The sequence below is a fragment of the Tamandua tetradactyla genome, chromosome 1, assembly GCF_023851605.1.
Source record: "Tamandua tetradactyla isolate mTamTet1 chromosome 1, mTamTet1.pri, whole genome shotgun sequence".
Taxonomy (NCBI): Eukaryota; Metazoa; Chordata; class Mammalia; order Pilosa; family Myrmecophagidae; genus Tamandua; species Tamandua tetradactyla.
In genome coordinates, this window is record NC_135327.1 from 94,627,275 (window position 1) to 95,740,854 (window position 1,113,580).

The 1,113,580-nt window shown below is 38.3% G+C and overlaps 3 protein-coding genes, 3 long non-coding RNA genes, 1 other non-coding gene and 4 pseudogenes across 17 annotated transcripts; 3 read left to right on the forward strand and 8 right to left on the reverse strand.

Annotated features, from left to right (window-relative positions):
* Positions 1-45,812: 45,812 nt before the first annotated feature.
* Positions 45,813-49,971, reverse strand: LOC143685229 (uncharacterized). The gene is made up of 3 exons (XR_013176482.1): positions 49,771-49,971; positions 47,664-47,857; positions 45,813-46,362 (listed from the first exon to the last, which is right to left on the reverse strand). It is a non-coding gene; the product is annotated as an uncharacterized LOC143685229 (long non-coding RNA).
* Positions 49,972-150,689: 100,718 nt separating this feature from the next.
* On the reverse strand, positions 150,690-173,901 carry LOC143685240 (uncharacterized). Its single transcript, XR_013176493.1, has 3 exons — positions 173,754-173,901; positions 171,068-171,123; positions 150,690-150,880 (listed from the first exon to the last, which is right to left on the reverse strand). It is a non-coding gene; the product is annotated as an uncharacterized LOC143685240 (long non-coding RNA).
* Positions 150,917-151,052, forward strand: LOC143653720 (small nucleolar RNA SNORA21). The gene has a single exon (XR_013161496.1). It is a non-coding gene; the product is annotated as a small nucleolar RNA SNORA21 (small nucleolar RNA).
* An 8,502-nt stretch (positions 173,902-182,403) lies between the features above and the next one.
* On the reverse strand, positions 182,404-201,085 carry LOC143685251 (uncharacterized). Of its 2 annotated transcripts, XR_013176503.1 has the most exons (4): positions 201,041-201,077; positions 185,050-185,117; positions 182,817-183,003; positions 182,404-182,628 (listed from the first exon to the last, which is right to left on the reverse strand). It is a non-coding gene; the product is annotated as an uncharacterized LOC143685251 (long non-coding RNA). The 2 variants fall into 2 exon arrangements; XR_013176509.1 differs by lacking the exon at positions 185,050-185,117 and having other exon boundaries at positions 201,041-201,085.
* Positions 201,086-246,268: 45,183 nt separating this feature from the next.
* JAZF1 (JAZF zinc finger 1) lies at positions 246,269-636,949 on the forward strand. Its single transcript, XM_077120999.1, has 5 exons — positions 246,269-246,601; positions 454,332-454,404; positions 554,188-554,384; positions 626,438-626,607; positions 634,559-636,949. Exons 1-5 carry the CDS (start codon positions 246,487-246,489, stop codon positions 634,733-634,735), a joined length of 732 nt encoding a protein of 243 aa, XP_076977114.1. The 5' UTR covers positions 246,269-246,486; the 3' UTR covers positions 634,736-636,949.
* On the reverse strand, positions 273,665-274,882 carry LOC143678743 (phosphoglycerate kinase 1 pseudogene; annotated as a pseudogene).
* Positions 337,556-338,451, reverse strand: LOC143650338 (transmembrane protein 14A pseudogene; annotated as a pseudogene).
* LOC143685267 (golgin subfamily A member 7 pseudogene) lies at positions 609,531-609,938 on the reverse strand (annotated as a pseudogene).
* Positions 636,950-637,821: 872 nt separating the features above from the next.
* Positions 637,822-758,276, reverse strand: TAX1BP1 (Tax1 binding protein 1). 3 transcript variants are annotated; one of them, XM_077120979.1, is made up of 18 exons: positions 758,126-758,276; positions 751,900-752,068; positions 734,283-734,385; positions 727,655-727,842; positions 722,278-722,436; positions 704,909-705,057; positions 704,712-704,802; positions 702,285-702,470; positions 696,145-696,369; positions 695,065-695,211; positions 692,990-693,107; positions 691,685-691,788; positions 689,841-689,966; positions 672,095-672,166; positions 655,359-655,512; positions 654,814-654,962; positions 639,641-639,723; positions 637,822-638,957 (listed from the first exon to the last, which is right to left on the reverse strand). In XM_077120979.1, the coding sequence occupies exons 2-18, from the start codon at positions 752,059-752,061 to the stop codon at positions 638,756-638,758; spliced, it is 2,418 nt and encodes an 805-aa protein (XP_076977094.1). In that variant the 5' UTR covers positions 752,062-752,068; positions 758,126-758,276; the 3' UTR covers positions 637,822-638,755. The 3 variants fall into 3 exon arrangements, with proteins under 3 accessions (XP_076977094.1, XP_076977084.1, XP_076977103.1); XM_077120969.1 differs by having other exon boundaries at positions 655,329-655,512; XM_077120988.1 differs by lacking the exons at positions 654,814-654,962; positions 655,359-655,512 and having other exon boundaries at positions 758,126-758,275.
* A 22,164-nt stretch (positions 758,277-780,440) lies between these two features.
* Positions 780,441-1,005,966, forward strand: HIBADH (3-hydroxyisobutyrate dehydrogenase). Of its 8 annotated transcripts, none has more exons than XM_077121036.1 (8): positions 780,441-780,549; positions 879,762-879,912; positions 886,561-886,670; positions 888,890-889,011; positions 990,838-990,971; positions 992,527-992,603; positions 999,620-999,776; positions 1,005,033-1,005,966. In XM_077121036.1, exons 1-8 carry the CDS (start codon positions 780,488-780,490, stop codon positions 1,005,189-1,005,191), a joined length of 972 nt encoding a protein of 323 aa, XP_076977151.1. In that variant the 5' UTR covers positions 780,441-780,487; the 3' UTR covers positions 1,005,192-1,005,966. The 8 variants fall into 8 exon arrangements, with proteins under 8 accessions (XP_076977151.1, XP_076977169.1, XP_076977160.1 ...); XM_077121054.1 differs by lacking the exon at positions 780,441-780,549 and adding an exon at positions 821,527-821,635 and having other exon boundaries at positions 879,752-879,912; XM_077121045.1 differs by lacking the exons at positions 780,441-780,549; positions 1,005,033-1,005,966 and adding exons at positions 857,804-858,078; positions 1,003,207-1,003,317 and having other exon boundaries at positions 879,752-879,912.
* Positions 854,075-854,524, reverse strand: LOC143678754 (putative ribosome biogenesis protein RLP24 pseudogene; annotated as a pseudogene).
* Positions 1,005,967-1,113,580: the final 107,614 nt, after the last annotated feature.

Here is a 1,113,580-nt window from a genome sequence, read left to right on the forward strand (position 1 = left end):
GTTTGTTTTTTACATGGGCTGGGGCCGGGAATCGAACCGAGGTCCTCCGGCATGGCAGGCAAGCACTTTGCCCGCTGAGCCACCGCGGCCCGCCCTCCTTTCTAACTTTTGATGTGCCCCTGTGCTGGCCGACTAGTTATGTTGAAAATGGCGACGTCCAAGAAAAGGAAAAGGTTGGACAAACCTCAGTTGTTTTTCCTTTCAGTCCTCCTTTACTTAGCAGTAAGCCCTAGGTTAGAGAATGTTGGTAGAATATGTTCGTATCAAGAAGTGAAATAAAAACAGTTGTGTTCTTTTGGTGCAGCATTTCCACTGGTCTGGTAAGAACAAAATACGTACGCACGTAGAGTTGTGAAAAATAAAAATTGTGTAATTTCAGTGATTCAGCATAGAAGTTATGCTCACGATTATTTATGTTATATTTATGTTTAAAATTGGCATTGCACAATATAAAGGTGGATGGTAGTTTTAATGCTAACAATTTAAAATTTTTAATTTTTTGTTACTTAGAATGCCATTAAATAGCAAATTTAGAAACGTGACAAATCAAGAGACTGCAGAAGAAAGAAAAAACTTTTATGTTTAATAACTTTATTGACACTTTTCCCCTACTTTTTAATCAAGGGACCCCTCAAGTTATGTACCTGGCCCTTAATACAGATGTATGCTAGATGGAATCCCCATGCCTTTAGCTACTCAACATGCAGGGAGGAGAGGCAGCAGAGCAGGAGTTTTCACATCCTGAGCTCTGCCACTTATTAGCTGTGTGACCAGGGCCAGTTTTTTAACCTCTCTGAACTGAAGTTTCTTCATTTGTGAAATGATAATACTAGCCTCAACCTGCCAGAACGCTGTAAGGATACAATGAGACAATATATGTAAAATGCTTAAGAGAATGCCTGACACATAATAATTACTTTTAAAAGTGTTAGAAACTATTATTCCTCATAAGGTTTTGTAAGGATTTAATGAAAGAATTCACATCAAGCATAGTATTTAGAATGTGCTCAATAAATGTTAGGTATATAAAATTGCATGTCAGCTGTAATGTTGAAGTACTGTGCATTAGGATGGATGAATCTATCCAGTTATCGTAATCTATCTAATTAGACCTCAAATTAAAGGTCTTAGTATAAATCAATTGTGTTTGAAGGAGAAAGTATAGTTAGATTAGCAAATCTACCCTGAGTATTTGGGAAACAGAGCAATTTCATACAAGCCAGTGTTTGAGTTGAAATCATCAGTTTTCTCTTCTAGGCATTTTTGCACCAATGATTGTATAATTATTACCTCTTGTATGATTTAGAGTTCCTAGAATCCCTCCTTGAAATCCTAGCAGGTATAACTCAGAAATGTCATACTTTTACAGACAGAGGTGTTTGTCTGAAATGTTGTTTAACAGGGGACAGGCTGGTCACTTGGCTCAAGCTAGAGGGATTTCATTGGGAAGGCTATCAGTGGCTGTTGTCTTGACCCATATCTACAGGGTATTATCGTACTCTCCACCCTATAAAATTTAATGCTTTTTTTTTCCTTGAATCTGGCTGGAAATCAAAAGCCTCCCCTTTATCAAAGGGAATTAGAGTGTCAACATCTCTATAAAAGTTATACTTATCTTAATGTGTTCCTTTTTAATTTTTTTAAAGAGAGACTTGATTAAACGAAAAACTACTTGGTCACTTTTTTTCCTCCCCCTGCTTTGGGATTAAGTGAAAGAGATTGACACCTGCTCTGAATAATGACCCAGAATAATAGTGCTGTATCAGCATGCTCCAAAACTTTTAGTCATTTCCTTACGATCAATGGTAAGTGGAAAGTAAAGGTTTAACAATAATTATGAGTGTTTTATATAGGGAAGGTTCATTTAGACTAAAACATTATTGATATCACATAAATTAATATTGAATATCACCTCACATGGACTGATATTTCACATACCACCTCTTTTTATATCATCATTAACCACATGTTTAACTCATGTCCGGCTGATGTGGAAGGTTATTCTCATCTCTTTAGGGGCATTTATAAGTACCTTATTTAAATTATTCTCCAGAATTTCAGTAGCTTTTAAATCTAATTGATCAGCAATTCTTCCTGGGTCTTATCTGATACAGAATATCTAAAACCTGGAAAGTTATTCTCAATTTCATTTGAATCATGACAATTACCCCCTGAGGGAGCCAGAAAAATATATGGCTTCCCCATCCCCCTCTTTTCCTCACTGATCATGATTTAAAAATATCCTGTGCATAGCTTTCATGACAGTGTCTTCGCTTGGCACTTAAAGAAACTGTGCAGCTCAAACAGAATGCTGGGACATTGTGCTTTTTATCAAAACCATTTATTCTCAGGATTGCTATGACTAATGCTTTGCCACAATCTGAGGGGAAGGAAAGAACATTTTTATTTTATCAGTACCAACTCTGGGACAAGTGCATTATATATTTTATCTCATTTAATTCATACACTAATACTGTGAAAGGTATTATTATCCCTGTTTTACTAATGGGAAAACTGAAGCTCAAAGAGGCTAACTAACTCGATCAAGGTCACACAGCTAATAAGTAACACACTTGGGTTTTACACCTAGTTCTGCCTCCAGAACCCCCATTGCCCATCACACCCTGCCCGCAATTTTACTTAAAGGCATTGCATCTCTCCTTTCATTCTCCTGCATAGCATTTTCTTTTGTTGAGCATCCCACCCAAACAAACATACCCGCAAAAGGTTGAAAAATGCTGTCTCACTCAGTGATCTTTGTTAGGAGTCTTATCCCTTTCATAGGCTGGTCCATATGTTTGTACAGGGGAGCAGGAGATATGTTTGGTTAAGATCAGAGGACTCTGAAGATCAAGTTCCCCGCCATCTTGAGTGACTCTGACATATCTTAAGCTCCATCTGCATTGGGGGCACTGAGATCCACCAGCTGCCCTGAGCTCTGCTTATGAGGGTGCTGCTGAACATGACTCTGAGCTCATTACCCCAAAAGAGAACACAGATCAGCCAAGGCAGAGATGGCAAGATTTCTGGGGCAGAGGCTGAAGGGGTATTCTAAACATTGAATATGCCTGAGGAAGACATATGCAAAGGTATTTAAATTAAGGGTCATCTTCAGATCGCTGGACCCCAATATATCTCCCATTGCAATAATCAGCTCATCCATTTTCCTTTTATGAACCCAGATCTGGGGTGGCTACATAAAAAGGTTTAGATAAGAATAATACCTTGAGATAAATAAGGGCTTGTTCTTCCTGTCCATTGCCAGAGGCCCTTTACCATCTCCCTTTCTTCTTTTTTTAATGAGAAGATCTTTATTGTTTCTGCAGATTATAAATGTGATCCATGCTTGTAAAAACTTCAGATAACACAGAAATACATAAAATAGAAAGTAAACTCCTCCCTATAATCCTATCCAGAGATAACCATTATTAGCAATTTGTTGAATATCCTTCCAGAAATTATAGTGCACATATAAACATAAATTCCATGAATCTAATCAGACTACCCGTTCTGCTGTCAAACTGCCTTTTTTTCACTTTACAATTTACTGATGACATCTGTCTGTGAAAATACTATAGCATGACATCTTCCTTTTTCGTACTATGTAGGATTCTGTTGTTTGGATTTAGTTAATTCTCAATTGAGAACATTCTGGTAGTTTCTGAACTTTTGCTCTTATAATCAGTGCTACAATTAACAGTTGTTCATGCGCTTGTACATGCATATGTGACTCTTTTTCATAGAAACACTATGTAGTGTGTGCTATGTACATTTTAAATTGTGATACATCTTGCTTGATAGCCCTCCAGAATGCCAATTGACAGTGAAAAAGGTGGCCCCTATCCCCACACCCTTATCAACTGGGGGCAACACCAAACTTAATACATGCAGAAATAATAAGCAAAAAGAAATATCTATTTTAATTTACGCTTCATAGATTACTAGTTATATTGAGCATCTTTCCATGTCTATCATCCATTTGCATTGCTCCAGTCCAGATATTTAACTTTTGTTTAATTTGTAAGAGCTCTTTGTATAGTAAAGATGTGAAGCCTTTTCCCTGTCAATTATTTTGTAGATAATTTTCCAGTTGGTCTTTTGACTCTCAATTTTGCTTATGGTACCTTTTGCTGCACAGGAGTTTTTCATTTTATCCAGCCAGGTTTTTGTTGCAGTGTCAGGGCTTGGGTCATGATTAGAAAGGCCTTCCCCACGATGTCTGTCAGATTTTTCCAGTCACTTTGATTCTTCTGAGCTTAGCAACTACAAAATAATCATGAGATAATAGTAAAACAGAACAGTAGGTGGGAAGGAAAATATTAATTGTACCATCTCCCCAAATAATACGGCTGCATGATTTTTACTGTATTATCAAGAGAAAACTTTTCAGTACTTAGGCATAAACTAGAATTTAAAAGGCACTGCCAAGTCAAATCTGCTATTTAATATAAGTTAGTATATATTCTCTTTTTTAGCTATGAAAATAGTATTATATGAGACTGAGTAATTTCTAAACTTGAAGTCTGTGATGATTCTGTTGATACGGGTTAGAAATGGTTGGCATTTTTTTCTTTTTATCTGGTTTGTCAGCCAACCAAAAAACCTTGGCCTTCATGTTTAGTTGTTAGAACTACCACACAAAAGTTCAGTTAGTAATGCTAAGGCCTGATTTGTACTCTAACCTCGGCCACAAAGACTCCCGAAATTCTTCAAGTAGTCAATGGCTTCTACTCCTCCACTCACAAGGACCAACACACACACAAAAAGAAAACACTAAAACTTGAAGTTAATTCAAATGCGCAACCAAGGAAAGTGGTGATAACCCTGGAGGCAGTAGAGCCTGGCACTTAAGCTTTGGACTTTATCTTCAGGTTTCGTATGTTCTAATCCCAGTCTCACCTCTTATCAGCAATATGGGCAATTTATTTCAACTCTGTACCTCAGAGTCCTCATCTGTAAGATGGAAGAAATAGTATGGTAATAATGATATTTCACAGGGTTCTTGCAATTGAAATCCGTGGAAAAGACTTACATTGTTACATAGTAATCAAGGTTAGCTGTTGTTATAATGATTTATGAGTATGAATTTTGTTCTTAAAAATCTCTTGCGTTTGTGGTGTAGTCCCCCATTTGTAGGAGTCTAAGTAGAAACTACCAACTTCAGTTTTGCTTATAAGATATCTATTTGATATCTTATATAAGAATTTAATTACTCTTAAAAGATTTAAAGATTTCCTAGTCTAAATAAAACTGAGAGGGGTCAGCTGTAGCACGTATGGGTCTCCCCAAACCTCAAGACCTGGCAATATAGAAGTAGAAGACAACTCTATGTCCTCCAAAAGCTGGCTTCAACTCAAGAGGCCCTGACAGATGGGATCCTTACATCCTCTTATCTTTTTATGTTGCTCCCACCCAATCCAAAGTTTTGTTTCCCCAAATAGATCCTTCTGGAATACAGCTGCCCTCACTCATTCCGTTGTCAAAGAATACATGGCTGCCTTTTGGAGAGGAATACTATTCTGTAAATCAGCCTACTGATAGACATCACATATTCACACATATGGAACCTAAACCAAAGCTTTGGTGATTTACTTATTGCACAGCTGTTTTAAAATAAATCTTGAGAAATCAGTTTCCACATATCAATTAACCCTCTAATCTAAGACCCTGTCATGAACAAGAAAGAGCCTCAAGAAAATATCTGTATATCCTTGTAGGGCATTTAACATGCATTACAGAGTAATCTGTTTTCATAAAAAGAGACTCGGCTTCTTTTCTTCCTTTAATACTCAAAATTCAGTACAGTGAATAAAGGCTAAATAATCTAGATCATAAGGAGGAGAAGGGAAAGGGAGACAGAAATACAAATAGAAACAGGGACAAAGAAGAATACAGAAGTTGTGGCTTCATTATTTTCAATGTTACCTGATGCTCTTTAATTTGCCAGAATGAAAAAGAAATAATCAGAGCCAAGAGTTATAGTCCTATTTTAAGAATAAAAAGAAATTGCAATTAAAATGATTAAACTAAGTAAAACAGACAAAGGAAACAGAAAAAATATATATTTCCTGTGCATTAAGCCTCTGATCCCATTAAGTCCTTAAATAATATCTCCCTGACATCATGACTATATAAATAACACATTACTTTCATATTTATGACATCAAGAGATTATATTACTAGTTTATGAAAAATATGTTTAATTTGCACTTTTTAAGTGACACTGATATAGATTAGTATATCTTACAGAATTAAATACATATGCTATACCAGCTAGTTTTATATTTTATTGTAAACATCCCTAGCAGGTGTAAAAATACTACCTAAAGTAAAGCAAAAGATAATGTATCCTATAATAATAAAAGCATATCTGCCTTGCATCCAAAGAGAGGGAGAAGTATATGTATATTCCCATCCAACATCCTCCTTTCTTGAGCTTTATCTAACTCTTTCTCAGGCACAGTGCCTTGTATCTATAAGCCTTTGTATCTTCTGATTAAAAGAAAATAAGTGTAGATTCATGTTTGCGACAGTCTGCTGCCAAAAGCCCATGTCAATAATCCATCATTAAAATGTGACAGTGTATGGCTGCAAAGAAAGAAAAATCTCAGTCGTCATGCTCATTTGCAAATGTTTCAGGGGCTGGAGCTTGTTTGGCAATCCTGCTGTTTCTAGGTTATTTGCAGAATAACCAGTTCAATTGAGCTGATGATTGCCTTGTGTCTGCATTGCGCTTCTCACTTAGATCTTTATTTTCTGCATTTGGCAATGATTCGTGCTACGTGGCAAGAGAATGGCATGCATTCAGCAAGCCCAAATTCCAGGGTTCCAGCCCACCCCTTTTCTGCCCTTGCCAATCTGATTCCTGAGAAATTTGCCTCTAGGTGCTACAGGAAAAAAAATGGAAAAGAAGCCCTTGCCCTATTTTACAAATCATAGAATACTTCTTTTGGTTTGGGATTCTTGGCCCCAGTCAGGTAAGAGGGTTTTATGCCTTTTTTAAGCCCATTTCGGATGTTCTCTGTAATTGGTGCACACCCACCTCATGTGGTACACAATGTAAACCAACCTGTTGCAACCTGGAAAATAGTGCAAGTCAGATATTTGCTCACCAATGGAGCTAGTTAGAAAAAGAAGTTGGGGGGGGGGCGGGACTGGGTTATCCCCAACCTTGTCCTGACATGCACCATGGCTGTAGCAGGAAGGAAAATTGAAAACAGAAAAGTCAGGAAGATCAGGGAGGAGGAAGGGCTGCTCTTTCTTCCTTTACTTTGTTCTTAACAAATATTCATCTTTACCCACTCTAAATCATGTCACTGGAAGGAAGACTGTATAAAATGGAAGTCGATATTGCGAAGCCAGTGTGGTAAGAAACTGCCCTTGACCACTTATGGAAATGGTTATATTCTACTTTGCAATGGGCTCGTTCCCCTGGAGAGTGAATAAGAACCCAGAAGCTCGTTTAATCCTGGAATCTGAGAATATAATGAGGTCAACGGACGTGATTTAAAAGAGTTCGTGTTTTTCTTCCACAGGAAGAACCTAAAACAGGCCCTTTTTCAAGGAAAATTTAGACAGTGTTCTCGGGTACATAATGAATTTTATCTAAAAAACACATATTTTACTCCTGAAGCTCCCCCAAAAAAGATACTGTGGTCTTCCCACACACATAGTCCCCCCCATTTCCCATGCCACATTCCAGCTTCAAGGAAGAGAGATAGACTATATCCTATCAAAGGAGGAAGGAAGATCACTCACAGGAGCATTTCTAAATACGTAAAAGTCACTCCAGCCTACAGATGGTATAAAGCCACAGATGGACTGAATAAAGTAAAACAGAAAAATATGATAGTTTTTTAATTAACTACAAAAATAAATTAAATGTGAGGGCTAGAAGATACATGTCCAAACAGGTTTCTTTCATGGCATGAACTTTGATTAATATTGCTCCGTCCTTGGTGAAATCAAGTCAGAAAGCACTCAACAGGTACGGCATGTCACTGAATTGCAGTGGGCAGATTACCACATGTGGGTGAAGTTAATGCTTAATATTGAAAGATGGGGGACTCTTGTCACATGAATGCTATGAGGAGAAAGCAAAGGCTTCTTAGGAACCCTGGCCCTCCACAGGACTGTTACTCCTTTTAAGGACTAGTCTGCATAGCAATAAAACTAGGAGAAAATGGAGAAAGGTTAGTTAAGATCTAAGAGAAACAGTAATGAGCCCAGAATCCATGATCAGTCATCAGAATATAAAACTAACCAAGAAGAATTGAAATGAATAGTGAAGTGGATGGAAATACAGCAGAGAAGGAAAGGATTGGAGGAGAGATGTTTGACTATCTAAAGCTTTGGGCTTCTTACTTTATAACATGTAGTCTGAGAAAATAAGGATTATGAGAGGAGTAGTTAGTTCCAGTAGAAATTTTTGAAGTGCCTTGGCTAGAAATGCTGCTACTTTGCAAGGCTGAGAGATTTCTATCCTTAAAAAGGACAAATGAGTAAATAAAGAGGATCTGAGGCAGCATTAAGCCTGACGTCACTAAAGCTGAAATTGTGTCACGAGACAAAGTCAGAGTCAAGGGAGGGAAGTGTCACTTTTCCCTAGCAAGTCTCTCTACCTCGTCCAGCCTTGTTCTCCTCACCTATAAAATGGGAATGTAGGCTAGATGAGCGACAAGATTGCTCTGTTCTAAAATTCTGAGATTCTCTGAAGGGTATTACACAGTGGAAATATTGATCTACCTTTGATCAAGGGGAAAAGTGAATTAAAAAGACCCAAAGATGAAATGCTAACGGAGAAATATTGCATGCCCCACAAGGTGTAATCCCACATGAGTCTTGACTGCCAGAAGCAAGGATTTGGCATGTGAATGATCGTGCTGACTGAGGAAAATCAGCAAAGAGGCAATGGCAGTGTGACCAGGATCTTGTGAGGTTTGCTGCATCCCTCTGATGGAGATTGGGGAGAAAGAGTGGAATTCCAGTTAGATCCACATTAGGACAGGAAGGGCATCCTCCTGACAGATGTTTGCCAGGAATGCCGTGATTCCTGGGAAACAGGCCTCAATACATAAAAAATAAGATTGTTCCTCAGAACGGGGAAGGTGAAGGGTCAAGAACACTGGGGAAGAGAAAGAAAAGTAAAGAAAGGAGACAAAGTGGAAGAATTAGTTTGTCATTCTGATATTTGGAGAGAGGAACCACATCCGGGTCACTTCTGGAGGCCGCAGGAATATCTAGGATGGTTTGAAAAGAGGCCTTAAAGGCAGCTGCCACAAAAGGGGCCCTCAGGCTTGCTGACTGATTGGCCATCAGACATAGAAGGATGGCTTGGATTCTTCACCAAGCAATTCTTCAATGGCCGGTTGATTTGACTTCAATTTTTTCATGTTGTTATTATACTGGGAAGCATGAAAATATTTTGAATACATGTTTTATTTGCTCACATGATTATTTTCCAAAGGAGTCATTCTACAGGATATACTAACTTTATGTACCCATACATGAAGTCCAAATAAATGACCAGGGAGAGGAGAGGGAGGGAAAAAATAACATTTGTGGAGAATAACATTTGTTGAGTGATATGTGCCACACACTGTGCTAGGCTACTTACCTGTGCTCATTTAACCCTCATATCACCCTTTGAAGGAGGTGTTATTACCCTCTTCTTGACAATGAGGACATTGCTGAATTCCCGAGGGTATGCATAAAATATCTTACCTATATCTACAAGAGGTCTGAAGACCATGACAGCACAGAAAAAAAAATGTTTTTAACAAAAGTATGATATAACCTTAAATTTAAAATGACTAGAAAACAGAGCAATGATGCAAATATAATTGTTTTATCATAGGAATAATTTTTAACTGAAAAAATGTAACAGCAGATGGGTTAAACTGATAAGACTCTGAATGGATTATTTTATTCTTTTCTCTAAAAAAATCTGCAAAATAAAGTTTTCAACAAAGATTTTTTTTTAATTCAGTCAACAATAAAACAAATGCAGCAGGAGGAATGTACCACATGTTACAGTCAACCCGTCTTTCAAAGAGTTAAAAATGCATATAAAAGTCTGAGTTTGAGTCCAAATCATAAACTTAACTTGAACTCTGTTGTCAATTGCCAGGGAAAGCATTCCGGACTCTAAGAAACTGTTTGATTTTTTTTCCCTCCAGAACATCATGAAAATGCTGGAGGACTTACAGGGCTCCTGGCATATAAACTGTAGTCAACAAGAGAAAAACCCACTGTACTAACAAGTGATGCTTTCGAAGCCATTTTCTTACTGTCCTTTCTAATGCTGCCACACGCAACAGAGACAGGGTAAAGAGATTTTTTAGTTTGAAACCAGTGATGCAAAGGAAAACGAAGCCCCAAGATTAAAAGTAGTAAAGAGTAGGGTCTGTCAACATCTAGTAAAGTTTTGTAGACAATAGATGCGAAACCTCAGAGCCTCCAAAAGGAAACATTTCTTTTCGGTGTCCCCTTTGAAGAGTGATCAATGACATATTTCATTTCTGACTAAATAAGATTATTAACAGCTTCTTTAAAAAGAGCAAAATAATGATTTCTGTGAAGGTTTGCTAATAAGCATTAATGTGTTAAAGAATTGCGTGCCTTTTTATGAACACGCTGTACAGTGGAATAAAACACTATATGAGCTTTCACATAGCAGAGCAATTAATTAGCTTATCTGAGTGAACACTGTTCTTCCTGAAACTTATTAAAAGTCTGATTCATCAGCAAAGCCCCAGGCAATCATCAATTGCCTAATAATAATACAAAAGAAAAATAAACTATGGTTATGTTCTCATTTAATATCCTAAGAAGATCCTCTTTGCCCTCTGTCTTTGTTTGAAAATATCTCTATTAAGAGTGGTTGGAAAAAAAAAAAAAAAAAGAAACCTCCCACTTGACATGAAATATGTTATGGCAAGGAACTGTGGGAGTAAATTACAGAGCCTCCAGGATAACAGATTAAGAGGAGAAGCTGGACTTTCTCAAAGACACACAAATCATTCAACATGTAGAACAACAGGGCATACAGTGTGTTATCGATGCCGAGTTCCAAGCACCATTGTTAGTACAGACCAGAAGAGGAATTGTTCATTAAGTAATAAAAGGGGGAGGGGAGCGAATGCTCACACTTCAGTGTTAAAGAAGCAATCACAAGGGTCACAGGTATTAAACAGCTTGATGGTTATCAGTCTGTTTAGGGTTTTGGTTTAAAATTCAACTCCCAAATACTAACCTACTGATTTCTAACAGAGACTAAAGTTTATGAAACATATATATTTTTTTAATGCTTAGTATGGTTGATAATATCAATAGCGCCCTCTACAGGATTCAAACCCAAATTATTTGTTTCTCTTAAATTAAAAGACCAAGTAAGGTTGATACTACTTCAGAACGTGATTAAACTAAAAAAGTGGAATGCTGACATGTCTTCATTCCACAGGGAAATTCTGGAATTTGGAATAAAGCAAAACAGCATTTGGTAGCCTAGTTATTGTGTTTATGTGTGTGTATGTAGCTGTTTTTTTTTTTGTGGTAATGGTGGTAATTTGTTAATACCAGAGTCATTTGAGAGAGGAAGATTGAAATGCCTGATATGTATTTTTTCCTTTATATAAAATCTAAAAAAAAAAGTATTAGCTTTCCCTGTTCTGAGCTTTGCTATTGCAATATTACACAGCATTAGATCCTTTTAACATGCACACAGAGTTTACTTTCTATAGCATACATATACATAACATTCAAATTATGTTTCTAATATGCATTAAATGTGCTTAACTTGAGGCTTTTGTGAGGAAGTCCTGTCACTAATTTATGCCTTTATGAATACTAAAGGTAGCTGTTTTATAACTACAGTTAGTTCTTCTGCATAATCAGTGGTTTCAAGTCCAGACGCAGGAAACAATCTGCTTGAAGAAATAGTTAACAACGAAATTTTCAACTCATCTCAGTATAGCCTTGAAAATCAGAAATACAGGCTTGTCTTGCAGCTGTAATATACTGACTGACCTTGTGACAGTGATTTAATCTCATCTTATTTTAGCAAGTTATCCCAATTTGGGAGAAATTTACTTCTGATTTCAGAGATATTTCAAGAGTTATTAGAAGTGGCATGACAAATGCCGTCTCTCAGAGTGATCTGTGAAGAAGTAAGCAAGGAGCTAGGAAGCTTGGTTTTAGTTTCCACTTTACTGCATCTTTCTAAAGTCAATCAACTTCTCTGGGTATTAGTTTCCTTGTCAGAAAAAATAGTGAAAAGTTTTATTTGGCGAAATATTTGGAATGGGTATCTAGAAATGCTGGATGATATCTAATCTAATAAACATCTTTTTAATAGTTAAGTTTTTAAGAAAGGAAGGGTAAACAAAGACTTGAACACATAAGAGCTTGAAGACAGGTGTTATTAATCTCTGGCTGCCCTGTAGCATTTGTGAATCTTGATAAACAAGAGGTTTGGATTGTAATGGTCACACTGGGGACTAGTAGGTGCGAGATGGAGAATTGGACCTGAGACATTCTAACATAAAGTCAGAATAATGAAGGGCTGAGCCTTACACATAAACTACATGAAGGGAAACAACAAAGAAATCTTCCATCTCAGCCTGGGCAATGGGTGGGAATATTACACTTCCCTTGAAAATATATAACCACAGGCCCATCCTCTCTGAGGTTTGGGGTTAAATTGATTCTTCCTGGATGGTCTAGGAAACCCCAAGCCAAAAAGTTAACCAAACAGGGATCCAAGTGTGTAGTGACCTGTGGGGCCTGGCAGAAGTAAACACAGATCCTCTCTGAGAGACTCACTCCCAATCCAGATCTTGCATGATTCCTACAGAAAAAAGTGGAATAGGAGCTTAAAATCCAAAATGATGAAGTTTATGTAGAAACAGTCTCCATGAGTGAGAGTCAGCAGAAACAGTAACAGCTGAAATACCCAAGAATTTTAAAATTTGAAATTGAAGATACATAATGCAAAGTAACTAGGCATAAAATGTTAATGGAATAAATACAGAATAAAAACCTGAGAAAGTAAGATACTTTAAAAAATGCGGGCATATTTGAAAAAAATATATTAAAAAACTAAAACTGAAATTTTTAACAACAATGTAAATATAGTGGAAGAGAGAATTGGTGAACTGGAAGATAACACTCCAGAAATGAACCAAAGCTCAGGAAAGAGAAACAAAGAAATGGTAACTGTGAAAGAATATTTAAGAGAAACAGAAGCTAGACTGAGACACTTGATGGATGTCTGATTGGAATTCAGTGAAATGATAATAGAAAAAATGCAGTGATAATAGCATAGAATTTTTAAGAACAGATGAAAGACTTAAGTTTTCAGATTCAAAAAGCCAAAATCCTGAGGAGAATAAATAATAAGAAACCCATACTTAAACCTAGCACAGTAAACTTACAAATCACGAATGCCATGAAAACAATATTAAAGCATCCAGAGGAAAAAAAATACAGACTATACAGAAAAGAATAACAGCTAAACTGATAGATTCTCAACAGCAGCAATAAGTTCAGACTGTAGTAGAATAAAGTCTATAAAATATTTAGAGAAACTGTCAACCTAGAATTTCATGTATTGCAGAAATACAAGGGTGAAATGAAGACATTTCACACCAGTGCAAACTGAGGGGTTTAACTACCAGAAACCCTCAGTGAAGGAACTTTGAAGATACACCTAGCAAAGCACGATAATGATCATGAAAGTATGATCTGAGATGCCAGAAAAAGAGACAAAGACAATGCAAATAAATGGGTAGATATAAACAAGCATCGATAGAATAAAACAGTAATACCAATATCTAAATTGGGGGGTGGTGGAAAAAAGGTGACCCCCAAATAATGAACGACAACAATATTTTATACGATGGAGGGAGAGAGAACCGAGTGGGCAAATACATATTTAAATTTACTTATATAAATATATAAATCAGATAAAAATGGAGTCATTCTGTCGAAGAGAGAGCAGGAGCCTATAATCCCTGCCACCTGGGGTTCATGCATGAGGCATGCCCATGAAATCACAAGGCCCCAAGGACATAGCTAGAAACTTACTGGACTGAATTATCTGAGGAGCCTTGCAAAGCTAACAATCTGTGTTTGTTGTTTTGTTTTTGTAATATTTATGTTTTTATTCTAAAAGCTAAGAATAAAAATTCATATACATTTTACCTTGTTTTTCACTCCAATGCACATAATTTCTTTTATTAACTTAAAAAGGAGATCCATTTGGTCAGGGAAGGTGCATGGGGATCATCTCTAAGGTTACTGGGTTAACTAGCAAAGGTGACATTCCATGAGCAAGGTTCTTTTTTTTTGAACCTGGGTCCTCTGGCATGGCAGGCAAGCATTCTTGCCTGCTGAGCCTCCGTGGCCGGCCCATGAGCAAGGTTCTTGATTCATTTTTAAGAAAACTAACTTAAAATACAATTCTGGTGCTAAATAAGAATCACTTTGAGAGAACATCAGTATTCTTTATCTTTCAAATATTTAATGCATACTCCTCAATTTAACACTGAACTAAATGTGTGTGTATGTTGTAGTGCTATGTTATCTTTATTTCTTCTAAAATGTGTTATATATGCCTATTGTAAAAATAATCAAATAATATTGATGTATATAAATAATCATTGAAAGAGCCTTCTCCCCAAAGATAACTAATGCTAATACTTTGTGTGGTTTTTTAAGAGAAATATCCATTATATAAACACCAATTTGGTATTTTTCATGAATTTGAAAAAAGATCTCTGGATCAAGACGAAGAGAGCTACAATTTGAAACTTTCATATATAATTAATTTAACAAGGAAATGTTTACAAATTTGTGTTTAAATTTATTGCAGCCTTCAATGGATTTGAAGATTTCCAGGAACTTAGATTTAACTATCCTTTTAATTTATTTCAGTAGGAAAAATTAAAACTGGAAAGTACTTCCTCAGATCCTTGGTTTAATGTTCCATTTTTCTGTTTGCAGCTAGTAGGCTGTTAGCTCTCTGTTTATTACTATACTGTGTTAAATTTATCTTCTTGACAAAGTACAGCTAGTAGACAGTCAACATATGTTGATTTACATATTCCGAAGGTATTAATTAAACAAGTAATCCAGCTTTTGTTTTTTAGGTAAGGAGAGATAACTACTCTGATAGTTAAGATTCTTTTTTTAGATGAAAGTATCTGTTTTCAAGTATTAAGAGCTTAGTGCTTGTTCATCCCTGGATATTTGATTGCTAAGAATAGAAATTTAATGCTGCAATAATGGAGTAAGTGGAATAATTTTAAGCTACTAAATTTGTGATAATTTGTTAGAGTAGCAATAGAAAACTAATGCAGATACCATTCAAAAGATACAATAGTATATTAATTAATTGTAATTAATAGCACTGAATTGTACACTTGAAAGTGGTTAAAATGGGAAATTTTGAGTTGTATATATATTACTACAATAAAACATTGAAAAAAGATCATTGTAAAGCTGTCACGCTGTAGGCTTTGAAGGCAAATTTCCTATTTTTACTTATTCTGTTTACAATATCACACACTCATTTTCCACCAGCAGTAATGTGCGCTGGGATTGTCATTGTTAATCTTGGAATTGTACTTTTCCAGTTAAAGACGCTCGACCTTTGGCCTCTTTTTCATTCCCAGGGTATCCAGTGGGTGGCCTGTGGTGTCTCACTGCTAACCAGAGACAATGTTTCATCCGTTGTAACAAGCACTCCACTCAGCTGGTTGTCTGTGCAAATGCCACAAAGAACAGCTCCCAAGGGACCCAGAAGAATATTCATTTTTCCAAAGAGAATGAAAGCCTACATTGATAGCCTATAATATAAGGACTCCTTTAAGTGTAAAGAGGAATGAGGTTATTTCACCCTTTACTTAGGCTTTTACAAAAAGGCAAATTTTAAATCTTAAGGGATCTATGTGCCCACTTTGACATTTCAAAGAAATAGAAATCCAACTAATTAAATTTATTTGAACTTTTCCCCCCAGCTTCTGTGTTACCAAAATTGGTTATGCTTTTCCAATTTTTTCCCTTTTTCTGCTAGTTTTTTTCAGCCATGTATCTTCTCTCTCTGATCTGTCTCTTAGAAGAGTCTCATTTTCTCTGTGCCCTCTTTCTCACTAATAACCACCCATGATACCTAATACAATTCACATCTTCCTGTGTCTGAATTTAGTGGCAAGCTCTCTGGTCTCTGCCTCCAGATTCTCCCACTTGAATGCACCTGCATTCCTCATCCTGCCTCATCCCAACACCCCCAATACAAGAACCTACACTAGCTCTCTGCTGATTCAACCTTAAGTATAGCTCTTTTCCTTGACTTTCAAGGTTTGACCCTATCTGTTCAGCTTTGTTCCCCCTCTCCTCAATATACCTTCCTTCTTGCAGATAGGCAGGCAATTTCAGTTGATTCATTAATTTTGTTTTTCTCTCTCTTATTGATAACTCAAGAGAAAGGGACCAAGCTGAATAGGACACTGACTCCTTTCTTTGACAAGTATAGACTATAACTTGGGGAAGAGATGGGAGAAACAGATAAGTAAGCTAATCAGTGTTTTAGGTGCTATTGTAAATAGGTAGTGTGAGAGCACCAAGAAGGGCTTCAGGATCGAGGCTTCAGGTGATCCCAAATGCTCCCCTACAAGATGCCGAAGGGTTTGGAAAGGAGATGCTTATAAAATGACATCATTTTGAGAACTGACTTTTCCAGACCATTCTTCAGTGAACAGTTGACTCTTTATTAATGCTCATGCAGATAATCTAGTAAGAGATAAGCAAAACTCAACCACTACCAATTTCCTTCCGAGGAGAAAATGTCCACTTTGCTACGGTTATGCTTTGTACTTAGGTGTGCTTATTATCGCAAATGAGTTAAGAAAAAGTCGATTATGTCTCATTCTCCTATATTGGTTTTATTTAAACATGAGGCTTTATTCAACCATGTTTTGCGCACTATTTCCAATAGTTTTACAACACCCTGCAACTTGACAGAGATAGAACATGGATCTGTAAATAAATTTTTTCTACATGTTTCTCCCAATAATTTAGCTTACCCTTATGGGAGTCAGAGTCTAAAACCTACGTGGTATTTTGAGGGGCCCTGGGAAGAACACTCCATTTACCAACAGCCTACCTAGGATCTCTTAAATTCCACCATCATCAATATTCTTATCTTTAAATGGGGGATAAATAGTAGCACCTCTTAGGAGGATTGAGTAGTGAATATGAAATCAAACTGATAAGTTATGAAGACAGTTACTCTGTGTTGGTTCCTTTCCTCCTTCAAGTTGAGAGCCCCTGTTGATTAATTGCATACAGCACTGAGAATGCCAAAGCATAAAGTAGTTCTAAGTCGTGCTCACCCTAATCTTGATTAGTGCATTAGCTGTCTTCCAACAGACTGATAAGTGAGAGTGAGTTTTGGAAGAGTCTGGAGAGGCAAGGCCTCAATAGAGGGGGAACGAAAGATGCCATGAGGAAAAAAGAAAGTTTTTGGAGCCAGGATTTGATGAGGCTCTACAGTCTATTCCGTGGTTTTGTTAAGGTCTAGTTCTGAAATACTTGGTAAAGAAAAGCAACACTGTACTATGGGGGTTGAAGGGAGGCTTATTGAATTAACTACCACTTACTTGTGCTGTGTTGGGCACTTACCCATATTAATCTGCACAACCTCATTAGGTATAGGCGTCAATGTCCCTATTTTATATATAAGGTAACTGGACTTTAAAGAAATTATGTGAACGACACAAAGTCACACTTCCAGAAAGGAATAGAGCCAAAATCACTGCAGGGTCCTTCAAAGCTATCTCCAGTGCCTCAGCCACCTTCCTCTGCTTATACAGAGCTCTACCTGCCACAGACAGTACTGGGCTTGGCCGAAGTTTCTTCCAGCCATGCTCATACACAGTTGGTCTATCACACCAGGCATGATGCCAAAGATCTTCCACCAATTTCTAATTGCCTGCTGATGTTTACTTTTTGTTTCCTTAAAGTGCCTCAAATTGCTATAAAATTTGTATTTTAGCGTGCAGAGTGGTATTCTTCATTTCTTTGCTGCAATGTAGCTCTGTCACAAGCAGACCTTGTATTAGCCATTATGGATCAAAACAAAATAAGCAGGAAGGGAAGGACCAGTGAGTGATCACTAAGTGCTGGCCGGCACCTGCTGAGGATGACATAGTAATGTGCAGGCCCAAGATGAAGATATTGTAACACTTTGTGCAGGGCCAGCTCACCGGCTAAGAGCACTAAAGTGCTCAAAGCTTCCTGCTTAACTTACCTGGCAACTCCTGTGGCTTTACAAGACTTTGATGGTCTCAGATCATCGTAGATGCTTAAGTGTCAATCGCATTTGATAGGACATCTTTTCCCAGGAGAAAGGAAAGCCTAGAACAGTGGTTTTCAGATCCTTTGCATGTATCAGAATCATCTGGAAGGCATGGTAAAACACAGATTCCAGGGCCCTATCTTGAGAGTTTCTGATTCAGTAGATCTGACATAGGGGTTGGAGAATTTTCATTTTTAACAAGTTCCATATGATGCTGATGCTGCTGGACTGGGACACCCTTGAGAACCACTGGCCTATAGCCTTGGTCCTCAGTCTTGGCAGCACATTAGAATCCATTGGAAATCTTTTCACCACACCTAGACCAATTAAATCTGAATCTCTGGGCATATAACCGAGGCACTAGAGTTTTAAAGCATCCAGATAACTCTAGTGTGCATCCAAGACTAGGAACCACCAGCCCAGGATCTTTGAGAGCCAAGCCTTGTTCTTCTGCTTAACTGCTGAGAGTAAAATACAGGAAGCATCCTGACATCTATGTTTTTTGATAGAAGAGAAAATGTTGTGACTTAGTGGAAAGCATTTAGCTGTTGTAGATTTTAAAACAAAATAAACTGTGGATAAACAATAATAGCTTCCAGAACCTTAAACAGCATTGCATCAAAGAGACAACAAATTATGATAAACAATTTAATTCCCTTTGGGGAGAAAATGGTGGGTAGAACATTTTAGAGCAGTAGATAGTGTCTGCATTCAAGGTTCTGGTATCATGCAACTTTCTCCTTTGATTTCATGCATCATTATTCATCATCACCTTTTTTATTAATGTCTTAGCTAATTTAAAAACCTGCTATTCCACACTTTCAAATTTTCTTAGTCCATCGTGAATTTAATTTTTGAACCAAGCCTTTATCAAGATGATTGCTGTAATTTTCAGAAAGATGTTAGCAAATGGGGGAAGTAGGTTCCAGAAACTACAACTCAGTGAACTTGATATCGAACCTCTGCTAACATCCTGACTTTAAAAGCAGTGAGCAGTGATTGCTGGGAGCTTGGATGGGTTCTCTAAATCAGTTTTTCACCAAACCAGTCACATTTCCTTTTTTGACAGGCATATATGTCAGGAATATCAAGGGAGTGTCATAGACAAAAAATATATCTTGATTTTAGCAAAGAATTTGACATGCTTGTGGATAAGTTGAAGACATGAATCACAGCATAGTTGGGTAGATTTGTAGCTGGTTAAACAACTCTACCCAAGGAATGTTGACTGCTTGATGAATCACTGCCTACCTGAAGGGCAATCACTAGTGACAGACTCCCAAGTACTATCCATTCCAAAATTTCAATTAATGATGGATGAAGATAGAAAAGACATGCTTATCAAAATTGCAAATGTGACAAAGCTGGGAGAGAAACCTGACTAATTAGATGTCAGATGAGCCTAGAGAGGCAATGGGTCTCAATAAACTAAAAGAAAAGGTTGACAAGGGAAAAAATGAACTTAATAGGGATAAATGTAAAAATCATCCATTCACACAAATTTAATGTGAAGCTGTAGGAGTATGAGAGGCTGAGATTAAAAGTGGTTTTGTGGGAAAAAATATCCCAAGAGTTTTAAGTAAATAGCTTCAATATAACCCAGTATATAGCAGGTGTTATAAACTTATATATAGACTTATAAAAGGTCTCAGATCTCTATGAAAAGCTTATGAACACTAAAGACTATCTTCTAGAGAAATGTCCATAGTCATAAAATTTTGTTTACAATTTCAGGTGGATCATGAACCCCCTTGGAGCCCATTCATGGCCACCCATCAGTCACAGACCCCAAGTTAAGAACCCTAAAATAAAGTAATCAGAATGCTATAAGATCTATAGCAAATTAGCTACTGTAACAAAATGTAATATCAAAACAAGGGAGATAATAGCCGCAGTGAACTTGTTACATTTTAATTATGGTTTTTGGCTTATGGCATTCAGCTAAATGTACAGATTGAAAAGCTGTAACATATTCATGGTGAGAGCTAAAATTATGTTAAATAAATAATATTTGAAAGAACTTAGGAAGTTTACTTAAAAAAAAAATTATGGGAAGCATGATAGCAGTCTTCCAAATCTGAAAGCTGCCATTTGAAAGAGGATACTGATTTATACTCTGTATCCAAAAGAAATATAATGCTAGTTATGTATGTAATTTTAAATGTTCTCCTCATAGGTGGAGTTAATTTTATTTATATTAACATGTTAAAAACATTATCAGCATCAAAGGACTGAGAAAAACCCTAGAATGAGCTAAGAATTAACATCAAGGGATTGAGAGAACCTTCTCGACCAAAAGGGGTAAGAGTAAAATGAGACTAAGTGTCAATGGCCGAGAGATTCCAAACAGAGTCGAGAGGTTATCCTGGAGGTTATTCTTACGCATTAAGTAGATATCACCTTGTTGTTCAAGATGTAGTGGAGAGGCTGGAGGGAATTGCCTGAAAATGTAGAGCTGTGTTCCAGTAGCCATGTTTCTTGATGATGATTGAACAATGATATAGCTTTCACGGTGAGACTCTGTGAATGTGAAAAACTTATGTCTGATGCTCCTTTTAGCTACTATATCAACAGAAGAGTAGAACATATGGAATAAAAATAAATAATAGGGGGAACAAATGTTAAAATAAATTCAGTTTGAAGTAGTGGTAAATGAAAGCGAGGGGTAAGGGGTATGGTACGTATAGTTTTTTTGTTGTTTTTTCTCTATTATCATTTTATTTCTTTTTCTGTTGTCTTTTTATTTCTTTTTCTAAATTGATGCAAATGTACTAAGAAATGATGAATATGCAACTATGTGTTCTAGTTTGCTAGCTGCTGGAATGCAATATACCAGAAATGGAATGGCTTTTAACAAGGGGAATTTAATGAGTTGCTAGTTTACAGTTCTAAGGCCGAGAATTAAAACAAGTCTATAGAAATAAAGTCCAATCAAAGGCATCCAGGGAAAGATACCTTGGTTCAAGAAGGCTGATGAAGTTCAGGGTTTCTCTCTCATCTGGAAAGGCACATGGCGAACACAGTCAGGGCTTCTCTCTCAGCTGGAAGGGCACATGGCAAATATGGCATCATCTGCTAGCTTACTCTCCTGGCTTCTGGTTTCATGAAGCTCCCCAGGAGGCATTTCCCTTCTTCATCTCCAATGGACTCTCCACTTCGTGGTGCTGCAGCATTCTCTGCTCTCTCTGAATCTCCAAAATGTTTCCTCTTTTATAGGACTTCAGAAACTAATCAAAACCCACTCAAATGGGTGGAGACATGTCATCCCCTAATCCAGTTTAACAACCATTCTTGACTAAATCACATCAACCAGGGAGATGATCTCATTACAGTTTCAAATATACAGTATTCAATAGGGATTATTCTACCTTTATGAAATGGGATTTATATTAAAACATGGCTTTTCTTAGGGGGCATATATCCTTTCAAACCAGCACACTATGTGATGATATTAAGAATAACTGATTATATATGTAGAATGGAATGATTTCTAAATGTTTTGTTTGTTAAATTTTTTTAATTAATAAAAAACAGTTAAAAAAGTCAAAAAAAAACACCAGTAAAAAAAATTTAAAAAAACATTATCATTTCAACATTTAATCAGTAAAAATGTTTTATACTAAATTTGTTTTTGAAATCTGGTGTGTATTTTACACTTATAGCACATATCGGCGAGGACTAGGCACGTTTTAAGTGTTGATAGTCCCATGTGACCAGTGGCTACCATAAAGGATCATGCAGCTCCATAGCCTCCCAGGGCAGAAGAGCACCAGTTAATAGATGTTAGAGAGGGAGAGCTTTCTAACAGAGCTGTCCAAATAGAACCAGTCCCCTTATGCAGTGGTGGGCTCTCTTTGATTGAATATATTCCAGTTGAGACTAGATTATCACCTGTCAAGGGTTGTTTAGACATTCTGCATAGGATGTGAGCTGGAGTGGATAATTCTGATGTCCCCTCTGAGCTGGAATGAATAATTCTGATGTCTCCTCTCACCCTGAGGCTATAATTCTATGACTGGCTTGGGAATCGAGGTAGTTTTGAACAGCCAACATCGACTCTCACCCCAGCTGTGGCAATCACTAACTCTATGGTTAAGGCCTTTTCTAGAAATTTAATACAATATGTAGTCTTATATGTAGTCTTATATGTAGTCTCACTTCCTTCATTTATCCAATATTTGTGAGGTTCATACATGTCATACCAGCAGTTTGTTCCTTTTTTATTGCTGAGGTATTCCTTTGTATGGCTATACCACATTTTGTTTATCTGCTCACCCGTTGATGATATTTGCTTTGTTTTCTGTTGGGGTCTGTTATGAATAACACTTTTATGAACATTTGCATACCACTTTTATATGGAAATATGTCTGGAGTGAAATTGCTGGGTCATACGATAAGTGTGTTTAATTTTTTCAAGACTGCCAAACTCTTTTCCAAAACTTGTACCATTTTACATTCCCAAGAGCAGTGTGAGAGGGCTCACTCTTCTGCATCCTCTCCAGCAGGATAAAACTCTCCAGTTTTTTTTTTTTATTTAACCATTCTAGAGTGTGTGTCTCAGTATCTTCTGGTTTTAATTTGCATTTCCCATTAGAGTAACGACGCTGAGCATTTTTTCATGTGCTTATTTGCCATTCACATATATCCTTTAATAAAGTGTCTATTCAAATCTATTGAGGCTGCAGACTTTTAAGAGCAAATCTCAACCTGCAGAAACCTTGGAACTCTAATTTACTCTTCTCAACTGAGGTACTGATCTGTCTCTACCTGTTATTTTAGTGTCTGCTAAAACTAAAAAGTCATATACAGAAAGAGAAGTAAGTCCTAGGTAAAGTTAGCTTCACTGAGGACACTTTATAAACATTACTGACATTTAAAAAGCATGCCTTCATTTTGCCTGATGCACATTCATTATAGAACATTTGGAAAATAAATAAAGGTATTAATAAAAAGTTAAATGACTGTTAGCCTGCCACCTAGAACAAACCACTTCTTAACATTTTGTCACCTCTGTACATTTATTTAACATAAAGAACGTCATTTTAAAACAACACCAATGTTAGTACATTTCTAAGTTCCACATTAACAAAGAGCAACTTTCTTATTGAAGTCTCTCCCGCTGTGCCTTCTCCCTACTTTCCAGACTGTGGCAGTTTCATTCAACAGGGGCATCATTATTCCATGAGGGGAGAAAGGAGCAGGTTTCTAGGCCAGGACTTAGTACCAGAAAAAAAGACTGTTAGAGCTCGAGTCCAAATCCCGTATTTGATAGGTGATAAAACCAAGGCCTAGAGGAACAAAGTGACTTTCCTGTGACCACCCAGCAAAGCAGGAACTAGTCCTGTATGTCCGTACCCCAACCTGCTACCACCCAGTTTGCTTGGTACAGCACAATTAAACCTTACACATCCTAACTCATTTGGAGCCCTTTCTCCCACCCCGCATCCCCACTTTTTGTTAGCCATCTCTGTTTTAAAATGAAAATTGTTTGAATATAATTTTTTAAATGGTCACATGTTACAGAGTTTAATAATGGGAAAGTCATTTGTTCCACACAAGACATTTTATAATTCTGATTTTCTAATTTGCAAAGAAAAAGCTCAGAAGAATTCTCTTTGCCATGTGCAAACTATTCACTTGATTAACATGAACGCTCATATTACTAGGCAATTAAAGTGATTTATTCCAAGAGCTTTACAGTCATGCCTTAATACCCATCTGTAATAAACAGGAAAAATAAGAGCAACAATACCGGCTATCATTCTAGTTAAATATAAGCATCATAAATAATATTTACACCTTTATGCAATTCATATATCCTACCCAAATAATAAGATTGTAATATAGTGCTTCTGCTTTTCAGTGGGATAGAATATATTGCTGAGTTTTGTTTTTGGCAAGGTGAATATTCAAGGAAGAACTTTTCCTGGTCTATTTTAGACTCTGTCTCTTTGGGACATAAGTAACTTTGAAATTACAGGGACATTTCCATTATTACTTGGCCACTCCTCGGGAAATCCTCCCCCAACGCAGGGAAACAAATTTATTCACCCACATCCCTAACCCCTGGTTCCCATTTTTTATAGTACTTGCTATATTGGGTCACAATTTATTTGTTATTTATTGATAATATGTTTATCTGCCACCCTCATAAATCATAAGTCTGCCTTCCTTGAGGGCAGAGAGTTGCACTTAGCAGGGCTCCTAGCACAGACCAAGTGTGAACTGCAGTTACCTGTTATGATCATCACCTTTATTACTGCCTTTACGTGTTCACCACTACCCAAAACAGTGTGTGGCACATTCAGAAAGAGATGGAAATTTGAGTCCTTTGAATAATATCTTAACCATCTAACTATTGGGCCATTAAACTTTTGCATTTTGGGGTAAAACTTCTTGCCTACCTTCTGAAGCAGAATTTTACTAGCTATTATTTGGAGAATAGTTTATGCCAGGCCAAGTATCAACACTGAGCATGTGCAGACAAACCTGCCTACAGAGAGCTGTTAGAACAATTTGGGAGGGATACATGCAAGCACAGTCTTTTGGATGAGTGTGATGAGAGGCTTGCCTAACCGATGGAGAGGAAGGATAAATGCCTCTACATGAAAGACCAAAAAAGGTGCTTCAGAAGAAGAGCCTCTTAGGTTATAGATATATGTATGTTACTAGAATAAAAATTTTTAAATAAAGAAATATGTGGAAGTGCACAATACAAACAGTGAACCATAAGTTAAACCATGGACTATGTTAAAAATACAATTACAAAATTGTTCTTTCATCAGTTATAACAGTTGTACCACAACAGTGCAAGGTGATAATATTAGGGTAGTATATGGGAACCCTGTTTTTATGCATGGTTTTTCTGTAAACCCACGCTTCTCTAATAATAATTTTAAAAATTAGCAGCCCATGTCCTGAAAGTGGCATTTGGTGCCTGGCGAGGATGCACCAAGCTGAGGAAAGAGTGCACCTAGTCCCAGATGACCAAAAATAACGGTAAACCTTTCCCTTGCTCTCATAGTATGCGGCCATTTTCCTGCTGTAAGCACCTGAAGAGGGTGGCTGTTGAAGGATTCTTGGCCAGGCCCGGTTGTCATCAAGGGGTGCAAGAAGGCTGTGTGTCTCACCCTAAACTGATGACCTGTCCCAATTCAAGCCTGGCCTCACCATGCTAATTTGTTCTGCCTGAAGGCTTGCTGCCAGCCGACCCCATCCCCTCTCCTGGATTTCCCTAGATACTGCTGACTTCCACTTTCCTAGCCTCTCTGCTCCTGCTCTTCTTGCTCCTCTGAGGTCTTTTCTGGCTCCTATTTATTTTTCACTTCTTTACATGGTCCCAATCCCTTTGAAGTGCCTCTACTCTTCCCTCCAGGGGCAACTTAGCCCTAGACCTTTAAGTCACCTTCCAGTTATGAGTTCTTCAGAGATTTGGGTTCTTATTTGCATTGCTATTTCCTGCCTGAAATGTCCCTTTTTACTACCAGAAATGTGTTCATTTTTCTTCTTATTTGGCTGTGTTTGAGGTGCCAAAGTGCAGTCTTTGAATAATTAAAGCCTTATGATGACAGCTCTGGGGGACTTTTTACTGCTAATAAATCCTATGAAATACTGTTTATTTAACTCCCCCAAAAGTTCTCAGAAGTTGCTGGAGCTGCAATTGATATATATATATAATGTTTATCATTTATAAATTCCTTCTAATTTACTATGCTTTTATTTATATATGAAGATGTTTTGCAGAGAAAACATTTCTTAAAAACACATTGTGTGTATCCCTAACACAATTTCTCCTAGTTTTATATATGTAGAGGTTCATGACTTTGTATACCTTAATGCCTTTACTTTTCCTGAATTAATAAGAATGTCACTTTTATACCTCAAACACATCACCTTCATGATGGGCTTTATAATTATCAAGTTCTTTCATGTACAAGATTTCATTTACTTCTCTCAAAATTTGTAAAATTTTGACGTTTTACAAATAACAAAAATGAGACAGAGGGATTTTGAATATTTCTTCCCATGCCATGCACCTTGGCTGTGAGAGGCAGTGGCCTCTTAGACGCAAGCTTGCAGGCTTGCTGAGGCCGAGGTAGGGCGTGTCCTATCACAGCGTTATGTACCACTAGGAGACAGAAAAGCTTTAATGTTCAAGGGCCTTGCCCGTAACCCTCTAATGAGAAAATGGACTACTACTACTTTTCCATTCTTTCTTCTTTTAATAATAGGTGGCTTCGCCCATCATCCTGAAACTAATGCAAAGACAGTAAAATAATTCTTGCTTCTAAATGTGACTCTTACTATGACTAATAGGCTTGACATTTGTATAATAAAGTAGCTGCTAGGGGCTTTAAACCATATAATGTTTTCTTTCTTTTCTTTTTTTTTTTTAGTTTATATTAGCTGTATTTTCCCCCATATACCACCTAATTATTAACACCTTGTATTAGTGCCATACATTTGTTATATCTCATAAAAGAACATTCTTGTACTATTAACCACAGTCATCATCCAGGAAGAGGCTCACTGTGTTATACAGCTCCATGTTTTATCTCCTTTCATTTTACTAGTGTACACAGCCCAAACCTGTCCCTCTCAGTCACATCCACACGCATTATTACAACCACAACAATGTGCTACCATCACCATCAGTCATTTCCAAACCTTTATAGTTAAACTTAATAAAAGATCTGTTCAGATTAAATCAGCGACCCGTTCTCTACCCTAACCTAACTCCTGGTAATTGATAATTCTATATTCTAAGCCTGTAGGTTTATATATTATATAATTAGTTCATATCAGTGAGATCATACAATATTTGTCCTTTTGTGCCTGGCTTATTTCACTAAGCATAATGTCCCTTTTTATAGCTGAATAATATTCCATTGTATCTATATACCACATTTTGTTTAGCCATTCATCAGTTGATGGATGTTTTACTAAAGCTGGTGAAATGCAATATATTTATATATATATAAATATTTATATATAATTTATTTGTATATATAAATCCCTTTATATTGTATTATGTAAATGGTTTTATTAACTTACAAGCTTACAGTTCTTAGGCCATGAAAATATACAGATCAGGTCATCAACAGGATGGTACCTTCTCCCCAAGCACCGGCTACAGGTGATCCTCAGCTCCTCTGACACATGGGCAGGCATGTGGTGACATCTGCTGGTCTCTCCCTTCTCTTCCTTTCCTCCCAGGTTTTGTTGCTTCCGGCTTCTGGCTTCAGTGGCTTCCTCTCTGAGCTTCTGCTGTTTCTCTCTTTTAGCTTCTTTCTCTCTTAGCTTCCTGGGCTTTTATCTATGAGTTTCTCTATGTATTTTATACTCTTATAAAGGACTTCAATAAGAGGATTAAGACCCACCTGGGGCATGCAATAACTGAAATCTCCTAATCAAAATGTCTCACGTATAATAAGTGTACACCCACAGGAGTGAATTAAAAGAACGTGATATTTTCTGGGATGGGGTGAACATACAGCTTCAGACCATCACAATGGACACTTGGGTTGCCTCCCATCTCTTGGCAGTTGTGAATAATGCCACTATGAACATCAGTGTGCAAATATCTGTTCAGGCCCCTGCTTTCAGTTCTTCTGGTATATTTCTAGTAGCGGGATTGCTGGATCATATGGTAATTCTAAATTTAGCTTCCTGAGGAACTGAGAACAGTCTCCTACCAGCAGCTGCACCATTTTACATTCCCACCAACTATGAATGAGTGTTCCTATTTCTCCATATGCCCTAAAACACTTGTAATTTTGTTTTTTTTTCATAGTAGCCATTCTAGTGGGTATGAAATGATATCTCATTGAGGTTTTGATTTGCATTTCCCTAATAAGTAGTGATGTTGAGCATCTCTTCATGTTCTTTTTAGTCATTTGTGTATCCTGTTTGGAGAAATGTCTATTCAAGTCTTTTGCCGATTTTTAAATTCGGTTGTCTTTTGATTGTTGAGTTGTAGGATTTCTTTATATATTCTGGATATTACACCTATGCTGGTTTGAAACTGTTATGTACCCCAGAAACACCATGTTCTTTTAATTCTAATCCAATCCTGTGGGGAGCAGATCTGTTGGTGGGTGGGACCATTTGTTTAGGTTGTTTCCATAGAGATGTGACTCTGCTCATTCAAGGTGGGTCTTAATTAGTTTACTGGATTTAAAAGGGAGACATTTTGGAGAAGGCATGATGCTTAGAGAACCGACGCTGACACAAACATTTGGAGATGCTAAGCTAAGAAATGAAATCCAGAGTTTGCCCTGGAGAAGCTAACAAAGGACCCACAGATGCTTAGAGAAAGGAAGCCACTGGGACCAGGTAGTTGAAAATAACAAAACACAGAAACAAAGGACCAGCAGACATCACCATGTACCTTTCCATGTGACAGAAAAACCCTGGACATGATCAGCCTTTCTTGAGTGAAGGTATCCTCATGTTGGTACCATTTGGATATTTTCATTGCCTTAGAACTGTACATTTGTAACCTAATAAATCCCCTTTGTAAAAGCCAATCCATTTCTGGTATATTGCATTCCAGCAGCTTTAGCAAACCAGAACAAACCCTTATTGGATATGTGCTTTCTAAATATTTTCTCCCATTGAGTAGGTTGTATTTTCACTTTTGTGACAAAGTCTTTTGATGTGCAAAAGTTTCTGATTTTAAGGCAGTTTCATTTGTCTATTTTTTCTTTCATTGATTGTGCTTTGGATGTAAAGTCTAAGAAACGATTGCCTAAGACAAGATCCTGAAAATGCTTCCCTACATTTTTGTCTAGGAGTTTTACCATCCTGGATATTATATTTTGGTCTTCAATCCATTTTGAGTTCATTTTTTAGTGTAGTGTTGAGATGGGGTCTTCTCTCACTTTTTTGTGCATGAATATGGAATTTTCCCAGCACCATTTGTTTGAGAGATTATTCTTTCTCATTTGAGTAGACTTGACAGCCCTGCCAAATATCAGTTGGCCATAGGTGTAAGGTCTATTTCTGAACTCTCAATTTTATTCCATTGGTTGATATGTCTGTCCTTGTACCTTTATCATGCTGTTTTGACCACCATAGCTTTGTAATATGCTTTAATGTCAGGAAGTGTGAGTGCTCCAACTTCATTCTTCTTTTTCATGATATTTTTTGGCTATTTGGGTCCCCTTACCCCTCCAAATAAATTTGATAATTGGAATTTCCACTCCTGCAAAGTAGGCTGTTGGAATTTTTATTGGGATTGCATTGAATCTGTAAATCATTTTGGGCAGAATTAACATCTTAATGATATTTAGTCTTCTAATCCATGAGTATGGAATATCTTTCCGTTTATTTAAGTCTTCTTTGTTTTTTGTTTGTTTTTTCTTAGAAATACTTTGTAGTTTTCTATGTACAAGCCCTTTACATCCTTGGTTAAATTTATTTCTAGACATTTGATTCTTTTAGTTGCTATTGTAAAAGAAATATTTTTCTTGATTTTCTCTGAAAATAGTTCAATTCTAGTCTATAGAAACACTACTGATTTTGCATGTTGTTCTTGTACTCACTTTGCTGAATTTGTTTGCTCTAATAGCTTTATCTTATTTTTTTATTGTGAAAAATAACATATATACAAAAAGCAATAACTTTCGAAGCACACCATAACAATTAGTTATAGGACCAATTTCAGAGTTTGGTATGGGTTACAGTTCTACAATTTTAGGTTTCCTTCTGGCAGCTCCAAGACACTAGAAACTGAAAGAAACATCAATATAATGATTCACGAGTCATACTCATTTGTTAAACCCTACCTCCTCTGTATAATTCCACCATCACCTTTGATCTTTCTCCCACTCTTTAGGGCTATTTGGGCTATACTCATTCTAATTTTTTCATGTTGGAAGGGGCTATCAATAATATGGGACAGGGGGATAGAACTACTTGATGTTCTAGAGAGGCTGGCCCCTCTGCATTTCAGAACTTACCTGGTCTGGGAACCCATCTGGAGGTTGTAGGTTTCTGGAAAGTTGTCCTAGTGCATGGTGCTTTGTAGAATCTTATTTAATGCCCTAGGTGTTCTTTAGGATTGGCAGGAATGGGTTTGGTTGGGGATTGACAAGTTATGATAGGTATGTTTGCTCTAATAGCTTTTTGTCAATTTTTCAGGACTTTCTATATGTAGGGTCATGTCATCTACAGATAGTTAAAACTATACTTCTTCCTTCCCAATTTGGATGCCTTTTATTTCTTTTTCTTGACTAATTGCTCTGACTAAAACTTCCAATACAATGTGGAATAACAGTGGTGATGATGGGTATCCTGTCTTTTTTCTGATCTTAGAGGAAAAGCTTCTAGAATTCACCATTGAGTATGATGTTAGTTGTGAGTTTTTCATATATATCCTTTATCACACTGAGGAAGTTTCCTATTTTTTATCTAGAAAGGATGCTGAATTTTGTCGAGTGCCTTTTCTGCATCAATTGAGTTGATCATGTGTTTTTTCTCTTTGTTTTGTTGATATGATGTATTACATTAATTGATTTTCTTATTGTTCTAGTTTGCTAGCTTCTGGAATGCAATGTACCAGAAACAGAATGGCTTTTAAAAAGGGGAATTTAATAAGTTGCTAGTTTACAGTTCTAAGACTGTGGAAAAGTCCAAATTAAAGCAAGTGTATAAAAATATCCAAATTAAGGTACCAACAAGAGGTTACCTTCACTCAAAAAGGGCCGATGAAGTTCAAGGTTTCTCTCTTGACTAGAAAGGCACATGGCAAACATGGTGATGTCTGCTGTCTTTCTCTCCAGGCTTCTTGTTTGATGAAACTCCCCTGGGGACACATTCCTTCTTCATCTCCAAAGGTCACTGGTGGGGTTGGCTCTCTGCTTCGTGGTTCTCTCATCATTCTGAAGCTTTCTCCAAAGTACTTTCCTCTTTTAAAGGATCACAGTAGACTAATCAAGACCCACCTGGAACGTGTGGAGTCACATCTCCCTCTATTCAAAAGTTGTCACCCACAATTGAGGAAGTTACATCTCCACAGAGATAACCTAATCAAGTTTCCAACCTACATTATTGAATAGGGATTAAAAGAAATGATTGCCTCCACAAGATGGATCAAGATTAAAATGTGTTTTTTCTCAGGTACGCGAATCCTTCCAAACCGGCGCATTTATGTTGAACCACCCTTGCATACCTGAATAAAACCCATTGGATCGTGGTGTATGATTCTTGTGATGTGCTGTTGGATTCGATTTGCAGGTATTTTGTTGAGCATTTTTTCATCTATGTTCATAAGAAAAATTGGTTCGCAATTTTCTTTTCTTGTAGTCTCTTTATCTGGTTTTGATATTGGGGTCACATTGGCCTCATAGAATGAGTTTGATAGTGTTTCCTCCTCTTCAGTTTTCTGAGAGTTTGAGCAAGATTGGTATGAATTCTTCTTGGAATGATTGGTAACATTCACCTTTGAAGACTTCTGGTCCTGGGCTTTTCTTTGTTGGTTTTTTTATTTTCCACTCTTTTTTTTAAGGTTTTAAGAAGGTTTAGTGATATAAATATTTGTCACTTTCAATATAAAATACTCAATATGTCATATTTAAAACATTCAATAATTACACGTGTTAATTATCTACTATATTTCAGACCGATTTAATGTGCTCTCAGAGAGGTAAGCCCTGTAAACATGTTTCAAACACAGAATTTCTTAGAGTTAGAAATTAGTGATTTACCGAGAAGACAATGCAAAGGTATTTATTTTCCACTGACAACACATCCACTAGACCCCACATAGTGTAGGCAATATTTTCTCTTTTTTCTCATCACATAGTTGTATATTCTTCACGATGATCATTTTTAGAACATTTGCATCACTCTAGAAAAAGAAAAAAAAAGAACTCATGTATCCCATACCGCTTACCCCTGCCTCTCATTGACCAACACTATTTCAATCTACCCAGTTTTTACCCTTTATCACTGCTGGGATGCTTTTGATGACTTATTCTATCTCTGTTTGTAATTGGTCTGTTGAAGTCTTCTGTTTCTTGTAGAGTCAGTGTAGGTTGTTCATGTCTTTCTAAGAACTTTTTCATTTCCTCTGGGTTGTCTAATTTGTTGGCATTCAGTGGTTCACAGTATCCTCTTATTATCCTTTTTTATTTCTGTGGGGGTCAATAGTGAGGTCCCCCCTCTCATTTATTATTTTGTTTATTTGCATCTTCTCTCTTTTTTTCTTTGTCAGTCTAGCTAAGGGCTTATCAAATTTATTGATCTTTTCAATGAACCAACTTTTAGTTTTGTTAGTTTTTTCTATTTATTGTTATTCTCAATCTCATTTATTTATGCTCTAGTCTTTATTATTCCTTTCTATATGCTTGGTGTGGGGTTAGTTTGCTGTTCTTTTTCTAGTCCTTCCAGGTGAGTAGTTAAGTCTTTGATTTTAGATCTTCTTTTTTAATGTAAGCATTTTGGGCTATAAATTTCCTTCTCAGCACTGCCTTCTCTGTATCCTATAAGTTTCGATATGTTGTGTTCTCTTTTTCATTTGTCTCAAGATATGTACTGATTTCCCTTGCAATTTTTTTTTGACCTGCTAATTGTTTTCCATCCTTTCACTTTCAACCTATTTGTATCTCTGGGTCTAAGATGAGTCTTTCGTAAACAGCGTATAGCTGGTTCATGCTTTTTTATCCATTCTGCCAACTGTTTCTTTTGATTGGGGAATTTAATCCATCAGCATTCATTGTTATTACTGTAAAGTCAAAAGTACTTCAGCCATTTTTCTGTTTGTTTTTATATGTCTCTTTTCCTTCATTGCACCCTCCTTTTTCTGTATCATTGTTCTTTTGTGGTGTATTTCATTGATCCCTTTCTCATTTCTGTTTCTGTATTTTTTAAATACTTTCTTAATGGTTATCTGGGGTTTATATTACACAACCTACATCCTTAACTTACTAATTGGAAAAAATACCAGTTTAGTTTAAATAGCATGTACAATCTCTACTCCCATATCCTTGTTTTCCCTGTTTATGTTGTATTTATCCCACTTTATTTTTTCCATGTTTTTTATCCAGAAATATGCTTTTATCTTGCTCTATTATATTTTTATTCTTACATGAATTAAAAAGTAGAGTTGTATACTGAGGATACCTTACTTTTGAGTTTTGTATTTACCCTTTTTGTTACCCTTACTGATGATCTTCATTTCTTCGTACTACTCCAAGCCACTCTCTCCTGCCTTTTCCTTTCGACCTGCAGAACTCCTTTTAGTAATTCTTGTAGGGCAGGTCTCTTGCTGACAAACTCTCTCAGTTTCTGTTTAATTGTTAATATGTTTAATTCTCTCTCATTTTTGAAAGATGATTTTGCCAGATAAATAATTTTTGGCTGGCAATTTTTCTCTTTCAGTACCTTAAATATATACCAGTGCCTTCTTGCCTTCATGGTTCCTTATGAGAAATAGACAGCCTTATTGAGGATCCCTTGTATGTGATGAGTCACTTTTACTTGCTACTTTCAGAATTCTCTTTATCTTTGGCTTTTGGCATTCTGATTTGTACATGTCTTGTTGTACGTTTACTAGGATTTATTATGTTTGGAATACGTTGAAGTTCTTGGACATGTATATTTGCATCTTTCATAAGAATTGGGACATTTCCAGTCATTACTACCTCAGATATTCTTTCTGCACCTTTTCCCTTCTCTTTTCCTTCTGGTGCACCCAAGACACATATGTTTGTGTCCTCTGTGCTATCACTGAAATCTCTGAGACCTTGCTCAACTTTTGCTATTCTTTTCTCAGTCTTCTTCTGGATGTATGAGTTTGATTTTCTGGTATTCTGGTTTACTGATTCTTTCTTCTGCCTATTCAAATCTGCTGTTGTATGCCTGTAGCATATTATTAATCTCTACTAATATGCCTTTCATACCCATCATTTCTGTTATTTCTCAATACTTTCAAATTCTTCTTTATGCTTATACATTGTCTTCCTAATATCCTTTATCTCTTTTTTCATATTTTCCCTCATCTTCTTGAATTGATTTAGAAGACTTTGAACATCTTTGATTAGTTTTTACAACTTTTGTGTCTCCTCTGAAGTTTTAATTTGTTTCCTTGACTGAGCCATTTCTTCCTATTTGTCAGTATGGCTTGTTATTTTTCCTGATGTCTAGGCATCTGATTATCTTGATGAGTTAATTCTGAAGGTCCATTTTTCCCTCTTGTCTAGGGTTTTATTGTTGATTAGCTTTGTGTTAAGGCTCTTCTTTGACACTTGGTCTAACTTATTCTATACCTTTAGAATATCCCATTTGTAACTGTTCATAATTTCTCAGCTCTTTTTCATCTTATTCTTACACTGGATATGCAGTGCAGTTTTTAGGATTACACTTTTTATGTAATTGTTTTACCTCCAGGAGAGAGCTTCCTTTCTTTTTCTTCTCCAGGAAATCTTGATCTGTTCTGTTTGCTTTTGTGCAGACTTTTCTCCCTACCTCCTATGATTTCTTTAAATTCTCTCCCTCACTCATGCCCCATTTTGCTTAAACTTTTCAGCTCTGGGATCCATCCTATTATATATAAGTTCAGTTTAACACACACACATACACCCTTTATTTTTTCTGTGAGGCTTTTCTGCCTCTGATTTCATCCTATTTAGGGTATCCTGTCCTGAGAGACAAATAGAATCAACCAGAAAAGTGGGTCACTTCAGAAAAGTCCGTTTTGCCTTTAGGTAGTCCAGCAGACTGAAACTGGATTGGGTGAGGGCAAAACAGTTCTTGCCAGTGTTTTTATATTGGTCTCGCACAAGTGTGCTCTCTCTGTCTCTTTTTTTTGCCCATGGGAGCCCTTTTGTATACAGCACTCCTCAGTGGTTGTGTTTGACTCTGGGTCTCTACAGACTTAGGTCCCTGTGCCTGGATATGTATGGAGTTCTGACTCGTTGCTATGAGTTATTTTAGAGTCTCTGTCCTTAGTGGGAGGGACCCAGGCCGTGCTTCTTCTGTGTGACTTCTAAGCTGCATAGAATTGAGTGGGGGGCAAAGGGGGATATGGGACTCACCTGGCAGTCAGGGCATTGTTGTCCTACCTGAGACTTTTTTGTCTCTTCAGTTCAGCATTTGTAGAGTCCTTCTCCAGTCTCTTCTGTCCTCCAGAGTTCTAAGCAAGTGTTCTTTTATTTGCTGTCCTTTTTCAATTATCCCTTTCTTTGCTAAATCTCTGGGGAGTATTTTTCAGGGCATGTCTTACATCACCATGTTGATAATGTCACTCCCATAGATGTTTCCTAGTAGAGCAAAAGCTAATAACTATTGCCTTAGTCAGGTTCCATAGAAGCAGAGTCTGAGACAGGGAGTGATGTACCCATGGTTTATTGAGGCATTGCACCCATGAGAAACTGATAAAGGACCGGAGGAATCAGAACAGAGAAGGGGAAGGAACTATGCAAGGAGATGTTGTCAGTGAAGCCTAACTTTACCCTGAACTGGGAGGGAGATTTGGGCATATAGAAGTAGCAGTACTGTTCTAGTGTTTCAGGGTTCCACAGGACTTCCTCTGCCTTGAGGCAAGGGAAGTGGATTTTTGTAACCCCACTACAGCCTGTCACTGGCAAAGTTAAGGCCAGTAAAAGAATTTCAAAGAGTCTGGTCAGCACCAACAGCATCAGCTACAACTGTCATTAGTTGAATATCCACTATATGCCAGCCACTTAATTTGTTATTTCCAATTCTTACAGCAATCCTACAAGTTATCTCCATTTTCTTTATGAAGCACCTGAAGTATAAAGAATGATGTCACTTGCTCAAGTGCATACAGCTGGAAACTAGCAGTACTGGGTTTAAATCCTTGTACTCTTTGTCTCCACAGCCTGTGACTTTCCCTTGTCCCACACTGCAAGCTTCAGTTCCATGCCAGTGTCCAGGAGAGTGCAGCCTATTTTACTTACTTGTTCTTTTCTGGGAACACCACTGAAACATGTTCCTATGCTGAAATAAGACACAGCAAGCACAGTGGAAATCTCTGCATCCATTCAGTAAAAATATATTGTGCACCTACTATGTGTCTGACACTTTTCTGGCATTGGGGATATAGAAGTTAACAAGATGGGAAAGAGTTATGCTTTCATGGAGCTTGGGTTCTAGCAGTAGAACCAGACAATAACCATATAGAGTGGAACCACACAATTGCCAGATAGCTCAACACAACAGAAATAATTCCTGGTACAATGTGTGCCATGAAAAATAAAACAAAATAGAATAATGGGATGGAGCAGAAGGTGGCCAGAAAAGGTCTCTAAAAGGCAATGCTACATAAGCTGAGGCTGAGGAAACAAAATAAGACTGCAGTGGAACAATCTGGAGCAGAGAAGTCTAAGCTAAGAAAACAGCAAGTGTTAGGGCCCTGAGACAAAACAAGCCTGACATGTTTAGGAACAGGAAGAGGACGCGTGCAAGTGTAACACAGTGAGCAAGAGAAAGACGGACATGAAACTGGAGTCAGAAAGGTAAGAAGAGTCTAGATCACACAAGCCCTTGTAGACCCTGATAAGGAATTGGAATTATTTTTCTTGTGGTTCTAGGCAATGTAGTGGCATGATCTGATTTACATTTTCAAAAGACACTATAGCTGAATTGTGGAGAAAGGATCACTTGTGTGGGGTGACATAGTGAAAGCAAGCAGACCATGCAGGAGGTATCCACATAGCCTTCAGATGAGACACAGAGAGAGAATGAATCTAAGTTTTCTTTTAGACGTAAGTTTGGGGTATCAATTAAGTATGTTAGAGATAGCATGTTGGAAGTTGGATGTATACAAATGAGCCCAGGAGAGAGATCATGGTGGGAGATAAAAGTTAGAGGGCTTCAGTTTATCCCCAGTATTTGAAGCATTGGGACTGACTAAGATCACCTAGGGAAAAGACAGCCAAAAAAGAGAAGAGAAGGGAGCCCAGGAATGATCTAGAGCTAACGTGAGGAAAGAGAGCCACCAGAGGAAATGGGAAGGAAAGGCTATTAAGTTAGAAGGACAACCAGGCAAGTGTGAGCACATCTTAACCAGAGGTCTTTAACTTGGGCAAAGATTTTTCAAGGGTAATATAGGCATAGGTAGTTTCAAGAAAAGTGATTTCCAGATCCTCAACTTGCTATATACTCTCTCTGAAAACTTGCATACTTGAGAATGTGCCTAATAGAGTCAGAAATTCTCTATTCTGGTCCCCTTTCATAATCACCTTTCTCCAATTTTCACCTTTACCTACCAAATCTTACTTGAGGGCAGTGCCAAGCTGGTAAAAATTTTCTAGGCAAAAAAAAAAAAGGACGATTAGAAATAATATTGTTCACAAAGTTAGTACTTGTGATATTCTTGTGCAAGTCAGTTTGGGGTTTTTTGGGGTTTTGGGGTTTTTTTTTTTTTTTTTTTTTTTGTTTTTTTTTTGGCATTGGCAGGCTCCGGGAAGTGAATCCAGGTCTACAGCATGGCAGGAGAGAATTCTGCCACTGAGCCACTGTTGCACCTCCCTGTGCAAGTAAAATTTTATGTTTAATTCTTTGCTTTCCACAAAATTGGAGGAGATCCTAATTGAATTGACAGATGATTGCTCATTACAAAATATTTTTGAGATAGGTCACTGTTCTTGTTTGCTACCTGCTGGAATGCAATATACCAGAGATGGAATGGCTTTTTTAAAAAGGGGCATTTAATGTGTTGCTTGTTTACAGTTCTAAGGCTGAGAAAATGTCCCAATTAAAACAAATCTATAGAAATGTCCAATTTAAAGCATCTGGAAAAAGATACCTTGGTTCAAAAAGGCCTGTGTGTGATGTTCAGGGTTTCTCTCTCAGCTGGAAGGCCACATGGTGAAGTCTGCTAGCTTTCTCTTCCGGCTTCTTGTTTCATGAAGCTCCCTGGGAGACATTTTCCTTCTTCATCTCCAAAAGTCACTGACTGGTGGACTCGCTACTTCGTGGCTCTGCGGCGTTCTCTCTGCTCTCTCAGAATCTCCAAAGGTCGCTGGCCAGTGGACTCTGTGGTTCTCTCAGCCTTGTGGCTCGGCTCTGCACTGCTGTGGCTTTCTCGGCGTTCTCAAAAAGGCACTCTCTGCTTTGTGGTTCTGAAGTGTTCTCGTGGCTATGAAGCTTTTCCAAAACGTTTCCTCTTTTAAAGGATTCCGATAAACTAATCAAGACCCACCTGGTGGAGTCACATCTCCCTCTAATCAATTTATTGCATCACATCTCTGTGGGGATAATCTAACCAAGTTTCCAACCTACAGTGCTGGATAGGGATTGAAAGAAAAGCCTGCCTCCACAAGAGGGATCAGGATTAAAACATGGCTTTTCTAGGGTACATAATCCTTTAAAACCAGCAGTGTTACTGGTTTTTACTGCAAAAATATATATATATATTATTTTTTGCATATAACTCAGAAGGAATTCCAAGAAATGAATAGCTGTGTTATAAATTTTTGTAACAAAATTTCTGTCTGCTTACTTATATAAATAGCTTTCTTGGGATTTAAATTTTTTAAAAAGAAGAACAGGGAGAGAATTGATGCTGCGCTCTTGTGTCATTATAATAACAAATAGTAGTGTCCATGAACTAATGAGCAAAAAGAAAAGCCCTAGCCAAGCAATAAGAATTTAAGTGTGTTATAAGTATTTTCCTTTAGGTTAAAATTTTCATCAAAATTTGTAGTATACAACATTTACACTATTTTAATCAAAGGTATAATTAAATAATCATAATGATAACTGAAACTGGAAGAAATGTTTTAATTTGTAGAGACTTACAGTAATAGAAAATATTTAAAGTTTGAATTTCAAATTATATACATACTTTAGTTGCAGAGAAGTTGGTAGAGTGCTAAAATATATTACATTGGGAAAATTTCTGTGAGGAAAGTAACGTGGAATTATAGGTTTAAGGGAAAAGGGGAACAATGTAAAATTTATTAACCTGGTCTGTGTTTGTTCTAAATGGATGATGATGAATATCAAATTGCTATGAAGCTTAGATTCCACTGGGTACATTTTAAAAGAGCAATATCACAGTTTTATTTTAAAACGTCAATGTTTATAATGAGTTGGAAATTCTACCGTGAGCAACCATTTAAACTTACTTTGAAAAATACAGTTGTCAGTTCTAAAAATGAATAAAATTCGTTTATGGCCTATGCGAGCAGTAATGTTTGAAAACAAATGTAAGCCAAGAGGAAAAGTCTTTCAAATAGGAAGTCGTCCACTGTGTTGAACACTGCTGAGAGATGAAACCGATTGGATTGTCAACGCGGAGGCCATTGATAAAAACATTTTTGTTAGTGTGAAGGGGCCAGAAACTTAACTGGAATAGGTCAAAGAAAGAATGGGAAGTGAAGAAGTAGAGACAACTTTCAGTAAATGCAGCTGTGAAGAGGAGCAGAAAAAGGTCCAGTAACTGGAAGGATAGGTGGAATGGAGAAAAGGTAGCTCGAGGAAGGAAAAAACAAAGCAGGTTTGTACGTTGATGCCAAGAATCCAGCAGAGGGAAAATTTGTTAATGCAGAAGAAAAGAGGGATAATTCCAGGAGCAAAGGGTAGGAAGTGGGACCCAGGGCACAAGTGAAACATGCGCATGACACCCATATGGCATGAAAGAAGACATAGATTGTGAAGGTAGAGATCCAAACTCTCATGTTTTAGATGAGGAGGGTAATGGATGGTGGAAAATGTTGTAGGGTCAAGGGATTGATAGCCTTGAATTGGTTAAAAAAAATAACTAGAGTGAAGATAATAGAGTAAATGGACTAGAAGAATAGAAAGTACCAGAGAGAAGGATGTTTGAGATTGACATTTCCGAGAAGGTACAATTATTGGTTTGACCAAGTGAATGGGTAGTGATGTGGAATGGGGGAAAAGGTAATGGGGGGGGGGGGCAGGAATTAAAGAGCTGAGAGCCCATACCCATATGGATGTTGAGTTCATTAAGAATAATAATTGGAGTATAATGAAAAAGTAGACAGTGAACCAGGTACTAACCTTATAAATAAAGGGGTATAACTGGGAAGCTAGAAGAAGAAGGCTATAAGGGCATGTTGGATAAAATAGTTAATGGCATGAGCTTTAAAAGAGTTGGGGATTCTGAAAAATGAAGTCAAATAGTTTGTAGGCAGTCATAGGTAGCTACAAGGACATCTGTCCTGTCTCGATGCAGTGAGGTGTATTGGGCATGAGAGAAAAAGCAGTCACCACTTGAGACAAATGTAGGGAAGTCAGGTGCAGGTGGAGCAAGAGGGTTATCGGCAGTTCAGAAAAGGGATTGAGGCTATGAAGGCATTTGCTGATGACAGACTGAGAGTTACAGCATGCACAATGGAAGGGTACGGGAGGGAATCTAGATGATCGCAATGATCCAGGAGGTTTGTGTTTTGGTGGAAATGTCAATAATGATGAAATTGTCCCTCTAGGCCTCTTTTAGGAAGATACACCATCAGTACATTCTAAAATCCAACGAATTTAGCTAGAAGATACATGAGCAAGTATTCTTGACATTCAGCCTCTTCATACTTCACTAAAGGAAAAAACAATGAATGTGTAGTGTTGGTGAAACAGAAACTATACTTGTGAATTATTTCTTCATAACTCATATTCCAAGGACTATTTTATTTTCCCTTACTTTGGATATGCCACCACCAGGTAGCAGTGATGCCACAATAATATGATCTTACAGCTGGCATTTTCTCTTTTATTACAGGCATCTTTCTTTCTGCTCAGGCTTCTGCAGATTTCCAACAGAAAGCTTAAACACCTTATTGAGGAAACATAAATTCTGATGAGATAAGCTGAAAATATCGAACATTAAACCATTCACAGATAAGATTTAAGAGCAAATTTTAGAGAAAGAAGCAATTAGGTTGATTTTCCTTTCCAATTTAACTAACTGAAACTTTAATTCTAAGCCTAATTTGATTCATAGTTTTAATTTGAATGTGCCTTTACTACAAACCCTACTTCTCCAAAGTATGAAGTCAAAACCTTTTCATGCATGTGAATTCAATCAGAAATACATAGATTGAGCAAATATATTGAAACCTTCAGTAATCCTTACCTCAAATCTTGCTAGATATGAATTAATCCCTCCATTTCATAGATGAGAAAAAGATTTCAGAGAGATTAAGTAGCGTTCTAAGATTACTTGGCTAGGTAGTAGAAAGCCAGGATCTAAGCCCAGCTCAGTTGGACTCCAAGCCTCTCTGTTCTTCCTTTGACACAACATGCTACTCTTTAAGGGGCACTGTATTGAGCATAGAGAGCATACAGAAGTAAGTTTGATGTGGTTCTCACCCTCAAAGTATATATAACGTAGTAAGGGATTAAGATCTATAATACATTCCGTAAGAGAAGTTCAAACCCATTCTTAAACGGATGAGATCACATCTAATTGAAGACTTAGAAAAGACTATACGAAAGAGAGGCCACTTGGAACGAGTTTGAAAGATGAACAGAAATTCAACAGTGAGAAGATAAAATTCATAGCCAGGAGGCTTGGTTTCCAGGCATCAGTCACAGTCTTTCAGGGGTCAGTAGCCCAAACTTAGCTCACTCTAGGCACTTTCCTTTGACTGCATCCAAGATGATCAAAAGAAAATTATGGCTTTGCCTTCTTCATGTCCTAGAACCAAGAACACCTATTTTATGGTGCCATTTTGGGGAGAGAGAAGGAGTGGGGAAGAGAAATAGAGTTAGATGTCCTCATGCTGTCAATGAGAATGTGAAAGATCAGGCTCACAATACTGTGAATACAGTTAGCAGCACTGAAATGTCTATCTGAGTGAAATGTTAGATGGTCTATAGGATAAGAATAAATTTTTTTAAAAAACCATGAAACTATACAGTACACAAACAGTGAACCCTAAGTTAAACCATGGACTTTAATTAACAATACAATTATAAAAATGTTCTCCCATCAGTTGAAACAAATGTTCCATGTAAGCTGTTGGTGGTTGGGTGTTATATGGAAATTCTGCATTTTATGTAGGATTGTTTTGTAAACTCTAATAAAGGAGAAACAAAAAGATCAGGATGGGTGAACCATTAGCTAAGGAGGTTGAACTCTAGTATAAGGGAATAGATAGGAGCAAAGGTGATTCTCTAGTGGGTCTAGAAGTAATACTACCATATTGAAGATGAACAAGATTAACAAGGGTTGTATAGATCTATGTGTCCCACTGACTTAAACTAGAAATGTGAATGACTTCTCATAAGAATTACTTCAAAGACATGATTCTTGTATAAAGAGTGTTTATGTCCAGGGTACAGGGGGACACTGCTATTGCATGCTGTGGGCTATGTTCAAAAGGAAACCATCAGCACTACCACAGCAACAACAGCGGCAAATGATGGGGTGAGGGACAAGAGTTACGAAGTTTAGATTTCCTGTTTGGCGAGGGTGTATTTATTGGTTTTCTGTCTCTTGGAAACAATGAAATTATCTAAAATTGAGAATGTTGATGGACTGTGGACTTTGTGCCCAATAAATGTTGGTGGCTGAAGGATGCACTGACAGAGAAGTAGATTTGCGAATGATGGTGTATACTTATGAACAAATGTTGTGCTACTACGAAAAGGAACAATGTTGTGAGGCATGCAACGATATGAATGAACATGTGGAACACTTGGTAAGACAAAATAAACCAGAAACAAAAAAACAACAATGGTATAGTCACCTTTAGAAAATGCTTAAAAGAAAACAGGGGCCTAGATTGTAAGCTTTTAGAGCAGCCACATTAAGTCAAAAGTGGTGATTATTATTTCTGGGTTTTGAGAGGCTGTTTTATATATATAACCTGATATTTAGAGATAAGAATGAAGCTGAACAGGTTGGGGTTAAAGTAATTCAGAACATAGGGGTAAGGAAGACAGTGTCTATATTTTAGAACCACAAGTACTCTTTGAGACCAAATGGAAGAAAGGTTTATTTGACCTGGAACCGAAATTTTCTGTAGTGCATAATCTAATTCAACCTATCTGTGTAGCTCGTTTGAACAATTGAAGCATAGGAAGCACAGAATAAGAGAGAGGTACTTTAATCCTGTGTAGATTGTTGTAATGCCTGGAAACATCCTAGAGTATATTAAGCAGATAATTAAAAAGTATTGGCAAAGTCCCCTGAGGGAGGGGAGAAAAATATGGAACTATTACACCTTACCATCACGGAATCCCCTGATACTGTGTCAAATTTTAGGGATAACCATATCAATAGGCTATGCCCTCGATCACAAGTCTTGCTCTCATGAAGCTTAAACTTCTAAAGGACCTCTTTTGTTGCTCAGATGTGGCCTCAGTCTCTTTAAGCCCGACTCTGCAAGTGAAATCATTGCCCTCACCTTACATGGGACATGACAGGGTGACAGTGTCCCCGGCGACATGGGAGATGACTCCCAGGGAAGAATCTAGACCTGGCACCATGGGATCAGCAATTTCATCCTGACCAAAAGGAGGAAAAGAAGTGTAATTAATAAAGTATCAGTGGCAGAGAGAGTTCAAATAGAGTCAAGAAGCTACTCTGGAGGTTGCTTTTATGCAAGCTTCGGGTAGACCTTGCTACCTATCATGACCTGTCAACTTCCAACCAGGACCATTCCAGCCAATCCTAAAGAACACCTAGGGCAATATATAAGATTCTAGGCACTAGAGCAACTTTCCAGAAACCTACAACCTCCAGATGGATCCCTGGTCCAGATAAGTCCTGAAACCTAGTCCAGCCTCTCCAGAACATCAGATAGTTCCATCTCCCTGCCCCATATTAGTGACAGACCCTTCAGTATCAAAAATTTAGAATTGCCACAGCCCAAACAACCCCAAAGAGAGGTACGGAAAGATCAATGGTGATGGTGAAATTATACATAGAAGATAGGACTTAACAAATGAATATGAATGCTGAATCAGTAAATTGATATCTCTTTGGAGCAGCTAGAAGTAAAAACCCTTAATTGTGGAATTATAACCCATGTCAAAGTCTGAAATATGTTCTATGACTAATTGTGGTGCTGTCTTTGAAATTTATAGCTTTTTTGTATATGTGTTACTGCTCACAAAAAAAGGAGGAAAAAAAAGTTGGTTGTAATGATAAAAAAATATTTAAGCCCTCTAGCCTCCTATATTCTGGAGCAGCTAAAAGGGAAAAGATGAGAGGATCATACGGTAGCCCATGACAAACTCTGATATCTGTCCTGTAACCACTTGTTGAAGAGTGCTTTGAAAACTCTTGCTTTTTTATTTCTTTGCTTTGTATATATGCTATATATACAACAGAAAAAAGTTTTTAAAAAAAGATCAGGCTCTCTCCAGTCCTAGATTTCCCTGTGAAATATGTGGCTGCTCTAGAGATGTCATCCATGTTACTTTCCCTCTTTTATGGACTCAACATGAATGACAGTGGCTGTTTCTACTGTTCAGCTGAGTTGATGTTGGCAAAGAGTCTTAATTGACAAAACGTTTTCTCCCCTACCATTAGAAATTATAAAATTCTTGTCTATAACAGTACCCTTTAAATAAAATTTAAACTCTGTACTCACATAGTCTCATTTAATCATCAAAACAACCAACTGAAATAATTACTATTATCTCCACTTAAGAAATGAGAAAACTGAGCCTCTGAGATATTGAAGGTTTAACTGGCTTTACTGGAAACTTAATGATTTTATTTAAAACATTAGCAAAGCTTGTTTATCCAGTTTTCCTTTTTTTATGCCTTTATTCAAGGATCATGGGCATGATACCTACTGCCAAGAGCATGTATAAATACAGAATTTGCCTTTATAAATATATATTTTGAATCCAATGTGATATCCAGTATGAATGTGGAATAACTGCTTGCATTGTCTATTGAGGATAATTGTCAAATTCAAAAAGTGTGATATTGCATTTCTGTTCCCAATATTGCCTTTTAATCCTTAGAAAATAAGAAGTGCTTAAATTTCTCATGCACTTGAATATCCTAGGTTGTATTTACAATGAGAGAAAGTGCATCTGCACAATAATCTTTGTGAACTTAAAAGTGCAAACTCGAAACCAGTGAAAGAATGTGATTTGTTATTGAGCTATTTTAAAACAGAAAATGAAACTCATTGGAGTCTTCTGGTACAGAGAAACAAACTAAATTTAAAACAGTTAATGGATTTGTTAATTGGTCTACCCTATGCTTAGTATAAGCCACTATCATTGCTTTGCTAGATTATTCTAAAATGGACATAAAATTTAAGTTTCCATTCTGTATAGATATTAAAATAGGGACTGGCAAACAGTAAAGATACAGTGGGGGAAAAATGACAACTTCAAATGTGTATCTTGCAATAAATATACCATGTACTTCTGAGAATTTGCTTAAACCACTATTTTAATTTTTACTCATTATTGCCCAATTTTATTAGTCAACTGTACAGGATTTACCACAGGACAAAGCTAAAACAACTTTGCTAATTTATGTTTATTGATAAGGAGTTGGCTGGAAGAGGAAGATTCAGCTTTTAATTCAGTAAAGAATATGGTTTTAGAACTTGAAACTAAATAATGCTTCAGTGCAACTGGGGAAAATACAGTTAGAAGCTCTTCCCTGTTGCTACCATCTAGGCTGCAAATCCATTCCCCCATCCCCATCTCCTTTTCCAACAGACATAATATATGCAACACTGAGGTTTTGTCATTGATGGGTAAGTGATCCAGTTGACAGTTTTGGTTGCAAGTAACAGAACCAGCTCTGGAACTGGAAAGGTACAGGAGCTCTACTGAATCCACAGGAGGCTGGAGAACAGGAACTAAAAACAACAGGAACCACGGGGATTTGTAGGGTTGGGAAGTCTAGTTCTAGAGCAATAGACCTGTAGCAGGAACCCTTAGGCTACCATGCTGCTACATGTTTTCATCATTTCTTCATGCATTAAAAAGTCCACGTCCTGGCAGAGATTGTTTGATTGGCCAAGGTTGGGTCACATACCCTCTCTCTGACTGTGCTGGGGAAGAGAGAGGAAACATGCAGCCCCTTTGGCTTCCTAAGAGAGAGGAGAGGAACATAAAGATTTCTGTTTCCATCATGACCACATATAATTGGGGAAAAGAAATTATCTAAAAGGAACTTGGTTTGCTATTGAAGAGGGGAAATAGGTGCTGTACTGAGCACCCAAACTTATATAAATGTTTGCTAATGTATGTTTAGCAAAGGTTAATAATCAAGAATTACAAAGTAGGAAGGATTCAAGAGGAGAGGCGCTATGGTAACAGCATGGAATAGGCTTTGATGAGCACTTAGACTATATGCTAGGCCCCAGGCTCTGACTTATATGTAGTATCCTGCACGGTTCTAAGAGATAAGTACTATTGCTTTATTTCAGTCTTATGGTCAGATGGAAAAATCTGAGGTTTATTAAGAAAAAGGAGGGTTTTTCACCTCAGCTCTATCAAGATTTTGAGCTGGATAATCCTTTGTTATGGAGCCCATCCTGTTCATCACAGGATGATTAGCAGCATCCTTGGCCTCTGCACCCTAGATGTGAGTAGTATCTTTCGCCCCCACCCCCACACAGTTGTGGCAACCAAAAATATCTCTGGACATTGCCAAAACTTCAGGGGTGGAGTGGGGGCAAAACCATTCTCAGTTGAGAACCACTGAGATTTAATCAAGTCACACTGTTAGAAAGAACCACTCACAGACCTGTCTGAAATAAAGACTCAAACTGCTAACCACGTTTTTAACATGGTTTATACTTTACAAGGCACTTTCACACAGATCAGTTCATTAGTGCCTGACAACCTTGTGGATGAAGTTTTCATATTTCAGTTGAGGAAATGGAGCTTCATAGAGTTTGAGTGTTGCCTAAGATCTCCCAGTTCTCAATTTGTCAAATCAGAACTCAAGAACTGTATTTGCTCTGAGCCCAGTATTTTTTTTTTAACCCCACAACAGTTTTACTAAACAAGAGAATTAAAATCAGGACTAAATTCCTCTATCAAAATATCAAGGAGAAACATAAAGTCTCCTTGAACAACTAGGTTCTACTATGTTAAAAAGAAGTAAAAATTTAGAGAGGAGAAAGGAGAGAGACCAAGAGATTAGGGGGAAAAGGAAAGAATGAAAAATGACTATGTCTGGCTGCCCTGAGGTTTTCTCCTCCTCATTCTCTCCAACAGCTATCCCCCTCCATATACACCACAAGTCAGTTTACACCCCAGACAAACCAAGAGAGCAGAATCATTTGTGTTTCTTCACAGGATGGTCCCATACTCCCTTCCAATATGCTAAAGCATTGTTTATTTCTGACTCAGAGGGAGGACTGACTCACAAATACCACTTTACCACTTAGTCTTTCATCGAAGGCCTCTTGGCCAAAACCAGGTCAAATGCGAGGCAGCTTGGAGTAAGAGATCAGATGAGCTCATGGCCCAAGGCAGAATGGCTGCAGATGCTTGGGAAAGAAAGACTGACAGCTGGGATGTTCGTGACTTGAAAACAAAACAAAGCTGCTGGCTAATCTGGAACCATGACAATGCCTAAAAAGAAAACAACATGCCTTGGTTAACCACTAAAGCTCCCCATCTTTTCCAGTCTGCTAGTAAGTGGTGACCGATAACAAAATCCAAGAACCATTCATGAACCCAGTGATGAACGAGCACCCTAATCACTGACCTGTGCAACCACTAGGGGTCATGTTAAGTCCTGGAGACACAGCCTTAGTGGATGTGTTAATGTTGAGAAATGCGAGTGGAGAAGTGGAGGATGTGGGGGTTGTGTAAGCAGGAGCCAGGTTAAATCAGCTTCCCAGCTCTTCTCCTTTTCTGTCTCCCTTATGTTAAAACCCAGCATAGTATGGCAGACAGCCTCTGAAATCAGGCAGACCTGTACTCAAGCCCCAGCTCCAGCTTTCATTGGCTGTTGACATTGGCCAAGGTCTTTAATTTCCTTTAACCTTGTTTCTTCATCTATAAAATAGGGATAACTGCACTTGTTTACCAGGGTTCTTGTAAGGACTAAATGAAGATGTGCATGCAAAACATCTAGGAAAGTGCATGACATACAGTAGGTGCTCAGTAAAGGCTTTTCAGCTTTTCATTATCGAACTTGAAAGCCCAGGCTCTCAAGGTCTGCACTAGGCTCCTCTGCTGTAAGCACATACTGATCACAGTGGTGTGAGTTTAAATTCTGCTCCCTTACCTTGCATAGGCCATAACTCCCTAAAATGCCCTCTCTTTTTACTTTAGGGATCTTTCCTTCCTTTCCTGAGCTGCAGCCACTTCCAAGAATACTTTAATGAAAGCTCTACCATGGCCGAGTGGCACTAAATGCTGTGCTGAGCTATTTCTTCCACAGTGAGCTCCTGGCACAATATTTTATTTGCTTAGTTCTTTTTGTACTCAGAATAATTTGAATGCATACTTTCAATGCTTTCCAAGAGCATATTTCAAGTAGTATAATATACATTCATGCACATGAAATCATACCTCTCTAAACTAGAGAAAGAGCTTTGTAGGAAAAGAAAAGGATTTGTGGTCATTCTTCTTTTCCTTAGATTTAAAAAAAAAAAAGCCCATGAAAAAGTCCTTCTATTTTTAAATCCAGGTTAATAGAATTCTTAACCAATAGCTATAAATAGCAAAACCTTAAATAAGGCACACAAATACTTAAATAACTAATTTACTGTATTTCCCTTTGTCTCTAAGTAGATATGTGAGCAAGCCCAACCTCATTTTCTCATAGTAAAGATTTTTGCTCTCATGAAAAGATAAGAAACTTAGAAATTCATTCAAATTAAAGTGTAAAAAAAAGTTGATGGACATTGAAAGTTATTCCTAGAGGAAGTTGCTTTTTTTTGAACAAACATGTTAACTCATGCTGAAGATGTGCTGTGGAATTTGGATATCAGTAAGGCAAGACTTAGGAAAAAGAAACTGGCAGAGCAACCTTCCTATTACCTCTCCCTGGAGAATAAGAAATATTTTTCAATTTAGATTATGCTTCTTGACCCATACCTATTATCCCTTTCTGTGACTTTAGTGAGGGATTTAGAAAAAGAAGAATGAAGAAATGGGAATTTTCCAGAGTCCCAGGTGTTCTTATTTTATTGCATGCTGCAGAACAGTTTCTTTCTCTATAAAACACATATATGGAGGGGCTTGCTAGGAGTTCCCTTTCTTAGATTTCTAGGGCTGCTATAACGAAGTACCAGAAACAGGATGGCTCAGAGGAACAGAAATTTATTGCCTAACAGTACTGGAGGCTAGCACTTTGAAATCTGAAAGGAAGTATCCTTCCTTGCTTCATCCTAGCCTCAGGTAACTTTGCCGGTAATCCTTGAACCTCTCTGCCTCAGTTGCCACATGACCTTCTCCCCTTCTTATAAGGACACCAGTGAAGTTGGATTAAGGTCCTGCCCTACTCCTACCAGGATGACCCTATTTTAACGTACCTAATTCCATCTGTAATGACCCTGTTTCCAAATAAGGTCACAATGAGGTACTGGGGATTGGGACTTCGACATATCTTTTGGGGGGGACACAGTTCAGCCCTTAACATTTATCCAGTATCCATTCTCCCTTTAGGTGATGAAATACATTATCTCCCACAGCGGACACACACTGTCAGTTCCCTTGCAGCGGAACATTGCCATGTGACCTAGCTCTGGCCAATGAGAGGAAGGCAGAAGGGCCACGTGACCAGTGTGCCTTGTGACGATTCTTCTCCATCCGCTTCTCCATCCTGCAGCTGAAACACAGCAGCCACTGCGGACCACACCAGGCACAGCCACACAGCAGAAATAGTCTGGTTCTCTGCCTTGTGAGGACCAAACTAGCTCTGGACCCCCTGCCTGTGATTTTACACAGACAGAGATGAACTTTCATAGTGACCAAGCTGTTGTTTTGGGGTTTCTCTCACAGCTGAATGAGTTCTTAACAAATAGAACAGTTGAGTGTGTGGGTTTTCAAAAATAAAACGAGATTTTTCGGTAAAGGGATCCCCCACACCAACACCTGTACATCCACTCCTATCTGTGTTATTTGTGCACTTTTCGTTGAGATAGCAGCCATACAGGTGGAAAACCTTCTTTCCAGCATGCCACATCTGGGTCAACTCAAAGAGCCAATTCCTTTTTTTTCACTTTGTCAAGGAGTAGAAAATGACTCATTGTATCTAAAATGGGCTTCAGTGCCCCTTGATTTATTTACCTATCTGCATTCAATTAGAAAAATGCCGTTATTTTCTATTTATTTATACACGTCATTCTGGTTATGCCAGTGCTCTACTGTAAATTGTTCACTTCCCCCTGAACAGAGAGGCGTGTTTACAAACCCCTTACCCATAATTAGTGTCACTTGATCGAACAAGGCACCTCTGTTTTATACCTGCCACAGCTGTCATGCTCTGTTCAGACGAATTGCATTGACAGACGACGTGAGTCACTAGTTTCTTAAGAAAGTAGCATTAAAAGTGTTACTGCGGGGGACCTGGTGCTCAGGGAAGCCAGATCAGGTGTTCTGCTCTACGGCAGCCCCGTTCCAAGAGAGCTTCCCCTATTACTTTTCCAGTTAATTATTGCTGGACTTTTCAATAGCTCCATGTCATAAAAATGCGGCATTTAGTCGTTTCAGATTAGTTTTATCCTGTCAGGTGATGGCAGACCTCAGAAGACACATTAATCAGTGGCCATTGGCTCGGGTCCCCTATCCATGTAAATTCTCAGCCATGTTTAAGAGATGGTGGGAATGGGGGAAAGCATTTTTTGGAATATAATTCACTAGAAATTTTTATCCCTTCTACCAAAGGGAACAGAAACTTCACAGAGCTTTCAGCCTGCCAATTTAATATATTTGTGATAGTAGCATCCTTCTCTTCCTTGAGAATTCAAGCAGTATATACACATTAATAATGAAATTGAAAATTGCAAAAATCTCTTGTATGGGATATCTTGTGTTTGCTCTGTATTTATGGATTTGCCTATTCTAGACATTTTGTATAAACGGAATCATACAACATGTGACCTTTTGTGTCTGGCTTCTCTCACTTAACAACTTTTTCAAGGTTTAACCATGCAGTTAACATGTATAGTATTTCAGTCCTTTTTATGGATAAATAGCATGCCATTGTATGGATAAGCTGCAATTTTTTTTCACCCATTAATCAGTTGATGGACATTTAAGTTGCTTCCACCTTTTGGTTATTAAAAATAATGCTGCTGTGAACATTTGCATACAAGTTTTTGTTTGAAAACCTGTTTTCAGTTATTTGAGGTATATACCTGGGAGTGAAATTTCTGGACATACAATAATTTTTTGAGGACCCACCAAACTGTTTTCACAGTGGCTGCACCATTTTACATTCCTACCAGCGATTAATTTTTAAGGGTTCCAATTTCTCCACATCCTTGCCTGTACTTGTTATTTTCTGGTGTTTGTGTGTGTGTGTGTGTGTGTGTGTGTGTGTGTGTGTGTGTGTGTTTCATCATAGTGAGTATGAAGTGGCATCTCACTGTGGTTTTTATTTGTATTTCTATAATGATGAATGATGATGAGCATCTTATCATGTGCTTATTGGCCATTTGTATACCTTCTTTGGAGAAATGTCTATTCAAGTCCTCTGCACATTTTTTAATTGGGTTGTTTGTCTTTTTGTGTTGAATTGGTGTTCTTTATGTATATTAAACCATCATCGGATATATGATTTCCAAGTATTTTCTCCCATTCTGTAGATTGTCCTTTCACTTTCTTGGTCGTGTCCTTTGATGTATAAAGGTTCTCGCAGTCCAAATTATCTATTTTTTCTTTTGCTGCATTGGTGTCCTATCTAAGAAATCATTGCCAAATTCAAGTCATAAAGAGTTACTCCTATTCCTACACTTAATTTTGTACATTGTAATTTAAGCACAGCCTTAAAGCTATAGGAATCCACTCTACCATGCAGTCAGGATTTTCTTAAAAATTTTACTCTGATCAAATTCTTTTTCTGCTAAAAATTACTAATGGCTCCCAACTGATCCCAGGATATAATCCAAACACCTTAATATGCTTAGTAATGTCTTTAATGATACATTTCTTTTTGCCTCTATCCTTATCTCTCAACTGTACCACGTTTTGTGATCACATGCTGGTTATTCTGAACTACTTTTTGTTACCCAACTGCCCCCTATTCTTCCATCTTTGTACACTGCTCCCTCTGAATGAAATACTTTATCCTGCATACATGCGCGCACACACACACACACACACACACACACACACACACACACACACACACACACACACACACACACACACTGTCCCACCTGGCTAATTCTTTCTCAAACCTCAGTTCTCAGTGAAAAATAATGTAACCCTCATCTTTCCCAGAAACTGTCCCCAGTGTAAGGCCAAGTTCACTGCCTTTCCCATAGACCCTACAAAATGCTGTACTTCTCTATCAGGGTGTGGAATCCAAAACAGGACCATGGGAAGGAAAAGAGACACTTCTAAAGGAAAGAATAAAGATAAAAAAAATCAAAGACACATTTTACCTATTTCTTTCACTTGACCTGATTCCTGGGCCCTGATCAGAGTTAGGAATGTCTGCCACTAACAAGCAGTTTAGTCAGTGGATAAAAACGTGTGGTAGAGTCAACTGCCTTGATTCTAACCCCAGCTTCAGCACTTAGTGGCTGAGAAACACTGTGTAAGTTACTCAATCTTTCCTTATCTATAAAATGCAGATAATGGTTGCATCTACCTACTGTAGATGTGCTTGGTTGTCTACTCAACATTTATTCTGAAACCATCTTGAGAGGCTCCTGCAAAAGCCTTCCTTGCTCTAAAGCAAAGGAAACACAAGGAAAAGTTAGTCCCCTTTGTTTCCTCCGGGCGTTGATATGATGAATGGGGCTCTGAAATTGTGGCGGCCATCTTGTGAGACAGTAAGAATGCATGCCCCTAAAGGTGACAAACTGATAAATTCACTAACCCCTTGGAACTGTACTACCTTTAGAGAGACAATTCATTTATCATTAAGTCATTTTAATTAGTTTCTCTAATAACTTACAACTGAAAAAAAAACTTAGTTGATAGCACTATCTCTGAGGACTGTGAGAATTAAAAGAATTCGTGCATGTAAAGTGATGAATGCAAGACTGGCTCAGAGAATGCCCTTGATACATGACATCAGTCATTACCATCACTGAAGGACTTCCAGGTCAGTGAAGAAAGACAGTTGTCAATAAGGCTCAAGCCAGTGCATATAGTTATGGAGGATAAATTCCTTCAAAGAAATTACCTCGTCTGGGTAAAAATCCCTAAGTTCCGTTATTATCTAACCCAGTGCCAAATACTCTCTAAGCAGCTGTATTTCTGATTATAATATGACAGGCTCAGCATCTCTATACCTGTCAAATGATACCAGACTATGAAGCCTCAAATCAAATCATGCCTACTTGTTTTAAAAAAATTTTTTAAGGAAACTAAAATCAGACACTTCAGAATTGGCGATTATAACTAGTTGCACGTGGTTGCCATGAATGGCCCAGTTTTCTAAACTGCTTGATTTATTTGGGGGATGTTAATTTACATTTGTCCCTTTCACTCATCACTATCCTTTTATTACCAAACTTTATGGCTGTGGATTATAAATTCCTCCTTAACATATGGACCACATAACTTTCTTGGATACCTAATTAACAAGGGTTTTTTTCTAAACTGTAATTATAACAAAATATGGTACATTTAGTTTAACTTTCAATTTAATGCTTGAAGGTGCATAGGAAATTTAGCTCCATGGCTCAGAAATGGGGAAAGCTGCCATATATACACTCAATCCTAAAGAGTAGGTCTGGAAAACAGATGTTCACAGGGGCGAAAGAGAGATGAGGATAATGAAATGTGTATATGAAACGATATCAATGATTAAAGGCCAGGATGTAGTTCATGCTCATTAATAGATGGAGAGAAAGGAATAAGAAAGGGAAATCTCGAACTTATCAAAGAACATCAAAGACACTCCATTCCTGGCACTGGCAACCTGTCTTCCTCCTGACTCCTTCACAAGCATAGCTCTCCCTCCTTTATGCAGCCTTGTAACTGCTGAATGGGGGTCCTGAATTTCCTGCTCCTAGGGATGGAAAATAGCATGGAGCAGTTTGGAAATGTATGATCTTAGGATTGCTTTATAGGAGATGTCTTTCATGGAACTATCTGGGAAGTTGGCAGCTATTCCAGTAAATCATATATTATGAAAAAATAAAAAATGCCTTTCGCACTCACGTATAGGTTCGGTTCCTGCTTCTGCCATCCCAGCCACACGTTACAATCAGCCATTAATTGTTTGAGCAGAATTGTATAGAATCCACCTTTAAAATGCATTCTACTTCTGTCATTACATGAAGGTTCCTGATGGAAATTCATGACACTCTTATAAATGGTACTCAGGAAGAATGCACAAACCTTGGTACCTGTTGGGGGGGGGGTGTATTTATGTCACAACTGACACAAAGTTTGACTCAAAGTGCTTCAAGCAAAAAAAACCTGAGAACATATTGGCTCATATGTATCGGAAGTCCAGAGATAAGACTGTCTTCAGATAAGGCTTGACCTCACAGCTCAAATAGTATCATCCATGATCTGATTTCTCTCTGTCTCTGCTCTTCTTTTTGTAGTGCTGGTTCCATACCAAGGTCCTTTTCCCCTGCCTTTGCCCTGAAGCTCAAGGACCACCCTAGTATTACAAAAGAAATGTCTGGTCTCCATCCTTTTCCCAACACCATCAATCTACCAGATTCCATGGAAGAGAGATTGAATGCTCTGTTTTCCATATTCTAGCAAAGGTTTTCTCCCATCTTGAAGGCTGTTATTGGCTTGAGTGCCTCTCCCTGAACCAATCTCTGGAATTAGAGGAAACAGGTAGTGATTGCTGGTGAGGTTTTAAGGTGGCTAAACTTCCACCCATACCACATGATCAGAACAGAGAAACGAGGCTTACCCGAAGGACATTTGAAGTACTGCTAACCAGAATAAGAAGTACCATGTGCTGGGCAGTAAACAATAACACCACCTCTGCTCAGATAGCAAAGGTGGCCACCCTTCTCCATCTCAGAGACATCGTGGAATGGAACACTTTAGAGAATGTCAGATGAGTAAACAATATCATTAAAAGAGAGAGAGAGATGGAGATAGAAATGAATGTAAAAAGATTTCCTTAGTATACTCCTTAGTTCCTTTTAAGGTTGACCTTTCCCTTTCTGATTCTGTAGAACAAAATTACACACTTTGGCATGCATCCCACATATGATGATTAAACGCCTGTACACATTGGGAAATTCATGGTTTGAATGTTCCTCTCTAAAAGCCCTTTGCGTGATACACATTCCATGACTTAAAAGGCCTTGACTGGAATCTACAACAATAATTTGATCAAGTAATCTACCTGCAAATAAAATAAGAACTAGGTATTTTTGATAGGTATAATGGCTCCTTTCCCCCAGAGCTATCACACAAGGAACAAAATTCATGACTGCCTCTCCCATGTCTAGCATGGCTTATTTCACATAGTAGGCACTGTATAAATATTTGATTGAATGAATGATTGAACAAGGTACCTTCATTCATTGCAGAAGTAACAAAATGTAAAAAGGAACAATCATCATTATCACCTCTCCGAGTGGCACTGACCGTCTGAGGTCCCTCCATCGTGGGCACCAGGGAATTATGCCGATGACTATATTCACACCGACACGGGCTCTTAAAAGAAGATGTGGTTGAAGTCCCACTGCGCCAACACACAGGGCCTAAGGGCTAGGAGCAAAAGCAAAATTTAGAAATTATAAAAGTCCATGCCTCTCCCATTGGCCCTTTCTCCTAAAATCAATGTGAAGGCTTGCAACCCCTTTTTCCCTTTTCCCACTACAAAAGAGCACCACTAGATTGAATAAGGATGGGAGAATTTGGAACAGAAAATCTGCAAAACCCGTTCAATTTTAAGCATAAGTTCCAATCTGTTGCTCATTTGACTTGAAAATTAGGGAAAGCAGGTAATGAAAGACTGTTCCTCTCTATCTAAACTTCTTCAGATGAAGGATATAAATTAAGAGGCAGAAAATGAGAATAGTCATAGGTACCCTTTATTATGTTTTATCTTAGTTTTATTTTTAAGATTATAACCATTGTCATAATACCCTGATGAGAGCTCTCGCAACTTCAGATTTGCAGAAAAATCAAACCGTTCCTCTCTGCCCAGCCATTGCTGATGAGTGGTGGACTGTCTTCACTTAGGGATAGTTATTGCCACCCCAGAGCCTGAAATTACAGAGCCATCAACAAATGCAAGATCCTGTGCAATGGCCTTGGTAAGCCTGCACCTGGCAACATTCATCTGTGGAATTCAGTTTCCTACATCACTTGTCTTTCCCCAGCACTAATACTATCATTTAAGAAATTAGAACAAGAGCTAGGCCAAAGTCATGGTTGCTTATGCCATAAATAACCTCATATTTGAAGCAGTTTATGCAGCTGCCCCAGTGAGTGGGTCTGGGAGGCTGGCATACAAGCCACCATACATGTGGCCTGTTTGGGGAGTGTTCTGTGCATGGAATGTGGCTATTGGCACAACTTTGGTCTGTACCTAGACCAGCTTGCATTGCTGTCTCATTGCCAGGAAACCAGCAAACCTTTGGGAACCCTTTAGGGAAAAGACCATATATTTCATGTGATTTGTGAATGAAAAGGTAGATTCTGTTAGCATGCTGTCTTTGCTGCCAGACTGGGCATAAGATGAGCAAAATGGGAATTTAGATTACATAGAAAGACCCTTTTCATTGAATTTTATTGAGGACCTACTATGTGCCAGTTAGTATTCTGGGAATTTTAGATATGCTACCTCTAATTCCCACCACTACAGTGCACAGAATGTATATATTTGTATATGTGTCTGTGTATGCCTGTGTGTGCTCGTGTATGTGTGTGCACGTCCATGCATGTGTGCGTGTGTGCGTGCATGCATGTGTTTGTTTATTCTCATTTTATAAATGAGGAGGCTGAGGGTCAGAGAAGTTAAGTGACCTGCTTAAGGCTGGTAACATGCCAGCAGTGAGACACTGAAGCAATTTTCTTCCACTCATGCACACATTTTTGCCTCATGTCATGCTGTCTCCTGCCATGCTTGCTTCCATCCTGTGGAATAAGAAGTTGGTGGTCCTATGCTCTCTAGGCCTCTGGATTGCCATGGAATTGTTTAGATGAGTAACATACAGGGTCTCAGCAAATGGACACAGTTTCTGCATCCAGTCTCGGGGCTGTAGTTCATCACCCTACCCTAGAAAGTCCCTCTTCATATAGCTTCCCAGGACAAAGCACCAAGTCCAGGATGAGCCTTCATTACCAGGAAAGTTCGGAAAACAATGATCCTTCAAAGATAGCAGTGTTCCCAGCTCAGGATGGAAGCCTTCACTAACAAATGGTTTGAATTACAGGGAATTTGAATGGGTTCTTTTTCTTGGACAGAGTAGATCCAATTATGGAATAACCCCATTTTTAAAGTGTGTTGTCCATATGCTCCTACAGCTGAGACTTTTCACGAACAACAGACACCAATTGCCTGATCATTTCATGCAGTCACACACCCACATGGGAAGTGGACATACGTAATCTGTGAAAGGATTGCAAAGTGAAATGGAAGCTGTTGAATTGAAATTTCAAGCTATTGAAATCCAGACAGTCTGGGGTGGGGAAGGGGGTAGAGAGTTAGCATTATTTGGAAAAGAAACAACTGCTGTTTAGTGATACTTCAGGAATCATAAAAATCTCATAATTTGCCAAGATGAACTGAATGTTGTGACACATTGAAGACTGACAGGAAAGCATGCTCTGGTGTGACTTCTCCACTGCTTACTTCATTATTTAAAGGGGAAAGTTTTCTGGTATAAGAATGTTCTATTCCTGGACTCAGTCTAAATATTTTTTCCTCATTCCTGTCCCCCAAGTAGTAAATCAAAGACCACTTTAAAAGATGTGCAGAGAGGGGATGATTCTCTCTAAAAAAAAAAATAATGAAACGAGGAGAGAGGGAGGGAGAGATGGAGGATCTGTTCTGGTCTCAGAATATAAAATGGCTGGAATAACATACTAGAAAGCTCATAATAAAAGGATGCTAACTTAGGTATAAGGGACAAACATTGCATCAAGGCCTTGAGAAATGCTTCTTAAAATTGCACGTTTGTACGTGATGAGATTTGATAGTTCAAGCATTTTAATGATATTGTAAGCCCCACAGCCATGATATCCAGCTTCTGCTTTAAAGGACAGGGAGATCTGCTCCACACATTTCCATGGAGGTCTTCTGCCTCACTGTCTCTGACTTCTTCAGTTTCTCACACCTGGGTTTACTGATCACCCGGTCCATGTAGACACAGCTCCCACTGCTTTCCCCCATCCTCCATCTCACCTCAGGGTCCAGAGCAATTGGGTTCCTAGAAGGTAAATATACACATAGTCTTGGTCACTTCTTCCCCACTCTTTCGTACTACCTCCTCGCTCTTGGTCTCTCCTCCCACCTGTCCCCCTCACCTCTCTAACTCAGAGGTTCTCTTGAGTTTCCCCATGAGGCTAAAGCCTCTGATGGGACTTCATCTCGGCTAATTTCTCCCTCTGTTCAATCCTGTAGCCCATCTCTCCCTTGCACAGGTGTTGATCCCAAGAGCATTTCCAAATAAACCTCCTGCGCACTGATTTGCATCTCAAATTCTGCTTACGGGGAAACCCAACCTGTGACATTTATCCATCCCTAAACTGCCCTCTGTGGAAATAAAGAATACATGAATGAGAATATACAAAGGCTATTCACTCAGAGATTATTGTAGCAAGGAAGTCAGTCACTTGTGTTTGGCAGAGACTCAAAGGCAGGCAGAGGAGTGGAAAAAAGGGAAGACTCCAGGTATGCACTGATTGGAGACTACTGGCATGGGAAAGCTGGAAAAGGGCTAACTAGAAGAGGGGCATCCTATATGATTGGTTAGGGGAACATACTTGGCTTTTTCCAGACAATCCTAAATTGGAAGAGGGAACAAAAATTAGGGAAGCAGTCAGTTATCAACAAGTCCTGACAATTTTGAATCCATTGTTTCAGGGATTGTGGTTTGACTTCCTGGGATGGTTGCTGTGGATAATGGCCAGCTTCCTGGACCACTTGTTGCAGGTAGTTGCCCAGGCTTTCCTGGTCATTGCTGATAGAGGTCGGAATTTCCTGGTCATTGTCCATTAGGACGTGCAGTCTGTCACCCCTTCTGGTAATATGGGGTCATATCTGAATCTTGAGTGTGAACAGAGGCTCTGCCTTATTCCATTCCTCTCCCTGCAATTTGTAGGATTTGGGTTTCGCTTGGGCCACCATGCTAAAAGGGCCTGTCTCCAGCAGTACCCCTTACCACCACTCCCTGGGGGAGTGGGGTGTTATCCCTGAACCCCATAACAACTGTTCAAGCCACACCACATACCACCTCTGTGCAGACCCTGGATGTAGCTGAGGCTCTGTATGGGCTCCTTCCTCCAGCTGTGTGCATCTGCCATCAGTAAGTTCCCACCTTCCTTTAGGAGATCCCATTACTTCCCCACTGGCACCAGGGCTGACCATTTTCCAGAACCAGGGCAGGAGATTGCTAACTCCTGACCCTCTTCAAAAGTTTGCCATCTTCGCCCACTGGGCTGCGCCTCTGACACAGAGCCCCATTCCTCAGCACCTCCCAGCTCTCAGGGTCTGCTCTGCCCCACAGGGTCAGTGGGGACGAAGCTGGCTCGTCCCACCATCACTGGCCTACCACCACAACCAATTCTGTCACACAACAAAAGTAACATTGGTACCTCAGTGGAATCTCAAAAGTGAGAGCTGAAATGCAGACGTGCTTTTGTTCCTTAGGTAACCTGTGATTTTTAAGGCCTCACCAGCCTGGCAAAAGGTGGGCAGTGGGAAAGGTTGCAGATACAGATGGAGTGACAGTTAGCAATAATAAAGAGCTCTTTTATGGTCGTTAGAACTTTATAGAAGTTTTAAACTGAAGAATCTCAAATTTTTTTGTGACCTTAACTTTCTAACTGTGCAGTCAGTATGCTGCTTTCTAACAAACATTGCGTATGCAAGCATTTGTTGTTAGTTTGATTTACTGAACACTTACAGATGCCCTTTCATTTATTTTAAGTATTCAGTAATCTAGGCTTTCCACTCTACTTATATTTCTACTAATAAATTAGAATTCATGGGGCTTGTATCTATATAGTTACTTTCTTATTTAGCCCAAGCCATGACAGAAATGGACTCTGTACCACTTTGGTCTGTCTGCTCCTCCACCTATCACTGTGCATGCTTCGGTGGCTGAGGCTAGAGCCACATCTAGGCAGCAAATGGGGAGATGAGAACAGTGATGATAAATATATTTTTATATATTTGAGCTTTTAAATTTAAGGATCTTGGCTGTCAAAAGGACATAAATATAGAAGAGACAGAAGGAGAGAGGCCATTGTCTGTTTTCTGATACTATATCCCCTTTTTTGAAGGTTATCCTGGTGCTCACTTAACCAAGATTTACTTACATAAAACTGTTTGCTTTGAACCATTTTGTCTTCCAAGCACATTTACTACAGATTCTGGTTTCCAAATGGCCTTTTCCTTTCCTTCCCTCTATTTAAATCAAGCCTGCCCATCAAGGCTAATCTGAAGTCTTTAGATACTTCCAACTTCCATGTAGTAGAGAAGTTCCTACTGTGCAAACATAAATTGAGCACGAACTATATGTCAGGCATGAGCTACATACGAAGAATATATGGATGAATCAGATGCTGTGAATTTAGGAGAGCAGAGTAGAGTGGAGAAGAGAGACAGCTAAACAAATATTTTAAATGAAGCATAATACAGTCTTACTACAAGTATGTGCAAGGTGAAGGAGCAGGAGAGCAGAGAAGGGAGCAGAAGAGAGAGTATTCTGGTTTATATGCTGGGCTTTAGCTGTTTGCCCAAGTATCTGCATTTCCCACTAGACCATGCATTCTCAGCAGAAGTGATATCGCCCCAAAGGGGGCAGAAAATGGTCCTTATGGGGAAAAAATGTGTTTGTTGTTTTGTTTTGTTTTTTAATGTAAAAGCACAGATGTACTTATATATACAAACAGGTAAACAGTAAAGCTGTGGAATTAAAACTTCACATGCTGGGGGTGGGGAGGGATGAGGAAAAAATGTCTGAAATAGCTCCTTGGGGAGCAATCATGAGAAAAGGGTTGAGGATCTCTAAACTAGGCCGTGAACCCCACAAAGCCAAGGTCCAATCCATAGTCCTCAGTGTCCCAGGCAAAGTGCTCAGTAACTATTTATTCAAAAACGAATAACTGGATGAAGCTTCAGGGAGACAAATCAGGCTTTGCTATTGAAGAGAAGCATTCTAGCAAGTGCAGCTGATTCATCCTGAACTTGTCCGCTCCACGAGGTATCAAGCACCCTGCCTTTGGAAGTATGCAAGTAAAGTCTAAAGAGTGATTTTCATTCGGCAAACATCAGGACTAGTACTGAAATATTCATCAGTACAGGACACACAGATGTCACAATATCATGCACCCCTTGAATATTTGTTCAGCTGCTTTGGCTTTTAGACAAGCCATGTTCAATTACTGCAAGTTTGAATGTTTGCTCTCTCTGACCATATGTAAGCCCTAGCAGTCACTTTAGAATTTCTATCCAGAAGGAAAATGCAACGACCTAAAGAAAATCGGCACTGCTGTTCTCTACCTGCCCTTCATCTGGGGAGATCTAACTCATAGACTGTGGTTATTTCTTTTCTTTTGCTACTGCCTGTTTGCTATTCCTCTTGCAAAGACCCTATAGATAGTAAAAATCAAGTGAATTAGTAAAGAGTGAGACTCTTAGTTAAGTCACACTATTCATTACAATCTGTCATTGATAATATTTCCCGTTTACCCTAGCTGCAAAGTGCTAGGATTTAATATCATCAAAGAGAAAGGACCCCACTGTTAAAGCAAATTCAACATGGAAAACGAAGGCAAGGCTCAGCCTACGGTACTCACTAAAAGACGAGTTTTTTAAATGAAGTTTTATATTTACATAAGGGAAAAGTTTAACCCATCTCTCAATTATCTAGAAATTGGGTAACATGACCAGATAATTGATCAAAGGGTCTGTAAATTCCAGTCACTTAGAGCAGCTGGGTGTTTTGCAGCCGATGTGCTAGATACCAAGGAAACCTTCAAAACAGGAAATATCAGACTCAACTCGAAAGAGTGGAGCTGTGGTAAATTTGTACTTTTCTGTTTTGCACAATGATTTGCAGATGTCCTCAAAACCTGTGGCCAAGTGAGGGTGGCTTGAGCCATGTTTGCCCTTCGGTGGACCTAACCTTGCAGGCACGGAGAGCAGAAGAGGCCCCTTAGTGCTGCTTAGCTCCTACCAGAGCAGATGAACGGGTTCTAAAGGTGTTTCAAATTATTCTGTCCTTAAGAGAAAACAGCGCCACGAAAACCATCATTTAAAACATACTTAAGCATCTGCTCTTACTGAATGTGTTTGGTTTGGTTTGGTTTTTGCGACCAAAGCCACATGTGATGGCACAGCCAAACTGTGAAGGCGTCTCTTGAGCATTTATTGAGAATTTATGCCCTTCAGCCCTATTAACCTTGTATGGCACCGAGGACATAAACCCTTACATTATGAGAGAAGAATTGGCAGTTTTATCATAGATACAGAGCTACCCTTTCATGTATAAAACTTGATACAAAATTTCTCACTCTGGGGAGCTTTCCTCTAAGAGGGAGAGAAAAAATGTTGGCTCTAATACACACCATATTCCAGCAATTTGACGAAAGGAAGGAAGGGAAAGGGGGGAAAGAAGGAAAGGAGAGGGAGAGGGGAAGAGGGAAAGAGACGGAGAGAGGAGAGAGGGAGAGAAAGAAAGGAGGAAGGAAAAGAAAGAATCAAGTTGACGGCAGGTAAAGAATACCACCATTCTGATTTTTATGAGTGTTTAGAATTCAAATCAGCATTTATTTCTGAGTGCAGAGGCCTTGGGTAAAGAGCCCAGGACCAAGAGCCATCAGCCCCAATTCAAAGACCCTTCCCACTTTCCCCCTGCTGGTAGCTGAAAGGCCAATGTGAGGGTAAACTCCTCACAGACCAAGGGTTCTGGAAACTCAATCATAAACAGCCTCCACCCCAGCCTATGATCCACTAACAGCATAATTATAACCGTACCTCTATTGAAGAACAGAAAGTAAGGTAGAGAAAGAGAGCACAGGTGATTTGAACTAGTAAATTTAGCAATTGTCTTGGCTCCATGAGACAAGAGTAGTTGTTCCCTTTCTGTGAGGAATCTCTGCATATGATAATCCATTTGAATGTATTAGAGGAACATTAGTCACACAAGAAATGGATTCTTGGCTTTACAAATGAACCACCAAGATTTCCCTTTTAACAGAGAGCTTCCCTGGTTACATTCAAGGGCTCTTTACAGATGCTTGTTATTACTTGACACAACAGAAGTCCAAATCAGAAATGCCTCTCAGAAATGATAGCGCACGTAATGGAAAAAAATGGACTGGCTTTACCAGAAGTATATTTGCATATAGCTTTCCAGAAATATTGTCTATCACATAAAGATGTGTATGATGGCAGCTGAGAGTCAAAAATACTATACAATGGGTTGACTTAACAACAGGAATATATTGGCTCATGGTTTCAGAGGCTAGAAGGCTTTCTTTTTCCTGGGTGGGTATCTTCTGGCTGGCAGTCTTTGGGATTCTTTGGCTGTTCCTTCAGAAGGCAGTGCACAAAGGGGCATCTTCTCCTTTCTCCTATGGGTTCTGTTGACTTCCAGCTTCTGTCTGTTTCCCATGGCTTCTCCTTCCTTCTGCCTTTCACTCTGCTTATGGATTAAAGCACAACCTGATTCATTTTGGGCCACACTTTAACTAAAGTAATGTCTTCAAGATATCCTATTTACAATAGGCCCACTCCCTCAGGACCAGGGGTTGGGACCTTAACATGCCTTTTGTGGGGGATATGATTCAATCCTCAACACCCCTCAATACTCAAAACAATGTCTTTAAAAGTGAGGTCCACCACAGCAGAATTATACCAGGAGTTTGTGAGAATTTCAAATTCCTGAGCCTCATCCTAAACATACAAATGGATTCTCTGGTGGTGAAGCCTTGATCAGCACTTTTTTTTTTTTTGCATGGGCAGGCACTGGGAATCAAACCCAGGTCTCCTGCATCACAGGCAAGAACTCTGCCTGCTGAGCCACTGTGGCCCACCCTTGATCAGCATTTTTAACACTCTCCTCCAGGTGATCCATTTTGATCAAGTTTGTAAATCACTTTCCAAGAGCAGAGGGCCTGTTGGTAGTGTTTGACTATATATGTAGATGGACTCAACCCAAAGAGTCTGTGTCCATAATAAGTGCCCAGCAAATATTATTCGGATGAGCATTTAAAAACCTTTGACAGTTAGTACGTGCTCATGGGAAAGGAGAAAAGCCAGGTGGAAACCTGGCTGCACCATGAAAGTTCACAGCACTTAGGCATTCACAAACCTTGTTTGATGGCTTTTACTTTGCCAAAAAACAATTTGAAAGTGAGGTCCGTAACTCACCGAAAATGACAGTTGAGACACAGTCATCACCTTTTGTGTTTGGGTCTGTCTCAGTTTCTCTAATTCTCAGTTCCTTTCTTGTGGCTAACCATAAGGCATGATATTCAGAAAACAAAGTTTATATACTAAGAAGAAAGGGAAGCTAAAACCAAATGAAGACTTGGGGCTTAGATTGAATACAGTTATGGAAAGTTGCTGTCCAAAAAAAGTGACTTGTTCTCGTCCATTATTCAGAGTTCACTTGATTCAGCGGATAACTGACAATGGTTCGCAGTAAATCATGGAAGCAAATAAAAGATATGACCACGTGTTTGAGGAGTGTTGCAGTTATTTAAGCAGTGTGCTTCAAAACAGAAAACTTATTTTATTTTTTGATCTTTCAGCTAGTAGTTTTGATGGATTATGAGAACAGAAGCTAAATGTAATAAGAGGTCTGAAGAAAACCAGACTTGCTTTTTTGAAAAAGAAAATGGAATATAAAGTAACTCATTTATCCCCATAAATCAAGTCACATAAACAATTTCTAATACTGTGTTAGAATTTTCTCTCTCAGGGAAAGGTGTAATAATTATTCCAGTGAAGTTCTGGGAACGTATATTTAGAGATGTTAGAAGTTGGAACAACATTTTTGCCAAGACTATTCAGCTGGACATGTACATACAGTAAATAGAAAATAGGAGGAAGAAAATTAAGAGCTCTACAGGGGTTGAATTGCAAAGACAACAGAAATGACCAACTGTGAGAGAAGAGAAAAACAAGAACTGCTATTAATAACTGTCTTAACACATACTACAGAAATATATAAATTATATATATGATGAACGTTTAATTTCAAATAACCAACTTGTATAAAACATTTACTGTGTGCACAGAACACGGAACACTGCTAACATGCAGATGACTATTAGACCTGTATTTGAATCTCATTTCTTATATAGCAGCCCATTGTGCTTTACTACAATTTATAAATCAGTTCATTAAGTCACTCTGAGATAAATGATGAAATGCATATTTGTAGGTTTGAAGTGTTACTCAGAGCCAAAATGTATAACTCTTTCTTAGGTATGGTTAATATACACCAGTGAGAAATAAGCCTTGTTTTACTTGGTTATGCCTACTTTGAGTTTGAAAATCAGAGTCAGCTAAAAGTATACCAAATAAAATATCTATATGTTTATCCACGTATATCTACTTGGAACATTCTTTACTTTGGGTCTGCCTAGAACTGCAAAAAAGTATATTAAGAAGCACTGAGCCCTATTTCTAGAATAAGAATTATATATAATATATCATAGCTACTTATGTATGACAAACTTTAAAGTTTGCTAAAGATAAATATGTCTTTAGCAGAGATACATAGTCTAGGATAATAGCCAGAGGGCAGGGAATCTGCCTCTCTTCTTCACTGGTATATCCCCAACATTTACCATGTGCCTGAAATAAACTAGATGCTTAGTAAGTTTCTGATGGATGAATGAATGAATGAATACCTACTAGAAAGTTATAAGTGGTTAATTTTGAATAGCACTAGGTCTAGGAGCTTGGATTCTTAACCAGTGTGGTTATGCACAGAGGGATTCAGCAAATAAATATATTAAAAATAATTGCAACCAAATCTTTCACTGTTGGAAAAGGCAGCTATAAATATAAAGGATTTGGTTAGAATAATATATATAGTATTAGATTCTAACAGGATGTATCAGTATGAACTCATGGTTTTTAAGGTAGATAAATATATACATATGAAATATAGGGAGAGATATATAGGTGTATAGAGATGTGTGTGTGTATAAATATATAAAAACATCTTTTTTCCTAGTTCTGTCTGCTGAGATAGTCCTACAAGCAATGGCACTCCAGTAACAATGAGTACATCTAGCACCCATATCTTGGTTACTAAAAACCATTCTCTATTAAAAGAAAAGTGACGGATTCCAGAGACAGTATAAAATAAACCTGATTTTTTTTCACCAGAATGTAAGAAAGTACTTAACAATGACAGAAGCATATCAAAAGGACACAGAAGCCAATTCAAAGGGACTCCTAATGGCCATATCTGGGACAATTTGAGATTCAAAATGAATAATGATAGTAATTGATTATAACTCATTGAATAAAATAAGAATTCATGAGCCCATAGTGATATAAATAACGAGGATGATATTTAAGCCAAGATATGAATGAGGAGAAGAAACAGTAATGAGGAGATGAGACTGAGCATCCAGGCAATGGGAACAACTAGTGTAAGGATCCCTCAGTTAATATGACCTTGGCATGTGTTCTAGTTTGCTAGCTGCCAGAATGCAACACACCAGAGACAGATTGGCTTTTAATAAAAGGGGATTTATTTTTTTAGTTCTTCAGAGGAAAGGCAGCTAGCTTTCATCTGAGTTTCTTTATTACGTGGGAAGGCTCAGGGTAATCTCTGCTGGCCTTCTCTCCAGGCCTCTGGGTTCTAACAACTTTCCCCAGGGTGATTCCTTTCTGCATCTCCAAAGGCCTGGGCTGACCCACGAGTGCTGAGATGAAGTATACCGAGCTGCTTGGGCTGTGCTACATTGTGCTCTCTCATTTAAACACCAGCCAATTAAGTCAAACGTTACTCATTGCAGCAGACACGCCTCCTAGCCAACGGCAGATGTAATCAGCAACAGATGAGGTTCACGTACCATTGACTCATGTCTGCAGCAACAGAACTAGGTGCCTTCACCTGGCCAAGTTGACAGCTGAACCTAACTACCACAGCATGTTTCAGGGACTTGGAGAAGGCCAATGTGGCTGACACAAATGTAGTAAGCATAGAAAGAATCATCTGAATAAATGGAGAATTGACAAGGTAGGGCTTATGACCAGGGCAAGAGGGTTGAGTTTTATTCCCAGTGTTATGGGATATGCATTTATAAAACATCTTTCTGGCCACTGTATAGTAAAAAAAATTGTAGGAATGTGAGAGTGGAAGCAAGGAGACCAGTTGTGAAGTTATTACAGTTGTTTGTTCAGTCTAGAGAGGAAGGTGGTATGTGCGAGAGCAGTGTCATTGTTGGCAGAGGAAATGGACAGTTTAGGGATGTTTTCTGAAGGAAGTGTTGGCAGACCTTGCTGTTGGATCAGACATAGAGGGGTAAAGAAAATGGAAAATCACAATTCTGAGATGTGTGGCTTAAGCTGATGGCTGCTTACTGAGATTGGGATGAATGCTAGAGGAGTAGGTTTTTTGAGAAAGGGAAATATCAACAGTTCTGTTTTATAGTAAGTTCGAGCTCCCTGTTAAATATTATGTGAAGATATCAGGTACGCAATTAGATATAGAAAATCTGAAATTCCAAGGAAAGTCAAATCTAGACATATAAATGTGAGAACTGATTTTATTTAAGGCATTAAGGTTCTCTGACCTCACCCATAGGAAAAGAATAGACAGCTCAGGATTAGAAAAGGACTCAGGAATGTGCCCCCAGAGTCCTCCAGAATTTAGAGATCTAGTGGAAAGGAGGGGCCAGCAAAGAGGACAGAAAAGAGAGTGCCCATTTGGGGTTGAGTCCAAGAGTTTAAGTGAGAACAGTCAGCACATTTGTGAATTTTTCTCCAGCCAAGTATGGGCAACGAGTTGGCAGTTGTGGGTTTTAACCAGGATGGGGGCTGGTTCAGCCAAGTTCAATGGGGAGGAGTGTGAAATCATCGAGGGTGTTAACAATGTCCACAGTGGTGAGCGTAACATTTAAAGTGGAGGTGGAGGAAAGTGATGGCTCAAGAGAAGGTAATTGTTGGTGATGGCCAGTGGGTTGGAGAACCCAACAAATTCGATGAATTTCTAGTGAATCTATAGTAGGTGAGCTCATGTATAGAAGGAAGGGGCAGAAAGACACTGCTTGAAAGTGAAACTTAAATCATTTCACTTGCAAAGTTGTTGGCGAGACAAGGTCAGGAATGTGGTCTTGGGAGTGACTAGCCATAGATGCTGAAAGAACAAATCATTATATATGAGATAGTTGAAGAACTGAGAGTCCACATTGATTATAAGATTATAAATTCATTTTGAAAGTTGATAATATCTCAGTTTGCTAAATGGACTCTCTTCTTCCATTTTCCCTCCTTCCACAGTTTAAGATGAATAATCATAACAGAAGGTGTAAGTAGATAGGCATAAGGTAAATAAAATAATCAGAGAAAATTTGGTAGTCCTACTAGGGGAGCAACATTTATAGAAAGGATATAAATTATGAAATGTGTCATTTGCCAGGATATTATTAGTTTCAAATCAGTTTTTTATTCTGTATAGATTTTTTGCAATATCTGAAATCTGCAAGATATTTCATCTGATGCAACATTTAGAGTTGCCACAGGAAACATTAAATCCATCTGATTCTCCATGAAAAAAATCCCATGTTCAAAAATTTTTAAGAAATGCTGTACCTTATACCTCTCTTGGAGATACGCAATGTGCATTTAAAAACTCTGAGAAAGGGTATACGGGTGGTTCCGTGGCAGAATGCTCACCTTTCATGTGGGAGACCTAGGTTCAATTCCTGGACCATGTATCCCCCCCCAAAAAAAAAAAACCTCTGAGAAGATCTGAATTTAAAAATTCAGTCAATTTTGTTTTACTCGGTGACATGATTTTTCCCAACGAATGGTTTTCTCAAGCAACACACTTTGGAAAATGCTAATCTAATGCTTTTGTTTGGAAGAGCTCAAAGATTTCTGTAAAGGTTACTTTATAATAATACCTCTGGGGTAGACCAATAGGTAAAAACTTACATTTTTTTCTGAGTTTAACAAGTAGATAAAATGATTTACCTAGTTTGTACTGGCCTCACCAAAGTTGAGAATGAAATCCAGTTTCTACACTTCAAACCAAAGAACCACTTGATATTCAAAATGGGGTTTTATTTGTTCTAACTTCACATTTATTCCACTATTTTCAGGGCTCACTTCATTGTCACGCAGCTACTTGAGGTTTAACACTCTGTGGGCAGGGCACTCTCTGGAATTTCTGACTCCTGTCTGTGAAAGTGTTTTTTGTAAGTGGAGTTCGATGGCATAATGTAGCGAGGGCCAGGGGTTTGGAACCTCTGCACGTGTTCGGTTCTGCGGCTCACCACCTCTGCCCACACGGGCTGGGTTCTCTGCCGCCACGGTCCTCCATCCCTGCCCGTGATCTCTGCCACCACCCTTCCCTGGCAGGGGGCGAGGCACAGGCACACACATCCCGTGCTCCAAGTCGCCGGCATTTGTGAAGGTCTGCACTTGCCCCAGGAATACCCCTGTGCCCTAGAGGGAGTGTGCCATTAACTCCAAATAAGAAACACCTGCTGAGGCTCTAGCGCCAATCAGCACAGCCTGTGTACATGACAATGAGTTAAATTGTTCCACTATCACATTCAGAGTTTCACATATTCTGAGGATAATCCAGTCCATATATTCAATAGTTAATTAGACAAATGAACTTTTCCTTTCCCTTTCCTTCCGTTCCCTATTTTTAGGAAAAGAAGGAGGGAAGAAGGGGAGAGATAAACGAGGAGAGACAGATAGAAAAAGAGAGAAGTAAAAATAGAGAAACTGAGAAAGGAGAAAGGAAGGAGAGAAGGGGGAAGGAGGCGGGGTAACATGGGCAAGAGACCACGACATTCCCTACCTGTCCCCAGATTCTTCATCCAGATAATACTAAAGCAAGAGATCAGAGGAATTTGCATTGACTTTGTGTCTGAGAGCGGATCACTTCTTGGCCTATTATTGAGAGCAATTTATTCTGCTCGCCTGAGCCTTAACATTGCCTTCTTTACCAGAGTCATAATATCGAGATTATACAGTGTCTGTCCTTTAGTGTCTGACTTACTTCACTGAGGATTATGTGAATTTATTTGTTTTAATTTGTTTTTGTTTTCATTAGTCATTCATACTTATAGTCCCTAACTTAAGAACATGAGAAACCTCAAGTACTAGTTCTGCAGCCAAATTGGTCTTTCTTTTCTTCTTCATTCTCATTCACAGACTGAGGAAGTGAGGTGTTAGACTGGAGAATAACATTAAGTTTCTTAGATTCTTTATGAAAAGAAAAACACTACTTGTGGCTCTCTTCGTTATATAGCCTATTACAGAATGCTATCTGAAAATGAGAAGTTATGACCATACATTTTCCACAAAGTAGTCCAATTAATAATGGCCTAGAGGAGGCTCCTGGAAAAATTATTCCCATTCATTTTTAGTGAAAATATTCATTTTTTAAACATTAGAAATTTTCAGGCACTCCCATAAAGTGTGCATGTGCACATAGCAATTGTGTTTAATATCAGCTGATCGGTGGAAATGATGAAGCACTGGGTAACATGTTTAAGCATGTTTGTATCATATCCAATACAATAATAACTACATACATTTTAAAAATAATTGCAAGGATAAGTTGAGGTTTATTCAGACTACATTTATATCTAGTCTCTTCACCTGGATGGGATAACGTCTTACAGTAACTCTGTGGGACCACAGCTGTTCACAGGCGGTGGGGTAGGCACATGGGCAGGGGTGAGGGTCTCAGTTGTGTAATGTGTGGATCCTGATCAAGAAAAAGTGTGATTTAGATCCCTGGAATTGACTTAATTTTTTTGTGTTGTACATATGCAACATAACAATCATGTTAAACATGTGAGAAAAAAAAAGAAAAAAAAATCTGTTGAGAAAGAGACTGCCAAAGAAGGAAAAAGCTTTTTCCTGGATTTTGAATGAGGAACCCTGCAATTTCATTTTGTACTAAGCCCTGCAAATTCTGTGGCCAGCCCTGCTCACTTCGTATGTCTGATAATGATAATGATAACGAAAAGAAGGAAAAGATTGTTTTTATTAAGAAGTTAATACTTTTATAGCGCTTACTAGGTGCCAGTGTTCCAAGTGCTTCACGTGTTTTAAGTCGGTTAATCCTCACAAAAATCCTTTGAGAAAAGTACTGTTCTTGCCCACATTTTACAGGTGAGGAGAGTGAGGCCAGGAAAGGCTAAATAACTTGCCCACAGTCTCACAGATGGTAAGTGATAGTGCTAGGATGCACACCCACGTAGTCACGCTTGAGTCTGTTTCCCCATGCCCGTCCCATTCTGCCCTACTATATTATATATCAATTATATATATCCTTGTGCCTGCATCTTTATTAATCTTAAAAGACATTATCATATAAAATGTTCAAAATATGAATTCATTTTGCTTACGTTTACCCTCCCACTTATGAAATTTAGGAAAGAATTTCATGTACTCTTATTCATTTTTGAAAAACCCTTTGGGCTCTAATGGATATTTCTAGAACATCTGCATCTTATTTGCTTAGGCATCATTATTGCTGCCTGTTCATAGAAACCAATAAATTGCTGTTTGGCTACATCAATAATATAACATTCATGGATCAATCGAACATCTCTCTGTGGTAATTTGAACTGAGAGAATGAGCTTAATATCAGAGGACTTAATATCAGAGGACTTGATATCAGAGGACTTAATATCAGAGGACTTGACATCAGAGGACTCACAGACAGAAACACAGACTGTAGTAGACCAGAATGTCAGAATCTTTCCAAACTTTAACATCTGAATTGCTAAGGATAAATATTAGGATTGTCTGGCGGCTTTCAAAACTGGATAACTTCATATATTTCGAAAATGTTGGCTAGAGTACCTGAATTTATTGGAAAATTTGGGACATAGTATGCATTGCTGCAGCATTACTAGCAGGTAACAGAAATGATTTGAGATATCTAAAAACTAGCTTGAAGAGTCTTCAGCAGATTCTAGGTCCAGTCTTTTTCTGCTGATGGTTGACTTTGCCTTGTCACAACAGACCAATGTTTCAAATATCAAATGACCATCTGGTGTGTGTTCAATCAGTGCAGCGGTGACCCCCATGTGGGACTCAAGAAATATGAGACCCAGCCCCCTCCTTACGGTACTCAGAACTGAAATGAAGAGATTAGCCTGGGATGGAGCAACAGCATAGAACACATGCTATATTTTATGTGTATATATTATATTGCATAGTATATAGTATATATGTTACGTGTACATATTATACACTCTTGAAGGATCACTAATGTGCAAAGCACTAGGCTAGATACTTTACACCCGTCACCGAATTTAGTCCTCACAGCACAGTGAAGCAGGAGGAGGAGGGAACTAGAAGTGTGAAAAGTAAACCACGTGCCTAGAGCCACACAGTTGTGGATTGTGATGCAAAGCTTCAAAATATGTCCATCTGAATCATTAACAAAGCCATTACTTGCTGAAAGCAAAGCTGTATTCATCCGTCTCCTAAAGCACGTGGCATAGCATCAGCTATTCCTGCTTAAGGAATTGAGAGAATGGGAAAGTCAAGGATGATATCACGAAGATGCTTCTTCTCCTTGCCCAGCCAGGCGTCTCCTGATGTGTGAAGTTGTGTGTTTTTAATATTGAAGTTTATGGTTGCCCCAGGTAGAAATAAGGGAGAGACCAATTGTTTGCTTTTTGGAAAAAAACAACCAGAATTCATCTCTGATTCAATGGGTGCCACCCACTTGTACCCACTCTGTTTTCTGCATGTGGGGATTTCTCTGTACTACAACATTGTAGGGTAATCTGGACCCTATGGACAGCATCTCTCAACATTCAACAACCTTGCAAGACAGCATTATTATCGCCATTCTAAAGATTGGAAATTGAGGCTTGAAAAAGTCCCAGGAACCCAGCTGCCCTGTACCATCTACACTATGTTCTATCTACACTGTGAATCAAAAGTAAATTTTAAAAGTATTTAAAATGTAACCACAGTACCAGCAATTTAATTAACTGTGCTGTAGTAAGCAGCAGAAATAGCTACTATAAAATAGTATGTAACTCTGCTAGTTAGGTGCTAAGAAAGAAATACCCTAAGTTTAGTAAATCTCTGAAACCACATCCTGGGAACTTCCCAGGCTTTGTTCCTTGGCTAAAGCTAGCCTGGTGGCCCAAGTGACATGAGAAACCCAACGTGCCAGCTGACTCTGCCAGAGCTGGCAATGTGTTTCTGTTGCACTCATTAACTCCCCACAAAAAAAGAAAAAAATATTGAGTTCCCAAGCTCCCGATCTTGATTGATATTCCCCCCCTCCTTTTTTTATTCTGCCTCTCTTTTTAGTTCCAAATTTAAATTGGAAGCTATTTATTACTGACAGATACTTTTGCCCCTGGCCCAGCAGTCTCCTAGGCGATCTTCTCAGCTCAGGCTTTCTCAGGCATTGTCAGGCATAGCCCTGGCTCCAAGGACTCCTGTGTTTGTCAGTGATTTCTCCAGGCAGATGTCTGAAAATCACCTGCTGACAGATTTATGTTCATCCACCTCTGAAATACCCTCCGCCCCCACCCCAAAGCCACCTCATACTTGTGGGTGAAAGCTTTTTGAGGCCAGGTTCACCAAGAATGCTCAAGACATGCAAAGCAGAGACCAGGAATCGCAGTGGCATCCTGCCGGCCTTCCTCCTTCTGCTGCATTTTCTTACAAAGTCCCGGTTCCTCAGCAACTCACATTTCCCTGGCCTGTTTGCTTCCCAAGATCTGGAACAACTTGCATCTCCAGGTTTTTGAAACAAGATTAAAAGGCCTCTTTTACAGCACTTGCTGAAAAACTCTTCAGAGGAAACATGGTTGGCAGGTAGAAAAACCAGGACCTGTCTCCTTGAAAATAACAGCCGTGTTATCTTTTTCCTCCCCTGATCGCTTCCAGATTATCATTCAGGGCAGCTGGCCAATTAGCCAGTCTTCAGTATCCCAGAGCCAGTCTCAGGCAATAGCTCATTTATCCACAGAAGGGAACGTGTTTGAAAATGTGTAATTGGGCGATCTGCAGAGCCTGGGGAGGGAAACTTGTAAATGACTGTGCCCCTGCCACAGCAAGTCAGCACAGGAAGGGGCATTCATAGCTGGTCCGGGCAGGGAGTTTACCGAAGTGTCAGAACTAGATCAAACACAAAAGATGCCTTTCTGAGAGGACAGAGGATTGAAACTGCAAAAAATAAAAATACCCCGTGCAAACCTCCCAGTGATGAAATCTATTGTTAGAAAACAGAATCCTTATTCTATTCAGGTCTCTTGCCTGCCTTTGGTGAGCAAGTTCTCTGCACAGCCTAGCTGGAAGCATCTTCCCCAGGATTCTGTGGCGCCCGCCCATCACTCTGACCTGAACATGGGTAGAAACAGAGGCGCTGCCTCTGCCTTAGACAACCGGTACAGACAGAGGCATCACTGTGACTTCCCCAGAAAGACTAGCCAGACCATCGCCAGACTAAATCTATTCAGTGAAGCTATTTAACTGGCAACATGGTAGGAATAAAAGTTTATAGGGGAAAGATTTGTGCAATATTCCCCATTTGGGGTGACAATGCAGTTACGCTGACAGGAAGTCAATGTTTGGGCTAGGATCATCAGGAAATTGTCATACGCATTGAGCAATTTGTTTCTCTTATGTGCATTCCGTACCTCCTATGGACTGGGGGCCACACTAAGCACCAAGGACAAAGTATCTCCTACTGATTTAAAGGCTTAAGTCCGCTCCCAGGCTGTGCCAGTTTCCCACAGGCTGTTGATAGTATTGCCATGAAAATAGCATCCTATCATTTGGATAAAGTTAGGAAATGCAGCGTTAAACAACGTTGAACAGGTTTCTTTACCACAGGACTCTTCACAGCCTTTAGTATGATAATTTGCCAGACATATTTGACTATTGAGTACTTTTTTTTCACAACATACTTCTGAAGTCTGATTGGACACCAGGAGTCCAGGGAACACAGTTTGAGAATAACTGCTATAGGTCCTCAGTAAAGAGATGGTAGGGACCTAAGACAATATTTGCCTTCAGGAAGTAAAGTTCTGGTTTTCTTTCCCTCAGGGTGGGTATGTGGCTATTCTCTGACCTTCGCCTCAAAGAGCCCAAACTATTACAAAGGTATTTGTTGGTGGGCAGACATCACACAGAGCATGTCATATATATTATCACATTATCTCTGACAGGAATCTGCAGTGCAGGTATTCCACTCCCATTTTTGAGAGACAATGGAAATACGGCTCAGAGATATTAAGAACACAGGTGCGTGGTGCTTTGAGTCTCTGCACAAAGAGGCACTAGGGATCACGCCCTACAGTCAACAGTAAGACACCAGACATCGTAGCTCAGACCGAGCAGTGAATTTTGGTAATGAGGATAGTGCTAATCCCAAGGGAAAAGCACCAAGTTCGCTAATACTCCTACTTAAAGTTCTGTCTTTCAAAAGCTGAAGATCACTGTCATTTCACCTTGAAGTGTTTTCCCAAAACGCATGTTGATTTTATATAGCGACTGTCTCTAATTATTAATTAGTGTTTTTCACCAGATGTACACAAAACAACATTGGTGTTCTCTCATCCCAGAGCTACAAAAATCAGCAGGATAGCCTCTCTTCTAAGGCAGCAGATGCCAGCTTTTCCTTGGAAACATAGATATGTTTCCTTAAAAATGAGGCCCTGGCTGAAACGCCACTAAAAAAATCAGTCCCTAATAATTCTCTGATTCTTTTCTGAAACATTCTGCAAACTTTTATGGAGGTTACTTTGGCATGAACAGTATTTTTTTTAGTGGTGTCAAGGTTTTGTGCTTACCTATTCCTGTTAAAATTATATATTTTTGCAGGTCCCAATAAAACTCATTGTATGGCCTGCTAGAATAAATCTCAAAATCTCCCTGCAGTGCCAGAAACTTTCAGATATATGTTTATTAAATTTTTATTTCTTCAGCAAGTGGTGAGCGTGCCAAAATATGCATTTCATCACTGGAATGGTCACAAATCCACAGAGCTATGGTAACACTGTGGAGGAGGATTTAGTTGGTCCATCACTCTCAGCAGTACTAAAAATCCATATCCATTGAGTTAGAAGTGGCTATTTCAACCTTCCATAGGAATTTTCGAAGCGTACTGTTTTGTGTGTGTATGTATCTCACCCAAAACACACTAAGTTTTCAAAATACATTTGCTCGATTGAAGTTGCTATAGCAGGAATAGAAGATCAGACTTTTCCTCCACAGAATGGTTTGTGTTTTTGTCATATTTTCAGAGTACCGATACAGTTGGGTTCTTTTTTACCCGTAGAATAGTAAATCACAAACCCAAACTAATAAAAATGTTTTTTATTAGAACTAGGGTGAATAATAATTTTTCGCATACCAACTAATGGGCAAGATAAAGAGCCTATGGATAAAAGGTGCAAAGAAACATATTTGAGATTACTATGAAAACTGCCTAGCAGAATAAGCATGTTAGTGCTTTAGGCTATCAGAAGATGTGTTGAGCAGGCTCATAAGGTAGGAAATTCTCTAACTCTGGAGATACTCAAGCATCATCTAGATTAGTGTCTCTCAAAGTGTGGCGTCCAAACCATCAGCATCACCATCATTTGGGGACATGTTACAAATGAAAATTCTCAGGACCCACCTCTGACCTGCTGAATCAGAAACTGTAGGGCAGAGACTTAGCAATCTGTGTTTTAATAAACCCTTGAGGTGATTCTGATGCACACTAAAATTTGAGAAATACTGACCTAAATACCACTTGGCAAGAATATTGCAAACAGGATTCAACTAACAAATGAGTGGTTGGGCTGGGTGACTGTGACTGTTCAACCCTGTTATTCCATGGGTTTAATAAGGTTCTTTGCTCTGCATTATTTCCTTTTTGGAGATGAGGAACCAATGCCCTAACCAAACTCAGGACTGACCCCTTGACAATGCTATCAGTTATGAAAAGAGAGGTAAAAGATGTTGTCACAGCTGTTTTAAACCCAGACATTAGAATCACCTGAGGGACTTTTAAAAACAATACCAGTACCCCACCTGGAGATGAGCCTGGGCATCAGAAGTTTTCCAAACACCTCACGTGATGTATCAGGTTCCAGAGCTATTGATATGCTTTTTACCAGTTGCTTTTACATTATCTCATTGAGTGTCCACAATAGTCTCATGAGATAGGTATCATTACCATTTCCATTTTTACAGATGAAAACCTGAAGCTTAATGTGATTAAGTGATTTGCCCAAGTCTATATTTCCAGTAAATACCCAAACTAGGATTGGAACCCAAGTCTGTTCAGACCTATGTACTTTCCCCTGTACCTACTTTCTAACAACTTCCTATATCAGCAGTCCCCAAGCCACTGTGCTGTCCTCTGGCTGCAAAGGACACTGCAACCCCCTACTTCTACCACTTCCTACTTCTCTACCACTCTGTAACTAACCCTGCTAAATCCTGGTAGTGAGTTTCACTCTCTCACAAAGATGCTTTTGGTTGGCTCCCCTCAAAACTCACCTACTTAACGCGGAATAAGTGCTGCCTTTTGGTTTTGGCAATGTAAGAGCAACCAGGTGGGTCCTTAGAAGTTGGCTGGGCACTAGTAGCTAAAATTTCACTGTTTTTTTCCAATTAGCTAAGCATTTTCATTCACTAAAATGAAAATGACCTTCAAAGAGGAGCACATTAAGTTGGTAACCACTAATTACATCTTAGAGTGTAAATTCACTAATTAGATCTTTTCCAGTTCAAAAGAGAGTTTCTGCATGAGCCACAGGAACAGCAGGATGCAAAGCCCAGGTCTCTATCCAAGGAGGGTTGACTTGGAAAGAGGTGGAAGGAGGGAGGTGGGAGTGGCCCTCACAGCCAAGGACATATGGGAGGCACCGAGGGCCTGTGGGAAGGAGCCACACAAGTAGAGACATTGTCATTGAAAAGGGAAGAACGAGGGTGGCAGACCCAGTGCTGACCATGTGACAATTTCACTAAGGGAAAGGTTCTGCTTGTTTTAGTCAGTGTCGTTAATTGCAAGCAACAGAAACCCAGAGAGATGATGTAACCTGCTCAAAGTCTCACTAGCCAGCTATCTGCAGACCAGAATCAGCTCCAGGCTGCTGATTTCCTGTTTCTCAAAAGAATGTGTCTTAATATGGAACTAAATCAGTCAGTGGACAACTGAGGGAACGAAAAAGAAAGAGACTATGCACATAAGTGGCTATACTCATTTGCTGGGGATGAATTTGGAACTACAACCACAATAAAAAAGAGTAGTCAGAGCTCTGTTTCTGGTCACGGGGCCGCGGGGAGAGTAACAGGACAATGAGGGGGTATAATGGCTCAGTACCCAGTGTTTTTTTTCCTTTAAAAATTTTATTTTGAAATAATTTTAAACTTACATGACAGTTGCAAAAATAATACAAAACCAGTATAGAGAACTCCCACAATGCTCCCTGGAGATACAGAGATTCAACACTGTTGCCATTTTGTTCATTCTTTGTAGCATTCTATCTATCTAGCTGTCTATTTTCTGAACCTAGGAAAATATGTGGCATACATAGTGTTTCTTGACACTAACACTTAGACATACATTTCCTTAAAAGGTGGTTATTCTGTAACCACCATAAGTACATTTATCAAGTTCAAGAAATTGTACATTGATATAAAGCTTACAGTCTCTACTATGATTTTTTACATGGCTCTATAATGTCCTTTTTTAAAAAAAAATTGATATTGTCAAATCTTCACATGGTGTACAATCAGTGGCTCACAATATCATCACATAGTAGTGTATTCATCACCATGATCGTTTTTTAGAACATTTGTCTCACTCCAGAAAAAGAAAAAAAGAAAATAACTCATACATCCCATACCCCTTTCCCTTCCTCTCATTGACCACTAGTATTTCCATCTACCATATTTATTTTATTGAGTACCCAGTGTTTTTTAATGTGTGTCATTAAAGGCTAGGCTGTGGCCATAGCCTAAACTCTGCATATTTTTTTTCAAATATGTACTAAGAGCCCAAGAGGCTATGAAAATGAAACTTCAAAACAGAAATAGTACCTGCCTTCATTAGCTGGAAAGTCAACCAACGGGAACCCTGTCACAGAGACGTGCTATTGTGATGTCTCTTTAAATACTTTATTTAGGCCTACTCTTGTTGGTTCCACAAAAATACTTTTTTTCTGCATTTTAAAATAGTTAATAGTATAATTATAATAATATTCGTTCATTAATTCTAACAAATGAACAACCCTAATGCACACAAATGTATAATACTAATAATAGGGGTATATATAGGGATTCTATATTTTCTGCATGTAAACCTACAACTTCTCTAACAGAAAAAATTAGAGACATAACAACCAAATGTCATATATGGGTTTTGCTTGGAACCTGATTCAAATAAAGTAACCATAAATACATTTTTGGGACAATTGGGGAAATTTGATTATGGTCTTAATATTAGATAAGACCAAGCTTCTTTTGTGAATAATTAGAATAGCTTTGTATTTTTTTTAACGTCCATATTTTTTAGAATACTGAAGTGTATAGAGATGAAATGACAGGATGACAATGCTTTAAAATAATTCAACCAAAAAGAGAGGGTGAGAGAAGGAACAGATGAAGTAAATGTGGCAAGATCTTAACAATTGAGTATGTATGCATGTGTTTGTATGTAGGAGATTTTATAATGAAAAAAATGCGTAACTATAAACCTACTCTTGTAAGTACTCCTAAGAGTAAGGTTTGTGTCAAACTTTTAAAGTTTCATAGCTGCAAAGACTGTTAGCCATTATCCAGCCCACTCCACCCATCCCTGCTTTCCATATGAGGGCTCTGAAATAACCGCTACTCCCTGCAGCACTGCCCCCAAGTCCTTTCAACTCATTAGTGGCACAGCCAGGACTTGAATCTGCTTGTCCAGACTCTCAAGCCAGAGCTCCTATACCAAACAGTTACCACTAAATTATTAAAATGTTGTTTTCTAATCCTTATGTTATAACCTTCAGGCAAGGTGGTACACCGTGATTATTTTTTAGAAGCACATCCAGTCAAGGGACAAAGTAACACCTCCTTTGCTCATTCTGAATAAATATTTTCATTAAATGATTATCTCCCACCCCATCCTGACTTATGCCCACTACTCTTCTCCCCATTCCTTTCCCCATCTCCAGGACACCCCATTCTCAAGCGTCTTTCTCATTCGCGGCTCTTGAGCTCATGCCTTGAGACACCTGTGTCCTCCTTCCACAGTTTACCTCTTCCACTTTAAATGATGCTTAGCCTTAAAGCCAAACACCATGCAACCACCTCCATGAAGCCTTTCTCCTTCCTCCAGTGGAAAGAATTCTCTTCCTTCTCTGGATACTTACAGCCCATGATGCCTCTTGTATTTTGTAGTTATAGCCTTCCTACTGTATGCCTTCCATGAATTCCTACCCCTTTAGGTGGACTCATGTCAAGTATTCTGAGTCTGCAGTGGCAAGAATAAAAAGGGAAAGGAAGGAGGAAGCCAGGACCAAAAAGACTCACATAGAGCCAGGAGATAATACCAGGAATGTAGCTGGCCTTGGAAAAGCAAAAGAGGTAGAAGCTGTTGGCCAAAATCCAAAAGTGATTTACAAAGGGTGTGTAGAAAGGGTGTGTACCTACCTGGGAGCATCAGTATCCCAAGAGGAGCCAGTCCTGGAGTCTTAGGTGGGATCTTCTTACATCAGCAAAGTCAAATCAGGCAGCTCAGTGGCTGGAAGCAAGGCAGTACCAACCAAGCCTTCAAATTGGTAGGCTGGTGAGGGTTGCACAGGATGTCAGTCAAGAGGGCTGGGTTCAGGGTAAGTCCCTTATCCTAGTAGAGGAAAGTGGCACAAATCAGAAGCACAAGCCAGAAATCCAGGCAGATCATTTTGGCCCATATGGTGGGATGGGGGAAAGGAAGAACGCAGAACAAGAAGGCTTTGCGTAAAGGTGCCCAAGGCTTGTCAATTCTGCTCACATTTACTGGGCACATTTTCTGAACCAAATGTTGAGGATACGGGGAGAACATAAAAGGCCTCAATTCACCACAGGAACTGCAAGCTTAATGATAGGTCTTATAACTAAAAACCAACTCCTGATATGATACAATGGTCAGAAGATAATTGGATGAGGAGTTACACATAAGGGATACAAGGTTTCTTTGGGTGGACATGGGGGGAGTCTATAAATGGATGTGAATATGAGTAATCCCATTGATTGGTATGCTTGGGAGCAGTTGTGATGAGAAAATTCATTTTGTGCATGTTTCCACAATTTAGAAAAATGAAAGAGGAGCAACTAAAGAGTTAAAGTCAATGACAGTAAAATGCAATATGTGATCATGAACGGGATCAAATAATGGAAAAGAAAAGGCTCAAAAGGACTTCATTGGGGGAACCCCACCCTGATCAAGATGGCCATGTGAAATACTTAGGATTCTGTCCCCCCAAAAGAAGTTTTAGCAACCAGCAAGAACTGGCAGAAATGTTTCTTTCTAAAAGCTTTAGAAAATAGTGAAAGGACTACAGTGAAGAGGGTGAACAGTAAATCAAGAAAAAGCCCTATTTAAAAGCAGTAGAAAAGAATCAAATATATAGGAATAAATCCAACCGAGGATGTAAAGGACTCATAGACAGAAAACTACAAAGCATTGCTAAAAGAAACCAAAGAGTTAAGTAAATGGAAGGATGTTCTGTGTTCATGGATTAGAAGACAAAATATTATTAAGAAGCCAATCCTACTCACAGCCATTTTCAAATTCAATGTAATTCCATTAAAGAAATCCCAACAACCATCTTTGCAGAAGTGGAAAAAGCAATTGTCAAACTTATATGGAAGGGAAGGGACCCAGAATAGTCAAAGTCATCTTGAAAAAAGAAAATGAAGATGGAGGACTCACACTTCCCAATCTTAAAACTTGCTACATAGGCACAGTAATCAAAACAGCATGGTACTAGCACAAGAAAAGACATATAGACCAGTGGAATAAATTGAAAGCTCAGAATTCAACCCTCTCACATCTCTGGCCAACTGATTTTTGACAAGACAGCAATTACTTCTCAATTGGGAAAGAATAGTCTCTTCAACAAATGGTGCTCAGAGAACTGGATCTCCATTTGAAAAAAAAAAAAGAGGATCCCTCCCTCACACCATATACAAAAATCAACTCAAAATGGATAAATTAAAAAAAAAACTAAATGTAAGTGTCAGAACTATCAAACTCTTAGAAGAAAACATGGGAAAGCATCTTCAGGACCTTGTGTTAGGCAATGATTTCTTAGACTTTAGATCCAAAGCACAAGCAACAAAAGAAAATTTAAGTACATGAAAGCATTAGAGTTCAAGTAACACAATGTACAATTTACTGTCAAATATTCAGAATATAGATAGATACATAGGTAGGTAGAAAGAGAAATTGATTGATGAATGGATAGCTAGAATGTTAGGGCAAAAGTGGTGAAATGTTAGAATTGGTAGATCTGGGCATTTGTGGGAATAAGGGTATGTTGGAGTTCTCTGTATGGGGTCTGTATTATTTTTACAATTGTCTTGTAAGTTTGAAATTACTTTAAAATAAGTTCAAGGAAGAAGAAGAGAATTAACCCAAGAACTGGTGGAGCTGAACTTGAAGGGGCAGTTCTGGGTGGCCAGCAAGGAACAGATAGCTCTGAAAAGGCACAGGATGGGGGAAGCAAGTTGCCCATCATTAGGAGCTGGTTAGAGTCCAACTGCTTGGGTTTGAATCCAGGTCCATCACTTACCAGCTTGGATAAGTTACTCTGTCTGCCTGCACCTCGGGTTTCTCCTCTTTAAAATGAGAATCATAGAATTATCTAAATCACATAAGGCAATGCCTAAATTAAATGAGTTAAATATTTGTAACAACAAAAAGCATTGCAAAGCCTGACAGTTTGTAAGTGTTGTAGAACTGTTTGCTGGTTATATTTATAAGCACTAGAGCAACATTTACATTGTACACTCAGGAAACTTGGAATTAAAATTTTCTTTAAATGGTGCAAAATGAGAAGGGATCAAGCCATGCAAAAACTTACAATTCAGTCCCATGTTTTAAAAATCTATTTAAATGTCATCTCATTAAAACTCCAAGGCTTCCTGTTTCCTTAGGAAACAAATCCAAATCCCTACCACACAGCCTCTAGGGTCTTCCTGACTCACTTTTTCCCTCTCTCCTCCATCATCCCCAGGCTCCAGCCACACCAGGTTTCTCTACATCCCCTGGAAGGCGTTGTCCAGGACCTCTTCAGGGCTATTCCCTGCACCTGGAGCTGCTATCCTCCAGCGCCGCAAACTCACACCCCCATCCTTGCCTGTCCAACTACCACTCGTCATTTGGGGCTCCGTTGAAGGAAAGTTCCCCCAAGACCAAGATACTGACCTCTACTGTGGGCTCCTAGAGTCCCTACTCCTCTACCATCATAGTTGATATACTTGGAATTTGATATTCAATCACTCTCTGTCTTCCTCCTTATTCTGTAAGTGTCGTGAGATAAGGGACCAAGTTTGTGTCATTCACAGCTGAACCCTTGAGATGGAATATAGTACCAGGCACACAGTGCTCAGTAAGTAGGTGTGGAGGACTTTGATAGATCTAGATACAACAGAGGAGTTTCAGCTCACAGCCAAGTCCAGTTGCTGTGTCATGGCTGGGATGAGAGGGTTCTGCTGTTACATCAGATTGCGGCTGAATGTGAAAATGTCATAATCCTGAGCACTGGCTACCCTGGCTGAGGGACACAGGGAGAAGAATGAGGGCATCTGACATCTGTCTCTTTCTCTGCTAAGCATTAACATCTCCTGTAACACGCTTACGTTTAATGGCAAACAATAATATTTACATAAGAAATAAGAGGGTAGCTCTTATCTGAATAGGTAAAATCTACTGGAGCTGTACTTCTACTGAAAAAACAAGTAAGCCAAAATTCTGACTTTTACTTGCTACCTATTGCAGTTATCATTCTCAATCTCTTACGTATTCATGAGTACCTTTTTATAACTATACATTTTATCTACATGTAATAAACCCAATTTTTTTAAAACCTCCCTCTTGGAATCCTGTGCCTCCATGAACATTAAATGTTTTTAATGTGGGGGTTGCCCTGAAGGAAGCCTGCCCATTTAAGAATGGGCTGAAGACTTCCGGAGAAAATGGTGGCTTAGTAAGACGAGCGGGTCTTAGTTCCTCCTCCAGAACAGCTACTAGGGGAGTAGAAACGACACAGAACAGCTCCCGGAGCCACAACAGAGATCAAGAAGACAGCGTACAGCATTCTGGAATGGATGACTGGATGGGAGAACCCGCTCCGGAGAGATCGCCGAGGGGTGCGGGCTTCCCCGGGTCGGGGCGGCAAGCGGCCGGAGTCCCTCCCTTCCTCCTTCCCGGGCCAGCTGGGAGAATTGGGCAGGTGTTCCCTCAAGCTGTGGCGGCTGGCACCCCCCCAAGTGCGGCCCCCCCGACCAAGTGGGAGAATTGGATCGGAGATCCCCAGGCCGCGGAGAACGGTGACCGGGGTCCCTTCCAAACACATGGCTTCCTGGTCCGGCTGGAAACAGTGCACTCTTCCGGGCCGCTGCGGCTGGCGCCCTCCCGCCATGCTTGGTGCCCCGGGCTGGCTAGGAGATTCGAATGGGCGCTCTACCAGGCTGCGGCGACCAGCGACCCTCCCCGTGTTCGGATCCCCGGGCCGGCTGGCACTCTTCCAAGCTGCTTCAGCTGGCGAACCTCCCCCACGGCGAGAGTTTTCTAAAGTTAAAGGACCCACAGCACCTTTTACTGGTGGGACCCGCAGACAAACGAGTGCCACGAGTGCCACCTACTGGGCAGGATAAGAAAAACAGAACCCAGAGATTGCACAGAAAAATCTTTCAACCTGTTGGGTCCAACACCCAGGGAAATCTGATTAAATGCCCAGATGCCAGCAGAAGATAACGGATCATGCTCAGAAAATTGAAAATATGGCCCAGTCAAAGGAACAAACCAATAGTTCAAATGAGATACAGGAGCTGAGACAACTAATGCTGAATATACAAACAAAAATTGAAAACCTCTTCAAAAATGAAATCGATAAATTGAGGGAGGACATGAAGAAGACATGGGCTGAACAAAAAGAAGAAATAGAAAAACTGAAAAAACAAATCACAGAACTTATGGAAGTGAAGGATAAAGTAGAAAAGATGGAAAAAACAATGGATAGCTACAATGATAGATTTAAAGAGACAAAAGATTGATTTAGTGATCTGGAGGATGGAACATCTGAATTCCAAAAAGAAACAGAAGCTATAGGGAAAAGAATGGAAAAATTTGAACAGGGGATCAGGGAACTGAAGGACAATATGAAGCGCACAAATATACGTGTTGTGGGTGTCCCAGAAGGAGAAGAGAAGGGAAAAGGAGGAGAAAAACTAATGGAAGAAATTATCACTGAAAATTTCCCAACTCTTATGAAAGACCTAAAATTACAGATCCAAGAAGTGCAGCGCACCCCAAAGAGAATAGACCCAAATAGGTGTTCTCCAAGACACTTACTAGTTAGAATGTCAGAGGTCAAAGAGAAAGAGAGGATCTGGAAAGCAGCGAGAGAAAAACAATCCATCACATACAAGGGAAACCCAATAAGACTATGTGTAGATTTCTCAGCAGAAACCATGGAAGCTAGAAGACAGTGGGATGATATATTTAAATTACTAAAAGAGAAAAGCTGCCAAGCAAGTCATTGAGAGAATTTGTGACCAAGAGAACACCTCTGCAAGAAATACTAAAGGGAGCACTAGAGTCAGATACGAAAAGACAGAAGAGAGAGGTATGGAGAAGAGTGTAGAAAGAAGGAAAATCAGATATGATGTACATAATATAAAAGAAAAAATGGTAGAGGAAAATATTATCCAAACAGTAATAACACTAAATGTTAATGGACTGAATTCCCCAATCAAAAGACATAGACTGGCAGAATGGATTAAAAAACAGGATCCTTCTATATGCTGTCTACAGGAAACACATCTTAGACCCAAAGATAAACATAGGTTGAAAGTGAAAGGTTGGGAAAAGATATTTCATGCAAATAACAACCAGAAAAGAGCAGGAGTAGCTATACTAATATCCAACAAATTAGACTTCAAATGTAAAACAGTTAAAAGAGACAAAGAAGGACACTATCTACTAATAAAAGAAACAATTAAACAAGAAGACATAATAATCATAAATATTTATGCACTGAACCGGAATGCCCCTAAATACGTGAGGAATACACTGCAAACACTGAAAAGGGAAATAGACACATATACCATAATAGTTGGAGACTTCAATTCACCACTCTCATCAATGGACAGAACATCTAGACAGAGGATCAATAAAGAAATAGAGAATCTGAATATTAATATAAATGAGCTAGACTTAACAGACATTTATAGGACATTACATCCCACAACAGCAGGATACACCTTTTTCTCAAGTGCTCATGGATCATTCTCAAAGATAGACCATATGCTGGGTCACAAAGTAAGTCTTAACAAATTTGAAAAGATTGAAATCATACACAACACTTTCTCGGATCATAAAGGAATGAAGTTGGAAATCAATAATAGGCAGAGTGCCAAAAAATTCACAAATATGTGGAGGCTCAACAACACACTCCTAAACAACGAGTGGGTCAAAGAAGAAATTGCTAGAGAAATTAGCAAATACCTCGAGGCGAATGAAAATGAAAACACAACATATCAAAACTTATGGGATGCAGCAAAGGCAGTGCTAAGAGGGAAATTTATTGCCCTAAATGCCTATATCAGAAAAGAAGAAAAGGCAAAAATGGGCCCCCGCAGCAGCCGACCCGCCCGCCCTCCTTCTCCCCTCTCTTTCTCCGCTGGCCCGTAGCAGCCGACCCGCCCGCCCTCCTTCTCCCCTCTCTTTCTCCGCCGGCCCGCAGCAGCCGACCCGCCCGCCCTCCTTCTCCCCCCTCCTCCCCCTCCTGCTCCGGCCGCTCTCCAACCACCACGGTGCCCTCTTCACCCACCTTCACCGGCTCCTCCACCACCAGCCTCTACAGCCTTGCCGCCTTCACCTTTCCTCCTCCAGAACAGCTACTGGGGGAGTGGAGATAATACAGAGCAGCTCCCGGAGCCACGAGGGAGAGCAAAGGGACGACGTACCCCATCCTGGAACGGCTGACTATCTGGGAGAACCAGCTCCGGTGAGATCACCAAGGGGCACGGGCTTTCCTGGGTGGGACGGCAAGCGACCGGAGTCCCTCCCTTCCACCTTCCCAGGCCAGCTGGTAGAATTGGACAGGCGGTCCCCTTAGGCCGCAGCGGCTGGTGCACCCACCACACGAGGCCCCCCGGAACAACTGAGATAATTGGGTCGGAAATTCCCAGACTGCGGAGAACAGTGACCGGGGGATCCCTTCCAAACACGTGACTCCCCCGTCGGCTGGGAATAGTGCACTCTCCCGGGCTGCGACAGCTGGAGCCCTCCCGCCACGCTTGGTGCCCCGGGCTGACTAGCTAATTCGGCCGGACGCTCTCCCGTGCTGCGGCGGCCGGCGACCCTCCCCGCATTCGGAACCCCAGGCCGGCTGGCATTCTTCCAAGACGCTTCAGCTGCCGAACCTCCCCTACGGCGAGAATTTTCCAGAGTTAAAGGACCCACAGCAACTTTCACTGGTGGAACCCGTAGACAAACGTGTGCCACGAGCGCCACCTACTGGGCAGGATAAGAAAAACAGAACCCAGAGATTGCACAGAAAAATCTTTCAACCTGTGGGGTCGAACACCCAGGGAAATCTGACTAAATGCCCAGACGCCAGCAGAAGATAACGGATCACGCTCAGAAAATTGAACATATGGCCCAGTCAAACGAAGAAACCAATAGTTCAAATGAGATACAGGAGCTGAAACAACTAATGCTGAATATACGAACAGAAATGGAAAACCTCTTCAAAAACGAAATCGATAAATTGAGGGAGGACATGAAGCAGACATGGGCTGAACAAAAAGAAGAAATAGAAGGTCTGAAAACACAAATCACAGAACTTATGGAAGTGAAAGATAAAGTAGAAAAGATGGAAAAAAACAATGGATACCTACAACGACAGATTTAAAGAAACAGAAGATAGAATTAGTGATTTGGAGGATGAAACATCTGAATTCCAAAAAGAAACAGAAACTATCCGGAAAAGAATGGAAAAATTTGAACAAGGTATCAGGGAACTCAAGGACAATGTGAACCGTACAAATATACGTGTAGTGGGTATCCCAGAAGGAGAAGAGAAGGGAAAAGGAGGAGAAAAACTAATGGAAGAAATTATCACTGAAAATTTCCCAACTCTTATGAAAGACCTAAAATTACAGATCCAAGAAGTGCAGCGCACCCCAAAGAGATTAGACACAAATAGGCGTTCCCCAAGACACTTACTAGTTAGAATGTCAGAGGTCAAAGAGAAAGAGAGGATCTTGAAAGCAGCGAGAGAAAAACAATCCATCACATACAAGGGAAACCCAATAAGACTATGTGTAGATTTCTCAGCAGAAACCATGGAAGCTAGAAGACAGTGGGATGATATATTTAAGTTACTAAAAGAGAAAAACTGCCAGCCAAGACTCCTATATCTAGCAAAATTGTCCTTCAAAAATGAGGGAGAAATTAAAACATTCTCAGACAAAAAGTCACTAAGAGAATTTGTGACCAAGAGACCAGCTCTGCAAGAAATACTAAAGGAAGCACTAGAGTCAGAACCGAAAAGACAGAAGAGAGAGACATGGAGGAAAGTGTAGAAAGAAGGAAAGTCAGATATGATATATATAATACAAAAGGCAAAATGGTAGAGGAAAATATTATCCAAACAGTAATAACTCTAAATGTCAATGGACTGAATTCCCCAATTAAAAGACATAGACTGGCAGAATGGATTAAAAAACAGGATCCTTCTATATGCTGTCTACAGGAAACACATCTTGGACCCAAAGATAAATATAGGTTGAAAGTGAAAGGTTGGGAAAAGATATTTCATGCAAATACGACCAGAAAAGAGCAGGAGTGGCTATACTAATATCCAACAAGTTAGACTTCAAATGTAAAACAGTTAAAAGAGACAAAGAAAGACACTATATACTATTAAAAGGAACAATTAAACAAGAAGACATAACAATCATAAATATTTACGCACCGAACCAGAATGCCCCAAAATACGTGAGGAATACACTGCAAACACTGAAAAGGGAAATAGACACATATACCATAATAGTTGGAGACTTCAATTCACCACTCTCATCAATGGACAGAACATCTACACAGAGGATCAATAAAGAAATAGAGAACCTGAATATTACTATAAATGAACTTGACTTAACAGACATTTATAGGACATTACATCCCACAACAGCAGGATACACCTTTTTTTCAAGTGCTCATGGATCATTCTCAAAGATAGACCATATGCTGGGTCACAAAGCAAGTCTTAACAAATTTAAAAATATTGAAATCATACACAACTTTCTCGGATCATTAAGGAATGAAGTTGGAAATCAATAATAGGCGGAGTGCCAGAAAATTCATAAATACATGGAGGCTCAACAACACACTCTTAAACAACAAGTGGGTCAAAGAAGAAATGGCAAGAGAAATTAGCAAATACCTAGAGGCAAATGAAAATGAAGACACAACATATCAAAACTTATGGGACGCAGCAAAGGCAGTGCTAAGAGGGAAATTTATTGCCCTAAATGTCTTTATCAGAAAAGAAGAAAAGGCAAAAATGCAGGAATTAACTGTCCACTTGGAAGAACTGGAGAAAGAACAGCACACTAATCCCAAAGCAAGCAAAAGGAAAGAAATAACAAAGATTAGAGCAGAAATAAATGAAATTGAAAACATGAAAACAATAGAGAAAATCAATAAGACCAGAAGTTGGTTCTATGAGAAAATCAGTAAGATTGATGGGCCCTTAGCAAGATTGACAAAAAGAAGAAGAGAGAGGATGCAAATAAATAAGATTAGAAATGAAAGAGGAGACATAACTACTGACCTCACAGAAATAAAGGAGGTAATAACAGGATACTATGAACAACTTTACGCTAATAAATACAACAATTTAGAAGAAATGGACAGGTTCCTGGAAAGACATGAACAACCAACTTTGACTCAAGAAGAAATAGACGACCTCAACAAACCAATCACAAGTAAAGAGATTGAATTAGTTATTCAAAAGCTCCCTAAAAAGAAAAGTCCAGGACCAGACGGCTTCACATGTGAATTCTATCAAACATTCCAGAAAGAATTAGTACCTACTCTCCTCAAACTGTTCAACATAATCGAAGTGGAGGGAAAACTACCTAATTCATTCTATGAAGCCAACATCACCCTCATACCAAAACCAGGCAAAGATATTACAAAAAAAGAAAACTACAGACCAATCTCTCTAAAGAATACAGATGCAAAAATTCTCAATAAAATTCTAGCAAATCGTATCCAACAACACATTAAAAGAATTATACATCATGACCAAGTAGGATTCATCCCAGGTATGCAAGGATGGTTCAACATAAGAAAATCAATTAATGTAATACACCATATCAACAAATCAAAGCAGAAAAATCACATGATCATCTCAATTGATGCAGAGAAGGCATTTGACAAGATTCAACATCCTTTCCTGCTGAAAACACTTCAAAAGATAGGAATACAAGGGAATTTCCTTAAAATGATAGAGGGAATATATGAAAAACCCACAGCTAATATCATCCTCAATGGGGAAAAATTGAAAACTTTCCCCTAAGATCAGGAACAAGACAAGGATGTCCACTATCACCACTATTATTCAACATTGTGTTGGAAGTTCTAGCCAGAGCAATTAGGCAAGAAAAAGAAATACAAGGCATCAAAATTGGAAAGGAAGAAGTAAAACTATCACTGTTTGCAGACGATATGATACTATATGTAGAAAACCCAGAAAAATCCACAACAAAATTACTAGAGCTAATAAATGAGTACAGCAAAGTAGCAGGCTATAAGATCAACATTCAAAAATCTGTAGCTTTTCTATACACTAGTAATGAACAAGCTGAGGTGGAAATCAAGAAACGAATCCCATTTACAATCGCAACTAAAAGAATAAAATACCTAGGAATAAATTTAACCAAAGAGACAAAAAACCTATATAAACAAAACTACAAAAAACTGTTAAAAGAAATCACAGAAGACCTAAATAGATGGAAGGGCATACCGTGTTCATGGATTGGAAGACTAAATATAGTCAAGATGTCAATCCTACCTAAATTGATTTACAGATTCAATGCAATACCAATCAAAATCCCAACAACTTATTTTTCAGAAATAGAAAAACCAAGAAGCAAATTTATCTGGAAGGGCAGGGTGCCCCGAATTGCTAAAAACATCTTGAGGGAAATAAACGAAGCTGGAGGTCTCGCGCTGCCTGACTTTAAGGCATAGTATGAAGCCACAGTGGTCAAAACAGCATGGTATTGGCATAAAGATAGATATATCGACCAATGGAATCGAATAGAATGCTCAGATATAGACCCTCTCATCTATGGACATTTGATCTTTGATAAGGCAGTCAAGCCAACTCACCTGGGACAGAACAGTCTCTTCAATAAATGGTGCCTAGAGAACTGGATATCCATATGCAAAAGAATGAAAGAAGACCCATCTCTCACACCCTATACAAAAGTTAACTCAAAATGGATCAAAGATCTAAACATTAGGTCTAAGACCATAAAACAATTAGAGGAAAATGTTGGGAGATATCTTATGGATCTTACAACTGGAGGCGGTTTTATGGACCTCAAACCTAAAGCAAGAACACTGAAGAAGGAAATAAATAAATGGGAGCTCCTCAAAATTAAACACTTTTGTGCATCAAAGAACTTCATCAAGAAAGTAGAAAGACAGCCTACACAATGGGAGACAATATTTGGAAACGACATATCAGATAAAGGTCTAGTATCCAGAATTTATAAAGAGATTGTTCAACTCAACAACAAAAAGACAGCCAACCCAATTACAAAATGGGAAAAAGACTTAAACAGACACCTACCAGAAGAAGAAATACGGATGGCCAAGAGGCACATGAAGAGATGCTCAATGTCCCTGGCCATTAGAGAAATGCAAATCAAAACCACAATGAGATATCATCTCACACCCACCAGAATGGCCATTATCAACAAAACAGAAAATGACAAGTGCTGGAGAGGATGCGGAGAAAGAGGCACACTTATCCACTGTTGGTGGGAATGTCAAAGGGTGCAACCACTGTGGAAGGCAGTTTGGCGGTTCCTCAAAAAGCTGAATATAGAATTGCCATTGCTAGGTATCCACTCAAAGGACTTAAGGGCAAAGACACAAACAGACATTTGCACACCAATGTTTATAGCAGCATTATTTACAATTGCAAAGAGATGGAAACAGCCAAAATCTCCATCAACAGAAGAGTGGCTAAACAAACTGTGGTATATACATACGATGGAATATTATGCAGCTTAAGACAAGATAAACTTATGAACCATGTAATAACATGGATGGACCTAGAGAATATTATGCTGAGTGAATCCAGCCAAAAACTAAAGGACAAATACTGTATGGTCCCACTGATGTGAACGGACATTCGAGAATAAACTTGAAATATGTCATTGGTAACAGAGTTCAGCAGGAGTTAGAAACAGGGTAAGACAATGGGTAATTGAAGCTGAAGGGATACAAACTGTGCAACAGGACTAAATACAAAAACTCAAAAATGGACAGCACAATAATACCTAATTGTAAAGTAATCATGTTAAAATACTGAATGAAGCTGCATCTGAGCTATAGGGTTTTTTTTGTTTTTGTTTGCTTGTTGGTTTGTTTGTTGTTGTTGTTTTTTACTATTATTACTACTTTTATTTCTTTTCTTTATATTAACATTTTATATCTTTTTCTGTTGTATTGCTAGTTCCTCTAAACCGATGCAAATGTACTAAGAAACAATGATCATGCATCTATGTGATGATGTTAAGAATTACTGAGTGCATATGTAGAATGGTATGATTTCTAAATGTTGTGTTAATTTCTTTTTTTTTTTCTTTCCGTTAATAAAAAAAAAAAAAAAAGAAAAGGCAAAAATGCAGGAATTAACTGTCCACTTGGAAGAACTGGAGAAAGAACAGCAAACTAATCCCAAAGCAAGCAAAAGGAAAGAAATAACAAAGATTAGAGCAGAAACAAATGAAATTGAAAACATGAAAACAATAGAGAAAATCAATAAGACCAGAGGTTGGTTCTATAAGAAAATCAATAAGATTGATGGGCCCTTAGCAAGATTGACAAAAAGAAGAAGAGAGAGGATGCAAATAAATAAGATCAGAAATGGAAGAGGAGACATAACCACTGACCTCACAGAAATAAAGGAGGTAATAACAGGATACTATGAACAACTTTACGCTAATAAATACAACAATTTAGATGAAATGGACGGGTTCCTGGAAAGGCATGAACAACCAACTTTGACTCTAGAAGAAATAGATGACATCAACAAACCAATCACAAGTAAAGAAATTGAATCAGTCATTCAAAAGCTTCCTAAAAAGAAAAGTCCAGGACCAGACGGCTTCACATGTGAATTCTACCAAACGTTCCGGAAAGAATTAGTACCAACTCTCCTCAAACTCTTCAAAAAAATCGAAGTAGAGGGAAAGCTACCTAATTCATTCTGTGAAGCCAACATCCCCCCTCATACCAAAACCAGGCAAAGATATTACAAAAAAAGAAAACTACAGGCCAATCTCTCTAATGAATATAGATGCAAAAATCCTCAACAAAATTCTAGCAAATCGAATCCAACAACACATTAAAACAATTATACATCATGACCAAGTAGGATTCATCCCAGGTATGCAAGGATGGTTCAACATAAGAAAATCAATTAATGTAATACACCATATCAACAAATCAAAGCAGAAAAATCACATGATCATCTCAATTGATGCAGAGAAGGCATTTGACAAGATTCAACATCCTTTCCTGTTGAAAACACTTCAAAAGATAGGAATACAAGGGAATTTCCTTAAAATGATAGAGGGAATATATGAAAAACCCACAGCTAATATCATCCTCAATGGGGAAAAATTGAAAACTTTCCCCCTAAGATCAGGAACAAGACAAGGATGTCCATTATCACCACTATTATTCAACATCGTGTTGGAGGTTCTAGCCAGAGCAATTAGACAAGAAAAAGAAATACAAGGCATCAAAATTGGAAAGGAAGAAGTAAAACTATCACTGTTTGCAGACGATATGATACTATACGTCGAAAACCCAGAAAAATCCACAACAAAACTACTAGAGCTAATAAATGAGTACAGCAAAGTAGCAGGTTACAAGATCAACATTCAAAAATCTGTACCATTTCTATACATGAGCAATGAACAAGCTGAGGGGAAAATCAAGAAATGAATTCCATTTACAATTGCAACTAAAAGAATAAAATACCTAGGAATAAATTTAACTAAAGAGACAAAAAGCCTATACAAAGAAAACTACAAAAAACTGTTAAAAGAAATCACAGAAGACCTAAATAGATGGAAGGGCATACCATGTTCATGGATTGGAAGACTAAATATAGTTAAGATGTCAATCCTACCTAAATTGATTTACAGATTCAATGCAATACCAATCAAAATCCCAACAACTTATTTTTCAGAAATAGAAAAACCAAGAAGCAAATTTATCTGGAAGGGCAGGGTGCCCCGAATTGCTAAAAACATCTTGAGGGAAATAAACGAAGCTGGAGGTCTCGCGCTGCCTGACTTTAAGGCATATTATGAAGCCACAGTGGTCAAAACAGCATGGTATTGGCATAAAGATAGATATATCGACCAATGGAATCGAATAGAGTGCTCAGATATAGACCCTCTCATCTATGGACATTTGATCTTTGATAAGGCAGTCAAGCCAACTCACCTGGGACAGAACAGTCTCTTCAATAAATGGTGCCTAGAGAACTGGATATCCATATGCAAAAGAATGAAAGAAGACCCGTATCTCATACCCTATACAAAAGCTAACTCAAAATGGATCAAAGATCTAAACATTAGGTCTAAGACCATAAAACAGTTAGAGGAAAATATAGGGAGATATCTTATGAAACTTACAATTGGAGTCGGTTTTATGGACCTTAAACCTAAAGCAAGAGCACTGAAGAAGGAAATAAATAAATGGGAGCTCCTCAAAATTAAACACTTTTGTGCATCAAAGAACTTCATCAAGAAAGTAGAAAGACAGCCTACACAATGGGAGACAATATTTGGAAATGACATATCAGATAAAGGTCTAGTATCCAGAATTTATAGAGATTGTCCAACTCAATAACAAAAAGACAGCCAACCCAATTACAAAATGGGAAAAAGACTTGAAGAGACACCTATCAGAAGAGGAAATACAAATGGCCAAAAGGCACATGAAGAGATGCTCAATGTCTCTGGCCATTAGAGAAATGCAAATCAAAACCACAATGAGATATCATCTCACACCCACCAGAATGGCCATTATCAACAAAACAGAAAATGACAAGTGCTGGAGAGGATGCAGAGAAAGAGGCACACTTATCCACTGTTGGTGGGAATGTCAAATGAGGCAACCACTGTGGAAGGCAGTTTGGCGGTTCCTCAAAAAGCTGAATATAGAATTGCCATACGACCCAGCAATACCATTGCTAGGTATCTACTCAAAGGACTTAAGGGCAAAGACACAAACGGACATTTGCACACCAATGTTTATAGCAGCGTTATTTACAATTGCAAAGAGATGGAAACAGCCAAAATGTCCATCAACAGACGAGTGGCTAAACAAACTGTGGTATATACATACGATGGAATATTATGCAGCTTTAAGACAAAATAAACTTATGAAGCATGTAATAGCATGGATGGACCTAGAGAGCATTATGCTGAGTGAGTCTAGCCAAAAACTAAAGGACAAATACTGTATGGTCCCACTCATGTGAACGGACATTCGAGAATAAATTTGGAATATGTCATTGGTAACAGAGTCCAGCAGGAGGTAGAAACAGGGTAAGATGATGGGCAATTGGAGCTGAAGGGATACAGACTGTGCAACAGGACTAGATACAAAAACTCAAAAATGGACAGCACAATAATACCTAATTGTAAAGTAATCATGTTAAAACACTGAATGAAGCTGCATCTGAGCTATAGGTTTGTTTGTTTTTTTTTGTCTGTCTGTTTGTTTTTCTTTTTTTTTCTTTTTCCTTGTCTTTTTTTTACTATTATTATTATTTTTATTTTTTCTCTATATTAACATTCTATATCTTTTTCTGTTGTTTTGCCAGTTCTTTTCCTAATCGATGCAAATGTACTAAGAAATGATGATCATGCATCTATGTGATGATGTTAAGAATTACTGATTGCATATGTAGAATGGAATGATTTCTAAATGTTGGGTTAATTTCTTTTTTTTTCTTTAATTAATAAAAAAATTTAAAAAAAGAATGGGCTGAAGCTTCAGAGGAAAAATGGCAGCGTTTAAACTCGGGCACTTCAGAGTCATGTGATTGCACAGAAAGTAGTATCCCCTCTAAGCCTCAGTGTCCTCCTCTGTAAAATGGGGACATAGAAAAGAATAACACAACAGACACATTGAGCACACTTTGTAAGTGATAACTATTATTCAGTTGAGTCTGTCGTATGACAGTTTGTGGATTTCTGCTGACCACAGGCATGAACGACAACCATTTTAAATCCTGGCACTGTAGTTACCTGCAGCTAGAGCCCAGGAAGTTCTCAAAACAGGTGGCACAAAGATACTTATTCAGGGATGTTCACCACAACATTGCTTGTAATAATGAAAAACTAGAATTAACCTAAATTGCTAAATAATAGCAGTGGAAATGATTAAGTAAAGGCAAGTTGTAGAAAAGACTAGCGCCATTTTTACAGAACAATCTGTATGGATCTATTCACACATGCGCTGTTTTAGATATGTAGACAAATATCTGGATGGATTCACATCTAACTTTGCAGTAGTTATCACCTCTGGGTAACTTTATAGACTCTGCTGATTGGATTAGTTGACAGAATTTATTACTTCAGTCAGTCAATCAATAGTAAATAAATGAATGAATGAATAAAAATAGTCAAATAAAATAAAATGATAAAGTTTAAAAATAAATTAAGCAGACAGGTGATGTTCATCTTGAAGGCTAATACTGAGTTAGCCAGGAGAGGATGGGAAAGTTGCTGTTGGGAGATATGAATGAATGAGTCACCATCAATTCAATGGAGTCACTCCAGAAGGCTGCCAAGTATGCACAAGTTCCTTCCAGTTCTTACACACTTCACTGTCAGACCGAGAGTTCTCAAAGGGAAAACAGCTTCAGGTTAAGTACCTACTCCTTCTCAAAAGTGCTGCATCAATGCTTCTGCGCTCCGGAGATAAAATTCCCAGGGGGAAGCTAATGCGGCTCTAAAATCTACACTGATGTTGAAAGAAATAAAGGATTGTGCCCCAGCCTTGTTCAGAAAGGGGCCACAGATTTTTCTTGGATGTTCTCTGAGGAGACTCAGAGAAGATAAAACAAAAGGTTGAAGACAAACCAAAAAGATTGGAGATGAGAAAGCTGAGATGTAGATTCAGAATTATGTTCTGACATGAAGGTTATTGTAAGGAAGATGGTTTTCCTTCTCAGGAAGTGCGAAAGGGGAGCGGCTATTAATGCGAATTGTAAGAGAAGTGAACCACAAGAACTCATTGAAAGATAGTCCTAGGATGTGTTTTAGGAAACGATTGGTAAATTTGTGGTTGTAGAATAGGAAGCTGGAAAAGATGAACTAAAAATTTTTAATTTTTCTAATTATAAAATTTGGCAAGCATATTGGTACAAATATGTGAAATATGAAAAGGCACAATGAAGAAAATCACACATAAATATACTACTGCCCAGAGATAATCACTGAGCACTCTTTCAGCCTTTCATTAATGTAAAATGTGTACTAATTTTTTGGAGGTGGTGGGGGGAGTGAAGTGCAGGGTTCAGGAATACGTACTGTTTTTATCAAAATTGGTGACATGGTATTTATTGTCTTATAATCTTCCCCATTTGGAAATATATCATGAAAATGTTTCCATTCCATTGAACTTTCCACAATGGGAGTTTTAATAACTACATAATATTTTGTGGTATAGGTATACTATAATTAATCTACTAGTCCCAGTATTTGGTATTTTATGTTGCTTTATTTTTTAACTAATAAATAAAATTAATCTTTATGCATGTCTCTCATTGTTTTGTCAGAGATTTCCTAGGTGAAAGTATAAGAACAAGTTTTAGGTTTTCAATACTTATTGCCCAAATGCTCCCCAAAAGAAATAACAGACACGTACCAGCAGGGTGAGGAAGTACCTTTCTTCCATCCTTCCACTCTCATCAAAGTTGGGTATTAGCATTTGTGGGGTGGTTGTGAAGAGAACCAATTTAAACAGGGAAAAAAAAGCAATATCTTGCCTGAATGGTAATTTCTTTGCTTCCTTATGAAGTGGAGCATTTTCCACCTGCTGGACGTAAGATGGATTTCTACATACTTTCTAATGCTCTGATTGGGACAGAGTCAAATAAATCCATTCATTTTCTTTTCTCATAAAACTAGATTTATTTAAATAGTGATGCATGATTAAACTATGATCGTCTTCTGTGTTCTGGTCATAGACACACACAAATAATTAGGAGGACCCTCAGTTTTACCCCCCTAAGACTGTGCTCATCTTTGATAAAAGACTTTTTAGATAAATCTGAATGAAGCTTTTTATTTATTCTTGCTATCAGGTACTCTAATAACACTTTAATTTGTACATTTCAGCTGTATTACAGAATTGTGAATGCCAGGATTGGGAACATAAAAAAGCATCTGCTCTTTTGAGCTATTTGAATTTCCTTATTAACAAGATTGCCTGATTTTTTTTCTAAAACTATATTTATTTTATTTCCCTTTTATTGCCAATGTAAATTAAATGGGTATTTTTTCTTTGCATATATTTACATTTTATTTTTGAACATTTGTGCATAAAATATTATAAAATCCAGTTAACATTAATCAGATCCACATTTCTCAAATTCTTACTTGCAATAGCATTAAATACATATGTATTTGTGTGCATTTTGGATCATTTCCACAAGGTTTTAGAAAGCCAGAAATTGGCCATAGTGAGGCAAAACTAGGTATTTATATCAATCATATTCTTTTACTGCTCATGGAAGTTCAGTGCCATATACAATCCCAGCTCATCTTCAACAACCATGCAAATATTTGTTTCAAACAACCTAATCAGAAAGTACATATATATCTTTATTAGGTGTATATGTATTTTTCACATGGCAAAGTTAGAACACCAAAGAGAAAGTCTCTCTACGTTAAAATGCTTGAGCATTAACTACGTAAAGTATAAATAACTCCTCTTCCTTGATTTATCGTTATAGTATTTTAAAAGACTTTTATTGCTTTCTTGTAGTAAAATGAAACTGTAACATACATTACTTTTTTTTTCCTATGGGGTTTTATTTAACTGTGCCAACATGTAGCTGAGGGCCCAAATTTTCAACTGACCTCAAAAATTATGCCTATGAATTTGGGCCAGTCAACCATTATATTTCAATAGCCAATATCACATAGATAAATAAGGTTCCTTATAGACCTGCTTTGTAAAAATATACTGTACAAACATTTAAAATTAGACAAGCTGAAGATAATTCAAAGATTAGGACTAGAAAATTAGACCTACGTTCTGAATTTTTTAAAAACTTGGTCGGGGGGAGTGGGGAAGTAGCTCTCCATCCTGCCATTATATTGTGAAAGAGCATTCCCTTTCTTTCAAGTTTGAGTTTTATGGTAATTTAATCACCATAATTGGTGGGCAGAGAGAAGGTGATTTCTGTAATTCTTGTGGGTCCAAGCCAAACAGATGTGGTTTTCTGTTCTCCTAAAGTGATTTTCCACATTGGTCTTAAACGGAGGTGCTTTAGACACTGCTTTCTGTGCTGGAGAGAGGGCTGGCTTTTCATGGAACACACGAGTTGGCACCCAAGGGGCCTGACAAACTACTTAGCAGGATGCTTAAGGCCCTTCCTGTCTATCCTGGCCCACTATATTCTAATCCCAGCTCCGTGAAACCTTGGAAAAGGCACAAAAACTTCTTGACTCTCAGTTTCCTCATCAGTAGATCTGAAATCTAAGATCCCTTCCAGCTTTCAATTCCATGAACCTGTGGTACTAAAATCCCACGACTTAAATAATTATATTCTATGTAGTTTGATTTTTTTTAAATTAAGCATAACAAAATCACATCAAGTCCATTGTAGATTTTGGCTTTAATATTTATGAATTGCGCACACTAAGACAGATTTTTAAATGTGTGACAGTCACTAAAGAGAATCATATAAATATTTGCTTTTTTTAACAACTTGACATTGGTATTTCTTCTCAATAGAAACTAAAATGCATTCCTCTCCCCCCTCCCAGATCCCTCAAATGATTAGTCAAATACCAAATATAATTTGAAACAAACAGCAATTCTATTTGCTACTTACAAACTAGAGAACTAATATTTTAATGTGGTATATAGAGATACTGAAATTTCACACTTTATTATTCTTAGGTTAAGCATTATAACACATTTTTATAAAAGAAATTAAATTTACTAATGATGCATAGTTTATTCAAATACTCTCTCAGTTTATTTTTAAAAATTCCCAACCCAATTTCCTGTTATTTTCTGAAGCAGCTTCGATTAAAAACTCCCTATCAATTTATCAAGGATCTAATTCCACTCACTTAGCAAACCTCCAGGGATTTGCCTCAAGATGAATTAAAAAAAAAATCACCAAATGCAAAGGAATAGTTTTTTAAATGCCTGTCACATTAGATAATAACCTCAAGAACCCAGTCAGGTCACTTACACCATATGCCTCCTCTTTTCTGAGATATACAAAAAAACCTACGCATGCAAAAATTCATATCAAATGGTAGTTTCTAGGGACTAGAATGTTTTCTTTTTTTCTAGAGTACTGAATATCTCTAGACAGTAGGGATCTTATTAAAATGTAGATTCTAATTCACTAGGTCTGGGGCTGGGCCTGCGTCTTAATTTCTAACTTACTACGCAAAACGTGACCTCACACTAGTAGCATCTGCCTCACCCCGGAACTTGTTGAAAATGCAGAATCTCAGGCCCACTCCAGACCTTGTGACTCAGAATCTGCGCTCAACAAGATCCCCAGGGGACATGTATGAACTTTAGAGTATCAGGTGTGATTTCCCAATGGTTTGGGGCAGTTCTGAATTTTGCTCCTATATCCTAGTCTAGAGTGAGTAGATTCTTCTCTTTAGGCTCTATTAAAGCATGAACATCCCTTTCAGACAACTTGACCACAATCCAAGGACAGCTGAAACAACTGGCTTTCTGATGTCATACCATCCGGAATCGTTCTCAATCAGAAACGAAGCTTGAGCCAGTTTTCTCCTAGAGCAATGGCTCGCCACCTGTCTACACATAAGGATCACACGGAGATCTCTTCTAAAGGACTAAGATTTAGACCATCCCCCGACCAATTAAGTCAGAATCTCTGGAGCAGTGGTTCTCAAATTGTGCGTGTGTCTGCATCACTGAAGGACTTGTTAAAATATAGACTGTTAGGCCCCAAACCCAGTCTCTGATTCAGTAGGCCTGAGTGGGATCTAAGAATCATTATTTGTAACAAGTTCCCAAGTGAAGCTAATGTTTATTCTTTGCCCAGGGACCACACTTTGAGACTGCTACTCAAGGAGATGGCCCTGAGTATAGTATTTAAAAAATCTTTTTAAGAAACTCTACTATCCCAGGGAAAGATGAAATGAGTCTCTAAAAAAAATTAGATGAGTTTCCCATATGTCTTGTGAAATCTGTTTCATCACCTTACATCACACACACTAACACTCAATTTCAGCACAGGCTATCCCCGGTTCCAAAATTTCTTGGCAAAATGAAATGTTCAGTGGTTTTTTAAAAAAATGAGTTCTTACACTACTAGTATGTGACCCCTCAAGAGCGGGAACTTTGTTTGAATAACATCTTTTTGCAAAGGGTCTGGCACACAAGAAATATTCAATAGATGTTGATAGAATTGAATCTATCTATTGTCCACCCAGCACCAGTCCCCAGAGATGAACATAGACTCTATTGAGAAGAAACGTACAATTGCCTGAAGTTTTCATTTTCACCAAGCTGCCTTGACAGCATATAAACGTGATTAAAACTTCTGAAAGAGAACAATCAAATTATGTTCTCCCGGCCCATTTGGTCAGTGTGTGAATATCAGATCCTCAGGTGGAGCCTAAGCTTGAGAATTGGCCTCATGGGTAGAGGCGGGGGCATAGCTCCTGTCAGTCCCTGGAAAGCGAATGGAGAGGCTCTTGTAGGAAGGTGAACATTGTTCCCTGCATCACTGAAATGAAGCACCTGACATGAAAAACAATATCAAGAAAGAAATGGATAGCAGATATGACAGGGATCAAAATGACAACACATTACATAAAAACAGATTTTGGAGAGGATGGGAATCACTGAACATTTACTTTATCAAAAATCTTCGTATCATCAGTAGTAACAAACGTTCCACCCCAGTGCACGGTGTTAATAATAGGGTGGGATATGGGGGTCTGTAATTGATATATGATTGTTGTGTAAACCCACAACTTCTCTAATAAAGGGGGAAATCATCATGATATAGATATGAAACTGATTCTTATTAGTTATGTACAATATGCAAATTCGATTTTAGGATAACTTTGAGGTCTGTGAAACATAGAATCCAGTGCATACATGAATCGTCTCTATCTCCTAAACTTTAGTAACACAGAATTGCAGGTTTAAAATATATATGTTTATATTCAACATAGGGTAAATGTTAAACGAATGTTTGTTCGTTTGAATTGTATGACCAAAACTAGTGAATAACACACCCCAAGGTCTTTAGATAGCATGAGTGAGAAACATCCAGTATTTCTCTGTTCTTTTGAGGACAATAAAAGGATTATCAGTAGCCCTGTCAAATAGGACTTTCTGCAACAATGGAAATGGTCCATATTTACATTACACCATATAGTAGGTATTGGCCAATAGCCTTTTGAGCATCTGAAATGTGGCTAGTATGAATAAAGAACTTAATTTTTAATTTATTTAATCTTAAGTTACATAGCTACGTATAGCAGAGAAGAACAGTGCCAGAGCATAAATGCTGCAGATACCTTCTCTGTCCACAAGCCCATAACCATGTTCAAAATCTGCTTCTTGCATCCACCAGATTAAAAAGAAGGCAAACCTAAAAAATACGCCAGTTAATTTCATATAGCCTGATGGCACAAAGACTTCCAATGTGAAATCTACACTCCTTGAAAGGCCACAGAGCTCCTTGCCTTTTTTAAACAGTCCCAAAAAAAAGCAAGCACAATGGGCTGCAGTTCGCATGTTTAGAAATCCCCAGTCCTTAGGAGGGAGGGTAAAAGGGCCCTTTTAAAGCCGAGACCTTCTTTACAGACTTCCAAGTGTGCCACCCAGTGGCAATATGCTTGGTTGAATTTCGACTCCAAAGAGATTTTTTGCTGGTGAGAAGAATCCTGCACTTTAGGCTACTGCTGAGCAATGCCTAGTAAGCCGGGGGTGGGCTGGGGAGGTAGAGATGGATGGGTGCACAAACCACTTGGCTACTCCCACAGTGATTTTTGACCCACTTATTTCCATCTTAAGTCATATAATGCTTAGTTCTGTAGCCTATCTTAAAAGAAATACAGGATAGCAGTAACCATTTTGGTGAGCTATTAATCACCTTTAAGATTCAAGAAAATTCTCTCTGAATTCCCTCAGCCTGAAATATCTTCATTACAAGAATATTACCTCCCACTCATCAAATTTTATATAACAGTGTTGGATCAGTCTACCTTTGATTAAGAATTTTTAAAACTGAAACTTCTAGCTAGGCTGAATCATTTGGTAAACATCTTTTTCAGAAGATTTAAGAGCTCTTCAACATAAAATTAAACACAGATGTATATTTTGAGAGTTCATGAATCATCAACTTATGTTCATTTATAATTACACTAAATCTAAGTCCTCCAAAAGCCACTAGTCTCTGGCTATTGTAACTAATCCTCTGGCAAATAATTTAAATGGCATTCCAATACTTCATTTTACCTAGAATACATTGTTACAGAATTGTACCTGGGATTAGTTGAATTTTCAATTAATACTGAATATGAAATGGATAAAGTGCTCAATATGAAATATTAGGTAGGAAGGTTCCGTGTAGGTACAGATTCCAAGAAGCAAATGTCTGAAGAGCAAAACATTAAAGTAACTGAATATAATCAGCACCATATAGCATTCATTGTCATTCTAAAGTAGGCAGATGGTGCACCCTCCATTTCTGTGACTCAAGAGAGCTCAAATTTGAACCAAATTTGGCAGAGAATCTTGCGGGAGCCTAAGATCTCACAAAGCATAACTCCAGGGGACCATTTTAAAGCGACAGATGCAGCATTTTTCCCCAGAACAAATCCAGAGCGAGAATGAGCATAAACACAAGAAAGTAACATGAATTTAACATTGGCCCAGTTAGCATGAGTTGACACTTTTGTTAGCAGTTCCAGCAAAAAAAACTGAGACTGAATGAACACCAAGTCTTTAAGGATTTCCAGCATGGTGAAAAAAGAGCCACATTTGGGTACTCAGGTTAGCGGTACATAAGTAATGCAAAAAACATTGGTTACCTCCTAAGCAAGCCTGCTATGAGCCAGCCCCTGTTCTAGGCTACCAGGAAAGAGTGTGATCGAAGCAATGTCTTTACTCTCACAGAATTTACAGTCTAATGGAGAAGATAGATAATAAACAAGTAAACCTATACTAAATAGGCTGTTGTAAAAACTATGACTAACATAAAACAATCCAGGAAAATAAAAGAGACAGGGTCTCTGTCTTAGTTTCACAGACTATTGTGACAAATACCACAGGATAGGTTGGCTTAATCAGTGAGAATTTATTAGCTCATGGTTTTAAGGTGAGGAAAAGTTCAAGACTGAGAGGTCAGCAAGGCTATGCTTTCTCTGCAAAGTTGCTACCTTCCCATCCTGGCTTGTTGTTATCCTCAGGGTCCCTTGGTTTACATCTCTGCCTTATGTCACATGTCAGCGTTCTCTCCATCCTTTCAGCGTTCCTTTGACTTCTGGTTTCTGGTTCCTCCCTCCAGCTCTCTCTGACAAGGCCTGAATTTCTTCTTACTGAAATTAAGTAAGTCTTACTGAAATTAATTTCAGTAAATCCTACTTACCGAAGGACTCCAATAATCCCGATTATGACTCAGTCTCATTCCCTTGGGCCACCTGTAGTTAAAATAACACCTTCAAGAGATCCTATTTATAATGAGGATTAGGAACATGTCTAAACCGGGGTTTAGACAATCGACCACAGCCTCTTTGAGGAGGTGATGCTTGAAGAAAGAGTTGAAGGAAGGAAGGGAGCAAATCAACTAAATGTATAGAGTAAGAACATTCCAGGAAGAGAGGATAGCAAGCATCAAGGTCTTATGGTGGGAAGAAGTGTGATATGTTTTGAAGAGAGAAAGATAGCCGGTGTTTCCAGATACACGATGAGGTTGGAGGGGAAGGCAGGGACCTGGTCTCACAAGGCCTTGAGAACAGTGTTTGGGAGTTGTTACAAGTACAGTCAGTTTCCATAGGTCTGGAAACCACCCACCCCAGATTTTCCTGAATGATTTCTATTTCAGAGGTATTTAACCTGTTGTCCCCATTTGAGGCTCAGACGATATGATCACACATATCCAGGTGTAGATACAGACAACAAGCTGTAGCCAACTTGTGGGGCACAGAGGGTTAACAACAATATCTTCACATTTATTATTGAGGCTAAATATTTTAAATTCCTTTAGTCTTTCAAGTTCAGCAACAAAGTCATTCATACACTTATACAAAGCCTACCCAGTGCCAAAACGGTGATGAATGTCACGTGCTGCGTAGGACTGGGCTAAAGGCCATAGGAGTAAAAGTAATATTTAAACTTTTTGAATGGTAAATGGGCCCCCCTTTTCATGATAGAACCTATTTTTTAATGAATTTTTGCCATTTTGTGATTTGTCAATTTAATTAATTAGCTGTTGACCAGATCCTGGTGGGGCAAAAGAGAGTTAAATGGGGTCACTGAAATCATCAAGGGGAACCCTGGCCATTTTACAATGTACAGAAACTATTTTATGTTAAAGAATCTTCTTTGGCTGCCAGGAGCAGGGGATGGGTGTAATAGTGAGAAGAGCAAATGAATACTCAAAGAAAAAAAAATTTCTACAGCAGAAACAGTGCTGTGTAATAGCCTTTTGTTCTTCTTTTCAAAGCATTGATTTCCTCTTCTTTGTGGTTATTCTGACTCCCTGAGTTAGCTGTTCCATTTTCCCTTTTAAAAGGTTGGACACCTGAAATATTGCAGTTTTTACTGTAATGGGGTGTGTGTGTGTGTGTATGTATTTGTGTGCAGTTGTATAAGGGAACTCTTGTATGTGGAAGGTCTGTAGCTTTCATCAGATTATATAAGTAGTTTGTTTACTGCAAAGAAAGTACAAACTATCATAAAAAGTTCTATGGATCCTGGGACAATACTGGAATAAGTAGATTTTGTAAGAATGAGAGGCAACATGCCAATTCTGAGTTTAGGTAAAGAAGCATATATCATAATAAATAAGAATTGAGGAAAACAATTCAAAAGTGAAGACTTTGCTGAGACCCCCACGTGCCCCTCACTGTACACCTTGGCACACTTCTTTCAATACACTTATTTTACAGCCCAGCAATTGTTTATTTACTCCTTTGTCTCCACCAAACAAAAGTCTTGCCTGGTCATATTTTTATCCCTTAAGTCTGAGTAGTCCCTGGCACGTAGAGAGTGATCAACAAATGATCACTGAATGCATTAATATTATAGAAACCTGTCATCTGGATTCCCAAATAGAGGCATCATTTGAAAAGCTCACTATCTCCTCCTTAGGACATGGTCTTTATATAAAATAGTTTAGGAGTAATTTCTAAACAGGATAAAACATTCAGAATTTTGTGACTAAATTGAAATAGAGTTGGATTATTCTGGTATGTTAGTATGGCTGATTCAGAGGAGAGGAAATACAGCTATTAGGAGAATTCATAAGTAAAGCATACAGAACCTAGAACAAAGGAGGGAAAGAAAGAAGGGAGGGAGAGAAGGAAGGGAAGAAACAAAGTCAGAACAATCTATTTACACACTTCAATTTTTTTCTAATTCCTGAATATAATATTAATGAACATAATCCAACAGCAAGGACTTTAAAATAATTTCACCAAGATCTAGTGTGGAATTTGAAGACTGCAATAATTATTCAATATTAGGGGATCTATTAATTTAATTCATCATATTTTTAGAACAAAAAGGGAAAATTATATGGTCTTTTCTTTATAGATGCTGAAAAGATTTTTGGTAAAACTCAATGTTGAATCTTGATTTAAAAAAAACCTTAATAAAAAGAGAGCAAGGGTTGGTGCAGCAGTGGCTCAGTGGCAGAATTCTCACCTGCCATGCCAGAGACCTGGGTGTGATTCCCAGAGCCTGCCCAGGCCAAAAAAAAAAGAGAGAGAGAGAACAACTGCACATAAAAATAAATGGCTTCAAAATGTTAAAAAAAAGAAAAGATGGATGGATACTTACTTCCTTAATATGACAAAATATTTCATCTTAACTCAGAAGCCAGCATTATGCTTAATGAGGAAAATAAAAATTTTTATATCAAAGCCAGGAATAAAAATATTTATATCAAAGCCAGGAATATGACCAGAATATCCACTATAACTACATCATACAATATTTTTGGAGCTACTGGCCAACACAATTAGACAAAAGAGAGGCATAAGAGGTATGAACTTTGGAAAGAAAGGGATAACATTGTTATTTGCAGATACATGATTGTGTGCCTGAAAAGCCCAAGAAGAATCAACTAAAAAACTATCAGAAACAATGAAAGAATTCTATTCACTAAGTTAGCAGGGTAAAGATATCAATAGCTTTCACATATACAAACACTCCCAGTTTTAAAATATAATTGCACAAGTTATAAATAGCAAGAAAAAGATATATAAACGGCTCTTAAAACATAAAAAACATTAAAGCACACTTAGGAAGTTGTGAATTCAAATGACACTAAACCATTCCATCTTTATCAAGTTGTCCATCCATCTGTCCATGCATCTGTCTCTCCATTTATCCAATAAACACATATTGCATGCCTACTATATGTTGTTTGTTTACTCTGTTAGGCTCAAGAGGAAAGAGTTCTTGATTGTAAGATACAACTAATAATACCTTGTCCTCATCCTCTCTCCTCCTCAGTGAGATGCAATTTTCCCTTCTCAAATTGACAAAAATAAAGACTGATATAACAGCACATTATGTTGGAAAAGATATAGAGAAATGGGCATTCTCAGATGTTGTTGATGTCAAAGTAAATTGATACAGTCCCCACAGAGGGCAACTTGGTAAAGTTTATTAAAATTCATGTACTTTTTGACTCAGTGGTTCCGCTTTTTTTTTTAACTTTTTTTATTAATTAAAAAAAATTAACAAACAAAACATTTAGATATCATTCCATTCTACATATACAATCAGTAATTCTTAATATCATCACATAGTTGCATATTCATCATTTCTTAGTACATTTGCATCGATTTAGAAAAAGAAATACAAAGACAACAGAAAAAGAAATAAAATGATAATAGAGAAAAAAAAGACTATACATACCATACCCCTTACCCCTCGCTTTCATTTAAGTGGTTCCGCTTTTAAGATTTATTCCTATAAATATGTTATCACACAAGCAAGTTGCCATTTATGCAAAGTTATTCATTGCGCATTGTTCATCTTAACAAAGGCAGGGAAAAAAATCATTAATAAGAAACTGGTTATGGTACAGCTATATAATGGAATACTTGGGGGTTATTAAAAAGAACAGGGGCATTCCTCTTTCTTCTGATATGCATGAATCTCCAAGATATATTTCATATTCAATGAAAAACATTCAGAACAATGTATATAGTGTGCACCACATATATCCTTTTTTAAAAGCAAGTAATATATATGTTTTTGCTTTTATGTGTATGGAATCTCTCTGAAAGGACATCCAGGATACTGAGGACAGTGGATGCTTTTGGGGACTGGAACTTGTGCCTGAGAGACTGGGGTGGAAGGGAGAAATTTTACTGTGTACCCTTTATACCTCCCTAGGTTTTGTAACATGATTTTATTGCTAATTTTAAAAATTATTTTGCTTTTTTTTAAAAAGGAGGCACCTAATCAGATACTGACCTAAAAAGAAAAGACTCATAGCCATATTTAATCGCTAAGTCTGCAGTGTTAGCTTTAATAAATTCTTCTAGTTGCCTTTTTCCAAACTGTTGTCAAGACAACCTTCCCTTTCCCCACAACATGGAGTGAATTAGGGGTAGACCTGGCATCTGGACAGAAATAGCTGCGTAATTCCAAACATGGATGGGTTAGGTAAAAGCATAAAGTTATTGTTCTTATAGATTCATGTAACACCTTGTAAATACTTCTTGCCCGGTGGGGGCTCAATAAATGTTGCTGATTCATCCATCACAGAGATGTAATATTAATTCAGAAGGCCCAACCAAAGTCATTTAATCAGAAAATCAATTACATTTTTCTGTCATGGGGAAAATATTCCCGCTAAGTCGAGAAAAATGCAGAGGCAATTATATTGTGCCTAGGATTCAGATGGGAAGCCAGGAGTTAAAATGGTGTGAACAAACAAATGCAAATCAATTTGCTTTGCATTATATTTGGCAGTGTTGGGCACACTGAGCCACATATGGAAGTCATGTTTACTATTTCAAGAATACGGTATCACTTTACAGTGCTTAGTATTTGAAGTCCCACATTATATTGCTTTTTTGTAATATTTGAGCAATTTCTGGGCCAACATTTGGCATTAGGATTACTAGAATCCCAGAATAATTGAGAACTTGCTTCCTTCCCCCTGCATTTTACTTCTTGTAGTCCTAAGACCTTGATTCTATCAGATATTAATCTCCAACTCAGCCACCAAATGTATTTTATTGAAGATGCTGTAATTCCACTGCCGGAAAACATAACAAATAGCCAACATGTCTCTGAAGATTTATGCTTGGTTTTGAAGCCCATTATCTTTTAGGAAATATTGCATAGTATGATTCACTGAGTGGTAGCAGTCTCATATAAACCAAGGTTTTTCAGTATTGATTTCACAGAGCCATTATTACAAACCTGAGTGTCTGTACTTTGCTAGGCTCACACAGTTAAAACCAAAATCAGCTGCAGGGACCACAAGCAAGGAATAAATGTACCCTGCAAGACTAAAGATCTCAGTTCGGACTTCCACATGCTGGGAATAATACAACCTACATTTCTCCCTCTGTTTAAGGCAAATTCAAGATGGGGAAATGTGTTGCTGTGACTTATTTGGCTAAACAACTGATCAGCATGCTATTTGTTACTGTTAAATGAAATGGAACCATTTCAAATCTATAGGATTTTGGAGAGTGATGGGGCCCAAAACTCTCACTGAAGAGATAGAAGATCAAGGCTTAGAGAAGTTAACTGATGAGTTCAAAGGACTCGACAGCAACACTCTGTGCCTCGGCCACGTCAAACAGCTCTGCTCATGTTAAGGGCATGTTGAAGAAAAGAGGCCACTTGAGAGACCATGAGCAACAGATAAATGGAGACCATGGTCCCGCCATCTTTCTGTTTCACCTGAGAGCATCCTCTGAATTAGGGCAGAGTATCAACCACTCGATAATAGAAACATCAGGACTCTATAATTTGGGATGAGATGGGGAGGGAAATAGAGGAAGATGGCAGTGGCAGGAGCTATTCAAATTATCTTTAGGCACCATTTAAACAACTTAATACTAATCTATATACCACAGCTGGGTGAAAACCATTAGCACCACTTAGACAGAGATCCTAGTATCATGTTTTTTTGTTTGTTTAAACTGAGTTTTGAAATCTAACTTCTACTCTCTGTCCTCATCTTACTCTCATCAACATTAAACATGGCTAACGAGCCCTTCCTTCTTCAAAGACATTCCCCTCTATGCTTTCTTGACCCTCCAATCTACTAACTTTCCTTCATCTCAAGGTTTTGTCTCCTTTGAGCTCTGGACTCTGATCTACTTTTTCCACTTAATGGTTAACAGGTATCTTTTCCTTAATATATCTAAAAGATAACTCCTTATTTATCCCCTCCCACCACAGAATTTACCTCCACTTCATACCTTGTTCCTTCCCCCATCTCAGTAAATGCATTATCTTCTACCCAGTTCCTCACACCAAAAACCTAGAAATCATCCATGGTTTTCCCTTCCCCTCACAACCCCCTTCCTGCCTTCCATCCAAACCATCAGTAAGTCCGATTAGATTTGCCCAACATATATCTCAAGATGATTTCACCTCACTTTTACCACCTTGTCCCTCCAGCTTTTCCTCACTCTGGATCGTAGGCTTTTACTCTCACCAACCCACCATCCATTTTCCACCAAACAGCTAGAGACTTCTTCTTAAAAGGCAAATCAGATCACATCACTCCCCTGGTTAAAATCCTCCAGTGTTTCCCATAGCCCTTAGAATAAAATTTAAGTTCCTTGCCTGACCCAAAAGGCCCCCTGTAATGTTTCTTCTCCCCTTCATTCCCTGGGCTATAGCCATACATGCCCCCTTTCTGCTCCTAAAGAACTGAAAAAACCAGCTCATCATAGGGATCTAAGGCCTTGATGTGGTGTCTCTTCTGCATGAAGAGTATCTCCCTTCACTTCTAAACATGGTCACATCTTTGCCATTGAGATCGTGACTCAAAGCCACCTCCACAAAGATGTCTTCTCACATTATCACATTACAATATTTTATTTTCTACAGAACACTATTCATATCTGAAATTATCTCATCTGTTATTTCATAATGTGCTTATTTAGCACCCTCAACCAGAATTAAAGCTCTAGGTAGGCAGGAAACCTTTTAATCTTGTTTGGGACCAACTCTCTAGTACCAGAATGTAGGATATATATCCTGATTCTTACTCATATGCTTGGTCTGCAACCCCAGCTACTCTCTAGAGTTAGTGGAGGACACATTGCAATGGATAACTGTCTTTTGTTTGAGGCTAAGAACAAGTCATCACTGGTTCTCTGGTACAGACACTAAGGCCAAAAAGGGAAAGTCCTACCCTTGAGGTAGGGTTTAGGTTTGAACATTTTATATGCAGCAAAAGTGAGGCTGAACAATAAGTGGGAATTTACAGTAATTTAGAGAATAGAGTAGCTGAAATGTGAACTCCTGGAGGATCCAATATGGAGAGGAGCAACAAACACTGGAGTTGGTGTCAGAAATCGTGGATTTGAGTACTGACTGTTGTATTTAGTTGCTATGACAACTGAGGCAGATCACTTTACCTCCCTGAGCCTCAATTTGTGGAGGAACATCTGTTTCACATTTTCTAATCCTAAATATTGGCCAGTACTAATAATTCCCTCAAAAGCCTAGAACAGATTCCAAAGTGTGTAGAAGTCTCAGCTAGGTGACTGGTGATTAAAAAAGTAGTTATTATTTTTCATTTGGCTGTTTCCCTGTTATCATCAAAGATCCTTCTAGGACAGGTGTTGGGATGGTGGAGAATATATATATTAGACAATATCTACCTCCTGTTAGGATTATAGAATGAATTTCTAACAGCATTGTAGGATCATTTTAGCTTTGTTTCCAATGTCTCCATGGACTGTTTGTTGGAACCTGGCTTGGAAATGAAAACTCTCACATTTTTAACTTGGGAAAACCATCCATAGTGAGCATTACTTTTGAATGAACACTTCAGGAACACTGCTGTAAGCCCCCAGTGCAGCCCATTTCCCACCAAATGTTGGGAGGTGTAGAGAAGTCACCATCTGGCTGGCTGCAAGTGAGATGGGGGCAAAGGCATATTCGGCAGTGTCAACTATGTGCTGAACATGGCACATTTGTAACAAAAATTCAGCTTGTCCTGATTTGGGTCAGAGGCTCACTCTAGTTCAGGAAAGCCTGAGCCCTCCCAGCACAGAGTAAAGGAGCAAGTAAGTGAGTTCTTAGTTAAGGAAAGATTCCTTCCCAAACAACATTAGTAAAGTTTTTATGGGTGTTGAAAGCAGAAGGGGGAAAAAAAAAAACAGAGAAAGGCTAGGAGAGCCTCTTTTAAGAAACGCTATTAATGAGAAGTGCTGCTTGGTGATTCAGACGTTGTTAGCAGTAACTGAGCACAGAGGTAGTTGTTTGTACTTCACCATGCAGGGTATTTTCAGGGTGTCCAGAGTCAGTAGGCACAAAGGAAGAAGAAATGAAGTTGGGTGAAGGAAACTGGGGCCCACGGTAATGGGTTTTCTTCTGACCTTAAGTACTATTTGATGATCTGAATTAACACCTCATCTCCATCATCGTTCTTAATTGTTCATTGAAATAAAAAACTGTGCTCAAAATACCTCTAAAGCAATACTGTTCATTGTATTGCTTCATCCTGCCACTATTGGTATTTGTGGTGGGATCATTCCTTTTTGGGGGCCTGTCTTGTGCACTGTAGGATGGTTAGCAGCATACCTGGCATCTGGATGCCAGTAGCACACACCCTCTCCCACCCTTGTTGTAACAACCAAAAATATCTTCAGACATTGCCAAATGTCCCCGGGAGTGGGGGTGGAAGGGTAGGTACAAAATCATCCCTAAGTTGAGAACCACTGCTCTAAGGTTATTGAGGCTCTTGGAAGATATTCCTAGAGAAGGGTTTTAGGTCAGGTTCCCAATGCAGAAGGCTCACAGGAAGTGCTCTTGGAAACCATCGAGAGTGAAGGAAGCAGGTCTGGCAGGGGGAAACGCTGGCCAGAGATGCTGTTGTAATAAAGGCCTCAACAGATCCCTCGGGAGCTCTGGACCCCTTCCTGGTTGTCCCAAACCCAGGCAAGGGAGCCTAGCCCTACCCCATCCTAGCCATCTGCTGGGGAGTGGCCTAGTGAAAGCAGCACCCTCCCACAAAGGGCAGCTCCCTAAGAGGCACTGCCCCTGCTCCTGCTCCTGCCTGCCCTTCTCCTGGCAGTGGGGGGCAGTGGCATGGGGCATGGGTAGGATGAGCCCCTCGGACCTGAAGCGGGAGCTGAGCAGTGCACCCAGGGTCTGCTGTCGGAAGGCAAGAGCTTCTCCCACTTCCAGTCTGTGGTTTACAAATCAAGCATGGCTGCTTTTAGAGTAAACTTCTAGGAGGCCCCAATTTCACAATCACAATTTGCTTTCGTAATCCAGTGCTGTGATGGTCTAAGGAAAGTAGAAGAGCTACTTCTCACCTCAGTCATTTTTGTACTGTATCTAGTTTGAATGTAGTTTTCATACAGTCATAAATCAACTTTTATAGAATGCAGATAAGATATGTATAAAGCTGCCTAAAGCTTTGACAAGCAAGACTTTTTTCAGAAAGTGCTTAAAAAGCCTCTTAGAAACACCCGATGGCTACTGATTATTAATTTGTTTTCCGAAGGAGTGAAGTTAGGAAATTCCCTCTGACTCTCTGAGCCAAATTGAGTGTTCCACAAGGTGACAGGATTATTCCAGATAATTCCAGGAAAATCCTTGCCGGGCTGGTCACAACGGGCTCTACCTTGCCCCTGTCATTGCCATTTAGTCTCTTCTGCTCAAAACATGTTTCGCAAACAGCAAGGACTTTGCTTTGGATTAGCTCATCTCACTCTAAAATAACACCCCTCTGACCATCCAGGGCACTGTTGTTTGTCCCATTTGACAGAGGGAAAAACTGAGGCTTAGAGAGTTTATCACACAATTTACACATATAAGTTATGGCATTTTATAACTAAGGATAACTTATAAATAAATAAATAACATAACAATCTACAACAGAGAGTAGAGACATTTACTTTTGGCTTTACTCTCCACTAATAGTATAAATTGTGCAGTGGAGAGAAAGCTGAGAAGTCCTTTGTTTGAGGCCACACAAACCAGGTAATGAAGCAAGAAAGAGAAAACAGGATGACACCTCTTATGTAGCCCTTAGCATGCATGTCCCCAACAGCTAAGTGTTCTGACAGCAAGATGCAGGCAAAAGCAGAGCATTTGATTTTTACATGAGTGTAAATTATGAAGATTTACTCATTTAAAATTCAGCAGAAGCAGGATAACTCTTAAGAGAACTGCAATACACATGCAGAAACTGTTTCAGTAAATGAAAGAAGGGATAAGGGAAATGGTGGAGCCTTAAACCCAAAGATGTGAATGCTACTCCACCAGGAAAAATGTCTGCAGATATATACTAAATGTGTGTGTGGATATATATACATACATATATATATATATATGTATATATATGAGGCTAATATTTATTGAGCACATACCATGTCAGGTGTTATTCAAAGCATTTTAAATGTGTTCACTCATTTAATGCTCGTGGCAACCTGTAAATTTGGTGCTATTATTTTCCCCACTGTACAGGTGAGGAAATTGCAGACCAGAGAAAATAAATAACTTGTCCAAGTTCTCTCAGCTAGGACAAAGCAAAGCAGGGATTCAAACCCAGGTCGCCGGGCTCTGAAATCTGCTAACCAGCAGGTAGGCTACACAAAGACAGTTCCCCTGGTAGGTTGGCTTCATAGCCACATAACCTGTGAGGTACAACAGGACCCCACACCTGTCTTGAAATGCTTAATAATTTTTTTCCTTCTTTCTTTTTTTTTTTTAATTCTTAATAATTTTTTAACAAGGGAACCCATATTTTCATTTTGCACTGGGCTTCAGAAATTATGTAGCTGATCCTGGATAGGAAATATTGATAAACAAAATTATTCCTTAAGGACTTCACTTAATTCCCTTGATTTTAGATCATCCTTCTTAGTCATTTGATATTCTTAAAAACTGAGTTTTTCTACCTTTGTAACTGTCATTGGTACCCTTTGGATGTGCTTAAATTTCCACAAGTACCTTAGAATTCCACAGCCTTAATTTAAACTTAAAAATATTTGTCTATCCCAAAAATCTGAATTCTGTTTCTCTAATTTGGTAATGGTTTCCCCATCCCAGTAACTAACTTCTATTCAACCATAAACAAGGACACATAATAATTCACATGTCCAGAGGCAGGGACCACACAACTTCTGCAGGTTCCAGTCAAAGGTTTGGTAAGGACTGGAGAGGAAGGAACAGAGTGGCGTTCAGAGAACAGCTGGCCCAGGCTGTCAAAATGTAGGAGTAATTTAGCAGTGAGGAGGGCATTTAGAGCTGACCACTCACTAGGAGACCAATGCTATGAGCAATGTTTGCCTTCTCAGTATCACTGGGTATGTTCCGTGTGTGCGTGTGTGAATGGCTGAGGTCGTGCCCCATTATGTATGGGCTGAAAGAAGTTACATACCTGCCTAAAGATGGAAGTTACTCTCAGAGAAAGCGATCATGGGCTGACTAAGATTACGGTTTCAAGGAAAAGGTTAGTGGGAGTCAGTGATTTTTTTCCAAAAGAATTATTTTAGAGTGTATTTATTGATTGACTTAAGAAACTAGGAACAAAGTTTTGCTGTGAAAAAAATTACGAGGTGCTCAAAAATCCAAACCGGCTAGCTCTTTATTGTTATTTTCAAATAGGTAATATACACATAATGTACTAAATTCAAAAGACCAAAAGGGGTATATAAAGAAAACTAAGTCTCCCTCCTATCCTGTTCCCCTCCTCCAATCCAGCTCCTTTCTCTATACAGTGACCTGTCCCCCAGGAATATCTAGGACTAGCAGTATCTTTGTTAAAAAAACAAAAAACAAAAAAAATCCAAGAAGATCATTACCATGAACAAAATTAAGTAGATAGAAACTAAAGCCTTAAAAACAGAAAATGAAAGCATAACTGGTATTACCTAAATGAGTAGAATCTGCATCTAACAATTAAAGAGATGCATAAGTAGTGAATGTGTAAAGTCAAAATGCACAAAAAGAAAATTTTTTTCTTTATTTAAATGGAATGAAAATGATATAATCAATCACATAAAAAAAAAAAGGATGTTATTTTCTCATTCACTCATATCCCAAGGAAAAGTTAATTGAGAATTAAGAAACTGTTGAACTTCCAGTAGAGTTAGCCTGAATTAGAGCACTTGATTAGAGAGCTTGATGCATTTCATTTCAATTGTACAGATATGCATTGAGCATCTATGATGTTTTGGGTGCTTTACAGGGTATACAGGAGGATGCAAAAGAATAGACATGGGGCTGGTCTGTGAATACAGACATAGAAAGTCAAAGGAGTAAGTTGTCGATATCACCTAAGAAGTGGAAGGGACCTGTGCTCTGGTCCAATTGGCCATTCCATTCACCCTGGCATTTGAAAAGGAGGAGGAGGTTCTACCCAAGGAAGAAGGAAGAAAGGAAGCTTACTTTGTTCCTTTGATGATCGAGTTTATTTAGGCACTATAAGGGTGCCAGGGGAATTCCCAGGTGAGTTTAAGGCTAGAAATCAAGTAGCTGCAAGATTTGAGTATTAATCAGCAAAGATTTATCAATTACACTACAGCTGCAGTTAAGGGAATAGCAGAACAGTGGGAGGCCACTAGCCAAATGACATGGGAGAATAGGATGGCCCTAAACATGATGTTAACTGAAAAGGGAGATATTTGTGTTATGGTCAGGAGTAGTTATTGTACATTTAATCCGAATAATAAAGCCCCAGATGAAACTATCGCCAAAGCTACACAAGGCCCAATGGCCTTATCTGAAGAACTGGCAAAAAATTCAAGCATTGATAACCCCCTCATGGGATGGTTAGAAAACTGGTCTAGGAAATGAAAAGGGGTGGCTCTGTCCATGCTAACTTATTTAATTATTGTAGCTGGGGTACTCATCCTTGGATGCTGCAATATCCCATGTACCCGAGGGTTAGTTCAGAGACCCCGTGAGGCTGCCTTAACCAAACAGATGCCTATTCAGTACAGACCAAACTATTTGTACCCCCTTAAAAAGGGAGACCCCTATGATGAAAAGTATGAAAAGGCTCTTAGCAAGTTTGAAGAAAGACTAAAATGTGAAAACCAAAAGAGTTCAAAAAGAGGAGGGATTTGTAAGAAAATTAAGTTTAGTTTTCACACAAGATGGCATGGGAAAGGGCTGCAGGACAGCTCAAACTGTGCCTGCAGGCAGGAAGGAGAGCACCTCTGACATAAGCCTAGAATTGGCACCAAATAGGTAGAAACAAAGTTTAAACAAGTTATGGCCAGGGTCTTTGAGATGTAAAGCATAGTCGAAAGTGGGAACCTTCCACAGGAAATTTGAATTAGACTATCCGGAAAGGCTGTAACCTATGGAGTATCCAATCAGCGGAGAAACGGGGGAAGCGCCTGCATGCTAGGCTCAGGGTATAAATACCTGTGGTATTCTCTTGTTTGGTGTGTCAGCCACCGTTTTGGGGCTAGGCTCTCGTTCTTGCAAGATTGTGAATGAATTCTTTTCTACTCCAAAAAAGAAGTAAGTTATGAATATCTAGTATATTATGAATATCTATTAGCCACGAGGCCAAGCACTTTATACCTCACCTCATTTATCTCTCACAAAAGCTTTAACGAGGACATTGAAGCCTCAAAGCCACACAGGTAGTAAGTGCTGGAGGTGTGATCTCACACAACAAGGCCAGCTGTGGCGCCTCCCCACAGAGGCCATTTCAGCTGGGGGAGAGGTAATTATTTTCTTGATTTGGTTGGTTATTTTGAACTTGGAGCTATGGGTAAGAATTTTCTTATCTTCTCATTCCCATACCTTTCCTCATCTCCCCTAAACTAAAACCTCTCTCTTCATTCCTCCACATCCCCAAAATAATAATTTCCAGACTCCTAGGAAGGAGAAAGAGATGTGTGTGCCCAGGTACTAATGGAGGCTAGCTTTAGGTTGTGTTTAAGTTTCCTAGGCTGATGAAAAATGAAAACAGATATCATGAAATAAATTGGCTTTACAATGGAAATGTATTAGCTTATAGTTTTGAGGCTGAGAAAAATGTCCAAATCAAGGCATCATCAAGGCAGTGCTTTCCCAAAGACTGGCTGCCAGTGATCCTTGTCTCTTTTGGCATAAAGGCACATGGCAGCATCTGCTGATCGCTCCCTGCTCTGCTGAATTTTGTTGCTTTCAAATTCTTGCTTCCATGACTTCATCTCCCTCTCCCTCTATCCCTCTATCCCTTTCTCCTTCTCTTCCTCTCTCCCTCACTCTCTTTAAGAACATGCTTTTCTGAGGTACATAGAGCTCCCAACCACCATACTCCACCCTCTGGAACCCAAAAGGATACATTATTTCCATATGCAAATACATTCATTCCATCACAATATCCCAAAAGCCATAAGTCATTTCAGTAACAATACTAAGTACAAAGACTCATAAAAATCAGTTATATACCTGGATACATTCCAGAATGTGTTGGGCATATAATTTTAAAGTACTGGCAAAGTCTCTTGAGTGACTGAAGAAAAAATACAGAATTATCAAACTTTCCCAAGGGGAAAACCCCTGGTGCTGTATCAAACATTAGGGACTCCCAGTCAATAGGCCAAGCCCTTGATCTTGAGGCTTGCTCGTATGAAACTTATTTCTGTAGTGGAGAAGCTAAACCTGCCTATAGTTATGCCTAAGAGTTACTTCCAGAAAACCTCTTTCGTTGCTCAGATGTGGCCTCTTTTAGCCCAACTCTGCAAGTAAAATCATTACCCTCCTTCCCTACATGGGACATGACATCCAGCAGTGAAACTCCCTGGCAGTGTAGGACTTGACTACCAAGGATGAATCTGGCCCTAGTACCGTGGGATTGACAATGACTTCCTGACCAAAAGGGGAAAAAGGAATGTAACAAAATAAGGTATCAGTGGCTAAGAGAGTTCAGATAGAGTCAAGAGGCTATTCTGGAGGCTACTGTCACGCAAGCCTCAGCTAGATATTACTAATGACTACACTTTGCCAAACCCCATTCCTGTTAACCCTAAAGAATACCTGGGGCTCTATTTGAGATTCTAAGAAAGTTTCATGCACTAATATTACCTTCAAGAAACCTACAGCCTCCAGATGGATCCTAGGCCTGGTTAAGTCCTGACACCCAGTGGTGCCCGCCTGCCCATGAACATCCCACCCCCCTATCCCATATTGTCACCACCCCTTTCCAACACGAAAAAGTCAGAATGGGCAGAGCCCAAATACCCCTAAAGATTGGGGGAAAGATCAAAGGAGAAGGAGGAGTTCTAACAAATAAAATAGGATTTTTAAAAATGAGTATGACTGCCGAATCATTATATTGGTATTTCTTTTAGTCTCCAGTGTCTTGGAGCAGCTAGAAGTAAAACATGAAATTGTGGAACTGTAACCCATACCAATCTGTTCTATAACTACATGTTACAATGCACTTTGAAATTTATTGCTTTTTTGTAAATGTGTTGTATTTCACAATAAAAATGTTTTAAAAAAATAAATTATAGATATGGTCTGTCCTAAGGCACAGACCCCTAGTCTGTAGACCTGTGAAAGCTAGAGAACAAGCTATCTGCTTTCAATATACAATGTAGGGACAGTCATAGCATAAATATTCCATTCCCATAGGGAGAAACTGAAAGGAAAACTGGGGTCACAGGTCCCAAACAATTCCAAAAACTTGTAGAGCATACTCCATTAAGTTTCAAGGTCTTAGAGTAATCTATGGAATGTTGTTTTGTCTTCTGGACCTGATGAAGCAACAGCCCCACCCTTTCCATGTGCTTGTGCAGTGGCCATGCTCTCCCCAAATGCTGGAGTGCTACTTTCCCCAAATACTGGGGTGAAGGTTCCACCCTCCTCAAGCATCAGGTTGGCAGCCAGACTCTCCACAAGCATGTGAGAGAATTGGGGTGGTAACACTCTTCCTGAACAATGGTACAGAGGGTCTACCCTCTTCCAGTGCCCTTCCACACACTTAGATGGGTTTGCTCTCTTGGCCTGAGAAGATATATTCTTTCCAGACCTCAGCTTCCATATTTCTGCCTTTGATGCCATTTTTCCTTCAATCTGCCCCTTTTAGTCCAGACTGGCAGTGATCCCATTCATACAGATCTCACACACACACACACACACACACACACACACACACACACACACACACACACAAAATGTCAGTTTCACAGGTAGTATACAAGGATACAAACCATCAGACATGAGAACTTTCCATAGATCCTTTCTGAGTAGCTGAATTTCCCATCCTGACTTGCACTGAAATGGCTGACTGGATCCATGCTCAGTTAAACCCTCACCTGGAGCTCTGTTCTCTGGGGAACTGCTTTCCAGAAGCTAAGAATTTTCCAAAGCATCAGTTTCTGCTTTCTTTGTGCCAAAAAGTTCAGTTCTCAGTTCATCCCTTTCCTCTCACATTTTATAAGCCACTAGGAGAAACCAGACTGTATTTTAAGATAGTTTGGAAATCTCAGCTAAATATCTAAGTTCATCACTTTCAAATTCTGCCTTCATACAACATCAGGACTCAATTTTGCCAAATTTTCTGCCAATTTTCTGACAAAGGTCACCTTTCTTCCAGTTTGCAATGACACATTCATCATTTCTGTGTAAGACCTCACTGGAAGTTAAACTTTAGCGTCCATATTTCTACCAACAATCTCTTCAGGGCAGTCTAGGCCTTTTCCATCAAACTCCTCACAATTCTTCCAGCCTCAACCCATTACCCAATTACAAAGCCATTTCTACATTTTTGGTGTCTGCAACACCCTATACCTGGTATCAAAATCTGTTTTAGTTTCCTAGCTTGATGAAAGCAGATATCATGAAATAGGTTGGTGTTCTAGTTTGCTAGCTGCTGGAATGCAACACACCAGAGACTGATTGGCTTTTAATAAAAGCGATTTATTTTGTTGGTTCTTCAGAGGAAAGGCAGCTAACTTTCCACTGAGGTTCTTTCTTATGTGGAAGGCACAGGATGGTCTCTGCTGGTCTTCTCTCCAGGCCCCTAGGTTCCAACAACTTTCCCCCGGGTGACTTACTTCTGCATCTCCAAAGGCCTGGGCTGAGCTGCGAGTGCCGAGATGAGGAATGCTGAGCTGCTTAGCTGTGCTACGTTGCGATCTGTCATTTAAGCACCAGCCAATTAAGTCAAACGTCACTCATTGCAGCAGACACGCCTCCTAGCCGACTGCAGATGTAATTAGCAACAGATGAGGTTCCCGTACCATTGGCTTATGTCCGCAGCAACAAGACTGGGTATGCTCACCTGGCCAAGTTGACAACTGAATCTAACTAACACAGTTGGTTTAACAATGGAAATATATTAGCTTACAGTTTGGGGACTGAGAAAAGTGTCCAAATAAGGCATCATCAAGGCAATGCTTTCTTCCCAAAGACAGGCTGCTGGGAATCCTTGGTTCTTCTGCCATGGCAAGACACATGGCAGTGTCTGCTGGTCTCCCCCTTCTTTTCAAAGTTTCATTGTTTTCGGCTTCCTCTCTCTATATATGTGTGTGTATATGTATGTATTAATTCATTTATTTATGGGAAATACATATAATGGAGTCCCATTATAAAGGACTTCAGTAAGAGGATTAAAACCCACCCTGGGCCATACCTTAACTGAAGTAGCCTCATCAAAAGATTCTACTTACAATAGGTTTGTATCCAGGAATGGATTAGCTTCAAGAACATGATTTTCTGAAGTAAATACAGTTCCAAACCACCACAGTTTCTGAACACCTTTTGTTATGGTTGTTATTGTTTTACAACTTCATTATCTTCAGGACATTCATTAAAAATTATCCAGTATTCTATTATTATTTTCTCATTATTAATATTTAAATTTGCATGTGCATGTGTTTATACTTATGTATATAAATACACAAATTAATGTATTACTATAACTTGTTCTTTCTGGTGAAAAACAGTGTTACACAGTTAAATCTAGAGATTCTTGAGTAACATAAAATTGGAAACAAACCAACATTATTTTTCATACATGGATATGAAAGAGACAGCCTGAACCTAAGAAAGGAGCCAAATGGAAAAATAATGGAGCGACACAACTCATCTCTTCCAGATTAAAACAAGTCTCCAGAGGACCTAAGGAGGTTGTTAAGTTCTTGGTGGAAAGATATTTCAGGAGATAAAGTTCTAAGATTAGGTGTAATTGTATCTCTGAAATTTTTCAAATGATAAAACTCATTCATATGTTTTCATCAATTTGATCTAGAGCCCATTTTTCTATGTAATATTTGGTCTACATGGTAGAATTTGTTCTTTGGATCCCTACCAAGGTATTAAAATTCCTTTGACAAAAGGAACTGCAGATTTCTGCATTCAATTCTTACCCAAAACCAAAGATGAAAAAAAATACCCTCCTTATAAAAATAGAGTTTATGTAACAAAAGATATGATATAACCTTTCAATCATGAAAAATAGCAAATGTCTAGGACTTAAATACAGATGGGACACCTTCCCTTCACAACCCAGGCTGGTATGTAAGTAATGAACAATGTCTGAGACCTAAATAATATCTTTTAATACCACTGTTTCTGATTTATACCAATCATTTATTATTTTTGGAACTAAAGTTGGAAATTCAAACCACACATTCCAGGTAATTGTCACTCATTCATAAAAATTTGTGTTACTTTTATTTTAATCATACAAGAAATATGCTTATTATAGAATGTTTTTAAAACACATATAATAATTTTTTAGGGTAGGCTACGGTGGCTCAGCAAGCTGAGTTCTCACCTGCAATGACAGAGACCTGGGTTCAATTCCCAGTGCCTGCCCATGCAAAAAAAAAAAAGAAACACATATAAGAATTTTTAATAAATAAAAATATTTGAAAAAGGATCCAAGATTAACATTTTGACATATATCTTTGCTAATATTCTTCTATGCATTAGAGAATGATATAAAGTATATATCATAGGTATTTTATTTTTATAAAAATGTATGATCACAGAAGTTATACATCAGTGAATATACCTGCATAATATTACTTTGAATGAACAAACTATAATTTATGAAGCCCACCAATTTTTAAACATTTGTTTTTTCTCAATTTATTACTATTATTGAAGTTTCAATATAACTAATTTTGGCATGTATCCCTAAATATTTTCTTAAAACATGTTTCTAGAAATGGGATTGCTGATTGAAAAGATATGTACATTTTTGAGACCTGTGAACAATTTTGCCTAATGAATTCACATTTATTCAGTCAGCAAATATATATTGAGTGCCTGCTGTGTGTTCAGTACCACTCCAGTCTGGTTTGCAGTGGGAGTCAAGTATAGTACTTGCCTTTATGGAATTTACAATCTAGATGGAGAAAGACATTAAGCAAACACCCATCTAGAAAAATCATGAAGGAAAAAGACAGAGCAGGTGGGAGAATATGATGTAGGCAGGACCAGAGAGGACATGCCAAGGAAGGCCTCAGATAATAACACTGAAACATTGATCCTGAGACCTGCAGGTTCACAGTGGAGGGGCAAGCCTTTTGAGAGAGGGGCTAGCAAAGTGTGCAGGCCTCATGGGGAGTAACGCCCCAAAGAACTAGAAGAAGCCATGAGACTGGAAAGCAGGGACTGGGAGGGAGGAGGCCTTAGACAGAGCCATATCAATTGCAATGGAAGTTATTATTGAAGAGCTTTAAGCAAGCAAAATTACATAATCAATTTCTGTGTTTTTAAAAAAATTCCCTCTGACTGCTGTAAGTAGACGTAAGCAGCAAGACCATCAGAGATTTATTCAGTTGCCCAGAAGGTGGATGATGGGGTCTTGGAAGGAATCAGTGGCAGAGACAGAGAATGAAGTAGAAAAATAAAAATTTTAGGGGTCAAATCGACAGGCAACACTGGTTCAAGCCCAGAAGAGAATCAGTTTTGCTTAACCCTCACAACACTAAATACTGTTTTCTCATTTGCCAGTTGAAAACAGCATTTCAATGTTGTTTCCATTTGTATTGCTTTGATTATTAGCCCTTGAACATTTTTATTTGTTTATGGGCCATTTGCATGTATTCTTTTGAACACTGTCTCTGGGGTTCTTTGCTCCATTTGCTGCTAAAATGTTCTTTTTTCTTGTTGACTTGTAGGAGATCTTTATTAGAAAGGAGCCTACAAGCCTTGCAAACTTTTAAACTCTTCCTATGCATTATGTCAAGATGCAGATTAGTTCCTCAAATGAGCAGCCCTCACCAAATAGCTTCATAATCCATGGGAAAAGAGATGGAGTTTGCACATTTCAGGGTAATCTCAGTGGAAGCCAAGGGGATGATTTGATCTAGGGATGACCCTGGCATGACCCTGTGATTCAGACTGAAGATAAGCCTCCAAATCCATGCCCTGGATCAGTTGTTCAGAGGGGATTTGTCTGCTCGCTTATAATTGGCCTCCTGCTTGTATTTTGAGCAGGTGGTCTGGGGGAAAGGGAAACTTTGTTTTATTTGTTTAAGCGGTTGAATAAAGGAAGCTTCTCTTTGGGAAAGGCCATGTGGTAATTGGGTATGGAAAGCTGGAGGAGCTGGGGGAGAGGAGAAAAAGATGGGGAGAGAAAAGGGAAACAGGAATGGGAGAGAGAGGAAAACTCCCTCACCAAAATATAACAGCTGCTGGGTCACTCACAAATGGATTTTGTTTACTTGAAAGCCAAGTTCAAGTGTAGTAGATGAAAAGGAATGACCACAAGTTAAACACAAAGTGGATGACGAGGGACTCAGGTGCCAGACACCACAGCGCCCAGATATAACACCCTCCTTAGGAAACACTGCAGCGTGAATTAAGTCGGCACCTACAGGCACCCTGCAGGGCCTGCACTCCCAGCCCACACAGCCTCTTCCCTGGGTTAACACAGTAGTGGGTTTTAATAGAACTAAAGAGCTGGATTCTTTTATTTTCTTTCAGTTTAAACAGTTTTATTCACACATCATACAATCCAACCTAAGTGAAAAATCAATGGTTCCCAGTATAATCACATAGCCATGGCTTCACCATCATAGTCTACATGAGGACATTTCCATTTCTTCTGCAAAGAATCCAATATCCCTTCCTCACATTCCCCATTATTGACATCTAACTTTGGCTTATTGCCTTTGTTACATTCAATGGAAGCATATTAAGTGTTACTGTTAATTGTAGACCCTATAAATCTAAGCATTGATTGTATTTTTCCCATATATCATCCATTTTCAAAACCTTGCTATATTGGCATTCATTTGTTCTCCTCCTGCAAAAATATTCTTATGTTTGTACATTTAATCACCATCATTGTTAATCATTGTTATACCATCACAGTCCTTATCCTCTATCTTTCCTTCTGGTGTATACATGCCCCCAGCTCACCTCCTTCAACCATACTCATACTTGGCTTCATGCAGGGTACATACAATATTGTGCTCCCATAAGATAGTATTGTGCTATCCATTTCTAGATCTTTGCAATCAGTCCTGTTGAATACTCTATACTCCTTCAACATCAAATGCTCCATCTCTACCCTCTTTCTATCTCCTGATAGTCTGTGTTCTCAACTTTAACTCTCAAAATTCACTTATTAATGTCAGTTCATATTAGTGAAACCATACAGTATTTCTTCTTTTGTTTCTGGCTTATTTCATTCAGCAAAATGTCCTCAAGTTTCATCCATGTTTTAGATGCTTCGTGACTTTATTCTGTCTTACAGCTGTGTAATGCTCCATTGTATATATATACCAATTGTTTATCCATTTATCCATTGATGGACATTTTGATTGTGTCCATCTCTTTGCAATTGTAAATAATACCACCATAAAGATCAGTGTGAAAATATCTGTTTGTGTCCTTGCCTTTAGTTCCTCCAAATACATACCTAGCAGTGGGATTGCTGGATCTTATGGCAATTCTGTACTTAGCTTCCTGAGGAAACTCCAAACTGCCTTCCAGAGTGCTTGTACCATTCTACATTCCCACCAACAGTGAATGTGTGTCTCTTTCTCCACATCCTCTCCAGCACTTGTTGTTTTCCTTTTTTTTTTTTTTTTTTTTGATAATCATCTTCAGTAGGTCTGAGATGATATCTCATTGTGGTTTTGATTGGTGACATTGAGCATCTTTTTATATGTTTTTGAGCCATTTGTATTTCCTCTTCAGAAAAGTGTCTGTCCATGTCTTTTGCCCATTTTTCAATTGGGTTGTCTTTTTTGTTGTTGAGTTGTAGGAGTTCTTTATAATTCTGGATAGTAAACCCTTATCTGATATGTGGTTTTCAAATATTGTCTCCCATTGTGTAGGCTGCTTTTTTACTTTCCTGACAAAGTCCTTTGATGCACAGATGTTCAGTTTTGAAAAGAAACTTTTTATCTAGTTCTTTCATTGCTCACACTTTGGATGTAAGGTCTAAGAAAACACTGCCTATCACAAGAGCCCTAAGATATTTTCCTACATTTTATTCTGACTGTTTATGGTTTAGCTGTAATGTCTAGGTTTGATCCATTTTGAGTTAATTTTTATATAAGGTGTGTGATACAGTCCTCTGTCACTCTTTTGGATATAGAAATCCAGTTCTCCAAGCACCATTTGTTGAAGAGGCTGCTCTGTCCAAGTTGAGTTGACTTACTGCCTTCTCAAAGATCAGTAGGCCATAGATGTGAGGATTCACCTCTGAACATGCGATTAGATTCCACTGGTCAGTACACCTATCTTTATGCCAGCATACTTGTCTTTATGCCATGCTGTTTTGACCATTTAGCTCTATAATATGCTTTAAAGGCAGGTAATGTGAGACCTCCCACTTCATTTTTCTTCCTCAATATATTTTTAGCTATTTGGCTCACCCTACTCTTCCAAATAAATTTGATTACTGGTTTTTCTATTTCTGCAAAGTAAGTTGTTGAGATTTTAATCCATATTGCTTTGAATCTATAAAGCAATTTTAGCAGAATTGACATCTTAATTATATTTAATCTTCCAATCCATGAACATAGTATGTCCTTCCATTTGTTTAGGTCTTCCTTGATTTCTTTTTGCAAAGTTTAGTAGTTTTCTACGTATAGGTCTTTTATGTCACTAGGTTAAATTTATTCCTAGATATTTGATTCTTTGGTTGCTATTGTAAATGGAAATTTTTTCTTAATTTCCTCCTAAGATTGCTCATTGCTGATGTATAGAAATCTACTTATTTTTGCATGTTGAACTTGTATCCTGCCACTTCACTGTACTTGTTTATTAACTCTAAGCCTTACTGTAGAGTTTTCAGGATTTTCTAGATACAGGATCATGTCATCTGCGAACAGTGAATGCCTTGCTTCTCCCTTTCCAATTTGGGTGACTTTTATTTCTTTTTCTTGCCTGATTGCTCTAACTAGACCTTCCAGCACAGTGTTGAATAACAGTGGTGACAATGGGCATCCTTATCTTGTTCCTGATCTTAGAGGGAAAGTTTTTAGTCTTTCCACATTGAGGATGATGTTAGCTGTGGGTTTTTCATATATTCCCTTTATCATGTTGAGGAAGTTCTCTTCTATTCCTATTCTTTGAAGCATTTTCAACAAGAAAGGTTGCTGAATTTTGTCAAATGCCTTTTCTGCATCAATCAAGATGATGATGTGAATTTTTCCTCTTTAATTTTGATGTGATGTATTATATTAATTGTTTTCTTGTGTTGAACTACCTTTGCATGATTGGACTAAAACTCATTTAGTCATACTGTAAAATTCTTTTAGTATGCTGTTGGATTCAATTTGCAAGTTTGTTGAGGATTTTTGCATCTATATTCATTAAAGAGATTGGTCTGAAATTTTATTTTCTTGTAGTATCTTTATCTGGCTTTGGTATTAGGGTGATGTTGGCTTCATAGAATGAATTAGCTAGCTTTCCCTCCTCTTCAGTTGTCTTGAAAAGTTTGAGCAGGATTGGTACCCATTCTTTCTTGAATGTCTGGTAAAATTCACATGTGAACCCATCTGGTCTTAGATATTTCTTTCTGGGGAGTTTTTTGATGACTGTTTCAATCTCTTTACTTGTGATTGGTTTGTTGAGGTTTTCTATTTCTTCTCGAATCAATGTTGGTTGGTCTTTCTTTTCTAGGAGGTTGTCAATTTCATCTAAGTTGTCTAGTTTGTTAGCATATAGTTGTTCATAGTACCCTCTTATTATCTCCTTATTTGCTCAGGGTCAGTAGTTACGTCCCCCTCCCATTTCTGATTTTATTTATTTTCATCCTCTCTTTCTGTTTCTTTGATAGCCTAGCCAAGGGGCCATCTATTTTATTGACTCTCAGCACTGACTTTGTTGCATCCCATAACTTTTGATATGTTGTGTTCTCATTTTCATTTGCCATAAGATATTTACTGATTTCTCTTGTAATTTCTTCCTTGACCCACTGGTTGTTTATGAGTGTGTTGTTAGCCTTCATAAATTTGTTAATTTTCCAGGATTTCACCTGTTATTGATTTCCAGCTTCATTCCATTATGATCTGAGAAAGTACTATGTACAATTTGGTGTTCTTAAATTTACTGAGACCTACTTTGTGCCCCAACATAGGATCTATTTTGGAGAATGATCCATGAGCACTTGAGAAGAATATATATACTGCTGTTACTGGGTGCAATGTTCTGTAAATGTCTGTTAAGTCTAGTTCATTTATTGAATTATTCAAGAGCTCTGTTTTCTTATTGGTCCTCTGTCTAGATGTTCTATCCATTGATGAAAGTGGTGTATTGAAGTCTCCAACTACTATTGCAGAAGTTTCTCCTTCTCCCTTCAGTGTTGTCAGTGTTTGCCTTATGTATTTTGGGGTGCTCTGGTTTGGTGCATTGGTATTTATGATTGCTATATCTTCCTGATGAATCATGCCTTTTATTAATACATAGTGTCCTTCTTTATCTCTTTTAATTGTTGTACATTGAAGTCTAATTTGCCTGATATAGCTACCCCCACTCTATTCTGGTTGTTGTTTGTGTGGAATATCTTTTTCCAAACTTTCACTTTCAACCTGTTTTTATCCTTGGGTCCTGAGTCTTTTATGGACAGCATATAGATGGATCCTCCTTTTTTATCCATTCTGCCAATCTGTATCTTTTTATTGGGGTGTTTAACCCATTAACATTTAATGTTATTACCATAAAGGCTGTACTTTCTTCAACCATTTTTACTTTTAGATCATATCTGTCATATCTTAATTAATTTTCTCTTTTTTAACTTTATTAGTTACCCTTCCTGCTAATCTTCATTTCTGTACTCTTCTCCAAACTTCTCTCTCCTGTCTTTTCCTATCTGCCTGGAGTGCTCCCTTTAATATTTCTTGCAGAGCAGGTCTGTTATTCACAAACTCCCTCACTGCCTGCTTGTCTGGAAATATTTTAAACTCTGCCTCATTTTTGAAGGACAGTTTTGCCCTATATAGAATTCTTGGTTGGCAGTTTTTATCTTTCAATATTTTAAATATATTATCCCACTGCCTTCTCACCTCTATAGTTTCTCCTGAAAGATCTGCATCCTTAATCTTATCAAGCTTCCTATATATATGATGGATCACTTTTCTCTTGCTGCTTTCAGAATGTCGTTGTCTTTGATATTTGAAAATCTGATCAGTAAGTGTCTTGGCATAGGCCTATTTGGATCTGTCCTATTTGAGATATGCTTTAATTCTTGGACCTGTCATTTTATGTCTTTCATAAGTGTTGGGAAATTTTCATTGATTGCTTCCTCCATTATTCTTTCTGCCCCTTTCCCCTTCTCTTGTCCTTCTTGGACACCAGTAACACATATATCTGTGCACTTCATGCTGTCATTCAGTTCCCTGAGACTCTGCTCAAACGTTTCCATTTTTTTCTTTCTCTCTTCTTTTGTGTATAGAATTTCAGCTGTTCTGTCTTCTAGTTCACTGATCCTTTCTTCTGCCCCTTCAGATCTGCTGTTGTATGTCTCCATTTTATTTTTTATCACTTCTGCTGTGCTTTTCATTCCCAAAAGTTCTGCCATTTGATTTTTCAAGCATTTGATTTCTTCTGTATGGACATCCTGTGTCTTCTTTATATCCTTCATGTCTTTCTCCATATTTCACTTCAACTCATTGAATCGATTTAGGAGATCTATTTTAACATCATTTATTAGTTGTTTTAATTCCTGTGTATCAGTTGAGGTGCTAGTTTGTTCCTTTGGTTGGGCTATAACTTTGTTCTTCCTGGTAGGAGTCATGATTTTCTCCTGGTGTCAAGGCATTTGATTTTTTTCATTAGTTTATTCTAAAGGTCATTTTATCTCTTTTGTGGGTTTTCCTTTTGGATGGATTTGTTCTCTATCTATTCATCTCTCTCATCAGCCAATTGTCAGATTGTTCTTCCCCCACAGTCTCCGCCAAAATCAGGCACCTATAGTGGCCTGCCTCAGGGATGGGACTAGGCACTGGGCATACAACAGTGTCTCTGTTTGTAGGTGAAACAAGTCTGTTGTCTCCCGGTGGTGCTCTCCTTTTTAGCATCCTGCAAGACCTGGGTTCAAAGGGCACTGCTTTAACAGTTGGATTGTACATATTTCTCAGCCAAAACAGGAGCAGGTTCCCATTCAGGGTGTATAAACCCACTCCAGTCAGCCTGAAATAATTTTCTGGGTAGTCTCTGAACAAGACGTTCAATTCCCTTGCATTATCTGTTCTGCCGAGCAGATGGCAATGTTCATTAACTTAATTGCCCTCAGAGCACTGGTTGCTTCCCTCCAGATCTGGCTGAAAAACAGGCTTCCTGGTCCCTCTTTTTGCTAGTGAAAACCTGGCTCAATATGAGTCTGTGTCCCCCACTTCATTTGTGGCAGAGTATACTCCCAGCTGTCCCAGTCTTTAGTCTTCTCCCAGGCAGGGATCAGGTCTCTCAGTGCCATTTCTCAGAGGGGTTGGGGGAGGACTTTAGGGTCCAGGGCTGGAAACACAGCTTCTGTCCACATTTTCTCAGACTCTCTCTCACTGACCTGCGCCTTGAAATGCTCTCCCCTGCCCCCATGTCTCCAAAAGGTGAGGGTATTTCCCACTGCTGTGAGAAAATATGTATTCTGTGTCCCTGTTGGGAGGGGTTCTTACTTGTGTTCTCTACCCATTCCATGCTATGAGACCAAGTGAGGGGGAGGGGAGAGTTCCAGTCCACGACGGGAATTTCCTACCTGATATTCCTCTCCTTCTTCAATTCGGGATCAGTAGGGTCACTCTCCAGTCCGTACCTTCCTCCAGGTGTCTGAAAATTCATAATTGTTCATTTTGAATGCTGACTCTCCAAGGAGAGATTTTCAGTAGCTGTTTCTGTTGCCATGTGGATGATGTCACTAGCTTCACTTTTAATGTATGCTGAAAGATCTAACAGAGGCATTAAACGCAAACATTTATCTGACCCAGTTTTTACTGCCAGCCCCATCATGCATCTGTTCACCAAAAACCTGCCATTGATTTTAGAGGGAACCTATGGGAATTCATGACAAACCAGCATATAATTACTGTGTCTTGCCACATACAATTCATTTTGCTGGCCAGGGCTACCATGTACAGTTGAACAGATTGTTCACGGCTCAACTCTAGGCACTCGCTAGAGCTGTGCACTTTACTGTCTACAAGCACACACGGCAGCCCTGGGGACTAGAAAAATAAAAATAAAGACGATTAAGAGAAGATGCCTTTATTAAAGAACACAATAGAGAAAAAAGTAGTTAGAAAAATATATCTAGGAGAAACCCTCAAATTTCTTGTTACCCCTTAAAATTGGACCTAGAAAATTTTAAATCCATCAGTTTAAAGTTATTTTGGGATTTGTGGGTCATTTTATAATATATTTTTGGTTGGGTACTTCAAAATCCTGTTGTTTGAGAGGAAGTCAGGTTTAACAAATGAGTATGAGTGATGAATCATTATACTGATATTTTTTTTTAGCCTCTAGTACTTGAGCAGCTAGAAATAAAAACCAAAAATTGTGGAATTGAAACCATACCTATTCTAGTTTGCTAGCTGCTGGAATGCAATACACCATAAATAGAATGGCTTTTAAAAGGGGGATTTAATAAGTTGCTAGTTTTCAGTTCTAAGGCCAAGAAAATGTCCCAATTAAAACAAGTCTATAGAAATGTCCAATCAAAGGCATCCATCCAGGGAAAGACACCTTGGTTCAAGAAGGCTGATGAAGTTCAGGGTTTCTCTCTCAAGTGCAAGGGTACATGGCAAAACACATGTACCCATGTGCCAAGGGTACATGGCAAAACACAGTCAGAGTTTCTCTCTCATCTGGAAAGGCACATGATGAACATGGTCAGGGTTCCTCTCTCATCTGGAAGGGCACATGGTGAACACAGTGGCATCTGCTAGCTTCTTCTCCTGGCTTCCTATTTCATGAAGCTCCTGGGGAGGCATTTTCCTTCTTTATCTCCAAAGGTCGCTGGCTGGTGGACCCTGCTTCTCGTGGCTATGTTGTTCTGCTCTGCTCTCTCTGAATCTCCTTCATTCTCCTAAATGTTTCCTCTTTTATAGGACTCCAGAAACTTATCAAGACCCACCCAAATGGGTGGAGACGTGTTGTCACCTGATCCAGCTTAACAACCACTCTCAATTACATCACATCTCCAGGGAAATGATCTGATTACAGTTTCAAACATACAGTATTGAATAGGGATTATTCTGCCTTTACAAAATGGGATTTTGATTAAAACATGGCTTTTCTAGGGGACATACATCCTTTCAAACCTGCACAGAACCAAACTCTGAAATCTGGTCTATAACTAATTGTTGTGATATACTTTGAAATTTATTGCTTATATATATGTTTGTGCTGTTTTGAAAGAATTTATGTACCCTAGAAAAGTCAAATTTTAATCCTAATCAATCTTGTGGGAGCAACGATTCCTTCTAATCCTTATTCAGCACTATAGGTTGGAAACTTGATTAGGTTATCTATACAGAGAGATGACTCAATCAGTTGTGGGTATTACACTTGATTAGATGGAGATGTGTCTCCACCCATTCTCTAAGTCCATTTTAAAAATAGAACAGAATGGGAAAAAATCTTTACCAAAAATCCTAACACACAGAAATCTCACTGTAATATTTGGGGTATAAACCTTACTGTATTAGCTAAGGTTCTCTAGAGAAACAGAATCAGCAGGAGATATCTGTAGATATAAAATTTACAAAAGTGTCTCACATAACCAGTGAATGTAGAGTCCAAGGTCTGTAAGGCAGGTTGCAAGCTGGTAACTCCAGTGAAGTTCCTCAGTGAACTCTCAGGAGAGGCTGGCTGGGAAACCATGGGAATGTAATGATCCAATGTCTGTAGGGCAGGGCACAAGCTGGTAACTCCAGTGAAGTTCCTCAGTGAACTCTCAAAAGAGGCTGGCTGGGAAACCATGGGAATGTAATGATCCAATGTCTGTAGGGCAGGGCACAAGCTAGTAACTCCAGTGAAGTTCCTCAGTGAACTCTCAGAAGAGGCTGGCTGGACAACCACGGAAATGGAAGAGCCCAAAATCTGTAGGGCAGGCTGTGAAGTTGGTGACCCTGATGAAGGGTCTGGACAAATTCCACAAGAGAGGCTCACCGGCTGAAGCAGGAAGAGTGACTGTCTCTACTGAATCCTCCTTAAAAGCCTTCTGGTGATTAGATTAAGTGTCAGTCATTGCAGAAGACACTCCCCTTAGCTGATTACAAACACAATCAGCTGCGGATACAGTCAGCATAATCGTGATTTAAGTCCATGAAATGTCCTCATAGCAACAGACAGGCCAGTGCTTGCCCCACCAGTCAACCAGGCACTACCACCTGGCCAAGTTGACACATGAAACTGACCATGACACTTACATTTTTAAATATTTCTTTTAGGAAAAGAAGAGAAGAATGTATAATTTGTCAACTTACAGTTCAAAAATAATCAGATAACTCCACAAATTCACGCAAGTGAATTTCTTGTAGAAATGATATTGTATCTAGTGAGACTAAGGCTTTTGCTGGAGGCTCCAATAGGCACTCTAAATGCACACAAGATAGTGTGCATACACATGGAAAGATTTAGGGGTAAGGAGCCAGGATTTCTTCAATTTACTCTCAAATTATTCAGTAATAAGTAAATGTATCTAGAGAGAGATAAAGGAGAGATAAAGCAAACATGGCAATATTAATGGGTGAATCTAGGTGAAGAATATACAGGAGTTCTTTGTTTCACTAGTGCAACTTTTCTCTAAATTTAAGTTTTGTTTTCAAAATTAAAAATTAAAAAATAAGAAGCTAGAATATGTAGAGTGACTTTCATGGTGGGGTGGGGGCCCCTAATACAAAGTCCCCACAGTTGTGAATTCACTTGTTACCTGAAAAGTTAAGAGGGGGGTGGCACAGGCCAGTTAAGAAAGTGCTCCATCCACACCACACCCCTCTCTTGGTTTCTGGGGCATGTCTCTTGGTAATAGGTAGGGCTTCAAGAAGATGACATACCCTACCTTAACTAATAATGTAAGTCCTCACTCTTAGTTAGGCAAACTTTAGAGTGCTGTCAGGTACTCTTTCATTTGGATTTCTTCACCCATTTCTTTGTTCCAAAATTAATTTTTAAGTGGTTAATGTAGGTTACAAAATTTTTATTTTATATACTTAGGATATCCACTAAACTAGCGAGAAGGGTATAAAGGGAAATCAGCAAGGGATTTACACTCTCTATCTCATGGAGTTACATACAGCTATATTGTTTTAATTTACTTTAATATTCATCTTGAGCATATACTACTTTTCTTTCTTTTCCTGTTTCCCTTTCTTGTGACTTACTATTTTTTTATTTTTATTGTAGTAAAATATATATAACATAAAATTTGCCATTACACTTTTAGGTGTAAATTCAGTGGCTTCAAGTACATTCACAGTGTTGTGCAACCATCACATCTATTTCCAAAACTTTTCATCACCACAAACAGAAACTCTGAACCCATTAAGTAATAACTTTCCATTCCCCCACCCTCCAGCCCCTAAGAACCTCTAATCTATTTTCTGTCTCTATGAATTTGCCTGTTCTGGACATTTTGTATAAAGAAACCATATAATATTTGTTCTTTTGTGTCTGGCTTATTTCACTTAGCATAATGTTTTCAAGGCTCATCCATGTTGTGACATGTAGCAGAACTTCATTCCTTTTTATGATTGAATAATATTCCTTTGTGTATATATCTGTATCTATCTATACCACATTTTGCTTATCCATTCATCAGTTGATGGACATTTGGAATATCTCCACCTTTTAACATTTTGAGGAATCACCAAATTGTTTTCCACTGTGACTCCACCATCTTACATTCCCACCCGCAGCACATGAGGGTTCTAACTTTTCTACATGCCCAACAACACATGGTGATTTTCCTTTCTTGATAATAGCCATACTACTACGTGTGAAGTGGTATCTCATTTCCCTGATGCCTAATGATGTTGAGATTCGTTAATGTCCCTATTGACCATTTATATATCTTCTTTGGAGAAATGTCTATTCAAGTACTTTGCCCATTTCTTAATTGGATTGTATGCGTGATTATTGATGTTTTAGGAATTTATTGTGGATATTACACTCTTATCAGATAGGTGCTTCACACATATTTTCTCCCATTTTGTAAGATGTCTTTTCACTTTCTTGTCTTTTGAAGTACAAAAGTTTTACATTTTGATGATGTCTATCTATTTTTTATTTTGTTGCTCATGCATTTAATATAATATATACGAATCCACTGCCAAATTCAAGGTAATGAAGATTTATGTTTTCTTCTGAAAGTTTTGTGGTCTGAACTCTTATAGTTAGTCATTGACCATTTTGAGTTCATTTTTGTATTTGGCGAGTTAGGGGTCCATCTTCACTCTTCCGCATGTGACAATCCAGTCATACAGCCCTAATGTACTACTTTTGTAATTAAAAAAGACTGCTGATCTTGGGCAGGCCACAGTGGTACAGTGGCAGAGTTCTTGCCTGCCATGCCGGAGACCTGGGTTCAATTCCCAGTGCCTGCCCATGCCCCCCCCCCAAAAAAAAAAAAAAAAAGACTGCTGAAGTATGGCATAAAATTATGTAATATAATTTGCTTTAAAAGTCTTCAACAATAATAAAAAGGGAAAAATAAAGCAAATGTGGCAAAATCTAGACACATACTGAAACTGAGTGATGAGTGTACTGAATTTGGGATAGTTTGCCCAAAATTCATGTATACTTGTATCCATCAAATGTGACCTTAGTGGGCAGTAGGGTCTTTACATTATGTATCAGTTAAGATGAGGGCGTACTGGGTTAGGGGGGCCCTAAATTTAATCACTGGTTTCCTTCTAAGAGACACAGAGACAGGGGGAGATCGGAGGGACGTGTCTACAGGCCAAGGAGCACTGATGAGTGCAGATACCTGCCAGCAGAGAGGCGGAACCTCGGAGCTTCCAGAAGGTACCAACCTCACCAACACCTTGATTTCAGACCTCTACGCTTCAGAACTGTGGGAGAATGGATTTCTGTTCTTATATGCCACCCGTTTGTGGTCATTTGTTATAGGAGCCCTCGATACAAATACAGTGGGATTATGCCAATATGGTTCTCTCTACTTTGGCATATATTTGAATTTTTTATATTTTTATGAAGATAGCTTTAAGAATAGGGGAGAAGGGAGAAGAAGAAAGTGGCTCCAATCCCACCAAGCTATAGGAACAAGAATTTTGCTGTCTTATTTTTGAAAAATATTTATGCAAAAATGCTTAATCTATACCAGGAGTCAGCAAATTTTTATTGCAGAAGGCCAAATAGCAAATATTTTTCCCTTTACGTGGCTGCAGCCCTGTGGCAACTCTTGTACCACAAGAAAGCAGCTATACGCAATATGTAAACAAAGGAGCATGGCTCTGATCCAATGAAATTCTATTTATGAACACTGAAAATACAATTTTATAAGATTTTTTGTGTTACAAAATATTGGTCTTTTAATTGTTTCAACGATTTAAAAATGTAAAACCACTCTTAGCCCTCAGGCCATTCAAAAACACACCATGGACCAGATTTGGCCCACAAGCCATATTTTGCCAGCTCCTGCTCTATACTATCTGAAAACTCTTTTCTATTATAAATACAATACAAAATTATGTATTTCATTTCTCTCTATCAAAAAGTACTAGAAGAGGCGGGCCACGGTGGCTCAGTGGCAGAGTTCTCACCTGCCATGCCAGAGACCGGGTTTGATTCCCAGTGCCTGCCCATGTTAAAAATTAATAAATATATATATAAATAAAAAAGTACTAGAAGGAGGTAAACCAAACTGCTAATAGTGACTATCTCAGGCTGATGGGGATATAGGTGATTTTTATTTTCTTCATTATGTTTCTCATCATTTTCCAAACTCCCTACCATAAACACATTGTATATTTCTAAGTAAAAAAAAAAAAAACCACATAAATAAATGATGTTTTTGGGAGAATAATTTCACTGCCCATGAGAAGAGAAAAACATGGAGATCTGAATTCCTGTCCATCTGTCCTGTGCGTCTTCTGAAGGCTTGGTTAGATTAAACAATTTATGGAATTTCCTTCCTGTCCTGTGATTCTGCCTTCTCACACAATCAAATGTCTGTAACATAATTCCCTCCTATTTAGAAAGCAGTCTTACCTTTGGCTTCACTCTGAAAGGAAATTTTGGGAATTATCTTGTGGGCTGAGGGGAGTCCCTCTCCCTTCCGGGCAAATGTGATTAGTAATCCGTCTGGCCTTCGGGAAACCTGGCAACCTCATTACTCTCACACCTGGTTGAAAATGTAAAAAAAAGTTTAAAACAACAACCAAAAAACACCCCAAGAGAGGCCACAAGGGGGCAGAGATTCTGCAACCCAAAGAATAAGCAGTTTTGGCCCCAGATAGAACATATTCTTTTTTGTAAATTGCCCCAATTACCTCAATTTATTTCAGAAATCAAATTAAGAATATTTTAAAGAGTTCATTTTACTCACGTGAAATGGTAACTCACTGAATTTGAGTCTACCTTTTTCTTGGAGCCTAGATAACTAGGGTCTTTCAGAAAGACCAAGGCAAATTCTTTTTTCCTCATGGTCCAGGGTAAAGGTTCTGGGAAAATTTATACATTTTCCCTCCCAAAACACGGAGATTTGTTTTTTAACTCACAAGCAGCCACTGCTTCGCAAAAATTGTCTTTTTTTGTTTTCCCATATAAAGCAAAACTCAGTAAAGTCAAAGTTAAGGGGGACAATTCTTATGCATTACAAGTCCCCCCCACAAAATCCAGAAATAAATGGAAAAGGACAATGGTCATGGCAGAGGGTTCACAACTAAATCTGTCTAACCAAAATTTTATTCTAATAAATAATCCTGATATTCTTCCCTGAGTAATTCACAAATTTGAAGGTCGGATAAAAGAAATTGGTAAATATAAATAATTTCCTATATATAATAAAAATTATTATTATAACATATAATTTATGGGGTTAACAAAAAAAGGACAGACTAAAATACTGGGCAAGTAGGGAAGAATTTGATCAAAGAATATTACATCGTTGAAGAGTGTTAAAAAATTAATAACTTTAGACTTCTTTAAATTAAGTATAAATGATAAAATTTCAAGAGAAACCACTAAAAGAATTGAAACTTCCCAACATGTAGGAGAAAGAACTTTGAAGAAGAAAACTACCAAGAGAAACTCAATCATAAGCACTCAGACTTCAATTTCTAAATGCCATTCTCAAATGATGAAACCTGATTGATTCCAAGGCTGGATGGAGCAGGGAGGGTACGAGATGAATCTGGAATGTCTTGTGGTGCCAAAAAATACAAAAGTGCTCAAAAAAAAATGACAGGACATGTCAAAAGGATAGCAGTCAACTCGAAGGGAGTTTGTTTTAAATATTTCACCTCGTTAATTAAGCAATACAAGTTAAGAATTGTTTTATTTTCCTGTAGTGACACTCTGTGCCATTAATGTATTTTTGTTTCTTTAAAGTCAATCTGTACAGCTTGTTTTAGTTCATATTTATCTTATATATAATTTTCCTCCTTACAGTTTCAACCCTTTGGGTCCTGTTTTAGCTATGCCTCAGTTGTAAACAGCTCTGTGCTGTTTTTCGGTTATTTGCTAATTTGTTTTTATGTGGGTTTTTTTTTTTGCCGGGGGGGAGGTTGGTTGGTTTTTATCTGTGATAAGTCCTTTCTTTATGGTAAGTTTATGTCTTCCACATATCTTGTAATTATTGATATATTTTTACTAGATTTTGCTATCTTATTTTATGTTTTCTATTTACCCTGTTGTTTGCCTCTGCTTTTTTCTTCCCTTTTTTTTATTAATAGAAACTCTATGGGTGAAAATAAGTCTGACCAAGCCAGACATGTACAAATATGAATCTATCTAGCATGTGACGTTGACATTGTGTTTATTTAAGGTTAATTTTCACACGAGTACTTACCAAAGGTATATTATGAGCTTAATACTTGCAAAAATGCAGAGAACGTGGGAAATAAAGTAACTGAGATCTGAGTGGGACAACAATCTCCAAAGAACTCTATTAGTTAATTCAATTATAGGTTTTCTTTAAACTGTTTTCATGCAAAAGTACAAATATCACCAGTGGGGGAACATTTTAATAGAAAATACAGTTAGGCTTTTAAGATTAAGCACTTTTCTTTGCCTATTTTTGCTCTAAAAGCGCCTGAAAATTTCTAAAACTATATATATTTTTTTCACTTGGAAATGTGATTCTTACCTATGCTTATTATTTTAGTGTGGGTGTCTCCTCAAATCAAAGCCAGTCTCCTAAAATCAACTTAATTGAAACACCTGAATGTTTTGAATTGTAATACCAATAAAAAATAGCCTGAATTCACTTTGCAGTTGTCAGTAGGGCATACTACTTTTCCCAGAAACAATGAAGATATTTAAGCAGCATAATGCATGTGAACTGAAGTGAGGATTTTAGGTTACTCAGATGGAGTCATTGAAATGGTTCAAGATTTAGGCTTTACTTTAACCTGGTGAATGAAAACCAGCAAACAAAAGAGTAGGTTGGACTCCCTAGAATATCTCTTTGATTTCATCCTAAATTTAATATATATCAGGGTTCAGTCTATAAAATTTAATTTATCTTTAATTTTCCAGAAAGATTACATGTATATAGTAGGTGTTTTATAAATGTTAAATGAATGACTATATTTAAATAATGTGAAATCTGCATCAAAGTTTTTAATAATCAGAAATTCCAAAGAGCCAGATATATTGCTTATGCATATGTATGCTATTCTTTTAATCTCATTGTTTAACAAGAAATATCTGTATCTTAAGGCAGTTACCTGTTTCTACAGCACTGCATTGAGTAATGAGGCTGTCTCTTACCAAATTGAGGCTCATGCCCAGTTACTAACACTGATGTCAGGGGCTTCCAATCTACTTATATTTTAAAACAACATATTATGACTTGGGAAAATAAATGCATCAAAAAGTGAATTATACTTACATTAAACTCTTTTGTAAAACTCTAAAGGCAACTCCAAATTCTTTATTAAAAGTTCTGTTTTCTTTTTAAGTCACTTCCCCCCCATCCAAACAAAACAGAAAAACAGGCTTTTTTTTTTTTTATAATCAAAACTAAGCAGGATGAACATTTACAAATTCAAGGCATATTCCATTACTACATTCACAGTCACACTTCTGATTGTATTCCCCAAGGACACTGCTTTTATGTTCAAACTATGTTTCAATAATTTTGATTTAGAAGTGTATGGTTTGTCTGTTGTAAGTCTTAAAATTGGGTAGATTGCAATACGAGTGGTCAATAAGAGGGAGGGGTAAAGGGGTATAGGATGTATGGGAGTTTTCTATTTTCTTTTTATTTATTTTTCTGGAATAATGCAAATGTTCTAAAAATGATCATGATGAATATACAACTATGTAACGATATTGTGAACCATTGTATAATTTGGATGGATTGTGTGGGGTGTGAAGATATCTCAATAAAACTACACACAAATTTTTTTTTAAGTATATGATTTGAACTTTCAGATGTGAATTCAATATTTAGATTTCAATAGAAAAGTGGCTTTTTTCTTCTCTTGCCCTCTCTAAGTCAGTGTCGTGGCCATTACTGTCTCTTCAGGTCCCTGGAACCCTCACTGAAGGCCACCAACAGACACAGGGCTTTTACATGTTGTTGGGTTTTTTAAATTTAAGTAAGGACTAAAAATTTTTTCAATAGGAACCCCAGGGCATGCAGATATTTCTCATTTTTCAGTAGTTGCTTGTTTTTAGCAGTGGTTAGAAACATTTCTGGATTTTTAAAAATATCTTCAAAATATTTTTCTTGAAAACTGAATTAATTTTATATCACCTCCCAGCATGTCAAATGTAAATGATTCTATCCCATGATTACATTTTTAACCTATAAATTTGTGGATTTAAATTTACCAAATAGTAGAGTTACCAAAGTTTGTGTGAAGAGAAAACATAAAAGATCACAGGATTCCCAGGCTACTTTGCAAAACCCATTTAACTTATTTAAAAAGATCACTACAATGCAAAGACTTAAACTTATGAAATATTTCCAGCATGCAAAAATGTATAAAGGATAATGTAATGAATGCTCATATACCAGCTAAAGAAATAAAACCTATATAACGCTTCCCCTCCCAACAACTGCTTCTCTGCAGAGGTAGCTGCAATGATATTGGTCATTCCGACTGCTTTATACTTTTATTACATGTGTTTGTGGCCATCAAAAATATTTAATATTGTTTTGCATGTTTTTAAACTTAATATAAAATGGTATACTGAGTGTATTATGCTGCTAGTTTTTGTTTCAACTTTGTGTGATGCATGTAAATTTCTAGTTCATTCATTTATATTCTATTATATACCATATATATATACTATTATATTTATGGTAGTCATTGTCCTTTTTGTTGTCTTTTTCCTTTTTCTGCAATAGCAAATAATACCGCTAGAAGCATTCTTATAAATGTCTCCTTGTGTGCATGTCTAACATGTCTCTGGAGTGTGCACCTTGGAGTGTTATTACTGAATCATCGAGCACACATTTTCAACTTCGCTAGCTTTGCTAAATTTCTCTGCAAAGTAGTTGACCAGTTTACACAGCCTCCAGCAGTATATATGTTCCTGTTTTTCCACTTTTGTTATTGATAGGCTTTTAATACTGTCCTCCAGACACATGTGAAATGGTGTCTCATTCTGGTTTTTAACTTACCTTTATCCTGTTACTCTTGAGCATCTTTTCATGTGTTTATCGGGCAATGAGCCTCTCTTCTCTGAATTGCCTGTCCATTTGCCTTGTCACTTTTTCTATTAAGTTTTTTGTTCTTTTTTTATTGATTTGTAGTTTTTATATATTCTGGCTACTAACAACTATTTTGACTACATGCTCTGCAAATATCCACTTCTGTACTGTGGATATTTTTATGATGTCTTTTTATGAACCAAACATTTTGTATTTAGTGCAGTGCAGCATATCCATTTTTTACCTTCATATTTATTACTTTTATATGTCGTGCTCAAGAACGTCTATCTGACCCCAAGATAATAAAGATATTCCATATTTTGTTCTAGAAGTTATAAATTTTTTTTAATATTTAGTTCTTTATCAGGAATTGATTTTGCATATAGTGTGAGACAGGAGTCCAGTTTTATTTTTTCATAGCAAATTAATTGTCACGGTACTATTTTTTGAATATGCATCAATCATTTCCCTATGCCTCTACAATGAGGTCTTCGTTATATAATCTTTGGGTGTGTTTCTTGCTCTCAATTCTGCTCCATTGTCTATTTCTCCATCCTTGCCGCCAATATTGCACTATGTTAATTACAATTGCTTTAAAATAAGTTTGAATATATGGTAGTTCTTACATTTTTCCTTGGCTATAATCAATTCTTTGCACCTACATGTCTATTTTAAAATCAGCTTTTCGGGTGCTGCAAAAAATCCTGTTGGGATTATGATTGGAATTGTATTGAATTTACAGATTAATTTAGAAAAATGTTTACATCTTTAAAATACTGACGCTTCCTCCTATCCATTTATTTAGATCTTCTCGAGTGTCACTCAAGAAAGCTTCATATTTCTATGTAAAAATAAAGATCTTACATTCCATTTGTCAAATTTATTCTTTAGTACCTTATACTTCAGTCAGGGTCAGGAAAAACTGGTCAGGTTTCCATTTTACAAGTTTCCAAAGCACCATGTGCTTTTGGTTTCTTAGTACTTGCCGTGGCTGTGATTTTAGTTTATTCAACTATTTACTTCATTAATATCAGGCTGTAAACTCCATGAGAGAGGCTTACAGGAGTAAGCCTGCTTTTCCCTCACCATTGTATCCCTGGTGCCTAGCTAGCCTCCCAATAATTATTTATTGGATATTGAAAACAGAGGAGCCACAAGGTAATATTAACATTGTAATAACTAACATTTACTGGGCAATATCTAAATGCTTTAGATTTATTTCCTCATTTCATCATTACCACAACTCTACCAGCTAATTACTATAAATTCTCCCCAAGGGTACCACAGGTAAGCAGTGGGGTTAATCTGTAACAATTTTTCATTTTCCTCTCTACCAACTTTTTTTTAAATTTTAATTGTATATAAAATTCAAATTTTCTCATTTTAAACACTTTCAAGGGTACAATTCAATGATATTATGTTCTCAATATTGTACTGCCATCACCAACATCCATTACCCCAGTTTCTCCTCACCTCCAATAGAAACTCTGTACCCATTAAACAATCACATCCTATTCCCTTACCCCCAGCCCCCTGGCCCTGCTGATCTGTGATCTACTGTCACTATGAATTTGCATATTTAGGTTTTTCATATAAGCAAGATCATACAGTGTCTGTCTTTGGGGGCTCATTTCATTCAACATAATGTCTTTGAGCATCTTCCATGTTGTGGCATATATAAGATCCTCAGTTCTTTTTATGACTGAATAATATTTCATCATGTGCATATACCACATTTTGTTTATCCATTCATCTATTGATGGACATTTAGGTTGCTCCTACCTTTTGGCTATTGTGAATATGCATTCTCATATGAATACTGGTTTGACCTCACAGATTTTCTATATTGGGGGTTCTATAAGGGTGGTCTTTGAACAGTAGCATCAGCATCACCTGGGAACTTGCTAGAAATGCACATTTTAAGGCCCTACCACAGAGCGACCAAATCAGAAATTAGGGCTGGAAGGGGTGCAGCCAATCAGGATTTCAGCAAACTTTCAGGTGATTCTGATACACTCTCAAGTTTGAGAACCACTGCCCTAAAGGTTCCAATTGGTTTTTTTTTGTTTCTTTTCTAGACTTTCCAAAAAACAAAACCCATGAGTGGAGATCTGATCATGAAAATATGAGGAGCCAGAACGGGTTAGTCATTTGATGTGTCATCTGAGAGTCAGTTGTCTGTGAACTATACACACATTTTAAATATTTAAGGTAAAACAGGAGAGGAAATAACTTGAGCTCATATTTTCTTGTAAGACCAGAAGTTATTATTTCACTCATTTTATTGACGATCCATGTTTTGGGTTGCCTCACTGTAAAAAAAAAGAAGGTCTTATAAAAGATTTCCTGCACAAAAGTTATATTTCTCAAAGTTCTCTTCCTTGTATGGAACCTCCTGCCCACAATAACTTTTAAAAATGTTTTGCAATAATACTAATGTCAACATTAGTAGCCTCTTCTGTTTATTACTAAAAGAAAGTTTTTGGAGACTTCTTTAAAACTGTAGTATACCTACTACAAAGATCCACTTTTCTGCAAAAAAATAGAAAGATAAATATGTATGTACAAAAAGTATGAACTTAATAATATCAGGCAAAATTGAGAGAGGAAATTTCTTCCAAATAACCCTAAACTGTTGCAAAAATGAATTCTCCTGTTGTGTTAACTCCTACCAGATTATGTTAAATTGTGATTTTCTGAAGTGTGGCTTGGAATGAATGCTCCAAGAAAATTAATTAATTGAAAGAGAAAGCATTGACTTCACAATGTGAAAAGATATAAATGGAGAGTTTCCTTTACCTGGAAGCTTTCTTTCTAAAAAGCACTGATAGAAGAGAAAGGTAGCAAAACTCTCTGACACGGTGGTAAATCCTAGCAAAAATTTTCGTCTCTCAAGTTGAAACAAGTTAAAACACTCTGGCAAATTGATTATAACTCATGCGTGATATTATTAGATGCTGGAGTGAAACAATGTGGGGACTTGGCTTCCTTGATCTGATCAAAATTAAAGTCCTCTTTAACTTCATCCCTTAAAAAATAACTGGCATTATTTACGTGTCTTTTTTAATTTTCAGTTACTTTGCTCTTTAGATCAGAGTCTCAACTTCATGTTTTATTTAGTGACTACTAATAGTTAACATTTATTGGGCCATTGCTCTGACTAGGCTTGCCTAAAGCCTTCACTTGAATGATTTCATTCAAGTCTCACAACAGCCCTTGTGAAATAAGCAGAGAGAGCACCAAGAAACTGGCCCAAGATCATACTGTGGTAAGTGGTATAATCATGACAAGGAAGCAAAAAGTGATTTATTTTATGCAAAGTTAATGTTCCTAGCCAAATTAAAAAGAAAGAAACAGAACAAAATCCCAGTTCTAGACTAGAGATGAACTATCTGTAAAGTACTTACAAAGATAAAGTGGTAAAAGTAAAGTGGTAAATGGAGACTTTAATTCAATTAAAGGGATCAACTTGTTTGTTAAGAAAACGATAATTCCTGGGAAACCACAGGAAGACTATGTTTCTCAAAAAAACAAGAGGAAGATTTTTCCTCTCTAAGATTACCATGACTCCCCCAATTCTTCAGTACAGTGGTTCTCAAATTCTGGACCCTGGTACGGCAGCATCGGTAACACCTGAGAATTCATTAGAAAGGAAAACTCTAAGGCTCCACTCCAGAGCTATTGGATCATCAACTCTTTGTATGGGCCCAGCAACCTGTGTCTTAGCAAGTTCTCCCAGCAATTCTGATGCATGCCCATGTTTGAGAACCACTGCTTTGTTATTTTGTGAACTACCAGGAAAGCTGATCAACATTTACATGTTTAAATGTTTAAATCTTGGACATGTTTTAAATGAACATCAATTTTAACTAATATTATACTGATTCAATTAGTTGAGTGAATGCCTAACTTATTGCTTTGACCCCCTCACTTTAAAATAACAATAGCCGACACATTTTAAGGACATCTTCCAGGTGCTCATCTAAGTGTTTTAAATTGATTGATTCCTTTAATCATCAAACAACCATATGAGAAAAGTTCTATTCTTAACAGACTTTTTTGAAACAGAGAAACTGAGGCTGAGAGAGGTTAAGTAACTGTTCAGGTCACAAAATGACTAAGTAACAGTTAAGATTTGAACCCAGTCTGTATGAATTCAGAGTGCCTGTTTCTAATTGCTAACCTATCTTGGGATCAAAATCTTTTTATTATTTATTTATTTATTTATTTTTGCATGGGCAGGCGGAACACAAACCCAGGTCTCTGGCATAAAACTTTTTATTTTTAAGAAAGCTACTGAAGGCAACAACAACAAAAACTACCCAATAAATTTGAATATTAAAGAATTTTTATCCTTTCTGTAAAACCAGTCAATATATTAAAGGTAAAAATCAGAGTTCTTCCAAATATGTTCTCATAATGCTTAGAGAGTCTGGAGAAATTTCCGTTAGTTAGTTCCTTGGGGCATTTGGTAGAGTTGTTAGGCTTAGGTGATTTTGTGCATCTACTGATTTTTTAAGTTTCTCTTAGGCTATTTCTGAAACAGTTTCTTTCTTCTATCCCCAAATCATACTATCACCTTTATGGTGTGGCAGTGCATTTATCCCCATGTATAAATCGGAACCACACCAGAAAGGAACTGGTAGATCAAATATCCACTATATATTGTCTTACTGCTTTCTTGCAGTGACATGAACATTTAATAATTTCAAATTTTATCCGTAGGACTTTTGGAACAATGCAAGGCATCTGGCACCTGTTAAACATTTTCTTTAAAGTTTGCAAATTCCAAGTTCTGAAGTTCAGAAAGAATCGGCATCCACAAATCGAACTTCTACAAAATATATATGTGTATGCATTTATATATATGTTTCTAAAAGTCAGTTAACAAGGAATTAAATATAAAATTGTTTATTGCAACAATTTTTAAGTAACACTAGTTATTATTAACATCTGAGATTTTAAGCATTAAGAAACTCATACAAACTATTTAATAGCTACTGGTCTGGAGCCTTCCTGTATCCCTGCCATTTATAGACACCCAGTGCTGTGTGGGCCAGTTACTAGGACATACTCAAGTTCATTCTACTTGTACCTACAGACCTGGAAGAATCTAATTTATCACAGATGATGTTATTAGGAAATCGGGGACTGCATAAAGGAATTCATCTAGACACACCCAGATATAAATCAACCAACAAAATTAAAAAGTATTTAACTAATCCCTTCTAGTTCTTTAAAAAAAATTTTAATTATGAAATATAACATATATACAAAAAAATCAATAAATTTCAAAGTACATTGTAGCAAGTAGTTATAGAACAGATTTCAGAGTTTGGTATGGGTTACAGTTCCGTAATTTCAGGGTTTTCCTTCTAGCTGCTGCAAGACACTGGAGACCAAAAGAAATACCAATATAATGATTCAGCAGTTATACTCATTTGTGAAATCCTGTATTCTCTGTAATGACTCCTCCTTCTCCTTTTTTTGACCCTTCTCCCACTCTTTAGGGGTATTTGGCCTATGTCCATTCTAACTTCTTCATGTTAGAAAGGGCTGTCAGTAATATGGGATGGGGGATGGAACTAGTTGATGTTCTTGGAGAAGTTGGCCCCTCTGGGTTTCAGTACTTATTTGGCTTAGGAACCTATCTGGGGTTTTTTTTTGGAAAGTAATCTTGGTACATGGAACTTTTGCAGAATCTTAGATAGAGCCCCAGGTGTTCTTTAGGGTTAACAGGAATGGTGTTAGTTGGGAGTTGGCAAAGTGTGGTATAATAAGCAATATCTAGCTGAAGTTGCCTCCAGAATAGCCTCTAAACTCCATTTGAACTCTCTTAACCACTGTTACTTTATTCTGTTACAGGTCGCTCCCCCTCTCTTGATCAGGAAGGTGTTATCTGTCCCATGATGCCAGGCCCAGGCTCATCACTGGGAGTCATGTCCCATGTTGCCAGTAAGACTTTCACTACTGGATGTCATGTCCCACACAGGGGGGGGCGAGTATGATGATTTTACTTGCACAGTTGGGCTTAGAGAGAAAAAGACCACATCTGAGCAACAAAAAGAAGTTACTCTTGGGCATGACAATAGGTAGGCTTAGTTTCTCTGCTACATAATAAGTATCACAAGAGCAAGCCTCAAGATCGAAGGCTTGGCCTATTAATTTGGGAGTCCCTAATGTTTGAGACAGTATCATGGGTTTCCCAGTTTAAACTTCCTTAAAGTTTAATAGTTCCATATTTTTTCTCCAGTCACTCAAAGGACTTTGCCAATACTTTTTAATTATCTGCCCAATATACTCCGGGTTGTAGTTGGGTATTACTGTAAGCCTTACAGAATTACAAGCCCTCACTCCCATTCTGGGCTCCATGTGTTTGGGTTGTTTAAATGAGCTATCCATAAAGGTTGGGTTACAGTATGTGCTACAGAAAATTTAGGTTTTGGACAAAATAAAGACCCTGCCTCTGGTTTCATACAGTAGGAGAAGTTCTAAAATACAGACAATATCATTCTTACCTCTGTATTCTGATTTACCTTAGTCCCGACCAGATTGGCTTCATTCTTATCTCTAATTGAAGGCTGATCTCTTTTTCAGTTTCTTTAACAGTTGTTGTATGTAGCAATGCTGACTTTTAGACCTGCAGAACTCCAACTCTTGAGTCTTAGGTGTCACACAGGTAGCCAAAGTTCCAGGGAGATACTGGGTCATACATCTATAGCACAGCATCTCAAAATCTACAAATAACATTTACAGCTCAAGATTAAATGTGTCCCCTTTTAAAAGCACTCAATGGGTCATTTGCTGATGACCCACTGAGCCATCAAGAAAGATCAGAATAAATACATTGCTTTTGGGTGAAGCAGCAACATCTTGTGTTGTTTTGTTTCAATCCGTGATCTGACAAGGTGTTACACTTGGGAGTGGGGGGTGGGGAGACTAAATGTGACTGCTGTTAGAGCTTACAATTTAGGCCCCAATTTTCTTATAAGTATTTTCTAAAAAAGACCATACAATATTTGTTCTTTTTTTCTGGCTTATTTTGCACCACATAATGTCCCCACGGTTCATTAACTATGTTGCCTGCCTCACGACTTCATTCCTTTCTGTAGCTGCACAATATTCCATTATATATATACAACACTGTTCTACTTCTCAGTGTATCTTTCAGTCACCTCCATCCATTGGGAATCATGGATAATGTTAAAAGTAAACAATCGATGTATTACATTATCCTTACTTAGTTGTACAATCATCAACACTTTCAATTTTAGATTATTTTCATTGCTCCAAAGAGAAAAATAACCAAGAAACACATCCTCACCAAATGGAAAATCCAAACCTCCCCTTAACTCTTGTCCTCCCCCACCCCCCCACCCCCATTTATTTACTGCTGGTTTTCCTGTGGAACTGTTGATGTCTTCCTGTTAAATAAAGAGCATAGCATGCAATAGTCATTTTTCCCCTATACCCATCTATTATTGACTCTTCATACAAGATTTATACCTTTGAAGTAATTCATGCAAGAACTTATTTATATTTGTAGTGATAATCAATGTGATACATGGCTCTATACAAACCCTTTCGATCATGTTCACCTTCAATTTGGCAATATTACTTTTAAACCTACTACTGAACCACCTTCACTTCTATCCATTTCCTTACATTTAAATTCAACTTTGTTAGCTAACTGTTCACCCATTTCTAGCTTCTTGTGTCTCTAGGTCCCCTGAATTCTACATTATAAGCCTCAGAGTTTACCTTTACCAGAATCATAATAGTAAAATCACACATTATCTAGTCTTTTGTGCCTAGACTAGCATTATTTCACTCAGCATTATGTCCTCAAGGTTCATCCATGTTTTCATGTGCTTCAGGACCTTATTTCATCTGTTGCTGCATAATATTCCATCATATGTATATACCACATTTTGTTTATCCACTCATCTGTTTATGGGTGTTTCCATCTTCTGGTAATTGTGAATAATACTGCTATAAACATCAATGTGCAAATGTCTGTTTGTGTCACTGCTTTCAGCTCTTTTAAGTATATAATGAGTAGTGTATTGCCAGGTTTTAGGGCAACTAGATATTTAGTTTTCTAAGGAACCACCAAATGTCTTCCACAGTAGCTATACCATTATACATTCCCACCAGGAGTGAACAAGTGGCCCAATATCTCCACATCCTCTCCAACATTTGTAGTTTCCTGTTTTTAAATAGCATTCTTATAGGGGTGAGGTGGTATCTTACTGTTGTCTTGATCTCCATTTTCCTTAGAGCTAATGAAAATGAGCATCTCTTCATGTGCTTTTTAGCCATCTGTATTTGCTTTTCAGAAAAATGTCTAGTCATATCTTTAGCCCATCTTATAATTGGGCTGTTTGTTCTTTTGTTGTTCAGTTGTACAATTTCTTTATGTATACAGGATATCAAAACTTGATCCAATACATGATTTCCACATATATTCTCCCATTGCATTGGCTGCCTCTTCACCTTTTTGACAAAGGCCTTTGAGGCATAGAAGCATTTGATTTTGAGGAGTTCCCATTTATCTATTTTTTTCTTTCATTGCTTGTGCTTTGGGTGTAAAGCTTAAGAAACTTCCATTACTAGGTCTTAAGGATGTTTCCCTATATTTTCTTCTATGAGTTTTATGATACTGGCTCTTATATTTAGGTGTTTGATCTACTTTGAGTTAATTTTTGTATAGGTGCATGGTAAGGGTCCTTTTTCATTATTTTGCTATTGATATCCAGTTCTCCCATGACCATTTATTGAAAAGACTATTCTGTCCCAATTCAGTGGATTTGGGGACCATGTCAAAGATCAATTGACCATAGATTTGGTAGTCTATTCCCACACTCTTGATTTGATTCCATAATTCTGTCTTTGTGCCAATACCATGCTATTTTGACCACCGTGGCTTTTTGATAAGCTTTAAAATCAGGAAGTGTTCATCCTCCTACTTTGTTCTCCTTTATTAGAATTTTTTAGCTATTCAAGGTCTCTTTCTCCTCCAAATGAATTTGATAATCAGCTTTTCCAAGTCTTCAAAGTAGATTGTTAGAATTCTGATTGGTACTATGTTGACTCTGTAGATCAAATTTGGGTAGAATTGACATCTGAACTACAGTCAACATTCCTATCCATGGGCAGGGAATGTTTCATCACCTATTTAGATCTTCTTTCGTTTCTTTTAGAATGTTTTGTAGTTTTCTGTGTACAGGTCCTTTACATCCCTGGTTCAGTTTATTCCTAGATACCTGATTCTTTTAGTTGCTATTTTGAGTGGAATTTTTTCCTTAATTTTCTCCTCAGTTGGGTCATTGTTAGTGTATACAAACATTACTGATTTTTACACATTAATCTTGTATCCTGCAAGTTTGCTGAATTTTTCAAGAAGCTTTATCCTAGATTTCTCAGGATTTTTCAAGTATAGTCTTATGTCATTTTCAAATAATGAATGTTTTACTTCTTTCTTTCCAATTTGGATGCCTTTTATATCTTTTCCTACCTAATTGCTCTAGCTAAAACTTCTAGTACAATGTTGAATAAAAGTGTGACAGAGGGCATCCGTGTCTCATTCCCAATCTTAGGGGGAAGACTTTCTGTCTCCCTGTTAAGTACGATGCTAGCCATGGATTTTTCATGTATGTTCTTTATCATGTTAAGGAAGTTTTCTTCCTTTTGAAGTATTTTTGTCAGAAAAGGATGCTGAATTTTGTTGAATTCTTTTTCAGCATCAATTGAGAGGATCATTTGATTTTTTCCCTTTTGATTTTTAAGGTACTATATTACATAGATTTATTTTCTTGTGTTGAACCCACTCTTGCATTCCTGGTATAAACTCCACATGGTCATGGTATATAATTCTTTTTAATGTTTCATTGGATTTAATTTGCTAGTATTTGTTGACAATTTTTGCATCTGTATTCATTAGGGAGTTTGGCATGTACTTTTCCTTTCTTGTAATACCTTTAACCGGATGTGATATTAGAGGGATGTTAGCTTCATAGAACGTGTTAGGTAGTGTTCCTTTTTCCTCACTTTTCAAACAAGATTTGTATTTGTTCTTTTTGGAATGTGTATTAGTTTGCAAGCTACTGGAATGTGATATACCAGAACTGGAATAGCTTTTGAAAAGGGGGAATTTAATAAGTTAAAGCTTAAAGTTCTAAGCCTACAACAATTTCCAAACTAAAGCATCCAGGGACAGATCCCTTAATTCAAGGAAGGCCAATAGTTTAGGAACCCCTCTGTCAGCTGGGTAGTCAAGTGGCTGGCATCTGCTGGTCCCTTGCTCCTGGGCTCCATTGCTTTCAGTCTCTGTTCCTGTGGGGGTTCCTCACTTTGCTTCTCTGAGGCAGGCCTTTTTCCTCTTGGCTTCCCTTGGCTCTCTCCACATTTTGGTTTGCTTAACATCTCATGGCAACGACTGCTGAGCTCCAAGCATCTCCAAACATCTGCGTCTCTGTTTTCCAGGTGTCACCATCTGTGTCAGCTCTGCTCTGAAGTTTCTGTTGGCTCTGTTGTTTCTACTCTCTCCAACATGTTTCCTCATTTAAAGGACTCCAGTAAACTAATCAAAACCCACCTTAAAAAGGTGGAATCACATCTCTATCTAATCAAAAGGTCACACCCACAATTGGGCATGTCATCTCTTTGTGGAGATAATCTAATCAAAATATTCTCCCCTACAATATTGATCAGGATTTTTAAAAAATGGCTGCTCCCACAAAATTGGATCAGGATTAAAACATGGCTTTTCGGAGTACATAATAGCTTCAAACCAACACCGAATGTTTGAGCAAATCCCCTTGTGAAGCCATCTGACCCTGGGCATTTCTTTGTAGGAAGATTTTTGATGACTGTTTGAATCTCTTTACTTATGATTGGTTTGTTGATATTATTTCAAGTCAGCATACATTGTTTTTGCGTTTCTAGGAATTTGTCCATTTCATCACAGTTGTTTAGTTTGTTGGCATACAGTTGTTCATAGTATCCACTTGTGATTTTTTTTTATTTCCTCAGTTATAAACTGAATATCTTTCATTATAAATGATATTTCTTTATCGTTTCTTCCATGATAATGAAGCTTCTCTCATTTCTGATTTTGTTTGTTTGCATCTCTCTCTTTTTTACTTTGTCAGCCTAACTAGGGGGCCATCAATTTAACTGATTTTCTCAAAGAACCAACTTTTAGTTTTATTGATTTTTTTTCTGTAGTTTTTTTGTTCCCCCACTGATTTATTTCTGCTTTAACTTTGTTATTTATCTTTCTTCTATTTGCTTTGGAATTAGTTTGCTGTTCTTTCTCTGCTTCCTCCAGGTGAGCAATTAAGTACTTGATTTTTTTTAATATAGACATTTAGGGCAATCAGTTTTCTCTCAGTTTTGCTTTTGCCACATTAGTTCTTATATGTTATATCCTCATCTTCATTCATCTGCAGATAGTTACAAATTTCTCTTAACAATTTCTTCATCGACCCATTGTTTGTTTAAGAGTGCGTTATTTAATCCCCATATATTTGTGGATATTCACATTCTTTTATGGTTATTGATTTCCAGCTTCATTCCGTTGTGATTAGAGAAAGCATTTCATATAATCTCAATCTTTTAATGTTATGAAGACCTGTTTTGTACCCCAGTATATGATCTATCCTGTAGAACCTTCCATGAGCACTAGAGAAGAATGTATGTCCTGGTGTTTTGGGGTGTAATGATCTGTATTTGTCTGTTAGGTTTAATTCATTTATCAAATTGTTTGAGTTCTTCATTTCCTTGTAGATCCTCTGTCTGGTTGTTCTATCTACAGAGGAGAGTGGTATATTTTTGTTGAAACATCTATTGCTTCCTAAAGTTTTGCCAACATTTGCCTCATGTACTTTGGAGCTCATTGATTGGGAGCATAAACATTTATGATTGTTATTTCTTCTTGGTGAATTGGCCCTTTTATTAATATATAGTGTCCTTCCTTGTCTCTTAAGATGTCTTTATATTTAAAGTCTATTTTATCTGATATTATTATAGCTACTTCTGCTTTCTTTTGGTTACAGCTTGCATGGGACATCTTATCCATCCTTTCACTTTCAATCTATTTGTATCCTTTGGTCTAATATGAGTCTCTTGTAAGCAGCATATAGATGGACCATATTTCTTAATCCATTCTGCCAGTCTGTATCTTTTAATTGGTGAGTTTAGTCCTTTAACATTCAAAGTTATTACTGTAAAGGCAGTTCTTTAATCTAGCATCTTATCCTTTGGTTTTTATTTGTCAGATCTGTATATTCTTTTACCTCTTTCTCTTTTTATCCTCTAAGTTACTCCTACTGGTAACAGTTGAATTCTTGCCCTCCTCCAGATCTCCTCTTCTGTCTCTTTGTTCAGCTGGCAGAACTCCTTTTAGAATTTCTTATAGGACCAGTTTCTTGTTGGCAAATTCCCTCAGCCTTTGTTCATCAGTGAAAACTTTAATCTCTCCCTCACTTTTGTTTTCTTTTTGTTTTCATGGGCAGGCACTGGGAATCGAACCCAGGTCTCCAGCATGGCAGGCGAGAACTCTGCCACTGAGCCACCATGGCCTGCCCCCTCTCCCTCACTTTTGAAGGACAATTTAACTGGATAAAGAATTCTTAGCTGGAAGTCTTTCTCTTTTAAGAACTTAAATGTATCATACCACTGTCTTCTCACCTCCTTGGTGCTTGTTGAATAGTCTGAACTCAGTCTTATGTGGTTTCCCTTGAAGGTGGTAAGTCACTTTTCTCTTGCCACTTGCAGGACTATCTGCTTCTTTTCAACATTTGACAAACTGATTAGTATGTGTCTTGGAGTAGGCATATTTGGATTTATTCTATTTGGGGCTCATTGGGATTCTTTGATTTGTATGTCTATGTCTTTTATAAGGGTTGGAAAGTTTTCCCCATTATCTCTTCAGTTAATCCTCCTAGTGCTTTACTCTTCTCTTCTCCTTCTGGGACACTGATATTCTTATATTTCTGTGCTTTGTGTTATCCATCCTTTCCCTGAGATCCAATTCAAGTTTGTCTCTCTCTTTTTGCCGTTTGTTCTTTTGTGCATTTGAATTCAATTCGAATTTTTTTTGTAGTTTGCTTATTCTTTCTTCTGCCTTTTCAAATTTGCTGTTGTGTGTCTCTAATATATTTTTAATTTGGTCTATAGTATCTTCCATCTCTGTGATATCAGATATTTTTCTATTTATTCTTTCAAATTCTTCTAACATCTTCTTGATATCCTTTAGTCATTAGCTAACCCATTGAATTTATTTAGAAGATTTATATGAACATCTTTGATTAGTTGTTCCAAAGTCTGTGTCTCCTTCTGTGTTTTAATTTGGTTATTTGGTTAGGCCGTATCTGCTTGTATCTTCATATGCTTTGTGATTGTTGGCTCTGAGGCAATTGATTATCTTGATAGGGTTATTTTGAAAGTTGATTTCCCTCAGTTGTCTTAAGGCTTTGTAATTGCTTGTGTTTACATTGAAGGCCTCCTTTTGCAATTGGTTTATCAGTCATTTCCCACCAGACCAAGGCCCATATTTCATACAGGGAATGCAGCTCTCCTTAAGGGTCTGTTGGAAGCTAGACAGATAGGCAGTTTGCCAGCTGCACTTTCTGTTTCTTTCCAGCAGATGGTGATCTTGGGCCTCATTTCCCCTCAGGCGGGGCTCTCCCAGACTGCAGCAGCAGTGTGAGCTGGATGGAGACCTGATGCAGTTCCAGCCAGGTCTGCTGGTCCAGGTGCAGTGAAAGCAGCCAAACCTAGTACTGGGGCATGGGCAGTGTATACCTTGGCAGAGATTCTACTTGTGGGCCCAGTGGGTCTGGTGACCCCCAGGCTCCTGCTTGGAATGACCTTGGGCATTGGGACTGGGTCATTCAGCTACCTCTGTCCACAGCCAACCTGGAAATGCCTGCCAGCTAGGCGTGGCATGGGATGCGGGAAATGGGGCAGAGCCTGGGGCAGGGTGCATGCTGGTATTGGGACACGGTGGTGCAGGTACAGGGCCGAGGCGCAGGGGCATGGAGTGGGAGTGTGGGGCACAGCACGTGGGGGTGTGGTGTGGTGTGCAGGGTGTGGCATAGTGTGGGGGCACAAGGTGTGGTGTGTTTGGTGCAGGGTGGGGGCCAGGGCATGGGACTGAGTGTGGCCTGGGGCAGGGTATGGCATAACAATGCAGGGGTGAAGGGGATGCAGTACAGGAGTGCAGGCCTCGGGGACTCAGAGTGCAACATGGGGGCACAGAGGTGGGACATGGCATGGGGCGCAGGAGTGTGGGATGTGGCATGAGGTTGCTGGGCAAGTGGTGCAGAGCTCAGGGGAGCGGGGCACAGGACACAGTGTGGCTTGCTTCTGTGTTCGTGCCTCCCCATTCATGCACTCCTGAGGTCTTTGGGCCTGTATATGGAAAGGGGAGCAGTAGGCTCTGTGCAGTAACTGGATGGTCTCTATGAGCAGGGAGGGCAAGTCTGCTGACTTCCAGGTTCCCCAAGGAAACTCGGGGTTGCAGAGCTGAGGGGGCTGATCTCCCAAACTAGCTGCGGGGCAGGCACTTTTCTGGATACAACCTCTTGTCCCTGGTGGAGTCCTGACGGAGCACATTCACTCCATTGTCTGCGTCACAATTCTGTGTCACAGAAGTCTCTGTCCCTTTCTAGTTATTTAATAGCAATTTTTAGTTTTGATGCATTAACTAAGTTTTACTTCTATGTAATTTTTCAAGGACATTAAGACCCTATTTATTCTTTTATCGGAAACCATATCATGGAATTTTAAAATGTGTCTTTTCTTTTCATCCTCTCCATAACTTCTAAGACACCAACAGCTCTAGCAGGCCCACACAGGTAGAAGTGAGCTATCAATGACCCCTGTTTTATCCTTTTCCCTTGTGAGTGTAAAAAGAAGATATGGTTTAAAGAGAGCTCGGCCCAGAGCCAAAATGCGATTATTTTGAGTCCCCTCCATATCAGCATTCCAGCCCATTTTGGCTTTTATCAGCTTTGAAAAGGAATTTGCTACATTGAGCAGACAATTTCTGCAGATAGCTTGCTGAGCATTCAGTAACAACCTTCTCTCTGTTCTATGTGTGACTTTGACACTATGCCCTTATTAAAATCAATATATACAGGATAGAAAATATCACTTTTTCATCAGACTGTTTACTTGTAGGATTATGCAAAGACTGTGTTGAGTGCTGCTTACCACCTGCAAGGGTCTATTATCATTTCAAACCATAAGTCACAGTGTACTTGGAAGAAACTTGCCAGAAAAAGCTAACCAGAGCTATAGCTAAATAGTGCTGAATGGACTTGCTGTTTGTGGACAAAAGCTTCAGGCCAACGGTGAGACCTAGAGTTTATATCATAAATAGCAAGAGACACATCAGATAGTAGCTTCTGCAACTGAACTCACTAATAATCAAAAAGCTGGCTCCCCAAGTGCATAAAATAGGAGAGACTTCTCTTTTCTATTGGATCTCCGCAGGCACACATATACTGGCACACACACACATATACAAACACCACAAAAAATGAGGGGTGATAGCAAAAGTTAAGGCACACATGCAGAATCTACTTTCTGTCAACCGACCTTGCCACCTACGATGGGCAGGCAGGTGTTAACTGGGGAGAAGCAATACCACAATAAATCTTATTATAAAATGCCTTTCTTGAGGGTTTATTGTTAAAGCAAATTCATTGAGTAAACAGGAATTTTAAGAAAAAGAAAATAATTAAAGCAATATTTCCATTGAAATTTTTTAAAAAGCAAATCTGTCATACTAAATAGATTTTTTGAGATGCATATTTTCAGCTCAGTACATCAAAATTTTCTTTATATTTAGAATTGAGATTTTCTTTGCACTTGGGAATAATGCTATCTGGTAATTTTCATGAAACCATTGAAAACATTGGCAAAAGGGTAGATTGTTAGATTTGGACTTTAACTTATATTCAGGTTGAAAAATAAAGTTCATAATGGTAAGCGGGTTGGGGATACCATCCATATTCTCTTTCGTCATTATTTAAGAAGTATAACTCAAGTAGCTGAAATATATCCTATGTAACTTGCAATAGAATATTTCAGAATGGTGATATTTTATTGTTAAAAAATAATTTGCTTGACCTATTATCAGATACAAAATTTAACTTGTAATGAATCATAGACCTAAGTTAAGAGCTAAGACTACAAAATTTCTGGAAGAAAACTTTGTGAACTTGGGTTAGACAAAAAAAATTTAGGACTCAAAAAAGCATGATTCTTAAAAGAAAAAAATAAATAAATTTGTCTTCATCATAAAACTACTCTTCAAATAATACTGTTAAGAAAATTAAAAGGCAAACCACGGACTGGGAGAAAGTGTTTGCAAGCCACTATCCTTAAAGGATTTCTATTAAGAAAACAAAGAACTCCTACAATTCAATAATAAGAATGCAGACAACCGAATTAAATAACATATGGCAGATATGAATGACAAACACAGGAAAAGATGCTCAACGTCATTAATCATAAGGGAAATGCTGATCAAAATTGCAATGAGATACCACCACATATCCAGAATGACTTTTAAAAATAACCTGATAATACCAAGTGCTGCTGAAGATGTGGAACAACTTGAACTCTCCTCTATTACTGGTGGGAATCACCAAAAACGAAATAACCCAACTGTCCTTCAGTGGAAGCATGGATAGGCAAACTACTGCACAAACGTACAATGGAATACTAGTAATACAAATGAATGAACCGCTGCTACATCCAGTAACCTGGGTCAATCTCAAATGAACTAAGTAGGAGAAGCCAGCCTTAAAATGATGCATACTCTATGATTCCATTTATGAAACATTCTAGAAAAGACAAAAAATAGATCAGTAGTTACCAGGGGCTGAGAATAGGGGAGGAGGTGATTACAGAGGAGCACAAGGAGACATCTGGGGGGTGAAGGAACTGTTACGGATGATGGTGGTGGTGGTAACAACTGCATATGTCAGAACTCATAGAACTGTACTCTAAAAAGGGTGAATTTGTACCATATACAAATTGTATCACAACTGAAAAATTGGATCCCTACTTCACACCCGATTAAAAGTCAATACCATGGGAGTGACACCATCAACATGGTGACATAAGACAGCATGCTGGTTTGAAGTTGTTGGTATCCAGGAAAGCAGTGTTCTTTTAATACAATCTTGTGGGGCAGACCTATTGTTAGGTGGAACCTCTTGATTAGGTTGTTTCCATGGAGATGTGACCTACCCAGTTGTGGGTGGGACCTTTTGATTAGATTGTTTCCATGGAGATATGACTTTGCCCATTCAAGGTCAGTCTTAATCCTTTCCTGGAACCCTTTATGAGAGGAAACTCACAGTCAATAAAGAGAGCAGAGAGATGAAACCAACACACAGACATTTGGAGATGCTAATCTAAGAGACTGTGATAGTTAGATTCAGTTGTCAGCTTGGCCAGGTGAAGGCACCTAGTTCTGTTGATGTGGACATGAGCCAATGGTACATGAACCTCATCTGTTGCTGATTACATCTGCAGTCGACTAGGAGGCATGCCTGCTATAATGAACAATGTTTGATTTAATTGGCTGGTGCTTAAATGAAAGAGCTCCACGTAGCACAGCCCAAGCAGCTCAGCATACCTCATCTCAGCACTCGCAGCTCAGCCCAGCCCATGCCTTTGGAGATGCAGAAAGGAATCATCCCACGGAAAGTTGTTGGAACCCAGAGGCCTGGAGAGAAGACCAGCAGAGATCGTCCTATGCCTTCCCATGTAAGAAAGAACCTCAGATGAAATCTAGCTGCCTTTCCTCTGAAGAAGGAAATAAATCCCCTTTTATTAAAAGCCAATCAGTCTCTGGTGTGTTGCATTCCAGCAGCTAGCAAACTAGAACAGAGATGAACTAGAGAAGTTTACCCTGGAGAAGCTAAGTGAGGACTCACGGATGCTTATAGAGAAAACCACTGGAATAACAAGTGAATGCACAAAGCTGGGAGCAAGGACCAGTAGATGCCAGCCCTGTGCCTTCCTGGTTCAAGGAGGTAGCCCAGATGCCAGAAACCTTTCTTCAAAGTCAAGATACCTTTTTCTGGATGCCTTAATTTGGACATTTTCATAGTCTTAGATATATACATTTGTAACCTAATAAATCCCCTTTGTAAAAGCCAGCCCATTTCTAGTATGTTGCATTCCAGCAGCATTAGCAAACCAAAACAGTTAGCTACTGGAAACTTCTCCCCAGAGATTCAGCAAAAAAAAAAAAAAAAAAGGACAACTCTCACTTGCTCAGAACACTGGAGGAAGGTAAAGACTGGAGAAGGATCCCACAAATGCTGAATCGAACAAAGAGAAAAATATCAGGTAGGAAACTTCAGTACCAGACCTGCCGGCCTCTCCCCGCCCCCTCACATGGTCCCATGTAGCTCAGGAAGTGCACAGAGGCAGCAGCCTGGACCCCTCCCACCTCCCACCAGGGACAGACTGCAAAATCTCTCAAAGCAGTGAGACAGATACCCACCAATATCCAGACAAAGAACCAAACCCACAGAGACCCACAGCAGGATGGAAGAGCACAGAATATAAAAGGGCAGCAAAGAAGAGCTTCAAAAATAGAGGAAAGAACCATAAAATATTCTTAAAAGCCATAAGTAGCCAGGCAGAAACTGTACAAATAAACCGTTTGGGGACCCAGGGGACAGGGGAAGACATTTCAAGGCCCAGGTCTGCAAAGAACGAAGAGTCTGAGAAAACATAGACAAAGACTGTTTCCGTACACAGGTCCTGATGCCCACCCCCACCCTTGAGGCACCTGGAGGCCCTGTCCTTGCCTGGGCGACCACTGCAGACGGCAACTGAAGGGCTCCTCCACTGCCAAGTACAGAGGGGGATACAGCCCCGCACGGAGCCAGGTCTTGGCCGGTGACGTACGGGCACAAGAACCCCACAAATTCAGCCCTGCCTGGTTCCAGGAAGTAAACAGCTTCTGAGGATGATTAAGTCACCGAACAGCACCATCCACTGGGCAAGCTAGAAAGTTCAGGGGAACTGCAGGGCTTTTCAGAGGCTCTCCAGACCCCATCCCAGGCCCATTGAAGCTGGCCTAGAACCCCTGGGTGGGTACCCAAATGTGTTTTGGCTGAGAAATACACATGAACTGTCAAAGCAGTGCCCTAATAGAAACCCAGGCAACAGCTAAATCCTAGATCAAAGAGAGAAATTGACTTTCCGAATAGACCCATCAATATAATCAGATACCAAATACCAGCAAAAAAAATCACAGGGCATACTAAAACTCAAGAAGAAATGGCCCAGTCAAAGGAACAGATCATAAAGTTGGAGGAGATACAGGAACAATTAATCAAAATGTACAAACAAATCTCCTGAATCAATTCAAAGTAATGAAGGAAAATGTATATTAAAAGATAAAGGATGTTAGAAGACACTAGAGAAAGACTTTCAGGAAAATGGCAGAGCAGAGTGCAATGAGTTCACTCCTGCTCCATGAAACAAAATAGGAGAAAATGCCCAGGACTGCAGGTAAGTAGTTTGGGGGAGGAGCGCATCAGCAGATCGGGGGAGAGCGAGTGGGTCGGGTGACCACAGTCCCCACCCGGCAGGCTGCAGTCCACCTGGGAGGTATGATAAGAGGGAACTGACCCTCTTCGGCTCCAGCCTGCACAGCTGCCAGCTGGAGGAACCTTCCCACGTGGTTGCAGTGGACAGCACCCATGGGGGAGCCCAAATGCTGGCGATCGTTCATTGGTGCCTTCTGGTGGGGGGAGTGATCACCCAATTGGGTGCAAGAATCGTGGTGTTTGGCAGGCCCACCAGTACTGAGGATCAGCTGATCCCACACACACTGATCAGCTCCCCAGTTTTCCCGCTCGCTGCTGCCCCTGGCAGAGCAGCCCATGTTGAACACTCCGACCTCAAGTAGCTCCTGCCAGGAGGGGGAGGGCTGAAGGAGGAAGAGACTCAAGCGTGCCACCTGTTGGCTGTATGTGGTAAGTGCAGGTCAGCAGCACCAGACAGGGAGGGGAGCGCTGGAGGGAGGAGGAGCCTCACAGTTGCCTCCAGCTGAGTAGATAGCTAACCCCTTATCTGCCTAGGTCTTTATTTTTATTTTTTTCTTATATTGTTTTTTTTATTTTCCCCCTTTTGAAACATATTCTTTCTATACATTTTTATTAGTAATATAATTGTCCTTTTTATTATTTTTTAAATTTTATAGATATTTTATGTATTATATTTTTATTTTTTATTTCACATCTTATTTTCTATTATTCCATGTCATTTATTTTTATTATTATTATTTTTTCTCTTAAATTTTCTCTCCCTCTGGTGGGCACCAACCTGACTTTCTTTCCAGTATATCTTGGGGTGTCTCCTTTTGATTCTGGGGTTTGCTACTGTGAGATGTATTTGGTTGTGGTCCTTGTCTTTGTGTTTCATGTTTTGTTATTATTTTGCTTTATTATTATTATCTCTTTTCTTCTTTTTTTTTCTTTTCTCATTCTTTGTGTGTATGTGTGTGTGCATGTGTGTGTGTACACAGGCTGGATGTTGAGCCTGGGTCTCCTGCATGGTGGGCAGCCATTCTGCCACAGGAGTACCCATGAACCCCTGCCTAGCTTCTAATAGACCCTGAAGTTGAATTGTATCCCCTACATGAGATCCTGACCTTGATTTTGCAGAGAATGACTGACAAAGTGCAAAAGGAAACATTCAGCAAAAAACTAAGTAAATACAAAACTTTAGAAGAGTGAAGAAAAACAACTTGCAAAATAACTATATCAAGATAATCAGATGCCCCAAACACAACAGAAAATCACAAGACACACAAAGATCATGAAGAAATGGCCCAGCCAAATGACCAAATCAAAATTCCAGAAGGGACACAGAATATGGAAAAACTACTCAAGGATATTTATAAAGAAATAAAGGATATCAAGAAGACACTAGAAAAGCATAAAGAAGAATTTATGAGGTTAAAAAATGGCAGTTCTCATAGAAATGAAAGGTACAGTAGACCAAATACAAAATATACTGGAGACACATGATAGCAGATTCGAAGAAACAGAAGGAAGAATAAGTGAACTAGGAGACAGAACAATAGAACTAGTATGCACAAAAGAACAAATGGCAAGAAAGATGAAAAAATGCAACTAGATCTTAGGGAAACGATGGACAACAAGAGGTGCACAAATATTAGAATTATTGTTGTCCCAAAAGGAGAAGAGAAGAGTAAAGAGTTGGGAAAGTTAGTTGAAGATATAATCAGAGAAAATTTCCCAACCTTTATAAAAGACATGAATATGCAAATCAAAGAGGCCCAGCGAACTCCAAATTAGAACAAATCCAAACAAGTCTACTCCAAGACACATACTAATCAGACTTTGTGTTGAAGAGAAACAAAAAGTCCTGAAAGCAGCACAAGAAAAGCAATCTACTATGTTCAAGGCAAAACACATAAGACTGACTTCAGACTACTCAGCAGGCACCATGGAAGCAAGAAGGCAGTGGTATGATATTTTTAAGATCCCATGAGAAAGACTTTCAACCGAGAATTCTTTATCCAGTCAAGTTATCCTTCAAAATTGAGGGAGAGATTAAAATTTACAAAGACATAGAAAGATTGAGATAGCCAGTCAACAAGAAACCAGCCCTCAAGAAATATTAATGGGAGCCCTGTCAGCTGATAAAAAAAAAAAAGACAGAAAAGGGAGGTCTGGAGGAGAACACAGGATTGAAGAATATAAGTAAAGATAATTTAATGGAAAAGAGAGAGGAAATGAAAGTAATATACAGATCTGACAAATAAAAACTAAAGGACAAGATGGTAAAGTCAAGAACTGCTTTTATAGTTATTACTTTAAATGTTAATGGACTAAACTCACCAAATAAAAGATACAGACTGACAGAATGAATCAAAAAACATAATCCTTCCTTATCCTGTTTACAAGAGACACATCTTAGACTCAAGGACACAGATTGAAAGTGAAAGATGGAAAATATCTTCTATGCAAGCTGTAACCAAAAGAAAGCAGGAGTAGCTATACTAACAGCAGACAAAATAGAGTTTAAATGTAAAGATGTCATAAGAGACAAAAGACGACACTACATATTAATAAAAGGGGCAATTCACCAGGAAGAAATAACAATCATAATGTGTATGCTCCCAATCAAGGAGCTCCAAAGTATGTGAGACACATATTGGAAAAACCGAAAGGAAGTACAGACATATCAACAGTAATTGTGGGAGACTTCAAAATTCCACTCTCTGAAGAAAATAAATGAATTAAATCTAATAGACATATAGGGATCATTACATCCCAAAACACCAGGATAAACATTCTTCTCTAGTGCATATGCAACATTCTCCAGCATAGATAACCATAGATAACTGAGTCATAAACTGAGTCTCTGTAAATTTAATAAGTTTGAAATTATCCAATCACCTTCTCTGATCACAATGGAATAAAATAGGAAATTAATAATCACCAAAGAACCAGAGCTTTCACAAATATGTGGAGATTAAACAACACTCTTAAATAATCAGTGGGTCAAGGAAGAAATTGCTAGAAAAATCAATAAATATCTGGAGACAAATGAGAATGGGAGTACAACTTATCAAAACTTATGGGATGTGGCAAAGGCAATGCTAAGACAGAAATTTATTGCCCTAAATGCCTATACTAAAAAACAAGAATGAGCAAAACTTGAAGATTTAACTCTTCACCTGGAGAATTTAGAGAAAGAATAGCAAACTATCCCCAGAGCAAATAAAAGAAGAGAAATAATAAAGACTAAAGCAGAAATAAACAAACTGGAGATAATAAAACAATAGAAGGACTCAGCAAAACTAAAAGTTGGTTCGGTGGGAAAATTAATAAAATTGATGGTCCCTGTTCTAGTTTGCTAGCTGCCAGAATGCAATATAACAGAATGGCCTTTAAAAAGGGGGATTTAATAAGTTTCTAATTTACAGTTCTAAGGCTGAGAAAATGTCCCATTTAAAGCAAGTCTGTAGATATGTCCAATCAAAGGCATCCATCCAGGGAAAGATACCTTGGTTCAAGAAGGCTGATGAAGTTCAGGGTTTCTCGCTCAAGTGAGAAGGCACATGGTGAACACAGTCATGCTTTCTCTCTCAGCTGGAAGGGCACATGGCAAGCATGGCATCATCTGCTAGCTTTCTCTCCTGGCTTCCTGTTTCATGAAGCTCCCTGGGAGGCGTTTTCCTTCTTCAACTCCAAAGCACTGGCTGATGGACTCTCTGCTTCATGGTGCTGCAGCATTCTCTGCTCTCTCTGAATCTCCCTCATTCTCTAAAATGTTTCCTCTTTTATAGGACTCCAGAAACTTATCAAGACCACCCAAATGGGTGGAGACATGTCATCACCTAATCCATCTTAACAACTGTTCTTGATTTAATCACATCTCCAGGGAGATGATCTGATTACAGTTTCAGACATACCGTACTGAATAGGGATTATTCTGCCTTTACGAAATGGAATTTAGATTAAAACATGGCTTTTCTAGGGGACATACATCCTTTCAAACCAGCACAGTCCCCTAGCTAGACTAACTTAAAAAGGAAAAGAGAGATGACACAAATAAGCAAAATCAGAAAAGAGAGGAGGATTGTTACCACAGATTATGGAGAAATCTAAAAAATCATAAGAGGATATTATGAACAACTATATGCCAACAAACTAGACAATTTAGATGAAATGGACAATTTCCTAGAAACACACGAATTATCTTTACTGACGCCAGAAGAAATAGATCTCCACAAACCAATCATAAATAAAGAGGTTGAATCGGTCATTAGAAATCTTTCCACAAAAAAAAAGCCCAGAACCAGATGGTTTCACAGAATTTTATCAAACATTTTAAAAAGAACTAATGCCAATCCTGCTCAAACTCTTGCAAAAATTTGAAGAAAAAGGAATGCTACCTAACTCATTTTCTGAAGCTAACATCACTATAAAACCAAAATTGGATAAAAATGATACAAGAAAAGAAAATTGCAGACCAATCTCCTTAATGAACATAGATGCAAAAATTCTCAACAAAATACTGGCAAATCATATCTAATGCCTCATTAAAAGAATTATACATCATGATCAAGTGGGATTCATACCAGGAATGCAAGGGTGCTTCAGCATAAGAAAATCAATCAGTGTAATACAGCACATTAACAAACCAAAAGGGCAAAAATGACATGATCATGTCAATTGATGCTGAAAAAGCATTCAACAAAATCCAGCATCCTTTCCTGATAAAAACACTTCAAAAGTTAGGTATCAAAAGAAACTTTCTCAATGTCGTAAGGGGCATATATGAAAAAACCCATAGCCAGCATCATACTTAATGTTGACAAATTAAAAGCATTCCCGTTGAGATCAGGGATGAGACAAGGATGCCCATTGTCACCACTATTATTCAACATTGTATTAGAAGTACTAAATGAAGCAATTAAACAGGAGAAAACAAAAAAGGCATCCAAGTAGAAAAGGAAAAAGTAAAACTTTCATTATTTACAGATGACATGATCCTATACTTAGAAAACCCTGAGAAATCTGCAGCAAAACTACTTGAGGTAATAAACAAATTCAGCAAAGTGGCAGGATACTATCTGATGCTATCTGAATTTATGGGTTTTTTTCCTTGTTGCCTTAATTTTAAATTGGTCTATGAAATTTGCTGTGCAAACACAGGCTTTACAATAATTATATGGATACTTTATTTAAATACGCCTATGGTTAAGCTAAATAAGATATCCATTTTTGATGGTTCTAAGTGTATTGCTTGTTCTCTTAAATTAAAGAAAGGCAGTAGAAGAACATAAAGAAGAATTTGAAAGAATACAGAGAAAAATAACAGATTATGGAATAAAAGATACTGTAGATGAAATTAAAAATATAATGGAGACACACAACAGCAGATTTGAAGAGGTAGAAGAAAGAATTAGCCAGCTAGAAGGCAATCGACTGAATTTGAACAGACAAAAGAACAAATGGAGAAAAAAATGGAAAATGTTGAGTTGGTTTTCAGGGAATTGAATGGCAGCACAAAGCACACAGATATATGCATTGTAGGTGTCCAGAAGGAGAAGACAAGGGAAAATGGCCAGGAAGAATATTTGAAGAAATAATGGCTGAAAATTTCCCAACCCTTATAAAAGACAAATATGCAAATCCAAGAAGCCCAATGTACTCCCAACAAAGTAAATTTAAACAGACCCACTCCAAGACACATAGAAATCAGACTGTCAAATGGCAAAGAGAAAGAAAAAATGCTGAGAACAGCAAAAGAAAAGTGATTCACTACATACAAGGGAAGCCAAATAAAACTAAGGACTGAATTTCCATCAGACATCATGGAGGCAGGAAGGCATGGTATGATATATTTGAGATACTGAAAAAGAAAAACTGCCAGCCAAGAATTCTCCATCCAGTAAAACTGTCCTTCAAAAATGAGGGACAATTTGAAATACTCACAGATAAGCAGAAGCTGCAAGAGTTTGTGAATAAGAGTCTGGCCCTACAAGAACTACTAAAGGGAGCCCTGCTGGCTGAAAAGAAAAGACAGGAGAGAACAATCTGGAGGAAGGTACTGAACTGAAGAATTTTAGTAAGGATAACTTAAAGAATAAAAAGAGAGAGACAAATAGGTCTGACAAAAACCAAAGGATAAGATAGTTGAATCAAGAACTGCCTTTACAGTAATAGCATTGAATATTAATGGATTAAACTCTCCCCAAATTACACACTGGCAGAATGGATTAGAAAATATGATCCCTCTATATGCTGTCTACAAGATACCCATCTTAGACCCAAAGATGCAAATAGATTGAAAGTGAAAGGGTGGAAAAAGATATTCTTCACTAGTAGTAACCAAAAGAAAGCTGAGGTTGCTGTACTAACATCCCAAAAGATGAAACAACCCAAGTGTCCATCAACAGATGAATTCATAAAAAAAAAAATGTGGGATATATTTATATATATATGATAGAATATTATTCAGCAGTAAGAAGGAATGAATGAAGAATGCAACAACATGGATGAACCTTGAGGACATTAAGTTAAGTGAAATAAGTTAGACACAAGAGGACAAGTATTTTATGATCTCACTGATATAAGCTAATTATATATTTTAATTCATAGACACAAAATATAGAACATATGTTACCAGGATATAGACTGAGGCTAAAGCATGGGGAATGGTTGCTTAATATGTGTGGAATGTTTAACTGGGGTGCACTTAAACATTTGGAAATGGACAAAAGTGACAGTAGCACATTATTATGATAATAATTAACAGTGCTGAATGGTGTGTGAATGTGGTGGAAAGGGGAAGTTTAGAGTCATGTGTGTTACCAGAAGGAAAGTTGGAGGTTAAAAATTGGGAATGTATAACACAGTGACTCTTGTGGCAGACAATGTCCATGATTAACTGTACCATTATTTAAATAGTTTCTCATGAACTAGAGCAGATGTGCAACACTCTTATAAAGAGTTCATAGGGGAGGTATATGGGGAAAATGTACCTATTGGAAACTATGGACTATATTAAAAATGGATGAACAAATGGATTTATCTGGAGGTAGCATCAGTGGGGCCTTTCACAATCTACTTGTATATTTCTATAATAAAGTTGTCCAGCAGGCATACATTACTTTTGTCAATTTTAAAATGAATCCTTCTCACCTTTCTGGGGTTGTCATGAAGATTAAACAAGGCAATGCATTTTAAGTACTTAGAACAATGGTTTATACTAATCAGTCAATAAATGCTGAATTTTGCTATTATCAATATCAACAATTAAAAGAAAGTTAATATCATGGATGAGGTATATGAAGGAACTCTCCAATATTAAAACAGGCCTAGGACACTTACCAATCAAATGCAGTGGATGAAGCTTGGTTCAATCCTGGTTCCAAAACCTAAAACATCTATAAAAGATGGGGGATAATTAGGGAAAGTTGAATGAGGATCCTGGCTATTAGATGATTTTATAGAATTATTATTAACGTTCTTGGTTGCAATAATCGCGTTGCGGTTAAGTTGGAGAATGTTCTTAATTTTTAGGAAGTATGTACTAAACTCGTTAGGGATAACATCAGAATGTTAACAACTTACCTTCAAATAGTTTGGCAAAATTTCTTAACTAAGAAGCTCGTAAACACCCATGCTGTAGTGCTGAAAGCAAGGCACTGGTTAGTTTACGTGGAAACTCTCCTTGGGAGAACACATAGGAAATTAATCACAAAGATTGCCCAGAAGGAGGAGAATTAGGTAGCTGGGGGATGAGGGTGAGAAGAAGGCTTTTCCCTGATGACCCTTTTATACTTTTGAACATAAATGCCTCATTTATGCAAAACATATTTTAAAACTACTGATAAAATTAAAAGGCAAACATCAACATGAATGTCAAAGGTTTAATAGCTATAGTATGTAAAACAATTTTATAGACCAATAAAAAAAAGACGAGGGTGGAAGCCATCAGCCACAGCTGGGGGTGGCACGGAGTATTTTATCACAGACAAATGAGTGATTTAGAATCACTGGTAGATGCTGACACTTTATGTTTTACTGAGTTGAAGTTCACACGACGTATCATCTGCCATTAGTGGTGTCCAGCACATTCTCAACACTGTGCAAGCATCTCCGTCTAGATTCAAAAGCTTCATCTGCCCTCCCCAAGAAGAGACCCTGTGCCCATTCAGCAGTTAATCCCTCACTGCCCCCTCTCCCCACCCACTCGAAACCACTAATCTGCTTTCGGTCTCTGGGGCTTGACCTGTTCTTGATATTATATATAAATAGAATCATATAATATGTGACCTTCTGTGTCTGGATTGTTTCACTTAGCCTAATATTTTTGAGGGTTCATCTACACTGTAATATTTATCAGTCCTTTATTCCTTTTTATGGCCAATTTGGAGCAACAAAATGTGCTGTATCCGTGCGATGGAATATCATGCAGCAGTAAGATGCAATGACATCCTGAGCCACAGGACGAGATGGACACCGCCATTGCCCTTTGTGCTGGTTTGAAAGGATGTATGCCCCCGAGAAAAGCCATGTTTTAATCAAAATCCCATTTCATAAAGGTAGAATAATCCCTATTCAATACTGTATGTTTGAAACTGTAATCAGATCATCTCCCTGGATGATGTGATTTAGTCACGAGTGGTTGTTAAGTTGGATTAGGTGATGACATGTCTCCACCCATTTGGGTGGGTCTTGATTGGTTTACTGGAGTCCTATAAAAGAGGAAACATTTTGGAGAAAAGAGATTCAGAGAGAGCAGAGGAGAACGACATAGCCGTGAGAGGGGAAAGCCCACCAGCCAGCGACATTTGGAGATGAAGGAGGAAAACGCCTCCCGGGGAGCTTCATGAAACAAGAAGTAGCAGATGATGCCTTGCTCGCCATGTGCCCTTCCAGCTGAGAGAGAAACTGTGACTGTGTTTGCCACGTACGTTTCCAGATGAGAGAGAAACCTCGAATATCATAAGCTATCTTGAACCAAGGTATCTTTCCCTGGATGCCTTTGATTGGACATATCTATAGACTTGTTTTAATTGGACATTTTCTTGGCCTTAGAACTGTAAACTAGCAACTTATTAAATTCCCCTTTTAAAAGCCATTCTGATTCTGGAATATTGCATTCTGGTAGCTGGCAAACTAGAACACCTGCCATTTTATAAACTGACTCAACAGAACACTACACTAGATAAATGTCCTGAGTTAGCAATTCACACTCAGAGAGAGAGAGAGAGAGAGAGAGAGAGAGAGAGAGAGAGAGAGAGAGAGAGAGAGAGAGAGAGAAGGAGGGAGGGAGGGAGGAAGGACATGAAAGGCCACATTAAAATATATTCAACCTTATTACTAATCTTCGAAATGCAAATTAAAAGCCCTATGGTGAAGCCAGGTAGACTAAGGATAAAGCATCCTTTCTTGTGACTGGGGCTGGGGGTGGGAATCAGGAATAACTGCAAATGGGCACCAGCCTCTTTTGCTCTGAAATTGGATTGTAGTTATGGTTGTTCAACTCTATAAATATGCTAAAAGCCTTGAATTATATACTTAAAATGGGTGAATTTTATGTAAACTACACCTCATTAAAAATTTATTTTAGAAAGCATTCTTCTTTTGTATGACAATTTAAAGAAAGCAGCATTAGTTCAAGAACTGGGACCACAGACGACTCCTCAAAATATATATACACATACTCTAACAATAACAACAATAAAACAAAATATTAATATACCAACTCTCATTGGAAAGGTAGAATAATTAAGAGGCAAACCTGAATGAGGATATGAAGGAAAGAGTCTTTGTGGGAGGGGGGAAATTGCTGTAACCCCAATTTAACAGGAATACCAAAATCTGGATATCTCCAGTGAAATAACTTTTCACTGAGCATTCCAGATAGAATGTGAGGGTCAGGTTTGGGAGAAAAGGGTTAGCAATGGGATTAATTATTGTTCTTAAAAGCTGGTATTAGTTAGGGTTCTCTAGAGAAACAGAATCAACAGGGAACACTTGAAATATAAAATTTATAAAGGTGTCTTACATGATCATGAGAACGCAGAGTACAAAATCCGCAGGACAGTCTGTGAAGTCAACGATTCCGATGGAGGGTCTGGAAGAACTCCACAGGAGAGGCTTGCCAGCCAAAGCAGGAGGAAGAGCCTGTCTCTTCTGAATCCTCCTTAAAAGGCTTCCTGTGATTAGATTGAGTATCACTCACTGATATTCCCTTGGCTGATTACAAATGGAATCAGCTGTGGATGCAGCTGACGTGCTCATGATTTAATTCTATGAAATGTCCTCATTGCAACAGACAGGCTAGCTCTTGCCCAACCAGACAAACAGGTACCACCACTTGGCCAAACTGACACATGAACCTGACCATGACAGCCAGCATAATCGAGCATGGGTTCAGAGATAGGTGGAGCAAAAACCCAGCAGTGCCCAGTTTGCTAACAACCTCAGCTGCAATACAACAGGCACATTTCATTCCCCCCATCCCCACACCACATCTTTGAGCCAGCTACTAGTTAAGACTGGAAGAATAGAATGTGATTAACAGGGGAAATTTTAAGTTGTATATATGTTACTAGAATTAAATTTAAAATAAATATAGGACTATACAGCATAAATGATGAACCCTAATGTAAATTATGGACTGGAGTTAATAGTAAAATTATAATAATATTCTTTCATCATTTGGAACAAATATACCACACTAATGCAAGGTATTAATATGGAAACTCTATTTAATGCATGATTTTTCTAAAAACCTACAACTTATCTAATTAAAAAAAAATTGAAGGATACAAATGAGTGAGTTTATTTCCATTAAGGGGCCTGGGATGTCACCAAATAAATACTCCGTAGTTGGTTCAGAGCTGAAACCTACTTGAACCAAAATGATTTACAAATTATGTAAACTAGTGTATAGTAAAAACCCTGTGTCTTAGCCTCATATGGTTGAAAAGGATTTATGTACCCCAGAAAAGCCATGTTTTTATCCTAATCAATCTTGTGGGAGCAACCGTTTCTTTTAATCCCTATTCAATAATGTAGGTTGGGAACTTGATTAGCTTATCTCCACAGAGATATGACTCGCCCAATTGTGAGTGTTAACCTTACATTAGAGGGAGATGTGACTCCACCCTTTCCAGGTGGGTCTTGATTAGTTTACTGGCATCCTTTAAAAGAGGAAGCATTTTGGAAAAGACTTGAGATTCTGAGAGAGCAGAGGATGACAACAGAATGATGAGCCGCTAAGCAAAGAGCCCACGCCACTGGAGACTTTTGGAGATGAAGAAGAAATACATCCCCAGGGAAGCTTCATGAAACGAGAAGCCTGGGAAGAAAGCTAGCAGACCTCACCATGTTCGCTATGTGCCTTTCCAGTTGAGAGAGAAACCCTGAACTTCATCGGCCTTTCTTGATTGAAGGTAACCTCTTATTGGTGCCTTAATTTAGATACTTTTATACACTTGCTTTAATTGGGACATTTTCTTGGCCTTAGAACTGTTAACTAGCAATTTATCAAACTCCCCTTTTAAAAAGCCATTCCTTTTCTGGTGTATTGCATTCTGGCAGCTAGCAAACTAGAACATAGCCCAAATGTCCTAAATCAACACCTCTGTCTGGAAGTCATCTGATTGTCAAACCTCTAGGCGAACATCTAGCTCCTGCAATATGAAAGTTGCCATGACAACTGAGGGGAAAGTTTTGGTCAACAGAATATTATCCAAAAATGATTTTTAAAAAAATTTATTTTGAGCAGTTTCTTTAGCCAAAACAGATTCGGACAAAGTACACCCAGAAAGTAAAATGTCTCACAGATTTATCTGGGGATCACAGGACAAAAACCAGAAAACTAGATGGCAGGGTCAAACCGACAAAGCCGGAAATGTGACCAGCCGAGCCACCTCACTTTACCATGAGTACCTGGCACATAAGATGCACCAGACGTGTTTGTTGATTTGATCTGATGGGCAGAGCTCCAAGTCCTTATTTCACATCTCAGAGAAGAACGAACTTGTCTTGTTTGAGCTGAGACCCAAACATGCTAAATGAATATGGATTTTCAGAAATCCTAGAACTTCAAATGATTGAGCCTTTATTGTTATGGTTCCTCGGCCACTCTAGAGTTAGTATATGATTTAACACCAAGTTCAAGGGAAAATGCTTTTTCAAAAATTAAATTCAATTACAAAAAACTAGAAAATAAAACCTTATAAACAACTTATTTTTAAAATGTATTCTGGGGGAAACGCTGTCTCCAAGTAGTCGGAATTTTCTTATCTTCCCAGGTATCATTATTCACACATCATCATTGAATCCCCCTGATTCCCTGACTCCCATATTCAGCCACGTGTTTCAGGGAAGCTGATTCCATTCCAAGTTTCAGGAGGGGACTGAGACTAGATCTGACCAGTCGCCCAGCTTTACATTCCCTGACCACAGAGATCGGTTCAAGGTTGTACACATGACCCTGTCAGAACCAACAGAATTAATTCTGCACCATCTGCAGAAGGAGCTAAAAGAGTCTTTATGATGTTATCAATTCCAGCTCTTGGGTAGTGAAGTGTTGTGGATGCTGCAGATTAATCTGTAGTGGCACTAAAAGGCCCTGAGTTGTCATGTTAGTTCCTGTTTCCTGCAACCTGTGTGGTCCCGGACAAATCCCTTAACCTCCCTCGGTCTTGTTTTCATCTGCAAAATTCTGGGGGGAGGGGAAGCAGGAAGAGATGCATAGGTGAAGGCACTTTGTATTTGTAATTGTAATTGTAAAGCCTCTAATGAAAGACCTTGCCTTTTACTTTTATAGCTGCTAAAACTAGAGTAAGCATGTAGGGATATTTGGACCCATTCAATGCACTGGAAAACAAAGAGTATTACCTCCCAAGAAGAAATTATGAAGCCACCAAATATTAAAGCCTAAAAGAACCCGGGAGGTTATCTGGTCTAAGTCCCTCATTTCATAGGAGAGCAAACTTGCGCTATCTACTCTTGAAAGGAAGGGATGAGATAAGAACAACTATTGCAACCATTCAGCCAGGTTACCCAAGCAAGGTTATATTAAAGCAATCAAATAAACTATGGCCTTTTAAGCCAGAGACTTCCTTATGTTTGAATAACATGGCTGTCTTCTCCTGTGATAACCAGCCTTACCTGCAGAGAAATACTAGCTATAGAATAAAACAGATTTACCAGACATTTCACTGCAGCTACACCTTTCAGCCCTCTAAGATGGAAGGAAAAGAACTTTGCATTGGAAAAAATTGCTGAGCCATGTGTCTGAAATACTTAACAAATCACAATGGAAATTTTACTGAATTTTTTTTTTCATTTTCCCTGTTGGTGAGAACCACTTCAGCCAGGAAAATATTTGCCAAATGGGGACCTCATTTATGATGCTCTCAGTGTTCTGTTTAACAGCTGACGTTTGACTACTTGTAAAACATCTGTCCTTAACTTCCATAGCAACAAAAGTGTTCCTCTCACCTTCTGCCCTAGTGTGTCTTTGTTGACCCCACGCATGAGACTCCAAGGGAACCTGCTTGGTGCCCAAGCATATGCAGCCCATGCAGGGCAGTGAGCCCCCCAAGTGTCAAAGCTTGGCCTGTTCTAGTTGCACTAACTTGAATCACCCTTTCTTTGGCTCATTTGCAAATGATGTAAATGAGTCCCTCTCTGCCCTTCAAATTAGATACGAAGGCCAATTTTCACCTTCCTATGAATTACTTTTTTAACATTTCTTGGAGATGAATTATTATCTTAATATAATTCTAAATAAGTAAATATTCTGGGCAAATTAGGAAAGGTGAAAATGTCCCAGATTTACACAGAAAAGAGAAAAAAAACACATAGTACTTTCAGAAAGTTTCTAAATTAGCACTTGAGGATTATATAGGAAAAGTTAACAGATGTACAGTTGGCCAATTCCAGATTTTAATTAAAACCCATCTTTTATTGGTCAAAACATGACTAGTATGGCAGCCAAGCCAAAAGAAAGAGCTGGATGAACACACACATGCTCTCATACATATATACACAAACACATACTTTTTAACATTCTGTTATTTTATACTATGTGAAAGCAGCAGGATGCGGATTCAAATGGATTTTTCATGTATTTCTCTTGGCATTACAGCCATATTTAATGTAATATCCAGTAAAGTAGAAATTTTAATTAAGTTTATGGCCTAACCATCTGTATTTGTTTGGAATTTCTGTCTCTTCAAAGCAAAAATGTGAGCCTGGCTTCAGACCTGGAAATATCTCAGGCTGCAACCAAATACATGATCAACAAACTGTGAATATGTGATGTAAAATCAACAGACATATAAAAAAAGATTACAAGAACCCATTACCTAAATATCACAAAATATCTGGGTTTTAATTATGCAGTCACTAATTTATTCTGGCATGCTTCAAGGGAGAGAAAAGGGGAATTGTATGTATTTTCAAATGAGGAAGTCTCAGCATTAATAAACTGCCAAAGAATCGGTGAAATATGCTTTACATATTTATGTGGGGTTTGATGCTATTTTGCTTTTAATCTTCACTTCTTGCATTTTACAAAAGGATAAAATGTGCATGCTATCTGTATTCATGTATTTTAGCTAGTCATGTAGGTTCCTTTTCTTTAAATCAGTATAAATTCACTAGTTTACACCAAATAAGAATAGGGGTTGGGGTCCATATAAATTTGTGAAAAGTTTGCATATATACTTGGAAGCAAGAACAAAACACTTCTTTTAAAATATTCTGTAGTATGGAATAACTAACTTAGACCTGCAGTCTTTTGCCTGCCTTTTGGGGGACTAAACGATCTGCTTATATTGCCTTGGTATTCTCTGTGAAGAGTTTGTTAAGGAAATTAAAAGTATACATAGATGTTCAGTTTAAAATGGCATCTGGATGGAAACCTTGAAACAGGATTGACAATTACTCACTAAAATTCTTATGAAGACGCAGAAGACAAAACTTCACAATCCTGGAAGCATGGATGGTCAACTCGCTGCCAGAATCCCACAGGTTTTCCCAGTTCTTGCCTCCAGAAAAAGGGTTTAAAAATCCATTCATCCATTCACTTGCTACACAAATGCAAGTATTAGTCCAGGCAGAACAAAAGAATGCAACCGTATTATACAACTGCTGTTTCTGTTTTTGGTTTTTGTTTTTTTGCATGGGCAGGCACCGGAACCCAGGTCTCCAGCATGGCAGGCAAGAACTCTGCCTGCTGAGCCACTGTGGCCCGCCCACAACTGCTGTTTTTTGAGGCAATCTAGACCTCATCTCTCCCACTAAGCATTTCCACCTTCCAATCTAACTTCATTCCCTCAACCTTGTCCGTTATACACATTCATATATTCACTCAACAAAGATTTCTTGTGTGTCTGTTATGTGTCAGGCACTGTTCTAGAAGCTAGGGATATAGTAGTTAAAAAACAAAAACGGCTTGCTCATATGAATTTTACATTCAAACTGGACATGTATCAGTTTTATATCCATTTAGAGTCTGACACTCTGAGAAAACTATTTGGCAGAAGGAAGGAGCAAGATTGGAATAGGACATTGCATTTTGGGAGGTATGAGCCCCTGCAAGTAAATGCTATACTTGTTACAGGAAAATCCTGAGGTTTTCTGTGTGCTCCATCTTTCAGAGTGACAAAGATCCAAGAATCGGGGTAGAAAAAAGGTCTCAATTCAGTCCAGCAAAGCAGAACTAGAAAAAACCTGCTCGACATGGGGAATTTGGTGGGAGCTGTGTGCATCGACCTACAGTTCAGCAATAGGTAAGAATGGACGCAATCAGCAGACAAGAAAAGCAAATGTAAGACCAAGGGAAATCTCCCCATCCCTGATGGCGGTAAGCTAGGGATCTAGATAGAGCTGTCCTTGTTAGAAGGTTGGTTAACAAAGAAAATTCAAAAATGAGAATAACCACCTGGAGTTTATGAAAAAATACTGCAGATCAAGGGAAAAGGAATATAATCCCAACTATTTGTAGCAAGAGAACTCCTCTGAGAATAATTTAATTTGTATGTTGGAGAATTTTTTGGAAAAATTGTTTAGATTAGAAATTGCTTTAAAACACGTCTATGAATTCTTCAATACTCCTCCCTCGAAAGGTGAAGCCTAATTCCCCACCCCTTGAATATGAGTTAGCCTCAGTGACTTGCTTCTAATTAATAGAATATGGCAGAAGTGACATGATGTGAATGCCAGAGCTGGGTTAGAAAAGCGATATAGCTGCTGTTTGGCTTTCACCCTTGGAACCCAGCCTCCAAGTTGTAAGATACTCCAGACAAAAACCTCAGCTAAGGTCCCAGCTGACAGCCATTATCAACTACCAGACATGTGAGTGACAAGTATTCCGTGACTCTAACCTTCAAGCCACCCTACTTGATTCTGAGTGGAGTGGAGATGAGCAATCCCCATTGAACCCTGCCCAAATCAGATTTATGAGCAAAAGAAATGTTTGTTTTAGGCACAAGGCTTGGGGGTGGCTTATTATGCAGCAATGGATAACAGTATCCTTAACAGAGTAAAAGAAGTCTAGACTCTAAGGGAAAACTATAAGGAGACACAAAGTTACAGCTAGATGGCATGAAAAAAAAGATGAATGAGACACAATCACAGGGAGAACAAAAATTTAACTGCATAGTTTAAAGCCATCATACATGAAGGGGGGAAAGAAATGATACTAAAAAAAAAAGTAGAATAATTTTGGTGAAGGGTAAGTTTGAGGTAAGCCCCAGAATCCAGCAGGGAAAGAACTAATGAAAAATCATAAAAGGAAATGTGACAGATACAGAGTACAGAAAATAGAGTTAAGGAAAAGATCTCAGGACTCATTATATTTCAGATAAAAACAAGGAAAGGAGGTCCACATGAATATGTATGTTCCAGGGTCCAAATTTTCCCAGTACAATGGTATGTACAGAAAAATGGTTTTTAAAACTCTTTTTTTACCTGTAACTGTTGAGCCACAGAATAAATAACACAGTATTGGATTGTAACCCAAAGTATAAAATGCATATATATGAGTCCATACTGATACAAATAAATGATTGTAAATAAATGGGGAAGAAAAGACAAGTCTTCCTTACAGAAGAATTCCAATTAATATAGGTAGATACTCCCCACTCCAGGAGGTGGTGCTTAGTTCCCCTCTCCCAGCTGGGTGTGGGCTGGGCATAGTGACTTGCCTCCAAAGAATAGAGCATAGAAAGAAACAATAGTAACTTTACAGTAAAGAAACCTGACACACTCTACCTGTATCAGGTGATCAGGTTAATAAGCATTGCCAATGATTTCCATGATATCGTGTACCCCATACGATGTGATGAGAAGGGCACTTCAGCTCTGTGGTCCATTTTCCAAAACCCATAACCACATCCAGTTATGAGAAAGCCATCAGATAATGCAATCCCTGACCACTATTTCTCAAAACTCGAGTTCATGAAAAACAAGGAAAGCCTGAGAAACTAAAGAGGCATAACAATTAAATGCAATATGGTATCTTGGATTGGATCTTGGAACAGAAAAAAAACATTGATGGAAAAACTGCTGAAATCCAAATAAATTCAGAATTTAGTTAATAGCAGTGTATCAATGTTGGTTTCTAGTTTCAACAAATGTACCACATAATGTAAGACGTTTAATGCTAGGAGAAGTGGGAACTCGGGGTGTGGTATACAGGAACTCTAATATCTTTACAACTTGTCTATATATCTAAAATTATTCCAAAATGAAAAGTTTATTAAAAGTGATATACATGCAATGAAATGCATATAATATATACCCATTTTTAAAAATAATAAACTACCATATACCTACCACCAACCTTAAGATATAAAACTATGCAATACAGGAACCACTAGTCATATGTGGTTATTAAGAGTTTGAAATGTGGCTGGTCTGAATTGAGATGTGCTGTGAGTGTAAAATACATACCAGATTTCAAAGTCTCAGCATGATAAAAAGAATGTAAAATATTTCACTAATAACTCTCATATTGATTTTGTGTTAAAATGATATATTGGGTTAAATAAAATATTAAAAGTTTAATATATATGGCCTAGCCTTATTTTATCTGTATATATGTGTATGTATGTGATCTCAGGTTGTTCTGAACCACCTGTTTCCATTTATGGCACAAAGCTTGTATTTGACCATTAAAGTCTCACCCGATTTAAAACGATCTCTTTTAGGGAAGTAATCAGTCAACTGAACATTCACATTCCTATGACGGTTTTCTCCCCTAACAAGGGGTTTCAACTCCCCTTTCATTCTACAATGAAGGAAGGTATTTTATGTCCTTCCGCTCTGGGAAGTAGGGCCACAGGTGCACATGGCATCGTCAGGATTCAGTACTTTGTCATTCATTCGTTCACTCAGTATAGAGTTATTAAAGACAGACGAGGTACCAGATGCTGCTCACTAGGAACATAGCAGCGAACTACACAAAGAGAACCCCTGCCCTTGTGGGGACGGCTTCCGGGAAGGGGCAGGCAGCACAGGAGTAAACCTGCAGTGCGTTACGTGGTCTAAGTCCTGTGGAGAAAACCAGAGCAGGGAGAGGGAAAGAGATAGGGAGTGTGGAGGTAGGGGTGGGAGTGGGGACGGGGTGGTGAGGGAGGGTCTCCCTGAGGAGGTGATGCTTGAGCAAAGTCCTGGGGAAGTAAGAAAGCGAGCTGTACAGATTTGGGGGAAGCACAGCCCAGGCCCGTGTGAGGCGTAGGCCCCCACTTCATAGCCCCTGCTCCTCAGGTAACCCCTGGTCTGTTCTGTCAGTTCAGCCAAGACCCGGTTGTGGCTGCCAGCAGCACTTGCACATTGTATTGTCTTCCTTTTGCCCTCCAGAACCTTCTTATACCGACCTCCCCGTCCCTGGCTCAGACTTCACGGTGGGAGGGCTGCAGGAGAAACATGAAATGAACTGTGTTACAAGAACAGACGTATCTGGGGTTAGGGGGATCAGAAAATAGTATCCCCGTTACCTAAACATTCTAGAGAAATTATTAAATTATCAACATAAAGGAAGATGAAAAAAGTAGAGGAAAAAAAAAAAGATTGCCCACAAAGCAATATAAATTAGACTTACCTCAGACTTTCCCTCTAAAATATTAAGTTCCAGAATGCAATGGAGCTATGTTTCCAGACGGTAGGACAAGAGTCTTGAGAATCTTGACACCAAAACTTAATGTGTGTGTGAAGGCAACAGCTAGTCATTCTCAATCATGGGAAGTCTCAGAAAGTTCATCATCTCAGTATCTTATTTGAGGAAATTTCTAAAAAATATATTCAAATGACCAAGACACAAATTAAAAATAAAACTCCAGAAAGAGGAAGTTGTAGTTAAAGGTCTAATGTCCTCCCTTATTGGGCTGGGACCTGATGTGCCTACTGGGGCAAAGCTTGACCCTGCCACCAGGTTCTCCTCTGCATCTCCCATTTCCATTTTCCAGTACCAGGATACACACTTGTTGGGCCCTGTTCTCCAACTCTCAGTGCAGGGGCAGTCTTTTATACATTTAATGGCCACTTCCAACAAGAATCCACAGTGTTCTCTTCCAGCCCTTGCTGGAGTGAAGTGTCTACACCCGTCACTCCACTGAGGAACTGAACCAGGAGGCTTGCTTTTTAAAAAGTACTTTTAAAAAAAATTACTTTTGAAAGTGGTGTTCCCTACATAAGAGCAGAACCGTATATTGTAACATAATGACCTGTTTTGTTTTATTTTCGGCCATGGAACACGGACAATGATTTTCCGTACCTTTAAAAGTTAAATTGAGAGTCCTGAGTCATTGAGGTTTAACTGGGAAAGACTAAAGAACCACCAAGTGACAGGCTCTGCCACTGAAGCCACCTTCATAGCCTCTTTCTTACAGGCTCTACAAATAGTCCTAGATTAACCAGTCTCTAAACCAACATAATCTCAGTTTTGTTTTTATTTTTTAAGTGAGGAATAGGACTTATAAAGAAACAAACTCAGATGTTAGAGGAAAGGATAGCTTTTCTGGGCAGTGACTTCTAAGTAATTTTTATTTCTCCTTTACATAGTTAGCAGATACTTAGAAAACTGATTTAAAGAAAAAACAGCATATACATTTTTGCATATACTGTGTAATTGTGGCAATGTAAAAAAATGTGCACATCAAAAGGAAGGAAATATATTACAAAGTATTTATAAGTTCGGCTATGGATAAATTTTTCCCTTCTATTTATCTTTATTTTCTAAATTTTCAGTGGGAACATGAATTACGATTATAATGTAAAACTGTTTTTTTCTTAAATTAAAATAAGATGGTGAGTGGTTTGAGTTTGCTTAACAATAGCAAGCAGACTGCTATTTGATGCCAAAAAAGTAATTGCTAATTACGAACAATTCTCATTTTTACCAAAACTGATCAGGCAGTTTTTACTTCTAGCAGAGGCCAATTTTTTTTTTTAGCTGGAGAGAGTTGAATTTCTTTTAAAATAGTTTCGAATTCCAACGCTCATGTAAACTGTTCAAGGGCATTAATACAAATTTATGCTGGATCCAAACTGAAAAGAATTTTTTATGGGGGGGTAGGAGGAACAGACCATCAGTTGTAGCCTCAAGAGGCATTAAATACCCAGATCTTTCTAGGGTCAAGGCACTTCCCACCAGGTAATCAGAAGGCATGTGGTCCTATTTTTTTTGTAGACCCCCTCATACAACCTCAGCACAATTTTGGACATCAGCTCTTTCCTTAATCCTCAGATCTCAGGATTTAAAGTAGAAAATAAACTCCATGGAGAATGATGCTCATCTCTCAAGCTCACTATTGTATTCTAGAACATGACAACAAATTCAACATTTGTTGAATTGCAAAATCTGCTGAAGTAAATACCATAACCCCCCTTTTGTAGTTGAAGAAATTGAGGCTTAGAAGAAAGTATTTGAATCTAAATGCTTTCACTCATCCAAAATCTGGGCTTTCTCTGCTGCATCCTGGTGCCTATCACTCAACCCCCCAGCAATTTTTGTTAACAAGTTTTTCTCTTTCGTTCTTGAATTATTTTGTATATAGACTTCTCTCCTGCCCAAATATATTCTATGTGTTCACCAAATACCTTAAATTGCCTGTAGTAATTTTGATTTAAAGCTTTATTTCCTGCTACAGTTCACATTTTATAACTCTTTGGACATTAATAATACAGATCAATTACTGAAAATCTTTTGATAAGGAAAGGGGGCAAAAGGACGAGGTGCTGGATGCAGAAGGAGAGAAGAAAGCTTCACAGCATGCCAGGGAGAGATAATCAGTGAACCTTCTCCAGGACAGCTTTCCCTGGAGACCTGTACTGACCTCTTAAGATCCATGTCACCAACAGCAAGCCTGTTTGCCAACAGCTGAGTTTTTCTGTGGATTTCCAGCTATTCAGTGGGCAAAAAAAGTTAATCATCTGAACAGAGACTAAGAATATGGTTGACCAATTGACGTCAGTTACAATTTGTATTTGTTAATCGTGATACCTTTTTGTGGTTTTCTGCTATAAAAATGAGATGCATTTGCAATTTCATGAGCTTTTCCTTACAAGGTAGGATGGTACCAGATATCACAGTTCAGAAATGAGATACTCACAAAGTGGTTGTTTAACATCTGAAAGGCAGCACAAGACTGGGCTATCTATCATTAGAAGTTTGATCATTTGCTTCCTTCTGTCCTTCCATGAGAGTATGGTTTTCATTTGCAAGCTCTACTATGGCACAGAAGATGTCTGGTTTTCTGGCCTTTCTCTGACACCTTGTACTACACTTAGAACAGAGAAGGTACTCAATAAACATTTATGTTTGTTAAACTTTGAGACCTTTCAGAAAACCCTCTGTTGGCTTTGTTACACTGTATTTAGTGTTGTGTTTTCCAGTGTCTTACAGAGCAATAGGTTGGAAAGCAGTAGCAATGCTTTAAGTTCAAAGTATCTTTTCTGTCATTAAATATCTCACAAAGAAAAATGGAATAAAATAGATTGAAAGCATGATAGACTAGAGCAATGTTGAAGAATCAAATACATACAAATTCAAAACTATTGTAACTGGGATTTAAGGGATGATTTTGATCACTAAATTCTTGTGTAGATGCTCCTTTTAACGTTCTGGTATATTAGAGCAGACAGAAGGATAAACCTGAAATCTTTGAATTGTAATCCGGCTACCTTGATCTCTGGTAATGATTGTATAGTCTTTACCTTGTGCCTTTGTGATTGTAAAATGCTCATGACTAACCCTCACTTGTACCCGTTTTATCCAGTTTTTCAGCTTTAGAGTTTGTGCTCACTAAAGACAGCCCCTGATGTTTATTAATGAAGGGTCTTGTGCCAGCCCAGAACTAACAAGTCCAAAGTTATCTTGATAATCAAAGCTCGATCTAACCAAAATGGGCCCACCTGACATGCACAGTAGCTTAGACTTTAACCTATAAGTTAGCTATGCCTCATTATAATACTAAAAATCACACCATCATCATCTTAAAGCTGCCATTTTCTTTCATATCTTCTGTGACTAAGCATGTAATCATTTTGTGCATGCTCAATAATTAAATCACCACTAATTACATCATCTTGGGCCATCATATTCATTATCCCAAAATGTGACCATCTTTTCATACTATAAAACTATTAGAATTATTGCAGTTTGGGAAGACAGATTTTAGGCTAACAGGCCATTTGATCTCCTGATTTGTGCCTGGTAATAAACTTTTTCTCTTTCTGAAACCACAGTGTCTCAGAAATTGGTCATTTTAGTGCATGGGCAAGAATCTACTCCCTATGTCCAGTAGCAATTTGGCAAGCCTCTGGAGGGACACAAGGTACCAAGAAGTAAGGAGGCTCTCTGCCTGAGGTTCTGGGGCCCTGGTGGAACAGATAATGGAAACAGCCTTCTGTGTCCACTAGATGTTTCTTAGTCTAGAGGCTCAACAACTGGGCTTTCTCTGTTCTACCCGTACTCCACACTCTTTGGCACCTTAAGAAGTTTCAAACTTCAGGTATTAATGGGATAGCCACGACTCAGAGTTAGAGCTCTGAAGCAATGAAAGTCAGCAGTACCCCTTTCAGCAGCTGTTTAAAAAGTGAAAAAGTGACCAAATTTCATTCAGAGATATGACTGAAGCTGATCTGGATAGAACCAAGTAAATCAGAGTACTGGGTAAACGATGATATGGCCCATATTTTCAAACTTCAACTTCTGTGCAAGAACAAAAGGAGAGATGTTTATTTGGTGAAAAATTTATATTTAGGGTAGTATGTAATCTAATTTAACTTGTAAGGTCAGTTTACTTGAACATCTTAATTCCATGGAATCTTGAATACAGCGTGAGATCTTGTTGATTTGTACAAGTTAGTGTGATGTCCTAATATATCCCAGACTAATTTGGGCAGAGAATAAAAAGTATTTACAAAGACCCCTTGTAAGACTGATGAGAATGGAGGAAATATTCAACTTCCCTATTTGGGGAATTTCTGATCTTGCAAGCAGTGGGGACTAACAAATCAATAGGCTGAGCCCTCGATCTTTGGGATTCACCCCTATGAAACTAATTCCTGAAAAGGACAGGCTAAGCCTACTTAAAATTAGGCCCAAAGTCACCCCCCAGAACACCTCTTGCTCAGATGTAGCCTCTCTCTAAGCCAATTTGGCAGGTGAACTCATTGTCTTCCCCTATGTGGGACATGACTCCCAGGGGTGTAAACCTCCCTGGCAATGTGGGACAGAAATCCCGGGATGAGCCAAGACCTGACATCAAGGATTTGAGAAAGCCTTCTTGACCAAAAGGGGAAGACAGAAATGAGACAAGATGAACCATCAGTGCCTGAGAGTTTTCAGAGTCGAGAGGTCATCCTGGTGGTTATTCCTAAGCATTATCCTGGTAGGTATTCCTAAGCATTATATTAGATATCCCTTTTTAGTTTATGGTGTATTGGAGTGGCTGGAAGGAAGTACCTGAAACTGTTGAGCTGTGTTCCAGTAGCCTTGATTCTTGAAGATGATTATATAAAGATATAACTTTTACAATGTGTGTGATTGTGAAAATCTTGTGTCTGGTGCTCCTTTTATCCAGGGTATGGACAGATGAGCAAAAAACTATGGATAAAATAAATAAATAAGGAGAGGACAAAGGGTAAAATAAATTGGGTAATGAAAATACTAGTGGTTAGTGAAAGGGAGGGGCAAAGGGTACGGTATATACAAGTTTTTTCTCTTTATTTCTTTTCCTGGAGTGATACAAATGTTCTAAAAAATAATCATGGTGATGAATACACAACTATGTGATGATATTGTGACTCATTGATTGTACACCAAGTTTGGAATGTATGTGTGTGAATATTTATCAATAAAAATATTTTTAAAAAAGAAAGAACTTTTGAGCTGTATTGAAAATTGAAAAAATTTTAGTTTTGAGTCTATGAGAAAAAGGTTTTTTTCTGTAACATAATCTGGCCTTAATATGATTTAAAATGAAAAAGAAAACCACTGCAGTTTAAGTTAAAGATATCCAGTTAAAATTGTTCTGCAAAAAGGCAGAAATGTGATTAAGATCATGTATATTCAATCCTTTATTTGTCCCTCTCAAAAATATTTCTGTGTTTCTGTTTCTTGTGTGATGAACGTCCTATTTGTGTCTGTCTGCCTGTTCAATGTGTGTTCTCATACCTTGGATCGTAATAACAAAGCAACAAAAATTCTAAAGAAAATCTCTATTGGAATTACTTAAGAAATAAATAGGTGGTTTTATATAAGTATATGAATTAATATTTCTGCAGTAAAAAGAAATGTAAAGCCTCTCAGAGCGGCAAGGTTCAAAACCCTTTGTTTTGTAGACAGATCTGACAGAAAGAAACCACCCTGGAATTCCCCCGAAGCCACACAAGGCTGCCAGACGACCGCCTTTAGGAAAAGCAAAGGCCTTTTCCAATTGCCCCAGTCACAGCTTTTAGTGAAATAGGTACAATAATTGGAAATATTTAAAAGAAGGACATAGGAGCTCTGAAAATTCCATGGCCCTCACTTTTGATAGGCCAGGCTTCACTCTAACTGTGCACCCTATCTCTGCCCTGGGGCGCCTAAACGCAGCAGCTGTAAGGAATGTCTGGGTATGGAAAGATGGGGCAGGTGAGGTCTTGAATTTTTTTCTTACTGGGCCTGGAGATTAGAAATGGCAAGCATAGAACACTGCGGAATAGGCCCTATTAGAATTGTTTTTTGCAACGGTAGCCATAGTCATCAAATCATTATTAAAATATGAATAGCCTTGGGTAATTGAATAAAATCTAATTACCAGGGCGGGCCACAGTGGCTCAGCTGGCAGACTTCTTGCCTGCCGTGCCGGAGACCCAGGTTCGATTCCTAGTGCCTGTCCAAGCAGAAAAAAAAAAGATCTAATTACCAAATTTCAGTAGGTAAAATGAAAGGTCTTTAAGAGCTACAACTTACGCTTAGGACAAATTAAGCAATTGCAGTATATTTTCCAGAACTTGATACTCAATATACTTTTTAAATTATTTTATGAAAACAAAGAGATTTTTTTCAACCTCCAATAAAAATAATTTTATGATAAATTTTTTAATTGAATAAATGAAATTTTAGTCTGCTTGGACAGATTCTCCCTAAATTTATACAAGCTTACTGATTAAGTAAGCTAGTATTTTAAATCTCAAAATTTCTTTAAAAAATAGCCTAACTGGGCAGGCCACGGTGGCTCAGCAGGCAGAGTTCTCACCTGCCATGCCAGAGACCCGGGTTAGATTCTGGGTGCCTGCCCATGCAAAAAAAAAAAAAAATTAAAAATAGCCTAACTAGACAGGTTAGGTTACATGAACTAAGCAATGTTTCCGGTAATGATGACACAAAATATAATAAAATAAGAATATGCTGATGTTTCAAATATATTCTATTTAAGAAATCAGCTAAGTTTAGTAAGAAATATAAATGAATTTTTTAATAACCTTAATCACCTGGATTTCAGAGAACCTCGCTTTTGGTTCCTTTGCCATTTATTGCCTCAGTATGTGGAAGAATGTGAATTTGTAGTGGCTTGTTAATGTTGATCAGTATATTTTTGTTAGTAAGTGCTGTCATGAGTAGGGAAGACCTAATTCTTAGCTTCGAAGAGCTTATATTCTAGTTCAAATGTACATGTATTAGGGCGCAGTGTACGACAGTAGTAATAAAGGAATAAAAATACTGGAAGAATATTTAAAAGCAGGTAAATAAAGAATGACCAAAAAGGCCTCATAAAGGATGACACTTACAAGACCTTTAAATAAGAAAGTAGCATCTGAAGAAATAAGACTCTGAACTAGTTTTTTTTTTTGTTTTTTTTTTTAAACATTTTCTTATTTTATTATATTTTGTTTGTTTGTTTGTTTTTTACATGGGCTGGGGCCAGGAATCGAACCGGGGTCCTCCGGCATGGCAGGCAAGCACTCTTGCCCGCTGAGCCACCACGGCCCGCCCTGAACTAGTTTTTTAAAAGCCATAATTTAATTTTGTAAACTAACATATTCCTGGTATTATTTAGCACTTGAGAATAATGTCGATAAAAAATTGAGTTTGTTTTTATATAAATCCCTTAAATATTGAAAAGCTGATTGTATTTGGGGCTTTTTGACCTTTGAAGGTAGTGCTGGATTGGACTGAGACATTTGAAGCATATTGTAAAGTAATCATTTGCATGTTGTGAGTATAAGGTATATAGGTACAATGCTATGTTCTACACCCAAGCATAAATTTCTTCCTCCTTCCTTTATTTTGTAGTATCTCTGTCTCTCTCCCCTTCGTGAATACTGTTATTGGAAAGAAGTATATATGTTCAAAAGCTTTGTGAATTTGTTATCAAATTTATTTTTGATTATGTGCAGTTTGATTAAATAAAAATTATAGGTAGGATAGATAGTATTTTTATTATTTCCCATACTAAGATGATCATATTATCTGATTAAAAGTGAATTTTGTTTGTATGCTGACTATAAGCCCTGAATGAATATAGAAAATTAGAGGTTTATAAAAGTGAATTCTGTCATAATCAATGCTGACCAAAAATTTAATAGGCTTGTTTATCATATATTTCAAAAAAGAAAGCTTTTGTGTCATAACTGATATTCATACAAAGCTAAAATTTAGTTTACTGCCTGTATAAAATAATGTGGATTATTCTTAATGTAAAGTTTTAAAAAGTTTTTCTTAATCATCCCAGTACTCTGTCTAGAAAACATTTACATCAGAATAATATCCTTGTTTCTGTTTAGTCTTATCATCTTTTATTTCAAAATACAAGTCTTCTCACTGTTAAGGGAAAAACTGTTACAAAAATTTGTTCTTTCACCCTGTAAAAGTAAGGTGCTAAAATAGTTCAACATATTGCATAGCAGATATTTGGGAAGTATTACAGTTATTAGAGTAGTTAAAAGGGATTTTCTATCCTGTTGATAGCTAAATTTGTATGAGTAAAATGTTATTCATATATTTAGAGAGTGTATAAAATTTCTAAAGACTTGACAATGTTGTTCTCACTGTTATATCCTGATACTAATTGGCATAATGTTAAACAATGGTATGATGTTGTTAATCGTGGTTTTATTATTCTTAGAAAAAGGCTACAGATCTTAGAAACAACCAAATTTACTTTGCACTGCTTTGCTCTAATGCTTCTCTAAAAGTATATGTGGTCAGCTACAAGTCAGAGCTTCATCTGTAACAAGAAGAGACTTTACGAGAGAGGCAGGACAAATATATAAAATGTATTTTATCTGTTAATTAACGTAACTCTGGTAATTGTATAAAGGTGAAACTGAACAAAACTTCTGCTGTGGTTTGTCAATATAAAACAACTGTCTAATGTTTTTGTTTCTGAAAGTAGCTTTTTAAAATGCTTATTAAAATTAGAGCTTAGGTTGTAAACTTTAACTGATATCTTTAAATTCTGAGATGCTTTACTCTTTGTATAACCAGGTAATTCCCTGGAACTTTAAGTGTGACCCTGAGACTCAGAGTTAGTTCTGCAGCTCTGAAAGTCAGCACTACTCCAAACAGCAACTATTAAAAACTGAAAGAAAAAAAATTCAGACTCCGACTAGAGATGTGACTGAAACGGATCTGGCTAAAGCTAAGGTAAATCAAAATGTAAAGTGAAAAAAAAATTATTGCCTTTATTTTAAAACTTTAACTTTGTGTGAGAACAAAAGAAAAAAATATTTGTTTGTCCAAAATTTAAATTTAACCTATCTGGCCAGTTTATTTAAACAACCCAATTCAGCTTCATTTGATATGGAACCTAGAATAAGGAATAAAATGTTGATGTTCTGGGCCTTGTGACAGTAGCTCAGTGGCAAGATTCTCCCCTCCATGCCAGAGACCCGGGTTCAATTCCTGGTGCCTGCCCATGCCAAAAAAAAAGGTTAATGTTCAGTACAGATTAATGTTATACCCTGAAACATTTCAGAGTATTTTAAGCAGAAAATAAGGACATATTTGCAAAGTCCCTTAAGGGACTAGAGAAAAAGTGCAACTATTAAACTTCCCCACCTAGAGAATTCCTGATATTTTCTTAAGCAATGGGGACTTCCAGTTTAATAAGTCAAGGACTCAATCACAAGGCTTGCCCTTATAAAACTTGTTTCTAAAATGGCAAAGCTGAGTCTACTTATGATCAATGCCTAAGAGTCACCTCCAGAGAACCTCTTTTGTTACTAAAATGTGCTCTTTCTCTCTAAGCTGAATTCTGACCTTCCCACTATGTGGAACATGATTTCTAGGGGTGTAAGCCTGGCCCTGGTATCATGAGACATGACTCTCAGGGATAAGCCTGGCCCTGGATTGTGGGGCATGACTGGCCCTGGCATCCGGGGATTAGTTGGCCAAAAGGGGGAAAAGAAATAGCATATCAATGGCTAAGAGATTTCAAATCAAGTTGAGAGGTCATTTTGGAGGTTTTTATCATGTAGGTTTCAGCCAGATATTGCAAACTGCCACAGTATGGCAAACCCCAAACAACAGTATTCCTAAAAACCCTGAAAAACTCCTGGACTCTATAAAAATTTTACTTACTAAGTTTGTTTTTCAGAGACTTAAAATCTCCAGATTATTCCAATGCCAGATAAGCTCTGGAATCTAGAAATACCTGACTCTTCAAGAAGGGAACAATCAGTTTCATCCCTTTGCCCTTTAATGACAAATCCCCTTTTCAGCCTTGAAGAAGTTAGAAATAGTCTTCACTCACATGTCCTTCAAGGTTGAGAGATAATTATCAAATGAGAGGGAGGAGTTGTAACTGAGAAATTGGAATTTAAGGGATGATTTTGGTCACTGAATTATTGTATAGATGCTCCTTTTTACTTTCTGGTATATTAGAGTAGACAGAGGGAAATATCTGAAATTTTTGAGCTGCAATTCAGCTACCTTGATCTCTGATAATGTTTGTAAAGCCTTTATCTTGTGCCCTTGTGATTGTAAAAACCTTGTGACTACCCTCACTTGTACCTGTTTTATCCGGTTTTTCAACTTTGGAATCTTGTGCTCACTGAAGAAAGCCCCCAGTGTTTGTTAATGAAGGGTCTTGTGTCAGCCCAGAACTAACTTGTCGGTGCAAGTCCAAAGTTATCTTGATAATCAAAGCTGGACCTAACAAAAATGGGCCTGCCTGACGTGCAGTAGCTTAGACTTTAACCTATAAGTCACCTACACCTCATTATAATACTTAAAATCACACCCACCATCATCTTAAGGCTGCCATTTTCTTTCATATCTTCTGTGACTAAGCTTGTAATCATTCTGTGCATGCTCAATAATTAAATCACCTCTAATTATATCATCTGGGGCCACTGTGCTCATTATCCTAAAACCTGCCCATCTTTTGATACTATAAAGCTATCAGAATTTCTGCAGTTCAGGGAAACAGATTTTGGGCTCATAGGCCATCTGATCTACTATTATGTGCTTAGTAGTAAACTTTTTCTGTCTTTGAAACGCTGTTGTCTCAGGAATTGATCATTTGAGCAAACGAGCCAGAATCCACTGCCTTTGTCCAGTAACATTATCACAACACTGTTTCTCACTATTTTTCTCTTTCCTTTTGTTCCAGAATGATATTACTTTGCTCCAGGAAAAATGAATCATTTGTCATCTGTATTTTGCTTTCTTCCAAATAAAATAGCTATGTAGGGTGGATTTATAGACAAAAGCCTTCTTGAATCTAATCACATGCTAGGATAATATATTTAATACTAGTGACTAAGAGCAGTTATAGGAATGCCTTATTTGAGTTTTAAAGTTTTTTTTTTAATAGCAATCTTTAGGGTGCTACAAGTTTGTTCCTTTGAATCATAATCATGAAAAATATATGGCTTCTTTTTTGGGGTAGGACTGCTAAAGTAAACTGGTTTTGTTTTGTTTTCAAAAGTGTATACTATTCAAGGCCATTTTGATTCATAAGCAATCAATCTATTTTTGCATTATGTTTTATGCTAATCCTACAAGACCAGTAGATACTTTCTTGTCAGAGAGACAGTTATAGAAAAGGAATGTTTGAAAAGCCTTCAGAAGATCATAAGCCTGGACTTTGTTGCTACACACATATGATGGGTTAGGCAAGATGTTAAGAAAAAAAAAAAAAAAGGCTTTCAAAATGTGCATGTCCTCTAAGCCAGTAATTCCACTTCAATGAATTTATCAGAGAGATATAAAGACATCTCTTCAAACATATATATCGGTCATGTTTATAATAGCATGAAATTGGGAAAAGCCTAGATTTGCAACAATAGAAGATTTGTAAAATACTTTCTGGTATATCTAATAATTTATAACTGCTGAAGTCATACTTATTGATATGGGGAAAATGTTCATTTTCTGTTGTCAAGTGCAGGGGGACGCAGAATACTAGATCGTATGTCTGGGAGGATGCCATTTTGGTAAGTTCGAAACTGTGTGCTTTTGTGTATGCACATGTGTATACATTCTCATGAGCAGAGAACTACGAAAACATTAACAGTGCTTGGTTTTGACACCTCTCACAGCTCACATCCCCTCAGCTGGCTTTTTCACTTCCGCCATTCCTGTGAAAACCAGCTGCACAGTTGTCTCCTGACAGCGCCTTCCTTCTGCTGCACAGAGCTTCTCTTAGCCTTACACGTTGCCACAGAATCCCTCTCAGCCTCCCAATATCTGCACAGGTTTGGAAGTACCACGGAGTTCATTCCCCTTGGAATGATCCTTGACCAATGAGGGATGCGAATCAGAGGATAAAAATTCCCATGTGGCATCCCGATAGATATTTAGCAATCAACTCTGGATAAAAATAGCCCTGATTTGTAGCATGCACCAATTTCCATGGTGAAAATACTCCCACCATGGCTGATTTCAAGTTACCAACCCGATGTCACTGAACACAAAGTTGGCAAAGGACGTGAGAAAGCTGATTTGAGCAGTGCAAGAGGGCTCCACATACACCACCAAATTATACTTGCCTCTTCCATCTTTTGAGTAGAAGACCTGAACCACATTCTCCTTAGAGGGTCCAGAGGGTATCTAGTGAGAGTGAGTCCTCGTTGTTCAGAGTGGTGAATCATACAGTTATTGGACAAAGGCGGTGAGTTCTGTGCCTGGTGAGCTAAATGACCAATTCTTGAGACACCGGGGTTTCAAGGACAGAAAGTTTATCATTAGGTGTAAAGCAGGAGATCAAATGGCCTATTGGCCCAAAATCTGTCTCCGCAAACTGCAGTAATTCTGATATTTTTATAGTATCAAAAGACAGGCAGGGTTTAGGATAATGAGCACAGTGGCTCCAAATGATGTAATTAGAGGTGATCTAATTATTAAACATACACAGATTGATTACATGCTTAGTCACAGTTCATGTGAAAGAAAATGGCAGCCTTAGTATGATGATGGGCATGATTTTTAGTATTATAATGAGGTATAGGTGACTTGTGTTTAAACTCTAAGCTACAGAGCATGTCAGGCAGGCTCATTTTTATCAGATCCAACTTTGATTATCAAGATAACTTTGGACTTGAACAGACAAGTTAGTTCTGGGCTAACACAAGACCCTTCATTAATAAACATTAGGCTTTCTTAAGTGATCACAAGATTCCAAAGTTGAAAAACCGGATAAAACGGGTACAAGTGTCGTCACAAAGTTTTTACAATCACAAGGGTACAAGTTAAAGGCTTTACAAACATCAGAGTTCAAGGCAGCTTATCATTACAGTTCAGAGATTTCAGGTATTTCCCTTTGTCTACTGTAATTTACCAGAAAGAAAAAATGAATATCTATGTGATGATTCGGTAATCATAATCATCCCTTCAATCCTAATTTCTTGGTTACAATTTGATCATACTTTTTTTTTTCTTTTTTGTATGCCGTATGGTGGGGGGTCATATTTCATTCTTGTTCCATATGAGTATCCCGCTGTTGCAGCACCATTTGTTAAATTTTTGTTTGTTGTTTGGTTTGGTTTTTGGGAAGTGCATGGGTGTGGAATCGAACCCAGGCCTCCCACGTGGCAGGTGAGAATTCTACCACTGCACTACCCTCACACCCCCTGGAATTTAATAATACTTTTGCATTGTCTTTCCTTCCTTTCCTTTTTCCCTCTCTCCAATCCTCCAGTCTTGTCTTTGGGATCACTTCCCAAAAGAAACAGCCTGCACACGAGTCCTTTTCCAAGGCTTTCTTTGGAGGGCACCCAAGATAACACAAGGTTATTTTGGGGTTTGATTATATAGGATAATTTGCTTTTCTAACTTGTGCTTTTTCCATTAGACATGCCACTTTTGTCATTTAAAGGAAAATAAGTATTATTTTAAATAGTAGATGAACTCTACATCCATATGCCATAATAGAGACCCTTTGTAAATTGGGAAACAATTACATTGGCACACATTTATTGCTAGTCGTTCCCTAGGGACACATTTATTGCTCTCCATGCCCACCGGTCCCACCCTCATATTGCAGATATAAGTTTGCTCCATAGTAAGTGGAAAGAAAGAAAGATGTGACCAGGAGAATAAGAATTAAAGGAAAAGATAAATTTTTCTTATTTTTCTGGTCAAGTTATTTTTTTCATTACCTCTACCAAAGGCCTCATGTAGGTATCTGTTAAAGAATAATGACAATAATAGCTCCAGATGAGAAAACCATGATTCAGAAGCTTCATGATCAGAAAAAGAATCCTGGCACATTATTCAAATTTAGAGAGATAATTGCTGTAAAGAGCTGAGTTTTCCAAATTTGAGCATTGACAAGGAGGCAACTACATTATTATTATTTTCATGAAATATTTTACACAGAAAACTTCCCATGGACAAAAATCTTATCACTAAAAGAGAATTTAAGCAGCCAGATTCAAAAGAAAGTACTAAAAATCTGTAGATATTAGAAATGGCCAACAAAATGCATATATTTTTGTTCACAACATAAAGAAACACTATATATAATAGTCATAACTCCAGCAGGAAATGCGGTGGACCCATATGCAGAAAATGAGGACATTTTACTCAGGGATATTCACGGCTTAGCTAGATGGAGGGGCTGCCCCATGAAGAAACTAGGGGTCCTTAATCTGCCATTCATGGATAAGGCTAAAGGGATTCTATTAAGACCCCTGCAGTGTAACTCAGAGAACCTTTTCAGCTGGCCCCTTTCTCCTTTCCTTTGTGTGGGATTTCCAGCCCCCTTTTTCTATATACAGTAGATTTGCAGTGACATTTATTTTCTTCCGTATGAATTTCTCCATTTCCTACAATACAAATGTATTGTGTATTGCTTTTTGCAATCAGAAAAGGGGTATTTAAAACAACATCCAAATAGGATAAAAATCCTTTCAGGCTTTCAGGTGTTTGTGCCTCAAGGTTTCCGATTAAGCCTGCATTACTCCCACCTGCTAGCAGTCATCAAAATGCAGTCGTTGAGTGTCAGGTGCTTCTGGGACCAGGAGTTATAAACCCAGCCTATTGCAGTGGCAGCGCTTGTCACAACAGGGGATCTTAAAAGCTACATCACTGAAATGGAAGTGTGACTTAGCAATTTATTGAAGTTCAGGGCAACATTAATACTCGGGTTCAGTGACAGAAAGCGCTGACCTTCTCTTGAGCAGTGCATTGCTTTAGCTTAGGGGTGCTGTGAACCAAGGGCTGGTTGTTTTTTTTTTTGGGTGGGGAATAATGAAAGATTTTATTTAGATCTACAGACCTGAATGGGAAAAAATTAACAGTATTGTTGGTTGATATCATTAACATAGATATTATTAACTTATTAATAAAGATCATAAAAGAGCCATAGCTTTTAATATATACACGAATTCTGTTGAGCTAACAGTAAGTTTCATTTGGATACCAGCAGCTAACATGTTCTGAAGTGTTGTAATTGGTTTTTTTAAATTTAATGTATTCTGTATTATCAAACCAAAACAACATACAAACATGAACATTCTTAACATACAAACATTCTGTGTGTATAATCAATGATTATAATCAATGTTCACAATATCATCACATAGTAGTATATTCATCACTATGATCTTTTTTTTAGAACATTTGCATCACTCCAGAAAATAGAAATTAAAAGAAAAAAGAAAAAACTCACACATACCATACCCCTACCCCTCCCTCTCATTGACCACTAGTATTTCCATCTACTCAATAGATTTTAATCTTTGTTCCCCCTATTTTTTTTCTATACCCCTTACCAGTCCCTTTTATTGTTCACTAGTATTTCAATCTTCTCAATTTATTTTAACATTTGTTCCCCTAATATTTATTTATTTTTTATCCATATTTTTTACTCATCTTTCAATATCGTAGCTAAAAGGAGCATCAGACGCAAGGTTTTCACAATCACACAGTCACATTGCAAAAGCTATAACATTATACAATCATCTTCAAGAAACATGGCTACTGGAACAGAGCTCTACAGTTTCAGGCATTTCCCTCTAGCTTCTCTAATACAATTTAAACTAAAAAGGGGATATCCATAAAATGTGTAAAATAACCTCCAGAATAACCTTTCTACTCTGTTTGAAATCTCTCAGCCATTGACACTTTATTTTGTCTCATTTCTCTCTTCCCCCTTTTAGTCGAGAAGGTTTTCTCAATCACTTGATGCTAACTCCCAGCTCATTCTAGGATTTCTGTCCCACATTGCCAGGAAGGTTTACATCCCTGGGAGTCATGTCCCATGTGGAGAGGGGAGGGCAGTGAGTTTGCTTGCTGTGTTCTCTTTTACAATCAGTCCCGTTGCACAATCTATATCCCTTCAGCCCCAATTACCCAATATCTACCCTATTTCTATCTCCTGATGGGCTCTGTTCTTAACTGAAATTCTCTGTGTTCATTCATTAATGTCAGTTCATATCAGTGAGACCATACAGTATTTGTCCTTTTGTTTCTGGCTAATCTCACTCAGCATAATGTCCTTAAGGTCCATCCATGTTGTTACATGCTTCATGACTTTCTTTTGTCTTACAGCTGCATAATATTCCATCGTATGTGTATTCCACATCAAGTGCTGGTTTTTATCTCCCCTTCCTCTGGTTCTTGAAGAAGCTCAGAGTCAAATTTGTGTCATATTCTTTTCCAACTCCATAAGACCTTACTTTTTTTTTAAAATTTTTTTGCTTGCTCATATTTTCTCTTTTACTTTATTGCCTTTTTTGAATTTTGTTTTATTCTACTGTATTTTGTGTCTCTAAATAACCTGCCTGAAACCGTTCTTGGAAAAGAAAGGACACAAAAATCAACAAACTAACCCAGAGCCAGGAACACACAGCATTCCCTCAGGGCCTTCCCAAGATTCTGTGAGCTTGGTGCAGTGGAGAGAAAAATTAAATGGAAAGGGGAAGACTCGGTTTCTAAACATCCTTCGCATAATCTGGGGCCTGGGTAAAATTACTTAACTTTTCTGGATCTCAGTCTATGAAAGATTTGCTTCTCCCCCCAACTTCTTTGGAACTTCTTTTGTTTGGTTTTCCTAACTTGTAAAAGCCATAAATATTGTATACCTTAAAGCGAGTATATATGATGAAGTTCAACAAACATTTACTGAGGGCCTACTATGGGTAAAGCAGTGTGCTACAAAATTAGAATCTTCATATTCTTTCCTTACAGAATTAAACTTCTGAGAGTTAATTCTAGGGATTTTTTTAAAAATTTGGTATCACAATATTTACAGCCATTTCATTCATATTGGGAGGGGGTCCCTATCTGATACAACAGGTCTTCAACTATAGGGAATCAAAATAATTCATTTCTCAGATGTAATCAGAAAATTATAAATTTAAGATGATGTAGAAATATGAAAAAGAATATGTATAGTTAAAACACAAATGGAATATAAATAACTTCACTTTGAAGTAGATTTATAAGCACATTTTGGGGGTATGACAGAAACAAATTTAATTATTATTACCAATATATCACTAGTTGCTTTGAATCAAGTTAAGATACACTTTAACTTAGGCAGGTGTCAGTCCCAAAAGTGTGTTCAAACCATAAATTCTTCATCAGTGGGTCTAATAGTTACTTGAAGAAAATTCAAATGTAAAAACTTCTCTTTTAGTTTTACAGTTTCAGTCTCATTTCTGCTTTAGCAGGCCAAGTTTTATTTTTTCCAGGAGTTTATTGGCTTTTTCTGCTTATTCTTTACTGAAAGTCACAATTCAATGTTTGTGACAAAATAATCATTTCTATAGCAACCAACTGGAATGTCCCAAGGAGAGGATTGTAACTTCAGGAAAGAGATCAACAACAAGAGCAGATGAATAATGAAAATAATCATCACTTTGTTCTCAAACTAATATTTTCAATGAGAATAGAAGAAATATTAGGATGAAAATGTGTGTTCTAAGTCTTTGAGATTATTTCAGCCTTCAGAAAACTACTTTGGTTCCGTTTTCAAGAAGACATGAGTTATTCTAAGAGGAGCTGGGGATGCCTAATAAAATCTCCATTAAACCCTAGCTTACTATTGTGCATTGGAAAAAACTGTATAGATGTGTGTAAGTTATACTCTGTTGAGCACTATAAGGGAGAGAGTCAAACTATTATTTTTTTCTAGAATGAAAGGCATTTCTGAGTATATTAGAAAAGAGTAAGCCATTTGATATTATTTAAATGTAGCAGAGATTAATAAAATAGTCTATACTCTTACTATTAATAAAAAATTCTGGATCAAAAAAGAGTAGATGGAATGTGCTTATATCATCCATATTTTAGAGCATATATTACATACCAAAGTGGTTATAGCATAACACACAGGCAACCCTAAATATACAGCATTTCGAACTCAGGGCAATTTGAATACCAACCTGCAGTTGGTCAGTTCCAAGGAAAGATAACCCAAAGGAAGAACAATAAACGCTTTTGAGGTTTTTTTTTTCCATTGTGACATCGTTTACGTAGAGTAAAATGCACATATCTGACTTGTACAACCCTAGGAGTTTTGACAAATGTGTATGTCCATGTGGCTGACACCCAAATCAAGATAGGCAATGTTTCCATTGCCTCCTGCTACAATCCTCCCCTCTCACCCTTACCAAGGCAACCACTGTTTGGATAATTTTCACCTTAGATAAGAGTTGTCTGTTCTAAAACATTTAAATGAAACCATACAGTATACATTCTTTTGTCTCTGGCAGCTTTTGTTCAACAGCTTTCTTAGATTCATTCCCTTTGTTGTATATACAAATAGTTCCTTCCTTTTTATTCCATTCTATAACCAGACCGTTTTAATTCAAGCATGTTAATATAAATTATAAATCACAAACCAGCATACCTATACTGCTTTTCTCATCTATTAATAGTTTGCATTTCTAATCATTAAAATAAAATTGAAACTCCACTGATATAAAAAGCTGAAATAAGAGAATTTTTAAAAAGCAGTGTTCCGTTACTTTTATATCTATACCCCAACTACCTGCTAGCCTCAGTGCACAGCAGACTCTTTCTCAGGAGTGCTTTAATGACTCTACAGGGATTTTCATTAGCACATCAGTTATTTCAGGGCTACCACAAAGCAATCTGGGAAGCGGGCACACTTTGATTTGGATAGTCTTCGTGTCCACCACCCTTTCATTGCTCCTTACTCCTTCTCAAAGTCTTTGCCTCATTCCCTCCCCCAGGATTGCTAGCCCAATTCCAGTCTCTCCTGTTTTGTTTGCAGCTGTCTATGACAGATGGAAATGGCTCTAATAAGTTAATTCTAGGGGTTAGATAATGAGGGCTTAATGTTTTTTCCCTGCCAAAGGGAATTTTCATGTTGAAAGGAAAGTCTTTGGAAAGCAACCAAAGCAACCTGGAAGGTAATCAATAAATGCTATCTTCATTCCCTGGAAGAACCAAAGTAAAATTAAAGGGTGAGAAAGGTATTTTCAGAAGAGGAAGGCCGTGATAGCATCATCTGAGCTCCACCAGGTAGGCTGGATAAGAGGGTTGTGGAACTGCCTCTGGCGTCTGATGGCTGCCTGAAGACAAGCAGAAGAGTAGAATGAGGCAGCAGCCTACTAAATCGTCTGAACCCCTAAATTCACCCATTTTTCTTCACTAAAGCCCCAGTAATAGCTAAATGTGGCCTTTTACAAATGGGGGACAGTATTTTGAAATATAAACCTTCTCCTTTCCCTGGTATTCCAAGATAACCCATCTTTCCCCCCATTCAGATACACACATGCATGTATGTTATTCATGCACCCTCAGAGTAAAATTGCTATAACAGAGATGCACAGAGACGCAAAAGAGAAAATGAATTTCAAAACGTACTTTGGAAACTAAAAACAATAGTCTGAGATAAAAGGTTTTTGAGTTTGAAATACCTGGATATTCAGAATCAAAATCAAGGTCCTTAAGAACTGAGGTATGAAGTTGACACTATTACCTACTAACGTCTGTGGAAAGCAACAGATTTTTCTTTCTTAGGAAATAAGGACCCCTCAAACTGAGCGAAGAGGAGGAAGAATGATACTCAGACAGCGATGAGTGTCCTAAAGAAGTCATGGCTGCATCTGGCCAATTCTGCGTAGGCAGAACCCTCTGATGAGTCTGGAGAGCTGAGAGCAATTGGGGGCTGTGTCTTACCCTTAGTTGGAGCTCACAAAAGTGGCGGATTTTGTAGAGATCTCCTCCACTTGCATGGTAGAACGGCAGCAGTTGAAAAATGGCACAGCATGTCTAGAAAGAAAAAAATCAATACAGTTTTGTGAAGTCGCCTCCTCCACCCCGAGCCACTCAGGAAATCATTGGAAAGTCTTCAGGCTTTTCTGTTTACCCCCAGTATCATCAGGGAAATTCCCTTGGTGTATCGGTAGCCTCTAAGTATATTATCAGGGAAGTTACCCTAGAGATGCTGGGACAGAAAGGCTCATAGACCAAATTCAGATGTTTAAATCACACAATTTACTAAGTCAATTTAAAATACACAACAAAAAAGAAGGGAAAAGAGATAGGTAGGGTAAAACACTTAAGAAGGTGTGAGCAAAGCTGGATGATGAAACGTTCATATGTTCCTGGCCCCATCCCAGCAGCCATCTCTGCCGATGGTGCGGTTACAAGGACAAAAGAGGAGGTTTGAAGAAAGAGACCCAGGTGACAGAAGATGGCTGGAATCAAAGCAGACTCTGGTTCTACAGGAGAGACACATGGGCAAGTGTCTCTACAGCCAGAAATATAGCTCACCAATTTGCCTGATAAGCGACTGCATTTTATCTGGCAGAGAATACTTGGGGCCAGAATGAGTGTCACCAATGTGAGGTCACCAATTTAAGAGCTCAGTGAAAATTGAGTGCCTCAAATGCTTTGTGTGTATTTAATGTATCACAAATATTCGTTACCTCTAATGCCCCATGTGCTTCTTGAAAATTAGATACCTCTTCCATTTCCTGCTGTCTGTGTTCTGTACATATAAGCTCTACTAACTTTATCTATGCTTAACATGTCTCACAAGTTACTTACTTATCTATATTTAGCACATTTTATGAGCATCACTATCCCATTTCTATTCTCCATAGCAGTATTCAGCATTCTCAAATATTTCAGCAAATACACATTCACCCAGTACATGCACCCCCTACACCACCACAAAAGTCTCAAATAATACCTGTGGGGGAGACCAGCAAACTAAAAGATACTGTCACCTGGGAGACCAATGACCAGAGACCTAATATAAATTTAGATATCTCAGCAGATGATGGCTAGAGGATTGAAGATCAGGGAGCATTGTAAAACCTCGATGCCACCCAGGGGATAAAGAGAGGAAGGGGACCTCCTGAGGTGACCGAGGAATTCTTGCTTTGACTGAGTTTGCCCTGCACTAATGATGTTTTCCACCAGTGCAGGGATGAGGCCCTGGCTCTGTGCTGTCCGATATGGTAGATGACTTTTTCATTTGGTCATGTGGATACAGAACATTTCCATCAGGTCAGAAAGTTCAATTGGTCAGTACCACTCTAGATGTAAAAATAAAAAGTCATATCCCTGAAACACCTGAATTTATAGGCTGACAGTGGTACTTGCTATACATGTAAACCTTTACCAACTGAGGCATCATCATTTCTACTTTTTTTTTTTAGCTTCGCTTTTATTTGTTTTTAACTGATAAAAGTTCTGTGATTCAGCCACTTGCTTCACTTAATTTTCTCTGTGTTCAGCAGTCCATGTTTTCAAGATAGCTAGCTGCAAGAAAAAGATTCACCCAGAACAGAATGAAATCCAGACTGATAAGGGAAAGGGAACACTGGTATCATTTGCTAGATAAAGGTAGGAATTCAGGGGATGTGTAAGGCCATTGGATTTTTCTCTGCAGGAGATGGGAACCATCGGAGGATTTAAGTAGGGGAGTGGCATGGTCAGATGCATGTTTTAAGAGACTTACTCAGGCTTCTCATGGAGAACAAATTACAGGGGGACAAGAGTAGACATGGAAAGACCATTTATTGCAATAATCCAAGCTGATATGATAGTTGCTTGGCCCAGGTGGTATTGGAGATGTTGAAAAGTGGTCAGTTTTGAATAAAACTGATAGGAGAGTGGCAGTATTGCTAACAGGTTGTAACTGGGTATGAGAGGAAGACAAGAACAAAGAATGAGTTCATGTGCTTTGGCCTTGGCAATTGGAAGTGAGTTTCTATTTTCTGATTTGGGAAAGCCTGCAAAAGAATAAGGGTTGGCAAGTGGAGTGTTTTGGAACATGTCAATTAAAAGAAAATGTATTCTGATAACATATCTACAAGATAAATTTTCCCATTTAAATACCTTTATGTGTACAATTCAGTGGTATTAATTACATTTGCAATATTGTGCTGCCATACCACCATCCATTATACAGATAGCCTGTACTCTTTCTGTCTCTATGTATTTGCTTATTTTAGGTATTTCATATAAATGAAATTGTACAATATCTGTCCTTTTGTGTCTGGCTTATTTCATTCAACATGATATCTTCAAAGTTCATCCATGTTGTAGAAGGAAAATATCAAATTTGAAATGACTATTTGTTATCCAAGTGGAGAAACTGAATAAGCAGTTGGAAGTACAAATCTGTAGGTGCTAGAGGTCAGGGCAGGAGACCTATAATTAGCCTATAGGTGGCATTTAAGGCCATGCAACTTGGATTAGATAATTTAGGGGGTGAGTGGGTCAGAAGCATAGCTAGAAGAGAGTGGAGGGCTGAAGACTGATCCCTGGGGCACATCAGTGTATAGAAGTAGAAAGGCCATGAAGAGGAAATAGCAAGGACTCTGAAAAGAAGCAAACAACAAAGTCTGAGAACCAAGGGAGTGATGTCCTAGAAGCCAAGTAAAGATAGTGGCTTAGTAAGTGATTAACTGTAATTGCCAGGTTACGTAAGATGTGTCCCCAGAATTGACCATGGGGTCCACGGAGGTCACTGGAGGCCTTCAGGGATATATTTGGGGGGAATGATATGTACCACAAAATGCTTGGTCATCTCTGTGAAGTAATAAGAATGCATAGAATCGTGTACATTGAAAGAACCAATAGATGCTGTCGATTTGGATGGACGTAAGAAATAAACTATGAGATAGATATGTTTCAGACCTGGGAGAGTGCAAGTCAAAGTTAGACAAGAAAAATAACTAGAAAAACAAGATTCTTGAGGTATTTACTCACACTGAAAATATATCACCTGTTGAGGCTTTGGAAATACCCAGGAATAATTGTGTACTGTTAAATGACATTATTCTCATGCTAAATTTAGTTATGTGACATTATGTCATAAAATTCTTGATTCTTCACATTTATTCATAAACTGCAGCTGATGCCTTAAGAAGGATAAAATCAGTAAGACTAATAGAAAATAGTATCTGCCTCACTAGAAGGTTATTTTGTCTTTTGTTGTTGTTGTTTTCAAATAAACCCTTTGTTTTGCACTTTATTATTTTTTAAATACAGAAGCACATTTAATTAAAAGCCCACTCTGACCATTTCATCAGAGGAAACCTCTTCTAACCATTTCTAGGTTTAGTTCTTCATTACATAACAAGTTTGCATTTCTTTTTTTATTATTTATCAATTTAAGAAATTATCAATTGACTTCTTGCCATAAAGGACAAAGACTTTTCACTTTCATTATTTTCTTCTCTCCTCCTCCAAAATATTGATGACTATCACAGGAATTCTTTTACAGATTACTTTCATAAAATATGTAAATATACCTCTAATTCTATTGCCATCAACTTTAGCCATTACCTCCTGACTCCCTTCTTTAATAGATAACTGTGTTAGAACCCTCTTAGAAGTGTTCTCAGAAACACCTAATAAGAAATAATCTTAAGAGCATGGTCATTCAAGGTGGGAGTGGTTGCTTTATTTGCTTCCCCTCATGCAGTCAGTCCTCATCCATCTCTCATCCCCCCTTCTGTTACCTTACTTCAAGCCACTGAGAAGTTCTGACCTGGAATGTGCGGTCCTTCCACAGTCTCTCATCCAGTGGCTCTCAAACTTGAACCCAGGATGAGAATCACTTTGAAATTTGTTAAAACACAGATTGCTGGGCCCACCCCCAGTATTTATGACTCAGTAGATGGAGGGTGAAGCCTGAGAATTTGCATTTCTAGCGAATTCCCAGGGAGGATAATGCTTCTGATCCAGGGCCACAGTTTAAGAACCACTTCTCTATGTATTCTCTCTGCATTAACACCAGAATCCTAAACATTTGCATACAGAACCCTTCATAATTTGACATGAGTTGTGTCTTACTGGTTTTTGTGCCCTTGCACTTGGCATAGCATGTGGCACACAGTATTCAACCTGTGTATGTTGATTGAACGCAAAAATGCAATCAGTGCAATTAACAGGCCATAGCTAAGATTCTACCATATAATAAAGAAGCATATTATATATTAGGCAAGGGTGCTAGTTACCTCCTGATATCCAGACTCCAATTTACATCTGGTACACTGCCATCCAGCATAAGACCACACTTCGCACTGTCCTTTGTAGCTAGGTTGGCCATGGGACAAAGTTCTGGCCAATAAAGTGGAAATTGAATTATTAGGTAGAACATCTGAAAAGTCTTCCCCAAAGTAAAGAGGCTCATCTTTTTTTTTACCCTTTCCTCCATCCTGCTGCCTGGAACTAGAATGTGATATCCAGAGCCCTAGCAACCATCTTAGATGATAAGGAAAGAGCTTGGGCCTGAGGACCAAGGAGTTTTAGATCACGCTTTACAGAAAGATTACTATACTTCTTTTTTTTTTCTTTTGCATGGGCAAGCACTGAGTATTGAACCTGGGTCTCCGGCATGTCAGGCAAGAGCTCTGCCTGCTGAGCCACCGTGGCCCACCCTACTATACTTCTATTTTTAAGCCACTACCTTTGGAATATCAATTTTCTGGAGATTAATCCTAGCCGATTTAGGAAAACCCATACTATTTCTATCATATCACAGAATTCAAGGCGCAAAGATGCCATCTATCTTTATTGTTGGATTTAGTACTCTGTTGTCACCTGACAGTATTTTCTTAGGTATCCCCTGGTCTTTGGGTCAATGCCAGAGTTTCTTATATCTTGGGAGTAGCACTGATTTATGGAAAGAGACTTATATCTGGAGTCAGAGACTCTTAGAGTCAACCCTTGCTCTGTCTCTTAATAAACCTTAATGAGCCTCCACAATTTCTTCCATCAAATGGTTATAATAAACCTTACTTGCAGGTTTGTTAAGAGAATAAAAGGAGATAAAGCTGTAAGCATCCAGAGAAGTGCTTGGTACATAGCATATAAATGCTTGTTCCTGCTCTTTTGAGGTTTTTCTATGGAGCTCAGGTTAAAAATGAATTAATTTGGGAAATCCTTGGTTATTGCATGGACTCTGCAAGAGATCTTGTGGACAAGTCTGACTTAGAAAAATATGCACCAGATTATAAACTCAATGAGGGCAGGGATTGGCTTCTTTACTGTTATACCTCTGCGGCCTAGAAATAGTAAGCTCTCAAGGACTGTTAGTTGAATGAAAGGACTATGGTAATATTCATGGCCCCAAAGACTATGAATCAATATCTCCTGAATATAATCCAGAGAAGATAGAGGCCAGAGCTACTTGTAAGGTGACCACTCAGGCCTACATTAGAGTCTCCTGAGGCCAATGCCAGAACAACCTCCAAAAAGCCCCCTATAGCTGTCCCAAAGTCCCTCAACTCTGCAACCTAAAAGAAGGAGCTTTATGCATAACCACCATTAATAAGCAGCAGAAAATGGGATGCAAGTAATATCACATCATAGCAAAAAAGTACCAACCTTCATAAAAATCTTCCTTAATCCCAGTTGCTTGGGGAAAGACTAAAGCTCCTTCCCCTCAATCCTTCCATGTTTTTCACTTCCTGGGGAGAGTATGACTGAATGGTAATTCTGTGCCCAAGCCCTGCTTTACGTGCTCTGTTAAGAAAAAGAACTCTTCTCACCCTCAGAGCTCTTATGAACTAATTACTGAAAATTGCTCTGAGACACCTCTCAAAATATAGCATCCCTATAGTGATGTGATGATGTGTGTGACTCGGGAGAGAAACAGCATTCCTGCGCCTCAGTATTCTTATACTTTAAAGGTTTAACTGAGCTCCATGCAATCCCCTAGGAAATTCCCTGCTAATGTCTGTGCAATAGCAGAAAACAAGTACACGCTTTCCTGACTTCAGATATTCATTTTGAGAAGCAGGTGCAAGCCCTGTGTTCCGTATCTAAGAGAACAGCATCCGTGGTGATTCCAGATAATTTTCAGGAAACAGATTTTGCAGAGGAGGTAAATGAATATCAAGCTTGAGGAATTTAGTATATGTAAAAAGATTTGGAGTCCAAACCATAGTAGATGGGGAAAAAGGAAAAGACTCTGGCATGCCTTCCCCTGCAAGGGTATTTTCTATCTTACACTGACAGGGGGGCACAGGATGCCTCCTCACCATGGCACCTTCGAGTAGAATGCCTGTGCTTCCCTGCCTGACAGCTCCCAACCCGCCTCTTCATTTAGTCCCTTACATCCCTGGTCTTCTGTTGACCTTCAAAACTTCATGGCTAAAGGAATGTTGTCCTGACAGCTGCTAAACATAGATAAAGCATGAAAACATTATGCTAAGTCAAAGAAGCCAAGCACAAAAGGCCGCATATTGTATGATTCCATTTATATGAAAAGTCCAGAATAGGCGAATCTAGAGATTCAGAAAGTAGATTAAGCCTAGGGCTGGGGTGTGTGTGTGTGTGGAGAGAATGGAGGAGGGCAAAGGTGGGAGGTCTCTTTTAGGGGTGATGAAAATGTTCTAAAACACATGGCGGTGATGGTTATGCAGCTGTGAATATACTAAAATCCATTGTATTGTACACTTTAAATGGGTAACATATGATATGTGAATTACATCTCAGTAAATGTGTTAACAAAAATGTTTTATGGCTAGTTTCTATTACATTATGATTTACATAAAATTTACATAATTCTGGGCGGGCCGCGGTGGCTCAGCGGGCAAGAGTGCTTGCCTGCCATGCCGGAGGACCCCGGTTCGATTCCCGGCCCCAGCCCATGTAAAAAACAAACAAACAAACAAAATATAATAAAACAAGAAAATGTTTAAAGATGTTTCCCTTTCTTCCTCCCTTCCTTCCTTCCATCCTTCCTTCCTTCTCTCTGTCTTTCCTTCCCTTCCTCCCTCTCTCTTTAAAAAAAAAAAAAAAAAAATTTACATAATTCTTATTGCAAATCCTTTTTAGAAAGGACATTATGTGGGTAAGCCTGGGGAAATGAATATATTTAATTGATGTATGTAATGTAGAGTTTCCCAATGGGTACTCTAGAAAACACTAACTTTTCAGCTGTTAATAGGTGTGACAATTTTTTTAAAAAGGTCCCACACTTATGAAAATTTGAGAGTCACAGAGTTAAACATCTGTCAACAGTCTCTGTATAATCAGAGAGCTTTAATAGGCATATACGCTTTGTAAATTTCCAAGGGGGGATAAGAGTTTGGTTTACCGAACTAGTTTAATCTTCAAACTTTCATCACAGAGCATCTTTTCAGATCAGTCTTTCATGCATGACATACTCTAAATACTGGTGTAAGTCTGCAATCTCAGTAGAAAACCCCAGAAACAAATATTATCAAGAAAAAATTAATATTGGCCTTTATACAGTTGAAATATTTTCATATACATGTCTGCATACAGTTTTTTTTAAACAATCATATAAGGTAGCATTTATTTGAGGTTTAGCATGAAATCATGTAAGTAGAATTTATATAACCACAAATCTATACCGAAGCATAACATGGATAGCAAAGGACAAAGAAAACTAAATGGCAGCTATATCCAGCTGGACAGTTGTGTCTTGTACACTGAAAGTCTTTTACAAAATAATCATCTTAGATCAACAGAAGACCAATCTTTGACATTGTCCTGCAAGATGGGTTACATTAGCATTTCCTCCTGTTTCTTCCAAGGTCCTCCTTTAGTATGGCTGGTAACTGCTTTGGCGATGGCCACCCCCTCGTGATGCCTTGCCATGTGTGCCCTGTTGGCCACCGTAGTCTGCATGTCCTGTCCATACCCACAGTTCCCATAGTTACACCCAGTGTAGTCATATCCACTGTAGCCACTACAGTTCTGATCGCCACCATGGCCATTATTGTAATTTCCATGTCCTTGATCATACTAGTTATTAAATCCTTGGTTCCAGTTTGGGCCCTGACCTCATCCACGACCCTAGAACCACCTTGTCCAGTAGCTGCAGCTCCTCTTCCTCCTTTCTGTCATTGTGTTGCTGCCTGCATACCTCTTTGGGTTAGGCAACCTTGATTTCACACCTCCCAGAACCAAGTTGATGATATCTGCTTTCCAATCATTTCTTTATTGGCTTTTCATCTGTACATGTGGTAAAACAAAATCCTCTTCTTCATTTGTTTTTGTATCCATTCAATATTTTCAATCCCTCCAAATACCCCAAAATATTCTCTTATTTGCTCTTCAGAAGTATCTGGGCTCAATGCATCCACAAAAACTTTTTTGTTGTCATTCTCTCCCTTTTAAAGCTTTCACCCTTTTGGGGTCTATCAATTTGCCACCCAGTTTTTGTTCTTTCAGTTCCAAAACTTTATCAACACTAGTAGCAGCTTTGAAAAGCACAAATCCAAATGCTCTTCATCTTCCAGTGACTGTTATCTGTTTTAATTGTGCAGTTTACAACCTGTCCACATTGAGACAAGCAGAACTTTCTTGCTTGTATCCCAGCTCAACCCTAAAATAAACATTCTACAATTATCCTGCTGATTCTTGCTCATGTTAATCTTGGAGCCTTCTGCAAATTCCTCTTTGTTGCTGTCCTCCTTCCTGGCCTCCATGGTGGCAGAATTGTTGGCAGGGGGGAACTGGTGTGCAGGGAGGAGCTGGTGTGCAGACCAAGTACCAGTAGCAGAGGCCTGCATGAGTTTTTAAAAGTTCAATTATAAACATTATTTTTGTGTTCTAATTCTTTTATTGTATGTTTAATATTTATGAACAGAACAATTTTGAATTAGAGTAGAAATTCACCTTTTTTACTGAGCACCGAGTAATTCTATGGTATATCTCTACTTGCTTCTGTGAAATGGAATTTGTATTGTTTTTTTCTCCTGAAACAGCACACTCTAAGAACATATAAAATTCCTCAATAATCCTTCTGCCCCTGGCCCACTGATCAAATCATTCTCTCAGAATTCTACTTATTACATTTCTCAGTGAAATGTATTGGCAGAGTGAACTGGAGAGGTTTCAAATTGCTCAGACTTTATTAATTTACAAAATATGCTTTGAAGTATTATATAAATAATTAAAAGTAAATGGCACATTTAAAATTAGTGAGCAAATACTTGGGGGCATTAATCTTTCCTTTCTACCCTGTTCTTCACTTGCTACACTACAGAAAATACAGTAATCCATGCTGCATCTTCCCTGTATGCCTTAGTCTGCCAGGCTGCTATGAGAAGCACCACGAAATGGGTTGGCTTAAGCAACAGAAATTTATTGTCTCAGTTCCAGAGCCTAGAAGGATTGCTTTCTTCTGCTGCTGCTGGCTTGCTAGCAATGCTTGGAATTCTTTGGCTTTTCTCAGTTTCCCATCACACAGCCATGTCTTCTCCTTTCCTCACCTCTGTGACTTCCCAATTCTCTTTGTGAGTGCTCCAATAATCCAGGTTACAACCCACACACACACATTCAGTTGGACACCTTAACTAAAAATAACGTATTTGCAATGGGTTTACACCCATAGGAATGCACATTAGGATTTAGAACATGTATTTTTCTGGGATACATAAATCAATCAACCACACTTTATCACTGCTTGGTTCTATTGCCCCAGTTTGTTCAGAAACAATTCAAGAGGCAAGGGAAGGGGACTTATAATTCCTGAACACAATAACTTTATCAATAGAGAAATGAAGAAAAAGAACTCTAGACTGAGAAGGTACCATTGGAGAAACTTTAGGTGAGTATATATCTGTCTAGACATCTTTTTGGCAACTAATAACAGGCAGCATTTGTTTAAGCCTTCCAGTTTATAAAGCACTGTCATGTGCAATATCTCCCTTAACTTTCAAAACAAATATGAGAAATGGGTCTTGTTAAGATTTTCATTTTATAGATGGGCCCAGAGAAACTAAGACACTGGCCCAGCTCTCTGCAAATCCCTGCTCGACAGACAGATGCATCTTTTCATGCAGTGCCAGTTGCATCTCTGAGACATGATAGTGAGGGTTGGGATAATTGGATTTGGCCAAATTGGGTGCCTGGTCACCAAAGCTGCTGTAAACTCTGGCAAAGTGCAGTTTGTTGCCATCAATGACCCCTTCACTGCCCTCAATTACATGGTCTATATGTTCTGGTATGATTCCACCCATGACAAGTTAAAAGACACTGTCAAGGCTGTGTATGGAAAGCTTATCATCAAGGGGAATCCCATTACTGTCTTCCAGGAGCAAGATCCTGCCAGCATCACATGGGGTGACACAGGTCCACTAGAGTCCACTGGTGTCTTCACAACCCTGGAGAAAGCTGAGGCTCACTTGAAGGGTGGTGCGAAAAGAGTCATCATCTCTGCCACTTCAACCGATGCCCCTATGTTTGTGATGGGCATAAACCACGAGAAGTATGACAACTCCCTCAAGATCAGCAGCAATTCTTCCTGCACTACCAACTGCCTGCCCTGCCCTTCTCCGGTCAAGGTCATCTGTGACAACTTGGGCATCGTGGTGGAACTCATAACTACAGTCCATGCCATCACTGCCACCCAGAAAGCTGTGGATGGCCCCTCCAGGAAAATGTGGTGTGACAGCCATGGGGCCACCCAGAACATCATCCCTGCATCTACCAGCACTGCCAGGGTGTTGGGCAAAGTCATCTTGGAGCTCAATGGGAAGTTCACTGGCATATCCTTCGTGTCCCGCCCCCAGTGTGTCTATCATGGATCTGACCTGCTGACTGGAGAAAGCAGCCAAATGTGATGATATCAAGAAGGTATCAGAGGGCTCCCTACAGGGCATTCTGGAAGTGAAGACCTGGGACTTTAACAGTAACACCCATTCTTCCACTTTTTTTTTCTCTATCATCTGGTTGGTTGTGGTTTTTTTATTATTAATTTTTAAATTTTTTAAAAAAAATTTAACAACAAACAAACACAAACATTCTTAACATATGATCATTCCATTCTACATGTATATCAGTAATTCACAATATCATCACATAGTTGCATATTCATCATCATGATCATTTCTTAGAACATTTGCATCAACTCAGAAAAAGAAATAAAAAGACAACAGAAAAAAATTCATGCATTCCATACTCCTTACCCCTCCCTTTCATTGATCACTAGCATTTCAATCTACTAAACTTATTTTAACATTTGTTCCCCCTATTATTTATTTTTATTCCATATGTTCTACACGTCTGTTGACAAGGTAGATAAAAGGAGCATCAGACACAAGGTTTTCACAATCACACAGTCACATTGTGAAAGCTATATCATTATACAATCATCTTCAAGAAACAAGGCTACTGGAACACAGCTCTACATTTTCAGGCAGTTCCCTCCAGCCTCTCCATTATGCTGGGACTGGAATCACCCTCAGCAACCATTTTGTCAAGCTCATTTTCTGGTATGTCAATGAGTTTGGCTACAGCAACAGGGTGGTGGACCTTATGGTCTCCGTGGCCTCCAAGGAGTAAGAGCCCACGTGCCACCAGCCCCAGCAATGTCATGAGAGGAAGAGAGAGGCTGTCAACTGCTGGGGAGTCCTGGCCTCAACTCGATCCAGCTCTGAGAATCACCCATCCTCCACAGCCTCCATCCCAGACCCCCTGGAGAAGGGGAGAGGTTGGGAGCCTACCTTATCATGCACCATCAGTAAAGATCCCCCAGCCAAAAGAAAAAAATTGGCCCAACATTCTCAAGTAGAATATTGTGGAGGATTGATTTGACTCTGCATCTTGTGGATCCCAAACCTACTGGACAGGGAGAAGTAAAAAGGCTGACTAGGGGAGAGACTGTGAAGGGTGAAGGTCCTTGAATGATTCTTATTCATTATCTTATCTAAATGCTATTGACACAGTATGCTTAGGCAAATGGATAAGCCATTTCTGATTCTCCTAAGAAAACTCCTTCAGTGTGTCTAACCCTCAAAAGAGTTTGAATAATCACAGGAAGAACCAAATGTTCATTGTGCAGTCAGGCCAGGATCTTTTGAAGAGCAATCAGTTATTCCCAAAGGACGTAAACAAACAATTCCCCAACACTGTATCTGTACTTGTGAGATTTACCCTGGAGTAGGAGGCAACATGATAGACAGTTCCAAGTTCAATTTTATGTATTAATTTACTAAAATATTCAGCACATTAGTTAAGTACATACTATGCATTAGGTATTATTTCAGTTTCTTAGGCTGCTAAAAGCAAATACCATGAAATGGTTTGGCTTGAACAACAGGAATTTATTAGCTTACAGTATTGAGGCCAAGAAAACATCAAATCAAGGCATCATTAAAGTGAGGTTTTCTTACAAAGACCGGCTGCCATTTAACCATGGCTTTTCTGGCACATGGCAAGGCACATGTGCTGGTCTCTCCCTTTTTTGGGGGAGGAGGAGCAAGTGGTTATGTTTCATAAAACTCCACAGGTGATTCTATCCTGTGGCCAAATTTGAGACTTGCTACTGAAATAGTTACTAAAAAGTATTTCAGAGTGGAAACTATGTGAACTGTCTCTAAATTCATGATTAAGTTCCACATAAATTAGGAAGTGAATACTTTTTAAATGATTGTTTTAAATCTCGGTAATATGACCTTTATCTTACTTAGCTTGGATCTCAAAAATATTTATAGCTACAGGGAGATAAATCTTCTTTACAAAAAAAAATAATACAGATGAATCTGAATAGCCTGAATATTGCTAACTTTAGAATTGCACTTCTGTGGTAATTATCTCTGCGATTAACAGCATTTCCCATCCCCTTCTAATGGGCACAAATGAGGATTATTTTTCCCTGCCCCTTTGAAGTTATATGTGATCACATGACTTTTAACCAGTTGAGCAGATTTGATGTGTGTGCCTTCTGCAAGGAAGTATTTAAGAGCTGGTCAGCGTTTGTTCTCTTGCCCTGCTTCACTGGTTCCTGAAGCCTTGTGTTGAGGTGGCAGCTTTATAAGATGGAGGGACAAGGAAGTCAAAGCAGCCTGCAGTGCTGAGTCACCACACAAGGAACGGTTACCTGGGGGAGCCTCTCACATCTGCAGTGGACTTTGTGCCCAAGAGAAAAACTTCTGTTGTTTTCAGCCACTGAGATTGAGGGTTATTGTTGCAATATAACCTAGCCTTCTCAGCCCTGGTCCACAGACTTTCTTCTCTCAGACGTGCCCATTGTGGTGGTTTGAAGCTGTTCGGTAGCCCAGAAAAAGCCGTATTCTTTAAAGCCACCACTGTGGGTGCAGACCCATTGTGGGTGGGACCTTATGATTGAGTTGCTTCAATTGAGATGTGACCCTCCTCTTTCAGGGTGTCTTAATCCTCTTGCTGGAGTGCTTTATAAGGATGAAATTTTAAGAGCCGCTCACAGAGAAAAGCCCCAGAGAAGCTAAGAGAAGACACGCAGAACTTCAGAGAGTAAGCCGCTGAAGCCAGAAGCGCAGAGTGATGAAACCCAGAGAGAAAGGCCAGCAGATGTAGGCCGTGGGAGAAACGTGTCCCAGATGCTGGCAGCCCGTCTTCAGGGTTCAGGTGTTGTTTTGTTGATGCCTTGAGTTGGACGTTTTCATGGCCTGTAAGAACTGTAAGTTGTAAGTTGATAAATCCCCATCATAGAAGCCAACCCATTTCTGGTATATTGCATTCCAGCAGCTTCAGCAAACCAAAATACCCATGATCAGGGTTGCTTTTAATGCCCTCAGTTCCTTCTTTTTTTTTAATCTTCCTTCTCTCCTTAAAGATTCATTTTAAAAGCCATTAGATGGGCAGGCCACTGTGAAATTATTTCAAAATCAAAAGTAAATATATAAATATTGTTACCATGTGCTATACTTCCATAAACTTCTTATTCAAGCTAATATTATAAGACTGAAAAGACCTGGAAAATTTGAGATAATTTTCAAGTTATTTGGTCTCAGCATTTTGTTGTTGTTGTTGTTGTATCTTCATTTACGGTGGCTTTTAAAAATGAAGTAACTGAGCTTAGGGATTTTTTTTTAAGTTTGCCCTTATTCAAGTTTGTTTTCTGTATTTAAATTCGCCCAATCACTAAATGCTTTCAAAACTGTGATGGATTCAAGCAGAATATGGGTATGGCAATCAAGCATGTGTACAATAATGAGTGATTTACCAAGTAGTTATTTTCATCCAGATCATCAGTAATTTGAATGGATATCCAGAACATATGCCAACAGAATGTACTCGGGAGGCCACTAAATCAAAATAGAAATGGAAAAAAGACCTAAGCATTGAGCTGTTTCCCCTGTACTTTACACAAGTAAATTCCTTTGGCCAGAAAAACGTCAAATGAAGGTTTTTAAAAATCCACCTCAAACATGCAAAATTCTGATTTTTTTCTTATCCTAAGCTTTCTGTAAAATAAACAATAGAAAAATGTACTAAGCAAATAAAAGTTATTTTTCTAGCTCAATAAGCATATATAAACAGCTTGCAAATTGTGCCAAAAAGGGCTGTTCTTCAGCATGCTAGTAAACAGGTATCCCGTAGACAATCCCTGCATGCACCTCCTGACACTGCCTTCTGGGCCAAATTCCACCCGCATCTACTGAAAAGGACACAATGGGAAGTTCAAAATCTTGGCTTAATAAGTCTTAAGGGTTGGTCTCTACGTGAGCCTCAAAGAAAGGATTTATGTCCCAGATTGCCTTTCTCCACAAAAACGTGTGCAGAGTCTCCCACTCAAAACGCCAGTCATACAGTGAGGCATTCATACTGAATATGTCTACCTGTGCCAGGGACAGAAGGCCAATCTGGACACCACATGACATCATGGGGGGCGGTACACAGGACACAGAAGACTGGAACTCCTTTCCCTATCTAACTTACGATTGTATTGAAGAAGTTCTGGTTACCAATGTATCTAGCATGCTGTTTAATACCATGCTGTTTTCGTAAAAAGCAAGAATAAGAAAATATCAAAGTTCTTAAAATTTCACAATTTTTTGTCATTTACCTCAAAAGTGAATGACTTTGTGGCCTCCTTAAAAAAGTGTATTAAGACAAATAGAGCAGAGACAGGCAAGTAAGTAAGTTATCAAATAAGTTTACACTCATCATATTTTCTTTATCTCAAAGCTTTAAGCAGTTTAAAATTGGATGTTATGAGTAATTCTTTGGCCATTCTTAGGTATTGCTTACGAATTGTTCTTGCTGCCTGGTCTACAACTTTTTTCAATAATACCCACACATTTACAAAAGAGACAGAGATCCTCCCATAATGAGAGTTCTCAGAAAAATTTTAGGGCTAGATTATCAACTTCAGGTCTGGAGAGGGAATATTTCCATTGCATTAGGTCAAATACTGCTCAGACCTCTCAGCAGATCTTTGAGAAATCAGCATTGTTACTAAATTTCAACTTGGTTTCTGTCCTCCATGAGCTTACTTTGTTTTTTCTTTGCAGTCAAGATAATATGGAACTTGAGGGTGTGACTGAGTGCTCAGTTAGTGCTCATTTATGAGGGCCATTCCTAGGCGCATCCCCACCATGACCATGAGCTTGTGGATGTTATTTCTAGAGCCAGGGCAGCACTGGGGAGTGCAACTTTAAAAGCTGCTTTCCCCAAATTCCAAAATCGGGATAACATTCTTTTAGGAAGACTAGTGAAACTCTCATGCATTACTAGTGCATTGGAGTTTAACTTAACAACCACTCAAAAACACAAATGTGTAAAACATTTTGACCCTGAAATCTAGTTCTCAGCATGTACCCTACAGAAAAATGTATATGTATCTGAGTGTATCTCCAAAAGATAGATGTAGAAATTCACTCAGTGAACTGAGATTTATAATAACACTTTATATTTATAGATCAATCATAATTATATTTATCAATAATTTGCAATATCAAAAGATTTGAAACAAATGTTCATCAAAAAAGAGCTCAAATAATTTTAGTTATGTGCATACAATGGAAAAATAGGCAGATTTTTTTTTGAATAGGTGATTGTCCTCCTATTTTGGGTAATGGGAAGCCAGGTTGTTCAGAAAAACTCTCTCATTGAAAACAACTAAAAATATTGTATAAAACATTTTAAGAAAACACAATTCTAGACAATGGTGGCTCAGTGGCAGAGTTCTCGCCTGCCATGCCAGAGACCCGGGTTCAGCTCCCGGTGCCAGCCATATTAAAAATAATAATAATTGTTCTAGTCTCTTAGCTGGTGGAATACAATATACCAGAAACAGAATGGCTTTTAAAAAAGGGAATTTAATAAGTTGCTAGTTTACAGTTCTAAGGCTGAGAAAATGTCCTAATTACAAGAAGTCATAGAAATGTTCAAAGGCATCCAGGGAAAGATACCTTGGTTCAAGAAGGCTGATAAGTTCAGGGTTTCTCTCTCAAGTGAGAAGGCACATGGTGAACACGGTCAGGGTTCCTCTCTCATCTGGAAGGGCACATGGCGAACAAGGTCATCTGCTGGCTTTCGCTCCTGGCTTCCTGTTTCATGAAGCTCCCCAGGAGGCATTTTCCTTCTTCATCTCCAAAGGTTGCTGGTTGGTGGACTCTGCTTCTCGTGGCTATGTCATTCTGCTCTGCTTTCTCTGAATCTCTCATTCTCCAAAATGTTTCCTCTTTTATAGGACTCCAGAAACTAATCAAGACCCACCCAAATGGGTGGAGACATGTCATCACCTAATCCAATTTAACAACCACTCTTGATTAAATCACACCTCCAGGGAGATGATCTGATTACAGTTTCAAACCGTATGGAATAGGGATTATTCTGCCTTTATGAAATGGGATTTTGATTAAAACATGGCTTTTCTAGGGTACATACATCCTTTCAAACCAGCTCAATAATAAATAATAATAATAATAATAATAAAACAATTCTTTCAAAATAAGGAAGATTTGACAAAAAATAAAAGAAATCCAAGCAAAATTTAAGCAAAAGGGTTACCCAAAGAGGTAAGTGTTATGCAGTTGTCATTTGTGCCCTGAGATTTCAAATCAATTTCAGTAAACTTAAGCTTCTGTCTCTTGCAGTGACAGGAAAGAATTCCAAGCCCTAGGTCCACCTCGAGTGGGGAATATAACAAAAGACTGCTACAATAAGAGAACCAGGGTAAGTGAACCAGAAATAAACCCAACGCAGTCACAACCCCAGAGGGAATGCAAAGAAAATTGCTCTCTTGTTGGGCTGAATACGGAGGAACTCCATCCTGAGATTTTTTTTTTTTAACTACAGGGTGGCCCCCAAAACATTTTTTTTCCTTAAATTGCATCATCTGGGTGATCCAAAAGCCTTCAAGTCATTAATTTAATTTAAAGCAATCCCAGACTCATACTACACTTATTTACATGGCAATGACAAAGATAAATTATCTCTAGAAGGTGCACTGTTATTCCTGGCTTCAAAAAATCCCTATGTATAAATTTTCAAAAGCATTGAGATGCAGTCAAAAATAATCAAGCACTCATGGAAACTAGGCATCATGCATGAGATCAGTAGAAACCATCAAAAGTAGAAATGGACCCACAAATGATCAGATATTGGAATTATCAGACACAAGCTTGAATGTGTCTGCAGATACAGAAAATATAGAAAGTGATCTAGAAGAACCAAACTAAAACCCAGAAATGAAGAAAGTAAGTGAAATTTAAAACTCAATAGATTAATTTAACAGTAGCATTAGACACAGAAGAAATATATACAATGCAGCAAGAGAAAAAGGGAAAATGGAAGAGATTAAGAGGCGAAAAATAAACATACATTTAATAGAATTGTACTTTAAGAAACATACTCTAAGAAAATAGCTGCCAATGTAAAATATTATGCCCTCTGAAAATAACTTTCAAAAATGAGAGCAATAAATTAAAAAAAGAAGAAAAAATAATAATAAAGAAAAAAATGAGAGTAATAAAGACACTTGTAAAGAAACAAAAACTGAGAAAATGTATTAACATCTGACCCTCATGAAAAGAAATTCTGAAGGAAGTACTCCAGTCAGGTAGTAAATGAACACAGATGGAGGTCTGAATCACAAGAAAGAATGAAAAGCTGGGAGAAAGAGGACGTAAGAATGTCAAGTACGGTGGTGCAAATGTGGCTCAGTGGCAGAATTCTCCCCTGCCATGCCGGAGACCCAGATTCGTTTCCTGGTGCCTTCCCATGCGAAAAAAAAAAGAGAGAGAGAGAATGCCAGGCAAAAGAGAGGGTGATGCCCCCAAGAGAACCTCTTTTGTTGCTCAGATGTGGCCTCTCTCTCCAGCCAACACAACAACTCACCACCCTCCCCCTGTCTACATGGGACATGACTCCCAGGGGTGTGGACCTTCCTGGCAATGTGGAACAGAAATCCTAGAATGAGCTGACTCGGCATTAAGGGATCGAGGAAACCTTCTTGACCAAAAGGGGGAAGAGTGAAATGAGACAAAATAAAGTGTCAGTGGTTGAGAGATTCCAAACAGAGTTGAGAGGTTATCCTGGGGGTTATTCTTACGCATTGAATAGATATCACCTTGTTAGTCACGGATGTAATGGAAAGGCTGGAGGGAACTGCCTGAAAATGTAGAGCTGTGTGCCAGTAGCCATGTTTCTTGAAGATGATTGCATAATGATATAGCTTTTGCAGTGTGACTGTGTGATTATGAAAACCTTGTGTCTGATGCTCCTTTTATCTACCTTATCAACAGACAAGTAAAACATACCAAATAAAAATAAATAACAGGGGGAACAAATGTTAAAATAAATTTAGATGGAAATGCTAGTGATCAATGAAAGGGAGGGTAAGGGGTATGGTATGTATGAATTTTTTTCAATTGTCTTTTTATTTCTTTTTCTGAATTGATGCAAATGTTCTAAGAAATGATCATGATGATGAATATGCAACTATGTGATGATATTGTGAATTACTGATTATATATATATATATGATCATATGTTAAGAATATTTGTGTTTGTTTGTTATTTTTAAAAAATAATAATAATAATAAAAAAGAGAGGGTGATGGCATTATGGGAGACAAAGATAGAAGTTTGGACAAAATGTTTGGATGAGCAATGCCATCTTTTGCCCCTGTCTTCCACCACTTTTGGAGCAGGATTGACAAGTACCTAAATGTAGATTTAGTCACAACAAAACCACCACCAGTTAAAAACCGAGATAACAGGCGGGAATGATGTTAACTTGTGACCATTGGTGGGGAGAGATATGTTAAATATCCTGAACTGAAAATATGACAAAGAGAACAAAATGAAATCAGTATCAACATATTTAAAATAGTGAGGTCAACTGACATAAAATGGTTATGACTCTTGACAATAAGTAAAAACTGCAGTCCTTATGAGGATAGTGAAGACATAAAGATGTCATCTAGGAAGGCTGGTGGACCACTAGGCTGGACCTTCAGCGGGGGCTGGGCCTTGATGTAGTCCCCATTTTTCAGGTTCTCATCCTCAATTCTCTGTGTCCCAATCCTTGATTTGTCAGTGGACTCAGAAGAGAACAGCTGTTTAGGGTTTGGCTCTTAGTTGTCCCTTTATTAAAATGTAGCCTTTCTAGTAACCAGAATACTTGCATCCACCTCGCATCCACCTGTAAGACCAACTGACGACAGCATCATGATCAAATAAGAATGTGTGTGTGTGTTGGTGTGTACTTTTTCATATGCACCTGAAGAAACTGAGAGGACGACATCTGGGTGTTGGGATCTGGCTGACTAGAGGACAGGAACAGAGGAAGACTTTTTCAGTGTATCTTCACAAAGGGAAGAGATTTCTACAGTGTGTAGAAAGAGGAACAAGGTCTGTATCCAGTTCCTGGATGAAAACCTCTATTTCATCATGGGGAAGAGGGATAGCATGTAATCTTTTGTATGGGCGCTTCTGACACTGAACCATACTTTGTCCTGGTCTTTTCCTCTGGGTTTTATCAGTAACTCCCTCCTATGCTGTCTTAAAATTGTATCAAACTAACTCAGAGCCTCATCCCCTGGGGTAGGCCTGGTATAGCTGTCATCATGAGGTGGCGGATGTTCCTCTGACCATCCCCGAGACATGCTAGCTTATTGTCTTCCACAGCCCTCCATTTTCCATAAGGTCCTTCTTATAAGGTAGTTACAGCAATCCCGTTTCTCTCCAACCATCGGCTCTTTTTTTCATTCCAGCTGTTCTAGCATTATTTTAGTTTATTTTTTGTAAGTGCATAATTAAGTGGTTTTTAGTATATTCACAAAGTTGTGCAACCATCACCACTAACTATTTCCAGAAAATTTCAACCCCAAAAAGAAACCTTATACTCATTAGAGTAATTTTCCATTCCTCTCTCCCTTTTACCCCTGCCTCTCCTAAGCCCCTGATACCCATTCTGTTTTTATCAACTTGCCTATTCTGGAGATTTCATTTTAATGGAATTACATTATATGTGACTTTTATTTCTGACTTCTTTCACTTAGCATAATGCTTCAAGATTCATCCATGCTGGAGCATGTATCAGTACTTCCTTTCCATGGCTGAATGATATTCCATTTACAGGTATTCCATATCTTGCTTATCTGTTCTTCAGCTGGTAGAGACTTGGTTATCTCCACTTCTTGGCTATTATGAGTAATGCTGCTGTGGACACTTGTATACGCATTTTGGATGGACATATATTTCAGTTCTCTTGGGTAAACACCTAGGAATGGAATTGCTGAGTCATATAGTAACTTTCTGTTTAAACTTTTGAGGAGGTGTCGCGTGGTTTTCCAAAGTTGCTGTACCATTTTACATACCCATCATCAATTTATGAAGATTCCAAATTCTCCACATCCTTGTCAACTCTTATTTCTGTTACTGTCCATATTTATTTATTTATTTATAGCAATCCTGGGGGTCGTGAAGTGGCTTCTCATTGTGGTTTTAATTTGTATTTTCCTAGTAACTAATGGTGACCAGCTTTTCATGTGCTTCCTGGCCATTTATGTATCTTCTTTGGAGAATGGTTGATGTAAATCATTTGCCCATTTTTAAATTGTGTTATTTGTCTTTTCATTGTTGAGCTGTAAAGAGTTATGTATTCTAGATACAAATCCCTTATCAGATATATGATTTGCAAATATTTTCTTCCATTTTATGGGTTGTCTTTTCACTTCCTTGATGGTGTCCTTTGAAGTACAGAATTTAAAAATTTTGATGAAGTCCAATTTGTGAGTTTTGTTTGTTTGTGCTTTTGGGGTCAAACATAAGAAACCATTACTGAATCAAAGATCATGAAGATTTTACCTTTATGTTTTCAGGGAGTTGTATAGTTTTAGCTTTTATATTTCAGTCTTTAATCCATTTAAGTTTTGTGTATGGTGAGAGGTAAGGGTCCAACTTCATTCTTTTGCATGTGAATATCTAGTTGTCCCAGCACCAATTTTTTGAAAAGTCTATTCTCTCTCCTGTTTAATTGTCCTGGCATCCTTGCCAATAGGCCATTAATATCAGAGCTTTTTCTGGACTCTCAGTTCTAGTTCATTGATCTGCCATCTATCCTATGACATTCTCATAGTGCAATGATAACTATAACTTGTAGTGAGTTTTGAAATAGGGAAGTGTGAGACCTCCACTTTTTCTTCTTTTTCAAGGTAGTTTTGGCTATTCTGGGTCCCTTGCATTTCACATAAATTTTAGGATCAGCTTGTCAATTCCACACACAAAAAAGCAACTGGCATTTTATTAGGGATTGAGCTAATAATTTCAGAGAATATTGCTGTAGATCGATTTGTGTCATCTTTCAATCCATTAACATCAGTATTTTCATTTGGTTAGGTTTTTCTTTAATTCTTTTCAATTATGTTTTATAGCTTTTAGTGCACAAGTCGTGCACTTCTTTTGCTAATTTTTTCCCATTTAATTCTTTCCCATGCTATTGTATATGAAATTTCTTTCTTAATTTTATTTTCAAGTATTCTTTGCTAGTGTATAGAAATGCAATTGATTTTATATCCTGCAATCTTGTTGAACTCATTCACTAGTTCTTATTGATTTCTTGTGTGTGTCTGTGGATGCCTTAGAATTTTTTATAAACAAAATCATGTCATCTGTGAATAAACAATTGGCTTTTGAATGATGAATTCACCAGTCAAAAATCCTGCCTGTATTGGAGTGGTGGGAATCTTACCTGGGAGCAGAAAGACTCCAGTCTGGGTAACTTATTAATCGGAAGGTGAGGGGGGTTTTCATGTTGGGTATTTGCTGGAATGTGGAACTCAACAGTGGCTGTCAACTTGGGGCAGCTTTGTAGCCTAGAGGACTTGATAATGTCTAGAGACATTTTTGTTTGTCACTGTGGGTGAGAATGATTCTGGCATCTCGCAGCCAGGAATGCTGCTAAACATCCTACAACACACAGGACAGCCCCAACCACAAATAATCATTTTGTCTCCAAAGAGCTGAGTTTGAGAAACCCAGGTTTAAAGGAATGGCTTCCAAAAAATATCCTCTTCCCTCATGGTGCCTGGGCCACAATTCTCATGTCTGCAAGATTCTGAAGAAGTTTAAAGTAAAGTTCAGGGAATGAGTTCCAGGCCCACAGGGCCTGCCTGCCTGAGGCAGAGCTGGACTGCCAGGCCCCCTGCACCTGCAAAGGTCAGCACAAGCACAAAACACACAGTACCAGTGCCGCTGCCTCAGTGCCCAGTGACCGTGGGATAATTACCATGATGGGTGTGTGTGTGTGTGTGTGTGTGTGTGTGAGCATATCAGGTTTTGTGGGGGTCTGATACTTATATAATTAGGGGACGGAGCTGTCTTTAAGAAAAAGAAAACAGAATTAGACACTGGGCCTTGGTAGGGACCCATGCAAGTAACCTGAAGCTGAAGTGTCATTAGCTTTCAGGTAAATGTGGGTACAGGGCGTGTTGCGAGCACCCATCGATTGCTTCACCCCTCCTGCTTTTCTGAAGAACACTTTGGCTAATTTGTATTAAGGAAAATATATGCAGTACGGTGTATTTTTAGCTTCTTTGTCAAAAACACTCTAAAGTTCATCAGTTTGGCTTTAAGATCTAAGCTGACAGTTGCAGAGAAATAAACAACAGTCCTAGACACTTAAAAGCAGGTTCTAAGTGGTTAGTCAGTACAACAAAAGGATTTTATAATATATATTTCCAAATGTTACATGTGGAATTTAGTACTTAAGGAGTAGATTTTGCAAATACAAATAGTCAGGCAACTCATATTGCAATAAAAGCAGTGAAATGTACATTTTTATAGTGCAAAGCATTATTATTTCACATTCATGTAGCACTTTGAATCTGCTGGAGTGTTTGCTAAGCATTAATTATTTCTTATAATGCACTTCTGAGGTCAGTCGCAGTGGGTATGATATCATTTCAAAGATGAGGAGAAAGGGGGAGAAGGTGCCTAAAATGATCCAGAAGGCAGGAAGAGATAGAAGGATATTCTCCAAACAGCAGGAATAATGGAGAAAGGACAAAAGGAAGATGTGTCAGAAATGGCTGCAACTGTGACCATCACAGATACCTGAAATTCCAGGCTATGGGGAGTATCTTTTCGAGTCTGAGAGGGAGAATGTCAGAATCAATTAAAGGACATATTAGTTTTTTCACTTGGAAATCAGCACATGGAACACAGGGAAGTAGTATTGGCAGGAAATATAAACTGATTTTAAAAGGACTTGGCCAAATTTACAAATGACCAGGGCATAACTAACTACCATGAGAGTGTCAAGTTCCTCAGTCAGGTCACAGCGGAAACCCAGTCCCTGGCTGCAAATTCCTTAGTGTGCCTGCCCCACGCAGAGTCCAGGCAGGACAGACAGTGACCCTAAAGCCAGGACAGCCATGCATGTGCCACGTCTCTCTCACTGACTGGCCAGACCTGAGCGGGTTCCTGCTAACCACTGAACTCTGCTACAGTCAATTCAGAACCAGCTCAGATGTTCAGACTCTCTGGGTGGCTGAAATTCCAGCATTATAGTTATCATGTTTTGATAATAATAATAACAGCTGGTATTTGTTCTCAGTAAGTGCCATGCTGTCCTAAGCTCTTACAGACATTAACTCAGTTAATCTTCACAGCAGATAGATGAGAAACTGAGGCCCAGAGAGGCTAAGTAACATACTCAAGGTCACACAGCTAATAAATAGCAGAGTCTGGACTGTACCCCATGCAATCTGGCTCTGGAGTCTGTGCCTTAACCTCTTTTCTACAAAGCCTTATTAACAGCTTTTAAAATGCTTTCCCATTTTAATATCTATAAATGACATATCAATGAACATTTCAATATGTCAACAGCATTAGAAAAATGAACAATGAGCAAGCAATTTTTAAAGATGGGAGAATGACTTATTCTTGTCTTCAGGATTACCCACATACTGCTTTGGAATTTATTATTATACTTATTATTTTCTGAGTTACAGTTAGTTGGCATTCCTGGGGCAAGTTCAGGAAACATTTCTGTTTTTCTCCATTGGTTTGCGACTTACCTGAGATAGGGAACTTTTAAAAAAATCCATCTTTGTATCCTCTACAATGTCTAGCACCAGTGCCTTGCGCATGGAGATATTTGATAAATGTCCATTGAATTAGTGGAACTGAGTTAAATACAGTCAAGGCAATGATTAAAAGATTAAAAATTGGGGATGTTTTAAGCCACTAAGTTACAGCAGCAATAGGAAACTGATAGAGGTACTTCCATGCACAATGAAATACTCTGCAGCCACTAAAAAGAATGAGGAGCACCTAGAATGTGCTCATATGGAAAGATCTCCAAGATATACCATTAAATGAGAACAAATCAAGGTCCAAAATGACGTCTATATTGTGGCATCTCTTGGTTACAAAGGATATCTGCACAAGCCTATATATTTTTGGAAGGTAAAACAAAAAATGAGTAATAATGGTTGCCTCTGGGAAGGGGACGTGGGGGAAAGAGGTGGTCAATGTCAGAAAGTAAATTTACTTTTCATAGTGTCCTTCTTAAAACGGTAATGCATTTCCACACTGAATTTTTTTGGGAGATAAGATAAAGAGACCATACCAAACCCTACTGGCACCTTACTTACAGTAATGTCACTGTGAAATTTCAGGGAGGAGTAGATAAATAACATTTCCTGGCATGATCAATTAGCTGCTGGGTGTGAAAACTGCTAATGTGTGTACCAGAGCAGCCAAACTACAAGGTCAGATGGAAGCTGAAAGAAAAAGCCCCAAGGTCATTGAGGAAAAAATAGCCACTAGTTCCACGTCCAGATTTAGACCATTCAGAAGGAAAAGAATGTGCTTCTTTTACAGAAGCATGCCAAGAAGAAAATGTCAGAGGAGATTTTAGTTTTGTCAACCAGGAACCTAGGGCAGGAAACCTAAGAAGGTGGTGAAGCGAGAGCTAATTATTAAATAGCGTGAACTGCAGAGGGGAGGCAACAGTCCACAGCTTGTCCAGCAAACTGCCTCCGTCCTCACCAAGGCAAGCAAAGTGTTGCCTCCGGTAAGAAGGCCTCGCTTTCAGCAGGGGCCACACTCCCCTCACTGTAATGAGGACCCCTCCCCACCCCTAAAAAAAAGTGGATTCATTTCTAAGGGAAATCTGGGGAGACCCAGACTGCTGTGACCAGGAAAGAGAGCTTAATTTTGAGGGGATGATATGCGCAGCTTTGGGGCGACAGAATTGATTTTCAGTTTAGGTTTGAAATAAGGAGAGAAACAGCTCATAAAGGCTGGCCCCAATTTGGAAAGCATGAATGATGATGACCGCTGGCCTGTGGGATCCAGGATTTCTCAAAGAGAAGAAAGAAACCTTGAGGTCTCCTAAAAGTACGAGTTACTTAACATCTGTAAATGTATCTGTAAGATGGGATGAAATGATGGTACCTATCATTATTTGCCCATGTGCAACACTTACATCCATGTGTGGCACTCATTATCTTACTGCTTGCTGTGGGCTTGACACTCCTCTGCTGGTCACTCACCATAGGCTACTCCACGTGATGCAGCACTGTTGGTTCCACCTGTCTTCGCGCCCACCTTGCATGAAGGCTTCCGTTGCTGTCCTAGTGCAGAATGAAACACATGGCTGGTCTTTGTCCCCAGATGCTGGGGAAGCCACTTCTGAAACTTCGGAGTTTTCCTGCGATAGGAGTGTCTTTTGTTCTCTATGGTGGGCCAAGGACCACACCTAATAATTTATATGCTAATAGATGATAGGGTGGAGCCAGCTGCACCTGTGAATTTAAGATTGTGGGGCTGGACACAACAGGAAGCCCAACGAGGTGATTAGGGGGTTGGGGCTTCGAGCCAGGTCTTATCAACCCACCTCCGCAACCTCCGGGAGGGGAGAGGTGTCTGCAGATTGAACTCAGTCATGTGGGCATTGTTTCTATCAGTCATCCCTATGTAATGAGATCTCATATAAATTCAGGACAGCTTCCATGGTGAGCGTCCATGACTGGGAAAGTACACCTCTGTACCGGGAGGGGGATACATTCTAACTGCACGTGGAGAGGACCCGGGCATGTGTTGAGACCTTCCAGACCTTGCGTCTTTGCTTTTGACATCCTATTTGTATCCTTTTACTATAATAAAACAAAGATTGTAAGTACAGAGCTTTCAGTGGGTTCTGTGAGTCATTTTAGTGAAATATTGAACCTAAGTTTGGTGAAAAACTCCCAGTTTGTAGTCAGTTGTTCAAAATGTAGGTGGTCTGGGCCTGAAGGCTTGTGACTGATATCTGGCCTCACTCCAGGTATTTAGAGTTAGAATGGAATTGACAGGGTTACTGCAATAATTGTAGTTGGTGTCAAAGGCCTTTGTGGAAACTGCAGAACTTTTGGCTAAACTTCACAGCCCACACTTTACAGATGGAGAAACTGAGTCACAGAGCACCCAAGCAGCTTGCCCACGGTTATCTAGGAATTCAGAAGCAGAGGCAGGACTTGAACCCAGGTAATTTGGCATCACAGATTATGTTCTTAACCATTAAGCCTCTTAGTGGGAGGTGTTGGGAAAAATGGTACTGTGGCTGTGATAATAGTGACTTCAGTGGTGGTGGTGACGTGATGGTGGTAAGGGGGTCAAGGGTCCCCGCCAGAGAGGACCAGATATCACTATTGCCACCTGCCCCAGCTCCTATATGGCCGTGGGGGGGGGCGGGATGTGATGGGAGCCATAGAAAAGGGACCACGTCTGGAGAGTTGACAGATCAGGGGACCCGAGGTGCCCTGTTCTGCCTAGGCCACTCCATACCAGTTCCCAGCTCAGGCTGGAGGAGGTCTGTGGAGGCCTGACGTGGCCCAGGGCGGCGGTGAGTGCAGAGTGGCCCCGTGAAGGCACCCGGACCCTACACAAGCCATAAAGACTCTCCAGGTGGGGGCTCCCTAGGATGAACCTTGACATTGGTGGGTAATGGAAGAAGCTGAAGGGCCCTCAGCAGTTCTCTCCTTGACTCAGTCAGAAGGAGGAGAGTGTGTGAGTCGGGACCCAGAATGTGAGCTTCCTTCCTCACGTGCCCTTGGACTACACACACGGCATGGGGTCTGGGGACACACCCGAGATGCCCCCTCACTGAGGTCTATGACACCTTAGAGTTAAGGTGGCTCTTTGAATTAAATGCAGTTTTACAGGCCGACTCTGGGTGCACAGGTAGTTAAGTGATTGAATTCTCACCTGCCATGTGGGAGACCTGCGTTTGATTCCCAGCCTATGCAAAGGAAAAAGCGAAACAAAACAAAAAAGTTGTGAACAAAATTCCCTATGATATACATATCACAAATCAGCCGCTGTGTGTGTATATGTCTGAATATAGAAATACATATATGTAGAGACACATTAAAAAAAAAAGATTAAAAAAATGCTGACTCTGGTTCAGTTTAAGAAACCACAGGAGAGTTAAAAGTTTGTAAATTACGCCATTACTAAAATGACTGTAGTATTAAAGGACATAACTCAGATAATTAATTTAATAACTGGTAGAGCATGGACAATGTTCTTGTTTTAGGAAATAGGTTCATTTATTTACCCAGCTGATATGTTAGATCTGCTTAAATTGAACCCACTTATTTTTTTCCTGCCTTAATCTTGAGTTTGTTCTAGTTTTGCACGCCTAAAAATTCCTTTTTGGAGGTGATACCTTGCTAAAATGTTCCAGTATGCAGTTGATGCATTTTTTTGTTTCTGTATACATTTTATATTGGCAAACACTTGATTTTTATTAATCAAAAGATGATTTGGGGAAACAAAATGAGAGTGGAAAGTGAAATGGGGGATAGAGATTTGGTGGGAATGATATCTGCCTCAGTGATAATTGTTGTTGCTCCTTTCACAGCTGCAATGATATTTCCACCAGAGATGGTGGTGCTAGATGAGGGTGGCAGTGGGGGCAGGCTGGAAAACTATCCCTACTCCAAAGCCAGATGGAGAAAGGCAGATGCAGTGAGAATATGCACCGATTATAGAATATTTTACATCTGCCCAAATATCTTGACATTTAGGTGCAGAGGGCCTGATTAAACACAGTGTAATGAAACACTTAGGCCTGAGACTCCAGTCTGAAAGGCAGGAGTAGGTCTCATATTTGTTCCAACATATTGCCATGGATGTCTCCTTGCTGCTATGGCAACAGCTGTGAGCTCTGGCTTATGACCTGCAGGCCTCAACCCTGATTCTACAGTGTGGATTTCCTGACACTACTGTAGAGGTTGAGTAGAAGGCCTTGCCCTGTCACCGAGTCCCCTGAATCCACAGTGGATAATTCAGCCTGTCAGAGCCTTTAAAGCTTAGTATTTCATTATCCCGGCCAGGGAAAAAGAACGTGTTGCACACATATCTGTTGTATAGGCCTCTTTTCAAAGATGATTGTAAAATGTTGAACATATCAAGTAGAGGATTATACTGAATGAATGTTTAGAATACCATAATTGCATTCTACTATGAGTAGCAGAAACCTGAGCAACAGTGGTTGAAATAAGACAGGGAGAATTCTAGAGGTAGGCAGTTCAGGGCTTATATGGAAGTTCCAGGAAATCATGCATATAGTGTGGTGTTCATCCTCATGTTCATAAGATAGCTGCTGGAGCTCCAGCTATCACATTATGCTCTTGTTAACAGAGAAGAAGGCCCAAATGCAATAGGGGCCTAGCAGTTGAGACAGAAGCCCCATCCAACCCAACAACTTTCACTTATATTTCAACACAAGAACAGAGTCATTTGATTACCTCTATCTGAAAGGCAGGCTTGGAAATGTTGGGTTTAATCTGGACACATTGCTTCCCCTAAAAAAATCTGTAACTAAGGAACGGGATGATAATACATAATGAATAGACACCTCAGAGTCTCTGCTACGAGATGTCTGTGAATGGAAGAAAATGTGAGTTGCTAAAAGTGAGTGAATATGACATGGCAAGAACAAGGCACAGAGGACACCAGCATCTCTTGAGATTTGTTCATTAGTGTGCAAGAGCTGACAGATAATACAGATAATGATACTACTAATTTAGCATGTATAACAAACCAACCCAATAGGAAGTGAGTGACACAGAAATAATGAACATAGGAGCCAAGTCATGGGATTATGGTTCTCTACCCCAAAGATGGAACTCATGAAAAATGACAAAGGAATATGTTGGGTACTACCTGATTGGGCATGCATAGTTTTGTGGGTTTGTCTGTTTACTGTTTAATAAATGCATATTTAAATGAGACTATTATGTCAGCTAAATTTATATCAACTCTCTCTCCACCATCTCTGAGTAATTCCTTCATATTTAACAATCTGGTGCCAAGTTAAATAAGTCATATAGAATAAATTTTCTAGATAACTGAAGCATTTGTGTAAGTAACAATGAACAAAAAATCAGTCAATATTAATAGAATCTTATTAAATCTCACTGCCTGTTTCATCAATCTATGTTGGACAATTTAATGTAATGGAGCATTTTTGGCTGGCTGCTTCTGATGTAGGAAACAATCTTTCCTATCACAGCAGTATTTCCAGTCCCTTCACCATCTGCCTCACACACATACGATCTCACTGCTATACGAGGGAGGGAAATTCTCACAGAGTGTTGAGGTCTTCCTATTTCATGGAGGCACCTGGGTTTAGAACCGGCAGGCACTTAGCTTATACTAGCTTTTTCTTTATAATTTAAGATAACCGAAATGTATTTACCTCTAAATCGTCACCCTGAATTGCCATGCCACTTGAGCTCTTATGCCTTTGTGTGTATGCACACCTTTCTGTATGTATGTCTTACTCTAGTGGAAACCTTTCAGTCTGCTGTTTGTAAACTGCTGTGCTCTGGTAAAACCAGAACATCTTGTTTATGAGCCTGTGGGCAAAGTAAAAATCCAGTGGGAACTGTCACACATTAATGTTGGGTTTGGAAATTGGGAAACCCACTTTGGAAAATGGTTTGGTAGCATCTACTAACAGTGAACATACACAGTTTCATGGACAGGATATCCTTCAACTTAAGTGACAAGGCTTTCTCCATACCTACCATGCTAGGACCCACCCTGGCCTGCCTTCCCCTGTGCCCACTTAGGCCTGCTTCTGACATCCCTCCCACATTATCCTTCCCCACCAGCTGATGCTGGGTTGCCTGCTCAGCCCATTAGTTGCATGCTCTCAACCTTTTTTTTTTAATTTAATTTAATCTAGTGTTTAACTGACAAACTAAAACAACATATAGGCACGAACATTCTTAACATACAAACATTCTGTATATGGTGTATAATCAATGGCTTACAATGTCATCACGTGGTTGTATATTCATCACCATGATCAATTTTTTAGAACATTTGCATCACTCCAGAAAAAGAAATAAAAAGAAAACCTCATACCTCCCATAGCCCTTACCCCTCCCTCTCCTTGACCACTAGTATTTCTTTCCATCTACCAATGTATTTTATATGCTCACAACCTTGAACCTCAGTGGGAAAGATCAGGAGACTTGAGCAGCTTTCTCTCAGGAAGGTCCCAGAACACTGTAAAGTTTCCCACTCCTTCTCTGGAAACCTTCAAATTCTGTGTACTATTTAGGACAGCTTCACCATTATTATCCAGTACTATAAAAACCCAGCATAAACTGGCTTATACAATAAAGGTGAGTTACTGGTTCATGTGACTGCAAAGCCCAGTGGAGTCAGCTGTAGTCACTTTCTGAGCTCCAGTTCGGTTTCTCCGTAACCTCAACTCTGTTCTGCCCTGTTGGCTTTGTCCTCAGGCAGATCCCTCATGGTCACAAGATAGCTGCCGGCAGCAAGTGAACCACACGCTTCCTTCTGCATGGAGGAAGAGGAATGAGCAGGCCTCTATCCAGATAACCACTGAAAAAAAGCTCTGCGCTTAACTCTGGACCTTCTGGCCATGTGCCCATCTCTTGAATCAATCCTTTTGGCTGTAAGACTCCATCTGTCTGCAGAACTGAAATCCCAAGCCTTAGCCAAGCAAAAACAAAAACAAAAGCAAAAACATACCAGACCAAACCAAACGAAACTCCTGTTGCTCCTTCTCTCAGAATAATAATGAGTGCCCACTCTTACTATGTCTACATATCAAAAGGACCCACTTAAACGGTTCCTTGGAATGTAGAAGTGACTTAACATCCTCTTGATGTCCTAGAAATAGTTATGGTTGCCAATTTTTAATGCTGACTTCCCTCCTATAACTTAAGTCCTGCCTTACTGCTGTTACAGACTGTAATGTCCATTCCCTTCTTTAAGAAATCTAATAAAATTTGGATACAAGGGATGACCATGTCAGAGCATTTAAGGCATTGGATTTAGGGATAATAATAATATTTGCTTCATCTTTGATTAGCATTTTACAGTTTCCGTGTGTTTTCACATGCAGTATCTTATTTCATCTCCAGGAACTGGGTAGGATCTGTACTGTCATATCCAGTTGGCAGATAATGAAATCTCACTGAGGTGGAATGACTTCCCAAGACTGAGCTCTTTGTGACAGAGCTGGTAATCTGATTTAGGTCTTTTTGATGCTAAACTTTTGTGGGGGGACCTGTCCTCTGATTTGTTTTGGACCAGGGTATAGAATAAGAGAGATAAGAAATACATAAATATGATTGTAGTTCAGAGATATGGGAGGTTGCATGGGGGTTGTTTAAAAGGAGGGATTGTTGTGCTGCAGAACCTTGGAACACAGCAAAGAACGGAAAAGATGTTCTCAACCTTTGCTTCTGCCTTTTTTTTTTTCCCTCTTTCCCAATTTCCTTTCTCTTAACTGTGTGTTTCTTTCTCAAATTCTTTTCTCTGGTGCAATTTTCTCAAACACAATAACAAACACTGTCCATGCCTAGGCCCCATTCAACAATTAGTTCTAAAAAGGCACCTGGAGCAGAGTGAGAAGGGGATGGTGAGGGGATGTGGTGGTGGGGGGGAAGGGAGGTGAAATGAGAATGGGGATGGTGGAAGAAAGAGAAAAGAATTAGAAGCTATAATTATGAATTGGTTCTGACACCACAGATTAACTGTAATCTCTTTAAAATATTAGATGTCTTTATATATTTTTAAAGAAAACTAATGCTTTCAAGGCAATGTGGTTTTCAACTGCGGACCCAGGGATGGGTGCACCCAAATATTTGGAAGCCCAAATCTACCAACTAAAGGATATTGCTAATTATTTTTAAAAATAGCTGGAGACCAGTCAGGAACTATAAAACACTATATTTATATAAAGCACTCATTTTAGATAAATTTGGAGTACTCACATTTGGAGTACTTAATTTTCTTATGATTTGACTTGCTTTGGGAAACACGGAAAGAAACTTGAGAACTGAGAAGTGTTAGAGCCTAGAAGATAGGTCTTACCAACTGTTTCTTCCCTCTGGATATGACTATTACCTGGCAGCTTTGACAGCATTTTAGAGATCTGTTTAAGGTACAAGGGGCCCTTTTGAATCGTTTGCACCAAGAATGAGATTGCATCCAATTTCATGGTGATAAGATATTCAGAAATAATCTAGATACTCTTGGGATGTTGTGACTATGAAAGTGATCTAATTTTTGCACTGGCATGAAAGGAAAAACAGAGGTTGCAAACTGGTGTACATGTGGGCCAAATGTGGCCTGTTTGGCCTCAAATGTCTTAAGAGCCCCGCACTCTGCAGTTCACTACTGGCTCCATTTCACACGGTACATCAATGTGTGCTCACACATTGCTCACTTCTCTCCAGTTTGAGACTCTGATATCAGAAAAGTCATTAAATAAATGAGGCACCAAAAAGAGAAAGACTCATTTATGTTGGCAAAAACATGATGAGACGAAAATTATAGAAAGGTAAATGTAGTTATAAAACCAAAGGGGGAAAAACCCTTCCTTGAGGAATTATGGAATTTGATCAGTTTTCTGAAGCAAATGTAGCCTCCACGTGGGTCTAGCACTGGAAAAGAAGGGATTACATTGCAGAGCCCTCTGCAATGGTGTTCAGTAGGGCTGTTTGTTCTGTGACTCTGGGAACTAAAACAGCAAGAGAAAATTTGATTATGCCAAACAGTTGGCTGAAAAGCAGGATGATTACAGTCATTACACAACAAGAGACAAGGAGCATGACACAGGCATAATAGATGACCTTTCCATATGATAGGTGATACCTGTGCTCCCTGTCCCCACTCTGAAATTAACAGAAGAAAGGCACAGGGTGAAGGCTAAACCAAGAAACATCTGAAGAGCAAAACAAGGGTATGTTTTTAAAATATAAAGTTTGGTTTAAAAGTAAGATATTTAAGGTCAGGAAACAAATTTGACGACAGCAATGAAAAGGAATGTCTAAAGGAGAAGGAAAAGGAAAAAGGACAGCCAAGAGCCTCAACATCTGATAAAGACCAGAGCCCTCACCTACTAATACCCCATTCTAACCATCTGTTCCCTCTGCTGAGTTCATCTTGCCCCTCTGTCTTAGAGCCTGTGATGTACGTGAACCCAGTCCTACCTAGGCCAACTTCTCCCCCAGATTCAAGGGAACAAAGGAAAAATGTTCTATCACATACAAACTCAAGAATATATATTATGTTAAGAGCCAGGGCTCTAGAGTGAGACCTGAGTTCAAATCCCTGTTCCAGCATTTATTAGCTTTATGGCCCTCAGTAAGTTACCGTATTTCTCTGGGTCTTGCTTTTTCTTGTCCATAATTTGGGCATCATAGCATCTGCCTACCTTACAGGGTTTACTAACTGACATATGTTAAGGCATCTAGTCCGAAGCCTGACACAATAGTAGGCATTCAAAGAATGGTGGTAATCATTATTTAAAATAACCATCAAAATGATTATTATAAACGTTTGTGAAAGGGAAAGGTATTGTAGTCAGTTGTCAAATAGAAGGGCTACTGTCATGGTGAACGCTTCCTGCTTATTTCTGTCCAGCTGAGCAGCTTTGTCTACATAGAAGAGCCTGGGGAACCACTGCTATCAATACCAATGAGACAAGCCTATTCTAAGTGCCCGTTAATGGAATAGCAGGGAACCCTGGGCTAGGCCTTCAAAGAGGTCTCACCCAAGGTTGGTCACAGTCATGGGAAGGTATAACTGCTATAATTTTTCCAAACTAAAAGATGATTGAAGAGTAACTTTCATTGATACCATTTAAGAGAGCAGAAACAAATAGTTAGAAATTGCTTGAACATTTAAACGGAATCCTTAGCACATTGCTTTACCACTATGCTGAGCTATACCCCTATGCAACAACTATTGAGCATTATGTGCAGGCACGATGAAAGATGGTCTCTTTTCTCAAGGAGACTACAATCAGGTGCAGCGACCTTCAAGGCAGAATGCATTCACCCAGGGTGAAACTATTCTCTGGAGGGATGGGATGAAGATATTAGAACTTCTGAACTTCTGTTTCCATTACAAAGTCACATCTTAAAATGTCTGATTTGTTTTGTAATATACATACTAAACCTGAGTAGTAGTGCCCATTTTATTTTCATTTATAAACTAAAATATATTCATGGACTTAGGGCTTACATTTTTTTATAGATGGGTTCTTGATTATAAAGGTTTGGGAACCATTGGTCTAAACAAGAAGGAAGACTAATATGCCCATAGTCAAAATCTAGTGTAGACCTCACAGCCAAGAGAAGCGAGGAGATGAAACAAGGATTTGGGAGAGAGGCAGTGCCTTAACAAGGCTGCACTGCCTCCTACATAGGGATGGTAACCTTCCTGCAGCACCAGGTCTTGGCCCTCTCTGCCTTCAGTCTATGATGCACACATATGTACGCACACACACACACACACACACACACACACACACAGCTGCCACACCTCTTGGGGGCTAAGAAATAGAGGCTAAATCCAAGAACTTGAATTGCCCATAAACATCCGGGATATTTGTATTCCTTTATAAGCAGGGTTACAGGATATATTTAAAAACACTTCCACATTATCCATGGGCCTGAACTTCTTAAAAACTTTCCAGGGTATTTGATGGAACTTGAGGATCCTGTCTCAGGGTGAAGAGTAAAGGTTTTGGCTTTGTGTGGATGCCAAAGTAATTCTGCATTCTCCTTGAATGTGTTGTCTAGCAGTTTCTGCGTGCTGCCAGAGCTATTATACGGAATATGAGGTGTTGTTGGACTGAGGCCTCTGATCCTAGATTTTTAGGTAAGAGGATGGTTCTGTATGTAAGAACTTTTACTGCCTTTAGGACCATACAGCTAAACTGCCAGAAAAAAACCACATTTTTTTCCAAAACACTGAGAGCAGAATCTTAGTATTTTCTCTTTATCTGCTTCCCTGAGGTTGGTAGCCGGGGGCAGTGTGGATTCAGTCTATTCTAGTCATGTGTGCAGGGCAGGGCTGCCATGTCCCCCAGGGCTTTGGTTGGGAGGGCAGATGTGGCAGAGCCCTTCTTTGTTTAGTCCTGCAGGGGTTGCTCTTTGGAACTCATGTGTGAATTTGAACTACACAGGGTTTGGAATTGTTCGGATATAAAGACATTTGTTCAAAATGAGCTCTGAACTTGGAACAGAGAATTCAGTGGCTCTGTTGCTCAGGGAGAAGTGCTCAGAAAGTCCCCTGCAGAGAAGCCAATCATTTCTCCCCTCTGTTCTTACCTCAGTGTTTTAGTTTGCTAAAGCTGCCAGAATACAATATACCAGAAATGGAACAGCTTTTAAAAAGGGAATTTAATTTATTAAGTTGCAAGTTTACAGTCCTAAGGCCTTGAAAATGTCCAAATTAAGGCACCAACAAGATGTTACCTTCACTCAGGAAATACTGATGCCATCTGGAACACCTCTGTCATTTGGGAAGGCACATGGCTGGTGTCTGCTGGGGTCTTTACTTCTGGACACCTCTCTCAGCTGGGCAGGCACAAGGCATCTTCTAGCTTTCCTTCCTCATTTCATATGGCTTCCCTGGGGCATTTTCCTCTGCATCTCCAAATGTCTCTGGCTGTGTAGGCTCTGAAGCTTTTTCCAAAATGGTCTCCTCTTTTAAAGGACTCCAGTAAGCAACCCCACCTTGAATGGATGGAGATACATCTCCATGGAAACCATCTAATCAAAAGGTCCCATCCACAATTGGGTGGGTCACATCTCCACGGAAACAACTTAATCAAAAGGTCCCATCCAGCAGTACTGAATCAGGATTTATCAGTTTCAAACCAGTACACTATTTGCCCCTCATGTTGCAGTGGTTGCTGAGTCATGATGCAATAGAAATTTTCCCTACCCACGGCAGCATTCTATGTCCCAGACACTTGTGTGAGCATATATGTTGAGTGAGGCTGGGGTTCCCCAGTGGCCATGAAGAATAGATTGGGGATATAATAGGTTTCAAGGCATGGAGCTCACCCTTTGACTGCAGAGAGCTGTGCTGAGCAGAGATGTGTTTTCTCAATCTGAGGACTTGTTAGGTATTGGTACTTGCCAGTTTCTCTGTGGAGTGTGTTCTGTGTTCTCTGAGGGATCTTGCACTCCTCAAGGAAAGTATGCTATGGCCAAAGTATGGGATCCCACAACAGTTCTCAAATGGCAAAGACTGTAAGTGGTCAGAGGGTATCCAGCCTGGCAACTGGCTTCTCCACACCCCAAAGCCTGTGGCAGCCATGGCATATGCTTTTAAACATTGGTTTTCTTTTCTTTTTTCTGGCTAATTAATCATCGTTTTTAAGGTGTGTTCATTCCATGTGAGGACTGTTTGATGGGTTTGCTTCTGATGTGTGGCTTTGAGGATGATTTAAGTTTTTGAAATAATCCTAAGTCATTCCTAGCTCAGTTGGATGACTAAAGATGGGCAATTAAGGTCAGTTGCACCATTTTAGTTGGTCAGATTTTTTTTAAATCCCTAAGATGTTCCTTGCAAAGAGTCTTCAGACTCGAAGAAACTCGCAAAGTGACCACTTCAAAAGAGGCCAGTATTCAGTAATACATGTAACTTCTAGTGGATTTGTTTTTTAAAATCTGTTTTTTGACATGCCTTGTATATGCTCAAGTCTCTGCGTACACTACAGCTGTGAATGTATATTCATAGTGTAAACATACAATAGGTATTCTGTAAAACCGTGTTATACTTCAGCGCATGTTATTGTCATGTTATGCTGTGACTGAGGTGTTTGTCATGCAATGTTGCTTATTCACAGACTTAAACTACTGTTCTCTATATAATATACAGCATTTTCTTGCATCAGCTCCCGAAGTGTTGATACCCGGTGTGTTTACATGTGATTTTGGCCAGAATTCTGTTCCCATATAGACCCCTGTAAGTATTTATTACAAAAACAGAATGTAAGCTGATGTATTCACAGTTGTTTTCTTAGAATCAAGGTGTATTCCCCCTTTGTAGGACAGTGGCACCTCCTTCTCAACAAGGCCCTTCTAGAATCTGTGTAAAATTCTGTGAAACGAGGGCAAGTGTGTGCATCTGTCACACCAGAAGTGTGACAGTCCTAGTGCCCAGGTCTCCACCTGCTTGGGGATAGCCTTCTGTGTATTTTTCTAGGGGATGCTGTTACCTGCTGTAACATTTTGGCATCTTCTTATTGCTGGTCTGTATTGAAAGGGGGTTAATGTACAGAGCTGGGCCAGGTGGGTCTGTATATAGAGTGGGGACTCCAGGAATATAGCATGCTCCCCACAGCAGATATTACTGCTGTTGGCCAGCCAAAGATTGTTCTATTCTTTGCTGCTTGAACTTGAGCCTTAATATTGTACATAATAAATGGATAAAATGGCAAATATATATATATATATATATAGTGCAGTGAAAGCTTAGTTGAAGTACAGAATACAAGCAACCGGTTTAGCAAGAGAGAGGAGGTACGATATAGGGAGGGCTTCCTGAAGGGATGACAGGCTGAGTTTTGTTACTGAAGTATGCTGGTAGGGGGAGAGAGAAGAGTGTTCCAGATGGGACACTATCTACCTTCAAATGCAAGGTGGCTTAAGGGGGCACAGGGCATTTTGAAAATCTAAAGTAATCTGCTACAGTTTGAACTGTCAGCTATATGTGGGGGTACTGCAATAGGTTAGTCTGGTAGACTTCTTCAGCAATCAGATTATGAAGGTTATTGAAGAGTAAATAGCTTATTCTGATGGTGAAAGGTTATTGCAGAGTGATTCTTCAGGAGAAGATAAGAACATGGAATAGTATTCCTAAATTGATCCTCTAGCCCAAACTCCTTTGACACTTGCCTGAGCCCTAGAGGAAAGAAATGCAATAATGGGAGAAAGAAAGAAAGGTGTGAGCAGCTTTTGCAGTAAGAGAGAGAAAACCCTCAACACTGGACAATGCTGGGTGGGCACTGATAATTCCTAAAGATACACTTCTGTGTAAGGGCTGTGCAGTCTTGGATATTACAGTTAATGACAGCAGGAGTTTCCATCCGAGTGAGGCAAAGCAGGAAAGAAGAAAAATGGCAGACACCAGAGTAGCCAAGAGGACAATATGTTTTGGAGTCCAACTCAATCACACCCTGCAGGCTCCTAGAACCGATTCAGGAGGGCCTGGCAAGGCATCTAGTGTTCCCTCGCGTAAGGAGGGACTGTTCTTGACTTATTCAAAAACGTATCCTTCCTATCTTGCAGTGGATCAGGAAGGCAGGGTTGCACAAATCCTGGAGGCACCATCTTGGCAGTTACCTATATAAATAACGCCTTCTGGAGTTATGCAACAGGAGCCTTGAGCCTTGCATAGATGTCCAGTCAAGATATGTTAAAAGAACAAATGACACAGTGGGTGCATGGCTGCTGTTCTGACCTTATTTTAAACCTCAGGCTGGACTGGCCTGAGAAGCAGATATGGGTTTGGAGCTATCATCCTGGTGGCAGTGTAGCACTTTAGAGCAGAGGAGTGGACCTGAGAAGCTTAGTTAGAACTGTAATCATTGGCTGGCTGTTTTGCTAATTTGGTTCTGGAGAAATCCTACAAGGAACTTGGAAATGAAATGGCTATATATATAGTCAGAGGGGCAGAAATAGCCATGTAGAGAGCTGAGGAATAACGCTTAGGGGAATTGGCTTACATTACCCATTCTAAGGCCAACCTTTAATTTTTGGTAAGATGAGGCTGGGGAACAAAATGAGAATTAATCCCTGTAACAGTCAGGGTTCTTCAGAGAAAAAGAACCAATAGGATATATATAAAGGAATTGGTTTGTGTAATTGTGGGGACTGGCAATGCCAAAATTTATAAACCAAGCAGGCTGTAATGTTCAGGCAACTGCTGATGCTGCGGCCTCAAGTTTGAAGTTTGTAGGGCAGGCTGGCAGGCTGGCAGGCTGGCAGGCTGGAAGTAGCTGTAGTCTTGAGGTAGAATTTCTTTTCTGGGAAAACTCAAGTTTTTGCTCTCAATGCCATCACCACTGGATTGGCCTACTTACAACTGATTGTGGGTGTGAATCCCATCTACAAAATACCACTGCAGCAAGGAGGCCAGTGTTTGACCAAACAACTAGGCACCATAGGCTAGCCAAGTTGATAACTAAAAGTAAACATCACAATTACCCAAGTACAGATAAAGTGGATTCCTTTCTGAGCTGCAGAAAAAATATAAAGAACTGTACCTCGTGGCATAAATATTAAACAAAATCTGAAATAGAGGTCATTCTCCTTGGAAGAAGTTGGGGGCCTAATGAAAAAGTCCCATTGAAGCAAAAGTGATGGAAGTAGTGCCCGTCTCTTCAAGAGCGCGGAAGCACCAGACTTTGTTAGAAGAAGTCATGAAGACTCACATCAGCTAAAGAAGACCTGTATCCACAAGCTTTTCGTTCTAGATAGTGGTGGCAGTAAACGAATGCCACAGGCCACTGAAGAGCCTATTTACATCTGGTCAACCTAAAAAGCAGGGACGCGGGAAACAACCCAGAAAACCTCAGAAAGCTAAACTGAAGGCAATATAGAGAGTTAAATTAAAAATAGAATTCGCTGTTCATATAGAACCTTTTGCAGCACTAAACAGATGTCCACATGGGGCACAGGAAGAGCAGGTTCTTGATTATGAGAGTTTCCCTAAATTAAATGAATCCTATAGGTGGAGGCCTGACTGCAGCAGATGGGCTTCAGTGGCCTCGATGGGCTCCAGCAGGCCTTTGCATGCAGACCTTCCTGTCTTGTCCCATTAAGTGGGCAGTGGACATGCTGGATTTGGGGAGACTACTACCAGATCCCAAATCATTTGTTACACTAAGTACTATGCTATATGTCCATATTTTGTCTGGACTTGCACACTGTAGTACAGTGCTCTGGGGAGAGGCAAATGGTTTCTGTGAGCAAAGGTCTTAAGCACAGGCAATACTTTTAGGCCATAGCCACTATCATAGCCTCTGATTCCATGATTTTCTCTTTCAGTCCCTTTCCTTTGAAATACTTTACTACCCAAATGAGACAGATGAATGTTTTTTGCAAGTACCAAGGTATATTAGTCATCACTTTCTCTTAAACGTAAACGGCAAAGATGTTTTATATATTTTGATAGCTTCAATGTTGACTTTATCTTTAGGGTCACCCCTGAAATAAACATTTTAAAATGTAAGTATACAAAGGTAAGCATGCCATTGTGAAGCATTTAAAAGTTTACTTGGGGTTAGTATGTCTTTGTACTTTTATTCTCTGAACATTTCTGAATGCGTAATTAATACAGAAAGGCAACTGGCTGCGTGTACCTGAATCACTTCTGCCTTTGGCCTCAGTTTACAAATCTACAAAACCAGGAGGTTTGACAGCCAGAGTATCTTCCAGGTCTAAGAGGCCATTATCACATATCTCATATAAAATGCTTGGAATGTGCACACTTTTTAAAATAGAATATGAGCAGAATGTCCCATAAACAAAGCTTTAGCGATATATAAAGAATTAGAAGGTGAGCTATTTCACTCAAAATAAACCAACTTTTTACAAAATATTAATAATTGTCCATGGTGAAAAAAATAATTTTGAGTCTTAAAATTCAAGTCTTGATTCATTCTATAAGTTATGTGGGCTCAATTCATTAAAAAAAAAGATGCTATTTATTAGATTTGGCCTATCAAGGCTTTGTTTTAGGAATAGTGAAAGTGACAGCAGGTGCATTAGTGAAACCCAGTTCACTCACTTCTTTCATCTTTCACCTGCACATTTCCTGTGCTTTCCACCTCTGAGTCCTTTTGCCTAAAACATTTCTCTTCTTCTCCACACTGCCCCTGTAGTTAAAATTTCCATATAAACAGTTTTTCCTCCAGAGGAGAGATGTACTACTTTTCCAAAGCACTTGGGTGCTTCCCAGATGCTATGGATTGGGGGTGCCTAATATTCATCTCTAGGGGGAGGCTGCTCAGCTGGCTTTGGCTGAAGCTTTTGCATTACATTTCCATGTCACTAGGTGTGGCATGTGCCTGCCAGCTCTCTGCTGAAGGCTTTCCCAGATTGGGCAGCTGAATGCAGCACAGCAGCCAAAATTCTAATTCAAGATCTAGAATTCTAACTCCTGCTCTTTAGACCCTTGTCTGGCCTTGGCCTCCTGACAACCAGGTTCCTAGCTCATTATCAGGCCCACCAGGGCCCTGCCCCCACCCTCCACTGGGCCCAAGAAACAATTCTTGGCACCAAACTGAATTTAACACAATTGCCCCAGCCCCACCCAACCCAACACTCATCTCAGCACGAACTGGTCACCTTGTGAGCTGAGAGACAGAAGGGATGGGTGAGAGGGCAAATGCCACTCCCAATCGCTGTGGCTGTCAGATTGCAAAACTTTTTGCACTAACAAATACTACATGGGTCTTTAAATACTCAGACGAAAAGCCTTAATAATCCTATTACTAGGAATAACACTAGAGATCAATATAGTTTGTGGAGGGAATAGGGAATACTATTTTTCTATGTACAAGAGGGTAAGTAAAATTTGCCCCAGGGAAAATGCTAAATTCAGAATACATGCATTAATAAAAAATGCATCGTTGGGATCATAACATAAACATATGTAATGTTCCTTAGGCACCAAGAAACATGCTATTGGAGAACACACACTTTACGGGTAAAAATATGAGTTCATTTGGGGATGGGAGTGGGGGACAGGTAGTAATTGAGTTTTAGTAAAATGTTGGTTTTCAAGACAGCTACCAAATAAAAGGTCAGTGCTTAACTGTTCAACATTATGGTTTAAATGCTCATGGGAAAGTGTAATCTTCATTGGCTGGAGGAATCTTTTGGCTTTTAAATGAAAAGTAAATAGGCCCCCCACTCTTTCTCTCCTTCTAGCTTTAACCAATGCCCCAGTCCTTTGGGCTGAGGCAGCCTTGCCCCCAGGGAGACCCATGAGGTAATTTCCAGACCTGAGATGGGATATTGGGTACATTGGGGGTAGGGTACTTTGGTGTAATAAAATGATTTCAGTTTTTGTTTTCCCAAAAGGAGCAGGGAGTATGTAAAACACAGGCAAATGCACTTGACAACCAAGCACTCTATTTTGAAATTTAAATAAAGCTTAGCTTTTCTTCTGGCCTAGAGGGAAGCTTCATTAAAATCAATTAGTAAAAACCTCCAGAGAATAAGGATTTTTTAAAAAAGAGGTTTAAAAAGTAAGGTGCACACAATTACCTTTTCTGGTTCCCCTGTGAATGTCAGTGTCATACCTAGACGGGTGGCCAAATGCAAACAAATGTTCCCGCGAGGCACCTGGGAAACTTCCAGAGTCCTAACGCTGCGTATATGTGTAATTAACATGTAATATATATCTATATTTTATATATCATACACATAACCAAGGAGGCTCCAAACAAATTACATGGACTCCTAACTGTGAAGGGCAGGCAGAGTGAGATAAAGTTGGTGGCAGGCGCTCCCAGGTGAGGCCTCGGTTGGGGGAGCGGAGGTTGGGGCCGCACAGCTGTTGCCGCGCGCCCTGGTCCCTCCTCCCAGCTGCGGTGGCCTCACCCCACCCCCTCCCCTCGCCGCTCCCGACGCCGCCGCCACCGCCGCCTCCCGGTTTGTGCTCGCTCTCCTTCCATCTCTCTCGCCCCCTCTCCCTCCGTCCCGTCCTCTCGGCTCCCCTCACCCCGCCTCTCTCCCCCTCCCCCAGCCCCTCCTCTCTTCACCCCACCCTGCCTCCCTCCCTCCCTCTGCCCGCTCGCCCAGCGCTCGCAGAGCCGACACCAGGGGGGCTCTCGATGTAGCACCATGACAGGCATCGCCGCCGCCTCCTTCTTCTCCAATACCTGCCGATTTGGGGGCTGCGGACTCCACTTCCCCACCCTGGCCGACCTCATCGAGCACATCGAGGACAACCACATCGGTAAATGGTCTGGGGGTGGGCGGGGGTGCCCGGCGCTGGGAAACTCCTGCCCAGGCGAGAAGCCCCGGAATGGTCGTGGGAGGGAGGGAGGCAGCGGCGGGGCGGGGAGGGTGTGTGCGAGCCCGGGGGGTAGGGGTGGCGGGATGCGGAGCCGCGAGGTGCCCGGAGGGGGCGGGGAGCGGGGCGTGTGTGGGGGAGGGGGAGGGCGCCCCGAGGTGCCGGGCTGGGGGATTCCGAGAGGCGTGCGCGCCGCCTGCGAAGTGGTGGGAGTGGGGGGTGCGCCGGGGCGGGGGCGCCGCCAGAGGGCGGGAGGAGGGACCGGCGGCGGGGAGATGCGGCGGCTGGGCCGGGCGCCGGGGAGGGGGGAGCGCTGGGCGGAGGGCGCGGCGGGCCCGGGCGCCGGACGCTGGGCAGGGGGCGCGGAGTTAGTTGGCCCTGGTGGTCCGAGCGGCCCGAGGCGCCGGGGGGCGGCGAGGGGCGGGCACTGCACGCCGCCTGCCGCTTCCGCCCCGGCTTGAGCTGTCAGGGCTCCGCGGCGGCTGCAGCCGCTGGGAGGTGGGGAGGGGGGGCGGGGGTGGCTCCACCGCGGCAGCCATTCCGCTTCCTCCTCCCGCCGCCGCCGCCACTGCGTCCTGTCAGCGCCGGTTGCTAGGTGTGGTGCGTCGGGAGGGGGCCAGCGCCGGCGGCCGCGGGCGGAGGATGGGGCGCTCGCCCTCTTGCCCAGCGGCCGCAGAGCTGGCCGAGGCGGGCCGTGGACGCGGGACCCGGGGCCCTTGGCCCGGGCTCCCTGCCCCGGCCTGGCGCGGACGCCGAGGAGCTGCGGGCTGAGGTTCCGGGTTCGCCCGCGGGCCGCGCCCAGAGTCCCGGGGCCGAGCTGCTCAGAAGGCCCCCGCGGCCGCCTCCGTCGGAGAGATGGCCCTCCGGGCCCACGACCCGGCAATTAAATGCTCCCTGGCTCTGCGAGGTGCCTTTCGAATGGTGCTAGGCCGGAGGTGCGCTGGCTGTGCCCTGGGATCCGCGGCGGCGGCCTGCGGGGCACCCCGGCAGCCAAGGACGCGGAGGAGGGGACACCCTTCGGGGCGGGTGGTTTCCCTTCACGCCCAGTACACCGGACTCTTTCAACAAGTCCTTTAATTCGCAGAAGTCCTTGCATATGTTTACACACGCTTGTTCGAAGCCCCTGGGAAGGGAGATGGGTCAGCTCACCTGTCCCAGGCGATCCAGCCGCTTGGGGAAGGTGAGGCAGACTCCCGCAAATTGCCCTATGTGGGCTGAAAAGCGAAGGGACCGCGAGATGCCCCAGTGGGCTCTCTAATCTTGAGAACCAATAAATTGCCCCAGAAAGTCGTATCTAAGTGAATGGATCCAGTCGTGTGGATGCAGCTCACATTTCAACAAAGTTGAGAGAATAAATCACGACTGCTGTATATTTATGCACGAATAAAATGAGGCAGAGTCTTAAGTTCCTTTTCCTAATATCCTGCTTTCTCTTTGTGCACAGTGGATGCTTGATAAGCGTTGAATGCTAGTTTAAAATGGGGTTTGATGACCCAGCCGGAAAGGGAGATAATATGAAAATGTCTGCGAAATGTCTAAATGTCTTTCAAAAGATGATCCTCCTGAGTAATTTGCTAGGTTTTGGAACAGTAAAGTTTTAGAACATCCATGGGACAGCTTCTTCCGTCTCTTCTGATAAAGGTATGACAGAAGATAGGTGAGCTTTGGTGGAGGAGCTTAATGGAGTAACAAGTTTGCTGATTCGTATCATGATTGAATAGTCATAAGTGAAAATGCTTGAAGGGATAAATCAGATTTTCATGATGGCTAGTTTAGAATAATGCTAAAACTCCAGTAATGCCAAGTCAGTACAAATTTGGTTAGTACAGGTTCCTCCCGTTACTTCCCATCAGCCAATAATAAGTAGAAAGTAATAAATATTTCCTGAGCTAGGAAAGGCCGTCACTGCATAACATATTCCACTCATTCTCCCTAACAGTTATTTCAGGATAAACTATAATTTATGTAAGATGAGTAATAATTTTGCCCCATTGCGTGTCTACCTGGGCTAGCTGGTTAAAAGAAAATCTAATTTACATTCACATTTATTAAAATGTGCTAAATACAGTTACCCTTCTTGAGAATTTAAATCTTAGATGACTTAATAATCAACTGTTGGTGAATCACGAGTTTTTTTAATGTTTTCAGAAATCATCTTTAGTATTGTTTGAACATGTTAAGCATTAAAAAATTAAGTTTTTGGCAATAACTATGGCTTAGGTGTATTGTAGGTATACTGTATGGCAGGGCTAAATTACTGTACTTTGGTGTAAAACAGTTTGAAACTGTCAAACTTGAAGGTATTAAAATGAGCAAACATCAACAGAAGAGTGGCTAAACAAACTGTGGTATATACATACGATGGAATACTATGCAGCTTTAAGACAGGATAAACTTATGAAGCATGTAATAACATGGATGGACCTAGAGAACATTATGCTGAGTGAGTCTAGCCAAAAACTAAAGGACAAATACTGTATGGTCCCACTGATGTGAACAGACATTCGAGAATAAATTTGGAATATGTCCTTGATAACAGAGTCCAGCAGGAGGTAGAAACAGGGTAAGATAATGGCCAATTGGAGTTGAAGGGATACAGACGGTGTAACAGGACTAGATACAAAAACTCAAAAATGGACAGCACAATAATACCTAATTGTAAAGTAATCATGTTAAAACACTGAATGAAGCTGCATCTGAGCTATAGGTTTTTGTTTTGTTTTGTTTTGTTTTGTTTTGATTTTACTATTATTACTTTTATTTTTTTCTCTATATTAACATTCTATATCTTTTTCGGTTATGTTGCTAGTTCTTCTAAACCAATGCAAATGTACTAAGAAATGATGATCATGCATCTATGTGAGGATGCTAAGAATTACTGATTGCATATGTAGAATGGTATGATTTCTAAATGTTGGGTTGATTTCTTTTTTTCCGTTAAGTAAAAAAAAAAAAAAAAAAAAGAGAAGGGGTAATTGGAGCTGAAGGGATACAGACTGTACAACGGGACTGGATATAAAAACTCAGAAATGGACAGCACAATACTACCCAATTGTAATGCAATTATGTTAAAACACTGAATGAAGCTGCATGTTGAGGTATAGGTTTTTTGTTTTTGTTTTTTTTTTTTTCTTTCTATTATTGTTTTAATTCTTATTCTGTTGTCTTTTTATTTCTTTTTCTAAATCGATGCAAATGTACTAAGGAATGATGAATATGCAACTATGTGATGTTATTAAGAATTACTGATTGTACATGTAGATTGGAATGATTTCTAATTGTTTTGTTAATTCTTTTTTTAATTAATAAAAAAAAAAGAAATTGGAACAGACAATAAAATAAATCAAAAGTAAAAAAAAAAAAAAAAAAAAATGAGCAAACACTTGATGGAATTCCCAGGGTAAACTGGCTGACTTCTTAAACTATTGTAAACCTATGCCGAGGCGAGGCGTCTTACCTTCAAAGGCAGTCCCATAGTCAGCAAGAAATAAGAATTAATCCTGAGAAAATTAAAAACAACCTAGTTTCATTTAGTAGTTTCATATAAATATACTTTTAATGCAGAGAGTTGAGTGAAAATTTAATATGAGCCGAAGCATTTAGTGAAAGTTCTATACATGTGTTGTCATGGGTATTTCTTGTTTGTGGTTCAGTCTGTAATTTTTGGAGACAGATTGTTGTTTTTAGTGAATGACATACTGATTGGGGGTCCTTGTTAGCTAGGGGCCACATTAAAAAGATGCATGAAGAGACTATTAAGAGATGGCTATTATTTTGCCTTTAATTTATTCAAGGATCTTGTTATTTAGCAATCATAAGAGTATTAGAGATATACTTTGGTGATAGTTCCATTTTGAGGACCTTTTTGGGCTATTACCAGTTAATAACTGGCCAAAATCTTTAAGCAGTAGTGAAGTAAAGGTTTATGGGAATGTGATATGTTTCTTGCTTGACAGATTTTTCAAAGCTTTTAGTTTTCGAGGCCTGTAGTTTTCACTATGACTATTGTTCCGTTAACTGCATTAAAGTTAGAGTAGCCATCTTGGTTATCTTGTACATGTACACTTAGCTCTTGTTTTAAATTATTTTTCTGTTACTAAATGGAGTGAAGATTTGGGACTTCGGAGTCAAAGAAGGAGAAATTTTCACCATCCTCTATTTTAGTGTGTTCTTTCCCCCTGGAAGAGTGCTATGCCTGTTTGCCTGTTGTTTTCCTTGTATTTCAGTGCTGGCGCATCTGTTTGAATCTGAGTATTCAACTACACCCTCCCCACATTTAAATTGCCTGGAAATCCCACACTGTGAAGTACCTCTCCATCAGTTCGCAATCAGTTATTTGTAGCCCTGGCTTTTTCCTGGAGATGAGAAAAACTGATCAGGATTTGCTTGCTTCCTATGGTGAATAGATATTTGAGGTTATAGGAACACTCTTGTCATGCACATCCTAGATTAAAGCAGTAGCTAGGAATCATAGAAACACCAAGGGCACTAAATTTAGCACTGCAGGTCATGTCACAGACTTCATGAAATGCCGGCTATGTCCCCACATCCCAGTGCTATGAAATCGTTTGACTTTTGGTCTCAGAAAGACAACTTATTTAATCATTTTTATCTAGTTTGATTATTTGGCACATTTGTAAAAGCACCTCTGCATGTTAAATTTACTTATTTAAGAGTATATATCGAGCACCTGGTTTTTGGCAAATCAGGTTTTGATTTGCCTTATCACTTATATTGAGTGATAGGCACTAGGCATTTATTGGCGAATAAAACAGACAAAGATTCCAGCTTTGGGGAAGCTTATATTCTAGTGGAGGTAGCTAGACAGTAACCAATAAGCATAAGAAGTATATGATATAGTATATTGGAGGGTGGTTAGTACTATGGAAAAGAATAGAGCAGGGTAAGATGGTTGAGAGGAGGGGATGTTGGAAGTTTAAATAGGTTGGTCAGGATAGTCCTCATTGAGAAGCTAATATATGAACCGAACCTTGATGAAGTGAAGAAGCTAGTCATGAGGTCATGTGGGGAGCTAGCACATGCCAGGCAGAGGGACCAGACAGTATAAAGGCCCCCAAACAAGACCTTGCCACTTGGTTTGAAATATAGGCCATGTTGCTCTCCAGAAATTGGACCCAATTCTGCTGTTCTCCTCCATTCTTGTGATAGTGCTGAACTGGGAGGTCCTTATAGAACTTTCCCCAGATTTGAGGAGCCTCAGCTCTGCTATTGTTGACTCAGATTTTCCACAAGGGACCCTGCTGAGGGATGGAAACTTATCCACTGCTAGTGGCTTGCGGAATCTAAAATTTAGTGGTTCTTGACCCCGGTTGTCAGCAGGTTCTTGTTACTCCCCACTTGTTAGTTTCATCATCTCCAAATCCCAGGTAGTAAATCCATGCTGCTTTATTTCGTAAGGCAGTTTTATAAACCATCTAATTAATAAAGTTGTAGGTTTCTGGAGAGAAAAATAAGGTAGTTGCTACCAATCATATTTACTCTTTAGACTTTGACTCCAATGATGATTTAGTAAATATCTGCTTTTCCTCCCAATTCATTTAGCATTTTTAGTATCTTCTCAGAGAGGCATCATAATATACTAAATAAATAGGTTATACAATATATAGTAGGTCTTTATTTCTATTGTACAGATCAGCAGTCAGGCACAGAGAGGTTAAGTAACTTCTCTCAGTTTCCGTGACTGGTAAGTGCAAGCTGGGATTTGAATTCCAGACAGGAATACAGAGTTTGGTCTGTGCCTAAAGTACCAAATAGGGGAAGAAATACGTAGTATCCTGCCCCCACATTTGGTCTGTGTATCTCATTTGGAAAGTAACTCTGAACTCTTGAGATAAAAGTCATCTGAGTGGCAGCCTAGTCGACCCAGCTTGCTTGGGTTTGAACATACCCCTGTCACTTGCCAGCTGTGTGACCATGGGCAAATTAGTTAACCACACTGTGCACCAGTTTCCTCTCCTGTATAATGAGGATAATAGCAACATCTGCCTCACTGAGTGGTTAATGAGAATTAAGTAAGCTGATGTTTGCTTTTCTCTACGATATTAAATTATCTATGTCATACAGTTTCTTGCCATTTTATGCATTAACTAAATAAGTATGTTTGTAATCTTACTATGAAAGTCCTCATTAGAGATAAACATAATATGGCTCGTATCCACTTATTTGTGCTGGGTAGGGCATTTTACAACCGTGTAAAATTATTAGGCCCTTCCTGGGACATTTTGAGAATAAGAGACAGAAGACCCCTTAAAAGCATAGCATTTTGGGGTTGCAGCCTCTAACCACTTTTTCTTCTGTGTGGCCAGAGACGCTTTAAATGCTGGCAGAGACTCTTGCCACTGTGGACTGGGAAAATGATGTCAAGGCCAGAGGTTTCCAACATGGACCTTCTTTGCCACTTCTATTTATTTGAAAAAACCCAGGACTTAAAAAAAAGCCACTGTGCCTTGGGTCTCTTAGCACCTTCCACTGAGGGTATTTCCTGTGGGCAGAAGGAATGACTGAATGAATGAATGAAAGGCTTGTCACTGCTAGCCCTTCTCTCTGCCTGCACACAGTGGCTTGGCGGCAAGATACTTCCTTCCACGGTTCATGAGAAGGTCCCAGGAACAGAGCCAGAGGAATTTTAAACACACATATATATATACGTATCTGCACACACATATACTACGCACACACACACACCACACCCCATACATACGTACACAGATAGGAGAACCCTAAATCTAAAATTTCACGGCACTCTGAAACATTGTCTTCAGTAGTTTTTTTCTGCCCGTTTCTCACTTGTAAACAGTCAGATCACTCTTTCTAAAATATTGGTGGTGAAGTCCCTCTCTCATAAGTTTCACAAGCTTCTGATTGTACACATTTTCTGATGCATGACTGAAATGCACATGCAGGAAAACTCTGCCTGCAACTGACTGGGTTGGAAAGTGGTTTCCTTAAGAACATGAATATTTTGGAGACATCTCCCACCTTGATAGTTATAGAAATGCAAACTGACAGCTGTTTTCAGAAAATCCATTGATGACAGGGAGGAAGCCTTAAGGCTGAAGCAGTCTGGTGACACTTGATGCAAGGGGCTTTCCTAGGACTGTTTTGAAGCCAAACGCCTAGCATTATAGAGGGAGGGCTGAGAGATGTAGGAAAATGCTTCCGAATCCCTTTAAAAATCCTCCTTTTTAAAATTTTTATTTTTAACTTTTGCCTCCATGACAAGACCTACACCTCACATTTCCTTACATTTCTCTTCCACTGCATCCTTAACAACTGCCCTTAGATCTTAGCAGTGCAAATATGTCCCGGGCACTTGCTGGATTGCATATGTACCTAATTGTTTCATGAGGAGGGTAATGAATTTATTCCATATTGACTTGGCTAAAGTGTCAGGTAGTAAATGTTGCTTCAGAATCTAAATATCAGAAACAACAAATGTCATAAATTTATTATATGTTTGTTTAAAAAATACCTTTCATTTAATATGTTATGTCAGTTTAAAGGAGACTTAGAATGCCAGTCATCTTATAGTTGTGCTCCCCATGCAATAAAAAACTGGAATGTTGAGGTAGTTTTCACTAATTTTTTTAAAGCCCAGCCACAAACAGGGACCAAATTAATGGTTATTCTTCTTATAGATGAAATCTTCCCAATGACTTTTTCTCCACTTTGGCAGGAATCAAAGTGACTCTTCTTGGGTCACTAACTACAACTCTGTGCCAGCACTATTGAACATTGATAGTACTCTCATGGCCAAGTGTTCCCTGCCTGGCTCAGCCGCTGGCTTCCCAAAGGAAGCATGTTCGCTGTTGGCCAGACCATACAGTGGCTTTCATCCTGAGATAGACCTCCTTGAAGGGACAAGTCTTGATACCATGTTATCGACACTGTGAACTTACTGTTTCTTTAGTTTTATAAGCATATACACATATATGTATATGTGTGTATGCAAGCATGCATGCATGTTTTGTGTATATAGGTAGTTGATTTTGGTCATTCATGGTAATTGTGTTCTATAAAGTTGCTGCAAGCACTGAAATAATAGTGAATATTGAAATACAGGGTTAGGTTTCTGTGAGCCTCTGGAGTCTGTGCAACTTTATCTGTTTCTGTTTAAAGACTTTATTTAATATATAGTTGATTCATTAACATTGAACACAGCGGTCAACAGCACCATAACTCATACCTAAATGAAGCTTATCTAACATACATATTTTCACCATAAGGCACATCACAGGCCTCTTGTGCTTAGACATACTAAAGAGCACTTCAGCACTATGCTTGGGGCCATTTTAACAGGGAAATCACCAAGAAAAAGCACAGAAATGCAAAACGCTTGACAGTAAGTATACCACAATAGTTGTAGTATGGGAGTTGAAAAAGAAGGCAGAGTATCACCGTATTTGATTTCAACTGAAAACATGCAAGTTGGGCAACTCAATTTTTTTGTCACTCCTGTGCATATTTGTGAATGACTGTGAAAGTATAGTGAGTATTGATTTGGGAGTTACAAATAAATTTTAGCAATAGGTGAATTTGCAAATATGGAATCCATGGATAATGAAGATCAACTATATCTATGTTTATATATGTATATGTGTCTGTGGTAGTTAGATTCAGTTGTCAACTTGGCCAGGTGAAGGCACCTAGTTCTTTTGCTGTGGATATGAGCCAATGGTATGTGAACCTCATCTGTTGCTGATTACATCTGCAGTTGGCTAGGAGGTGTGACTGCTGCAATGAATGATGTTTGACTTGCACAACGTAGCACAGCCCAAGCAGCTCAACATACCTCATCACAGCATTCGCAGCTCAGCCCAAGCCTTTGGACATGCAGAAAGGAATCACCCCGGGAAAGGTTGTTGGAACCCAGAGGCCTGGAGAGAAGGCCAGCAGAGACCACTCTGTGCCTTCCCATGTAAGAAAGAACCTCAGATGAAAGTTAGCTGCCTTTCCTCTGAAGAACTAATGAAATAAATCCCCTTTTCTTAAGAGCCAGTCCATGTCTGGTGTGATGCATATTGGCAGTTAGCAAACTAGAACAGATTTGGTACCAGAGAGTGGGGTGCTGTTGTGGTTTGCAAATACCAGATATGTTGGAATGGTTTTTTGAATGGTAAAGGGGAAGATTTTGAAGAAACTGTGAAGAGAATGATGGAGAAATCCTGGAGGGCTTGAAGAAACTGTTGGTGTGAACGGAACCACTGCCAATCTTGACAAAGGAGCACACAAAAGGGAAAAATTGGAGTTTGCAGAGTGAGAACCATGGAAGCTCGGGTTTAAAGCCAAGAAACCTCGGCCAGGAGAGTGGACCTACCCATATACATGGAGAGGGTAAATTTACCCTGAAGGGCGAGGAGGAGTCTCCAGCCTCATAGTGGTGGAAGAGTCGTGCAGCCTCAGGCCTTCGAGAAGGTACAGCACGCTCCTTGGGGGACAGGGGAGAGCCTGGCTGCCACCACATGGAGGGGTTGAGCGTGTGCCCCGGAAATGGCAGAGAGCCTAGGTATGGCCCTGATGATTGGAGAGGGTGGAGCCGAGAAAAAGGTGGTCTCCTCATTGTCTTCCGAGGTTGAATTGGAAAGAGGCAGGCCACTGCAGAGGCCCTCAGAAAGGGTGGGATTGCCACTTTCTAAAGCCGAAGGATGAATGACTTTCAGACTTTGAAATCCAATGGTGTTTGCCCTGCAGGTTTTATATTTGTGTTCCTTCTGATTTCTCCCTATGAATGTGAAAACCTGTATCTGTGAATACCTTCCTTTGCATATTGGCACCAGGCAGCTGGTTTTGAGATTCACAGAAGAGAATTTTTTTGCACCTTAATATTGTTTAAGATGATGCGTATAGTTGCCAAGTTGACAAGGGGTGGACATGTGGTAGTTAGATTCAGTTGTCAACTTCACCAGGTGAACGCAGCTAGTTCTGTTGCTGTGGACATGAGCCAATGGTACGTGAACCTCATCTGTTGTTGATTACATCTGCAGTCGGCTAGGAGGCATGCCTGCTTCAGTGAATGATGTTTGACTTAATTGGCTGGTGCTTAAATGAGAGAGCTCAACGTAGCACAGCCCAAGCAGCTCAGCATACCTCATCTCAGCACTCGCAGCTCAGCCCAGGCCTTTGGAGATGCAGAAGTAAGTCACCCCGGGGAAAGTTGTTGGAACCCAGAGGCCTGGAGAGAAGGCCAGCAGAGATCGTTCTGTGCCTTCCCATGTAAGAAAGAACCTCAGATGAAAGTTAGCTGCCTTTCCTCTGAAGAGCTAATGAAATAAATCCCTTTTTATTAAAAGCCAGTTCGTCTCTGGTGTGTTATATTCCGGCAGCTAGCAAACTAGAACACTGTCTATGTACACACATGCATATTTATATACATACATATATGCATATTTATATTATACATGTACACACACGGGCACACACACTTGGTCCAAATCTCATGAATGGTGTGGGCTACCACACGCATTTCTTTCTTTTCTTTTCTTTTTTCACCACATGCATTTTAGAGTTTTTTCTTATATACTATTCCTTAGGATACAGGTAGGTATAAGATATTCTGTTTCTAAGGAGTTTCATTGTGTTTGGTGAGACCAAACATGTGCAGACTGAGATAAATGATGAATAATTAATAGGGACCACAGATGCAGATTTATTGGGAAGGTAATGAAGTTCAAGCCTCAGGGCCCCTCACTTAACACAACACATTTTGTACCATTTTTCATGCATTGCTAGGGTCCTACCCAGCTCTTTCCAAGGCCCTAGAAGAGCCTTAACAGTGCCTTCACTGGACGGTTTGTTGTAAAATTTGCAAAAGTAGCATATGTTAACTGTGATCAGTTAACATTTTCATTTTCCACTCTGACTTTCCCTCTATAGCATACTTCCTTGAGTTTGCAAGCATTGACGTTGAGAGTATATTTGAAATATGGCTAAAGGGATGTTGAATTGGGGAGACATTTGGTTTGGGTTTAGTGGGATGTTGTTTTTATATGCTTCACAGTCATCTCTGTATAGAGTTAAGTTATTGCTAGCCATTTAGGAGGTTTCCCAGGAGCACGCCCACTGTGCCAGCTCACCTGGGCCCTTATACAAAGGTGCAGGGGCAGAAATAGTTTTACAGGAAGAATGTGCATTATGGCACTTACCAGTGGGTATATGCTTTGAAATGTACAGAGACAGAAGCTAGTCTGTGGAAAATTCTTTGATTTGTTGAATGTGTAAAATCGAAAGTGAGGGATTTCTTTCTTATGTATGTGTATTCAGTATGAAAGTTCTCTTCTATTAGGGATATTTTCAATAATGTAAATATACAATTATAAATGTACCATGCTTTTTTTTTTTGATGGGAATTCTGTGTTTAAGTTTCTTGCTGATTCATAAATGTCACTAACACCAAAAAATATTGACAACAAACTGGTTAATGAGTCTGTTCAATGCAAAGTATATTTAAGGTTAGTTAGCACACAAGGAAACTTGAACTGTCTTGAATTCTTAATGGTTAATATCGAAAACTGATAGGGGTATGTGTTTAAAAATTTGACAACAATCCTAGAAATTTATATGACATTACCAATAAGGAATTATGGGCTGAAAATAACTTTTCTGAATTATCAGTCATTAAAAATAAATTTTGATCATGCATTCGGAAAAAAGACTGATTTATATTTTTGCTCCATAGAAAATATATAAATCATTGTTATGAGGAGTGACCAAAAAGTGTATAGTGCCAAAGAAGTATTTATAACAATGTGTCAGGTAATTAATACACATACTGAATCTTTCTCTGGATTTTGTGATGTTTTGGTATTTTCAGCTTTTTAAATTTTGTTTTTTGTTGTGATTCTTCAATCTAAATAAATAATCATTTCTCTGGGCATTTTATATTTGTAATGTTGTGTTACTTTTTTTATAAAGAGGACCTCAAAGCTGTAGACCCCACAAACTTGGGTTCACTCTTCGATACCAGTTAAGGAACCATTACTATGTGTGGGAGATGTGCTAGTGAATTTTCTTATGGTATTTAACTCATCCTAACAGCAAACCTATGAATTAGGCATTACCTCCTTCCTAGAAGCACTGCTTTCAAATTTGAAATTAAATATGCTACCATATTGGTTAAGTGCCATTATTTAAGCAAATGTGAACCTGAATATTTGTTTATTTTAGTTCATAGCATAGAAATAATTTCCTCCAGGACCCAAAGCCCCTTTTACCTCAGTAAACATTATCATTATAATTGGTCCTTCCCTCCTTGTGTTGCCTGCCCTTGTCCCTGTGTGGGTGGGGCTGTGTCCCAGGCTTCGGACCTGTCTCCCTGAGACTCTGCTCATTCTTTGAGGGCAGGGTCTTGTCATCCTCCTGTCTGCTTTCTCAATCAGTGTTTTCAGAAATGAAATGAAAATAAAAATTAAAAAGTACTTTGGACTGTGAAAAGCACATCTTTGAAACTAATCTTCTCTGGAGGTGTGCACATATGGATATGAAAGGTAGATGTCTTTATGTACTTATATGTACATATTTATGGTGTACCCACAAATACCAGTCATGCACCAGTCATGCAGTAATCCCAGTTTTTATCAGAGAAGTTTGAAGAAGATGTTGGCTTCATCTTTTTTTTTCAACCTTTTTTTTTTGCACGGTCAGGCACCAGGAACCAAACTTTTAAAGCTTTTTTTTTAATCATATAATATGACATATATACAAAGCAAAGAAAGAAAAAGCAACAGTTTTCAAAGCACTCTTCAACAAGTAGTTACAGGACAGATCCCAGAGTTTGTCATGGGCTACCGTACCATCATCTCAGATTTTTCCTTCTAGCTGCTCCAGAACATAGGAGGCTAGAAAAGTAATATTTTTTTTTATCATCACAATCAACTTTTTTTTCTTTTTTGTGAAAAACAACATATATACAAAAAAAAATACATTTCAAAGCACAGCACAACAATTAGTTGTAGAACAAATTTCAGAGTTTGGTATGGGTTACAGTTCCACAATTTTACATTTGTACTTCTTACTGCTCTAAGATATGGAGACTAAAAGAAATATCAATTGAATGATTCAGCAATCATATTCATTTGTTAAACCCTACCTTCTCTGTATAACTCCACCATCACCTTTGATTTTCTTCCCACTCCTTAGGGATATTTAGGCAATGGCCATTCTAACTTTTTCATGTTGGAAGGGGCTGTCAATAATATGGAGTAGGGAGATGGAACTAGCTGATGTACTGGAGAGGCTGGCCCGTTAGGTTTCAAGACTTATCTGGTCCAGGGACCCATTTGGAGGTTGTAGGTTTCTGAAAAGTTACCTAATGCACTATGGTAACTTATATATTGCTCTAGGTGTTCTTGAGGGTTGAATGGAATGGTTTTGGTTGGGGGTTGGCAAGTTATGATAGATAGCAATATCTAACTAAAGCTTGCCTAAGAGTGACCTCCAGTACTCTGGAGCCTCTCAACTCTATTTGAACTCTCAGCCACTGATACTATATTAGTTAAACTTCTTTCCCCCCTTTTGCTTCAGATGGGATTGTTGATCCCACGGCGCCAGGGCTGGACTCATCCCTGGGAGTCATCTCCCACGCAACCAGGGAAACTTTCACCCCTGGATGTCGTGCCCCACATAGGTGGGAGGGCAGTGATTTCATTTGCAGAGTTGTGCTTAGAGAAAGTGAAGAGAATTTGCCATTTTTACCTTTTTTTGTGTTTTTTTTTTCTTGGGAGGGCAGTTAGGGGGTCATGGTCCGGGAATCAAATCCAGGTCTCCTGCATGAAAGGCAAGCATTCTACCACTGAACCACCTGCGTTGGCTTCTTTTTAAAGAGAATTGAAAAGGAAATTGGGGTGGGCCACGGTGGCTCAGCAGGCAGAGCTCTTGCCTGCCATGCCAGAGGACCCGGGTTCGATTCCTGGTGCCTGCCCATGTTAAAAATAAATAAAAAGGGAAATTGGTTTATTTATTTTCATGATTGGGAATAGAACTTTCTTAGTCCTGTTCCAAGCTGAGTACATTTTGAAGATTAGTTGAATCATTTTATGCCTTACCTACAATGCCTGGTTGCCTAAAACATTATAGGGTCTAAGCAATACTAGCGTAAATGTTTTTTTTGCTTCCTCCCATATCTTCTTTGCTAGGGGTGTTTGTATTAAGGGGCAATGTTTGAAGGGAGGGGGAAGCTTGGACTTGGAAACTAGACAGAACTGGATTTTGAATCCTGATATTTTAACAGTTTAAACTTGGACAGCTCTGACAGTCATTTTATTAGTATAAAATAGTAACAATAGCTACTATTTATTAAGCGCCTGTTTCTAACATGTCAGGCACTGGCTAGTTCTCTGTGCATTTGCATAACTCGAAGAGCACAGTATTAGTGCCATTTGTATAACCTGAAGTGCACAGTATTAGTGCCATTTAACGCAGGAGGAAACCAGGACACAGGCCAAATAACCGGCTCAAAGTACATAGCCAGTGTATTAGCTAGAGCTCTCTAGAGAAACAAAACCAGCAGGAAATATCTGTAGATATAAAATTTATAACAGTGTCTCATGTAACTGTGAGAATGTACAGTCCAGAAATCCATAAAGCAGGCTGATGACCCAGTGAAAGGTCTGGACAAATTCCACAGGAGAGGTTCACTGGCCAAAGCAGGAAGAGAAAGACTGTCTCCTGAATCTTCCTTATAAAGCTTCCAGTGATTAGATTAAATGTCACTCATTACAGAAGACACTCCCCTTGACTGATTACAAATGCAATCAGCTGTGGATGCATAGATGATTTAATTCTATGAAGTGTCCTCATAGTAACAGGCCAGCACTTGCCCAACCAGACAAATGGGCATCACCACCTGGCCAGGTTGACACATGAACCTGAATGTGACAGTCCACCCCTTGTTAACTTGGCAGCTATACATATCACCTTCAACCATACTTAATCTCTAAATAGAAAACAATAAAAGACACATTTTTTTTCCCTCACCTAACAATACTCAGCTGTCCAGTGAGCTGTACAACTGGAAATGCATTAAATCTCTGCAGAATAGGGTGCAAGTCCTTGGATAATATTCGTTCTTAAACTTGGTATGTTACAACTTAAATGCTATAACATTAACAAAAGAACATTACACTCCTCGTTTCTGCAACTGATCACGTGGTCATAGTTCATATTGATCACTGCCTTCTTCCACTACCCATTCCATGTTCCCTTTACCCTCAGCAAGCACTTCATCTGGCCGTAGTTCTTTGCCTGGTGGGGTGATCCTGACTGTCATTCCTGAAGTTTCAGAGCCATTGGTAGTCATACCTGGTTTGGGTTGTTGCACTTTTCCATTAATTTTAATCACAGGGCATGATACTACTAAAAGACACCCTAGGGGATCTCCTGTATTCCAGGAAAACTCTTCTTTACTTCCATTTCCATTGTGTAGTTGGAGTCCTATTTCCCCCAATAGTCAGGATTAGTCACCCCAGCCAGTAAAGTAATCCCCCTTCTTGGTTTGTTGATCCAGGGGCATGAGTAGCCCAAAGTGACCAAGTGGCAGCCTTAGATTCCAGTTGAATGGAATCATTGTTGTTTCTCCTGGTAGAAGCACTCCTTCTTCTGAAACTAAAACTTGTAGACGAGCAGAGCTCAAGGCTGCAGGCACAGGAAGCAAAAAATTTCCTAGTGATTCGCTAGGGGTAATAGTGAGTGGTGCCACTCCCATTTTCACCCCTTGGTTCCTGTACCCATGGATCCTGGCTGTGGGAGAAACAGCACCATACAATGGATGTTGATTCAGAGCATACACAACTTCCTTGAGAACATTACCCCAGCCCCTGCAAGGTATTGCCACCTAGTTGGCACTGTAATTGAGTTTTCAAAAGGCTATTCCACCGTTCTATTAATCCAGCTGCTTCTGAATGATGGGGAACATGGTAAGACCAGAGAATTCCATGGGCATGTGCCCATTCCCACACTTCATTTACTGTGAAGTGTGTTCCCTGATCAGAAGCAATGCTGTGTGGAATACCATGATGATGGATAAGGCATTCTGTAAGTCCACAGATAGTAGTTTTGGCAGAAGCATTGCATACAGGGAAAGCAAACCCATATCCAGAATATGTGTCTGTTCCAGTTAGAATAAATAACTGCCCCTTCCATGAAGGGAGTGATCCAACGTAGTCAACCTGCCACCAGGTAGCCGGCTGGTCACCTCAGGGATTGGTGAAATATCAGGAGCTGAGTGTGGATCTCTGTTGCTGGCAGATTGGGCACTTAGCAGTGGCTGTAGCTAGGTCATCCTTGGTGAGTAGAAGTCTATGTTGCTGAGCCCATGCATAACCTCCATCCCTACCACCATGACCATTTTGTTCACAAGCCCGTTGGGCAATGACAGGAGTTGCTGGGGAAAGAGGCTGACTGATATCCTCAGAACGGGTCATCTTATCCACTTGATTATTAAAACCTTACTCTGCTGAAGTCACCCTCTGTTGTGCATTCACATGGGACGCAAATATCTTAATGTTTTTAACCCACTCAGAAAGGTCTTTCACATACCTCTTCCCCAGACCTACTTCTCACCAGTTTTCCAATTATGGTCTTTCCAAGTTCCTGACCATTCAGCCAAATCGTTAGCAACAGCCCATGAGTCAGTATATAAACGCACCTCTGGCTAGTTTTCCTTCCAAGTCAAATGAACAGTCAGGTGCACTGCTCGAAGTTCTGCCCTCTGGGAGGATTTCCCCTCACCACTGTCCTTTGGGGACATCCTGGAAAGGGGTTGTAGTACTACAGCTGCTCACTTTTTGGTGGTACCTGCATATTGTGTAGAACCATCTGTAAACCAGGCCCGAATTTTCTCTTCCTCAGTCAATTCACTGTAAGGAATTCCCTAAGAGGCCATAGCTCTGGTCTGGGAAAGAGAAGGTAATGTGGCAGGAGTGGAGACAATGGGCATTTGGGCCACTTCCTCATGTAACTTACTTGTGCCTTCAGGACCTGCTCTGGCCCTATCTCATATGTACCATTTCCATTTTATGATGGAGTGCTGCTGTGCATGCCCAACTTTATGGTTTGGTGCATCAGACAACACCCAGCTCATTATAGGCAACTCAGGTCTCATGGTAACTTGGTGGCCCATGGTTAAGCATTCAGTCTCTCCTAAGGCCCAATAGCAGGTCAAAAGCTGTTTCTCAAAAGAAGAATAGTTATCTGCAGCAGACGGTAAGGCTTTGTTCCAAAATCTTAACAATCTGAGTTGCCATTCTCTTATAGGGGCCTGCCAAAGACTCCAGACAGCATCTCTATTTGCTACTGACACTTCCAGCGCCATTGGTTCTGCTGGATCATATGGTCCAAGTAGCAGCTTGTACAGCAGCCTGGACCTGTCATAGAGCCTCCTCTTGTTCAGATCCCCACTCAAAATTAGCAGCTTTTCTGGTCACTCGATAAATGGTCCAGAATAGCACACCCAAATGAGGAATATGCTGTCACCAAAATCCAAAGAGACCAACTAGGCATTGTCCCTCTTGTTTGGTCATAGGTGATGCCATGTACAGCAAATTATCTTTCACCTTAGAAGGGATATCTTGACATGCCCCACACCACTGGACACCTAGAAATTTCACTGGAGGTAGAAGGCCCTGATGTTTTTTTGGATTTATCTCCCATCCTCTGACACACAAATGCCTTACCAATAAGTCTAGAGTAGTTGCTACTTCTTGCTCACTAGGTCCAGTCAATATGATATCTTCAATATAATGGACCTGTGATACCTTGTGGGAGGGAGAAACAATCAACTTCCCTGTAGACAAGATTATGACATAGGACTGGAGAGTGTATATACCCCTGAGGTAGGACAGTGAAAGTATATTGCTGACCTTGCCAGCTGAAACCAAATTGTTTCTGGTGGTCCTTACTAATAGCGGTTGAATAAAAAGCATTTGGCAGATCTATAGCTGCATACCAGGTACCAGGGGATGAATTGATTTGCTCAAGCAATGATACCACATCTGGAACAGCAGCTGCAATTGGAGTTAGCACCTGGCTGAGTTTACGATAATCCAGTGTCATCCTCTAAGACCCGTCTGTTTTCTGCACAGGCCAAATAGGAGAGTTGAATGGGGATGTGGTGGGAATCACCACCCCTGCACCCTTCAAGTCCCTAGGAGTGGCACTAATCTCTGTAATCCCTCCAGGGATCTGGTATTGCTTCTGATTTACTATTTTACTATGTAGGGACAGCTCCAGTGGCTTCCACTTAGCCTTTCCTACCATAATAGCCCTCACTCCACAAGTTACAGAGCCAATGTGGGGATTCTGCCAGTTGCTCAGTATGTCTGTTCCAATTATGCACTGTGGGACTGGGAAATAACTACAGAATGGGTCTGAGGGCCCACTGCACCCACTGTGAGACAGATCTGAGCTAAAAACTCCATCAATCACCTGACCTCCATAAGCGTAGACTCTGAATGGTGAACCAGAGTGACATTTTGGATCCCCTGGAATTAATGTCTCTTCTGAACTAGTATCTAATAGTCCCTGAAATATCTGATCATTTCCTTTACCCCAATGCATAGTTACCCTGGTAAAAGACCATCTGTCTCCTTGGTGAAGGCTTGGAGGAAGATTAACAGTATAAATTTGTGGCATTGTAACAGGGTCCTCCCTCAAAGGGACCTGGCCTCTCCCTCATTCAAAGGGCTCTGGGTCTGTAAATTGTCTCAAGTCTGGAAATTGATTAAGGGGCCATGACTCTGTATTTTTGTAATTCAAGTTAGACTTCTGTTCACTTGACCTAGAACTCTTCTACTTACACAGCTCAAACAAGAATTTAGTAGACTGCCCATCTATTGTATTTCTAGGTACCCCTTGATTTACTAGCCAACACCACAAGTCTCTGCAAGTCAGATTATTTTAACTCACGCTTTGAGTCTGCTGTCTATTATGATACCCACGTCCACCTTGTCTTTGGCAATTAAGTGCTGCCACCTGGCTTCTGCCAACTTGGGATCCTGTCATCCCCACTGTGTTTAAGGATTCCACCTCAGTGATGCCTGTTCCCACAGTAATATCTGACTTACAGAGAAGTGCAACTACAGAGCTCTTCAGGGATGATGGTGCCAGTCTCACAAATTTATTTCTCACAGTTCTGGTAAAAGGTGCATCCTCTGCATATTCTTGAGGTATAAGAGCAGGCTTTCCATGATAAATCCACTCTAACATTCCAGTCTCTGTAAGCCTCTGGATCCCCTCATCTACATTATACCAGGGCAGTTCTGGCATTTCAACCTCAGGTAATGTTGGCCACCTTTTGATCCATATTTCAGCCAACCATCCAAACAGACTGTTATGCCTTTTTGAACGCCTTGAGCTATAACATTGAATCCAGAATCTCTACTTAGTGGGCCCATATCAATAAATTCAATCTGACCCAGGTTTATATTTCTCCCACCATTATCCTACCCCCTTAAAATCCATTGCCATACATATCCCCCTGATTTCTGTCTATATAAATTGGAAAACTCACACAGTTCTTTTGGAGTATAACGTACCTCCTCATGTGTGATACTTTGGACCTTACCTTTAGGGGCCTGTTGGGACTTTAGTCTAGTTATAAATCTGGAAGGAATGAGGGGTGGTGGGGGTGGGTAATAAAAGGAATTAGAAATATCTTCCAAGCCATTTGCTTCAGGGCACTCATTTGTAGTTTCATCTGGTGAAACAAGATTAATCACTCTAGGGCTAATCCCTTCAGGTGAGGTTGGGTGGCCAACTTCTCAGGGCAGACTGGAGGTGGGGTGGCTATGTCCTCAGGGCAGACTATTACAGGGTTATCTAGAGAAGGCTCAGCATGGTCTAGGGTTTCAACCTCACCCCCAACATCATTATCAATCCATATGTCACCATCCCATTTTTCAGGGTCCCATTCCTTTCCAATCAGTGCTCTCACTTTAACATCAGACACCATGCAAGACTGAGATTTCAGTTTCTGTTGTAAAGTTGCTACTCTGACAATAAAATTCTGAGTAATTTTTGGAGATCTCAAGTCTATGGCTACAGTAAATAAGATTTTCCTTCAGGACACTCATAGAAATGTTAACGCCTGTCAGATGGCGTGTAGATTTCTCATTTGAAGCCTTAAGCCCATCTCTTTTGCTCACTAATGTATACAGTGTATCTAACAACAAGCAGCCAACATCTCTATCCCCCTTATTTCCACAAAACTCCATAAAGGTGTCGAAAACATTATCCCCCAGAGGCTAGCTTCATACAAGCGAAGCATTAGAAGAATCAAATGGTGATATGTTGACTATCTTTTTTGCCAACTTACCCCATAGATTGGCAGTATCATTCTGATTACAGGAATCAGAGTCCTTAGGGCTTAGTGCCTTTGAGTCCAGTCAGAGTAGGAAACCAATCATCAAAATCCATTTTTAAGATTCTGTTTCTTAAGAAACACCCCACTCCCAGTACCAAACTGTATTAACTAGGGTTCTTTAGAGAAGCAGAATCAGCAGGAAATATCCATAGATATAAAATTTATAAAAGTGTCTCATGTAACTGTGGGAATGTAGAGTCCAAAATCCATAGGACAAGCTGTGAAGCTGGCGATGCTGATGAAGTGTCTGGACGAACTCCACAGGAGAGACTCGCCAGCCAGAGCAGGAGAACAAAGACTGTCTCTTCTGAATCCTCCTTAAAAGGCTTCCAGTGATTAGATTAAACATCACTTATTGCAGAAGGCACTCCCCTTGGCTAATTACAAATGTAATCAGCTGTGGATGCAGCCAATGTGATCATGTTTTAATTCTATGAAACGTCTTCATAGTAACAGACAGGCCAGCACTTGCCCAACCAGACAGATGGGTACCACCACCTGGCCAAGTTGACACATGAACCTGACCGTAACAGCCAGTAAGATGCTCAGAGGAAGGAGGGCAGGCTTTGCTCTTAGGTGTCCCCAAATACCTTAGCACTTGCTCCTGACAGCCTAAGGTGTGACCCTTTAAAATGTTCCTATTTTAATAAAGGGCTCTTGTGTACCTAAGTGTCTGAAATACCTAAAGGATGGATGTTCAATGTGAGCAATTTAGATGATTGGGAAATATTTTGAGGCCTTCCTCCTGATAGAAATAGAAATGTGTGAAGGCTTCTAAAGAAAACTTTTATGTAGGAAAGGAGGGTCTAAGAGTGTCCCCTTATCACAGTAATAACAATGAAACAATACTTCAGCAATTCTAAAATGGTTATAATTCCTGAATCGTCTAAAGTTGCCAATCAGTTTCTCTGCCTCACAGAGATTAATTTATTTGGGAGTTAGGGACTCTTGACAAAAGCAAACACTGCACACGTATAAGGTTATTTTTTACTTTAGAGTCTCAAAATAATCTCACTATGTTCCTGTACTTTATTTTCAAAATTGGTTTGACCGAAGATCCATAATGGGGCGTGGCAATGAACACTGAATTAGGTACTAAACTGTAGGTCGCTGTCAGCATATGTTGGAGCCCTCCCCGCCAGATTCTTCACTGGTGGCATGCATACAGAGAGAGGGCACACTTCTCGCCTTGTCACTCCATCAACAGAATGCAAATGGCTGGCACAGGAGCAGATCTGGGGTTGAGATCGAGGCACCCTTTTTCTTACCTAACTTATTCAGTGAAAGCCTCTCAAAGACTAATTTAGCTGTACGGTTCTTAACATAGGCATGATGACATAAGTAATGGCAAAAGTAAGGAACTTATACCATGGTAATAAGCAAAAGTAAATATAAATTATGTGATAACTTTCTCAGGTATTAGGCATCAAATGAAGAAAATGGATTTTTTGAAGTTTTTTATAGGCTCAAGTAAATTATATATTATGGAAAGTCTTTGCCTCAAAAGTTCCAGATTAACTTTCTTAGTCCTCTCTGGTTTCCTTGTTTTCTCTTGTTGTTGGTCTAGATTCACAAGGCTTGAACTAACATCACTTTATTTAGGAATCTGACAGGTTGGTACGCTGTGGACTAAAACACTTACTCAGAACTCATAGGAAGTGCTAACCGGTGGTTTCATAGGCCCCAAATAATCTATAGATAGTTTAGATTTTAGAGATATGCCGAGTAGATCTTTTGATGAGATGTTTCTGACACTAGACATCTGGAGTTTGGCACCAACTCAACCAAATGGTTGACAGTGTGTGACTTAAGCTAATGTTTCAATATTCTGCTTCAGTTGGAAACTCCCTTTTATATTTTGGCTTCACTACAGCACTTTAGGGGCTCACACCAAAATATTTGCTGTTAAAATGTACACTCATCAGACAAAAATTTGGTCAGGAGATGTTAGGTTATATGTATGCATCCCTTTAAATGTAAGACCAAGAAATAATATTTTGTCAGTCCCTGAGATGTTGGCATCTTAAGTGTTAATCTCGTAAATTTGTGAGAATGATTCTCCTCTCTGGCTTGTAGAAATCAGTCTTCTTGGTTTGCAAGTCACACCCTATATTTCAGTAGCATTTACACCAGTTGTAGTCAACACTGGTTGCCATCAGAATCACTTGGGTGAACCTGGAAAAATAAGGATGCCCAGACTCCACCACCAGAATTTCTGATGAAGAGCATCTGCTTTTTAAACATTACATAGTTGATTCTGATGTGTAGCCAGGATTGGTAAACCATTGGTTTACATTAATGAAATAACTAGGTCATTAGCTGCACATGGCCATTTGCAAAGTCATGTTTTTTGTTTTTTTTTTTAACATTTTTTATTGTGGAATATAGTGTATATATAAAAAGTGATAAATTTAAAGCTATATTTTAACAAGTAATTATAGAACAAATTTCAAAGTGTGGTATGGGTTACAGTTCCACCATTTCAGTATTTCCTTCTAGCTGCTCTAAGACAATAGGAGACTAAAAAAAATTATCAATATAATAATTCAATAGTCATACTCATTGTTAAATTCTATCTTCTCAATTGCAGCTCCTTCTTCTTTGATCCTTTTCCCAATCTTGAGGGGTATTTGGGCTATGCCCATTCTAACTTTTTCATGTTAGAAAGGGGTAGTGATAATATGGAATAAGAGGATGGAACTAGTTGATTTTTCAGAGATGCTGGCCCCTCTGGGTTTCAGGGCTTTTCTGACCTAGGAACCCATCTGGAGGTTATAGGTTTCTAGAAAGTAATCTTAGTGTGTGAAACTTTTGTTGAATCTCAAAACCCTAGGTGTTCTTTGGTATTGACAGGAATGGTTTAGGTTGGGGTTAAACAAACCATGGTAAATGGCAGTATCTAGCTGAAGCCTGCATATGAGTAGCCTCCAGAATAGCCTCTTGACTCTGTTTGAACTCTCTCAGCCGCAATACTTTATTTTGTTACATTTCTTTCCCCTTTTTGGTCAGAAAGGCGTTGTTGAGCCTGTGGTGCCTGGGCTAGGCTCATCCCGAAGATTCATGTCACACGCTGCCAAGACAACTTTCACCCCAGATGTAATGTCCCATATAGGGGGGAGGATAATGAATTTACTTGCAGAGTTAGGCTTAGAAAGAGAGAGGCCATATCTGAGCAACAAAAGAAGTTCTTTTGAAGTAACTCTTAGGCATAACTATAGGTACACTAATCTTCTCCATCACATAAATAAAGTTCACAGAGCAAGCCTCAAGATCAAGGGCTTGTTCTGTTGACTTGGGAGTCCCTAATGTTTGAAACAGTAACAGGGCTTTCCCTGGTGGGAGAGCTTAATAGTTCCATATTTTTTCTCCCATCCTCAAGGGGCTTTGCCAATACTTCTTAATTATCTGCCCAACATACTCTTGAATATGTGTGAGTATTACGTTAAGCTATACAGAATTGTAGGACTCATTCCCAATTCTAGGCTCTATGTGTTTAGGTTGTTTAAATGAACTTGGCAGACAGGTTAAGTTAGATTGTGTGCTGCAGAAAGTTTAGGTTTTGGACAAAATAAACCTCTCTTCTTTTGGTCTCATACAGTAGGTGAAGTTCTAAAATACAGACAATATCATATTTTACCCTGTATTCTGATTTACCTTATTCCCTACTAGATCAGCTTCATTCAGTTGCTGTATATAGGAATGCTGACTTTTGGAGCTGTGGGACTCCAGCTCTGAGCCTTAGGTGTCACATAGGTACCCAAAGTTCCAGGAAAACACCAGGTTATACACATATAGCACAACATCTCAGAATTTAGAAATCACACTTAAAGCTTAGGAATAAATGTGACTGCTATAAGAGCTTACAACCCAAGTCCCAATTTTCTTATAAGTATTTTCTTAAAGATACCATAAAATATTTGTCGTCTTGTTTCTGGCTTGTTTTGCTCAACATAACGTCCTCATGGTTCATTCACCTTGTTGCTTGCTCATGATTTCTTTCCTTTCTGTTGCTGCACAATATTCCATCATATGTATACACTGTAATTAGCCATTCTGCATCTCAGTTGATGTATCCTTTGGCTACCTTCATCCATTAGGTATCATGAATAATGTTGCCATAAACATCTGTCTGCAAATGTCTATTCAAGTCCCTGCTCTCAGTTCTTTCAAGTATATTCCCAGTGATGGGATTGCCTGTATGGCAACCCTCTTTTTAGCCTTCTGTGGATCCTCTACATTACCCTCGGGAGGGACTTCCCCATTCTGCTACCCTGCCAACACTGAGTAGATATACCTCCCTCTCCACATTTTCTCTGGCATTTGCATCTTTCTGTTTATTTATTTATTTTGAATCTGCAGATTTTGTTAAGCAATATTCATATAGAATATATTCTATCCAAAATAAACAGTGTTTCACAGTATCCTCATTTAGGTATACAATCATCACTCAACTTTAGACAATTTTCATTGCTCCAAAGAGAAAAATAAGAAATACACTCATACCAAAGAGAAAATCCAAAACTCCCTTTAACTCTTGTACTCTCCCCCCAACCAATTATTTACCCCTAGTATTGTTGTGGTACTAGTGATGTATTCATGTTAATTATAAACCATAGAATGCAAAAAGTAGTTTTTCCCATATACCTTTTTATTATTTACTTTGTACAACTGTAATACCTTTGAAGTAGTTCATGCAAGAACTTATATTCGTAGTGCTAATTGGTGAGGTACATGAATCTAAATAACCCCTTTCAATCTTATTCACCTTCAATATAGCACTGTTCCTTTAAAACCCACTAATGAACTACCATCACCTTTATCCATTCCCATGTTTTTAAGTTTAACCTTGTTATGTAGTCTGTATATATTAGGTAACCGTTCCGTCTTCTCTATCTTCTGTCTATCTCTAGATTCCCTATATTCTACATTTAATGACTCTTGAGTTTACATTTTCTAGGGGGTTCAGATAAGTGAAATCATACGTTATCTGTCCTTTTGTGCCTAACTTATTCTGCTCAGCATTATGTCTTTGAGGTTCATCCCTGTTGTCATATGCTTCAGGACCTCATTTCTTATTACTGTTGCATAATATTCCATCATATGTATATATCACATTTTGTTTGTCCACTTCTTTGTTGATGGACACTTGGATTGTTTCCATCTTTTGGCAATTGTGAATAGTACCACTATGAACATCGGTGTGCAAACGTCTGTTTGTGATACTGCTTTTGGCTCTTCTGGGTATATACCAAATAATGATATTGCCAGGTCATAGGGCAACTCGATAGTTTTTTGAGGCACTCCCAACTTGTCTTCCACAGCAACTGTATCATTATAAATTCCCACCGGAAGTGAGTAAGTATTCCAATTTCTCCACATCCTCTCCAGCATTTGAGTTTTCTGTATGTTTAATGGCAGCCATTTTTATAGGTGTGAGGTGATATCTCGTAGTTTTGACTTGCGTTTCCCTTATAGCTAATGAAGATGGACATCTCTTCACGTGCTTTTTAGCTATTTGTATTTCCTTTTTGGAAAAATGTCTATTCATATCTGTCATGGTCAGGTTCATGGGTCAAATTGTCCAAGTGGTGGTATCTGTTTCTCTGGTTGGGCAAGTGCTGGCCTATCTGTTGCAGTGAGGACATTTCATAGAGTTAGATCATGATCACGTCAGCTGCATCCACTGCTGATTCCATTTGTAACCAGCCAAGGGGAGTGTCTTCTGCAATGAGTGATGCTTAATCTAATCACTGGAAGCTTTTTAAGGAGGATTCAGAATAGACAAGCTCTCTTCCTGCTTTGGCTGGCGATCCTGTCCTGTTGAGTTCATCCAGACCCTCCATCAGAATCTTCAGCTTCACAGCCTGCCCTGCGGATTTTGGACTCTGCATTCCCGCGGTTACGTGAGACACTTTTATAAATTTTATATTTGCGCGTGTTCCCTGTTGTTTCTGTTTCTCTAGAGAACCCTAACTAATACACTATTTTGCCCATTTTATAACTGGGTTGTTTGTTCTTTTGTTGAGAGTTGTGTGATTTCTTTATATATACTAGATATCAAACCCTTATCAGATATATTGCTTTCTAATATTTTCTCCCATTGAGTTGACTGCCTCTTCACTTTTTTGACAAAGTACTTTTGTCTCCCAGTTTAAATGAATACATTTATTGTCTATTTATAGATCATCACCTTTGTCACCTTCCTGCCTGTAACTGGAATTTTATCTTGTTTCTATGCAGAGCCGTGAAACAGTGACAAAGCTGTTTGATAATATTCTGATAATATTATCAGAATAAACTACTTCAAAGAGAGAACTAAGCTAATATAACTCACTTTCTTTTAGCAGGCAAAATATAAATATACATACTCTAGAAAGCTACAATGGTTTATTTATACAATGGTTTATTCACTAAGAAATTCAAATAAGATTGTGAAGAATGTAGGCAAATCCAGGGTGCAGTAAAGATTAGCTGAGATGCTGTGCAGCTGTTTAAGGGTTCCTGATGCTGCATCTCTTGGCCACAAGCTGAACCTTGATGTTGGGGGAGATGTTAGCTTATGCCAAGTGGCAAAGCAGAAAGCACTAAATTGACTTAAGGAATATGCACAGGAAGCAAAAGGCAGGAAATCACTAATCACTGCTGAGAGCGTCCACCCCAGGAACTACTTTACTTTCCAAGAGCTCTAGACTGACACCACCCCCAGTGCTGACATGGCTGACTTTATCCTCTGTATTCCATTTGACACAGCTAGTGGTAGTGTCTCCACCACCTATGATGGTGATGCAACCCCTGGAAGTGGCTTACACCACCTCATCCATGAAGGCTTTGGTTCCTCGTGCAAAAGCTCCCCATTCAGATATCCCTTCAAGTCCATTCCACACAGTCTGCTTAGCCCTTGTGACTCTTGGCATACTTCTTGCTGCTCACAGGAAACAGTCCAAGCCCATCCAGCCAGCAGTCGCTTGGCCAGTCTTGGCATTCTCATCAGCAGTGACAGAGTCCACAGGCAAGGTAATCTTCGCACCATTCTTCTCAGCTTTGGACATTAGATCTTTGCAATCTTGGCTCCCTCTTCATCGAACAGGGAAGTGCCAGTCTCCATGTTGTTGAGCACCTTGAGGAAGTAAAAGCCATTCCACCACCAATAATCATCTCATTGACTTTTTCCAGCATATTATTGATCAGCTGAATCTTGTCTGCAACTTTAGCTCCCCAGGATGACCAGGAAGGGTCGCTCTTGACTCTCTAAGGCCTTGGCAAAGTAATTCAACTCCGTCATCAAGAAACCACCAGCTTTCTTTGCCAGATTCACTCCCATCATGGAGCTGTGGGTTTGGTGAGCAGTGCCAAAAGCATTGTTGACATAGACCTCTCCTAGCTTGGAAGGTGAAGCCCAGAAATCTTCTGTTTTGCCTGGTTCCGCTTTAACCTTACTGTCAGAAGTGTCTTTTTCCCTTCCCTTCTTCCTCCATATGAAAGCGGAGGTTCTCCAGTAGGATCATGGAACCAGCAGCTGGGTCAGCACAAACTTTCTCCACTTCTGGGCCCACGCAGCTCTTCAATAACAGAACATCCTTGTCCAGCAGAGATCTGAGTTCTATAGCACCTGACTCCAAATAGTAGTTGTCAGGCATGGGGACACCATCAGGCTGGCCCAGGTGGCTCATAAGAACAACTGACTTGGTTTCATAGTCCAAGCAGTACCTGAGGCTTGGGACAGCAGTTTTGATCCTTTGGTTGTTTGTTTTCTGTTTGTTCTTCGTAGGAATATAGAAGTCCACTCTCATGATGACCTGCTTCCCCTTCACGTCCAGTTTGTCCAGGGTCAGGTTGTTGGAAAGAAGCATCTTGATAATACAGTGGAGATGAGAGGCTCAGCACTTAGACGATGATAGCTGCTGTTGTATACTCACCATGTGCAGAGTGACAGAGTACTTTCAGGCACAGAAACATTATTTCATTTTGAGGAGTTTCCATTTATCTACTTTTTCTTTCATTGCTTGTGCTTTGGGTATAAGTCGAAGAAGCTACCTCCTAGGTCCTGAAGATGTTTTCCTATGTTCTCTTCTAGGAGTTTTATGTTATTGGCTCTTATATTTAGGTCTTTGATCCACTTTGAGTTTATTTTTGTATAGGGTGTGATGTAGAGGTCCTCTTTCATTCCTTTGGCTATGGGTATCCAGTTCTCCCATGTCCATTTATTGAAAATACTATTTTGTCCCAAGTTCAGTGGATTTGGAGGCCTTGTCGAAGGGTCCTGGCTTTTTAAAAAGGAATCAGGCGTGGACCACGGTGGATCAGCAGGCAGAGTTCTTGCCTGCCATGCTGGAGTTCAATTCCCAGTGCCTGCCTGTGCAAAAAAGAAAAAAAAATCAGGGTTTTAAAGGTGTGACCTTTTTGAGTTTCAGTCCTATAGGTGTCGTTTACTGGAGGCAGGTGCTTAATACAGAGGAAGTTTGAAGATGTGATACTGTTCCAGGTATATATAGTTAGAGCAGAAATGCTTAAACTGGGGAGCTTGTGGCCCAGGGGTCGTAAAACTCAAATGCTTTTGGACACAGTGTGTGAGTGAAGTGATCAAGTCCAATATGTAATTGGGAGTTGTGGGGGACTCTGGCAAACTGACTCTGGCAAAGCATTTGCTTTGATACCCAAGTAGGGTATCAGTGCTTGGCTCCTGCCAGTGTTGCCTTGTCAGCATGCAGGCCAGCCACTGGCTAATCCTTTATTGTTATTATTATTGTTTTTACTTCGATTATCATTATTTGAGAGAGGAAAGCTAGAAATTAAGATTTTTATGTGGAGTCTATTTTTAAATGTTGGCAACTGATACACATGCTTTTAAAACATCTGCAAGACAATTACTCCACCAACTGAATCACAGCATTTAATAAGAGATGTTCATGATAGTCCATGTGCTTCAGTGAAGCACATATGAATGGGGATGATGCAGAATAAACTTTAGACTATTGTTTTGAGCAAAGAAACTAAGGAAATGACACAAAGTGTAATAGAAAGAATAATAACTTATAGTTGTCTTTTTCATTTCCATCCCCCTTTATGAAATGTCTAACTTTTGTGATATGAAAACTTTGTAATTAAATTTTTTTTTTTGGCACCTCATCCTAAAAAGATGAGCCTTAGTCCTTAAAAGAGTATTAAAATCATTATCAGTCATATTTCCCTCTGGGAATAAAACAGGACTGCCTCAAAATTTCCATGTATATTTTCATCAGGGCAAGAAAAAAAACACATTTTGCTGATGAATTGAACATCTTATTTAAACACAAGAAGGGACTTCAGAGATGATCTTAATCCATTAGCTAATTCTGTAGATGAAGCAGCTGAGGTGATTTAAAGTCAAGGGTGAGCTTGGCCAGAAGGAAGTTGAGAGAACAGCAGTACAGCTTGTGGTTGCTGGAGCTGCTAGAGCCAGCTTGCCTCTCTGGGAATCCTGTCTAGTCTCCTTGTGCCAAGTTATATAACCTCTCTGTGCCTCATTTTCTTCATCTCTAAAATGGGGGTAATAGCACATACCTCAGGGTTATATGAGAGTCCACAAATGTGTTTGTATAGTATAAATGCTGGGCTGTGAAAAAGTGTTAGCTGCTGGAACTCTGGTGAATTCCGAAGAAAAGAAAGCTCTCCTAGGGCTCATTGCCTTGGTTGTTCCTTGCAGGAAGCTGTGCTAGGGGCTTCACTGTCCGGTGGTCGGGTATGCTGCCTCTGGAGTCACCCCAGCTGGGTGACCCTGGCCAGGTAACTTTTCCAAGACTCAACTTCTGTCAAAAATGGGGATAGTAATAGTACTTCTCTCAGAGTGTTGTTATGAGGGTCAAATGGAAACATGCATATAATGAACCTAGTAACCAGAAAACATTCAATAAATGTTAATACTGATATGTGCCATTTTTTGTATCTAACATGTTATTCCCAAAGCTGTACTCCTCAGATTCTTCTGTATTCTATATGTTTTCTTAATAAAATGAAAGTGAAGTAAACAAATATTCTTCTAATTTTTTGTCTTTTGTTAAGCAATTTTATTTCGAGATATTTGGTGAAATTCATTTTCTCTGGTAGAGTTTTGGTTTGTGTTTGTATAAGTCGCACTGAGTGGTGGTAGGAATCCATGAGCTGTTAAAACATTCCACACAGAAATTCTTGCTGTTTCAAAATATACCAGCCTTAATTTAGTATTGTTTATCCAGATTTAAGTTTTGGAGACATTAGATCATGTGATTAGAAAAACGACTTCCATATTTGATAAATACAACTTTCTATTTAGGAGAAAAGGTATTTCAAGCGTCACGAGAGGTTTACTGAACTATATATACACAAAACATAATTTTTCATCTTGCAACAACTAAGCAATGGGAAAGTGTAGATGGTTTTGTATGTATTGTTTGTAAAGGTTTATTGTGACTCATGAAAAACAGTTTGTAGAGCTTTTATGAAAAAATCCAAGAACATGACTATAGGACTCTAACAAAATACCATGCCTTCCTCTTTAAGTGGCTGTGCATCTTTTTAATAATAGTCCTTGAAATATCACGTATTCACATGAAGCTTCTCAGGAAAGCCCTGAGTTAGGCCTTGTTTTAGAAGCTTGAGTGGCAGTAGTTGAACTGTTTACTGATTTTGGACTATATTTAAAGTACTTTTTTCCAAAATGATATTTGACATCATCGCTTGAAATCATTTCAGTCCTAAAGTATATATTGTCATTGATTTTCCCTTTGAAAGAGTGTGCTGGGATCTGATACAATTGGAAGGAGCTGGCCCGGGCTTGTATGACTTACACTAGTTTAATAAGAAACTGGTTTCCAACTAAATAAGGACCCTGTTACTTATTTTCCTTCTCCTCCCTATGGATTCAGTGTCTTGAAAGATTTTGTCTGACAAATTTAATAAGTACTTAAATGCTTTGTTTTTCCTTTTTTCATATAGCAACATCTCAAACTTCTGATTTATATATTTAGTGAATATTTCCCAACTGCAGGCGTGGTTTAGGAGCTGGGAATATAGTGGTGAACTACACATTTAAAGTCTCTGTGCTCATGAGAGACACAGACAAAACACAAATACGTAAGATACGTTCAAATAGTCATAACACTGTGAAAAAAAAAATAGGCCATGTCAGGAGGTAGAGTTTGGGACCCGTCTGAGATAAGGTGGTCTGAAAGCCCTCTCTGTGAAGGAGGCCTCTGGAGTTGGAGGGACATGATTGAAGTAGGGAGTCAACGAGCCATTTGCCTGCGTGGAGGACGAGCAGTCCAGGCAGAGGGGCCAGCAAGGAGAAAGGTCCCGAGACAGCAAAGCATGTGGTGGTTTGAGAAGCATGAAGGAGGCCAGTGTGGCTGGAGAGAGGGAGTGTAGACAGTGGTAGGACTTGGGATAGGAGAGATGATCGGGGCCCACACAGGTAGACCCGTGTGTGAAACATGGAGGTAAGGCAGGTCCATGGTTGATTGTCACTGTGCTGTTTGAAGCATTCAAGTAGCTCACGGACTTCATTACCACCTTCAAAGCTCCCTAGGGATCTGGGAAAGCCTAATTGGCCCTTGAGATCTCTTTAAGTCTAGTTTACTTTAGTTTTTTTAAAAATCCTAAATGCCTTTTGTGTTTATTGAAATTTTATATTGAAACAAGAATCTCGACTAATATAACTCATCTTTATGTTTTCTTATTTTATTTTGGAGTGGGAGTGAGAAATAGGATTATCTATAACTTGATATAGTAAACAATACTGTTTGGTATAATTCCCAAACCCTGGGACCTATGGACCTCTTTAAAATTTTTCTTCATTATCTTTGTGAAGTCCTGCATAGATTTTAGTGGATATGTGTGTTGACAGAAATGTAATGGGGTAGAGGTGTGGATGAGAGTATAGTGGGAAGGAGAAAACCAGGGGACAGCAGTCTTGAACATAGTAACTTAAAACGTATTGATAGAGGGACAGAAAAATTATTGAGAGGGATTGTATGGGTCCTGAGCCTGCAGATGTTATTTCTCCATCACAGCACCTTTTTTTTTTTTTTAATTCTGAAAGATTGTATTTTATGTAGCTCTTCCATGAAAAAATACATACTGCTTTTCCTTCTACTTCTACATCTTAGGAGAAGCTGTTAGTATAAATATTTTACTGTCAAAATGGACCATTTTACTGAGAATATATGACCCTATTCTGTTTTCTAACCTAAGCTGTTAGTATAAATATTTTACTGTCAAAATGGACCGTTTTACTGAGAATATATGACCCTATTCTGTATTCTAACCTATCGGCATCTTTGTTCAGGTAATTGAGAAGTGGTATGTTTTAGCTGACATGATGTCTCTTCATCCAAATTTAAGGGGAAAATGACAGAATATGAGATATACAAAGATACATGTGTTTGTACAGGTAATTTAGCCTACAGGTAATTTAGCCTTTCCAAATGATTATAATATGATCGTGTTTTGGTCAGCTCTTGCTGCACTAATGCAGGATAACAAGATATCCCCAAACTCAGTGGCTTTCAACAGTGAGCACTTACTCTTGTACTCTCTGGACTGCAGGTTGACTGCGGTTTGGTTGATGAAGGCTTGGCTCTGCTGAGCACCTTTTCTTCAGACTGCTGGCCAGCTGACAGGTGGCAGGTTGGGCTTCCGTCTGTTCCACAGTGTGTTTATTCTGGGGCCCGCACTGAAGAGGGAGCTTCTGCTGGGGCCCATGCTCTTCTCTTGGTAGTCCATGAGCGTGCAAATGCCACCCTAAACCACAGAAGCTCACGGAAAGCCTGATAACATCATGTCTAACATTCCTTTGGACAAATTAAGTCACATAGTCAAGCTCAGACTTGTTAGTGCAAGGAAGTATATGCCTCCCTAAAGAGGAGGGGGCAAGACATAAGGGAACAGTAATCTAAATCTATCACACATGCCTTTTATCAGAGATAGAAAAAGTCTAAAAGGATTTTGATATTTAATATAGAGATAGAAATTTTCCTCTAAAATGATTGTGAGGTTGCTATTCCTACAACATCCTGGAGAGGTAGGGAAGCATTCACAGTGACTTCCTAGTGAGGAATGAATAAGCTTTTCAGATGGGGAAATTGAGACAAAGTAAAAAGAGCAGTGAAATGATTTCTTCTTAGCTGCAAGGAAACAAGAGAAACTGCTTCTCTGGTTAGGGATGCCTGCTTTTCTACACTGAGGTTACTTAAGAACATAAAGGTGTTGATTTGGGCTGCCCAGTACTCTGTGCTTGTATTCCAGGTCCCTAGACTGTTTGACGTAGCTTAGAAGGTTGGGGACCTTTCCAGTGAAGGTCCCCTCCCAGCATAGAGAGCTTCAGTATAGGTTCAGGACTGCTTTGCTAGGGCCAATTTCACCTTTTTAGAATCTTATATATTGCCCTAGGTGTTCTTGAGAATTGGCTGAAATGGTCCTGGTTGGGGTTAGGCAAGTGATGATAGGTAACAAGGTCTAACTGAAGCTTGTGTAAGAGTGACCTCCAGAGTAGCCTCTCAACTCTGTTTGAACTCTCAGCTGCTTATTAGTTACACTTCTTTTCCCGCTTTTGGGCAGGATGAAATTGTTGATCCCATGGTGCCAGGGCTGGGCTCATCCCTGGGAGTCATCTCCCACGCGACCAGGAACACTTTCACCCCTGGATGTCATGTCCCACCCACATACTGGGCAGGACAATGATTTCATTTACAGAGTTGGGCTTAGAGAGAGTGAGGCCACATCTGAGCAATGAAAGAGGTCCTCCAGAAGTAATTCTTAGGCATACCTGTAGGTAGGCTAAGCTTCTTTGCTATCTACATAAGCTTCACAAGAGTAAACCTCATGATCGAGAACATGGCCTATTGATTTGGGTGTCCCTAATGTTTGACACAGTATCAGGGGATTCCCTGGTAGTAAAGTTTAATAGTTCCATATTTTTTCTTCCATCCCTCGAGGAACTTTGGCAATACTTTTTGATTATCTGCTTAATATATTAATAGGATGTATTCAGGTATTACATTAAGCTATGGAGTATGCCTATTATTATTTCTGATTTACGAATGAAGAAGCTGAGGCACAGAGTAGTTAAATAACTTGCCCATTGTTATTCATTAGAAAATGAGTAGACTCAAAATTGGACTTCTAGATTCAGAGCTATACTCTGCTGCAAGAATAGAAGTTTTCTGAGTTTTCTCCCACATCTAAAAATGGTGTGTTTCTATATTTGCTGCTGTGTATAGGCTGCTCAAGGACTTTTCTCCTCAAAAAAAGACTCCTGTAGAATGCTTGCCTGCCGTGCGGAGGATCAGGGTTCAATTCCCAGCCCATGCACTTCCCCCCCACCAAAAAAAAAAAGACTCCTAAGCAATTCATTACCTCTCTCTCTTGACAGTTTGAAGCTGAGTATGAGTCATACAGGTTTATATCTTGCTGATAGTGTTAGAAGACCTGTAATTTTACCATTATCACCTGATGCAGTGAGTCTGAAGTTTCTGACCATGGTGCTGTTTTGGTAAATATATTGAAGCCTTCCCAAACACAGCTTGTCCTGCGGCGAGTTGGCCAGACACAGGGGCCCACCTGTTGATGAGATACTTCTGGCATGCAAGGAATGGCCTCCTAGCGTGGGATCTAAAACCATGCCTTGTGGTTAACACTACTATAAGGGCATCTTAGAATCATAGAACTTCACAGCTGGAAGGAACCTTTGGGAACATCTAATCCAATAGCCTTCTTTGACACAACAAACCTCACCTGCCATGTGCCAGGCACTGTTAAAAATGCTAGGGAGACAGCAGTGAACAGAGCCCCTTGTTCTCATACAGCCTACATTCTAATTGGGGGAAGTAGTATAAACAACAGCAGTAGCAAAAATATATCTATCATGTCAGGTAATAGTAAGTGCTAGAAAGGAAAGTAAAGCAGGCTGAGGGAATAGAGAGGGACTGAGTGTCCTGTGTTATGTTCTGTATGGGATATTTATATTTATCAGTGTTTCCTGACTCATTTTTAATTATCCTTACCTCCCCAAGGATCCTTTTAAAACATTTTTTTCCTATTTGCCCGCCCTCCCATAAAATTTTAATACCACAGATATACCATATATCTGTGTGTAATATATGTTCATCTATGCTTTATACCCAAGCAGGTGGATTCCCCACCCTGCTTCAGAAGTAATTTTCACACCTTTGGGAACCTGTTAAGTTCTGCCTTTTGCTATTGTGAACAAAACAGAATTCCTAGTAGCTGTTTTTAAAATATCACAATCTAACCTAAAAGAATCATTTAATTAAAAGCATGTTATTTCCCAAACATGTTTTCATTTATGACAAGTATTAGGACTTTGGGTGATAATATAATTGTTTGAGGCATTAGGAGTGAAGGCTGAGACTCCAGACTCGCAGTTTTTGTTTAGCATGGCTGTGTAGTAAGCTGTATGTGTACATTTGGAGCAGTGGGCTTCGTTAGGTGTAGTCGACCCTTACTGCAGTTAGTGAGGAAACCAACGTTCAAGCCGCTGTCCACTATCCACCATCCACCTCTGCAGCTTCCTAATGTCTCCCTGCCCCACCCCACTTTTCCATTCTTTAAAGCCTACCCTCCACAGCAGCAAGAGTGATCTTTTGAAAATGTAAATTTGATCAAGACATTCTGCTTAAAATCCTCCCATTCCAGCAAAAGAAAATCCAAGCACCTCACCATGGCTTACAAATCTCAACACCTCCAGCCCTCCCACCCCTAACCCCACCTCCCGCCTCTACTCACTCGCTGCCCTCCTGTCCCTTGAACATGACAATGTTGTTCATGTCTCAAGATCTTTGCTCTTGTTCTTTCTGCTTGGATTTCTCTTTTCTAGAATGTTTAGAACATAAGCTTTATTTTTTAGAAGTTTGATTTACAAAGAAATCATGAAGATAGTTTCCATAAACCCTGCATTCTCTTATTTTAGATTTTTCCCATGGCTGTCTTCGTATCATTCATTCAAGTCTCATCTTCTTAGAGGCTTTCTCCACCATAGCTCCGCCCACCCTCCTTACTCATTACCCTGTTAGCTCTTTTCCTAGGACTTGTCTCTCCTGAAATTACCCTATTTATGTATTGGTTTGTATGTTTATTGCTTGTGTCTCTCCTTCCCCCACCCTCCCCCATCAGAATGTGACCCCCTTGACCACATGAATTCATGGCCACTTGCACTGCTGTTTCTCAGTGCCCAGAACAGTGCCTGATACCTAGGGGTGTTTTCACCAACTGTCATCATCTGGGCAAAGGCTGGTTCAGGTTCACAGCTGTTGGAGAGCCAAAATGAAGAGCTACGTTTCTTTTTTTTTTTATTTTTTCATTTTTTTATTAATTAAAAAAAAGAATTAACAAAACAATTAGAAATCATTCCATTCTACATGTACAATCAGTAATTCTTAATAACATCACATAGTTGCATATTCATCATTTCTTAGTACATTTGCATCGATAGAAAAAGCAATAAAAAGACAACAGAATAAGAATTAAAACAATAATAGAAAGAAAAAAAAAAACAAAAAACCTATACCTCACATGCAGCTTCATTCAGTGTTTTAACATAATTGCATTACAATTGGGTAGTATTGTGCTGTCCATTTCTGAGTTTTTATATCCAGTCCCGTTGTACAGTCTGTATCCCTTCAGCTCCAATTACCCCTTCTCTTTTTTTTTTTTTTTTTAACTTAACGGAAAAAAAGAAATCAACCCAACATTTAGAAATCATACCATTCTACATATGCAATCAGTAATTCTTAGCATCCTCACATAGATGCATGATCATCATTTCTTAGTACATTTGCATTGGTTTAGAAGAACTAGCAACATAACTGAAAAAGATATAGAATGTTAATATAGAGAAAAAAATAAAAGTAATAATAGTAAAATCAAAACAAAACAAAACAAAACAAAACAAAAACCTATAGCTCAGATGCAGCTTCATTCAGTGTTTTAACATGATTACTTTACGATTAGGTATTATTGTGCTGTCCATTTTTGAGTTTTTGTATCTAGTCCTGTTACACCGTCTGTATCCCTTCAACTCCAATTGCCCATTATCTTACCCTGTTTCTACCTCCTGCTGGACTCTGTTACCAATGACATATTCCAAATTTATTCTCGAATGTCTGTTCACATCAGTGGGACCATACAGTATTTGTCCTTTAGTTTTTGGCTAGACTCACTCAGCATAATGTTCTCTAGGTCCATCCATGTTATTACATGCTTCATAAGTTTATCCTGTCTTAAAGCTGCATAGTATTCCATCGTATGTATATACCACAGTTTGTTTAGCCACTCTTCTGTTGATGGAGATTTCGGCTGTTTCCATCTCTTTGCAAGAGCTACGTTTCTTGACTAAACTCATTCTAATGCTTGACATCATTAAGTTCATGCCATTCTGAATTCTCAACTGCAGTCAATGATGGGACTGTGTCTACAGAGGACCAGGTGGGAACTACAGTAATATCACGATAGGCTGATGGTGAAACGAACTCAGGCAAAAAACTGGCCTCCTCAGAATCACCCTGCAAAGCTGTCATCTCAATCCCATGTATGGTTTCCCCTCTATAACTGAGAAATAGTTCAGTCTCTGGGTTGTGCACTATATGAGTGTTATCTTTACCCAGTTATGCAGATAGGATCTAATTTGGGGCCTATGTTAAAATTTTGTTGGCTGCTAGTGACAGACATTTGGCCACAGTACCTTAAGTAAGGAATTCTGGGGCTACCTGGTGTTTATCTTCTGTAGTGGCCCAGGGTATTGACACCAATGGAACTCTCTGCCATTCTCAAGGATTTACCTTATGGTTTTAAGAGCTCTAATTAAAACCCTTGATTTCCAGGCTTCCAGAAATAAGGGCAAGAAGGCCAAAAGGGCTTTGTAAGGTGCTCCACCTATGTGGTTTATATACATTAGCCACCACCTTCTGAATAGGAGGCCTGGTTGGGTCCTGTCAGTCCCTTGAGGCTGCGGTTTTAGGGAGAGGCTAGGGCAGCTTTAACCTCTGTCAGTTCTCTCAGGAAGGATGTGTGCACGCATGCATGTTTGGGCATGTATTATGTGTGCATGCATGTTTTCAATGTGGCCTTTTCTCTTCTGAAGCCTGGAGGGCCTGCACTTGACCAAGTTCAAGGAGGCTGAAAAGTGTGTTTCTGCTGCAGAACATATTGTCCAGGGTTCTATTATTAAGAAATAGGGGAAGAATAGGTATTAGGCTGTTTCTGATGCAGCAACCAAGATGGGGGTTATCCTTAGAAAGTTATGAGGAAACCATGTGGAGCTTAAACTTATGTCAGGAATATTTTTTTTAACTTCTTCCTTTAACTTTTTGTTTATTTTGAACAGCCCTAATGCCTCAGACCATCTCATGCCAAAATGTAATTGTAGTCATATATATATAGATGCATAGTTTGTACTTACATGCTAAGCTTCTTTAACAGGGACCCCAAAATATAATTGCTCAATGAAGATAGAAGCTAATTTCTGTTATCAATAGTGTAGAGGTAGCTTGTGGTCCAGGGTGGGTAGTACGTCTGCTTCATAAGGAGGTTGAGGACAGGTTTCTTCTCTCTAGTTGCTTCATCATCCCTGACGGCAGGGTTTGACAAACTATAACTCAAGGGCCAATTTGGCCGTCCCCTGTTTATGTATGGTCTATAGGTCTAATGGTAGTTTTTTTTATACTTTTAAAATGGTTGGGAAAAAAATCAAAATGAAGAATATTTTATAACATGAAAATTATATGAAATTCAAATCTTATGTTCATAAATAAAGCTTTATTGGAGCACAGCCATGCTCATTTGTTTATGTACTGTCTGTAGCTACTTTTGTACTACATTGGCAGAGTTGAGTAGTTATGACAGCCACCGTATAATCTGCAAAGCCAAAAATATTCACTATCTGGCCCTTTACAGAAAAGTTTGTCAGCCTCTGTTGAGGGGTGTAGCCCTAGTCTGCATGGTTGGAGCTGGCTGCCTCTCCCCATACCTATTCTGACTAAGGTGAGAGGTGCTTGTTATTGACCGTCCATAGCTGCAGGGCAGAGAGGAAATATAGTCTCTAGCTGGGTTGCCATTTGACCAGCCAAAACTTTGGAGGTTCTGTTATTAAAAGGAAAAAGGAGAGAATGACCTTGGGGATACTTTGGCTGGCCACAGGCACAGTTAAATGACCTACAGTCTTTTCCATTATAAAATCCTTTGTGTTGGTTGAAGAATATTGAAGTCCTTCTTGATTTATATGTTGTGTTCAGTAGCTCCTATATAAACAAATGTGGGAAATGTGGTATTGATGGAGGTAAGCTCTTTCATTTGCTCATTCATTGATGCGTTCCTTCAACAAATATCTAATGAGTGCCCCTTCTTTGCTAGGTAGTATGCTAGGTCCTAGGATCTAAACTTTCTCACAGCTAGTGAGTTATTCCTATTGTAGTCAGGATACAGAATCCAGAGATGTAGAATCAACAGGATATATGTGTATATATTGAGAGATTTATTATACGGAAGTGGTTCACTTGATTTTGAGGACTGTCAAGTCTGAATTCCGTAGGGCAGGTCAGAGGTTGGAAATTCTGGTAGGAGTGGTGTTGAAGTCTTTAGGCTGAGTCTGTACAGTCCAGGGAAGAATGGAAGATGTAGTCTCCAGGCCAACTTCCTTCCCCTTAAGACCCTCAGTTCTGGCTTTTAAGACCTCCGTTGGATGAGGCTCACCCATATTATGGATGGTAATCACCTTTATTTAACTTCAACTGATTATAGATGCTTGTCTTATCTGTAAAATACCTCCACAGAAACAACTACGTCAGTGTTTGACCAAACAGATGGACACTATAACCTAACCAAGTTGGCACATAAAATTCACCATCGTAGTCCACCCCTTGTCAACTTGGCACCCATACACATCTCTTTAAATCATAATTAATCTCCACCTAAGGGCAAAACCATAGCCATACTTCTGCCTAACATTTTATAGCTATACTACATGCAACTGAAAACACACTAACCCATTCCCCAGAAGAGAATGCAAGTTCTTAGGTGATATTCACTCTTTTCCTTGGTATGCTATAACATAAATAGCATGATAGTAGTTTATTATATCTATAGTCGCAATCCAGTTTTCCCCTTAGTAATCAGGGTCAATCACTCCAAGCGTACAATAAAACCCTCCTTTCCTGTTGATTCAGAGGTATAAGGAGCCTAGAGCAGCTGGGTGGCGGTCTTAATTTCCAGTTCATTGAAATCCTGGTGGAAGAACTCCTCCTTTGGAACTAAGACCTCTAGATCATCAGAAATATGATTGCAGGAAAAGGAAACAAAAATTCTGCTTGTAGCTCACTAAGGATAGTAGTGAGTATCCCTCCCATTTCTACACCTTGGTTTCTGGATAGGTGAATCCTGGCTCTGGGAGAAAGAGCACTGTAGAGTAGATGCTGATTTAGAATATATACAGCCTCCTAGAGACTATTGCCCCAGCCCTGCAAGGTATTGCTACCCAGCAGGCACCATAATTTGAGTCTTCAAAAGGCCATTTCTGCTGTTATCAATCTAACTGCTTCAAGATGACAGGGAACATGGTAAGACCAGTCAATTTCATGAGCATTGGTCTATTACTATACTTCATTTGCAGTGGAGAGAGTTTCTTGTTCAGAAGCAATACTGATGTGGAATACCATGCCAGTGGGTAAAGCATTCTGTAAGTCGTAATTTTGGCAGAGATATTAATTAGTTGCAGGGAAGGCAGTTAATCAGCCATCACACTTATCTATAGAGCAGTGGTTCTCAATGTGTGGCCCCTGGGTCATCAGTACTTCTTGGGATTATGTTAGAAATGCACATTCTCAGCACAGAATCCAGCTTCCTCAGACTTAATAGATCAGAAACTCTAAGGGGTGAGGCCCAGTATTTTGTACCTTCACAGCTCCCAGGAAATTCCATGCCCATCTGATGCACTGCTATAGAGGAAGTAGTGATAATCCCGAATTATAATGAGTGAGTGGTCAGCTCCCATCACTGAATGAACAGTTTGTGCTTTCAGGGGAAACAAACATTTTCTCTCCTTACCTAGAGTCCTTATCAATAGTCCCTTGTACTCAGTAAATGTACACAAGTCAAAGTACACAAATCATATTTTGGCTCTAGATTATTCCAGCAGACAGTGGCAAACTCTGCCAAAGGCACGAAAGTGACTCTCCCTGAAATTGGCCAGGCGACCCCCATCACTACCACAAAGACTACTCAGTCCTTGACTGATTCCTTTGTGAGCAGAGGGGCTTGACAGCCCTGACACAGTGATTTCCAGATTCTGAGGAAAACATTTGATGCCTGTCAGAGTTCCAAGAGAACTTTTCACAAACAAGGCTTGGTTAAGGAGAGATGGCTTCAGAGAACAATTTCGTGATTTGGTATTTAAAGATATTTTTGCACAGCTTTTGGCAGACACAAAACACCAGTCTGCCAGAATGAGCAGCCATTTGGAGTAAATGAATATTGTATTTATCAAGGGTTTGTTAAATACTAGGTACTATACTTCGGACATTACCTGTGTTAGCCTGGATAACTTCACAGTCATCTGATGAAGTAGGTACCCTTATTATCATTATTTTACATATCAAAAAGCTGAGGCAATGAAGAATTCCTGTGCTCAAAGGCTTCTATCCAGTAAGAAGAAGCAGGGCTAAAATTTGAACCCAGGGAGTTGTTAGCCTGCCACGCAGCACATCTCTAAAAGAACAGTGCTTGTGTGTGTGTGTGCGTCCTATGCTTACACAACATATACACGTGCATTCTGGGCTGTCACAACTTAGACATGGTTGTCTCTCTTGGTTTCCTTTGCAGTGACAATTCAAAATTTAGATGAAAGAGCTACTTGCTGCGTGACTGTGAGCAGCCAGGTCCTACTTTCTTTATTTACCACCTGTGCTGATTGACTTTGAAAGGGGAAGAAGGATTACAGGGGGCCAGAAAGCTATAAGAGGTTCCCAAATTGCTTGTTTCCCATCTGAATTTCTCTTGTCTCAAAACTGAAGTAAACGTTATCAGGGGACAATGAAGACAGTATGACTCTGTATTTACCACCTTTGCTGATTGACTCTGAAAGGGGAAGAAGGGATTACTGGGGACCAGGGAGCTGTAAGAGGTTCCCAAATTACTCATTTCCCATCTAAATTTCTCTTGCCTCAAAACTAAAGCATGCTTTATAGGGGAAGAATGAAGATGGTATAACTCTGTGGCAGCACATTTTGGTAGTTAATGAACTTGTGCCTCTATCACAAAAATGATGTATTGTTCCAGAGCCCTGTAGAATAAGTTAAAACAGGAGTGAATTAATTTGGCTTGACTGATGTATACAGTAACTGAAGACAGTTTATTACCGGGACGGGTTTTTTTAATCTTCTCTCAAAATGAGTTCTCATACTCTGCCCAACTGTCCAGTCCCTTTAATCCTAAAATTGAGTAAAAATGAGAAGGTGCTAAAATAGTTGAAACAAGAAGTGAAACCTTCTGTTTCATCATACATTCCAGAAATTATACAGTATATTTTTACTATAGTCCTCTTTCCAGCCCCCTCCCAACCTTTTTTTATTAGTGAGGGATATATGTGATTGCCAGAGTGGTTTGGTGGGAAAAGCACTTATAACCAAATTTAGTAAACCCCGGGCCAATTTTATTTTTAGTTTTAGTGAACAAGAAGAGATAGCCATTGCAGCAATAGATTGCTGTATCTGCTTCTAAGCTTTTTCTGTTTTTAATGGTTTGCCTTGTGCCCTCTCTGGTATGTTTTGTCTATTTTGAATATAGATATTTGGAGCAGATTCAGTATGTAGACTTCGTCTTAGGAGGAAATGAAATATATTTGTAGTCGTTGATATTATAGACATGAAACTGAAAACTAATAAATGATAGGTAGGAATGTGGAGCAACAGATAATGGTTTACTATCTTTGCCGTTAACATCCTGAAGTTGTACAATGATAGCATAATAGAGCATAAGAAGGATAATAAAGGATGTGATTGGATGGGGAATGTGAATGAAACTTGTCTCCCGTACAGCACAACGGTAAGTGTTCAGTAGACATTCGGTAAATGCAGTTTGCTTAGTTGGTTGTTGAATGAATCTGTGTGCCCTGAGCGCTAGAGCATTGGAAGTGAGGTTAAGTTTGCCCTGAGGATCTTGAAGGTGCAATAATTATTGAATCTTAAGTACTGGAAGGGTCATTAGAAGTTCCCCACCTACCCACCAACCCCATGTAGAGTCTTCTTTTGTAGAGTCTCTGACAAGTGGCCCTCTGCTGTGACTTGAACATTGTTATGACTGAAGGCGCACCAATTCTTTTTGGGCCATTCCGGCCCATTCTGTTGTTGTCAGCTCTGATTGTGGAATCCGTTTGTTCAGAGCAAAAATTCATTTGTGCTTTGCAGACTGTCTCTCATACTGACCAGTTACCTTTATGGGACCCATTTATTCTAATAAGTCTGCATGAGGTCAAGGAGGATAAAAGTCCTAAAAGCTGTAAAGAGGCTGTGTTAGGGGCTGTCATCCATACGCTTCCTGAATCGCATTATGAATAGAACTGTGGTGCTGAGTATTCTGGCATTTACAAGTATTCTTCCTGCATTTTTAATAGTGAGGTTATGATAGGGACTTCTTTTAGATTCTCAAAATAATTTACAAGGGGAATGATAGGGGCAGGTAGGTAAGGGGCAGAGAGGGATATATGGTTTGTAAAAAAGTTCTGGGCTTTTGGATTCTCAGAAACTCAGTATGAGTGTACATTGTTGTAGGCCTTCAGAATAGAGGCATGGCACCCCAACTGCAGGGTGCAAGAGCCCCACGTGGCTATCTCCAACCACATCAATTCTGGTTGCCACCTTTAAAGAAACAGGTTCCCAAAGAAGACCTTTCAAAAAATGAAGGCTCTGGAAACCATGAGTGAAGGAGAGATGAAGAGATTGGTGATGGTTAGCTTAGTGAAGAGAATGCAGTTCCTGCTAGGAGGAGGCCCATCAAGGAAGAGGGCGTACATTTGTTTAGCATGGCTGCAGGGGGTGAAGCCAGGGTCAGAATGGAGGTTATGGTGGGCCTAGTTTGCTCAGTATAGAATTTCCTGGTGTCTTCATGTAGAATCAATCAATCCCTCCTTTTTGTCTTTGCCTTTTTATTATAATTGGAGAAAAAGGAACTATGCATCTTGGTATTGGTTTGCTAAAGCTGCCAGAATGCAATATACCAGAAATGGAATGGTTTTTATAAAGAAAATTTATTAAGTTGCAAGTTTACAGTTCTAAGGCCGTGAAAAATGACCAAATTAAGGTACCAACAGGAGGTTACCTTCACTTAAGAAAGGCTGATGCTATCTGAAACCCTCTGTCAGCTGGGAAGACATGTGGCTGGCATCTGCTGGTCCTTATTCCTAGTTCCGTTGGTTCCATCTTGTGATGCCAGTGTTTCCCTCTCTAAACATCTTTGGACCTTTGCTTAGCTCCTCTGGGACACAACTCTGGGTTCTGGCTTGCTTAGCATCTCATGGGAAGGAACATGGTGATGTGTTCTGGCTCTGCCCACGTCTAGGCATCTGCTCTGTCAGCACTTGAAGCATCTCCAAACGTCCATGTCTCTGACAGCTCTGAAGTAGCTATTCTCCAAGTGTTTACATCTGAGATTTCTCTAAAATATTTTCCCTTTTAAAGGACTCTAGTAAACTAATCAAGACTCACCTTGAATGGGTGGAGTCACATCTCCATCTAATCAAAAGACCACACCCACAGCTGGGTGTGTCATATCTCCATGTAAGTAATCTAACCAAAAGTTCACACCCACAACTAGGTGTGCCATATCTCCATGGAAACAGTTCAATCAAAGTTTCCCATCCTAAACAATAGGTCTGGCCCCACAAGATTGGATCAGGATTAAAACATGGCTTTTCTGGTACATAATAGTTTTAAACTGGCACAATATTGAAGTTGAAAATTTCCCAAAACATTCATTCATTCATTCATTTATGAAAAGAAAAACAATGACCATTTTTAATAGTGTAAAAGCAATAATTGTCATATTAGTTTAATTTGCTTGAAAAAGACACAGATGCTTCAATTTAATTAATTTCAAGCAAACATTTTTTAAGAATCCACTCCTTGCCAAACAGTAGTGGGAATTGGAGACTCAAAGACGAGCACACCAAAATCTCCTTGGAGGGCACAGGTGGTGCTATACTGCTCACAGGCTGCCAGAGAGGAGGGTGTGAAGGATTTCGGGAACGTGAGTGAGGGTTGTTAGTGGAAGAAGGCCAAATGTAAGGGCAGCTTTGAGCGGGGTCTAGAAGGAACAGTGAGGTCAGAAGGTGGAGAAGGGCAGGCATTTCCAGCATGGTGACTTTGTGTGCAAAGTCATGGGGCTGTGGGAAGAGCAGACTGCATTTGGCCTCCAGAGACCAGGGCTTTGTGAGAGGGGTGTCCTTGGGAGAGGAAAGAGTGGGGGCCTGGCAGGTAGGAACAGCAAAGAGCAGGGTTGCTGAGGCTGTTCCTTCTCTTACGCTTTTCCTTCTCTTGTTACCACAGAGGGCTAGCCTGGGTAACCACAGACTGTACAGTCTGGGTGGAGGGAGACAGTGTTCTCTGCCTGAGTATTTTCTCCATTTTTGCTTCTGAATGAAAGGGAAGCTTATAATAAACTGGAAATTGGCTTCTGAAAATTGGAAATTAACTTGGCATACAAACCATTTATATGATTTTTAAGTTTTTTAAAGACATTTAGTCATGATACTCATAGGAGACATTTTTAAAATTCAAGTATATCTTTTTGTATCTGACTGTATTTCTTTATCTATGTATCTTTCTTTTTTATGCTGCTTTCTTTCTCTCTGTCATTTTTATCACTGTCTCCCCATTTCAAACCCACTACCTCCTGCTCTCCTTTTCCTACTACGTCTATGAAACCTTCAATCTGTACTCCCTCATCTGTTGTTCTTCATTAACTCTCCATGTTTACTTTTAGTATTTTATATTTCTGGAATAGAAGTTTTTACTTATTCTCTTTTACAAAGAAGCTCTAAATCAAGGTTCTTTCTTACTTATGTGGCCTTATGTTGATTTCCCCCCCCCACCCATCCCCTTTCTAGGTCAGTGGGAGAGGGAAAACTTAATATGATGCCTTGCATAGAGTAAGTATTTAAAAAATATTAGAAGAAATGCAATAAGACTTGAGAGGGAAAAGGATATGCTAACAGATGGCTGGAATTGTGGGGTAACTCGAGGCTGGGTCAGATGGCAGCCTCGATGGGTCAGGTGGGTCTGATGGCAGCTTGCTTGTACAGGAATGAAAGTCAAGGTTTCATGAGTAATAAATCAAACCAGTTTTCTGGTTGACACCTTTAGGATTTTATGTTAAATATAGAATACATAGGACTACATCATTGGATTGATGTGGTCAAATATGCGAAATTTCTATATAGAGGAGTTTTGGCAATTCTGCATGAAGCCACCAAACCCAATTCATTTTAAACCTATCTGTATTATTAGCTTTTTCTTTTTAAGAGCACATCTGATTCATCAGCAGATTTGGCTGGATTTCACCTATATATTATGAAAAAATTACATCAGATTGAAATTCCCATCTCATCATGTCAGGACAAAACTACATAAAACATGAACCTGCTGGTTTGTTTTGGGAAATCTTTAAATAAAATGATAATCTGATGGCCTAAAATAGAAAGAAAAAATTAGCAAGTAAACATCAACATGATTCCAATTATTATTATTTTATATAGCATATATTATAGAAATTCCTTCCTGAATTTTGGCAATTATATTTTTCAAAATGCAGAGTTTTTGTTTGTTTGTTTTAGATTTAACCCTCAAACTTATAAAAATAAAAAGATTTTATTCTTTGGTTAGAAGTATTTTAGAAGATGTAGAAAAATGTGAAAATAAATGATATAAACTTAGAAGTCATAGAAAAACATAAAGAAGGTACCTTTCATAATCCCACACCCCAGGGACTGATGCTATTAACATTTGGATGCATTTTTTTTGGTCTTTGCTTGCATTTTTTATTACATTAAAAGGGGTGCAAGGACAGTTAAGTGGTAGAATTCTTGCCTGCCATGTGGAGACCCAGGTTCGATTCCCAGTCCATGCACTTCTCAAAACAACATAAGCAAGCCAAACAAACAAAATCAACAAATGGTGCTGCAATAACGGGATACTTACATGGAAAAAATAACGAAATGTGACCCTACCATACAGTATACAGAGAAAAAATGTAATTTATTCTGTTTTTTTTTCCATTAACCTAGTAATGAACGTTTTACTTCTAGTACAACTTCTTTGTTCTTGGAGTGTTTCGTTTTTTTTAAGTTTGGTTTTAAGAAAAATCATGCATAAAACAACACCCTATTATTAACACCTTCCATTAGTGTGGTACATTGTACAATTCATGAAAGAGCATTATAGTCCATCATTTAGATTAGGGTTTACTGTTTGTGCTGTTTTTTGTGTTTTTTTTTCAATTTTTATTCTAGTGGCATTTATGCAAACAAAAATTCCCCCCTTTAAACCACATTAAATTTAATTCAGTGCTGTTATTGCATTCCCAATGTTGTTGTGCTACCATTACCACCATCCATTATCAAAACTTTTGTATGTGGAGTTTTTAATGGCTCCCTTATATTGAATCTACACACTGTAATATAAAATAGTTTAGAAGTTTTCTTCATATTCAGCCTGGAATTCCCAAAATGACTGAAAGAATTCCTGCCCTCCAGAGCTGGTCTCTTTCTGTTGTTAGGACTTTGCAGGGAACCTGGAGTCCTAGGAGGCCTGAGAAGCATGTGGATTTTGCAGCCACTTGGACTTCATCTGAGTACTTCCTAATCTCTCACCAGCTGTGACCCTTGGGCAAGTTGCTTCTCTTCTTCGGAGATGGAAAGCCCAATTCAAAATCTGCAGGCCAGTGCCAGCCTGTGACATCATTTCCACTGGTCTGCAGCAAAATGAGAAAAAAACAAAAGGGACAGTGTTGGGAATGTCTTCAAGTTAAATATGTCATTTATTCTGAGATGGTGCTCTTTGGGGAGTGTGTATGCTAACCCATTTTTTCTTTTATGAAATGGAAATGATGATAGTAGACAACTTTTTCCCCCATGATTCTTCCTTGGCATATTACTCTTCATTAATATCCTACTTTATAAAATCAAAAAGTCTAGGAACAACTCTTTTGCAGTCTAGCTGTGCCCAGTTATTGGCACTTCCCTAACTGTGCCCTGCGTATCTCTGCTCGCTGAATTCACCCTTCCTGGGGTGCCCTTCCCCACCCTTGGCCAAGATGGCCAAACTGTCAGGTTTCCCCGCGCCCCTCTAAGCCTTTCTGACCTGCCTCTCCATAATGATCTTTGTGTAACACTCATTCCACTTCTTGTTTTCCTGCTTGCCTCTCCTTAAAGAGTCTAGAAATTCCTGGAAGTGCAGTTTATTTAGAGCACCTTTCTCCATGTATGCCAGAGGACTCTCGCTGCTCATGGCGCTCCAGGCAACAGCACAGAGCACGGTTCCCGCTGTTTGCCTAGCCCTTCCTGCTGGCGGGACCGCCAGGAGGTGCTTTTCCAGTCAACTTGTAAGACTTTGACAAACAGTATGTTAATTTCATCAGAGGAAGAAAATGTGGGGGAGACAATGGAATAAGAAAAATGATGCAAAGAAAATGAGATGACTGTTAAAACAAGTGAATTATCTGGTAGTTATTTAGCTTAATGCCATATCAGATGTTTCAGCAGATGCATTCACTTTAAATAAACCTCAGGTTTAAAGGTAATTCAACCCTTTCTCCCCCCGAGATTCAAACTGAAGGAAAATGCATGTGTGTGTGTGAATCTATTTGGATTCATGGGTTCGGGCGTCCCTGAGGCATCTGTATTTCCACTCTCCTACCACGTAGTTTCTCCTCCCTGGGAAGTTCACCAGTGAGGGAGGCCTGTCAAAGGCAGGTGGGCAGCTCACGAAGGCTGAGAGGCTAGGGGAGCGGGGGGCTTAAACCTGAGTGTGGACCTTTGAGCTGGGTCCGGACCTTTCGTAGTCTGCCTCTGCCGGCCTGTTTACCCTTTGACGTCAGCAGAGAAAGATTAACTACCCTCTCTTTCTTTCTCCACGCCATCTTTCTTGCCCCTCTGGCAGTATTTCCAGTCTGATAGACATTAAGATAAAAACAGACTGCTCATACATTTGTTGACAGAGCGAGAAAGGGGATATCGTTGTCTGGTTCAGATCTCAGTTATCAGAGCTTGGGCTGCAGAGGGGCAGAGGCTGTTTAGGCAGCACAGCCCAGTTCGTAGGTGGGTGCTCCTGGTATCAGAGGAAGGGTAGTTTGTCACCCTTCATTCCCTAACCAAAAATGGCAGTGACACTTCCACATACAAGGAAAGGAAAATAACCATTTTTGCTATGCTTGACTTTGAGTTAGGAGAAAAGATTTGGTTACCATCTCTTTGTTAATATAAGAGTAGATGAAGCAAATCTAAGTGATGGGACAAACCTTACCTATCCTTAAAGGCTCCTCATCTCTGACGGCATAAGCATGTTTTGTTCCCCAAACTCTGATTTGTATGTATCATCAAGGCAACAGGGTTGAGCAGTGGATCAGTGAATCACACCATTTCTTAATTGCATTCTGATTGTGACACGTGCTGTGATTTTTGTCTCTACAGTTGGTTTGTGAGCTTAGTAAGGAAAGGGACCATATCTTAGTCATTTATTTGTTTTATTTAAAAGATTTCTAACACCAAGTAGGAGCTTGATAAATGTGTTTTTTGGATGAATAGATAGATAGATGAATGAGTGAGTGAAACTGCTTCTTAGAACTAACTCTGAAGGTAACAAGCCAAATAATAGTTGGATTTGCCTTCTGAGTAGATTAGAGTCAGGAAAGTAGACCATAAATGCATACTGGATCATTGAAGTCACGTAAAAGAGCAAGGAACTGGAAATACCCTAAATGAGTGGTGTTGTGAGGGGACTGATTGATTAGATCACTAGTACATTTGCTTGCTATACTATGCAGTCTCTAACAATGATGGTTTATGTAGGAACCTAAAGAGCGTATGATAAAATGGTAAATTAGCAAAGGGGCACGCCAATGTTTTTATCCCAAAATGTTTGGGAAACCCAGCTCCTTGGGGGAAAAAAATGTGGTTGTTAAGATGGTAGATTATGAGTGATTTTTTTTCCTCCATTTTCCAAAAGTCTTGAAGATAGTTTAACTATTTTCATATTTTTTACTAGTTAGGAAAAAATTTCTGAAACATATATGCAAATGTGAACAGTTGCTAAATCTGATGGTCATTAGTTGGATACTCACTTTTTTGGAATTTTTTATATGATGGAAATATTTCATCACAAATTTTTTTATGAAAGGTAAAATATAGTATATTAAAAGCAAGAAAATAGCAGTAGAGTAGTTTCATAAGGGACAGCCAATATGAAAAGATGATAGAAACTTTTGTTTAAAAGTTACAGTAGTCCAGGGCCATTTAGAATAGGGAGACTCAAGTCTGACAAATTCGGTAATTCCCGAGGACACCTCTGTTTAAGAGCTTAGCATGGTGTTTATATTGTTTATAATAGTGGTTCCGTGTCATCAAGTAAATGTTTGATTATGTTCAGTAGACTCTGTTTAAAAGGCATGGGATTAGCACCTTTTTAGTATATAATTAGCACTTAAAAATACTTAAGATAAATTTTGGTTATCTGGACGTTCACTTGTGAAACACCTGAAGATTCTGAATAAATGATATGCTTTGGGGTAGCTTATGTACCCCTCTCAGTGGACGACAGTTGGCAAACGACCAGGTATATCACTCTGTTGATCAATGGGGAAATGACTGTCTCTAACTTAGGGTACCGTGTAATCTTTTTTTGGAGAGATTGTGTGTCATCTGCTGGCTTCTTTTCCTCAGTATATCCAACCCTTTACTTAAATTCCTGTTGGCTTATCTAGCTTGGCCTTCCTGACAGGAGTTGTTTTTGTACCATTCCAAGTGACAAAAGCACACTGACATTTCTTTAGAGGAAGCATTCAATGAAAGTCAAGAAATAGTGTGTGATGATTTGCAATATTAGCACAGGACTAAAGATAAATTTTGGTTATCTGGAAGTTCACTTGTGAAACACCTGAAGATTCTGAATAAATCATGTGCTGTGGGGTAGCTCATGTGGACAGGTAGCAAATTTGTCTTAGGGCGTCTATAAAGAACAGAAAAGTTGATGTGGAGAAATGGACTATTACTCAGTCATAAAAAGAAACAAATCCTCTGATCCACACAGCAACATGCATGAATCTCAAAACCATCATACTAAGTGAAAGAAGCAAAACACAAAAAGCTACATCCTGTAGAATTCTATTTATGTGAAATTCTAGAAAAGGCAAAACTGAAGGGACAGAAAACAGATCACTGGTTGCCAGAGGCTGAGGAGGAAGAAAGGGATTTAACGCAGAAAGACACAAAGGAGCTTTTTTGGGGTGTTGCAAGCGTTCTTTTTCTATTGTGGCGGTAATTACATGACTGCATATAATTGCCAAAACTCATCATACTGTGTACTTAAAAACGGATGAATTCTATAGAAAGTAAATTCTATCTCAGTGAAACTGTTTTAAAGAAAAGTCTATGTGGAGAGACCTTCAAATCACTTTTCATGGTCCTTTGAAGATGAATTATTACCAGACCATTTTCTGTCTTCTTATTGTTTTCTGAATGCCTACAAGAAACTACCCTGCTGTATGCTTAAAAATGTTCTGCCTGATTTCACTTAGGATTAAGTTTAAGAGACTGATAACTGAGCCATAGGGTCTGGGCATAATTTACCTTCGCCTTTGGATTCTCCTTGTCTCCATTTCACTATGTGCTCAGGCGTGTTTTTGTGTTTGTCGCTAGTATTTTGGGAGGCATGACCTCTTAGGTATTACTCTCTCAGAACCTGGGCAAGCAAGGATTTTACATTCATGCCATTTCCTCAGAGAACTTTCTGTGCCCTGGACATGTGTGTTACCTTTTCTTTAGTTCTTCCACTTGCTGGAAATGTGTGTCAGATTTAGAGGGGATCAAGGAAGGGGGCTTTTTATTCAGCAGTGCATCTCACTATGAGCTCTGTCCTTGAGCAATATGGAATGTGTTTTTATGTTTCAGGGGAAAATAATTTTTAAAACAGAAGAGAGGAGGTTGATCTCATTTCTCGAATTAAGTAAATTGATAAAGACTGACCAAAATTAATTTCTAAGTTTACAGTTTACTTTCTTTTCTTGGGACATGAGTAATATTTCTGGGAAATCAAGTGTAATTTTTCAGAAAATTTAATTTTGATCATTTTGGTCAAAAAGGCCCAAAATAGACAAACTAGACATCTTTATCTACTTTCTTTTTTTTCTTTTGGTGTAATTTGGAGTCCCATTTGTAATCAGAGCCTGTTTGCCATTTGTAATATGAACCTGTTTGCTGCTGGATGACTGCATTTTGATTAAACTATTGTTATATATATATATATTTTATGCCAGTCTGTTTTTATTTGATTTGACTCATTTTCCTTAATTCTCCTCTGTCTTTCCTCTCTGTCTATGCTGTTAAGAACCCGTGCAGAGCAAGCCCCAGCGACCTGGTGTCAGAGTGGTGTCACCACTGATTGGCAGGCTTGGCCTGAGAACGTGGAGTGCTGCAACTCCCATTGTTTCTGCAGGGCCTCTCAGTGCCTTGGAAATTGATGACTGAATAATGCAGTGTTCCATCATTGAGAACTTACAGTTCCAGACAGAACAGTCTGTTTTTCTTCTAATGCAGTGTGCTGAGAATATGTGCAAAACTTTCTTGATCCCTTGCCTTCAACTTTATTTCCTCTTATATTTCAACCTCCTAGAAATCAGCATTATCTTTAATCTTGTACTTATTACCAGCTAGGAACTAAGCATTGAACTTGAAGCTGATTTGCTGTGACTTTGGATTTGAGTTCCCTTAACTTAAAATTGAGAGGGTAGTAGGGTAGTACTACCTGCATCTGAGGTGATGTGGTTTGAAAAGCTTTTTGGTGATTGTAGAGCAATTTATAAACATTCTTAACAATGCATAATCTGTTCCAATGTCTTTGCCTTCTCTTAATCCCCCCCACCAGCAACTTCATTCTTCAAGGGCTCATTTGTTTGTTCATTCACTAGTGTTAATAGTATTAACAGAGAACCTCTTAGACTCTAGGCACTGCTTTAGGCACGGGGGATTCATCAGTGAATGAAGTTGACTCTTATCTTATGGAGTTTACATCAGTAGTGGTAAAGGCAGATAATAAACTCATTCCTATGACCTGCCTCCTATTTTTGAAGGATGACTCTGGCTGTATTGACAAGAATATATTATATGGGTTCCTTTTATGGATAATAATTATTTTCTCTTCCATTTAAAGGATCTATTTGTAGTTCCTTAGACTGGACATAAGTAATGCTCCTTCTCATTGGTGCAGAGGAGTATTTCAGTAACTCCTAGAGAGTAGAAGAAGCAGTTCTTCCATTTACTAATTCCTTCAATGAATTTTGAGCATGTACATATATTTAGTACTGTACAGTCACATAGTCTCCAAAGGATGTAGTAGTCTCCATTCCTACCTGGAATGGGGAGACAGACAGAAGAATTACAAATACAATGTGGCACATGGTCTAAGGAAGATGTGCATGTTATAGGTATGGTGGTTAGAAGCATTTCCTAGGGGAGTCAGGCTTAAGCAGAGAAATAAATGGCCTTGAACTGAAACTTGAGGATATGTACAAATTAGTAAGATAAACAAGTGGCAGGAAGGGCATTCCAGGGAACAGCACTGTCAAGACTGCGGGCATCACAGAGTAAAGTCAGAGTTCTGTAAATAGAAGTGATTCACTCAAGCTAGAGTATGGAGAAGGAGGTGTGCCGTGGTAGGATGGGAGGCTGGGCTCATGGGGTTAGATGCAGGGTTAGACGACACTCTTAGTTCTGTCTGTACTGTAAGTAGACTGTAGACGAGAGCGTCCCAGCAACCATGCTAGTCATGTAGCTGGTGGGAGGCAGGTTTGAGACTGACAGCCATCCTTTCTCCCAACACATGCTCTTTAGAGACTACTCCAACACAGTGCCTTCAGTTTTTATCCTTAGAACACAGAATGTGTCTTGGGCCAGCAGTGGTCAAAGCAATGAATTGGATTGCATCGGATGTGATTGTGTAGGTTGTTCACTGCACATGAACACCTGGGACGTGGTTAAGGGAGTCCTGAAATCAACCTGCACTCTGCTGGTTGCACCCTGTGTGCCATACTGGGTTATATTCCTACCCAGAAGGAGAAAGGGGACCTTTTTGAAGGCCCACAAAGGGCCATGTGGGTTATCAGTGTCCTGGGTGGCCTGCTGAGGCATGCTCCAGCTTTCAGGGCCAGATCCAGCAAGCCACTTCAGTTCAGCACCATGATTCTCTGTGCTTGGATCTAAACATGGGAGACAAAAGCAAAGATGCTTGTAATGGAAGGTCCTTGAGGACTGGAGAGTACATATGAAATCACCTCTTCCATTGCCTTTAGAAGTTATTTCTGACTCTGGGAGGGTTTTGCTCCCCAAATCTTCCTCTCAAATGAAGGCCCCTCAAGGAACCTCAGGGAATGTGTTTACTGCTCACCTGGCTGTTTGACTTTGGAGAGGAGTTTGGAGGTGTAGCTATTTCTATAAAAATTGTAGTTGTGATCTAGCACCTGCCACCAAGACTATAGGTGGTTCTCAGGTGTGGTGGTCCTCAGACCACCTGGGTTGCAACTATGGTGTATCTGTGTGTCCATGCGCATACATATGCAAACTATGTTTGCTGGGCCTCACTCCCATGTGCTGTGTCAGAAACTCTGGGAATGAGACCCAGAAATTCCACCCAGCTCCCAAGAAATGACATTGAGCCCAGTGACATTTGAGAAATTGTGCTTTTGTGATTTTTCATATCCTGTTGACTAAGAAAGGAGAGAAATGTTTGAGCATTGTTGGGCAGATAACCCTAATATTTTTAAATTAATTTTCTTCCATTAAGTAATCTGCCCTGGAAATCGTTTTGTATCAGTAAAAGTAGAGCTGCCTCATTGTTATTAATGACTAAATAGTAATTCATTCTGCAGATGCACTATAGTTTAGCTAACTAGTTTTTTCTGGCTGCAGTGTTTTTCTAGCCACAGACCCAGTAATGGGTTATGAAATCAATCTGTAGGCCTTGACCAGTATTTTTTAACTATTACTTTTATATATAGGAAGACAATAGAAAACAGTGTTTTGTGAAAACTTTTTTTCATATGTATGTTGTAGGGATACTGGTTAAGATATAATAACTGGTACTTTAGGCTGTGGTCAGAAAAGTCTGAAAGCCATAGATAAGAGAACTATAAATATTTAAAGTATCTGTCAAGCACCTCACATCAGAGCCTTGTGTTATCTTTCTATACTTATTTTATATTAACGTTTGTACAAAAACCCAAGATTTCATTTTTTTTTTTTTAATACTTTGGTCTATGCCTGATAATTATGAAGCCTTCCAGCTCTGAAAGCATGTTTTATTGAAAAAGTCAAGCTTGATGTTGGAGCTATAGATAATATTATAACATAAAAGTTGAATTGGGAGTCTTGTTGGAATCAACTTGACATGACTCTAAATACAGCCTTTTTACTGATGAAGCTGGCCTGGTTTGAGTTGTTGGCAACTTACCAACACCTTACAGGAATTTTCTGGCATTCACCACTGTGTACTTAAAGAACATAGGGCAAGTTCTTGGACTCTACCTCGCAGCTTAGAAAGCTGAGCTTTTGTAAAAAGCTTTTTCTTAAACCTTCTCTTCTGGTTGTCAGATTCTGATGTTTGTTCATTTTGTTTGTTAACTCAAACTTTCTGGAAGTCACATGTCTCTGAGTTGTGTCTAGAATCGACTTTCTATTTAATATTTTGCTTGGAATTTTCCTGTTGCAGGATACAGCCTGTGAATTATTGTTCTACCCCAAATTAAAAGCTAGGATAATATAACATAACAGAGCTTCCTAAACGATGGGCCACAAATCAGTTTCACATGTGCCACCAAATATTAATGGCTTAAAATTTCTTACTGTGCTAAAATATTGAACATTTCTTAGCAACCATTCAAAAGTTACAACAGTTCAAAGGATGTTTTAATATTACCTGTGTGGCATCCTTTGTAAAATTCTTGAATTCAGTGATTTCCAGATTATATTTGGAATATTTATTCATGTTTGTTATTTAATATGTTTCCTTATATTTTATGTTTCTTATCATAATAATAAATATAAAGTTATTTTTTTCACAAATCCCCACAGAGATATTACCTCTACTTTAATCCAGTGTATTGTACAAATATTATCATTTACTGCATGTAAAAAATGTTGGGAAGCACCAGCTGAATCCTTTGGGAGATGGACATTAAAACCACGCGCAGAACCATCTGACGCCATATATGTTGTCCCCACCAAAGAGCGACTGAATCCGAATCTCAGTGGGCTTTGGGGGAGGGGAGGGCAGGTAGGCATATGTTTCCTGGGATTGCAGCAAAAAATACCATAGTAAGTATTTTTGTCCGTGTTATTTCTCCTCGTACTTTTGACATCTCGTTCACTTTGCTCTCTCTGTCTATTTATTGGGCAACTAGGATTTCTAGTTCATTTGTTCAACCTTTGTAGGAGCTAGAGTCCCTCAAGACCACTCCTTTCTTCAACCTTTCCTGGTCGTTCTCCCTCACCTCCTTCCCTTCCTGGAAAGAACACCCTTGGATACCACTTTGTCAGTTTATCCATAGATATCGCCTCCTACTCAACTCGAAGCTCCTGGAGGACAGGTTGTTGTCTTTTTCATCTTTGTATCCAGGGCCTAGTCATACAGTGAACCCTCTGTAAATATTGTTGAATGAATGTGTTACTCAGTGTAACAGGAAAAGCAATTTCTGAGTATTCCCTGGCCCTCTAGTTGGTGCAGAGAAGAAGGAACAGGCCTTAGCAAAGAGTTTCCTTTGGTCTTTTCCTTGAAAGCTTTGACCACTTAGCAACAGGTGAATGGACTTCAGGTCCTCAGGCACTGATGGGAGCAGACAACATCAGGGTTTTCTGGAAGAATCTGAACCAGGATCAGGTGTCCTTAGAGGCCGTCGGGAAATTTGCTCTAATAGTAAGGTGAGAGTAGTAGGACAAGGCCTGTGAGAGGCCATCAGAGCTGGGCACAGAGCAGTAACTGGTGCTTCTGCGTTAGGTGTAGCCCACCTAATTAATTAGTCAGTTTACCACTTGAATCACATTTGTGTTGGGATTACAATTTCCAAACCACTTTCATGGATGTTTTCTCATAAAAGCCTTTAGCCAACTCTGGGATATAGTTGGTGTAGATGCCTCTGTTTTATAGATATGCAAACTGAGGCCAAATTTACACTGCTTATAAGTGGTAAGTCTTGAGTGTAGACCTTTGGACTCCTAATTCCGTTTCTCTTTCCCTACACTTGATTGTCATCGTTTCCTGCCAGGCTTCTTGCTTTTACAAGTATACATTCACATTCACAGTTCTTTGGAGAAGACTGGAGGCAGATATTCTCAGAGAATGCATTTGGATCAGAAGAATACTGGGATTTACAAATCAGATTTCCTTTTTCTCTTTCAATAGTGTCTTTAGCTTAATCTGAAAAGCTTGTCAGGCCTGTCAAAAGAAGCTAGCGACAGGTGAATGGCAAAGCATCTGAGAGTGAGAATAGAGGGTTTTTTATTAGGGAGGGAAGACATAGAAACTTAATAATTACTGTTGAAAAAGTCACAGCAATGCTGAAGCTTCTCCATAATTTAATACCGGCTGCCTCCTCCCTAGTGATAATTCATAAATTAATTAATAGTAGGTTGGATTTGAAGCTGTCTTTATATTTAGGCCATTATTAACTGCTTTTCTTGCTTGGCTGTGTCTTTATTCATAAAGTTGCAGAAATGAGGGTAGCACTAGCTTCTGTTTCCATTATGACTTTGACCAGCATCAGGATTTTGAAGAGGTATGCTATTGAATCTGTGTTTTACTCCCTCCTTGTAATAAACATGTCCTCCAGAGAGGTTGCACCTACTTAATTTGTAGCAGTTTGTAGGTATGGTTCTAGAGCATAGCTCTCTTCTCTTTAGATTTTCTCCTGAGGGGCAATTAGCAGAGGACAGTAATTAGTGATCCTAGCTCTGTGTGAGATTTCCTGGAATTGAAACCTGGCTCCAGCATTTACTAACTGGGTGCCCTTGGGCAAGAGCTTAACCTGCCTGTGCCTCAGTCTTCCCATCAAGAGAATGGATAATTATATCTCCCTTGTAAGATTGTTGTGAGAATTAAGTGAGTTAATACATGCAGTGTTCTTAGAAGAGTGTCCAGTACATTCTAGGTACTCAGTAAATGTCAATTAATAGTAATAGTATTAACTGTTGGGCCTTCTGTTGCTTTTCATTCCCAAGGTAATAACAAAATATTCCCTTGCTTTTCACCAAGTCACTCCCATCTGCCAGATGGCCAGCAGGCATCCAAATTGGCTGTCCCAGGTTCCTGGCAACACTGCAGACACCACCTATGCAGTAACTACTGGGAAACAGCATCGTGGAGAGGGGAGGAGTGCCCTTCAGGAAACATCATCATCTGTAACCTAGGGTTACACAAAGATGAATTATGTATAATCCCTGATGAGCAAGAGCTCACCATTTAGGGGGAGAGGAGGACTTGTAAGGAAGTACTTCTGATTTCTTGATTGAGTGCCATCCTGGCGCCAGAGGAGGAGTCAAAACGAGCCCTCCCTGAGGGAGAAGTGGGGAAGGGCATTCCTGTTTTCTGTAGATTACTTGTCCCAAATGGATTTCTCCCTTCTTATTTTATAATGCCACAGACTTGTGAGGGTGGTGTTGGGAGAGAGGAGCTATCAATGAGGTAGAAAAGGTTGGTTACAAAGAAGATGCAGTATTTCAGCAATTGGTTGTCCTTTGTGCCTCCAGTCCACCCCTTCCCTATTTTTTCAGGCAGTTGTGAGAGTGGCTTTTCTACGACACGAATTGAATCATATTTCCCTTTATGAATTGGTTTCTCTTGTCTGCAGAAATATAATGAGCCCAAGAGGCAGTACAGTGTGGTGGTTCACTGTGGGCTTTGGAATGAGGTGGTGCAGGCTGTGAATCCAACCCTCACCCCTTTAACTTTCTAGCAACTTCTTACAAGTTACTGCCCTTCTCTGCACCTCAGTTCCTCACCCTTAGGAAAGCATCAGAATGCCTAGCTCATTGCCTTGTTAGGCAGGAAAATGCTTTTGTACAAGTCCTTACACAAACTTAGCACACGGTTCTAGCCATTTTCTGGCCCTCCAGTCTCTTGTACCAGACTTCTCGTCTGCATGGCTCATCCCCGCTTTCCATCCCTCCATCTTGTCTGCTTTTCTAATTCCACTACCTCCCTCTCGGCTCTTCTTAAGATTCTGCCCCTCTGAAAAGCTTTCCAGCAGTCCCTCTGTCCTCACTTTAGGTTGGAACTGACAGCCTCTAGTGCCTGAATGGTCAGTACTTATGTCAGGATTGGGTCTTATCATACTTGGCTAACTGATCTCTCTCACTGACTGGATGAAAAACTCCATGAGGACAAGGACTCTGTGTTATTCAGCTTTGAAATTCTGGCTTTGGCTAAAGTGGCTTGCCTATAGCAGGTGCTTACTAAATGTTGGTGGATTTGAGCTGTCTGGTGACACCATGCATCCAGCTTGCAGCTTAAGGCAGCCTGGCACAGTCCCACCTCAGTTTAGCTCTTGTTTCTATCCAGATTCTAGACACGACTTGTTTCTAAACTCATCCTTTCTGGAGAGGTACAGAACATACCTCGTATGTACCTGGGCAATTGCTTATTTCTTCCTTCTCTAGGGAGCTGACTTCCCATTTAAGATAGCACAGTGGCAAGAAGGGTTTAAAAGTATGGGGCTCAGAGCTGGAAAAACTGGGTTTGATTCCCACTTCTACAATTTGTTTATTAGCTGTACTGTCTGAAACAAGTAACTTAAACTCACTGTCCCCAGTTTCTTCTGTAAAATAGGGAATATACCTTCTTCTCAGGGGCCTAAGGATTATGTGAGATAATAAATGTTTGAAAGCAACACAATGCCTGGCACATGGCAAACATTCAATAATTAGTACCCATGAAGAGTATAATCATTGCTGCTGCTACGTTTCTGGCTTCCTTTGCAGCATTGGGGATTGGCAGTGCCATCCGTACATTTCAGAAAACTGAATTTTTTTCCTGAGATGAAACAGGGAGAGTGGAAGAAGGTATCTGTACCCTTGCCAATCTCAGCAGCTCGCAGAAACTTCATTACATGGGTTGCTTAAAATACAAGAGCAGTACAATAGCACAAGATGTTAATACAGGAAGAGGACTGGAGATGAATCCATTGATAACCTCCTTCCACCTAGATACATAAACAGAATTTTATGTTTGTACCACCAACTTAGCTAGAATACCACCAACTTGTTTATAAGTATTTTGTTCCTGGTATTGCTGTAAATGTCACTTCACCTCATCCTGAAAAGCATTTTTAAGAGGCATTTTACAGTTCATGCTCTTTGCTATTGATCAGACTTAAAATAATTGCTTCTTTTGAAGCTCTCTTTTGCCCATGAAAACATCTCCTCCTTGTTCTTTCAAAACAATGCCTCAAAATGTCGTCCCCAGATGTCTATGTGTGGGGGTCGTTTATCAGATAAGATTTTGGCAGAAAGTCCTGAGTAAAGTTATTTTGCTATAAATCCAGGCCAGTTCTTATTAAAATAGCCCAAGAACATGTGGTTATGCGCATGTGGCAGAGTGCTATTTGCTCTTATAAGCAATTAACTGACATAAGAATGATTATAAAACTTGCAATGTGTGGCAATCCCTACATATTCAACAATGTATTTTCTGCTGCATGATGAAAGCTCTGTCTCATATTTGCGTTTTAATTAATGTTTGTAGTAGCAACACAACTCTGTTGTTAACTGTGTAGCCTGTTGAGAGGTCAGGGTTCTTTCTTCTGGAGGAACACGAAGTTTAGGACTATAACTTTTCATGTTTAATTTTCACCCAAGCCTGTGTCTCTGTGCTCATGCAATGTAACGTGTGTTCGTGTCCCAAATAGTCTGTGTTTCTCAAGAGTAATTATCTTACTATATAGAGAAAATATTTCTTCCCTTGAATTACCTAGTATGGCTTAGGAAAATCGCTACCTGCAGACAGGATAGCTCATAGTTTGCTTCCTTTTGGGTGATAGTGGAGTTATCCAGTATCATTTGATGTCTTAAAGCACCCAGCCATAAAATATAAAGCACAGTGCTAGGCATTTGGGGGGTAGAAGGAATCAGATGAATCCTACTCCTCAAAAGCTTACAATCCAGGACAGATTATATAGCTGCACATAATGCGCATACATTCATACTCTAATACAGGATAGAAGATGGTAAATGGTACTATAAAAAAAGGAGTGGGCAGAGTACTGTAGGAGTCACAAATATATATTTTAATCCTCTGTTCATATCCTTGGGAAATCCGCTACCATGAAGCTTGCATTACTACCATAAAGCCTTGTGTTATGTTTTGTTTTTTAACTTTTTTTTTTATTGTATAGTATAACATATATACAAACAAAGAAGTAAAAAAGCAATAGTTTTCAAAGCACTCTTCAAAAAGTGGTTACAGGATAGATCCCAGAGTTTGTCATGGGCTACCATATGATCCTCTCATATTTTTCCTTCTAGCTGCTCTAGAATATAGGAGGCTAGAGGGCTTAAATACTTTTTTATCATCACAATCGACTTTTTTTCCCTTTTTTTGTGAACAATAACATATATACAAAAAAGCTATAAATTTCAAAGCACAGCACCACAATTAGTTGTAGAACATATTTTAGACTTTGACATGGGTTACAGTTTCACAATTTTAGGTTTTTACTTCTAGCTGCTCTAAAATACTGAAGACTAAAAGAGATATCAATTTAATGATTTAGCATTCATATTCATTTGTTAAGCCCTATCTTCTATGTATAATTCCACCATCACTTTTGATCTTTCCATACCTCTCTTAGAGGTTGTTTGGGCTATGGCCATTCTACATTTTTTATATTGGATGGGTCTGTCACTAATATGGGGTAGGGAGATAGATCTATCTGATGTTCTGGAGAGACTGGGCTAGGTTTCAGGACTTATCTGGACCAGGGACCCATCTGGAGGTTGTAGGTTTCTGGAAAGTTACTCTAGTGCACGGAACCCTTGTGGAATCTTATTTATTGCCCTAGAGGTTCTTTAGGATTGGCTGAAATGGTCCTGGTTGGTGGTTAGGCCTTGTTTTTTAATGACCTAAGTTAGCTTATTTGAGTGTAAAAAATGAAACACTTTTAGACTGGGCCCTTACGGGCATTTCCTTGGAACCAGTGACATAAGCCAACAATATGGGTTTCTTCAGTAAAAGCCAAGTACTGGTCAATTTGAAAGAATAGTAGCTCTGGATGTGAGAACCACAGATGTTTAACTAGAGATTTAATATTACTGGCTGTGCCATTGAAGATTTTTACAGTGGAGAGGTCCCTATGTTTAAGAAAATTGGTGATATTCCACATGGTTCTTAAAAGTGGTTTTGGAACCACCAGTGTCCTTGGTGGCTGCACTCCATGCATGCCGTGTTCAGTGTGCAGGTTGACCTCAGTGAGCAAGAGAGACCCTGCCTCTGCTTTCACGGAACTGACGTGCCAGTAAGGGAGACAGAGGATATCCAAGTGAATGGACAAATGAACAAGGTCCCATTTCTGATAGGCCTACGCGCTCACAGGTAGGAGGTACAGAGACAGTGGGATGGATAGACACGGGATGTGGTGTACGAGCATTGTGGACTGGCAGGTGGGGCAGTGGGTATCTAAATTAGGGTATCTGAAGAGGTGAAATTTATTTTGATGTGAAGGACTCTTTGGAAGAAGATTGTTCTTAGCAAAGGCAGCCAGAAGCATAAAGGCCCCAGGTGGACACAAGTTAGCCTGTTCAAGGAACAGAAGGAAGCACTTGTGTGGCTGGAACATCATGAGTGAGGCCCATGGTGAGGTTGGAGGGTCAGGGGGTCCTGGGCGGGCACAGAAAGGAGTTTATCACACTGGATGAGTAGATCACCAAAGACCGTTTACTGCAAGTTGCAGTGAAGTCTACTGTGACTGCTGGATTGAATTCTGGGTCCTAGAAGCAAGTTGCTGCTAGGTAAAGAGGGAAGAGGAGTGAAGAAAATTTGTTTCTTCTCCTGTGTCCTTCCTCCTGGCAGATTTTAAAAAGTAAATATGATTTGCCTGTGCCACCACCTCCCTTGATCTATAACCCTTTCCACTTCTTGGTGCACCTTTAGGCAGCAGGTGTCCTCATGATTCTTGGATTTTCTTTCCCCACCCTGATGCTGCTTCTCTACAAAATCCCTGTAGCACTTCATTTTCTAAACTTATATTGCCTCTCTTCTCCTTTTAAATGCTGTCCATCAAAACTCTTGTTTCTTCAAGGCAGCCAATTATAACTAGTAGTTGGAATGCAAATCTGATTTATGATGTGAACAACTGATATGTTCTGGCCTGCTTATAGAATTATTTGCATTTTTAAAGGGATGTTTGTTAAGCCAGATGAATCTCCAGTTTTAATGAGTAAGATGGTAAAATAAAGACAAGTAAACCATTTGAGAATTTTGGAGGAGGATGTTTTTTTGGAAAGAGGAGACACAGCCTTTACTGGGAGTTTGCCCCTGTAACTAAAGCAGTGTCTGGTTTTTATGGAGTCTTCTTTTTCCTCCACTCACAGATTCTCTCAAAAGTTTGATGTATAGCCCTACAGATTCTTTTGCAGCAGCAGCAGCAGCAGCAGGGAGTTCTTTAGCTAGGAGCTAGTGTGGAAGTTCAGATATGGGTGGGGGGTAACGGTGGGTTAAGTGTAGCACTCTGAATTTATCAATTGTTTGTAAGTTCATTATCTATACACTGAGAGCTGACTATATTTAGGCATTTTATTTGGAAAATTTCACCTGGGGTTAGAGGATTTTAAAAAATGATTATAGTTGACTTTCTTCCATGCCTCTGTTTAGTTTCCAGTTCATGTTTATGCATGTGGATGCAGGATAATTCTGAATAATGGTAAAGATGAAGGGTCATCATTACACAGAAGATCATTCTGTGCTCCTAATTAAAATTATGGTTGGAAATTGCTTCCTTATGTGTAGTCCAAATTGCCTTTGCAATAATTTAACTTTATGAGTTTAGTTAATCCTCTCCTTACCACCCTTAAGAATCCTTCCCTTTCCTTGAAGTTGGTCACTTTGAAATCTTTATGGGCAGGCCTGGCTTCCGCTGAGCTATGAGTATCCTAATGCTTTGTTCCCACAAGTCTTGAAGTTTCTAAGCAAAGCAGTCTTTGCTCCCTTTTCTCCCACTGCACTTTTAATGAGTTCTGGCTCTGGAAGAACATGACTTGATTTCATGTTGCAGTCAATATTATAAATTAACTGAGCCTTGCTGATCCTCATTCTTCCTAATGAATTTGTTGCCAACTGTCTTTCAGACCAAGACCACCACATACTGTTTACCCTAATTAGTATTCTCTAATGGTAATCAAGTGACCAATAACCCACATGCTTTCAAAATGAGCACTTATTACATTCTATTTCATCAGTTATAGTAGGAAAATTATATATAATAAGACTCTCCGTGGGATTCCAACTAAGAAATGTTCTAGCCAGAGACATTGGATTATGAGGGCAATAAGAGTTTTTTTAACAGATCATTTCTTAATGTGGTAGTTTTCTGTCCCGTATGTTCCAGGTGAGGTTGCTTAGCAAAATAAATTTGAAGGTTTGTGCGTTGGCATTTTTTATTCCATTGAATTTCAAGAATCACATCTAATAGTATGTTGAGAGAACTATGCCATTGCTTTTCCCACAGCAGAGGAAACTTTTGTGAAAGAATGCACATGGCAAAGCAACAATCCAATTTTCCAACCTGGAGTTGAAAAAAGTCCGGCAATATATGACTCTCTGAAAGAGTGATAACAGAATGTTATGCAGTTATAGGAAATTGCTCTGTGATAAACTCTGCAGATTCTGTCTGGTAGTAAGAAAAGCTTATTTTGGTCATTTGTTGAATGAATAAAAGAATGTTGAATTCAGAGTTTTGTCATTATATTCAAAGAACAGGTTGTAGGGACCAAATTGTCCATTTTGGCCAAGGGAGGGGAGAAGGAGTGATACCTATAAGGCCAAGGAAAGGGAGAAGGAGTGGTACCTATGAGGACCCAACAATTGTCCTTAATTAATAATTCTAATCATCTAGTGCTTATTATGCTTTTATTATATAAGGAGGGGGAGGTGGTGAGGAAATAAAAAGTGTTTTGGAAAGGTATTGAGATTCTTTTGTCATTCCCCTAACCTTGGGAAAGTGGAAAAGTTCATTCAGACATTCAAGTAGACTCATTTAGATGGATGTTTTTGTTGAAGTTATGGACAACAGTTTTGAAGGCCTTTTTCATTGTGAATGTACAAGTTGCCAATGTGCATGCAGTTTAATTAGATTGCACTGTTGGTTCTCAGTCTTACAGAAACTAATCACTGATATTTTTTTCCCAAAAATCCATGTGATGAAACAATGAGAGCCCAGAGGAGATAACTAGATTTTCCCCCCATTCTCATTGTTGTTTATTCTAGTGCATGAATAAACTAAAATATATTTATCCACTGTACTGTAGATGAAATTTGGATAGTTTCTAGTTTGAGGCTCTTGTACATAGTGCAAGAACATTCTTGTAATTTATTTTGGGGAGCACTCCTGTTGGGAGTATGCCCAAGAGTATGGATGTAGCAGATACTGCCAAATAGTTTTCTAAAGTGGTCATACCATATTGCACCCCTACCAGCAACATGTAAGAGTTCCTGTTGCTCCATATCCTTGTCGACACTTTGTAATGTCAGGCTTCTTCACTGGAGACCTTCTCATGGATGTAGAAGTGGTGGACTTCGTTGGTTCAGCTGGCTTATACCTGGATCACTAATGAAAGGGTCACCTGTTCATCTGCTTCTTAACCATTGTTACTTCTGTGAAATGCCTGATCTTGTTTTTGGCCCACTTTTTTATTGGGTTGCCTGCCATTTTTTTAGTGATTTGTAGGAGCTCTTTATATATTTTGGATGTAGGTCCTTAGTCAGATTAAAAAAAATTTTTTTTCTTGTAAAATACAACATGCAAAGAAAGATAAAACAATAATTTTCAAAGTATACTTCAACAAGTAGCTACAGAAAAGATCCCAATGTTTGTCATGGGCTATCATTCCACCATCTCAGATTTTTCCTTCTAGCTGCTCCAAAACACTGGAGGCTAGAAGGAATATTAATATAGTGATTCAGTAGCCATACTTATTTGTTAAATCTCATTTTCTCTGTTATACCTCCCCCTTCTCCTCTAATCCCTCTCTCAGTCTATAGGGATCTTTAGGCAATGCCCATTCTGACTTTTTCATATTGAGAAGGGGTAGAGATGACCATTTTTAATGTTAAGAATAGTTTGGCCTAGAAACTACCTAAATAGATTAGGACATCTTAAAATTTCTTAGGCAATTGAGTTAAAAGTTTACCAGAATCTCTGAGGAAGGGCCTGGAAATTGTTATTTCTTTAAAAAAACTCACCAGGTAAGGATGACGATAAGCCTGATTTGGGACTTTGCCCCATAACTCATAGCATTGTTATTCATGGAAAGTTTCCCAGAACACCTGTTTTTAACTTTTCATGATGATAGTCAAGGATCCTTGGATCAGATTTGTAACTGACAAATTGGGATTGAAGGAATGATTTTGATTACTGTATTGTTATGTAAATATTCCTTTTTGCTTTCTAGTGTATTTGAGTAGACAGATGGAAATACTTGAAATCTTTACATTGTAATCCAGCTGCCATAATCTCTGATAACAATTGTTTAGCCTTTACCTTGTGCACTTGTGATTGTAAAATCCTTGTGACTAACCTTCATTTGTACCCATTTATCCAGTTTTTCGACTGTAGAGTCTTGTGATCACTAAAGGGAGCCCCTAAATGCTTATTAATGCAGGGTCCTAGGTCACCCCACCCACCCAAAGTCCAAAGTTATCTTGATAACCGAGAAGGGATCTAACCAAAATGGGCCTGCTTGACATACCCAGTAGGTTAGACTTTAACTTATAAGTCACCTAAACCTCATTATAATACTAAAAATCATGCCCATCATCATAATAAGGCTGTCATTTTCTTATGTACATTCTGTAACTGAGCACAGATGTAATCAATCTGTGCATGCTCAATAATTAATCACCTCTCATTACATCATCTGGGGCCACTGTGCTCATTATCCTAAAACTTGCCCATCTTTTTTTTTTAGTTTTTTTTTTCATTTACATGAGCAGGCACTGGAGATCAAACCTTCCCATCTTTTGATGCTACAAAACTATTAGAATTATTGCAGTTCAGAGAGACAGACTTTTGGGCTGATACGCCATCTGCTATCCTTCTACATGCCTACTAATAAACTTTTTCTCTCTTTGAAACCCCATGTCTCAGGTATTGGACATTTGAGCACATTGGGAAAAGAATCCACCAGCTTAAGGGTGGGCCACGGTGGCTCAGCAGGCAGGAATGCTTGCCTGCGATGCCAGAGGACCCGGGTTCGATTCCTGGTGCCTGCCCATGTAAAAAAAAAAAGAATCCACCAGCTTTGTCCTGTAACATACTCAATTTTAAAACAGTCTTCAGACCGGATCTTGAAAAGTTAGAATATACATGAAAGAATACTTGTACATTTTGTTTTCCACTCAATCTCTTGTTGTGTACAGGAAATTGAGGGGTACAGTGGTTGGACAGTAGACTAAGAAATGATGAGGAAACACCATTTCAGAGAACTACTTTGCTCACTTGCCTACCTATGACATGGGAGCAGTACTTTGGTGTACACACAGAACTTTCGCATATTTGATCCCATTTGATTCTTAGAGAGAAAATCAATAGCGCAGATTTAGATCAAATCCACATTTCCTGAACAGAACAAGGTGGATAGAATACAGAAGAGTAGAAGGGCTAAGTGACTGATTAAGTTCCCATGACTACGAAGTGTTGAAGACACAAGCTATCTGAAACTAGGTCTCACAGGGCAGTGTGGATGTGGACTAGTCATCATCACATGAACATGTCCTTTGTGTCTTTGTTTATAAAGTGTGCAAAAATTTCGCTCTCAGGTTATGATGAGTGTATTCTGTGAAATGCATTCATTTTTTGGCCATTTCCTGGTTGAACTAAATTAAAATTTATAGACTCTCAGAGCCTGGTATAATTTTTGCTTGTTTGTTTCAGTTTCATTCCATTAAGGTTGTCTTGCTTCCTTTGATTTTAATGGGGAAAACTTTGGTCTAATAGGTTTCATTAAAGTGCATAGTTGTTTTATCAATGCATTATATTTTACATGCCTAGAGGTCTTCAAGTAGTGTATATACATTCACTAAAATTAGCTAATGAACTAGTAAAAATCACTAATAAATTCTGTATCAATGCTAAATAACTCCAGTAAATGCAGGAATGAGATTTTTAGCACACTTATACAAATAACACAAATATTCTATTTATATATAATTTTATATACAATTTTAATTTCTTGATTTTTTTTTAGTACTTATCAGTGAAAGTTAATGCTCAGGCATTCTGTAATTTTATATCTAAAAGAGTCAAGGGCTGGTTTAAAGATTTTGACAATATTGTTAGGCGTAAAAAATACATTACATTAAATTACATATACTTTCATACCACTGTTTTTGTTTTTTTTTTAAGTAAATATGCATGTAGACAGAGCCAGCAAGTTGTCTGGAAGAATATAATGTATCCAGTTATGTCCAAACAGTGAAATTATGGGTATTTCATATTTTCTCCCTTTTGCTTTTCTACTTTTTTTACTATGAATATGTATAATTTTTATAAGAAAATACAGTAACATATATAAAAATTACTTTAATGAAGGATGCACACAACCTTGTCTTCAACTAGAGTTCTCAAAATATGTCATGCACATAGAGAAAAAGAAACTTGTAGTCATTTTGCCATAGTAATGTCTTATTTTGTGAATAAAAATTCTCCCTCATTACCCCTTAGTTGAAAATTGGAGAGGCAACCATGCTGGTAGTTTAAATACAAATCCCTGCATCAAAATTATCTGGACATACTTTTTAAAAAGACAGATTCCTGGAATCCATCTCAGACCACCTGAATCAAAATGTTTAGTGACAGGGCTCAGAAATCTATATTTTCATCAGACTCCACAAGTGATTCTGATATACATTAACTTGAGAGTCACCCTTCTGATTAAAGGTTTCCTCAAATATGTTTATATTGTAATGGTTAAGGCTTCTTTTAGATTCTTTTTCATCTGCAAAGTTTTTATAAATTTACTCCTGCGTAACACCGATTTTATTGTGAGAAACACTGAAAGATTAAATGGTTCTCTGTAAAATATGAGAAGTAGAGGGAATCATTCACGTATTCTCTGAGCATTTTGGGAGTATCTGTGGTGGTCCTCTGTCCCCGCCCAGGGACTCCTGTCATGGAGGATGGAGACCCAGTAGTGGTGGCCAAGATGGGTCAAGAAAGAGAGTCTAGATTAGAACAGGCAATTCACTGATTCCCAGAGCTTCTCAGAAGTCTACACCGAACTTGAGTTTCTTGAAGAGTAACTAGCTTTCTTCTTTCTCTCTTTGCTCTCTTAGCCAGAACAATTGGTTATCTTAAGAAATCAGTAAGTCAGCACCTTGTGTTCTGAATGGTGCATTCTTTTGAAAAAGCCACTATGTCAGGGAATTCACACAATCAGTGTGTTTATGTTGAGTGCTTGCCATCATGCTGAAGGTGCAGTGTAACTATCCTTGGTTTCCTGTTGCTTGAAACAATTTGTAGCAAGTCAGTGCTTAAGTACAAACTAGGTAAACGTACCTCTTGTTGTAACGGCCTAGAATAGTGGTTCTCAGACTATAGCTTGCAGCAGAATCACCTAGAGGACTCCATAAAGCCAATTCCCAGCCCATGGCCAGATTTCTGATTCGGCAGGTCTGGGGCCAGGCCTCAGAACTTAACTTCCTAACAAGTTCCCAGGTGCTGTTGATGCTGCTGGTTTGGGGGCCACTCTTTGAGAACCTCTAGCCTAAAAGAAATATCTCAGTGACTAGGACAATAGTCACACAGCATTTTTTGATTTTTAACTCAAAACAGTATGGCACCCTTGAACTCTGATTAGATGCTACAAATAGAGAGTTATCCTCTTTTTAATAAAGTGACAGGTCACATTTTTCTTTCTGAGGCTTGGGTAAATATTTTGACATTTACTTCAACTTTGATGAAAGTGAACTCTCTGACACCTTTTTTTGTTTGTTTTTAGACTCCTAGGTTAAATGAAGTGTCAGTGTTGTTTCTCCTTAAGGGCTAGTATGAATTAAGGAAAGCCTGTGCCATCCAGTCCGGAATTCCAACTTCTCTTGCAAACCACGCTCATGGTCACCATTGCCAAGTGGGTCTATTCTAGACGAGCCATTACCATCACACTTCTACATATTCCTCTGGACGTTAGTATGTCCCATTTCATGCAACCAAACTCATCTCCAACCCCATCCACCCCCAGATGGGTACCACCTACGGTTATACATGTTTCTTCTAAGGGCATTTGCATTTAATAATAACTCTTAAAGCCTTCAAAGTCTTAAAAAATGACTGTCAAAGGAGAAGGAAGAAACTGTCCATTTCACTCTGGCCCAACACTCAGGAAGTTAGTTGGGGCATCCTTGGTATGGAGCTGCCTGTAGACCCTTCCCTTTTCATTAGGAGGGATGAGGATAGGGCCTGCCCTATTTAACACTTTGCAAGAACAGGGACTTTTTCTTATTCTCTGCAGTGTTTCCAGCACCTAGATCATTGCTTGGCAGATAGCAGCTGTGCAATAAATATTTGTTGCATGAATGAGTGAATGAGTAGCAACCACATAGTTTTTACTTGGAGTGGTGTGTTAATAGGGTTGCTTTGGGAGCTCATGGAAATTATGAGGGGGCTACATCCTTCCTGCCCCTACCCACTTCTTGGCACCTCCATTGCCTGGGGAGCATGGTTGATCCAGAGCTACTCTTGAGCCGTAGGATGAGCCTAGGGTGAAGCTGGGGAAGACTGCCTTATTTGGCAGTCTTGAAGGGAATTTGTCTGCTTGGGCTCTGATGGAATTGCTTAAAGGTCTGTTTTTATCCGCAGAACCAGACTTGAGACCAGCCTTGGTCATAGGTTGGCAAGCCCTTGCATTATCTGATTGAACTCTAAGCTGAAAACAGCATACGTCCTTCATTTAGTATTGATGAGAAATAATTGTATTGCAATTCGGCACAGCCCAGCACTGTGTTAATAAGCAATATCATTTTGTTAGTCATTTCTAATGCTTGGATACAGGTGAGGGTTTTGGTAAGGTGGGCTGGGGAGGTCAGGTAAAGGAAGATGGCAGACAAGACCAATACTCCAGGCAGCTTGCAGTCCTTAACATTGGCGCTTTGAACCCAAGACTGATGTTAATCAGGGGATTTTTTGTATCAGCATTGTCAACATTTACATTCACTTTACACATCGAATTTGCATTTGAAAAGACCAACTGTAATCAACATTTAAGGGATAACACTCAAATTTGCATCTGATAGAGCAGACATGTTAAGTAATTTTAGCCAGGCTGTTGCTAGGAAACCAATTAGTAACATTCCACATTTCCTTAAAAACTGGATTCTATCTTTTCTTTCATTTAACTTCACAATTCAGCTGCTTGTGCTGCACTTTTTTTCCCCTCAGTGAATAGTGACAGATAAATTATCGTTTTACTAAATTTATTTCTGTGATTACAACTGTAAGTCATATCTGTCAATACAATGCTAAACCTTTTTTTCCTCCCCCTTTTAACTGCTGTGAGGGGTGGGGAGATGGAATTTTAACTGTTAACCATTTTTTCCCGTATAGCTTATGGGGATTTAAATCATATTTTTGTGATGGCTTTTAAAATCGTGGATTAACAAAAAAAATTTAAAGCTATTCTCCCTGTTCTGTAATTGCACAATGTAGTGACTAATAATTAGAATATTAGTTACTATTCAGAAAGTGACAGACAGCTGATTAAGAATTCAGCTGCATTTTGCTTTTCTCTGCTTTTCTGTGGTTTGTAGGCGAGGCCAGGTTTTCTCCTTTATGTGCAATTAAAATTGTCGTGCCTATTTTACATAATAGACCCCTGCTCTTATGAAGAGAAAATACATTTTTAGCCACTATAGTACCTCTTAGATCTAATCAACTGGGCAGTTACATTTAAACGTAATGACATTTCACAGTTTAGCATTTAGTAGTATTGATCTGATCAAAGTGTTCTTTAAAAAGCAAAATTAGTTCCTATTCACATCTGTTTCAGAGCATTTCAATCACTTTATTTGGGTGATGCATACAAATGCATCTGGCTGAAGAGCTTAGTTAAAATGGCCATCTCACTCATTCTCTGAGGGCTAAGAAAAGAAAAGTAGAATCTGTTCATATTTTATACCCTACTTCTGTCTTTTAGATCTAAAGGTAAAATGTAAAGGGTTTATAATTTGTGAATAGATTGCCCTGGAGTCAAATTCTGGCTCAGCCACCTGGGTGGCTCTGTGCCTCAATGTCCTGATTTGTAAAATAAAGAAGATAAGACCTCACTGAGGGGAAGGCAGCACCTGGGTTTGTAAAGTCTCAGTGACCATCCCTTCCCTTTCCCTCAAGAACTTCTGGGGTACTCACCAAAAAGCTACACATGGCACATTGCTGTCTTCAGTACACTTAGTTTTGATGCCTATACAGCTGGCATAACAATCCAAACATCAACTGAAAAGGAACTTCAGGAAATGGGGTTCCTTGGTTATGACTTTTCTGGTTAGGTCAGAGAAGATCAGAAACATCCAATAATGCTACCCTTTCCCCTTATTTTTGATTGTTCAACCTCTTTGCATATGTTTTAAGATTGCTTTTTCCTAGCCTTAATTATGCATGAGAGTCATCAATCTTAAGTTTTTATTTTTACCTCCATCATTATTAGATGTGGATACGCAAGATGTAGGTGATGGGGATATGAGTCCATTTCCTTTTCTTTTTTTTTTTTTGAATTGTTGAAAAGTGGGTCTGGTGCAACTGGCAGGAGCCAGACTTTGGGGCCAATAGACAAATGGGTGATTGGAATATAGTGACACAAGTACTGTAAAGAAGGTCATTCATTCATTCAGCTAATACTTACTGAGTGCCTATTATGTGCCATTATGCTAGTTACTGGGATAATGATTAAATATAGTCAGGATCCCTGTGCTTATGGAGCTAACAGTTTAGTGGAGAAATAGACTTTAATAAAATAATATCACAGTTCTAATAATAGAGCTCTGATAAGTATAGGGAAGGAGAGGCATGTGGTGCTATGAGGATGAATAGTGGTGGGGATAGGGAAGGCTTTTCCTGATGAACAGACATCTGAAGGGTGAGACTTACTCCAGGGAAATATTGAGCTGTAAGGACTGCAGGGCTGGGGGTGATTATGAATTGGTGCATGGGCGAAAACATTTTAGGCCCGTGGACTTCATGTGCAAAGGCCCTGTAGCAGAAGGGGACATAACATGGGAGCAATGAGAGAAAAGCAGCGTAGGTAGAGCAGAGAGTGAAGGAAGCCTAGGAGATTGGAAAAGCTTCCTAGGCAAGTGACATCTGTTATCTTGAAGGATAACTATAACTGGTTTCCTCTGGTAGAGAATAGGGAGAAGGCAATTTTAGATAGAATCTCAGTATGGCTAAAATGCCACTTATATGGAAGAACCTCTTCAAATCCAGTTCATTGAAGTTCATACTTCATTGGGTTCTAGCCAACTAGGAGTTTACCAGATGTGCCATACTGAGGTGTATTGCCTGTGTCTATGCATGGCCCAGTGAAATTACCATGCTTAGGCAACCAAAAAGCAGTATTGTTGGTTGGTACTCCAGGATTGGCCTTACCTTAGAAGCCATGATATGTTAGTGTTATATCTGTCCAGGTCTGGTAAACAAATGGAAGGAGACTGGATTGACATCTCAGGCCCAGTCTAATCTCAGCCTCTGGGTCCACCCCCTCTACAGATCTGGAGAGGGCTTCTTGAATCTTGTCCACTGGACCAGCCCCAACTCAAGTCAGGAGAGAACACAGCCTGGGCCAGAAGTTACTGTTAGGCTGACCCAGGTCACGGCGGCCCAGTTTTGGTCAGCAAGGCTCAGATAATCACATGCTGAGCTGCAGAGCGTGTTCCAGACAGGGTGTGCAGTCGAACTGGATGAGAGATGTCCTGTCTGCATGGGAGGCCTGGGAAGAAAAAGCTGGAATGGTACATTGGGAGCATAATAGAGAAGACTCTGGCAGCTGTATCCCTGATGGAAGAACTCATATGTCATTGGGTTTTGGCTCAGACATGAATCTTTATTTCTTTTCCCAGAGAAGCCGAAATCAGAAGATGATTATATGCATGAAATTCAGGCTTAGAATTTTTTTTTTTTTTTTTTTTTTTTGCTTCTAAAAATTCATCTAGTTAAACAGAAATAAATAAGGCCATTTCCTGGTTACTGTTAGGTAGAAAGTCTGAATTTTTCAAAGGTTTCATAAATGCAAGGGATGTACTTTGATATTGCGTACCAAGATTTCTTCCCTAGGTCTAAATTTAGCTTGGGGGAGAACTTTTGATGACTTTCAAAGTTGAGGGATTCAGACATACCAAAGGACATGACTTTGAAGAATTATTATAAATTGAGGGCACAGATTTACTTGTGAATAAAGGAGCAGCTGCCTACAATAACATCTGAAGGGCAATTACCTCCACTCTGATTTTGTGAATGGGATCTTCATAATCTGTGGCCAATTAAAGTGCTGTAGTTCTTTAGGGCCCACAGAGAAATGTTCAAATATGAGACATTCTTGTCTACACTGACCACATGTGCACGACTACGTTTCTGTTCGACTTTTTTTTCAGGTCAAACAAAGAGAAATTGGCCTTTCACCTTTAGGAGAGTCAGGAAACAATGAACACCTAGTGCCATTTTAGTAGGTACAGGTTTGGGATGAGGCCGTGATCACACATTATATTTCTCTTAGTTTGCAGTTTAGAGATTTTGTATTACATATCCATTTTACCCCTATTTGAGTACTCCTGCTATTACCAACTACGTCCTTCAGAATGTTCTCTGGCATCTAGCAGGGACAGCTGTTTGACCAGGGAAGAGGGTAAAGCATTGATATGGCAGGACAGGGGATAGGATAGGTTAAGGATTATATTGGTGTGGGGAAGGAGTGCAACTTGGTGTCTGGAGAATATATGGGCTTAGGATTTAGTTTAACATAAATTAGGCCTCAGACAGCCTGCAGAAGTGAGGAATTGGGCAAAACTCTAGGTTCTGCCTTGCTTAGCATCTCACTTGGGAATGGTAGGTGGCAGTAGAATGTAAAATAGATTGTAAATAGATTAGTGAGGAAACAAGAAAGCCATTTAAGAGTTTGTGAACCAGGCACAGGGTTATGAGGAGGATTGGGAATAGATGAGTGGCATTGGAAAAAGAAGGAAAAGGCAGGATGGGGAACCACACAAAGACTTGTCTAGTGGTTATCATAGATATGAAGGACATGTCAGGTCAGAAGATTTTGAGGAGTTCAGGTAAATTGGAAAAGACAATTATTCACATAGATAAGGGAAACCAGAGGGATATGTAGGGTTTTTCTTCATTGTAATTCTTTTGGATATCACACTGGTCATCATATAAAATGAATTTGAGCAACCAGAATTCTGTAACTGATGAGTTTTTGTTTGTGTTGTGTAGCTTGTCTTTTGAACATATTTATTGTGAAAAATAATTTAGGGATTCAAACTGTTGACTTTTGAATGGTAGTTTGAATCTGTTTATCTCATTAAGCCAAGCATCTGCTTAAAATCTATTAATGATAATGTGAGAGTAAAGGTATGACTGTGTGAGTTCAGTTTCAGGAACTTGGAAGTTCATAAAGAATCGAGTAATATAAATTGTATCTACCTCCACAGTGCCTAAAACAAGAGAATTAGAACCAAGAGTTTGTAAAAATTCAGGTTGCTATCTACTCAAATAGAAAAGTATTTAAAAATTGTGTTTGAAATGGGTTAATGATGAAATTTCTAATTTATGGTATTGGGACAAAGTGTGTAGCTTTCTGGAGAAAAGATGAGGTGGGTTACATATCTCATACCATTCAAATTAAGCTGCAAATTGATAAACTCATACTGTAAAATGACCTGTGTGATATTCAAAAGAGTTATAACAAAGAAAGAAAAGAGTGCAAATCAGGGAGGCCATTCAGAAAATGTGAAAAATGATATTTTTAACAGGAATTTCAAAATATGAGCGTATGTTCATAGCTTGAAATCATAAAAGGGCTAGATGAAAATATGGGTAAATTCCTTTAAAGCCATGAAGTAGAAAGTCCTTTTAACTGTGACTCAGAATCCAGAAACCCTACAAGAAAAGATCCATAAATTTGACTAAATTAAGTAAAAAATTTTACCTGAAAAGAAATACTGTAAAAAATTTCAAAAGACATATGATTGGGAAAAATGATTTGTAATGGGCAAAGGGCCAATCCTTCTCTATAAAGAGCTCCTACAAATGAATAATGAAAAGACCAATACAAAAATGGGCAAAGTACATGAAATGATTATTCAAAGAACAGGAAATACAAATGGTCTTTTAAACTTAAGAAAAAATCTTCAAGCTCACATATAAGAGAAAGGCAAATTTAAACCATGCTGAAGTACCACTTTTTACTTTATCAAATTGGCAGAAATCCTCCCACGTGATCATATACACCGTTGACTGGGTGGGGAAAAATTGTCCAAGTCTACCTGTCAGGGTGCAGAATACACAACCCTTAGGAAAACCAGGTTGGCTGCATCTATTGAGGTCACAAATGCAATTACCCTTGGAGCCCACAACCCCTCTTCTGGTAATTTTTCTTGCAGATATATCTGAATACAAATGAAGTGATATAAATAGGAGAGTTTTCATTAGAGCATTGTTTGTAATAGAAAAAAAATTGGAGATAATTCAAGTATCCATCAATAGGAGGCTGGTTAAATAAACTATGATCCATCCATACAATGGAATATTGTGTACCATTAAATGAGAACATGGAAACTCTTTATGTCCTTATATGGGAAGATCTCCAAGATATGTCATTAATTGAAAAAAGCAAGGTATATATCAGAAGTATGCTATATTCACTGTAAGAAAGAGAACAATAGTCTGTATTCATGCTTGTATCTGCATGAAGAAACATTGAAAGGATAAACAAACACAAGAAACTCAATAAAAATGTTTACCCCTAATGAGTGGGTGGAGGGTAAGAAAGACGGAGATGGATGGCCAAGGGTGGACAGAAATGGCATGGAAACAACATTCTTCATTGTATTTATTTTTGACCCATATGAATTATTACCTATTCAAAACCAAAAAGTAAGTTAAATATTTTAAACATTGCGTATCATTGGCAGTTTGGCCTATGTCCAAGGACTGGAACTATCTGCTTGGTTCAGTCCTTTATCATCTCTTGTTTGTGCTCTTGGCTTTAGCCTCCCAAGTCGGGTATTATATTTGGTTTATCTATAGCTGTGCTATCCAGTTTGGTAACCACTGGCCACAGTGGCTTTTGAGCACTTGGAATGTCAAAATTGAGATGTGCTGTAAGTGTGAAATACATACCAGATTTAGAAGACTTAGTACAAAAAAAAAGAAAAAATAATGTGAGCTATCTCCATTAATAATTTTAAAATATTGATTACATGTTGAATGATAATAGTCTGGAGTTATTTAGGCTAAAATATGTTACTAAATTAATTTCACTTGTTTCTTTTTACCTTTTCACAAACGTGGCTACCAGAAAATTTAAAATCACATGCCTCAGCTTTGTAATTCACCTACTTCTTTTGACAGCACTAGTATAGATTCCTGTCCATATTGGCATGTGTGCCAGAATTACTTTCTTTTAAAATCTCCTTTGATTTGTAGATACTTATAGAGACCCTTTGTAACAGTCTCTGAGATCCCTTTTGCACCCATTCTCACTTCCCCAACATACATACATTGCATCCACACAGCTTTCACTTCCTAGACTGCCGGCCATTTTATAAATGCCGGCCATTTCATACATTCATACTATCCTCTCTGCTTGTAATGTATCTAAACCTCCATTTCATTGTCTGGAAAGTCCCACTCATCTTATAAGACCCAGTTCATATGGCCCTTCTGTGTGGAACCTTCCCTATCTTTCCTGTCCCATTTTCTTAGAGCATCTAATATACTATGCTTTCTCACTTATCATCTAATACCTTGGTTATCTTTTGAAGGTTGTTTCTTATTAGACTATGAGCTCCTGGAGAGCAGAATCCTGTTGTATTTGTTTCTGTATTCACAGAACCTAAACCTGTGCCAGTAAATAAATTCTAAAAAGTCAGTAGGAAAATGACTTGGTGGTACGTTATTGAGAGGACTCCATATCTGGTTGGCCTGGCTGACCCATCTGTTTACCTCAACTATATGTTGAGGGAAAGTAGGCTCGAGCTCTACAGATCTTCCCCTGATTAAGAATAGCCTTCTTGGGCCGGCCACAGTGGCACAGTGGCAAGAATGCTTGCCTGCCATGCCAGAGGACCCGGGTTCGATTCCCGGTGGTTGCCCATGTTAAAAAATAAAAAGAAAAGAATAGCCCTCTTTAAATTCACCTTCCCCAAGTCAAATTCTTGATATTCTCAGAAGCAGTGTGGACAATCAAAGCGGTAGGCTGAGCCCCCAGTCTTGGGATTTAGTTCATATGAAATTTAACCCTGCAAAGTATAGGTCAAGCCTACTTAAAATTAGGCTTAAGAGTCACCCCCAAGAAAACCTCTTTTGATGCTCAGATGTGGCCTCTCTCTCCAGCCAACACAATAAGCAAACTCACCACCCTCCCCCTGTCTATGTGGGACATGACTTCCAGGGGTGTGGACCTTCCTGGCAATGTGGGACAGAGATCCAGGAATGAGCTGAGACTCAGCATTAAGGGATTGAGAAAACCCCTAGAATGAGCTGAGACTCAGCATCAGGGGATGGAAAAAACCTTCTTGACCAAAAGAAGGAAGAGTGAAATGAGACAATATAAAGTGTCAATGGCTTAGAAATTCCAAGCAAGAGTCGAGAGGTTGTCCTGGAGGTTATTCTTACGCATTCAATAGATAATCACCTTGTTAGTCAAGATGTAGTGGAGAGACTAGAGGAAACTGCCTGAAAATGTGGAGCTGTGTTCCAGTAGCTGTGTTTCTTGAAGATGATTGTATAATGATATAGCTTCCACAGTGTGACTGTGATTGTGTGATTGTGAAAACCTTGTATCTGATGCTCCTTTTATTTACCTTATCAATAGATGCGTAAGACATATGGAATAAAGATGAATAATAGGGGGAACAAATGTTAAAATAAATTTAGAGTGAAATGCTGGTGATCGGTGAGGGGGAGGGGTGGGGGGTAATGGTATGTATGAATTTTTTTCTGTTTTCTTTTTATTTCTTTTTCTGAATAGATGGCAAATGTTCCAAGAAATGATCATGATGATGAATATGCAACTATGTAATGATACTGTGAATTACTGATTATATATGTAGAATGGAATGATCAAAAATTACGAATGTTTGTGTTTGTTTGGTGTTTTTGGTATTTTAGAAAAATAAAAAATTAACAATAATAAAAAAAAGAATAGCCCTCTTTAGAATGCTGTAGCCTCAAACAGGCCAACCTCTCTGCAAGCAAAAGATCACAAACTGCAGAGATGTCAGAAGCATCAAACCCACAGTGAGTCATGGACTTCAGGGCTGTGTTCAGACCAGAAGATGGGTGTGTGTGTGTGTGTGCCTTCAGACAGCAGACTTCTCCAGGCTGGCTCTGTGCCTGGGATTTCAGAAGGTAAAGGTAGCAGGTGGTTGCCAGAAGGTGAAAGCACTGATGGAGGCTGACCAGCCACAAGAATGGAGTAATGAAGTTCACCATAGTCATGTCATGGGATTGTACTTTGGTGGACATATCTGTAGAAAGTTGTTCCTGCTTGTTAGTATTTCCATATCCCTTTTTTCTGTCTGTGGGGACTTACTCAAAAAAGAAAAGAAGAACAATAAACAGAGTATCCAGGATCTGTGAGGCAAAGTTTTTAGAAAGAAACTGGATTCTGTAAGAAATTTCCCTCCTTTGAACTAAGTAAATTGAAAGAGTCCTTGTGTATACCCAAACAGACCTTAGGATCATCATTTACATTATCAATGATCCATTTATTTCTTATATAATGATCCTGGTATTTTCACCAGGTGTAGCTTCTTGTGCAGTTCTCATAATCAATTGAATGAGGAACTCTTCCTTTGTAAACTTTTTTCTTTTTTTTAGGGTTTACTTTTTTTTTTTTATTAATTAACGGAAAAAAAGAAATTAACCCAACATCTAGAAATCGTACCATTCTACATATGCAATCAGTAATTCTTAACATCATCACATAGATGCATGATCATCGTTTCTTAGTACATTTGCATCGGTTTAGAAGAACTAGCAACACAACAGAAAAATATATAGAATGTTAATATAGAGAAAAGAAATAAAAGTAATAATAATAGTAAAAAAAAAAAAAACCTATAGCTCAGATGCAGCTTCATTCAGTGTTTTAACATGATTACTTTACAATTAGGTATTATTGTGCTGTCCATTTTTGAGTTTTTGTATCTAGTCCTGTTGCACAGTCTGTATCCCTTCAGCTCCAATTACCCATTATCTTACCCTGTTTCTAACTCCTGCTGAACTCTGTTACCAATGACATATTCCAAGTTTATTCTCGAATGTCGGTTCACATCAGTGGGACCATACAGTATTTGTCCTTTAGTTTTTGGCTAGACTCACTCGGCATAATGCTCTCTAGGTCCATCCATGTTATTACATGCTTCATAAGTTTATCCTGTCTTAAAGCTGCATAATATTCCATCGTATGTATATACCACAGTTTGTTTAGCCACTCTTCTGTTGATGGACATTTTGGCTGTTTCCATCTCTTTGCAATTGTAAATAACACTGCTATAAACATTGGTGTGCAAATGTCCGTTTGTGTCTTTGCCCTTAAGTCCTTTGAGTAGATACCCAGCAATGGTATTGCTGGTTCGTATGGCAATTCTATATTCAGCTTTTTGAGGAACCACCAAACTGCCTTCCACAGTGGTTGCACCCTTTGACATTCCCACCAACAGTGGATAAGTGTGCCTCTTTCTCCGCATCCTCTCCAGCACTTGTCATTTTCTGTTTTGTTGATAATGGCCATTCTGGTGGGTGTGAGATGATATCTCATTGTGGTTTTGATTTGCATTTCTCTAATGGCCAGGGACACTGAGCATCTCTTCATGTGCCTCTTGGCCATTTGTATTTCCTCTTCTGGTAGGTGTCTGTTCAAGTCTTTTTCCCATTTTGTAATTGGGTTGGCTGTCTTTTTATTGTTGAGTTGAACAATCTCTTTATAAGTTCTGGATACTAGACCTTTATCTGATATGTCATTTCCAAATATTGTCTCCCATTGTGTAGGCTGTCTTTCTACTTTCTTGATGAAGTTCTTTGATGCACAAAAGTGTTTAATTTTGAGGAGCTCCCATTTATTTGTTTCCTTCTTCAGTGCTCCCATTTATTTGTTTCCTTCTTTAAGGTCCATAAAACCGCCTCCAATTGTAAGTTTCATAAGATATCTCCCTACATTTTCCTCTAACTGTTTTATGGTCTTAGACCTAATGTTTAGATCTTTGATCCATTTTGAGTTAACTTTTGTATAAGGTGTGGGATATGGGTCTTCTTTCATTCTTTTGCGTATGGATATCCAGTTCTCTAGGCACCATTTATTGAAGAGACTGCTCTGTCCCAGGTGAGTTGGCTTGACTGCCTTATCAAAGATCAAATGTCCATAGATGAGAGGGTCTATATCTGAGCACTCTATTCGATTCCATTGGTCGATATATCTATCTTTATGCCAATACCATGCTGTTTTGACCACTGTGGCTTCATAATATGCCTTAAAGTCAGGCAGCGCGAGACCTCCAGCTTCATTTTTTTTCCTCAAGATGTTTTTAGCAATTCGGGGCACCCTGCCCTTCGAGATAAATTTGCTTATTGGTTTTTCTATTTCTGAAAAATAAGTTGTTGGGATTTTGATTGGTATTGCATTGAATCTGTAAATCAATTTAGGTAGGATTGACATCTTGACTATATTTAGTCTTCCAATCCATGAACACGGTATGCCCTTCCATCTATTTAGGTCTTCTGTGATTTCTTTTAACAGTTTTTTGTAGTTTTCTTTATATAGGTTTTTTGTCTCTTTAGTTAAATTTATTCCTAGGTATTTTATTCTTTTAGTTGCAATTGTAAGTGGGATTCGTTTCTTGATTTCCCCCTCAGCTTGTTCATTACTAGTGTATAGAAATGCTACAGATTTTTGAATGTTGATCTTGTAACCTGCTACTTTGCTGTACTCATTTATTAGCTCTAGTAGTTTTGTTGTGGATTTTTCTGGGTTTTCGACGTACAGTATCATATCGTCTGCAAACAGTGATAGTTTTACTTCTTCCTTTCCAATTTTGATGACTTGTATTTCTTTTTCTTGTCTAATTGCTCTGGCTAGAACCTCCAACACAATGTTGAATAATAGTGGTGATAGTGGACATCCTTGTGTTGTTCCTGATCTCAGGGGGAAAGTTTTCAATTTTTCCCCATTGAGGATGATATTACCTGTGGGTTTTTCATATATTCCCTCTATCATTTTAAGGAAGTTCCCTTGTATTCCTATCTTTTGAAGTGTTTTCAACAGGAAAGGATGTTGAATCTTGTCAAATGCCTTCTCTGCATCAGTTGAGATGATCATGTGATTTTTCTGCTTTGATTTGTTGATATGGTGTATTACATTAATTGATTTTCTTATGTTGAACCATCCTTGCATACCTGGGATGAATCCTACTTGGTCATGATGTATAATTCTTTAATGTGTTGTTGGATTCGATTTGCTAGAATTTTGTTGAGGATTTTTGCATCTATATTCATTAGAGAGATTGGCCTGTAGTTTTCTTTTTTTGTAATATCTTTGCCTGGTTTTGGTATGAGGGTGATGTTGGCTTTATAGAATGAATTAGGTAATTTTCCCTCCACTTCGATATTTTTGAAGAGTTTGAGGAGAGTTGGTACTAATTCTTTCTGGAATGTTTGATAGAATTCAGATGTGAAGCCGTCTTGTCCTGGACTTTTCTTTTTAGGAATCTTTTGAATGACTGATTCAATTTCTTTACTTGTGATTGGTTTGTTGAGGTCATCTATTTCTTCTTGAGTCAAAGTTGGTTGTTCATGCCTTTCCAGGAACCCGTCCATTTCATCTAAATTGTTGTATTTATTAGCGTAAAGTTGTTCATAGTATCCTGTTATTACCTCCTTTATTTCTATGAGGTCAGTAGTTATGTCTCCTCTTCCATTTCTGATCTTATTTATTTGCATCCTCTCTCTTCTTCTTTTTGTCAATCTTGCTAAGGGCCCATCAATCTTATTGATTTTCTCGTAGAACCAACTTCTGGCATTATTGATTTTCTCTATTGTTTTCATGTTTTCAATTTCATTTGTTTCTGCTCTAATCTTTGTTATTTCTTTCCTTTTGCTTGCTTTGGGATTAGTTTGCTGTTCTTTCTCCAGTTCTTCCAAGTGGACAGTTAATTCCTGCATTTTTGCCTTTTCTTCTTTTCTGATATAGGCATTTAGGGCAATAAATTTCCCTCTTAGCACTGCCTTTGCTGCATCCCATAAGTTTTGATATGTTGTGTTTTCATTTTCATTCGCCTTGAGGTATTTGCTAATTTCTCTAGCAATTTCTTCTTTGACCCACTCGTTGTTTAGGAGTGTGTTGTTGAGCCTCCACGTATTTGTGAATTTTCTGGCACTCTGCCTATTATTGATTTCCAACTTCATTCCTTTATGATCCGAGAAAGTGTTGTGTATGATTTCAATCTTCTTAAATTTGTTAAGACTTGCTTTGTGACCCAGCATATGGTCTATCTTTGAGAATGATCCATGAGCACTTGAGAAAAAGGTGTATCCTGCTGTTGTGGGATGTAATGTCCTATAAATGTCTGTTAAGTCTAGCTCATTTATAATAATATTCAGATTCTCTTTTTCTTTATTGATCCTCTGTCTAGATGTTCTGTCCTTTGATGAGAGTGGTGAATTGAAGTCTCCAACTATTATGGTATATGTGTCTATTTCCCTTTTCAGTGTTTGCAGTGTATTCCTCACGTATTTTGGGGCATTCTGGTTCGGTGCGTAAATATTTGTGATTGTTATGTCTTCTTGTTTAATTGTTCCTTTTATTAGTAGATAGTGTCCTTCTTTGTCTCTTTTAACTGTTTTACATTTGAAGTCTAATTTGTTGGATATTAGTATAGCCACTCCTGCTCTTTTCTGGTTGTTATTTGCATGAAATATCTTTTCCCAACCTTTCACTTTCAACCTATGTTTATCTTTGGGTCTAAGATGTGTTTCCTGTAGACAGCATATAGAAGGATCCTGTTTTTTAATCCATTTTGCCAGTCTATGTCTTTTGATTGGGGAATTTAGTCCATTAACATTTAGTGTTATTACTGTTTGGATAATATTTTCCTCTACCATTTTGCCTTTTGTATTATATATATCATATCTGACTTTCGTTCTTTCTACACTCTTCTCCATACCTCTCTCTTCTGTCTTTTCGTGTCTGACTCTAGTGCTCCCTTTAGTATTTCTTGCAGAGCTGGTCTCTTGGTCAGAAATTCTCTCAGTGACTTTTTGTCTGAGAATGTTTTAATTTCTCCCCCATTTTTGAAGGACAATTTTGCTGGGTATAGGAGTCTTGGTTGGCAGTTTTTCTCTTTTAGTAATTTAAATATATCATCCCACTGTCTTCTAGCCTCCATGGTTTCTGCTGAGAAATCTACACATAGTCTTATTGGGTTTCCCTTGTATGTGATGGATTGTTTTTCTCTTGCTGCTTTCCAGATCCTCTCTTTCTCTTTGACCTCTGACATTCTAACTAGTAAGTGTCTTGGAGAACGCCTATTTGGGTCTAATGTCTTTGGGGTATGCTGCATTTCTTGGATCTGTAATTTTAGGTCTTTCATAAGAGTTGGGAAATTTTCAGTGATAATTTCTTCCATTAGTTTTTCTGCTCCTTTTCTCTTCTCTTCTCCTTCTGGGACACCCACAACATGTATATTTGTGCGGTTCATATTGTCCTTGAGTTCCCTGATACCCTGTTCAAATTTTTCCATTCTTTTCCGGATAGTTTCTGTTTCTTTTTGGAATTCAGATGTTCCATCCTCCAAATCACTAATTCTATCTTCTGTCTCTTTAAATCTATCATTGTAGGTATCCATTGTTTTTTCCATCTTTTCTACTTTATCCTTCACTTCCATAAGCTCTGTGATTTGTTTTTTCAGTTTTTCTATTTCTTCTTTTTGTTCAGCCCATGTCTTCTTCATGTCCTCCCTCAATTTATTGATCTCGTTTTTGAAGAGGTTTTCCATTTCTGTTCGTATATTCAGCATTAGTTTTCTCAGCTCCTGTATCTCATTTGAACTATTGGTTTATTCCTTTGACTGGGCCATATTTTCAATTTTCTGACCGTGATCCGTTATCTTTTGCTGGCGTCTGGGTATTTAGTCAGATTTCCCTGGGTGTTGGACCCAACAGGTTGAAAGATTTTTCTGTGAAATCTCTGGGTTCTGTTTTTCTTATCCTGCCCAGTAGGTGACGCTCGTGGCACACGATTGTTTGTCTGCGGGTCCCACCAGTAAAAGGTGCTGTGGGTCCTTTAACTTTGGAAAACTCTCGCCGTGGGGGAGGTTCGCCAGCCGAAGCGGCTTGGAAGAGTGCCAGCCTGCCTGGGGGTCTGAACGCGGGGAGGGTCGCCGGCCGCCGCAGCCCGGGAGAGCGCCCGTCCGAATTTCCTAGTTGGCCCGAGGCGCCAAGCGTGGCGGGAGGGCGCCAGCCGCCGCAGCCCGGGAGAGTGCACCGTTCCCAGCCGGACCGGGCAGTCATGTGTTTGGAAGGGACCCCCCCCGGTCACCGTTCTCCGCGGTCTGGGGATTTCCGATCCAATTCTCTCAGTTGGTCCGGGGGGCTGTGAGTGGGGGGGGGTGCCAGCCGCCGCGGCTTGAGGGGTCCGCCTGCCCAATTCTCCCAGCTGGCCCGGGAGGGAGGAAGGGAGGGACTCCGGCCGCTTGCCGCCCCACCCGGGAAAGCCCGCACCCCTCGGTGATCTCACCGGAGCTGGTTCTCCCAGACAGTCAGCCATTCCAGGATGGGGTACGCTGTCTTTTTGATCTCTGTCGTGGCTCTGGGAGCTGTTCTGTATTGTTTCTACTCCCCTAGTAGCTGTTTTGGAGGAGGAAATTTGAGGGTGGCAAGGCTGTCGAGGACGGTGGCGGAGGAGCCGGTGAAGGCGGAAGAGGGCACGGTGGTGGTTGGAGAGCTGCTGGAGTAGGAGGAGAAAGGGAAGGATAAGATGGCGGATGGAGCGCCGCCAGAGCAGAAGGGGAAAAAGCTGGGCAATATGATGGCGGGAGCACCGCCGGTGGAGAAAGAGGAAGAGGAGGGCTAGATGGCGGCGGGAGCACCGGCGGAGAAAAAGGAAGAGGAGGGCTGGATGGCGGCGGGAGCGCCGCTGGCGGACCCTTTGTAAACTTTTGAGGGCTGGTAATAAAGTAGAAAGCCCAGTATCTTCAGTGGATAGAAAAACTGGTTTGAACCCAGAACTGCCGCTTAATGAATAGCATGCGCTTAAGCAAGTTGTTCACCTCTCCTAGCCTCATTTTTCTTAGCAGCATGTGAGTATAAACATATCCTGGGTTGTGAGTATTAAACGAGATAAATGAATGCAAGTTGCCTGCACACACCTGGTTGATAGAAGGTTCTGTTAAATAGGATTTATAGGTACCCAACAAATATAGATTTTCTTGTGCAACTGTCTGGTGTTGAATCTCACCAGGTGAGCCCACCTGAGGCAGGAGGGGAGATTGCCCTTTTATGATTGCGGGCGGACTGCACTAACTGCTCTTCCATAGCAGTTGTTCCTGTTTTTCAGAGCCTCAGGTAAGGAACAGAGATAGGTGGGTGAGGAGTAGGAGAATGGGCTTTCCCAGTTCCAGGGGAATCCACTCACCTTCCTTGGTCGTGAGGCTCCTTGTTCGTAAAATGAAGGTGGTTATCAGTTCTGTCTCTAAAATGCTGTAGTTATGTCTCCTTACAGCCTCAGAGGTGAGATCCTGGCAGTTATAATTCATTGCTTGTGCACAGCAGTACATTGGATGGGACTGAGAACTGGAAACTGTAAAGCAAGGCTGTGCCACCTCCTCACAGCACAGAGTTCCAAGGAGTGTTTTCCATTTCTGTTTTGGGATCACGTTTGGAGGCCAAAGTCTTCTCTTTGGGTTCCCGTCCCTGTACTCTGCTTTAACCTTTTCCCAGATGCTTACTTTTTTTTCCTGGTGTTGAGATCTGCTCCTCATCATTCTTCTGACAAGAGATGGAAGAGAGAGATTATCAGCAGGATTTTTAGAAGTTTTGTGCTTGGTAAAATATTTTATGAACATATTGCTTTCACGTAGGCACTTGAGGTCTGTGTGGTCTGCCCTTCTCTGCTTCGTTTACTTTTCTTCCTTCCCCCACCTCCCCATTTTAACCTTTCTGCAAACGTTGAGGAGTCCATCCTTCATTCTTGTTTTGAGCTCCATGAACACAGTAATTTGTATGCCGTATGACCAGATAACTCAAACAGACAGTAATCAAGATTTGGGGGTAATTACCATTAAAGGGTAATTTCATCACTGCCCTTAATTGGTCTTGTCTTAAACCTGCTATTGCATTTCTTTTGTCACATGATGTGAAAAAAAAAAGCAAAATGTTTTTGACAATAAACTTTTGAAAACAGGTTTCCTGCCTTCAGTTCTTTTTAAACCATCTTTACAAACTTCAAATATGCCTTTATTTTAATGTGGTGGTTTGTCTGCTTGTATAATATTGCATATTCAAAATAAAGGAAAATTGATACAGTGCATCACTGAAGTGAATTTTACAAAATCAGCATCTGGTTTGAATAATGAGTTTTTTGGTCCAAGTTTTGCTTCATTGAAGGAAGCTAATAAAACTGCCCTCCATTGTTTTACATGAGAGACTTCCCTTTCACTGACTCTTGGTTCCTTTCATTCTCCAATTTGGAGACCAGTAGGGTTTCTTTCAGAGAGTTCTTTCTTAGTGGTACTTGTTTGGAGTAACTCTAGGACAGCCACTTTTCTGTCGCTCGCAGAAGGAAGTGAAACTGCCCAGCAACACAAAATCCTGAGTTTGGACATTTTTTCCCTATTGTCCTTTTAGTTCTTTTTTTCTCTCTAAATTGTGGAAAGTTATATACAATGTGAACTTTCCCCTCTCAATCACTCCCAAGCATACTATTCATTGAGATTAATCATTTTCACTGTGTTACGGTACCCTCACCCTCTTCCGTTGCTAAAACTTTCCCATTTCCCCAAATGGAAACCCTACACCCGTAATGCATTAACTCTCATCCCGTCCACCCCATCTCTGCAACTTAGAGTATGCTCTATGTCTCCATGAATTTGTGTATTCTAGCTATTTCATGTAAGTAGAATTATACAATAATTGTCCTTTTGTGTCCAGTTTAATTCACTCAAGACAATCTCATCAAGCTTCATCTATGTAGTAGCATTTATCAGAACTTCATTCCTTCCTAAGTCTGAATAATATCCCATTGAATGTACACACCACATTTTCTTTATCCATTCATCTGCTAAGGGACATTTGGATTGCTTCCATCTCTTGGCTGTTATGAGGAGTAATGCTGCTATGATTGGTATACAGATATCTGTCCAAGTCCCTGCTTTCAGTGCTTTGGGTATATACCTAGAAGTGGGATTGCTGGGTCATATGAAAGTCTGTATTTAACTTTCTGAGGAACTGCCAAACTGTTTCCACAGTGGCTGTACCATTTTCTATTCCCACAAACAGTGGGGAAACAGCTAAGGTTCCCCATCAGCACTTATTTTCTGCATTTTAAAGTAATAACCACTGTAGTAGATGAGAAGTGGTGTCTCATTGTGTTTTGATTTGCATTTCCCTTATGGTAATGATGCTAAACATATTTTCATGTACTTATTGGCCATTTGTATATCTTCTTTGAAGAAATGTCTTTTCAGGTTCTTTGCCCATTTTTAAAATTGGGTTGTTTGTTTTCTTGTTGACTTATTGGAGTTCTTTATATATTCTGCTTTCAAATAATTTCTTCTGTTCTTTTGGAAGTCTTCACTTTTCTCATAAACTCCTTTGGTACACAAAAGTTTTAATTTTGGTGAAGTCTAATTTATCTATTTTTTCTTTAGTTTGTGCTTTCAGTATAAAGAAGCACATTGCCAAATACAACATCCTGGAAATATTTCCCTATGTCTTCTTATAGGGGTTGTATGGTTTTAGTTCTTATATTTATGTTGTTGATTCATTTTGAGTGAATTTTTGTATATAGTTAGGGGTCCACTTTCATTCTTTTACATGTGAATATCCAGTTTCCCCAGCACCATTTATTGAAGGGACTATTCCTTCCTCATTGAGTGGACTTAGCACCGTTTTAAAGTCAGTGACCATAGATTTGTGGGGCTTATTTCTGCACTCTCAGTTCTAGTCTGTTGGTCTATATGCCTTTCCTTATGCCAGTATCATATTGTTTTGAACACTGTAGCTTTGCAAAAAGTTTTGCAATCAACAAATGTATGTCTTTCAACTTTGTTTTTCTTTTTTGATATGGTGTTGGCTATGCTGGTCCTTTACCCTCCGTGTAAATTTGATGATTAGCTTGTCCATTTCTGTGAAGAAGACTTGGAATTTTGAATGAGATTGTAGCTAAATCTGTAAATCACTCTGGATACTATTGCTGTCTTAATCCTCTTAATTGTTCCAATCCCTGAGCACAAAATATCTTTCCATTTATTTAGGTTTTCCTTACTTTCTTTCAGTAATGATTTGTGGTTTTCTGCACACAAATCCTTTACATCTTTGGTTAAATTTATTCCTACATATTATATTCTTTTAGGTGCTATTATAAATAGAATTGCTTTCTTGATTTCTTTTCCAAATTGTTCTTTGTTGGTATATAGAAACACCACTGATTGTTGTCTGTTCATCCACTTTGTTGAGTTTGTTAGTTCTAGTAGCTTTTTTGGTAGATTCTTTGGATCACATCATCTGTGAATAGGGATAGTTTTACTTGTTCCTGTCTAGTTTATTTTTTTCTTTTTTTTTTTGCAGGTTCAAAACTGAATGTCTTTTATTTAAACACTAAGTAAGATTCTGTTAGTACACAGAGTGTGCTGAGAATGGAATTTTCAAAGGAAAAAAATAATACTGGCAACAAATAACTAAAATAGAAAAAAATCTGATTTCTAGTAATTTCTAATATAATACAAATGACAAATAGATACCATAAATTAGCATTCTGTGATATCCATCAAGGCATTCCATTATCTGATAAACCGTAGTTTAGTGTAAACTTACTTGAGACATAGTATTTAGAATTGTCAAAAAAAAGTCACATATATAAAAATAGATCACAGATGAAAGGCAGTATATTATGACTCATTAAATACCTCTAATGGTAACAGTGCTTGATAATTAGAAAACAGTTTTTGTTTAAAAAACAATACCTCAAATTAGTGTTCATATTAGATGTATCAGTGTTACTTCTGTAACTAACAAAATAAAACAAGTGACATTCCATATTGAAAGTTATCTTTTAAATACAGAGTATGTTCTGCCGCTACAGTGGAATGGCATGAAATCAATTCTTTGTTCCTCTGGATTCTCAAATCAGCAATAAGACAAGTCTCAGAATCATCATGAGGCTTAAACCTGCAACTAGCCCAGCTGGCATAATTTTCTTGGACCTCTTAAACCTTACACCCATAATGGTGGCCAGAAAGAAAGCCACAAACAGTGACACTTTTATATCTCGTCTGTCATTGGAGACACGGTAAGCTCTATAGCCAGCCAAAAACCCAACAAAAAGACCAGCAATCAAAGATGGAACACCGCCTCTCCGCTTATATCCCCAAATACTTCCAAATGTCACAAGGGCTGCATAACCAAAACCAAGCAGGTCCATTGGCAAGTTTGCAATTCTGTAGCCCGGAAGCTCTGCCCCGCGGCGGCTTCTTGCGACTCTACCTGTCTAGTTTTGTGCCTTTTGTTTCTTTTACTTGCCTAATTATTCTGGCTAGAACTTCAAGTACAATGTTGAATAGCTGTGGTGATAGCAGACATCGTTATCTTGTTCCTGATCTTAGGGGGAAAGCTTTCAGTCTTGTAACATTGAGTATGATATTTGCTATGGGTTTTCATATATGCCCTTTGTCAGATTGAGGAAGTTTCCTTCTGTTTCTGGTTTTCTGAGTGCTTTTATACAGAAAGGGTGCTGTATTTTGGCAAATGCCTTTTCCACATCAATTGAGGTGATCATGTGTTTTTTTTCTTTTATTCTATTAATGTAATGGACACCATTTTTGGTGTCCTCCATTTGTCAAGTTCTCAGAACAAGAGCAAAGGGAAAAGAGAGCTCTAGAATTAGAATGATTGAAGATTAGGTGGCAGTATAGCACTATAATATCTACACAATTCAGGCTCAGGCATATAGGCAGTGTCTACCTATCCCAAGTTTTGTGTCTACTTTGAACTCTGATGTTTACCAAAATGTAGTTGCACCTGGGTAATGATAACACAATTACCTATTTCTCTTGCTAATAGCAAACATGCACCTGTATGCACCACCCCTAAGGAGTCCCTTGAAGGTAAAGGCACTGCTTTCCTACTTGTTTCCTGATCTATTGATATGCATATTAAGAATATGGAAGGATAGTCTAGTACTTTAAAGAGCACTTTCAGATTCATCATTTGATTCAGCTATCAAAAAAAGACTTTGAGGATGGCAAGGTAAATGTTATTATCCCTCTTTTATTCATGAAGAGCCTCCTCAAAGAAGTACTGTGACTTACTTGAGGACATAACTGTCATGTGGTAGGAAAAGTGATATTTTTTTAGAGGCCTAAGTTTTTCATTTTATCATAAAACCAAATCAAAGGGAAATATTGTTTTGAATGGTACACATCAATAAAATGCATACAGAATGGATGAAGAAACAAACAAACCAAAACAAGCCCCTCACAGACAAATGAAACAAAATCCTAAAGGGAAATGCCTTTCATAGTCAGAAAGTAGAAATGCAGCATTAAATTCGTATTTCCTGTTTGTTACTTCCATGCCAACAATCAGATTTGGCGAGAGTACAGGCAGGCCTGTCATTCACTCTCAAGAAATGTTTATTTAATTTAATTAACATTATTTTACCAAAATGAAAAATAACAAAGTATCTTTTTTTCTATGAATTCTTTTATACATGGATTATATCAAACACTAAATAGGTCGAGATTATTAATTTCTTACTTCTCTTCAAGCAAATGTAGTAACTGCAGCAGGACCCTCAGAAAGCTGTAGGCTAGAAAATCAGGGGGGTGGGGGAGATTGTCCATCTTATTCAGATCGCAAGCATCTCCTCACCCCACTTTTGTTTTCTTTTTACATTTTATTATGAATTGTGTTTTCTGCTACTCTCTTCACAAGAATAAGGAGAAAACAGAAAACTGGTGGGCTTGTCAGGCCCTCTCAGGGGAGGCCGGTGGTGAGAATGCGGGTTCAGACCGGAGAGCAGGCTGCTCTGTGCCGGGCCGTGGGCTCGAGGCCACGTCGTAGCCTTCTGGGCTGGTGCTGCGCGGAGCCCTGCTCCCTCCTCATTTCGGTAGGAGAGCTCCACCCGCAGGGTCCGAGAGTCCCGGAATGCTTGTTCTCTTAATGTTTGTTTGTTTTTTAAGTTTTAATGATAATTCTTTTCCTTTTAGTCATTTTTCTCCCCCTTGATTGTGCTCCTTTTAAAATTCTAACTCTTTAGGAGTCTGTTAAATGCTCTTCTCCTTTTTACTGATTAACGTGTGATGTGCAAATGTTCTTTATATGTTTAGAATAGTTTGTAATTTAATCTTTGCGGCTTTACTCCAGGTTCTTTTCTGATATCTCCTTGGATCCACTTAGGCCAGTTAAGATCACAAGACTCAAGTTCCTGTCCCTTTTGGTGTGGCTGCTTCTCTTTTCACTTTTTGGCACAGTTTGGCCTTCTGCAGATGAGCAAGGTGAGACCCAGCATCCTATGTTTTCCCTGGATAATCCTGAGTAGGGTTTGGCAGAGACTGAGCAGGGAGTGGAAGAACCCCTGTTTTAATGACCAGATGACAGGGTTTGAGTCCCAGTTTGGCCACACACTGGCTGTGTTATCTAGGGTTTTTATCTAGTATGTAAAATCCTTCGTTTCCGTACATGTAAAGCAAGTTAATATATCTTTCAGTTGTTGTTTGAGGATCCCTTGAGGTGGTGTAAGTGAAAGGTCTTTTTAAACTATTTACTATTCTTATTACTGCAGACAATCTTCATGGGGGTGTAGTGGTGATATATGTCGAGAGGGTACTTGGATATTTATCAGGAGAAATGAGACTAATACTAGGATAGGCGGGATAGCAGAGTTGCCTATATAAGGAAGGAGATAAGCCATTTTTAATCCAGGCACTTCATGGGATGAGCAGATCAATGAGATAATGAGTAAGCAAATGTTAGAGGAACAGAGGAAGTTGGCACAGAAGAACAAAGACAAAGAACTTGAGCATGTTTGATTCTGTAGAGCTGAGCTTGGAAATCAAGTGTGCCGGCTCTCCTGCCACCAAATATAAACAAAGGATGGCTAGAACGTCAGGAGGACGCTCCTAGTTTGAAATCAGAATGCTGGCAATCTTGGGGACTGAAGGAATTTTACATTGCTGGAAAAGTAATCGTGAAGAGAGAAATGGAAAGTTAATCCAGCCAAGAAATTAATTGGACCTGGATATATGCATTAGGGAAAAGAAGTGCCAAGCACAGTGCCTGGCGTGGCGTAAGTACTGAGCAAATAGTTGTTGAAGGAAAAAATGGGTGCAAATGAATATAGTGTAGGAAACCAGTTTAGAACTGAGGCCGTATTCAGGTTGACCATCACTCTGCCTTCTGAAAAAGCCTGTCTGCAGAAGAGCATCATAGTGTCCTCCTGCTTACCTGGTCCCTCAGTGGACTGCAACAAACTAGAGGGACAGTGTTGTCATTGTTTTATTTTACATACATTTGTATTTTTAAAAATATTTTTATTAACAAATCTTCACACACATACATTCCAGACATGGTATACAATCAATGGCTTACAAAATCATCACATAGTTGTGTATTCATCACCATGATCATTTCTTAGAACATTTGCATCACTCCAGAAAAAGAAATAAGAAAAAAGAAAAAACTCACCCATATCATATTCCTTATCCCTTCCTCTCATTGACCACTAATATTTCCATGTACCCATTTGTTTTATCCTTTGTCTGCCCTATTATTTATTTATTTATTATTCATATTTTTTACTCATCTGTCCATACCCTGGATAAAAGGAGCATCAGACACAGGTTTTCACAATCACACAGTCACATTGTAAAAGTTATATCTTTATACAATCGTCTTCAAGAATCAAGGCTACTGAAACACAGCTCAACAGTTTCAGGTACTTCCCTCCAGAAGGGACAGTTAACTTACCAAGTGCATGCTTTTCTGGCTTGGGATAGGAGATGTGCCTGGGTGAGATGCTGTAGAGAAACCTTTAGTTGTATGTCTCTGTTTTAATTTGCAGGACATTATTGGCTTAATAAGCCATCCCCATGAAAATGTTTTAGTTATATTTTAGGATCTGGAGCATTATTTGGGTTCTTTGATAGTAAATAAAGTTACACATGTGTATCCAGTAATGGTAATGGTGACTCTGGTTATTCATTCCTTTGAACTCCTATAGGATGGCATTTTGTTCTGATGATATTGTAGTATAAAAAGTCATCATTGCCTTTGCAAAGCTCCTTTCTGTTCATTCCACCTTCGTGTATGTACCTTGGGTTGACTGCGTTTTACCTAATCTGAAGAATGAGTATGGCATGCTAATATCCTATTGACTTATCTTGTCTTATCTTGGTTGACCTACTACTGTGGTCCCTGCTTTGGTCTGCTCTGGGGTCATTTTTTTATTTAGGAGACCGATTGATCCTCTTAGTCCCTATTACTGGTTGTTTACTGCTGTACATTATGAAACACATCTCCAGGTTATATTTCATTAAACTGGAGTGAAAAGCACAGGGATTACTGATACTAAGAACATTCTCCACCCTCCAAAGTACTTTTCCAGGAAAAGTCATCTGGCACAGACACCATTCCTGCTTCTGATCTCCACGCATGGCTCGGCTCAGCTACTCTGGTTTAACAATGTGTAGTGTGTGTGTGGATTTTAAATCACCCAAAAGTGCTTCAAGAGACTGGTGGTCAAACTGTACATGTGATGAGAAATTCCTCATGATACTTCACTCAGTTTGAGCTGGAAATGTACCCTTGTGGAGCTTTGAGGGTTGGGTGGTATTTGAGGGCCAAACTAAATAAAGCACACCTGTAAGACACAGATGATAGAGTAATTTGATTTTTGTCGCATGAGTCATTTGGAACTGCTCAAAGTGTAGATGGTTCTTTTGCAATTTGTAAATTTGTAATCACCTTTATTCCCTTTTCCAGAGAAAAAGGAACTGAGATATTATCGAAGTAACTTTCCCAAGCTCAAAATCTTTCAGGAGCTAAGGAATTACTGTAACCCTGCAGATTTCTCTAGGCCCAGTCTTATGTTGGCCCACTAGACCATGGGGCCTGTGTGGGAGCTGAAAGTGTAAACACAGTAACCTGGATTTACCAAGTCAGTGGAATCTTGTGTCTCTTGTTCATATATAGTACAGTATTTCATAAGAATATGCGTGGTGTTCAGAGCTGAAAGGAATATTTATATGCAGTGTGTCAGAGGTATGCTTGGTATGAAAACCTCGAGTTGCCTCACTGGTTTGTTTAAAATTCTCAATCATAATGCTGACTTTATAGCTTTTATTCACTGAATCTCCTTTACAGTGTGGGGTGGGAAATGACCATACAGTGAATGAAATAAATTTACTGGATTGATCCTCATAGCAAGAAAGGCTTGTTAAAAAACAAAAAATCTCATGCACCTTCTGCTTGGCATAAGGCCTGGATGTATAACGAGTTATTAATATGTGTCAGATCCTGTGTCTCCCCAAAGCTGGTGTTGTCCTTTATCACTTGAGTTCTCTTTATTGGAGTGATGACATACTGTGATGGGTATGTCGATGCACACCATGCCAGGTGCTCGTCTGTGTGAGAGGCTGTTGGAAGAGCAGTTATTGGAACATTAACTCCAGATTTCCAGATTTGTGATGAAAATATCAAACCCAATGTAGAGGTAAAGCAGTATCAAAAATAAGTGGAGGCTGCACGGGTGGTTCAGTGGTAGAATGCTCACCTTCCATGCCGGAGACCCAGGTTTGATTCCCAGACCATGCACACCAAAAAGAAAAAAAAAGTGGAAATAAGTCATTGCTTTTTGGAAGAAAAATGTCAAGTTAGCAATGCTGCAGAATTTCTTTAATCCATCTGTCTGATGTGGATACATTCATTTTCTCTAGGTTCTCTAAAATGAAGCATTTCATACACTGAAGTAAAATGTGAGACACCATTCACAGTCAAGATTCCTCTTGATGCCTGCTGATAACCTACACGTGTGCTTGGGTTGGGTTCTAGCACAATTGATCATGAGCTTGTCTTGTCTGTCATCCTTAGAACAGTGTCCCATTCCATCCAATCCTTCTTGGGAATACATTGTTACCTCTGGTAGAGAGTTCAGATGCAAAAAAATTTATTTTTAGTGTTTACTGAACAAAATAGCCAATGTTGATGAGGATGAATGTGGTATTACCTAATTAGTCTGTCACCTACATAAAATGAAAAATGAAATCTTTTTCCATAGAAATGTGTGTAATTCCTTTTTATTCACTTACTTCTTCCTCTCATTTCTTGGGTTATACAGTCTCAATGTAGTGTTGTGAGAGGAGCAAGTCAGGTTTGGTATGTTTTGCTGCAGACAAGCAAAATCTTGCAATTAAGTTGATTAAGTCTTAAATCAGCCACCTTTCTAACTTTGATGTTGGGGTCTTTAATAGGATATAATTTTGTAAGTTGTTTCTTTCTGAAGGAGCCTGAGGGCATGACGAAGGAAATCCTGTTGTGAAACTAAAAGGTGTGCTCTGTGCCACTGTCTTATTTTCAATTCTGCACACTCCTTAAATGGGGAAGGCATTGCTACTGGACTCACATGTCCAGGGATGCAGTTTTATCCACTTGAAAACCCTTATGTGTTCAGCTCAATTAGATTAATTACTTCCTCATCAGGATTCACAATGCTTTGCAGTTTATCTGCAGTAATTAAATGTTAGTTTTGCAAGCAGAGGTACTATCATTAGTCTCTCAAGGACTGTGGTTTATTTTGAACTCATGGAACGGATGTGAGGTTTTGGTTTTTTTTTCTGGGGGCGGGGCATGGTCTGAGAATCAAACCTGGGTCTCCCACATGGAAAGTGAGCATTCTACCACTGAACCACCCATGCACCCTGGAACAGAGTTTTAAACAGTCATTTCTAACCAAGATAGAATGTAGGTGGCAAATTTGTTTTCTAGCTGAGTTTTTGTATTGACTGAGAGTTCCTGTGTCCTCTGACTCTAATTAGATAATACTCTGACTCTATATTGTTTCTCTTGGGTGCCTCTAAACTTAACTCTGGGTGAGTCATAATGCTATAGCTATATACATGTCTATAACATGCTATTTTCTGTATCTCCTGGAATTAATAGCATATTTTGTATACTCATGGTTTGCAGATAGAGATCTGTGAACTGAACCTAGTTCATTAGGGCCAGCAAAAGTCAAGGACAGAGTCCTCTCCTCCAAGCTACATGTGCACACCGTTCCCCTCTGATAAGGTTAAGGGGTGTTTCTGATACAGAAGAGGAGATCAGACCCTCTTCATCTTTAGTGATGACATTTAGTCTTTTGAGCTCCCCCAGCCTCCTTCAAGAGGAAAGACAGAAAACCCAACGTGTAATAGCAAGATACCTGACTAAGAGAATAATTTCTAGGGTTAGACATTGAGTGGGTCTGTGAACCTGTTCCTTTCTAGAATCTTAATGCTTTGGGAATTCTCAGTTACCAACTTTTGTATGAAATAAAATAAAAGTAAGGTATGGAGTCATAGTTCAAGCTTGACAAGTTCAGGCCATATCTGGCAAGATTGGGACACAGCTTCAGTAAGATAGCAATGAAAATAACACTGGCCTTATATTTATCTATGTGGCAAATTACTTTCACATTCCTCATTTCATGTGTGGCTTACATAACTCTCAGAGAGGTAAGACCAAGTATGACTAAATCTTATTTACTTATTCAGTGCCTACTATGTTCTAGGTGCTAGGGGCTCAGTTGGGAACAAAACAGTAAAAAATTCCTTTCTTGGAGTTTCATATATCACAGGCTGTGGAAAGACAGACCATGCATAAATGAAGTAAGTGAAATACAAGTTATGTAGAGCAGTGAACCTGCTGTGGAGGAATGTACAACAAAGAAAGGGAGTGGGGAGTGTTGTGGGGCAGGTATCACTGTATTAAATAGAATGGTCATGGATAGGCTATGGGGAGAGACACTTGAGTCATGACTGGAGCATTTCAGGTAGTGGGAACAGCTGGTGCAGTGGCTGTGAAGTGGGAACCTGCCTGGTATATTTGAGGAACGGCAGGAGGCCCAGGGAGCTGGGGTGAGTGAGGAAGAGGGAAGTGGTAGAGGAGGTGGGGCTGGATGCAGATGTAGGCCAGCGTAAGGATTTGGCATGTACTGTGAGGGAGGTGCGGAGCCACTGGGGTTGGAGCAGAAGAGTGGCATAATGGATGGATGCTTTAATAGAATAATGGTATTGATCAGCTGCTGTGCATAGAATAGAGGAAGTGGGGCAAGGGTGGAAGCAGGCAGCCTAATTGGGAGTCTCCTGCAATAATCCAGGACAGAGATGATGGTCCTGGAACAGGGAGGTGGCTGTGAAGGTGGTGGGAAGTGGTAGGGTTCTGGGTATACTTTATAGAGGTCAGGTGGAGGTGTGGATTTGGAACACAAGAAAGGAAAAAAGTCCAGGATGGCTGTCAAGTTTTTTACCTGAACAACTAGAAGGATTTGGTTGTCATGAACTGTTACTGGCCCACTGGGAGGAGCAGGTTTTGGGGCAGATCAGGATCTCAGTGTTGACCATGTTGAATTTGAGAAGCTTGATAAACTGCCAAATGGTTATTTATATCCAGTGAGCAGTTTTTTCTGTTTGGTCTGGAGTTAGGGTGAGATGTCAGCACTGAAGACAGACCTGTGAGAAAGGTTAGGGTATATGGTGTTTAAGCCCTGTGACCAGATGGGATTCCCTCAGAGGTGAGTTTAATAGAGTGGGCTGCATCCTGAAGCTGGAAAATGTGCAGGGACCACTAAGTTAGGGCAATAGACATCAATGCTGAAAATGCAAACTTCTGTGCAAGTCATTATGGTGCTTTAAAATAAAATAAAATTATTTGGTTCTCTTTTCAGGTGCTCAGATTACAGAATCTCTAAATAACTGCTACCATGAACCCACTATTAAATTAAATAAAAGATTTATCTTTATCCAAAAAGTGGACAGGGCCTATTTAAGGTTGTATCTCATTATCACAGCCCACCCCCACCTCCGGAAAAAAAGTAGTCAAAATATTAGTTTATTTTAATTCACATTTACTTAAATATAATATTTTTTCTAAATAAATGAAAGACCTTATTAGCATACTTATAACATGGTAGACAAAAATATAATGAAATGTTTAAGTGTATAAGTATTTTAGGTGAAATTTAACAACTGTATTAGCCAAATCTACTGCATGCTTACATTTAGTTTAAGGTTACACCAGCACTGGTATTTGAGAAGGATGTGCTGTCACAAATACTGCTATAAAATGTTTACATTTGCACAAAACACAGTGCTTTCACATGAATAACCCAAATCTGTTTCTTGGTGGTTCTGTGATCACATTCCATAAGTTCAGCCTGGCCATTTTCCTGATTCTTCTCTTCCAGACACACCCTGGGTTCTCAGAATATCGACAGGAGATTTTAAAAGCAGTGGACATTGATGACAATCTTGAGATTCTGTTTTCTTTTCCATTCTCCTTTTCCTTTAGGTTTATGTCTGGAATGTTCAGAGAATAAAGATACTTCTGTTGTGATTTATCTAAAACTGAGTTCTTCTCTAGGGCAGTAATCATGCTGCTTATAGAAGGCATGCCTTACACGCTGTCTCTAAAATACGGGAAAGTAAGTTTAAAAAAGTAGACTCACGGAGTCAGCCCTTAGCGTGCAGATATTGGCTGAGATCTAACTTCTATGCCTCTGAAAGCACCCGTTCCTGCTCATAAGTTAGAAATCTCCTTGTTCAGTAGAAAGTGTATCTAGTTAGTTATGTGTATATAATTCTACCTGAACAATTAACAGTTTCAGAAATAAAACACTTATCAAGTGGATCTGGTGGGAGGATTACTTTACAGAAGTTTTAGTCAAACTCAGAGATGCTAATCTAAAACCCAGAGTTTGTAAAAATTGTGGTTTATAAAAGTACACTTTACGTGTTGTTTTATAAACCTTGGCTCATAGTTTATTTTGAACTTGATTTATAAACACAAGTATTACTCTCATTTATTAAAGCTGACGGGTTTCTCCTCTCATCCTGTCTTCAGGAGTTGTCTCTCTCCTTTTTAATAAATGTGGAGTATGGAACACACTGTCCATTTCTCTTCCTTCCAACTTTAGATTTCAGACTAATAGAATAAAGCAGGCATCTTTCAGCAACTTGACTTAAAGTACTTGGACATACATCATCGAGTCCACTACAAAGAACAGAATGTTTAGTGTGCCTCTCCTCTCTTAGAAAGCACAGAAACTTCTTTTGGCTGTTCCCAGTATTGAAGCAGGCCAAGAATATAGCTCCACATACCAAAATCTTGGGACTAAAAGGCCAAATCTCTTTGTCAGAAAGTGAGGACCCCTTCTTCTTGCTCATAAGTTCTGTTTTTGTCACTGGGTAGCTTTTTAAAATATGTTAAAAAGCTGTTCCATCTCAAATGCTCCCTCTATCCCATATTGGTGTGTTTACAATGTTTAGAGTATTTAACCTTTCTTAATTAGAATTTATTAGCAGCAGAAAAAAAAAAAAAAGAAAGCTTTTTAGCCTTTCTGGAAGTTGTGAAGAGAGAAAACTTCATAGAATTTTCTTTAGTCAGTCTGCACGAAAGTTTTTGTTGTTTTCTTTTTAATTCCACACCATTTAGTGTTGATATGTGAGGATGGGGATGGGATTCGGTGACCATAGGCTAAGAGACGAGATGTTGGACAGAGCACACTACAAAGAAGTAGTGTGCAAAGAAGATGGAAGTTTCAATTCCATTATACACATAATTCCAAGATTGTTTTGAGAAATATAGACCAGGGATGTCAGCAGTAACACAAAGTCAGGAGAAAGTGGGGCTGGCAGCCCTCGTCCTAACCCCAACTTTGCCCTGTTGCTTGATAAGAAAAGGAACAGTCACTCGTGGCACCAGGGTAGAGAGGACATTTAGTTAAGAACCTGTGGCTTCGTTCTGTGAACAATTTCAGAAGAGGAGTTAGGGCATGATTAGAGGCCTTTCCTTTAAGGACTTTCCCTGATGCACATAGAAATGATAATGGTACTCGTAAAGTTTTATAATGAAAATTAGATGTAGTAATGTGTGTGATGTACTTTGCACGGTGTCCAACACAGTGTAACTGTATATGTTAGCTTTTGCCATCATCATGATTATTATTAATCATCTCTTGCCGTCAAATACTTATTTCTGAATCCTACATTTGCTTTTGCCCAATGGGAGACATCACAGGCCATCCTAGAGTTCTAGAACTAGAATCTTGGGATGCTTTTGTTAAAGGATACTTAGGAAATAGAAAGTGAACACTGTTCCATTATAAAGAAGAATTTACATTCTATTAGGGAGTTAATGGCCGAGTAGGCTTATTTATTTATTTCATCTGGCTGTTACTGAGCACCTTACATGAGCCAGTTGCTTGGCTCGGGGCTAAGTATATAACGAAGTATTTGTGTTCAGGGAGCTTCCGTTTTCTTGGGACAGTTGCAATGCTGAATAACTGCACAGTACAGATTTTCTCCTCTCTTGCTTTTGGGGACAAACTTGGATGTCAAGGAGAGCTTGCTGGTGGAAGAGAGGTGGGAGAGCAAGTCGGGTAGGAGCATGCAAGCCTCGGTAAGGAGAAGGAAACATTGTAAGCAGGATAGTGAGTGATTGGGTTTTCATTTTAGAAAGATCACTCTGGCTACCCTGTAGAAGCTGGATTGGAGGGAGGCAGACTGGAGGCTGGGAGACTAGTTAGAAGGGGATTGAGGAGTTGAGGTGAGAGGTAAGGAGGGCTTGGACCAGGCTAGTGATGATGGGCACAGTAAGCCCAATCTAGCCACACATAGCACTCCCCAGCCAGGCACTGCTCTAACTGTTTTACAGATATTAACTCATTCAATCCTCAAAACTCACTTTAGAGTATGCACTCTTTTTATTTCCATTGTACAGATGAGGAATCTGAGTGTCAGGAATTTGCCCAGTCTCTCAGTTGGTGTGGCTAGGGGTGGGATTTGACCCCTGGCCAACACTGGATTTTAACCATCGTGCAGAAGTGGTAGGATTCAGGCTATTTTCATGAGGCAGAATGGACAGGATATGCTGACCTAGTGGGTGTGGGGGTTGAGGGTAAACCAAGGTTTCTGACTTGGGCATCCAGAAGACTTTGACTTAGATGAGGGATACATGAGGGGGAGCAAAATTATGGTTGAAGATGATGGGAGATCCATTCTGGATGTGCCGGATGAGTGACATTTCAGTGGAAATACACAAGATGGACTTACGTACAGATCCAGGTGGGATGCATTAGCACTGAGGTAGTAATTGAAATGATAGGAGCAGATAGGTTGCTCAAAGGGAGAATTGGCACTCTCAGAAGAGAGTCCAGAGGAGGGGAACACCAATATCTGAGAAATAACAGAAGAGAACCCTGCAGGAGGCTAAGCAAGAGTGGCAGAGACCTGGGAGGAAATGATTCTGGTGTCACAAAAAATAAAGGGAAAATGGGGTTTCAAGAAGGATTGACAGTCTCCCAATGCCCTCTACTTTGCCAGAAGGTTCAGAAAGTTTTGGGGATGGTCGATTGGATTTAGTAGTGGAGAGGTCATTTTGTGACTTTGGCCTGAATAGGGTCAGTGGACATGTGAGCCTAAAGTGAAAGGGTCATGGGGAGGGGCGGGAAGGAAGGTAAGGAGTGACAGGCAGCTGTGCATGCAGACCAGGCTTTCCAAATCGGGGCTGGGAAGGGGTGAAGTAGGAAAGGTCTTCTTTACGTAACGGTGGTCAAGTAGGCAGTTTAAATACTGATGGGAAGAGACTGGCTGCTGGAGCAAGTGAGACCCTTGATAAGGTAGAAGAGGTGAAAATCTAGAGGGCAGTTTTCTCTTCTCATCAGAGGAGGGCTACTTCTTTTTTAGCTGGAGGGAACAAAAAGACAAGGGTGGATGCTGGAAAATTTCAGATGTGGGGACCCAGAGCCAAGGAAATTGCCAGTCAGTGGCCTCCTTTTTATGGTAAATAGGAGTTTAGATCATGTGCTGAAAATGAGGACAGAGATCCGATTTTTGAGAGGGAGAGAGGTTAAAGATACTTACTACCTGGAATGGGAAGGAGGGTCAGCCAGAAAAAGGTTGAGGTATGTGGGCATGTTATTCGGAGGATGGCAAGCTGATGGAACCAGCATATATTAGAGTTGATTGAGTTGTCAAGCCTTTGAAATCCCATGGTTCTCAAACAGCCAATAAGATATTGTTGAACTTTTACTTTCTGTAGTTTGTATTATTCGAAGTATAACAGAGTGGTGCGATGATAACTCAGTGGCAGAATTCCTGCCTGCCATGCCAGAGACCTGAGTTTGATTCCCGGTGCCTGCCCATGAAAAAAAAAAGTATAACAAAATGAAAAAGTCCAGGTTTATTGAGGATACTTTTTTTTTTGCGTGGGCAGGCACTGGGAATTGAACCCGGGTCTCCGCCATGGCAGGTAAGAACTCTGCCACTGAGCCACCGTGGGGTGCCCGAGGATGCCTTTAAAAATTATGGCACCTCCTACAAGAAACTGTGTCTGCCATTCTGTCTGAATCTAAATGAATGTCACATTGTAAAAAGGAATTACTTTAGGCAGGGAACCTGGTACCCAACTAGAGAAGTATCTGTAGAAACAAGACTGCTGCATGTGCGTCCCTGAATTTTGCCTCCTTAGGGCAGCTTTCTCTTTACACAGGTCCTCCCTGTTCTCCCCACAGCTCATGGTTTTAAAAAAAGATCTCTCATCCCCGGTTTAACTCCTGATTCCAAATTCAAACCAGCGCTACCTCTTTAGTCTCACCTCCATAGCTCCCTACTATTTTTTTTCCTGTACCATAATCTTCTGGGATTTGGATTGTGACTTAAGGCTTGCCTGGACCCCTGGTCTTTGCTCAAGAGCACGACCCACAGGACCATTCTGGGTGGAACCCATTTAACCATTGCCTCCCTGTTACGTACAGGATAAAATTCCAAGCTCAGGGTCTCAAAGCCCTGCTGCTCTGACCCCTGGCTCTCTCTTCAGCCTTGGGACTGTCATGGAGGAGAAAAGTTAGAAGAAGTCAATACCACATTGTACTTCTCACCCCTTTCACAACTTATTTGCTCATTAAACCAGATTTTTACTTAAATGGCAGTGAAAAATAATGGCTGATGGCCCGTGCATCTTGTGCAAAGGCAATTAATAAAAAGATGTAGTCTTTTAAAAATATTTGGCAAATGAAAATACAGTCCAGATAAATATGTATTCTGTTTCATTAAACATGGTTGTGACCTGCTAACTTGATTTCATGACTCAATGTTTGAAAAATCATATCTTAACCTTATTAATTAACTTGTTAATTGGTATCATGGAAATTTTGCCTCTTTAGATGCAAGGAGATTTAAAATAGAAGAAAATAGGCTTTCCCTGTTCCCACCCGTGTAAAATCTAGGTTTACCAACGTTTGAATTCTGCCATGTCATATGTTGATTAACATTTATACTGCTGCCAGCATTTAACACTTTCATGTTTTTATTTAGGAATAGTCGTGTAATAGCGGAAGGAGCACAGAGCCAGCAATCAGGGTGACAGGTTAAAAGTCTCTGCTTGGTTCCAGACTAGGTGTGGGACTTTGAATAAGGAATCTTCACTTCTCTGTAACTCAAATTCTTCCTGTAAAATGCAGTACCCGAACAAGATTTTGGTTTACTTTTTTTTTCTTTAGAAAGGCTTAAGATTTTTTAATTTATAAAATATTGGAAGGACTGAAATTCAAAATGACTGGAAACCTATCACTGCTCAAATATAAATGCTTAATGAAAAATCTGAACCTTTCAGTGTGTTGTTTCCAAGTTGTTCTAGCTAAAATTGTAAATTTCACTTTCAACTTTCAGAAGTAAGCAGAAAAAAATTACTGTTCTCTGACAGTGCTTTTTTATTTTCTATTCAAGGGCCCAAAACTTTTTGTCAGTCAACAAAACTTTATATTGTGAAACTTTCATTTTCAGGCATATTTCACAGATAAATCACTCTAATGAAAATCAAAAAGGTTGGATTTTCGTCCCAACTCTATTATAAGAGGGAGCTAATGAGACAAGTTCATGGGTCCAGCCTCCATGTTGGCTTCTTCACCTCCCCAGCCACAGGCTTCACCTCTGAGTAGCACTCTGTTTAGAAATACACTCTGCACCAGCCAACCCCCCTCTCCTGCTCAGCCTGTTTGTCGTGGATGGGTCTGGACTTCTGTCAGGCTACCCCTTTGTTTCAAAAATGTAGTTCCTTCAAGATGCATATCACTTCTTGGATTGCTAACCTTTTCCCACCCTAGTGCTTTAGCTTTATTGAGTTAGCTTTTATTTGCCATTATTATCAAGTTTTTGCACATGTGTATGTGTGGTCTCCCCCTTACTGCACCCCAACTAGGTTGAAAAGTGCTACCTAATAAATGCTCATGCTTTTGTAATGGGTGAGTAAATGCATGAGTTAACCAGTGATAGAGTGATTCACTGGGTGCCTCATTGCACGTCCATTATGCAAGTGGAAAAACAACTTGACATATGAATACTCTTCAGTATTCATATACTCTTGATATTCATCAAGATGTGGGACAGTGATGTCATCTTGATTGCCTGAGATATCACATATCATTGTTATTCTCACTGTATGCTTTTGTGGGAGTTTTGAGGTGGTTTGCCCAGTATTCCTGTTTCAACCTCCTTCTGGGCCACATGGCAAATGTACCTTCCTAGCCCCTTTGCAGTTGGATGGGCCTGTATGATGTGGGTTCGAGTAGGAAATGAGGTGTGCCACTTTGGGGCCAGAGTAGCAATTGCTGATGCAAATCCCCCTTGTCCCTTTGCATCGTGACTGACAACTCTGGTAGCTGCTCTGTGAGCCTGGATCTCCAACTAATAACAATAAAGCACCCTGGCCCCACCAACCTTTGATGGACAAGAATGAGCCTCTGGGATTTGGGGGTTGCTTGTTTCCTCAGCATAACTTACTCTATCCTGACTATACACTATTCTGTTTTCAGTTTGGGGATTATAAAGTGTGTTATGTTATATGAGGCAGCATAGTGGTTAAGAGCCCAGACTTGGGGCCAGTTGCTTGGATTTGACTCCTGGCTCTGCCAGTTATACCTTGGGCAAGATGTTGACATCTATGTGCCTCAGTTTCCTCATATGTAATATTAGAAATTTAATAAGAGTACCTGTGTTATAGAATAGTTTTGAGCATTTCAATAGTTAATATTTGTAAAGTGCTTAGAACATGCCTGGGCACTGTACCAAAGAACTGTGGGGGAACGTTGGGCATTGGCCCTCCCCATGAAGGAAGGTTTCAGCCCTCAAATATGGTCTGCCAAGCAGATCAGTTCCTGCGGCAGGCTAGGACCCAGAGCTGACTTCCTGTCTACATCCGGAACTCTTCAAACGCCTACTGGTGGTACACTGGGAAGCCAGGCAACCTTTGAAGAGGCACAGAGTGCCCTAGGTTTGATTAAGGAAGGTTGTTATATGGGGAATGGGGAGTTGTGGAATTTCTCAGCTTATTTCCATCACAGCCTCATCCCACTCCTGTGTGTGAGCCACCCTGGAGAGGCCTTTAGCTGCCTTCTTGTTTCCAGCTCACCAAGCCTTTTCCTTCTTGAATCTACCTGGACTCTGCCCCCTCCCGTAGTCATTCATGCTCCATTGTTAGACAATTGTGGTTCCCTCTCCTGGCCTTAGGTAAACATCCAGCTCAGACAACCTCCCCCCCCAGTGTTTTAACTTCACGGCAAAATGTAGGTATATTCACATAAGTTTTGTGCCGGTGTTGTTCATTCCTTTGTGTCAGTGTGTTAATTCATCTATTTTAGCAGACAAGCTCTGAGGCGGGGATTGGGTTTAACTCATTTTATACAGGGCTTAGTGGTGTGGTCTTTGGAATTAGACTCTTAATAAAAGCTTAGGCTTTTGAATGATGTTGTAATCATTTTAATGGAGGTTGACGTGTGTATGTGTGTGTGTGTGTTTATACAAATAGCATGTTTTCCAGCAACATTCTGGCAAATTAGCAGCTTCTAAATTAAAAAAAAAATTCTATACTTAGAAAATAAATTTTGTAAATTGTGGTACCATGCGGTTCTCTTTGCTGAGGCGATTTAGGCAAAGACTGAAATGCAGTGGTGGAAGCCAAGATTTAATTTTTGCTATACTTGTTTGTTTTCTGAGAAGTTAGTTGGTGTGGCAGGGTTGGGTGGGAAAGAAGGCAATTTAAAGGCATTATTGCAAATTTAATGCATAAAGAGTTACTTAAAAATCCCCTATATTAAGTAAGCAGATGTGATTTGGCACCATCTCTTCCCGCACATGTGCCCTTTTCATTAGGAATGTGTGCCTGATGTGGTGCAGATGGTATTAAAAACACTTGGTAATTTTTTCCACAACCTCTTTTTACTAATTAGGCTTGAATTTGCTGGTTCAAAATACTGGAACGCCTGTTGGCAACTTTGTAAACTAAGGAACTTGAAATGTGGTCACTGTACCAGCAGAGGGCAGAGTAAGTCAATGTTTTACTCACAGTTATTTGCAGTTTGGCGTCCATGCTGGAGAGCCAGGATGTCCTGAGCAGTTCATCTGGGAGATCTGATTTAAGAATTTTAAAAATATTAATTGAAAATGATGATGCTTTATAGGACTTCTTTAACTGACTGTTTTCTAGTAAAAAAAATTGTTCAAAACAAATCTGAGCTGCAATTTTATTTTATGAATTTATTTTTTTCTTGACTCCTCCATCAGCAGATATGCATGACACTGTGTCAAAGGTATAGTCTTCATGTAAATCACTTTCATTCATACACATAGAAGACACAGTATTTAATTTGATAATAAAGGTTTTCCTTAGTTCAGTGGAGAGAAATGTTTTCAAAACTATGTCCGTGAGGGCATATGACAAAGAAGTAAAGTAGTCATTTTACTTGGTCCAGTCGAGTGCCTGTGATTTCGGAAAGTAACAGCAAGGACTTCTCATTATTTTCTGTTGTACTTCATAACCAGAACATACCTTTTACACATAACTTCCTCCCCACAAAATCTCTCAGCTAGCACTACCCCATGGCCCTCTCACTCCCGTCACTTCTATTTTCTCCACCTCCAAAAGCAGTCCCGGCCCCTGCCTCCCCTTCTCAGGTAGCGGCTTCACTGTAAGTTCTGCTCACTCTTATCCTTGTAAGAGTCCTACATCTCACTGTATTCTCTCTTACCGGAGATCTTACAGGGATGTGGGGTTCCGAGAAGGGAGGAGTCATTGCATGCTGGAAGGTAGTGAAGGCTCTTCTAGAAGGATGGGTAGTTGGAGAATTAGCCTGATGCAGAGGACTCCTTGAGGGTGGGCTGACCTAGGAGGGCTGGGAGAATGCACAAATGCAGGGAACCATGATTGTGTGCTTGGTGGAGAGGGAAGAGATGTTCTCAGGTGAGGCTGAAGAATTGTGAGGCTAAGATGGGGTAGGTTGTATGGAGCCTTGAGTAGTCTGAGTAGTTTAGACATGATTCCATGTGGGGGAGGGGAGCTTCTCGAACTGAGGGATGCCAACCCTTTGGGAACACATGGTAGAATACAGGGGCAAGCCAAACCACAGAATAAGGACTGTGTGTCTCTAAAGTGCCAATTTTTCCGGATGGGGCTTCTTTCTTCTTGGGCCTCTGGGTATATTTCTGAGTTAATTCGACTCACTTTATTCAGGGTACTTTGGTGGAAAGGTCAAGGATAGTGGAGGAAAGAGGTCTCCCTCAAAAGACTGTGAGCAGAAAAATGAAAAAAGTAGAGGCGGAGTTGGTGTCCCTGTGCAGGAGAGGCTTTGCCCAAATTTCCTTCTTCTGGGAATTTTCAAGTACTCTGCACCCAACAGTTCAGCCTTAGTCCTGGTATTCCTGTAAGGCGGGTGGCTGTTTTTCAGCAGATGGTGATCTAGAAACAGACTTTATTAACTTGTATAGGGTCACAAACAGGTTAGCCTTGTGCTTCTAAGACAGAAACCCAGGTGGTCCAGGTGCTGGCTGGGGCCTGGAAAGATGAGCTCTGACATTTGATGAGGCGTCCTTCCACTGCTGCCCTCCCACTTGCCAGTTGTTGGGACTTGAGGTTGGCGAAGGTAAGCTTTATTCTGGGTGATAACATACCCCACTGAACACTGGGGATTTGTAATAATGGAGGAAGGGGAGGATGATATTGGGTGGGCCAGCTATTTTGTTTTAGATCATTTCTTGATTAAAACAACAACATCTATTGCCACAGAATAACTAGAACTTGGCTTCTATTTCAAAGGACTACATTGCTGGTTTTTGTGTATTTTCATGCTTCATAGCCCTGCCACGTTTTGGACGTTTATACCTTTTCTCACCTCTGAGACCTGGGGACCTTTAGTGCTGTCTGAAATTATTTATTTATGTGTTTACCTGGTTTCTGTCCATTTCCTGCTGTCTCCTCACTGGAATATAAATTCTATTAGGACTGAGCCCTGGGTCTTCCTGGAGGGTGTATCCACATTTATATTATCCTTGTAGCACTTGATAAATATTTGTTTAAATGAATGTATGGTATACTGAAAAGGAAGGAGCAAGCTTTATTGAGCACTGAATTGATTCTTCCCTCCCCTTCTCCTCCTACCCACTCCCTTGCTAAAAGTCATCCATGTTTTGGCTTCTTGGCAGGCATTGCCACAGGGAGGCACTCTAGCACTTGAGAAGAAGCTGACCCCATCTGTAGGCTCGCCCCTGCTGCATGCACCAGGCTCAGCTGGGGTGGGTTCTGGGCTTGGTCAAAACACAGAGGAATGTGGGGCAGTACAATAGTGGCTCAGTGGCAGAATTCTTGCCTACCATGCCGGAGACCCAGGTTCAATTCCGGGTGCCTGCCCATGCAAAAAAAAAAACAACAACTGTAGAATATGGCCATTGAGCTCCTTCATGCTAACTTAGTAATACATCAGCAAAATAACCTAGAGACATGGGTGGGGTTTAGCCACGTGAAATGGCCGTATACCAGGAGATATTTTTAGCAAAATGAAAAGAAGATACCTAAGTAGTGACTGATCAGAAATCGGGTTTTTAAAGATAATTGAGTTTGAAGTTACTCAGTTAGCAGTTTGTTGTTTGCAATGGCAAATTCATTGATTCTAACTCATGATGAGAGGGAGGCAGGGGATGATAAGTCAGGTTGAAATATTGAAACATCAAAATTAAATAATGCCTTTTAAAAAGATGTGCCCCTTTATGTTTTTCTTCAAATGCAACTTCAAATGTAACTAGATTGAATAGAATATCTTAAAGAAATCTTTCAAGGAACATGTTTTAATAAAGAGATTGAAATTGTATGAAATAACACATCAATTATTCATTGATGAATGGAAATTTCTAAATAGAAATTTCTGAAAGCAGTTCTCTGAAATAGTTTAAACAGTCCCCTACTTTTCCCTTTATAATTTTTTCACACTGTTAAAATTGCTTATCATTTTCTGAATGGAAACTATAACAGCAAAGTTCATTCCAACCCTGTATTTTAACTAAGCAGAAGCCCAAATCAGGTTTTATTTCTCTGAATGAGAACTTCTTTTTCCCTTCTTCTACTTTAGTGTTGGTTGGTATGACTCTTTGCTTTCTTTTCCCTAAATGGGATATTAAAATTTAGGTAATTGCTGCCAGGTTTAAATCATAACTTGAAACTAAATAAAGTCTGTAGTTTAAATTTTAACTCCTATCCATTGGATGCCCTTTGTATATTTCAACAGAATGCTATAGTCTCCCAAATAAACCCTCATTGAGAGGAAAAAGAAAATATCCCAAAGTTCCCAAAATCTCAACCTCTTTTAACTGGAAACTGATTGTTGCTTATTGCTAAATTGATTTTATGAGGTTTTGATCTGTTAGGCAAGCTAAGAGAAAAGCTGTGAGTCCTTTAAGTTTTGTCAAATGGGTTTTAGGGACCAAACTTATAACTTAAAATGAACATTTTCCTGGTTGGACCACGCACACACTTACTACTCTGACAGAGATACGAATGTTGAATCTTATTTCTGATTTTTAAAACTAAAAAAACAAATTTTACCTTATAGATTTCCTTTTAGGATCTCATTATAATACATACTTAAATTTACATTGAGATCTTCATTCTGGATTCTTTTTTTTTTTTCAGGTTAGTATTAAGGTGATTTTAAGAGCATTCAAGGAAGTAAAACCTTATTCTTTTTTTCTCTAAAGGGGGATGTAATGGGAGTAATACCTAAATACAAAGGTCTAAACTATTTTAAGAATGTCCTTAGTGGTGAAAATTGTTACAGTAGAACATTAGAAAGCAAGGGAAAATGCCTCATTCTTGCTCACAAATGTCTTGTTTAACAACTGTGGTTTTTAAAAGCCATAAAAAAATAACATGACTTTTAGAGGAAAACATTAAATATTCATGGGAATATCAATTTCTGTTTGAGACAAGATGAAAAATTGAAGGTCAGGGTGATGGAATAAAGCACAACTCTCAAAAGTATGTAAAAATGTTAATAATATTCTTTTATCTGTAGAATTAGAAAAATAATAATTCTAATTGATTTTAAAATAAAGCAAACCATACCCCCAAAAGTGCATGGATTAGAATAAAAAATGGACTTGCATAGGAAAAGAGAAAGATGAATAAAAGATGAGGAGAATGGCTAAGACTCAAATAACTTGGTTCTAATCCATGTTCCACCAGTTACTAGCTTTCTGGCCTGGGTGAATTAAGCAGCTAAGCCTCATTCTCCTCCCTGATGATATGTGAACAGTAACACCTCTCTCAGAGGGTCTTGTGCTCAAAGTGTGACAATTCAAAGGCAGAGTGAGTTAGCTATTATTCTTCCTACAGATAGAATACAAAATGTTAAATGTTTAAAGATGGGTTTTAACCCTCAAGGAATCTCTCTTTTAGCTCATTGGCCCAGAATTTATGTTAAAAGTCAACTGTGGGCTTCCTGTACCTTGATTTAATAATGTTTAAAGTTGTGGAAAATAAAACGAAGAATGGACAAGTTAAGCAATTATAGAAGAAATTGAGGAACCTCAAACCAAAATGAAAACTGCACAGACTGGACATCTGCATCATTGATCAGCAGGAAGGCTTGTTGTTCACGATGAAGATGATGGCAATGACAGCTAACATTTACTGGGTCCATGACGTGTGCCAGGCTCTGCAGGTGCCATTGGGCCATGTCTGATGTCATCCTCACTCCATCCACCCGATGCCATAGGTCCTATCACTAAAGTTGCAGACATTGTACTTTTAAGAGGTTAAGTAACTTGCCCAATATACACAATGTTGGGTATTGGGGTCAAAGTCCTGTCAGACTGACTCCAGAGCCTCGACTGTCGACTAATGTTGGCATCATGACGGATTTGAGGGCTCCTGTGGTGGGGACTTGTGGGGATCCAAATCTAACATGGCTTTTGGGTCTGAATGCAATAACTGCTCGATTTTCTTGTTTCCCTTAACTCTCCTTTTTTAATGTCTTGTTTCTATAAGCAAGGTTTAGACAGAGTGGGTAGAATGTGCATAAGGGAGAGGCTATAGATGCTTTTTTTTTTTTTTCTTCTTACCTACTCTCGGGTACCATAAAGAACTCAAAGCACTGTGGAATCAAGCCTCTAGACAGGCATGTCCTTGTCATTATCATTTTTGGGTTCCACTGTACCCAGTAGGGTAAATTTTCAAATAGATGGCGTTGTAGACCTTTAAGACTTTTCTGTCAGGCTTAAAGGTATAGAAGTTGATGATTTGATTTGGCATTTACAGAGTTAGTATTCAGAGTTGCCAACTGTTCAAGTGTACTCTGAAAACCTCATGATAGTAATTTTGCTGTTTACAAAGTTGACTTGTCCTTGCCTAGAATTATAGTTGGTTAAATTAATTTTAAGTTTTTAAATATCCGGTACTATTATTGCTTTACCCTCTGTATGCACTTTTTCCCCTTTATTGCCCACTGGAGTATAATCTGATGACAAGTCATATCTAAATGGGGGCCTATGTCATTGGTAGCATTTTGTATTTGTTGAAAATGGGTGGTGGTTCACAATATGATTAATGTATGCAGTGCTGATAATTTGACCAGTGTCCTAGCTTGGAAATATTGATAAAATAAAATGACCAGGGAGGAAGGAATTAGCACAGAATAGAGCCCCTCAGTTTAAGAATGAATGTATACCAGAAGAGACTATCTAAGCTCACAGAAACATCCATTCCCATTTAAAGGAAAAGAAACACATGACGCAACGGAAAGCTAATAGAGATTTAGTGAAATAGCGATGGTTTGTCAGGTGAGAAGAACAGTATCATCTCAGCAGAAGAGTTTTCCCCAGAAACAAATGCAGGATGGCTCAGAGGCTTGAATCAGCTCCCCACCCTTTTGGGAGATGGTGTGGTAAGATTTGAAAAGGAGGCATTCCTTAAACAAAATTTGGCCAGACTACATCACCTTTGATTGTTGCAGTAGGAAGTACTATTTTGTTTGGGTCTTCTCATGCAATTAAGGAAAAGAAAGACATGTTCAACAATGGAGCCTGTACCCTCGTTGGGCCTCGATGGCAAAATGTGCGCCACCAATATCATTTATTAATGTATTTCAGTCTTTTAAATGATACAGGGAGGCTGTTGGGAAACTAGATCCTAATAACAAAATATCTCTGAATCATAAGCTGTTTAGCTAAATATGGTGGAGAGATCTGTAGAAGAATAAAAGTGGGCTTTTAAAAGTGATGAAATTTTTGGAACGGAACAACTAGTTAGAAAGCTCTCTGCCACCAGGTCCCACTTTCTTACTCCTTTCACGGTAAATTGTAGCCGCAAGGATGTAAACCCTAAATAGCCCTTAAGCTCTATTAAGAGATGTGTTTTCAGGACGCCCCCACCCCAGCCGCCAGCTTTTCAAGGCTCTGCCTGTCAAAGTTGGGCATCTAATCTGTGTGAGGCGCTACAGATGTAGTTCAAAAGCTGGCAGGAAGATAGTTACTGGGAAGCTGGGACTTGGGATAATTGCTCGAAAGAAAGAAAGACCCTTTGTCAAACCCCTCTCTTTGCCTCCTGCATTCCCACCAGGAAAAAATAATGGGGAGGGGGAAGAGAGTCTACAAGAATACTGATTGTGACTATTTTCCCTTTTAAAACTGACATTTTAAAAGTTTTCCTGAGGAGAACAGTCACTGATCCAGGAGAAGAAAAGAAAGGAAACATAAAGGAGAGATGAATAGATTTTCCTCTTGCTTGTTTCATATTGACGAATGGTCTCTTCCCTGCATTCTTCTTGCTTGGTAATTTTGAAAAACTATAGGTAAAATTATTACCTTTCCTTGTTTTAGAAGCAAGAGATGATTAACTTTTTGCAGAAAGCCTTCAATTTATGTAGCTTTTTCCTCAGAAAATGGGAAGTTTGGTTATTAATGCAAGTTACCAATGCATTTTTGATGCAGTACAGCATCACCCTGTTTTTATCCTATTCTAATAAATGTGTTGTTTCCTTAAAAGTAAAAGCAAGCAAAAAGGAAAATCTCCAAACAGCCAAGAAAGAAAATTGGGGATCACTTTTGACGTCTATTTTTGTTAAGATGTGACCATATCCATTTTGCCCTCTAAAAGGAAGTGAAACGCAGTTTTGTTTTTTCACTTTTGAAAGGGCTCTTGGACCAAGTTGCCCGTTCAAGCTTACTTCCGATGGTTGTTCTGGCTCATGTGTACTTGAAATCAATGGGACTGTCAGATTGCCAGGGCAGGAATTATACAGCTTTAAGGGATGCTGTTGGTCTTTGATTTAGCAGCTACTATGTAGATTTTTGTCTCTCTGATCATTAATACATAGATACGGAGTATTCATATCACTTGTTAAAAAACAAAACAAAAAACCTAGTTAAATCAGTCTTTTGGTATATAAAACTCTTTCTAACATTCAGCCAGCTTTTAAAAACTGAATTAATGTGAATGGATTTGTGTGAGTTACAGAGTAAGGAGAAGAAAAGCACATACAAGATGGGTAAAATCAGGGGATCATTTTCTGTTAGGAAAATCCTTTAGGAATCATTCTGTTAGGAAAATTTCCCAGGGCACATCACTCCTACTGCGAGTAGGTTTTCAACTCTTTAAAAATTCTTCTGCTAAGGATATTTGTCGTCATCAGAGATAAGCTTTTCTCTTGCTTCAGATGTGTTAAGTCTTTACACTCATTAATTCTTTTATGCAGTGTTTGTAGTCTGTAGAAGGAAATTGATTTTCTTGTTATGGGAAAGTCATCACTCCTATTATGACATAAAACTTTAATTTGATGTCTCCTCCACTGACTCAATCTAATTACAACAAAAACATGTTAACAAAGTGAGTGAAGTTCTTTCTTTCATGCATCGATTTTACTAGTCAGGGCTTCCCCAGAAAGTCTTAAATGAAGGTGCTGCTCTGTTGCCATGGGATTGAGTGTGTGTGTGTCTCCTAATGAGTGGAGTGACTGCTGTGACAGGCTGTGAAAGGTACATGCTTGTGGTGAAACCTTAACTCCTCAGACCATCAGCTTCTTAGGAGCAAAGAAATATTCAAGGGGGTTATCGGAAATGGTCGGAACACGCAACAGTTGAAAACATGGACATAGCTTCCTCTTTTATTTGGGCATATTGGACTGCACCCCCAAAATTCAAACGGAAATAGTAAAATTTGAAAACTTTTATGAGTGCCCAGCTCAGCTGCACCTGGCTGCTCTAATTGCCTTCAACCTAGTCATTACCGGGGAGGCAAGATGTTTAGCCACCAACAGCCCTTATTAATGCATAATAGGAATTTACTTGTAAAACAGACTTATTGGAATGGCGTGATGTCATAAAGACTGAGTGCTGACATTTTAGATTGCTTTATACAGGGATGTTGGATTACAATTTAAGAGTGGAATATTCTTTTGGTAATTAATCACAATTTGGTACAATCTCATTGTGGGTTAGACATAATAGATATATAGAATTCATCTTCATCATGCTCCTCTATTAAAGGCTGTCTGTGCAAATGCATGTAATTTTTATGTATTATCTATGGGAAAGAATGATCTTCTAGTATGTTAGCAGATGTGCAAAAACTGACCACAGCAGGTATAAATAAGTAAAATGTTTCAGCAAGTCTGCTTCCCTGATTCCTGGAAAAATGTTAAAGCCTACAATTATAAAAATACCTCCAAATTTTCATATCAGTGGTGCAATGCATTAATTTTGCTGGACTTCAAACTTAGAATCTGTCAATATGGTTCTGTGATTAATGGGTATAGACTTTTACCTGCCTCATAAATAAACGTGCCTTGATTACTGGGCTCAGTTTGTTAACGTGATGTCAGCACTTCCATTGTAAACTCCATTTTTGAGGGGTTTATAACTTGGTCATAAAAAATCACTTGAGGATGACACTTTGAATATGAGGTCTCAGTTTCAGAGAACAAATATTTTAAGGACCAAATTTAAGTGTTCCACTTACCTATTGTAGGTTTATGAAAACATAAGCTGCATTTTTTTTGAAAATGACTTTTATATACTTTATATTTTATAATATATATACTACATATTTTAAGAAATAGATTTTCTTATTGCTCATTTTGTTTTATTTTTCTAAGGAAATATTCTATACATAGGTCTTGGATCATTCATTTTAAACTAGGAATCATAACTATGGTTATGATACATATAAGGAGACATCTAAAAATTTCTCCAGCATTAACATCTTTGAGATTTTACACCAGTTGGCCACATAAAATCGTATGTTTTAAGTTAAAATCAACAAGAATTACAGGACAAAGCTTGAAATACACTCTCTTGGTTTTAGTAGTAGAATAGGAGCTTTATGTACTTACTAAAAAAATCAGTAACACCATTCTACAAATCGTCTAAAAATTAACATTGATAAGTAACTTCTAAATATTGAGATACTTTGAGCACCAATAATTTTCCTTGCATCGGTTTTCATTCTTCTGTAAAACAGTTTTATTTTTTACAGTGTCAGGTGTTTTATAATTTTATAACCCTTTTAATATGATTAACTATAGCTACTGCTCTGGTTTTACTCCACTGAATTATTTAAAAGGAATTTTTAAGACATATTTTTAAAAATGATAGAGTTGAAATGTTAGCTGTATGCATCACTATAAGATGCCAAAGGAATTGGGTCTCTGTCTCATGCATTTATGAATGCACCCATCACTGAGTGTCTTGGGGTACTATGATAACCCTTAACCATCACCTCCACCCCTATCTACCAACTCCCAACCCCCAGTGACCACTAATCTACTTTGTGTCTGACTATTTCATGTAAGTGGGATCTTGTGTTATGTGGCCTTTAGTGACTGATTTCTTTCACGTGGCATAACATTTTCAGGGGGCATCCATGTTGTAACCTGTATCAGAACTTCATTTTTATTGCTGAAGAATACTGCATTGTATGGATTTTATTTATCCATTCATCTGTTGATGGGCATTTGGGTTGTTTCCACTTTTCATCTATTATAAATAATCTGCTATGAACATTCATGATTCATGTACAAGTTTTTGTGTGGACATATTTCATTTCTCTTGGGTGTATACCTGGGAATAGAATTACTGGGTCATATGGTAACTATATGTTTAACCTTTTGAGGAATTGCTGAATTCCTCAAAAGGAGGAATTCCGTTTGAGGAATAACTATTTCCAAGAGTGGCAGCACCATTTTACATTCCCACCAGCGATCCAATGTCTCTACATCCTCGCCAGCACTGTTACTGTTAGTCTTTTTTATTATAGCCACCATAGTGGATGTGAAGTGGTATCTCAAGTGGTTTTGATTTGTATTTCCTGATGACTAATGAAGTTGGGCAGCTTTTCATTTGGGAACCCAGGCCTTTATGACATCGGTGCTGATGTTCTCTCTCTCTTTCTTTCTTTTTTTCTTTTTTTCTTACTTAATTATCTTTGATTTATTGATAAGGAACCTGAAGCTCAGAGAAGTTATTAACAAATGGTCACACAAATGGTAAGTGGTGGAGATAGGGTTTAAAGTCCAGAATGGTTGAACTCCAGAGCACATATTCTTTTTGTCTTTTTTCTTTTTTTGGCATGGGCAGGCTCTGAGAATTGAACCCAGGTCTCTGGCATGTCAGGCGAGAATTCTGCCACTGATCCACCATTGCACCACCCAGAGCACATATTCCTTTTTTTTTAAATGTTTAAAAATTCTCTTGTATTTTTTTTAATTCAACATAATAATATACAAACACAAACATTCTTACCACATGATCATTCCATTCTTGATATATAATCAGTAACTCACAATATCATTACAGTTGTATATTCATCATCATGATCATTTCTTAGAACATTTGCATCAATTCAGAAAAAGAAATAAAAAGAAAACAGAAAAAAGTTCATATGTACCATACCCCTTACCCCTCCCTTTCATTGATCATTAGTATTTCAATCTACTAAATTTATTTTAACATTTGTTCCCCCTATTATTTATTATTTTTAATCCATATGTTTTACTCATCTGTTGATAAGGTAGATAAAAGGAGCATCACACATGAGGTTTTCACAATCACACAGTCACGTTGTAAAAGCTATACCATTATACAATCATCTTCAAGAAACATGGCTACTGGGACACAGCCCTACAGTTTCAGGCAGTTCCCTTTAGCCTCTCCATTACATTTTGATTAACAAGGTAATATCTATTCAATGCGTAAGAATAACCTCCAGGATTACCTCTCAACTCTGTTCGGAATCTCTCAGCCATTGACCCTTTATTTTGTCTCATTTTGCTCTTCCCCCTTTTGGTCAAGAAGGTTTTCTCAGTCCCTTGATGCTGAGTCCTAGCTCATTCTGGGATTTCTGTCCCACGTTGCCAGGAGGGTCCATACCCCTGGAAGTCATGTCCCATGTAGACAGGGGGATAGCTGTGAGTTTGCTTGTTGTGTTGGCTGGAGAGAGAGGCCACATCTGAGCAACAAAAGAGGTTCTCTTGGGGGTGACTTTTAGGCCTAATTGTAAGTAGGCTTAGTCTATCCTTTGTGGGGTTAAATTTCATATGAACAAACCCCCAGAATGAGGGCTCAGCCTATTGTTTTTGTTGTCCCCACTGCTTCTGAGAATATCGAGAATTCTCCACTTGGGGAAGTTGAGTTTTCCCCCTTTTGCCATTCGTCCAAGGGGGCTTTGCAAATACTTTTCTATTCACTGTTCAAATCACTCTGGGATTTATTGGGGCATCACTCTGGACAAACTTACAAAATCTTATGCCCTACTCAAGGTTCCATGTACTTATGGTGTTCAATTAAGCTGTCCACATAAGTTATACTAGGAAATGCACTAGTCAAAATATTAATTTTGTACCAAATAAACATTTTTTGCTTTAGTGTCACACTTAAGTTAAAGTTTTAAAATGTTAATTACCATCTATTTTCAACACCCTGCAGTATTGACATTCCTTTGTTCTTCCTCATGCAAAACATTTTTAAATTTGTACAATTAGTCACTATCATTATATACTCTAGGCATTCCTAGATTATGCCATCTCAGTCTTTATCGTGTATCTTCCCTTCTGATTTCATTTTTAGAGCACATATTCTTCACCTCTAGGATAGACTTTTTCCTGTGGATCCCTGAAATCTGAAGGAAAGAAAAAAACCAAAACCTGTGAAAGCTAATATATGTAGTTTCCTTTTTTTTCATCACATAGTTGTGTTTTCTTCACCGTGATAATTTTTAGAACATTTGCATCACTCCAGAAAAAGAAATAAAAATTAAAAAACAGAACTCATACATCCCACACCCCTTACTCCTCCCCCTCATTGACCCACAGTATTTCAATCTACTCAATTTTTACCCTTTTTCTCCCCCTATTATTTATTTTTCCATTTATTTTAACTAATCTGTCCATACTATGGATAAAAGGAGTGTCAGATACAAGGTTTTCATAATCATATGGTCACATTATAGAAGTTGTATCTTTATACAGTTCTGTCTTCAAGAATCAAGGCTACTGGAACACAGTTCAACAGTTTCAGGTACTTCCCTCCAGTGACCCCAAAACACCATAAACTAAAAAGGGATACCTATATAATGTGTAAGAATAATCTCCAAGATAACCTCTCGATTTATTTGAGAAAGACTTTATTTTGTCTCCAGAGCTAATTTTACTTAATTCTTGTTTTACTGAATCTCCATGTGATATTTGGGGCGCAGGGTGTGGTAACCTTTAATTGGTACTTTTGGATTATGTTAACATTATTTTGACAACAAATGGTAGGATTTCCTGAAATTCATAGGCATGGCTGCCTTTGTCTTAAGTTTTCAGTACCATGGAAAGTATAACAGTAAGGTTGTGTCTTTGGGGAATAGAGAAAAGTGAGGGCTGAGGTAGGGGGGCTGGAATTGAAATTTTTGGGATCAGGCGTATTTCTAATTTCTGTGATTTAAAGTTTTTAAAGTTAAGCCTTCGAAAGTATAGTGCGAATTGGTTAAAACAGCAAGCACCTCTTTAAAAACAGAGCATAAATTGTCTCTTATTTTGAAGGAAGAGTCAGTCTCCAGCCCCTGCTCCCCCAGCCAGCTCCTTTTCATTTCCTACAGCATGGGACTGTGTGACAATGCTTACACACAGCGGTACGGGGAGGGAGGGGCACTCAGGAGTTTGGGATTTCTATGTTCCAGCCCTGACCATGTCGTAGAAGGACTGACAGGTCCTTATGATTTTTGATGGACAGTGCTTCTTGGGGTTTGTTAGAGCAAAAAGACCAGGCAGCTTGAATGAAGTCTGAGGGAATTTCAGAGGGGCTGGAAGACTGTGGTCAGAGCACAAACTTTTGAAGTGGGTGTTCAGTTGCCACAATTTACTTGGCCTGATGGGTAATTTAAGCGTTTTAATTTAAAAGTCATCTCACAGTGCTTTGTAATTGATTCTGCAGCCACTAATTGGCCTGACTGAAAAGGTTTTTTTTGCATGTATTTGTTTTTGTCCTTTTTGGGTGGGGAGGCTTGGTTCTACCATAAAATCAGAAAAGCAAGAGTCTGTTAAAGCCATGATGATACCGGGTGATTTTTGGATTTTCCTTCCACCTTTTTTACTATCTTCCTCTCTACCCTCTGTCTTCCATTCTTCTTTCCCTCTCTCCTTCATTTTTTCCTTGGAAGAAAAGGTCATTCATTCCTTTTAAGGCAACAGTGTCACACCATGAAGAGCGCCCCCTTTCTGGAGCCCTCAGCAGCAGCCGAGCAGGGAGTGCTGCGGTGTGGTGGTCAGAAGGCTCGCTTCTGCACTACTGAGGGTGGTGCCTGAAATAGTTATCACAAAATACCCATAACTGTTTTTCTGCTCTCATTCAATCATCCTGGGAAGGAACAAACTATTTTCTCTATATTATTAGACTTGTTACCATAAAATGTAAAACGTAGAAGCAGCACCTGTAATTCTTAGGTTGACAGACATTAGAGTTTTCAGTTTGCTTGAGTAGCAATGCAGAGCTCTGGATGAACTTGCTGGCTCAGTGGACAAGTTATTTCTTTGATTAACTGCGCACATAAAGAACTTTGAAAATGTTCCTGATGGCCCAATGATTAAGACCGCAGTAATGTTAGCTGGCACAGTGATCAACAACTCTGTAGCACTGAATTTTTTTTGTTTCATATTTTCATTTTTTGCTTACAAATATTTAAAATCTATCTATCAAAAATTAAAAACATGACTCATACAAATATAAAATACATATGCAGCAATGATTATTCAACCTACTCATGAGGGAACAAGCAGGCTAGCAAATCTGATCCTAAGAGCATTTGAAGAACTCATTATTTATGGACAGCAGGGGTGGGATGGGGGCACATTAAGTTCAAAGGGGCAACAACTAGACTGACAGCTTATGTGACTAGGTGTGGATTTCTTTTTATTTATTCCATTAGAGTTCATAAACTTCTTGAATCTGTGACTTTCATCAGTGTTGGGAAATTTTCAGACATTCTCAGTCAAACATTGCTCAGTAGGCCAGTTTTAAAGTGACAGAATTGTTAGATTTGAGATGATTGGAAAAATTGCATTACCAGAGGGGCTCTTGAAATGTTTCCATGAGTACTCCGCCTGGAGAATGAAGAGGAAAGCAACAATTGTCAAGGCTTATAAAAATAATTACCTGAAAGAACTATAGCCTTGAATTTTGAAAAATACAGAATAGTACAATGCACTGAACACTTCATAACTCATATGTATTTTAATCCTCACAGCAACCTTGCTATGAAGTGGATGGTTTTTTGCGCCCGCACAGCTTTGGAAACTGAGTCTTACGAAGTTTCCGTACTTTTTTAAAAATCACAGAGCTTTGAACTGTGGAGCTGCAACAGGAACCAAAGTCTGATTTATTCTAAACTGTTGTTTCCATTTCATATCAACCACTGACAGATCAAGTACCCATTGGTAAAATACTAATAATTATTAATTCATTCATTTAGTAAATATTTGTTGAGAGCCTATTGTGTACAGAGGTGAGCAATGACGGAGACGACCTTGAAGAACTTATCATCTAGTAGAGGTCCTGAGAAGTTCATCAGGAATGAAGTCTAGGCCTATGGGCTAAACCGAGAGCTGGGAAAGGTCCAGAGGGAGGGCATGGAATGGCTGCTTGAGATTTAGGAGTTCAGGCAGAACTTTTACTTAAGCTGAAAGCTGAAGAAGGGAATGCTGGGCGGAGGGATGGGGTTGGGTAAGGAGAAGCATTGTAATCGGGTAGTATAGCAAATACAAAGCAGGAGAGGGAAAGTCTTTAAGTCGGGTTGAAGCTGGAGCGCTGGGCAGCAACCTGGACCCGCCGGGCTTTGGGAATCGAGTTTAAGGAGTTTGTTAAGGGTTGTGGAATGCCATCAGAGGGCTCCGGGAAGGAGAGGATCAGCTGTGCATTTGAGAAGCTGGTCCTGATTGTGTTTTGGAGCTGGGAATAGTGGGGTCACTGGGGGCAAAAGCCCCAATTGCACTTGCCATGACTAGGAGGGGGAGTCACAGCCCTTGGCTATTGGTGGGATGTGTGGGATGGGGCAGGATTGGCAGCAGGGTGGACAGTGGTGCCTTTCACGCTGGAGAGGATCAAGAGGGAGGTAGCAGGTGATGCAGTCACGTTTGATATTCTGTAGCCTGGGGAGCCAGGGTTGGTTATATAAAAATAATCTGATAGTAATTTAATCCTAGATTCACAAAATAATTGATTTTGCCTTTTGAATAGCATTACAGCTTGCTCACCACAAGAGGGCAGTATAGGTGATTGAATGAAGGAGATAGTTTCTGCAGAAATAATAACACTGAATGTTAACGTATTTCCCGCTTACAAAGAGTATCATATTAATGCCTAATGGTTTTAGTGGTTCTCTGTGATAGGTTAAGCAGGCAACATTTTTCCCACTTTATAGATGGAGTTTTTAAAGCTAGAAAGGCTTAAAGATGACTTGCTTACAGTTTTGGAGTTGTATAGCCAATAAATGCCATCTAGTACTTGAATCCAGCCAGGCCTTCTTACCTGAACCCAGGTCTCTGTTCACTCTACTACCCTGTCCATAAATGGTGCATTATTGTCATTCCAGTGGCCTCCTTAATTAGAGGTAGAAAACTGTACAAAAGCTAGAAGCCATCTGTTCTATGGCAGTGGTTCTCAAAATTTTTCATCCAGCACAGCACCTTGTGAAAGCTATTGAGACCCCTATGTTTTGGTCTGGTTCCAGAAAGATGGGAAAAGCTGGGAATTGTTTGCCTCATACATCGCACCATGCACAGCCATCAGCAGACTCTCTTGTTTTCATCTAGATTGTATAGTGGGTCGTTGGAGAGGATGATGAGAGGGGTCAAAGTGAAGGAGAAACCAGGGACCTCTGATGTACAGTAATCCAAATGGTCACCCCTCCAGTGTCCTTGACATATTTGGAAATTCCCTATGGATTCCCACAGTTCCATCCTTCATTGAGTAGTTTTATAGGAAAAAGCTGAACATAGTAAGGCACAACAAGCTAAATCAGAATTTAAAGAAATGCCCAAGGTTATGAGTAATCAAAGATTTTTCTAAGCTCTGAGATTCTAGGGCCAAAAACTAGCGGTCTACACACAGCTAGACAAATGACCACCTTGCTGGGTGACTTACATACTGAATAAACTAAAGGGATTTTGCTACTTTTTTTTTAGTAGTCAAGATGATTCAATCAGGTAATTAATTTTAAGTGTTTTTATTCATTTGTTGAAGAAAAATATATAAAATGCTCAGGTAGTAGCCTGTGATGTACACGTTGCATGATGATTCATGAAAAAATGAGATTTAAAACTACAGTAGGTATAAATCATGAGTGAAAAATAGGTACTGCTTAATTGCCTTTTAAAATCAGTAAAATAATTAAAGCCTCTGTAGCTGGCCAATTAATGTACTGCACATCTGTATGGTTAGCTTAATAAGAAAAATGCTAGAGAAAGATAAAATTACAATACCAAAAGCAACTAATAGCTGAAAAATATTGCCAAGTGTAGTTGATTAATTATCCTCCTCTTTTTTTCTCTTATGAGCTAAACATTTAGTAAATCCTCGAGTCCATATAGTTCTAGTTTAGTCAGCATTCACATTGTAAGGTGCCAGTGTTATAATTTTTCATTTATCGTTTTCCTAGATTCCAATGTGTCATTGTTGTGCTTAGCAAAAGAATACAAATATTTATTTTAAATGTTTCTTTAGACAGATTCTTCCTGCAGTGTAGAAGCTCACTAATGCTCTGCAGCTGGTTGTGGGGCTTTAAAATTGGTTGTAGTCTGCATTCTAAGCCCTCTGCAAATACTCAGTCACAGAGAGCAAAATCCCACCTGACAAGATGTCTCTAGATATGGATTTATGCACTAGAATGTAATGTTTACATTGGATCTGCTATGATCTACCTAGGAAATTTTTCCTATTATTCATATATTGAAAATTCTAAATATATCTTTATACAGTGTTTTCTTATGGCAACATCTGTTTAAGGAATCATTAACGTGTTTATTTCCACAAGGGAATTTTTAAAAGAGAGAGGGACAGCAGTTGTGTAAGCAAATGAGAGAACAGGTATGGACATAATACATTTAGAATTAATACTCCAAATTCTGGTTGAATTTCTTTCATTCTTATATTGGGGTAGATAGACAACATAATTGTTATCCTAACCAGACTTCAGAACAGCATCTCATTCCAATTTCCATAAACATTTTTAGAATTTTGTCAAGAATTTTTTATCAAAGCTTCTCTTGGGCGGAGTTGTGTATTGGCCATTTTCTCCTTTTTCTCCTTTTTCTTTCAGGTTAGCCTGCATTGAACCTTTGGCCTTACCCCAAGTGTACGGGTGGTATATGTTTTAAAATTGATATACTAATGTTGAATTTTTATTGTCACAGTTTCTGTTCGTGCTCCTTTCAAACCTTTCATTTATTTGTTTCTGAACCTTGGATATCTCATAAAAATGTCACCATTGTGGTTGAACATTAAGCACCTTCCCATTTTGCTCTGGGCCGTTGAAATAAATTTGGACCAGGTGCTCTCCTCATAATGGAGCCCCTTGAATTGCTCTGATAATGAGCCGGGAGCGGAAGCTGTCAGCCTTCAGCTGGCTTGAAGAATGCAATTAGAGCAGTTTTAATACTGGGGAGGGACCCCATCCAATGAAGGCCATTTGAGTTAAACCAAGTCTAGAATCCCAAACATGTACTTTAGACTTGTCAGTTTTGTCTCTGCAGTAAGAATGTAGAAAAGGCATTCCTGTACAAGTGATCCATTTTGAGTCAAAGAGAAAAAAGTGCTCTGAATGGCAATGGGGGTGTTTTATTTCTTGCCTCTCCTGTTATGATGTCGTTATGACCTTATTTATGATCTGATGTCACTGTGGTCAAGATAACCAATGTCAAATTAAGTTTAAAATCAATCAAGGACTTAAGCCCACTTTTAGAAATTGATCCTACAGAAGTACCCATACAACTGTGTAAGGATACAGGAACAAGGTTGGTTAGGTGCAACTTTCTTTAATAGCAAAACCTGGATTCATGTAATATCTGTTAAGATAGGGATCCACGATAGGAAACACTGTGTGAATGTTAGAATAAGATATCATCTACTATATATTGTTTAGTAAAAGAAACCATTTATGAAACATAATGTACCAGCACCAGCCACCTCTTTGGGGAAAACCAGTTAACTACACTGCACACTTCCAGCTGCCTAGAAAAGTTTGGAAGAACACATGCCAAACTGTAAATGGTAAAAATAAAGTAAATGGGGATGGGAGGAGGTATGTTTTTGACCAAATATATATCTATTAAAGTGATTTTCATATGTGCAAATATAATCTTCTATTTATTTGTCCAATAATTTTTATATTCGCAGAGCAGGTCAGCTCACTTTCAGACAAATGGCTTACTGTACATTAACAAAAGAACTTCTGTAGACTAAGAGGAGTGAGAGAGAAGCCTCTGCTTCAGTTGGAGATGCTACTGAGTTATAGTAGTGATGAGAGGAGTTATTTATTGAATGAAAATGTTATATTTCAGATAATGCTGAAAACAGATTCACTAGATAGATACTGTGCCACTCCTTTTACAGGTGAGGATGCACAGGTTCGTAGAGACCGAGTGATTTGCCAGGTCGCAGGTGTGAAGTAAGGTGTCTGGATTTGAAGCAAGGTCAGCCTGGCTCTCAAGGCTATGCTCTAACCCACTCCCTTCTCCTTGCTGTTACTTAGTTTCTGAGGAGAGTTGTTTAAAGCACATTTTTATTTGAAGGGTCATATTATCTTTTCATCCTTGATTTCTTTCCAGAAAATGAGGACATAATTCAAAAGTAGTTGTTATTGTTGTTAATGGTTGGCATTTCCTATAAACACTTGGACAAGTCATTAAAAAATTTCATTTCATGCCCATGGGGTGGTTAAACACAGTGCATTCTCCAGAGAGTGGAAGTCTTTGTCCTAAAATGAGACCATGTATAGTAATGTCAATTTTATTCCATTTGAAGTACAATTGAAAATAAATAATTTCATACAGTGGGCAAGGCAGGATGTCCTCATTAATGTGAAATAGTATGCAAAATTTAAAATCAGAATAATTATGAAAATTCTTTTATAAACTCCTGAATGCTAAACGGTAACATACTCAGCTGCCACCTTCTAACCCGTTCATTATTTAATAAGCTGCAAATCATTTTTATTCCAAGAGGCTTATCCCATAGGCTATGTTCTCTTTCCTATTTAAAAAAGGAAATATGACTCACTCTCTGTATATGTCTATATGTGCATATATACACATATAAATACACATACATATGTGTGTGGGGGGTTATATATATATATATTTATGTGTGTGTTTTTTTTAAGCCATACAAATTCCATTAGTTTCCCAGAGCATTTTTATCTTGGATTTCTACTTCATATGGTTCTACTTTTCTGTTGGCCTTTTAAGGTGGTATAAATAATATTAAAATCCCATTTCAAGTTTCAGCTCTATTCTAGGACTTAAACTTGGAAATTATTCCTGTGAAAGAAATAATTACAAAATTTAGTCTCAAGGGAGCTTCAGCTAGTGTCCTGGGCTAACGTTTCATGGCCCTTCTTCTGACATTGGGACACTGACTAGTCAGCTTATTTGGGACAAAGTAATGTAATTAGGCCAAATAATTTAAACATTGTCTGGTCTATCTCCCAGAGGCCTGAAAAAATAGCAATGAGTAGGTAAATGTGAGGCACTTTGAAAATTTGTGATCAGTGATTTATGGTTAATACTGTTGATTAAGTATATTTTTATAAAACTTAAGAGAGCAATAGAATACAATTGGAGGGGAAAAGCTTTACCTCTAACTTTACTTTGGAACTGAAAAACTGTTCTTTTTGAGCATATACTGCAACTTAAATGATTGAATTTATTTGGCCTTTATACAATTTCTTTCCACTCAATTATTTTATTTTACTATGTTTTGCATCTTACCCACCTCCTTTGTTCATGTCTTCGTGACGGTTTCGCTGAACCTTCTCTCCAGTCATTGCAATGAGGAGTTCACAAATCCAAGGGCTTCTGCATGTGGGAGGTTAGTTACTGTTAGTTACTGTGAAACCAGCAACAAAAGGCCAGCCAGCATTCCCTAGGCAGGGAGAATAATGCCCAGGTAAAGTCATGGACATAAACACGTATATTCATCGTGATTAGACATAAGGATTCGTTATTTCTCAAAAGGGAGAATGGTTCAGTGGTTTTAAGTACACTTTGTGAAATTGTCCGTGATGGGAGAGCACTTTGGGCCAAATCATTAAGAGAGTCAGGCCAGCTAACTGCTTTGATTTAAAATTAAAATAAAGCAGAATGCAAAGACTCAGGTACACAGAGTCAGGTTGTGAATAACGTGGTCATGACTTTGATTTGTGAACCGTGGAGTGTCTGCGTGTGTGTGTGTGTGTGTGTGTGTGTGTGTGTGTGTGTGTGTGTGTATGCAGTGGGGGGGTGGATTTGTTGGCTGGAGCTCTGCCTTATGCCTCGCTTACCCCTCAGCAAATCTGATGGTCCACTGGTTATCTCAGAAGTGAAGCTGTGGGCAGGAAAGAGCCCTAAAAATAACGGCCTTGGCTGGGCTAGGCGGGAAGTCAGAAGACCTGGGTTTCCAGCCAAAGCAAGACTGGCAATACTGCTCTTCTAACTCGGGTGTTATATAACTTTTCTAGGTACTGATAGCTAGCTTAAAAACTTACAGGATTGGACAGATTCCCAGGGCCCTCTCCAACTCTAAATAAGTAAAGTCTAGAAAACAACTATATTGTATTTTGTGTAAAAGAAAGACTGCTGGTCACAGCCTTCCAGGCCCACTACACCCCCAACTCACACCTGCATGTAGGCCTAATTATGAGTCATGCATCTTCCTACTGGGGGCAGACTGGGGGTGCCTTTTCCATGAGGTTCCAGGAGGAGGGAGAGCCAAGGGAAGAGAAAAGATCACCTTTGGGTTTTCTCAAATACATCTTTTTTTTTGTCATTCACACATAAGTTTTAAAAATTTGTGTCCAGAAGAACATCTGGAAGGTTTGTGCATGTTTATATAAAGTAATTTAAAAAAAAATTAAAATCGTAATATGCGCACATGATTGAAAAAGTTTAAATGGTGCTAAGTAAACTCATCTTCCCCTTGTCCCCTCTTCCCTTAGTCCTAACTTTTTGAAACAACTACTGATAAATGATAAATGTATCTTTACCTCTAAAATATTAACCAGGGATCATTTGAATTTTGGGGGTGGGGGAGGCTGAATTATGGATGATTTATATTTTCTTTTATTTTGGTTGTTTCTATTTTCTTTTTTTTTTCAGCTATTCCTAAAAATTTTTGGTTTTTAACATTTTGTATAAGAGTTTGTATATCTGGGGATATTCATCTAAAAGATGAAGCAGACAAGCCCATGAAAATCAACATTAAAGACCTGACTTGTTTTATGCACTTTAAGCATGGAGTTGCTTATAGTCATACCTAGAAATAAATATGGTAACAATTATGTTAATGAACTTTGTTCTTCAGCTTGAACAGATTAAATTCTATAGTTGGCTCATACCATTTCTTTAATTGCATTAATTATTATTGCACACTATTGTTTGTACATTTCAGTTAGGTTTAGGGAAATGCATTGTTTCAACTCAGGTTTACACCTTGGGTTGACAACATTATCACGTTTTCCCAATGAAATGAAATAGCTGGGATAATGGCTGAGGGCAGCTCATAGCAGATGCAGGGTGAACATGGGAACTGTGCCTAAAGCACATCTACCATGCTTGTAATGGAATCCAATTTATGTGAGCTATGCTCATTTCCTTCATTCATCCTCTCTGAAGTTCTTCACTGTGGTAGATGGGAAGATTTTGCTTAATGTGGATACCATGTTCTCTCCTAGACTTTAGACTGTAATGTTAAACTTACAGGTTCTCTCATTTTTAAAAAAAGTCTAACATTTCCTGCCTTCTAACAGAAAGCAAAGTTAAAATCGTCTTTTTGTCTTTAGAAGTTTTAGTTCATTATTTTTGGAATAACAGGTACCAAGAACATGCGGTATCTCAAAATCTCTTTCTCCCCCTCTAAACCCAGCATAGTTTACATGCAAATCAAAAGTGGTTTCCTCGGCAAATTTGTGCTTTTTGTCTGATCACAGATGTACCCTTCCATGCTGCATATTTTTGTCATCACCTCCAAACTCTTTAATCAACTGTGAGTGCCGTCCCTGGATGAAAGGTCAAATCTGTGGCTCTGTGTGTGGGTGGCAGTGGTCAGTTAAGGTGCAGCAGAAATCTTGGCAGGTTGGGAGTTGGGTTTAAAATACTTTTATGGAAAGTATTAACATTTGGGTTTTAATATACTTATTCAAAAACCAAAACCTTTCCAAATGGAAAAGAAGAAAGAAGCTACAGTTGAATTGAAAAAGTTTGGGAGAATGATAAAAGAATTTAGAGATGTTTAAAAGAGAATTTTCGGAAGAATTTGAATTTAGCTGTTAAATTGTAGACTCTTAATGGTGTGATGGTTGACAGAGGTGTTATCAGCTAACCATATTTTAACTCTTTTCTGGTGGGTAAAAGCTGAGGAGAAAATAGGCTGTGATCTGAACTCATAACATTTTGGGGCCTTTCCTACAACTTGTAACCAACCCTCTTAAAAGTTGATTTGGGTAGGAGGAAATGAATTATTTAATAGGAGCAGAGTTTCTGTTTGGGGTAAATAAAAAGTTTTAGTAATACTGGGTGGTGGTGATCGTTGCCCAACATTGGGAAGAGAATCAATACCACGGAATTTGTGCACTTACAATGTTTCAACACAACAGAGTAAAAAACTTGTGGAAGTCTGTTTTGGTGCCAAGCCTTTCCTATGCACTTGACTCTCGGTTGCATCTAGTTTGGAGCTTCGCTCCCACCATAGTTGTTGCTTGCTGACGTTTAGGGTGTCTCGCTACATTCACGGATGCTGGCTCTCCATATGGTGGGAAAACCAACTCAGTTCCATATTAGGCAGCTACATTTGCCATGGAGCAATACTGTGTTTATCTTGCTTTTACCTGGCAGCTAGTTCTAGTTAAGATGCCTGCTGGTCATGGCCCTATTCCCACGAAGGTATTTGTAGTTTTAATTCCAGTCAATCAAATTTATTGAGTGTCTGCTCTGTGTGTGCAATATGCAAGTGCTGGGAATACAAAGATGAATAAAAACAGTCACTGCCCTTGAGGAGCTCACGTTTTAATAGGGGATTTTAGACGACCTGAATGCTTCAGGACATAGTAAGAAGTAAGCCTTGTACTTGTGAATTTTAGGCTTTGTTGATGAATGTTGTGGAGAGAATTTAGTACCTTCCTGCTGCCCCCACACGTTACTCCTTGTCCTCCACGCTGTCCAGATGCCAGAGTTCTTCTCTCTTTGCGTCCTCTACCCTTGGAGCGGTGTAGAAAAAAGAGAGCTTGTTCCGCAGTGTAAGGATGGCTGCATGGTTTGGGGGGTGTTCTCCAGACCCACTGCCACTGACGGCCAACCAAGGAGCTGTTCCCTGGGCAGAAACACTCATGGGACTACAGTGACCGGATGGTGGAAAATTTTGCAAAAACATCTGTTCTATTTGGATGGTCCAACTATTTTCAAAAACATTTGCTTAGCCAAAGCTCATATTTCATGAAACCTTTGCAAATATCTCCAGTTTTTCTTTTTTTTCCATTGTGGACATGGAAGTAAATGAGAGGAAAATGTGGCCACACGAATGTTTTCAAAACTTATTTACAAGTATTTGGCTTTTCCAGGCATGAAAACCAACTGGGTCACTTTCATGAGGCATGGGTGTCTCTAGACTACTTTCTCTTTCGAACAGATATATGAAGTCTTAAATAGAAATAATTCCCTTAAACATAATATGGAACGATTACAGTAATGATATCAAGCTGTAGTTTTAATTGCTTGAAAATAAACGAGGAAAAAAGTTCACAGCTGTTTGAGGGTGAAGATCAATCAAGGGCAGGGCAACACAAAAACTCTCCTTTCCTGGGATTCCTGCCAAGACTCAGCTCTCCACATCTGAAGAGACTTTTTAAAAAGTGCGTTTCAGAGAGCAAGGAGGGAAAACAGCGTCCTGGAGCTGCAGCCGGCGCCAGCACCGGCACAGGGACGTCCATGAGAGCGGAGCTGGGCTCTGGCCTTGTTCCAGCGCGGCAGGCTTCGGGGTCAGGGGTGCAAAACCTGCTGGCCAGACACAGCCGGCCGGCCAGGGACTTCTCTGGAGCCTAGCGAGAGTTTGGAGGGGTGAGGTTTTGAGAAAACTGCTCGATGCTCAGCACTGTGAGTGCTGTGAACCGAGCATCTAGCTGTCCCCCAACAACTCCAAGGGAAAAAAAATGCACAAATTCTAACACTAAGGGCCACTGCACGTGATGATCTATGCACCAACTGGTTGAAAATAAGTTCATTTCCCCCTGTTTGTGTAAGCTATGTACAAAAGATGAAAACAATCACTAGAAAAGACCCTGGGAATTTTTTTTTTTTTTTTTGGTGTGTGGTCTGGGACTCGAACCCAGGTCTCCCACATGGAAGGCAGGCATTCCAACCACCTGCATATACCCATGCACCCGACCCTGGGAATTTAAATTAGAAATCAGTAGTGCATGGTTTTGGTTCCCATTGATCAATTTGAGTTTAGATGTGATCCAGGTGGCCAGGACTTTGGCCTTCTCCGTGGCAGCCTCATCAAAGACGGTTGGGATCATATGCAAGGTGGGGAGAGCTTCGGTGTTTCCATTCATTATAAACCCGAAGTCTGATTGGAGAATCCGAGGTAGAAGTTTTACTTCCTCTGTGATTCTTGGTATTTGAGTGTGGCCTCACTTGTGGTTCATGGTCCACTCTCTGAGCAAAACAGCTAATCTTTCCTTTGTTTCTTAAAACCAGTTAGCAGGCAGGGAGCTAGAGGACTAGGGAAGCTGGGACAGTTGTCCCAAGTCCTAAAGACAGTCTTTGATGAGGTGGAAAGGGGGGGATCTGCCATTTATCATGTCACCCTAAAGCAAGGGAAAATCTGGAGGAACAACTATCTAGTTGATATGAAGTTCTTACTTTGTAGATAAAAAAATAACTCAGTCATGAAACATGGATGTCCTTGTGAAACAGCCAAGTGGTGAGGAATTTTAGTTTTCAATAAAACTGAAAGGATTGGTCAGTGAGAAAAAGAGGAACGAATCCTGAGAAGTCCAGACAACCCGGTTCTATCCAGTCTCGTTCTAGCCCCAGCTCTGCCATTAACCATGATATTGATTAAGTAACAGGAGGTCCCTCCCCCTCCTCTCCTTCCCTTCCTTCCTCAGTAACCACGTTAGAGACTTAGCTCTCTCCTGCTCTGAGAATCACTGAACACAAGATGGTTACTTTACCACCCTGGGAAGATGTTAGAAACGGAGTAAATTCCACGCATTTCACAGTGGAGATCATGACCACATTTTGTGTGATGTTCATTTGTGTGCAGTTGCCACGATATCAGGCGGCATTTTGAAACTGTGCACGGGGATAACTCAGTCAGTAATTTGGGGCATCTTTTCAGCAATTCCAGGGGAAATATGGGTAACTGTTACTACTCCAAAAACTTTGTATGATTTTAAGTGAAGTTGTCACCAAATTGTTTGCCAGTGACTCATGTTTTCTTTTCCTTTCCTCCTCCTCTTTTTTTTTTTTTTTTTAATATGTCCTAGTCCTATCACCTCTTTATTCTACATTGCATATATGGAGAAGCGTCTTGAAACCTCAAATTTTAACCTCCACATTTTCTGTACGTGTCCTGCTCATGAGATTTTTGTGTGGACCTGGCTAAAATCTTAATTTATTAGTGAAATCAGATTTCATTAATGTTATTCCAATAGTGGGATCATTGACAGGGTCTGGTTTCAAGCTTGCCTTGCACAATTTAGGAAAGATTTTGTTAAGTAGATGAGTAGTATAATTAGTATGACAAAGGGAATGTTGAACTTAAAACTTAGCAATTCATTTTGTAAAGTTAGGAGCTTCTAGCTGATCATTTGCATGCAAATTAAAGATTCTTCTTGTATTTTAATAGATGAACATCTGATATCCTAGCCCAGTTTCTGGTACATTTGTAAATAATAGAAATAGTTTGCCTTTAAAAAATAACAACTTGGGAGAAGCAGAGTGAGGACGGAGAAAGGCACTAGACTGAGACACTGAGGTAGAAACTGGTGGCATCAGCACTGACCAGCAATGCCCCTAAGTCTGTTTCCAGTCCTCATCCGTGAAGTTTGGAGATTGAATAGAGCATTTACCGAAGTCTCCTTCCAACCTTTTTTGACACTGAGATTTCACTAATTCAAACAATTTGATCCCCCTTGGTTCAGATTGGTTTTATTTTTCTAAGTGGCCAAAAACCCATTATCCTCTGTATTTTATTTTATTTTTTTTCATTTTGATAAACTAGAACAAAAAACTAGAGAAGGTTTGCCCCAGAACTTCAGTGTCACCATCCTCCACGGTCTTCCATGTCTGGTCTCAGAATAGCCAATGCCCAGCGTGGCCTGGGCAGCCCCTGTGGGACGCCGACCAGTAGTCTCCAACCCTGCAGAGACCCAGGCCGTCCTCCCCTGGAAGCTTCACCAGATGACACGGATGGGCAGGGATGCGTTTCCAGTGAGGATTAACTTGATTCCAATTCAATTTTATTTGAATGTAAAAACAAGCAAACTCTGAACCTGGCTTTTCATACTTCCATTTGCTGTGAGCCTAATGAGTGATAAAGCACAGACTCCAGAATTCTCTCTGGGGAAGAATATCCAGGTGGTTTCATAGCCAAAGAGGGATGACAGCAGCTTGTCAGAGACACTGTGTTCATGGAAGGGGCGGGTATTAAGGGGTTAACTGGTAAGAGCATCTGTCTAGGGTGGGGATGGCCTTGTACCAAGATTCTACAGGGACTTTCTCATTCCCTTTGGCTGTGGATGGGTGGAGATTCTCTTTAGATCGGTTTTGTGGGGATTTGGGGTAAAGCCTTTCTTAAGAGGCCATTCATGTCTTCAGAAGTCATACAAGGAATCACAAACTGATTTCCCCAATTGGAGTCTTAAAATAGCAACAACAATAACAAAATCAGCAACACAGCTACCCCTGGAGAGTTGTTTGTTTGTACTGTTAGATAGTAACAGTGAGCCAGAAAGCCGCTCTGGCACCTCTCTGCCCCGCAGATCTCTCTCAGTACTTTGGTTAGCTTAATCTCGTGGTTTGATGGTTCTCATCATCTGTTGTGGATGTTTTCCAGCTTCCAGCCCTGACCTGGCCTGTGTCGGGCGGGGCCTTTCCAGTGTTCGCTTAGAAAGTTTCCAGCAATTTTAAAAGTGCCTCTGATGAAATTCTGGAACTTTCAAGATATGTTTCTATATTTCTGTTGTTTTTTATTTGGAATTCAGGGGCATCTATAAGTTGTCAAATGTCAGGTAATGTGCCAGGCAAAGAAGTGAGTCTGCCGGAGGATAATTTCCTCAGCATTTCTCAGCCCTGGGTACTAGGCAGAATGAAAACAAAAACAGAAAAAGAAGAGCTAGCAAGTTCCATGCTTACTTCAGTAGTCCTCCTGTGAACACTTGTGCTGTTGGCAAGGTTTTCAATCCAAATGGTCTGTGATTTTTCTCAGAATTTAAAATTTACTTGGTGGTACCCCACCCCTACCCTATCTCTTGTGTAAGATATCTTGTGTGTGGTATGTTGTTTGGGAAAGAAAAAGGAAAAAGTCCCAGACTGTATAGCTAATAAATATAACATGTAGTTTTTATTTTCTCTCCTTTCTCCTATTTAAAAAGAAGGACGAATATAGGGACAATATAACTTATTAGGTAGGAAAGAAACAAAAGTCGTGAGATGATTTGGTGATTTTTCTTTCTCCTCAACTATCAGATTAGCCCTTGTGACTTTATCACCTTGCTGGCAAGATTTTAGGTAGAAATTAAAACATATTTGGTAAATTTTCAAGATAGTTACAATATCTCTAAAGCCATCTTACAATGACTTAACAACATGTTAAGATAAGATAGTGACATTTGTGTTTGCTCATTGGCAGGGGAAGGTCTCTGAAACATGTATGATAAACCAAATGCATTTCTTCCATGGCCTTACCTCACCTTTGGAGCTTCCTTTGCCCTTTGCTCCCCCACTACTCTCCCCCTACCCCTGGGCTTTCACTCTGCTTACACTGTCAAGAACCCTATAAACCATGTGTCTCTGATGGAAGACTGGCTCCCTTCTAGCCTCTTGGCTTATTCAAAATTTACCTCTCCTGGGTCCCATTCCTAAAAGATACCATATCAGCACTTCAAGGAGAACATAATCTGACTGCTCTTTAGGCATCTTCACTAAAGCCACAATTGATTTGGAGTTTATTGTCTGCCAGGTTAGGGGACTATGGAGGTGAAGGAGACCCACTCATTTCCCTAAAAGAACTTAACCTATATGTAACTGAGATATGCTCCTTGATTGAGTTTGAACTAATCATCTATAAATACCCCTCCTATACACAGATTCTTTGATATAATAATGTAGTACGATATATCTCTAATGGTGGAATTTCAGATACCCTATTAAGCTGGCCAAGAAATTTTAAAGGCAGGGTGACCTCCCAGTGACTCTAAAATCATACCTTGTTTATTCCACCTGCTCATTAGGCCAGTAATAGAGCGATTTTTAGAGGAGAAAAAAAGACTTATTTGGTCCTCAGTTTCCTAATCTGTGAAAGGAGACTGAACTAGAAGATTTCTTCTGCTTTATCCTCCAATCATGGTATTTTGTTTGCTAAATCTGAAGAATGGCGAAGCTTTGTTTACCTACTTGAGTGCTTGAGTGTCATTGAAAGTTTTTTTCTCAACTGCCATTTTGTTAATTTGAAAATGTGTAGAATTTCTTTTGCAGCTACTTTTGGGGACACATTGCTTAGTTTTTCATTTTAAAAACTAGCTCTTTGCTGAGTGGGTGATGAATAGAGCATCTCTTTTCATTCTTTTTTAGTTAGTAGTCAATTTTCAGAAATATTGCTTTTTGCTCTCGTGGTAGAAAAGAATTGAGAAAGCATTTGCTTATATAATATTTTTACATAGTTTTCTTCTTTTAAAGTTTATGTTGGTTTCCTGTTAGCTGGTTAAAGTAGAAAATGCTGATGTTTGAACAGTATTCATATTTTTGTGGGGAATTAGCTTACTTAAAATAAAAAGACAGAAATAGGTAAATATATGCCTAGATTTTTCTGGTCATTGAGCGGTGTTAGTTCCATACCTTTGGTTTTCCTTGATGCACATACATTTTGCCTGACTCAGTCATTTCCATTTTTTAAAAGTATAATTTATACGATGGTTTTTGTTTTTCTTAATCTTGACAATTACTTATCACCATTAGACTGTGTGACCTTTCAGAATGATTTTTGGGGGAGAAAGAATTGAACATTTCTTGCAGTTCTTCTGAAGCTCTTTGCTTAGACATGAGATACAACTCATTCCATTTGAAATTCATATGATAACTTCCAAAAGGTTGGCATTTATTGCGGTCTGCCTCACATGTCAAAGAGATGCAGGTAGATTGGAAACTACTCAGGGAATCTCAAATGTTACTGAGAATAGAGTTGGAAAATGTCAAGTTATTTGCATGCTGGTGAAACTTGGATGTCCTAAAAAATTTTGTAATCCCAGGTATTTGTTTGTTTTTGTAACAAATTTATATAATAAGGGAAAATATTACAAGTGATGCACACAGCATATTCTTATTTTACAATTTTTGTCTAGTAACATATTGTAGGTAATTTTGTTTTTTAAAAATTCAATTCAGTTTCTTAATTTGAGAACCCCAATCTAAATTAATGTGATATTAAACATTTTATTTTTATTGTTGAAGATATCCAATCCTCTTTCCCCCCTGAACGTACGGCTGTACACTTAAAAGCTATTTAACAAATGCTGGACAATGATTATAAGGGTCGTTGTTTGGGGGAACTTTCTTTTATGTTTTGCTACCAAGTCTTCCCTATTTTATTTCACCTCTGTTCTGGGCCTGATCCGGTCAGGAAAAGGGGAGGGTACCTCATTCATCATTTTATGTCAAAGTACCTAGTCTAGGACCTGTCATATACCAGTCCTCAATGTTCACCTAATAAATGTACAAATAATCCGTATTTCAAAATGCACTTTAATTGTATGAGTTATATGTTATTATCCTGGAAGTAATTAGAATCTGCACAAATTCCTATCAAAATAAAAAAAAAATTCAGTCTCATTTCACAGATTAGGGAATCTCCTACTTGTTATTTGAAATTATGAGCAAAAGACCATCCCTCTAGATAGAAAGAAAAAATAGCAGTGTGTGAAAAGAGGATGAAATAGTTCATTTGACTTTAAATCCTTGAGTAATGATGGCTGCTGAACTTTGAATTCTTTCATGTGATATTAGAAAAAATAATAATAGTAAGCTTGGATGATACTCCCTGTCATTGTTCAAGAATTTTCAAAAAAATGTGAAGAGCATGGTAGTTGGCCAAAATTTCAGATGTAATGTACATAAAAAGCACAATTAAAAAAAAATCAATAGAGTGAGTTACGTATGATGAGGAACAAGTACATGGGATCTGAATTCTGAAATGCAATTAACCACTGTATCAGACTGGGTCTGATCAGGAGACAATAATTACACAAATAAATCAAACAGGAAAAGTTTAACATAAAGAATTATGAAGCTAAAGAGTATCTTTAGCTGAAGAAGAGTACCCAAGCAAGGACAAACTTGGAAGGGGGCCCCGTCACCAAGGCTGGGGTTCTGACTTTGTTGGAAAGGGTGTGGATGCAGCCCCCAGATGGCACAGAACTTCACTGGGCTGCCTGTCAGAGCTGGCTCACCGTTACTGGCTTAGAAGGAAGCAACTCTGTGACGCAGGCCAGCTGAACCTGGTGGGACAGAGTACCAGGTGAGGTGGGGCACCGCTGTGGGCACAAGGACTCTGAGGAGGGGACTACTGGGTCCAGGACAGGGCTGTGCAGTCACTGGGTGGCTGTGTGCTGGTTGTGTGGCTAGGACAGACCTCACCAGATGTCCTCTACACAGGCACCGCTGGAGGGACATGAAGCAGGCACAAGCAAATGCAGGAACACTAGAGTACTGGTTTATCAGTACCAGGAGGTAAAAACCCATTCCCCCTGCAGTGTCCTTGCAGCGCCCTCTACCGATAAAGTGTAACATCAAGTTCGCTGTAAAAGAAACAGTATTTAAAGTCCAGTCCCTTATGGCAGAGCAGCTATTAAAGGGTGAATTTAGGACTGAAAGACAATAAATTGGTAAGTGGCACAACCCCTAAATTTCCCGGTCAGCCAAAGACCTCCTGCACTGTTGTTGTTGTTAAGAGGAAATTATAAGGAAATCAACAAGAGCTCTTTTCTCTTTCAGGGCCCTCTCTGCTGTGTAATTGAAGAATCCACTAATGCTGGCAGTATAGACTGAGTACTCAATAAAAACTTGTGTTTTCATGATAATGCGATTGATTTTTACATCTTATTTAAATATTAAATATTAAAGCACATATTAAATTAAATAACTAACTTGTCTTACAAAAGCCCTATCTCTGTATCCATGCATAGTATACATCTTTTTACATTATTTGTAATATATTGGATTTTTTAACTCTCTGAGCTACTCTGAGCCTTAAAACTCTTATGCCTCTTATTTGTGTGTCTATGTCTCATAACACTTTGTAGGAACAAAGGCGAATCGCATTTAATAAACCCTAGTCCATCCTCCCATCAACATGCCAGGGAGTTGCTCACCTTCACACTTGATGGCAACTGCTGACTTCCTCCATTAGACATCATAAAAATTGCCCCTTTGGGTTTTTACATTTATGCCTTTTAATTTCATTGTGCTCCTGCTCCTAAATTACAAGAGTTGATACATAGGAATATTCAACGAATATGTCTGCCATTCATTGTTATGCACGTATTTATGTATTTTGCGTTTATTTTTAAATAGAAGGTTCATAAGAATGAATGCATTGGCAGAAAAGTTAATGTAAAATTACGTTTTCCAGAACTTTATTTTGTAGTTTGATGATATAGGAAGTATTATAATAGAGCAGAAAAGAAAGCCAGCATCTGCATTCTAAGGTCTCATCATGCACCACAATCTAAAATAATATTAATAATAACTAAAACAAGAACAGCAGAAGCATTTTAATTTTTTTTGTTTTTCAGTGCTAACTATGGCCAGGCATGGTGTAAGTGCTTTACATGTATTAACTCATTTAATCCCCACAAAAGCCCATCTATGAGGTTTGTACTATTCTTAGTCCCATTTTACAGAAAGGAAGATTGAGGCAGAGAGTTTAAATAATTTCTCAAGCTACCTAACTGGTACCTAACTGGTAAGATAGTTACTCTCAGTCTTAACCACTATAAACCATACTGTGCAAAAGAATGTTTGCACAACATCAAAAGGATCAAAAGAATGAATTCTTTTCAATGTTCTGACAATCTGGCAGGACAGGAATTAATGCTCAGATGCTAACTGCCAAGTGAAATTTAGAAACTCAGAGAGGTAAGCTGAGCACTGGAGTCTGGCTTTCACCCTGAACTTGCTCTTCATTGTTTACAACCTCTAGGTCTACAGAAAGCAAAACCCTGAGTGCACCCAAGTAGGGCACTTTAATAGGTGAAAGCTTCTTCCACCATGAAACTGAGACCCCCAAACTGCTTTCTCTGGGTAATGGTGAGGTAGGTAAAAACTGAAGCTCCTAAAAGGGAAGTTTTCGTCTTGAATCTTGGAGATGGCTGCAGGAACAAAGGATAAATTTCCCCCAGAAAATTTATAATCAAGGCAGCCCATGGATTTGCAGATAAAATATGTGCTAGCTGGGTGGTCAGAAAATATGAAGTAAGAATTTAAAGTGGCACCAGGTTGATAGTCCCTTCTGTTACCTTGCAGAAGCAAGTACAAATTATCTGTGAAGGACCCCACCTTAATGTGACCATGAAATCCCTCTACTGAGAATTTTTTAAAGAAATGAGCTTCCACTAAAAAATCTCAAAACGCAAGAAAATAGAACATCATGAAAGAGAGTTAGCAGCATTGAACCACAAGGACTTAAGATTCTGGGTTTATCTGACATTATATAAAATAAGTTTGTTTACTATATTTAAAAAATGGAAAGAGGAAATTAAACATATGGCTAAGGAGCAGGACTATTAAAATGACAAAGTAAATTTGAAAAAGAAGCAAATACAACAGAATAAATTAAAACCTGATCTTCAATCAGAGAGAAAAAAAGTACTTTAAAAGGAATAGTTCAGCTAATAACTAACTTCTCAAGAGCTATGACAGAAGCAGAAAATATAATAATGTCTTCAGCATACTAAGAAAATCGTGGTCAGCTCTAATTGTTTGGCCAGCTAAATCTGTCTTTCAAAAGCAATTTCAGAACAGAGAGAGGATTTGCCACCAGCAGATCCTCATTAAAGGGGATTCTAAAGTATATACTTGGGGAAGATGCAAAGAGATATCAAATAAGATGATGAGAGTTAAAAGAAGGAACTAGAAACAAAGAAAGTGGTAAATATGTGGATAAATCCAAACCAAGATGAACTGTTTTGTGAAGTTAAAAAAAACAGTCAAAATACATTGTTTGTAATAGCATATCAGTCAGGAAGTAATTAAACAAATCATATTATTTGGGAGAACGGTAAAGAAATTGACAAAATTTAGTCTTTGATAGATGGTGTACACATTTCAACAGCTCCAGATTCTACAATAACCACTAAATTATTAAAAATAGTATATAGCTTCTAAAATTTTAGGACAGAAAAAAAGATATAAAATATTCAGTCAATCCAAAATTAAAAGAAGCACAACAGGCAGATAAATAGCACAGAATAAGATAATAGAAACTAATCCAAATATGTAATACTTATATTAAATATAAACTGGCTAATTATTCCAGTTAAAAGACAAAGATTGTCTGAATGTGGTAAAAAGCCTAGCAATGTGCAGTTTACAAGAATCACAAATAAAACAAAGATATGGAAAGATTGAAAGTAAAATTATGTACATTATATGCCAGGCAGAATTCTACCAAAAGAAATCTCATATAGTAATAATGGTATTTAAGGCAGAAGGACTATTTGAGATTAAAGAGGGTCATTACGTAATAATGGGTTCAGTTGACCAGAAGCATAAAACAGTTCTAAACTTTTATACACAAAATACATTAGTACTATGACCTTGACATATAGAAAGCAAAAATTATTAGAATTATAGATATAAAATTATTGAAATTTCATTGGGGGAGATTTTAACATCTCCCTCTTTCCTCTTTCTATCTCCATCTCTGTCCCAGTCTCTCCTCTTTCCCCACTCAATAATTGGTAGATCTAGCAGGCAAACTGTAAGTGACATAATTAACAATCTTTCTGTAGGAGACATAAAGAACCCTGTGCCCAACATCTGAAGAATATATATATTTTTAAGGACACAAAATATTTAAGAAAATTGGTACATACCGCACCATGAAAAGCAATTTTCATCACATTTGAAAGGATTAGTATATAGGCTAAGCTCTTTATAATTAAATTAGAACTTAGTAACCAGAACTAGAAAAAATATATATGTCTAGAAATCATGAAGTATGCATTCAAATACATCATAGGACAGAGCAGACATTATTATGGAAATTATAAACTATTTAGAAATGAATATTAAAATATTACCTATAAAAACTTGTGAGATGCAGCTGACAGTATTTAGGAATTTATAGTCTTACATGCTTATTTTAGAATTGAAGAAAACCTAGAAAATTAATGAGATAAAAGCATCTGTGCAGATTGTTCTATTGCGAACTTGTAAAACTGAAAACTAGACTCTCTTTCCTTATACAGTTCTAGGTTGCAGTTGGTCCAAAGAGAAACTTGTATGACTGAGAGGTAGAAGTGAGTGAATGGATGGCCATCATTCTCCAAAGAACTTCAGGATGAAATACAGTAACTGACAGATGCAGTGAGAGGGTTTGGCAGTTAGAGACTTGTGTTCTTTTGCTTCCTGTCTGCACCCAGCTCTTCTTCCCTTGCCTGGCCACCCCCAGATCTTGGCTGCCAGCTCACGGGTGGGGCGGGGGGTGGCAGTGGTGGGTAGAGGTTGGACTTTGCACATGTGCCCCTCCAGGTGCCCTTAGGCACCCAGCGTCTCAGAGTTCCCACCATACCAACTGACTGATCCTCCTCACGGGGGCTTCAGGAGGAGTGAATGGCTGCCCTCCACCCCCGGGGCCTCCCCCTGCACTTTCCCCTCCTGCCATGTTGGTGATGTCTGATTCCTGCACTGTATTTCTTCTATCACTCCTAGTGGTTCTGCTTCCCTGATTAATACAACACCCAATTTACATCAGGAAAAGAACTACAGGAGAAACCCACAGAAAATAGAAGGAAGGAAATAATGAATAATAGCTGTAGTGAATAATAATAACTAGTGAAAAAATCAAGAAAATCTAAAGGTTAGTATATTGGAAAGTTGACAAACCTCTCCCAAAATTAATCGAGGAAAACAAAAGGAGAAAAGCCATAAATAAAGAAAATCTGCATCTCTACAGTTAGGACAGAGATTTAAATCTAATAAGAGAATATTATGGATAGATTTAAGACTGATATGTTTAAAAACTTAGATGAAATGGTCAAATCCCTAACTTACAAAACTGGCTTCAGATACTACAAAAACCCTGGATAACCTATAACCATTAAAGACAGTGAAGCAGGAGTCAAAAATCATTTCACAGATAAAGCACCAGGCCCACAGGTTTTTACTCTGTGGTGGTTAAGAGGATTAAGTGAAATAATGCACAGAATACTTAAATTGTACTAGGTACAATAGATTAAGTGCTCACCATTATTGTCATTCTTTGGGATCGATTGTCAGGTCTCTCTTTAACCTGTACTGAATTCTAAAGGTAGAGTTTAAGTGGTAAAATCTCTAAAAACCTCATAGACATATAGGTCAAGTTATGAAAACGTATTTTTCTTAGATGTGCCTTTATAGTAATTTGGCTGAAGTATCGCTTATACTGTCAATTAATTTATTTAGCAAACACCCTACCAAGACATAGGTCAAAGAAAAAATTCAGGTTAGCCTCTATAGGGGTAAACTCTATAGTGCCCAGTAATTTCTGTAAGTTAAAATTGAGGGTCACAGCATGGTAGTTAGTTGGAACTTGTTTTAATCGTACTTTCTATTATTGAGAAGTTGAGAAGAATTAAGTATGACCAAATTTGTATAACGTTTCAAGTATTCTAAAACAAACTTAGTGAATTAATAACAGCATGCTCTAGAAAGCAGCTCACATTCTTATCCCCAAAAGACACAAAGCATTTTTCTATGTTTATTCAAAAAGATTGCATAGAGATAGGTTGTGTTCCAAAATGTGAGTTAGTTATTGAGCCATGGAGATAAGAAGCTACAGAATTGGGAAAGGGTTTCAGGAATGGGGAACAAAACTGTGCAGTTGGAATTGTTAGGATAAGAGAAACAAAGGAAAGGGTAGTGCTCAGCTGCTTTGACTATTGCCAGGTAATCTGAGCCTCGTCTGAGTATAAAGTTTGGAGAACTATCCTGATTCTATAAAGCTGTGTTTGCTGTTAATTTAATCCACTAGTTTAACACTTATGATATGGTAGACATGATTCTTATGGAGAAAATGTTCAGAATGATTCTTTTCTTCTTTGAAATGTCATGCTCATATTCAGATAATAATACATTCAGTCCAATTAAACTAAGTTTTTTTTTTTTTTCAAAATAGTTCAAGATTTGAAGTTGCCTTCAATGTATCACTGCCCTTTGAGTCTTACGGTTAATTTTTATACATTCGAGACTTGCACTCCCAGGAGCCCCGTCTGACATGGGGCTATTCTCTACTGTACCTGTGGTGTGAACGGCCTCCTTTTGCTCAGTAGTGTAAATTTATGCATTAGTGTACTGCATACTCCAAGTTGTTCTTCTTTCCCCAAAAGATCCATTCTCTCTAAACCATATTATGTCCCTACCCCTTCAGCGCCTCACTAGATATTTTTAAGCCCCTACTTTACCCTCTAGTGACTCACTAGATATTTTTAAGCCCTTACTTTGTGAAGTTCTAAGCTGGGTGCTTCAGAGGGTATTATGATCAGTGAAGTGCTCACTGCTCAGAAAATGTGCAAACCAAAGAGACAGGACAGACTCGTACGTAACTGTAATATCAGGCAGAAGATATGCGTTGCAGGAGAGGTACATGTTTCCTGAGGGTTCAAAGGAAGACACTGAATCCTGAGTATTCTGAGCTGTGAGGCTCACATAACATCTGTGAGCTTCAGTTTCCTCTTCTGGAAAATGGGGATTATTTCATACATATTGCAGCGTGTTTTCAGGAATAGAGATGATACCTAGAAAGCACAGTGTGTGGGAAACGGACTCCCCTTCATGGTAAGTATTATTATCAAATCAAATAACTGTGCACCTATCATGTGTCAGGCCCTGTTCCAAGCCCATCAGTGACTAAAACAAAGAGCCCTGCCTTTACTTATCTTCTAGTGAATAAATAATATTAAAACATTGATTAACAAACTCATAGTAAATATTTGCTGTTGTTACTATTATATTAAGTATTTATAACAATTTGAGAAAGTTATAGATAGGATGGATGGGATTGTAACAGCCCAAGAAGGGAATTTGTGGAGAGGTGAAGGTAGAGGAGAGGAAATAACGTGCACAAAAAAAGGGTTGAGTGGGAAATCTGCGAAGGTGGGGCCAGCAGTGACCACTGGGGAGTTGGCTGGGCTAGAGCAGAGGGCTGGGGGGGCAGTTCCGGGGACATGCACTGCAGACGCCAAGAGAGCTGGGTTCGGAGTTTCCAGATAGTAATGAACTGTGAGGAGCCATCAGGGATTTCAAACATGGGATGTGACTTGGAAGTTTTAATGTTATTGATGTGTAAAGTGCAATGGAAAGGACAGAGACTGGAAGTTGGAGAGAACAATCAGGCCGTTACAAAAATTTAGTCATGAAAAATACTGAAGGGAATGAATTTGAGACATCCCCTCATGTTTATTGTTTGTCTACATTGGGGACTTTTAAAATTTAATTTTCCAATGTCTTATTGACATAAAGTTCATTCAACTAATTTTTAAATATATGTTTTATAAATATATATGTACCCCTGTGTAAACGCCACCAGGTTTGAGATACAGAACATTGCCCCCACCTACGCTGGGGACTTTTAACTCAGAATGCAATGTGAGCCGAGCTGTGGCCCATTTTAGGGACTGGTGGTGGACAAGTCAATGGGGTAAATCCCATCGCACAAGCCTTCTTTTCGATTGTCCGACCCATCTCCCTCCCCTTCCTTCCGGAGCAGCCAGTGCTACATTAACCAGACAGCAGGAAGCAAGGCAGACTGTGTCTAAAGAGTCTGCAGCTCTTCCTGCGTCAACTTTTTAAGTGGTATATATGAAGCACATTCACTCTAATGGCCTCAAGCTTGAGAGAATCACATTTTATACCAAGCCCTGGGTTTCCTAAAGGGAAATAGTAGAAATATTTGCAAGTAACTTTAGTGTGGCCAGAACATACCCAAGTAAACCGCAAAGAGAGATCCTGCCAGCAAGTGCACAAGGACGGGTTCTCTAGGATCAGAGGGCCCTGTCGTCAGTGCATTTGCTTTATAAATAGGAAGGGGCCCATTTTTGCTCCATTGCTGATAACTGATTTGCCATCTACTAGTTAAATATCTATATCAGTTGTTATAAAAGACAACTGGGATTGGTCAGATTTAAAAGGGCAGATTCTTTAAGTCTTATTTCTTCAACTTCTGGAACCACTGTGCAGTAAACTTTGCTCCAAAGCAAATGAATATATTCTAGATAAATAGTATTGGTTGAGCAAGACAAATGACTGGAAGTGATGTTTTGTATATTTAAGTACACATAGTAATATATACTCTGTGAAAAGACAGAATTTGAAGCTTTTGTTCTCTCGGACCTTGGGTCATGACACATTTAGTTTTCAAAATGGAGTAAAGGAGTATATATTTGGAGAGGAAGATATGCAAAATCACAGAAAAATACGTTGATCCCTACCCTAATTGAAGAAATTGAATTTTAGTGCTGGAAGGAATTAAAGACTAGTGGTTTTCCTTGTTCCTTTTTATTTTTGCATTTTGTTCAACAGTTATAAAAGCTCCGTGCTGCTGTGGTTGGGGTTAGGGTGAGAGTACTGAGGGTGGAAGGGTCCAGCAAAACCTTCTAGCTTCTGTTGTCTTCTCAGCTCACTGCAGTTCTCTTGATTTAAAGTCCACTGCTTGATTTAAAGCTCAGTGGTGTTATGAAAGTTGAAAAAGCTGTTTCATTTCAAAGTCTTATCTGTTAAAATCTGTCATTGGGTCACAACCTATTTTGTGTCTGTGGAATACTTGGTTGCCATTAAGAGATAGGACAATTCTTGTTTTATGTGCTGTTTTTTTTTTTGCTATCTAGCAGAATAAACTTAAATTGTTTCTTAAATGGATCCCTCAAAAAGGTTTCTTCTTCCTAACTGTGTAATTGTCAGAGTGTTGCCAAAATCAGTTCATTTAATTAAGGCACCTAAAGTTGAAAGGGTAATGAATGTCAGATGCAGGGAATTGATTTTCTTAGCAACATATTGATATCAGACAGGTAATTTTTGCAGCTTTTTGGTCTACTTTTAAAAATAGCCAACCTCCATACTTGTCACGTCTCCTTTGAGTGAAAATTATCCCTCAACTTTGTGAATGCCCTATATTTTAAAACTGGGATCCTTGGCATGGGTTTCAGAGGTTTTACTTTAACACCCTGGTTGATTGGCATTCCAGGTTAATCTTGAATACACTGAGATACAGGTCACTTTGCATGGCTTGTGAAACCAGAGAGGTGAAGAGCTTTTTGTTTGTGCTGTGTGTTTGCTTTTAATCTGCTCAGTACTTGTCCAATTCCTCTTGTGTCAAATGGCTTCGCCTATTTGAAACATGGCTGGAGAAACCACTTTTAGGTGAGGGCATGGAGAATGCATTACAAATCTGCATGCAACACTCACATCTTTGCACAGGTGTAAAGTGACAGGGTCAACAGGGATTGCTTTCTTTCAAAAGTTTGTATAGTAGATTTTTATGCTTGTATATCGACTATCAAGTTATCAAATTGACTCCAGAAACTCAAATAAAATGAAAAGGAAACAGACTGAAAGGTATGTAGTTCCTTGGTGCTATTCACCTTGGGCACAGGGTGGGGGTTGGGGGGGGCTCCCAATTTTTAATACGAGCCGTTTACAACCACTCATAGTTAAATGGTTTATAGGATTCTTAGTAACAAAAGGTGGCCTAATTACCAAGAAGGAGAGAACAATATAGCCAGGTTATTTACAACGTGTGACTTACTTAAATTATGATCCTGTTAACTATACAAAAATGACAGAAAGCAGAAACATCAGAGCAAATTAAACATTTTGGCTTTTCATTAATGATCTTGAATATAGGAGGTGTGCATAAGGTTAATTTTTTCCCTTTAAACATCACATGAGGCCTGCCCTCAGAGTGAACTTGCAATTTCAAAGCATCAGCTCCTAAACAGAAAAAATGACAGTATTTTTCTTTTCCACCAGGCCACACTAGGGTGGTTAGTTTCTGCCAGTAAATCACATGGGAGGGTTTCTAATGCCTGTCTAAATCAATTTTAGGTGTGATGTCTTCCCTTGTAATTTTTGTTTTCTTCTGAGTTACTAGTTGATTTTAATTGTTCTTATTTGCAGGCCTTAAATATTGATGGACTGTGTCATTTACAACACTCTTCTGTGGCATTGACTTTTGTAGGGAGTTTGCATATGAACCCAAGAACATTTTTTCAGTAGGGGTGGGGGGCTCTTTGGGGAGACATGAAACTGATGACAAGTATGCACATGGAGCTGGGAAAATTAGTATTCAGAAGCCAGTTTGCAGAAGAAAATTTTTCTTTTTTTTTTTTTTTAACTAGATTAGAGATATTATTTATAATAAATATAACATTCATTTAAAGTATAAGAATAGTCTTACAGTCATAACGGAGACTTTAACATGCCTCTCAGAAATTGACGGGTGAACCAATAACAAGAATAGTAACTCAATTAACAAGTTGGATTTAATATGAGAATTTTACGTTTTTTTTTTTTTGAGACTTTAAGATTATTTTTATACCCAACAAAAAGAGAATATATATTCCTTTCAGGTACTCATTTGACACTAAAAATGTTGATTATGGACCAGGTCACAAAGAAAACCTCAATATGTTTCAAAAAAACATCATACATAGGTTCTGCAAAGAAGGTTCAGTAATATTAGGTACTAGTAACAAGGATAACCAGCCCCTAGTCGTAACAACTTGGAAATTTTATAACCGTTTTGTTAAAGATATAATTCACATACCATAAAACTCCCCCGTTTAAATTGTATCCCTTTCAAGTGTACACTTTGGTGGTCTTTGGTGTCTAATTTCAAGACATTTTCGTTACCGGTCAAAAAGAAACCCTGGGCCCATTGACAATCCCCTCCATTCCCTCCCTTGCCCCCTGCAACCACTAGTCCACTTTCTTTTTTGATGGATTTGTCTATTGTGGATGCTTAATATGAATGGAATCATACAATATGTGGCCTTTTGTGACTGACTTCTTTCACTTAGCATAATATTTTTAAGGTTCATTCATGCTGTAGCACATTTCGGTCAGTATTTCATTACTTTTTATGGCCAAATAATATTCCATTCTATAACAATTCTATAGATATAGCACATTTTGTTTATTCTTTCATTAGTCAGTAGACATTTGGATTGCTTCCACCTTTTGTATATTGCAAATAATACTGCTATGATCATTTGTGTTCAAGATTTCTTAGAAACATATGCTTCTTCATAACTCAGATTAAAGAAGTCAAAATTAAAATGACATATTATTTAGAAGACAATGAAAATGAGAACACTCCATATAGAAACCCATCACTGCAACCAAAGCAGTTCTTAGAGAACAAATTGAAGTCATGAGACATTTATAAGAAATTTAGAATCACTGAGGATAAATGAACTAAGTATTCAAATCCAGTATTTGAGAAAAAAGAGCAACAAAGTAAACTAAAAAGCCAAATAATATAAATAAGTAATAACTATAACTCTGGTAGTTATAAAAAAAACAAGAAAAAATGGGTTTGGTTGATAAAATTATAAAATTTTTTCTTTGAAAGCATTGATAAAATAGGAAAACCTCCATAAAGCTTAATTTGGGGAAAAGAAGGAGATATAACTACGGATTCCCAGGAATTTTCTAAGTATCTATCTTTTAGCAGTGAATTGAAGAGTGTAAACAATTGTAAACTATCAAAATCCACTCAAGAAAAACACGAGTAGAAAATGACTTCAGAACAAAGTTAATGTTCTATTCATCCCTCTATCCAGCCATCTAATTCTTATTGAAAAGTAGCCAAATCTCCTCCCCACTAAATGGGACCAGTCATAGATTTTGTTTCAGGCAATTCTTCATATGCCTCCAAAACACAGATAGGAAGCTTCCTGCTTTATTCTACAAATCAGCTTAATATTGATATCTAAATTAGACAATAATATGATCAAGAAAATATGGAACCATCTCACTTATCAATAGAGGTGGCAAATAAATACAGCAAAATACCAAAAGAATAATACATCATGATATTGTAGGGTTAGTCTAGGAAGGCAAGGATGATTCAGTATTAGTAAATCAGTGTAGTTTATACTAAGATAATAGCATAAAAGGCTAAGAATCACATGATAATCTCTATCTTTGGTAAATATCTATCAGAAGCAAGAAACTTCAGTACAATTGATTTATAGTTAAAATAGGAATCATCAGGAATGAATATTTTTCCTATATAATAGTACCAATCAAATACCAAGTATTGTGGGAAAAAATGACTGCACCACAGTCTATAAAAATATAAAAATTAAATTAAAAAATTTTATGAGATAAATGATAAAACTGTACTGAAGTGTATAAAAAGAGATTAATAAATGCAGATGCATTTTACTCCTGGCTAGGAACTCAGTATTGTAAAGTCATTTCTCTCTAAATTAATCTAATACTTTGGTGCAATTCCAATAAAATCCTAATGCAGTTTCTTTTCAGAGCTTTACAGGTTGTTTCTAAAGTTCATATAGAGGTATAAATAAGCAAAAATGGCAAATAAAATATCTTTTTAAGAAAGTATTTTTTAAAGAGAAATAATACAAATTTACCTTCCCTGCCAACCTGCCATGGAAACTCCACACATAGATCCATATATACATGAGAATTTAATATTTAATAAAGGTAGCTTTCAGACTGGTAGGAAAGGATTGGCTATTTAACATACAGTGTTGAATGAACTGGCAATATCTTTGGGAAAATATATATATTTAGATCCCTAATTCATACCATATACCAAATTTCAAATCGATAAAATTCTAGAAGAAAATAAAACTATGTTTTTGTGGTTGTGGAGAAAGCCTTTAAAAGCATGACAAGAAACCCTGGAGTCTTAAAAAATGTTTAACAAAGTCAATTTCATGAATATTTCAGTGAAAGAAACTATTAACAAAATTAAAGTAGGAATAGCTAACTAGGAGAAAATATGTGAAATTTATGTAACAGATAAAGGATTAGTATTCCAAATCTATAGAGAACTCCCTAAATCAGTGAGGAAAAGACAATGGAATAGAAAAATGAACAGCAGATACGTATAATCACAGAAGAAAAACAAGTGGTTAGTACACATATTAAAATACCTCCAATTTTAACTGTCATCAGGGAAAATGACTATTAGATTTAATTTTTCACCAAACTGACAAAAATGAAAATTATTGAAAATGTCCATTGCTTGGAAAGGCATGGCAAAAAAGGGCACCCTCATGTGCACTTGCTGGAAATTTAGATTGGCATAGCCTGTTGAGAGAAGTAGCAACTATCTAGATTTAAAATAACATACTTTTGACCCCGAGTTCTACTGCTTTCCTACAGACATTCATCATTGCAGAATTTATGGTAGAGAAAAATTGGGCACAGTCTAAGTGTCCCTCAGTAAGTGAACAGGTTAAGTAAAATTTGAAGTATCCATTATACGTAATACATGCTGCCACTAAAAAAAACAAGCAGGTTTTGTATGATTTGACATGGAAGAATGCCATATGTCATCATCATGGTTAAGAGCTCAGATCTGGACTCAGACTGGTTACCTGCAAGCTGTGTTACCAGACAAAGGTGGTGGATTCTTTTGTGCAGTGTGTTCAAATAACCAATTCCTGAGACACCGGGTTTCAAAGAGAGAAGTTTATTACTAGGTGCGTAGCAGGAGAGCAGATGGCCTGTCGGCCCAAAATCTGACTCCCCGAACTGCAATATTCTGATAGTTTTATCAGAGAAAAACATGTTTAGGATAATGGATGAAAAACAGGGTTTAGGATAATGAGCGTAGGGGCCCCAGATGATGTAATTAGAGGTGCTCTAATTATTGGGTATGCATGGATTGGTTACATGCTTAGTCACAGAATGAAAGTAAGAAAATGGCAGGATGGGCATGGTTTTGAGCATTATATTGAGATATAGGTAACTTGCAGATATAACTCTAAGCTACTGCGCATGTCAGGTGGGCCCACATTGGTTAGATTCAGTCTCAGTCATCAAGATAACTTTGTACTTGGGGTGGGTTAGTTCTGGGCTAACCCAGGACCCTTCATCAATAAACATAAGGGGCTGTCTTTAGTGATTACAAGACTCTAAAGTTGCAAAACTAGATAAATGAGTACAAATGAAGGTTAGTTACAAGGTTTTTACAATCACTGGAGCAGAAGATAAAGGCTATACATATACTATAAGAGATCAAGGCAGCTGGATTACAATTTAGAGATTTCAGGTATTTCCCTCTGTCTACTCCAATATACCAGAAAGCCAAAGGAATATTTATGTAGCAATTCAGTTACAGCTGGGTGACCTTTAACAAGTTATTTAACTTTGCTAAGCCTCAGTTTGCCCATCTGTACAAATGGGACTATTTATAGTTCTTACCTCTTGGGGTTTTGTGGGAATTAAATGGAATAACTCATGCTTCCTGCTGGACACAGAAGTAAGCCCTCAGTAAAAAGCAGGTATAAAATGTCTCACAAACTTGTGTGTTGAAAAAGTTAAGAGAAGGTTGCTTATCACAATGCTTGTAAATTAACCTGGAGGCGGTAGTAGGAGTTTAGGGATACTCACATTTTTTACTTTGTTCTCCTGTATGGTTTAGTTAAATTGCTGCATGGTTTTCTACTTTTTAAAAATTACCAAATTATGAAACGCTATCATATAATTTTTAAGCTAGTAAAGTGCTTTAAAAACACCTTCTGTACAGTGTATCTAGGGCTCATCACAGTCCTTCCTACCCCTCATTCTGCTGTTAGCAGATCAGTCTACATGGTAGTAACTAAACTATCAGCCATTCCTTACGCAATATAATCATCCCCTAACCCTTTGTTTTGAATAATCCAGAATATAGGAAGAGTGGAGAAGGTTTTTCTTTTCCTGGCAGCTTTCCCTTCTTTTGTTTATGGATTGACTTGCATGAGGAAGAAGGGAAGCAGTACAGATATAGTTAGAAGAAAACGTATTTTGGATTTTCGGAAAAATGGGCTTCTAGGCACAGCCATTTAGTAGTGTTTCTGTAGACACACTCCTGCCTCCCCCATCCCCATCCTCACCTCCTGCTTCCCACCGTCTTTGAAGAAGCAAAACAAATGATTTTCTTTTATGCCTCTCTCATTTTCACCTTCCTCCTTTTTCCTTCCTTCCTTCCTGGCCCTTAGGCCAGGCAGTGGTCTCACCTCATTTGGCGTTTAAGAGACTGGTGACCCCTGGTGTCAAAATTTCATCTGTTTTAGGCAATTGAACTCTATCTGAATTGCTCTTGGTTCTGGAAGCGTTAAAGAAAAGCTAAGAATAAATTCCCAAGAGTACCCCACTCCAAATTGGCTTCAAATAAGGTGGCCTCATTGCATTATCTCTTAATGTGTATCCCCACCCCCCAACAATTAGGTGTTATGTAGAGACCTAAGAATTCTGTGATGATTATAACCTTTTTCACTGTACTGTCACATTGTTAGTATCTCTGGTAAATGACATCGTTTTTCATTACATAGCTGCCTCCAGCCATAGATTTGCAAAGGTCAATTTTAATTAAAAACTAAAGAAAAATACGTTTTGTGATTTTTTCCCCCCTTAGAAGAATAGGCTATTAGCTTTCTTTGTAACCTCTACTGTCTTGCTGAACTTGGAGAGGACAAGGACTTCTTAAAATTCTTTGGTGACCACGTTATTTCCTAGGATAGTGCAAACACTCTGGAGGAAATGGAGCGCTCATCATGCCCACGCTCTCCCAGGCAGTGTCCTCTGCAGAGGACCCGACTTGTCCCAGTAGGTCCTGCATAGAACGTTAGGACAGGAAGGAATGTGTGATCACCTTAGCCCAGCTCCCATTTTGCAGATGAAAGTGAGGACCTAAGGGTTTCTCGACTCTGGTGACTATCGAGCTGTTAATGGAAGGAAAGGAAAAGACGCATGCCGGAGGAAAGGGTAAAGGAAGGACAACTAGACATTCGGGTTAAGAAGATACATTTATTTGGGTCAATGAGATTAGATGTACAAAGATGTATATTATTTTTTATTATTTAGATAAAATTCACATATCATACAATTAACATTTTAAAGTATACAATTCAGTGGCTTTTAAGTACATTACAATGTTATACAATCATCACCACTAATTCTGGTACTTTTTCAGCACGCCAAAAAGAAACCCTATACCCAATAGCAAGCATTCCCTGTCCCATTCCACCAGCCTTGGCAACGATTAATTTATTTTCAGTCTCTATGGATTTGCCTATTCTGAACATTTCATATAAATTAAAATAATATAATGCATGGCCTTTTGTGTCTGGCTTCTTTCACTTGGCAGAAGGTTTGCAAGTTTATCCATGTAGTAGCATGTATCTGTTCTGTGTTCCTTTTTATGGCTAAATAATATTCCATTGTATGGATGTAGCACATTTTGTTTATCCATTCATCAGTTGATGGGCATTTGGGTTGCTTCCATTTCTTAGCTATTATGAATAATGCTGTTACCAATATTGATGTACAAAGTTTTGTTTCAATACCTGTTTTCAGTTCTCTTGGGTATTCACCTAGGAGTAGAATTGCTGGATCATATGGTAATTCAATATTTAACTTTTTGAAAAACTGCCAAACTGTTTTCCAAAGTGGCTATGTATTACCTTTAAAGAAACATTTAACTCACATTCTTTCTTAAAACAAATACTGAGTCACGTGCTAGACCTTCACCTAGTTCAGGAAGATGCAAAAAATGAATGAAAAGTAGCCCCTATAAACAGGCAAAGAAGACAAACAAATATTGGGCTGTACAAATGTGGAGGGGGGAGGGACAGGGCTTAAGGGAAAGAAGTTTAAGTTCTGGCTGTCAGAGGAGGTGGTACTTGAGGGCTGAGAGACAGAGGTGGTGGGTAACAAGGGAAGGGACCCAGCCTCAAAGCAGTTGGGATTCCTGTGTCCAAAGAGTACATGTTCTGGTGTAAAGAGTGCTAATGAGACGCCATTAGCAGGCAGCCATTTTTTATATAAGGCCATCTGCTAGCCAGATTGTTGGTTTCCTCATTCTACTGTTCATTGCCTTCATTACTAACTTAGCGTCATTTCTTAAAGCAAATCCTTATTCAGTATTCCTGTATACTGCCAAATGATACTCAGATCTTTGCAATAGTTTTGCATCCCTCTCATATTTTTAAGGTAGACAGACAAAACACACACACTTAGTAGAAAATATTACATGGTGTATGTAACAAGCAGGAAAGCAGTTTTAAAAACAAGCCTTCCATTTTTGTAGTATGGTCTGTAAGCCCCTTGCATTGTTGAATTTCTTGAGCTTGATGACTTGCCTTGGAGTGGTTACGCAGGTGGGTGTCCTTGTTCTTGGGAAATGACATGAAGGGAGCATGATGTGTGCAGCCTACTTTCAGATGTTTGGAGGGTAGACAGTTGGGTAGATGGACAGACAGACGAATGGATGGATGGATGGGATGGTACAGTAAATGTGGCACACTATTGGGATTGGTGGATCTGTGTATCTGGGGTTGGGGGTGTATTGGAATTCTCTGGGTTTTGTATTGTTTTTGCAACTGCCCTTTTAAGTTTGAGGCTTAATTTCAGAATAAAAAGCTTAAAGAAAAAAAAAAACCAACTATTCCCTTGTCCCCTAAGCAGTGGAGGTTGAGTTGGTTTTCTACCGAAACCAGTTTTTTATCTTTCTACTTTGGTTCCAGTTTTGCCACCTTACCCTAGTCTTATCCCAACCCATTCTCCTAGCTGCTGCCAGTGCTGTTTCTAAAATGCAAGCTTGATCCTGTCAGAACCCTGCCCCCACTTCTGCACTGGTCCCCCTACCTCTAAGATCAGAATTCTTCAGTGCTTCTCCATTTCCTTTAGGGTGATTTTCCTGCCCTTTAGCAGGACTTCCAAGGCGCTTCCGGACGGTACTGACAGCCTTCTTCTGTCTAGCGCATCTCTTTCCTCTCCCTCCCCCGTCCAGCCTGCGCTCTAGTCAGAGAGGGCTACTTGTTCCCCACATGTCACGCTCCTTCTTGCCTCCTTATTTTCACCCAGTCTGCTCCTTCTGTTTTGAAATGTTGTCCCTTAATCCTCTTACCCTAACTCCTATTCTTTCAGAGCCCGTCCTGGGTGCTCTCAAAGCACTTCTCCTCTTGGCTGTATTTGTGTACTTCTCTGCTTCCCGAAAGGAGCATCTCTTCCAGGCACCCAGGCCTTTCTTTTCCTGGGGTGAACCCTCCATCTCGGATTAGACTAGAGAAAAGTGTATGAGTGTCGTACTTCATAGGGTGATCCAGACTCTTATACCGAGTTAGAGAAACCGTCTCCCCTCCTATCAGATGAAAGAAGAGCCATTCCTTGAAAGCTGAATGATTGTTCAGATTACTCCTTACCAGTTTCTCAGAGAAATAGTCATTAATAGCATTTACAGGTACATGAGACACTAGCTCATGTTTCTGAGGTGCTCAAAATGAGCTGTTAGGCTTTATCTATTGCCGAACAGCTACATTGCAGGGGAATTCTCTCTGAAGATCTGATAATAAAGAGATGTTGGCAAATAGAATCAAAACTCTTGACCCTTATGTGTATTATAGTGATAATCTCTAAATCCAAATAATCTGAAATATGTAGGTCTTGCCCCTAAGATGATGAAGCTCAGACACAAAAATGTCTTGGAAAGTGAAGAAGCACGAGAAAGGGTGATGTTTTATTAACTTTTGGAGAACCGAGGCTTGGGAAGTAGATGCGCTCATGGAATCCTGTGCTGCATCATAATTTTGCATTTTAGTAAAATGTCTAGTTTCATTTTTCCCATGTCTGTGTCACCTTTTTTTTTTAGAATTTATACCAAATCCCTCTAAATTCAAGCCCAAAAAATCCCAAGTAAGGAAATGTAATCGTTTGTCTGGGACCATCTGACTTGGAAAGGAGTTAACTCTGCTTCTTCCCACCATCAGCCAGCACTGACTGTCCCTCACATGTCCATACTCATCTGCACGCACACGCACACACCCATGAGTACACACATTCATACACCCGTCCACACACGTATACAAACGTGCGCACAAACATACTCATATTCACCAAACAACAGTTTTCTGTATTGTAAGCCACAACTAAAGTCTTTTGCATGTAATTTCCGCAAATACCAACTTCTATTAAATATACTTTTTAAAAAAATTTTTTGCTACATACATCTAGGGCACCTGTGTATTTTCATTCTGTGAAAGAATTTACATCTTTGAGAGCACACTGTATACCTTCCTATACAATAGAATTAAGCTCTGTGTTTTCCAGAGCTTTTCAGAAGGATTTTCTTTCTTTAATAGAACATTTTCTTATATGCTTAATTATTATATTGTTTTACCATATTAATTTTAAAATTGAGTATTGCCTGGCTAAATTGAATAAAGTGACTCAGTGGAACAGTAAGGTCATTGAAGGACTACCATCTCTTACCCAGTGTGACTGCAGTTAGCAGCATTTGTTCCTGTATTTCTGTCTTGACTTTGAGTGATCATGTAATTGCTATAACTTATTGTTTTGCTTAAGCCCTTCTTTTAGGTGGGCATTGAAAACACCAAATGTCCAAAACAGAATTCTTGGTCTGCACCCCACCCCCTACTCCTCTCCCAGGCCCCAGTACATGCGGCCAGTAGATGAGGTCACCACCTGCCCTGTGCCTCAGCCGTGCAGGCCACCTCTTGCCCTTCAAGTCTGTCACCCTTATTCCCGCCTTACCGCTTGACATTGGCCAGTCTCTCTGTCTGAGAAGTTGACCTGAAGATCTTTGTGAAGCTGACCCTTAACATTTAAGACTTGATTCCAGTGCCTCCTCTTCAGAAAGGTTTTGTCAGTCACTTCTGATGGTAGAACTGTTTCATTTCTTTATTATACTTAATACTCTTGGGTATTTTCTTGTTTATTTGTTGTTTGTCATTTCCCCATCTAGATTGTAAATTATTATAAGAACAGACTTTTCTTGCCCCATTCAGAATAGTGCCTGTCTGGCATGTGCTTGGCACTCAGTCGATATTTCTTTTTTTCTTTCTCTTTTTCTTTCTCTCTCTCTCTCTTTCTCTCTGGCGGTCTCTCTCCTTCCTTCCTCCCTCCCTCCCTTCTTCTTTCTCTCTTTTTTTTCAATAGATATTTGAGTGATTGAATGAATGAATGAAAGAAATGAAACTGGCTTTAGGTAATGTTTCTTAGATGGTGTTGAAAGGCTCAGGTATATCTAATTAAAGACTTCCTAGCAATTGAATTTGTTTTTATTGAAATTAAGGTTTTTGTTTAATGTGAAAAAAAATACCCTTTAATAACACTTTCGATTTGCATTATCTGGACTCTCAGCAATTTTTAATGTGTTGGAGTCTTCAGTTCGAGGACCTTATGAAAGGCTAACTTTAATAACATCAGACCTGCCATTTCCACAGGGCTTAGAATAGATTCCAAAATGCCAGAGAAAATTAAATGCAAAAAAGCTCCAGTTAATTAATGCTTCAGAATAAATTAATGTTTGAGGTCTGACTTTAACTGACAAGAATGGTGAATTTCGAAGTTAAAGCTGTCACCTTCTTCTCATGTCTGTATTTTATGCTGCATTCAGTCTTTCAGTTATTTATCTCCTAGAGAAAATAAAAGGAAATGCAAGTGTGTTGAATTTTAAATTAAAATTAAAAACACAATTGCATTGATTATTCTCAGGGGATGGGCGTGTAGCATCCCTCCAAGGTCTCTTCAGTTGTGTGATATTTCCTGAGTTTTCAGAGTTAGGAGCAGATCCTAAATGTATTTGTCTCTCTCCAGTGCTGTGACGCGTATGAGATGGGAAAGAAGCTGACATGTATGTGTGGGGGCTGTTCCAGGAACTGGCCTGGCTTATTACATACCCCCCAGTACATTGATGATGGAATGTGGACGTGCCCCCAGGGGAGGAGGCACGTTTCAACTTGTTTGATTTAGTTCTTGTTTATCGTTAGATCTTAGACCACAGAAAATAATTAGCAAAAAGTTGGGATATAGCTTTCTATTTCTTCTTCCTCTTCTTCTCTACTTTATTTTCTGAGCCTCAGTTTCCCCTTATGCAAAAAGAATATGACTATCTAATAAGACGATAACAAAAGACCATTATTTGTGTGAAATAATTAGACGCTTATGTGTCTGTGCTTGTGTGTGTATGTCCAGTATGGTACCTGATGCCAAAGTATTTTTAAAAACACTTGAAATTTGAGATTCTATGTTTTTTTTTATTCCATGTAGTAACAATCATGAATCTTTTAAAATTTAGCATCTCCTGCCTCCAATTTATCATTAATTTGTTAACATAAATATCTTAGTATAAAAGTCTAATCGATGTGCTCAGCAGTAGAGTTTATAGGATAAAAGATTCCATCTCTATATATTTCCTGTTTTGACCACAGAAGGATATGAGGTACAGATAAAAGGTATCGACCTTATCTTCATCATGAACTTCTGTTCTTGTCCAGCACTATAAGTGTACAAGGCACAATCAGGCTGAATATATTGACTAGAATTGTATTCAAGAGGCTTTTTACTTTACACTAAATGCTCATCACATTTCATAGTTTCCCACTCTCTTATAAAAGTCATGTAGAGAAGTAAAGCTCCAGGTAATGAGAGAGTCTGGTCAGGCTCTGGCTTTCTGTTAATCACGGATTTACTGGAGTCTGAGTGGGCACATGTTTCTTTTTTTGGAATTTTAGTGAAGTGATGTTTACAAGTAATTCTTGGGAACAACAGTTCTAAACACTGAGTGTTCACAAGAAGTAACAATATTATAAAAAGCAGATGTTAGACAGTTTTGTTTGTTTTTTAAATATTTCTGTTATTTATAAATATTTGAAAGAACACAACAGATTCAATGGTAGAATTTTCATCTGTTCCTTTATCTTGTTCACTTTTGCAAACAAAACTATATGACTCACCTGCTAAACAGGTTTAAGTTTAAGAACCATGAAAGTAAGCTTATATCTGTTAGTTCTGCTGATTCAAGCATGGTAAGAAGCTGTTTGTAAGGCATTGTGTAGCTAGGGTTTGTGCTTAAATTATGCCAGCTACAAAACTCACTGGTGAGCCTGATTTTGGCCAGGTAGACGAAACCTGGACACAAGCCCTAGTGGAGTAATTCAGTTGAAAGAGAACATGCAATATATCAGCTTGGGAGAAGGGAGTGATTGTGGCCTTGAATTATTTAGTAGGACAGTCTCCACTGCCTGAAACATTGCTGTCCTCCCTCGTGTGTGCTGGTGAATGGGTGTGCCATTTTGTTTTCTTTCCTCCTTTGTTTGGAACCCTTTGGAAGAATTATCAGCTGATTTTCAAGTTTTTTCCACTGGAAGAAAAACATTGCTTTTTTTCTTATTTATAATTGTGATGTTGGCTCAGACATCTTAAGCAAGTGAGAATACCAAAATATCTTTGTCTACTCTGAGTAGAAGAATTGTGGTCTATGTGTGACTGGAAGAGAACAGTGAGGGATAGGTAGAAGCTGTGGGAGGCGTATCGTCAGGAGACGTCTGTAGTAATTAATCCTATCCAGAAATGGAGTGAACTACCTTTGGAGAAGGTTCTGCACTGCTGAGATGTCCCAGCCAGAGTCTTTTATAGAGTCGAAGCAAGTAACGCCTCTTTCCCATATAATTCTGGATACATATATATGATGCTGTGAATCAGGATTTAGAAAGAGGGTTCATTTCAACCAGTTATGCTAGATCTGGGTCCAGTTTTTGATATTAAAAAAAGATATGGGCATATGAAAATCAAACTGGAAAATTCCTTCCCCTTCTTTCAGTTAAGGAAACTAAAGTGCTGAGAAATGAAATGGCCCTTCCAAAGCCACAGAGCACGTCTCTAAATTTGGGATTAAAAGCTCAGATCTCATGACCCCCCTCTATTTTTTTCGTATGCTGTCTGATGGGGGTCAGTCACATTTCACTCTTTTTCTATGTGACTGTCCTGTTATTGCAGCACCATTTGTTGAATTTTGGGGGGAGGAGTGGGGCCATGGGGTAGGGGGGAACTGCATGAGCCGGGAATCCAACCCAGGTCCCCCACATGGCAGGTGAGAATTCTACCACTGAATTACACTTGCCTCCTCTACTTTTATCTCACTTTGTCTCCTCTCTTTTCCTGAATCACTTTCTGAATGTTTTATGTGCATCTTAGAACGCCATTGAAGTTAAAATCTGGCCTGCTAAACTCTTAGAATACGGCACAGACCAATCATTCAAGAACTGCATGAGACTTACATTAAAACAGGCTTAATTGGTCCTGTCAGGAAAAATAAAAAGCAAAACAAAGTAATTCTGAGTTTTCTGACTCTGTTGATCTCTGGGATGTTTTCTTTAAATTCCTCTGCTTCTATATCTTATTTCAGAGAGCACTTACAAGAAAACATAATATTTATTGTATACGAGTCCATCTAGTCTTACTGCTTTTTCTTTTTTTTATAGTCCTGATTGTCTGTTTTCAGCCAGAGGTGGTTAGAGGTTAAGCGAGGTCTGTAGGTACCCAGATGAACTTGGGACAGATAGATTCTCTCTGTGCCCCAGTAAGGATTTGCTCAGCGGTCTGCCCTTTTTCCAGAAGTCCAGAATCTTACTAAAGTAACCTGGGCCATCAAACTGTGCCCATTGGAGAGCTGAAAGTAGCCATTGTGTGTTTGTTCTGTACATGCAAAGAGTCTGCTGTGAGGGTTGCTGGCTTGTTCACTCTCTGCCATCTAGCTCTGGATAGTCTTTCCAGATGCTTCTCTCCATCCCTAACCATATTTCTCTACCCTCTCCAAGAACATAACCTCACTCTCATCATCCCATACCCCAGAAAGCCAAGGCAGAATTAGAAATCTCTAGGTGACTAATAAAGGGGGATAAAAGCCATTGGCCCATTGGCAGTTTTCCTCCCTTCCCTCTGTTTTGCACAAAAGCATTAGGGTATTTTGAGTAGACCCCACAGCAAACTGCGTACCAAGAGGGAACCAAAGGGCTGCCCTGAGATGATCCTACCTCCCCTAAACTGTGCAGACCATCATAAAATACTCCCTCTGTTCATAGCTGCCTGATGAACCACTTTTGTTTACATCTGGGTTGTTACAACAAAAGTGAGTAGACTGTGACACCAGATGAGGGATGAGCAAGAAAAAGAGCTCTGTGTTACTAATAGTCTTGAATAATATGAATGTACCCAATAGCAAATCTGAAACATAAGAAAAAATTCACTACAGAAGTAGATAGGTTTTAGTTTGTTCTGTTATTGCATCAGTGGCTTGTTAATAAATATTTATCAAGTTGGCTTTAACCTGAAGTTCATTCCAGGCAGTGCTGCTGTCCCAGTGGGCTTTAGTATATAACGGAATCGTAATTATTGCCAAGAGCCACATGTTAAAATGACTGGTTTGGGGAAGGTTTTATTAACTTTTATTTTTCCCTGCAGTTTTTACACACTAATGCGTCAAGACAAAGAGCATTTGTAATTTACTGAGTAAAGTTGCAGGGGCCCTTAGTGGTCTTCTCAGATACATTTACTTATAAAGAGGCTAGAGTGACTCCACACCCCGTTTTGGAAATGGGCTTAGTTGACTTTATATATGTTATATTGCTAGAGGAAAAAATGGTTTTCCTGCTGAATTGTCATATTTAATTTCCCCTCCCTTTGTTTTCGTGTGTTTATTCTCATACATAGTTATGGTTCATCTTCAGGGTTTCAGTTGCTGTTACTTTAGAATTGTGATTAAGAATGGCTCAGGACAATGGTTGAATGTTTTGGTGAGTTTTGAAAACCCGGAATGAAAATTTGTCAGGTGTGTATTTTTTGATTTACCTTTTGTCATTTTTCTGATGGGTACATGCTAGCAATTTCTAAGCAATCCATAACTTCTCTCTCTACACCTTATTGTCCAGTTTACTCTTCTCCTCCCAGCCTCCCTCCCTCCCCCCCCCCCCCAAAAAAAAACAGAAACAAAAATACCTGTCCTGAAATTAACTGTTAGGGAGGCTGAGTGGTTCATCTTAAGAGTTTGTTATTCTCTCAGAAAATATTTTCTGAAAAAGATATTTATGAGCATACCTTTTTTAATCCCTTACATTTCTTAAGTTCCTCTTTGTTTCTCCTTTTTTACCTTACTTGAGATGAATGCCACCCCCATCTTTCTCAACTGTTCAACAGGAAAATTGGACCTGTTTCTTTTCTTACATGTATAAAATATTGCCACTTAAGGACATAAGGTTTAGCCTTCCTGTCCTCTGCCTCATGTTGCAAATTCCCCTGTCCTGCCGGCTGTAATGATATTTCATTAATATACAGGCTAGTAAAAAAATCACACTTTGTTTGCAGAGGCCCTGGCATGTTTACCTTCTGTTCAGTAACAAATTCCTTTCTGAGAGAACATGGGCGAGCCAGGGTTTCTCTCTTGATCCTTCCTCCAGTTCTCTGTTTCTGTTAAGGGGATGTTGGCGTCATTTGTACATTGTTCTGGAAAGACCACGGCCCTTGAATTTAGGAATTTCGCCATGGCCACCAGGCTGGCTATGTGAGTGTGAGAAAGTCACTTGTGGGCTTTGACATCCATTTTCACACCTGTGAATTAAAAACTGCCCATCTCTCTTTTGTCAGTCCTTTTTGGAATGTGGCAGGTTGTTCCCTGATGAGAATATCTTCCATACAAAGATTTATGAATATTAAATGCTATATTAGATCATTGTATATTACAACACTATAAATGTTAGTTGTTCTCCTCTTTGAAATTTCATATTTCAGCTGTATCTGAGCACCCTTGAAAGCCAGCTACTAATACTCAAACCCACAGGTAGGAACATGATCTTATTTGTTCACAAAAGAAACTGAGAGGATTTCTTCATACTTCAGAATGTTCTTGTCCTGCTGGGTGACTTAATGGCAGTGGAGTCCTGACCCAGAGGAAAACAGCTCACCAGATCCTTGTAGGAACAACAAAATTATAGATTCTCAAAGTCATCAAAACAGTCAGTTTAAAAAGTTCTGTATAAAGTTCATGGGTATGTGTACGCATATGTATATATATTTTCAGTGAAACAATAGAGCACAAAATAATGTGAAATTTATATTTTTATGTTTGTGTTTCAGAAATTCAAGGAAAAGCATCTTTTTTTGGAGACGTCTTGGTTATTCTTTATGCACCAGAAATAGCTAGTGCTATTTAAAAGGGGGAAAAAAAGACCCCTATGAGCACCTTAATTATAAGTTCAGAAATCAGGGTAAATTCTGGCAGCACGGCATTTGAAAGAAAGAGGAGTTTTTGTTAAGCCCTCAAGATAGTGTTAACACATGTAGCTGGTGTGTTCCTGGATTTCTCAGCTGGGGTACCTTGTGGTCCCGTTACGCTAAGACCCCAGATCTCGAGGTTCTGAGCCTCTGGGTGCATTTGTGGAATGCCTGTTCTTTTCTGCTCCCTCTATAAATGCGAGTACCTGCAGAGGCTGACGTGCAACCTCTATAAATGCGAGTACCTGCAGAGGCTGACGTGCAACCCCACTGTCCTTGGCTGCTCTGCCAGTCTCAAGTCAGTCCACACCGCTCACCCAGCTCCGTACCTCTGGTCTCCTCTTCAACTCTTCAGAGTTCATGTCTGTGGACTTCTCATCCCATAATGGGTGTTCAGTGCCAACGTTGTTTCAACTAAATACCGAGCACTTTGCTATGTTCTAGGGGTCAGGGTAAAAAAGTAATTCATTGTGAAGTGTGCTTAAGTGATTGTAATATAATCCACACTTAGGTAGGTGCTGTGGCTAAATTCGAAGGGGCAACGGGAGCATCTCTAGAAAATAACGATGGAGAGGGCATCAAGGACCAAGTAAAAGTACTTGAGCAGACACCTTCGTCCTAGGATGCCTTAGCATCCTCTTGGGGAGCTGAAGAGGAATGCTAGACAGGGGGTAGGAGGACAGGGGATACAAAAACAGTGGAACGTGTATTAGGGGTACAGATTAGGGTAAAAATAGGTCCTTTAGGATAATGTACGTCCTTCCCTGGTAATGACGCCTGCCTTGCCGTGGCGTTTCTCCTTAGCCAGAGGTTCCCGGGCTCCGGGACTGGAAGCCTTTTTTCTTCTCGCCAAGTCTGAAATGTGAAGCCCAGAGGCAGTTATGTGGCTTCAGGGATGCCTTGCTTCATATTCTAAACATATTGGACAGACACTCTTTAAAAGGAAAATAATGTTTTATTTACTACAAACAGAAGAGGCACCCTGATCTAGTGGATGGGGTAGCGGGCTTAATTATTCCAAGCTTCTTTCACACTAGCAAAGTGAAATGTATGATTTATAAACATACCAAAGCAAAGATGCCTTTCCACAGAAAGCTTTTTTTTTCCTTTTTTTTTTTAAATTCCAACACTGGAAGATGTATTTGTTTTCTAACAGAAACAAATACAGAGCATTTACAGAAAATGCTCAGTAACTCTTTTTTTTTAATTTCAAAAATGCAAACCTTTCAGAGAGTATGCAGTGTCTGTTTTCTTTCTTTGGTTTGTATCCAAAATGCGGGGGTCTATTTATTGATTCTTATAGAGAATTCAGTGTCCATTTACAGTTTAAAGAGGAAAAGGAGAAGGTAAAAGTAGAAGCAAGTTGGAGATCATGTTGTAAGTGGTATATTTATATATTATTTTTACATAGCCAAGATAAACTCGTATAAGGATAAGCCATACCACTGAACTTACTTTTAGATTTGTTGTAAAGATGAGTAAGGGAAGGAGTTCCCCCGCAGCCCCGGGTCCTCACTTTTGGATATGTGAGAGTTCTTGGAAAAGCAAAGCCTCCCAAGTGCATGAAAGAGAAAATGCTTATTCCGCCCTACTGCACGCTCCCCTGCGTGACAGAACTTAGATGCCTGCCTCTCCCCATGGAGCTTTATCAGAGAAAATGATCCCGTTCTCTAAGTGAAAGCACATGGACACACGGACACACGCTAGCCGTGGGCTAGAGCACTTGTAACCAGGGTGAGGCTTTCACACATCACCAGCTGCTTTCATCCTGTCCTCGGTTTCCCATCCTTGGGAGTCTGGGGCTGAGGGCCGGGGAATTGGGCACAGGGTGTCTAAACAAAACTCTTTAATTTCTTCTCCCTGTCAGCCGCTCGGCATCCATCCTCCCCCACGTGCCCGCATTTGCTTTCTGTGAACTTTCATTGCATGAATGCCTAAGGCAGAAATGGCCACACAGATAACCCAGATCTTCTTCTGAGAACTCTTCTCTTATTTAAAGTCCGAGATGAGGATCTAAATGTGACCTCTTTTTCAGGATCTAATGAAAGAAGTTGTCATTAGAGGGAAGGCAGATGTGAGGTAGGCATCTTTATAGCTCTGGAGTGCTAAACTCCTTACCCCCTTAACTAGTTAGAGGGTTTTTAGGAAATGTATAGGGACTAAGGAGATGTAAATACGTTTCATTAGCCAACCAAGCTTTCCAGGGTGATGCGGTACCTGTGAACTCGGGTTGCTTTTTATGCTACCTGTGCCGTTCTTGGTATGAATCCTGACGGAAGAATGAAAATGACGGACTATTTATCTGAGTATATCACAAGAACATTCATAGCTCTTCATCACAGGGGCAGTCAGGTCCGGCTTGACAATTTTCTTATAAAATATTTATGAAATATTTTTTGGTCAATTAAAAAAGAATTTTATCCTCTTCCCCAGCCCCAGCTAAAAGAGAGAAGGACTTTTTTTTTTAATTAGAAAAGTTGTAGGTTTACAGAAAAATCGTGCATAAAATTTACAGTTCCTACATACCACCGTATTATCAACACCTTACATTAGTGTGGTACATTTATTACAGTTGATGAAAGAACATTTTAAAATTTGTACTATTAACCTAAGCCCGTGGTTTACATTAGGGTTTGTTGTTTGTGGTTTACAATCCTGGTTGTTGTTTTTTTTTTAATATTTAAATTTTTATTGCAGTAACATATCTACAACGTACAATCTACTCTTTAAAAACACACAAATACATAGTTCAGTACTGTTAATTACACTCACAATGCTGTGCTACCATCGCCATCATCTGTTATCAAAACTTTTCCATCAACCCAAATAGAAGCTTGGGATAATTTAAGAATTAACTATCTATTCCCTACCCCCACCCCAGTCCCTGGTAATCTGTATTCTAGTTTCCAACTCTGTGAATTTGCTTATTTTAATTATTTCATATCAGTGAGATCACACAATATTTATCTGGCTTATTTCACTCAATATGAGACCCTCGAGGTTTATCTATGTTGAAGCACGTATCTGAACGCCATTCCTCTTTATGGCTGAATAATATAGAAGTAAGTTTTCAAAGTTTAAGTTTTAAATCAACACAAAGATAAGTAAAAATCCTTTTAAAGTCAAGATGGTAACCAGTGACCTGTACTTTATAAGTAATAGAAAGATTCATAGTAACTCATGCACTCTTTTTAGTGGTCAAAGTCGATATCTGACAAATAGATAAAGAGAATTTCACAATATCTTCCCTACTCCCTTCCCAAAGACGTGAAAGGTGAAACTTAAAAATGTTCACAGCCCTTACGTACTCAGAGTTGGCTATAACAAGTCGTACTTACCTTGGAGGTTTACCTGCACATGCCATCATTGCTTTTCTCAGGAAGGCATTGCTGTATCTTGGGTGGTTTCATAAAGCCCTCTAATTGGAATAGGCAGACCAAAATTTTCCAAGTCTCCCCTCTTGGCAGCTAGCCTGACTGCAGAAACATTTTAGTTGTACAGGCATTTAAAACTGTTTATCTCTTACTCTGGTCCCCATTGATTTGTTTGTGTTCCACGCCTGCCTTCTGCAGGCCTATAAAATCTCGGCTGCGCTACAGTCGGCATGGAGGCTGAGTTCTCTGTTGTGTATTTAAACTGAACTCTCTCCTTTTCAATTCTTTAAGAACGTTCTCTGCCTGCCCCCACCCCTCAAAGGGCCCTTGCTTCTTTTAGTTTGCTCAGATCCAAAACTAGAGGTGCACCGCCCAGAGTCCTTGTCCATGCTCTCTACATGTCATCAGTTCACATGCTTTTTACACTCTGCTCAAGACAGTGTAGCCCAGCGAAAGCCAGGGTCAGTGCTTCAGCCTTTTAAGTACTCCGTTGACTGGCAAACGCCTGATTTTAAGGAATAAGTGTAGCCCGTTACTTTGTCCGCAACTTCCCCCTCATTGCTGTGGTTTCCTTTCCGCTTACAAAGAACTACAGTCAGTACCAGGGTTAAAATATAATTCTCCCCCTTGCCAGCAAACTTGGTTCTCATTAGCTCAAATTAAAATAACAAAATTAACATTGCTTTCTCTTTTTCTAAGCATCTTTATAATTAGCTTATAAAATGTAAATAAAGACCTGAATGCATTAAAAAATTTTTAATATCTTGAGTTGCCTCAAATATTTAGGTTCCTATCTTACAGTGTTTATATTCAGGAGAAAGACAGCTTTAGATACAGTCCTCTCTCCTGATCTTTTGACATTTTTCAGTGTTAGTTGTGCTATAGTATTTCCAGTCTGCTGTCATGTCTGTGTAATATGTATAAAAAATGTTAAATTATATAAAATGGAGCTCACTTTATATAGAAAATTATTGCTAAGGAATTCCACGGCTTTTCCTACTGTAGTCTTTCATTCTCTGCTTAGGTCTTACTAAGCAGCCGTTTTTTGTCTGAGGTACATCTATCTAGGATATAATGAACGTTAACAGTTGCCTTTCTAGTAGACTTCCCATATGATTCCAGTATGTTCTGTTGCATTGTTTGATAGCTGATTACTCAAGGTGGGATTTTTTAGGGGACTTCCTTTTCATCTCTTAGTGATTCCTCCAGCAAAGTGTAATATAGCAGATACTCTTGATTGCATTGTCTTATCCTCACTCTTTTTCTTTCATTCTTAAAGATATTGTGTAAGTTTCTGCCCAAGTTTTATGGATAAAACATTGCCATATTATTTAATGGTCCAGCACTAAAAATGAATTGTTGGTTTTCTATGAAGTAACCTTGACTTGAGAGGCCAGTGAGTTCTGTGCCGCAAACCATTTTCTTTCCTGGGGCTGTCCTCTAGGAAGGATTTTGTGTGGCCCTTTGAATTACTCCAATCCTAGAAGTGAAAAAAAAAAATGTAAAGAAACTATTTCAGGAGGGTGCCTAGTAACAAAAGATGTCCATGTGATTTTGCTTTGTCAAATACTTTAAGTCTTTTACAAAGTAATTTTTTTGTCCTGGTGTGAAGGAAAAAGAAATTAAGAAACTCGTGTGGGTTTCTATGCCCCATGAAAACTGCCCAAATGAAGTTATGCTTTTTAAATTTAAATTTTCCATTTTAACTTTAATTTGTAACTTTTTTTTTTACTGTTTATTATCAGTCTCCTCCCGAGTATGGACGAAAAGTCCATAATGGTGAGGATTTTTATCTTTTTTTTCCCCACTGCTATGTCCCCAGTGTTGAGAACACTGTCTGGCACTTAACAGACACTCAGTGCATATTTGTTGCATGAATAATGATTGCCTTATATTAGGGGATGCCTTGCTTTGCGTCCAAACGTTAGAATGAGACAGAGTGGAAAAGAATTTTACAACATCCTAAATACTACATTTAGGATATTAAATGGATACAAAAGAGGCTGGATTTAGTACTAAATGCTCTATGATTCAAAAAAATACAGCTTTAATTGGTTAGTTTATAACAACATGATTAAATGAAATCCGTAGATAACACTCAAATCAACTCTTTGATTCTGATATTTTCAAAATCTTCCCACTTTTCTAAAACTCTTTGATAGTTTTAATGAACAATTTTAGCATACCCTAACCCTTTTTGGAGGTTCCAGCAAACAATGCAATAGGCAAAGGCAAAGAAAAGGGGATTGATGACTACCTGGGTAATTTATGTTTGACTAAATAATGTTGCTTTGCAGAATATCATCTGAGGATAAGTTATTGTTTTGATGACGGTTGCTTCCAAGGCCTTTGTAATTCCAGAGACCAAAATTGCATATAAACCCGTTAGAAAATAGAAAGTAAACAAAATTCCATTATAATGTCTGCATGATCACCTGGGTTTTATAATGGGCTAGGCTCAATTTAGAAACAGGCCCGCCCACAACACAACTGGCTGATTAATTCCACAGCTTTGTTGCACTCATTCAGCAAAGGGCTGGTGCCCTTGCCTTCTAGCTCCATACTGCTCTTCAGGGACAGAAAACAGGTATTAGGCCGAATGCCAGTCTTCTGTCAACTATCTGTGTGACCTTGGGTGAGTCATTGCTCTATTGTACCTTTAAATCTATTTCACAAGAGAGTAGGGTTCATTGAGATAATGTATGAAATACATAGAGCCTCCTGCAGAGAAGATGCTGAGGACGTGCTTGCTGCCTTCCCCTGAATTTAGTAATTTAGTGTTCATGTTGCACTAAGCAGATTCCAAGTTCTGAGGCAACGACAGCTTTCTCCCCACTCCGCATCCACTTTGTTTCTCTGCTCTTCAGAAACCTGACGTGGAGTCTAAGGTAGTGTTTCCCAGACTTTTGCATTTCAAGGGCCAGTAAAATTTTACCCAAAACTTTTATTGACATTATTTTACTAATTTAAAGACTACAAAATTTACTATCTATAGTCAACATCATTTTATGAAAGAAACGACATTTTAACATAACTTGCGAACAAAGAACCATTCTTTTCCACATTTCACTTCTTGTCAGAGCTGCGTCCAGGGACCGGCATTTAGGAGCCACTCTCTCCTAATGCCTCAGACACAAGGAAAGATCGTGTCTTTCTTCACGGTGGAACCACACCACGCATCCCGGTAGTGAACCCCTTTTGGGCAGCCCCTGAGTCCAGCATGGGGATAGGCTCCATAGGCCTCTTCACTCAGACTATTCCCCTAGGGATGGGAGACAGGCATCACCCCCGCCTGACAAGTCAGCTCAGCTGTAACCATTTAGGGGCCTGAGTCTGTGGTAAGCCCAGGACTTGGAGACTTTCACCAGCCCTAATGCCCATAAATTAAAGAGGCTGTTTTTAAATATGGGTAATGGAAAAAAACACACTGGTGAATATGAAGGAAGGTGTGAAGTTCACTCGAGGCAGCAAATCAAATCGGTTTCCGACCTGATGCAGTGGAAAACCGGGGTATGGGGTGTAGTAAGTTTTGTTGCTTAAGACACTGCGGATGTCTCTTGTAACCACTCGGCATTAAGGAGCTGTTTGTTCCCGGGCCCAATGCTGCTGATTTGGAAAATACTTAATTTGGTTCTGTTCAGCTGAGAGAACTTTATTAAGTGGCTTCCAGGTGTAGGGTTCTGCATGGGGTCCCAAAGCATTGCCTTTCAACTCTCACCAGCATTGAGAAAAATACCGTTTGTCTGGTGCTTTAAATAGGTAAATGATGCCAACGCTGTGGGCCTGATTCCCCCGCATGGAGGAATTCTCATGACCAGCATTCTAGGGGAAATACATTATCCAGCATACATCTTGTGTGTATGCTAGAAGCATTCCAGTATTTAAAAGGAGTTTGGGGCTTGAAGGTAAACGGCCTGATATAGGTTCAAAATCAGGAATATTCCAGGATTGTCAGTTTGGTGCCCAAAAGGTTAAAAGTTCTCATGTCTTCATTGCAATTTCTTTCTCTTAATTTTCTATTCCTCTTTTGGGAAGGATATTTCCCTGGCCCTAGGCCTAGATATAGTAAGAGAAAAAAGACTGGCTTCCGTACAACCCACTCCCTCCAAGATTTAGGGCAGGGTCGTTTAAACTAGCTTTAGACTTGAGAGAAGAATGCTTTTTTTGTTTTTTGTCTTCTACTAGAGCAATTTTTCTTAGATTCATCTTTGGAAACCCTTTGTTGCCATTAGCAACAGGACGTGGTTGTGAGCCTGGGGGAGCAGACGCAGCAAGTCCTCCAGGCTCGCTGTGACGGAGACCTGAAGCTGCAGGGTGAAGGGGCTTGTTGTCGCAGGAAGAACGTAAATTCTCATTTGCCCTGACCAGGCCTGGTTTGCACACTTGTCCTGGTGTATTTCTTAATTGCTCCCCTTTCACTCTCAGAGGTGTTCTGGTTTGGATGAGAAATCATATGATCACCTTATTTATGAGTCACTTACACATAACCGCCTTGACTTCCCTAGCCACAGCAGAGTTGATGCCAAGGCCCTGAGGTCAACAAGGCGCATTTGTAGAGGGTCACCCCAGCCTACCCTTCTCTCAGCCAACCTCTAGCTACTATCGAAGGCTGGTCTAGAGTTCAGGGTTTCAGTAACCTGGCCAAAACTCTCTTCATTTCTCATCAGACCAACTCTGGTGCTGCAAAGGCCATTCACCACTGAACCAGAAAATGAAGGATTTGGAGTTGAAGGTTTAACTTCAAAGTAGAATCTTAGAGTCCCGACTGATCTCTTGAGCCCCATCTCCTCTCTAATTAATTAACACGTTTTCTTCAAACTTGAGAAAGGTGATATATTTTTGAATGATCCATTTTTCTTTCTGAATAATTAAATGACATAGTAGAATGATGTTGGACCTGGAGTCAAAATTGGATTAGAATCCTGCTGTGCCTCATTAGCTGTATAGACCAAGGCAAGCCAAGTTACCTTGTCCAGTTTTTCATCTGTTTTATAAGGACAAGCATGTACTTTTCTCTTGGTAATGTAAAGATTTAAATATGATGCTGCTCTATAGAGTGAGATACCCTGAAAGTTTCATTTCTCTTTCCTTAACTCAGAACTTTGAGGAAAAGGGAGTAAAGGGTTGATTGGATTACTGTTAAGAATGGGAATAAATGTCTTCAGAAAAACATTACCACAGGTAAGTGGCATTTCTTCTGAGATGAGGTGAAAAAGTGGCTGAACCCCCAGAGGTGAGGTGTGAGGTCGAGCCAGGAATAGCCCTGAAGGTTTGCTGTTCCTTGTGGCACAATGGTGGGAGAACAGGTCAGGTCGGTGGGGTTAGAGGAGGACATGAGGAGGTAACCATGTCGTCCCGAGGGTGGCAGACCTAGAGAAGTGACCTGGCAGTGGCTGTGGCCCCTCTGTCCCTGGGCTCTAGTCTTTCTCTTCCTGGGGGAATCTTGGCCCCCTGACAAAGGAGGAACCCCAACCTGTGATTCAGTTGGAGAAGGTTCTTTAGGAAATAGTTGACCTGTGGAATCTTGGCAAGGGCTTCAGAGAGTTTCTTGTGTTCCAAGATGTGTGTTGCTATGGGTGGATTATAGATACACAGACTCTGTTTTTTGTATCATGTTATCTCCCAAGTTGCAGACTCAGGGTCTTACACATCAGATGACAGAACACATCAGAGCCCTTTGGTCTCTCTAGGAAGCCTGATGAAGATTTTATAACAGCCATCTTGACCTCCACTCTGTTTCCCTCCAAAACATTCTCTATACTGCACTGATGAAAAACTCATGCTCTCCCTCCCCCTTTCAGGGTATTACCTACTTATTATCACCAGCTAGTATCTTCTCCTGCCTCAGTTTCCTCATCTGTAAAATGAACATAAGTGTTGTTTTGAGGTCTAAATGGGTTAATACACAAACACATAAAATGCTTAGAGAACACTGCTTGTCACATAATAAGCACATAAGTATTACATAATAAGCACATAAGTATTAGTGACAATGATTTTGAGATCATCAAAATCAGTGGGACATTGACAGTGGTAATGATGGCTTCCCCTTGCTTTTGGGTGAAGTCTGAGATCTTTTAACCCAGTCTAAGAGACCATGCAAGACCAGACACCTGGCATCCCCTCCAGACTTACCGCTCCTTACCGCTCCCTTTCCATTCTTTGACCCAGCCATTTTCAATATCTGCTTCTTTTCTTTGCATTTTTTTCTCTTCTGTAGAACTTCAATATATTATCCCCTCCTCCTTAGACATCTCTTTTACTGTCCTTACCTGACTGTCTGCCTTTCTTCCTGCAACTTAAATATTATCTCTTCTGAGAAGCCTTTCCAGTTCTCCAAGCCTAGGTGGGTCTGGCGCCCCTTCTAGGTGCTTGTTCCTTAACCACCCACGTTCCTCACTATCCAGAGCCCGCACCACGTTAGGTTATAACCGTCTGTTTGCCTGTCAGCCCCTCCGCAGCCAGCCTGTCGGCTCCGGGAGGACAGGAACAAGGTCCCACTGATCCCTGCCCCTATCTCCCTCAGCTAGTCCAGGGCCAAGCTCATTAAGAGACACTCCAGAATACATGGCAGCATGTGCCGAATGGGTGGATATAGGCCACCCGGGAAAGTCTGTCCTCAGGAACTAAGTTTGGTTGTTAAATGGTTCAGAACTTCAAGATCTAAGGAAGAATTGCGTTGTGTATGCCTAACAGACTTGCCAGCGTACCTCCGTGATCTCATGCATTAGGTATGATTTAGACACAAGGAAGCTGGAATTTTGAAATTCACTTCTAATTCTTGAGATAACTTTTCAGTTTTTCACTCAGAGTCTTGGTTTTCCTCATGAATAAAAACATAATTGGAAAATTGCTGTGAATTACCTTTAGGCTTATTTATGGTATTTGAAAAAAAACAAACAGTTTTTGCAGGAGCTCAGTTTTGTCCGTAGCATAGCAATGGAAATTTATTATTCTGTATATTGGGAAAAGAGGGGTAAATCAGTAGGATCATTAAGCAATTCAGAATTAATCTGTGGAATTATAATGTTTCATGGCCAGACTCATAACTTCCTTCATGAGACTTTCAAGCCATCCCGGGCCTTGGTAATCTTGTTTCAGTTTGGACCTCTTACAGACACTGCTGTTGGTACCACCCTTTCTCTGATCGTTACTGTATACCATTATTTTTTTTCCTGTTTGCCAGGTATCCTCAGCTGAAGTGCAGACTTCTTAAGAACAGGGACCTCATCTCACTTGTCTTTAAATACTCACTAGTTTCAAGTGTAGTTTTTGTACCAAATAGGGCTCAGTAATTATTTTTTTTATGAAAAATGAGTTGTTAAGCAAAATCTTAAGGCTATATTAAGTGAAAAGGTAAAACTGACTCCATTTTAAAGTATATTACATGCAAAGAAAACTAGAAGGAAATACAGGAAAATGTACAAGCTGGTTATTTTTGGATAATGGATTATGGATAACTTTTTCCAGATTTTCTAGAGTTCCCACTTTTTCTACAATTACATCTATTATTTCTTTATGAGCAAAAATCACAAATGTTATTTTTAAAAATAAAATAATTTTCTGTCCTTTTTTAATGTTAGACCACAGGACACCTTGTTGTCAGATAGAAGCAGCTGTTGAGGCGAAGCCATCTCATTGCAGTATAGTTTATACATTTGTTGGGATGCTCAGGATGGGATGATGCTAGCTGCATACTTTTGGTGGAAATTTGAAAAGGTTTTATCTGGAAAAGTAGTTAAGTGTAGTGCAGCCATGGCATATTTTTGGAAGCTGTGTTTAAGAACCTAGAAATTACATAATGCTGAGGAATTAAGTTGATAACCCAATTTTATGAACAAGTCCCAAACAAAAATATTTTTGTGGCAACATTAGACAATCCTCCAATAACTTACTCTAAGCCCATCCTAAGATCAGATATTTTCTGTGAATTTTGCCAACAAGGATATGAGCAAGTTCAGCTCTCAAAGAATTTATCCTTTATTGAAGCTTTCTCACATCCCTTGCATTGCCTCATTTAATCTTCACAGTGACCAAGGAAGGCTGATGTTGTTATTTATTTGTTTTACAGAGGAACCTGGGACTGAGAGAGGGAGGTCATTTAATCTGCCAAGTGGCTCTGCACAGCCAGGGCCAGCCCAAATTCTTGCTGCACACGTGGCGCCTGGCTGTGCCCTTTGTGAAAAGGTGTGGGTCCATGCTGCCAGGAGGCCAAAACAGCCTCCTCAGGGAGAGAGAGGACATGAAGAAATGAAAAAAAAAGAAAAACAAAAAAATGAAGGAGCGATATTCGGGTGACTGTCTGAGAGCACAGAGGAAGAAAGCTGGTCAGAGGCTAGCCTGGGGCTCAGGCCCGCTTCTATCACCTAGCCCCCATCCAGACCGCACCTCCACCGTCTCGCCTGCTCCTGGTGTCAGCAAGAGGCGGCAGCCTTCCCTACCCGTCTCTCAGCTCCTGTTGCTCCCTCTGGCTATTAATAATGATCATTTTTTGTGTACTTAGTGTGTGCTGAGTCATGCTTTGTAGGCATTATTTCATTCATTCCTTACAACAGCAGTACAAGGTAGGAATTTTCATCCAGTTTTACAGATGAAGAAAATGAGGTTTTGAGAGCCCCGGTAATGGGCTCAGATGTAGGGTTAGGATCTGAGGGTCTGGGGAATTAAACCCAGTTTTGTCTGACCTCTAAGGACCAGGTTCTTAACCACCTTTCTATAAATGCCTTCATGTCCATTTTTACTCGTCCAAAAGTTTTAGTCCTTAAGGATAAAATGCTGCTCTACCCTGGAAGCTTTTCCTGGCGTCTCTCACGCCTGACCTCCCTGAGTTCTGTTTTCTGATGGTGGCAGCACAGTCCGCTCCTGTTGGGCCACATGCCCCCGAGGGCAGGATCCCCCATCTCAGGTGTCGGTACCCCTCTCTCCTACTCCCCACCCCCAGTGCTTTGAATACAGTAGGCACTCAATACAGTATGTGATTCTGCAAGATGGAGGACTCCTGGCGTACCACCTCCTGGCGTACATTCATTATCAAGTAGTGACTAGTTACAGTTGTGAAAAGAAATTTATTTTTGAAATTCTAAAGAACTAGGTTATTTTCAATTTCATCTCTTCTGCTCTTAGACTTTGTAAGGGGGGATATTTGACTGATATTTGAAAGCTCCAGTTGCAGTTTTCATTTCACTTCTAAAACAACCAAAAGTTTCAGTAACTCTCCTACTTGAAGTCTCAGGTGCCAGATAAAAAGAAGTGCTCAGCCAAGAGTTGCAAAAGCTTGGAAACAGTGACATTTATTAGAGAAACTAGCACGAATGGAGTTGGAGTATAAAAGCCAATGTTACAATTAAACTGCTACCAGCAAACACGTTTCACTGATTCAGCAGCACCTACCTTTCCTTGCTTCTATTTCCATGGTGTGAAATTATGAGTGTATGGTTGAGAAAACATTTGACAATTTTTTAATGAAAATGGAAAAGATAGCAGTAATATTAAGATGCGTGTCCACATTTACTTTGGGGCAAGGTAAGTGTCATGATACCTTTGACCACAAGATGTCAGTATGGTATCAATCTTGGATGGCACAGACTTGAAATTGTGTTTCGCTCAGTTTATAAATCATAAGAGTAAGACACAGCCAAGGGCATTGGCTTGCCTCACCCATTTCCTTCTGGGGCAGTATTATCCCACATACTGCATTTCCTATTAATTTTTCCTATGCAGTTTTCCATTATTTCACACCTCATAAGGAGGCTTTTCTTAGTGCTGTCTCTAAATTTAAATACTTTCCTAACTGCTACTTATGTCACAAATAACCTCAGGAATTCCCCCCTTTGTGCTATCTCAGCACTCTACTTTAAAAAAAAAAATTACGAAAGGATATACGTAATGGCAGAGTTTTGTCTCTTACCTAAGGGAGGGTTTTAGGTAGATCAGGATGGGGAAAAAAACTAGTTTCTCTGGTAAGAATAGCACTAGAAGGGGTTTTTTTTTGTTTTGTTTTGTTTTGTTTTGATTTAATTTTGTAAAAAAAAAAGTAGGAAAATGAAGCAAAGCATGGAAAATGAGGACAAAGATAAATGTGTCAAGGACCTCATGTGTGACGTATATAAAGTTAACCCTCCTAGAGAGGTAGGTATCGTACCCATTTTTCTGACTGGAAGAAAGATGCAATACCTTTGCTAAGGTCAGATAATTAGTAACTAGTAAGCTAGTAGCAGATCCCGGATTTGGACCTGGGACTGTTTGTGTCCATCCAAAGCCTGGTAACATTACTCTTGTTCTGTATTTTAAAACAAGGAGAAGTTGTAAGAATCCATTCATGTTTGTGTTCAGCAAATATTTATTGAGTCCTGGCTACACGAATATACTATGTTATGAGTAATATACTATGTTATAAAGTAATACAAAGATCTTTTGAATATATTCTCTGCTCTTAAGAAGCTAAATAAAATCAAGTTTGGGAGAAGAAAAAGACATACGCAATCCAACCATGGTAGCAGAGATGTGCAAACCAGGGGGAGGCTCTTCTGGCTAGAATGAGTTCTGGCCCCATGATGGGCTAGTTCATTAGATCAGTCTCGAATAAACCTGCCAGATGACAAGGGTGTTGGTTTGGTCACTTCTACCCTGAAATTCTATGTTTCTAAGATGGAATATGAGAAGGGGATAGAATCCGAGTGATGGAGGCTGCCACCCATACTTTGCTTTGTAGCTCGGATGTGATAAGGTTACCCTTAATCCTCTCTTTCGGTGGTCTGGCCCCAGGAAGACAGGTGAAGCAGGGCAGGAGGTCGGGCATTGTGTGTCAGGACTGTTTCCAGTTTCTCAGTCCATGGCTTAGATGGTGAGGAGAACAGATTTGAAGCTTCTGGAAAGATTTGCTAGGGAAAACAACAGAAGGCTCCTTGGAATATAACTTTAAAAGCACTGTCTCAGTTAGAAGAATTTGGCAAGGATAAACAGAAGAGCCACAAAGATGACTGAACATTTGGAAAATAAGACCTGAGAGGAGAGGTTAGAGAAATAGGAGTTATGTAACCTGGAGCTCTTCAGAGGTGACTGGCAGGCATCCTCCATACAGAGCTCTCCGTGCAGGGAGCAATGACTGGCTCTTTCTGTCCATATCAAGGGAGGACAGACTCCAGCTGAACTATGACAATTTTAGATCTTATGCATGGAAAAGTATTCCCCCTACAGCAGCTATTAAACATGGAATACATCATGGAGAGAAGTTTATAGAATTTTCTCTTCTTCCTGTTTTTAATAAAATAGAGTATAGTAGAACCTTTCTATAATTGCAGTGCTGGAGAACAGGCTTGACTTGACACTATAGAATTGCTTGTATTCGGCTTTTGCTGTGTAAGTATTTGTTTGGTTTGGTGGGACGTGATCAGCTCAGAAAACATCAGATTTCATAATACAGTGAATCATATTAGTTATAATAATGGTCCTGGACTGGGTGACCATATAATTTTTCTTTCGAACTGTAGTACTTTGGAAAATGAAATGGATGTCATTATTTATTCTGGTCCAACAGACATAAAATGGCACTGTCCCCAACAAATAACAATGTGTAGTCATGCAGATTCTGGGCTATCTTGTTAAAATGATCTTTTAAAAATATGGATCTCATGTTTCCCTTTTGCTTAGTCTCTTCCGTGGCTTCCTGATGCACTTAGAATAAATCCCACTTTCCCTGTGGTGCCCCACGAGGGCCTGCGAGAGCCAGCACCCGCCCCTCGTCCCTAGACACTGCTGCAGTACCACAGGCTGGTTCTCAACCTTTGTGCCTTCCCTACCCCCTCTCCTGCCCTTTGCCACAGAGCCTCCTTCTCATCCTTCGAGTCTCCACAGAACCTTCACCTTCTCGCCAAAACGTACGCACCACGAGGGCAGGGTCCCTATCTGTGGGGGCGTCTCCCTGTGCTGTGCTCTGTGCCTGGACACGCATGGAAAGGTATACTCCCCGGGCATGGCTCCACCTAGACTGCATAGTCTCCTGACTCCACTTTGCATCCAGAAGTCTCCAAAATATGAATCAGCTGCATTATATAAATTCTTTAATTCACCAGAATTGGTCGGACATCTGTGTGCATAATTCACTGCTAAAAGAAGCCTGAAACAGACCCTTTCCTTAGCAAACTTAGCGTGTCTCACTGAAGAGGCAAGAAACATATATGACTGGAGTTGAATAACGGTACATGCTGAGTGCCGGGGACCAGGAGGATCCGCATTCTCTGTCTCCCCGTAGTTTGTTTTTCTTCCTAGAAGTTACCGCCTGACATCGTATACTTAGTGATATATATTTACTTATTTCTTTATTGGCCCTTTCCTCCTCCTAGAATGTAAAATCCATGACAAAAGAGACTTTCTCTTTTTTGTTCACTGCTGTATTTCCAGTGTCTAGAACAGTACCTGGCACATAATAGACATTCAGGAAATATTGTTGAATGAATGAATGAGGTAAAAGAAAGCAAAGAAACCCTGGGCTGCACTTAGGACTTCAGTGGACCCTTTAGGAATAGTTTGGAGGGATGGAGGGAGAAGCATCCAAAAGGAGGCAATGGCTCAAGTTTAAGAGCTAGGAGGACCCCCCCAGGTACATGGTATTGAAATGTTTGGGCTAGAAAACAAACCAGTATGCTTTGTGTTGTTTCATTAGCTCCTAAGTGATGTGTCCTACGGCCCCCTCCCCTCATCCTCACTTGTTTGGTCTGGGTGAGACCCAAGGCAGAGGCGTCAGGGGAGCTGGCCACCACACGCATTCCTTGGTATTGGTGTTGAAACAGCCCAAGAGAAAACAGCCAGCCTCGGGAACTGTGGGCAGCCGGGAACGCCCGCCATCCCGGAGGTTAGACTTCAGCCGTGGGCTGTCCAGGCCTCTTAGCCCTCTCTCCCCTGATCCCCATCCTGGCTACTTCACCACCCGTTTTTAACTCCTCTGGGGGTTGGAAAACCTACAAAAACAGAAAGTGAATTAATTTCTGCAACATGAAGAACTCTGGGCAGGGACTAGAAGACTGTTTCAGTCAGAGCAGTCGCTGAAGCAAGCGGAATGGGTTTTACCTCTGACCAAAGCCAGTCCAGTCTGAAGCAAGGTGGGGACACAGGTAAATGCCCAGGGCCTGGCCTGACACCCTCTCCCCACCCCCGGCTCCCCTCTACCCTGGCTGTCCTGGGGCCTTCCTTTTTCACCCCTCCTGTCATTTAAACACCATTGCTGTTTGGGGGTAAAGTGCCCTAATCACCTCCAGTGCACGTGTGAAGGGGTCCTGGTGGGAATGCCAGGACAGTGAGATGTCAAGAAGCTGTGGTGGATTTGAGGGGAGAGGCCAAGACCAGACCGAGGGCCTGGGGCCAAGTTCAGCTCCTTCACTGTTCCCTGGAGGGACAATCCTGAGAGCGGCAGGGTCTGACCCCTCGGGCCTGACCGTGGTGACAGTATGAGGAGGCCTTGGACAGAGGGGGGTCCGTGCCTGGGTAGCAGCTGGTTGGAAGAAGGTGTATTTGAAGCCTCTTCTGAGAACACAGCATCCTCCAACAGACCCCAGTGTGCTTCTGGGGGGGGGGGGTATATATCACTTTATAGTTTATTTTTCTAGTTTCAAATTATAGGATAGTGTATATTATGAAATATTTCAAAAATATTTTAAATATAGAAAAAACACTTATGTGTTTTCCATCTTGCTTAAGCAAGTGTCTCAGAGTATACGTTCCCTAATTTTTTTTTAAAGCGTCTTCTTTTAGTTTTACATTTACAGAAAAATTGCAAAGACTGCACAGAGAACTCCCATATACTCTTACACCCAGCTTCACCTTTAATTAGCATCTTACATTAGTATTGTATATCTGATACAATTCATGAACCAACTGGATACATTATGATTAAAGCCAACTCTTTAGGCACATTCCTTAGTTTTTCCCTAATGTCCCTTTTCTGTCCCAGGATACCACATTACATGTGGTTGTCATGTCTCCTTAGGCTCCTCTTGGCTATGACCATTCTAATTTTTGAAGTGGGGGTGGTGCTTTCCTCCCCACATGGGTGTTGGTACTGCCCAAGGAAACCTGTGCCAAGGTACTGCGAGGACTCAAAAGCTCAGGGCCAGTAGCTTGCAAACTTTAGCTGCATCAGAATTTGTTATAATATAGGAGTTGTTGAAACGTAGGTTTCAGTGTCCCTGCCCCAGCCCCAGAGTTTATGATCCTAGTAGGTCAGGGAGTGGTGGGCAGGGGGAGGCTGAGAATTTGAGTTCCTGACAAGTTCCCAGGGGTCCTAGACCATGCTTCAGAACCACGGATCCTTACTAAAGTAAGGTTTCATAGTTGCAATGTGGTGAGCCTCCATCTTGATGCCATTCTCTTCCTCAGAGCAGAGATTTCTTCAGAGGCCACGATTTCCTGTTTACTTTTGCTTCAGAAGCTCCTTGCAGAGTTAACTATTGCACAACCTAAACATATTCAGTTTTCCGACATCCAGATTTATTACTGCTGGCTAGAATCCCCAGGAATGATAACTAGAAATGAGAAAGAGACGCCCTGCCCGAATTACTGTCTGGATTCCATTTGCGTCACTATTCGATGGCTCCCATGTTGGGAAGGCAGGGGGAAGGGCAGGCAGCGAGAATTCTTTCCCTTTTCTGTGAACCAGGAACGCATGCCTACTTCAGAAAACCTAATGCACTTGGCGTTTTTCTTACTCTACCTTTGAAATCTCTCCACTGAGAGTAGCTGAAGAAAGCATGCATTCCACCCATCCCCTCCCATAAGTTTAACATAGTATCTATTTAGGTGGCTATTAGATGCTTGAATTTTAAGCCACTGTATTTTTACAGCTGTAGAACCTAGTTGATTAAATCAGCCTTGAGTTGATTTAACCAGCAGCCATGGGTTTGTTGTCTGGCCTCCATCTGCCACTGCTTGCTTTGGGAAAATGTGATCTTAGGTCTATTCTTGGAAAGTGCACTGTAATACTTATTTAAACATTTATGGCAGTCTGACCACACCCTAATTCTGAATGGCACTGAACCTGAGGGATGGCGTGCCTCATAAAGTATTTCTACCTGGGTGCTGACCCCAGGGATTCTGATTTAAGTCATCTGGGATGCAGATGCACTAAGTGAGGCATCAGGATGAGCGATGATTCAGATACACTACGAAAGTGAAAGGTTACTGATTGGAGTACTGTAAGGTGAGGTTTGGCCCTGGTCTCTCTGTGGCCAGCAATTTGGCCTTAGGATAAAGCGTTGTTGTCTTCCTGAAAATATTATTGTCCCCCTTGTTCACCCAGAGATGCCTGCAGCCCAGTGACCGCATGTTAACTAGGGTCACCTAACCTCCAAGCTGCTTTCATCGTTTCAGGGCAGTGGTTCGAGAAGTGTGGTTCCAGGACCAGCAGCAGCAGCAGCGCCTGGGAGCTTGTTAGAACTGCACATGGTCTGACCCCACCCCAGACCTGCTGAATCAGAACCTCAGGGGTTGGGGCCCAGCCTTCTGGGCTTTGGTAGGACCCCCAGGAGATGCTGGTGTGCTTTCAAGTTCGAGAAGTGCTGTTTTAGTATAGAGTCCATCTTGAATTTCCCTCCCATCTTTCCCCACTTTCTTCTGCAGTCATTGGACAGCATTCTTTTATTAATTTATAAATATTTAGTGAGCAGGCACTGTTCTAGGTGCTGGGGTGGGGAGTGGGGGCTGGAATCAGGGGTGAACCAGCCATAGTGCTTGTCCTCAGGGAACTTAAAGCAAGAGTTGTCAACCCTAGCTAAAAATTAGAATCACGTAGAGCTTTTAAAATCCTGATGCCTCACTTGGTGGGTCTTTCATTCCAGGTTAATTACATCAGAGTCCCTGGGGGTCACTGTCCAGGTGTAAACACGTGTGTGCTGCATCCCTCGTGTCTCCAGCAGCCTCAAACCTGCGGAGGCTGCAGCTGGCTAAAAGGGAAGAACAACAATCAGGCAGTTTCAAATCAACTTGATAAGATGAAGGTGGGGTAACTAGAGGCTGCAGTGGAAACATGTGGGAGGGTTGCTTGACCCAGGCTTGGGTTGGGAGTAGAGGAGAAATGTCTGGAAAAGCTACTCTCAAAAGTTTATTTAAAGGAAGACTGAAAGAAAGATAGAGAAATGGTTTAAATGTGGATCCACAAGTGATTTCAAAACAAGTCATGGGAGGAGAAAGTCAGGAGACATGGCTTCCTTCTAGTATGCCAGGAATTCATCCTCTCTGTATCTGTGTATGTCTCAACTTTCCATGTCATTGTGTAGCAAAGGGCGACCAGATGCCACGCGCGCAGTGGATGGCATGCCCTTTGATTCTGTTTTCCCTAGTTAGAAATCTCTACTCGGGCTTTGTTTGAAGGACCACCTTGAAGCCCAAAGCTCACTTTTCCCTTCTGTCTTTAAGAGGAGACTGCTCAGGGATGTAACCCACCACTCCAGTGGCCGTCCTCTCAGCAACAGATTCTCTTCCAGAGAATTTTGATTCTACTGTCTTGCAGTGAATTGACTAAGAGGGTTGTTTTGGTGGTTTTTCTAAGACAAAAAGGTAAATGTTTATATAATAACTAATTCCTTATTCACAAATCTCTCCACTAGTGATTCAGAAGGTCAGGTGGGGGAATTTAATGTGAAATATTAGCTGTCTTTGCCAGTTGCCATACCCTGTTACCATGCTGCAAGCCAGAAATAGAAGTGACCTGTTTTCAATGACATCAAAATTTAGTGCTATGTTGATGGTGCAGAATGAAGATTTTTTGACACAGCGAATGAAATACATACCATTGCATTTCTGGTTGTGATTTAGCTGACCAAGTAGTTCAGTTACAATTGTATTATTTTTATTCCTGGAGATCGTTACTCTGAATGAAAAATGCTTCAGTATCCACACTGTTGAGATGTGGATGGTGAACATTACTTAAAACAATTATTTTTTTTTCTTTCTCTGCTGTAAAAGAGCTTTATGAGCATGTAGAATTTAGAATATAGTTGGTAGCACTTAAGTAAGAAATTAAATGAAAACATGGAAATTTGGGGGGGGGGGTTGAAAAATAAACTCAACTGTCAGTGAATGTATGGTCCCTCCTGTGACCCGCATCCTACCCTTAAACCCCTTCTCATGTAATGGGGAGACCCGAATAGTAAATACATCCAGTGTACATAAATCTAAGGACAGGACTGTTTTAAAAGGGCATTGATGGGGAGGGTTGTGCTGGGGGCCTTTATCATCTTTTATGAGAGGGGCATATTCTTCAAAGTATCTTCTAATAGTAGGTGCTGGTTTGATTTGATTTCTAAATCACTATGTTGTTGTTCATTGGCATATTATTTCTCTTGGCTCTGATTACCAACGCATCAGAAGAGCTTAACACAGCCTCTCACCCTTAAGTTTGAAAGGCTGTGTGTTTGTGAAGGTGACGGTGATGTTGATAGCTATCAACCCAGTGTTCGCATTACGCCTTTCTCCTTCCCTGCCTTCATATGATAAGACAGAGGCTGACAGGCATGGTATTCGGAAACCCTTGAGTGAAAAAGCATTTTAAAGAGAACACATACGAGATTAACGTAGTTTAAACATTCTCATCACCTTTTAATGCAATGAAATGATTAGATAATTCTTTTGTGGAATATATTTTAAACCCAAAAGTTTAAACTTGAGCGCATTAGGAGTCATTGGACTAAATTTGAAATATAAACGTTCGTGAGTCCATAATTGAATAGATTTAACTGCTATCTGTGGAAAGAATATCTCTTCTTCTCCAAGGACCTTTCTTAAATTCTGCAGGTCTTTTGTCTGTTGTATTGAATAATGAATATTTTGCCCACTAAAATTGGCCATTAATTATTTCCTCAGGTTGCAGCAATAATTACATCTTTCAAGTAAAACCTAATTAGCAGAAAATACCTTGCCAGGTGATGTGGGATTGCGGGGAGTTAGTCACTGCCTAGAGATAGCATGTTCGCCATGCAGTAAGCAGGATTTGTCGTCTCTAGCTGATTTCCAGCAGTTATACTTAGGGAAAATAGACTGGACTACCTCAGGATGGGAATTTAGATAAAGTGGATCCGTAGACACCATTTTTATACTAACATCATGTAATCGTGATGTCATCTCATAATTAAGAATTCTATTACCTTTCATTCGTTCATTGATCCAGTCATTGCAATTTTAAAGTATAACATTTCAGATTTAGTCCACACCTAATGCAGTCCAGGTTTAAACTTTTGGGGTTAGAATGCATTTTTCAACGTAATTTTCTAATACTTTGATTGCACTAAAAATTAATGGTGATTTTGACACAATGTTAATCACTTATTTGGTCTCTTTAAAATGGTTTTTTTACTTGAGGATTTCTGCTAAGTGCTGGGGACGAAAGAGAGAAAAGGTATTGGCTTTTGGGAAAGCTCAGTCTGTTGGGAATGTAAATGCAAATGTTCTAAGAAATGATTATGATGATGAATATACAACTATGTGATGATATTGTGAGTTATTGATTATATAACAAGAATGGAATGATCATATGGTAAGAATGTTTGTGCCTGTATGTTATGTTGAATAAAACAAATTAATTAGTTAATTAAAAAAAAAATACTGGCTTTTGGGAAAGCTCAGTCTGTTGGGGATGTAAATGCTTTCAAGTATAATCTATCCTTTTAATAGATGTGTGTTCTAAGGTGGACCAATTGTACCATGTTAGTTCAGTGTTTTGAGAGGAGGTAATCTTTGTGGTGGACTTTGGCAGATGAATCTAAGAATGACTTCAGAGAAGTGGATGAAGAGAGGTGTTCTGGGTAGCAGAAACAGCATATATTACAGAGGCTTATCAGTCAGGGTCCTGCCAGTAAAGAGGGTAAAATGAAGGAGCTATTAGTTGGGGTGTGGCAGAGTTAAGGGTGTTGGGCACTCAGTCTTATCAACAGTGGGAGGCTGAATAGGCAGGAGAGGTGATGCTGTTGCCAGAACCTGGAAAGAGTGGCAGCCTTGAAAGAGGGAAGAAGTGTGGCCATTGGCAGAGCACTGCAGCCACCACCCAAACCGTGCCTGACTGGGAGGGAATGAGGAATGAACACCTGGCCCCTCTTTCCCTTAGCTTCTGACTTCCTATTGGTATCTCCCATTGGCCAAACCCAAGCAGAAACCAGAGGGCAGGAGAGCCCAGGTGAAGCAGCCTGTTCTCCGTTTCTCCGGGCAGGCAGTGGGTCTGGAGAGGCAAAGGTTATCCACCCAAAAGTGTGGGGTGTAAACTGGGTGTGTGAAGAGGACCAAAGAAGTTGGGAGCTGCTGGAGCATGTAGATAACCCCAGAGGTGAGTCTGGAGAATTCGGCTGATGGAACCAACTTGTAAATAAATGTTCTTCTATATTTTACCTAAGCCTTTTATCATATAAGCCATACTTGGGAGTGGGCTTGATGCCTGATGTTACTGGTTTATTATTTAGGGACATTAGAATTTTCACGTATTACCATTTGTGACTCCGTAGTGGGTCAAAGTCAATTAATGGGTCATCTCAACATTTTTTTAATGAAATAAAATTAGCTGAATCCATTGCATGTAGTAAAGTTGAATGATGTTTTGTGAAATTTTTGTGAGTGGTTTGTGTAATGTTTAGAATGTAAAGTGTATACCTGACTGAGTTGCAGTGAAAATTTTGAATAAATACTGAGCTAGAGTGTGAAGGTAGACTGAAGAGAGGGAAAAATTGACTGGCAGCGTGGTTGTCCAAGTTTAGCAACATAGCTTGCAGTAACTTTTTTTTAAGTATACTTTATTTCTGCATTTCTTTTTAAAGCCAAACTACAAAGAAATGAAGACTCAATGTCATTGTGATATTGAATCCATGTCTAGGGTATTAAACTTCATCTCAAGTAAGCTGAGAAAACCTGCCAGAGTCTCTGCCTTCCATTTTCTTGAAGTTGGCTGACAAGAACGTTTACCAAGTGCCCAAAGCCTCCTTAACCTCTGTGAGGAATCTGATGTCTTGTGATTACTTTGATAGTGCCTATTTTACTTAAACTTTTTAGTAAGTTTTATTTGTTAGGGATATGTGATAAAATCATTTAGATGTGCCTTGGTTTAGGGATGAAAGGCCTTCCTCTATAAAATCAATTTAGTTGGTCAGACTGTTCCTAGTTAGTCAGAATGACCTTTAATAAACCCAGCTGAAAGCTAGACAAAATGTTTTCTCTCTCCACTGAGAGGACGTGTGGCTCTTTGGAAGAATTATTCGAGAACTTTCTGATGAAAATACTTACTCTTCCTAAAGGAAAAACAGTAATCCAGGTAGACGTGCACGTTTTCTAAATTCCCTGGACAGCAGGGGGAAATTTTAATTTTTTTCTACAAATAGTTTAGATCTCTATGTTAGCATATAGTTTCAGCCTTCTCTTCCCTGCACATTGTTTGTCGGAGAGACTCAGAAGTGTGTGGCTGGATCTATATCGGGCTAGTCCTTTATAGTAGCTATAAAGGCCTCCTTGCACGTGGGGGGAGTATGTAGGCGGGGTGCTCGGAATTCACTCTAGGGTGTGCACGCCTCACCTCAGGCTTGTGAGGGAGATGGTACACTTTCACTTACCCCCTTTCACAGGTGAGGAAACTGATGTGTTAGAAACGAAGCAGAAGGTTCTAAATCTAGTGTTCTTTAAGGTCATTCACCGGAAGGTGAAATTTAATAGGACATAAGGTGTATAACCTATTTAATAGGAGATAAGGTCCTAGAACTCATTTCTGATGAAACAAACTAATTGTTCTTGCTCAGTACTATCAAATGTCAACAGGCTGTGAAGTCAGTCGGACCTGAATTGGAAGCCTCATCTCCTAGTTGTGGGATTTGGGCCTTTTCTGAGCCATACATTGCCCTTTAGGAAAATGGGGGGTATTTGCTCCTCTGCAGGGTTTTCATGAGGATTGCGTGTGCAAATGGCTCGTCCCCTGTTCCCTGAGTACCTGCCATAGTATGCACTCAGTAATGACAATGATATATATTTTTTAATTTTTAACATGTATACAAAGCAAAGAAAGAAAAAAAGCAATAGTTTTCAAAGCACTCATCAGCAAGTAGTTATAGGACAGATCCCAGAGTTTGTCATGGGCTACCATCCCATCATCTGAGGTTTTTCCTTCTAGCTGCTCCAGAATATAGGAGGCTTTTTTTTTTTAATCATCACAGTTGACTTTTTTTGTGTGAAAAATAACATATACAAAAAAACAATTTCAAAGCACAGCGCACAACAATTAGTTGTAGAACAGATTTCAGATTTGGTATGGGTTACAATTCCAGTTTTAAGTTTTTACTTCTAGCTGCTCTAAGAACTTGGAGACTAAAAGAAATACCAGTTTAATGATTCAGCAATCATATTTGTTTGTTAAACCCTACCTTCTCTGTATAACTCCACCATCAGCTTTGATCTTTCTATCCCACTCTTTAGGGGTATTTGGGCTATGGCCATTCTAATTTTTCATGTTGGAAGGGGCTGTCAATAATGACAATAATATTTTTATTATCAGTGTTGCTTCTTGAGAACAGTAGTTCGTAAATGCAATCCCACAATGGAAACACTAAATGCTTTCAGTCCTGACTGCTTGAAATAATATTAATAGCTAAGATTTATGTTATTTACCATGTACTAGTCGCTGTACTCTGTACGGTTTGTGACTTATCTCTTTTAATCCTCATAAGAACCTCTTGAGTCACTGTCTCCCATACCGGAAAACTGAGGCTTAGGCTGGGAAACTTGCTCAAGTCACATAGTAGGTAGCAGGGTGTGCTTATAACTACCACATTATGTTTCCTTTCTAAAGAAGTTTGAAAGGAACTAAAGCATCAGGATCGAGAGTTGCTTCCCAGAAATCCTTCCGTAGAGGCCAGATTGTCAGTCGCCATCTGCCAGGTGCCACATAACTGAGAAGCACCAGGAGCTTCCCACATGCCCAGAGAGCATCAGCAGAGTCAAGCTGAGCTGTGTCTCCACACAGAGCCAGGGGAGAGGAAGCCCTGACAGCTGCATGGGCCCGAGTGGTGTGTTACTGACTGTTATAGGGCGAGGGGGGTGCGAGGGTTTGCGTGCCGGTAGGACAGAGTTCCGTGGGTCGGACCCCGACCTGTGTGCACTCACATCTGGTGACTCTCAGTGGAACAGTCGGGTCGCCTTATTCCAGATGTGCAGCTCTTTCCCTCCATGGACTTCTTTTTAAAGGAATGAGTTGGCTTCCCTGAGAGAGGGGAGGTAATGAGGGTGATTCCTTTTGCCAAATCCATGACTAAACTGGCTTCCAAAATGCAAAACTAATATGTTTGGTCATGACCTGATTTATAACTGAGGTGAATAATAACAGCACAGGAAAACCACACTACTTCAGGCCAATCTGAATTACAGAAAAGTCCAAGCCACAGAGTATTTCAAGTGATACTGTCTTATATACTGTGAGGAAAAATTAAAGACCAAAAAAAAAAAAGGAGAGGGGTCAGAAGTCTTGTCACACCATCCTTATTGAATGGATGAGGATCGCTCACAATTCAAGGATTAGTGATAATCACTTGTTTGTGATTTGGTTTTTTAAAACGTGAAGACATTAACTTGCTTGCGTAATTACAAAAGCACTGAACACATTTGTGCCTAGAAAGTGAAATGGGACAAAAATAATCCTGAGCTCCAAGTGAAAAATCTGAATTAAAAAAGGTTTCATGGGATGTTGAATTTGTTTATAAAACCTTGGAATAACTTTCAGTAATTCATTTCCAGTTTCACAGTTGCCTTTTCAGCTTAGGAAAAATGCAAACTGGTTTAATGACTTTCCCAATTAAACTTCCGTCCCTCTTCTGGCTTCCAAGCCTTTTCTGAGCCTGTAAGAGTGATTATCAAACAGGGTTATATATAAAAATCTTTGGAGGTGGGTCTTGAGCATCAGAATTTTTTAAAAGCACTCGAAGACCATTTGGTTGAGCACCACTGATCTCTTGGTACATGATGGTTTAGAAATGACTGAAACCAAATGAGGCCAACTTGCTTATAGCCTTCAGTGGCATCAGGTCTTAGGACTGGAACACTGGGGCGTCTCAGCTTGGGAAGTGCTGTCCCAAGTGTCTCACAGGTGGTTCCCTTCGTGGCTGCCCCTGTCTTTTCTCTAAAGTCCCTTCATGTACTTAAATCGTGAAACCTATGCAGTGAGTAATTCCTGTGCTTTAGCAGAAAAGCAGATATTTCTGCACTAGATAGTTTTCTTACATAAGAAATAAAATTCTCTAAACTCTAGTCTACTTAAGAACTGGGACTTGGTTTTGTTTTTGTCTTTGTTGACTGGCACCCAGAGCCTGGCACATGTAATGGCCTGCTGTGAGTATCAATTATTATTGTTGGTTATTTTCATTTTTTTTTTATTTTTGCTATCTCAGTTAGAGTTTACTTCCTTACCAACCTCTTCTCCTCTGGGATCTAGGCTTGTCCTAAATATGTATGTTGGTCAAGGGGGAGGGAAAGAAGTTTCTTCAGGTGCAGATGGAAGTGATGTCACAAGTAACTGCCCTTTAAAGAGAAAAAAAAAACAAAACTTTTTTGGCAGGTGAGAGTGGGATACGTAAAGGGAAAAAAGAGGAACAAATGGGAACAGATCGGCATTCAGTATTCAAATTGAGTCCCACTCTCATGTCAGTGTTTGTAGGTGGTGTTATTACATGTAGTATTGGGTGATGGAAGTTGTGCAAGTTCTCATTTTTCACCTTAATTGCCTGCCTGAAAAGATCCTGACAGCTTCAAAGGTTACTGCTGTTTGCATTGTTCATAACTCAGAAGTAATATGCATGTGCAATTTGCTTCATTATGGCCCACTAATAACCAGTCCTGGAGAGTCTTAAAGGGACCAAAGGAGCCATAATTTGACATGATCATTTTTCCCTTCTCTTTCTCCCATCATTTACCATCCCAGTTTAGAGTTAGCCACAGATGCTGTTGTGATATGCATTGGCTTTAACCCTGATTTTCTTTCCATAAGCTTAGTATGATAGAAACACTCTTAAAGAGAGTTGTGTGTTTTTTTTCAAACTAGAAAAACAAGACAAGTAATATTTTATTTTTTGGATTTCGGCTTCAGGTGCAACAAATTAAGTTAGCATTGCGAATGTTTTATATTTTGGTTAAGATTTAGTCTGGCTATGTGTAACTGGAAACACAAAAATCAAACAAAACAAAATTCACACAACAGTGGCTTCAGTGAAAAAGAAGTTTATTTCTCTTTTACTTTCAAGAACTCAGGAGGCCAATGGTTAAAATTAATTGGGTAGATGGAAATACTAGTGGTCAATGAGAGGAAGGGGTGAGGGGTATGGTATGTATGAACTTTTTCTTTTTTCTTTTTTCTGGCATGACGCAAATGTTCAAAAAATGATCGTGATAATGAATACACAACTATGTAATGATATTGTGAGCCATTGATTGTATGCCATGTATGGAATGTTTGTATTTTAAGAATGTGTGTTTGTATGTTGTTTTTTAATAAAAATATTTTAAAATGTAAAAAAAGAATAATATTTAATACATTAAAAAAAAAACAAGTCTGGAAGTGGTCAGTCCATCCTAGTATGGTGCTTCACAGGGTCCAGAGATCCAGACGGCCATCGTGTTGCTCCGCCATGTAAGATTTCCATTCCCAAGATTATCTCAGCTCAGGAGTCCAGTCATTCTTACTGCAAACAAGGAGGAGAAATACTATAAAGGAAAAATCACATGCCCTAATTCTGTTGGCCAGAGCCTAGTCACATGGGTGTACGTAGCCCAAGCAATGCTGGGGGATGTAGTCTTTAGACCAGGCAGCTGTGTTTCTGAGCATTAGAAGGGAGAGGAGGAAAACAACTATTAGGCATAGCCACCAGTCTTTGCCGTTTTATGTGGATGATGTGCTTTAGATTATCTATGCATCTTTATGCCACAGACAACAAAATGGAGATATCCACAATAGCACAATGTACTTTAATTTGAAAACACTTTATGAACTAAAGAAGTGAGAAGTAATACACCTAACACGTTGCATATTTATTCCTCATTTCAACCCTAAAATGAAATTACTATCCTTATCAGTATTATGCAGATGAGAAAAACAGGCTTTAAGTGGTGACACAACTTGTGTTGAGTTGAGGCAGTTGAGCTTGGAAACTTGTGCAGAGTTGCCTTGTGATCCTTAAACCCCACCAAGATGTGGGAGCTGTGTCTCTAACTAGAGGGTGTTTACAGCTGTGGATCTCAGGTACTCGGGAACCAAATCTGTTAAAATAGTGAACTCAAAACCAATCCTGAACTCAGTTTGTTTGTGCTTGTTTTTCTTCCTATTGTTGATTAATCCTTTATACCCACTCCTTTATGAAATTTACCATTTACTAGAATTCAGATGCAATATAACCTGACTTTTCTTTAACCCTGTTGGGATTCTATGGGGCCTAGAAGGGCCTCAATCAATACTTATTGATTAATTAGCTAACTTAAATGTAACCAGGTTTTTAATCGGGGTAGTCAGATTTTTGCTATATATCATTGTTTTTGTTTTGAAAGGTGTGCTCTGCTTCAAGTGTCTTGGAATGTATAGTGTTTTTTTTTTTTTTTGAGAACTCAACTGCAACATTTATTTATCATAAAGAAACATTAAAAGTATAAGATTGCTTGATAAACACAAACATTTGAAGTCAGGAGTTAAATTGCAGTTGTATAATTTCACTTTTGTAATTTGTTTTGGTTACACAGTGGGAAGAATAATCTGATTCATGCAAATAAGTATTTGCAAATAGTAATAATTCATATTCCCTCATCCAACAGAATACTGTAGAAAAACAGGATGTTCTTTGATTTAACTGGATGGCAAGTGAAGGTTGACTTCTTCACAAACATGAAATCTACTGATCAGTTCAGGCTAATCCACTGTTAGTTTTCAATGCATTAAAATTTGACATATAATATTTTTTAATGAACACATTGCTCTAAGTTTCATTTTCTTTAGTAACAAATTTTAAGTTGTCTACAAATATTTTAAATTATATCAAGTTGGTTTTAGAACTCCTGAATCATTTCTGCCAAATCTTCAGAAGGAAGTGAAAGCGTTTACCTATATCAGTTTTTTTCCCAAGCACTAATTTGGGTACTAACTTTACTATTTTTATTATATCCATAACCACTTGTCCTACTATTCACTTAATATATTTCATCAAGTTGATCAGCTTTTAAAAAAATATAGCCTCATCCTAAACAATAATAATCTGGAGATTATGGGTTTGATATGGTAGTTATATTTTTATAATACATGTTGAAATAAATATATAAATACTTCTACATTTTCAAAATTAATTTTTTCATTTGCTGGTGATAATACACTTTCAGAAATTAATGACCACAATGCAAAGAAATATATTTTATGGTTTTTGTGTCATATAGTTACGTGATAATTTTTTAAAATACGGAATTATTATTATGATAACTAAGGTAACTTATTAAGGTAACTAAGGGTTCCCTATTGGGCTTCAAGCTACATACTTAAAGGAGATTTCACAGAATAGTGTGTGGTGGCAATAAAGGATTTAATCTAAGAAAATAAACATATCTGTAAGAATTTAAGCTGTAGTTTTTCCACACCAGTTACAAGGCAGGGATGCCATCTCTATATAGAATTGCACTGGTTCCTTGGGTTCTTAAGGTCAGTGGTATCAATTACTTTTGAAATAAATGATGTAAAGAATAGTGGGGGAAGCAAAAAGGTAAAGAGTACCTCCATTATAATTTTGTCTTAAATGATAGTAGCCACTGACCTTTCAAATATGTTTTTTTTCCCTGTTTTTTTTTGTTTTTTTTTTATTAATCAAAAAAAAGAAAAGAAATTAACACAACATTTAGAAATCATTCCATTCTACACATGCACTCAGTAATTCTTAGTATCATCACATAGATGTATGATCATCATTTCTTAGTACATTTGCATCGATTTAGGAAAAGAACTAGCAAAACAGCAGAAAAAGATACAGAATGTTAATACAGAGAAGAGAATTAAAATAATAATACTAATAAAAAAATATATATATATAAAAAAAGGAAAAAGAAAAAAACAAAAACAAAAGATACAAACAAACAAAAAACCATATTTCAGGTGCAGCTTCATTCAGTGTTCCAACATAGTTACATTACACTTAGGTATTATTGTGCTGTCCATTTTTGAGTTTTTGTATCTAGTCCTGTTGCACAGTCTGTATCCCTTCAGCTCCAATTACCCATTATCTTACCCTGTTTCTAACTCCTGCTGGTCTCTGTTACCAATGATATATTCCAAGCTGATTCTCAAATGTCGGTTCACATCAGTGGAACCATACAGTATTTGTCCTTTAGTTTTTGGCTAGACTCACTCAACATAATGTTCTCTAGGTCCATCCATGTTATTACATGCTTCATAAGTTTAGTCTGTCTTAAAGCTGCATAATATTCCATCGTAGGTATATGCCATAGTTTGTTTAGCCACTTGTCTGTTGATGGACATTTTGGCTATTTCCATCTCTTTGCAATTGTAGATAATGCTGCTATAAACACTGGTGTGCAAATGTCCGTCTGTGTCTTTGCCCTTAAGTCCTATGAGTAGATACCTAGCAGTGGTATTGCTGGGTCGTAATCCATTCTGCCATTCTATGTCTTTTGATTGGGAAATTCAGTCCATTAACTTTTAGTGTTATTACTGTTTGGATAATATTTTCCTCTACCATTTTGGCTTTTGTATTATATATATCATATCTGATTTTCCTTCTTTCTACGCTTTACTCCATACCTCTCTCTTCTGTCTTTTTGTATCTGACTCTAGTGCTCCCTTTAGTATTTCTTGCAGAGCTGGTCTCTTGGTCACAAATTCTCTCAGTGACTTTTTGTCTATAAATGTTTTAATTTCTCCTTCATTTTTGAAGGACAGTTTTGCTGGATATAGAAGTCTTGGTTGGCAGTTTTTCTCTTTTAGTAATTTAAATATATCATCCCACTGTCTTCTAGCTTCCATGGTTTCTGCTGAGAAATCTACACATAGTCTTATTGGGTTTCCCTTGTATGTGACAGATTGTTTTTCTCTTGCTGCTTTCAAGATCCTCTCTTTCTCTTTGACGTCTGACATTCTAACTAGTAAGTGTCTTGGAGAACGCCTATTTGGGTCTATTCTCTTTGGGGTGTGCTGCACTTCTTGGATCTGTAGATTTAGGTCTTTCATAAGAGTTGGGAAATTTTCAGTGATAATTTCTTCCATTAGTTTTTCTCCTCCTTTTCCCTTCTCTTCTCCTTCTGGGACACCCACAACACGTATATTTGTGCGCTTCATATTGTCATTCAGTTCCCTGATCCCCTGCTCAAGTTTTTCCATTCTTTTCCCTATAGTTTCTGTTTCTTTTTGGAATTCAGATGTTCCATCCTCCAGTTCACTAATTGTAGCTTCTGTCTCTTTAGATCTACCATTGTAGGTATCCATTGTTTTTTCCATTTTTTCTTCTTTGTCCTTCACTCCCATAAGTTCTGTGATTTGTTTTTTCAGATTTTCTATTTCTTCTTTTTGTTCAGCCCATGTCTTCTTCATGTCCTCCCTCAATTTATTGATTTGGTTTTTGAAGAGTTTTTCCATTTCTGTTCGTATATTTACCATTAGTTGTCTCAGCTCCTGTATCTCATTTGAACTGTTGGTTTGTTCCTTTGACTGGGCCATATCTTCAATTTTCTGAGCATCATCCATTATTTTCTGCTGGTGTCTGGGCATTTGATCAGATTTCCCTGGGTATGGGACCCGGCTGGTTGAAAGGTTTTTCTGTGAAATCTCTGGGCTCTGTTTTTCTTTTCCTGCCCAGTAGGTGGCGCTCGTCTGTCTGTGGGGCCCACCAGTAAAAGATGCTGTGGCTCCTTTAACTTGCCAATCCGAATCTCACAGTCGGCCCAGGAAACCGCGCGTGGGGGGGGGGGGGGTGTCACCGGCCGCCGCGGCTTGGGGGAGTGCCGGTCCAAATTGCCCAGCTGGCCCGAGACGCCAAGCGTGGCGGGAGGGCCCCGCTATCCAACGTTCCCAGTCAGACCGGGGAGCCACGTGCGTGGAGGGGACCCCAGTCGCCAGCCACCCCGGCCGGGAAAACGCGCGCCCCTCGGGTATCTCACCACAGCGGATTCTCCCTGCCCATTCAGCCGTTCCAGAATGGGATACGCTGTCTTTTTGGTCTCTGTCGTGGCTCCGGGAGCTGTTTCGTATTGTTTCTGTTTCTTTAGTTGCTTTTCTGGAGGAGGAACTAAGACCCGCACGTCTTACTAAGCCGCCATCTTCTCCGGAAGTCCCCTGCATCCTTTCTTTTCCCAGTAGTGGATCACTGTCTAGGCCAACTCTAACCCACCTGGGGCCTGGGCTTTGACCCTCATCTTCAGGATACTCTCTAAAAAAGTACCCTCTGTCTCTGGGGCTGGGTCCTGAGGCCGGCTCAGCGCCTACCTCTGTCCTTGGATGCTTCCCTCTGGGATCACTCCGGAATGTATAGTGTTTTGTTGGGGTTTCTACAGCACTTCACTTCCTATCTGTATCATGAAATCTTTATCTCTTTCTCTGAGGCACAGACTTCTAGGTTCTATGGATGGCTCATCACACATCTGCCTTAGACCTCATTTTTTTTGTCCCTCAAACCCTTTCACTATCTCATTACTAATTTACTCTTGATAACTCAGACTTATAAGAAAATCTTTATTTCCATTTCTTATTTTGGAAATCTTATATTTCTCAACTGAATCCCATTTCTCCCCCAAATCCCCCAAGTCCACTAATTCCTCTTCTAAAACACAGACCCTATCATTTTATTCCTTCAGTTGCTCCCTGTTGCCTGCACAATTTAGTCTGAATGCCTTGAGCATTTCAAGCCCTCTACAATGTGGTCCCAGTCTGCCTCCAAAGGCTCTTAGGGTGTCAGCCGCACTAAACTTCTTGCCAGTCCCTGCACGTTTCTACTTCTACACATTTGCTCAATTTTTGTTTTTGTTTTTGTTTTTTCTATTTTAATTCAGCATTTTCTCACCTTCCTGACCATGGAGATTTAGCCTAAGGTTTGTGTAAAATTTTCATGCCAGAAATTTCCCAGATTCTCACTGCTAGAAGGAGTCATGTTTTGTTTCAGGAGCAGTTAATGTATTCTTCTCTCTGTTGGCACACATCACAGTCTATCTTGGATGATTAACTGTGAATTGTGTTTGTTTCTGGTCAATTGTGAACCTGCTGGCCTTGATTTCCCCTAAGCAAGTAGCACATGGCAGGAATTCAGTAAGTCTTTTTTGAAATGATTTCAGTTTGTCTCCATTTAGAAAGTCAGAGCTCTTAATTAGGCCTGAACAACCTCTGAGTTCATCTTTTGTAACCTCCTGACAACTTCTGGCCTCTTAATACACACTACAGAAAATAATAGAAATGGTTATCTAGAAGGATCATTTGGAAGGATTACTATTCCATTTTTCATAATACTCATGTAGCTTTAAAGCAGGATGTTATAGTTTGATGCTGCCAGAAATTCAATATACCAGAAATGTGCTGGCCTTTTATAAAGGGAATTTATTAAGTTACAAGTTTATAGTTCCAAGACCATAAAAATGTCCAAATTAAGGCATCCAGAGAAAGATTCCTTGAGTCAAGAAAGGCTGATCTAGGAAGGCACATGGCTGACGTCTGCTGGTCCTTTGGCTTCTGGTTTCAAACAACCTTCTGGGAATGGTCTCTTTCTGCATCTCCATGTCTCTGTCTGTGTGGGCTCTGAGTTCTTTCCAAAACGGTTCCATCTTAAAGAACTCCAGTAAGTGACCCACCCTGAATGGATGGAGACAACTTAATGAAAAAAGGTCCTACCCTAAACAATATTGGGTCAGGATTAAAGAACAAGGCTTTTCTGGGGTGCGCTACAGTTTCAAACTGGCACATAGGGTTTCTCAACTTTGGCACTATGACATTTTGGACCAGATAATTCTTTGTTATGGGGAGTTCTGTGCAGTGTAGAAAATTTAGCAGCATCTCTAGGTTCTACTATGTAGATACCAGTGGCACCCCCTTATGTCACCCCCACCCCCCATTTGTGCCAATGGAAAATAGCTCCAGACATTGCCAAATGTCAGCTGAGGGCAAAATTACCCCCAGTTGAGAACCACTGGTTTAAAGTATCTCTATGAACATTCTGTAATTAATAATTATTGGCTCTTCTGTCCCTGTACCTTTCTATAGTATCCATAAATTTCTTCTCTGTGTCTTTGGTCTCGAACTCATTGTCATTCTTAGATTCCTTGTCCTTACCTAGCTAGGAATGATGCTCTATTCTCTACTCTTCCATTCAAAACCCTGCTGAATTTCCATTCATCAGTAAAGGGCCCTGTCTACCCACTCCCATTATTATGCATTTTGTGTCATTGTGTAGTCCTCTAAATAGCCTTAAACGTGTGTGCCTTTATTTATATGAGAGTATCTGTGTATACTGGCACAGTCATTCAGATATAAGTCTAGTTTCTGCCTGATTATAAACTCTGCTGGGCTGGATGCTTATCTTTATGCCCTTTGTCCAGGGCATTCATTCATTTATTCCACATACATACATCCTAATGATCACTGGTTATATACAGAACTCTGGGCAAGGATTTATGGCTCCTAAGTTCTGGTCCCTTAAGGAGCTTCTATATTACAACTATGTATAGTACAAAGCATGGATCAGAGTCTGAGAGGATGGGTAGGATTTCCTTGGGCAAACAATTCTAGGCAGAAGAAATGGAAGGTTCCATTTCCTTTTTTCTTGTTGCCTAGCCCCACCCACCAGCAGTCAAATACCTGTTCTTCTCTTCCAAATAAATGCTTAGAAGTTCTTTCCATGGGCAGGGTGACACCTAAGTCTTCCCTAAGCATTTCCTCATGGTCTTTTTTTTTTTTTTTTACTTTTTTTATTGTAAAGTATAACATTTATACAAAGAGATAACTTTCAAAGCACACTTCAGCAAGTATTTACAGAACAGGTCTTCCTCATGGCCTTTTGTACCACATGCTGCTTGGATCCGTCATCAGGTTCATTCTGGGGAAAGCAGGCATGTTTTTGCGTGTGTAGGATGAAATGGGACCAAGTTTTAGCTTTTCCCCTATTTGAAGCCATGTTGTTGTGATCGCCCCAGACTCTAGGCTTCTGTGTACAGATGTATAATTGTTCACAAGTATAGCTGGCAGCCACGACAGTCCCTGGCAGGCAACATGGTGGATGCTTGGGTGAATAATACCCTGTCACAACTGAAGAGTGTCGACAAATAGTGTCATTTCATATAGAAAGAGGTGCCCATTCTATATTTAGGGAAGAATAGCTACCATCCTCAAGCAAAGTCTTTGATGACCCTAGGGTTTTGGTAAGTTGGTAAAGAGAGGGTTTCCTAGTAAGAAGTGTCTATCTTTAATAACCTTGACCCTCTGGCTATGGCCATACCGGAAATCAAGAAGTTGCAACCTACTGTATTTGTTTATGAATCAGCCTCTTGGAGTGTTGGCCAAATGGTTCTTGGTTGAATCATGTTTATTCTTTCACTTGCAGCAGGAAAACTCAAACTACAAATGTGAACGTGAGTGCTTTTTTTTTTTTTTAATAGATGATGTGACTGTGCTGAACAGTGTCCCCGACTTTGAGATATTTCACTTATAAAGTTTACGGCAACACTTAACTGCATCTGGATTTCACATTGAATTTGGGACGGCAAGAATCTCACTGTAATTTGCACTGACTTCTCTGTAATGGAAATTATGGCTTGGGAAAAGTTTCAAATGACATGTCTTTAAACTAAGGAAAAGTTGATCCATTCAAAAGCTGGTTTTGTGCAATCGTAGGACTTTTTTTTTTGAAAGGGCCATTGCCAAAAAGAAGTATTTATTTCAGCAGCTGAAGTAAACTAGCCACGAATTAAAAGTTTGTATTTGTAATTAAGTGTTCAAGGAGCATGATGTAAACAATCTATACCCAAGTAATGATAGATAGGCAGACAGAAGGGTAGATATAAAGTTATAGAAAATGTGACAAATTGTTAAAATTGGTGGATCTGAGTCTTCAGTTTTCTCATCATAAAGTCAATGGATCATTATGGTCATTCATCAATTATTGCATGTCTCTTACCTGACAGTCACTGAACTGAGAGTTGGAGAGATGAAGAGGGGTGAGGATGTACACAGTGTCCCCACAGTGACATATTATGGGGACAGTGCTAGGTATGAAGTGCTGCAGAGAAAAGAGGAGGCCTCTGACTAACCTGGTCGTTGGTGTTATAGAAGGCTATGCTAAATAAGCTCTAAAATTCTGTGCCCTGTGAGTTGAGCCACTGGGCGAAGGCTGAGCACAGACTGCATTACTCCTGAGTGATTCCAAAGAAAAGTGATGTCCACCCCAGAGCTTCAGAAGCACTCTTCTGCCTCGGTGGAGCTTTGGCCTCCCCTGCAGGGTCTTCCAACTCTGCAAATGGCTCACCCCCTCCACACCCACATCCCCCCAGGCCTCCTGCTGTTGCTTTACACCCTTAGAAGAGATCCTGCTGTTTGGAGACATAGATTTGAAGAAGGCCTTCTCAGGGAGTGTGATGTCATACCTTCCCCTTGCTGCTACCATTCTGAGTCTGCAAATAGCTCCTCATTGCCAATGGAGGCCTTATTAGGTTTGTTGAAAGGTAATGCGGTTGATTTCTGACTTTCTTAAGTTATAAGTAATTCCAGGAATATAAAATTCCAGCAATGTAGACTAGCTAAAGCACAACCAAAGTCCATGAACTCATTAATTAGCCTCAGTTACCCCAGCAAACAACCCTGATAGAGTTTGTATTTATGCTTGAAGATAGCATTACAAAAGACTAGTAGAAATCTCACAAATATGAACACTCAGTTACTTTTGATTCCTAGCAGTAGGACTTATGAACTTGGATTTTACTGACTGAGCAAGATGATCTATAGTATTTGCCTTCCCTTGGTCATGTTACAATTCATGATCTATTGAGAAGGGTCTGAATTCTGTCCTTTCCTTTTTGCTATCTGCCTTGCTTTTCCCCTTGCCACTTGAGAAACAATGGGAGCTGGTACCATAGCATTGAGCCCTTTGCCATTTAATTGAACCTATAAAATCATGAGTCACTAGTACCACATGAGCTACAGACAGCTTCCACTTTGTACCTGTGTCTAGTGCTTTGTAACCCTGAACTTATAGAGGATTTGCTCTAAGATAGCAGAGAGAGAAGAGGCATATTTGAAGTCAGCAGATAGGTTTTTGCTTGGGTATTTTACAATAAATTTTAATATTTGCATTCTTTTAGCCTTCAATCAACTTGAGATCTGTGAGTGTGTAAGAGAAAGAGATGCATCAGGATGGCATGAGGCAGAAAACATTGTCATAATCACTGTCAGGTATTTGGCTACACCCTGCCCTGCTGAAAAATTTGTGGTTATCTTCCATCACTTCTTAGTGATATGAAACAGTTAGGTGTTGTTCTGTGTAGCTGTAGGCAGTCAAGGTATATACATCAGACTTTCTCACCCACTTGCCAGCTTAAGGAGTATCACATGGCTAAGAAAAATTCAAATGTTTCTATTTCACCGATCATTCGACCATTCGCTAAGGTAGATTGTTTCTCTCAGCAGTTGCAGCCAGTTTTCCCATTTCAGACTTTTATCAGCATCATAAACAAGCCAGAGTAGCATCTGGGAGATTACGTGCTATAGCCATTTCAATCTACATTGAATTTCTTATTGTAGCAGCTTATTTTATGAGGGAAATTTCTCAGTGCTGTGACACAGAGTGTAGGGAAGTTCTTTTTATCGAATGCAGTAATCACCAATGAATAGCGGTAATCTATTTCATTCTGATAATGATAGTTCTGTCTGCTTAATTGTCACTTGGAGTCCATCATTGTGCAGTGCCTGGGAACGGCGCTGCTGCGAAGCCCAGTCCCTTGTCCCTCTAGTTCCCTCCTGATTGGAATGATTTTCTAGTGCTCTCCTACAGAGAGTTTTTAGCAGTTTCTTTTCTGTCAGGTTGGGAGGAATAATGAAGGCAGCCATTATACTTTACTGAATGTGAAGTGCTTAACAGAGCAATTAAAGCCATGATGGTGAGTCCTGATCACACCAGCCAGTCAGCCAGGGAGCCGGTGAAGGAACTGACGTCTATCTGTGGCCGGCAGCCGACGCCATGCGTCTGGCGGTCGTTGTGCCAGCCTCCCCGGTGTCTGGGCGCCAAGCACCCAATTTTGTTTTAGTAACTCAAAGCTTTCATTGGTGTTCTGAAAGTTGTCAAGGGAAACGTTTGATCTGAAAATGTCTTAGTCTGGGGGCTGTCTGTCCAGAATCTCTACTTTCTTGTCTGTTGGAAGGGTCTGCTTTCTAGAAGAAGAGAAGCTTGGCTGAGGTGTTCCCAGATGGTCTTTTTGTAATGGAGAGGGTGGCTGGCATTCCGGAGCTGCCAGGAGCCCCTTTCACCACACATGGTTTAAGGACATGAGAGTCTAGTTTAGTTTATGGAAGGTGATGAAGCAAACTAGGAAAACAATTTCAAAACCTAGCTTTGCAAATAGTGCTGGGCATTCTTGATTCACCATGAAGCAAGATTACAAGATGCAGTTTGTCTGAGTGTCGAAGGCCCATACCATTTATTAGAGCATCAGGGAGCTGTAGAATTTTATGTTAGATACTTCCTTTCCCTTCCCTATTGTCTCCTTTCCCCAAGGAGGTACTTCTAGGTTGAGGAATAAAAGAATAATATAAATGTATGTGTGTGTGCAATACATCCTCTCTTACACACACAGACAATAAAAGATTAAAAATATTCAAGGAAACTTGGAGAAGTGATATTTAAAATGCTTTAGAAGTTGTGTGGAATCAAGAGAAAGCTTTAGAAGATGGTCTGTGGGACTGCTGTAAGTCGGAGATTAGTTACAGAATAAAGATAAAATCAAAAAGATATTATGAAAGTGTTTCTTGGCTCTTAACTCTTTACCCCTTTATGCGTAAAGTTTAGACTCAAAACAGTGCTATTTTCTTTCTAACCAATATACCTTATGTAATCAAGAACCTAAATATCTCTTTGAAGGAATGGTTTATAGTGAAGCAAGTGAATCAGAAGTTAGGCCCCCTCAGCCATCAATGTCTGAACTTGAATTGAAACTATTTTGTGAGTGTTTGAGAAATTTTCAACAAAGATATTTACAATCATTACCTTGTTTTCTCTTCCATTTCTTTCCATTTCTGCATTTTTTGCCTCCAATCTTTCTTTTTTTTTTTCCTTACTTTGTTAACCACCTAGAAAGACCTTGTGGGATTGGTACGTCAGTTACTGTTTGCACACATGGCTTGCACAGCATTCAAATGGGCCATTTTTTTTGACAAAACACCTTTTCCTATTGAGTATTGTTCTAACTGGCTCCTCTCTGGTCAAGTGCACAAAGCATTCCTCTCAGAAACTTGGATATGCTTTAGAATTACAGCAAATTTAGGTTAGTGCAAGTAAGTATTGTATTGAGAACATTTTGCTTCAGGAGTGGTGTCTATGTATAGAGAAAAACACATAGTATCTGTAGGCTAATGACCTAGGAACAGCCTCAGCTGAATATCCAGTCATCGTAGGAGGGAGGGGGAAATACTGTGTTACTGATCTGTTCTCATTGGCACTGCCAAAACCTTAAGACCGGACTTGATGGAGCCATTCAGAGAATCTTTGTCTCTTGTTTCAGAATTTGGCTTTCTCGGACCTGCAATGGCAGAGATCCAGGAAGCAGGATTTGTGAATAGAGTGTCCCTGAAATTCTTGGCATTGGAAAAACAATAAAAATAAATGAGATTCTTAACTCTAATACCAAGAATAAAATTGGCACTACTGTTCAGTTTTAGTCTGGGAGTTGAAAGCCTCCTAAATTGATTTTTATGCTATCATTTTTGTCACCGTGCTCCCTGCCACTGTGCCTGCCTCTCCCAGCCGGTCACGTGTTAGTTTGAAGTTTGTGTCTGTAGCTGCACAGCCACCAGGCGGGGTTGACACTTCCGGTGCAAAGGTGCTTGAAACAGCATCTGTCATTACATCAAAGAAGGTGCTATTCCAAATGCAGCTGGAAGATTTATAAGAACGAGATGGTTTTAAACAAGGTTATAATGAAAAGAAACCTGTGTTAAATGCCTCATCCTTTTTCTAAGAAAATACTAAATGTATTCACATTTCTCCCTTCATATTCTTATTATTTAAATATCATTTTTGCATATATTTATCACTATCACAATCATTTTTCCACATGAGAAGCTGTAAAACAAGTTTCTGTTTGTCGGAAGTGCATTTGTGTGTGTGTGCCATCCAGTAGAAGCATGGTAACAGAGAGTTGCTTTTAATGTTAAATTCTATCTTTTCAAGGGGAAGAAACCCTCTGGTGAATATGGTATTTGTTAACTCTGAACCTGTTTGAGAATTTCTGATTGAGAGTTTAGAAAGTTATAATAAACTCATTATGAATTTAAGAAGGAGAGAGCCTGCTCTCCAGAATAGGCATCCAAACCCAGGAAAGTGGTCAGTGAACAAGAACAATGCTCAGTAGGTTTTCAGATTGATGGCGCTTTCCACTGGCAACTAATTTGTTCCAGCATTGCAATGAGCATAATTAACAGAGACTTTCTTTCTTAGGCCGATTAAACACAGAAAACCATTCCAACATTGTAACTGTAAGCTGTGAAAACCAATATTTATGAGGAGGATTGTGCAAAAGTTTGTATGACAGATGGGCATTTTACCGTTGATGTTTGGAATTCCCTTAAAGTAATGCAATATCTTATTTGTGAATGAAGGAACAAATGATTGTGCTTTGCTGAGTTTTCTTTAAAAAGAAATACACTAAACCTTTTTCTCTGTTTAGCCTCTGTTTCTTTTTATTAGGTGGCCTCATATATTCTAATGCAAAAACTGAAAAGTATTAATTATGTTTTTATTACAGATACAGATCCACGTGTCTTAGAAAAACAAGAATTACAGCAACCAACTTATGTTGCCCTCAGTTACATTAATAGGTAAGCCATTTTCAGAATTTATGGCATATTTTTTATTTTTAAAATAAATTTATTTTTAAATATATCCCTCTAACAGCAGAAAAAATGTTTTCAGTCTTAAAATATTTACATGAGATTAATTTAAAAGCAACCTTTTTATGCTATTTTCTTATTTCTCTGTTGGGGACATGTAGAATTGTAGTTCTCTGTACATATGGCTGAAAACATGACTGATTTATAAGCTCATTCTGGAAACATTTTGTATGCAGAGTTAGAATATGCTCTTTTGATTTCATAGGGCTGTTTGGGGGGATTAATGGATTTATGTTTGAGCGAAACTTTTAAACCCAGGGGTGAAAAGGTACTTTATGAATTCAGAACATTGTTGAAATATCAGAATGTAACCAACTGAAATATTTGATCAGAAAGTTATTTAGTAGCGGCTCATCTTTTACTAAAAACGTTATTCTTGACAACTGACCTTGTCTTTGCCAAAAAACATGAGTTTTTACTGAATCTGAATGTGTGAGCCCAACTTTAGAGAATACTTTATAAATTGATATATCAGGTCTAAAAGAGGACTTAGTGTTTGCGCCAACTCAAATAATTAAGAAGACAAATTTTTGGAAAGAACCTGAAATCAAGTTAGGTTAAGAAAACACACACTTCCAAATAGAAAAAGGCAAAAGTAAAAGCAAAACTAGTTTTTACTGAGAATGTAAAACTCACTGCTCGTAATTCAGTGAATGAATTTCTATTGACTATCCCTTTATATAAGGTGAAGAGTGTTTCCAGTCTCTTGGTACCAAAGTGAGGTTCAAGGTCTGAAGCTGAAACTTGGGAATGAATCATCTTTACTGTTTCATTTTAATCCTCTTTAGAAAACTTCTTTATCTCTTGCCTAGATAGAACTTTGAATTACTCATCTGTGCGCAATTTCAAGTTTCTTTATGAGGCATGTTTTAAAAAAGGATTCATTAACATAAACATCAATTTGTATGTTTCCTTTGGATTTCCAATTTATCACCCTTCCAACGAAGTGAGATAAAATTTCTGTAGTTTTTCATCACCCATAATTTTTGTGATATTTAAGTAAACACATTCAAAATCACATCAGTTAAAAGTAAGGATATATATGCTTCTCTAGGAATCTCACAGAACCTGTGTTGTTTTCAGTGATTAGCCAGGGTTTTACTAAGTCTTGAATTATACGTTAGAATTATGTGAATTTAATGATATATTAACTAGCCTACTAATATTGGGGGAATAGACTGAATAGGCTAATAGAGTAATTGTGGTATTAAGTAGGATTTTTAATAATGTAGTTATTGTGTTTGGAGGCAAATACGTCACCTATTGTATGTACAAAGTCATGTAATTAAAGCCTTATAGAAATAAGAATCTGTAACATATATTCTCCCTATTTACATTGTCAGCCATGTCAGACAGCAAGTATACGATAATTACGCCTGTATCATTAGGTATTTAGGTACTCACCAAGGTAATAAATATTCTGCAGGTATGATTTGGAATTACAAAAGAAGACACAGAATAAGTACAAAGGCCACACACAGGAACCACCAGAGACTTTACTCCATTATGATAGCCCAGCATTAACTGTATATACTGTAATCCTTTTGCGTTAGGGTGTGATCAGTGGCTGTGATACTTCTTGGATAAGGCTTTTGAGGGAAAGTGAGTCATATTTTTAACTAACCTTTTATTATGACAGCTGTATTTGAGTATTGTAGAAAATTAGAAAATCAAGCAAAAATATAAAAAGCTAAAACATAACATTTTCACCCCCGATATCATTCCTCGTAACACTTTAACACGTTTTTTAGATCATTTTCTAGAAACAATGATCTAAATTTTCTAAAAACAATGGTTAGGTTTATGTGTCATCTTGACCAGGTAATGGTGCCTAGTTGTCTAGTCAAGCGAGCTCTGGCCCAACTGTTAGTGCACAGATGTTGCCTGGACTTAAATCATCAGTAAGCTGATTGCATATATGCCTGATTGCATCTCCAATCAGCTTTCAACAATGAGAGATACTTAATCCAATCAGTTGAAGGCTTTAAAAGGAGAAGTGATGATTTCAGCGGTCAGAAGGGAGAATTTTCATCTCTACCTCAGCCAGGAAGCTTCTGGTGAATTCATTGAAAACCTTCATTGGCATTGCCAGCTTGCAGCCTACCCTAAGGAATTTGGACTTGTGCATCCCCATAATTGTATGAGATACTTTTATAAAGTCTCTTATTTACAGTTATCTCTTATTGGTTCTGTTTTCCTGGAGAACTTTGACTAATACACTGTACATACTGTTTTGCAACCTGTTCTTTTTTTTTCTAATCAATGATTTCCACCTTCATTTTAATCTTATCTAATGTCCAGCTCATATTCATACTTCTCCAGGTGATCTAAGTATATCCTATATAGATGTTTTGTCTAATCCAGTGTCCAACAGAGAACATCATATTGTACCTGCCTGTTTTAACCCTCAAATCTTTTAATATGACGCAGTCCCTTTTATTGACAATGACTTATTGATGAGTGGGACCATTTGGTCCATTAAATGCTCCCACCTTCTGAATTTTCTTTTGGTTGTCCCTTCCTAATATCATTTGGCTTGTTCCTCTGTACCTTATATTTCCTCTAAGCTGGAAGTTAGTTCTAGAGAAGATGGGTCTTGAAGAGGACGCTTCATTATATTTAGAGACCTGAGAAAATAGTGAGGGGATTTTCCAGATGAAGTCCTGTCTGTTAGAGAAGTAGACAGATGTGGCAGATCAGTAAGTTTACTAGTGATCTTTGAGTGAAGAGAAATACTGTGTATGGAAAGTTGCCCAGGTTACTGACAACTCCTCTCACTCAGGATCTATTTGTAGACAGTGCCACATTCATAATGTAGTACTTAACACATAGTCAGCACTCAATGGCTATTTGTCTGTGGGTGGTAAATAACCAAGTAAATGAAAGAGAAGGCAGGACAAGTGACAACTGCATAGGAGTCTGGTGGGGGGGAGGGGGATTGGGGGAGGGCTTTGATAAGAGAAAGAAATACACAGTATTAAAATTCAGATGAAGCCTGCACAGATTCAGAAAGGGTATTATGAGTTAGTGATGTGAAGGAAAATCAGTTTGATAGCAATATCCTGAATATAGCAGAAAAGAGAACTATTAAAAAAAAAACACACAAAGTCAAACAAGTAAAAGGTTTTTTTCCCCCATAAACCTCAAGTAAAATGTTTTTTTTCCTGTAAACCTCAGAGGGAAATATACTGTAATTTTACTGAGCAGTGAAGACAAGAAATAAAATACTTTTTTCTCTGCTCATATATCTGTTTACACAACCCTTAAGTACGTTTGGCCTGTACAAATTGAAATGAGACTTTCTTTGGTAATTACACTGACTGATCAATCAATAGGGGATTAGGATCCTTAAAATGGAGCTAGCTCTTTGGATTATAAAAAGGAAAGAATATAGTTGAGTAGAAATTGGCACCTTTCTTTATACCTATTTTAAGTTATTCTACTTGAACATATGTGTTGAACATAAAAAGATTTTTACAGGAAGAAGTGAAAAAACCTTTGATTCCTTTAAAAGCAAATCTTTTGCAACACTTGAGCAGATTCAAAAATAGATGGCTCGATGGACCTAGAGAACATTATGCTGAGTGAGACTAGCCAAAAACTAAAGGACAAATACTGTATGGTCTCACTGATATCAACCAACATTAGTGAATAAACTTGGAATATGTAATTGGTAACAGAGACCATCAGGAGATAGAAATAGGGTAAGATAGTGGGTAATTGGAGCTGAAGGGATACGGACTGTGCAACAGGACTGGATACAAAAACTCAGAAATGGACAGCACAATACTACCTAACTGTAATGTAATTATGTTAAAACACTGAATGAAGCTGCATGTGAGAATGATAGAGGAAGGAGGGCTGGGGACATAAATGAAATCAGAAAGAAAGATAGATGTTAAAGATCGAGATGGTATAAACTAGGAATGCCTAGAGTGTATAATAATAGTGAAATGTGCAATGTACAAATTCTAAAAATGTTTTTGCATGAGGAAGAACAAAGGATTGTCATTATTGCAGGGTGCTGAAAATAAATGATAACTAATACTTCAAAATGTCACATTATGTGTAAGACTAAGGCAAAAAATGTTTATTTGTTACAAAATTTAGATTTTGACCAGAGCATTTCCTAATATAACTCATGTAGATAGTTTGATTGAATGTCATAAGTACTTGGAACCTCAGGTAGCACTTGAGATTTTGTTGGTTTGTCCAGAGTGATCCCCTGATGAATCCCAGAATGATTTGATCAGTGACTGGAAAAGTATTTGCAAGCCCCCTTCAGGGAATGGTGAGAGTGGGGAGAAATTCAACTTCCCCAAGTTGAATTCTTGATATTCTCACAAGCAGTGTGGACAACCAAAGCTATAGGCTGAGCCCCCAGTCTTGGGGTTTGTTCACATGAAACTTAACCCCACAAAGGATAGGTCAAGTCTACTTAAAATTTAGGCCTAAGAGTCACCCCCAAGAGAGCCTCTTTTGTTGCTCAGATGTGGCCTCTCTCTCCAGCCAATATGATGAGCAGTCTCACCACCCTCCCCCTCTCTACTTGGGACATGACTCCCAGGGGTGTGGACCTTCCTGGCAACATGGGACAAAGATCCTGGAATGAGCTGAGACTCAGCATCAAAGGACTGAGAAAAACCCTAGAATGAGCTGAGAATTAACATCAAGATACTGAGAGAACCTTCTCTACCTAAAGGAGGAAGAGTAAAATGAGACAAAGTGTCAATGGCTGAGAGATTCCAAATAAAGTCGAGAGGTTATCCTGGAGGTTATTCTTACGCATTAAGTAGATATCACCTTGTTGTTCAAGATGTAGTGGTGAGGCTGGAGGGAATTGCCTGAAAATGTAGTGCTGTGTTCCAGTAGCCATGATTCTTGATGATGATTGAACAATGATATAGCTTTCACAGTGAGACTCTGTGAATGTGAAAACCTTATGTCTGATGCTCCTTTTAGCTACTATATCAACAGAAGAGTAGAACATATGGAATAAAAATAAATAATAGGGGGAACAAATGTTAAAATGAATTCAGTTTGAAATAGTGGTAAATGAAAGCGAGGGGTAAGGGGTATGGTACGTATAGTTTTTTTTTTTCTCTATTATCATTTTATTTCTTTTTCCGTTGTCTTTTTATTTCTTTTTCTAAATCGATGCAAATGTACTCAGAAATGATAAATATGCAACTATGTGATGATATTAAGAATTACTGATTATATATGTAGAATGGAATGATTTCTAAATGTTTTGTTTGTTGATTTTTTTTTAATTAATAAAAAAACTAGACTGGGAATTACTTCATTTCTGTTTAGATATTTATTAACAATTTAATAATTTGTTTGCTTTGTATTTGTTTGCTTTATTTTAAATAGAAACATTGGTGAAAGGAATAAAAATGATGTGAATGAGCACAAAGAATTTGAGAAATTTATTGCACATGTTTTCACTTAATTTTTATCCATGTGTGCCTCAGCAAAATGACTTTTGAATAAACTATTTTAATTAAAAAAAAAATAGATGGCTCAATGAGAATGAGAGAGCCTGAATGAATTATTCAGAACTGTTGTGGGAACAGTTCTCAAAAAATGAATATGAATCTTAAGGATAGGAAGTTGTGTTTATTTTGTGGTATGAGGTCATACGATTAGCCAACAATGACAAGTCTACATAAGGGGAAATTTTTAATTGCTTATTCTGTATAACATGTATGCACCTGGAAAAAAAGTCTTCCGAGCAAAAAGTAAAAAACTGAAGATTTTGGATGAGAAAGAGAATGTAAGTGAGAGAATAGTAATAAGAGCTAACATTTGCAGAGCACTGTTTATGCCTGGACTCTGTGTTCAGCATTTTACATTACCTGTATGTCTCACTCTTCATGATAACCCTATGGATAAGGTGCTACAGTGACCTCCATTTAAAACATGAGGAAGTTGAAAAGTTAAATATCTAGGCCCCCCAACTAATAAACAGGGAAGCATTGGAGTTCAAGCCTACATAACTGGACTCTAGATCTGTGTTTGTAAATACTCTGCAACCTGATTTATTGGGATATCAGAGTTAAGTACTAGTTTGGAAAAGCAAAAAAGACAATTTGGAAGACCATCCAATGGTGGAAAAACAGGGTCAGACAGCTGGCCTGAGGGGTCATATAGAGCCACAAATAACACCAGATGAGAAGTAATTACTGTGCCCTAGATAATTGGAGGGTAGCGACCTAATAAAATGAGAGAATAGGAGACAGCAGAAGCTAAAAATGCAATGAGCGGTGACTCCTGTACAATATATTGCTACCTTGAAATTAGGTTGAGTACAAGGCAAATTCTAGCAAAACAGGCCTGTGGGAAAGGATACCCAGCATCTTACATCAATAGGAGAGTACCGTGAAGTGGAGGGCACAGTACAGTGAGCACACAGGAAATTATGTTCCACTGTGTGTCACCAACAAGACAGGTGGCGGGCTGCAGAGTGAAGGCAGGTGAGTCTCTGTAAAATGGTCAGTGAAAAGCACTGGGCTGCATCTGGGTGTTTCCCTCTGGTGATTTTTGTGTACAGTTCAGGTAACTGCCTTGGGGTGAAAGGTAGCTTAATTTTTTGACTTCCTGTACATGGGTGACTGAGGTAAGTTAAAGACCTGATAAAGTACGTGGTAAAGGCTCTTAATTATACTTTTTTTCTGTGAAATATATTTTATAAAAGTAATATAAACTGGAGTTTCCAAAATAACTAACTTTTTAAAAAATTATCGTTTGATATAAGATATGAAGAAATAAAAGAAATAACATGCCTAGTAATAAGTGGTACTTTTTTTCCCTCTCTCAATACTTGTCACTTAGTACTTAATAAAAACTTGATATTTTCTTATACTTAAACCACAAAGCTACTCTAATTTTCTTTATAAGGCTCTCTGCACTGCTTAACGTAGTAGTTTTAGTTTTCAACCCCCTCTATAATAGATTTTTATTTAGCTTGTTTCCTATAAACAGTAAGTTCTAAAATATGTTTCACAGACTGGTAATTCCAGGGTATTCATTGCCTGCTCGCGCTCTCTCTCGGGGTACATGTTTACGCACAGAAGGGTTCCGTGGTCAATTAAGTTTGGGAAATCCTGAGATAAATAAAATGGGTTTCTTTATTATAGGAACCTAAAGCCTTTTATTCAGGATTGTTTTCTGTTCTTTTTCTGATTCAAAACAGAACACTTCTGCCCTTCTTTTCATGGTCAACTAAGGAAAAAGGACATAATGTGGTGTGAGGGCTAACTCAACTTATACCCTGTGTTCTTCTTTTAATAATGACCCATCTACTTCTCACAGCGTGTTCATCCACTTATTCAGCTTCTTTTAAAATAACGATTTTATTTTTTTTGCTCAGGAACTAGCTCTTTTTGTTTTCACATTTGAAGTGTAGTTCTACTCCCTCTCTCTTTAAGCGGCCTGGCAGCATGGTGGTTAGGAGTATGAGAGCAGGAGTCAGAATGGTTAGCTTTGACTCCAGTCTGCTATTCACGAGTCGTGTGACCAAGCTGTCAAGTGACTGCCTCTGTTTCCTCATCTCTATGAATAATGCTTTCCCTGCTGTGTATTCAATTAACTAGGCATATGAAGCATTTTTAATAGTACCTGGCATATAGTCAGTTCTATGTAAGTAATAGGTCATTTTATTCTTTATTTTCTTCTCATGCTAAATCCCCCCTTTTCTCTGTCAAGTCAATAATTAAGAGGAACAACAGTAGAAGAAGCCTTGCTTTAGAGTGGGGCCAGCACAATTTCCACCAGGAAGTAAGTTCTATAAGGTCAGGGACCTTTTCTCTCTTCCCACTACTGTGTCCCTGGTAGCCAGAACTGTGTGTGGCACACAGTAGGTTCTGAATAGCTATTTAGTGAAAGAATGAATAAATTTATGTCTGAATGAGAGAGTGAATGAATGAATGGTTTTTTCTAAGAATATTTTGTGAGAGACCAGTAGCTTCTGCCCATGTGCATAGAAAGGGCTGTGTAATGGAAAATGGAGTGTTTCACTTTTATTCAACCTTCATATTGCATGTAACACAAAAACATACTAAATCAAGGCCATCACTAGTTCTTGTACTATAAATAACTGGACAAAATATATGAGATAATGGTTTTCAGGCTCTGGACTACAGTCAGTGCAAGACTTCAATTCTTGAGAGAAAGGAAACTTAGTAGGTATAGTCCATGATTACCTGGCTTACTGCCTGAGGTCAGTTTCCCAACTGCAGTGCAGTGAGCTAGAGTCCAAGCAGAACATGGTGATCCAACTGAGTTCAGGAGGCAGAGGTCAGAGTTGGGGCAGCTAAAGTCACTAGAATCTGCAGGGTGGGAAACTGGAGATGAGAAATCTGTGCAGAGAGGCCCAAAATTCTGTGTCAGGGTGCTTTGCAAGTCCATGGTTGAGGGTAGGCTGCTTGTGTTCAGAGAGGGACTCTTGCCACAGGGGTGAGAATGGAATAGAGACAACAGAGGTCAAGCAATGCTGAGAGGTGATGCATTCCAGCCCAGACAATGTATGTATAACACTCTGGGCTTTCTGCACATCTGCCCTGATGAATTGCAAATCTAGACCTACACAAATTTAGCATGATCACCCTGAAATTGAACTGCCTACTAGAATCAATAATCTTCAGAGGAATGTAACAGAATCCACAATGTCTAATATGCAATAAAAATTACTAGACTTGAAAAGAAACAGGAAAATGTTTTCCCTGGATGGGGGTGGGGTGGGGAGCAGTCAGGAGAAGCCTTTCCAGAGATGACCCAGATGTAGGATTTAAGGGACAAAGACTTGAAAGCAGCCACTAGAAATATGTTCAAGGACTTACAGGAAAAATGCACTAAAGAGGTTGTTTGGAATGAAAATAAAATCTGTCTGGATACTTTTTTTTAACCCCCCTACCAGAATAAACTGCCTAATGAAAGCTTTCTTCTTTTTTTCCCCACTCCAAAACCTCACCTAATCCCCTCAAACCCACACTCTTGCTGTTTCAGTTAGGCTCATTTTTTACCGGATTCCAGTCATAGCCTCATAAAAAAATGCTGTAACTAGCTGAATGTGTACTGGCCTTCTATTTATTTTATACCAACAAGCCTGAAGCATTTTATTTTATTTTTTTTACATCTAAATGCAGTGATTTTTTCATGAAACCACCTGTTTATGGTCTTCTGAGAGCCATCATATTTATTATAGTACCAAACAAGGCATGTTTTCCTTTTTCTCTCATTTGTCTACCAGATCTGATGTTCTGCTGTATGCCGCAGACTGAAGTTTGTCACGTAATGCATGCCATAAACGTGTTCCGTACTGTTAGGTCTCAAACACCAGGCATCATGCTGCCATATTCTTAGCCTATGTTTTTATGGCTATCAGTTGAAACAAAGCTAAGGTGGCTGCTTGCCAGGTTTTCCTTGTAATATACCTAACCTGATTGGGCCTGTTCATTGTGTCTTGCAAAGGCTGTGTACTCTCACGGGACTCTGAGAAGCTGGAAAGAGAGCCCTAATGTGACATTTCAACTTGTTCCCACAGAATTAGCTTGTGCTACTGGCATAAACACATAGAAGAGGTGAGTCTTGGCAGAGCTGGATGATAATAATTCACTTGTTAGGCACTGGGCCTCTCGGTGCAACTAAGCTCTTTACATTATATGGTATGTTCTTAGGGCATTTTAAAACCGATTGCTTGTACATTCAAATCACATCAGGCTGCTTTTGAGTCTTATATCTACCCATCAGAATTTGTGACTTCATCTTTTTATGCATTTTGGAGCCCTGTTCAAAGCTGCATAAGTTTTTTTTTTTTCTTCAAAAATTTCCAACTTGATACAGGTCAATAGAGATTCAGAAATATTTATACTATCTAGAAATATATTTTGGTTTCCACTTTCACCCTATGTAGAAACCTACTTCCTGACTATGTCTTAAGCAAGAGTTCCTATACTTCCAACATCTCAAACTGTGACCTTTCCCAGTGACTACAGTCTGCAGTGCTTACTCTGGTGCTGTGTTTACCTTGAGACCTCTTTGCTCTTGGCCTTGCCTGCCCTGACTTGCTTCTGCACTCAGGCTGGTTTTTGGATCTCAACTTTTAAATCTTCCAGTTAAGATTAATTCCCTTGTCCCCATAACCTGCTTGCTCATTATCTCCAATCCCAGCTTCAGGTAAATCTAACAGGCACCTCTTGATGCCACAGATCGTTGCTGAGAGTTGCTAAAGGAAAGCATGTAGCGATTGATGGATCCCGCTACAGATATTACCTTTCCAGCCTCAGCTAGACCCTCAGGACTACAATAATCCTTTCATCCCAAGTTAAAACCTTGCTAAATACATCATAGTTGAGTTTCAAGTGTTTCCCACTATATTCAAGTTCCTAAAGGAATTCCTGATCCCCTTATCAACAGATGCTCTCAGCCCCTGTACTGAGAAGATAGGAGCCATTTCTGTTCACCAGTTTAAACTTCCTTCTTTTTTATGTCAGATTCCACTCACTCTTTTTCCTTTGTTCAAAGCCAGCACCATTGCCTGCATTTTACGTCTGTTTCTCATCTCTAGGCCTCAAACCCCCTCTTTCCCTGACTTCCTTTAGTCACACTACACATATCTTAAAGTCTTGTCTATTCTGAGAACTCCCTTCCCGTTTCTGATTTCTCATCATGGCTAACCACAAATAACCTCTTTGAGACCTAACTCTATTTGAGTTACCTGCATCTGATGCTATTGGCCACTTTCTGTTTCTAAGGCCCTTTTAAACTGATGCCCTCCAATAACCCAGTATTTCAGACCCTACCCCTCCAAAAGGGCTTCTCCTTTTTGGATTCATAATGTCATCTGATGGTATCACTCAGTCATTAGTATGGGAAGGTTGGGCTTAATTATCTTCTAGCTGTTTTCCTCTCACCCTCGTCTCCCACTAACAAGTACCAGATCTATAACATCTGCATCCTTTTGCCTCTGAGATACTTCCTCTGCTACTGTCCTTACTTGATGCTCTGACTTCCCGCTTTGGATTGTCCCAAGAACCCACTAATCTCCCTGCCTGCCCCACGTGCCTACCAGCTGCCATCAAAAGATCTGTTGAAAGCAGATACCATGTACAGTAAAAACTTAACATGTTTTGTCCTCCACTTGCACTTTTCTTCCTTGTCTCCATTGTTCTTTGGCTGTGATAATTCTTGTGCCTGCTCCATGTTCTTATTCTGGCCATTCCCTCTGCTGGGATGCTCCCTCCAGCTGGAACGTCACATAGTCTACTTCCTCACCTCCTTCAGGCCTCTGATCAAATGTCACCTTCATAGCAGGTCTTCACTAACCACCAATGTCTGGCACCTAGTCCATCCCTCTCTTTGCCCTTACCCTGCTTTCTTTTTTTTTTTTTTCATAGCAGTTATCTCAGTCTGAGATCACTGTCCATTTAATTGTTTTGTTGTTGAGTGTGTCTCCCCCAGCTAGGATGTGAGCTTCAGGAAGTAGAGACTTTGTCTATCTTGGTCATCACTGTATCCTCAGCGCCTGGAACGATGCCTGGCACACAAGAGGTATCCAATGAGTGTGTTTTGAATAAATTCACAAAGAACAATCACAGGTTTATATGTGTGTGTATACTGTTTTGCCTTCCCATTAGGTATTTTATTTCTATTTCCTGCCTCTTCACAACAGTCAGCTTGGCAAGTACTTTGCATGTGGTATGAAATCGAATCAAGGAACTGTTGTACAAAGTGACAAATTAAAACATCTGTGATGACCTTGGAGATTCCCCCTCCATCCCCGGCGCGCACATTTACAAAATGACTCAAGGCGCTACACCTCTCTCATTTCATTTGGAAATTCAGATCGCTGGCAGTAATCTACTTGATTTATCGTTTTTCCCTTATGCACAGCACCTTGGAGTTAATTAAGAAGGCCGTGAATCTTCTGTCTGTAGCCTTAACACCCTCCCATTTGCAGGTACTCTCATATTGCTGAGACTGTTGATTTGGGACTCAAGTTGAAACATTACTTAATTTCCTCACATTGAGGTTCATTATGCTGAGCCTAAAGACTAGCCCCACCTTTAAAGGCCCCCTCACTGGCAAGCTTTAAAATAGTCTCATGTTCTCAGTCTCTAAATAACTTGCTCTCATTTCCTCCACTATGGCCAAGCCCTTGCCTGCTGGCTCAAAGCAGTACTGCTAGGCCAGCCATGTACTCCGAAAGACCTTCCTATCCTCTGCCCCAGAGTCTACTCCCTTCCCCGGAGCTGCTCGCTCTGGCCTGTGTATAGCTTGTTTCCAGGAGTAGCAGTCTGGACTTAGAGAGTACATCCATGTAGCCGAATTGTCCCAAACGACACCCAAGGCCATCCAGCCCTAACAAATGATGGCAGTCAGTCATAAGAAAGCCTTAATGTAAAAACCTTGAAAGACCAAAGATAAAACTTATCAAAATTATGTTAAGGAAGAATGAAATGTGTACTCAAGAAAATTACTTCTATTGTCTCGTCATTTTCCACACTAATTAGCTTCTGTCAGCTGAACATCTGCTTGCTGGGCACAGGGCAGCGCATTGGACTGTGTCATCTGTGGTCCCCACAGGGACCCTGGACCATAACTCTTTTCTCCCGTTTACACCCTAAGGAAGTGTATTCCCAGGAAAGTTGTGGGAGCTCTTAACCTTTATCAGTGCCTTTCACTCCCTCTGGCAAGCTGATGAAGCCTAGGGACTACTTCCCAAAATAATGTTCTTAAATTCATAAACTAAGATATATAGAAGTATAGAGAAAGCCAAGTATATTAAAACAGTTGTCAAAATATTAAAATAACAAATTTGTGATATATGTGCTTCTTTACTAAGGTCTTAAGGAAAATTTAGGCATTGGGTTAATAGCTTCCATAATTCTGAATGCATATAAATGATGTTTGAGATATGAGCAGCAATTGTACTGTGATATCAAAATATTTGTGATTTCTATGGTTGCCCAGTCACAGATACCACTAAAATACTCTGGCTAGTGGTCTATATTCATAGCAGAAAGAAATGTTGCACTTCAGTTAAAGGTTAAAGTAAAGATGTAAATTTTTACATCCAAATCCACCTATGGCCCCTGTGGGGACTGCGGACCCCAGGCTAAGAATGCCTGAATTAGGGATCTCAGTTACTGAGCGGTTGAAACTAGAGGTGGGTTCAAATCAAATATATATGACCCCAAAGTTTTTGCCGTTTCTTGCATGCCATAGCACCTCTCCACACTGATGCCTTGGCTTTTTGTAGGCTCTTCCACATAACTTTATGTCATCATACCTGCCCTATGAGGTAGGTTATAGCAGAAACAATAAGCAAACCTCAAATGTGTTCAACTTTTCCTATTTTACATAGAACTTTCACAGAGAGTTCTAGATATCCTAGTTGTGAATCACACATTTTCTCCCTTGAACCTGTCTTTTACTTTAAAATGTTGCTCTCCCTGTATTTTTTTTTTAAACAAGTATCAGAGAAGCACAGTGACTTGCCCAAGTTGGCACAAATAGTAAATGATGGACTTGGGATGTGAACCCCCTAATCTTTTCATTCTGTAACCCTGTTCTTAATATTATCCTGGATTGCACAGATACTCAGGAAAAAAAAAAAGGTTCAAACGATTTCTCTCAAAATCCTACTGGGAATTAAGACATAGCCAAGACAAGCCCCATATCTCCTAATTTCGAACTTCTTAGTCTTGCTTTGTACACATCACCTCTAAAGACCTATAACTTGGAATTACACACATAGAGTTCTCTAATTGAACACGCAGAACATGAGGAATTATTAGACACGAACAATTTAAGTGCTAGTTTATGTCGTCGTCTCCTGTTGCTGATAAAAGCAAACAAGTGAGCAGATTTTTCCTTCCACACCAAACAGGTGGTAATTTAGTCTCTGGTCATTGCACTCATGTCAGTCATATCCCAAGGGTTCTGTCCCCTTGGTTGATGCAAGTTAGTGTATTTTCCTTAACAGTCAGTTTACTCTGCACCATTGCTAAGGCTGTAAATGTGATGTACAGCAAGCAGGATTTGCCGAGAAGCCTCCCCAGCGGCTTCCTGAATGATCTCTGAAATTTCCCGGCAGATTTAGGTGCCAACATGGGTCCATGTAATTTACAGATGGTAGGGCCAGCATGCAAAGAATTCTTGCCAACTCCTCCTCTCCCCTAATGAGATATTATTTGACATGCCAAAATCAGAAATTGGATCTAGCTTCTAGAGTTTTCCCGTCCTTCTCAGCACTATCCTTGTACATCTTTTTTTTTTACTACATCAAGGTTAGCAGTCTCAAGCTTTCATTTCATGTTGAGATTGTGTAGCAACAGTTAATAGTTCTTCTCTGAAAGCAGAGCATCACCTTGGCAAAGTTAAGATTTGCCTCTTTAAATCAGATGTTGCCCAAGCTAGCCTTTTGCCCAAACTAAGGTTAGCAGAAAGGATAACTTATATCATCAGCTTTTCATCCACAGAAATCATGCTTTGGTATTCTCAGCCATTAACTATGTTCTAAGTGCACATGCTTAGGTGTGTTAGACTAAGGGGAAATAGAAGCTGTTGTTGATGCAAGCTTGATTTATTTTTTTCATTTTCATAATTGGCATGGATATCTAGACTGCAAGCAAATTAGCAGGGAAGTTGCTTTGATCTGTTCTTTGTTGTGCTCGTACAAACATTCCTTCTATCTTTTATTGCATATTTTGTTGTGTTCTGCATCAACCAGATTCAGTGATGAACAATTCTCTTGGGCCAAACAAGTATGATGAAAAGCTGGTTTCTATATGGCATTAATCTTTGCTAGATGGCAGCCATATTTTTTGAAAACCCAAAGCCAGAGTGCTTTTAATAATAAAAGCACATTCTGCTTTTTAGCTCATTTACCTTTTATAGCAATGCTTTCTGGTCTTTGGCATAGACTTATCTCAAGGGCTAAGGCATTGTGTTCTTATTTTCTGGGATTAAAGGGGTATATGCATATTTGTATGTAATATCCAAGTCAAAGGAATCTTAGTTCTTAAAAACCACTATTGTGAGCCCTTCCATTTCCAATTCCCCAGATTACTTTATAGCCCCTAAAAGAAGCTGAATGCAAAAAGACCCAGTATTGGTTCTGAAATTCTACCTGATACAAGCCTGGTTTTTTTCATCTTCAGAAAAACAGAGCTTCTCCATTGCTGCTGTCTCTCTCATCTGCTAATAAGCTTACTATATGAATTATGAATTGTGGGACTGATTATACAATGTATAGAATAATACTGTTTATGGCAGAGCAAACAAATTGATCAAGAATTTCAGATGGTCTTCCATTTAATTGTCTGGTTTCTTTAGCTCAACATATGTTTTTAAAATTTAGCTTTCCGTTTTGTTACATGTATTAGTACTTTTTTTGTTTTTGTTTGTTCTGTAATATCCCAGTATATGAATATAGCACAGTTTTAATCATCCATTCACCTGCTGATGATGGTCTTTGGGCATTATAAACAGAGATGCTGTAAACATTCTTGTAGCTGTCTTTGAAGGCATAACTCGTTTTTCTCTGGTGTATTCCGGGAAGCGGAATTGCTGGGCTGTGGTACAGGCATATTCTTAACTATTAGAATCAGCCAGCTTTTCACAATCGTTGACTATTTTACTCTCCATTAGCAATGTATAAGCATCCCAGTTCTACATTTTCACCAACACTTTGTATTGTTGGTCTTGTCAGGTTTAGTTATTCTGGTGGTCATGTACTGGTATGCAGAACAATATATTTTTTATCCATTCTTCCTCCTTCTTTTTACTATATAAAAATACTAAAATGACAATAATAGAAATAAAAGATAGAAGGGAATTATACCCATATTTCATCAACAAATATTTTTATGTTCCCTTTAAGTGTTTATCTGTCATATGTTAAACAATTGTAATATAGAAGTCATTTTTAAAAAAATAATCCTGTTCTTTCATTTAATTTATGCTTTTGTTGATTGCAGTAATAGTTTTTAAAAAATTCTGGCCAGTTTGAATCCACAGCAATGACTGATAAAATGTTACTTCTTTTTACAAATAAAAGTATCCATCTGTTAAAACCAGCTTCCCTTTACACCTTGAGAAGGAACAGTGGGTCAGAAAGCTGTGGGGTTTTCTCTTTTCTCCTGCTGAGTCCAAGCAGAGAAACCCACAGGCGTCTCGGAGCCACTCCTGTGTACATTTCAGGGAAACAGGGTGGCTTGAGCAGGGTGAAGGTGGTCCCATTAGAATCTGCCCCCCGCTCCCACTCTCCCGGATGCCATTTTATACATCCTCATCTACTCGGGACTTTGACCCACTGCCCGAAAACGTCATGAGGAGGGCATCACTCAGTCAGATTCCTTTTTTAAAAATGAGAAGTGCTTTATTAATACTTTTGTTGACAATAAAAATAACATGCCTAAGGATACATGTGAATATGTTAAAACTGTAAAGAGTACATGGAATGCAGAACTACCAAATCCAGGATCATAGTTACCCTCAGGGGCAGGGGTGCCGCGGGAAAGTGTGTGGAAGGGGCTGGACTGCCTTTGTGTTGGAGCATTTGATTTCTTAATTTGGTGGTGAATTTGCAAGTGTTTGTTGGCAGTATTCTTTTTTCTTTTTCGTTGTTACCCACTTTGTTTTAGGTTATTCAAATAGCACCAGTCTGTCAATTAAGTCGATAATTTGAAGGCACATGTAGGCTGTGGCTTATACACACAACCTCTTCACACTCCTGCGTTTCTTTGGAATTCCCGCTTCTCGACACTCTCCTAGCTAGGCCCAGAGTGTGAGATTACCCTGACCTCACCGAGGGATGGGCCATTTGTATATCATTGATGCCTGGATAGACAAGGGTCTTTGAAGGTGGGACAAAAGTTTATAGGCTGGACCATCATTCGGCGTTTGTCACATGCGTCACAATCTATCACAGCACCTGGCACTACTTTCAGAGTCACACCCTGAGATGGTGTGTGCTCACAGACAGGGTCACGGGTCAGATTGAGTCGGAGTTGGGGCTTATGAGGATGAGAGATTCAGGTCCCCACTAATGTCAGGTGGGGGGGTAGGTGGACCCGAGTTTTGGATACTGGACTTGGATTTCAGGAGAGACTACTTTGTGACGGCTTAACGAAGGATGCCACGGAAGGGTTTTGACTGGGGGTGCACTTTAGTACGCTGGGTGGGGAGTGCGCTAGATCAGATGCAGGAAGCTGGATTCCAGTTCCATCTGCCTCTTAAAGGCTGTGTGATCTGGGACAGCTGTTTATCCTCCATGCACTTCAGTAGCCTCTGACTAAAATGCATGATCATCCTCACTTGTTTACAGGGTTGCTGCAAAAATCATAACTGTTAAGTATGTGAAATCACTTGGTAGACTGTAGAGTATTATAAAATGTAAGAGCGAATTAGTTCTCCCATGACGCCAAATTGTCACAAATCAAATAGAAGTTTTAAAAGAATAACCAAACAGTATATCTTGGGCACATTCTTCCAAATCTGATACTTTTGCCTGCCTACCTTCCCTCTTTCCTTTGAAACTGCCAAGTATATGGGTGAAAGATGATACGTTACAGAATTCTTTAAATCTTTTTGTAAATCTTTGATATTGCGAACAATATGATCTCATTATTAATAATTCACATATCAATAAGAATGATAAAAGAGAAATTAAAATCACTCATATTTCCACCATCAGCAGAGGAAAGCTGTTAACATTTTAGTCTTTAGTCTTCCAGAATTTTGCAAATGCATTTTTTAAAAACCAAAAATGGACCATATTCTATATCCCATTTTTGGTTTTTTTGGTTTTGTTTTGTTTTGGGAGGGGTACCTGGTCTGGAAATCGAACCCAGAGGTCTCCCATATGGAGGGTGAGTATTCTACCACTGAACCACCTGTGCACACTATACCCCATTTTCATAAATAACTTCCACCCCCACCTTTTTATTACAAAGTTGATTATGGATCTGTTTCCATATCACTAACATAACTGTGTCATCGTTACCATGGGTCCATGTTAGCCTGCTGTGAGTTTACTAAATATTTATAAACCCTCAAATTAACATTAGGTAGCTTTAAATTTTTAAATTATTAATATATAAACAATATAACAATGAACAACCTTGTATTTACATCTGTTTGAACCCTAATTCAGTTATTTCCTTAGGCTAAATTTCCATCAAGGGAGTGTAAGAATATGCACGATCAAAATTTTAATACATTTTACCAAAGCATCTTCCAGAAACAGGTTCCATATTATAATGCGTGAATGTCTATTTCGCCCTTGCTTACTCATAGCCGGAATTAGAATTCTTTTAATCTTTGCTGTTTTGAAAGACTTTACCCACAACCAAAACACATATTACATTGTTGTAATTTTCATCTCTTTGATTCATTGTCTTATTAAATGAAAGGAGAATGGGGGCCCAGATGTAAGAGGGTAGAACGAGAGAGGAAAGCATGCTGCCTAATTTCTGTTTCTCTCTTTTTCCTATCGCCCTCACTCCAACATCCCCCCTTCCCTTTCCCTCCCACCCTCCCCAAATGAGCAAACAGTTTTTGGGAATTGGGCCTTTTCTAATCTCTCAGTTTAAAATTGAAGTAGACCCTAACTAAGCAGTTCTCAGACCTGTGAAATCTGCATGATCCTACCTGGTAACCTGGATACCCCATTTTGTTTTCTTTTCTTGTCCTGAACTTGAGCAACTGAAAGGTTATCATCCTTGCTGCATGTACTGCTTCTTTGTAAGTTACCAGGTCAGGATCTCAGATCTTTAAAGGAATTACAAAGGGCTGGAAGAAACTTTTCAGGAAGGCCACCAAGGGAAGGCCAGACAGCCAGGATCATCCCTTGAGCAATTCTTAAGAATTCTGGTTATTCAAAAGCTTCGACTAATATAAAAGCATGAAAATAAACCTGCCTTCCCCCCAGGGGAATTTGGTCATTATTAACAACTACCACAGGCTATCCTATCCTGCTTCTCTTCTGCACTTTCTGAGGCTCAGAAAAGGGGAATGAGTTTATGGACTCGGTGCTATGACAGTTGTGACCATATATCCATTCACCACTCTCCTCTCCAGGAGACCCCCGTGTAAAATTCCCGTATCCAGGATCACACTTGAATTGTGTTTTTCTCACTTGTGACAGGAATAGAATACATTTCACTCCCCACCTCTATCCACTACTAACCCTCCCCAGTTCCCTCATTACTGCTACAATCTACAGAACAGTGAGGTTTTATTACTATATTTGTAACAAAAATATTATAAATTGCTTAAGGATGGTTTAAGAAAGAATAGGTGGGGATAAAAGAAAAGAAGCACTCTCTTCTCAGGTTGAACTGAAATCTAGCACTTGTTCAGGGAGCCTTTTAGGAAGAACCTGGTGTTGTGATAGTGGGAAAGTCTTACCTTTCACTGTAGAATTGCTGAATGTTTTGTCTAGTGTTAATGTGCTGAATACTTTTTTCTTCTAGCAGATCTTTTAGAGCTGAAAAGTGATGCCAGCATGGCATTCATAAAGCATTAGCTTTTCCTGATTATATTACCATGTTTTGCAATATCAGGGAAAGTGGAATTCAGATACTTCCAGTAGCTTCCAGATTGAACATTCATGACAAAATACAGAAACATATGTGTCCAAGTGACATGTCACTTGACAGTTAATATTTTTCTGCCTCATCTTGTTTTTGTTTGTGCAGTGGCTGCATTGGTCATATGTTTTTATTCATGTAGTCATATCTTTATACCCTGCCGCCTGACTTGTTCTAGAGATGGAACAAGACAAACTTTAGAAGTTAAATTCAAACAAGATGTGTGCAAGTGAGTTTCTTTTAGGGGTAAGGGGAATGCCTTCTAGTCAGGAAGGATTTATGATTTTTGGCTTTGTTTTTCTCTTTCGTTTTTCATTAATCTTTAGACTTATCAAAATCTAATATGCTCAAGACATAAAATACAAGGATCTTTCATTTTTTTCTTCAGGAGGAAAGTTCAGGAAGGTTAATCAGCACTTTACCGAATATATTCGGATGTAGTCCAAAAAGATGTCACATAGAATTAGAACATTTTTTAAACAGGGAGACATTCACCAGTCTTCTTCAGGTAGTCAAATTTGCGGAATTTAAGGATATTGTGATCCACAGCCTTTATTCATCTCTGTAATTTGGGGAAGACTTGAGTTATAGATGTTTATAGATGTTTATGTGTGTTGGTATTAGTTATAAGGAAAAATATGTATCTATGCTACATGAGACAATTTGACTATGAAAATAAACATGTTCAGGTCTTCTTTTAATACTTGTCACTAGTTCACTAGACTTTGCATATGGAATTAATACATTTTTATTAGATGCCTGACTTTTTGTTTGCTTAGTTAAATTATTAAAAAAAAAAACATGGGAGAAAAGTTATATTGGGTGTACAACAACTTGCAAAAATAAGAAATGCAACATTTTGGTACTGTCAAGAATTATGATCCTTGCTTAGATTTGATGCTGCAGATCAATATGAATGTATTTTAACTTTTGTGTCTGATATGTCCTGAAATGTTGCAGTGTCAGTGTCTACAAATGAAACCCTGTAGCTGTCACAGCTGTCTTGACTTCTTCTGAAAAATCTACAGCACTTTTCTAGTCTTTTCTCATGCTGATAATATTAGGAAAAAGAAACATATGCAGATGTACTCACACACTCACAGTCACAGATAGCAAGATAAGTTCCAGACCACAAGATATTCTGGGAAAGTTTCTCTCTCTCATTCTCTCTCTCTCTTTTTTTTTTTTTTTTAACTTTTAAAAAAAATTTATATCAATAAAACCAATCAACAACATACAATTACAACATTCTTAACGTATGAACATTCTATACTTGGTGTGCAGTCAGTGGCTCACAATATCATCACTCAGTTGTATATTCATCACCATGATAATTTCTCAGAACATTTACATCACTCCAGAAAAAGAAATAAGAAGACAAAAAAAAAAGCTCATACATACCATACCCTTACCCCTCCCTCTCATTGATCACTAGTATTTCCTTCTACCCAATTTATCTTAACATTTGTTCCCCCTATTATATATTTATTTTTAATCCCTTTTTTTTTTTTTACTCATCTGTCCATACCACCGATAAAAGGAGCATCAGAACAAGGTTTTCACAATCGCAGTTACTTTGCGAAAGCTGTGTCATTATACGGTCATCTTAAAGAGCCATGACTATGGGAACACAGCTCTACAGTTTCAGGCACTTCCCTCTATCCTCTCTAATACATCTTACACTTTTTGGGGTTATTAATGTGTAAGAATAACCTCCAGAATAACCTCTTTGCTCTACTTGAAATTTCTCAGCCACTGACATTTTATTTTGTCTCATTTCTCACTTTCAGTCGAGAATCTCTCTTAAAAATGACTCTTCTTGAGATTAGCTTGATCATTTTAGTCAATATTTTAATGACTAATAGATTCGTGAGTTACCATCACTGTCGTCTGAGGTGACCCAATAGCCATCGGTAAGATTCATGACCGCCAGATAGGTTGGTTCCTTTTTCCTTAGGTTTCCTCAGTCATATCCTGCTTGGCTTCTTTTTAAAATTTAGCATATTGTGTAGATAACAATTTTTAAACTGTCTTTCTAAATTACTAAGAAAATAGTAAAGTAAAATTTGAAAATGGTAGAGTAAGGGTGTATTATTTTTACTCCACTATTCTAGCACACTATTTTGTGTGTTTTCTTTTCATTTTTTGAGTCCCATTCTGATTTTATAGGCATTTGTATAAGGTTATAAATCAAGTCATATATTTAACTTTGTGATTTCATGAGTATTTTTTATTGCCCACATAATATTCCATAGATAGAATTCACTGAAACATGCCCTTTGTTTTGTCCTGATGGCAGCTCACAAGTTTTTATTATAAATTACACTGAAGCAGACATCTTTCATTGTGCCAAAAGACTTTGTACTTTTAGGTTATTTTTCTAGGAACTTTTCTCAGAAATGGCTTGTAAGGAGGAAAGATAACACAAAATGTCTTAATGACATTTACCCAGTGTGTCTGCAACTTTTTCTGCCATATTGTGCATGTTGGATCATAATATCCATGACACATTCCCAAAGGCAAACTTAGATTTCTGCTAAATTCCAAAGCATTTGGACGAGAAGTCATAAATAAAGCACTAGAGAAATTCTCAGTTGTCCCATCACTATATTATGGTTACATCAGAAACAGTTCATATGTTGGCATTATTCTCTGCTTAAGAAATTATGTTAATTCTTAAAAAGAGAGAAATTGTTAGAATAAGAGAAAGCACTGCTCATGTACAGTTAAATCTACTGCAGTTTATTAAAACTGAGTCTTTTAGAAACATTGATCCATTTGTCTCATTTTTTGTGATTATTTGTGGCGTATCACAGTAGTGTGGAAGACCCTAGACTTCAGAGTTGCTCCCACCCTGCCATTTTAACTCAATATGAAGTGACCACAAAGGAACAGTTATGGGCAATTTGGAATCTGGAATGCAATAAGAAATAAGTTTTTTTTCTCATCCAAGAATTAACTCTGATCTTCTGAACAGCTGGAAAGACAGCCCAAAAGTTGTATCATTCAAATGTAGAGTTAACTGAAATTTAGCTGTGATACAGAGGAAGATGATTATTGTTATTTTCCTAAGGTTGTAGTTGACTTAACAAGTAGAAAATAAGTTTGCAGAATGCTCTATGCCAAACTGCACATCATATGTATGGAAATATATTCCTTAGGAAAAAAAATCCCAGTCTTCTTATCTGTTGTCACCTTGATTCATAGAAAAAATCAGTCCCAAATAATTCCACTTCATAGCACAATAAAATTTAGAAAATGGATTCCCTAATTCTGAAGACTTCGTGTGTTTTACAGTGTTGTTTGCTCAGTTTATTAAATTAAATAAGTGAATGCTGAACTATACAGTGAAATTTTAAAAGGAAAGATGGTGGTAGAATTATTTCTGTTCACTCTTGGAGATCTTTAGACTATTGATTTAAAGAAGACGAAAAAGATTAGCAGTTTATATGCCAAATAGGCATATGTAGGATTATTCCACAGCAAGGAGCAAAGGTCAAATTCCCTAGAATATCAGGGGGAGATTCTCTTTGTTTTAAAAACAACTGCCTTTCTGACCAGCTAAAAGCGATTTTAACTCTAATGCTAAATACCAAAATGAAAGCAGCAGATAGGGAGGAGTTCGCCTGTCTACTTGCTTCTACCCTAAGCCTAGCCATTAAAGATAATTAATTTATGGCCTGGCAAAGCCAGCTGCCTTTCTTCTGTGGATTTGTTAGTTGTACATTCAGTATGGGATTCCATATGTATAACTTGCATCCACCATTTCTGATCTGGTTGGGCTTTCCTTGTGCCTCGGAGACTCTGAGATTAGCATGAAAGCCTTCTGTTTTTAGGGGGAAAAATTGTTCACACTCAGATTGGAGAGGACTGAACTGCCCAATCATGTAATAACTGATGTACATGTACTGTGAGGCTTGGCCTTCCTAATGCTTAAGGCTAGCGACCTCACAATCATTTTCCAAATACCTTCATTTTTATCCTACTCCAACAAAAGGCCAACAAAGCTCAGCACTTGTACAGTCAGAAAATCTTGAAGAAAAATTATTTTATACTTCTTTTTTATGTGTATTGCCTTTGCTGTGTAACAAGTCGTGTGTCTGGTAAGTTTTCAGTGAAAGTTGAGTGAGAATATCCATTTCATGGTGAATCACGTTATTGATTAAATTAATATGGAAAAAAAGCAGGAGAAAGTTGATATGAAAATAATTATTTAAATAATCTCTTATGTAGCTGAGACATTTTTCATTTTATAGAAGAGGAAACTGAAGCTTAAAGCAATTATGGGTCAACAGTGGAGCTGGGATTTGAATCTGGCTCTTTCAGGTTCCAAAGCACCTCGACCAGTATCTCATTCTGCCTCTGGGTGATTACAGTAAACCTTCGGCATCCATGATGGAAAGATCCTGAGAGCGAGCTGAATCCCCAAATTCTGAGATACACACATGACTGAACAGTTTCCCCCATGAAATGTGCTGTTTCCCTGGCTGGAGCTCCCACTGAGACTGTTTTATCAATGACACTTCTTTGTTTATATACAGAGAGTTGTTCGTGGACAAGTCCACATCATAGAACTGAGTTAGCATCAAAGTCAGCATTCCATCCTTCATTTATCCAAAAATGAATTATGTAATCTGGCAAAACCTATCACTTTTTCCTTTTTTCCACTATCACTGGCTCTCACAGTCAGCTTTCTTTGGGGCAACATAGGCTCGAGACAGAATACTTGGATTCAATCTCATCTCTGTCTCTTATAAGCTGAGTGACCTTGGGCGAGTTACTTAACCTCTCTGTGCCTTAATTTTCCCATCTATAAAATGGAATAATAATAGCACTTAAAACACTAGCCAGCACATAGCACTATATGATTTAGCTATTATTATTCTCTAAGTTCTTTATAGAAATTTTAACAGTAAGTTCACAAATGCCAGATTTCCATTTTGATGAGATTTGCTTTACAGAGTTTGCTTCTCTATTGCCTTCTCTCACTTGCTCCTTTCATAACACTCCAGGTTTTTCCCTTACCGTCTATCGTGCGTCTTTGTGACTCTTGATCTCAGCTATGTCTGTCTTCTATTCTGTCTGCCTTTTGCCTTTGTAGTTTTTTACTTTTTTGCTTCCCTTCTACCAGTCCACCAGATCACAGCCAGGAGGCGCTGATCCAGGTGCCTCCTGAGTGCATGTTGAAAACCAAACTTTCTCCCACCAGATTTCCCCCTTACGCTGCTTTACTTTTTTACCAGAGTCTCAGAGTCTCATCTGCTAATATACCAAACCTGTAATTGTCTGGCAGCTACAGCCATCTCTGCTGGCCAGAGTATGTCCATAGCAGAGGCAGAGAGAGAAGTTCCACTTCAGGTTATAGTGTAATGTCCACAGAACACCCTGTTGTCCACTGAAGAATATTCTGTGAAAGACTGTCAGAAATTTTTAAAGCCAGGTGATCCTTGTCAGTTTTTTACACATCTGTTCTAAGTCTTTGTTAGGTTAATTTACCATGGTTGTCCCAAAAGAACAAGAATTTCCTAAAGAAATTTCATATGCATAAGTACTGTGCTGATTTGAAAGGATTTATGTGCCCTAGAACAGCCATGTTTTAATCCTAATCAATCTTGTGGGTGCGACTGTTTCTTCTAATCCCTATTCAGTACTATAGGTTGGAAACTTAATTAGGTTATCTCCATTAAGATGTGACTCAGTCAATTATGGGTATTAACCTTGATTAGATGAAGGTATGTCTTCACCCATTCTATGTGGGTCTTGATGAGTTTAGTGGAATTCTATAAAAGAGGGGACATTTTGGAGAGTTCCTTTTGAGAATGAGGAGAGGGCTGCAGAACCACGACAGAAGGACAAGAGAATCACAGAGTCCACCAGCCAGCTACCTTTGGAGATGAAGAAGGAAAATGCCCCTGGGGAAGCGTCATGAAGCAAGAAGCCGGGAGAGAAAGCTAGCAGACAGTCATCAGGTTTGCCACTTGCCTTCCCAGTTGAGAAACGCTGAACTCATCGGCCTTTCTTTAGTGAAGGTAACTTCTTAATGGTGCCTTGCTTTGGACATTTTTTTAGACTTGGTTTTATTTGGAAATTTTCATGGCCTTAGAACTATAAACTTGTAACTTATTAAATTCCTCTTTTTAAAAGCCATTCCGTATCTGGTATATTGCATTCTGGCAGCTAGCAAACTAGAACAAGTACAATACCTATAGAAGGAAAGATTAAAAGAAATAGTACTTGGAAACTAGAGGTTCCTCCCCAGAAGAGAGAATCCTTATTACCTGGTTTCCTTGGGTACTTTTTGTCACATGGTTTAAAAGAGACATATAGATTGGTTCACTATGTAAAATTTTCCATTGGAAAGGCTGTTCAGTTAAATAAAATCAATGATTATAATGAATCAGAAGATTTCTTGGATGAAGTTTGCATTTTTCTGCTAGAGAGTTGTTCACAGATATGTACCTTTTCCAAAGAGAAGAACTTAGGCAACTTAAATGCATTTTTATGCTGGGGAAATTAGGTGACGAGGTCGCAGTATTTCATCTTAATGTCACTTTGGACCTTTCTAACATTGCTTAATGATTGGTATTAACTTACCTTATCTAAACTCTGAAATAAAGACCATATCTGCCCACACATTTAAAAAAACTTCACTCATTTATATACTTGCAAGTGCTGGGTAGTTTAGGAGAGACAAAGAAATATAAAATGTGGTCCATACATTCCAGTAAGATGACACACGTGGAAATCTAAAGGACAATGCAACTTAACTCTTAAAGCTCTGTTACCCTCTTTCCACTTCACTTAGACCTGGTTTGCAACATTTTTATATGTTTCCTACTTGCTTTAGAAGGAATTCCTTCCCTTACGACATTTAAACTGCTCTTTCTTGGAAACTGTGCATCAGTAACCTTGATGTGTATTTTGAGCATTTTTTCGTAGAGAGATCCCAGCATCAAGGGCAACTTTAACAACAGGAAAAGAGCATTAAAATATACAAAATTGGTACGACTTTAAATATGCCTTTATGCTGTTTACAGAGAGATAAATCTAGGAGGGAGATAGGAATAGAAAATGTACAACTAAATTAATAAAGGTGACCCTGATTGTTTGCGCCTGCTCCCTCTGTGATAAATAAAGATAATTTTCAGTTCTCCCTCCTGATATATCAGACCACTCTCAAGGTTTATATATGATGACCTGTTCCCTTCTTATTTCACTTACCAAGGTCTTGTATTGCACTAATATGTAGAACTTGTCTGGTGGGCATGTTGGGTATGTATTTTATTGCTGTATCTAGAAGACTGGAATATTTTACATGCTATTCTTAGAATTTTCAATTAGCAAATTTTAATTAACTATCTTATTAAGGATCTCGTATGATTTGTCATCATAGCCTAGCTGTGTGTGCACCCTGTTCTGTTAAGAAGCCATTAAATCCTTAGAAACAGCCTGTGGATTCATTCATCTTACTGTATAATTGCAGTAGTCTGGGTAGAGGGCAGGGGCATTTGTAAGGTAGTGTCTTAAAATATGAGGATCTTCTAGATGATGGAATATTACAACAATGGAGATAGGCTAGGAAGGAAAATACAGGACTCCATATAACCTGAAGCACACCAATTGGATTTATGTCTAAGTCAGTTTTTATTCATCCCTTTTTTTGTGCCTCTGTATCTGGTTCTGGAAATTCACAGTGCTTCCTCCCAGCTACATAACTGGAAAGCTGCAGAAACATCCCCAGTAAGATGAACTCACTCAAGGTGCTTCTTCCTCCAAAACCACCTTGAACAACATCCTTTGTGTCACCATCCCTATAAGATAAAAGGCATAAAATAGGTTTTATTTACTTTATAAATAAAGCAGTGAAAACCACTTCCTAAGTGGAAGGTGAGGCCTAATATCTATGATAATTAGATATTAGAAATTTCAGGAATAAATAAGAGTAATCAGGGAGAGCACTTCTTTCTAGCCAGTGTTCCTGAAGGTCACCGAAGAGGGAGTGCTGTGAGGATGTAAGCCAGTTCACTGACCCGGGAGAGAGCCCAAGAAGATTGCTATGTCAAACGCAAATAGTAAAAATCCAAACTGCTACTTAAGGGGAAGGGGAGGAAAAATTACAGATTTGGGGCAGAACAGAACTGACTCAACAGCACAGATTTTCTATCGACAAATGACTGAGTTATCACATGTAATTTTTCTATTAAAACTTGAAAGCAAGATTTGCCATTATTTGTGCAGAGCATTGATTCTGCGTGATCTCAAATAGACAGACTCTTTGGTAGTAGAATTCTAATCCAGAGTTTACTGCCTCTCTGACCTTCCAGTCTCCAAGTGGTTGAAGTGACAGTTTGTAAGTGCTCTCCTCATGCTGGCCCTGTGCCCTGAGATATGGAAGTAGGTATCCACAACAGCCGGGCCTGGCCTTAGCAGAGATGGTGAGGTGGTTTCATCCCATCCTCCTATTTGGACATTGTATGACCTTCCTGGTGTCTCTGGCCTTGTACTCTTCCATATAGGGACCTCTCCTCCAGAAAAGCAGCCTCTGCCATTTCTGTGAAGAGAGCAAAGCATTCTCCTTTGTAGTTTTGAGAGTCCTAGGGGCGGATGGGAATAGAGGACAATAAATGAAGATTCCCAGTGGGAGTGATAAGGAGCTATTCATAGGGTTCGAGGGTATTACCCTCCCTGATAACATTCCCATCTTTAAATCATTTTTGAATGACTGGGTCACAGCCCCAAGAAGAATGACCTCAACAGGGGACTTTGGACACTTGGCAGAATCCGTGGGAAATCTAGTTGGGCCCGTTAGAGGAAGCCCTTGTCTTATGTAACTTCTAAGATGGTCACCTGCTCTCATGGGAATGTGGCCTCGACGAGAAGGGAAAGGGGGTAAATCCAAATTGAATATGTACCGGGTTAACCTTTATCACATCCTGCCCTGTACTTCTTCATTGTTGCTCTCCAAGCTGAATAAAGGTTCTGGTCCTTGCGAAATTTTTTAGGACCTGCTAGTATATATGTACACTGCTCAAGGACATTCTTGATCTCCTCCCACCAGTTATCCAAAAAAAACAAGTTCATCTGCTCATTCCTCCAGTGCTCTGTGAATTTGATAAAGGAAGTTAGCAGGTTCCAAGGTGGGTTCTTCAGAACACATACCATGAGATGCTGCTCAGAAGGATTCTGTGGTCAAAAAAGTTTAGGAAATGCTGTACATTGTAGGTTCCTATTAAAGATTTATTCATGGTGTAAAATTAAAACCTGAGATTTTTCTTTTTTCATTAAAGATGCCCAATTAACCTTGTTTAGCCTAGGACTCCAACACTTGTGTGACCACAGAACACTTTGGGAAGTCTGCACTAAGTTAAGGTCATGCCTGATTATGGCCTCTAGATGTTATTATCACTCTCAGCTGACATTTGTATGTAAAAGTATGCTTTTTAGTGACACCATTACAATCAGTTGTAAAATAAAAAAGTGCAATCAAACTACCAATTGGACTTGGGGATTGGAGTGAGAGGGTAGAGAAAGAAGCCTGTTCTACATAATTCCCAATAAGCAGTTGCACTCAAATTCTTGAAACAATCTGTTTTTGACTCACAGCCTGAAAATTGAAGACTCCAAGTTAACTCTTGTTTTTTTTTAGGAGCTAGGAAACTTACATGGTTTGGGGGAGGTGATATCCATCAGGAAAACACTCTCTAGAAAACTAATTAAAAGCCCTTGAGTACTTAAAGTATTTCAGGGAAACAAATCATTACAGTCTGATTGGAAAGACCTCTGTCAAAAACATTAACTTAGCACCATTATAAACGAAACGATATAAATTACACCTCTTTTTTTTAAAAAAACACACTGAATTGAAGGAACCCATGTTGGCATCATTTTCATATGAGTTATAAAGGATGTGTTTCACTTATTCCCCTTTATTTCTCTTCACAAATCCAGCAGAAACTGGTGTTGAATATGTAAAAGACTATATATTTTAAGAATCATATGCAGACCAAACCACAGGAATTTATTGGCCAGGCTCCTTAATTATCATTAAATTAGAAGAAGTAAATTTAAAATGTTCTGTTTGTAGCCTGGAAAGTCAGAAGTGTTACACAGATGGAACACGAGGCTACCCTTTTTTCCACGCATGGACCTCAAATTTCATACTGATTTTCACACTGTATGTACCTTTACACATTGCAAGTTTCCTTTACCTTGAGTTACAGGATTTAATCTTCATATTCATATATATGGATTGATCAGTAAATGATATTGGAAAAATTCCTAGAGTAAAAGTTAGATTTCCTCTTTTAGTATGGGAGTAGGACTGTGTTCTAGTTTGCTAGGTGCTGGAATGCAATACCAGACATGGAATGGGTTTTAAAAAGGAGAATTTAATAAGTTGCTAGTTTACAGTTCCAAAGCTGAGAAAATATCCTAATTAGAACAAGTCAATAGAAATGTCCAATCAAAGATATCCAGGGAAAGATTCCTTGGTTCAAGAAGGCCTATGAAATTCAGGGTTTCTTTCTCAAGTGAGAAGGCACTTGGCGAACACAGTCACAGTTTCTCTCTCATCTGGAAGGGCACATGGCGAGCATGGCGTCATCTGCTAGCTTTCTCTCCTGGCTTCCTGTTTCATGAAGCTCCCCGGAAGGTGTTTTTCTTCTTCATCTCCAAAGATCGCTGGCTGATGGACTCTCTGCTCCGTGGTGCTATAGCATTCTCTGTTCTCTCTGAATCTCCCATTCTCTAAAGTGTTTCCTCTTTTATAGGACTCCAGTAAACCAATCAAGACACACCCATATGGGTGGAGAAATGTCTCCCCTAATTCAACTTAACAGCCACTCTTGATTTGGTTGCATCTCCAGGGAGATGATCTACTTACATACAGTATTGAATAGGGATTATTCTGCTTTTACGAAATGGGATTTTGATTAAAACATGGCTTTTCAAGGGTACATACATCCTTTCAAACCAGCACAGACTGATGTTGCAGATGGACCAGGAGGCTCCCACAAAGTCCAGCATTCCCAATTCAGCTAAGTCGTGCTCATTTGCCCACCATGCCCTCTACCATAGTTGCCCTCTGCTTGTGGCAGCCTGGCCTTGAGCCTCTCAAGGTCCATTAAGGACCATTTTTATCAATCTTGCACAGCCACTGAGGCCAGTCCCCAACCAAGCTTGACAGGGTGGGTGGGGAGGAAATTCAGTGAAGGAAAGAGAGGCCTTATTGCACCCACTGACTGATGTATTGAGCTATAGGCAGCTATAACAAGTTGGATCCCCAATATGGGCCACCATAGAGGCCCAGATGATGTCCATCAGAGGTTTCTGGGGGCCTGCAGTTGGAAATGAGGAGGCTTATCCTCTTTGGTTCCTGGGCAGTCTGACTGGGAGGACCAGATGAGTGTTGAGTGTGCCTCTGAGGGAGGGGTGTGGCAGAACACCAGGGGGTTTGTGTCCAGCATCACCTCTGGGGTGTATTTATTTATCCGTTGTGCTGGGCAGTGTTAATCCTGTAATGGTGTCCTTTCTGATGAACCCTCCAGTGAGAGGCCTACTATATTGTGATTATCCAGGATTTTCCCTTGATCACTGGAGGACAATTCATTACCTTCTCAGAGGCTCACAGCACATAACTTCCAATGGAGATATATATATATATATATTTTTTTTTAACAGATTTTTAATGTAATCTGTAAAGGGTTTAAACCAGTGAATCAAGTTAAGTTCATCCATCTGCTCCTCCCTCCACCAAAATGTGGGTGGGTTGGGTGGGTGTGTGTGCCACCTAACTTGAAGCTTTAATTAGAAATTCCTAGGAGCTGGACCCTTCTGATTACTTCAGTCCTGAGGTCAGGTGCCCCAGCCAAACTACTGAACCTTTAAAGCCCCCTTGCCTCTCCACTTCTCAAAGCTGAGTTTGCAAAAATCTATAGGCACTTCAGCTAAGTGCCGCATCTAAAGACTGGATTTGCCATTTGTCTTGGTGATTGAAATGACATATTTTGAGTTCACCATTAAGTCTGAGAATTTTTTTAATATAAATTTTACTTTCAAATGTTACCCTCCAAATGAATGCCAGAATTGGGTCTAGATGGGTTTTTCATCCTGCTACTTGTAGTATTGCCGTGGCTTGAAAAATTGCTTGTTTGGCTTGAGAATATTTTTAGTACATAGGACTAGCTAGGCTTACGTGACTTCACTTTCCAGCCTGTGGTTTGTCAGCTGGAAAAATGTTAGTTTGGTAAGACTTTGAGGGATCATTAAATATATTTTAAAATAAAGTAAGCTCAGGACGGTGCTAATGCTGTAATTAATATCCCATGCTACTGCCTCCTGAACAACAAAAAGAAATCGCCCTTTTCTTTGTGTGCTAAAGATGATTTTGTTTAATATTACAAAGCTCCTTTTTAATCAGGATGTGGTTCCATTTGGTAACATTTAGGGGATCAAACAGGTAAGACCTTTTGTATTGAATATTGATAGCAGGTGCCTTCAAATCCCCACCATGCTTATACTCTCAAGAATAAAATTATCTTACTGTGTTTTCCCTGAACATGTTTTGAACATGTTTTCAATGCATTTCAATGTGCGTGCTTATAACAAGAAGAAAATAAAGTTGATAACATCTGATTTTAATTTAAAAAGGAACATGCTCGTTTAGCTTTCCCAGCCTTGTAGCTGGGTACAGTTTTTGTGACATCCCTTTCCCTCAGTAATTTGAGCTAAAGCTCAGCCACTTTGGGAGGCCTAAAGGGATTTGACTTCTTTGGCCAGATCTATATTTCAGCTGTTGGTTTACTTGTGGGACCTACAAAAGAGTAACAGAGAATCGGTGGATTAGGATTCAGTATTGTACTCGTGGGCTGTCTGGATTGGCAGAACCTCCCGTGGAAAGTAGGAAAAGGCCCCTATGGAATTGGTGACACAGGCAACATGTAGGAAGCATTTTACTGGATGCAGACTCAGTGCCATAATCATCCTTATCTACTTGGTAAATTCCAGTTCATCCCTCAAAGCCCACCTCCTTCCAAAAGGCTTCGATGATCCCTCCCTACCCCTTGTAGTTAATTGTTCCTTTTGTGCTAAGTGCTGCCTCCTTGTACAAAGTGGCTATTTCTAGGTCTGCCCGTGTTGCCTGATCCCCTATTGGATGATGGGCTTCTTGAAGGCAGGAGCTGTTTCTTACTCACACTTTCATCCCTGGAACTGAACACAGAAACTCTATTTGTTATAATGAATGGACTTGCTGGTAATGCAGCTTTTCTGAGCTCCCACCCCATCTGCATAAGCATTAACCCAGTGTTCTGTTCCTGATCTGTTCTCTCTGTTTTTTGGAGTAATTGTCAAGAGTAACAACATCAGGACCTAAATACTCTATTAACTTAGAAAGGGGTTCAGAATCCTGAATGTTTGTCACATGAACTAATTAGTGAATGACTCTGCATACCTAGATTCTTGCAGCTACAAAGCAGGTGAAGATCTGAAAAATAAGCAAAAGTCTTATGCTTTAACATCCAGAGTACATTCTTAGGCCTTTTATTTTTTGCATAGAGTATCACATAACCTAGAACCTGGTAAAATTGCCATTGTTAAATAATCAGAGACCTAAACATTTTATAACGGTAATAGTACTTACTCTTTTAGATTAAAAAAGCTAATGCATCAAGGATGCTAGAGTGAAGACCAATATAAGACATCAGAGAGGTTCTAAGTGTGACCTTGAATAATATTCCAAGAGGAAAGTTGTCATATCCATATTAACAGGGCAAATATGCTTAGAAATAACAATAACAACTACTGTTTATTAGGACTTTACCATGTGCGAAGGCTGAGCCAAGTCTTCTGAGTAAGATGAGGGAATAAAAGTAATTAAGTCCAGTTTAGGTGGATTCACCTATATAAAAGAATAAGTACAAAGTTATGAAATACATACAAACACAAGATGTTGTATTTGCAGAAAATTAGAAAAGAAAGGATAAATAATCTTGCATACAAGGGTCCTGTTTTGTAACTGAAATTCAGATTATTTGAGCCATCAGTGCATTTTGTTGTTGTTTTCCTTGTTCTGTATTTCTTCTCCAACCCTTGGGTTCAGGATTGACTTTCATAGATGGCACCAAGGGAGCTGCTCTGCTACAGTGAAACCCTGACCCAGAAGCAGGTGGTCTATGAATGTTTAGCACCAGATTCCCCACAGACTTGCAGATGAGGAGCAGCCCCCTTTCTGGAACCTCCCTCCCTGTTTCCAGGAACAAGAGGGGGTCTCTACACCCAACCGCTGCCTCAACACACAAATATAAACCTATCACACTGATTTTCAATTATTTTGTGTCCTATATTTGGCTAAACATTAGCTTTTAGATACTGTAACCAACCACTTGGTATAATCGTTAATGTAGTACATTGCAGCAAGGTATTGGATTAAATAAAATAGCAAGCTTTTGGCAAATAGTTGGTACTCAGGCCCTCGGACAATACAGATTCAAATTTGCCACTAAGTTTGGTTCAAAGTTAGAATGGTTTTATAAATTCCATCCCAATGTTTGTCCTATAGATTTTCAGTTACCATAGGTTTAAGATTATTGGAGCTATTGTCCTTAAAAGCTCTTCCCTCTTCCCTTTTTTTTTTTTTTAAAATAAAGTGTATTCCCACTTAGATTTGCAGTAAGATCCCATGGGCTGATCAAGAAGCCATTCTCAATAGGCTTTTAGGGTATGTTTTCATCACACTAGCTGAGGCCTCTGAATTCTTCCAGCTGCTCCCTGGAGAGATGGAATTTCAAGCAGATGACTGCAAATGTGCCAAAGGGGACACTGGACCTCTTGAGGAAGAAGCAGATGTAAACTTTGCATATTTAGACCCTCGAGTGCTTCACCATTACTCTGCAGGGTGGCAGCCAAGAGTGCTACTATGGAATTGAGACTGTACGGGCTCAAGAGCCCTGCAAAGATAAAAGAAAACCACACTTCCATAGTACTTTATAGACTCCAGAACATTTCAGTGTACATAATCTCATTTGATATGCTTGTGATAACACTACGGAGTTTCGAACCTTGAAAGTGTGAACAGACTTCTGTGCAGTTCATCTGGACACCTGTTTCTAACAGAATGGATGGAGTGTGAGGTGGAGTAGTGTCAGAATATTGTGAAGATCAGGGAACCTCTCTCTTGGAACAGGTCTGAAGCTGAATGTCCAAGAAAGAAGAAAGCCTGTAGGCAGGAATCCTGGGAGGTCCCTAGGCTGATGTTAGGAGTCACCACGGAAAGTAGTTTTGCCTGGAATCTGAGGGGTACACTTGAGACTCCTGATATGCATTCCATGGAGTTGGCAGAGCTATGAGATGCATTGACTAGGAGGTAGAATACTAAATGACCACAAGAGCCAGTTGTAGCGTCATCGACCCAAGTGGAAAAGGTGGGATCCCACACTGAACATGGTAGCATCCCCTCTGTGTGGTTTGGTGTAGTGGGTGTTGCAGGCTGAAAGCTGGCAGTGTGTGACTTCAGCTCCCAAAGATGAAAAGGAAATCCCTGTGCAGTGAGGGCTGAGGTTGTGGCCGTCAAGTGGGCCCTGAGAGGCAGCCAGACCAGCAGTGATGCTTCTATTGAAAATAGCCTTTTATCACAAACCCTTTCCTTCCCAACTCTTCCCTTTCTCTCTTCCAAACTCTCCCTGACTTCCCAAAATCCTGTCATGGAGTAATATGGTTCTATAGAATTTATTTTAATGACTGCTGAATTGGAGGATTCTAGAAAAAGAAAAGGAAAAAAATACCATTTAGCTAATGGTGAACCAGATATAATGAAAGGAGGGGGGAGCAGCTTTGATGGGAGATGTAGTTGGCTAGCAAAAGGGCCTGTTGAATGTGGCCTCTTCTACATCTTTTTAATTGGGGGGGCGGGTGCACATCTTAGCATATTTTTTAACCTCCTGAGTATTCAATTATGAGTACCTGGTAAGGGCAAGTAGAAAGCTGAAATTATTCCAGTAATTGCCAGGTCTTCTTACCACTGTCAGGATAGAGCACCTCCTCATTTGTTGTGTGGGTCTGGTGAGAAAGTTTCAAAAATACTGCTCCCAAACACTCCCACATTCTTATTTTAAATGAACCACTACTTTCAGGTATATTTTAAATATGGGGGTCATCATCATCTTCTTTTTTAAAAATCGTCCAAAAGGTAGGCTATAGCTTGCAGAGAAGAATTTGCTTGGTGGATCTTACTGTTGTGAGAAATGACGAATAAAACTAAGCTAGATTCCTCCGTATTTTCAAAGTTGTAGAATTCTATCTGCAAGCCCTTGTAGAATATCAGCATACACAGATTATCACTGTATTCCTGTTCAAGACCTTTAAATGCCTGAAGGTTATCTAAAGCGTCTGGGCTGTTGGAATTATTAGAATCCCCTGAAAGTGCAGCGGCATACAAATGCTAAGTCATCACTGGAAAGGTAACTAGAGACTATTTAAGGTTTTGATTTGGACTTTTTTTTCCCCATAGGCATTATGTGGTGAAAAAAAGTAATGGAGGAGAAATTAGTTCTTTATTTGGACTTTAAAGCCCATAATATTTATTGCCAGATTCGTTTGATTAGCTGAAAGTCATGGGGGGTAGGGGGAGATAAAACAGCTGCTCCTTTGTATAAATTTTACCAAATACCAGCATGTAGTTTTTATTTGACCGTCTTTGTGGCTAGAAGCTACAGCACCGTAGCATGAAGCAGTAAGTAAAAGGTTCAAAAATGAGCACAGATGTAAACACCCCTGGGTCTTATAAATCTCCCAGTTTAAAAGCCCCTCAGAGAATTTCTCTCTGCCCAACCTCTGACTTTCATCCTCCCGACCCCCTCGGTCACCGCTCAGGGGCTGAGCCACCTATTCACCTTGCTCAGGCCGCTGTCCCCTTGGTCCTCCCACAGGCTGCCTTCAAGCCACGTCCCGCCTAACCCTGCCGCCAGCCACGCCCACGCTAACCCTGCTGCAAGCCACGCCCTCCTCTTAGACCCTGCGTCCCATTAGGCTTTTTAAACTCCTTGATAGCCTCTGCTTCAAGTCGGCCAGAGACCCAAGGTGACCACAGAGAAATGGGAGGGCTGCCCTGGAGGAGGGAGGCAGAGTTGCTCAGCTGAGAAGTCCAGCTGTTAGTCATCAGAGACTCAGTCTCCAGCCAGCCCCAGGCAGCGCTGGAGGGTATTGTGAGCAGCCAGGTGGGAATCCAGTGGACAGGGGCCTAATAAATTTTCATCAAGCATCCTAAAGCTTTGATCCACAGTGAGGAGTGGATGGTGATGGCAATTTAGTACCATATGTCACTGGCAATGTAAATACCAAATAGAAGGAGAGGGGGGTAAAGCAGAGTAAATTCACTACATTTAGAATTTTTATAGTTTTTTTGGTTTGGTTGGTTGGTTTCCAGATCATCACAGATCTGTAAAAAATTAAGGAAAAATTTGAGTGTGGACTTGACTAAATTATGTGAAATGTCAAGACATAAATGCTATATAAATACAGATTCATATGAAGGAAATCACAGAAACGCTTTTGAGCCACAAATCTAAAAATAGAAAATAGAATGACTGAATGGGAGATTCTAAGTAAATTAATTGTTCCTTATTGTTCTTTATGGAAAACTACAATTATGTAGTAATTATATAGTCATGAAGGGTACGTTCAGTGATGAAATTGAATTGTCAACAGAGCAAAATAACACAAGACAGATATTTGAATCTTGGAAGCACTTGAGTACATTTAAAACTATTTTGCAAATATGACATAAACATTCTCAGGCATTGTAATTAAATAACCTACTCTACTAGAAAACAACAAAAGCTAAGACTGAAAATAATCAAAATGTATAATATCATCTATTTTTTTAAAGGTAACATGGCACACAGACATAAGGTTTTTATTTTCATTTCAGAGAGGAAAAGCAAATCGCTTCATGATTCCACTCTGAAATGATCAAGACAAGGTCTTTCCGTTCTAGACCAGTGCTCTCAGACTTATGTGTACCAGTTGCACAGCTCTGGAATGGCGCCTGGGATTCTTCATTTCTTGCAAGCTCCCAGGTGATGCGGCTGCTTCTGGTCCAGGAACACATAGCCAAGGGTAGGAGTGATAAACCAGACACTCACATGTGTGTTGGTTACTGGTCTGGGAAGAATTGAAGCTGGCAGGTATAACCAGAACCAGGGTTGGGGATGGAGTATTAGCTTTCATAAGGGAAGAAGACCTGTGAAAAGCTATGACCTTTAAGGACCCCTGAGGCCTGGAAATGACTGAGAGAGGCGGTGCAGAAGCCCTGCTGGTCTACCTTGAAGTGGGCAGTCGGCAAGTGCTACACAGAAGCTGAGTGGGGAAAATCAGGAGTACTTGTCATAATCCAGAAAATTCTATCAGGGGCATGGCTCACCTCAGTGGATGTTTGATACAGTAGCCCTGTCATAATTTTACATAAAGTCAATGCCCAGGCTCAGGTCTGTTTGAAATAAGGCATTTCGGTTTGACATTTTTCCTAACAGTGTGCCCAACAGCTGTCTGTTTTAGCCCTGGCCCTGGAACTGTATTTTTTAAAAGCCTTTGATTTCAATTCCTTATCCCCAGAACCATCAAAGTAGGCTTCTAAACATTTTCCCGAAGACCCTGGTGGGAAAGAGTGTTTTCCTGTTGGTCTTGTGATAGTTTAAAATGGTATCAAGCTAATGTATAGTGGGAAGAAATCAAAGAATATTTCTCGAAATCCAGAATGTTTTAACAGCCACATCACAGCTGGTGATAGAGTTCCAGAAAGGGTGTGGTTTAGAGGAACAGAGACTAGGCAAGGGATTTCCTGCAGAGCCAAGTGATCCACATTCTTTTTCTGCCCCACTGAAGGCCACTGTGGCCCCAAAATAGAAATGAAGCTCCCTGGGGCTGGTTTTCCTCATACCAGGGGAGTGCTAACTGCTGACATGTGTTTTTACGAATATCATTGCTAATGGAAACAGCTTCAGGCAAATGGCAGCACCCAAGGTTCTCATGTAACCTCTGCACGATTTGGGGGAGAATATAACTTTACCAAAAACAATAAATAAAATCCCACGCCCATATGTTTCAGTCAAGTTCAAGAAACTAGATTGTTGGCCTGAGACCAGGACTTTGGAATAAATAGCAGGCATAATTAATTTTTAAAATGTGGTCAACATTATAAAATGAAAAAAGTAGATGATAACCGCTCAAATCTGGTATCCACATATAAAACAAATTAAAGTCCATGACTTAAGTCACAATTTATATTTCAGATTATTTGGGTTTTTTTTTAGAAATTTGTGTCAACAGGCATATTCTTCGAACCAGGAAGCCAAATGGCAAACCATCGGATAACCAGAAAATTAAGGGATCAATCTACAATCAAGCAGAGACCCTTTAAAACCTAATCCATTGTGGATACAGCCTTTGAGCCACACTTTTTGATGAATTGGATGCATGAGTAGAACAATTTGGAGTACAGAGGATACAAGTATGAATCTTAAAAGCACACCAGACACATATATCATGTTCCTTATTGCTCAAGTGTTTGGAAAGATTTAGACCCCTTTGTAGTGTTCAGAGGGAGTTAAACAGTATCAGACCATTGGGCTTTACCCAGTGGGGCAATAACTTTCCCGCTAAACTTGTGTGTAGAGGATGTGTTTCCATAGTTCCTGTGAACTGTTATGTGGAATTTGAATGGATGTTTAAGAAGGAAGTGGTGCAAAATAATTTCTACATGAACACTGTATTGTGTCATAGGAATCAAAGGAAGTGTGAAAATCAGGAGAGGGTCTCAAACCCACAAAGTTTTATTCCCAACTGAAATCTGGGTATTACCTTGACAGAACAAGGTGATGAGAATCTTCAAGCTATTAAAAACCAGTTCACCCGATACCTCTAAGCAATACATTAACTCTTAGCTAATTCCCTAGAGAAAAGGCTTTGCAGTTCACCCCAAATGACAATTAGCAGCACTCATCAAAAACAACACAGGCACACTTACTTTATGGGGAAATAACGAATGCTCATGAGGGGAAGGCGTTTGATTTGAGTACCACTGAAAGAAAATTAGCCCATCCAGTGTTTATGAAACACTTGATTTACACCCTCGTAGCATTAACTTGGCATCACATTGAAGGGAAAGATTGGCTTCCTAATTTGAGATGGGATGTGAAGAAAGTAGTGATGTTGGCGCTAGGTGTCGGGGAGGGATGTGCGTGTTATTTCAGAAGGAAACCACGACGTTCCTTTCCTGCCCATTGCTCCAAATCTGTCACCGAGAGACCTTCCTCTGGGCCTCCCTAGCTCTCCAGCCACAGAGCCTCCTGCTCGCGGCGGAGGGGCTGTGACGCTGCCTCCTTTCCTCTGCCTTGTTTCCCACCACCTGGAGCCCTCGCTGCAGGTCCCCCTGGGTGTGCCACTGGGGAAGTGTAATTTTGCTGCTTGTGGAACAAGATGGAGTCTGTCCTCTGTACCTGATGCTGGAAACATGAGCATCTGTGTTTTAGTAGGGTTTCGCTTGCACAGTGCCCTTGATTTGGGAAACCAAGAACTGTATTTGAAGAAGTTGCCTCAAATTATGGTCACAACCCCTGTTCTCCTCTGTTCTTGTCAGGTCAGCCTGGGAAGGGGCGGGGCTGGCCAGGTAAGGTGGTGATGTCAGAGAATTAAACAATGATGGTGTTTCAACTTGAAAGAAAACCTTTCTGGGCCCAGAAATCCAGAGAAGAGGATGTTTGTGCCCAGAAAATTTTCACCTCAGGCTGGAAATGTATCTCTCCTTACCTCAGTTGCCAGCACTCTCTCCCCTAAGAAGAGACTAGGCTCGTGTTTCAGACTTGCTTCCTGCCCTGTTACATTGCAGTTTGTCATAGCAGAGAGCCAAAAAGTCACATATTATTTATAGTTTCTTATAATTAAAATGCCACAGAACAGTGTAGTATAACATTCTTCAGCCAGCATCACTTTCTAGTTTCCTTTCTAGTAAAGCTTTCATGGAGGTGGATAAAGTAGGGTGCTTTGGCTTTGCTCTCAACTTCAGCCTGGGTTCTGAAACTTCCTAGTTTGGGGACCACAAGCAAGTCATTTAACCTCTCTCAACTGAGACCAACCTCACAGAGATGTATGAATTTTAAAAAGTAAAGCACTCCACACAGTGCCTGGCACATAGTAAATGCTACTCGTTTTGCTATTTCCAAGAGAAGTTGCCTAAGATAATCCCTTGAGAAGAGGCATCTTTGGTTTTGAATAGTTTAGGCATGTGTACCTATGAGCAGGAGGCTGCACATGTGGGCATAGCTCTCAGCCTAGCTAGGCCCTTACTTTCTGATTGTGATGAAGGGAGGAAGATTGAATGAAAGGATACGTGTAAGACATGCAGAGCGCATAGCAAGGGTTTCAGAAATGTTTCTTTTGACTACCGTTATTACCATGACAACTAGAAGAGGAAAAGGACAAACAGGGAGAAAGAACAGATATTCAGTACCAACTGTGTTACAGCACCATGCTCAGTGTTTTTGTGCTCGCTACCTCTTAATTCTTAACCACAGACTTCCCTTCCTCCCCAGTGAAGTGGATGGTGTTGGCTCCATTCTTCAGGTGAAGTGCTTTATTCAGTCGCACACCAAGTAATGAAGCTGAAATTTGAACCCGGTTCATCTCATTCCCAAATGCCCTGAAAAAAAAAAAAAGTAAAATTGTGTAATTCCTTGCCCCAACCACCCACCCCCAGTTTCCAGTAGCTTCCCTCCTGTGGGCCATGCTTAAACTGGCATAAATTTCAAAAACAGCTAATTCTTCCTGCTGGACAGGCCATAAGTAAGATGCATCATAATTAGCTATGTCTGATTGACCTCCTGTTGTCCTAAGCTGTAGCCCCTAATTGTATGGTGGTGGGGGTTTTGCTACGGCCACTTTTATCATTTTGACAGTTTGCTAATAAAAGGTCACCACAGGTACAGAAGCACTCTGATTTACATATGGCAAGGGAAAGAGCATTATGGGAAGTCCAAATCTAAGGTAGGCCTGTGCATTTGTTGCTGTTGACACCCATGCTGAGATTCCATAATTGACAAGAAATGCTATTATTAAGCAGGTCTGTTGAGATAATTAGCACTCAGGGTTGCATTTTTAATCAGACTTGAGTCAGATAATTTATCACAGCAGTAGCAAGCTGTCAGGGTCACACAATAAATACTCATTAAGGCTGAATAAAGATTAACTGCAGGCTGAAAGAAAATTAGGTCAAGTAGTAACATTTGATTTCAATATTTACAGTGCTAATTTGGACTGATATTGGCAAAAAGATCAGATCCCCAAATTGAGCTCACTTATGAAGGAAGAAGAGCCGGATGCTATGTTGAGATGCTTGGCTGGGACTCTTTTTAAGGCTTGAGATCTTATTCCTAATTGATTGCCAAAATTATTAATTTTGAAAGGCTCATTTGGTGCCGCTATTCCAGTAGCCTTGGTATCTTTGCATTAATAAGATGACAACTCCAAACAGAAATTGTGCATCTTGAAGGCGTGCCTAATTTGTTAACATTAGTCAGAAGCTGCACTTTTAATTTAATGCAGCTCTCTTGTCTTTGGTTCATACATGGGCAGTTTATGGCACTTCTAGTTAATTAAAAACACCTACCATTAAAACATGCAACATCTTTAAAGGAAAAAGGAAGTCATTTCAGGCCACTATATTACCAGGGCAAGACATTTATGTACTTGCTTATAATTTACAATATACTAAAGATAGGAAACCAAATGAGAACATTAGTATTTATGAATACAGTAAATTTTGTTGACAAAACCAGTGTAAAAGGTCAGATACAGAATCCACAGCGAATGTGCAATTTGTTTATCAGACTGAGAGGTTTGGATTTTAATAGAAAACTAATTTCAAGGGCTGCTGCATTGGTGTCAAACCCCTGTGAAGTCCCAAGCCCACCCCCACCCGAGGTCCATCAGCCAGTGATTCCTTGTACTGTTGTCAGCATCTGTGTGTGCTGGCCTCAGACTTGAGGGATTTCATCCCCATCGCCACCGTCATCAGAGCGCTTTTGTTTAAAACTTAGTCATGGCTGAAGTCTTTTTCTGCAAAAAAGAGATAGACAACTCCTAAGAGAAGGCTTCTGGGTCTATTGTGCGCTGTATTGGAAATGCAAGCTGTAGTAATAAAATTAATTTTACCAAGGTAGAAGGATTCAGAGGTGGGTGTGGGTCACAGAATGGGCATGTAGAGGAGTGAGGGGACCAGGCTGGGAGTGCTTCAGATGGACGACGGTCAGGAGCAACTGGGAGGGAGGAGAGGCTGACCCAGAAGGAGGGCCAGGGGAGAGCTATCCCCTCCTCTGTGGCCCAGCCCTGTGAGAGGCGACAGAGCATTCCATAGCCACAAAAAGTGTTGCCTTTCTCACCAGCCTTTCCAAGGAACTTATCAAAAATTGAAACACTTAAAATTATGTTCCTTGGTTCACAGATGGGCACACTCAGGCTGTTGCAGTGTTCGATACAGAGCAGGGGAAAGGAATAGTGTTTTTTCAAGGGGCAGGTTGTTGCTGTTTGCCTTCCCACCAGGGCAGGTCCTCGCTCCAGGCAGACCCCACTGCCGGTGTGTTCAGGACCCTCCACATTGCACATGGTGGCCCTAGTGTAGCCTTACTGATAAAGTAGCAGAGTTGTTTACCTGCAAATGGAAAAACAGAGCCCCAAATTCCATTTTATGCGTGTCAACAGATAATGAGATCATCCCTACTACGCTGTAGCCCTGTGGGAACCCAGGATGAAAACAGAAGTGAATCCTCAAGGAGTCTCTAGTGAAGTTGGAGTTAGAACATTGCGTGAATTACTCTCAGACCTGCCTCACTAAGAGAAGGGTCAAATGTCAGGAAAGCATCACATTGGGGTTGCTGATGGCAAGCTGGTATTTAGCCTGTGGCCTTGTACACAGGGTCTTCGCAAATTTATTTCTTGCCTAAACCTGCTCAGTGCTGACAATTGCCCCAAGAGGAGTATGAAGGAGGAAGAGAGCTGTGGTTTTAATAGTGCAGGACAGGGCCAAGGCCTTCTCGCCCCACGGACACACAGGTCCTCCACTCTCCTCCACACCCAGGGCCTCTAAACCTGTCCTGGCCATCTCAGAGTGCTGGGGGCTAGGGTAGGGCCTGGGAACAGCACACCAGAAAGATAGGCTTTCTCCCTTTCATCTTGCTTTCTCCCCGGTTCTCAGTTCTTTCCCACCATCAACCCAATTATTTCAACTTATTTAGGCTTAGCTCCCTATGTCAGCTAGTCTTTGTTAAGCTCTGAGCTGATAACTTAAGGTTTCCCTCCTCCCAGGAATCATGGTATTTTAAACAGTGAATTGCTGATAACCAAATAGCTCTCAAGGCCCCCCCAAATGAATCTATAACTGCAAAATACATTTTGCTAATGTATTTTGGGGCATAAAGATCTGTGTGCTCCTCAAACCACATTGCATAGCCGGCTGCTCCTTTGCTGCATGACACTAGGTATGTTTTAGAGACATGGTCAAAGCCTCTGGTTTGTAGCAAAACAGTGATTGAGGTGAAAGAGCTAGAATGCAGTTATGGGGACATGAGTGGGAACCACTCTCCCTGTAAGGTGGAAGTCAGTCTCTTCAGGTGTTTAAAAATGAGTTATTAGAAACAACCACACAGCTATTAATAATAATGGTTACTGTTTTTTTGAACACTTGCTATTGTCAGCAAGTGACAATATTCAAAGCACTTGAATCGTATTAACTCATTGACTTTTCACAACATCCATATTATCCCCATTTTGCAAATGACATAACTGAGGTACAGAGATAATAAGTAACATGCCTAAGGCATTAAACCATCCAGTGGCAAAGCCTAACTTATTATGCTCTGGCGCTCCATGGAAATTGTTGCAGAGCAAAGATCTAGTAGAATAGATTGGAAGGACCAAAACATCAACAGGTTTTCAGAGGATTTTTAATATAAACATAGATCCTTTTGTTTGTTTTGGTTTTTCTGTTTTGTTTTTACTTTGAGGGTGGTTTAATGTTCTAAAGTTAAGAACAAAGGAAGCCATGCTCCTATATGTGATATAGCCTAAACTTTCTTTAAAAAGAAACAGATATAAAATAATAGGGAAACTTAGAAAACCCTTTCTTAAATACCTAGAGACAGGTTCAGACCATAACCTGTTAATAATTTGCCATGGAAGTGTCATTTGTGGTAGCAAACAAACTGAAAATAACCAAAACGCCCTTCAGTCTGAGACTGGTTAAATAAGTTGAATATATCCAGCCCTTTAGAACTCTGAGGGGCAGTCGGGCCGCTGGGCGGGCGCTCTACCCCTGCTGCTGACCGGGCAGTTCTAGAGATTGTGGTGCCCTCCGCAGGGGTGGGGAAGACCACTTAGAGGTGATTTATGATTTTGATATGACCTTGAACATGCTTGTATATAATGGAAAGCCATGTGAGGAGTGCCACAAGGAGGCGGGTTATTCCCCTGTGCTCAGACATGGTTCTGGTAGACTACCTCACATGGTTCCTGGTTAGGGCCAGAGACTCCAGGACAGAGACCTTAGGGGATTCATTTTTTTTTTATTATTGTTGATGATAAGCTCAGGTGGACCTAGTCTTAACACATCTGCACAGCTTTTCCTTATTGACCAAGAAGTATGGTGATTGATTTTAGAATATCTACTATCTTTTGAACATTATTCTTACTGTTCGCTATAGAGTTTATAAGAGACTTTAATGTTATTTTTTGACTATGTATTTTTTATTATAGTAAATCTATATAATATAGCATTTACCATTTTAACCATTTTTAAGTGTGTATATCAGTAGCATTAAGTACATTCACAATGTTCTATAAGCATCTGTCTATTTCCAGAAAATTTTCATCACCCCAAACAGAAACTGTAGCCATTAAACAATAACTCACCATTCCCCCTCCTCGCAGCCTCTGGTCTCTGGTAACCTCTAGTCTCCTTTCTGTCTGTATGAATTTGTCTAGTCTAGATACCTTATGTAAGTGGAATTGTGCAGTGTTTTTCCTTTTGTATCTGGCTTGTTTCACTTAGATTGACATTTTCGGGATTCATCCATGTTGTAGCATGTATCAGATCTTCATTCCTTTTTATGGCTGACTGCGGTTCCATTGTATGGATATATCCTACATTTTGTTTAGCTGTTTTTCTGTTGATGGATACTTTGGTTGTTTGCATGTTTTGTCTACCGTGAATAATACTTTGATGGACATATCTGTCAGTGGCACTACTTTTAGTTCTTTGGGTGTATGCCTAGGAGTGGAGTTGCTAGATCATATGGTAATGCTATGTTTAACTTTTTGAGGGGCCGCGGGACTGTTTTCCATGGCGGCTGCATCATTTTACACTCCCACCAGCAGTGCATGCATGTGTTAGTTTGCAGGCTGCCAGAACGTGTTACACCAGAACTAGTACAGCTTTTAAAAAGGGGAATTTAATAAACTTAATAAGCTTACAGTTTTAAGGAGTGAAAATGTCCAAATTAAGGCACCAGCAATAGGTTATCTTCACTCAAGAAAGGCCGATGGGTCAGGAACACCTCTGTCAGTTGGGAAGTCACATGGCTGGCATCTGCTGGTCCCTTGCTCCTGGGCTCTGTTGCTTTCAGCCTCTGTTCCTGTGGGAATTCCTCACTTTGCTTCTCCAGGACTTGCTTTCATCTCTTGGCTTCCCTTGATTCTCTCCAGGTTCTGGCTTGCTTAACTTCTCATGGCAGTTCTGCTGGGCTACAAGCATCTCCAAGCATCCATGTCTCTGTTCTCCGAATGTCAGCATCTGTGCCAGCTCTGCTGTCAAGTTTCTGTTGGCTCTGAGACTTCTGTCATTTCTAGCTCTCTCCAAAATGTTCCCTCTTTTAAAGGATTCCAGTAAACTAATCATGACCCTCCTGAAATAGGTAGAGTCACATCTCCATCTAATCAAAATCACACCCACAATTGGGTCTGTCACATCTCTGTGGAAATAATCTAATAAAAATATTCCAACCTACAGTATTGAATCAAGATTAAAAGAAACTCCACAAGTTTGAATTACGATTAAAGCATGACTTTTCTGGGTACACAATATCTTCAGACCAGTACAATGTAGTTTCCGGTTTCTTCACTTCTTCACCGGCATTTGTTATTTTCTCTGTTTTTTAATTATTTTTTTTATTTTAAAATGATAGCCATCCTATAAAGTGGGTGTGAGGTGGTGTCTCTGTGTGGCTTTGATTTGCATTTCCCTATGTTTAATGATATTGAGCATCTTATCATGTGCTGATTGGTTATTTGTGTATCTTCTGTGGAGAAATTTGTATTCATAGTCCTTTGCCATTTTTTAATTGAGTTGTCTTTTTGTTGTTGAGTTATAGGGGCTCTTTATATATTCTAAATATTAAACCCTTATTAGATATGTATTTCATTCTATGGATTGTCTTTTCATTTTCTTGGTAGTGTCCTTTGGTGTACAAAGGTTCTGTGTTTTGTTGGAGTCTAATTTGCCTTTGTTCCTTTTGTTGTTCATGTTTTCAGTGTCAAGAATCCATTGCCAGATACAAAGTCATGGGGATTTACCCTGTGTTTTCTTCTAGAAGTTTTATGATTTTAGGTTTTGTGTTTGGGTCATTAATCCATTTTGAGTTAATTTTTTTTCTATGGTGGGAGGTAGGAATCCAACATCATTCTTTTCCAAGTGGATATCTAGCTCTTCCTGCACTATTTGTTGAAGAGACTTCTTTTCCCATTAAGTGGACTTGGTACCTTTGTCAAAAGTCAGTTGACTTGTACGTGTGAGGATATTTCTCAATAAAAATATATTTTTAAAAATCAGTTGGCCAGGGTGGGCCACGGTGGCTCAGCAGGCAGAGTTCTAGCCTTCCATGCTGCAGACCCATGTTCAATTCCCAGTGCCTACCCAAGCAAACAAAAAACAATAAAATCAGTTGGCCATCTCTCTCTAAGCCAAGTTGACAGATAAACTCACTGCCCTCCCCTCTATGAGGGACCTGAATCCCAGGGTTATAAATCTCCCTGGCAATGTGGGACCTGACTACCAGGAATGAGCCAGGAACTGGCATGAGAATGAGAAAACCTTCTTGACCAAAAGTGGGAAGAGAAAAATGAGACAAAATAAAGTTTCGGTGGCTGAGAAATTTCAAACATAGTTGAGAGGTTATCCTGGAGGTTATTCTTGCAACATTATATAAATATCCCTTTTTAGTTTCTGGTGTAATGGAGTGGCTGGAGGGAAGTACATGAAACTGTTGAACTGTATTCCAGTAGCCTTGATTCTTGAAGAAGACTGTATAACTATATAGCTTTTATAATGTGACTGTGTGATTGTGAAAATCTTGAATCTGATACTTTTATCCAGAGTATGGACAGATAAGTAAAAGAAATAAGTAAGGATAAAAAATATATATATAATGGGGGGGATAGAGGGTGAAAATTGGGTAGGTTGAAATACTGTGGATCAATGAGAGGGAGGGTTGGTAAGGAGTATGGGATGTATGAGTTCTCTTTTTTTCTTTTTTATTTCTTTTTCTGGAGTGGTGCAAATGTTCTAAAAACGATCATGTTGAACAATATACAACTATGTGAAAAAAAATCAATTGGCCATTGATATATGGATTTATTTCTGGACTCTAAATTATATTCCATTGGTCTGTATGTCTGTTCTTATGTCAGTACCAGACTATTTTTTATATTATTATAACTTTGTAGCAAGTTTTTCTTAGTATTTTTTATTGTGAAATATAGCATATATATAAAAAAGCAATAAATTTCCAAGTACATTTTCACAGGTAGAAGTACATCGCAACAATTAATTGTAGAACAGATTTCAGAGTTTGGTATGGGCTACAATTCCATAATTTTAGGTATTTATTTCTAACTGCTCTAAGGTACTAGAGGCAAAAAGAAATATCTGTATAATGATTCAGCACACATGCTCAGTTGTTCTCTGTATAACTCCACCATCACCTTTGATCTTTCTCCTACTCTTTAGGGATATTTTGGCTATGTCCGTCCTAACTATTTCTAACTATGTGGGAGGGGCTGTCAATAATAGGGAATAGGAGGATGGAATTAATTGATGTTCTGGAGGGGCTGGCTTCTCTGTATTTCAGGGCTTATCTGATCCAGGGATCTGTCTGGAGGTTGTAGGTTTTGGAGAGTTACCCTAGGCATAGAAACTTTATAGAATCTTATATAATGTCTTAGGTATTTTTTTTTAAGTTTTTTTACTAATTAAAAAAAAATTAGCAAACAAAACATTAAGATATCATTCCATTCTACATATACAGAATATATATACAAAACGATAACAGAAAAAAAAGATTATACATGCCATACCTCTTACCCCTCGCTTTCATTTACCACTAGCACTTCAAACTAAATTTATTTTTAACATTTGTTCCCCCTATTATTTATTTTCTTATTTATTCATTTTTATTAATTAAAAAAAATTAACACAACATGTAGAAACCATTCCATTCTACATATGCAATCAGTAATTCTTCATATCATCACATAGATGTATGATCATCATTTCTTAGTACATTTGCATCGATTTAGGAAAAGAACTAGCAAAACAACAGAAAAAGATATAGAATGATAATATAGAGAAAAAAATAAAAATAATAATAATAATAAAAAAATAAAAATATATATATATAAAAAACACACAAACAAACAAACAAAAAAAACTATAGCTCAGATGCAGCTTCATTCAGTGTTTTAACATGATTACTTTACAATTAGGTATTATTGTGCTGTCCATTTTTGAGTTTTTGTATCTAGTCCTGTTGCACAGTCTGTATCCCTTCAGCTCCAATTACCCATTATCTTACCCTGTTTCTAACTCCTGCTGGATTCTGTTACCAATGACATATTCCAAGTTTATTCTCGAATGTCGGTTCACATCAGTGGGACCATACAGTATTTGTCCTTTAGTTTTTGGCTAGACTCACTCAGCATAATGTTCTCTAGGTCCATCCATGTTATTACATGCTTCATAAGTTTATCCTGTCTTAAACCTGCATAATATTCCATCGTATGTATATACCACAGTTTGTTTAGCCACTCATCTGTTGATGAACATTTTGGCTGTTTCCATCTCTTTGCAATTGTAAATAATGCTGCTATAAACATTGGTGTGCAAATTTCCGTCTCTGTCTTTGCCCTTAAGTCCTTTGAGTAGATACCAGGCAGTGGTATTGCTGGGTCGTATGGCAATTCTATATTCAGCTTTTTGAGGAACCACCAAGCTGCCTTCCACAGTGGTTGCACCATTTGACATTCCCACCAACAGTGGATAAGTGTGCCTCTTTCTCCGCATCCTCTCCAGCACTTGTCATTTTCTGTTTTGTTGATAATGGCCATTCTGGTGGGTGTGAGATGATATCTCATTGTGGTTTTGATTTGCATTTCTCTAATGGCCAGGGATATTGAGCATCTCTTCATGTGCCTTTTGGCCATTTGTATTTCCTCTTCTGAGAGGTGTCTGTTCAAGTCTTTTTCCCATTTTGTAATTGGGTTGGCTGTCTTTTTGTTGTTGAGTTGAACAATCTCTTTATAAATTCTGGATACTAGACCTTTATCTGATATGTCGTTTCCAAATATTGTCTCCCATTGTGTAGGCTGTCTTTCTACTTTCTTGATGAAGTTCTTTGATGCACAAAAGTGTTTAATTTTGAGGAGCTCCCATTTATTTCTTTCTTTCTTCAGTGCTCTTGCTTTAGGTGTAAGGTCCATAAAACGACCTCCAATTGTAAGTTTCATAAGATATCTCCCTACATTTTCCTCTAACTGTTTTATGGTCTTAGACCTAATGTTTAGATCTTTGATCCATTTTGAGTTAACTTTTGTATAGGGTGTGAGATACGGGTCCTCTTTCATTCTTTTGCATATGGATATCCAGTTCTCTAGGCACCATTTACTGAAGAGACTGTTCTGTCCCAGGTGAGTTGGCTTGACTGCCTTATCAAAGATCAAATGTCCATAGATGAGAGGGTCTATATCTGAGCACTCTATTCGATTCCATTGGTTGATATATCTATCTTTGTGCCAATACCATGCTGTTTTGATCACTGTGGCTTCATAATATGCCTTAAAGTCTGACAGCGTGAGACCTCCAGCTTCGTTTTTTTTCCTCAAGATACTTTTAGCAATTCGGGGCACCCTGCCCTTCCAGATAAATTTGCTTATTGATTTTTCTAATTCTGAAAAATAAGTGGTTGGGATTTTGATTGGTATTGCATTGAATCTGTAAATCAATTTAGGTAGGATTGACATCTTAACTATATTTAGTCTTCCAATCCATGAACACGGTATGCCCTTCCATCTATTTAGGTCTTCTGTGATTTCTTTTAGCAGTTTTTTGTAGTTTTCTTTATATAGGTTTTTTGTCTCTTTAGTTAAATTTATTCCTAGGTATTTTATTCTTTTAGTTGCAATTGTAAATGGAATTCGTTTCTTGATTTCCTCCTCAGCTTGTTCATTGCTTGTGTATAGAAATGCTACAGATTTTTGAATGTTGATCTTGTAACCTGCTACTTTGCTGTACTCATTTATTAGCTCTAGTAGTTTTGTTGTGGATTTTTCCGGGTTTTCGACGTATAGTATCATATCGTCTGCAAACAGTGATAGTTTTACTTCTTCCTTTCCAATTTTGATGACTTGTATTTCTTTTTCTTGTCTAATTGCTCTGGCTAGAACCTCCAACACGATGTTGAATAATAGTGGTGATAGTGGACATCCTTGTCTTGTTCCTGATCTTAGGGGGAAAGTTTTCAATTTTTCCCCATTGAGGATGATATTAGCTGTGGGTTTTTCATATATTCCCTCTATCATTTTAAGGAAGTTCCCTTGTATTCCTATCTTTTGAAGTGTTTTCAGCAGGAAAGGATGTTGAATCTTGTCAAATGCCTTCTCTGCATCAATTGAGATGATCATGTGATTTTTCTGCTTTGATTTGTTGATATGGTGTATTACATTAATTGATTTTCTTATGTTGAACCATCCTTGCATACCTGGGATGAATCCTGCTTGGTCATGATGTATAATTCTTTTAATGTGTTGTTGGATTCGATTTGCTAGAATTTTGTTGAGGATTTTTGCATCTATATTCATTAGAGAGATTGGTCTGTAGTTTTCTTTTTTTGTAATATCTTTGCCTGGTTTTGGTATGAGGGTGATGTTGGCTTCATAGAATGAATTAGGTAGCTTTCCCTCCACTTCGATTTTTTTGAAGAGTTTGAGGAGAATTGGTACTAATTCTTTCTGGAATGTTTGGTAGAATTCACATGTGAAGCCGTCTGGTCCCGGACTTTTCTTTTTGGGGAGCTTTTGAATGACTGATTCAATTTCTTTACTTGTGATTGGTTTGTTGAGGTCATCTATTTCTTCTTGAGTCAAAGTTGGTTGTTTATGCCTTTCCAGGAACCCATCCATTTCATCTAAATTGTTGTATTTATTAGCGTAAAGTTGTTCATAGTATCCTGTTATTACCTCCTTTATTTCTGTGAGGTCAGTGGTTATGTCTCCTCTTCCATTTCTGATCTTATTTATTTGCATCCTCTCTCTTCTTCTTTTTGTCAATCTTGCTAAGGGTCCATATCTTATTGATTTTCTCATAGAACCAACTTCTGGTCTTATTGATTTTCTCTATTGTTTTCATGTTTTCACTTTCATTTATTTCTGCTCTAATCTTTGTTATTTCTTTCCTTTTGCTTGCTTTGGGGTTAGTTTGCTGTTCTTTCTCCAGTTCTTCCAAGTGGATAGTTAATTCCTGAATTTTTGCCTTTTCTTCTTTTTTGATATAGGCATTTAGGGCAATAAATTTCCCTCTTAGCACTGCCTTTGCTGCGTCCCATAAGTTTTGATATGTTGTGTTTTCATTTTCATTCGCCTCGAGGTATTTACTAATTTCTCTTGCAATTTCTTCTTTGACCCACTTATTGTTTAAGAGTGTGTTGTTGAGCCTCCATGTATTTGTGAATTTTCTGGCACTCCGCCTATTATTGATTTCCAACTTCATTCCTTTATGATCCGAGAAAGTGTTGTGTATGATTTCAGTCTTTTTAAATTTGTTAAGACTTGCTTTGTGACCCAGCATATGGTCTATCTTTGAGAATGATCCATGAGCACTTGAGAAAAAGGTGTATCCTGCTGTTGTGGGATGTAATGTCCTATAAATGTCTATTAAGTCTAGCTCATTTATTGTAATATTCAAATTCTCTATTTCTTTATTGATCCTCTGTCTAGATGTTCTGTCCATTGATGAGAGTGGTGAATTGAAGTTTCCAACTATTATGGTATATGTGTCTATTTCCCTTTTCAGTGTTTGCAGTGTATTCCTCACGTATTTTGGGGCATTCTGGTTCGGTGCATAAATATTTATGATTGTTATGTCTTCTTGTTTAATTGTTCCTTTTATTAGTATATAGTGTCCTTCTTTGTCTCTTTTAACTGTTTTACATTTGAAGTCTAATTTGTTGGATATTAGTATAGCCACTCCTGCTCTTTTCTGGTTGTTATTTGCATGAAATATCTTTTCCAAGTCTTTCACTTTCAACCTATGTTTATCTTTGGGTCTAAGATGTGTTTCCTGTAGACAGCATATAGAAGGATCCTGTTTTTTAATCCATTCTGCCAGTCTATGTCTTTTGATTGGGAAATTCAGTCCATTAACATTTAGTGTCATTACTGTTTGGATAATATTTTCCTCTACCATTTTGCCTTTTGTATTATATATATCATATCTGATTTTCCTTCTTTCTACACTCTTCTCCATACCTCTCTCTTCTGTCTTTTTGTATCTGACTCTAGTGCTCCCTTTAGTATTTCTTGCAGAGCTGGTCTCTTGGTCACAAATTCTCTCAGTGACTTTATGTCTGAAAATGTTTTAATTTCTCCCTCATTTTTGAAGGACAATTTTGCTGGATATAGAAGTCTTGGTTGGCAGTTTTTCTGTTTTAGTAATTTAAATATATCATCCCACTGTCTTCTAGCTTCCATGGTTTCTGCTGAGAAATCTACACATAGTCTTATTGGGTTTCCCTTGTATGTGATGGATTGTTTTTCTCTTGCTGCTTTCAAGATCCTCTCTTTCTCTTTGACCTCTGACATTCTAACTAGTAAGTGTCTTGGAGAATGCCTGTTTGGGTCTATTCTCTTTGGGGTGCGCTGCACTTCTTGGATCTGTAAATTTAGGTCTTTCATAAGAGTTGGGAAATTTTCAGTGATAATTTCTTCCATTAGTTTTTCTCCTCCTTTTCCCTTCTCTTCTCCTTATGGGACACCCACCACACGTATATTTGTGCGCTTCATATTGTCCTTGAGTTCCCTGATACCCTGTTCAAATTTTTCCATTCTTTTCCCGATAGTTTCTGTTTCTTTTTGGAATTCAGATGTTCCATCCTCCAGTTCACTAATTCTATCTTCTGTCTCTTTAAATCTACCACTGTAGGTATCTATTGTTTTTTCCATCTTTTCTACTTTGTCCTTCAATCCCATAAGTTCTGTGATTTGTGTTTTCAGACCTTCTATTTCTTCTTTTTGTTCAGCCCATGTCTGCTTCATGTCCTCCTTCAATTTATTGATTTGGTTTTTGAAGAGGTTTTCCATTTCTGTTCGTATATTCAGAATTAGTTGTCTCAGCACCTGTATCTCATTTGAACTATTGGTTTGTTCCTTTGACTGGGCCATATCTTCAGTTTTCTTAGCGTGATCCGTTATTTTCTGCTGGCATCTGGGCATTTAACCAGATTTCCCTGGGTGTGGGACCCAGCAGGTTGAAATATTTTCCTGTGAAATCTCTGGGCTCTGTTTTTCTTATCCTGCCCAGTATGTGGCGCTCGTGGCGCTCGTCTGTCTGCGGGTCCCACCAGTAAAAGATGCTGTGGCTCCTTTAACTTTGGAAAACTCTCGCTGTGGGGGAGGGTCGCCAGCCAAAGCAGCTTGGGAGAGTTCCAATTCAAATCTCCCAGCCGGCTGGGGAGTCTGCGCGTGCTGGGGTGGGGGGGCACCGGCCTCTGCGGCTTGGGGGAGTGCCGGTCCAAATCTCCCAGCCAGCCCGGGATGCCAAGCGTGGCGGGGGGTGCCTGCCTCCGCGGCTTGGGGGACCTCCTATCCAATTCTCCCAGCTGGCCCGTGAGGCCGCGCGTGGGGAGCGGGCGCTGGCCGCCGCGGCTTGAGGGGACCGCCTGTCCAATTCTCCCAGCCGACCCGGGAAGGAGAGAGGGAGGGACTCAGGCCGCCAGCCACCCCGGCCCGGAAAAGCGCGCGCCCCTCGGGTATCTCACCGCAGCGGATTCTTCCTGCCGGTTCAGCCGTTCCAGATTGGGGTACGCTGTCTTCTTGGTCTCTGTCGTGGCTCCAGGAGCTGTTCTGTACCATTTCTATTTCTTTAGTAGCTGTTCTGGAGGAGGAACTAAGACCCGTGTGTCTTACTAAGCCGCTATCTTCTCCGGAAGTCATCAACACCACTACTTTTACCAATCAGAAAGTAGCTACAAGATGATAAATTCGCTGGCACTTTCATAGCTGCTCTCCGCGCTTCTTTTCTTCTTCCTTCTAGATACCCCCAGCCCTCATTCCTATCGACCTTGTTACACTAAGATTTTGCTTAAAAATCTCGTCTTGCAGTGCCTCAGAACAAACCGAGAAGAAAATATTCGATTAGCGCTTCTCTAAGCGTGGCATTTAAAACAGATTCTCTCTTCAACTCTTAAAACAACCTTCAGAGCAAAATTTAAATTAACAGAATTTAAAATAAAGAAACCGCTCCCCTTTTATAACCTTTTGCCCCGCCCACCGCCTCCCCTCTCAGGCTTCCATGTGAAACTGCCGTCTTAGGTATTCTTTAGGATTGGAAGGAATGGTTTTGGTTAGGATTTAGCAAGTTATGATATGTAACGATATCTAATGACCAAGCATGTGTAATAGTGACCTCCAGTGTAGCCTCTTAACTCTATTTGAACTCTCTCAGCCACTGATACCTTATTTGTTACAGCATTTTTCCTCCTTGTGGTCAGGATGGTATTGTTGATCCCACTGTGTCAGGGCCAGGCTCATTCCTCGGGGTCATCTCCCATGCTGTCAGGGCCTGGATGTCATGTCCCATGTAGAGGGGAGGGCAATGGTTTCACTTGCAGCGTTGGGCTTAGAGAGAGAAAAGCCACATCTGAGCAACAAAAGAAGTCCTCTGGTAGGTGACTCTTAGGCATACCTATACATAGGCTAAGCTTCTCTGCTACATACATAAGCTTCACAAGAGCAAGCTTCAAGATCAAGGGCTTGGGCTTTTTGATTTGAGTGTCCCTAATGGTTGGCACAGTATCCGGGGTTTCCCCGGTGGTAATGTTTAACAGTTCCATAATTTTTCTCCCTCCTTCAAGGGACTTTGACAATACTTTTTGATTATCTGGTTAATATATTCTGGGATGTATCCAGGCATTACATTAAGCTGTACAGGAGTAAAGGGTCTCATTCTTTTTCTGGGCTCCCTGTGTTTTGATTGTTTAAATGATCCAGACAGGTTGAGTTAGATTGTGTGCTACAGAAAACCTAGGTTCTGGACATAATAAAACTTTCTTCCTTTGATCTCAAGGAATAGGTGAAGTTCTAAAATACATGCAATGTCTTCCTTACCCCTGTATTCTGAATTACCTTAATCCCGACCTGTAGTAAGATTTTAAATCAGGAAGTATGAGTCCTCCAACTTTATTTTTTTTTCAAAATGGTTTGGGCTATTCAAGGGTTTTGGGATTTTGATCTAGATTGTGTTGAATCTGTACATCTCTTTGGGTTATGTTACATCTTGGCAATGTTGTTTTCGGATCTGTCAACATGGATGTCGTTCAATTTATTTGGGTCTTCTTTGATTTCTTTGGGCAACCTTTTGTCGTTTTCAGAATATAAATGTGGTGGATTGAATTGTGTACCATGGTTTGGACATGTTCTTCATCCACATTCTAGTGGGTGTGGATTCATTGTAAATAATTTCTCTTCAAGATGCTATTTCAGTTAAGGGGTATCCCAGGTGAATCAGGTTGTGCTTTTAATCCAGAATACTGGATCCTTTATAAAAGCAGAGTGAACGTCAGATGGAGCAGGAAGCCATAGAGAGCATCCAGAAGCTGGAAGTCAACAGCACCTGAAGGAGAAAGGAGACGATCCTGCCATGTGCATCTCCATGTGAGGAAAAGCCAAGGAAACAGAAAGTTTGCCGGTCAGTCAGAAGATAACAACTGCAGGAGGAAGCAAAACATGAGCCAATACATTCCTGTTGTTAGGCCAACCCATTGTATGGTATTTGTTTTGGCAGTTAGAAAACTAAATTTGTCACCTCCTTGGTTAAATTTGTTCCTACGTATTTTATTTTTTCAGAGGCTTATATAAATGAAATTGTTTTCTTTTTGAATTGTTCACTGCTGATGTAGAGAAACACAATTCATTTTTGTGTGTTGATCTTGTACTCTGCAACTTGGCTGAATTTGTTTATTAGCTTTGGTAGCTTTCTTATGAATTCTTTGGGATTTTCCGTATATACAGTCATGTCATCTGTGAATAAAGATGGTTCTATTTCTTCCTTTCAAAAAAACAAAACTCTAAGGTAGGTCTATATGTACTAACTTGAAAAAATGTCCAAGATATATTGCTGTGTTTAAAAGAAATTGAAGCAATTTGTAAAGTGCTGTGATTTTTTTTTTTAAAGAAAGTTGGTGAAGAAATGTTCCAGAAAGATGCAGTCCAGAGTATTCCCTTGTAATTGATGGTGATTGGAATGGGATTATAAAAACTTATAATTATAAAAAAATTATTAAAAAATCCATTTCGGCATTATATATACTTCTATGATCAGGTTTTTATGCCAAGACTGTGTTGCTTTTGAATTCCAAAGAAACAAAAAGATTAAAAACAAGTTTTGATAGACAATCCTATTTCATCAGGTATATGAGATTTCCTAATGGGATATAAAGCTTTTTCGTAGCATATTGATTCTATTGTTATACATCCATAAAAACAAGAGAGAACACTGATTGCTTAGTATTTTTTCCTGTTTGTGAGCACTAAACCTATTCTAGAGAATTCTGAGTGACTTTGAGTCAATAACATATTTATTTCCCAATTAGTACGTAAGCTCTTGGAGGAGAGGGATCATATTTTACCTACCACACACCTCATTTAATCTTCACAACAGCCTGGGAGTAGGTGGTATATTGGACCCCAGTTTTCAGATAAGGAAAGTAGACTGAGCGAGGTTAAAGAATTTGCACACGGCTAGCAAGTGGTAGAGTGGAGTTAAACACCTTGCTTGTGAGTGACCCTTCTGCTGGCCTTGTTAACCATTAGGCTTGGATTGAATTACTTGGGTCCAAGGGCTTTCTTTCTAAGAGAGATTCTCTCATTGCTCTCTAAGAGATGTATCCAGAAAGTAAAGTTGACAGTACTTCAACAACTTTACTGACACCAGGCACCCTAAGCGCTTGAGACAACCCACAGCTGGCAAAACCACAGATGAAGATTTAGGAATGAGTAAAATGCTTGTCTGAGGAAAGAAATAGAGCAAAGCTAAATGTTAGAACTGTAAAGCCTAAGCACCTATTGAACTTGCTCTGGAAGGGTATACTTAAACTTGGCGTTATCAAGAATATGTGTGATTTTCAAAATTAGATGTGATTGAAGCAGGAAATGATATGAAAAAAAATGTCCTAACTAAACTTAAACTAAGCTCATTCTGGAAGGGATGACAACAGCAAATAAATCTCCAGAACATCTAAATAGAAAGGCTGACCTTATGAGCCATTTTATACCATCGACAGGCAAAATAGGTAATCAGAATAGACACGGAAGAGCATTTTAACCTTTACTACCATCATCTGTTGTCAAAATTGTGGTAAACGTAAGCAAGTGGGTAAAATAAAGTGGAAAGCCTGTGTATTCTCCCAGAAATTCTTTCTTTGATTTATGTGTTGAGTATGTACCAAGCAACATGGAAAGTGTGTGTGCTGAGCTTACTTTAGGGAGACTGCATATATGTATAAATAATTGAGTAGCAATAATTCAGCATTGCGCTATCCACTGATAAGCTGTATTTTATTTTATGGAAACCTCATTTGGTATACTTGCTTGGTCATGTGCTCACAAGGAAACTCGACTTGTGGAAGTGAAGCATGTTGGAGGAATAGATTCAGAGGGTCTGCACACTGTTGGTTTAGCTGGCAGCTGTAGTGGACATTGTTGAAGGCATTGTTAAACGGTTAAAATAAGCAGTGTTGTTACTTCTGGTCACCAGAGAAAAACGTGTCCTCTTGGCAAGCATACATGTTTTCTCATTTGGTTTTCCTTGCAGGCTCTGCTTAACCTCTCATTCTTTGGACATCCCTCTTTTCCCTAAAGTAATAGGAAAGAAAAAACTTTTGTTTTTCTTTAATACTTTTAGGAAAAGCAAATGAGGAAAGATGGTTGAAGCTTTAACAGTAGTGTTCCTATTTACAGATGTTCTCGTTCTAAACTTCCCAGGGAGATAGTATGGAAAAAGTGTGCATGGAGCTAGAGCTGGGAGTAGGGTGATGCGAGCAGGGCGCCCAGGCAGCAGAACTTGCATGACCCCAAGAGGGAGCACCTCCTTAGATCTTGCACCCAGGTGCCTCACTTGTTTTCACCCTAGTCCCGGGCCTGCATGGAACTTGGGCAACCCAGTTTCTGGCCCACTTCTGCGGCTGCCAAGTATGTGACCTCACCAAGATGCTTGGAAACTACATGATCACAAAGGCTATAACTATTTTATTTTTAATTTTGCTATGTGTTCATAGTTGAAAGCTGTTCAACTGAACTTTTTTGCAGGTTTATTGAGATATAATTCACATATCATGCATTTCACCTATTTAAAGTGATATTTCAGTGGTTTTAATACATTTATACAGTCATTCAGCTGTCACCACAATCTAATTTTAGTCACCTCTAGAAGTAACCATGTACACATTAGCTGACATTCCCCACCCCCACTCCACACTCCCCAGCTCTTGCAACCACTAATCTACTTTCTGTCTCTATGGGATTTTTCAGTTCTGGACATTTCATATAAATGGAATCATACCTTATATGGCCCCTTGTGTCTAGCTGCTTTTATTTAGCATGGCATTTTCAAAGTTCATTCGTATTCTGGTCTATATCAGTACTTAACTCCTGTTTATAACTAAATAATATCCCATCCTATGGATGTACCACATTTTGTTTATTCATTCTTCAGCTGCAGGACATTTCCCTGTTGAGGAACTGCTGAACTGTTTTCCAAAATGACTGCCATTTTACATACTCACCAACAAGATACAAGGGTTCCAATTTCTCCACATCCTCTCCAACACTTATCATTTCTGCTTTTTTTTTTATTTAGCGAAGTTGTAGATTAACACAAAAATCATGCAGAAAGTGTGGAGTTCCCATTTATTATCTTTTTTTATTATAGCTTTCCAAGTGGGTGTGAGGTGTGGAATCTTGTTGTGGCTTTGGTTTGCATTTACCTGATGACTAATGATGTTGACGTTTTTTCGTGCTCTTATTGGCTTTTGTATATATTTGTTGGAGTTATGTTTATTCAGATTTGCCCAGTTTATAATTATCTTTTTATTGTTGAGTTGTAAGAGTTCTTTCTATGTTCTGAATACAGGTCTCTTATCAAATAGATGATTTGCAAATATTTCCTCCTGCTCTGTGGTTGGTCTTTTCACTTTCTTGATGGTGTTGTGTGCAGCACAAGTTTTTCATTTTTGTCTAATTTATCTATTTTTCCTTTTGTTAGTTTGCTTTTGGTGTCATATCTAAGAAATGATTGCAGAATCCAGGGTCATGAAGGTTTACTCCTGTGCTTTCTTCCAAGTTTTATATTTTAGCTCTCGCATTTAGGTCTATGATCCATTTTGAGTTTAGTACAACTGAGTTTTGAACTTTGCAAAATTACCCTCTCTTAGACTTGGGTTGATTGTGTCTGATTTTTCAGATGAGACTTTGGAGTCCCATTATAATTGCTCCAAAGACGACTCCACAATGTCCATCTGTCAAAATGCATTATCCTAACAACCTTATACATTCTACCTCCAGATAGAATGAAAAATTTTTACTGCTTTTTGCCTTTGTTTCATTTTTATTGCTGTTAAAAGCCCTTTAGGTGGTGCTATTGCATTTCTTCCTTTTTCTTTCTTTCGGCTTTGAAAATCAGAGGATTTACATTCTGCTTTGGTAAGCCACATAATTTGCTAGGAAAAAAACATTACACCAAAATAGAAAATGAAAACATGACATTTTAATGGCATTTACCTGATAACCCATATCTAGTTGAAACTCTTAAGCAATTCTTAAAGACATTACTCAGTGAATGTACTGCTCCAACTCAGTTATTTTGAATATTTGCGTTAACTATCAACTGGTTAAGAGCTCCATGTGGAATTAATGATGATTTCCAGCTCATACTTTTTCAACTTCCATGGGGCTAATTAAGAAGTAAAACTTTCAAGTGGTTGACTTCCTAAAGAGAAAAATGCATTCTTCATATAGGCTGTTTGCAGAATGCTTCTTCTGTTAGGGAACCTGTATACAGTTTTTACATCTCATTTCCTGGATTATCTTTCCTGTGCCAACTCACAGTGTGGGACATTAGGAAATGGTATGCTTTTTTTTTTTTAACCACTTTAAAAATTCCCAAGAAGGTTTTTTTCCACTCCAACTGCCTTCCCATTATGTTCTGCAGTCTGCCAAGCTTGCCAGAACTCAGCAGGTAGCCCACATGGTATGCATGTCTGTGTGAGAAAGCTCCCCTGATGTGGACAAGATGTTGGTTGTAAAATGAAGCCAACATCTTGTCCACAAGTGTGCAAAAATATAGTATATCAGCAAGCACCGAGGCCATAATGATATTTAATCAAGTATGGCTTGATAGAATGACTCTATTATTACAAATTTGATTAGGATCAAAACTTGTAAATCTAGAGAAGAAAATCTATAGCCAGGGTATCGTTGTTTCTTTATACTTTTTCCTAGACACAAAACATCATAATATTCACGTGGGTTTTTTGGTTTTGTTTTTCTTTTTTTTAATAAACTAGAGCATCCCAAAGGACAGTACAGAAAGGACTTAACTGCAGATTATTTCCTACTGTAGAAGCAGCACTGCTCGTTTTGCAGAGCTTACATTTCAGTCCGTCCTTACCATCTCAGCGCCTGAAGTACTGTTTTGGTAAAATATCCACTTAGTAATTATCGGTCATGTTGTGATTATTTCTTACTGTGCCTTTCTTCTTGTGCATTCAAAATTAGTATGCTGTGTGGCATGTCTATTTAGTAGATTGAATATTATTTTTGTTAAACCTTCAATCACTGGTTTTAGGGCATTATAAAAAGTATCTGGTCTTCTTTGACATGCTTTTACCAGGAACATTTTGAGCCATATTTAAAAGCAAATCATAAAAGAGAGGATTTGGGTGTGCCTACTAAAAAAAAAATTGAAATTTCAAAAATGAAAATGTTTAAAAGCGCATTTAAAAAAAAACAAAAAAAACAAAAAAAAGCGCATTTAATGGCCTTGCTCTATTTGTATTCGCCTTGAATATATGTTCAATTTTGTATATATTTCTCTCCCTCATTGGACTATAAACTCCTTGAGGTAAGAGACTCAAATTTGTTTACTCTCTAGCCTAGGATTACCCCAGGGTCAGTTTCCTAAGTAAAAACTTAGTGTCTGTAGAATTGCATTTGTATTCAGAGTTCCTGAAATAGATTCTATAGCCACGAACAAACAGACAAGATTATAATGACTTTTATTTTACTACATTATTTAGGAACTTATGTGATGAAATTTTTTTGGATGAAATTCTTTTTCAAACTAAGTATCTTCTTTGGAATTATGCAAAAAACTTTATGAAACAGCTGCTACTATCCAATCAAAATTAAGGTGTGTCATGAAAAAAGGAAGATGGAATTTTGAGGGATGGCGATGGTATTTTTTTTTTTAAGGTGCTTATTTAGCCTCTGTTCTGCCTCTGTATTCCTGCTCTTTACCAAGTTAAAATGGAGTGTGGATTTCTCTTGGCTGGTCTCACATTGGGAACTTATTTCTGTGCCTGTGAATCTACTTCCTGGCCCTGTTGTCCCCATGACCGGGAGGAGATCTGCATTAGACCATGAGAACCATACCAGGGTGGGACTCTGGACTGGCCACTGGCTTTGAAAGAAGTCTTTGAGTACGTAACCACAGAATGCTAAACCAATCAATACTGCAATCTTCTCCTTTATACACTTCCAATTTGCAGACAGCTGCTAACCTAAAAATGGGCTGATTTCCAAAGGTCCATTTATTTATGTACAAACATGTTATATATGATGACCAGCGTCCCATGTTAGCCCAAAAAGTTATTCTAACCTAACTATAACATAGCTGAAATTTTGTACGTGTGATAAACCAGTGAAGAAAACAATCACATGCTAATGAGTAAATGTGGTCTTGAATATAAGTAGTTCCTTATTTATGTTGAATGTTACTCATGGTCCAAAAATATTTTAGTTGGGGAAGATAGGGATGTAAGCAGAAATATTTATGGAGATTAAAAAAAAAAACTCTGGGATTTCTAATCTAAGGAAGGGAAGGGGAAGAGAGATTCTGAACAGTTCAACCTAGGAAGCAAAAGGGAAAAAGAGGAAAGGCGTAAACAAGAATATTAATCTAAGTATGAGAGGAAAAGAACTCCCAAAAGAAGTTATCTGGGCTTCGAGAAATAAAGAGACAATACAAGGAAGAATTTCTTCCCTATCCCTTGGTGGTAAGTGATGGGTAGGGTGGGACTGAACAGAGCACTACCATTATCTCAGGGCTGGTTTGCTCAACAGGTAGAAGACTTGGGTTCAGACTCTGAAAGGTTTGGGGAAGGGAAAACATACTACAGTATTTTAAACTAGAGGTTTTTGTACTTGATTTAACATGAGCAGTATTTCCTCATCAGTGACACGTTCTCTCTTGTTCAAGTGATTGGTTATCTACAGGAAAAACTCAAAGGGCCCAAATTTAAATATATGAGCACTGTTCCTGTCTGTAGGGAAATTTTTCATGTGAGCTAGAAAGCCCAAAGAGAAGCGGATAAAGTCTTTTCTTATTAAGATTTCAAAGTCCCCCACAGTGTTTTCTTTTAAAAAAAAAAACTTTTTATTGTAGTAGCAAATATACAACTTGAAATTTCCTATTTTAACTATGTCAAGTGTATGATTCAACAGTATTAGTTATGTCTATAATATTGTGCTACAATCACTGATATCCATTACCTCTACTTTTTCATCACCGCAAACTGAAACTCTCCACCCATTAAGCTATAACTCCCTCTTCCCGCCCCAGCCCCTGGCAACCTATAAATTACTGTGTCTCTATGAAGTTTGCTTCTTCTAGGTCTTTAATATAAGCAAGATCATGCAATATTTGTCTTTTTGTATCTGGCTTATTTCACTCAACATGATGTCTTCAAGGTTCATAATCTCATAGCATGCATCCACATTTCATTCCTTTTTATGGCTGAATATTCCATTGAGTGTTTATACCGTATTTCATTTATCCAGTCTGTTGATGGACACTTGGGTTGCTTCTGTCTTTTGGCAGTTATGAATAATGCTCTTATGTGTTCATGTATTCTTAAACCAGAATCAGTGTGGGAGTTTTTGAAGGTTTCTGTGTTTGAGGAGGATGCTGATATGAACTTAGAAAACAATAATTCTACTGAAATTCAGTTTGGATCTTTGTGGCATATGTTTATTTGGCTGTTACTCCCTCTAGAAAATGTTCTATTTGTAGTTGGAGGCAGTGTGGCTTAATGGATTTGGGAATTGACAGGCCTAGGTTTGAATCTCCGATGACTACACAGGACCTCTGTAACACCTTTAAGTCCACCTTTCATTACTGGAAAATGGAAATCATAGCACCCACGTTATAGAATTGTTGTGAATACCCATCGTGGTCACATTTGTAAAGTGTCTCCTGCCCTGCCTGGTAATAATGCTCAGTAAATGACAGTTATCATCACCTGATCTTATAGACAGGATTTGCACACCTCTGGTGTTCATAAGTATGTAGAATAATGAAAAGCTCTCGGAACAAAGAAGCGTAAGAATTTTTTAATGGTTAAGAAGCATGAATTTTTTATTGTGTAACAGTATGTAAACTTGGAAGCTAGAAGAAAACCAATGTTTTTCAGGAGCTCATCAGATCACCACACTTTTAAACAATTCTGAAATTATTCAGCTTTGAGGTTTCAGGAGAATAAGTGAGAAATCTTTGTTTAATCTATCATTACCAAGTTCATTTTCACATCTTGAAAGACTTCATTTTTCATCTTTGGCCTTGATTTAGTCTTAGCTATTGTTATTAAAAAAAAAAGAAAAGATGAGCTTGCAATAAATAGATACACATTAAAATGGTTTAAGATAAACCATGTGTGACTAAAACCTCCATTTTAAAGCCTTTCTTTAAAAATATATCTGTATTTCATGTTAGGAATCATAAGCTTTGTTCAGCTGAGAACCACTTTAGCGTTTCCAGCCTTATTTGGAAAGGGTACCTGAGAAAATATCACATACCCTCTTTCACACCTGCCTCTGGATTATAAGAGGACATATCTGTGATTTTACGTGGCAATGGACACCATGAAGTACTACATTATAATATGGGAATGCCAATCGAACACTAGTGTTTTTCTCAACCGTGACTGCCCACAGGTCCAAGGTTATACTAGTTCAAACAACATTCTAAGTACACATGGACTGACACAGCCCAGGCATCATTTCATCCAGGGTTGGACATGAGGACATTTGGGGACAATGCTTTAGTCCCCTCTAACTCCAAATGGCTTTCTCATACTTCAGATTTCTCTTTCACTCCTGTTTTCATGCTCCACAAAAATTAAAAATAAACAAACAAAAGCTCTTCAGTCATTTTCCACCTTTTCCTATGGCTCCTTTTAAAAAAGAAAGAAAGAAAGAAGCCCAGAAAGAAAGAAGGCATCAGGTGAGCTTGTGTTCATTCCTTTCTGATGGGCCATGGAGAATTCATCTGGACAAGTCACCCAAGCCTTATTTGTCACCCTCCTGTGCAGACATACATATGTTATACAAGAGTATCCCAGCCATCCTGCCTCACCCATAGTTGGCTCTGTAATGTGAGAGTCATGTGTTTTTCTATTTTAGAATACTGTTTTTAAAGAATGGTTTCATAATTTGGAAATTTTGTTTCTCTCCACCAGGGATAAACAAAGTATAGCTCTTGAGCCCAATCTTCCCCCTCCATCTATTTTTGTAAATAAAGTTTTATTAGAGCATAACCATGTCCTTTAGTTTAAGTATTGTCTATGGCTGCTTTCACAGTCAGTGCATCGATAAGTAATAGAAACAGACCAGGTGGCCCATAGAGCCTGTAATATTTGCCACCTGGCCCGTTACAGAGAAAATTTGCCAACCTGTGCTCGACATGTATTCACATTGTAGATGGCCTTCCAGAAGACAAAGATGGGAAATTCTCCTCCGCTACAAGCTTGTTGTAGGAACTTGGGCAAGTCATTTAATCTCATTATATCTGGTTTCACATTCTACAAAAAAGAAGAGACTGTTAATACCTGCTTTCTATTTCTGAGAGCAAAGAGATGGGAAAGCTTCAAATTAATGTTAATATAGTATTTGAGGATTCTATGATGCTGACATTGGCTCAGCCCCACTGCCTGGTTATGACTTGTTCATGTTAGCATATACTCTTCTCGACACTTAGCATTTCCTTCTTTTTAAATTGATATGACAATTAATAGGAGAAAATTAGTTGGATTAATTGCGTTATAGTGTTAATAGTGGTAAGATACAAATAAATTTTCTTGAAAGAATAAGCGAGCATAGATTATATTAACATTTTCTTGGTGGTAGAGTAAATATCTACAGTTTTGAGTTCTAATGAAAACATCTGGTGATAAGTATTAAACAATTTCTTTTTTCTTGAGGAAAAGTTTGGTGTTCCTTTTTCTTAAAATATATCCCCAAACCAAAAGAATTACCAAAAAGTGAACATATTTATGTTGTGTAGGCATTTTTATATACGTACCTTTTTTTCATTAAAATAGGTATGATCACTTGCAATGTGTTTTTCTTTGGAGAAATGCAGGTCAAGACTGGAATGTTCTAGGATGCTGCCTAGGAGGACAAATGGTCAGGGTTGCAACAGTGTTTTCTTATTTTATTCATCTTACAGCCATTTTCCTTGTTTTTTCATATAGGGCAAATTTAGTATTTTAATAATTTTGTTCTGATCAAGAAGTAATACATGTTCATTATAGAAATGCAGAATAAAGCAAAGCTGTTTTAGTTTCCCAGCTGCTAGAACAAATACTATACAATATGTTTAGTTTCCCTGTTAGTAAAACAAATACCATGCAATATATTGGCTTAGACAACAGGAAGTTACTGGCTCACAGTTTTGAGGCTAGGAGAAGTCCAAACCCAGGGCATCAGCAAAGCAATGCTTCCTCCCAGACTGTGGAATCATGGACTAGCTGTCTGCAATCTTCAGTCCTTGCCTTTTCTATCTCATGGACTCCACGTGGAGGCATATTCTCCTTTTCTGGGTTCCACTGACTTCTAGCTTCTTGCTTCCTGGGACTTCCTCTCTCTGCCTGAATTCATTCTGCTTATAAAGGATTCCAGTAACCTGGATTAAAGGCCAAAATGCTTCACTTGAACACATCTTAACTAAAAATAACATCTTCAAAAGGTACTATTTATCATGGGCTCACACCCAAAAGAATGAATTGAAGAATGTTTTTTTCCTTGGGTACATAGAGAAGAAAAAAAGTCTTCTACAGCCCCACCACCCAGAGAAAACAATGTTGATATTTAGGTATATATGTTTCCAGGCTTTTTTCCCCATGTATATGTTATGTGCATTTAAAAAATATTATACTGTCTTAGGAATAATAATATAATAATAGCATTCCAAATGGCCCTCACTTCGCTGTGAGCCTGGATCTCCTTCACAGGGCTGCCAGCCCCCAGGGCTTCCAGGGCTGCTGCCACTTCTGCCCCTACTTCTCTCCCTGCCCCTGCTAGCCACAGCACCCACAGTGCTTGCCACCCCACAGGTCACGGGGCAGTGCCTGACTGGCCATGGGAGCCAACCTTCCCTACCTCAAAGGGAAAGATTTTAACTGCTGGGTAAATAAATCATAAGACAGAATGTAGCAGCTCCTCTGAGTCAGCCCCTAGAAGACTGCTTCATTTGTATGGTTTCAAAAGGAGTCCAGTGGGAGAATAAGTTGCTTAGAAGAGAATATTTTCACTTGCAAGAAAACTGAATTGCCAGTTGAAATAAATCCCTGAACCCCACACTTAGCCCCTGGGCCTTCAGGCGGATGGACGTTCTCCCTGCCCTTCCTGTGGCTGAGTGCCATGTGCTCTGTTAAAGGCGGAAACTCAGAGATGTTTAAGGAAGGCAGTTGCACAAATAGAGAGGACGCTGGCAAGGAGAAAGGGGAAACGTTAGTTTATCTTAAAGCAGACTAAGTTAGAACTTAACAAAAGCAAGCTTTTAACAATTCAGGCTTCTTTGTTTGAAGGTGACTATAAGTGTGCCTGTGACGTTCTTGATGAGAGCCATAAAAGGCCAGCCACTGGCTTTCCATTGAGAAACCAATAAAATTGGCTAATGCATAGTGATTCAAAATTACTATGAAAGTTAAGAATAATAAAGCTGAACCTAAATAAGGTGCTATTAACTGTGTTTATATCTGCATTAGGCTTAGGCTGGGCTAGCAACGGCATGTTTTTACTTTTCGTTGTTCAACAGTTTCAAATGTACCAGAAAATGCTGGCCAAAGACTGTTGCCTGACTGAAACCAGATAGGTCCAGACTTCCAAAAGCTATGAGAAGAAAATAAATCCCTCTGTTCGAAATAATTCGAACACTTTAAGTATGGTAACCACATGCCATTTGGTGCAATTTGATACAAATCTGTGTTGCTTTTCAGTAAATATATGATTAACTAAATACAAATGAACTGGGCAAATAATATGCAAGCATGTTGACACAAAACCATATAACCTCATGTTGCATGTGGGCCTTGTAGATTCAATTATGACTTCATTTTATCAAGAGCATGTGATGAGTTTCAGTTGTAAGGGTCCCTGAAAATTGATTTAGGGGAGGAAACTCTTGCTTCCAGAATTGGTTCAGAACTTCCTGTAGAATAATAATTAGTGTTTGGGATGGTAAAGGGTGCTGAGAACCCCTTTCTCAAATACTGTCTTCTCAGTCCACCATTTTAAATAATTTCTTTTGTGACTCCTGTCAGTAGTATTTTTTTATTTAATGTAAATACTCTTGTGAGAGTGTTTTTCAGCCACAAAATATTTATTGATGAGTCTGTGTAAGGCACCATGGTCTCTGCCCTCACAGGGCTTATAGTTTAGTTTTAAAAAGTCATTAAAATTTCACTGTTTGTAGAAGGTGATATGTGGTGCTGTGATAATACTGTAGCACATTTTGAGCATTTATTATATATATGTGTGTGTGTGCCAGACATTTTTCTAGGCATGTTTTATCTATTATGTATTTAACACTTGCAACAACCATGTAAGAAAGGTACTGTTATCCCAGTACAGATGAGGACACTGAGACACAGAATGTTGCCCATTGTCACATACTGAGTAGATGGTAAAGGTGGGATCCAGAACATGGCAGAATGATTCTGAAGCCCCTGCTCTTAAAAAAGAAAAATGACCCTCCAAAATAGTGAAAGTGTCTTGATTCATTTCTGTAGTACGTATTATAAAATAGAAGTTTGGGGGAGAGCATCGGCCTAGGGGACACCACAGGGAATTCTCAGTAGAGCAGGAGAGAACTGTAGCCACTGCTTCTGGAATCTTAGGAAACTGAAGAAGGAGGTGGGGCAGCCTCTGGATTTCCTGGTGCATCCTCAGCTACTCACCACTGATTCTTACACTTTTGAGTTTGGTGCCAGACTCTTAGTTACTCCCTTCCCTCCCTCAAATTCTAGGTGACTTTGAGGATTATTTGAATTGGTTCACAGAAAAATCCACCCAAGTCTTTGAATCTGGCAAGACCATGAAGATAAAAGGGGGAAGTGTGTCTGTTATGAAATGAAGACATCCTGTCCTTTGAGCACCCACATGGTGAGGAATCATCGCCTAAAGAAGAGGACAAGGCAGAATCTCTGCTGGTCCCATGATATGAACGCTGTGCAGGAACACTGCTTCCTCTGCTAAGCCTGGATTCTGCTGATCTCCTGCCCCAGCATGCAGTGGACTAGGAAGGGCACCAGTCTGGGGGGATTCTTGAATTCCTTGTCCAAAAGCACTACCTCTTACCCATTCTGTGACCCACTGTCTCAGTCTCCTTGTCTGTGGATGGGTCTTGTAATATTTTCCCTATCTACAACCCTGACTTTGTTGTGAGGGTTATAAAATCTTCCTCTGTATTGACAAATATTTGTGGAATGACTAATATATACAAGGTAACAAATGAGAGATGACTATAAAATAGTAAGTGAGGCTGGCATGCTGGTAGGGTGACAACTCTCGGTTTTTCAAGTTAATTGGTAGAGTACCCACGGGTTCAGTTAGCAGAAAATGTGTTATCTTCTTCTTGACATACACAAATTATCCAAGAACCCAAGGATTTCTCAGTTCAAAGGATTTGCCTTCCCTTCCAGATGTCATGGGGAAAGAGTAAGCTAGGTTCTGAGCAGTTCTCTTCTGCTATCTTTCTTGCACAGTGTTGCTATTGAATGATGTGTTCTGCCAGTTCCAAGGACAAAACTTGTTGACTGCTGTCAGGGTGAGGTCCAGTTGTGGTCTCTACCCCCTCCTAAACCCCACTGCCATGGGACTGTGATCACAGCTCTGTTTCATAATTCTGTGTCCAGCTGTTGTTCCCTAAAAACCGAGTGCTAGGCCAGAAAGCTAGTGCAGAGGAACCCCTAACACAGTTATATGCTGCTCCCAAACCAACCCTCATGTCCATCTTCAAACTGGTCATCCAGCCGCTCTTTTCCTGCCCTAGTGGAAGAGAGCCCTTTTGGGACTCACCTGTAACACATACACACTGGTCCACTCCCTCCTCAGCCATCAGCTCAATGTACTATGGGGAATGTCTGCCTGGCCTTCATGAGGTTTCTGAAGTTTCTGGTTGAGGACTCTGATGGACACTCTACCTTAATAGGCAACGGACACATAATATACATACCAAAATTTATACATTCAAATGAGTATTGTCCTTTGACTGTATCACTGGGAGATGTTTACTCAAAATGTGTTTTAGGTGCTCTTTTGGCATTGCCTTAAAAGGTAATTTTCAATCCACATTAAAGGCTGAGATGCATATTGAGCCACACCTTATTTGTGTTGGATGTGCTTTGTCATGTACTTTTCACAGAGGGGCTTGTGGACTGCATTATTTCCCTCATTCTCCAGACCTAACTACAAAAGACAGTTGGCCCCACAGTGGTAAAGAGTTACCATCCTTAGTGACAGTACACAGAATTCCCGCATTTTCCTAAGTTGCTTTAAAGAAGAAGCCGACACAATTTTGAGTGATGAAATGGCAGCATAATGGAATAAGAACATATGGCCTCCTAAAATGGCAACGTTAAGGAGAACAGCCCTATTTTTAATATATTTTTTGACATTTGTTTTAAAATCAGTTTGATAGCTTTCTAGTTAGATATACTACAGTAAAGTAATTGTGTTTGTGGGCGATTCTAGGTATGCTTATTTGTAGCTGCTCTCTTTGTTGTCTTAGGGGAAACAAATTAAAGCAGCTTAAACAGATTTGCCCAGCAAATGCATCCAATACCTTATTGGATTCCTGCAAATATGAAGAAATTTATAATGGCATCCATTTTTCTAGATACCTTCTTATGACAGCAAGTGGAAGTAACTCTACCTCTCTTCTTGCTCCTTCATATTATCAGATGACACAACTGTCTAAATAACCATTAAAAAATCAGCTCTTCCTTGCTCTCCCAAAGAAAGCAAATATAAAAAAGATGAAAACATACTTCACAGGTGACAATGTATTATATTCTCATTCCCTTAACTTTTGTGAAATATTTTGAAATGTCTTTATGATCTTACTTATTACAATAGGGGAAAACTTCTATAAAATGTTCAGTTTCTGAAAATCCTAATTGTCAATGAACATTTTTAGATAAGCCTGGATGTAAGCTGGAGAGTTTCTTTCATCATATTTGGAGGCAAATTTGTACGTGATGTTTCTGAGTCCCAAACTTGGGACTGTTAAGGCTGTAAGAGAACGATAGAGATGTCTAGAGATAGTGATAATAACCCAGTGCAGTTATCCACCCCCCCACTACTACCATACAAGAATGAGATGAAGGTGGCATCTCTTGTGCCCAAGAAAAAAAAATCATTCATAATTTGTAGACACTTGGGCCTAAACAGATTCATGTGTTTTCACCATTAGGCCTAGACTTACCCATCCTACCAGATGTTTTGCATTTTACATGTCCCTCCCTCAGTCTCCTGGTGCTCAAAAATTGGTCTAAGGCTTTCTCGGGTTTAAGTTTTGCCACTAAATCATGTCACTATGGTGTTCATTTCCTTCCCAGTACTGATGATATGCAAATATACTCAGCTTAATCCTCATCACCTGTCCCCTCCAGTGGGGCCCGTCTGCAGGCAGTCCTTGGCAGGAGTTATGTTCCTCCCAACAGGACTGGGCTGGGCTGGGAGTGGGGGGCGGCAGGAGGAATGGCTAAACGCTGGTGGTGCCAGGCATGGCCCCACAACCATTCCAGCAGGCCAGCATCTGCCGAGAAGCCTGTGGTTCCCGCCAGTGGGAGGTAGGCCCAGTGAAGGAGGCCGAGCTTGGCCAGTTTACAGGCCTAGTAGAATCACATCTGATATTCCCCTCTGGAAGACGGGGATGGGCCGGAGGGATGATTCCACAGCAGTCAGCAGCTGCCCTTTTTTTCTTTTTTTAACGTTGGCTGTTGACAGTTCCTGCTGAGAGCACTTGTTTCTGAATTCAACAAATCTAGAAACACACAAAATTTTAATGTTTAGTTTTCATTCAAGAGAATTTATTGGAACCAAAACTTTTGCCGCCATCATCCTAAGGACGTAGTGGTCTTACCCATACCACTGAGTAGCGGAGACAAGTGAAACCACCAACGCTGCATGGCTGTCCTTGGGAAAAGCAGCGGTTAGATACGCTGGGCAACCACGGAATGCACGACTGGTTGGCCTGGATGTCCCCACTGCCCCCACGGAACTGTTGAGAAGTATCTCAAGATTGGCTGCAAGCTACTGCAGCTTTGGTCCTTGCCCCAGGACCATTGCCTCCTCTTAATTTCCTCTGCATCTTTGAAACAGACTTCATTAACTGATTGAAAGTGGTATAAAAGGAAATTAACATATACAGTTATGTGGTTCTTTTTCATCACCATATCACTTCCCATTTTTTCTATGTACCCCGGCTTCCAGGCAAGTGTTGGCTGTAACATTTTACTGTCAGGGTGAAGAGCTTTGAGGAGACAAGGCTGCACCTTTGCGAGTTGTTAGAAGCATGTATCTCTGGGAACTTTATGAGTTACCTGGCACAGATTACACTCAAAAAAAGGAACTACGGCGGGCCGCGGTGGCTCAGCGGGCAAAGTGCTTGCCTGCTATGCCGGAGGACCTCGGTTCGATTCCCGGCCCCAGCCCATGTAACAAAAACGGAGAAACAGAATACAATAAAACAAGAAAATGTTTAAAAATGTTTCCCTTTCTTCCTTCCTTCCTTCCTTCTATCCTTCCTTCCTTCTCTCTGTCTTTCCTTTAAAAAAAAAAAAAAAAAAGGAACTATTTTGGTCAAATGCTTCCTCCTTTTAAACGAATACCCTCTCAACTATTTTGGAAAAAAATCACACACTGTTACAAGTTGTCAGTACTTTTGATGACTTTAAAATATGAGGGAAAAGTTCCCCATTAAAAGTTGTTGGTTATTTTGCTGACTTTAGAAGTATTTTATAACCAACGTAAAATGTGGTTCGACAAGAACTGTCTAAATGAAAATGAGAGCTTGTTTTATTTTGTTCTGTGTGTCTTCCTGATTTTTATCTTTACATGTGGATTTCCTTCAGGAATTATCTGTACCCATTCCATCTAAAAAATTTAAGACACAAAATGAAATGCCCTGTAAAAATTTACACTTACGTTCCATAAACACTTGAGAAATTTACTGAATGTTGCTGGGGGAAACACGTCATACATTAAAATGAAAATCTGGCTGAGGAAACTATGGAGTTTGTCTTTATAACTAGCTTACAGTTTCTTCTTCCCTATACCTAGGCCTCTAAAGCCCAGATGTGTTAGAAATTGTTTTTTTAAGTGAACTATTCAGAGCCCCATTTTCTTCAGGGACAATCTCGGAGATTGTTATGGTGATGGTTTAGGTGATACAGCCCCCAGAGTGCATTTTGAAGAGTTCCTAGGGGCCGAAAAGAAATTGCTCCTCAAGGTGACATGCTCCAAGTGAGTTAACAAAGGTGTTATTTGTAGCAAGTCTTTGAAAGAGCCAAAGATGCTTTGCCCATACAACAACATCTTTCCAGGGAGCTCTGATTTGAGCAGTTTTGAGAGTATGATCGCCCCCTTCTTACTGGCCACTGTGAGTCATGCTGGTAAATTGTCACAAAACTTCTGACCTGCAGAGGGCTCTATAATACTGTGCTTTCACAGGCCACACTGGTTAAAAATCAAAACCGGTACTTGCTGGAAGGGAGGAGGGGAAACCCAAAGGCTTCCTAATGCTTCCAGCAGGCTGTCTGGTCGCAGTCTGGTAAACAGACTAGAATTGTGGGCAAAGTCCTTTTCCTTGAGTTTTGCACCAAGCGTGAGATCAGATGACTCTGTCCGGACTCATTACTTTAATAGCCTAGAGCTAGTTCACATAGCAGTGGGAGTCCACCAAAAAGGCATTTAATTGTTGAAACTGGAACTGGTACATTGTGACTGCCGATTAGTAGTAGTCAGATTTTGCTCAGTATTTCAAGTAATTTATAAAGCGCTTGCATGCATAAATAGAAAGTTTTAAATGCCGATATTCCATAAAAAGTAAATTAAAAAAAACTTCTGTGCATTAAGACTCAATTAAGACCATGATTTCATGTCACAAATTTAAAACGGGTGGGTGAGACTTGCCAACATTACTTACAGCTGTGTTTTACATTAGGAAATTAATTAAAATGGTCATTTATGCTTTTTTCCACTTACAGCCATTTAGACCTCTGTGTATTACACCATATATTTTCCCTTCAGTTATTATATTATGATAATCTATCTTAGTAGGCTGTATCTTATTCTGATGGTGGTAGATTCAGGGGTTGGGGGTGGGTGGCCTTGGTCTAATGGAAAAGCTGCCTGAGCTGCTGGGGTAGGTCACACAGCCACTTGGAGGCACTTCTGCTGGCTGCCAAAGGCGAGTCAGAGCGCCTTCGTATTTATTCACGTCTCCTCCTTTCCCCCCATCTTAGCAGAATTTCATCTTCTATTTCACTAGAACAGAGTTTTCTGGTGTCAGAAAGGGAAGCAGAGAAAGGCAGAAAAATATTTGACATGCCATGTGACACATCATCATTTAGACTCAACCGTTACCCGAGACTGATCTTCCTGAAGCAGATCTGCAAATATAGTTGAAATATGAAATGTACTAAGCCTAAAGCAAATTGAAACATGCCCAAGTGAATAGTTGACATACAGTTTTCAATACAAATAAATATCATCCTGGTCTTATGTATCAAAGCTGAATAATGACTCCCTTGAGATGTCAGGAACAAATCGATCACTCTGTACTTATTTACTATGGTTATTTATGTTAACAATTATAATAAAATTATTACTTGATGAAGTTTTAACGATGTAAGTAATTTTGCTCCCCCAGAGGCATCAGTTGCCAAATGAGGCTGAAGTTTTGCAAAAGGCTGAGGACTCCCTCTTTACTATGGGATGTAATTTGCAATAACATGAAATAGATGTTAGATTAGGGTTTTTGCTTCTTCAAGCATCAAAGGTACTTCCCTCAAGGCATTTACGCGTGTGAGATGGTCCCATTGCTTGATTTTAAAGGTGGCAGTCAAGGACCCAATGAATCTAATTACATAGTAAGTGGCATAGGTAAAATTGGACTGCTGGTAGCCTTGTACCTCCCTTGTCTCTCAGAGCCCATAGCTCTCCTATAGTACAGCAGCACATAAATTCCTCTCTTTTATGACCTTAGCTTCTCTTCTTCACCCAAACCTATTGTATGCTTTCCAGCAAGTTTGGCAATACTTTGGTTATTATAAAGCTTTTACTTGATGTTGTTATCTTACAGTGCATCCTCATGTTGAGGATTCTTTCTAGTTCTGCTACATGTTTTACAAGTTCTGCTACTAAAATATTTTAAGGCATTAGTGACATGCTTGCATTTTTCTACTTACTTTGAAAAATTAAATGATAGATTTTTTAAACTCTCATCATAGAATTCAGCTTATGATCTTTACTCCTTTATTTTTTCCTTATTTATCTGTACTTATTTATTCCCTTATCTTTATTCCTTATTGGTTTATTTCCCACCCCTACCCCCCCAAATCTTCCCATTTTAGTTTCTACTCACAACGTGGGACTGGGTCCAAAACAGTTCCCTCTCCTTAGAGCTCAGAAGTTGTAATACTGCAAAATATAATTTTATATCCTACCCTGATGTGATAGTCCACCCATCTATGTTGAATATTGAAAGTTGCCCCTTACTAGAACCTATATTTTAATACTACCTCCACCACTTCCTGACCAGATAGCCTTCAATCTCTTGTGGTTTTTAAAACTATAGCACGTTACATGCTTGAAAGCAAAATTTGAAAACAGAGTTCTGGGCAAGGTGCCTTCACAGAGCCAATGTTGATGTTATTGATTTAAGGAAAATTTGAAACATGCTTGAGCCTTCATTTTCAATAATCAATGTCATCACCCTCATTTAAGCAGCCATTTAATATGAGCAATAACAAATTTCGTTTTAAACCCCACCAATTGATTTCTGCCCCCTACTTTATCACTGCTATTTTCACTTCCACCCCTTAGTTCATCTTGGAAAGATATGTGTACGGGCCTTACATAGTCAAATTGTTTAGAGAAAGGGAAATGTGCATAGGTGGTAAAAATTGCAGCAATTAACGGAGCAATTCTAGGGCCACTTGCTTGGTTCTCTGCTCTTCTTGTTCCACTGTAACTCTGCAGGCAATCTGTTCTTGATAACTGTTTGTGTGTAAATCCTAAACAAAAAAATTCGACCTCTGTAAAATACTGACAACTCCATTTTCCCACAAGGTTCTATCTATCGACTGTCTCTCCTTTGCTCAAGAAGATACAAAGATACTGCACCATGATCTCTGCCCTCTAAAGATCTCTGATCTAACTGGTAAAGTGATATTACTGTATATGAACAGCTACAAAATAACCAAGTGCTGAACTTTGTGATTATATTATATTTGAAATCGGTGTTCACACAAGAAGATAAGCGTCAGCTGGAGTGAAGATAAATATATAACTTGAGCCAGGGCTTGAAGGTTCAGTAGGATTCTTTAGAAATGGGTATTTGAGCTAAAAGAAAAAAATAATTAAAATATACTGTATGAACTGTATATCCCTTGTAAGAATGGGCTAACCTTTACTGCAATGACAAGTAATCTCCAAATCTCAATGACCGAACGCAACAAATGTTTTTATGTTTCACTCGCTGTACATGTCCAGTGTGGCTATTTAGAGATACTTTCTGCTCATTCTAATCACTCAGGAACCTAGTCTGATAGAAACTTGCTTGACTCATGTGCTATATCTGCACAGCAGGATTAGGCGTCACTGTGACTCCTCACTGCCACACATATTTTGTTGGACAAATCAAGTCACATGGCCTCATTTGAACTTACTGAGAGCAAAACAGGCCAGTCCTCTCTTGTGCCCAGAAAGTAGAAAGCCAGAAATTCTTGGGGACAGCATCAATGACTGTCTCATCTTTTTGTGTAAACTTTTAAAAGAATATAAGGCTTGGCATACTCAGTAAGTAAACTCTTGTAAAAGCTGCTTATAGCTTGAAAACTGCTACTAGTGACTTTAAAAGAGTTTGATTGGCTGCATCTTTCATCTAGAATATTAGAAATACAAGTCTTCTTCAAGTTTTCCACTTGCGAGTACCCTGACCAATATCTTAAGAGATGCTAAATGTCTATAATGAATATGTGAAACAGCCACTGCTGGCTTCTACCTGGGGTCACCCGTCCCGTCCCGTTCTACTCTGCTGAAAGGGCTCTAAGCTTGTTCGGTGGTAAGTCTTGAATAGTCGAAGCTTAGTGATTCTCAAAATGTGTTTCCCAACTCAGCAGTATCAGGATCACCTGAGAACTTGTTACAAATGCACATTCCTAGGTGCTGTGCCCTGCCCCCAGACCTACTAAATCAGCAAGTCTGGTCTAAGCTAATAGTGGCATTTTCATTCTCCTCACCACTAATTGGTGTAAACATGATAATGTGAAGCAGTTCCAGCCAGTGAAACATAAGAAGCATGCTGGGGTGGGGGCTGAGGGGTGGCACTCCAGAAAAGGTCCTTATTTCTTTTAAAAAAAGATTATGCCTCCGTGAAAAGATTTGAGAAATGGAGATGCTGCAGCATTCTTGCAACCAGGAGGTGAGCATCCAACATGTTCAGGATGACAAAACAAGAAGATGAAGATATCTGAGTCCTTGAAACTACTGAATTAACCAACTATTCTGGAGCCACACTTTATTCAAAATTTTTGTAAGTGTTACATTCCTTAGTAATGAGGTTACTTGCCGCCAAAGCATCTCAACTATGGTACAAAAGTTCCACTATATCCCACAGTCGTATTGTCCCTGCTGTGCCACAATTCTCAGAAGACATCTTACTCTTTGGGCATCAGGAAGACCTGAATCACTGCCCCCCAAAAACCCCCTTTGGCTGTACAAGTTACCCTTTCTGTTAATTATTTGCTTCCCCAGCTATTTACAATTCATGTATCAAAACTCTTATTTGAAGACTGTCCTCTTTGGTACTCAACACAGTCTGTCAGTGTTAGGGAGAGCCCCAGATTCAAGAAGAATATTTAACAAGCTCAGATTTGTTGTCAGGGCTGTACTGTCTCAAGCCCAGTGCACCTGTGAATGGGTCACTGCCCACGCCCCTGCACAGCCAGGCCCTCCTTTAGAATAGGTTTAAGAATATGGAAAATAAGTTTTGATCCTCATTTAGTTCTGTCAACTGTGAAACCTAGAAGAATGACAGTCATTAGCTCATAAGTCAGCCCCTTTGCAGAAGACCCTTGAAGGTTAGGCCATTCAAAACCCATCACAAGATCTTTGTATATTTTAAAAGAAGGTGTGTAATAACAGAAAGGTTCCTATATCTTCCACTTAAAATAAATAGTACAAGAAAAAAACCTATCCAAAGTGAATCCAGTTCTTCTTATCCAGGTCAATAAAATGAAATTTTTGCAGCCAAACACATACTACAAATAAGTCTAATATCTGTGGTTCTGGACCTTTTGCCTGCCCCAACACACTTGGGTACATGTGCAATGTGCAGCATCTTCATGGGAGAGTCTTGATTTTTATTGCCCCTTGCTAATCAAACTCTTTTTTGTTTTTTATTTATTTTTGTTTTGTTTTTATTGTGGTAACATTTATGCAACATAACATTTTAGCCACTTTAAAGTATGTAATTCAGTGGCATGAATTACATTCATAATGTGGTACCATCACTACTGTCTAATGCCCAAACTTTTCCATCACCCCAAACAGAAACCCTGTGCCCAGTATGCATTACTTCCCATGCCCCACTCCTCCACCGCTGTAACCTCTAATCTTCTATCCATCTCTATGAATGTGCTTATTCCCGTTATTCCATATCAGTGAAATCATACAATATTTGTCCTTTTGTGTCTGGCTTATTTCACTGAACATGGTGTCTTCAAGATTAATCCTGTCATGACATGCATCAGAACTTCATTCCTTTTTCATAGTTGAATATGTATTCAATCATGTATATTATATATATATTCTTTATTTCTGTATTTCTCCATTCATCTGTTGATAGACACATAGGTGGTTTTCACCTTTTGGCAACTGTGAATAATGCTGCTATGAACATTGGTGTACAGATACCTAATTGAGTCCCCGCATTCAATTATTTTGGTTATATACCTGTAAGTGGGGTTCCTGGATCATATGGTTATTCTGTGCTTTCTAAGGAACCACCAAACTTTTCCACAACAGCTGCACCATATTACGTTACCACTGAGTATACAAGTTTCCTTTTTCTGCACCCCGGCCATCACTTGTTAATTTTTAATAATAGTGGGTATGATTTGCGTTGTGATTAGTGGTTTTGAGTTGCATTTGCCTCATGACTAATGATGTTGAGCATCCTTTCATGTGCTCATTTAACCAGTCTTTTTGACACATTTTAAAATCTTATCCCTTCCCTTCTCTAAATGGGCACCACTGATCTATTGATTGCTTTTTTTTTTTCCTACCTAGTTCAAGTTCTCCAAATTTGTTGGGGCTCATTTGGCTGTTCTCAGAGATGCCCATAGTAGGCATCTAATAAATGTTGATAAAGCATTCTTGAAGTTCGTATGTCTAGATAAGGAGTAGAAGATTCCAATGATTAGGAGCATGGGGCAAATGATGTAACTGAGTGGAACTGGCTGATAACTAGAAAAGGAGGGAGCAAATTTGACAGCTCATGCCTCTTATATGTGAGGCAGTCTTTTTCTCTTCTTTCAACTCAGTTTTTTGCTATGTAGGAATTTGGGCCCCGTTAATATGAGAGCTTCAGATTTTCAATTTGAAAGTCTGGCTTGTCATATGAAATTTCATTTTTTAAATTTGTGGTCATCATTCTTTGGGCCATCAATTTGTAATTTCTGTCCAGGTCCCTGTACAAAGCCACTAAAAACTTTAATTGAATTTTGCAGAATTACAGTGGATGTTTTAATAAGCAAATATAATACATGGCTAAATGAATAATAAAAGCCTATAGTATAAGGTGATTCCATTTAGGAGGTGGGGAAAACCCACAGCATTCCATTAGTCCCCTTTGCATTTAATGAGTTTTTTTGTGTTGTGTTCCTTTTTTCCCTCCTTTTCTTTGAACCACCACTAAAATGTATTGACACTTAAACTGCAGACCACCTTTTAGGTATAACCAATGTCCTTTTGGAATTTTATTATGAACTCCTTTTATCTAGATAGAGCCTAAAAATGAACAATGAATACCAATTCACCAGAGAATTCCAGTTTGCCAGGGTGCAGAGTGATGTGGTAAGCTTCTCTGTAAGTCCCACTTTCTCTCACACACATACACTTCAGGGAACATGTGAGGTTCAGGGATAAGATTTTGAGGTCAAATTGTTATAAACATGAATGGAAACTTCGGTTGAATTTCAGGATCAAATCTATTCTTCCAAGAGCTCTGGAATTTACTGGATAATATTTCACTGTTATCTTGAATAAGTCAATAAATCAAACCCATCATGTTTCAAATTTAATAGCTGCCTTATTAACCAAAATTGGGTATTAATAATAAAGTCAACATATTTACTGCCCTTCTCAGTGGGTTGGTTTTCATTATTCATTACTCAATTACTTTTGCTATAAAAAGAAATGAGTAATGATTTGTTTTGGATGAGCATGTTATTAAATTAATGGCTTGTTTCAAATGTTCTAACCTAAATGTTGTAGTTGGGAAACATCGGTAAAACTTTGCACTTTGCCTTATACAGGATACTAAACCTGTTCTAATCAAAACATTGAAACTCACTCACTCCATTTTGAATTACTCTACAATAATATGATACCTAGACTATGATTTTTTTAAGTGGTAGTGAACAACTTTTGCACCTCGATTAATTAGGCAATAACCCATGAAAGATCTATTGTTACCAGTAGGTGAACACACTAGTTTGCTATTTAATGACCCACACTGAAGTCAGGCTGAGCTAAGCTGAAATAAGGTACAGGAAGGATGAATTTCGAGAATCATAATTACCATATTAAATGGGAATTTGGTGGTTTATTATGGTGCCTTTTGAAACGTAGCATTATAAAGAATTCCTGCCCTCAGCAAGGCAGGAAGCTTGATATCCTCCCATGTTTATCGTATAATTACTCAATAAAATGCAGGCTAAATTAGTTGTTACCAGTAATTAATGACCAGTTTAATAAAAAAGAAGGGACTCTAGCAGATGGTGATTATTTTTTTTTAATAGGGCCTGCCTGAAGGGATCATTGCTGAGAGTAAAGTCTTAGCAGTAATTTGAGGCTGAAATGGCTGGCAGCTGCCATCTTCTGGGTTCCTGAGGCTGGGTCTAATCCTTGCTCCTCAGCCCTCACTTCTTCACCAGCTAAAATTCTTTACGTCAAGTAAATTGGTGCTCTGGTGACTGCCACAAATGAAATGGCTCCATTACTACGCCAAAAAGAGCGGCCTGATGTATGTCTTGGGAAATTCGGAGGCCACTTTCTCTAGGAACATGAAACATGAGGCGGAATCAAGGCTGAACAGTTATTTAAGATTCTAAAAGGACCCGGTGTGCAGCTAAAGTTAATTATAATCACCAGTTGATTTTAAGTCGCGGCACCTCTCTATGAGAGGCTGAGAAAGAATGGCAGGGTCACAGCTGAACTCACGCCCCTCTCATCCTGGCTGCTGAGCAGGATTTTCCATTTTTAGTAAGGGATGTGAGGAGAGTACTTTTCCGATAGTAGTGCCTAATACGTGAGTCAGAAATGCAGTCTGGAAACAAAAGGTACACAGAATTCATATGGACATGAGCATAGCAGAAGCCAAGGGTGACCAGTGCACACGCAGTTCTGAATATCCAGACCTGAAGTGCCCCCGGCCCAGCCATACAAGGCCTCTCTCCGCCTTGAGCGTCATTCCGTTCAGGACAACTCCCCCCGCTCTGCTCCAGGAGCCTTTGTGCCCTTCCTCGGACTCCCTGTACAGACTGCCAGCGGCGCTTGGAGAGCAGGGGCCTGTCTTATCTCCACACAACGCGTCCTCCAGCCCCCATAGAGCGAGTACTTCCCCAAATACTTGTTAAATTCCCATACGTGCCAGTCTTTCTGTGCTCAGTAGCTCCTCAGTAGCTGCTAAACACGTTAGGAGCCATTCCTTACATTTGTTCAATTTTCCGATTACTAGTGTTCTCAGGAGCAGTCCATCCATGTAGCAACTACAGAATGGGCGTTCTGACCCCACTTTATGTCAAACCCGTTCCTGGCTCAGTGTTACATCCCCACCCTAGCTTTTGTCTCACGACTTCTTTCTGTCTTATCACTCATGCCTTTGTATTACATTGTGTCCCTGAAAGCCATCCTACCTTCTTTCAGAACAGGTCGAAGTTGCGAATAAATAAATGAATAAATAAAGCTCTCATTTTACAGATAAGAACATGGAAGCCCAGTGTGGTTCTAAGTTTGATCACGGGCCCATACGAGTGTGTGGTAAAGCTGGACACAGGTCTTGCTTACTGGTCCCACCTTTCCTTCTCTGCATCCCGGTCCCTGCTCAGTGGCAATCTCCAGGAAAGGTAAAAAGAAGCAGATATTAATTATAGTAGAAGAGGGACAGTTAGAAGTGAAGTGACCAGAGTCTCTCTGTGCTTGAATGTAAGAGAAGTGAGGCTTCTGAAAGGATTCCCACAAAGGTGCTTGAGTTCTTTCTTCTGGAAATTTCAATCAGGTAAGAATTAAAGGGGGTGGGAAAATTTGAGCTGAGCTCTGACCCCACCTGAAGGAGAAGGAGAGCAAGTGGTTTCCATCATATTACAATAAGGTGGCAGATTGCCCTGCACCCTCTCTGCCCCAGGTGCCCAGACCCAGCTGCAGGGGTTCCTTGCCCCTTTTCTACCTGCTGGCAGAGAGCAGAGATAAGCTACATTAAAAAAGACCACTCTCTCATCACCTGTCCTTCTTGTCCAAAATACATTGCCACCTTCTATTTATTTTTCTCTTTTCTTAAAAATGCATTACATTGATGTTGTGGAAATTTTAGAATAAAAAAGACTAGAAAAAGTCAATTTGGTTACCAAAAAAAGCATAAAAGCTGTTCTGTAATGCCCTATGTTCTGTTCTCTTGGGGCTGTTGAGGTAGATTCTCAGGACCCTCCAGAGGTGAATTAACTCTTTCAGGGATGCTTGGTTCCATTCAGTAAATCACACCCTATTTGGCTCCCAGGTATCCTGAAAGATAAAATGTCTCCTTGCAAATTCCTCACGTTCTCCCACAGAGTGGTGCAGAGGCAGAGAAAGCATGAAAATTGCGCAAATGAAGCAAGAGCCCTGTGTCACTCGGCATGCAGATTAGAAACACGATCTGCATGAATCACACATGAGGACGAGAGGACCTTCATTTTGGCTTTCTCCAGTCTTTTCCCAGTTTTAGTAGGCAACACCGCATTCTCTTTGCACTCTTTGTGCATTTTAATTCCCAGGATTCCCCTTTTCCAAACCCTGCTTTGTGCACTTAAGGCCACATATGTGAGGAATATTCACCAGAGCCCCATTGTAAATGACATAGGAAAAAAAGGTGGAAGTGTTTTTAATTGGCTTTTCAGAATTCTGAATTTCAAGTTTTTTGTTTTAACTTTAAATTTAATCTCAGCAGCCTCATTTACCACCTTGCCAATGCCCTTGCTACTACCCCTCTTCCTTCCTCCTCTCCATTACCCATCTCCATTTACTGGGGTAAGTGAGATATTTCCTTTTGAAATCATTGTGAGTTCCAGACTCCTCTCACTCTGTAGGATACAGAGTACAGGGGGAGCTGGCTCAGGATTTACCTCACCCTCTCCAAGGGAAAAAAAGCGTCTGAACAGAGATAAGTCAGGACTTACCCAAGTAAAATTCCTTAGTGCAAAGGAATCCTGGGCTGACTTTTCTTTCCCAATAAGGAAAAGGACTAGACTTTTTCTCTGGATGGCTTTGGTTTTGCAATAAGAAATACAGGGTCAGATAATGTCATAAAGAATCCCCCAGGGGACTGAAAGGGATGTTTCAATGAAAAGCATCCTAAAGTACCCTTCATAGCAGGGACCTGTGGGAGAGCCTTTATTTTGGTGAGTTGTTGGGATGTCATTACTATGAGGACTTGTGGATAGTTTGTGAGGTTGAATTTGAACCACTTTCTGCAATTGCATCAAAGCCATGTGATAGTGTGTCCTAGGCTCACCTTTTCTGCACACAGTATAACCCAGCTGTGAACTGGAAGGTATAAATGCCATACCTTTCCAAGGGAGAAGCATCTTGCACAGAATAGGTGAATGACCAAGTAAATGGAATTTTTGTGCCATTTCATTGCCAAAGGCAAAGCTTCAATCTTAAACAATATATTTATTCCCCAAGTGCTCAGCTAAGAACATAACAGGGGAAATAAAATGGAGCCTCAAAAAAAAAAAAAGAGAGAGAACTCTATTCCTCAATAACTTTGAAGGCTCTTCTTCCTCCGGCCCTCTGAAATATAGGCATTCCCCCAAAGTTTCTCTTCTCAACCCTCCCCTCCCCTCTCTCCCTGCTCTCCTTGGTTTCATCCTTTGGGTCAATGACTCCCAAATCTAGATTGCTGACCCCACATTTTCCAACTGTTTAAATATTTAGATGTCTCACCATTTCAAACCAGTATATCCAGAACTGAACTTGTATTGGCTATGTCCAGTGTATCCAGTAGAACTGTCTGTGATGATGGAAATGTTATTTCTGTGCCGTCCCTAAATTTATTTATTTTTAATTAGAAATTCAGTTCCTCAGTCAAGCCTTCCATATTTCAAGTGCTCAGTAACCTCACATGACTGGTACTGATTGTACAAACAGCGCAGGTCTCTAGAAGTTTTGTTTGTATCTTTCCAGTGGCACTTTACTAGCCCTGAGTCCTTGGGCAAACTACTTAATGTCTCTGAAGTTCTTTTTTTCATCTATCAAATAGGACTGATAATACCCATTTACAGCATTGTTGTGAGGATTATAGATAACAGTTGCCAGGCATCTAGCACAGCACATACTGAAAAGGCTCTTTTATCTTAGATCCTTTTCCTTTCTCCCTTCTCTAATATTAACTCCCAAATATCATCTGAAACTTGGATAATGTGAACACTTGCCAGAGCTGTTTTAAGAATGGTCAGTTGCATTCTTGCAGGGAACACTTAAGACGACTGTGTGGATTTAAGCTGTGGACCTTTGGGGTTAGATTCTTGGAATAGTTCTGAGCTGTTCTCTGCAGCAACATTTATACAAGAGCGCTCTGCAGGATTTTACAGGGTCTTCTTGGGTTGCTCGGAATTATTTTACATTGGACGTTTGCCTTGTTTCCCAGGGCATAAAGACAGGAGAAAATCTCCATGAGGCTAGCATCTGTTGGAGTACTGAGAGGTGTCTCTCTAGACCCTTGGGAGGCTGCTTGGTCTGTTTGCATAAACCTGCATGAAGAGGCCCCCGGGCATCAGAAATTCCCTGGGTGCTGGGTGCAGAGGTGACCAGGGCCTACCGGAAGAGCATGGGCCATCCCTCGCCAGGAAGCACTGTGGCTGGACCATTCCTGCACACTCAACAAGGGACGAGTTTTAAAGACAGTTTGCACAATTTATATTCCGGCTGCAATCCATTAAAGCTTTAATTACACGAATTAAGGATTTGGGGTAATCAAGTTGGCTGGCCTAAAATGGGGCTCTGTATGCCTTGTGAAGAAAAGTTTTGCTGAATAAATCAGCAGGATGAAGAGGATCATGGGGCACATGTATTTCTGTGAATAACTGGTGCAAAGGATTAGTGTGTGCTTTGGCATGCAAATGAAGGCTGCCCCTTGTAAATCCGCAGAAGGACCAGGGGTACTCATTAGCAGTTAAGTACAGTGACATTCGTGAAAACTGAAAAAAAAAAAAGAGAGAGAGAAAGGGAGGAAGGGAGAGAAAGAGAGAAAGAAAGAAAACCTGAATTTTTTTTTTTCAAATAATCTGCCAATTCCCATTTGTGAGCTGTGTTTGAGGTGCAGTTTGGGGGTGAAGGAGAAAGCATGTGTGTGTTTGTTGGGGGAAGGGGAGTCTTGTAAAATTTCAAAGCAGTTTTGTCTCCTTCTTTTTTTCCCCACTAACACCAGAAGTACCACTATGACATGCAGAGCAGCACACATTTGACATTGTAAAGGAGTCCCCAAACCTGAAAGAACAGGGAACAATTGGTTCAGACTTTCCAAATTATTAACCCTTCAGTGTGTCATTTAACATTACATGCTTTGTATCCTGGTTCTCTGACTTGGCAAGTGTTATAGCTTAGCTGCCTGTATGTATGTTTGTTCGTAACCGTGCTTTTATGCTACTGTCTTAGTCAGTTTTGAGTCGGTTAGGTAGTTCGTGAGACTCTGTTGAAAATGTTCTGCTTTTTCCTCCCTTTGTTCTCCTTTCTCTCCTTTCTCCTCCTCCTCCTCCTTTCTTTTTTTTTTTTTTCTTCTTCTTATTCTTTTTAAATCCCTATTTATTTTTCAAATGATTATGTGAACACAGGATGGAAAAATATATGTGATCAATAATCATGACCCTAAAAAGGGAGAAGAGAAAGATTAAACAAGATTGCAAAATGTTGATAATATGTGGAGGTTCGTCATACTACTTTGTCTAGTTTTATGTGTTTTAAAATTATAATAAAAATTTAAATTATAACCATCATCAACACCCCCATACCCAACATTTAGATGCAGTTTGTAGTTTACTATTTTTAACCTTCACAAACTCATTGGGTTAACTCTTAAGCAAGAAGAGGAAGAGACATGGAAATTCACATTTCTTGGATTTTTTTAGAAAATGATCATTCACTCCTAAGGTGTATTTACTTACACTGATTAGCCAAATATCTGAATGCATTTATCAAGTGCCAGCTTCTTGGAAAATAGGAAGAACCAAACTCCTTGGTCTAGTACCAGCCTAACTGAACTCTTATAACAAAAGGGAAAAAAAATCAACCTGCTAAGACCCATGAAACCTGAGGTATTGAAGCTTGTGGTATCCATAGAAGTATACTTGGTAAAGGGACAGCACCCTGTATAGAGCTGACTTTGCCCCTAAAATAGTTTCACTGCCTAAATGGATTAATCTATTTACAAGAAAATTAAATAGTTTGGACTAAAAAAAGAGAAAATTATGTTGACTGTACCCGGTTCCCAAACAATGCTAACTTACTGACTGCTACTCTTGTCTGAGTGAGTCACATATACAAAAATAAATTTGAATGAGCGGTTGTCTTTACCACATTATGTTCTTGCATAGATGCAGTTATCAGAATTGTATGCTTAATCCAGTTGCTTCATTTTGGGAACCACTGTTTTCTTAGATATGCCCAGCCTTCTCTCTCAAATATTGTTTTTACAGTCTGCCATCTGTGCTTCCTGATTTGCTGAGAATGAGTAACATACATACCAACTGAATTAAGAGATGCCTGGACCAGGATATCTGTAGATGTTTACATAGATGGCACATTACTTTTAGCTCATGGGTCACTTTTATCAGTTAGAGATTCTAAGACTTGAATCCAAACGCACAGGCAAGAGTGCTATGAGCGATTAGCGATGCCTGTCATAGACAGAGTAGATTACAAGTGGTACTGGAGCCATTGTATGTGCCATACCTGCCATGAACTAAACCTGCCCATTTGACTTCCTCTTATATCAAGAGCTCTTTACCATCTCACTTGCTTCCCCTTCCCTTTCTCAATCCAATTGCATCATTAACCAGAGACTTCCAAAGCATCCATCCTCGGTGCTAGATTCACTGGAAGTCACTTGTTCTGAACCACATGTTGACTCTCACCCATACCACCTGGCCAAAAGAGTATCAAAGAAATGCTTTTCTTTAGAAACAAAGACTTTTGATCTCAGATTTAGATACCTATGCAAGCACATCCGTGGACTGCAGAGGATCCTCCTAAAAATGACCTCTTCTGTGGATATTATCCAGTCCAATGCCTTTTATTTTGAAACAGTGTCTCATAATTCCTACATGAAGGTCAGGAGCATGGGGCCAGTAACCGTGGAAAAATCATCAACTCCGAGTGGCTTCCTGGCTTACTAAGTAGTTTCAATATGGAGACAGTGGGCCTAGTGCTTTTAATGTATTTATGTGATGAGATCTTCACAGTAACCCCCATGAGGCAGGTGTTAGGATTACCTCTGTTTTATAAATGAGGAAGCCAGGACAAGAGAGGGTAAATAATTTGCCCAAACTTAAATACCTAGTAAATCAGATTAGGAGTTGCCTCCAGAACCTAGACTTTCCATCACCATTCTGTGTGCCCAGCCATTAATGATACAGGGACTAAAACGCTACAGACCCTAAATCTAGTTTTTTTTCTTCAATTTTAAAACTTCTCCCAGTTTATGAGAGAGAGTTGTGCATCTTCTCATTTAGCAGTTTACATTAAAACCTCAAATAACTCATTTAATTTACGTCTAGAGGAGGCGAGACAAAAAACTCAAAAGCTATTTGTAGTTTTGTGCCATAAAACCTAATAAAAATGCAGCTTCTTTGTTTTGTTCATTGACTTTTACACAAATATTAAATTAGCAATCAAAACCATGTGTAAGAAATAGCCATAGTTCTTCCCATTTTGATGAAAATAGAAGAGGAATGGAAAGGATGGTACAGAGTTGCCAAGAGAGGGATAGTCTAGTTGGCCTCCAAATCAAAGATCTGTGAGTGTGGTTTTCAGAAGTGGCTTTTATTCTTGGCATTGATGATGAAAAAGACCATGGATTAGTCAAGCTAAAGTAAATCAAAATTAATTGTGTCACTGATAATTTATGCTGGCCTGTGGCTTAAAAGAGCGGTTGTTGGACCCTGAACCAGAACTTTCTTCAAGGTAAATTGGCATATTATTCCTTAGTTAGAAAGAAAATACCCAATGTTTATTGGGAATGAATAAAGAAATGGGATTTTTACTTCGTTATTGTAGCTATTCAGCTTCAGTGCATGGATTTCATTTGAGGACTAAAATTCAGGGAAAAAAAAATAAAGTGGTTTGCAAGCACTGTCCACAGAAAGCTGCTAGTCTCGAACAAGGCTTTCTGTGGATGTTTACACCGTCTCTAGTCTCTGGGTCTCCTGGAGCATGTGAGGCCAAGAGGCAGGGAGCACCCAGCACCCCTCCCCTGCCCCTCTCTGTGTCCTACTGCTCATCTTTTTCCCAGCTTGTTGGAAAGAGAAGCAGCTGGATTTGTGTACCCTTGTTTTTGGCTTCTTTCAGTTCCCTCAGTGTATTCCAAACTGGATGAAATAAAATGTAAGAGTGCTCCATTTTGGTCAGTATTCGCTGAAACTAAATTTTTAGAAAGCAAAGTTGGATCATTTTACTAACGTAATCTAGAGAATAATTATAAGTGCATATTATAAACTATGTATGCTGTAATTGCAAAAAGAAAATGAAATTTCATGTTGTAGTTTCTCTGCATTTCAAAAAATTTAATTTTCTCCTGTGTTGCTGTTCTAACATTTGAATACAGAACAGTCTTTCTCAAGAAACGATTATTCTATCCTAGATTATGCCCCGTCTGTATTTTTTGCTAAAATGCCTTGTTTTTTTAAGGAGACTAGTGATGTTAGATGGCAGTTAGATACGATGTACTTGCCAATATAAAACTTGGCTACCCAATGTTATTAAATAAATATTTTTTTAAGTTTTAGATACCCATGTTATGTGCACAATATGGAACGTAAATAACTCACTCCCTTTAATAAAAAAAGAAGAAGAAAAAGGCTAAAGAAATGAAATTTTTCAAGAGAATATATAACGGAAACACCCTAACTTGCCCTTTTTTCCTTATCGGCTCTCTGTTCTCTCCTCCTTGTCCCTCAAAATAAAGTGAACATTTGTGAACAAAACCAGTTACAAGGTCTGAGATGAAATCGGCTTGATCCTAATTGATAATTTATTTTGTTAAATTGAAGACCAGGAACTATATCCTTTCAAATGTGTCACACATAAACTTAGTAAAGACAAGCAAAGAGAAAAAAGAACTATATCACTTAATGCAACAAATATATCAGCTTTGGTTTGGAACCTAAGTATGGCTTAGGGTACAAAATCGGATTCAGTGGCCAGGTACTTAACAAATTACAAGCCATGTGAATGTCAGGTGAAAACTCACTCCCCCTTCCAAGTCAAGTGCCAGATTGAATTGCTCAGTGGAGAGGGTTTTTCCTGGTGTTGCTTTTAGGTTTATTATTTTTGTATTAAAATTTTAATAGCAACATGTTAAAGGGAGCTCAAAGTTTTGGTGACACTGCAGAAAAGTTTATGAAGCTTCAGAATCTACCCCCGGGCTTCAAATCATGAAGTCAAAAATAGCTCTGGGATGATAAGTGAACTATGGGATTATTCAAAGCATTACTAGAAATTTTCTGAAATTTGTATTATTTGTGGGTTCAGATTTTTCTTTTATCTCCTTAAAAGAAGACTATTTATTAAGTTTCCACATCCCCAGACAAGGCCATTCTATTTATGAAGGGGTGTTGACAGTGACCACACCACTTGCTGCCTCCAGGTCCTATTTCACTGGCCAGCTGTTTTAACCAAATACTCCTTCAACTTTACCATGGATTTAAGTTGCTGCTAAAATGAGAGGACCTGCCTCATGAATTTATTAGCAGATGTGCAATCTGAAAGCCATCATTTCAGAAACTGAGAGCAGCCAGATTCTTTGACATGTGGGCCACACATGATCACATGCTGAAATGTACCCATCCACCCCATTGCCATTTCCCACGGCCTCTATCTGAATGTCCCACAGATTGTTTTGCTCACTCTCAAGGATGTCCCTCCTTGTCCTGGATTGCATACAGTAGCCAAAGAAAAGACAAGTCCACAGTCTCCAGGTTGGATTCTACATTGGAAGGTTTGATTGTGTGCTTGTCATGTCAGAAGTTCTGTTGTCTAAAGAGATGTATTACCAGATTTGGGAGTGCTAGGAATCTCATGGTATCTGCCAGCTCCCAGCAGCTTTCCTCAAAGGCTTTCTGGGTTTCACAAGCATGTTTTTGCTGAAAAATGGCAATGCCCAAAAGGCCCTTGAAAAGGCAGAACAAAGCCTTTGAACTTCAAATGAAGCATTGTTGGGCATGTTGCTGTGGAAAGGATTTGGATGCGGACAGCATCAGAGGCTTGTGCAACTCTGTGAATCTCCCAAGTGGAGAGCAGTCTGATGGAAGCAGGACTTGTTTCTACCAGTGACAGGGAAAGGAAGCATCGATCATCAACAGCAAGTCTTCTGCTCCCTGCACTGCAGGAAAACCATCTTCAGTTGGTTCTTTTCAAGAAATCAAGTCAGGGTAATAAAGGGGATGTGTGGGGGTCTATAGCTGACCTCCAGCACATTGACCCCAATGAGAGGAATCTCCTCTTTTATATCCTTGCAAACATAGAGTCATGTTTTTTAATTTGCCTTTGATTGCAGCAGGAGCTTAATAAACACCTACAGATCAGAAAAGTTGTATCTTTACACTCAGAGGCTGTCTTTCTATTATACTGGCTGTTTGCTTTCAGAATCAGCAGAGCTCATGATGGCAATACTTAACCTAAAAAACCAGTACCTCATGTCAGAAGTCACCAAACTTCTGGCATAGGTGTTAGATGAAAGATTTGAGAGTTAGGGTTTCTAGACTAAGTTCATATCTATTATTGATGGAATGAACCCGGAACCCAGCATTGGTCAAGCACAAAGTGCCAGGCACTGTTCTAAGTGTATTAATTCATTTACTCTTCACGACAACCCTGGTAAGGTAGGCATAATTACTGTCACCATTTACAGATGAGAAATCTGAGGCACAGAGAGGATAGGTAATTTGCCTAATGCCACACAGCTAGAGAACATAGAGTCTAGATGGTCTGTTTCCAAAGCTCAGGTTCTTTTTTTCTTTTTTTTTTTTTTTAACTTTGTTGGTTTTATTTACACACGCTGTCTATCCACCAAGCAAAACTCACTTTCTTAACTACTACACTGATGTTTTCAAACTTGGTGGTCATGGCCAGCATATTTTGTTGGAAAGAGAATAGAAAAATATCGAAATGTAAGCTGTTACATGAAACTTTTTTTTCATAAAAATGTTATTTTAGATGTTTACACAAAAATTCATAGGCCCACAGTTTCTTATCACGAAGCCTGGCATCTTTTAGAGTTTTAAAAGGTAAACAGTGCAAATATTGCAAAATACATAACACTTACAGCAAGGTCTGGGGTAGTACCCTATAATCAAATATATTAATATCTATGCAGTAAAGCATATGGATATTTAAGTGCAATTTAAAAAGTGTGTGAATACCCTTTCAGTAGTTCAGGTCAGGATTTGCTTCCCAATGGGTTTTGGTGCAAAACTTCTACAGAAAAGATTTCCAGTTTTTCAGGGCTTTGGGGATTTAAACCTTGCAGTTAAAGGAATGTGGATCTATTTATAGAAATGTGTGTACTGGGCTGCAATATGATATATTATTCTTATAATAGGTTGAGACAAAAAAAACAAAGAAAAACTGCACTGTAGTATTGTGGCGTCTTTCATTGTGAGAACTAAGAAAGCCACTTGGATTGATGTATTCCATATATCCATAAGACCAGAATTCCTCAATTTTAAAGACTAGAAAAACAAGGTCCAGAAAGGAGAGGGCTCTGACTTGCCCAGGTTCCTGCCCGTTGGCCCCTGAACAAGCCTCCAACCTCTGAACCCCTTGCCCTCTCCAAAGTCATATAACATCAACCAAACCACACCACACATCTCAGAGTTTGGGTTCTTTTCAAGATCTTTCCAAGAGAGACTAAAGTTTCAAGTGGTCACTTCCATTTCTAGTTTCTCCAGTGCCTGGGGAAGCAAGTGGTTTTTTCTCAGCAAGGGGTAAGGTGGCAGTGGGATCTCTGCCCAGTTCCAGCAAATACTGTAAATTTCCTGAGTTTGTGGTTAAAACTGGTCTCCCTGGACCAGCAGTTGACCTTTCCCCCTGTGGTGGTATGTTCATGTTTCCAAGTCTCACATGTCAGATGAATGAAGGTTGTGGTCTAAGGATTTAAAAGATTTATAAAGGAGTCTTGAAAATTTACTTAAGGAATATGTACTTCCCTCGCAATAACAAATATTATGACAAATGACCATATTAAATTAAAGCAACTTAGTCATTTCTGATCTGTAGGAAAGTTAAAATTAATCTTATAGCAGTTTCAGTTTTAAAATGAAAACATTGCTTTGCCTGACCGCAGATTTCCAGGTTGTTAGTCAACAGTGAATGAATCTTCAGGTGACTTTTTTTCTTTAAGAAATGTCCATTTTTCTCTAGGTGTGGAAAAATACTACTAAAAGGAAATACCCTGAAAAATTAAAAGTTGTTCTATCCAAGTATTATTTTTTTAGGGAATAAAAGTTTTTACCTGGGAACTTCAGTTCTGGTAGTATTTTTTCCCGATAAGCTGAGCAGTATGTTCACCAATCATCATTTAATTGTTATTCTTTAAACTGTAAATGTAAATATATGCATACATTTGTATATATAGTCCACAACCATAAAAAATATTTTAACACATTGTAAATCCATAAATTTTTTCCATAAATATTATTTGAGTTGTATTCCTTTTCATAATTTTTGAAAAAGAAAAGTAGCCTTTCTTACTCATTCTTTATCTTTTCCCCAATTGGCTTGTTTAGTGAGTAGTCTAGGAGTCTGGTTCAAATGCTTTTCTCTACATTAAAAAAAAAATTAATTACAGTGTATTGGTATTTGACAACTGACTCTGTAGGAGAAAAAAGTCCTCTTTTGTAGGACTTGCCAATTCCCATGGTGTAAATGCTCCCATTACTGCCAATTGCAAGCTACCAACGTGACCTCACTGAACACAGAGGTGGAAAGAGATGGTCAGTAGAACACCATTATATGGTATTTCCACCAAACAAATACAATATTAGTATAAATAACTCCAAGAACATAGATAATAGTAAAATGGAGTAAAATAATTAGGAAGTGATAACCTTTGAGTATTTATCTTTGTTAATATAATTTATTTTGCTAAGTTTATTTAATTTCAGTTTTGTTTCTATTTTGTTTTTCTTTATTTTATTTTGTAATCTCATTTTTAATGCTGACTGTGTCTAACAACCAGCATGAAATCCCTGAAATGTGGCAATCAGCTCTCAGCCCTCACAAGGCAGTGTTGAGCTGCCTCTAGCATCTAGTGCTACAAGGTCAGAGCAGTCACCAAAGCTGAAAGAATTCCGGGAAGCCAGCACAGCCAGCCTTCTCCAGATCACAGCCCAGCAGGGCTACAAATCTCGGGAGCCCCCAGGAACCAAGCAGCCACACACCGCAGGGCTTGGCTGATGTTTAGAGGATGAGGCCTTCCCCTTTCCTAACTGTCCCACTGCCCCACTTCTAGCACACAAAGCCCCAGAGAGATTCCCTCTACATTTTCCCTGGACCTGCGCTCAGCTCCTTACACCCTTACAACTTTGAAGGCTGTGACTCTGAAGCAAAAACAAGAAATCTCAGGGTTCTTTGATTATCCCTGGCAGCATGGCAGAGTAAGGGTATTTGATTTAGAGTCTGGAAGCTTGACTAGGCTCTGCTACCAGACAACTAAGTAACCCTGCACAAGTCCCTCCACCTCGTTCCAACTTACTGTGAGAAATGAGAATCATTTTCCTGTTTCGGTTTGCTGCAGCTGCTGGAATGCAGTATACCAGAAACAGGTTGGCTTTCTTAGTGGGAGTTTATTAGGTTACAAATTTACAGTTCTAAGTCCATGAAAATGTCCAAATTAAGACATTAAGAGGAAGATGCTGTGTCTGCCCATGCCAAAAAAAAAAAAAAAAAAAAAAAAAAAAAAAAGAGGAAGATGCTTCTTGGAGGAAAGGCTGCTGCCATTCAGGTTTCTCTGTCACATGAGAGGGCACCTGGTGACGCCTGCTGGTTCATCTCTCCTGCGTCCTGGTTTCAAAATGGCTCTCTCAGCTTCTGTGGGTCCTTCTTGCTTCTCCTGGGGTATTTTCTATTTCTTAGCTTCTTTCTCCTCCCTCCATAATGGCTCTGCCTTTTGTCGTCTCATAGAGAACTCCAGCAAGCAGGTTAAGACCCCCCTTAAATGCATGGGGTCACATCTCATGGAAACAGTTTAACCAAAGGACCCACCCACAGCAGGTCTGCACCCACAGGGGTGGGGTGGAAGAACATAGGCTTTTCTGGGGTACAGAACAGCTTCGAACAGCACACCCCATGTCAGCTGTCATTGCCAAGGCCTTCAGAAAAGATCCACAGTCGTGTCAACGTCCGTCGAGGGAAAATCACTAGACCACCGAGTGACACGGACCCTCGAGCCTGAAACCCCCTCAGCCTCTCTTACGGGACATTTCCAGCCCTGGCGGTGTAAAGGTCCGAGGTGCAGCCCTTCGCACATGTGTCAGAGTGCCCCTGCCTTTGAGATGGAAAAGGATTTTGTCTGGTTTTCTGGGCATAGCTGAGGTACTGAGTCTTCTCGGCTGAAATCACAGCCTTTACTCTGCCTCATTAGGTTCTTTGTAAATTCCTCTCCCAAAATGATTCCTTGCCAGTAGAAATCTGCCTTCTTTTTTGACAAGCAGCTGTATCAAAGGAACATTTTTTAAAAAAAAACCTTAGGGTTTAATAAGTCTCAAAAAAATAGATAAAGTCCTGTGAACAAGTGAAGGGGAAAGAGGAACAGTGAGCTAGTGTAGGGAAGAAACTGGCAAATTTTAACTAGCATTTCCAAAGTATCTGTATGCCCGTGCACATTGTATAGTCTCCGGGAATACATCGTGCAGCTGTGTATCTTGGTACAGAGACGGGGCTGTGATTTATGTGTCGCATCTCTGAGGTTGCAACCACCAATCCAAGAGAGAAGGAGGGAGGGAATGGCTGGCAGCGGTACTTTATGAGTGTGTTTCATGTTTAATGCTTTTAACATGGGGGCCTTATTCTTGCTTCTAGAAAATGCTTAGAAAATGTAAGCCAAAAATAGATCAGCATCTGCAGCAGACCAAACCCATGTGGGAGTGAAGGTGGGGGACGTGTGTGCGTGTGAATGTGGCTGCACTTATGGTGGTGGTGGTGGTTTTATGTCTGACCTGTCCGAGAGTATTCATTTACAATAAGAGGCATGAGCTATTGATACTTGTTATCAGAGTGGGAGCAAACATAGAGAAGCCTTGTTTGGAAAAAAAAATTAATTAATTTTAAAATTAAAAAAAAGCAACGAGTTTGTATCCGACACTGTGTGTGCTCTGGTGGACAGACTCGCGGTAAGCCATTCTACAAATGGAGCTTCTGCTGCTGCAGGGCCGTCAGCATGCCGCACATCCTCCAGAAACTCGAAGCGGATGAGGTGGACATAAGCACCTTTCAATACCTTATCTAATCCTAGCAGCATCGACATTTTGAACCACCTCCTATGTGACGCACACCATGACTCAGGAACGCCTCCCAGCTACTCCGTGCAGTAGGGACTGTTATTAGGTCCTAAACATTCAGATTCTCAGGACTGTAGGCCCTGCGTCTGTTAACCCTACATCTGTTCAGAGGGTTGTAGGGCAGGGCTGCAGCTAGCCAGCGGGGCAGCCGCAGGCCTTCGTATGCTGGAGTCCCTGCCTGCAGAGAGACGCCGCGCACCTCGGGCAGAGAGTGGCACTGCCTTGGTGTAAGGAACTCGGACCCCCCTGGAGTCAAGAGCTCTGTAACATTTTGGGGGCATCACTTCCAGGGTCCCCCTAAGGAAATGCCCAGGTACTAGATCACTGTGCCCAGGAAAGCCCAGCGCTCTGGCCGCCTATGAGGTGTGCCTAGATCATTGGTGGTTCCTCCCTGTCCAGACACAAGGAGGCCCCGACCAGTCTGCGTTAGTTTCATCATAAGTGGTGTTGCCTTATCATATATGTGGTATACATCTTAGCAGATAACCAGAGTTAACCAAAGGTCAGAGTCTCATTCAGAGAGGGGAAAGATTTCTGTTATTCCTTTACCTACAAGCATGTCCATTTTACAGAGAAGAGAGCTGATATTTTGAGTTTTAACAAACTTAACCTTAGATGTCAGTGTCACAGCCAGGATTTGGAGCTGGCCCGTCTGACCATGCTCCTAACTCAAATGCAAAGTGCGAATTTTCATTCTAATGCCCAAACTGTCTGTATTCATTTTACTGTTTGAAAACAAAAAATAGTTAGAATTACCTATCACTGAGAACGGATGACCTTCCTGGAAGAAGCAATGCGCTTATCTTGTGGTTTTGTCTATTCCCTGGCATAAGGCAAACCTGGTTTACAAAGCTCAACAAGATACCAGTCCCACTTAGAATAATCAAAGAAAGCACTGGTTCCTTACTTTTCTCTAAGAGACCACATTTTAAAGTATAGGTTTATGAGAAGGGAAAAAAAGAAGTTGTAAGAGCAGTAGAACCAACTTTGCATCTGAAAATAAATAAGTATCTGGCTACCAGGTGTATCAATTCTGTTTTGAACTATAGTTGCTTTCTTCTTTTTAAATCTCCATCTTGTGGCATAAAACTTTCATGCTCATGGCAAAGCGTCTAGCTTTATTACAATTCAGTTAAATATATAAAATCTAGTTTACACAAGTAGACTGCATTGCAAAAGCCATTCAAAAATGTGCCATCCATGTTCCAAGTATAAAAATAGAAATTTTAAGACATTATAACAATATTATTGTTGCTTCATTGAGAGTTTGACCAACTCTAAGCTTTCACCATGCTTCAGAACCAGCTGTTGACTTCCCAAACTTCTTCATAGTGTAGCAGAGAAAAATACAGAGGAATTTTGTAGGCAGAATGTAAAATGGGTTGGATAAAAGCCCATGTTTGAGTGCAATGGAATTAGTTTATGATGAATCGTGTTGAAATAGTCAGTCCAACTGATGGGGCACACAGAGAGGGCTGGGGCATGATGACGTTGTCTCTTAGCCCGGGTCAGTGAGCGCAGGTTTGTTTCATCACCTAAACACTCTTTATTCACTATGCTTTCCATCACAGTCTTCAAAAACGCAGTAGACAAAGTTTGCCTGCCAATAATAAATATATATACACATGCTCTTTAGGTAGGTAGATTGTTTTGAATCGTGGATCACATGAACTTATGAAGTGTTAGCTATACAGTAAGAAAGAACAAAGTTTTAATATTACTAATATAAGGGAAACTTTGGAGTTTCCAAAGTGAAACTATCAGGAAAAGTCGCCTTTCCTTTTATGAATCAAAAAGTCATAAAATAGCTAGGTCTTTGGCAGCAATCTTCCTCTCTCCTTGAATACTGTTCTTTTCCTCTCTCCTTGAATCTGCTGGGGCACATTTATTCAGTCATTTTCCAAATGTTTATTGAAGCGGACTTGGCAGGATGATAGGAACTATCATAGGAACTTTCCTTCAAGCTGAAGCCTAAAAGGAAAACCTAAGGAGGCAAGACCTTCAATCAGCAAAGAATTTTTAAAATCCAAATAGCAGTATGAGAATCTCAGCGTGATTAAAAATAAAATGTAGAGTTTTCACAAGGCCATATAAGTTAATTGACAGTTAAGCAGCATGAAAAATAAATGGTACCAGCACACATAGAAAGGCAGCTACTGAGGAGTCTTAGGGGAACTTTGAGGATTAAGGGCTGCTTATGGGTTGAAAGTAGCAAGAAGACCTTCTTGCAGACAGAAGAGTGGAAGTTGGCACACATGTATTCTGTGTGGATACTTTTCCAGGCAAGTAGGGTTTGCGAAGGGAAGAATGGGCCAGACTCTGAGGAACTTAAAGCAGCAAGCACAGGTCATTTCATCTTCAGGAAAACGGAGGCTCTGACATGTGAACAAGCTCCTTTCCTAGGGCCAAATCTCTCTCAGGCTTGGGTTGAGTGGTCCCGAGCCCTCGTGCTCTGTGAACGGCCCAGGTTACTAACCACCCCCCCCACCTTGTTGCTTCAGATTCATGACGGATGCTGCCCGCCGAGAGCAGGAGTCCCTGAAGAAGAAGATTCAGCCGAAGCTCTCGCTGACGCTGTCCAGCTCTGTGTCTCGAGGGAATGTGTCCACTCCGCCACGCCACAGCAGTGGAAGCCTTACTCCCCCCGTGACACCACCCATCACCCCCTCCTCTTCATTCCGCAGCAGCACTCCAACAGGTGAGTGCTTGGCACCTATCACGTTGGGAAGAGAGGAAGGGAGGGAAGGCATGTGCATGTGTGTGCACTTTATGTGCGCATTTTGTGTGTGTTTGTATGTGCATATGCGCATGTGTACATGTGTATGCGTATGCTGGGGGCAGAAGAGGGCTGGTCACAGACGATGATTCAAACCTTCTTTTACTATTTACTGGTCTCTATAGGGTTGACTTTTTTCCAACTACTTATTAATGCAAGAAATGTTTATAGATCATTGTTAATGTTTAGGTAATTTGCACTGACCATTTATTTTCTGTGGATGAAATGCCACAATGTCTTAGATTTGCCTAAGGTGAGAGAGTAGATGAAACAAGATTGGCTGTGCATTGATTACTGTTGAAGCGAGGTGATGGGTACATGGGGGCTCATTATTCCATTCTCTCTATTTTTGCAACTTTAAAAATTTTCCCATAAGAAAATGATTTTTAAAACATTCAGAATGCCTGCTATTGTTCAAGCACTAAGCCAAGCACTGAACTACACTAGTGAGAAAAAGAGACCCCTCCCTGGCGTCTGGGAGCTTACATCTAGTAGGGGACATTGACATTCTAGGGGTCCAATAACAAAACTCAATGTCTTTCTCTCCCCAATTTGGAGCCAGTTAAAAAATAGTAGAATCAAAGATGAAGACCCAATTTTATTACTACATAAAGCTAACCTACCAAATGGAACCTGGATCTGTAACAATTGGATTTTTTAGGATGTTTTCCCTGAATTTAACTTCTTTCCCAAACTGCCCTTGTAAGGGTAGAGAGCAACCAAAGCACACCCTTGGCCCTGAGCATGTTCAGTCTCTTCTCCCAAATCCTGCTGTCCATTAAGTTCTTGCTCCTCGGGGCAGCAGTGAGTGAAGAGGCTAGAGGGAGGCTGGGAAAGTCTTTCCTGTTCTTTTTCCCACGTGTGGAGTGGGGGAAATATTTCTCTTCCCTCCAGCAAGCGTATGGACAGGCAGTAACCAAATCCACAATAAATATAACATGGTGACCACAAATGCTATTTAGGAGAACTCAATGAATGAGACCATCCAAAAAGGGTGGCCCATATGGGAAAGGCTTCGCCTGGAGGACACAAGAGCCAAGTAGGTAAAGAGAGAAGAAAGGAGCCTTCCAGGCAGGGGGGACAGATTTGCAAAGGCTCCGTGGCATGGTCAAGCATGGTGGGCCCCAGGTCACTGGAGCAGGGCTGGTGACCAGGGCGGAAGATGAGGCTGAGCAAGAAGGCAGGGACCAGCCCCAGAGGAGGGCCTCCTGGTCCTACTAAACATTTTGGTCATCCTAGGAGCAAGGAGAAGTTGCTAATAATCAGGTTGCCCCTTTGGCTGCAAGTAAAACTCTTTATTTTCTCCTGCAATTTATCTCCTTCCTGCATTTCCCATCAAGGGGGGTGACTACAAGGCATGTCTCAAAAGTTTATTTTCAGAACATTCACAAAATATGAATTGGCGTTAAGAAGAAAAGGGACTCCCAAATAAGTTTGAGGATGTGGTGGATTAAAGAAAGTTAACTGGTTTCTTCAAAGCAAGGCTTCTCTCAACCTTTAATTTGATAATATGTTATCTTCCAAGGAGAAGATTTAGTAAATTTCCCAAATTTAGTTGCTCAGATTAGCAGCCCATGTTTTCTAGGGTCTACTCAGTCAGCAGCCACCTGTGCTCAGTCAGAGCTGGGCATCAGGAAGACAGGAAAGGTTTCCTGAGCAGAATAGTAGCAGTTCATCCCTGAATTCCGCTGTTTACAAATGGTATTACCTTGGGCAACTCACCAGTACTCCCCATTTGGTAGGGTTATTGTGGGAGAATTACGGATGTCAGCAGATTTATGTTCCCAACATTCAATAAATGTTCTGCTCTTGGGTTTGGGGGTTTCTTTTTTTTGATTGGAGAAGTTGTGGGTTTATAGAACAATCATGCATAAAATTCAGGATTCCTATATATCACCTCACCTACAGCAGCTTGCATTGGTGTAGATCATTTATTACAATTAATGATAGTACTTACTTATATTTGTACTGTTTTTAACAGTAGTTTCTTTTGTTAAAATTGACAGAAGATTATTAGAATAGTACTATTAACTATTCATAGTTTACATTAGGTGTATTTTTTGTTACATATTAACCTATACTTAACACCTTATACTAGTGCCATATATTTGCTGAAATTCATGAAAAACATTCTTATACTTGTATTATCAACTGTAGTCCATTTTCTATAATAGGATTCATTGTGTTATACAGTCCTATGTTTTATCTTTTAATTTTTATTCTAGTCACATATGCAACCTAGTTTCCCATTTTTAACCACATTCACCTATATAATTCAGCGCTGTTAATTACATTCATAATATTGTGCTACCATCACCACCATCCACTTCCAAACCTTTACAGTCAACCTAAAATAGAAATTCTGTGCAAATTAAACATCAGCTTCCCATTCTCCACCCCCCCATCTATTCCCTGGTAACCTATAATCTAGATTCTAACTCTATGAATTTTCATATTATGATTAGTTAATACCAGTGAGATCATACTGTATTTGTCCTTGTGTCTGGCTTATTTCACTTAGCATAATATCCTCAAAATTTATCCATATTGTCACATGCATCAGGACTTCATTCCTTTTTATGGCTGAATAATATTCCATAGTATATATTACATATTTTGTTTATCCACTGATTGGTGATGGACACTTGGGTTGCTTCTATCTCTTGGCAATTTTGAATAATGATGCTGTGAACTTCAATGTGCAAATACCTGTTCAAATTCCTACTTTCAATTCTGCTGGGCATACCTAGTAGCAGGATTGCTGGGTCATATGGTAACCCTGTACTTAGTTTCCTGAGGAGCTGCCAAACTGTCTTCCACAGCAGCTGCACCATTTTACTTTCCCAACAGCAATGAATGAGTGTTCCTGTTTCTCCACATCCTCTTAAACACTTGAATTTCCTGTTTTTTTAATAGTAGCCATTCTAGTGGGTATGAAATATCTCATATGGTGTTATTTGCATTTTCCTAATAGCTAGTGATGCTGAGTATCTTTTACTTTTTTTTTTTTTTTAGCCATTTTTAAATCCTTTCTAGAGAAATGCCTATTCAAGTCTTTTGCCCATTTTTAATTGGGTTGTTTGTCTTTCTGTTGTTGAGCTGTAGGATTTCTTTATATATTCTGGATATTAAACCTTTATCAGATACATAGTTTCCAAATGTTTTCTCCTGTTAAATAGGATGTCTTTTCATTTTTGTGACAAAGTCCTTTAAAGCACAAAAGTTTTTAATTTTGAGGAGGTCCCGTGTATCTATTTTTTCTTTCATTGCTAATGCTTTGGCTGTAAAATCTAAGAAACCATTGCCTAAGGCAAGAACTTGAAGATATTTCCCTACATTTTCTTCTAGGAGTTTTATAGTCCCAGTTCTTACTTTTAAGTCTTTAATGCATTTTGAGTTAATTTTTGTATATATTGTGAGATAAGGTTCTCTTCATTTTTTTCCAGATGGATATCCAATTCTACCTGTACCATTTGTTGAAGAGATTATTCTTTCCCAATGACTAGAATTGGCAGTCTTGTCAAAACCAGTTGGCCATAGATGTAAGGGGTCTTTTTCTGAACTCTCAATTCAATTCCACTGGTCAATATCTACCCTTCTATCAGTACTGTGCTGTTTTGACCTCTTCAGATTTGCAGTATGTTTTAAAGTCAGGAAATGAGTCTTCCAACTTCATTCTTCTCTTTTTCAAGATGCTTTTAGCTATTCAGGCCCCTCACCCTTGCAAATCAATTTGGTAATTGGCTTTCCCATTTCTGCAAACTGGGCTGTTAGAATTTTGATTGGGTGATTGCATTGAATCTGTAAATCATCTGGATAGAGTTGACATCTTAACAGTCTTGAGTCTCCCAATCCATGAAAATGGAATTCTTTCCATTTATTTAGGCCTTCTTTGATTTATCTTAGCAATGTTTTGTAGTTTTCTCTGTATAAGTCCTTTACATTCTTTGTTAAATTTATTTCTAGACATTTTATTCTTTAAGTTACTATTTTAAATGGAATTGTTTTCTTGATTTCCTCCTCAGATTGATTGTTATTAGTGATGAATACATTACTGATTTTGGATGTTGATCTTGGGTACTCTGCCACTTTGCTGAATTCATTTATTAGTTCTAGTTTTGTTGTTGATTTTTCAGGACTTTCTATATATATGGGATTATGTCATCTGCAAATAGTAAAAGTTTTACTTCTTTCTTTCCAATTTGGATGCCTTTTATTTGTTTATCTTGCCTAACTGCTCTGGCTAGAACTTCCAGTACAGTGGGTATCCTTGATTTATTCCAGCTCTTAGAGGGAAAGCTTTCAGTGTCTCACCATTGAGTATGATGTTAGCGGTGGGTTTTTTATTTATGCCTTTTATAATGTTGATGAAATTTCCATCTATTCCTACTTTTCTAAATGTTTTTATCAAGAAGGGATGCTGGGTTTTGTTAAATGTCTATTCTACATCAATTGAGATGATCATGTTGTTTTTTCCCCCCTTCATTTTGTTAATGTGTGTTATATTAATTGATTTGCATATGTTGAACCACTCTTGCATATCTGAGATAAAACCATTTGATACTGCTATATAATTTTTTTTTATTTTTTTATTAATTAGAAAAAAATTAACTAACACAACATTTAGAAATCATTACATTCTACATATGCAATCAGTAATTCTTAATATCATCACATAGATGTATGATCATCATTTCTTAGTACATTTGCATCAATTTAGAAAAAGAAATAGAAAGACAACAGAAAAAGAAATAAAATGATAATATAGAGAAAAAATAAAAATAAAAAATACAAAAAAATATATAAAAAAAAACTATAGCTCAGATGCAGCTTCATTCAGTGTTTTAACATAATTACATTACAATTAGGTAGTATTGTGCTGTCCATTTTTGAGTTTTTGTATCCAGTCCTGTTGCACAGTCTGTATCCCTTCAGCTCCAATTACCCATTATCTTACCCTATTTCTAACTCCTGATGGTCTCTGTTACCAATGACATATTCCAAGTTTATTCTCTAATGTCGGTTCACATCAGTGGGACCATACAGTGATACTGCTATATAATTTTTTATGTGCTGTTGGATTTGATTTACCATTGAGGAATTCTGCATTTATATTCATAAGAGAAATTGTTCTGTAATTTTCTGTTCTTGTAGTTGGTGTAGGTTGTTACTGGGTTTCGAGTAATTCATCCACTCCCTTTCGGTGTCTTATTTACTGGCATACAGTTGCTCATAGTATCCTCTTATGATCCTTTTGACTTCTGAGTGGTCATTTGTAATGTTGCCCCCCTCTCATTTGTAATTTTATTTATTTGCCTCTTTTCTCTTTCTCTTTTATCAGCCTAGCTAAGGGGGTTGTCAATTTTATTGATCTTTTCAAAGAACCAACTTATGATTTTGTTAATTCTTTTGTTTATTCTCAATTTCATTTATTTCTACTCTAATCTTTATCTCTTTCCTTCTACTTGCCTTAGGATTAGTTAGTTCTAGTTCTCCAGATGTGCAGTTAGGTCTTTGCTTTCAGCTCCTCTTTTTCATGTAAGCATTAAGAGTGATAAATATCCCCCTCAGTACTGACTTTTCTGCATCCCATAATTTTTTATATGTTGTGTTCTCATTTTCATTCATCTCAAGATATTTATTGATTTCTGTTCTAATTTCTTCTTTGACCCACTGATTGTTTAAGAGTGTGTTATTTAACTTCCATATATCTGTGGATTTTCCACTCCTGTGCCTGTTACTGATTTCCAGCTTCATTCCTTTATGGTTAGAAAAGATCCTTGGTATAATTTCAATCTTTTAAAATTTATTGGGACTTGTTTTGTCACCCAACATGCGGTCTATCCTGGTGAATGAGCCATGTGCACAGCAGTATATCCTACTGTTTTGGGGTACGATGTTGTGTATATGTCTATTAGTTCTAGTCCATTTGACATATTATTCAAGTTCTAGGTTTCCTTATTGACCTTCTGTCTAAATAGCCTATCTATTAACGAGAATGCTGTATGGAAGTCTTCAACTGTTTTTAAAGGTGTCTAATTCTCCCTTCAGTTTTGCCAGCATTTTCCTCATATATTTTGGGGCACAGTGGTTAGGTACATAAATACTTATGATTGTTATTTCTTCTTGATGGATTGCTTCTTCTATTAATATATAGTGTTCTTCTTTGTCTCAGCCTTTGACCTAAATCTATTTAATCCAGTGTTAGTATAGCAATGCCAACATTTTTTTGGTTGCTAGTTGCATGTAATATCTTTTTTGAACCTTTCACTTTCAACCTATTTGTTATCTTTGGGTGTAAAATGAGACTCCTGAAAACAACATTTGGTTGGATCCTGCTTCTTTATCCATTCTGCCAATCTGTCGTTTAAGTTTACTCCATTAACATCCAGTGTTATTAGTGTAAAGTCAGTCAGTACTTACTTGAACCATTTTGTTCTTTGGTTTTTATGTATCTTATCTTTTTTTTGGTCTCTGTTTTCCTTTATTGCAACCTCCTTTTCTGCATAGTTGATCTTTTTTGATAAATCTGACTGATCCCTGCTCATTTCTGTTTCTGTATATGTTTTAAATACTTTCTTTGAGGTTAAATTGTGCAACCTACATCTATAACCTACTGATTTGCAAAGATACCAGCTTAGCGTCATACATACTGTGAATCTTCATTTCTTCATACTACTCCAAATAACTCTCTCCTCTCTTCCTTTCAACCTGCAAAACTCCTTAGTAATTCTTGTAACACAGGCCTTTTGTTGACAAACTCTCTCAGTTTATGTTTATGTTTACCTATGAACATTTTGAGCTCTCCCTCCTTATTGAAGGATGGTTTTACCAGATAAAGAATTTGGGGCTGGCAGTTTTTCTCTATCAGTACTTAAATATATGATACCACTGCCTATCGCCTCTGTGGTTTCTAATGAGAAATCAACTCTTAGTGCTATTTAGTAGCCCTTGTTGTATGTAACAAATTGCTTTTCTCTTGCTGTTTTTAGAATTCTCTCTTTGGCACTTGACATTCTGATTAGTATGTCTCAAAGTAGTTCTATTAGGATTTACTCTGTTTGAAGTACATTGCATTTCTTGGATATGTACATTTATATCTTTCATAAGAGTTGGGAAATTTTTGGCCATTATTTCCTCAGCTATTCTTTCTTCCACTTTCCCTTCTCTTCTTCTGGAACACCCATGGCATGTATGTTTGTGTGCTTCATGTCATTCCCATCCTCAAAACACTGCTCAAATGTTTTTATTCTTTTTCTCTGTTCTTACTAGATGATCTCAATTGTCCTGTCTTCTAGTTTTTTCTTTTTCTGCCTGTTCAAATTTACTGTCACATGCCTCTAATTTAGTTTTAATCTCTACTATTGTACCGTTCATTCCCATAATTTCTGTTGTTTCTTTTTATAATTTCAAATTCTTTTTTTAATATCCTTTTATCTCTTTATGCATATTTTCCTTAATTTCCTTGACTTGATTTCAGAGATTTGTTTGAACTTCTTTGATTAGTTGTTCCAAATTCTTTGTTTCCTCTGAAGTTTTAATTTGTTCCTTGACTGAGCCATATCTTCCTGTTTCTCAGTATGGCTTGTAATTTTTTGCTGATGTCTAGGCATCTGATTATTATGATGAGTTAACTCTGAAGGTCAATTTCTCCCTCTTGTCTAGAGTTTCATTGTTGATTGATTGGCTTTGTGTTTAAGCTGCTCCTTGACACTTGGTCCAACTTATTTTAAACCTTTAGAATAGCCTGTAAATATCTGATCAGATTTTCTCAGCTCTTTTTCACTTGACTTCTTGTCCTGAATATACGGTACAGTTTTAAAGATTGCAGTTTTTGAGTAATTGTTTCATCTCCAAGAGAAAGCTTCCCTTCTTCTATTCCTTGATGTGTTCTGTTTGTTTTTGTGCAGTATTTTCTCCCCAGCTCCTATGATTTGTTTAAATTCTCTCCCTTACTCAGTGCCCCATTTTCCTTATGCTTTTCAATTCTGGGGCCTTCCTGTCTTATAGCAGTTCAGCTTAACCCCACACCCCCTTTTATTTTTCTCTGTGAGGTTTTTCTGCCTCTGGTTTCTTCTTCATTAGGTCATCACACCCCAGAGAGCCAGATGGGGTCAACCCAGATAGGGGGTGGGCGGGGACTCCAGAAATGTCCATTTCCCATTTAGGTGGTCCCACTGGAAGTAATTGGACTGAGTGAGTGCAACACGTGGCTACCACTGTTCCATGGCGTTTTTTCTCCTAACCCCACCCCACCTCCAGTGTTCCACCCTGGGTCTCTGGGGACTTGGGTCCCTGTACGGAGATGTATAGGGTTATAACTCGCTGCTGTGAGTTCCTCTGTTGTCTGTGCCCCTAGGGGAGGGACTCGGCCCCCGCCTCTGGAGAATTCCCGAACACAGGACTAAGACGAGGGGAGGGAGAGGACTGGCCAGTCCAGGAGCAGAGTCTCCCACCTGGTAGTAGTCTCTTTCTATGATTCAGCATTTGTGGGATCCTCTGCCAGTCTCTGCCATTTCTCCAGAGTTCTAAGGAAGTAGAATTTGTCCTTATATTCACTGAGTCTCTGGGGAGGTTTTTCCAGGAGATGCCGCCATACCGATGATGTCCAGGTTTGGAGTTTTCAGAATCCTGAGGCATTCTTCGGTAGAAGATGAGATGGTTCACTTGAGTTGGACATTTTTCCATTTCTTTGATTGGCCACCACGAGTCCCTTACAATTTATCCTATGAAGATTTGCTTTCTGGCACCTTTGTGTAACATTTACTGTGTAAATCTAAAGAACGAAACGGATCACTGCTGTGGGACTGTAGTGTAATTCTGTGGTCCTCTTTTTTAAGTATTTCTGTGAAAAATTGTTAATTAGGAAGGCAGTATCCATCTGAAGTGTCCCACCTGAGGTCATGTGGACAGCCTCATGGCCAACGCCAGATAACCATGACTGCCTCAATTAATAACAGGTGCTCTGGAACCTACAAAAATAAAGACAGATTAAAAGTGAGAGTTTATTAATTTCATAAGAATATGAAATTCTTCCATTTGGAAGAAATGGAATCATTTCCTTTCCTCCAGGCATAAAGAAATCTTTCTGACACCTTGCCTATTTTAGCAATTTCCCACTGAGAGAATTAATTTATGTTATGGTAAAGATGTATCATTTTCAGTCTGTCAAGATCATTGGTAAGTTATTTGCTGCTTGAAGTACATTCCATATAAACATCAAAATTTAGCAGGGGAAATGGTTTCTTAAACCCCTACCCTGCCCAAGTCTTGATTGTGTATATTTTTCAATGTTCAGAATGTTATTTTACCTGTAGTTAGAAAGATCAGCTTATTTTGCTTGACTAATGTGGTTTCAGTCATTTTTCATTGCCAGGTTATAAATAATATTCTATATTTCCATCCCCTAAATGCACTCTTCCAAATTCCATATTCAAAATGTGTTTCTGGTTCAGAATAGTCATCTAGTAGCACAATTAGTTTATAAAATATTATTTAAAATTTATCGTCTTGACGAGCCTGACTAGAGATTAGCTTTATCCTAGTGTTTCAAGTATTTTTTTCTTTTTTTCTTTGTTTCAGGTATTTCTTAAGTATTCTTGGAGTTAATATTTATTTTGCAGTTTCTGAATCCTGAGAGAATCTTCTTTTCTCATTCTCCATTCTTCTTTATTTTCTTTGAATATATAAAAAAGAGTGTTTTCTTAAGGAAAGCTTAGAATGGTTTAAATCATGGATTGGAAAACTTCTCCTGTAAAGGATCGGATAAATAGAAAAGCTTTGAAGGCATAAGGTCTCTGCCATTATAATGTGTGAAAGCTGCCGTAGAAATACATAAAAGAATGGGTATGGCTATGTCCCATTAAAACTTCGTTTACAAAAAACAGTGGCAAGCTGAATTTTGCCTACAGTAGTTTGCTGACCCCTCATTTAAATCATAGAGATACAGAATTTAAATCTAAATGTTATTTTTTTTCTGAAAATAAAGTATTAAAAGCAACTCATTCCCTTTCCTTTAAAAGTAATAATGTCTAGAATATAACTACTAAGGAGGAAAGGCAACTGGTATTTGTTGAATGCTTACTATGTACTTTGTGCCCAGTATTGCATTGAATCCTAATACCAGTCTTACTGAGTCAGACATGATTTTTTCCATACATAGATAAAGAAATAGAGGCTTCATGAGGCTAAATAACATGCACAAGGCCCCATGACTACTCAAAGAAATGGTCTTTCTGGTATACCATACTTTATCTCTACATTAATAGCTTTCACAAAATTCTTATTAGATCTTCCTCCATCTAGCTACCTAAATCACTGTTGACTTGACTACTCCACATTCAAAATGCAAAAATTGTTAAGGTTCTAGGACTGTGGACCACCTTTATTCATAGGGATTCCCACTTTTATCCCACTCTGCAATCAAATACACATCAGAACTGAAGGATTTCCCACTTTAGTTAAGCCAGGATTTTCTTTAAGGGTGAGCAGGGTCAGGCTTCAGAGAGACAACTGTTAAATATTCAAATATGCAAACCAGTTGTTAAACTGTTCTTGAAGTCAGAGGTGATGGTGTTATGTTCCCCACTGAGGCTGGCAAACACGGCATTTCAGGACTTCCTCCCTCATCCCCTAATCAGCCACATTACCATCATACACTGCTTTATCCTTTCCATATTTGCCAAATTAATCTTAGTTTGTAGTTTGAAGGAACTTGGTCTTAAACACCTCTGTGAATAAATCTAAAGCAAAAATCAACCACCAGTAAATAAATAACGTTCCTTTCTAACAGTGGATCATTTTGCTGCCATTCACAACGATGTTATATGTCACTATGTAATGACCTGTAAAAAAAAAACCTGTGAAAAAGGTTTCACATTATTTCTCTAAATGAAAGAATCAGGTTACAAACTATACATGCCATAGGATCCCAATTTTATTTTTTACCCCCAAAAAGTTAACTGTGGTTACTTTAATGTGATAGGAAGATGAGTGATATTTATTTTCTTCTGTTTATATTGTCTAAACTTTGTAAAATGAGCCTGTATTACTTTTGTAATGAAAACAATGTTTAATACATATAATCAGAAGATTCAGTTGAAATCACTGACCACAAAGAAAAGAGTTTAATTTCTTTCCATCAAATACAATTTAATTGACCTTTTTGGGGAGCCGGAGGAGGTCAACCTATAGGAAAAGATCCATCATTAACAAAGAGGTTATATTAGCTATCAGTAGCCTATAGCTTAGTTGAGAAAATAATTTTTTGTTCTGTCCCCATATCTGCCCATTGAACCTCTTAAAACAGTAGCTTTCAATAGGGCTGAGTGGGGGAAATCACCTGCAGATTTTAAAATGACCTTTGTCTGAGCTCTCCCCACAGAGAGACTGGTTGAGTTGGTGGGTGGGGCTTGAGCACTGGGAGATTTCAGAAGTTCTCTAGGGCTAGAAAGCTGTAACCTACAGCCAGAGTTGAGCAGACACTGTTTTAAACTGTGGCTCATCTAGTTGTCATATCTGACTTTTCTTGTTTGGGTTAATGTATGTCCACATTGCCTGGAGAAGGGTTACTGTGGTCTTTGCTTGGACCCCAGAGATGAGTCTGGTGGGTCTGGACAGAAGCATGTTCCTGTCTTAATGGAGAAGCCATGGAAAGAGTTGACTGAGCTTCAGATTGTACCGCCATTGCATGGTCTCTCCTGGAAAATATTTGTGTATATATTTTGGCCCAGTTAGGGGGAAAAATTCAACTATTAAACCAGAGAAAAGCACCCAAGGGTATTAAACCCATTTTTTTCATTTTATTGTTTAAGCTGACTACAACAAATGTTGTCATAGAGCATATCTATTAATGCCTAATTTGTTTGTACATTGTTTTGTTTTACTTCATATTCCTTTGTCTCCTGCTGTTTGCCCAAAACATTCTTTTATGGCTTTTACAATAAACTGTCCAAATTATAAAGATTTTTAAAATTTCAGTAGTTACTTATCTGCAGAAAGCCAGCTTTAAAATTAATAAAGTATGAACTTTTCTCTCAGGATGCAGAAGTTACTCTGCAATGCAGACTTATTGAACTAATGGAATTTCACTTGACATTTAGAAGTTCATATGAATGGAGGTGATGTGAACCCTTCCTCCATGCCTTTATTTTAAAAGACAAAACAAACTTAAAGTGGCTTAAAAAAGGCTGAAAATCTCAAAGAGAAAAAAGAGATAACTAAGGTAAGGTCTAAACCAACAGAGCACCCCTGCCCCCACCTCTCAAACACACACACACACACACACACACACACACACACACAAAACAAGAGCATGAAATCAGAAAGAAAACCTCAAAGAGATAAATGCTATCCTATTTAATGGTGGGAAATTACAGAAAACTGAAGTACTTCAGCCTGACTGAGTTTTGCTGCCTACTAGTGAATTCCCGGGGCCTGCTTTCATATTCCTAACGGGCTCTGCCCTAAGGAGTTGAATGTTCCGATGATGCTTAAAAAGCATTCCCTAAAATCTTCCTATTAAGAAAATGGTCTTGATTTATATTTCCCTTTCCACATAAATGCACTTTCCAGCTGAAGCATAAAGTATTCTCTATTATCAGGCATGCAGTGTGTTCGAGGTCACCTGTAGACCCTTTCCTAGCCTGTGGTTTGCTCGTGTTTGTTCACGCGCTGCTGTGTTCTCATCACGGTCCCTTTCTCCTCTGTTTGACTGACTTCTAATTGTAAACCTTTATTCTTCTGATTGATTTTCACAGTCCAGTCTCATGGCGAATTCTGCTTCCCCAGTGTCTTACATGGCTACTTCTTTTTAGTCTCCATGGAGTGAGATTAGCAGCAAGGAAATTGTGACTCAATTACTTTTCCACAACTCCATCACTTATAAGAGATCTTCACAGACAGAACATCTTCTTGACTTAAAAAAACTACAGCAATCAAATTAATGGTTAATCTGTAATCTGTTTGGTCTTTGTTAGCGCTCATGAGACAGGACAAGCATTAACACTGCTTTAAAGACAAAGAAATTGAGAGTCATTTAAATGATGACTTTTCCAAACTCAGATGATCCAAGGGGAGATATTTCTGTAGCACCAAGATTGGGTATCTATTCATTTGACATAATTTATTGGGCATCTGTTTTTTTGTATGCACCAAACCAGGTACTGGGAATACATAGAAGCAAAAAGCATAGTTCCTACCTTAAATCCCTTAGTCGAAGCAGGTTATAAGCATGTAGGACAGACAGTTAATGAACATGGCATATATACAAATGGGCTAAATTATCAGCCTGGATGATTAATGAGACAAGATGGAGGTTCACACAGGGTCATTCTCTCTCTGCTATTTTAATGTGGTTACATGCTATATATTCACACGCATAAAATATCTTCAATAAATTGTGAGGCAAATGTAAGATCGAGAGGAGTTGGAATAAGGTCAGGTCAGCAGTGAAGTGATTTGTGGCAAATAATTGTATAGCACAGGAGCTTTGTGGAGCATCTGCTTACAAAGAGGCTCCATCTTTTCTTTCAGGAGTACCCCTCTGTGAGCGGTGACTGCGTGGACCCACAGGGAATATTTCATGGCTGGCAGGGTGTTGTTCGTTGGGTGCCAGAAAGGGATGGAGAAAGCTAAGAGCATATCCGTTGCGGCAGTATATCCTGCTCCTTTGGAGGACAGGTTCAGAAATGCGGTTCCCTTCACAGTAGAGGCCAGGAGACCTGTACTGACCTCTTTAATCAGTTGTGTTTTTCTGCAAGTATGTGCAAAAGCACTTTGATTACCTACATTAAGATAATTATCTTCAGCTGGTCTTTTGAAAGTCCCTCCCTGCACTAGAAAGCACAGTTAAGTGTTCTGCTTGGATTCCCTTCCGTACCTGTCAGTTGAAATCTTGCCCCATGCTCAACAGCCTTAGCAAACGGTGTCCACACCTGAGCAAGATGTACAACTTAAATACAGGGTCTCGACTGAAGAATGGCCAGGGTTTTTCTGGTTTTCCTTTATTTTTTTAAAAAGTGTAAATTTTAAAACTTAATTTTTTAAATAATAAAATATATCTGGTTTTAGAGTTTGTCAAGAAAATCACAATATCTTTTTTTTTAATCTGATAATATAGATTCAATTCAAAAGCTATTCCTTTTTGCAGCCATTAGAAATTAGAAGCAGAGTGTTGTTCCATTATCTGATTCCCTCTTTGACCAGAACTTCTTAAGGTCTGAATTTCTACATTTTTTAAAGCAAGAGAGACTAAATTCTTTGGAGTTTGTTGGAAAAATTGATGAGTGTGGCTACTGGACATGAGCAGTCTTGAGCATGCATCCCACTTCCTCCTGTCTCTGATTTCTTCTGTCTGGTTTCCCCAGCTACCACTATGTGTGTCTCATTACCAGGTAGGTCCTCAGTTCCTTATTTGATACTGCTAAAGCTAGATGTGTTTTAGAATTATGATTCTTTTTTTTTTTTGGCATTAGAAAAGGAATGTGGGACTGATTCCAGATAGTACATAAACACCACCAGTGGGATCTGGGGCAGCCCACTGAATAAGCACAGTTATTTCTACTGTGAACCATATGACAAGTGGGTTCCACCCACTGAATAAGCACAGTTATTTCTACTGTGAACCATATGACAAGTGGGTTCATTGTGGTAAGTGCGGTAAATAAAGATTATAGACAGTCTCATTTATTCAGACTTCGCCAAACTTAAGAAAAAGAAATACTTTCTGACGTTAGAGCTTTTTGGATTGCAGACTTTTTTTGGGGGGGGGGCTAGGGAAAAGCCCCCCTTTCCCACTCCTCCTGCTCCCACCAGCCTCCAAAATAAAAGGCAGTTTACTTCTGTCTGAGTCAAGTGTGAGTCTGAGTAGTGAACAACAGAGGGCAGACTAGAGACAGCCAGACTTATTACAGGCATGGGTGTGTGGTCCAGTCCTGCTGTGGTCTCTTAACTTACAACGATGTTTCCAAAACTCGGAGATAACGTACATGCAGCCATGGAGACTTAAAAAGGGATTCAGTAGGCAGACCTGGATGTGCTGGCACAGGTGTATGTAAATCTGCCTTCTGGGTCCCCTTCCCAAACTCTGGAAGCATGGAGGTAAAGTGGGGAGAGCTTTGGTACCAGATAAATTTGATCTTGATTCTGTTCCTTGAAAGAAAGCCTTAAACCTCTCCAAGCTTCAGTTTCCTCACCTGTGTATTAGAGGGAATGCCTCCCACCCAGGGTGACTGTGAGGGTTATAGGAATAAGGAGAGGGCTGGGAACAACTGCTATGTTAACACTGTCTTTACAGAAAACTGCAGTTCAGAAAGGACATCAGCTTAGGGACTTCCCAGACCCTGTCCAAGTCCCCCCACATGAGTAAATAGACTTAGTGTGTTCAGGCCCAGTTGCTGGCCACGGTGGAAGTGGCTGGCATTGTCAGTTTAGTTAGGACTTCTTCAAGTAGCTACATAGCACATTCAAAACAAACAAACTGAAAAATATTTTTTTCATCTTAACTGAATCCTGCCCCTTTTGGGCAGATAGTGTTTCACCAGTCCTGGCCAGCCCTACTTATGTGTGTTTATTTTTTGGTCTGCACTAACCTCATTCCTGGTTTCAGGAATGTGCATTGCAAGTGGTATTTGCTACAGATCTGCTCTGGGCATGGGTGCATTTTCTAGGGGAAGGGGAGATGGAATCGCATCCCTTCCCTTCCCCAGTCCTATGGAAATCAGAGACTTAGGATGCTTTTGACACATACAGAACAAATAGACTTTAGGGGTTCTTCCTGTTCTCTTACTGGGCAAGTCTGGAGTTTAACCAGACAGGACTTTGTATCTGTGAAGATCTATTTAGAGCCCAAGTGGCTCTAAAATAAATCTCATCAATATATTACCTGAAAACAAAGATGATCATTACCACAGGAATAATTACCAAGACCATCTTAACACCAGAAGTATTAGAAGTAAATATTTACCAAGTTTGTAGAATTTTATATCCCACTTGTTGTTTTAGTAAAGGTAGCAGCAACAACCCTTCTAGCTGTAGAAATTCAAAGCACCAAGCAAATGGAATGTCTGCTATTTCTGTCACATGCACATACTTGTCATGGGCTCGGTGTCCCCGTGCTGAAAGGTGTGCCCACAGAAGCTCAGCCAGCACCACCTCTGCTGCCCCTCTGCTCCACCCAGTTTGAGGGCCTTTTACATGTTAGATGCCCTTCAAGAAATGGAAGAACCAAACATCTCGCCGGCAACATTTATATGGTGGTGGGGATGTGTGGAGGGAATCGTGAGGGGATCATAGGCCTTCAAAATCAAGGAGCAATGCCTATGGTGTCTCTGAAACCCCCTGCCCTCCTTCCTGGGAAGGGCTGTCTTGCTCCCAGCTGGGAGGAGGTGGCAGATGCCACCACCAGCTGAAGGGGGCGAGGCAGACAGAGCCCAAGTGGCTTCTTCAGGGCTGTTAAACTGAAGCAGTGCTGGCCCAGCACTTCCACTCTAGGTATTTACCCAACAAGAATGAAAACATGTCCACGAAAGACATGTGCAAGGGTGGTCGCAGCAGTGGATTCATAAGAGCCCCCAATTATTAAGTGGTCCATCAGCAGATAAGTGGATAAACCACTTGTGATAGATCCATACTGTGGAATAGTATTTGGCAATAAAAACGAACAAAGTACTGATACACCAAACAGCAAGGATGAAAATACCATGCTGAGTATATATGACATTCACAAACAGGGAGATTGATCTATGGTGATAGGAATCAGTGATTGGGGCAGGGTGTGGATTAGACGAGGGAACTTTTGGAGGTGATGGATATATTGTATATCTTGATTGGTTACACAAATGTATATGTTTATCAAACACATTGAATTATACATTTAAGATCTGTGCACTTCACCATAAATTTTTACCTCAACATTTTAAAAAAAAAGTGGTGTACCTGTCAGAAATGAATAATAGGAGCTCATAACTTCTTGAACTAACAAAGAGCAATTCCTCTTTATAAACAATTTACTTTAAGAACAGAGGAAGTAAATACATGCAGTACTTTGAGTATGAAAATCTCTGGAATTTCCTTTCCAGTGAAAAAAGCCAGTAGGTAGCATCCCTTATTCTGCTTTCTTAGCTTAGGAACACTAAGGCACCAAGAATGCGATCACATAAAACTGCAACATGTCTGAGAGAAGGAGAGAGAGAAAGAGAAGGAAAGGAAACGTTTGAAAGAAGGAAAGACTAAGAGGAGCTCATTGCCAAACTTTTGATCCTAGGATGCAGTTGAGAATCAGTTAATAGTGAATGTCTTTCTAACAGAAAATTGTAGCAGCTGGGTCTTCCAAAATCCAAAATATTTTGTTTTCAGTGAGTTAAAAAGTGCTCACTATGTTAAGAATTTTACAGGAAAAAAAAAAAAAACTAAAGCCGCGCAGTTTCAGCCCATGTGAGTACATCCTCTAAAATTCTAAATAAAACCAGTTTTGGTGATCAGCAGCCACTTCATAGCAGTTTATCCCCAGATGTATTATTTGCAATCACAGAAGGTGCCCATAATTTATCTAATAAAAATATTTTTGAAGCCTACCATTCTAGAATTACTATTTTATGTCTTTTTTAATGTTCATGCAAAGTGATCCTATACTATGCTTAAGCGTTTGCATTTCATAATAAATCTAAATTTCATTTCTGCTGTTAACTGTGTTATTATTTAATCAAACTCAAGAAAAATATATCCACTGTTAAGAATTCCCACTAGTGATCTTGAATGTTTTACTCAACAGCCATATTTCATCTAATGTTAGAAACATAATTAGTGGCAAGGCTTTGGCCCTAGAACCCTGTTGCTTTTTCTCTGTCCCAGCAGGGGTCTCTACAGTGGCCAAAAACACATCAAGAAAAATCACAAGATAAAGTTGTTTTAAAGGGCACACATTCAGACTGCTGTCACACCCTCTCCCCCAGAAAGAATGCAGTCTTTTTTAGCCAAGGTCCTCAGCTCATTCATATGCCAGCACTCATCAGTGCACACATCACAGTAATTTTCCTTTAGAACTAAGTACCAGAACAGAGATAGGAATGCTACAGCCTGGGAAAGGGTACAAATGCTGTTGAAGACACAACTAGACAGACAGACGCTCAGGATTCCCCTGCATCTCCAAAGTGAAGGCAACATAGATATAATACCTGATGGATTCTCGCAACAGCTAAGCATGTAGGTTCCCAAAGAGCCTTTCCTTTTTTTAATTCCCCAGCCTAAAACACAGCATATTAAATCAGAGCAGCCCTTTCATCTTCATGGGTATCACAGCAGCAAACTTATTTGTATGTCTTTCCCATGTGGGTCTAGTTTTAACAATCAAATGATCCCCAGGCACACCCAGCTGCACAGCATTAAAGAAAGAATCTGCAGAAAAATGAGAAAGCTTTGACTAGGCTAATTTGGTTTTGCCAAAAAAAAGACAGGAAAGGTACAGAATCTTATTGCTCCAATCCCAGAGTTCTTGGGAAAGCACCCAAAAGGAAGTGGCATTTGACAGGAGGGAGAAACTGGCTACTGGTTTTGAATTATAGTCATCAAACCAGCAAGTTGGTTGATCTTATCAGATCAACAATGCGTTTCATACCCATTGGACTGAATAAGTAATTTTCTAAAAACTTAGCAAATTCAGGTCCCACTTTACTACAGAAACAAACAAAATCACCCACGAGAAACGAGAGTTGGTTGGGGAACACTTGTGTGAATCCGACATTTTACAGTTCCTTAAAGTACTGTGCTTTCTGCCTAGGTACCTAATAATTAAATTTTATTAAAAAGATAAAAAGCCAAAACTGCAGTCAAGATGTTCTGGATGGTTAAAGGCCCAAGGACAGGTCACTCCATGGATTTTTAAAATAATTTTGAAAATAATTTTGAATGAAGTAGCTAGACAGTACCTGCCATTGTCTACCAGCTGAGAGATCTCTTGCAGCCTGGGTCTGGATGGGCTTTAATTTTTCAACAAATATATCTTCCAAAAATACTGTATTTTTTACATAATACATCTTTCAAAAATACTATATTTTTCCAATAATAAGAAAAAATGAGGAAAGCAGACTTCTCCAGCAGATTAGTGAAAACAGGGCTTTCTGTGGGAGATGTTTTGTGCTCTCTTAATTATGCTAAGCAACTGTATAGTTAAAATTCTAGTCTGAATGTTTGAATTGAAAACGGTCGCACAGAGTCATAAGTTCAGTGGGGGAAAGGCCCTGGACATGCTTTTCCGTTGGCTCGCCCTTGGGCGTCTCCCTCCAGGCAGGATTGTATGGCCCAGCTGAACTCTAGCACACTGACAGTTACGGGCCCAGTGTCTGGCAGTCAGTTCAGGGGATGTTTGCAGGGTGGGAGCATGATCTCATTTCTTGAGCAGGCCCCATCCCATCCCCTTAAATGGTCACCTTCTAATATTCCATAAAGTTCTAGACCGTTATTGTGTTAAATTCCCCTAAAACTCACCTTGATGAAGTTAGTTTTGGCTGAGCACTTAGATGCTATGAATTGTCTTTCACTGCCATTTAAAAGGAAAAAATCTTTTTGTAAAAAAATATAAATCTCTTTAATTGAAGCCACTTTGTTTCTGTAATATATATATGTATACAATTTTGAATATGCTATGTAGAACCTAAAGGAATATTATTAAGACCTACTAAAACTTGACAAAGAGTTAATATTTAAAAGCATAAAATTAGAATGTAAGAGTTCAGTTGTGAGTGAGCCGCCACGGGGATTCTGCATGGAGCTGATTATGGCGGGCTGAGCCAGACAGGCCCTGCCCACCTGCGACAGCACACCCCAACCTGAGGGTTTTTTCCCCTGGGAGATGAATAAGCCCTTTTTGGAAACTAAAGCTATAAAATTAAAATTATGATGTAACTGCAAATATAAAAATTGGATTTTTTTAAATCTATCAAGGAAATAAAAAAACAGTGTTTTGGACTGATATAATAAATACACATCCAGTAACTATTACACAGTATTTGGCAAGTAAATACTAAATTAAATTTTTGGTAGAATCTAGTTAACATATTTGTAAATGATCCATAATGTCCTGTTTCCTGAAAAAAATGTTCCAAATGGATTTTTCCTCCTTTTTTTTTTGCTTCTTAATTGTGATTTATTCCCTTGCATCATCTAAAGAGGAATCTTTGCCAAGACTAGAAAGCTTATCCTTTGCCATATGGGCGACCCTTACCTAAGGCTATTAATGTGGCATTCTGATGAACAACGTCATTTTAATTCTGTTAAGCAAAATGGTAAACTGGAAAAGGAATTATGCTATATGTAAACTTGAAAACAGCTCCATCTTCATGGTACTGTATCTCTTAAAAACAGCTGCTCGCAGCCTCCTAGAATCTCTGTTTCATTTGTCTACATTTTCTATCATATAATAGTATATTTTGGAAAAATGACAGGACTGGAACGTGGATTGATAGGTTCACAGATCATGCTCCTCTTTTGTCATCTTCCAGAAGGTGGCCATTTGTGGTTCCTTTAGAATGACTGCAGATTCTTGTCTGGAAATTGTTGAGTGGCCTGAATTTATTAAGTGAATAAACCATTTTGTTACTTAGATGCCCAGTGAATATTTCCTGATGATTCTTCTCATTTATGGGGAGAGATTATGCAGAGACAGCTGTGTATTCTGGTTCTTGGCAGTCTTGTGATAAGTCAGTTTCTCTCTGTTTGTGAGGCTCCCGGCAACGAGTCCAAGGCATGGGTTCCCCTGTGTGAGCTGGTTAACGTGGCTCCACCTTGGGGCCGTAGCTGTGCCCCTGGTGCTAGTTAAGTGCCACACAACAGGTGGTATGCTCCCTTGAGCTCTCCTAGGAAAGAGATGATGCCTGAGATGCTGAAAAAATGGTAAACACACGGAAGGCAAATCCACGTTCTCACAGATTGCCTTGATCTCTGCCTTGGATAAAAGGGGATCGCAGTCACTGTGAAAATATCATGCATTTGAAGAAAGCAAGCTCCAAGTCTTATTGTGTATGCTCTAGAAGCAAAGAATCGCAGGTTGTAGGGACTACTGAGTGCGTGTCTATTTCAGCTTCTGAGCAGCCTGTGCTTATTCCGTGACCAAGTGGTAGTGCGTGACATGTTTATCTTTATGGTCTTTTGTGTTCAGTACAGGTGTCTTTAGAAGATTCAAAAGAAGGAAGACTGACAAAGATGAAGTAAAAATAAATTTCTTGAATCTGAGAAGGTTTCAAACCAATTTGGGACTCGTTGCCTAGAAAGAGCAAGGATCTAGGAACATGGAAGGAAGGGGCTGCTTCCACTTACCAGACTCTTTCAGAAGGGTTAAGAGACCACACAGTGCCTCCCTCCTCTCCTCCACCCACTTGGGAGAATTCTTGGGATGGTAGATGATGCAGTGGCTTCATCATGTAAACTGCCATTCCATAATCCCTGAATTTACAAGGAATCATGTTGCTCTTCACAACTTTCCCCTTAAGCAAAAGAGGAAAAACAATATGGCATAAAATAGCTTCAGATCCTTACACACATGGAATTTTAGAACCAGAAATATATTTAGAGGCTGTCTTAGCCACTGTTTTCAAACCGAAGGTCACATCTCTTTGGTAGGTCATGATATTCATTAGTGAGTCAACTAGTATTTTAAAAAAGAAGAAGAAATAAAATAGGAAAGAGTGCTTCACACTTAATATAAGGGTACTATCTGGGGAAACTGTTTTAATTGCGTGCATGTGTTCTCTGAGTTGTGACACAAACTGCACTTTTCACTGTGAATCATATTGATAAGTGTGGAAGCCAGTGACCTAGGTTTACCGCCTTGAGACAAGCAGAGTGTTAAGGCCAAGGTGAGGTGGTTAATTCGAATGAAAACAGTACCAAAGTCCAAGCCTCCCACTTTCCACCTAAGTTTTTATTCTTCTCGGTCACACTACACAGCTACAAAGAAATACCCTGTGTTATTTTTTTATAATTGCATTGTGTCATATTCCTACTTCTTTATTCACAGGATCTCACTGAACTGGGGCCATACAGTTCTTTCTGGGCCTGCAGATCCTGGAATGCTCCCAGACTTGTTATTCCAAGAATGAATGCAATGTCCTGCTCTAGAGCTTAACTACAAATAGGAAGAAAAATGCTCTTTCTCTATAGTGCCTTTTTTTTTTAATAGAAATTTCACCCTTGTTTACTCAATTATCCCATCTTGGGCACTAACTAAGGACTTAGGTGCATCAGAGTGAAGTAAAATGGGAGAAAATGTAGTCCATACCCTATAAAAATCAAACCCACTGGGAAAAAGAAGAAACTATGTCACCACAAATAAGATGTCAGTGAGAAGACTGTGTCTGTGTCAGTGCAAGATAATGTGAGAGCACAGAAGGCAGCCCGAGGCAGGTGTGGGCAGAAAGGGCGACTGGGAGATGATTTCCTGTCAGGCCTTGTTTTGCACCTGAATGTGGAACTTGGGGTGCAATCTTTGAGTTCCCAGCGCAGAAGGCCATTTTTCTGTCCCCAAAAGTCAGCTGACCAGCATCCAAGGTTTTCTAGACAGGTGTTTTCTCTGGGCTCTCCCCTGGAGGAGGTGGAAATTATTTCTTCCAGGTATCGAAGGAGTGTGCACAGCCACCTGCCCCTGTTGGCCTGGTAAAATCTAGGTGAAAATAACTGCATGTTCCTCTAGGCTTTGGCACCATGACTTTGACATTATTGGGAGCATTTTACCTCCAAACCGGGTTCAGACCATTGTATCTTTACATACTCACTTTTGAGAAATCACTTGCTGAGAAATCTGAAAGAACTTATGTAAAAAATACAAACCAGAAAAAAAAAAATTGGTCTTTCTCTGTTCCTCAGAGAAGGCGCAATCCCGTCAGAGCCATAGGTGGGATTAATTTTTTGTTCTCCCTTTTACCTTGACCTGGGTTTTCTCTCTCCCATTCTTGCCCTTTCCTGCCCTTGCTTTGACAGGAAAGAAAAAAATGCAGTTGATGATGAAGCTGGGGGACTGCTGGCTTTCCAGCCACAGCCTCTGCTGAAGACTAGCATCCTCCTGGTAACCTGCCCTTCCACGTGGTAATTAGTTACCTGGGAATTTTCGCAGTCACCTCCCCACAGAGCAGTTTCACCAAAGAGTAACCCTCTTGTCCAGACCATGCAAACCCATAAAGTCATCACTAGCTGGGATTTCCAGGCTACAAAGCAGCAATAGAAAATACTGCCTCTAGTCTTTAAGTACTTTCAAGTATAGAACGCTTGCTGTGGAAACCAGTACACTCATCTCTCTCTTGGAAGAGTCATAGAAACTCCCACTGCATTCCATTACCCAAGGAAAGACCCTGCTCATGATTTCCGCTTTATTTGACTCTAAACAGCCTTAACCATTTCCTTGTATTTTAAGCTTAGTATGCTATCTGGGGTTTTATTTCTCCATTTTACTTTTGAGAAAGACCTATCTGTGCCTTTTATTTCTTGCTTGCCAAAAGTAATTAGTGTTAATTAGTGAAATAAAAGCAATTTAGTACTTGACATTTTAAGAAGCTAGGCTGGCAAAATTTACCCAGAGAGAGATTCAGAGGATCCCAGAATTCTGATCCAGTGCTCTTTCCACCTTCAGTACTCAGAGTGCTGACAATTGCAATGATGCTCATGCTCAGATGGGTGGGGAGGGGGAAAAATGCCCAGGCATCAGTTTGTATTTTTTACTAAAGGTAATGGGAACCCATTGGAGGATTTTAAACAGGGAAATGTCATGGTTTACTTCACATTGTTAAGCAATCATCCTGGCACTAAATGAATATGGAGAGGGGGTGACTGGCTAAAGAAGGGATCGGGAGGGGGTCCTAATGCAGCAGTCCCAAGGATAGGTTCTGTAATCATGCTGGAACTGGGTAATAGGCGAGGAGATGAGAGATGGACTCAGGAGATGTCTCAGGGTAGATGTACAAGAGTTGGATGAAGCTGGAACAGGAAAGAGGAATGGCTTGCTAGTTTTTTTCTGGAGCAGTTGAGTGTCTGGCAGTGCCATTTTCTGAGCAGCTTTGAGGGAGAAGCAAGTTTTCAGGGGTGGCATGCAATTAAGTACTCTCTCTCTCAGAATCACTGCAGGATCTTAAGTCACTGACCACTGCTGTCATGATATTTCAACAGTTCCCACACTTTTCCTAGTGACCTGAGAACATTTTAAAAATACAGATCCTTAGGACCCAGCCTAGATATAGTGCATCGCATTCCAGTGGGGAGAGGCTGGGAATTGGGTTCTTGAGGCAGCTCCCAGGTAAACCCTGAGCTGCCTGCCCAGGACCAGTCCATGAAGTGTTTGTCAGCTTCTTGCTTTCATGTTTGCTGAGGGCAGTTTGAAGACCCAGAGGCTCTTTGACCAATGTCGCTGTCCAGATGCATGGCCAGTGTTGCCACCCCCACCTTCTCTCCCATTTTACCATTGCCCGGTGAGCCACAGGCAGTTTTCCCTAATAAGTCATTTGGAAATTAAAGCTTTGCAGACTGGCCTGATACAGCCCGCATCTCTGTGATGTTTTCCCTTAAATGTGAGGCCTATCCTAGTAAGTGGGGAACCTCGAAAGAACAGCATTTTCCTAAGTGACAGGAATGTTCCCATATCTTATTTTTTCATAAGGACGTGAGGCTCAAATGTCTGTCTGAATGATCTGTTACTCATAAATTGGCGAATTGGTTCTGGGAATTCCATGAACCTGAAACTTTCTTGCTTTCTTGAGAGATTTATGGGATTTCCTCCTAGCACTAAGACCAAAAATAACATCACAGCTCCCTCAACACTTCTGGGTTTCGTTCCTGAGGGAGTGACAAGGATGAGGAGAGGTGTGCTAAGCCAGTATCACTTTGAAAACAAAACCTTCCAGACTTATTTTCCGAGACCTCTCAGAAAGAGCTTCATTTTCTCCTCAGGGTAGTAACAGTTTTCTGTCTGCCCCTCATCTCTTCTTGGGACTTTCCCAGCCCCAACTCCTTCAAACCAGTGGTGTGGGAACCCGGCTGGAGCTGGCTGGAGCTTGTGGACACTTTCCAAGGTCGATGAAAACTCTTCTGCCATGATCTTTGACCTTCAAAAGGCAAAGCCCTGTGTGAATCTTGGATAAACTCATTCACAGTGTGCTTTAAAATTCCCCCAAAACAATGTTAATGCATAGTAAATTAATCCTGATCAAGAAAAAGGACTAAGATGGCCATTCCAGTTACGCCTCTTGCCTGACAACCAAATTACACATTATATTGGTGGTACATATATGCCACGAGTGTGTTTGATTTTTCAGTCCACATATTAAGTGCATCACTGTATCTGTATCTTTTTTATCGGAAACATCAGATAAGAATTAGAAGATGTTACACCAACTCTCCTGAAAACTGAGCACCTGGATTTAATGACTATTCCCGGAAGATGGGGTACTGAGTGCTGTTGGGGATGGAGGATAAGTAGTGGAGAATCAGTGCTTTCAAGGAGACGGGGGTTTAGTTGCAGAAGACAGGGGTGTAAATGCTCCCATAGGACCCTGGGCCAAAAAGCATTCAAGTAAAAGCTACCCTGATAAAGGAAGGAAGAATCTCATCTACTTGGGAGAAATTCCATAACAACTTACTGGGGGAAGCAGTATTTGAGAAGGCCTTCAGGCTCAGGGCAGGTAGAGGTGGAGGGTGCAGGTGTTGTGATGGTCTTTTCCAAGCCAAAAGTCCAGCTGGACAAGCGCAGAGATGCATGGGGACCAGAGGCAGTGTATTCACTGGTTGGACTGGTGAATAGGATTTGTGATGTATGTAGGTCCATAGAAGATCGGAGAAGTAGCCTGAAACCTTAAATGCCAGGCTAAGGAATTTGTACCTGAGAGGGTTGGCAGTGGGGAGCCATTTTTAATAAGAAATGGTAACTAATGTGATCAGAAAAGCAAAGCAGTATTATGGATTGAAGCTGTTTGGCAGTCCAAGAAGGATGGATTGGAGGACAGTACTGGAGGCTGATCTCTCAGGACGTTATTTCAGTAGCCTGGATGAAAGTGTGAGGAGCTCGGAGGAAATAGATTTGATTGTCTTGATGAAATTTCTGCATGCTTGTCGGGAATGACTTGATTTGGAAGGCTTTTCAACACAGCTATCCTTAACACACAAATCCATCCATTTGATAGAAACCTGCCCAGTCACTCAACATAAGTAAACGGTGTAGATGTTGGAATGTTTATGTTTGGCCCAAAATGGCTCTGGTTTTTTACACAGCTGTAAAGTGTATTTAACTCCCAAATATAAAATACTTCGTGACTACTGTTTCATAGCTTCGTAAAACGAGGCTCAATTGTGTACAGGTTTTTTGTTGTCATCCCCTATCTTTTTACGTAAATCTGTTTCCTGATATTGTTAATCCAACGGAAAACCCCAACCCAGTGTAAGCTACCTTTTTTACAAGCAACCACAAGAAGAAAGTCTCAAAGACAATAAGGAGCCTCCACGTTTATATTTTTAACCCAAGATTATAGATCTAACTAGAGGGGAGGTAAAATCACTTTAATTATGAATGTTTTTCATTGTGGTTGGGAGTGTAAGTCAGTAACAGATGTTCATTTTCCCCTGCTCAACTGTTTTTAATTTTTCTTGAACATGGAGAGAGACATCTTTAAACATTTGCCAAAGTTCAATTAACATCCCCTGGCTAAAGGTGGAAAATGCCCTATTTTGTTTTTTCTCAGCCATATACCTGCGTTAGCTGCTCCATGCCACAGAGCACAGGAGAAAGCTTCCAGCTGGCACAGGTTTTATTACTACAAAGTTAATTTGCAGAAAAAGCCTTTGGCGGGACGGGTCTGTTTGACTTTTTTATATATTTATTTATTTACTCTTTTTCAGTTATAAATAAAATTGCACTATAAAACATTGTAGCTTAATTGCAGGAAGCCCAACACATTTTATTTTTATTTTATTTTTTTTCTGCAGGCGGTTAATAGCTTGTTTTCTGTTTATACCGAGTTGTAGAAATCTTGTGTAGGAATATGTTTAAAACTGAAGCTGTGTGTGACTTGGTTTATCATGTTTTTCCTGCACTGTGTGTAACAGACGGTTGTTCATTATTGAAAGGTCTTTTTTTGTGTGTGGAGAGTGGAGTTTGGGGGGGAAAGGGTTTATGTAAGAGTGCAGAATGACTTCCAGCAACTACAGGCACTCTGTGGCTATAAAACCTCAACGGCACCTTATGCAGTGACATTGTAACAATTTGCTTTAGCACCTCCAAAGTATTTTAGCTGCCTTTTCTGAAGTGAGTCCTGCAGAACAGAGCACATACTTTGGCGTCGGCCTCCTCCTCACCTTCCATCCCTGCAGTGCGGCTCTGTGTAACTGGTTCCTGTTGGACAGTCAGCTAAGGCAGAAAAAAGCACTGCCCGCCTAACCACATTCTTATCACACACTCTTGATTCTGGAACCCACTCCCAAAAGTTTGGGACCATCATTTAACTTACATTTCAGGTTTTGGCTTCCTAAACCTTCACTTTCTATTGTCATATGAAACATTTCTCTTAGATGTCAAAGCTCAAAAATTATGCCTCTTAAGTAGTTTGAAACGGCCATTTACAAGTGCATACTGTGCAACCTGCGTGGACTTTGATGACACTGCCCATTCCAGAGATTTGCTTGTGTCTCCCCAAAGGTTTGCTGACTATTCTGTTCATTAATCTTCATTTACGAAACTGGAAAAAGACTTCCTTTATAGTCTATGACACGTGGATTATCCCATTAGGAAATCTGTGAATAACATATGACTTATGGGACTTGCAAAGGGTCATTGGTTTGTCTTGAGATAAAAAGGAGCACAGAGCAAAACAAACGCAAGCAGAAATGCATTTAGGAGACCACAGCTGAAAAATGGAGGGTTGGCCAAGTGTGTTCTATTCGTGACAGAGCCAGCATCGTGTTCTATTCGTGACAGAGCCAGCATCGCGGACAGTGCACCCCTTTGGCACAAAGGCTGGCTTTGCTTCTCCAAGGTCAACTTTTATGCCCTTGGCTAGGGTTCATTTGTAAAGTAAACCGTTTGTATTTAGTACTGGCCACAAATCAAACTCCTACCCATCGTTGAGGAGGTGAATGGAGCAGTAAAGTTACTCAGTGATATGAGAAGTTAAATTGGAAAATCCTCCGCTTTATACTTCCTAGGGGACCCAAGTTCTACCTCAACACTGAAGTGGCAATTTCAAGTGAAACTGCATCTATCTACATGTACAAACCACAGACTGGAAGTGTGTGAACACAGTGAAAAGCCATCAAGGAAGCATTGCTCTGTAGTTTTCAAAAGGGCTCACTCTTAGAGTTCCATATCCAGAAAAGCAAATAAGCAGCTTGTTTGGAGTGACACCCTCTTACAGGACTGGGTATAGTCGCTGGACAAACACCTGAGAACAGCATGCTTTAAACAGCTTAGTACAAAGTACTGTGGAATGAGGGAAGTCTGCCACCTGCGTTTTCAGTGTATTTGACCTGAGAAACCACTGGGCATCAGAGGGGACCTCAGGGACCTGGGTGCTGGGCCTCTGCCCCTGCCTGAAGCACTGCTGTGTGTGACCAGGGACAGGTCGCCCCTCCGGGCCTCTGTCTTGTCCTCTCTAAGAGGCGAGATTGACACAGGCACTCGTGGTCCTTTCCAGCCTTGAAATCATATAATTTTATGACCCAATGTAAGGACATCCTCTAAAGAGCAAGTGAGGGTGTACTTAGGAAAGAATCTGTAACAGAGCCGAGGCCCTCTTGGAAATTAAAACCAGCAACCAACAAGGTCCCCAGAGGCAAGACAATGGGGGAGCGTTTGAAGTAAGGTGGGGCCAGATCAAGGAGAGTATGAAACATTTCAAAAATATATTCTTTCTTGACTTGGCACTGCGAATTAGACCCTGGTAGAAATACTAGTTCTTAACCCTGGAAGGGAAAGACATGACAAAAGGCACGTGAGATGGTGTGTTTTGTCGCTGTGTTTCTATTTTTGTTTCTTTTCCATGGACAAAGCCCACCTCATTCCACAGTGGAAACAGTGGAGAGGGCACCTTCCCGGGCAGGGCTCGGGAACAGGCGTGACGGCACAGACAAGGAAGTGACCCACAGGGAAGGGCCGCTTCAGTTTACTCTTTCTGGGAAACAGGGCGGGGCGGGGGGGAAGAAGGCAAAGCGGAGCTGATGCTCCGGATGTTTGCTGCTTCGAGTGGGTGCCACCGAGCCACAGCTGTCCAACGTCTCGGAAATGTCTGGTCAGTTCTCATCCATTATGATAAAAACTGCCATCCCAACCACTCACATCCGGCAGATTTTCCAGGCAGAACAGAATTTCAGCACCTGGTGATTCTGGAGTCCTATTTACAAATATGTCATCCATTATGTTTCCATATGAGGATTTGGGCAGATTGGCCAATCTCTACTTCTATTTTAGCTTGCTTGGGGCTAAAATAGGTGTGGGTTATTGGGCCATGACTATCCTGTTTTCAGTCTTCAATAGCTGTCTGATAATAAATACTTAGTCCTGTTTCTAAACCATGGGAAAACCTCTTGTTTATTACCATGTGGCATTTATATAGCATAGCTCTGCTTGGCGAGACATTTTGTAAACACACTGACAAGACGCGGCCTGCTAATGGAGGATTTCCATTTTAGCAATCCCAGTGTCTAGAGACCCTGAAGTTGAATAAATAAATGGAAGAGTGTGGAGGAAAGGAAGGAGTCCACCCATCCCTATTCTGGGGAAGAGAGACAGACATGAGGCTAATGGTATGTGACGGTCAGCCCAGGCCATAGGCTGCTCCTTGCTCTCTACCAAGCACCATAGAAAGCGTTTTCACTGTATTAACCCACTTAATCCTTACCATAAGGCTATGAGGTCGTTAACTGTTGCAGTTCTCCATATTCAGGTGGAGGAACGGAGACTGGAAGGAGATAAAGCAGTCGCCTAAGATCCACAAATGGGCTTAAACTCTGGGGCACACGCTCATCCTAGACAGCCTCTCCTAGCCAGAGTGGGTGCTGGCAAGTCAGGGCAACAGGGAAGGTTCAGAGCCACTGCTGAAATCAACTGTGTCTAACCTAAAGACGAATCCAGTCTTCAGAGGAAATGTCATATGCCTTCGTCCCAGAACATATGCCAGGACGGGCTGGGGCAGAGGGGTTGGCTGGCTGGCCAGGGACACAAATCCATGGCTTGTCTGGGGTTTACCCTATTGAGGTTGGCCAAGAACAGCACACAGGAGAAGGTGACTCTGGAGGCTTTGGCTCTATCTCCCGTAAAACCCCAGCAGACCAGAGGGAGCCAAAAGGAGGGGTGAGAGACCAGGGGGGAGTCATGCAACATGGAACATGGACACAGGTCATCAGAGCTCAGCACGAGGACTGGGTGCTTCAGGCACAGGAGAGGGCCAACTTCTATCTCCTGCTGCTCCTTGGGTCCTGTTACTGACCTTACATCTTCGAAAAGCCATGGAGCAACACCACTTGTCCGATGGACTCTTCTAATTGGTGAAATCACATGTGTCTGCTCAACCTATAAAAATAAAAGCAAACAATTACATAGTGCTAACTATGCAGTTGGCACTGTTTTAAGCATTCAGGTGTGTGTGTGTGTGTGTATATGTGTACATATACTTAATCCTCTGAAACACGTTCTGTGACAAGAAAAGAAAGTGGCAAAGAGAAATTGAGTGATTTGCCAAAAGTCATCTGGGGCCTTCACTTACCAAAGAGCTGGTAAATGAAGGCACCAGCATTTGAACCCCAACCACCTGGTTCCAGGGCTGCTCGTGACCATGTGGCATGCTGCCAAGAAAAACAGAAATAAAAGGAAAAGCATCATCGAGGTCACTGGCTGCCCATAGTAAGTCCTACGGCTTCTAGAGCCTGCCACGATGCATGGTACACAATTGAGGCTGGATAAGTAACCATGTGTGAAATGAATAGCACCACAACCTGGGACAGCCCACTGTCCCGCTCTCACTCAGGTCATTAGTATGACACCTAGAGTGGGAAAACTCTGACTCATTTTTTATTATAAAAAACAGAAAATTTGCCATTTTAACTATTAAATGTGTAGTTCATTGGCATTATTTATATTTAGGACGTTGTGCTACCTTTACCACTGAGCATCATAAAACTTTCTCATCAGCCTAGGCAGAAACTGCACACATTAAGCTGCAGCCCCACCCCACCCCCACCAGCCTGGTAGCCTCCACCCTAATCTCTGTCTCTGGGAATTTTTGCTTATTCCAGATTATTTTGTATAAATGGACTCATACTGTATTTGCCTTTTTTGTGTCTCTGACAATTCTTTTTTATGCTATGCTTAAAACAATCTCTTTGAGTGTGTAATTCTTGCTCCTGCAGTTTCTCCCAATTGCTTTTGTCAGAATTTGTCACACATGTAGCGTTTCATCAGATTTCCATGCAGTGCTGCTGCTGCTGAAGTCAGCCTGATAAACGCCATATGTAAAATGGACATTGCCGCAGCTTTTAAGAAGCTGCCCTCGTAGGAAGCCATATTGCCTTCCTAAAAATCAGAAGTACTCTCATAAAACTGTTTTTTCATGCACCACAGACCACAGTTCCCACATGGGGCAGAGTGAGAAAGGGAGCTGTGATGAGAGATTCTGAGATTGGTGTGAACTTTCAGTGACACTTGCATCATTCCCCAGAGAAGCAACTTATTTTCTGTCATGGTGCATTTTTATATCATATGTTATGTCTGGAAAGAGACAATTACTTTGATGCAGTAGGAACTAGTGTTTGCTTACAGACCCTAATTATTTCTCATCTTGATTATTGTAACATTTTTCTCGATATTCATCATTCCCCTATTTTTCCAACTCTGCTCTTTGCGATTTCTTTTGGCATAAATATATTCACCCTTCCTGCAGATGTGCCCTGAATAAACATAGCACATTCTATTTCATAGTTAGAAAGGAAAACGCCATACTGACAGCAAGTGCTGGCAAGTGCCTCCACACTGCAGGGAAAAAGTAAAGACCACGAGGCAGCCATACCAGCAGAGTTCTCTTCTCCTAAGGTTTTCAGGATTCAAATGGCTAAAGGCGGGTACTTGTGCTCTCTGGCCATGCATTCACCCCATATTTGATAGTTAATTGTCCGCGCTGGCCTGCCTGGAAGGCAAACTGATAGTCTTACATAGCTCTAGGTCTCCAGTCTCTTGAATTAGTAATTAAAATAAGTTCAGCAATATAATCTTAAATCAGCATCTTATTTTTCTCCAAAAACATTAGAAATCATTATCCTAACCCATTGTATTAGAAATGTAAAATGCAGTTGAGGCATTTTAATCCATACCTTTTAAGCAGATTATTCTAACCAGACTATTTCTTGTAAGGCCTTGTAGATCCCTCATCATTTCTTTCAAGGTCAGAGAATTATTAATTACTGACTAAATTAATTACCTTTGCTTATGTAGTACATTAACTATGTACCACATCAATTCATACTTATTAACCATATAATCACAATAGCCCTTTGAGGTTCTGGTATTATTTCAATTATACAAATAAGGAAACTAAGGTATAAAAAGGCAAAAGAACCAAATGTTCTGTGTGTTCTCACTGCTCTACCAACTGGCTGTTCCCCTATTTTTCTCCCTCTCCTGGGGCCTCCCTATTACCTGAGACACAACAACATTGAAATTAAGCCAGTTAATAATCCTACAATGGCCTCTGAGTGTCCAAGTGAAAGGAATAGCCATACAGCTTTCAGTTTAAATCAAAAGCTAGAAACGACTAAGCTTAGTGAGAAAGGAATGTCAAAAGCTGAGATAAGCCCAAAGCTAGGTCTCTTGTCCCACACAGTTAGCCATATGGTGAATGCAAAGGGAAAGTTCCCGAAGGAAATTAGAAGTGTTTCTCCATTAAAAAAAAAATAAAATTACTAAAAGTGTTCCTCCCGTGAACATACAAATGATAAGAAAGTAAAAAGCCTTATTTCTGAGATGGAGAAAGTTTTAGTGGACTGAATAGAAAATCAAGCCAGCCACAAATTTCCCTTAAGCCAAGTCCTAATCCAAGCAAGGCCCTAACGCTTCAGTTCTGTGAGGGCTGAGAGAGATAAGGAAGCTGCAGAAGAAAAGTTTGAAGATAGCAGAGGTTGGTTCATGTGGATTAAGGAAAGAAGCCATCTGTGTAGCATAAGCATGCAAGGTGAAGCTGCATGCGCCCGTGTAGAAGCTGTAGCAAGTTATTCAGAAGATCTAGCTGAGATAATTGATGAAGGTGGCTACACTAAACAACAGAGTTTCAATGTAGACAGAAAAGCCTACAGTTGAAAGATGTCATATAGGACTTACATAGCTAGAGAGAAGTTACTGCCTGGCATCAAAGCTTCAAAGGGCAGGCTGACTCTCTTGTCAGGGGCTAAGGTAGCTGGTGACTTTAAGCTGAAGTCAGTGCTCACTTACCATTCCACAAATCCTAGGGCCCTTAAGAATTATGCTACATCCATCTGCCTATGCTGTATGAATGGAACAACAAAGCCTGGATAACATCACATCTATACATGGTTTACTAAATATTTTAAACCCACGGTTAAGACCCACTGCTCAGAAAAAAAGATTTCCTTCAAAATTTGACTGCTTATTGACAATGCACCTAGTCACCCGAAAGCTGTGACGGAGATATGCAATGAGAGGAATGTTGTTTTCATGCCTGCTAACGCAGCATCCATTCTGTAGCCCATCAAAGAGCTATTTTGACTTTCAAGTTACATTAAGGAAATATATTTTGTAAGGCTACAGCTGCCTTAGATAGTGATTCTTCTGATGGATTTGGGTAAGATCAAATGAAAACCTTCTGGAAAGAATTCACCATTCTAGGTGCCATTAAGAACCTAGAGGAGGTCAAAATATCAACATTAACAAGGGTTTAGAAGAAGGTGATTCTAACCCTCATGAATGACTTTGAGGGGCTCTAGACTTCAGTGGAGGGAGTAACTGCAGATGTGGTAGAAATAGCAAGAGAACAGAATTAGAAGTGGAGCCTGGAGATCTGACTGAACTGCTGTATCTCACAATAAAACATTAATGGATGAGGAGGTGCTTCTGATGGATGAGCGAGTGGTTTTTTGAGATGGAATCTACTCCTGGTGAAGACGCTAGGAACATCGCTGAGATGACAACAAGTGATTTAGACTGTTGATCCACTTAGTCCATAAAGCAGTAGCAGGATTTGAGAGGATTGACTCCAGTTTTGAAAGAAGTTCTACCACAGGTAAAATGCCATCAAACATCATCACTATGCTACAGATAAATCTTTTGTGAAAGAAAAGTCCATTAATGTGGCAAACTTCATTGTCATACTTCAGGGAACTACCACAGCCATCCCAGCCTTCATCCCCATCACCCTGCCCAGTAAGCAGGCAGCGACATCACAGCATGACCCTCCACCAGCAGAAAAAAATGACAACTCTACTGAAGGCTCAGACAGTGGCTAGCATTTTTTTTAGCAATAAAAAATTTTTAAATTAAGGTTTGACCATTGTTTTTTAGGCAATGTTTTTACACACTTAATAGACTATAATGTAACCATAACTTTTATATCCCCTGGGAAACCAAAAAACTTCATGTGACTCGGCTTACTGCAGTATTCACTTTCACGTGGTAGTCTGGGCTGGGCCCACCATACCTCTGCGGTGTGCCTGTGCAAGCAGCCTGGCTTCTGAGCTCTGGCCCTTAGCTGCCTACCACATTGCCTTGGGCAGGGCTGGGTTGGGTGAGATCTTTGTCGTTGTGCGACCAGGCATAATGAAAGGAAGAAGTTGCTGTGCACGTGCATCTTTGCAGATCATGGTCCCCAGCATCGTCCCTACAGTTCTTTTCATTTTAATATCATTTTACATTTTACGTGGTAGTTTTCATGTGCACGGTCTCTCACCTATATTAAATAAGTGCAATTACTAGGTGAAAATGTCTGTTACATATGTGCTTTGTATCTGGTAGTCCCATCCTATTCCCAGCACGGAACTCCACCACTGATTTCCTCCATTCCGCAAATACTAGCCTGGGACCTGCTCAGGCCGGCGCCCTCCTGAGTATCTGTGATTTCGTGAGGAATGAGGAGAGCAAGCCCGCCAGTCGCAGAGCTTACCTTCTGACAGCAGTTCCCCGCGAGGATGTGAGGACAGTGGAAGAGAGCCATCTGCCAGCCACCCCTGGTGAACACACAGACCCCCTCCGAGCTCTACGCAGCTCTTTAGCAGTGCCGGGCAGGGATGACACCCTGGCCTGGCAGGGGCCCTGCTTAGCAGGCTTCCTTAGCTTGGCGGCAGGCTGGGCAGAGTTCAGAGTACGCCAGGTGTTCCTTCTTAAGACCGGGGATGGTTGTCTCATTTTCCCAGAAAATAAAGGTTGACCACTGCCCTATAAATGTAGTTGTGGGAACAAAAAGTAAATTTAGCACTTGAAAGCAAATCCTGTGGGGCTCTGGTTTGAATGCTCAGTGCAGCTTATTTGCTTACTTAACCTCAGGGAGCCAGTAACCAAGTCAAGGGCACATTTAAAGGTAACGGATAGTCTCAAAATTCAGTCGGCCTGTGGGTCAAAAGAAGGCTGGAGTCTATGGCGAGGCGTCTGCGGAGCCAGGTCCGACGGGCGTTGAGTGGAGGTCCCGGCGCGGCCCGCAGGAGGCGCTGGTGGGGTCGCGGCGCCGAGTCGCACCTAGCGCCCGTCTGTGGCCGCCGCCTGCCTCCTACTGACCGCGCCGAGTGGTGACCACGCCGAGCCGCGCTCTTTTCGAGTTCACCGAAGTGACCCTCTGCCTGGCATCAAGCCAGTCCGTAAATATCCCGCAAAAAACGTCTGGTTATCACTTGTTACAAAAACCTCTTTTTCTCCATTTGTTTTCATTTTCATTGTCAACGTGTTTACAAATTTTTGTTTTTTCGTCAATTTGTTTACATTCTAATTGCAGTCAACACATTTACAGCATTTGTGCTGTAAAAATATATATATATATATATAGTTTTTGTAATATCATTTCAGTTCATAACCCCCATGCTTGAAAACAGTCAAAACGAATGCGACCGGAGTTCTGCGGGCTGCTCGAGTAAATGGACTTTGCTCAGCCTCCCGGCCCGGCCAGTTCCCTGCAGCCGGCTCCCTCCCTGGTGGCCGTGCCTCTGTCTCCCCCCAGCGTGCGCGCGCTCGGAGCCGGAGCAGCGGGGAGGTGCCGGGAGGAGGCCCGTCACGTGACTCCGCGCCCTCCCAGCGGCTGATGCAACACCTGTGCCGGTCGCGAAAACCACCTTCCACTTTCGCCTTTTAACGTGTTTTACATCCTATATACATGTAAGATTAAAAAGTTAATTTTTTTCTGAAAGGAAGTGTTGATTCTTTCATAGAGAAGTTGTATGAACTGAGATTCCGATGGTCAAAATGGCTTTAAACTTTTTTAGTGTGTCGTATAGAACTGTATTTTGCATTGCGACGCTGTACACACACACCTGAAACGGGTTTCACAAGCACATCTTATACTCCGATACGTTCTATTCCGTTTCGTCCCTTTAGTTTGTTTTTTTAAGTCGGCCTCACTAAATTGATTTCGTGACCGTTTACAGGTCATCACAGTCCGTGGTTTCAAAACACCGCTTTAGAGACTACATTGGACTTAGGTTGGATTGCTTTTTTAATATTATTATACCGTATTGCCAAAATGTGTATATTAAATCTCTGAATCCTTAGCAGCAGCTTGAAAGCTCGGGGGGAAGGAGTCACTTTGATCTCCCCCGAAGGTGGACCCTCCCGGAACTTAGGAAAGGGGCGGGGTCGGTGGCGGGAGGGTGGCAGAGGTTCGCGCTGCCCCGAACGGGCACGGTCATTACTTGATGCTCAGTTTTCCTTCCATGTCGTCAAGATAATGGAACAATAAAGGAGACGCTATTTTCTTGTGCTTCTTCAGCATTTTCTTTCTTCTACTGAACAAGATGAAGAGCTGGGGAATTAGGTACCAAGAGGAGCCAGTGCCCAGCAGGAGCAAGCCAAGGGTTTTGACACCAGACGAGTCGGGAAGAGAAAAGCAGAGCTTCTTTGAGGTCTCCAAGAGAAAAGAAGAGAGGGATTAAGAGGCGCTGGATAAGCAGTTAATGAGAAAGGAAACAGTTTTTTCCTAGGTGTTTTTTCTTGTCATCTTTGTCTGAGATTGTGCCTATTTAAATACAGAATTCCTTGTTATTGCTTTGTGGGTTGCTTTAAAACCTGAATTCACAACCTTTAGAAGGAGCTGGTTTGAATAGCCTTGATCTTAACCTCAAATAAAATCCTGAGCCATGGATTAGGACTCTCCCTACCCGCCACCTTCCCTGATGGGGGAAGGAGGAGGGAAGGAATCCCCTCCTCCATGCAGACCTTAGCCCTTGGGCCCACAGTGGTCATGTCACCGCAGCCAGGCGGCCATCGGGACTGCATTCCCTGGCGGAGCCAGCGCTCTTTCCGGGTGGGGCTGGTCTGGGGGTGGCTGCCTCTGCATCCTGCCAGGGCCAGCTTTCTGCCATCTGTATCGCGGAGAGTGCTGCTGCCCTACAACCATGCCATCAACTCGTAATTTTCACTCCTCCGCCAAAAATCAGCACAGAGAAAGGTGGCAGAAGATTGGATTTATGCATCTTTGTTTACCCACTGGGTGGCAGAACCCAAATCTCAGATAGTTGAATGTTTTTGTTTCTTCACTCAGCCTTAATTGTTTATACTACAGCCTTATATTTGGATCTCTGTCCCCCCAAGGAACAGTGTCACGCAGTTGAAAGCAGTGGTGCCAGGAAGTCCGATTTCTGTATATTGCTTCTGCCTTTCATATTTGTTCAATAAATCCCATGTGCCTGGCACACTTTCTTCTTGAATTTTCATGTCCTTTTATCATTCTTTTCCTTCCCGATTTTACATAATTCATAGATTATCTTCTTATGAAAAGGGGTATATTTTTAATTTCTTGACATTTCCTTTAATCTTATGTCCTCTTTTTCTGTTTTATAGTTTTAGCTCTGATATTTGTATCATTGATCTGTTTTGAGGGAGAGGAGAGAGAAGAGTAAGGGAGGAGACCGGAATACGATGCGTTTAATGTGTCAGTCAGAGATTTACAGTTTGGGTGGTGAGTTTGGGATGAGTTAGAGGAAGAAATGGTAAGTGCGCTGGTCCAGAACGCAGGCCCTGGAGCCCGCAGGGATGCCGGCCGTGACTTTCTGAGCCTGCGTTTCATGTACAAGAAGATAATTGTAGGACCCACCACACAGGGCCGAGTGAGCAGGGGCGCAGCTCCTAGCACCTGCCTGCACAGTGAGCCCTCATACGTGTCAGCTGCGTTTATTACAGTGAGGAAGAGGATGAAGGTGAAAAATGACAGCGACAATATGAGGTTACTAAGCAAACGTGGAACCAGCGTTTATTAAGGCCAAGGAAAACAAGAACTTGAGCATAGGTCAGTGTGTGACCTGGTGTCCTAATAATGTAAACATCGAATAGTAAGGAGACCATATAGTATAATAAAATCCTTTTAGTAGCAAAACGTGGTGTTCAGAAATGGGGAAATAGCACATAAAGGAGTCGGGGAGCAGTTATCAGCATCATACAACTATTTGATTTTTTGCATGTAAAATAAATTTAAGGAAACAGTAATGGAGAAAGACTTGAAAGAGCAAAAAGAGGTGGCCCTACAGGGGCTTCTGCTGGCTGAGTTGTGGTCATTTGAGTGTCAAAGAATGTGGAAATGGTTGGTAATTAGGGCCTGTCTGTGGAGAGCCATGAGTCCAAAATTATACTCAAAACAGGGACATATTGTAAAATGTGCAGCATGGTAGAGAGCACTGGCATAGACAGACATAGTTCTTTACTGAAGTAGATATCTGTTTGTAAAACAGAGATGCTGTTTCTCCCCATCACCATTAGCAGATAGGGAACTGCGAGAAAGCCCAGTAGTTCCAGGAAAAGTAGGAACTGGGCAAGAACAGGGAGGAGTGAGGGGGACCCCACTGAGGGACCTGTCCTCCTGGGAGGAGCGATCTGGAATGGCCCTAGGAATTGCACGGAAGGCACCAAGCGGAAGAAGGACATGGGCTCCAGAAGTCCTGTGTCACAGAGCAAGCCAGCCTTGACTAAAAAAGCTCAGGCACCCAGGCCAGGAAATGCAGGCTTATGTTTTTCTTTTCTTTTAATGCAATTCTGTTGAGATACATTCACACACCATACCATTCCTCCCCAAGTATACAATCAGTGGCTCACAGTATCAGCACATAGTTGTGCATTCATCACTATAATCAGTTTTTGAAGATTTTCATTACTTCATGAAACAAATTCATTACTCTGGGGAGGGATGGAGAGAAGCAAAGGGGAGGGCCTAAAACATCCGAACCCCTTCCCCCCTTATCACTGACCCCAGTATTGGTGTGGTACGTTGTTACTGTTGAACAAATATTAAGATATTGCCGTTAACTGTAGTCCACAGATCACTTATTTCTTTTTAATAATTAACTCCTTGTAATAGTTTTATACGTTTGTTCTAGTTCATGGAGAAAGCTTATCATATTTGTACTGTTAGTCTCAGCATCATCCACCACAGGATTTACTGAGTTATACAGCCCCATGTTTTATTCTCCAGCTTTCCTTCTGGTGACACAGCACTGTAAACTTCCCCTTCCCACCACACTCACACACAGTCCAGCACTGCTGATCACATCCGCCATAATGTGCTGCTGTCACCTCCGTCCATTTCCACTCATTTAAATTCAACCGTGTTAAAAACCCTGCACATCTTAAGCATCCGCTCTCCACTCCCTAGCCTCAGTCTATCTCCTGGTAAGCCATATTCTAGATTCCATGTCCATGAGTTTACATGTTCTAGTTCATTTTAGTGAGATCATACGATACTCGCCCTTTTGTATCTGACTTATTTCAGTCAGCATTATGTCCTCAAAGTTCATCCATGTTGTCACATGCTTCAGGACTTCATCCCTTCTGACTGCCAAATAATATTCCACACATACCATATTTTTTTATCCATTCATCGATTGATGGGCCCTTGGATTGTTTCCATCTTTTGGCAATTGTGAATAATGCTGCTATGAACATCAGTGTTCAAATGTCTGTTTGTATCCCTGCTTTCAGTTCTGCTGAATATTTACTGAATAGTGGGATCGATGGATCGTACGGCAATTCTATACTTAGCTTTGTGAGAAACTGCCAAACTACCTTTCACAGCAGCTATATCATTTTTCTTGTCTTTATGTACTTTTTATTTATTTATTTATAATTTCTTTTGTTTAATCAAACCAAAACAAATACAAACATGAACATTCTTAACATACAAACATTCCATGTATGGTGCACAATCAGTGGTTCACAATATCATCACATAGTAATATATTCATCACCATGATCACTTTTTAGAACATTTGCATCACTCCAGAAAAAGGAATAAAAAGAAAAAAGAAAAACTCACACATACCATACCCCTTATCCCTCCCTCTCATTGACCACTAGTATTTCCATCTACTCAATAGATTTTAACGTTTGTTCCCCTATTTTTTTCTATATCCCTTAACACTCCCTTTCATTGTTCACTAGTATTTCAATCTACTCAATTTATTTTAACATTTATTCCCCCTATTATTTATTCTTAATTCATATTTCTTACTCATCTGTCAATATCATAGATAAAAGGAGCATCAGACACAAGGTTTTCACAATCACATAGTCACATTGCGAAAGCTGTATCATTCATTCATCTTCAAGAAACATGGCTACAGGAACACAGCTCTGCAGTTTCTGGCACTTCCCTCTAGCCTCTCTAACACACCTTAAACTAAAAAGGGGATAGCTATAAAATGGGTAAGAATAACCTCCAGATAACCTCTTGACTCAGTTCAAAATCTCTCAGCCACTGACACTTTACTTTCTCTCATTTCAGTCTTCCTCCTTTCAGTCAAGATTTTCTCAATCCTTTGATGCTGAGTCCCAGCTCATTCTAGGATTTCTGTCCCATGTTGCCAGGGAGATTTACACCACTGGGAGTCATGTCCCACGTAGAGAGGGGGAGAACAGTGAGTTTGCTTGCCGTGTTGGATGAGAGAGAGAGAGGCCACATCTAAGCAACAAAGAGGTTCTCTGAGGGTGACTCTAAGACCTAATTTTAAGTAGGCTTAGTCTATACTTTGTAGGGATAAAGTTTCATATGGACAAACCCCAAGATTGAGTGCTCGGCCTATTGATTTGGTTGTCATCACTGCTTGTGAGAATATCAGGAATTCTCCTAATGGGAAAGTTGAATTTTCCCCCTTTTTGCCATTCCCCCAGGGGACTTTGCAAATACATATTATTCACTGTTCGAATCACTCTGGGATTTTATCAGGGCCATCACTCTGGACAAACCTACAAAATCTCATGCCTTATTCAAAGCTTCGTATACTTATGGTGTTCAATTAAACTATCCATATAAGTTATATTAGGAAATGCACTAGTCAAAATACAAATTTTGTACCAAATGAACATTATTTGCTTTAGTTTCACACATAAGTTAAATTTTTAATATATGAATTACCATCTATTTTCAACACCCTGCAATATTGGCATTCCTTTGTTCTTCCTCATGTAAAGACATTTTTTAATTTGTACATTTAGTCTCTATCATTGTACACTCTAGTCATTCCTAGATTATATCATCTCAGTCTTTATGGTCTATCTTTACTTCTGGTTTCATTTTTTTGGCCCCCAGCTCTCCTCCCTCTATCATTCTCATATTCAGCTTCATTCAGTGAACTAACATTATTGTGCTACAATTAGGTAGTATTGTGCTATCCGTTTCTGAATTTTTACGATCAGTCCTGTTGCACAATCTGTATCCCTTCAGCTCTGATTAACCAAAATCTACCCTATTTCTATCTCTTGATGGCCTCTGTTCTTAACTGAAATTCTCCAAGTTAATTCATTAATGTTACTGCATATCAGTGAGACCATACAGTATTTGTCCTTTTGTTTCTGACTAGTCTCACTCAGCATAATGTCCTCAAGGTCCATCCATGTTATGCTTCATGACTTTATTCTGTCTTACAGTTGCATAATATTCCATCGTATATATATACCACAACTTGTTTAGCCACTCTTCTGTTGATGGAAATTTGGGCTTTTTCCATCTCTTGGCAATTGTAAATAATGCTGCTATAAACATTGGTGTGCAAATGTCTGTTTGGGTCCTTGCCCTCATGTCCTCTGAATAGATACCTAGCAATGGTATCGCCAGATCATATGACAATTCTATACTTAGCTTCCTGAGGAACCACCAAACTGCCTTCCACAATGGTTGTACCATTTTACATTCCCATCAACAGTGGCTTAATGTACCTCTTTCTCCACATCTTCTCTAGCACTTGTCATTTTCTGTTTTATTGATAATGGCCATTCTCGTGGGTGTGAGATGACATCTTATTGTGGTTTTGATTTGCATTTCCCTAATAACCAGGGAAGTTAAGCATCTTTTCATGTGCATTTTAGCCCTTTGTATTTCTTCTTCTGCAAAGTGTCTGCTCATATCTTTTGCCCATTCTGTAATTGGGTTGTTTGTCTTTTTGTTGTTGAGTTGAACAATCTCTTTATATATTCTGGATACTAGACCCTTATCTGATATATCGTTTCCAAATATTATCTCCCACTGTGTAGCCTGTCTTTTTATTTTCTGGACAAAGTTTTTGATGCACAAAAGTGTTTAATTTTGAGGAGTTCCCATTTATCTATTTCTTTCTTCAATGCTCATGCTTTGGGTGTATGATCTAGGAAACTGCCTCCTATTATAAGATTTATAAGACATTTCCCTACATTTTCTTCTCAAAGTTTTATGGTCTTAGAGCTAATGTTTAGGTCTTTGATCTATTTTGAGTTAATTTTTGTGTAGGGTGTGAGATTTGGATCCTCTTTCATTCTTTTGCACTTGGATATCCAGTTCTCCAAGCACCATTTATTGAAGAGACTGGTCTGTCCCAGGTGAGTTGGCTTAACTGCCAAAGATCAATTGTCAAAAAATAAAAAAATAAAATAAAAAACGATCCGTTGTGCATAGATGAGAGGGTCTATATCTGAGCACGCGACTTGATTCCATTCTGTTAGTATATCTATCTTTATGCCAGTACCATGCTGTAGCTTCATAATACACCTCAAAATCAGGTAGTGTGAAACCTCCGACTTCATTTTTCTTTCTCAGGATATTTTTAGCTATTTGGGGTACCCTGACCTTCCAGGTAGATTTGGTTATTGGTTTTTCTATTTCTGAAAAGTAGGCTTTGGGGATTTTAATTGGTATTGCATTGAATCTATAAATCAATTTAGGTAGAATTGACATCTTAACTGTATTTAGTCTTCCAATCCATGAACACGGCATGCCCTTCCATTTACTTAGGACTTCTGTGATTTCTTTTAGCAATTTCTTGTAGTTTTCTTTGTATATGTCTTTTGTATCCTTAGTTAAATTTATTCCTAAATATTTTATTCTTTTGGTTGCAGTTGTAAATGGAATCTTTTTCTTGATTTCCCCCTCAGATTGTTCATTACTAGTGTATAGAAACAGTACAGATTTTTGGGTGTTGATCTTGTAACCTGCCACTTTGCTGTACTCATTTATTAGCGCTAGTAGTTTTGCTGTGGATATTTCAGGGTTTTCAACATATGGTATCATATCATCTGCAAACAGTTAGTGTTTTACTTCTTCCTTTCCAATTTTGTTGCCTTGTATTTCTTTTTCTTGTCTAATTACTCTGGCTAGAATTTCCAACACAATCTTGAATAACAGTGGTGACAGTGGACATTCTTGTCTTGTTCCTGCTCTTAGGGGGAAAGTTTTCAGTTTTTTTCCATTAAGGATGATGTTAGCTGCAGGTTTTTCATATATTCCCTTTATCATGTTGAGGAAATTACCTTCTATTTCTATCCTTTGAAGTGTCTGCAACAAGAAAAGATGTTGAATTTTGTCAAATGCCTTTTCTGCATCAATCGAGATGATCGTGTGGTTTTTCTGCTTTGATTTGTTGATATGGTGTATTACCTTAATTGATTTTCTTATGTTGAACCCATCCTTGCATACCTGGATGAATCCTACTTAGTATATAATTATTTTAATCTGCTGCAAATTCAATTTGCAAGAATTTTGTTGAGGATTTTTGCATCCATATTCATTAGAGAGATTGGTCTGTAATTTTCTTTTCTTGTAGTATCTGTTTCTGGCTTTGGTATGAAAGTGATGTTGGCTTCATAGAATGAGTTAGGTAGCCTTCCCTCATCTTCAGTTTTTTTCTGAAGAATTTGAACAGTATTGGTACTAATTCTTTCTTGAATGTTTGGTAGAATTCACATGTGAAACTGTCTGGTCCTGAAATTTTTTTTTAGGAGCTTCTTAATGACTAATTCAGTTTCTTTACTTGCGATTGGTTTGTTGAGGTCATTTATTTCTTCTCGAGTCAATGTTGTTTGTTCATGCCTTTCTAGGAAGTTGTCCATTTCAACTACATTGTCTAGTTTATTAACATAAAGTTGTTCATAGTATCCTCTCATTACCTCCTTTATTTCTTCAGAGTCAGTAGTTATGGCTCCTCTTCCATTTTTTATTTTATTTATTTGCATTCTCTCTCTTCTTTTTGTCAACCTTGCTAAGGGCCCATCAATCTGATTGATTTTCTCATAGAACCAGCTTCTTGTTTTGTTGATTTTCTCCATTGTTTTCATGTTCTCAATTTAATTTATTTCTGCTCTAATCTTCATTATTTCTTTCCTTTTGCTTACTTTGAGGTTAGTTTGCTATTCTCTCTCTAGTTCTTCCAAGTGGACAGGTAATTCCTCGATTTTTGCTCTTTCTTCTTTTTTGATATAGGCATTTACGGCAATAAATTTCCCTCTTAGCACTGCTTTTCCTGCATCCCATGAATTTTGATATGTTGTGTTTTCATTTGCCTTGAGATATTCACTGATTTCTCGTCATTTCTTCCTTGACCCACTGGTTGTTTAAGAGTGTGTTGTTGAGCCTCCATATATTTGTGAATTTTCTGGCCTTCTGCCTACTATTGATTTTCAACTTCATTCTTTTATGATCTGAGAAAGTGTTTTGTATGATTTTAATCTTTTTAAATTTATTGAGACTTGCTTTGTGACCCAGCATATGGTCTATTCTTGAGAATGATCCGTGAGCACTTGAGAAAAAGGTATATTCTGCTGTTGTGCGATGTAATGTTCTATAAATGTCTGTTAGGTTTAGTTCATTTATTGTATTGTTCAGATTCTCTGTTTCTTTATTGATCCTCTGTCTACATGTTCTGTCCATTAATGAGAGCAGGGAAGTGAAGTCTCCAACTGTTATGGTAGATGTGTCTATTTCTCTTTTCAGTGTTTTCAGTGTTTGCCTCATGTATTTTGGAACACCCTGGCTTGGTGCATAAATATTTATAATTGTTATGTCTTCTTGTTGAATTGTTCTTTTTATTAATACATAGTGTCATTCTTTGTCTCTTTTAATTGTTTTACATTTGAAGTCTAGTTTAGCTACCCCTGCTCTTTTCTAATTGTTGTTTGCATGAAATCTCTTTTCCCAACCTTTCACTTTCAACCTCTGTTTATCCTTGGGTCTAAAATGCATCTCCTGTAGACAGCATATAGATGAGTCCTGTTTTTTAATCCATTCTGCCAGTCTTTGTCTTTTGGAAAGTTTAATCCATTAACATTTAGTGTTATTACTGTACAGGCAGTACTTTCTTCTACCAATTTGCCTTTTGGATTTTATATGCCATATCTAACTTTTCTTTTTCTTACCTTTACTGATAGTCTTTATTTCTACACTCTTCTCCACATCTTTCTCTGCTGTCTTCTCCTGACTGTCTCTAGTGCTCCCTTTAGTATTTCTTGCAGAGCCAGTTTCCTGGTCACAGATTCTCTCAGTGATTTTTTTTGTCTGAAAATGTTTTAATTTCCCCCTCATTTTTGAAGGACAATTTTGCTGAATATAGAATTATTGATTGGCAATTTTTCTCTTTTCATATCTTAAATATATATCCCACTGTCTTCTGGCCTCTATGGTTTCTGCTGAGAAATCTACGCATAGTCTTATTGGGCTTCCCTTGTATGTGATAGATTGCTTTTCTCTTGCTGCTTTCAGAATCCTCCCTTTCTCTTTGAGATCTAACATTGTGATTAGCCAGTGTCTTGGAGTACATCTATTTGGATCTATTCTGTTTGGAGTATACTGCACTTCTTGGATCTGTAATGGGGTACACTGCACTTCTTGGATCTGTAATTTTAAGTCTTTCATAAGAGTTGGAAATTTTTCAGTGATAATTCCCTCCATTAGTTTTCCTCCTCCTTTTCCCTTCTCTTCTCCTTCTGGGACACCCACAACATGTATATTTGTACACTTCATGTTGTCATTCAATTCCCTGAGTCCCTGCTCATATTTTTTCCAGTCTTTTCCCTATATTTTCTTATGCTTGTCAGATTTCAGGTGTCCTGTCCTCCAGTTCACTAATCCTATCTTCTGCCTCTTGAAATCTGACATTGTAGGTTTCCATTGTTGCTCTCATCTCTTCTACTGTGCCTTTCATTCCCAAAAGTTCTGTGATTTGTTTGGTGTTTTGTTTTTTGTTTTTTTTTTTGGCCACCCCTTGCCCTTTTTACACCCTCCCTCAATTCATTGATTTGATTTTGATGAGATTTTCCATGTCTGTTTGAACATCCTGAATTAATTGTTTCAAGTCCTGTATCTCATTTAAATTGTTGCTTTGTTCCTTTGACTAGGCCATATCTTGAATTTTCCTGTATATTATTTGCTGGCATCTAGACATTTAATTTCCATAATTAGTTTATTCTGGAGATTTTTTTCACCCTTTTACTTAGGATTTTCTTGCTGGATGACTTTGTTGTCTACCTGTTCTTTGACATTCAGTTCAGCTTATTCTAGATCTCTAGCTTAGGTTTTGTATAACAGATCAGAATTTTCCAGTTCTTGTTTTCTTATTTCTTTCCCTGCCTGTTTGGTACCTTTTTTTCCCCCTTAGGAGGGTCTACTTAGGTATTATAGACCCCAGTCAGATTTTCCCAGACCAGACTAGCCTCTTCTTAGGAGGGAAGAGTCACCTGCATCAGTTTTCCCTGAGGATGAGACCCAGCAGGTTGAAAAGCTTTCCCATGAAGCGTCTAGACTCTGTGTTTTTCCTGTCCTGCCCAGTATGTGGTGCTTGTCTGCAGGTCCCGCCAGCATAAAATGATGCTTTACCTTTAACTTCAGCAGACTCTCCCTGCTGGGACATGGTCCAGACAGAGGAGAAATTGTAGTCTGGCTTTGAGGGAGGGATTCCACCTGAGCTGCCCACCCCCTGCCCCGCTCCTGGGAGGGGACAGCCTCCAGGAAATTACTTCCTTTCATGTAACCAGCCTCTTTGCCTCTCAGACAAGCTTAATTCCACCCTTGCCTGGGGCATTTGGAGCCTGAGAAGCCCTGCAGTTGTATCCAAAGAGCAGTCAAGCTGTAGAAACACAGCTACAAAAAAAGAAAATAATAATAATCCTTTTCCAGAGCAGGAGCCCTGTTCCTTGGCTTTGCCAATCAAGAGCTCAAGTTGGTACATTGCTCTATGTATCTCCAGGTTCTATGTGCCCCCTCCTTTCCTTCAGGGCTCTGACCTTTTCAAGTATTAGTGTGCTGTTGGATCCAAAAAAAAGTTCTGTTTTGTTTTGTTTCTTTTTCTGTCAGCCCTGCCCCCTCAGCGCTGGGGCAAGAACCAGCAACCTCAGCTTTTACTAGAGGCTCAGCTGAGCTGGGGGTCTAATTTTAGTAGTCAGAATTTGTTAATTAATTCCACTATTGGAGCTTTGTTGAACTCAGCCCTTTGCTGTTAGTAGTCTCTTTTCTTTCCCCTCTGGAAACCAGCCTGTGGGAGAGGGGCATTGGCCTCCACAGCTTAGGGGACTCGTGGTTCTGAGTAGGATCACAGGTGGTACAGCTAGTTCAGACTGGGGTGCGCTGTGCGTCCAGTCACGACGTGGCCCCAGCAGTTGTTCTGTACTGTTCCTGGCTATTTACTAGCTGCTCCGGAGAACAAACTAAATCCCACACCTCACTAAGCTGCCATCTTGGACCCACCTCCACCTATATCACTTTACATTCCCACCATGTGCTGGTTTGAAACTGACATGTACCCCTGAAAAGCCAAGTTCTTTAATCCTCATTCACTATTGCTGGGTAGAATCTTTTTTATTGTTTCCATGGAGATGTGACCCACCCAATTGTGGGTGGTGCTTTTTTTTCAACTTTTTTATTGTGTAATATAACCTATATACAAGGCAAAGAAATAAAAAAGCAATAGTTTTCAAAGCACACCTCAACAAGTAGTTACAGGACAGATCCCAGTATTTGTCATGGGTTATCATACAATCCTCTCACATTTTACCTTTAAGCCACTCCAGAATATAGGGGGCTAGAAGGAATAAATATTATTTATTATCACAATTGACTTTTTTTCTTTTCTGTGAAAAATAACATATATACAAAAAAGCAATACATCTCAAAGCACAGCATCACAATTAATTATAGAACATATTTCAGAGTTTAACATGGGTTACAATTCCACAATTTTAGGTTTTTACTTCTAGCTGCTCTAAGATACTGGAGAACAAAAGAGATATTAATTTAATGATTCAGCATTCATATTCATTTGTTAAATCCTCTCTTCTCTGTATAACTCCACCATCACCTATGATCTTTCTATCCCTCTCTTTAGGAGTATTTGGGCTATGGCCATTCTAACTTTTTCATGTTGGAAGGCTCTGTCACTAATATGGGGTAGGTAGATGATGGAACTATCTGATGTTCTGGAGAGACTGCGCCTTCTAGATTTCAGAACTTATCTGGTCCAGGGACCCATCTGGAGGTTGGAGGTTCTGGAAGATTACTCTAGTGCATGGAACCGTTGTGGAATCTTATATATTGTCCTAGGTGTTCTTTAGGATTAGTTGGAATGGTCCTTGTTGGGGGTTGGCAAGTTATGATAGATAGCAAGTTCTAACTGAAGCTTGTGTAAGAGTGACCTCCATAGTAGCCTCTTGACTCTATGTGGGGTTAAAGTAATTCATAAAGTATATTCTCTCTGCCATTGAAACTTTATTAATTATACTTCTTTCCCCCCTTCTGGTTGGGATGGAATTGTTGATCCCACGGTGCCAGGGCCAGATTCCTCCCTGTGAGTCATCTCCCACGCTGCCAGGGAGACTTTCACCCCTGGTTGTCATATCCCACGTAGGGGGAAGGGCAATGATTTCACTTGCAGAATTGGGCTTAGAGAGATTAAGGCCACTTCTAAACAACAAAAGAGGCCCTCCAGAAGTAACTCTCAGGCATACCTATAGGTAGGCTAAGCTTCTCTACTACCTACATAAGCTTCACAAGAGTAAGCCTCAAGATCAACTACATGGCCTATTGATTTGGGTGTCCCTGAAGTTTGACACAGTATCAGGAGATTCCCTGATTTTAAAGTTTAATAGTTCCATAGTTTTTCTCCCATCCATCAGGGAATTTTGCCAATACTTTTTGATTATCTACTTAATATACTCTAGGATATATCCAGGTATTTCATTAAGCTATGCAGGATTAAAGGACCTCTTTCTTATTCTAGGCTCCCTGTGTTTCAGTTATTCAAATTAGCTATATAGATATGTTGAGTTAGATTATGTGCTACAGAAAATTTGGTTCCAAACCAAATAAACCTTTCTTCCTTTGGTCTCAAAGAGTATGTGTGGTTCTAAAATATAGACACTGTCTTCCTTACCCCTGTGTTCTGAATTACTTTAACCCCAACCTGATGGGCTTCATTCTTATCTCTAAATATCAGGCTATATCTGTATATAAAACACCCTCTCGAAATCCAGAAATAATAATTGCCACTCCAGACGAAACGTGTGCTATAAAAGCTTACAATCTAGACCCCTGTTTTCTTATAAATATTTTTTAAAGGAGACCATACCATAATTGTTCCTTTGTTTCTGTCTTATTTTGCCTCACCAAATATCCACCATGTTCATTCACATCATTGCATGCCTCACGACTTTGTTCCTTTTTGTAGAAGCAAAACGAACAGTATTCACTCGCCAATCTAATTCTCAATCAGTGCATCCTTCAGCCACCTGCATTCATCAGGCATCATGTATAGTGCCCAAAGTCCACAGTCCATCAGCACTCTTACTTTTAGATAATCTCATTGTTCCCAAGAGGAAGAAAACCAATAAACACACCCTCACCAAAAATGAAATCTAACCTCCTCTTAACTCTTGTCCTTCCCCCCATTATTTACCACTGCTGTTGCTGTGGTAGTGCTGATGTTTTCCTTTTAAACATAGCCTATAGCATGCAATAGCAGTTTCCCCCTATACCCTGGACTTAAACACTCTTTATACATGAATCAGACCTTTGAAGAAGCTCTTGCAAGAACTAATTTATATTTCTAGTGTTAATCAGTGGGACACATAGGTCCATACAACCCCTTTCAATCTTGTTCATCTTCAATAGGGTAATGTTACTTATAGATCCACTAGAGAATCGTCTTCACGTCTATCTATTCCCTTACATTGGAGTTCAACCTCATTAGCTAACTGTTCACCCATCTCTAGCTTCTATGTATCTCTAACTCCCCTATATTCTGTATTATAAACCTCTGATTTTACCTTTACCATGGTCATTAAGGTGGAATCATACGGTATCTATCCTTTTATGTCTGGCATATTTCACTCAGCATTATGTCCTCAAGGCTTATCCATCTTGTCATGTGCTTCAGGATGTCATTTCTCATCTTAATGTTGCATAAAATTCCATTGTATGTATATACCACATTTTGTTGATCCACTCGTCTGTTGATGGGCATTTGGTTTATTTCCATCTTTTGGCAACTGTGAATAATGCTGTTATGAACATCAGTGTGCAAATGTCTGCTTGTGTCATTGCTTTCAACTCTCCTAGGTATATACCAAGTAGTGCTATTGCTGCGTCATAGGGCAACTCGATATTTAGTTTCCTAAGGAACCGCCAAACAGTCTTCCATAGTGGCTGCACCATTGTACATTCCCACCAGCAGTGCATAAGTGTCCCAGTTTTTCCACATCCTCCCCAACATTTATAGTTTCCTGTTTGTTTAATAGCAGCCGTTCTTATAGGTGTGAGGTGTTATCTCATTGTAGTCTTAATCTGCATTTCCCTTATAGCCAATGAAAATGAACATCTCTTCATGTGCTTTTGAGCCATTTGCATTTGCTCTTCAGAAAAATGCCTATTCATTTCTTCAGCCCATTTTATAATTAGGTTCTTTGTACTTTTGTGGTTGAATTGTATGATTTCCTTGTGGATACAGGATATCAAACCTTTGCCTGATATATGAGTTCCAAATATTTTCTCCCATTGAGTTGGCTGCCTCTTCACCTTTTGACAAGGTCTTTTGAAGTGTAAAAGCATTTGATTTTGAGGAGTTCCCATTTATCTACTTTTTTCTTTTGTTGCTTGTGCTTTGGGTGTTAATTTTAGGAAGCCCCCTGATATTACTAGGTCTTGAATATGTTTCCTTACATTTTCTTCTAGAAGCTTTATGGTGCTAGTTCTTATATTTGGGTGTTTGGTCCACTTTGAGTTTATTTTTGTATAGGGTATAAGGTAGAGGTCCTCTTTCATTCCTTTGGCTATTGATATCCAGTTCTTCCATGCCCATTTATTGAAAAGATGATTTTGTCCCAGTTCAGAGGATTTGAGGGCCTTGTCAGAAATCAGTTGACCATAGATTTTGTGGTCTGTTCTGCACTCTCGATTGATTCCATTGGTCAGTGCTTCTATCCTTGTGCTAGTACCATGCTATTTTGATCTCTGTGGCTTTATAATAGGTTTTAAAGTCAGGAAATGTTAATCCTCCCACTTTGTTCTTCTTTTTTAGGATGCTTTTAGCTATTCGGGGTCTCTTTCCCTTCCAGATGAATTTGGTAACTAGCTTTTCCAAGACTTCAAAGTAGGTTGTTAGAATTTTGATTGGTACTGCATTGATACTCTAGATTGGTATTGCATTGAATCTACAGGTCAATTTGGGAAGAATTGACATCTTAACTATATTTAGCCTTCCTGTCCATGAGCAGGGACTGTATTTCCACCTATTTAGATCTTCTTTGATATCTTTTAGCAATATTATGTAGTTTTCTGTGTACAAGTCCTTTACGTCCCTAGTTAAAGTTCATTCCTAAGTTCTTGATTCTTCTAGTTGCTATTTTGAAATGAAATTTTTTCCTTAACTGACTCCTCAGTTAGGTCATTGCTTGTGTATAGAAATGTTACTGATTTTTGCACATTAATTTTTTTTAACTTTTTTTATTGTATAATATAATATATATACAAAACAAAGAAATAAAAAAGCGATAGTTTTCAAAGCACTCTTCAACAAGTAGTTGAAGGGATCTCTGATCCCAGAGTTTGTCATGGACTAACATATGATCCTCGCACATTTTTTCTTCTAGCTGCTCCACAGTATAGGAGGCTAGAGGGCTTAAATATTTTTTTTTATTATCACAGTTGACTTTTATTCATTCTTTTTTGTGTGTGAAAAATAAGATATATGCAAAAAAGCTATAAATTTCAAAGCACAGCACCACAGTTAGTTGCAGAACATATTTCGGAGTTTGACATGGGTTACAATTTCACAATTTTAGGTTTTTACTTCTAGCTACTCTAAAATACTGGAGACTAAAAGAGATACCAATTTAATAATTCAGCAATCATATTCATTTGTTAAATCCTATTTTCTCTATATAACTCCAGCATCACCTTTGATCTTTCCATCCCTCTCTTTAGGAGTGTTTAGGCTATGGTGATGCTAAATTTTTCATATTGGAAGGATCTGTGACTAATATAAGATAGGGAGATGGAACTATCTGATGTTCTGGAGAGGCTGGGCTAGGTTTCAGGACTCATCTGGACCAGGGACCCATCTGGAGGTTGGAGGTTTCTGGAAAGTTACTCTAGTGCATGGAACCCTTGTGGACTCTTATATATTGCCCTAGGTGTTCTTTAGGACTGGCTAGAATGGTCCTGGTTGGGGGTTGGCAGGTTATGATAGGTAGCAAGGTCTAACTAAAGCTTGCATAAGAGCAACCTCCAGAGTAGCCTCTCGATTGTATTTGAACTCTCTCTGCCATTGATATTTTATTAATTACTCTTCTTTTCCCCCTTTTGGTCAGAATGAAATTGTTGATCCCACGGTTCCAGGTCTGAATTCATCTGTGGAGTCATGTCCCACATTGCCAGGGAGTCTTTCTCCCCTGGATGTCATGTCCCATGTAGGGAGGAGGACAGTGATTTCACTTGCAGAGTTGTGCGTAGAGAGATTGAGGCCATATCTGAGCAACAACAGAGGTCCTGCAGAAGTAACTCTTAGGCATGCCTAAAGGTAGTTTAACCTTCTCAGCTACCTACATAAGTTTTACAGGAGTAAGTCTCATGATCAAGAGCATGGTCTATTGATTTGAGTGTCCCTGAAGTTTGACACAGTATCAGGGGATTCCATGATTGTAAAGTTTAATAGTTCTGTATTTTTCTCCCATCTCTCAGGGGACTTTACCAATATTTTTTTATTATCTGCATAATATACTCTAGGATGTATCCAGGCACTACAATAATCTATACAGGATTAAAGGACCTCTTTCTTATTCTGTGCTCCCTGTGTTTCAATTGTTCAATGAACTATACATCTAGGTTGTATTATATTACGCACTACAGAAAATTTCAGTTCCAGACCAAATAAACCTTTCTTTCATTGGTCTCAAAGAGTATGTGAGGTTCTAAAATATAGAAGTCTTCCTTTCCCCTACATTCTGAATGATTTTGACCTCAACCTGTTCGGCTTTGTTCTTATCTCTAAATATCTAGTTATAAATGTAAAACAGCCTCTCAGAATCCAGAAATAATAATCACCACTCTGGACTTAATGTGTCTGCTCTAAAAGCTTACAATCTAGGCCCCTGTTTTCTTATAAGTATTTTCTAAAGATGACCATACCATTCTTGTGCTTTTGTTTCTGGCTTATTTTGTCTCATCAAATGTCCCACATGTTCTTTCACTTCCTTGCATGCCTCACAACTTTGTTCCTTTTTGTAGAAGCACAACCTTTGTTAATAAATATACACCATCGTTTGCCAATCTACTTCTCTGTCAGTGTATCTTTCAGCCACCTGCATTCATCGGGCATCATGTATAGTGCCCAAAGTCCACAGTCCATCAACATTCTCAATTTTAGATAATCTCATTGTTCCCAAGAGAAAGAAAACCAATAAACACACCCTCACCAAATAGGAAATCTAAACCTCCTCTTAACTCTTGTCCCTCCCCCCATCATTTGCCGCTGTTGTTGCTGTGGTAGTGCTGATGGTTTCTTTTTGAACATAGCCTGTAGCATGCAATAGCAGTTTTCCCCCTGTACCCTGGACTTAAACACTCTTTATATGTATTAGTTAGGGTTCTCTAGAGAAACAGAATCAACAGGGAACACTTGCAAATATAAAATTTATGAAAGTGTCTCACGTGACCGTAGGAATGCAGAGTCCAAAATCCACAGGGCAGGCTGCGAAGCTGATGACTCCAATGGATGGCCTGGATGAACTCCACAGGAGAGGCTCACCAGCCAAAGCAGGAATGGAACCTGTCTCCTCTGAGTCCTCCTTAAAAGGCTTCCCATGATTGGATTTAGCATCACTAATTGCAGAAGACACTCCCCTTTGGCTGATTACAAATGGAATCAGCTGTGGATGTAGCTGACGTGATCATGACCTAATCCTATGAAATGTCCTCATTGCAACAGACAGGCCAGCACTTGCCCAATCAGATGAACAGGTACCACAACTTGGCCAAGTTGACACCTGTCCCTAACCATGACATTATACAAGAATCATATCTTTGAAGTAATTCTTGCAAGAACTAACTAATATTCCTAATGTTAATCAGTGGAACACATAGGTCTATACAACCACCTTCACTCCCATCTATTCCCTTACATTGGTTTTAATTCTATGGTTTATCTTCCACTGCTCATGCCTCTGTCTTCATAAATGGTTATTTTAATAACTCAACATCCTCTTTCAATGGGATCTGTTGGGAGGAGGCCTTGGGGAGCCTATATCTTCTCATTTTGTTCGTGAATGTATTTGGAGACTTTCTTCAGAACCATCTCATGATGAGTTCCCATGCTAAGAAGATGGTTTTGCCATTAAACAAGCCAGCCTTCAAGGTATGACTGGCTCCCAAGCTTCTCTGCTTCTGCATAAAGGTTATTTAACATTCGAACTATTTGTTCAAACTGTTGTGTATCAATCTGGTTCTCCAGTTCCACAGGAAATTTGGTTAGAAACTGGCTGCGTGTGCCACTGCTGTAGTCTCGCTGAATAAAGAACTTCCCAGACATCGGGGCCTGCTGCAGCATCATGGTGAGGACAGGACCGGCCTCACCACCTCCTCTCTGCCCTCCAGCTGCTGTTGTGCCACCCTGCACATTAATTTTATATCCAGTCACCTTGCTGAATTTATTAGCTCAAGTAACCTTGCTGTAGATTTGTAGATATCTGCAAATAATGAAAGTTTTACTTCTTCTCTGCCAATTTGGATGCCTTTTATTTTTTTCTCCTGCTGATTGCTCTAGCTAGAACTTGTAGCACAATGTTGAATAATAGTGGTGACAGTGGGCATCCTTGTCTTGTACCTGATCTTAGGGGGAAGCTTTCAGTCTCTCTTCATTGAGTACGATGCTGGCTATTGGTTTTTCATATATTTCCTTTATCATATTGAGGTAGTTACCTTTGACTCCCATCATTTGAAGTGTTTTTATCAGAAAAGGATATTGAATTTTGTCAAGTGCTTTTTCAGCATCAATCGAGACGATCTTGTGATTTTTTTTTTCCCTTTAGATTTATTAATGTGCTGTATTACATTAATTGATTTTCTTGTGTTGGACCATCCTTGCATTCCTGGTATAAACCCCACTTGGTCATGAGGTATAATTCTTTTAATGTGTTGTTGATTCAATTTGCTAATATTCTGTTGAGAATTTTTGCATCTATGTTCATTAGGGAGATTGGCGTGTAGTTTTCCTTTCTTAAAACATCTTTATCTGGTTTTGATATTAAAATGATATTAGCTTCAAGAGTTCCTTTCTCCTCAATTTTTTGGAAAAATTTGAACAGGATTGGTGTTCTTTTTGGAATGTTTGATAAAATTCCCCTGTGAAGCCATCTGGCCCTGGGCTTTTCTTTGCAGGAGATTTTTGATGACTGATTGAAATCTCTTACTTTTGATTGGTTTGTTGGAATCTTCTATTTATTCCTGAGCCAGTGTAACTTGTTTGTGTGTTTCCAGAAATTTGTCCATTTCATCTATGTTGTCTAGTGTGTTGGCATATAGTTGTTCATAGTATCTTCTTATGATTTATTTCTTCAGGGTGTGGTAATGTACCCCTTCTCATTTCTGATTTTGTTTATTCGCATCCTCTCTCTTTTCTTCTTTGTCAGTTTTACAAGTGATCCATCAATTTTATTGGGTTTCTCAAAGAACCACCTTTTCATTTTATTGATTCTTTCTATTATTCTTTTGTTCTCCCATTCATTTAATGCTGCTTTAATCTTTGTTATTTCTCTTCTTCTCTTTGCTTCAGAGTTAGTTTGCTGCTCTTTTTCAAGTTCCTCCAGGTAGACAGTTAAGTCCTCAATTTTTGCTCTTTCTTGTTTTTTAATATGGCCATTTAGGGCGATAAATTTCCCTCTTAGCACAGCCTTTGCCACATCCCATGAGTTCTGATATGTTGTATTCTCATTTTCATTCATCTCCAGATAGCTACTGATTTCTCTAGCGATTTCTTCTTTCACCCACTCATTGTTTAAGAGTGTGTTATTTAATTTCCATATATTTGTGAATGTTCTCATTCTTTGGTGGTTATTAAGATCCACATTCCATTGCAGTCAGAGAAAGTGCTTTGAATAATCTCAATCTTTTTAAATTTATGAACACCTGTTTTGTGCCCTAGCATATGATCTATCCTGGAAAATGTTCCATGAGCACTAGAGAAAAATGTATATTCTGGTGTTTTGGGGGTGCAATGACCTATATATGTCTGTTATGTATAATTCCTTTATCAATTTGTTTAACTTCTCTATTTCCTTGTTGGTCTTCTGTCTGGTTGTTCTATCTGTAGAGGGAGTGGTGTATTGAAATCTACTACTATTATTGTTGAAACATCTACCGCTCCCTTCAGTTTTGCCGATGTCTGTCTCATGTACTTTGGAGCTCCTTGATTGGGAGCATAAACATTTATGATTGTTATATCTTCTTAGTGAATTGTCCCATTAATTAATATATAGTGGCCTTTGTCTCTTATGATGCCTTTACAATTAAAGTCTATTTTGTCCAATATTAGTATAGCTACTCCTGCTTTCTTTTGGTTACAACTTGTGTGGAAAATCTTTTTCCATCCTTTCACTTTCAGTCTATCTGTATCCTGTATCTAAGATGAGTCTCTTGTAAGCAGCATATAGATGGATTATATACCTTAATCTATTCTGCCAATCTATATCTTTTAATTGACAAGTTTAGTCCATTCATGTTCAAAGTTATTACTGAAAAGATATTTCTTGAATTCACTATTTCATCTTTTTTTTTATTTTATTCATCAGAAATATATATTCTTTTCCCTCTTTCTTTTTTTATCCTTTAAGTTACCTTTACTGGTATTCTTCGATTCTGTGCCCCCCTTTAGACTTCCCTCTCCTGTCTTTTTTTCTTGACAAATTAGTTCAGGATTTGTTTGACTGTGAAAATTTTAATCTCTCCCTCAGTTTTGAAGGACAGTTTGATGGATACAGAATTCTTGGCCAGAAGTCTTTCTATTTAGGGATCTTAAATATATCATACCTCTGCCTTCTCACCTCTATGGTGACCACTGTGTAGTCTGAACTCAGTCTTATGTGGTTTCTCTTGTATGTAGTAGAATGTTTTTCTCTTGCCGCTTTCAGAATTTTCTCTTCTCTTCAACATTTGACAGACTGATTAGTATGTGTCTTGGGGAAGCCCTGTTTGGATTTATTCTGTCTGAAATTCATTGGGCTTCTTTGAATTCTATATTTATGTCCTTTATAAGGGCTGGGAAGTTTTCCCCCATTATAGCCTCAGCTACTTTTCCTAGCCCTTTACTCCTCTCTGCTCGTTCTGGGACACCAATGATTGTTTTATTTGTGTGCTTTGTTTTGTCCATCATTTCCCTGAGATCCAATTCAAATTTTTCCATCTCTCTTGACATTTGCCATTTTGAGCATTCAAAATCAGTTATCCTGTCCTCTAGTTTACTTATTCTTTCTTCTGCCTTTTCAAATCTGCTGTTGTGTGTCTCTAGTACATTTTTTGTTTGATCAACAGAATCTTTAATCTCTGTGATATCTGCTATTTTTCTGTTCTTTCAAATTTCTCTTTATGCTCTTCTCCTGTCTTAATCTCCTTATGTCATTAGCCTCCCACTTACGTTATATAGTGAAGTTATATGAACATCTTTGATTAGTAGTTCCAATGTCTGTGTCTCCTCCTGTGTTTTAATTCGGTGGTAATGCTGGGCTACATCTCTCTGCATTGTGATATGCTTAGTGGTCTTCTGTTGTTTTTGTCGCATGTTACCGTCTTGATTGACTTTGGAAGTTGATTTACTTCAGTAGTCTAAAGCCTTGTGTTTGCAGGATAGGTGTGCAGCAGGATGCCTGGCACAGGGCAAGGCACAACAGTGCTGTGATGCATTGCAGCACAGGCACAGGTGGTGGATGGGGATGTTACGCTGGTACCTGCAAATGAGGGCGCCCAGTAGCGAGGATGTAGCTGTGTGGGTGCAGCTGTGTGGGTGCTCGGGTTTGGGGGGGGCGTAACCCTGGTGTGCGCTGGTTTAGCGTGCGCATGCGCAAAGCTATGGCTGCAGGTCCTTGTTATGCCTGCATGGCCTGGGGGTGGATATGACCCAGTTTCGTAGGTCGTTTTCCCAGAGCTGGGGGCGTGACTGAGGGCCATGCGCATGCGTGGGACTCAGAGTGTGGTAAACTGATGCACAGAGCTCACCAGGCAGGGTGAGGCTGTGTGGCACTATGGGCTGGAGGCAGGTATAGCCTGGGTATGGAGGTTAGTGCCTGCAGCCTTTATGTGCTGGTGACAGCCTTCAGGGAGCAGGGAAGGGGAGTTAGTGCTCGGGAGGGGTGGGGGTGCAGGAGTGATGGGTTGGGCTTCACTTGGGGTGGGGGTGTAGGGCAGGTACAGGCTCTTGGAGTTGGTGGGGCAGGGGCACTTGGAGCACGGGGAGTGGGGGTGGATGATGGGGTTTAGGTCTGAGGGATATGGGGTGAGTTACGGGTCACAGGGCTGGCCTGGTGCGGGTAGTGCATTCAAGGACAGTGGCTTGGCTTATTTCCTAGACCCCATCTCCCTGTCTGTACACTCCTGTGGGCTCCCGGCTTCTGCATTAGGATCCAGTTCTCTGTGTCTCAGCTTCTCAGCTTTTGCAACCAGGGCCGCCCCATGTGTTGCAGAACACTCTCCTAAATCACTTGCCCTCTTAAATCGCTGCCTCAGTCGCCCTTCCATCCTTTCTCTAACCCTTCCTTGAAGCAGAGCTGAGCTCAATCTACCATATTCCGCCTTCTTCCCGAAATCCCTATCATGGGTGGTAACTTTTGATTAGTTCGTTTCCATGGAGATGTATCTGTACCCTTTCAAGCTGGGGCTGCTTACTAGAGCCCTTTAAAAGTAACCATTTAGTAAAAAGCCACAGAACGGACAGCCCACATAGCCAGAGACCTTTGGAGATGAAGAAGAAAAATACCCTCAGGGGAAGCTTCCTGAAATAAGAAGCCTGGAGAGAAAGCTAGCAGACATCACCACGTGCGTTCCCCAGCTGAGGGAGAAACCCCAAACGTCATTGGCCCTTTACTTGGAGTTAAGGTATCTTTCTCTGGATGCCTTAGTTTGGACATCTCTATGGCCGTGGAACTCTAAATTTGCAACTTAATAAATTCCCTTTTTAAAAGCTGTTCTATTTCTGGTATGTTGCATCCCAGCAGCTTTAGTAAACTAAAACACACCAGCAGAGAATAAGTGTTCCAATTTCTCCAAATCCTCTGCAGCAGTTGTAGTTTCCTATTTATCTAATAGTGGTCATTCTAATAGGTGTGAGTTAATTTCTCATTTTTTATTTTGATTTGCTTTTCCCCTAATAGCTAATTAAAATGAGCATCTCTTCATGTGCTTTTTAGCCAATTGTATTTCCTCATTAGAAAAATGTCTATTCCTAATTTTTGCCCATTTTTAATTGGGTTATTTGTCTTTATTGTTGAGTTGTAGAATTTATTTGTATATTCTGGATATCAAATCCTTATCAGATATGTGGTTTCCAAATTTTTTCTCCCATTGAGTTGGCTGCCTTTTCATCTTTTCGGCAAAGTCCTTTGAAGGACAGTATTCAATTTTAAGGAGGTCCCATTTATAGATTTTTTCTTTTGTTGTTTGTACTTGAGCGTAAGATCTAGGGAACTATAGCCTATCACTAGATATTGAAGATGTTTCCCTACATTTTCTTCTAGGAATTTTATAGTACTATCTCTTATATTTAGATCTTTGACCCATTTTGAGTTAATTTTGAATAGTGTATGAAATAGAGGTCCTCTTTCATTCTTTTGAATATGGATAACTAGTTCTCTCAGCACCATTTATTGAACTATCCTAATTGAGTGGACCTGGCAACCTTATAAAAATGAATTCACTAAATATCTGAGAGTCTGTTTCTGAACTCTGTTTGATTCCATCGATCAATACATCTATCTTTATGCCAGTACCATGCTGTTTTGACTGCTAGGGTTTTATAATTTGCTTTTAAGTCAAGAAGCATGAGTCCTCCCACCTCATTCTTCTTTTTCAAGATGTTTTTGGCTATTCAAGGCCCTTTTCCCTTCCAAATAAATTTGATAATTAGCTTTTCCATTTCAGCAAAGTAGGCTTTTGGAATATTTATTGGTATTACATTGAATGTGTGGATCAGTTTGGGCAGAATTGAGAGTTTAACAACATCCATGGACACAGAATGCCTTTCCATTTGTTTAGGTCTTTGATTTCTTTTAGCAATGTTTTATAGTTTTCTGTGTACAGGTCCTTTACATCATTGGTTAACTTTATTCCTATATATTTGATCTTTTAGTTACTATTGTGAATGGATTTTTTTTTCTTGATTAACTCCTTGGATAGCTCATTACTAATGTATAGAAACACTACTGATTTTTGTATATTGGTCTAGTATCCTGCCACTTTCCTGAACTCATTATTTAGCTCTTAGTAGCTTTGTCATAGTGTTTTTCAAGGCTTCCTGAAAATAGGGTCATGTTATCTGTAAATCGTGAAAGTTTTACTTCTTCCTTTCCAACTTGGATGCGTTTTATTTCTTTTTCTTTCCTGATTTCGCTAGCTGGAACTTCTAGCACATGTCAAACAACAGTGGTGACAGTGGGCGTCCTTGTCTTGTTCCCGATCTGAGAGGGAAGCTTTCAGTCTCTCACTGTGGAGTGCAGTGCTGGCTTGGGTTTTCTGTATGCCTTTTGTCATGTTGATTAATTTTTCTTCTATTCCTATCTTTTGAAGTATTTTTATCAAGAAAGGATACTGGACTTTGTCAAATGGCACACTTACTTTCAAATCCTCTTTCCTACCTGACCAAGAATGAGTTGGCCCATAACTCAGAACCTCCACCCTCCACTGGCCCAGGATGAGCTCCTGTTTCTTTGGTTCTTGCCCAGGGCTAAATATGGAAATAGTGAAAAAAAATATCAAATCTGCAGGAAATAAACATGTGAAATAGGGAAAATGTAGGTTTTGTACTCATTGTGATAATTCGTGGAACTTGTCTCTTATAAAGATGTTTTTAAGTTTAAATACTTACATGGTAACATTGGCATAATTTTGTTGAAATGTTTAGGAGAATTTGACCAAGTCTGTAATCAGTCATTAAATGTGTAAGAACATTCATTTAAATATATTTTGATTTATTATCTATTTAATGGTATCTGAATATTTAGAAATACTTGTTAAATAGATTTGTAGGTGTAAACATTTAGCATTAAATACAGGTAGTTTTTAAATTTATTTTCTTAAAACCTTTCCGATATTAAAGATCCAATCAACAATGGAGTGAAGTGAGGCCATTATAAGGTGTCGGCTTGCTCCTTATGCTTGGAAACCATTAGAAGGTTTTAAGCAGGCAAGTGAGATAATCTAATTTCCTTTTTTCTTTTTTTAAAACTATAGGGGTTCAAGAGTGGAGGCTATGTAATCTCAGGTCCTCCTCCACCTGTAAAGTACAAGAAACGTATTCACTCATTCATTCATTCAACAAACGCGTGTCTATCACCTCCTTAAGTACAAGGCACTGCTCTGTGCTTTGTGGGATGATCAAAGATAATTTAGAACGAGGCCTCCAAATACTGGAAATGAAACACACACAGAGTCCAGTGATACCTTAAAAAATGTTAAGTCCTATGAAGAAGAAATTGCTTCTGGCTGGAATATTCAGGATGGGTTCCTAGTAAAGGAAGAATTGGGTAAGATGGCATTCCAGGAAGGCTCTGAAGCTCAGGAGCAAAGTCAGGAAGTTCCCGCACGTGGTGCCTACAAGGAGCCATGGGTGTGTCTTTCATTGTAATCCCACATTGCCAATTTATTATTGCTACCATTGCTCCAGCTCATATAGTGGGTTAGTACCAATTAAAGCTAATTTATAATGATAAATCTATAAGGTAGAAAGGCAACTCTTTGCTGAGGTATTTGCTGGAGTTTGACACCCTAGGAAAGTTTTAATTTGCTGTCACAGCTGTTATCACTTTTGCATGAATATTAATGATCTGCATTCTAAGGAAGATGTGGCATATTGGATCTCTGGTAAAGGTTGACTTATTTTTATCTATCAGTAAGTCACTATTTCTTGTTTATGAAGGCAAAGAATGAGAAAGCCATAGGTGCCAGAATGGAGAGTTGGGGTTGTCTGCTGAGAGTATCAGGGATGTAGTAGAGGCTGAGAAGGTGGACAGGAGGGAACGGCCCCAGGAAGAGTGAGAGAGAACAGGTGGGTGACTGTGAACACACAGGAGTGTAATGGGCGGTGGCTCCTGACCGCCTTGTTTTATTCATTGATTCATGACACTGATTCTGATTTTTATCTCTGATTTTTATTGACAGCCAGAACAAATTTCTTAGCAGTTCTCCAGAATGTAATTGTCTTATCACTAAGACATACCTACCAAGTTTTCCTCATTTCCCAAATTGAAATGCTTAATGGGCCTTTTTCAGCTGCTGTCTTGCTCATCCCCAGCTCCCATGTTGGAGATTGTGACACTGTGAAGTAGAAAATGGAAAATTCAACCCAAGGAAGTTAAGTGGCACCCACTGTGTACTTGGGACATGCCAGGTTAAATTACAATTTCTTGTAGAAACTCTGACATTAGTGAATGTAGTTTTAAAATTGATTAGTCATGTCTAAGACTAAGAATTACTTAGAAAAAAAAAAAACCCACATAGTCCTCTGAAAGACTGGACTTTTCCCACCGCAGGATGGCAGGGTCCACTGTCTGGGCTGTTATGCAGCATAGCCACGCGTCCCGCGTGCTGGTACAGCACCCCCTGCCGTGGTGCTGAGTAACTGCGCTTGTTGGGTTGTCTTTCCTTTCTTCCCGTGCAAGTCAAGGGCCTTGCTTTGTCTATCCCATCTTTGGTACATCCCTTATAAAGTGGATATTCAATTTTAAAATAAATGATTAGAAGGAACACAAACTTTGGGGCCCTTGACCCAAGTACCAAAATCTCAGTTCTGCCTGTTTCTAGCCTTGTGACCTTCAGCTCTCCCCTCCTGATCCCTGGCCATGCCTTCTGTTAAACTGGGGTAACAAAGGTTAATTACTTGGAAAGCAATTCTCTTAGCAGCAGACTCAAAGGGGGCACCCCAAAATCTAAATGGCAAAGGCATCTTCCAACTATTTCTGGTTAAAATGCACATGTAAAAAGAAATTTGCTCATTCATGAGCAGCTACAACTTTTATTAAAAATCCCAAGTAAGCACAGGGAGTTTTAGGTATGTAAATAAGTGTCAGAATTTAAGAAGCAAATAATTTAAAGCAAAAAGAAGCCAAGAAATCAAACAAACTAACAATAAAACCACTGGCACTCGAAGATGGCAGTTTAACAACGTGCGCATTTTAGTTTGTCCTCCAGAACAACTACTAAATAACCAGAAACAGTACAGAACAGCTCCCGGAGCCACGATAGTGACTGAACACACAGCGTACCCCAGTCTGTACCAGCTGGACCAGCTGTGAGCACCCCCCAGAACCGTGAGTTCCCAAAGCTGCAGCGTCCAGTGCCCCTCCCCCACAGGCCGCTTCCCAGAGGGGAAAGGAAAGGACTTTACCAGCAGTAGGGACTGGGCACAATCAAATGCCAATTGTGGAACTTGGCGTTCCACAATTCTGACTATTAAATCAACAAATTCTGACTATTAAAAATAGGCCCCCAGCTTAGGTGAACCTGATCAAAGCGGAGGTTGCTCATTTTTGCCCCAGCACCAAGGGGCAGGACTGACAAAAAAAAGGGGGGTGGAAAAAGAAGGAAACAGAGGTTTTTGTGGCTGTGTATCTACAAAGGCTTGACTGCCTCTGGATCCAACGGCAGGACTTTTCAGGCTGCAACTGCCCCAGGCATAGGCAGAAGTGAGCTCTTTTGGGGCTTGTCTGGAGCCTGTGCCTTCCCCAGGGGAGGGGTGAGGCCCAACTCAGGTGGAATCCCTCCCTCAAGGAATTCAGACACCTGGGCTTGGTAATTTGAAGCCATTAAAACCAGCCTACAACCTCTCCTCTGTCTCCCCTACGCCCCCAGCAGGCAGAGTCTGCCAAAGTTAAAGGTACAGCATCATCTTATGCTGGTGGGACCTGCAGTCAGACAAGCACCACATACTGGGCAGGATAAGAAAAACAGAGTCCAGAGACTTCACAGGAAAGTCTTTCAACCTGCTGGGTCTCACCCTCAGGGAAAACTGATGCAGGTGATTCTTTCCTCCTAATAGGAGACCAGTTTGGTCTGGGAAAATCTGGCTGGGGTCTATAATATCTAAGTAGACCCTCCTAAGTGTGTGTGGGGGAAAGGCACCACACAAGCAGGGCAAGAAACAAGAAAACAAGAACTGAAAAATTCTCCTCTGTTAAACAAAACTTAAGCTAAAGGTCCAGATAAAGCTGAACGGAATGTCAAAGAACAGATAACGAATTCATCCAGCAAGAAAACTCTAGATAAAAGAAGTGAAAGCAATCTCCAGAATAAACTAATTAAGGTAATGAAATGCCTACATGCCAGCCAAAAATAACAAATCACACTAGGAAAATTGAAGATATGGCCCAGTCAAAGGAACAAACCAACAATTCAAAGGACATACAGGAGCTGAAACAATTAATTCAAAATGTACGAACAGACATGGAAAACCTCATCAAAAATAAAATCAATGAATTGAGGGAGGATATAAAGAAGGCAAGGAAAGAATAAAAAGAAGAAACTGAAAGTCTGAAAAAACAAATCACAGAACTTATAGGAATGAAAGACACAATAGAAGAGATGAAAAAAACAATGGAAACCTACAATGGTAGATTTCGAGAGACAGAACATAGGATTTCTGAACTGGAGGATGGAACATCTGAAATCTGACAAGAAACAGAAACTATAGGGAAAAAAAATGGAAAAATATGAGCAGGGACTCAGGGAATTGAAAGACAATATGAAGCGCACAAATATACGTGTTGTGGGTGTCCCAGAAGGAGAAGAGAAGGGAAAAGGAGGAGAAAAACTAATGGAGGAAATTATCACCGAAAATTTCCCAACTCTTATGAAAGACTTAAAATTACAGATCCAAGAAGTGCAGCGTACCCCAAAGAGAATAGATCCAAATAGACATACTCTAAGACATTTAATAATCAGAATGTCAGAAGTCAAAGAGAAAGAGAGGATCTTGAAAGCTGCAAGAGAAAAGCAATCCATCACATACAAGGGAAGCCCAGTAAGACTATGCGCAGATCTCTCAACAGAAACCATGGAGGCGAGAAGACAGTGGGATAATATATTTAAATTATTAAAAGAGAAAAACTGCCAACCAAGAATTCTATATCCAGCAAAATTGTCCTTCAAAAATGAGGGTGAAATTAAAACATTTTCAGACAAAAAATCACTGAGAGAATTTGTGACCAAGAGACCAGCTCTGCAAGAAATACTAAAGAGAACACTAGAGAGAGATACGAAGACAGAAGTGAGAGGTGTGGAGAAGAGTGTAGAAAGAAAGGAAGACTATGAGTAAAGGTAAAAAGAAGGAAAATTAGATATGACATATAAAATCCAGAAGGCAAAATAGTAGAAGAAAGTACTACCCATGCAGTAATAACACTGAATGTTAATGGATTAAACTCTCCCATCAAAAGATATAGTCTGGCAGAATGGATTAAAAAACAGGGCCCATCTATATGCTGTCTCTACTCAAAGGACACGAGGCCAAGGACACAAATGGACATTTACACACCAATGTTTATAGCAGCATTATTAACAATTACCAAGAGATGGAAACAGCCAAAATGTCCATCAACAGACAGTTGGCTAAACAAACTGTGACATTTACATAAGATGGAATATTATGCAGCTGTAAGACAGAATAAAGTTATGAAGTATGTAACAACATGAATGGACCTTAAGGACATTATGCTGAGTGTGATTAGCCAGAAACAAAAGGACAAATACTGTATGGTCTCACTGATATGAACTGACATTCGTGAATAAACTTGGAATATTTCCTTGGTAACAGAGACCATCAGGAGATAGAAATAGGGTAAGATATTGGGTAATTGGAGCTGAAGGGATACAGATTGTGCAACAGGACTGAATATAAAAACTCAGAGATGGACAGCACAATATTACCTAACTGTAATACAATTATGTTAAAACACTGAATGAAGCTGCATATGAGAATGATAGAGGGAGGAGGGCTGGGGCATAAATGAAATCACAAATAAAGATAGATGATAAAGATTGAGATGGTGTAATCTAGGAATGCCTAGAGTGTAATGATAGTGACTAAATGTACAAATTTAAAATATGTTTTTGCATGAGGAAGAACAAAAGAATGTCATTACTGCAGTGTGCTGAAAATAGATGGTAATTAATATTTTAAAATTTCAAAAAAAAAAAAACCACTGGCGCTCTAGCTACGGTGCATTCCTAACCTCTTCATAGTCTGCCCATTGTACACTAAAAATAATGGACTTATGGGAGCACCAGGGTAGGGACAGACCTCTCCAGACTGTGGGCTTTGTAACAGGAGCATCAGCAAAAACAATAAGGAATTATTCTCATTCCTAATAAGAACAGGTGTTAGGCTGAACCCCTTCTGGCATCTTCCTTCAGCCAGTATCACAGCCAGTAGAACCTTTGTGTCCTTAAACCTTGAGGATGCAGAGCTGTGAGGGCATTCTCTTTAAGAAAGAACAGTTGCATCAGAATTTAAAATCTGATCCGATACAGGGAAATGTCTTCCCAGCTTGTTCCCTGCACTGTCAGTTTCCCCAGGTGACATGGGAGGAAGGCGGCTGCGTCTGGAAACCACCAAACCAGCCACCATCACGCTTCCCTTGAGACTTTGTTATCTGTTTGTCTTAAGGGTGGGGTGGGGGAGCAGATACAATATTTTCTTTTCCCTTCATTTCCTCCTAAGCACCTCGTCCCTCTCAGTTGGCCCTTGCCGGGATTTAGAGTTGATTTGTGCGAAGGAAAGGCTGGGGGCAGGGTGGGGGCGAGAGAGGATGAGGCTGGAGGCCCAGCACGGCTAGGGCTTTTCCTGCTTAGATTTCCCAGACTGGGCCCTGAAGCGGGGAGCCCCGCCGAGGGACTGCTGCCTGCCGGGAAAGCAGCCTGCAGGCCCCGGGAGGCCGCGAGACCCAGTGGCCTCCAAGTTCCTTCCAGTGGGAAAGTCCTGGGCTAGATTCCCTCCCTCGCCTCCTCGCCTCCAGCTGCTTACAAAATACAGATTTCTGTGCATCTTTTAGAGGTTTAGATATTTTTATATTATGAATAATTTACGTTTCAAAAAATTACATGAATTAATGTTTGTGGATGCTGGGTGGTGGGGTGTGAGCCAGAACCTCCTCTTTTTTCTTTGTCTTCCATCCCGGCTGCTGGCAGGAGCTACCTCCCCGGCGCCCACAGGCCATGGGTCAGGCAGGGCCTTTGGGATCACCGGCTGTGCTGTTGCTCTGCCTTGGGTCCTGTTTGCTGAGTGACTGAATGAACGTGGCCATTCCTTAATGACCCTTCTTTCCCCCTAGAATAGTCCAAAGCCTCCTTTCTCTCAGATAGCCTCAGAGGTGACTATAGTGTGTTCTCTTTTACCCCCTCCAGGACCCCAAAACGGAGTTTGCAAGATTGTCCATGAAGTGGGAAGGAGATATCAAATACCTACACTTATTAAAATAATCTATTGAAGTATATTAATGAATCTATTTATTAGAATATTTATACTTATTTTATCTCATTCCTTTTTCTTTATCTGTGTTTGTGCTTTTATCACATTCTGTATTAGCACCTGTGGAGGGTTTATAATATATCATGCACTCATATGAGTGCATATGTGAGCAGCAAGTGCTCACAAGGGTTTTATTGATTGGATGGAGGGTCAGAAAGGTGGGAGGCCTTGGCCACGAAAGCCAGCCCCACCTCATCCTGCTTTCCCTAAATGGGTCAGGCGTGCCTCGCCAAGGTCTTAGAACTGCTGGGAAGTCACTCATTCATTCTGAAGTTAGTTTTGAGATGGCAGATGAAGCAGAAATTGAAAATGAACCAGGTTGGGGTTTATTTTTTCCCCTTTGGAAAGACATGAGGAAATTAATAGAGAGAGTTGCTACAGGTGTTTTTATAACTAAACATGTAACTTTGGTCTCAAGTTAGCCCTTTGCAACATTCAGAGATTTCAAAGAGAACTAACAGGAGTTGTTTTGCTGGCCTCAGATGTTTTCTGCAGGACACCACAGGTCCTCTCGGCAGGTTTTCCAGATGTGAGCCCCAAATGGAAGCTCGCCCCTGAGTGTGGGGGCCTCTCCCATGTGCAGCCCCTCCCACTGCCCCGTCTGAATGAAACCCACCTGTCTCACAGCTGTTGGCGATTCTGTTTGATTAAAAGGCAGCACTGGGGTGCAGTAGTAACAGCAGCAGTAGCCCACACACATAGACACACCTGTTTTACAAAAGCAAGTATGGTGAGAGAGAGCAAGGGAATGAACGGTGGATGAAATAAATGAACTCATGGGACATTTTATTTAACAAATACTACTTTGCTGCACCCCATGTACCAGGTGTTGTTCTAAGGACTTTTAAAAAACAGGGGCTCAATTACTCTTCGCAGCAACCTTAAGAAGTGGGTACTGCTGTTAGCTTGTTTAACAGATGAGGAGTCTGTGGCTCAGAGAGGTGGTGTTGCTTGCCTCGGGTCACACAGCGAGTCAGTGGCAGTGCCAAGGCTCAGGCCGGGTACTCTGGCCTCACTTCAGTTGGGAAGAGGCTGAGCCCTGCTGGCACTGGTAAGTCCAAAGAAAGCTGGGCCCTCTCAATGTGGAATCCCTCTCACGTTTTTTTCAAGAAGCAATTCCTAAGCTTTATAGAATTACCTCATATCTTGTGTTTGGATTCTACAAATACAAAAACAAAACAATATTGGTATTACTTACACTACCTGCGTGTTCTGAGCACTTACGGTATGGGTACTAGTTCCCCAGTATCCAGAAGCGGTCATGGGCCTCACGACCAGGGGCTGCCTGTGCCAGTTTGCCTGGGACAGTGCCAGGTTGACGCCTTTCGCCCCAGTGCCCCCCTGCACTCCCCACAGCCCCATGGCGTGGACATAAACTATGCGTCCCCCTGTCTGCCCCTTTGATCCAGAGCAGTTTTGAAGTTTTATCTTCCACTGGGCTTCGTCGAGCCTCAGTGGGGCTGAGGTTTGGGGTTTTTTACTCCCGGGTATCAGTGTGGCGAGGTTCTTGGTCTTCAGGTGAACAGATTGGCCCAATGAGGCGGGTGGTCATTCAGACTCTCCAAATCCCGCTGGAGAGGCTTTGTGAAATGGATTCTGTAGCAACTTAAAGAACACGAGCATGCGGCCTTTCTTTAGGAGTAAAGTGGCCTCACAGCACCGTCCTTAAAAACACAGTTTCAGATTGGCTCCCAGCCTGACCTGGGCCGCAGTGGGAGCAGCTCCCCCACTCCCAGGCTCACCCAACCCGCTGTGGTTCCACAGCCTCCTTTTCCACGCCCCGCACCACCCCAGAGTTTCCCACAGGCTCACGGTCTTGAACCCCTCTGCATGCAAACGGCAAACAGCCGTGGGCCTGGAAGTAGAGTGGAGTGGCGGGCACGTCCGCCCCTTACAGGGCCTCGGGAGAGGGGTACACTGAGGGCCTGGCAACAGCCTGGAAAAGTGACGTCTTATTAGCTAGTCGAGAACACGTAAGCTCTTGCACCTCATCTGTGATCATTTTCCTCATGTGTGTCAAAGGGACAGTGCGCCTCACCTCCTGGGTTGCTGGAGGAGTAAATGAGATGACGCACGTACGTGCCTGAAACCAGATAGGTGCTCTGTCTACTTGAGGGCCCTTCCTTCCTGGATTCTTTTAACTTATAGTCCCAGATGCTGGCGTCCCTGTTCTTGGCTCAACTGGCTCTTCAATCTTATTAATGCCTATTAAAATGAAACCCAATAAAAGTGCCAATATTTGGTGTTGAAATAATTGATGTGGCAGAGCGCAATTTAACCTCACACCTGGGGGATGAATTTCACGACTGTAATTGCTACCATGTAATTCTTATTAATGTTGTGCTATAATTCCTATTTATTCCATGGGGCTTGTAAATGCATTAGGACTTGTCAACATATTATTTTACACTGTTTATGATCTGTAGAATTATGTCCTTCAGGCTTGTATTGTGCAAAAGCTCAAAATAAATGGCTTTGGGCCTCATTAAAAAGAACAAAAAGGGGCTGGTTGTCGAGGTGGTCCTGCCATCCTGACAGAAGTCAGTAAAGTAGATTTTTAATTCTATTAGCAGAGCTCTTACCTTTAGGAATGTAGGGCTCACCCTCTGCCTGATCTCAGCTGTGTGGCTGTGGGACAGTGAACAGTGAAGTGTGGTGTGTCCTGACGTGTGGGTGCAGTTTCTGGGGACAAGTGTGTAGGGAATTGTTTTGTCTTGAATAAGCCAGGCCTACACTCTGATGCTGAACTTTATCCTCCGAGTTCCTAGCATTTCTGCCCCCACCCCACCGCACTCCTCCTTTGGGTTGCCCCTTTAGTTCCAAATTTCCTTGTGCTCTTCCCAACTCAGTGTGTAAAGAAAAAGATCTGAAATCACTCCCCCGAAATATAAATACCTAAGTAACACTATAAAATGCAGCTCCATCCCAGAGTTTTTGCATTTACCAGGCCAATGAAACGTAAAGACTAAGATGACAGAATTCTCTCCATTGAAATTTTAGGCGTTAGCTCACACGGGGATGGGGGCAGATCTTTTGTCGTCATTACTTATTTTGTTTTTAGCCTCAGAGTCTTCTCAGCACGTTTGTAACCCAGACTGGCCTGCCATAGAACTGAGGTCAGGTTCTCGCTCAGCAGGTTTGGGGGCCCTTTGCTGGCCCTAAAGTAGGACTGCCTGCCCCGTCCCGGGAGTAAGCGAGCCAGCAGGCCTTCTGTGCCCGAGTGCCCACTCCTGGGGCAGAGGAGCAGCCCGTGCTCCCGCCTGGTGGTGGCTGGGTCACACCTGCCTGACTCCTCCTAACCGCCACTGATGTCCCCTCTGCTCCCTCAGGCAGCGAATACGACGAGGAGGAAGTGGACTATGAGGAGTCGGACAGCGACGAGTCCTGGACCACCGAGAGCGCCATCAGCTCCGAAGCCATCCTTAGCTCCATGTGCATGAACGGGGGCGAGGAGAAGCCATTTGCCTGCCCAGTCCCTGGATGTAAGAAGAGATACAAGGTAAGACGCACCACCTCGCGCGGGGTGAGCGTGGGCAAGGGCCCCGCCTCATTCTGAGGAGCGGACGTGGCACCTGGGGTGGGCGCTGCCCCGGGGCTGGGGATCCCCCTCCCCTAACCCGGGGAGCTGTCAGTCGAGGAGATCTCCAGTAGGAGGGCATTGCCTGTGGTATTCCTCAAATACACGCCATGTCGGGGCCCGACAGGACATCAGATGTGTCACCTGTTTATTTCCCAAACACCTTCCCCAGTTGATGGTTCTGCAGGTAGCTGGCAGAGACCACTTTGAAGTCTTCAAAGCCCGCAGACCCCTCTCTCCCGGAGCCCTTCGTGCTTCCAGCTGAGGAGCTCTCTCTCCCTTCCCCCCCTAGCATGAAAGGAGACTCTGGAGGAAAAGGGGCTTTGATATTTTTCTCATCTCAGTGTCTGCACTTGAGCTGTAAGCTTCAGCCCGCTCTCTGTGCACATTACAGAGCCCATGTCTACGAGAGCCCAGTTCTGCCGGGGCCGAGCAGTGGGAACCACACAGCGTTCAAGCGGGGCTCCGGGAGGGTGTTTTGGAAACAAATTTGTAAACCTTCCCATGAGCACCTCTTTAAAATCCAACTGTGAGATAGAAAAACAGAAATATAAAAATCAAAAACATACCTGGTGCATTTGATAATATGCTAATTTACCCACAGCTCCACAGATTGACTATTAAAAATAAACTTGAAAATACGTGACAGGGTAAGCAATTCTTATATTGCTCCTCCTTAAATGTGTCTCTGAACATGAAATAAAAATCCATCTCAGTACTTTTTATACCTGCTGCTGATATAAACGCGTGACTCAGCAATGCATCACAGAGGTAAGTGGGCCTCTGTATACTGTTAACATCGTACCGTGGAAAGCCGGGACGCTGCTGGATAAAATGAAGCGTGGGTGTGGGGATGTTAGAACCCTGCCAGGCCCCCGAGTGGCTGCTGAGTCATCCGGGACACATCTCAGAGGCGTGGGCACGTTTTTGGCCGTCAGAAGGCATGGAAGCAGGAGAGGGGAGAATAGCAACACGGCAGTCTGCTCAAAAAGCCGAGGGATGGCTAGACGAGCCCATTTCTCTGGAGGGCATTGATGCATTGCAGAAAGAGAATTTTCCTTTTTGAATGTCGAGGTAGACCAGGCTAGATGGAGAACGCTGGACTTGTGTCCTGCCTGCTCCCTGAACGCCGCGCCCTCTCAGGGCCCGAGTACTGGGTGCGGAGAAGGAGCCAAGGCCTGACCCATGTGGAGGCTGACCCTTCCCTGCCCCCAGAAAAGTAAATATAAGCAAACCATATGTTTACGTCAGTGTTCACCCTTCCTTATGGTCAAAGAGGGTGAGGCGTTCTCCCTTCTCTCCCATTTCTGGTTTGTCTTCTTCCTCTTTTTTCTTTTAACATCCTTTCCCCTTAGTCATTCATATTTTCTTGTCATTATTCTTTTACTCTACTACTATAATTTTTCTTGGACTTGCAGCAGTTTCCTCTCTCAATTTTCTAAGTCAGGATTGAGGAGGGCTTTTCTGAATGTTCTCTCTTCACCGTGGGCCGAGGAGCAGCAGTTCCATTAGCTGATAGATGCACGAAATGTGTGTCCTTTTCCAGGCCAGATGTCACGTAATGATACACGAGACAAAAACGAGCACGTACCTACTTCTCCTCATCAAGCGCTGGAGTGTGGCCCTGTTCCTAAAGCTTCCACTTGGCCCTTTCTGCCCAGAGGTCGTGGTGGCCGCAGGGCAGTGGCATACCCGAGAGTGGCTCTCGGGCATCGCCTCCTGCTGGCTGCGGCGCCATCTGGGACCTGGGTGTTGGGGAGGGTTTGGAAGGCGCGGGGTGCTGTGGTGTCAGGCAGAGTCCAGGAGTGCACCAGGTTGTTGTTCAGCCAGCGGGTAAGCTGAGAGCTTTCTCTGTCCCTGCCCGCTATTGGCAGTGAACCCGTGACCAGGCAGTCTCAGGATCAGCTCTTCTCATCATTTCATTAGCATTTCGGACCTGAAATAAGGCGAGGATTCTAACTTACAAGATTTCTTACTAAGTGAAGGGAAGGGCCCAGCAGTCCAGCTGTCTCCACGGTTCACCATGTTAATTCCCATCCCCAGGAAGGCTCTTTCCCTTCTTCCCTCCATCGCTACCTCTCATTTTAATTCCACTCATTTTTCAAGACACAGCTCAGAAGCCACGTCCTTTGAGAAAATTTCCCAGACTGATTCCCCACTCGCAGACTAAATTTCTTATCCTTTGCCTTCCCAAATGCGTTGCTCACGCTGCTGGCAAAATGCTTTCTACATCAAACCGCCCTCTCCCTTGTCACCCCTGCCGCTCACAGTCTCCATCCCTCCTGCCCCACAGCCTCCACCCCTACCCCAGCACCCAGGACACATCAAGGTAGATGGTGGCTGCTCTGAGGATAAAGGGGTAAAGGAATAAGCAGGTGAGGAGGGAATTGGGTGCGTCCTGCTGACTGTCAGAACCCCAGAGCAGCGAGATGGTTCATTCCTTTGGATTCCTCCCAACACATTCCAGGCCTGCAGAGATTGATCCCATCTGTCTTTGTTCTGCTCACACTTTTCTTCTAACTTTGGGGGAAAGAGAGAAGACGCCCCTTGACACCCACACCCCAACCATGTACTTGAGAATAAGCGTAAAAGGGGTTGAAGTACTTTGAGTCTTTGTCCTTTGATAATAATAACAGGATTAAAGCCATTTAACTACTTTTAAGAAATGGAAAACATAACCAGCTCCTCAAAAATGTTTCTTGAAGAGAGTCGTCTGTTGTACAGAGAGCATTGTTTCAGCAGCATAAAGACTGGCCTCTGGTAGCTGGATAAGCGGGCAAGCAGAGTTATAAAGCACAGGGTCTTCCCAAGAAAGGCTGTTCGGCCTTTCTCTCCCCCAGCTTAATGAGTCTCAATCTCCTTGCCCTCCTTAAGGCCCCATTGGAACCCTTTTGGGAGTGTGACTGACGCAACCTCTGTGGACAGCAATTTGAATGTAACTAACTAGGGTTTTAAGAATTATTCATATTCGTTAGCACCATATACTTAGAAATTTATCCTGAGCATAGCAAGAATGCAAAGCTTGATATACAGTGTTGTTTGTCACATTACTTAACTTCAGTTTCAGCACAAATTAGGAAAATACTAAATTCTCCTAAAAGGAATAATTCAGCCAGCAAAATCACATTTTCAAAAAATATTTAATGACATGAGGGAATGCTCACAAAGTAAGGTTAAATGGAGCAGACAGGTGCTAAATTTGTTTTATGTGTATATGTATACAGTTGATTCTCATTAGTTTGGGATTCTGTATTTCCAAATTCACCTATGTGCTAAAATTTATTTGTAATCCCAAAATCAGTACTTGCAGCGCTTTCATGGTCATTCGCGGCCATGCGCAGAGCAGGGCGAGGCTTTAGTCACCTGATGTGCAATTTCCCAGCCAGGATGGGACAAGATGACACTCTGCCGTCTTTCAGCTCTCCTGTAGTCAAGTACCCTTTCCACACTTTATTTAGTGCCACATTTCTCACGTTTTTGTGCTTGTTGATCTTGTTAATTGCAAGCCTATTGTTGAAGTGCTGTCTGATGTTCCTGGGGGCCAGGAGGCTGTGATGTGCCTAACGTGTGTGAGATAGGTAAGGTTGGTTCAGGTGTGGTTCCTAGTGCTGTTGGCCCTGAGTTCAATGTTAATGTATCAGCACTACAGATTAAATAAGGTGTCTTTAAACAGAAACACACATAAAACAAGGTTTTGTATTGATTTGTTGATAAAAAATTTTGTGACCAGAGGCTTGCAGGGACCTACTCCTCTATTTCCCCCAGGAGCAGTTGTTCAGTATTTGCTAACTTGGTGTTTGCAGACTTTCTACAGAACATAAATGCAAATTACAAGAACTGACTACATGTAGATAATGTACATAGAAAAAATACTGAAATACCTCAAACCTTAACAGTGATGTATCTGTTCTACTCTGTTCATTATGCTCTTCTGTATTTTCTAAATTTCTACAATCACCTACATTGAACACATTAATAATTGGGAGGTGAGGTGCAGATGATTCTTTTTTCCCCAGAGACCCTGCCATATTTGCCCAGGACATTCCAAGTCATGCCTCAGCCCCACCTCAGCCATCCTGCTTCTTGGGGTGGGCGGGGAGGGGCAGCTGCAATCGATTTCATGTTTAACTCTTACATTACCACCATCACCATCCCAGGGTCTGCTTTTGTTTCTAATCCCTCATCAAATCCTCAAGTGGCTTCATCCTCCCCTTTGTGTGTTACAGTAAAGGCCCACAGGAAATTGAAAATTATGGTTTCCATATCAAGGGCACCTGTCACACATTGTATACATTCAGGCCTGAGTAACTGTTAAGGAAACAGTTAAGGAAAGGAAGGCCCAGCTGGGTGTCTAGACCTTAGGTTTCATGATTTGATTTGGAGTGGAATTTTGACAATACCTTCTTTCTTTTGTTGTCCACTGACTGGCATAATTCTGTAGAGGCTGGGAGTTACTGATGGTAGAACCAGGTGTGGAAATGAGCCAAGTCAGTCTTCCCCTGCCCGTCACCCAGAACCTCCGTTACACTTCCTGCCCTTCCCCTTCCTTAGCATACCAGCCTTGTCAGAAGACTGTTGTAATTCATAAGACAGTGTTCTCCAGATTCTCTCAATCCTTCTTCCCACCTGGTAATATTTTTAAAAGACCACAGGCTAGTTGTGCTGATTAATAAGCACCTAGCACTTTGGGAGGCTGTATGGGATTCTGGGGGGGAATATACCATGGATAAGTTGTCCGAGTTCCTGTTCCATTTCCATCCTTTACCAGCCACCTGGTCTTACACCCTCTGGGCTTATTCAGTCCTTACTTTTCACATGAGGAAACTAAAGTGTAGAAGTGTCCAGCAATTGGGATAAATCCTTAATTAATGGTAGTGACCTCCCTTGCCCTTTTTTTTTCCACATGGGCAGGCACCAGGAATCGAACCCTGGTCTTTGGCATGGCTGGCGAGAATTCTGCCTGCTGAGCCAGTGTGGCCCGCCTTCCCTTGCCCTTTAGAAGTTAAATTCTCTTTCCTCTCTTCAAAGATCAAAGCATTTCAGAGATCTAAACATTTCATTTTTAACTTGCCTGCCATTATTTGTTTTTGTTAATCTTTTTTGAACAGCCAAACTCATTTTAGGATCTATGCAATTAGAAATTTCAGTGAATCTTTTCAGAGCATCTGAAATCTTGGAAAGTGGAAGTTCCCATTACCTATATAGGGATGAGCAGATCACAGAAAACTTTGAAAAAGCTTGCTTGATAGTCCAATTTGGCTTATACTAACATTTTTGGTAAGGATGTCATATTGACTTGTGAACACTTTAAATCAGAGGAACAATGAAAGGAGTGATGATAAGACAGGTTCTTTGGCCAAGCATGAAAATATCATGTTTCTAAATGTGCAGCTGGCTTCCTAATTTTTCCAGAATATTAAAGCTATTTATGCACTCAGAAAAACAACACAATGCTTACAGTCAAGCTGGGATCAGACGACAGAGCCTGCTAGAATCACCTCAACTCTGGGCTTGTCTTTTTCCATAATTAACTCTGCATTTTATTTCATGTTAGACTGGCTTCTCGTGGCTTTAGCAATTTCTGATTTGAAAGTCCTAATCTAATTAGTTATAAAAACTTAGCCTTTGATAGAATCTGTAAGCCCTGATCCTGTTGGGAGTTATGGCTTTTTTCGTCTTTGGTTGGCTAGTACTTTTTATATTATTTCTGCTTTCCTTTATTTTCTGACAAGCTGTGAGTGACACTGAGGCACAGGGGTAGCTGAATTTGTAATGGTCCATCTTATAGCAAGTTCCCTTCAAAAAAAAAGACAGGAAATGTTTTAGCAACTCTTCCTCCACAGAAAGGGACCCTACAAGGTGTTCAATGGATAACTGTTTAGCTTATTATTTGTTGGGATATAATTAAGCAGGCAGATGAAAATTTCTAGCATTTTTGAGTTAGGGGACATTCTACTATTTGGTTTTTATTAACTAGAAAGTTGGCAATCTTTCTAATGGTAATAAAACTATCATTAACTCTCGCTCTTTTTTTTTTCTTTTTAGTGATTTAAAACAATTTACCATTACCTTTCATGGTTCCGTGGGTTGACTGAGCTCAGCTGAGCAGTTCTCACCTGGAGTCTCTCGTGCTTTTGCAGTAAGATGGCAGCTGGGCCTGGGCTTGGCTGAAGGCTCAATTCAGCTAGATATACAAGATGGCTTCTTGATTCAAGTGCCTGGACCTCAGCTTTGATGGCTGGAACAAAGCTGACCAGCTTTATCTATCCATCCATCTAATTATCTTAGTGGGTTTGATTTTGCCACTGTGCTCCTTATATCCTGCCCCAGCAAATCATGGTCCTCCAACATGCCTCTAGCAGGACTCCACCCTACTGAGGGTGCAGGATTGATGTAGGAAGGATAAGAGCTGAACGTGCAGAAGACCAAGAGCCAGGCATTCAATTCAGGGCAGAATGCACAAGTGCATAGCCAACTGGTGAAATGTTTCACGCACCCTAGGTTCAATAAAAATCAAGCAGAATTCTTTACCATGGACATTCAAAAAACATGAATGTTGTCTGTGACTCTTCAAGGAGGAAATGTAATAGTAACTAGTAATAACCATAAAAATGGTAATTAAAAAAATTCATTCATGTACAGATACTGAATATCTAACGTGTCAAGCACTGGGCTACATGTTCATGGAACAACAGCTGACAAGACAGTCCCTATCTCTGGCAGCTCATTAAGGGATTGTACGAAGTAAGAGTGGGAAGGAGATTGTACTGGTATAGTTTAGTTGGGCATAGGACTGCAGCCAGTGGAATTAGATTCAGGTAATCTGTGGCCAACAATTTCATGTCTCAAGCTATTCCTGCTGTATTCCCTTAAACTTTAATCTGATAGCAGACTTGGAAGTTAAGACCACCTGTCACCTGTTACTTAAATCTTCCAGGAAGTTCTTAAAACCTTGAGCCTGTTTCCTCACCTATTAATTAGGATGAGCACTAGTAATTGCTAATTTAAGTCTATACAGAAAAGGGTAAATCTAGGAATGGGGTCTTATGTAGAATATACTCTTGGCAACACCCATCATTAACAGTCAAAGGCATTTTGATATTTTCTGCATCACTTAAGGTTTATAGCCACAGTGTAATACATAAATGGAGGGCCAAGTCTAGCCTACAGATGCTTATTTAACACTTACATGCATGCTGGGGCAGGGCAGGACTCAAGCAACAAATAGCTTCCATGGTGTCATGAGGGACACTGGTTTAATGCAGACTAGAAAACAGATAAGAATTCTAGCTAACGTAATAGGGAACTATCGTTACAGTTGTCTGGAAGCAAGGCATAAGCTAAGTTTCCAAACGAAGAATTTATGACAAGTTGAACTTTGAGATTCTGCTAACCTGTGTTCTTTCCTTTCTCTAGAAATTTTGTTGGTCATCCTGAGGATATTGACATAGGATTGTTCATTTTTAACTCTCTTTTAGTGTGGAAAAAAGTTTCAGAGGAGCCAAAGTTCCAAGAAAAGGGAACTGTGCCTCTTTAATTTTCTTTATACATGCTGAGTGCTAAGTATACATTTTATGTAAAGTTTGAAAAAAATCAGTACTTTCATTTTCAGAGCAATTGAGGAATATTTGAAATTCCCTTTGACTTAGCTGTGTGCACGGCCTGGTCTGGTCAGCCCGTGATTAACACCAGTAGACTGTACCCTTGAAGGGTCACAACTTGAGTCCATGCAAGAGTCTAATATCTCTAAAACAGCTGTTATCCAGGAAATGCCTAGTTGCAGCTGGACCCATACTGAGGTTTTCCCAAGCTTGACAGACATTATGCGACTGCATCTAATAGGTGGCATTTTTTATTTTTGTCTCCTCCACAGAATGTGAATGGCATAAAGTACCACGCTAAGAATGGTCACAGAACACAGATTCGCGTCCGCAAACCATTCAAATGTCGTTGTGGAAAGAGTTACAAGACAGCTCAGGGCCTGCGGCACCACACAATCAATTTCCATCCCCCAGTGTCGGCTGAAATTATCAGGAAGATGCAGCAATAACATGCTGGTCATAACTGTGCCAAGAAATCCTCACCAGCAGCTGCTGATTTTGAAAACAGCCACCTTCCCCCACCCCCACCCCTACATGGGAAGCATTCAGCAACCCTTTAAAGGAAAAGAATTAAATGCATGCTTTAAATTTTTTCTGTAATTTTGGAATGATGTATCTTTGTAGAGTTAATGATTTTGTACATTTGCACATGTATCATCATACCCATTTTCATTACTTTGATATAAGGTGCTAAACAAAAAAGCTCTAGGTTCTTCAGCACATCTCCCCCAAAACAAAATAAAATTGAGGGCATGTTGCATATTGTTTAGTTGTACTGCAGTGATATCAATTGGGGGAAGTGGGGGTTGTCACTGAGATTTTTTTCAAGATTGTAATGTGATTGAAGTTTTTCAACACATAACTCACCTATATTCAAAACCAAAATAATACATTATCAAACTGGTTACCATGCCTTACATAATGGAGTTAGTATCTGTGAGTAGAAAGACTTAGGTAATGGAAATATAAATGCGAAAGAATGTTTAACATATGCTAAAAATATTTTCATATTTAAATAACATACATAAAAGGAGTGCTGTGTTTTATATTATCTTGCAAGTCCTTTTTCCCTTCAAAAAGCTCAAAATCTTGCCATCTGACTTAATCTTTTTAGTATTATAGTGGCATTTTTGTATGAAAGTCTAGTTCACTTGTTACACATTCATTGAGTGCCTGCTGGGTACAAAGGATTCGATTTATGCCAATCAATATTTGCGGACCAAGATACCAGTTCAGTGAAATACTTTTCCCTGAGATGTTAGGAAACACTTTAAAATACTTAAGTGCAAATTTTGCGTGTGAAATTTAGTTGTATCTTCATCTTCAGATGAAGTTTTAAAGCACTTTGTAGTTCTCTATTGCCAACAGATTTAATGTTTTATGTATTGCCAATTTTTGCAGTGACTGCCCTAACAAACCTGTGGTTTGCAAGTAAGAAAATTTTAAACATGTTTCAAAAAGGAACATTTTTTTGTTAAGACCCCTATTGCCTCTTCATCATGCGCATTGTAGTTGACTTTTTTTTAAGGCACTTTCCCACTGTATGTCTGCATTCCCATTAGAAATGCCTGTTTAGCTTTATAAAACATTTTCCTGAAATATGATATTGAGCCTTATTGACAATTAAGTGCTTCTTGCAGCAGGTGGTCAAAGAAAAGAGCAACTAATATGGCCTGTTAGAGTTACCCATATCTGGATGATTCCTGAAGTCTCTCATTGACAATACCATCATGCCTTGAGTGTTCTTTTCTCCCAAGTGCTATTCCTTAACATGAGTTTACCAACTGCTTAATTATGCAATAAAAATTGCTTTGAGACAGCCAACTGCCCACAAAAAGAAAACTGATGAAATAGAAATTTGAATTATTTGTAAAATAACTTAATTCCCATGTTCATATTTGATGAAAAGACTTACCTGGGAAGCAGGTACCCCCCACCCCAAACACACACTCAATTTTCCAGACATTTTGAAAGGTTGACAATTCTATTAGCCACATGGGTAAGCTTCTATATTCATCATAAGTTGTGAATCTCTTATAATGGGAGATTTAAACATATTTATAAGGACACTGCCCTCTAAAAATTTCCTCACATCTCTAAAGAATGGTCTTGGTTCTGAATATACAGGGTTATCCTATATGTTTAAAAGGATGATCCACACATGAGATGCAACTAATTAATGCATTAAGAAGGCCCTACTTAGCTATTTCATATCTACTTACAACTGACCAAAAAATAATAATACTTAAGTTAGCAAGTATTACTTGGCTTTGCTCCTTCTAGTGCAAGAAACTGCAGGCTAGATCAGTAGTTCAACAGCTAAACAGTCTTAAAGTAGTCATCGTGCATGTTAAATTTCTTTATAAAACAAATTCCAATTTCTATTTACTTATTCATTGTGACAGTATTACTAAGCAGGTAAGGATGGGAATATTTTGTTATACCGTGTATAGTGAATGTATTGTACTGTGTCTGTGAAAACTGTGCTTTAAATTATATTTTCATATGTTTTGTTGGAGATGGAGCACATTAAGTTTGAAAGTAACAGAGGTTTGTTTTAGAACTGAAGGCAATTTAGTGAATCAAAATTCCTGTCAAGAAAAGCTGCTTATAAATGTAAATGAAATCACACTTAAAATAAACTGCCTCTGACCCAAAATGAACATGGCTCTTTATTTTCATTCATCTCCATCATGAAAACCAGTGTCAAGTTTATCAGGGGGTATGGACATAACCATTCACTGCCTTGTTCAAACAAAGGCTGCCAATTACTTGGCAGAATTCAGTTAATGCACGTAGACTTCATCCCCCTCAATTTTTTACTCAGATTAGACTACACTGCATTTCTGCCAATAACAAGATTCTTATAAACTTGGGGCCAAAAACCATTTAAAAGTGAGTTCTAGGCTAGGAAGAGGAGCAATCTGATTTTACTGATAATAGTACTGTAATATTCGGATACTTACTCCTAGGCTAATGTGGTCCATAATTATTAACTGATGCAATAAAAACACCCATATCATTGAACATATTTTACCTGAATACAGTTAACATTTCAGGAAGGTAAAACATGGAGTCTTCAGTACTACTGCCTCCCAGGACTACTATTTCCTAACATTTGGTATCTGACTGCCTAATATATTTTTGCCTTTTGACCCAAAAAAAACCCTTCTCAGAGGATTCCAATAATACACAAATTCTGCTCCTAGAAACACATATACGATATGTACACAGTTAACATACAGCACACCAAAATGCCACCAAAGTCTGAATTGCTGGTCAACATTCAAACCAGCTAGTTTCCTTAACACAGGTTTAAATACTTTGGTAACTACAAAAGCAGCAAAATCAAAAGTAGGTTCAGTAATTCTTAATTTTCACATTTTAAAAGAGAAAGAAAACAGAAAAAATAAGCAAGAAATAGAGTTCAGACTTTTCAGTTTTTAGACCAAAAAAGGATGCTCAAAAGAGAACAGCTCAATGAGAAACTATCACAAATAAATATGACAATAATGAAATTACCCACAGACCTCCAAAAATTTGATTTCTTTAATGTTAGAGTACTGTACAGCAGCAGGAAAGAAACATAACTAAAAATTCATTACTTTGATTTGGATTTTTGCTATATATTTGTAATCACTTAATGAGAAATTTTATTTGTTATATTCTGATCAGGAAAATGTGAAAAAGATACATATTCTGTGATTTCACATCACAAATACCACTTCAGCAGATCATTTAATAAGAAAACAGCTGCACTGACTTATCCTGATCAATTTTCCCATTACATATGAATACAAGTTCAAGACAGTTTAAAAAATTATCATTCAAGTTATTCTAAAATTTTGTCATAAAATTAGAGCCCTAAAGCAATCTTATTAATTCCCAAAGCAAACATTTCACATATAAAAAGGATATATGCTACACTGCAAGCATGTTAATTTCATTCTAAATGCAGCTTCTTGTCTACAGAGGATTAAAAAAATTTTAATTTCATGAGCTAAATTATGGAGACTTCTGTATTCAAAGAATTACTTTGCAAGACTTATGATAAATTCTTTTTATTACATAATATTTAGTAGTCATGCTCAATCAACAAGGTCAACAAAAACTTGTAAATATTCCGCAAATAATCTAACACTATACATACATATTATTTCAGTATGGTAACACTAAAATAATCCCTGTATCCTTTATCTATACAATTTCACAAACTGAGGAATAAATAAAGATACAAACACACAAGAACTTCTTTTCTTAAAGCAGGTAAGACTAACTAACACAGGTTAAAATAATATTTATTGGTTAGTCAAAGATTGACCCCAACCCTAGTAACACCAAACTGCAAAGTAGCTGTTGGTCAGAAAAGTGTGATAGAGGGCTCATGAAAGTGACGCCTTGAAGACTCCCAAACTGTCTGCTTGATGTGATTTTTTTAAACTGCTAAACTCTATGTTAGTCAAAAGTAGCTAGTCAAAATTTAAAACATTCTGGTCAAAATGGGTCTGAACATGCCTTTCAAACCCTTGCTGGTCATAGTCAGGAGGGAACTGCTCGCTGCACATTGGGCACACCTTCCAGTGACTCTCAACATGTTCTTCAAACTTGCTCTGATCATAGTTGGGAGGGAACATCAATTCACAGAGGGGACACTTCTTGTGAACATCAAAGCTTGAACAAATAGGAAGGAAAATGAAAGAATTACATACTTCTAGTAAGTTTATAATAACAAGAAATCTCCAGTATATGTAAGATTACAAATACCCAATTAGCTGATATTCCTATTAGTACAACTTACTAAATGTTTTAAAGGCCTTTATTCCAGAAACTCTTTTCCTATTTCTATATGGTTGCAATTGACAACTGTAACTCATTACAAAGCCCCAAACTTAGTTTTGTCTTTTTTTTTTTGCATGGGCAGGCACTGGGAATCAAACCCAGGTCTCCAACATGGCAGGCAAGAATTCTGCCACTGAGCCACCTTCACATCACCCTCTAAACTTAGTTTTACAATAAGACTGACAAAACCTATTTCATTAAAATTCCAGAAATACAATCATGCTATGTAAAATGAGGCTTAGTGCCAAGAATTTCTCAATTGTTAAATAATAGAAAACGCCTTTCAAAAAACTGTAAGGATGAATAATTTCCCAGTAGCATCCATTCCATTTAAACAGAGTTTTCATACGCACTGGTTTTCAAAGAACTGCATACATCAGAAGCCCCAGAGTTTGTGAAAATACGTATTCCCAGGCCCCACCTCCATAGGCTCTGAGCATTTGCATTTCTAACAAATTTCTAACAAGAACAAGTAGTCTATAAGATCCAAAATCTACAAAGGAAAAAAAATTTACCTTGAATCAAAGCAAAAGCCTGTTCCATGTCCACGTAAATGCTGACTTGGAGGATCAGGAGCAGTAGATACATACTCATCTTCCTAGGCAAAAAATAATTTTACAATTTTTAAGAAAAGTGAAACCAAATAAATTCCTTAATTCAAAACAGCATATGTTCAGGATATAAAGGAATTAAGATAGCTTTTAGAGGAAATTTTACTTCTGTCATTTAATCATATTCTCAGATAAACACGTTTATCTTTTAATCAGATTCTCAGATAAACACATTTATCTTTTAAACTGTTAACTTTACAAAGTAACTATGGACATACACATATTTGAAAGTACACTTTACAGAATATTTCACTATGGACTGCTTGAAATAATAAACAGTATTCAACAGAACAGAGTATGCCTCACCTGTATATGTGAATAAAGAAGTTAAGATTAGTAGAACTTTTGAACCTAAATGTTGATAATTTTATTGACATTTTAGTGTTCCCTAGGCTAGGTGACCTCTTTCATAAAAACTGCAAAACTGCATTATTTATCCTATTACAGGCAGATCTCATTTTATTGTACTTCACAGATGTGTGTTTTTTTACAAAACAAAGGTTTGTAGCAACCCTGCATCAAGCAAGGGCACCATTTTTCAAACAGCATGTGCTCACTTTGTACGTCACATTTTAATGGATAGGTACATTTTTAAAGACATAATGGTATGCACACATAATGAACTACAGTGTAGTATAAACATAACTTTTCGTTTACTGGGAAACCAAAAAACTCATGTGACTTGCTTTAACGCAGTGGTCTGAAACTCAAACTGTAATATCTCCGAGGTATGCCTGTATTGTCAACTAACAACTTAATTTGCAAAAAAGTATTTTCTTTGTCAAGTTACATCTGCTGCACAATATGTAAAAATCATAATGAAAACTAATAAAATGTGAGTTTCTGTGTGTGTTCCTGAACAAACATATGGGCAAATCCAACTGGAAAACATGTTAAAACAAAGCAATGCACCAAAATAAAGCTTTAAAACCTTTTGTTATCAAAGAAAAAACCTCTAAATTGTTAATTAACAATCAGTCAAGTAAGACTCCAAAATATTTATAAATATGAGCTCTAATGAAAATGACACACTGCTTTGGATTCATGTGCTTCCATCCCAGAAGGCAGGGTTGAGAGATCTGTATATGCTACAATCAACATCCCAACAACAGAACCTCTCTCAACATTTAACACAAAGCAGTCATGCCAACCAAACTGCCCAACCTATCAGCTCTATTAGCTGCTCTCATGTTGTGAACTAACAGTCCTAGTTGGCACTGATGAAAATCCTTATGCTGCTGGGTAATTGTGCCTGCCCCAGAACTGCTATCAGTAGGCTAGTCAGTCAAATCTGTCATGGGAAGTAGTAATGTGGCACGAAATGTGAAGTGAGCAAACAAAAGATAGATTGAATATCTTTCCCTCCACCTTTTTTTTTGTTGTTGTTGTTGTTCTTAGCTGTCATTCTGACAATTTTCTCCTCCTGAAAGGATTTTTCTTTCATGTTCATCACATAAGAAAACGGTTTAGTTTATGTAGGGTTCCCAAAGGATATAACTGGGCAAAAGGAAAATAGTACAAACTAATAGAGGACTGAGAAAATGGGAAATAAAACATAAGTACTTTACATACTGCAAAAAATGAAGTCTTCAAGTAACTAAAACCCAGACAGCATTTAAATTTCTAAGTACAATGAGGGAAGATGACATATAAACTGCTAAGTCTGAATATGTCACAGTGAATTTCCATTTTATACCAGGTTACTTCTGCTGCCAGCTTTATGCCTTCCAGCACCAATATTTGAAATGAAGAATCTACCTAAATTACTGCATATTAGAAGATGATGAACAAAAATGTTGTCATTCACCCTTGAAAAAAATTCAGTATTTAAAATGGTGTTGATGTAAAAAGTGGAAAAGGATAAAATAGAACAGGTCTAGATACTCTTGATGACAGATATATGTGATGAAATACAGCTTTCTTCATGCCAAAAAGATAATGGAACTGAAAATCTCATAACTACCTTTTCCCTGTTTTATAACAGCTAATAGCTTCCAACAACTTAGAGCGTTCATGAATCAGCTAGTAGTAGAGTTTGTTGCTAAAGTAGAACCTATCAGAAATGGTAGCCTGCTTTTTAATAAATATCTGCTGTGGGAGTGAAGATAAGAGTAATTTATACTTTTTAAAACATAAATAATTTGGTAATAACTATTTTCTGTATCTTCTACCACCTATGTTACCCAATAAAAGGGGAGGGGCAAATCAAGAATATAAATCTAAATACTATAACGAAAAAAGCATGTTTTCATGAAATTAAACAAGAAATCACCTACTCAGAGTTAAAAACCAGAAAATATGTAAGGTCTCTGAACAGCCAATTCATATAATACGATCTCTTATAATCTTGATATATAAAATGATCAGTCAAATCTTAACTCAAGAAAAAAAATACCATGGGATTGTTCAACTCAAACAGTGAACCTAAGTTAAAACCATGGACTACAGTTAACCACTACGTACATTTATTCAGTTTTACTCATCAAGCTAGGTTAAATTGTATATTAGCTAAACTGCTAAAAAAATCTTGTAAGCAAATTACGGAATACCATAATAAAATCAATTAATAGATAATTCCAAATTAAGAAAGCAATATTTTTATAGCATTTTAATCATCTAAAAGGTCTAAAGGTCCTTACTTTAGGTTCATCTTACTTTAGATCCATCAACATAACACTGTTTCTATTAAAAACTGAGTTAAACATAAGAAACAAGCTGTAGAAAACTGCAACTCTATTTGAAACCCAAAAACTTCTTATTACATACCCATTCTTAATCTTACCTGTATGAAAACGTTATTTTCTTACAAAAGTATACAACCAACTTGGACTTCTAAAGTAGTTTTAAAATCAGTGAACCTCTTGGACAACAGAATAGGATTACACTAAATTTAAAATATACTCATGATCAAACTCTAGTAATATATATGCAGGGGTTAATGACTGAGTTACATCATTTGAACCATTATTATCCAGACTGTGGGACTATATATAATCAGCATTCCCCAAATTGTGTTATGATTCTAACTCTGCAATTACTAATTGAAATTCAATTATTAATTGAAATATTTAGATATAACTCAGAAAATGGTAATAGATGTCATGGAAGAAAAGTTTATCACTCAAGAAAATTTTTATTTAAGTTTTATTAAGTGGGTTATTCTTACCTTAGTTTAAGAGCATACTTTCAGAAAACTTAAATTATTTGCTAAGGCCAAATTCAACATACAAGAGAAAAGAAAGTATCGATTGCTCTGGGTAACTTTTATCTAAAACTAGAGAATTAATACATCTTTCAGTCCCTAAATACTTTCTGTGAATTGTTAGGTAATATTAATCAACACCCTTCTTCTTTTTAATGGCATGTTACTGTTTAAGCTTTGCTAAATATTAATTTATAGAAAATATTAGTCAATAAAATAATAACTCCAAAATTTAAAGGTTTTAAAACTCAGAAAGCAAGTAATCTTGCAAGGTCTGTATTACTTTCCAAAATGTTATAGTTTTCTCCATATACAAAAATTAACTCAGAATAAACCATAAGGGTTCCTGACATGAGAGAGGTAATGGCTCCTTAGATATAAATAAAATCACAAGTGACAAAACAAAAAATAGATAAAATTGGACTTCAACAAAATTAAAAAGTCGCATGCTGCAAAGAACACCATAAAGAAAGTAAAAAGACAGGCCATCCTTCTCCCCTCTCTTTCTCCGCCGGCCCGCCGCGCGGCGCCCACGCCCCACAGCAGCCGAGCCGCCCGCCATCCTTCTCCCCTCTCTTTCTCCCCCGGCCCGCCGCGCGGCGCCCACGCCCCGCAGCAGCCGAGCCACCCGCCATCCTTCTCCCCTCTCTTTCTCCGCCGGCCCGCCGCGCGGCGCCCACGCCCCGCAGCAGCCGAGCCGCCCGCCATCCTTCTCCCCCTTCCTCCCCCTCCTGCTCCGGCTGCTCTCCAACCACCACGGTGCCCTCTTCCCCCGCCTTCACCGTGCTCCTCCGCTACCAGCCTCGACAGCCTTGCCGCCCTCACCTTTCCTCCTCCAGAACAGCTACTGGGGGAGTGGAGATAATACAGAGCAGCTCCCGGAGCCACGAGGGAGATCAAAGGGACAGCGTACCCCATCCTGGAACGGCTGACTATCTGGGAGAACCAGCTCCGGTGAGATCACCAAGGGGCACGGGCTTTTCTGGGTGGGACAGCAAGCGACCGGAGTCCCTCCCTTCCACCTTCCCGGGCCAGCTGGTAGAATTGGACAGGCGGTCCCCTTAGGCCGCGGCGGCTGGTGCCCCCACCACACGAGGCCCCCCGGAACAACTGAGATAGTTGGGTCGGAAATCCCCAGACTGCGGAGAACAGTGACCGGGGGATCCCTTCCAAACACGTGACTCCCCCGTCGGCTGGGAACAGTGCACTCTCCCGGGCTCCGACAGCTGGCGCCCTCCCGCCACGCTTGGTGCCCCGGGCCGACTGGTTAATTTGGCCAGACGCTCTCCTGTGCTGCGACGGCCGGCGACCCTCCCCGCGTTTGGAACCCCGGGCCGGCTGGCATTCTTCCAAGACGCTTCGGCTGCCGAACCTCCCCTACGGCGAGAATTTTCCAGAGTTGAGGGACCCACAGCAACTTTCGCTGGTGGAACCCACAGACAGGCGTGTGCCACGAGCGCCACCTACTGGGCAGGATAGGAAGAACAGAACCCAGAGATTGCACAGAAAAATCTTTCAACTGTGGGGTCGAACACCCGGGGAAATCTGACTAAATGCCCAGACGCCAGCAGAAGATAACGGATCACGCTCAGAAAATTGAACATATGGCCCAGTCAAACGAAGAAACCAATAGTTCAAATGAGATACAGGAGCTGAAACAACTAATGCTGAATATACGAACAGAAATGGAAAACCTCTTCAAAAACGAAATCGATAAATTGAGGGAGGACATGAAGAAGACATGGGCTGAACATAAAGAAGAAATAGAAAAACTGAAAAAACAAATCACAGAACTTATGGAAGTGAAAGATAAAGTAGAAAAGATGGAAAAAACAATGGATACCTACAATGACAGATTTAAAGAAACAGAAGATAGAATTAGTGATTTGGAGGATGAAACATCTGAATTCCAAAAAGAAACAGAAACTATCCGGAAAAGAATGGAAAAATTTGAACAAGGTATCAGGGAACTCAAGGACAATGTGAACCGTACAAATATACGTGTAGTGGGTATCCCAGAAGGAGAAGAGAAGGGAAAAGGAGGAGAAAAACTAATGGAAGAAATTATCACTGAAAATTTCCCAACTCTTATGAAAGACCTAAAATTACAGATCCAAGAAGTGCAAGGCACCCCAAAGAGATCAGACACAAATAGGCGTTCCCCAAGACACTTACTAGTTAGAATGTCAGAGGTCAAAGAGAAAGAGAGGATCTTGAAGGCAGCGAGAGAAAAACAATCCGTCACATACAAGGGAAACCCAATAAGACTATGTGTAGATTTCTCAGCAGAAACCATGGAAGCTAGAAGACAGTGGGATGATATATTTAAGTTACTAAAAGAGAAAAACTGCCAGCCAAGACTCCTATATCCAGCAAAATTATCCTTCAAAAATGAGGGAGAAATTAAAACATTCTCAGACAAAAAGTCACTAAGAGAATTTGTGACCAAGAGACCAGCTCTGCAAGAAATACTAAAGGAAGCACTAGAGTCAGATACAAAAAGACAGAAGAGAGAGACATGGAGAAAAGTGTAGAAAGAAGGAAAGTCAGATATGATATATATAATACAAAAGGCAAAATGGTAGAGGAAAATATTATCCAAACAGTAATAACTCTAAATGTCAATGGACTGAATTCCCCAATTAAAAGACATAGACTGGCAGAATGGATTAAAAAACAGGATCCTTCTATATGCTGTCTACAGGAAACACATCTTAGACCCAAAGATAAATATAGGTTGAAAGTGAAAGGCTGGGAAAAGATATTTCATGCAAACAACAACCAGAAAAGAGCAGGAGTGGCTATACTAATATCCAACAAATTAGACTTCAAATGTAAAACAGTTAAAAGAGACAAAGAAGGACACTATATACTATTAAAAGGAACAATTAAGCAAGAAGACATAACAATCATAAATATTTACGCACCGAACCAGAATGCCCCAAAATACGTGAGGAATACACTGCAAACACTGAAGAGGGAAATAGACACATATACCATAATAGTTGGAGACTTCAATTCACCACTCTCATCAATGGACAGAACATCTACACAGAGGATCAATAAAGAAATAGAGAACCTGAATATTACTATAAATGAACTTGACTTAACAGACATTTATAGGACATTACATCCCACAACAGCAGGATACACCTTTTTTTCAAGTGCTCATGGATCATTCTCAAAGATAGACCACATGCTGGGTCACAAAGCAAGTCTTAACAAATTTAAAAACATTGAAATCATACACAACACTTTCTCGGATCATAAAGGAATGAAGTTGGAAATCAATAATAGGCGGAGTGCCAGAAAATTCATAAATACATGGAGGCTCAACAACACACTCTTAAACAACGAGTGGGTCAAAGAAGAAATTGCAAGAGAAATTAGTAAATACCTAGAGGCAAATGAAAATGAAGACACAACATATCAAAACTTATGGGACGCAGCAAAGGCAGTGTTAAGAGGGAAATTTATTGCCCTAAATGCCTTTATCAGAAAAGAAGAAAAGGCAAAAATGCAGGAATTAACTGTACACTTGGAAGAACTGGAGAAAGAACAGCAAACTAATCCCAAAGCAAGCAAAAGGAAAGAAATAACAAAGATTAGAGCAGAAATAAATGAAATTGAAAACATGAAAACAATAGAGAAAATCAATAAGACCAGAAGTTGGTTCTATGAGAAAATCAACAAGATTGATGGGCCCTTAGCAAGATTGACAAAAAGAAGAAGAGAGAGGATGCAAATAAATAAGATTAGAAATGAAAGAGGAGACATAACTACTGACCTCACAGAAATAAAGGAGGTAATAACAGGATACTATGAACAACTTTACGCTAATAAATACAACAATTTAGAAGAAATGGACAGGTTCCTGGAAAGACATGAACAACCAACTTTGACTCAAGAAGAAATAGACAACCTCAACAAACCAATCACAAGTAAAGAGATTGAATTAGTTATTCAAAAGCTCCCTAAAAAGAAAACTCCAGGACCAGACGGCTTCACATGTGAATTTTATCAAACATTCCAGAAAGAATTAGTACCTACTCTCCTCAAACTCTTCAACATAATCGAAGTGGAGGGAAAACTACCTAATTCATTCTATGAAGCCAACATCACCCTCATACCAAAACCAGGCAAAGATATTACAAAAAAAGAAAACTACAGACCAATCTCTCTAATGAATACAGATGCAAAAATCCTCAATAAAATTCTAGCAAATCGTATCCAACAACACATTAAAAGAATTATACATCATGACCAAGTAGGATTCATCCCAGGTATGCAAGGATGGTTCAACATAAGAAAATCAATTAATGTAATACACCATATCAACAAATCAAAGCAGAAAAATCACATGATCATCTCAATTGATGCAGAGAAGGCATTTGACAAGATTCAACATCCTTTCCTGTTGAAAACACTTCAAAAGATAGGAATACAAGGGAACTTCCTTAAAATGATAGAGGGAATATATGAAAAACCCACAGCTAATATCATCCTCAATGGGGAAAAATTGAAAACTTTCCCCCTAAGATCAGGAACAAGACAAGGATGTCCACTATCACCATTATTATTCAACATTGTGTTGGAAGTTCTAGCCAGAGCAATTAGGCAAGAAAAAGAAATACAAGGCATCAAAATTGGAAAGGAAGAAGTAAAACTATCACTGTTTGCAGACGATATGATACTATATGTAGAAAACCCAGAAAAATCCACAACAAAATTACTAGAACTAATAAATGAGTACAGCAAAGTAGCAGGCTACAAGATCAACATTCAAAAATCTGTAGCTTTTCTATACACTAGTAATGAACAAGCTGAGGCGGAAATCAAGAAACGAATCCCATTTACAATCGCAACTAAAAGAATAAAATACCTAGGAATAAATTTAACCAAAGAGACAAAAAACCTATATAAAGAAAACTACAAAAAACTGTTAAAAGAAATCACAGAAGACCTAAATAGATGGAAGGGCATACCGTGTTCATGGATTGGAAGACTAAATATAGTTAAGATGTCAATCCTACCTAAACTGATTTACAGATTCAATGCAATACCAATCAAAATCCCAACAACTTATTTTTCAGAAATAGAAAAACCAATAAGCAAATTTATCTGGAAGGGCAGGGTACCCCGAATTGCTAAAAGCATCTTGAGGAAAAAAAACGAAGCTGGAGGTCTCACGCTGCCTGACTTTAAGGCATATTATGAAGCCACAGTGGTCAAAACAGCATGGTATTGGCATAAAGATAGATATATCGACCAATGGAATCGAATAGAGTACTCAGATATAGACCCTCTCATCTATGGACATCTGATCTTTGATAAGGCAGTCAAGCCAACTCACCTGGGACAGAACAGTCTCTTCAATAAATGGTGCCTAGAGAACTGGATATCCATATGCAAAAGAATGAAAGAAGACCCATCTCTCACACCCTATACAAAAATTAACTCAAAATGGATCAAAGATCTAAACATTAGGTCTAAGACCATAAAACAGTTAGAGGAAAATGTTGGGAGATATCTTATGGATCTTACAACTGGAGGTGGTTTTATGGACCTTAAACCTAAAGCAAGAACACTGAAGAAGGAAATAAATAAATGGGAGCTCCTCAAAATTAAACACTTTTGTGCATCAGAGAACTTCATCAAGAAAGTAGAAAGACAGCCTACACAATGGGAGACAATATTTGGAAACGACATATCAGATAAAGGTCTAGTATCCAGAATTTATAAAGAGATTATTCAACTCAACAACAAAAAGACAGCCAACCCAATTACAAAATGGGAAAAAGACTTAAACAGACACCTACCAGAAGAAGAAATACGGATGGCCAAGAGGCACATGAAGAGATGCTCAATGTCCCTGGCCATTAGAGAAATGCAAATCAAAACCACAATGAGATATCATCTCACACCCACCAGAATGGCCATTATCAACAAAACAGAAAATGACAAGTGCTGGAGAGGATGCGGAGAAAGAGGCACACTTATCCACTGTTGGTGGGAATGTCAAAGGGTGCAACCACTGTGGAAGGCAGTTTGGCGGTTCCTCAAAAAGCTGAATATAGAATTGCCATACGACCCAGCAATACCATTGCTAGGTATCTACTCAAAGGACTTAAGGGCAAAGACACAAACGGACATTTGCACACCAATGTTTATAGCAGCGTTATTTACAATTGCAAAGAGATGGAAACAGCCAAAATCTCCATCAACAGAAGAGTGGCTAAACAAACTGTGGTATATACATACGATGGAATATTATGCAGCTTTAAGACAAGATAAACTTATGAACCATGTAATAACATGGATGGACCTAGAGAATATTATGCTGAGTGAATCCAGCCAAAAACTAAAGGACAAATACTGTATGGTCCCACTGATGTGAACGGACATTTGAGAATAAACTTGAAATATGTCATTGGTAACAGAGTTCAGCAGGAGTTAGAAACAGGGTAAGACAATGGGTAATTGAAGCTGAAGGGATACAGACTGTCCAACAGGACTAGATACAAAAACTCAAAAATGGACAGCACAATAATACCTAATTGTAAAGTAATCATGTTAAAATACTGAATGAAGCTGCATCTGAGCTATAGGGTTTTTTTTTGTTTTTGTTTGCTTGTTGGTTTGTTTGTTGTTGTTGTTTTTTACTATTACTACTACTTTTATTTCTTTTCTTTATATTAACATTTTATATTTTTTTCTGTTGTCTTGCTAGTTCCTCTAAACCGATGCAAATGTACTAAGAAACAATGATCATGCATCTATGTGATGATGTTAAGAATTACTGAGTGCATATGTAGAATGGTATGATTTCTAAATGTTGTGTTAATTTCTTTTTTTTTTCTTTCCGTTAATAAAAAAAAAAAAAAGCACAGTGAGGAAAATTTTGTTCTTATATTATTCAAAATACAGTGTTCTGGTGCATAAAAAAAAAAAAAAAAGTAAAAAGACAATCTACAGAATAGGGGGAAATATTTGCAAATCAGATATCTGATGAAGACATATTTAGAATATATGAAGAACTCATTACAATCAATAAGATACAAAGCAATTTAAAAATAGACGAAAGCTATGAGGTGACATACAAAGAAGATATTAATGTTCACTAAGAAAATGAAAAGATGCTGAATATCGTTAGCCATCAAGGAAATGGAAATCAAACCACAATAAAATACCATTTTACACTGAGAGGATGACAGTTATCAAAACAGATAACGGGGTGCAAGAGTAGTTCAGTGGTAGAATCCTAGCCTGCCATGTGGTAGAGACCTGGGTTCAATTCCTGGTCCATGCACTTCCCAAAAAACAACAAATTAGCAAAACAAAGAAAAAAATAACAAAAAAAAATTCAACAAATGGTGCTGCAATAATGGGATACTCACATGGAAAAATAATGAAATGTGACTCCAGCATACAGTATACCAAAAAAGTCAGATAACAAAAAGTATTGGCAATAATGTAGAAAAATTGGAACCCTATAATGCTACTGGGAATATAAAATGGTAAAGATGCTTTAGTAAACAATCTGGCAATTTCTCAAAAGATTAAACATACAGTTACCATACAAAAGCCACCAACTGCATTCCTAGGTATACTATCAAAGAGAAATGAAAACCTACGTCCACACAAAAACTTATACTCAAAAGTTCATAGTGGTATTCTTCATAGTAGCCAAAAAGTGGGGAGGAAACCATGGGTCTATCAACTGATGAACAGACAAAATGTGGTGTATCCAGACAATGGAATATTATTCAGCCATAAAAAGGAATGAAGAATTGTTACATTTGGTACATACTACAACATGCATGAACTCTGAAAAGATGAGAAGTATAAGAAGCAAGTCCTCAAAGACCACACAGTGTATGATTCCATTTATATGACTATTCAGAATAGGCAAATTCCACAGAGACAGAAAATAGACTAAGGGTTGCCTACTAGGCCAGAGTGGGGTGGGGGAGGCACTGGGAATGGGAATGGCATGGTGGCTAAAGGGTACGTGGTGGTTTGTTTTGTTTGTTTTGCTTTTAAGTAATAAAAATATTCCAAAATTGATGGTGGTGATAGCGGCACATCTCTTATCAATATACTAAACAGCTGAATCATATACTGTAAATGGGTGAATTTTATGGCATGTGAATTATATCTCTATAAAGCTGTTACCAAAAAAGGTCAATTTTTAAGATGATCTGAATTTCAAATAATGTAGTAGGCAGAAATTAAAAACAAAAGTTTATCTTTAAAATAATCAGAAATATCTAAACAATCACTACTATATAAAAGGTATCATACTATCTGATACAGAAAAGGAAAAATTCAGCATTAAGAGCCACCAAGTTCCAGTTAGAAATAAACATGTATAAAAAATAAATAAAAATATAATAGCAAATAATTTATTTAAACTGTTTGATGAAGTCCAATTTATCTATTTATTTCCTTTGTTGTTTGTACTTACCCAACAAACCATGGCTTATCCAAGGTCAGGAAGATTTACCCCTATGTTTCCTTCTAATAATTTTACAGTTTTAGCTCTTATATTTAGGTCATTAAACCAATTTGGGTTAATTTTGGTGTACAGTGAGAATTGGGGTCTAGCCTCATCTTTTGCATGTGGATATCCAATTGCCCCAGCACTATTTGTTTAAGAGACTATTCTTTCCTCACTGAATTATTTTGTCATCCTGTCAAAAAGAACCGACTGTAATTATGTGTACTTTTATAAACAGAAAATACACTGGTTATATTCAAAATAATAACATTTTAAAGATAAGACATCTTATGAAAAATGGCAAAATTTGAGGAATGCAAACTCAAATGATGCACCACAACAAATGGGAAATATGCCTTGAGTAGTGGTCCTGAACAATTTGGGGTCAAAGACGCCTTGAGAATCACAAATCATTCTGAGAAAAAAAATCTGAAAAAGTACCAGAAAAAAAAAAATCATACCAGCAAAAATTGTTTGTCTTCAGTTTTTGGAGTCCACGGTAAAGATTCATATGGAAAGTTGTAAACAGACACACATTAGTAGAACGTGTTAAGTCTCAGTACTTCAGAGATAAAGGAGAGGGAAAAGAAGGAATAAAATCACTCTAGGTATATGGAAAACATTGAATAAAAGGCATGAAAACAGGGCAGTGCAACGGTGGCTTAGTGGCAGAATTCTCGCCTGCCATGCCTGAGACCTGGGTTCAATTCCCAGTGCCTGCCCATGCAAAAAAAAAAAAAAAAAGGCATGAAAATAACTGGAAGGCATCCGGGATGTGTGCTCAGGAACAGAAAGTATCCAAGCCTTGAGCAATGGGGTTAGAATGTTTAGACCAGTACCTCCCAAATATTAACAAGGACTTTGTCAAAATGCAATCTGATTCTCCGTAGTTCTGAAGTGGGCCAGGGATTATGCCTTTCTAAAAGCAAGGGCTTTTCTATAGTTCTTAAAACTTGATCAGGGTGCCCAAGGGCAACAGCAAATTCACAGGGGTATCATAGGATCTTTTTTTTTTTCTTTTTTGCATGGGCAGGCACCGGGAATCGAACCTGGGTCTCCGGCTTGGCAGGTGAGAACTCTGCCTGCTGAGCCACAAGGCCCACGCTAGTATTTTTAATTTCCTATAGAAACACAGAAATACTCAACATTTGCCAGATATCAGGTAAACAACTAGCTCAAAACACCTAACAGTTTCAACATTAGATAATGCTACCTTCCTTTCAAATGACATCATATCTTTGAGAAGCAGTTGCTACAATACAAAGTAAGTGCCGTGTGGAAATCATTATGAAACGGGAAATGAGGGTGGCTTGTTGGATTCCAAGGTCTGAAAAGCTGTACAGGAGCCAAAAGATATACACATCACATTAGTAACTAATAATTTATGAACAAAACAAAAATATTAGTTTTCCTTTCAATTTCTGTGTATTAGTTTTTCAAGTGGCTATTAAAGTTGCTAGGACATGAACACTTATTAAAAGTAAGCATTAGGTATTTCTTTAGGCTTAGAGATGCTATGAAAAAATTACTGAGACACTAAAGGGTGCCATGAACTACGAAAGTTTGGGAACCTCTGACTTAGTGTATCTGATATTGGTTGTCCATAGCTTCTAGAGTCAATCTGATGAGACTCAAATCCTGACTCTACTCTTACAGCTGTGTGATTTTGGGAACACTAAACTCCCTGTGTCTGTTTCGTCCACTACAAAACAGAGAAAACAGTATCTCATAGGACTACTAAGAGGAACAAATGAGTCAACATATCTAAAGAGTTTAGCATTTGCTGGCAAACAGAACTATAAAGGTATTCCCTACCATCACTATCATCATAATTAGATGTTGCAATTATTGCTATTGTCCTTAAGAGGTTAAAAGGAGTTAAAAAGGCTCTTAATATGATACAGCTTCTGGTGCAGAAGGCTCGTGTAGGCACTGGAGCAGGCTGAAAGCAAGCTGCCTTAACAATGACTCATATGCTGGGTTCTATGCAGTTAATCACTCCCAGGGAAGCAAAACAGAAAAGGAACAGGTAAACTCAAATTTGCTTTCCATATTCAAGCTAAAATTACATAGAAAAATATTTCATTTGCAACGATTTTTGTTGTTGTAATGACAAAAATTTTAAAAAAGTTCTGAATGTACATAAAAATTAGTTTCTGTCTGTGAAATATCTTCTGATGGCAGAACACAATTACCCAAGGTATGCAATATTGAGAGTCATTCCATCTCATTACCAAATCTAAGCATGTCAGCAAATGAACACAAGTCTAACACTACCTCTCATGGGTTTGCAGAAGGGCAAAGTACACAGATCAGAAAGAATATTCTGCTAATTAAACTGAAACAGATGACTACAGAAGAGAAAAGCTTGTCACGTGTAACATCTGTGCCAAGAATGATCAGATTAAATATGCAAAATGTGAGGTAAAGGTGTGAAAAAGCAGTAAGATGATACTCTAGACCTTAAACAGGCTACAAAAGCTCTGACAGTTTTCCTAATTATTCCCAGTAATGGACATAGGAGGCCAAAAGGCAGGCGAGAGAAATACATTTTTCTCCATTATGGATGTTGAGCACTAGGGCTAAAATCATGCCTGTCTGAACACTGATAAGTTTCTGCAAAGGTTAATAGCAATTAAATGTAGCAAACTAGATTTAAATGAGAAACAGGTCATGATACCACTGTACTTGCAAAGAGCAAAATAAAGCATTTCTTTTAAAAATTTCACTTTGATGCACAGGAAACCCAAAAAGAGATGCCATAAGGAAAAGTACATATTTATTAAATAGTCGAGAAATCTCTTAAATGACATCCTACACAAACTGATTCAATTATCATCAGTATTGTAAATAAGAAATGCTACATAAACACTGAAGATATCTAAAAGAATGTTTTTGGAAAAAGAATTTATATGATACATATACTTTCTTTCTTTTTCAGGCTAATCATGAGCCCACTTAAAAATGCAAGTAGGTTAGGTTAGAAATGCTAAAATGAAAAGATGGATAATGAAGAGTCATACTGTTATTAACTCTTTGCTTACTCCAGTCTAGTATATCTCTATTCAAAAGAATATAGTAAATTACTTAGTGGTAATTAAGATTAAACTATGTGATAACGACAATATTCTGGAATCATTCTCTGAACTTAATTACTTTACTTTAGTACAAATATTGAAGTGTTAACTCTGAAGCATATCAATGTCTTGTTTTTCAAATGTAAATACAAGCACGATTTTTCAAAAATCAAGTAAGCAAGCAATCATGTGCACACACAAATACACATGGTCCCCCCCTCCCCAACACATACTTTTAATTATCTACATGGATCAAAAAATAAAAGGGACAGGCTCAGAAAATGGAAACTTAATTTACTTTGCTATCCTCAGGATCTTCTAAACCATCAGGCCGACTAAGGTTTCGAGCAGGCTGGCTGCAGACAACATTGTCTCCCAGCCCCCATGAGGGTATTCTAACAGGTGGCCTTTGGATTTCATCTGGGTAAAAGGCACCATCTGCTCCATCTGAAATAAAAATTTTTGGAAGAATAGTACCAGAAACAGGATATTAAAATTAGCATTTCTAAGTACAGAGAGAATGAACAGGATATAAAGAAAACGATTTGGCACATAAAAAAGCAGAAGTTTACATTTTTAACTCAAGTGATTTTAAAAACTGAGAACTACAGGCAATAAGCAAAAGACTACTGATTATGGAGCATCATTTCTGGATGACGCCAGTTATAGTGTTAAATATTAAAACTTCATATTATGCAAACAGGTAATATTTCTATTAGCGCTGACTGTACCAGCAGTTCTCTAATCCCACTAAAAAATAAACAAGAAAATTCCAGATTGAATTATCCAAACCAAAAATATTTTATTAACTACCTCGAATTTCATGTGTTGCATAAGGATTACCATATTGCAGAACTGGTGGTTGATTTGGCATTGCAGGAACATGACTACTTTGCTCTGAGCATGTGGTAAGATACTGTGAGACCTGCTGAGGATTCTGGGAATTCTGACTTTCCAATTTCCTTTCTGCATGATTTTCTAGACTCTGTTTAAGTTCCTAAAATTAGCAAAAACAAAGGTGAATAGAGAAAGCAATCAAATATTTTAGAAGAATGGTAGCATTAAACATTCAGCCATAATATATAATGATAAAATTACTTCCCTAGTACGTTTCCAGTACACAGTTAGAAAGGCTGGCTCTCAACTTCTCATAAATGCCCTTTCCACAAATATAACAAAATCAGAAAGTAGGATAAAGCCAATGTATTTTCAAATGTATTTGTGCCAAGAAAGTACACTTTTTATTGAGTTAATTTAGGGGACACTGTGAATGTCTTACAACTTTGGCTATTAATAAAACAAAATTTTTAAAATAACTAGATGCTTCATTCATAAATTCCAACAAACGTTTAAGAAATTTTAAAAAAATTACCAATTCTGCAAAAGCTCTTTTAGGAAAGAGAAGAAGAAACACTTCCTAACTCATTTTACAAGACAGTAAAATGAGTTTGCTTTTTGGTATTCTGATACCAAAAGCAAACAAAGACATCATAAGAAAACTAAAGACCAACATCTCTATGAATTTTGATGCAAAAAATCCTTAACATGTTAGCAAATCAAATCCAAACATGTTAAAAAAGAAGAATACATAATGACCTGGTGGGATTATCATAAAATGCAAAGTCAGTTGAACTTCCAAAAATCAACTAATATAATTTCACCATGTTAATAGAAAAAAGGAGAAAAACTGTAGGATCATTTTAGAAGATGTAGAAGAAACATTTTACAAAAGTCAACGTCATTCATGATTTCTCTTAAAATATCAGTAAACCACAAATAAAAAAGGAACTTCCTTAACCTGTTAAAGGGCATCTACAAATAGCCTCAGCTACCCTTATTAATGGTGAAAGACAAATGATTCTACTTAAGATCAGTAACAATGCAAGGGTGTCTGCTATCACCACTTCTATTCAACATTGGACTAGAGATTCTAGCCTATTAATTAAGACCACATTAAGATTAAGGAAGACATTTGAGAAATGAAGAAGTAAAACTGTCTTTATTACACAAAATATGATCACATATGTAGAAAATCCTAAAGAATTTATAAAAGCTAGGAAAATGTGTGAACTTAGTAAGGCTGCAAAAAACAAATTCAATATACAAAACATTTTATTTCTTTAAATCAGAACAATGGAAAAATTAAGTTTTAATACATTCCATTTACAGTAGCAGTAAATAAAATATTTAGGAATAAATTTTTTAAAGATATGCAAGGCCAGTACACTAAAAACAATGAAACAGTGCTAAGAAGTTAAAGATACAGCCTAAACAAGTGGAGAGGTACACCATGCTCATGGATTAGAAAACAATATTTTTAATTATTTCTCCTCAAACTGATTTATAAATTCAATGCAATTAATAAAACCCTAGCAGGTTTCTGAATAAATTAATTGATTCTAAAATGTATATAGAAATGCAAAGGTCCAAGAATAGTTCATTTTTAAAAAGCAAACAAAGGGTGGAGGAGTTAGAACACCTGACTCTAAGATTTATAAAGCTACAGAAATCAAGGTAATAGTACTAGAACAAGGATAAACGCAGATGAAGAGCAGGCAAACTTTTTCCATAAAGGGCAGATGCCCTACAGTCTCTATTGCAACTACTCAAATCTGCTTCTGCCACTCCAGTCAAAGATATCAGGTTAACAAACAGGCATGGATATGTGCTAATAAAACTTTTATTTAAAAAACAGGTTAATGGGTGCATGGTTGGTTCAGTGGTAGAATGCCCGCCTTCCATGTGGGAGACCTGGGTTCCTTCCATGGACCATGCACCATAAAAAAAGAAAAAAAAAACAAAAACCAGGCTATGGGCCGGATTTGGCTTGCAGGCCCATGTCAGTGACCTCTGACATAAATAAATAAAACAGGAGAGAGAGTCCAGAAACAGACCAAGACTTATATAGTTAATTGATTTTCAACAAAGATGCAAAAGTAATCAATGAACGAAAAGGATGATCCTTCCAACAAATGGTGCTGAAAAACTGGGTATCTCTATGCAAATATAAGCAAATGAATTTCAACTACATATCATTACATACAAATTAAAAATTACTTAAAATAGACTACAGATATAAAGGTAAGATCTAAATTTATAAATCTTCCGGAAGAAAAAAACAGGAGAAAATCTTTGTAATGTTGGGCTATGAAAAAATTTCTTAAGATAGGACACAAATAGCAAGAGAATTAATAGTAATAAATTGGACTACTTCAAAATTTTAGCTTTTGCTCCTTAAAAGAAAATATTCTAAAAATGAAAAGGCAAAATACAGATTAAGAGAAAATATTTAAAATACATCTGACAAAGGAACTGTATGTAAAATATATAAGTAACTCTTACAATCAAATATAACCAAAGACAACAAAGCCCCCATCCCCCCAAAATAGGTAAAAGATCTGAACAGACAATTCACAAAGGAATATATATACAAATGGCCTGTAAGCACATGAAAAGATGCTCAGATCACTAGTCATCAGGGAAATTAAAATTAAAACCACAATGAGAGAACAATAAACACCCACTAGGATGACTAAAATTAAAAAGACAATACCAAGTGGTAATGAAGATATGGAACAACGGGATAGCTCATACACTGCTAGTGGGAACTAAAAATGGTACAGCCACTTTGGAAAACAATTGGGCTGTTTCTTAAAAACATACACTTACCATATAAGCCAGCAATTCCACTCCTAGGTATCTACTCAAGAAAAATGAAAACATATGTCCACAAAAAAACTTGTATGAGAATGTTCATAGCAGCATTATTTATAATAGGAGAACACCAGAAATAATCCAAAAGCCCACCAATTGGTAAACATTAATGCCCATCAACCAGTGCATGGGTAAATTCTGCATTATTCCATTTCTTTGAAAAGCTAGAAAAAGCAAAAGTTACATAGTGATAGAAAGACTGATAATTATTTGGGAATGGGGATAAAAGGAAGGGATTAACTGCACATGAGCATGAACAAACTTTGGAGTGAAGGAAATGTTCTACAGCTTGAGTGTAAAGGAGTATATCTCCTCAAATCCCCATTTCATATAAGATGGGTGATTTTCTTAAACATAAATTGCATCTCTATAAAGATGCTTTTTTTTTTTAATCAACCAGAGATATTTTTAAGAAAGGATATAAGGGTGAAAATTTAATCTATAAAATTCAACTGGTGTTACTGATTGTCATCCTTTGGGAGTAGAGATGAAGACTCTCTGTTAATGGATTTTTACCTGTTTAAGATTCTAAAATGAAGAAACTGACCTTAGAATAGAATAAGTCATCGTCACCAAGAGCAGAACTTATTAACATTGTGACATTGCAAAGAAATTTAGATTTGAGAAGAGATGTGGAAATTAAAAGTTCTTCCTAAGCAAATCAGTCTGTTTTACAACAGTCATTCAAGATATTCAGTAGGATGTTATCTATGATACAGCAGGCACTTACTATACTAGGAAATGGAGATACAAAGACTTTCACATGAATTTCTTTGCAAGGAATTTCATCTAACAGAAGAAAGAACTCTAAATAAAAAATTACAATTAGTTGTGATAGGTGGGCTGTCAGAGAGAGGAATTTAAAAATGCAACGCACTAAAATGGAAACAGTTTGGAAACAATATACCAAAGCTTCCTCATACAGAACAGCTGTTTGTGCTAGATTTTAAAGGACGTCCGTCAGGGTACCAAAAAGCTTTGGATAGAGAAAAGAAAGATGAAGAATACAGAAGACACAAGAATATGTTTTGGGATGGCAAGCAGCAGGTAATATGGCTGTGAAGTGGATTAAATAGGGAAGAAGGGCAGGGGAAGTGACCCTAAGCCTAACAAAAAATTCTTTTTGGTGTGTGCACTCTGTATATCTAGCCCTCACACAGGTTACTGCCTGTGTGAAAACAGCCAATGAAAACTGCAGCTCATTAATCCCTTATTAACATAACCAAATGAAGAAGGGCTCTTTTAAGTCCTTATAAAATACCCAACTTTAGAGGGCCTCTCCTCCTTTGGAGAACACCTGTGCTCACCCTCTTCAAGCATGTACTTTCGTTATGCATTAAAGTTTGAATTCTTTCCTGGGGCTGAGTCAAGAACTTTCATAGTGTCAGCCCTTGGTCAAGGCTGCCACTTCTCCAAAAACTTCCAGAGCTCTCCAGCATCACAGCTAAACACAGGATGCATATCAAGAATAGGAGATGCAGCTGGAGGTTGGTAGGAGGCCAGATGTATCAAATCTATGTCACAGAGCTTACTACAACAGGCCTTTTACAGTTCCTTAATCAGATTATTCTGGCAAAAATATATTGGATATAACTAGAAACTGGAAGTAAATAAGTAAGGAGGAGGCAGTATGGTGGACTGGAGTCAGACTAGCCTGGATTTAATCATCAACTCTAGCAATAGTAACCCTGAGGAACTTATTCTCTCCAATCCTCGGAAGACTATTGAGAAATGAGGGATGTGTTTAGAAAATAGCAGGCACTCAATAGTCTTGTTCTACAAATTACTGGACAAGTTAAGGATTTTTGACTCAAAAATCCCAGAGGTGCTGCTGCAGCAACTACGAATTGTGAAAATGACAATGTGAACAGAGAAAAAAGGAGGTCAAATTCAAGAAATATTCAAAGGATGACTCAACAGAAAAAGGGCGCAAAAGGACTGAAAGAATCAAAGAAGGTAAAATACCTTTATAAAAGTTTAAGAAAACTAATTTAAGAGGAATATGATTAAATCTTCAGTAAGCAAACTATAAACTATTTACATGGAGTCAAGGACTGCACCAAAGGATTATGTATCCAGCAGTAAAGTAACTCTGTAGAGAGTGCCAACTTAATAAAGAGTACTCTTATTTAATATTCCTCTTTCTACCATCAAAGATACAATAAACCCTCTACAAAGAGGATACAGGGTAAGAACAAGAGCAGCAACAGCCACTTTGATTCCTCATGAGGGAAACTAAAAGAGAGTAGAGGGGGAAAGACAGACAATAGGGACATTAACAAGATAGCAGGTTTCTTAAATTTACACTCAAAGATGTACCCCTCCCAAATAAAAGTTCATGTTTATAATTAAGGAACTCCATGAATTTAGCCAGATAAAGAAATTTACATATTTTCGCTTTTAATTGAAATTTAGCATTTTCTTCCATTATGAATGTAAGTCAAAGAAAAACAATAGTAACAGTGGCAGCACCTGCAACTTTGTCACCAACAGAAATCATAGATACATTCATTTCACATTACAGTCATCGCTTACATCTCAAAACATCCTTTATATTGATTACTACTTTGAGAAAGTATGGTAATGATCAGGCATGCTATTCAATCTTATTTAATATTTTAATATATGAGCACATATATGCTACAGTTACAACAAATTTGTTTTAATATTTTAAAAACAAATTGGTTTCTTTTATAATTCTAAATATGTTGTTTTAAGCATTCAAAGTCATTACGCTGAAAATAGATCTCACCAAACTGTCCAAAGGTCCTTCATACAAAAAATGGTCAAAAGTTCCTGAAGGATCTTTCCCCTACCTACAAATACATGCATAACATAAAATGTGACTGTTACCTAAGCAAAATAATACTAACCACTGGTTTACACTCTTCCTAAAAGAAAAAGCAACCACAATTTAAGAAACAGATTTTGTCAGTAGTAATTCTCTAATTTTAGTATCAGCTCCAGGGCACAAAAGTTTATTAACTGGTTGCCTTTGCGAGAGTGCCTAATTCTTTTTTCTTCTTCAGGGCCCAATGTGGCTCTCAATAGCCTGGTTCTACAAATTACTTGACAAGTTAAGGGTGTCTCTGGTACTCCCACTTTTAAATATGAGAAATAACATTCCTTTTATCTGCCACATGGGGAAACTGTGAGAATAAAGGAGAACAGACATTAATGTTTTGAATTACTTAAAACAAAACTATGTGAACAAGTTGTTCAAGGTCTTATATACAATTATAAAAACATTTACCCTTTCAGCAATACCAATAACTTTATCACCAATAAAAATCACAGATATATTCATTTCATACTACACCCTCAAAGTTCTGCAGAAAAAGGAAACAATGGTAATACTATACATGACTTTAACAAAATCAGCTCTCCTGGATCATCATTACATAATCATCCATGCCAGTGGGATAGCATTTCATTAGAAACACCTTCCATTATCATTCATTTAAATATATATATTTCCAGTTTCAGATGGAAAATAGATGATGTGGAAATATGAAATGATTCAGAAAAATCTATAGTTAGATTATTTTGTCAACATGCAAGAATGTCTGAAGTTAACATTTTAAATAGTTTTAATTTTCTCTGGCAATAGTTAAAGTATTTGCCAAAATATTTATCATTATTTGTTATGTTTCTTTTGCTTTAAAAATAATTTTCTTTACTCTTCTCTTTGCAAATTTCTAATGCAGAATATTTTAAATAGCATAAAGATAAAACAATATATAACTCCAAATCGCAGTTTTAGAGTGATATGAAAAAATAAACACTTTACGATATCAACTTTCTAAATAAACTGAAATCAGTAGGGTTTTTAATCTTTAGAAATAAACCAAATTACTTCATACTACTAAAAATTATTTCCAAAACCAAATTATATATTTTAAATACTAGGGAGTTAGTTATAAAAAAAAAGTTACAAGTTATTCTGTTTATTCACTTATTCGTTCAACAAATATTTACTGAACATCTGCACGTGTCAACGTTCTAGGTATTGGAGATTCAGGAGTAAATAAGAAACAAAAATCCCTGCTGTCGTGGGCCTTGCATTCTAGAGGTGAAGACAGATAATAAAATAGTAAAATATGTATTTTGTTAGATGGTCATAAATGCTATGCAGAAGAAAAGTTGTAAGAGGCATAAAGCGTACTGGGAGGGGTTGCAATTTTAAATAGATCAGCCAGGAACGGTCTCAATAAAAAATAACATTTATATCAAGATACAAAAGAGGCGAGGGAGCAAGTCATGTGAATATCTGGTAGTTGTGTGAAATACTGGTAGACAGGTTAAATCAGAAAATAATAGTAAGAATGCATATGCACTCAAAAACCTGGATTTAGTTCCCAAGGCCATCATGCGACTTTGGGCAAATTGCTTCTCTTTTTTAAGCCACAGTTTCCTCATGTGGAAAGAATGTAAATATTATGTAAAAAAAAAAAAAAAAGTCAAAATGTTGCTATGAGGATCAAATTATTAGGAATCAATTTATTCCACTGAAGCGACTCAAAACAAACACAATCCAAACAGAACAGCTCAGCTGAGTAACACATGTGATTTATTCACTCAATTAATACTTACTGATCACTTGCTACAATCCAGGCACTGTGTTTGGATCTAAGTTTCAGTGGTAAACAAAACAGACCTAATACCCTAATTGTGGAGGTGTAGGGTAGGGGTGTTAAATGACAACAAAGCTGCTGGTGCAAGCACATTCTTTTACTAATTGTGGTTATAGCAAATGCTAAAGATTAAGTTTGTCCTTTTAGTTTGTTTAGTCATTCAACTTCAATCATCAGGCACTGTAGTAGAGGCTATGAATAGTGGGGTGAATAAAACAGGCATACTCTCTGTCATCATCAGACAGAGGAGACAGACGCTAAACAAAAACGCACAGAAATAAAGATGATTATACATTATAAGTGCTATGAAATAGAAGTACAGGCCCTATGTGTGAGTTTAATAAGGGTACCTTTCTCAAAAAAGTCATTTAATTTGAGACTGGAAAGATTAGCCAAAAGTGACAGGAATAAAATATTTAGAGGTAAATAATAGGAAGTCTGAGAAACACTTGAAAACATGTCAGTGGGGTGAATTGTGGGAGATTTAAATAAAATAAAATTGGCTATGAACTAAACAAACGTTAATGCTGGGTGAAGAGTACATGGAGTTCGTTATATAATTAACTCTCTCATACATGTTCGAATTTTGGGGGGAAAAAAGTTTAACAGAATAATAAAGAATGGTGAGGAAGAGTATTCCTGGCAAAAGGAATGAACCATGACACTGAGATAAGAAAGCAATTGGTGAGTTGTTGAGGCCTGAGTGATCAGACAGTTCTAATGTGGTTCCCAGGTTAGCAGTACTGGGAAACTTGTTAGAAACGCAAATCTCAGGCCCCAGTCTGGACCTTCTAAATCAGAGACTTGGAGGATGTGGCCCAAGAGTTTGTGTTTTAACAAACTCTGCAAGTGATTCTGACACAATCTCAAGTTTTGAGAACTACTGAGTTAGGTCAAACACTAATGGATTAGTGAAACAGGAAACTGGTTTGAGATGAGACTAGAAAAGTCTGGAAGCCAGATGATACAAAATATCAGATGCTATGTTAAGAATTTTGGGTTTTATCTAAGTACAGTGGGAGAGTTACTAAGGAATTTGAAGAAAGGGAGTTTCACGATCAGCTTTACATTTTTAAAAATTATCCTGCTTGCTATTTGAAGAAATCTTTTAGCTGAGTGAAGAACAGAGCAGGAAGGCCTGTTAGGAAACTAATACAATATAGTTCAGAGTAGAGATGATGGTGGCCTTGATTAGTAGCCTCCAAATGTCACTATTTAAAAATTTGAGCAATACAGATATATTGTGTTTACTTATATATAAATTACATAATATTTACCATGTCAATAAGTATTTTTAAAGATCTGGTTTTAGTTCCCTTTCTTTTAATAATTGGTTTTAATAGCTGGAAAATATAGCTCATAAAAATATTATATTAGATATTCATGAAAAAAGTGCATTAGTTTCTACATTTACTAAATTCTGTTTTTCACTCTCATCAACCAATTATAAAAGATTGAAATATGGCTAGTAAATGTCCATGTTTCCTGAAAAACAGTCTATTCTTAGGAATAATTCAGAAGATGTTGGACTTTAATTTTTTAAAAAATTAGTTCAAAACCATTGGAATTCTCGGTTTTAAAGATACTTTCATTGCTTTCAGCAGCAAAATCATATAGCAATGGTAATATTTTCAATAATCTATTTCTTAGGGCACAGATTTCTTTCAAACAGAAGTAAGTCTCGCGCTTCCTTGAAGGCAGAGATCAAGTAAATTTACTTCCTTAAAAAGAAATCTGTTAAAAGGGTTCCTACATAACCCAACAATTCCACTCCTAGGTATATGAAAATGTATGTCCATACAAAAGCATGTGTAAAAACTTTATAGCAGCATTTTTTTTTTTTTTAACATGGGCAGGCACTGGGAATCGAACCTGGGTCCTCGGGCATGGCAGGCGAGAACTCTACCTGCTGAGCCACCATGGCCCGCCCAGCATTATAGCATTATTCATTCTTACCAAAAGGTAAAAACAACACAAATATCCATCAAGTGACAAACAGATAAAATGCTGTAGATTAATACAACAGAATATTATCCAGCCATAAAAACGCACAAAGCATTGATACACATGCTACAACATGAATGAACATTTTAAATCTCATTCTAACTGAAAGAAGCCAGACACAAAAGACCACATTATATGATTTCATTCATCTGAAATTTCAGAACAGGGAAATTTATGAGAGGATCACATGGTAAAGACCTGTGGGATAACCTCTGGCAACAACCATTTCAGGTGACTGCAACCGAAATGGTAGATTACAACCCATTGAGAGATCCAAAGCTAGAGGACCTAGCTAAGCCAGCCTGGATTGCTGACTCACAGAAACTAAGTAAACAAATGTTGTTTTAAGCCATTAAGTTTTCAGGTAATTTGTTACACATCAATGTAATTAATGAATATAGTCACTACACTATTTTCCATGTGTTATTTCAATCATTTATATCCCGCCACAGAAGGCACAAATGTTTTTAATATTGCAGGACTATTTATCTTTCACTATCATGTATGAAATTCAGAATGTTACAGTAGATCAAGGACTCTAAAATATTATAATTGTTTCTTCCTACTATCAGCTAAAATCTCAACGCAGAAAACACACTCTGAACAAGGTTTCTTATTAACAATAGTGAATGTAAATTCATACTCAAAAAGTTGTCTTAAGCATTTAGGTTTTTTTGTTTTTTTTTTTTTTTTTTGGCCATCATCTTGTCAGATCTGATTTGGTCATCAGTTTAATTTTGCAATACACCTGACAAATGCAACCTGAAAACAAAAGATCATTTTCTTGCCCTTCATTTGAGCACCTGTTATCTTTTATTTCATTTATTTATTTATTTATTTTATTTATTTATTTTATTTATTTATTTTTTGCATGGGCAGGCACCGGGAATCAAACCTGGGTCTCCAGTATGGCAGGCAAGAATTCTGCCACTGAGCCACCATTGCATCGCCCAGCACCTGTTATCTTAATTATCTTTAATTTACAATTTCTTTGCAGGAATCTTTTCAACTCATTTGTCATTTTGTGAATGTTGGTTTAGTTAAAATTAGACAACTGAATTTCTAAAGCCAATGAACTATACACGTAAAAACTACAACGCACTCCAAGACATTGAAAACAAACAAGTGCAAGAATCACATTCATATCACCTCATTCTTTTCTTAGGAAATTTGCAGATCAACTGGTTAGTAGCTTGAAACTGACCACAGTACACTACAGAAATTGGCAAATGCTACCAGAAGACCATGGGACAAATGAGTAATTTTATGGCTCCCTCCCCTACTCCATCCTCAACACTCACAAACTGTAAATAAATGTCAGACTCTAATTATTAGATTTGCTTTTTTCACTGTGGTATGCACTAGCAATTCTGAAACTACATCTGTGCACTCAATGCTTGAGTAAATAAACAGGATAAGAGACCTGATTCCTACCTATTAGAGAAAGGAATACAACATGGGAAGGGAGAAGACTAGAATTTATGCTGTAATGCTGGGATGAGAATTGGAGATATCAGTTATTACGCATGGTTTTTAATATACTGTGTGTGTGTGCGTGCATAAGACTCACATTTATGTATTTTCTAACTCTGTCCACTGAGAGAGGGCTTAGAAGCAATGAGGGTATACCTAATGCCCAGATTCTGGTTTCTAAACTCCATTCTCCATTAAAAGGAAAAGGACTCCCTGGAGAAAAATCTGATTCCAGGTTGAGGCAGGAATCAACATGGCATACCTTTTTTCACCACAAAAGAATCAGTTTTCAAAGAATAATGAAAACATAATAAAAGGATAAATGTGCCAGTTTGAAGGGGCTCTCAGTCAAGTCTAAGACCATCCAAGTGTCAAAATGATGATAGTAATGGAATATAACAAATTGATTACAATAGGTATCCATGAGTCTACACTGATGTAAATAAATGGGGGAATAGTAAAAGCTTTCTTACAGAAAAAATTTCAACTAGCCAATATAGAAGGAACAATGGTGTTAGAAGATCATCAATGGATGCTAAAACTATTGGGCGAAAGTCTGATGAGGAAGAGGATATTTACATGATCACAAAATTATCTCCCTGCAAATTACTTATTAATTCCAAGTGGAAAATTTAAATTTTATATCAGCAAAATATGACAGACACTATTCTGACAAAGTTACCAAAGTTAGTATCACTAACAATGAGGAAATATAAATTCTGTATTATTCCTCCCTAAAACATACAGCCTAACTCTCATGATGAAACATCAAACCACCAAAATTAGATATTATACAAAATAACTGGCTTATACTCTTCAAAAAATGTCAAGGTTAAGAAAGTGAAAGAAAGACTTTCAAATTGTTCCAGATTAAAGTAAATTAAAAATTTTAAAATAAATGTAATGCACAATCATGGATTGGATTCTAGACGAGGAAGAAAAGAGCTATAAAGGATAAGCAAAGTATAAAGCATAAGGATAAAATATGAATATGGAATATGGATTAGGTAAGATTATATATGGTTTAAATTTCCTGAATTTAGTGACTATAATATGGTTATATAAAAGATTGTCGTTGTTCTTAGGACATAATAGGCCACAGTGTCTTCAACTTATACTTACATTCAAATGGTTCAAGAAAAATGCATATATGGGGTGCCAGGGGGAATAAAAGAGCAAATGAGGCAAAATGTAAACAATGCTGAAAGTGATAAAGAATACCTGAAAACTGACTGAACTATTTTCAATTTGAATTTGATATAAAATTAAAATTTATCAAAAATTCAGGAGCCTTCAGGTTGAAAGGACAATAGACAACAGAAACTACATAAAGAAATAAAAGAAAAAGGTAAAAACATATGTAAACATAATGCCAGTACTACTGCAATTTTGGTTTTCTAACTCCACTTTTTACTTTCTACAGGATCTAAAAGGCAAATGCCTTTTACTTAATGAGAATTAAGGGGTCTGGAGCTCATACCGTATAAAATATAATCTAGGATTAAAAAGGCAGGGGATGGGGCGGGCCATGGTAGCTCAGCAGGCAGAATTCTCGCCTGCCATCCCATAGACCCGGTTCAATTTCTGATGCCTGCCCATGCAAAAAAAAAACCATTTAAAAAAGCAGCAACAAAAACACTTAGGAATAAACTTAAGAACTGTTACAAACTCATTTGAAGAAAGCTATTAAAAACATTCCTGAAAAACAAAAGAGCAGACTTGAAGAATTGGAAAGACATCCTTCATCCCCTGCTCTCTGTTAAGAGGTAACAATATTATTATGATGTTGGTCCTACCTAAATTAATTTATAAATTAAATGCAATCTCAATAAAAATACCAACAATTCTTTTCTGGAGCTGGAAAACTTGAATGGAAAAATTGTGCAAGAAAGTCCAGGAAAACATTGAAAATAAGTGCTTTGAGAAGGGAATAACTCTATCAAAGATTAAAACACACAAAGTCTCTATAATTTAAAACAATGTGGTAATTGCATGTGATTAGGCAGGCCAGTGGAAGAGAACAGAGTGTACAAACACAGATCCAACTACCTACAGAAATCTTTTACTTGATGAAAGTGGTATCTCAAATTACTGGAGTAAAAATGGATATTCTAATACATGGGCTAAACAAATGGATAAAAATCTATTTAGAAAGAGAGAAATTTAAATCCATTCCTTATCTTATACCCCAATAATAAATTCCAAATGGCTAGATGATCTAAATCTAAGAAAATGAATCTACACAAACAAGTTATTAGAATATAACACAAGTGAACTCTCTATAACCACAGTATCACGAAAAAATGCTTTTTATATATTATTCTGTCTCAAACTTGGGCATACATGAGAATTATCTGGAGTGCCTGTGAAAAGACTTATTTCCGGTCAACACCCCCAGAGTTTTTGATTCAGCAGGTTTGGGGTGGGACCCAAGAATGTGAATTTCAAACAAGTCCCCAAATGCTGCTGCTGCTGATGGTCCAGACATATTGCAGACTAAACAAAAATAAAGAACTTCTGCATGGTAAAAGCTCTATAAGCATAATCAAAGTATAAATGACAAATTGGGAGAAAATACTTTCTAATACATCACAGTAAAGAACTAGGATAAAAGGCCAAACATCTTAAAAACTAATGGGCCAAAGAAATAATATACAACTCACACACAAAAAAGATATAAGGATGCTTAATTTCACTTAAAGTAAGATATGCAAATTAAAACTGCATTACAATGCCATTTTTATCCATCACATTGGCAAAAATTAGAAAGCCTGATTATCTGGGGAAGAAGGTCCACTTCTCACATACTGCTGGTGGGTATGCAAAATGGTAGAACCCCGCAAAAGGGAATTTGGCAATATCTAGCAAAACTACAGGTGCATTTATCCCTTTAACCCAGCAATCCCTCTTCTAGAAATTTACTCTGAAGGCAGTGCCCCAAACATCAGGAACAGGAAAATATAAATGAATAAGATTATTCATTGCAGTACAATTCACAAAATATTAGAAACTCCCTAAATACCCAAATAAAGGAATTTGGCTAAGTAAAATATGGTATGTACACACAATGAAGTACCATGCAATTGTTATATAAAAAAAAAGAGACTGTAGACATTCTCTATGAACTGCTATGGAATGATTTTCAAGATACGTTAAGTAAAAAAGTGGGCTAACTTTTCAGGAAAAAAACAATGGAAATAAGATAACATATACATGCTTATTTCTGCAAAAGAAACACAAAGCATAAACCAGATTGGGGAGGAGAGGAAGAAATGGAATGGAAAGAATAAGAGAGAGAGTAAAATTTATTTAACTATATCTTTTTGTATAATTTCGATTTTGGAGAAACCTGTTAATGGTATAATATTCAAAAAATAAAGTTAAACCAACAAGGATAAGGAAAAATCCAAAACAAACAAACAAAAACAGACGTAATTCAAATGAATAACATGACTACATTGAAAGGAAGAGAGAAAGGGGTGGGAGGGAAAACAAACTAATGAAAGTAACACCTCAACATGGGAGGAAGAACAATTAATGCAAGTAACATATGAACACAGAATATTGATAATTTACTCTTCAGTCTAGGGGACAAAAAGGAACTACAAAAAAATCTCAAGCTCTCTTCCTAGTACGTTTCTTTCTCATAATGATGTGGCTATAGCAATTCTGAGATTGTTTTATGTATAATATTGGATTTAGCAAGTAATGAGTTAATATTGTTGAGTGCCTGGATTCTCAGTGTGGTAGAAGGAGGATACAAATACAAATTGGAGAAGACAAAAAAAAGAAACCTGTAGAGTTGAATTAGGTCTCGGTATTTAAAATATGCTTCTTAGCACCATCCAATGAATGGGCCTTGGAGTAATAAGCACCAGTAACAATGTATACACCCAGGGCCAGATTTTCATTTCTTTTAAAAATACCATTCTCCACTAATGAGGAATCAGGACTCCTCAGAGAAACAATCAATTCCAGAGTTGGAACAGGGCATCTTAATGAAAAGGCCAACACCAAGGTTGAGTTAAAGGCATAAGATGAATTAAGAACATCCTGTAGTGTAGGAAAGAAAATAATTACTCCAAAAATCAACAACAACAATATCCTTTTAAGTTGGGGTATATATCAGGAAGCAGTCTGAAGGTGTTCCCAACTGACCAAATTTGGGACATCGTACACATTAAATTAAGTAAGAACAGTAATAGACTGTAACCCACTGACTAACAAGAATTCACACTGATGGCTCTCAGGAAGGCAGATAGTTGTAGATGGATAGACAGACAGACAGACACAGACACTTCCATATAAATATTTTTTAAATGCATACATAAATAAAGGAAAAGGACAGTTCTCACTTTTATAGAATGCCAAGTGACAAATGTAGAAGAAGCGTGGAGTTAAAAAGAGAAACTCAGAATTTTATAACTATCATAGTAATCTCATCCAACCTTGATGACTATCTTGCACTTTGAGCAGTTTCCATGCATGATTTTCTAACAGCATGCATTGGTCATTTAGAAAATATTTTTGGTTCACTGAGTTATTAAGATCTTCCAAATGTTAACACATTTCACTAAACACTGTAAAAAAAAATCACAATCTTAACCACCCATTTAATTAGAAAAGTCTGTAACCACTAGGAAGCATCAAGCTGATAAAGGACATACACATTTTCCAAAATTCTACTTTTTTGCTTGAAACCTGACTTTTATCATTGGCAACAAATACTCTCAAACATCTTCCTTGAAGTGACAGACTCACTTCTTTTATTTTTAAGAATACTTCTAAGAACCCAACACCCAAGTCTGAATAACCAAGTTTTATCTTAGCCACTTCTCAAAGCAAAAATGGTATTTCATGAAAAAACAGCTAGTTCAGCTCAACAGCTCGTTCAGCTCACAATGTAATCACACAAGGGGCTTTACCTTAAAATAACTGCTGAACTTCATCTGTTAGCAGAAGTGTTTTAGTGGTATTACCCATTTCATTGTACAGAATATTAAAAAAGATGTGTTTCCAAGCATCCAAACTTCAATAAAATCAAAACACTTCACTGCTTTATCATCTTAAACGAAACTGCTTTCTTTCTTTTTTTTTTTTTAAGATACAAGCAAGTGGTCAAGATGAATACTATAACTGCTAATACAGTACGGTGCCACCACCTTGATTCACATTAAGAAAGACACAAGCAAGTTTTCCTACTGTTGCTTTGTTACAAGCAGTGCAAATGTGACATGGTAGGAAAAGAGGAAATGATGCCGTAGTATGATTACAAAAATAGTTTCAATTTTGCAGGGACCCCCAAGGGTTCATAGACCACACTTCAAGAAATGCTGTACAATGGCATCTTTTACATTCCAGATGAATGTTCTAAATGTTAGATTATACATTAAGTCATTCAATACTTTAAAAATGCTTTCCAAAAGGAAACAAGATAAGCACATTACATATAGTTTTTTTAAATTTCAGTTTTCCTAATTTTGAACAGTGTAAAATTTGTTTTTATAAACTACAAATTATCTAACAAAGACCAAATTAATAATTCTTAAAAATTTGTGTTTTTCATATTCTAAAGCAAAATATTTAAAAATATTATTTAACTAAAAACATTTTTCACTTAAGAGTTTTAACATTTGTTTCAGTCTTTATTCAATTACTTAAAAAAATTAATGTTATCAAATGTGTGTTCTCATGCAGCTGTATCACTCATGGTGTCATATGATACATTTTTTTTTCAAGTATGTTGTACAATACCTTCTCCTTGGAGAGGTTTTCCAAATGTGAAGTTAGACCATTTATTTCTTTGTCCTTCTCTGCCAACTGAAACTATGAATAAAAAAAAGAAATTTTCATTAATTTTTTTCATTATCTACTCTCTCCTCAGGCTTTAAGATCCAGTTTACACCATCTGACCACAACAATTCCTATTGTCAAATTCAAGTGTGTTCTTTAGTTTTTATTCTTTTGACTCCTCCACATTGTTTGCCATTACTTACTGCTTCCCTAACTCTTAGGACTCGTCCCCTGGTTAATGTGAAATTGTACCACCACTTCAATCCTCTCATGACCTTTTTTATGTCCTCTTCTTCCTCCCAATTACAAATATAGGCATTCTCTGAAGTTTCTTCTTTGGCTTCTCTACATTCTCTCTGAAAACTCAAAACTTTCTTTCATGCCTTCAACTACCATTATCACATGAATAAATCACAAAAATTAACCCCTGCCTCTCTTTCTTTCTCATGTTCCAATTTTGCCTTTTTAATTGATAGACCATGTTTTTATTGCTGTCTTTCATGCTTTATAAGGGGAATACATACCAAACCTACTTTCATTAACTGATATCATCAATCTCAAAAAGCCCACAGTGATAGAAGCTTAGAAGTTATATTAGAATACTCTTCCTTATTCTTCTTCTCCACTCCCCAACACTTTTTAGTCTCTAAGCCATTCACTCATTCTACAACCATCCACAGAACACTTTTCACAGCACAAGCATTATGGAGACAAATACAAATGAAACTTTTTTTCATTGGTTCTTTTTTTTTTTTTTAAACCACCAGTGGTGCTAGTTTTTTTTTTTTTTTAATTAACGGAATAAAGAAATTAGCCCAACATTTAGAAATCATACCATTCTACATATGCAATCAGTAATTCTTAACATCATCACATAGATGCATGATCATCGTTTCTTAGTACATTTGCATCGGTTTAGAAGAACTAGCAACACAACCGAAAAAGATATAGAATGTTAATATAGAGAAAAAAATAAAAGTAATAATAGTAAATAACAAAACAAAACAAAACAAAAACCTATAGCACGGATGTAGCTTCATTCAGTGTTTTAACATGATTACTTTACAATTAGGTATTATTGTGCTGTGCATTTTTGAGTTTTTGTATCTAGTCCTATTGCACAGTCTGTATCCCTTCAGCTCCAATTACCCATTATCTTACCCTGTTTCTAACTCCTGCTGGACGCTGTTACCAATGACATATTCCAAGTTTATTCTCGAATGTCGATTCACATCATTGGGACCATACAGTATTTGCCTTTTAGTTTTTGCTAGACTCACTCAGCATAATGTTCTCTAGGTCCATCCATGTTATTACATGCTTCATAAGTTTATTCTGTCTTAAAGCTGCATAATATTCCATCGTATGTATATACCACAGTTTGTTTAGCCACTCGTCTGTTGATGGACATTTTGGCTGTTTCCATCTCTTTGCAATTGTAAATAAACATTGGTGTGCAAATGTCCGTTTGAGTTTTTGCCCTTAATTCCTTTGAGTAGATTCCCAGCAATGGTATTGCTGGGTCGTATGGCAATTCTATATTCAGCTTTTTGAGGAACCGCCAAACTGCCTTCCACAGTGGTTGCACCATTTGACATTCCCACCAACAGTGGATAAGTGTGCCTCTTTCTCCGCATCCTCTCCAGCACTTGTCATTTTCTGTTTTGTTGATAATGGCCATTCTGGTAGGTGTGAGATGATATCTCATTGTGGTTTTGATTTGCATTTCTCTAATGGCCAGGGACACTGAGCATCTCTTCATGTGCTTTTTGGCCATTTGTATTTCCTCTTCTGAGAGGTGTCTGTTCAAGTCTTTTTCCCATTTTGTACTTGGGTTGGCTGTCTTTTTGTTGTTGAGTTGAACAATCTCTTTATAAATTCTGGATACTAGACCTTTATCTGATATGTCGTTTCCAAATATTGTCTCCCATTGTGTAGGCTGTCTTTCTACTTTCTTGATGAAGTTCTTTGATGCACAAAAGTGTTTAATTTTTGAGGAGTTTCCATTTATTTATTTCCTTCTTCAGGGCTCTTGCTTTAGGTGTAAGGTCCATAAAACCGCCTCCAATTGTAAGATTCATAAGATATCTCCCTACATTTTCCTCTAACTGTTTTATGGTCTTAGACCTAATGTTTAGATCTTTGATCCATTTTGAGTTAACTTTTGTATAGGGTGTGAGATATGGGTCTTCTTTCATTCTTTTGCATATGGATATCCAGTTCTCTAGGCACCATTTATTGAAGAGACTGTTCTGTCCCAGGTGAGTTGGCTTGACTGCCTTATCAAAGATCAAATGTCCATAGATGAGAGGGTCTATATCTGAGCACTCTATTCGATTCCATTGGTCAATATATCTATCTTTATGCCAATACCATGCTGTTTTGACCACTGTGGCTTCATAATATGCCTTAAAGTCAGGCAGCGCAAGACCTCCAGCTTTGTTTTTTTCCTCAAGATGTTTTTAGCAATTCGGGGCACCCTGCCCTTCCAGATAAATTTGCTTATTGGTTTTTCTATTTCTGAAAATAAGTTGTTGGGATTTTGATTGGTATTGCATTGACTATGTAAATCAATTTAGGTAGGATTGACATCTTAACTATATTTAGTCTTCCAATCCATGAACACGGTATGCCCTTCCATCTATTTAGGTCTTCTGTGATATCTTTTAACAGTTTTTTGTAGTTTTCTTTATATAGGTTTTTTGTCTCTTTAGTTAAATTTATTCCTAGGTATTTCATTCTTTTAGTTGCAATTGTAAATGGGATTCGTTTCTTGATTTCCTCCTCAGCTTGTTCATTGCTTGTGTATAGAAATGCTACAGATTTTTGAATGTTGATCTTGTAACCTGCTACTTTGCTGTACTCATTTATTAGCTCTAGTAGTTTTGTTGTGGATTTTTCCAGGTTTTCGACGTATAGTATCATATCGTCTACAAACAGTGATAGTTTTACTTCTTCCTTTCCAATTTTGATGCCTTGTATTTTTTTTTCTTGTCTAATTGCTCTGGCTAGAACCTCCAACACAATGTTGAATAATAGTGGTGATAATGGACATCCTTGTCTTGTTCCTGATCTTAGGGGGAAAGTTTTCAATTTTTCCCCATTGAGGATGATATTAGCTGTGGGTTTTTCATATATTTCCTCTATCATTTTAAGAAAGTTCCCTTGTATTCCTATCTTTTGAAGTGTTTTCAACAGGAAAGGATGTTGAATCTTGTCAAATGCCTTCTCTGCATCAATTGAGATGATCATGTGATTTTTCTGCTTTGATTTGTTGATATGGTGTATTACATTAATTGATTTTCTTATGTTGAACCATCCTTGCATACCTGAGATGAATCCTACTTGGTCATGATGTATAATTCTTTTAATGTGTTGTTGGATACGATTTGCTAGAATTTTATTGAGGATTTTTGCATCTATATTCATTAGAGAGATTGGCCTGTAGTTTTCTTTTTTTGTAATATCTTTGCCTGGTTTTGGTATGAGGGTGATGTTGGCTTCATAGAATGAATTAGGTAGTTTTCCCTCCACTTCGATTTTTTTGAAGAGTTTCAGGACAGTTGGTACTAATTCTTTCTGGAATGTTTGAAAGAATTCACATGTGAAGCCGTCTGGTCCTGGACTTTTCTTTTTAGGAAGCTTTTGAATGACTGATTCAATTTCTTTACTTGTGATTGGTTTGTTGAGGTCATCTATGTCTTCTTGAGTCAAAGTTGGTTGTTCATGTCTTTCCAGGAACCCGTCCATTTCATCTAAATTGTTGTATTTATTAGCGTAAAGTTATTCATAGTATCCTGTTATTACCTCCTTTATTTCTGTGAGGTCAGTAGTTATGTCTCCTCTTCCATTTCTGATCTTATTTATTTGCATCCTCTCTCTTCTTCTTTTTGTCAGTTTTGCTAAGGGCGATTCAATCTTATTGATTTTCTCATAGAACCAACTTCGGGTCTTATTGATTTTCTCTATTGTTTTCATGTTTTCAATTTCATTTATTTCTGCTCTAATCTTTGTTATTTCTTTCCTTTTGCTTGCTTTGGGATTAGTTTGCTGTTCTTTCTCCAGTTCTTCCAAGTGGACAGTTAATTCCTGCATTTTTGCCTTTTCTTCTTTTCTGATATAGGCATTTAGGGCAATAAATTTCCCTCTTAGCACTGCCTTTGCTGTGCCCCATAAGTTTTGATATGTTCTGTTTTCATTTTCATTCGCTTCGAGGTATTTGCTAATTTCTCTTGCAATTTCTTCTTTGACCCACTCGTTGTTTAAGAGTGTGTTGTTGAGCCTCCACGTATTTGTGAATTTTCTGGCACTCCGCCTATTATTGATTTCCAACTTCATTCCTTTATGATCCGAGAAAGTGTTGTGTATGATTTCAATCTTTTTAAATTTGTTAAGACTTGCTTTGTGACCCAGCATATGGTCTATCTTTGAGAATGATCCATGAGCACTTGAGAAAAAGGTGTATCCTGCTGTTGTGGGATGTAATGTCCTATAAGTGGCTGTTAAGTCTAGCTCATTAATAGTAATATTCAGATTCTCTATTTCTTTATTGATCCTCTGCCTAGATGTTCTGTCTATTGATGAGAGTGGAGAATTGAAGTCTCCAACTATTATGGTATATGAGTCTATTTCCCTTTTCAGTGTTTGCAGTGTATTCCTCACGTATTTTGGGGCATTCTGGTTCGGTGCGTAAATATTTATGATTGTTATAACTTTTTTTTAATTGTTCCTTTTATTAGTATATAGTGTCCATCTTTGTCTCTTTTAACTGTTTTACATTTGAAGTCTAATTTGTTGGATATTAGTATAGCTACTCCTGCTCTTTTCTGGTTGTTATTTGCATGAAATATCTTTTCCCAACCTTTCACTTTCAACCTATGTTTATCTTTGGGTCTAAGATGTGTTTCCTGTAGACAGCATATAGAAGGATCCTGTTTTTTAATCCATTCTGCCAATCTATGTCTTTTGATTGGGGAATTCAGTCCATTAACATTTAGTGTTATTACTGTTTGGATAATATTTTCCTCTACCATTTTGCCTTTTGTATTATATATATCATATCTGATTTTCCTTCTTTCTACACTCTTCTCCATACCTCTCTCTTCTGTCTTTTTGTATCTGTCCCTAGTGCTCCCTTTAGTATTTCTTGCAGAGCTGGTCTCTTGGTCACAAATTCTCTCAGTGACTTTATGTCTGAAAATGTTTTAATTTCTCCCTCATTTTTGAAGGACAATTTTGCTGGATATAGAAGTCTTGGTTGGCAGTTTTTCTGTTTTAGTAATTTAAATATATCATCCCACTGTCTTCTAGCTTCCATCGTTTCTGCTGAGAAATCTACACATAGTCTTATTGGGTTTCCCTTGTATGTGCTGGATTGTTTTTCTCTTGCTGCTTTCAAGATCCTCTCTTTCTCTTTGACCTCTGACATTCTAACTAGTAAGTGTCTTGGAGAACGCCTATTTGGGTCTATTCTCTTTGGGGTGCGCTGCACTTCTTGGATCTGTAAATTTAGGTCTTTCATAAGAGTTGGGAAATTTTCAGTGATAATTTCTTCCATTAGTTTTTCTCCTCCTTTTCCCTTCTCTTCTCCTTATGGGACACCCACCACACGTATATTTGTGCGGTTCATATTGTCCTTGAGTTCCCTGATACCCTGTTCAAATTTTTCCATTCTTTTCCCGATAGTTTCTGTTTCTTTTTGGAATTCAGATGTTCCATCCTCCAAATCACTAATTCTATCTTCTGTCTCTTTAAATCTATCATTGTAGATATCCATTGTTTTTTCCATCTTTTCTACTTTATCCTTCACTTCCATAAGTTCTGTGATTTGTTTTTTCAGTTTTTCTATTTCTTCTTTTTGTTCAGCCCATGTCTTCTTAATGTCCTCCCTCAACTTATCGATTTCATTTTTGAAGATGTTTTCCATTTCTGTTCGTATATTCAGCATTAGTTGTCTCAGCTCCTGTATCTCATTTGAACTATTAGTTTGTTCCTTTGACTGGGCCATATTCTCAATCTTCTGAGCATGGACCGTTATCTTCTGCTGGCGTCTGGGCATTTAGTCAAATTTCCCTGGGTGTCGGATCCAACAAGGTTGTAATTTTTTCTGTGAAATCTCTGGGTTCTGTTTTTCTTATCCTGCCCAGTAGGTGGCGCTCATGGCACACGTTTGTCTCCCGTGTTTGGAAGGGATCCCCCCAGTCACCGTTCTCCGCGGCCTGGGGATTTCCGATCCAATTCTCTCAGTTGGTTCGGGGGCCGTGCGTGGTGGGGGTGTCAGCCACCACGGCTTGAGGGGACCCTGTGGCTCCTTTATTAATTCCCCTATTGGTGTTTGGTTGGACCCAGTCCCTGCCACTGTCGGAAATTCCCTCCTCTCCCTGGAGGGGTGTCGGTCGCCGGCCACAGTGGCCCGGGGAATTCGCCACCGGACCAGGAAGCCACCCGCGGGGGAGGGGCGTCGGTCGCTGGCCGCCGCAGCCTGGGGAATTTGCCACCGGACCAGGAAGCCGCCCGCGGGGGAGGAACACTGGTCGCCGGCCACCGCGGCTTGGGTAGCCCTCTGATCCGAGACTCGTAGCCGGTCCAGGAAGCCGCCCGCAAGAGAGGGGCGCCGGCCGCTGCAGCTTGGGAAACTTGCCTCTCCGAGACTCTCAGCTGGCCCAGGAAGGAGGGAGGGAGGTGCTCCGGCCGCCAGCTGCCGCTGCTCGGGGAATCGCGCACCACTCGGGGATCTCACCGCAGCAGAGTCTCGCAATCAGTATAGCCAGTCCAGACTGGGGTACGCTGTTTGTCCATTCCCTTCCGTGGCCCCAGGAGCTGTTCTGCACTGTTTCTGTTCACCTAGTAGTTGCTCTGGAGGAGGAACTAAGACGCACGTACCTTACTAAGCCGCCATCTTGGCCCCCCTGTTCATTGGTTCTTTGCTAAAGATGTCTTTCAAAGTTTTTCTCTATAAACTACATCCTATACAATGATAAGTGATGAGGGAAAGGATGCAACAGGAAGTGGCCTTTATTAATAATTCATTCTCAGAATATTTCTAACAGATTTCCTCACCTTCAAGCACTTTCTTCCCATAAATCCTCTTCAATGCTACCCAAATTATTTTCCAAAACCACACTTTAATTATGTCCATCTTCCAGAAACTTCTTAACAGCAACTAGTACCAAATTCCACTTTAGGCCCTCCAAAATCTGGCTTTGGCTATCTTTCAGGTCTAATCTACTCAATCACAAACATTAAAGTTCTATTATTCAATAGACTGCTCACAGATCCCAGACAATACTCTTCACACTTCCAACCTCCAACATGGATTAAAACTTTTCCAACTATTTAGAGCACTTCTTCAATTCCTAACTCTACTTCTCCTTCCTCCTGTCTGATCATTCAAATGTCTAGTCTCTCCATAATGTCTTCCTCCTACTTAAATTGGAAACAGTCCTAAAATACTTGAACATACCTTCATGTGGTACTTCATTATGTTTTGCCATGCCTAGAAGGTGTTTATAAAAAACAATGTAGACTTCCAAGAAGATAGCCAAATAGAGTGCCTCAAGATTAGCGCTGCTGCACAGAAAAGTTAGAGAAGGGACAGGAGGGTGACTGAGATGGCAATTCAGGAGTGCAGCTGACCTGGGAGAGCCTTCTGCATCACACTGGGCAGCCCTAGTTGCAGAGGCTGAGGAACTGAGAGGCAGAAAGCTGGAGACTGGCACGGAGTCTGCAGGAGTGCACAAACAGGAACTGAGAACTAAGAAGTAAGCCAATCTGCATTCCTTGGGCACACTACCCTCAACAGCGCAGCCACGTAACCAGTGACTCACCCCACACCCCACTCACCCGCTCCCATTCCCCATGCTCCCGGCGCCCCCACCCCACCAGACCCCAGAACATGTACCTGCCTCACAACTCCACCCCAAGGGCAGCCCATTCCACCTCTCTTGCACCCCTCCCTGTTGCCTGCAGGCTGTGGTCAGCGCATAAATGTTGCAGACACTACCTCCATACCCAGACTGCACCTTCCCCCCTACCCATAGTGTCGCACAGCCTCACCCTACACCTCACCCAGAGCTCTGCGCATCAGTTTATGGCACTCCTATGCCCACACATGTGCACGGGCACCAATCACATCATTCAGCTCTGGGAACCACACTTTATAGCAGTTCTAGAACTGCGCATGCGACACAGCCCTCAGCCACACTTCTCAACTCTGAGAAAGTGCTGATGTGCCCAACCAGGTCACATCTACTGCCAATCCATGAAGGCATAACACCAACCTGCTGCCACAGCTGTACGCATGCACACAAGGGGCCTTCTGCTTTAGACCAGCGCACACCAGGGTTATGCCCCCGAGCCTCCCCACCTACATTCTCCCTCACCGCTGGGCACCCACATTCTCAGGCATCCACAAAACATCCCCAACCTGCACCTATACCTGCCCTGAAACAAATCACCGTACTGAGTGCCCCACCCACATCCTGCTCCCTGTTCAAACATCCTACAAACACAAGGCCTGAGACTAGTGAAAGAAATCAACTCTCAACGAAAATCCATCAAGATATTTACATGCCATGAAGAGAGCAGAAGATCTCTAAGCATATCACAATGCAGACAGAGATAGTCCTGCCTAAAGACCAAAGTAAAACACCAGAGGAGACACAGATGTTGGAACAACTAATCAAAGATGTTCATACAACTCTACGTAATAAAATAAGTGGGACAGCAAATGACATAATGGAGGTCAAGAAGACAGTAGAAGAGCATAACAAAGAATTTGAAAGAATAAATAGAAAAATAGCAGATATCAGAAATTAAAGACTGTTGACCAAAAAAAAAAACCAGAGGTACACAATACCGGATTTGAAGAGACAGAAGAAAGAATAAGCGATATAGAGTACAGAATAACTGACTTCAAAGACTTAAACAAACTGTGGTATATACATACGATGGAATATTATGCAGCTCTAAGACAGAATAAACTTATGAAGTATGTAACAACGTGGATGGACCTTGAGAACATTATGATGGGTGAGACTAGCCAAAAACTAAAGGACAAATACTGTATGGTCTCACTGATATGAACTGACATTAGTGAATAAATTTGGAATATGTCGTTGGTAAGAGACCATCAGGAGATAGAAATAGGGTAAGATAGTGGGTAATTGGAGCTGAAGGGATACAGACTGTGCGACAGGACTGGATACAAAAACTCAGAAATGGACAGCACAATACTACCTAACTGTAATGTAATTATGTTAAAACACTGAATGAAGCCGCATGTGAGAATGATAGAGGTAGGAGGGCTGGGGACATAAATGAAATCAGAAAGAAAGATAGATGGTAAAGACAGAGATGGTATAATCTAGGAATGTCTAGAGTGTATAATAATAGTGAAATGTACAATGTACAAATTTTAAAAATGTTTTTGCATGAGGAAGAACAAAGGAATGTCATTATTGCAGGATGCTGAAAATAGATGATAATTAATACTTTAAAATGTCACCTTATGTGTGAGACTAAAGCAAAAAATGTTTATTTGTTACAAAATTTATATTTTGACATATTAATATATTTTAATATTAATATTAATATATTTTAATATTAATTTAAATTAATATTAGCATTTCCTAATATAACTCATGTAGATAGTTTGATTGAATGTCATAAGTACTTGGAACCTCAGGTAGCACTTGAGATTTTGTTGGTTTGTCCACAGTGATGCCCCGATGAATCCCAGAACGATTTGATCAGTGACTGGAAAAGTATTTGCAAGCCCCCTTCGGGGAATGGTGAGAATGGGGAGAAATGCAGCTTCCCCAAGTTGAATTCTTGATATTTTCATAAGCAGTGTGGACACCAAAGCTATAGGCTGAGCCCCCAGTCTTGGGGTTTGTTCACATGAAACTTAATCCCACAAAGGATAGGTCAAGTCTACTTAAAATTTAGGCCTAAGAGTCACCCCAAAAGAGAGCCTCTTTTGTTGCTCAGATGTGGCCCCTCTCTCCAGCCAACATGATGAGCAGTCTCACCACCCTCCCCCTCTCTGCATGGGACATGACTCCCAGGGGTGTGGACCTTCCTGGCAACGTGGGACAGAGATCCTGGAATGAGCTGAGACTCAGCATCAAAGGACTGAGAAAAACCCCAGAATGAGCTGAGAATTAACATCAAGGGATTGAGAGAAACTTCTCGACCAAAAGGGGGAAGAGTAAAATGAGACAAAGTGTCAATGGCTGAGAGATTCCAAACAGAGTCGAGAGGTTATCCTGGAGGTTATTCTTACGCATTAAGTAGATATCACCCTGTTGTTCAAGATGTAGTGGAGAGGCTGGAGGGAATCGCCTGAAAATGTAGTGCTGTGTTCCAGTAGCCATGTTTCTTAATGATGACTGGACAATGCTATAGCTTTCACAATGAGACTCTGTGAATGTGAAAACCTTATGTCTGATGCTCCTTTTAGCTACTATATCAACAGAAGAGTAGAACATATGGAATAAAAATAAATAATAGGGGGAACAAATGTTAAAATAAATTCAGTTTGAAATGCTAGTGGTAAATGAAAGCGAGGGGTAAGGGGTATGGTATGTATAGTCTTTTTTTTCCTCTATTATCATTTTATTTCTTTTTCCGTTGTCTTTTTATTTCTTTTTCTAAATCGATGCAAATGTACTCAGAAATGATAAATATGCAACTATGTCATGATATTAAGAATTACTGATTGTATATGTATAATGGAATGATATCTTAATGTTTTGTTAATTTTTTTAATTAATAAAAAATGTTTAAAAAAAAATAAGAAAGAGCAAATATCAAGGACTTAACAGTTTGAGAAAGAACAGCAAACTAACCCCAAAGCAAATAGAAGAAGGGAAATAACAAAGATTAAAGCAGAGATAAATGAATGGGAGAACGAAAGAACAGGAAGAATCAATAAAACCAAAAGTCGGTTCTTTGAGGAAATCAGTAAAACTGATGGGTCACTAGCAAGACTGACAGAGAAAAAAAGAAAGAGGATGCAAATAAACAAAATCAGAAATGAGAAGGGCTGTGTTACCACATGCCCTGAAGAAATTAAAGAAATCATAAGAGGATACTATGAATACCAACAAACTAGACAACTTAGAGGAAATGGACAAATTCCTGGAAACACACAAAAAAGCTACACTGGCTCAAGAAGAAATAGAAGATCTTGATAAACCAATCACAAATAAAGAGATTTCAGTAAGTCATCAAAAATCTCCCAACAAAGAAAAGTCCAGAGCCAGACAGCTTCACAGGGGAATTTTATCAAACACTCCAAAAAGAACTAACATCAATCCTGCTCAAACTTTTTCAAAAAGAACTGAGCAAAAAGGAACTCTACCTAACTCATCTTATGAAGCTAGTATCATTTTAATAACAAAACCGGGCAAAGATGTTATAAGAAATGAAAACTACAGGCAAATCATCTTAATGAACACAGATGCCAAAATTCTCAATAAAATATAAGCAAATTGAATCCAACAACACATTAAAAGAATTTTACACCATGACCAAGTAGGGTTTATGCCAGGAATGCACAGATGGTTCAACGCAATAAAGTCAATTAATACAATACAGCACATTAACAAATCAAAAGAGAAAAATCACATGATCATCTCGATTGATGCTGAAAAAGCACTCAACAAAATTCAGCATTCTTTTCTAATAAAAATACTCCAAAAGATAGGAATCAAGGTAACTACCTCAATATGATAGAGGGAATATATGAAAAACAATCGTACTCAATGGAGAGAGACTGAAAGCTTTCCCCCTAAAATCAGAAAGGAGACAAGGATGCCCACTGTCACTACTATTATTCAACACTGTGCTAGAAGGTCTAGCCGGAGCAATCAGGCAGGACAAAGAAATAAAAGGCACCCAAATTGGAAAGGAAGAAGTAAAACTCTCATTATTTGCAGATGATATGATACTATACTTGGCAGATTCTGAGAAATCTACAGCAAAGTTACTTGAGCTAATAAACAAATTCAGCAAGGTGGCAGGATATATAACAAATGTGCAAAAATCAGTAACATTTCTATACATAAGCAATGACCTAAATGAGGAGTCAGTTAAGGAAAAAATTCCATTCAAAATAGCAACTAAAAAGAATCAAATACTTAGGAACAAACTTAACTAGGGATGTAAAGAACTTGTTCGCAGAAAACTACATAACATTGCTAAAAGTAATCAAAGGAGATCTAAATAGGTGGATTGACATTCCCTGCTCATGGATAGGAAGGCTAAATATAACTAAGATGTCAATTCTCCCCAAATTGATCTATACATTCAACACAGTACCAATCAAAATTCCAATAACCTACTTTGAAGATCTGGAAAAGCTAACTACCAAATTCATCTGGAAGGGAAAGAGACCCCAAATAGCTAAACGCATACTAAAAAAGAAAAACAAAGTGGGAAGATTAACACTCCCTGACTTTAAAACCTATTATAAAGCCACAGTGGTCACAACAGCATGATACTGGCACAAAGACATTAGCACTGACCAATGGAATTGAATTGAGAGTGCAGAAATAGACCAGCAAATCTATGGCCAATTGATTTTAGACAAGGCCCCCAAATCCTCTGAACTGGAACAAAATAGTCTTTTCAATAATTGGGCATGGAAGAACTGGATATGAATGAATAGTCAAGAGAATGAAAGAGGACCCCTATCTTACACCCTACACAAAAATTAATTCAAAGTGGATCAAACACCTAAATTTAAGAACTAGTACCATAAAGCTTCTAGAAGAAAAAGAAGGGAAACATCTTTAAGACCTAGTAATAGGAGGTGGTTTCCTAAACTTTACACCCAAAGTACAAGCAATAAAAGAAAAAATAGATAAATGGGAACTCCTCAAAATCAAATGCTTCTGTACCTCAAAAGACTTTGTCAAAAAGGTGAAGAGGTAGCCAACTTAATGGGAGAAAATATTTGGAAATCACATATCGGACAAAGGTTTGATATCATGATATACAAAGAAATCATACAACTCAACAACAAAAGCACAAACAACCCAATTATGAAATGGGCTAAAGATATAAATAGGCATTTTTCTGAAGAGCAAATACTGATGGCTCAAAAGCACATGAACAGATGCTCGTTTTCACTGGCTATAAAGAAAATGCAGATCAAGACTACAATGAGATACCACCTTACACCTATAAGAATGGCTGCTGTTAAACAAATAGGAAACTCTAAACATTGGGGAGGATGTAGAGAAACCAGTACACTTATGCACTGCTGATAGGAATGTATAATGCTGCAGCCACTATGGAAGACTGTTTAGCGGTTCCTTAGGAAATTAAATATCAAGTTGCCCTATGACCCAGCAATAGCACTACTTGGTATATACCTAGAAGAGCTGAAAGCAATGACACAAACAGACATTTGCACACCGATGTGCATAGCAGCATTATTTATAATTGTCAAAAGACAGAAACAAACCAAATGCCCATCAACGGATGAGTAGATCAACAAAATGGGGTATATATATACAATGGAATGTTATGCAGTAGTAAGACAAAATGATGTCCTAGAACACATGACAAGATGGAGGCACCTTGAGGATATAATGCTGAGTGAAATTAGCCAGCCACAAAAGAACAGATACTGTATGATTCCACTTTCATGACCAGCATACAGGTATAATCAGAGGCTTATAATACAGAATATACGGGACTAAGAAATACATAGGAGATAGAGATGGGTGAACCGTTAGCTAATGAGGCTGAACTCCAATGTAGGGAATAGACAGGAGTGAAGATAATTCTCTAATGAGTCTATAAGATATATTACCATATTGAAGATGAACAAGATTGAAAGGAGTTGTATAGACAGACCTACGTGTCCCACTGATTAATACTAGAAATATGAATTAGTTCTCACACAAAATACTTCGAAGATATGATTCATGTACAAAGAGTGTGTAAGTCCAGGGTACAGGGGAAAAACTGTTATTGCATGCTATGACTATGTTCAAAAGGAAACCATCAGCACTACCACAGCAACAGCAGAGGTAAATAATGGCGGGAGGGACAAGAGTTAAGAGGAGGTTTGATTTCCTATTTGGCGAGGGTGTATTTATCAGTTTTCTTTCTCTTGGGAACAATGAGATTATCTAAAATTAAAAATGATAATGGACTGTAGACTTTGGGCATTATACATGATGCCAGATGAATGCAGGTGGCTGAAGGATACACTGACAGAGAAACAGATTGGCGAACAATGGTGTATACTTTTGAAAACAGGTTGTACTTCTACAAAAAGGAAGAAAGTTGTGAGACATGCCAACGATGTGAATGAACTAGTGGGACATTTTGTGAGGCAAAATAAGCCAGAAACAAAAGAGCAACAATGGTAGAGTCAACTTTAAAAAAATGCTGGGGCCTAGATTGTAAGCTTTTAGAGCAAACACATCATGCCCGGGCTGGTGATTATTATTTCTGGATTTCAAGAGATTATCTTATATATATAACCTGGTATTTAGAGATAAGAACAAAGCTGAACAGACTGGGTTTAAAGTAATTCAGAACATAGGGGTAAGAAAGACAGTTTCTATATTTTAGAACCACACATACTCTTTGAGACCAAAGGAAAAAAGGAACTAAAATGTTCTGTAGTTCACAATTTAATTCAACCTATCTGTATTGCTCATTTGAACAACTGAAACACAGGGAGTACAGAAAAAGAAAGAGGTCCTTTAATCCTGTATAGATTATTGTAATGCCTGGATACATGCTAGAGGATATTAATCAGATAAACAAAAAGTATTGGCAAAGTCCCCTGAGGGAGGCAAGCGAGAATATGAAACAATTAAACCATACCATCAGGGAATCCCTTGATACTGCATCAAACTTTAGGGACACCCCTATCAATAGGCCATGCTCTCAGTCACTTATGTAGGTAGCACAGAATCTTATACTACCTATAGGCATGCCTAAGAGTTACTTCTGGAGGACTTCTGTTGTTGCTCAGATGTGGCCTCAGTTTCTCTAAGCCTCTCTGCAACTGAAATCATTGCCCTCCCCCGCTACGTGGAACATGACACCCAGGGGTGAAAGTCTCCCTGGAGACATGGGAGATGACTCCCAGGGATGAATTCAGACCTGGCACTGTGGGATCAACCATTCCATCCTGACTAAAAGGGGGAAAAAATGTAATTAAAAAAGTTATCAGTGGAAGAGAGAGTCTTATAGAGTTGAGAGGCTACTCTGAAGGTTGCTCTTACACAAGCTTCAGTTAGGCTTTGCTACCTATAACCCCTGCAAACCCCCAATCAGTACCATTCCAGTCAATCCTAAAGAATACCTAGGACAATATACAAGATTCCACAAGGGTACCATGCACTAGAGTAACTTTCCAGAAACCTATAACCTCCAGATGGGTCCCTGGTCCAGGTAAGTCCTTGAACCTAGCCCAGCCTCTCCAGAACATCAGACAGTTCTATCTCTCTACCCGATATTAGTGATAGACCCTTCCAATATTGAAAAATTTACAACTGCCATAGCCTAAAGAGAGAGACGGAAAGATCAAAGGTGATGTTGGAGTTATATACAGGTGATATAATTTAACAAATGAATATGAACACTTAATCGTTCAACTGATACTTCTTTTAGTCTCCAGTATTTCAGAGCAGCTAGAAGTAAAAATCTAAAATTGTGAAATTGTAACACGTGTCAAACTCTAAAATATGTTCTACAACTAATTGTGGTGCTGTGCTTTGAAATGTATAGTTTTTTGTGTATATATATATATTATTTTTCACAAGAAAAAGAAGAAAAAAAGTCGATTGTGATGATAAAAAAATATTTAAGCCCTCTAGCCTCCTATATTCTAGAGCAGCTAGAAGGAAAAATATGAGAGGATTGTATGGTATGCTGGTTTGAAAGGATGTACCCTACCTAGAAAAGGTATGTTTTAATCAAAATCCCATTTCATAGTGGCAGAATAATCCCTATTCAATACTGTATGTAATCAGATCATCTCCCTGGAGATGTAACCTAATCAAGAGTGGTTGTTAAGCTGGATTAGGGGAAATGTGTCTCCACCCATTTGGGTGGGTCTTGATTAGTTTCTGAAGTCCACTAAAAAAGGAAACATTTTGCAGAACAAGAGATTCAGAGACAGCAGAGCAGAACAACACAGCCACAAGAAGCAGAGTTCACCAGCCAGGGACCTTTGGAGATGAAGAAGGAAAATGCCTCCTAGGGAGCTTCATGAAACAGGAAGCCAGGAGAAGAAGCTAGCCGATGATGCTGTATTCGACATGTGCCCTTCCAGATGAGACAGGAACCCTGACTGTGTTCACCATGTGTCTTTCCAGATGACAGAGAAACTGTGACTGTGTTCGCCATGTGCCCTCCCACTTGGGAGAGAAACCCTGAACTTCATCGGCCTTCTTGAACCAAGATTGGACATTTCTATAAACTTATTTTAATTGGGACATTTTCTCAGTCTTAGATCTGTAAACTAGCAACTTATTAAATTCCCCTTTTTAAAAGTCATTCCATTATTGGTATATTGCATTCCAGCAACTAGCAAACTAGAACATAAGGTAACCCATGACAAACTCGGCGATCTCCCCTGTAACTATTTGTTGAAGAGTGCTTTGATAACTATTGCTTTTTTATTTATTTGCTTTGTATATATGTTATACTATACAATTTAAAAAGTTAAAAAAAAAAACAGTGTAAAATAGGGGAAAGAGCATTAGACAAAAAGTGAGACACATTTAAGAGAGGCATAACCTTAAATATGTTGTTCAATCTCCTCAATGTGCCACTGTGTCATTAAAAAATACAAACATAATGTGTCTAGCCTCTCATAGATTTGACAAAGGATCATTTAGGGTAACGAGTATGAAAATGTTATGATTATTACCATTACACCTCTAACAATCTCTCTAGATTATAAATTCCTTATGCATAGCTTGTGCCTTATATAATCACCCACAAAATAGCTAACAAAGAGCTTTACACAAAATAGACTCCAATTAACATTTACAGAATAATTTTTTCTAATCAATGTACAAAAATACAATTTCACATAAATACAATATTCATATGTTGTAAATTAAAAAGGAAGTTACCATTCAAAACAATATCCACTGGGATCACAGGATAAGCTCATGAAATAAAAGTTTGGAAACTTCACTCTGACAGTAGATGAAAATTAAAAAAAGCTACCAATAAAATGATCTTAGTCTGTGTGGGCCACCCCCTTTATACCCCCAGGGGTAACTCAAAGCAGTTCTTAATGTCTTTGAGAATATTATATTAAAATTTTAGATGATAGGTATAATTAAATATAATACAGCAAAGGTAAATCATTTAGAACTTTCTGGCCTTCAATCACAAAAAATACAATGTATACAATCTTAAAATAGATGCGATTATACCATTTGGGCTTGTTTGCTGCCTAATGTTAGAGTGGCAAATATATTTTTCATTAATTAAGACCGTATCATTTACTTTGCAGAGTTTTAAACTTAGAATCACAAGTAACACACTTGGGTAATACATAAAAATTTCTAATATAAATCTAAAAAATTACTCCTCACACATTATCATACACCAAAATAATGTCAAGACTCTGAGCTGATAAAAATTATATACTACACATTCTCAAAAGTACCAAGTTCTATCACTCAAGCTAACATACAAGGAGTACTAGACTTACCTTATAATTGTCTTCTACTTCAGCTAGTTCTAGTCTTACATTTTCAGCAATTTTCACTTGTTCTTTCCATTTCATCTCCATTTTTGCAAGTTCATCAGCATATTTACTGCATTTCATCTTTTCATCCTAAATGAAATTAGCATAACCATAAAAAAAGTTTTAAAATCCGTATAACAAACATCTCCACAAACATACTAAGAAATGTGTTGAATGCTTATTGTAACATTGTTGTTAACAGTACAAAAACTGAAATAAGCAAATGTCTATGAATAGAATATTGCATGAATCATTTTATATTCACACAATGGTATAGTATATCTATTTAAAAAGACTTATATCCAAAATAAATAATCCTTACAAGTCAGTAATAAGACATAGGACTCATATCCAGAACAAAGAACTCCTACAATCAAATAAGGCAAACTATGCATTTTAAAATGGGAAAAAGAGTTGAACAGACACTTCACAAAATGATGCACAAATAGCCAATGATCATATGAAAAGATGCTCAGCACTAACAGTCATTAGGGAAATACAAATTAAAACCATGATGAGATATTAGTACACCTTTAGATTGGCTAAAATTTAAAACACTGACTGTAGACTGCTGGTGAGAATGTACAGTGGTACAAACACCTTGTAAAACAATTTTGTAGTTTCTTGTAAAGTTAAAACTTCACCTATCATGTTCTAAAAAATGATCATGATGATGAATACACAACTATGAGATGATACTGTGAGCCACTGATTGTAAACCGTGTATGGAATGTATGTGTGTGAAGATTTAACCAATAAAAATATTCAAAAAAAAAAGAAGTTCACCTATCATATGGCTCAGCTATTTCACTCCTGGATATTTATGAAGAGAAATAAAAAAATATGTCCATATGAATGTTCACAGCAGCTTTATTTGCAATAGCCAACCTAATGTTCACCAACTGGTAATAAAATAAGGTACATCCATACAATGGATTGCTACCTCAGAAATAAAAAGAAATGAACTATTAATATAAGCAACAATATGGAAGAATCTCAACATAATTAGGCTGACAAAAGCAGGAGGTAGGATACATACCAGATGATTACAATTACATAAAATTCCATAAAAGTAGGTTAATGGTTCCCTATGGATGGGGATAGTGGGAAAAATTGCAAATGGCCATAAAAAAACTTTTGGGGGTGACAGAAATGTTATCTTGATATTGTTAATGACAGTTTTCATGACTGCATTTATTTCAGAATTGATTCAAATATATGCAGTTTATTGGATTTCAATGTATTTCCAAATAGTTTTTTAAAAAAATGCAGCCTAAGAAAGTTTGGGCTCAAAGGGACATTCTATATTTCCTTCAAAATATTACTACATAATGAGATTTTTAAAACATTCATCCAGAATTGACTCACCCCTAATGAGAAGTAGGTTAGTCTCTTCAAAAAGACTATACTTTGAACTCAACACTAAAACAGCTCTACTCAACCCTTCTACAGAAGGATTCTTTCAAGAAGTAAAAATGCTCTGTTTAAAGTCTGATTAAGCACAATTCCTCCCTTTTGTGAAGTTGAAACATTTTCCATGTATCTTTATAGTAAGAAGAAAACAGACAATATCCAATCTCTATTAATCATCTGTCCATTATCCAGAGAAAGACATTTTATTATGTGAGCAGAAAAGAATGACTTTATGTTCACAATTTCACTCACAAGCCTGTGTGAACAAGCTACACGAAACACCCTCCTGAGCATCCCAAGAGAAACTACACATACTAGTATATGAGAATGAGAAAAAAAAAAACAAGGTATCAGTCAAAACAAAAAATATAAGCTTTACAAGGAAGCTAATTTACCTGCAAGAGTTGTTTACATTTTTTATACTTTTCTGTGTTGTCAGCAATTTCTTTGGTCATTTCACAGACTTGCCCCTTTGTTACCATGTCAAAATCTGTCTCAGCTAAAACAAGGCAGAAAATAAAATAGTTAAAAAGTATCTGTCCCTTATATTATCTTCCTATGCAGAATAAAGGGTTGGAATACTGTGAATAAATTAATGGAATACCAAAGAAGAGAAATATCAACTCATACTCTGAATAAATAAATAATGGATATATAAGTTCCAGATGAGAATTTTAAAATATTGGTTTGGCCAGAACTAAATTCAAATTCAATAATGAATGTATCATTCCTTTTTCTTTTTATTATTTGCTAGAAATAGTTGTGATACGGTACCAAAAAAAAATTTTTTTTAACATAACTGGACAGGATAAATAGGAAAACCATACTCTGAGAAAACACTTTAACATTCTCATTACTATTCACCAAATATTTATTATGTAAATACTCTGTAACACCATTCTACATACTGTGGAGGATAAACAAAGATGGAAGGTTACAGGGGTTGAATGCAATTGATATTCACAATACATCTAAAAAACACTAAAACATCAATTACTACAAACACTAAACAAAGAAATACATTTTTTTCTAGTACTTAAACTTTCATTATTATCAAGTTTCTGATTTACAGAAAGGCAAAAAATAGAAATTAAGACAGTGGAAACCTAGAGTTAATGCAACTATTTATCCATATATTCATTGTTACTCTAAATATGTTTTATAAGTTAATGAACAATAAATGATTACAAATCCAAGTTATCCTACAACAAATACACTAATGAGGGAAGTACCCTATTGGTCCAAAGTAGTCAAGAAAAACAAGAAACAAGAATAGAACAGAGGGTTTACAAGTACCACTCCCTCCCTCAAAGAATTGTACAATAAAATGCCACAAATAAAATGTTTCAAAATTCTATAGATTTAATGGAACATTAAATAAACATTAAAATTCTTGGCTGGTGTCACAGTTGGATCAAATGAGCATTTACAAGTACCAGCTCATTTAACACTGTGGATGAATTTAATACTTCATTATCTCACAAAGACAAATACATGTTCACACTAACATTTTGTGTATTCATCATATGTAAAACTTTATCTCACTTTTATACCCTTATTTTCCTTTTGCCTAAATTCCCTCACTTGTAACGTAAGGATCTTTGTAACTTCCCTGAAACTCATACCTGGAACAAGCCAGTATAAATAAATATGAATATTTGTCAAGCCAGGACCATATAAAAACCCTAGAAGATTTTTACCTGCAGAAGGTGGTTTTACATCTATAGTAGAGAGAGTAGTAGCTGGATCTGTGATTACTGAAGCATCATTCACTTTCTGCTGATTCCCAGTTTTCTTTGTGAAGATATTATTATTGCCCTATTCAAAATGTTAACAATGAATTGTTAAATGAATCACTAAATGAGTTACATTTCCTTCCTTCAGCGTAAATAATAATCCTAAAAAAAAAAATCTGAAGAACCTCCAAAGCTGTTATTGTCCAAAAACTAACAAAGACTAAAGTTACACACCTTACTAACGGAACTAAATGTTGCAAATGAGAAATATTTTGCTTGTTCTTGTAAAATCATGAAAATACCAACAAACAAGTCATTCACAGAAATCTAATGATGAATTCCTCACAAGTTTTCTAATGCTAAGTCACAATGTACTCAAAAGACATAAAAGCAAAATCTTTACATATGGATCATATTTAAAATACATTTTTTCACAATCCTACTTTACCACATGCATTTGTTGCTCCTTTGTCTTTCAGATTTCAAAAATATAAAACTAGGAAACATCATTTGCATCAAAACAAATAAAACTGTCTACAGGGAAAATTTCGTTCACAAATAAAACAGGTGTATCATGTCCAACTTCAGGTTTTAAAACTTTCTTTAGATATTTCTTCTCCACTTCCAGCACTCCGTTATAAGTCTTATATCTAAGTACCACAATTTAAGGGTCCACATTAAAACATACACACATCAAAACAAAAACATTTTCTTTTGCTTTATCACAAACATGCCCACCTACTCATAAATGAGATACAAGAGAATTAGCAAATACTTTTTTTTATTATTAATTAAAGAAAAAAAGAAATCAACACAACATTTAGAAATCATTCCATTCTACATATGCAATCAGTAATTCTTAACATCATCACACAGATGCATGATCATCATTTCTTAGTACATTTGCATCAATGTAAATCGACGACCGCTGGGTCACTCTAAATTAAGGTGTTTGATTTTATTTTTCTATGGCAGGGCATTTCTGTAAATATGTGTAGTATAAAACTTCAACTTTTATTATTTAAATTAAATATTTGCTAGTTTGAAGAAGAAAAAAAAAAGCAAATACTTTTTAACACTTCCTAATACAGTGGATATGAGTAGGATGGAAGAACTTGCCAATGACAACTAAGAAACCCTTGAAGACCCTAGGGATAATTAACAGTGAACCCTAGTGAAGACAGGCTTCTTTGTCACAAGGAGATATTCAATAATATATATGGAGTTCTAAAGTAACAAAATCATTCAGCAAGAACTTTGAGGAAACTTGTCAGGAAAAGAGGACTTTCTTTCCTGGTTTTTCTTGCTGCTTGCTCTTGTTTTCTTCACTAGTTTTCCACCAAATAATATATTTATATTATATCATATAGCATATCTATCATAGGTACATGTGTCAACTTGGCCAGGTGGTGGTGCCCGTTTGTCTGGTTGGGCAAGTGCTGGCCTATCTATTTCATGGAGTGAAATCATGATTATGTCAGCTGCATCCAGAGCTGACTGCATTTGTAATCAGCCAAGGGGAGTGTCTCCTGCAATGAGTGACACTTAATATAAGCACTGGAAGGCTTTTAAGGGGGATTCAGAAGAGACAGCTCTCTTCCTGCTTCAGCCGGAGAGCCTCTCCTGTGGAGTTCGTTCAGACCCTTCATCAGAGTCGTCAGCTTGAAGCAGCCTGCCCTGTGGATTTTGGACTCTTCCATTCCTACCGTTGCCCAGCCAAAGGAACTTCATCAGAGTTGCCAGCTTGCGGCCTGCCCTACAGATCTTGGATTCTTTGTTCCCAAGGTTACGTGAGTTACTTTTACAAAATTTCTATCTACAGATATTACCTGCTAATTCTGTTTCTCTAGGGAACCCTAAGACAATATCATATCATATATAGTATATATTATCATTACAGCATTATGTCAATGACTTTAAATTAAGCAGAGATAAATTATATCTGAAAGGCTGATACTCAGAGTATTATAAATTTGGACTGCAAACAAAAATATTGATAAAGGAAATATTTTATTGGGTATGAATTCAATGATACTTACTGATGGGTCAGAAAGTTTGTTTATTTGTTTTTGGAGCCTCTGGCATTCCTTGAATTTTTCTTTATAATGATCTGCTGCCATCTGAAGACGGAGTTTCAGATCTTCAACTTCTCTTCTCAATTCATGTTCCGTTACATCAGTCTTTTCCTGAGCAGGAAAGAAAGACTTTCTTAAGGTAAAAGGTAAACCACTGATAGCTCATAATGTAGCTATGAATAAATCCCAGCTTCATTTTCACTCTTTCCTTTATGGTTTTAAATTTTTATTTGTTTTGGGGGTTTTGGCTACAGAGCTACATTACCCCTCCTAATAATAAATCTAGCATTATCTTCTTAAGACAAGGTTCATTAAAATCTGTAGAAAAATAATCTACCTTCCAATGAACAAGAACAGTCAATTCTCATTATTCACAGTAGTTATGTTTTATGAAGTTGCCACAAATACTGAATTAGCAAATCCTGAACCACTGATCTTATGGGAAATACATGGTTAGATGCCTGCAAGCCTCTGGTCACATTTTTATCAACTGATCAGTACTTAACCTTCTTTTATGTATGTGTCTTTTTATAGACACCTTACTTAGTATATATTGTTGATTCATTAACACTAAACTCACAGCCAGCAGCACTGTAATTCCTGCCTAAACAAACTTTATCTAACAAACACATTTACTCTGCACAGCACATCACAGCCTTCTTGCACTTAGGAATGCTCAACAGTACTTCAGCATTACCCTTGGGACCCAGTTGAGACTATGCAACAACCCACAAAAATGCAAAAATATGATAGTAGATGAAGACTGTGAAAAGGACTTGATTGCAGGAGCACTGACATAAGAAGGCAGAACAACATTGTTCAACCTCAGCTGAGAACTCAGAACAGTGGGCAAACAAAAATTTTTTGCCACTCAGCATATCTGCAAATAACTGCAACACAAAAGTGTTGATGGGGCTACAAACTTCAGCCAGTAGATAAATTAACACACACAGACTCTGCAGATGACTATCAACTGTATTATAACTGTGAAATAATCATAACGCTGTTTTATGCAGCTAGTAAATAAAAATTAACACGCTTTACCTGATCTTTTTTCACAGCATTTAGTTTAAGTTCTGCCACTGCATCCGCTAACTGCTTTTTGACTTTCTCATTTTCCACACGCGCAGTATGTAGATCTGCCATTATCTTATCTCGCACATTTACAGCATCACTAAGTTCCTTAGCCAGAAAGACAACTTCTTGCCGAGTTGCCTGAACCTGTTCCTCTGCCTTACGAAGTTGCTCCTTTAAAAAAACTGCATCTTCCTGAAGAAAGGTAAATATGTTCATAATTAAATATTTTCATAATTAAACCACTCAGGTAAAAATAAAAAAAGAAACAAATATAACTCATATCTCTATAGATCCAAAATTTTTCATTAAACATTTATTCTTAGGGAAACTGAAACACAGGAAGTCAAGCAATATACCCAATGCTTAAAGACCTGTCTAAAGTAAGACTCGAAAGTTCCTGACTTCTAGAATCCCTCCAGTTAGAACTATGATGACCAATGAAAATAATTTCAAAAACTTCTGTTTCACATCAAAAATTTTGGTTAAGGTAATTCCTACTTCTTAATCTAAAAGACTAACCTAAGAAATATAATGTTAATCTAATCTTCCTTATCATTATGAAAACATAACTTCTTTCTAAAAACAAAATTTGATAAACTAAAAGCAAAAACGAGACAATGGTAAAATGAAAAGCAACCAGCCCCTCTTAATAAACCTAAATGTACAATTAAAAAGGTTAAAACTGTCTGGCTCAGTAACAGAATTCTCGCCTGCCATGCCGAAGACCTGGGTTCGATTCCCATGGGCAGGCACCATGCAAAAAAATATAATAATTTTAAAACGTTAAAAATATCACGTTAAAAGTATTTCCTTTAATATTAAAATTGTACATTAAAAGCACAACATAACTACTTTATTCAACTGTTCTGTTACCTCTGTACTATAAAAGAATATAAAATCAGAAAAAATATAATCCATTCTTGATTCTTAAAGTGTTAGCTCTTTAGAAGAAAAAAAATAAATTTTATAAACTTTAGGAGACGATCTTAAAAGTCACAGTACTAATACATCAGACTACATCAAAACCGTCAACTTCGGTATGTCAAAAAAGACAAAGGCAAAAATATGAACTAGGAGAAAATTATCTGAAATATATTTAAGAAAGGTATAATATTCAAATATAAATACCTCTTCTAATAAAAAAGAAACAAAAAATAAGTAAAAGGTATGAATATGCTAATTTTTTTAAATGTCGCTATTTTGCAAACAAAAAAACATCCATTAACAGTCTAAGTTAAAACAAGATAACATTCATTCACTTTCTTTTAAATCAACAAACAAAAAAAATACTAACAATCCGGTATTTGGATGGGTTTAGGGAAACTAGCACATTCATAAAGGCTTACATAAACCTTCTGTTCATATTTTTGCTACATTCTTCAACACTTTAAACATGTAAATGGCTTTTGCTAGCAATTCTATTCTTAAGAATTTTTTTCTATTAAGATAATATTAAAGGATCTGTGCACAAGTTTAGCTTTATAAGGATTTCAGTAAAATGTTAAAATACTAAAAAAGTGTGTCTTTTAAGTAAATGTTTAACAATGAGAATTCAACTATAAAGTCCTCCACATAGTGAAAGTCTTTATTTATAGGCATTACAAACACTTAGATACTTCATACAACTACTGAGAATAAAAACCAGAACATATTTTTAAATATTTTTACTGAGATATCTTCACACACATGCAATCCGCACAAAATATACAATCAATGGCTCACAGTATCATCACATAGTTGTATATTCATCACCATGATCATTTTTAGAGCATTTACATACTCCAGAAAAACAAATACAAAGAAACAAAAAAGAACTCATACATCCCATACCCCTTCCCCATCCTTCTCATTGACCCACAGTATTTCAATCTACCCATTTTTTTTACCCCCCCCATTATTTATTTATTTTTTGTCCTGATTTTTTTATTCCTCTGTCTATATCCTGGATAAAGGGAGCATCCAACACCTGGTTTTCACAATCACTCACTCTGAAAGCTATATAGTCATATAATTGTCTTCAAGAATCAAGGCTATTGGAACACAATTCAAGTTTCAGGTATTTCCCTCTAGCCATTCCAATACACCATACACTAAAAAGGGATACCTATATAATGCATACAAATAATCTCCAGGACAACCTCTTAGCCACTGAAATTTTGTTTTGTCTCATATTTCTCTTCCCCTTTTGGTCAAGAAGGCTTTTTCAATTCCATGATGCTGAGTCCCAGCTCATCCCCGGGAGTCATGGCCCACGTTGCCAGGGAGATTTATACCCCTGGGAATCATGTCCCATGTAGGTGGGAGGGCAATCAGTTTACCTGCCAAGGTGGCTTAGAGAGAGAGGTACATGTGAGCACCAAGAGATTCTCTGGAGTGACTCCTAGGCATAATTACAAGTAGGCTTAGGGTCTCCTTTGAAGGAATAAGTTTCATGGGGACAAATCCCAAGAGCAAAGGCTTGGCCTATTGAATTGCTTGTTTCCACTGCTTGCAAGAATATCAGGAACTCCCCAGATGGGGAAGCTGAGTATTTCCTCCTTTCTCCCCAGCACCGCAAGGGGACTTTGCAAATATTTTTTTATTCTCTGCCCAAATTACTCTGAGACATATCAGGGCATCACACTAACCTGTACAAACCAATAAGATCTCACCCTCCATTCAAGATTTCATGTAATTATGGTCTTCCAATAAAATGACCATACAAGTTTAATCAGATAATGGGCTACCTAAAATATAAATTTTGCACCAAATAAACATCTCGTCCCTAAGTCTCACAGAAAAGTTGAAGTTTTAAAATACAGGCCATATCATCCTTTACCCTGTATTCTGATTTATATTAGTTCTATCTAGATTAGTTCTATCTATCATTCTAGTCAAAGTCTGATCACTTTTTCAACTTTTTTTAACAGTTGCTGTATGGGGTAATGTTGACCTTCATAGAAGTAAAGCATTTTTTTAAAGACAATTTAAAAATAAATATCAAAATTTTAAATAGTCCTTCACCCAGCAATTCCACTTAGAGGAATTTATTCTATAGATTTATACGTGCACATCCTTCTCAAGGATGTTTACTGCAGCATACTTGTAACAGCTAAGTGCTGTAAACATCTAACTGATTACATGGAATACAGTTGGAGTTGTGTACTATAGAAGAACACTACACAACTATTAGAATGAACGAGGAAGACGTCCAGACAGTCTATAAAATTTTATAAATTAAAAACTTTTTTAAACTACATATATTCTCATTTGTATTAAATCATAAACACATATGTACATTTAAAGAACATTTAAAGAAAACTAAAATCCTACAGTGGTATCTCTGAGAAAGGATGAGGATTACTTCTTCCTCATATGCATGTGTACTGATGAAATTTTTTTTAATCATGATCTTGTACTGCTCTAATGGTACAAAAAGTTTTGACAATTAGCATTTTTCCCAGACAATTCATAACTACATTTTTTTCTATAACTTAGAGAATTTATTAGCATCTTATAAATAACAAAAAAATTAATCAAATAAACCTTTCACATTTACACTGACATTTGCAATTTGTCACATTAAATAGCCTGAAAAGTAACTAAGAACTTAATCATTAATTCTAAGTATCAGGGACTTGTGACATTTTAGGCACTGCATTAATTATGTTTGAGAACAGCAAAATACCAAAAATAATGTAATATCTATCCATAAAATATATTGGTAAACAAAGGTAAATTTATGTAATGATGTACTATGTAGCTATTTTTTTAAATGAGGAAGGTTTTCATGAACTGATACGGAATAATTTCCAGCTTATGTTGCTCTGTGGAAAAAAACAAGGGAAAAAAGAGTAGATATAACATGCTACCATCTTCTAAAGAATTGTGTGTGTGTGTGTGTGTGTGTGTGTGTGTGTGCGAGTGCACAAGCTTATTTCGAAAAAAAAAAAAGGACAAACTGGAAACTAATGAAAATGCTCACAAAAGGGTATAGGTAGGAAAAGGGTAAAAAACGGGGAAGAGGGGCAGTGCAACAATGGCTCAATGGCATAATTCCTGCCTGTGATGGTGGAGACCCAAGTTCGATTCCCAGTGCCTACCCACGCCAAAAAAAAAAAAAAGAAAGAAAAAAATGGGGAAGAAGATGAAACTTCTGAGTAAAATTTTTGTATCATTTTCACTTTTGAACCATATCTATTTTACATATTCAAAAATAAAATTAAAGGCTAGGGTAATAATTGAAAATCTTAAACTTAAAAATCTTAAATGTACTATAAATTCAGAACATAAGCATGAAAAAATATAATTCAAGTAACTTTTGAACACTGTACTCTATAAGCTCTGGGTGAAATATATTCTAGGAAAAAGAACTGGAAAGATTGAACTTTATTTAATAGATTTATTATTTGAAGCAGCATTGACGTAATAACTATAAAACTATTGGTGGGTATGTATGGATCGACCATATGAATAAATATTTTAACGTTTTTGGAAACAAGGATTTTTATAATGAGAGAATAGATTGATAAGTATGGAATGGCAAAAGGGAACTGGATTTAAATTTTTAACATCGTCATTTTGCAATCATTAAAAAAGTAATAGCGGGTAGGCCACAATAGCTCAGCAGGCAGAGGTCTCGCCTGCCATGCTGGAGACCTGGGTTTGAGTTCCAGTGCTCGCTCATGCAAAAAAAAAAAAAAAGTAATACATGATTCAGGTAAGAATCATCAAAACATAATAAAACCATTGGGTGAAAGGTTATCAGGGAACAAGATGTTCACCTGATCTCTGTCTTTGAAGCTCTCATGTCAGAGCTTCAAGAAAAGCCATGTCCTTTAATCCTCATTCATTACTATTGGGTGGGATCTTTTTTTATGGTTTCCATGGGTATCCATCTGAGGGTAATAACTTTTGATTAGATGGTTTCCATGGAGATGTGTCTCCCTCTATTCAAGGTGAGGTTGCTTACTGGAGCTTCCTTTAAGAGGGAATCATTTTGCAAAAAGCTTCAGAACCAACAGAGCCCACATATCCAGAAACCTTTGGAGATGCAGAAGGAAAACATCCCTGGGGGAAAACCTTATGAATGAGGAGAGAAAGCTAGCAGACGTCCCATGTGCCCTCCCAGCTAAGAGAGAAATCCCGAACTTCTTTGGCCCTTTCTTTGGAGTTAAGATATCTTTCCTTGGATGCCTTAACTAGGACATTTTCACAGTCAGAGATCTGTAAACTTGTAACTTAAATTCCCTTTTTAAAAGTCTTTCCATTTCTGATATACTGCATTCTGGCAGCTTTTGCAAACAAAAACAATGTCCAAGTATTATCCCACATTATTACTTAATAATTACAAAGGAAAGGCACCTATATAATGGAGAGACAGGCAGACATAACTTTAAATGAGTGATCAACTTAACATCACCAAGAACGTACACTGACATGTACCTTTTGGTATAACTGCAATAGGATGTACGAAACACCATGTATGTCTTTTCTTTCCAAAAATGTCTGACTTGAAGCCAGTCAAGAGTAAACAATGGATGAATCCAGATTGTAGACGTTTCAAACAATTAGCCTGAATTCTTCAAAAATATTGTCATAAAAGTTAAAAAAAAAAAGTATAGGGACACTATTGTAGATTGAAGCAGACTGAAAACATAAAACAATCAAATAAATGTTTGATCTATGATCACCTCTGGATTGAAAAATGTAAAAGATTATATAAGAACATAATTAGGACAATTTGAATGGAGACAATATACAAGAATATTACCATATGAATGTTAAATTTCTTGGGTGTGATAACAGTATTGTGATTATACAGAAAAATGTCCTTGTTCAAAGGAGATAACATGCTAATATATTTAGGGTGAAATATCATAATGCGTGCAACTGAATTTCAATGGCTCAAGACGGGGAAAAAAACAAAAGGATATATAAATGGAGAAGATAAAGGTAAATACTTCAAGGTATACTAGGTACTCATTGTTCTGTTCTTCCAACTTTTCGTAGATTTGAAACATTACCAAAGAAAAAGTAAAGGGCAGGACTTAAAAATAAAAACAATCAAATACACTTTAATAGAGACATGTTTTATAATATTCAAATGAACACTGCAAAATAGTTACCTTATTTGAGGTTGTAAGCAAGAAAGCTCTTTGCATATTTTCCTTTTCAGCCAAACAGAACTGCAGTCTGCCAATCTCTTCTTTGAAATGAGTAATCATGCTTTCTTTATTTCCATCTAAATTCTTTAAAGTCTGGATCTCTGACACAAGTTTGGTATTTTCTATTTCTGTATTCTTCAAATGTACCTGTAACAATGCTTGAAAATGTCAAGATTATCCTAACTCCGTAACCTAAGTTAGTCAAAGTTCAATGTACCACTATTTATCTCTATAACCCAAAGATGATCTAGTAAAAGGAAGGCACATTAGACTAGCAATCAGGAGACCTAAGTTCTACCAAAAGACTAGCTGTATGGAAGCAGAACATAATTTTTTCTAAGCTTCTTTTTTCTTTTTCAAAGTATATCTTTTGCAAAGATGTACCACAGAGAAAAAGAAGTCTTCACAGAAGGTAAAAAGAAACAACAGTCAATATTAGGGATTCATAATTTAGAATAATAAAGGAAAAATTAATGCAGGATTTGCCCTAAAATGTGCTTGCCAACCCTCCATTAAACACGAGAAGTCCTGTTCTCAGGACAGAAAAGAAAAGAAAGGCAGGGTGGAAAGGAGCCTTAGCTGCACAGGGTATTTCTGTTCCCAAAATACGTCATCCTAGTTATCATTTTTACACCTCTCCAGCATCAGTGATTTTTTTAGGCCCTTCCTCAGCCTTTCTCAGTTCTATTTAGCATTTCTTTAAAACTTATCTGATTTATTACTGAATTAAAATGGTTGAACACACAAGCATTCTATCTAACTTCTCCCACTATGGCTAACAGAAAAACAACATAGAAAGCATGCCTAGCATGAAAATACTGCCTAGTCCTAATTCTGACAACAAAATTAAAATACAGTTCAATTTCTCATTGAAATTCACAGTAACATTAAATAAAATATCATTACAGATGTCAAACGTACACTCAGTTAAAAAATTCTTTGTAATATTAAAAAAGATAACTGCACTTGAAGGTTTTGCAAAAAAGCATTCTATACATGGTAATACAATTGCATTAATTCTTCATCTACACATCTCTTTTTTTTTTCCATAGTATTTCATCCAAAATCCAAATGACACCAGGGTCTTTTTCTTTAAGGGTCAAATCACAAAACCAACTACCAGTGAACCTTCTGTTTTTCTTCATTTTGGGAGTGTTCTATTTTGTTTTAAATACCAACATGCTCTGGGGATGAGTTGCTCCCAATGGCAGAAAGAGTGTAACCCATGACATACAGAACACTAATACCCATTCTCTGCCCTGAGATGCATGATGGATTCAATTAATTTTTAAAATTTTTATATTAAGAATAACAAAAAATAACCAAAAGAAAGAAAAAGTTAAAAAACTCACTGGTAATACAACAGTGCTAATTTCTTACTGCAAACTGTGACTCTCAAGTAGTGAACATATGTAGTTTTGTTTTTATTTTTAATCAAGTATATACCATGATATATAAATGAGCATTGTTCTATTCTGATCCAATTAAGGGTCTGAATTTATTCAAATACTGACAACTCAGAATGTTCTTGAACCTCCCAATTTGAAACAGCCTAGAGGAACTGCTTATGAGCCACTTAAGTCTCATTTTACCCCCACACTATTACTAATTAAGCTAAACATATTTAAAAAAAAAAAAAAAGCAAACTTCAAAAGTGAAGATCTGAGGAGCTAGGATATTTTTTCTAAAATGACAGCTGCTTAATAGTTTTCCAAAAGTCAAGCTCTAAAGCACTCTGCTCATCACCGATATAAATCCATGGTCTCCCTAAGAAAGCATGTTCTTAAAAGGGAAAAATAATTGTTTATATAAATTCTGATTAACTTTTTTGACTCAAAATACAGTACCTATTAAATATCTAAAATACCAGTAAACAATCACCTATAAATTACCTTCTAGGGACTATACATGATGTGGCACTTTTAATACTCCTTAATTCAAGAAGTGGAGCCTAAGACTCTTCTCCTTGAGGGTGGACTAGACTTGGTGACTTGCTTCTAATGAATAAAATAAAGCAGAAATGTTGGTGTGCAACATTTGGAGACTAAATCATAAAAAGCACTGTTACTTCTATGCTACTCTCTCCTGGACTTTTCACTCTAAGGAAGTTAGTTGCCATGTTGAAAGAACATTCAAGCAATGTCAGGAGAGACCATGTGCCCAAAAAAACATGTTAGAGAGCAACCTTGAAAGCAGATCCTCCAGCTCCATACCAAGGCTTTAGGTGACTATAGTCTCTGCCAACTTCCTGACTGCAAGCACACAAGAGACCCAGAGCCAAAACCACTCATCTAAACTGCTCCCAAATTCCTGACCTATAACCATTGTTTTGTGGTAATCTGTCACACAGGAAAACATGACTGACAGAAATAGAAAAAAATAAATTACCTTATAAAGTTCCTTCTCATCCTTTTCTGTTTTCAACTGACATTCAAGTTGTTCTCTTTCATGTTGTACCTTCCTGAGTTTGTCTTTTAAACTGAGTAAAGATCAAGCAATGTTAATAAAGACCAAAGGGGGGGGGGGGAGGAGCGGGCAGAACGTAGTTAAAACATTAAGTTACTGTATACAAGCATCAGAAATACCTGTCTAACTCAGTTTCTTTTTCAATTGCTTTATGTGTCACTGAAACAATATCTTCCTCAAGCTGTAAAGCCTTGGCTGTAGCATCATTGTATCTCTTCTTAAACTCTTCATTTTCCATTTTTAAACTTTGTGACACTTCAGTAAGATCCTTAAAAACAACAACAAATAAGTGTTTGGGGAAGCAGAGGCATTATTACTGAAACAGTAGTTACCTTCCCAAAATTGCATTTCTTTAAAAAAACCTATGCAGGGCGGTGTGATGATAGCTCAGCAGGTAGAATTCTCACCTGCCATGCCTGAGACCCGGGTTCGATTTCCAGTGCATGCCCAGGCAAAAAAATAAAAAATAAAAAACCTATGCATTCTGAAGTTTTAATGCCACATTTGTCCCTTATAAGCTAAGACTACAAACTAAATTGTGCACATATATTTAACTTTTCTTAAACCAATTATTAATTTTTATATACTTTTTCATTTTTAGAACTTTTCATACACCATTTTCCTTTAGTGATTTCACTAACTTCTCCACAAGCGGACAGGCAACAAAAGTGAGGAAATAATAAATCAGTCACTTTTGTTTCCATATCTAGCATCTCAATGTTACCTCAAAGATAAATCAGGTTCCACATTAACACTATCAAGATTAACACCCACTTCTACTGCCAAAGATTACTAAATGCCACTGATATACCAAAGCACTGAGTTAAGATAAATGCTTAAAGCAACATTTCTGCCATTGAGACTTAAAGACCTGAACAAATATTCAAAGATATTGAAACATTCAAATACAAAATCAGTAGCAAATAGGCTATGGTTAAAAGGAAAACATCAGCACTACCACAGCAACAACAGAGGTAATGGGGAAGAAACAAGAGTTAAGAGGAGGGTCAGATTTCTCTATTTGTCAAAGGTGTGTGTATTGGTTTTCGCTCTCTTGGGAACAATGGAATTATCTAAAATTGAGAGTGTTGATGAACTTTGTTCATCAAAAGTGCTGATGACTTTGGGCACTGTACATGATCCCTGATGAATGCAGGTGGCTGAAGGAGGCACTGAATGAGAAGTAGATTGGCAAACGGTGTATACTTATGAATGAATGTTGTGCTGCTACAAAAAAAAAGCACGAAGTCATGAAGCAAGCAACGATGTGAATCAATGTGTGGGACATTTGGTGAGGCAAAATAAGCCAGAAAAAAAAAATAACAATGGTATGATCTCCTTTAGAAATCAGGGGCCTAGACTGTAAGCTTTTACAGCAGACACATTTAGTCTGGAGTAGTAATTATTATTTCTGGATTTCAAGAGGGTATTTTATATATACATATATGTTATATATAACCTGATATTTAGAGATAAGAATGAAGCCGATCAGGTTGGGGTTAAAGTAATTCAGAACACAGGGGTAAGGAAGATAACGTCTATATTTTAGAACCACACATACTCTTTGAGACCAAAGGAAGAAAGGTTTATTTGATCTGGGACCAAAATTTTCTGTAGCACACAATCTAATTCAACCTATCTATATAGCTCATTTGACCAATTGAAACACATGGAGCACAGAATAAGAAAGAGGTCCTTTAAACCTGTATAGCCTAATGTAATGCCTGGATACATCCTAGAATATATTATAATCAAAAAGTATTGGCAAAGTCCCTTGAGGAATGGGAGAGAAAATATGGAACTATTAAACTTTGCCATCAGGAAATTCCGATACTACTTCAAACTTGGAGACACCCAAATCAATGGTCCATGCTCTTGTGGTTTACTCTTATGAAGCTAATGTAGGTAGTAGAGAAGCTTAGGCTACCTAAAGGGATGCCTAAGAGTTACTTCTGGAGGACCGCTTTTGTTGCTCAGATGCGGCATCACTCTCTAAGCCCAACTCTGAAAGTGAAATCATTGACGTCCTCCCTACGTAGGACATGACATACAGGGGTCAAAGACTCCCTGGCAGCATGGGATCAACAATTCCATCCTAATGAAAAAGGGGGAAAGAAGTATAATTAATAAAGTATCAGTGGCAGAGAGAGTTCAGATACAATAAAGATTCAGTTAGACACTGCTACCTATCATAACCTGCCAAACCCCAACCAGGACCATTCCAGCCAATCCTAACGAACACCTAGAGCAATATATAAGATTCCACAAGGGTTCCATGCACTAGAGCAATTTTCCAAAAACCTCCAACCTCCAGATGGGTCCCTGGACCAGTTAAGTCCTGAAACCAAGAGGGCCCAGTCTCTCCAGAACATCAGATAGTTTCATCTCCCTATCCCATATTAGTGACAGACCCTTCCAACATGAAAAAGTTGGAATGGCCATAGCGCAAACACCCCTAAAGAGAACGAAAGAAAGATCAAAGATGATGGCGGAGTTATACAGAGAAGACAGGACTTAACAAACAAATATGATTGCTGAATCATTAAACTGATATCCTAGGAAATTAGATGATCTCACTTGCCTGCTTAAAACCCTCCAACGGCTTCCTAGCATAACAGCATAAAGAGAGGGATAGAAAGATCAAAGGTGATTGTGGAGTTATTCGGAGAAGATAGGATTTAACAAACAAATATGAATACTGAATCATTAAATTAGTATCTTTTAGTCTCCAGTATCTTAAAGCAGTAGAAATAAAAACCTAAAATTGTGGAATTTTTAACCCATGTCAAACTCTGTTATCTGTCCTACAACTAATTGTGGTGCTGTGATTTGAAATTTATTGCCTTTTTGTATGTTATTTTTCACAAAAAAAGAAAAAAAGGTTGATAGTGATAAAAAATATTTAAGCCTGCTACGCGCCTATATTCTGAAGCAGCACCTATATTCTGAAGCAGCTAGAAGGAAAAATCTGAGAGGATCATATGGTAGCCCATGACAAACTCTGAGATCTGTCCTGTAACTACTTGTTGAAGAGTGCTTTGAAAACTATTGCTTTATACATATATTACACTATACAATAAAAAAGTAAATAAATAAATAAATTGCTAGCAAATGTAATAAAACATTTCTACTTAAATGCTCTCCTTTTAAACAGGTAATAAAATATTCCAGAACTTTTATATCCCATCAAAGCAAAGCAAAGTCCTATGCTTTACAACCTATAAAAATGGAGAGTAGAAGGCCTTTAATGCCTAATTTACAAAATTATGAGACTCAAATGGAACAATATAAATGGAGGTATGTTTTAATGAAAAACTACACACTAAAAGAGCTGTTAAATCATACAAAATTATTTTTACAAAATTGAAAAACTTTTAGATTTCCCATTTAAAAAGTACCATTCACAGACCCAACAACAAAAGCTAAAGAAAATTAGCGTTTTGCCTATTTAAATACATCAAACACTATACATGTCACCTTGATTTACATAAAGTAATTTAGCTAAATTTTCTACTTATATAGGTAGAATTTCTTTTTTTTTTTTCCCCACATGAGCAGGCACAGGGAATCGAACCCAGGTCTCTGGCATAGCAGGTGGGAACTCTTATCTGCTGAGTCACCATGGCCTGCCCTAGAATTTCATTTTAAGATTCCTGCTAGTATGTGAAAATTGCTGATGCATCTACACTTCATTAAAAAGCCTATCATTATACTGATCAGATACATTCTATTCATTTTTCTTTTATGCAAAGCAAATGTCTGCCCAATATAGAATACAACGGTCCTTACAAAATTTGAAACATTTTCAATGTTTGTTTGATTTATAAAAGGCAGCCAGAGAGGTTTCTAAATTGTTTGTATGGGTTTTTTGTGTTTTTGTTGTTGTTGTTAATACAGACAAATTTATTTTTTAGCTTACCAAATGATTTCTTGGCACTGTAAATAGGCTACAGAATTAATCCAGGTGTTTATCCCTAGGACAAAGACTAGTTTGCCTAGAGAGGCATGTTCTATATTTGATAAAAACCACTCTAAGAAATGCACAGGGTATCTGACCCTTTCTCAATGTTGGTAGTAACAGATTAAGTTATAAGATACCATTCAAAGGTATTTTACACATCTTATTTATATAAACTGCTAAATTCAGAGAATACAGCATTCATGGTTGTATTCAAGACTGCCAGTTATCTGCCAAATTGAGATTTCCCTTCTGCCATATTAATACATACAGCTGTCCAACAATACCACATTTCCCTGTTCTCTTGCAGTTAATTTATGACCATCTAACTAAATTCTCACCAAGTAAAATGACTGTACTATCTCCATGTCTGAAATTTCAAGTATTGAACACATCTTTCCTAAGATCTCTTTCCTCTTTTGACCAACTGGAACCTGGATATGTCAGCAACCCAGTTTCTACCATGCAGTCAATTCTCTAGGAGTCTAAAGGGGTGGCAGATGGAACGAGATGACAGGTGTAACTGGGCCTCTGAATAACCAGGTAAAACAGAGCTGACAAAAAAACTTGAATGATTCACAACATAAACTGATAGATAAGAAAAAGCTTTTTGTTCTATGAGCCACTATACTGCAGGGTTTCTTTGTTCTCACCTTAGTTCACATGAATCTCTGACTACTATTTATTTTTTCTTTTTTTTTCAATGTTGCCACAATACAACCACCTTTATTTTTGTCTTTTTAAAATTTTTTTAGACCTAACAACATATAAACACAAACATGCTTACCACATGATCATTCCATTTTTGGTATATAAAAAATAATTCACATTAGCATCACATACTTTTATATTCATCACCACGATCACCTCTCAGAACATTTGCATCAATCCAGAAAAAGAAAAACGAGAAAAATTCAAACACAGAATACACCCACCCCCTCACCAATCACCAGCATTTCAAACTACTAAATTTATTTTAACATTTGTTCCCCCTATTATTTACTTATTTTTAATGCATACATTTTACTCATCTGTTGATAAGGTAGATAAAAGAAGCATCAGATACAAGGTTTTCACATCACATAGTCACACTGCGAAAGCTATATCATTATACAATAATCTTCAAGAAACGTGGCTACTGGAACACAACTCTACTTTTTCAGGCACTTCCTTCCGGCTTCTCAATTACACCTTAATTTAAAAGGTGATATCTTTTTAATGCGTAAGAATAACCTCCAAGATAACCTCTCGACTCTGTTTGAAATCTCTCAGCCATTGACACCTTATTTTGTCTCATTTCGCTCTTCCCCCTTTCGGTTGAGAAGGTTTTCTCAATCCCTTGATGCTGAGTCCCAGCTCACTCTAGGATTTCTGTCCCATGTTCCCAGAAGGTCCACACCCTTGGGAGTCACATACCACATAGAGAGGGGGAGGGAAGTGAGTTTGCTTGCCATGTTAGCTGAGAGAGAGAGGCCACATCTGAGCAACAAAAAGGGTTCTCTGGGGGTGAATTACTCTTAGGCCTAATTTTAAGCAGGCTTAGCCTATCCTTTCATGGGTTAAGTTTCATGTGAACAAACCCCAAGATTGAGGGCTCAGCCTACTGCTTTGATCATGTCCGCTGATTGTGAGAATATCGGGAATTCTCCACCTGGGAAGTTGAATTTTCCCTCTTTATCGCCATCACCCCAAGGGGACTTTGCAAATACTTCTTTATTCACTGTTCAAATCACTCTAGGATTTATCGGGGCATCACTCTGGACACACCTACAAAATTTCATACCCTACTTAAGATTCCATGTACTTATGGTGTTCAATTAAGTTGTCCACATAAGTTATATTAGGAAATGCACTAGTTAAAATAAAAATTTTGTACCAAAAAACTTTTTCCCTTACTCTCACACGAGTTAAAACTTTAAAATATGAATTATCATCTATTTTCAACACCCAGCAGTACCGACATTGTTTTGTTCTTTCTCATGCAAAAACATTTCTGAAGTCACTATCATTATAAACTCTAGGCATTACTAGATTATACCATTTCAGTGTTTATCATCTATCTTTCCTTCTGATTTCATGTGTGCCCCCAGGCCTCCTCCCTCTATCATTCTGACATTCAGCTTCATTCAGTGTTCTAACATTATTGTATTACAGTTAGGAAGTATAGTACTATCCATTTCTGAAATTTTACAATCAGTCCTGTTGTACATTCTATATCCCTTCAGTCCAAATTACCCAATATATACCCTGTTTCTATCTCCTGGTGGCCTCTGTTCTTAACTGAAATTCTCCAAGTTCACTGACTAATGTTAGTTCGTATCAGCATGACCATTTTTCTCGTTTTTTTTGTTTCTGGCTAATGTCAGTCAGCACAATGTCCTTAAGGTCTGCCCTTGTTGTTACATACTCATAACTTTATTCTGTCTTACAGCTGTATAATATTCCATCGTATGTATATACCACAGCTTCTTTAGCCACTCATCTGTTGATGGACACTTAGGCAGTTTCCATCTCTTGGCAACTGTAAATAATGCTGCTATAAACTTCGGTGTGCAAACATCCATTTGTGTCTTTGCCCTCATATCCTCTGAGTGGATACCTAGCAATGGTATTGCCAGGTCACATGGCAGTTCTATACCTAGCTTCCCGAAGAACCGCCAAACTGCCTTCCACAGCAGATATACTTTTTGACATTCCCACCAACAGTGAATAACTGTGCCTGTTTCTCCACATCCTCGTCAGCACTTGGCGTTTTCTGTTTTATTGATAATGGCCATTCTGGTGGGTGTGAGATGGTACCTCATTGTGGTTTTGATTTGCATTTCCCTAATAGCCAGGGAAGTTGAGTATCTTTTCATGTGCCTTTGGCCATTTGTATTTCCTCTTCTGAGAAATGTCTGTTCATGTCTTTTGCGCATTTTGTAATTGGGCTGCCTGTCTTTTTGTTGTTGAGTTGAACAATCTCTTTATGTATTCTGGACACTAGACAGTTATTTGTCATTTCCAAATATTGTCTCCCATTGTGTAGACTGTCTTTTTACTTTCTTGATGAATTCCTTAATGCGCAAAAGTGTTCAATATTAAGGAGTTCCCATTTATTTATTTATTTCTACAGTGCTCTTGCTTTCGGTGTAAGGTCTAGGAAACCACCTCCTATTATAAGATATATAAGATATCTTCCTAAATTTTCTTCTAAAAGTTTTACGGTCTTAGATCTAATGTTTAGGTCTTTGATGCATTTTGAGTTAATTTTTGTATAAGGTGTGAGATTTGGATCCTCTTTCATTTTTTTGCATATGGATATCCAATTCTGCAAGCACCATTTATTGAAGAGACTGTTCTGTCCCAGGTGGGTTAGCTTGTCAAAGATCAATTGTCCACAGATGAGAGGGTCTATACCTGAACACTCTATTTGATTCCAATGCTCAGTATATCTATCTTTAAGTCAGTACCATGCTGTTTTGACCACTGCAGCTTCGTAATATGCCTTAAAGTCAGATAGTGTAAGACCTCTGACTTCATTTTTCTTTCTCAGGATAATTTTAGCTATTCAGTGCACCCTGCCCTTCCAGATAAATTTGGTTATTGGTTTTCCTATTTCTGCAAAGTAAGTCTTTGGGATTTTAATTGGTATTGCATTGAATCTATAAATCAATTTAGGTAGAATTGACATCTTAACTATATTTAGTCTTCCAGTCCATGAACACAGTATGCCTTTTCATTTATTTAGATCTTCTATGATTTCATTGGCAATGTCTTGTAGTTTTCTTTGCACAGATCTTTTGTATCTTTAGTTAAATTTATTCCTAAATATTTTACTCTTTTGGTTGCAACTGTAAATGGAATCTTTTTCTTGATTTCCCCCTTAGATTGTTCATTACTAGTGTAGAGAAACACTACAGATTTTTGAGTGTTGATCTTTTAACCAGCCACTTTGCTGTACTCATCTGTTAGTTCTATTAGTTTTGCTGTGGATTTTTCAGGATTTTCGATATATAGTATCATGTTGTCTGCAAACAATGAGAGTTTTACTTCTTCCTTTCCAATTTTGATGCCTTATATTTCTTTTTCTTGTCTAACCGCTCTGGCCAGAACTTCCAACACAATGCTGAGTAACTATGGTGCTGGTGGACATCCTTGTCTTGTTCCTGATTTAAGGGGGAAAGTTTGCAGAATTTCCCCATTGAGGATGATGTCAGCTGTGGGTTTTTCATATATTTCCTTTATTAAGTTGAGGAAATTGCCTTCTATTCCTATCCTTTGAAGTGTTTTCAACAAGAAAGGATGTTGAATTTTGTCAAATGCCTTTTCTACATCAATAGAGATGATCATGTGGTTTTTCTTTGACTTGTTGATATGGTGTATTACCTTAATTTTCTTATGTTGAACTATACTTGCATACCTGGGATGAATCCTACTTGGTGTATAATTCTTTTAATGTCCTGCTGAATTCAATTTGCAAGAATTTTGTTGAAGATTTTTACATCTATATTCATTAGAGAGATTGGTCTGTAATTTTCTTTTCTTGTAATATCTTTGTCTGGCTTTGGTATGAAGGTGATGTTGGCTTCACAGTATGAGTTAGGTAGCCATCCCTCCTCTTCAATTTTTTTTGAAGAGTTTGAGCAGTATTGGTACTAATTCTTTCTAGAATGTTTGATAGAATTCACATGTGACGCAACCTGCCCTGGAATTTTCTTTTTGGGGAGCTTTTTAATGACTGATTCAATTTATTTACTTGTGATTGGTTTTTTGAGGTCATCTATTTCTTCTCAAGTCAATGTTGGTTGTTCATGCCTTTCTAGGAAGTTGTCCATTTCATCTACATTATCTAGTTTATTAGCATAAAGTTATTCATAGTATTCTCTCATTACCTCCTTTATCTCAGGAGTATCAGTGGTTATGTCTCCACGTCCATTTTATATTTCATTTATTTGCATCCTCTCTCTTCTTCTTTTTGTCAACCTCACTAAGGGTCCATCAATCTTATGGAATTTCTCATAGAATCAACTTCTAGTTTTGTTGATTTTCTCGATTATTTTCGATGTTCTCAGCTTCATTTATTTCTGCTCCAATCTTCATTATTTCTTTCCTTTTGCTTCCTTTGGAGTTAGTTTGCTGTTCTTTCTCTACTTCTTCCAAGTGGACAGTTAATTTCCTAGATTTTTGCTCTCTCTTCTTTTTTGACATAGGCATTTAGGGCAATAAATTTCCCTCTTAGCACTGCCTTTGCTGCATCCCATAAATTTTGATATGCCATGTTTTCATTTTCGTTTGCCTCGATATATTGACTGATTTCTCTTGTCATTTCTTCCTTGACCAACCTGTTGTTCAAGACTATGTTGTTGAGCCTCCATATATTTGTGAATTTCTTTGGCACTCTGCCTATTATTGATTTTCAACTTCATTCCTCTATGATCTGAGAAAGTGTTTTGTATGATTTCAATCTTTTTAAATTTATTGAAACTTGCTTTGTGACCCTGATATGGTCTATCCTTAAGAATGATCCATGAGCACTTGAGAAAAAGGTATATCCTTCTGTTCTGTGGCGTAATGTTCTATAAATGTCTGTTAAGTCTAGCTCATTTAATGTATTATTCAAATTCTCTTTTTCTTTATTGATCCTCTGTCTAGACGTTCTGTCCATTGATGAGAGTGGAGAATTGAAGTCTCCAACTATTATGGTAGATGTGTCTGTTTCTCTTTTCAGTGTTTTCAGTGCTTGCCTCATATATTTTGGCACATCCTGGCTTGGGGCATAAGTATTTATGATCATTATGTCTTCTTACTGAATTGCTCCTTTTATTAATACATAGCATCCTTTTTTTTTTTTTTGTCTCTTTTAAGTGTTTTACATTTGAAGTCTAATTTGTTGGATATTAGTATAGCTACTCCTGCTCTTTTCTGATTATTTGCATGAAATATCTTTTACCAACCTTTCACTTTCAACCTATGTTTATCCTTGGGTCTAAGATGCCTTTCCTATAGACAACATATAGATGGGTCCTGTTTTTTAATCCATTCTGCCAGTCCATGTCTTTTGATTGGGGAGTTTTATTCATTAACACTTAGAGTTATTACTGTATGGGCAGTGCTTTCTTCTACCAATTTGCCTTCTGGGTTTTATATGTCATATTTAATTTTGTTCTTTTGACTTTTACTAATAGTCTTCATTTCTATACTCTTCTCCACACCGCTCTCTCTTGTCTTTTCCTATCTGTCTCTAGTGCTCCCTTTAGTATTTCTTGCAGAGCCAGTCTTGGTCACAAATTCTCCATGATTTTTTTGCTTGAAAATGTTTTAAATTCCCCCTCATTTTTGAAGGACAATTTTGCTGGATACAGAATTCTTGGTTGCCAGTTTTTCTCTTTTAGTAATTTAAATGTCTCATCCCACTGTCTTCTCGTCTCCATGGATTCTGAGAAATCTATGCATAGTCTTACTGGGCTTCCCTTGTAAGTAATGGATTGCTTTTCTCTTTTGCTTTCAAGATTCTCTCTGTTTCTTTCACATCTGACATTCTGATTACTAAGTGTCTTGGAGTACATCTATTTGGATCTATTCTGTTTGGGGCACGCTGCACTTCCTGGTTTTTTGTAATTTTAAGTCTATAATTTTAAGTCTTTCATAAGAGTTGGGAAATTTTCAGTGATAATTCCATTAGTTTTTCTCCTCCTTTTCCCTTCTCTTCTCCTTCTGGGACACCCACAACACGTATATTTGCGTGCTTCATGCTGTCTTTTAATTCCCTGAGTACCTGGTCATATTTTTCCTTTCTTTTCTCTGCTATTTTCTTTTGCTTGTCGAATTTCCAATGTTCCATCCTCCAGGTCACTAATCCTATCTTCTACCTCTTGAAATCTAACATTGTAGGTTTCCATTGTTTTTTTCCTCTCTTCTATTGTGCCTTTCATTTCCGTAAGTTCCTTTCAGACTTTCAATTTCTTCCTTTTGTTCATTCTTTGCCTTCTTTATATCCTCCCTCAATTCACTGATTTGATTTTTGATGAGATTTTCCCTCTGTTCAAACATTCTGAATTAATTGTTTCAACACCTGTATCTCATCTGAATTGTGGATTTGTTACTTTGACTAGGCCATATCTTCAATTTTCCTAGCATGGTTCGTTATTTTTTGCTGACATCTAGGCATTTAATTACCTTAATTAGTTTATTCTAGAGATTGTTTTCACTTTTTTTTACCCAGGATCTTCTTGCTGAATGACTTTGTTGTCTATCTGTTCTTTGACATTCAGTTCAGCTTATTCTAAACCTCTGGCTTAGGTTTTATTTAACAGATGAAAATTTTTCAGTTCTTGTTTTCTTTTTTCTTGCCCTGCCTGTATGGTGCTTTCCCCCAACTCCCACCCTTTAGGAGTGTCTACTTAGGTATTACAGACCCCAGCCAGATTTTCCCAGACCAAACTGGCCTCCTCTCAGGAGCAATGAATCACCTGCGACAGTTTTCCCTGAGGGTGAGACCCAGCAGTCTGAAAGGCTTTCCTATGAAGCCTCTAGACTCTGTGTTTTTCCCATCCTGCCCAGTATGTGGCACTTGTCTGACTGCAGGTCCCACCAGCATAAGGTGCTATGGTAACTTTAACTTCAGCACACTCTCCCTGCTGGGGACGTGGTTGAGACAGAGGAGAGGTAGTAGGTTGGCTTAAATCACTTCACTTTTCCAGAATCTGGGGTCTTAATTCCTTGAGGGAGGGATTCCACCTGAGCTGGGCCCCACCCCTCTCCTGGGGAAGGCACAGGCTCCAGATAAACACACATACAAACTTAATTCTGCCTTTGCCTGGGGCAGATGGAGCCTGAGAAGCCCTGCAGCTGTATCTAAAAAGTAGTCAAGCCACAGAAGCACAGCCACAAAAAAAAAAGAAAAAGAAAAATCCTTTTTAGAACAGGACCCCCATTCCTTGGGTTTGCCAATCAAGAGTTTAAGTTGGTATGTTACTTTGCATATCTCCAGGTCCTATGTGCCCCCTCCTTTCCTTCAGAGTCCAGAACCTTTCAAGTATTACACACTATCCGATCCAAAAAACCTCTGGGTTTTTTTTTCTTTTTTGTTTTTGTCAGCCCTGCCCTCTCTGCACAGGGGCAAAAAACAGCAATCTCAACTTTTACTCAAGGTTCAGCTGAGCTGGGGGCCTATTTTTAGTAGGAGTTTGTTAATTAATTCCACAATTGGAGCTTGGTTGCACTCCGGCCTGTTGCTGATGAAGTCTCTTTCCTTTTCCCTCTAGGAAGCAGCCTGTGGGGGAGAGGAACCGGCTCCACGGCTTGGGTTCTAGGTGGGCTCACAGCCAGTCCAGCTTGTCCAGGCTGGGATACACTATGTGTCCAGTCACTGACATGGTCCCAGCAGTTGTTCTGTACTGTTCCTGGCTATTTACTAGGTGCTCAGAAGGACGAACTAAATCCCACACCTCACTGTGCCACCATTTTGGCCCCTCCTCACTACCTTTATTTTTAATAAAGCTCTCACTAGTATTTAAATCAAACGATTTTCGTTTTGATGCAGTGCAACGAAGGCAAAAATTAAATGTGCCATGAAACAGTGTATAAATACATACCAATATCATATCCAAACTCAACTACTTAAAAATACTTGAAATACCTGATTTAGGAGTAGAAAATGTTACAACTAAAAATCAGTCAAAAATATGTAAATTAAACTAGTTCAAACACACAATAATACTGGGTATACCTAAATAATCCAAAAATGGCCAATTCTAAGAAAAATAATTAACAATGCAGAGGATCTCAAATATAAGCAAAAAAATTATTAGGAAAAAAATTTGTCTCAAAAATCAACATATGGAGTGGTTTTAAGCTCTTCTTTCACAGGCTCTTAAACAGAAAACTGAAATACGATTGATGGAAAATAAACATCAGTTTCCATAATTTGCATCCATTTATTTTTTTTTATTCCAGATCAAGACGCCTGGGCATTGCTTTAGGTCTCTGGACATCAGTTTTACTTCCAAGCCTACTGTAAAGTATATTACTTTTCATTTGGGAGTTTTCCTGAAATTTCTTTTCACCCTGTGAGCAACCACCTGTATTCTGAAAATAGAGACGTAAATGGTACACATACATATGTGGCAAACCCAGGGATGCCTTTCCAAAGTCAATGATTTGTAGCATTCTTACTATTATATGTGAGGGGGAACTGTTTCCCCATTTCATATTCATCCTAAATTTCTGCTCTAAAAGTGTGGTTCCATTTTACTTTAAAAAGTTAGTTTTCGGGTGAGCTATGGTGGCTCAGTGGCAGAGTTCTTGCTTGCCATGCCGGAGACCTGGGTTCGGTTCCCAGTGCCTGCCCATGTTAAAATATATATATATTTATTTGCCCTTTTTAACTGCTAGACAGCTTTAATTCTCTTTTGATGCCTGAATCCAGATTAAAGGCACAAATATGAGATTAATTTTAGAAAATGTATAAGAAGTTTTCTTCTGCTTTTCTATTTTTTTGCTTCTTTGTACTATCAGGTGACAGGACTATAGGCAGCAGGAATTTAGTTTTCACTCAGGAGTAAAGAGCGGCTTGTAGTATGCTGTGCTGACCTGTGAAAGGGAAAGCTCAACTGCTACCATTTCCTTTGAAACAAGCTGGGGAAGAGTGCACAAATCCTGCCTACTGCCATTATTCTAGGATCCTCAATAAAAGATTACTCCGTCAGGTAACTTTGAGTTCACAAGCCTATCACATTCTTGTGGAATGAACAGACTCATCTGATTTCATTCTTAAATTAACTGACACTCTGCTGTCTCATGAGAAAACACAGCAAAAATTTTCAAGATGTAGTGTAAAATTAAAAAATAATAAAACAAAGGTATGAAGTTGCAGTAGTGGATAGTGGTGATGACAGCACAATACTGTAAATGTAATTCGTATTACTCAACTATACCCACCAAAAGTAATTAAAATGGGAAATCATTTTGTATATGTGTCACCATAATAGTTTTTTCAGAAATCAAGATAGGGAATACTATTTGGTAATAAAAAGAAATGAAGTACTAAGTAATGACATGCTACAACTTAGATGAACCTCAAAATCATCATGCAAAGTGAAAGAAACCAGTTCAAAAGACCACTTGTTGTATAATTCCACTTACAAGAAAGGTCAGGAAAAGATAAATACATAGAGACAGAAAGTAGATTAGTGGTTGCCAGAAGCTGGAGAAAAGGGGATGGGGAGAAACCACTGATGGGCTGGACATTTTGATGGAAATGTTCTAAAATTAAATGTGGTAAATAATGACACAACACCATAAATGTTCTAAAAATCAATGAATTGTACCCATTTTTTAAAAATCAATGTAACTGAGGCTAATATGAGAAATAGGTTTTTGGGTGCTTGATTTTTAGAGGCTTGGGCAGCTTTTTGGAAACCTGCAACAAGTAATCCTAGGTACAGATCTTGCAGAGCAAATTTATATTCTTGAGACCAAATAAAATCATTTTAAATTAAAAAAACTTCAAGTTTCTTAATTCAAACAGAGCAGTATACATAAAGCATAAGCAGTACTACTTAAAAGTGTGACCAGGACCAGTGCCATGCCAAACAGTTTGTTACTATTCTGTCATCTTGATGCCAGGCTACACAGAGATAAGGAGCTTGCACAAAATGTAAATCAACTATGTATCAGTAAACATACTGTCTGGTTCCAGCATAAATCAGTAACAATCTGCAAACTGGCTACTCTGAGAACCACTAAAATAGAAAACAAAGAACAGAGTGCAATATATGTGAGAAAAACCTATACTGGAGTGGCTGGAGGGAAGTACCAGACATGCTGAGCTATGTTCCAGTAGCCTTGATTGGAACGAGTGTGTAACGATGTAACTTTTACAATGTGACTGCGTGATTGTGTAAACCTTGTGTCTGATGCTTCTTTTATCCAGGGTATGGAGAGATGAGCAAAAAAATATGGATTAAAAAAATAAATAATAGTGGGGATAAGGGGTAAAATAAATTGGGTTGATGGAAATAACTAGTAGTCAATGGGAGGGAAGGGTAAGGGTAAGGGGATGTATGAGCTTTTTAAATTTTTTTCTAGAGTGATATAAATGTTCTAAAAATTATCATTTTTTAGAATGAATACATAGCTATGTGATATTATGAGCACTAATTGCACACCATGTATGTGTGTGAAGACTTATCAATAAAAATATTCACTAAAAAAAAAAGTACTGTCAAGAAATGTCATGGGTTTTATAAGCCATCTAAACCAAGAAAAGTATGAAAAATTCTTGCTAGCTACCCAGCAGGTCTGCCTGATTAAGATGAGGACTGCAATTTTGGAGGTAAAAGGCAAAATTATAAAAAACAAAACAAAACCAGAAGTCCCCTGATAAGTAATAAAGAGGAACTACCTCTCCTGATAAGCACATTATTTTATCTCCAGAAATAATCAACTGCCAATAAATAAATTTCCATAAACTTAGAATTTTTTGACATTAAACATGTATTAATTCTAGAATCAATGGGAAATGTTATGAATTTCCATTCCTCTTAGATGACACTAGTCATATTTTAGTCTTTCCCTGATGATTTGCTGGTTCATCATTATGAAAAATAATGAAACAATAATAGGCACTTACATTTAGTGAGAACCTATTATGTACACTATTCTTAGTCCATCTATCACTATTCTATATACTAGAATATCAATCTAAAAATCACTCCCAAGTACTTCATCTTTCCAGATATTATGCTCCAAGGCAAGAGTAGCAGCCAGGAAGAGGTTTCCCCCAAGATTAGACTATCATCAAGATTCATGAGTTGTCATAAAAATGTCCACTGAAGATCTCTTCTGGGCATCAAGGCTATAGTCTCCTACAGGTTGTGCTTCATTAATACTGCTATCAGTCTACCACTTACTCAACTTCAGTCTGTTAGAACAAGCTTTTGTCTTATCTGCAGCACTTAATTCCTTGTAAATTGAACAGAGAGACAAGCTAAGACTGTTTAAATCTCGGCTAATACTCAACTGAACCAAAGGCATAGCCTCATGTATATGACTACCTTCAGGTAAACGAACACCTATTTTTCTGCCATTCCTATTCCCAATCATCCCTTCTTCCCTTAGATTTCAAGGTGATCACATTTCAACTTTTTTCATGAATCTTATAATTCATCTCCACCCCTCTGCTTATAATGGAATGAAAGAAAGAAAACTGCCAAATTCAGATATACAAATAATAGGAGATTTATAAAGAATAATAGCTATACAAAATACCAGGAGATTTAACGTCTGAGTACAAAATTTAGCTGAATGTCATACTAGTAAAGGATGACACATACTATGAGGCTTCACTGTAGCTATTTTAATATTTGGTGTATCTGTTTAAAAAATTCAAAAGAAGAATGTGGTTCCTCAACCAAATACAATATCCTTCTCTTATACTTAACTGCAAGATACGAAGAGTTCTCAAGGTGCAATAGCTACTGATGTGTAAATAAAAAGGTAATGGTAATAAAGAGAGAAGACTTTAACAGACATTTATAAGGGGATTTACTTGATAATTTGCCTGATATTTTGCTTACCTCTAACTCAAAAGAGCAATCCTCAAACAAACAGAGCAAGGCAAAAAGAATCTTTCAGAATTTAAGCCCTTGGAGTGTATCATCTCTGCTCAGGTGTACAATATATACCTTCCAGTGGGGTAAAAAATGGTTGCAAACCACTGCATTTATGGTTTAATTCACAACTATTTAGCAATTGCTCTAAGTCTGGCTGGACAAAAGAATGAGGAAGCAGACCCTACCCTCAGGACAAAAACTCAATCCTGTTAATAAAATACAAGCATGTCCAACTAGCTACAGTGTAAGAGTGTGATATGTATAATCACAGTCTATATGCTTTGTCAGAACTAATAAATTGCATTTCTTGTGAAAATGTTAAATAAACCAGTCAATGGCTTGATGACTACTTTTTTATTTTTCAATTATTTTCAGCCTGTAACTTAAATTCATTTGTATATCTGATGAAGTCACTGTTTTCTACTTATACTTCTCTTTTACTTTGCTCAAGAAATTGTGCCTTAATTTTTTTAGGATAGGTCTTTTTCTAGGATACTTCATAGCATTTCTTACATCAAGGATTTCAAAATATTATCTAATACATCTTAATTCACTGAATTCTGCTTTTGTGAAAAGTGATTTTAATTACTTCATTCTATTTTCCCTTTAATCAGTGGTTATCATTTCTAACTGGACGTTCAACCAAAAAAATTACTAATTTCTATCAAATATTCTACAGTTAGATATGCCTGGAAACAACTGTCAGGCACTACCTCATCAAGCCTGGTACCAAAAGTCTAAAAGTATTTAACCATTTTACAAGCTGTGGCAGAAGGGTAACAGGAACTGACCTATTTCTATGTAAATGTCTATCTAAATGCTACTTCTTTCAATAGCTGGTTATCACCCACTTTAATTGGTTCAGTTCCTGAAGAAAGGTGTGTTTCAGGTAATATACTATCAACTCCCATCAGTTACACAAGATACAACTAACCTTTTGCTCTGCCTGCAGTTGGTCACATCTTTCTTTCTCATGGGTAAATTCTCTTTCCAGTCTTCCAACTTGTTCTCTAAGTTGTCCTGCTTCTTTTTCCAGAACAGCAATTAACTTTAACAGTTCTTCTTTTTCTTTCATGATTTTTTCAATTTTCAACTGCAAAACAAGAAATTCAAATAAATAATCTTTTAACCCTAAAATATTCAAGTCAATACAAATTTAATGTTTCATTTCAAAAAGTATACTTAAAGTCACACACCAGAGACTCAGATATAGAGCACTGAACCTATGAAAGTCAGCATTACCCCAAAGAGGAACTGTTGAAAAAGTAATCAAACTTCAACTAGAGATATGAATGAAATTGATCTGGACAGGACTAAGGTAAATCTTCAAATTTCAGCCATTGTGTAAGACCAAAGGGAGAGATATTTATTTGGTACAAAATGTATATTTTGGCTAGCACATTATCTATTTTAACATGTTAGTCAGTTTACTTGAACCCATAATTACATGGAATCTTGAATAGGGCATGAGATCTTGGTTTGTACTGGTTAGTTGTGATTCCCTGATAGATCCCAGAGTAATTTGAGCAGAGAATAAAAACGTATTTGCAAAAAGTCTCCTTGAAGGTCTGGGGAGAAAAGAGGAAATACTCAACTTCCTCATGTGGGGAAGTTCTGATATTTTCACAAACAGTGGGACAATCAATTCAAAAGGATGAGCCCTCAAACTTGGGGCTAGCCCCTATGAAGTTTATTCCTGCAAAGGAGAAGCTAAGCCTACTGATAACAGCGCCTAGGAATCACCCCACCCCCACCCCGAGAACTTTTGTTGCTCAAATGTGGCCCCTCTAAGCCAACTCAGCAGGTGAACTCACTGCCCTCCGATCTATGTGGGACATGACTCCCAGGAGTGTACCTTTCCTTGGCAACATGGGACCAGAATGAACTGTAACCCGGCATCAAGGGATTGAGAAAGCTGTCTTGACCAAAAGGGGGAAGAGAGAAATGAGACAAAACAAAGTTTCAGTGGCTGAGAGATTTCAAGCAGAGTTAAAAGGTTATCCTGGAGGTTATTCTTACACATTATATAAATATCCCTTTTTAGGTTATGGTGTATTGGAGTGTATTTCAGGAAGTATCTGAAACTGCTGAACTATGTTCCAGTAGCCTTGATTCTTGAAGAAGACTATATAGCTTTTACAGTGTGACTGTGTGATTGTGAAAACCTTGTGTCTGACGTTCCTTTTATCCAACGTATGGACAGATCAGTTAAAAATAATAATAAGGGTAAAAAATAAATAATAGGGGGAGATAAAGTAAAAACTGGGTAGACTGAAATACTGTGAGTCAATGAGAGGGAGGCTAAGGGGGTATGGAATGTATGAGTTCTTTTCTTTTTATTTCTTTTTCTGGATAAAGTAAATGTTCTAAAAATTATCATGGTGATGAATGCATAACTATGTGATGATACTGTAAGTTACTGATTGTACAATATGGTTAGACTATGTGTGTGGGTATTTCTCAATAAAAAAAATTTATAGATATATAAAAGAAAGTCACAGGAAGAACTCTGATACCTTATGTACTTTTTATCAGTCTCTTTTAGCCCTCAGAAAACTCATAAATCATAAATTTAAACTTTTTTAGGTTGAGCAAACAAGAAAATATTAGAAGAAAGTATAACATCAGTAAAATTTTGAAATTACCTGGTAATCAGTTTTTAAATCAAAACTAAAAATTAGGCATATTAAGTTTCACAGTGACTTAATTATTGTGTTTTTTTTTCTTTTCCAGAATAATAATCAGACTTCAAGAGAAAAATTTTACCCTCTTCCTCAATTCAAATATCTAGGGAAATCTTTCAATCTATTGAGAATTTATTTACGTCTTATGAAAGGCTTCTATCCATAGGATTCCTATGAAAATGTTGGCTCCTAAATAAGGTACTAAGGAATAAACAATTTTTTATATACATAGTAGCCTCTATTCGGCTATATTAAACAAACTTCAAAAATGCAAAATCTAGGACAAAATGCTGACTAGAACATCGTATTAACAATATAATTGATCCTTACTGGAATTCTGATAGTTATTTCAGGAAAATCTAAATTCAAATATTTTTAAAAATTGCTAACTTAAGGGATCTAAAATAGTAGTAAATAAAACAGTTAAAATTTCTCTTATCACAAGAAGTCTTATTTCTAGATGGGAAAGAATGGAGTCTCAGATATACAACTTCACAAAGGAGGTATCAAACATTTAGCTGCTAAATTAAAAGTTTCCCCAATACATTCCAGATCAGCTTTCCATGGTCATGAAATCCTGAAATCAAACTAAGTAAACTCTAAAATGGTTCCTATAAATGCTGAAGAGCAGAAAAAAATTTTAGAATGATCCTTCTATCTGCTCCATTAAACCAAATGAAAATGCCAAGACTGAATACCCTGAAAGGGAGAAAGATGGTTTATTCACTGAACTTCTTTATACCACTTTATCTCTTTATGAAAAAAGTAAACTGAGGTAGATTTTACAATAAATGAAATAATAAATAAAGTCAACAGAAAATTAGGATCAAGAAAATATAGTAACCATAAAAGTTAACAGTATTTTTAATCTAGCATTAAATTTGGCTCTATACTTTCTGGCAGTCAAAAAACGAATATATATATTGACATAGAGCAATAGAAATGTTATAAAAGAAGCAATTTTTCCAGTGATTTATTTCACATCAACTTTCTCAAGAGTTTACTGAAGTCTCAAGTAGGGAAAAAGAAAAAAGGAATTCAAATTAAATAAGATTATACAAATCCAACTGCTGCCCCTACTTTTATATTTTGAAATATTTCAAGTATGTAGAGTATTTTGAAGTTTTCAATGAACTCCTTCATCTAAATTTATTAATTATCTTGCCATGTTTATTTTATCTCTTTATATACTTCACTGAATTTTACCTATTTATGTGTTGTTGTTGTTTTTTTAACTTTTTTTTTTAACATTTTAACATTTTTTTAACCATCAGAAGTGAATTGCAGGCACTTCCTTCCTAAATACTTCGGAGCAAGCATCTCCTAATAAGGACAGTTTCCTATTTAACTGCTACTATTATCATAGCTAAGAAAATTAATAATTCCATAATATGGTCAAATAGATAGCCTATACTCAAATAGCGCCCTTTCCCTTATCCCAGAATATCTTTTACAGCTTTTTTAAAAAATTTAGGACCCAATCAAGGACCACTGCATTTAATTATGTCTCACTAATCACTTTTAATGTCAACAATATCCCAGCCTCACATCTGTACTAATTACATACAATTTTAAATAAAATCATTAAACATTTTGATGAATATGGAAATTTAAAAGACTTGTCCAAAACTTAAGAAAATAAAATATTTTACCTCAGAAATATTTAATAAGAGGCAACTATTAAATTTTCTTCATAAAGGATCCTTCATGGAATAGGAAGAACCAAAATAGATTGACTCCTATGTCCTAATCTACTTGGAGAAGAGGCAAAAGAAAGATATGGATCCAAAATACCCATCATTTTCCTGTTTAGAAGCCCTGAAATCAGGGTGGTCCAACAAGTATTCAAAAAGCTGCAACATAAACTTTAACTGCATTCTTCTTATGAGCTGGGCTTATTTCACTATCTTTAACTAGTATTCAAATATGAGGCTAAAAACCTTGATCATCAGGCAGTTATCACCACAAAACATTTTAGTCACCCTGTAAAAGTCACATTTCTTTATTTAAGATAAAAGAGGAATTCCTGGAAGGGGGAAAGGAAGATACAAAAGAATTCACAAAAAATTATTAGTTCCTTCTAATCTTAGTTTGTGCTAGCACAAGTATTATCTACAACCTCTTGTCTTTTTTCTCCATCCTCAGTTCTTGAAGGTAAATAAAAGATGTGATATATTTACATGTTAAAAAATCCATCTGACCCACCATAAACTAAACAAGAATGCAAATTAACCAAAAATGTATAGTGATATAATCTTTTTCTTATTACTAAAGTAGAAGATATCATATGCAATTAAATTATAGTAATTCAAATATAACATTGCATTTTTTTAGGTACAGGCAGATATTGGGAAATGTAATTATGAAATGAGAAAAGCATGCTTTTCTACTTTTTTCCTTCAATAACTACTAAAAATTAACACAAAAGGGATTATTAGACCATCTACCCAATTTATATTTCAATGCCATGACCACAAGATTAATGGTCAGGAAGTTTTTCACCGTTTTGCAATTATGGTTAATTTCAGCTTATTATTTTAATCAGACAAACAAGGAAAATAATTACTTTAGAAATGCTCACATCCTATGAGCTGTGTTCCAGTAGCCTTGATTCTTGAAGATGATTTTATAATAATATAGCTTTTACAATGTGACTATGTGATTGTAAAAACCTTATGTCTGATGCTCCTTTTATCCAGGGTATGGAAAGATGAGCAAAAAAAAATATGGATAAGAAAATAAATAGGTGGGATAAGGGGTAAAATAAATTGGGTAGATGAAAACACTAGCAGTCACTGAGTAGGCATACAGTATGTACGAGTTTTTTTTTCTTTTTCTAGAGCGATGCAAATGTTATAAAAAACGATCATGATATGAAGATACTGTGAGCCACTGATTGTATTCCATGTATAGAATGTATATGTATGAAGACTTGTCAATAAAAATTTTAAAAAAGAATGTTACAAATAGCTGTGTGGTAGAAATGGTATTTTAAATTACTGTTCATAAAAGAACAGTGAGTTGATATACTCACACTTCTCTGAAAAAAGATATTTACTTTCTGCTAATGCATACTTTTTAAATTCAAAAAGTTTTGGTGGTATAAATTAAAACATTCTATGTTAAAAAAAAAAAAAAGGAAAAGCTCAACCTAAATTAAGAGACTAGGATACTTCCCTGATTCACTGCCACACTTCGGACAATGAGACGAAGTTCACATCCACTTATATTTCAACTGCTTACTTTGTACCCCCTTCCCAAACAGTTTCACCCTCCAGATCTATTCTATTCTACAATCAACAGGTTTAGGCCCCCACTAAAGAAAGATTAGGGCAAAGTGAACATCAGGAAGTCTTTACGGTTGAATTCTTTCAATAGGTTATTTACTGCATACCTAAGTATGCACAAAATACTGTTGGGCCCTGGGAATGGTCCCTGAGACGGTGAAACCATTAATATAATTGTGACAGAAAGACTTTTAAATAACTTCAAAGAAGACACTCTAAGTTTACTCTTAGTTAAAAAGATTTTTATAGATACTCGGCAAACCAGAAAATTCTTAAAATGCCAACCAACATGAGCTCTGTGTTTAAAACTATCAACCACTATCTTACTGTTGATAACAACCTCAAGAAGGCCAGCTTTTGTGGTTACCACCAACATGTCAGAATTTCCTTCATCTTCCATAGTAAGCAATTCTTCAACTGGAGAAGAAGCTCGAAACTGGAAAGGTGTACTTGCTCCACGAATTTCACCCTTATGAGTAACGTAACAGAACTGATAAAATTCTCCATCGTCATTTGGAAGGTAATATCCTAAAGAGGAAAATAACAGACAAAAAATTTTTACTAAGCTTCTTATAAAATAAATGTAAAATTTCAATTTAATTTAACAATACTTGCCATTTCCTCATTACTGGCACTTGGGATATATCTTTCCTCCTATCTTTCACAATTATCTATAAAAACTAGACTCCCCCTTCTTCCCTTAAACTTATCCCAATTTTTCTTCTCTTAGGCCTAAGCTTATGATCCAGGAATATTCTTTCCTTCTGTTTTCTTACTAAGACAAAACCAATTCATATGGGAGAAGCAAGTGTGTAGTTTTCAAGTGGAAAGATCCTGGAGGAGTAAGGGAACCAGTATGTAAAATCTAGGAAAATGGGGGACGGGGGGAAGACTATGTCGTTGAAAGAAACCTTCCCTCCAATTTGATATTTATTACATATAAAAGAGAGATATTAACAAAGGGGATGTGCTGAACATGCGAACTGTGTAAAGGCAAAAAAGAGGACAAGATCCATTGGTGCAGAACAAAAACGAGCTCTGGAACACACAGACCTATGTTTCGAATTCCAGCTCTACCATTATTATTTACTTAATTTCCCTGAACTCCAATTTCTTATCCGTAAAAAAGCCAGAGTATTTTTAGATAATGTACTTATACCATCTAGTCCACTATCTGACAAATAACTTCTAATATTTGTTCCTTTATTTCTATGACTATTTTTAAAGTCATACTTCAACTGTTACCTTCCCTTTCAGATTTTGCTTGATTATTCTAAATTTTCACATTAAATTACTCTAAATTTCTGAATTTAAAATTTGCTTTATTATCCTGATTTTTTTTTATTTTGCTTGAATACCGTACCTGAAAAATAACTCTACCACCTCTTAAAAGTTCCCAAAAGTTTTTCACACAAAAACAAAAATAGTATACTTTGTATTACTATTAGTTATGTACAAGCTTCATATTCTTTGTCAGATCTAAATACACTGAGGTAGATATATATTAATACATATAAATTCTGCAGTCCCCCAACTGACTTGCAAAATGGAAGCATTCAATAATTCTGCAATGAACATACAAAGATAAATATACTTACCTTATTTTGGATATTAACACCTACCCAGAAATCCGTAATCAGTATAGTATGCCTGCTGCTCTTTCAAGCTTTGAAATTTTCAGCTTCATTATTCCTGATTTCATTTATTTAAAAAACAGCCTCTGAAATCTGTTCTACAACTAACTGTTGCGCTGCGCTTTGAAATTTATTACATTTTTGCATATATATTATTTTTCACAAAAAAGAAAAAAAGCCAATTGCGGTGATAAAAAATATATATTTATTCCTTCTAGACTCCAATGTTCTGGACCAGTTAGAAGGAAAAATCTGAGATGATGGTATGGGAGCCCACGACAAACTCTGGGATTCGCCCTGTAACTACTTGTTAAAGAGCGCTTTGACAACTATTGCTTTTTTCTCTTTTTGCTTTGTATATATGTTATATTATACAATTTAAAAAGTTAAAAAAAAAAGTTAGCTTTTCTCTTTAGAAATAAGAGGAAGGGACACGAAAAATGCAAGTAAGCCCGGAATATTTTGTGGTGCTTGAAAGCAAGGAAGAAATCCTCAAAAAAGAATGGGTGGGAGACATGTCAAAAAAAACACAGGAGGCAACATGAAGTAGTTCCCAATGGCCAAAACTGAAACCATCTGAGCAACAAAAAAAATGACAGTATTAGATTTTATTTCACAGAATAAAATAAATACCCATGAGTCCATGGAGAAGGGAACAGCTCTTCCTTTCAGAATAATTATAATTAATAATTGTAGAAAGAATGATAATAGAAAATCATTAGGCAAACACCACAATAATTCTTGTGGACATGATCCGCTGGTGGGTACACTGAAATAAGTGCGTAAACGTTTGATGAAGAAACAAAGGATTTACATAATCTCAAAAAGCCACTCCATAATATTTATTAATTCCAAAGGGAAAAAGTACTAACGCTGCAGTGGAGAAACTCAGCAGACACCATCTAAATCAAGTTAATCAATGTTACCATCACCAGTAACAAGACATATGAACATCTTGTACCCTCTGATACAATGCAAAGAAGTGATATACTTAGATGCATCTAATACTATGTACAATAAACCACTTGGGTATGTCACTTCTATGTATTCTTCCCTAAAAATGTATAACTTGAATCCAATTAGGAGAAAACATCAGACAAACCTAAAATGACAGATATGCTACCAAAAAGAAAAAAAACTGAACAGTACTCTTTCAAAATATAAAAATCAGAATCTTACAGATTAGAGTCGAAGGAGACATGAAAACTGAATGCAGTGTGCGATTCTGGATTAGATCCAGGAACAGAAGAACAACAGTGGAAAAACTAGTGAAATCTGAACAAGTCTTATACTCAGTCAATAGTGTTGTACCAATGTTAAATTCCTTATTTTTTAAATAAATGTACTATGATTACACAAAGTTAACGTTAAGGGAAGCTGGGTGAAGAGTATATGGGAATTTGATATTTTTGCAACTTTTCTTCACATCTAAAGTTATTTCAAAGTAAAAAGTTAAGGTATTATAAATGTACATAGGACAATTAATAAAAGAAAGTTCTAAAAACCATCTTCCTAATATCTACTACTGAATTTATTTAATCTACACTAATACTCGAGTTACCTCTGCAAATGGCCAATATTTTTATTAAGAAAATTTAAGTAGAAAACAAAAATGCAGTTTTATTTATCAGCTCTGGTATCATGACATTAGAAATTCTACAAACTAGATATCCAAAAGTCTGATTCTTTAAAAAATAAATAAATAAGTCACTCTAGAGAGAAATACCTCAAACTGCAGAACTATGTTCCAGTAGCCTTGATTCTTGAAGAAGACTGTGTAAGTATACAGCTTTTACAATGTGACTATGTGATTGCAAACACCTTGTGTCTGATGTTCCTTTTATCCAGAGTATAGACAGACAAGTTAAAAAAAAAAAAAGGATTAAGAAATACATAATAGGGGGAGGGAGATAAAGGGAAAAATTGGGTAGATTGAAATATTGTGGGTTAATGAGAAGGAAGGGTAAGAGGTATGAGTTCTTTATTTTTTCCCCTTTTATTTCTTTTTCTGGAATGATGCAAATGTTCTAAAAAGAATTATGGTGAAGAATACACAACTATGTAATATTATAAGCCAATGACTGTATAATAAGGTTAGATAGTATGTGTGTGGCTATTTCTCAATAAAGGTATTTTTTTTAAAAAACCCACTATTTTTTTGCCTGTCCATACAAAAAACAAAAAAAAAATGACTTAAGCTACAAGATGTAATTATTCAAACTTACAACTTGAAAGCTGTCTGGACAAACCTCTCATCAGAATGGTGGGAAGAAAGCAAAATAGAAAAAATAAAAGCTTCAAGCTCTGAGTCAATTATTTAAGCCTGTAATATTAACAACCAAGTCAGATAATAGTAAATAAATAAATAAATAAAGGTCTATTCAAGTAAAACAATTAAATTTAGGTATTTTTGTCACTTGTTTTCAGTTTTGCATTTCAGAATCCTTAATGACTCATCGATGAAATGAGCAAAGTGATTCTGACTGTGCTCAAGATTTAAACTTCTATGACTAAGCTTTCCGTAACTCTGCCCTGCCTTACACAACAAACAAAAAAGCTCTAGGTAAGCAGAAAATTTTATTTCTGGATTTCAAAATTCAATGTAAAAATTAACATGTTAGGTTTTCAAAACTTATAAAACATACTGTATCATGCTTAGTACCCATTAAAACTCGTTTAAAGTATAAACAGAAATAAACTGAATACTCTTCTTTTATGACCACTTTAATGTCTTCTTGCTAAGTCACTGATAATAATTCTAATGAATTTATAATCTTTGTAACAAATACAGTTAACTTCATTCTTAAAAGAAAACAAATCACAATAAAAAGTGACAAAGGAAAAAAGTACAACTTTTAAGAAAAAAATTTTAAAATAACCCAAATACACAATTCAATTTGATTATCTGAAAAGTTAAGCTAGGAATTAAAAGATAAACTACATAATTTAGAATATCTCTTTATCCATAAACATGGACCTAAATCTTTGTCCACATCACAGTACAAATTGTATCCTCTATTTCTTTTTTGACACAGTACACAAGAAAACAGCTTCTTAGATACCCAAGCACTACATAATCACAATGTCAGTTACATCCATACAGAAACATATAAACCTCAGGATATAATGAAAAAAAATTTTTTTTAAGTTAGATAATCTGAAGCTGATTTAATCTGAGCACAGTCATTTCAGAAATCTGCTTCACATATGTTGCCATAATCCAAGTTAGCTATTGCCTGATATATAACAGCATATTTTAATTCAGATAAGGCTATGACATTTAGACAGTATTAGCCATATTTGTTGATAATTTATCTAACTTCTGTATATCAGAATCACCTGGTGACCTTTTAAATTCAGGCCACACCCAGAACCATTAAATCAATCACTGCAGATGGGATACAGGCACCAGTATTTATTTTTGAAGCTCCTCGGGTGACTTCAAAATGGAAACAAGTTGGAACCCACCATACTAAAAACCTATGCACAGGCTCCAAGTTATGCTGCACTTATAACCAGCTGATGCTCTCTCTCAATAACTACAAAACTGACTAAATTCTGTGAGAAAACACTATAACTAAATTTTCTAAAATAAATACCTAGAAATTTTCATATCAAATTCAGACTGTTTTTGGCTTCTTTCTTATGTTAAATAATCATCTGCATGGCAAGTAAACATTTGAATCAAATAAATATTTCTGCATAGTTTGGTTTTGCGGCTGCTGTCTTTCAGTTTTGATAATGTAAAATAAATTTCATTTTTAATACTTTGAAGAAAACAAACCAGATTAGGTAAAGGAGGGTTGATTTTAAAGATTTGCAAGATTTTAAAACTCCATTAAAATGTGAGATAATAAACTTTATTTTAATTATTCACATTTTACTATCCTAAGCATGTTTTTAGAAGTAATAATTCATACGATATAGACTTCTTTCTACTAGAATAAAAAGGCTCTTAAAGGAGCCTATTGTTTAAAGTTATGAGGAACCCAGAAGAAAAAACCCTTAACTATTAAAAACAGCACCAGAGGAGAGTAATTTTTCTAGAATTTTTTTAAAAACAAAGAGGCAAGTAAAGTTCTAAGAAGGAAAAAGCCTTTACTGAGGTATTTAACCTGAGGCTGAAAGATAAAAAAATTCAAGTGATCTATATACTTGAATAGAAAAAAAAATTAACTCTAAATAAAACTTTAGCATTTCTTTTGCCTATTAATGGTGGCAATAAATCAGATCGTTTAATCAGTACTTGTGATTTTTGTCACTAATGAGAACCATAGATATTTTAATACCACATTACGACTGTTACAGATATCTCAATGCTATCACTACTCTGACATTTTTTTTTTTTTTTTTTTTTTTTTTTTTTTTAAAGAGAGAGGGAGGAAAGGAAGGAAAGACAGAGAAGGAAGGAAGGGAGGAAGAAAGGGAAACATTTTTAAACATTTTCTTGTTTTATTATATTTTGTTTGTTTGTTTGTTTGTTACATGGGCTGGGGCCGGGAATCGAACCGGGGTCCTCCGGCACGGCAGGCAAGCACTCTTGCCCGCTGAGCCACCGCAGCCCACCCTACTCTGACATTTTAAGTTAACAGATTTGCTGCTATATCTTATTAGTACTGATTTGAAAGCAAATATATATCAATATACCACAAATTTGTTCCTTTAATATTTTGATAACTATTTCAACATAACTGACTTCCTTTGCAATCTATATATCTTATTTTATTTTATGTATATTAAGTTCACATGAGCAAAAAGAAACAGCATAAAAATTGTTAAGAATTTGCTCTAATGCAATCCAAAGGTGGTGTATTTTAATACAAAAATCACTCTGTAGTAAATTCTGAAGAGTCTACTGAATAACAGTATTTTTAAAAATCTGCATATAATGCCAAGTTAGGACAAGAATGAATTTCTTATTATTCACTTATATGTTTTTTATTTTATAAGCAACTTTTACAAGCCAGAATTAATATAACTACTCAGTATAACCAGTTCATCTTTACAGTTTTCATCTGGATTATTTTCCTCACCTTTCATTTGTTAGATTATTCAAATACAAGTTTTTTCTCATTTGAAAAAAAAAATCATCAAAATATCTCGAAAAAACCTATTCCACAATTAAAGTAAAAATAACAAGTAAAATGAACTTTCAAATGGCCATAGGAAATAAGGTATCATGTGGCATAGACTAAATACCTGTATTCTTGTGACTTCTGATAAAAAAAGATATTAATTCAGTTGTGGTATCCTGGACATGCGTAAGCAATCACACTGGGATACATTTTTAATAAGACATTAACTTCATTGAATTCTGCAGTTTTCAGTTCTTACCTTGAAATGCTAGTACAGAATTGACTGTTGTTCCTTCTACATAATGTTCAGGCATAGGAGACCATAAAAACGTATAATAATCACGTGCAGTGCTCCATCCAACCTAAAGGGAAATAGCAAAAAAAGGGATTATAAACAGAGACTGATATTTTGCTGCATACTGCTTTTTACTGCATCCTAAAGTTAAAACATGCATTTTATGTTTAAAAATCATGTATATTTTCACAAGCATGTCAAATTTTGACTTTTATATAAAGCTATAACCTAAAGCTATAAAAAGTCTATAAACTGAACAGTTTTCTAGTATGCATTAAAACGCAATGTGCTATACAATCTCTCAAGGAAAATCTAAATATGCATCCGGTTAAATACAAAAACTTCGTCAAACGTGATTTCACTAAACACAAGTGCTTTAAAAAAATGTTATTATTTTATACCTCAAATCTGAGTATTTTTTTCCTTAAACTCTCCCCTCCCCCACTAAGTTTCACAAATATCTCATCTTAGGCAGATCTTGCCTGCAACCCATTTGTAAATTATGTAAAAAGGCCTTTAGTGGGCAGAGCATGGTGGCTCAGTGGCAGAGTTCTCACCTGCCATGCCAAAGACCCGGGTTCGATTCCCGGTGCCTGCCACGCAAAAAAAAAGGCCTTTAGTACCAAGATGTTTACATACACAAAAGGCTACCCTGTTCTATTTCTAAAACATTTTCAACTTACAACATGAATATATATACTTTAATTATCTCAACCTGTATTTTCCAGTTGGACAGCACTATGTTAAATACTGATTATCAGAGATGTTTAAAGCAGGTATTAGACATCCATTTACCAGTAATATTACAAGAAATTACCACCAGTCACAGGGTTTGCTTACATTATATGTTCTATGATTCTGGTCGATCTAGGATTACAGACAACAGAATGCTGAACCTGGAAGAACCTTAGGAATCTTTAGTCTGCTAAGGAGTGTTTCAACCTCCAGGTTCTCAAATGATTACCCCATAATCTCAAACAGTTGTTGTGTGTATTAAATGAGATATTCCCTGCAAAGTACTTTGCACAGGCCTAGCATGTAAGTATTCATTAAATATTAGCATTCATCAATACAAACAGCTGATTAGGGACAAGGCCTTCATTTCATATTCCCCAGGGCCTCCAACATATCCTCAGGAAGAGCTCAACTAAAGTTTTTCCACAAGTGATATATACCTGGTACAAACCATATTTTGCATTCCTGTCCCTAGTCATACGCTGATCTTGAAAGAACACTACCCAGAACCAAATCTTTCTTGAAGGTTTGCCATCTCACCTTCCAATCTAAAAAAACAAACAAAAAAACCCAAAAACACCATACTCCCTAATTAAACAGGCTCTATCTGGACCCAGTGGTCAAGAGAGAGGCTATGTCCTTTATGTGAAGACTAACACATAAAACAAGTCATTAACTTCAGAGTTATAGATGATCTGATGATTCAAGAGGCACTAGGAATAGCAGTTAACAAATACAGTTAATTGAATGTTCCTTCTTTACAAGGAAATTAGTAAAAGGCTGGTAAATGGCAGAGCCATGATCTGAACCTAAAGTTCAAACTCCTAAACCACCAGGATACCATTCATTCCTCTTTCAGCAGTATATGAAATATTCTCCTCAGACTTTCTGAAATTACACCAGGTTACTTCCAATGCTCTAAATGAGTGTTCAGTAACTTGCCCTACCTGAATTGCTTAAGCTTAGCCAACCCATCTGAGAGAGGTGGTGACCATGCTATTAAATGTCATATGCATCTTATGCTGTGCTGTTAGTATCAAATACTGTGATGTAGAGAACTGAGCTCACTGTAGCGAGCCACAGTAAGATGCAACAGAGAGATCTAAGATGGTGGCTCAGTGAGGTGCGGAATTTAGTTTGCCCTCCAGAGCAGCTGGTAAATAGCCAGGAACCGTACAAAACAACTGCTGGGGCCACATGAGTGACCAGACACACATAACGTACGGAAGTCTTGACAAGCTGTACCAGCTGCAATCCCACCTAGAACTGTCAGTCCCACAAACCATGGAGGCCCACACCCTACCGGGCAAGGCTGGTTCCCAGAGAGGAAAGGAAAGAGACTTTACTAATAATAGCAAGGGACTGAACTCAACCAAGCTCCAATTGTGGAATTAACAAATTCTGACTACTGAAAATAGGCCCCAAGCTCACATAAACCTTGAATAAAGGCAACAGTTACTAGTTTTTGCTCCTCCATAGAGGGGGCACGGCTGATGGGGGTGGGCTGCCCACACAGGACCTGGAGATACACAGAGCAACATACCAACTAAAGTTTTGATTAACAAAGCTGAGGAATGGGGCTCTGAAAAGGATTTTTTTGGGCTTTGTTCCCACTGCTTAACTGCTCATTAGACACAACTGCAAGACTTCTCAGGCTCCAACAGCCCCAGGTAAGGGAGGAATTACGCTTGTCTGAGAGGCAAAGAGGCTGGTCAGGTGAAAGGACTTAATTCCCTGGAGGCTGTACCGTCCCCAGGAGAGCAGTGGAGCCCAGCTCAGGTGGAATCCTTCCCTCAAGGAATTCAGATCCCAGGGACTGGAAAACTAAAGCAATTAAAGCCAGCCTACAAACCCTCCTCTTTGTCAACCATGTCCCCAGCAGGGAGAGTCTGCTGAAGTTAAAGGTACCACATCACTTTATGTGGGTGGGAGCAGCAGGCAGACAAGCAACACATACTGGGCAGGCCAGGAAAAGCAGAGTCTAGAGGCTTCACAGGAAAATCTTTCAACCTTCTGGGCTTCAACCTCAGGGAAAATCAATGCAAGTGACTCTTTCCTCCTGAGAAGAGGTCAGCCTGGTCTGGGAATATCTGACTGGGGTCTATAATATCTAAGTAGACCCTCCTAAGGGAAAAAATAATAAAAATAAGGGCTCCATACAGGCAGGGGGAGAAAAAAAAAAACAAACAAGAACTAAAAAATTACGATCCGTTACACAAAACCTATGCTAAAGGTCTAGAAAAAGCTGAACTGAATGTCACGAAACTGACAGAGAACAAATCAATCCAGCAAGAAAATCCTAGGTAAAAGAGTGAGAAAAAAAAAAATCTCCAGAATAAGCTAATTAAGGAAATTAAATGCCTAGATGCCAGCAAAATATAACGAATCATGCTAGGAAAATTGAAGATATGGCCCAGTCAAAGGAATAAACCAACAATTTAAATGAATGCAGGAGTTGAAACAACTAATTCAGGATGTTCAGACATGGAAAATCTCATCAATAATCAAATCAATGAATTGAAGGAAGATATAAAGAAGGCAATGAGTGAACAAAAAGCAGAAATTGAAAGTCTGAAAAAACAAATCGCAGAACTTATGGGAAGGAAAGGCATATGGAGATGTGAAAAAAACAATGGAAACCTACAACCTTAGATTTCAAGGATTAGTGCACTGGAGGACGGGACATCTGAAATCCAACACAAAAAGAAAAGATAGGGAAAAGAATGGAAAAATATGAGCCAGGGACTCAGGGAATTGAATAACTACAAGAAGCATGCGAATAAACGTGTTTTGGGTGTCCCAAAAGGAGAAGAGAAAGGAAAAGGAGGAGAAAGATGAATGGTTGAAATTATCATTGAAAATTTCCCAACTCTTATGAAAGACTTAAAATTACAGATCCAAGAAGTGCAGTATATGCCAAACAGAATAGATCCAAATAGACATACTCTAAGACACCTAACAATGTCAGCTGTCAAAGAGAAAGAGAAAGTTTTGAAAGCAGCAAGAGAAAAGCAATCCATCACATACAAGGAAAGCCCAATAAGACTATGTGTAGATTTCTCAGCAGAAACTATAGAGGCGAGGAGACAATGGTATGATATACTTCAGATTCTAAAAGAGAAAAACTGCCAATCAAGAATTCTATATCCAGCAAAACTGTCCTTCAAAAATGAGGGGGAGAGCAGTACAATAGTGGCTCAGCAGGCAAAATTCTCACCTACCATGCCAGAGACCCGGGTTCACTTTCCAGTGCCTGCCCATATTAAAAAAAAAAAAAAAAGAAGGGGAAATTAAAACATTTTCAGACAAAAAAAAAATCACTGAGAGAACTTGTGACCAAGAGACCAGCTCTGCAAGAAATACTAAATGGAGCACTAAAGGCAGATAGGAAAAGACAGGAAATGGAGATGTGGACAACAGTGTAGAAATGAAGACTATCAATAAAGGTAAAAAGAGAAAAAAATTAGATAGGATATATAAAAGGCAAATTGGTGGAAGAAAGTACTGCCCTTACAGTAATAACACTAAATGTTAATAGATTAAATTCCCCAACCAAAAGACACAGACAAGCAGAATGGATTAAAAAACAGAACCCATCTGTATGCTGTCTACTGGAGATGCACTTTAGACCCAAGGACAAATACAGGTTGAAAGTGAAAGGTTGGGAAAAGATATTTCATGCAAACAACAATCAGAAAAGAGCAGGAGTAGCTATACTAATATCCAACAAATTAGACTTCAAATGTAAAACACTTAAGAGACAAAAAGAACACTATGTATTAATAAAATGAACAATTCAATAAGAAGACATAACAATCATAAATAAATATGCACCAAGCCAGAGTGCTCCAAAATACACGAGGCAAATACTGAAAAGAGAAACAGACACATCTACCACAATAGTTGGAGACTTCAATTCCCCTCTCTCATCAATGGACAGAACATTTAGACAAAGGATGAATAAAGAAAAAGAGAATTTGAATAATACAACAAACGAATAGGACTTAACAGACATTTACAGAACATTACACCCCACAACAGGAGGATACTTTCTCAGACCATAAAGAAATGAAGCTGGAAATCAATAACAGGCAGAGGGCGAGAAAATTCACAAATATATGGAGACACAGCACATACTCTTACACAACCAGTGGGTCAAGGAAGAAATTACAAGAGAAATCAGAAATATCTCCAGACAATTGAAAATGAAAATACAACATATCAAAAGTTATGGGATGCAGCAAAGGCAGTGCTAAGAGAGAAATTTAATGCTTTAAATTCTATATCAAAAAAGAACAAAAATCACGGAATTAACTGTTCACTTGGAAGAACTACAGAAAGAACAGCAAACTAACCCCAAAGCAAGCAAAAGGTAAGAAACTGAGATATAAATGAAACTGAGAACATGAAAACAATTGGGAAAATAAACAAAACCAGAGCTGGTTCTTTGAGAAAACGGATAAAACTGATGGAACCTTAGCAAGGCTGACAAAAAGAAAAAGTAAGAGGATGCAAATAAATAAAATCAGAAATGGAAGAAAGGACATAACCACTGACAATACTGAAATAAAGGAGGTAATGAGAGGATACTATGAACAACTTTATGCTAATAAACTAGACAACGTTGATGAAATGGACAACTTCCTAGAAAGACATAAACAACCAACATTGACTCAAGAAGCAACAGATGATCTCAAAACACCATCACAAAAAATTGAATTAGTCATTAAGAAGTTGCCCAAAAAGAAAAGTCCAGAACCAGATAACTTCACATGTGAATTCTACCAAACATTCAAGAAAGAATTAGTGCCAATCCTGTTTAAACTCTTCAAAAAAATTGAAGAGGAGGGAAGGCTACCTAACTCATACTATGAAGCCAAAATCACCCTCAATATCAAAGCCAGACAAAGATACTACAAGAAAAGAAAATTATAGAACAATCTCTCTAATGAATATAGACACAAAAACCCTCAAAAAAATTCTTGCAAATCAAATCCAGCACCACATTAAAAGAATTATACACCATGATCAAGTTGGATTTATCCCAGGTATGCAAGGATGTTTCAACAAAGAAAATTAATTGATGTAATACTCCATATCAACAAATCAAAGCAAAAAAACATATGATATCTCAATTGATGCAGAAAAGGCATTTGACAAAATTCAACTTCTTTTCTTGTTGAAAACACTTTAAAGGATAGGTATAGAAGGGAAATTCCTCAACACGATAAAGGAAATACATGAAAAACCCATAGCTAACATCATTTTCAATGGGGAAAGACTGAAAGCTTTCCCCCTAAGAGCAGGAACAAGTGTTTCTATACACTAGTACTGAACAATCTGAGAGGGAAATCAAGAAAAAAATTCCATTTACAATCGCAACCAAAAAAATAAAATATTTAAAAATAAATTTAAGGATACAAAAAATCTATGCAAAGAACACCACAAGACATTGCCAATGAAATCACAGACGACCTAAATAAATGAAAGGGCATACTGTGTTCATGGCTCGGAAGATTAAATATAGGTAAGATGTCAATTCTACCTAAATTGATTTATAGATTCAATGCAATACCAATGAAAATCCCAAAAACTTACTTTTCAGAAACAGAAAAACGATAATCAAATTTATCTAGAAGGGCAGGGTACCCCAAATAGGTAAAAATATTCTGAGAAAGAAAAATGAAGTCGGAGGTCTCATGCTACCTGACTTTAAGGCGTAATACAAAGCTACAGTGGTCAAAACAGCATCGTACTAGCATAAAGACAGATAAACTGACCAATGAAATCAAACAGAGTTCTGATATAGACCCTCTCATCTGTGAACAATTGATCTTTGATAAAGCAGTCAAGCCAACTCACCTGGGACAGAACAGTCTCCTCAATAAATGATGCTTGAAGAACTGGATATCTACATGCAAAAGAATGAAAGAGGATCCATATCTCAGATCCCATACAAAAATTAACTCAAAATGGATCAAAGACCTAAACATTAGATCTAAGACCATAAAACTTTTAGAACAAAATGTAGGGAAATATCTTACAAAACTTGTAATAGGAGACAGTTTCCTAGATCTTACACCCAAAGCATGAGCAATGAAGAAAGATATAGACAAATGGGAACTCCTCAAAATTAAACACTTTTGTGCATCAAACTCCTTTGTCAAGAAAGTAAAAAAGCAGCCTACACAATGGGAGACAATATTTGGAAACAACATATAAGGGTCTAGTATCCAGAATACTGTTCAACTCAACAACAAAAAGACAGACAACCCAGTTACAAAATGGGCAAAAGACATGAACAGACACTTCTCAGAAGAGGAAATACAAATGGCTAAAAGGCACAGAAAAAGATGCTCAACTTTCCTGGCTATTAGGGAAATGCAAATCAAAACCATAATGAGATACCATCTCAGACCCACCAGAATATTCAGCCATTATCAATAAAACAGAAAACGATAGGTGCTGGAGAGGATGTGGAGAAAGAGGTATACTTATCCACTGTTGGTACAAGGAATGAAAAATGGTACAATTGCTGTGGAAGGCAGTCTGGCTGTTCCTCAGAAAGCTAAGTACAGAACTGCCATATGACCTGGCAATACCATTGCTAGGTGTCTATTCAGAGGACATGAGAAAAGGACACAAATGGACATTTGTACACCAAAGTTTATAGCAGCATTATTTACAATTGCCAAGAGATGGAAACTGCCTAAATGTCCATCAACAGATGAGTGGCTAAGCAACTTGTGGTATAGACATGCAATGGATATTATGCAACTGTAAGAATAAAGTCATGAAACATGTGACTACATGGATGGACCTTAAGGACATCATGCTGAGTGACATTAGCCAGAAACAAAAGGACAAATACTGTATGGTCTCACATGAACTAACATTAATGAGTGAACTTGGAGAATTTCAGTTAAGAACAGAGGTTATCAGGGGATGGAAATCGGGTAGAGATTAGGTAATTGGAGGTGAAGGGATACAGATTGTGTAACAGGACTGATTCTAAAATTTCAGAAATGGATAGCACAATACTACCTGATTGCAGCAAAATAATATAAGCATACCATTCAGTATGCTGAATGTGAGATGATAGAGGGAGGAGGCCTGGGGGCACACAGGAAACCAAAAGGAAAGACTGAGATGGTATAATCTAGGAATGCCTAGAGTGTACAATGATAGTGACTAAATGTAAAAATTTTTAAATATTTTTGTATAAGGCAGAACAAAGGAATGTCAAATAGTGCAGGGTGTTGAAAACTGATGGTAATTCATTTTTTAAAAGTTCAACTGCTACATGAGACTAAAGGAAGAAATGTTTATATGATACAAAATTAATATTTTTTTAATTTTATTTTTTTAAATATCAATAAACACCAAACGCAAACATTCTTAACTTTTGATCCTTCCATTCTACATGTATAATCAGTAATTCACAATATCATCACATAGTTGCATATTCATCATCACGATCATTTCTTGGAACATTTGCATCCATTCAGAAAAAGAAAACAGAAAAAAATTCATACATAAGATACCTCTTACCCCTTCCCTTCACTGATCACTAGCATTTCAATCTAAATTTATTTTAACATTTGTTCCCCCTATTATCTATTTTTATTCCATATGTTTTACTCGTCTGTTGATAAGGTAGATGAAAAGAGTATCAGACATAAGGTTTTCACAATCACACAGTCACGTTGTGAAAGCTATATCATTATACAATCATCTTCAAGAGACACGGCTACTGGAACACAGCTCTACCCTTTCAGGCAGTTCCCTCCAGCCTCTCCATTACATCTTGACTAACAAGGTGATATCTATTTAATGCATAAGAATAATCTCCAGGATAACCCCTCAGCTCTGTTTGGAATCTCTCAGCCATTGACACTTTATTTTGTCTTATTTCACTCTTTCCCCTTTCAGTTGAGAAGGTTTTCTCAATCCCTTGATGCTGTGTCTCTGCTCATTCTAGGATTTCCCACGTTGCCAGGAAGAGCCTGTTCAACTTCTACATGTCTCACATAGATAGGGGGAGGGTGGTGAGTTTACTTGTTGTGTTGGCTGGAGAGAGAGGCCACATCTGAGCAACAAAAGAAGTTCTTGTGGAGGTGACTCCTAGTCCTAACAAAATTTATATTTTGACTAGTGCATTTCCTAATTTAACGTATAAGGACGGTTTAATCGAACACCATAAGTACATGGAACCTTGAACAGGGCATGAGATTTTGCAGGTTTGTCCAGGTTACTGTAATGCCCTGATAAATCCCAGAGTGATGTGAACAGTGAATAAGGGAGTATTTACAAAATCCCCGTGTGGAAATGAGGAGAAAGGGGGAAAATTCAACTTTCCCATTTGGAGAATTCCTGATATTCTCACAAGCACTGGGGAAACCAAATCAATACGCCAAGCCCTCAATCTTGAGGTTTGACCCTATTAAACTTATTCCTGCAAACAGCAGACTAAGCCTACTAAAAACTAGGCCTAAGAGGCACCCCCAGAGAACCTCTTCTGTTGCTCAGATGTGGCTTCTCTCTCTAAGCCATTCAGCCATGTGAACTCACTGCCTTCCCCTGCCTACATGGGACATGACTCCCAGGAGTGTAAGTCTCCCTGGCAATGTGGGACAAAAAGCCAGGGATAAGCCAGGACCTGGTATCAAGAGCTCAAGAAAACCTCTTTGACCAAAAGGGGGAGGAGAGAAATGAGACAAAATAAAGTTTCAGTGGCTGAGAGATATCAGAGTTGAGAGGTTATCCTGGAGGCTATTCTTATGCACTATATAGATATCCCTTTTAAGTTTATGGTATATTGCAGTGACTACAGGGTAGTACCTGAAATTGTTGAGCTGTGTTCCAGTAGCCTAGATTCTTGAAGACAACTGCATAAAGATATAATGTTTACAATGTAACTGTGTGATTGTGAGAACCTTGTGTCTAAGGCTCTTTAAATCCAGGGTATGGACAGATGAGTAAAAAACATGGATAAAAATAAATAAATAATGGGGGGGCAAAGGGTAAAATAAATTGGATAGATGGAAATACTAGTAGTCAATGGAGGGAGGGGTGACAGATATATTATGTATGAGCTTTTTCTTTTTTCTTTTTATTTCTTTTGCTGGAATGATGGAGATGTTAAAAAATCATAGTGATAAATATACAACTGTTATGATATTGTGAGTCAATGATTGTACACCAGGTATGGAATTTTTTTTTGTTTTTTGTTTATTTATTTTTTAATTTTTAAAATTTATTTATTAATTAAAAAAATTAAGAACAAAAACATTAACGTATAATTCCGTTCTACATATATATTCAGTAATTCTCAATATCATCACATAGTTGCATATCATCATTTCTTAGAACATTTGCATCAATTCAGAAAAAGACAACAGAAAAAGAAATAAAACAATAACAGAAAAAAAAGATTATACATACCACACCCCTTACCCCTCACTTTCATTTATCACTAGCATTTCAAACTAAATTTATTTTAACATTTGTTCCCCCTATTCCTTTTTTGTTTGTTTTTTGTTTTCTTAATGTATTTATTAATTTAAAAAATTAACAAACCAAATAAAACATCAACATATATAATCAGTAATTCACGATATCATCACTTAGTTGCATATTCATCATTTCTTAGAACATTTGCATTAATTCAGAAAAAGAAATAAAACGAACACAGGAAAGAAAAAAAAAAGATTATATCTACCATACCCCTTACCCCTCGCTTTCATTTATCACTAGCATTTCAAACTAAATTTATTTTAGCATTTGTTCCCCTTATTATTTATTTTTACTCCATATGTTCTACTCGTTTGTTGACAAGGTAGATAAAAGGAGCATCAGATACAAGGTTTTCACAATCACACAGTCACACTGTGACAGCTATATCATTATTCAATCATCCTCAAGAAGCATGGCTACTGAACACAGCTCTACATTTTCAGGCAGTTCCCTCCAGCCTTTCCATTATATCTTGAATAACAAGATGATATCTACTTAACGCATAAGAATAACCTCCAGGACAACCTCTCGACTCCGTTTGGAATCTCTCAGCCAATGACACTTTGTCTCATTTCACTCTTCCCCCTTTTGGTCGAGAAGGTTTTCTCAATCCCTTGATGCTAAATCTCAGCTCATTCTAGGGTTTTTCTTAATCCCTTGATGCTGAGTCTCAGCTCATTCTAGGATTTCTGTCCCACATTGCCAGGAAGGTCCACACCCCTGGGAGTCATGTCCCATGCAGACAGGGGGAGGGTGGTGAGATTGCTTGTTGTGTTGGCTGGAGAGAGAGGCCACATCTGAGCAACAAAACACGCTCTCTTGGGGGTGACTCTTAGGCCTAAATTTTAAGTAGACTTGACCTATCCTTTGTGGGGTTAAGTTTTATATGAACAAACCCCAAGACTGGGGGCTCAGCCTATAGCTTTGGTTGTCCACACTGCTTGTGAGAATATCAAAAATTCAACTTGGGGAAGTTACATTTCTCCCCATTCTCACCATTCCTCAAAGGGGGCTTTGCAAATACTTTTCCACTCACTGATCGAATCACTCTGGGATTCATCAGGGCATCACTCTGGACAAACCAACAAAATCTCATGTCCTACCTGAGATTCCAAGTACTTATGATGTTCAAACTGTCTACATAAGTTATATTAGGAAATGCACTAGTCAAAATATAAATTTTGTAACAAATAAACCTTTTTTGCTTTAGTCTCACACATAAGGTGACATTTTAAAATATTACCATCTATTTTCAGCACCCTGCAATAATGACATTCCTTTGTTCTTTCTCATGCAAAAACATTTTTTAAATTTGTACCTTTAGTCACTATTATTATACACTCTAGGCATTCCTTGATTAAGGTATGGAATGTTTCTATGTCAAGAATATGTTTGTATGTTAAGTTTTTACAATAAAAAGAAAAAGGAAAAAAAAAGATGCAACAGAGAGAAGATAGGGCAAGACAATGGCGTAGGGAAGTGTAAAATTTAGTTAGTCCTCTAAAGCAGCTAGCAAATAGTCAGGAACTGTCTGGAACAACTGTTTCAGGGACATTCATGACCGGACACACATCATACACCTGTCTGGAACAGGTGAGAGGGCCGAGAATGCAGCACAGAACTGTAAATAAAGCCCCTGAACTCCAGAGGGTGGTATCCCTCCCCGAATGGCATGGCAGGCTCAGTCAGAAACACTTCCTCATGAGAAAAAGAAGTAGTCTCTGCTTGGAGTAGCTCACCGAAGTTTGGACTACAGAATATAAGCTCCAAGCACAGAAAAACCAAGAACAAGCAGGAAAGGAATCCTGAGTTTTCTCCTGGCAGACACATGGCTGATGGAGGGTGGGGAATGGGTGGAGACCACGAGACTTTTGGAGTCAGCCAGCTCAGAATTCTGGAAAAGGGCTGTGCCAAGGCACACAGAGCCAGGTACCAACTCCAGCTCTTGACAGGCAAACTTTGGGGGCTAGGGACTGTTTCTGAAAAGGTATTTCTTGGTTTGTTTATTTAACTATTCTAAGTAGCTCATTAGAGAAAGCTCAGGCATTATCAATTGTCAGGCTTCACCCTGGCAAAGACCCAGTTAAGACAGGTCTGAGAGACAAAGTAACTAGTCAAGTGAAGGAGAAAATTCTCCAAAGGGCTTATCTTCCCCAAGTAAAGGGGGACAAGGCCCAACTCAAGTAACAACGCCCAATCAGAGAATTTAGACCCCAGGGTGAAGACCTAAGCTCACCTTCTATATCAGTCTCTGTCTCAACCCAGCCTCTGTCAAGTACAGGGTCTGCTTAAAACTAAAGCACCATACCACTTTACATCAGTGGGGAGCGTCAGGCTGACAAACACCACCTACAGAGAATGACAGGAAAAGCACAGAGTCTAGAGGCTTCATGACAACCCACTGGGTCTCACCCCCAGGGAAACTTAATACTGATTACATCCTTCTCCTAACACAGCTTGCCCTGTCTGGGAAAATCTGATTGGGGTCAATCGTATTTGGGGAGACTATCCTCAAAAAAAAAAAGCTTTTATTTAGGCAAGGCACAAACCAGAAGAACAACAGCTGAAAAATTCTGAACAATTAAATAGAAACAATGCTAGAGGTGTACAATAAGTTGACCTAAACATCAAAAAAACAGACACAGAACAAAGCCAACCAACAAGAAAACTCTAGATGAAAGAGCAAAAACAACCCCCAGAATACACTAATCAAGGAAATCAGATGCTGAGACACCAACAAAAAATTACAAGCCATCTAGGAAAAATGAAGATATGGCCAGTCAAAGGAACAAACTAACACTTCAAATGAGATACAGAAGTTGCAACAACTAATTAATGTTCAAAGAAACATGCTAAACCAATGGAAAAATCAAATCAATAAGTTTGAGGGAAATAAAACAAAATATGTGAAGCATATAAAAAGACACTGGATGACAATAAAGAACTCAAAAGCTTAAAAAAAACAAATGACAGAAGTTATGGGAATGAAAGGCACAAAAGAAGGATGAAAACCACAATGGAGACCTACAACAGCAGATCTGAAGAGGCAAAAGAAAGGATCAGTGAGCTAGAGGACAGGACATCTGAAATCCTACACACAAAGAACAGATAGGGAAAAGAATGGAAAAATATGAGGAGGGTCTCAGAATTAAATGACAACATGAGACTCAAGAACATATGTGTTATGGCTGTCCAGAAGGAGAAGAGAAGGGAAAAGGGGCTGAAAAAATAATGGAGGAAATAATCACTTAAAATTTCCCATCTTTTATGAAAGACATAAAATTACAGATCCAAGAAGGGCAGCTCAAGACTACGTGCTGAAGGGAAGCTTAATAAGACTACGTGCAGATTTCTCAGCAGAAACCATGGAGGCAAGAAGGCAGTGATATATTTAAGATACTGAAAGAGAAAAACTGCAACCAATAATTCTATATCTGACAAAATTGTCCTTCAAAAATGACAGTTTAAAACATTTTCAGACAAATAGTCACTAAGAAACTATGAATAAGAGACCAGCTCTATTTAGAAATACTAAAGGGAATATTACAAACAGAAAGGAAAAGACAGTACAGAGAGTATTTTTTAAAAAGCAGAAATGAACGAAATGAGACAGGAATGGGAGATTATTCTTTCAATAATGCACTCAAAACCACCCTATTAACCTTTGTTTTCTTGACTTCCTTTCTCATCAGCCCCTACACCCCCTTCTCTGATTCCCAATCCACTTTGGCATTCTTTACTCAAAATTCTGGGAGCTCAGCCTCTCTGGAAAAAGTCAAAAAATTATTACTCAATAATCTACTGATTAACCTACTTCAAATCCATATTAACATTCTCCCAAAGTGACAATGCCAAACCTTCTACATATTCAAGACCTCTTCAATTCTTTGCACATGACCTTGCCTCCTCCTTATTGACTATATTCAAGCCATGTAGCGAGTTAGTCCCAGACCCAATTCAAACTCAGCTGACAAATTCTATGGATTCTACTTAGGAATTATTACTCACAACTGATTCTCTTTTCTACTTTAGGCCTTCATTATGTCACCTAAAATTAGGATAGTCTTACTGCTCTATCAAGTCTCTTCAAATTCCAATTTAATGTAACACTATAAGATCAAAGTTCACTTCTAAAATAAATATCAAATATCCAAAACAATCCACAATGTGATCCAAACTAAACTTTTCTATTCACCTTCTAAAATTGGAATCTGTCCCAAGCAAATCAAATTCTTTACCCTTTTCTCAAGCATACCACATTTTCCCACCTTCATTCCTTTTCTCTTTCATTTATATTTGAGTACTCTCTCCGTGCCTGTCAATATTGTATCTATCAAAATCATTCTGGGGGGCAAACTGCAGTGTACATAAAGTGTTTAAAAAGAGGCAATGGCATAAACTTTGCAATTTGACTTCCAAGAACTTACCCTATGAAATGTGCGGACAAATGAACAAAATAAAGATTTGCAAAATAAAGATGGGTCTTTATTAAGCATAGTTTAATGATAAGTATTTAGAAATGATGTATATGTCCAACAGTGAGGAACTAGTTCAATGAATTCTCTGATGCATTAATAGTGTATATACACTTATTATATGCCAAAATGTTATGGTTATCTCTGATAATAATATTAAGCATGATTTATTTTCTTCCTTGAGCTTTCTTGTACTTCCTGAAATTTTTACTACATGCTTGAACTTTGTGTTGTTTTAAGTATCATCCACATTGAAAAGATAGAAACAGTATTCTACACAAAAAAACAGAGTCAAGATAGTGGTTAGACTTATGTGTGAGACTAAAGCAAAAAATGTTTATTTGGTACAAAATTTATATTTTGACTAGTGCATTTCCTAATATAACTTATGTAGACAGCTTAACTGAATACCATAAGTACATGGAACCTTGAGTAGGGCATGAGATTTTGTTGGTTTGTCCGGAGTGATTCCCTGATAAATCCCACAGTGATTTGAACAGTGAATAAAAAAGTATTTGCAAAGTCCCCTATAGGGAATGTTGAGAAAGGGGGAAAATTCAACTTCCCCAAATTGAATTCTTGATATTCGCACAAGCAGTGGGGACAACCAAAACAACAGGCTAAGCCCCCAATCTTGGGGTTTGTTCATATGAAACTTAACCCCGCAAAGGATAGGCTAAACCTACTTAAAATTAGGCCTAAGAGTCACCCCCAAGAGAACCTCTTTTGTTGCTCAGATGTGGCCTCTCTCTCTCTCAGCCAACACGACAAGCAAACTCACTGCCCTCCCTCTCTCTATGTGAGATATGACTCCCAGGGGTGTGGACCTTCCTGGCAATGTAGGACAGAAATCCTAGAATGAGCTAGGACTCAGCACCAAGGGACTGAGAAAACCTTCTCGACTGATGGGGGAAGAGAGAAATGAGACAAAATAAAGCATCAATGGCTGAGAGATTCCAAACAGTTGAGAAGGAAAATGTCTCCCTGGGAGTTTCATGAAACAGGAAGCCAGGATAAGAAGCTAGCAGATGATGCTGGGTTTACCAGGTGCCTTTTCAAATGAGAGAGGAACCCTGAACTTCAATGGCCTTCTTGAACCAAGGTATCTTTTCCTGGATGCCTTAGATTGGACATTTCTATAAATTTGTTTTAATTGGGACATTTTCTCGGCCTTAGAACTGTAAACTTTCAACTTACTAAATTCCTCTTTTTAAAAGCCATTCTGTTTCTGGTATATTGCATTCCAGCAGCTAGTAAACTAGAATACTCATTCTCACTTCTCTGCCTTTGCTTACACCAGTTCTCCTGCTGGGAATGTCCCTTCCTCAATCTCACTGTCCTGTTTACTTTGTCCTTTCTGACCCATTCTTGCACAATACACAAATTTTCAATCAGTATAACTTGTCATCTGTATTGGTTTTCTGGGGCTGCCATAACAAAATACCACACATTGGATGGCTTAATAGAATATCAATTTATTGTTTCACAGTTTTGGAGGTTATGCTTCTTCTGAAACCAGCAGATTTCTGGCAGTGCCCTGTGAGCAATCTGTAGTATAACTAAACCTCTGCCCCCATTACACAGCTGTCTTCTATCTTCTACTGTGTCCAAGTCTTCTCTCCTTATAAGGATTCTAGTCATACTGAATTAGGAACCACCCTAACTCAGTATGACTTCATCTTAACATCTTCAAAGACTCAATTTCCAAATCAGATCACATTAACAGTACTGGAGATGAGGACTTAAACATATCTTTTGGGGGAAAACAATCAATCCAAACAATACCTATATTTCACATAAAATCAAAACTGATCTCATAAAATGCTTAAAATAAATGTATCTCAATTTTGGAATTTGACAAACTTAAAAACTAACCAAAAAAAAAAAAAAGGAAAACTGTAATGACTTTAGTAGCATAAGGAATGAGGAATTCAAAAACAGAAATGTTATGTAAATTTCAAAACTTTTTGTCTAAATACAGTTTTATTTCCTCTTTTCATTCTATCAGGTCTGGACTTTCACTTCAAGATGCTCTCAACATGCCTAATTCTAATAGTGGAAATATCTTTCTACTTGACTATTTATCTTGTACAGGCTATAATAAAAATTGTTAGAATGATATCCAAACTAAGACAACTGATTCTGACGGAGACTCTAGAGTAATCCAGGAGAAAGGTGAATGAGTTTTATTGTCTGGACACTTAAGACATTATTTTGAGTGCTCTAAAGATAACTTTTATCTTATGTGTTCTGGTTCTCTATTACATTCTAAAAAGTAGAATTTGCCAAAAACTTCCAGCAAAGTGAGGGATCCCTGTAATTATTTCAACACCTTTCAAGCAAATAATACACAAAATGGCTGGCAAAATATAGGGGCAAGAACTCTGGTCATCAAAGTGTTTACTATTCAGTCATGTAAAACAATATACTTATATAACAGCGTAAGATGATATGGGCAATGTTTAAACAATGCAAGACACACAGAAGAGATAATATGGCTTAGAGCTATACAAAATTAACTACAAATGACTGAAACACACCGTAAATAACACAGGAACCAGAAGAAAAGATGATTTTTTTTCAGGTGAGAAAGTGGAAAAAAAAATGATTCTGAAAAAACATTTACAAGAAATTGAGTGAAACTGAACCTTTTGATTATAGAAAAGAAAGCCTGGTGAAGAAGTTCCTAACATTTGTCTTATACTACCATACAATATTTGTTAACAATTTCACAGTGACATTTACAAGGTGACTCTTAATGTAGAGTTAAGGCTAGTATAAGCTACTTATCAGTCTGTTTAAAAAAGAAAATAAAGAATGACTACATGGAAGAAATATTCAAAAAGTTTTCTTACCTTAAATATACCAACCCAATCTTTTGGATGTGGATGGATATATGGAGTTAAGGTGTAATGACATTCCAGGTGTGCATTAGGAAGATAACTCTTGGCCACATTTTGAAAGATGACATGTGCAAAGTTGGAAGTCTGCAATGGGACTTCTTGAAAGGATGTCATTGTGTATCTGAAACAAGTAATTCATACAAAATGAATGACATCAACTAAGAAGAAACTTACACCTTCAGAAAATAACATTTCATACAAGTTTTGTGAATTTGCATGCCATAAATACTGAGAAGATATATACTTTTAAAATACTGGAATACCTCCTTAAAAATGTAAATAAAACAAGAGACAAATTGGGAAATTTGGCTTAGAATGTTACATGGGGGTTAGAAAGTATAAAAAAGGAAAAAAGAAAGAGAAAACAAAAACAACAAAAAATAATGCTTCTCAACTCTCCTGCAAAGACTAGACCTGTTCATTTTAAAAGCAAATGAACTGAAGGTGTTTTAGAGCACCAACAGTCACCGAAAACCTGCCAGCCCTTGGCTACAGATATTATGAAAAAGAAACAAAAACAGGTCAATTAAGTTTTTCTTTCCATGCTGAACCCTCGATCTTCATTGTTTTCCTCCCTAATCTGGCCTACCCAATCGCTCTCCTCTTCCTGGGTTCTAGGCTCCTGTAACATCCTGCTTCTAACCTGCTGACCAATAGCTCTGTACCTGCCTTTTTTGCCCTGGGTTCCCGATTCTCTGGACCAGCGCCCTCAACTCTGGCTACAGATTAGAATCACTGGGGAAGCCTTCAAAAAGCAAACAAAAAAGATGACTTTTCTAGGAATGGGGCGTAGGCATAGTTGTTGTTATTTTTTTTTTTAATTTCCTCAATTAATCCTAATCCTATGTACAGCCAAAATAGAGCCACAACTTAGACTCTGACCCAGATCAACTTAAGTCTCTACTACCACCTCTCACTCATTTCCACAAATTCCAGATTGTCTTCTTGGCCTTTGGTAAAACTTTGTTCAACTCTCTCAAATCATGAAAAACCTCAGCTGGTCTGCTTAAAATAGCTCAGCCTAATTGTTTCTCTCTATCTACCCCAATTCTACCCTTTCATTCCAGGTTGACTTCCAGTATTCGTGTACCTTTTCCATGTATGTACTGAATAAAAATCTTTTTAAAAAATTTTAAAGCAAAACAGATATACAACATCAATGAAATACATTCTTTTGAAAACCTGTTGTAGTTAGTGAACACCAAGAACCGGATTGATGAATGGTGCCAGTGGGCAATAAAAAACTGGAAGACCCAAATGTTTTCCATAGTTTTTGCTCTAATTTTGAGAAAAAGAAAATAACTGGGGGATTTACTCAAAAAGGCAAACTACGAATTATGTCACAGGCTCAGCATAACCCCTGATGCTACCGTACACATAAGAATTATGACACTGACCCTATGGCATTTGCTTCTGAGCCATCAAAACAGAAATCTCCATAATAATGGGGGAAAGTGGTAACAAGATTTTCGTTAAACAAATTAATCTAATTTACTTAACAAATCAATGAATTTTCTACAGGGCAAGCACAACAGTAAAACACTTACTCATATTTTAGCAATTAAGAAGCCTTTATTGCTAAGAAGACCTAAGACAGTTTGCTTGCACAATTATTTCTTCTGCTGACCTGTTTTGAAATAAAGGCAAGTTTCTTAAATTTTGAAACACTACTTTGGAATATATCCATTCCTCTTCTTGTATCCTTTCTGCTTCTCTTTTGGTCATAGTACTGCTTTACAAGAACAATAGGCTGGACACTCCATAAAGAACCTGACCTGACAGTAGCGAACCTGGTAGCCATAAGGGTAGTTCAGCAAGTCTCTTTCATTTCACCTCTCTCACCCAAGTTTCGCCAGAATCCTGAGGTATGTCAGGAGTCCGAGGTGTTAAGAGAGGGCATTCAGTAGCAGTCCTTTGCACTAACAAAGAGCTTTACTATCAGCAACCCTATTTAATAAAAGGACTTAAATGTCAATATTCCTACATCTGGTAGTCTAAAGACTTCAGAGAAATGAAAAGGCAGCATTTCCAAAGACTGGGAACTCTGATCAAAATAACTGAAGAGTTTTATTTCATTGTTTCTTTCAGTAAAAGAATTGGCTACAAGTTACCAAAAAGAAAAGCTATAGCTAAATCAGCCCAATCAATAGCTAAACCAGTTGAACCAATCTCTATAAGGTAAAACTACTTAAAATAATTCAAGCGAATCAGTAATATTTTCCTATGAAGAAAGTGACTATTTAGGTTTCTCTAAGGAAGATATTCAGCAAGGAGAAAATAAGGCTCCCTTAGAATAAGTTTCCCATGTTGTTAATTAAAAGTGTTACAAAACTTTTTTCTTAAAATCAAACATGTTTTTTTACATAAGCTAAATCAACAAAGCTGTAATGATTTGTTTATAAAACAATTCAGTAGAATTTAAACTTCTGTTTAATTTCAATTAAAAGTTTTTTTTTTTAAATCCATAACCCAACCTCACACTTTTAACTTCATTGAAAAGATTTTTGAGCATAAAATAGCATGCAGGTGTACACATACATATATATATATACACACACATACATATTTTCACATATGGTATATGAGCATATATGTATATAAATGCACTAAAAGGGACTGAAGCAGTACACAGTTAAAAAATCTTTACTTATGGAGGATAGGATATGTCTGAAAACAGAACTTAAGAGGACTTTCACCTTTTTTTCAACACATTTAAGGACTTTCACTTTTAACTCTATTTATTGTCTGAATTTCTACCAATACACAGAAATCTATTTTCATTGCTTTAAACATCCATATGAACATGAAATTTCCTTTTTAAGCCCTCCCCCAAATTTCAATTTTTGACAGAAAACTAACATCAAACTTAAAATAGATTCATGGCATTTATATGTCTGAGGAATAAGATAATCTGTGATCATCCTATTAAAAATCTTCATTAATCCCATTCCAACAGTCCAATCTTTTAAAAAAATTCAATATAAAATTACAGAAATATCTCACAAGTCAATCCATGTTTATCATCACTTTATTTTTTACTCTTTTTATTAAATTTCACTACTACTTCTAGTCACTAAAAAGTTAACATGGATGAATACAATACGAATGTAACTACAAAATGAATCAAACCATTTTAAACAGCAAAATTAAAATTCTCACACAGTTCTTTTGGTTCACTCTGTCCACACAGAGTAAGTAGAACAGAGAAATGGGCAAGCTGATAAAAACGCTGGAATTCACTAAAAATACTGGATATTAAGATGAGTGCCAGCGGGCCACACTTGCTCAGCAGGCAGAGTTCTCACCTGCCATGCAGAGACCTGGGTTCGTTTCCCAATGCTTGCCCATGCAAAAAAAAGATGATGAGCCCCAGGTAGATTTATACACTACACTATACACATCAACACGCACATCCAGAACCAGTGAAGAAGTAATGTGCAAAGTCTATGCATCACCTTGTGGTAATCCTTGGGAAGTGTAGCATCCCCAGCATCCTGAGAAAAAAATGCGAGCTGCACCTCAGTTTGAAAAAGGAAATATAGCTCCTATCTACAAAGGAAATAGAGCATACCAAATTTTGCTTCCTATTCTGTAAAGTACCTCTTCAGACACATGAGTAGATTACAGCGGCAAGCCACAGATAAGTAAAAAGAAAAAAAATCCAGTTAAGAATTAAAGGAACAGATACATTTGGCTGGGAAATAAAATCTGAAATGCATATATATATATGCGGCTACAGTGTCCTCGTCCAGGACTTACTATATTTCCTCAAGTCCTAACACCTCTAGAATTCCTTCAGCTGTGTTAGGCCACAAACTAGGTATTATAAAAGTCTTTAGTCTAAAATTAAATTTTGTTATTCTGAGAACTCATCAATCCTTAAAAAAAAGTAATATGCAGTAGTCTCTAAAATAAATTTTGGAGTCACGGGTAACATTTCAAGGTTGTTTTACTTGCTTCTCTTTCAAATATTTCAAGCCCAAAATAGATCTGGCTTTTGTGGCAGGTTTTGTTCCCCCTCACTGTGGTTTCTGATAATTATTTTACCTGACTAACCAAAACATGCAAGCCTTAGTCAACTAATGTTGAAAACAGACTTGAGAACCTCTGTGCATTAAACATATAAAGTCAAATTAAGTTTTTTAACTTAAATAAATATTTTCTATAATTTCAGTCCCAACAATTAGGACTAAAGAAGCAGTAAGGTAATTTTGTTAGGTCTGATAACGAGATTGTGGTAATTTGATATATCAAATCCTCACCAATTAGAGATGCTAAACTAATTATAAGAGAACTGTCCTTATGAGTGGGATTTGCTTTACAAACTCCAGGAGAGGGGAAAATAAATGGTTGGAGGGGGTAACAGAACAAGACTAGCAAAATGTTAATCTATATTATTTTTAGCTCTCCTTCTGTATGTGTTTTTTCTGTGTGTCCTCAGAAGCACTGTGATTCAGGTAGTCATTGACAAAATTAGCGAAAGCTTTGAGAATCTCGGGTTTGGAAATTATGAACCTTTAAAATTACGTCAAAATTTCAGTTCTACAGGACACAAAAACATCTAAAAAGGTGGGAAATGTCTGACACTTTGATAATATTTCAATATTTGAATGCATACAGAGTATCAACTGGTTTATAGCTCACTACTCCATCTGCCAAACCGCATTCCTGCAGATTCCCCATTTCCAGAATCCTTTACAGCTGAGTGTCATTACACTCTGCCCATGTGTCCCGAACACCAGTTATATTTACTTTTAAAAATTTTTTTTAAAGTTAGTTTCTAAAATGCTACGAATGCCCCACATATACTTGAGAGGAGGGACTTTCTATTTTTTACTAAAGATTTGGCCCAAAATAAGCTTTAATGAGCAAAAAGTGCATAAATCCCAAGTTTTACTTAGTAATATCCAAATTCCAAAAGAATACAATCTAATACACTCCACATCTGAGTAATTCCCCCAAACAGGTAATGAAGGAGCACTGTTAGGATCCTCAAAACTATTTAACATTATTTAAAAGACCGAACTTAAAGAGTTTCAAAATACCTGTTACTTTTGTTACGGGGAGAGTATTTACTGGATAACTCTACACAACTGTGATGTCTAGAATAGGATGTTCTTTGACATCTGAGAACCACATTGGGAAAAAAAAAACCTTAAGTCAAATTTAGTGTAATTAAGTAATCCTTCAAGAAATCAGTCTACAAGTTCAGATAAAAACATCGAAAGCAAGTCTGGCCTCAACCCCTTCTCTATAGCCGAAAAGGGCTTTGAGGGCAAGCAGCCCACCTTTAGACCAAAAGGGTGTAATATAATTTATTAACAGGGTGATGTAGACAAACACCCACATACCAGCTAAGCTCTAACAGTGGACTCGAGAAAGCATAGCTCCGGAACTCTTAAGACACGGTCGGGACTTGTTCACCACCCGCGGGGGAAGGAAGGAGAGTTGTGAAAACAAAGAAAACTTTGACTAGTCAAAGGAAGATGTGACTGTCCTCTAAAGACTTTTTTTTTATTTATTTATCTCTTCGAGTACTGGGAGATGAGGGGTGGGGGAATTCATAAGCAGATTTCGAAATTCTGTAGTCCAGGTGAAGTAGATCCGGACCGAACAGCTAACCCCGCCCGCGGCCCTACCGCGTGGGCGGTACAGGGGGAGTCTCCGCCTCCTGATCCACGGGTGACTAAAAACAAATTCGCGAGTCTCTGCCGAATCAAAGGCGGCGTCCATCCCAGACCTGACTTAGATGTTATCCCAAGCTTACCGATACCGGTAGCACACACAAGCCCTCAACACAGCGTCATCCTAGAGTTGATCCTTGGACAGCATATTTTTTTCTCCAAGAGCCGCACAAGTCACTTGTCCCGACCAAAGGGCCCACGTCCCAAGTCCCAAGGCCTGTACGCTGGCCTCCCCCGCCGTGGAGGGCGGCCACTCAACGCTTTTCCAACTCCACTGCTAATCGAAATCGCTCACACACCCCGTCACAATCACAGTCCAACAGAAAAATGTTTGTTCCCGGGAAGAAAAGCATCGTCATCACAGAGAACCAGTTCCCTGAAAGCTGCCAGGCCCCTAGCCTGCAGGGGCTGAGGGGCGTATCGCGAGTCCCAAAGGGGTTCCAGCTGGAGTCTGCCCCCGCAAAAGTCGCTGGAGCGGACGGAGAAGGGCTTACCTACTGAGGGACTCCCGGGCAGAGGAGGAAAGTTACAGAAGCTTCCGAGCCAGAGACGCCATCAGGGGCCGAACCTCTTCCGCCAACAACACCTCCCTCTACAGACTAACAACACTTCTCCTCAAAGCCCAGAGCCGGCGTGACATCACTTCCGCCCACGAGGCCGTTCCTTCCGCTGCTGCGCGGTACGTCCGGCCGCCATGCTTCGAAGCGGAGCCAGCTGTTTCAGCCTGCAGGGCTGCTCGGCCTCGGTTCTCGGTTTTACAACTTTCGTTCAGAGGTTCACTTCAGAAAATCAGGCTCCGTTTTTAGCATTTGCGGGTTTTTTTTAATTAGTGTTTTAATATGCGAAGTGGGGAAACATACTGGAAAATTAAGTTAGCGAAATAAAGGGTTACCCAGAGGTATGTGAGTTATTGCCTGGATCTTAAAACTCTGTCTAAACTAATTCACTTATAGATAAGGAGAGAGAGAATGACAGAGGTGAAGAGAGCGACCGCACATCTAGGGCTATAACCCCTGTGGCTCTCCCTCAACCCCTGCTCCTGTTTCTTGAACTACCAAGTTTTGTTAAGCGCTCCCTTTCTCCGAGGAGCTATTTCTCTAGCTCCACTGGCCTCTTAACGCCCACATTTCTGTAGTAAACTGTTTTTGTTATCTGTATTATTTTGTGTGCGAATTTTTTCCTATGTTTTGTTAAATTATAATTGCCTTATATGATGTCCTTTAATCGCTTTTTAAACTTTTATCTTCCCTTCCTATAGTAGGCACTCAGATTGAATCCTAACTCCGCGGAAGCAAGTGTGCCTGTCGGTACTCATCATATTCCTGTATTTATTTCCATAAACACTGAAACAGTGTACAGTATCACCAACGAAGAGAGGATGACAAATTAGACCGCATTAAACGTTGAAGCATCTGCTAAATAGAAAACATACACATTATGTATTTGCATGTAATAAATTTTCTATTACCCATTTTCAGTTCATGAAACCAGAAACCAATATACTTAATAAAAACCACAATTCAAAACAACACTTTTGTGAAGGAATTTTTGTTTTGTTTTGTTGTTTTTAATAATAATGTCTAAACAATTTTAGACCTTGTTTTCCCCATGAAGTATTTGTTTAGCTACTTTACTTTGCTTTATTCCTTTTAATAACAAGTCCTTGAATTTTTAGACCATGTTTCTCCCATCAAAATAAATACATAGCCTCACAATATTTAGGTGAATTTTTTTAATTAGCCTGTTAACAAGTAGGGCAGTGTGCTAGTGACTATAAGAGACATGGGGCCACAATTCTTATGTGAAAGTCTTGGGCCAGGTGTAATTCAGAATTTTTCAGGCTTTAGAAAGGTATATTTCGCATTATGTGACACTCCTACAGGGTCTAGAGGCAACACCTCATAATCAAATTAATGATTTTTCTGTGAAAATTGTAAGTATCAACTAAGGATAAATTAAGACTGTAAATAGTCTGCCTTCAGTTCCAGTTGTTCAGATCAGGTTTTACAACTTTACCACCATGTATTCAAATTAGATCAAGTTTTCTTGACAAATGAGTTCAGGCCACAGCAAATTTTGTCTAGTGAAGAAACATTTGATTTTCAGAGCTTTTTGGATTTCAAAATTGTGAATAAGAATTGTCGACCTGTTAAAAAAATTATTGGAAAAGGTATCAATCAATTTTTCTGGAGTAATTACAGTTTCAAGTAGTTTCTAGCCTGTTGTCCTGACCTGTTTCAAACTACCTATTGTGTGTTTTGATTAGGAAAATAGCTGACCATATCTATAGGAACAGTTCCTCTCTTATAGGAACTCATGATAGTAAAGGGAAGAAAAGAAATTAATCCATGAAAACCTAGGTGACTAAAGTAGAAATAAAATGCTTCAGAGGTAGGAGAATCATTACAAGCTTGTGTGAGCAGTGTACTTTTCATAGAGGAAGCAGGCCTACACTGTTAAAGTTAGGCAGGGATTTGATGAGGTGATAGGAGGAGGAAGACTTCCCAATTATGATGGGCATAGGAGTTAGAGGAGAGTTAACAAAAAATAATAATTCCCATTTATGAAACATATAGTGCTTTCCAAGCACTGTGCTTGAAATTTGACTTATATCGTCTCCATTCCTTGCAGCAGCCCTGAAAGGTAGGCATTAGCATTGCAGTGGAGTGGAGCTCAGAAAGGTTATATAACTTGCCAGTGATCACAGAATGGGTTACCCAGACTGGAACTCATTTTTGTGACTCCAAAGTTCATGCATTTCCTACTATGCTCTGATGCTTCTTGATGAGTGCTTTTTTGGTCATTTACTTTCTGTTTGGTTTGCTAAAGTTGCCAAAATGCGCTCTACTAGAAATGAGTTGGTTTTACAATGGGGATTCATTAACTTCGAAATTTACAGTTCTAAGACCATGAAAATGTCCCAATCAAGGCATCATCAGGATGATACCTGGACTCTGACGACAGGCTACTGGCAATTCTCAGCATCTCGGCCAGCATGTAAGGCACATGGCAGTTCTGCTGGTCTCTCATTTCTCTTCTGGGTTTCTTTTCTTTAAGCTTCTGACTTCTCTGTCTGTGGCTTTGTTTCTCAGCTTTCGTGTGTTTTTCTCTCTCAGCTCTCTCTCTCTTTCCTCTTTCATGCTTTTATAAGGGGCTCCACTAAGACTATTAATTAAGACCCACGTGGGGCATACCTCAACTGAAATAACCTAATCAAAGGTCCCAACCACAATAGTTCTATACCCACAGAAACAGAGTCGCTTTAAGAACATGATCTTTTCTGGGGTCCATAAAACCTCCAAAAAAATCACACTGTGTGGTCTCAACTTGTGCTAGGTGCTTGAGGAAAACAAAAAATAAAGCATGGTTTCTTACTCAAAGCTACCAGATACCTCTCTGATAATACAAGATGATGTCATTAAGTGTTAAATGTATAGGAAATGGACTGCAAGAAGTAAAGTAGAAAGATTGATGCAGAATTATTTGGGAATTACTGACAATTTAAAAAAGACTGGACTCTAAACTTTGAAATATTAACAGAATTTGAAAAGGTGGAGAAAAGGCTTGCTGGGTAGTGGGAGGGTGGATAATGTTATTAGAAGGGCACAAATGAGGCAAATAAGTGGTACAGCATGGGTTAAAAATTAGAAACTAATTCCAATGGGCCTGTTATAGAAATATTATAGGTTTTAAAAGCCAAGTAAAATGAGTTGTTTTCATTTTTTAGATCAGAGGTTTCCCTTTGAGTTTGTATTAAAGATTCCTTTTGCTACAAATGATTCTTTCCTTTTAAAGTAAAACATATTTAGAAAAAAGCACCTTTTTTTTTTTTTTTTCTTTTGCCATGGGCAGGCTCTGGAAATCAAACCCGGGTCTCCAGCATAGCAGGCAAGAATTTTGCCACTGAGCCACTGTTGCACCACCCTAGGGAAAAAGCACTTTTAAGGATGGGATTTGAATAATGGTAGGCTTTTGATAGAGAAGTCACTATAAACAAGGTTATTTATTTTCTCTTACTCGTGTGTTAGGAGAGGGTATGGATGTACTCCTTGTTCCTTATAGTTTATTAGCCACTACTCTCCCAGATGCTGGTAGAAGGTTGCTTCTTTGATTAACACGATTCAGTTTTATTCACCTTTTCCCTTCTTGTTGCTATCATCTGCTGATCTCCACAGCACTTGTCCTCATTTATGGAAGACTATCACCTTATGAACAGTCTTATTCTTCATTCCAGGCCCTTCAGGATGAACGTTCCAACACCCTGGCCTTTTTATTTCTTGAATCCCTTGTCTTCAGTGATCTCCACTCCACTCCAGATACCTATATTCCTGTTTGTACCTTGGACCATAACTGTTCCACCTTCAAAATCAAGCATCCTACACCAAACTAATGCTGATGAGAAGATTTTCAGCTGTTCCAACTTCCCCTCTGGATACCTTCCCTCTCAACTTAAATGAAGTAGAAAGTTTTATGCCTATCAGGCAGGGCCTACACCCCATGAAAAGTCAGAGCAGCTATAGAAGACAGACCCTCATCCTTCAGCAACCCTTAAGATTAAGAGGCAATATCCTTTAGTGTGCCGCTCCCCACCCCCCACCATCATTTCAGGATGAAAAAGTCAGAATACGTATTGCCCAAAGATTCGTATAGATTGGGAGAAGGACCAAAGGAGAAGGAGGAGGTATAGCGAAGAGAATAGGATTTAACAAATGAGTATGACTGCTGAATCACTATATTAATATTCCTTCTAGCTTCCAGTGTCTAAAGTAGCTAAAAGGAAAAATCTGAGATGAGGGAATGGTAGCCCATGACAAACTCTGGGATTTGTTCAGTAACTACTTGTTGAAGTGTGCCTTGAAAATAATTTTTTCTTTCTTTGCTGTGTATATATGTTATATTTTACAATAAAAATGGTTTTAAAAAAACAATGAGCTCTTTATTCCTAAAGACCACTCTAATATCACAACTTAATTGTAACAATTTCAGAAAGTGTTTTATTAATGATATAAAATATAGCCTACCTGTGTGTTTCAGCTTCTTTTTCTTTTCCCATTTGTGTAGGATGCTTTTCTGCTTTAATAAAATTTCTAATCTTTAAAAAAAAAAAAAAGATTAAGGTGAGAACTGTCTCACCTTAAAATTTAATAATCTTATTTATTTTAGTAAAAAATAAAATTTCTAATCTTTAAAAAAAAAAAAAGATTAAGGTGAGAGAGAAGGGAGGGGGAAAACCCTGCATGGAGCCCTCAAGCAATGATGGTAAATCAAGATCAGGAGGACCAGTGTCCTACACAGACAACCTGCCTGCAGCTACCCCTTACAGGAAACGCCCAGTGGCAACTGACTCTCCTAGAGCCAGATAACCCCACTTGAGTGAGTCATCCATGAAGAAGGATGGAGCCAACAGACTCGCCCAAATTCACTATCTACCAACAACTACTGCCCTGGAGAGAAGAGAGGGTAGGAGAAAGAGCCCAAAACCAGGAAGGGAGAAGGGTTGTAAGTAAAGCTAATCTGCAAAAGCAAATGGCCCCACATTGCCTGTTGCCTCTCGCCTCTCTCACCTTTCAACTTTCTTTTCTTGCTCGAGTGCCTACATGTCTTCTCACATGTGTATTCAATACATTTTCTAATTGCTTAAAAAAATAATCAAGCATCCTACTCCTTGACTATAATCTCCTATTTTTCTAACTCACTTATTCAACTATACCCAAATAGAAACAGAAACAACTGTTTCTCAAACTCATCAGGATTTTAATTCATTAAACTTCCTCCTTTAAAATCTTCCTGATTACCCAACTTAAGATCCATGGACTATTGTTGGGGATTGAATCATGTCCTCCATAAAAGGGATGTTGAGGTCCCAACGCCTGGTCCTATAGCTGTGAACTCATTTGTAAACAGAACTTTTGTAGATGTTATTAGTTAAGGTGTGCCCAAACTATATGAGAATGGGCCTTTCTCCAATGTGACTTAAATCCTTAGAAGCAGAGGAAACTGGACACAGAAGGAGAAGCCATGGGAGAAGAAAGAAACTGGAAGTCAATGGAACTGGGAAGAGAAAGAAAAAGATGCCACTTTGTTTTTTTGCCATGTGATGGAGAACCCAAGAAATCCAAAAATTGCCTACCAGCCAGAAGATACCTACCTGGGGAAGAGATACGCTTTCTAGCCTCTAAACCCTTGAGACAATAAATTGCTGTTTTAGGGCAACCCATTGTATAGTACTTGTTTTAGCGTCCAAGAAACTAAAACATCTACTTCGTCAATATTATTTCCAGTATCCGAAACTACCTTGACTTTCTAACTTGCAGTTTAAGTGTAATTTCCTATAACAAACATGCTTTATTAACACTGTGGTCATTATATGCTTTACCAATAAAGGTTATGTTTAGGAATATTAAACAAAAACTTTGAAGTTGAAATGGAGTGTCTTGAGGAATTTCTTCCACGATCAAAGAAAGAGGCAATAATGTATGGTAATAAGAAGCAGAACTTACTTTATACTTTAATATATACTTTAATAAGACCTTTGCCCCACCTAGCTCCTTACAGTGTTCCTTGTACAACTGAGAAGTCACTGGAATGTAAATATTTTCTAATCTCTCTTCTTTATTTTACTAAGAAAAATAGCCAGCACAGTATTTTTAAATTATTAAAGTACTTATCTCACAAAGCTTCTTTCCTCTTAGTGTTTCTCATTAAATGCCTTTATTATTTTTTGAGTCACTTGCATATCAGTGGTAATCAAAGTTAATAAAAATTACTTAAATAAAATGTTATTAAAAGGAATTTTTAAAAAACTTTTTGCATAATATAACATATATACAAAGCAAAGAAAGAAAAAAGCAATAGTTTTCAAAGCACTTTTCAACAAGTAGTTACAGGACAGATTCCAAAGTTTGTCGTGGGCTATGATACTATCCTCTCAGATTTTTCCTTCTAGCTGCTCTAGAACATTGGACGCTAAAAGGAGTAAATATTTTTTATCATCACAATCGACTTTCTTTTCCTCTTTTTTAACATGTGAAAAATAACATATATACAAAAAAGCAATAAATTTCAAAGCACAGCACAATTAGTTGTAGAACAGAATTCAGAGTTTGGTATGGGTTGCAATTCCACAATTTTAGGTTTTTACTTGTAGATGCTCTAAGATACTGGAGACTAAAAGAAATATCAATATAATGATTCAGCAGTCATACTCATTTGTTAAACCCTATCTTCTCTGTATAACTCCACCATCACCTTTGATCTTTTACCCCACTCTTTAGGGGTATTTGGGCTATGCCCATTCTAACTTTTTCATGTTGGAAGGGGCTGTCAATAATATGGGGTAGGTATGGAGATATCTTATGGATCTTACAACTGGAGGCGGTTTTATGGACCTTAAACCTAAAGCAAGAGCACTGAAGAAGGAAATAAATAAATGGGAACTCCTCAAAATTAAACACTTTTGTGCATCAAAGAACTTCATCAAGAAAGTAGAAAGACAGCCTTCACAATGGGAGACAATATTTGGAAATGATATATCAGATAAAGGTCTAGTATCCAGAATTTATAAAGAGATTGTTCATCTCAACAACAAAAAGACAGCCAACCCAATTACAAAATGGGAAAAAGACTTGAACAGACACCTCTCAGAAGAGGAAATACGGATGGCCAAGAGGCACATGAAGAGATGCTCAATGTCCCTGGCCATTAGAGAAATGCAAATCAAAACCACAATGAGATATCATCTCACACCCACCAGAATGGCCATTATCAACAAAACAGAAAATGACAAGTGCTGGAGAGGATGCGGAGAAAGAGGCACACTTATCCACTGTTGGTGGGAATGTCAAAGGGCGCAACCACTGTGGAAGGCAGTTTGGCGGTTCCTCAAAAAGCTGAATATAGAATTGCCATACGACCCAGCAATACCATTGCTAGGTATCTACTCAAAGGACTTAAGGGCAAAGACACAAACGGACATTTGCACACCAATGTTTATAGCAGCATTATTTACAATTGCAAAGAGATGGAAACAGCCAAAATCTCCATCAACAGAAGAGTGGCTAAACAAACTGTGGTATATACATACGATGGAATATTATGCAGCTTTAAGACAAGATAAACTTATGAACCATGTAATAACATGGATGGACCTAGAGAATATTATGCTGAGTGAATCCAGCCAAAAACTAAAGGACAAATACTGTATGGTCCCACTGATGTGAACGGTCATTCGAGAATAAACTTGAAATATGTCATTGGTAACAGAGTTCAGCAGGAGTTAGAAACAGGGTAAGACAATGGGTAATTGAAGCTGAAGGGATACAGACTGTGCAACAGGACTAGATACAAAAACTCAAAAATGGACAGCACAATAATACCTAATTGTAAAGTAATCATGTTAAAACACTGAATGAAGCTGCATCTGAGCTATAGGTTTTTGTTTTGTTTTGTTTTGTTTTGTTTTGATTTTACTATTATTACTTTTATTTTTTTCTCTATATTAACATTCTATATCTTTTTCGGTTATGTTGCTAGTTCTTCTAAACCAATGCAAATGTACTAAGAAATGATGATCATGCATCTATGTGATGATGTTAAGAATTAATGATTGCATGTGTAGAATGGTATGATCTCTAAATGTTGGGTTAATTTCTTTTTTTCCGTTAATTAAAAAAAAAAAAAAAGAGAAGGGATAATTGGAGATGAAGGGATACAGACTGTACAACGGGACTGGATATAAAAACTCAGAAATGGACAGCACAATACTACCCAATTGTAATGCAATTATGTTAAAACACTGAATGAAGCTGCATGTGAGGTATAGGTTTTTTGTTTTTGTTTGTTTTTCTTTCTATTATTGTTTTAATTCTTATTCTGTTGTCTTTTTATTTCTTTTTCTAAATCGATGCAAATGTACTAAGAAATGATGAATATGCAGCTATGTGATGTTATTAAGAATTACTGATTGTACATGTAGATTGGAATGATTTCTAATTGTTTTGTTAATTCTTTTTTTAATTAATAAAAAAAAAAAAGTCAAAAAAAAATAATAATAATATGGGGTAGGGAGATGGATCTAGCTGATGTCCTGGAGAAGTTGGGCCCTCTAGGTTTCACAACTTACCTGGTCCAGGGACCCATCTGGAAGTTGCAGTTTTCTGGAAAGTTACCCTAGTGCATGGGAACCTTGTAGAATCTGGAAAAGAACTTTTAAAGTTTTAATTTTTACAAAGTTTGATTCAAAATTTTAGTCTAAAGTGTGTTTTATTTCCAAGATCCCATCCTCTTCTACATTATCTCTATTTTATTCAAGCCCTCTACCACTATTCTTTAACAGGCTTTCATGTTAATTTCACTTAATTTCTTAAAACTTTGCCAACTCCATATTTCCTTTAGCTGCTATGTTTTGTCACGTTTACAACCAAACTTCTCATTTCTAGAAAGAATTGTATATATTCCCCTCTGTTATTTCCCACCTGTGGTGGTTTGAATTTGTGGATCCCAGAAAGAAAGTCCTTGAATCCTCATTCAATATTGCTGGGTGGGAGTCTTTTGGTAACCCATGGTAATCAATGTGACCCAGCCAATTGTGGGTGGTAACTTTTGATTAGATGATTTCCATGGTGGTGTGTCTCTACCCATTCAGGGTGGGGTTGCTTACTGGAGCCCTTTAAGAGGGAACCATTCTGGAAAGAGCCACAGATTCCGGCAGCCAGAGACCTTTGGAGATGAAGAAGGAAACGCCCCTGGGGGAACTTCATGAAACAGGAAGCCTGGAGAGAAAGCTAGCAGACTCAGCCATGTTTACCATATGCCTTTCCAGTTGAGAGAGAAACCCTGAACATCACCAGCCTCTTTGAACCAAAGTATTTTTCCCTGGATGCCTTAGATTGGACCTTTCTATAGGCTTGCTTTAGTTGGGACATTTTCACGGCCTTAGAACTGTGGACTTGCAACTTAATACATTCCCCTTTTTAAAAGCCATTCTGTTTCTGGTATATTGCATTCCAGAAGCTAGAAAACTAGACCACCACCCATCCTTCACCCCACTTCATTTGGATGGCGCCCCTATCACACCAGAACAGGATGCATTAAGAGTACAATGTGTTCTGGACTGGAAAATCCACTTTAATATTCATGCACTTCCCTTGAATGCTAAATCTGTGTCTGACCTCATCCCATATTTGCCTGGGATTCAAGAGTTCCATGGAAAGAAATTTGAATTTTGTGCATGATTGGAGAGTTCAGTCATTTACTTGATCAATACCCAGACTACTTCATAAAACATTAAAGCACTTTTGAGGGGTCCTAACAATTGGTAGGAAGGGAATTTGGGAATGATTTTTGTACCAGCTATCATTTATTGCCCCTTGGCTCCAAATCCATCCTTTTTGCCTGCTCTATGAAAATGCATCTGGATCCTTTAAATATTTTCCTTCACTAACTGGCATAATATTAAGCTTATCAGTAGTAGGTGCTGGAGAGACATTGCAAGAGGGAAGGAATAAGCTTCTTGGTTTCTTTGTATTTGTGTGTGACCTCAGACTCATGTAGCACATGCAGCTTCCCCAATTTCCTCCTGCAGTGTGTGTGTGGTGGAGGTGGTTTGTGGCCACGTGGCAGAGGGGTGGGGGGTGGTTGATTTCCAGTTCCCTAATCCTGGTGAGATTGGAGGATAATAACACTTTCTCACCAGCATCTTCCTCTAGGCAGTTTTATGCAGAGTGCCTCCAGTGAGATACTTCCCCCATTAACAACTTTCCTGGGAGCCCTAAAGAGCAGATTTCCAGCAAGGCCCAATGGTTAGATTTCCAGTAAGTTCCAGACGGCAGGTTTCTGTCAAGTTCCAGAGAGCGGATATCCTATAAATTCCAGAAAGTGGATTTCTAACAAGTTCTAGAGGGTGAATTTCTAGCAAGTTCTGCCAACACGGCACCACTGGAATTTTGCAGTACTTCTTTGTGGGATTTCTTCATTCAATGAACCATGCCCCATGCCCTCTCCAACAAGTTCGGGATCTGAGCCCTCAGAGGGGCTCTTGCTTGGGCACTCTATCTCATTCATGGGAACAGTGTCTGCTCCTTATATCTGTTTTTCTTTTATTTTTCAGACTTTCCCCTTTACTTCTTACTAGGCTTGTGACTGCAATCCCCTCTTACAGTTAGTAATTCTTTATTTTAAACTCTCCTTGTTCAAATTATTTCGTGGTTTCCCTCTCCTGATTGGAGCCAGACAGATACAGCCTCTCTACACCTTCCTTTAGCTTAAAAAGTAGAACTGTCTTGGAGGCTAAATATAGAGTTACCATATGATTAAGTGATTCCGTTACTGGGAATAAACTCAAAAGGACTGAAAGCCAGGACTCAAATAGTCATTTGAACACTGATGTTTATGGCAACATTATTCATGATACCCAATGGCTAGAGGTAGCCAAAGGTTACATCAATCAAGAAGCAGAAAGGCAATCAGTGGTATGTACAAACGAGGGAATATTGTACAGCTACAGAAAGGCACAAAGACATGGGTCATGCAACAAGATGAATGAAATATGTTGAGCAAAATAAACCCGAAACCAAAGGACAAATATTATATGGTCTCTTAGAAAATACTTAGAAGAAAATTAAGACCTAGATTGTTAGCTCTTACGGCAGTCACATTCATTACTATTAAATAAGAGCTTTAAGTCTTATTTCTAAATTCTGCAATGCTGTGTTCTATGTGTATAATCTGGTATTTCCCTGGAACTTTGGGTACCTGTGTGACACCTAAGACTCAGAGTTGGAGTTCTGTAGCTCTGAAAGTTAGCATTGTACCATACAGTAGCTGTTAAGTCAAAAAAACAGATCAGACGTCAATTACAGATAAGAATGAAGCTGATCTGGTTGGGACTAAGGTAAATCAGAATACAGGGTAAAGGATGATGTTGTCTGTATTTTAGAACTTCACCTACTGTATGAGACCAAAGGAGGAGATGTTTATTTTTCCCAATACTTAAATTTCTGTACAATCTAACTGGACAGTTCTTTTAAATAATATGAGCACATGGAGCCTAGAATTAGGAATGAGATCTTCCAATCTGTATATCTTAATGTAATACCCTAATACATTCCAGAGTATGTTGGACAGATAATTTTAAAGTATTGGCATAAATCAGATGATAATTAATGTTTAACTTTTCTCTTTTTGCTGATCAGCTGAAAGTAAATCTTATAGTTTTTAATCTTACATAAGCACTCAATAAAAAAATCTTTTTTTTGATATCAACATTGATACAGAAATCAACGTTTCCGTATGAGGAAGAACAAAGGAATGTCAATAATGCAGGGTGTTGAAAATAGATGGCAATTAATATTTTAAAACTTTAACACATGTGTGAGACAAGCAAAAAATTTTTATTTGGTACAAAATTTATATTTTGACTAGTGCATTTCCTAATATAACTTATGTGGACAGCTTAATCAAACACCGTAGTACTTGGAACCTTGCATAGGGCATGAGATTTTGTAAGTTTGTTGAGAGTGATGCCCAGATAAATCCCAGAGCTATCTGAACAGTGACTAGGGAAGTATTTGCAGAGTCCCCTAGGGGGAATGGTGAGAAAGGGGGAAAATTCAACTTCCCCAAGTGGAGAATTCTTGATATTCTCACAGGCAGTGGGGACAGCCAAAGCAATAGGCTGAGCCCCCAATCTTGGGGTTTGTTCATATGAAACTTAACCCCACAAAGGATAGGCTAAGCCTACTTAAAATTAGGCCTAAGAGTCACCCCCAAGAGAACACCTTCTGTTGCTCAGATGTGACCTCTCTCTCTCAGCCGACACAGCAAGCAAACTCACTGCCCTCCCCCTCTCTACGTGGGACATGACTTCCAGGGGTGTGGATCTTCCTGGCAACGTGGGACAGAAATCCTAGAATTAGCTGGAACTCAGCATCAAGGGATTGAGAAAATCTTCTCGACCAAAAGTGGGAAGAGCAAAATGAGACAAAATAAAGTGTCAGTGGCTGAGAGATTCCAAACAGAGTCAAGAGGTTATCCTGGAGGTTATTCTTACATTAAATAGATATCACCTTGTTAGTAAACATGTAATGGAAAGGCTGGAGGGAACTGCCTGAAAATGTAGTTTTGCTCCAGTAGCCATGTTTCTTGAAGATGATTGCATAATGATATAGCTTTCACAATGTGACTGTGTGATTGTGAAAACCTTGTGTCTGATGCTCCTTTTAGCTATCTTATCAACAGACAAGTAAAACATATGGAATAAAAATAAATAATAGGGGGAACAAATATTAAAATAAATTTAGTAGATTGAAATGCTGGTGATCAGTGAAGGGGAGGAGTAAGGGGTATGGTATGTATGAATTTTTTTCTGTCTTCTTTTTATTGCTTTTTCTGAATTGATGCAGATGTTCTAAGAAATGATCATGATGAATATACAACTATGTGATGATAGGGTGAGTTATAGATTATATAACAAGAACGGAATGATCATATGATAAGAATGTTTGTGTGTGTATGTGGTTATGTACCATAAATAAAAAATAAATTAATTAAAACAAAAGAAAGGGAGGGGTAAGGGGTGTGGTATGTATGATTTTTTTTCTGTGTCTTTTTATTTCTTTTTCTGAATTGATGCAAAGGTTCTAAGAAATGATCATGATAATGACTATGCAACTATGTGATGATATTGTGAATTACTGTTTACATATGTAGAATGGAATGATCATATATTAAGAATGTTTGTGTTTCTTCGTTGTCATATTGTTTAAAAAAATTTAATAACTAATAAAAAATATTTTTTTTAAATATTTTCCAAAAAAAAAGGATCGGCATAGAATGCTCACCTTCCATATGGGACATCCAGGTTTGATTCTGGGACCATGTACCCCAAACATAAAAGTATTGGTAAAGTCCCTTGAGGCCTGGAAAAAAAATATATGGATCTATTGAACATACCCATGTGGGAAATTCCTGACACTCTCTCAAACATTAGGAACTCCCAAGTTAATAGGCCAAGCCCTTGATCTTAAGACTTGCTCTGATGAAACTTATTTCTGTAATGGGGGAGCTAAACCTACCTATAATTATTCCTAACAGTCACTTCCAGGGAACCTCTTTTGTTGCTCAGATGAGGCCTCTCTCTTTCTAAGTCTAAAACTGCAAGTAAACTCATTGCCCTCCCCCTTACATGGGTCATGACTTCCAGGGTTGTGAGTCTCCCTGGCAACTTGAGGCATGACTCTTAGGGATGAGACAGGCCATGGCATTATGGGATTGACAATGCCCATCTGACCAAGAAGGAGAAAAGAAATGTAACACAATAAGATATCAGTGGTTAAGACATTTCAAATAGCGTTGAGAAGCTATTCTGGAGGTTACTCTTATGCAAGCTTCAGCTAGATATTGCTAATTGCCATGGTATGCCAAGCCCTAACCAACTGTATTCCTAAAAACCCTAAAGAATACCCAGGGATCTATCTGAGGCACTATAAAAGTTTCACTCACAAGTTTATTTTTCAGAAACTTAAAACTTTCAGATAGTTCCTATGCCAGATAAGCCCTGAAACTCAGAAATATCAGTCTTTCCATGAATAACGACTAGTCGCATCACCTTACCCCATAATGTTGACACCCCTTTTCAACATGAAGTTAGAATGGTCATTGCCCAAATATCCCTGAAGATTTGGAGAAGGATCAAATGGGAAGAAGGAATTTTAATAGAGAAGGTAGGATTAGACAAATGAGTAACTACTAAATCAGTATATTAATATTTCTCCTTAGTCTCTAATATGTTAGAACAGATAAAAGGAAATACCTGAAATTGTATAACTTTTACCCATACCATACTTTGAAATTTGCTCTATTAACTACTTGTTATGTTGTGCATTGAAGCTTACTATGTCTGCATATATGTTACATTTTACAATTAAAATATTTTAAAAATAAAAATTAAAAAGTAGAACCTGTCTTGATTGTTTTTCTTTCTTACCCTTAAGTGATTGCTTGGTGAGTTAATTTAGTTCTGACCAGCCAGGGTTATTGCCATGTAGCTCTTTTTTGTACTGCAATTTAATATTGTTATTTGGTGTTAATTATGATGCAGAAAGGCTAGAATTTCTTCAGTGATATATATAATTTAGGTTATATAATTCAATGAATGGCGATTTATTGCCATTTAATGTTTTGGGTTTCCTAGATGAAAGAAATGTTTTTATTTACTGAAAATACTTAGGCTATGCTGATCTTGCCATGAGGACAAAAGGAAAAAATGAAAATGTTAAGTACTTGTGTTGGGTATCTTTAGAAAGTGATTTAAAATGCATTTTATCAGTTAATTGTGAAAAATGATTTTTGAAATTGGTTCATGCAATAAAGCAAGCTCTAAAACAAGCTGTGAGATGGACAAAATTCTTCTTGAATCCTTCCTTTTCTACACATTCCCGCCCTTTCAGCTATTCCTTCCTAGGTTTAACGATACCTACTCACTCAGCAACTGAGCAGTCTTATTCAGGGAAAAAAGTCATCTGATTCTCAATATGAATCTCTGTGCCTATGAGGGACTTGGTGCAAGAACAAGCATCTCAAAATAAGACTTCTGAACATGAAGTAAATGGACCCATCATGCTAGGCTTTCTGCACCACTTGGGGAGATAACTTTCAGTAAGGTGTCTTCCTTGTGCTTTTTAAATCACTGATCTTCCCAGAAAACTTTTTTTTACCCCATTTCTTCTTCCAACTATCATCCTATTTTTGTTCTTCTCTTTCCAGTTGTACTTTTTTAACAACCAGTCTGTGCGATGTAATTATGTTAAAGGATCGTGCTAGTTTGAAACTATTATGTATCCCAGAAAAGCCATGTTCTCTTAATCCTAACCCAATCTTGTAGGGGCAGACTTATTTTGGGGTGGGACCTTTTGATTAGATTGTTTCCTTGGAGATGGAACCACTCAGTTGTGGGTGGAACTTTTTGATTAGATGGAGAAGTGACCCCACCCATTCAAAGTAGGCCTTAATTAGTTACTGGAGTCCTTAAAAGAGCCGACATGGAGAGCGGACACAGATGTTTGGAAATGCAGAAGATGCCAGAAGCCCCAGGAGATGCCAGAAGCTGAGAGAGCTGTCTGAAAGCAGGAGCCTGGAAGAAAGGACAGTAATGTTGCCATGTACCTTCCCATGTGACAACGAAACCCCGAACAGAGAAAATCAGCCTTTCTTCTGAGATGTTATACTCTTGTTGGGTGCCTTTATTTGGACATTTTCACGGCCTTAGAATTGTAACTTGTAGCTTTAATAAATCCCCTTTATACAAATCAATCCATTTCTGGTATATTACATTCCGGCAGCTTTAGCAAAAGGAAACATGGATATTAACCTTTTCTTTTTTAATTCGGTATTTTCCCTCTGTGACTTGCGACCTTCCCAAGGATATAGAAGCCAGAAAAAGAGTCTTTTCTGTTTTTTTTCCCCAAAGCTCAAGTGCCATATGGGAAGACAATTCAGGCCACAGAAAAAAATGGCTTGAAGAGGAAGCCAGGGGTTGGTTTCTCCTCTCCACCTCTAGAAATAGATCTTTCTAGACTGGAGAGGATGGGAAGGTTCATCCAGGAGGACAAAACCACCCAGTCTAATCTTCCTGCATTTCCAAATGTCCCCTACCTTATCTTTGTACTGAATAATAATCTATAATCCTGACAAAAATGGAAGGGGGCACTCAAAGTAGATACATTGAAAGCTTTTTTAAGTGTGAAATTCAGTGGCATTAATTACATTTTATGATGTTGTGCTACCATCATCAGCATCCATTACCATAACCTTTTTATCACTTAAAACAGAAACTCTGTACCCATTAAGAATGAACTTCCCAACCCCTGGTAACTTCTAATCTACTCTCTGTTTCTAAGAATTAGCTTATTTTAGATACTTCATATTAGTAGATTTACACAATATTTATCCTTATGTGTCTGGTTTATTTCATTTAGTATATTCTTTTCAAAGTTCAACCATGTTGTAGCAGGTATCAGAACTTCATTCCTTTTTTACTGCTGTATAATAGTCCATTGTTTGGATATACCTTATTTTCTTTATACTTTCATCTATTAATGGATACTTGGTTTGTTTCCACTCTTTGACTATTGTGAATAAGCACCTGTTTGAATCCCTACTTTCAATTCTTTTGGAAACATACCTAGAAATGGGGTTGTGGTGTGGTTTTTGTGTATTTAACTTTCTGAGAAATGACCAAATTGTTTTCCACAGTGGCTGAACCGTTTTACATTCTCACTAGCAATGTGCGAGGGTTCCAGTTTCTCCACATCCTTGGCAACTCTTGTTATTAACCTTTAAAAAAAAATTATAACTATATTAGTGGATGTGAAGTGCTATCTCATTGTGGTTTTAATTTCTATTTCTCTAGTGGTTAATGATGTTGAGCATCTTCTCATACACTTTTTAAATATATCTTCATTAGAGAAATGTCTCATCAGGTCCTTTGCTCATTTTTTAATTGGGTGTTTGCCTTTTTGTTGTTGAGTTTAGGAGTTCTTTATATATTCTGCATATTTAGTCCTTATTAAATACATGATTTGCAACTATTTTCTCTTGTTCTGTAGGTGATCTTTTCACTTTCTTGATAATGTTTTTTGATGAGCAAAAGTTTTTCATTTTTATGAAGTCCAATTTACTTTTCTCTTCTGTTGCTTGTGCTTTTAGTGTCATATCTAAAAGTATCATTTTTTTACACACCTGAGTTGTGGGCTCAAATTCATACTGCTACATGTTTGTTAACCTTGAGTCCCCACTTCTTCACTGACCATTCATTCTTCAACCCACTAAACTCCCTCCAGCCCACTAAAAGGCCCCATGATAAAGTCATTAATAACCACCCATATTTCACAATTTAATTTTCAATTTTCAGTCCTTATCTCACCAACTTTTTAACCAAGAGCTTGATACTATTGATCACTCCTCCCTTCCTGAAATGTTTTTCTGCCTCCCCTTTGTGACACAATTGCACTTTAGCCTTTCTTTTATTTCTGTGAATACTCCTCAATTTCATTTGCAGGTTTCAAATTCTGTAGGTGCCCCCTTAAATGCTGATCTTCCTTTGAAGCCAGTATTCTGTCCCTTGAGTTTTAAATTATTTATTATTATTATTATCATTATTATATATTTTCAACCACCAATTATATTAATACTTGTGTTAATAGCTACCAGATCTCTCTCCAGTCTAGACTTTCCTCCTGACATCATCCATATATAGACATCATCACTTGGGTATCACACAAACACCTTAAGCCCTTAAACGTTTTTTAAAGTGAATTTGTCTTCCTTCCCTCACCTCACTCTGCCTTTGCCTTTGGAACTAATCAATGTCATAGCAGGAAACAGCTGGTGCACTCAAGGTCATTGAAGAGTTTAGTGAAGGGACTGCTTAAGCAACCCAGTAAGAATTGTCCAGCAACAGAGGGAGTGGCAACAGAATAGAAGCTGTTGGACCTGCTAGACCCAAAGGGGTCAAGGGAAGGGTCATAACCTGCATGTGGAGGAGGGGCTCCCTGACAGGGGCTGAAGCCACAGCCTTGACAGATGGTCGCCTCTCTCCTACAGCCTTTAGATCTCTTACTGATTCTGCTCATTGGCCAAACCCAACCAAAATCCAGCGGCCAAAGGAGCCCAGGTGATTCCATTCACAAAAGTCAGCTTCCTGTGGCATAAAGAAGCAGAGTAAAGGGTGGGGAATAGCTCTGGTAGGGCAAATGAGAATCACCAGCAATTCACCTCAGTGAATGGTGCCACCAGCAACCCAGTCTTTCTATCTAGGGCTCTGGGAGTTTCTCTATTACTCTTTCTCACTTACTCTGCTGTATCCAATCAGTCACCAAGTCCTGTAGATATTCCTCTCTGGGTGTTTCTCACATTCATCCTCTCCTCTCCATTCCCTACCAGTACTCTAGTTCAGGCCTGTACCTCTCCCCATCTTAATAAATGTGCATATCTCTTATCTGGTGTCTCAGCTTCTAGCTTTGAACCATCCCTTCACACAGCTATTGAAGTTATTTTTCTAAAAGGTCAGGCTCTAGGCATTTTAATGACAGTACCATGCATTTTCCTCAAAATTCTAAACTTTTTTACTTTTAAAACTAATTACAAAAAACATACACAATAATTCCCCAGAAACTCAAGCTGTACAGATGTACATTGGATAAAATGTGAAATCTGTAAAGGGATAGCCATTACCAACAATTCGGTTATATTTTTCCAGATTGTTTGTTTAATAGTTATAGACTCAGAGGAATTTGCAAAAAATAGTAAAGGAATCCCTTGTACCCTTTACTCAGCTACCCTCAGTGGTAACATTTAATGCAACTATAGTATAATATCAAGGCAAGGAAATTGGCATTGGTTTAATACTGCTAACTAGACTACGGTTCTTATTCAGATTTCACCCCAGATTGATTTTTTAATCACATAGAAGCATGCCCCCACCCCACACTATGCTTTCATTCATTGTTTTTTAAGTTCCTTAGTGCTTAGTTTGGATACGGTTTAACAACTGGTAGCAGATGGCAGACAAAGGATTTTTAGATTCAAATCAAGGAAAAGGCTAACCAATGGGGAAATAGTTTAAGGATATAAATAGGCAATTCATAGAAGAAAAGATATAAATGGCCAGTGAACACAAGAAAAGATACTGAGCTTTACTAATGATCAGGGAATTGCAAATTAAAATGACAAGGAAATATTTTTTACTATAAATTGACACAAATGTAGAGCAGATAAGAGAAACTTCTGGTTATAAAGGTGAAGTGTAAACTGGTAAAAAAAAGCTTTTAAGAAAATGATGTGGCAGTATCCATACAACTTAAGATGTTTGTAGCTTTTGATCCAGCAATTTCACCTCTAAGACTCTGTCCCACTGTAATACTTATACATAACAGATAAAGGTAATATCTAAGAGAACATTTATTGTAGTGTTATTTTGAATATACAAAAATTGGACAACCTAAATGTTGATCAATAAGAGGATGGGGAGATTAATTGTGGTATGCCCATAAGATAGTGTAGACAAACAATCATATATTGTTAAACCAATAAAGACAATCGAGAACTATAGGAACAGAGAGCTATGTTTAAAGAGCGTAGGCTCTACCTGGATTTATAGCCCTGGCTCTACCACTTAACTTTTGGAACATCAGTCTTCTCACAGGAAAATGAGAATGGTAATAAAGATCTTGTAGAATTGTTGTCAGCATTAAATGTGTCAATTTATTTAAGCAGATAATAAAAGGCATCTGATATACAGTAATTGTTTAATAAATGTTAGTTACTATCATTGTTATGGTTTATGTAAAAATATCTATATAGTTTATTAATACTTTATGTATTTTATATATTTTTTTTATATCTTATATGAAAGAAGATATATCAAATTGTGATTTCCTCTGGGAAGGAGTTTAACTTTCATCTTTGATATGTACTTCTATTAAAGATATATTCAGTTGCACAATTGGCTCTTGTATTAGTTAGGGTTCTCTAAAGAAACAGAATCAACAGAGAACACTCGCAAATATAAAATTTATGAAAGTGTCTCATGTGACCATGGGAATGCAGAGTCCAAAATCTGCAGGGCAGGCTGTGAAGCTGACGACTCTGATGGAGGGTCTGGATGAACTCCACAGGAGAGGTTCACCACTTGAAGCAGGAATAGAGCCAGTCTCTTCTGAATCCTCCTTAAAAGGCTTCCTGTGATTAGATTAAGCATCACTCATTGCAGAAGACACTCTCCTTTGGCTGATTACAAATGGAATCAGCTGTGGATGCAGCTGACGCGATCATGATCTAATTCTATGAAATGTCCTCATTGCAACAGACAGGTCAGCACTTGCCCAACCAGACAAACAGGTACCACCACTTGGCCAAGTTGACCCATGTCCCTGACCATGACAGCTCTCTTCTGTAATTGTTCTTGGCCAGTCAATGTCTGAACCAGCTTGCTTTGCTTGAGGAATCGCCCAACTTATGAAACAGGCCATGACTTCCACTATAGAAATCTAAAATGCAAGATATTTGCTTTCCCATACTCCCTTGTGGGAAGGTCCTAGGCATGCGACCTTTTATTAACTTCTATGTAGGGATTATTTGGAGAAGATAAATATGAAAATTGACAGTTATTAAGAACTAAGCATGCGCCAAGTGTTTGTGAGGAGTTGACCATGGAAACCGCATAAGGCAAGGTCCCTCAGTTCCTCTCTGTTTCTCCAAACACACAATATTTGTTGTTCTCACTTATAGCCAGTCTAAAGATCAAATAGGGACAGGGGATATTAGAGTTTATCATTTCCTTTCCTTGGATCAGAGCCCATTATAGAGTGGGAAAACTGAACAGGGCTGGAAATGCCCGTCTCCTAATTTATTTTCCACTACTTTCTGAATCCAGTACAAACTTGACGTGGAAATCAAGAACAGTCACAGTCTGACTCCAAACAAACTTTCTGGCCTCAACTGTCACCACTCCTTCTCACAGAACTCAAACTAGGCCCACAATTTCTAGAATATGTTTCACATTTTCCCATCCATACATTCTACTGAAATGCTCTGTCTATCATCAAACTCCCACTGACAAACATGACTCAAACAGTCGAAACTTTTTAGCGTCTACTTCTAACTAGAAGAAAGCTTTCTTTTGTTCTCCTATTTGTGTATTTCTTATTTTGTTTGTCAAGTTTTGCTGTATGTTAGCTTATTGTGCTTTTCCCCCAATAAGTTATTTCCCATTCTACATAGTAGGTACTTAATTTTTGTAAATTTGATTAAAATTACTCATTCAGCCTTGAGAGTAATTGAGAATAATTGTAGCAAAACACCAGGCATTGAAAGGAATTCCAATGAAAATGAAATTTAAGTGTTTGATATTCACATCATATCTTCACATCAACTACCACTTCCTCAGGGAAGTCTTCTGGGATCTTCCTTAAGGACTATTTCCTCCATTATAATCTTTAAGCACCACATGCCTTTTCTTTACCTTCATTTTATTAGTATAAATTTTTTCTGTTTATTTTATTAATTTCTTTCTCCGTCACTAAACATAAAGTCCTGTGAGGTAGAGGATTCTATTTGTTTCAGTTCATCATCAGGTCCCCACCACCTAGCAAAGCACATGCCATGTTGTAGGCATTTTATAAATACATGTTGAATGAATGAATGAATATAGCATTACTATGGTGCCCAAGAATCAAAAATTTATAAAGGGAAATACTAATAACTATATCACAAATAGACCCAGACAAATGACCAGACTTTTAAGCTACAAAAAGACATGTTTACATCCTGCCCTGTAATGTGCCATTCTTTAATGATAATCATTATTTTTAAAAATTACATGTGAATTAATCTAACGGAAGGTTGGTAGTTTTTTTTGTAGACTGTATGTGTAAGGGAAAGATAAATTTGTAAGAATCTGTTCTGTTCAACTGATGTTGCTATTGCGTGACCTTAGTAATAAATTGTTGAAGTGTGCACTCCAGCTGAGGCCTGGCTTTCCTCCCAAAAGGAGGCATACTTTGATAATGTTATCTAGATCCCAGGAAGCTCCTTTCCGTCCCTAGCCAGTTCCCAGAGGACCAAACTGGGTCTGGTTACATAAACTAATTGGAATTCGGCCACTATTGTGTTAAGATACAATATAAACTGTATGCAAGGAGTTAGAGGAAGGAGGAAGAAGAAGGAGGAGAATCTCATGGGAAAGAGAGAGAGAGAGATAGAAAGAGAGAGGGGGGCGGGGAGAGAGAGAGAGAGAGAGAATCTTATCATAGAGGAGAGGAGGAAGCTTTGCTCAGGATTTGTCTAATCGGACCCTGAAAATGCTGTCTCCGGGATTTCCCAGTGTTGCTCTTTGGGTGTTGGTGCTCTCCTACATGGTGATGTAACTATGCCTTATTTCTAATAATCTTTTAATTACTTTCCTAATACATTCTGTTTTTATATCACTGAAGCCTGTGTTGTCCGCGAATGTGAGCCTATAAATTAAGTGGCCACAAATATCGTGTTGCCTTTTGTGTAACAATATGGCAATGTCACATTTCATTCATTTTTCGTGTGAGTACCCCATTATTGCAGCACCATTGTAGAATTTTTTGTTTGTTTGTTTGTTTTGCTTGATTGTTTCTTGTTTGGAAAGTGCATGGAACAGGAATCAAACCCAGGTCTCCCCGGTGGCAGGCGAGAATTCTACTACTGAACCACCCTTTCACTCCCAATAGTTTATTTTTCTAAACTCATTGCCACATACTCTAAGAATAGTAATTTTTTTTTTTTTTTTTGCATGGGCAGGCACTGGGAATTGAACCTGGGTCTCTGGGACAGGCACTGGCAAGAACTCTGGTTGCTGAGCCATCGTGGCCTACCCAGAATAGTGATATTTTAATTAACTAATTAATTGATATTTTCGTATATGTATGACCTTCTTTAATTGATTTATTAAAAAATAATTTATTTTATTTGTATACTGTATAGTGGGAGTCACATTTCATTCTTTTTCAATGTGAGTATTCCCTTATTGTGGCACCATTTGTTGAATTTTTTTGTTTGGTTTGGTTTTTCGTTTGTTTGTTTGGGAAGTGCATGGGCCGGGAATCGAACCCAGGTCTCCTGCATGGTAGGTGAGAAGTCTACTACAGAACTACCCTCACAACCTCCAAGAAAAACTATTTTTAAATGTATAAAAAAGCTACCTTGTAGCCTGGATCAATTACTGACACTATGTCTAATCTTAAGAAAGTAAAATGGAGATTTAGCAATTATCTAATGCATGTGACAAATAAAGAGACTCAATTGACAATATAAATAAAAAATAAGGGTGCCTAAATTATCAGCTTACTTACATAAATCATATGTTCTGGGTGATTAATAAATCTTCATTTTCATTGTGAGAAGATTAAACATATTTATAGATTATTATTTACTAAAGCTTATCCTTTAAAACAATGAAAAAAATTTCCTTTTTAGAGCACTCTCAATATTTCCCAAAAAGGTGATACTCCAGTAAAGTATCACCTTTGACACACAGCTGAGGTCACATGTTGTTAACATTCTTTATTAAGGAAAAAGCCTCTCTGTGTGTTTTCTATGTTCATTTAATAACAATGAATGGCATTAACCCATTTACAAATTGCCAGAGCTGCCAAGACTCCTGAAACTCTATTAGACAGATTGATACATTTGTGACTTTTCTCACACGAGACCAAGTGTGATAGTTAAGTTCATGTGTCAGCTTGGTTAGGTTATGGTGTCCAGTTGTTTGGTCAAGCAATATTGTGAAAGTATTTCCTGAATTTAAGTTATTAATCAGCTGATTGCATCTGTGGCTAATTACACCTGTAATCAACTAAGTAGACAACCTTCAGCAATGAGAGAAGTCTCATTCAATTAGCTAAAGGCCATAAAGGTGGACCTGATGATTTCAGCAATCAGAAATAAGAATTTCTATCTCTACTTCCACCAGCCAGCTTCTCCTGAGGAATTCACTGAAAGCCTTCGTTGGAGTTCCCAATTGTGGCCTACCTGATGGAATTTGGATTTGCCAATTTCCATGGTTTCATGGGTCACCATAATATTTATCTCATAATATTCACACACACACACGTCTCCTGTCAGTTTTGTTTCCCTGGAGAACTGTGAGTAATACAGATTCAGTACTGAGAATTGTTCTTCAGAAAAAGACTTGAAATTTCTGAAAACCAGACTCAGAGTTTCATTGTGCAGGTGACTGAATTACAACATAAATTGAATTCCCAAACTTGCACGATCTCTGCTGTTAAACTACAAGCATTGTTTGGGAAGGAATAGGATCCTGAAAATTGGAATGGGAAAATATGGGCTGATAATATTGACAGTGAGGATATTGAAGCCCTAGAGTCTAGTGAGTCTCCTTTGCCAGAAAAACTTGCAATAGTTTGCCCTGAGGAATCAGCCACCCAACCACCTGTCTGCCATCCTGCTTCCACCTGAAGAGATTAACCCTGTTTCATCAAGTGAAACTGTAATAGAATGTTCTGAGGTAGTTTGCTTGTAAAACACTACTAATCCCTCTTATGACCCATTCCCACCACCCCTCTTTACTTCCAGACCTATAGCTAGACTGAAATCCCAGCAATCTCTGAAAGGTGAGGTACAAAGTGTGACTCACAAGGAGGTAACCACATTCTGAAATATTTTTCCTATTTATATAGACAGAAATCATGGGAATATGTATGGGGATGGATAGTAAGAGTATGGGATAATTGTGAAAGAAACATAAAGTTGGATCAATCTGAATTTATTGATATGGACCCACTAAGCAGAGATTCTGAATTCAGTGTTTTAGTTCAAGGGATTAAAAAAAAGTCTTAACAGTTTGCTTGGGTGGTTGGCTGAAGTATCGACTGAAAGTGACCTATAGTACTTGAAGTTGAAATGCCACAACTGCCCTGATATAATGTAGTTGGTGTTAGAGTGGATTATCAAGTAAGACCTGCTTACCCACCTGAGGAATGTCCAGAGGACACACCATTCCCTGGGATTATGTGGAATAAATTTGTGAGAGCAGGAACATTGTCCCTGAAGTGTTCTGTGGTTGCTCTTCTCTGCAGGTTAGATATCACTGTGGCAGATAGAACTGCTATCACTGAATATGGATCCTTAAACACAATAGGGTTGATTGGATTCCAAAGTTTGTAGGAGCCAAATGGTGGCACTTAAGGCATGGCTACCATAATGGACAGCAAAATCAAGGCAGCAATCAAAATACTATGACCAACAGAGACCTATAGTATTGGCTAGTTGATTGTGGGGTACCCTATTTTATCATGGGATAAAATAAATGGGTAGTCTACTAAATTCCTACTTGATCTAGGTAAGCAGAAGTTCTAGGTCAAATGAATAAAAGTCTATCATGAATCACAGAAACAGGGAGTCACGGCCCCTCAATAAATTCCCAGACTTGAGACAGTTTATAGACCCAGAATCCCTTAAATGAAGGGAAAGCCAGTTCCCTTGAGAAAGGACCCTGCCAAAATCTTATACTATTAATTTTCCTCCCAGCCTTCCCCAAAGAGACCTATGGCCTTTATCAGGGTGACCGTGCACTGGGGAAAGATAAATGATCAGACATTTCAGGGAATTATTATACAGTCTCAGAAATTACATTAATTCCAAGAGACCCAAAATGTCTCTTTGGTCCACCAGTTAGAGTAAGGGCTTATGGAAGCCAGGTGACCAATGGAGTTTTAGCTTAGGTCCATCTCATAGTGCATTTGGAAATAACCTATTCTATGGTTGTTTCCCCAGTTCCAGAATGCATAATTGAAATAGACATAGTCTACCAACTGACAGAACTCACACATTGATTCCTTGACTGGTGGAGTGAGGGCTATTTCAGTAGGAAAGGCCAAGTGGAAACTGCTAAAACTGCCTCTACCTAGAAAAATAGTAAATTCAAAACAATTCCACATTTCAAGAGGGATTGTAGAGATTAATGTTGCCATTAAGCACTTGAAGGATGCAGAGCTGCTGATTCCCAATATATCCCTATTCAACTTTCCTCTTTGACCTGTGAAGAAAACAGATAGATCTTGGGAGATAAGAGTGAATTATTGTAAATTTAACCAAGTGGTGGCTCCAATTGCAGCTGCCGTTTGAGATGTAGTATCACTGCTTGAGCAAATCAATGCATTCCCTGGTATCTGGTATGTAACTATTAATCTGGCAAATGCTTTTTTCTTGATACCTGTTAGTAAAGACCACTAGAAACAGTTTGCTTTCAGTTTGCAAGACCTTCACTATCCTACATTAGGGGTACCTCAACTCTTCAGACCTATGTCATAATCTTGCCCACAAGGACCTTGATCATCTCTCCCTCCCACAAGATGTCACATTGGTTCATTATATTGATAACATCATGTTAATCGGACCTAGTGAGCAAGAAGGAGCAACTACTCCAGACTTTTTGGTCAGGTGTATGTGTGCCAGGAGGTGGGAAATAAATTCAACAAACATTCATGGGCCTTACACCTCAGTGAAATTTCTAGGCATCCAGTAGTGTAAGGCATGTTGAGATATCCTTTCTAAAGTGAAGGATAAGCTGTTGCACCTGGCTCCTTCTACAACCAAAAAAGAGGCACAGCACCTAGCTGGCTTCTTTGGATTTTTGAGGCAGCATATTCCATATTTTGGTGTGCTACCTGACCCATTTACCAAGGGACCTAAAAAGCTACTAGTTTTGAATGGGGTCTGGAACAAATGCAGGCTCTGTCACAGGCCTAGGCTGCTGTGCAAGCTACTCTGCCACTTGGGCCATATGATCCAGCAGATCCAACGGTGCAGGAAGTGAGTGGCAGATAGAGATGCTATCTGGTGCCTTTGGCAGCAGGTCCCTATAGAAAAATCCCAGTACAGATCCTTAAGATTTTGGAGCAAATCCCTGCCATTCTCTGCAGATAACTACTCTCCTTTTAAATAACATCTTTTGGTCTGTTACTGGGCCTTAATAGGGAATAAATACTTAGCCATAGGCTACCAAGTTACCGTGAGAGCTGGGTTGCCCATCATGGACTGGATGTTGTCTGATCCACCAACATAGTAGCACTCCATCATAAAATGGAAGACATTTATATGAGATTGGGCTTAAGCAGGCCCTGAATGCATAAATAAGTTACTCTAGGAAGTGGCCCAGATGTCTATGGCATCCACTCCTGCCACATTACCTTCTCTTCCCCAGTCATTATCTGTCGACTCTTGAGGACTTCCCTATAACCAGTTGATTGAGGAAGAAAAAGTTTGGGTCTATGTTTGTCAGATGGGTCTGCATGATATACAGCTACCACCCAAAAGTGGACAGCTGCAGTACTACAGCCCTTTTCTGGTACATCCTTAAAGGACAAGTGGATCCTCCCAATGGGCAGAACTTCAAGCAGTGAAGCAGTGCACCTGGTTGTTCATTTTGCTTCGAAGGAGAAATGGCTGTAGGTGTGTTTGCATACTGATGTATGGGCTGTAGCAAGTGATCTGGCTGGATGGTCAGGGATTTGGAAGGAACACAATTGGAAAATTGGTGACAAAGAGGGCTGAGGGAGAAGTATGTGGATAAACCTTTCTGAATGGGTGAAAACTATAAAGATATTTGTTTCCCATGTGAATACTTACCAAAGTATGATTTTAGCATAGGAGAATTTTAATACTAAGTAGATAATTACCCATTCTGTATCAGTTGGCCTCTTTCTGCAACCACTCTTGTCTTTGTACAATGGACTTGCAAACTAAATAGCCATGGTGGTAAGGATGGGCTCTGCAACATAGTCTTACACTCACCAAGTTTGAGCTGGCTAGAGGTCACTGCTAAGTGACCAGTCTGCCAGAAGTGGAGACCAATACTCAGTCCCTAATATGTCACCATTCCCTTGAGTGATCAGGCTGCTACCCAGTGGCAGGTTGATTATATTGGACCACTTCCATAAAGGAAGGGGCAGCTATTTGTTCTTAGTGGAATCGACACGTACTCTGGATACAGGTTTGTCTTCCCTATATGCAATGCTTCTGCCAAAACTACCATCTGTGGACTTACAGAATGCCTTTTCTACAATCATGGTATTCCACATAGCATTGCTTCTAACCAAGGAACCCATTTCATGGCAAATGAGGTATCGGAATGGGCACATGTTCATGGAATTCATTGGACCTACCATGCTCCCCATCTCCTAAAGCAGCTGGGTTGATAGAATGGTGGAATAGCCTTCTGAAGGCTCAGTAACAGCATCAACTGGGTGGCAATAACTTGCAAGGCTGGGACAGTGCTCTCTAGGATTTTGTATATGCTCTAAATCAACATCCATGCCATGTGCTGTTTCTCTCACAGCCAAGATTCATGGGTCCAGGAATCAAGAGGTAGAAATAAGAGTGGCACTGTTCATTATTACCCGTAGTGATCCACTAGAAAACATTTTTGCTTCCTGTCTCTGCAATCCTAAGCTCTTCTGGTCTATAGGTCTTAGTTCCAAAAAGAGGAGTGCTTCCACTAGGAGACATAACAATGATTCCATTGAACTGGAGGTTAAGAATGCCACCCGACCACTTTGTCTCCTCATGCCTCTGAATCAACAGGCAAAGAAGGGAGTTACTGTGTTGGCTGGGGTGATTGACTCTGATTAAAGGAAATATGACTGCAACTACACAATGGAGGTAAAGAGTTTGCTTGAAATACAGCCAATCCCTTAGGGCATTTCATAGTACTAACATGCCCTGTGATTAAAGTCAATAGAAAACTGAAACAACCAACCCAATCCAGCCAGGACTACAAATGGCCCAGAACCTTCAAGAATGAAGGTTTGGATCACCCCACCAGGAAAAGAACCACAGCCAGCTAAGGTGCTTGCTGAGGGCAAAGGGAATATGGAATGGGTAGTGAAAGAAGGTAGTTATAAATATGAGCTATGTCGGTGACCAATTGCAGAAACAAGGATTATAGTGGTTACAAGTATTTCTTCCTTGTTTTATTATGAATATGTTTGTATTATATACACAAAGCAAATATCTATGTTTTTTCCCTACCTTATCACCTCCTTATATAATATTAGTTGTATTAACTTTATGTCATAGTATTTCAGTTATAGGATGTCAAGTTTATGAGCAAATATTACCTAAGGACTTACTTACTCTTTTGGGAAAATGTTAGTGTGTTTCCAGTCGTATACAGGACAGTTGAATTATGTTGGGCAAAAGTATGACTGTTATTACTTAGAAATTAAGTATACTTTAAGGAGATGGTATGGGTGCCAAATTGACAAGGCCTGGACTGTTATAGGTAAATTCACGGGTCAACCTGGCTAGGTTATACTGTCCCGTTGTTTGCTCAAGCAAGCGCTGGCCTGATTGTTACTGTGAGAATATTTCCTAGATTTAAATTGCATCCATGGCTGATTACATCCACAGTCAACAAAAGAGATTGCCTTCAGCAATGAAAGAAGTCTCATCCAATCAGCTGACGACCATAAAGGGAGAACCAATGATTTCAGTAGTCAGAAAGAATTTCCATCTCTTTTATCTCCAGCCAGCTTCTCCTGGGGAATTCATTGAAACCTTCCTGGGAGTTCCCAACTAAGCAGCCTGCCCTGCAGAATTCGGTATTGCCAATCCCCACAGTCATGTGAACCAATTGCTATAATAAATCTCATAATATTTACATATATATATATGGTATTGGTTCTGTTTCTCTGGAGAATTCTGACTAATGACACCAAGTGAGAGCAGACACATTAATTCTATGTGTGTAGTTGAGAATTTGTGTGCCTGCACATCTGTGGGAAAATGGATACATGAGCCTAAGGTGTGATCTTTGGCAGCTTTATGCAGCATGATGGGCATGAAGAAAAATGTTTATAAATGAACACATTTGAATCCTTGGCACCTCTCAGTGGGATCACTACATTGTCAAACAGTAATGGAGTGTTTAAATACAAATAAATTATGTTTTCCCTCAGTGAAGTCCTGCTCTCTGGTGCATAATTACTATATGTGTACTTGGGAGTTCCAAGTTTGAGTGAGTGTTTCATTTCTCACTTACAGGATTCAGAGCACCTCTTGGCACTCAAAATGCAGTAAACAACAGCTTCCAGATGCCAGAAGTCCACTCCTGCCAGCAGACAGCAGATGGCTGTGCAGATGAAAGATGTGATGCCTTAACACAGCTACATCCTGTGCTGGCTTGTTTTGAGCTATTCACTTACTTGATATTTGATACGTGCAAGAGAAGTCATATAATTTATGATTAAGCTTTGAAGCATTATAATAAAATAAGCAGCCATGAGCACACCACCCAAACTTCAGGTGAACTAAAACATTACAAGTTATTTGCACATACCTATATGTTTCTCTCCTGCCTCATTCCTCTGCTTTATTTTTAGAGGTAACTGCAATCTTGAATTTTCATTTTTATTTTCCCATGCTTTATCAAAATTTGTATTGTGGTAACATAGATATATATAATACATAATGTCTCATTCTAACGATTTTAAGTGTATGATTCAGTAGTATTAATTATATTCAGAATATTGTACAACTATCACCACACATCCATTAGGCAACGTGCTTCCATTTCCTATTCCCCTCAGCCTCTAGTAACCTCAAATTTGCTTTCCGTGTCTATGAATTTGCTTATTCTATTCACTTCATATAAGTAGAATCACTCAATATTTGTCCTGTGTGTCCAGCTTATCCCACTTAGTGTAATGTTTTCAAGGCTCATCCACGTGCAGCAGGTATCTGAACTTTGTTCCTCTTTTCAGCTGAATAATGTATGTGTATATGCCCCATTTTGTTTATCCATTCACCTGCTGACGGTCACTTGGATTTTCATCCACCCTTTGGCTATTGTGAATAATGCTTACTATAAACACTGGTGTACAGTATCTGAGTCCCAGTTTTCGGTTCTTTTGGATATAGTCCTAGAAGTAGAGTTGCTGGGTCATACGATAATTCTAGTTTAACTATTTTCCCCATGCTTCTAAAATTTAGTTTTAACACATACATATGTGTCTTTAAACTTCATATTGTTTTTTTCCCCTAAACTCTTGATTTTGAAATAATTTCAAATTTATAGAACATAATACAAAACCCAAAGAACTTCAACATATCCCCCAGATACCCAGATCTGCCTATCAGTCTTAACATTTTGTCACACTTGCTATATCACTTATTGATTGAGCAATCTATCAACTTTCCAAACATCAAAGAGTATGTTGTATACATCATGCTCCCTGAATACATAATAGTTCCATGTATATGTTCTAAGAACAAGGATATGCACATATAACCATAGTTATCAAACTCAAGAACATTGACATAAAGTTTTCTGTTTATATTTCAATTTTTTATATGTCCCAATAAGGTCCTTTGGGGCTCATCTCCATTATTAGATCCAGCCCAGGATCACTTTATATAGTTTTGCTTTCCTTGTTTTGTGCTTTATAAAAATATACTTAATGTAGTCTTTTGCAACTTGATTATTTTTTACCTGAGAGTATGTTTCTAAGATTCTGCAGGTAGATTCTGCAATGTTTCTATTGCTGCAGGTAGCTGTAGTTCACACATTCGCTTTCACTCCTTTGAAAGTTCCACTGTGTAATCATAGCACTATTAATTCATTCTACCGTCACTGGATATTTGAGTTTACAGTCTTTTTCTATTATGAGCAATGCTGCTGTGCACATGTCTCCTGGTGAATATTGTTAAGAGTTTTGTAGGAATAAGGCATAGGAATGAAATTGTTGAGGCTTAGAGTATGTGGGCACTCACTTGTACAAGATAGTGTCAAGTTCTCAAAGTGATTATATCGATTCACACTCCCACCAGTAGTGTATAAGAGTTCAGATTAATCCACAGCCTCACCAACACTTGATATTGTGAGTCTTTAATTTTTGTCAATCTAGCGAGTGTAAAATAGTATCTCGTTTTGGGTCTATCTTTTTCACCTTTCCCAAACCTGACAACATTCTGAGTCATCCCAGAGCTATTGGTCTAAAAGGGATTTAAGGACGTAGAGAGGGTTTGTAAAGTTTCATATTGAACCAAGGAAATAAGCTTGTAGGGCTGATCTTTGTAAAAGCTTTTCTGATGAGTCCCAAGGATGTATAACATGTACATTCATTCATTCAATGAATGTTCTAGACCCAGGGACATCACCATGAATGGAACAGACAAGGTCTCTGCCCTCATGTAGTTTTCATTCTGGAGGGGAAGAAACTGTCAGACTACAAGCAAGTGAGTATATGAGCTAATAATATCTGAAAGTGAAGATCAGCTTTGGGGCCAGATAGACCAGTGTTCAAATCCACTTTCTAAACTGTACCAGACTTCAAACCTCTCCGAGCCTCAGTTTCATCTTTATAAATAACAATTGTTATTTTGCAGTGTTATTATGGGAATTAAGAGCTGGCATATAAACTTCCTAGTTTAGTGCTGAGTGAAAATGTCGGTATTCTCTTCTGTCTGCTCACTTTGAGAAGTGTCTAGGGTAGAAAAATTCAAAGACTTCAAGGGCAGGGCAATACCATCTCCGGATTAGTCTTCGTGGCTCCTACTGTGATTCTGCTCACATCTGAGATCCAGTGTAAATGGAAACAGAAACCTATGCATGTCTGTCAGCCAACATCAGTCTATTCATTTTGTCCCAATAACCAACTTCTCCCACTGTGACTGATGTTTTGATTCTGATCCTGCTTTTGTCTTTCTCTGTGAGGCTGTGAGCCTTGGAATTGGCTCTATTATTTCCAGTCACACTATCTTCCCTGCTACTTTTTAGAAATGCCAAAAAAAAAAAAAAAAAAAAAAAAACTTACTTAAATCTTGATTTGAACAAGCCAACTATATAGCTATATTTACATATAGATAGCTACATATAGATATATATCTATATATAGACATACACACAGACACACATATATATACATATATATGCAATCAGAGAAGGTTGCACATTAGTGAATATTTGATGATATTAAGGAATTGATCACTTTTTAGGTGTGATGATATTGTGGGATGTTAAAGAAAAGTATTCTTATCTTTAAAAATACATACTATACATTTATGTATGAAGTTAGATAATGCCTTAGATTTAGAATAATACGATACAGGGAGAAGGAGGGAGAATTGATTGGAAGTGTAGAGGCTGAGTCAGGGTACATGGGGGTTCACTATATAATCTTCTCCAATTTTGTTTATAATATTTCAAAACAAAAAGTAAAAAATAATGTAAATATGTTTCTGTCCCAGAGCCTTTACACATGCTGTTTCTGCTGCCCAGGATGTTCTTCCAGAGAGACACATGCACATATAGTCTTCATAGATTCATACAGTCTATTCTTTATATATTCTAATCTCTGCTCAGATATTACCTCCTCAGAGAGCTCTTCTCTGACTACCCAATCCAAAGCAGTATCCCCCTTAACTGCTTTGTTTTTCAAGTCCTTTATTCTGCTTTGTTCTTCTTTATAGCACTTCTCACTATCTAATAGCTGTCGTATTTTCGTTTGTAAAACTGTAGTCTCCATTAGGACAGAAACTCTGTTCATTCACTATCTGTTCATTCATTCAATATCCCCTAGCCCAGAACACTGCTGGGCACATAAGAGAAACTCAAAAATATTAATTGAGTAAATTAATATGCATAAGACAGCTTGGAATCCCCATCAAAGTCAGATCAGAATTCCTACTACATTGAGTTCCTGTATCTACCATCAATCAAATCTCTGTCCAGAGTTCTACTCATGCATACGAGGAAGGGAAAAGTACTTCATAAATTCTAAGGCACTTTATGGGTTGGCTATAATCATCATTCTTAGTCCAACTGGGAAGGACTCAGAAGAAATGATCAGATTAGTAAACTGAAGTCACCAGGTCTGCAATGTCTTAGACTTGCTTCCATTCTAAAATCAGCTCTTCTCAAGTCCACAGCCTAGAAATGACCATACTCTGGCTAACTTAACCCTTGGAAGCATAGACCATTATTCCACAACTGGAATATTCCAATATTCCACAATTGGGCATTGGAGTGTCCTTGTCTGGGAGATAATGTAACTGTCCTATCTTATAAAGGGCATAATTTTGGGTTGCCTTCCTTATTGTAGGGCCAGTTGTGCACATTCACATGAGAATGACCCAGCCTCTGCCCATGGAACTGTGTCAACCAGGGCCTGGCTTCATTTACCAAACCACAGAACCTCTCAGGGCATATGCTCCTGATTGTCTTTCCTTTAGGCTCTTTACTATAGCGACAGTGATTTTTAAACACTCTTGCCAGAGCTTGATTTCCTATACTTTGGTTGTGTTCTGGTGTTCCCCTCACTTCTTTTGGGGGGATTAATAGTGGGGACAGCTACTGAATCAGAATGCCTTACAGTTGCCCATTCCACAAAGACTGGCCCACAGAAGATTAACAGACCCAACAAAACCTGTATCTCTTTATGAAGCAACAAGTTTGAAAATCATGAGTTTATTTGAGGATTTCAAATTTTCGAATACTTCTCCAAGATTCTAAAAGCAATTATATTGTAAGCATTATACATAATACACATGAAACATATGTACATGATATAACTATATTCATGATAGCATATTATATAATTACTGTAATGATCTAAAAGAATAAACTCTTAGTATGAGAAACTGTTAAATGTACTCAGCTTCATATAAACAGTGCTAAATAAGCATTTTCATAATGTTTGCTTAACATTTGCTTTCAAGGAGATTTTCCACTTAAAGAAAAGACCTAATATACCCATGATTAGTTTCTCACATCTTGTAAAGTTTAACTCTGGCCCTTTTTGCATATAAATTTTTATGGAAAAAAAGACTGAGATTCTGGAAAGGGCTTATTTTCAATAGCTTCCATGAAAAAGGAAGAACAGATTAAAAATGCAGATAACATTACAAGTGGAGGACCTGTGATTCACACAAAGGTAGGGCTAGGATGAGACATGTAAGAGTTGACCAGGAGACAGAAATGTGACCAGAGTAGGCTTTGGAGGAGGCCAGGTTCCTACAGTGCCATCAAGCTCCCTCTAGGAATAAAATTTCACACCTCACATTCAACATGGACTCATTTATCTGCAGAACTTTCCTTTTGTCTTTCTCCTAATTCCATCAAAGAATTCTGAGAATGGGAGGGCATTCAATGATCGAGAAACACTGGAAGCCAAATGACAAATAGTTCCACTTAAATGAAATACTTAGAATAAGGAAATTCTTAGAGACAGAAAGTAGATGGGAAGTTACAATGGGCCAGAAGGGAGCAGACATGGAGAGTTATTGCTTAATGGGTATATAATTTGTTTGGAGTGATGAAAAAGTTTTGGTAATGAATGGTGATGATAGTTGCACAATATTGTGAACGTAATTAACCACTGAATTGTACACTTTAAAATGGTTAAAATGGGAAATTTTAGGTTTATATATGTTATCACAAGAAAATTAAAAAATAAAAAAGAAACATTGGAGAACACTAGAAGCAAATCTGTGGAAAGACGGTAAAACAGTAGTTCATCATTTATCAGGATTTATTACATAGAGGTGCATGTGGTGTCTCACTTGCTCTAGCCTAGATGAATAAATGCAAATTATATGTATATATTTAATTTAATCATGAAATAGTCCAGACATGGAAAAGATATAAAGAATAATAAACACCCATGTACCCTTAATCCAGTTTAAGGACTAAAACTTCATCAGTTCAGTTAAAGGTCCCCGTGTGACTCACAGAGGTGGCATTTACTCCCTACCTGGGGTAACTACTATTCTGAAGTGAGTGTTTATCACCCCATGTGTTTCTTGACAATTATATTTCATGCCAACACTGTGGAAGTTATGAACATACTCTTTCAATTCTAAAGCTCTGGGGCACTTTTAAAATTGTGCTAAAAATATTTTTCTTAATGCTTTAATAAGTTAATATTAAAAATATTTTTAGAACAACATGACTCTTTCTATAGTATATTATTACAAATGAGGCAACTAATTGATAGTAAATACCCCAAGTTAAATAATAAATTTAAGTAATCTGGGGACTCTATGGGTTAAATTTATAGTTTTATTCTACCTTTTTTTTTTAACTAAAAAAAAAAAAGAAAAAAGAGCCATTCAAAAATAGAAGGAATGGTTGATTACCTGGAGTTTGGCCAAAGTCAATGCCATATGTATAACCAACTGACAGTAACCTGAATGTAACACTTTCGAGGAGCTAATAATCAAGGAGTGTAGTCCATACTCTTAAGGTGGGCACAATTCCCAATGAATTCAGGCTTGTGCCTGACTCTCCCCAGTTATAAATTAGAATTATATGTTTCAGAGTTTTGTGAATGCTTATAAACCATCAGGGCACCATTTAATACATCTCTTTACTGTTATAGTCATCCAAAAGACATTGTCTAATAGACAGCAATTACTTTTGCCAGAGTGGTAAAACAATTGATGCACTTAGAAATGGCATTGTTTTAGGATAACTCAGTAAAACGTGAATGGATCAAATGAAACACAGCTTATTTTGTAAAGGACCCGTTCAATGATGCATTGATGGAAACTAGCAGTGAGGAGTTCTATAGTCCAGTGATGATTTGTTGGTTTTCAGTTTCTGGATCAAAAACCTTTCGTATTAATACAAGTCCATATCTTTTATATGAAATTCGGAAATCCAAAGAGCTCTGAAAATTAACAATTAGTTCATAACTCACTTAATACCAAAACCTTGTACTGATCTGAACTCATTTAGTGGCAAATCAGCATCTGAATTGATGTTAACTCAAAGTCTTTATTTAAATCACTTACTGTGACTATATGCTTCACTGTAGAAATAAAATTTATTGTAAAAATGAATTTGATTAGAGACTTTTGTTCCAACCCCCACTGGGGGTGTACATAAATACACAGAATTATCATTTAAAAATCTAAAACTTTCTGAATTCTAGAATGTATTTGGCCCCAAGTTTTGAATTAGGTACTCTGGAACTCTAATGGCTACCACAGATTGAATAGCTAGACTCAATTTTGGGCTAAGAATGTGCTAGCCCATTCATTAATGCTATCTCCGTTTTCACATTGACTCTGTGACTGAAATAGCATATTTCTGCAGTTTCCCTGTTGCATTGACATATATATATATATATATATGTTGCATTAACATATATATATATATAATTAAGTTTTGAATAAGATGTTTCCTGTTGCTCTGAATTGCTGGGGAAAACCAAAGCTGAGAACGTTAGATGCTAAAACGGAGGAAAATCCGTACTTGTACTTTCCACTCTCAATTCTAAAGAAAGCCTTCAGCCATGCACCACCAGGACTTACTAAGAGAACTAGATTTGCTATTCCAGCCATCACTCCTAACACTAGAAGCTTATATATGACCAAAATTTCTAAATGAAATGTCAAGGTTGTGAATTCCCTCCCTTTACTGTGGTTTTTTTTTTTTCCTTCTGCTTCTCTCCCCAACCCCAACTCAAGCCAAGTCAGGAGGACACTAAGAAGAGAACCCTGGCAAATTGCATATTTTAGGAGTGCTTGCAAAAAGAAGAGAGTCATTTCCTGGTTGAATGATTATACTCTGGAATTGGTGAACTACTTTCTGTGCCTATTTGAGCCCAGGGAAAGGAATTTGGAAGTGATGCCAGGGAGGAGAGAAGGGACAGTCAGGAAGCAACTTACTCCTTTGCTGAAGTAGTGGAATAGTAGATACACTTAGAAGTGACATTGTTTTAGACTTAGCTGACAAAATATGAATGGGTCAATTGAAGTACAGTGAATACAGTGTTTTAATTAGTCAGATTACTGTTGGGCATGGCAAAGTTGTGGGAGTTTCTCTTTGGCCAAGAGGACACTAAAGAAGATAGCCAGGCTTTAGCCATCTCATGGGAACCACAAGCAAGAAGGCTGCCTATAGGGCAGGAAGACCTAGCATAAAGGAGCAGTAGAGCTATATGGAACAGAGGAAAAGAAATGGATGTTTTAAAATATGTTAGGCTAGCTTCTCCCAAATTAGGAAACCAAACAATTTGGAGGTCTTCTATAGGACCCCCAAAGAAGCCCCACATTTGCTCCTTTTGGATGTTTGCTTCATAGACACCATCTATAGCCAAGGGGACAACAGCATGGGTTAAGTAGCAAGACATCTGCCCCTTTTCATTGTCCTCCCCCTTGCCCCAATACATAGAGGAGAAAAGGACCCAGGAGTGTGGTATGTGCATATGGATTTCATTTGCAGGCTTCCCCACCCCGCTTTGATAAACTCTGTCACCCCTATGCCCACCCTCTGATCTGAACTCATTTAGTGGCAAATCATCATCTGTATCATGACCCTCAGCCCACCCTTTCCCCCACCTCAGATTTGTGGTTTTTTCTCCCTGGCTCAAGCACAAACAAAAGACTGTTTCTCTCAGCACAGCAAAGCAGACTGGAATTTTCCAAAGGAATGTGACTGAAGACAGAGGTAACAAAAAACAAAGAAAACACAATGGTCAGAAGTAGAGTCAAGTTAACAAAGTATGAGATTCCAAACCTACGATAGCTGAATCTTGCCAAACCTCAGCCATAGAGCCATACCCCTCTGAGAGTCCTGTCCAGAGAAATCTATTTCAGATCATCCACAAACCTTCTCTTCACACAGTCTTTCACTAGAACCTGGCTATTAAAGCATTTGTTGTCAACTTTGAGATATCTAAGGGTCACCTCTTTACCTTTGAACCCTGATAAATGTCTTACTCACCTTAGAGAGAAATACGAATAGGATATTTATGAACTCCAATCACATGATTAAACAGAGTTCCCCTCCATTTATTGTTGTTCAAAGCCTGTGGGTTAAGGGTAAATAATGTGACAGACTACTAATGTGTTTACATTTCATTCTCACATTTACCAGCCAGGACCGTGCCCCAGTCTGCCCTTCATTCCTATCCAAAGTCCTTCCTGCAAAGGGCAGGCATTTATGCTCCGTAATAGAAGCCTAAATATTTGTTAAACAAATTAATCCATAGCCATAGGATGTCTAATTACCCCTCATATTACCATTTTGGCTGAACAGTAAGTAATTTGTGAATAGAAGACAATACACTTTCTGGGAATATACCATTGGGAAGAGGCAGTGCAGTGAGCTTCTGTGTCAGACACACCTGGATGGGAGGTTTGGCTCTGTGTGACCCTGGGAAGTTCCACGGATATCTCTGAGCATCTGTGAAAAAGGAGAGAGTGACAGCACCTTCCTCCTCATTGTTGGGAGGAATGAATAAGTGAATCAATGAAAAATATGCAGCTTTTAAGAGACCTTACATCTGTTCTTGGGGCTTCCCCAGCCTCTCTTTCCTACTTTTTTTCACCTTTTAGTTTCTGACCAGGGATCTGCCCTGGCCAGACCATCTCTGGAGAACTGTGCTTATTTCTGGGCATTTAAAGAGGATTTTACCACGTTATATAGCCAGAAAACGTTCATATGAACAATGGACCTTTAGACATTAGGTAAAAAAATAAGGGAATCTGAATAAAGTATGAACTTTTAAACTAAGAGTACTATTCAGTGACAAATGTACTATAGTGATGTTAACAATAGGGGAAACTGGGTATGGGGTATATAGGAACTCTGCTATTCTTGTAATTTTTCAGTAAATCTAAAACTATTCTAAGATCAAAAATTTATTAACTGTTAAAAAAGACCCCTGTCAAGCAGGCTGAGGTGGCTCAGCAGCCGTGCTGGAGACCTGGGTTCGATTCCGGATGCCTTCCCATTCAAAAAAAAAAAAAAGATTCCTATCAATAGTGAAACACTAAAAATGTCCAAATTTAAATTTACAATTCATTTCTATATATATTTAAGAATAAAATATCTGAATAAAAAGGAAAAGTAATCTAAAAATTAGACCATTATCCAAGAATAAAAGTCATTTCGAGTAGACTATAAAATTAATCACTTTCTTTAAGTATTTGTAGTTCTCTATTGTGTGGAAGATCTATACACTGTTGAGTTCTCAAGGCAGGAATAATGAATAGAATTTATAGGTGATCCAATTTCACTTCAGATTATGGTTAAAATTGTCCGTAAAATAAATGGTCACATTATAAAGCAGTCTATGATCTCTTTCAAAGTTGTTCAGGGGTAGGCCAGATGACCACCCACCAGAGATATTGCCATGAGTGGATGGGAAGTTGCAATTGATACAATTGTGTATTTATGATCTCTTGCCTACCTCTATATCTATTTTCTCTGTCTTGCCACTTTCTACCTTCATCCTTTTGATTCATTAAGTTCCTGATTTGGAGAGGACTTCAGAAACCATTTAGTTCACATCTGGCGTGCAGATTGTCTGAGCCTTCTTGGCTTCTGGTATTGTTTACAAAAGCATCACTAGGAATCCTACCTCTTCAACTGCAGCCACTGTACTTTGCTCTTTCCTTACCCTAGCTCACGACTGCCATTTCAGAATTTCCCTGCTTTGACAACCTGTTTGGACACACTTCTCTGGCTCCGACCCGTAGAATGCTCACAGGTTTGTTTTCCTTCTTGCCACACACTGAAGCTGTGGCTGATCCTGCTACCCATGAGCTCCTAGGCAATGGGGAACATCTGATGGATGGATGGAGAAAACATGGTATATCCATAGAATGAACTATTAACTATTATTTGACCACTAAAAAGGAATGAAATTCTGATACGTCTCCAGTGTGGATGAGCCTTGAAAGCATTATGCAAAATGAGTTAAGCTGGGCACAAAAGGACAGCTATTGTATGATTCTTCTTACATGAAGTATCTGCAATAGGCAAATACATAGACACAGAGAATATATTAGAAGTGTTTCCAAAGGCTGGGGAAAGGGGAATAGGGAGTTTCTATTTTGGGTGATGAAAAAGTTATGGTATGGGATGGGGCGGATGGCAGACAACATCATAAATATAATGAATATCACTGAATTGTATACTTAAAATTGTTAAAATAGGATTTTTGTGTTACATATGCGTTTACTACAATATAATTTTTAAACAAACAAGCAAGCGCATATGATCAATTACTTGTCTGGACTTTCATAAATATAAAACTTTGCATATGGGACAGCAATGACCAGTATTGGCAATTATTTTCACAAAACTCTTATTACCCAGATCATGCCTTTTCATGCCCCTCTACATTTGTACAAAGACATCCAGACAAATGTTTGGATGCAAATCCATGCAAATGCATGGTGTCTCACAAAACAGACAAACTCTATCACACCATAACTGCAACACTCTCTAAGACTAAATTGTTTTAACCTTATCTCCTTGAGATTCACATCTTTCAGGTAAGACCATAGATAAGCTGATTTAACTGTTACTATGCCCATGCTGTGTCCCACAGATAAGACCACTCTGAGTCTTCCAATGACTCACTGTGACCAAGCCCTGCCCAGATCATGCTTACCAACTGTAGCCTAAAACCACCTGATGATTAACTGGAACCCCTAGAAACTTATAAGTCCCTTCCCAAGCTCTTCTCTTTTGAAACACTGAATTGCCCTCTCCCTTGCTCTCTATAGAATAAACCCAGATTTGGATGAATAGGCTCTCTTGATAAACTTTGATTAGGGAGTTCAGCAGTTCTTTTGCCTGGTTATGCATATTTCCTTCTTGTTCACCTAGTACACACCCAATCTTGCTTCAAGAATCCACTTAAATATCAATATGCAGTCTCCCATGATTTCTTCCTTAACTCAACCCCCACTTACTGCTGCGTCTGTTTTCTCTGACCACTTGGGTCAGACTTCTCTCACTATATTTTCATTCTTTTATTTGTGTCTGCTCTCTCTTCCCTCCTCTCTATCCCCCAATGACTATAATTCCTTAAGGGCAAGATCTCTTTCATGCATCTTTCTTTGCTAAGTGTCTGCCTCAGCCTTGGAACAGAAAAGGCACTGAATAAATAACTGTTATTCAAACTCAGGTCTTTATTTATAATAAAACTGCAAATAGTCTTAAAAAATACATGTACTAATTATTCTTTGGTGGCCATCAAATATGTATGGCGAGACTTACATGGAACAAATCTCCATATGTTCATTCCCTGCGGCAAGAAGAGTCCACATAGCAAAGTTCTCAGTGGTTTGGTTCTGGGTGGTAGGGTAGGGTCACACATGGTGAGAGAGAATTACAGGGACCCAGGTGATGGGCATAACAAATACTATTTGCAATTCCTGCTTGCAAAGAGGAAAATCAATCCTACCAAGCACTCTCATTTTCAAAAAATTATTTTTATTCTTGAAATAATACATGGAGGGTGCATGGGTGGTTTGGTGGTAGAATGCTTGCCTTTCATGCTGGAGACCTGAGTTCGATTCCCAGACCATGCAACTAAAAATAAAATAAATACTACTACTACTACTACATGGATTTAGCTTCTTGTAAACATGTATTTATGATATATATTTATGTATATTTATGGCATATATTTGTAGATAAAGCTAACATCCCTTTTAAACACTGCCTCCAACTTGATCCTAGCCTCACTTCTTCATATGTATGCACTGTTATCAGTTACATACGCATCCTTCCCAATTATTACCATACATTTACATACACAAGAAAAATAGAATACTGTTTTGTGTATGTGCTTAATATAAAGAAATATGAAGCTTTGCATACAGAATATCAATGGCAAATATTGCAAAGAAGACTTCATTTACTTGGCTCTGCTACTTAACTTGTGCCTCAGTAAAAAATGTGAAGAATTAAGCAGTGCTCAGAGAATGTGCATATTTTATGCATAAAATAGAAATATAAACTATTTTAGCCTTAAATTCCCTAAAGATCATGACTGATTCTTAATATAGCTCATTAAAGTTGTGAAGATTCATGAGATAATTCATAAAACTATTTTAGCTCCTTAAAATGAAAAAGCTAAAAATAATGTAGTAAGGTTCAAGAGATAAAAAAAAAAAAACCAAATGCACAAAAGCCATATATTGTCTTTAGTGGAAAAATTATCACTTTCATCTCAAAAGGCCTGTACATAGTTGCAAAATACTGACACAAGAGAAATCGTAAAGGTAGATATTATTTCTTTCTCAATTACTGACATAAAACTCTAATTTGTGTTAAATGGGTCATCATTACATGTAGAATTTTATATTTTACAATAGAAAAATCAGACTCACACTCAATAATTTGTTTTAAGCACCAAACTTGAAGTGTTTTCAACTAAACACAGAGAAAGCACTTTTGAAATGTATGATGAAAAACTATCCCGGAATGCTGAATTGATGTATTCACAGTTGGAAAGCAGCATTTGTGGTTGTGGACTATATTTGCTAATATACTGTTATAGAGCTGCAAAAGGCCTTTCAAAATGTAACTAATATGCACCCTAATAAGCATTCCAGGAAATTACCATCTCGCTACCGAAAAGTAATATGAATAAAATACATACTCAATATAACACTTCATTTATATAGCTCCAACCTTATGTGTAAAAGGCGTTGTCTGTCATAAACGACTGGAAAAGGCAGTACATATTTATACCTAGCTGAAGAGTTCGTTCTTCACTCACTTAACCATCCTGACAGAAGCTCAGTGTGGCCAGTCCCCTTGGCAGTGGATCTTTAGCCTGTGACCTCTTCAGATACAGTGATATTTTAATGACATGTCTTAAAGGGGGTGATTTTTTACCACAGCAGAAACTAAGCAAGAGGAAGCTACATTGATGTTAGCTCCTGGGTTTTCTGTCAGAGGCTCTGGGACCTCCAGAAGGCTACAAGAGCACCTGTAGGTGCTACTGGTTAGCAGCCCAATAGAGATAATTCCGAGATCCATTAGAATCAATTCATTTTTGCTTTCAACACAAAGGGCCGCAGTAGGTCGGGAGGAGCCACATCCAGCCCTGCTCCAGCCTCTGGATCTCCTCTTTTAAAATCACTTCTCGGAAGGTAAATGATAAAATTGCTGTCTCATTTCCTCTCCATAGCAACCTTGACAAGCATATGTTACCCTTCCTACTCATCCAAGGGAAAATTAGGGCTCAGGGAGCAGCTTTGCTGCGGCCACACAGCTAGTGAGTAATAGAGGTGGAATTCAAATCCAGGTTTTGTCTGACTTCAAGTTTCATGCTCTTGCCTACTGGAGAACAACTGTCCCTTTTTAAATTTCTATTTTCTTGACAATGGAGAGTTTTGTTGGCGATCCATGGTGAACTGCTGGTTGCCTATCCAATATCCAGCCTCTTCTTCCTTGTTAACAGAATGACCATTTTACTCTGGCAGCAGTGTGCCCAATTAAAAGAGTTGTGTGACTAAATTCTGGTCATTGAGATGCAAGTAGAAGTTGTTGGGTGATGCTAAGGCTCCTTCAATACCCGCCCCTGCTTCCTGTCCGGAATGTGGTCCTGATAGCTTGAGGAGGCACAGAGATAGCTTTGATCATGGGAACCAGCACATGGAGCAGAAGAAACTTTTTATTTTGAAATAATTTTAGATTTTACAGAAAAGTTGCAAAGAAAATACAAAGTTCCCATATACCCTTCAGCCATCTTCCTGTGACATTGACATCTTGCCTAACCATCATACATTTGTCAAAACTAAGAAAATGATATTGGTACAACACTAGTAATTAAACTACAGATTTCACCCATTTTTCCACTAATGGCTTTTTTCTGTCCCAGAATCCAAATTAGGGTACCACATTGCATTTATAGCCTATTAAGTTTTTTTTTTTTTTTTTTTTTTTTTTTTTTTTTTAAAGGAAAGACAGAGAGAAGGAAGGAAGGATAGAAGGAAGGAAGGAAGGAGGAAAGGGAAACATTTTTAAACATTTTCTTGTTTTATTGTATTCTGTTTCTCCGTTTTTTGTTACATGGGGTGGGGCCGGGAATCGAACCGAGGTCCTCCGGCATAGCAGGCAAGCACTTTGCCCGCTGAGCCACCGCGGCCCGCCCATATTAAGTTTTTTGAGGAAACCATCTTGCCAAAGAAACTCCTAGATTGCCCTGAAACAATCCTCAAGCTCCCAGAACTTGTACCCAGAGCAAGTGGACTACTGAAGCTGTGAAGCCCCAGGAAGGCATTCTCACAAAGACCAACCTCAGATGGGACCATTGAGGGTACTAAATAAGTAGAACCTCCCACAGAATGAAGTCAGGATCTTGGAAAGTCAATGGACAGAGTGGGCATTTCTAGACAGTGGTGCCAGGCTGACCAATGCACTAGCCAAGGGGGTTATTTGACAACCAGAACAGGGATCTACCTTTGTTACAGGATTTCCCCACTGCTACACATTTCATATTTTCCCCTTTTCCGGAGAGTTATTTTGATTGCAATAACCCTATTCGTACTCCCACCATTATATACTTGATGTGTTAGAGGAGGGCAACTTGTCTTTTGGTTTATAAAACTGCAAAAGGTCACGCTCATGATGGTGAGGACTGTATCTAGAGATCCTGGAGTTTTGCTGGGTACAATAACTGGAGGAGACCTTGTGGAAAGGGCATGAACTTCCTATGTATGGAGAGAAGGGTGTTGAGAAGCTAGATCACCAAAGAGGGAGACCATTAGTTGTAGATCCACTATACATGCTCCACTTCTTCCTAGTTAAAGGGCTGTGATTTAATTTGGGGTGGCAATGTGCCCAAATACAAGTCTTTATTTCCCACCTTCCCTTATAGCCAGATGTGGTCATTTGTCTAAGTTTTGACCAATGTAGGAATATAAGCAGACATTCTTAGGTGGGGCTTTCTACAAAGTTCCTCAAAAGAGGGACATACATTTGGTTCATGTCCTTTGTTCCCTTCCTCCCTTCCTTCTTCTTCCTGCTGGAATGAAGACATGCTGGCTGGAACAAGGAAGGGCAGCATGTACAAAGAACGGCAGTGCCTGGTTCCCTGATGACTTTGTGATGTCATTATACCAGTCCTAGACAATCATATCTGGACTTGACTTATGTGAGACAATAAACAAATAATATGTTTAAACCACTGTAATTGAGTCTTTGTTGCTAACATCTGAGCCTCATCTGAACTAATATGAGGTCACAGGCTGCATGGAGTCAACCTCAAGTGTGCATGACAGGAGATTTTCCAAGCTCACAAGGGCAATTCAGGTATTCAGGTCAATACTATTGTCTCTGTATTTTAGAATAATATCCTACAAAAGACTATGAAGGGAGAGACTAAAAGCTTGGTGATGTAGTCAAGACTGTGTATTGGAGCTACAAATTAACACAGAACATAAAACTCTTTAGACTCTAAAGACGATCTCCAAACATTAAATAATATCCTTTCCCTATTTATTCTCCTGCCAAACTAGGATAACTGTGATACTTACAGGCAATGATAAAGTTTTTTTCGCCATTTTTTCTAGCTAAGACCAGATGCAAAAGACAGATTCTTTTTGCTAATGTTCTTGAAATAACCAAAAACCTCTGATTTAAATGCTTATGTTTTTATTTCTTGTAGCTTGTGATAATATGAACAGGAGTTTCATGAAGAAAGCGTGGAAGTAAATATTGTTTGTCTTTTTATATTCATATCACTACTTTTGGCTCTTACATTCCACAAACCTTTTTATTACCATGATAAAAAAAAATCCATTCTTTCTGGGAAGGACATTTAAAACAATATATCTACAGGCATTCTGCTTTACGCTTGTAGAAATATAAATGACAAAAAATTGCATTAGTGTTGGGGTAGGTGGATTTTGTCATGAAGGATAAGCAATTGTTTCACATAATCTTGCTCTACCTAGATTATACCTAAATCTTAACAAATGGCAGGTAAACGTCTGGGCTTCCTTTCCATAGAATCAAAGAAACTGCATTGAGAAATGGCAAGTCAATTGAAAGGCAACTTGAGTCATCACAGAGTCAGGCTGTTTGTGTGGGAAACTATCTCGAATTACAGGTAAATATTAGTTAAGAAGCTTTGGATGCAAATAAAAAATACTAAATAAAAAAATGGCAAAAATAGTTTATTTTTCTAATCCTGAGAGACAAAGAGGAGATTACAATTTGGCAGAGGGGTGGGGAGGGAAGAACTTGGTGAGTTATTGTTTAATGGGTAAAAAGTTTCTGTTTGAGGTGATGAAAAAGTTTTGGTGATAATGGCACAATATTTTGAATGTCATTGATATCATTGACTCGTATACATATAAGTAGTTGAAATGGGAAATTTTAAGCTGTATATATGCTACCACAATAATTTTTTTTAAAAAAAACTTATTTTTATTACAGAAGGCTCTAAACTGTCTTCTTTGCAATTTCTTGACTTTCTCTCTCATGGTCACAAGATAGTCTCCTGGGCACCAAGCGTCACATTTTCACACAATTGCATCCGAACACAAAAAGGCTGTAGTGGAGGGGGAAGATGGGACAGAAGAAGGGAGGCTCTGCTTCCTTCTCCTCATTCTCAGATTCCCGTCAGATGTCCACTTACATCACAGGCCATCCCTGGGACACAAGGGAGGGTGGGAATGAGAGCACTCGGCACTTTTTGCCTCTACGTGGGACACAGGTCCTGCCAGCACGGAAGTGGGGGGATGAGGGATGACTTGGGGGTGGCAACCAACAATGTCTGCCACAGGAGCCCTGTCGCTACGGTCACTGCCTGTGCCTTACAGATTTCTTACCGCCAATGAGCTAAAATGAGGAGTGGGTGGATGGCACACGGAGCAGGAGAAAGAGGAGAGGGTGGGACACACGTGGCTGGTACAGGATGACAGTCGAAAGGCTCTGTGCCCTGCGAGTTACAGAAAAGTTATTGTAAACTCTCCCCAATGCGTAAAGCATGACAAAACTACCCTTTTCCTCAGATGAATACTGAATACTAAACACTGAGAGTTCCCTCAGTAATTCTTAGCAGAACTTTTCGCATTCTCTGGAGCTTTACACATATTAAAAGTGCTTTCTGTTGTAATGGTTTGACAAGAAACTTACTTCATATTTGTTTGTTCATAATTGTTAGTCACAGAGTTCTGCACTGCCCCAGTTTCAGGTCAGGAAAGGGAGTGAAGAGTTAGGAATTCAGTGCTAGAAATCCAGAATCTGATGGAGAGAGGTAGTTTACTCTGCTTATTAAAGATAATATGCACTCTCATTTGCATTTATTAATGAACCCCTCCCCTCCCATTATAAAGTCCATAGGAAGATGCCATGGCAGGTTATTGTTTCATTCAGTAGAATTCCACTGGCTCCCAATAGTCTCCCAAGAGCTATCCTCGGAATTTTCATTAGAACAAAACAGTTAATGCATCATACAACAAGAGGGGAGCTTACTGGTCATTTTATATTGTGAAATATAGACAAGCAGATCTTTGTTTTGATGTTGTTTTTAATAAAAAACATCATAATGTACATCCTAATCAAATTTAAAAGGCAGGCATTTGAATATTTTTAATTAAAAGGACTAGTACACAGTGCCACATTTAGTCAAATCTAGAGTTCCCGTTTCAGGTTTAAATCATAAATGTGGGCATTATTGCCTTTTACAATACACCATTGATAGAACACCAACTTTAAAGCCAATTAAAGGTTGGCAGTCTTCCTACCATTGGCAAAGTAACCTTGTTAACAGTTCCCCTTGTGACAAGTTTGCAGCATAATCACTGATTTCTGGAAACCTTATTTAGCACTTATGGATATTTTGAAATCTCTAATGAATTCCTTTTTATAGACATTTTTATGTTTTACTCTAATTTTTTAAAGGTGTTCAGGTAGTTTAATTTTATACACTCAGATGGTGCATGTACCCAGATATTTATATGCGAAAGACAAAATGTGGAGTATGTAGAACTATATGCTATAAATAATACATAGTTTGCTCATAATGCTCAGATTTTAATGGTTCCATTTCTGAAATCTAATTGTATGCAAATCCACTCAGAAAAACTTCACATTAGTATCTGAATATGCAGATCTACCACAGTTTAATAAATTACAGGTGCTTAAAAATCTTGTTAGAATAAGTAATTTTTTTGTTATTTACTTCAAATAAAAGTGTTTCAGAGGCTAGTTAAATATTTTTTATCATTTCCATAGGAAATAATTTGATAAGCTTGGCAAAGATGTAAGAAACCTAAAAATGAGCTAAGAACATTGAAGTTATTTTAGTCTTGAGTTAGTAACAGTGAACAGAAAATCAATTTTCACGAATTGAAGAACAGTTTGATTATATGCTATGCAAAATGATAATGTTGAATTGAACAATAGCTACGTCCCATTAGGGTTTTTTATTCTGGCATGCTTCAGGAAGATAATATTAATTCAAGCTAACACAATGCATCCAGATAGTCAATATTAAAATTAAATAATATTAAAACAAGATTATAGAAGGCATCCCCAGTATTCAATATTAGAAATTAGATAATATTAATACAAGCTCATACAATGTATCCAGATATTGCCAGAAGATTGGTTCAGGTAGTAATAAGCAATCTTCAAAAATTCAACAACATTCAGAAGCTGTTTCCATCATTTTAATTTGTGTAATCTAGTCACACATAAATTAGCAATACTATATAGAATCAGAGGGTCATAAAGCCACATAATTTAACATGTCTTTATCCCTAACCATCTATTCCTTGACTTACAACAGTGTTTATGTCAATACTACATGTCAATATCAACATTTATTTGCCCTATTTTTAAAACCACCTCTAATGCTGTTATCCTTGCAGATTTAAGCAAGCACATATTGTTTAATTGTATTTGATAAACAGAAAAACTACTCCAAAGAATAATACCAGTTATTTAGGGATAAATTTTTTAGAATTTAGAAGAAAATACTATTTAAAAGCTAGTAAATGATGTTGGTAATGGTGAAACAACCTAAAGAAACAAAAATTAAGGTTTAATTAAATAAAGTATATATTTAGGCTGGTATAACACAGACTGTTAGTTGCCTACACGTGTCCATTCACCGTTCTTTCTTTCTTTCCTTCTCTCTCTCTCTCTGTCTCTTTCTCTCTGTCTCTCCCTCTCCCTCCGTCACTCTCTCTCTTTCTTTCTTTCTTTCTTTCTTTTTACATGGGCAGGCACTGGAAATCGAACCCAGGTCTCTGGCATGGCAGGCGAGAACTCTGCCACTGAGCCACCATGGCACCGCCCCCTTCTTTCTTTCTTTTTTTTTAAATTTCTTTTTAAATGTAATTTTACTGAAATATGTTCACACACCATACAATTGATCCAAAGTGTACAATCAGTGGTTCACAGTAATAGTTGCTCATTCATCACCACGATCATTTTTTAGAACATTTGCATTGCTCCAGAAAAAGAAATAAGAAGAAAGGAAACCCAAACATTCCATACCCCTCACTCCTTCCTCTTATTACCCACTAGTATTGCAGTCTACCCAATTTTAAGTCTTATATAGAAGTAAGTTAACTAAGACAGTGTAGTATTGACATGTATCTCAGTGGAACAAAACAAAACATCCAGAAGGTGATTCACACAAACACAGGCAACTGGCTTTTTTTTTTTTCAGTGTTGTTATTCAATCATTATCAAAGATCATGGCTACTGAATTACAGTTCAACAAACTCAGGTATTTCATTCTGGTTGTCTAGAACACTCGACACTGAAAAGAAAAATCTGTTTGAGTCAGCGGTCACAGTTATTTGTTAAATCCTAATTTCCCAGTTACACCTCCTCCCTCTCATTTGCTCTTTCTCTCAGTCTTCAGGGATATCTGGGCAGTGACTATTTTAACTTCTTTGTGCTGGAAAGTGGTGTTGACCTTCTGGAATAGAAGAATGAAACGGGTTGATGGGTTCTTGGAGAGACCAGTATCCCTGGGTTTCAGGACTTATCTGGCCTAGGATCAATCTGGAGGCCTTAAGTTTCTGAAAAAATAAACTTACTAAGAAAAACTTTTATACAGTCTTAGAGCCCAGAGCACTCCCTAGGGTTTTCAAGAATATTGTTTGTTGGAGTATGGCATACTGATCTGGATAAAGCTTTCATAAGAGTAATCTCCAGAATGACCTCTCAGTTCTATACGAAATCTCCTTAGCCAGTGAAACTTTATTTTGTTCCATTTCTTTCCCCCCTTTTGTTCAAGAAGCATTCTCAATCCCTCAATGCTAGGGCCAGGCTCATCCCTGAGAGTCATGTCTCGTTTAGGCGTAAGGGCAGTGAGTGCACCTGCAGAGTTGCCTTAGAGAGAAAGGCCATGTCTGAGCAACAATGGAGGCTCTCTGGAGGTGAATCTTGGGCATAATTACATGCAGGCCTAGCTTCACTACTGGAGAAATAAGTTTCATAAGGGCAAGCCTCAAGATCAAGGGCTTGGCTTATTAAACGGGGAGTCCCTAATGCTTGAGACAATAACAGGAATTCCCCAGGTAGGGAAATTTAATAGTTCTTCCCTCTTCCCCAATCCCTCAAAGCGACTTTGCAAATATGTTTTAAATTTCTGGAATATATCTGGGCATTACATTAACCTTTACAGAATAATAAGATCTCATCACTCCTTATTCTAGGTTCCATGCAGTTAGGTTGTTTAAATAACCTGACCAGACTGGTTAAATTAGATAGCATGCTACAGCAAATTTAAATTTTGGACCAAATAAACATCTATTCCTTTGGTCTCACACAGAAGTTGAAGTTTTAAAATACAGATAGGGGCAGGCCATGATGACTCAGCAGACAGAGACCTCGCCTGCCACGCCAGAGACCTGGGTTCGATTCCCGGTGCCTGCCCATGCAAAAAATATGTATATATATTTATTATAGTATCATTCTTTACCCTGTATTCTGATATCCCTTAGTCCTAACCAGGTCCATTTTATTCATATCTCTAATTGGAATCTGATTTCTTTTTCAGCTTCTTTGACAGTTGCTGTGCATGCACCCTTATTTCTTAATAGTCTGATTTCATTCAGGTTGGTAATGTATCACCAGCAAAAGGAACTTTCCAGTCCCCTTAAGAGTTAGGTGTAGCCTCAGGACTAAATTCTGGTTAATGAGATGGAAGCAGAAGTGGCCTGGGGCTTCTGAGATCGTCCCTTCAAAGAGCTGATTCAGCAGGGCTGGATGGCATTTTTTCACTTTACCCTTTGTCTGTTCTGCTGATGCTGAATTCCAGCAGCCAAAGGGCACCATGAAGTGGTTTGAGGCTGGAAGCACCACACAGAGAATGAAGGAGCAAAAAGATGGAAAGAGCCCAAGTCCTTAAAGACTTCTTGCAGCTTGCCAGCCTCATGGGCGGGCGAGCTGTGCAAACATACAAAGCGCTGTGTTCAGAAGAACCCTACGCTTGAGTTAATGTACTGTTGTCACTGTTTAGAAATTCTTGATTAAGTTGTGTTTTGTAAATGAAGTATAATGGGACAATGGGCCATGTGTGCAAGAAGAGAAGATATGTGCAATATGTGTGTCCCCCTTTCCTTGCTGTCCCGTTCGCATGTAAGGTTAGAAATCTGGTGGATCCATGATGAGCTGGATTCAGAGAAGCTCTAAGTGAGTAGAAGGTGCATTACATCTACGACTGATTAAGTGGGGCCCTGACAGCCCCCACAGGCTGCACTCTTCATTTAAACCAGAACTTAATACACAGAAAGAAGGCAAAGAATGGCTTTAGAAACACAAACCAAGGAACTCTATCGTATCATTCATGTTGTAACTTCCCCAAGGTAGTCAACCACTTAGTCTGAAAAGGATGACATAGAGGGAAAGGAAATGATAGGGCATCCCATGGTTCCTATTGCTTTCAGCTCTTCCTTACTCTTCAGTTAGCTCGGGTAGAGAGTTGGTGGAACGTGCAAGTCTCAAGAAGGGAAAAAAGTTTGTTTTGTTCAGTGTTTTCAGTGCTCTGGCAGGAACAAAGCGCTTATGCACAGACAAGTTACAAAATACAGATTGTGTCAGTTCAGTGATTCTGTTTATAAGTTAAATGCTTTTATATATACATTTAAAACTAATATTGTTCACTAGAAAGATGCATGGTAAATTCATGTTAATGACTAAATTTTTTGTTCCTTAGAATGACATTAAGCATAAAAATTTTAAAACATCAGGACAAATTAAGAGAGACTGTGGAAGAAAAGAAAAAGTTTTATATTTTTAGTACTTTTAATGGAAAATTTTCCTACTTTTTGGACAAGGGGCCCCATACTTTCATTTTGTGGTCGGCCCCACAGTTATGTAGCCAGCCTTGACTTGGTGGAGTCACCACATCATCCCTGAGCTGCCTGCTTTTGCTGACTTTTGTGTTTAAATCATTGTAACTTAGTTTTATCCAAAAATACTCCTGATACATATGGTATACACTGCAGCCACCAAAATACTGCTAAAGAAAGATACATGATTATTTGGAAAACTCACTTTTCTTAGGTAAAAAAAAAAAAGTGGGTTATGTACAGTATGTGACATTTTTATTTAAAAAAGTACACATATACCTAGAAAAAATAGTAATAATTACACCAAAATGTTCATAGTATTTATCTGTAGGTATTATTGTTGGCATCTATTTTGTGTGTGTATGTGTGTGATTTTCTGTAGTTTTCAATTTTTCCAAAATGAATCTTTATTACTTTTATAATTAGATAAAATTTAGAAAATTTACTAATGAGTTCTGATATGGTGTGAAATTTACTATTAAATCCGGAAATTGTATAAAACTCAACCTCTTGTAATTAGTTGCAGTTTCTTTAATTTGGGGTATTTCAAATTATAATAATTATATATGCTTGTTGTAGTAACTGAAATAGTACAAGTTACATAAGTAAAAAAGCTATTTCATCTCTATTCTGTTCTGCCATTTCTCTAAGGTAAAAATGTTAAAAGACTGACATGTATTCTTTTAAAAATTGTATGATAAAATAAAACCTTTATAATTTTCTCACACATACATACATAAACATATATACACAGGTGCAGAGAGAGAGCTTTTCTTGGTTTGTTTTCCATGTAATAGAATCCTATTATGTATATCACTCTGCAACTTACTTTTCTTCACTTACTGTATCCTGAACCTCTCTACCAGTCAGTAAAAGTTAGCATTTCCTTATTTCCCTATGCATAGATAGGAAAACATATCACTTTATATCCCATTGTGGCCATCTCAGTGTGGACCTTGTAAATGCACTCAGAAGTACTCTGTCTGTTATGCTTCGGAAGGCAGGGAGTGGTTTGTGTGGATAAAATGTTGCTTCCAAGTGAACTCACATTCATCTTGATCACAAGTCCATCAAAAAGAATGCTTTAAATTTGTGTTTTCAGACAACATATATTCTCCGCCCACGTGTTTTTGCCTTGCTTCCACTTTCTTATATTGTGTTTCGTCCTGCTTCACATTAAGATATCTATTTAGTCCCCTGGTCTGTGATGTACTTATTGATGCTTCATCCTCCACCCTAGTCTCTTGGTGGAAACTAGATTTGATGACTTGAAGCCATAAGTCAGTATTTTATTTAATCTTTTTTAGTCAAACATTAGGAAGCTAGGAAAAACTGGGGCTTTACATGAATAGTCCATATTAATGGAAACTGTTGAGAAACTGGGGAAATTTTTCTTGGTCTGCAAAATGATTACAAAATATCATGTTGATATTTTTGAATTATGATTATTCCTACCTAATACAGAAAATGGATTTTGGAAGGTGTTTTAGTTTGTTAAAGCTGCCAGAATGCAAAATACCAGAAATGGAACAGCTTTTTAAAAGGGTATTTATTAAGTTGCAAGTTTACAGTTTTAAAGTTGTGAAAATGTCCAAATTAAGGCAGCAACAAGAGGTTACCTGCACTCGAGAAAGGCTGATGCTGTCTGGAACACCTCTGTTAGCTGGGAAGGCACATGGCAACATTTGTTAGCTTTCTCTCCTCATTTCATATGGCTTGCCCTGGGGGCATTTTCTTTCTGCATCTCCAAAGGCTGTGTGGCTCTAAAGCTTTTTCCAAATTGGCTCCTTCTTAAAGGTCTCCAGTAAGTGACCCCACCTTGAATGGGTGGGTCACATCTCCATGGGAACAACTTAATCAAAAAAGATCCTACCCAACAATACCGACAAGGATTAAAGAGCATGGCTTTTCTGGGGTACACAACAGTTTCAAACAAGCACAGAAAGCATTGTCTCTAAACTGACCCAATTATAGCTTTGTGTAGATGTGGTCTCAGTGAATCCTCAGTTATCTCAGTGCCCTTATAGTATGAGGCATTTGGCAGGAAGATTCTGTCTATTCTGGGTTGCACATGCATGTTCTTAACTACACTTAAATCTTCATTTAATCTGAGCTGGCAAAGAGATACTGTAAAACCAATGGTTCTCTCATTATTTAAAAATATATTACATGAATATTTGAGTTGATTCATCTTGGTAACATGTTCATAATTGTATCATCCATTTATAACAAATCACACCTTCTTAATTTCACTTAAGGCTTTATCACCACTAATAATTTTCATTTTGCACTGACTGTGACCTGCGGTCCATGCCGATAAGACTAGGGGATGTTCCTGTCACTCTAGGGAACACGTAATTACCCTCTGGAATTATTTTCTAAAATAAATAAATAAATAAAAAATTCATTCTCCCTAAAGGAACTGAGAGAAAAATCTTTATAGGATGCAAACACAAAATATAGATGAAAAAGCGATAGCATTTGCAATATTGCGAAAATAAGCAAAAATAGGAGAAACGTCCCAAAATCTATAGCTAGAATCTTTTTTGAAAGTTAGAGCTTTGTACTGAAGGGCCTGTTGGGGCCTCTTTGTTTCTTTAAGGCCACTTGCTCACAATGGAGACAGAAAATGAAAATCAAACATAGAAAAACTAAATTGAAATTAACGCTCTGTTCCAAATGCATATTGAGAAAAGACATTTCTCTACAAAATTAGGTCACTCCAGGCGAAACGTAGTGATTAAATAGGGCTTTGTCCTTGAGAACCAGCCTGGCCAGGGGCAACGTGACGCAATTGGAGTCGTGTCTCTGGCACATGCGCCTCTCCAAATAGCTCCCTTTGCCCTCTGTGGCCACCTCCCCTCTCCCGCCCTTCTGCTCTTAGGGGTCCCAGTCCCTGACACAATCTTGCTCTCAGCTGGTAGCTAATTACTGTGTAACAGAGTAGGTTTGTGGAGAAAATTGGATGGTGAAGTATTTACAATGTATTTATATGTTTAAACATCTTTCAGTTATTAGAAACAGGGAAGAAAAATCTGGTAGTAGAAAACCAGTTTGGCTCTTGGGCAGTCAACCCGCCTGGCAATTTAATAGGATCAAACCTCAGTAATTAATTTTGTGTGGTAGTTTGTTAAGTAACCCTAAGGTATCTAAGCTGCTGCAGTGGAAGAGGGGAGGTAGAAGTGTCATTAGCAGTAATTTTATTTTCTTTTTCATAGGGCAGAAATAGTCATGGGATCAACCAGAGCCTGGAAAAACCGCTATTTCCTTCTGTGATATTTAGCTGAGGGGGAAAAAAATCACCACCAGGAGAACCATAATCAAAAGTTTTGCTCTTGTAGGGGTTCAAATATAGGGTTAATAGGCATGGATATTGGGAAAATAGAACTTAATCACCAACCACTTCCTAGCCACAGCATAAACAAACAGGCTGAAAGATGGTAGGAATGAAAGCTTTAGTATGTCCTCTGGCCAAATTCTATATTTAAGCTGGGAGAAACCCACATTTGATTAGACTCAAGTGTAAAAAATTAAGTAAACATAAGAAAAATGCTAGCTTAGTTAAGTATGAATTTTTACTAAGATGTGATATTCTTTTACATCCTTCTTTTAAATGGGATATTTTTTCAAAGTTAATTATAGCTGTAAGTTATATAGTTATATTTTCCTAATGAAGAGTTTAAATTGCTTAAGGTGGTTTCCTGGTTTGAGGACCGAGGTCTCCAAAGTTCGTCACCTATGTAATCCCAAAATAACTTTGAAAAACATTGAATCCCTTGAACATTTTACCCTGATACCTAAAAATGTTTTATAAATCTAAATCATTGCAAAGAATGTGTTTTCTGGTGCAATGTCATGTGAATATGTGCTGTAACTATATTTTTAATCAAATCCTTGGAGTTGTAGGGTTTAGCTCATTCGGTTTATGGATTGTATCCACTATGTACATGCATCACTGGAAAAGGCAGTTAAATCAGACTTATTAGCTATCTTTTTTTTTCAAGCAAGCAGATGGAAAGTTGATCAAGTACACATGCAAGAAGGGTGTGGCGGCGCCCTCGGTCCTTCTCCATTCCCCTCCTCTCCCTCCTCCTTTGCAGTCTCTTACCCCATTACTGGTTTCTAATAATTGAGGCGGGGATTCCCTACAGCTGCAGGAAGCCCTGCTGAGCTTGCAGTCTCTCCTGAGCACTCAGCCAGCCTGCTGCCATCCCTATGTTATTCTGCCTCAATAAGGACCCCTCGTCGTCCAGTTTGGTCAAATCCAAATAGGGTCTTAGAAGACATGTCCTTGTTGGGGTACATAGTTCAATGCACCGACCGCATGGCTGGCCGTGGAACCATTCGGGAATCAGGCCCAGAGCATCACCTTGAGACAGACTACAGCCTAGCTAGATTCTGATGTGATGATTATGCGAGGGGGTGGAGAGTCTCTTTAATATTTTAGCCAATCTGTACACTTTGAATATTTTACGTGTCTCGGGTAAAGTCGGTTACTAACCTTTGCTTTCGTAGAGAAGTTGAGGATTAACAGAACAATTATGCGGAAAATACAGGCTTCCCATAAACCAACCTATTATTATACCTTGCATTGATACGGTGCATTAATTACAATTGATGAAAGCACATTGTTATAAAAAAAACTGAATGATTAAGTATCATCCATGCTTTAACTTCGGGTTCACTGTGTTGTACAGTTGCCAGATTTTTAAAAATTTTTATTAATAAAATCAATCAACATACAACTGGAGGCGGTTTTATGGACCTTAAACCTAAAGCAAGAGCACTGAAGAAGGAAATAAATAAATGGGAACTCCTCAAAATTAAACACTTTTGTGCATCAAAGAACTTCATCAAGAAAGTAGAAAGACAGCCTTCACAATGGGAGACAATATTTGGAAATGATATATCAGATAAAGGTCTAGTATCCAGAATTTATAAAGAGATTGTTCATCTCAACAACAAAAAGACAGCCAACCCAATTACAAAATGGGAAAAAGACTTGAACAGACACCTCTCAGAAGAGGAAATACGGATGGCCAAGAGGCACATGAAGAGATGCTCAATGTCCCTGGCCATTAGAGAAATGCAAATCAAAACCACAATGAGATATCATCTCACACCCACCAGAATGGCCATTATCAACAAAACAGATAATGACAAGTGCTGGAAAGGATGCGGAGAAAGAGGCACACTTATCCACTGTTGGTGGGAATGTCAAAGGGTGCAACCACTGTGGAAGGCAGTTTGGCGGTTCCTCAAAAAGCTGAATATAGAATTGCCATACGACCCAGCAATACCATTGCTAGGTATCTACTCAAAGGACTTAAGGGCAAAGACACAAACGGACATTTGCACACCAATGTTTATAGCAGCATTATTTACAATTGCAAAGAGATGGAAACAGCCAAAATCTCCATCAACAGAAGAGTGGTTAAACAAACTGTGGTATATACATACGATGGAATATTATGCAGCTTTAAGACAAGATAAACTTATGAACCATGTAATAACATGGATGGACCTAGAGAATATTATGCTGAGTGAATCCAGCCAAAAACTAAAGGACAAATACTGTATGGTCCCACTGATGTGAACGAACATTCGAGAATAAACTTGAAATATGTCATTGGTAACAGAGTTCAGCAGGAGTTAGAAACAGGGTAAGACAATGGGTAATTGAAGCTGAAGGGATACAGACTGTGCAACAGGACTAGATACAAAAACTCAAAAATGGACAGCACAATAATACCTAATTGTAAAGTAATCATGTTAAAACACTGAATGAAGCTACATCTGAGCTATAGGTTTTTGTTTTGTTTTGTTTTGTTTTGATTTTACTATTATTACTTTTATTTTTTTCTCTATATTAACATTCTATATCTTTTTCGGTTATGTTGCTAGTTCTTCTAGACCAATGCAAATGTACTAAGAAATGATGATCATGCATCTATGTGATGATGTTAAGAATTAATGATTGCATATGTAGAATGGTATGATCTCTAAATGTTGGGTTAATTTCTTTTTTTCCGTTAATTAAAAAAAAAAAAAAGAGAAGGGATAATTGGAGCTGAAGGGATACAGACTGTACAACGGGACTGGATATAAAAACTCAGAAATGGACAGCACAATACTACCCAATTGTAATGCAATTATGTTAAAACACTGAATGAAGCTGCATGTGAGGTATAGGTTTTTTGTTTTTGTTTTTTTTGTTTTTTTTTCTTTCTATTATTGTTTTAATTCTTATTCTGTTGTCTTTTTATTTCTTTTTCTAAATCGATGCAAATGTACTAAGAAATGATGAATATGCAACTATGTGATGTTATTAAGAACTACTGATTGTACATGTAGATTGGAATGATTAAAAAAAAATCAATCAACATACAACACGAACATTCTTAACATATGAACATTCCATACTTGGTGTGCAATCAATGCTCACAGTATCATCACATAGTTGTACATTCATCACCATGCTCATTCCTCTGAACATTTACATCACTCCAGAAAAAGAAATAAAAAGAAAAAAAGAACAAACTCATACATACCATACATACCCCTTATCCCTCACTCTTGCTGACCACTAATATTTCTCTCTACCCAATTTATTTTAATATTGTTCCCCCTAATATTTATTTATTTTTAACCCATGTTTTTTACTCCTCTGTCCATACCGTAGATAAAAGTAGCATCAGAATAAGGTTTTCACAATCACACAGTCACTTGCGAAAGCTGTATCATACAATCATCTTAAAGAAACATGGCTACTAGAACATAGCTCTACAGTTTCAGGCACTTCCCTCTAGCCTCTCTAATACACCTTAAACTAAAAAGGGGTTATCTATATAATGCATAAGAATAACTTGCAGGATACATCCTCTTGCCTCTATTTGAAATCTCTCAGCTACTGACACTTTATTTTGTCTCATTTCTCTCTTCCCCCTTTCAGTTGAGAAGGTTTTCTCAATCCCTTAATGCTGGGTCCCAGCGCATTCTAGGATTTCTGTCCCAAGTAGAGAGAGGGAGGGCAGTGAAGTTGCTCATCATGTTGGCTGAGAGAGAGGCCATATTTGAGCAACAAAAAGAGGTTCTCTGGGGGTGACTCTTAGGTCTCATTTTAAGTAGGGTTAGCCTATCCTTTGCAGGGATATGTTTCATATGAAATAACCCCATGATTGAGGGGGTTTGGCCTATTGATTTTGTTGTCCTCACTGCTTGCAAGAATATCAGTACTTCTTCATATGGGGAAGTTGAATTTTCCCTCTTTCTCATCATTCCCCCAAGGGGACTTTGTAAATACTTTTTTATCCACTGTTCAAATCACTCTGGGATTTATCTGGGCATCTCTCTGGTCAAACCTACAAAACCGCAGCCCCATTCAAGTTTCCATGTACTTATGGTGTTCAATTAACCCGTCCATATAAGTTATATTAGGAGATGCACTAGTCAAAATATGAATTCGGTATAAAATAAATATTTTTTGCTTTAGTCTCACACGTAAGTGTGAGAATGTGAATTGCCATATGTTTTCAGCCCTGCAAAATTGACATTCTTTTGTTCTTCCTCATACAAAAACATTTTTTATTATCTATCATTTTAAGTGAGATAACATTGTTCCAAATGCAAATTCCATGAGAGAGAGTCAGAAACCTGCCCTGAGTTTGTTGCTTGGATGAAATTAGGCTTTGGTTTACCTGAGGCTTCTTTGCTTTGTTTAGGGGGGACAGGGAGTGCCCCTTCTGAAGCCATGCATTCTTAATTATCCCCTTATAAGGGCACCAAGGTCTGATTTGGTTGAGAGAGAGATATGCCTATCTTTCCTGAAGTAGGAGACTGGAGAATGTGAAAAGGGAGGTTTGGACTGGCCTAAGGGGGAGCTCTCACTGGAAAGTGACTTGTGGAAGTTGAAGATCTGAAGATTAGTAGCACTAAAGCTATCTCCCCTCATGTATGCTTTGGAAAGTCTTCATGTCTCCTAGGGATAGGAGTACTCAGTTTGAAGTCTGCTACTCTAAACCTTTTTTAGAACAGATGTGCACATATTACAAAGATATAACAAGATAGCCTACTACTGGTGAGCCACTCAAACAGCAATATGCATTCCAAAAACTCAGCAAACAGGCCACTACCAGGGTAGCTTACATTCTAAGGCCTAGTTCTTTTCTATATTATGATACAGGATTTTTAGAGATGAAAATGCCTATAAGACATAGAAATGTAAAACTAGAATAGTGGAATAAATAGAAGTGAGACTATTTTGAACTTTTGGTTCTACCTAATCATATAAATCATTTTCTGACTCCATGTTTCTGCTGAAAGTCCTAAGTTAAGAAGATATTGCATTGGGTGGGCAACGGTGGCACAGTGGCAGAGTTCTCAACTGTCAGGCCGGCAACCCGGGTTCAATTCCCAGTACCTGCCCATGTAAATAAAGAAAAAGATATCATCTTAAGAAAAAAAAAGAGATATCATATTAAGGGAAAACTTAAAGTATTACCACATCAGCAGGGTTGAAATCATGCAAAAATTGTACCCTCCACTTTGAGACCACACGTTATATGAAAATCCAGATTTTGTAATAGATAAAGTCATATTCCAAAGGAATGCAACAAATGAAATCTCTCAGCTTTACTTTATGTTAAACTTATTTTCACTTTGCTGTTCTTTCCTATAAAGCAAATCTCTCCCTTTTGTTCTCCAGGAATTGCAGAACATCTAAAGAGAGAGAACTAGCCACAAGGGAGGGTCAAATATCTGCCAGTAAACACATTTATTGCTTTTGTGTTTTAGCATTTCTGTCTCCCATCTTCAGGTAATAGCTCCCCACTTCCTCTGGGGTATTCCTCCTCCCTCACTCCATGCCATTCATACTCTCCACATCATAGAAATAGGCATGTGATCCAGGCCTCTTCATTCATAGTCTCCCATTCTCCTGACCAAACACTGGCCAGATGTTTGGCATATGACTCACACTGGGCCAATTAGAGTCCTTCCTTGGGACATTTATATAGAAATGGGAGCAGGTCTATGAAGTTGCCTGTGCTGGTTTGAAAGGATGTATGTACCCTAGAAAAGCCATGTTTTAATTCTAATCCCATTTTGTAAACGCAGCCATTTCTTCTAATCTCTATTCAGTATTGTACGTTTGAAACTGTAATTAGATCATCTCCCTGGAGATGTGATTTAATCAAGAGTGGTTGTTAAACTGGGTTAGGTGGAGGTGTGTCTCCACCCATTTGGGTGGGTCTTGATTAGTTTACTGGAATCCTAATAAAAGAAGAAATATTTTGGAGGGAGATTCAGAGAGAGCAGAGCAGAACGACATAGCCACGAGAAGCAGAGAGTCCACCAGCCAGCAACCTTTGGAGATGAAGAAGGAAAATGCCTCCCAGGGAGCTTCATGAAACAGGAAGCCAGGAGAGGAAACTAGCAGACGTCGCCGTGTCCGCCAGGTGCCCTTCCATATGAGCGAGAAACCCTGACCGTGTTCACCATGTGCCCTTCCACTTGAGAGAGCAACCCTGAACTTCATTGGCCTTCTTGAACCAAGGTATCTTTTCCTGGATGCCTTTGATTGGACATTTCTATAGACTTGTTTTAATTGGGACATTTTCTCGGCCTTAGAACTATAAACTAGCAACTTATTAAATTCCTCTTTTTAAAAGCCATTCCATTTCTGGTATATTGTATTCTGGCAGCTAACAAACTGGAACATTACCAATACACACGAATGCTGCTTTGTTGGATTTCTTATGGAAGATGATAAACAATGGAGTTTTCCATCGAGGTATAATTTGGAACAGAACCTAGAAGGTCACACGGGTAAAGTGGAGAAACAAAGAAAGATGCAAATAAATAAAGACAGTTTCATTATAGAAAAACCTTGAGCTTCCCCATGCCCTGGATGTTATTCAGACAAAGATTTACCTGCATCATTGAGGGACAAACAGGCTCCTTTAACTAATGGATGACAGCACCTAAAAACCAGAGGTCAAACAAGCAGAAGTTGCTAGGACATAAGTAACAGAAAAGTCCCATTATATGACTTTTAGGTAAGCAAAATGCTCATGCTTGCATAGATGCAATTTCCTGCACTGAAAGGACTGTGTTTGAAAAGGGATAGGGATGTAGGGCTTTTGGAGCAGATGTAAGTCGGCTTCATTGTCAAGTTTTGGATGACTGGGGGCAAGCTGAGGGTAGGGGGTGGAGGGGCACTACGGCAGCAGTAACACCTGTGTTTCAACAGCACCACCATGTGGCTGTGACGTCAACAATGGCCTAGCCCTAGCCCAGTGAGAAACTTTGGACGATGGGGAGAATCTTTGGCTTTCTCTTGTGGAGGTGCTAATAAGCAGGTCTGGTCTGCTAGTCCTGAGGTATGTAGATTTCCAGAATTGTGTCTCACAGAGAAGAAAGACATGCTCCTGTTATCAGAGAAGTCCTATTTGGATAATCCAATTTCTTGAATAATAAAATGTCCTCATGTTGTCTCCCAGGCTGGGAGATTGGAGCGTATAAGCAGTGGTGTGCCGGAGTTGGCTTGTAACAGTTTGTGAGAGTTGGTTGTTAAATTTTCAGGAATTTTGTGAGCTGGTTGCTAACTGCAGCCATTATGAAAACTTAAATACACATATTTGATTTAATGACAATACATTTATTCAAAAAAGAGTTAGCAGCTTGAGACACATCTCCATTTGTCAAATTATAGTTGAATTGCAACCATACGCTGGCTACAGATACAAATTTGTCGAAAGTCAACAAAAGTGTTCAGTAAAAATCCATTTGATATATGGAAGTTACAATAGAGTATTGCATATATATTTTTTAATTTAATTTTTATTTTGTATTTTCAAACCAAAACAACATATAAACATGAACATTCTTAGCATACAAACATTCCAGGTATGGTGCACAATCAATGGCTCACAATATCATCACATAGTAGTATATTCATCACCATGATCATTTTTTAGAACATTTGCATCACTCCAGAAAAAGAAATAAAAAGAAAAAAATCACAGATACATTACCCCCCCTTTCATTGAACACAAGTATTTCCATCTACTCAATAGAATTTAACCTTTGTTCTCCCTGTTTTTTCCTATACCCCTTGCCACTCCCTTTCATTGTTCACTAGTATTTCAATCTTCTCAATTTATTTTAACATTTGTTTCCCCTATTATTTATTTATTTTTAATCCATTTTTTTACTCATCTGTAAATATCATAGATAAAAGGAACATCAGACACAAGGTTTTCACAATTACATAGTCACATTGCAAAGCTATATCACTAGAGTATTGTACAGTTTATCATTATTTGTACATTGTATACCACACATGCTTTATATTATAAAATTTATTTACATTTATATGCATACTTTTTTCCCTCAGAGAGTTGGTTGTCAAACATTTGCCAGCACTTATAGGTTACGTGTTTAAAGTGAATTGCTAATAATAAAAAAGTATTTTATCTACTCACACCCATTTAGTTCCAAATTAGTATGACTCCATCCTGACATATACTCCATCAATGTGATGAAAAGTTCAAGCCATTACCAGGAATTCCCACACAATTGTGTCTTCAAATGCTTTGGGGACAAATAAACAAGTGCACTCATATGAAGTCTACGGTGATTCTCAAAAATCATCCTAAAGTGGCGTGTCTAATATTTCTGGAGGATAAACATTTATTTCTACCCATGTAGTTCAACCTTAGATGTCACCATTAGCTATCTTTTCATGGAAAAATAGGTAAATGGATTGCCATGTGTGACAACAACTAACACAATTCTTTTGAGACCCTAAAAAAAGGACTAAAGACAGGCTTCCTCTTCCAAAAATGGCAAACTGTACACATATGTTTGCTCTGGATGTCATTAAAATTATAGTAAAGGGGGCAGGCCACAGTGGCTCAGTGGCAGAATTCTTGCCTGCCATTCCATAGACCTGGTTTGATTCCTGGTGCCTGCCCATGAAAAAAAAAATTATAGTAAAGGACCAAAATCAAAAAGGAAATAAAATCATAAGAATGAAGAGGATTGGATGAGAATCATAAACAGATGAGAGACTTTTAGAAAAATTTATGGAGAAAAAAAATTTATGAGAAAGAACCATGTGATGGATTAAAAAGAAGGAAGGAAACTACAACCTGTATACAGTCTGGAGAGGCTGCCATGGAGTAGGAATGAATCTGTACAATAGAAGTTCAGAGTCGGTCTGGGGTTGGAGAACGTGGAATCAAACCATCAATTAAGCATAAGTGCAAGATAAAGATATTCAAGGACTCAGAAATCCCCTTTCCTGGGAAGTTACATGAGGATGTCCTCAAGAAACCAAGGGGGAGGGAAATCAGGAAGAAAATGACCTGGAATACAGAAAATGTGGAATTAAACAGGGGTTCAATGAAAAGAAATCCCTAAATGACTACTAGGCCTAGAAATTTGTTACAAATTAGTGTTAGAATTCAGTGGGGACCAAAGTGAATGTCTTCAATAAAAGAGGAAAAAATTTCATGCTATAGATAAAATGAATAAGAATTATAAGATATTTGGATGTATTGAAGAAGGTATGATCTTTCTTTCAGAAAAAAATTAAGAACTTTAGGAAAAACAAAGTAAAGTTGTAGTCCAAATATTAATACATCTAAAATACTGTATAATTTTGAGCAATTTGAAAAGCCTAAGGAAAAATAGTCTATTTGACTATGATGTCAGCAGTATTTTCCTTCACATAGTATAGGGATCCTACATTGAATCTATAGTGGAAATATTTTAATACAAGCAAACCCTTGGCTCTGCAGTGATCAATATTTTCATGGTCTAAATAGTAGATATATTAATTGCTGTTCAACTTTAGAATCTTTTTGTAGATAAAACAGAAAACTTAACTATGACCACAGAACAAAATATAAATCATTCTTGACAATATAAGAGGTAAAGTTGATATAAATTGGGGATGTAAAACTTGAGGGAGAGAAGTAAAGGGCTGGGAAGGAGACTAATAGCTCCATTTGACATAATGAAGAGTGAAACAACACTGTTGTAGATTAAGGAAACAAGAAATAGAGGTTTAAACATATAATTTTACAAAATTTAAAAATGACATAATTAAATATCTGGAAGAAGAAAAGCAGGGAAGAGAGGTGATGAAGAAACAACAGAGTTAAATCTTCATCTTTCAGAGTAAGGGATCAACAAATAAATGAAGAAATTACAATATAACCGTTATTTAGATTTATGGAAGTTTGCTAGAAGAAGTAAATGCCTTTTACTTCTTACTAGAAGTAAAAGGCATTACTAGGAAATGCCTAACCGGTGTGGCTTCTGGGGATCAGAGAACTATTGTCTCTCATTATAATTGCTTCTATAAGATGAAAAAAACCTCAGACCATGTGTATGCATTGCTTTGATAAAAATAAATTTTAAAATAAAATAGTGAGACAGGATAGCACATGAAACAGGGCTCTGAAGTCAGTTTGCACATGTTTAGTCTCAGCCCATCACTTAGTAGCTGTGTAGCTTTGGGCATGTTGCATAATCACTTTCTGCCTTATATGCCTGTTCTGAGGATTAAGTAAGATAATGTATGTAAAATGATTTGCAAAGTGCCTAGTCTAGGGGAAGTGTCCATATTGTCGTCTAATTGTGAAATAGACAACAACAGAGGCTTTGGGAAGTTTATGGGGGTGGGTGGGGCTTTTTCTACTACCTAAATTTACCTCCCTTGAATATAAATTGGTAGGACCTCTTTAGAAGGGATTTCGACAATAACTCTTAAAATGCAAAATGTGTATTTTCTTTTACTCAACTATTCCACTTCTAGGAATCTATCCTTAGATTTATATTCACATCTGTGGTAGTTAGATTCAGTTGTCAACTTGGCCAGATGAAGGTGCCTAGATCTATTGCTGTGGACATGAGCCAATGGCATGTGAACCTCATCTGTTGCTGATTACATCTGCAGTCGGCTAGGAGGCATGCCTGCTGCAATGAATGAGGCTTGATTTAATAGGCTGGTGCTTAAATGAGAGAGTTTAACGTAGCACAGCCCAAGCAGCTCAGCATACCTCATCTCAGCACTGGCAGCTTAACCCAGGCCTTTGGAGATGCAGAAAGGAATTACCCCAGGGAAAGTTGTTGGAACCCAGAGGCCTGGAGAGAAAGCCAGCAGAGATCGCCCTGTGCCTTCCCACATAAGAAAGAACCTCATTTGAAAGTTAGCTGCCTTTCCTCTGAAGAACTATACGTTAACTAAATAAATCCCTTTTTATTGAAAGCAAATCCATCTCTGGTGTGTTGCATTCTGGCAGTTAGCAAACTAGAACATCTTGGCTCAAAGATGTCAACTTGAGGATATTGACATATCGTTGTTTATAGTAGCAAAAAAAATAGTACTGGTTAAATGAATTGTGGGATATCTATACACTGGAGTACCATCCACCCTTTAAAAAGAATGAAATAGATCTATAGGTGATGATTTGAAATAAACTCCAAGATATATCAAGTGCAAAAAGTAAGGTCTAGAACAATGTGCATATTTCGCCTCTATTTGAGTAGAAATGAGGACACACACCAGTGAAGCTTATCCTGTGGTTGACTTTGGAGAGGTGGATGATGTGTGAAATGAGATGGACATTTAGTTTGTATGCCCTTTTACACTGCTTGAATTTTACCAGATAAATGTAAAAAAAAAATTAAAGTGAAATAAAATGAAAATGAATTCATTATTTCAAGTTGGATGCTTTTACCTAAAAGTAACAGAAAGCCAGACTCTACTTGGTTTTTATTGGCTCATGTAATGGGAATTCATTGGCCCATATACCTGGAAGTCCAGAGCAGGGAATCCTTCAGGTTCAGATGCGTCCAGCCTGCTAAGACTGTTACTCTTCTGTTTGTTGGACTCATCCTCACATTGGCTTCTTTCATGGCAAAATGTTGTCCCACGTCTGCCCTCCTCAATGTCCAGAGAAAGAAAGTATTTCTTCTTATGCTTTTTCAGGAGCCTCTGCCATCACTTCTAAGCCTTTGGGCTAAGATCAAGTGTTGAAACTTCTGCAAATCTCCTTTCATCTCACTGTCCCAAACAGGTTCATATGTTGTTCCAGAACCATTCCTTGCGGCCAGATGGATGCCATGTGCTGAGTGACTTAGGCCTGGTTTCCTGCACCAATCACTGTAGCAAGGAAGATGGAATTACCCTTAATTCAAAATAGCCTGACCCTGAAGTACCCAAGATGGGTCTGTACCTGTGCTTGGATCCTGTTAGGAAGGGGAGAGAGGGAGTTAGATGCCCTGCCAATCACCAACAGAGATTATTACTCCCACCCTAGTTTCCCCAGTGCTATTAGAAAAGCCTTTCCATATCAACTAGTTCCATCCCCCATCCCATATTATTGACAGCCTTTTCCAACGTGAAAAAGTTAGAATGGGCATAACCCAAATTTCCCTTAAGATTAGGTGAAAGTTCAAAGGAGAAGATAAAGTTATAACAGAGAAAATAGGATTTAACAAATGAGTATGACTGCTGAATCATTATATTGATATTTTTTTAGTCTCCAGTGTCTTGGAGCAGCCAGAAGAAAAACCTGAAATTGTGGAACCGTGACCCATACCAAACTCTGAAATTTGTTCTATAACTAATTGTTGTGGTGTGCTTTGAAATTTATTGCTTTTTTAATACACATTTTATTTTTCACAATAAACATTTTTTTAATTAAAAAAAGCCTCCACTGCTGCCTCCACAGTTCATAAAATTACTGTCAAAGAAAATGACTTAATTCCTTTTCTAAGGTAACAAACACAGTAAAGCCTGGCAATAGTGACCATAGTATGTCCTTTGAAAAGACATTATTTTTAGGAAGCCCTCCCACTTTATATAAACTAGATCATTTATTAGATCATCCTATCACTTAGAATATAACCATTGGGGGAATAGAACTATATCTTCAAAAATACCAGACATTAGGAGAATATAGTATAACGATTGCCATGATGAATGTACAATAATTATAAAATTCAAAGTGGGATGCATTAGGTTCAACTTTCCCTCACTAGTGATTGGCTTCAAAGAAAGATTGCTAGATTTTGGAAAGCTTATAAAAGGCCTAATAAATAAGCTACAGATTATTTCCTTGCTAATAATAGAATCAAGTTCAAATTACTGCATACATTGCATCCCCCAGATTCAGTCAGAGTTAAAGTAAATATTGTTTCTATTTGAGTGAAGGAAGAGCAATTTGAAACTTTCTGGTTTTACTGTATTTCATAGTATGTCCAGCAAAAGTCAATCTTCCTGAAACTAGAGCTGAAAATTTCATGGGTACCATCTACAAAATGATTGCTGATGGCTATATTTCAGACTTCAGAGTCTAGCCCTTTAGGATTGAAGGTTTTCCTGGTATTTTTCCAGGTGGGTTGCTGTAGTAGTCATAGCAGTGAACAGTAGAGACTTATTTGGAGATATGCCACATAATTGCAGTGGTATTTGAGGTTTCAGTCTTCATTGCAAATGCATGAGGCCCAGGGTTAGGTTTATGACGGGGTCACCAACTTCATGACTGCTGTGGCAGCGGTTGGATTCCAAGCAACCTCCTGGTCCATCTCTAGAACTGCACTCTCCACTAGTGCGGCCACTGGCCACGTGTGGCGAATGAGCACTGGAAACGCAGCTGGTTCAAATTGAGGTGTAGGGTAAGTGTATAAGAGACCTAGGATTTTGAAAATTTAGTATGGAAAAAAGAATTGCATGGTGAAATGACAATTTGTAAAATATCCCTTGTTTCTTTATACTCATTTAAAAGTTGGCTACTAGAGAATTTAAAATGACATGGTTCACATATTTCTCTCAGATTGCACAACTCTAGAATTCACATGAAGCCATCTGGTCTTGGGCTTTTCTTTTTTCGGAGCTTCTTGATGACTAATTCAATCTCCTTACTTATAATTGGTTTGCTGAGGTCGTCTATTTCTTCTTGAGTCAACATTGGTTGTTCACGCTTTTCTAGGAAGTTGTACATTTCATCCACGTTGTCTAGTTTATTAGAATACAGTTGCTCATAATATCCTCTCATTACTGCTTATTTCTTCAGGGTCAGTGGTTATGTCCCCTCTCCCATTTCTGATTTTATTTATTTGCATCCTCTTGCTCTCTCTCTTTTTCAGCTTAGCTAAGGTTTCTGATTTTATCAAGGAACCAACTTCTGGTTTTGTTGATTTTCTCTATTGTTTTTATATTCTCAATTTCATTTATTTCTGCTTTAATCTTCTTTGTCTCTTTCCTTCTGTTTGCTTTGGGGTTAGTTTGCTGTTCTCTCTCTAGTTCTTCCAGGTAAACAATTAATTCCTCAAGTTACGCTCTTTCTTTTTTAAAAAATAGAGGCATTTAGAGCAATTAATTTCCCACTCAGCACTGCCTTTGTTGCATCCCATAAGTTTGATACGTTGTGTTTTCATTCTCGTTTGTCCTGAGATATTTACTGATTTCTCTTATAATTTCTTCCTTGACCCACTGGTTGTTTAAGATGCATTGTTTAGCTTGGCCCTCTGCCTGTTATTGATTTCCAAATTCATTCCCCTATGATTTGAGAAAATGTTTTGTATACTCTCAATCTTTTTAAGATTATTGGTTGAGTCCTGCTTGCCTCCACTCCAGCATCTTTGTATGAATTAGATTTTTTTTTAATGGTTTTTAGCTGATGTTCATGAAGAGCAATGTTCTTAGAATGGGGCTGCTAATTGAAGAAAATCCTGTCTAAGTAGGTGCATTTCTTCACTAGAGCTGTGTCACACCAACCTTTGGGTCCTCGGCTGGAAAGTAGAATCAAGTCTTAAATAATGGCTTTTAGGAAATTTTTTTTGTGTGCGTGTGTGTGTGTGTGATTACTCTTGGGGCTATATATATATATTTTTTTTATTCATGGAAAAAAAAGAAATTAACACAACATTTAGAAATCATACCATTCTACATATGCACTCAGTAATTCTTAACATCATCACATAGATGCATGATCATCGTTTCTTAGTACATTTGCATCGGTTTAGAGGAACTAGCAACACAACAGAAAAAGATATAAAATGTTAATATAGAGAAAAGAAATAAAAGTAGTAATAATAGTAAAAAACAAAACAAAACAAAACAAAACAAAAAACCCTATAGCTCAGATGCGGCTTCATTCAGTATTTTAACATGATTACTTTACAATTAGGTATTATTGTGCTGTCCATTTTTGAGTTTTTGTATCTAGTCCTGTTGCACAGTCTGTATCCCTTCAGCTCCAATTACCCATTATCTTACCCTGTTTCTAACTCCTGCTGGACTCTGTTACCAATGACATATTTCAAGTTTATTCTCAAATGTCCGTTCACATCAGTGGGACCATACAGTATTTGTCCTTTAGTTTTTGGCTGGACTCACTCAGCATAATATTCTCTAGGTCCATCCATGTTATTACATGCTTCATAAGTTTATCTTATCTTAAAGCTGCATAATATTCCATCGTATGTATATACCACAGTTTGTTTAGCCATTCTTCTGTTGATGGACATTTTGGCTGTTTCCATCTCTTTGTAATTGTAAATAACGCTGCTATAAACATTGGTGTGCAAATGTCTGTTTGTGTCTTTGCCCTTAAGTCCTTTGAGTAGATACCTAGCAATGGTATGGCAATTCTATATTCAGCTTTTTGAGGAACCGCCAAACTGCCTTCCACAGTGGTTGCACCATTTGACATTCCCACCAACAGTGGATAAGTGTGAATAATGGCTTTTTAATTGTACCCTCTAGTATTACAGATATAGGACAATATTCTGTCATACCCCTGTGAATATAAACTATCTTGTACTTGCTTTATTATATGTAGTAGTGACCATTCTATATCAGACCCATTTTTAATGATATTATTCTAGAATTTTTTTCTTTCCAGATGATGATTGAGAAGCTAATAAAAAATGGTGCCAGGTACCATAACAGTAATAGAAAAGAAAATTTATTGAGACTTGCTTTGTGACCTAGCATATGGTCTATCCTGAAGAATGATCCATGAGCACTTTAGAAAAATGTGTATCCTGATGTTATGGGGTGTAATGTTCTGTAAGTTTCTGTGAAGTCTAGTTCATTTATTGTATTATTCAAAATCTCTGTTTCCTTATTAATCCTCTGTCTAGATGTTCTATCCATTGATGAGAGTGGTGAATTGTAGTTTCCAACTATTAGTGTAGAGGTGTCTACTTCTCCCTTCAGTGTTTTCAGTGTTTGCCTCATGTATTTTGGGGCACTCTTATCTTGATGCAAAAATATTTATGATTGTTATGCCTTCTTGAAGAATTGTTCCGTTTATTAATATATAGTACGTTCTTTGTCTCTTTTAATTGTTTTACATTTGAAGTCTAATTTGTCAGATATTAATAGAGCTACCCCTGCTCTTTTCTGGTTGCTATTTGTGTGAAACATCTTTTTCCAACATTTCACTTTAAGTGAGTCTCTTGTAGACAGAATATAGATGGGTCCTGTTTTTTTTTTTAAAAAATCCATACTGCCAGTCTATGTGTTTTGATAGGGGAGTTTAATCCGTTAACATTTAATGTTATTACTGTAAAGGAAGTACTTTCTGCTACTATTTTGTCTTTTGGATTTTATAGGTCATATCTTATTTTTTAAATTTTTACATTTAGTGATAGTCTTCATTTCTATACTCTTCTCCAGACTTCTCTCTCCTGTCTTTTCCCATCTGCCTGTAGTGCTGGTCTCATAGTCACAAACTCTCCCAGTGACTGTTTTCTGAAAATATTTTCAACTCCCCTTGTATTTTGAAGGACAGTTTTGCCAGGTATAAAATTCTTGGCTGGCAGTTTTTCCTTTCAGAATCTTAAATATAACATAATACTGCCTTCTCGTCTTCACGGTTTCTGCTGAGAAATTTGCACATTGTCTGATTGAGCTTCCCTTGTATGTGATGGGTTTATTTTCTCTTGCTGCTTTCAGAATTCTCTTTGTCTTTAACATTTGACAATCTGATTAGTAAGCATCTTGGATTATGCCAATTTGGATCTATTCTTTTTGGGGTACACTGCACTTCTTGGATCTATAATTTTATGTCTTTCATAAGAGATGAGAAATTTTCAGTGATTATTTCTTCCAGCAGTCTTTCTGTTCCTTTTCCCTTCTCCTGGGACATTCATAGCATGTATGTTTGTGTGCTTCATGTTGTCATTCAATTTTGTGAAACCCTGATCATATTTGTCCATTTTTTTCCCTATCTGTCCTTTTGTATGTAAGACTTCAGATGTCCTGTCCTTTAGTTCACTAATCTTTTCTTCTACCTCTTCAAATCTGCTGTTGTAGGTCTCAATTTTTTTTTAATCTCTTCTATTGTGACTTTCATTCCCATAAGTTCTGCCATTTGTTTTTTCAAACTTTTGAGTTCTTCTTTATGTTCACCCAATGTCTTCTTTATATCATTCATCTCTTTTGCATAACTTCCCTCATTTTGATTTGATTTCTGATGTGATTTTGCATGTCTGCTTGAACAACCTTAATTAGTTGTTTCAACTCCTGTATCTTTTTATTTTTTTTGAAAGGTTGGTTTATTCCTTTGACTGGGCCATATTTTTTATTTTCCTAGTATGATTCATTATTTTTTGCTGGCATCTAGGTATTTGATTTCCTTGATTAGTTTATTCTGGAGGTCATTTTCACTCTTTCAACTAAGATTTTCTTGTTGGTTGGCTTTGTTCTCTATCTGTTCTGTGGCATTCAGTTCAACTTATTCTAGAGTACTAGCAGTTCTAGTTAATGAGCTGTTAAGAAGTTAAAAAAAAAAAAAAAAAGCCTTTTCAGAGCCAGACCTCAGCATGCTTAGCTTCTGTTTAAAACTGATTAGAATTTTTCACCTCTTGTTTTTCTGCTTCTTGCCCTAACTATATGCAACCTTTTTTGAGGAGCATCTCCTCAGATATGATTGACCCAAGTCAGATTTTCCCAGACCAGAATGGTCCACATCTCAGGAGGAAGGTGTAATGAGTAACAAGTTTTCCTAAAGGTGAGATTCAACAGGTTGTCAGACTTTCCCATGAAACCTCTAGACTCTGTGCTTTTCCTACCCTGTCCAGTAGGTTGTGCTTGTCAACCTGCAGCTTTCCACCAACCTAAAGTGGTATGGTGCATTTATTCTCAGCAAGCTCTTCCTGCCAGTGGTGTGGTTGAGATAGAGGCTGAGGTAGAAGGTGGGCTTAGGTTGCTTCTGTTTTCCAGCCCCTGGGGTCTGAATTCCCTGAAGGAGAGCAGTCACTTGAGCTGGGCCCTGCCCCCATATTTGGGGGGAAGATACACCCTTTAGGGAATTATTCCCATTCACCTGACCAGTTACTTTGTTTCTCAGACATGCCTTAATTCTGCTGTTGCCTGGGGCAGTGCTGAAGCCTGAGAGTACTAGCAGTTCTAGTTAATGAGCTGTTAAGAAGCTAAAAAAAAAAAGCCTTTTCAGAGCCAGACCTCAGCATCTCAGGTTTGCTTAATCAAGAGCTGGAGTTGGCAAACACCACTATGTATATCAGGCTCTTTGTGATCCCTTTTCTTGGGGCCCAGCCCTTTTCCAGTATTTTGTGTTGTCCAACTAAAAAATCCTTTGTTGTTTGTTTGTTTTTTCATCAACCCCACCCTCTCTCTGCTGGGGTGAAAACTCTAGGTTCCTTTAGTGCTTCCTCCAGGTTTATCCATGCTTGGTACCTGTTTTCAGCAATCTGAATTTATAATTAATTCTGCAATTGGAGTTTGGTTGAGCTACCTTCCTTGCTCCTAATAGGTTCTGTTTCTTTTTCCCTCTGGGAACTAGCCTGCTGTGTCCATGCAAGAGGGGCACCAGTCTCCATAGCTTGGTAGACTTACAGTTCTTTGTAGGATCTCAGTTGTTCCACCTATCTAGACTGATGTTTGATGTGTGTCCAGTCAGTGATGTTCCCCCCAACAGTTGTTCCATTCAATTCCTGGCTATTTACTAGCTGACCTGGAGGACTAACTAAATTCCACACCGCACAATGCCGCCACCTTGCCCCAGTGCTCCAGTGCTACTTTAGAGGACAGACAGTGAAACACTTGGCTTGTGAGTGCAACAACAGCCTGAAAATTCCAAAATACATGAAAATTTCTCATGGCTAAGGAAGCTGCCTCCATGTTCAAGGCATTTGAAAGTGAATTTCTCTGGATTTGTCCATAGATGAATATACTGTACCTATTTCAGTCCAGGACTGTCAGAGGCTCATAGGAGGCAAGATCCAGGGAGGAAATTAATCTATCAATCCAGACAGTCAAAAACATATTGTAAATTTCTAGGAAATGATCATGTTTATAACCAGTACTCAAACAACTTGAATGGAGTATAGAAAATGCTTTCCGTTTATTTCCTGAGAGATGCACCCAAAGTTGTAGCCTCCTTAGAGGCTCATCTCTGATGAGTCCATCCCATCAGCCTTGCTCTGGCTAGGGAGTTGGTGAGTGGGGAGTAGTGCGCCACAGTCACTGTGTAGTGAGCCCAGGACTCCTGACCTAGGCTCGCATTCTTTCCAAGAAGCTTGTTTCCCAGCCCCTAGGGCCTGAATTACCTGAAGGAGGGCAGCCTTCACTGAAGAATCATTAGACTTTGACTGGCACCAAAGAAGTCAGGACAGTAGGAAAATTGAGGCCCAGAAAACTGTGACAGCACTGGTTTTTCAAAATAAATACTTTCTCCAGTGACTATTTCCAGCCTTTCTACCCTAAGATACCCTTGCTAATCCATGGGATACCTGGAAGTGTTTGCCAATCTTGACTTTATACCTCAAAGCAGTTTGATTCAGCCATGCCCCAGGAAGGGTCCACTTGGGCTCCTAGCTGCACTTGGAATCAATTACCTTTGACTGAAACACTCAGTGGGTTCTGCTTCAGTCAGGTCTCTGCTAGGTTTCTCATTTTTGGCTTTCTTTCTCATTCACTGTCTAGCTGCAGACCTTTTGAAATGGCAATTAATATCAGGTAGCTCTGGTATCAGACATTTTTCTCCTCTTCAAGGGCTTTACTTTAGACCTGTTCTACCAGATCTTCTATATTTGCACTTCTCAAGTATTCAGAAAAAAAATTTGCATAGCTGGTCTGACTGCTCTTCTTCGAAAGACCTGCTTAAAGATTGGTTCTTGACAGGTGTCCAGGAATTTGGCTTACAGGAGGATTCCCACTATCCTAACTGATAAGAATGGTGCACTGTACCTAAACTGTTTGTACAAAAATGTGGTTTATGCTAAACACCTGTTTCTATCTGGGAGCCTGGAATTTTGGTATGCACCAGGCAGATGCATATGTGACCAGCCCTCAATAAAAACTCTGAGCACTGTGTCTCTGACAAGCTTCCCTGATAGATAGTTCATACATGTTATCACAACTCATTGTTGGGGGAATTAGACCTGTCTTGTGTGACTCCACTGGGAGAGGACTCTTGGAAGCTTGAGCATGAGTTTCTCTGGACTTTGCCTCTGTGCCTTCTCCCTTTGCTGGTTTTGTTTTATATTCTCTCACTATAATAAATCATGACTCTGTGCTATGAGTATCAGTCCTCCTAGTAAATTGCTGAGCCCGGGGCTGGGCTTGTTGGGTTCTTGAGACATCGAGAAACACACAGAAGCCACTGCAGGAAAACTTGGCTGTGAAAAATTTTTTATTTGGTTTTCTTTCTTAAAGGGTTAGAAGTTGGAGCCCCTGGATGCACCTGATATTACAGAATGTGGTTGGGAGATCCAAAGCCAAGATGAATAGAGGGTGGAAAGTCTAAGCAGACTTCTCAAAAGATACCTGTTAGGAAAGGTTACATAGGGTATATTTAAGAAAGGTCAGTGGAGGAAGACCAAGGGAGGTTTGGAGGATTCAGCATGGCAACGAGGCACACAAATCAGAGGCAGGAACTTTCTTAGATAGAAGACAGGACTGGGGCAGGCCACGGCGGCTCAGCAGGCAAGAATGCTTGCCTGCCATGCCAGAGGACCCGGGTTCGATTCCCAGTGCCTGCCCATGTAAAAGAAAAAAAAAAAAAAAGAAGAAGAAGATAGGACTGCATGCCAGATAAGGAATAGAGAGGCAAAGGCTGGTTTCTTCTCAGTTACATTGGCTGAGTGGGTTGAAACCAGGAAGTTTGTTGGAGAAAGACAAGTTTCAGCACAAGGACAAAATTTTTTCTTAAAATGTATTTTTCTTGATAAAGCTGTAAAAAGGAATAATTTCAGTAACAAAAAATTCACAAATAGAACTTCTAAACAAGGAGATAAGAAATATATTGAGAAGTCTTATCATGTTCTGCCCTAGGAAACATATTGTTTATATGTTTTGATGGCTGAGGTTGGATTAGGCTTAGCACTAAATGTTTATGTACGAAATATTCAGAAAATATTAAACATCATGCTAGGAAGGATTGACTAAGTCTACTTAAAATTAGGCCTAAGAGTCACCCCCAGAGAACCTTTTTTCTTGCTCAGATGTGGATCGTTTCTCTCTCAGCCAACATGGCAAGCAAACTCATAGCCCTCTCTACATGGGACATGACTCCCGGGGGTGAAAATCTCCCTGGCAACGTGGGACAGAAATCCTACAAGGAGCTGGAACTCAGCATTGAGGGATTGATAAAACCTCGACTGAAAAGGGAAAGAGAGAATGAGACAAGATAAAGTGTCAGTGGCTGAGAAATTTCAAACAGAGTCGAGAGGTTATCCTGGAGGTTATTCTTAGGCATTTTACAGATATCCTCTTTTTAATTTAAGTTGTGTTAGAGAGGCTAGAGGGAAATGCCTGAAACTGTAGAGCTGTGTTCCAGTAGCTATGTTTCTTAAAGATGAATGTATAATAATATAGCTTTCGCAATGTGACTATGTAATTGTGAAAACCTTGTGTCTGATGGTCCTTTTATACACAATATTGACAGATGAGTAAAAAATATGGATTAAAAATAAATAAATAATAGGAGGAAAGTGTTGAAATAAATAGAGTAGATTGAAATACTAGTGAATAATGAAAGGGAGTGGTAAGGAGTAGAGAAAAAAACAGGGGGAACAAAGCTTAAAATCTATTGAGTAGATAGAAACACTAGTGGTCAATGAAAGGGAGAGGTAAGGGGTATGGTATATATGAGATTTTTCTCTTCTCTTTTTATTTCTTTTTCTGGAGTGATGCAAATGTTCTAAAAAATGATCATGGTGATGAATATATTACTATGCGATGATATTGTGAATCATCGATTGTACACCATACATGGAAAGTTTGTATGTTAAGAATGTTCATGTTATATATTGTTTTGGTTTGATAATAAAAAATAAATAAAAACAAAAACATCATGCATGGCCTCACTGATTTTACTGTCTTGCAAATTCCCAATAGGAAGGCAGCCCCTGATTTTTTTTTTTTTTTTTTTTAAAACATGGGCAGGCACTGGGAAACGAACCCGGGTCCTCTGGCATTGCAGACAAGCATTCCTGCCTGTTGAGCCACCGTGGCCCAGCCCCTGATTTTTTGAAAGACATAATATAGCAGTTATGAGCATGAACTTTATAGTCAGATGCCTGGTTTTGAGTTCCAGTTCTAGGAATTAGCTATACGACCTTCTGCAAATTGCTAACCTCTTTGTGCTCTAATTGCCTCATCTTAAAATGCAAATAATTGCAATTACTTCATAGGGTTACTGAAAGGATTACCTGAATTAATCTACATATAGAATTTATATGGTACCTGGCCTATAGCATATGCTCAATAATGGTAGCTATTATTATTATTATAAGATATGATTCCTGTGCTCTTAGTGAATTCATAGGCCCTCAATACTTGAGGGCTATAGTGATATGCCATGATAACTTATAAATGAGGTAAAATAGAATGCCTTCTAAGAGTTCAGTTAAAAAACTAACAAAAATGGATTATCAGAAGGATAGCTGAAAGGGCTGGAAAAACAGTTTGAAATTATTACCAGAGCTTAAAAATGTGTCAGTCAAAGGAATGGTTGTTCAGCTGTGGCAATGAAGCACAGTACTTCTGGGCCTTTGGATTTCATGAGCAAGCTTTAAAAAAAAAGGAGGACCTGATGAAGTGCTACAAACTTTTCAATTTACCAAGGACTGGCATGAAAGACAGTTAACTACCATTATCCTATCATAAAAGAAAGGATATTTATTACCAAAAAATTATAAATAGCATATTCTCAGAACAAAGGCAGTCTTTCCCAGAAAGTCTACTAATCTAAGGAGATATTTCTTTTTTCCTCAAAGAGATGAAACTCTCACTAAACACAAGCATTCATTTCTGGACCAGCCTTTTATATAAGAAAAGTAGAGTCACAGAGGCAAAAATTGGTAGTGCCCCTTGTGCAGGGAAAAGGAAGCCTTAACATCAGACTTTCCTGGTCCAGTGGCAACACCATTTCTAATGCAAAGGTAAACATAAGAGATTAAGATATTTAATTTTGAATACTTCCTGTCATTTTGGTCATAAAAACAACAGAACATTCTTTGGACATTTGATTCCTTGGTTTCTCCTTGTTTTGATTTCATGCTTACAAAGCAACCTTCTAATTCCCATGTAGAGCTGCCTATAGAGAAAGACTGGGTTGACCACACGGACTTTGAATATTTTTGGTAAATGAATGAAATGGCTTCTGTGAGTTAGCTTCTCATGTAGCTTGATTATAGGGGAGAGAATGTGCTGGTTATGCCCACAGGAGTATGCTAGTATTTGAAGTAGTTGTATTTCTCCTAGAAAATTAATAAATTTACATTCTGGTGTTGACTCTTGTCTCTTGTACTTTTTAGCCAGCTTGTCCAAGACTTTGAGGGCCTGATCACTTCCAGACATTGATAAAATGTTATTGCTAGGTTGGGGAAGCAGCTGGTCTTCTAGATAATGTCACACCATGTGCTCATCACCACTTTCAGATGCAAGCCTATCTACTCTCCTAGTTTTTATGAGGAACACATAAAGAATGGCAATGGGTTTATTAGTCAAAGTACAAGCTAAGCCATACCCCAAGATATAGTGACCTAAATAAGATAGAATTTTCTTTCTCATTGAATGTCTGGGGTAAGAGGTCTAGGCCTCACTCCAATCAATAAAAGAAGAGGCCTAGGTTTAATTCAGAGACCCAAGTTTTTTCCATCTCATTGCTTTACCATCTCCCGGTGGATATCTCCATCCAAACGGTTGAAACTGGCTCCCTCCACATTTGTGGAAATGAGAAAGAAAATGTCTGGTGCAAGTGACATCAACTTTACAGAAAAGCCTGGAAGTGGCACACATCACTTTTGGTCTTAACTGTTGGTCCAAACTGAGTCACACAGTCACATCTATCTGCAAGGAAGGATGGGAAAAAGGGGTACAGGGATAATTGATACAATTAGTACTTCCTGCTAAAAATGTAAAAGAGGAGTAACTGATAAAATTATGCTTCTTTTACCATAGGCCAATGGCATGTGCCCTTCAAGGAATATGGTGCATACAATCTGGAGGCAAAGGGAATAAAAAGTTAAGAGTTGTGGAGATGCTATCAGCACCCTAAATAACATTTGCTTTCTGTTGTTCCCATATAAGTGCGCACGCGAACTACCTAATGGTCTCAATTTTATTATGCTTCTTTTCATGATAGGAAGCTTCAAATCAAACCATGAGGAAATCTTTATAAAAAGATGCAGAAAGCGAACACAAGCAAGAATCTCATGCTTACTTAAGTGGCCTGCAGAAGAGCTTAGTTATAGCACAGCATTTGGAGCACAAAGTTTGAAACACAGTTAAAAACATGCAGTATATTACATTTGGAAGATTCTTGTAGAAATTATTGCAAAGGAATAGCAAGGTGAATTCCTTTATTTAACCACCAAATTTCAAGTCAGCTTTTCATCCTTTTCACCTTCGAAGGAGTGGCCTTCTGTAGTGAAGATGACCTTGAAAAGGAGAAAAGGGACAACTTGAATAATGGCAAATGACTTCCTCTGGATCAAAGCTGCTGGGTTTTCTCTTCTTTATTTGTACTCTGCTTACCATTTTCTGCAAAAGCAGCAGCTACATTTCATAAGATACAATCTAGAATGTTCTGCTCAGTATCAGGCCCCACTGCAAAGAATATATAAAACACCTTGACTTGGACTAATTTATTCAAACCTGCAAATGATCCCTGTGAAATGTGTCCTACCCTTATTCATCTCTGTCTGATGCAAAAAAATATGAACAAACCTTAATAAATTTACATTGCCAGGGCACACCATGGGCATGCAGCTTAATATTTAAAAATTAGGTCCAAGTTGTTCCTTTTATCCCCTTTGAAATCTCAAATTATACCTAAAAAGAGAGATATTAAAGAATAATTAAAAGAACACCATTATCTATCACCACGCGTAAGAAATAGAAATTTGCTAATAGCCTCAAAGGCTATGTGCCATTCCCCAGTCACTTCTACATCCCTTTCCTTTCATTCAGATGTAACCCATGTATTGAAATCCGTGTTAATCATTCTCTTGCTTAAAAAAATAGTTTCGTGACATGTATATGTATTCATAAAAGGAAATGCTTTTTGTTTTGTCTCTTTGGGCTTTCTATAACTGTTTTCTTTTATGAATTGCTCAGTACTGCTTTTGAGACTAATCCATGTTGATAATGAAGCTATATTGCATTCATCCTTGCTGTAATGACGTTATTACATTCTATGCATTTACCACAGCATTTATCCATTCTACTATTGTTAGAATCTGGATTGTTACCAGTATTTTGTCCCTTGGAATGTACAAGATCTTTCTTTCTTTTTATTTATTTATTTATTTATTTTATTAAATGTACCAACATACAAACATTTTTACCATATGATCATTCCATTCTACATATGTAATCAGTAATTCACAATATCATCACATAGCTGTATATTCATCATCATGATAATTTCTTAGAACATTTGTATCAATTCAGAAAAAGAAATAAAAAGAAAACAGAAAAAAATTCATACATACCACACCCCTTACCCTTCCCTTTCATTGATCACTAGCATTTCAATCTACTAAATTTATTTTAACATATGTTCCCCCATTATTTATTTATTTTTAATCCATATGCTTTACTCATCTGTCCATAAGGTAGATAAAAGAAGCATCAGACACAAGGCTTTCACAATCACACAGTCACATTGTGAAAGCTATATCATTATACAATCATCTTCAAGAAACATGGCTACTGGAACACAGCTCTACATTTTTAAGCAGTTCCCTCCAGCCTCTCTGTTACACCTTAACTAAAAAGGTGATGTCTATTTCATGCATAAGAATAACCTCCAGGATAACTTCTTGATTCTGTTTGGAATCTCTCAGCCATTGACACTTTGTTTTATCTCATTTCTCTCTCCCCCCTTTCGGTTGAGAAGGTTTTCTCAATCCCTTGGTGCTGAGTCCCAGCTCCTTGTAGGATTTCTGTTCCACGTTGCCAGGAAGGTCCACATCCCTGGGAGTCATGGCCCATGTAGAGAGGAGGAGGGCAGTGAGTTTGCTTGTCACTTTGGCTAAGAGAGAGAGGCCACATCTGAGCAACAAAAGAGGTTCTCTTGGGGGTGACTCATAGGCCTAATTTTAAATGGGCTTAGCCTATTCTTTGCAGGGTTAAGTTTCTTATGAACAAATCCCAAGAATGGGGGCTCAGCCTATTGCTTTGGTTGTCCCCACTGCTTGTGAGAATATCAAGAATTCTCCACTTGGGGAAGTTGAATTTCCCCCCTTTTTCACCATTCCCCATGGGGACTTTGCAAATACTTTTTATTCACTGTTCAAATCTCTCTGGGATTTATCGGGGCATCACTTTGGACAAACCTACAAAATCTCACGCCCTACTCAAGGTTCCATGTACTTACGGTGTTCAATTAAACTGTCCATATAAGTTATATTAGGAAATGCACTAGTCAGATATAAATTTTGTACCAAATAAACATTTTTTGCTTTAGTCTCACACATAAGTTAAAGTTTTAAAAGATTAATTACCGTCTATTTTCAACACCCTGCATTATTGAGATTCCTTTGTCCTTCCTCATGCAGAAACATTTTAAAATTTGTACATTTAGTCACTATCATTATACACTACAAGATCTTTCTTGTACATAGCTCCTGATGAACACATGCATGCCTTTCTCTAGGCTAAATATTTAAGCGTGAAATTATTGAGTTGTAGGGTTTGTGCAACTTTGATAAGTAACGTCTAATGATCTTCCAATATCTTAGACCCAATTTGCACTTCTTCTAGTTGTGTAAAATGGTCCCATTGCCCACATTTCCACTGTGCTTTTAATATACGCTCTGTGATTATTAACGAAATGCAGTTAAGTTTTTTGCCTACGTTTTCTCTATTGGTTGTTTATATTTTTCATTTTGTAGGAGTTTAAAATATATTCTAGATACTGATCCTTGATGGTTTTATGTGTTGCAAATGTTTTTCCCAGTTTGCGGTTTGTGTTTCACATTCTTTTAGGTATCCTTTGATGAACAGATGTTCTCAATTAAAATGTTGTTGAATGCATTAATATTTTCTTTATTGTTTGTACTTTTTGTGACTTGTTTAAAAATTCTTTCTCATCACAAAGTCATAAAGATATTCTCTTATATATCTTTTAATATCTTTAAAGTTTTGCTTTTGGTTCAGCTGGAATTTAATTTTTGTATATAGTGAGGCAGAGGAGGGAGAGAAAAGCAGAGAAGAAAGAAATCTATAATCCTACCTTTTTTGTATTCAAATATATATACATTTAATATAATACAAAATTACGAGATATTGTTAAGTATCATTGGTATCCTGAATTTTTTTCACTTAACATTGAGAATTTTCTTGTATTAAATTCGTAGAAAATAACATTTTAAATGTTTCCATAAATGTCCATATATGTATGTTAGAATTAGATTTGCCTGAAAGGGACCAAAATCCCAAAATAACACCCTTTTACAAAATAGTTCAGTTCTTTCTCACATATAATTCTGCAGGTGGGCAACCCAGGCTGGTGATGGTTTTCCTTCATGTAGTACTTGGGTATCCAGATTCTTTCGAACTCTCTGCTCTATCATTCCTCAGGCATGCTCTTTGTGCTCAAGCTCTAAGATGGTCTGCCAGTTGTCATAAAAGCTCCAGTTATCAGGATGAAAGCAGAAGGGATAAAGTATATGTCAACTGCCTACTAATGATGGTTTCTAAATGCTTATTTCCCAACAGCCAGATCCAGTTCTATTGTCAAACCTAGCCACAAAGCATGCTGGGAAAGATCATTTTTATGTTGGTTAGCCATATTTCTGGCTAGAAACTCTACTATTCTGGGAAAAGGGAAGAACAGATATTGGGGGACAGTTTGACGCAGTATGTATGTAACATAGCATGCTTACTCTGTTTCCTTTTGCATATTTCAGCTGTTTCCCCTCTCCCCTTTATATAAATAGCACTTCTATGAACAAGTCTCTCTGTAGCTCTGATTATTTCTTTCTGATAGATTTCTATGGCTTTTTAAAGCTTTTCAGAGTGACTTTGCAAAAAAATTCGCCCAGTGGAAACGAGGCTTATTGATACTATTCTTGATGCATGCTTTGGCCAAATGTTATACAGAGATTTATGTGAAAAACATTCTGCAGAGCAACCTGCAGACTATTGTGAGTGAAGACCCACTTCTCTGAGGAACGAGGACTTTCTGTAGAACATCATTCAATTCAACCAGGTCCTTAGCTGAATCCACTGGTCATTTCCACGTAACTGGCAACAGAAAAAAAGAGCCTGTGATATAAGACTGGTAGCTAGTTTCTCCCTCTGAGTAGAATGGTAAGCTTACTCTAAGTTGCGTATGACAGGGCTATGACTCCATAATAAGAGGAGAGGTTGCAGTAACTTTCCCTTTCTCTAGAAATCTTGCTGCTAAGTAGTCACTTCAGATGTATGCATATTTCTACCTTGATCTTTATTTTTAAAAGTTACTGTACCTTGGGGGTGTGAAGGTTGTTCAGGGGTAGAATTCTCGCCTGCCATGCAGGAGACCCAGGTTCGATTCCTGGCCCATGTAATTTCCCCCCCCCGCCCCCCGCCCCCCAAAGTCAACAGATGGTGCTGCAATAAAAGGATAGTCACACGGAAAAAGAATGCAATGTGACCCCCACCATACCGCATGCAAAAAAATTTAAAATTAAATAAGTAAAAGTTATTATACCTTACCATGCCTGCCTTTGTGGAACTTGTACTGAGTCCATGTTGTAGCTAGAAAGAAAACTCCCAGCTTTATTAACTGAGGCTTTCTATATTCTTCCCTCCTGACTAGAGTTCTTACTTACAGAAAAGAAGCATTTCTTTAAAAAACAAAAATTCAAGCAAATTAAAGTGGAAGAATCCTAGGGATTATTCTATAGTAGCCTCAAAACTATCTTCCATCCTTCTCCCTCCTTCAACTTGTTTTTCTACTGACTTTTTCCCCTTAGCATTTAAACATATTCGAATCTCTTTGCTCTATAAAATGAAAACCAACAATCCAATAAAAACCTTTCCTTGAATTTACCTTCCTTCTAATCACTCTTTTCCTTCACAGGCTGTTTCTTGAAAAAGCGTACAATAGTCACAGACTTCCATCTCTTCATTTCTCATTTTCTCCTCTATCTTTTCTGATCTGACCCCACCATATGTCTAAGACTGAGCTCTCTTATTAAGGCCAGCAACAACTAAGAGTTATTGCAAAAGCCTATAAACACTTTTCTGTGCTTATCTTACACAGTCACTTGATAATAACTGGCACTACAAACTATTTCCTTGAAATTTCTCTTGCTTCAGCTTCTCTGAAATTGCTCTGTCCTGGTTTTCTTCTTTCTCTGGACTCACACCCCTTTGGGCTGTTCTCCAGTGTTTTTTCATCAACCATGTGTCCTTTTCACGCTAGAAATGTTTGAAGTGATCCCATCTACACTCTGACTTTCATCATCATCTATCAGCTGATGACTCCCAAATATCTATCTCATAATTCAGACTCTCTGTATGGCCTATAGCCCCTGGACACGTTTACTTCAAACACAATATAATCTAGTTCCCTAATGTCTTTGTTTACTAGGGCTGCCAAAACAAATGACCACACCAGGGTGGCTTAAGACAGAGATTTATCCTCTTGGTTCTCCACACCCAAAATCTGAAATCAAGGCATCAGCGGGGCTATGGTCCCTCAGAAGACCAGGGAAGAAGGCTTCCTTATCTCTTCCTAGCTTCTGGTGGTAGCTGGCAATCCTTGGCATTCCTTGGCTTGAAAATGCATCATTTTAATCTCTGTCTCCATTTTCACATGGCCTTTCCCCTTTATTTCACATCATCTCCTCTTCTTATAAGGAAATCAGTCATTGGATTTAGAGGCCACCCTAATCCAGTATGACTTCATTTTAATTGACATCTGCAAAGATCCTATTTCCAAATATCACAGTCACAGGAAGCAGGGGTTAAGACTTGAATATCTTTTGGGGGACACAATTTAACCCACTACACCTATTTTAGGAAATGGCATTTTCATCCATCTAGTCCTCTAAGCCCAAAGCGTGGAGTCTACTTAAATAACGCCTACTCTTTCAACTCTCAGAAGTAGCTGTTAATATCAGTTTTGCTTCCTAGATATCTCTTATACCAGCCTTTCTCTCTATGCCAACTGTCACTGCCACCATCAAGAGATAACTGCTTTCAACCCCAGTATGATTAGTTCCTGAGCATCTCTTATGTCTTAGATACTTTGATCTTCTATGGCAGTGGCTCACAAAATTCAGCGTGCCAGGGAACAAATATTAAAAAAAAGGCCAGTACAAAAAGAGAGCCGAGGGCAGCTCTGCCATACAAACTTTTCTGGAACTCTAGTCCCTAAAGTCTGCCTTGACAAAGTACCTGTGTCACTAAAAAGAAATGACATAAATGTGACAAGCGGCCCTCCATTTCAGAGGGGCTCTGCATTTAAAGTTATAATACAGTAACTGTGTATTTTGCTGTGTGTACACTTTCTCTCTTAGAGAATGAGAAGAACGGAGCTCTGCCTTTTCACAGTCATGCCTTGTAGGCCAAATCCAGCCTGCAAATATGTTTTGAAACAGTTTTTAAAAATTAGTTGCCCCAAATTTCATATTGGGATACTTCACATAAAAATCTGGATTTCTAGCTTCTGCTGGGAAAAAAAAAAAACTAAACTAAAAAGCCCATGACACTGGACCCATATTAACTGATGGCAACAGCTAGCTGGAGCAGAGTATTTACAGGCTGTCTTCTTTAGACCAGGGGTGTTCCATCTGGTCCCCACACCCCTAAGTATTACACTCAGACTGGTTCACTCATTTACGTTACCTGCTGGCTCCTCTAGGCATTTGGGCTTGCTGTTTCTGGTGCCTTTTGGTGACTGCTATTTACTGTCCAACAAATTATTATTTTCCCAACTTGAAGGCAGAGAGAAAAGGATTGCAGAAGCTCTTAAGTTATGTCTAGCAATTCCAACAGTCACTAAAATTCCACTCCACTGAGCGAGGCCACATTTGAGTTTCAGAGTAGTGTATGCCAACATATCTTTATGCTTGCCTGCGGACATCCTGGGCCCCAGTTGGCTCAGACTGGCTGACCACGAGGTCAGCATCTCCTCTAAAAATTCCCCAATATCCTATGGGCCTGTTCCTTGTTTTAAAGAGAAACTATGAAAACAAACTATACTACCCTCTTAAAGGGAAAATATAGTCTATTCTTACTTATTCTTAACTATTACTGCAAAATTAAGTTTTTTAAAAGTTGAACTACCAGACATGCATTTTTGGCTTGACTCTCACACAGTTATGATGGAGAAAAATCATCATTCCTCATGATATATTTTTTATAATGAGGACCACAAAAAGCACAAACAGAAATCTCCAGGATCTTTGGAAATAAAAATGAATGTACATATTTTGCTCTAGCTAGCAGTAATTACCATGTGAGGCTGAGGGTAGGTAGTAATGTATAATATCTTTAAACTTGGAGGCATCCCAAAAAAACAAACAGAAAAATCCTGACCTCTGAACCTGTTCTGAAGCATCACTACCTGCTTGGGTAGTGTTTGCATGTTGAAATATTTATTTCCTTCATAAAAAAAATCTATCTGAATATCCAATCTCTCAGCAGTAAAGAATCTTATCTCCATGTTGGCAGAAACCTTTAAGTTATTTGGGGCTATGATCTAAACACTGCAAGCTTTACTCACTTAAAACTTTGCCAGTTTAGAGCGGCATATTCTTCTCACCAGCTCCTCATTTGCAAAGCAAAGTAGAGATTCAGGTGAGAGGTGATGAAGTTGTAATAGCTGCAGAGCCCAGTTAGGACACTGTGTTTCTTGAGCATAGCTTTCAAGAGAGCAAGATTTCTGAGCATTCTGTCATGTGAAGACATGAAGTTGTACAGATAAGGATGAACAAATTCTTCCAGGCAGGTATTATAATGGTAGTTCCTGGATCTGGTGTGGGAGAGAATGTGGCTTCTCTGAACCCCAAAGGCAAGCTATTTCACCGAAACACTGTTGATTACATACATATAGTATTAGAGGACACGAATATCATCAGGAAACGTTTTTCTGAATGTGTGAGGTTTATGATATTTGAACAAACTGCCTATTAAAAATTACTCAGTATTTATTTTACACCATGAAAAAGGAATATCTAAATCTCAAATAAAGTGCTCTACTACCTCATATTCACAAACTTGGGCAAAAGAAAAAAACTCCACTTAATATGTGCCATGAAGGATGACTCCCAATCTTCATCCACAATAAGGCTGAAATGAACCCAATACCTCATAATGCTTTCAAATAACAGAGTGTAGTAGGGTGAGTCTTTGGTGAATTGTTCTTTGAGATCCAGGATGTGGATATTGAAATTAAGCTCACCAGAAAGGCTTCAGGTTTTACTTCATGTCTATTATCATTTCTTAAAAAATGGCTTTGCTAGCCCCCTTTGGGGAATGGTGAGAATGGGGAGAAATTCAACTTCCCCAAGTTGAATTCTTGATATTCTCACAAGCAGTGTGGACAACCAAAGCTATAGGCTGAGCCCCCAGTCTTGGGGTTTGTTCATATGAAACTTAACCCCACAAAGGATAGGTCAAGTCTACTTAAAATCTAGGCCTAAGAGTCACCCCCAAGAGAGCCTCTTTTGTTGCTCAGATGTGGCCTCTCTCTCCAGCCAACATGATGAGCAGTCTCAACACCCTCCCCCTCTCTGCGTGGGACATGACTCCCAGGGGTGTGGACCTTCCTGGCAACGTGGGACAAAGATCCTGGAATGAGCTGAGACTCAGCATCAAGGGATTGAGAAAAACCCTAGAATGAGTTGAGAATTAACATCAAGGGATTGAGAGAACCTTCTCGAACAAAAGGGGGAAGAGTGAAATAAGACTAAGTGTCAATGGCTGAGAGATTCCAAACAGAGTTGAGAGGTTATCCTGGAGGTTATTCTTACGTATTAAGTAGATATCACCTTGTTGTTCAAGATGTAGTGGAGAGGCTGGAGGGAACTGCCTGAAAATGTAAAGCTGTGTTCCAGTAGCCATGTTTCTTGATGATGACTGAACAATAACATAGCTTTCACTATGTGACTCTGTGATTGTGAAAACCTTGTGTCTGATGCTCCTTTTACCTACCATATCAACAAAGGAGAACATACGGAATAAAAATAAATAATAGGGGGAACAAATGTTAAAATAAATTTAGTTTGAAATGCTAGTGATAAATGAAAGCAAGGGGTAAGGGGTATGGTATGTATAATCTTTTTTTTCTGTTATCGTTTTATTCATTTTTCTGTTGTCTTTTTACTTTTTTTTCTAAATAGATGCAAATGTTCTAAGAAATGATGAACATGCAACTATGCGATGATATTAAGAATTGCTGATTATATATGTAGAATGGAATGATATGTTAGTATTTTTGTTTGTTGTTAATTTTTTAAATTAATAAATAAAAAAAAAAACAGAAGTATTGAACTCTAAAAATAAAAAAATGGCTTTGCTTATGGGTGCAGTGATTTGGGGTCCCAAGGGAAATATGGGGCTTTAAACAGAGATGCCATTAGAATTTTACCACCAACTTAAACAACGGTTCCTTAAGCCTAAAATACTGTGGAGTACTCATGCTATCTCTGTGTGACAAAAATGTGCTATGCTCTGTTTGGACTTGTGTACAATATGAAACTGTTGAAACTTAGAATTTTCAAATTTCAAGCTATATCAGAAAAATGTTTTTGCATCTAATCCTGTATCAGTTATGGTTGCTACAAAATAAAAACAAGGTTACAGTAAAAAAAAAAAAAAAAAAATTCAGCGTGCCGCAGAAAAGCACTTGAGGAAATTAAAATCAAATGCTCCAAGACTCATTCCAGACATTAGGATTTAAATATTTTGGATGGAGATGACTGGTCATTGGCATTTTGAAAAAGTTCTAATGTGCATTCAGCATTTCAAACTGGTTTACAGTCTTTACAGATGAGTTGGGCAAGACAGAAATAATCCAAGAAATATCACGGTCATCCAAGACTACCAAGATAATGACAAGGGTCTCTGGTAATTACACCCTTAAGCAAAACCAAACAAACAGAAGCAAAACCAAAACCTCTGTTATTTTTGTTATAATTGATATATAGGACATAGAATAGCATTGACTACTGCAGCCTCAATCTTAAAGGGGCCAATCAGGTTACATAAACATACAACATGAACTTTGGAGAGTGCCAAAGGCATTCAGATTTATATTTTAAAAAAGCATGACAGTACATTTTAGGGGTCAGATTTTACCTGGTAGCTGTTAGCCTAAAAGCCTGTCTTGGTCACTGTCTGAGGTTGACAGCTATTGTTGCTGATACACTGTAGTTCTTCATCTTCCATTGGGTAAAATATAGTTCCCATATTTCCCTCCTTTCCATCTCTGAAGCCATCGGCTTGAGTGAGAGAGACCTCAGCTTAGCTCCAGAACAGGGTCCTGATCCCGCTGCTGTGGTCACTGTAACTGATTCAGAGATAAGCTAGAATCTGATCGGAACTGGAGTTTCTGGGGGGAGGAAGTTTCCTCTCTTTCTGGAAGACAGAAGGTCTATCCAGTCGAAGGACAGTGAGGTATAAGAATATGAGCAGCCAGAGTCATTGGTAACTGCTAGGGGAGCAGCTAGAACAGTGAGTGATGCTTGAAGGTGAAGCCAAAACCATGGTCGGCAGAGTGGAGACACAGAGAAACAGACTTTAAAAAATATATATTTTTACTGAGAAATACACACACACACATACAGTCCAACCAAATCATACCAATTTACCAACCAAATTATACCAATATGATGCTCATAGCATCATCACATAGTTGTGTGTTCTTCACCATGATCATTTTTAGAATATTGGCATCACTTCAGAAAAAAAAAAAAAAGGTCACACATCCTATACCCCTTATCCTTCCCTTGCATTGACCCACAGTATTTCAATCTACCCATTTTTTACCTATCTCCCCTTATTACTCATTTATTTTTTTATCCATATATATATCTGAATTATACGAATGTGACTTATCACTGTTGATGATCATCTTGATCACCTGACTGAGGTAATGTGTGTGTCAAGGTCCTCAACTGTAAAGTGACTGTTTTTCCTCCCTTTCTGTATTGTAATCTTTGGAAGAAAGTCACTATGCCCAGCTTATACTTAAGTATTGGTGAGTTGTAGTCTACATTACTAAGGGTAGAATCGCTACATAAATTATTTTAAATTCTATGTGAGATTTCTCTCTCCTCCTCCATTTACTTATTTATTCAATTATTTATATCATTATGGACTTACAGATATTTTTATGTGATTCTATATTATTTTATTCTCTTCCTTAAATTTTCCAGCTTTGGCCATTGGGAGCTCTTTCACTTGACTCTTTTATCTCACTGACATACCTTCATCATTGGGGGTTGTTTCATTTTTCCAAGCACTTTATTTTCTGGCACAACAACATGCCTCAGTCCTAGAACCAACCATCTCTTCAAGGACCTGATTCTTTTCATTGGGCAACAGGTGTGTTCATCACTACCAGGATGTCATTGCTTATAGATCTACTCAGACAACAGAACAAAAGGATATGTTTCTTATACTAATCTGTGTATATATACATAATGTAAGCACGAGTTCATGTTGATATTTCCAACTCTAATACATTTAAATAAACACCATAGTCCATATCATGATATGCTCTCAACTTGGGACACTAGTCAATTATTTTATCAGTGTTTTGTGGCCTAAAACATTATTGAAACTACTTGTGGCAAAGACAAGTCATTTATTCAAATCCACTCTTCTTTTTCTCAGAAGACTGTATTTTTAATACTTTCTTGTAGCTAGATGTGGCCAAGTGACAAAGTTGTGGCCAGTGGGGAAGGGATATTGTATAATGACTTACAGGAAGGCTTCAGAAAGTGAGGACATTCTGTGGGCACATCCCTTTCCTTTACCTTTTACCCTTCTTCCTTTCTGCTGCCTGGGACTTAGACAAGATGGCTGGACCGCTAGAAGCCATCTTGGTTCATGAGGTATCAGGAGGATAGTAACCAGTGCTAGGATAGTAAGACAAGAAAAGAAGCCTAGAATTCTGATTACTCAGAGCTGCCATACTGGCCCTGGACAGCCTACACCTAAACTTCTTTCATATGAAGAAAAAAAATGCTATCATTTGGCCTTGTAGCTACATCCATCCAAATATAATTTTAACAGATACACTTTTGGAAATAGCCTTAAGATCTTGTTTCTTAACCAAACTAGATCATTTCCATGAAAGCTCATCTATTATCCTCCACCTAAAAAGACTTAAAATTTTTTTATTAGAGAAGTTGTAGGTTTACAGGAAAAAAAATGCATAAAACACAGACTTCCCATATGCAACCCTGTTATTAACACCTTGCAATTAGCATGGTAATTTTGTTAATATTTATGAAAGAACATCTTTATAATTGTACTACCAACTATAGTCTATTATTGACAATAGGGTTCACTGTTTGTACAGTCCTATGTTTGTCTACATTTTTTTTCTAGTAACATATAAAACCTAAAAAAATTTTTATTTCTTGAGTTCTAAAGAGTGGGACATACATGAGGAAGAATGGGACATCTTTTGGAAAGGAAAGAAAGAGACATGGGGATCTTTGTAATCTGGGAAAGAGAGACAGCATATTATCACAGAACTGAATGAATAAATATAATATCTTGGGGGAAGGTGTGAAAATGATTAGATGATGTGGGTTTTGCTGGGAAAGTCCTTGAAGCCAACTATCTGATTGGTTTATACAAATGAAAAAGTATCTGGAAATCATAGCTTTAAAGAGAAAACTGATACAATGAGCAATAGTCAAATGCTGAAGTGGAGAGCATGGATAAAATTGGAATCATTTGGGTTTTCCACATTTCAAGTGCCTGGTAATGAGAGACTAAATGACAACTATAGTCATAGGCAGAACATCTTTATGACTTTGGAACAAAGTAGAATTGTTAAACTGAGTCTTTTCTTGGCTTCACCTCTCCTTTCAGGATTTTTACATCACAAATATTAGATCTTTCATTGTAGTCTGTTTTATTTTCCTAGTCTGCTTAAGCAATATCACAAAACAGTTTGGCTTCAACAATGGGAATTTATTAGCTTATGCCTTTTTTTCTTTTTTTGCATGGGCAGGCACCAGGAATCAAACCCGGGTCTCTGGGATGGCAGGTGAGAACTCTGCCTGCTTAACCACTGTGGCTCGCTCTAGCTTATGGTTTTAAGGCTGGGAAAATATCCAAATCAAGTCTTCATCAAGGCAACGCTGTGATTGAAAAATTAGGATTTAAGGGATGATTTTGATTACTGAGTAATTATGTAGATATTCCTTTCTGCTTTCTGGTATATTGGAGTAGACAGAAGGAAATGCCTGAAATTTCTAAATGTAATCCAGCTGCCTTGATCTCTGGTAATGACTGTATAGCTTTTATCTTGTGCCCCTGTGATTAAAACCTAACGACTAACCTTCATTTGTATGCGTTTATCCAGTTTTTCAACCTTAGAGCATTGTAATCACTTAAGACAGCCCTGTTTATTAATGAAGGGTCTTGGGTCAGCCCAGATTTAACCCATTCCAAGTCCAAAGTTATCTTGATAATTGAAACTGGATCTAATCAAAATAAGCCCACCTGACATGTGCAGTAGCTTAGACTTTAACTCTAAGTCACCTATACCTTATTATAATACTAAAAATCATGTCCATCATCTATTAAGGCCACCATTTTCTTACATACATTTTGTGACTTTCTGCATGTGCTCAATAATTAGATCACCTCTTATTATATCATCAGGGCCACTGTGCTCATTATCCTAAAACCTGCCCTTTTTTTTTTTATTCTATAAAACTATCAGAATTCCTGCAGTTGGGGGAGACAGATTTTGGGCTGATAAGCCATTGAATTTCCTGCTACACACCTAGTAATTAACATTTTCTCTCTTTGAAACCCTAGTGTCTCAGGAATTGGTTGAGTGCCTAGGGCAAAAGAATCCATTGTCTTTGTCCAGTAACAATGCTTTCTCCCCCAAAACTGTGGTTTCTGGGGTTGGCTGCCAACAACTCTTGGGTCCTTAGTTTGCCACATGGCAAGGCACATGGTGGCTTGCCCTGGTCTCTCTCTGAATTCATTCTCTTTAAAGGCCTCCAGTACTACACTCCATTCTAATTGAGGTGGGGTACACCTTAACTCAAGTAACCTCATCAAAAGATCCCACTTACAATACAGGAATGGATTAAATTTAAGAACACGTTTTTCTGGGGTCCAAACAGCTTCAAACTCCCAAACATTCCCACAGAATTCTGAAGCTATGTTCATTCTTTTTTTTTAAAGGCTATTTGGCCTCTATTGCTTATATTGGATTGTTTCTATTGTTTTATCTTCCATTTCACTGACTCTTTCTTCCATTCTGCTATTGGGCTCATCCATGGAAGTTTTTATTATTATTTTTTTACTTTAGAAAGAATTTTATTTTATGTGCAAGTAATGTATTAAAGTTCTGACCATAAATTCTATTTTCCATAAACAATGGTAGCTTTTGTAAAGAAAACAATGCAACAGATTTTAAAAAGTACTGGGATTCCCTTGCTTTTAAATTAGTGGCAAGCTGGAAAAATAAAGCTTTTCCTACCAAGAATCTCAAGTTAGAACTGAATACTTTATAAAGTGAAAATCAGTAGAGTTCAGTGCCATTTCGGGAAAGACTATTGAGTTTTTACCCACAACTGGCACCAAAAGATTTAAACCAGATCAGAACAGTCTAACATAATTAGACTTCAAACTATGAGGCCAAAATCCTCATCTAAGAGGCTAGTAAACCAAAACCGGAAATCTTGAAATCACGACAAAATATCAAGGCTAATTTTCATACGTATTTCATCACTGCTAGTTCCTTATAATTTCTCCCCTTCTATAATGTTGATAACAAAATCTTATTTTATATATATCACTACCCATGAATTTTTGTCATTGTTATTACATAAATGCTGCCGAGAGCTATTATCCAGATGACATGATCATTTTATATGTACCATTCCTTTCTGTAATTACAAACAGAATTTTCATAATTTACATATCTTTCAGTGACGGTTGAAAGTTGAGATATATGATATCCATAAAATCTGATGTTTTATATATAGCAATGTAGGAGAGATATATTTGAAATCACCTTTCATTTGTAACTTTATGTAAAACATAAATCAATAATTTAGAAGATTCAGGTCTCCACAGATTTTCAAATGCACCTGTAGAAATGGCGACAGTGAGATTTTTAAGTATCTTTCATGTTCACATCCTATTGAAATTTCTGTACAATTTTTTCTTTCAGTTGCTTCCTTTGACTGCAAAAGGGGCCCAGATAAGATGGACATTTTGTTTGCTGTCTTTGATGTCCTAAATTTCTTTAGTTCTTTATTTTTCTTCAATTTGTTCATTGTAAATTTAACTTGGCAGTCCTGTTTAATTTCTTCAACTCTCATCATTGCATCAATAGTTTTATTTCATAGCTCTTGCTGGTACTTGACAGGCTCATTTCTACGTTTTTTCAAATTTCACGGAATTTGAATTCAAGCTGTTTACCAGCTGTTTTCTGAAATGCTTTAGTCCTCCTCATCTTTCAAGGGTTTTGCTTCTTTTTAAATTTTTTATATTTTTCTGATTTACAGAATCTGAACACCTTGCAGTCATCATGGATGAACATCACGCCATGGCCAGAATACATTTCTTGATATACATGATGAACCCACATGCATACCATTGAGGGGTTTGTTTGTTTTTTGGTTAGCGTATTAAAATTTTTTTTTTTTTTTTTTACTTGGGAGGCACTGGGAATCGAACCTGGGTCTCCAGCATGCCAAGAAAGAACTCTACCTGCTGAGCCACCATGGCCCTCCTTGGGTAGCATATTTTTCAGTTCAAAACTTCCATTTGGTTCTTCTTTATATCTTCTGTTTCTTTGCCAAGACTGTTTTTTTTTTTCATTTGTTTCTGCATAATTGCTCATTGAAACATATTCTTATGGCTGCTTTAAAATATTTGTCAGACAGTAAGTTCACCATTATTCAGTGCTGGCATCTATTGATTATCTTTTCTTTGAGATTTTCCTGGTATGACCAATGGTTTTCAATTGATACCTGGCTGTTTTGGGGTATTATGACACTCTGAGTATTATTTAAACCTGTTTTAGCTGCCTTTCTCTACAGTGCTCTGGCAGAGAACGAGGAGGGACCACTTTATTAATGCCAGGTAGGGGTAGTCTAGATTCCGTATTCAGTCTCCCATGACACAGAAAGTGGAGGATCTTTGTTACTGCTGGGTGGGGGTGGGAATTTCCAGTTCTCCACTGATAGCTCTCTAGCCGGGAGAGCTGTGACTATCTCATTAGTACTTCCAAGTGTCCTCCACTGACACCACAGAAGAAGGGATGGTCTCATGACCATTACCAATAGGCAGTGGTAGAAGTCTTAACTCTCTACTAGGCTTCCTCTGATACCAACTCAACTAGGAGGAATAGGAGTGTCTCATTACTGTCAAGGGGCTGAGATTCCAGATTCCTGTGATAGGGAGGGGGTAGGGGTGGAGTATAGAGGAACTTGTTACCCCCCGAGGTGAGGATAAAGGTCCTTTCTCTCTACGTGGTCTTCTCTGACACCACTCCAGTGGGGTTAAGGGTGGAGGGATTAGGGTGTTGGGGTACCTTGTTACAGCCTGGACAATATGGAAGTCTGAGCTCTCCACTTGGCCTTTGCTGTCCAAGATGGAAGTGGGTCCACTTTTTTTTGGTTATGTTTTTTGGCTACAACAGAGGTGCTATATTCTGAAAATTTTGTCTTGTTAGGTGCCCCCCCCCTCCCTTTTTGTTCTTTGCTTAGAGAGAACAGGCTTTTTGGGGGACATTTTTTCTGTGCTTATTGGCACTTTTGGGTTTCTGGCTTCTCTGGCACCCAGTTTGGGTTACATGAGGCTCAAAGAAAACATAGGGAACTCAGCACTGTGTTGTTCTTCAGATCCTGAGGTCTCTAACTAGTCTGCCTTCTCTCCACCTTCCAGAGTCTCATATGTTTATTTTATATACAGTGTGCAGAGATTTTAGTCATACTTAGCAGGAGAAAAAAGGAAAAATACACCCAATCCATCTAAAGTCAAGAGCCACAATAACACACTGAAACACAATTTCAAACTTAAAGTGTCAGAGAGTTAGGGAAGTTCAAAGGTATCAGGAAGGCTATCAGATAAACGAAGTCAGCCATAAGAAGTAACTGCTTTTGCAAATACAATCATATCTGCAATAGCCTTCAAATAGCAAGAACTAGTAAATAAATAAATAAATAAAATAATGCTTATGAGAAGACTTCTATGAAAATCTCAAAGCCTTAATTTATGAATCAGTATAGAGCTTCTGGAAGAGACATTTATCTATAAAATGTAGGGATATGAAGAAATTACAACTTACACCCTGCCAACAGATGAGCAAAATGAGTCAAGACTTTCAATATCACTCCTATTGCAATGCAATTGCCATGAATTTTTTTTAAAAGGCAAATTAAAGAGATTTTGTGCTTAGCCTACCTGTCTTCTTTCTGAGCCCATTCCCCATTCCTTCCTTGTTTAGTCCTAGGAGACTGCCAATTACAAGAGGCAGCCTTTTGTAAACAAATACTCGTTTTCAAGAAAAGAGACCTATAAACAATCTAGAGAAACAACAACAACAAAAAAAAGTAGCATGCAATAAAAATGACAAAAGCAATCTGATTGGACATAAAATCTAAAGAGGGCCAGGACATAAACTCTAGGAGCTGGGGAGATCAAGTGTTGTGTTGTCTTGTGTTGTAAATAACTCTGCTATGTAGCTTGACATCCTTGAAAGGCAGACTACATTTAGACAGTTAATTACAGAAACCTGCAGAGTTACATTTATTGGTTGCAGGAGGTTTGTTCCAACTAAACCTATGTAAACCAGGAAGAGAGGCACAGGTAGGAAATGCTACAGAAACCTATTAACAATCTTATCCTAGGGGTAAGGAACCAAATTTAAGATACTGTCGCAATAAGTGAAATACATTTATTGTTCCTTCCTCCCTTCCTTCTTTTCTGTTAGCTTAAGTGGGTGGGAAGACAGCAAAAGAAGGGCTCAGAAAGAAGACAGCAAAAAGAAGGGAATTACTTTTCTACAAGTTACAGATGGGGACTTTGCACCAGTTTCTGGAAACATTACTAGCCTGCTCAGAATCATGAGCACATGCTTTGGGAGTTATCCAATTTCTTTGCTTCATTAGCCACTCCAACTCCATGGGTGACCGGGAGAGAAAAACAGGTGGTCAAAATAAAATCGGTTGATTCTGCTACTCAGATTAAAAAGTGAGTCAGCACAACAACCCAATGTTTTAAATGAATGATATAATGAACGGGGGTGAGATATTATTGCTTCAACCATTCTTCACTCTCTTTTCTCCTGTACAGCTTTTCTCCAAAGGCGACAAGTCTTGCTTTGGAGTATTCATAGCTCACAATCCTGGGCTGGGGTAGGTTCCTAGTAATTCTACCCTTCAAAGAAAACCGTGCTATCAATGTATTTTCTTACTATTTTTCAAATTTATGGATAAACCTTTGGATTAAATAAAACAAAACTAATTCAGAGCTATTTTTGGATTCATGGTAGATTTCTGATTCTCAATGAAGAGACACGAAAATGCCAATTCTACCAATAGGAAATCCACGTATTAAAGAGATTAAAAATTGATCCCTGCACTTGGAAAGACTGGAGACTTCTGCTCTTGCCCGAAAATTGCAGTAGCCGCAGGGAATCAAGAGTTTCGTACTTGCCTACAAAACGTAACGCAAACTTCAAAGCCTGTAAACGAGGAACTAGACCAAATACTGCCTGCGATAAAGGTGCACGAAGGCCTCTTATTGGTGCATCACGAGGCCGTGGAGGAGCTTTGGGTCGTGATTGGTCGGCTCTCCTATCCGTAGGGTGATTGACGGACTCCGTCTCATCCGGCCTGGCCTTTCGACTCCGAGTTCCTCTCCGCGCTGATAGGCGCCCGCCGGAGTGGCTAGAACGCGTGCGCACTCAGTTACTCCACGTCGCGGCTTCTCACAGCCGCCAGGCTGCGCACACACGCAGTCGGTGGGCGAGCCGGGAGGCGGCGGAGGTCATTGCGGGTAGGCGGGGCGGGGACAGCATGGCAACCTCTTTACGGCTCCGAGGAGCCGCTTCCAGGTTCCAGTACTGGAGCCGCCGGCAGTGGCCGGCTGCGTCCGGCCTTGCAGCGGGTAAGGGCTTCGCCCCCTCTCTCCCCGTCCCTCCGCCGGCCGCCCGGTTCTCGCCCCCTGTGGCCCGAAGATGTCTTTTCATGGGGGACGCTGCGGTTCGGTCGGGGCTTCAAAACTAAATTATGGGCTGACCCTAAGGCCTGGCTTCTGCTGCTGTTCGTGCCGCTAGTGACCCCCCCTCGACTCCACATGAGCGGGGTTCAGCGTCCTTTTCGGGACATAGGAAGATCTGGGAAGAAACTTGGGTGAAGGGAGGATTGTTTGGGTCAGGGGCGTGCTTCTTTGGAGGTGGGGTCCCGAAAACGTTTGGTATTTGACTCGACATCCACCCCTGCACCCTTGGCCTTTCAACACCCCGGGGTGCACCTTGGGTGTGCGCGCCCTCGGGTAGTAAGGCCTGATTTGTGTTTAACCACCTCAAGCGGGAAGATCTTACACACAAAGTGGCTTCTGTACAGAGTAGGTGGTAAGTCCTTGCAGCGAACTTGATTTCACCCTTGATCAGCAAGGCGGGCTTTCCCCCTTCCCTGTAACTGTTGCTTGAAAATGGCCCTTCTGTCAAATTATTAACCGAAGTCTGTTTGTTCGGCGTCCTAAAAAAGTGTGCCCGTCTCTCTCCCCCTAATGCATTGTTAAATTAGGGAAAGCTAGCGATTACTTTGGGAAGAGGCAGTTTTAAGAGCTCGATAGACAGCCACAAAGCTCTAATACAATCTCAATTTTCGGATGATGAACACTGCAGGGCCTAGAAAGTAGTCTTTAATTCTTCCTGATTTTATGCCCTTTCTACCACAACAGGATTCCTCTTTTATGAAATATTGGTTGATTTATGGGCACATTACTTTTGTCTTCCTGTTAGTGTCTGAGAGTTGTAACAGTGCACTATTTAGTCAAGATGATGCTCAGGATTAAAAAGCCTTGGTATTAATTTTTTTCTCATCTTGCTTAAAAAAAAAATGGAGAGTTGGGAACTGAGTTCTTGAACAGGTACCCCTTATCCCTCTCAGTAAATTCTAAGCAGAAGAGTGACTTTCCTCTCTGTTTTTGAGGCTCCATGTGATGTAAGAAAACAGATGTCTGATACAGAATTACAGTAACAAGATACAGACTCACAGAATCTCCAATCTTGAGTGTAACCACTAGTTGAGCTACATAAAAATACCTCCCCCTTTGGAGATACTTTAAAAAAAAAACAAAAGAAATAAATTAGTCACTTTTCTACAATAGTAAATGTATTATCAGTTTACTCATGAATGCATAATTCTTTCATTTTGATTTACCAATGAAGACATATTGCTGTTTAGTGGTTTTACAAGGGGTTCTGATGATATTTTAATGAACCCTTGATGTACCTTTATGAGTTGTGAAAGTTCTTACAATCATGGTGGAAGAGCCAGAGGCCTGAGACTGTAATATTTGCTTTGTAAACCAGAAGAGACATCCTTAAGATGCTGATTAAACTACTATTGGATTATTTTATCCAAAGATGTTGCAAGAATGCAGATTTTAAATGATTCTTTTGTGATGATTGTTTAACTTTTTAAAATATAATTACCTTATAAAAATGAGACGTAAAAATTGCAGTTGTTTTTATTCTGCAGAATTGTTTTAAATATTTCTGTTAATTATAGCTTTCTACAAAAGTGTTTACTTTTTGATGTTGGAGTCGTAAAGAATGAAAAATACATACAAGCAAGTTTGGAGTCTAGGGACATTAAGAGAAAGCCCTGTGTGCCATTCTTGTTCAAATAATAACATTCAGAGTTCTGAATTCTGGGATATTTGTCACCTCATTATGTTTAAAATGTTTATATATATGGATAATAATATTTTCAACATCCATATAGTGTATTTATTTTATAAAAATGAAACCTAAAAATTGCAGACTAGCAGCACATCTTAATTTTAAAATATGTAAATCATCAAAAAGGAAATAGAAAAATGAGAAGTATTAAATTAGGCCTTATTACTCTTTAATTTAATAAGTTTTTAATTTTTTTTAAGAATTAAAGGGTCATTTCATTAGTTTCAGATCTGTTTGTACAGAGAAAAAAATTCCACAGTTGTAGGCCCTTTGCAGTCATTGTGACTCGCCAGCATGTACTTAGAAAATTAATTTGTCAGATCATCTTAAACTGACCACTGATGAAAGGTGGAATGAGCAAATTGCCAGCATCATCTACAAAAAGGCAGTAATTAAAAAAAAATTTATTGATTCTTTCTGTGTATATGAAGTCTGTTTTCAAAGCAGCACAACTTGTAGCATAGGGAAAATATATAATGGCATTTGTTCCTTTAGGTTAGTTTCTGGGATTGCATGTGGCCGTATGACTGAAAGTTGATCTTAAATTTGTGAAATTATGTAGGAGAATATTCCTAAAATAGCTTGGACCCAAAGCATAAAGCCCTTTCTAAAGTAAGTAGCTACCCTAGATTAGTGACTCTTAGCATAAAACAAACTGAATGCTAATAACGTAATAGTATGTGATAAAGTAGGACACAATGTTGTTTATGCAATATAATCTCATGGTAACATGAAAACATTGTTATACAAAAAGACTAGAAGATCTATGCCAAAATGTTAACAGTGATTCTTTTTGTGTGGTGAAATTAACTTTTTTCCTTACAACTTTATCCTCTTTTCGTATTTTCCAATTTTCTACAGTGAACACACATTACTTTGATTAGGGAAAAATGGAAGGGAGAAAAACACCTTTAGAAATGTAAATTAATTAACCAATTACCGATTTTGCATTTTGAAATTTCTTTTAGCCTGATTTTGGTAGCACTTCAGTTACCATGATATGGATAATTTTGCCCATGTCTCATTGAAGAAAGGATTGTAATCTGTAAATTTACATCCATAAATTTAGAGAAGCCATCCTAACCCAGCTTCTTTTGAGCAACTCAGGGTTGCAGATCGTGAGGACAAGGGTCTAACATACTTCTTTAAATAAGGATAATGAAATTAACTTTGCCAGATTTTCTAGCTGGTTTCTTTGCTAATCAACCAATGTCATCTTTGATTGATTTTCTTCTATCTCGATTTTATCTATGGTCTCATGTTGCTATTTCTGTACTTTACCATCAGAACTTACTTAATGGGTGGTGATTTATTTAGATTTGAACGTTTTTAGGATAATATTGACTCCATTATACCCTTTTAAATATCTGCCTCTTTGGAAACAAACTTTTATATTCTCCAAGCATTCCTTCTCTTGCTTTACCTTCACTAAAAGCTGTCTTTTCCTAGATATAGGAAAGCATTCTCTATTCCTTCTAACACTAAGGCTCTTCTAACTTAGTAAGCAAAAAAGGGGCAGTTGGCATAGCACTTATAACCCAGTACTGCTTGACCATTGTTAGTAGAAGTAGCTAATATTTATTGACGATCATGTGCCAGGTACTGTTTAATGCTTTTTCATACCTTATTTATCTTAAGTAGTGTTTACAATAACTTTCTGAAATAGGTACCCTTGTTAATAAAGCTTAGGACTGGAGAAGTAACTTGTTAGTTCAAGGGCATGCATTTCAGAAGTGACCTCAGCTGGATACGACCCTAGATCTTCTAAACTCAGAAGTTTTTAACCATTATCACCTTCAGTAAAATACTTTTTCTTTTTTGCAACCTTCTAATTATACTACCTTCTTTCTGACTTTGGAACAAGCAAAGGTAAATGAACAGGAGAACTGAGTCCATCACTGAAGATTTACATCTCCATTGACATTCATGTTGATGACCCATCCAGAACCTGGACTTCAACCTTCCCAACTCCTACAACTCATATCTGTGATCTCCTTAAGTGTTTCTAAAATCGTATCACTAGGTTGTTATAATCACCTCTCTTACTCTTCTACTAACCAAATAGCTATTTACCCTTGTAAGTATGTCTGGTCCTTTCACCCATTTTTTCCTCCCCCAATAATATAGATATCCTTTCCTGTTCCCTCATTTCATTAAATCACTCTCTAGGTTTGTCTCTGTTCAGTGCAAACTTATTTATAGTCAGGAATTTAACTGATGCCTTTGATAGATAGCATCAGTATTTTTCTCAACCTTCTGCTCTAATTCTTGGTAGCATCTCCTGTGTTCTATGGCTGTAAGTAGTGATACTGAAAATCACAGAATTTTGCTGATTGTATCCAATCCTTTCATTGCTTTTTAGTTCATTCCCTATTACATTTTCAGATTTTCCACAGAATTTCCAAATCTTTGTATATTCTTCATGTTACCAGTCCTTCCATTGCACCCCCCCCCCCTTTCTGAAGGTAACCTTGCCTTCTTAATGGTAGAAATGGGGGACAGTTTATGTTAGTCTCTTCACCTTCCTTTTCTCCCTCAGGATTTTCCTTAATCTTCCGTTGTTTTTGCTGCCTTTCTTTGTATTGTGGAATTTTCAGACATAATAAAAAAGCACATCTCTTAAGACCTGATTGGGCCAAATTGACTAAGGCTGTCAGTCCCTGAACCAGTTATTGGCAGAGAAATGTCATTACCATGGTTTGCTTTAGACAATTTAGATCATAACCCTGGATCCAGGAGGAAAGGCTATTGAAGAATCAACCTGCAGTATTTACTACAATTACAATTTTTGTTAGATCTTTTTTATCACCATATTTATTCTAATTGCTTCATAACTGGCTTTTATCCTCATGTTTTAATAAGATCTCTTTCTAGTCATTCATTTCTATAACATTTATTAAAATTCACTGTGCACCAATTCATTTATTTCATTTTATTATATAAGTATGTATAAAAAGGTATAGAATAACATATACATGGAGTAAAATCTCAAAAGATTATGAAATAAAAAGTAAGAATCTTTTCTCCAGCTCTAATATTCAATCCAATTCTCTTGATCTAACCACTGTTTATGTATACTTTACAGAAATTCAGAGAAATTTAATGTACATAGTTATATTTCTCTTTATAAATGGTATCACATTATGCATAAAATTTTTCGTCTTGCTTTTTTTCACTTAAAAATTTATCCTAGAGATTTTCTCTTGTACTTCTTGATAGATATATCACATTCTTTTAAATATCTTCAGGCTATTTCATTGTATTGATTTACTATGAATTATCATGTACCATCTTAATATGTATTTAGTTATTTGCAGTTTTTCTGCTATTAACTTAATTTTTATGTTCTTCAGAGTTTATGTATAGTAGGAGTCAGCAAACTATGGCCCAGAGCTGGCCATTTATTTTTGTAAATAAAATTGTATTGGGGACAGTGCAATGGTGGCTCAGTGGCAGAATTCCCGCCTGCCATGCTGGAAATCTGGGTTCGATTCCTGGTGCCTGCCTGTGCAAAAAAAAAAAAGTGTTTTGAGATTCAGCCATGACTATTTCTTTACAGATTCTCTATGGCTGCTTTCAAGTAACAACAAAACAGTTGAATAGTGTAACAAAGTCCTTATGGCCTGCAAAGTTGAAAATATTTACTATTTGACCCTGAAGAAAAAGTTTGTTGACTGTTCTGTATAGGATAAATTTGTAGAAATGGAATTACTGAGTCAAAGAGTATGTGCATTTTAAATGAAAATTAAAACAGGTAGTTCTTTCTTTGTTGAATAACTATCTGAAAAGGTTGGAGTAATACATAATTTTACAGTGTATGAAAGTGCCTATTTTCACCACTAGAGGGTTTTATCAAAGATAAAACAACAAAGAATTTGTCTGTCTGATAGGTATCACTTTTTTGTGTGTGAATTTCTCTAATTATGGTGGAAGTTGAATATGTTTGCAAAGTTTTTATTGGCCATTTACATATTTTCTGTTAAATATTATGGATTGCCTCATGTCTCCCACAAAGACATGTTTGAAACCTAACATCCTGGTTCTGTGGGTGAACACATTGGTAAATTGCATCTTTGAAGGTGTTATTAGTTAACAAACTGGACCAGGGTGAGGCTTAATGTAATATGGTTGGAACCCCTGTAGCCAGAGGAAATTTGGATTCAGCCAGGAGTAGGAGGCAGAAGGGGCAGATGGCAATAGGATGGAGGCAGAGATTGAATTCTGGATTGCTGGCCGTCTACCACCAGTACCTACAGAGTTCAGAGAAAGCTTGACCTGCCAACACCTTAAGTTTGAACTTCTGGTCTCCAGAACTGTGAGACAATAAATTTCCACTATTTAAGCCAGCTAGTTTGTGTACTTTCATACGGCAGCCCTGGCAAACTAAGATACTATCACTTGCAATTTTTTCCTATTTTTTTTAAATTGGAGTATTCATATTTTTCTTCTAGATTTTAGAGAGTTCTTGCAAATAAAGTGAAGTAGCCCTATTTCTATCATGTGTTACAAATGCTTTTCATAGATTTTCATAGATTTTTCAAAGATAAATCTTTTCATAGATTGTTACTTGTATTTTGTCATCTGTTTGGGATATTTTTTTCCATATAGTTGTGCTAAGTTTTCCTTCTCTTGTTTTATTATGAAAAATTTCAAACAGAAACTATCCAGAGAATAATTCCATGAACATTCATGTACTCTTAGTCAACAGTTGCTAACATTGTCATATTTACTTTATTTTTATATGTATATATCTTCACTCTGAATCATTTGAAAGTAAATTGCAGATATCATGACACTTTCAAACCTAAATACTTCAGTGTGATTCTTCTAAGAATGAGAGCTTTCTTTTGTTTAACCAAACTGCCATTATCCCACCTAAGAAATTTAACAGTAATACCATACTATTATCTAATGTAAATTCCATGGTCAAATTTTCACAGTATTTATTTTCTTATAGCTGTTTTTGAAAAATAAAGATCCAGTCAGAGTTCATACATTGCATTTAGGTGATATATTGCTTTAGTATCTTTTAATTGAGACCTGTTTTCCTTATTGTTTATTTGCTTCCATAAATGTATTAAAATTTTAAAATAGCTTTATTGAAATATAATTACAAACAGTAACTGCGCATATTTAAAGTATACAATTTGATAATTTTTGACATATGTATATACCTATGAAACCATCACCACAATCAAGATAGTAAACATATCCATCATCTCCCCATATTTCTTCATTCCCGTTGCATATACAAAAATTTATATTTATATATTTATAACTATATATGCCCATTTCCACTGGGTATGGACTTCTAGTTTGACAGTTGTTTTTCTTTAAGTGCTTTAAAAATGTTGCTCCACTGTCTTCTTACTTCCAGTGTTTCCAATGAGAAAAATGCTTTCGTGCTTACCTTTGTTCTTCTGTACATGATGCGGTCTTTCTTTTTCTTTGACTGCTTTTAAACATTTTGATTATGCTTTATCTTGGCATAGTTTTTTTTTTTTTATGTTTCTTGTGCTGGTGTTCATTGAGTTTTTTTGATATGTGGGATTTATAATTTTCATTAAATTTGGAGAAATTTTGGCATTAGCTCTTGACATACTTTTTTCTGTCCAAACTTCTCTTTCTTCTCATTTGAAGATTCCAGTTACATCTGTATTAGGCTGCTTAAAGTTATCTCACGGTTCAGTAATGCTGTTTTCATTTTTTGTATTGATTTTTCTCTGTGTATTTGGTATAAAAGTTTCTATTGCTGTGTCTTAACAGTGATTAATCTTCTGTAGTATCTAATCTATTAATCTTCCAGTGTTATTTTCACCTCACACTGTATTTTCCATTTAAATAAATGAAATTTTTTTCTAACTTCCATATGTCTACAGTTTTGAACTGTAGTTATAATAATTGTTTTAATGCCCGTGTCTCCACTTTCTAACATTGGTATCAGTATGGGGTTGGTTTCTTCTTCTTCTTAGGTCTAAATTTAAACATTCCCTCACACATCTTCCTTCAGCCTCCTTTTGTATTTTTCAAACAAACACTGCCCTTTTCTCTTCTCACACCCCCTCTCCTATTCTACTTTCCGTCTGGGTGCATTTCTATTTCTAGTCATCTCATTTTTTCATAGGGCCGTTGTGTGAATGTACCATATTTTGTTCATCTATTCATTTGGGTTGAGCATTTGGGTTTTCAGCTTTTGGCTATTGTGAATAATGCTGTTATAAATGTTAGTGTAAAGTATCTGCTTGTGACCCTGTTTTCACTCTTTCTTGTAAATACTTAGACGTGGGATTTCCAGGTCAAATGATGTTTCTATATTTAACCTTTTGAGAAATTGCCATATTGCTTTCCATAGTAGCAGTACTATTTTACAGTTGTACTAGTGGTACTGTAGAGCTGAAATTTCTCCATACCTTTCTAATTTTTGTTATTTTCTGGGGTAATTTTGTTTGTTTGCTTGCTTAATGGCCATCCTACTGGTTTTTATGTGGTATCTCATTGTGGTTTTAATTTGTGTTTCCACAATGATTAATGATATTGAATGTCTGCTCATGTGTTTATTGGTATTTGTACATCTTCTTTGGAAAAATGTCTGTTCAGGTATGTTGCCCATTTTTAAATTTGGTAGTTTGTCTTTTGTTTTTATATTGTAAATATTCTTTCTATATTCTGGCCATTAAAGCCTAATGTGATATGGCTTGAAACTATTTTCTTCCATTCTGTGGATTGTCTGTTCACTTTCCTGATAATATCCTTTGGTGCACAAAAGTTTAAAATTTTGATAAAATCAGATTTATCTGTTGTTTCTTTTGTTGCTTGTGCTTTTGGTGCCATATCTAAGATCATGAAGATTTGCCCCTATGTTTTCTTCTAAGAGTTTTATTGTATAGGTTCTTATATTTAGGTCTTTAATCTATTTTGAGTTGATTTTTGTATATGATATGAGGTAGGGGTCTAACTTCATTGTTCTGTATGTGAATATCCTGTTTTCCCAATACCACTTGTTGAAGAGATTATTCTTCCCACTGCATGTACTTAGCATCCTTGTCAAAAATTAGTTGGCCATAGACGTGTAGGTCTGTTTCTGAACTTTAAATTCTTTTTCACTGATCTTTTTGTCTATCTTTGTACCAGTACTACATGGATTTTTGTCTATTTCTTTTTTTATTTTTGCATGGCCAGGCACTTGAAATAGAACGTGGGTCTCTGGCATGACTGGAGAGAATTCTACCACTGAGCCACTGTCACACCACCCTGTGCATTTCTTTTTAAATGCAATTTTATTGATATATATATATATATACACACACACACACAACATATAGCCATCCGAAGTGTACAATCAGTGGTTCACAGTATCATTATATAGTTGTGCATTCATAACCACAATCAATCTTTGAACATTTTCATTACCCAAAAGAATACAGAATAAGAATAAAAATAAAATAAAGATAAAAAAGAACACTCAGAACATCCCATATCCCCTATCCACCTTTATTATTTATTTATTTTTTGTCTTTATTTTCTTACTCATCTGTCCATACACTGGATGAAGGGAGTATCAGTTACAGGGTTTTCACAATCACATGGTCATATGTAAAAGCTATATAGTTATACAAGTCATCTTCAAGAATCAAGGCTACTGGATTATAGTTCAACAGCTTCAGGTATTTCCTTCTAGCTATACTAGTCAACTAAAAACTATAAAGTTGTATCTATATAATGTATAAGAATAACCTCCAGAATGACCTCTTGACTCTATTTGAAATCTCTCAGCCACTGAAACTTTATTTTCATTTATTTATTTATATATTTTTGGATGGGCACACACCAGGAATCAAACCCAGTCTCTGGCATGGCAGGCGAGAACTCTGCCTGTTGAGCCACCGTGGCCCACCCTGAAACTTTATTTTGTTTCATTTCTTTTCCCCTTTTTGGTCAAGAAAACTTTCTCAATCCCATGATAACAGGTCCATGCTCATCCCTGGGAGTCATGTCTCACATTGCCAGGAAGATGTATACCCATGGGAGTCATGTTCCACTTAGCGGGGAGGGCAGTGAGTTTCCCTGCAGAATTGGCTTAGAGGAGCCACTTCTGAGCAACAAAAGAAGGTCTCTGGGGGTGACTTTTAGGCATAATTATAAATAGGCTTAGCTTCTCCTTTGCAGGAGTAAGTTTCATAAAGCAAACCCTAAGATTGAGGGCTTGGCCTATTAAATTGGTAGCCCCCAATGCTTGCAAGAATATCAGGAATTCTTCAGGTAGGGAAGATTAATATATCTGCCTTTTTCCCCAGCCCCTCAAGAGGACTTTGCAAATACTTGTTTATTGTGTGCCCGGGTTACTCTGGGATTTATTGGGGCATCATACTAACTTTAGTACCATATTGTTTTTTTTTTTTTTTTTTTGAGGGAGGAAGGGAAGGAAAGACAGAGAGAAGGAAGGAAGGATGGAAGGAAGGAAGGAAGAAAGGGAAACATCTTTTAAACATTTTCTTGTTTTATTATATTTTGTTTGTTTGTTAGTACCATATTGTTTTGATTACTGTTGCTTTGCAATATAATTTGAAATTAGGAAGTGTGGGTCTTCCATTCCTGTTCTTTTTTCAAAGTTGTTTTGACCATTCAGGATCCCTTGTTCGATATAAATTTGAGGATCAATTTTTTATACCGCAAAAAGGCTGCTGGGTGGGAGAAAACATACGGAACTATTAAACTTTACCACTGGAGAAACCCAAATACTGTCTTAAACATTAGGGACTCCCAAGTCTATAAGTCAAGTCCATGATCTTGAGGCTTGTTCTTGTGAAACTTATTTATGTAGTGGAGGAGCTAAACCTACCTATAGTAAGGCCTGAGAGTTACTTCCAGAAGACCTCTTTTGTTGCTCAGATGTGGCGTCTCTCCAATTCCAATTCTGCAAGTGAAATCAATATCCTTTCCCCCTATGTGGGACATGACTCCCAGGGATGAATCGAAGCCAAGTCTCCTGCATGGCAAGTAAGAATTCTGCTGCTGAAGTACCCTTGCATCCCCACGGTTGTTTTTTTGTGTTGATCTTGAACCCTGCCACTTTGCTGAATTGACTTATTATCTCTTAGTTTTCTTCTGGATTCCTTTTGGTTTCTCTAAATGATATCTTAACTGCCAAAAGAGATAGTTTTACTTCTTATTTTCCAATTTAGATACTTTTATTTCTTTTTCTTGTCTAATTGCTCTGGCAGGAACTTCTAATACAATATTGAACAACATTAGTGAAAATGTGCATCTTTGTCTCATTCCTGATTTTAGGGGAAAAGCTTTAAAATTTTCACCATTGAATATGATGTCAGCTGTGGATTTTTCATAAATGGCCTTTATCATGTTGAGAAAGTTCCCCTCTGATTTTACATTTCTGAGTGTTTTTGTCAAATAAGGGTGCTGAATTTTGTTGAATGCCTCTTCTTCATCTATTGAGATAATCGTGGGTTTTTTTCCCTTCATCCTATTTATGTAGTGTATTGATTTACATTGATTTTTGTATGCTGAACTACCCTTACATTCTTGGAATGAATCCCACTTGGGCATGGTGTGTAATCTCTTTAATATGCCATCGGCTTTGGTTTGCTAATATTTTGTTTAGAATTTTTGAATCTGTATTCATAGAAGAAATTAGTCTCTAATAATCTTTTCTTGTGGTATCTTTACTAGGCTTTTGTATCAGTAATGTTGACCTCATAGAATGACTTAGGAAGTGCTTTCTCCTTTTGAATTTTTGGGAAGAATTCTTTGGGAGCGATTCGCATTAATTCTTCTTTAAATGTTTGGTAGCATTCACCAATGAAGCCATCTGATCTTCAGCATTTCATTTATGTAAGGTCAGTAGTGATATCGCCATTTTTCTTTCTGATTTTAGTTATTTGCATCTTTTCTCTTTTTTTATTTGTCAGTCTACCTAGAGGTTTTTCTTTTTCTTTTTTTTTTTCTCCAAAGAACCAACTTATTGTTTTGTTTATTCTCAGTTGTTTTTCTTCTCTATTCATTTATCTTTGCTTTAATCTTATTTCCTTTCTTCTACTCACATTGACTTTATTTTGCTCTTGTTTTTCTATTTCCTCAAGTTGTAAAGTTTGGCTATTCGTTTGAGATCTTTTTTAATAAAGTCATTCATAGGTATAAATTTCCCTCTGAGCACTGCCTTTGCTGTATCCTATAATTTTTGTTATGTTGTATCTTTGTTTTAATTTGTCTCTCTATATTTTCTAATACTCTGTAATTTCTTCTTTAAGCCATTGGTTGTTCAAGTATGTACTGTTTAATAATTTCCATATATTTGTGTATTTTCCGGTTTTCCTTCTGTTATTGAATTTTAGCTTCATTCCATTGTGGTCAGAGAGGTTATTTTTTATGATTGCAGTATTTTTAAATTTATTTAGATTTTATTGTGCCCTAGCATATGGTCTATCCTAGAGAATGATCTGTGTACTCATGAAAAGAATGCATATCCCACTGTTGTTGGGTGAAGTATTCTATATATGTTGGTTATATCTAATTGGTTTGTAATGTTGTTCAAATCCTCTATTTCCTTATTGATCTTCTGTTTAGATACTCTATACAATGTCAAAAGTGGTGTATTGAAACCTATTACTAAGAGCTGATTATTTCTCCCTTCAATTCTGTCAGTATTTGCTTCATATGTTTTGGTGCTCTGCTGTTAGATGCATATTTATATATTTATAATTGTTAAATCTTCTTGTTTAATTTACCCTTTTAATATATAATGTCCTTCTTTGCCTTTTATAAAAGATTTTGACATAAAGATTATTTGGTCTGATTTTAATATAGTCATCTCTGTTCTCTTCTCATTACTGTTTGATGAAGTTTTTTAATCCTTTTACTTTCAACCTATTTGTATCTATGAATATAAAATGGGCCTCAAAAACAGTCTGTGGTTGGGCCATGTTTCTTTATACATTCTGCCAGTCTCTCTGACTTTTGATTGGAGAAGTTTAACCATTTACATTTAAGGAAATTACTAATAAGGCAATATTTATTTCTGCCCATTTTCTAAATTCTTTTGTAAGTCTATTTTCCTGTTCCCCTTTTCCTCTATTACTACCTTCCTTTTGTTTAGATAATCTTTTAAAATGAGCCACTTTGAATCACTTATTTTTTTCCTTTGGTATAGATTTTTTAGATATTTTCTTTATGGTTACTTTGGGAATTATGTTTAGCATACTAAATCTATTCCATGTTTCTATGTGTTGATTCCTACTTGACTTCACTACCCTACATGTACACATTACCTTCCATTACCATTATCCTTCCATTTCTCCTTTTTAGTTATTCTTGTCACAAATTACATTTTTATGCATTGTGAACCTGGTAGTAAAGATTTACACCTGTTTTATGCATTTGAATTTTAAGCTTTATATAAAGTAGAAGTATTGCAATGAAAATGAAATAATACTGGCTTTTATACTTACCCATATTGTTATTTACCCTGAAAGTCTTTATTTCTTTGAACAGCGTTGAACTGTCTAGTGTCCTTTCCTTTCAACATAGAGAACTCACTTTAGCATTTCCTGTGAGGCACATCTAGTAGTGATGAACTCCCCCGCTTTTTGTTTGCCTCAAAATATCTTAATTTCATCCTCATTTTTTTTATTATCGATTGTGTATTGAAAGCAATAAGAGGTTCCACAACACCAAATAAACAAGTTCTGAGGTTGTTTTTCTACAAGATAAAGTTTAACAGCTCCAGCTTCTTCAATATTTATCAAAATACAAAAGAAAGAAAAAAAAGGGAAAAAAAAGAAAAAAACAAAAGAAAAAAAGGATAGAGGTCGTCTTTTTCTGATGGCATATCTGACTCTGGGAGGAGGAGGGAGTGAAAGCTACTTCACACACATACAGCAGGGGTGCACTGAGATGAGCTGTCATTATAGAATGGAAGGACTCTCCAAAGTTGCATGCATTCCTGGTGGTGAGACCCTAGGACCCTGAGAGATCTCTGAGTATCTCCCTCAGTTTTGAAAGACAATTTTACTGGATATGTTATTCTTGGTTAACAGTTTTTTGTTTTAGAATTTAAAATGTTTTCTCCCATTGTCTTCTGGCCTTCATTGTTTTTATTAAGAAATTGGATGTTAATCTCATTAACGATCCCTTATATGTAACATGTCTCCTCTCTTGTTGTTTTTAAGATCTGTCTTTGTCTTTGGCATTGGGCAGTTTGACCATAAAGCATCTTGGTGTAGATCTCTTTGGGTTCATCCTGCTTGGCATTCATTGAGCATTTGAATTTTCATATTGTATCTTTCATCAGATTTGGAAGTTTTCTTCAAATATTTTTTGTTTCCCTTCTCCTTTTGGGACTCTTGTGATGTGTAAATTGGCACACTTGATGGTGTCCAGTAAGCTCCTCAGCTCTGTTCATTTTTTTTCCATTTTTTTTCTTTCTGTTTGTCAACCTGGACAATTTTAATTTTTGTCTTTGAGTTTATTGAGCCTTTCTTCTGCTTCCTCCATTCTGCTCTTAAACCCCATATTTACTTTTTCATTTTAGTTATTGTATTTGGAGTTCCAGAATGTCCATTTGTTCTAATATATAATTTCTCTATCATTATTGAAATTATTATTTTGTTCATAAATTGTTTTCCTGATTCCTTTAGTTCTTTGTCCATGTTTTCCATTAGTTCATTGATCCTTTTTATGAGAGTTGTTCTAAGCTCTTTGATTAGTAGCTCTAGAGACTGCACTTCTTCTGGAATGTTTTCTGTCAAATTCTTTTTCCTGAGACTGGCCCATACTTTCCTAATTCCTTGTATGTTTTGTGATTTTTTCATTGTTGTTGTTGAGAACTGGACATTCTGAGTTTTATGTTGTGGTCACTCAGGAAATCTAGTTCCCCACTCTTCAGTCTGCTAGGCAAAGAAGAGGAAAAAAAAGAGGAAGAAGAAAGGAAAGAAAGGGAGGGTGAGAAAAAAAATTAATGAACAGACGAAATACCCACAAAAGTCAGGAAAAAAATGGCATGCACTGCCTTTCTAAGTCTCTTGGTACGTGCTGGTAGGAAACCAGAACCTGCTGCTTTTGATGCCAAAATATAGGCCATTGTACCTGCTCATGCCTCAGAGTTCTGCCTGACCCAAAGATATAAAACAGAGAAAGAAAGAAAAAAAAAAAGAAGAACAACCAACCATAAAACAAAGAAAAAGTAGTAGAGGTGCGCTGCTCTTTGTGTTACTTTAGGTGCCAGTGTAAGGCCAGAAGATGCTGCCTTGGATAGAAACAGATTCTATTTTCTGCGCTAGGGTCAGGGTCCCACCAGACTGAACAACACGAGAAAGTAAAAGAAACCCAACTTAATGAAAATGTGCACTGAGTCTTTAAGTCTGGTAGATGCTGGTGTGAAGCCAGAAGCTTCTGCTGCAGTTTGAGCTGCAATCAAGGCCAAACAGGATGGACATCCAGGTGGATGTTGGTGGGAGGCTGGAAGTGCTGCTGCCCAGAGTGCTGAAACCCAGGCCAGCTTCCACTCTGTTCCTTCAGACATCCTCCAGACCGACTTCAACCCTCAATCCTAACTTCTAGAGGAGGAGGTTTCCTTTGAAGCCCTGGCCCTAGCCGTCTGCTCCCAGAATCCGGGTTATATTGCTGTAGCTGCAGCCATTTCCACAGTTGCTGCTGCTGCCATAGGGTTGAGTAATAGCAGCTGGTTACTGGTTCATGTTTTTACTTACAAAATCTGAACTCTCAGCAGCCTCTCATTTTCTCTGGCACTCCTGGAGTTCTAAATGTCTATTTTGGTTTCATAGTTACCACCTACTTAATTCCATTCTCTTTTTCCAGATCTTTCATTTTTCTGGTGGAGGGAGTAATTTGTAAAACTTAGTATTTTGCCCTTCAACCCCTTTAACTCTACTCTCATTTGATGATTTTATTAACTGCCACTATTTAATCTTTCACTTTTAAAACAAATAATTACAAAATAGTCTCTTTTTTTCCAATCTCTCCGAGATCATAGTATTTCTAACAGTCTTTTGGATGTCTTTCACCTGACCGACTGCTAACAATTACCCCATTTAAAACTGAACCAGTTCCCCTTCTTGATTTCTCTGTTTAGGTTATTGGTAACACCATTTTCTTGCGTTATCTTTGACTTTGCCTTATTTCAGCTCATAATTTAAAAATACTGCTACATTTTTGTTCCTCAAACTTTTTATTTTGAATGATCATGGTGATGAATATGCAACTACGTGATAATATTGTGAATTAGTGATTATATATGTAGAACGGAATGATCAAAATAGGAATGTTTGCATTTGCTTGGTGGTTTTTGGTGTTTAAAAAAATAAAATTAAAAAAACAAGCTTTTTATTTTGAGATAATTTAAAATTTACAGGACAGTTGGAGAAATTCAGGCATGGTTCAATTTATTGTGCTTTACAATCAAGCTTTATTTATTGTGCTTTACAAGCTTAATCAATAGCTGTTGTGTGTTCTGACTGCTCCACTGACCGACCGTTCTCCCTTCCCTCTCCCTTTCCTTGGGTCTCCCTGTTCCCTTAGACACAGAAATATTGAAATTAGGCCAATATATAACCTACAGTGCCTTGAATGTTCAAATGAAAGGAAGAATCTGTGTAAAGGCTATGGCTGCCATAGATAGTGATTCCTCTGATGGATCTGTGCAAAGTCGATTGAAAGCCTTCAGAAGGAATTCATCATTCTAGATGCAACTAAGAACATTTGTGGTTCATGGGAGAAGGTCTAAATAACATTAACAGGAGTTTGGAAGAAGCTGATTCTAGCCTTATGTATGGCTTTGACAAGTTGAGTAGTTCTAAATCCTTTGTTGAAATGACAACAAAGGATTTAGAATATTACATAAACTTAGTTGATGGAGCAGTGGTTGGATTTGAGAGGACTAACTCCAATTTTGAAAGAAGTTCTACTGTGTATAAAATGCTGTCAGTCAGCATCGTGTGTTACTGAGAAATCTTTCATGAAAGGAAGAGTCCATCATTGTGGCAGACGACATTGTCTTATTTAAAGAAATTGCCACAGCCACTGCAACCTTTAGCAATCACCAGCCTGATCAGTCAGTGGCCATCAACATCAAGGCAAGACCCCTCTATCAGCAAAACAATTACAACTTGCTGAAGACTCAGATGATGGCTAGCGTTTTTTTACATATAAAGTGTATTTTAATTAAAGTATGTACATTGCTTTCTTAGATATAATGCAATTGCACACTTGATAGACTACAGAATAGTGTAAACATAACTTTTATATACACTGGGAAACCCCCCAAATTTTGTGACTCACTTTTTTTGCGATAGTCTGGACCAAACCCGTAATATCTTCAAGGTATACCTGTAACACAAAATTCATACAGAGAACTCCAACATACCTCCCTCCCTCTCCACCCAGATACCCAGATCTACCAAGTTTAACACTTTGTCACTTGCTGTATCATTCTTTATTTCTGTCCATGTATCCATCTCTCTATCTATTTTCTAAAGATTTGAGAGTTGGTTATCTACATCATATTCCTTGAACGTGTAACACTGCTATGTATGGTTCCTAGGAACAAAGATATTCACTTATGTACCCACCTTAAGTACAGTTATCAAATTCAAGGACTTTAAAATTGCTATATAGCTAACAGTCTACATTCCGATTTTTTTCATATGTCCCAGTAATGTCCTTTTTGGCCTTTTCTAGTCCATTGTTACACTCCATCCAGCAGCATGTATTACATTTAATTATCATTATCTCTTTAGTTGTGCTCTTCCTATATTGTTGAAGCATATATACAACAAACTTTCTCAACTCAACAGCTCCCAAGTATACCATTCATTAGAACTAATCACTTCCCAATTTCGTGCTTCTCTCACCACCATCTGTTACCAGAACTTTCCCCAAATTCCAAGCTTCAACCCTAAATCCATATGTGTTAATTTCCCCACTCTTTTGTCCATTGTATCCTGTACTCTGCTTTCTGTCACTGTGTTTTTGCGTATTCTGATTATTTCACATAAGTGGAATCATAGTGTCCCTTTGTGTCTGACTTAATTCACTTGACTTGATGTCTTCTTCAAGGTTCATCCATGTGGTAGCGTGTATCACAACTTCATTCCTTTTATAAGGCTAAAATTCCATTTTATATATGTACCACACTTTGCTTATCCATCATCTGCTGATGGACATTTGGGTTGTCTTACACTTTTTGACTATTATGAATAATGCTGCTATGATCATTGGTGTGAAAATATCTGTCCTAGTCCCTGCTTTCAGTTTTTGGGTTATATACCTAGAAGTGGGATTGCCAAGTAATATGGTAGTTCTATGTTTAACTCTTTGAGGAACTGCCAAACTGTTTTCCATAGCAGCTAACCAGTTTACATTCCCAACAACAATACAGGAGGATTCCTATTCCTCTGTACTCTTGCCACCATTTATTATTTTGTTTTTTTTAATAATAGCCCTTCTACTGGTATGTATCTAATTGTTTTGATTTGCATTTCCCAGTGGCTTATGCTGTTCACCATCTTTTTTTTTCCCCGCATCTTTTCATGTGCTTATTGGCCATTTTTCTGTCTTCTTTAGAAAAATGTCTAAGTTCTCATTTTTAGAGTGGATTATTTGTCTATGTTGCTATGTTCTTTTACTTTTCTCTTAAATACTTTTCATACCTGACTTTTCTTGAGGCTACCACCCTTTATTAACTCTGACCTAGAATATTACTATCACTTTTATGTTGGTCTTCTTGCCTCTAGGCCTTTTCGTCTTCAGTTCATCCATTGTACATTGCTGGCTCATTTTTATTTCAAGGACTGATTATGCTACTTCTCTTGCCCAAATCCTTCAATAACTACTTCTTTCAAAGAACAGCCAACTTGTTTAGCATGTTTCCCAACCTTCCACATTATGGTCACATGATTTCTTTCAATCTTAATTTTTGCTGCATCTTTGTGCACCCTCTAGAAAGAATGGAGGACAGTATTTAAAAATGAAGAATGTAGAGTCAGGCCGACTGGATTTGAATCTTGATCTTAAAACTAGTAAAATGTTGGGCATTTTACTTAAAGTCACTAAGTCTCAGATTTCTCAGCTGAGAGATGGGCTTTTTGATAGGATATGATGAGGATATACTATTTATAAAGTGCTTAGTACAGTGTCTGATATATATTTAAACTGCAATAAGTATTAATTATTATCATTATTCATTCATTCTTATTTTTTTTACTTCCTTTCATTTGCTCATATTATGGAGCTCCTTTCCACCCTGCTCTTGTTTTCATTTAAAATCCTACCCATCCTAGAAGCCCCAGGTCGAATGCTCCCTCCTTCAAGTACCAAACCCAATGAATTATTTTGCTTTTGTGTTAACCTTATTTTTATGCTTCTGTTATGACATTTGTCCTTAACTGTCTCATATTAATGTTTGTAATGTAGTTTATTTCCTCTTGGATTTTAAGTTCGTTGAAGGCAAGGACTGTATCTCATTTGTGTCCTCCAAGGCATCTGGTGCAGTGCATATGATAGTTGCTTAATATTTGCTCAATGTGTGAATGGATTGTTGTTCTACCTTGCCCTGCTTATCAAGTGTTTGACCTAGAGTGAGTTGCCTATTAAATTAACTGCCTTTAAAATATAACCTTCCTACTTTCTCATGTTTTTAGAAAGGTATAAGTTAACAGATACCTTTCCAAGCCTAGCATGGTAGTCTGGCAAAGTAGTGCTACTTTTTCTCTCAGGTTACTTTTATTGATTGCTTAGTAGCATTAATTAGGGGAAGAATTCTCCTACAAAAAAAAGTATGCTTCCCATTCTGCTTAATATTGAAAGAAAACTTCAATCAGGTGTCATTCTTTGTCATTCAACCTTTACAGGGAAGACAGTTAGACAGATGACTCCTATTAACCCATGATGTTAAACTTAGCACCAGTAAAGTGATGTTGCACAACAATGACATCCACATGGAATGGAAGGGCTAGAGTCAATCAAGTTAAAAGGAATTAAATATACTCTTAACCCAAGAAGACCTCTATTTCTTAATAATTAGGGCTTCACATAATTTGTTTTTTAGGAAATCACGTTGAATTGAGATTAAGTAAAGGAATTGAAAGTAAAAAGGTGATTATGGTTAGGTGGTATACTAAACAGTTTTTAAACTGGAATCTTTGAAAAGAAAAGGGAAAATAAAGTGGGGAAATGGTAGGGTGAAAAGGTAATGGATTTATTTCTCTTTCTTCTCTCACTAAACTTTTCAAAGGGCAGTACCTTATCTTGTTTGTGTTTGTACCTAGGAACTCTGATATGGTATTTTATGCAGTGAATATTTGCTGGATGGAGTTGTAAATTTAAAACTGAGGAATAGCAACTAATACTATTTCCATGGTACTACAAGCCCTCCCTATTCTGTCTTGTACAAAGCATTACTTTGAATGGTGTGATTTAAAAAAAATTTTATTAGGAAAAATAAAACAACATCTGTACACAGCTTTTTTTTTTTTTAACAGATTATAATGATGGGAAAATGTGTTCATATGGAAGAAGGGAAAAAGTAAAATACAAAATGAATATAGAATGTTAGTTGGATTGAAGAAAAATCTCTGCAGAATTAGAAGTCCAGAAAGAAAAGGCAGCAGCACGGGAATGGCAATGGTCCAAACTCCCTTCTACTTGCTGTTGTTTTCCCATCTGACTACCATGATCGGAGGATAGGACACTGAGATGATAGCTTGGCCAAGCTAAATGCCAGTGGCTCCTCTGGGCTTGTCATTCTTGCGTTTCCATGGAGACGCCCACCTAGCACCCTCCCAGTTGGGCTGTGGCCAGCACACATCTCACCCTTGTGAGCACTAACCAGAGTGGAAAAGGGAAGAGAGAGACCCTCCCAATCAAACTGATGAAACATGTATTCATACACAAGCATTGCTTCAGGTGGTCATAGGGCTTGAAAACAGGGCAGCAAGGGGCCAGGTGCTGAGTGGGCTGGGAGTCATGGGTTCCATGGGAAATGTGAGAACAGGTGAGGGAGCTGCTGCAGGTGTCAGAATACTGGGCATCCGGGGGTGAGGGTTTTAAGAAGATAGGGCTGGCCAGCTGTGAGTGGGGGTTCAGGTGGAGGCAGTGGGGAATGGGGAGGCCAAGTGAACACAGGTTTTTAGGAACAAATATTTTTCTGTAGATGGGAATCCTTCTTCTCTGAAAGTACACAGAATTGTTAGCCTAAGGTCCTGATACAGTTACCCTTGCCATTTAAAGCCCATGGAAGAGTCCCTTGTCTCTCTTCGCACACCTGCTCCCAGGACCACATTTATAAACTAATGATTTGGTTGAAATACATTCTGCTAGGTTTAAGATTCTGTTAAGATTGCTTTTTTGTATCATTGGAGGGGATTTTTTTGTATCATTGGAGGAGATGGTTTATATAAAAGTGGGATGGGAGGGTAAAAATGTCCATTCTTGGACCTGGTCAGAAGATAATAGATTTTATTGAATATTTTCACTCTTTTGTACATGTTATTAAAGATGATACTGATATGAGGAATCTAGAATGCTTAATGGGTAAAGTACCTGGCAGCTATTTTGTAAATGCTTACATTAGTAAGTTTATTGTCAGAATGGTAAACAGATGTTACAGAGGTAGAAAACAGGAGACATTGCTTAAAATTTTGAGAGGGTTTCCTAAGGAACTAAATAATTAGTAGGCTGTGTGTTCATTGTTGATATCTCTAAATGTGATTAGATCATCATTAAACCTTTTAAAGTTTATTTGTAAAAAACATCTAATTAACAATTGACAACTAATAGTAAATAAATGTTTACAATAAGAAATGTTATCTGCCCTGAAAGAAAGTAATCTATTGAAATCAGTGTGTTCTAGGTCAGTGGCTTCTAAGACTCCAATTGGATTCATTGGACTGGGCAACATGGGGAATCCAATGGCAAAAAATCTCATGAAACATGGCTATCCTCTCATTATTTATGATGTGTTCCCTGATGCATGCAAAGAGTTTCAAGAACAAGGTGAACAAGTAAGTCCTTTTCTTTAGATGTTTTAGATTTTGGATGTTTCAAATAAGTGACTCCTTAGAGAGAAGTATACTTGATGGAATTGTAAGCCTAATTCCTTTTTAATTTTATATCTTTTCTTACTTTTTTTTTAAACATTTGCCCAACATCCAGGTGTGCAGCAAAGGAGAGCTCTCATCAGATATTGAGTTGGTCTATTTTTGGTAGATGACTTTGGAGCATTTCCTAGGTTTGGTCAGATAGGCTTACTTTGGCTCTTTATCAGTTTTTCTGAGATGCTAACTTTATTGATTGTGCCTTTGAAGACCAGTGAAGGGGGTGTTATCAAATCACAAAAATGTTTGATTTCAAATATGATAAATCTAAAGAAAAAGTAGAGAGTCTCATTAGTTTGTTTTTTTTTTTTGCATGGGCAGGCACAGGGAATTGAGCCCAGGTGTCTGGCATGGCAGGCAAGAATTCTGCTCATTAGTTTTTTGGCTTTTTTTTTTTTCATTAGTTTTTAATAAGAAAATATACATTTTCTTATTACATTGGATGAGGAGGCAGTTAGGAAAGTTCTTTCTGAAGAATGGACACTTAGGCAGACAGAAGATAAATTGGATTTATCCAGTTGAAGGATGGAAGCAAAGGTACAATTGCCTCAAAAAGTAGAGCCTCAATCTTTAGCTTTCTAAAGATTTCTTTTAGGTCAATAAATATACCTGTTTAGGTCGAGTTCCTACCATGTCTAGCAGTCCAACTAGTGCTACAGAGATTAAAGCATGTTGAGTTGGATGTGATTTGCAGTCCTGAGGTGGCAAGACCAATTAATATTACAGGGAAGTTTCTATTTAAATTATAATTTGAATATAATAAAATGTTGAGCAAGTTTTGAAGGAGAAAAAAAGTAATTAACTGTTAAGAATCACTTTGCTTTTGATAGGGAATTACAGAAATATTATGTATACTCTGCTCACCCACAAACAGAAATGGAGTCTGAAATGAAAGTCATGAAGATAATGTCTGTAAGAGTCCAGGATAGAAGTTAGAAGATCTCTAGGACACAAACTCAATTACCTGATTTTCTTCTTTTTTCTCCCCTTTGTGATATATAAGTGGGTTTGAGGAACGAAGGAAGGAGGGTCCTGGGTAGCTGCCCTATCCAGATTAGTGAGGAGTAAGGACCTTCCTTACCTGTTTCTTGGGGAGCTTCCTCTAGTCTGTGTTCTTGTCTGCAACTCCCAACACAAGGTGGGGAAAGTTCTGGGGGGAGAAGGGGACCTCTGTGAGTTCACACTGAGGCACCAGACCTGGAAGAAGGATCCCAGATCGCATCTCTCTCACATCTGTAGTTCCCTTAAAAGTCTTGATGCTGAAACCATCCGCTGCATATTGATTCTAACTGCAAAGGAATGTAGTAGAGTATTGAACTTGAGTGAATGAATTGGGAAGGATAAAGGTTGAAAAAGCTTTGGGGCTAAGGGTAAGTATCATGTCATAATAAAATAAAAACATTTATTGAAAAATGCTTTATATTGGCAATTTAAAAAATATTTTGAATAGTAGCAATGTCATTTTTTGAACAAGTGTGTTTCTTAAAATAACATTAATTTGCATGAGTAAGTTCTGCTATATTAAAATGCCAGTATTATTTCATAGCTGTATTTAGTTCTTCAAAATTTTGGGTAAAAGAAAAATTGAGTTACACTTTATTGTTGTAAGGCAAAGTACAAGACTTGGGATGAGATGGAAAAATGTAAAAGAAAACCGTGATACTTCATGCCATTGTGAACTGTGCTATAGCTAAGGATTTAAGGGTTCAGAAATCCAGGGTATATCTGAGTTCACTTATTTTGAGGATGGATGTCCAAACCTTCAACCCCCACCCCTAGCCCATTTGCTTTGTCAAGTGACCTGATGAGGTGGTGGCCAAAGAAAGCAGAAGTTTTTATTCCCTACAGAAAGGCTGACTGGTTGACTGCTAATGTCAACTATGCTTTCAGTGGGAGATTTGTTGGGAGAAGAAGTATCAAAATAGATGTATGTGAATTAAAAAGCCATCAACTATTTCTGAAGATCCTCAGAAGTTTCCTTTAAAAAGCTTTTTTCTGTTTTTAAAAGCAAAAATTGAGAGTTTATCATTTCATGTAACTAATGAGTTGGGGAGTGATCTGACCTCGAGTACATCAGAATTCTGTGGCACAGATGGTATAATGAGATTCGTTTCTCTCTGCTTGTTGGCTCTGTTCTTCGCGGGCAGGCTCTCCCTTCCCTTAAGGTGCAAGATGGCCACTCATAGTTCCAGATGAAGATGTGTTTTTGAATATTATAACCCTGGAGATTTTTCAAGCCTTGATTAGTAGTAAAGATACAACATGAGTTATGAAGGAAATAAGAACTTTGATATATTATATACATTTCACTGACTGGTAGTAGGCCTTTAAACATTAACCTATTCTGATTGGGTATTTAAAATTGGTTAAATTTGTCGTTTGTGGTCATTTCCATAAAAAAAAAAGGGACATTCTTAGTCATTTTGATGGACTAGGATTTTCCTTAAGATGCTGCTGTTCTGTGCCTAAAGTTTAGAAGGACTGTAAACCGTGTCTATGAGTTTTCTGGTTGAACTAGGCTTAATTAGATTTTTTTCTTTTGTTTTCTCTTTAAAATCTTGGAAACCATGTTGTGAGCCCTTAGTTGTAAGGCTGAATATGTTTGCTTAAGTAATTCTCCTGGGATGTAATTTGGCATCCACTCAGGTCTTATTAAATGAGAACTTTAAAAGTCTCTTGCTGAGTGGGCTCAGTCACTGTTGGCCAAATGTTTCAAGATGTAGGCACAACACGTTTTTGTCAGTTTTTCAAGTGTAATATAATTTTGAAGTAACAATGTGCTTTTCTACTTTGGAAAATTAAAAAGCACAGGAGTGGCAAGTTTAACAAGGTCACGTTAATTTTGTTTCTTTGCAAGTTTCTGTTACCCATCTGGTTTACTTGGAAGCCATGCTGAACTTGACTGATGTGACTGTTTTGTCTAGAAGAGGCAGTTAAGTTTTTTCTCTTTATATAAAGCATTCATGCTCAAAGTTGTCTCCTTTCAGTGGATGTTTAAAAAGGAGGTGCAATTCCCTCAGACTCCTCTTGGCCCTGCTGACTGCTCCTTGCTTCCTTCAGCAAAGCAGACTTTGTGTTTAATCTATCCAGTCCCCTACCCTTTATATTGCACACCTGCCATTGATGCAGGCTAGCAAACAGATGAATAAAAGTACAGGGCAGGCCACGGTGACTCAGCAGGCAGAGTCCTTGCCTGCTGTGCTGGAGACCTGGGTTCGATTCCTGGTGCCTGCCCATGCGGAAAAAAAAAAAAAAAACAAAAAAAACTTAAGTACAGAAGAAACCAGCTGCAAGAATTCTTAAAGACTGTAGATATCATGGTGTGTGAGGGAACCAATCTCCTGTGTTCAAAGTTGAGATAATAGAAAAGTAGAGCCATCTTAATTCATGATAGTGGAAGAATGAGGGAACTGGAATTAGCAGTAGATCTGCCTGGGACAGTCCAGCAATCAAAGAAAAGCCATGGTCCAGAGTTAGTCAGTGATCATCCTCAGATGTGGACATGTAGAACACCTGTACAATGCAAGTTCTGCTAATGCTGTACACCTGTGCTGAGACGTTGCAGATGCTTGCTATCCCATCAGTCCTTTTTCACAGAGGCTATACCTCCCTAGAATTTAGATTACTAAATATGAAAAATAAATTTGTTTGCCTAAGTTTACTTTCTGCTTTGGAGATTGGAAACTCTTAAAGATAACCCAAATCACTATTCTTAATTTATACATTAGGAAACTGAAACCAGAGAGATAAGTGATTTGCACAAAAGCACATAAGACTTAGTGGCTGAGCTGGAACTAAGCCCGGGTCTCTGGCTTCCCAAATTGGTGTTCTTTTCACTGATCCATGCTGTTTTTGCTTATCCATTCAATTAGCAAATGTAATTGAAGTGACTCTAATTAGTTTGGCTCCTAAAGGCTTTTGTGGTTAGTGTCAGACTGGTAACAAGGTTTGTTTTTTTCCCCAGTTTTTGAGCTGTGGCCAAATTTTGTCAGTCAGTTATTTCAGACTCTTGAAGTTACATCAAAGGCAAGATTATTTGAGTACCGGACAGACATCTATCTATCTAAAAAAAATTTCATCTGTAGTGTAGTGCAAGCTAGAGAATGTTATTATGACATACCAAATATATACAGTCATTAGGTATAGAGCAGTTGTGGCTAGTACAATGGTAAGGTTCCAGCTATCACTATCATTCGTGTGTATGTGTGTGTTTTCTGGGCCTGTGATCTTTGACACTGCTCTACTATATAATTGAAGGTTTAGCAGTACTCTGGCAACCCAAGCATCCCGAGAAGCAGATGCTTTGGAAGCAGGGGGCTGATTGGCCACCCCATGCACTTGGCATTTGCATGAATTGGCACTGCCAGCTCATGGGGGCATGAGAAGCTTGGAGATGTGAAACATCCTTAGCTCTGTGGGCTAATTGTTGGTACTCCACAGGGCTCTTCTCTAGATGGAATTGAATTTCCTTCAGTGGAAGGGTACTCTCTCAATTCCTAAGAGAACATCTGAAAGAGATTCTTTGACCTCAGGGGTTACTTCAGTTTCTTACAAATCTAGAGAAGGAGCTGTGATAGAAGGAAAGGCCACTGAATGGAATGCCACCATTTTGCATCTTGTTTACTGTATTATGTGAGGGTTGAACAGATGGAGCTCTCTTAAGGAACTTTATTCTTGATCTTGGCCAGGAATGGAGAATTTCTTTGCCTAAGTTTACTTTCTGCTTTGGAGACAAGAAACCCTTAAAGATAATCCAAATCACTATTAATTTATACATTAGTTTCCTATGTATAAGCTTTTTCTTTTTCTTAGACTCACACAACAACTTTTTCTTTTCTTATCTCATCTTCTGAGCTCTGATTTTCTTGAGTAAACTTAAGGCAGGAAATAGTTGCCTCATTTTGAATTTCAGTATTCATTTGTTGTAGGAAAGGTTTTCATGTAATTTATGTCTCTTTGGAATTTGACAGGGAAATAAAAAGCCCTCCTTTTCCAGAATTATTTGTGTCAAATCCCCATTATGTCTCAAAATATGCATGGTGAGTGTGCCTCATTTATATTCTAAAATGCCACATTGCCTTTGGAATGACACAGAAAAAAGGAGGGTATCTTTATTTTTCTTTTAGAGTCTGATAGCTTTTATAATATCATTTCCTACACTGTTAATACCTAAAGTACTAGGATACTTGATTGTCTAAAATTTTAAATAATGACTTACAAAGTTGCTTTATGGTAAAACTGCATTTATCCAGAATTTGATTTAGAGGCTAATAATCTCTTATGGAAATTTGAAGTATAATTACTTCTAGCTTTATACTTAGTTTGCACACTATGTTTGGCTTTCTATTTTTTAGTTTCATCAATTTCACATCAAAGACAGAAATGATATAAACTTCCACCACAGGCAAAGTGGAAGCATTCCCATTCATAAGATGTTTACAGGTTATTTCAAATTTTCCAGTCGAAAATATGTTTAGTTTCTAATATATATGTGAATGATTCTGTGGAAAAACCTTCAGTTATCTACCTCATGGTTGTTTGTCTTTTTTTCCCAGTAGAGAGAGACAAAATGGTTTAAAGGAGCTTTTGTGACAATTGAGGTGATAGATTCTTTCTGTTAAAGGAAAGTTTGAGCCCAGGGTGAGCACCTGGTCTCTTCTGACCTCTTTGGTTGTTGACAGGCTGGCCAAGTGTATCAAGGTATACACGTGAGAGTGAGTGAGAGAGCTGGGGGTTGAGGGACTTTGAGTGGAAACAGCCCCGCTGCAGCACACACACATAGAGAAATACAAATTGAGGATGGACAGAGCACTTTTCTTTTATAGTATGCTCATGGTCATTATTAAAGCCCAAATGAGTGTTGAAAATGAAAGTGTGCCTTGATGCCTGTTTATATGTCTATCTTGATGAATCGCTTCTGCTTAATTTGTGGTAGCATGCACCGTCAGCCTTCATGGTAGTGCTCACAGTCCTTCCAGTAAGTGCTCACATCCTTGTCCTGACCTTTTCTGATCCAGGATCTTTTTTTGTCTGAAAGTAGAGAACTGGAAGATGATGGTGATTGGGACTTGAGCTACTTTAGGGGGCTTTATGATGGTGATTGGGACTTGAACTACTTTAGGGGGCTTTAGTTGCCTACCAAATCACTCATGACTCCTATGGTTGGGTTACCAGTCCTGTGGTACTAGAGTATTTTTTTTTAGTCAAAGCATATACCAGAAAGTATGCTGTTTAAGAATCTGAGCTAGAGGAACCCATGAGAAATGTGTCTGTTCCCAGGGCTGCTGGGTTTTGCCCTTTACCCCTCAACTCCCATCACACTTTTAAAAGTAAATAGTAGATTAGATTCCATAGAAACTGAAACTTTATGTGTGTAAGGAATGGACTCTTTATTTTGGATAGTGAACTTTTTGCCTTGATTTAGTCATTTGGAAGCAAGCATTAATTTTCATTCACTGTCACTGTTATAAGCATGCATAAAAATTGGGTCCTACATGTACTCTAGAAACTGCTTACATTTTAATTTAAATAATGTGATTTTGCCATTTTTTTAAGGTAGTGTCTTCTCCAGCAGATGTAGCTGAAAAAGCTGACAGAATTATTACAATGCTGCCCACAAGTATCAATGCAATTGAAGTTTATTCTGGAGTAAATGGAATTCTAAAGTATGTATCTCTCAACTGTGGATATTTTCTTTTCTGATAGCTCATAAATTTCGTATCTATTAGAACTATTAGGAAGTTGTAATTGTTTTTTAAATCTTTTTACCCTGTTGTTTTCCTAATATTGAATGATGATGTTTCTTATATTAAAGGATTTTTTAAAAATCTGCATTTTTTTAAAACTGTAGAACTATTACAAGTTGTAGAACTACTACATAAGTTTCTTCTGACTTATAGAAATTCAGAAAAAGATTTCTATGAAAAATAAAACCAAACTTTGGAAATAGCACTGTTATTTAACATTTTATTATATCATGAAAAGTAATTATATGTCCTTTGTAGTAAGAACTTTGGGAAATTCTAATTAAAGGTTAGAAGTAATACTTTAAATAAAATGTATTTCAGGTCACAGTTTCTTAGGCAGTGCTTATTCACACTGAAGAAACTTTTGGTTAATTGCTGCTTGTTGCCAAATCCTTGTGATTATTTTAGGATGACTAATTGAATTCCCAATGTAGTTTTCTGATCTTGCTGGTTTCTGTCTGAATTTGTTTTGCTATTGAATTTCAGCAAAGAGCTAGAACAAACTGTTAGGCCCTATAGACACATAATAGGCTAAAAGAGAGAGTTTAATTTCATGAAACTGTAATACTTGAAATTTGAAGTTTTTGAAATTGAATTGCTCTGGAAAACTCACAAACTTGAAGTAAAACACAAGAGGATATTAGGCAGAAAACTGGTAAAATAAATGTTTAGATTTCAGGTAAGTTTGAAAGCACTTATTTAGGATAGCAGCCCTCTGATGCACAGTGTGTGGTCCTGAGACTTCTTAGCTGCCTCATTACCTTGCCTGTTCCATTTCTGGTCCTGCTTTACTTTTCAGGGAAAAGTTACTGAAACTTGTAGGAGACACAACCCTACATTTATTAATATCCTTTATTGAGGAACATGGTAGCTGCTACAATAACAATCTCTGCCAGAGAATGCTTTGGTAGAGCTTGGTTTTATATCGAGCTGTAATTTGCTTCTCATGAATAGTCCTTTATTTTCCTGTGGGTGTGGGGATTATTTCTTCTCACCTGGCACATATGTAAATTTTTAGATTTCCCATTTGTTTGAAGATTGAGTATGTGATTTCTTTTTTTTCTGTAGAATATACCTAAACATTGCATTGTAGCAGATCAATTCATGTCTAAAATTATTGTTTAAACCATTTTCTATGCTATTTTTTAATAGAAAGATTTTATTTCTCTTTTTCGCAGTCTTTATCAATGATGTTCTGTTGTCTCCTTCAATATTTATATTAAATTCTAATTTTCCAGTCATAACTGCGATTATATGTTCTCTAGGTTAGTATATCTGTAGTAAGAACTTTGTAAAGTTTGAATTAAGGATTACCCTTTTAAATAAATAATAATTTAAGTCATAGTTTCCTAGCAAAGATAGGTTATGCTTATAGGTTATAAGCGTACTATGTAGGTATATAATCTGTACTTACAGTACAAAAGATGTTTTGCTACAAAAATGCCACTTAAGCATTGGTATAAAATATGATATATGAAAATACTGCTCCCTTTTCATATATATATATATGCATATGTGCATGCACACACATACCTACCAAGAAGGAAACGATTTAATCTGTGAAATTTTTCCCGGGTTCATTTGTGTATTTTCCTTTCTGCTTGTTTGTTTAATTTTATTTTAAAAAGTTGTGCCTTGCTAAGGAGTATGCCATCCTAAAGTGAAAGGCTAGATTTCAGTTGCTTATGTTTATTCTATCTCATGGAATTTACATGGGTATGTGAAATTTTCAGTACTGCTTGTTAAAGGCAAATTGCTTTCTTAAGACTTAGCTACTTTACTGACAAAAATTTAAATCCTATCAAATAGCCCTTTTAAAGTTAATAGATGCTTTAAATTGCTTACATCTTAGGTTTGCCTATATTATTATGGTTAGGATTTACTTCATCTGAAACCAGAATTTATACCATGTAGTTTTATAGATTTTTTTGGTTTGTTTGAAGGCGTTTTAGTTTACTTTGAACTATAATTGATCTGAAAATGACTAGGAGGATTTTAACCAGTACTTAAGTAGTAATATTTTTTAATACTAAACCAAAGACCTCCTTGATATCTGGCAGGTTTTAGTGGACTTTCATTCTATAGGTAATTGCTTATGCAGAATTGTAAACTATAAATAGCTTTATTTATTTACTTAGGAAAGTGAAGAAAGGCTCATTATTAATAGATTCCAGTACTATCGATCCCACAGTTTCAAAAGAATTGGCCAAAGAAGTTGAGAAAATGGGAGCAGTTTTCATGGATGCCCCTGTTTCTGGAGGTAAGTGTTACCTAAACTATATGCATGCCCATTTCTTTTATCAAAAGTAACAATTACGGTTTTGTGTTACCCAGAAAATTTCCAGTTATTTTTAGACCTGTTACAGGATTCTCAATTCCTGTACTATAATATAAATAAAATAAAAGTAAAAACAAAGCAACAGTGAGCTTGTTATTTAACACCCTCAAGATACATATGTGGCTGGTGTTAAATTCATGTAATGAAAGGATGTCACAGCTTTAAAGAGTTTTGAATTTTTGGTCCAAATTGCTGTGAATATGATAGATCAGTTCCTAGAGAAATTTAATTTATTTGAACTGTTTCAAGAAATAATTAGCTTGAAAAATCCTTTAACTATTAAAAACAAATTGGGGCAGTGGTAAAGAAAAAAATCTTTCACAAGGAAAATATTAGGTCCAGGTGTTTATACAGATGAGGGTTACCAAAATTTCAAGGAGCAGATTATTCTGAACAGGAAACATTTCTCAATTCATTTTATAAGATCTGAATAACTCTGATACTTAAACCAAACTGAAATATTATGAAAGAGAAAAATTTGGGGTATATTTCAGTTATGAATATAGAAATAAAGAAAATTATATTAATAAATCAGATCCAAACATATATAAAGGAGATCAGGGCAGGCCACAGTGGCTCAGCAGTCAGAGTTCTCACCTGCCATGCCAGAGACCCAGGTTCGATTCCTGGTGCCTGCCCATGCAAAAAAAAAATAAACAAATAAGATAAAGGAGATCAAACACTAAACCAAGTTTGGTTATCCATATATACAGAGATGGGCTTAATATTAGAAAACCCATAAATATAATGTAATAGTGAATACCGATACTTTGGGGTGGCAGGATTATAGGAATTATGATTTCCTATAATTTCCAAATGTTCCAAAATTATGTAACTAGATACCATGTTTGTGTGTAAAAATGCAATTGCAGTAGTATAGCATTGGACAACAGAATAGCAATTTTATTCTAATTGTTTTAATGCGATTGTTTTAAATCAAACAAATATCAAAATGTAATAATACAGTCTCTTTTTTTCATAAATAGCTTAATGGTCCTGATGAAAGGGGTCTAATATTTCACATTATTTTTGAATATAGATAGAGATATACATAATTGTTAAATGTTATAATTATTATGTTACATTGTTTAAGTAGGATTTAGGTATAAGATTTTCCAGGAGTTCCATAGGATGGAAATAATAAATTTAATAATTCTTCCTTCTTTGAATAGTTCTTTAGTTGAATTTGAAACTTAGTGTGATACATATGATCTTGCTGTTGGTTGGTACTCTTTTGAATAGACCCTGACATAATCGTTTCATAATGAAGAATACTAAATTGATTATTAAGCATTATCTTTTAAAATCCAGTCTTATTTGTGAGAAAACTTTGAAATTACTTTTTTTGTTTTATTCAGGTACTTTTTAAACTGATTTGTAGCTTTAGGTTGTAAAAATGGCATTTTTTTGTGTGAGTACATCTGAATCTGAACTCTATTGTAGGTTGATAACCTTAATGAAGAATGGTTTGTGATTATGTATTAGTTGACACATGATCATTATGAGATTGGCCGGTATATAATAGAAGCTTATTTATATTTGTTTTCTCATGATAGTAATTTTATATTCTTAATGTGGTATGTTAAAAATTGCCTCACTTTCTCAGTTAAAAGAAAATAGAAATTTCCTGTGTGTTAAATTAGTTGGTTTAAAAGTCATTTTATTTTAACTAAAGAAAATGAAGTGAAAGGGACCTTATAAAACATAGCTTATTAATATAGTCTTAGACACCCAAGATGTGTCTGCAGTTTTATAGAGGTTGTATGTTCCTCAATCATGAAACATCGAATATTTAAGATAATTTGAAGGAATATCTTAAAAATTTCCCTCCATTTTTCCCTCCTCCCCACCCCTCATCTACTCCTTGTTTTAGACTTCAAAAAATGCATTTATATGCATTCATATATAGATACATACAAATACAGTAGCATTCTGAAAATATAGTAAAGGTAAACTCAGAGACTTATAATAGAGAATGTAGGGGACCTAGAGATACACAAACTAGAGATGGGTGAACTGTTAGCTAATGGGGCTGAACTTAAATGTAAGGGAATGGATAGAAGTGAAGGCAGTTCATTAGTGAATCTATAGGTAATATTGCCATATGGAAGGTGAACATGATGAAAGGGCTTGTATAGACCCATGTATCCCACCAGTTAACACTGAAGATATAAAGAAATTCTTGCATGAACTACATCAAAGGTATGAATTTTGTACAAAGTGTTTATAATATCCTGGTATAGGGGAAAAACTGCTACTGCTATGAGCTATGTTTAATAGGAAGACATCAGAGTTAACGGGAGGTTTGGATTTTCTGTTTGTTGAGGGTGTGTTTATTGGTTGTTTTTCTCTTGGAGCAATGAAAATTGTTTAAAATTGAGGGTATTGATGGACTGTTGACTTTGGACATTATACATGATACCTAATGGATGGAGATGGCTGAAGGATACACTGACTGAGAAGTCGAATATTGAACTGTGGTGTATACATGTGCTCATTTAGTGTGCTGCCATAGAGAGGAATGAAGTTGTGAGGCATGCCATGTTGTGAATGAACCTGTGACACGTTATGTGATGCAAAATAAGCCAGAACCAAAAAAGCAAATATTGTATAGTCTCATTTAGAAAATACTTATAAGAAAATTGAGGCCTAGATTGTAAGCTCTTACAGGAGTCACATATAGTCCAGAGCAGTAATTGTTATTTCTAGATTTTGAGAGGCTGTGCCATATATCTAAAACCTGATATTTCCCTGGAACTTTGGGTACCAGTGTGACAATATCTAAGACTCAGAATAGCAGTTTTGTAGTTCTGAAGGTCACTGTTGCCACATACAACAACTGTTAAAGAAGTTGAAAAAGAGATCAGGCTTCAATTAGAGATAAGAATGATGCTGACTGGATCAAGACTAAGGTAAAGCAGAATATAGGGGCAAAGAAGACATTATTTATATTTTAGAATTTCTCCTACTGTATAAGACCAAAGGAAGAGAGATTTATTTTGTCCAGAACCTAAATTTTCTGTAGCACATAATGTAACTCAACATGTATATGGATAGATCCTTTGAACACCCCAAGCACAGTGAGCCCAGAACGGGAATGTGGGCTTGTAATTCTGTACAGCTTAATGTAATGTCTGGATGCATCCTAGAGTATGTTGAACAGGTAATTTTAAAGTATTGACAAAGTCTCTTGAGGGACAGGAGGAAAAATATGAAACTATTAAGCTTTGGCACTAGGGAAACCTCTGATACTGTCTCAAATTAGGTACTCCCAAGTCAACAGGCCAAGCCGTTGATCTTGAGGCTTGCTCTTGTGAAGCTTATTTATGTAATGGAGAAGCTTAGGTGCCTATAGTTAGGCCTAAGAGTTGTTTCCAGAGGACCTCTTTGGTTGCTCATACGTGGCCTCTCCCTCACTACACCCAACTCTGCAAGTGAAATCATTACCCCCCTCCCCCCCCCCAGATCAGGACATCCAGGGGTGAAAGTCTTTCCAGTAAAGTGAAATATGACTCCTAGGGATGAGCCTGGCCCTGACACTGTGGGATTGATAATGCCTTCCTGACCAAAGGGGGAAAAGAATTGTAACAAATAAGGCTGAGGGAGTTCAGATAGAGTTGTGAGGCTACTCTTAATGCAAGTTTTAACTAGACATTGCTGTTTACCATGGTTTGCCAAATCCCAACCAAAATCGTTCCCGTCATCCCTACAGAATACCTAGGGCTTTATCTGAGATTCTACAAAAGTTCGATGCACTATGATTACTTGCCAAAAACCTACAACCTCCAGATGAATTCATAGGCCAGATAAAATAAATCCTGAAGATTGAGAGACAGATCAAAGGAGAAGGTGGAGTTTAACAGAGAAGATAGGATTTAACAAATGAGTATGACTGCTGAATCATTATATTGATATTTCTTTTAGTCTCAGTGTCTTGTAGCAGCTAGAGGTAAAAATAAAATTGTGGAATTGTAACCCATACCAAACTGAAATCTGTTCTACAACTAGTTTTTGTAGGGTGCTTTGAAATTTATTGCTTTTTTGTATATGTGTTATTTTTCACAATAAATTTTTTTAATGTATTTACATTGCATACAAATACAGTAACATTCTAAAAATATAAATGGGAACATACTTTACTGTTCTTATGTATATATGTACCATGTGGTTAGCATTTTAAAGATAATTTTTTTAACCTAGATGAATTTAAAATTGCTTGGATTTTTGAGCAAGTGATTGGTTTTCTTCAGTCCAGTCTTTTGTACTGCTTTCTAATTATTCTGGGGAGTAAAATAAAAGGAATTATTGTATCAAGTTACCAGGCCTTGGAGGAACAGGTGGAAGGTTTTCCTCAGATGTCATTGTGATATTTTTTAGATCCATTTTATAGTGGCTTCTTTGCTTATTATAAATTATAGTTTGAATTAGTTGTATATGACTTTTTAAAAAAGCAAAAGCAAATGATGTAAACTTATAATTATCAAACTGAAACCTGTGTGAATAACCATCATATACTTGAATAGTTATCATTTTATAGTATATATATATTACTTTATAAAGTACTTTGACATGCCTCAACCAGTGGGCTTCTTTTTGAAACAAATTGTACATGCCTTTATTGGTATTGAGTGATTATCTTCCTCCATTAGAGTGCGTAGTATAAGTCTTTTTTCTTCTCCAATTATTTTTATTAAATATTGAATATATATGTGCATAAGATAAAGTATAAGTATACTTTGAACCCATATGTACTCCGTACCCAGTTTAAGACACTAAACTTTATTGCCTTTGAAATTCTTCTGTGCTTCTCCCTAATCCTATTCCTATTCCTCCTGCATAGATGTAATTAGTATCCTGAATTTCGTGTCTCATTCCCATGCTTTCTTTATAGTTTAACCTCATATTTTTGATCTTTAAACAATAGTTTATTTGGAATATCATGGAAATGGAATCATAATGAATGTATACTGTGTCTTGCTTTTTACTCCACATTATGTTTCTGAGATTGATCCATGTTGTGCCTTTGTAAGAACTGGAAAGAGGCATTCCCTCTGCACCAAAACAGCCCCTCAGGTGAACAGAAGGACCCACTGGACAAAGAAAAAGGCACTTATTTCTCCAGACAGATGTAGCCCTAAATCAGGGTTTGTAGCTTTGTAGGCAAAGTGTGGGTTGAATATAAACCCCTACGTTTGCTGTGCATAAAATGTATTGCCATCACATGGTTGTTATGTGTAGTTCATTAATATTACCTGCTGTATAGTGTTCTTTTATATAAATATATTTCTTTTTATCCTTTCTACTGTGATGTACATTTGGATTATTTCCAGGGCTTTTTATTGCCCACATTCTTGTATATTATAGAAGTTTGTTTCTTAGTTTCTGTTTTTTCCAGAACAATGTCTGGAAACATGGTTGATCATCAATAGATCCAGCATTGAGTTCTGCTGGAGAAACAACCACATGAGGTAGACTAGAAAAGTGGTGATATTTCTACTTTACCAAGGGTGGAAGAATATTAAGTAACTTACCTCAAGATTACATTGTTGGTTATTGGCAAAGTTGAAGGCTAGCATGATACTCTGTTTTATCTTCCAGTGCATTAGAAATACTATTTTCATAGAGTTCCAGTTTATTGCTAAGTGAAACAGTGCCCTTTAAACTCATTTTCATTATTTGGGTAAAATATCTAGCAGTCAATGTGGTGCACTGTTACAGTAATGGCTCCTAATAATAATTTACATCTTCCTGTATCAATACCATTTCCACCTCCCACACTGACTCTGGGCTTGGCCATGTGACTCGGTTTCACCAGTTATACGTTAGTAAATGTTACATACGGCACAGCTTCAAAAGCACTTTATATATTGAGGCTTGCCCTCTCTTGCTGCTAGAAACTCTTCCGCCACATGAAATCTGGGTGAGCCTACTAAAGACATGTACACCAATCACCAGACATATGAGTGAGGCCATCTGAGACCATCCAGGCCCAATTAAGCTGCCACATGACTATAGCTCCATTAGTGACCTCAGGCCTTAGGAGCAGATGAACTGCCCAGCTGGCTCTGCCTAAATTTCTTGTTCACAGAATTGCTTGCCAGTAAAACTACTAAGTTTTGGTTTGTGTTGTGCAGCAATAGATAATTGATGCAGCCCATGTAATTAGTATCTCCATAATTATGCAGAAGTATTTAGTGTTATTTATAGTATTAATTAGTGTACTACCTGTGCTTCTTTAGAATAAATGTAATAGACCCTTTTTGAAGGGGGACTGTGATAATACAGTTAGCATGAGGTCAATTTTAATGCCAAGGTTGCTAAAGTGAGGTTTTATCATCAAAGGCAATCCAGAAAAATTATAGGTACTGTAAACAGTTCCCCAACTGTACTGGTTGAATCTATGATGCACCCCAGAAAACTGTGTCCTTTAATCCTTATTCAGTATTGCTGGGTGGAAGCTTTTTGATTATCCATGGAGATGTGATCCAATTGTGGATAGTAACTTTTGATCTGATGGGTGCCATGAAGATGTGTCTCTACCCATTCAAGGTGGGGTTGCTTACTGGAACCCTTTAAGAGGGAACCATTTTGGAGAAAGCTACAGAGCCCACATAGCTAGAGACCTTTGGAGATGAAGAAGGCAGATGCCCCTGGGGGAGCTTCATGAAACAAGAAGCTGGGAGAGAAAGCTAGCATGTATCACCATGTGCCCTTCAGCTGAGAGAGAAACCCCGAACTTCAGTGGCCTTTCTTGAGTGAAGGTCACCTCTTGTTGGTGTCTTAATTTGGACATTTTCACAGCCTTAGAACTGTAAACTTGCAACTTAATAAATTCCCCTTTTTAAGAGCCATTCTGTTTCTGGTATATTACATTCTGGCAGCTTGCAAACTAGAACAGATGCTATTGTAAATGCATTTTTACAAGAATTGTTTTTCTTGATTTCTTTTTCAGATTGTTCATTACCTGCATATAAAAATCTAACTTCTGAATTTTTGTCTTGTATTCTGTAATTTTTCTGAATTTGTATATCATTTCTAGTAGCTTTCTTGTTGACTCTTTGGAATTTTCTGTTTAGGATTATATTATCTACAAATAGAGATAATTTTACCTCTTCCTTTCCAATTTGAGTGCCTTTTATTTCTTTCTCTGGTCTGAATACTATGAGTAGGACTTTCAGAACAATGTTGAATAATAGGGGTGACAGCGGGCATCCTGTCTTGTTCCTGATCTTAGGGGAAAAGCTTTCATTCTTTCACCATTGAGTATGATATCTGCTGGGGGCTTTTCATAAATGGCCTTTATCATTTTGGGAAAGTTCCCTAGTTTACTGGGTTTTATCATGAAAGGATGTTGGATTTTATCAAATGCCTTTTCTGCATTAATTAAAATGATTGTGTGATTTCCCCCCCTCATTCTATTAATGTGTACTACATTGTTGATTTTCTTATATTGAACCATCCTTGCATTCCTGGAATAAACCCCACTTGGTCATAGTGTTTAATTCTTTTAATATACTGCTGGATTTGGTTTGCCAATATTTTGTTGAAGATTTTTATGTCTATATTCATAAAGAATATTGGTCTATAATTTCATTTTCTTTTGCCATCTTTATCTGGCTTGGGTATCTTGATAATGCTAGCTTCATAGGATGAGTTAGAAAATAATTTCTCCTCTTCTATTTTTTGAGAAGAATCCATCTTAAATTGTCTTTAAATTTTTGGTAAAATTGAACAGTGAAACCATCAGTCTTAGGCTTTTCTTTATTGTGATCCAATCACTGTACTTGTTTATAATTCTATTGAGATTTTCTGTTTCTTCTTGCATCAAATTAGGTAATTCGTGGGCATATAACTGTTCACAGTACTCTCTTAAAATTGTTTTTTTTTCTCTAAAGTAAATAGTAGTGTCCCCGTGTTTAATTATTTCTGTCTTCTCTCTCTTTTTCTGTCAGTCTGTTTAAAGATTATTTTTAAAAAACCCACAACTTTGTCTTTGTTAATACTCTATTTTTTTATTCTTTATTTCATGTATCTCTGCTCTAATCTTTACTATTTCCTTCTTTCTACTAACTTTGAGTTTAGTTTGGTCTTCTTGTTCTAACTTCCTCAGATGTGATTTTTTTTTTTTAATGTAGTCATTTAGAGCTGTAAATTTCCCTCTGAGCACTGCCTTCACTGCATCCCATAAGTTTTAGTATGCTATGTTTTGGTTTTCATTCATCTCAAGATATTTCTGAATTTACCTTGTGGTTCCTTCCTTGAATCATTAATTTTTCAAATTCCAAACGTTCGTAAATTGTTCCCTTTTCCTTCTGTTATTGATTTCTAGCTTTATTCCATTGTGATCTAAGAAGATAATTTGTATGATTTCAGTGTTTTAAAATTTATTAAGATTTCATCTGTGGCCTAACATATGATCTATCCTGGAAAATGCTCAATGTGATTTTATTTTATTTTTTTTTTTTTAAAGAGAGAGGGAGGAAGGGAAGGAAAGACAGAGAGAAGGAAGGAAGGATGGAAGGAAGGAAGGAAGGAAGAAAGGGAAACATCTTTAAACATTTTCTTGTTTTATTGTATTTTGTTTGTTTGTTTGTTTGTTTTTTTTACGTGGGCTGGGGCCGGGAATCGAACCGAGGTCCTCCGGCATGGCAGGCAAGCACTTTGCCCGCTGAGCCACCGCGGCCCGCCCTCAATGTGATTTTTAAAAGAATGTGTATTCTCCTGTTGTTGGGTGGGGTATTCTGTATATGTCCATTAGTTCTAACTTGCTTAACAGTGTTCTTCAAGTTCTCTATTTCTTTATTGATCTTCTGTTTAGATGCTCTATTAATCATTGAAAGTGGTATATTGAGGTCTCCTACTATTATTGTGGAATTACCCATTTTTCCCTTAAGTTTTCAATTTTTGCTTCGTATGTTTTGGGCCTCTGCTGTGAGGTGCATGTATGTCTATAATCATTATATCTCCTTGCTGGATTGCCTGTTATCATATATAATGTCTTTTTTTGTCTCTTGTAATCTTTTTTTGACTTGAAGTCTATTTTGTCTGACAATATTAAATACAGCCACTCAGCCTCTCTTTTTGATTACTGTTTGCATGGAATATCTTTACTGCCTTCAACCTTTTTGCATTTTTGTACCTAAAGCAAGTCTTCTGTAGAAAGAAAAATTTTCATTCAAGCTATCAATCTCTGCCTTTTAATAGGGCACTTTAATCCACTGACATTTAAGGTAATAATAAGGAAGAATTTTCTTCTGCCATTTAGCTATTTGTTTTTTATGTCTTGAATGCTTTTTGTTTCCCGTTTACTCTATTATTGTCTTTTTCTTGCATTTAGTTCTTTTTTTGTGGTGTACCATTATTGAACCCCTTTTTCTTTCCTTCCCTTTAGATATTTTGGTGATTTTCTTAATGATTATCCTTGTAATAACAATTACTATCTTAAACTATTAACAATAAGTTTGATTAGTACCAACCTAGTTTCAATAAGTAGTATACAAATGCTTTATTCCTATGTATCTCCATCCCTCCCCCTTTATGCTATTATAGTCTCAGATTATATCTTTACACATTGTATATCCATTAACTTAGATTTTATATGTCATTTTCCACATTTTCCTGAGTCATATAGGAGGGAAGCAATAGAGGATTTTATATCTACTTATATAGTTTCCTTTACCAATGTTCTTAGCTCTCTCGTGCCCTTTTATTTCAACTGAAGGACTCCCTTTTGCATGTTTTGTAGAGAAGGACTTCTGGTAATGGACCCTTTCTGCTTTTGTTTATCTGTAAATGACTTAAATTTTCCTTCACTTTTGAAAAAAAATTTTGCTGGTTAGAGAATTCTTGTTTGACAATTTTTTTTCTTTGAGAACTTTAAATGTGCTTTCCCACTATCAGTAGTCCTACATGGTTTCTGATGTGAAATCTGCTTTAATCTTATTGGGAATCCCTTCTATGTGACATGTCATTTCTCCCTTGCTGCTTTCAAAATTCTCTCTGTCTTTGAATTTTGACAATTTTGCTATAGTATTTCCTGGTGTGGCTCTCTTAGAATCTATCCTGCTTGGAATTTGTTGAACTTACAGAGTGTGTATATTCATCTCTTTCATCAAGTTGGGGAATTTTCTGCCATTATTTCTCAAATACTATTTCTGTCTCTTTCTCTCTCTCTTTTATCTTTCTGGGACTCCAGTGGTGTGTATTTGGTACAGTTGATGGTGTCCCGCAGGTCCCTCAGGCTCTGTTCATTTTTCTTCATTAATTTTTCTTCTCCTTACTTTGGTCATTTCATTTGTCTTGTCTTCAAGTTCACTGATCTTTTCTTCTCCCTATTATGATATGCTTTTGAATCTTTCTAATGAGTTTTTCATTTCAATTAATATAGTTTACAACTCCAAACTTTGTTTGTTTCCTTTTTATAATTTCCATCTTTTTATTTTGTTCAGATAATTTATTCCTAATTTCCTTTAGTTCTTTGTATTTGGCTTCCTTTAGCTTAATTGAGCATAGTTAAGACAGGTGATTTGAAGTCTTTGACTAGTAGTTCCAGTGTATGAGCTTTCTCACAGATGGTTTCTGGCAAATTCTTTTTTTCATGTGAATGGGCCATAACTTTCTCTTTCTTTGTGTGTTTTGTAATTTTTTTTTGTTGAGAACTGGTCATTCTGAATATTATGCTGTTATAACTCTGGAAATCTAGTTCTCCTATTCCTCTGGGAATTCTGGGTTTTGTTTTGTTGTTGTTGTTGATGTTGTTGAGTGCTGGAACCATCAATTTGTGGCTTTTCCAAACTATTTTTGGGACTGGAAAGAGAAAAGGAAAAAAGAAAAAAAAGATCCTGCCTTTAGGATTCCTCTGCCACTTTTGCCTGAGGGGGGTTGTTCCAAGCTCTTCTCCAGGTTATCTCTAGATATTTTGCTCGTCTGAAGTTAAGCTAGACTAATTGCTTTTATATCTATCAGTCAGGTAGCAAGTATTGTGTTAAAAAATGTTGTAATATTTGATGCCGTAGGAGAGTGTGAGTATGACAGAAGTGGTGGAGTGGAACGGGAGAAGTAGAATAATATTCAGAAGAACTTCAAGAAGAGGTTCTTATGATAGAAGTTCAGAATTTTGAAAAATGTCCTAATAAAACTATTTGTGCATGGTTACAAAATGCAAAACAATTCAGTGCAGTCATATTCCTAGCACTTATCAAGCAAAAGGGGATTTTCCTATTGAAAGTTTGATCTCTAGCAGCATGCTAGGCACTGTAGAAAAACACTGTTTTTGTCCTGAGTGGGTTGGTTATTAATACCTATTTTTAAACTTTTATTTAGCTTTAGGGATGTTTACAGAAAGAGGGAAGGAGAGAGAGAGAGACAGATGACAGACAGACACCAGATATTATTTTTATCGATGATTCTGGGGCAGCACAGAAGGACTTTTAGATCTGGAGTGGAAAATTTATGTTAAAGATCAACTGGAAATCTCCATAGATAATCCAGAGTAACTTCCCAGTAACATCCCAGGGGAAGCAATGAAATTTGGAATTAGATTTGACAGTTCTTTAATAAATATCCTTTAAGCTAGGAGGAGAAGGATTTAGTTAGATCATATAATTTTTTTAATCACTTTAGTTTTGTTTTTTGTTGTCCTGTTAATGAAGAAATTAAAAGAATTTCATTTGGATGTTAGAGGGAGCTTGGGACTCTAGAAAGAGAAGTTAATTCTAAAAATCAAGCCCTACATTTCTTCAATGAAATATCTTATACTCAAAAAAAATGTTTGTACTTATATAATCTTTTAGAAGATTATATACTATTTTCTAACTATGCACTCTTACCTAATCATCTTTATTATACTGATAGCACTTTGAGTACAAAGAGGCAGGCCACATTCTCCCATTTATGCACAGACATTTCTTGAGTGCTTTCTATATGATAGGTATGTTCCTGGCACTAGTGTTTAGGCTTTATAGATACTCAAAATCCTTTGTCTCTTGTTGCTAACTATTTAGTAGGGAATAGAGAGATTAAATATATAAACAGCATTGATTTCAGTGATAAGTGCTGTGAAATTTAAAAAGACCAAGAAGCAGTTAAGAAGATAGAGAGTAAGGAGAGTTGATAGGTTGCCCTGCTTGGGAAATGACATTTAAGCAGAGATCTTAATGCAATGTATCACCAGTCTAGTAGTAAGTTTTTGTCACACTTTTGTTTGTCTGTGGTCATCAAAGTAAAGCTAACTAGGTTTTATGTAATTAGCCCATGACACTGGCTTCGTAAGTTTTATGATGTATCTGTTTATCTGTTTTATGCTAATCACATATGAGAGATACAATATTTATTCATTGCAAAGATTGTTTAGTCACATCATTTTGGATATCTGTATTTCTATAGTGTGGAATGGATCTGCTACCACAGAGTCGGTTGCAGTTGTGCAAGCTCTGTAGTACAAAGAATGATAGACATAAAGCAAATTAAAAGCTATTCTTTGTGAGTAATGACCGAATATCGTTCAATTTGCTGCAAGGGCATCATTGTAACATTTAACTGTGCCTGAATAATTGAGAAATAAACTCACTGATTGCCTATAATATGTCTGTAGGATTTGCACAGGGACCTTGAGGTGAAGTGACTCTGAAGTTGCACTTGTAGTTAGCCCAAGGCTTTCTGTGCTGGCAAGCTTCATTGATTTGCTAAACTGTATTGCTCCAGTTAGGGATTAATGTCAAAATTAAATAATTGAACTTTTGCATATGTGTTTACACAGGATTTCCCTCCCAGGAAACCAAGTTTTATACTGTACTTGACCGGGTTAAATTTTAGTAATTTGTTTGAGGTATTTTTAGAATGTGAAATAATAAGTACAAAATCTATTAGGAGTTTCTCTTAGACTGCTAGGCTTGTTTGCTAAATTCTTCAGTGAAAGCCTTATATAGGCTCCATTATTGTTTTAAAATCAAGTGTGCGGTCTTGGTCTTTAATGTTCACTGAACTGGATACTTACTATTTTTCCACTAGATCTGTATCTAATTTATGGTAAAGGGACCACAAAAACAAAAATTATTTATATTTTGGCACCTAACACCACCATAGTTAAGGGTCTGTTGGCATTTCTATTTAGAATGTTTTCTTACAAGGTTTATAATTTGGCAATTTACTTGGCTTTGAGCTGAAACTTTGCTATTTCTAGCAAAGCAAATTCTTTTACCAAATTTCATGTATCTGAATTTGCCTTGGTTTATAATGTACAGAGGGGGTAGGGCTGTTAAAATAGGGCTTTTTTGGTGTTTTTAAAGCTGTTTGATTGCACTGTAGTATTGTGTGTGCTTTTTATTCTTGCATCGTATTCTTACCTGGTACAAATTTTTTTCTTGAAATAAGTTGGTTTAACATGATTAAATGATTCATTTTCATGCACTCCTCCATTTAAAGAGTTGTACAACTCTTGTAATTGTTTTTTTAGTTGCTTTTTAATTAGCAGCTCCTGTTATTTATTATGAAATTTCAAAGTACTTTGTGGCATCGACTTTTGTTATGAGAAACTTGAATTATTCAATCTTGAAAAATATTAAATAAAATAAGCCTCTTTCTTAGTCTGATTTGATATTTAAAGGTTTAGACATTTTTAAATAATTAAAATGTTCTTTAACTTTATTTGACAGGCAAATCCATTTCCTTAAAAATGACTTAAGATTCATCAATACCAATACACAAGAATGGGTTAATGTTAGCCATTCACAGCTCCCCATACTTTTACTTGTCACCCTGTATCCATTAAATATTCTTTATATGTTAAAGATAAATTTTGCCTGGGATTTTCTATAATTTGCACAAGCAATTAAAAATGTTTGGGAATTATATTTCAGCAGTTTCTTTGAAATTGGTCTTGAAGAAGAGGTGCCCATGAAAACTTCTTTTTACATAATTTGGCATGCCTAAGACTCCGTTACAACAGTTGTCATGAACAAGAGTCCTATATAAGGTGTTAATAAGTGCTCAACACTTAAAGAAGGCTGCTAACTCATTGCCCAAGATAACATGGTGAGGCAACTCTAATAATTTGTCTCCTAAGAGATTTGTGGAACAATGGGTTAGAAAAAGCAAGGTAATCATTTTACTTAGTGTTTATATTATTGCTATCATTATTTATTATTACTAACAACAACCTAGTATATTTCTGAGAATTTTATTCTCTCTTGTCATTTGCAATTCCCTCATGTCCAAATCTGAAGGCCAAATTTTAATTGCATTGCTATTTCCAACCTGGTAACCATTTCATGGGTTGCTCCTGCCAGGCTCTCTCCTGTGGTGGAGGGATACTGTTCTCGTCACGTGGTTATGTTGGGAAGTATATGGATAAGGTGGGGGTCCTGCCTGAAGTAATCCCAGGGAATTTTTAATGTCCTTTAATTGCCATTCAGGATGTAAGTCAGACCAGACACAATTGGGTCTGGTCATATATTGTAGTACTGCTTAGCAGTGTTTATGTGAAAGTAAAATAATTTAGCAAATAAATCACCTAAAGCTGTTATTACTTATTTTCATTAACATCTATTGATTCCAAATTGTGAATTCCTTCCACTATGTCTTATGTATTTTATGTCTTTATTTTGTTTTGATTGTAATCCCTGGAAAGCATGGGAGTGGGGTGGGAAGAGGAGATGGAATTAAATATTTAATTCATGATCAAACTGTTAAAAGATTTATTTGCAGTTTTCTAGATGTCTGATTTTTGTAAAGACAAAAAATGTTAGCAGATGAAAAGTATATTGAGTTTAAATCCTTCCCTGTAGCTATTTGTCATGCAACTTTATTTTGTTTTGCATTGTTTTGGGTGTCCTAGTTGTGAAAAATTTACATTTTCAAGCGAATTTTATAGCAGTCGTCCTCCTCTCATGGTAGGTATGACTGCAGACATGTACATTATGGGTTCTCTTCTGCCTTGAAGCGATTTTAACCTGGCCTGCAGGTAGACAGTACTTTTTGTTTGTTTGTTTGCTTTAGTTTTGCTTTTGATATTTAGTTCACATTACCTCCAGGGTTATAAAAGATGTGGCTCTGTTTTTTTTAACTTTAAAAAATGTATTAAGGATTTTAAGATTAGTACCTGGCAACTTTTTTATATTAATTTGTTGACTTTTGTTGTTTTCATCAGGATTGCCTGTCCCAGCACTGTATGGACAGTTTTTTCCATGAAAAATATTCTGAAGCCAGGCATACACATAATTTCATCATTAATTATATTTCATTTCCCCTAATTTCTCTTATATGTGAGAATAATACTTGTTTTCAAGTAGCCAACATTTTTAATGTACTATGTTCATATTTTAAAAGAGTAGAAAAACAGACTTGGTAGATACTGAAATAGTTAATTGGCTTTTCCAGCCAAATTAAGTTTGTAAAACTTTTTGAAAATTAAGAAGTGGAGGGAAAGAATTTTTCTGTGCATTAATGCCATATTTTATTATCCCTTTAGCTTAGGCTATAAAAATTTTCTTGCAGCAATCTTTTACTAGATAAGCAGCTAGAAGAAGGAAGGTAGTTAATTTACTATAACTGTCATACAGATAGTTAAAATAATCATTTTGACATTAAGTCTGGGTAGAGATGAGGTTTATTTAAAAATAAATAGTAATTTTGTGGAAGGAATAAGAGCAACAGCATAATTTGATTTCAAGTCCTATAATCTTTAATAGCAAACTTTTAAAAACAGTATTTAGAAATATTTGATGGTATCTCAGGGTGTTTAATTGGGCTGGGCTTTTATATTCTTATTAGTACTCATATAAAATCAACAGCTTTTCATGATCAGGAATTTATATCTTAAATTTTGCACACTGTACTGTTAAGTAGACTGAGCAACACTGGATATTTTGAAGTTGGTAGGAAAAATGTGCATTTGATACAGAAAAGTTACTTTATGTGATACTCAGGGATTGGTGGATAAGGGTGAGAGAGAGATTACATTGTTCTTTTCCATTTTAGCTGGTAGTTTGGACTGGGAACTGTAAATTAAACTTTTTAAGGAATTGTTACTAACCCAAGTGGGAATATAAACTATATTGAACTTAATTTATTTAGCCTGTTAAAAAGTCAACCTAAAACTATAGGTAATTAGTTTATATTACTACATCACTTCTAGTTGAGACTGAAACTGGTACTAAGAGGTGCTATCAGGTGAGTTGACTGCTATGCATATGGGGCTTTAAGATAATGATGAGTTTAAATTTCCTCTCAGAGCTAAGTGAGAATAAAACTGGAGGCAATAAATACTCTTGGCCAAAGCCATTAAATGAAAAAGCTGGGAATTCTCCAACTCTTGACTTAAATTGTTTGTTTATCTGCTGGCGCCTAGTCTGGAGTCAAGAGCTAGATTTCTATCTGTGACAGAACTTTGAAACTCTTGCAGGACACTTTCATTTCAACTTAAGGTAACTTGAGTTTATAGCTTTGGCTTTAAAGATTACTAATGATTTACTCATTTCCTTACCATTTAACCAGAGTGGACTTTTTCCCAGGAAGGGATCTGTGTTTATTTAGGGCCTTTGTCTGCGGAGGGATTAAAAGGCAGCCCACCAGCATTGTGAACTTGATGGTAATAAAAGGTCACCAAAACACACCATAAAAACATTCTTACCATGGAATTAATTATACAGTGTAATTTTACAAAGCAACTCGGTTACTCCCTCTGCACACTCCCCCCACCATCACCATTCTGAAGTATTTCATCTTTTAAAAATTAAAGCTTTGGTACAGTTTGGGTTTTTTGAAAAAAAATTTGTTTCTTTAATGATACTTAAACACTAAGGAAATTGTCATATACATACAGGCAGTTAGTTGCTTAAAGACCTTAAAATTCTTAAATAAAAATGTTCATTTATTGCTTAACTATGGTATGAAGAACTCATTTGGGAGGAGAGTAGAGAAGTAGTCAAAAGGTGTGGTTGGTATTTCATAGAAGAGCAGTTTCTAAAAGCCTAAGTCTACTTTAGAGTTTATCTGTGCCACCAGGTGGCATTGCATCCAAACCTGCATGTGAAAAAGATTTTTAAATGCATTCTTTTTTGTTTAAAAGAGGACATACTAATTTCTTCTGCATTTTGCTTTTGAAGTTGGCTTTAAAATGCATATGAAATTAAGGTTGATCAAATGGCTGCAAAAAAATGAAAAGATTTCTGAGCTCTGAACACGTTTGCTTTTAGGTTTTTAAAATAGAAATAAATTGAAAGAAAACATTTGCTGAGGAGTACCACATTTTCAGTAAAATGAACATTTAACATTTGATTTTTTTTTTTTTTTTTTTGGTGCTTTAACTTGTCTAAACACTGGAGAGGGGATCCTGCTTATAATTACCCTCATAAATGTTGTGAACCCCCCCCCCCCAGTCCAGCAAACCTCCTCATCCCCCCTCCCCAACCCCTTGTAAAAACGTATCAGCAGGTTTCACTGTATGGGAATTTTCAAAAAGAGGGAAAAACCTCTGAAAGGTGCAAGTTAGCCCTTTTCACAAGCCTAACCATGAGATTCATTAGGTAGTTCACATTCATGTCTTAAAAGCTGTTTTTAGGAAAATAAATTCTTGCAGTTTCCTGTACTGGTTTTGAGGGAGTCTTTATAGTCTTTTGAATCCAACTCATTTTAATTAAGTGATAATATAGAAGCAAAAAAAAAAAAAAAAGCCTCATTATGAATTTTATAAGAGTGAGATTTTTTCATTAAAATACATATATAATCCTTGTTCTATTTTTATGAACACATAAATATAAGTTAATAAACTGTGGTAGAAACAATTACATTATTTAATACAACTATTCAGGTACCATTTTGTAAAATCTGATATACAATATGTTGTCAGAATAAGCAAGGTTCAGTGTTTCTGTTGATTTTTATTCCTTCAAAAATGTATTTACCATGCAGAGATGTTTAATGATTAGCTTTGATCGTTTATCAAAAAGCTTTGTGAAAGCTCTCATTTTATACTCATTTTATACTCTTGCCTCTTCTCTGAGGCTTCTTAATGTGCACAACCTGTTTAAGAAATGTATATGTTTTCAAAGTAAATGTTTGACCTCCCACCTTGATGTTCCTGCTTTAAAAACAAGACAAAACAACAAAAAACCCTCCTCGCTCCTTTATTTTGAATAACTTAATTGGAATGTATGTTATACTAAAGCTAAATGAATACACCCTTCTGTATTACAAAGAGAGAATTTTTTTTTATTTTAAAAATTATGAAGATTTCACTTTTGAAATAGTCTAGACAAAAAGTACTCATGACATTTGACCCTGAATATTTTACTTTTAAACTTGATACAACAGTCTGCTTTTTAGCTTTGTTGTATACTGATATTTCTACTTATTTAACATCAAAAAGCTATAGTGGTTTCTCTTTATAGATTGTGCCTGTGTTCTGGAATTGCCTCCTGCTGTCTATGAATTACTTCTTGGCTTGTTGTATTAGAATTTCTCACCAGGGTTTTTGTGAGCTATGTAACCAACATTAAAAAAAAAAACAACCAAATTTGATGCAGTAGACTGAATTAGTAAAACTTGTACTTGCTATTCATAATTATAATTGAGTAAGCCTCTTGGCCCACCATATTAGTTTTATGTAGCAAAAGTAAGCACATGCAAATCTCATGTAATGTTATGCATAATTATAATTCCCTATAACTGTATTTTTTCTAATTATTTCTATAATATTAAATGATCATATTTTACTTAAATTCCAGAGCTCTTCTTTTTCCATTAAAACAATAATGGTCATTAGAAAAAATCTTGTGATGTGTGTTATTTAATAAAGAAGCATTTAAATTTGGCCTCTCTCAGTAGGAAATAGTGTTAGCGTAAGTGAGTGTTGCCATGGGAACCTCCATGTAGATATAAAAGGCAAGACTGTCTGGTAGAGGAGGGAGTGCGATGTACTGAAGTACCGCTGATCTGAATGATCTATTTTGTGTACGTGTTTGTGAGAGGTGCTGCTAGGATGAGAAGTGGAAAGAAGATATTGGAGAAAGTAAATGTGAAAAGTTAGCACCATTAATTTTGGAGTCTCATAGGTGGGAGTGTGTTAAAATTTGAAATGTGATTTTCAATTATTTTTACTATTTGCATATGTTGGGGGAGTCTACATATTTTATTCTTAAACTGAATATGGAATATGTTTAATTTATTTGATTTTAAGTAAAATATTTAATTTAATGAAATTTGTTGATCAGAAAGTTAATATTTCAATGTCTGAAATGGCATTAGTCATAAACTTTATTAAACATGTTAGTGTTGAATATTTTTCAGATATTTGAAGTTTTTTTAAAAATCCAAAACTTTGCTGATTAGGAGATAAAATGTTTAAAGAAAAGCTGACATTTAAGCTTTATAATATATATATTTAATATTAGATTTTAAAAATTAAATATATTTAGTACTTTTCTATAAATATTTAGTCAGGAAATAATATTGTATGTTTCTTTATTTTTTTAATAAAAAAGGACAACTGTAGTAGCAACCAAACCAAACAGCAAATCCTTTTCTATCCTTTGAGAGCACATGTGTAGCTATAAAGATGATTAAATAGCTAATTTAACTATATATAAAGTAAGATTTTTGCTTTTTTGTAATTTAAGTTACAAAAAACAACAAAACAATGAAACTCAGTATGCACTAGCATGGTAAAATACATCATCATCATCGCAGTTTTAATTAAAGCTGTTGATTCTGATTGTCAGATACATGTGGAAAAATGAAAAGACATTTTACCTGACAAAAACTGTCTAAACTTACCTTCTCAGTCAATCCAGACAAAAAATAAAGCTGCCAAGGTAATAAAGAAAACACTCAGAAGTTTTTAAATTAAAAAGAGCATTTTAAATTAGAAAGGGAGAGTGGGAAGAGGAGTAGAAAGGGGGAAAAAAGACAAACCCACAGTCTTCTCACTGCTTCCAAGAACTGGTCGAATCTGAAGTAAATTAAGCCACACTGAATATTATTGTTTCCAACTCAGCATAAACAATGCTGTGTCTCTCTTTGGGAGTAGGTGGGTTTTGCATGGTTGGGGGTATTGAGAAGTGAACTGGAATGCGAAGAGTTTAGTTCTTAGTGGACTTTGCAGTCCAGAAAACATAACTGGAATGAGAGCAAGCAATGACAGTGTTGTTTGCATAAAAAATTTACTGAGTGAAACTTTCAGGTGGTGTGAAATCATTCATAATTGGGAGAGAATGCTTAGTCGTCAGTAATTTTCAGTCTTTGTTTTTGTCCTTGCTAAGAGACTGTATTCTTATATTGTTAAATGTTCCCCTATCAAGATAGCTACTGTTAACTGTACTTTTGTTAATTAGTGTATCTGCTTAGTTCTAGACTTGGCTTCTGAACAAAGAACTAATGAAAACTGTATTTTTTTTTTGAAAAATAGATAACAAGAGAGATAAATAGTGAACTTTCTTTCAAAAAGAGTTAAGAGAATGAAAGTAAAAGCACCGACATTCATGTTGTTTTTCTGTTTCCGTTTTTGCCGCTGCATTTTTTTGTTTCCACATTCCCTTCAAAAAAATCTGACAGTCTTAACAGGGTGGAAAACATAAATGATTTCCACAGCCCATCAATAATTGGATTCAAAACACCATTATTTTAATCACCATTTTTAGAAGTGTCCTAATACAGGATTTTCTAAGAGGGAACCAATATAAAGTATCTTTGGTATATCAGACTATAATGGTGGGTGGTTTATGTATTTTAAAGCAGTAATTCTTATAGCAACTCCATAAAGAGATATTATCCTCATTTTTAATGAGGAAGTTGAGGTCCAGTTAAGAGTGGAAGATATAACAACATGCAGTTTTATAAAAATTAACCTGATTTAGCAAAAAGAAGGCATTTCAGGTAGGGAATTTCAAAATAATAATGATAGCATTACCTTCAAGTTTGAATTTTCTGTTCGTTGCTAGAATATGAAAGCTTTGGGTTGTTTTATTTAAACAAAAGAATTAACAGAAATACTTTTTCATTCTCCATTGTTATCACTGTTCAGTGACACCTTCCACACACACAAAATCAAATTGTAGAAAGAATTATTAGCCAACTAAAAAGCCCACTTTTATAAAAAATAAAAAGCAGTTTTATTTTTTGTTTTAAATACAGAGAAATAAAAGAGGTCAAAAATGTGGAATCAGAAGTTCTAAACTTTCTAAAATAACTTCCTTATAAAGGTCTTTTGGAAGTTGGGGTATTAAAAAGAGTCAAAGGGTATCTTCTGTAACAGTGTAGTCAGAATATGAGTACACAGGACAGCTTCACATACTTTTTCTCTTTTAACTTGTATTTTTGAAATTTTTATTTTCCAAAAGAAATTATTCAGTTATATGTACCTTTATAACTTTTTAAATGTTAAAAGTAGGCCTTTATAAAATAACAGTGAGAATTTCAATATGCTTGATTGAGCAACAATATGGTTTTTTTTTGGTATGTTTATAGTATTCAATCTTAAAATTTATGGATCAAAACTTATTTGTTAATAGTGATGATAAAAATCAAGCACATCTATTTATTCTAATTTGATATTGCAGCTATCATTTTGTGTTTTACTGAAAAAAATGATAAATGTATTGGGAACTAGTGATTTTCATTTTGTTAATATTTTTAATCCCTCTCACTATACACCATCTTAGTAGCATCATTAAAAAAAACTGTCACAGCTTTTAGTAGGGTACCTTAAGAGTTGAGTGCGTGCGCGCGTGTGTGGATGTTTGTCATTAGTTTTATCCTGAAAAGAACTCAGTGAAAGATATTTTCTTTACCTAGTACAGAATTATGTTAAAATGAAACAAAGAGCCTAAACTTATCATGGCTTAACAATAAAATATTGCCTTCAGTGAAGGCTATAAGAAAATCTGATGTTTATGACATTTTGCTTTGCCAGTTTTTCTCTGAATTTTACAAAGATCAAATATGCTGAAGTGGTTAAATAAGTATGAATTTTGGGGAAACAAAATGAGTTCCACCCAACCTCCTATTTTACATATTCTAGGAATGGGTATTTCTTCTAGTTAATTAATTAATTGTTTGAATAGCCTGATATATTTGGTTTTATGACTCATGGATTTCTGACTCCAAATATGATTGTCAGCACTTTGGAAAGAAGAATGAAGATGATGAGGCCTTTCTTCTGGTGATATTGATGTGCTCAAAAGAAAAAAGCAACAATATTCTTGCTACTAAAGATCAGAACACTAAAGAACAGTCTTCTACCAGTTCCCAGGATATTTTGGAAGTCATATGTTGAAGTTTCCTTCACCTGTCTGTTCTCCTTTTTCTACAGATTCCTAGCTTATTATTTACCAAATAAATTATTTCAAGAAATTCTTACCAGGTGGGTTGTAGGAGTAAAGGGTAGAAAAAGGAGACTAGAGAATATTAGCAAGAATTTCCTGGAAAAAAATTTTTAAAAGATAATTCTGGCCGTGATCCTTAATGAGGTAAAGTTTCAAGGGAATAATGATCATTGCTGGTCAGAAAATTGCCCAACTGGATAGTCATGGAAACTGGAATTTAGCAAAGTCTCATTTTTGTGTGGTTTGCCCTTTATTTTCGGGATGCTGGTTGGATTAAAAAAAACTTTAGTGGGTTATCTGATTATGATGGACCAAGGTCGAGTTTAGCTTTGCCTGACTTACGTGATGTTATCTTTTCTAACTAAAGTTGCCTATGAAAATGAGATTCTTCATCAGAAAAAAAAAGAGCAATTTTTAATATTTTTCTGTGTATCAGTTGTAGGTACTAATGTGTTTTCTGAAGATAGAGGTTATGACTTTAAAAAGATGAACTGTGATTATTTCAGGAAGTATGCTAAAGTGAATATGACAGTGTTTTCATGAAGGGAGGAGCTATAGGAAAACTAGTCATAAGGGTAACAACATAAGGCATCTAAAGAAGATTACTCTGATTTTGTTGTTTAAGGGAAATGACTGTAGAATTTATGGGCATCAACTGTATGTGGATGAGAAGTTAAACAAGAATAGAAAAGAAAAACTATTTCAGAATGGTAATTTTGATATCCAGACTGGGCACCCCTTCTTATATAAATTTACAGTACAGTTGCACTATTAAGGAATCTTTGATGTTTATTTTAATTTATGGTCTGCATCATGAGGATATGTGAGGTTATAACTTGAAAATGAGTTTTGTGTAAAGATTCTGGGAAATGAGCTATAATGGTTATATGCCGTGCCTGTTTCCCACTTAACAGTCATTGAGAATAATAGATGAATTTGTGGATGTTGTCCTCACCTTCCCCCTCACCCCTTCAAAACAAAACTTTAGAATCTAAGAAGTAAGTTATTCCCCCTCTTATTTCTTCTAGATCCTATAATAACTTAGCTTCTTGAATTATTTCTATCGGCAGTAAAAAGGGAGGTGGTAATACCTTCGTTTTTTCATAGCTTAAGTTTTAAATTTCCTTAAATTTTTATATTGCGATACTATATGCACAATGATAAGAAAACTGAGAAACAGCTACTTAGACTTTTTCCATGCAAACCTTTTTTTGAGAAAAAATAGCTGTAATCTTTTGAGTAATTGTTGTTTAATTTTATTTGCATTATTTTATTGTACTATTTTATTTTCTCCTTTTTAACTTTAATATAATGTTTAAAAGTATAAAAATCCCTTAACTACAAAGAATTCAAAATAAATTTTAGATAGAAAATGTATCTAGTCGCATCTGAGTTTATTCTGCATTCTCTAATGAAATTCCTTAAATAAGTATTCTTTTCTTTTAACCTTTCTTTAGACTGAACCCAAGGGTGACATTTTAATAATTTTTTATATAATAATTTTAATAATTTTTTCTTTTGCCACAAAGACACAGTTTTGATGGACTTTTATTGGTATATACCTCATGTGTGAACATGTGTGTTTTATATGGTGTTTCTTTCTGAAGGACTCCTTAATTTTTTCCCTCTCAGTAATGATCTAAAATGAATGAATGGAATCAATTTCATATTCTTGGAAGGTGTTCTTCATCTAACCTTAGTTTGACAGAGGTGATTGTGTTATTGCCTTATGTAGTTTGAGTTGTACGAGTTTGTGTCTGTTTGCCTCTGGGTAGGCATACTTTTTGCCTTTTTTTCTTTTCAGTATTCACTCAGTATGCAATTATTGAAATGGTGATAAAGCTTGTGTGGGAAAGAAGGCCTTGTTTCCTGTCTTTGTTGGTATTTGTGGGTTTCTAATCTCGTAAGAGTCTATACATCACAACTAGGGGTGGGTAGTTTTTATGGTGAGTAAGAGGGAAAAAGATAGTATTGAAGCAATTCCTGTCTAGGCCTGCAAAGTGCAGATTGCATTTCTCTTTCAGTGGTGTTGGGTTTATGGCCCTTTTTTTTGGAAAGTGCTATTAAGTGTTTGGAGACCTTTATCTTTCTCTGTTTTGTTGTAGCAGATGGAATTGTCCTCTGGTGGTTTTGCTAGGTATGATAAATGTTGTACTAAAACTGTGTTTGGTGAAGGTTTGATCTGGAAAGATTATTATTTTTTTCAGTTTCCTGAAGAAAATGGAATCAGTATTTAAACTGTTGAGCAAACCAACCCAGCAGCAGTTCAATAATAATAATGTGTATTTCGCTTTGAGGCTTGTGATATTTTCCCTCTTTCTTCAAAGAAGGTTTAGGAATAAAAATCAGAAATGATCAGTTTTGTTTGGAATAGTGTAAGTGGTAGAAATCGTCAAATCATTTTCTTTAGAGCATACAGGGAGTGATATCTAGTTAATAAAGATTGTTCCTATTTTATAAAAAGAATAAAACCAAGTAAATTATGCAATTCTTTTGGGTTCACAGAAAGATTATTCAGAATTCAGGAGATACAAACTCCAAGCCTTATATTCATACAGCATAGCTATCCTTATTAGATTTCTTTCTATAAAATAATTATTTGTGTGTATTTCTATTATTCTAAGAGTTGTTTCCCTCTTTGGCATCGCCTTTTAGAGTTTGTCTGATTAATTTGACTAGTAGAATTTTTAAATAATTGTATTCTCATAAAAGCTTTTATGTAATCTTGTGGGTTATCTATACAGGTGTTGAAAGATGTTAGCCATAACCTAGCTTCTAGATTGAAATAAATTTTTAATTGACTGAATCTTCCTGAAAAATAAACTTGTTACTAAAAATAGGTAGGAGATTCTAATAAGATCATATAGCATTTGAAAGCAGTTTTCTTTTTTCTTGCATGATTTCCACTGCAGAACTGCTGTGACACAACTGGGAATAAAGTTGTAGCTTGAACTGAGTCTTTGGGGTCATTTGCAGATTATTATCATCCCCACATTCAGTTATTTCCATTAGTACTTCTTTACTTTAATAGAAGTAATAAAAAATTAATTGTAGTTCTTGTATCTGAAACTCCCTCTTCAAGTTCCTATATATAGTATAGCTTTTTTTTTTTTTTTACTAGTTATGGGCAAAAGTATAATTGAGCAAATTGTGTCTCGAGTCTCAGTGGTATCTTGAGTCCAATCACATCTTTAACTATAGTTACAGTGCCTGAGATGTAGGACACAAAGAGGTCCCATGATTTGGGGGATTCTGGAAGTACCTGCCATAATGGACATATCAGAAGATTTACCAAATCCCAGCATCACAGTGTTCTTTTTACAGAGGCTGCTAGGAAGCTCAGATCTAAATTTTCGTACCCAGTAATAATACTCATTTTCACTGGCTTCCCTTCTGTTTTGGTTTCCTGCCTGTTAAAGCAAATACCATGCAGTGGATTGGCTTAAACAATGAAAATTTAATGGCTCACAGTTTTGAGGCTAGAAGAAGTCCAAAATCAAGGTGTCATCAAGATGGTGCTTTCTCCCAGAAGATTGGAGTGTTCTAGAGCTGGCTGCCAGAGATCCTTGGTCCTTGGGTTTTTTGTTACATGGTGGTACACATGGTGGCCTCCCTTGACTTCTGGGTTCCACTGACTTGCGGTTTCTGGCTGTGTCAGAATTTCATTCTGCTTATAAAGAACTCTAGTTACAGAGTCTAGTAATAGAATTAAGACCCATCTTATCTCGTTTGGGCCATGCCTTGACTGAAATAACCTCATTAAAAGGTCCTGTTTACAAGGATTCACTCCCATGGAAATGGGTTAAATTTAAGAACATGTAATTTAGGGGTGCATAGCTTCAAGCCACCACACCTTCTATATGATTTCCATTCCCGCTTTTATCTTTAATTTAAGTGTTTATTTAATCCCTACTGCCTGCTAGGTACTACGAATACACTGGTGACCATGAGAGGCCTGCCTCCCTTCTTAGTGCTTAGTGCTTACAGACCTTATATTTGTGTCATCTTATAAACCATTTCAAAATTCTTTTTGGAAATAAGGATATGATTCATAAATGTGGACTCATAGGGTCATTAGATTTTCTTGTTATTTCTCCTATTTCTTCCTCTAGGTACTTTTTTGTTGTTGTTGTTAACATTGCTGTGTGGGGTGATCCCACACATGTCTTTATATATATATAGTTTTCTTTTTCTTGAGATATCTTCACGACACCAAACAGTCCATCCAAAGTGTACAGTCAGTGGCTCATAGTATTATCACATAGTTGTGTATTCCTCTGTGTACTTTTAATTTTGAATTTATCTTTATTTTCTTTGGCTCTTTTTTTTCCTTCTTAAAAATAAAAATGAAATGAAGACTCCCTACCTCCTTTTCATTCTTGAAGTTTCTGTATATTGCAATCAAAGACCGTCTTAACATTTTAACAGTTGTTTTCCTTATGCATGTATAGACATCTGCCTGCTTTTTTAAAAAATAAAAATAAGATTCTGCTTTGCAATTTTTCCATTTAATATAACTGAATATATATCTTACTATATAGTAAGTTTACTTTGTATTTTTAATTAGTACAAAGTAATAATTATGTGGACAAACCATAGGTTGTTTTCAATCTCCTGCTATTATTAGAAAAAGGTACTGTGAATGTTTTTGAACATAGATCTTTGCATATAGATGCAGATATAGCAGTACGGGAAATTCTAAGGAGTGGAATTGCAGTGTCAAAGAGTATGTGAATTTTAAATTTTATTAGTCACTGCCAGGTTTTTCACCAAAGCTTACGCTTCTACCAACAGTGTAGGAAAGGATCACACTTTTGCCAACACTGAGTTTCATTACATTTCTTTTCCAGTCTGTTGATAAAAAGTGGTATTGTGTAGTTTAGATTTTACTTTTTTCAGATTATGTGTTAGTTTGAGCATTTAAAAGTCGTTTATTGGCCATTTGTATTTTTTTTTCCCAGTGATTGCTTGTTCCTATCCTTTGTACTTGTGTTTATTGGATTCATTCCTTCAGTAGTTATTTGTTTTCTCCTTTTGGGTGCCGAGCTCTGTGCTAGGCATTGATTGATCATCTTTTAAAATTGATATATGTGAGTGTCATATGCTCATTTATTTATTCAGCAAATTTAAGTATGTGCTTAGGCACTCTTCTAGGCCTGGGAATAATCCAGCAGTGGAAACACACACACATACCCATGTACTCACCCATATACACTCCTGCCTTTTTGAAGGTCACATTTTAGTGAGTGTGAATGGGGAGATACATGTTGCAGATATTTTCTCTGGTTTCTCCTTTCTCTTTTCATTTCGTTTAAGGTACTTTTAGCAATACAGAAGTTTTAGATATTTATGTATTTGACTTTATCAATCTTAGCTTTTACGGTTCTTGAGTTTTATGTCCTGTTTAGAAAATCGTACTTTCCAGAATTGTAAAATTTTACTTTATGGTTTCATGTTTTAGAATTTAAATCTTTGATTTATTGGAATTTATTTTGGGGAAGGGAGTGAGGTAGAAAAACAGATTAATATTTTAATCCATTTAATGAATAATCTGTCTTTCCCCTGAGTGCTATCTTTTCCGTACACTCAATTCCCATATGTATTTGGGTCTGTTTCTGTGCTCCCTATACTGGTCTATTGATATCTCATTGTTGATTCTTTCCCAAGAGTAGGACATTTTTGCTTTCTGTTGCTTTCTTTTATTGTCTAGGAGGGTAGACTTCTTTCATTGCTCTTCTTTCTTCTCCCTAGAACTTTCCAGACTATTTTTGTATGTTTATTGTTTCAAATACACATAATAAGAGTCATTGTATCATGTTCCACCCCAAACATCTGTTGATGTTTTGATTGGAATTACACTGAATTTATGGATCAGTTTAGGGAAAATTGGTATATTTAGAAAACTAAGTCTTATCTAAGAGTTAGACTTACTTATTATTTCTTCTTTTCTATCTCTTACTAGGATTTCAAAGATTGCTGTTTTTTTTTTTTTAGGTCCTAAACATTTCTTGTACAGTTTACTCCTAAGCCTTTTTATCTTTGTTGTTATTGTTGCTATCATAAATGGAATACTTTCTTTAAAAAATATCTTCTAATTGGTTATTGTTTATAAGAGGTTTATTAGAGGTATTGATTTCTTTATATTAATTTGAACCCCAGTTCCTTCTTGAATTCTCCTAGTAGTTAGTAGTTTTTCAGTTGGTTCTCTTGGGTTTTCTAGGTATGCAGTCTTACCTTAAAATGTTAATTTTGCCCCTTCTTTTTTTTTTTTTTTTTTTTTTTTTAGGAAAGACAGAGAGAAGGAAGGAAGGAAGGAAGAAAGGGAAACATTTTTAAACATTTTCTTGTTTTATTGTATTCTGTTTCTCCGTTTTTGTTACATGGGCTGGGGCCGGGAATCGAACCGAGGTCCTCCGGCATAGCAGGCAAGCACTTTGCCCGCTAAGCCACCGCGGCCCGCCCCAATTTTGCCCCTTCTTTGATAAATCTTGTATCTCTTTTTTCTTTCTTAACTAATTACTATGGCTAATATTTCCAGACCAATGCTGAATAATAGTAGTGATAACAGGTCATCTCGTTGTGTTTCTGACATTGAGAGTGCTTTTAGTCATTTGATCTTAAACACAATGGCAGCTTTCAGTTTGAGGGAGACTTTTTTTAAATCACATTAAGGAAATACCTGTTAATTCTCATTTTACTGTATCTTTTCATTATTCATTTCTTCAATACATATTTATCATGTTTCTTATATATGCCAGGCGGCACTACGTTGGTGCTAGAAAGTAAGCAGTCAGACTTGGCATAGCCTTGCCCTTATGAAACTTACAGTCTAGTTCAGAGAGACACATATTAATCAGTTATTCACCAAACACTTAACACTATGATGCAGTGGTGATACATTGGGCTGTAAAAGCGTATAATCAGGGGAATTTTCTTGGAGACCAGAAAAGTCTTATTTGAGAAAATAGCCATTGATTTGTGATCTTACAGAAGAGTGTACATTAACTAGGCACAGGGAAAGAACGTTCTAAGCAAAAGATGGCGCATTTGGAGGGAAACATGTTATTGAATAAAGTAGAAGAGAGAGATGAGGCTGCACTGTCAAGGCCCTTTGAATCATGCTGCTCATTTTGTTCTTTATGCTAAGAACAATTATAAGGCATTAAAAGTTTTACACAGGGAGGCAACATGATCATATTTGGATTTCTAAAAGATCACAGTAACTATAGTGGAAACAAGATATTAGAGACAGGTTGAGAGTAAGCTCTGGGAGACTAATTGGGAGGCTATTGCAATAGTACAGGTACACCAGGATGATAGCTTGTGTTAGAGTAATGTTGTGAAGATCGAAAAAGTGATAACATGATTTTTTTGTTTGTTTTCCTAAAAGTACAGTAGATTTTGACAATTATAGGAAGTAAACCTATAAAATTTACTAAGAACAACTTACAGGATGGATGAAGCTAGGTGGAGGTGCACCTTTTTGGATAAAATAGTTCAGTGATCCCAATACTTTGTTTTCATGTTTTTATCTTTGTTCTCTATTTTTTCCTACTTTTTCTGACCTGAAAATCCAGTCTCTTTTCATCAGATTTCTATTCTTCTTTACTGTTAAACATCCTTTCACCCACAAAACGTTTACTGAGCAGCTCCTGTGTGTCATACACTCTGCTGGGGTTGGACACAGGTGAATGAGCCGTCAAGGGCCTCAAGAACATCATAATGATATAATGAGTGAGGTAGATGCATAATCCTAACGATGACACATTGTATTGAATGAAACTTGCAAAGTGAAGTTATTGATCCATTTGTGGATGTATCAATGGAATGCTTTTTGGTGTAGGTGAGGTCTCAATTGCATTTTAAAAGATAAACTTGCCAAGTGATGAAGTAGAAGGTTATTTTCAGGTAAAGGGGATAACAGTGCAAAGGCACAGAAACATAAAATAGCACATTGTTTTTATTGAAATATGGCAGTTTGGTATTTCTGGATTTTGGTATTTCTGACTGTAAATGGAGAAGGTAGTGGTAAGAAATAAGATGCATCCATCTTATTTCTTGGCAAGTGACTGAAAACAAAGAAAACAAACAAAAGTCTTGGCAAGTGACTCACCATGAAGGTTCTTACAGAATCACTGTATTCAGGAAAGGATTTAAATTGATGGCAAGGGTGGAGCATGGAAAAGGCTAGGCCAGGGAGAGACTTCAGATTTGCCGAGGATTTTTTAAATGATAATTTTGATCATACTCATCTAATTATATTTTATATAGTGCCTCGTTTTTAGAAAAATTAAAAATTTAAGACTTAGATGGCCCACTTGATACCAAAATATGATGATGTTTTCATTTAAGTGCCTTTTAAAAAGAAAGAAATTAAACTAATAGAGTGCCTCATTGAGAGACTGGAAACTCAATTTCACCTAAGCATACCCAGTAGTATCTTCTTAAATGTAATAAGAAAGGGCTTTTCTAACTCCAGGTGCTAATAGTATGACCAGACTTTGAAGAAAGAGATATTTCAGTTTACAGAATTAAGTGAGATTCTTATCTGGGACTATGAAGGAATTAACAGATTCCTTCAGAATGCTATACATCTGTGGTGTAGATAGAGGTAAAGTTCCAAAGGGACCAGATGGGTGGTGGTTAAGTAGTAGCAGATGTTCCTCTTAAAAGCCACAAAGCAGAGGTCTGTAATACAGTGCTTGTTTTTTGCTGAGTTAGTGCTATGGGACACCTTTATGTTTGTGGCTACTTCGAGAGTCAAGAAGAAACTGATATTCATATGGTTTGGAAATTTGGAAACTGATATTTTTGCTTTGTAAAGTGAACAGATTTGCATAAATAGGAAATTTTGATTAACTAATGTGACAGCAAAGCGTTTAACTGTATTATAAAAGTGAATTGGGTATAGTAAAAAGAGCACTTACATTAGAAATCTCAAGGCATAGATTTGGGTTTCTTATTTTCACTACCTGTGCATGGCTCTGGGAAAATTACTTGACTTCTCTGAGTCTCAGCTTTTCTAGTATAACTAAAGATAGGAGCATTACTACTTTATCTATAGGTAGTGGTTACTTTGAGTCTTAAATGAAATAATGTATAAAATGAAAGCTCTTACTGGTCTTTAAAGTGATTTAACCATTGATTCTCTCCAAGTGAGCATATCCCTTTCTGTAAGGCCACTTTTAGGACCTGCGCCTTTTATGAAAATCAAATAATGTGATTTTTATCTTTTATTTTTCTCATTAAAACCCCAACCTCAAGGTTGGTTTTCTCAGAATGTCCTATCATAATCAGTGGAAAGATAAGCATTATTATTTACTTGGAAATATTGTAATCTGAATCAGAACTCTTACTCTGATTCACAAAACAGGATGTCCAGAATTTTGAGAAGAGGTACTTTGATATGCTAGAAAGATCATGATATGGATTCAGAAGACTCAAATTTAGGTCACTTACTAGTATGTGACTTGGGAAAATTCAGACATTTCTAGAAGTTATTTATATGCAGAGGAATATTTCCCCAGATTGCATTTTTAGTGATTATCTCAACACCAAATGGTTGACCTCTATTTCTTTCATTGTTTCTACAATATCTTTCTTGGAGGCGGTGAAGTTTGGAGTCAGTTTTATATGGACATTATAATACCACCCACCTCATGAGGTTGCATTTAGAGAAAGGTGCCTGGCTCATAGTATGTTTGTGCTTCGTAGTATTAGTTATTCTTTAATTTTATTAATATAATTTTTATTACTATTAAGGGAAAAAAGAGCTGAAGTTCTCATTTGGTTGGTAAGAATTTGAGAACCTAGGAGAATAAGTTAAAGATGAAGACTAGTTACTGACTTTCCACTTTAAATTTTAAGATTGGAGGAAAATGTTTTTCTACCATAAAAATTAATATTTTCTACCAATTAAGAAAATATTTTAGGTTCCTCCCAATTGAAATATAAGCATTTTATTGGTTTTAAAATGTAATAGAGGGCAGGGCATGGTGGCTCAGCAGGCAGAGTTCTCGCCTATCATGCCAGAAATGCGGGTTTGATTCCCGATGCCTGCCCATGTGAAAAAAAAAAAAAAAGTAATAGAAGTATACTTTACCCTTTTTTTGTAAATCTGGACCGATAAGTAGAAATAGAAAGCTGATAAAAACATTTCATTAGATGAAAATATACACTTTCGATAGATAAAATATTGTCATTTCCACATTTTAAAAAAATTTACTTTGGGATAGCTATTTGTTCCTTTAAATACAATGGTTCCTAATTTGTATTTATTACATGTTTATCCTTTTACATACTTGAGTGAAATAATTTGCTTTCTTTTTCAATTTTAATTGATGTTTGTTCTTTTTTAACTTTGATCTCTCAAAAATTAAAAGACATTTGCTTTTTAGAATAATTTAAAACAAGGCATTTTAACAACAATTCTTAACTTGAATTTAGGGTTTTTAGGCCAAGCATTAGGCTTTTTCCTATTCAATCAAGTACCCAATAAAATAGTAAAAATTATTGGAAAATATAATACCTTATGCATTAAGAGTATTAATTCCTCAGATATAATTGGGAAAAATTTAGTAACTTGTAGGAGCAAAATTGTGGAGTTCGGAATTAATAGTTTTTCTTATAGATAACAGGATGGTTTCATGATGTATTTAAAAATACTATATGCTGATTTACCGAAATTTCTTGTCTCATATTTATCTTGGACTTTCCTTCTTTACCCATTTTCCAAATTCACTTAGAAAGAGAGCAAACCTAAAACACCAACAACCCTCTTGCTCTTGCTAGAGGCTTTGAACATGAAATATGTTTTAAATGTGGCTTGTGCATGGCCAGCAGTCTTTTCATTCTTTCAGTTTTGCAGTCTAACAGTGAATTGTGATTTTCAGACTAAAGATCCTAAATATTCCTGTGATAGAAACATTCCCTGGGGGACTGGGGTCCAAATATCATTCTGTAACTCTCTATTACCTATTTTTGCTAAATTTGGGTTGGTATTTGTACATTGCATGATTTATAAATCAACATTTACTTTCCCCTCAAACTGCTAGACGCAGATCCAGAAACTGCTAGTTTGAAAGCATAACATCTGATATAGTCATCCTTCCTCTTATCTCCTCAATTGATTTAAATGTCAAATTTTATAATCACATTACTTTGGTGATAATCTTTAAGTTATAGCTTTACCCTGGTTAAATATTTTCTTGGTTGACTTGTGAAAAGAGTTAGAAATAGTTAAATACCTTTGAATATTCATATCCCAAAACTGTTTCATATCATTTGTTGGTTAAAATAAGTTACTGAAAGAGAAAGAAACCTCCTAATTGCAGGGATGGGAAATGAATGAGGAGAGGGAGCGAAAGGTGGGTACTTGGCTGGTAATCGGGGTGTATGGGAAAAGCAATGAACCATTAACATGAACTTTACCTGGGGGCTTTCTTTTTATTTAAAACTGGATATTAGTAAAAGTACCTCTACACTTCTTTCCTAATAATTCTTCTTTTATTTTTTTGGTTCAGTATAACTGTTATGCCAAATTTTTCTTCAGTTAAGATTTGAATTTCATATTTCTGGTAGTAAAATCATCTCTGGCAGTTGTAGGGAAGCTAGTATCACTTCATGTCTGATTCAAAGCTTTTCTTATGTAATTGATTTTCCTCTGAGTTCTTTGTGGAGAGCAGTAGCCCACTGCAGAGAGGTTAGAATACTGTGGACTTTGATTGTTCAGTTTTAATGATACAAGGGAATAGCGAAGCAAGAATAAATGAGGTACTTTTTGGTGAGCAAAACATGTGAACTGACTGTCAGTGTGAGATTGGTTCTAGGAGCAGTTAGCCAGCAGTAATCGGGCACACTTGAGTAATTGAATTTGCATAACAAGGCTTACTGAAAAGATCTGACAGGCATGGAGATTTGTCTAGCTAGAGAGCTCCAGATGGACGTGACCACGCAGCAGCTGGGTGGCATGTTGCTCAGCATGGACAGTACTGCCCAGACTGGCAGCTGGACTCTGGCGAGTACAGGGCTGTGGCAGACCAGCTGGTGGCTTCTGACAGCCAGTGGCCCTCTTAGAGAGCCTTTTCATAATAGCCTGTCAGGGTACTGGACCTGCAGGGACAGGCAGGAGAGTGACTTCACAAGTCACCAGCGAAGTTTCGTTAATTTAGGAAATCCATCCCAAGGAAGTAGAGTTGGTCACTGTTGTAGCCACAAAACTAACTCAAAAGGAGGGTTCCTTTTGAAGGAAGACAGAACAATTTTGACACATTTGCTCTAAAAAGTCATTCTGGAGTATGCAGTATTCTTCCAACCTTGAAACTAAGTTGGCAACCTTCCTGAGAGCCCATGTATCCGGGTTGGATTGGAAAGGAATATTCCTTTTCATGTGTTTCCTCTGTCTTTATAAGGCCACCTTTGTTTATTGGGAAGTTGGTAATGGGCTTAATCGTTTATCTTGGATTTATTGCTCATAAGAAAAAAACAACATATTGAAAGAATGAACTCCAGAGAAAATGGGTGAACAGGTATGAAAGCAGTTCTTTCAGGCCAGTCCCCTCATATTTCCAGGTGTACTACCTTTATGTGAAGGAATTATCCAAGTACCCATCTTCTCAGATTAGAATAAGCATGGAAGAAGGCCAGCTTTGGGCCTACTGTTGATAGTTAACATCTCTATACTTAAATTGAAAATTTTGCTGTCTTACCACATTTCCTTTAAAAAAATCATGTAACTAGACAATAGCACTTTTATTTGTTAAAGGTAGGAAGATCATACTTTGCATTTTTTTCAGTAAAATGAAATATTTGCTATTTCAAGAACCAAGCTTACTTTTAGTAAACCAAAGTTTAATGAAACAAAACCACTCGTATAGACTGAGTCAGAGCTCTGAAGTTAGGAAGTCAGCATTTCCCCATACAGCAACTTTTTAAAAAGTTGAAAAAGTGATCAGACTTTGACTAGAGATATGAATGAAGCTGATCTGGATAGAACTAAGGTAAATCACGATACAGGGTAAAGGATGATATGGTCCATATTTTAATGTTAATTTGGTACAAAATTTATATCTTAAGTAGCGTGTTGTCTAATTTAATTTGTTTGGTCAGTTTATTTGAACCCCCTTATTACATGGAATCTTGAGTAGGCTGTGAGATCTTGTTGGTTTGTACAGGTTGGCATGATACCCTGATATATTCAAGAGTAATTTGGGCAGAGAATAAAAAAGTATTTGCAAAGTCCCCTTGGGGTACGCAAAGAAAGGAGAAGATATTCAGCATCCCTATCTGGGGAAGTCCTACTTAAAATTATGCCTAAGAGACACCCCCAGAGAACCTCTTTTGTTGCTCAGTTGTGGCCTCTCTCTCTCTAAGCCAACCCAGCAGGTGAACTTACTGCCCTCTCCCTTATGTGAGACATGACTCCCAAGAATGTTAATCTCCCTGGAAACTTGGGACAGGATTCCTGGGAAGAGCTGGGACCTGGTATCATGGGATTGAGAAAGCCTTCTTGACCAAAAACAGGAAGAGAGAAATGAGATAAAATAAAGTTTCAGTGGCTGAGAGATTTCAAACAGAGTTGAGAGGTTATCCTGGTGGTTATTCTTAAGCATTATATAGATTTCCCTTTTTAGTTTATGGTACATCGGAGTGGATAGAGGGAAGTACCTGCATCTGTTGAACTGTGTTCCAGTAGCCTTGATTCTTGTCTAACTATATAGCTTTTACAGTGTGGTTGTGTGATTGTGAAAACCTTGTCTGATGCTCCTTTTATCTGGGGTATGGGTAGATGAGTAAAAAAATATGGAAAAATAAATAGATAAATAATAGGGGGATAAGGGTTTAAATAAAAACCGGGTATACTGAAATACTAGTGGTCAATGAGAGAATGGGATGTACCAGTTTTCCTTTTTTCTTTTTGTTTCTTTTTCTGGAGTGATGCAGATGTTCTGAAAATAATAATCATGATGAATACACAGCTATGTGATGATATTGTGAGCTGTTGTATATTTTGGATGGACTGTATGTGTGTGAAGATATCTCAATAAAAACATTTTTTAATGTTTGAAAACATTAAAACATTTTTAAAAACATTTAAAAATAGTTCCTTTGAGTGAGTGTCATTAATATTTGATCTTTTTCTCTTTGAATTGTCTTATTAGGATTTTTTACTTTCTCTGTCTTTTCCTCATATTTAGTGTAGTCCTTGTATGATCCCAGTGAAGTAGACAGGGTAGATAGTATCTCCACTGTAGTGAGATGAAATGGGGACCACAAAGAAGGCAAATTCCCAATGTCATGTGGCAAATTCCCAATGTCATGTGGCTAATTGTTAGAAGAGCCTGGACTTTATGGCAGTAAGAACTGTCCAAAAGAGTTGCCATTTTTAATCTGCAGTTTGGCAAAGAAACAAAAATGTGTTCTTAGGAAAGTTAAGAGAAATATTTAGCCTTATGTGTTAGTTTGCTAGCTTCTCAAATAAATACCATACAATGGGTTGGTTTAACAGTGGAAATTTATTGGTTTAGAGTTTTAAGGCTAGGAGAAGTCCAAAATTGAGGCATTAACAAGGCGGTGCTTACTCCCTCAATACTGTGGCATTCTGCAGCTGGCTGCCAGTAATATTTGATCCTTGGCTTTTCTGTCACATGGAGTGCACATGGTGGTGTCCTTTCTTTCCTGGGTTCCATTATCTTCCAGCTTCTGGAAGCTGCTCATGGCTTCCTTTTTCTGTCCTTCTCTATAAGGCCTCCAGTAATAGGATTAAGAACTGTCCTGACTTCAGTTGGCCACACCTTAACTGAAAGTAAAATCTTCAAAAGGTCCTATTTACAATGGGCTCATACTTTTAATAGTGGATTAAAATTAAGAACATGTTTTTTTCTGGGGTGTGTAACTCCAGGGCCACTATGCCTTATATACTACTATTGGGAATGAAATTATTTAAAAAATCCAGTTTGGAAGTATAAGTAAAATGCTTAGAAAGATAAAAAACTTTTTTTTTTTTTTTTTTACTTAGTATTCTACTTGAAGAATTTTTTTCCCCAAATTAAGAAATTGTGTAAAGATTTAGCTATAAGAATGTGCGTTTGCTTTAAGAACAGTGGTTCTCACTGTACTATCCATGGACCTCCAGGGAACTCTTCTAGGGTCAAAATCATTTTCAAAACAGTGCTAAAATACCTCCTGCCTTTTTTATTGTGCTGATATTTGCACTAATGGTGCAAAAGCAATGGTGGTGAACCTGCTAGTCCTGAGCATTAATCAAGCCAGTGGCATTGTATTCTTTACTGCCAAGCACATGTGGTTTCACTCAGGAATGTGCTTGATGAAGCAATAAAAGTTATTAATTGTATTAAATCTTGATCCTTGAGTACATATCTTTTTTTATATTTTGTATGGCTAAATGAAAAGTATACTTCAAGCACTTCTGCCACATTTGTCGTCTTCAGGAACAGCACTGAGTTACCAGCTAAACTATCTGCTCTTTTCATGGAGCATCATTTTTATTTGAAAGAACAATTGACAGACAAGACATTTTATAGATAAAAAATGAAATGACCCTGTTACTTCAAGGAAAGCACCTGACAGTATTTGTTGCCAGTGATAAAACTGGATCTTTGAAGCTAAAATTAGAATTTTGGAAAACCTGCCACTGTGAGCTTAACAGCATCCCAGTACTTCAAAGTTTATGATGAGATTGGTGGTGATATTAAAGAGTGTGAGTTTTTGTTTTTTAATATTGGATGATCTGTATGACTCATTGAATCAGTGTTTTTCAAATGATATTGTATGATGTTAGGAAATTATCCATAGGTTAAAAAAACAAGATCCATTCAAAATGCAGAGTAGACCAAAAGAGTTTAATGTCATGGTGTACAAAAAGTTTGAGAATGTACATTGCAACTAACCCTTAAGAAACCACCATTTATCGAGTTTTGGTTTACTATCAAAGAAGGATATAACAATTATTTAAAAAGGTTATTAAAATGGTCCTCTCTTTTCCAACTACCTACCTGTATGAGGCTGGATTTTCTTTACATACTTCAACCAAAACAACACATATCTGCTTCTGCGTTTACTTTGCTATGAAAATCCAGCTGCCTTCCATTAAGTCAGACCTTCAAAAGAAATTTGCAGAAATGTAAAACTTTGCTACTCTTCACACTAAGTGTTGTTTGTTTTGGAAACTAGTTATTTTTCTTACAAATATTTTGACATGTAATGAATTTATTATTGTCATTTTTAAGTGAATTAAGAAATAAATATTTTTAAATGTCTCAATTTTAATTTCTAATATAGTAAATACTGATAAATACAATCCACCTAGGGAAAAGCCTCAAGGTCCTCAAGAATAACTTAAGACTATTAAGGAGTCCTGAGAAGAAAAGTTTAAGAATCACTGGTATAAAATAATAATTTGGAAACAACCCAAATGTCCAATAAGAAGACATTTATTAAATTATATAATGTAGAATCAAAATAAGACTAAGTTGTGATGTAGATAAATATTTGACTTGGAAAGATTTCACAGTATTTTGTTAGGTAGGAAAAGCAGGTTATAAAACAATATATATGGTATGATCCCTTTTTAAAAATGTATTATAAAGTATTATAATATATGTTTATTATAAATGTATTCTCTTAACACTAAGGTATTAAGTGGTCTCTGGGGAAGAAGGTTGAATTATGAGTGTCCTACTTATGTTTCTGCTTATCTCTGTTTCTAATTTTTCTACTAATGCAAACAAGGAAAAAGCTTTCAAAAAGTTGTAAGATTACTAGGCGAAGAAAAAACAAAAAAAACAAAAAAAAGAATACAAAAAAAAAATTACTGGGCTACTTCATGAAGTACTAAATTTCCTCATGGCTCTTAATGTATTATATATCTCATTCTTAACAAGTTTTTTGAGCTTGGCCAAGTTACAGAACTTAAAATTTTTCCACTTATTTTAAAAATCAGGACAATAGCTGCCTCTCAGGTTTGTTGAAAGGATTAATGAGGTAATATTCCTGGCAATAGTTGTTTAGTATATTTTACTTCCATCTAACGTCTCTCTCAGTTCTAAAATTCTGTATAATAGCAGTGTATCTGCGACATTCAGTGGCTAAGAAAACTTTCCTTGAAGTGAAAATATGGATCCTTTGAAAACAAAAAAGTGTGTCATGTGATCAACTTATTTCTGTGAAAAGATGCTTTGTACAAGAATATCAATAATATAGAAAAATGTAATATAAAAACAGCATCATGCATAGGATATTTGGTAAAGATAAGATAAGGGAAATGTGTTTGATGAGCTGCAGCTATGTAACAGGTCCTAGGTGTGGTACTTTTTATGAAATATCTGTGTTTTATAGGCAACACCTCATTTTACAGATAATTTAATAATCCTTACAACAACCCTGTGAGTACTGTGGTCATCTCCATTTTACTGAATACACAAAGAGATTAAGGAGGTTGTCTATGTTTATATACCTACTCATTTGTGGAGGTGGAGGTAATTCAGATCCAAGACTTGTTGATGCTAAAGTTTGTGTCATTACCCATGTTATGTGCTATGTCTGATTAAAGAGAAATGAAAACCACCAGATGTACACAAGGAATGGCCAGTCCCTCTCCTAACTTTGGGAGAACAGCTGGATTTTAAGGTGGGGAAAGCTTTATTAAGGTTCACAGACTTTCTTACCCCAGCATTCAATTAAATTAAAATATTGTACATAAAACACAGTATCTGGTACATCATAATCGTGAATTATTATTATAATGCTGTGGTCAGCCAGAAGTTTGGGTTACTACTGTCCATAATGTAGGAAAAAGAAAAAAAAATCACTGTAGGTTCATAGTCCCTTACTTGAAACTCTCGGCACCAGTGGATTTTTAGAAAGATAATGTCATATATTTGCCATATATTATGTAACATCCCTAGCAAGGTGGGGCAGAACTCTGTAATCAAACACATCAATTATCTCTGCAATGAAATATCTGAATGTTCACACGAAGTAGAATAAATGAAGACTATGAATAGCCTAACATCACTTCAGGTAAGTTTTTGCTGCCAAATGAGTTCAGAAAAAGTGTTTTGCTTTTTTTGAAGAACAGAGTTGGTAGGGAGGGATTGTGGATGTACAAAGCATGCAATAATGTTTCAAGGAGAATATTTGAAGAAGAAACATTGATTACCTTACCAGCTGAGGAACAGGTAGTCAAGCAGTACTTCTGTTCGAAAGGGATTCGAAGTCCTAAATCAAAACAAAAGTCTTTTTGGTACTGATTTTCAAATACTAATGAGATCCAAAGAGAAAACAAGCACCTCTTTATCTTTTCTATATCTTCTCTCAGGTACCTGTGCTTTACTTTAAATAAAGTTGGGAAGTAAAAATTCACAAATTTCTTCTGGAGGGTCTGCCTTTATCAAAGGAACCACAAGACGCTTTAAAATTATTTTAATTGTCCTCTTTTTCCAGATTCCTTCTAATAAAACAATCTCCTTCCTTGTAACTGAGGATGAAAGAATGATACTGTGTGTCTTGGTCTTTAAGTGCTAAAAATGTTGCAAGTACTAAATTCTCCTAAACTGTTGAATTAAGCTAAGATTATAGGCTGTATTTAGTCACTGAACAAAAGTAATCAAGAAATCTACCTTATTTAAGAGAAGGAATTGAGTTTTTAAAAGAAGGGAACTTCAAATGTTAGGAAAACAAACATGTAGTTTAAATTAATGTCAGTGTCTAATGGAGCTAAAACTAAAGCAGAAGAATAAAACAGCTGCTTTATTCCTTTCTTTCTCATGTCCTCATTTTCTCCCCTTCCTAATTATTCCACACTACATGATTACTGCTGCCTTGTCCCTCTTTTCCTCTATTGTATTTGACCCCTCCCTGGTCAAATCTAACTGTTCATTTGCCCTGCATGTGCCCTTGAGTAGGTGAAGATGGTAGAAAATAGATGACATATTGGAATGATTTCACTTTTAAGTTAACAATGACTTATCTCAAATAGCCCCTTAGAGCTGCTTGACAGTTCTTCATTTCTCTAGTCCATTCACTTTTTCTATCACTTAAACAATTAATACCATTCTCTCTTCAAACCTCTAGTATCCTTCCCCAGTATCAGCTGATGACCTTCCTTACTTTCACTGAAAATACAGATGCAATCATGAAACAACTTCTTTTAACCCCACCACCACATCTACTAACCTGCATGTTTGTATGCATATACTCTGCTTTCCCTCTTGTCACAGTGAAAGAACCATCTGTGGTCTATCTGAAGCCGCTCTCTCTGCTTCTGCTCTGATCTCCTCTCTTGCCTTCTCTCCAATTAAATCAAAATCTCTAGGAGTTCTTACTATGTAGTTAGGGATGAGAACCACTTTACTAGGTAGAACTCCAGAGGGCAGAGATATGTTCTGTTTTATTGACTGCTATGTTCTTTATATAACAGATAGTATAACAGAACCTTAGTATAATAGAACATATTATATTATAATATGTTCTATTAGTATAGAACATATTATATTATATTATAATATGTTCTATTAGTATAGAACATATTATATTATAGTATGTTCTATTAGTATAATAGAACCTAAGTTAGTATAACTTAGTATACTTTTAAAAAGTTGGGAAGTATACTAAGTATAACTTAGCATAACAGTATAGTAGAACCTAACCCAATCTTGTGTTGAATGGATATTTTGAGTGAATGGATGAATCAATAAATCTTTCTAGAAAGAAAAGGTATATAAAATGTAAGCTCTCAGGTGTATAAAACATACCTAATAAATTGTCTTTCCCTATGTTTTATAATCAAATTGGAAGATAAAATCTGTTCTTCAAACAATATTGGTTTAAAAGGGTTTTCTACTAAATTCTCACAAATATCCTTGTCTTAAAAATTTTCCTAGAATTTTCAAGGAGAAAATCCTGTTTATCTGGATTTTATTTATTATTAGCATTTTTTTTTTTTTTTTTTTTTGGTTTCTAGCAGCCAGGATTTTTTTAGGTGCCCAAGCTTTTCTTTTCAAATGGATTTCATTGGTAGCAGTTTCACAAATGAGTGGATTTTGTTCAAATCCAAAACCTCTGATCTTTTTACTCTGCACTGGTGATCAGAAGACCTGGGTTCAAGTGCCTGTTCCATCATTTTTTCTCATCTATGAAATAAGGCAGTAAATAATGATTCCTGTATTGAGAAATGCCTATTATGGGCTCGTGATAATTGATTGCATCTCTTTTATTAAAATCAAGGAAAGCATGTTTGTTTCCTTGACATCTCTGGTTCATGGAAAGTCATAACAAAAACAGCCACATATACTCTCATTTGGTCCTATATCTCTTTTCCCCAAATCCTTATTTGTAGAAATGTGGCTATTCAGATAGACTCCTATGTATTTCAAATATGTACATGTCCAATATACATGTAATATAGTTTTAGTTTGAAAGTAAGCAGTATGGATGTTCATGGGCTGTACCTCAATAGCATGACTGTATCTTCTAGAAACCGTTCATGAACCCAACTTTCAGTTTCTTAGTAATGTGAGTCAAACCATATTATGATAAAGATGCCTAGCTTCTTTTTTGGCTGTTGAGTTTTTATGTGTAAGACAGTCCTCAAACAGAACTTAGTTAGATCATTTCTGTGCTAATGCTAGGTTGATACCCTAGGACAAACACCATTAGTGTGATTAGTCATTTACTTGGGAAGCTATTGCCAGAGCAAACTCAGAAGTACTAGAGACAAAACACATATGCAAACTCTATTGTAAAAGTGGAGGTACTGTTTAACTCAGCAGTGTAATAATATAAATTAATGGAAAGTTATTCAGTTTATAGAACTTTGACTCAAATGTTTCAAGAAAGTATCTGTTTTATAGGGCAGTATAGCTATTTAATTCCATTGATTTTTGGGTCAGATTTTTTCTGACTTCATATCCTATCCTTTTAGAAGACACAACAAAAGGTAGAAATCATGAAACGTTTTGAAATAATAAGTATAAATATTCCATTTATATATAGGGATCAGTGCTCTGCTATCTAATTATTCTATTTTAAAGTTCAACATATAAGCTTTTATCAATCCTGTTAAAACTGGTTTTCTGATTATTACCACCTGGTAGAACCGCATACAAAGTAGATAAAAAATAACCTCATTTTTCTGTCTAGGTAAGGATTACCCTTGACTTCTATAGAAACTCAGAAAGTGTCTGTTGAATTTGTTAAAGTGTAATGCATTTATTGAACATTAAAAAATTATTTATTCAATCAGAAAGAAAGATAGATGTTAAAGATCGAGATGGTATAATCTAGGAATGCCTAGACTGTATAATAATAGTGAAATGTACAATGTACAAATTTTAAAAATGTTTTGGCATGAGGAAGAACAAAGGAATGTCATTACTGCAGGGTGCTGAAAATAGATGATAATTAATACTTTAAAATGTCACCTTATGTGTGAGACTAAAACAAAAAATGTTTATTTGTTACAAAATTTAGATTTTGACTAGAGCATTTCCTAATATAACTCATGTAGATAGTTTGATTGAATGTCATAAGTACTTGGAATCTCAGGTAGCACATGAGATTTTGTTGGTTTGTCCAGAGTGATCCCCCCCTATGAATCCCAGAATGATTTGATCAGTGAGTGGAAAAGTATTTGCAAGCCCCCTTCGGGGAATGGTGAGAGTGGGGAGAAATTCAACTTCCCCAAGTTGAATTCTTGATATTCTCACAAGCAGTGTGGACAACCACAGCTATAGGCTGAGCCCCCAGGCTTGGGGTTTGTTCACATGAAACTCAACCCCACAAAGGATAGGTCAAGTCTACTTAAAATTTAGGCCTAAGAGTCACCCCAAAGAGAGCCTCTTTTGTTGCTCAGATGTGGCCCCTCTCTCCAGCCAACATGACGAGCAGTCTCACCACCCTCCCCCTCTCTGCGTGGGACATGACTCCCAGGGGTGTGGACCTTCCTAGCAACGTGGGACAGAGATCCTGGAATGAGCTGAGACTCAGCATCAAGGGACTGAGAAAAACCCTAGAGTGAGCTGAGAATTAGCATCAAGGGATTGAGAGAAACTTCTCGACCAAAAGGGGGAAGAGTAAAATGAGACAAAGTGTCAATGGCTGAGAGATTCCAAACAGAGTCGAGAGGTTATCCTGGAGATTATTCTTACACATTAAGTAGATATCACCCTGTTGTTCAAGATGTAGTGGAGAGGCTGGAGGGAATTGCCTGAAAATGTAGTACTGTGTTCCAGTAGCCATGTTTCTTGATGATGATTGAACAATGATATAGCTTTCACAATGAGACTCTGTGAATGTGAAAACCTTATGTCTGATGCTCCTTTTAGCTACTATATCAACAGAAGAGTAGAACATATGGAATAAAAATAAATAACAGGGAGAACAGATGTTAAAATAAATTCAGTTTGAAATGCTAGTGGTAAATGAAAGCGAGGGGTAAGGGGTATGGTATGTATAGTCTTTTTTTTCTCTATTATCATTTTATTTCTTTTTCTGTTGTCTTTTTATTTCTTTTTCTAAATCGATGCAAATGTACTAAGAAATGATGAATATGCAACTATGTGATGATATTAAGAATTACTGATTGTATATGTAGAATGGAATGATATCTAAATGTTTTGTTTGTTAATTTTTTTAATTAATAAAAAAAGTTTTAAAAAATTATTTATCCAGAATATTCTACTTTGCAGTTCTAAGGAATATGGAAGGAAGACGGAGTTCTTTCAGGAAGGGACTTTGGAAGAAAAATACAATTAAAGTTCTCTAGCCACTAAGTAGTATTATAAAAAATAATCATTTAAAAACAAGGACAGATTGGAAATAAATCACTTTTTAAATGTATGAGAATAAAAGCTCATCTAATGGATGAGAATGTTATCCATTAGAAAGGTTGATTTTTCTAAGGTTGAGAATAGGTAGAACAAATCAAAATTCTCTATTACTAAATGTCAATTTTTTTCCTTGTTTTAAATCAAGCTCTATATGCTGACCACAAAGGTTGAACCTGAAACTCATCATAAGAAAACAATCAGACAAAATCCAGAATGAAGAATATTCCACAAGACAATAGGTCCATCTTTAAAAACACAACATTATGAAATATATTTTTTTAAAGAGAGGGAATGGAAATAGGAACATATAGAAACATAATTTAGACTTTCCATCTCTCCCCTAAACAGACTCTCCAGAAAACAAAAAAGCCATTTACAAAGAAAAGAGTCCAAAATGGAGGTAAAGTAACAATGCCTGTTGGTAAATGGAAAAGGGACTTGGAATGGCATTTGATAGAGCATATAATAGCTTTCTGTGGGAGTCTTTCATAGATGGATTGCGTGTATTCAGTTTGGGTAGAATGGGATGGCATCAAGAACTTTTTTGATGTTAATGTATCTTTATGTCAAAATATTGACTACAAGATGCTTTTAGAGTATGATGACCAAACGATGTTTGCTGTATGAAATATTTGAAATTACTTCTAGACAATAAAAATGTCCATATGAGACAAATATCCGAGAAAAATTTGATAAAACCTGATTCCCACCCCTATCTTTTATCCTAAAAATTTTCAAACCTCTAAAAATGTTATAAGAATAATACAATGAATACCCATTCCTTAGATTTACTAGTTAAATTTTACCATGTTTGTGGGTAGCTGCCCCCTCCCCCACCAACTTTTTTCTTCTTGAAAACTTTTTTTTTTGTATGCTGTATGACTGGATTACATTTCATTCTTTTTCCATGTAAGTATCCCATTGTTGCAGCACCATTTGTTGAATTTTTTTTGTTTGTTTTTTGGAGGAAGACCCAGGAATCAAACCTGGGTCTTCCGCATGGCAGGTGAGAATTCTACCACCGAACTACGATTCTTAAAAACTTTTTAGCATATATCTTTGGAGAACAAGGACATTCTTGTAGTGAAGAAAATTTTGTTCTATTTTTAGTAAAAACCAGCTGCCCAGTTTGTGCTTTTCTGTTACCTTGTAGGTATCTTAAAACAGCAACATTAAATGATCTCTTCTGAAATGCCAGGCATTCATTTTTACATCCTATCAAAAATGGGCCTTTGTATAAACGGAAACAGCTGAATTGCAAGTGTTGCTTGACACTGAGAAAATGAAATATTTTGTATCAGTATTCTCTTATATCTATACCCAGGGAAGGAAATGTGATTCTAAAATCTGTGTTTTTAAGTCCATCTGATCTAATCTCTGGGTGCTTTTGAAACCTGTGTATAAGAAGTAAAAGTTTAACAGTGAATGTTATAATCAAAATATCTTACTAAAACCCCAATTTACAGTGCTATTTAAGAAAATATAGCAAATATTTTAAATGATATATTAAACTTATAGAACTATATATTTTTGAAAAATGTTTCTCTTATTGTAACAAATGTTCATATTTAAGTAATATTTTCAGCTATGCCTTTTTGGAACCCTTTTAACTCCCATTTAGCAAAATCAGCATACTAAACTCTCAAAAAATAGTTGTTATTTAAAGTTTTGTTTAACTTCATATTTTCATACTAAAAAACAACAGAGGTTAATCAATCCTGTTAAAACTGGTGAGTTGTTTTTTGTTTGTGTGTGTGTGTGTTTTATGTCAGCAGTGTTTAGATTAATTAGATTAACGTTTCTTGCTGGTGGATCATGACCGGTTGATAATAGCATTAAAGGTACAACTATGTTAAATCATCACAGAAAACAGCGAGTACCCCATACCTATATGTTCTATAGGAATAGTACATGAAGGAAGTATTTGTATTTCTTTTGTTTATTTCTTTTTTGGAAACTTAATCACATTCCCAAAGTATGCTACAGCATTGCTGCTGTTTAGAGAACCAGGATCAATATCATGATTAATTTGGGGGTTTGAAGGGATGTATAAAATACTCGGTCTTTTCAAATTGATCCCTTCTGAAACCTGGTTTTACCTGGGTAGCAAGTAATTAAGTTTACAGATTTGTAATTTGAGTTTTAACTTTTGCTTAAATTACTACTATAAGCTTTGGGGTGTTTTTTAAAGATGCATTCATTTTAAGGGAGAAGTGATGCTTGGGAAATTCATGTTATGTAAAAGTAGATTTCTTGATGACTCATCGTTACAAAAACCTTTCTTTAAGAAAAAACTTAAGAAATGAACTCCTTGGGTTTTTTTGTTGATTTTTTTTTTTTTTTTACAGTTGCCAAACAATTGTCTTTTAAGATAAATCACGCGTTATCTCAGGGTCTCACATATAGGTGCTTAGCCAGAATTTATTAATGAATGTAGGACACTGGGCAGAAGCAAGAGAGTGTTTTAGCACTTTGTCATTGTCACACAGAATGTGTTTTAAGAAGAGAAAATGGGGGGGGGGGGCGTAGAATCCCTTTATAAGGAAAAAGGAATATTAACATTTTTAAAGTTGCCTTATATAGGGTAAATAGGTTCTTCAAGTCAATGCTTAAAAGAAACAATATAGCATAAGAAGAGCATAGACCACTAGAGGTCACTGTTTAGTAATCAACTTTTAATGAACCAGAACAGTCAGGAAAGCCAATAAATTACAGTGTGGATTTTTCTAATTATGAATTCATATTTAATCATTCAATGACAAGTTAACTGTGGCAGTGGTTCTATGTACTTTGCATATGCGGTTATGCTAATACACTATTATATTTCTCAGATGCTCATCTTCCATCATTAGAGTAGTACATTGCCAAAGGCTTTGTTATCTAATCTTAATTACTAATTATGGGAGTCAATTAACTTTGTTACCCACCTTCATCCCCTTCTTTTAAAAATAAACTTTCAGCATAAATAAATTTTACATTTAAGTGAACATTTAATTATTATGATAAATTTTTACCTCTTCCCCTTATCCTAAGTTTTTGTACTTCGTTCTTCATTTCTCTTTTCCTTCCCCATTCTCTGCTCTGTCTCACCTGGTTTCTTTCTTCCTTCCTATGGGTCCGATTTCCATTTCAAAGTCAATCAGCGGCTTTACTTCCTCAGTGACTGAATGTTTCTTCTCAAGCTTTCTAGCCTTGATTCAGTGAATAGTAGGAAGCGACTTTTACTGCATATGTTAAAGGAATCCCAGGGTGGACAACTGCGCTGAGCCAGCCAGCAAAGGGAAGATCTTATGCATGCAAACACACTGCTGCTGTGGCTGCTGCGAGCAGATGGCTCTCCTCAGCCAGTCCAGCCCAGAATCCATTCAGGAAAAAGCAGATTTCCCTACTCGCATGATAAAAGCTGTTTTCTTCTGTTAAAGGCTAAACCAGTTGCCCTGGAGGAGACCTAATCATAAGGAAAAAACTGAACATGTGCACATGTGTTTCCTTTACTTGGGAACAGTCCTGTTCATTCTTGCTCAGAAAGCAGGTGCATCAGCACGTTTCTGCTCAGTCTTCCTCTATGTCTTGTTCCCTTTACACCCCTGCTGCTATGCTAGGGCTATGCTCTAATACTCACCTCATGTTCTGGGGTTTGCTTCAATCTGTCCAATCTGATACATTGCCCAAAACCTTCTGGGCTTCCTGTTGCTAGCCAAATCCAGCCCAGCTTTCTCAGCCTGCCATCCAAGGCCTTCCACAGTCTACATCCAACTTACTTTTCTACCCTTGTTTCCTATGACTTTTCTCTACATACCTTACACTCTAGCCAAACTGGACCACTAACTGTTTCCTAGATGTGCACCTCATTTACCCAAATCCCTGGTTCTTGTTTATGCTTTTCTCTTACGGGAATTTTAATCCTTTCCTCTTTTATCTGCCAAACTTTAGGCCCAAGCATAGCTGCCTCCTCCCGTGAGACCCTCCTTAGGTAGAGGTAACCTTTCCTGTGAACCACCATGACATGTAGGCCACATTCCATCCCATCTTGGGTTTAATTACTTGGGTATCTGTGTGCTCTCCTCAACTACACTGTAAGTCCATTGAGTTCAGAAGTCTTGGCAAACAGATTAAAAGTGTCAAAATTTCTCATAAAAAATCTATTTGACAGGGTATCTGGCTTTATGATTTTATCCTGGAAAAATAAAAATAATTTTGTAATGCTAAAGTTTGTGATATTAGAGGGTGTGGAATATTTTTTTCCACTAGAAATTTTTTTCACAGAAGATAGACTTTTGTCCATTAAGTTAAGTATCTGAACACATGGGAGATAATAGCCAACTTGTCCTTCTTGACTGCCTACTATGTGATATCACCGGGAATACAGAATGGTTGTTTATTAAATCTCCTAAGTGAGAGGAAAGCGTATTTCATACTTTGAAATGACATACTTCATATTTGCATAGCTTTTATTTAAGGAAATTCAGAGATTAGTTAAAATAACCTTTTGCTTTTAACAGGTACAAAATTCTTGCATTTCAGTAAAGTTTTTAAAAATGAGGAAGATATCTGGATTTTGAATTTCAATTCTATATTTCCATCTCTTTTCAAGTATTTCCAGTGACTGAGTACAATATGTAAATTCCTTTTTATTAGAAGAGAAGGTGTGCATAAATCAATTCTTTTTTTTTCTCTCCAGCAATAATTTAAAAGTTCCCTACCTGCCTACATCCATGTATGTGCTTTATTATGGTCAAAACTAGCAGGGTGTTTTTTTGTTTATAAATCAAATGTAGAAAATTGCCTGTTTGAAATTTGCAATGTATTGTTCCTTGGAAGCAACATTTTCTAATATATTTAAGTCCCTATTTTAGACCTCAGATATATTCCATCGAAAATATTCCTAAATTATAGAAATATTAGTATCATGTTTCTGGGGGGAATTATTTCAGATTCCAGTTTGGACTGCCAATCAGAAGCACATGTCTTCCTATCCCTTCAGCACATCCACTTAGTATCTTTTTCTCTCTTTTTCTAAGCTGTGGAATGTAAATTTCCTTGTGAGGATTCACCTCCTGCCCAAATTTCAACTATTTCATTTCTCTGGAGTTTTCTTAATTCTGTATTTCCATAACATTTCATTTATGAGTCCAGATAATCTGTTTTGATCTATTTGGATCCTTCAAGTCAAACTAATTTTCAAAGTCCAGCTCATCTTCTTTTCTACAAAACCAGTTTTTCCTTGGTTCCTTTTTTATAATGATACTATAACCTAAAAGCTTTGAACTTTTTAGATTCAAACCCTGAGAGCAGCATTGTCCATTAGAAATATAATGTAAGCCACATATGTAATTTTAAATTCTTTAGTAGCCATATTTAAAAAGTAATAAAAACTCAGGTGAACATAATTTTAGTAATATTTTCATTCAATCCAATATACCCAAAATATAATTTCAACATATAATCAGTGTAAAAATTGTTGAGGTATTTTACTTTTTTTTTCATAATAAGTCTTTGAAATCTGCTATGTATTTTAAACTTAAAGCACATTTCCATTCAAACTAGCCATATTTCAAGTCTTCAAAGGCTACATGTGGCTAGTGGCTCCCATACTGGGCAATGTAGCCTCAGAGTTTGGAAACTACATTGCCCGCTCTTCAGCCAGTGAACATGTTATGGTCTTCGTTGTCTGCCAGAGTTCTTTTAGCCCCTTCAAGGAAAATTACAGGCTCTTCCTCATCCCATCTTCCCATCCTTATTTTAGGAATAATGTGTAGATCAAGTACCATACTAGAATAAGTCACAGCTCTTACTCGCAAGGAGCTCACACTCATAAAAAGGCTAATGTGGATTGGTAATTGCCATAAAAGAGATATAAGCAAGTCCAATAGAAAACAACATTGCTTGCTTTAGAGTCAGAGAAGATAATACAAAGGAGGAGTCTTGTGCTGTGTCTTGAAGATCAAAGAGAAAACAAATTTATTTAGCCCCTACTCTGTACTAGGTCTGTAGGGCTTTTTTTTTTTTTTTTTTAATATTTGTTTTGAATATCTTCACACACATGCAGTCCATCCAAAGTATACAATCACTGGCTCACAGTATCATCACATAGTTGTGTATTCTTCACCATGATCATTTTTAGAACATTTGTATCACTCCAGAAAAAGAAATAAAAAGAAAAACTCACACATCCCATCTCCCTTACCCCCCCACCTCATTGACCACTGTAGTTCAGTCTACCCAATTTTTCCTCCTTATTCCCCTCCCCATGATTTATTTATTTTATCCTTATTTTTTTTTATTCATCTGTCCATACCCTGACTAAAAGGAACATTAGATACTAGGTTTTCACAAACACACACTTACATTGTAAAAGTCATATATATAGTTACACAATTATCTTCAAGAATCAAGGGTACTGGAATATGGTTCAACAGTTTCAGGTACTTCCCTCTAGCCACTCCACTGCACCAGAAACTAAAAATACGTAAGAATAACCTCCAAGATAACCTCTATACTCTGTTTGATATCTCTCAGCCACTGAAACTTTATTTCTCATTTCTCTCCTCCTCCATCAAGAAGGCTTTCATCAAGAAGACTTTCTCAGTCCCATGATGTGAGGTCCTGACTCATCCTGGGAGTTCTGTCCCATGTTGCTAGGGAGATTTACACCCCTGGGGGTCATGTCCCACATAGCGAGGAGGGCAGTGAGTTCCCCTGCCGAGTTGGCTTAGAGAGAGAGAGGCCACATCTGAACAACAAATGAGGTTCTCTGGGGGTGACTCCTAGGCATAGTTATCAGTAGCCTAAGTGTCTCCTTTGCAGGAGTAAGTTTCATAGAGGTGTAACCCAAGATTGAGGGCTCAGCCTGTTGAACTGCTTGTCCCCACTGCTTATGAGACTATCAGGAATTCCCTAGATGGGAAAGTTTAATATTTCCCCCTTTCTCCCCAGTCCCCCAAGAGGGCTTTGTAAATACTTTTTTATTCTATGCTGGAATTACTCTGAGATGTATTGGGGCATCACACTAACCTGGACAGTGTCTTAGGTTCTTTACATTTGTTGAATCCTTCATCTTACTGATAAGCTGGTGATGTAGACAGGGTTATCCCCATTTATTAGATGTAACTCCTAGGGTAGTTGCTTTTCTGAAGAACTAATAAGTGTTTCCCATGGTAGTGTGGGGCTGAATGAGGGCATTCCAGGAATAAGAGATAAGTGTATGTCAAGATTTGGAGATGGAAAAGGGCATGGAAGAAGAGTAAGTGAAAATCAGTGTATCTGTGGGTTTTTTTTTTTTTTTTTTTTTTGGTATGCTGTGTGGTGGGGTCCATTTCATTATTTTTCCATGTGAGTATCTCATTATTGCAACACCATTTATTGAATTTTTGCTTGTTTTTTGCTTCTTTGTTTTGCTTGTTTCTTTATTTTTTGAGAAGTGCATGGAACAGGAATCAGACCCAGGTCTTCCTGGTGGCAGGAAGAGAATTCTGTGTATCTGCAGTTTTAATTATTGCTTGTTTCAAATCCAGCTGCTTACTTTTTTTTTATTGTGAAAAATAATATATATACAAGAAGGCAATAAATTTCAAAGCACACAGCAACAATTAGTTGTAGAACAGAATTAGAGTTTAGTATAGGTTACAGTTGCACAATTTTAAGTTTTTCCTTGTAGCTGCTCCAAGACACTGGAGACTGAAAGAAATATCAATATAATGATTCAGCATTCATACTCATTTGTTAAATCCTATCTTCTCTGTTATAACTCCACCTGCTCCTTGATCTTTCTCCCAGTTTTTGGGGTTATTTAGGCTATGGCCATTCTACCCTTTTCATGAGGAAAAGGGCTGTCAGTAATATGGGATAGGGGGATGGAACTAGTTGATGTTCTGGAGATTCTTGTCCCTCTGGGTTTCAGGACCTATCTGGAGGTTTTAGGTTTCTGACAAGTAATCATAGTATGTGGAACTTTCGTGGAATCTCAAATAAAGCCCTCCGTGTTCTTTAGAGTTGGTAGGAATGGTTTTGGTTGGGGGTTGGCAAACTTTGATAAATAGCAATATCTGGCTGAAACTTGCATAAGAGTAGCCTCCAGTGTATCCCCTCAACTCTATCTGAACTCTCTCTGCCACTGATACCTTATTTATTATGATTCTTTTCCCCCTTTTGGTTAAGAAGGCATTGTCAGTCTCACGGTGCCAGGACCAGCCTCATCCCTGGGAGTCATATCCCTCTTTGCCAAGGAGACTTTCACCTCTGGATGTCATGTCCCATATAGGGGAAAGGGTAATCATTTTACTTGCAGAATTGGGCTTAAAGAGAGGCCACATCTGAGCAACAAAAGAGTTCCTCTAGAAGTAGCTCTTAGGCGTAACTATAGATAGGCTTAGCTTCTCCATTATATAAATGAGCTTTGCTTACTATTTTTTGAACAGATAACGTGCTTTTTGCATTTGCCTTTGCAGTTCCCCTACCATGAAATTTTTTCCTTTGTCCCTAGTCATTTATCCCTGTCATGTTCCATATCACAATCTTAATTATCTTTCATGGCCCATATTGATTTATCTTGTTTTTTAGGGAAGCTTCTCCTATTCTCCTAGTTTCATTCCCTAAATGAATGTAATATTTCCCACCTTTGAATTTTGAACATTTTACTTTTTATGGCAATAAAGTTAATTTTATTGTACAGTACTCTTGTCTGGATCACATAATTTATTTTGAGTAAGAATTGAATTATTTTTGTATGCCTCAAAGAACCAAGTGTGTGTTCCTTGTATGTAGAAGATTTTCAGTAAATATTTGATATGAGTATATAAGATATTTTTAGAAGATGCTTAAACAAAAAAGGCAAAGCACAAGAAATTGAATCTAGAGATTCCAAGTACCTGCTGTTTGTTTTAAGGTTACTTTCATGAAAAGTATTCATACAATTGATTAATAGCTATATCTAGTTGGGTGAAATTTCTTGTTTCCATTTGAGCAAGTAGTTACCACAAAAGCAAAATTCTCTTGTAAATTTTTAGTGTAATACAGGTGCTGATGATAAAGATGAAAACTGTTTTATTGTCAGAAAAGAGTTAAAGGTATCCTGGCATAAAAATAAAATGGACATCAATTTTTACACTGACATTTAAGAACCCATTTTGTTTCTTTACAAAGCCATCTAATCTTCTGACAATATGGTGAACTAGGTATGTTAAAATACCTTGGTACCATAAAACACCCAAATGCTGGATAACTTATAATTAACATATGTTTTAAAATATATATTTATGATTGCAATTTTATTATAACAACAACAAAAAATACGCATAGAATGAAGCCAAGAGAAGAGTTGCATAGGACTGCATCTAGTAGTAGGGTTCCCAAATGTGAAGCCTTTGTGTACTCTCCCATTGGAGTAGATACGCATGTCCCTTTCAGCATGTGAATGTGTATTATCAGTCCTGGCACCCAGCTTTGGTGCCAAGAGTTTTAATTTGGGGGGTTATTACTAGGCATACTTCTTGAATCAGTGCCTATTGGATGAACTCAATCTCCAGGATCCAACCTTTTTATAACAGGCTTGGTCTTTCTGGTGTGGCCAGCTACACCCTAAGGCAACCCTGTAACTGGTCCCATCCTCAGTCTCAGCTCAGTCATCTCCTTAGTATAAACTATCAGGTGGTGGGGAGGTTGAAAACAGAGGCACCAAGGATGAAAATTCCAAGGATGTAGAGGTAGCCTCCTAAGAGAAGGGATAAATGCCAGACCACTTTTTGGAGACCACATTCCTTGCTATACAATTATGTTGCTTTTTAATCTTCATCTTTATTAATTAGTTTTATCTTGAATGTGCACATGAGGTTTTTTGCATCAAAAACAGATTTTTTATTAACTACCTGACATTAAATAGTAAATGTGCTAGCCCTCCCCTTTCCCCCCCTTTGCCCTAATTTGAAGAAAGACCAGTTTTCCTAATTGAGTAGTCAGACATGTTATAGTCAAGGGACAAAGAAAAATGATGTTATTTTCTGCATATCAAAGGCAAAGAGATAGCTGCACCCCTCCTTACTCCAGTCCTGAAGTATATATATATATATATATATATATATATATATATATATTAAAATGTCTCCATTTTATTATCTTAACAAACATACATTTAAATGCATTTCAGAAAGAAAAGAATGAAAGAATCAGAATCCTCTCTGGAGAATATCATCTTCAAATCAGAATTAACAAGTATTAAGTTTAGTAAATATGAGCTTATAATTAAAACAAGAACAACAACAACAAAAAAAAAACAAGAAACACATGCCAAATATGTAAGTGGACAGAGCAAGAGTCATCAGGAACAAAGAAATTTACATCCCTAAGAACTACAGATGCCAAGATCAAATGTGAAGTGACTGTATAAAATAGTTAAGGAAATAAAAGACAGAATTGAAAAACAATGAACAGAGAACAAGAATATCAGATAAGTAATCAAATTTGGAAAAAACATTGGATTTTAAAAGTGAATAAGTGAATTAAGTGGCATATTAGAGCTGAAGAGAACATTAGTAAATAGAAATAAAGATATAAAGAAATAACAAATGCAGAGTTGCAGATGGAAAATATGAAAGAAAGATTAAGAGAGGATTACATGGCTAGAAAAAAAAAGTCAGACATGAAACTAATCGGAGTTTCAGATGGAATTTGTGAGGTTGGGGGTGGTTCAGTGTGATAATGTCTGAGAATTTTTGGGAATTGACAGACATTCATAGAAATAGGAAACACACTATATACCATACATGAGTCAAAAAAAAAAAGCAAGAAATCTTAGTAAATACATGGTAGTAAAATTGGAAAATACTAAAGACAAAAAGAAAGATCTTTAAAGCACCTAGAAAGAAAAGATAGATCACCTACAAAAGAATAATAGGCTAATACCAGACTTTCTTTACCCCACCCTCCAGCATTATAGAGGTATAATTTGTAAATTATATTTGTAATATTTCCCCATTTTAAGTGTAGCGTTTGATAGGTTTGGGCAATTGTATATGATCATGTAGTCATCACAATTAAGATATAGAGCATTTCAATCACCAGATAGTACCCTCATTCCCTTCTGCAGTTAATCACTTCCCCCTAAGTAAACACTGGTTATCTTTCTATCACTATAGTTTTGCCTTTTTCTAAAAATCACATAAATATGATGTGTATAAGAGTCATACAATATGTGGTTCTTTATGTCTATAGCAGACTTCTTAAGAGCAAAAATTGAAACCAAAATATAATAGAGCATTGTCATCAAAATACTGAGATAATTGTTAGCTTAGAATGTGTAGCTAGCAAAACTTAATTTATGAATGTTGGCTGGATTCTAGTTCTGGTTAAAATGGAGTAAATATACTCTATCCTTTTTTTCCTACTGAATGTGACTAAAAACTCTTGAGAGAATGCATGGAGCAGCAATCTGAGAACTCTGGAAAGTAAATGGAAGCAGGTGGACTGAGGAAGGAAACCAGAACTTGAAAGTACAAAATGCTTCAGCAGCAATTTCTCTGGTTTTTTTGTTTTGTTTTGTTGATATTTTTTTTCTCTTTTTCTACCTACCATCCTGGATTCAAAGGCAGTATGAATCCAGGACCTGTACTTGGGCTGCAAATAAAAAGTGTTCCAAGAAAAAGCCCCTTTTCTGGTCCAAGGAGTGAAAAAAGGGGCCCTATGAGAAAGAGAGAGTGGAGAGTGGGAGACAGCCACAGTTTTTTTCCAAGACAATCCTCACTTCTGAAGTTGCAGTATTGTGACAGCAGCAGCAATGGCAGCCAGGCAGACATTTAAATTCTGGGAGAGAGGAATCCTTGACTCTGATCAGAGCACTGTGGTCCAGAAATGTGTGGGTATCCCTGTTGCTTTTTTCCTTTCGTTATTCTCCTCTCCTTTGGCCCTGGGAGCAGAACTAATTGCAGAAAGTGTGGGTCTGAAGTTCTGTCCTTCTAGTCTGAGGACCAGGAAGACTGGAGGTGTGTGGGAGGGCTGGAGAGACATAGAGTTGTGGGAGAGTTCTCAGATGGGAGGGAGCTTAAGAAAGCAATCCTGTAAAGTTGTGTATAAACTGCTGGACCCACCTCTGAATCATGTAGCGTGGTTCTGACCCTAAACAGCATACCAAAGACTTTAAAAACTTAACTGTGGGTTAGAGAGTCTCCCAGATATTAGACTGGCCCCAGGCTGGTGCTCATACAAGACAGATTCAGATAGCACTGCAAAGACTTTGAAAACTGAACTGACGTTGGAACCATAGCCACAACAGGCAGTTTGGAATTATAACCTAATGTAATCTGGTCACTTGTCTGGTAAAACAAACAAAAAATAAAATACAACATTCTTCTTTGGATTTGAACCAGACTCAGAATCTCATAGCATAATATTCCAGAAGTACAGCATACAATAAAAAATTATTTCATGTAGAAAGAACAAGGTAAGTGTGGAAAATTCTCAAGGGGAAAGATAGTCTTAGACACCAACCCTGAGATTACCCAGATATTGCCTATTAGGCAGTGGCTTTAAAGCAGCTGTTATAATCATGCTTCATTAAGAAAATAGGAACTCCAATAAAGAAAAAGAAGTGATCTATATAAAAAAAACCAAGGGAAAGTTTTAGAACTGACATACAAAAATTTTTCTGAATCATTGGATGCATTCAAAAACAGAGTGGAGATGATGGAGGTAGTCACTGAATTTGAAGGTGGAGATTATATGAATAGAAATTACATAACATGAACTACAGAGATAAAAAGACTTAAAAAAAAAAAAAAAGCAAACAGAGAGGATTCTGTGAAGCAATATTAAAAGATCTAGCATTTGTACCACCAGAGTTCTAGAAGGGGATAAGAGAGTGTAGTAGAAAAAACTTTGGAAGAAGAAAATGGCTGAAACCTTCCCAAATTTGGCAAAAGACATAAACTTACAGATCCAAGAAGGTCAATGACCCCAAAACAAGATAAACAAAGAAATCCATGCCCAGATATATCATAATCAAACTGTTGAAAACCATAGACAAAAACTCTTTAAAGCAGCCAGAGAAAAAATGATACATTGCACATAGGGTAACAATGATTCAAAGGACTACAGAGAAACCTCAAGAGGCCAAAAGGTAATGGAACAACATTTTTTAAGTGCTGAATACGGAATTCTATATCTGGCAAAAATATCCTGTAGGAATGAAGGTGAAATGGAGACATTCTCACTAAAAAAAAGGAAAGCTAAGAGAATTCATCACCAGCAGACCTGCTCTAAATAAAAGAAAGATAAAGGAAGTTCTTCAGGCAGAAGGGAAATGATACCAGAGGGAAATCTTGAAACTTCAGGAAGGAAGAGCAATAGAAATTATAAATGCCTGGCTAAATATAATAGACTGTTTTTCTCCTAAGTTTTCAAAAATATGTGTGATGTTTGAAATAAAAGATTATGATATTGGTGGAATTTCCACTGTTTTTGGCTGTAATACAGATGACTGCAACATAAAGGTAGGAATGATAAGAGTAGTAATAAAGTTTCTACATTCCACCTGAAGTGACAAATAGTAATTCTAATTGGACAACGAAAAGTAAGTATATATATTGTAATCCCTAGATCAATCACAAAAAATAAAACTATGCAAGGTTACAGTAGGTAAAATCAAATGCTAAAATATTCAAACACTATAATGCAAAAGAATACAGGAAAAGAGAAACAAAGGAACCAAAAACAAATGTACAAACAAAATAAAATGGGGTAGACCTAAGTCTAAGCATACCAGTAATTACATTAAATATAAAAGGCCTAAACATACCAATTAAATGGTAGAAACTATCAAAGTGGATTTTTTTTAAAGACCCAAATGTGTGCTATGTATGAGAAATCCACCTTAAATATGATATAGATAGATTAAAAGTAAAAGGATGGGAAAAGATATACTGTGCATACAGTAATCAAAACAAGGAAAATTACCAAAGATAAAGAAGAACATTACATGACAGAAGGGTCAGATTCACCAAGAAGACAATAATAATCCTAAATGTGTATGCACCTAATAAGAAAGTTTCAAACTACATGAAGTAAACACTGGCGGAAACGAGAGAAGAAATGGGCAAATCCACTATTATGTTGGAGGCTTTAACACTCTTCTTTCAGTAATTGACATAACAATTAGAAATGAGCAAGGATATAGAAGAAATTAGCAACAACATCAATCAGCTGAACTTAACTGATATGTAGAGAACACTCCATCTAACAACAGCAGAACATATTCTTTTCAAGTGCATATGGGACATTCACTAGGTTAGATATCATCATCATAAAACCATCCTTAACACATTTGAAAAGAACTGAAATCATGCAGAATATATACTGTGCAACAGGACTAGATACAAAAACTCAAAAATGGACAGCACAATAATACCTAATTGTAAAGTAATCATGTTAAAACACTGAATGAAGCTGCATCTGAGCTATAGGTTTTTTTTTTTGTTTGTTTGTTTGTTTTTTACTACTATTATTACTTTTATTTCTTTTCTCTATATTAACATTCTATATCTTTTTCTGTTGTGTTGCTAGTTCTTCTAAACCGATGCAAATGTACTAAGAAACGATGATCATGCATCTATGTGATGATGTTAAGAATTACTGATTGCATATGTAGAATGGTATGATTTCTAAATGTTGGGTTAATTTCTTTTTTTTCCGTTAATTAATAAAAAAAAAAAAAAAAGAAAGGCCAGTGGGTCTAGAACACCTCTGTCAGCTGGGAAGGCACATGGGGACATCTGCTAGCTTTCTCTCCCAGCTTCTCCTTTCAAAGGACTTCCTGGGGGGCGTTTTTCCTTCTGCATCTCCAAAAGTCTCTGGCTGGGTGGCTCTTTCCAAAATTGTTCCCTCTCATAGGACTTCAGTAAGCGATTCACCTCGAATGGGTGAAGATACATCTCCATGGAAACCACCCAATCAAAAGGCCCCACCCAACGGTATTGGGTGATCACATCTCCATGGAAATAACTTAATCAAGAAGATCCCACCCAACAATATTGAATCAGAATTAAAGAACATGACTTCTCTGGGATGCATAGCAGTTTCAAACCAGCACAGATATGTATGCTAAAATCTATAAAAGCTAATGGTTGAAGTCAAAGAAGAACCAGTAATTGGAGAGACATACTGTCTTCATAAATTAGATATCTGCCTAAACTGATGTATAGATTTAACACTATTGCAATACAATTCCCAGGAGGAATTTTTTTGTAGTTATAGATAAGCTGGCTTTAATATTGATATAGAAAATCAAAGGAACTAGCATAGCCAAAACAATTCTGAAAATGATTCATAAAGTTGGAGGATTCATACTACCCAAATTTTTACACTTATTTATGAAGCTCTATTAGTCAATACAGTATGGTATTAGTGAAAGAACAGACATATAGATCAATGAAACAGAAGAGTGTCCAAAAATAAACCCACATGAATTTTGTGTGTATGTGATTTTTGACAAAAGTGTAACAACAATTCAAGGAGAAAGAATAGTCTTTTCAGTAAATGATGTTGGAATAACTGAATGTACATATGCAAAGAAAAAAAAGATCACTGATCTATACCTCATACCTTATTTTAAAATTAATTCAAAATGGATCATAGATCTAAATGTAAAATATAAACTATAAAACTTTTTGAACAACATCCTTGTGATCATGTTTAAGAGAGAGTTCTTTGATATAACACTAGAAGCAGCACTATTCATTATAGAAAAAATAGATAAGTTGAATTTCATCACAGTCTAAAACCTTATGCTTTTCTAAAGAAACTGTTAAGAGGCTGAAAAGACTGAGATAAAATATTTTCTGATCATATATCTAACCAAGGATAGGCATCCTGAACAAGAAAGACTTTTCAAGGGTTAACAATAGGAAAAGAAACAACCCAATTAGAAAATAAGATTTGAACACAAATGTCACCAGAGAAAATACATGGATGGCAAATAAACGTATGAAAAGATGCTCAACATCATTAACCATTAGCAAGATGCAGATTATGCCACAATGAGATAGTACTATAGACCTATTAGAATGGCAATAATTTTTTTTAAACGACCTTACAACAAACTGATGAGAATATGGAGCAACCGAAATGCTCGTACATTGCTGGTAAGAATACAAAATGGTACAGCCACTCTGGAAAATGGTTTGGCAGTGTTTTATAAAGTTAAGCACACCTTTATTTTATGACTTTGGAATTCCACCTCTGGGTATACCCAGAAGAAATGAAAACTCATGTATATACAAAAACCTGTACATAAATTCATGGGCCACGAAAACTGAAAACAATCCAAATATCTTTCATCGGATGAATGGATAAACAAATGGGTAAATCCTTACAATGAATATTTCTCAGTAATATAAATTAATGACTATTGATACAACAAAAATGGGTAAATCTTAAAGGCATTGCATTGAGTGAAAGAAGCCAATGCCAAAAGGTTACATGTGATTGCAATTTACATAAAATTCTGTAAAAGACAAAACTATAGGGATGGACAACAGGTCAGTGGTTTCAAGGGTTGGGATGGGCAGAAGGTTTGACAATAAAAGGGCAGTATGAGGGAATTTGGGGGTGGTGGTGGTAAGGAACTGTTCTTTATTTTCATTGATAGTGGAAATTATATGAATCTGTAGATGTTAAAACTCATAGAACTTTACACACATGCAAACTTAGTTTTTTGGTGTGTTGGTTTTAAACTGATGGATAAATATAAATATTTTTAATCAAAAGAACTGACATACTTACCAATAAAAGTGAACTAAAAGAACATCTAAAGGGTGTTCTTTGACCTTAGAGAAAGGTCTGAGATGTAATAAATAATGGTAAACAAAGAAATGTAAGTATAAAATTTGAATTTAAACAGCCCACAAGGTTGAATAATTTAAATTCATTTGGGATGCAGAAGAGGCATTTGACAAAATTCAACATCCTTTCCTGTTGAAAACACTTCAGAAGATAGGAGTACAAAGGAACTTCCTTAAAGTGATAAAGGGAATATATGAAAAACCCACAGCTAATATCATCCTCAATGGGGAAAAACTGAAAACTTTCCCCCTAAGATCAGAAACAAGACAAGGGTGTCCACTATCACCTTTTTTATTCAACATTGTGTTGGACGTTCTAGCCAGAGCAATTAGACAAGAAAAAGAAATACAAGGCATCAAAATTCGAAAGAAAGAAGTAAAACTCTCACTGTTTGCAGATGATATGATACTATATGTTGAAAACCCTGAAAAATCCACAGCAGAACTGCTAGAGCTAATAAATGAATACAGCAAAGTGGCAGGTTACAAGATCAACACTCAAAATTCTGTAATGTTTCTATACACTAGTAATGAACAATCTGAGGGGAAATCAAGAAATGATCCGTTTACAATTGCAACCAAAATAATAAAATATTTAGGAATAAATTTAACTAAAGAGACAAAAGACCTATACAAAGAAGACTACAAGAAATTGTTAAAAGAAATCACAGAAGACCTAAGCAGATGGAAGGGCACACCATGTTCATGGATTGGAAGACCAAATATAGTTAAGATGCCAGTTCTACCTAAATTGATTTACAAATTCAATGCAATACCAATTAAAATCCCAACAACAACAACAAAAATTCATTTGGGTAAATCTAAAAACATTGTCCAAATAAAACAGTATATAATTTGTGGGTTTAAAGAAAGAACTAACTTACTAAACAACCATAGCACGTGAGTCAGAAGATATTGAGTCTAAAACGTGTTGAAAGGTAGGTTAACTTATTGATTAACTTTAGAGTTTAAATTTAATATGCATGGTAATGTGTCTAAAACAATCAAAATAAAATGTATAATTTCTAAGCCAGTAAAGAGAAAAGGTAGAAAAATACAGCAAAGTCTCAATCAATTTAATAGGTAAGAAAGAATTTAAAAAGAAGAATGGTAGAAAAATAAGATGGTAGAAAAAGCAGAGTAAATATGCCAAATTAAAGAAATATTTCATCATGTTGAGTTAAAAAAAAACAGCTAAATGCTATTTATAAGACATACTTTTGAAACATACACAGGAAATAGAAGTATCTCTTTTATATGCCTAGCAAATTCCAATCAAAAGAAAGCAAGGTTAGCTCTATTAAGCAAACGTAATAGTCTTTAAGATTAAGAAGTGTTGTTAGAGATAGAGGAGGTCATTACTAAGGATAAAAAGGTTTAGTTCACTGAGAAGATGATTATTTAAACCTGTAGGTACTACAACTAATGAAATAACATCAAGAATGTATAAAGCAAATGGTATAGAATCACAATAAAAATTAATATCTACTATCAAAGGGACATTTCAGTATATCTCTCTCAGCAATCAATGATCAGACAAAACAAAATAAAGATATAAACTTGAATAACATGACTAGATGGACATACAGAGAACCCCATATCTAGCAATTGAGGGAGAAATGTATTTCTCAAATCACATAGAATAATTATTTTTTTAAATGACCACAAAATGGGCCATAAAGCAAGTATCATCCAACATTAAAGAATCTGTATCAGAGAAAACAAAGACTGTATTCTCTGACCACAATGTAATTAAATTAGAAATCAATCACAAAAATATAACTAAACCATTCTAAAAAAAAAAAGAATATTTCAAAGTAAAACATAATGAAAATATTATGTATTAAATTGGGATGTAGGTAAAACAGGATTTTTGGAAAATGTAAATTTAAATTCTGAATAAAATTTAAAAATATATCCCAGAAAGCAAACTGAGTAAAAGAAAGAACTTTTAGAAGTAAATAAATAAAATCTCAAAATAAAACAAAATGCATTGTGAAAAATAAAATGGACTTTATTAAAAATTAAACTGCTGATCTAGAAGTTCGTCTTGGGGAAATATACCAGGATATATGGGGGAGTAGAAATTGAGTAAAAATATTCAGCAAAAGGAAAGAAAGAGAAAACAAAAAAAGTAGAAAAATAGCAAGCCACAAATAAAATTTACATTATATAGTAGTGAGTTACTTGAGTTTTACAAGAGCAGAGATTCTTAAGGTTAAAGAAAAAAATCAGCTCTTCACCCTTTTTAAAATTTACAAAACCAAATTCTATTAAAAGATCAAAAATAAAGGAAGAATAAATATACATTTAAAATGCAAATATAAAGAATATACAGATGGCAACATTACAATATGTCAAGTAAATTTAAGACAAAATTTGGAATGGAGAGGAATATCTTACAATGAATAAAAGACACAGCTCATGAAAAGAAAAACTCATGTATTTTATGCATTATTGTATATGTATTTTCTCAGTGAAATACATAAGGCAAAACCTTTAGAAATTTAAAATCACAGTTATATCAGAAACTTTTTATAGTATTTCTCTCAGGATTTGACAAAGAAGACAAAGCATATAAAAAGTATTTGATACAATGAGGCCTAATTTAATAGATATTTATGGAATCCTACAAATAGAGAATATACTTTGGTTCTATTTCAATGAAGGATACAAGAATTCATCTTAAACTTGGACACAAATAACATTTTTAAAGATTTAGAAATAGAACTCAGTATTCAATATTCTTTAATCATAAGGCCATAAAATGATAAAAATAGTTTTAAACTACCACTTGAAAATTGAAAATAATCTTATAAATAGTTTTGAGATCATAGAAATTTAAACCTAAAATTAATGAAAATGAGAAAGGAAGTTTTTTTCATGTATGTGTAATAATTGCACAAATACTGCAATCTTAAAAAGTGTACCATATATCCAGGGCAAGAATCAGATGAAGAAGAGCTGGAAATTTTTGATAATTAAACACTGAAAATTTTTAAGGTCTAAAATAAGTTGAACCAAGTGTTAAAGAAAAGCCTTAACACAAAGCCAATAAACAATAAAACTCTAGGTAAGAGAGAGAAACTGACCTTCAGAATAAATTCATCAAGATCAGATGCCTAAATATCAGCAAAAAAATTACAGGCTATGCTAAAACAAGAAGATATGATTCAGTGAAGGGAACAAAATATAATTTAGAGGAGATACAGAGTTTAAAACAATTAACTAATGATCAGACAAATCTAATTCAAGTCAAGGAGATAAAGGAAAATAGGGCTGATGAGATAAAAGATATGAAGACACTGAATGAGCATAAATAGGAATTTGAAAATGTAAAAAGAAACGTAACAGATTATGGAAGTGAATGGCACAGTAGAAAAGAATAAAAATACACTAGAGGCATACAGCAGCAGACGAAAGAATCAGAAAACTAGAACACAGGACAATGAAAATCTTACAGAGAAAAGAACAGAGAGAAAAAAGAATAGAAAAAATTGAGTAGGGTATCAGGGATTTGAATGACAGCATGAAGCACACAAACATATGCATCACAGTGTCCCAGAAGAAGAAGGGAAGGGAAAGGCGGCAGAAAGAATATTTGAGGAAATAATGGCTGAAAATTTCTCAGCTCTTATGAAAGACATAAATATACATAGCCAAGAACTGCAATGTTCTCCAAACAGAATAAATCCTAATAGACCTACTCTGAGAAACATACTAATTAGAATGTCAGATTCCAGAGATAAAGAGAGAATCCTGAAAGCAGCAAGAGAAAAATGATTTGTCACATACAAGGAAACCACAGTAAGACTAAGTGCCAATAAATCAGAAACCAGGGAGGCAAGAAGGCAGTGGTATGTTATTTTTAAGGTACTGGAAGAGAAAAACTGCCAGTCAAAAATTCTTTATCTGGAAAAACTCTTTGAGGGAAAGTTTAAAATATTCACAGATAAATAGAAACAGTTGGTCCACAAAAGACCTGCCTACAAGAAATACTAAAGTGAGTTCTGCAGGGTGAGATAAAAAGATGGGAGAGAGAGGCTTGGAGTAGAATGTAGAAATGAAGATTATCAGCAGGGATTACTAAAAGAATAAAAAGAGAGACAAAAGAAAGAAATGACATAAAAAACCAAAGGATAAAGTAGTTTAAATACTGCCTTTAAGGTAATAGCAATGAATATTAATGGATTAAACTCCCCGATCAAGAGATACAGATTGGCAGTATGGATAAAAAATATATATATGTTCCAACTATATGTAGTCTAAAGAGACCTCACTTTAGATCCAAAAACATAAATAGGTTGAAGTGAAAGTTGGAAAAAGATATTCCACTCAAACACTAACCAAAAAAAAAAAAAAAAAAAAAAAAAAAAAAAACCGGGGTAGTTGTCCTATCAGACAAAATAGACTTTAAATGGAAAACTCTTATTAGAAAGAGGGACACTATATATTTTTTAAAATGTCAGTTCACCAAAAGAGGTCATTATAGAAAATTTTGCTGATGTTTGGAACTGGATGTATAGAAGTTTATTTTACCTGATTGTGTTTTATGTCCACTGAAAATAAATGTAACACTGGTTAGTGTTTTTCCCTTTTGCAACATTCGAAGTAAAGTACTTGACTTCTGTATTGCAGTTTGAACTTTAACCAGTGGCCTAGTAGTTGGAATAGGTTATGCATTTTGTTGTGGAAAAAAATCAAATGGCTTTCTTAAGGTTGACTAAAGTGTTTTAACTCTTCGTAGCAAATGAGGCATGAAACAAATTGTCAAAAGAATGGAGACAAAATTATTGCAGTGCAGAATGTTTAAACTGGCTGATGATGGTCTACCCAAGGTATGAGCCTAGTGGATAAATGTGTCAACAGCACTTTTCTCCTACCTGATTGTCTTCACCAGAGGACCTAAATCTAAGTCAGAAAAATCACAACCCTTCTGAAGGTGCTAGATTATAGTGTTGCTATGAGGAATAACTAAGAAATACTGCCAGCTATGGATTAGAAGAAATAAACTTTCTGTTTGCAAACATTTAACTTCACAATCATCATTAGATGAAGTAAAAATAAAATTGGCGTTTCTGAAAGCTAAAAAAAAAAGTCATCATAGATATGTATGCACCTAACTATGGTGCACCAAATTACATAGGCAAACACTGGCAGAACTGAAGGGTGAAGTAGACATACCTATAATCATAGTTGAAGACTTCAGTACACCATTCTGATCAATAGATAGATCATCTAGACAGAGGCTCATTAAAGAAACAGAGATAAAATGAACTAGGCCTAATACACATATACAGAACACTGCACCTCAAAATAGGAGCATGCACATTCTTCTCAAGTGCTCATGGATCATTCTCCTGGACCATGTACTGGGTTACAGAATAAGCTTCAATAAGTTTAAATCAATTGTAATTATATAAAGCATCTTTTCTGACCGTAATGAAATGAAGCTAGAAATAAATAACAGGGACAATTGGAAAATTCACAAATATGTAGACATTAAATAACACATTTAATGGGTCAAAGGAAAACTGCAAGAGAAATCAGTAAATATCTTGAGATGAATGAAAATGAGAACACAACATATCAACATTAATGGGATGCAGTGAAGGCATTACTGAGAGGAAAATGTATAGCTCTAAACACCTACATTAAAAAAGAAGAAAGAGGTAACATCAAAGACCTAACTGCAAACTGGGAAAAACTAGAAAATGAACAGCAAACTAATCCCAAATCAAACAGAAGGAAAGAAATAACAAAGATTAGAGATAAAATTGAGAATTAATAAAAGCAGTAGAACTAACAAAACCAAAAGTTGGTTCTTAAGAAGATCACTAAAATTGACAAATCCTTAGCTAGACTGACAAGCTAAAAAAAAGAGAAGAGAAAGATAAATAAAATCAGAAATGAGAGGGAGACATTGCTACCAACCCCACAGAAATAAAAAGGATTATAAGAGAACACTATGAACAATGGTATTCCAACAAATTAAACAACCATGATGAAAAGAACAAATTGTTAGAAGTAAACAAACAAACTACACTGACTTAAAGATATAGAAGATCTCAAAGACCAATTACAAGTAAAGGGATTAAATCAATTAATGAATGAAAAATCCAGAAACAAATGGCTTCACAGTTGAATTCTACTGATCATTCCAACAATATTTAATTCCAGTCCTGCTCAAGCTCTTAAATATTGAAAGAATGAAACACTACTGAATCCATTCTATGAGGCCAACATCACCCTAATACCAAAGCCAGATAAAGATACTACAAGGAAAATTACAGTCCAATTTTTCTGATGAATATAGATGCAGAAATCCTCAACAAAATACTTGCAAATCAAATCCAACTGCACTTTAAAAAAATTACACACAATGATCAAGTGGGTTTCATTCCAGGTACGCAAGGGTGGTTCAACACAACAAAATCAACTGTGATTTACCATATTAACAAATCAAAGGGGAAAAACCACATGATCATCTTGATTGATGCAGAAAAGGCATTTGACAAAATCCAGTATCCTTACTTGCTAAAAATTCTTTGAAGGTAGCAATAGAAGGAAACTTCCTCAACACGATAAAGGACATAGATGAAGAACTCACAGCTAACATCATACTCAACAGAGAGACTGAAAGCTTTCCCTCTCAGATCTCAAACAGGAGAAGGATGCTGTGGTAGTTACGTTCAGGTGTTAACTTGGTCAGGTTGTGGTATCCAGTTGTTGTCTTGCTGTGACCTTAAATCACCAGCATCTGAACCTCATTTATGGTTGATACATCTGTGGTTGGCCAAGGGGAGTCTTTCCACAGTGAGTGAGGTTTAAAAGGAGAAGTCAGAAGAAAGAAAAACAGCTCAACACAGCTCAGTACAGTTCAGTACAGCCCAGCAGTTCAGCAGCCCAACACACCTCAGCTAAGTGCTCAGAGCCAGCTCAGACCCAGATGTTTAGAGATGCAGGAAGGAAACACCCCCGGAAAAGCCGTTTGAACCCAGAGCTGAGAGAGAGCCAACAGACGTCGCTGTGTGCCTTCCCATGTAACAGAGAAACTCAGATGAAAGTTGGCTGCCTTTCCTCCAAGAAACTGTAAATTTGTAATTAAATAAATCCCCTTTATAAAAGCCAGTCCCTCTCGGGTGTATTGCATTCTAGCAGCCTTGGCAAACTAAAACAGATGCCCACTGTAACCATGGTTATTCAACATTGTGCTAGAAGTTCTAGCTAGAGCAGTTTAGGCAATAAAATGAAATAAAAGGCATCCATATTGGAAAGGAAGAAATAAATCTTTTACTGTTTACAAGTGACATGATCTTATATATGCCAAGTGCCTAAATAGCTACAGCAAAGCTACTAGAACTAATAAATGAGCTCAGCAAGGTGGCAGGATACAAGATTGTTTTAGTTTGCTAAAGCTGCCAGAATTCAACACACCAGAGATGGATCAGCTTTTAATAAGGGGATTTATTTAGTTACAAATTTATAGTTCTTCAGAGGAAAGGCAGCTAGCGTTCATCTGAGTTTCTCTGTTACTTGAGAAAGCACACCACAATGACTTTTGGTCTTCTCTCTTTGCTTCTGGGTTCCAACTGATTTCCCCAGGGAGATTCCTTTCTGTATCTCCAAATGAATGTCTGGGTTGAGCTGTGGATGCTGAGATGAGGTATGCTGAGGTGCTGAGCTCTCTTCTGACCTCTCTGTTTTAAGCCTCCAGCTAATTAAATTAAGCCCCACTCATTGTGGAAGGGGCTCCCTTTAGCTGACCACAGATGTAATCAGCCATAGATGAATTTCACATACTGATCATTTAAGTCCACATCAACAGAGCAATGGGGCATCATCACCTGGCCAAGTTAACCCCTGAACCTAGCTATCACAAAGATCAACGTGCAAAAGTCACTAGTGTTTCTATATACAAGTAAGGAACAATTTGAGGAGGAAATCAAGAAAAAATTCCATTTACAATAGCAACTGAATCAAATATCTAGGAATAAATGTAACCAAGGATGTAGAAGACTGATACATGGAAAACTGCTAAACATTACTAAAAGAAGTCAAAGAGGACCTAAACAAATGGGAAAACATTCCATGTTCATGGTTTGGAAGACTAGAGATAGTTAAGATGTCAACTGCACCCAAATTGATTTATAGATTCAACGCAGTCCAGTAGAAAATTCCAACAGCCTACTTTGCAGAAATGAAAAAAAAAAAACATCAAATTTATTTGGAATGGTAAGGGGTTTCAAGAAGCCAAATTATCTTTAAAAAGAAGAATGAAGTTAGAGGACTCACATTTCCTGACTTTAAACTGTATTATGAAGCTACCATAGTCAAAACAGCATGGTTTCCCAGAGCCTGCCTGTGCCAAAAAAACCGAGCACGATACTGGTGTAAAGACAGATAGATTGACCATTGAATTCAACTAGAGAGTTCAGAAATAGATCCTCTCATCTAAGGCCAATTGGTATATGACAGGGCTGCCAAATCCACTCAACTGGGACAGAATAGTTTTTACAACAAATGATGCTGGGAGATCTGGATATATATAAGCAAATGAATGAAAGGAGACCCCTATCTCATACTTTATACAGAAATCAACTCAAAATGGATCAAAGACCTAAATTTAAGAACCAGAACCATAAAACTCCTAGAAGAATATGTAGGGAAGTATCCTCAAGATCTTGTGTCAGGAAATGATTTCTTATACTTTCTATACAAAGCACAAGCAACAAAATAAAATAAATAAATAAATGGGACTGCTTCAAAATCAAAAACCGTTGTGTTTCACAGGACTTTGGCAAGAAAGTGAAAAGGCAGCCTGTGCTGTGGAGAAAATGTTTGGAAACCACATATCCAACAAGGATTTAATATCCAGAATATATAAAGAAATCCTACAACTAAACAATAAAAAAGATAACCCATTTTTTTAAATGGGCAAAAGACACGAATAGACATTTTTCCAAAGAGGAAATATGAATGGGTACAAAGCACATGAAAAGATGATCAACATCACTAGCCTTTAAGGAAATGCGAATCAAAACCACAATGAGAGTATCATTTCACACCTACTAGAATGACTGCTATTAAAATACAGAAAACTACAAATATTGGAAAGGATGTGGAGAAACAGGAACACTCATTTACTGCTGGTGGCAATGTAAAATGGTGATGTCACTGTGAAAGTCAGTTTGGCAATTCCTTAGGAAGCTAAGTATAGAATTACCATATGATATGGCAATCCTGCTACTAGGTATATACCCCAAAGAACTGAAGGCAGGGACTCAAACAGATATTTGCACACAGCTGTTTACAGCAGCATTATTACCAGTTGCCAAAAGATGGAAGCAACCCAAGTATCCATCAACTGATAAATGGATATACAAAATGTGGTATATACATATGATGGAATATTGTTAAGCTATAGGAAGGAATCGGGTCCTGATGCATGCGACAACATGGATGAAACTTGAAGATGTCATGTTGAGTGGAGCGGGCCACGCAAAAGAACAAATACTGTGGTTTTTTTATATGAATTAATTTAAATAAGTAAACTCATAGAATTAGAATCTAGAATATAGGTTGTCAGGGGATAGATTGGGAGTAGAGAATGGGGAGCTGATACCGAAATTGTATAGAATTTCTGTTCAGGTTGATTGTAAGTGTTTGGAACTGGATAGTGGTAATGCTAGCAACTATTGTGAGTATAATTAGCAACACTGAATTATGTTTGTGAATGTGGTTGAAAGGGGAAGTTTTGAGTTGTATATGTTAAAGAAGGAAAATTAGAAGACAAAACATGGGACTGTATAACAATAAAACCTGTTGTAAATGATAGACTGTGGTTAATAGTACAAATATAAGAATATTCTTTCATGAATTATAATAAATGTATGACACTATTACAAGGTGTTAATAATAGAGTGGTATATGGGGAAAATGTACCTAATGTATTTTTAGGTACATTTGGACTGTAGTACCGATTGTGGACTACGGACTATAGTTAATAATATTTTAATATTCTTTGATCAATTGTAATAAAGGACCATACTAAGACTAAGTGTCAACAACAGAGGGGTTCATGGGAATGTTGTATTTCTTACATGAATTTTCTGTAAACCTGCAACTTCTCTAATTAAAAAAAAAGGTTATGCTAAGTATAAGAAACCAAATACAAAGTACTACATATTGTATGGCTCCATTTATATAAAATGTAAATATAAACAAATTTTCTAATTTGAAAAAGCTGCCAGAATGCAATATACCAGAAACAGAACGGCTTTTAAAAAGGGGAATTAATTAAAGTGCAAGTTTACAGTTCTAAGGCTGTGAAAATGTCCCAATTAAAGCACCAACAAAGGTTACCTCAAGAGAGGCCAGTGAAGTTAGAGTTTCTCAGCTGGAAGGGCACATGGTGATACCTGCTAGCTTTCCCTCCTGGCTTCTTGTTTCATGAAGCTCCCTGGGGTTGTTTTCCTTTTTCATCTCAAAAGGTCTGTGGCTGCATGGGCTATCAAGCTTTTTCCAGAATGGTTCCCTCTTAACAGGCTCCAGTAAGCAACCCTACCTTGAATGGGTGGAGACACATCTCCATGGAAACCATCTAATCAAAAGTTGCCACCCACAACTGGGTGGGTCATATCTCCATGGAAACAATAAAAAATATTCCACTCAGCAATACTGAATGAGGATTAAAGGACGTGACTTTTCTGGGGGGCATAATAGCTTCAAATCTGCACAACAACTTATAGAGACAGATTAGGTTAGTGTTTATGTAGGGCTGGGGGAAGGACAGAGGGATTGAGAGGTGACCACTAAGGGGTATGGGGGGTTTTCTTTTTCGGAGTAATGAAAACGTTCTAAATTGATTGTGGTGGTGAAATAGAACTGCTTTTACACACATACACAGATTGATTGTGGTGGTGAAATAGAACTGCTTTTACACACACACACACACACACACACACACACACACACACACACACACACATATATTTTTTTTGCTTGGGCAGGCACCAGAAATCGAACCTGGGTCTCCAGCATGGCAGATGAGAATTCTGCCTGCTGAGCCACCATGGCCATCCCAAAACTGCTTTTATAAAAAAAGTTCTAACTCAATTTGACTACTATTCTCAATTTTTTGTGGGTAGGGGTAATGTTAAAAATAATGTATTTCTAAGGCTTTAATTTCCTTATGGTAATAAATGCTATTTGAGTATTCTAAAAGAAAAATTGCATCTTACTAACCATAAATTACAGTAAAAAATTTCCCCAAAACTCTGCAGTTTTACAGAACAGTATGAAATTAGATGTAGTTTTTATGAATAAAACTAGCAGCTATTCTGTGTTTAAAAAATTAGATGGCCCTGGTAGTTTTGCTTTATTAGCCTGTTTTTCCTCAGGTACATAAGAACTAAATAAAAATAAGTTCTAATTATTCCAGATTAGTGGGATCATGCAATATTTGTCCTTTTGTATCCATCTGGGTTGATTCAGTCAACATGAGACCTTCGGGGATCATCGTGGTGCCACATGTATCAGAACTTCATTCCTGTTTTGCAGCTGAATAATATTCCATTGCATGAAATAATTAGAATAATCAAACTCAGAGTCAGTATCTAGAATATAGGTTACCGGGGGATGAAGTTGTGATAAGGAATAGGAAATTAAGACTTAAACATAAGTATAGGGTTCCTGTTTGGAATGATGGAAATGTTTTGGTAATTAATGGTGATGATGGTAACACAACATTGTAAAGGTGATTGACATCACTGAAATCTTTATCTGCATGTGATTAGAAGAGGAAATGTTAGATTGTATATAGGTAACAATAAATTTTTTTTAATTCCTTGGAACTATACAACACAAATATTAAAGTAAGTTAAACCATAGATTATATAGTTAACAATACAATCATTAAATGTGCTCTCATCGCTTGTAACAAATATGGGAAACCTGCATTTTATGCATGCTTGTTCTATAAAACCACAGCCTCTAATAAAGGAAAAAAATCTTTTCTAAATGTTAAAGAAAAAAGGCAATGACAAAAATCACAATGAGATAAATACTTCACACACACTATTTTAGCTATTTTTAAAATACAAAATGAGTATTGGCAAGGATATGGAGAAATTGAAACTCTTGGCCATTACTAGTAGGAATGTAGACTTTTGCAGCCACTGTGAAGAACAAATTGGCAGTTCCTCAAAAAGTTAAACACAGTTATGATATGACTAAACGATTTCACTCTTATGTATATACGAGATGTATAAAATTCCACTCTTAAGTTATATTATTAACACCAAATAGTTAATAGCAGGGCCTTGAATAGATTCATGTACATCAGTGTTCATGGCTGCATTATTTACAATTGCCAAAAGGTGGAAACAACCCAAATGTCCTTTAGCTGATGAATTGATAAACAAAATGTGGTCTAGCCATACAAAAGAAAATTATAAAAATATCTATAAAAAAGAATGAAATTCTGATATATGCTACAACACAGATGAGCTTTGAAAACATTATGTGAGGTGAAATAAACCAGACACAAAGGATAAATATTGTATGATTCTACTTATATGAAAAGCTGAAAAATTCATGGAGACAGAAAGAAGATAAGAGGTTATCAGGGGCTCTGTGGAAAGGGAATATAGAATTATTGCTTAATGGAGTAAAGAGTTTCTGTTTTGGATGATGCAGAAGTTTTACTAAAGGAAGGTGGTGATGGTGACACAACATTATAAAAATATTTAATGCCACTGAATCATATGTGTAAAATAGTTAAAGTAGCAAAATTCTTAGTTTCCCAGTTAAAAAAATGAGAATATTTGCAACGTATGTAACAGATAGTGTAGACATGGAAAAAACTATAACTTAAGAAAAAAAAACAAGAAATCAGGAGAATATATGTAGAACAGAATGATCGTATGTTAAGAATGTTTTTTTGTTGTTAGATTTTTTTTAATTAAAAAATCAGGAGAAAATAGACAAAAATATGTTAGACAATTTACAGAAGAAATACAGTGACAGGAAAACATGTTCAGCTTTGCTAGAGGACAGAGAGTGACTGTTGTAGGTCAAGCCCTGCTTATTAATCTTTCACAATCCTGGGAAGTTGGTTTAGTAAGCCCATTTAACAGGTGAGAACACTGAAACTTAGGTTTAGTAACTTATTGGTGGACATTTTTTCAAATGCTACAGCTTACAAAAATATTGATAATACAGAATATTGGAAGCTTTGAAGTCAAACCATCTTAGATTCAAATCCTAGCTCTGCCTCTGCTAACCTCATAAGATGGTTGTGACGATTAAATAAGATAATACCTGGCACATAGTAAGCAATTAATATAATTTATGTCATTATTTTTGTTTTTGTTATGAAGTAGTTATGATCATGCAACTAGTGAATAGGATTTGAAACCTACCTTCACCACTGCTCTATATTTCTACTCCCCACATAAGCTGCAGTAACTTATAAAAACACTTGGTTGGGCATCAAAATAGTTTCACACAGTAAGCAAAAGTATTGACATTGTTGATCATTCAGCTGGGTTAGTATTAACATGCCAGAACATTTTCCCAACATAATTTGTCTGCCCTACATTATATAAAAAAGATAAGTATTAGATACAATGAAACAAACTCAAATACTGGCCCCTCTCTTCCACAAAACAGAAAATTCCCTTGGCTGAAACATACCAGGGTCCAAAGATTCCAGGACTATATTCATCATGTTCAAAACAAATTGTGATGTGTATTGTGGCAATTGACGAGCACGAAGGGTAGTCATAGACCATACCATCCAAAGCAGGATTTTTTAAAAACGTTTTTTTTATTGTGAAAGATAACATATATACAAAAAAAGCAATAAATTTCAGAGTACATTTTAGCAAGTAGTAATAGAACAAATTTCAAAGTATGGTATGGGTTACAATTCCATCATTTCAGGTATTTCCTTCTAGCTGCAGCAAGACACTGGAGATTAAAAAGAAATATCGGCTGGGTCCCGGGACCAGATAAGTCCTGAAATGCAGAAGGACCAGCCTCTCAGAACATCAACTAGTTCCATCCCCCATATTGTCAACAGCCCCTTCTGACGTGAAGAAGTTAGAATAGGCATAGCCCAAATACCCCTAAAGAGTAAGAAAAAGATGAAAGGGATGGTGAAGTTGTATAGAGAAGATAGGGTTTAACAAATGAATATGATTGCTGAATCAGTATGTTGATATTTCTTTTAGTCTCCAATATCTTAAATCAGCTAGAAGTAAAAACCTAAAATTGTAGAATTGTAACCCATACCAAACTCTGAAATCTGTTCTATAACTAGTGTTCTATAACTAGTGGTCTTTGAAATTTATTGTTTTTTTTGTATATATGTTATTTTTCATTATAAAGAAATTTTTTTTAAAGAAATAACAATATGATTTAGTAGTCATACTCATTTGTTAAATCCTATCTTCTCTGATACATCTCCTCCTTCTCTTTGGTTCTTCTCCCACTCTTTAGAGATATTTGAACAATGGCCATTCTAACTACTTTATGTTAGAATGGGGTAGGGGGATGCAACTGGTTGATGCTCTTGGAGAGATTGGCAACTCTGTGTTTCAGGGATTATCTGGCCTACGAACCATCTGGAGGTTTTAGGTTTCTAAAAAATAAACTTAGTGAGTGAAACTTTGATAGAGTTAGAGCCCTGGGTATTCTTTACGGTCTACAGGAATACTGTTTGTTGGGGGCTTGGCATACCATTTCAATTAGCAATATCTAGCTGAACAAAGTAGAATATTTTTTAAAGTGGAAGGGAGCACTCAAAAATTATTCCGAAATTGTCCCACTCAACCTGGGAAGTATGGTCACTCCATAGATACTGGACAAGCCTATGTTACAAGTCTGCTTTGCAACACTCAGACAGTAATATTCTTTTTTTAACTATAAAAAAAGAATTAAACAAATGCATTTTAAAGAGAGTCCCTTTGCAATTCTGACTACTAGGTAACTATAAAATACAATATACTTTTATACTTTACATATCTAAAAATAACCACTCAGATTTCAGTTGCGTTCCTGTAAAATGAAGGTTCAATGCTATTCATGATTTTAGGAACTGACGTGAACTGCATCATGTGCCTAGTCAGGTTTTCACCCTTTTACTAGTTGGGGTAGGCCAAACTTCCATAACAAATATACTCAAAAATATGTATTGGCACAAACCAACAAAGCTTATTTTCTTGCTCAAGTAAAAGTTTGAAGGCGATGATTCCTTAGGCAGGCGGCTTACTTCCTTGTGGTGATTCACGTACCCACATCCCTTCCGTTTGGGGCTCTGATATCAGCTGGAAGAGCTTCACCATCATCTGCACCCACCCACGGAGGGGAAAGAGAGCAAGCATGGAGATGTGCACATGGGAGGTCTGAAGCAGCATGCCCGGACGTAGCATGCATCACCTCCATTCACACACACTGGGCTAATATCAGTCACCCAGCCACCCCAATGTAGTCTAGCTGTGTATTCAGGAAGAAGAGGTAACCAGGATCATGTTTGATTAATGTCCCAGAGAGGAAAGCCTTGATTCCAAGGTAACAGAAAGCATTACTAATCTCTACATTTAACCCAGTGTTGCACTATATACCCTTTATTATAAGAGAATCAGTGGTTTCCTCAGTCTAACACATTGCTGTCTCTATGGTGGGAATTAATAATTGCCAGGATGTTAAGAGTCAGCATTGGTGACAAAATGATGGTGAATTTTATCCTTTTAAACGGTAGACCAGATGAAAAGCATACTTATATTAGGTTTCTCCAGTTATTTAAATGAATTGATACTTTTTAGAGATAAAAAGAACCTTGACCCATGTTAATTCTTATTATAGGTTATGTATTAGAAAACCAATAATGTCTCATTTATTCAGAATATTAGGATAATGAATTATATTCCATAGAATGGAATCTATATAAATTAATTTTCTAGGTAACTAAAATTTATACTTTTTTTTTTTTTTACATGGGCAGGCACCGGGAATCAAACCTGGGTCTTTGACTTGGCAGCTGAGAAGTCTGTCTGCTGAGCCACCATGGCCCGCCCTAAAATTTATGCTTTTAAGTACAAAATGTTTTTCCTAAGTCATTTTCCTCCTTAAGGCACATGGCTTAGGTAGAAGATACTATATATTATTTAATTGGGGGGAATAATTCAAGGTTATCATTATGAAAAACCATTTTTAGTGCGATTTCAGCACAATTCTTTTGGTTAGAAACTTTCACTTCTGACTGTTTTCTTTGTGCTCACCTCTAATGGTTTCTATACTCTTTTTTCCTATTTATCGAATTCTAACCCATCATGGGTTAGGAAACTGGATAACCAAATTTACTAAGAATAGAGAATTAAGAATAAAAAGCCTTTTGGGGAAGAACTAGGCTTCTTCTGGTGCATGCAAGCACCTGTAAGAGAGTGAGTGGTTTAGGGGAGCTGGGAATTTATTAAAAAGGAACCAGAAAAGTACTCCTCTTTCATATTTATGCTATGGGGTTTACCTGATTTCTGACTTAAGGATAAAAGGGGGTTATTTATATACACTCAGCTCTCATATAAAGAGTACCTTTCCTAGAATCCAAGAGTTCTGTAACTATTATTTCAAGATTTCCAATCCTTTTTTGTTTTCTTCCCAAAGTGTTTTCTTTGAAATCTTATAGAGAGTGGAAATTTTTTTTCATTCAATTAAAACCCTTCCTATATTCTCTCATTCATTATTATATTTATTTTGTTTTCGGAACGCATTTGAGGCTGTTAATTTAGAACAGTCCCTGAAACCAAGAGGACAAGGAGTGAAATCCTTTTAGTTTATTGCACTTGATCACGACTCTTCCATTTTCACTCATCTTAACAAGTCAAGCTTTCAAGACATGTATGTGGTTGAATTGAAAAGATAAACATACTTTTTATATTGATGTGTCCCTGTTCTGCTTTGGCAAAAACTGTACAAGTCTTGTGTCTAGATTTTGGCTTAATGGATACTATGAAAATTATGAAATTCTACACTATCTGAATTTCTCTTCTTTTATGGGTGTTAATTTCCTGGCATAGTATTGTATTGCCTTTCGATTAATGATCCAGCTTTTTTTTTTTTTTTTGATGCTATATAGGGAGTCCATCTACATCCAATTCATTATTTTATTAAATATGGTTTATTTATCCTTTTTCTTTGATAACTGTTTTCCTGAAAAGTGGAATTACTGCTTGTTTTATACATACATGTACACACATATATATATAGCAGTGTATTTTTAAATTTGGGGGGTAAAGGGTTTTTTTTCCTTATGTCATTAGGATTTATTCTTTTTAATCCTAGGATTAGCCTTTTGACCCCCTTTTTTATCTTTTAAAGAACTGTAATGGCTTTCTGTCTGCGTTTACAGTGACCAGAACTCAGTAGTATTTTATAAGTGGCGTTATACTGCTTTCCATTATTTCTTTCATTAACAAATTTTTTAATAAAGTGCCCTTCATTATTTTGCTCTGTCATTATTTTCTGCATTATAAAATCTCCCCCACTTCTCTTTTTGTTGGCAGTTTGTTCACTGTTATACAAAGAGCTCATCTTCTAGGGAAAGCAAACAGGTAAACAAATAACCATAATAGTGTATGATGTGATTGATAATAAGAGTATGAATAAAGTGCCTGAGGATGCTCAGATGACCTTAATGAGTTCTTTATGGAGTGGAAGTTGGAAAGGACATTTGAGCTGAACCTTGAATGCGTGGATTTTCACCAGCTAAACAGAGTGTTAGAGGCAGGCAGGAGTAGGAAGTGAATGTAGATAGAGTATACCAAGAAGAGGAGACAGCTTGGGTGTGAGCAGGCAAGAAAGATGGAAGTTTATCTTTCATATATGGGGAAAAGAAAGAATAATATGATTTGGCTAGAGTGTCAGGCATTGAGTGTCGGGGCAGAGAAATAAGTCTAGAAAAGTAAGTTGAGACCAGACTGTGAAGGACCTTACATGCCATGTTAAGGAAACTCTGATCTCCAGGCAAGGTAATGATTTTGAAAGTTTTCAGGGAGACAAATGAATGGTTCTTATGCTATTATTGTAAGAGTTGTGTCAGAAGGAGAGTTTGCAGACAAAGGAAGGACAACTAAGTAATTATGCTATTTTAGGTAAGAGATGAACAGAGAGATACAACCAGGGCAGTGACTGTAGCAATGGACAGAAAAGAACAACTGGAAAAAAATTAAATGTGGAGTTTTGCCCAGATTGTAAATTCATATTTTGACATACTGCTCTTTTCTTGGCACATGCAAGTAATAGAATACAGTAGTAGAATAAAATAGAGAATCATCAAGACACAGTTGTGTTCCAAAATAAGTTACAAATCTCCGTGGACCACAAATAGAAATATGGTATACTGAGTGGCACTGGAACCATCAGCCAGTGAGTTCTGGATCCAAAACTGACTGCTAGTGGCTGGGAGTTCTATTCCTGGGTACGAAGGGACTAAAAGTACTCTATAGGAATAATGCATACTCTCCCAGGCTCACAGCCTGAAGGCAGGAAGCTAAATCTGCTGCTTGCCTAGGTCTACAGCTTTTAGCAAGCTTTGAATCTAGGAAATGGTAAGACACAAATACAGGTAAGGCCAGTGACTGTACTAAGCCACCTAGTGGTTCCATGACTGGATCTGAAATACCCCTACCATGCCACAGGGCAGGAGCCCCAACCCACCAATGTAAGAACTGGTCCTAACCTTGTGGCCTAGGTGGCTGTAAAGAGACAATCATAAAACTCCATATAAGGAGACTATAAGGGAGGGATATAGATTGGAGAATGAGCCTCCAAACCAAAATTCTGAAACACATAGGAAAGATAAAAGACACTCAAAAAAATACCTTACCTAAAGAATTATTAAAAGATATACTTCAGTAAGAAGAAAAGCAAATCTGGGTAGAAAGGCATAAACCATGAACATGAAACAGATTTTTAAAATACCAAACTTTAAGTATTGGCTATTTTAAATAATTATTTTTTAGTGTATTTAAAAAAGGTACAACTAAAACTCTGGACAACAATAAGATTTGAGGTGAGGGATGAGTTGTGGGGAGGTATTCAGTAGGCTTAAGACATTCTAAGGCTTATACCATGTTTGAGAGGAAAACAGAAATACTGAAAGCCTTAAGACATTATTAGAAAAATTTATAGCTATTGTTATGTTTCAACAATGTAATGATTACCATTAGAAGAATAGCTTCAAAACCCCACAAGGGAAAAAAAAAAAGAGGAACTTACATTTTATCAATCACACAGAAAGCAGAGAGGAGAAAAAAGATGCAAAGAAAAATGTTAGCAAACAAAAGAATGTGTTAGAAATAAGTCTAACCATGATAAATGTAAATAGATTAAATATTCACTTTTCATCACATTATATTTAACAATCTTGCTATCCTTATGAAAGATGTACCCACCCATCTTTTAATAAGATACCCCAAAAGATTAAGCATAAAAGGGAAGAAAATGGACCACTGAAGAAATTTTAATCAAAAGAGAAGTTACAGCTCAAAATCCGTAGATATTAGTAGCTGGATATGGAAATGTGAGGAAGAAGTCAGATGCCTCCAGAGTAGCATTTCTCAAAGCATAGCTCCTTAGAAAACTAATTCTGAAGAGTTTCCTTGAAAAAGGAATTTTTTTTAAACTTTTTTTATTAATTAAAAAAAATTAACAAACAAAACATCGATATCATTCCATTCTACATATACAATCAGTAATTCTTAATATCATCACATAGTTGCATATTCATCATTTCTTAGAACATTTGCATCGATTTAGAAAAAGAAATAAAAAGACAACAGAAAAAAAATAAAATGATAATAGAGAAAAAGAAGATTATACGTACCATACCCCTTACCCCTCGCTTTCATTTACCACTAGCATTTCAAACTAAATTTATTTTAACATTTCTTCCCCCTATTATTTATTTGTATTCCATATGTTCTACTCTTCTGTTGTTATAGTAGCTAAAAGGAGCATCAGACACAAGGTTTTCACATTCAGAGTCTCATTGTGAAAGCTATATCATTGTTCAATCAACGTCAAGAAACATGGCTACTGGAACACAGCTCTACATTTTCAGGCAGTTCCCTCCAGCCTCTCCACTACATCTTGAACAACAAGGTGATATCTACTTAATGCGTAAGAATAACCTCCAGGATAACCTGACTCTGTTTGGAATCTCTCAGCCATTGACATTTAGTCTCATTTCACTCTTCCCCCTTTTGGTTGAGAAGTTTCTCTCAATCCCTTGATGTTAATTCTCAGCTCATTCTAGGGTTTTTCTCAGTCCCTTGATGCTGAGTCTCAGCTCATTCCAGGATCTCTGTCCCACGTTGCCAGGAAGGTCCACACCCCTGGGAGTCATATCCCTCTCAGAGAAAGGGAGGGTGGTGAGACTGCTCGTCATGTTGGATGGAGAGAGAGGCCACATCTGAGCAACAAAAGAGGCTCTCTTGGGGGTGACTCTTAGGCCTAAATTTTAAGTAGACTTGACCTATCCTTTGTGGGGTTAAGTTTCATTTGAACAACCCTAAGACTGGGGGCTCAGCCTATAGCTTTGGTTGTCCACACTGCTTGTGAGAATATCAAGAATTCAACTTGGGGAAGTTGAATTTCTCCCCACTCTCACCATTCCCCGAAGGGGGCTTGCAAATACTTTTCCAGTCACTGATCAAATCACTCTGGGATTCATTGGGGCATCACTCTGGACAAACCAACAAAATCTCATGTCCTACCTGAGATTCCAAGTTCTTATGACATTCAATCAAACTATCTACATGAGTTATATTAGGAAATGCTCTAGTCAAAATATAAATTTTGTAACAAATAAACATTTTTTGCTTTAGTCTCACCCATAAGGTGACATTTTAAAGTATTAATTATCATCTATTTTCAGCACCCTGCAATAATGACATTCCTGTGTTCTTCCTCATGCAAAAACATTTTTAAAATTTGTACATTGTACATTTCACTATTATTATACAGTCTAGGCATTCCTCGATTATACCATCTTGATCTTTAACATCTATCTTTCTTTCTGATTTCATTTATGTCCCCAACCCTCCTCCCTCTATCATTCTCGCATGCAGCTTCATTCAGTGTTTTAACATATTTACATTACAGTTAGGTAGTATTGTGCTGTCCATTTCTGAGTTTTTGTATCCAGGCCTGTTGCACAGTCTGTATCCCTTCAGCTCCAATTACCCACTATCTTACCCTGTTTCTATCTCCTGATGGTCTCTGTTACCAACGACATATTCCAAGTTTATTCACTAATGTCAGTCCATATCAGTGAGACCATACCGTATTTGTCCTTTAATTTTTGGCTAGTCTCACTCAGCATAATGTTCTCAAGATCCATCCACGTTGTTACATACTTCATAAGTTTATTCTGTCTTAGAGCTGCATAATATTCCATCGTATGTATATACCACAGTTTGTTTAGCCACTCGTCTGTTGATGGACATTTTGGCTGTTTCTCTCTCCTTGCAATTGTAAATAATGCTGCTATAAACATTGGTGTGCAAGTGTCTGTTTGTGTCTTTGCCCTTAAGTCCTCTGAGTAGATACCTAGCAATGGTATTGCTGGGTCATGTGGCAATTCTATATTCAGCTTTTTAAGGAACCACCAAACTGTCTTCCACAGCAGTTGTACCATTATACATTCCCGCCAACAGTGAATAAGAATTCCAATTTCTCCCATCCTCTCCCACATTTGTAGTTTTCTGTTTGTTTATTAGGTATGAGGCAATGTCTCATTGTCATCTTCATTTGCATTTCCCTTTAGCTAAAGAAGATGAGGATCTCTTCATGTGCTTTTTTAGTCATTTGTATTTGCTCTTCAGAAAAATGTCTATTCATATCCTTTGTCCATTTTATAATTGGGTTGTTAGTTCTGCTGTTGTTGAGTTGTATAATTTCTTTATGTATATAGGATATCAACCTTTCTTTGATATGTGGTTTCCAAATATTTTCTCCCATTTAGTTGACTGCCTCTTCACCTTTTTGACAAAGCCTTTGAGGCACAGAAGCTTTTGATTTTAAGGAATTCCCATTTATCTATTTTTCTTACATTGCTTGTACTTTGGGTGCAAAGTTTAGGAAGCTACTTCCTATACCTAGGTCTTGCAGTTGTTTCCCTATATTTTCTTCTAGGAATTTTATGGTACTATCTCTTATATTTAGGTCTCTGATCTATTTTTTTTTAATTTTTTATTAATTAAAAAAAATTACAAGAAACACAAACATTCCCAACACATACACTCAGCAATTCACAATATCATCACATAGTTCCATATTCATCATCATGATCATTTCCCAGAACATTAGCATCAATTCAGAAAAAGAAATAAAAAGACAACAGAAAAATATAACAAACAGAAAAAAAATTTTTACAAGCCATACCCCTTACTGATCCCTTTCATTGATCACTAGCATTTCAAACTAAATCTATTTTAACATTTGTTCCCCCTATTATTTATTTTTATTCCATATGTTCCTCTCATCTGTTGACAAGGTAGATAAAAGGAGCATCAGACACAGGGTTTTCACAATCACACAGTCACATTGTGAAAGCTATATCATTATACAATCATCATCATGAAACATGGCTACTGGAACACAGCTCTACATTTTCAGGCAGTTCCCTCCAGCCTCTCCATTACATCTTGGATAACAAGGTGATATCTACTTAATGCATAAGAATAACCTCCAGGATAACCTCTCGACTCTGTTTGGAATCTCTCAGCCATTGACACTTTGTCTCATTTCACTCTTCCCCCTTTTGGTCGAGAAGGTTTTCTCAATCCCTTGATGCTGGGTCTCAGCTCATTCTAGAGTTTTTCTCAATCCCTTGATGCTGAATCTCAGCACATTCTGGGATTTTGGTCCCACACTGCCAGGAAGATCCACAACCCTCAGAGTCATGTCCTATGTAGACAGGGGGAGGGTGGTGAGTATGCTTGCTGTGTTGGCTGGAGAGAGAGGCCACATCTGAGCAACAAAAGAGGTTCTCTTGGGGGTGACTCTTAGGATTAATTTTAAGTAGGCTTGACCTATCCCCCGTGGGGTTAAGTTTCATATGAACAAGCCCCAAGACTGGGGGCTCAGCCTATAGCTTTGGTTGTCCACACTGCTTGTGAGAATATCAAGAATTCAACTTGGGGAAGTTGAGTTTTCCCCCGTTCTCACCATTCCCCGAAGGGGACTTTGCAAATACTTTTCCACTCACTGATCAGATCACTCTGGGATTCATCGGCATCACCTGGACAAACCAGCAAAACCTCATGTCCTATACAGAGTTCCATGTACTTAAGGTGTTCAATCAACTATCTACATAAGTTATATTAGGAGATGCACTAGTCAAAGTATAGATTTGTACCAAAAAAAAATTTTTTGCTTTGCTTTAGTCTCACACATTAGTCAAAATTTTAAAATATTAAGTACCATCTATTTTCAGCACACTGCAGTAATGACATTCTTTTGTTCTTCCTCATGCAAAAACATTTTTTAAATTTGTACATTTAGTCACTATCATTATACACTCTAGGCATTCCTAGATTACACCATCTCAGTCTTTATCGTCTATCTTTCTTTGTGATTTCATTTATGCCCCAGCCTTCCTCCCTCTATCATTCTCATATGCAGCTTCATTCAGTGTTTTAACATAATTGTATTACACTTAGGTAATATTGTGCTGTCCATTTCTGAGTTTTTATATTTAGTCCAGTTGCACAATCTGTATCACTTCAGCTCCAATTACCCAATATCTTACCCTATTTCTATCTCCTGATGGTCTCTGTTACCAACGACATATTCCAAGTTTATTCACTAATGTCAGTCCATATCAGTGAGACCATACAGTATTTGCCCTTTGGTTCTGGCTAATCACACTCAGCATAATGTCCTTAAGGTCCATTCATGTTGTTACATACTTCATAGCTTTATTCTGTCTTACAGCTGCATAATATTCCATCTTATGTAAATGCTACAGTTTGTTTAGTCAACTGTCTGTTGATGGACATTTTGGCTGTTTCCATCTCTTGGTAATTGTTAATAATGCTGCTATAAACATTGGTGTGTCAATGTCCATTTGTGTCCTTGGCCTCGTGTCCTTTGAGTAGAGACAGCATATAGATGGGCCCTGTTTTTTAATCCATTCTGCCAGACTATGTCTTTTGATTGGAGAGTTTAATCCATTAACATTCAGTGTTATTACTGCATGGGTAGTACTTTCTTCTACTATTTTGCCTTCTGAATTTTATATGTCATATCTAATTTTCCTTCTTTTTACCTTTACTCATAGTCTTCCTTTCTACACTCTTCTCCACACCTCGCTCTTCTGTCTTCATATCTGCCTCTAGTGTTCCCTTTAGTATTTCTTGCAGAGCTGGTCTCTTGGTCACAAATTCTCTCAGTGATTTTTTTGTCTGAAAATGTTTTAATTTCTCCCTCATTTTTGAAGGACAATTTTGCTGGTATAGAATTCTTGGTTGGCAGTTTTTCTCTTTTAATAATTTAAATATATTATCCCACTGTCTTCTTGCCTCCAGGGTTTCTGCTGAGAGATCTGCGCATAGTCTTATTGGGCTTCCCTTGTATGTGATGGATTGCTTTTCTCTTGCTGCTTTCAAGATCCTCTCTTTCTCTTTGACCTCTGACATTCTGATTATTAAATGTCTTGGAGTATGTCTATTTGGATCTATTCTCTTTGGGGTATGCTGCACTTCTTGGATCTGTAATTTTAAGTCCTTCATAAGAGTTGGGAAATTTTCAGTGATAATTTCCTCCATTAGTTTTTCTCCTCCTTTTCCCTTCTCTTCTCCTTCCGGGACACCCACAACACATATATTTGTGCGCTTCATATTGTCTTTCAATTCCCTGAGTCCCTGCTCATATTTTTCCATTTTTTGTCCTATAGTTTCTGTTTCTTGCCGGATTTCAGATGTTCCATCCTCCGGTTCAGAAATCCTATGTTCTGTCTCTCGAAATCTACCATTGTAGGTTTCCATTGTTTTTTTCATCTCTTCTGCTGTGTCTTTCATTCCCATAAGTTCTGTAATTTGTTTTTTCAGACTTTCAGTTTCTTCTTTTTGTTCTTTCCTTGCCTTCTTTATATCCTCCCTCAATTCATTGATTTGGTTTTTGATGAGATTTTCCATGTCTGTTTGTACATTCTGAATTAATTGTTTCAGCTCCTGTATGTCATTTGAATTGTTGGTTTGTTCCTTTGACTGGGCCATATCTTCAGTTTTCCTAGTGTGATTTGTTATTTTTTGCTGGCATCTAGGCATTTCATTACCTTAATTAGTTTATTCTGGAGATTGCTTTGACTTCTTTTATCTAGGGTTTTCTTGCTAGATGAATTTGTTGTCTATCTGTTCTTTGACATTCCGTTCAGCTTCGTCTGGACCTTTAGCTTAAGTTTTGTTTAACAGAGGAGAATTTTTCAGTTCTTGTTTTCTTGTTTCTTGCCCTGCTTGTGTGGTGCCTTTCACCCACACACACTTAGGAGGGTCTATACTTAGATATTATAGAACCCAGCCAGATTTTCCCAGACCAAACTGGCCTCCTATCAGGAGGAAAGAGTCACCTACATTGGTTTTCCCTGAGAGTGATACTCAGCAGGTTGAAAGACTTTCCTGTGAAGTCTCTGGACTCTGTTTTTCTTATCTTGCCCAGTATGTGGCACTTGTCTGACTGCAGGTCCCACCAGCATAAGATGATGCTGTACCTTTAACTTTGGCAGACCTCCCTGCTGGGGGCATGGTGGAGACAGAGGAGAGGTTGTAGGCTGGTTTTAATGGCTTCAAATTACCAAGACCTGGTGTCTGAATTCCTTGATGGAGGGATTCCACCTGGGTGTGGCTTCACCCTCCCCTGGGGAAGGCACAAGCTCCAGATAAGCCTCCCAAAGAGCTCACTTCTGCCTATGCCTGGGGCAGTTGCAGCCTGAAAAGTCCTGCTGCTATATCCAGAGGCAGTCAAGCCTTTTTAGATACACAGCCACAAAAACCTCTGTTTCCTTCTTTTTTTTCCCCCCTTTTTCTGTCAGTCCTGCCCCCTTGGCGCCCAGGCAAAAATGAGCAACCTTCGCTTTGATCAGGTTCACCTAAGCTGGGGCCCTATTTTTAGTAGTCAGAATTTGTTCATTAGTTTCACAATTGGCATTTGATTGTACCCAGTCCCTGCTGCTGGTAAAGTCCTTTCCTTTCCCCTCTGGGAAGCGGCCTGTGGGGGAGGGGCACTGGCTGCCACAGCTTTGGGAACTCACGGTTTTGGGGGGTGCTCACAGCTGGTCCAGCTGGTCCAGACTGGGGTACGCTGTGTGTCTGGTCACTGACGTGGCCCCTGGAGCTGTTCTGTACTGTTTCTGGTCATTTAGTAGTTGTTCTGGAGGACGAACTAATATGCGCACATTGTTAAGCTGCCATCTTGACCCGGCGAAAAAGGAATTTTATAATCAAATAAGTTTGAGAAATTCTGCATTCGCTATCTCCTCTTGGAAGCATTCAGGTTGTATATGTACATATCAAAATTAGTCCTTAGGTTCTGTTTTAGACATCTGTTTCACTTTGTTTAACCCAGGACGTGTTTAACCACAAAACCCCTAATTAATTTGAGGGTTTTTTTGTTTGTTTGTTTTTGTTTTTCTTATCTAGCTAGGAAAGTTAGTGGGGTAGCTCTCACAATTGAAGGAAGAGTTTTATGAACCAGGGCTTCATTGGCTAGAATTGAGGACTTGGTGGTGCTAAAGCACTCTTCTATATTCTGTCTTTGACTCCTGCTTGTTTCAGTTGTGCTTTTTGTGTCAATCTCATTATTTTCTACTGCCAAAACTCTTCATATGAACCTTCAGCAACCTTACCTTAGTTACTCAGGGCAGAACTCTTGATTTTATTTGATTTGCTTGGGCCCATGCAGCAGTTGCTGTTACCGCGAGGTTGGGGTATCCTTTATGTCTATGAGCATAATCCAGAGAGGTAGGATTTGTTATCAGAACAAGGAAAATGGGAACCTTACTTACCAGAAACAAACAAAATATAGCTTCCACAATCACTGTAAATTCTAATTAACGTCTGAAGAACTAATGTGCTGAAGAACTAACCTTGGGAAATGCTTCCATAGGGTTTCCAGTTTAAGTGGATAATAGTGTCTTAACTGAAACAAGCAGAAGGAACCAATTTGGGGATTACATGAGGTGGGAGTTCGAAAGTTGTTTGACTGTTTTGAATTCATTGTGCTTCTGAGAGCCAGCCACTAAGAAATACCTAGTAGGTATTTGAAATTTTATGTCTAGACTTCAGGGGTAAGCTTTGGTATAGAGATACAACTTTGGAAGTTGATGGTAAAAAGTGTTTGAAGTGCATTAGATTAGGAGGAAAAATTTTTTTGGGAGTGGAAGATTTTTGAGCCTAAGTCAGTTCAATACAACCCTATCTTAAAGTTGCCTGGCATAGTGCTGTGCACTGTAGTAGGTGTTCAGTGATTTCAAAGAAATATATGAATTAGTTGTGATAAATTTATTGATTTCATAGATTAATAGAATTGGACATGAAATTCATTTTATGGCTAGGGCACTGAGACTCAAAGCAGTTAAGTGAGTTGCCAAAAATTATACTGTCAGCTACAGAGCTGGGACTTGAACCTAAGTCTTGTTTTCCCAGGGCTACTGTGTCCACCTGTGGAGGTGCAGATTGTGCCCAGTTGAGGAGATGTGAATCGAGGCTGAAATCCAACTTACCTGTCACAAGTCAAACCTTGTGTCCTTGCCATCTTCTGATTGGTCTATTTAGAATAAGGCCTTTTCCTAATTTGTCCACCCAAAGGGTCTGCCATTTTCCTGTTGTTCTGCTCTGAAGGGTGCTCCCCAACCACCACACACAAAAAAGGCACCACCCCGTTGCTCCATGCACGTCCTTGGGGGAAAAAACTAAGTAATCCTAGCCTCTTAGTCTAACTCTGACTTTATAATTAGGCAGAGCAGAAGGCTCTTATCCTTCTTCTGATTATTATCTTGGGATCATTTCTTTCTCTTGAATCTTGAAGCCATTTGCTTTGCTTTACATCCTCTTATAACCCAAATCCCACCACCCATCACCTCAACCATGCCAGGACCCTCAATGATATCTTATTTGTGTCTGTGGTGGCCTATATGGCATTATGTGTAACATATTGGGATTGTTTCCCCCATTTATGACCACAGATTTCTTATCATTGCTTCTTTCTTTAGTTTGTATTTTTGGTTCTTTATCCTGGGCCTTGCACTTTGGTCAGACTCTTGCTTTTTTCAGCGTAAGTCCTAAAAAAACTCTCACTAAAGTCTTTGCATATTGTTTTCAGGGAAGCAGCCTGGCCTAGAATAGTGAGAGTAATATTAGAAATTGGGGGATCCATCTAGTTTTACTGATTTGCCTCAACTATATACATTTACTTGTTTCTATTAACTATTATTTTTAAAATGGGAAGAGCATAAGACTAGTATTGTTTTCCTCAGTTTTCACTAGACAATTACATTAATGATTTATAAAATTCATTAGATGAAATATCAGTATACTAGAATTTAATATCTCATAGAAATACTGTATTTATTTTTACAGTGTGTGAGATTCAGCATGCCAACAATAAAAAGAAATTGTTTTTGCTGGTGATTTTAGAGAGTAAATTCTGATTCATACGTACTGAGCCATAATCTAGACTTGGAACTGATAAGATGATCGTTGTCTTTGTACTTGGAGTTTTAAACAAGTTGTAGCTATCAACTCTGCATGCAGTCAAGAGGTGAATTGTATTAAGGGGTGAGGAGAAAGAAGGCCATCATCCATTATGGAGTGATGTATCTGGCTTATTCTTTATTTTAAGAAAAAAAAAAAGAGAGAGCCAGAAATACTTCTTTCCACTGTGTTCAAGTCTCATGAAACCAGAAGAGTTCTCCCCATTTATAACATCAACATTCAGTAGTGGTTGTTGCCTTTAACACGTATTTGACCTCACAGCCATTCTGTAAAAGTTTTTTCTACAGGTTACAATACTTGAAGTTGACCAAAAATATAATTTTTTTATTACTTCCCTTAGGCGTGTTTTTCCAATCAGAAGGAAATAGTAAGTGGAATCCAAACCCTGAGTAAACAGTGATGTGTCCTTTATCTTTGAGCAAATCTGATTAGTTATCCTTCCTTTAATGTTATGATGTTATGTAACATCAGAAATGGTTGCAGAAGGATATGTAATGGCTGACAGGTTATATAAAATGGCATAGTGGACCAAGTCCAGCCCACACGTGGGAGTGGCCACCTCTTCAACTATGCCTCCTGCCTCACAATTTGAAAATTGGGATTCACTAGGGATACCCAAGTAGGTTCCAGCGATGGTAATTCCTAGTTTACTTATTAGCGCAACCTTTGCTTAATTTTTAGTTTCTTGCTAGATGCAGTTTATCCCAATTTGCTAACAGGTTTTCATTTTGCCCTTTGCTTACTCCTCCTTGCTGTCCATCTTTCCTTCTCTGTCAGCTATCACTTGTTTTTACCTACCCACAAACATATATCAGAACTCAAGAGAACAATCCTTTCTCTACAAAATAGGGCAGATAATAATTATGCTTTTGTTTTTCTTCTCAAGCATACTAGAGAGAGAGAAAACAACAATAGCAACAGAGGGGTGTGAGAAATGGCAGTGATTAGATTACTCAGAATTTGGTTATTAGCCATCTTTTACTTGTGATTGTTAATGCTGAATGCAAAGAATGTCTGGAAGTATAGAGGAAAATGTCAGACTCCTAGCAAAAAAATGTTGTCAATTATGCAACACTTAAAGGAAGTAAAAGAAAAAGACATTAAGGAGACAACCTATCTAATGTAAGATTTTCATATTTGGCTTTTAAAAATGATTTTAAAGTTGAAAGCTGCAATATTTATTTACCAAGTAAAGTTTTAAAGATTTTTTAATAACCTAGTTCTCCAAAGTCATTAAGTTAACTTTCTCCTTGGGCTCCAGAAACTTAGCTTTCAGAGCCTAGATCTTCATTGTGATCCAAGATTATGCACTGTCTTGGTCTGGGATAAATGGCAGGCAGGTGTACTTTAAAAAAAAAAACAGCATTTTTTTTTCTGTTCTCTTTTTCTGTATTGTGGGGGTCACGTTTCATTCTTTTTCTGTGTGACTATCCCATTATTGTAGCACCATTTGTTGAATTTTGGGGGGGTGGGCGGTGGGGGAGAAGTGCACAGGCCAGGAATCGAACCTCGGTCTCCTGCATGGCAGGCAAGAATTCTAACATTTGAACTACCTTCTACCCCCTTTTTTAGCAGCATTTTTTTTTAACTGCAGATTTTATTGAGATATATTCACATACCATATATTCCATTCAGGATATATAATCAATGTCCAAGTAAGGCAGTTGGTTTTTAAAAGTGATTTTCAAAAGGAAGGCAAACCATTTTGTCCTCTACCTTAACCCCACCCTTTAAAAACTCCACTGCATTTCTATCTGATGGCCTCTGTACTGTGCTGGTCCTTCTCAAGCCAGCCCAGCTCCATGCAAAGCATTCTGTTGCTCTTTCAGCATAAGCAGGTCTATTGTGATATTTATCTGAATTCAAACAAGGCTAATTAAAAGAGCTGCTGACAGTTGTTGTGATCTGACTTTGACTGCAGCTTGATGGTCATTATGGGTAAATAATGAACCAGGTCTGCAAATGTAGCAGCTGCCAACTTGGGATAGAAGAACGGCTATTGCTTCCAATTTAAGGATCTATCGACCGCTTCCCTTCTCCCTGCAGATCTTCTGCAGAAAACTAATGTTTTCTGCTGCTGTGTATTGTGGTTTCAGCTGTTTCAGATATAGCCTATAATTTCCTTCTTTAATATTTAACTTAAGACATTATTAGCTTTCAGGGTTAACAACTTTTCTATTCTGAAGAAGTTCAGCTTTGTCCTTGTGTATGCTATAACTAGCTATACAGTTTATTTATATGCATTTAATTTGTGTATTGTACAGCAAACAGCTAGTCTAGGAGAGCAGGGTATAGCTTTATGAAGATGTTTCAAAATCCTATGTAGATGGCTCTTTGTGTGTGTGTGTGTTTATGAACTAGATCCATATTCCTTGCTTTTGTTTTCTTAAAGATAACGACACCTCCTGCCAAACCTCAGTTATGGGTTTTGTTCACCTCATCAATGGCTTATGAAATATTTTGATGCAAAGCTCTCTTTATCAATTCAGAGGAACTCCAGTGACTTTCATTAAAATGCAATTCTGAATATATTGTCGCTTCATCATGAGCTTTTCCTTGTCCTATTAGCAAGTAGGAACAGGTGCATTAAGGGAGAGAGGAGGCAAATTGCATTCTTGAATTAATATACTTCCCTGCAGATTTCCCACACTTATAAAATGCAGCTTCTGGATTTAAAAGTCACATTCTAGAATTTAACAGAAGCCAGTACTTAACAACACATCCCTAACATTTGTTCAACTGCCATCGAAAAGGCTATCTGCATTATGTAATGTCTGAGGATACAATGGTGCTTTGTGCATAATGCAGCAGAGCTTTGAGTTCTTGCTGGGAGGAAATGATCCCAAACATGCCCCTGAAATACAAGTCTTACTTTTAAAAATAATGATGAAAAATTGCTTATTTCTCCAGGTATTTGTGTCTATGTTTATTTCAGGAAAAGCTAGCTAAACTTTGTTTATCTGACTCCAGAATAGTGCTGTGAGTGTTTTTGCTTTTCTGTTTCCAGCTTGGATAATACCAGAAATAGTGTTAACAAGAGGTTATGTTATGCTGGCTTATGTTAAACCAGATCACCCCCTAACATGTGCAGAGCCATTCATCTGTGTCACCAAAACCCAAGAGAACATCTGACATGGACTCTGAAACAGAAACAGTGATCACTTACAAATCAAACATGGCACGCTCTAAACTGATTGTGCACGGCAATCTTTTCTAGAAAGGACAACTAATTGAACATGATAAAGTGTAAAGTTAATTAACACCCTTAAATTTGTTGATTACTTTCACGGGATTATATTGTTCGTTGAGTAGCAGCTTTCTGTCCCAGCTGTCGCCTTTTTCAGCGAATGTCGCTGGTAAACAATAGAGACACCATAACAAGTCGTAAATGGTCCCTGTGACAGCAGCCCCTTGTGAGGCTGCATCTGTAGAAAATGATTAGAACAATTGCATTTTAAAGACGGCTCACATTGCAGCCCAGGTCCCATTGGTCCTCTTCTTGAACTCTTCTGATGGCAGACTGGTTAAAACATTTAAGTTCTTTTGAATAAATTAAGTGATTTACTATGTTTTGCTGTATATCAATGGGAGTGCCTCGGTAGCAGGATTTTTATAGTATTAAAGATGAATGTAATTTGATTGTACTGTTTAACGTACCATCTCTTTTCTCTCTGGATTTAAAGACCTGTTTCAAATAGTCATAAAATTGAAAAAGACCTCCTTTCTAATGACTTATATGTTTTTTTTTTTTAAGTTATCAACAACTTGAATCATGGTTTCTCTGTCATAACTCTTTGGTTCCATTTTTCAGTAAGACTAAGTTCCAAATTTCAATTCTTTGCTTCCGTTAGGCCAAAGACTTTGACATGCTTAAGCTGAATAGATTTGCTTATTTTATATTTAAATTTTTGTAACATTTGTATAGAAGTTCACAGTTCGCAAATATCTTTCCGTATATTTCTCATTTGAGCTTCAAAATAAGCAGGACAAGTATTTTTAAACAGCATTTTTAAGGTGGAGAAACCAAGTTGGAAAGGCCTTGTAATTTGTACAAGTGGTAGTATCTTGATCTGTGACTTCACCCCGTCTCTTAATTCAAATGGCATGGTCTTTGTGTTTCTACATAATAATGTCTCCAAACATGTACTTAGGATCGTGCATGTATTTGTGGCCATAGTGGAAATGCTACTACCACTTATGGAGAATCATGCCACCACAAAATTGAGCTTTTTTGATAAGTAGGAAACATTGTCTTAATTAGAATTCTTGGTCATTTTATTAATCATTGATTTGTTCTCTGCCTACCTCCTAAAAGGGCACTGAACATTTATCAGAAAAATGCAATGTGCTGTATGCTAAGATTCAAACTGCTTCTACCCATAAGGATCATAATAAAACTCACCAGAAAAAAATCACTGATTAGAGTAATATACGTGCTTTCTTAGAGATAGGATCAGGAATGTTATGAAAATAGAAAAGGTTGGGTCATGAACTGGCTTCTGAGAATTGACATGTGGTAAGTCCTGAAAGGTAAGCAGGAGTTAGTCAGGAGAAAAAAGGATGGGAAGGGAATTTCAGATGAGGAAACAGCCCAGGAAAAGGCATAGATACAAGAAAAATCATTGGACCTTCAGCCACTGCAAATAGTTTTCAGTATGTAGGGTGTGGAATTTATGTTCAGAAAGCCAAGAAAGTAGTCAGGGTTCACTGACAAGAAAAATAAAGGTTCAACAGATAAGAAACCATTCAGAAGGAGAAAAGAAAAAGTTCGTTGCTTCTCACCAATGAAGACCAAAGGGCAGATTCTGTGAGTTACATAGTTCTCCTTTTTTGCTGAAACATAAAAATACAAGTACTTAGGGGGAGTGACTTCTACTTAATAGAAAAAAGTAGAAGAAATTGTGAGATTTTTTATATAAGAAATACTGAGTTACACTAAAGAATGCCTCCAGTTGCTGGTTATGGTCACGTTAATGCATAATACGAGATTTAAACTCCTTTGGTTCTTGTATCAAATAAAGCTGCCAAAAGATGGGGAGACAAGCATAAATTTTGGAATGAGGTGATTAATGTTATTTTTTTTTATCTCTTTTCCAGGTACAGTACTAAGATTAGTCAGAAAAGGATATATAGCAAGAACTGAGTTTTAACTCAATGTACCTTAAAAAAATTATCACTGCTTTTCATGTAAAACTGTTAAGAATATTTTCCATGACTTCATTTACTGTCTCCTATATAAAGCCCTAAACAAGATTTTTTTAAAATATGTCTCTCAGTTCAAGGAAAAGATATATTTTCCTTGACAATGGCTGCTTTATTTGTCTTCCAAAAAAGAAAACTCTATAACTTTTTGCAGTCCTTCTGGAACACTCAGATCCATATCCGAAATGCGCTGAAATCTAGTGGTTTCATTTTTGTATTCTTAATTGTGATTTTCTGCTTTCTTATTGTTTTGTTCTGATAAGCAAACTCCAATCCATTGTGAAAATAGGTAAGGGATTATGTACTTAGATAACTGTATATAGGACTCTATGTGGGTATGAAAACTTAGCAAATCACTTGCTCAGTTCATGTTATTTGGAACTGCTCTGAACCAGATTTGCAGATGGAGTCAGAATATATACCCATAGTTAACAAGAAGGCCATTGCTCCCTGAGGATAATTCCCTGTGTCCTTCTTTACCCTTTCCCTTTCCGAGAATTTGTTATTCTTTCAGTTACAGAGGTTGGAAAATGGAAGGAAAAGGTGAATCTGGATATGGTGGTGCTTGCCCTCCTTATTGAGAGCACTCAATTGACGCTTGGTCTATGATGCTAACTTTTGGCATTTAGTTCTGGGTACTCTTTTCCCTAATTATATTTTAGACCTTTTGAGATGAAGACTGTGATTTATACGTCCTATGACCTTACATTTTGGGCTTTCTGGAATAGTCATATTTCAAATATTTTCCTAATACCAGAAAAACAGGTTCTAAATTTTTATTCAGAAAACATGTACCCAAGACAAAGATCTAGCAAGTTGTTAAAAGGCACTGAATAGATACTTGCCAATGATATTTTTTTCTTTGAACCTTCATACGGCTTTATTTATACTTGCCCTGTAGCATGCATCTAACTCTGCCTTTTTGCACCTATTATTATATATGTGCCTTATCCCATCCCCTTCTCCATTTTCCTCCTCCAACACCACCCCACCGCCACCACTGTCATCATCACAAGTACTAGATTTCAAACTCTTTGAGATCAGGGAGTTTCTTCCTCATTACAAAGGGGAGAACCACTGAAGAATGGATCACTAATGGTCAAATTTTTATGTCAACTACAAGTAGAAGTGGAAGGTAAAAAAGAATAGTTCTAATAATGGAGACTTCTTCCTGTGCTATATTTTTTTGAGAGAGAGAACGAAAAAGAGTTGGATTATCTCCACTATAAGATTGAATGAAATTGAAACCAGCGACCAAAAGAAGTGATAGATGCCTACTACGTTAACTGCAGCTGGTCGATTAACCGTTTTGCATGGGTTGGATATTCACCTTCTCAGCTGTCTGTACAAATAAGTTGTGTTTCTGATTCTAAAACTATGGGGGAGAAATACTGGAGACATCATCAGAGGAAAGTATTAGATAAAGCATTAAAGGCAACCACAAGTATTTAGACTTGACAGATTTAATTAATATAGTCAGTTACATGAAAAAATTCAGTTTATAAAATTTTCCCAGTTGGAAGCTGTTTACCTATTATTTGCACCAAACAAAACAGGCCTTGGTTTTGCATATTAATATGAAAATGTGGGAAAGTATATGTATATGAATTTGAAACCTCCAGATTATCACAGAATTACTGACACTTAAAAACAGCTAGGTGAAAATCTTGTCTAACCACCTCACTTTATAGATGAAAAATTGTAGGATAAGCAGCATTTAATGATTTGCTAGAATGGCAGAAATCTTTTGTCTGTAATCCTTGGCACTTGTACATATCTCTGAGAGTAGCTGTGCATAGTACTGTAGTCATTCATTTCCTTGCCCTTCCCTTTCTTATTGCCTCCCTCTCTCTCTTTCATGGAGCAGATACTGTAATGATTCTGAGGGTATTGGGTGAATGAACCAACAAAGTCATTGCCTTCATGGAACTAACTTTCTTATGGGGCATATAGACAAGCAACAAATAGAGCTGTTTGAAAAAAAGGTGTTAAATTCTCTCAATAAAAATAAGAGCAAGAAAAGGGGACAGAGAGTGATGGCATAGTATTTTAGATTGTTATATTGAGTGGTTAGGGAAGTCCTCTCTGAAAAGGTACATTTTTAGCGGAAACCTGAATGCACTGAAGGAAACATATTGTGATTATCTAAAGGAAGAACATTGCAGGCAAAACGAACAGCAAGGGCAGGGCTTTAAGCTGGGAATATGCTTGACTGTTTCACTAATAGCAAAATGGCAAGGGTTGGACGGGCAATGGTGGCACAGTGGCAGAGTTCTTGCCTGCTATGTTGAAGACCTGGGTTCGATTCCCAGTGCCTGCCCATGCCACCCCCCCCCCAAAAAAAAGTCAAGGGTGGCTGGAGAGCTATGAATAATGGAGAGAATGATAGGAAATGAGGTAGGAGAGGTAGCCAATGGCCACATCACATAGGAATTTTATAGAGAGTGATGGAAAACCATTGGAGAGTTGAGAGTAGGGAAGAAACATGAACTGGATTTATGCTTTAAAAGGATTTACCTGGCTGCTGGATGGAGAATAGACTACGAAGGCAAGAACTGAAGAAGGGATATCATGTAGGAGACTATTTCAGTAATCTAGGTGAGAAATGATGGTGGCTCAGACTTGGTTAGTAATGATGGACAGGGTGAGAAGTGGCTTTATCACAAGTCTCTAACTTCATAGGGGCAGGGACATGTATTATTCATCTTTCACTCCAGGGCTTACCACATGGCCAATACTTAGTAAGCACTCAGTTAACTTTGTTAAATAAATAAAATAAATCTAGATTTCTTGTCTCTATAGCGTGCACCAAGCTACCACTGAGACATTTTATCTGAGGTCTTCTCTGTAATCTTCACATCACTGGTCACAGACCACTTTAGTACTTTTTAACCTGAGCCAGCCTACTTCTGTCATTTATAGATTCAACCCAAACTGGCTGTTAAATTCAGAGAGGGTAAAATTATCCTAGAGAAGACAGTAGTTTAGAGAGCCCACCTGGAGAGGACCCAAGGCATTATTTGGGTAAAGACTGAACTCCCACTTCACAAACCCACAAATAAAGTAGTGAGTACTTACATTTAACAAGCATTTTATATTTTATAGCCTATGTTCACTTATTCACAGCCATTCTGTGAAGTAGTTTTTAATGCTGTTCTCATTATATACACTGAGACTCAGAAAAGTTAAGTAATTTATTTATAACTGCACAATTAGCAAGTGGCACATCCCCCAAACCAGAAAATCTGTCTCCAGATCCTTTATTTTTTCTACCATGTTCATTAATATATTTAATGACAATATATGGACTGTGTCATGCAATTTGATAGATACCGGGGATATTGATATAAACAAGACTCCAGTATACCCTTTTTGGAGCTTATAGTTAATGGACAAATCAAGTTATAAAATCAAAAATTTTTAATAAGGTGTGATCAAAGCTATAATAGAACTTAACACAGGTTATATTTTAGTTTCATGTAGACAAATGTTAAAATATAAAGTGAAAGAAATACTTCTAATATTCTAGCAGATGCCTGAATGTGCATTCCATGTCTTCCTATTTGGGGAAGTAAATTTTAATTAAAGTGGCATTTTGATGTAATAAATTTATCACTTATTAGTAGACGTCAAGATGTATACAGTATCTTCTTAACACAACTTTAGAGTTGCAGCTTTTTTTTTTTTCATGGGCAGGCACCAAGAATTGAACTAGAGTTCCAGCTTTTTTTTCAAGTTCAAAATGGTACATTTATTTTAGGATGACTTAGGTCTGAATTCTGCCTTGGAAATGGGACTAGGCTAGATAGTATAATATAGTTAGAGGAATTACATGGTAGGATTTAGGTCCCAAGGAGTGCCAAAATGTCAGAATTACTTAGTGTGGTCAGACCCTTACTTGGCATGCAGGTTATGATAAGGTTGGAAATTAATTACACCATCACATAAAAGGGAGGAAAGAAAGAAATACCACAGATATCTGAATTAAGAGATGAATTATTCTTTTCTTTTGTGATCTTTTCTTGCTTAAGTAACTTATTTCTTCTTTTTGATATATGTGTTAGAACAAGTGAGAAAGTGCACCTGTCAAAAGACTAACCAGCTGAGAACCATTGTCAGCATTAATTTTCCTTTAATAAATGACTCTCTGAAGCTATTTAGCAGTCTGTAATCTAGATACAAAGCTGTTGACCTATGATGGATAGTGCTGGATTTGTTTGTAAGCTTTGACTTAAATTGTCTGCTTAATTTCTCTAGGTCAGATCAGCAGGATTAAGAATAAGGGTGCTTGTTGTGATTTGAATATAAACAACTGTAGAAATTGGGCAAAATAATTGTAGAACACTAATGATTCACCATCTTGGTAAAGTAAATTAGACCTAACAAAATGACAGTCATTTAAACTTGGACATAGATTGACTAATTAAAAGCATTTGTTATAATTGGGTTTTTGTACATAATCAGTTCTAAAGTGTCTGAAGATATTATAAGAGAATATAATTTAACCATATGTGGGAGCATATCAAGCTTTCATAACATGTGGACACTCTTCCAAGATTGTTTGGTTCTCATAATGCTGACTTCTTTTGAGTTTAATAATTGGTTAAAAATAGGATGAACTGTAAAATAGAAAGGCTACTTGATTTGGCAATAGCAAAATATTCACAATTTGAATGAAATATGGATCTCCTCACTTAGGCTTTTCATGTGTAAAAATTGTGTACTTCGTTGAATAAATTAAATTCAAAAGTAGGCCATTACTTGCAGCTGTCTATTCTAATGGCCAGGTTTGATACATAGTACAGACAATTATGGTGTCTTTATTCCTAGCTGTACTGTAAAATAAGTTGTAAGGACAAAAATTGTACTAATAAAGCTCTTGCACATACTTTTCTGATTTTGAACAACAAAACCTAATTTGAAAATTATATATTAAAATTGCTCTCAATATTATGAACAATAATACTCTTGATTTTATTTCATAGTTAAAAAGAACCCCTCTCCCCTTAAGACAAGTCTAGGCCATGTTTAGAAGTGGTTTCTCAATCTTTCAATCACTAAACATGCCCCAAACTGTTGTTAAAAGCTGCTAAGAAATATCCAAACCAATGTTGAAGAATTTATTCTTCCTGCTCTTATTACTAAGGAGGAATTGCCCAAAAAGTATATAGCAGGAAGGAAAAGAAGAATCAAATGATATTGACATGGGCACCTCCGAATAATCAATCAAGTAAACAGCAGTTTACTTTACCTTAAAAAAAAATTTGCCATCTGACATACCCACTTGTTTATGGAACAAAGAGCTAGATCTCTTTATGTAGAAGTCGTCTGTAGATGGTATGTAGAGAGCCAATGAATGAGCCAAAAACCCCAAATCCAAACTGAGGCAGCAGACCTCTCTGGCTGCCCCTGTGCTGGTCAGGGCAAGATAAACCTTTGCATATGTTTCTTAGGAGAATTAGAGATGCATAGGAATAAAGTTCACATTTCAAATTCACATCTATCATGTCATGATTGTGTCAAAATATATAGGATGAATTGAAAATGAAGTGTGACTGAATCTGTATGCTCCTTTCAGTTTGTGATTAACTTGCTTGTTACTTGATTACGGCAATATTCCTATAGAGATTCAGAGTATCTTGCATATGCCTGACGTAAATACAATTTGGTGGCAAGTTGTTTTCATTTGGCTTTTGACTTTTCTTTAATTTTACTTTCTATCTATTTAAACATTTTAAGAAATGTATCTCTTTTTTTCTATCCCTTACCCCGAACAATTCAGGTGTGGGAGCTGCTCGATCTGGGAACCTCACTTTTATGGTGGGAGGAATCGAAGAAGAATTTGCTGCTGCCCAGCAGTTGCTGGGGTGCATGGGCTCCAATGTGCTATATTGTGGAGGTGTTGGAACTGGGCAGGTAATATTTTCATGTTAGTGACGCTGACTCGATGATGTAAAATCCACTAATGTTTATTTCTCTTTCCTCACCATGTTCCTGTTCCTCTTTACTCTAGTCGATCTGTGAATTCTTTGTTCAGATATTCTTAAATTAATTTGAGATAAGTTAGTATTTCTGTCACTTCTGGTAGGCTTAAGCAGATGACAGCCAATTTAATTAGCTAAGAAAAAATATATCAGAAATTCCATCAGTAGGATTTTGATGTCATACAAGTGACCACTGAAATCATACTTAACTGCTTCCGTTCTAAGTGCTCAAGTTACTTTACTTATCATTATCTTCCACTTGAATTTTGAAATTACTGGCTATAGTTCTATTTTAGTACAGTCAGGTAGAAGTAACCTATGCATTTTAATATTTTTTTTTGAAAACCAAATAATTTTCATTTAGAAATATGTGATGTCAATTCTCTAATCAGATAGTGGTGATTGACGATATTGAACATGTTAAGTATGTCTGAAATCAAACTTATTGTCCCCCCTCCTCCCCCCATCGAACATACACAAACACACACATGCACACACTCTCTCTCACTTGCTCCTTCTCTCAATGATTTGTCCTGGTCACTTTATCTCACTCGAGACTTTAGTATTATCTTAAATGACATTTATTTTCTCTACTCCCTTGTCCAGTCAATATCCAAACCCATATTGATTTTTGTTTCAGTGACTTTCATTGTTGACTATCTTATCCATTCCACACACTACCTAGTTCAATATTTCTCTTATCATCTCACCACCAATTTATTGCTCAGAGGCCTAATGCCAGTTGTTTTACCATTCTGCCTAACACGGTAACCCAAACCATCTCCATCGGGATGCTTGAATTATCATAGCACTTCCCCATTTAAAAACTTTAAACCAATTCCTATTTTCTACTATGTCAAATTTTAACTATCAAATTTCTCACCATTTCATAAAACATGTGCACATAAATCAATTTTCTTACTATTCCCAGGAATATACTGGACGCTTATGCATTCATTCCCTCATCTATTTACTTTTTTCCCTGATCTCCTTTTTTTCTCTTGCCTATTTAAATCCTGCCTGCCTTTCTGAGAGATGAGTTTGGGTTCCAACTCCTCTAAAAACACCATTGCTCTATCTTTTAGCCTTTACCATACAGTTTGCCACTTGATCATATTTGCTTGTTGCCTTTTCATTCAGTATATTATTCCCATTTCCCAATTAAACCATAGGCCCATCCCTAAAAGAGCAGTGATGCCACATAGATCACTGTGCCCAGTAATTACTGAGGCCATAGTGAGAACCTGGCCACCAGTAAGGGTTTATTAACTATTGCAAGAGAACCTACCCCCTCCCGCAGTCTACTCTGTGAGAACATGTTAGGTTCAGAGGGAGGCATGCTGCAATACCATTCCTTCCCCATTGGAGAGAAGAAACGGTTGAATGCTCTGGCTTTTAGAAAGATGCCTGTGGAACTGGATGTAGAAAAACTTTGAATTACAACTTGAAAATAAAGATATTTACTATGTACTCAATTTATTTTTCAGGCTGCAAAGATCTGCAACAACATGCTCTTAGCTATTAGTATGATTGGAACTGCTGAAGCTATGAATCTTGGCATCAGGTTTGTTGAGTAGTACGTTTTTATACACTAACAATTTTTATGGGCTTTCCTGTTTGATTTTCTGATGTTGAAAAAATGATGTTCATGAGGGATAAATGAGTTGATCCAGGAACATTTAGAAAATACTTCATTATTGAACTTTAATAGACTTTTCTTATTTGACGAGCAATAGGACCCTGGAGAGCATGAATATTCTTTGCCAAAGCCATAAAGTGCATTGCACTGTGCATTTGAAGTTACATTATCCTTTTTATACAGGGGCCCTATTTCTTCTATTATGTTGAAATGCAAGATATACTTTTACTATAAAATTTAAACATACTTTGGCAGTGTAGGGACAAATTTGTATAGAACGTGGTTTTAATGTATACTGAATTCAAGTATTATGCTACCATGTGACTGGTTTCATGTGCCTATTTTAATGTAGTCCCCAAAATCTATACTAAAGGGTCTCTTGGTTGTTCTTTCTCAGGATAAACTAGAGGTATTCATAGAGCTGCAATTCATAGGCATAACTCTTTCATTTTAACTTGTGTGTAGTTTAGTTACTTTGTATTAAGGATTTATCTTTCTGTTGAAATAAAATGACATTCATACTTTGCTTAAACTGAGGAATTCTGTTTTTCACAAAGATGATAATCGTTTAGAATGCTTAAGGTTAATATCTTAACTGTAACCTTTAATCTTTTGGGTTAGGAATGCTACATATGATTAATCACCTAATTCATTTTTTGAATGTTTTGTATTTTATGAATATAATAAATATATATTTCTTACTTTAGAAAATGCTTAATGAGCAAAATGCTTTATTCAGGTGTTTTCCTCAAACTCCCCAAAACTGCTTACTGAAAACCAAATATATCACAAATTGGAGTAGTGGTTCATATCACAGCATTTGATAAAAGTAATTTTAAAAAGCCAGTGCTTGAGATAGTTTTGAAAACACAGTAATGGATTCACATTTCCTCTTAATTACCTTATCAAGATGCTGTTGTTTTATTGAATTGCCCTTGTCTCAGATGTTAAACTATCTTGACCTATTAAGTTGTCATGTTGTAATTGAGATAAAAGAGGAATTTGCTTTGCATCAGCGCTAATTGGTTTATCAATATCCTGTACCATTTACATTTTAAAATTGAATGTCTATAATATGGTAAGGCATATCTATACAAAGCCTTAATAAAACTGGTAGTGTGTAGGAAGTTGTTCAGAGTGGTATTTCTGTATTGTGGTAAGTTTTAGGCTATGGGTCAATGATCATAACTGAAAAATTGGTCACTAGCAGTTTATTTTCGCTTTTATCCTCTAGACTAATTTCATGAAAGAGGAAAATATACATTTTTGGAACCAAAATTGCATACAAAATTAATTGGTGTTGACAATAGAATTAGAGATTTGTGTGCATATGCAGCTTTAGAATTTTATTTTCATTTTTCTATATATAAATGAATAATCATAAAAAGTAAAAATCTGGATGAATTTAGGTTATACTATAGCAAATTTCCGCCCTCATCGTTGCCAGTTCATTTTATATTCTCTTCCTTACCTTGAGCATCCTGGACCAGGGTGTTCTTTAGCATGGTGGTGTATCTGCTGGCATTCCTTGAGTAATTTTCCTATCAAAATTATTACTAAATGATCATTTACCATTCTAAAATGAAGCTTTGTGTAGGGCACATGTTTGTGGAAGTTCTAACTCCCAACACCAGCTAATAAAGACTGGTAGGAAAACCGACTGAATACAATGGATACGTTGAATTGAAAACCACTGGCTACTATGGTGGGTTTACTATTTCATATTTCATTTTCAAGGATAAAATTGCAAATAGAAACATTAAAAGCAGAAGCAATAAATACAGTTTCCCTTACCATTGGCCTTGAATGCACTATGATAAAAACAGTATTTAGAAATATGAAACTTTTAAATGCTTAATTTTTTCAAACTGCATTCTTTACTGTTACTGAGCATATATATATAATGTTTGAAAACAAGGCAGAAACGTACTAGTTTTACTTAACTGTTAAAATAATTTATAAGTTTCTAGTGATTTGGATTGTATAATGAATTGCTTAATTTCATAACATTAGGATTTTATCATCTTTTCTTACAAAGATTCTCAGTGGTTAGAAAGCCCTAAAAATGAGAGCATCTGCTATTGTCTTTTCTCCATGGTTTACAGATGTGGTTTAAAATGACAGGATTGTTCTCTAATAGAGTATAGAGTGTGGCCACGATTTATTGAGCTTTGCAAGGTGAAAGAGAAAATTGGCATCAGCAAGCATAAATTCCCAAGTAGTAAATTCCCGCAAAGTAGTACAGCATCAAAGTGGTTCAGCCACATTTATATTCTGTTCACTCTGAAGTGAAAATTTTTTAGAGCATTAATGTCAACATTTACAAATTGAGTCACCTATTCCTATGAAGTGATCATTTCTGATTAATTTCAGTCCCATAAGTCAGTGTTTTTCCTGGAATACTGTTTTCCATTTTCTAAAATAGAAGAATAAAATCTTACAGTTTAAAATTCTTATTGCCTCTGTTGTCTCATTTGCTCTTTTACAATGAATATTTGAGGATATTAGTGAAATTTTGAAATGCTGTTTAAAAATAAAGATTGAAAAATATTGTAATATACAAACATTATTTGGTATTCTTTTTTGATTAGTCCTTTCTGGTTTCTAATTGGATTCTTACTTAGGGCTCAGAAGCATAGCTTCATGACACTGAAAGTGCCCCTCTTCCATTAGGAATGTTTTGTTCCTGTACATCACACAGAACAACATTGGTAATGTGAGTTTTGTTTTTTTGTTTTTATATTTTGCTCTACCAGAAATTGATTTAAATATATATACACACACATATACACACATACACATATATATACACACACACATATACATGCACACATATAGATATACATGTGGTATTATCAAGTTAGTTGCATTGCATAACCTCTCCAGGAAAACCATATTATCTTTTCTCACCAAAAGAATCTTAAAACTGCTGGAAGGCTGTTCAAGATGAGAACTTTCCCAAAAGCATAATTATAAATTTCTTGTATACTGCTATTAGAAGATGTTCCTTTTTCATTTAGGTGAACAACTGAAGGCTCTTAGTTGTATACCCTAATAAATGTAACACATGGCAAAAGGGATAGAATAAGTTTAACCAGATTTCCTAGTAAACTGATAAAATGCCATCATATTGGTAAATTCATCACCCACAGAGAGACTCAGGATGATTGGGTGTGGGATTAGATTAAGGGTTAGGGTTGCCTAGGTCTGAATCCCAGCTCTGCAATACACTTAAACTTTGTGACCTGAGGCAAGTAATTTAACCTCTCCCCATACCATTGTCTCATCTATAGTAGTATCTATCCATTGGGTTGTTATAAAGATGAATTAATCTATGTAAATCTTTTTAAAACAGTTCCTGGCACATAGTCTGTACTCAATTATGTGCAAGCTATTAATGTTGTCATAGTGGAGGTGGTATTTGAATTGAACTGTATTTTAATGTTTTTTCAGCACAACACTTCTCACTCTCTGGCATTATATATGTATTTGTTTGGTTTGTACCTATCTTCACGACTAGAATGCAAGATACATGCAGGGGAATGGCTTTGACTGCTCACTGTTGTATCTTAAGAACACACCTGGAAAATAACAGGCACTCAGTGAAGATTTATAATGAATGAAGAGAGGAGGTAGGGAAGGAATAAAATCTGTCACATATCCTGCCTCAGATAAGTGTCATCTAGGTCCAAGTCTTAACTCGCCCATTCACAGAGGGCAGGCACAGCCTCTTAGCTTTTTTATCGTCTCCTTAGCTCTAAGCACAGCAACTGTACATAGCAGATCTTACTAGATATTGGTTGAATAAGTGAATGGATGATTCATATTGACAAGGTCTGAGATGTTTTATTTCTAGATCTGTTCCTGTGATAAATACATTCCAGTTTAGTGACATAGTTCACTTTGTGTTTATGTAAAGTTAGACAGTATAATATTCATAGAGAATATAAAAGTGAACAAACTTTTTTGGCCTTTTAAGCTTTGGTTACAGTGAAGGCAAATGTTTGGATTCTTTTTTAATTTTTTACTGTTTGTGCCTCATCTTTACTTTTCGCAAAAATTCATTAAAATTCTTGTATTTTAAAGGTGAGTATATCTGACACAGTGACGTTTATTTGAATTGGATTATATATGCGGTCAAAGCAATGAATTCATTCTCTGTTTATTTCAGAGAACATTCCAGCAATTGTAAGGCCACATGCATGCATGCACATACTCTCAACCACGTCCAGTGGCAAGTTATTATGGGGACTGACAGACTGTCATTCTTTTGATGGCTTGAGCTGTATATCTCCTGAACAGCAATGGGGCTCTTATGCAGAAAGTATCATATGTTCCCAGCCAATTTACAGGGAAACAGCAATAACATTTTATCATGGTTGAGAGCCCAGTAGCTGCTTCCTATTAAACTTGCCCTTTCAGATACCTGTCTTGGATTAATTTGTTGATTTCAAATGGAAACTCAGTCTTCTCCAGTGAAGCATGACGTTCTAGGATAGACTCTCTGAATGACAATTACAGTGTATTCTAGCTAGTTTCAGACCATTACAAGCTTTAGGCACAGTGAAGACAGAGGACTTCAGTAACTGATTTTAATATCATGCCTAATTTTAACTGTCAGTTATATATGCGCCAGTGAAAGAATCCTCAGAAAGATGAAATGCAAAACACTTCTAACTTGCTCTTTTTAATGGTGTGGGGGAGTGGGGGGAGTAGGAAGGGATAGGGAGGGATAGGGAGGGAGTAGCCATCTCCTAAAGGGAATTGACACAGTGGGGAAGAGCACCGGATTTGAAAAGTAAACGCTTAACAACTGCCACCTGATTTTTTGTGTGCCCCTCAGGATGCTTCTAAATGGTAATGTGCCCACCAAAGAGGGTTTCCATAAATCAGTACCATTTTTTTTCCTTGAACATTCAAGAAAAATTTAGGGTTTTACAAAGTTGGGATAATAAACTTTGTTCACTCACCGTTTTGGAGTTACAGAGTATGAATTTCCTTGGCAGTAAAGACTGTTGAAAGGCACTGCTGAGTATAACCTGGCAGATTATAAAAAAGGGAGTAACTCTGCATCTTTAAATAAGAGCCATTTACAAAGTAAATCTAAATTAGGAAGCCCCTGAATTGTATTTCAAATAGAAAACAGTTTTTGGTGTCTTTAAAAATATTCCCTGTTTATGGAATAAAAATATTCCCCCATTAAAAATGCACATTTTTGAACATTTTTGCTCAGAGAATTTATTTGCAGTTAAGCAAATTAACTTTCACAATTATTTCCTGGGTGCATAGGCTTTAACTTTTCCTGAGTCATATGCTTTTAACAGTCTACTGATAGCCTAATTTTTTTAAAAGGAAAAAGAAAACAGCGGCAGCAAACTACACATGTAACAAACTTTTAGATCTCTGTAAAAGAATGGATAAATTTCAGGCGGGTCACTGTGGCTCAGCAGGTAAGAATGCTTGCCTGCTATGTCCGAGGACCCAGGTTCGATTCCCGGCACCTGCCCATGTAATTTAAAAAAAAAAAGAATGGATAAATTTGGGTTTCTTTCTGGCAATCTACAATTGAACAGAATGTATGATAGCTGATTTAGATGGAGTCATCTATATCTGCTGTAATCCGTAGTAAAGAAACTTCAGTGTAACATGGCCCATCATACAAATTCAGATACGTGGCATGCTATACAGTTACCCCTTAAAAATCTGATTATATAATGGTTATATTGCAGTAAGTCCACCATATATCATGGCTGTTAGCTCTAGTCCCCTATGCTAGCATTGGAAACATGTTTCATTGGACATGATAAATATTCAGATTTTGGAATAAACAGACATATATTTTGAACACACAAAGTAAACAAGAACTTAAGCAGGCCCAAAACAAACAATTTGTTTAACATTTACGTAAGTATCTCTTTCCTGTCCTTTTTTTTCCCCCAGGTGAGGTTGGTTTTAAGAAAAAGCAGAATACTTTTATGACTATTGTTTTACAGTGGCTCTTTGCTTGAAAGAAACCAATAAACTGCTGGGTATAGAGTTTTATTTGAGACTTGATTCTGTGATACATAGCAAAACTGTGTTTTCCAAACTGCGTTAAATATTTAGAATCAAAGTAATACAGCATTTTGAATCTTTTTTTATTTTTAGGGTCCATATTGAACAGCCATTTACACCATCAGCTCAGTGATAGAACAAATGATGTTTCCGCTTGGGCAAGCTTTGTTTTATCAGGATCAGTAACCTTATCAGCAGTTGACCCAGAACTATAATGCATGTCTCTGAATAGATAGCATATGTCACAACTCTGTGCAGACTTGCTTCCTAAGCAAGATTGTCTAATGAAGATTTAATAAATAAGGAAAAGTTTGCAGCATGAAATGTCTTCTCTTATAATGACAACTTCCCTTAAGCTCTTTTTACTGCTCATGGCTCATAGCTTGCATTTGTTCTCATAAAAGCTAAAGGAATAAACATACATATAAATGCACCCACACGGACTCCCATGGTGCATCATTTATCTGTCAATATTTCTTTTTGAAATATGTCATTTGTGAATAAACAACGTAGAATTTAAGTTATCATATTGGTTGAAGGTTCTTGTGTGACACATAAATGTAATAATGTTTAAAAGACTAGAAAACCCATAAGGATGGTAAACTAACAACAGTTTTATACAATCATGTATTATTTCTTATGAAAAGGATAGTGCAGAAGGTTTTCCCTAAGTGTAAAATGTCCTGGCTCAGAAATGATATTGTTTAATCAGTTGCTTTTAATACCCTATAATTTAGGATTGAATTCCCCACTCATATCAATCTGCTTTGATCTTTGAAGACATATAATAAATGGAGAGACAAGATGGAGCATCCTCTTACGTAAATAAGTCATGCATGACTTGCACATTTTGACATTTAACACTTCTTTTCTTTGACCTTTGACAGGCTAGGGCTTGACCCAAAACTATTGGCTAAAATCCTAAATATGAGCTCAGGACGGTGTTGGTCAAGTGACACTTACAATCCTGTGCCTGGGGTGATGGATGGCGTTCCCTCGGCTAATAATTATCAGGGTGGATTTGGAACAACACTCATGGCCAAGGTACAAAGACTACCCAAGAGGGATGGGGAAATGTTTAATGATCTAATGTCTTTTTCTTTGTTTCTTTCTCTTTCTCTTCCTTTAACAAAGTGTGTGTCTATCCTAGAAGGTAAGATTATACTAGAATAGTGATTCATTTATTTACTGGTAATGAGTAAAAATTTGCTTAGATAAAAATGTTTGTTTTTACTCCTGGCTTTTTGGATGAGAAGAATGGGCCGGGGGTTTTCTTTTGTGCCTGGGTTCTTTAATAATATGAGCTAGAGGTAACATTTTGTTCTTCATAATCAACTTACACTTATTTGCCAGATATTTAGAATGGAAGAAGTAAGATTTTGATTGTTAATGCATTGGCATTGGATGTATACATCACAAAATAAGAAGGATCTTTCCCAGGTGACACTAGATATCTAAATTCCTGCTTTAAGAATATATATGGATTTATGGTGAATAAAGTCATTTGATAAACAAATTGCTGGCCTTCTGTCCCTTGCAATCTCTAATTTAGAAAATAATTTTAGAAAACAGGTTTTCAGACCTCTGCATAGAGCTGATTTCTCCCTAGTTGACTTTGTTGTTGTTGTTCTGATTACAAAAGTATTAATGCATGCACCTGCACACCATACTTGGCTTACTCTTCCTCATTTCGCAGGTTAGTCTGTCCATTCTACTTCTTAGAGAGCCCTTGAATTCATCTAATTCCCTCCTTCTCCATCACCGGTACCTTAGCCTAGCTTCATTTAGATGATCACAACAGCCTTTACCTAGCCTCCTTGCCTTTTGTCCTAATTTTCTCTAGTTCATTTTCAAACCATAGAGTGGTCTTTCTAAAATAAAAACCCAATTCTGTCTTTTCTCCTGTTAAGTTTCTCTAATGGTTTTCAGTTGCCTATATGTTAAAGTTTATCTCTGCAACATGTCTCACAAGGGCTTTGCTGGCCCTGCCAGACTCATTTCTACCCTCCCATTTATTCTCTTGCTTCAGCCATAGGGATTTGTTTCTGCCTCTTGTTCTCTCTTACCTGCAGACCTTCATGCTTTTTGTTCCCTCTGCCTGGACCATTCTTCCTTGCCCCAGTCCCCACCCACCACCACCACCTGCCCGTGCTTTCACCTAGCGAACACCTGCTCATCTTTCAGACTTGTTCTTTAGCTGTCCCTTCCTCTGGAGGGCCTTTCCCTGCTCCCCCAGTCTGTGCCTCTCTGACCCCCACCAGCACTTCTCCCAGCACATATTGTAAATGCTTGTTCAGTTCTTCCTCCACAGCAGACTCTGGGCTGGCAGCAACTGTCTTGTTCATCATTTTACCCTAGCTTCTGGGACATGATCAGCAGCACACTTTAAGTATTTGAGTATTAAGTCTTAGATGAAATAGTGTTTGTAACGGTATTTCTCATTTCACAGTTTTGTTTCCTCTTGTGTTTCATTTAAAAAAAATTTTTTTTAATTTTTTGTGTCAAGCTACAGTTTATATTTAGGTTTGCATATTCTCCATACAGACTTTTTAATAAAAATAAATTCATTTTTTTTCTTTATTAGAGACATTGTAGGTTTACAAAACAAGCATGCATAAAAGACAGGATTCCCATATTCCACCTTATTATTAACAGCTTACATTGGTGTGGAGCATTTGTTACAATTGATGGTAGTGCAATTTTATAATTGTACTAATAATGATCTAATCCATGATTTAATTTATGGTACACTGTGTAGTATATGTAGTTCCATAGATTTTTTTTTAATTGTATTCTGTTACCATGTATACAATCTAACATTTCCTCTTTTAATCACATCCAGATAGGTATTTCAGTGCTGTTAATTACATTCACAATGTTGTGTTGCCATCACCATTATCTATTACCAAAACATTTCCATCATTCCAAATAGGCACCCTATACATTTTAAGCCTTAATTTCTCATTTCCTATCCCCCCCATTCCCTCAGAACCCTAGTCTAATTTCTTACTCTATCGCTGGAAACCGGTTTCCTTCTTAAGTGTATTGTTTTCATTCAGAATGCAGGGTGTGCCATGTGGGAGACCCAGGTTCGATTCCTGGCCCATGCACTTCCCTCCCTCCACCCCCACCCCTCAAAAATTCAACATACAATGTTGCAATAACAGAATTTTTCCAATGGAGAAAGAATGAAATGTGACCTCCATCACACAGCGTACAAAAAAAAAATGCAGGCTAATTTATTGGGGTACATAGAAGAATGAGACTTTGCTTAATGCCCCTTTTCCATTATGTATCTATATGAAGTGGGTAAAACTGTTTGTTATTTGGTTCCTAAAATACTGCCATTGGCTCAAACAGAAAACAGTTAGGAAAGTGTGATAGTAAGTAGCAGACTTCTAATCAAAAGGAGATTAATTTGTTGAGCCCCCCTTCTGCCGTAGTCCTGGCTTTGTTATGGTACTTTCGGTTCTCTCTGCCCACTACTGTGTGTTCACCTTAACTATAGCCATTTCTCTCCATGTCTCTCCCCAGAATGAGCCTGCCATTGTTAACGGTCCTTCCTGTAAAATTATTTTCTTGATAATAACAGATAATTAATAGCAGGAGACAATGCAGAAGTTAGAAAGTATGGATATCACTGTTCTCTTTTATTCTCATTTCCTCTATGAAATGTAGTTATCATTTCCTTTATAAAGAGAAAAACTTCTTAATTCTGCTTAGAATGAGAATAGAAAGGAACTTTAAAAATACTTCATCACCTCAGATAGCTATTAGCAATTACACTCTATAGCTGTTTAGATTTATATTAGAGAAATTTGTAGAGATTTAAAAAAATCCTCTCAATGCCACATTGACTAAAGCAGTTGGACCTACATTGACAGGTCAAAGCTTTACCTATTAACTGATATTTTGTTCAACTGCTATTAAATCTCTCACATACGGGAGAATGATGTCAGTACATCTATGTAGAGTGCTGTACATTTCTAGGTCTTAACAGCATAAAATTCTAGCATATGATATATGTATATAATCGAATATAATCAGTACAAAACTAGATCATTCTTCTGAACTCTCTACCTTAAAAGTCTGTTTTTGAGGGGCACCAAGGAACAACTCATGGAAAGTCATGACGGTTCTTCTGGCCGTTAGTCTCCCAGTAAACCCGTTTCCTTGTAAGATATCATAACTCAGTTCCCCATTAAATTTTTTTTTTAACTTTTTTTTTTACATGAGCAGGCGCCAGAAATCAAACCCAGGTCTCCAGTATGGTAGGCGAGAACTCTGCCACTGAGCCACCGTGGCCTGCCTTAATTTTTGAAAACTTTTTGTAATTGTTTTGTATTTTTACCTGAATGACACTTGAAGATAATGAACTCATAAATATTTTTTTCTGGTTAGTGAAGTGGAATATTTGTTTGTTTCTAAATTATGTATTATAAGCCTCAGAGGATGCCTTCTCTTTTTCTAACAGTTTCAGGATTGACAAACCTTTCTTCAGAATGCTGCTCTTTAAGGTAGTAACCCCCAAAGCTCTTTTAGTTTCCGTTTTGTCTTTATCCTCTAGATAGTTTTGTCTCTTTCTCAATGTTACCATATATTGCTAGGTTAAAAATGAAATCCAGTCTTTCTATGTAGATTTTCTTTGATTTTAAAATCAATTAAAGCCATCTTGCAGACTGAATGCAGAATGATGTGACAAAAAATGGTTTGTCTGCTTATCTGGGCTTAAGCAATAATGTAGCTTGTTAACCATGTGGGTGATGATTAAACTTGCTTTTTAGTAGAAACTCTAGAAGAAGTTAAGACTAAGTAGATTTTCCAAATCTGTGTGTTATTATGTGAAAAGTATGCAAACACAAAGTATTTGCACCTATAGTATAAATTTTTAGGAGGCTACAGCTTTAAGTCATTTTTTATTCATTGTTTTATTTTCTCTTTGAATCATTTTCTCCTTCAGGTAGGTGCTATTGGTAACCAGAGTCTGTTATCAGAGATGCTCCTCAAAGAGGAGAAATATTTCTCATTTTGCATCTTGTCTTTCTGTTTCATTGATTGTTGACTTTTCCATTGGTAGGGAAATGAGAGGAATGATAATGGTAAGAAGTATATCTTATTGGCAGCTCTTACAAAATGAAAGGTGGGGATTATTTTTTAATTATTTGTACCTTCATTGTCCTCCATTTACCCTAGTAAGTCCAAGTGTAGACATGATCTCATTTATAGTGGTGGATATCCATTGGCTACACTTTAAATGTAATAGGCTTATAATGGTAAGTTTTGTCTATTTTTAAACAGCCTTAAGGTCTCTGAAACTCTTTCTCAGAATGAAATTTTAGCTCTCCGTGATGTGAAAGGATTGTGGTGGAGGTGATTATTCCATTTCACTTAAAATAAAATCCAGACTCCTTACATGGCATATAAAACCTTCCATCATCCAGACCTTTGCCCATCCCCAGCCTCATTTCCACCCCTAGCTCATCTGCTTACTCTGATTTAGCTGCTTTGGCCTTCTTACTTTTCTTGAACATCCAGGCCATGTCCTATCTTAGGGCCTTTACTGTGCTGTTCCATCTGCCTCAAACTCTCTTCTCCCAGCTCTCAACAAAACACTACTTCCTAACATACAGATCTTGGCTCGAATGTCTTCACCTCAGAGAGGTCTTCCCTCAACACTTCATCTATCATAACTCTTTCCCCTACCATCCCACTCTTTGCTAGTCATCACTTTCTAACCCCTTCCCATCCTTTATTTTTCTTCACAGCACTTATTGCCTAAAATTTTATTACTCATTTTTTTCTGTCTTCCCCACTGAACAATAAATTTCTGAGAACAGTGATTTGATTTTATCATGACTGTGTAACCACTTTGAACAATGTCCAGCATATAGCAGTTTCTCAATATTTGTGAATAAGAAATGGAATGGATATTTAGTAATTTTAATAATAAGGTTTGTCCTAAGCTTACAAGCTTCCACAAATTTGAAAAAGACATCACGATAAAGCATTTCCCCCTGTGTGATCCTACCCATATCCTGTTCAAAACCATAACAAAACAAATAGTTCCAGTGGAAGATTATGGAGGGGGACACTCAGAAATCAAGATTTCTGTCTAGTAATGTTTCACTGCTATATGAAAACCTTATAAAAATATCTAGCTTATTCTAGTGCTTGTAAGTATCTTACTTTCTCAGACTTCATTTTTCCTTCTTAGAAACCAAAACATTAGGAACTACATTTCTAAAGTGAGCTTTAACTATTGGTCTCAGTATGTTCCCTCCTCTGTCTTGTTTGATTTAGGATCTGGGTTTAGCACAAGACTCTGCTACCAACACAAAGAGCCCAATCTTTCTGGGCAGTCTGGCCCATCAGATCTACAGGATAATGTGTGCAAAAGGCTACTCAAAGAAAGACTTCTCATCTGTGTTCCAGTTTCTGCGTGAAGAGGAGACTTTCTGAATTTGTCCTTCAGCTGTGGACACTGCTGGAAACCAAACTCTTTTCCTGGAGCCTCCTTATAGCTCACTCCACAAATAAATGGGTTTACTCAAAGGTCACCACACTACTTTTGATCATCTAGATCACAGTAAATCCTAGATTTTTCACCCATTTTTAACTGCTTATTCATTTAGTGTATTTAGCAAACATATGTTAACAGATTTTTTTTCTCTGTAAGCCACTAACCAGCTGATTGATCTTTTTAAGCATATTCAAATCATTGAATAATACTTCTATCAGAATATTATTTACTACTCTACTTTACAAATTAAATCAAATATTTTTTAACAAGATGAACCCATCTTAAATGAAAGAAAAGAAATTGATGTGAGGAGAGAAATTAGAGCAAGGAAGTTTAGGGAATTACTCCCTGCATTCCTTGGGAAGCTTGTCCTGTTAACAAAGTGGTGATAGTCTTACGTTACTGAGGTTGCTGACTTCTTTTCCAGTGAGTAGATAAGGCAAACGAGATTGTTGCTACATGCCTTATAGTTTGGACTCAGTTACAGTATCTTAGTGTGTGTCCCTCTTATTACAACTCCCATTGCTCAACACACTTGTTTTTGTGTTTTGTTTCCTTGTATATTCTTACTATATATTTTTGGACTTCAAAAGAATGACATCTTTAGACCTGTTCCAGAGCCAATGATGATGATACTTATTTTAGATGATTATTATATTATTCTAAATAAAGCCATATTATTTTGAATTCAAATAAATTTCTATGCTGATAATACTTTCTTGGAGTTTCTGTTTCTTCCAAGACATTTGATGACTTATCAGATGATCTGATAAACTGATATTACAGATGTACAGGGAAAGAATGGAAAGATAGGGAAGGGAAGAGAGGTCAAAAGGAGCAGAGCTCTAAGTTGGGCAGTGGCAAACCAGCTTCCTGCTGCCCCACCGAATCCTTAATGGGCATTTGATTGAATGTTTTCTGGCTTGTGAGCACTGTAGGAATTCAGCTTGCATTAAATGTAGCATGTCCCAATATGGAGCACAGTTGCTACTTTTCCCACCTTAGCCCCTAGATACATTACAGATGACAGATCTAAACACCAGATTTGGTAGAAGTACAACAATTTCTATCATTTTCTTGATGATAAGAAATGTCAAGCCTTATTCTTAGTGCAAGGGATATAGCAATATAGAGCTGCCCTTGTAGAGCTTAAATTCTGGTGTCTTATATGGATGGGGCAGGGGGAGGCTAGTGACAGACAAAAAATAGATACTTAATTTATATCTCAAGTGATGATAAGGGCTAAAAAAGAAAAGCAGGATGAGAGGTATAGATGGGGAGTTCCAGGAGTATTTTATTAGGGTAGTAAAGGAAGGCCTCTCTGACAGGTTGGCAATTGAGCAGAGATAAGAAGGAAGTGAGGGAACAAGCCATGCAGATCTCTGAGGGAAAAACATTCAGATGGGGTACCAAAAGGACAAAGGCTCTGAGGTCGGATAATGCTAGATAAGAGGAGTTGCAAGGAGGCTGTAAGTGAAATAGCTCAAGAGCCAGGTCAGTAGGGCCTTGTAGGCAGTGTTAGAACATTGCCTTTTATTCTGAGTGAAATGGGCAGTGTATTAGTTAGCTTTTGCAGTATAACAAACCACCTCAAATCTTAGTGGCTTAAAAAAACAAACATTTATTATATTTCAAGATTCTCTGCGTTGCTTATATTATTTTTCTGAATTGGGCCAACTCATTTAGAGCTGGAAGGTATAGTTTGCACTCACTCAACTGGGAGAGCTGGACTGATTGAGATTTCCCTCCATGGGTCACTCATCCTCCAGGAGGCTAGCCCGAAGTTGTTCACATGGTGGAAGGGTTCCCAGAAGCAACATAGGATAAGCCCAAGATAGCACTTTTTAAACCTCTGCTTGTTGCACATTTGTCTTGTCCTGTTGGCCAAAGCAAGAATATCGACACAGAGGGGAATTATGGTGGAAGTTTTACAAATAATCACAGCCAGCTCATGAAGGATTTCAATCAGAGAACTGAGGAAATCTGACTTACTTTTTAAAGAAATCAGTCTGGATACTGCATAGAGAATAGACTGTAGAGACCAGGGTGGAAGCAAAGAGTCCTGTTAGGAGCTTCTTGTGATAATCCAAGTAAAAGATGGAAGTGGTCTGTACCAGAGTGTTAATGGTGGAGTAGCAAGAAGAGGTCAAAGATTCTGAAAATAAAAGGTAGAGCCATCAAATAATGGATTGGGTGAGAAAGAAGGGGGAAAGTAGAGGTTGACTCCAAGGCTGATGGCCTGAAAAAGCTGAAGAAAAGAGACCCATTTACTATTTGGGAATATTGTGGGCGAAGCTGACTTAGGAGAATAAATTGGGTTTATTTTATTTTAGATGCCTAATAGACATCTAAGTAAAAAAGAACAAAGGTCCAATGTCTAAGCCCTGTGAAACTCTTAGCTTTAGTGGTTGAAGAAATGAGGCAGAATCAGCAAATGAGACTGAGGAAGAGTGACTGGTAAGGAAGAAAAAAGAGAGAGTGACACCTTGGAAGCCAAATGAAGAAAATGTTTTAAAGAGGGAATGATTATTTGTATCAAAGCTGCTAATATGTTGAGTAATAGAAGGTCTGAAAATTGGTCATTTGGAGTTAGCAAAATAGAAGTAGAAGTCGTCATTGATGACTTTGACAAGTGTTTTGGTGGAGTGTTGGAAAAGAGCCCAATTGAGAGAAGGAGAATAGAAGAGAGGAATTGGGTGGGGTCATGTATTAGTTTGCTAAGTTGTCAGAATGCAATATACCAGAAACAGGAATGGCTTTTAAAAAGAAACGTAATAATTTACAAGTTTGCAGTTCTAGTGCCAAGAAGATGTCCAAATTAAGGGACCAACAAAGAGGTTACCTTCTTTCAAGAGAGGCTGATGCCATCCAGAACACCTCTGCCTGCTGGGAAGGCACATGGCTGGCAACTTCTGGTCCCTTGCTCCTGGGCTCTGTTACTTTCAGCTTTTGTTCCTGTAGGGGTTCCTCAGTTTGTTTTTCCAGGGCTGGCTTTCATCTCTTGGCTTCCTTTGCCTCTCTCCAGGTTCTGGCTTGCTTAACGTTTTATGGGAAGGCACATGGTGACTTCTGCTGGTCTCTGCCCATGTCTCTGTCAGCTCTGAAGCAATTGTTCTCCAAGCTTCTACATCTGTATCAGCCCTTGTCATTTCTGAGATTTCTCGAAAATGTTTTCCCTTTTAAAGACTCTAGTAAACTAATCAAGACCAACCTTCAATGGAACATCTCCATCTAATCAAAAGGTCACTCTCACAATTGGGTGCATCACATCTCCATGGAGATGATGTAATCGAAAGTTTCCACCCTGCAATATTGAATCAGGATTGAAAGAAATGGCTGTTCCTCCCCCCCAATATTGAATTAGGATTAAAACATGGCTTTTCTGAGGTACATAATACCTTCAAACCGGCACAAGTGAATAGAGACAACTCCCAAGAAGTTTTGCTGTAAAAGAAAGCAGGCAAATTGCATAGACACTGGCAAGCAATATAGGGTCAAGGAAAGGTTTATTAGTATATTTTTCAGGTGGAAAATATTATGGGATTATGCTTATGAGAGTGGAATGATCCAGTAAAGAGGGGGAAAGTAATGAAGTAACAGAGCGGACACTTGCTAAGCTATTATTTTGAGTAGGTGAGGAGAAGGGGTAGAAATGCTGATGGGTGTCTGCAAATTAAACACCAACAAAAACATTATGTGCCAGATTGTAAGCATCCTAGGTATAAAATAGTATTGTAATTTGTTTTCAATATAGAATAATAAAAAATTAGCTCTGGAAAGGACTGTAATAAGCTTTAAGCCTGATGTTGTACAAGTCACCTCCTTGGGCTATTAGTTTTCTCATCTATAAAACAATAAACAATGTAGTCTAATATTAAATGCTTGCTTGGAAAAGTGAAAGTGAAACAATTAAAAATCACAAGTTAAGAACAGTAACAGTGATTTCCGGAGAAGATGGTGGCTTAGTAAGACGCGCGGGTCTTAGTTCCTCCTCCAGAACAGCCACTAGGGAAGTAGAAATGATACAGAAAAGCTCCCGGAGCCACGACAGAGACCAAGAAGACAGCGTACCCCATTCTGGAACGGCTGACTGGTTGGGAGAACCTGCTCTGGTGAGATCGCCGAGGGGCGCGGGCTTCCCTGGGCCAGGGCGGCAGGCGGCCGGAGTCCCTCCCTCCCTCCTTCCTGGGCCAGCTGGGAGAATTGGATCGGAGATCCCCCAAGCCGCGGAGAACAGTGACCGGGGTCCCTTCCAAACACGTGGCTTCCCGGTCCGGCTGGGAACGGTGGATAGGCACTCCCCCAAGCCGCGGCGGCCGGCGCCCCCCCACCACGCTTCACGCCCCGGGCCGGCTGGGAAATTTGGACAGGCGCTCGCCCAAGCTGTGGAAGCCGGCAACCCTCCCCGCGTGCGGATCCCCGGGCCGGCTGGGAGATTCGGATTGGCACTCCCCCAAGCCGCTTCGGCTGGCGACCCCCCCCACAGTGAGAGTTTTCCAAAGTTAAAGGAGCCACAGCATCTTTTACTGGTGGGACCCGCAGACAGACGAGCGCCATGAGCGCCACCTACTGGGCAGGATAAGAAAAACAGAGCCCAGAGATTTCACAGAAAAATTTTTCAACCTGCTGGGTGCCACACCCAGGGAAATCTGATTAAATGCCCAGACGCCAGCAGAAGATAACGGATCACGCTCAGAAAATTGAAGATATGGCCCAGTCAAAGGAACAAACCAATAATTCAAATGAGATACAGGAGCTGAGACAACTAATTCTGAATATACGAACAGAAATGGAAAACCTCTTCAAAAACCAAATCAATAAATTGAGGGAGGACATGAAGAAGACATGGGCTGAACAAAAAGAAGAAATAGAAAAACTGAAAAAACAAATCACAGAACTTATGGGAGTGAAGGACAAAGTAGAAAAGATGGAAAAAACAATGGATACCTACAATGGTAGATTTAAGAGACAGAAGCTAGAATTAGTGAACTGGAGGATGGAACATCTGAATTCCAAAAAGAAACAGAAACTATAGGGAAAAGAATGGAAAAATTTGAACAGGGGATCAGGGAACTGAATGACAATATGAAGCGCACAAATATACATGTTGTGGGTGTCCCAGAAGGAGAAGAGAAGGGAAAAGGAGGAGAAAAACTAATGGAAGAAATTATCACTGAAAATTTCCCAACTCTTATGAAAGACCTAAAATTACAGATTCAAGAAGTGCAGCGCACCCCAAAGAGAATAGACCCAAATAGGCGTTCTCCAAGACACTTACTAGTTAGAATGTCAGAGGTCAAAGAGAAAGAGAGGATCTTGAAAGCAGCAAGAGGAAAACAATCCATCATATACAAGGGAAACCTAATAAGACTATGTGTAGATTTCTCAGCAGAAACCATGGAAGCTAGAAGACAGTGGGATGATATATTTAAATTACTAAAAGAGAAAAACTGCCAAGCAAGACTTCTATATCCAGCAAAATTGTCCTTCAAAAATGAAGGAGAAATTAAAACATTTTCAGACAAAAAGTCACTGAGAGAATTTGTGACCAAGAGACCAGCTCTTCAAGAAATACTAAAGGGAGCACTAGAGTCAGATACGAAAAGACAGAAGAGAGAGGTATGGAGTAAAGTGTAGAAAGAAGGAAAATTAGATATGATATATATAATACAAAAGGCAAAATGGTAGAGGAAAATATTATCCAAACAGTAATAACACTAAATGTTAATGGACTGGATTCCCCAATCAAAAGACATAGACTGGCAGAATGGATTAAAAAACAGGATCCTTCTATATGCTGTCTACAGGAAACACATCTTAGACCCAAAGATAGACATAGGTTGAAAGTGAAAGGTTGGGAAAAGATATTTCATGCAAATAACAACCAGAAAAGAGCAGGATTAGCTATACTAATATCCAACAAATTAGACTTCAAATGTAAAACAGTTAAAAGAGACAAAGAAGGACACTATCTACTAATAAAAGGAACAATTAAACAAGAAGACATAACAATCATGAATATTTATGCACCGAACCGGAATGCCCCAAAATACGTGAGGAATACACTGCAAACACTGAAAAGGGAAATAGACACATATACCATAATAGTTGGAGACTTCAATTCACCACTCTCATCAATGGACAGAACATCTAGACAGAGGATCAATAAAGAAATAGAGAATTTGAATATTACTATAAATGAGCTAGACTTAACAGACATTTATAGGACATTACATCCCACAACAGCAGGATACACCTTTTTCTCAAGTGCTCATGGATCATTCTCAAAGATAGACCATATGCTGGGTCACAAAACAAGTCTTAACTAATTTAGAAAGATTGAAATCATACACAGCACTTTCTCGGATCATAAAGGAATGAAGTTGGAAATCAATAATAGGTGGAGTGCCAGAAAATTCACAAATATGTGGAGGCTCAACAACACACTCTTAAACAACGAGTGGGTCAAGGAAGAAATTGCAAGAGAAATTAGTAAATACCTCGAGGTGAATGAAAACGAAAACACAACATATCAAAACCTATGGGACGCAGCAAAGGCAGTGCTAAGAGGGAAATTTATTGCCCTAAATGCCTATATCAGAAAAGAAGAAAAGGCAAAAATTCGGGAATTAACTGTCCACTTGGAAGAACTGGAGAAAGAACAGCAAACTAATCCCAAAGCAAGCAAAAGGAAAGAAATAACAAAGATTAGAGCAGAAATAAATGAAATTGAAAACATGAAAACAATAAAGAAAATCAATAAGACCAGAAGTTGGTTCTATGAGAAAATCAATAAGATTGATGGGCCCTTAGCAAGATTGACAAAAAGAAGAAGAGAGAGGATGCAAATAAATAAGATCAGAAATGGAAGAGGAGACATAACCACTGACCTCACAGAAATAAAGGAGGTAATAACAGGATACTATGAACAACTTTATGCTAATAAATACAACAAATTAGATGAAATGGACGGGTTCCTGGAAAGACATGAACAACCAACTTTGACTCAAGAAGAAATAGATGGCCTCAACAAACCAATCACAAGTAAAGAAATTGAATCAGTCATTCAAAAGCTTCCTAAAAAGAAAAGTCCAGGACCAGATGGCTGCACATGTGAACTCTACCAAACATTCCAGAAAGAATTAGTACCAACTCTCCTCAAACTCTTCAAAAAAATTGAAGTGGAGGGAAAGCTACCTAATTCATTCTATGAAGCCAACATCACCCTCATACCAAAACCAGGCAAAGATATTACAAAAAAAGAAAACTACTGACCAATCTCTCTAATGAATAGAGATGCAAAAATCCTCAATAAAATTCTAGCAAATCATATCCAACAACACATTAAAAGAATTATACATCATGACCAAGTAGGATTCATCACAGGTATGCAAGGATGGTTCAACATAAGAAAATCAATTAATGTAATACACCATATCAACAAATCAAAGCAGAAAAATCACATGATCATCTCAATTGATGCAGAGAAGGCATTTGACAAGATTCAACATCCTTTCCTGTTGAAAACACTTCAAAAGATAGGAATACAAGGGAACTTCCTTAAAATGATAGAGGGAATATGAAAAACCCACAGCTAATATCATCCTCAATGGGGAAAAATTGAAAACTTTCCCCCTAAGATCAGGAACAAGACAAGGATGTCCATTATCACCACTATTATTCAACATCGTGTTGGAGGTTCTAGCCAGAGCAATTAGACAAGAAAAAGAAATACAAGGCATCAAAATTGGAAAGGAAGAAGTAAAACTATCACTGTTTGCAGACGATATGATACTATCTATACATAGAAAACCCAGAAACATCCATAACAAAATTACTAGAGCTAATAAATGAGTACAGCAAAGTAGCAGATTACAAGATCAACATTCAAAAATCTGTAGCATTTCTATACACTAGCAATGAACAAGCTGAGGGGGAAATCAAGAAACGAATTCCATTTACAATTGCAACTAAAAGAATAAAATACCTAGGAATAAATTTAACTAAAGAGACAAAAAACCTATACAAAGAAAACTACAAAAAACTGTTAAAAGATATCACAGAAGACCTAAATAGATGGAAGGGCATACCATGTTCATGGATTGGAAGACTAAATATAGTTAAGATGTCAATCCTACCTAAATTGAGTTACAGATTCAATGCAATACCAATCAAAATCCCAACAACTTATTTTTCAGAAATAGAAAAACCAAGAAGCAAATTTATCTGGAAGGGCAGGGTGCCCCGAATTGCTAAAAGTATCTTGAGGAAAAAAACGAAGCTGGAGGTCTCACGCTGCTGGACTTTAAGGCATATTATGAAGCCACAGTGGTCAAAACAGCATGGTATTGGCATAAAGATAGATATATCGACCAATGGAATCGAATAGAGTGCTCAGATATAGACCCTCTCATCTATGGACATTTGATCTTTGATAAGGCAGTCAAGCCAACTCACCTGGGACAGAACAGTCTCTTCAATAAATGGTGCCTAGAGAACTGGATATCCATATGCAAAAGAATGAAAGAGGACCCGTATCTCACACCCTATACAAAAGTTAACTCAAAATGGATCAAAGATCTAAACATTAGGTCTAAGACCATAAAACAGTTAGAGGAAAATGTAGGGAGATATCTTATGAATCTTACAATTGGAGGCGGTTTTATGGACCTTAAACCTAAAGCAAGAGCACTGAAGAAAGAAATAAATAAATGGGAGCTCCTCAAAATTAAACACTTTTGTGCATCAAAGAACTTCATCAAGAAAGTAGAAAGACAGCCTACACAATGGGAGACAATATTTGGAAACGACATATCAGATAAAGGTCTAGTATCCAGAATTTATAAAGAGATTGTTCAACTCAACAACAAAAAGACAGCTAACCCAATTACAAAATGGGAAAAAGACTTGAACAGACACCTCTCAGAAGAGGAAATACAAATGGCCAAAAGGCACATGAAGAGATGCTCAATGTCCCTGGCCGTTAGAGAAATGTAAATCAAAACCACAATGAGATATCATCTCACACCCACCAGAATGGCCATTATCAACAAAACAAAAAATGACATGTGCTGGAGAGGATGCGGAGAAAGAGGCACACTAATCCACTGTTGGTGGGAATGTCAAATGATGCAACCACTGTAGAAGGCAGTTTGGCGGTTCCTCAAAAAGCTGAATATAGAATTGCCATACGACCCAGCAATACCACTGCTAGGTATCTACTCAAAGGACTTAAGGGCAAAGACACAAACGGACATTTGCACACCAATGTTTATAGCAGCATTATTTACAATTGCAAAGAGATGGAAACAGCCAAAATGTCCATCAACAGGCGAGTGGCTAAACAAACTGTGGTATATACATACGATGGAATATTATGCAGCTTTAAGACAGGATAAACTTATGAAGCATGTAATAACATGGATGGACCTAGAGAACATTATGCTGAGTGAGTCTAGCCAAAAACTAAAGGACAAATACTGTATGGTCCCACTGATGTGAACCGACATTCGAGAATAAACTTGGAGTATGTCATTGGTAACAGAGACCAGCAGGAGTTAGAAACAGGGTAAGATAATGGGTAATTGGAGCTGAAGGGATACAGACTGTGCAATAGGACTAGATACAAAAACTAAAAAATGGACAGCACAATAATACCTAATTGTAATGTAATTATGTTAAAACACTGCATGAAGCTGCAGCTGAGCTATAGTTTTTTTGTTTGTTTGTTTGTTTGTTTGTCTTTTTTTTCTGTTTCCTTTTCTTTTTTTTTACCACTATTATTATTTTTATTTTTTCTCTGTATTAACATTATATATCTTTTTTTGCTAGTTCTTTTCCTAAATCGATGCAAATGTACTAAGAAATGATGATCATGCATCTATGTGATGATGTTAAGAATTACTGATTGCATATGTAGAATGGAATGATTTCTAAAAAATAAAATAAAAAAAAATAAAAGAAAAGAACAGTAACAGTAACAAGTATTGGTAAAGATGTGCAGAAACTGGAACTCTGAAACATTGCCATTGGGAATGTAAAATGGTGCAGTCGCTTTGGAAAATAGTTTGGCTGTTCCTCGAAAAGTTGAACATAGAATTACCATATGAACCAGCAATTCCACTCCAAATATAGCCAAGAGAAAGGAAAAATTTGTCCACACAAAAACTCATACATGAATGTTCATAGCAGCATTATTCATAATAGCCAAAAAGTGGAAACAACCCAAATGTCCATTAGCTGATGAGTGGATAAAGAAAATGTGGTATATCCATACAATGGAATATTATTTAGCCATAAAAAGGAATGACATTCTGATACATACTAAAACATGGATGAACTTTGAAAACATGCTAAATGAAAGAAGCCAGGCGTAAAAGTCCACAAGTTAAATGATTCCATTTATTTTAAATGTCTAGAATAGGCAAATCCATAGCAACAGAAAGTAGAATAGTGGTTGCCAGGAGCTGGGGGGAAGAGGTATGGGGAGTGGTTGCTGATGGGTATGGAGTTTCTTTTTGTAGAGATGAAAATATTCTGGAGTTAGGTTGTAGTGATGGTTACACGACTTTGAATATATTAACAACCACTGAATTGTGCCTTTTCAAATGGTGAATTTTATGGCCTGTGAATTATGTCTCAATTTTATAAAACTAAGTGAAAAATAATGAATTAAGATATTTCTCTTAAAAACCGTGGTTCTCAGCTAGGTCAATTTTGCCACCCAGGGGTCATATGGTGAGGTCTGGAAACATTTTTGGTTGTCATACTTAGGGAGTGGGGGTGGGGAGGTGCCACTGACATCTAGTGGGTTGAGGCCAAAGATGCTCCTAAACATCCTGCAATGCCCAGGATTATCCACAACAAAGAATCACCTGGCCCCAAATGTTGACGTTACCAAGTTTGACCAACCCTGCTCTGCGTGTATGTTCCACAGGTAGCTCAAACTCAGATTTGCTCTTTATTTCTCATTTCATAGACAAGATAAACATTATGTTTGCTGGTTTGCCTGTTTGTCTTCCACATCAGACTGTATACTCTTTAAGGGCAGGGAGTGTATCATACAACTTTGAATCCTCATGGTGAATTCAGCAGTTTGAGTAAAAGCTCGATAAATATTTGAATGTGTGGTTGAGCGAGTGTAAGCTACAGCATTATATTTATATTATGTGAACTGCTAACTGCATAAACTTTTTTCTAAAAGATTCTTAGCAGACGAAGTTTATTTTACTTTGGGTTATAAATGGATGCAGTTTGTTATACACAGCTGCCTGAGGAATCTTACAGAATGTGGAACTTTTGCAGAGTTTTCTTAAAGTGTTGGCTTATGCTGTAGTAAAATTGACTGAAGAAACTTCTAGGGAAAAAAATGTAGGCTTTTTTTATAGCAAGCTTTAGTCTAACCCTTTATATACTTTAAAAATCAACTTGCATGCAGATAAAATAGGCATAAAGCAGGTATCTCCTAATGGGACACAGCATTTCCAAATGTATTCCTTTATAACATGGCTACAGAGACTTTGAAGGCATATGGTAAATCTAACAGTAACAGTTTGATTTATTCACGGGATTCTGTGAACATTAGATGTTTGAGAGAGTCTGTGCTATCTTAACTGATTTACACCTTTATAATGGAGTGTGTGCTCAGCCACAGCTGAGTCCAAACTTAAGTGAACCCCCAAATGATCTGGGCCTACTCCTTGGCCATGTGTTTCTTAAACATTTTTTTTAATTGTAAAATATATATACAAAACAAAAGGAAAATGTGATTTTCAAAACACACTTCAACAAGTAGTTATAGAACACATATTCCAGAGTTTGTCATGGGCTACCATTCCATCGCCTCAGATTTTTCCTTCTTGCTGCTCCAAAATACTGGAGGTTAGAATAAATATTAATATAGTGATTCAGCAGCATACTCATTTGTTAAATACCATTTTCTCTGTTATACCTCCTCCTTCTCCTTTAATCCCTCTCCCAATCTATAGATCTTTGGGCAATGCCTGTTCTGTTTCATGTTGAGAAAGGGTGTCCACACTAAAGAATGAGATGAAATTAATTGATAATCTTGGACAGGCCAGTCCCTCTGAGTTTCAGGATTTATCTGCCCTAGGAACCCTCTGGGAATTATATGTTCCAGGAAAGCAAACCTAGTGCATAAAACCTTTATAGAGTCTTAGTTCAGACAGGGTGTTCTTAAGAGTCAATAGAAGTGACTTAGGTTGGGGTTTAGCAAACCCAACTGGCAATTAGCACTATCTAACTGAATCTTGCATACAAGCAGCCTCCAGAATAAACTCTTGACTCTTTTTTATCTTACTTAGTCACTAATGCCTTATTTTATTATATATCTTTTCCCCCTTTTGGTCCAGAAGGCGTTGTTGATCCTAGGATGCCAGGACCAGACTCAGCCTCACATTGTCAGGGAGACTTTCATCCCTGGATGTCATATCCCATGTAGGGTGGAGGTAGAGGGGGAGAGAGTTATGATTTTCCTTGCAGAGTTGAGCTGAGAGAGGCCACATCTGAGCAACAAAAGAAGCTTCCTGGAAGCAACTTTCAGACCTCGTTATAGGTAGCCTTAGCTTCTCCACTACAAAAAATAAGTTTCATAAGGGCAAGGCTCAAAATCAAGGGCTTGACCTATTTTCTTGGGAGACCCAAATGATTGAGAGGGTACCCGGGGTTCCTAGATGGGAAAGTTTAATAGTTAAACTACTGGTTTTATTCAATTTGTCCCTTTGGACCCTCAAGGGACTCTACCAATACTCTTTAATTATCAGCCCACCATAGTCTGGAATGTATCCAGGTATTACTTTAAGCTATACAGAATTACAAGGCCTCATTCCTGTTCTGGACTCCAAGAGTTTGAGTTGCTTAAACAAGCTATCCAGGCATGTTGATTTAGATTGTGTATTACTGAAAATTTAGATTCTAGGCATAATAAACCTCTCTACCTTTGGTCTCATATAGAGTACAGACACTACCATTACCCTGCATTCTAATTTAACCTTAAAAGCCAGATTGGTTTCATTTTAATCTCTAATTGAGTCCTGATCTCTTTTTCAGTTACTTTAACTGTTATTGTATATAGCTCTGCTAACTCTCAGGGCTGTAGCACTCCACTTCTGGGTCTTAGGTGTCACAGAGTTACTCAAAGCTCCAGGGAAAGACCAGCTGATACACATATAAGCTCAGTGTCTCAGAATCCAGAAATATACTTACAACTTCAGACCAAATGTGGTTGCTATAAGGTCTTACAATCTAGGCTCCCATTTTCTTATAAGTATCTTCTGAGAGAGACCTTAGCATATTTGTCTTATGTTTCTGGCTTATTTTGCACAACACATTGTCCTCAAGGTTTATTCAGCTTGTTGTGTGCCTCTTGGCGTCCTTCCTTTTTTTAGCCGCACCATATTCCATCATATAAATGTATCACCATTCACCATTGTGCTTCTCAGTCATCATATCCTACAGCTCCCTCCATCTATTGGGCATTATGGATAATGTTCAAAATAAACAAACCATATCTTAAAGTATCCCCACTTGGTTGTACAAACATTGGCACTTTCAATTTTAGACAATTTTCATTGGTCCATAATGACAAAGAACAGATAAACCCAGCATCACATCAAATCAAAACTACCCCTTATCATTTGTCCCTGTCCCACAACTAGTTGCCCCTGGTAGTGTTGATGTCTTCCTTGGCCAGATTTTGATTTTTACTTGTTGAATAAACAATCAGAAATGTGTATGACCTGTCCTTTTCTTGGAGGGAGAAAGGCAAATAAGAGCAGAGACTGGGGCATGTTTCTATGGGAATAAATTCTGTCCAGGCTACTGTCAGAAGCTTGCTGCTGCTCAGGAAAACAGCACAAGTTACTACCAGCCTCAGCTGCAGAAACTGCCCCCAGGAGCCTGCTCAAATGGCCAGCCAGTGGGGAGTCGTCTGCCCGAGTGGGGTTTTTAGCCATCTTTCAGTTCAATTGAAAAGCAAGCTTAAAGACATCATAGGGATTTGTAACACTCCACACAAGGTGTCAGACCTGTAAACTAGCATGTCCATCGCACAGAGCCACACATGGAATCTTTTCTCCTCGGTGGCAGGCAGATTGAAGATGACCTTTTACTATTTAATTATATTCATCATTTCATAATTCAAGAATACTTAGAAGGCTTGGAGACTTCTTCATTCACATTAGAATTAAAGCCTTTCAGGACATTAACAGGAAAGCACAGTAAAGAGAAACACTTTGCAGCCGGCCTCCAGGGAGTGCTTTGGAATGGCTTGTTATCTGTCCCTGAGCTGGGAGACAGGAGGCCTGAGTTCTAGCCTTAGCTCCAGCACTAATTTGTGTGTTATTGTGGATTTGTTTCCTCCTCTTTAAAACGATGGCATTCCCTGATCTCCAAGGTTTGTTTTAACTCTAAATTCTGACTTCCCTTAATTAAGGATTTAAGAAAATGTAAGGCAAGTGCTTCTGACAGTTTTTGGACTTTCTGGTTAGGTGTTATTTATTGCTCAAGTATCCATCTCATTTATTAGGGTTTATATATATATATATATAGCTGAGAATAGATTCAGAGATCAATACATTTTTATTAATGATAGTCTGTCATGCCTGGTAAAGAGATGGCAAGAGAACTCATCTAGAAGGAGCCACTTGAATAAACCTGACACACAAGCTTAGCTACAGTCTACATTTTGGCTTGCCGCTCTGTAAAATAATGACATTGGCAGAGGGAGAGACTGTGGAAACCTTCCTCACAGCCAGACTCATAAAACGAAAGGGCATTGGGGTGTGTGTCTCAGCCTTGGCTCTAGATATGCAAATCCTATGACTTTTTGAGTGTAGCATTTTATCTTCAAAAGGACAAAATTGGGCATTTGTCTTAATTATTAAAAATGATAAATGCCCAAAATGGTTTAGAGTTTGGATTACTGAAGGTTAGAACAAATTTACTAGTAGATTTTCAGGTCAAACAGTATTGTAGAGTCAAAAACCTCTTAATGATGCTGTCAAATCAGAAAATAACATAAAAATCTTTCTCCATTTTCCCTTTGGTCACATGATATTGGGCATAGTTGTTCCCAGTTCTTCTTATAAAAGTGAATGGTCTGGGCTTTTGGGAGGCGAATTACTCCTCCGGACCCCATTAAGAGACAGCCGTCTGCCCTGAAAGAGTTAATTCACCTCCGGATGGGCCATTTCAGAGCTTCTGAGCAGCCCGAGTTCAGATGACATCAAATTCACTGTTCTCTTACATTTGCTTTATGCCTATTGAACTTACTTCTTGTCCCATCTATGGATAGAATTTGAAATATGCTATGGTACTTTGAGACTTCTTGAGGCCTTTTCCAAAAATTTCACCTTAGTGTCCCAACCACAGAGACACTAAGAGCAAGTACAGCTTTCGTCTCCTGCCTCTCCCTCCTCTTAGTGACCTTAACCCTGACCCGAGGTCTGCTCTCTGTAAGTGCCAAACATGATTCATTCTCCTTGCTTGATTTAGTTTTATTCGTTTAATGAACCAAGATGACCAGGGAGAACGCACAGTTTATTTGTGCTAATGTAAGTATGCTCTACTAGTAAACTCCCAACTTATTTATTTGGCTTCTAATTTTGCCTAGAACTGACCCATTATCACAGAGATGAAAAGTTCATGTTTTAGACAAAGGAGATACATCAGTTAACAATGTTAACTAGCAAGTCAGGGAACAGACTTACCCCAGCATGAAAGAGAACACAAGCTACTAAATAAGGAGAGAGAATCTTTATATTTTGTACCTCAACTGCCATATTATAGACACAGCACAAGTGTTCATTAAAAGCACATTTCATTATGCAGTTTCAATTCAATGTGCTACTGTTCAAAACCATTTTCTTCTCCCGAGTTCTAGGAGTTGTCGCATCTTCAAATTAAAATTTTTGGTCTTTTGTGATCAGATTGTCTTATTTCTACAGCCTCTATACCATCAGCGCGGGTGCTGTTTGTGTCTGTAAGCATGCCTTTTCAACTTAGCATTTAACACTTATTATCTGATTTGTTTTTTCAAAGTTGCAATGCCAGAAGTGGGCCATCAAGGACACTTAGAAGGTGACAGGCAGGACGAGACTTTTAAAGAGAAGATTTATGATAGGTTTCATTTCTCAATTATCCGACTTTCCACTTCCAGCACACTTCATTTCAGGTCGGTAGGGTCTGTGCACGAGGTCCTGACAAATGTGGTTTTATTCCTTGTGAATTTATGCTTGCTGCAATGGTAAAAAAAAAAAAAAATACATTAAAAACAGATATGACTTTGAGCAGTGGCTTGATCCCTGATTTTGGCCTTTCCTGGTCATTCCATTTCATTTCTGGCTTGTCCACCTCATGGCATTACCGGCTGCCCCTTTTGACACCCACTGTGCCTTGCATTGCCCTGTACTCATGGCCGTTTAGTCTCGCCCCTTCCGTAGGTCGGTGACACCCTGAAGCTTGTATATATGCGCCACCACAAATCTTAAAAGACACAATTTTCTCGGCAGCTTCATCCTCCTAAGATGAATTGGAGGGTGGAGAGTGAAGGACAGTGTTCTGATGGCAGTGTGAGGACCAGGGAAGCCAGAGCAGAGCCTTTGTGTCCTGACGACGAAAGACTACAAAAGGAGACTGAGTAGGTGGGATTACTCAAACGCTGGAATTGTTTGTTTAAAACAATCTGCTTGTTGTCCTTCTGAAAATATGTGGCTGTCCTTCCCCTTGAACAGAACCTACCGATGGCATGCCACATCTACCCTTCAGCTTTACATCTGGCCCGCCTCCAAATAAATAAAACAAAAACTTCAAAGAAAATTCTCCTCAAGGCAGTCACAGAGTTATCTAATCTTCAGCTTTTCAGAATGAGGGATATCTTTTTTTGTGTTAGCCCTGTTATGCCAGATGGTTTCCTTTTGTTTAAAAAAAAATTATAAATGAATTCTGCATGGTCAGGTATTGTAATCTTTGCGGCGAATTTTCCTTGCCTAATGTCCTATCTGATGGACCATTCTATGTATTATATGCTACATAATCTCCACAAATGTATACTGTGGTCCATAAAAGTGCCATACTCTTTTCAGAAACTAGTAATTCACAAAGTAAACCTGAGACAGTGCTGTTAATAAACACAAATTGCAAACAAGAAGGTAGTAAGTAGAAATAATGCACTCATTTAGGAGTAATAAAGCCTTTGATCTTTCTTTGAAGGAAAAAGTCTATGTTTAAACTACCCATTCAGGGACAGCCAGATGCCCATAAAGAGCAGTGCTTTGCTTTGATAGAAAATCACTGAGGCCTGTCTAGCAGGTCTGGTTTGTAAACAGATTAGTTAAGGGCTCATCAGGACTGATTTGCATAGGATTCTGCAAGCCCCAGTCACTTTTTCAACCTTAATGAGCAATGCAGTTTTCAGGTTGGAAATAGCACATTTTATTTTTTTTAAGCTAGAAATCTTAGATAATTACTTTGTGGGAAAGGGAAAGAATATTCATATACAGTGAACCCTTCTTGTCCTCAGCTAATGGGAAAATGATGACCTAAGATTTGTTTTGGTTGTTCTAAATGGTGAGGATGTAATGAAGGAATTAAGTTAAGAAAAGGTTTTCTTCCTTTTCTCCATTGTTCAAAAAATAAAGGATTAACCCAAATTATTCCTTTTTTTAATGGAAAATGGGACTGCAGAAGCAATTTGCAAATATTTACAGAGGACCTACTTTGAGCTAGGCTGTGTCCAAGGGCTGGGGATCCAGCAGTGGACAAGGCAGACAGGCCTTGCCCAGGTGGAGCCTGCTTTCTGGAGAAGTGGGCTGCTGTTCAGAACAATGGAAAGAAGGAATTTTGCCAGTTTAAGCACAGGTTCTGAAATTTTGAACCGCATCTCAAGTTAGCAGCCATTTGCTTGGGACCAAATACTTCCAGAGAGAACAATCTGATCAATCTCATCACACTTTTATTTTATTTTATTTTTTGGCATGGGCAGGCTCTGGGAATCGAACCCAGGTCTCCAGGTCGGCAGGCGAGAATTCTTGCCACCGAGCCACTGTTGCACTGCCCCACAATTCTATTTTTGATTTTCATAATTATCAGCAATTGCCACTCTGTTGGTAATCAAGAATATCTTCACCTTAAATTTGGAGTGAAGAAAACCCTCTGTTTATTCTGATCACTTAATAGATAACAGATATTGTGCTTATTGGGGAAAAAATGATAACTTTGGAAAATAAACTTTCAAAATGAGAGGAAATGATATCTGAAGTTTTCAACTCTGATTTTCCAAAATTGCAGTGAGTTGATGGTGGACAATGGTCTATTTCTTTGTTTGGCTTGCAGCGGCATTGTTCTGCTTAGGACAGATGTTTTTAAGTATTATAAACCTTGGTGACACTAGCTTGCTCAATTGAAAATTAGGTTTCAGTAACAACCTTCGGCTTATGTGTCCTGCCTTGTCAAGGCCAAGGACCTCAGCCTTACCCTGCATCCTAGAAACAAGGTCAAATCAGTACACTCCTATAAATGTCACCTTGGATACATTCCACTTGGGAAAAAAAATGGTCCAGCTCTGGTAAGTGTTAGAAGAGAGGCCGGGGACAATTTCATCCTGACATGGGCAGCACTCCAGATCCTGTCCAGGTAATTCAGATGGATAGGGGATGTAAAGGGAGGCCATGCCCCCTGTGCTCCAGATGGATTTAATTAGGCAAAGGAGGAAGAAGAGGCCTTGTTAGGTTGCCTGTTTGTGAAGATTGCTAACTAGATGGTTCTAGTAAAATCTATTTGACACCACGAACGACACCTGTACCCCTCCCTAGGAAAGCAAAGGCACGTGAATTCTGTGTCTCTCAAGGGAACATGCATGAGTCTTACAGTTCCCCATCCCAACATCTCCTGCCAAGGTGACCCCCTCCCAGCTGGACCTTTTGCATGTCTTCTGTCAAGGGCATTTACCTGATTGTCTCTTACAGGCAGGGTCCCATTGCCAGGGAGAAGACCTCTGGAGATGGGCTGACAATAAGACTCCAACCTATCTACTTTCTCAGGAGTCCTCTTGATACACAGCAGCACATGCATCTTTGTCACACAACAGTGGGAATGCAGGCTGCTTCACCTCTGCCCCTACTTTTCATGGCCGTTTCTCTCCAGTTCATGTCTTTCTTGTTCAGGCCGGCACGAGGCAGGTCAGCAAGTCCACTGCCTAAGCAGACGCCAAACGGAAGCTCCATGAGGATAGGAACCATTATTTTGTTAACTGATGTAACCCAGGGCCTGGCACATAGAGCTGGGCTCACTGAATACTGCATGTGTTGGGTGGATGAATGAATAAATGAGTTAATATATGAGACACCAGTTTTCTCTTTTTATAAGCATCCCGTTTTTAATGGTAATTTCTGAGCCACCTCCCCCTCCTTTGACTCACCAGAACAAAATCAAGTCTCCAGTTCTCCTTGTCCTCTGCTTCCACTGGCTCTGAGGCAGGATGGACTGGAAAAAAAAGGGGACTGATTGTGGTGAGGCAGTTTATACCAATTCGTAGGAAGGCTGGGGCCGGGCTATATGGATGATGTTGGGGGCAATATCTGGAAGCACTCTTCAGTTGGAAAAAAAAGGCCAATTCCAGAGCATCAGGAAGTGCCTCAAACCACCAGTCCCATGTAGTAAGCCACTAGCCCAGTTCCTGCCTTATAGTAGATGCTCATAAATGACAGCCTTCTCCATCTTACTGTGACTGCATCTGAATGCTATCAGGTAAGACCTCTGACTGGAATTACAAGCCTATTTCACTGAAATGCATCTGTGAGAATCAAGCTTAGCACAGAAACCTGCTGTAACCGGTTTTCATAGGCTAAGATACATGAGGGAGTTTACAAACACTCCTTTATTTTACAAACTTGTAATCAAACTTTTGAAAACAATGATAAAAGCCATCCTTCTTCCCACTAATCTCCCCTCTCTTTTATTATTTATTTTTATTAACCTTTTTTTCAATTAAAGAAGTTGTAGGTTTACAGAAAAATCATGTAAAAAATACAGCATTCCTATTTACGCTCCTCCCCCCTCATTAACAATTTGAATTAGTGTGTGTGCCAGTTTGAAAGGATGTATATACCCTAGAAAAGCCATGTTTTAATCCTAATCCCATTTTGTAAAGGCAGCCATTTCTTCTAATCCCTATTCAGTACTGTATGTTGGAAACTTTAATTAGATTATCTCCGTGGAGATGTTACTCAATCAAGAGTGGGTGTTAAACCCGTTTAAGTGGAGACGTGTCTCCATCCATTCCAGGTGGGTCTTGATTACTATACTGGAATCCTATTAAAGAGGAAACATTTTGGAGAAAGTGGGAGATTCAGAGACAGCAGAGAAGAAGGCAGAGCCAAGAGAAAGCCACAACAGAGAATGCCGCGGAACCACAAAGCAGAGTCCACCAGCCAGCAACTTTTGGAGATGAAGAAGGAAAACGCCTCCTGGGGAGCTGGAGAAGAAGCTAGCAGATGACACTATGTTCATCATGTGCCCTTCCAATTGAGAGAGAAGCCCTGACTGTGTTCATCATGTGTCTTTCCACTTGAGAGAGAAACCCTGAACTTCATTGGCCTTCTTGAACCAAGGTATCTTTTCCTGGATGCCTTTGATTGGACATTTCTATAGACTTGCTTTAATTGGGACATTTCTACAGCCTAAAAACTGTTAACTTGCAGCTTACTAAATTCTTCTTTTGAAAAGCCATTGCATTTCTGGTATACTGCATTCTGGCAGCTAGCAAACTTGAACAGTGTGGTACCTTTGTTACAATTAATGAAAGTTACAATTATACTATTAACTGTAGCCCATAATTTACATTAGGGTGTGTTTTCCCATATACTACCCTATTATTAACATGTTGCATTAGTGTGGTGCATTTGTTATAATTCATTTAAGAACATTTTTCTAATTGTACTATTAACTATAGTCCATCATTTACAATAGAGTTCACTGTGTTGTACAGTTCTATGTTTATCTTTCTATTTTTATTCTAGTAGCATATATGTCCAAAATTTCCCCTTTTAACCACATACACATATGTAATTCAGTACTGTTTATGACACTCACAATGTTGTGCCACCATCACCACCATTCATTTCCAAAACTTTACAATCAACCTAAATACAAATTCTATACAAACTAAGTATTAACTCTCTATTCCCTACCCCAAACCAGCCCCTGAAAACTACAGTCTAGTTTCTGACTCTATGACTTTGCTTATTCTAATCATTTCATATCAATGAGATCATATAATATTTGTCCTTCGGTGTCTGGCTTATTTCATTCACAATAATGTCTTCCAGGTTCATCCATGACCTCATGTGAGCCGGAACTTCATTCTTTTTTTACAGCTGAATAATATCCCATTGTGTATATATACCACTTTTTGTTTACCCATTAATCGGTTGATGGACACTTGGGTTGCTTCCATCTTTTGGCAATTGTGAATAATGCTGTTGTGAAAATCAGTGTGCAAATGTCTGTTCAAGTCCCTGCTTTCAGATCTGTTGGGCAGCAGGATTTCAGGGTCATAAGGTACTTCTATACTTAGCTTCCTGAGGAACAATCAGGCTGTCTTCCACAGTGGATGCACCATTTTACATTGCCACCAGCAGTGAGTGAGTGCTACCATTTCTCCACATCCTCTCCAACACTTGTGATTTACTATTTTTTTTAGTAGTAGCAATTCTAGTGGGTGTGAGGTGGTATCTCATTATGGTTTTGATTTGCCTTTCCCAGATGGCTAATGATGATGAGCATCTTTTCATGAGCTTTTGGCCACTTGCATATCTTCTTTGGTCTCCCTCCTGTCTTAACATGGAAATACTGAAGTCAGGTAGTTGGGCCGAGAAGAGATCAGGCCTGAGCTTGAGTCCCAGTCACACCATTTCCTAGTGTGACCTTGAGCAAGGGACTTAGCCTCTCTCAGCCTCCTTTCTCTTTTTAAAATAGGAACAATAACAGCCCTTACCTCATGGGGCAGTGCTGGGCATGGAGTCTGCTACCCAGCAGATGCACAAATAAAACAAGCAAGCTCTTATTAGCTATTGTTAGTCAGGAAGCCACTTGGTGGAAAGCAAAACTGATCAAGACTTCAATCAGCCAACTTCTACCTCAAGTGATTTTTTTTATCAGTTCACAAGAGGGTAGTTGAATCATTCTGTGGGGAAGATTTTCTTCCCCAGTGCCATAGGACCTGGAGAAATGAAAAGCTGGCCTCTCTGAAATGGCTGAGGTCAGAAACATGATGGACTTGCTGGCTACATCTGCTTAGACAGATGAAATGGTTTGCAAGTTATGTCCTGGGAGATAGAGCTGAAGAAGTACAACCTCAATGCTGGTCTTCACTTATGGGGTCTGGGAACTTCCAGGCCAGTGGGGCCATTGGGGGCCTTAAGTCCTCACTTCCTATACTCTCATTTTTTGCTGTGGAAAATGGACATTTTCTCAGTATTATGTAAAGTGCTATGTAAATATAATTTCAAAGCACATTCTTTCCTCCACCCAAACAGATCATTGCCTCAACTCTTTCCATTCAGAAATTCTGGAACCGTCAATAATTCGAAGTTCTCTCCAAACCACTCCAGTGGTGACTTTTAGCTTCAATTTGGGGGACTGCCCTCTAAATGTTTACAAACCTAAGGACTGATGTGCTAATACACTGCTGGGGCAGGGGATGTTGTGGGGACTGTAAATTGATAGAACTCTTCTGGAGGGCAGTTTGCCAATAAACAACAAAGCCTTAAACATGAGCAAAGTCTTTGATCCAATAATTTCATTCTTAGGAAAGTATCTTAAAGAAATAATTATACACTTGTTTATAATAAATCACATAGCAATATATTTACAAATGGATTCATTCTTCTTGTTTCTTAGTATTGACAATGGTTCCCTACCTTTTGCATGCCTTGATCTCCTTTTCAGACTCTTTCCAGCTGAGCTTTGCGAGGCCCAGAAGCAGCTGGGAAAGAGGTTTGGCTTTGGAGGTGGCAGTGAGGTGGAAGAGCCACCACAGAACTATAGGAACCCCCTCCCTCTGGGAATGTTCCCTACATGTGTTAACTTGTCAATGGGGGTACAGCATGGCAAGGGAAAGTTATCTGTCCATCCTGCTTCTATCTACTTGTACTGCTCCTAGTTGCGGGGAATACTTGTGATTATGTATAAGCTGCCATACATGGTCCAAAAACTCGAATAATAGAAAACAAGATATAGCTGTGTGCAGTCAGAAGAAGACAAGGGGGAAGAGAAGATGAGTCGGGAAACAACTGGATGCTTAGACAAAGAACTGCCATCACTGGGACAGTACCTTGGGGGACAGGATGGGATAGTGGGATGTGGTAGTTTGGAAGACATACATACCCCAGAAAAGGATGTTCTTTTAAACTATTGCTGTGGGTGCAGACCTATTGCAGGTGGGACCTTTTGATTAGGCTATTTCAATTGGGATGTGACCCATTCAAAGTGGGTCTTAATCCACTTACTTGAGTCTGTTATAAGAGGATAAAACACATATAAAAGCAAAGAGATGGAATTAAAGAGAAGTTCACAGAGAAGCTAAGAGAGAACCCACAGAGAACAAAGGAGAAGCCACTGAAGCTAGAAGCTGAAAGCAATGAAATCTGAGAGAAAAGGACCAGCAGAGGCTGACCATGTGCCTTCCCATGTGGCAGAGGTGTCCTGGATACCAGCAGCCTGTCTTCAGAGTCCAGGTATCATCCTGTCAATGGCTTAAATTGGGCATTTTCACAGCCTAAAAATTGTAAATTTTAAGTTACTAAATCCCCACTGTAAAAGCCAACCCATTTCTGGTTGACTTTCCAGCAGCTTTAGCAAACCAAAACACGGGGAAAGAATAGGGCTTTGCAATCTGGCAGGCTTATATTTGAACACCAGTTTGCCAATAATTGGTAGTATTATCTCACAGAAACTACTTGGTTTCCTTCTATAACATGGGAAGGAAATTCACAGAACTGTTGGAAGAATTAAATAAGATAAAAGAGTATATATAAAACATCTGACACATAAAAGACACCCAATAAAAGAGAGTTCCATTTTCAAATATTCTGTTGTCTCCTTAAGAAACTTTGGTGCGTTATATAATGGATGTTGATTTTTGGATTCATGGAAGATGATCAATGTGACATTCTAAAAATTATTATTTGTCCCACATATAAATGGTCTGGTTTATATAGTTCACATAGTTTTCATTATCTTAGTGGGCTTTTAGTGCATTTACCCTTGTAGTGACCTCTTTTGATTGAAGACTTGTTGAGTGATTCAGGTTGACTGAATAATGAAGAAAGGGGCTAGCAAGCCCAAGATAAGGGTTTTTAAAATAATGTGATTTCATAAAATGTGGTTTTACCCCTCCTATAAGCATGTGTGTGACATTAAGCACATGTGTGACACAATAAGCACTTGTATATTTGTGTAAGATCATGGTGAGTTGTATTCACATCTATACATGACTGACAAATGGCTTTGAAGTTTGCTCAAAAGACAACTAAAACAGGCTGGTCAAGTAAGGGGTGAGGTTGGAGGATTGTTATAAAGCTTACCTTTACCTGCGTCCCATGTAAATAAGAACCTGGTAGAGAAAGAATAAGAAATGGTCCTCTAAGCTTGAGACATCTATTTCATTTCCTTCTGTCCCAAGTAGTCACTAAAAGTAATTTACAGTTTAGAAAGCTGTGATCACCCTACCTGAAGCAGTAAAAGCTTACGGTAGGGACTCTTAATTTATCACAGGCAATAAATGCTAACAAATTGTACTGTACTAAAAGAGCCATTGCCCAAGAGTTTAATCAGGATGATACTACTGAGGCAAAGCCTTTTTTTCCCCTTATGTTAAGGTGAGCCAGGGTTTAGCTTACTGGATAGTTAGAGCTTACATTTTTATTTTATGTCCTTTGATTTCTTTAAGTCAGATCTGAGGTAGGTTTTGCTATTTGCAGCAATGCACCCAATGTCTTCCCTTCATTTCCCATCTCACTGTTAACTCTACCCCAGTGGGGCTTTTCCCATATTTGAAAAGGGAGCACAGTTTGATTTATCTTGCAGTTAGAACGGGAAAATATTTGCAAGGAAAATGCTGTTAACATTTTCAGTTACCCAGTCAAGTGTAGCCTTCTAATATAAATAGCAAAATATGCATGAAAATTTCCAACCACAGACTTCAGCAGCATAGACAATGAAGAGCAGCATGTTCGGAAATGGCGCATTAGGAACCATGCTGCTGACTCCAGAATGATCACCAAATTCCATCGTTCCACCTTCTCATGAACTCTAGCAGTTCCTTTCAGAGCCATAGAAAGTATTCAGAACCAACCTGTTTGCAAAAAGTCCCCTCTGGAAGATTTTATTGATGCTGTAGAGCAGATTTATTTAAAAACCCAAGTTTTCTTTTTTAAAAAAAGATTGCTTCAAGATATTATAGGATCCTGAAACTGCAGAGAACTTAGTCCTTGTCAACCTTGCCCATTCTACGTGTACTCTCTTTCTAAATGCCACTGTCACAGTTTCCTGGCTGCTAAAACAAATAAGATACAATGGGTCAGCTTAAAACCGGAATCAACTAGCTCACAGTTTTAGAGGTTGGAAGGCTTGCTTCCTCCCTGGGTTGGTATCTTCTGGCTGGTTGACAACCTTGGGGTTCCTTGGCTTTTCCCTCACATGTTGACATTGTCTCATTTCTCTTTAGGTCCCACTGAATTCCAGCTGCTCCCCGTGGCTTCTCTCAGTCCAATTTCCTTTGCTTATAAGGACTTCAGTTATATCGGATTAAGGCCCCCCTCCTTCAGTTTGGGCCCATCTTAACTAATAACATCTTCAAAGCTCCTAATTACAAAGGAGTTCACACCCACAGGACCAGGGGTTGGGACTAAACATACCTTCTGTAGAGGATATGCTTCAATCTCCAACAGCCATAGAAAGGAAAAAAGCTAAAAAGTATCACCTCATTTTTTCTCCTCACTGTCTATCTTTGGGTTAATTTGGAAATCTACTTTTGGTGTTATGATTGGTTCAGGTTTATGGTTTTTTTAGAATCTTTCCAGTTAAGTAGCGGAGTGGCCTGGGAAAGTCACTTTGCCTCTTGCTACTCAAAGTGCACAACCAGGGACCAGCATCACCGCCATCACCTGGGGATATGAAAGAAATGCAGAGTCTCGGCCCCAGCCCAGAACTACTGAATCAGCAAAGGGACAAGAGCCCCAGGTGATTCTCACATTCAAATCTGAGACGTCTGGTTATAGCTCAGCTCATGCTGTGTTGGGAGATACTGGTGTTTAGTTTTAGGTTCTTAGTTTTAAGAGGCATTCAGAGCAAGAAATGGAGACTCCGAGCACTTTAAGAAGCAGTGGGTTTAATACTGGGACACACGAGGACCTGAGATAGGCTCCGCAAGCCGCATCTGTTGTAGTTTTGCTCCCTCCCCTGTCTACCTTTCAATGCCTGCTCAGAGCTTCTGCCACCCAACTGGCTTCCACATGGCCTCACACCATCACATCCTCTCAGCTTCAGCTTGCAGGCTGATTTCCACCAGGTGTGCCAAGTCAGATTCTTAATAGTAGACTCCCACTGGCCCAGCTCACTGGTTCATTCCCAGCCACCCCCTGGGTCACTGGAGCCTGTGGAGGGGACTTGGGTCAGCTGTGGGAAGGGGGTGGGGGACAGAGATACACATACTCTGCTTGAAAGCTGCCTCCAGTGGACTGAGGAGGCTGGGTACCAGCAGGCAGAGGAAGAGGCATGAGAGATGGACTCCTGGCTACCCAATAATCGAGTTGCCGCTCGTGGGAACCACAGTGTGAAATTCTTCATGCAACATGGCGAAAAGCACTGGTACTTGATCCTCGAAGCAATTGTCAGTTTGGGCCAAGGAAACAGAAAACATTTCTAAGTTCATTTCCTACAAGACCTATTCTAGGGCAGGAAAGAAGGAAAGGTGAGGATGAGGAAGTGAACATTGACTTTAAAAATATTCTGCAGGCCAACTGATTTTAGGAACTTATGAAAAGATACAAAACAGATGCACATGTAAGCCCGGCGAGGGAAGGTCTACTGGCTGAACATTTGCTGGATTATTGTTCAGAAGACAGGCACTTCTCCACCTTCCCAAAGAGGGAGGTTGGAAGAAATTATTAGATAAATAATTAGCATTTAAAACTTATTACTAAAGGATATGAAACCTTATAATGAAGAATTCCAACAATTTGGACCTTTCTAGAAAAATTATAAATCCTAGGGCAGACAACCACGTGGGGACCCAAAACTAATCACATTGACACTGCAACAAGATAATGTAACATTATGGAAGCCCCTAGCCTTCTAGCCTTTGTGTGAGTGTGAGTGTGTGTTTGTGTGTGTATGTGTGATTGTAGTTTGTGTGTGTGTGTGATTGTAGTTTGTGGGGGGGGGGCTCTAGGAAGGTCAAAGTGGCAGCTGGGTGTGGGATAGCCCAAAGCGGGAAAGAATGGACATAGGGGTCAGTCCCAGTGCCACCACAATTCAAGCTGAACCTGGAGGGAGGAACTGAGAGGAAAGGAGAATACTGACCAGTCGAGCAACTGCGGAGACCAGTAAAATACACATAACATAACATTTACCATTAGTGACATTTAGCATATTCACAGTGTTGTATAATAATCACCTCTACCTAGTTCTGGAACATTTTCATCACCACAAAAGGAAATCCTATACCCATTAAGCAGTTACTCCCCATTCCCCATACTCCCAGCCTCTTGCAGCCACTAATCTGCTTTCCATCTCTATGGATTTGCTTATTTGGGACATTTCATACAAATGGAATCATCTTTCATTTAGTATAATGTTTCCAGGTTTTATCCGTATTGTATGTAGCCTATGTCAGTACTCTGTTCCTTTATATGGCTGAATAATATTCTGGGTAGCCTCATTAAAAAAAAAATTATTGTGGTAACAAATATACAACACAAATTTTCCCCTATAAATCACTTCCATATGAGTAATTCACTGGTATTATGATATTCACACTGTTCAGCTACCACCACCACCATCTAAAAGCTTTCCTTCACCCCAGATGGAAGCTCTCTACCCATTAAGAAATAACTCCCCCTCTCCCAGCCCCTGGTAACCTCTGATCTTTCTGTCTCTATGAATCAGTTTATTCCAGGTATTTCACATAAGTGAAATCATACAGTATTTGCCCTTTTGTGCAGGTATCCTCTATTTACAGGCCCACCTGCAGTTTGTTACACTGCCATTAGAACTGGTCTCTGCAGTTGCTCAACTGGTCGGTATTCTCCTTTCCTCTCAGTTCCTCCCTCCAGGTTCAGCTTGAATTGTGGTGGCACTGGGACTGACCCCTACTTCCATTCTCTCCCACTTTGGGCTATCCCACACCCAGCTGCCACTTTGGGTTTCCTAGAGCCCAGCTCCAATGATGGACTTGACCTGTTCAGACCCCTTTAGGGGTCCCACCTGAAGCTCCCTCTACTAGGGGTCTCACCTGAAGCCCACTGGCCAGCTGTGTCTCTCAGGACCCTCTAACACACACCATCCACTCCTATCATTCTGAAGGGCTTCCTTCCCCAGGACTGCCAGCCCTATCCCCCACCTCTGCTCACTGCCCCCAGATTCCCCATTCCTGCCTAGAATCTCCTCTGAGCTCCTATGCCAAAATCCCACCCCCTTCTGATACCACTCCTTCAAGACACCCCTCTTCCTCTCACCTGATTGTTTGGGGTCTCTCATAGGAACTTGTGATTCTTATATGACACTTCTCTTTTTCTTATTTTCCCTCAAAGATGGCATTCCTTCCCCATCAGGTCAAAAGTCATGTGAGAAGGTCTCACACTAACTGACTTTAAGGCGTATTACAAAGCTACAGGGGTCAAAACAGTATGGTACTGGCATAAAGATAGATATACTGACAAATGGAATCAAATAGATTGTTCAAATGTAGAACCTCTCATCTATGGACAATTGATCTTTGATAAGGCAGTCAAGCCAATTCACCTGGGACAGAACAGTCTCATCAATAAATGGTGCATAGAGAAATGGATATTCACATGTAAAAGAATGAAAGAGGATCCATATCTCACATCCTATACAAAAAATAACCAAAGTGGATCAAAGACCTAAACATTAGATCTAAGACCATAAAACTTTCAGAAGAAAATGTAGGGAAATATCTTATAAATCTTATAACAGGAGGCGGTTTCTGAGACCTTACACCCAAAGCACGACCACTGAAGAAAGAAAGAAAGAAAGCAATGAGAACTCCTCAAAATGAAATACTCTTTTGCATCAAAGAACTTTGTCAAGAAAGTAAAAAGACAGCCTACACAATGGGAGACAATATTTGGAAGTGATATATCAGATAAATGGGGTCTAGTATCCAAAATATATAAAGAGAGTGTTCAACTCAACAACAAAAAGACAAACAACCCAATTACTAAATGGGCAAAAGACATGAACAGACACTTCTCAGAAGAGAAAAGACAAATGGCCAAAGGCACATGAAAAGATGCTCAACTTCCCTGGCTATTAGGAAAATGCAAATCAAAACCACAATGAGATTTCATCTCACACCCAGCAGAATGGCCATTATCAATAAAACAGAAAATGACAAGTGCTGGAGAGCATATGGAGAAAGAGGCCACTTATCCATTGTTGGTGGGAATGTAAAATGGTACAACCACTGTGGAAGGCAGTTTGGTGGTTCCTCAGGAAGCTAAGTATAGAATTGCCATATGATCCGGCAATACCATTGCTAAGTATCTACTCAGAGGACATGAGGGCAAGGACACAAATGGACATTTGCACACCAATGTTTATAGCAGCATTATTTACAATTGCCAAGAGATGGAAACAGCCAAAATGTCCTTCAACAGGAGAGTGGCTAAACAAGTTGTGGTATATATATATATATATATATATATATATATATATATATATATATATACGATGGAATATTATGCAGCTGTAAGACAGAATAAAGTCATGAAACATGTAACAACATGGATGGACCTTGAGGACATTATACTGAGTAAGATTAGCCAGAAACAAAAGGACAAATACTGTATAGTCTCACTGATATGAACTGACATTAGTGAATGAACTTGGAGAATTTCAGCTAAGAACAGAAACCATCAGGAGATAGAAATAGGGTAGATATTGGGTAATTGGAGCTGAAGGGATACAGATTGTACAACGGGACTGATTGTAAAAATTCAGAAATGGATAGCACAATACTACCTAACCGTAATACAATAATGTTAGTACACTGAATGAAGCTGAATGTGAGAATGATAGAGGGAGGAGGGCTGGAGGCACAAATGAAATCAGAAGGAAAGGTAGATGATAAAGACTGAGATGGTATAATCTAGGATTGCCTAGAGTGTACAATGATAGTGACTAAATTACAAGTTAAAAAATGTTTTTGCATGAGGAACAAAGAAATGTCAATATTACAGGGTGTTGAAAATAGATGGTAATTCATATTTTAAAACTTTAACTTATGTGTAAGACTAAAGCAAAAAATGTTTATTTGGTACAAAATTTATAATTTGACTAGTGCATTTCCTAATGTAACCTGTGTGCACAGTTTAATTGAACACCATAAGTACATGGAACCTTGAATAGGGCATGAGATTTTGTAGGTTTGTCTAGAGTGATGCCCCGATAAATCCCAGAGTGATTTGAACAGTGAATAAAAAAGTATTTGCAAAGTCCCCTTGGGGGAATGGCAAGGAAAGGGGAAAATTCAACTTGCCCATGTGGAGAATCCCTGATATTCTCACAAGCAGTGGGGACAACCAAAGCAATAGGCTGAGCCCTCAGTCTTGGGGTTTGTTCATATGAAACTTATCCCCGCAAAGGATACACTAAGCCTACTTAAAATTAGGCCTAAGAATCACCCCCAGAGAACCTCTTTTTTTGCTCAGATGTGGCCTCTCTCAGCCAACATGATAAGCAAACTCACTCCCCTGCTCCTCTATACATGGGACATGACTCCCAGGGGTGTAAACCTTCCTGGCAATGTGGGACAGAAATCCTAGAATGAGCTGGGACTCAGCATCAAGGAAATGAGAAAACCTTCTAGACCAAAAGGGGGAAGAGAGAAATGAGACAAAATAAAGTGTCAATGGCTGAGAGATTTCAAACAGAGTTGAGATATTATCCTGGAGGTTATTCTAATGCATTATGTAGATATCACCTTTTTAGTTAAGGTACATTGGAGAGGCTGGAGGAAAGTGCCTGAAAATGTAGAGCTGTGTCCCAGTAGCAATGTTTCTTGAAGATGATTGTATAATGATAAAGCTTTTGCAATGTGACTGTGTGATTGTAAAAACCTTGTGTCTGAGGCTCCTTTTATCTACAGTATGGACAGATGAGTAAAACATATAGATTAAAAATAAATAAATAATATGGGGAACAAATGTTAAATTTAATAGATTGAAATGCTAGTGATCAATGAAAGGGAGTGATAAGGGGTGTAGAAAAAAAAATAGGGGAAACGAAGGCTAAAGTATATTGGGTAGATGGAAATACTAGCAATCAATAAGAGGGAGGAGTAAGAGGTATGGCATGTATGAGTTTTTTTCTTTTTTCTTTTTATTTCTTTTTCTGAATTGATGCAGATGTTCTAAGAAAGTATCATGGTGATGAATATACAACTATGTGATGATATTGTGAGTTATTGATTATATACCAAGAACGGAACGATCATATGGTAAGAATGTTCATGTTTGTATGTTGTTATGTTTTAAAAAAATTTTTTTAAAGTCGTGTGAGAGTGGGGATGGTGGGGATTGAATCATATCCCCCACAAAAGGCATGTTCAGGTCCCAATCCCCGGTTCTGTGGGTGAGAACCCATTTGTAAATCGGATTCTGAGGAAGTTTTTAGTTAAGGTATGCCCAAGCGAATGAGGGTGGGCCTCAATCTGGTATGGCTGTACTCCTTTAAAGCAAAGGAAATGGGACACAGAGAGGAGCTACAGGATGCAGCTGGAAGGCAACAGGACCTGGAAGAGAAAGGAGAAGATGCTGCCATGTGCATTGCCATGTGAGAGAAAAGGAACTTCAAAACCTCACATCAAGCATGGCATGCCAGAGAAAATGAGGTAAAGGATGTGGAATTTTGGCTCAGAAAATCAGAATTCACATTCTTGGTGGACTATTAGCTATAGTTTGTGTGATCTTGGGTAAGTCATTGGCCTCTTGCAGCCTCAGCTTCTGTATCTGTAGAATAAGGACAGGAATTGTATTGACTTTACAGGCTTACTGTAAGGATTGCCAGCTCAATATGTACCAAAATGCTTCATGAACTCTAAGCACCTCCCAAACATGGCTTTAATTGCAGTAGGTGCTCAGTCAACACTAAGCCCTCATTCAGCCTCTGGAGATGGGAGGCCAGAAGTGCCAGTTTCAACCAACTGCATTAACCTGCTCTCCACCCAGACTTTTATAAGAGCTGCTAACAGGCAGGAAAATTGCTGGATTTGAGTTGCACCTCCCCTGCAACTGGTTACCTTCTGGAGGAGGTGCTAACGAGCAGCCAAAGGAAGAAAAGGTGACAGTGGACAGAGACAGAGAAGGAAGTGGACAAGGAGCTTGAAGATTCCTCCTGGATAATCAGCTCTTGAATAAGCAAGCCTGACAGCCTGATAGGGGCATCCCGAGGTCAGCAGCCCACCCCACTTGGCAACAAGTGGAGAATAACTGGGCAGGGTCAAGAGTAGCAGCAGGATGAGGGTTGGAAGGAGCCCAAATCAGGCACTCTCCCTCTGACCATATGAATGGTCTCCCTCTGACCAGACTCCACCATGGATGTTCCAGGATTCTAAGAGCTACGGTTTCTCTTGAGCGGTTCTATTTGTATGGATGCCTTCTTGACAGAAATACTAAGCCACAAGTTGTCCCTGGCAAAGTGGCAACCTAGGGATACCATCAGTTAGAGATGGACTGAGTCTTCTGCAGTGGCCAGTGCAGGCAGATCTAGGAGGGGCAGGCCCAGATGCCCAGGAAGCCGCTGACCCAACCTTTCAAGTGAGGGAAAGGGGGCCTGGTCTCATGAGAGGCTTCCTTACCCTCTGTGGTTCCAGGGAAAGAAGGAGGATTTGACCGAACAGGGTGGACAAACCCATGGCCATCATTTGCCAACAAACGCCCACACCAGGGGGAGATAATCAGTGGCTCTGAACTGTCCCTGCATGTGAGAATTGCTGGGGAAGTGACACTGATGTCCAGGTCCCATCCTCAGGATTTATTTCATTAGTCTTGGGTGGGGCCTAAGCACCCATACTTTTTTAATGTAATTTTATTGAGATATATTCACTTACCATATAATCATCCAAAGTATACAATCAATGGTTCACAGTATTCTATAAATGTGTCATTCATCACCACAATCATTTTAGAACATTTAAATTACAAAAAAATAAATAAAAATAAAAAAGAACACCCAAGACATCCCATGCCCCTTATCTCCCTCTATTATTTTCTTTTCTTTTTTTTTTATTTTCTCGCTCCTCTACCTATACAATGGATAAAGGGAGTGTCAGTCACAAGGTGTTCACAATCAGATAGTCGCACTGTAACAGCCCTATAGTTAACTGTACAGTCATCATCAAGAATCAAGGCTACTGGATTACAGTTCAACAGTTTCAGATGTTTGCTCCTACTTATGCACTAGAAACCAAAAGGAATGTCTACATAATGCATAAGAATAACCTCCAGAATGACCTCACAATTCTATTTGAAATCTCTGTTACTTTCTTTTGTTTCATTTCTTTTCCCCCTTTTGGTCAAGAAGACTTTCTCAATCCCATGATGCCAGGGTCAGGCTCATCCCTGGAGGTCTTGTCCCATGTTGCCAGGGAGATTTACATCCTGGGAGTCATGTCCCACCTAATGGGGAGGGTAGTAACTTTATCTGCAGAGTTGGCTGAGAGAGACGCCACATCTGAGCCACAGAAGAGGTTCTCTAGGGGTGACTCCTAGTCCTAATTATATGTAGGCTTGGCTTCTATGCAGGAATAAGTTTCACAAGGGCAAGCCCATGATCGAGGGCTTGGCTTATTGAATTGGGATTCCCTAATGCTTGAGAGAATTTCAGGTATTCCCCAGGTGGGGAAGTTTAACAGTTCCACATTTTCCTCCAGTCCCTCAAGAGGACTTTGCAATTTTTAAAAATTTTCTGCCCAAATTACTCTGGGTTGTACCAGGGCATTACATTAACCTATGCAAAATAACAAGATCTCATTCCCTAGTCAAGGATCCATGTAACTATGTTTGAATAAACTGGCCATACAGGTTAAATTAAATAGCTACAGAAAATATAGATTTTGTACCAAATAAACATTTCTTCCTTTGTTCTCATGCCGAAATTGAAGTTTTAAAGTACAATCAATGTCATCCTTTACCCTGTATTCTGATTTACCTTAGTCCTAAACAAATCAGCTTCATTCATATCTCTCACTGAAGTCTGATTTCTTTTTTAGCTTCTTTAACTGTTGCTGTATGGGGTGATGCTGAATTTCAGAGCTGCAGAACTCTCAGGTGTCACACAGATACCCAACGTTCCAGGGAACAAGGTTATTCACAGAGAGCTCAGCATGTCATAATTTAGAAAAAATATCAAAATTCAGGAATAGATACAACTTCTGTAAGAGCTTGCAATCTAGGAACCTTTACAATAAGCTTTATTGAACATTCTATACTCCTTAGTCATCAACTGCCCAATCTCTACCCATGTTCTATCCTCTGATGACCTATGCTCTCAAATTCAATCCTCAGAGTTTTCCTACATTATAGTTAGTCCATATTAGAGAGGCCTTACAATATCTGTCTTTTCACTTCTGGCTTATTTCCCTCAGCATAATGTCCTCAAGGATCATTCACCTGGTTGTACGCCTCACAACTTCATTCCTTCTTGCAGCCACTCAATATTCCATTGTATGTATACGCCACAGTTCACCTTTCCATTCATCAGTCGATGTAATCTTAGGCCACTGCCATCCATTTCATATCGTGAATGTTGCTTCCATAAACACGAGTGTGCAAATGTTCATTCATGTCCCTGCTTTCACTTACTCCAAGTATATACCTAATAATGGGGTTGCAGTATTATATGGCAACTCTATAAGGAGCCTGCTGTGGAGCCACCACACTTCCCTCCAGAGGGGCTGCGGCATTTACTTATCTCCCACAGTGACTATGTTCATCCCTCTCTCCACCTTTTCTCCAGAACTTGTACCTTTCTGTTTATTTTTAAGCAGTTTTCACATACCATGCAACCCATCTGTTCTAGTTTGCTAGCTGCCGGAATGCAACACACCAGAGATGGATTGGCTTTTAATAAAAGGGGATTTATTTTGTTGGTTCTTCAGAGGAAAGGCAGCTAACTTTCCACTGAGGTTCTTTCTTACGTGGAAGGCACAAGATGGTCTCTGCTGGTCTTCTCTCCAGGCCCCCGGGTTCCAACAACTTTCCCCGGGGTGACTTCTTTCTGCATCTCCAAAGGCCTGGGCTGAGCTGCTAGTGCTGAGATGAGGAATGCTGAGCTGCTTAGGCTGTGCTACGTTGCCTTCTCTCATTTAAGCACCAGCCAATTAAGTCAAACGTCACTCATTGCAGCAGACACGCCTCCTAGCTGACTGTAGATGTAATTGGCAACAGATGAGGTTCACATACCATTGGCTTATGTCCGCAGCAACAAGACTAGGTATGCTCACCTGGCCAAGTTGACAACTGAATCTAACTAACACACCATCCTAAATAAACAAATAAATAAGCACATAGTTATGCATTCACCATCACAATCTTTATAAGAACATTTCCAGTTCTTCTGCAAAGAAAGAGGAAGAGGGAAAAAAGATGAATAAAAAAAATTAAAAGGAGGAACAACAATAACAAGAATCCCACACCCCTCCCTTATAACCACCTCATATTGACAATTAGCTTTGGTGTATTTCCTTTGTTACATTTAATGGAAGCATATTACAATGTTACTGTTAACTGTAGACCTTAGTTTGCTTTGTCCACATATCATCTCACTTTCAGCATCTTGCAATGTTCAACCTATTTTTGTCCTTGGGTCTAAAGTGAGTCTCTTGTAGACTGTATATAGATGGGTCCTAATTTTCAATCCATTCTGCTGGTCTATGTCTTTTTATTGGGGAGCATTTAATCCATTAATATTTGATGTTATTACTGTAATCTTTTTTTTCCTCTCTCTATTTTTACCCCTACTGATAATCTTCATTTCTATACCCTTCTCCATACTTCTCTTTCCTATCTTTTCCTATTTGCCTTTAGTACTCCTATTAGTATTATAAAGCAGGTCTCTTGTTCACAAACTCTCTCAGTATCTGTTTCTCTGAAAATACTTTAAACTCTCATTTATGAAGGACAGTTTTGCCAGATATAGAATTCTTGATTGGCAATTGATCTCTTTCAGTGTCTTGAATATATCATAACACTGCCTTCTCACCTCCTTGGTTTCTGTTGGGAAATCCACCCATACTCTTATAAAGCTTCCATTTTATGTGATGGATCACTGTTCTCTTGCTGCTTTCAGAATTCTCTCTTTGTCTTTGACATTTGACAATTTGATTAGTAAGTGTCTTGGAGAAGGTCTATTCAGCTCTATTCTGTTTGGGGTACACGCATGTCTTGGATTTATAATTTTATGTCTTTCATAAGAGTTGGGAAATTTCCAGTGGTTATCTCCTCCGTTATCCTTTCTGTCCCTTTTCCCTTCACTTTTCCTTCTGGGGCACCCATAACATGTATAATAGTGCATTTCATGTTGTCATTTGATTCCCTGAGACCCTGCTCATATTTTTCCGTTCTTTTCCCTATCTGTTCTTTTGTGTGAAGGATTTCAGGTGTCCTGCTCTCTAGTTCACTAATTCTTTCTTCTGCCTCTTCAAATCTGTTATTTTATGTCTCCATTGTGTTTTTCATTCTTCTATTGGACCTTTCATCCCCATAAGTTCTGCCATTTGTTTTTTCAAGCTTTTAAGTTCTCCTTTATGGCCACCCAATGTCTTTTTTATATTCTTCATCTCTTTGGTCATATCTTCCTTCAACTCACTGATTTGATTTAGATAATTTGTTTGAATATCTTTAATTAGTTGTTTCAACTTCTGTATCTTTTTTGAAGTGTTACTTTGTTCCTTTCACTGGGCTGTATTTTTGCATTTCCTAGTATGGCTCATTATTTTTTGCTGGTGTCTAGGCATCTGATTTCCTTTATTAGTTTTTCTAAAGGTCGTTTCACCCTTTTACCTATGGTTTTCTTGTTGGTTGGCTTTGTTCTCTATCTGTTCTTAGACATTCAGTTCAACTTATTCTAGACCTCTAGCATAGCTTCTGTTGAATTGATCAGAAGTTTTCAGCTCTTCTTTTTCTGGTTCTTGCCCTGCCTATATGGAGCATTTTTTTTTTTTTTTTTTTTTGAGGAGGGTCTTTCCAGATAATGATCAACCCCAGTGAGATTTTCCCAGACAAGATAGGCCCAGATTTCAGGAAGAGGGTATAATAAGTATCAAGTTTTCCTGAGGATGAGACCCAGCAGGTTGCCAGACTTTCTATGAAGCCTCTTGATTCTGTGCTTTTCCTATCCCGCCCAGCAGGTGGTGCTTGTCAGCCTGTAGCTCCCCATTGGTGTAGAGTGGTAGTGTGCTTTTAATTCTCAGCAGCCCCTGTCCCTGCAAGGGGCATGGTTGAGACAGACTGAGGCAGAAGGCAGTCTTAAGCTGTTTCTGTTTTTCAGATCTGAATTCTCTGAATGAGAGCCACCACTTGTGCTGGGCCCCGTCCCACCCCACCCCCAGCCTTTTCTTGGGCTTCCCTTTAGGCATTATCTCCTTCACCTGATTAGTTACTTGATGTCTCAGAAGTACCTTAAATCCACCCTTGCCTGGATCAGTGCTGACAAATTAAAATGACTGAGGCTTTCTTTAAAGGCTACTAAAAAAGGTTTTTAAAACTCCTTTTCAGATCCAGTCCCCAGCTGCCTTAGAGGATTAACCAAATTCCATACCTCTGCCTGCCCTGTCCCACACTTTTTAAAGCTCCCAGGTAATTGTAGTTCAGCCAGACTAGAGAATCACTGAGAAAGATGAACATCTAAGACCACGTGATATAAAGGAGAGCACAGGCTTTAGGGTCCAGCAGATAAGGGTGGGAATCCCCATATTGCCACTTCTCAGCTGCCAGGCCCTGAGGTACTGATCCAAGCTCACAGCTCCTTGATTTTTCGCTCAGCCAAAAGGAAGTGATGCGGCTGCTGCCTTTAAAAGGTGGTTGTGTAGTCAATTGAGGGGATGTGTAGGCAGCTCTCAAAGCTTGATAAAGCATCCCTTTTCTCTGCATTCAAGCCCTACACCTTACAAATAGGAGTATTTCAAATTAGTCTAGGTCTAATAAAAATTGAATACAAGTTGAGGTGATGTTCTATAGTACTTGGTCTATCCTTCTTTAACCTGTTGTTCTTCCGCTAACATTAAATCAGATTCTCACTTGGGGAGGGAAGGAAGCACGCTGTCTTAGGGAGGCACATCAGAAGGGGCAGAGGGGAGATGAGCGGCAAAGTACACTTTGAAAAAACTCATGAAAAGGACTTGACGCCAGCACAGATTTAAATGGGCTCTTCCTTCCATGTTACCTACAGTGGAAAAGCTTGTGGCACTCACAGTGATAGACCATGACCAAAGGCTTTTTTAGTATCAAATAATTTTTATTTTAAAAGTTCCATTGCATTGGGCAGGCCACGGTGGCTCAACAGGCAAGAATGCTTGCCTGCCATGACAGAGGACCCAGGTTCGTTTCCCGGTGCCTGCCCATGTAAAAAATAAAAATAAATAAAAAGTTCCATTGCATTGATTTGTTTCAAGTTAGGATATTTATCCTGCAAAATTTTAAAGATGCATTTTTGGATTTTTTGATTTACCAAAGGAGCATGGACTGTTTCTCCCAATAACAGGTATTAAAAGTCTGGTAATGAGATTGCAAGTCGGAAAAAATGTGCCCCTGGAGGTTTGCACTTAGGTCCAAGCTTGAATTTGTTTTCTCACTGGAGGCTTTGGCATCGAGGCATGTTTCTTGATTCTTTAATTTTGTGTTTAGAGCATGTCATTGGATTGGGAGACCAGGAGGAGAGGGTCCAAGTTACACAGAAAGGGTGTGATTCTCCTGGCAATGTTAGCACCTTTGAGGTTCTGGAAGGCAAGAATGAATTCAGGCTGTGAGGCAGAACTGTTTTCTTCGGGGATAAAAAGCCAGCGCAAGATGCTCTAAATCAGTGGTTCTCTGCTTTAGCTTGCAACAGAATCACCCAGAGAGCTTGTTAAGACAGATTGCTTGGTCCCACCCCTAGAATCTCCAATTCAATAGATCTGGTTTGGGACTGAGAATTTACATTTCTAACTAACTCTCGGGTGATGCTTCTGTTGCGGTCTAGTGACCACACTCTTGAGAGCCACTGCCTAAAGTGGAAGGCAGGAAACCCAGGACCCAGGCCAGTTCAGTTGGGAGCAACTTCAGAATTCTGTACCTCCTGGAGAGAAGGGGAACCCAACGTGTAATCAGTGGCGAAGTTTGTAGGTAGTCAAGGTGTGGTCCCTTCCCTATCTCTAGGCCTTCCTGGGAATTAGGCCACCTAATCCTTAATGATAAGAGAGTTAATTTCTATTAAGAACTTATTATGTGCTGGGCATTGTGTGTCTTTACCTTTATTTATAATGTGATCCTCATAGGAACCCCTTGAGATGGATGCTGTTATTATCCTCATCACCACACCTATTTTACAGATAAGAAAATTGAGGCTCAGAGAAGTTACATAACTTGCCTAAGGTCACACAACCTATAAGTGGTGGAGTCAGAATTTGAAACCAGGAAATTAAAGATTGTGAAGTGTCTGAGGTTTTATAATCCCTGAAGATTGTCTGCCCACCACTCTAAGGTGCCGAGACAAAACAAGTCCTTTATTGAAGGGGGATCTGAGTGGTATATCACAGTGTCTACCATATAGTGCAAACATTTAGGACCACGGTGGTAGCCAGCTGGAGGGTAGAAAGAATGACAAAAAGGATGAAGTAAGTGTAATATTTAACAGCTAATTCTTACTTTTTGTTATTGTTTGAGTTATTTTTAAAATCAAATCAGTAGAAGAGACATTCAGACTTCCTTTTCACAAGGAGAAAGTTTGATAGATATTGTGTTGAAATCTGTTATCATGCACTCAGAGTGCCATGAATACCATTAGGATGGTGAATATAAACCCAAGAATCCCACTGGTCATCCTGCAAGAGCCCACGTAATGTTTCATAATTGCACTAGACTATGTGCTATTTGAAGATAGGTTGTTGTATCCAAGGGTCCTTGGTATGCACTTCATGCTGAATGATTGGATAAAGAAATGGAGGAATGCACAAGAGAGCTAGATTGGCTTTTAGAGAGGATGGACCACATTTTGCTTTGTGCCATCATCATTATACTTATCCTATTACCTTGACTAGATTATAAATTCCTCACAGGTAAGAATGGCTTTTCTGGTGTGTCTCTCCCTTGAGCACACCCCCACTCACTCCTTGAGTGTGTACTTTCTTTTCAATAAACTTTCCTCTCTTGCTTATACCTGCTTGTCTCATCTTTGAAAGAAAAAAAAAGGAATGATTTTTCTAAACTCTTACTCTTCATCCCCTGAAGTAGCCAGCAATACCTGAAGTTCTGCAAGTATTGTCTGGAGAGGATATATTCGATGAGGATATGAGCAAGTGAATGATGGATGAATGGAAGGCTGAATGATGGATAAATGGATGGAGAACATTTCAGCAAAAGATCATGTCTTCCAATCCTTCTGTCTTCTTTTCATGATTCTTTCCTATCCCTATCCAACCCAATCCATCTGAACCCTTGAGAGCACTTAGTAATGAAATATTAAGCACAGAGATATTTAAAAAATACCTGCGGAATTAATGAAAAAAAATGAATTGATTACAAACAAAATTCTAAATCTGGAATAACTTAAAAGAGTATTTCAATGTATCTTGTTATCATTTTATTTTTCATGAAATACTTCCAGTCTTTTTCAAAAAATAAAATCCTGGATAATCCCCGGGGAGAGATGATGCTCAGCGCATGCTCCATGAGCACTTGGAGCCTGGCATAGAAAGAGAGAGGGGATGTGATAGCTCTTAGATGGACCCCTCCTCGTCAGAGTTGGAAGGTCCCAGTTTTTAGAAGGTTTATGACATTTGTCAATCAATCAGATGTCCAAATTTCACTAATTCACATAGCCATGTGGGGCACACCCACCTCATTTCTTCTTATGCTTTCTAAGGACAGCAGAGGCCATGAAGCTCTGTCTCCCTAGAGAGGAAGTCACTGACGTCCCTGACACCACTTGCAGTCACCTCTACATGGGAGCTGCTCCTGTCCATTAGGAGCCCTGGAGAGCAGAGCACTGGTGTAGAATGCCACCCTGTCCTCTCTCCTTCCAAAGGCTGTTCTGAAAAGCAGCTCAAACAGGAAAATAATAACTGTAAAGACTTGACCTTTGAAAAAGAAACATTAGGCATTCTTTCTAGTCGCTGGAATATTCCACGCTAGCAACAAAATTGTGTGATTCACTCACAGGAAAAGGACCAGTAGTTGCAGCTCTCACCGGTACAAGTGATAGGTTGGTAAAGGAAGATTAAAGTATCCTGTGAATGCTTCTGCATGCTTTTCCAAGGCTTTGGTATGTGGAATTGTAGGCTGTATTTTACTTCTTATTCCCAGCCCCAGTGTATTAGAATTGGGACAGTAGACCCTGGCCCACTACAGGCTTCTATCACTTGGCAGAAATAGACTTCAGGAGGAAGAGGCAGTGTGGTCTGCACTTGGCCACTGCTGGGAGACAGTAGAAGTGAATTTCATCCATCTTGGGCCCCAATTTGCCAGGCAATGTCATGGATCAGTTTCCAATCAATAAGTGAGAAGTAATTAAATGAATCATAGGAGAAAGAATCATTGAAAGGGCATCTACCACTAAAACTGTCTCAGGCAGAAATAATTTTTCTGCAGTCTTTGTTGGTAATTCTTTTGAGGTTCAAAGGAATGAAGAGAAATCAATTCAATAATAATGATACAAAAGAGATAATGGCCAATAATTCAAAAGCAAAGGGTAAAAAAAAATAATTCTAAAAACCCTTTAAAACCCAGATATTATAATAGGCAACAGACGGGCTTTCAGTAGTGGCAGACTAGGAAATGTGGACCAACTTATTTGTCAAGTACAAATAGAAAAGCTGGACAAAACAGTTTTTAAAAATCTGTTTGAAGGCATTAGAGAGCTAGTAACACAGCAAAACATTACCATATTCAGATTTGAAGAAGATGGAAACCCAGAGCAATGGAGATCCAATTTCAGAAGAGGTGGTCAAGAAGTTGAAAAGCTAAGCAGAGTTTTAATAACTTTGCAGGGTATGAGGGACGAAATTCGCAGTCTAGATCTTCCCAAGGTGAGGGAGCCTAGTAAACTCACATGATGAGGGGTAATATTCTGAAATATCCATATCCTGGAAGTAAAGGTGAACCAGAAGTTAAACAGTCAAAGAAACTGAAATACAGCTTCAAATCTTTTTATAGTTAAAATTGGATTAGAAGGATATCATATTGCTAACATCCCTAGCTATCATCCAGAAGCAAAACTAAATCCTTTCTGAAGGAAAGATAACATCATCTTAACTTTCAAATTAATTCAATTACTTTACATTTCCATTTTCAGGCATTCAATAAAACATAACCAGGCCTAGGAGGAGAAAAAAACAAACATCAACCAAAACAACAGCCCCACAGGGGATGGAGGTATTAGACACAGACTTTAAAATAACCATGCCTGATATGTTCAAAGATAGAAAAGATAAGATGGAGATTTTTGCCAGAGAAAAATCTAATGGTAACTGTAGAACTGAAAAATTCAATAACTTAAATTAAGAATTCAGCAGATGGGTTTAATAGATTAGATACAGCTGATTAGAAAAATTAATACATTGAAAAGTTGTGAAAAAATATTTGAAATGATATTTTTAATGATGGAAAAAACAGAAAAAATAGTATGTGACATGTATTCTGTGAGAAGGTCAAATACCATGTGTAATTGGAATCCCAAAAGTAAAGGAAAAAAGCTGGGCAGAAGCAGTATTTGCAGAGTTAATACCTGAGAATTTTCAAAAACTGCTGAAAGGCATCAAACCATATATTCAAGAATCACTACAAACCTCAAGCAGGATTAATAAAGGAAAAGTCACACCTAGGTATATCAGAGTAAAACTGTGGAAAACAACTTCAAACAGTTGACAGAAAACCACTGCCAACTTAGAATCCTATACTCATTGAAAATATCCTTCAAGAATGAAGGTGAAATAAAAACATTCTCAGCCAAAACCAGATGAATTTGTCATCAGTAGTCCTTTACTAAAGGAAATACTAATGGGTTTTCTTCAGACAAAAGGGAAAAGAGATGGAAGTTGGAGATACAGAAAGGAGTGAAGAGTAATGCCAAGTGTAAATATGTGGGAAATCTAAATAACTGTTGTTTATAATATTTTTGTGGAATTTACAATATCTATAGAATTAAAATGCATGACAACAATATCGTGTAAGACCTGAATGGGGAGAAGTGAGGTAAATGAAGTTGTCATAAGGCCCTTACGTTATTGGAAGAGGGTAGAAGTACAGAATAGCATTGAGCTTTTATAAATCGAGCATGCATATTGTCATCTCCAGGGCAATGGCTGTAAGAATAGTGAACGAGTGCACAGTACTTGATAACTGTATTCACGTGCACACACTCATAGAAAAAGAAAAGAAAGAACCATCAAAATGTGCACTGTAATTACACAAGGGTAGAGGCATTATGGTAATTTTTCCTTGCCTTTGCTCATCTGTAACTTTAAAATTTTCTGTCTAGATGTAGAACAGGGATCATTGCTTACCAAGGGAGCTCTACTTTCTAAATCTAATTTTTTATTCATTTTCTTCTTAAGCTCTTCTGAACTAGAGATAGATGATTAAAATTTGCCATTAATTTGAAGACTGGTCATTTTTGTTTACTTTGCAATATAATATAATTCCCTGCCATTAAATATTATTCTATAATATTATTTTTAATGGCTATAGAATAGTCTATTGTATAACAGTTCTATAATTTATTTAGCCATTTCCCTATTGTTGGACATATAGATGGTTTCCAATTTTCAGAAGTAATAAACACTCCTCATGAATATTCCTGCATTCATGATTTTTCCTGAGGATAATTTCTTAGAGGTATAATTGCTGGATCAAAGAGGCCTACAAAATATAGGTTTTGACTCATATGACTGAATTGCCCTCTCTTAAGGCTGTGTACTGGGTTGAAACTGTCCTGTACCCCAGAAAAGCCATGTCCTTTAATCCTCATTCAATATTGTTAGGTGGGATCTTTTTTATTGTTTCCATGGAAATGCGACCCATCCAATTGTGGGTGGTAACTTTTGATTAGGTGGTTTCCATGTAGATGTGTCTCCACTCAGTCAAGGTGGAGTTGCTTACTGGAGCCCTTTAAGAGGGAACCATTTTGAAGAAAGCTTAAGTGCCAACAGAACCCGCAAAGCCAGAGATCTTTGGAGATGCAGAGGAAAATGCCCCCAGGAAATCTTATGAAATGAGGAGAGAAAGCTAGCTCTATGTCCCCATGTGCCTTCCCACCTGAGAGAGATGTCCAGAAGCAAAGTACCCAGCAGTTGCCAGCCATGTGCCTTCCCAGCTGACAGAGGTATTCAGGATGGCATCAGCCTTTCTTCAGTGAAGGTAACCTCTTGTTGATGTCTTAATTTGGACATTTTCATGACATTAGAACTGTAAACTTGCAACTTAATACATTCCTTTTTAAAAAGCCATTTCATTTCTGGTATACTGCATTCTGGCAGCTTTAGCAAACTAAAACAGGCTGCATCTAGTTGCTTTTAAATTGACCCATATACGAGTACTGGGGGCAAACAGTTCTAATTTTTAACAGTGTGCACATAGTCTGAGTCTATGAAAGTTTGAAGCTTGCTGAGGTGATGCTTGAGGAAATATGCCAAGCAGCATAGGATTGTGTTAATGTTCAGAAGGTCTTGAAGGAATTCACAGAAAGGGAGCAGTTCTATGAGTTTGGGTTACCTTGGTGTGCTGGTTTGAAAGGATATATGTACCCTAGAAAAGCTATGTTTTATTCCTAATCCCATTTTGTAAGGGCAACCATTTCTTCGAATCCCTATTTAGTACTGTATGTTTGAAACTCCCTGGAGATGTAACTCAATCAAGAGTGGTTGTTAAGCTGGATTAGGTGGAGACATCTCCACCCATTTGGGTCTTGATTAGTTTACTGGAATCCTATTAAAGAGGAACGATTTTGGAGAATGAGAGAGATTCGGAGAGAGCAGAGAAGAATGATGAGCCACAGGAAAGCCACAACAGAGAACACCACAGAACCATGAAGCAGAGGGTCTACCCTACCAGCCAGCGCTTTTGGAGATGAAGAAGGAAAACGCCTCCCAGGGAGCTGGAGAGGAAGCCAGCAGATGATGCCATGTTTGCCATGTGGTCTTCCAGCCAAGAAAGAAATCCTGATTCTGTTCACCATGTTCCCTTCCAGATGAGAGAGAGACCCTGAACTTCATCGGCCTTCTTGAATCAAGGTATCTTTCCTTGGATGCCTTAAATTGGACATTTCTATAGACTTGCTTTAATTGGGACAATTCCATGGACTAAAACCTGTTAACTTGCAACTTACTGAATTCCCCTTTTTAAAAGCCGTTGAGTTTTTGGTATATTGCATTCCGGCAGCTAGCAGACTAGAACACTTGGGAAAGCTCCATAGAGGAGGTGAGGCTTGAGGAAGACCTTGAAGTCACACTAGGTGATTGGTCCAGAGGGCAAGGAAACAGAACATGTGAAGTGAAGGACAGACCAGGCCCAGAAGTTGTGGGCCTACAGCTGGCTGGACCGGATGAGGTGGTAGGTGCTGACAAATGGGAATGGGGTAGCCCACCCATGCTGGACTGGAGCAAATGGGTTACCCCCTCTGGAGTGAGGCACACTTTGATGAAAGCAAGATGTTTCAGTCCTCATTTGACCCTCACACTTGATGATTCTTCAGAAATGAAAAGAAATTGGAACTTTCATTATATTAGAAAGAAAAACTCCTGCCAATTTGCTAGATATTCTTGGAAGGATAATAAAAATAAAAACTTTCTTCCTCTCTCAGCAGAATGAATTAGGTTCACCTTGTTACGGACTGTTCTGGTACCAATTAAAAAGAGAAAAGAAACTCAGCTGAAACATTCTCCTCCTGCAGCTGCAGTTTAAATCCCCCAGAAACCTTAGAGTAAATCGACCACCAAATATTGAAAAATAAAACAAACTGTTAATAAGAGGGATTGTGAAGAATGCCTGTCCTCTGGTTTAGGGAAGGGAATTGAAGAGGATATGGGGTGGGGACCTTTTTAAAGGAGAGGAAGAAGGAAGTTTTGAGCTCCTTTCTTACTCTGCAGGGATTTCAATGTAAAGATTTGTAAAGGCTCCAGAAAGAGCCGGGCAGCGCTGGCTTTTTGTTAAATCAGACGTGGATCTCATTAGAGATGTATGAAAGCTGGCGGCCTCGCTGCTGGGAGGAGGCGCAGTGCTGGGAGGAGGCCCAGTGGGTCGTGAGCCGAGCGGAGCCCTACGCACTCAAGGACAACCCAGGTGCCAGGAGGAGGGAAGAAGCAGATGCATCTGAGTCCGAGTGGACCCCGAGGCACCTCCCAGAGCTGCCCTCCTCGGTCTCGCGGTTACCCAAACACTTAGCCACCCATCTGCCCGACAAAGCCACTTCTCACTGGGGCAGATCAGCTGTGACTAGCTAAGAAAAGATGCCATGGATCGGGCAGCCGTGGGCAGCAGCGCCCCCTCCCCGCCTGGGCACCTGGTCCTGCCGCCATCTCACCTGCATCTTCTCCATCCCTTGCGGTTCCTCGGGTTGTTCTGCGGGATCGTGACTCTGAATTTTAAAATACAACATTGGGGATGAAGAAAAGGAATTTGGATGTTGAACATGTTTTGGGGTTTAACAAAAAGCAACAACAACCTACTAGAAGAGGAGGAGGTGCATAATGAATAGGGTCAGCTAGCCAGGGTGCCATAGGTGGCTCATTTTTCCTCTCCAAGCCTGTCTCATCTTCTGTAAATTGGAGCTAACCACAGTACACACCTCCAAGGTTTTCAGGAGTATTAAGTGAGAAGATTCCCTTATCCCCTAGCAGGGGGCTCCGCACACAGGGAAAGCTTGTGCAAGTTGTCTCATTCACACTCCAGAGTCCGGGAAAGCACATCCTGGGACCAGCCTCCAGTGAGGTCCTGCAGTCAAGTAAACATTACAAGCTTCAGCCCACTGAAAACAGAAATCTTCCTTCAAACAAAAAAATCTTCATTTAGGGCAGACGTGTTCTCTCCGGACAAAAATGCCATGTGTGAGTCCAAGTATGAAGTGGGAGTCCAAGAATAAGGCAGACTTGCAGACCTCTGTAGGACTCACAAGCCGGATGAATAGCAACCACGTGAAACCACGCCCCAAAGAAATCTGAGTGACTGGATTTTAAAAGAAGATCCCCTGCTGCTCTAGTTCAGGTCTTTGTTTCCCTGATTTTCTCAAGCTCAAAGGTGGATGCTTTTGTGGTCATTTTGGCGTGTGTGGCAGAGTGGAAACAATTCTCCAAGCAACTAGATGACATACATTTATCCTTAAGTCAAGGATACCCTCCACTCCATCAAACTCTACACTAAGTAGGATTTACAGATACGTGTTTTCACTTTGTCTGATGCAGAATCTAACTGTTGTCCTCTAGGTGACTGGCCTCCAACATGGGCACTGCCGCTATACCATGCAGCTTGTGCCTTGCCCATCAGAGAGGGTGGAAGTGGGAGGGGTCCAGGGCTGTGGCTTCATCAGGAGTGTTGCCAGGAGCAGATGAGCTCACCTTTACCTAAATTACTCCTCCGTTTTTCTTCCACATTCCCAGAAATCTTATCTATACAGTTAGTAAAAACGTAATATCTAAATATTCCATTTTAAATAATATGATTGCAGTATTCCTTCTTCCCCAAAATATGTCCTTAAATGGTTTATAACATGTATCCCTTGCTATGCATTTACTGTTTTTGGATCTTCATGAATTTTTATGAAACAATACAGGTGTGTAGTTAAAATTTTTTAATGTCCAAAAAAGTATATGATGAAGAACAAGGCTCCCTCCCAATCTCATCTTCTGAGTCTCAGGCAGGCCCTCATTTCCTCTGCACCAGGAGCAATCACTGATACCAGTTTTTTCTGCATCCTTCCAGAGATAGTCTACATATGTACAAGCACCTGTACAAACTATATGTGTATATAATAAACATACACTATACACTGCTTTTCAAAACATAAGAGGTGGCATACTGTAAACATAGCTTTACATACTGTATTTTTTGCTTTAGAACTTGTTCCACATCAGAATGTATAGAACTGCCTTGTTCTTTGTGCCATAATTTAATCACGGGCGATTGTATTGTTTCTAATCCTTATGCATACTTTTTTTTGGTACAACACATGTATCTGTGATTGTTATCTGTGGGTTAAAATCCTAGTATTAGACTTGCTGGATAAAAGAACATATGCACATTAAATTTTTATTGAGAATGTTTAATGTTTTTATTCATCTGGCTGTGTATTGGGGGTAGAGATTAAAGTATAACAAAGAGGTATAGCATTAAAATATCTGTAGGCACTTTTACACTGTATTGAAGAAGTATAGAGCTTTCCACCTATAAACTATCCTCTGAAAGTTTCTGTTGCAAGAAAACAATAATAGCATTTAACAAACTTTTACTATGTGTCAGGCATTGTGCTTTATACCCACAATCTCAATTTACTCATAGAATACCCCATGTGGTATAATCATTATCCCCAGTTTCTGAGTGGGGAAACTAAAGCACAGAGAAGTTAAGTAACTCACCTAAGGCTGCACAGCTTAGGTGGCAGAGCCAGGATTTTAACTCAGAAAGTGTGATTCCAGAGGTTTAATCTTAATTACCTTATGATAATTAAACATGGGATACAGCAATACTTATTCGTAGATGTGTTAACATTTAGATATTTTTCAGAATGCTATTGTAGCATTAGCACACCCAGACAAAAACAAACCTCAGTAACATATAGGAAAATTGCTTTTTCAGTTTTGCCCAGTTTGGGCCACAAAATTTTGAATGTAAATGGTCAGGCCTACCTTGTCCAGCTGAGCTCTACATTCCGGGTTACAGGCTTTGTTAATGTATACTTAAATTTAAGTACACAGTGACCCTTCTCCACCCTTTTCTCCACCTTCACAGGCTGACCCCTAAGGACTGTGTCACCCACGCTCTCTACCCTTTGATTTCTGGTTTGATTTGGCCAATAAGAGGTACTGGAAGATGGAAGGACAGGAGGTGAGAAAGATCAGGGTATTTACTCCCTCCCTTATGGGCTGCAGGCTAAGATGTCTAAGTCTTGACATCCGCTTCTTGCTTCAGGTCACTAAATCTCAGATATTGCTTATGCAATTTTCTCTAAGCACAGTCTTTTCAAAACAGCTTGCCTGCTTTTGAAAACCCTGCTGCCCTCTACTATGATTTGCAAAATTCTGGCTCTGCCAGCAGAATGCCTCTGTCTCTCTAATCTGAATGTGTTGAGTTTCTATCCTTTCAGGAAGAACCAACATTTTTCTGCACCCTATGATAAGAGAAGGACTGTTTTTGGAAAATTCCTTTTGGTGGAGCCACTTCTTGCTCACTTACTACTTCACTTCACTTTGCACAGATGCAACAACACAGAACGAATCCTCTGCAAAGCTTTCCTCTGCTCCATCTGGAAAGCTTCCCTGGATGTTACTCTCTCTTTAATCACTTCACGGAAGATGTTAGTTTCAAAGATGGATGCAGTAATATCTCCCATACCACATCTTCTACAGTGTGACCTTGACACTTGTCCCTTTGAGAGGTGGGGTGTTGTCCCCTCCCTAGGATCTGGATGAACTTGTGATTGCTTCTACAAATAGAGTATAGCAGAAGGGATGTGTGTTGGTTTGAAACTATTATGTACCCCAGAAAAGCCATGTTCTTTCAATCCTGATTCCATATTGTAGGGTAGACCTTTTGATTAAGTTATTTCCATGGAAATATAACCCAACCAATTGTGTGTGGGATCTTTTGATTAGTTGGTTTCCACGGAGATGTATTTCTGCCCATTCAAGGTGAGTCTTAATCTCGAATCTGCTTACTGAAGTCCTGTAAGAGGGAACCATTTTGGAAAAAGCTCTGAGCAGACACAGCAGAGACATTTGGAGATGCAGAAAGAAAATGCCCCTGAGGAAGCTGTTTGAAATAGAAATCAAAGAATCAGCAGGCACCAGCCATATGACTTCCCAGATGACAGATGTTCTGGGTGCATTGGCCTTTCTTGAGTCAAAGTATCTTTCTCTGGATGTCTTAGTTTGGACATTTTTATGGTCTTAGAACTGTAAAATTGTAACTTAATAAATCCGTTTTATAAAAGACAACACATTTCTGGCATATTGCATTTCCTGCAGCATTAGCAACCTAAAAAGGATGTGATGTGACTTTTGAGGCTAGGCCAGAAAAGATCATGCAGCTTCTGCCTGGTCTTCTTGGAATATGCATTCTCCAAAGGCTCCTTCTTGGAACAATTCTCAGAACTTACCTAGTGGGTTGTGAGATGCCCAAGCAACATGGACAGGACATGTGAGGTACTCTGGTCCACAGTCCCCATTTAGTTTGCTAATGCTACTGAAAATGCAGTACGTCAGAAATTGGTTGGCTTTTATAAAGGGGACTTACTAAGTTACAAGTTACAGTTCTAAGGCCTTAAAAATGTCCAAACTAAGGCATCCTGAGAAAGATAGCTTTACCCAAGAAAGTACTGATGATTTTCAGGGTTTCTTTGTCAGTGGGGAAGCACATGGTGACATCTGCTAGCTTTCTCTCCAGCCTTCTCATTTCAAATGGCTTCCCTGGATGCACTTTCTTTCTACATCTCCAAACATTTCTGCTTGTTTCAGCTCTGAGGCTTTTTCCAAAATGGTTCCCTCTTAAAGGAATCCAGTAAGACATCCACCTTGAATGGGTGGAGACACATCTCCATGGAAACCACCTAATCAAATGGTCCCACTCACAATTGTGGGTCACATATCCATGGAAACAACTTAATTAGAAAGATCCTATCCAACAATATTGAATAAGGATTAAAGAACATGGCTTTTCAACCCAGCAGAGTCCCCATTGAGCCAGAATTCTAGTTATCCCACCTTAGGCACCAGACACCTGACTGAAGAAACCATCTAGGAATTAGAGCCTCTAGTTCTAAATGTTCCAGCAAATAGCAGTCCAAACTTTTCAGCTGAGTCCCCAGACACTGTAGAGCAGAGAAGAACCAGCCCCATTGTGCCCATTCCAATACTTGATCCCTGGAATCCATGAGCATAATAAAAAAAATGTTGTTTTATGTCACTAAGTTTGGGGTGGTCATGGCATGCCCTCATAGTAAGTAGAACATGAGCACACTTCATACCCAACACTGTGTGGTGGCATGGTGATGTACTTGCTGATCATTTAGACATGCACAACCCTCTATACCCAAACATAAACAACATCCCCTCCCCAACCCTATTTTAAAAGGAAGAGAGATAACAGAAGTTCAACTTTTTCTCCAAACATTGATTCAGTGATTTGAGAACAAGCACAGTACCAAAAAAATACTATAAATAGTTAATAAAATGCTAAAATTCAGGTGCAACTCTTATAATGTGGGGTTGAAACTGTTGTTCCTGTCCCTATGATCTTGCATTCACCCATCCTTGTTCTGATAAGAGAATATCTCATGGTTTCTGTCCCTCATTCCAACCTGGATTGCATGCTTGCTTATAATAGCTTGCACCATATGAAATTGCCATTTTGTAGGTCAAAAATAGTCAAATATCATCAATTCCATGTGTTTCAATTTAATACTATCCTCCAACTCCTAAAAAAACATGCACCGTTGAATTATATTCTTAGGTTTCAATTTAAATGGTACTGGTTCCCTACTTTCCCTTCTTATCAAACCCCATCTAAATTGGATTATTCTCTATCATGGTATCTTGTCCTTTCCTCCATGACACTTATCACAATTTGTAATTATATATGTGCTTATTATTCTATGGGCACATCAGATATTGCACATCAACCCGCAAACTTATGAGAGTCAATTAAACTTATTTTGCAAATAACTTTTCTAGTAGCTAAACCTAGGGGTGGTGCTAGCTCTTCCATAGTATTGAACAGTGCTCCTAAACCCAAACAAGATAAACATGCAATCACAATAAAAAAAAAAAAAAAAAAAAGAATGTGCTGTGCAAAAACAACTTTAAGTCAGGTCTTCCAACCTTTCTTTCCAACAGTAATGCCATACTCTTTCTATAGGCTCTTTCTATAGAGAAATTCTCAAGCAACCACTTAACTCCTATCCTTCTGGCTCTTGGAATTTTCTGTAAGCCACAATTTAAGGGGAATCTACACACCCATCCATTCAACCTTCTTTCTATCCATCCATTCATTTACCTATTCATTCATCCATCCAACCATCCTTTCATGCATGTATCCATCCAACCATTTGGTACTTAATACTCATTATGTAGTCTTTTCCATATTCCTGGAACTATGTCTTACTCATTAGAGGTTACACCAAACTGGATAATGCTTAGTCCTGCTGTGACGGTCAGGTTCAATTGTTAACTTGGCCATGTGATGGTGCCAGTTGTATGAGTAAGTAAGCACTGGCTTATCTGTTGCTGAGTGACAGTACATGAACTTAAATCATGAGCATGTTGGTTGTATCAATGGCTGATTACATTGCAGTCAGCTAAGGGGAGTGTCTTCAGCAATAAGTGATTTTAATCTAATCACTCAATGGCTTTCAAGGAGAATTCAGAAGAGAGAATCTCTCTTTCCACTTCAGCCAACCAGCCTCTCCTGGGGAGTTCATTTAGGACCTATCAGCTTGCAGCCTGCCCTACAGATTTTAGACTCTTATGATCCCATGGTTACATGAGACACTTTTATAAATCTCATATTTACTGATCTCTCCTGTTGGTTCTGTTTATCTAGAAAACCTTGACTAATACATGGACCTACAATGAGCTTATAGTCTAGAGAGGACAGTCACATAACCAGATATTAAAGAAAGATGATAAATGCTAGTTATAATTACTAACACAGTATGTCACTGGAACACAGTGAAAGGAATGATTAATTATTGAAAGGAGAAATAGGGAAGATGTCACAGAGGTGGTGTTAACTGGGTCTTGGTATGTAGGCGTCCATTTGGTTGGAGACAGTAGGGCAGATGACAGACGTATGGGCAAAAGCACAAATCCATCCCTCTAAAATAAAAATTTGTAATAAACCCAACAGACCTGCATGCAATCAAAGTAAATCAGGCAGTGGGTAGATATTTATTAACTCTTTATTCTGCATGTGGCCTCAGACCACAGAGGCACTTTCCTCATTTCCTAAATGCAGAACATGTTGTACACTTGTTACTCACATTCATGCACAACTAATTCCATTTTCATAAACTTTATTGATTCCACCATGCTTTTTACAGCCACTGATTTTATATGGTCTTCTCATCAGACTGCAAAGTTTATTATTCCACTTTTTACATATTGTAGTAATTGGATTCCTTACCTTAATGGCACAGTAAGTTTTTGCCCACTGCCAGTGACAATGCTGACTTAGCACAGTTTGTCTCACTTACTTTGCTGCATTGTTTTTATTAATTCTTCTACAGCCAACTAAGCTGTTTCTCTTGGGAATTGCCTTGGAGGCAAAAAGCCTTATTTCTCTCACACTTTGCTATTCTTATGGAGTGGTGGAATTTTGAATTGGTCTCACTTTCCAGTAAATATAGCTTGCCTGTTTCCAGATCAGGGTTTTGGTTTCAGTTATCTGTTGCTGCATAACGAACTACCCCAAGACATAGTGGCTTAAAATGACAAAAACTATTTCCTATATCTCATAATTCGGAAGGTTGACTGAGCTCAGCTGGAAGGTTCTTCTACTCCATGTGGTGTTGGCTAGGGCTGCAGTCATCTGGAGGCTCAACCAAGCTGAAATTTCTAAGATGGCTTACCAATATGACTGGCGCTTGGTGCTGGCTGTTGGCTGGAAGTTCAGCTGGAGCTGTTGACCAGAGCTCCTTGGTTTTCCTCCATGCGGCCTTTCTACATGGCTTGAGCTTATCATTGTAATGTGTCTGGATTCCAAGAGGGAACATTTCTAGCACATGAAAAATGGAAATGGCAGATCACCTCAGAAGTTGAATTGTGTCACCTCTGTTGCATTCAATTGGACAAAGAAAATCCCAGGATGAGTTCTGATTTACTGTGAAAGGATTTAGTCTCTAACTGTCAGTGAGAGAAGTGGCAAAGAATTTATAGCCATCTTTAATTTACAGTAGGCATTTTCCCCTATAGGGATCAATTCACTTGCTGAGGACAAAATATATCTGTGACAATTATTTTGTAAATGTACAAGTCTACTACATTTCTTAGAAAGGCACATGAAGGCTACCACCCTTACCACTATGGAGAGTACAGGTTTAGGAACACTGCTTCTATTTTCTCTTATATCTCACTGCTCTTGATGACCACTGATAAATAGAAGCATGCTTACATTTCAGTTTCACCATTTTGTTTATAATCCACCAATATTGCATATTTACATTCCACCATTATTGCATATTACAATCACTTCTCTGTCTTTTATGAGCTCTAATCAAAGCAGGACAGCATGTTTAAATAGTTTTCCTTGAGCACAAAGGTGTAAACATAAGCACAAGTTGCCAATTGTTTTAAGCTGATGTTGAGATGAACTCTCAACTATAACATTTATCAAAGGCAATATTTTCCTAACTATAACACCAAATTGTTCTGGCATTTCCTTTACATTTATTTATTCATTCATCCATTTATTCATATATTGCTTTTTGGGCATTTCCACTTGGCTAACCCCCCTTGGCACTGCTGATACAAAGATGAATGGAATGCTGACCCTGCCTTCAATGACCTGGCGTTCTGAGAAACTAAAATGTACACGACTACCTATATAACACACTAGATGTGATGAGGGCAGTAAAGGTATAAAGCAAGAAGGGGAAGAGAACACAGGCAAAAGAGTGATCAGTTCTGCCTGGGAGAGTCATGACAGGATCTGCATAGCATGGGGGGACAATGGCAGATACCAGAGGAAAGGGCAGCAGAGGAGCCGGGAAAGATGTGTTGAGATTAGACTAAGGAAAGCCTTCAAAGCCCCGTTTTGGCCTTCTGCTAAGTGATGGTGAGAGGCAAAGATTTTTTGTGTGTTTTTTTTGTTTTGTTTGTTTATTTGTTGGGTTTTTTTTTAAGGCAAAGGTTTTTAATCAGCGAGTGACACAGTCTAAAATAATAACAGTTTTGGCAGAGAGGCATGTGAGTTGGAGGAAGGTGTTTTAGGAAACAACCCACAAAAATCCAGATGGGCAGCACATCTGAAGAACTCACAAGCGGCTCAGGATTGCTGAAGACTGTAAACGGCATTGACCTCAGAAAGGTGGCAGCAGCCCATGAGGCCACCCCCTGTGTGGCCCAGGCACCTTCCCTCCACGCCCCTCAGTCCTCAGTCCTAGATGACAAAGTCCATTTGGCTCGCGTCTCTGTACCCAGCTGCTCCTCTTGCCCATGGCTTCGTGATGTGACTGGCTCTTTCTCTGGCTTCCTGACTCCAGCTTGGCTCCTGGCACCTCTGGCATTGTGGGGCTCCCTAGTGTCCCAACAGAGATGATGGTGAGCCCTGATCTCTTGTCAGGCTGGGGTTGGGGGCATAAAACCCTGCAAATAACAAGACGTACTTCCAGATTTTAAGACCACTGAAATGGGTTCTAATTAAAAAAAACCAGAAAGTGCACAGCTTTTTTGCCCTTTCCCAACTTTCATGCTTTCCCACCTCCGTGAAGCCTCCCATCCTTCAGGAACAGCGTTCACACCGTCCAGGACCTGTTGAGGAGGAAGGGGCCATCTCAATCTCTCCCCAACCCTGACAACACCGGCTTGGTAGGGGAGTTATCACGGGCTGCATTTGGGTCAGAGTTGTCATGTTTTGGTTTATCTTGCCCCTCTCCTCCCCTGCCCACTCTACTCAAGCTACCCAAAGGCAAGATTCATCACGTGTGCTTTTCTAAAACAACTTCCAATAGACACAAAATACATTCAGTGTAGAAAATGCAAATAAGCCAAATGACAGAAATAAAAAAGGATTTATAAGCCACCACTTTTAACATTTTGGGATTATTTTGTTATGATTTTTTTTCCTTTGAATATGTATTTGTGGTTTTAAAAATATCCTCCTTCAGATCTATTGATAGGCTTTGTAAGTGGTAGACCCACAGGAAATGCTTGTCAGATGAATGAGTGAGAGAATGGAATGAATGGAAATTAACTAATGAAGGACTCTCTGTGGTAATCTCCCCAGGAGATAACTCATCCCAAGGAGCAACATATAACTGACTCCTAAGATGAAGTGGCTCCAAAATCTAAATACGTAACAAATGAACACCATTCTGAAACCCAGTTCATTCACTCAGCCATTTACTAGTTGAGAACTTCCTAGGACCTAGGTCAGGCTTTAAACCTGACCTCGGGTGAAATAATGGCACAGGTTGTGGTAGCTGATTAAGTATCTTGAAAGGGTGTCAAGAAGAGTCTGTCAGAGAATGTTCTAGTTTGCTAGCTGCCAGAATGCAATATACCAGAAATGGAATGGCTTTTAAAAGGGGGAATTTAATGAGTTGCTAGTTTACAGTTCTAAGGCCAAGAAAATGTCCAAATTAAAACAAGTCTATAGAAATGTCCAATCTAAGGCTTCCATCCAGGGAAAGATACCTTGGTTCAAGAAGGCCGATGAAGTTCAGGGCTTCTCTCTCAAACGAGAAGGCACACAGTGAACACAGTCAGGGTTCCTCTCTCATCTGGAAGGGCACATGGCGAACACGGTGTCATCTGCTAGCTTCTTCTCCTGGCTTCCAGCTTCATGAAGCTCCCCGGGAAGCGTTTTCCTTCTTCATCTCCAAAGATCTCTGGCTGGTGGACTCTCTGCTTCGTGGTGATGCAGCATTCTCTGCTCTCTCTGAGTCTCACATTCTCCAAAACATTTCCCCTTTTACAGGACTCCAATAAACCAATCAAGACCCACCCAAATGGGTGGAGACATGTTGTCACCTAATCCAGTTTAACAACCAGTCTTAATTAAATCATATCTCCAGGGAGGTGATCTGATTACATTTTCAAACCTACAGCATTGAAAAGGGATTATTCTACCTTTATGAAATGGGATTTTGATTAAAACATGGCTTTTCTAGAGGGCATACTTCCTTTCAAACCAGCATAGAGAATTTCAGCATGGTTCAACAGCCAATACCTATCCTCATGTCTGTTTTGATGTTACAGCCTTAGAGTACAGGCTATTCCCATCAGGCTGTCTTGGTTTGATCACTTGGTACTCTGAACCGCTCAACCCATTTTTCATTAATACTTGGGGCTTCTCCCTCTGAGACCAGAATGCACAGAGTGCCCTGATTTCCCTGATTCTCTTGGCAGGGTGTGCTAGTTTATATCAGCTTCATTTACTGGTCAGTGTCTGGGGAGTTTAATGAGGATGGGGATCCCCTGAGCCTAGTATCCTTTGAAACTAACAAAGCTGAAGACCATATTCTGCTCCCAGGTCAAGCCAGCCAGGGGCAAGTACCTAGGAGACTCACCTTTGTCCAGCCTGCTAAGCCCTCCCAATAGTGCTGTGGGCTGAATGACATGACTGCTGTGACTCTTGGCCCTCAAGAAAAGAAGCCTTGGATTAAGACACCGCAGTCCTTTGTAATCTGTCAAGTTTGCTGCTAAAAGTATTATTGCCATCAGTACAAGTACCAGAATTGGTAGGTACCCAGTGGTAAGAATTCTGGGTGTTTTTTAATTTCTTCTAAGGTGTTTGACATAGCCCTTTGGTGGCATAAGTGTCCTCAATAGATAGTATTAAATAGCAATAATGTGTGGTTGATTCAATATTGGTGCTTACCCCTTGAAAGAACTTCCCTTCCAAGCAATGAGGTCCACGCCAACTTTAAAAAGTGCACCAAAGTTCACAAGGGTGGCTGTAATAAAAAAGGCAGATGACAATCAAGATTGGTGAGGAGGTGGAGAAACTGGAACCTTCTCATACTGCTGATGGGAATGTAAAATGGGACCGCTACTTTGGAAACTACCTTGGCAGTTTCTCAAATAATTCAACTAGAATTATCAAATGACCCACTACTCCTACATATTTACCCAAAAGAAAGGAAAATATATGTCCACACAAAATGTGTACATGGATGTTTATAAATTCAAAAAAGTATTTTTGTATTATTCAAAAATGAAACAATCCAAATGTCCATCGTTGGATGAATGAATACAAAGTTGGTAATAAGATACAATGGAATATTACTTAGCCATAAAAAGAAATGAAGTTCCGATACATGCTATGACATAGACAAACCTTGAAAACATTATGCTAAGGGAAAGAAGCCAGCCACAAAAGACCACATATTGTATGAATCCATTTATTTGAGATGTCCAAGATAAGAAAATCCATCAAACCAGAAAGTGGATTAATGGTTGCCTGGCGCTGTGTGTGTGCTGGGGGGAAAGGGGAGTGGCTGATAATAGATGCAGGTTTTCTTTTAGGGGTGATGAAAAAGTTCTCAAATCAGTAGTGGTAATGGTTGCACGAGTCTTCAAATATACTAAAAACCATTGAATTATATCATTTAAATGGGTGAGCTATATCTCAATAAAACTTTTTAAAAAAGAAATGATTGGGGTAAGAGATTTGGAAGTATTTCTCCAGTTATGTTAGTGTTTATTTATCTTCCAGTTCAGATCTTCAGTTTGAGTCTCCCCTGTCTCTGAAAGGGGCTGCAAGTGTGGTTTGCATCCTACTTTTAGCCTTCCTTCCTTTCTTAGAATCCTTAGTGGGCCATTCCTTGCTTTCTGCATCATTAGCCTTGGTCCCTTAGGTCTATAAATCACACTCTTCATTCTGCCCTCTCACTTTAAAGTGATCTGAGATACTTTGTATAAAGGATGAGGCAGCACATAAAAATAACTAGTATTGTACCGATTTATCTCATCTGGTGGTTTGGGGGATACATATTTGTAAAGTTCTAGCAAATGTGGGAAGCCACAGAAAATTGCCTCTCATCCAAATGGAGGAGCTAGATATTTTATTTTATGCTATTGATCAGTGAGGTAGGTGCAATGATATTTTACTCTACAGTTTTCCTCCTGGAGCAGTATCTACCTAGCCTGATGAAACTGCCAGGCTAACTAAATGATCCAGCCATTCTAAACAGCACCAGGGGCTGCTGCAGAGAAGGCAGACTCTCAGGATTTCTGGGCTGTGCTGAGGCCAAGGCAGCTACATTTCTCCAAACTGCAAATGCAACTTGAAGTATATGACTTGCAAAAGGAGCGCTTTGTTACAGACAAGTTGGGAGAGTCTGTTTGACAGCTCAAGTCAGACCATTTTGAATTTTACGGAAAGATAGTTAAACATTGTCTTGACAGGTTTATTCTTATTTGTAAAGGCAATAATTTTATGGGATGGTAACTGTTTCCTTACAGGCATGATTCCTGCTGTTACTCTTGCATTTTCTTCTAATTGGCAGATTGATGGCCTCCCAAGAATTTGCTCAAAAACCATTTGCAGAGGAAGAAAGGCAAATCATAGGGACTTGCTTTCTCTCCCAAAAGACCACTTCAAATAGTGGGGGCAACAGGGCTATTTCTACACCCAATTTACAAATTATTTCTGGCATATTAATAGATTTTTTGCCTATTTAAATTTAATCTGAGTAAAAGTAACAGATGAGCTTGGTTTAAAAGTCAAATCATGCTACAAGGCTTATAAAGAAAAACAGCAATCCCTTTCCCACCCAATCCCCAGTCCCTAAAGAAAATTCCTTTTATCTCAGTAGCAGTTTCTCTTGTTATTTACCTTTATATTTCTAAATAACATTGTATACCACTTATTCTTTATTTTTAAGTTTTTATCCTGCCATGCATGACCAAAATTCAGCTGTCTTATATTCCTCCACCTCATCATCCTTGGAGTTCCTTTCCCCTCTCTTCTATATCGGATCATCCATCTGGTTTTCATCTGCTGTTGATAATTGTAGGTCTTCCTCTTTCTTGAAATACTACTTTGTTGTAGTGGAGCACATCCTCTAGTAACTTCCTAAAAAGTGATAGATGGGAAGTACAATTTGTGACCTTGTCTTTCTTTCCCCCTTATACTTGATTGAAAGCTTAGCTGGGTATAATATTCTAGTTTAAACTAGTTTCCCTTTAAACCTCAAAGGCATTATTCCATTGTCTTCTACATCCCATATTGCTATTCAGAAGTATGACCTGGTTTTGTTTTTATTTTGTCCCCTCTTTCTGATTAACAGCTTTTAGGGTCGTCTCTTTATTCCCAGAGCTCTGACCAATCATGATGATAAGACTTGTTATGGGGCATTTTAGTTCATTTTGCTAGGCCTTTGTTTAGTACATTCAATCAGAAAACTTGCATCTTTTAAGGAAATTTTCTAGTATAATTTTTTTTTATAATTCCCTGGTCCATTTGATCTGTTCTGTTTCATAAATTAGACCTCCTGAATTGATTCTTTACTTTTATTTCCTCCATCTCTTTCTTGATTTATCTTCTTCCTATGAGAATGAATCAACTTTACCTTCCAAGACATCTATTGCATTTAAAATTTCTATAATCAAATATTTATTCCTTCTAGCCTGCTATATTCTGGAACAGCCAGAAGGAAAAATCTGAGATGATGGTATGGGAGCCCATGACAAACTCTGGGATCTGTCCTGTAACTCCTTGTTGAAGAGTGCTTTGAAGACTATTTTACTTTTTTTGCTTTGTATATATGTTATACCCTACAATAAAAAGTTAAAAATTTTCTATAATTATATATTTCATTTCCAAGAGCCCTGTCTTGTTTTCTGGCTATTGCCACTGTCTAGCATCTTGTTAGTTTGTCTTTCTAGCTGAGAATATAGATCATTATTTTCTGAGTTTTTGCTTTGCTCTCTATGCTGTCCTTGCCTCCTCTACTACTCCTGCCTCAGGAATAGATAACTCAGAGTGCAGCCCCAGAGCGGCTTGGGCAGAGGATTACTGGGGGAAAAGGAAACCCCTCTTGAAAGTTTTTTCTTTTTGCCTCTGGAGACACTATGTCATACCTAGTCCTATCCCCTTTTTTTGCATTTTCCCTATTCTCTTTCCTAAATGCCTCCTCTTCTCTCCTTTTTTTTTAACATGGGCAGGCACCAGGAACCAAACCCGGGTCCTCTGGCATGGCAGGCAAGCATTCTTGCCTGCTGAGCCACCGTGGCCCTCTTCTCTCCTTTTTTAAACAAGAGTCTTTAAGAAGACTAACTTGATCTTCCACTCTGATCTCTAAAATGAAAAAGAAACAAGAATTCTGAGAGTTTCCTTATTTTCCCAGGTTCAACTATTGCCTCTGTATGAATTCACAGTGTCTCAATCTATATTTTCAAACTGTCCCTACACAGGACCTGGTTCTTCATCATGTACTATTTTTTTGTGGGTTTTGTTGCTTTGTTTGTCTTTAACATTTCCCCTTGAATATTCTTTCGGGAGTTCAAATACATCATGTTTACACCAAACGAGGTTCGAACCAGTTTTCCACCAAACTAACTTCTGCTCCTGATGGGATCATCTTCTCTCGGTATCTCAAGCTTGAAACCCAGGAATCACTGAGAAGTCATTCTTGCCTTTTATCCCAGTAGCCATCAGCACTCAGCTTTGATGCTTCTCCAGATTTTCTCTCATAGTCACGTATCCTTCTCCATTTATTATTTTCCTATAATTTGGGGATGTTTTTGAGAGTATTCTATGTACTGAGGAGTGTTGTAAGGCCCAGACCTATGAAGGGTTTAATATGCAACCTCTGTGCAAGAGCTTACAACCTGCAATCCGGAAGCACATATGACAATTAGCTTCGAAGCCACCTCAACTTAGGGGTACATCTACTCATCTTCTGGATCCCTACAGCTACAGGTTGGGTTCCCGAGACGTGGGCTCTAAGGCCCAGGTTAACATGCAGGAGGTTTATTGAGGAGTGCTCCTGGGTCAACACCCAGGGAAGGGAGGGGATGGAAGCTGGATTTGGGCAGAGAGAGCAGTGGAGCTGCGGTGTAGTCTCAGTGGTGGCCTCCGTACATGCAGATGCTTGGGTGGCTCTGAAGCTGAGAAGACTCATCAGAGTTGTCTCCATTTGGGGCAAGGGGACCAGGGCTTTATAGCCCCATGCTGACCTCCCACTGTATGCAGGCCACTCAGGGAAGGGGGTGTGGGTGAAGCAGTTCTGCTCAGGCAAGGCAGTACCCAAGGCATTCTGGCAGTAGCACTCCCCAAAGCTGGGAGAGTCTGTCCTTCATCCCTGAAGGGGAATTGGGAATGTGCATCCACCAGACTGAGCTCTCGAGCACAGTCTTGGGCACCTATGCAGCAGACAACAAATAGTCATGGTTGATTGATGAAGAAATTCAGGAAGAATGAGGTGAGGCAAGAGATACAAAATGATACAATTCACAGGCCCTGACTTAAGTTTGCAGTCTGGTAGAGGATGCCAGAAAGTAAGCAAACACCACAATACAGTGAGAATTATATAGTAAAGGATGAGAGGTTAGAATACGGCATTTCAAAAACATTTTAGAATGTGCTAAGATGCTAAATAAAAGAAGAGAATACAAACTCTTTAAACACTCATTCCTCAGCCCATATTTTTGTTAAACTGGTGTGAAAATCCCTTGCAGACTGATTTTTAAGTCTTCTAAACTATTTTTTTAAGTTACCAATTACCTAGAAACACTAAATGTACTCAAAATTTTTCAGTCAATATTCTTTTTGTCTTTTTGTAGCATTTGATTTTTTTCCTTTTCCAAGTATGTAAAAGTGTACGATACATGCTTAGAAAAAAAAAGACACTGGAAAGAAATTCATCAAATTGTTCACAGTGCTTATAACCTCAAGGTGTTGGCTTCTTTGTAAATTTTTTCTCCTTTAAGGTTTTTGTATCTTCCAAATTTTCTGTTAAGTCTGCATTACTCTTCTAATCAGGGAGAAAATACTTTAAAGGCACAGCATGATAGGGTTGTGACAAAGCAGTATGAATACAGAAGGAGAAAACTCAGGCCAATGAGTGAGGGAAGGCTTCTTGAAAGAGGTGCCGGTTCATCAAGGGCATTTCAGGCAGAAAGAATGAAATGTGCCTCAGCCCAGGGGTGAAGAGGCAGGTGGGTGAATTGCAAATTCAGAAAGGCTGAGAAATAGGGAGCATTTGAATGGTCAGAGATGCACTGGCAGGGCGGGGTGCCACGGGCAATCGTGAAGGTCCTCCTGGGATTAGGACTATGAATTCCATTTGGAAGCCACAGTCTGACACATCCACCGCGCCCTATGCAGTCTAAAAGGATCCATGATATTGATAAATGGATGCCATTCCGGAGAACTCATTTAGAAGTAAAAACTTATGTAGCATGAAAAACTTCATGCTCGACAGAGAGTTTCCTGGCTTTAGGAAGGTGATTTGACCAAAGGAAGGGGCAGGGGCTGCTCAGTGTGGAGAGAAGACCATAGTCATGAACCAGCACTCATGCACACGCACATATGTGCACTCACACATGCATGTGTGTCCACGTGCACACACATACCCGCGCACATGTGCACACGCACATACAATGCACACAGGCACATGCATGCTCACACGTGCACACATGCATACATGCACCATGTGCACACACCAGCATATACACACCCTTTCTTAAGATCCCAGAATCTACATTTTTTAAAGGAGGAAAAGAATAATCGAGATTTGTAGGAAGCACTTATCCACACTCGGAATTCTCCACAGGTCATTTACAACGTTAGCTGTAGCACCCGGGAATCCATCAAAACCACATGTTTGGGACCCGCCACTGTCTAATGTGGCAGGAATCCGTTTTGCTGAGCCCTGAACTTACCTCTGCAGACAAGAGCTCAGCCCTGCTCCTTTGTGTGTGCCAGCTGGGCTGGGCTCATTGATGGAGCCCTGAGCTCTGCTTTTATCCAAGGTGTCTTTTTGTACCCACATTATTTCTTATTTCTACCTCAATTTGCTCTGTGTGGGAACCAGGAGGCACAGCAGGTTACTGACTTTTCTCCTGGGCCCTGCCAGCCCTGCCTAGTCTAACGCTTACCATCTCTCACTCAGACTGTTGTGATATGCCTCTGACGACCACCCCCTCCCCTCCGGCCTATTCCCCACTCGGCCACCAGGCTTTGGGTGCCAGGCGAGTTCTGGCGCAGGGATCCGATCGAGGCATGTCTCTGCCCAACGCTTTGATGGCTCCCAATTCTCTCTGGCAGAGTCCAGACCCTTGGCTCCCTGCTTCGCTGCCATTTTTAACATGTCATGTATTCGCGGCCCTCGTGGTCAGGAGCCCACCCGGGGACCCGTCTCCCACAGGAACATCGTGGAGTATTTGCAACACCAGACACAGACCCTGCAGCGTCACCCCTCGGGGCCCTGCTTATGCCATGATATTTTCCCTTCCTCTTTGTCAGGGTTTTGAGGGAAGAATTGCCTTTGGAGAAAGACCAACCTGAGTTTTCTTCTGGTAATAGCATTATTACACATGTGCTCTAGGACAAGGTATTTAATCTCCCTTCAGTTCCTCATTTGTAAAGCAGGAATCTTATCAGCTCCCTCTGGGGGCTATTGTGAGGATTAAACCCGATAATGTTGTGCAACAGAATGTGGGAGGACACCCTGTTGGCTCAGATTTTGACCGAGCCTCCAAGGTGGAGACAATGGATAAGGAGTCCCACATTTGAAAGAAAGGAACAAGAGACAACCCTCATAATTTACAAAGAGGGACCCAAGAGATCCAACAATCATGACTCAACAGTCTATGCAAGAGAAGGTTAGAGACTGGTAGACCTTCTCAGGGCTCCTGTGTTAAGTTCAACCAGTGGTTCCATGGTAGCTCCACCTACTGGAGATGAGAAGGCAGGAATTTCTCCTCACCATTAAAGAAGAAGCTTTCCTCCAAAATAGCCTCCGCACAAAAACTCCCCCTCTCTCGGTGCCTAGTTGGAACGTCTTACCATCCCTTTGTACACATAAAAAATCACAAACCACAAAGCATGAGCTCTTCAAGGGAGAAAGGTAGAAAAGGGCAATTACCGACAGAGCAGTTGGGTGGTGTCCAATGTGGAGACTGCTGCAGCCACAGTGTCTGGTTTCTCAGAAGCTCTACTGAGAATTCACCACCCATCTTCCAGCCAGTGAAGGTTGTTGTAGTGTTGCCAGCTTGCTCCAACAGAGAGGAGGGCACTGAGAGCTACAGGGCATCTCATGGAAACGAGGAACAGCTGGGCTTCTTGGGAAGTGCAAATGCAAACTTGGAAACCTGCAGGGACCCAAGCAGCACCAGGAGGGGACTTAAACTGGATGTGAGTTTGAAGTATTGTTTTAGTCTGCACTGGACTTTGTGTACCTGAAAATGAGATGGCTTTAATAACATAGAAGTGACCAGGAGAATAGGTTTCTAATGTTGCCTAATTTCTGACAGTGTGTGAAGGAGCAAAGTAAAGATGCTTCTAGGTTAGAGCCTTATGCACTGGGCCCATCCAGTAAATAATTTTATGCACTACGTAAAACATTTAGCACGGTGCTTGGTGTATAATAAATGCTCAGTAAATTTTAGCTATATAACAATTGTTATTATTATTATAATATTATCACATTGTGCCTGGCACAGAGTATTTTATTAAAGTTATTTGTGTGTATATCTGCTCCCTCCATATCACCCCCACTAGACCAGCACACCGCTGGCTGAATTAATTGTGGTAGTGTGGGGGTGTGGGAGAGCAAACAGCTTGAACACGGATTCCTCGCACCCAGCAATGAAGGGATATGATGCACACAGAAAATAATGGGGACTAGGAGAGCTTGGTGCCCCAAAGTAGATTATTTCACAGAATCTGACTGATTACAGCACAGATAAGCTGGAATCTCGGATTCTCTTCAGATATGCCTTCTGACAAGGAGGGTCAACAAGATACAAGTGAAAAGGGGAGAAGGGAAGAAAAAGGACATTTATAGGTGGTCTACTACATGTCGGACTGTGCTGGGCTCTTTACCGCCATTATTTAATGGGATGAAAGAACAGGCAAATGCCAGTTGTGGGATGCATTATTCCAACGGAACGTAAATACATTTTAAAAAGTGAAATGCTTATGCAGAGAAGTATGAGGCTTTCTTCTTCCATTATAAATTTTTGTATTAACACGAAACGACAAGTGTTTAAAGATGGGGCTCCCTGGACACAAGCATAAGTGTTCCAAATATAATAAAAATCCTCTTATTTATTTTCTTGCCTAAGTGGCTTTTCCCAGGAGGGCAGCAGTTGTGTTGCCTTCATTCTGTGCAGCCCTGGTTGCAGATTAATGTGCTCTGCCATCAAAGCAGCTGCACATACTTCTGCTAAATGCAGTTATCTCGTCTAATAACAGGTACAGCCTGGAGACGGTCGAGTTTTACACCTATCGACCTTAGAAATTCTGGGCAGTTAGCCACTCGCTTGAAGAAAGGAGAAAGGAAGGGCAAGGCTGCAGAAAGGCTAAACCTCTGCTGTGGCAGCTGCCGATCCAAATAATGTCTCTGTTTTGCTTCTAAACACTTCACCCATCCATAGGCTAGTGTGAATGAATGACAGTGACAAATAGGAGGAGAGAGGTGGGAAAGAACTGGAATGTGAGGAAAATATAGGAAACTCGCAGTTCAGAGCTGGTTCAAGGTGTTGACTGTAAGCCGGAGCTTACACACTGGGTGGGAAGATGTAAGCCTAAGGAAACAAGTCACAGAAATTTAGATTTAAGGAGAATTTTAGAATCAAGATATATTTGAAGTACGTTAAATAGATGATGCCCTCGAAGATTAAAGTCACATCTCTATACAAACCTGTGGCACTTAGTCACACTAATACAAAAATCTGTTGAATTAAATGGATTTTTTTTTCTTTTTCTGTTTGATGTTTACTAACTAGGATATATATATATTTCCATTTAGAAATTACTGTGTGAGGAATTACTCACTCTAGAGTAAACATTTCTTGACATGGGTCTTAAGATAGTTGTATCTTGAAAGAATTTGCTTCCAGGGACTTGGCTTTTAAGTTTGGTGGAAATAGGATATGAATTCAGCCACAAACACATCTACATAGTTTGGTTCAGGAAAATTTCACATGCCCTGTTAGAATATTACTTTATCTTTCATATTGGTGTCAAGCAATTAGTTATAAAACATAACTGTCTTACTGGCCAGTTTTCTAGTTTATGTGGGAAAGTGGGCACAGAACCTCCACTGTAGGTCAAAGCTCACAGGATGTAGAGTTAGAGGCCAGCTTTGCCCCGACTGCGTCTGGGAGTAATATCTCCATGATAGACACGTCTAGTTGCCTAACGGATATCCTTTTCCTCTTGCCCCTCACTTCAGAAATACCATTTCCCCGGAGCAGCAATGGGTCCAACTCAAAATACTCACTTCCCCAGACTCCCTTGCAGCCAGGGCTGATAACTCATTTTCTAACTTGCTAAATATATTCTCTTATTACTAACTGAGTGTGACCCCCTCAATTGCATGTGTGGCTCTAATCTTGATTTTATTCATAGACTACTACATTAATAAGGAGATAGTGGTTTAACCAAGACCATAATGAGATGAACCAGGAGAAACCACTTCTTGCCCAGCTTTCTTGTCCACTTACCTGAAAATAATTCATTCTAGTAAGCTTCACTCAAGTGTGGTGTTAGGAACCTTTACGCTAGATCAAGATTTCTGTCCAAAGGATGAATCGGGGGTTAAATCAAGAAATATTTAATTCAGAAAAAAATTTTTTTGTTTAACAAGATTGAAAATAATATTCACTTTCAAGTGACTTTTAAAAAACAAAGATCCCAGGTTTCAGGAGCCACCCTTATGCTTTTTTTTTTTTTTTGCATGGGCAGGCACCAGGAATCGAACCCTGGTCTCCAGCACGGCAGATGAGAACTCTGCCTGCTGAGCTACTGTGGCCTGCCCCCATTCTTATCTTTTATCTTCTTTATACTTTATTGTATTTCCCAAATTTTCTACCATAATGATCTATTACTTTGAAACCAGAATAGAAAGAAATTTTTGGAATACAGCAAAATGGCTAGGAAAACAATGAAAGGCCTAATAAATATAATTCCCTTAGAGAACACTAGACATTACAAAAGTAATACTAATAAATTGAGTATCAGAATTAATATTTTCATTAAATATGCTTGCAAATGTCAGTTGCAGCTTGTTTCTTATCATGTGTGCATTCCAAGAAATTGAAAATTTTGATGTCCAAGGATTTAATAATATGCTCTGTAAAATTCCCACTAATCTAATAACTTTTGTTCCTATAGGCATGCAAGAAAAGACTTCAATACAAGATTCCTTTGCAGAATTGGCCTAATCATGGGACTGGAAACAAGACTTGAGCAAGTCCAAATATCTCCTGGCTAACACGAGTATAGCGTTTGGTTAGGGAAGATGTCCCGAGAGAAATGTAAACTATTTGAAAACATCTTGTTACTAAAACTTGGACATAAAAAGAATGACAAATGGACTGAATGCAACAGCTTAACTCTCAGCATGCATGAGTTTGGCTCCCTTGAATACATTTTTTAGTACATACTATTTTTCATGTTTTTATATATGGCTATTGTTCCTACCATATGAATAAAGATCAATTGACATTTATTACTTGCTGAAGACCAGGTTGGAAGCAATCAGCACCCTTGCTCCTGGCATAGGGTTGAGAGGAGTGAGTCACAGAATCCTAGAATTTGGTTGAATTCTCTGGTCCAACCCCCCTCCCAAGGCTCACCCCTGGGGATTAATTACAACCATCTGCTTAAGAGCTTTTACTCTGACCACAAAAAAATGAAAAGCTACAAATTGCCAAACTGAAGGAATACAAAAGCAACAGAACAAAATAACCAGATCTTAAACCCTGCTTGGAATTCAAAATCCCCAAACAGCTTCAAATTCATCCAGCTGAGCTCTCAAAAGGTGTGCGGCAAATGTTGGGGGAGAGGTGGGTCCAGTCTTCATATCCGTTCTCCTTGGCTCAGTCAATACATGGGTCCGGGAGCCCAGAGGCAGCGTGTGAGTTGTTAATGCTACATTTTCTCCACTTAAAGTCCTGCTCCATTTGGGAGAATTTGTGGAAAGGCTTATTGGTCTGGGTAGTTTCTTTATTGGCAGATTTGCTCTTTCAGGATGTTTAAAGGCAAGGAAAATATAATAGGAAACCTGTGGCATATTAAGAGTTAGCTACTGTCTTGGAAAAAGTGGAATGATTAAGTGAGCACTTTGAAGCATGCAGTGTGTGATCAATATGTGGAGAGAGAGGATCAAGATGAGGAAATCTTAAATGGAAAGAGACAAGAGAAGAGAATTTTCAGTGTTAACACCATTTAAAAGCCACGTGTTCCTCTGATAATGAACTCCAGCTACAAACCACAAGAGATAACTGCCTTTTGCTTTATTAAAAAATAAAAAGATGGGGATGTCTAGACAAGAAAAAATTTTAGAGATCATGGCTTAAATGTTCTTGTATGGGAAGACGTAAAACCACATACAGTTCTTATACCCTTTCCTGCTTTTCCATAGTGAAAACCAAAGCAGAAAAGGAATGGTTGAAAAAATTGTCTAGGACACAGGGCCATTCCTGAAGAAAGGATAAGCAGGCGCCTCAACAGGACTCAGAGGTTCTCACGGCCTCTGTAAGACAGTAGGTGCTGGGAGGGTAAGATCTGCGTCTGATTTTTTTTTTACCACCCCACCCCCTTCTCCACAGCACTGTAAAAGCCACAGAGCAGTGTCTCAATAAACACTCAGGGCATTGAATTCAATTACAATTTGGATTTTTGCTGTTCTTTAAATTATACTTTTTGTGAGTTGCTGTTTAGATTTGAGTCATAATACAAGTTGTACACATGGCTTAGGAGAGAGAAAAACAGAGAACAAGGACCAAAGGGATTGGGAGAAAGAGTTAAATGTGGTTTCAACTGCCCCCATCTGTTAAATGAGGGAGGTGGACGGGATGGTACCTAAGTTCCTTCCAGTTTTAACCCACTGTGAGCTTTGCTGCACTCTCCTGTCTCATTGACATTTTTGCTTTTAGCACCTCCCAATTCAAACCTTCTTGACAATATTGGATCTTCTACTCATGACATCACTATTACTCTAAAATATTGGAATTCTCAACTAAAGGGGGGCATTTTTTCATTAGAGAAATTGTGGGTTCACATAAAAATCATGCATAAAATTCAGGGTTCCCACGTACCACCCTATTAACACCTTGCATTGGTGTGGAACATTTGTTACAATTGACGAAAACACATTTTTATTATTATGCTGTTAACTATAGTTTGTGGTTTAACTTAGAGTCCACTGTGTTGTGCAGTTCCATGAATTTTTAAAAAATTTTTGTTTTAGTGACATGTATGCAATCTAAAATTTCCACTTTTAACCATATCAAATATATAATTCAGCGCTGTTAACCATATTCACAATGAGGTGCTATCACCACCATTGATGACCAAAACCTCCATCATCACAAATACAAATTCTGTACATTTTAAGCCTTAACTCCCTATTCCCTATTCCCCCCCAGTTCCCTGGTAACATATACACTAGATTCTGATTCTATGAATTTGCCTATTCTAATTATTTTATATCAGTGAAACAAAACAGTATTTGTCCTTTTGTGTTGGACTTACTTCACACAACATGATGTCTTCAATGTTTTCTCATGTATCGTGTTCTTTCCTTTTTATAGTTGAATAATATTCCACTGTGTGCATATACCACATTCTGCTTATCCATTCGTCCATCTGTCGATGGGCACTGGGTTGCTTCCATCTTTTGGCAATGATGAATAATACTGCTATGTACACTGGTGTGCAAATAATCTGTTTGAATCCCTGCTTTCAGTTTTGGGGAATGTATACCTAGAAATGGGACTGCTGGATCCTGTGGTAATTCTAGATTTAGCTTTCTGAGGAACTGCCAAACTGCCTTCCACAGAGGCTGCACCATTTTTACGTTCCCACCAGCAATGAATAAGTATTCATTTTTCTATGCATCCTCTCCAACACTTGTAATTTTCTATTTTTTAAATAGCCATTCTAGTGGGTGCAAAATGGCATCTCATTTTGCTAATGATGCTGACCATCTCTTCATGTGCTTTTTGCCATTGGAGTATCTTCTTTGGAAAAAAGGTATACAAGTTTTTTGTCCATTTTTTTAATTGTGTTGTTTTTCTTTTTGTTTTTGGGTTGAAGAATTTCTTTACATATTCTGGATATTAAACCCCTATCAGATGTGTGGTTTCCAAATATTTTCTCCCATTGTGTAGGTTGTCATTTTACTTTCATGATAAAGACCTTTGAGCCACAAAACCTTTTCATTTTGATGAGGTCCCATTTATCTTTCTTTTTTTTTTCTTTTGGTGTTTGTATTTTGAGTATAAAGTCTAAGAAACTATACAAGTTTATATAAGGTCCTAAAGATACTTCCCTACATTTTCTTCTAGGAAATTTTACAGTTCTGTCTCTTATATTTAGGGTTTTGTTTTTTGCTTTTTTTTTTTACATGGGCAGGCACCGGGAATTGAACCTGGGTCCTCTGGCATTGCAGGCAAGCATTCTTGCCTGCTGAGCCACCGTGGCCCGCCCTATATTTAGGGTTTTGATCCATTTTGAGTTGATTTTTATAGATGGTGTGAGAAAGAGGTCCACCTCCATTCTTTTGCTAATGGAGACCAGTTTTCTCAGCATATTTGTTTCCCCATTGAGTGGTCTTTGCCCCCTTGTCAAAATCAGTTAGCTATGAATGTGAAAGTTGATTTCTGAGCTCTTAATTTGTTTCCAATGGTCTATGTGTTTATACTACTTATTTATTTGTTGAGCTCTGTTTCTTCTTGAGTCAGTATAGGTAGTTTGTATGTTTCTAGGAATTTATGCATTTCAACTAGGTTATCTAATGAACTAAGAGTCTTGTAGTCTTTTTATTTTGGCAAGGTCAGTGTTATTGCCCCCTTTTCATTTCTGATTTTATTCATTTGTGTTCTCTCTCTCTTTTTTGATTCATCAGTCTAGCTAAAAGCTTGTCACTTTTAGTGTTCATTTCCCAGTGCCTGCCCATGCAAAAAAAAAAAAAGAGTTTGTCACTTTTATTGATCTTTTCAAAGAACCAACTTTCGGTTTTGTTGATTCTATTATGTGTGTGTGTTTAGCTGTCTTTTCCATTTATCTCTGCTCTAATCTTTATTTCCTTCCTTCTGCTGCTTTGGGTTTAGTTTGCTCTTCTTTCTTTAGTTCTTCGAGTTTTGCAGTTAGGACTCTGTGCTGGTTTGAAAGGATTTTAATCCTATTTTTGTTTTTTTTGGGGGGGGGGGAATGCATGGTCTGGGAATCGTACCCGGGTCTCCTACATGGAAGGTGGGCATTCTAACCACTAAACTACCTGTGCACCCTTAATCCTATGTTTTAATCCTAATCAATCTGTGGGAGCAACCATTTCTTCTAATCCCTATTCAGTACTATAGGTTAGAAACTTAATTAGGTTATCTCCATAGAGATGTGACTCACCCAACTGTGGGTATTAACTTTTGAATAGAGGGAGATATGATTCAACCCATTCCAAGTGGGTCTTGATTATTTTTCCAGAATCCTTAGAAGAGGAAGCATTTTGGAGAAAGTTTGAGAATGACAAGAGCAGCAGAGACACGAGAACTACAGAGTCCACCAGCCAGTGACCGTTGGAGATAAAGGAGAACACCCCTGGGGGAGCTTCATGAAGCAAGAGGCCTGGAGAGAAAGCTAGCAGACATCACAATGTTCACCATGTGCCTTTCCAGTTAAAAGAGAAACCCTGAACTTCATTGGCCTTTCTTGAGTGAAAGTATCCTCTTGTTGGTGCTTTAATTTAGACTTTTTATAGACTTGCTTTAATTGGGACATTCTCTTGGCCTTAGAATGGTAAACTAGCAACTTATTAAATTTCCCTTTTTAAATGTCATTCTGTCCCTGGTATATTGCATTCCGGCAGCTAGCAAACTAGAACAGACTGTAATTTGAAATTTTTCTTCTTTCTACTTTCTTCTTTTTTAACATAAGCATTTAGAGCTATAAATGTGTCTCTCAGCACTGTCTTTGTTGCATCCCATAAGTTTGGATATGTTGTATTTTCATTTTCATTCACCTCAAGACATTTCCTAATTTTCCTTGTGATTTCCTCTTTAACCCATTGATTGTTTCAGAGTATATTGTTTAATTTGCACATATTTTAAAGTTTTTTCATTTCTCCCACTGTTACTGGTTTCTAGCTTTGTTCCATTGTGGTCAGAGATGATGCATTGTATGATTTTAAAAGTTTTGAATTTATCGAGCCTTGTTTTGTGACCTAAGATATGGCCTATCCCAGAGAAAGATGTGTTTGCATTAGAGAAGAATGCATGTTCTATTGCTGTTGGTTGAAGTGTTCTGCAATGTCTGTTAGGTCTAGTTGGTTTCGAGTATTGTTCAGGTCTTGTACATCCTTACTGATCTCTTGTTTAGATGCTCTATCCATTATTGAAAGTGGTATTTTAAAGTCTTCTATTAATGTAGAACTGTCAGTTTCTATATTCAAATCTGTCAGTATTTGACTCATATATTTGGGGGGCTCTGTTGTTAGGTGCCTTATATTTATAATCATTACATCTTCTTGTTGACTTGACCCCTTTATATTTTTCCATCCTTTCACTTTCAACTTACTCATGTCTTTGAATTTATGGTGAGTCTCTTGTAAACAGCATATAGTTTAGTCATGCTTTTTTATCCACTCTGCCAATTTCTGACTTTTGACTGGAGAGTTTAATCCATTTACATTTAAAGCAACTACTGATAATATAGGAGTTTCTTCTGCCTTTTTGCTCTTAAGTCTTCATAAACATATACCATTTTTGTCCCTCAGTCTTTCGTTAATGTCTACTTTCATATATGCTTGACTTTTTTGTATTATACCATATTGAGCCCCTTCTCATTTCTATATGGATATATTTTTCATACATTTTTCTTGTGGTTATCATGGAGTCAAAATTTAACATCCTAAATATACAGCAATCATAATTGATTTGCTACCAACTTGACTTCAGTAGTATACACATACACCATTTCTCTACCTCTCCATCCCCCCATTGACTTTTTTGTACTTATTACATACGATATCTTTTTTTACTTGTTACAAATGATATCTTTGTACATTGTATGCCCCAAACCATAGATTTATCATTACATTTTAGCACCTGTAGGAGCTAAGAAGTGGAATTACATACTAAACAAACACAAAACAATAGTACTGGCATTTGTAATTGCTCAAATAGTTATCTTTACCAGAGCTCTTTACTTTTTTATACTGCTTTGAACCACTCTCTAGTGTCCTTTCCTTTGGTCTGAAGAACTCCCTTTAGCATTGCTTGTAGGGCAGGTCTAGTGGTGAGGAACTCCACAGCTTTTGTTCTTGGTTGGCAATTGTTTTCTCTCAGCACTTTTAATATTTCAACCCACTACCTTCTTACCTTATCTTTCTGATGAGAAATTGATGCAATCTAATTGGGACTCCTTTGGATATATCACATTGTTTTTCTTTCTCAGTTTTCAGAATTCTCTCCTTGTCCTTTGCATGCAACAGTTTGATCAATATGTGATGGGGCATATTTTTCTTCTTTATCCTGTTTGGTATTCTCTGGGCTTCTTGGATGTGCATATTCACATCTTTTGCTAAGTTTGGGAAGTTTTGCACTCATTATTTTTCGAATATTCCTTCCATCCCGTTTTTTATTTCTTCTCCCTCTAAGAGTCCTATAATGCATATATTAATATGCTTGATGGTGTCCCGGAAGTCTCAGACTATTTTCACTTTTATTTCTGCCCTTAGCCTGATTCATTTCAATTGTCTTGTCTTCAAGTTCACTGATTCTTCTGCCAGCTTCAATCTGCTGTTGAAACTCTCCTGGGAATTTTCATTTCAGTGATTGTGGTCTTCAACTCCATTAATTCTGTTTGATTCCTTTAAAAAATTCCTCTCTTTATTGAAATTCTCATATTGTTCATTCATTGTTTTCCTGATATTCTTTAGCTCTTTCTCTCTATTTTTCTTCATCTTTGAGCATATTGACTGATTTCCTGATATCCTTTAGCAGTGGCCCTAGGAGTTCCCCTGTTTACAGGAGTTTAAACACTCCCTCTAATTCCAAGAAAAAGACCTTCTCCTTCCACTGCAGGACTGAGAGCAGGTAAGCCTTTGCTCCAGACCATCCACCTCAATTGGTTCTGACGCTGCCTTCATTGTCTAGAACTGCTTTTGCCTTGAGGGCAAACTCGGAGCAGAGGTGGGGTTGGGGGACACACTGGAGAGGAGTTTCCCAAGCCAGTCTCTTCCATCCAGGATAAGGCCAGGGACCCACAAAAGAGAATGAGGGGGGTCAGGAAGGGCACAGAAGCTTCTGCCACGACTCTGCAAAGCTGCACTTCCTTGACTCAGTGCCTGCCCGACAAATACAGCCCTTCAGCTTTTCCCTGCCACTCTGGGGAAGCATACTTTCTTTAAGTCTAGAAGAGGCTGAAAAATGATTCTGAGGCTTTATTTCTATCTGGGGTTTCAAGTTCAGATTTGCTTGAACAAAGTTCAAGAATCTTCATGCATAGATATCTGTGAAGTTGCAACCAAAAATAACAGAGACACAAATGGAATTCGTTCTGTGCTTTCCTTGAGGTGAGGGATTTGCACATTTCACTGGCTCCTTTCCATAAATAAAGCCATACCCTTCTGGTGGAGCCTAGTTCCATCTTCAGTGAGACAGTCACAGCTGGTCACCATCCTCCCATTAGCGTCCTCTCCAGTCTGTGTGGTCCCTCCTCCTCCATTTGTGCCTGTCCAAAGTGAAATTTGAAACTTTCTGGAAAAGGATTGTCAGTTTATTTTGTTTTGTGTAGAGGAGGACTGAGGCTGGAAGAAAGTTGGCTTGGAGCAAACCCTTCCTATGCTCTGTCCCACATGGTAAGGCCCAGGGAACCAGAGTCCAGCTCAAAAAAAAAATCAAAGGTCAAAATCAAAATGCTTTTTTTTCACCCATCAGGTGAGTACTACATCTGAAATCCAAGCAAAAAGAATAGGTGAAGATTTAATACATTTCTCCCTGACACGGATCCATAAATCTGGACTCAAATATTCCATCCCCCAACAAACTACAGCTCTCATAGAAGTGGGAATCACCTCTGTGGAGACCCAGGGCCTGTGCTCTTCCTCCATACTGAGAATAAATTACTGCATAATGCTGCCTACAATGGCCAGGGCAGAAGTTAACAGTCATCAGACCTCCTCAGGGTGGGGGTCGGGGGAAGACTGTCCAGATGATATCATAAACAAAGCATTAAAACTCCCCTCCTTTGATCACTGTTGATAACAAACCTCCAGACCCCTGTGTCATGAGACCCTACTGAAACTCTGTTCTTGTACCCTATGGAATGTCTTTGTCCTCAACCCTAAAGCTGCCCCTTGTACTCCCCACCCTTTTGTGGAGCACTGACTTCCATTTTCCCAATGCTGCCACCGGGAAAGCTCTTCTGTTCATAAGTCCCAATAAACCCATGCCTAACTCTCTGCCTAGCACGTTCTTTGGTCTTGGAGCTGTGTGGTGTGGGAACAAACTCTCATTCCCTGAAGTTGTTATTTAAAAAAAATAGTGATGATGATGCTGACTTGTGTCAATACACCTTTCATCAGAAGAATTCTGATGGCCTTGTAGACCCTGTTTGTAGCTCACATCGGGTATTTGTGGTCGTCACTAACTTTGGACTGATGCACAGACACTGTTAAATGCCTGGCGATCATCGAATTGGTATTTTAGTTTCCTGGCTACCGGAGCAAACGCCATGCAATGGGTTGGCTTAAACAATGGGAATGTGTTGGCTCATGGTTTTGAGGCTAGGAGAAGTCCAAAACCAAGGTACCATCAGGGCGAGGCTTTTCTTAGAAGACTGTGGCATTCTGCAACTGGCTGCAGCCCATTCTAGGCTTTTCTCTCTCATGGCAAGGCGCATGGAGGCCTCTCCTGGCTTCTTTCTCTTCCAGGTTCCCTTGACTTTCAGCTTGTGCCTACTCCCTGCGGCTTTCTCTCTGTCTCTCTGTGGCCTTTTCTATAAAGCCTTCAGTAGTAGGATTAAGACCCCCCCCCAGAGTCATGTGGGTCACACCCTAACTGAAGTGACTTCATCAGAAGGTCCTATTTACAACAGAACCACACCCATGGGAATGGATTGACATTATGAACATATTTTTCTGGGGTACGTAGCTCCAAGCCACCACAGGAAACATCTGGACTCTGGAAAAAAAGCTAAGTAAGAAGACTAAGAAGAATTCTGGGCGGTATTACACATTTTCTAGGAACTGGGGTTATTTTCTCCCAGCCAACCCCACTCTCAAGTATTATGGACTCTAAAAGCATCAAATCAATCTCATGGATGAAAGGATTTGCTTTGCCACCATCCTTCTAATTTTGCCGGAGCTTTAGTTTCGTAGCAACCCAAAGGGCAGATGCTTTCCTTCTGGAAATGTTTCTCATGAAAGTTTGAGCTTAGACTTGGTATTAAGGAGGCAGACACCTGCCAAATAACTAACCCAAAGGGTATATAGATAATTGGAGGGATGTAGAAGAACATAGCATTGTTATTATTATTATTTTAATTGAGTATAATTGCCTTATTAATCAGCATTTGCATAAAACTCAGTAAAGCACTTAGCTAATACATGGCTATATTTGCAATTTAATTCAGCCAGAATATTTCTATTCAGCATTTATATAACAACTATTGGTTTATGATGCTAATATAGTAGATTCATGTTTCTGTTAAGGCTTAAATGAAAGAAGTTGAAAGCCAAGTCCATTATATTACCTTCTTTATATAGAAGCTTTCATCATGAAGGATTCCAAATTGCTTTACAAAGTACAGTAAAACCCTTTTACAATGAATTCCTAAGGGGGCAGCTACAGTGGTGTTAGCTGCGGCATTTCATTGTATGAGAATTGCATTCAGCATTAAGGGATTGAGGGGGGAAGGGGCAGATTTTTAAATCTTATATTCCCTGGGAACTTAGAATTTGCTCTCTGCCAAGGCGTGTACAGTCCAGATCAAAGGGAAAATGAAACTCTGTTATTGACCTGTTATTAGATGAAATTTTTAGTTTTACAATATAAAAAAATTCATGAGGAAAGTATTTAGTGCATAATACAAAACAAGACATTTTAATACAGTAAGTGAGAAACACATCATATCCAAAGAACCTGCTAGCAAATATCAAATATTTGATAATTAACACCTTTTCACGAGAACACAATTTTCCTCCTCTTTAGTAGTTTATTCAAATATAACATTCAGAGAAGTGTACAAATCCCAAGTGAATGACTCAGTGAATTTTCACAGAGTAAACTCACCTGTGTAACCAGTAGCTGGTGGAAAACTAGAACATTACCAGGACCTCAGAGGCTCCCTAACTCCCCTTTGCAATGGTTACCCAATCTCCTAAAGGTAATCACCTCCTAACTACTAACATGGCAGATTAGTTTTGCCTGTTTTTGAACTTTATGTAAAGACTTACACAGCATGCATGTACCAGTGTCTTGTGCTCAACATACTCTGTGAGTTTATCCACATCATTGGATATAGTTCATTCACTGTTGTACAGCAACTTATTGTGCGAATGTACTAAAACGTATTTGACAGAGGGCAATTCTACGCATTATGTAAAGAAATCCTCAGATCAATGAGGAAGAAAAGCAGACAACCCAACAGAAAAGGGGGCAAAGGATTATAACAGTCACTTTGACAAAAGTGAAAAAGTGATCAATTTTATTAGTTTTCAGGGTAATGCAAACTAAAACCACAATGCTATACTCATATGCTCCCACCAGAAAGGCTAAAGAAAGACTATCAATGCCAAATGTTGGGAGAGTGTGGTGATCCTCATAGATTGGTGGTTAGAGTGTAAAATGGCACATCTGTTTTAGAAAACTGTTTGTCCATTTCTTATAAATGTACCTTTATCCTATTCCTGTTTCACTCCTAGAAAGTTCATGCAGCTTTGTACATAATAGTTTCAAACTGCTAACAACCTAAAAGTCCATCGATAGTAGATGAGATAAATATATTCTCTTGTTTTAATAAGTCAAAAATAGTTTTGTTAGAGAGTGGTAGGAAGAAAATAATAGGAATTAAAGTAGAAATTAATGAAAATAATTGAAAATTATTTTGAAATAATTTTGAAAATAGAGAATTGAAAAACAATAGAGAAAATCAATGAAACCAAAAGTTGGTTCTTCAAAAAGAGCAACAAAACTGACAAATGTTTAACTAAACTGAACAAGAAAAAAAAAGAGAAGACTCCAATTACTAAAATCAGAAATGAAACAAAGGACATTGTTACCAATCTTACTTAGATGGAATGACAAATTCCCAGAATCACACAAACTACCAAGACTGCCTAAGAAGAAATAGAAAATCTAAATAAACATATAATAAGTAAAGAGATTGAATTAGCAATCAAAAAGCTTCTGACAAAGAAAAGCCCAGAACATTTAAAGGAGAATTAATAATACCGCACAAAGTCTTCCCAACACTAGAAGGGAACATTTCCCTACTCATTTTACAATGTCAGCATTACCCTGATACCAGATTATTACCATGATACTAAAACCAGACAAAAACATCAAAGAAAACTACAGATCAATATCTCTCATGAATATAGACACAAAATCTTCAACAAAATACTAGGAAATTGAATTGTGGTGACCACTAGGTGAGTAAAAGTGTCTTGGTTATGAAAAGCATGGATCAAAAGATAAGGTACCTACTTTGATTTGAGATCTAAGAAAGAATCCTGAATTTTATATTCAGTCAGTATTTTGCGTTTCTCTTTTGAAAGAAAGGTAGTATTTTATTAGGTCAGTGTGCTTATTTGAATCTCATGTGGACCCCAGAAAAGCCATGTCCTTTTTGTTTTTTTTTAGTTTTATCACAGCTTCTTTTTTTTTTTAATTTTAACTCTTTTATTGTATAGTATAACACATATACAAAGCAAAGAAATAAAAAAGCAATAGTTTTCAAAGCACTCTTCAACAAGTATTTACAGGACAGATCCCAGAGTTTGTCATGGGATACTATTCAATCCTCTCATATTTTTCCTTCTTGCTGCTCCAGAATATAGGGGGCTAGAGGACTTAAATATTTTTTTATCATCACAATCAACTTTTTCTCCTTCTTTTTTGTGAAACATAACATATACAAAAAGCTATAAATTTCAAAACACAACACCACAATTACAACACCACAGTTGTAGAACATATTTCAGATTTGACATGCGTTACAATGCCACAATTTTAGGTTTTTACTTCTAGCTGCTCTAAAATATTGGAGACTAAAAGAGATATCAATTTAATGATTCAGCATTCATAGTCATTTGTTAAATCCTATCTTCTCAGGTGGGCTATGGTGGCTCAGCAGGTGGAGTTCTTGCCTGCCATGTTGGAGACCAGGGTTTGATTCCCGTGTGCCTGCCCATGCAAAGAAAAAAAGATAAATCCAGTCTTCTCTGTATAACTCCACCATACCTTTGATCTTTCCATCCTTCACTTTAGGAGTGTTTGGGCTATGACAATTCTAAATTTTTCATATTGGAAGGGTCTGTCACCGATATGGGGTAGACAGATGGAACTGTCTGATGTTCTGGAGAGACTGGGCTAGGTTTGAGGATTTATCTGAACCAGGGACCCATCTGGAGGTTGTAGGTTTCTGGAAAATTACTCTAGTGCATGGCACCCTTGTGGAACCTAATATACTGCCCTAGGTGTTCTTTAGGACTGGCTGGAATGGTCCTGATTGGGGGTTGGCAGGTCATGATAGGTAGCAAGGTCTAACTGAAGCTTGCGTAAGAGCAATCACCAGAGTAGCCTCTTGACTCCAGTGAACTCTCTCTGCCACTGATACTTTAATAATTACACCTCTTTTCCCCTTTTTGGTCAGGATGGAATTGTTGATCCCATGGTGTCAGGTCTGGATTAATCCCTAGGAGTCATCGCCCACATCGCCAGGGAGAATTTCACTACTGGATGTCACGTCCCACATAGGAGGGAGGGAAATGCCTTCACTGCAGAGTTGGGCTTAGAGAGTGTGAGGCCACATCTAAGCAACAACAGAAGTCCTCCAGAAGTAACTCTTAGGCATGCCCATAGGTAGTCTAAGCTTCTCCGCTACCTACATAAGCTTCACAAGAGTAAGCCTCATGAGCGAGAGCATGGCCTATTGATTTGGGTATTCCCAAAGTTTGACACAGAATCAGGAGATTCCCTGATGGTAAGCTTTAATAGTTTCATATTCTTTCTCCCTACCCTCGGGGACTTTGCCAATACTTTTTTATTATCTGCTTAATATACTCTAGGATGTATCCAGGCATTACAATAATCTATACAGGATTAGAGGACCTCTTTCGTATTCTGTGCTCCCTGTGTTTCAATTGTTCGAATGAGTTATACAGATAGATTGAATCAGATTATATGCTACAGAAAATTTCAGCTCTAGACCAAATAATCCTTTCTTCTATTGGTCTCAAAGAGTATGTGTGGTTCTAAAATATAGACACTGTGTTCCTTACCCCTATCTTCTGAATTACCTTAACCCCAACCTGTTTGTCTTCATTCTTATCTCTGAATATCAGGTTATATGTATAAAACAGCCTCTCAAAATCCAGAAATAATAATCACGACTCTGAATATAATGCATCTACTCTAAAAGTTTACAATCTAGGCCCTTGTTTTCTTATAAGCATTTTCTAAAGGTGACCATACCATTCTTGTTCTTTTGTTTCTGGCTTATTTTGTCTCACCAAAGGTCCCACATGTTCTTTCACATCCTACATGCCTCACAACTTTGTTCCTTTTTGTAACAGCACAGACTTCGTTCATAAGTATACACCATTGTTTGCCAATCTACTTCTCTGTCAGTGCATCCTTCAGCCACCTGCATTCATCGGGCATCATGTGGAGGGCCCAAAGTTCGCAGTCCATCAGCATTCTCAATTTTAGATAATTTTATTGTTCCCAAGAGAAAGAAAACCAATAAACATACCCTTGCCAAAAAGGAAATTTAAACCTCCTCTTAACTCTTGTCACTCCCCCCATTATTTACCTCTGGTGTTGCTGTGGTAGTGCTGATGGTTTCCTTTTGAACATAACTCATAGCATGCAACAGCAGTTTTCCCCCTGTACCCTGAACTTAAACACTCTTTGTACAAGAATCATATCTTTGAAGTAGTTCTTACAAGAACTAATTCATATTTCTAGCGTTTATCAGTGCAACACATAGGTCTATACAACCCCTTTCAATCTTGTTCATCTTTCAATATGGTAATATTACTTCTAGACCCACTAGAGAATCACCTTCACTCCTGCCTATTCCCTTACCTTAGAATTCAACCTCACTAGTTAATGGTTCACCCATCCTTAGCTTCTATGTATCTCTAAGTCCCCTATATTCTGTATTATAAGCCTCTGATTATACCTTTATATTGGCCATAAAAGTGGAATCATAGAGTATGTATCCTTTTGTGTCTGGCTAATTTCACTCAGCATTATGTCCTCAAGGCTCATCCATCCTGTCATGTGCTTCAGAACATCATTTTGTCTTACTGCTGCATAATAGTCCATCATATGTATATACGACATTTTGTTGATCCACTCGTCTGTTGATGGGCATTTGGTTTGTTTCCATCTTTTGGCAATTGTGAATAATGCTGCTATGAACATCAGTGTGCAGATGTCTGTTTGTGTCATTGATTTCAGCTTTTCTGGATATATACCAAGTAGTGCTGTTGCTGGATCATAGGGCAACTCAATATTTAGTTTCTAAGGAACCGCCAGTCTTCCATAGTGGCTGCACCATTATACATTCCCACCAGCAGTGCATGTGTCCCAGTTTCTCCTCATCCTCTCCAACATTTATGGTTTCCTATTTGTTTAATAACAGCCATTCTTATAGGTATGAGTTGGTATCTCATTGTAGTCTTGATCTGCATTTCCCTTATAGGCAATGAAAATGAACATTTCTTCATGTGCTTTTGAGCCATCAGTATTTGCTCTTCAGAAAAATGCTTATTCATATCTTTAATCCATTTTATAATTGGGTTGTTTGTTCTTTTGTTGTTGAGTTGTATGATTTCTTCATATATACAGGAAATCAAACCATTGTCCAATATGTGATTTCCAAATATTTTCTCCCATTGTTTTGGCTGCCTCTTCACCTTTTTGACAAAGACTTTCGAGGTGTAGAAGCATTTGATTTTGAGGAGTTCCCATTTATCTATTTTTTCTTTTGTTGTTTGTGCTTTGCATGTAAAATTCAGGAAGCTATTTCCTATTACTAGGTCTTGAAGATGTTTCCCTACATTTTCTTCTAGAAGTTTTGTGGTGCTAATTTTTATATTTAGGTGTTTGATCCACTTTGAGTTAATTTTTGTGTAGGGTGTAAGATAGGGGTCCTCTTTCATTCTCTTGGCTATTGATATTCAATTCTTCCATGCCCAATTATTGAAAAGACTTTTTTGACCCAGTTCAGAGGATTTGAGGGCCTTGTCAAAAATCAGTTGGTCATAGATTTAGTGACCTATTTCTGCACTCTCAGTTTGATTCCATTGGTCAATGCTTCTATATTTGTGTCAGTATCATGCTGTTTTGACCACTGTGACTTTATAATAGGTTTTAAAGTCAGGGAGTGTTAATCCTCCCACTTTGTTCTTCTTTTTTAGGATGCTTTTAGCTATTCAGGGTCTCTTTCCTTTCCAGATGAATTTGATAGTTAAATTTTCAGATCTTCAAGGTAGGTTGCTGGAATTTTAATTAGTACTATGTTGAATCTGTAGATCAGTTTGGGGAGAATTGACATCTTAACTATATTTAACCTTCCTATCCATGAGCAGGGAATGTCTCTCCATCTATTTAGATCTCCTTTAATTTCTTTTAGCAATGTTATGTAGTTTTCTGTGTACAAGTCCTTTACATCCCTAGTTCAGTTCATTCCTAAGTATTTGATTCTTTTAGTTGCTATTTTTAATGGAATTTTTCCTTAACTGACTCCTCAGCAAGGTCATTGCTTGTGTATAGAAATGTTACTGCTTTTTGCACATTAATTTTATATCCCACCACCTTGCTGAATTTGTTTATTAGCTCAAGTAACTTTGCTGTAGATTTCTCAGAATCTTCCAAATATACTATCATATCATCTCCAAATAGTGAGAGTTTTACTTCTTCCTTTCCAATTTGGATGCCTTTTATTTCTTTGCCCTGCCTGAATGCTCTACCTAGAACTTCTAGCACAATCTTGAATAATAGTAGTGACAGTGGACATCCTTGTCTTGTACCTGATCTGAGGAGGAAAGCTTTCAGTCTCTCTCCATTGAGTACAATGCTGGCTAGGTTTTTCATACATTCCCTTTATCATACTGAGGTAGTTACCTTTGATTCCTATCTTTTGGAGTGTTTTTATCAGAAAGGATGCTGAATTTTGTTGAATGCTTTTTCAGCATCAATCGAGATGATCATGTGAGTTTTCCCTTTCAATTTGTTAATGTGCTGTATTACATTAATTGATTTCTTGTGTTGAACCATCCTTGCATTCTTGGTATAAACTCAGTATAAACACTTGGTCATGGTGTATATTTCTTTTAACGTGCTGTTGGATTCCATTTGCTAATATTTCATTGAGAATTTTTGCATCTATGTTCATTAGGGAGATTGGCCTATAGTTTTCCTTTCTTATAGTATCTTTACCTGATTTTTGATATTAAAATGATATTAGCTTCCTAAAATGAGTGAGGTAGAGTTACTTTTTCCTCAATTTTTTGGAAAAGTTTGAGCAGGATTGATGTTAGTTCTTTCTGCAATGTTTGACAAAATTCCCCTGTGAAGCCATTGGGCTCTGGGCTTTTCTTTGTAGAAAGACTTTTGATGACTGATTGAATCTCTTTACTTGTGATTGCTTTGTTGAGATCTTCTATTTCTTCCTGAGTCAGTGTGGCTTGTTTGTGTGTCTCCAGAAATTTGTCCATTTCATCTAAGTTGTCTAGTTTGTTGGCATATAGTTGTTCATAGTATCCCCTTATGATTTGTTTTATTTCTTTGGGGTGTATGATAATGCACTGCTTCTCATTTCTGATTTTGTTTATTTGCATCCTCTCTCTTTTTCCCTTTGTCGGTTTTGCTAATGACCCGTCAATTTTATTGATTTTCTCAAAGAACCAACTTTTGGTTTTATTGATTTTTTCTATTGTTCTTTTGTTCTCCCATTCATTTATCTCTGCTTTAATCTTTGTTATTTCTCTTCTCCCATTTGCTTTGGGGTTAGTTTGCTCTTCTTTCTCAAGTTCCTCCCGGTGTGCTGTTAAGTCCTCAATTTTTGCCTTTCTTGTTTTTTTTTTGTTTGTTTGTTTTGTTTTTTGGTTTTTTTGCACGGGCAAGCACCAGAAATTGAACCCAGGTCTACAGCATGAGGCAAGAACTCTGCCTGCTGAGCCACTGTAGCCTGCCCTTTCTTGAGCACTAGAGAAGAATGTATAACCTTGTGCTTTGGGGTGCAATGGCCTATATATGTCTGTTAGGTATAATTAATTTATCAAGTTATTTAACTTCCCTAGTTCCTAGTTGATCTTCTGTCTGGTTGTTCTATCTATAGAGGAGAGTGGTGTATTGAAGTCTCCTATTATTGTTGTTGAAACATCTACTGTTCCCTTCAGTTTTGCTAATGTCTGTCTCATGTCTTTGGACCTCCTTGATAGGGAGCATAAACATTTATGATTGTTATATCTTCTTGGTGAATTGACCCTTTAATTAATATATAGTGTCCTTCTTTGTCTCTCATGATGTCTTTACATTTAAAGTCTATTTTGTCCGATATTAGTATAGCTACTCCTGCTTTCTTTTGGTTACAACTTGTACTTTCAGTCTTTTCCATCCTTTCACTTTCAATCTATTTGTATCCTTGTGTCTAAGATGAGTCTCTTGTAGGCAACATACAGCTGGATTATGTTTCTTAATCCATTCTGCTAATCTTTATCTTTTAATTGATAAGTTTAGTGCATTAACATTCAAAGTTATTACAAATATGCGTTTCTTGAATCCACCATCTTATCTTTTTTATTTTGTCAGATCTATATATTCCTTTCCCTCTTTCTCTTTGAATTCTTTAAATTACCCTTAGTGGTACTCTTCAATTCTGTGCACTCCTCCAGACCTCCCTCTCTTGTCTTTTTTTTTCAGCTGACAGAACTCCTTTTAGTATTTCTTGAAGGGTCAATCTCTGGTTGACAAATTCTTTCAGGACTTCTTTTTCGGTGAAAACATTAGTCTCTCCCTCAATTTTGAATGACAATTTGGCTAGGTACAGACTTCTTGGCTGGAAGTCTTTCTCTTTCAGGATCTTCAGTTTATCATACCACTGCCTCCTCACCTTCAGAGTGCTAGTTGAGTAGTCTGAACTCAGTCTTATTTGATTTCCCTTGTATGTAGTAGATTGTTTTTCTCTTGCCACTTTCAGGATTTTCTGCTTCTCTTCATCATTTGACAGACTGATTAGTATGTGCCTTGGGGAAGGCCTATTTGGATTTATTCTGTTTGGAGTTTGTTGGGCTTCTTTGACTTGTATATTTATGTCCTTTAGAGGGTTGGGAAGTTTTCCCCCATTATATCCTCAACTACTCTTCTTTTTACTCCTCTTTTCTCCTTCTGGGATACCAGTGATTGTTATATCTGTATGCTTTGTTTTGTCTATCATTTCCCTGAGTTTCCTTTAAATTTTTTCCATCTTTTTTGCCATTTGCTGTTTTGAGTCATTGAAGTCAATTATCCTGCCCTCTATATCACTGATTCTTTCTTCTGTCTCCTCAAATCTGGTGTTGTGTGCCTCTAGTATGTTTTTTATTTGGCCAACAAAGTCTTTAATCTCTGTGACATCCACTGTTTTTCTATTTATTCTTTCAAATTCCTCTTTATTCTCTTCTACTGTCTTCTTGCTCTCTTTTATGTCATTTGCTATCCCATTTATTTTATTATGTAGAGTTGTATGAACATCTTTGATTAGTTGTTCCAATGTCTGTGTCTCCTCTGGTATTTTAATTTGGTCACTAGGCAGGGCTGTATCTGTCTACATTGTGATATGCTTAGTGATTTGCTGTCTTCGTGGCATGTAAATATCTCGATTGATATACTTTGGAGTTGATTTCTTTCAGTAGTCTAAGGTCTTATGTTTGTGGAATGGTTGTACAGCAGGGAACAGGGCATAGGGTGGGGCACCCAGTGCGGTGATTTGCTTCAGGGCAGGTATAGGCACAGGTTGGGGATGGTGTACTGATGCTTGTGAACATGGGTGCCCAGTGGCAAGGGAGGACATAGCTGTGCGGGTGCACCTGTTTAGGGGGGGGTAACCCTGGTGTGCACTGGTCTAAGGCATGGGGCCCTTTGTGAGCATGTGTAGAGCTGTGGCAGCAGGTCGGCATTATGCCTCCTTGGATTGGGAGCAGATGTGACTCGGCTGCACAGGTCAGCACTTTCTCAGAGCTGGGAAATGTGGCTGAGGGCCATGCGCATGCGTGGTTCTAGGACTGCTATAAAGTGCCGTTCCCAGAGCTGAATGATATGATTGGGGACCTGTTTGCATGCGCGGGCCTGGGAGTGGGCTAAACGGATGCACAGAGCTCAGGGAGGGCAGGGTGAGGCTGTGGACACGATGGGCACAGGGGGGAGGTGGTGCATGAGTAGCCTGGGTATGGAGGTTTGGCAACAGCCTGCAGGGAACAGGGAGGGGGAGGTAGTGCTTGGGAGGGGTGCAGGAGAGGTGGGTTGGGCTGCAGTGGGGGCTGGTGTTGTGGGGCACCTGGGAATGGGAGCAGGTGATGGGGTTCATGTGCGTGGGGTTCGGGGTGAATTGCCAGTCATGGGGCTGCGCCAGTGAGGGTAGTGCCCCCAAGGAATGTGGCCTGGCTTACTTCCTGGTCCCAGGCTCCCATCCGTGCTCTCCCACAGGCTCCATGCCTCCGCGCCAGGCTCCAGCTTTCTGCTTCTCAGTTCCTCGGCCTCTGCAACTAGGGCTGCCTGATGTGGTGCAGAAGGCTCTCCCAGGTCAGCTGCACTCCTGAATCACCACCTCAGTCTCCCTCCTGTCCTTTCTCCAACTTTTCCATGGAAAAGGGCTAATCTCGAGCCACTCTATTCATCCATCCTCCCGGGAGTCCTGAAAAGCCATGTCCTTTAATCCTCATTCAATATGCTGGGTGGCAGCTTTTGATTGTTGCCATGGAGATGTGATCCACCCAAGTGTGGGTGGTAACTTTTGATTAGATGGTTTCCATGGAGATGTGTCCCCACCCATTCAAGGTGGGGTTGCTTACTGGAGCCCTTTAAATGGGAACCATTTTGGAAAGAGCCATGAGAGCCCACACAGCCAGCAACCTTTGGAGATGAAATGGAAAATGTCCTTCAGGAAGTTTCATGAAACAGGAATCCTGGAGAGAAAGCTAGCAGGTGTTGCCATGTTTGCCATGTGCTTTTCCAGTTGAGAGAGAAACCCAGAACGTCATTATCCTTTTTGAACCCAGGTATCTTTCCCTAGATGCCTTAGATTGGAATTTCTGTAGTCTTGCTTTAATTTGGACATTTTCACACTTAGAGCTGTAAACTTGCAACTAATTAAATTCCTCCTTTTTAAAAGCTGTTCCATTTCTGGTATATTGCATTTCTGGTGGCTTTCAGACTAGAACAGTCAGTTTCCAGACCTTTGACAGAGAATATACACTAAAACCATCCATAACCCATCTTTGATCAGAAATATGGCTACAAAGAACATTTCTAGAAAAATATAAAAGAAGTATGCCTTCCTCTGGGGAGTAGGTCTGGAAGGAGGAGAAAAAATTAATTTTCACTTTAACCTTTTTTTTACTGTTTGCATTTTTTACCATAAGCATATATTTCTTTCATAACAATAACAAAAGCAAAACAAAAACCAAAAAAATTAATTTTTAAAAAGGATCTGCTCCAACAAGAAGTGGTCCATTCCCCTAGCTCTGGTTCTAGTTTCTCTTATTTCCCCATCTTTACATCTGTGTTACAGGTATGATAAAAACAAGGCATTTGCCATGAAAAGGGAAGAAAGTTCTCCTCTTAAATCTCCAGTCAAGGAAACACAAGTGCCCTAAGTATTTGGAAAAACCTTTTAGATTGCAAAGACCCCTGTAATTTGATCTAGACTCTAGAGCACTGCCTGAGGCCTTAAAATTCTCTGTAGGTCAAGGTGAATTCAATTTTGGGCTCACAACACTTCAATAGACATTGGGTTATGTAAAAAGCGGGCCCAAATCAATTTATTAACTGGAGATTTGATGAAAAATAGCTCTACACAGCAACATGAAGGGATGGCTATACATCGGGGATGGAAATTTTGTTCTATTTGGGGCCACAGATTGAGAAGAGTTGGGAAGACCTAGTCCTGGGCACACCAGTTGGGAGCAGTCATGGAATCTGCAATGTGATCGCTGGGGGGCAGGGAGGGGTGTAAGGAAAGAGATCCAGGGGCAGCCACCCCAAAAGGGCGTGACCAAGGGATCCTAGAGTGATTCTTCCTGAGAGCCAGCTGTAAGCTTTTCTTCTCTGTTTTGTAATTCGTTTACAACCCCAAGCTTTCAGGAAAGTGTTCTTGAACACCAAGAAAAAGTCTGGCTGTACTAATTTACAGAGGATTATCCGATGGCCCTGTAATACACCCAGTGTTTCAGATTATGTGGATTTTCTCTTCTTCATAGCAATGTCAAGAGTACAATTTGAATCATAGTTTTTGTCAGACTCTAAGATTATTTTCCCTGAGTTGTGTTCTGGCAGAATACCCTCTGCTTACATTGAAGGAAGGGCAATAAACATCCACTTGAGAGTGATTATTACATTTACTCGGGATATTGTTGAGTGCAGTATTTCCAACATAATTGAGTATGATTTCTATATAAAGATGCACATGTAAAATTTTCTTCAGACCCATATCCGAAGTAAAGATTTCCTCCCCCTCAGAAATTCATTCTTTTCCCCCACGGGCCAAGTGAATCATGTTATAGAATATATTTTCCTTTTTGCTTTGACTGCTAGGCAGCTTAGAGCTAGATTTACCACTCATTTTTATTTTTTTTTTTTTGCAAACTGCTCTCTTTCTCTCTTTTTAAAAAATGTTTTTATTGACACATCTTCACACACATACAGTCCATACATTGTGTACAATCAATGGCTCACAATATCATCATAAAGTTGTATAGTCATCACCATGATCATTTGTAGAACATTTACATCACTTGAGAAAAAGAAATGAAAAGAAAAAACTGATACATCCCATACCACTTACCTCTCCCTCTCATTGACCACTAGTATTGCAGTCTCCCCAATTTATTTTACCCTTTATCCCCACTATTATTTATTTTTTAATCCTTACTATTTTTTTACTCACCTGTCCACACCTCGATAAAAGGAGCATCAGACACAGGTTTTCACAAACACACAGTCACATTGTAAAAGCTATACTGTTATACAATCATCTAGCGGAATCAGTTGCCACTCAATTTTAATAATTATTCGTTCAAACGGCCAGCATATCTCTGTTTCAACTTTAACCTTAGTCGTTTTCTTCTCGATGTTTTTCTGACCTTGGTTTTAGATCGATTTTATACTGTACATTCTTATAAGCTGTGTTCTAGTTTGCTAGCTGCCGGAATGCAACACACCAGAGGCGGATTGGCTTTTAATAAAAGGGGATTTATTTTTGTTGGTTCTTCAGAGGCAACAAAAGGCAGCTAACTTTCCACTGAGGTTCTTTCTTACGTGGAAGGCACAGGATGGTCTCTGCTGGTCTTCTCTCCAGGCCCCTGGGTTCCAACAACTTTCCCCGGGGTGACTTCTTTCTGCATCTTCAAAGGCCTGGGCTGAGCTGCGAGTGCTGAGATGAGGAATGCTGAGCTGCTTAGGCTGTGCTACATTGCGATCTCTCATTTAAGCACCAGCCAATTAAGTCAAACATCACTCATTGCAGCAGACACGCCTCCTAGCTGACTGTAGATGTAATTGGCAACAGATGAGGTTCACGTACCATTGGCTTATGTCCGCAGCAACAAGACTAGGTATGCTCACCTGGCCAAGTTGACAACTGAATCTAACTAACACAAGCTGCCTCAAAAACACTTTGGGGAAAATAGTCCAAGTATATGTAAATAAACAAATGCAATTCTGGAGCTACATAAGGTAATCAGCTTTTTCTAAAGCAAAACTGGGATTTAAGAGGTGATCTAGCCCACCTCCTTTATTGTACAATGCCAACCTATAGTTGAGGAGGGTGAACAGCTTCCCAGGACTGAGGGATTCTCTAAGATTTGAGACCTTCAGCAATAAACCCAGGTCACCCTATTGAGTGAGGTGATTTTCCTAAAAATCCACATCATAAAGAGCAGAATTGGCAACAAAACCCAAACCTACGGTCTTCAAAATCAGCTCTTTTTCCTCATCAAACGTCATTTTAGAGTGTGGTTTTTATGAAAGGAAGAGTTAAAAATATGCATCTACAAATAGTTTGGTGCCTACTTCTTAGTTCTTACATTTAAAATCTGTTCTCTTCCATGTGTTTTCCTAAACAGCCTATCCTTGGCTCTTTTCTCTTGTGCACAGTTGTATCTACAGCTAGAAAATCCTATGGGCTTCCTAAAGGTGAGCCCCATCCACACAGCTTCCTTTGCAGAAGGCTGAGGCTGACCTTCTTGGAAGTAAAAAAGGAATACTTCCTTTTTCCCACTTCTCCAAACCTCCATTCTATTCTCCAGGACAAAAGCTGAGAAGCTGAGAACGTCCACTCACACTGGCACTCTATAGATCGTGAGATCTCTTGTGTCTCTTTTCAATACCATACTGCCCATTTTGAGGAAATAGAGCTAAAAATATCTCTTTCCGCCAACATTAACTTTTTTATTTTCTCGGTCAGATGTGAGAAGCTGAAAATCACCTCTGGTGATTCTCTGAACAAATAGCACCTTTTACAGTTTACTATGGAAGCAGATTCTAGAAATTTCAGCTTAGACCTAAAACGATTCTCTTATTGGTCTGATATTCAGTAATTTAAACTAGTATAAAGCAAAACTTAGCACATTTTAAAAATAGAAAACTAAATGGTCCTCCTAGCTTGGGGGAAACTGAAAAGCGCCAGATTACTAGGAGAACAAAGATCATTCTAACCTCCCCTTAATGCAAGCTTCCTCTGGGTGCAAGACAAAGCAATTCTGTATCAGAGATGCGGACGGTGACTACACAGGCAGCTCATGGTAATGTCACTTCTGGTCTCTGTAAGAAGCTCTGGCAGCGTCCCACCCCTAAGACTGCTGCCTGCCTCGCTGAGTTCCCAAATGCAGATTTGATAGAATGTACAGACAACACAGTATTATTCTCAAAAGACTCTTCTTTTAATTTTTAGTGTTTAGTTTCACCTTCTGAGGTCCCAAGCAGAAGGAGAAATTGCCTTATTACTCAGCTCCGTTGTCAAGTCATGTAGCAATTTCCAACATGCCATGGATTAAGGGACTCCAAAAACTCAGTTGCCAAAAAATGTCTTCCCACACAGGCCTGTCATGTTGAAATCATGTCACTGAGCTCACTCCTTTAACTCAGTTAGAGATACCTTAAAATGCAAACATGTTCCCTTTGAGAGCAGTAACACGTGATATCAAGTACTTTATTAGGCCAGATAGTTCTCACCTTGGAAAGCGGAACACAGGGTAGGTATATTTTACTGGATTCCCTCAAGAAAGCATTTGGAGCTTGTAATAGTGTATGGAAATGGTAGGGGCAAGGAAGGAGGTCCACAAAAAAGATGAGGGAGACTGGAAACCACTCTTCATTCATGAAACATGAATAACTCTATCTTTGACTTGCCTTCTTTATAGAGTGTTTTATGACTGTGTGAGTGTGTGTGTGTGTGGGGGGAGTGGACTTACCTTGGCAGAGCCATTTGTGCACGTTAAGTCCTCAGTATGGCCTTCCAAACACAGAGTGGAAGCTTCAGAGCATCGAAGGACTCAATGAGAATGCAGAGCCCACACTCTTCCCCCATCTCTTGTAACCGAAGGTTCTATTGATTGATTTCTCAGCATCCATTCTCTGTGCCCCTCCCACAGTATCCAATTTTTGATCTGGAAGCCACCTCTAGCCCTTAAAGCTCTTGTGCTTCTGGGGAACCTCCTCCTTTGCCCATCTTGAGGGATGAGGCCTGATGGACTTCAGCACATTTTAAGCTGGTCCCAATCAGGGTGAATCTTCAGAGCTTTTCTTAGCATTCTCTCATTTACTGAATGAGAGTTAAGAGGAAAGGAGCCCAGATATGACTGGATGCCAATCTTAGAGGGAGCAGCCTTAGGCTTCAGCCAAAGCCGTAGTTGGCAGTGCAGAGAAGTAGAAAGAAACGGGATGCTTGAGGATGAAGTTGAGCTGGATCAAGGAGTGCTGAAACCTACTCCTACAACTGTCTTGTCAGTTGCATGGACTACCAACTACCCTAATAAGTGTGCTTTGAGAACTAGCAGCATCAGTCTTACCTGGAGCTTGCCAAAAATGCAGACTCTTGGCCACCTCCCCAAACTTACTGCATCAGAATCTACATTTTTCAAAACCTTTTTATTTTTAAATAATTTCAAACTCACAAGACAGTTATAAAAAGAATTCAAAACCCACACTGGGAACTCCAACATACTTTCCACCCAGATATCCAGATCCACCAACTTTCAACATTTGTCACATTTTGCCAAATCATTTTACCTATCTATCCATTCATATTTCTATCCATCACTTATCTATCCACCTACGTATCTATTTTCTAAACATGAGGGTAAGTTTTATACATCATGCTCCTTAAACACTTACTACATATTCACTTACATAACCACCTTAACTACAGTTATTTAAGTTCAAGCAATTTAACATTACTATAAAGTTGACAGTCCAGAATCTATATTTTAATAAAAATTCCAAGTGATTAACGTCACATTAAAGTTGAAGAAGCACTGCCCAATAGCTTTTAATCCCATTGATTTAGGTTTTCAGTTACTCTCAATTTAACAAATCCTAATTATCAGAGGCTCCCTCATCTGGTGACTCTCAGCTTCTCTAGCTCTAGGGTCTTGACTAGGCTCTTTTTGTTTCATCAGAATTCTCCCCCACCCCACCCCTCACACACACACACACACACACACACACACACACACACACACACCCCTTTCTTCTTACCATTGTCCATTTAGACAACTATCTGGAGATGTCTCATTTTCCCTGCTGACCTCTTAATGTAGTTCTTAAACATTCAACAGATATGTAAGTTGGACCAATTCCAAATGGTTTTTAGAGCTGTGAGAGGGAGTTTTGTACTGACTAGGAAAAGACAATTTTACTATTTGTTTATTGCTAGGGTCAGAAGTTTAGCTCTTAGCACACCAAACCAACTTTTTTGTAAGCAGTTACTTATTCAGACTACTAGAGGTGAAGAGTTTCTGAAATACTGGGAGACATAGAGTTCCAATGTTGTATCTTAGCTTCAGAGGAAAGTTTTTGGAAAGAAAGGTATAAAAGGATCCTACTCTCCTCATTTATTTTTGGGTGGATGGAATATCCTGTCTGAAAGTTTATAGGGCAATACCAGGCAAATGGTACATGCCTAATAAATGTCATCTCATTGGGGCCCCCTTTAATATAAATATGGCACTGATGCCTATTTCAAGAAGGAATGACATGATCATTTGACCATTGGCTAAGGTTATGAACTACCATTCACCCTTCTGTGATAGAGGCAGTAAATGCCATGTGATCCACTGTGTCAAACCGAAAGAGGAAGTTACGATTCTGCATTGGATTCCATACAGTACTTACGGTTTTCCCAGAGACGTCTTTGGCCTGGGTCTCAGAGACCTGCTCTCTCCCTAGATTGCAATGAGCTGTGTAGCCTTGGGCAGCCAGCCCCTCTTCCTCCCTGGCCCTTAGCTCCCTCCACTGTAAAAGAGGGGACAGGACAGAGTGATCACTCAAGTTCCCTCCAGCATTCCAGAACCCCATGACTATGCTATGGTCTGTTTCTAAAGCATCTCTCTCAATCTTCCTCCTTAAAAGTGATTCTGTTTTAGAAAATTCCATTTAACAGCAGGGAAAAATGGAGCACAGAAAAGTGAAGGGATGTCCCCTGAGGTTTGAACATAATAAATTAGAAGCAGGACCCTAGAGAAGCTGTGCTGCCCTGATGTGAGTGGTGACCTGGAGCTCATCACTTGATGAATCGTCTCCAGTGATTCTCTGCAACTTGAAACAAGGAAGAATTTAACTAGCGACAATGGCATTAAACTCATTGCATGAAATGTAATTTTTAAATAAAAAGTCTAGATTATAATGCGGTTTTCTTGACTTGAAAAAGATTGTGTTGACTTAATGAAGATAGCTTATATCATTCCCTGAAAAGTTTGCGTGGGGACAGACAGCAGCCTTTCCAGTTCTTAAGCTGCTGCCTCAATTGAATGGCATTTTCCAATCCTGTATTTGGGTAATAAAACCAGTTAGCAGTCCAGTCGGTGTGTCTGCTCTGGGGGACTATTCATCAAGGTCATAATGGAAGGAAGAGCACCTGGTAACATCGCAAAAGCAGACTTCATTTCCCTTTGTAATTACAACTGTAAAATAACTTCCAAAAACCCAAATTGCTATTGAGAACCACATAAGGCAATTCTCACGTCTCCACCCCAGTGAGTGGCAGTCTCATTTCTGCTTAATTGAGCAGCAGTCAATTTCTTTTTGTAGCCAAGGCAGTAGCGTCGGCTTTTTTGTCATTTGTGTGAACTGGTTATGATGATGGGAGAGGCAGCGGCCTCGTCTCGGCGCTGCTCATCTGGCGATTCCACTGGCTGCCCAGCCAGCCTGGCACGGCAAACAGTTCTCCTACTGCGCACACCGGCAACTTGAAATTTATTACGGAACACAGAAAATAATCACAGGGAATAGGGCATTACGCAGTGTCTGCTGGAACAGCACTCAATTAGGAACAGCGAGACTTCCATAAACGGTCCCTCCTAGGCTGAGGTAAATAGATTACTTTTATTTTTCATTCGCTGAAAAATCTCAGCACTAAGTTTGATCAATATTAGCATATGACATGACTAGATTAGATAATTGTTGGCCTTCATGCAGACTATAAAATGCTGTCAATTACCTTCCCACATTCTCTCTCTCTCCCTTAAAAAAAAAAAGGCTATTTCTTCATAAATAAGTGGTTGCTGGCTAAGGGACAGCAGCTGTTTAATTTTGGTTTTAATTTTAAAAATTCTAGTCATACTGTCATTAAAAAAAAACAAAGACTTAACCATATATAGGGAGCTACTGATGTTAAAATAAATCATGACTATACAAGTACGTATATGTCTGTTAAATAAAATACGAGGACCCATTACTAGATACTTATTGTGAATCTCCTTGAATCCCAACACCACCACTTCCCAACTATATGTCCTAGGGCAAGTTCTTTTGCTGTAAGGGTAGATGTGAGAATTAAATGAGATGATATGTGGAAAGTACTCAGGACAGTGTATTCTGGCATGTAGTGTTTGCTATTATCAGTGCACATTTTCCACTCATTAAAAACTCTTAATTGCAATAATTAAGCCATTTGATGCCCAGGAGGGTAAAAGCATTCTTTAGTCTTCCTGATTTGGTTTTGCACATAAATGGAAACCTTATGTGGTAGACTGCTCCAGCGACAGTAAGAAAGGAGGCTTTGATCCCTCGTTCATGCACCACCACCACCCCCACAAAAAGAAAAGAGAAGGAAGGAGGTGACTGGAGGATGCTGTTGGCATCAATCACCAGTGGAGGCCTTGGCCTTGGCAAAGAGCAGGTACGCTTCAACCTCTAAGTCTGGAAGGAAGGAGAAAAGGATTAGAGAAAGTCAAACTGTTGGAATAAGAGGCGGTAAGCTCAGGAAGCTGATGTAGAACAATCTTGATCTTGCTAGAGGTAGTTCTCAGCCCTGGCTGCACACTAAAATAATGCAGGGCCCTCTCCACCCCATCTCATCAAAGTCTCTGGTGGAAAGAGGGGACTTTGTAAACTCCCCCATGTGAATCCAATGTGTAGCCATGGTGGAGAACCCCCACACTGAAGAGTGAGGGAAGAGGTGGTTCTCCTGAGTGGAGAACATGGCAAACTCCTGCTGCTGTGGGGAATGCCCCCAGGGAGTCAAAAAAGACAACACCTAAGTGCTGAGCTGTAGTGCTGGACCATCTGAGATTAGATAACTTGCCTTTGTAGAAGACCTGCTTCTTGACAACCTTAGTTGAGGTTCCTTCAGTTGGTAAGAGGTAGAAATGCACTCCGGAGAGCATGCGCAAAAAGAAGAATTTATGGGAAAGGTATGGAGGTGAGAGAAGTGAGAGAGGCAGGGCAGTGCTAAGGGCTTGAGCATGAAGAGAGCAGGGACCCACTTTCTAAAGTTCTGCCATTACTAAGAATCAGGTCAAACGAGTAGAACATATGGAATAAAAATAAATAATAGGGGGAACAAATGTTAAAATAAATTTAGTTTGAAATGCTAGTGATAAATGAAAGCAAGGGGTAAGGGGTATGGTATGTATAATCTTTTTTTTTCTGTTATCGTTTTATTTCTTTTTCTGTTGTCTTTTTATTTCTTTTTCTAAATCGATGCAAATGTTCTAAGAAATGATGAATATGCAACTATGTGATGATATTGAGAATTGCTGATTGTATACGTAGAATGGAATGATATGTTAATATTTTTGTTTGCTTGTTGTTAATTTTTTTAATTAACAAATAAAAAAAATTAAAAAAAAAAAGAACCAGGTCAAAGCTCACCAACCTCCTATTGTAAATTTCAAATTCCTGGGAAACAGAATGATGGGCCCACATGTCCACAACTAGACCAGTCAGCTATAGACTGGGGACAGGGGCACACAATGGCTGGTAGACCCCTGGTCCTGGCATTTTGGGGGCAGTTCCCCAAAATCAGGGATGGAAATGAGCCAGACAAACAGCCCAAAAGGGGTGAACTACCCTATTCTTTTCTAATGACGCTTGATAGCCTAGCGTGGGAGTGGAGGAGACGGACTGCAGGTGCCCCCAGGACTGCAGACTGTGAAGGCAGGCACAGCCAAGGACTGTCAGGACACAACGTCAGTCAGTAGGTAAGGGAAGCCGCACAGTTATGGACAAACTATGAGAATGGGGAGCAGTGGCTGTAATGGGAACACACACCGACCGACACAGGTGCTTGAGCCAGGTGCTTAAGCCAGGTACTGTTTATGAGTTACTGAACTAATTGGATCTTCACAACAACCTTATGAAATAGTACAGTTGTTATCTCCATTTGTCAGATGAGGAAACTGAGGCACACTCTGATTAGGTGTCTTGCCCAAGGTCACACAAACCCTAGACAGTCAGATTCCAGTTTATGTTCATATGTGTTCCGAATCACCACACTAGCAGGGAAATTCTGGTGTATTAGTCAGGTCTCTCTAGGGGAACAGAACCAACAGGAGTTATCTGTAAATATGAGTTATTATAAAAGTGTCTCATGCAACAGTGGGAATGTACAAGTCCAAATTCTTCAGGGCAGGCTGCAAGCTGGCAACAATGGTCTTCCATGAATTCCCCAGGAGAGGCTGGCTGGCTGAAGAAGGAAGGTCTTTCTTCTGACTGCTGAAGTCATCACCTCCCCCTAAAAGTCTTCAACTGATTGGATTAACTCCACCTAATTGGACTCTCTCGTTGTGGAAGACACTCACCTTATTTGATCGTAGATGTAATCAGTCATAGATGCAATCAACTGACTGAAGATTTAAGTCCACTAAATGTCTTTGCAGTAACTGTTAGGCCAGTGATTGCTTGACCAGATAACTGGGCACCATCACCTGGCTAAGGTGACACCTGAACCCAACCATCATACCTGATAATGCTTAATGAGAGTGGGTTGTGGAACAGTAGAGAATAATGATTTGGGGGGAAAAGACTGAATTCAAAGTCTGGGAGGGAGAACAGTTAGTGCTAAGGGATGAAGGACCTACGTTGTAGGGTGGCTGAGGTGAAATGTTATGAAATTGGATGTGAAAGTTTTACTTAATATAACTCCATTAACTGAGCCTTCTTATAACCAACCCTTAATTATCATTTCATTGTCTGGGTGGCCCACCTGAAACACCACTGGTGAACTAGTGTTTTGTTGTTTGACTTTTTGGATTTCATAAGACATATAAGTTCCTTGAGGGCAGGGAGCACCCCAGTTAGTGCTATGTAAATGTCCTTTTGGTGAATCTAAATTGAGAGTTCATTTCTCACTCCACTTCAATTTCCTGGTGTGGAGTGCATTTCCTGATGCAATGGAAATTTACTAGCCAAGAAACTCCTCCTCTCTACACTCTATGTTCTATTAGTGCTGTCTAACTATTCCTGCAATGAGCTGCTGCCATTGCAACTGTGATTTAATTATGCAAAGTGTGACAGATCATTTAAAAGTTGTTAGTTGCTGAGGAAGCACATTTGGATGTGAAAAAAAAAGCCTTTGCATTCTGCTAAGCTTCACATCCTCTATGAACACATTTTAGTGGGAAAAGAACTTAAATTTTAAATGATTACCCTGCAGATTTATGAAATATCTCGACTAGATGTGACAATGAGAAAGTGCTCAACTGTCTCCAGTGGGGGAAAAGAAAATGATATACTCTGAGCCCCTGAATCTGTTACTCGTGTATGGTATAGAAATGCCTCACCTCCTGTCAGCCCCCAAACTGCATCCACCATCTCATCTCTCCCCCACCTCCGTAGAACTCTAAGGTAATCCTGACTGTCCTCAGGTAGTCTCTGCTTGGAGGTGTGTGCTCTGGGACTCAGGCACCTGTGAAAGTAATAAGACCAGGGTTAAATCTATATGTGGTAAAGGAATCAGGCTGTGGAGCCCTCCTCTCAATTACTGTAATAAAATCCGATGCTTGTTTTCCTAAAGCGCTGAGGACTGGGTGCATGGGTGGCTCAGTGGTATAATGCTCCCCTGCCATGTGAGAGACCTAGGTTCAAATCCCTGCCCATGCATCCCCCTCCTCCCCCCCCAAAAAAAGTGCTGGGGACCAACAGCATGACCTGGCATTGCATTAGAAATACAGAATCTCAGGCCCTACACCCCTGACCTACTAAAATAGGATTTGTATTTTAACAATATCTGCAGGTGAGTCAGGTGCACATTTAAGTCTGATCAGTCAATGCAGATTCTGTAACCCCATGCCAAGAACAGTTAGTAGTGAATTGAGTGCTTTACGTGCAAAAGCATGCATTTCTGAAAGTATCAAGGCTTTTGAAGAATGTAGAGTGGCTAGAATATAAAAGAAAAACAAAGAAGTCTCATTCATTCCTTAGACTGGTGTTTATTGAGCACCTACTATATGCCAATTATCCTTCACGGCACTTAAATGTTCAGTGAAGAAAAGGGTACACCAGTCCCAAGCTTATCTTTCTGGATAATAATAATGTACAGTAAGAATTTCTCTTCTTTTGGTTACTGGGTGCTAGAAATTTAACCAGGCTGCTAAAAATTGATATCCATATTATTTTTCTGTTCATCTTTTCTTCCTCAATTCTTTTGTTTTTCTCCCTCCACCTATAAGAATGGACAGTCGTCATCCTTATTGGCAGCAGTGCCACATTTCGATTTGTATTAAAAATCTCAACCTGGAGTTTATAATGATCCTTTCATACTTTCAATGTTTCTCAGCTTATGGCTCTAAGAGTCACTGCAGCCCCCGGTTTTGCCTCCTGCCAAATAGAAGCACACAACCACTGCCAATTGTGCCATCTCAGGATATTTCTTCTGTAATGGTTGGATGATGGCTAAAAAGGAGAAATTTGCTTTATAATGCCCTTCCCTCTTTTTCATAGCACTTTCCCAATCTTGGGACTCTGAAACAAGACATCTGAGTTGAACCATCTTTTTTTTTTTTCAGTGTTGAAAGTATGTCATTTTTTTCATCTCTTAATAAATATTTTTGCGTCATCTACTATGTGCTAGACACTATGGATATGGTAAGGGAGATCAGTTGTTTTTTTTCATAAGAGCATAGTGAAAAATGACTTTCATATCTTTAGTTTTAGATGCCAGAGAGCCATTCAAGTGGAGATATTATGGGGCATATTTATAGAATGTCATTTAATAAATTATTCTCTATTCAATGTAATACCGTGCAGCTATTAAAATAAGAATATTTAATATTAATATTTAATAACATGCAAAGATGATTCTGATATTATCTTCAGAGGATAAAAACGGCACATACAGCATGAGCACATTTTTGTTTTGAAAGAACCGATGAGGAATATCTGGAGGCAAATATATCAAAATGCTAACAATGTTTTATCATTGTGTGAAGGTGTAAGGGGGGGAAATATTTTCATTTTTTTCCTTTCCATGACTTTCAGATTTTCTCTAGTGAACATGATCACTTTTGTTATCATACGGAAAATAATAAAAATAAGTATGTTTAAAAAATACATCCCTACTCCCTGAGTCCTGGAATTTCTGAGACTTCCTGGAGGCCAAAACCAGTGATAAAGTCTTGGAGCTTAGAGAATTTCTGGGCTCGGCATCTGAGTTCAGAGGTGGAGTCTAGAGTAAGACTAGTTGAGTTTGACTCATGGCTCCTTTGCTTAATAGCTCTGACCTCAGCCTTAGATTTCACCTGTGTAAAATGAGAATATTAATCGTTACTAAAGTGGACATTTGTGGACCCTCAGCCTCTTTAGGACAACCTTCCTATGTTTGGGAATTTTCCCACATATTGGTCTCCCGAAGGTGTTGGTCAGGACGGGCTCTCCCAGTCTCCCTGAGACCTGGGCCTGTGGCCTCCACACTGAGAAGCACCCCTGAGAGGCTCTGAGGTGGGAGGGATTCTAGTGAGGACGTCCGACTCACGGAAATGGCCAGGCAGGATTTTCAGCATCAGCCTTCCAGCCCGAGCATCTACCACACGGCATCCCCTAACCCCATCAATTGCTTTAAAAAATCGCGAAGGCCTCTTCACCAATCGGCTGGGTAAACTGACCAGGTATTGATTAGGATTCCTCCAGTCACCACGAACAGAAAACCCAACCAGCCAAATGAGCAAGAAGCCTGAATTGGGGTGCTTCCTGGTTGGTATCTGGAATTGGGGTGCCTCCTGGTTGGTATTTGGAATTGGGGAGCCTCCTGGTTGGTATTCGGAATGGGGGTGCCCCCTGGTTGGTATTCAGAGGCTCAGTGGCCCCAGGGGTTTTCCACCCTTCTGATGTGCTGTCCTGTATATGGTCAGTGATTACCCCACATGGTGGCAAATGGGTGCAAAGTTTCCAGGTATCAGAAGCAGACTCGGAGATGTCTAGCAAAGAAGAGGGATGTTCTAATTCTCACTCAGGCAGCTCTTTCATGAGCAAGAAAAACTTCTTCCATGTTCCCCATCAGTTCCCTGACCCCTAGTCCCCATGCTGGCCAGGACAGGTTCAGGTGTCCATGCTTTAAGGAAACACTGGCATGAGGACTGAAACCATCACACAGGGCATAGTCCCAGAGTTTAGAGAGGACCCAGGCTCCTGTAACAGGTGATCCAAAACAGACATACAGCCTGTCTCCCACCATCCTCTGGGCCCTGGTGTTTATTTGTGATTGTGCTATAACAAGACTGCACTTTGGGACACTTTTGGTTGTTTGAACCATGACTGAAGAGACACTCATGGCTTACTGCCAGTGCTGAGGACCAATGACCTTGGCCCTTTACACCTGCTCAGTTAAGGAGGCAAGCTCCCATTTAGGGCTGCAGGGTCTCCCAACCTGCACTTGTAGACAAGAAAATACAAGCACTGTGATGCGAACAGAAGAGGTGCTCTCACTGTCCCACCCATATCCCTCAGCCCTCACTCTCTCCATGTGCTCCTGAGGACAAGGCTGACTCCCAATTGCCAGCACCTGTTTCTCTGAGCCCAAGTGCTCTTTGTAGAACTTTGACCAGCTCTCTGCAGGGAATTAACAACCCCTCCATTATCCTGAATAGGGTGTGAGATTTTGTTGGTTTGCTCAGGTTAGTGGGATGCCCCAGTATATCCCACACTAATTTGGCCAGTGAATAAAGAATCATTTGTAAGGTCCCCTTGAGGGACTGGGGAGAAAGGAGGAAATATTCTACTTCCCCATTTGGAGAATTTCTGATATGCTCTCAAGCAGGGAGGACAACCAAATCAATAGGCCAAGCCATCAATCTTGGGTTTTGCCCCTATGAAATTTATTCCTATAAAGGATAAACTAAGCCTACTTAAAATTATGCCTAAGAGTCACCCCCAGAACCTCTTTTGTTGCTCAGATGTGGTCTCTCTCTCTAAGCCAACTCAGCAAGTGAACTCATTGCCCACTCCCAGGGGTGTAAATCTCCCTGACAACATGGGACAGAAATCCTGGAATGAGCCAGGACCTGGCATCAAGGGTTTGAGAAAGCCTTCTTGACCAAAAGGGGAAAGAGAGAAATGAGACAAAATAAAGTTTCAGTTAATAACTGGAGGTTATTCTTATGCCTTATGCAGGTGTGTTAGTTAGATTCAGTTGTCAACTTGGCCAGGTGAGCATACCTAGTCTTGTTGCTACAGACATAAGCCAATGGTACATGAACCCCATTTGTTGCTAACTACATCTGCAGTCGGCTAGGAGGTGTGTCTGCTGCAATGAGTGACGTTTGACTTAATTGGCTGGTGCTTAAATGAGAGAAGGCAACGTAGCACAGCCTAAGCAGCTCAGCATTCCTCATCTCGGCACTAGCAGCTCAGCCCAGGCCTTTGGAGATGCAGAAAGAAGTCACCCCAGGGAAAGTTGTTGGAACCCAGGGGCCTGGAGAGAAGACCAGCAGAGACCATCTTGTGCCTTCGACGTAAGAAAGAACTTCAGTGGAAAGTTAGCTGCCTTTCCTCTGAAGAACCAACAAAATAAATCCCCTTTTATTAAAAGCCAATCTGTCTCTGGTGTGTTGCATTCCGGCAGCTAGCAAATTAGAACAGTAGGTATCCCTGTTTAGTTTATGGTATATTGGAGTGGCTGGAGGGAAGTACCTGAAATTGTTAAGCTATGTTCCAGTAGCCTTGATTCCTGATGATTGTATAAAGGTACAGCTTTTATAATGACTGTGAGATTGCAGAAACCTTGTATCTGTTGCTCCTTTTACCCAGGGTATGGACAGATGAGTAAAAAAATGTGGATAATAAATAAATAATAGGAGGGAGAAAGGGTGAAACAAGTTGGGTAGATGGAAATACTTGTGGTCAATGAGAGGGAGAGGTAAGGGATATAGTATGTGTGAGTTTTTTTCTTTTTTCTTTTTATTTCTTTTTCTGGAGTGATGCAAAAGTTCTAAAAAATCATCATGGTGATGATACACAACTATGTGATGATATTGTGAGTCACTGATTCTATACCCTGTATGGAATGTATGTGTGTGAAGATGTATCAATAAAAATATTTTTCAAGAAAAGCCTCCACCAATCATGGGTAGGAATTGGTGTCTAAACACTCCATCCAATGTCCTCTCTGGTGGGTTAGTTCTGAGCCATGTCCCACATCGTTGCCCATATGAAGTTCCAGCTGCCCACTGTGACAGGAGGCTCGATGACATATTCGTTAGTGGCTGCCTTCCCTGTCTGACTTTCCTTCTCCTCTTTCTCTGCCCCTCCCAAATTATTTACCTTTGAATCCTTGTTTCTGAGTCTGCTTCTGGGGAAACTCAATCTAAGACACAAGCTATCTTCTCTTTTATCAATCAAGTAGGATACAAGGTTTGGGGAACCCCTAGGGTAACTGCAACCTGAACCATGAAATATGGGAAGAATTTAACCCAAACTGGGCTTACGGACTGACCACATCTCATAGGGGCTGGTATCAGAATCTGTTTTGAACCGGCTATTATAAGGTCTTGTAAGAGAGTTGTCTTGCCAATAAGTCCTCATTAAGCAAGCCCCATGGGAAACCAGGAATCTTTATTATATTTTGGAGTGAGGAAACTCCAGAGGCAAACAAAATGACTTTAAACTTATCACGGTAAATAAATACAGTGCAAGCCGATTGTGTACAAGGACTGAAGGACAAAGAAATCATCATAGAGGTGACCACTGCTTGTCCTTAGGAATGCGAACTCTGACTAGTGTCTAAACTGTAGATGGAATCCAGAGAATGTTAGCCTGGCTTCTGACTAATTAAGTGCAAGAAAAAAATCTAAAGTCAATAATATATTGTTGCAAATGCCGAAGGAAGAAAATCTTTAAAACCTCTTTATATGATTTCCATCCTATTTTCCGTTTCCGCCCATTGTTTTCTGTGTCTCACAAAGCTAAGCATACTCGTTGTTCAGCATTTTTTACAGCAGTTCTTCACTCTCTGAAATGTGTTGCCATTTTTAAAATTTTTAAATCCTCACAACAGCAGCAGATCAGGTCAATATCCTTTTCCTTGTTGAGGAAGAGAAGAGCAAGGCAAAGGAGGGGAAATAGCATTATTGGTTCAGGTCAAGCAGGAAGCTACTGAGAAGCCTCTCCTGACCCACCAGCCTGGGAGCAAGGCACTTCTGAGCCTTGCACAAAGAAGTTAAAACAGGGCCAGTTACTTCCCGAAGGGAATAAAAAGTCCTAAATTGGAAAGTAGAAAGCCCTTTTAAAAAACTATTACTGCACTAAAGACGAGGACTATTCAAACGTGTGTCCCACAAATTGTGATGCCAGATTAATTTTCTTCTTGGACTTCCCTACCTACCTTCATCTCTTTGCCTACCCGGTTTCCCCCCATATCAAACCCCACTCCTTCAGGAAGTCCTCCATGACTGCACCAGCTTTCTAGAATCTGGCTTTCCTGTCTGCCTCAACAACATGTTGTCATCATATAAAAAGCATTTTGCTATTCGGTGTTGTTTGACTAGTTCTTTGCACAGCACCTGTCACGTACAAGAAGACGATATGTATTAGTAAATGAATGAATAAGATTCTATAACAAACTTGTACGTCTGTGTGTTTTGGGAAATGGGAGGAGGGTCAAATCTCAACCACATGTTCAACCCGGCAGCAAAGGAAAACAAAGTCTCAGGAAGAATTAAGGTATTCCGTTGGGAAAGACTAGAATGCTTAGTCACAGAGTGTGTTTTGGAGATTACAAAGCCATGCCACTTCCTGCGCAGTCCTGACAATGTTAGTTTTAACTGTGAGATTCTGATTGTTTTCATTGTCATAATATTTAAAAACATTCATCTGAAGGCTAGCAAATAAGCCAGTGCACTCTGTTAACCATCCAACAGAGAGCTCTATTGAAGTAGGTGAAATGGGAGAAATATGCAAGCGGGAGGCTGCACGCCCAGGGCCAACTGTCTTACATGTGCTAACACATGCAGATTAGCAGAGCTCAGTCACAGCCTTTATTTTCCTGGTTCCTGGGTTCATGTTTGGCCTCCGTCTTAGTTTTGTCAGGGCTGCTCTGACAAATACCATACAATGGGTTGACTTAAATGACAAGCATTTATTGCCTTACATGTTGGAGGCTGGAAGTCCAAAACCAAGATGTCCGCAAGGTCCTGCTTTCTTCTGGGTCGGTAGCATCCTGGGTCACGTGCCCATCTCTCTCTCTTTTCGTCTACTCTTCTGGTTTCCACTGACTACCAAGGAGGCTTCTACTGACTGACTGTCTCGAGTTCCTCTCTTTACAAAACCTCCAGAAATAGGAATGAAGACACACTGATCCAGTGTGGCTACACCTTAACTAAAGACAGCATCTTCGAAAGGTCCTATTTACAAATGGGTTTGGAGCCAAAAGAGCATGGATTAAGATTTGACACACTGAATTACTGATTATGTATGTAGAACGGAATGATCAAAATAGGAATGTTTGCTTTTGCTTTGTGTTTTTCAGTATTTAGAAAAATAAAATAAAATAAAAAATTAAAAAAAAATTTTGACACATCTTTTGTGGACTCCATGACTCAGTCCCCAACAGCCACTAATATTTCTTTCATACAACAAATGTTATTAAACAGCCATCGTGTCCCAGTCACTAAACCAGGAGGTGGGTCTATACAGCACATTCACTTCCACATTGCCAATGTTTCAGATATTTGTCAAAGCTCCTGGTCCACTGATGTTCACTGAATTTGCTTTTCAGGGCTGTGACCCATCCTCTGTGGTTATTTTATAATAATTATTATTGTAGATGGCAGTGCTGCGTGGGAACATGGTCTACTGTGCCCACATTACTGGTAGATAACTCCCTTCTGTCTGGTTGAGATAGGGAAGAAGCAAAAGTCACGTCCCCATTCGGGTCCTCAGTTTCCTCATCTGTCACAGGAAGGAGCAGCACCGCTGCCACTTTTGGCAGCAGCATGTGAAGCTCTTCGTCTTAAGTCAGTGATTTCTTAGCTGGTACTTCTTCCCCTTTCCCACCTGCGCATCCCTCCCAGGGCCTCCCTCCCATCCTCTGGACAAACTCACATTGAGTAAGAAAGAAATCACAGCAATTGGTGCTTCCCCCCACTGAACACACTTTATTACAACCCAACAGGAAAGGGGTTTAAAGGAAACAAATGCTCACTTTCCTTTTCTTACCCCCACATCAGTCTCTGTCAGGTTGATAGAGAAAATATGGCTGTTAATAGCTAGCAGTGGAACAAACATTTGCATAACTGTTACCTCAGAGCCCATAACTCTGAGCTAATTGGCTGATGGTGATTAAAATGATTAAGTGATTGTAATTTATATGATTAACCAATTAAACCCTTCTCCGGTGATTGGCTCAGGGTAGGC

Coding starts and splice junctions, on each gene's coding strand:
- JAZF1 (XM_077120999.1), top strand. CDS start 246,487: ATGACAGGCATCGCCGCCGCCTCCTTCTTCTCCAATACCTGCCGATTT. Junction 246,602..454,331: donor CATCGAGGACAACCACATCG/GTAAATGGTCTG, acceptor TTTTTATTACAG/ATACAGATCCACGTGTCTTA. Junction 454,405..554,187: donor GCCCTCAGTTACATTAATAG/GTAAGCCATTTT, acceptor TTGTTGCTTCAG/ATTCATGACGGATGCTGCCC.
- TAX1BP1 (XM_077120969.1), bottom strand. CDS start 752,061: ATGACATCCTTTCAAGAAGTCCCATTGCAGACTTCCAACTTTGCACAT. Junction 696,370..702,284: donor TGCTTACAACCTCAAATAAG/GTAACTATTTTG, acceptor ACCTTTCTTCAG/GAAGATGCAGTTTTTTTAAA. Junction 638,958..639,640: donor GGCTTTTGCTTTGATTCAAG/GTAAATTTTTTT, acceptor TATTTGTTCAAG/CTTTGATGTTCACAAGAAGT.
- HIBADH (XM_077121027.1), top strand. CDS start 857,988: ATGGCAACCTCTTTACGGCTCCGAGGAGCCGCTTCCAGGTTCCAGTAC. Junction 879,913..886,560: donor TTCAAGAACAAGGTGAACAA/GTAAGTCCTTTT, acceptor CATTTTTTTAAG/GTAGTGTCTTCTCCAGCAGA. Junction 886,671..888,889: donor GGAGTAAATGGAATTCTAAA/GTATGTATCTCT, acceptor TTATTTACTTAG/GAAAGTGAAGAAAGGCTCAT.